Here is a 1,111,014-nt window from a genome sequence, read left to right on the forward strand (position 1 = left end):
ATGTGTCGGTTCACGGACTCCCAAGACACCTGCCCTTTTTGCCGTCTTGTGGAGTCCATGGACCACGTTTAAATAGGGCGTTGTAGGCTTCACTCCCTTTTCAGTTATTTAAAAAACCTTTTATTACTGTTTTGTTTGCACTTCAGCCCCACGCTCCTGATCTACGGACACCCGGTGTGGAGGGGGGCCGGGAAGGAGGAGGACCTCCTCGTGAACCTGCTCCTGGGCTTGGCCAAGTTAGCCATTAACAGGTCCAGGCAGCGGGTGATCGAGGGGGTTGTCCCACCCGACTGTTTGCCCCTCTTCCGTGGCTACTTTCGCGGCTGGGTTTCCCTGGAGAGGGAGCACCTGGTGTCTGCCAGCGCCATCAAGGCCTTCCATGCCCGGTGGGCACCGCAGGGGTTGGGGTGCTTTATCGACCCTCTTAATCACATTTTGGTTTGATGTTGTAAGTTTCCTTTAAATTTTGTCTTTGGTTTTGCAGTGACCCTAACTTAGGGGCTGTGTTTTATATTTTAACCCTCATTTTGTTAATTTAGTTTATTTGGTTGGCTTTAAAAGAGCTAAAACTTGATTTTTTAAATTTGTGGGTGTTGCTGGCTAAATGCCAGCATTTATTGCCCATCCCTAATTTCCCTGTTCAGGGAGCATTTAAGAGTCAACCACATTGCTGAGGGTTTGGAGTCATATGTAGGCTAGACCAGGTAAGGGCAGCAGATCTCCTTCCCTATAGGACATTAGTGAACCAGATGGGTTTTATAACAATTGGCAATGGTTTCGTGGTCATCATTTGAATTCTTTTAATTCCAGGTTTTTATTGAATTCAAATTTCACCATCTACCATGGTGGGATTTGAACCCAGGTCCCCAAAGAATTACCCTGGGTCTTCTGGAATACTAGTCCAGCGACAATACCACTATGCAACCCCTTCCCCAAATGCACTAGGAATTGGGCATGCAAGGTCCTGTGCATGGCTTTTGGGCTCATGCCTAAAGAATTTGAGACTCTGCCAACGAGGCAAAGTCTTGCAAAAATTTACTCAATCATATTATCCCAGGTGATCTTAATAGGTTAGCATAGAATAATCAACCAAATAAGTGGATAAAGAAAATCACAGTAATTGGAGAAAAATAAATTGGTACTCTTTCCCTTTCTAATTAAAATGTAAAAAGTTAAAGCAAGCGGCTAACTTTCTATTCACTAATATTTACAGTATGCACATTTAAAAAAAATCACATTTAAATAGGAATGCTACAGTGAATTAATACTTTCAGACATAGCAACAATCCTTGCCAGTTTTGTAGCTTTGATTAAACACGTCCATTTAAACTCACTGTGGAATTATTCTAATTATTCTCGTAATGAAATTTTGAGCATCCTTGCTTATACAATCCAGATCACGCCCATCCCATGAGAACGATCCTTCTTTCACATTCATCAGCGTAGCTCTGTCATTTTCACCAGCAAATGGAGAACTACCTGTCAAACTTTAATGAACCACAAATAAGTAAATTAGGCAGCAAGGTAGTGAACTCCTGAAATGCAATTAATTCACAATGTGTGGACAAGCCCATGAGTATCCTACTTCTAGTTCTACAAACACAAAATAACATTCAGATATTTGTAATGCTGAACAACCTAAGGTTAAAATTTGAATGTGGTTGGAACTCCACAATTTTTCGTTATTAACATCATTCCCTATATTAACTATTAATATTATATTTTTTTCCAACTTCAACTACTCATGGGTTTACAATTGTTGCAGGTGCAAATGATTGAAAACCTTCTGCTGAGTTAAGGTTGTATGTTGTCTCATGAAGGTGTCTAGAGGCTTGTATGGTTGAACAATAACTGTTTATTAGTAACACATAACTACATACACATATACAGGATACAGCCCTCACTAGGTGCTATCTTCATACTGACTTCCAACAGACTCACTACTACCTCTACATCATAATGCGAGCGGTACTGTTTCTCCAGTACAACATTACACTTAAAGTCCCAAACATCCTAATACTATAATAAGTTAACTCAGAAGCAGGCCCCAGCAGTGTCTAACTTATTTTGAATACATTGCGTTGCTCAAACGCAAAAGGAAAGAAATTTTAAATTGTAAAATGTTGAAATATCCTTTATACAAGTAGCATAATAGAAGTTGGTGGTGTCTACAAAAATGAGGCTTAAGCATCCTTTGATTTTCACACAGCCAAAAGGTGAAGGTGCAGTGAGTTACTAAGCGTAGTGAGTCAAGGATGAAGTGTATGGCAGATAACATGGGGTAGAATTTCTGTCGGGGTTTCCACTGCATAACTTCCACAGAAATGGCTTCTTGAATCATTTCTCTAGGGCCTCTGATGATCTCCTGTCAAAGTTAAAGCAGGAGATTGGGAGAGCCCACAGCATACCTTCATGCACACTATTTTCCCTTATGGAAATAGCAGGAGCATGGCGGAAGGATTCCCAGGCTGATTATCAGACTGTTGAACCATATCATGAATGGTCCTTCGATGGACAATAAATTCTTGCGTGGGACTTGAACCCAGAGCTTCTGGCCCAGACATAGAGACATTAACACTGCACCACAACACCACTACTTCTTGAATGTTACTTTCAGATGTAAAGTGAACATGCAGCAGTGAAATGATCAATTTAGATGTCAAAACTCCTGATTGGAATCCATAAATAGCAAATATTCTGATCTGTGGAATTTCTTTATAGGAATGGTATTGCTAATGGGCCACTCTGCTCATATCAGCATAAAGAGTCAGGATATTTAAAAATAATGGGACAAAATTTTGTCTCACGACTTCGATAGTGATCTGGCTGAGTGGATCACTTACCTGCAAGAACACATATATACTGCCTGTGTGGGGACCTTGAGGAGGGAGGTTTCAATGGTGACCTATGTTGAGTATTCTCACTTCCAGTTTGTTCTTCTACTTTCAATGAAAATTGTAGTATTTCTGTGATTTTAGGAATCATCAGTCCAATTCCTATTGGGTACATTCAGTGTGGTTTGCTACAAATTAATAATCTTATATAGGAACATACAAATTAGGAGCAGGAGTAGGCCACTCGGCCTCTCGAGCCTGCTCCACCATTCAATAAGATTATGGCTGATCTGATTGTAACCTCAACTCCACATTCCCGCCTACCCCCAATAATCTTTCATCCCCTTGCTTATCAAGAATCTATCTACCGCTGCCTTAAAACTATTCAAAGACTCTGCTTCTATTGCTTTTGTGGAAGGGAGTTCCAAAGACTCACTGCCCTCTGAGAGAAAGAAATTCTCCTCATCTCTGTCTTAAATGGGCAACCCCCTATTTTTAATCGTTATTTGGTAGTACAGAACTTGAGTATTGCTGAAAAAAAAGACATGTCTAAACTTTCCGTCTTGCACTCATCACGACACTCGCAAGAATACCAATATAAGGAGAAAACAACAATTCATACTGTACGTAAGAGTGCGCTGATTGGTTGGCAAGTGGCGTTGCCATGGAGAATGTACCACTGATGGTGACTGACAGTTAACTGCCAAGCATTGTTTGAAATTTAAACCAGACAGCTTGACCATAATTGGTCAAGGCATTGCCTAACAAAGACCCCTAGTTCTAGATTCTCCCAAAAGACATAGGCGCAGAAGTAGGCCATTCGGCCCATCGAGTCTGCTCCGCCATTCAATGAGATCATGACTGATCTGATAATCCTCAACTCCACTTTACTGCCTTTTCCCATAACCCTTGATTCCCTTACTGATTAAAAATCTGTCTATCTCAAACTTGATTATACTTAATGAACCAGCCTCTACAGCCCTCTGCGGTAAAGAATTCCACAGATTCACTACCATCTGAGAGAAGAAATTCCTCCTCATCTCAGTCTTAAATAGGCGACCCCTTACTCTGAGATTATGCCCTCTTATCCTAGACTCTCCCACAAGGGGAAACAACCTCCCAACACCTACCCTGTCAAGCCCCCTATGAATCTTATATGTTTCGATAAAAGTTGGGATAGGGGACATTTTCAGGATGGCAACCTGTAACTAGTGGAGTGCCATAGGGATCAGTGCTGGGGCCACACTTATTTACAATTTAAATTAATGACCTGGATGAAGAAAGTGAGTGCACTATTGCCAAGATGACACAAAAATAGATGGGAAGGCAAGTGGTGAGGATGACACAAAGAGTTTCAATAAGGTTGCCTCTCATTCTTCTAAACTTCAATGAGTACAGGCCCAACCTACCCAAACTCTCCTCATAAGAAGATCCCTCCATAACCAGGATCAACCTAGTGAGCCTTCTCTTGACTACCTCCAATGCCAGTATATCTTTCCTTCGAAAAGGGGACCAAAACTGTTCACAGTATTCTAGGTGTGGTCTAACTAGCGCCTTGTATAGTTTTAGCAAGAGTCCTCCAATTTTATTCTCCATTCCCTTTGAAATAAAGGCCAACATTCCATTTGCCTTCCCTATTAGAAATAAGCCAGGGAACTACAGGCCAGTGAGCTTCATGTCAGTGGTAGGGAGATTATTGGAGAAAATTCTGAAGGAGAGAATCTATCTCCACTTGGAGAGGCAAAGTTTAGTCAGGGATAGTCAGCATGGCTTTGTCAGAGGGAGGTCATGCCTAACAAATTTGACTGGATTTTTTGAGGAGGTGACCAGGTGTGTAGATGAGGGTAGTGTACTTGATGTAGTTTATATGGAATTCAGCAAAGCCTTTGACAAGGTCCCACATGGGAGACTCATAAAGAAGGCAAATGCACATGGGATACAGGGTAATTTGATAAGATGGATTCAAAATTGGCTTAGTTGTAGGAGACAGAAGGTGATGACAGAAGGATGCTTTAGTGACTGGAAGCCAGTGTCCAGTGGCGTACCACAGGGATCTGTGCTGGGTCCCCTATTATTCGTCATTTATATAAACGACATAGATGACTACGTGCGGGGTAGGATTAGTAACTTTATGGATGACACAAAGATTGGCCGGGTGGTTATTAGTGAGGTTGAGTGTCTTGGGCTACAGGAAGATATAGACGGGATGGTCAAATGGGCAGATAAGTGGCAGATGGAATTTAACCCTGAGAAGTGCAAGGTGATACACTTTGGAAGGAGTAATTTGACAAGGAAATATTCAATGAACTGCATGGCACTAAGAAGTGCTGAGGAACAAAGGGACCTTGGCGTGTGTGTCCATAGATCTCTGAAGGCAGAGGGGCATGTTAGTGGGGTGGTGAAAAAGGCATATGGGATACTTGCCTTTATCAATTGAGACATAGATTACAAAAGTAGGGAGGTCATGCTGGAGTTGTATAGAACCTTGGTGAGACCACAGCTGGAGTACTGTGTACAGTTCTGGTTGCCACATTATAGGAAGGATGTCATTGCACTGGAGGGGGTGCAAAGGAGATGCACCAGGATGTTGCCTGGGATGAAACATTTAAGTTATGAAGAGAGCCTGGATAGACTTGGGTTGTTTTCGTTGGGAGCAGAGAAGACTGAGGGGTGACCTGATCGAGGTGTACAAGATTATGAGGGGCATGGACAGGGTGGATAGGGAGCAGCTGTTCCCCTTAGTTGAAGGGTCAGTCACGAGGGGACATAAGTTCAAGGTGAGGGGCAGGAGGCTTAGGGGGGTTGTGAGGAAAATCTTTTTTACCCAAAGGGTGGTGACGGTTTGGAATGTGCTGCCTGGGAGGGTGGTGGAGGCGGGTTGCCTCACATCCTTTAAAAAGTATCTGGATGAGCACTTGGCACATCACAACATTCTACGCTATGGGCCAAGTACTGGTAAATGGGATTAGATAGGTAGGTCAGGTGTTTCTCACGTGTCGGTGCAGACTCAATGGGCAAAAGGGCCTCTTCTGCACTGTGTGATTCTGTAACTACCTACTGAACTTGTATGCTAGCTTTTTGTGATTCATGCACGAGGACCCCCAAATCCCTCTGTGCTGCAGCTTTCTGCAGTCTTTCTCCATTTAATTATATTCAGCTCCTCTATTCTTCCTGCATAACTTCACATTTTCCCATATTATATTTCATCTGCCAAGTTTTTACCCACTCACTTAACCTGTCTATATCCCTCTGTAGACATTTGTATCACCCTAGCCACTTGCCTTCCCATCTATTTTTGTGTCATCTGCAAACTTGGCAATCGTGCACTCACTTCCCTCATCCAAGTCATTGGGCAGGATCTTCCGGTCAGTGAGCGGATGCGGGACCTGCGCACCGACGTGTAACATGACGCAGGATGACGTCGGGTGGAACTCCCGACATCACCCCGTGTCATTTCCAATTTCAGGTCGGTGGAGGTGCAGCCAAGTCAGCTGTGCGCCCGCCGACCTGTCAATGGCCTATTGAGACCATTGAAAAACTAATTAAAATCATTAATGGATCTGCCCGTTCAACCTTTAGGTTGGCGGGCAGGCCGGGAGCCCTGGTGGGCTTCAGAAAAAACATGAAACCTCATCCACGGGCGGGATGAGGTTTCATGAGGGTATCTAAATTTTATTAAAGGTTTCAGTTAAATTTATGGACATGTCCCAACTCATGTGACAGTGTCACATAAGGGGACTTGTCAGGGAAATTCTTCTATCATTTGTATTGCAAATTTTAATTTGGAGCCGATCTTCCTGAAGCAGCACTTAGCCTCAGGGAGATCAGTGCGCTCTTTCGTGTGCGTGCTCACCCACATAAAATGGCGGCGCGCCCCCGATCAGGGGTGCCGCTCGGAGGCGTGCCCACCCACGCCCATTCCTGCACTTTCCTCCCCCCCATGACAGGGGGAAAATTTTTCCCATTAATATAAATTGTAAATAAGTGTGGCCGCAGCACTGATCCCTGTGGCACTCCACTAGTTACAGGTTGCCATCCTGAAAATGCCCCCTTTATCCCAACTCTCTGTCTTCTATTAGTTAGCCTATCCTCTATCCATGCTAATATACTACCCCCAACACCATGGGCTCTTTTCTTATTAAGTAGCCTATTGTGCAGTACCTTATTGAATGCCTTTTAGAAATCCAAATATAATACATCTACTGGTTCTCCTTTATCTATCCTGCTTGCCACCTCCTCAAAGAATTCTAAGAAATTTGTCAGGCATGAATTCCCCTTCATGAAGCCAAGGTGACTCTGCTTGATTATGTTATGTATTTTTAAATGCTCTACTGTTACATCCTTTATAATAGACTCTAACATTTTCCCAATGACAGATGTATTCCCCTTCTAATAAATGATAACATTCTATCAGCTTTCCGAATGACTTGATGCATCTGAATACTACTAGCCTTTTGCAATTCATGCATTGGCACACTCAGATACCTCTGAATCTCAGAACTCTGCAATCTCTAACCATTTAGATAATATGCTTCTTTTTTAATCTTCCTGCCAAAATAGACAATTTCACACTTTCCCACATTATACTCCATCTACCAGGTCTTTGTCCACTCACTTTTTAAAAAAATTCATGGGGTGTGGGCTTTGCTGGCTGGGCCAGCATTTATTGCCCATCTCTAACTGCCCTTGAGAAGGTGGTGCTGAGCAGCCTTCTTGAACCGCTGCAGTCCATGCGGTGTAGATACACTGACAGTGCTGTAAGGAAGGGAGTTCCTGGATTTTGACCCAGCGACTGAAGAAACGGGCGACATATTTCCAAGTCAGTATGGTGAGTGACTTGGAGGGGAACTTTCAGGTGGTGGTGTTCCCATATATCTGTTGCTCTTGTCCTTATAGATGGTAGTGGTCATGGGTTAGGAAGGTGCTGTCGAAGGAGCCTTGGTGAATTGCTGCAATGCATCTTGTAGATGGTACACACTGCTGCTACTGTGCGTTGGTGTTGGATGGAGTGAATGTTTGTGGATGTGGTGCCAATCAAGCGGGCCGCTTTGTCCTGGACAAGCTTCTTGAGTGTTGTGAGAGCTGCACTCATCCAGGCAAGTGGGGAGTATTCCATCACACTCCTGACTTGTGCCTTGTAGATGGTGGACAGGCTTTGGGGAGACAGGAGGTGGGTTATTCATCGCACGATTCCTAGCCTCTGACCTGCTCTTGTAGTCACAGTATTTATATGGCTAGTCCAGTTCAGTTTCTGGTCAATGGTAACCCCCCAGGATGTTGATAGTGGGGGATTCAGTGATGGTAAAGCCATTGAACATCAAAGGGTGATGGTTGAATTCTCTCTTGTTGGAGATGGTCATTGCCTGATACTTGTGTGGCGTGAATGCTACTTGCCACTTTCAGCCCAAGCCTGGATATTATCCAGGTCTTGCTTCATTTGGACATGAACGTAACCTGTCTATGCCTCTTTGTAGCTTCCTTTTATCCTCTTCACAACTTACTTTCCTATCTTTGTGTCATCAGCAAATTTAGCACAAGAGGAGACATCCTTTTTGCATCCACCCTGTCAAGACCTCTCAGGATCTTAAAGGTTTCAATCAAGTTGCCTCTTACTCTTCTTAACTCCAGTGGATACAAGTCTATCCTGTCCAACCTTTCCTCATAGGACAAGCTGCCCATTCCTGGTATTAGTCTAGTAAACCTCTGAACTGCTTCCAATGCATTTACATCCTTCCTTAAATAAGGAGACCAATACTGTACACAGTATTCCAGATGTAATCTCACCATTGTCCTGTACAACTGAAGCATAACCTCCCTACTTTTATATTCAATTCCCCTCTCAATAAGCGATAACATTCCATTAGCTTTCCTAATTACTTGATGTACCTGTATATTACTAGCCTTTTGCGATTCACGCACTAGAACACTCTGATCCCTCTGAATCTCAGAACTTTGCAATCTCTCACCATTTAGATAATATACTTTTTAAATTTTCCTGCCAAAATGGACAATTTCACATTTTCCCACATTATATTCCATTTGCCAGGTCTTTTCCCACTCACTAAACCTGTCTATGTCCCTTTGTCGCCTCCTATCCGCATACTCCTGCTCCTATTTTCTATGTTTCTTCACCACTCACTTTCCTCCCTATCTTTGTGTCATCAGCAAATTTAGTAACCATGCATTCAGACACCTCATCCAAATCATTTATATAAATTGTAGAAAGCTGAGGCCCCAACATTGATCCCTGTACAAAACAGAACGTACAAAACAGAAAATTCAGCCAGGGGGTGAAGTTGGGGAGTAAGCAGATTATTTAAGGACAGAAAGGGGTCTTTGGTCTATGCTGCACTTGAACTACAAGTGCTTGATGCTGACACTGGGTCCTCAGCACATGCAATATTATTGCTGAACAAAATAAAAGAGACTTCTGCTTCACTCCTCCACAGGACATTCCCCCAGCCAATGATTTATGTGCCATTAAAATAAATGGATAGAAAATTAAGTGCTAGATGTGACAGATTTCCCAAGAGAGGGTCCCAGTGCTGGAGCAAGTGAAGCAGAAATTCTCCCATAAATTACAAAAAAATTCTCAATTTGAAAATTAAATATGCAAGATTCAAAATTGCACAAAGGTCATCTTACTTACCATAAAAATGTGATAACACCAACAGCCCTATATAAGAAAAAAGGAAAACATTAAAAATGAGCAAGTAATAATCTTTTTACCATTAAAAAATCCTTGGCATAGTTCTGAATAGAAAGATTACAACATAAAACAAGCAACATATAATTTCTAATCTCTTTGTCTTCAGATACAAACAGTGCAGCCAGCTTGGTGTTTTTCATCCTATTAATAACTATTGCTTTTTCCAGTTAATCACCCTTCCTCTCTTGAGGAAATTGATGAATATATGGACAGGTTTGGCAGCCTTCTGATATCTCAGCCTACTATCATTCTTCAAGTATGAACTCATACAGAGTATTAATAATTATTCCTATAGAATTGGCATCACGTTTAGCCTATACAATGCTTACACTTTCCAGAATGGCATCAGTGTGTAGTAAGCTTTAGCTGATATTTTCCCTTTCACTTAAGGGGCTGAGGTCAACTGTACTCTTACTACTGTTCAGGCTGAGATTAACTAATTCCGTCCAAGTCCGGGACTGAATTTAGACTTTTCCTGTTATGAATCGCTCACCTAGCTCAGCTGTGGTACTCTTATCCATAATTACAAAGAAGATAGAGTTGTCCTTTATGTAAAAACAACACCCAGAACCTAAGATGTCTGAAACAGTGAGCCTCTACATTCGCTTTCTCGATTTTCCAACACTCTAGTGCCTTACCATATATCAGTGGCAGTTGAAATCGGATCCTGGGAAACAATCTCAGGGGCCACAAACTCCGGGCAGCCATACTTGCTAAACTGCGGCAGGACTGGTGAGAATTCTTGCGCAAATCCAAAATCACATATCTTAATATCGTCCCTTTCTGGATGCACCATTAGAATGTTAGCTGGCTAATTAAAGAAAAAAAAATTACATTACAAGCCTGTCAGCAATAAACTGCACTGTAACTCCTCACAGTAGACTGTGCATTTCTCCTGTCTTTTTTTATATGGAAACAGAGGCTAAGGCCAAAGTCTACAGAAGGGGCCATAACCAAGGTTGGAAAAGTAAGACTGAGGATAAGTCAAGAAGCACTCTTTAGAAGACACTAAATTTGTGTTTTAAAAAGTCTGCCAGGTGTAAGAGGGAAGGAGGTGAAGCTTTCTACAGTTTTGAGATCCTGGAAAAGGACTAGAAAACAATGCTGCGGACCTAAAAAGTAGCATCCTCAGCATATGTGGTTTATTAAACATCAGAGGCCAGATTTAATTTGGAAACTACTGAACCCACCCTGTCTTTGATTTTAAAAACCTGGCTACTTCCTTGGTGACATTGTCACTATGCTAACATTAGCAACACGAACATGCGGCTTTGCAAACCATAAATTACCCATAGCATTGGCCGGAATTTTCTGGCCCAGTTGGCGTCGGGCATCCTGGCGGGTGGGTGGGGGACAATATGACGAGAAGGCCAAAAATCGGTTTCACGCTGGTGTGAAAGCACAGTGGGATCATCCGATGGTGTCTGCCTTGGCGGACCGCGAATTCCACTGGAGGACGGTGTGAACCCACTTTGCAATCTGCTAATGGGATGCAAAGTAAGGTGCGATGGGAATCGTCCCCCCACGCCAGATTTACTGTTACGCCGGCAGGAAAACACGCTAGCCCAGAACACATCTGGGCAAGTGTGATGTGCAGAAGTCGGGACTTACCATTAGGGCCTTGGCTCAAATTGCAGACATCCAAGGAGCAGATGCTGGAGTCCTACAGCTACCGGGCCCTGAAGGAACATGTGCATTGCATGCTGGGTGGATTCTCATGGACATGGCTCCGCTGCAAAGCAGCTCACGGAAGGTGGGAGGTCTCTGTTGATGTCTCAGGTCTGCTTCAGAAGATCACACTCTTGGCCATGGGCTGCTAGGGATGATCGGCAAGGGGGGGGATCGGGGTTAGAGGAAGGTCCAGCTGTGAGTGGGAGAGGAAGGTGTACCTGTGGGGCTGAGGGGTGGGAGAGGAAGATCTAGGTGTTACTTGGAGAGGAAGGTGTGCTGGGGGAGGGGCAGGGGGTTAGGCTGGGGGGAACGAAGTTGTCAGGAGGGGTGAGGTTGGGAGGGGGGAGGTAGGTGTAAGGCGGGAGGAAGGTGTAAGGGAAGGAGTTCGGAGGGGGGAAGGAGTCCTCAGGGAGGAAGATGTCCAGGGAGGCAGGAGCGAGTTTGGGGGGGAAGGAGTTCGGTGGGGGTAAGGAGTCCAGGGGAAGAGGGTGTCTGGGAGGGAGGAAGGTGTCTGGGGGAGGAAGGAGTTCAGAGGGGGAAAGGAGTTTGGAGGGGGGGAAGGAGTCCAGGGGGAGGAAGGACAAGGGTAGAGGAGGGAGCAAGGGGTGGGGGATGTCCGGGTGAACGTGCGAGGGGTCTGTGGAGTCAATGCCTGCCTCCTAGGGAGCGAACAGAGGGTGGACATGGTAGAAGGGAATGGTGAAGGATGGCGAGGGTGGTTTGTGGGGACTCAGAGGCAGACACGGACCTTGGGAGTGGGAAGGAGGAGGTTGGGAAGGTTCAATGTGGATGGGGGTAGGATTCTGAGGAAGGTGGGGAACGTGCACGTTCACCTGGACATCCTGGAAAGACGAGAGTTTGGGTTGGTAGGTGACGGTGGGAAGTGGAAGGTGATGCCAGGGGTTCAGCAATGATGGGGGGAAGGACATGGGTGACTGGGGGATGGAAAGAACAGGGGAGCTGAGCAAAAATCTGACTATGACCATGGCTGTCGAAACCAAAAGTGAGCAGAGCCTTGTGTTGGACGGGCACAGGTGCTGCAAGGGAGTGCAATCAGTGGGTGGGTGGAGATGCAGGTCAGCTCAGATGGACAACTGAAAATGCAATGAAGATGCTCAGGACAGCGAGATGAGTGTGTTTGATGAAGGCTCCGCGTGCGTGGGAGGGTGCTTGCATGAGGCTCTGAAAGGCCCCGCCACACATACATTTCTCCCTCCACAATCAGTTGTCGTCTGGCTGCGTGCAGCTGAACTGCCAGTGGGCAGGGAGGGGGGCATGCAGTGTGAGGACTCACAAAGCCTGTCAATGAAGCTGAAAGATAACATTACACATTATTCAGTGAAAGTGACAAAATGTGTTCACTCATGCGATCAGTTGTTATCAGAATTTCTTAACTTTTCTAGGCTTACCACTTCTTCTAGGTGCTGCCCTGACATCCGAGGCAGGGGTGGAGACAGCCTGGGCAATGGTTTGCTCTGCTACCTCTGGTGACTTCAGCATGCGTCCTCTGGAGAGGCAAGACCTTGTGCACCCTGGCTTGCTTTGGCTGTCTTCCTGTGGGCCAGCTAATCACTCTGCGGTGACAGAGGGTCACAGGAAAAGGGGACTCAGAGGGAGCAGACAGCCTCAGGTTCCTGAGCGGATGACCCAGGGGTGTCCAGCCACTGCTCCTCCTCTCTTTGAGTGCCCGAAGACACCGGCCTGACTCCTTGAGGGTAAGGAGCACCTGGAGGTTGCCACCGCAGGAACCGAGCCATGGCTACTGCGATGCAGTGCAGGTTTGCGCACATCTCTGTGTTCTCCTGGATCAGGGTCTCCATGGCATCTGCCATGCTTCCCATGGAGACCTCCATACCTGCACATGTAGGCACCAACATCAGACAGCAGGTGGATGCATTCCGACTCGCGTACCACTTTGTTGAGGGCTTCCAACAGCCCTGCGCGATGTTCCTGCGCCTTCTGCTGACTCTCCATGATGAGTTGGAAGGCCGAATCCAGAAGCTTGTCATCTGACTCAGACCTCGCAGATGCTTCTTCCCCAGCAGTTCTCCGAGTTCCGGGAGCTCAGTTGACTCTGCCTCCTCCTGTTGCGGACACATGTCCATGCGATGACCACCAGATTGTGAATCTGAGCCTGCTCTCTAGATCTAGGGCCCACTGAGGTGTGTGTCTCTGCACTGGTGGAGGGTGTGGGTAAGTGCTATGACGGGTCTTCCAGGCTGCTTATTTCCAGCTCTTCAATGGAGGAGGTGTCCTCTTGGCTGGAGGTGAGGACATGGATGGAGCTGAGGGACTGGCTGACTGAGGGCATCGGTCGCTTGGCAGAGCTCCCTGTGAACCAAAGTAGAGATAATTAATGCATGGCAGCAGAGTCAAAAACAGAAGAGAGAGCATTCACATTTGCTTTGAGAGAGGGATGATGTGGTGCAGGATCCTCACGTGGGTGTTCGCCACCAATCTCACTGTCGCTGCAGGCATGGTTCACGCCTTCACCAGTCAGCACGATGGCACGCTCCTCAAAGTGAGTGAGGGGCCTAATGTGGGCTACTCCACCCCCAGTCTGGGACCTGTCCCTGCTGTTGTGAGCCAGCTTCTCCTGCATGAAAACAGACGGAGAGAGTGTTGCCGACCCCTTATTTTTAAACAGCAACCCCTAGTTCTAGATTCTCCCACAAGAGGAAACATCCTCTCCACATCCACCCTGTCAGGAGATATGAGCCTAATGGAGATGTGAGGGTGTGTGTGAGAGTTAGTCATGTTGTCCCTTGAGGTGTAAGATCCCTGTGGGTGTGTAAGTTGAGAGTGATGAGGTGGTTGACTTGCCCTGGTGGAACGGATGAGAGCATTCATCCTCTTCCAGCACTGGATGGCTAACCTCCTCTGTGCTCTGGGCGCACTGACTACCGCTGCCACTGCGTTCCAGGCCACATTGGTGACTCTAGTGGACCTTCTGTGGTCAGAATGGGGTAAGAGATTGCAGTGCCTTCCACTGCGTCCAGCAGGCACTCCAGAAAGGTGTCACTAAATTTGAGGACTACCATCTTCTTTGCTTTTGGGGTCATCTGTCACCTGGAGCAGTCCTGGTCTGTAGGAATGAAGTAGGCATGCGCTGTGGCGCGCTTTAAATATGGCGCCCAGAACAAGGAAGCACTGAGGTCATGGCGGAGCGGGTAAATCCGAGCAGCGATCCAGCCTGTTTCCCGTGAATACATTATGAGTGAGGCGGGACACGCTGGGAACGGGACAACATTACATGAAAACCCGCCATTGCAGCCAGCGGGTAAAACTTTTTCCCCCCTGCTACTGCACTTCTTGCAAATATGGGACGATTCTGCAAAAGACTAATTAAATTGATGTGAATAACAGCTTTCGCATTGATGTAAAAAGACAGAAAAAGCCAGTGGCGAACAACTGGTGTCTCACATGTAAATAACACTGCATGTAATCTTTAACTGCAAGTGAGTTGCAACGTGTTAAGATCTATACTGACCTTTGGAGCTGTAAACCGTGCTCAGCATTATAACCCAATTCAGAACTCAGAATTCAGTCGCTGGCAGGCCCCTTTATGAGGTATCCATTGGTTGAAAATGGTACCCTTCCTGTTGAATATGGAAGGATCACTGATATAATATACAGGCAGGCCTGTAAGTTGATGCTTCGCACTCCTGAGCAAAACAGATTGGAAGCTGCTTCCATATACAGGATAGGATCCTGCTCAGGTTGTAGGGCTACATTTGCACTAGGTGGTGAGCAGTGTAATCGACAGTCCTTAAAAAAAAATGATCAGAGACTGTTTTAAACACAAGCTTTTGGATGGGACAGGGGGAGTGGGAATGCTCCTTCGGGCCACACAAAATGCCACCTTCTGCTATCAGCCAAAGATAGGGTCCCCCAATGCTCTCCCCATCCCCCATTTAGTGCAGGCTTCTGACTTGGCTGGCTCATGAAGTCACTGCTTTAAGGCTGCCTGGGTTGGGGAGCTGCTGTTACTTTTTATTGCTGCGGCCCTCCTGCTAACTGTTTTGAGCGGGCGCAGTGGACGCAACGCTGACTCAGGCTCAGTTTGGACATATGCTTAAAATTGCGTCTTTCATCTCCTTTCATCATCGGTACTGCTGGAAACTCCACTAAAACTGAATGAAGAAATTATTAGCAATCAGCATGGATTTACGAAAGGGAAATCATGCTTGACAAATCTACTGGAGTTTTTTGAGAACGTAACTAGTAGAGTTGATGAGGGGGAGCCAGTGGACGTGGTTTATTTGGACGTTCAGAAGGCTTTCGACAAAGTCCCACATAAAAGATTAGCATGTAAAATTAAAGCGCATGGGATTGGGGGTAGTGTATTGAGATGGATAGAAAACTGGTTAGCAGACAGGAAACAAAGAGTAGGAATAAACGGGTCTTTTTCCGAATGGCAGGCAGTGACTAGTGGGTTACCGCAGGGATCGGTGCTGGGCCCCCAGCTATTCACAATATATATTAATGATTTGGATGAAGGAACTAAATGTAATATCTCCAAATTATTTGCAAATGACACACGCTGGGTGGAAGGGTGAGCTGTGAGGAGGATGCAGAGATGCTTCAGTGTGATTTGGACAAGCTGAGTGAATGGGCAAATGCATGGCAGATGCAGTATAATGTGGATAAATGTGAGCATATCCACTTTGGTAGCAAAAACAGGAAGGCAGATTATTATCTGAATGGCTATAAATTGAGAGAGGGGGGATGTGCAATGAGACCTGGGTGTCCTCGTACACCAGTTGCTGAAGGTAAGCATGCAGGTGCAGCAGGTGGTAAAGAAGGCAAATGGTATGTTGGCCTTCATAGTGACAGGATTTGAGTACATGAGCAGGGATGTCTTGCTGCAATTATACAGGGCCTTGGTGAGGCCACACTTGGAATATTGTGTGCAGTTTTGGTCTCCTTATCTGAGGGAGGATGTTCTTGCTATAGAGGGAGCGCAGCGAAGGTTTACCAGATTGATTCCTGGGATGGCGGGACTGACATATGAGGGGGGATTGAGTTGGTTAGGATTATATTCGCTGGAGTTCAGAAGAATGAAGGGGGATCTCATAGAAGCCTTTAAAATTCTAACAGGACTAGACAGGGTAGATGCAGGAAGGATGTTCCCGATGGTGGGGGAGTCCAGAACCAGGGGTCACAGTCTGAGGATACGGGGTAGACCATTTAGGGCTGAGATGAGGAGAAATTTCTTCACCCAGAGAGTGGTGAGCCTGTGGAATTCGCTACCACAGAAAGTAGTTGAGGCCAAAACATTGTATGTTTTCAAGAAGGAGTTAGATATAACTCTTGGGGCAAAAGGGATCAAAGGATATGGGGAGAAAGTGGGAGCAGGCTATTGAGTTGGATGATCAGCCATGATCAAAATGAATGGTTGAGCAGGCTAGAAGGGCCATATGGCCTACTTCTGCTCCTAGTTTCTATGTTTCTATGTTACTGCTGATTCGAGATATTCTCTCATTTACTGTAGTTACAGCACAAATGAAAACATGGAACCCCTTGAGAAAAACTGTTGGTGGAATCGTCCCAAGTTTGCACTAAGTGCGGTAGTGGACGGGTAAAACAACATTTTACCTGCTGTCTGTCCACAATGGCGGCTTTTCACGCTTTATTGTCCCAAAGCAACCACATTAATTATGCATTCATGGGAAACACACCTCTTCCATAGCGGGCGGGCTCTCTTTGCCTGCCACGCCATCACCTTGTCGTTTCAACACGCAGGTGCCATATTTAAAGTCCAGCCGCACGGACACCTCTCAGTTCTTTCACCCCACGACTGCTGCATGGAAGATATGACCCCAAAAGGCAAGAAGACTGCAGCCCCCAGGTTTAGTGACCTGTCCCTCGAGCACCTTTTGAATGCCGTGGAGGCCCGCTGTGATGGCCTTTACCCCGCCCTGGGGACAGAATGGTTAGCTCCATCACCAGTCCAGCATGGGAGGCGGTGGCAGCAGTGGTCAGTGCCAATGTCCTACAAACAAGGACAGCCACAGTGCGGCTACAGGATGAATGGTCTCATCCGTTCCGCCAAGGTAACTCACTCTTTTCACCACTCTCAACTCACACACTCACAAACCTATCACACATCCATAGGGATCTCACACCTCAAGGGACAAAATCACTAACTCTCACACACATCCTCGCATCTCCATCAGGCTCATATCCTCTCGAGCTCGTGTCCTCATCCCATCCATGCAGGAGAAGCCTGCTCACATCAGCAGGGAGAGGTCCCAGACCGGGGGTGGAGTGGCGCACATTAGGCCCCTCAATCACTTTGAGGAGTGTGCCATCGCACTGACTGGTGAAGATGTGGGCCGTGCCTGTGGCAGAGGTGAGATCGGCGGCAAATAACCAACCGAGGATCCTGCACCACATCATCCCTCTCTCAACACAACTGTGAGTGTTCTCTCTCCTACTTTTGACTCTGCTGCCAAGTGAGGTCCGGGTCAGATGGTGGACCTCTGGGTTAGGCCTTCCAAGTCATCCTGGACAAGGTGGGGGGGAAATCACGTAGAGCAGTTGGAAGCCCTCAACAGAATGGCTCACGAGTCAGAGGATGCCTCCGCCTGCTCTCTGATGAAGTGGCGCCCACATGTGCACATATGGAGATCTCATGAGGAGGATGGCGGGTGTATTGGAGACCCTGGTTCAGCAGGATGCAGAGATGAGTGCCAACCTGCACTCTACCGCAGGTGCCATGGGTGATTTCCTGCAGTGGCAACGTGGGGAAACGGGGCACCTCAACATCCCTCCGGGTGCTCATGCCACGCAATGAGTCTGGTCAGGGCCCTCGGGCACCCGAAAGGAGCAGGAGGGCTGGACATCTCGGGGTCATCCACTCAGGAATCTCAGAGGATGCCCACTCCCTCTGAGTCCCCTTTGTCTGTGTGCCCCTCAACCTCATCCTCTGTCACTGCTGAGGGAGCAGCTGGCCCACGAGGGATTCTAGAGGGAGAAGCGTGTGTGTGGCGGCGTGTGTGTGGCAGATCTAAGCTCTGCAGTCCCGCCACAAGCAGTCGTGAATGGTGGTGGACAATTAAACAACTCAATGGAGGAGGATGCTCCGCAAATACCCCCATCCTTAATGATGGAGGAGCCCAGCACATCAGCGCATAAGATAAGGCTGAATTATTTGTTACAATCTTCAGGCAGAGGTTCCGAGTAGATGAACCATCTCAGCCTCCTCCTCAGGTCCCCAGCATCACAGATGCCAGTCTTCAGCCAATTCCATTCATTCCACGTGATATCAAGAAACGGCTGAAGGCACTGGATACTGCAAAGTCTATGGGCCCTGACAATATTTCTGAAGGCTTGTGCTCCAGAACTTGCCGTGCCCTTAGCCAAGCTGTTCCAGTACAGTTACAACACTGGCATCTACCCAGCTATGTGGAAAATTGTCCAGGTATGCCCTGTACATAAAAAGCAGGACAAATCCAACCCGGCCAGTTACCGCCCCACCAGTCTCCTCTAAATCATCAGTAAAGTAATGGAAGGGGTCATCAACAGTACTATCAAGTGGCACTTGCTTAGCAATAACCTGCTCACTGTTGCCCAGTTTGCATTCCACCAGGGCCACTCAGCTCCTGACCTCCTTACAGCCTTGGTTCAAACGTGGACAAAAGAGCTGAATTCCCGAGGTGAGGTGAGAGAGACTTGACATCAAGGCAGCATTTGACCAAGTATGGCATCAAGGAGCCTTAGCAAAACTGGAGTTAAAAAACTCTCCACTGGTTTGAGTCATCCCCAGCACAAAGGAAAATGGCTGTGGTTGTTGGAGGTCAGTCACCTCAGCTCCAGGTCTTTACTGTAGGAGTTCCTCATGGTAGTGTCCTCAGCCCAACCATCTTCAACTGCTTCATCAATGACCTTCCTTCCATCATAAGGTCAGAAGTGGGAATGTTCGCTGATGTTTGCACAATGTTCAACACCAGTTGTGACTCCTCAAATACTGAAGCAGTCCATGTCCAAATGCAGCAAGACCTGGACAATATCCAGGCTTGGGCTGGCAAGTGGCAAATAACATTCACACCACCCAAGTGTCAGGCAATGACCATCACCAACGTGAGAGAATCTAACCATCGCCCTTGACATTCAATAGCATTGCCATCACTAAATACCCTGCTATCAACATCCTGGGGTTACCATTGACCAGAAACTGAACTGGAACAGCCATATAAATACTATGGCTACAAGAGCAGGTCAGAGGCTAGCAATCATGCGGTGAGTAATTCACCTCCTGACTCCCCAAAGGCGGTCTACCACCTATAAGACACGTCAGGGGTGTGATGGAATACTCCCCACTTGCCTGGATGAGAGCAGCTCCCACAACACTCAAGAAGCTTGACACCGTCCTGGACAAAGCAGCCAGCTTGATTGGCACCACATCCACAAGCATTCACTCCTTCCACCACCGATGCACAGTAGCAGCAGTGTGTACCATCTACATGTAGCACTGCAGGAATTCACCAAGGTTCTTCGACAGCACCTTCCAAACCCACAACCACTACCACCTAGGAGGACAAGAGCCCAGATAGATAGGAACACCATCACCTGGAAGTTCCCCTCCAAGTCATTCACCATCCTGACTTGGAAATATATCGCTGTTCCTTCACTGTGGCTGGGTGAAAATCCTAGAACTCCCTTAATAACAGCACTGTGGGTGTACTATATCACTTGGACTGCAACGGTTGAAGAAGGCAGCTCACCACCTGCTTTTCATGGACAACCAGGGATGGGCAATAAATGCTGGCCCAGCCAGCGAAGCCCACATCCCATGAATGAATTTTAACGAAAAGCCACAACCCTTTTCCTTCGCGGCTGTCATGGTGAACAGGCACATTCCCTTCCTTCCTGAAAATCCCACCCCCATCCACATTAACTCCCCCCTCCTTCGCACCCCCAGGATATGTGTCTGCCTCCAAGTCCCACTAACTGCTCACACCGTCCCTTCTACTGCTACCGTCCAACCCTCACCCTCCCACCCTACCACCTCACTCTGCCCTCGGTCATTCTCACCATTCCCTCATACCACGTCCACCCTCAGTACGCTCCCCAGGAGGCAGTAATGGACCCATTAGACTCATCCCTTGCATGTTCACCTGGACATCCCAGCCCTCTGGACCCCTTCTCCTCGAGAACCCGTTCCTCTCTCAGGACCCCTTTCCCCCGGAACCCCTACCTAGCCCCGGAACCTCTTCCCTGCCCAGAACTCCTTCCCCCATCCAGATCCTTCCCGCCCCAGAACCCCTTCCCCCCTGGAACTCATACCACCATAAGAGCATAAGACGTAGGAGCAGAAGTGGGCTATTCGGCCCATCGAGTCTGCTCCACCATTCAGCGAGACCATGGTTAATCTGATAATCCTCAACTCCACTTTTGGCTTCCCTATTATCTGCTGAACTTGCATGTTAGCTTTTTGGGATTCAAGCACGAGGAATCCCAAATCCCTCTGTTTTGCAGCTTTCTGCAGTGTTTTTCCATTTAAATAATATTCACCTCCTCTATTCTTCCTGCCAAAGTGCATAAACTCAAATTTTCCCACATTATATTCCATCTTCCAAGTTTTTGCCCACTCACGTAACCTGTCTATATCCCCCTGTAGACTCTTAATGTCATCCTCACCATTTGCCTTCCACCTATTGTTGTGTTATCTGCAAACTTGGCGATAGTGCATTCACCTCCCTCATCTAAGTCATTAATATATATTGTAAATAATTGTGGCCCCAGCACTGATCCTTGTGGCACTGCGCTAATTACAGGTTGCCATCCTGAAAATGCCCCCTTTATCCCAACTCTCTATCTTCTATTAGTTTGCCAATCCTCTATCCATGCTAATATACTACCCCTAACACCATGGGCTCTTATTAAGTAGCCTTACGTGTGGCACCTTATCGAGTGCCTTTTGGAAATCCAAATATATTACATCTACTGGTTCCCCATTAGCTATCCTGCTTGTTATCTCCTCAAAGAATTCTAATAAATTCATCAGGCATGATTTCCCCTTCATGAAGCCATGCTGACTCTGCTTGATAATATTATGCATTCCTAAACGCTCTGCTATTACATCCTTTATAATAGACTCCAACATTTTCCCAATGACAGATGTTAAGCTAACTGCTCTATAGTTACCTGTTTTTTGTCTCCCTTTTTGACATTGGCAGTTTTCCAATCCTCTGGGACTTTTCCAGAATCTAAGGATTCTTGGAAGATTACTACCAATGCATCCACTATTTGTGTAGCTACTTCCTTTAATATCCTAGGATGCAACCCATCAGCTCCAGGGGACTTAACGGCCTTTAGCCCTATTAATTTCCCCAGTACTTGTTCTCTAGTGATATTTATTTCCTCCCCCACTGTTGCCCCTTGATTATTTAGTATTTTTGGAATGCAGTCTTCTACTGTGAAGACTGACGCAAAGTATTAATTCAACTCCTCTGCCATTTCCTGGTTCCCCATTATTATTTCCTCAGCCTCATTCTCTAGGGGTCTATATTTACTTTGGCCACTCTCTTCCTTTTTATATATTTAAAGAAGCTTTTATTGTCTGTTTTTATATTACTTGCTCGTTTACCCTCAATGTTTATTTTCTCCCTCTTTATTTTTTCTGGTCATCTTTTGTTGGTTTTTTAAAATTTTCCCAATCCTCTGGCTTACCACTAATCTTTGCCACATTGTATTTTTTTCTTTCAATTTGATACTATCCTTAACTTCCTCAGTTAGCCATGGTTGGTTTATTCCCTTTCTAGAATCCTTCTTCCTCATTGGAATATATCTTTGTTGTGAGTCACTATTTAATTAAATGCCTGTCATTGTTCATCAACTGTCATTTCTGCTAAACTGCTTTCCTAGTCCACTCCAGCCAACTCTGACCTCATTCCTTTAGCACATTTGTTTCCAATCCATGTTTCTCACTCTCAAACTGAATGCTAAGTTCAACCATGTTATGGTCACTGTTTCCTAGGGGATTTACTCTGAGATCATTTATTAAACCTGCCTCATTACACATTACGAGATCCAAAATAGCCTGATCCCTGGTTGGATCCACAACATATTGTTCTAGGAAACTGAATACACTCTATGAATTCTTGCTCGTGGCTACCTCTGCCAATTTCATTTTACTAATCTACATGAAGATTAAAGTCACCCATGTTTAATGTACTGCCTTTTTTACATGCCCTCATTATCTCTTGATTTATTCTCTGTCCTACAGTGTAGATACTGTTAGGGGGCCTATAGACTACTCCCACCAGTGTCTTCTTCCCCTTATTATTTCTTACCTCCACCCATATGGATTCTACATCTTCTGATCCAAGGTCATTTCTTGCTATCGTACTTATTCCATCTTGTACTAACAAAGCTACCCCGCCACTCTTTCCTTCCTGCCTGTCCTTTCAAAAAGTCTCATACTCCTGAATATTTAGTTCCCAGCATTGATCTCCTTGTAAACACGTCTCTGTAATGGCTATAAGATCATACCCATTAACTTCTTGCGCCGTTAATTCATTTATTTTGTTCCGAATAAAACGTGCATTTAAATAAAGTGCCATTAATTTTGCCTTTTTACCATTTTTTCCCCCCGACCCTATTTGCTGCTGTTTTTTTTACTGTTTATACACTCTGTCCCTTCCTCTCAAACTCTGGGTATCATTACCTAAATAACTACCCTGAAATACTGCCATATCCTTTTGCTTTGTAATCGTACATATCCCCTCTCCAGAACCGCCCCCCCCCCACCCCCACCCACTATTTAGTTTAAAGCCCTCTCTACAGCCCTAGTTATTTGATTTACCAGGACACTGGTCCCAGCACGGTTCAAGTGAAGCCTGTCCCACTGGAACAGCTCCCTTCTACCCCAGTACTGGTGCCAGTGCCCCATGAAATTAAACCCATTCCTCCCACATCAATCTTCAAGCCAGGCATTTAACTCCTTGACTTTATTTACACTCTGCCAGTTTGCCTGTGGCTTAGGTAGTAATCCCGAGATTATTACCATGGAGGTTCTGCTTTTTAATTTAGCTCTTAACTGTTCAAATTTTTCCAGCAGAACTTCCTTTCTAGTCCTATCAATGTCGTTGGTGCCAATGTGGACGGTGACAACTGGATCCCTCCCCCCGCTACTCCAAGTTCCTCTCCAGCCCTGAGGAGATGTCCTTAACCCTGGCACCGGGCAGGCAACACAGCCTTTGGGACTCATGCTCACGGCTGCAGAGAATAAAATCTGTCCTCCTAATTATACTGTCCCCTACCACTACTACGTTCCTGTTTCCTCCCCCCACTTGAATGGCCCTCTGTACCACAGTGCTGTGGTCAGCTCACTCATCCTCCCTGCAGTCCCCACTCTCGTCCACACAGCTTGCAAGAACCTCGTAACTGTAGGTCATTTGCAGGGGCCAAGGCTCTTCAAGCGCCACCCCCAGGGTCCCCATGCCTGCTTCACCTGCAGTCACACCCTCCTGTCCCTGATCACAGACCAAATTTGAATTACCTAATCTGAGAGGTGTGACCGCCTCCTGGAGCAAAGTGTCCAGGTAACTTTCCCCCTCCCTGATGTGGTGCAATGTCTGCAGCTCGGACTCCAGCTCCTCAACTTGGATCCGAAGTTCCTCGAGCTGCAAACACTTGGTACAGATGTGTTTGCCCTGGATCTCCTTGGTGTCCAGCAGCAACATATCACTCGTCCTGCCATTGCTATTGTATTTTATTTAATTTATTAATTAATTACTCTAGTATCCCTGCTCTTTACACTTGAAGAATCCCCCGCTCTTTACACTTTATTGTAATTAATTTTTACACCAGTCTTTATCCTATACTTAACAAGCTATTTTTTAAAAAAAGAGAAAAAGGCTAGAGACCTAAACACAAACTAAAGACGTATTTTTACTTTAAAGCCTAGAAATACTCACAAATCCTATCACCAATCAGCTGCTCTCCGTGCTCTTTTCCCTCTTGTGCTTTTTAATAGTTTCTCCTCTCTCTGCGCTTGTTAATGACCCTTCCCCACCACCAGAATCCCTTCCCCCTCCTCCGGACCCCTTCCCCCTCAGAACTCCTTCCCTCGGAACACCTTGCCCCGGAACCCCATCCCCCGCCTTAGGCCTACCACCGCCCCCAAGACTCCCCCCATGCTTAGTCCTTCGCCCTTCCTGACTCCCTCAGGCACCCTCACTTCTTCCTCCTGCTTTGCTCCTTCCCCGTTCCTGACTCCATCCTCCACCCTTCCTCCCCTCTCCACACTCCTTCCTCCCCCCGAGACTTCCTTCCCCCTCCCAACCTCCCCCCCAACACCTTCATTCCCCCCTCCCAACCTCACACCCCTGACACCCCTTCCTTTCTGAGTCGATCCTGGACCTTCCTCTCTCACCCCCTCAACCATCATCCGTTGGGAGCATCATAGACGTCTACAGCACAGAAGGAGACCATTCAGCCCATCGTGTCCATGCCGGTCAACAAAGATCTGACTACACTAATCCCATTTTCCAGTGCCTGGCCCATAACCCTGGGGGTTATGTCAATGCAAGTGAATATCTAAATACTTCTTAAATGTTATGAGAGTTTCTGACTCAACCACCCTTTCAGGCAGTGAGTTCCAGACTCCCACCACCCTCTGGGTGAAAAGGTTTCTCCTCAACTCCCCTCTTAGCCTTCTACCTCTTACCTTAAATCTATGCAAACTGGTTATTGACCCCTCAACTAATGGAAAAAGTGCCTTCCTATCCACCCTATCTATGCCTATCAGGTTCCCTCTCAGCTTTCGTTGCTCCAAGGAAAACAACACCAGGCTATCCAATCTTTCCTCATAGCTCAGAGCCTCCAGCCCAGGCAGCATTCTGGTAAATCTCCTTTGCACCCTCTCCAGTGCAGAGGAGATTTAAGAGGAGAATCAATAGTGACTTTCCAACTTCCACGAGCTGTTTTGCAGCAGAGCCATGTCCATGACAATTCACCCGGTATGTCATGGGCGTTCCTCCAGTGTGCTACTGCTGTCAGGCTCCAGCATCTTCTGCTCCTCGGATGTCCGTGACGTGAGCAAGGCCTTGGTGCTAGGTCCCGAATTCTGCACGTCACAGTTGTCAAGAGGTGTTCTGCACCGGTGTGTTTTCCCGCCGATGTGGACAGACGATCCAGCGCAGGGGGAGGAGTGGGGTCTGGTGGGCTAGCCTCATAATGATATGCTGATTTTTACAATGAGGTTCCTGATGTCCGATGGCAAGGAATGCAGCCCGTCATTGACGGGCTGAGCGGATGATTGCAAACTGATTTCATGACGTCATGAAACTGATTTTTGTCCTTCTCGCCATATTGTCCACTCATGCCACCGAACATGCCCGACGCCAGCGAGTACAGACGGTTCTGCCCAGTGAAATGAAAGTGTAATCAATGGTTTAATATGTTGAAAGGAATTAAGCCTTACTTTTATGTCAAGGTGTAGTATATTGCTGTCATGGAGATACTGGACCCCTTCCAAAATCTGCTGGATATAGTACCTAACCTAGGCAAAACAATAAAATATGAAAGACATACAGTCAAATATTGATCACTGTTAATTGAGTAATGGATTGAAGATGATAAATTTCCTTGTATAAATTAATGTGTGGTGATTTATGACATGCCACCAATTGAATCTCACAAACTCAACAAGCATATTAAAAAGTCAATCCTTAAAATTTAAAAAATACACACACAAAAGGAAATTACATAAAATTTTAGAGTCAATCAGTGAACAGAGATCATGGACCTATTGCTTTTTTCATTAAAATGTCTTAAATTACTGGTTAAATTGGGCACTTTCATTGTCTTCAATTATTTAACAACACGCAACCTCCAAAGATAAAAAAGGAGGCTTTGAAAAAGTATGTCTACAGGACATTGAGTATAACATTCCACAATTGAATTCTTGGATGAATTTCAGTTGAATTCTTCAAACAGGCAAATATTTTTCTTACCCTGTAATAACTAATTCTCCTGGTTCCTGGTCAACTAAAGGAAGCCACCTAGATTGAGAACTGACAGTACTGTACAGATCCACCAGGTTTGAAGGAAGGATTATCAAGTAAACACAGATTGGCTTGTCACACTATCCCCTCACTGTTGCATCTTCATTTGGATCCGGATGAACAAGGAACATAGAAAGTTCAGGACCAGAAAAGGCTCTACAGTGCATATTCTGGGATTAAAATTTCCACCTCTCTCAACCAGATAACACAGCCCTGTTTCTATTGAGCACATGACTATAGAATCAAAAAGGGTGGTAGTGTGGTGAATATTACACTGATGCAATATAGAATGTTCTTCAAATCTTAAAGAATATCAGTGTATAGGAAAAATAGAGATCTCTTTAATCTGCATCTGTTCTGTTCTGTAACTTTATTCTAACACTAGATCTACTAATAAAATCACCAAATCTTATCGCATAAAAACAGTCTATTTGGCTCATTGAATCGGTGCTGCTGATATTTTCCATACAAGTCACCTAGCCTAATTTTTCCTCTTCTGTTTCCTCCCCATATCCTTAAATATTCTTTCTTTTTCAAGCAATTAAGTTCCCTTTAAAGTAGTTCATGGGTTTAAATTCAGCTGCAATTTGTGGCAGACAATTCTGCGTTCTAAAACCTGTGTATAAGAAAATCTTTTCTCACATCTCCATTCATTTTTTTCATGGTTATCTTAAATTTGTGTCCTCTTGCTTTCACCTTTCACTACTTACCTTATCATAACTCTGCCTGACCTTGAAGGCTTATTAGCCATCAACAACTTGCATTTATAGAGCACTTCTAATATACAGAAATGTTTCAGGATACTTCACAAAAGGCATAAGGAAACAAATGCCAAGCTAGAAAGGGAAAGGTGAGGGTGACTAAAAGCTTGGTTAAAGAAATGGTCTGCCAGTAGCTTTCAAGTTGAAAAGATTTTAGTTGGATACAGCCGAAGGGAGGGTGAAGCAAAGAAGTCCAGATTCAGGGGAAAATAATGTTTGGGAGAAGAAACAAGGCTGACGTAGATATGGTGATGGGTGGGGAGAAACCATAGGGGGATTTAAAGATGGGGGTGAGGGTTCCAAATTTAATGTACTGAGTTTCTATGCTCAAGGCAGTAAATAAACACAAGTTTCTGCTGTTTATAACCAAGAATAAAAACTTTGGTGAAACTTGTGACAATGTGTGACAAAGGAAGAGAAGCCATTTCTAGAGATAAACTGGCTATGTCTGGATATGTACGAGATAGCACGTACAGTGAGGTGGTCACACTACAGGCAAAGAGTGCACAGGCAGAAAGGGAATTGGTGACCGCCAGATAGAATAAAAGCATGAGGCAGGTAGTGCAGGAGTCTCCTGGGTCCATCTTCCTCTCCAACAGGTTTTCCATTTTGGATACTGATGGAGGAGATGGTTTTTCAGGGGAATGCAGCAAGAGCCAAGTCCATGGCACCATGAGTCTCTCACCTGCACATAGTGGAGAAAAAAAGAGTGGGAGAGCAATAATGATAAGGGATCCGATCATAAGAACATAAGAACTAGGAGCAGGAGTAGGCAATTCAGCCCCTCGAGCCTGATCCAATTCAATACGATCATGGCTGATCTCATTTCGGCCTCAACTCCAATTTCCCGCCCTCTCCCCATAACCTTTCAACCCATTACTAATTAAAAATCTGTCTATCTCCTCCGTAAATTTATTCAGCGTCCCAGCATCCACTGCACTCTGAAGTAGTGAATTCCACAGATTCACGACCCTTTGAGAAAAATAATTCCTCCTCATCTCTGATTTAAATCTACCACCCCTTAGCCTAAAACTATGGCCTCTCGTTCTAGAATGCCTCACAAGTCGAAACATCCACTCCACGTCTACTTTGTCTATCCCCTTTAGCATCTTATATACCTCAATTAGATCTCCTCTCATCCTTCTAAACTCTAGCGAGTATAGGCCTAAACTGCTCACTCTCTCCTTATAAGACAAGCCCCACATCTCTGGAATCAATCTAGTGAACCTCCTCTGAACCATCTCCAATGCAACTACATCCTTCCTCAAGTAAGGAGGCCAAAACTGTGCACAGTACTCCAGGTGCGGTCTCACCAATGCCTTGTACAGTTGCAACAACACTTCCCTATTTTTATACTCGATTTCTTCAGCAATAAATGTCAAAATTCCATTTGCCTTCCCTATTACCTGTTGTACCTGCATACTAGCTTTCAGCGATTCATGCACGAGGACACCCAGATCCCTCTGCACTGAAGCATTCTGAAGTTTCTCTCCATTTAAATAATAAGTTGCCTTTTTATTCTTCCGACCAAAATGGATAACCTCACGCTTATCCACGTTAAACTCCATCTGCCAAATTTTGGTCCATTTACCTAACCTGTCCATATCAATTTGTAAGTTTCTTATTTCATTGCAACTTACTTTCCCACCTATTTTGGTGTCATCTGCAAATTTAGCTATAGTACCTTCTATCCCTGAATCCAAGTCATAATATAGATTATAAATAGTTGGGGCCCAAGGACTGAATCCTGTGGCACCCCACTCGTTACAGCTTGCCATCCAGAAAAAGACCCATTTATCCCGACTCTCTGCTTTCTGTTGGTTAGCCAATCTTCTATCCAAGCTAATACATTACCCCTAACTCCATGTGATCTTATCTTGTGTATTAATCTTTTGTGTGGCACCTTATCAAAGGCCTTCTGGAAGTCCAAATATACTACATCTACAGGATGCCCATTATCCACTTTGCTTGTCACATCTTCAAAGAACTCTAGCAAATTAGTCAAACACGATTTACTCTTCATAAAACCATGCTGACTCTGATGGATTGCATTTTGACTTTCCAAATGCCCCATTACTACTTCCTTAATAATGGATTCCAACAATTTCCCAATGACAGACGTTAAACTAATTGGTCTATAGTTTCCTACTTTCTGCCTCTCCCCCTTTTTGAATAAGGGTGTTATATTTGCATTTTTCCAATCCACTGGAACCTTTCCAAAATCCAGGGAATTTTGGAATATTATAGTCAATGCATCCACTATCTCCGCTGTCACTTCCTTTAAGACCCTGGGATGTAGGCCATCAGGTCCTGGGGACTTGTCACCCTTTAATCCCATTAGTTTGCTCTGTACTTTTTCTCTGGTGATGGTGATTGTTCTAAGTTCCTCCTTCTCTGTACCCTCTGCACTACCTGTTACTATTGGGGTGGTGCTAGTGTCTTCCACTGTGAAAACTGAGGCAAAATATTGATTAAGCATCTCTGCCATTTCTGCATTCCCCACTATTAACTCCCTAGTCTCATCCTCCAAGGGACCAACATTCACTTTAGCTCCTCTCTTTCCTTTTATATACTTGTAGAAGCTTTTGCTATCAGTTTTTATATTTTGTGCTTGTTTTCTTTCATAATTGACCTTTGCTGTTTTTATTTTTTTTTAGTAACCCTTTGTTGATCTTTAAAAGTTTCCCAATCTTCCAGCCTGCCACTGACCTTTGGAATTTGGTATGCCTTAGTTTTTGCCTTTATGTTGTCTTTAACTTTCTTGCTTAGCCGTGGATGCTTTTTCCTCCTCTCCTTCTTCATCTTTCTTCCTCTCTGGAATATATTTTACTTGGGAGGAATTGAATATCTCCTTATATATCTGCCACTATTCATCAACTGTCCTACCTTGTAGTCTTCCTGCCCAGTCCACTAGGGCCAAATCTGCTCTCATGCCTATGTAGTTACCTTTGTTTAACTCCAGAACACTAGTGTGGGATTCAAGTTTCTCGCTCTCAAACTGAACTTGAAATTCTAGCATGCTATGATCAATCTTCCCTAGAGGATCCTTTACTATGAGATCATTAATTAATCCCATCTCATTACACAAAACCAAATCCAGAATAGCCTGCTCCCTGATTGGTTCCACAACATATTGCTCCAGGAACCAATCTCTAATACACTCTATGAACTCTCCCTCAAGGCTACCCTTGCCAATTTGATTAGTCCAGTCTATATGCATATTAAAAACACCCATGGTTATTGCTGTGCCTTTCTTACATGCTCCCAGTATTTCCTGGTTTATACTGTGCCCTATTGCTGAACTACTGTTTGGGGACCTATAGGTTACTCCCACCAGGGACTTCTTTCCCTTGCTATTTCTTATTTCTACCCAGATTGACTCTACGTCTTGCTTTCCAGTGCCTATATCATTCCTCACTATAGCACTGATATCTTCTTTTACTAACAAAACTACATCACCTCCTTTCCCTTCCTGCCTATCCTTCCGAAACACTGAGTACCCTTGGATATTCAACTCCAAACCTGTTCTCCCTGTAACCACGTCTCAGTAATCGCCACCAAATCATACCTATTTATCTCTATTTATGCTGTTAACTCATTAGTTTTATTCCAAATGCTACGCACATTCAGATACAAAGCCTTTAAGTTTGCCCTATTGTCAATTTTCTCTGCTTTTATATGATCCTTTGGTGCAATATGGTGTTCACACACTCTGTCCCTTCCTTTCACTTTTTGGTAACTTGTCACTAACCTGCACTCATACCCTCTCCTTAAACTTTGATTTTTTACACTTCCATGCAACTGAACCCTCCCCGCCACTATTTAGTTTAAAGCCCTATCTACAACCCTAGTTATGTGATTCACCAGGACACTGGTCCCGGCATGATTCAAGTGGAGCCCATCCGAATGGAATAGCTCCCTCTTTCCCCAGTACTGGTGCCAATGTCCCATGAATTCGAATCCATTTCTCCATGGACCATGACAACACCACCGAACATCAAGCCATTGTTTCCAGGACTGTCACTGACCTCATTTCTGGAGATCTTCCCTCCACAGCTTCCAACCTCATAGTCTCCCAACCACGGACAGCCCGCTTCTACCTCCTTCCCAAAATCCACAAACAGGACTGTCCCGGTAGGCCGATCGTGTCAGCCTGTTCCTGACCCACGGAACTCATTCCTTCTTATCTTGACTCTGTTCTCTCTCCCCTTGTCCAGACTCTTCCTACCTACATCTGCGATTCCTCTGATACCCTACAACATATCAACAATTTCCAGTTCCCTGGCCCCAACTGCCTCCTCTTCACCATGGACGTCCAATCCCTCTAAGCCTCTATCCCCCACCGGGATGGTCTGAAAGCTCTCTGCTTCTTCCTTGAACAGAGGCCCGAACAATCCCCATTCACCACCACTCTCCTCCATCTGGCTGAACTTGTTCTCTCACTGAATGATTTCTCCTTAAACTCGACTCACTTCCTCCAAATAAAAGGTGTGGCTATGGGTACCCACATGGGCCCCTGTTATGCCTGTCTCTCTATGGGGTATGTGGAACATTCCTTGTTCCAGTCCTACTCAGGCCCCCTCCCACAACTCCTTCTCCAGTACATCGATGACCATTTTGGTGCCGCTTCATGCTCTCGTCTGGACCTGGAAAAATTTATTAATTTTGCTTCCAATTTCCACCTCTCCATCACTTTCATATGGTCCATCACTGACACTTCCCTCCCTTGACCTCTCTGTCTCAATTTCTGATGATAAGCTGTACACCAATGAACATTACAAGCTCACTGACTCCCACAGCTACCTCAACTACAACTCCTTGCACCCTGCTTCCTGTAAGGACTCCATCCCATTCTCTCAGTTCCTTCGCTTCCATCGGATCTGTTCAAATGATGCCACTTTCAAAAACAGTTCCTCTGACATGTCTTCCTTCGTCCTTAACCGAGGTTTTCCACCCACGGTGGTTGACAGGGCCCTCAACCGTGTCCGGCCCATCTCCCACGCATCCGCCCTCACATCTTCCTCTCCCTCCCAGAACCATGATAGGGTCCCCTTGTCCTCACTTATCACCCCACCAGCCTCCACATTCAAAGGATCATCCTCCGCCATTTCCGCCAACTCCAGCATGATGCCACCACCAAACACATCTTCCCTTCACCCTCCCGGCGGCATTCCGCAGGGATCTTTACCTCCGGGACACCCTGGTCCACTCCTCCATCACCCCCAACACCTCAACCCCCTCCCACGGCACCTTACTATGCAATCGCAGAAGGTGCAACACATGCCCCTTTACTTCCCCCCTCCTCATCATCCAAGGGTCCAAACACTCCTTTCAAGTGAAGCAGTGTGTCACTTGCACTTCCTCAATTTGGTCTACTGCATTCACTGCTCCCAATGCGGTCTCCTCTACATTGGAGAGATCAAACGCAGACTGGGTGGCCACTTTGCGGAACACCTTCCGTCTGTCCTCAAGCATGACCCAGACCTTCCTGTCGCTTGCCATTTCAACACACCACCCTGCTCTCATGCCCACATGTCCGTCCTTGGGCTGCTGCAATATTCCAGTGAAGCTTAACGGAAACTGGAGGAACAGCAACTCATCTTCCGATTAGGCACTTTACAGCCTTCCGGAATTAAAATTGAGTTCAACAACGTCAGATCATGAACTCGCTCCTCCATCCTCACCCCTTTTTGATCCCCTTTTTTCAAATTTTTATTTTTTTATTTCTATATATATATATATTTTCCCCCCACTTATTTCTATTATTATTATTTTAAAAAATTATTTCCATTCATTGTTTTATCCCCACCTTTTAGCCTATTTTGATCTTTTCTCCCACATCGTCCCCTCCCTCCACCCCACCCCACCCCCACTAGGGCCATCTGTCACTTGCTCTTCCTGCTTTCTACTCTTAATGTCACCATTAGCACCTCCTTTAGCCAGTATCACCACCATCAACACCCCTTCGACCTTTTGTTTATGACATCTTTTGCAATCTCTCCTTTGCCTCCACCTTCTATCTGGCCTTCTATCCAGCTTCAACTGTCCTACCCCCCTTAAACAGTATATATTTCACCACATTTTTACTTCTCTTTAGTTCTGAAGAAGAGTCGAAACGTTAACTCTGCCTTTCTCTCCACAGATGCTGTCAGGCCTGCTGAGCTTTTCTAGCAATTTTTGTTTTTCTTTCAAAGAGCTTCCTGGTTGACTGAGTCGAAGGTCTTTATCAGGTCAATGAAGGCCATATAGAGAGCTTGGTTTTGCTGGTCGCATTTCTCTTCGATCTGCCGAATGGTAAAGATCGGATCTGTCATGCCTTGCAATGCTCTGAATCCACATTGGGATTTCTGCAAGTGGAAGTAGATGGTCCGATAGTATTTCGGCAAGGATCCTGCCTGCAGTGGAGAGTAAAACTATGCCTCGGTAGCTGTCACATTCAGCCCTGTTTCCCTTCTTGAAGATTGCGACAACTTTGGCATCCCTTAGGTCTTCTGGGGGGCCTCGCTTCATGCCAGATTTGCTGGAAAAGTAAGGATAGGCTCTGCAAGACTGAGTCCCTGCTAAGCTTATATATCTCAGCTGGGATACCATTCAGGCTGACAGCTTTGTTGTTTTTGGCTTGTGTAATGGCTTGTGAATTTCGTCCAGGGACAGAAGCATGGTCAAGGATACCCTCCCACCTGGGGTCTGAATTGAGTGCAGGTTCAACAAGAAGCTTTTCAGCCTCCAGAAGCTGAAAGCAAGTCTTGCATATGACCATAATGGACCTCTATGTGGATGACTATGTTATCCTGGCGCACACAGAAGATGACCTACAGGCCACCTTTCACCTGTTCAAAGCAACGTATCGAACCCTAGGGCTGCAACTCTCCTCCAGCCAAAACCAGGGCTTGCACCAAATGCCCCCAACATCACAGTTGCAGGTCACCCACTGGAGGCATTCAACCAGTTGCGCTATTTCAGTAGCCACATGTCCCAGTCAGACTTGGAGATCCTACACAGGATCCAATGCGCGAACTTCTCCTTTGGGAAGCTGCTCAGTCGAGTCTTCAGTAGCCATCTCCTAGAGATGGATAAAGGTTGTAGGCTACAAGGCAGTCGTCGTCCCAACCCTCCTCTACAGCTGTGAAACCTGAGTGACCTAATAATGACACTTGAGTAAACTTAAGACATACCATCAGTGCTGCCTATGCGGGATCTTACATGTCGCCTGGATGGACCACGCCATGAACACGAGCATCCTCCAGGAAGCAGACATCCTGAGCATAGAGATGACCATTCTTCCGTGGCAACTGCGTTGGACAGGTCGCTGCATCAGCATGCCAAACACTCGCTTTCCAAAGCACGCTCCCTATTCCCAGCTTGTGACTGGTCAAAGATCACAAGGTGGCCAGTGCAAATGATTTGAAGATACCCTGAAAGCCTACTTGAAGGTCAGCTTTGACCTCAACAGCTAGGAAGAGTGTGCGCTGGAGCGCCAAGACGGCAAGCCCTGCTTCACCAAGGTGTTGAAGCAAGGCGGATGACAAAGGCCAAAGCCGTGAGAGCAAGAAGGAAGCTCAAGAAGGCGCTCAACCCTTCATTGACCATGGATTGACTAACTGACTGACATGACTGACTGCCGATGTGGAATGTGGATTTTAAGATTTTTTTTCCCCTGCTAATGGTGTTTCTCCCCTAGCCTTTTATCTTCCCTTTTCTACCTCTTTTACCTTCCCTTTTCTACCTCTTTTACCTTGCACTGACATCGCCTCTATTCCTTCCTGCCTTTCTCTCTTTCTCGTCCCCTTTCGTTTTCTCTCTCACTACTTGAGGACTCCATGCTAAGCATCCTCCTCACTTTGAGGGACTGCTAATTTTTTAAGGTGCAGTTTCATTTCCTATCCATAATTCCAAAATGTACACTTCACGCTTTTCTGCATCTGTTGCCTATTGATCTATCTACATCCTCCTGTAGCCTTTTACAATCTTTCCCAAATTTTGTCATTTCACCAGAAAATGTGAGTCTTCCCTCAATTCCTAAACCTGGATAATTTATATGTAAGGCAAATATTACATGGCAGTACTGTCATTTCCCACCTTAGTGAGCACAAAAAAACAATAAATAGCTGCAATTGATCAAAAACAATCAAGAGCTAATCTCAGATCTTTGTCCAGATGGAATTTGGGAATAAACTCTGGAGACTCTGCTCTTGACGTGGAATGTGGATTAGGAAATCAAGTGTGGAAGTTAGTGTACCCAATTCATGGTGCTTTTGACTTGCTGGCCACTAGAAAATTGGGAGGACAGTCAATGAGACATACATTTTCTCTGAACCTGATTCTCAAATTTCCACTAACGTCTGTCCTGTTAATAATTTGTCGAAGTAGACATAGGTTCTCATCCTCTCCTAAAACACCCTGGCCCTTAGGCCAGCTCAATTCTTTACAAGGGTTATATCTGAGGGAAGGCTGCCAAAATCCTGGCACATGCCTAAAGTTAAAGGCCAAAACCAGGCAAAGACCCAAAATTAACATCAAGCTACCATCCAATTTCCCTCCTATCAATCAGTGTGCTTCAAGATAGTAGAGTGCCTAATCCTACAGTAGATCAAGCCAGAAGTGGAGAACATCCTGAGTAAGGACTAAGCAGGCATTTGACAAGGAGGAAGCACATGTGATCAAGTGTTCGCATTAACCACTTTAATTGAAAATGGCTTTCAAAGGAATCTCAAAGCAGGAGTCATTTTCCTTGCCCTCACTCCAGCATGTGATACTGTCTGGCACATTGGCCTATCCGTCAAAATATCAAGAGTTCTCCCTCCGTGGGTTAGTGATGCCACTGAATTGCTACTCTGGAACAGATGGTTCAGGGTGTATATGGGTAACAAAACTAGCCTGGAGGAAACAGATGAATGGGCTACCCCAGGACTCTGTCTTAGCCCCAGCCTTGTTCAACTTGTACACCAACGACCTACCCCAACCCGATCCCGGAAGTTTATCTATACAGATGATATCTGCTCTGGGATACAGGCTCGGTCTTTCCCTGAGCTGGAAGACACATTAAACAATGTTATTGCAAAGCTGGCCAACTACAGCAAGGCATGGTGCCTACAATTGAGAACAAGTAAAACAATCTCTAGCACATTCACAATGCCAGTACTAAGAGGGAACTGTTCATTACCCTGGATGGCCAGAGACTGAAGCATGATTCCCCACCCTGTTTATTTAGGCATCATCCTTGACCAAGCCCTCACATACAGACAGCACCTCATCAAGACTGCAGAAAAAATTAATACCCGTAACAACCTCCTCAGTAAACTGGCCGGTACCTCATGGGATCACAGGCCAAGACCCTAAGGGCATTTGCTCTTGCCATTTTGTATTCAACTGCAGAATACTGCGCCCCTATATGGTATCAGTCTGCCCTCACCAAACTTACTGATGTACAACTCAACTCAACAATGTGCATCGTCACAGGTACTCTTTGACCAATTCACCTGCCCTGGCTCCCACTCCTGAGCAACATTGTCCCCTGTCATATTGGAAGGGTAATTGGAACTAACAAGCTACTGGAGAAGTACTACTCCAACCCAAGCCTGCCTTTATTCAATGACCTCCTCAACCCACCAGCAGAATGCTTTCCCTCAGGCCGCCCATATGGTTAACCCTACCATGCTGAGGAGCAACAGCTGAGGATCTATGGCAGGAGGAATGGAAGGAGAAAACATCCACCAGAAACCACTCTCTCATTGTAGACCCCATTGCTCGCCCATCCGGCTTTGATCTCCCAAGGTGACAGTGGGCCCTTTTAAACTGTTTCCAGACTGGCCAAGGTCTCTGTGCAGACCCCAACATCAGTAGGGTCGCCAAGACCATCCTGGCTGAAACTGTGGTGCAGTCCAAGCACTGACTCATATTGTCAAGGAGTGTCTGCTCATCTGACTTGAAGGCGGGCTTAAAGAACTCCATTTGGCAACTGACAAGGCTATTGTTTGGCTCTGTGACAATGCACATGGTAAATAAATAAATAAATTACATTTAAAGGTGAAAATAAATCTTACCTTGGTTTCTGCAACTATATTCTTTTTGAACAAATGGTCCAACAGTCCTTCATTAGAACACCTGATAACCTAGCTCAGGGTAACAAACATAAATAACATGGAAGAGCAGGTGGTGCACGCAGGCAATACACTTGTCTCAGTGACTGACAGTTGGCCTGGTCTTGCTTTGGGAAGCATGGACATGGGGTTTCTACTTGATTTCTGAATTATTTGTAATCTGCTACTAAGATATCAACACATCCTCTACCATCTAGAAGGACAGCAGAGGTATGGGGACACCACCACATGCAAGTTCACCTCCAAGTCACATATCATTCTGATCCTCTATGTTGCCCTTCCTTCACTGTCACTGGGTCAACATCCTGGAACTCCCTCCCTAACAGCACTGTGGATGTATTTACACCACATGGATGGCAATGGTTCAGGAAGGCAGTCCATCTTCTCAAGGGCAAATAGGGATGGGTAATAAATGTTGGCCTTGCCAGTGGCACCCACATCCCAAGAATGAATAAAATAAATCTTATTGAAACATTTAAGATTCTGAGGGGACTTGACAAGGTAAATGCTGAGAGGCTGTTTCCCCTCTGGGTAATCTAGGCCTCGAGGCCATAGTTTCAAAATAAGGGGTTGTCCATTTAAAGTGGAGATGTGGAGGAATTCCTTCTCACAGAGGCTTGTCAGTCTTTGGAATTCTATATCCCAGAGAGTTGTGGAGGTTGAATCATTGAATATATTCAAGGCTGAGACAGACTGATTTTTGAACTATAGGGGAGTCAAGGGTTATGGGGAACAAACATGAATGTGACTTTGAGGCCAAGCTCAGCTCGGCTGTGACCTTACTGAGCAATGGAAAAATCATAGGACATGTAACTATGAATTTTCTATCATTGGGAACCATTCTGCAACTCACTTATAACAAAATTGGTGCTTCATCTTAAACTGGAGTGACTCAATAATCAACCCACCCCCACTTTCCAATCAAAACATTTCAAAGTTGGTGTTTAATCATCAACAGTGAAAAAAGCTGCAATATTGTATGGATCACTTAATCACTGATGCGTTATTATTCTAAATGTTTAATTCTGGTACCAAATATCAGGAGATTAAATGCTGAGTACCTAACTTATAAATATATGTGTTCAAATTCTACTCTTCCCCAAACCTCATTTGAATACAACGCAATGCATTTATATGTTGCCTTTAACACAGTTAGAAGGTCCCATGGTGAATACTTGCTCTGCTAGGCTCCACAGTGTGATACTGAAGATTTGTGGTTTTGAGCTGACTAGGTTCTCACTTGTGCCTTTTTTTAACAATTCAGAACTGAAAGTACTGACAAAACAACTCCTCCAACTGGAACCTGTACTACTGAGAAAGACAAGAACACCGTAATCATTTGTTTGTATAGGGAACCTTAACCACTTCTAGGTAAACCAATGGCTTTTCCTGCTGTATAAAGTATGAATGAACAAAATTAAGACAGATGGAGTTCAATTTAGGAAAGTCTGAGGTCATCCACCTTCAAGCCTCAGAAAGGGAGATCAGAGTGCATTCTAAACCAGTGGTATTAACAAGAAAAGTAGTGAGGGTCAATTGGGACATTGGAAAATTTTAAAAGGGCCACAAGTAGAATTTAAAAAGTACTTATAGATTCATTGCAATTTATTTAATCAAAAAGATATCTTGGTAAGTAAAACACAAAAAATGATTCTAAAAGATAAATACATTAGTAACTGTACACAATATACCAAGTGTGATCTAACCAAGGTTTAATACACATTGAGCATAATTCACTACTTTTCCTTATGCACTGCACCCTTGCATTCTGATTGATGTTGCTGGTGGCAGTTCATTTTTGAACTTTTGGGAATGAATGATAATCTTTATAATATTTATGTTAATTACTTATGTTATATCTCTCATTAAATTAATTACTTTACAACTATTCCTCATTTAGCACTTCTAATGTGTTCCTGAAAAATAGCATGCTAAACAAAAACATGCTAAACAAAAATTAGTTTCCTATAAAAAAAAACATGTAATAAGGGTGACGTGTAATTTTTCAATTAAAAACCTATTGGCTGCCTTGAGCCTAACTGGCCCAAAAATCCTCTCCTGCTCCTTGACCTCTTGTTCGCTGCCTCTCCCGCTCCTCAACCCCCCCCCGGTCACCACTTCCCTCCCCGATCCTCCCTCTTGCTGACCCTCCTGATCCTTAACACCTCTGTGCTCACCACTTCCCTCACAAATCCTCCCGCTTGCCGCCTCTTGCGCTCACCACATCCCTCCCCGATCCTCCCTCTTGCCAACCCGCTTGTTACAAAAAGAGGTTTTATATGAATTTTCACCTCAATCAATTTAAATTAGGAGGCAGGACTATTGCACTTCTTTGGAAATGAAGAACTGTTCTTATGAAACAGTAGACTACAGATGATCTGAGAATAGTCTGGATGGCCATTCAAAGAAAACTAAATGATGGTTGTACATAGATGCTGGGGAAAATAAAGTTTTCAAGGGTGGTGGTGGTAGCTCTCCTGTATCTTGTACAACTGGCTATTCAAACATGAGCCAACAAAGCCAAGCATGATTATATCCTCATTCAACATTCACATACAGAATGAATCACTGAATAGCAATCAATGGCTTTTTTTTAGTTTCCTAGCCTGATAGTGCTGAGACCAAATAGTGAAGGCCCTAGTGTCACCATTGCTGAAATGAGCTATCTCAGCAAGAGGCAGGGACCTTCCTGCTCTGCAGAACACAAAGAAACTCATCTACCTCAGATATCTCTTCGTTGCACGTACGGAGAATGAAATGGGTCCAAACATTAACAGAAACAATAAGAAAGAAATAAACAGGTAAAAACCACAGAAAGGATACATTTCCAGCACCAACACAAGTGTTCGCTTGGTTTCTAACATATCGAGTAAGCAGGAAATCTTTGGATGGTTAACTCTGGATAAGATGGCAAGTTCTTCATAAGCCTGTGACCTGGTACTTCTTCTAAGTGGGATAAACTTAGCTGCGCAGGAAGTCCCACTCTGTTTATTCACAACTCTCTTCACAAAGCCATACGAACCTCTTTAAACAAAAGGAGACACAATACACTGATCTTTTTTTAATGATGTTCTTCAGCATGCACTGTAATCAACATGCTTCAAGTAATTCACCAGCTTTGACACCCATTCCTCCCCATCGGCACGCTATTGCTGCAATTACCCAAGGCTCCTTTGACAGCACTTTCCAAACCTGCAAACCTCTACCACTTAGAAAAACAAGGACGGCAAGTGAATGGGAACGCTATCCTCTGTAAGTTCTGCTCAATGTCTCACATCCTCCTAACTTGGAAATATTATTCCTTCATCATTGCCAAGTCAAAATCCTGGAATTCCCTACCTAACAGCACAGTGGGTGTACCTACAGACTAGCAGTTTAAGAAGGTAGCTCACCACCATCTTCTCAAGGTCAATTAGGGATGGGCAATAAATAATGGCTTTTCCATGACATCCATATCTCATGAACAAATTTTTTAAAAATCACAAAAACTAAAGTATAATTTAATTATAATCTTTATCAAATGAAAAGTACAAACAAAATTCAACATTTTCCGAAACAAATTTTAATTTTTATAGTTAGAATACACATGCTGGTAAGATGACTGGGATCACAAGCATCTGTGTGGATCTCATTTCTGCAACATAGGCAGAAGCAGAAACTAATCCATTTTACAGTAAATATTTTTACGTTAATATTTTCTCAGTAATGTTTTAACATTAATGAAAACAATTTAAGTACTAACCATAAGGACAACATTCATTTCCCTTATAGTCTGTTTCAAAGAAGATTGAACAGGGAAAAATTAGATGGCCATCTATGTTGTTTCTCCAGGGTTTCTGCCATTCTTCCAAAAAGGTTTTGGTGGGAGACCGGGAGAATCCCTGCAGAAATTCTAGGTGTATATGTATAACAACAACATTAACTTGCATTAATATAGTGCCTTTTGTGTGGTGAAACAACCCATGGTGCTTCACAGGAATGCTATCAAACAGAATTTGAAACTGAGCCACATGAGGAGGTATTAGGACAGACTTTGGGGAGTTAGGAGGTGAGTTACTCACCACAAATTCCCAGCCTCTGACTTGCTCTTGTAGCCACAGTATTTATATGGCTGGTCCAGTATGGTCTGTGGTTAATGGAAACCCCCAGGGTATTGATAGTGGGTATTTATTTATTTTTTTTTAAATTCATTTATGGGATATGGACATCACTGGCTAAGCCAACATTTATTCCTCATCCTTAATTGCCCTTGAGAAGGTGGTGGTGAGCTGCCTTCTTGAACTGCTACAATCCATCTGGAAGGGGGTTCCAGGATTTTGACCCAGTGACAGTGACTGAATGGTGAAATAGTTCCAAGTCAGGATGGTGGGTGACTTGGAGGGAAAGTTCCATGTAATGGTGTTCCCATGCATTTGCTACTCGTCCTTCTAAGTAGTAAAGGTCATGGGTTTGGAAGGTTCTGTCGAAGGAGCCTTGGTGAGTTGCTGCAGTGCATCTTGTAGATGGTACACACTGCTGCCATTGTGTGTTGGCGGTGGAGGGAGTGAATGTTTAAGGTGGTGGATGGGGTGCCAATCAAGTGAACTGCTTTATCCTGGTTGGTGTCAAGCTTCTTGAGTGTTGTTGGAGCTGCACTCATCCAGGCAAGTGGAGAGTATTCCATTGGGCCTTATAGATGGTGGACAGGCTTTGGGGAATCAGGAGATGAGTTACTCACCGCAGGATTCCTAGCCTCTGACCTGCTCTTCTAGGCACAGTATTTATATGGCTAGTCCAGTTCAGTTTCTGGTCAGTGATAACCCCCAGGATGGTGATAGTGGGGGATTCAGTGATGGCCATTGCCATTGAATGTCAAGGCGAGATGTTTGGAATCTCTCTTGTTGGAGATGGTCAGTGCCTGGCACTTGTGTGGTGCAAATGTTACTTGTCACTTTTTTTTTTAAGCTGATAGATAAGCGACATTAAAGTTATTCAGTGACATGACTTTTGCCTGACAAAAAATGTCAACAAATATTGAGCTGGTGACTCCAGCTTGATTGTACACCAAACATTCTACTTGATTGGGCTAGGTCAGGGTTTTGCAATAGCTCCTTGCCATCAAAAAAAAGCTGAACAGCTCAATACGCTGCATAAGAACCACTCCATCTCAATCACAGATTCCTCAAACTCATACTAATGAGCTTTATGTCTGAATAAAATCCATGAGAAGTGTATAATAATACAGGAGTAACATCTAATTAGAAAGACCTGTTCATAAATAGAGCTTTTTCCCTTTTGTTATTCATCTTGTTAAATACTGGTTGCAAGCAAAAAGATCTTAATTAACTATTTTTCAATCATTGATCTGTTTGAGAAAGAAATTAATGCACTGCTGACTTCTTGTTAAAACACGAGGGGCTAAATTTTACAGGCCACCAACAAGCATGAAAGCAGGCAGATTGGCCCCTATAATAGGGTGCTGTGCGATTGCCGCTTCTAGCCTATTTGACACAATCTTATAAGTGGTGGGGAAGCGTAGAGTGGGCTGTCCATCAATGGCCCAATTGGGCTGGATTATACGCTGAAGGTAGGCTCCTCGCACCCTGTCATGGCTTGGCTGGCTCACCCTGCTTTAATTTTATGACCAACGGGCCTTTGATTGTTATGAGACAGGACTCCTGCCCCCTTCCAGGAGGAATTTTGCCTCATATAGCTGTTGGTCAAATGGAGGCTGGTAGCTCTGCAATACGAGCAGCACCACTGGGAGTGCTGGTACTGCATCAAGGACATCGAGGGAGTGGTCAGCGATGTATTGGACCTCCAATGAATGCTGGGATCTCGCCAGGGGTGGGTGGGGAAGGTTCGCGTGTTGTTTAGAATGTTTCGGGGTGGGGTGGGGGGCAGTAGACAGGGAAAACTGTGGGGTGGGGGCCTTCTGTTGCAACCGGAACATGGAAATGAGGTACACACCCCTACTTTCACTGGCCAGCAGCCTGCAGGGTCAAACTTATTGGGCTGCGGGTTGGGCGCAGGCCTCTTCCATTATCCGTTAATTCTGAGCGGTGTCAGGATGATGACCTCAATTGGGCCATGTAAAATCAAGCCTAAGGCAATAAAATTAAATGAACAGTTTTTGAAGATGGTAAGGTAAAAATTAGAGAGCGCCTGTGTGCCTGAGCACAAGTAACAATCCTTGTGCTGAACAGGTAGACCCTAATCTCTTTCCAAAAATGGGCCTCTGGCCTCATTCAAATTAGACTGGAGAGGTATGCATGCCCGTTACAAGCAGCTGGCTGATGAAGCTGACATCGATTTTGGTACAGCTGAGTTCAGGGAGGCCCAATTTGGCGAGGCGGTCCTAAAGCAGGCATCAGGCCATTCATTAACCTAACACCTGTTCTGCATGTTTACCCATAATCCCTAAAAAAAAAGGGCTCAAAAAATTTAGCAGTGGGACCAATGATTCTGCGGATTGGGCAACAAGCCATTCCACTGCTAAATTGGTACACTTTGTCCCCAATTAACACCTGAAAAATGGGCTCAACTACACCACTTTCTGCCCTGATATCTTCCAGCTATGTAGCTGTAATTCTGAAGGGTTATACGTTTTTTTAAAAGTGCAGTGTTATAACCTAATTCACAAATGTAGTTTATACAATGCTGTAAGATAGACTTTATTATGACTGTTTAGAACCATAGAAAAGTTACTGTGCAGAAAGAGGCCATTCAGCCCATCGTGTCTGCACCAGCCACAAAGAGAAAAAGAAACTAGCTGCTCATTTTAATCCCACTTTCCAGCACCTGGTCCATAGCCTTGCAGGTTACAGCAATTCAGATACCTTTTAAATGAGTTGAGCATTCCAGACACCCACCATTTTCGGGGTGAAAACGTTTTTCCTCATGTCTCCTCTAATCTTTCTACCAATCACTTCAAATCTATGCCCTCTGGTAATTGACCCCTCAGCTAGGGGAAACAAGTCTTTCCTATCTACCCTATCTAGGCCCCTCATAATTTTGCACATCTCAATGAGGTCACCCCTTAGCCTCCTCTGTTCTAAGGAAAACAACCCTAGCCTATCCAATCTCTCTTCATAGCTGGAATTTTGTGTACAGTTCTGGTAACCACAGTACAGGGAGGACACGATTGCTCTAGAGAGTGCAGCGGAGGTTTACAAGAATGTTGCCAGGGCTTGAAAATTGCCTAACCAGCATTTTATACAGTTCCATCATTACATCCCTGCTTTTGTATTCAATACTTCACCCAATAAAGGAAAGCATTCCATATGCTTCCTTGACAACCCTGTCCACTTGTCCTGCCACCTTCAAGGACCTGTGGACATGTACTTCAAGGTCTCTCACTTCCTCAACCCCTCTCAATAGCTTCCCATTTATTGAGTATTCCCTTGCTTTGTTTGTCCTCCCCAAATGCATTATCTCCCACTTTTACAGATTGAATTCCATTTGCCACTTCTCTGCCCACTCAAACAAACCATTGACGTGATTCTGGAGTCGACAGCTATCCTCTTCACTATCAATTACGCGGTCAATTTTTGTGTCATCTGCAAATCATCCAGTCATGCCTCCCACATTTAAGTCTAAGTCATTAATATATACAACAAACAGCAAGACTGAGCCCTACGGAACACCAGTGGAAACCGTTTTCCATTCACAAAAACACTCATCGACAATTATCCTTTGTTTCCTGTCACTGAGCCAATTTTGGATCCAGCCTGCCACCTTCCCCTGTATCCCATGAGATCTCACTTTCCTGACCAGTCTGCCATGTGGAACCTTGTTAAATGCCTTACTGAAATCCATGTAGACAACATCCACTGCACAACACTCATCAATCCTCCTTGTTACATCCTCAAAAAATTCTATTAAGTTAGTAAGACACAATCTCCCCCTAACAAAACCATGCTGACTATCTCTGATCAATCCATGCCTTTCTAAGTGACAATTCACTCTGTGCCTCAGAATAATTTCCAATAATTTTCCCACCATGAATGTCAGACTGACCAGACGATAATTTTCTCGCCAACCTCTCACACCCCTTTTAAATAAAGGTACAATGTTCACAGGCCTCCATTCCTCTAGGACCTCGCCCATATCTAGTGAGGATTGAAAAATGATCCTCGGATCATCCTCTATTTCCTCCCTGGCTTCCTTCAAAAACCTGGGATACAATCCATCTGGCCCTGATTATTTATCCACCTTCAAGGATGCCAGTCCCTCCAGTATTTCCTCTTTCACTATGCTTATGGTATCTAATTTCACACCCCTCCTCTTTAACTAGAATGTCTACATCATCCCTCTCCTTCGTGAAGACAGAGACAAAGTACTCATTGAGAACCCTGCCCATATCTTCTGCATCAACCCACAAGTTACCAAGTTTATTTCATTTGACTTCTTTTATGGTTTAGTCAAGTCATTATTGCTACATTAATTCCTAATTCAAGAGGATCCATGATTGAAGCTTAGTTAATTGAGATCCTGTTGTTTGCAAACAATGCTAGCAAGAATAAATCCAATGGGGAGAGAGTGCAAACATGATCAAGTCTCTCTAAATGAATGTTATTATCAGCTACTTCTCATTATAAAGTTAATTATTTGATTTGAGGAGATTATGATTGAGATAGAAATGCGTCTTGCAGGATATTTATTGTCCATTTAACTGTTCAAGTGTTTTTATTAAAGGTAAAGAATTAGTGCATAAAACAACAACTAGCCAAACTTAAGAGGTAGACAAGTGATAAAGGAGTCGTTCAACAACAATAATTTGTATTTACATAATGCCTTCCTACAATATTCCAGTAATACTTTACAGCTGATATTACTAGGCATGGTGTTTTTTGTTAGTAATCTTCTCAGTAGTTGAGTATCTCCAGAATAATATACTCATTATTAAAAGAGGAACTTATTAGAAGAGCTTCAGAATCCCCTAACAGATGTATTTACCTTCCAATTTCTTCTTCAACATCATAACAGGAATGCAGTTTTCTTCTCTCTGCTAGCTTCAAGGAGCATTCTTCATTGACTTTTGTTTCTGAATTGCCCAGCCATTGATCAAGAAAACAATATTAAAATGTGACATTGCATTATTTGTATTTATTTTTAAACCACCGCAATTATCTGCAGTCATGTACAAATACAAAAACACAATGTTATTGCTTTGAGATGAAAAGCAAGCCCAAGGACAGCATGAAAAATTATGCTTCTTCATTTAATTTCAATTATACTGTCCTTTCATAAACAGGGACGTTGTCATCCTGTCTATATGGACATTAAAGATCCTAAGGCAATATTTAAAGAAAGGCAGGGAGTCCTCCCAATGCCCTGAGCACCGATTGACCCTTACTATCAAAGAACACAAATTAAGTGGTCACTCATCCCATCTGCTTTCTCTGGGATATTACTGGCACAGAAAGGCTGCCTGGTTTGCTTACATAACAGTCAGGGGTAATTCACCATGTGATGTACTTTCAGATATTTTGTTAAGGTAATTATTACATAAATGTAAGTAATTCATTTATCATTTTGAATGGTCTGACGATAGGTTTATACCTTTACTGATGGGTAACTAAGCATCATTTGGGCGAAACATTGAGAGGAAAATCTGTTGTAATGGTTTTATGTCTTTCAGCAGAATCTGCTTGATATTCCTTCCTTTTAAATGAATGGAAGGAAAATCTGGATTCTGGAAAAATCTGGAAAATCAGGTGAGTTTTGTAGCCTCTCCAAGTTTCCTCCCTGTGTTTCACCCAATTACTCCCTAAGTATTAAGGGAGTTAAGACAAAAATCCAACCAATAATATCTACTTATGCTTCCTAACAAATACAGCAATTAGAAGAGGTTCACAATTTTAAAAAGAAAAATAATCCAGAGACAGGAGTTTTTATTTAAATTACTCCTTTGTTAAATTGCAGTATATTTACTCAGTCCTGGGCCTATATTTATCCCTCAAAGAACGCCACAAAAACACATTATCTGGTCATTATCACATTGCTGCTTGTGGGGCTGTGTGCAGCAGTCATGCCATGGTATTTTGATGAAGAAAGAAAACTGCAACAGCTGCAAAACACCAGAGGACTGGGGAACAGCTAATGTGGTTCCGCTATTTATGAAGGGTCGTAGAGATAAGTCAGGGAACTACAGGCCAGTGAGTCTCACGTCAGTGGTAGGGAAACTATTGGAGAAATTTCAGAGGGAGAGTACCTATCTCCACTTGGAGAGGCAAGTTTGATCAGGGATAGTCAGCATGGCTTTGTCAGAGGGAGGTCATGCCTAACAAATTTGATTGAATTTTTCGAGAAGGTGACCAGGTGTGTAGATGAGGGTAGTGCAGTTGATGTTGTTTATATGGATTTCAGCAAAGCCTTTGACAAGGTCCCACATGGGAGACTTATAAAGAAGGCAAATGCACATGGGATACAGGGTAATTTGATAAGGTGGATTCAAAATTGGCTTAGTTGTAGGAGGCAGAGGGTGATGACAGAAGGATGCTTTAGTGACTGGAAGCCAGTGTCCAGTGGCGTACCATAGGGATCTGTGCTGGGTCCCCTATTATTCGCCATTTATATAAACGACAGAGATGACTGTGTAAGGGGTAGGATTAGTAAGTTTGCGAATGACGTAAAGATTGGCCGGATGGTTAACAGTGAGGTTGAGTATCTTGGGCTACAGGAAGACATAGACGGGATGGTCAAATGGGCAGATAAGTGGCAGATGGAATTTAACCCTGAATAGTTTGAAAGAAGTAATTTGACAAGGAAGTATTCAATGAACGGCATGGCACTAGGAAGTTCTGAGGAACAAAGACACCTCGGCGTGTGTGTCCATAGATCTCTGAAGGCAGAGGGGCATGTTAGGGGGGTGGTGAAAAAGGCATACGGGGCACTTGCCTTTATCAATCGAGGCATAGATTACAAAAGTAGGGAGATCATGTTGGAGTTGTATAGAACCTTGGTGAGGCCACAGCTGGAGTACTGTGTGCAGTTCTGGTCGCCACATTATAGGAAGGATGTGATTGCACTGGAGGGGGTGCAGAGGAGATTCACTAGGATGTTGCCTGGGATGAAACATTTAAGTTATGAAGAGAGGTAGGATAGAGTTGGATTGTTTTCATTGGAGCAGAGAAGACTGAGGGACGATCTGATCGAGGTGTACAAGATTATGAGGGGCATGGACAGGGTGGGTAGGGAGCAGCTGTTACCCTTAGTTAAAGGGTCAGTCACAAGGGGGCATAAATTCAAGGTGAGGGGCAGGAGGTTTAGGGGGGATATGAGGAAAAACTTTTTTACCCAGAGGGTGGTGACAGTCTGGAATGCACTGCCTGGGAGGGTGGTGGTGGCGGGTTGCTTACATCCTTTAAAAAGTACCTGGATGAGCACTTGGCACATCATAACATTCAAGGCTATGGGCCAAGTGCTGGTAAATGGAATTAGGTAGGTAGGTCAGGTGTGTCTCATGTGTCGGTGCAGACTCGATGGGCCGAAGGGCCTCTTCTGCACTGTGATTCTGTGAACTCCTGAGAGGCCTAATTCCCTCGTCAACTTTAGATTTGACATAAAAAAACAATAGATGATTGAAGTTAAGAGGTCCCTGCCATCACTAAGATCATTACCAAACACATCCAACACTTTGAATACCAGAACGTATCAGATGGTATCTTACAATGCAGCTTTGCTGGTCCCCAAGATCACTATAGTCTGTTGTATGAAGCATAGTTTTTCCATCTAGAACACAACGATGGAGCAAGTAGTGAAGAGATCCTAATAAAAACAAAAATAGCTGGAAAAACTCAGCAGGTCTGACAGCATCTGCAGAGAGAAACACAGTTGACGTTTCAAGTCCGTATGACTCTTCATCAGAACTAAGGAAATAGAGAAATGAGGTGAAATATAAGCTGGTCAAGGGGGGTGGAACAGATAGAGCTGGATAGAGGGCCAGTGATAGGTGGAGGCAAAGAAGAGATTGCCAAAGATGTCATAGACAAAAGGACAAAGGGATGTTGACGGTGGTGATATTATCTAAGGAATGCGCTAACGGGGACATAAGGGCAGCAAGCAGGACAAGCAAGTGGCAGATGACCCTAGTGGGGGGTGGAGTGGGGTGGGGGGGAAGAGATTGAAATGGGATAAAAAGTGGAGATAAAACAATAGATGGAAATAAATTTAAAAATAGGTGGGAAAAGAAAAATATATTTATTTAAAATTATAAATTATTGGAAAATGGGGGATCGGAAAGGGGGTGGGGATGAAGGAGAGAGTTCATGACCTGAAGTTGTTGAACTCAATATTAAGTCCGGAAGGCTGTAAAGTGCCTAATCGGAAGATGAGGTGCTGTTCCTCCAGTTTGCGTTGAGCTTCACTAGAACATTGCAGCAAGCCAAGGACGGACATGTGGGCATGAGAGCAGGGTGGAATGTTGAAATGGCAAGCGACAGGGAGGTCTGGGTCATGCTTGCGGACAAGAACGAAGGTGTTCTGCAAAGCGGTCACCCAGTCTGCGTTTGGTCTCTCCAATGTAGACGAAACCGCATTGAGAGCAGCGAATGCAGTAGACTAAATTGAGGGAAGTGCAAGTGAAGTGCTGCTTCACTTGAAAGGAGTGTTTGGGCCCTTGGACGGTGAGGAGGGGTGGAGTAAAGGGGCAGGTGTTGCACCTTCTGCAGTTGCATGGTAAGGTGCTGTGGGAGGGGGTTGAGGTGTAGGGGGTGATGGAGGAGTGGACCAAGGTGTCCCAGAGGGAATGGTCCCTGTGGAAAGCCGCCAGGGGGGGGGTGAAGGGAAGATGTGTTTGGTGGTGGCATCATGCTGGAGTTGGCAGAAATGGCGGAGGATGATCCTTTGAATGTGGAGGCTGGTGGAGTGATAAGTGAGGACAAGATATTGAGTTCAACCACTTCAGATCATGAACTCGCTCCTCCATCCCCACCCCCTTTCCAATCCCCCTTTTTCCATTAATTTATAATTTAAAAAAAAATTTTTCTTTTCCCACCTATTTTTAAATTTATTTCCATCTATTGTTTTATCTCCACCTTTTAGCCCATTTCGATCCCTTCCCCCCACCCCACCCCCAACTAGGGCCATCTGCCACTTGCTTGTCCTGCTTGCTCCCCTTAATGTCCCCATTAGCACATTCCTTAGATAATGTCACCACCGTCAACACCCCTTTGTCCTTTTGTCTATGACATCTTTGGCAATCTCTTTTTTGCCTCCATCTATCACTGGCCCTCTATCCAGCTCTACTTGTCCCGCCCCCCTCTACCAGCTTATATTTCACTTCATTTCTCTATTTCCTTAGTTCTGATGAAGAGACATATGGACTTGAAATGTCAACTGTGTTCCTCTCCGCAGATGCTGTCAGACCTGCTGAGTTTTTCCAGCTAGTTTTGTTTTTGTTTCAGATTTCCAGCATCCGCAGTATTTTGCTTTTATCTTAGTGAAGAGATCCTTTTGGATCAAGACCAGAGCAAGAAGGTGACAATGGCCAGAAGATATACCTATAATTTCCAAGAAAAAGTCCAAGGGATGGACACACCATCCGTGGTTAACTAGAAAGGTTAAAGATAGTATCAACCTTAAAGAAAAAATATATAATTGTGCAAAGATAGGTGGAAGGCCAGAAGATTGGACAGAATATAAGGAACAGCAAAGGATGACTAAAAGATGAATAAAGAGGGAAAAATTAGAGTACAGAGAAAGTTAGCCCGAAATATGAAAACAGATAGTGAGAGTTTCTATAAATATTTTAAAAAGAAATGAGTTAACAAGTTGAGCATTGGTCCTATAAAAAGTGAGTCTGGAGAATTGATAATCTAAAATAAGGAAATGGCTGATGAATTGAACAGGTATTTTGTATTGATCTTTATGATAGAGGATACAAGTAACATTCCAGAAGCAGCTATAAATCAAGAAATGGAAGAGAGGGAGGAACTTAGGAAAATTACGATCACCAGAGAAGTGGTACTGAGTAAATTGTCGGGGCTGCAGGTTGGCAAGTGCCCAAGGTCCTGGTGGACTTCAAGCTAGGGTCTTGAAAGAAGTGGTTAGTGAGATAGTTGATGCATTGGTTTTAATTTTCTGAAACTCCCTAGATTCGGGAAAGGTTCCATTAGGTTAGAAGATAGCAAATGTAACTTCATTATTCAAAAAGGGAAGGAGACAGAAAGTGGAAAACTACAGGCCAGTTAGCTTAACATCTGTCATAGGGAAAATGTTAGAAGCTATTATTAAAGAAGCTATAGCAGGGCACTTGGGTAAGCTCAAGGTAATCAGACAGAGTCAACATGGTTTTGTGAAAGGGAAATCATGATTAACCAACTTATTGGAGTTCTTTGAGGAAGTAACATGTGCTGTGGATAAGGGTGGATGTACTGTACATAGATTTCCAGAAGGCGTTTGATAAAGTGCCAATCAAAGGTTAGTGTGGAAAATAAAAGCTCATGGTATTGGGGGTAACATATTGGCATGGATAGAAGATTGGCTGGCTAACAAGAAGTAGAGAGTCGGCATAAATGGGTCTTTTTCAGGTTGGCAAAATATAACAAGTTGTGCGCCACAGGGATCACTGCTGGGACCTCAACAGTTTACAATTTATATCAATGACTTAGATGAAGGGATGGATGGGCTGGTTGCCAAATTTGGTGATGACACGAAGATAGGTAGGAAAATAATTTGTGAAGAGGACAAAAGGAGGCTACAAAAAGATATAGGTAGGTTAAGTGAGTGGGCAAAGATCTGGCAGATGGAGTATAATATGGGAAAATGTGAAATTGCCAATTTTGGAAGGAAGAATAAAAGAGAGGCATATTATCTAAATGGTGAGAGATTGCAGAGCTCCGAGATGCAGAGGGATCTGGGTGTCTTGGTGCATGAATCGCAAAGGGCTAGTATGCAGGTAAAACAAATAACTAAGGAAGCTGATAAAATGTTCTAATTTACAGTGAGGAGAAATGAATACATAAGTAAGGAGGATATGCTTCAGTAATACAGAGCACTAGTGATACCATGGGCGGAATTTTCTAAGCCCACTGGTGGCGGGCGTGATAAGTGGCATGCTCGGGGCCCACTTCATAATAGCGTGATGGCAGGTTGCAATCTTCTGCTCAGCCTGCTGATGGTGGGCTGCGTTTCCCACCATTGGTCGGCAGGGAACTAATTGTAACACGAGAAGAGAAGCGCGAGAGGAGTCGGGAGTTGAAAAGGAGCGTGAGAGGAGCCGGGAGTTGAAAAGGAGCGCGAGAGGAGGCGGGAGGTGAAGATAAGCTGGGAGACCAGGGGTGACTGAGGGAGTTCGCTGCAGAGGGAACGAGGTGATCCATTGAGTACTGTGAGTACGGCAGGGTAAGCATTTACTACTTTTATTGCTTATAGTTTTTAAGGTCTTATTTTATGGTTCATCGTTTGTAAGGGCTATATTCTGTAACAACGAGGAGCAGGGAAGAAGGGCCCGAGAGTAATTGATATTATTTGATATTAAGTATCTTCCAAAAGGTTTCATTTAATTTAAAGGGGTAAGTCATAGCAGGAGAGCTCAAAGCCGTGGTGTGCTCCTCCTGCACTATGTGGGAAGCCGGGAGGATTTCCAGTGGCCCGGTGCCAGCATGTGTGTGGGAAATGTCCCCAGTTTCAGCTCCTGGAAGCCCGGGTTTCGGAGCTGGAACGGCGGCTGGAGACACTGTGGAGCATCCGCGAGGCACGGAGAGTATCATGGATAGCACATATAGAGAGGTGGTCACACCACAGGCTAAGCGTCCACCGGCAGGAAGGGAATGGGTGACCACCAGGCAAAGCAAAAGGACTAGGCAGGCAGTGCAGGAATCTCCTGTGGCTATTCCCCTGCAAAACAGATATACTGCTTTGGATACTGTAAAGGGGAATGGCCTCTCAGGGGAAAGCAGCAACAGCCAAATTCGTTGCACTGCGGTTAGCTCTGCTGCACCGGGGAGGAGTAAAAAGTGTTGGAATACAATAGTTATAGGGGATTCAATTGTAAGGGGAATAGATAGGCGTTTCTGTGGCCGCAAACGAGACTCCAGGATGGTATGTTGCCTCCCTGGTGCTAGAGTCAAGGATGTCTCAGAGCGGCTACAGGACATTCTGAAGGGGGAGGGTGAACAGCCAGTGGTCGTGGTACATGTTGGTACAAACGACATAGGTTAAAAAAGGGATGAGGTCCTAAAAGCAGAATATAGGGAGTTAGGAAGTAAGTTGAAAAGTAGGACCTCAAAGGTAGTATCAAAAATATCTCAGGATTACTATCAGTGCCACGCCCTAGTCAGAGTAAAAATAGCAGGATATATCGGATGGTGTGAGGGGAAGGGTTTCAGATTCCTGGGACATTGGGACTGGTTCTGGGGAAGGTGGGACCAGTACAAACTGGACAGGTTACACCTGTGCAGGACCGGGACTGATGTCCTCGGGGGAACATTTGCTGGAGTGGTTGGGGAGGGTTTAAACTAAAATTGGCAGGGGGAAGGGAACCTATGTAAGGAGTCAGAGGAAGGGGAATCAAGGACAAGAACAAAAGACAGAAAGAGGAATAAGAAAAGTGGTAGGCAGAGAAATCAAGGGCAAGAATCAAACAGGGCCTCAGTAAAAAATAGTGGAAACGGGACAAGTTATGTTAAAAAGACAAGCCTTAAGGCTTTGTGCCTTAACACGAGGAGCATTAACAATAAAGTGGATGAATTAACCGTGCATATAGATGTAAACAGGTATGATATGTCAGGATTACGAAGACATGGCTGCAGGGTGACCAGGGATGGGAACTGAACATCCAGGGGTATTCAGTATTTAGGAAGGACAGACAAAAAGGAAAAGGCGGTGGAGTTGCATTGCTGGTTAAAGAGGAAATTAACGCAATAGTGAGGAAAGCTATTAGCTCCAATGACATGGAATCTGTATGGGTAGAGCTGAGAAACACTAAGGGGCAAAAAACGTTAGTGGGGGTTATATATAGACCCCCAAACTGTAGTGATGATGTTAGAAAGGGCATTAAACAGGAAATTAGAGACGCATGCAATAAAGGAACATCTGTAATTATGGGTGACTTTAATATGCATATAGATTGGGCAAATCAAATTAGTAACAATACCATAGGGGAGGAATTCCTGGAGTGTATACAGGATGTTTTTCTGGACCAATACGTTGAAGAAGCAACTGGCCTTTCTAGGCTTGGTATTGTGTAATAAGAAAGGAATAATTGGCAATCTAGTTGTGCCAGGCACCTTGGGGATGAGCGATCATAATTTATTAGAATTCTTCATCAAGATGGAGAGTGACGTAGTTGAGTCAAGACTTAGGTCCTGAATCTTAATAAAGGAAACTACAATGGCGTGAGGCGCGAGTTGGCTATGATGGATTAGGAAACGTTACTTAAAGGGATGACGGTGGATAGGCAATGGCAAACATTCAAAGAGCGCATGGGTAAACTGCAATAATTGTTTACTCCTGTCTGCCGCAATAGTAAAACAGGAAAAGGGGCCAAACCATGGCTTACAAGGGAAATTAGAGATAGTATTAGATCCAAGGAAGAGGCATACAAATTAGCCAGAAAAAACAACAGACCTGAGGATTGGGAGCAGTTTAGAATTCAGCAAAGGAGGACCAAGGGTTTGATTAAAAAGGAGAAAATAGAGTACGAGAGTAAGCTTGTGGGGAACATAAAAACTGACTGTAAAAGTTTCTATAGGTATGTGAAGTGAAAAAGATTAGTGAAGACAAATGTAGGTCCCTTACAGTCAGAAGCAGGGGAATTTATAATGGGGAACAAAGAAATGGCTGACCAACTAAATACATACTTTGGTTCTGTCTTCACAAAGGAGGACACAAATAACATATCAAAAATGTTGGGGAACACAGGGTTTAGTGAAAGGGAGGAACTGAAAGAAATCAATATTAGTAAGGAAATGGTGTTGGGGAAATTGATGGGATTGAAGGCCGATAAATCCCCAGGGCCCGATAATCTACATCCCAGAGTACTTAAGGAAGTGGCCCTGGAAATAGTGGATGCATTGGTGGTCATCTTCCGAGATTCTATAGACTCTGGAACAGTTCCTACAGATTGGAGGGTAGCTAATGTAACCCCACTATTTAAAAAGGGAGGTAGGGAGAAAACAGGGAATTATAGACCAGTCAGCCTGACATCGGTAGTGGGGAAAATTCTAGAGTCCATTATAAAAGATTTAATAGCTGAGCACATGGAAAACAGTGGCAGAATTGGACAGAGTCAGCATGGATTTATGAAAGGGAAATCATGCTTGACAAAGCTACTGGAATTTTTCGAGGATGTAACTCGTAGAGTTGATGATGGGGAGTCAGTGGATGTGGTTTATTTGGACTTTCAGGAGGCTTTCGACAAAGTCCCACATAAGAGATTAGCGTGTAAAATTAAAGCACATGGGATTTGGGGTAGTGTATTGAGATGGATAGAAAACTGGTTGGCAGACAGGAAACAAAGTGTAGGAATAAATGGGTCTTTTTCCGAATGGCAGGCAGTGACTGGTGGGGCACCACAGGGATCGGTGCTGGGACCCCAGTTATTCACAATATATATTCATGATTTAGATGCGGCAACTAAATGTAACATCTCCAAATTTGCAGATGACAAAAGCTGGGTGGGTAGGTGAGCTGTGAGGAGGATGCAGAGATGTTTCAGCGTGATTTGAACAAGCTGAATGAGTGGGCAAATGCATGGCAGATGCAGTATAATGTGGATAAATGTGAGGTTATCCATTTTGGTAGCAAAAACAGGAAGGCAGATTATTATCTGAATGGCTATAAATTGAGAGAGGGGAATGTGCAACGAGACCTGGGTGTCCTCGTACACCAGTCGCTGAAGATAAGCATGCAGGTGCAGCAGGCGGTAAAGAAGGCAAATTGTATGTTGGCCTTCATAGCCAGAGGGTTCATGTACAGGAATAAGGATGTCTTGCTGCAATTGTACAGGGCCTTGGTGAGACCACACCTGGAATATTGTGCGCAGTTTTGGTCTCCTTATCTGAGGAAGGATGTACTAGCTGCAGAGGGTGTGCAGCAAAGGTTTACCCGACTGACTCCTGGGATGGCGGGACTGACATATGAGGAGAGATTGAGTCGGTTAGGATTATATTCGCTGGAGTTCAGAAGAATGAGGGGGGATCTCATATAAACCTATAAAATTCTAACAGGACTAGACAGGGTAGATGCAGGAAGGATGTTCCCGATGGTGGGGGAGTCCAGAACCAGGGGTCACAGTCTGAGGATACGGGGTAGACCATTTAGGACTGAGATGAGGAGAAATTTCTGCACCCAGAGAGTGGTGAGCATGTGGAATTCGATATCACAGAGAGTAGTTGAGGCCAAAACATTGTATGTTTTCAAGAAGGAGTTAGATATAGCTCTTGGGGCGAAAGGGATCAAAGGATATGGGGAGAAAGCAGGAGCAGGCTATTGAGTTGGATGACCAGCCATGATCATAATGAATGTCTGAGCAGGTTCGAAGGGCTGAATGGTCTACTCCTGCTACTAGTTTCTGAGCATATAATTAAATGGCCATCTCACCACACTCTTGGAACCCCGCCGTATCATTTGTTGGCGGGAAAGCACGTCGACTTGTTTCACAACAGCACGCAGGCAACATGCACTTGGCGGCCTTCGCTTTGTGGGAACCGAGGTGAGTGAGCAGCAGCGTTTTCCACAGCTCGCCCATTATTTACAGGCCTCAGGGCACCAAGGGTCGGGAAACTGATGCCTGGCCCCGCAGGCGACTGCTCAGGGGTGGGGGGTGTCTGGGGACAAGTGCTAGCCAGCTTCAGAGGGGACTGCTAAGGGGGTTTCCTGGCGCTGCATCCTGCACACAGGCAATCGAGGTGGGGGACAAGGTAGGTGAGGGAAGTGGCTATACGCATTAGGGACATCTGTATAAACTGACCATGCCTCTGCAACTAAGACAGATCAGGCGCAGCCACAGTGATGTGATTGGGGTCAGGCTCCTAGCTTGCCCACCCATGCAAACATTGTGGAGGAACCAAAGGGCCGCCAAGCACTCCATACCTTACCCTGCACCCCCGTCCTCCCTCCTCACCCCCACCCCCGGCACAGACTTTGAGTCCGCCACCACTTTATTGGACTGCGGAGCAGTTGGACTGTACACGTTGTACAATCTCCTTGCCAATGCTGGTTTGGACCAGTGTCCCCCATGTTGCAGGTTGACGGGCAGCCATGCAGCGCACTCATCTCTGGCCATCCGAGGGGTAACCAGCACTCTCTAGGAAGCATTATTGGGCGGTCACACAGGGCCTGGAAAGGTGCTATGTACAGCCAAGATAACCACACCTCTCTCTCTCTCTCTTTCATGCTGCAGGGGGACCATGTCAGGATCATGGATCCTGGTGACCTAGCTGTATGCCTGATGGCCTATAGAGACCGTGGAAGACGGAGGAGAGAGTGACTGAGGCATCTGACTGCGCAAAGGCAGGAGCAGCAACCTCATGAAGAAGGGGCAGCAGGGGCTCCCACACACGCTACCCAGGAGCGACAGCGAGCCGTGGCTGGTTGGTGCCTAGAGACACCCAGGGTCTGCTATTCCTGCAGATGACTGAGAACCAGTGTCACTAACGGTTGTGCATGTCTAGGGGCCTGGTGGCTCACATCTGCCACTTACTGGAGGACTTGGCGTCAAGGGGACATGGAGGGCATCCACTGCCAGTGGCTGTGAAAGAAATTGAGCGGTGCTCAATTTCTATGCCAGTGGCCCCTTTCAGGGGTCCACAGGTGACCTCTGTGGGATTTCACAATCCGCTATCCACAAATGCATCCATGAGGTCACGGATGCCATAATCTCCATGGCACACAACTTTGTGCATTTCGCCTGGGACCGGAACAGCCAGGATGCAAGTACCATTGGATTCGCCCAGATCTCGGGATTCCCACAGGTGCAGGGTGCAATTGACTGCACTCATACGGCACTCAGGTCTCCATCGCTACACTCAGTGAACTTCATCAACTACAAGGGCTTCCACTCATTGAACGTGCAGCTGGTATGCAAGCACCAGAAACGCATCCTGCAGGTATGTGCACGGTTTCCAGGGAGTGTGCACGCGCTTACATCCTGAGTCGCTCGCAGATCCCTGCAGTCTTTCAGGGTCCACAGAAACTGCAGGATTGGCTCCTTGGAGGCAAGGGTCTCAAAGCAGAGGCTGTGGCTGATGACACCCGTGCGGCAGCCTCAGACTGCAGCAGAGCAGTGCTATAATGAAGCTCATGCAGCAGCTCGCAACTTGGTGGAGTAGGCCATCGGATGCTGATAATGTGGTTATGATGCCTGGGCCTGTCTGGTGGAACCCTACAATACAGTCCACAGAAGGTGTCACGCGTCATCATCGTCTGCTGCGCCATTTACAACCTGGTGCTGCAACGGGGTGAGGAGCTGGTTGAGGAGGAGATGGAGAAGCTGCATGTCTCCTCCGATGAGGAGGACGCCAACGGGTATGAGGGTGACGGGGTCCTCGGTGGTGACGATGGTGGAGATGAGGCTCTCACACTAGCTAGACACACTAGCTAGCACTCGGGTGGCCCTCATAGCTGCCAGATTTGTAGAGGATGATGGCCACATGCAGTGAGGTGTCCCCGTAGATCCTCACATCGCAGTTGTGAATGACTGTGAGAATGCTCCTGTCATGGAGATGCAGTGGAGGCCCTAATAGTCGCTCGATCGCAGGAGGATGATGACAACCTGCAGTGAGGACACTCCATAGATCTTCACATAGCCTCTGAGAATGTCCAACTCCTGTCTGGCCGAGGGCAGCTCGCTTGCGCTCCATGATCAGGGCAATCTCAGGGACGCAGCCATGAAACTTTAGATGCATGCTGTGTCCACCTTCAGCACCTCAGCCCTTCAGCAGCTGATGCACAGCATCACTAGTCTCAGATGCTGGTGTGATGGGGGCCAGCCCCACCTTAAAGGTGCTGAGAGCACACAGAGAGAATGAAAGAACTCTGTGGCTCCTGCCCACTACATTCTGGCAGCAATGACCAGCACTGCCGAGGTGCAGGCATCAGTAATGTTTCCAGGGAGTGTGAGGCTGGACAATCCCTTTGGTCTGAAGGCTGCACAGATCACAGGGTAGAGGCCCTGGACTGAGACACCTGCCTTTTATCTTGTGCAGAAAGGTTTCACATCTGAGTGACAAGAACACTGCTCATCAGAACAAGGAGCCACAGGCAGGGTGACATTCTTAGGAGTTCACTGACAAGTAAGCGGTATGTACATGCGATCAACACCCAGGGCCAGGCTGTGCAACTACTTTTACCTAACTTTCCTAACCCTGCCGCTACATCTTGGTGCTCCCAGGACATCTACAGCAGAGGTGGAGTCAGCCTGCTGACTGTGACGCCCTGTCTATGATGACTTTAGCGGGCGTCCTCTGGAGGGCTGAGACTTGGAAGGCCCCGGCCAGCTTTCGGGGTCCTGCTGTGTGGCAGTGGCACCCTTCTCGGCCTGTGAAGCTGGATCTGCGGAGGTCACAGAAAGAGGGGAGTCAGATGGGCCGGTCACTCCCAGAATCACCTGGATGGATGGCCCCGGAGTATGCACCTGCTGATCCTCCTCCCTACGGGTGCTCACTCCGTGAGTGGAAGGATTAGCTGGAGTGAGATCGAGCTGCCCAGCACCCCTCTCGCGTACACACTGTTGGAGGCCAACTATGGCATTAGTGATGGAGTTAAGCCCGCGCAGCAGTGCAGGAGTGATGTCCTGGACCAAGGTCTCCATGGCGGCTGCCATCCTGCCAGTGTTGACCTCGGTGCGTTGCAATGCCGGCGCTATCACCTCAGCCTGAAGGTGGATGGACTTCTCCATCGTGCCTTGCAATCTGAGGAGTGCAGCGGACATCCCTTCCTGTTGTTCCGGAGGTTGCCTTTGCAGATTCAGCAACCGCAACATGACCGAGTCCAGGGGCTCATTATCTGACTCAGACTCAGCAACCTTCTGGCCTCCAACAGTCGTCCGAGTGCCGGGGACCTGGGAAGCTCCTGCCATTGCCTGCTGTGAATCAGACAGTGCAATGTGCTCACCAGGTTGTGATCCCGAGGCTACTCTAAAGCTAGGCCCCACCGAGGTGTGTGTCTCTGAGCTTGTGGAGGGTGTGGGTGAGCGCTGTGACGGTACTTCAGGGAGGGTGCCTTCCGATTCCTCTTCAGAGGTGTCTTCAGAGCTTGATTGGAGGCCCTGGGTCATGGACTCTGTCGTCTGTTTGGCAGATGTGCCTGCGAAAGCAAAGGGAGATAATTAGTGCCTGGCAGTGGCCTGTGAAAGAGGCCTCATGGCAATGTTGTCTAATGGATATTGCACTGCAGGATCCTCACTTGGTAGAGCAGCGCCGACCTCACCATCAGCACAGGTCATTGCCGGCAGCTGGATGGCCATGTTTTCGAATTCTGTCAGAACTTGATTTCCAGCATCCCTTCACCTGTCTGTGACCTTTCCTTCCTGTTGTGAGCCAGTTTGTCCTACATGGATAGAGATGGGGAAAGTGTATCAGGACGCCTGCCAGGCCAGATGATAAGTATGCCTGGCCTGTGTGGGTGGTGAGTGGTCCCGTGGATAGGATGAGGAAAATGACAGTGCGTGTGAAAGAGTGAATGGTGAAGAGGATAACCAGGGAAAGAGTAGGGCCCATTACGGACCAAGGGGGCAATCTATGGGTGGAGCCAGAGGATATCGGTAGAGTGTTGAACGAATACTTCACATCCGTCTTCACCCAAGAGAATGAGGATGAAGGTATGGAACTCGGGGAGAGAGACTGCGAGGTTTTTGAGCAAATTGATATAGGGAGTGACAAGGTATTGGAGGCGTTGGCAGGCTGAAAAGTGGACAAATCTCCAGGTCCGGATGATTTGTGTCCCAGACTGCTGAGGGAGGCAAGGCAGGAGATCGCAGGGGTTCTGACCCAAATTTTTAAATTCCTCTCTGGCCATGGGGGAGCTGCCAGAGGACTGGAGAACAGCTAATTTGGTTTCGCTATTTAAGAAGGGTTGTAGAGATAAGTCAGGGAACTCCAGACCAGTGAGTCTCATGTCAGTGGTAGAGAAACTATTGGAGAAAATTCTGAAGGAGAGAATCTATCTCCACTTGGAGAGGCAAGTTTGATCAGGGATAGTCAGCATGGCTTTGTCAGAGGGAGGTCATACCTAACAAATTTGATTGAATTTTTTGAGGAGGTGACCAGGTGTGTAGATGAGGGCAGTGCAGTTGATGTTGTTTATATGGATTTCAGCAAAGCCTTTGACAAGGTCCCACATGGGAGACTTATAAAGAAGGCAAATGCACATGGGATACAGGGTAATTTGATAAGGTGGATTCAAAATTGGCTTAGTTGTAGGAGACAGCGGGTGATGACAGAAGGATGCTTTAGTGACTGGAAGCCAGTGTCCAGTGGCGTACTACAGGGATCTGTGCTGGGTCCCCTATTATTCATCATTTATATAAACAACATAGATGACTATGTGGGGGCTCGGAATAGTAAGTTTGCAGATGACACAAAGATTGGCCGGGTGGTTAACAGTGAGATTGAGTGTCTTGAGGAAGATATAGACGGGATGGTCAAATGGGCAGATAAATGGCAGATGGAATTTAACCCTGAAAAGTGTGAGGTGATACACTTTGGAAGGAGTAATTTGACAAGGAAGTATTCAATGAACAGCATGACACTAGGAAGTTTTGAGGAACAAAGGGACCTTGGCGTGTGTGTCCATAGATCTCTGAAGGCGGAGGGGCATGTTAGTGGGTGCTGAAAAAGGCAATCGAGGCATAGATTACAAAAGTAGGGAGGTCATGTTGGAGTTGTATAGAACCTCGGTGAGGCCACAGCTGGAGTACTGTGTGCAGTTCTGGTCGCCACATTATAGGAAGGATGTGATTGCACTGGAGGGGGTGCAGAGGAGATTCACCAGGATGTTGCCTGGGATGAAACATTTAAGTTATGAAGAGAGGTTGGATAGACTTGGGTTGTTTTCGTTGGAGCAGAGAAGACTGAGGGGCGACCTGGTCGAGGTTATGAGGGGCATGGATAGGGAGCAGCTGTTCCCCTTAGTTGAAGGGTCAGTCACGAGGGAACATAAGTTCAAGGTGAGGGGCAGGAGGTTTAGGCGGGAATGTGAGGAAAAATTTTTACCCAGAGGGTGGTGACAGTCTGGAATGCACTGCCTGGGAGGTTGGTGGAGGCGGGTTGCCTCACATCCTTTAAAAAGTACCTGGATGAGCACTTGGCACGTCATAACATTCAAGGCTATGGGCCAAGTGCTGGTAAATGGGGTTAGGTAGGTAGGTCAGGTGTTTCTCATGTGTCGGCGCAGACTCGATGGACCAAAGTGAGGAGGGCCCTGTGGATGTGTGATGGGTTTGTGAGTATGTGTGTTGGGAGTGATGAAAAGAGTGACTTACCCTGGCAGAACAGAGGAGATCATTCATCCTTTTGCGGCACTGGGTGGCTGTCCTCCTCTGCAGGGCGTTCGCACAGACCACTGCTGCCACCGCCTCACAAGCCGGGTTGGTGACATTGCTACCCATCCTGTGGCCAGAGTGGGGGTAGAGCACATCCCGGCAGGCCTCCATGGCATCCAGCAGTCGCTCGAGGGACCTGTCATTGAAACGTGGGGCTGCAGTCTTTTTGGCTTTGCTGGCCATGCCTCCTTGGCAGAGATGCTGAGCTATTGTCGATGAGCGCTTTGCTGGTGGCTGCCTTTTAAAGATGGCAGCCAGCATAATGCAACAGCAGGGTAATGGCAAGCGGGCAAATGAGAGCCCGCCCGCCATGGAAACGCCGTGTTTTGCGAGAGTGAATATATAATGAAGCGGGCTCAAGAAGATACGGCGTGAAAACCCGCCATTTTCATCAGCGGGTAGGACTCCATTTTATCCACTCGCTACCGCACTTAGTGCAATTCTGTGAGAATTCCACTCCACATCTGGAATACTGTGTACAGTATTGGCACCTTATTTAAGGAAGGATGTAAATGCGTTGGAAGCAGTTCAGTGAAGGTTTACCAGGCTAATACCTGGAATGGGTGGGTTGAGCTATGACAGGTTGGATAGGCTAGGATTGTATCCGCTGGAGTTTAGAAGAGTAAGAGGTGACTTGATTGAAACATATAAGATCCTGAGGGGATTTGACAGGGCGGATGTGGAGGGGATGTTTCCTCTTGTGGGAGAATCTAGAACTAGGGGTCACTGTTTAAAAATAAGGGGTCGCCCATTTAAAACAGAGATGAGGTGAAATTTTTTTCTCAGTGGGTCATGAGTCTTTGGAAATCTCTTCCTTGAAAAGGCAGTGGAGGCAAAGTCTTTGAGAATTTTTAAGGCAGAGGTGAATAGATTCTTGGTAAGTAAGGGGCTGATAGGTAATCGGGGGTAGACAGGATGCAGATTTGAGGTCACTCTGTCAGATCAGCCATGATCTCATTAAATGGTGGAGCAGGATTGAGGGGCCAAATGGTCTGCTCCTGCTCCTTGTTCGTATTTAATGACAATAAAAATTCTGCCTAAGCTGTGGAATTACTAGAGGAAGTCTATTGGGGCAATGGGCCTAATTCCTCAACTTTGGAGGGCTGAGTTCTGAAAATTTTTTAAAAATTCTGGGACTTTACTCTCTAGGGCACAGAATAATTTGATAGAGGTTTTTGCTGGTTACACTGGTAGAAAATATTTATATTCAGGAAATTTTGTCTGTTTACCGCTATATATGAGAACTAAGTGACGGTCTACAAACAGTTGCTCGGTAGTACAGAACTTAAGTATTGCTGGAAAAAGGGACATGTTGCTAAAGCTTTTCGTCGTTCACTTATCAGGTCAAAGGCCAGAACGTTTACCGCCTCAGCCAATTGAGTCAACTTCTCAACCAATCAGCACTCTTTCCTCCTGTAATATAAATTGTTGTGATTGTTTGAAATTTGGCACTCTTGCATTTATCCTGATGAGCACAAGAAAAAGAAGCTCTGACAACATGTCTCTCTTTTCAGCAATACTGTATTGACAGTTTATAATTAAGGATTTCAGTGGAAACAAATTTAAGTAATAAGAGGGAGATAAAATTAAAGCATGGATTACCAGCAGAGGTGATGAAACAGAAAAGCAGAGCACATTTAAAAAAAGGACTGGATACATTATTGTTAGTAATTCTAGAATCACAGACCCTGATGGGAGGTTTGAAAGGGTAGGCTAGATTGTCGCTGACTATATCAATTCCTTGGTGTGAATTTACAAACATATGAACAATGGCAGACAGGCAAATCTCTCTGCTCTATACCATGTGCTTGTCCCACACAACTATGATGCTTTGTGCATTAAAAAGCATACACTCCCCAACCCAAATGAATGCCATGTGATCTCGAAACAAAAACAGATGTACCTGTGCTGGTGCTAAGAACAGGTGACAGAAACCGTTGCGAGGTGCTGAGTTTCTGGGAATCACTAGGTTCTGTATCTTGTTCTTCAAGAGTATCTATGGAAATAGAAAAGAAAGAAATGTAAGGAAGGCCTGGGCTAATGGAACACTTTCCACTTCCTTGGGTGAGTGCAACACTCAAGAAGCTCCACAGCATCCAGGATAAATCAGCCCACTTGATGATCATTACAACCACCACCTTTTACATTCACTCTTCACCATTGGCGTTCAGTGACCATAAGACATAGGAGCAGAAATTAGGCCATTCGGCCCATCGAGTCTGCTCCGCCATTCAATCATGGCTGATAAGTTTCTCAACCCCATTCTCCCGCCTTCTCCCCGTAACTTTTGACAGCAGTGTGTATCTACAAAATGCAGTGTAGCAACTCATCAAATCTCCTTTGACAGCACATTTCAAACCCACAACCTCTACCAACTAAATGAACAAAGGCAGTGGACACATGAGAATATCATCACCTGTAAGTTCCCTCCCAAATCACGTACCGTCCTGACTTGGGATTTATATCACCGTTTCTTCACTGTTGCTTGGTCAAAATTCTGGAACTCCCTTAACAGCATTGTAGATGCTCCTACACTATGGGCAGCATTTTCCCGTTGGGAGCAGGGGGCTGGGCCCACTTGCCGACACATAAAATGATCCATGGTGACGCCAGGCGGGCGTCCCAATGTCACCACGCGTCATTCTGATCCTCAGTTCGGTGGGCGCGCAGTGGAGTTGGCTGCGCGCCTGCCGAACTGTCAAAAGCCTATTAAAGCCTGTTAAAAACTAATTAAAGTACTTAACTGAGCTGCCCGTCCAACCTTAAGATTGGCTGGCAGGTGATGAGCCCAGGCGGCCTTCGCATTTTTCATGAAACCTCATCCATGGGCGAGATGAGGTTTCATGAAGGATTTATTAATAAATCCACCTCCACGCCTCAGGGAGAACTCTGCGCTCTTTTGCACGCATGTGCAAAAGAGCGCAAGGAACCACTCAGGGAATCCTCCCCGCCCGTACAGTGAGCACTCAGTGCTTCCGGGCGTGCGTCACGACGGGCGGGCCTTAATTGGCCTGCCCACGTAAAATGGAGGCCGATTGGGTTCGCACCCACCCCCGCACAACCCCCTGACAGGGGGAAATTTCTGCCTTACATGAGCTGCAGCGGCACAAGAAGGTGGTTCACCGCCACCTTCTCAAGGACACTTAGAGATGGATAATAAATGCTGGCCTTACCAGTGAATCTCACATCCCAAGAAAGAAAGCACTATCTTGTCCTGAAAGGACAGAAATATTGGGCTGGATTTTTAGCACCTGTTGGGGATGGGAACAGAGTGGGACGGGTGCAGGATTTTGCGCCATCAGCCTGTTCACTGGTTCCCTGGCTCCATCCCTCCCCTGGACCATTTTCCTTGATGCAATATGGCTGGTGGGGGGGCGGGGGGAGGTTGTGGGAGCGACATGGCTACCTGTTTGCAAATGGTGAGTAGCCCAATTAAGCTCATTAAAAGCCTAGGTTCAGCAGCAGTTGCAGGCTGCCCTGTGGAGGGGTTCCCACCCGCCTCCAGTTCTCCCACAGTGGTGGCCCAGCTGCAAAGGCTTTGTCTTTGTTCACATTTGAAAATGTTGGACAGAGGTGTACCCTCCATATTGGGGTGCCCTCTTCCTCACTTACCTACCATGGAATCCTTCTGCTGTTTCCAAGCCTCTTATTGCCCCTCCAGCTTCAAGAATCCACCTGCCATCCTTAATTGTTTGCAAGCCTACCCTCTTGCCATTAATTTGGGAAAAATCACAGGTGAGTGACTGCTCCCCACACAGTGTAGGCTTCTGACCCTATTTGAGCCTATGGGTGCAGAAGCACGAAGGGAAAATCGTGCCTACTGTTAAGATATTGGAGCTTTCAACTGCTTTGACTGAAAGGCAAATATTCTCCTTTCATCCCAGCATGTGTGAAAGTCTAAGATGTATCATGCAGTTAAGGCTATTTTGTAAGCTTGCTTTGTGAGATCACAGCCAGAACTTTATGGCGCTTGAGCGGGCACGTGCCCAACCCAAACTTGCGTGAAATCATGCGAGAATATATCGGGCACGCATCCTGACGTCATGGTGCGCCCGTGCCATATTATAGTCAGCAGGTACACACAGGAGTCGGAAGCGTGCCCACCGACAATTAAAAGGGCAATTAAGCCCATTAAACATGCAATTGTCCCGAATTTTAAGTGGCCTGTGCACTTTTATGCTTGGCGAACAGGCTAATTGGCCAGGCAACGTTCACATTTTTTTACCTTTCTTGATCCAGGGTGGGATAAAAGGCCCAAGTATGTTTGAGGCTTGGTGATTCGTGAGTATTGTTGTCACTTCTTTGTTGTGTCATTATAGAGAGTTTGGGGCATTTTTTTGTGTACTGATATCCTTCCAACAATTCTGCAGCTCCCTGAGGCATCTTTACAGCAGTTGTCAGCCTTCAGGGAGCTCGTGTGATACAGCCCACCCACACCCTCACTTCTCTTGGCGCCCGCCCTCCACACCCCCCAACCCCCACAACTGAGTTTGTTTCACACTGGCCAGCAGTTAATTGGCCGGCCAGCGTGAAATCGCTATTGGGACCGGATTTCACATCCGCTTCTGGTCCTGCCAATCGCGCTCCTGTCCCAAGCGTAAAATTTAGACCTACCTTTCCAATTGCCATGTGACCACAATTCCTGTTGGAAGTGGTGATAATAAGGTGTGCCCTACTACATTACAGTAATATGCACGGAAGATGGAAAGAACTGCTTGACTGCTTCTAGAACCTATCAGTATCACAATGGGGGGGCCTGTAGTTTGACTGACAGCTCCAAGTAGTCATAAAGAGACGAGCTGTTTTTGATGTGGGGCTATGAATACAAAATATTTGTTTTTTATAAGGGATTACGTACTTGAAGGAAATGTTTATCTTTATATAAGATGGAGCAGAATTTTCCATTTGGCGTGCCGGGACCGGCCCCGTATGTCCATGCATAAAATGATGCGCGGTGACGTCGGGCGAGTGTCCCGATGTCACCGTGTGCTATTACGATATTTCGCTGAACGGGCGCGCGATGACGTCCGATGCGCACCACCATTAATTAGCGGGCCACTTAAGGCGCCTATTTTTCGGCGCCCGTGCAATCTTCGGGTCGGCGCACAGGCAGGCGGGTAGGACACATTTGTATTAACCTCATCCACAGGCGTGATAAGAAGGCTCACTGGGGTCGTGAGTGTGCACAGTCAAGTATTTATTTATGAAAGTTTTTGAAACTTACCTGTGTGATCTGCAGTACTTCAAAACGCATACCAGCTGCTTTTTCTGGACTCTTAACCTTCAGGTCAGCGCTCTGCAGTGAGTAATCTTTTCTGGGCCTGCAGGTTTCAGGAAGCCTTCTCTTAGCCTGGGAATGGGAGCTGAACTGTCCACTGGAGGCAGCTCCTCTGAGGAGGAATGGAGGGTTAGAAGGGGGAGGAGGCCAGGAGTGCACATTCAGCCTCCAGGGGAGCCACCTTTGGGAGGACAGGCGCAGGCACAAGGGGCGCAGGTCCAAGAGGTAGTCCAAGGCGGAAGGGACCACAGAAGATGCCACTATCCTGCTGCCAGGGTTTACAGGCGGCGAAGCAGCTACCTCAATATGTCTGAGATGCAGTGCTGAAGGAGGCTTCGTCTCTCAAGAGACACAGTCAACTATATCTGTCAGATGATAGGGTCTGAGATCTCCGTTAACTGTGTGGGTGGACACCCCATACCAGTGGCTCTGAAGGTCACAGCTGCCCTCAACCTCTATGCCTCTGGCTCCTTCCAGGGGTTCATCGATCGTCCACGTAGACTCCTCCACCACGGAGACCAAGCCAAGCATAGCCTCATGTATCTCTCCCAGATGCTCCTACGCACCCGGCCCCATTTCCTGCACCTGCTGCGGCGCGGATGACTCCAGAGGCACATCATCAGCCACCGACTGAGCACGTGCCTGGTCCCCTGCAGTCTTCCGACTGCTGGCGCCATGGGCACTCTCTGTCTCTGCCAGCACCTTCATCGACTGTGAAGTACCCTCACCACTGTGCCCTGGGACACTAGCCAATGTCTGAATTCCCACCAAGGTGCTAGTATCTGCGCTGGTGCCTGCCTCGCAGAAATGGTGTGACGTTGTTGAGACTTCAGGCCCCTCAGGTGTGAGAGGGGGCCTCTGCTTCTCCTCCTCCCGGCCCTGCTCCGATGATGCTGAAAGGAAGAACAATGACAGTGGATCAGTTAACGTGGAGACAATGTCAAAGTGCATCCCTGTCCACCGGATCATTATGCGCTCAACCTTCCATAACCAATGGTCAAGCCATGTTGCAAAATTAAATGAATTAACATTCAGCATTGCTATGGCTGTTGGGAGAACAATGCTGACCTCGCTATTGGGCATAGGTATCTGGCCGTGACACCTCAGCCTCACCGACACCAGTGGACTTTGGCGCACGGCGCCTATCCAGATCCAGGGCCTCCGCTCAAAGCGGCTAAGAATGGCGATCTGTGCCTGGCCGCCACCAGTCCTCGCACGCTCTGCTGTGTTATGAGCATTCTTCTCCTGAAAATGAGAGACGAGCATTGATTAGTGAAAATTGCACATGGACTGTCTTCGCGCACAGCCCACCCCAACCAGAGTGGGACATATCAAGGCTCCAGAGCCTCCTCACTCCACTGTTGCCGAACACTCACACAAAGATGCTGGGCCTGCTCCCCACCCCCCCAAACCCCCCCAGGACACATGCTGCCTACACCACATTAGGCACCACACGGTATATCCTTCCATAGCAAGGAGGCGCAAGCACGTGGAGCGCAGCAGATGGTTCGTTGCCATGCCACCTTGAAGCATGTCATCACCCTGACTTGGACATGCCCTGGAGTTCAAACACAGCACCTAGGTGCAGCTCCTCCAGGATGCCCCCAAACCAGTCATGTGGGACTCAGTGTAACACTTGCTGCGGGGACAAAACACATCTCTTCATCACCCTCTCAGGCTGACCTCAGCATGGGCAATATCTGCTTGCCCACCCAGCAATGGACAAATGCCGTCAATGATTCAATGCAGTCACTACACTCAGACTTGGCGGCGAGGGGGGTGGGAAGGGGAGCAGTGGGGTAAGCCGACCTGCTGGGTTACATGACCAATGCCAACATGGTACTCACCCTGCCAGAGCGCAGTAAGTCATTGAAGCGCTTACGACACTGGATCCAGGTGTGCCGCACCACGTTGCAGGAGCTCACCACCTTCGCTACCTCCTCCCAGGCACGTTTTGTCATGTCCGGTGGGGGGGGCCTCCTCTTCCCATCCTGAGGAACCAGCACCTCCCGCTGTGCTGCCACCTCCTCGAGGAGGGTAGCAAGGCAGTCATCCAAGAAACGAGGGGCACGCTGGCCCCCCCACCCTACCCTCCAGCCTCGCCTGCTTCGCTGGCCTACCCTCCGGACTGGCCTGCTCACCAGGAGCCCTCTGGTCAGCCCTTCCACTTGCCATTGTGAGCAGCCTTGCAAAGGCTGCCAGCGCTTCAGATAAACAGGCCGCCGGGTTGCCATTAGGCACGGCGGACAATGCGCACCTGCCGCCGCCTGCCCACTCCCACTATCCTCGGGAGTCGTGCTTTATGCTGGGCGGGCCTTAATTGGCCTGCCCGCGTAAAATGGTGGGGCAGACACGATCGTGGGCAGTGATCGGGTCTGCGCCCGTCCGCCCGGGACTGCTCTGCCCACCCCCCTCCAAACAGAAAATTCAACCCATGATGTATTTGAAGGGATTTAAATGGGCTTTTATCAATGAGAGTGTTTTTAAAAATATATTGAAATCTGTAATAGATACTTAAACCTTTATTTTATTTCATCTCACCATGGCTCCAGAGGCCTGATTCACGAGCAAATATCTGGCCCGTTTCAGGTCCATGAGCTTGAAAGTTAATTGACCTGAAATGTTAAGTGTTCACTTGCCAAAGGGAATACCTAAACCTTCTTTATACTTCAGTTGAAACATATTAATTCGCAATAATTCATTTCATTCTTTATCACTGCACATCAATATGCAGGGGGAGGTGACAGCATAGTGGTATTGTCACGACTAGTATTCCAGGGTAATGCTCTGGGGACCCAGGTTCAAATCCCACCACGGCAGATGGTGACATTGTCAATCGTCATAAAAACTCATCTGGTTCATTAATGTCCCTTAGGGAAGGAAACCTGCCATCCTTACCTGGTCTGGCCTACATGTGACTTCAGACCCCCAGCAACGTGGTTGACTCTTAAAATGCCCTCTGAACAAGGGCAATTAAGGATGGGCACTATATGCTGGCCTAACCAGCAACACCCACATCTCATGAACAAATAAAAAGACAATAAAATTAAATATGTAACAACAAATATAACTATACTTCGTTAGAACTGAAGACTGCCCAGTAAAGTCATGCTACAATGCCATAATACTATACTTTATTCATATCACCTGGACGCTCTTTTGCAGGCAAATGAATGCGGTGGCTCTCTAGGTGATCCATGTGGTGCCTCTTGATTTCAGGCAACATGTGCATTTCTTCTTCCCTGTTACCAAATCTTTCACTTAAAGTCCTTGCCAAAGGTAAAAAAGGAAGTGTCATGTAGTATATTTTCATGTAGTAATAGCACAAAAATGATATCTTTAATAATTAGGAACATCTATGAATGAGAACAAATATATAATTTGCAAGATCTAATTTATTATTACTGCTCTTTTTCTCATGAATTCAGAGGGAGAGAATTTAAAACAAGAGCCTTGGCACATTTTTCGATGTTAAGTGTGCTGTATAAATCCAAGTTGTTATTGTTTTTGTTTGTTTAAGTGCCTACCTGTGTTAGGGGTCTTGCTACCATGGCTTGCAACCACACTAATTTAACCATCAGAAATGCTCAACATGGCCACTGGAAGGTATCAAGAATGGGTCACTGGAGAAGTGTGTCTGACAGGTGGTGGTTTGTATCAACTTAAATATTGCCTCCCCTTTATTGGCTTTTGAAGTACAGGACTTGATTGGGATATTGTTGCAGTAAGGGTAAAGGTGGAGGAGGAACTTCTGAAGTGTGCTCAGAAGAATTTTCTTGACCAGTATGTTCTCAGCTCAACTAGGAAGGAGGCATTTTTGGATCTGGTGCTGGGGAATGAGGTAGGCCAGGGGAACAAGTGTCTGTGGGGGACTTTTTGGGGAAGAGCAATCATTGTATCTTAAGGTTTATATTAATAATGGAGAAGAGCTAGAGGAGAACTTCTAAATTAGAAGAGGACTAACTTCATTGGAATGAAAGGGGATCCAGCCTGGGTAAAAGGGAACCAAACATTGACAGGAACAATTGTTATGGAACAATGGGTGGTCTTCAAGGAAGAGAAGTTTTGGGTACAGCTTAGGTTTGTTCCAAGAAGAGGGAAAGGTAGGGGAGCCAAAACCAGGGCTCTTCAGAAATCAAGGGAGACAGAGACCATGATGAAACAAAACAGGCTGTGTTTCTTTGTGCCATACACGTGCAGTGTCAGAGAACATCAGCTGATTGCATTAATAAGAACAAGCTGACTTGACACAGGCTAACAACAAAGTTCAAGTTGATCATTTTAGGTCTGTCTAGTCTTTAACAAATTGCAAATTTTGTATCTAGTTTACCTGTAATTTAGCCACTGTATCTCTAAAAAATGCTTCTGACAATTCAGTAAATGATGAAGATTTATAATCAGGAAATTTCAGTAAATGAGATTCCAAACGCCCAATGAACTTGGAAACTGTGGAGAATTGATCGTAATATTTTTGGTAAAAATCAATAAAGAAGTATTTTTATTAAAACATTTAAGAAAAAGATTATTACCTTATGTAGAATTCAAAGCAATGACCCCAAAGAGCCCCATTATCTACCAACTAAGTTACCTAGGCTGTTTGTGGATTGCCTGTGTAAAACCTTAGCATACAGGGGGAAAAATAGCATTCAATAGATTTTTCTCATCTATTACTCATATACTTTGTTTATTTTTATGGTCTGATTTATTATGGATCATGGCAAGTTATATAAATGACTTGAATGAAGGATCAAAGGTATGGTTGCTAAATTTGCTGATGATACAAAGATAGGTAGGAAAGTAAGTTGTGAAGAGGACATTAGGAGGATACAAAGGGATATAGATAGGTTAAGTGAGTGGGCAAAGATCTGGCAAATGAAGTATAAAGTGAGGAAATGCAAAACTGTCTATTTTGGCAGAAAAAAAGAAGCATATTATCTAAATGATGAGAGATGCAAAGGGATCTGGGTGTCTTAGTGCAGGAATAGCAAAAGTCTAGTATGCAGGTACAGCAAATAATTAGGAAAGCTAATAGAATGTTATCACTTATTGTGAGGGGAATTGAATACAAAAGTAGGAAGTTTATCCTTCAGTTATACAGGGCACTGGTGAGACCACATCTTGAGTACTGTGGTGCAGTATTGGTTTCCTTATTTAAGGAAGGATGAAAATGCATTGGAAGCAGTTCAGAGATGGTTTACTAGACTAATACCTGGAATGGACAGGTTGTCTTAGAGGAAAGGTTGGACAGACCAGGCTTGTATCTGCTGGAGTTTGGAAGAGTAAAAGGCGACTTGATTGAAACATATAAGATCCTGAGGGGTCTTGACAGGGTGAATGTGGATAGGGTATTTCTCCTTGCGGGAGAATCTAGAACTAGAGGTCACTGTTTAAAAATGGGGTCGCCCATTTAGGAGAGAGATGAGGAGAATTTTTTTCTCTCAGAGGGTCTTTGGAACTCTCTTCCTCAAAAGGCAGTAGAAGTAGAGCCTTTGAATATTTTTTAAGGCAGAAGTACATAGATTCTTGATGAGCAAGGGAGTGAAAGATTATTGGGGGTAGGCGGGAATGTGGAATTGAGATTACAATCAGATCAGCCATGAGTTTATTGAATGGTGGAGCAGGCTCGAGGGGCCAAGTGGCCTGCTCCTAATTCATATGTTAATTGGTGTTCTGTGTGGGGGCTTTAGCCCTTTGTAGATGCAGTGGTTTCTCTTGCAAAGCCCCTGGATGCCTTTTGAGACCCAGACTGGAATCGGTATGAGGTATGAAGTGTCAATTCACATTTAAGGCCTGTTTACCTGTCAGTTCTTGATTAAATTGTCTGAAAATCAAGCAAAAAATCCATCCTGCTGGCGACTAGAAATGCGTCAGGAACAGTTGCACATGTGCTGGTGGTTTCACTGTGGGCCAAGTGCGCATGTGCACCTGTTACTATGTAAATAGTAAGACTAATAAGAGGTGGGGTGGTGCTTAGAGGCACAGGGCAAGGCTAGAGTACTTAATGAGTACTTTGTATTGATGTTTACTAATGCTGACAAAACACTGACTGAAGTGGAGATGATAGAGGTAATTATGGGGTTAAAATTGATAGGCAGGATGTGCTAGAAAGGCTGGTTAAGTTTATAGTGGATAAGTCACCTGGTCTGGGTGGCTTGCATCCCAGGTTGCTAAAGGAAGTGGGGGTGGAGATAGTGGAAGGGATTCCCATAATCTTCCAATCTTACCTAGCTACGGGGGAAATGCCAGGCTATTCAAAAGTGGCAAATGAGACACCTTTAGTCAAGAAAGAGTGTAAGAACATTGCTGGTAACTACAGGATGAACAGCTAAACATCGGTGGTGGGTAAGATTTTAGAAATAATAATCAGGGAAAAAATTAACAGGCACTTGGAAAGACTTGAGTTAATTAAAGAGAGTCCACATGGATCATGCTTGACTAATCTAATTGAACTTTTTGATGAAGTAACAGAGAAGGTTGATGAAAAGAATGCAGTGGATATTCTGTATATGGTTTTAAGAAAACACATGACAAAGTACCACATAAAAGGCTTGTTAACAAAACTGAGGCCCATGGAATAGGAGGATCGATGTCAGCTTTGAGAAAAAAAATGGCTTAAGGTCAGAAAGCAGTGAGTTGTGGTAAATTGTTGTTTTTCAGGCTGGAGTATAGTAGAAAGTGCTGTTCCCCTGAAGGTCAGTGCTAGGACTGCTGCTTTTTTTGATATATTGTTACAGATGTGAGACTTTACAAGATGGTTATGTTTTAAAAAGTCTTTTAACTTAAGGTAAAATAGAATGTCCTGGATATGGGGAATGGTGTGATCATGCTAATTCTGGCCTGAGATAGGCCCATATGATCTGAAAACCAAGAATCTACAGAAAATCAAGTGACAAATTTTCATACCCTGACACAAAGGAGGGACAGCTAGACAAAGACACACAAACTTAGAGAGACCCAGAAGGGGAGATAGAGATAGTTCCTGCTATGAAAGGCAGAGGAAAAGACTGTTTTTTGTGTTAGCCACCAAGCAGGTTGATGGTGAGAAATTATTCTGTGTTCGAAGAGATAGGACTTGTGGAGGTTTAGGAGCCAAGGAGTCACCAGAGTGGGCCTTGCTGCTGGAAGTCAGTTCAGGGATACCCATAAGACTGAGTGGAGAGACTTTCAAAGGACACTTGAAAACTCACCTTGGTGTGGCAGGGAGAAGGGTGCCTGCTGAAAAGCTGGAAGGTGTTTGGAAAAGAATTTTCAAGATGTGCTGGGGGCGTTGTGTAGCGGACAAATAGGTCATAAAGTATTTCAGTTGTGTTAGTTAGGTAATGGGGAAGCGCTTTTTCATTAGTTTGGTGAATTAATTGGCTGTTAAGTAATGTGTTCTTTACGTTGATTTTAGTTTGTTACAGAAAAATTCTTAAAATGTTAAATTTTGTACTGCTATTCCTTCCACCGGTTGCTGGGAAATTCATACCACTTTTTAAAAGTTATCGGTTCCTACGGGAAACATAACCAAGACTTGGGGCAGAATTTTGACCTTGGCAGGCGGGCTCGGCAGGGGCGGTCGGGAAGCCAACCGCCATTTGCTATTGGGGCTGGACTGAAATTTCACACTGGCAGGCCAATTAAGGCCCACCCAGCTTGAAACATGAGTGGCAGCGCTGCCAGTGTGGGGCGGAGGGGAAGGGGGGTGGGTGGGGCGAGCGCAAACTTCGCACATGGGCACGAGTGAGTGCTTGAAAATCTCCCTGAGGCAGTTCTGTGCCTCAGGAAGATGAAGCGTTTTTTTTAAAAAATTAAGATTTGAAAAATGTAATAAAACATGTCCCCTCATGTGACTCTGTCACATTATAAGGGACATGTTATTAATTAAGTTTTAAAACTTTTATTTTATTTTTATTTGCTTTTGGAAAACTCATCCCACCCATGGATGAGGTTTCCAAAAAAATGCAAAGGCCGTTTGGCCTTTTCGCCTGCCCACCAACCGTAAGGTTGGACGGGCAGTGAAAAATTTAAGTTTATTGATTGTTTAATGGCCTTAACAGGCCTTTTAATTGTCGGCAGGCGCGCTGCCAACTCTGGCACGCGCCCGCCAACCGAACTATCGTGCGACTGCACGTTGACGTTGGCATGTTCAGATGATGTCAACACGCGTCATTTCACGCTCGAGCGGGTCGGGCGCATGTCCACCTGCCAAGCTAAACATTTTGCCCTTGGATATTGAAATACAGGGTAAAATGTCAAATTTTGCCAATGATATCAAACTTGAAAGTATGGCTAACAGTGAGGATGATTTTTTTTATTCATTCATGGAATGTGGGCTTCACTGGCTGGGTCAGCATTTATTGCCCATCCCTAGGTGCCCTTGAGAAGGTGGTGGTGAGCTGCCTTCTTGAACTGTTGCAGTCCATGTGGTGTAGATACATAGACAGTGCTGTTAGGAAGGGAGTTCCAGGATTTTGACCCAGCAACAGTGAAGGAACAGCGATATATTTCCAAGTCAGGATGGTGAGTGACTTGGAGGGGAACTTCCAGGTGGTGGTGTTCCCATCTATCTGCTGTCCATGTCCTTCTAGATGGTACTGGTCATGAGTTTGGAAGATGCTGTCGAAGGAGCCTTGGTGAATTCCTGCAGTGCATCTTGTAGATGGTGCACACTGCTGCGACTGTGCGTCGGTGATGGAGGGAGTGCATGTTTGTGGATGTCCTGACAATCAAGTGGGCTGCTTTGTCCTGGACAGTGTCAAGCTTTTTGAGTGTTGTGGGAGCTGCATTCATCCAAGCAAGTGGGGAGTATTCCATCGCACTCTTGACTTGTACCTTGTCGATTGTGGACAGGTTTGGGGAGTCAGGAGGCGAGTTACTTGTCACACGATTCCTAGCCTCTGATATGCTCTTATAGCCACAGTATTTATATGGCTAGTCCAGTTCAGTTTCTGGTCTATGGTAACCCCCAGGATGTTGATAGTGGGGGATTCAGTGGTGCTAATGCCATTGAACATCAAGGGACGATGGTTGGATTCTCTCTTGTTGGAGATGGTCATTGCCTGACACTTGTGTGGCGCGAATGTTACTTGCCACTTGGCAGCCTAAGCCTGGATATTGTCCAGGTCTTGCTGCATTTGGACATGGACTACTTCAGTATCTGAGGAATCGTGAATGGCGCTGAATATTGTGCAATCATCAGCAAACATCCCCACTTCTGACCTTATGATGGAAGGAAGGTCATTGATGAAGCAGCTGAAGGTGGTTGGGCCCAGGATACTGCCCTGAGGAACTCTCCTGCGTTGATGTCCTGGAGCTGAGATGACTGACCTCCAACAATCACAACCATCTTCCTTTGTGCTAGGTATGACTCCAACAGTGGAGAGTTTTCCTCCTGATTCCCACTGACTCCAGTTTTGCTAGGGCTCCTTGATGCCATACTCTGTCAAATGTGGTCTTGATGTCAAGGGCAGTCATTCTCGCCTCACCTCGGGAGTACAGCCCTTTTGTCCATGTTTGAACCAAGGCTGTAATGAGGTAATTAATCAATTACAACAGGACATAGGCTAGCAGAATGGGAAGACAAACCGGATGTAGATAGGTTAGCCAGATGGAATTTAATAAGAACATAAGAACCAGGAGTAGGAGTAGGCAATTCAGCCCCTTGAGCCTGCCCCGCCATTCAATACGATCATGGCTGATCTCATTTCGGGCCCAACTCCAATTCCCCGCCCTCTCCCCATAACCTTTCAACCTGTTACTAATTTAAAATCTGTCTATCTCCTCCTTAAATTTATTCATGCAGAGAAGTGTGAAATAAGACACGTTGGTAGAAGAGACAGGGAGAGGCAATACTGACTTAATGGCACAATTTTTCAAGAGTGTGAAGGGACAGAGGGACCTATTTGCATAGATCTTTGAATGTAGCAAGGCACATTGGGAGAGTGGCCAGCAAAGAATATAGGATTGTGGGCTTCATAGAGGCATTGTGCACAAAAGCAGGAACGTTATGCTGAATCTATAAAAGCTCTGGTTATTATTGTGTCCAGTTTTGGTCACCACACTTTTTGAAAGATATCCTTGAGACTGTGCAGAAGAGATTTACCAGAAGGGTTTCAGGGATGAGAGAATTTAGGTTAGAGAGACTGAGATTGTTCTCCTTGGAGCAAAGGAGGTTGAGGGGAGACCTGATAAAGATGTGCAAACAGAGTTCGATAAGGTAGACAAAGAAAAGTTGTTCACATTTGCTGATGGTGCAAGGTCTAGGGGACACAAGTTTAAGGTGTTATGTAGGATGTGAAGAAGAGCTTTAATACATAATGCATGGTAATCACCTGGAACTCACTGCCTAGGAGAGTGATGGAGGCAGAGATGATGAATGATTTCAAAATAAAATTGAATGGTCATTTGAGGGAAATAAACTTGAGGGCTACAGGGGCAGAGCAGGGGAATGGGACTGACTGGTTTGCTCTACAGAGGGTTGAACATGGTAGACTGAATGGCCTCCTTCTGTGCTATAAAGATTCCATGGCTAAAATGTTACTGGCCTTGAGGGTGGGAGGTGGCTAGACTGGAAAAATGCAGGGGAACCACTTCAGGACAGGGAAGTTTCTCAACGGCAGAAACGGCAGTGGCTTGGCTGTCCACCGACCAGAGACAGCAGGCCAATTTTGCTAATGAAAGGTCCAACTGAGGGACATTTTCCAAGGCCACAAGCAAAGCATTCCCCGGCACATGGGGAGGGTGCCAGCTGCATGGAGGCAGCCTGCTCGTATTGGATACGGATGCTCCATGAACCGAGGGGGGGGGGGGGGGGAAAATGCCAAGAAAGGCTGCCCCTGCAACCCCAAACACACATTCAGGGGTCTTCCCTATGATCAGCAGAGCCTACTGCTCTTGGACACCTAATTTTTTAAAATTAAAATTACCTTCTTGAGGGTTCCTCCTTGTTGCGGTGCCCTCATGTTCACCAACCTTCCTCAGCAGCACCCACCTCTCCAAGTGGTGCTGCTAAGGCTCCAGAGCTGCCTCTGATTGGACATCAGCAGCTCGCCTGCCGTCCTTAATAGGACAGTGATCCCACTGATGGCCAACTGAGAAGCTGTCTCTGGTAAAATTGCCAATGTGGTCCCGTTGGCTGCCGTGCAGGCTCTGGACCCACATGTGATCCCGAAGTTAGGACTGCCCCCTTCCAATAAAATTCTGCCTTATGACTCTAACTTAACAGAGGATATTCTGGCTCGACTATGGAATTTGAACTGGCTACTTTAATAAGATAGCAAATCTGAAGTTTAGGTTATCATGACTACCTTGCAAAAAAAACCCAAATATGTATGTGCTTGATTATTGTGGTACCTCAAGAGACTGCATGTTATTAGTGTGTTTGCAAACTGACAGGTCATGAATTCTTTTCCAATATTAAATGTTGCAAAATGATTGTAATTATGGTTGATTTTTCTTCCTCTTGGGTACAGCTTATATTTTATTTAAAATTAGATATTTTGCACCATGCAGTTATCTTTTGATATAAAAATAAAGTAAGGGAGGGGTTACCTTGTGAAAACATTTTGCTCAGTTACATTTATATGAGCTGCAAATGTTTTTCTTCTGAATGTGGTTGGGCTAAACTGTATTTCACGCATCTTCTTCACAGTAACACCTTGAATGTTCTCATTTTCCAAATCTGTGTATGAGAAAAATTACATTCATAAGAAAGCACAGATTTAAGAAAAGGCAGAGCATGTTCATCATCTGCTCTTACACCTACCCACTATGTCAATGACTCTGTCTCACTGATTTAATTTTGAGCAGCAATCAACAATAAGTCCTGAAGGGAATGAAGAAAAAACGTGGGGATATTCATCCACTGCTAATCTCTGGCTTCCTGTCCCAATACAACATCAACACTATAGCAATCATTGGAGTTTCCATACCTCTTTCATTTTCTGAAATAGAATTAGGCATTTCGTTTCTCCAGTATAAAAAGTGTCAAAGGAGCATAGTACATGGATTCTCTATAAAAGTGTGAGAGCTGTAAATGATATTTCAGGGGTTTTGGCATTTCTGAAATGGATCCACTGCACTTGTCCGTGGTAACGGATGCGTAAAAGTTTAGAACTAGAGATGTATTAACGGAGTAGAATCAGAAAGGGATAATTACTTTAGCCCGCAAGGGTCTCCCACTAGTTGTGTCCTTTTTGAAAAAAAATATAAATTGTACCTCTGGTTCTTCTATTCATCCACTGTGTGATAGATGTGCTAGGACAGGGCTTCCCAAACTGGGGATCACGATCCCCAGTGGGGTCACAAGACAAGATTCTGGGGTCGTGAGCTATGGAGCAGCAGTAGCTGCCATGGAGTTCCGACTGGATGTTAAAAGCTGCGAGGCCCCTTTGAATCATTGCTTTTTTAAATAGTAGGCATGGCCTACATAGCCTGTGCTTGAAGCTTGATTCCTGTTAGAAAAAAACCCACTGAAAAGGTAATATTTTAAAAAAAAGATCCATGAAGGTTAAAAATTCTGACCCCTGCTCTCACAGGTCTCTCCCTGAACCCCACCCTTAATCCCTCTCCCAGGTCTCTCCATCCCCCCTTGATCTCACAGGTGTCACTGAGGGGTCATGGCAATTTAGAAACCTCATAATGGGGTCATAGTGGGAAAAAGTTTGGGAAGCACTGTGCTTGGATGTTGTAGAGTGAACAAATCCTTTTGCAATGCATCTAATCAACATTTCTGGCACTGCTGTGTTTACAAGTTAGTTATAAATCCATTGCAGATCATTCCACAGTCCTGGTTTTGTTAAATCCTGCTAAATGGGTGAGCATGGTTCCGCATTCATTTCAGAAAATATCAGCAATAAAGTTGGAATGTTTTCTTACGATGCAAATCCTAAGTTAACAATACTTCAAAAAATTCAAAGTTGAATGATACCTATATAGTCACTGCATTAAAAAAGAAAAGCGTCAACTCGCAGACACTTCTTCCTACCTCCCCCTGGACCATGACCCCACCACTGAACATCAAGCCATTATTTCCAGGACTGTTACTGACCTCATCTCCTTTGGAGATCTTCTTTCCACAGCTTCCAACCTCATAGTCTCCCAACCTCGTATGGCCCGCTTCTACCTCCTACCCAAAATCCACAAACAGGACTGTCCCGGCAGACCGATCGTGTCAGCCTGTTCCTGCCCCGCGGAACTCATTTCTTGCTATCTTGACTCCATTCTCTCTCCCCTTGTCCAGTCCCTTCCCACCTACATCCGTGATTCCTCTGACACCCTACATCATATCAACAATTTCCAGTTCCCTGGCCCCAGCCGCCTCCTCTTCACCATGGACGTCCAATCCCTCTACACCTCCATCCCCCACTGGGATGGTCTGAAGACTCTTCGCTTCTTCCTCGAACAGAGGCCCAAACAATCCCCATCCACCACTACTCTCCTCTGTCTGGCTGAACTTGTTCTCTCACTGAACAATTTCTCCTTAAACTCCTCTCACTTCCTTCAAATAAAAGGTGTGGCTATGGGTACTCGCATGGGCCCCAGTTATGCCTGTCTCTTTATGGAGTATGTAGAACATTCCTTGTTCCAGTCCTACTCCGGCCCACTCCCACAACTCTTTCTCCGGTACATCGATGATTGCTTCAGTGCCACTTCATGCTCTCGTCTGTACCTGGAAAAATTTATTAATTTTGCTTCCGATTTCCACCCCTCTATCATTTTCACATGGTCCCTCTCTGACACTTCCCATCCCTTCCTTGACCTCTCTGTCTCAATTTCTGGTGATAGGCTGTCCACCAATATTCATTACAAGCCTACCGACTCCCGCAGCTACCTCGACTACAGCTCCTCACACCCCGCTTCCTGTAAGTACTCCATCCCATTCTCTCAGTTCCTTCGCCTCCGTCGCAACTGTTCTGATGATGCCACTTTCAAAAACAGTTCCTCTGACATGTCTTCCTTCGTCCTTAGCCGAGGTTTTTCACCCACGGTGGATGACAATGCCCTCAACCGTGTCTGGCCCATCTCCCACGCATCCGCCCTCACACCTTCCTCTCCCTCCCAGAACCATGATAGGGTCCCCCTTGTCCTCACTTATCACCCCACCAGCCTCCACATTCAAAGGATCATCCTCTGCCATTTTCGCCAACTCCAGCATGATACCACCACCAAACACATCTCCCCTTCACCCCCCGGCGGTATTCCGCAGGGATCTTTCCCTCCGGGACACCCTGGTCCACTCCTCCATCACCCCCTACACCTCAACCCCCTCCCACGGCACCTTCCCATGCAACCGCAGAAGGTGCAACACCTGCCCCTTTACTTCCCCTCTCCTCACCGTCCAAGGGCCCAAACACTCCTTTCAACTGAAGCAGCATTTCACTTGCACTTCCCTCAATTTAGTCTACTGCATTCGCTGCTCCCAATGCGGTTTCCTCTACATTGGAGAGACCAAACGCAGACTGGGTGACCGCTTTGCGGAACACCTTCGTTCTGTCCGCAAGCATGACGCAGACCTCCCTGTTGCTTGCCATTTCAACATTCCACCCTGCTTTCATTCCCACATGTCCGTCCTTGGTCTGCTGCAATGTTCCAGTGAAGCTCAATGCAAACTGGAGGAACAGCACCTCATCTTCCGACTAGGCACTTTACAGCCTTCCGGACTGAATATTGAGTTCAACAATTTTAGATCATGAACTCTCTCCTCCATCCCCACCCCCTTTCCGATCCCCCTTTTTTCCAATACTTTATATAGATTTTTCTTTTCCCACTTATTTCCATTATTTTTAAATGTATTTCCATCCATTGTTTTATCTCTACCTTTTAGCCTATTTTGATCCCTTCCACCCACCCCACCCCCACTAGGGCTATCTGTACCTTGCTCATCCTGCTTTCTACCCTTAATGTCACCTATTAGCACATTCCTTAGATAATATCACAACCTTCAACACCTCTGTCCTTTCGTTATGATATCTTTTGGTTATCTCCACCTATCACTGGCCCTCTATCCAGCTCTACTTGTTCCACCCCCCCCTCAAATCAGCTTATATTTCACCTCTTTTCTATTTTTCCTTAGTTCTGTTGAAGAGTCATACGGACTCGAAACGTTAACTGTGTTCCTCTCCGCAGATGCTGTCAGACCTGCTGAGTTTTTCCAGGTATTTTTATTTTGGATTTCCAGCATCTGCAGTTTTTTACTTTTATCTTTATGCTAATATGAAAAGTGACTAACCTCTTACAGGCCTGGCTTGGCCATCAGCATTGCTGGTTTGAGAGTCTGATGTATCTGGTTTAAAAGGTTTATCAATTTCAAGCGGCTTCACCTGTCCTGCAAACTTTTCTGGAATATCTGCCACTACCCTACTGTCTTCTGGTAGAGCCATGTAAAATAGTGGAGAATCTGCCAGTTTATTTAAAGTTATTTCCATTTCACTGCCTTCATGTACAGGTGAGGCTTGAATAGCTTCTTTCAGTTCTGAAAATGCTGTTGTCTCTTCTTTTTTGGAATGATAAGGTTCTTTTTTCTCCTCATCATCTTTTCTGTTGACTAAGTGTTGATTATATTCTGCAGCCATGGGAGATGTTCCGTCTTCATCGTTTAAGTTGACGTCCGAGAACGTTACACTTTTTCCCTTTGACTTTTGGTACATACTTGCGCACATGAATTCTGGCAAATGTTTTTCTTGTAATGCACGCCTGCTGGAAGGGTAATCAGAGGCATTGAGAATTTCAATATTTAATTATTTTAACCAGCCTAAGGTATTGTAATCACATGCATCACAAAAGAGTTATTTGTTTTTCTTTTCTGCTCCTGGTCAACTGGGATCCTTTAAATGTCTGTTTCTGTTGCTCATTCTGCCATTTCCATAGTATGGGGCGAAACTTAATGTAGGTGAGAGGGGTCTCGCCTGCCAGCTGGAGAGGCAGAGACAGCCCTGAGTCACCTACATTTTGGAAGGCCACCCAAATTAAGTGCTAATCAGGTACTTAAGTGGACGGTAATGGGCCTTCCCCAGGATCAAGGATCCCCCAAGAAGGAAAAAACAGTTTGAACCAGTATTTTTATTTCCCAGTTTTTACTGGTGTTCCACTTTAGGGTATACAAAACCAGTTCAGACCAGTACTCTTATTTCCCAGTTTTTACTGGTGTTCCATTTTAAGGTATACAAAACCAGTTCAGACCAGTACTCTTCTTTCCCAGTTTTTACTGGTGTTCCATTTTAAGGTATACAAAACCAGTTCAGACCAATACTCATATTTCCCAGCTTTTACTGTTTTTTCCTTCTGGGGGCTGCAGGTGGAAACCCTGTCTATGAGAGCTACTAGCCAATCCGAGGGTCTGACGAAGGACCTCCCCCATCCCTCGCGCCCCAGGAAGGCCCCCCCCACCAACCACATGCAACTCCAACAGGGGTTGCTATTTGGGCTTCTCACATGCTGAGTCCCTCACTTAATTGCCTCAGGGAACCTTCTACAAGCCTTCTTGCCCTGTACTTAAGCAGGGCAGAGGCGAGAGGCTGTGGGGTCCCCCACCCTCCCATCTGATTAAATGCCTCCCACCACCATTCAGTATTGGGATGAGCATTAAATTCCATCTATAGTTTCTCTCGTTTCTCTGTTCTTATTTAAACTACTATTTGTTCAGTCTTTGTCTCTCTTCAACTTCTGTTTCTATTTTTCTTCTGTTCTCCCGCCTCTCAGGTTCCCTCCTTGCTGCATTAAAAATTAGATTAAACACAAAGCAGAAAATCCTCCAAAAATCTCTAGAAAGGCTTGCATTTATATAGCACCTTCCATGACTTAGGATGTCCTAAAGCACCTTACAGCTAATGAAGTATAGTCACTGTTGTAATGTTGGAAACCCACTCATCAATTTTCTTACCTGTCAAATGTGATCATCCTCATATGTAGTTATTTTAACCAGAGGACACTAAATATGCTGGAAAATTTTGAAACTCTGAAGGAGCTGGAAGTTACTCTCATTGAATTTGATGGATTGTCTATTTAGAGTCTGTTACATCATTGGTGGTGAATGGCAGATTTAAAGGTGAAATGATAATCTGCTAGTATTTACACCACAAGCACAGCTACAGGTCGAGCAGAGATACAACAGAAAAGCAAATCAGGTAAATAAGAAATGGTCTGATCGCAACTGTGATATTTATTTCTCTCTCAATTCAGTATCAATGTACAATTGAACACCTAGTACAAGAGATGGTAATGACAGTACACTATTTAGAAATATTTTCCTGACTACTGATATACTGTTACAGTTCTATTGCCTAGTTGCAATTTGACTAATCTGACTAATCTGGTAACTGATTATCACCAGTGTTAAATTCTCACTTGGCAACAGATTAAAAGCCCAGCAAAGATATGGAAAAATACTCGCCATCTGCAGCAACATCTCGACCTACAATCAATGGGTACTTTTAAAGAGTTTTTAATGCCTATTGTGATGACACTTACTTTAATGTATCTCTTTAAGGACATGAGGTAAACAGCAGAGTCAGTACTCACTTTGTATCATCATTGCTTCTTTGCATTCCATTCTCTGAACTTGGTATCTGTACTTGAGTCATTCTTCTTGTTTGAGCTTCAGTGTTTTCCAATGTGATGTCAGGAACACTTTCTGGAAATGGATTTCAATGATTATGATTCAGAAGCATGGTTTTTGCAATCAAAAAATTGTTCTCAACTGAAATTGTTCTACTGAGGCTTTTTAGTTTTCTCACTGTTGATAGCCAATTCAAAGTTGGTACCCAGAGTTCAATACTTTCAAATTATATATTCTTTATGTCTGCAGCAAGTAGTATACCAATGGCTTCATACCTCTTATTTTCTGAAACAGAATCAAGCCTTTCTTCTCCCCAGTACAAAAGCATGTTAAGGGACTGTTGTGCATAGGTTCTCTATAAGACTGTTGGAGTTGTAAATAATGTGCCAGGTTGTGGCATATTATACAGCATTTCTGAAAATGGGTCGACTGCATTTGTCTCATTGGTAAGGAAAGACTTCAGTACTTTGAACTCCAGGGATGTATTTGTGGAATCAAGTAGGGTTAAGTACTATTGCAGGCAAATTATTCCCACTAGTTGTGTCCTTGTATTTTTTTAGAAAATGTAGGTTTACAGATTATATCTCTAGCTTCTTCCATTGTCTATTTTATGACAACTGACATGCTGGAAGTTATAGGTGAGCAATGTATCTACTCAATGTCTCTATGGCCAGCATCTTCTGGTATGCGGGCGGGGGCGGAGGCTGCTCGCCGACACGTAAAATGACACGGGGTGACGTCGGGCATGCGTCCCGATGTCACTCTGCGTCATTTAGATTGTCAGTTCGGTGGGCGCACATCCGACTTGGATGCGCTCCCGCCGACATGTCAGCGGCCTATTAGGGCCATTAAAAAGCCAATTGAATTCATTAATGGTCCTGCCCGTCCAACCTTAAGGTTGGCGGGCAGGCTGGGAGCCCAGGAGGGCTTGTGAAAAAACATGAAACCTCATCCACGGGCGGGATTAGGTTTCATGAGTGATTTAAAAAAATGCAGAGTATTTTACAATAAAAGTTATGGACATGTCCCAGGGAAATTTTTTTCTACTATTTATTCAAAGTTTTAAATCAGAGCCGATCTCCCTGAGATAGCACTTTGCCTCGGGGAGATCTGTGCGTTCTTTCGCGCGCATGTGCGAAAGAGTGCACTCCTGGCTGAGGGAATCCCCCCTGCCCGCACAGGGAGTGCATAGCGCGTCAGTCATTCCGATCTTCAGTTTGGTAGGCACACACCGGAGTCGGCTGTGCACCCGTCGAGCTGTCAAAGGCCTGTTAAGGCCATTTATAAACCAATTGAAACCATTAACAGGTTCTGTCCAACCTTAAGGTTGGCGGGCAGGCGAAGCGCCCAGGAGGCCTTCGCATTTTTCATGAAACCTCATCCACGGGCGGGATGAGGTTTCATGAAGGCTTTATAAATTAAACAGAAATTTTTGTTGAAATGCATAAACATGTCTCAGCTCTGTCACGTGATGGACATGTGTAAATAATTTTTTTCTCTCTTTATTTCAAAGTTTAAATATGAACTTAATCTCCGAGGCAGCTCCGTGCCTCAGGGAGATTTCTGTGTTCTTTCACGTGAAAGAGCGCAGACCCTGACTCTCCCTCCTCTACCCGCCCACACAGGGAGTGCTGAGCACTTCCGGGTGTGCCTCACATTAAGGCCTGCCCACGTAAAATGGCGGCGCGCAGCCCGCTCCCGCCCAGCCCGCACGATGGGGAGAAAATTCTCCCCCTAGTTACAATAGGCATTTAGTTGGTAACTTCATAACAGTAAAAACTTCACCAAAAGAGGAGGAACATTGGAAGCATTTTTATTAAGACCCAGAAGGCCCTGTCAGAAACTGTCATGGAAGCAGATTCATAACATCTTAAGAAAATAGATAAACATTTGAAAAAGAAAAACATTAAAAAGATATGGGAAAATGACAAAAGAACATAAACATAAGAAAATAAGAAATAGGAGCAGGAGTAGGCCATTTGGCCCCTGAAGCCTGCCCCGCCATTCAATAAGACCATGGCTGATCTGCCCCAGGCCTCAACTCCTCTTTCACGCCAACTCCTCTTAGCCTTCAACTCCCCGATATTTCAAAAATCTATCTAGCTCCTCTTTAAATATTTTCAATGATCTAGCCTCCACAACTCTGAGGTAGAGGATTCCAGACATTCACTACCCTCTGAGAGAAGAAATTCCTTCGTATCTCAGTTTTAAATGAGTGTCCCCTTAATCCGTAACTATGTCCGCTAGTTCGAGATTCCCCCACTAGTGGAAACATCTTCTCAACTGTTAAGCCCCCTCAGAATCTTGTACACTTCAATAAGATCACCCCTCATTCTTCTAAACTCTAATGAATAAAGGCCTAACCTGTTTAGCCGTTCTTGATAATCCCAGGAATCAGCTTAGTGGATCTCTTTTGAACTGTCTCCAATGCCAGCATATCCTTTCTTAAATACAGGGACTAAAACTCCAGATGCGGCCTCACCAATACCCAGTACAGTCGTTACAAGACTTCCCTATTTTTAAACTCCAACCCCCTATCAATGAGGGCCAAAATTCCATTTGCCGCCTTAATTATTGCTGCACCTGCATGCTAACTTTTTGTGCTTCTACCTTTTGATTTTTCCTACCAAAGTACATGACCTCACATTCTTCTACATTAAACTTCATCTGCCAAGTTTTTACCCACTCACTCAACATGTCTATATCCCCTTGCAGATTCCTTATGCCCTCATCACAACATGCCCTCCCACCTATTTTTGTATTGTCAGCAAATTTGGATACATTGCACTCTGCCCCCTCCTCCAAATCATTAATATCGATAGTAAATAATTGAGGCCCTAGGACTAATCCTTGTGGCACTCCACTAGATATGTCTTTCCAACCTGAAAAAGGCTCATTAATCCCTAATCTCTTGAGATGGACTAAGCGTATAGCTCTTTCAGATGCCAGGGTGGGTGTGACAGACCAAATGATGCTATAAAATTCTATGATTCTAATTTTTTTAAAATCAAAATTTAAGGATCAGTTTCAACTGCTGCTTGTTGATTTAAAACAAAATCATTCATGCAACGTGGGCATCGCTAGCAAGGCCAGCATTTATTGCCCACTCCTACCTGTCCTTGAGAAGGTGCTGCAGTGCATTAAGGATAATTGTTTGTTCTGATAAATTTTTTGATATTGCTGTGGGTCTGGAGACACATAAAGGCCTTTTTGGCTAAGGATGGCAGGTTTCATTCCCTAAAGGACATTAATGAACCAGTTAGGATTTCAGGACAATCTGGTAGCTTCATGGCCACCATTACCAGTACTAGTTTTTTGAATAAGGTTAAGGAAGCCGTTTCACACTGCTACTTGTCAACCAATCAGCACCCTTTGCTCCTGTAGCATAAGTTGTTGTGATCATTTGAAATTTGGCATTCTTGAATTTGTCCCGATGAGTGCAAGAGAAAAAGCTTCGGCAACATCGTTCTCTTTTTAGCAATACTAGCCTTTTATTCCAGATTTATTAACTGAATTTACAATCCAAAAAGAAAGTAAGACATGCATTTATACAGTGCTTTTCATGACCACCAGGCATTTCAAAGGACATTACAGCCAATGGAGTACTTTTTGAAGAGTAGCCTACTGCAACATAGAAAACACAGCAACCAATATGCATTCAACAAACTCCCACAAACAGCAATGTGATAATGACCAGATAATCTGTTTTGTGTGATGTTGATTGATGGAAAAACATTGGCTAGGCCACCAGGGATATTCCCTGCTCTTCTTCAAGATGGTGCCATGAGATATTTCACATCTGCCCAAGCAGGCAGAGAGGACAGTGGTTGAACGTGTTATCTGAAAGACAGCATCTCCAACAGTGCAGTGCTTGCTCAGTACTGCACTGGAGTGTCGAGCTTGATTTTTGTACTCAAACCCTGGAGTGGCACTTGAACCCAGAACCTTTTGAGTCAGAGACAAGTAAGCTACAACTGAGCCGCAGCTCATACACAAATCCACAATTGCCCTGGTTGGATTTGAACTCACATCTCTGGATTTTTAGTCCAAACTACTGGATTATTAGTCCATTATTCTGTGGCACTCCTGCAATAAGAAAAAATCAACTATGTTATTTATCATAAAATTTTGTATGTTATTTATTTTGGCTCATAATTCCATCAGATCAAAGTGGTCCTAAATAAAACTTATCTTTTGGCACTCCTCAAACTCACCCAGTGCCTTCAAACATACACAAATACATGTGATAAAGCATAATAACACAAAATCAATGTGAAAGTTCAGTGAAGGGCATAGGATTTCCAGAGTTGTTTGCAGCCAAGATTTGAGGAGCAGCCTGCTGTGCAATTTGTTTTCCTTTTCAAATAGCTGTAGATCCCTTGATTCCATTCAGATATCCACATTGTAAATGATGCTTTAAGAGGGAGCATTTACTTGCATAGTTTTCTGCCTCTAAGTTTATGTACCCCTTCCTATTGGCAAAGAGGAGAATACTGTGGAATGGTAAAATTCAATCAATGCTGTCAGTGAGTGACAATCATCTGAAAAATTATTCTGTATGGTACAGCAGAGGTAGACTTCCTCAGGGCAGATCTCTTCACCCAGTCATCTTCAGCTTTTTAATCAATGGCCTTCCTCCTTGGCGAGCAGGCTAGGTGGGGGTTTCAGGCTGTCGCCAATTAAGGCCCGCCCAGTGTGAAATGCGAGCAGCAGCGCTCAGCGCTGCCTATACAGGCGGGTGTAGGAGGGCCGAGCGCAAACTTTGTGCATGCATGAGTGAGCACTTCATAATTTCCCTGAGGCACGGAGCTGCCTCAGGGAGATGAAGAGATATCAAAAAAATAAAGAAAATAAAAATGTAATCCCCTCATGTGACTCTGTCACATGAGCAGGGACATGTTATTAATTCAATTGTAAAACTTTTATTTTATTTTTATTTGCTTTTGGAATCCTCATCCCACCCGTTGATGAGGTTTCCAAAAAAAATGCAAAGACCGCTTGGCCTTTTTGTCTGCCCGCCAACCATTAGGTTGGATGGGCAGTGAAAAATTTAGCTGAATTGAATTGATTTAGTTGAATGGCCTAGATAGGCTGCTCAATTGTTGGCGGGTGCGCTCGGCCAACGTCAACACGCGTCATTTCATGCTCGAGCGGTTCAGGTGTGCGCGCGCCTGCCGAGCAAACATTTCTGCCCATAATGCCAGAACATACGAATTGGGAGCAGAAGTAGGTCACTCAGCCCCTCAAGCCTGCTCCGCCATTCAATAAGATCATGGCTGATCTGATTGTAAACCCAACTCCACATTCCCACGTATTCCCAATGACCTTTCACCCCTTTGCTTATCATTCACCTCTGCCTTAAAAATATTCAGACACTGCTTCCACTGCCTTTTGAGGAAGAGAGTTCCAAAAACTCATAACCTTCTGAGAGAAAAAAACTTCCTCTCATCTTTGCCTTAAATGGACGACTCATTTTTAAACAGTGACCCCTGGTTCTAGATACTCCCACATGAGGAAATATCCTTTTTATTTGTTATTCGCTGGCAATTCAATTCCATTCAAACACCTTCAATAATAAAGTTGCTCTTGTAAGCCAACTGAAATGTCTGGACATCTAGGCTTGGGTTGACGAGCAATAGTTAACACTCATTCAACATTAAGTGCTAGATGATGACCAACTGCAAGAAGGCACCTTTTACACCAACCTCTCCAAACTCTTAGACAGCTCCACAAATGTCCATCAAATACATTAACACCATGGGCTAGATTTTCAACCTGGAGGTGGGAATTGGGAGTCGGGAATTTTCTCAATGTTGCAGTCCTGCCTCCATCCCAGGAATGCTGGCTGGCAGGATTATCATCCGGCAGAGGCAGGGATGGCCTGAAATCAGGTCTACTGCTGTGGAAACGGAGGAGTGCCAATGCTGAGCTGGCCAGGTTAAAAGGCACACCTTTATTCGCAGAGACATTGGGCCAGTTCTGTAGATCAGTGTGAAGCCCCCCCCACCATAACCTCACCCCTCATGCCCTACCCTTCCCCTCACCGCTCTTATCCCCTCACCCTCTACCCCTCCCCTTGTGTTCCTCATTCGCCAATACCGCCTCACACTCCTCTCAACACTTCCTTAATGCTTCTTATCCCCCAACAACCCCTTAGTCCCCTTCAGCCTGCCCCCTCACCCAATATCCACTATAAACAGAACATTTGGAAGTACAGAACTTGAGTATTGTTGGAAAAAAAGAGATATGTCAAAGCTTTTCATCTTGTGTTTATCAGGACATTTTTCAAGAACACCTATATAAGGCGAAGACAACAATCTTAGTGCATGAGAAGAGAGCACTGACTGGTTGGCAAGTAGATTCTGATTGGCATTGCCATGGAGAATGCACCAATTCATGGTGAAGAACACTTAACTGGCAAGAATTGTTTGAAATTTAGACCAGGCAGCTTGACCTTGATTGGTCAAGGTATTGCCCTGAGCATTGTGTCAGCAAATGGCTGTCATTTACTTTGTTTAGCTGAAACAGGTGTCATGAAATAAACGTATTTTTCATATTACCATGGTTTATTGTAAAGTAGGTTTATAGGTGTGAGTGTAGATGGTTCTGTCTGTGATTTAATTGAATTAGAGTCAGATAGACTGCAAGCTTGAAATTATCAAAAGAAGTTGGGGTAAAAGGTATTTGAAATGCTAATGAGTAAACATGGATGAGGCCTTAGCATATAAAGTTTGACGGAAATTTGCATTTGTAGATAAGTAAAAGGGTTGTTTGGGTTTCAAAGGGATGATAGAATGTTTGCAACTAACAAGATAAGCAAGGCCAAGCAGTGTGTTTATTTTTCCCAAATGTACTGACCATAATGGCAACATGGAAGATTTTTATGTTATGGAGAAAATACATTTCCAAACACATTTACAGCAATGGAATTTGCAGATTAAAGACAGAGAAACATATATAAAGAGCAATGGAAGGCTATGTTGGGGGGCCATATAGAATCTAAAAGGACCATGCAAAACAGCCTCCAGCTACTTTTACAGAAGTCTGCTGTGTCCAGAAAGTCTTTGGAATTCTTCTGTCAATTGGGTGCTGTGGTAAACTTGTTGGCTTTTAAAAAAATTAAAGTCTATTTTGGACTGTTGCCTTAAAGGCGGTGTGTTGTTGGGAGTCAGGTTAATTGGGAATTTTGGGATTTGTTATAGTATTAAGTAACTGTAATCTTAAGTATGTGCTCATTACTTCTGAATTCAGTGCAGAAATCTTCTCGTAATAAATATCAAAACCATTGTGATAGGGTGGCCAAGTTTCCCTTGTGGATTTAGTCGGCCTGACACACATCACCTGCCACTTCATAACAAAATTGGGGGCTGTTTGCGGGATATTTGACATTCCTTGATTGGTTTTGAGTTGAAGAATCTTAAGGCTACGAGTACGAGAAGCACATTGAACTCAGGAGTTGGTGTGAGGAATTTTAAAGCGGTGAGACTGCAAAAATGGCTTTACCCATAGCTAAGACTTTTCTGGGAGCAGAAGACATAACTCTGATTAGTTTAGAAAAAGTACCTAAGGATAAATTAACTGAATTGGTAGATAACTTGCAGTTGAGGTTAACTGTAGGGGCAAAGAAAGCAGGCATGATTTAAGCGATAGCACAGCATTTGAAATTGGAAGGGATACCTGAAACTGCTGAGTCACTGCTGGAGGTAGTGATGCCTCATACAAATGAAGAAGCTTGGACATGAACAAGCAATAGAAATGAAAAAAAAAAACTGGAATTAGAGGCAGAGGAAAAGGAAAAGGAAAGAGAAAGGGCATTTCAAAGGGAGCAAGCAGAAAGGCAGGAGAGAGAAAGAAAGCAGGAAAAAGAGTTGGCATTGGAGAAATTAGCAAGGGAGGAAAGAGAGGGCAGGGAGAGAGAATATCAGATTAAAAAGCTAGAAGTTAAAAAAGAGATCTCAGAAGCTGAGGGAGGTTCTGAGGATGAAATGATCACTTCCAATCTAAAGTCCAGTGGAAGATATTTAAATTTGTGCAAGCTCTTCCAAAGTTTGAAGAAAGAGATGTTGAAGCATTCTTTATCTCATTTGAGAAGATATTTAAGCAGATGAAATGTCCACAAGAAATCTGGATACTGCTTTTACAGTCTACGTTGGTAGATAGAGCCCATGAGGTTTATGCTTCACTGTCAGAAGAAATATCGCTGGATTAGGATGCGGTACAAAAAGGCTATTTTGAGTGCATATGAGTTGGTTCCTGAGGCATACAGGCAGAAATTTAGGAATATAAGGAGACAGCCTGGTCAAACTTATATTGAGTTTGAGAGAGTCAAACAAGATAATTTTGACTGGTGGATACAGGCATTAAAGGTAGAGACAACATATGTAGCTCTGAGGGAAGTAATTCTTTTGAAAGAATTTAAATATTCAATTGCTTCAATAGTGAGAACTCATGTGGAGGAACAGAGGGTTCAAACAACAAGGCAAGCAGCAGAGATAGCCGATGATTGTGAGTTAGTTCATGGATCTAAATCTTTTTCTCATCACCCTTTTAAATCTGAGAAGGATAGAAAGTGGGAAGGTGAAAGGAAGATAGGTAGTCAAGGAAGAGAAGTAGTTGGAAATTCTCAGGGACTTTTTTCTCAGGCTAGAAAGGAAGGTGCTGAGGGTATAAGTGACACTCAAAAACTGAGGTGTTTTCATTATAATAAAGTTGGGCACACAAAGTCAATGTGTTGGAGGTTACAGGGAAAATCTGTTGCAGTAGTTGGAATGTAGAAAAGTTCTGGAAATAAGAGTACTATGGGTCCTGATATCCAGGCACAGGAAAAACTAATGGTTTGTGTACAGGTAAAACAGGAAGAATCAGTGATAGGTAAAGAAGTGGGAATGTGTTCACAATTTACCCAAGGAAGTTCTGAAGGGCAAGTTACAGAAATGTTTAAAGATTTTGTATGTGAAGGGAAAGATTTTCCATGTGTACAGGGTGGAGCAGGCAAATATATTAAAGTTTTAACAGACACAAGCGCGAGTCAATCCTTAATGTCATGGGATTGTGATATTTGTTGTTCAGAGGGAGTATTGCAGGAAAAAGGGATAATAAGTGGGATTCATGGAGATGTTAAACTATTCCATTGTGGAAGGTAAATTTAAACAGCAAATGGAAAACAAGTGAAGTGATTGTTGGAGTGGTGGGAAAAATGCCCACTGCAGGGGTTCAATTTATATTGGGTAATGATATAGCTAGGTCACAGAACTTGGTGATGCCTACTGTAGTTGAGCACCTGCGGAGGTGCATTTAACAGGTGCTACAAAAAGAGCATCCTGCATTGATTCCAGATTGTGTAGTAATGAGATCATAAACTCACAGGTTAAAACAGGAAGAGGAGGAATTTAAAAGGCAGGGAAAAGATGCCGATAGTCAATTAGCAGATACTATCTTTGATAAGATTGTTCAGGGAAAGATAAGGGAAGAGAATGAAGCTTAAAAAGCTGTAAGTTAAAAAAAGAGATCTCAGAGGCTGAGGGAGGTTCTGAGGATGAAATGATCACTTCCAATCTAAAGCCCAGTGGGGAGATGTTTAAATTTGTGCTTAGCTCAAGGAACTTGGTAGAGTTACAGCAGAAGGATCCACGAATAAAGCAGTTATATCAGACAGCTTGCTCAGAAACAGAGGCAGAATGTATTCCGGAATGTTATTACCTTAAAGGTAATGTGTTAATGAGGAAGTGGAGACCATCTCATGTTTCAGCAGATGAGAAATGGATGATAATGCATCCGATAGTTATACTATCTGGATACAAACATGAGATATTGAGAGTAGTTCATGAAATTCCAATAGAGGGACATTAAGGAATTAGGGAGACTCAGGCAAAAATACAAAAATGTTTCTATTGGCCTGGATTGCATAAAGATGTGGTCAAATTGTGTAGAACATGTCACACATGTCAAGTGACAGGGAAACCTCAAGCAGTGATTAAACGGGGCATCTTTAATTTTGATTCAAGCATTTGAGGAACCTTTTACTAGGGTTCTGATTGATTGTGTAAGGCCTCTCCCTAAGACTAAAAGTGGAATCAGTACTTGCTGATAATAATGGATGTGTCTGTAAGGTTTCCGGAAGCGACACCTTTGCAAAATATTGCAGCAAGAAGAAGTGTGGAAAAGTTGACTAAATTCTTTACCAGACACGGTTTGCCAAAAGAAATACAATCGGATCAGGGTTCAAATTTCATGTCACAGCTGCTTGAGGGAATAATGAACAACTTGGGGACAAAATAGTTTAAGTCAACAGCCTATCAACCTGAATCACAAGGTGCTTTGGAAAGATGGCATCAAACTTTAAAACCATGACGAGGCTTATAGTCAAGACTATCCACAGGATTGGGATCAGGGAATTCTTGTTATCTGCTATTAGGGATGCTCCTAATGAATCGACAGGATTTAGTCCTTTTGAATTAGTCGATGGTCATGAGGTAAGGGGAGCACTGAAGTTGATTCAGGAGATATTAATGGATCAAAATTCAGAAACCACTCTCCTGGATTATGTGACAAACTTCAGAGAAAGATTGGACACAGCATGTGAATTAGCTAAGGAACATTTAAAGCTATCACAGAAGATAATGAAGGCAAAGGCAGATAAGGGGGCCAAAGCTCGTAATTTTGTTGTTGGGGAAAATGTGTTAGTTTTATTACCAGTGTTGGGCGAACCATTAAAAGCAAGGTTTAGTGGGCCTTACAGAATTGAAAAGAAACTGAGTGAAGTAAAATATTTAATAAATATTTCAGATAGAAGAAAGAAGCAGAGGGTGTGTCATGTAAATATGCTTAAAAAGTACTTTGACAGGTTGACAGGGAAGATGACCGAAAGGAGGTATTAGTAGTGGTAGATAAGGAGAAAGAGGTAGGAAATGAAGTGTGGGGGGGGGGGGGGGGGGGGGGGGCGGTAACCTCAGTAACGGCATTGAATCCTTCACGGCATGTATCCCTCGCTGGGTGTGCCAGCCGATATTGCCAATCCCTAGTTCACCCTGAGAGGGTTGAACAGCTAGGATGGGTTCTGCATCTGCAGCATGTGTGACACTGACACCCAGAGTATAGAATCGGGGTGAAAGTCAAGGATCTGCACCTAGGCATAGTACTGGAACTAGGACGCATGTCAAAGTCAGGGTGCTAACATGCTGGGAGGGAGGCTTCCACGTGGCCGGGCACCAACCCATCTGCTGGTCTTTGTGCTCCACGGGCTTGTGCCTCCTTGCTTAGCAAAGTAACAACTTGTGGTTGGTGCCACATGTGAAGGAGGCAGCATTTGGGCAAGGGAGTGGGGGGGGGGGGGGGGTCAGCCCTGGCTTCTTTGGGTGAATGTGTGGCAGCTGCAGGGTGACGAAGAACTACAGTCCTGCAATGTCCCACTCTGGCTGGGTTGGCAGGGATGCGATGGGAATTCAGGTGCAGGCTGGTCTAATCAATGTTCTTTTCTCCTTTTCAGAAGACTGCGCACAATTCCGCAGAACGGATGTGGGCTGGCGGAGGCCAGGTTCAGTTGGCAATCCTAACACCTCATGAGCAGCAGGCCATGAATCTGGAGAGGCATCATATCCCCAGGTCCACCTGTGGTGGTGAGGCTAGGGTGGGACGGGGAGGTATGTTTGGCAGGCACTCAGGTCACCATGTGTCCCCCAAAAGCCATGGCACTGCTGACTGCTCAGTGATAGAAGTTAGCGACATGGGTTGACCATTGATTATGGAAGGATGAGCGCATAATGATCTGGGGGAGCGGCATGCAAATTGACATTGTCTGCACTGTAACTAATCAAATGTCCTTTTTTTCCTTTCAGCATCACCAGAGCAGGGCCAGGAGGCAGAGGGCCCACCTCTCACCCCTGAGGCCCCAGAGGAAATCCACTCATCAGTGTCACACCACCTCTGCCAGGCAGGCACCAGAGCAGATATTAGCACTTCGGTGGGAATTAGATCTTCAGCTAGTGTCCCGGGGCATGGCGGTGAGGGCACTTCACACTCGTTTGAGGTGCGGGCAGAGATAGAGAATGCCCAGGGCGCCGGCAGTCGGAGGACTGCTGGGGACCAGGTACATGGTCAATCGGTGGCTGATGATGTGCCTCTGGAGTCATCCGTGAGACAGCAAACGCTGGAAGTGCAGCAGGGTATGTGGGACGATCTGGCGGAGATACATAAAGCTATACATGGCATGGTGCCCGTGCTTGAGGAGTCCATGCGGAGCATCACCGATGCATTAAGTCTCATAGCCGAGTGCCATGCTTCCTCCATGGAAAGAGTGACGATTCTTGTGGAGAGGCTCCTCCAGGAGAACAATCAGGGCCTCCTGGGGTTGCACTCGGACCTGCAAGTCCTCACAGCAGCATTGACCTCAGCTGGTCATTGCTCGTGTGGGAGATGGTTTGGGCAAGATGTATCCCAGCTTGGTGCCCATCCATCTACGGTGAGCAGCGGGGTCTGAAGCAACTTCACATCGGCGCAGCAGCTGCCTGTTGTCTCTGCGGGCTCCTCTCAGGGCGCTCTGGATGAGGGCAGCAGCTCCTCCGCTCCGCTGCCAGTGACCGTGGCATCCGATGAGGCTGCGGCGACTGGAGAGAAGCCAGCTGTGGAACTGGCTGCACCCTCCCAGGCAGGGCCATCAAAGGCTCCATGGGCCAGAGGACGTCCGCCAAGGTAATCGAGGCCAACAGGACAGCACAGTGAGCAGGATGTCTCAGATGCCAGTGCCAGCGAGGGGGCAGCACCTAGACGTAGCACCTGTAAATGTAAAGTTAAGGTACCTTAGGTACCCACGGGCTTCTCACTGGTGCTTTTATGTTGGCCCATAGTTGTTTATTGAAGACTTGGTATGATGTATAACACCTTTTTTTTGGTTTATGAAGTTACATTTGTTCTCTCAATAAATTTTGACATGTTGCCATGATTCTTTACTTCTGCAAATGGATGGGAACCCATGATGTTATGAGTGAGTTGTTCGACATTGACAAAGGCCTTAGTTAATGTTAGTATCCAGGCAGATTTGGCACTCAGGTATTGAGTATGGAGCCTGCAGCCCTGGAGTGTGTTGAAGGTCCATCTGTATTGGGCTAGCTGAAGGTTCTTTGGATTAAAGTCTCCTGGATGTCCCTGCCTCCCTGGAGTATGCCTGGGTCAGCGTCTACCCCCTCAGTGTTCTCCTGTGCGTGCTCATCCTCGGACTCACTGCTGGACTCATCGTGTGCATCCAGAGCAACTGTGTCTACATCTTCTTCGTCCATTGCATCATCCCTTTCCAGTGCCAGATTGTGGAGAGCGCAGCATGCAGCCACTATCAACAACACACAATCTGGGGGTATCGGAGTGCGCCCCCTGAACAGTCCAGGCATCAGAAGCGCATCTTGAGAAGACTGATGGTTCTCTCCACCACAGCCCTTGTGGAGGCATGGCTCCTATTGTACCGCTGCTCAGCCTCTGTCCTGGATGGCGGAGAGACATCATGAGCCTCCTTTCGAGGGGTTAGCCTTTGTCACCCAGCAGCCACCCATCCAGCCAGGCTGGAGCACTGAAGAGCCTCGGCGCCTGAGTAAATAAGGTCCGAGTAAATAAGCATAGTGGGAGCTGCCTGGGTATCTTGCACAGACTTGCAGAACCTGCATCCTGTGATCACACACTATTTGCACGTTCAAGGAATGGAAGCCCTTCCTGTTGACAAAGGCACCGGGCTCACCTACTGGCGCCTTGATGGCCACATGTGTACAGTCTATTGCACCCTGGACGCGGGGGAAGCCAGCAATTGGTGCGAAGCTTCTGGCTCTCTCTGTCTGGCTGACTTCATCCCAGCAGTAGCGGATGAAAGTCAATGCACACCTGAACAGAGCGTCTGTCACCGGCTTGACACAAGTGCGGACAACTGATTGGGAGACTCCTCAGAGATCACCCACTGACTCCTGGAAAGAGCCGGAGGCATAGAAGTTGAGGGCAGCTGTGACCTTTAGAGCCACTGGCATGGGGTGCCCACCCACACAGTTTGCGGAGATCTCAGGGGCTATCATCTGACAAACGGAGATGACTGTCTCTCTTGAGAGACAGAGCTTCCTTCAGCAATGGACCTCAGACATATTGAGGTAGCTGCTTCGCCGACTGTATACCCTGGCAGCAAGATAGTGGCGTTTTCTGCGGCCCCTTCCACCTTGGACTTCCTGTTGGCCTGTGCCCCTTGTGCTTGCGCCTCTCCTCCCAAAGGTGGCTGAGTGTGGATTCTTAGCCTCCTCCCTCTCTGGCCCTCCCTTCTTCCTCAGAGGAGTGCCTCCAGTGGAAAGCACAACTCCCATTCCCAGGTTAAGGGAAGGCTTCCTGAAAGCTGCAGGCCCCAAAAATGATCTTTACTGTAGAGTCCTGACCTGAAGGCTTTTACTCTTATCCAAGCAGCTGGTATGAGTTTTGAAGTATTCCTGCTCACACAGGCAAGTATAAGTAACTTTCACACTTAAATACCTGAAGATCACATTCACGACCCCACCCATCCCTCTTATCCCACCCGTGGATGAGATTTATACAAATGTCTCCTACCCGCCTGCCTGTTGCGCCCGTGTGGCATCCTGAAGATCACACAGGCCTCGAAAAATTGCAGTCAATTGCTGCCTCAAGGATCTTAACTGGATGATTAATTAATGGCGGGTGTGCATCCGAGAACATCGCGCGCCCGCCCACCTAAATATTGCGAGGGCGCGCGGTGACGTAGGGACGCTCGCCAGACGTCACCGCGTGCCATTTTACGCGTCGGCATGCAGGGCCTGCCCCTGCACGCCACCGGGAAAATTCTGGCCATGATGTAAATGTGGGTGACTCAGTTTCAATACGGCAGCATCCTTATAGAATAAATCCAGCAAAATTATAACAAGTACGGAAAGAAATCGAATTCATGCTTCAAAATGACATCATTGAGTCTAGTTGCAGTAACTGGAGTTCGTCTATGGTGATGGTACCAAAACTGGATGGAACACAAAGACTGTGTGGATTATCAAAAACTGAATGCAGTGACAAAAACAGATTCATATCCTATTCCACAGTTGGTAGATTGCATTGAGAATGTGGGACTGGGAGGTAATCTAACTGAAGTTTTAAGATGATTAATGGATTTTATAAGGTAGATAGAGAGAAAATATTTCCTCTGGTAAGGAAGTCCAGAGCAAGGGGGCGTAATCTTTCAATATTGTACAATGCAGAATAGCAGTTTACCCATTGGATGATCTACTCTAACGTGTGAAAACTTTTCCATTTTCAAGATGCTGTTCTTTCCCTTAACAGCTTGCCAGTTGTCAGAAGTAACAACCTGGCAACCACATTACTTAATGGTCACTGACCTTTTCAAATCACAGCACTTTCATCACTCACGTTAGTAAAAACAGATAGAAGTTAGGCTATAGTATTTCAAGGATGATGTCAGGAAACACTTCACACAAAATGCAGTGCCTATCTGGAACTCCCTCCCTCCAAAAAGCTGTTGAGGCTAGGTTAAGTGAAAACTTCAAAACTGAGATTGACAGATTTTTGTTAGGCAAGGGTATTAACAATTATAAAACCAAGGCAGGCAAATGGAGTTAAGATAGAAATCAGGTATGATCTAATTGAATGGAGGAACAAGTTCAGAGGGCTGAATGGCCTGCTCTTGTTCATGGTTCCAGCACTAATCTTAAATTAATGTTCTCCCTTTGCAGTGGGAAATATTCTTTCCCTTTTTCACCCTCTCCAAAGTTTGAGCACTTCTATTAGATTACCCCTAAACCTCTCTGCTTCAAGATTGCAGATTATAAATTTATCTTCTCATCTTGGGTATTATCACAGTAAATCTATGTTCCAGTTTGCTCAGGCAGTTTTGTTTTTGCACAATGGGTTTTCCACAAGTGCACACAATATTCAACACCTGTAGTCTGACCAACAGCTTGTGCAGATTCATTAGAGGTGATTTTAGGTTGCTGCCTGAAACAGGAGCAAGGTCAGCAGATTGGCTTCACTGCTTGCCTGAAGCTGGCATTGGAAGACCCAAACTGTTTTTGGGTGCAGGCCTCGTTAAATGTCGCCAACTACCTCTGAGTTGTGGAAGGGAGGCATTTTGATCAGCTTCCATGCCAAGCCAGCTATTAGGTCAGGTCTGCATGGTGGGGATCATGAGGACCAGCAGCAGTCTGAAGGTTTAATGTAAGCCAGTGATATTGTTGTTGATGCACCTCTATCTTCACAAAAAGTAAAAATGCTAAATTTATTTGACTTTTTTTTGGAATAGTTTCCAGTGGTCCCATATCAATGTCTGCTGGTGAGGCTGCTCAATTCCCGGGACTTTAAAATTGGAAATGGAGTTCTACAACTGGTGTAGCACCTTAATTTATCTAGTAAAGCAGCTTCCCACCAAAAGTTGCATCGGCAGGCTCAGCTGATAATGGAGTAGCCAAGGTGTTTCTCCTGATTTTCAATAGTCAGTTGCTCATTTTTATTTAAGACTCTGGCAGCCAGCAGTTGAAGTTTGCCTTCCCTCATTGCTTTTTGGTTTTTCACTCAAGTACAGTGTGAAATATTTATTGTAATTACATAAATTACCCAAGACTGTAACACACTTTAGACAAAATGATTTCAAACAAACCACGGATTCAATCTTGATTTTTCCAATCATGTTATTTTTCATTCAGAATCCAATACACAGAATGCATTATTATGTGTGTGCTCTTGCTTATTGTGTTAAGTTGTATTTTTTCTTGCCGATGCATTTAAAGTTATTTAAAATTAAACAAGGGCCTGATTCAGCAATCACACTTAGAGAAGCATCATTTGGAGCTGGAGCTATAAACAGCAACTCAATCTTCAACTCACACTTTCATTGAGCTTCGGCCGATAGCGCAAAAGAGTCAACTACAGACCAGGTAAGGACGGCAGATTTCCTTCCCTAAAGAACGTTAGTGAATCAGATGGGTTTTGAACAATGGTTTCATGGTCATCATTAGACTTTTAATTCCAGATTTTTATTGAATTTAAATTCGGCGGCAGGATTCGAACCCTGGGTTACTAGTTCAGTGGCAGTACTGAACTTGCCCTGCTTGGGGAAGGGAGAGAAGTAACCTCAGGCAAGGGAAGAGGCTGCAGGGCGAGGGTTGTACTGGGGAAGCGGGGTATCCCAGGGTGTGTGTGGGGGAACATGTTAATCTGTGCAAGTGAAATCAAGATCGTGGGGGCTGAGGAGGCAGTCTCCAGCGGAGATGAGGCCAAATGGAGGTGTAAGAGTGTGTGTGGGAGAGTGAGTGGTGATGTCCCTTGAACTACCAGTGAGTGAGATGCCAGTTAATGTGTGATGGGCTTGAGAGTGTGAGAGTTTAGATTGATGAAATGACTGCCTTACCCTGGTGGCATGGATGAGATCATTCATCCTCTTTCTGCACTGGATGGCCAACCTCTTCTGTGTAGCGATGATACTGACCACCACCGTTACCGCCTGCCTAATCAGTGTGGTGAGATTGCTGACCTCCTCCAGCCAAGCAGGGATGGAGGACATCACGGTGATCCTCCCAAAGGCATTCCAGTGACGGGTCACTGAACTCTTCTTGGCTTTCAGGGCCATGTCTTCACTGGAGCAGTCCTGGGCTGCAAGCATTGAGAGCTGTGTGGGCGGTTGCAGTTTAGGAATGACAGAGCGGGTTCAAAGGTCGCCTACTCCTGTTTCTATTTCTTATGTTCTTTTGAAGAATCTATTTGGGCCGTCAGTTGGTGCCCTGAAGGCCAAATGGGTGCAATCAAAGATGCCCTGCACCAAGGGAATCCAGCGACCGATGCCCTTTGTGTGTACGAGATCCCATCTGTCTGGAATTAAATGTACTGCCCAGCGCTTGTAAACAGGACATCAGTGACCTACAAGATGCAATGGTGTCCAGCCATTTGTGAGGCACCAACAGAGTCCGCAGTTGATCCTCAGAAAGAGCCAGAGGTGAACAAGTTTCAGGCCACAGTGACTTTGGTGGCTACTGGCAGGTATGGAGAGCAGTGCCATGAATTGTGAAGTCTTCAGCAATGAGGGCACAAATCACAAATCTGCCTGGATAGGCAAAGTCTCCAGAAGCACTGGTTCTCCAACATGTCCAGGTAGCTCCATCTTTGGCGGTAGATCCAATGTTGAGGGTGTGGCCTCCATTGCCTTTCTGCTCCTCGTTCCTGTCCACTGCCCTCCTCATGCTTGGGGCTGTGCTTCTCCCACTGAGGATGTTCATCCTTATCACCACTAGACTCAAAATCTGAGCATTGCACTTCAATTGCCAGCTATTGCCTTCCTTGTGCTCAACTGAACTCCCAATAATGTCTGGAAGCCTCACCCTCTTCTCTTCTGCCCCCCACCGCTGTTATCAAGAGGATGATGACTCCCCCTGCATTACCTGAGCACATACAGACCACTCTCCTGAAAACTGTGCGTACCCAATGCACCCAATGGCTGATGCCCCTCTCATTCCTGTTCCCTTTTATGGGCTCATCTATGTTGATGGTGTGGGCATGACTAGGTCCCTGCCACGTTGCCGCATCCATGCACCTGATCTGCCCCTGATCCAGTGTCCAATCTGAAAGCCTACACTAAAATCTCAAACTGACCCTCAAAGAGCTCCTTAACTATTTTAACTGGTCTTATCGCAGAAAAGGGCACGTTCCCTTGTCCTGATGAAACTCACCTGTGTGAGGAGCAGCATGTGAAATCGGCACCCGAGAATGCTATTTTTAGTGCCTTCTTGACTCCAGCTAAAAATCATGCCTGTGGTTTCTACATTTGTTAATGAACACACTATGTTAATGCATACACTTTTAAAAAGGCTAAGACTCAGTTAAGAAAGTAAGACTCAGATAATCTTAATATATTATTTTTCAGTTTCATTTCAAATTAAACTTCTAACCCACACATGAAGCTCTATTTTGTCTTTGTGGAATGTTTTTTCAAATTATTTCCTCCAGATGCTAAATGTATGTTTTATATATATTTAAAGTTAACTTAGATGACAAGTTTATCGCAGAAACTAGACTTTATTAAGGGGTTCAAAATTACCACACAGAAATTAGGAGACACACTTCAATTTTTTAATACACTATACATATCTAAAAATATATTATCCCCTTACAAAACATACAAGTATGCACCAAACATTTTATGCTGTTTTTAAACACATACTGTACAAGATACATTACTTAATATATTTGAAGGTACCAGTTTGTCAAAGTTAATGTATATTGCACAAGTTTTCTTTTCAAGATGCAGTACTGTCATGGCTGTTGCACTTATTCTTTGAAGTAACCTTTTTTTACTTTTTGTTTGTTACAAAGTTTCAAGATTTGCAAATGTAGGCGTGCAATAAAGTTTCATATAGCAATCTGCCTGCTGGAGCTCACCATTTGTAAGCTGGTATTTTTGAAGTAATTTAATATTCATATTGCATTAAAATTACAGGTCTTTTAGTGGCCCAAAAAAAAGTACTGTACTAATACACACCACCACACATCCTTTTAACAGTCTAGAGCATGGAGAACACATATAATCAAAATGTGCTGCACATCCTGCACTTAACTAGCATTGGTGGAAGAAATTATAAACTCAGCTTAAACCTCCCACTCCAATTTTTTTTAACTATCCACGTGACTGTAGAAGTCATTAGAATTTTTTTGAACTCAGCCATTATCTCTTACTTCAAACCGAATAATATTAGGAGTAACTAAATGAATGTTAAACAAGAAAGTAGGTATTTGCACATTTTTAAAAAGAGTACAATATTATAAATCATTCAGATAGCATTGTGGAAGTTACATGTTGACATCTAAACAGATGGATGGATCCTAAATGTATAAACATTCAAGATTGCAACACACTTTCCATTCTCTAAAATAAATAGGGAGAAAATACTAAAATTGTATTGATCAGAAGAAGAGTTTAGTTCTGAGAACAAGTTTTCTCTAGTCTGTTATGTCATTTATTTTGGAAAACAGCCTGCGATTTTGATCATGTCAGACACAAGTCCTATGGCCATGGACAAGTGTAAGAATGTTCTATGTTAACTAAAGTTTGCCACACCACATTAATTGTCATTATCTAATATTTGTTTGCTCTGATGATCTTCTTCCCATTATTTTACTTTTTTTGAAAAGTTGGGGACAACAAATATATTATCAGAGGTTCAGTGACAATCAATTTCAGCAAAAAAGTGCATGCCTGTTTCATAGCTTGAGCAACATTAGTCTATAATGGTTGAATACTACAACCCCCTAACGTCCTTCCGTTAGGCAACCCACAAGGCGATTTCTCAATAATGTTAGTAGAACTGTGATGAAATTGTTGCAAAAATACAAAATTGAGTTCTACATGCTATATATTTTTTCTCAGAGTTAACATTTAATCCACAAGGGACAACAAAAGATTGTCTGTTGCCAAATCAGCAAAAACTGTCTGACAAATCAGCAAAATCAGATGTAAATTTTCAAAATAAGAAGCTCCAACGATTGATATGACATCCAAAATGATTAATTGTGATTTTCCTTTGAAAACACAAAATAATTCTTATCCCTTTAAATTAGGCATTTTAATGGCGCATGACAGTGTCAACATCTCTTTGTGTACTCCAGCATTTTTGATCATACTGGCATGAAACCAAGAAGTCACAGTGATGATAACACACTTATTTAAACTGAGTATACTGTCAGTTTGACTAGTCGGTTCTGCAGTGATCACAAGACCCAACTAAAGAGAGAACATTTGAATAATATTTAATTATATTCCTTGGAAAACTAATAGCTATGAAGAGGACCGCATGATATCTTGTAAATTCTTAACATATTTATGTTTATTATAAATTTGGAAGTCCAATAGCTCTACTGAAACTTTTGCATTATTTGGAATGGTGTGCACTAACTTTATTAGAAGTTCTTCTTCTAAATGTTCTCCCTTAACACTAGAAATACTTTATTAATTACATTTTCTCCATTGCTATATTTCATCTTAAACTAAGTGAGATGCTCCCACATCATAAGATTATTTTTTAAGTTTATCATGTTTGCTTTTGCTGGGCTCCTCTGGTGGGTCTTTCTTATTGATATGTAAAGTGACAGTTTCTCCATAGTTAAGAGTTCTTGTAGAAACTTCAGTTTTAAAGCTTGGCTGTCCACTGTCCACAGAACACTGCACTTCAGTGCAAAAAGATGTTTTTAATTCAAATGGTGGTTTCTTCTCTGCTGCTGTTGAGGAGTGGATGACTGATTCAGTACATGATCCACTGACATGTACTGATAAATTTGATGGCCCCACTGAATGCATTTCCGTCACTCGAGATGTTGACATGAATATGCCTCCAGGTCGTTGATCTCCAAACTGATGCAAATAACTTGGTTTCATCTTAGGAACAACCGGCCTCCCGACATTAAGTAAAACTGGTTTGCCGATTGTAGGTTCATTTATTTCTGCCTGTAGAACAGAAATTTCACATGGTTCGTTGGAACTAGCAGCTGATGGGAAATCTTGGTCAACTGAATCCTCACACTTGTAGGTTTCTCCTTGAGCAGGAATGTAATCTTCAAGATCTTCCAAAGTTAATAACTTGCCATTATGAGTCAAAATTTTGGTGTCCCTGTTTGTTAGATCATCACTGCTGGGTTCATGGGGTTCATCAATAATGACATTTTCATCTTCTGTATCTATTTCTTCTTCATGCTCTGGCTTAAATTCCTCCATTTCATCACCAGAAATGTCCAATGGGAGATCCACAACCGCCAAAGGAGATGCTGTTTTAATATCAGATAGATTTTTGAAGGATAGCTGTTCATCATCCATGGGTTCAGGTGTTTCAAAACTTAACATAATCGTTTCACCTACATGTGCAACAAGTGGTGTTTCCACTTCAAGCAGGTGGGTATTAGATTTGCATTGATCTTCACTTATACTTGGTTGAATATTGTATTCATTCACTGCATGAGCAGATGCTTCGTAAGAAGCATCAGCAAAATGGTCTAATATACAATCAGGATTAATGTCATCTGATGTGATGGGTTCAATCTCTGTGGTAGTCTCAGGTTCACAGACAAGAGACTGAGAATCTGCATTGTTTAGATTTTCTTCTGAAATAGAAGATCGCATTTGTTCTACCAGATTATTGTTTGAGTTGTTTATGTTAGGGTCAAATGTAAGAGGTCGCTTAGATCTTGGACTTGAAGATCTACGTCTGACCTGTCTTTGCTCAGATAAGGTGCGGGTAGAAGGGGAGACTGATCTTTTCCTTTCAGGTTTTGTGCTTTGCTTAACTTTGAATTCAATCACTTCTTCAACTTCTATCCAGCTCGGCTTTTGTTCTTGTTCTTTAGTTTTAACAAAAATATGTCTTGCAGCTGCGCCTTGTTCTTCGGGTTCTGTTATCATAACTGCAGGAATGGGTGGCTTTTTCATGGAGGTTTCTCTGGGTTCAGGCTGAAGCTTAGGAGTTGGCCTCTTGGGTCTAGCTGAGAAAGCTATTTCTGGTACTGTTTCCTGTGATCTTGGCAATCTTGCAGGGGAGATACTTGAAGATCTGCGTCGTTTAACCTTTGGGCTTTTGACTACTGTTGTAATAGTCTCCTCACTAATCATGAAAAAATGTTTTAACAATTTAACCATCAGAAGGATCCCATTGTCCACACTGCATCATTAGCTCTGATGCAGACAAACTTTTGATTAGTTGGTGAGCAAGGCACTCTTAAGTATCAGTTAGATGCAATACATGTCAGTGCACTGCAGTCATGTTAAAATGTTATAGTGATTGGAAAAAAGGTGCTTCTTACTGAAATCTGCATCTTATTCATTTTAGGTACAAAATGCTGACATGCATGTTTCAACACAAATGAAGTCAGTGGTAATTATTCATTCTGATAAATTACGCTTCTGGTAGTAATTTAAAATTGCTGTTTTAACACCAGGTTTCAGTTCTTTTAAGAGAATACACCAGTTACTATGCAAAAAGCGGACTGTATAATTTTCCAGTGAATGTTTATTCTAATATACCTCCTTTAGCCAGCAGGCAGGAGGAATAAAAATGTTTTATAAGGGCACAGATTCTTTCCCCAACAACTGTGAACTGACTAACTTATATCTTGCATGAGTGGGATATGAATCTCTACCAGTGCTGTATTTCTGACATGGCTATGCAAATAGTGAAAGAACCAGCATCAATATACTTCATTAAATGCAATTAATATTAGAAATAGGAAGTTAGAGGTTATAGGAGAAATAAAATCAATTGAATTCTCTCAATTTACCGTACAGATTCCAAAGGCTTTAAGATTTTATCACTTTGTGTCACTTTATATCCATATATTGTGCCAACTGAAAATGCTTCGTTGACTTAAAAGTTATTTGATTACTACAGTTGAATACAGCTCATAATTGCTTGGTAGGGGGTTTCAGATGGTGATGTAAGTAAGTTTATAATCATCATATAAAGTGTGAGACGTGATTATGGATTTGAAACCATTTTTAATAATTGTAAGATTGCAGATGTAATCCAACTGATCAAACCATGTTATTAGTAGTACTGAAAAATTAAAGACAGGCAAGTAATAATTATAAATTTTCTGAACAATTGGTTCTTGAGAAATTATGCAGTCAGTATATTATAATCAATCAATTGACCGACCATTAATTTGGATTAAGTTTCAGGAAATAATATTGCAGTTAAATTTTTGATTCAACATAGTTTTCCAATTTGCATAGCATATTTCTTTGAAATGTATAGCTACTGAATTATTTTGCACTAAGCATATAAGTTTTACACTCCAACTATAAAATTTAGTGGTCATCAGTAATTACATTCAAAGTGCACATGAAAATAGGAAAGAACTGGCATTCATAAGCATTCAGCTCTGAGCATTTGCCCTGAACCTTATCTTGACCGTAATAGAAGTTACATTTGAAAGCTCGCAACAAATGCTTAAAGCCAAATATAACTGATATTAAACAAATTAATCTTTTTTATCAAAAGGTCAAATTAATGTTAATGAAAATCCTTGTAATTCAGATATCACCTTTGTGAAATTTATGGAAACCATGAATCTTAACTCCCAAAAACGGATGGGTTGGGGTCATAACATGAGGTTAACATACAAGACCCGCCCCTCACCCCCTCTCCAGTCTGGCGAGCTGTCTGCTTCCCTCGGCCACCAACGGAACCTCCCCAGACCACCATACCGCCTCCCACCACGACTGGGATTCCCAGGCCATCATGGGAATTCTCCTACCTACGACTGGGAGACCCCTACCATCATTTCTTGTACTCACCTAAAATATCTACCTGCTCTTATAGACTTTTCGCTCAAAAGGGCTCTGGCCTCTCAATTGGGCTGCCTAGGGGAGTGAACTTTACTTGAAGGAGCTCTGAAGTTAAATTGTGCAGGACATTCAGGTAACTCTTCCTGATGGGTTTCCTGAATTCATCATACATGCACCCCCCCCCCACCTCCTCCTCCTCCTCCTCAGACCCCACCCCAACATCCTCAAACAAAATTTGCCTCCAGGCTAAAATTTTAGCCAACCAAACTGTAATTCCGACAAACATTGACATGCACAGGAAAACAGTGATTATTTGTTATGCATGGCACAATGTCAACAAGCATGCGGTGAGATGGACAAGCATGACAGCTTAAATAAGCAGTAATGAAGAAACTAAGCACTTACATGATGATGGTTTTCTTGGGAACTTTAGTCTCTTGTTCAGTGACTACAAGAAACAGGATGAAAAGCGTGGAATCAGAAACAGACAAGCTGAAATGATGGAACCTACTCTTACAGTCACTGCTTTGATAAAACTGTACTGCTACCTCATCACTTATTCCCACAAGTACCATGTGCTGGGATTCTACAAATTCACTTTTATTTGGTGTTCACGTTAGTGATCAGTGTGTAGCTGCATTTCTGCATACTAAACAAATGGTAACATTCCACTAAAGCAGCAATCAAGTAGAAACTACTGAAGTTTGTGTTCTACGAATGTTCCTGCAAAGAATCAGTGACAGGTGAGTACAATATTACTTAAATTTAACTTTATTAAAATGTTACCATTCGTGCAGTGTGTGTGCAAATAAGGAACCAGTTGTCACTTCAGTTTAAATCAAATCTAAACAGTATGATAAAGATAATGGGAGTCAATTACTTCAGGGATCTTCTGCTCATTTGTCACATTGGAAAAGCTGTGAAACCCCAGAAAAATATCAGCGTTGATGCAGGTTTCTCCACTGCCCAAAACTAGTGAGACAATCCTCACAGAAATTCACCCTCATTTTCTTTTGATGGCCTCTTTAGAAGCATGGAGCTTGTTCTGCAAGACTGATGATTATAATGGTCATTAGTCTAATATATCAATGATACTAGGGAGAATATCTGCAGTGTATCTTTAGCTTGAATTCAAAATGTCAGTTCCCATCTCAAATCATGAGATGAGGTGAGATTTTCTGAGGCCCAGTACAACTGCTGGGGCCTCCTATGCAGTGAGTGGCTCAGAACACAAAGTCGTTGAATGGAAATCACAAATGATATGCACGTAATTGTCTTAGTGCCTAGTTGATCCAATTAATTCATGATATTTTATATTAATCCCATATCTAACTACTAGATGGCTCTAAACACTTTAGATATATTGGGCTGGATTTTCAAATCTGGGTCAGGAACCTGGCACCCGTATAATTTCTGTGTCCCGATCCCACGTTGCAACTTCTCACCCGACGTTATTTGAAAATGTTAAGGCCCTAATTAGCCACGGCCAAGCTCGGAACACAATTAGTGGCACCGACCGTTTCCAAGAGGCAGGGCTGCCTGCAGTGGGCGAATGGCAAAAGCAGATTGCCGCTATGATTAAGGTCTGTCACTCCCGTGCTGAAGACTATGGGCAACCTCGGATGGCCAGCAGCATAAAAGCTTACAAACGTGGTCAAGTCAGAGGTAAAGAGCACGATAGAAACTTTCACTTCTCCCTGCTTTGAACCCTGTGCATGAATGTGCAGCAGATTGTTCAAATTCGCCAAAATCACATTTGCCTCCCCAGCCTGTTAACAAACTCAAAGAGCTTAACAGGCGTTGAATTAGAGATGAGTGAGCTCCCCAATCCTCCCGCTTTTGAAAATCAGAGAGCACGTAGGAATTGGGATCCAGAGACACCCTCCCTCCAGGAATGTGATTTTTAAATCGCCCCTGCATCTGACGCTGCCGACAATTGAAAATCCAGCCAATTGCCTTCTCTTGACGCAAACCTCAAAATGTGTTGTGAGCTCCATGTTGAAAGGGGCTTACCGTCGGGTGTCTAAAACATCTGCCTATTTCAGGTCCCATATATTGAAATTGAGGTCTTATGATGTAAATATGACCCTGATAATCATTTTTGATCAATTTGGTTAAAACCTGCGCAGTGCAGGTTCTAATCAGTTGTATGGGTGATAGAACCAAAGAGGACCACTAAAGGTATCATTTTTGTGGGCTCATGAGGAGCAGGAGTACAATTTACCGTAAGACTGTACATTTACAACTTAAGTTCCATGCTTTATAGTTTTGGTCAGATTTCATTAATTAACTGTTTCATAAATTATTCAATAACCAGAACTCACAGACCTAAGGTAATTGGCAAAAGGGCCAGAAATGAGTTATGATGATCTGGAATGTACTGGCTGAAAGAGTAATGGAAGCAGATTCAAAAAAGGAACAGTGGTACTAACTTTCAAAATGGAATTGGATATATACTTGAAAGAGAAAAAAAATCACAGGACTATAGGGAAAAGAGTGTGAGTGGAATTAAATGGATAGCTCTTTCAAAACTTGTAGCACAGGCACGATGGGCTGAATGGCTTCTTTCTGTGCAGCGGGATTCTATGATTCAATGGTTACTCTCTACAACATTTCGAGTAAATATGTATTGGTGGAATATTTTGTACCACACTAAGCTAATAGTTTCTGTTTGGGCATAAAAGCTGGTGTAAACATTCATAAATCACACATAAAGGCTTGGTCTTTAAGTAATGGTCCTTCAGAAGGAAAAAAAAAATTAAAACTTGGAAACGAAGGTACCACTGAAACTTGTCTGGACTGGTCTTGCATACCTTAAAATGGAACTCCAGTACTACTGGTGTCAGTATTACTGATTTTAACTGGGATTTAAAAAAAATTGAACTTTTTTTCCCTTAGTTAGATGCAGGGGCGATTTAAAAATCACATTCCTGGAGGGAGGGTGTCTCTGGATCCCAATTCCTTCTTGGACTGGAAGCATATACCATAGTCATTAATAGTTTGGTCATGTAATATTTCAGCACTGGAAATGTTATGCTGTTTTTTTAAAAGTGCCTTTCTTAGCAGTTAACTGACATCTAACAAATTTGGCAGCAACTTGATTAAAATAGTCATGCCGAAGCATTACAGATGTCTCTTTGTTTCATGTTTTTTCAAATTTTTGATTGCTTTGACATTTTTCCTGATCTACAAGGTTTTTTGTCTGTCTTATGTAGCTGATTTCCTGTACTTTGAACTTAAATTTATTAACATTCAGCATCACAATGTGTTCTTTCACTTAAATAAAAGCAAAATACTGCGGATGCTGGAAATCTGAAACAAAACCAAAATGCTGGAAAACTCAACAGGTCTGATAGCATCTGTGGAGAGAAAAACAAACAAAAAATCCGGCTTTGAAGAAGTCATGCTGACTCGAAACGTTAACTCTGTTTTTCTCTCCACAGATTCTGTCAGACCTCCTGAGTTTTTCCAGCATTTTCTGTTTTTGTCTTTTCTCACTCGTTGTAAGATGTTTTCAAAGCATTGGTTATGTTTCTATTTATTCGCTCCCCGAATCAGACTATCATAGAGAACAACTTTTCGTCCTTCAATATAAAGCGACTGCCTTGCTTGCTCTGGCCGATGATACTAAATGGTGCAGGTATGTTTGGGGGGAAAAAAAACATTTTCTTCCTGGGCCAGGAGGACCAAAGGTGCTCCTCCAAGCCCCCAAGGAAAGTCTAAGGGGGTAATTTTAACCTGAGATTGGCTGGAACATCGGTTTTACTTAATTGATTTCAATGGAGTATAAAATCAGTGTTGCATCCGATCCTATTGGTTCTCTGACGGGCGGGTTAATTTAAAAATGCCCCGCTCTCCCCCAAGTCAGGCTCCTTCAACAATTTAACTGAGTTTAGGTGGGTGGTCTGGTGACTGTCGCTGCTGGCCTGCCCTTGTAACAAGCCATGTGTTTCTTTACACTTGATTCAGGTGCGTAGCCGGTTCGTGGGCTGTTAGAGGACCAAAAGTGATGCCGCTCACGGAAACTCCCGGACGGGATGCTCGGCAGCTCCCTCCCCTGGATTTCAGCTGGTGAATTAAAATTCACACTCGAATGCCCTTTTTGTTTGTAATTATCATCTAAGGTGGGGAAATATTTCTCCAACTTCGGTATTAAAACCTCAGTTTCAATTTATTCTCATGTTGTGATGGAGCTTTTCCTGCACAATTCGCTTGTAATTGTTTAGAGAAGCACAAATGTTAACATTATGTTTAGCGCAAATCGAGTTTCCGCTACTTTAAAATACATCTCGTTAGAAGCTACCCAGCCACAAATCTGGCCACGCCCCTGGATTGAGTTAATCACCATTGAGTTTTAAAAATTAAACTGGTTCTTTTGAATGTTTCAAATGTATTAAGAAACTGGCCTACTGCACCCAATATAACTAGCAAATTGTTCTATCTTTTTTAAAGTCATTTTCAGTAACTTAAAATCGGGTTACTCAGTTGGTGGTTTGGCACTGTTTACGAACACTTATTTCTTTCCGATATCCCAATTTCAGCTGTGTTAATCGAATTGCACCTAGTTACCACTTTTAAAATATATCAAAGCAAATGTTGTTCTTAAATAATGTTTTAATGCATTGCCCGATTGCGCTGATTTATGGCAGATTTTGCAATGGCGATATGCAAATAAATTTGACGGAAACTCCAGGAGAAAATAATTTCTCAAAAACCAGCGTAGTTTTGGTGCAATTGGCACTTGGATTGCCAACTGTGCCTAATGTGGAAATTCTACCCTATTATGTGTTCTATCATTGCCTCACCTACCAAATACAGGTTTATCTTCTCAGCCTATTGCTGTTATATAAATTGGCACCATCCCACCTCCAAACATAGGAACAGGAATAGGTTATTCAAGCCCATGGAGCCTGCTCTGCCATTCAACTAGATCATGCCTGATCATCTGTCTCAATGCCACTTTCCCACGCTATCTCTATATCCCTTGATGTCATTAGTCTCCAGAAATCTATCGATTTCTGTCTTGAACCATGCTCAATGCTTGAGTTTCCATAGCCCTCTGGGGTAGAGGATTCACCGACTGAGTGAAGAAATTCCTTCTCATCTCAGTCTTAAATGGCCTACCCCTTATCCTGAGACTATGTCCCCAGGTTTTAGATTCACTAGCCAGGAGAAACATCCTATGTATAGCTACACTGTCATGCCCTGTAAGAATTTTGAGAGTTTCATTGAGGTCACCTCTGATTCTTCAAAACTCCAGGGAATACAGACTCCGTATCCCCAATCTCTCCTCATAAAACAATCCCAGTATCCCAGGGATTAATCTGGTAAATTTCTGTTGTACTCCCTCCAGGGCAAGTATATCCTACTCCGATAAGGAGGCCAAAACTGTACACAATACTCCAGGTGAGGTCTCACCAAAGCTCTATACAACTTCACCAAGACATCTTTACTTCTGTACTCAAATCTCCTTGTAACGAAGGCCAACATTCACCTTCCTAATTGCTTGTTGCACCTGCATACTAACCTTTAGTGACTCATAAACAAGGACACCCAGGTCCCTTTGGTCACCCACATTTCCCAACCCCCCTCCATTTTAAGAAATACTCTGCCTTTCTGTTTTTTCTACCAAAGTGAATAACTTCACACTTATTCACATATTCTATCTGCCATGTTGTAGCCCATTCACGTAGCCTGTCCAAGTCCTCTTGAGGCCTCCTTGCACCCTCCTCACAATTTATGTTCTCGCCCAGTTTGGTGTCGTCATCAAATTTTGAAATTTTACAATTGGTCTCCACAGCCAAATCATTTATATAGATTGTGAACAACTATGGAACTACCACTGATTTGCAGTACCCCATTAATAACAACCTGTCATCCTGAGAATGATCTGTTTATTCCTACTGTCTGATTTGTCTGTTAACCAATTCTCAATCCATACTATAGTATGTTTTCCCCAATCCCATGCACTCTAATTTTATTTACTAACCTGTGTGGGCCTTATCAAAAGCCTTTTGAAAATCCAAATACACCACATCCACTGGTACTCCTTTATCAATGCTACAAGAAATATCCTCAAAAAACTCCAAGTTTGTCAAATAAATCCATGTTGACTCTGCCCAATTTACCATTCTTTTTTAAATGTCCAGTTATCACATCCTTTATGATAGATTCTAACATTTTCCCTACTACTGAAGTCAAACTAACAGATCTGTAGTTCTCCATTTTCCCTCTTCCTCCCTTCTTAAATAGTGGGGTGACAGTTGCTACTTTCCAATCTGCAGGAACATTTTCAGAATCTATTGAATTTTGAAAAATATCCACCATCTCTCTAGACACCTCCTTCAACACCCTGGGATGAAGCTCATCTGTTCCAGGGGATATTATCAACCTTCAATCCAGTTAACTTTTCAAGTGCTTTACTGATACTAATTTCTTTTAGTTCCTCAGTTTCACAAGTCCCTTGGTCGCCTAGAATATCTGGGAGGTTTTCTGTATCTTCTTCTGTGAAGATAAACACAAAGTAAAAACCATTTTGTTGGCGGTCATTTCAGGGATAGAACAGTTACTTGCTGGCAAGCAGTGGGTAGCTTATTAGGATAATTTAAAGCCCAATTAAGAGCAGTTATCAGAGGCTGATTGCAATTTTCAAGTCAGCCTCTGAAGTGTCAGGAACATGGCAGCTACCTAGAAGCAGCCTCCTGGCCGCAGAACAAGGGCTGAATGCTCCAGGATGATGTTTTGGCCTAACTAACTTCCAGCCAAAATGGTAGCCCGGTAGTTGTGGTCATTTTTTTGTGTAAAGTTTTCAAAGTTACAAAGAAGGTGCCTCATGGGTTTTCCTGTTCTCCCACTGTAACTTCAAACTCCCAAAAAGGCACAGATTTGAGATAACTGGGCCTTGATCTATACATTCTATGCTATTTCCTATCACTGGGAACAACCTAGGCTGGAATTTTCTGGCCCCTCCTGCCGGCGGGATCTTCTAGTACCGCCAAAGTCAACAGGCATTTTAATGGCTTTCTGCATACTGTGGGGGATTCTGCTGTGCAGGGCCAGAAAATCCTGGCCCTAAAGTCCTGTTGCTGCAACTTATTTTCATTAGCTGCTGTCCTTCTCTGATGTATACCATCTAAAGGTATGATTGGATTCTTGCCTTCCACGTTATAGGGCTTATAACATGTTGAGATGGCATATGCTCAATTGAAGAATAAGCCCTTAAAGTCTATGCTAAAAACATAGTGTACAAATAAAAATAACTGAGTCACAGTGCAGAAGGAAGGTTCAATTTTGCTCCTGGCCCGTGATCTTACCTGGAGTCATGGTAAATGTACTGAAACTTATCTTTGCATCTCCGGGTTAGCAAAAGGAAAATTATGTTCATAAAACAATACAGCACAGAAGGAAGCCATTCAGCCCATCGAGTCTGTGCTAATTTTTTTTTAAGTGTAATCCAGTTAGTTCTACTCCTTGGCACTTTCCTCATATCCCTGATATTTTTCTTCTTTTAAGTATTCATCCAATTCCCCTTTGAAAGTTACAATTGAATCTTTTTCCACCATTCTATCGGCAGGGCATTCTTAACCATTCAACGTATAAAGAAGTTTTCCCTCATGTCACCTCCGGCTATTCTGCCAATCTGTACCCTCTGGTTATCAACCCTTCAGCTATTGGAAACAGTTCCTTCTCATTTGTCAAAATCAACACTTTTTTTACAATTACATTAGGAAAAACAGGGTAGCCAACGGCAATGTGGGTCCCTTTAAAACTTGACAATTGTAATATTGTAAATGAAAGTAAAAGAAATGGCAGATATGTTAAATAATTGCTTTGTCAGTATTTACAGAAGAGGCAGAGAGTGTGTCTGATGGCGCAAAGAAACTGATATTGAATCAAGGAAAGGGGCTCACCATAATTAATGTAAGCAAATTAACAATAATGAAGAAAATAACAGCACTACAAAGTAACTAGCAGTAAGTGAGGACATTGCAGATGCCGTAACTTATTTCCCAAAGCTCGATTCAGGATTCCTTTAGTTTAGAAAATTACACATCGCTCTGCTTTTTAAGAAATGTGACAGGGTAAATCAGGGAATTACAGATTAGTCAGCCTAATATTTGTGCTCTCTCCATCCTATCCCAACTATTCTACAGACCACTAAATTCTCTTCCTGACTCCCATGTTAGTTGATATTGCTAACAGTTCTATCAGTTACTGAACCCTTTCCTTTAAATTTACTGTCATCACCCCTTCTGCAAAAATAACAACCCTTGACACCTCCGTCTGTGCTAATTATTGCCCAACCTCACTTACCCATTCTAACCTCCATAAACTTGTGGTCATCCAAAACTCTGCTGGCTGTGTCCTAAGTCCCGTTCACCCACCAACCTTGTGCTTGTTGACCTACACTGACTGACTCCTGGTTAAAGCAATGTCTTAATTTTTACATTTTCATCCTTATTTTCAAATCCCTGAATGACCTCACTGCTCCCTTTCTCTTAAATCTCCTTCAGCCCTTCAAGCCTCCAAGATATCTGCACTCCTCAAACTCTGGATGAACTCTTGACCATTCTCAATTTCAATTGCTTCGCCATGGGCGTCCGTGCATTCAGCTGCGAAGTTTCTAAGCTCTGGAATTTCCTCCCTAAACCTCTCTTACTCTCTTTTTTGCACACAAGTGCCAGGCAATGACCATCTCCAACAAGAATCTAAACATCTCCCCTTGACATTCAATGGCATTGCCATCGTTGAATCCCCTACTACCAGCACCCTGGGGAGGGTTATCATCGGCCAGAAACTGAACTGGACCAGCCATATGAATACTGAAGAAAACTTTTCAAGGCTAAGGGGAAATAATGAGGTAGATCAAGAGAAACTACTTTTGCTTGTTAGAGAGTCTAGGACTAGGGGACATAGCCTAAAAATTAGAGCTAGATCTTTCAGTACAGTGAAGTTAAGGAACATGTCTGCATGCAAAGAATGGTAGAAGTTTTGAAAGATATTAAGGGATATGGTCAAAGTTGGGCATGTGGGGTTAGGTCACAGATCGGTCATAGAGGTCTACAGCACAGAAAAAGACCCTTCGGCCCATTGAGTCTGCATCGGTCAAACAAGTACCTCACTATTCTAATCCCATTTTTCAGCACTAGGCCCATAGCCTTGTATGCCATAATCTGAATGGTGGAACAAGTTTGAGAGGCTAAATGGTCTTCTCTTGATCCTATTTAAACCCTCATTGATTTTAAAAACTTCTTTCAATTGTCCTAGTAGACTTCACTGCATCAAGGACAACAATCCCAGCTTCTCCACCCTAGCCACGTAACTGTAACCCCATTCTAGTAAATTTCTTCTATCCAAAGCCTTCATTTCCTTCCTAAAATGTGGTGCCCAGAAAAATGAGCATATTAAACATCTATAAACGTCCCCAATGAGAATTTTTACTGATTTTTTTTCAGTTTATTTGGCTGATAACTGTTGCTGCACATAAGCTGACAGTTATCCATCCATAACATAAATTAACTATTTTACATTCTTTCATTTATTTATCCCCAACCCATCTCCACTCTGGTTTATCTATCTACCTAATTCTTGGCTAATAATGTGGAAGCATAGTTGAAGTTAATAGCTTGATTTCATTGACCAGCTTGAGACTGGAATTGAGAAAAAAAACCCAGCTATTTCAAATTTTGCTTCAGTCTCTTCTACCCTTCATCTTGGTTTAGTTGCTGGTTCTCTCACCTCTGAGTCAGGTTGCAGCTGCAAACCCTCTCAACGACTTGAGCACACACTCTAGGTTGGTACTTCAGTATGGCAGTTAGAGGATGTTACATTTCAAAAGGAACATTAAACAAAAGACCCACCTAGTGGATGTAAAAGATCTTAAGTCACTAAAGCTGAAGAGCAGGGGAATTATCTTGATATCCTGGCTACTATATATCCCTCACACACCACTGCCAAAACAGGTTAACTGTTCTTTACCTCAATACTGTTTGTAGGATCTTTCTTTGTACAACTAGTATGCCATTTTTGCCTACAAAACAACAATTGCTGACTTGTAAAGTAACTCACTGAAGCATTTGGAATACCCCAAGCATACAAAAGATGCTATATAAGTCAAAGTTATTTTTCTTTCAATTTGGTTTTCTACATGGCATTCATTTAATGATGTATAAATTTATATAGAATTAGGCCTGAACTTTCATAATGATGGGGAAAATGGTGGCAAAAGGCCCAAATCTGGAGGTTCCACCCCTCAATTTGACATTACCATACTTGAGGTTGGGGGGGTGGGGGGGGAGGCGGAGGAAATGGGAGTGGGTTCTAAGTTGCACATCTGTGGTTCACAGAGGCAACTGACCATGTTGAAGTGCAGCTGTCTCAGGCTGATCTGATTTTCACTTGTGGAATGTCCAAAACACAACTTATGCACTTTACAGATGGTAGAACCAGGCCTAAAGCTGCCAAGTTTTTTTGGAGAGGTAGGGTCACCTTTTGGAGAGGTAAGGAACCCTTTTCAATATGTTCTAGGGACTCTGTTGGGGGAGATAAGCTGCCCTGTGGGTGAGGTAAGGCGCCCTTTGGCATTGTTAAAAGTGGACATGAATGTGCATAAACTCATTGGAATGGTCAAGAGCTGTCATAGGGAGCTCTCAAAAGTTGTTGTCCAGGGAATTCTCAAAAGGAGCTGTCAAAGGGAACTGTCAAGGCTTTTAAAACTAATGCCTTTTAGTTATTTTAAAAAAACCTCTTCACAGCTCCAAGTGTTTATAAACTTACTATGAATTATGAATTTCTGTGCTTGTTTTTATAAGGAATTAAGAACATAAGAAATAGGAGCAAGAGTAGGCCATCAGCCCCTCATGCCTGCCCTGCCATTCAATAAGATCATGGCTGATCTGCCCTAGGCCTCAACTCCTCTTTCGCACCAGCTCCTCTTAGCCCTCAACCATCCGATATTTCAAAAATCTATCTACCTCCTCTTTAAATACTTTCAATGATCTAGCCTCCGCAAATCTCTGAGGTAGAGAATTCCAGACATTCACTACCCTCTGAGAGAAGAAATTCCTTTGCATCTCAGTTTTAAATGAGTGTCCTCTTATTCTGTAACCATGTCCCCTAGTTCAAGATTCCCCCACCAGTAGAAACATCTTTTCAACATCTACCCTGCCAAGCTCCCTCAGAATCTTGTACGTTTCAGTAAGATCACCCATCGTTCTACTAAACTCTAATGAATAAAGGCCTAACCTGTTTAGCTGTTCTAGATAATTCAACCCCTTAATCCCAGGAATCAGCCTAGTGAATCTCTTTTGAACTGCCTCCAGTGCCAGTATATCCTTTCTTAAATACAGGGACCAAAATTGTACACTGTACTCCAGGTGCAGCCTCACCAACACCCTGTACAGTTGAAACAAGACTTCCCTATTTTTAAACTAACTCCCTGGCAATACAGGCCAAAATTCCATTTGCCGCCTTAATTACTTGCTGCAACTGCATGCTAATGTTTTGTGTTCATGCATAAGAATACCCAGACCCCTCTGTGCTGCAGTTTTTTGGAGTCTCCATTTAAATAATAGTCTGCTTTTTGATTTTTCCTACCAAAGTGCATGACCTCACATGTTCCTACATTAAACTCCGTTTGCCAAGTTTTTGTCCACTCACTCAACCTGTCTATATCCCCTTGCAGATTCCTTATGTCCTCATCACAATATGCCCTCCCACCTATTTTTGTTTAAAGGAAGTAAAATGTAGTGAATGGGTTTTTTTTGAGATAGTTAATTCATCCATAGACACTTAAGAATTTTATTTAATATCAGCATGGGTCCTGAGGTCTGCCCATGGTGGAGGCTAGGTGAGTTAGCATAGTAAATGTAAGGGCAAAGCGTGGTGGATGGGGGAGCATGCATTGGCATGAGTTGGCTCGAAGTTGGCATGGGGCTAAATACGGGTTAGGGTGGGTAGAGGGGCATAGGTTGGCATGGAGGGTATGAGGGACCATAGTGAGGTTATGAGGTGGCATGGATGGGGCATGGGGAGTTTTCGGGGTGGGGGTGTGCGGATGAAGGCTGGAGGGCTATTTCTTGCCTTATTGATGTTTTTCATTGTGTACTGGCACTTTGTTGAAGCAGAGACAGGCCTTCCATCCAGGTCGTCTCCACACCCGGAAGCCTCTGCACTGTTTCTGGGGTCACTTGCCACAACCCCCATTTCACCCAGCACCCCCCCCCACCCCAACCAAAATGAAAATTCAAACTTTTGGGGCACTTCTTCCCAATATGGGGTCTGTGGAGCCAGGAATTGTCCCAACTCTGTGCTTCCGACCCAGGAGTGAATATTCAGGCTTCAGTTTTAGTTTAATTGCTGAAGATTCTAGTCAGATAACTGAGATAACACTGCATTACAAGTGAGGCATCACTCTGGCCTCACAACACCTGCTTAAAGACAGAACTGACAGAAGCAAAACTGCCTGTTCCCGTTCCTGAAGTCTGTCCTTTTATCATTTATTAGAACGCTGGTTTCAAAACAAACATAGCTCTGATTTTTTTCCTAGTGCCATGGATCGTGGTGAAAAATAACTGGTGTTCATATACAAGCGATGCTGCCATCATTTAAATCTTTGCAGTTATTTCTGGAATGTGATAGAGCTCAAATGCAACTGAAATGGTTAACGTTGCATAAATGTACAGAAAGCAGACACACCAAATACAAACCAAACAAAACCATGTCAGAAATAAATGCACTCTAGACTGCGTAATAAAGACATGTAGTAAGACTAGAGAATATCACACAAATAAGTTTGATTTATTTTGGTTTCATACTTAAGTCTAAAATTGACCAATTAAATTATCTTGTTAAAAAAGGTGCCAATTTTTGCTTGTATAAGTGTCTTACATGCTACTGACATGGTTTCCATTACAGACAAAAGAATGACATTTGTTAATTCATAGCACACATACGCTGAACAAACAGTGGGACAATGGTGCCATACACTCCAGTTTAAACTGGACTCTATTTATGGAGTTGCAGCTTACCCAGCAGAAATAGAACAAAAATATCAGCTTTCTAAAATAAACAAATTCCAAATAATTAAAAGAGAAAAGAACACCATTGAAAGGAATCCATAAATGAAAGTATTCAAATAAATAATAAATTATCAGAAATGATAACTAAGATATCTAAAAAGAAGTCCAATGTAAGATAAAGCTGTAGCCGTTATTTATTACTTGGTAAGTCGTATCTTACAGTGGCTCTGTTACGAGGTGCTTCTTTTTTTTCTTCATGTTTTCTGTTCATTTCATGCTGAACAAGATGAGTGATGAAAGCTGAGGAAATGAAAAGCTTTTTTCCTTCTTTATTTTTGGCAACTGTATCAAGGACTCCTGGGTCACTTGTGTAGGGTCCTTGTCTCACTGGTGCAACACCATGCCCTAATAAGTCAAAAATCACCTCTCTTCCCCGCATCCGCGCTTCCTCCATCCCAATTAATGAGAAATTCTTCTAGATCACACAGAAGATTTCTCTATGACTTCTTGGAAAGATTCAATTATAATGAACATGTGAAAACCCATATTTGCATGGTATCAAGACACTGTGATTACTGTGATGCCAGACATTGCCGCATTATCAACAAAGGTGCTATTGCAGCTTTGTATATAAAATGAAGCAGGAAATGTGCATTCACTGAAATAATTTTTTCCCCAGACAGTGGGATTTAATTGTATGGTTTTCAAAAGAACACTTCTTAATGAAGATTATAAGTAAAAAAACTAAACTAAAAAATCACAGTGGATGCCAGAGTGAGAACAGTTTTACCTATTTGGCTTTATTAATACTATAATGTAATCTGGTCCCTACCAATTTCAGAGGTGACACAGTTCCTCCTTTAAGTAGAGAGAAAAAAGAAAGCTGCAAACGCTGGAAATCTGACTTAAAAACAGAAAATGCTGATTATATATAAGTTGCTCAGCATTTGTAAAGAGAAGGGGCAGTTTAATACTTTGAGTGTGCTCCCTTGGTGATCCAAAATATCATCATCTATGTTTTCTCTTTGCAGATTCTGACTACTGTCTAGTTCCAAATTTCTATTTTCATTTCCTTTCAATACAGCCTGTATTTATCACTTAACTTCAGGAAATTACATTCTGTTATATTCTATGTGCCTTAATACACCTATATCAAATTCCTCTCTATACTATTTTAATGGAAATATTAACCATTTTATTTTAAATTGGATAAAACTCATTCTTTTAATAGTGGAATGAAGGATTTGATACAAGTACACAAATCCTTCATAAAATATAATTTTCAGGGTATAGCCATTTCCATTTAGCAGTATTGATTTTAAGATATCATACCTTAGACACAACATTTGAACTTTCTTTAACTCTTTTTTTTTTTTCCAGACTATATACCTGTAATATGTGTAATTTAACTAAAACACCAGGCCACTTGGATTTGGATAATGAAGTGATAACATGTGATAGGATACAGCATGAATATAGTGCCATAAGGTCTGACTTATTTTTATGGGCATCTTTACTTTGGCTTACTTTTATTGTATAGCACAATATCCGTTCCTTTTACCAAATCCAGAAACCAAATATTACACAAATGTGGGTGCGAATGAAAAATGATCTTCCTGAGTCTCCTGAAAACTGGTGGCAAAGTGAATACATGACTTGTGAATAACAACATAGCTTCACCATCAATGAATGCTTTGCTGAATATCAGGGCAGAACGTAAAGCCCTATATAAGCACCTACATCAACAACAATATGAATGGATGATCATGACCAGGATAGTTTCAGCATCATTACCCCAATAACACCAGTGGAAACTGAAATGTACCCGTAGGAATAAAATACTTATGCTGCAATGACGATGCGGCTGGTAACATGTCCTTTTTTTGGGCAAAAGCACTAACCGAAAGATTTGGGCAAACATAAAGTAGACAGTGTTACATGTTATATCTAGCATTATTGTTATATAATGCATTATAAATAAAAACACTGCAACATGAAATATAGTTAACGAAACAATTACATCAATTCAACCACACTACTGGGAGCTGAAATCATTTTTCCTCCAGCTTTTCCAATCTAGGACTATCTTCGTTATCTTAAATCCTTTGCGTTTCAACAATTGCAACTTTCAAACACAACTACAGGATGACAATAGTAACCAACAAAACATTCTTATTGTGATGGAATCTGTGGGCAAAAGATATATTTTTTGAGGCAGACCTAATTGAAAAGGGAAACTGAAAAGAGAAACTGAGAAAGGAAACCGTCCCACCCAGTTGCTAAGGAAACCAAAACTGAACCTGGTTGGATTCATATATATAAAAGGGCACAGGGAGCCCTCAGAGTTCAGTAGTAGATGATGGCTGGAATTTTCTGCTCCCAATCAGGGCGGCTGTCATGGCGGGTGCAAGAGCTAAATCTCGCAAGAAGGCCTAAAACGGGATTTCCGATGACGTAAAATGAGGAAGTGATTGTGCGCTTCAGCCGTCAATGGTGGGCCACGTTTTGTGCTGCCAAACGTCGCAAATGTAATTAGCATAAATCTGCATCTAATTATGACATCTGCTTGCTGGAATCATCCTTGCACGCTGGATTAAGAGCCCAAGACGGCGTGCAATTAGAATGACATTTTTCACAACAGGATTTAAATGACATGCAGATGGTGATCTGCACTTTGCTGGGGACTCCGAGGTTAGTTTGCATAAGTTGAATAGCGCAGCGCTCATGGGGATCAGCACCAGGCTTCACTGCGTTGGTCTCAGGGGGTCTCTCAGGCAAATCTCCACAGTGACCACCCAGGGTTGAGGCGGAGGTGGCTTTTACTGTGCTGAAAGGGCTCCATTGTGGGAGGGGCCAGACATGATTGACAGAAGGGAAGGGGCTGCAGGGCAAGGGCTCCACTGGGGGTGATGAATGGGGAAGGCTGCATTGAAACACATGACTGGGGATTGCGGTGGGTGGGGGGGGGGGGGGGGGGGGCACTAGAAGACCAACCAACTTAAATGTAACTTCCAAAATGAGGACAGAGCCACAGCCGAGACTGGTGAGCAGCTGCTTAAGACATGCAGGGAGTCAGGGAAGTGAAGCAATTATGCCCATTCATGCACTGATCCCTCAAAGTGGCAATGATTGTTCCTGTAGTTTCAACTCCTCGTGCGCACCCTTCAAATTCACCTGAGGATTATGGAACTGCAGAACTATCAGGCGACTGGAGAAACTTGAGAACCCCTTTGGAAATGTGACCATGCACCACTCAGAGGAGAAGCCTCTGGACCACCCAAAACACTGCACATTCACCCTCATGGTCAGTACAAACAGTGCAGGTAAAGATAAGCCCAGCGCCTGAGCTGAAAGCAGAACATTTAGTCACCTGGCCGAAGCTGTTAGCAGTTGGTCATGTGGGTGGCGGGGGGCACAGGCAGGGGGTTGTAGTGAATGTTCATGAGCACTGGGCATCATTTCAGGGGCCAGTACTCTTTGGCATGCCTATAGAGGCCTTGAGGTCACAGTTGTAGAAGATTCTTTGACCGAAAATGAGCCTTTGGAGACAAATACTAACTTTTGCATCTCTCTCATTGATACTGCAGTGAGGAGACCAAAAGGAAGATGGAGCCTGGTGTTATTGCTGCCTGTATTATTGCTTAGAGGCTGGAGAGAAGAAAGAGAAGAATGTGACAGAGGCACCTGGCTCATCAAAGGGAGGAGCAGCACCCGCAAGACCAAGGGGCAGCATGTGCTCCTTTGGACGTAGAGGATGTTCCCAGAGAGTCGTCATTTGTAGGTGCCTCGCTAGACCCAGGATATAGATGTTCCATGCGCTATCTGCAGATGAGTGAGAACCAGTGTTGCCGATGCCCCTGCATGTCAAGGGATCTGGTGATTCACATTTGCCATATTCTGCAGGATTTGGCGCCACGGGGACTTGGAGGGCATCCATCGCCAGTGATAGTGAAAGTCGCCGCTGCACTCAATTTCTACAGTAGTAGCTCATTCCAGGGCTCTAGTGGGGACCTCTGCAAGATCTCCCAAGCATCCGCCCACAAATGCATCCAGGGAGTTACAGGCACCATTTTTGCAAAGACGCACAATTTTGTCAATGTCGACAGAGATCAGGCGAGCCAGAACACAAGAGCTTCCCGCAGGTGCAGGGTGCCATTGACTGCACTCATGCGGCTATAAAAAGCTCCGTGGCAACAAGCAGTCTAATAGGTCAACCGCAAATGCTACCACTCGCTCCATGTGCAGCTGTTGTACGACCATGACAAACTTATCATGCAGACTTGCGTCACATACCCAAGAATGGTCCATGACTGAGCAGGTTTCAGATCCCTCATCTTCCAGGGACCACACAGGGTGCATGGTTGGCTCCTCGGGGACAAGGGTTACCTGAAAAGATGCGGTTGCTGACACCTGTGCTGCAGCCTCAGACAGCTGCTGAGAGAAGATATAAAAAAGCTCATGCCGCAACCCTGACATTGATGGAACACACCATAGGGATACTGAAAATGAGGTTCCGATGCCTGGACAGATCTGGTGGAGCACTCCATTACAATCCCCAGAGGGTATCATATATCAAGGTGGCTTGCTGTGCGTTGTACAAGCTGGCTCTGCAAAGGGGGGAGGAGTTGGCAGATGACAAGATGGAGGAGCTGCATGTCCCCTCCAATGAGGAGGACCTCAAAAATGATGATAGTTATGAGGACCTGGATGGCGAGGATATAGGCGAAAAGGCCACTGCACGGGCCAGATGAGGCAGGCTTGCTCGTGAGGCACTCATTGCCAGCAGATTCCAGGAGGAAGATGACGAGATGCATTAAGGATCTTCCTGAACCTCCTCCATCATCAGGCAGCATGAACACGAGCATTGTTACTTCTCTAATTTCACCCATGAACTTCCAAAGGACATTGCATCTAAGCACAGCATGCTCACATTACTCTGATGCTTTGAAGGATGAGAACGTCTCGAGGATATGTGTCCATCCTGAGATGAGGTGCTACCTGGAGGAGGGCGTCCCGGCATCAGACATCAGAAAGTGCTGCCTCCTCACACATGCATCCCAGTCGCAACAGCACCCTCCAAGATGCAGGAGCATTTGGACGGTCTTGAGTGGGCTAATGGTTGCACGCCTTCAATCTGGAAAGGATCCTTAAGGAGATCCATCAAAAGCAAGGCCGCCACACATGATGTGTTACATCGATGGTGGGACATCAACATAACACTTGGAACAAGGCAGCAATGAGATTCCAATGCTGTGACAGCACTTAGAGATGACTCAGTTGGCTGCGGGACACTGCCCGAAATGACACTGACATCCAGCAGTTTACGTGAGGGTCCCTGAGCTGCTTTGATCCTAATGTTGCAATGGGGGCGGAGCATCTGAGCATGACAAGGCGAGACACCAGGCTGCATCATTCTGAGATGTTGCCTTTTACACACAGTGTGCCCTCATGGCCAGCCCTGGCCCTTGCGAAGTCCAAGTTAATCAGGCAACATGAGGCCCTCAAGGGCATGCGTCCTTTATTGTGAGAAGCACTGTTCTGGTTCATCCCACATAATTGCTCCTATCCCATTGCCCCCCTCCATACCGTCGGAAGCAATGATGTGCAATTCCAAAGCTTGCCTAAAGGCTGTTTTGGCCTCCAGAAATCACCATTTGGAAGTAGCATCAGTAAACTCCTGGAGTGTCAAGCAATGGGACGCATAGCGTCCTAGGATGTTGAGCTGCTGGTCCTCCTCCCGATGAGTGTCCAAGGGCCCCTGGGTAATTCCTTGAGGAGAAGGGGCAGCTGGAATGCAGCCCTCTTACATTGACAGTGATGGATGCCACCAATAGCTACAGTGATGAAGTGCAGCTCCTGCAGCAGTAAAGGACCAAATCCTGGACCAAGGTCTCCATGGCGGCTGCTGTTCTACCAGTGTTGACCTTGATGCGTTGGCATGCTGGTGCTATCACCTCAGACTGAAGGCGGACAGACTCCTCTATTGTGCATTGCGATTTGAGGAGGAGTGCAGGTGACATCCCTTCCTGATGTTCCTGTGCTTGTCTTTGCAGTTCCAGCAACTGATTTAGGACTGAGTCCGGAGGCTTGTCATGGGACTTGGACTCAGCAGATTCCTGTCCTCCAGCAGTCCTCCAAGGGCTAGTGATCTCAGATATCCCTGCCTCTGCCTGATGTGTTCCAAATGGTGCACTGTGCTCACTAGAGAGTGACCCCGAGGCTACTCCAAAACTAAGTCCTACTGAGGTGTGTGTCTTTGCGCTAGTGGAGGGTATGGGTGGGTGCTGTGATGGGTCTTCTAAGGTACTGTCCTCAGGATCCTCATCTGAGGTGTTGCCGGGGCTGGGAGTTGAGGGCCTGGCTCCTGGATGCCCTCAGAAGCCTTCCAGAGGTGCCTGCAAAAAAAAGAGATAATTAGTGCATGGCAGGTGACTCTGAAAAGAGAAATCACTCACAGTATGGCTGTCTGATGGATGTTGTAGGATCCTCACTTGGGTGTGCGACACCGACCTTACTGTCAGCACAGGCATGGTCTATGTCCTCTCTGGCCAGCTGTATGGCTCTGTTCTCAAAGTCGTTGAGAACCTTGACCTCAGGAACTCTACTGCTGCTTTGGGCCCTCTCCTTCTTATTGTGAGCCAGCTTGCCTTGCATGTAGACAGATGGAGAGTGTGAGCAAGACGCATGCGAGGGCAAATGATATGGATACCTGCCATGTGTGGATGTTAAGTGGAGCTCTGGTCAGGATTAGGACACAAGCTTCAGAGGAGATGCAGCCAGATGGAGATGTGAGGGTGTGTGAGTGAGTGGTGATGTCCCTTGAGGTGGCAGCGAGTGAGATCCTTGTGAATGTGTGATTGGCTTGTGAGTGTGTGAGTTGCAAATGATGAGATGGTTGACTTACCCTGGCGGAACAGAGGAGATCATTCATCCTCCTCTTGCACTGGGTGGCTGACCTCTTTTGCAAGGCGTTTGCAGTGACCACCGTTGCGACTGCCGCTCAAGGTGGATTGGTAACCTTGGTGGAACTCCTGCAGGCAGAGCGGGGCTAGAGAACATCACAGCAGGCCTCGACTGTGTCCAACAGGCACTCCAGTGAGGTTTCACCGAAATGGGGTGCAGCATGCTTTCTGCCTTTGGAAGCCATTTTTCCTGTGGAGCTGTCCTAAAGCTACAGAGAGTGCGAACACGGTGCAGGTGTGCCATTTAAATATGGCACCCGGAGTGCCATAGTTAAGGAGTGCTGAGGTCACAGCAGAGCGGGCAAATTAGGTGCCGCCCGCCAGTGAAATGGCGTGATCTCCATGCGTTAAAAATTTATTGATGTTTGAAGCGCATGATATGGTGCGAAAACCTGCCATTTTTCAAGCCCGCTACTATACTTTGTGTTTTTCAGGACAAATCCCAGCCGAGGAGTCCAATGGTGCAGTTTTAGACAGGATGAAAAAGACAGAGGTTAGATCCAGAAGCTCAGAATAAGCAAAGAGATAATTGCTACAGCTGTCCCTGTTATTTGAAAATAATGTTGATGGATCTAAACTATCCAGACTGAGTAAAAGAGATTCTGCAGATGTGTGCCATTTTTGGTGGAGACTGTGCCCTTGGAACTTGGGTTGGTTGTGCACTGGTGTCAGCTGGGGATAAGACTACGCCCTAGAAGAGGAGCTGAAATTCTTCATGAGGAAGACAGAGTTTTGAAGGACTTTGTGACTGAGTTTGTTAACCTATATGCTGAGTAGACTGCTGAGCCAATTCAGAAAATCTGTCTTAGTTCTATCTGCCACTTAACTTGTAGATTATAGTTTGCATTCGACTCCAATTTGCCTGTTAATTCATGTTTAACTAATGTTGACTTTGGATCTTAAGAGTATAAGTGATTAACTAAGGTAGTATTTAGTGTTAGGATAAAGGAGCGCGAGGAGAGCGGCAGAGATGCAGGATAAAAGAGCGCGAGGAGAGCGGCAGAGACGCAGGATAAAAGCGCGAGGAGAGCAGCAGAGACACAGGATAAAAGAGCGCGAGGACAGCGGCGACAGGATGAAAGAGCGCAGTGGAGACACAGGATAGGAGAGCGGCAACGACACAGGATAAAAGAGCTTGAGGACAGTGGCGACGACACAGGATAAAACAGCGCAAGGAGAGCGGCAGAAATGCAGGATAAAAGAGCGTGAGGAGAGCAGACCTGTGTGAGAAGGGCAGCAGCAGCAAAGAGGGAGGCCCAGCCCACAGAGAGCAGAACTACGTGAGAAGGGCAGCGGCGGCAGGAGATAAGAACCGGCAGCAGAGAGCCCCTTCAACCTGGTTCTACCTGTCAGAGCCAAAGTTGACTTCATAGGAAAATGGATAGGTATTGGTGGGTATCTCTTCCGTGTCTCTTTTGGTTGGCCAAGTGGTCTAAATCAGGAGGTATTATTACAGCTGAAGAGTACAGTTAAGAAATTCACATTTAAAATATTTAACACCCTAATTAATTAATTAAATAGAATAGAGATGGCTGGGCATGCGTTGTGTTGCTGCTGTGATATGTGGGAGCTGGTGGACACTGGTGCGATCCACGGTGACCGCATATGCAGCAAGTGTTGGCAGCTCGAGGAACTTCTCAGAGTTGATGAGCTGGAGTTCGAGCAGCGGACACTGCGACACATCAGGGAGGGGGAAGAGTTATCTAGACTCTGTGTTTCAGGAGACAATCACACCCCTTTGATTAATTACATCAAATTTGGACGGTGGTCAGGGACAGGAGGGTGTGACTGCGAGTCTCTACCTACTAGACCAGCCATAAGGCGGTGATGCTTTGTACAGCTGCAGAGCTAGTGTTTGCTTGGGGAATGGGGAGAAGTGGCCTCAGGCAAGGCAAGAGCCTGCAGGGTGAGGGCTGTACTGAGGAATGGGGATATCCCAGGGTTTGTGTGGGGGCACAAGTTGATCTGTGCAAGTGGCCTCAAGATGGTGAGGACTGAGGAGGCAGTCTCCAGAGCAGATGAGGCCAGATGGAGATGTGAGGGTGTGTGTGAAAGAGTGAGTGTTGATGCCCCTTGAGCTGGCAGGGAGTGAGATGTTAATGAATGTGTGATAGCCTTGTGAGTGTGTGAGTTTAGAGTGATGAGATGATTGCCTTACCCTGGAGGCACAAATAAGATCATTCATCCTCTATCTGCATTCGATGGCCAAACTCTTCTGTGCAGCATTGGCACTGATCACCACTGCCATTGCCTACCAAGCCTGAGAGGCAATGTTGCTGCCCCTCCTGCAGCCAGAGCAGGAGTAGAGGACATCACTGCAGGCCTCCACATCGTCCAAAAGGCGCTCGAGGGACGCGTCACTAAACCTGGGGGCTGCAGTCTTTTTGCCTTTTGGGGCCATGTCTTATTTGCAGCAGTCCTGAGCTAAAAGCACTGAGAGGTGTGCATGGGGCTGTACTTTAAATGTGGCGCCCAACGTGATAAAGTGGTGAGGTGATGGCACGGTGGGCGATTCAGAGCCCGCAAGCCCTGGAAATGGCGTGTTTCCCGGGAATGCATAATTAATGCGGCGGGTTTGGGGAGAGATAGCATGAGAAGGTGCCATTGCAGATGCAAGGTAAAACATCATTTTACCCACCTGCTACCACACTTAGTGCAAATCTAGGACAATTCTGCCCATTTTGTTGCCAAGGTAGATTCATAATAAGAAAAACATTCCAACAAGTATCTTTAAGTGAATGAATTGAGTAAATATGATTCAAGAATTAAACTGCACAAGTTCAGGCGCTCAGGTCTCAGAATCCTCAATTTTTTGTTCATCATAGTTTTTCTTTTTTGTTTTGGTGTAAGTCAGGTGAATGGGTAATAATTCTTTGATAATTTGAAATCAATAGCCATCTATTTTTGGTACTGATGATTACATTTATAAGTTACTAGTGGAAAAGGGTGGGCTGAAGAGCATGAATGAGTTGAGGTGTGGAATAGAAGAGAGGAGAATGGGAGTGGAAAGGATGGGAGAGGGAAAGGGAATGCAAGTGGGGAGGCAGATGGAGTCAACACTTTCCTCAGACCAGTTGGAGGATTCAGAGGGGGTCAATGAGTGTTTCCAGATAGGGGTTTTTACCTGTGTGGGTAGGGGGAGAGTCTGTGATTGATTTACGCCTCAGTGTGTGGCAATGTTCCCTCAATCCACAGGGGTTATATTGAGTCAACTGCCTTCCATTTTTTTGGTCACTGCAAGAAAGAATATTTATCCAGCATCTGACTTTTTCCTTCTGTGTTTCAGTGGTACAATTTCAGCTTAGTTTAAGTAATTTTGTCACTGATTTTTTTAATGTACATCTTTTAGGACTTTTAAAGTTGTCTCTGCCTTTTTTTTGAACAGGAACTTTAAAAAATTCTCATTATGGAATGGGGTGTGCCTTCAGTCATCTAGGCCTCGGCTTGAATTCTCTCCCTAAATCTCTTCGCTTCCACTTCTCTCTCCTCCTTTAAGATGCTCCTTAAACCTACCTCTGACCAAGCATTTAGTCACCATTCCTAATTGTTCTTTGAAGTTGTGTCAATTTTCATCTGATTATTCATCTGTGAAGCGCCTTGAAACCTTTTCTATATTATGAAAGTACTGTACACAATATATTTGCAATTCCTGATGTACTGAAGCAGTCCATGCCAACATGTAGCAAAGCTTCGACTGATAAGTAGCAAAGAACATTTGCATCATTTGTAACAGATGCCAGGCAACGACCATCGCCAATAAGATAAAGCCTAACCATCTCCCCATGACACGCAACGCCATTAATTTCCTTGAATCGCTCACTACCAAAATTCTGGAGGTCACCACTGATCAGGAACTCAAATCTGAGCTAGTCAAATAAATGGCCAGTAGATCTAGTCAGAAACTAGATACTCTGTGGTGAGTGGCGCAGCTACTGACTCGCCACCTAAAAGGGCCAAGTGAATAGCATGATGGAGTACTCTTCACTTGCCTTGTTGCGTACAGCTGTAACAACCCTCAAGAAACTCAACACCATCCCGGACAAAGCAATCTGCTTGCTTGGCACCCGTCTATCAGTTTAAGCATTTATTTCTTCCATCGCTGGCACTCCATGGATGCAGCAACTTGCCAAGACTTCACAGGATCACAGAATTGTTACGGCACAGAAGGAGGCCACTCAGCCCATCCTGTCTCCGCCAGTTCTCCAAATGAGCAATTCACCTAGTTACATTCCCCTGCCTTCTCCCTGTAATCCTGCACATTTTTCCTTTTCAGATAACAGTCCAATTCCCTTTTGACTAGTTCGATTGAACCTGCCTCTACACTCTTAGGCAGCGCATTCCAGACTTTAACAACCTGCTGCGTGGATTTCATCATGTTGCTTTTGCCTTTTCTGCCAATTACTTTAAATCTGTGCCCTCTCATTTTTCTTTCATGAGTGGGAACAGTTTCTCCCTATCTGCTGCGCATGATTTTCAATACTTCTTTCAAATCTCCTCTCAGCCTTTTCTCTAAAGAAAACAGTCCCAACTTCTCCACTCTATCTTCATAATTGAAGTTCTTCATCCCTGGAACCATTGCTGTGAATCTTTTCTGTACTCCCTCCAATGGCTCACATCTTTCCTAAAGTGAGGCACCCAGAACTAGATGCAATAATTCTGCTGAGGTCGAACTAACGTCTTATAAAAGTTCAACATAACCTCCTTGCTCTTGTACTCAATACCCCTATTAATAAAGTAAGGGTGCTTTATTAATCCCTCAATCTGTCCTGCCATCTTCAATGACTTATGTACATATACACCCAGGTCCCTCTGCTCCTGCATCCTTTTTAGAGTTATAGCCTTTATTTTATATTGTCTCTCCATGTTCTTCCTATCAAAATGAATCACTTCACATTTCTCCACATTGAATTTCATCTGCCACTGTCTGCTTATTCCACCAACTTTTCTGTGTTCTTTTGAAGTTCTACATTATCCTCCTTACAGCTCACAATGCTTCCAAGTTTCATATTATCGACAATTTTTGAATTTGTGCCCTGTACACCAAGGTCTGGGTCAGTGTTGGGACCACAACTTTTCACTTTATACATTAATGATCTAGATGAAGGAACTGAGGGCATCCTGGCTAAGTTTGCAGATGATACAAAGATAGGTGGAGGGACAGGTAGTATTGAGGAGGCGGGGAGGCTGCAGAAGGATTCGGACAGGTTAGGAGAATGGGCAAATAAGTGGCAGATGGAAAACAACGTGGGGAAGTGTGAGGTCATGCACTTTGGTAGGAAGAATAGAGGCATAGACTATTTTCTAAATGGGGAGAGAATTCAGAAATCTGGAGTGCAAAGGGACTTGGGAGTCCTAGTCCAGGATTCTCTTAAGGTTAACTTGCAGGTTGAGTTGGTAGTTAGGAAGGCAAATGCAATGTTGGCATTAATTTCGAGAGGACTAGAATATAAAAGCAGGGATGTGCTGCTGAGGCTTTATAAGGCTCTGGTCAGACCACATTTAGAATATTATGAGCAATTTTGGGCCCCATAACTCGGGAAGGATGTTCTGGCCCTGGAGAGGGTCCAGAGGAGGTTCACGAGAACGATCCCAGGAATGAAAGGCTTAACATATGAGGAACGTTTAAGGACTCTGGATCTATACTTGATGGAGTTTAGAAGGAAGAGGGGGGGGATCTGATTGAAACTTGCAGAATACTGAAAGGCCTGGATAGAGTGGACGTGGGGAAGATGTTTCCATTAGTAGGAGAGACAAGGACCCGAGGGCACAACCTCAGAGTAAAGGGAAGGCCTTTTAGAAACTTCTTTAGCCAGAGAGTAGTGAATCTATGGAATTCATTGCCACAGAAGGCTGTGGAGGTCAGGTCATTGAGTGTATTTAAGACCGAGATAGATAGGTTCTTGATTGGTAAGGGGATCAAAGGATACGGGGAGAAGGCGGGAGAATGGGGTTGAGAAACTTATCAGCCATGATTGAATGGCGGAACAGACTCGATGGGCCGAATGGCCTAATTTCTGCTCCTATATCTTATGGTCTAGGTCATTAATATATATCAGGAACATCAAGAGTCCCAACACTGATCCCTGGGAAATTCCACTATAAAACTTCCTCCAGTCTGAAACTCTGTTTCCTGTTACTCAACCAATTTTGTATCCATGCTGCTGCTTTTATTCCATGAGCTGTAACTTTGCTCACAAGTCTATTTATTCTCTCATTAACCCTCTCTGTTACCTCTTCAAAAAACTCCACCAAGTTAGTTAAACATGATTTTCCCTTAACAAATGCATGCTGACTTTCCTTAATTAACCTGCAATTGTCCATGTGACTTTTAATTTTGCCCTGAATTATTATTTCTAGAATTTTCACCACCACCTGTAGTTGGGCCTCAGCTTATTTATACACACTATTTTGAACAAGGGTGTAACATTTGTAATTCTCCAGTCCTTAGGCACCATCCCTGAATCCAAGGAAGATTGGAAAAATGTGGCCAGCACCTCTGCAATTTTCACTCTCACTTCTCTCAGTATCCTTGAATGCATCTCATCCGGTCCTAGCGCCTTATCAGCTTTAAGTATAGACAGCCTATCTAATACCTCCTCCTTTTCCATTTTAAATCCTAGTGTATTAATTACCTCCTCTTACCGAGGCCTGGGTAGCATCATTTCCTTGGTAAAGACAGATGCGAAGTATTTATTTAACCCTCAGCTATTCGTCTGCCTCTATGCATAAATCCCTTTTCTGGTCCCTAATTGGCCCTACTTCTCCTTTTCCCTCCTTTTTACTATTTGATGCCAATAGAAGACTTTGGAATTCCCTTTTATGTTAGCTGCCAGTATCTTTTCATACTCCCTCTTTGCTTCTCTTATTTGTTTTTCCACTTCCCTGCTGAACCTTCTATATTCAGCCTGGTTCTCCATTGTATTATCCACCTGACATCTGTCATAAGCACACTTTACATTCTTCATCTTAATCTCTATCTCTTTTGTCATCCAGAGGTCTCTGGATTTGTTTGCCCTACCTTTCCCCTTCAGGGAATATGCCTTGATTGTGCCCGAACTATCCCTTCTTTGAAGGTAGTCCATTTTTCAGTTATGGTTTTTCCTGCAAACCTTTGATCCCAATTTATTTGGCCCAGATCCATTCTTAGCCCATTGAAGTTGGTTTTCCCCGAGTTAATTTGTCTTAGTCTGGATTGTTCTTTCTCCTTTCCCATCGCCAGCCTAAATCTTATGATACAATAATCACTGTTATCTAACTGTTCTCCCACTGACACTTGGGGTAAAATTTTTAGCTCGGTGGGAGGGCATGTGCCCGACCCGACCAAGCATAAAATGACGCACAATGACATTGGGCAAGTGTCCTGATGTCATTGCGCACTTGAGCGATATTTTGGTCGGCAGGTGCGCTGCCGACTCTGACGCACACTTGCCGACAATTCAAAGGCATATTAAGGTCATTAAAAAGGTAATTAATGTAAATTTTTCACTGCCCGTCCAGCCTTACGGTTGGTGGGCAGGCGAAAAAGCCACGCGGCCTTTGCACTTTTTTGGAAACCTCATTCACGGGCGGGATGAGGTTTCCAAAAGCATAAAAATCAAATAAAAACTTTATTTTTTCATTACTAACATGTCCCTGCTCGTGACAGAGGGGACATGTTTCATTACATTTTTTTAGTTATATTTTTTCATATATCTTCATCTCCCTGAGGCAGCTCTCTGCCTCAGGTAGATCAAGTAGTACACATTCGCGCGCATGCACGAAGTTTATGCTCGCCCGGCTCACACTCCTCCCCCCACCTGCACAGGCAGCGCTCATTGTTGCCACTCGCTTTTCACACTGGGCGGACCTTAACTGGCCTGCCAGCATGAAATTGCTTTCTAGGCCTGGTTGTGGGTGGCTTCCCGACCGCCCCCGCCCATCCCCACCGAGCCCACACGCCAAGGGCAAAATTCTACCCTTGATCCACTTGGCCCATCTCATTCCAAAGAACAAGGTCCAGAAGTGCCTCCCCTCTGGATGGGAAACATAGAAAATTTTCCTGAACACAAGCTAGGAACTCTTGCCCTTCACTGCCCTTTACACTATTACTACCCCAGTCTATATCCAGATAATTAAAGTCCTCCACTATAAATACTCTATTATTCTTGCGCACCTCTGTAATTTCTTTGCAAATTTATTCCTCTATATGCTTTCCTCTAGTTTTTGGCCTGTAGCTCACACTAAGCAATGTAATTGCACCTTTTTTGTTCCTTAGCTCTAGCCAAATAGATTCTGTCCTTAACCCTTCTGGGACATCTTCTCTCTCCAGCACTGCAACGTTCTCCTTAATCAATACTCTCACTCCTCCCCCTTTTCCTCCTTTCCTATCTTTCCTGATAACCTTGTATTCAGGAATATTTAACACTTCGTCCAGCCCTTTTTTAAGCCAGGTCTCTGTTAAAGCCACAATATCATATTTCAACATGTCAATTTGCACCTGTAACTCATCAATCCTATTGTTCGTACCAATGTGTACCAGGACTGTTGGCTGTCACCCTCCCCGCTCAAATGCTCTGCAGCTGTGCAGTGACATCCTTGACTCTGGAACTTGGGAGGCAACACACCATTCTGGATATGCGTCTCTGGCCACAAAAAACACATGTCTATTCCCCTATTGAATCACCTGACACTATTGCTCTTCCAGGCTTCCTTGTACCCCCTGTACAACTGAGCCGCCCATAGTGCCATGAAGTTGGCTATAGCTGCACTCACCAGATGAACCATCACTCTCATCAGTATTGAGAACTGCGGGGCACATCTATAAATGTGCTCTCCACGAAGTTCTCAATGTCACGGCTGCACCACAGTGACACTAGCTGCTGCTCAAGTTCTGAAACCTGGATTTCAAGCTGCTGCAGCTGACGACACTTTCAGCACAAATGGTTATCCAGGACATGGGAAGCATCATGGAGTTCCCACATAGCTCAGGATGCACACTCTAAAGGTTGGAACAGCTCTGACATTCTCTGTCAGTCAATTATTTTTCTATTGTTAATAAACCTTACTACTGAAAACAGTCACCAGCCAATCACCTACCTGCTTTGCTGTGATGTCACATGCTGTTTAAAGCCCCAATCTGCTCTCACTGTTTCCCCTGCTCACCAAGTGAAGTCTTGCTCTCTTCGTGCTGTTTTAAGACCCCCCCTCTGCTCTTGCCCTTTCCCGCCACTCACCATGTGAAGTCTTGCTCTCTATGTGCTGTTTTAAGCTTTGCTCCGCTCTCGCTGTTTCTCAATGCTCACCAAGTCAAAATATAATTCTGAGTGGAGATTTTTTAAAATTCCACCAGTTGCCATTGTGGGATTTGAACCCATGCCCCTAGAGCATCAGTTTGGGCCTCTCGATTATTAGTGGTATTACCACTACACCACCATCTCCCTGTTTTTACAATAACACCTCCCAAAATTGTAACCTCTACCACCGAGAGGGACAACGATAGCAAATACATGGAAATACCATTAACTCCAAGTCATACACTGCCCCAACTTGGACATAATTGCAGTTCTGTCACTTGTCATTGGGTCAAAAACTCAGAACTCCTTACCATACCGCATTGTGTGAACACCTTCATCCTATGGATGACAGCGGTTCAAAAAAAAGGCCCACTATCACCTTCTCAAGGATGGCTAGTAAATGCTGGCTTTTTCAGTAATCCCCATATGCCAAATACAAATTTTAAAAATATAAATGCACATTGTTGCTGTGCAGGAGGAGAAGCAGAGGAGAGAACAGAGTGAGATACAAGAGAGAGCAGGAGAAGAAATAAGAGGAACAAAGGAAGGCGATAAGCGGGGAGGAAGAAGTGAAACAGGAGGTGAAGGGAAAGGGGAGGGGAGGGGTGTGGGATGTAAGGAAGGATGATGAAAGGAGAGTGGTAGTAAAGGAAGGGGTGAAAGAAAGATATAAGGGAAAAAGGAGTGAAGGGGAGAAAGGGGCATGGAAAAGGAGAAGGATGGGGAAGGAGATGTGGGGAGGGGAGGGGGAGGGACAGGGAGTTGTGACGAAAGAGTGGTTTGCCTCAGCCAATCCCCAACTCTCAAAACTCCCCACCTGATTCCTGCTGGGCTTCAGGAGGAACCTATCTTATTGTTGACAACTCTAAACTGATTTCCAATGTTCCTGAATCACATTACTGCCCTGAATGGTTCCAGAGGTTGAAAACTCTCCCAGTGCCCATAGGCTCCACAATCTCTCTCACAATGACTCTAGGCCTACAAATGTTCTCGGAAGCCTATCTTAAAATACTGCTCGAGTTTGATGCCCCATTCTAGATTGAAGGGCTAATCCTAAAGCTAATAATCCAGTGTTTCTGATAATACACATCCCATAATGACCATTGTATTTATAAAACCTCTAAACTGTATTGAGCAAAGCCACAGAAAATTCATTTGGCTAATGAACAAAATTGATAGAGGTTTTAAAAATTTTGGATTCCCCTCCGTTACTTTTGTTATTCTCCCTTATATCTCCCTCTCCCTTTCAAAGTGCTGTTGCTGACTGATGAAAGATACAGAAGTGATCTGCAAGGGTTGAACATGGTTTCAGGTGGTGGGTGAGATGTAGGCTGCAGGTGACTCTGTGGCCTAGATTTTCACCACAATGGAGTGGCTCTCCGTCATGGCGGAAATAGTGGAAAAGTCCCGGTCCCGAACACGCATTTCCTATTTTTGCAGGGGAAGGACTGGAGTTGAGCCAGGGTTCACGCATGTATGCTTTACAGAGGCAGCTGAGCATTTAAATCATTAGTTTCCTCCACTGAAGTGGTATTTTGGCTGGCCAAGAGTATGAAACCCAGCGTGTGCAAATTGGAACAGGTAAGAGCTGGTCTAAATTTGGTAGATTTATTGGATAGCCAGGGTGCTCCTTTGGAGACGTAAGGTACCCCTTTGGATATGGTCCTGGGCCACCTTCGGGAGGGGTGGGGCACCCTTTGGGGTTGGTAAGACATCTTTTGGGAGAGGCAAGGCACCCTTTGGGATAGATAAGGCACACTTTGGGGGAGGTACGGCACCCTTTGGGATCGTTAAAAGTAAACAAGATTGTGTGTAAAAAGTGCATAGAAATCGCTGGAACTGTCAAACCTGTCAAAAACTGTCAGGTTGTCAAAGAACTGTTAAATTAATTGGAATTGTCAAAACTGCCAAGGGATTTAACACTGCTGAGCTTGAAATTTTATAAAGTGTGGAGTTCAAAACAAAAATAAGTGCTTGATATTTTATTGTTTGTTGACATAAGCCTGGAGGTTATCATTACAGGATTTGTGCTGCAATGACTAATTTTACAAGCTAACATCACAGTGGGTGCCTGTTAAGTGAGTAGTTTGACTGACAGCTCCAAGCAGTTATAGAATAGAAATGTTAGTTTTCATAAGGGGTTAGTTGAAGGATTTTCCATGTGTTAAATTTTGTTTAATCAATGAGAGTGTTTTGTTATTTAAAATAGTGATGTAATCAATATTTTGTATCAGTATGGGTTCTGAGGTCTGCCCATGGTGGATACTAAGTGAGTTGGCATGGAGGGGGTAAGAACAAAGGGTGGTGTCTGGGGGGCATGGGTTGGCATGAGTTGGGACTAAGTTGGCACAGGGGCAATAAAGGGCCATGGGGATGGGTGCAAGGCATAGGGGGTGATCAGAGGCCAAGGAAGGGTGTGGGTAAAGGGCATGTGTTGGCGTAGGGGGTATGAGGGACCATGGGAGGTAGGTAGAGGGAAATGGGTTGGCATGGGGGTATGAAGTTCCATGGGGGTGGGAGAGGGCATGAGGTGGTATAGCTTGGCATGGATAGGATATAGGGAGTATGGGGGTAGGTGAGGGCTGTTTTTTGTTTTAATCATTTTTTAAATTAAATTCAATAATGTGCCGTAACACAGAGGCAGGCCTTCTGCACCCAGCAGTCTCCACACTCGTTCTGGGGGGCTGCAGGCCCAACTTCAAATCCAGCCTGCCCTTCCAGAACGAAAATAGGAAATGTGGGCCACCATTTCTGAAGGTCAGGTTCACAGAGCTGGGACTTCTCCCATCTCTGCACTCTTGACCCAGGAGGGAAAATCTGGGCCAGTATGTTAGAAAATGAATGCAAAAGGGGAGGCATTGCTTTTCCCTTGCAAGATATTTGCATTTTCCCTCTACTGACAGTTTGGCCTCAGTCCTATTGCTTCCACCATCTGATGCCTTTATTACAAGAGTTTTGGAGTATAAGAGTAAGGAAGCCTTGCTGTAATTACACAGGGCTTTGATGAGACCATGCCTGCAGTGTTGTGTGCAGTTTTGGTCTCCTTAGCTAAAGAAGGATATACATGCCTTAGAAGGGGTGTAATAAAGGTTCATTAGATTTATTTCTGGGATGAGAAGAATGGCGATTAAGGAGAGATTGAGGAGAATGGGCCAATATTCTTGGGAACTTAGATGAGAGAGGATCGCATTGAAATATATCAAATTCTCAGAGGGCTTGACAGAGTAGATGCTGAGAGGCCGGAGAGTGTAGAACTAGTAGTCATAGTCTTGGGATAAAGGGTCAGCCGTGTGGGATTGAGATAAAGATAAGTTTCTTCACTCAGAGGTTTGTAACTTTTGGAATTCTCTGCTGGAGGGCTGTGGATGCTCAGTCATTAAAAATATTCACAATTGAGATTTATAGGTTCTTGGGCACAAAGCTGAATCAAGGGATGTGTGGACAGGTTGGGAAAGTGGAGTTGATGTTAAAGTTTTGCTATGATCTTATTGAATAGCAGACCAGTCTCAAGGGGCAGTAAGGCCTACCCCTGCTCCTATTTCTTTTGCTCTTGTGCGCTCATGCAAAGCCCTTGACCTCAATATTCACTGTATTTTTTCTGCTTTGCATCATGTCTGCATGCTCCTCTCCCATTAGTATCACACCCATCCTCTAATGTCACTTTGCCATCTGCTTATGTAGCAGTCTGATGTCTTCCATGTGACATGCACTGCAGTTTATATTACCCCCATCACTCACTCCTCAATGGCACTCTATGGCAGATAGGTGGCAGATGAAGTTCAATGCAGAGAAGTGTGAGGCGATACACTTTGGTACAAAGAACATGGAGAGACAGAATGAAATAAAATACTATTCTAAAGGGTGTACAGGAGCAGAGAGACCTGGGTGTATATGTACATAAGTCATTAAAGATGGCAGGACAGGTAGAGAGAGCTGTTTCTAAAGCATAAAGTATTCAAGGCTTCATTAATAGAGGCATAGAGTACAAGAACAGGGAGGTTATGATGAACTTATATAAGACACTGGTTAACCCTCAGCTGGAATATTGTGTACAGTTCTTGGCGCCACACAATAGGAAGGATGTGAATGTATTGGAGAGAGTGCAGAAGAGGTTTACGAGAGTGGTTCCAGGGATGAAACACTTCAATTGGAGAAGTTGGGGCTGTTTTCCTTGGAGAGGAGAAGACTGAGAGGAGACTTGATAGAAGTTTTCAAAATAATGAGGGGCCTGGACGGGGTAGATAGGGAGAAACTGTTCCCGCTTCTAAACAGATAAAGAGCCAGAGGGCACAGTTTTAAAGTGCTTTGCAAAAGAAGCAAATGCGAGGTGAGAAAAAACTTCTTCACACAGCGAGTAGTTAGGGTTTGGAATGCACTGCTTGGGAGTGTGGTGGAAGCAGGTTCAATTGAGGCATTCAAGAGGGCATTGGATGATTATCTAAATAGAAACAATGTGCAGGGTTATGGGCAAAAGGCAGGAGATTGGTACTAAGTTAAAATGCTCAGAGAGCCGGTGCAGACATGATAGGCCTAATGGCCTCCTTCTACACTGTAATGATTTTGTGATTCAGCCCCAAATTCACCTTCTGCTACTTGGCTTCGTCCCTGAATACCATATCCTTTGATCATCCATAATAGCTCTTTCTCCACTTCTCTCACCCTTCCCTAACCTCCCCCTCACCTTCTGGCTACCTTCAACACCCTCCCACACCCTAATTCCCATACAACTTTGATTCTAATTCAGCTTTTCCCTCTCAAAGTCCTAAATCCCTTCTCTGTGACCTTCCATCCATGTTGGGCTAAGGCCTTCTGTGTGCTATTTACCAGTCCTGAGCTGCCCATATTTTCTCAATATGTCCCACAATCCCTCACTTATTTCCTTTGCCAGTAATCTGTCAGATCCTTGAAGTAAGGTTTGTAGAAGGAATGGGGGCACAAAATGCAGATTTTGTATAATTCATGAAAAAGAAACCTTTTATAAATCAAAATGATCAATTTCATCCCTATAATTGTTGCCTATTTTCAGGGAAGTCTACAAACTCAACTATTTGACCATAACTGACGATCTCACTTGCTGACAACTAACGACAGCTGCTGGATCAAGATTTTCTCTAAACTTTCAGCTCCCAGAACTAGGTTTAGAGTAGCAAAAATAACTACTGAACTTACCTTCAATCATGACAACTTGGTCTCCTTTCCTTTCTGGAATCAGAACAGGAGCCTGAAGATACAGCTCTGCAACATCTCTGGCTGTACCCAGCTTGTTTGTAACCTGGGAGAATAAAAACACAACAATGCAGATTGTTAAGCATAAAGTAGAACAACAGTATTGTCTCTGATTTACATATTAAATTATGTTGATCTGTTTCTCCTTTTCCTTGCTAATAAATTTTTGAAGAACTGTATTCTTCTGTATTATTACACAATCCTATATATTATAAAGCAGAACTGTTAAAGCATTTTTACTTTTGTTAGGCTGGAGCCTTGGAATGAGGAGAAAAAATGGGCCAGGAATGTAGGTGGCAATGTACTGTCAGCAGGAGATTTGGAAATTCAGATGGATCCCAGATCTTCCAGAGTTCCACTCATGTTTGGCCCCATGACAATTTCCAGTACTTTTAGGTCCATAATTTTCTCACCCACAAGCATACTACACTGTGGTGTAAATAAGGAAAATATATTTCCTGTTATGCCCTTAGTGACACTGGAAGATAAGGGACAACAAGGAGTCATGAATGTCAGCAGTGGAGGGGTGCAGGTTCCTTTGCTCCCAGTGCAGGTATTTTGGGGCTATAAAGTTCAAATCCATGTTTCCAATAGCTTATATATCATATCTTATATTTCTATACTAATAGGTCTTGGTGTTCTGTTTTGAGACTTAACCATAATATTAAGAACAACTCTTTCCAAACTTTAGAAGATCCAAGAAAGACAACTGTGAAAGTTTAGTCAATTTTCAAGAACGGAAACAGCTAGGAGGCCTTTCAAGCCCTGAACATAGGATGGAAAAAGAAGCTCAAGAAGTACATGATAAACAATTTCAGGACTGACTTCTCATAGAAAGGGATACAGACAACTGAAGTGGTCAGACTAGTTTCGAACCAACATTCATTCAATGCCATTGGGGGTGAATTTTAACCTCACAAGTTGAGTAGATTTGCAAGGTGGCAGCAGGTTAAAAGAGTCGAAATTGCCATAGTGTCGGGAAGGTGGAACCAACCAGCTGACTTCTGCCTTTAACATCAATGCAATCTCCAAGGTGAGAAAAATCCCCATGGGGCAGGCAGGTTGGCAATTTAAAGATGTTAAATGTCTATTATTAGCACAGGGTCATTATGGCACAGAAGGAGGCCATTCAACCCATCAAGTCCATGTTATTTCTCTGTAGAGCAATTTAGTCATTATCAGCTTCTTTAACCTGATTTCTGAATTTAACAGTGTGCGCATAGGATTCCAAGGTTTTTTGGAGCTTGCCAGGGAAAGCAAGGTGAGAGGATAGCAGGATTTCAGAGGGCTCCATATGTGAAGACAAGAAATGCTTTAAATACTGAGATCTCACACCTGCTTCCTTACCTTCGTTCACAGGGCTTTTTTCACTGGTTAAGAGGTCATTTCTACTACTTTGCAGTCTATATCATTTGATCTACATATCCCAGCTGTCAATCTTTAATTCAGCATGGGAACTAATGATGCAGTTCTACTCTGAACCTCAGATGAGGAAAAAGATGAGCAGCATCAACAATACAACCAACAGTGGGGAGCAGCAGCAGTTTTCAATCACTTGTTGCTCCACAGGAGAGATGGGATAAGCAGGTGATACCGCCAAAACCGGATTCACAGGCAGAGGATAAGCTTCCCTGGCATGACCACGCACCAGTGCCTCAGGTGGTCACAGACATTTGTAGTCTCCATGAAGAAGACTTCTGCCTCCAGGGTCCTAAATCCAGGGAAGGATCAATGGTGGCCAGTTAAGTGCCCGAAAGGCATTTAATTCTGGTTGACCTTCCCAATGGAGGTGATGCAGGTGTCCCCCCGCCAGTTTTCCAGTCGGCAGGCGAGGACCCCCTCCCCAACTGTCAACATTAAATTCTGCCCAAAGTAACTACAGCCCTTAATTCTTTGCCTTTAGCTCCTTCCAAGTGATATTTGTAGAATTTGGAATTTGCTGCCCACAAATGCGTCTTGCAAGTGACCAATGCCATGTTTGGCAGGGACAGGAATTACATGCACTCATCAACCAGTGAAGCCAATGAGAATGAGCAGGTGCTTGTCTTTGCAGCTCTGGCATCCCACAGGTTAAGAGAGTCAGCAACTCCATACATGTGGCAATTAAGCACACCCAGATCACCGTGGAGTCTTCATCAACTGAAAGAGCAGGAAGGCACGCACTGCCAGTGGCTGTCAAAGAACAGATTTAATGCCCCCATGACACACCTGTCCTTCACAGTAAACCTTCACAAATATTGACCTTCCATCCTCTCAACATCTTCCATTTCTCACGCTCATGTCTCTTCTTTCCTTCCTTGCAGAATAGAGTATAGAACACCATGGAGAGACAGGGAAGCAGGTGTTTTGAAAATGGCTGAGTTTCAGCATGCCTGTCCATCAGAAATGGTGGTCTCCTTGCTATCTGATAGCAAAGTTAAATAACACATAGCCATATGACAAAACAATCATGCTGACTTGATGTCAGTAGACACTGAAAAATGATGACAAAATGATGACTTAATACCCTCCTACCTTTACAGTTCTGATTCATGTCTTTCACCTCCACAAGTACTTTAAGCTTCCTGCAGAAGGTGCTGCAGGAGGAGGACAAAGATTCCTCAGAGTAAGTTACTCACTTCAAGGATATACCATCATAGGTCTTAAGCACAGTCTCCACTCAGCAGCCTTCCCACTTCTGCCCGATTAAGTCCGGGACGGGAAGATGGCTTTCCTGCCCGGATGCTAATTGAAGCTTTTGAGTGAGTAATTGATGCCCACCTAAGGCCCTCACCCCATTGCCGCTGGTATTTAACCAGCAGTGGATGGTGGAGTTGCGAAGCTGAGAGCTGGAAAAGCAAATCCCTCATTCAAAAGTACTACTGAGAGACCTGGCATCAGGAAGGGGGGTCCTGAGAGCCACCTCCCTGCCTTTTCTTCCTCCTCCCTATGGTGGCTAGCGACTGCCTCCCTGTAATCCTCATCCCACCATCACTCACCTGAGATAAGAGCAAAATACCTCACTCACCTGAGGCCTGGGTCACTTGTTGATCCCATCCTCTGGTGGGTACATAATCGGCAGCAGCCACCAGTCCTGGTGGTGTTTCCCAATGGAGGAAAAGCAGGGTTGTCAGGAAACCCCGTGTGAATGGGTCAGAAAGTTAAAATTCAGCCATTGTCTCTGCTGAACTGACAGATGGGAATTTAGTAGTTTCCAAACCTCCAGTTGTACAAGCAGTAACATTCAAATAGTCGTTTAGTAGTACAGAACTTGAGTATTGCTGAAAAAAAGAGACATCTCATTTTGTTTAGCTGAAACAGGCTCAATGTGTGTGCATTTTCAGGGCTGAAGGTTATGGCATTAGACCCATTCATGAGTTTGCATGATATACAGCGCGAAATGATCTGATCAGAGTAGCCTGAATATCTGAATTGCCTGGTATATGAATTGGACAACATTTGCTAAATAATCCTCAGTGTACTAAGAATTACGCTGACAGCCAATTTAAGATTGTCAGTCTGGCTTGCAGTGTGGCACATTTGCGTGTACTGGAAGCTATGTATATTAATACACAGGATCCTTTTTTTTGGAGACAGAAAGAACATGTACACACATTGTGCCTGTTTCAGCTAAACAAAATAAGTGACATGTCATTCACTGACTCATTCCCCAGGGCAATGCCTTGAACAATCAGAGTCAAGCTGCCTGGTTTAAATTTTAAACAATGCTTGGCAGTTGGTGCATTCTCCGTGGCAATGCCAACTGCCAACCAATCAGCACTCTCTTCTCAAGCAGTAAAAATTTTTGTTTTGGCCTTATATTGTTATTCTTGCAAAGTGTCCTGATGAGTGCAAGACGAAAAACTTCGACAGTAATATTCAAGCAGGGCAAATGAGTGAATATGAATTGTGAGCAAATAAAACTGAGTTTTCTGTTTCCCCATTAGAGAACAGGGGCAGCTCCACAAATATTTCTGCCTCTCAGTCGCTCAGGTTATTGCACTTTATAATTAAAACACCTAGTCAGAAGTGTGGGAGACCTTGTGGCTCAGTGAGTAGCCTCCCTGTCTCTGGGCCAGAAGCTCTGGGTTCAAGGTTCATTCTAAAACTTGATGGCCAAGGAAGGTGTGTTCATAATACAGCCAAACAGGATGATTATCAGTCCGCAAATCCTTCCAATATCCCTCTCGGCAGGTGGTAAGAGTGGGAGGGTTTCCTGGTCAGCCATACCTCAGAAGGCCCTGCAGTACTTTGCCAAGCATTATCATGGACCAATCCAAAGGAAGTCTATGGTCACCGACGCTCTCTTAGGGCATAGAACCTGAAGAAGGAGGAGGAGTCAGAAGCACATTTAGGTAAGATGTTGTGAACTTGCATTTAAAGTAGCAGTAGCATCAGGAAGTTCTATCTTAGTGAGATCAGGAATCCTGGTGACAACCATCAGTTTGCCACTCCATTCACTGAAGTGGAACAAAAACCAGATTAGGAAGAGTTCTACATATATAACATGCATAAAACTGTAGCAACATTTAATTCTATACTCATACTTGACGTGAAGTCAAGCTTCCCAACCTCAAAAGAAAAATGGTTATACTAGTGAACTGAAATGGAGGGTTGTCCTCTTGAATTGTACAGATGAAAATTATTATGTGAGCAATAAGCGTTCATCATACTCACTTCACATTCATAGATTCCAAGGTCATTTTTTTCTGTGTTTTTGATGACCAGCACTGCAACTCCAAATTGCGGATCGTAGAAAGTCTGATACTTTGTTTTATTTGTTAATGGTGAACCATCAATACTCCATCTTCAATAAAAACAGAATTAATTGTAAATCAATCTAACTAATATTTGAGAAAGCTTCAAACAACATCAGTTTTCAATGTAATATTTCAAAATCCAGTTCAGTGAAGAAGAGCCTGAGCCCAGAAACTAGCTCAAAAAGCCCATTAATCAAGCAGGCAGAACAGAAAAGATGAAACTTGGATCCATATGGTTTCTGCTCCATTCAGAAAGTTCCACAAAACTTCAATAAGGGGACACTCTTTTAAAACTGAGATTTGAAGGAATTTCTACTCTCAGAGGGTAGTAAATGTCTGGAATTCTCTACCTCAGAGAGTTGTGAACTGAAAGTATTTAAAGAGGAGGTAGATAGATTTTTGAAATATTGGGGAGTTGAGAGCTATGAGGGGCTGACACGAAAGAGGAGTTGAGGCCTGGGGCAGATTAGCCATGATCTTATTGAATGGCCGGGCAGGCTTGAGGGGCCAAATGGCCTAATCCTGCTCCTATTTCTTATGATACTATGTTCTTATGTTCAAGTGAAATGGTAAGTTCCTTCTACTGCCACCCCTGTTTACATTTTTGGGGCAACCTGGATGCTTTCAAGGGCTACCCTAGGAATCCTGCCAGGTTTGGGCCTGATAGGACCAGCAGTTTCTATTTTATTCATTTACGGAATTCGGGTGTCGTTGGCTGGGCCACCATTTATTGTCCATCCCTAATTGCGCTTGAGCAGGCAGTGCTGAGCTGCCTTCTTGAACTGCAGCAGTCCATGCGGTGTAGGCACACCCATAGTGATGTTCGGGAGGGAATTCCTGGATTTTGACCCATTGACAATGAAGGAACGGTGATATATTTCCAAGTCAGAATGGTGAGTGGCTTGGAAGGGAACTTTCAGTTGGCATTGTTCCCATGTATCTGCTGCCCTTCTCCTTCTAGATGGTAGTGGTTGTGGGTTTGGAAGGTGCTGCCTATGGGCCCTTGGTGAGTTTCTGGAGTGCATCTTGTAGATGGTACACACATTGCTGCCACTGTTCGTGGGGGTGGAGGGAGTGAATGTTTGTGGAAGGGGTGCTAATCAAGCGGGCTGTTTTGTCCTGGATGGTGTCAAGCTTCTTGGGTGTTTTTGGAGTTGCACTCATCCAGGCAGGTGGAGAGTATTAGATCACCCTCCTGACTTGTGCCCTGTAGATGCTGGACAGGCTTTGGGGTGTCAGGAGTTGAGTTACTCATTGTAGAATTCCTAACCTCTGACCTGCTCTTGTAGTCACAGTATTTATATGGCTAGTTCAGTTCAGTATCTGGTCAATGGTTATCCCCAGGATGTTGATACTGGGGGATTCAGCGATTGAATGTCAAGGGGCCATGGTTAGATTCTCTCTTAATGGAGATGATCATTGTCTGGCACTTGTGTGGCACAAATGTTATTTGCCACTTGTCAGCCTAAGCCTCGATATTGTCCAGGTCCAGCTTGACTGCTTCAGAATCTAAGGAGTCACGAATGGTGCTGAACCATGTACAATCATCAGCAAACATCCCCACTTCTGACCTTATGAAAGAAGGAAGGTCACTATGAAACAGCTGAAGATGTTTGGGCCTAGGACCCTACCCTGAGGAACTCTTGTAGTGACGTTTCTTGTGGGAGAGGGCGTAGATTCAATTCTGGGCCTAATGTAGACCCCACCACCTGATGATCAAATAGTTATTGATTCATATGAGTTAGTCACTATTCCAGAGTGGGTTTTCTAAATCTGTCAGAGACAAAAACAATTCAAACCTTGATCTTTGGCCTGATGCAGACCTTTGGCTGCTCTACTGGGAGTGCTAGGGTGTTTCCTGAGATTATCCTGTCTCCTTGAGGGTGGATGGCTCCGTTGTATCACTATGGACAGTTTCACTTCCTGTTTACATGGCCCCATACCCAGACACGACATGATCAATTTCAAGTGGTGTCACCAGAAATCTAAGCTATGGCATCTACTTTTTATAAAAAGGAAAACTGTTTAATCAGTTGATATATTTATTTGATTTCACTGCACATGTCATACATGTCATAGAATAATAAATCATTTGTCGTGTTTTTCAATTTAAATTTTTTAAAATTTAAATTTAAATTTCAATTTTTTCCAAATTATTATTGGACCAACCTTTTAATCTATTCTATTCAGTGGGGAAAAAAAGTTTGTTGGTTCTTTCATTCCTGAGGCCATTCTTGTGAATGTTCACTGTACCAATTCCATGGCTTTAATATACTTTAATGTTGTGATCAAAACTACGACAATTTGCAATTTATATAGCATCTTTAGACAATTATCTCAGAATACATCACAGAGGCATGAGGGAAACAAATGCCAAGCTATGGAAGTAAATTAAGAGGGGTGACCAAAACCTGGTCAAAGCAGAGAAACATGATGAGGCAGAGGGATTTAGGGAGGTAATGCCAGACATTGGTCTGAGCTTTCACACTGTACAGCTTAAGTCTTGTGAGGCTACTTTGCTAGAACCTCAATTGAGGAAAGCGTAAATTGAGTACCATGGTTACTGTGCTCAATTTGTAGCATCACTATTTACCCTTACATATTTACTATACCATAATTTATATGCATCAGAAGATTTTTTAAATCAACCAATGCAAGGGCCAAATGTTGTTAAATTAATAAAACTTACCTTATCTGTGGGGCTGGTGCAGCTTCAATAGTGCATGCAAACTGTGTATCTTCATTCTCAATAAATGGGATGTTTCTAAGGCGGCTGACAAACCTTGGAGGGACTGAAAGTTAAAATGAGAATTTTAATTGACAATTGTAGTTTCCTTCAAATTCAGTGTTAATAAAAAAGTATCAAGTTCAGAATATCAAATTTAGCAAGCAAGTGATTTCAATTGGGCAGTGAAGTTCATTTTTCAAAATTTAACAGTATATTACCTACTTTTGTGTTCATCTACTGCTAACAACCAAATCCTTGAAACCTCTAAGAGTCATTAGTAGTTTTACCTGTGTTGATGAGAAATTAGGGCCTAAAAACTGGCTTGTGCAGGGGAACGAGTCCTGTACTAGAAAGGTGTGTCCAAGGACCACCCAATATTTGGTCTCAAAGCTTATTTACATGAGATTGGTGAGCTGGAGTTGCCTGTTGGGCAGTCTGCCAGCATTAGAACTCTTCAGGTAAGTTCTGGGAGGGAAAGAGGAAGCATTCGGTAGGGACATGCAATGGTTATTAGCACTGCTGTGGAGCTAGGATCAGCAGTCCTCTTTCTCCCAACTCCACATTCAAGCAATACATGCCTTTTTGGTGGTGACTTCCAGTGATCCCTTTAAGGATTGCTGGTTGGGGCAGTTGCTGTGGCGTCAGCTGCATTCTGGGAAGGCCAATTTTAGGAAGGGGACCTGAAATAGGCATTAGGCCCCTTATTTACACACAGACCCTGGACACCGCTTTCTCTGCCGTTAGAGAAATGGCAAGTTGCACACTTCTTGTGCAGAATGTCTGCTATGATGGATATTCAGGATACTGACACCTGCAAAACTGCCATAGCATTAACTAATGTTTAGATTGAGTTGTCAAGTGATGTCGCTGGTCTAGCAGGAAAATTTCAACCTTTATATTCCTGAGACTTGGCTGACTAAAAAACTGAACTAGTTTTCAGCCAATCAAAAGCTGGTTTTGAATTACATGTTTCTCACCTCCAAAACTGATGATAGGATTTGAGAGGATCGGAAAATAGATAAATATTTAAAATCCAAAAATGCGGAAATTTTTTATGTCTATTAAGTAAATTATTATTATTAGGTAAAGCTTAAATATTAGAAATAATAAAGGAAGGCCTCATTTCCACAGCCAATGCCACAGGAGCTACATTACTTTATATATAAAGTTTTTGATGTTTAAGTGAAGGAGATTGTGATCTGTTCCTACCTTGTACAAGAATCTTTCCAAGTGTATTGGCATTTCCTGCAGCACTGGCTGCATAACACATATACTGCCCTGAGTCGGCAGCTGTGAGGGTATCCAAGATCAGCGTGCAGGAGCCATCTTCATCCTCTATTATAATGTGATGTGGGTCAACCTCCACGGCCTGGCCATCTAGTGTCACAACATAAATATAGGTTTTACAAAAATGCTCAAGGGAATTAACAATAATGTTTTGCAAAGTCATCACTAGACATGAAACAGGTATCCGTTTTCTAATAGACAGAAGCAAATCATGTTGATTTAGACATTTAGCTTTGTTTAAAACTACAAAAAGCCTGAAGTACAGGAGAAAGCATAGAAACATTTCTAAGTATGATGCTAGAATTGCGAGATTGCAACTACAATGAAATATTGAGCAGGACACTGTTTAAATATAAGGAGTCTCCCATTTAAGATGCCAATGAAAAGAAATTTTTTCTCTTAAGAGGGTTGTGAATCTTTGGAACCCTTTTCCCCAGAGAGTGGTGGATGTAGGGTGAATGAATATTTTTAAGGCAGAGCTCGATAGATTCTACACTAATAAGAGAATCGAAGGTTGTCGGGGGTAGATAGACTGTGGAGTTGAGGTCACAATCAGATCAGCCATGATCTTACTAAACGGCTGAGCAGGCTCGAGGAGCTAAATGGCCTACTCCTGCTCCTAATTCATATGTTTGTATTTAGGCTGGGACTCTTTTCTCAAAAAAAGAGAAGACTAAGAGAAGATTAATACAGTCCCAAAATTATGAAGAGGTTCAATAGAGTGGACATAGAATAACCTTTTCTATTTGCGAGTGAATCCGAGAAAGGGGGTATGAATATAAAGTAACCATTAATGGATAAGATAAAGAATTTAAGAAGAATAAGGATGATAAGTATATGAAACTCACTGAAGTAGTTGAAGCAGGTACCAAGGATTTAAGGGGAGGCATGATGCATACATGAGAGAGAAGGGAGTAGACAGATTTGGGGGCAGGTAATAACATAATTAAAAAAGGAAGAATATCACGTAAACAGTTGGGCAGAATGTATTATTTCAATGCAGTAAATTTTACTTGAGGGCAAACTGACTCAATTGTACTGAAGTTTGTGGTAGATTCAACCTGTGGAAAATGCATTGAAATGAAATGTAACAAAGAAGGAACCAGTTGGCACAATAGGTTAGAAAGCAGACCTTTTACCTAGATTTAGACTCAATAAAGGCTGATGATATGGAAGTTTCCTCCCTCTGTTAACTGTAAGGGTCTACATGAAATTGCTTTGGTTAATCTAAACTTAGACCTTAGTGAGCACATCTCCCAACACTTTTAACTTATGTTCACAGCCGGCAGACAGTTCACAAAAGCAGATATGGCCTCCTATAAAATGAAGTTTGCACCTTTATTAATGTCATGAAAGCGATAGAGTGAAATAAGATAACTTTTGGCTGAGTTTCTGATGAAACCTTGGCCAGGATCTTGCATTATCGCTGGTAAGGGCTAATGGAAGCAGGAAGGGCATGTCCTTAGGCTGGATGGCTGAGTACCAGACTGGTGGTGAATCCTGCCATCTTCCCGCCTCAGTTAGGTTCTGGGCGGGAAGGCCCATGGTCAACCTTCCTGACCCGCTGCCAATTGAGGCCCTTAAGTGACCAATTAATAACCACTGATGAGCTTCATCTCGCTGCCTCTATTAACGCTGGTACAACCCAGCTGCAGGTGGGCCTATTGCTATGTGGTGGGCACAACAGGTAAACCCGTGTGGCCAGCTTGTCACCTCTGGGCTGGGAGGGAAAGTGGGGGTCCCTTGATCAAAGGCTGACTGACTGGGCATGAGGAAGGGGTGGACCCGCTGAGCACTGCCCTCTGCTGAGCCCCCTGCATCCCTCTCCTGCAACCCACAACCCACCGCACCCCTACTTACCTGTGGCCTGGGTCTCTCTGTGATCCTGGGACTCCAGTTTCTGTCATTCTGGCAGCACCCATGGCCTCCCCAGTGGTGCTGCTGAGCACAAGAGTTGCTGGCCTCTGATTGGCCGGCAGCACCTAATTGGTGAGATTTCTTGCCCCAGGGTTTTGATTCCAGGGGAAGGGCTGCCGCTGGCATGCTAGTGCCTGATTGGTATGTGGTTTGACAGGAGCTTCCAAAAAGAAGCAGCACTGGTCTCTTGCCGGCTCTCCAGCTGGCAGATGAGACCCTGGCATCTCAACAGGATTCTGCCTTATATGTGTGTGATGATTCAATGGAGATTCCGAGAAAAAGCGCAAAGCACAAACTGAAGGCCCCAGATCTGCTGACCCATTGTGACTTTTTTGAAATTTAGGCTCATTTCAAGATTAACAGATTATTTTCAATCATCAGGAAATAAATATATTAAAATATTCTCACATAAATAGATAAGGTGAAGAGTGTTCTTTTGGCCATCTAGTACTTTTTACTTATCTCACCCAACTCTAATGATGCACAACTATATGGTCAATGTATCCTGCTATAAAGCCATGTTGAGAATTTATATCACTACTCCAGTATGAAAACTATTGCACAATTTTGCTAAAAAGTGTTTGAATTCCAGACCCAACTGAGTCCAATTCTCTGCTCCGCCAACATCGTTCCAGCAGTCTCACTGGATAATTTTTTTTCCTTTCTTAACTCAGGGGCACTGAGGTTGATTGTTATCATCTCAACAACTGCCCCAGATGTTATCAACTAGCTTAGGATAGTAATTAAATCAAGGATTTTCCAGCCTCTGTTGTTTCATTTACCTCCTGGTTAAAAGGAGAAATGTGGACAATAATGTTGATTGCCAGATATTTTTTTGCTTGATTGAATGTAAGTCATGTTTAAATTACCTTTATACCACGTGACAACTGGCTTGGGATTTCCGATAACCAGGCACGCCAGTTTCACTGTTTGTCCCATTTCAGCAGTACAATCTGCCAGTTTCTCCACAAATTCGGGGGGATCTAATAAGAAAACATATTCACTTGGTTCATACAATCTCCTTTACCGGTCACATTTTGTTATTGGAAATTCTCACGCCTTATCCATTTGGGTACAAGGTAACTGAATATAAAATGGAATATAAAGAGAAAATAGTTCTGCTACACATCCAGAATTGACAGCTTTAAAAATTTACATTTTCAATAAATTGTATTTTTTCCCCCCAAGAAGACGCATCACTGGGTAATTTTCCCCTTTCTTTTGACAACAGAATGTTTTATCCAATGATTCAGAATCATAGATCTTGGTACGGTTTAGTGTCAGAATTTTGAAGTAGAATAAGGGTGTCAATACTATTATATTTTGAAGTGTGAGTCAGTCCAACTTATGTATATCAAAGAAGGCTGCATGAGCACTTGGTGGTTCAGTAGGTTAGCACATGACCTTCCACTTCTGCAGCCTGTGATAAAATCTAGCTCAGAGCAAAATTCTACACTTTTTACTGGCTACAAAGGTCCTAAGAATTCTTTATAGGCTAAGCCACAAAATAACCCACAAATATCATGCTTCCAATCTCACTCTACTTAGTTATAAGGATGGAAGGTTTGGAAAAAAAAATCACACTGTTACAGTTGAGGGGTTCATCTGAAGTTGGGATAAGGCACAAAACAGTATAGAAAGAGTTTCAATTACATCTGCATGCGAAGACTTTGGAGAGTTTTATGTATTTAAATATATTCCATGCCTCAAAAATGATACTGATGCACATAAAAAAAGACCAGAGTGAGGCAGATAACAGAACAGTTTTATTAAAATCTTTGGGAGGTGAAGGGTAATGTTTCTTTCCATATATAAGGCCCAGAGCTTTAGGACGGGAATTTCAGAGCTTAGAGTCTTAGAAGGTGAAGACACAGCTGCCAATGGTGAAGTGATTAAATTTGGGATGTTCAAAAGGTCAGAAATGCAAGAGCGCAAAGATCTTAGAGGGCTATAGGAGGTTACAGACATAGGGAGGACAAGGTCATAGAGCAATTTGAAAACAAGAATGAGGATTTTAAAATCAAGGCATTTCTGACAGGAAAGCCAATATAGAAATGATGGGTAAACACAAGTAGCATAATTTCGGCAGATACTTACTCCAGGTAGGTAGACTAAAACGCTGCTGTATGCCACTAATGTCTTTTACCCATGAAATCTTTATATTCACAGTTCGGGCCTGGAGTGTGTATTTACGCACTGAGTCTTCTCTTTCGTGCCAGATTTCAAAAGATCGTTCATCGCCTTCCACAAAGTCATTCACATCGATATTAGTGAGCTATGTGAAGAAACTGAAACTGTAAATTCTGCACAGTGATTTTGTGAAAACATTTCTCAGTTCAGATGTGTCATCTTCAAGTCTGATGAACAAGTAGAACTATATACCCCTGTAAAAAGGTCTCAGTATCTAGGCAGTAGTAAACATTTTGTCCGCATGAAAACTCTGCAGTACTTCAATGAACTGCATAGCCCCCAATATAGGAAAACAGCAATACAGGGCTAGACTTTTGACAGTAGTGGGAGGGGGCAGAATCGGATTTCTTGCCGCCACCACCCTCCTGGAAGGCAAGTCGGCTAGCAGCAGATGCACCGATCTGCCTCACTGCCATAACATGCTGCCGGTGGCCTAAAATAAGTGAGAGTGAGACTTCCATGCCTCAGTTTGAGGAAGTTGCACCCTCACATGTAGCTTTTTTTTAATTCACTCACAGGATATGGACATCAATCTTCTTCTTGCTCTTGTTGTTCTCCAGCAGTCACTGCTCTTCTTGCTCCTCCTTGCCGTCCTGGCAGTGCTAGAGCTGAGCATTGGGCGCAGCTGGGACTGCAAGGAGGAGTAAGAAGAAGTGCGATTGCTGCCAGAGACAGTTACGTCCCAGGTTTTTAGGGTAGGGAGGAATCCAAAAGCCCAAGGAGGGTTAAAAGGGAGGTGGGGGTCAGGTTTTGAAGGGCAGGCAATGAGGAACAAAGGGGTGGGTGGGTGATATCTTGGGGGAAGCTGCCCCTGATGCATACAGGAATGAATTGGGGGGAGGGGGCACATAATTCAGAGGGTTCTCTGTGCACATCGGTGATCAGGGGCAACCTACCAAAATGTCACCCCACCCCCCCTTTATTCGTCAGTGCCTGTCCTCCCTTCCTTTCTGCCCTTGTTCAACCTGGCCTCAAAAAAATGGTGTGGTCAGCTTGGTAACAAGCTCAAGTGACTTTTAATTATTTATTTAAATGTAGTGGCCACGCTCCTCCACCCCACCCACCTAGAGTATTATGGGGAACAGCTTGAGGTGGGCAGGAAGGTAGTCAGCTAGGTATCCTTTGAATTTAACAAAATTCTGAAAACAACATATCGCCTATCTGGAAAAGCAGAAAATGCTGGAAAAATACAGTGGACTAGAGTTTCTATTCATTGCTCTGATTTTTTCAGAACAATTTGTTTGAAACCAGCAAAACCAGCGCCAACAGTCATGGAATTTTAAACAGAAATTATATTCAGCACCAACTCAAGTTTTCATAATTTTATACACTGGTGTTGGGTCCATATAACATGAAAAGAAATCCAAAATTTTATTCCTTTGCCATGTTTAAAAAATGGACTTTCTGTTGAGCCAAAAAAGATGGCTGTTGTAAGTCACATGACCACAGGATTGACCCTTTGTTCTGGGGGCTACCACCAGGAGTTACAAGAACAGAAGAACGTCTCTCAGCCTGTGAAATCTCACACTTCATTGTACAAACCCCTTGTAATCAACAAAAGTAGAAGAAGTGCAGACAACTGGCTCCCCAACCTGAACTATCACAAACTTGTGATGCCTGCTGAGGTGTTAACAGACTCATCTCAAACCTGGGATTGTCCAGGTCCATTTCAAAAGGTGACCATTGAGGGAACAATGGAATTCCGGCCAGAAGCACAGAAACTGATTTTAAGCTGCAATTAACCATTAATGGGCCATGTCGCATGACCCAAGCCTCTGGCCTTTTGGACAGTTTTGATGTTGCATCTTTGGCCTCACAGGCAGACTGCTGTTTTAACATCAAATGCCAAGGACTCTAGCAGTTTGGCTCATCAAGTAGTTGGTTATTATCTCTCAATTCCATGGCCAGGATTTTCCAGTCATCGGGCGAGCTCGGTGGCAGCAAATCGGACTGCTGCCAGCGATCGCCATTTCACACTGACAGGCCAGTTAAGTCCCGCCCAACATGAAACGTGCGCTGCAGTGCTGCCTGTGTGTGTGTGTGTGTGTATGTGTGGGGGGTGGGGGGTGGTGGGGGGAGAGAGGAGGGCAAACGCAGAACTGAAGTTTGCACATGCAAAGGGGTGCGCACAGGAAAAGCTTCCCGAGGCACAGAACTGCCTCAGGGGGATGAAGATTTTTGAAAATAGAAAAGAAATATTTTTTTAAATTTAAAAACATGTCCCCTCATGTGATTCTGTCACAAGAGCAGGTGCATGTTATGAATGAAATTTAAACATTTTTATTTAATTTTTATCTGCTGTTGGAAACCTCATCCCGCCCATGGATGAGGTTTCCTAAAAAATCCAAAGGCCGCTTGGCGTTAAGGTTGGACGGGCAGTGAAAAATTGAACTTAATTATTACTTTAATGGCCTTAGTAGACCTGATAATTGTCGGCAGGCGCGCTACCGGCTCACGTGTGCGACTGCCTACCGAAATATTGCGTGAGTGTGCGATGACATTGGGACACTCAACCAACGTCATCATGCATCATTTTACGCTCGTTCGGGTCGGGCACGCGCCTGCCCAACCAGCGGAAAATTCTGCCCTATTAAACCTGCTTGATTTTAGAAAACTCTAATCAATGCCTGCCATGCAGTCTAAGCATAGAAAATCTATCCTGTTGCAGCGCCAACATTTCAATGATTTGCATGTTGTTGTCTTCACCCAGAAACTCATCAGGACTGAACTCAGTCACAAAGGAAACACCCCCTGAACTTTTACTTCTGGGACTTTGGAAATCATGTGAACTAATACTCATTTCTGTAGTTCTTGTACTGTTACTATCAATAGTTGTAAAACTCTTTTTTCTATCCCTCCTCTTTACTGTGTGTGTGCGTGTATAGTGGAGTGGGAAGTAGCGAACATTCCTCCCTGGGTGTTGGATGTGAAATAAACCTGAATTCATCATTATGTGAGTTTGCTGCGAGTCATTAGTAAATTGGGTCACACAAACCGAGGGATTAGGAAAACAGGTCGCCACATCCCTTAAAAATAATTCAAAACACCTTCTGCTTACGGACAGTTGGTGAGAGAAGTACTGTTTGCCTGTCTCTCTCCTGTCCATATCACTAGTTTAAAGTACATCATACTAAAAGTTGGTCCTGACCACACCCCCAGATCAAATTAATCACCAGTCCAGGCTTCTGCTAATTTAGCTCGTTTGCAGGCCTTAGGTGGCTGTAAAAATGAAGCTTCTCTTTTAGGCTAATGGGGCTCAATTTCACGCTCCACTGCTGCCAGGTTTGAAGGTGGGAGGGGCACATAAAATTCAGCTGGTGGCCATCTTGTCTGCCCCTGACCTATCTGAAATTTTACAGGGGCGGGAATGCACCGGGTGGTCCACCACCTTGGGGCCTATTGAGGCCCTTAAGTGGCCATTTAATGTCCATCCCCAGTTTCAGTGGACTAATAGGTTTTCATTCAGAATGTTAACTTGTTTGTTTCTCCAAAGAGGTTGACAATACTTGATGTTTATTTCTAGCATTTTAGATTCATTTTTAGGAATATAACAATCTTGTTGCAACCTTATCTGAAAAACTGTCATATCTTAATTATCTTGAAAAGTATCTCAGCCTTCATTGGTTTTTATCTCTTGTACCATCAAGAATGAGAAAGAAACCCTAGCAATCTAAATCTGATCTATCTTACTTGCTACACTTGGCCAACTGGCGCAACTCTCTATTCGTCAGATTGAAAAGATTTTTGGCCGAGGTTGGTCACACTGGTATGACAGTTAAGAGTATTACAATTTTCCTGAGTGTCTAGGCGGGACTGGAATTCAACCATGATGCCTGTTCTGATCATAATGTGCCATGGTAGTGGTGCTGTGCCATCACCTGCCTGTCATCGCTGGTTTTTTAGCACTCTTAGGCACCCCACTTGAGGCCCCTAAGTGGCCAATTAATGGCCTTCTTCCTTTGCAACTGGTATTTTACTGGCGGTGCCTGGGTGAGGTCACTGGCTGAGGGGGAGACAGTGGATCAAAGTGCCTCCTGTTTGGGCTGTGCCCAATGAAGGCCCCCCCCCCCCCCCCCCCCACCACCAAAACACCACCCCTTCTCAAGGTGGGTCCACCCCATCCCTTCCCTGCAGAACCTAGCCTCCCAACCCCCTTGCTGGGGCCTACCAGTCTGGCCCTGACAAAACCCTGGGCTTATCCATGGCTCCACGGCATTGAGGTTGCCTACAGGGCCAGCAGTGGCCACTCCTTCCTGTTGGGCCTAGAGACCTGTTAGTGATTTGATTGGCTGCTCTCAGAGGCGAAAATTCTTCTCAGATGAGAGTGAAGTCCTGCCACTGCTGCAGGGCAACCCGCTAAACAGAGATGGGCTCACCCCAGGCAGGGGTGGGGGTGGTGTGGGTGCACTTCCTCCACTTAAAATTCCCCCAACATGTGTGAAAAAAAATGCTATGGCTCACTGTCTAGCATAGAGGAACAGCCCTATATGCAAAGTACTGGAGGGTTTCTGGCACAATTATACCCAATAAGATTCTACAATTTCATGAAGGACAAATATAAATGACCGAACTTTCAGCATTAAGAACGATGCATGCTTTGGAAGAGATCAATTCAATAAAGTGTTTGATACAAAATTTGCAGTACCAACCTTCATCAAGTTTTTGAAGATGTAGCATTGTGTATCTGTCCTGCTGTCTCTTTTTGGTTTGCAGATCAGCAAATGATTTTTGAAGAGAAAAACAATGCGTTTGTGACCTTTCCATGACAGCCTTGCACCAGGAGCACCCTCCCACACAATGAATTGTCCCTAGGAAAAAGTGCAGTTATTTACTGTATTTCAGATCAGATTGTTTTCTCTGTGGAAATAATAAAGTTAGATAAATTTTCATATGAGCACTACAATATTATATGAATTCTGGTGCTTCAAGTGAATATAATATCAGGCAGAGCTAGATTATATTCCTCTTCCCAAAAAATTGTTACAAAGCACTAATGGATTTCTACCAAGAAAGAAAAGAACAGCAATGTTATGGGAATATCAATGCCTTCAACCTATCCTCCAAATCATACACCATCCTGACTTAGAGATATATGGTGTGTTCCATCATTGTTATTAGGTCAAAAACCTTAAATTCCCCACCTAAGGCCATTGGGAGCACCATTGCTACAAGAATGAAATGGTTCAATAAGAAGGCCCATCATCCCCTCCTCAGGAAAACTAGAGATGAGTAATAAATGTAGCCGTGCCAATGTAAATCACATGCTAATAACAATTTTTTTTTATTAAGTATACAATTTTTCATGTAGTCAGTACTTAACTTTAAGACAGAGATGATAGATATTCTCTGGAGTTTAGAAGAATGAGTGGTGATCTCATTGAAACATGCAAGATTTTGAAAGGGCTTGATAGGGTGTTCAATATTTAAACCTTATACCAGCCCTGTACAAGATATAAACTCATTAAAGTTTGCCTTTCTGGGAGCACAGGATCGGTGAATTTACCCAAATATTCCAAGTGTGGTCTTACTGATGCATTGTAAAAATATTGGATCACTCTTTTGGGTTTACATTCGTAGTATCCCAAAATCCAAAATTGTAATTTCCTTTGGAGATGCACTCTGATTATACTTTAATATTTGGACAAGCCCCAATTCTACTCAGAGCCAGAATCAGGGTTGGGTGGAGGTGGGGGGTGGTGGTGTCCAAAACAGACAGCAAACCTCTTTGACCTTCAGATTTTAAATAAACTTCATCAGAATGTCTTCAACATTTTGGGGCCTCTTCTGGTCCAGATTCTCTCACTGCTCTGGCAAAAAAGTCACAACCACTTCTATGCTCAGGCCCACAGTTAAAATAGCAGTGGGGTTCCGAAGGTATTATTGAAAACTGATCTGCATATTTAAAAGAGTTTTCCGGCAGGTGTCCCTTTCACCTGCTACAAAGAATAGCTTAAAATCATAGCCTAGGTGATCTGTGTGTGTCATTGCCTGGTGGGTTCCCACAGATTACTTTTCTGTCGTGTTCTTATAATACCTTGGGCATATTTACTGTACAAGGCACAAGGCACCAATTGCTTATAAGGGATTGGGTAATCACTTTGTGGGTTACTTTGTTACGGCTAGGCACAATTAAACAAAGGTATAAAGCCTGTGTATAAAGTGCTCTGTTCAAAGCAAAAGTGAAACTAAGACTGGATCATACAACATATTTCCCTTCTGGTGATGTCATGCTGATACCCCTTAAAGGCATAATGCAACAGCTTCCACTAAGTGAACAGAATTAAAAGCAGCTTTATCTGTTTCTGACTACCTTAAATTTATGAGCAGCATTTTCCCCCCATCAGAGGGGTTGTGCAGGAGCGGGCGGGTGGGTTCCCGATCGGCGCCCCAGCTTGGGGGGCGCTGCCATTTTACGTGGGCGGGCCAATTAAGGCCCGCCCAGTGTGACGTCCGCCTGGCATGTGCGTGGAAGAGCGCACAGATCTCCCTGAGGCAAAGTGCTGCCCCAGGGAGATCGGTTGAACTTTCCAAAATTTATTAAAGGTAAGAAAAAATTTTTCTGACACTGTCACATGAGCTGGGACATGTCCATTACTTTTATTTAAAAATTTAATGAACATTTTAAATCCCTCACGAAACCTCATCCCACTGGTGGATGAGGTTTCATGCTTTTTCAGAAGGCCGCCAGGGCTCTTCGCCTGCCCGCCAACCTTAAAGTTGGACGGGAAGGTCCATTAATCATTTTAATTACTTTTTAAATGGCCTTAATAGGCCGTTGACAGGTTGGCGGGCGCGCAGCCGACTCGGCTGCATGCCCACTGAACTGAAAATCTAAATGACGTGGGGTGACGTCGGGATGCACGCCTGACCTCACCCCGCATCATTTTATGTGTTGGCGAGTGGGCCTGGGCCCGCTCGCTGACCGGAAAATGCTACCCTATGTTTACTTCAGCTACCGGGAAACTAATGGGGCTAAAGGCCAGTAAGTCCCCTGGACCTGATGGGTTGCATCCTAGGGTATTAAAGGAAGAAGCTACAGAGGTAGTGAATACATTGGTAGTAATCTTCCAAGAATCCTTAGATTCTGGAAAAGTCCCAGAGAATTGGAAAACTGCCAATGTAACACCCTTATTCAAAAAGGGAGGGAGATAAAAACTGGTAACTATAGGCCAGTTAGCTTAATATCTGTCATTGAGAAAATGTTCTAGTCTATTAGAAAAGATGTAATAGCAGAGCATTTAAAAATGCATAATCTAATCAAGCAGAGTCAGCATGGCTTCATGAAAGGGAAATCATGCCTGACAAATTTATTAGAATTCTTTGAGGAGATAACATGCAGGATAGATAAAGGAGAACCAGTAAATGTACTATATTTGGATTTCCAAAATGCGTTTGATAAGGTACCGCACATAAGGCTACTTAATAAGATAAAAGCCCAAGATGTTAGGGGTAGGATATTAGCATGGATAGAGGATTGGCTAACTAATAGAATACAGAGTTGGGATAAGGGAGGCATTTTCAGGATGGCAACTTGTGGAGTGTCACAGGGATCAGTGCTGGGGCCACAATTATTTACAATATATATTAATAACTTGGATGAGAGAAGTGAATGTACTATCGCCAAGTTTGCAGATGACACAAAAATAGGTGGGAAGGCAAGTGGTGAGGATGACACAAAGAGTCTACAGAGGGATATAGACAGGTTAAGTGAGTGGGCAAAAACTTGGCAGTTGGAATATAATGTGAGAAAATGTGAGATTATGCACTTTGGCAGGAAGAACAGAGGAGCTAAATATTATTTAAATGGAGAAAGACTGCAGAAAGCTGCAGCACAGAGTGATATGGGGGTCCTCATGCATGAATCACAAAAAGCCAGCATGCAAGTTCAGCAAGTAATAGGGGGGCAAATGGAATGTTGGCCTTTATTTCAAAGGGAATGGAATATAAAAATAGGGAAATCTTGCTAAAAGTACAAGGCACTAGTTAGACCACAACTAGAATGCTGTGAACAGTTTTGGTCCCCTTATCTAAGGAAAGATATACTGGCATTGGAGGCAGTCTAGAGAAGGTTCACTAGGCTGACCCCGGGTATGGAGGGATTTTCTTATGAGGAGAGGTTGAGTAGGTTGGGCCTATACTCACTGGAATTTAGAAGAATGAGAGGCGACCTTATTGAAACATATAAGATTATTAGGGGTCTTGACAGGGTCGATGTTGAGAGATTGTTTCCCCTTATGGGAGAGTCTAGGACCGGAGGGCATAATCTCAGAGTAAAGGATCGGTCATTTAAAACAGAGATGAGGAGGAATTTCTTCTGTGAAATTCTTTACTGCAAAGGGCTGTAGAGACTAGGTTGTTAAGTATATTCAAGGCTGAGATCTACAGATTTTTAACCAGTAAGGGAATTAAGGGCTATAGGGAAAAGGCAGGTAAGTGGAGTTGAGGATTATCAGATCAGCCATGATCTCATTTAATGATGGAGCAGACTCGATGGGCTGAATGGCCTACTTCTGCTCCTGTGTCTTATGCTCTTATAGTTAATGCAAAATTATAGTTCAGCAAGAATGTAAAGCTATTCTTAACATAAATACAAGAATGTAATTATATAAAAACTAATGTGACAACATCTTAATTACCCATTTAATTAATTTAAACATATAACTTTGACTAAAGTATCCTAGTGGTTATGGACCAACAACCCAGTGATTGAAAGTTCAAATCCCATGATGGCAAACTTTGAAACTGAATTCAAATAATTTGGTAATTTATGAGTTGGCACCAGGAAAATGGTCATGAACTCTGCTAGATTGTAGTAAAAGCAGAACAGAGTTACAAACATCCTTCAGGGAATGAGCTATCACCCCTGCACAAACTAATTTACTTTTGACTCCAGTCTCACAATATGTAGATTGATTGATTCTTAATGCCCTCAGGGCATAGGAAAAGCAGCAGGCCATTCAGTTCCTCGAATAATCTTATTTGTTTCAATAAGGGTCGAATAATAAATACCGCCATCAGCGTCACCCACATCCATAGACTACAAAAAAAATAAAAGCTCAAAGGTTGCAATCAGTGTATTAATGTTGAGACTATGAGATAAGTACATGATTTCATTCAGTTAAGTAAAGGAAAGGTATTTAGACAAATACCTGTCTGATGGGGTCACCAAGAGATTCCAAAGTTCCTGGATAGTTTTCAATCATTGAAATGTGTAGGTTGTTGTCAGCACGTTTGGGAAGAGCAGACACGACAGCATATGCTTCCTCTAACAGAGCACAGTTTTTATTATTTCTTGCTTTGTTCCGAATTAGCTCCTGAAAAGGACACATACATTCATTGTTCCTTTCACAGCCTTATAAAGAAATCAAACAAAACTGAAGAAACATAACTGGCAAGCTGGTTACTGTTGCTTTAGAGAACAAAACCAGTGAACCATATTTAGATATTAGCCAGATCATTACAACAGTCCCAGGTGAAGTGGGGTATAATTACTAAACTGGCAACTAAATGGCATTTCAAAGTTGAATGGTAGCTCAGATTCCACTACTACTTTCTACTACTTTCGTGGATGCACTGTGCACATTAAAAAATAGTTAATATTACTAACAAAACATACAACCTGTTCTCTGGTTTGGTTGTTTTAAAATGCAGCTATCTCCAGTGACACTGGCTTCTGTGTGAAAATGAAAATGTGCCTATCTTCAAGAAAGCAACCTCTTCCTCTTGTATGTCTTTCACTCTGTATAACTGCAGACATTTTCTTGCTTTTGTATTGGTGCACGATTCTATTTTTTTTCATGTTGTTATCCACCATCTCGCTCTCTTCTATATGCACCTTACATGCATTTTGTGCCTTTGGTTCCCTTTCTATTTATATGTTTTTCTTTGTTCTTCATTGTATCGGCTTTGGCAAAGTTGGTAGCATTTTTTTCTTCTGAGTCAGAAAGTTCCAGGTTCAAGTCCTACTCCAAGGCTTGAGTACAAAAATCAAAGCTGACACTCCAGTGCAGCACAAAGGGAATGCTGCACTGCAGGAGGTGCTGCCTTTCAGGTGAGATATCCACCCTCTCAGGTGGATGCAACAGAACCCGTGGCACTTTTTCAGAGAAAAGCAGGGGAGTTAACCCCAGGTTCCTCTTTCCCATGCAGAGGGACACTTCGTCCTCAATCAACATCACAAAAACAGATTATCTTGTCATTATCAAATTGGTGTTGTGTGCCCTACACTAAAACAGCATCTACACTTTGTCTGTAAAGTGCTTTGAGACATCCAGTGGTCATGAAAGATGCTATATAAGTGCAAGTCTTTTTTTTTATGAATGTGCTGTAGATTCAAGTCCGATTAAAAACTTGTAGCTAAAGTACAATAATAATTTATGTAGCAATACCTGAACTGAGACGCTTCATTTTTTGGTTGCCAGAAATGAGCCAAATTCAGGTTGGATTTAGGAACTCAATGCAAATTAGTCAAACTTACAGATAATACCAAATTTGGAGAGGCAATGGAATCCAAGGAAGGAGGCCAAAAATTCCAAAATGAGTTAAACAAAATGCATGAGTGGGAGAAACTCTGGCAGATGAAATTTCATGCAGTTAAGTGTAATGTATTGCATATAGGAAAGAAAATGGGTGAACATATTACAGTGGCAATCAACATCTATTGTGGAAAAAAATGCTTCAATATGCTTTACATGTTCAATAAAAATGTTTTTGCACTGAAATATACTCCATGGGAAAAACTTCCCCCCCAACAGCGGGTGGTCGCGCCTCCGATCAGCGCCCCCAATTGGGGGCGTGCTGCTATTTTATGTGGGTGAGCCAATTAAGGCCCACCCAGTGTGACATCTGCCAGGAAGCACTATGTGCTCCCTGTGCGGGTTGGGGGGGGGTTCCCTCAGCCGGGAATGCGATCTTTCGCGCATAAGGCCACACAGATCTCTCTGAGGCTAAGAGCTGCCTCAGGGAGATCAGCTCGGAATTAAAATTTTTAATAGAAATGATAAAAAAATTTCCCTGACATGTCCCCTCATGTGACATTGTCACATGAGTTGGGACATATCCATAACTTTTAACGAAAGATTTGATAAAAATTTAAATACCCTCATGAAACCTCATCCCGCTTGTGGATGAAGTTTCATGCTTTTTCTGAAGCCCGCCAGGGTTCCCGGCCTGCCCACCAACCATAAGGTTGGACGGGCAGGTTCATTAATTATCTTAATTAGTTTTTCAATGGCCTCAATAGGCCGTTAACAGGTCAGCGGCTGTGCAGCTGACTCAACTGTGCCCCTGCCGACCTGAAAATGGAAATGATGCGGGGTGACGTTGGGAGTTCCACCCAATGTCATCCCGCGTCATTTTACGCATCGGCGAGTGGGCCCTGTCCCCGCTCGCCGACTGGAAGATCCTGCCCCATGAGTTGTGTTCAAAAAGCTATGGATGATGTTGCATGAGACCTAGAAGTCCTAATAGTCTCAATGTTTAACATGTCTAACCAATAAGGAACAACAATTAATAGAGCCAAAAGAACGTCAAAATAGTAAAATATAAGTTAAAGGAAGTCATGATCAAAACAAAAAACTACTGCGGATGCTGGAAATCCAAAACAAAAACAGAATTACCTGGAAAAACTCAGCAGGTCTGGCAGCATCGGTGGAGAAGAAAAAATTTCTTCTCCACCGATGCTGCCAGACCTGCTGAGTTTTTCCAGGTAATTCTGTTTTTGAAGTCATGATCAAATTGTTCAGTCTCTCATCAGGCCACACCTTGAGTATTGTGTTCAGTCTGGTTAATGAGAAATAATGAAGACATTTGGGCACTGCATGCAGAGCCGAGGAGCCTTAAGGCAGATTTTTACCGTTATGGGTTTGAGTTATGACGAAACATTGGAGAAACCTGGGCATATCAGACTGAAAGTATGATCTTGCAGAGCTAAGTAAGATAGTGAATGGTTTGAAAAAAAATTGAAATACTACTTTAGAATAAACAGAGTAGGAGAAGGAAGCACAGGTTAAAAGTAGTAAAGGAAATTTCTTTGTACATTAAGTGATCAGCACTTGGAATGGTTTCTGGACTGAGTGGTACAAGCAAAATCCCTGAATTTCTTTAAGAAGTGGTTAGACGTAGTGATGGGGAGAGTGTTGGGTTGATCTTGACGGATACATTAAGATAGGATGAAAGGCTTTTTCTCAGCCTTAAAGTATTTAGTGATGGTGTCAGTATTGGCCATTCTTTCAAACTGGAGATGTGGGAATGCATAGTTCAGTCTTTACAAATGGAACTCTAACTACTAAGTCATATCATTTGAATCTCTATATTTTGTACAGTTTTATAGTTTGAACCAAATCTATCCACAAAATCAAAACAATTCTTATCACCATGATCTTGGCAAATTTCTATAAAATTCAGAATCCAAAATTACTAGATTAACTAAAGCACAAATGAGCAGAAGTTTTGGTTGTTCATTGACATCTGAATTCTAATAATCCAAGTACTAATTTACGCTGACTACATTTTTATTTCAAGATCTCCATTACAAACAAAAATTAATGAATTAAAAAAAACAATTATAATTATTAAGCTTTCGCTTAGATGATTGGGTAAGTTTGCACGAAGGCTATGGCAATTTTTGGTATTAGAATTCTAGATAATCCATGACTTACCTTGAGAATATTCTGATATTTCAAGAGTCTATTGGGAGGTTTCTCTAAATAAGCATGTACAGGTAACACTGGGGGTTCTGATGGGTCCTGTGCTGATGACACTTCATCTGTGTATTTCTGGGAACAAAAGTATTAGACATTGTTAGAAAACTAAGTTCATCTTTGAAGAGTGCAGTAAATGACAATATAATCATCTTCCTTTGACTAGCAATGACAGGAAGGGTAACGAGCACAAAGTTGACCATTTCATCCCAACACCTAAAGCACTCAATCTGACCATAAAATAATTTTCCAATAAAACTAGGTTGATTATCAGTTCTGGACTTTAAAAAAGTACCTTCCTTAATATTGATCACAATATTAATGCAGAATTGTTGATGGAGAGCTATATTCAATTATTTCAGGGTGTAACACAAACAGTCAACCTAAGTTATGTCAATTTTGGATTTTGTTTGGAGCTCGTTTACAATGCATTCCTAAAAAGTCTTTAACACGAATGCTTTTATTACAATGCATAAGAATTTTTTGATGCTTCTGTGGGATTTGAGCACAGCTGGCAAGGCCAGCATTTGTTGCAACTATAATTTTCCTTGAGAAGCTGGTGAGCTGGCTTTTTAAACCGCTGCAGTCCATCTTGTGTAGGTACACCCACAATGCTGTTCAGACAGGAGAATTTAAACAGTTTGAAAGGAATAAGTTTTATTCCACAGGAATATCTCTCATGTATAATCCTCAAAGTACAACATATTTATTTATATTTCATCAGTATTCTACTGTTAAAAAATACTCTAGAGGCAGGACTTTCTCCCTGTCGGGGGGTGGGGGGGAAAGTTGAAATGCAGGCGCGCAGAGGCGCGCCTCCGATCGGTACCCCCAATTGGGGGCGCACTGCCATTTTACGTGAGCGGGCCAATTAAGGCCCACCCAGCGTGACGTCCACATGGAAGCGCTGTGCGCTCCCTGTGCAGGTGGGGGGGATCCCTAAACCTGAGAGCACGCTCTTTCGCGCATGTGCACAGAAGAGTGCGCTCATCTCACTGAGGCTAAGTGCTGCCTCAGAGAGGTCGTTTCTACTGTACAAATTATTAAAAATAGAAGAAAAAAAAATCCCTGACATGTCCCCTCATGTGACACTGTCACATGAGTTGGGACATGTCCATAACTTTTTAAAAAACTTTAATTAAATTTTTAAAAACCTACATGAAACCTCATCCTGCCCATGGATGAGGTTTCATGCTGTTTCTAATGCCCACCAGGGCTCCTGGCCTGCCCGCCAACCTTAAGGTTGTTTCTCTCTCCACAGATGCTGCCAGGCCTGCTGAGCATTTCCAGCACTTTCTGTTTTTATTTCAGATTTCTAGCGCCTGCAGTAGTTTGCTTTTATTTTATGCTTTATTTCGCATTTGGTATTGTTTTACCTGGCACAGGGACACTTGATGCAGAGTGTTCCAACCCTCTACTTTGTTAACTTGCTATATATTTTTGTTTTTGTTATAGGACCTCTGGGAAATAGGCGTAAATTGAAATTTGTATCAAAATTATTTTAACCACATTAGTCCCGTATGAGTTTGTGCAAATGCAATAAACTATTGGATAATTAGAGAACTGGTTTTGTTCTTTTGCCTTGTACATAGTCTTAATTTAAAAATGTCAAGGATGAGAGACTTAAATTTAAAAATAAAGATGCAAACTATTTTCTAGGTAGAAGTATCTTTGGAGTCTCACTGATTACAATATTAATATAAATATTAAGCAGAAACAATACCATTATTCAATTGGGTTTACTTTTTGGTTGAATGCATATGAATCTGTATCCTTATTTATTCTCAACTTTATAAATAACTTTACTGTTATTATATGAAAGTTTCATAAAAATGTAGTTTGATATTAGTCTAAATATTTCAGCAGCACCAAACCCTCATGAAAGTTTTACTTACAGTTTCTTAAAATAACACTTACGTTATAAAAGTCTTGGACAGCTGGGTTCATGATATGAGATTCAGCCTGTACCTGTCCAACAAGGTATTGCATGTATTTATCAAATCCATCTCTGTTCTTGATGAAGCATAATGCAATATCATCATCTGTCTGACATTTCATAAGGTCATTCAGGAAGGTGCTGAAACAAGGTAAAACAAGATTAACTTATATAAAGTTTGGTTTTGTTTTTCAACCTTTCCCTTAAGTCTCTGGCATTAGCCTTGTGTAACTTTTCTCTGCAGGCTTGCGTGGGATTCACACTTGGTGCTTGGGACATTGCAGCTGGAGAAGGTGGACAACTGCTGATGTTGCAGAGGGTAGATGCCTTCCACATGTTATAGAGGTGAGCAGCCAGGGAAATTAACAAAACTCTCCAAAGCAGATGTGTAGGTCCATTCTGTGAAAGATCATGTGCTAGGAAACATATAGGGCAGAATTTTGCCCTTGATGGGCGGGCAGGCAGCCGACTGCCGCTGCCAAAATGGGCTCCGCCGCCATTTTAAGCAGGCAGCATGTCGCCTGATGCAAAGCGCTATGCGCTTCCTGTGCGGGCGGAGGGGGGATTCCCCAACTGCCAGAGTGCGCTCTTTCACACATGTGCGCGAAAGAGCGCACATCTCCCCGAGGCAAAGTGCTGCCTCAGGGAGATCGCTGAAAGGCAGTGAAACTTTAAAAATAGAAAAATAAAAAAATCATTAACATATCCCCCTCATGTGAAAATGTCACACGAGATGGGACATGTTAATGCAATACAGAAAAACTTTATAACAATTTTTAAATTCCGATATCAAACCTCATCCCACCACTGGATGAGGTTTGTAAAAAAATCACTTGCCCACCTGCCCGCTGGGCCCATGTGCCGACCTGAAGTTCGCACGGGCCCCTCAAAATCCTGGTCGATTGGAGAGTTAATGGCCTTAACAAGGCCTTTAATTAATGGCGGGCGTGCGTCCCGCTGCATAGCGCGCCTGCCGACCGAAATATTGCGATGTCGTGCGCTGACATCGGGACGCTCACGTGGCATTTTAAGCGCTGGCGTGCAGACTCTGCCACCCGCACGCCAGCCAGAAGATTCTGCCCATAATGTGAGAGTGAGGACGGCCATGAATTTAATTGACTTCTCAGTATTGTAGCTTTATTTCCCTTTCTCAGAAGTTAGGAAGTTAGTCTAAGGAGCTGGGTAATTAAAAGTTTAACTTTTGTTTTGATAATAAATATTAAGTAAAGCATTTCAATTAACCTCATTATATTCAAGGAGCAACAGAAGGGAAGTGCAAGTTTTAATATCTAATAGATAAAGAAATGGCAGGGCAGCTCTGGCTCTTGAAGTGCACATTTTTGCCATGTGGAACTCCAGGACATTTCCTATGTCCTGGATAACCATATGTGCAGGAAGTATCGTCACCTGCAACAACTTGAGTTCAGGGTTTAGGTTTACCACCACCACCTCCTCAAGGGCAATTAAGGATGGGCAATAAATGCTGGGCATCTGTGAGATTGAGAATTTTGTGTTTAGCACTTGTATAGACGTGATCACTTGCAGCTTAAGGATATGCAGGGGGGAGAGGAAATGAGTGGTCGGCAGGCATTCAAGAAGGACTAGGCAGGTAGTACAGGAGTCCCCTGAGTGCATCTCATTCTCCAACTAGTATTCAGTTCTGAATACAGATGAAAGAAATGGCTCATCTTGACTCATGATGGCCCATCAAGTTCATGGCATCACGGCTGGCTCAGCAATACAGGGGGGAGGGGGCAGCGAGAGAGACTGGAAGAGCAATAGAGATAGGAGATTTGATAGTTAGGGGAACAGATAGAAGATTCTGCGGCAGCAGACCTGAATCCAGCTGGTATGTTGCCTCCCTGGTGCCAGGGTCAAGGTTGTCACTGAATGGCTGCAGAGCACTCTGAGGAGAGAGGGTGAATAGCCAGCAGTCGTGGTCCACATCAGTACTAACATCATAGGCAGAAAGATGGATATGTTCAGAAGAATTTTCTATAGTGTTACAAAAATATAATTTTCATAATATTTTTCTAGTTTATGGGTGTGAGTGTAGATGGTTCTGTCTGTGTAATTTAATTACATTTGGAGTCAGATAGACTGCAAGCATGAAATTATCAAAAGACGTTAGATGCAGAAATGTACTTGAAATGCTAATGAATAAACATGGATGTTGTCTTAGCATGTAAGGTGTGAAAAGAATTTGCATTTTTAGATAAACGAAGGGATTGTTTGGATTTTAAGGGATGTTACTCTATTTACAACTAGCCAGATAAGTAAGGCTAAGGAGTGTGTCTATTTTTCCCAAAGGTTGCTGACAATATTGGCAACATGTAAGTTTTTATATCATGGGAAAAGTATAGGGCAGAATTTTCTGCCTGCCGGGTGGGCGGGCCCGACTCAAGCTCCGGCGGACGGGGAGCCGATCCCCGCCGGAGAAGCGGGCCCGCCCAGCATGACGTCCGCTGTGAAGCACTATGCGCTTCCTGTGCAGGTGAGGGGGGGGGCATTCCCCAAAAGCGAGAGTGCGCTTTTTTGCGCATGCGCATGGAAGAGTGCGCATCTCCCTGTGGCTAAGTGCTGCCCCAGGGAGATCGCTGACAGTTTTAAAAACGTTAAAAATAAAAGAAAAAAATCCTTAACATGTCCCCCTCATGTGACAATGTTACATGAGATGGGACATGTTCATAAATTACACTAAAACTTTATTAAACTTTTTAAATCCCTACATGAAACCTCATCCCGCTGGTGGATGAGGTTTCATGTTTCTTCTACTGCCCGCTGGGGCTCCTGGCCTGCCCGCCAACCTTAAGGTTGGACAGGTAGGTCCTTTAATTATTTCAATGATCCTGTCGATGGCCTCAATTGGCCATTGACAGGTCGGCGGGCCCGCAGCAAAATCAGCTGCGGGCCCGCCTTCCTGAAAATTTAAATGGGGCAGGATGATGTCAGGGGTTTCCCCCGACATTATCCTGTGTCATTTTACGCGTTGGTGAGCGGGCCCCGCCCCCTGCTCGCTGATGGCAAAATTCAGCCCATAGTTACAAAGGCGTATGGTACAATGGAATTTACACATTAAAGAGAGAGAAACAAATATAAAGGGGAATGAAAGGCTATGTTGGGGGCTATGTAATATCTAACAGGAATGCGTGAAACAGTCTCGAAGAAGCCTCTAGCCGTTTGTATCCAGTAACTAAAGTTGGAGAAAGCCATTTGGAATTTCACGTCAAGTGGGTGCTGTGTTAACTTGCTGATTTTTAAAAAATCTAAAATGGACTGTTGCCTTAAAGGGGTGTGTAACTAGGAGTCAGGTTAATTAGGAATTGTTATAGTATTAAGTAATTGTAGTCTTATGTGTGTGCTTGGAATCCTTTATTTTGTTAATAAATGTTTTAATTTAATTTTTAAAATCTCTAAAGGTCTTGGTGGACTCATTACTTCTGAATTCAGTGTACACACCTTCTTGTAATAAATACAAATTGCAAAACTGTTGTGATAACGTGGCCAAGTTTCCCTTGTGGATTTGGTCCACATCATCTGCTACATCAGAACAATAGTAGTATGTTTCCAGTCCAAAGAGAAAGGAAACATTGCCGGACTGGTACGGGAATGAAATGGACAAAGTGCATCAAGCGTTAGTAGGCGAACCTAAAGGGGACAGTGATCATTGCATCATAACATTTAGGTTGGCTATGGAAAAGGACACAGTGCAATCCAGAGTAAGAATAATTAACTAGATGAAAGCCAACTTCAGTCGGGTAAGAATGGATCTGGCCTAGATAAATGGAATCAAAGATTAGCAGGCAGAACTTTGACTGTACAATGGACGATTTTTAAAGAAGAGATTGTTCCTAGTACACCCAAGGTATATTCCCACGAAGGGGAAAGGTAGAGCAAACAAATCCAGAGCTTTCTGAATGATGAAAGAGATAAAGATTAAGATGAAGAAGAAAACGTACGCTTATAATAGATATCAGGTGGATAGTATAATTGATAACCAAGCCAAATATAGAAGGTTCAGAGGGAAATTGAAAAAGCAAAGCAAAGAGAGAATGAGAAGGGACTAGCAGCTAACATAAAAGGGAATCCAAAAGTCTTCTGTGGGCATATAAATAGTAAAAAGGTGGTAGGAGGAGTAGGGCTGATTAGAGACCAAGAAGGGAATTTATGCACGGAGGCAGGGGGCTTGTCTGATGTATTAAATCAATACTTTGCATGTCTTTATCAAGAAAGAAGGTGCTATCAAGGTCATGGTGAAAGAGCAGGTAATTAAAGCACTTGAAGGGCTTAAAATTGAATACTGAAGGAAGTGAGAGTGGAAATTGTGGAGGCACAGGTTATAATTTTCCAATCTTCCTTAGACTCAGGGGTTGTGCCAGAGGACTGGAGAATTGCAATTGTTACACCCCTGTTCAAAAAGGATATAAAGATAAGCCCAGAAACTACAGGGCAGTCAGTTTAACCTCGGTGGTGGGGAAGGTTTTAGAGGCGATAATTAGGGACAAAATTAATAGTCACTTGGGCAAATTCTGGTTAATTAAGGAAAGCCAGCATGGATTTGTTAAGGGCAAATCATGTTTAACTAACTTGTTTAAGTTTTTTGATGAGCTAACAGTGAGGATTGATGAGGGTAACGCTGTTGGTGTGGTCTACATAAACTTCCAAAAGGCATTTGATAAAGTGCCACACAGTAGACTTCTGAGCAAATTTAGAGCTCATGGAATAAAAGGGACAGTAGCAACATGGATATGAAATTTGCTGAGTGACAGAAAACAGAGTAGTGGTGAGCAGTTGCTTTTCAGATTGGAGTAAGCTTTATAGTGGAGTTCCCAAGGCTTCGGCTCTTCCTGGTATATATTAACGAACTAGAATGATATGAAAATTGGAAGTATTGTGCACCATGAGGATTGTGTTGAACTTCAAAAGAACATAGACAGGTTGATGGAATGGGTGGACAAGTGGTAGATGAAGTTTAATGCAGAGAAGTATGAAGTGATTCATTTTGGTAGGAAGAACATAGAGAGAGAGACAATATAAAATGAAGGGTACAATTCCACAGGGGGTGCAGAAACAGATGGACTTGGGTGCATAAATGGATAAATCATTGAAGGTGACAGGACAGGTTGAGAGCACGGTTAAGAAAGCATAAGGCATCCTGGGCTTTAACAATGGGGTATAGAATAAAAAGGCAAGTATATTATGTTAAACCTGTGTAAAACACTGGTTTGGCTACAATGGGAGTATTTCCCTCAGTTGTAGACACCACAATTTAGCAAGGTTATGAAGGCATTAGAGAAGGTGCAGAAAAGATTCAAGAGAATGGTTCCAGTGATGACGAATTTCAGTTACGTAGAGAGATTGGAGAATTTAGGCTTGTTCTCCTTGGGTAAGAGTTCAAGGGGAGCATTGATAGGAGTATTCAAGATCATGAGGTGTCTGGGCAGAGTAGATGGGGAGAGACTGTTCCCACTGGTGGAAGGATCGAGAACCAGAGGGCAGATCTATGGTAATTGGCAAAAAAAGCAATGGCGACAAGAAGAATAACTTTTCCACGCAGTGAATAGTTCAGAGCTGGAACGTACTGCCTGAGAGTATGCTGGATGCAGGGTCAACTGAGGCTTTCAAAAGGAATTGGATCATTATCTGAAAGGGAAAAAAATGCAGGGCTATGGGGAAAGGCAGAGGAGTGGCACTATGCTCCTTCAGTGGGCCAGCACAGACATGATGGACTGAATGGCCTCCTTCTGTGCTGTAACCATTCTATGATTCTAAATCAGAGGAGTGGTGCCTGAATAATGATCTACCTCCTCCCCGGTAGAAGCAGAGGTATAGGCGATCACTGGTTTTGGAGACTTAGGATTCAGAACTACTAAATAATTGACTGAAAAGGATGCCAAAGGTACATTACACCTACATGAAGGCTCTAAGGTCAGGTTGAGGAAGAATGGCACATGACAGCTGTGACTTTGGAATTCACAGAGCTTTCAGGATTTGACAGCTGCCATTATAGGGCAACCATTCCACTGATCAGTGGATGCTGGTTCCAGGTTCTATCACAATGAGGATGGTTACATCTGCAAGTGGCTGCTATTTTTTAGGACAGCAGTACAGGTCAGGCATTTAGCTTTTTTTCTCCCAGGCCATCGTGCAAGTGACATGTCAGAGGTGACACCAGGCAGCCCGGTCATTTTTGCCTTCTCAGCTGATGCAGACAACATATATGCCTCTTTTATTACATTCTAAATGAATCCTAGTGAATGGAGGCACAGGTTACAACTTTTCAGAACCGTAATAATGTTTGTCTTTATAAGATCAACTTTTTAGACTGTTTATTATTTTCAAAACAATTTCATAACTTAAATTTACAAGGATCTGTATTCAGTTATCTGTTTGCGCATTTCTGCATTACAAACCTGATGTGGAAATCAGCAATTTCATGAATATTTTGGAAAATTGTTTGTTTGCTATTTGCTACTGAGGGTGGTACATGGGGACTTGTTTCGATATGTTTGACATGATGGTCGACAAAGAATTCTAAATCTCTTGTGAACTCTTTTTCAGTTGCAATGAGGTCCTGCACAAGGAGGCTGTAATCACATAAATCACAATATACTGTTAGACAAAAACTTCTAATCTGAATAATACATTTTAATTATAAGAAAATATTGATTCCACAAATGTGTTGCATAATTAAAGAAATGTTTCAATTGAATAATACGTAAATCAGAGAAAGCCATTATGCCAGACTAAGCCAATCTTATCTCATGAAACAAATTTAACTTGAAAATCATTTTGAATAAAAGTCAATGTATTAAGTATCCGAGTTTCTTATTTTTAGAAAAGAATAATGATAATTTTAATATAAAAGGATAGAGTAGAAATGCGACTCAAGTCCACTCACTATAACTTTCTCCTGTACTCCTCTTCCGATTCAATCTCCCCGGAGAATTCAGGGCTTTCTAGTGCAACTTCAGTTGAGAACTGTAAAATATGAGAAATAAACCCTGTTTAATTTATTCAGTGAGTAGAAGATGTGTATAACAAACCAGCATTTTGTTTCTGTTTCATACTTGATGCAAAGTACAGTTTGAGAGAGGCTGAGAATTTGGGAAACATCCAGTTTGGCTATAGATAAACAGTTCATTATTACCAACTGAGTATTCAACTGAAGTTATCTGGTTCAAATTACTTGCCCATCTCCCATCTATGAAAATATAAGTATGTATTGTTAATTATATAAATCTTTTTCCTTTTTGAGGGTAGCTTTCCTTCAAGTGCCTTGAAAATGATACACAGAATTTTGCTATTCTAGCAATTACAAGGCATTTAATAGCTAAAAAAATTAAAGTATGGAGTAATTCTAAGGCAACAATCTAAGGATTCTAGTGGTATCGTAATCTGCAAAATCAAAACGGTTTATAATTATTATCTGAATTCTGTACTAGACTAGATCAAAACTTTAAATTTACTTTCTGATATCCGTTGTTGTTATCAATATATATTGTTTGCACATCATGTTGGGATTTTATTAGCCACTTCATTGTTAATATTTGTATTGGCAGTAGCTGTTTGTCCACAGATTCAATGTGTTCTATGTCTTTGACACGTGATGAAGTTCACACAAGAGTATTAGCAATTGTGGTGTTATTATTTCAGATCAATTGATAGATATAATAAAAGTAATTAGGTCCAATTTTAAAAGTGTAAGGGTACAGTGTTCACATGAGCCCTGAGTGGGCAGCATAACTGGGGAGTCTGGGAACATTGGGGTCCTGCAGACCTAAACTGCCAGGACTAATCTGAATAATTTTTTTCTGTCTCCTACCCAAACCTGGCTTGATTTATACTACCTGTCTAGCGGGCATGGTCACCGAGTTAGTTGAATGGGTTGAGGAGAGGGGGGGGAATAGGAGGGTTCTGGTGGCGATGGGATAGCCCAAGGCTAGTGAGGCCCAAAGTGTCCTTATAAGGCTGGATGAGAATTCATACTCCACTTGGCACACAAGGAAACCTAAAAGAAAATGTTTCACAGACTTTTTGAGCTGATAATACCTGACGATCCGACAATATTGGTCTGGTGGACAAATTGTCACTGCTCACCTGCTCATACCTCTGACTTAAAATGCACATCAAGTCCAGTTCTGCATATTTAAAGGAAACCGCCTCCTTCCTTTTGCTCTCCTACTCACTTGCTCTACTGAGCATGTTAAGATAGGTAAATGGCAGGATGACACTGGGATCATGTGACCAGCCTTATTTTAATTGCCACCTGCCTACTTTCCATCAAGGAGGTTTAGTTAAAATCAAGGCATCTGTGTGTATTAGCATTCAAAGTAAAAATTCAAAGTACAACAATTTTTCCAGGGTTGGGAAACAGATGATAAGCAAATAATATACCACATTTCTGATATTGCAAGGTTACTATTTGTCACTTTTCAACGGCAATATCTAGGTTTATGTCTTTCTGTACAAGAGAAATTTACTTCCTAATGTTTCTGTGTCTACGTGTGTTTGACCGATACTGAAATGAAGTTGTGAAGTTTACCTTCAATCTTTTGTCCAGATAGGCAGGAGATACCCAACCTTGTCTGGCAGGTGTGGTTTTAGTAGGCTTGGTCCTAACCAACCATTTCAGTGGGTGTGCAGAGTCAAGAACCTCCACATATTGCCGCTCTTTAAGGTGAATGGACTCTTTCTCAGTTGGTAGTGGGTTGTAGTCTGCTGTAGCCACATAAATGTCAAAAACCTGCAATGAGAAAAGGATGGAATTAAAATGTATTTTTTAACTGCTATTCACTAAGGCAATCTGCCTATTTTCGTTACAGTTTCTTCCTCTTTGCACCACATATAAATAAAATACTGCAGTCTTCTGCCTAATAGCCAGCCAAGTCAGTAGTGCCCATGGGCAGAGACACAAGTAAATGGTGCCTGACAGTTGTAGGTTTTTAGGTTTGGAGTCAAGATTGTGATGGTAGGGGTGGGATGGGGCCAGGGCATGAACGGCGCCAAGATTGTGGCTTGGACTAGGGAGGGTAGCAACCTGTCAGTAATTGAGGTGGAAGGGGAGTTGGTCTTACTACATCGTAGGTGAGGGAGGTATTGCAGCGATTAGCAGGATAGCCCAATAAAAGGAAGGCCGAAGGCTAACTTGTGAGGCCCAGAGCAGGACTCATGCTCCACAAGAAAACCTGAAATATAAATTCCAAACTTACCTGCTGGGCTTCCTGTGGTTTTGACTGATGGAAGAAGCTGACACTGCATCCCCAACACCAACCGCAGCCCCCCCATCACCACAGCCCTCCCCCTGCCAGCCAATGAGGCCTCAGGTTGGTACTGTAGATGAGATCCTGACTATACAATGGGACCTGATTAGGAGCCTGCTTCCTTCCTGCTAGTGTCCCTCTGACCTGCTCAAAAGCAGGTTAATATGGGGACACATGGAGAAGGAATGTGGATTGGTGGGGGTTATTGATGCCCGTTATTTGAACTGCTCTCTCCCCCAACCATTTTCTCCAAGGTTTGGGTAGTTAAACATGGGTCCATTAAATCTATTCTGTAAGTCTGGTTGTTTGATCAATGAGCAAATGTTTTTAATTTTTTTTCTATTATTGCAAATTCACATCCTACAGTGGGGAAAACTTGTAATTTCTATTTGGTTCTATTTAGGGCTTATGTCAGGATGAATATTTTATGCAGTGATCAAAGTTCAGGATAAAACCTTACAAGATCTTGTCAAGTAATATGATGGTAGACTAAGTTTTTTTTCAGGATATGTAAGCTAAGTTGGGTCAAATGCCGTCGTTCATGCCTTTTATCTTGTTATAAAGGAAATTTAAAGTGCACACTCTACCTCGCCTCTGGTTTCTGCATCTTCAGACTCGGAGGAGGATTCGTTGACAATAGAAGAAGGCCTGGATCTACCATGACGTGGAGATGGAGATGGAGTCTTTGCTTCCTCATCACTTTCTGCTCCAGGAACACGAAGTGAAGCTGAAATACAATGCAGACTTTTTGATACATCTCAACTTCATCTTACCATTGCTTCTTAATTTAGCTTGTCTTTTCCCCTACTCTTTATGGTGTCTTGCACTACACACTGTTACACTTCCCCTAGGTTTCTCAAAAAATGTGTAAAATCTGTTCCATTCACTGCAAAAAGATCACCAAGAATTTCTTCAGAGTTCTGTCAATCAGCAGCCGTAACTTTGATGGATATCCTGTTTTCCCATCAATTTGTGATATCCACAGCTTACAGTGATCAATCAGGAGAATCCCTGAGACAATTCTGAGTGCTTGTTTTACTTCTGGAAACTTTTCTTTCATACCACATGCCATTCCCAGTTCTCAGACCTCTGCAGTGCAGCTCTACAATTGGTGTACAAGGATGGTTTTGGATGAGTGGCTTTGGGGTTTTTCCTTCAGTATGGAAGTACCTATCCTTTGCTCAGTGCACTTGCCCTGGTGACATGGTTTCAACAGCGATAATGCATTGTGTTACTCAGTAGTACAAGACTCTCGACACGGGTGGTATTTCAGCTTGATGTTATTTCAGGATGAGCTCTTCTTGGCACTGAGATAGAGGGCAGAATTTTCCCCCCGATTGGGGGTGCGCCGCCATTTTATGGGGGCGGGCCTCAGCGTGACGTCCGCAAGGAAGCGCTATGTGCTCCCTGTGCGGGCGGGGAGCGGGATTTCCTGAGCCAAGAGTGCGCTCTTTCATGCATGCGCGCGCTCATCTCCCTGGGGCTAAGTGCTGTCTCAGGGAGATCGGCTACACATTAAAAAATATTGAAAACAGAAAAAAAAAATCTCCCTGACATGTCCCATCACTTTCAGTTTCCCTTTTATTAAAAATTTATAAACATACATGAAACCTCATCCTGCCCTGTGCTTGAGGTTTCATCCTTTTTCCAATGCCCTCCAGGGTTCCTGGCCTGCCCACCAACCTTAAGGTTGAACGGGCAGGTCCACTAATTACATTAATTACTTTGTCAATGGCACAGCTGATTTGGCTGAGCCCCCGCCGACCTGAAAATTGAAATGGGGCGGGGTGACATCTGGACTTCCGCCTGACGTCATCCTGCGTCATTTTATGCGTCTGTGAGCGGGCCCGCCCCCACGCTCACTGACCGGGAAATCCTGGCCAGAAAGTGACATTTAGGTAGGGAGCATGTGGAAGGAGTGGATGGATAGAAGGGCAGAGGTAGAAAGGAGGGCTGGAATCTAACTTGCATGCCGTGGGTCTTGATGTTGGGACCAAATGCAGCTCCTTGATTTGCATGAGCAGAGGATGGGACTGCAGGAACAACTTTATCTGTGGCAGCCAATTAAAAGGCTGGGGCTGTTGTCCAATTAAGGATGGCGACACACTTCTCTGAGCTGCTGGCCCAATCAGATGACCTGCAGCACTGCAGCCTCAGCCGTCTCACCAATAGAGATGGCCGCTGCTGAGCCTGTAGAGAGAAGAAGAGGGCACTTCCATATTGAAGTGCTCTTGAAGGACTGGTAAGTGAGTCATGGATGTGCTGGGTCCAGACAAGCATGTTCTGGCGATCAGAGGAGTGAACACTGAACATAACATCAGAGCCACTGGGGTGCCCACTGTCACCAGGATCCTCTCCCTAGGCCATGTAATCCCTGCAAAGTAAAGCCCTCCTGGTGATGTTATTGGGAGCCCATCTTTATGGGAGTGGCAGACTCAACATGTGGTGGAGGGCTTTTTGAAACCTTGTAAAATCCCAGCAGCTATTTACCATTGGCTTGGTAAAATAGCTATTAACAGGCCAATTAGGTGGCCAGTGGCCAAGCCGCTACAGTTTCTTCTTTTGGTAATATTTCCTGGCAGCTGGAACATGTCAGGCTTCCCTGTCGATGACTACTAATGCCACTTTACCACTCTTTCTGCTTCCCAGTCTGCCTCCAAAGGGCTTGTAAAATTACGGCCGAGGAGTGGGTTAGTGCCATGAGCTTAACAAGAATGTAATTCTATAAACGCAAAAGCCTGTGGATGCTGCAAATTTGAAATGAAAACACAAAATGTTGGAAATATTCAAGCAGGTCAGGTAGCATCTGTGGAGAGAGAAAAACAGAGTTACCGTTTCAGGTTTGTTCTGATGAAAGGTCACAGACCTGAAATGTTAAGAATGTAATTCTGTTTGAGGAGCAGGAGGTTTAAACTACAAATTAGTGGTACTGTCCAAATGTGCATGGGATCACTCGAATTCCATAGAATGTGAGACAGAGTTCAATTTGAATGCTTATTTGTTATAGGCACCATTAATGGGCGTTGGTGGCGATTACATTCTAAATTAGCTTTCTCAAAATTAATAGATTACATTAGACTAATCTTTACTGCCCAAGGCTCACCTTGGGTGATTTTTGCAGAGACCATTTGCGTGATCTGAGATGTTAATTTCTGCAGGAATTCTTCCGTGCCGACATCTGCTAGTGAAAACTGCGGGAAGGCTGTGGTTGTAGAAACTTCTCTGCTGACTTCTGTTAGTATTTCTCTCTGATCTGTAATACAATAAAGGAAAATATTCTGGGAACTAGAGAAGCATTTGTGTTGTAAAATCTAAAAATATAATAACTATAAAAATTGCATTGAGAGAATAGAATGAAATATAAATATTATATGTTTCATATGTAATTTAGTTTTTAGTTAAAAATGTGCACAAAATAAATATCTGTGTAAATTGAAAACTATTTGAGCACTTTGTAATCAAGAGAATATCCATAAGTTTAGCACTGTTTTTGCTGATCGGGTACACACGTTTTTTAAACTATAAAATTCCATAAGAGCAGGCTTCAATGTTTCAATAAGCTTACCGTTTCATTAAGTTGTACAAAGATACTCACTTTTCTCTGGTTCTTTACGGTCAGTTTCTTGTGGTCTTTATCAGAGACATAATATCATTGTCACACAGTTGAAGTGAAAATAAAGAAATGAAATTAAAAAAAAGAATTAGGAACTCTATTTTTGAAACAATCTACAACCAGTTTTTTAAATGAATTTAGCAGCATTTTCTTTAACATCTAACCATATATTTTTTTTGTCTCAGGAAATGGGCATCACTGGAAAGACAAGCACTTACTGTCCTAACATGTAGAGAAGGAGGTGGTAGGCCACTCTTAGAACTGTTGCAATCCATGTGGTGAAGTTAATGCCACAATTCCTTTCTGCAGTGCGTTAATGCAACTGAGTGGCTTGCTTGGCCACTTCAGAGGGCAGTTATGTGGGTGTGGAACCAAGTCACATATAAGCCAGACCAGATAAACGTGGCAGGTTTCTTTCTCCAAAGGACATTAGTAAACTCAGTTTTCTAACAGCATTATAGATTTTTAGGGCAGTATGGCTTTTTATTTCCAGATTTCTTAAACTGAATTTAAATTTTCAAATTGCCAGGTCTGAACTCATATTCTCTAAATTATTAGTACATCTCCAGACTATTATTCCACTAACATAACCATTTTGCCACAGTACATTCACGAAGCAAGTGATATAAACTTAGCCGTAATTTTTGATGTGTAAAAGCTTTTTGTGCCAACTTATGGCCTGAAAATTCCATTCGGTGTGCAGGGGCGGGCCCCACACGGCGACGCGTAAAATAATGCGCGGTGATGTCGGGCATGCATGCCGACATCACCACACGTTGTTCTGATCTTCAGTTTGGCGGGCGCGCACCAGAGTCAGCTGCACTTCCGCTAAACTGTCAAAGGCCTATTAAAGCCATTAATCAACTAATTGAGGCACTTGTCAGGGCTGCCCGTCCAACCTTAAGGTTTGGGGGCAGGCAAAGAGCCCAGGTGGCCTTCGCATTTTTCATGGAATCTCATCCACGGGCGGGATGAGGTTTCATGAAGGGCTTATAAGTGTAATAAAAATTTTTATTCAAATTCATTGATGTCCCAGCTCATGTCACTGTCACGAGGGGACATGTCTGAATAATTTTTTAAATTCTATATTTCAAGTTTTCACAATCAGATTAACCTCCTTGAGGTAGCTCCGTGCCTCAGGGAGATTTCTGTGCTCTTTCGCGCGCAGGCCCCAACTCTCCCTCCTCCCGCACAGAGAGCGCTGAGCACTTTCGGATGCGCATCAAGCTGGGCGGGCCTTAATTGGCCCGCCCACGTAAAATGGCGGCGTGCACCCCGCATGACAGGGAGAAAAACCTCCCCAATTCATGGGCTGAATTTTAGGGGGAAGTGGGGTGAGGTGGAGGTTGTGGAGCTTCCTTCCTCCACCCACTCCCCCACCCCCGCCACAAGACTGAGCAACGTTAAACAAGGCTGCTCTACAGCCATAACGTGCTCTGGGCAGCCATAAGGAGGTGAGGGTGGGACTATCACCCCTCAGTGAGAGGAAATCCCACCAATCAGATTGGTCAGCAGCTCTAGCAGCAACAGAACTCAGTAGTGGGTGCTGCTGGGACTGCAGGTATGCCTCGGGATGAAGAGAATATGGCTGCAGAGTGACACAAGGAGCCTAGGACGAGGGACGAAGGGAGTGAGGGGGGTGGGTTTTGGTGGTCAGATAGTAAGTGACAAGGGAAGGTGACATCTTGGGAGGGTGCCCCTGATACACCCAAAGCTCCCACCAAAACAACATATCCCCCTTTTCTTCCTATCTTTTAATGAACTGGGTTAAAAAAATGGCCTTGCCATTCCTGCCTAACTACGCACGCAAACTGTATTATGCTGAGGCCAGCTTAATATTCAGGTCAATTGGCTTATTAACAAGCTCTACTGCGCAATTATCTTTTTAAAAATGGCGTGCTAGCTGCCAACTTTGGGGAATAGGTCGGGGTTGGGCAGGAAGGCAGTGGGCTAGCCACGCAACATATTTTATGTGGCCTCTGCTGAAAATATGCCCGGCAAGCGGGCTGTATAATCCAGCCACAATTGTGTCACTAACAAATCTCTGAACATATCAAAGTAACAAGCATTTGGCCTGATTTTCATCTCCCTAGTTTGGACAGGAACAGGGCATTAATATGCTGAATATGATAGCACAACACTTACTGCCTCAATCTTGCTGACATCCAGGTTGCCACCATTGTAGTGGGCCTAAAATAAGCAGCAAAGGTGCCTTCTGGAAACAGGTGGGAGTCTCATTAACTCTGAAAATTGGGGTCATATGACATCTATAAAACTCTGGTGAAATTTTGAAATACCACTGGGCAGAGCATGTGATGTGCATACTCCTTAAACGAACCATGTCAATCAAGTTGAAAACAGTTATTAGAAAAATAGAAAAAAAAAATAGAAAAAAACCCACCCCTACTATTTGAAAATGATCAGTTAGTTTTGGCCCTACCATTCTATGTAGCCCTGGTTATATATTCTGCATAATGTATCTTCCTGAAAGAAGGAAGCAACATCACAGGACAAATACCCCATATACCCAACTATGCTGATGTCAAAATTAATTCCCTTTATCCTACTACAAATTCTTTCCCCTCATATCAGAATCACGAAATGTTAAAGCACAGAAGGAGGCCTTTCACCCCATCATGTCTGCAAATTACATTACATAGGGCAGAATTGTGACCTCCGAGGTTGAGCTCGGCAGGGGTGGACGGTGGCAGTTGGGAAGCTGACCGCCACCTGCGATCAAGGCAGAAGATGATTTCATGCCGGCGGGCCAATTAAGGCCCACCCAGCATGAAAACTGGCTGCAGAACCTCAGAGAAAGGGCGAGCGGGGGCCTGTTGTTGACCAATGCTGACCCGCCGGCCGATTCAAAAGCGGTGCAGGCAGCCCCAGGGAGGCTGCCTGTGTCGGAGTTGCAACAGCGACATGGCTGAGACCCAGGAAGGCGAACCCATGCGGGAGGTGAGGTCGGCAGGGCAGTCAGCCCCGTGTTTCTCCGACAAGTGCCTCTATGCTCTCCTGGAAGAGGTGGCTGCCAGAAGGGACACCCTTGTCCCCAGGGATGGGAGGAGGAGGCCACCGCACCTCATCAAGAAGGCATGGGAGGAGGTGGCAGCTCAGGTGAGCAGCCACAATGTGGCTCCAGTGCCAGATGCGCTTCAATGACCTGCTGCACGCAGGAAGGGTGAGTACGTGTTGGTATGGGCAAGTGTGCTGAAGTGTTTTGGGCTGGCCATCCCTTGTGGACCTCAGGGATGCTAGAGTCTAAGTGCCAACTGTCAATGATGCCGGAGTTGGCCAAGGGGGTGAACCCTGGCTGCTTGGACGGAGTGCCTTGCAGCTCAAGGTCCATGACTCAAATGTGTCCTGCAAGGTGTTCCCCAGCTGGGGTTGGCCAGGCTGCAATGGTGCTGCAGGTAAGAATGGACTAATCAATGCTCCTCTGTCCTTTCAGGAGAAGATATCCCATAACAGTATTGAAAGGTCGTCGACTGGCGGGGGATCCCCACATCTCTTCATCTTCTCCTGTAATGAGCAGGAGGCCTTGGAGCTTGAGAGGCGCCATGCACCTCGGTCAACCAGCTGCGTTAAGGTTGGGGTGTGAGACGAAGGTAAGAGTGCAGGGCAAATGAGAATTTCGGCTTGTGCAACCATTCTCGTGTACCCTCTTCATTGATGTGAGCCACAAATCTGGAGTCCCCATTGATAAAAGAAAGACGATGTCACCATGATGCAGATCTCTGTTGTCTCACCAGGGTGCCTGGCATGCACAGTGACAGTGTGATGACTTTAATTAATGACATGTTCTTCTGCTCCCTTGTAGGTTCACCAGCAGACATTCGCACTCATGACCCTGGAGGGCTACCCCTGACCCCAGAGGACCACCATGATCCCCACACACCAGTGAGACACCCGCTTTCTCAACCAGGCACCAGCGCAGATACGAGCACTTTGGTGTACATTAGATCGCCGTCTAGTATCTCAGTGCACAGTGGTGAGAGCGCTTCACACTCGCTTGAGGTGCAGGGGGAGGCAGAGAGTGCCTAGGGCGCCAGCAGTTGGAGGACTGCTGGTGACCAGGACAATGCTCAGTTGAAGGCTGATGATGGGCCCCAGGAGTCGTCCATTAAGCAGCAGATGCTGGATGTCCAGCGGGGTGTGCGGGAGAATCTGGCGGAGATCCATGAGGGTATGCGTGCAATGGTCTCCGTTTTGGAGGAGTCCCTGTGGAGCATGAGCACTGTTGATCCTCATGGCCGGGCGCACTGCCTCCTTCATGGAGAGATTGGCGACTCTCATGGAGAGGCTGCTCCAGGAACAGAATGAGGAGTCCCTGGGGTTGCGGATCTGCAAGCCCACACACAGGAAATGACCTCAGCTGGTCAGTGTCCATGTGTGAGATGGATGGGCACCCAGTATCCCAGCTAGGTGCCTGTCCATCAATGGTGAGCAGGGAGATCCAGAGCGACCTCACATTGGCGCACTTCACGTCTTTCGTCTCTGCGGGCTCCTCTCAGGATGCTCTGGTTGACGGCATCTGCTCCTCCACTCCTCTGCCAGTGACCGTGGCATCTGATGAGAACTGCGGCGCCTGGGGAGATGCCAGCCATGGCACTGGCCACTCCCACCCAGGCGGGGCCAGCTCAGGCTCCACTGGCCAGAGGACGACCGCCAAGGCCATCAAGGCCAACGAGACAACAGAGTCAGCAGGGTGTCTCCAATGCTGGTGCCAGCGAGGGGGGAGGACCTAGATGTAGCACCTGTAAATGTAAGTTTAAAGCACCCTAAGCACAAGAGGGGCTGGTCACGGGTGATCTTATGTTCCCCCATTTAGCTTCTTGTTTTTAATGGTGTGACTACAAACACCGGTTATTGTTCAGTTCAAGAATCTGTGAGTTCCAACATTAAGTGACATTTGATTTTGTGTCATTGGCCTGGGTATGCTTCATTTGTTCTGTAGGTGCAGGGTAGGCCAGTATTTAATGCTGGACATGGGTCTCTTGAAACTTTATTGCTCATGCACTGAGTGTATCGTGGGGGCCAAGGAAATGGTCCTTTCTGGATCTAGGGTGGAGGCAGCAGCCCTGACATGAGGTGGGAGTTCTTATTTGGTACCCTAGCTGAAGGAGCGTTGGATCAATACGTCCCTGGTGTCCCTGCCTCACCAGGCTCATCTTCGGACTTATTACTGGATTCATCATTTGTTGCCTGTGGAGCTGCGTCAACATCCTCTTCCTCCACTGGGTACCCTCTTGCCAGTGCCAGATTGTGGAGAGTGCAGCATGCAACCACTATCAGTGACACACGCTCTGAGGGGTAATGCAGTGCAATACCTGAATGGTCCAGGCATCGGAAGCGCATCTTAAGAAGACCAATGGTCCTCTCAACTACCTGTTGTACCGCTGCTCCTCCTCTGTTCTTGGGTGGCGGAGAGGTGTCATGAGTCACCTTTTCAAGGGATGGCCATCCATCCAGTCGGGCTGAAGTGCTGAAGAGCCCCGGCACCTGGGAGTGTCTCAGGATATAAACATTATGGGAGCTGCCAGGGTACCTTGCACAGGCTTGCAGAAACTGCATTTTGTGATCACACACTATCTGCACGTTCATGGAGTGGAATCCATTCCTGTTGACGAAGGCACCTGGCTCACCCGCTGGTGCCTTGATGGCCACATGTGTGTAGTCGATGGCACCCTGGGTGCAGGAGAACCCAGCAATCGCTGCAAAGCCTCTGGCTCGCTCAGCCTGGCTGGCCTCGTCCATGCGGAAATGAATGAAAGTCAATGCACACTTGAACAGAGCTTCTGTCACCAGTTTGATGCAACTGTGGACAGCTGATCAGGAGACTCCACAAAGATCCCCTACTGAGCCCTGGAAAGAGCTGAAGGCATAAAAGTTGAGGGCCGTTGTGACCTTCAGAGCCACTGGCATGGGGTGTCCAGCCACACATTCGGAGCTGATCTCAGGCCCGATCATCTGACAAAGAGAGTTAACGGTTTCCTGGAGAGGAGGAGCCTCCTTTGGCATTGCACCTCAGACATATTGAGGTAGCTGCATTGCTGCATGTAAACCCTGGCGGCAGGATAGTGGCGTCTTCTGCAGCCCCCTTCTGCCTTGGAATTCCTGCTGGCCCTGGGCCCCTTGTTCCTGCGCCTCTCCTCCCACAGGTCCCTCCCCCAGAGGCTGCATTGGGACACCTGACCTCCTCTCCCTTTTGCCCCTCTGTTTCTTCTCAGAGGAGGTGCCGCCAGCGGAGACCACAATCACCATTACTAGAGTAATGGAGGGCTGTCTGATATCTGGAAGGGCCTACAGATTCTGAATCCTCCAGGGGCCTGGAATACACCAATGAGTCCGGAAATGAAGCCTAGAAATGCTCAAATGAAGCTCAGAACCAAGGTGAAGCTGTCCAGCAACCAACAGCACACGATCTCCAAAACTCCTCATTACTCACATTGACAATGCTGCTGACCTTTCTTATCCCACCCGTGGATGAGCTTTTGCAAATTGTGGGCTGCTCGCCTGCCCGTTTTGCCCGTGTGACGGGCGAGAAATCGCACGGGCAACGTTAAATCTCTGACAATTGGGGTGTCAAGGGCCTCTTAATTAATGGCTCGCCCGATGTCAACATGCATCACTTAATGCTCGAGCGGGTCAGGCACATGCCTGCCTGCCAAGGTCAAAATTCTGCCCATAATCTCTCTCTTCATATAGCATCCTCATCATCAGGGGGTTGCTAATCATGGCTCAATGGGGCAAATAGAACAGGGCTACTCGAGAAGTACCTCAGCTGGTAGGGAGATTGAATCCATGCCATCAGCAGTATTAGGCACAAGCTCTAATCAACTGAGCTAACCGGCTCTACTTACCACAGTACTCTGAACATCTCACTATATTTGTCCCACAATTTCAAGATTTTAACCAATCTCTTACTTGATCTTCTCTATTTCTTCTTTAAATCTTTGTGGTGACCTGCACTATAATACCTGCCCCCATCCTTATCCTAAATGTGTGCTAATCTTATCCCATTAGTCCATTGGTAGATTATTTAAAGTTGTTTATTTCAAGCCAATCTACTCAAGCTGAGTGTCTCAAAACAAGTTCTGGTTTGGAAGAGGGAAATGCAGAGGTCGATGCAACTCAAACCATGGCCCATTTGGTCAACCAGAAAAGTACAATTTTTTTGGGTTGCTCATTTGCCAGGTCTATTTATTCAAGTAAAGGGTAAGAGATCAGGACAGGGAGAAACAAATTCAAAGGAAAGGATCTGATCTGAGTAAGAAAGGCTTCCATGCACGAGTATCTTTTGTGCTTCTTCCTTTCTTCAACTGATCCCTCATGGGCAGGATTTAACTTTCATCTGGCGGGTGCGCACCTGACACGATCGGGCGTAAAATCATGCATGATGACATCGGGTGAGCCTCGCGCACTCTCGTGATCTTTCGGTCAGCAGGCATGTGCGAGAGTCGGCTGCGTGCCCACCGACAATTAACAGATGAATTAAGGCCCTTAAGCAATTATTAATTTGTATTTTTCGCTGCCTGTCCAACCTTAAGGTTGGCGGGCAAACGAATAGGCCAGGCGGTCTTTGCATTATTAACAAAACCTCATCCACGGGCGGAATGTTTCCAACGGTAAATGGAAATCTATTAAATGTTTTTCACCATCATTTTAAACATGTCACTCTTAATGTGACTGAGTCACATGTGGGGACATGTTTATATCATCTTTAAAATCTTTAGTTCCGTTTCTTCAATTCTTCAGCTCCTCAGGCAGCTCTGTGCCCTCAGGGAGCTTTCAGTGTTTGCTCCCCCACACATGTGCAGACTTCCGTGCTTGCCTTCCTCCTGCCCTCACCACGGCAGCACTGAGCTCCTCAGCGCACGTTTCACACTAGCTGGCTGTTAATGGGCCAGCCGGTGTGAAATCGCGGCTGGGGGCCGATTGCTGGCAGTAGCCTGTTTTCCAGCCGCTCCCGGACCTGCCCACCACTCCTGCCCGATGAATGGAAAATCCTGGCCCATCTTTTCTCCTGAAGCCACACACTAGTGCTGACGTTTAGCTCTATGGATAAGTCACACTCTCCTGTATCTGGTCTAAAAGGCCATTCTTTATCCGTATGTCTTCAAAGTAAACAAAAAGCACATTCAGAGCTTAGCTAGATTTTTGTCTTACCCATCCACATGTGCAGTTTTCAGCAGAGTTCACTGGATAGCAATCAGCAGCAGAAACTTTGGCTGACTTTCTCCAGTGTGCTAGTGGTGTGCCTAGATCTATTGCAGCACCTTTGCTGTTGTCTTTACCAAGATCAGTTAACTCAACAAAAATAGGTGTCAAAGCTGGAATGTACTTGATTTGTACAGCTTAGTACTATATTAAACTATCAGGGAAGCTACCATTTGAATTTAAACAGTTAAAGTGGTCTCCCCTGTATTTTCTGAGAAATATCTAATTAGGTAAATTTACCCGTGTAAGAATGTTTGCATAATAGCTTCTTTCACAGCTGTGGTTTCTTCTGTTGAAGCTTCAACTTCTTGCATGAAACAGAAACACACAAATATTGTAAATTGATAATGCATATGGTTCAATTAAATTAATTTGTCTCTTTAGTTTTGAAACTGATGCAATAAGAAAACTTGTTTTCACTATAAATTTCACAATTATAGTGATTGTAATAATTTCACAATAGTTTCTCATCACATATAAATTTGTAAAAATTGTACTGCAGTAAAATAACCAAAAGCAATTTGATGCTACAGGTCATATATGCAACCAGTACCTTGCTGGCCAAAATAATCTTAAAGACTTGCATTTATAAAAAACCTTATCATGTCTCTCAGAGACAAATTGGAATGCAATAAAAATTAATTTGAAAAAATAAACTATAATTTCTGTTTAAGTTAATTAAAAAATTCTATCACTACACTGTCTATGACAAATCTATCAGTAAATTTTGCTCACCATCTACAACATCCAGGTGGGCAGAGCAGATGGACTGGCCAGCCTTGTTTGTAGCAATACAGGTGTAGACTCCAGTGTACTCTTTCTCTATATCCAGCAGGATTAGACTGTGCTGCATATTTGAGCTGGCCAATTTATAACCTGGTGTATCTTGTTTAATCCAGACAACATCTTCCACTGTCTCCTCTTTAAGCCATGTTATATCAGGTATTGGAGATCCTGTAAAAAGTATTATTAGCAATTTGAGTATTCAAATTACTTTGAAGATTTCCAATATATTATTTGTCAGCAGCAGAGTCTTATAAAATTACTTTCATGTCCTCAAGGCATTAGGAGGAGCATGAGAATGATCTGGGGTGACTAGAGAACCTCCTTCTCTCCTGTGAGCTTAGCCACCTTGCTATAGCAGCACATGAGAATGCAAGCTCCTCAGTGTGAACCATTGGCAATATATATTATAGCAACGCACCTGCCATTATGTGGTTTTTCAAAACAATCTTATAAATATCCCAAGATAGAGATAAGATTTGACAATCGCTGGTGAGAAATCCATCTTACCTTCGACCCTGACGGTTAAGGTAATGCTCGTTCCTTTCTTTACATTCTTGCTTGTGAACTTTTCCAGGAATCTTGGTGGAATTAGCTTCTCCGGTTTTTCTACAAAAGGAACAATCAGGAAAGAAAATACAGTACCAATTATTAAGTGCCACCAACGCAGGTTTTGTTACCAAGAACATAGAAGTGTAGAATGTTAAAGAAGACACGTAGGCCTGGATTTTCATCCGCAAGTCAGGTGCGTCGAATTTGGAGAATTCCTGGCTCCATGAACCTGACTATAAATGGCTGACAGACATCGGATTTTCAGACTGGGGTGGGGGGAGGCACTGACAGCCTAGATTAGAAGTCAGGAAGAAATGAAGAGGCTGCTGGCTGTGGAGGCAAGCTGGGCGGAAGTCCAGGCGCTCCAGCACTGTGTCCAAAAAGTTAAAAAAAGAAATAAACATAAAACATCCCTCCAGTCCTCACCTGAAGGGTTCTCAAAATTCCCACATTTTTCATATCATCAACAAAGATATGACTTTTGGACTTTTACCTGAAACCAGACAACGAGAGGAGACAGAATACGCATTCTTCCCTTTAAAACAATCAACACGAAACTAAAGCCCATCAAAATCTTGCATAAATAATCGCTATTAACCACGGGGCCAGGAAGACCATAATCAATGCAATTATGCGAACCCATCAATACTCCACACATACTTTTCAATGGGCTTGCATGATGTTTATCATTGTCTTCCTGTGCTCGTAACTAGTTCAAGACTAGTTACGGGCGCAGGAAGACAATGATAAACATCATGCGAGCCCATTAAAAACGAGACAACAATCACTTTGGGAAGCCCACCAAAATCAAACGAAGAACTAACGTTGATTTGGATTGAGATAAGAAATTCGAAAAAAACAGTATAACTGGGCCAGCAGATCTGAGTGTGAGGAGTTTTTTGAAAGAAGTTTTGGGCAGTAACACAGAAAGGTGAGCAGTTTTAAAAGCAGAGCTGGAGAGTGAGCACTTGGGAGTGGGTTTGAAAGCAGTTTTGGGCAGGGAGACAGAAGGGCGAGTGGTTTTGCAGAGTTTAAACAGGGAGCTGAGCCAAGCAGAGGAAGGAGATCTAGAGGTTTGCAGGCCTGCAGGCAACACCACGGCAAGAGGCACGGGGTGGCAGGCTCAACCAAAGACAACAAGGCCACAATTGCAGCTCTCCAGGAAGATCGACAACCCACAACCGCGCCCTCCACCCAACTGAAGAACCTTCGCAGATTCCACAGACCAGGACCACGTGGGGACGGCAGGCTCCAGAGGACACAAAGAACGTACCCCAAAACTGCAACCGGCTTACCTGGCTGGATTTCGAACTGTCAAGGAACCCTGGTTGGTGAGCATGATCCCTGACCTCTCCTAGTTCAATTTAGTTAGGTTTTGGGGGTGGGACCAAGGGTAAGGGGATTAGTAGCGTGATTTTCCCTCGTTATGCCGTGTGTTCCCCATTCTTAACTAAGTGTACTTTGTAAGCCTGTATAATATCAGTGTAATCCTAATGTTATAAGTTCATTTGTGACTTCAATAAACTCAGTTTTTTTCTTGCACCAAAACCAGTTGTCTGCTGCACTTTGTCACAATCCCCAAATAAGCCCAAGGTCTAGAACCCAGGGAGTGGGAGCAATTCAAACTGCTCAGAAGTCAGAGGTGGAGCTGACACACACGCCACCAGCCCCTACACACCCCTCACACACCTTCACTCCCCCACACACACCCACACCCAACCAATGCCAATCCATGCCACCTCATGTCCTATATGTACCCACCCCATGACCCCTCATACACCTCATGTCTACCCAAGCACTATACCACCCCCATGCCAACCTATGCCCTTGTACCTAACCCCATAGCCCTTAAAGCCCCTATCCCAATTTAGTACCGACTCATATCGACCATGCCCTCCACCCACCTGCCCTTTGCCCTTAAACCGACCATGCCAACTCCCCCAGTATCCATCATGGGCAGGCTTCAGGATCCATGCTGATATGAGATAAAGTGCTATAATATCAAGTTCTAAGTGTCTATAGCGCACTTCGCTACATTGAAAGAAACACTATTTCATAAAAGCCAATTTACATTTATTCAACTATATGACTTGTAATTTTAAAATTCATTCACGGGATGTGGGTTTTTCTGGCTGGGCCAGCATTTATTGCCCATCCCTAGTTGCCCTTGAGAAGGTGGTGGTGAGCTGCCTTCTTGAACAGCTGCAGTCCATGTGGTGGAGGTACACCCACAGTGCTGTTAGGAAAGCAGTTCCAGGATTTTGACCCAGCGAGAGTGAAGGAACGGTGATATATTTCCAAGTTAGGACGGTGAGTGACTTGGAGGGGAGCTTCCAGGTGGTGGTGTTCCCATCTATCTGCTGCCCTTGTCTTTCTAGATGGTAGTGGTCGTGGAAAGGGGTTTGGAAGGTATTGTCTAAGGAGCCTTGGTGAATTCCTGCCGTGCATCTTGTAGATGGTACTGTGTGTCAGTGGTGGAGGGAGTGAATGTTTGTGGATGTGGTGCCAATCCAGCGGGCTGCTTTGTCCTGGATGGTTTTAAACTTCTTGAGTTATGGGAGCCACACACATCCAGGGAGTGTTCCATCTGATTTGTGTCTTGTAGATGGTAGACAGGCTTTGGGGAGACAGGAGGTGATTTACTTGTTGCGCTATTCCTAGCCTCCAACCTGCTCTTGTAACCACAGTATTTATATGGCTAGTCCAGTTCAGTTTATGGTCAATGGTAACCCCCAGGATGTTGATAATGGGGGAATTCAGTGATGGTAATGCCATTGAACATCAAGGGGCAAAGAGTAGGCTCTGGAGGTGGTCATTGCCTGGCATATAGTGTCGCGAATGTTACTTGTCACTTGTCAGCCCAAGCCTGCATATTGTCCAGGTCTTGCTGCATGTGGACATGGACCTCTTCAGTAGCTGAGGAGTTGCGAATGATACTGAACACTGTGCAATCATCGGCGAACATCCCCACTTCTGACCTTGTGATGGAAGGAAGGTCATTGATGGAGCAGCTGAATATGGTTGGGCCCAGGGCACTAACCTGAGGAACGCCTGCAGTGATGTCCTGGAGCTGAGATGACTGACCTCCAACAACCACAACCATCTTCCTTTGTGCTAGGTATGACTCCAACCAGTGGAGAGTTTTCCCCCTGATCCCCATTGACTTCAGTTTTGCTAGGGCTCCTTGATGCCACACTCGGTCAAAGGTGGCCTTGATGTCAAGGGCAGTCACTCTCACCTCACCTCGGGAGTTCAGCTCTTTTGTCCAAGTTCGAACCAAGGCTGTAAGGAGGTCAGGAGCTGAGTGGCCCTGGCTGAACCCAAACTGGGCGGCAGTGAGCAGGTTATCACTAAGCAAGTGCTGTTTGATAGCACTGTTGATGACCCCTTCCATCACTTTACTGATGACCGAGACTTGGTAATTGGCCAGGTTGGATTTGTCCTGCTTTTTGTGTGCAGGACATATCTGGGCAATTTTCCAAATAGCTGGGTAGATGCGAGTATTGTAGCTGTACTGGAACAGCTTGGCTAGGGGCGTGGCAAATTCTGGAGCACAAGTCTTCAGTACTATTGCCAGAATATTGTCAGGACCCATAGCCTTTGTGCTATCCAGTGCCTTCAGCTGTTTCTTGATATCACGTGGAGTGAATTGAATTGGCTGAAGACTGGCATCTGTGATGCTGGGGACCTCCGGAGGAGGCCGAGATGGATCATCCACTCAGCACTTCTGGCTGAAGATTGTAGCAAATGCTTCAGCCTTATCTTTTGCACTGATGTGCTGGGCTCCTCCAGCATTGAGGATGGAGATATGTGGAACCTCCTCCTCCAGTGAGTTGTTTAGTCGTCCACCACCATTCACGGCTGGATGTGGCAGGACTGAAGAGTGTAGATCTGATCCGTTGGTTGTGGGATCGTTTAGCTCTGTCTATCACTTGCTACTTATGCTGTTTGGCACACAAGTAGTCCTGTGTTATAGCTTCACCAGGCTGACACCTCATTTTTAGGTATACCTGGTGTTGCTCCTGGCATGCCCTCCTGCACTCTTCATTGAACCAGGGTTGATCCCCTGGCTTGACGGTAATGGTAGAGTGGGGATATGCCAGGCCATAGATTGATCGAGTACAATTCTACTGCTGCTGATGGTCCACTGCGCCTCTTGGATGCCCAGTCTTGAGTTGCTGTTCGAAATTTATCCCATTTAGCACGGTGGCAGTGCCACACAACATGATGGAGGGTATCCTCAATGTGAAGGCAGGACTTCCTCTCCACAAATACTGGGCAGTGATCACTCCTACCGATACTGTCATGGACAGATGCATCTGCGTCCGGCAGGTTGATGAAGACGAGGTCAAGTATGTTTTTCCCTCTTGTTGGTTCCTTCACCACCTGCCGCAGACCCAGGCTAGCAGCTATGTCATTTAGGACTAGGCCAGTTGGTCAGTAGTGGTGCTACCGAGCCGCTCTTGGTGATGGACATTAAAGTCCCCCACCCAGAGTACATTCTGTGCCCTTGCCATCCTCACTACTTCAACATGTGTTCAACATGGGAGAGCACTGATTCATCAGCTGAGGGAGGGCGGTACGTGGTAATCAGCGGGAGTTTCCTTGCCCATGTTTGACCTGATGCCATCAGACTTCATGGGGTCCAGAGTCAATGTTGAGGACTCCCAGGGCAAGTCGCTCCTGACTATATGCCACTGTGTCACCACCTCTGCTGAATCTGTCCTTCCTGTGAGACAGGTCATATCCAGGGATGGTGATGGTGGTGTCTGGCCGAGCCCTAAAGGGCATAGCTGCTAGACTGGGTCTGTGGCAGGTCGTGAAGGAACCAACAAGAGGGAAAACATACTTGACCTCATTGGCGAACATCCCCACTTCTGATCTTATGATGGAAGGAAGGTCACTCTCCAACACTGCAAACTCTACCAGCTACAAGGACAAGGGCAACAGATGCACTGGAACAGCAGCACTTGCAAGTTGCCCTCTACTCCACGTCACGGCTAACAGCACACCACATGGACTGCAGCGGTTCAATAAGGCAGCAGCCCATCACTTCCTCAAGAGCATTTAGGAATGGGCAACAGAAACTGCTGGCCTTGAAAATGATACCCACATCCTATGACAGAAACACAAAATGAATGGTGATGCGAGTTGTGAGAGTGGCAGAGCAATGAGATCATTCATCCATTTTCTGCACTGCAAGATGGTCCTCCTCTGGACCACAGTGGCACTGACCACACTGGCGAACTCCTCCCAGGCCAGCGTGGTCAGTCAGGTGGGCCTCCTACTGCCATCTCTGACCAGCATTTTTACATTATATATTTTCCAGTTGCAGGGGCATAGCTTTCATTTACCTACATATTACTTATCCTTTAGTCCCTCAGTATTGTTTCCAATTAGATATTTATAAAGATCTTTTTTAGAGGCATTCTTTGACATAGCATTGATTACTTTAGCTGGGGGTCTTTTCTACATCTGCAGTATTCTGACGGGATAAAAAAATTCTAATTGCAAATAAAGTTATGTTAAATTTAAAATAATAACAGGAAATGCACAGTGGGTCTGGTATCATTTCAAAACAAAACTTAAATGGAAGCTTTAACTCGCTCATTTAAATATTTATCTCTATAATTCTGAATGAACTTTCAACCATTTTGTTTATTCTGACTTTAAATAATTGACAGGATTTTGTCTTCAGTGTCAGCAATCTGACATCAGAAGCATTTTCACGAGAACACAGCAGACCATTACAATGCAGCGGGCATCTTCAGAAGCCCGATGGCTTGCTTGATGGTGGTCCTTGAGCATAGTCGGCTTTGGTTGTAGTGTCTCTTTGGCTCCATCTCATGGCCATGTAATAGTGTGAGTAGCTGTCTCTTCTGTTATTGCTCATCTCCCCCCATTAGAAAATTTGGTCACCCAGTAGTGGGGAGGGGGTGGGGGGGTGTAAAACATGCTTGGGGCAGCAGGGGTGGGAGACGTGAAATTCAACTCATGAAGTTTGGGTGGTAGCATGAAGAGCTGTGGCACCGTGGACTGGCAGAGAATGAAGGTGTCATGACATCGAGGGGCAGAGGGATCTGGGTGTACAGGTCCACAGGTCACTGAAAGTGGCAACGTAGGTGGATAAGGTAGTCAGGAAGGCATATGGCATGCTTGCCTTCATTGGCAGGGGTATTGAGTATAAAAGCTGGAAATCATGCTGCAGCTGTATAGAACTTTGGTTAGGCCACACTTGGAATATTGCGTGCAATTCTGGTCGCCACATTATCAGAAGGATATGGAGGCATTGGAGAGGGTGCAGAGGAGGTTTACCAGGATGCTGCCTGGTCTGGAGGTTATTAGCTGTGAGGAGAGGTTGGAGAAACTCGGATTGTTCTCACTACAGCGACGGAGATTGAGGGGCGACTTGATAGAATTTTACAAAATTATGAGTGGCATGGACAGAGTGGATAGTCAGAAGCTTTTTCCCAGGGTGGAAGAGTCAATTACTAGGGGACATAGATTTAAGGTGAGAGGAGAAAACTATAGAGGAGATGTGCGGGGCAAGTTTTTTACGCAGAGGGTAGTGAGTGTCTGGAATTTGCTGCCAGAGGAGGTGATGGAAGCAGGTACGATGGTGGTGTTTAATAGGCAGCTTGACAAATACATGAATAGGGTGGGAATAGAGGGATACAGACCCCGGAAGTGCAAAATGTTTTAGTTGGCGGGCAATATGATCGGTGCAGACTTGGAGGGGTGAAGGGCCTGTTCCTGTGCTGTACTTTTCTTTGTTCTTCTTTGACAGCTGCCAGCAAAATGAGTGCACAAATAAAGGAAACTTTTGTTGTGGTTGCAAACCAACTGAACTTTGAGGGATTGGAAGGTCTTCCTGTTGATGAATCTCATTGGCCGCTCACTCAGATCCTTGATGGCCACATGGGTGCAATCGATGTGGGATTACAGCAATGGAGGTGAATCTCACTGCCCTTGGCATCCGCAAGGCCCATCTGTGTGAAATTGTATGTACTGCCCAGCTATCGCAAATAAAGCAGGGTGTCAGCGATCCTGTGACATGCAATGGTGTGCTGCCACTTGAGAGCTACAATCAAGGTTTGCTGCTAATCCTTGGAAGGAGCCACAGGCAAAGAGGTTCAAAGCCACAGTGACTTTGACGGCTATTGGCAGGGCAAAGCAAGCAGTACCGCAAAGTGTGAAGTCGTCCACTATGAGGGCACATATTTCAGCCTAGATGGGTACAGTCTCCTGCAGTATTGGTTCTCCGGCATGTCCAGATAGCTTCTTCGTCGCCATACACAATGCTGTGGGTATTACCTTTGTTGCCTCTCTTGGTACCTGAGGATGTTGATCCTAACCAGCACTAGATCCAATCTTTGAAAACTTTAATCCCATGTCCAGCTTCATTCATAATGATTTCTGGACTGCCTCCCCCACTCTTATATGGCCCATGGCTCCTGGAGGGTCACGACAGTCATGACTCCCTCCAATGCCTAAGCTAATATAACCACTTGTTTTGCTACCTCTGCTCACCTGATAGCACCTGTGCGCTGAGTGTCGTGTTCCCTTTTATGGGCCCACCTAATTCCATGGCGCACCGATGACTGGCTCCCTGCTGTGTTGTCGCTTCCTTGCACTTGGCCTGTTCTTAATCCATTATGCAACCTGTGGACCCCCATTGGCCTTTGATGAGCTGATAACAAGCTTAGCAACGAAATCAATTGGCCACTTATCAAAATCAGCTGCTTGCTGCATCTTGTCAGCTGTGGCTCAGTTCATAGCACCCTCGCCTTTGAATCAGAGGGTTGTGGGTTCATGTCCCACTCCCGGAAAACCAAGAACTGTGATTGTACTCGAAAGGGTTGCAATCTGTGACTGTTGATAACTCGAAAGAGTTTGTCAGCTGTGGCTCAGTTCATAGCACCCTCGCCTTTGAATCAGAGGGTTGTGGGTTCATGTCCCACTCCCGGAAACCAAGAACTGTGATTGTACTCGAAAGAGTTGCAATCTGTGACTGTTGATAACTCGAAAGAGTTTCCCTTTCCCCTCTTGAGCAAAATCACTGGCAGTAGGAATGACGATGGCAAACTGCCATGTTGGCTGATGGCGCTAATTTTAACACCTTCACACTTGTCCCCATTGAGGCCTAAAAATCGTGTTCAATGTGTCTATCTCTTTAAATGACCCAGAGAAATGTTCATATATTAAAGGTGCTACAAAAATACAAGTTGTTATTATTGCTGTTGTAGTGTTTTATAAGGCAGTTTTGGCTTTACCTGACTTTTCTTCAGGCATATGCTTCTCAATCTCTTCTCCGGGGCCTGAAATATAATTCAAGTTCGTATAATTAAATTATTTTCCTGTGGATTAAAGTCCTCCATGCAGAAACGCTGTTTGATAGATTTATTTTTTGAAAGCTTTACAGTAAACCATGGCTGGGAAGCCCTGAGCTGATTTTACGGCTCTCGGGCTATTAATTGGCTCAAGTTGAAACTTCTGCCCCCATCTGAGAAGAAGTCCTGCCTTTGATAGCCTTCAGGCTCTACTCCTACTGCCGATAAAATTCCAGTAGATGTACATGAGTGATGGGCATTGCACTCCTGCCATACCACCTAATTTTATGCCCCCTCCCTGTCCTCCCAACCCACCTTGGGGGTGGAGAGCGCATATAATTCCTGCCATGTGTCCAAATTTGGGCACCACACTTTAGGAAGAATGTGAAGGCATTAGACAGCATGCAGAAAAGATTTGTGACAATGGTTCCAGGGACGAAGGACTTTGGTTAAATAGATAGGTTGGAGAATCTGGGACTGTTACCCTTAGAGGAAGGAAGATTGAGAGGAGATTTAATAAAGGTGTTCAAAATGATGAGGGTCTGGTCAGGACTGTCAGTTAAAATTGTTCCAACTGGCAGAAGGACTGAGAACCAGAGGTCACCGATTTAAAGTGAACTACGAAAGGACCAAAGGCGACATGAAGAAAAATCTTTTATACAGCTTCAGATCTGTGATACATCACTTGAGAGAGTAGTGGAGGCAGATTTAATCATGGAGTTCAGAAGGGAACTGGATAATTATGATGAGAAAATCTTTGCAGAGCTATGGGGAAAGTGGGGGAGAGTTGGACTAGCTGAGTTGCACTTGAAGAGAACTGTCATGGACATGAAGGGTCAAATGGCCTCCTTCTCTGCTGTAATCATTCTATGATTCTACACCTGTGCCTGTCACCATTTTAACTATTGGGATTTTGGCAACTTTGGGATTGCCCATTGTAGGCAAGTGGGGCACTCATTAATATTTAAATGTTGGGGTCCAATGATGTCATTCAGATTCCAACACAATCTTAACTGCCAATAAGAGCAATGCTGGAGCTGCTGGAGGCAAACAGGGGCGCCTACAAAACTGTATTCCTGCATTTATCAATGAAGAAAAGCTGCAACCAAAAAAATTCTGCTTACTTTGAACGTGTACGATAGCAGATGTATAGGCAGAGCCTGATGAATTGCTGATATAAGCTGCATATTCACCACCAGTTTCTTTGGAAACATTTAGAATTTCTAGTGAAAGATCTCCTTTATTGTCAGTCATCAGAATTGCATCTGTGGCACGCAGAGGTTTACCATTTTTAAACCAATAAACACGAGGGATTGGGTAACCTACAGAGTGAAGAAATAAAACAACTTATTGAAAATGATTAATAAGAAAATGATCTACAAAGAACCAATGCAGCCATTCAACCTGTGCCAGTCTTTTGGTCTATTTTTGGACCCAAGCAACCCACTATATGGCTGGTATTTTCCAGCCCCGTTGCGGGCGGGACCCGCCGTGGGCGAGGTGGCACTCCAGCCAGAAGTCCATTGACTTGTTGCGGGACTGGAAGATCCCGGTGGTGGGCGGGCGTGGAAAATCCCGCCCTATATCCCTCCTACAAACTTACTTAGACATGCATCACTATGCCTCCTAGTTATATAAGAACCCGTCTGTGTTCCTTTATGAATGCAGAATGTCAGCTTGGCTCATTTGATAGTTTTTCACCTCTGAGATGAAAGGTTGTTGTTTTGGGCCTTACTCCAGCACAAAAGTCAGGCTGTGACTCCAGTGTTGAGGCAATGCTGTGCTGTTGTAGATTTGATGCTTCAAGTGAGATGCTAAACTGAGGCCCATGTCACACTGTTCCAGTCATTCAGATGGACATGATTCCATTGCCCTTCTTGAAGAAGAGCTGAAAATCCTCTGTGTCGTGGTCAATATTCCCTCAATCAAAGGCAGCCAAAACAGATTGAGTATAGATTTTTGCCCAGAAATGGTCTCCACAAACTTAACAGTGGGACCAATGCCTGCACAAATTGGATGCAAGCCCGAACAATAGGTATGAAGCATCTGAATTTCTACCCAAATGTTCATTCATCTCACTGATGTTTATTGAGTCTTGTTGCATGCAAAATGTCTACATAACAGTCACTACATTAAAAAGGTAATTTGCTATATAAGGATTGTCTTGATCTGCTCCTGAGACCTTTAGGGATGAAAGACAAAAAATGTCTGAAAATTAGCAGCTGAAGACAAAAGATCTGAACACTTTTTATGACAAAGAATCATGTAATTATAGCACTTTTTATGATCTGTAGTGAATGCAAATGCTCCTAGGCCACTACGATTGGGCAAAATTATTAGACTGCAAGTGGGTAGGAAACATTATTTTCCCCTTGATTAGCTTCTATTACTATCAAGACTGTGGACCAATGAATTTGTATTAAATCATCATTGACCTCAGCATTTCAACATTTCAATGCTTAATGTACATGTAATACAGGATGAAGTAAATACTGACGCCAGAACATGACCTATTTCTATCTGTCCATGAATGGTATTTAAAGGTGTCGAAACTTAAATTTTCATAATTAAAAAATAAATATATGGGTGGAATCTTCCACTCTGAAGTCTAAGTTTGGTAGTGGGCCCAGAGGTGGAAGTGATTCCTGCTTGGGGGTGGGGGGATGCAGAATAGCTGACTATGTTCGATCTTGAGCTGGTCAGCTCATTCATTATGAATTTGCATGGAGCATGCCGGTTCTTGCGGCAGGGGCAGGCAGGAAGTCGTTGTCCCTGCCATTATTACCTCATTAGGGTTGAAGGTCTGGGTGCCATATTTAAAGTGTACCCAAAAAGCCTTTTTTTTAATTCGTTCATGGGAAGTGGGCTAGCCAGCAATTATTTCCCATCCCTAATTGCCCTCGTTAAGAGTCAACCACATTGCTGTGGGTCTGGAGTCACATGTAGGCCAGACCAGATAAGGTTTCCTCCAGATTTTTATTGAATTCAAATTTCACCATCTGCCATGGTGGCATTCGAACCCAGGTCCCCAGAACATTACCCTGGGTCTCTGGAATACCAATCCAATGACAATACCACTATGCCACTGCCTCCCCACTGCCTGCACTATCATTTCCACCTTTGCCTGGGCACTGCTCCAGTTTTCCCCATTAACCCTTCCTTGGTCATTCTCCATGCAACACAGGAGTGTGATGGAATATTCTCCGCTTGCCTGGATGAGTGCAACTCCAACAACACTCAAGAAGCTTGACACCATCCAGGACAAAGCAGCCCATTTGATTGGTACCCCATCCACAAACATTCGCTCCCTCCACTACCAACACACAGTGGCAGCAGTGTGTAGCATCTACAAATGCACTGCCGGAATGCACCAAGGCTCCTTAGATGGCACCTTCCAAACACCCAACCACTGCCATCTAGAAGGACAAAGGCAGCAGACACATGGGAACACTACCACCTGGAAGTTCACCTCCAAGCCACTCACCATTCTGACTTGGCAATATATTGCCATTCCTTCACTGTCACTGGGTCAAAATCCTGGAACTCCCTCCCCTAACAGCCCTCTGGGTGTGCCTACACTACATGGATTGCAACGGTTGAAAAAGTCAGCTCATCACCATCTTCTCAAGGGCAACTAGGAATGGGCAATGAATCCTGGCCTAGCCAGCGACACCCACATCCTATGAATGAATTAAAATAAGCTTGCAAATTCCATTGCCTAGCCACTGATTTCATCCCTTTTTGAAGTTGAACCAGACTGTTCTGACCTCAAGATGAGCTTCCAATCACAAATCTACACTATCACTTAAGATTGCCTATTTCCACCTTTGTAAAGTTGCCCATCTCCACCCCTGCCTCAGCTCAATTGCTGCTGAAATCCTCATCCATGTCTTTGTTACACCTAGATTTGACTAGTCTAATGTACTCCTGGCTGGCTTCCCACACTCTATCTTCTGTAAACTTGAAGTCATCCAAAACTCGGCTGCCCGTATCCTTAATCATACAAAGTCCTGTTTACCTATCACCTCTTTGCTCGCTGGCCTATATTGGCAACTGATTAAGCAACACCTTCAAAAATAACACCTTTAAAATTCTCATCTTTCAAATCCCTCCATGGTCTCACTCCTTCTTATCTCTAAAATCTTTGCCAGCTCTGAGATGTATGCGCTTCATAAATTCCAGCTTCTTGAGAATCCCTGATTTTAACTGCTCCATCATTGATGGCTGTACCTTCAACTGCCTAGATCCTAAGCTCTGGAATCCCCCCTCTAAACTTCTTTGCCTCTCTACTTCACTTTCCTTCTTTAAGACACTCCTTAAAGCCTACCTTTTGACCAAGCTTTTGGTCATCTGACCTAATATCTCCTTCTGTGGTTCGGCATCTTACTTGGTTTTATATTGCTCCTGTGAAGCACCTTGAAGCATTTTATTACATTGCTGTCATGTACATAAGAGCTTTCAACCACTGTAGCTGATTTCTCCAAGAATATGGTGGCAACCCCAATCTCCAAACTAATTTAAGCTACATTTCTAAAATTAATATTTTTACCTTGTTTTGGAAGGTTTGCTAAAACAAAATTACAACTTGAATGCTCTTCTGTCAATGTAATTGTTGATGCTAATTTTCAATGATGCCGTCGAGTTCAACTTCCCTTGCTGGTCAATATGGCTAAGCGGCTTTAGAGAATACAGAGATTAGGGCAATGGTAGAGGAAAAGCCTACTTACTACCTGGTGCTATATAACCAAGAGAACGAATTTGGCACACAGCAAGACTGTCCCCCACCCATGTACTCACACATACTGGTCCAAGAGATAGACTTTCAGGCCAAGGCCGCACAACAGTCTAAAAGGGAACTCTCGCCAGTTATTGTCTACAAGGGGTCTGGAGTTATTGGGGTGAGAGAAAAAAAAGTTTGCCCAGGGCATGCCTCACCTGGAAGTTGACAGTGGATAATAATAAAGACTATGAACTTTGCTCACTTAAGGTTGGGGATGTTGAAACCCAGCTGACATCATATAGTTGAGTAGAGTCAATAGTTTGAACTGGGAGTCTCTTGATTTGCAGAATTTGCTCAGAGCAATGCTGGGCCTTTGAGATATTTATTTGAGCATTGCTTTTAGATTATGAATGAACTTGTTAATCCTAACTGAAAAACACAGGCTTTGGAAGAGGATGAATCTTCCAAATAAAATTTTATTAAGTCAAAAGAAGCAGAAAAAACAATTTTATCAATAAGCTATAGTATATTACTAAAACAGATGCCATCGGCAGGGGGAGCGGGAAAATAAAAGCTGCATAGCTGTGGGCATAATTCTATGGCCTGAATTTTTAGCTTGTCAGGTGAGTGCGATCGATGGGACTGGAAGCAGATGTGAAATCCGCTTCCGCCTTTGATCGGCTTCCGAAATCAATTTCACACTGGCTGTCCAATTAACCGTCGGCCAGCATGAAATGCACGCTGAGACAGGCTCAGCGCTGCCAGCGGGGGCAGGAAGAGGGCAGGCACCAGGGCTAGTAATGGTGCAGGTGGGGTGTTTAAATGGAGCTTCCTGAAGGCTTGAAGTGTGGTTTTGATAGCCTCTGGGAGCAGCTTTGAAAATCGAATTGTAGGACTCATCAATTTAGTTATTTTGCAGTTACTGTTTGCAGTATGTCATCCACACCCGCAGCCCATGCCAGGCAGGATGGAAATGTCCAGAGCCAGTCTTCTCCCTCCGTTTTTCCAATGAGTGCCTGAGGGTTTTTCTGGAGGTAGTCAGTGCCCAATTGGATATCTTGCTGCTGAGAGAGGCAAGAAGAGGCCACCTCACGTGACAAAGAAGGCCTGGATAGAGGTGGCAGGTCTGGTCAGTGGGCACGATCTCGTACGTAGGACCAGCATCCAGTGCAGGAAAAGCATTTCTATGCTCTGCCAGGGTGAGTACTTAATCCAGTTGGAGCTGTCTTTGTGGTGGCAGCACTTGTTGGTGCTCATGGGTGTGAAATGCAGAGCCTGAAGTGGCACATAATCCTGTGCCTCGACAGACTGGCTGGCATGTATGTTAGGGTGAGGTGAGGCAATATGAAGAGCACCTGAACCGGCATCTTTGGGGGAGGATTGGCTGGGATTTCCTGGCATGTAGAGGGGGTCTAATGAAACACTTTTGTTCTTACAGGAGAAGAGGAGTCACGATGCGCAGGAGCAAGGTCAGACAAGTGGTGGGGTCCCAAACCTTCTTCTGTTAAGTCAGGCCAAGGAGCAAATGCTGCAGATGGCTTGCGAACATAGAGTCAGGTCCAATGATCGTGGAGAGGCAAGGGTATCAGGTGAGGGTAACAGTCCAATGGACAGGGAAGAGATTGGTGGAGGGTGTGAGAGATGGAGGGCAGCAGTTGTAAGACTGGCATGTGAAATCCACCAATCTCTTGTTCGTCCATTCATAAGTCTTTGCTCTGCCAGATGTCCATTCTGAGAAGTAACCAGACTGCATGCACTCTTACTTCTTAATGCTGTTTGATACTGACATTTTTCTTCCTCCTTCAGATGTGACATCATCATGACCCCAGAAGGATCCTGAGGGCCCTCCCTTGACCTCCGAGGATAACCAGCTGCCAGATGCACCTGCGACACACCTTCCATCTGCACCATGCACCCACGCAGATACAGGCACATCGGTGAGCACATGAATATCAGAGCAGATGTTAGTGCATGCTGGTGAAGGCATGTCACAGTCGCCTGAGTAGCTGGCGGAGATAGAGAGTCCCCATGGCAGCGGCAGTTGGAGGATTGCTTGAGACCAGGACGATGCTGAGCTCGAGGCCGATGACAAGCCTCTGGAGTCGTCCAACAGGTGGCAGATGCCTGATATCCAGGAGGATGCATGCGATGATCTGGCAGTGAAGGCTGAGGGTTTGCATGCATTGTCTAAATGTTGGAGGAGTTCATACGGAGTGTGAGCACTGCACTGGCCCAGAGCTCAGAATGCACAGCTTCCTGCATAGAGAGAGAGGCAATTCTCATGGAGAGACAGCTCCAGGAACTCAATCAGAGCTTTCTGGGGTTGCGTTCAGACCTGCAAGCCCACACACTGGCAGTGACCTCAGTACGTCACTGCCAATGTGAGAGATGGATGAGGCAGTAGTGACTCTGCTAGCTGTCCGTCCAGGATGAACAGGGAGATTCAAACCAACCTCATGTTGGTGGATGACTTGCAGCTCACATCTGGGGCTCCTTTCAGGGTCCTCTTGATGATGGCAGCGGCCCCTCTGACCTTCTGCCAGTGACTGTCACATCAGATGTAACCGTGGCAGCTGAGGAGTGCCCAGCCATGGTGCTGGACTCACCCGTCCAGAAAACCGCGCACAGGCCTCGGCGACCAGAGGACAGCCACCAAGGTCATCAAGGCCGGCAGGGCATCAGAGTCAGCAGCCTGCCTCCAATCCAGCTGCCTGCGAGGATGAAGCACCAAGACGTAGCAAGCAGAAATTTAAGTCACAATGATCACATAGGGGGATTCAGGGGTGATTAATTTATCCTTGGCATGTGTAATGGTACATATATATCCTTGCCTTCAATATTAAAACATTGGAAAACGTGCAATGGCCCTATTGTGCTTCATGATAGGGAAGAGGCCTGGGAGTCGTGTGTCACACATAAAAAGGGCTGCAAAGTTTATTTCAGAGGTCCGGACTTGAGTGAAGGGTAACGGGAGTGCCTCATCAGAACCAATCAGTTAGGTGGCATTTCCCTTGCCATCACCTTGACTCTTTGCTTTGGATTCCTAACTGAAAGTCCTCTGCATCAAGGCCTCCATTGTCTCCCTGCCTCCCATAAACATCCTCACATCAAGATCTTGTTCCTTACCCTGGGGCTCTTCAGGCTCCGCTTCAGACTCAGCACTTGAAGTGTCCTCTGCTCCTTCTGGAACCTCTGTCTTCATCTTCCAATGGGAGATTGAGATTCCAATTGCGAGAGCAAGATTGTGCAGTGCACAGCAGACAACAGCAATAAGGAGGATATTGCTGTGATCATCCTGAGTTTTCCAGGCAGCGAAACCTCATCTTGAGATGGCCTCTCAATTACTGCTCTTGTGGAGGCATGACTGCAGTTGTAGCTTTCCTTGGCTGCAGTCATTGGGTGTGTCAGCGGCGTTATCAGCCACCTTTTCAGCGGATAGCCTTTGTCTCCCAGCAGTCAGCCAACCAAGCATGCTGGAGCAATAAACAGCCTTGGCACCTGGGAGTGACGCAGGATGTAGGCATCATGGCAGCTTCCTGGATACCTGGCACAAATCTGCACTATCTGACTTTTGTGGTCACACACAATCTGGAAGTTTAGAGACTGGAAGCCTATTAACCTTCCTATTAACAAAGGCACTTGGCTCCCCCGCTGGCACCTTTATGCGTGCAGTCAATAGCTCCCTGAATTCAGGGAAATCCTGCAATTGTAGCAAAGTTTCTGGCTCGCTCTGCCTGGCTGGCCTCATTGGTCCTGAGGTGAATGAAGGTGCTGACCCTTCAGAATAGTGCATCTGTGATCAACTTGATGCAGCTATGAGCAGCCAATTGTGAGACATCACACAGATCTCCCACTGACCCCTGGAAAGAACCTGATGCACAAACGTTCAGGGCAACTGTCACCTTCAGAGCCACTGGCATAGGATGAGCACCTACAAAGTTGAAGACAATTTCGGGGCTGATCATTTTGCATATAGAGGTGACAGTGTACCTGGAAAGGTGGAGCCTTATTTAGCACTGAACCTCTGACATATCCAAGTAGCAGGATCACTGTCTGTACACTCTACATGCTACGTAATCGTGCCTTCTTCAGACCCTTCTATCTTGCACTTGCTGCTGGCTCTCCACCCCTTCTGGCTATGCCTCTTAGTCCATAGGGCTGACTCTGGGACAGTGCCTGTGGGCAACTGGCCTCTCCTTCTCTTCTGAGGAGGTCCCTCTAGCTGAGTACACAATCCCCATTTTTGTCTAGCTGGTTGCACAAGTTTCTGCACTGAAGGGGCCTTTCTGCAGAAAGCCTCTGCAATTGCTTAAAAACCATAGGGTTCTCCAAAACACCAAAAACTGCCAGAAACAACTCCAAATAACTCACCTACCAACATCCTGTGGGTCTTTTATCCCGCCCTGGGTGTAGAATGAATGAAAAACGTGAAGGCTGCCTGGTCGATTGGCCAGTGCGCCGAACATAAAAAGTGCACGGGCCACTCAAAATCGTTGTCAATTGATTTTTAAAATGGATTTAATTGGCTCTTTAACTGTCGGCGGGCATGGTTCCAACTTCTGCGTGTCCCTGCTGACTGAAATATCACGAGGTGGCATGATGATGTCGGGATCCCCTAGAGGGGGGGCATGAAGCATCTTTATCTCCTCCCAGGTGCCACTTCTCCTCCTGGACTCAGGGAGGTGTGCACTGACAAGAAGGCGGAGCGCCAGCAATCCACCTTGGTAATGCCATCTCAGGGCACTTCAAGGGTGAGCTGTTACTCCTCCTCTCCTCTGCCAGTGACACCAACGCCTCCAGTATGTGATGCCCGGTTCACCCTCATTAGGTCGGAGCCCTCTAGGCTTCAAACCACCAAAGCACGGCTGCCAAGGTAATTTCAGGCAATGGAGCTCTCAGCAGGCTACCTCCACCTCAGCCGCGGATGTCAGGGAGGAGGGGTCGGGATTGCACTGAGATGTAGTGGTAGAAAATATAAGCAATAAACCTTCTAATGGCAAAAAGGTGACACAGGTGTCCAATCATTCTATAACAATTTAAGTTTATTTTGATCACTTTATTCATGTGTGTTGAATGGTCGTGCTAATAGGACTTTTGCAACCAGACAGGGGGCTTTTAACTGCTTCATTGAAAATCAATGATGGTTGATGTGGGGGTTATGGGCACACCATTTATTGTGGAGTTTTGGAAGTACTGGCAAAGCTGAGCTTTTAACAGAGAGTGGTTTTTATGTTTGTCAACCTTTTTTAGGTCGGGGGATTGGAACCTTGCTGTCAAGCCAGAGGAGTTGCTTGCTTTCCCACCCCCCCTTATCACCCCTCAGAAGCCTTTGCCTCAGCAGCTTCTGCAGCATTCCATATTTTGCAGGTGAAAGCATGGCGTTCTTAGCAAGGCTTTGCCAGGATTGGAGTGTATGAGACTTAGTCATATGCGACCTCCTTCCAATTCAGGAGCGTTGGTGGCTTTGACTGGGCCATGCATATGTGCTTGTTCATGCCAAATGTCTTTCCCTTCTAGGTGCCAGAGGTTGCATGCCAGTAGGTTGATCTGGATGGAGAGTGCTGAATCTGGTAGCACTTACACTGCAACATTTCTTGAGGCGGAAATCAAGAGATCTTGCAAGGGCCTGCTCTAACTGAAATTGGAATTGAATGAGAGTGTCACGGGTGTGTCAGGCATGTCACTTCATCACCCTGGCATCTGTAGCTGGGGCTGCACCATGCATCACATCAGAGTCTTTTGATTCCTCCCCTTTATCCTTGTCTTAGGATGAATCCAGCTCCTCCATCTCCCCGGCTGGTTATGTAGAGTGCACCAGACCCTACTGATCCATGGGCCTCTCTGTGGCACGTACTGCAGTGCTCCGCCTAAAAGGTCCAGGCAATGGAACCTCATCTTCAGCAGTCCAATGGTCTGTTCTATTGTTGCCTGTATTGAGGCACCGGAGGTATTGTACTTCCCATGCTGGGTTTTGTGGGTTCTGCACAGTTGTCTTGAACCAGGTCTTCTGAGGATAGTTCCTGTCACCAGGAGGCTTCCCTGCAATTCTGCAGGGGGAGCAAACACCAGTGGCACCTGAGAGTGACTGACAATGGTGAGGATGGTGTTGGTGGGGAAATGATAGTATAGTGGTAATCTCCACTAGACAACGAACATACGAATTAGGAGCAGGAGTAGGCCACTCAAGCTTGTTCCACCATTCAATAAGATCATGGCTTATCTGATTGTAACCTAACTCCACATTCCCGCCTACCTCTGGTAATCTTTAACCCCTTGTTTATCAAGAATCTATCTAGCTCGGCCTTAAATATATTCAAAGACTCTGCTTCCACTGCCTTTGAGGAAGAGAGTTCCAAAGACTCACAACCCTCTGAGAGATAAAAATTCTCCTCATCTCTGTACTAAATGAGCGACCCCTCATTTGTAAACAGTGACCCTTAGTTCTAGATTCTCCCACACGGCAACATCCTCTCCACATCCACCGTCAAGACCCCTCAGGATCTTGAAGGTTTCAATCAAATCACCTCTTATTCTTCTAAACTCCAGTGGATACAACCTAGCATGTCTAACCTTTCCTCATAAGACAACCCGCCCACTCTTGGTATTAGCATTCTCTGAACAGCCTTAACACATTTAAAAAGACTGGATGCTGGTGAATAGTAAGTAAGGAGTCTTAATTTAAAAAAATCTCCTTGTAAAAATCTAATTTTGTTTGTAGTTAGCATTTAACTGAAATCTACATTTAAATTCTAAAGTTCCCAGCCTTAAGCAGGGTTTTACCTAAGTCTCTATTGGGTGACCAGTTGGGCTTAGGTAATTAAAGAAGCATCTGAAACTGGTTCATCTGTAACGGGGTCAGCTACCCTTTGTCTTAGGACCAAATAAAGCCAGCCAACTTAGTATGACTTAGAGAAGAGTGTTGGGAGTTAAGTGATTAAGGGAGTTAGGGAAAGAGGTGCTCCTTTGCTTTTGGCATTTGAGGCGGTATTGTACACGAGAGGAGCGGCGGCCTTAAAGAGCAAGGGGAACCAGGCCCAAGACCAGAGTAGGTCAGGGTCCTAGCACGAGAGGAGAGGTGGCTTTGGTAAGTAGGACCTGGTGAGTATTTTTACTGTCCAGTCTTTAGAGTGAAAATTGATCTTTAGTTTAGATTAAGTAATGTTTCAAGTATAAGAAGTAAGGTTCTTAGTACATATTTAATGTTACTTGAACTAGAGGAAGTAAAAGTAAAGGGAGTAATTTAAGGGTAAATCATGGCAAGGTAGCTCGGCCACGTGGAATGCTCCTCCTGTGCAATGTGGGAAGTCAGGGACACTTCCAGTGTCCAGAGCGATTGTGTGCAGGAAATGTCTCCAGCTGCAGCTACTCAAAATCTGCGTTTTGGAGCTGGAGCTGTGGCTGGAGTCGCTGTGGAGCATCCGTAAACATAGAAACATAGAAAATAGGAGCAGGAGTAGGCCATTTGGCCCTTCGAGCCTACTCTACCATTCATTATGATCATGGCTGATCATCCAACTCAATAGCCTGCTCCCGTTTTCTCCCCATATCCTTTGATCCCTTTCACCCCAAGAGCTATATCTAACTCCTTCTTGAAAACATACAATGTTTTGGCCTCAACTACTTTCTGTGGTAGCAAATTCCACAGGCTCACCACTCTCTGGGTGAAGAAATTTCTCCTCATCTCAGTCCTAAATGGTCTACCCCGTATCCTCAGACTGTGACCCCTGGTTCTGGACTCCCCTACCATCTGAAACATCCTTCCTGCATCTACCCTGTCTAGTCCTGTTATAATTTTATAGGTTTCTGTGAGATCCCCCTCATTCTTCTGAACTCCAGAGAATATAATCCTAACCAACTCAATCTCTCCTCATATGTCAGTCCCGCCATCCCAGGAATCAGTCTGGTAAACCTTCGCTGCGCTCCCTTTATAGCAAGAACATCCTCCCTCAGATAAGGAGACCAAAACTGCACACAATATTCCAGGTGTGGTCTCACCAAGGCCCTGTATAATTGCAGCAAGACATCTCTGCTCCTGTACTCGAATCCTCTCACTATGAAGGCCAACATACCATTTGCTTTCTTTACCACCTGCTGCACCTGCATGCTTACCTTCAGCGACTGGTGTACGAGGACACCCAGGTCTCGTTGCACATTCCCCCCTCTCAATTTATAGCCATTCAGATAATATTCTGCCTTCCTGTTTTAGCTACCAAAGTGGGTAACCTCACATTCATCCACATTATACTGCCATGCGTTTGCCCACTCACTCAGATTGTCCAAATCACACTGAAGCGTCTCTGTATCTTCCTTACAGCTCACCCTCCCACCCAGCTTTGTGTCATCTGCAAATTTGGAGATATTACATTTAGTTCCCTCATCTAAATAATTAATATATATTGTGAACAGCTGGGGTCCCAGTAAGGATGAGATCTTCGTGGATAGCACGTACAATGAGGTGGTCACATCACAGTTAAAGAGTGCACAGGCAGAAAGGGAATGGGTAACTGCCAGACAGAGTAAAAGCACTAGGCACGTAATGCAGGAGTTCCCTGGGTCCATCTCCCTCTCCAACAGTTTGTCTGTTTTGGATACTACTGGGGAACGTGGTTTCTCAGGGGAATACAGAAAGAACTAAGTCCGTGGCACCACAAGTGGCTCAACTGCACAAGGGGAAAAAAAAGTGGGAGAACAATAGTGTTAGGGGATTCTATCGTAAAGGAACAGATAGATGTTTCTGCGGCTACAGCCGTGACACCAGGATGGAATGTTGCCTCCCTGGTGTCAGGGTCAAGGATGTCATTGCAGGATATTCTGAAGCGGGAGGGTGAACAAGCAGAGACTATGGTCCATATTGGTACCAATGACATAGGTAAAAAGGGGAATGAGGTCCTGAAAGCAGCATGTAGGGAGCTAGGAAATAAATTAAAAAGCAGGACCTCAAAAGGTAGTAATCTCAGGATTACTCCCAGTTCCATGTGCTAGCAAGATCAGGAATTGGAAAATAGACCAGATGAATATGTTGCTGGAGAGACGGTGTAGGAGGAAGGGATTTAGATTCCTGAGGCATTGGGACTGATTCTGGGGAAGATGGGACCTGTACAAGCTGGATGGATTGCATCCCAGCAGGGCCAGGACTAATATCCTCGCATGGGTTTTCGCTAGTACTGTGGGGGAGTGTTTAAACTAGAGTTGGGGGGAATGGGAACCTAAGCAGGGAGACGCAAGAGAGGGAAATAAATATAGTAATGAAAGACAGAAAAGTAGAAAGCAAAAGTGAAAAACAGAGGAAACAAGGGCTAGCAGCAAATAGGGCCACAGTACAAAAATAAGTATAAAAATGTTAAAAAGATAGTCCAAAGTAACTGTGTCTGAATGCTTGGAGCATTTGCAATAAGGTAAACGAATAAACAGCGCAAATATGATGTTGATGGGTATGATATGATTGCGATTCCGGAAACATGGCTGCATGGTGACCAAGGCTGGGAACTAAATATTCAAGAGTATTTAATATTTAGGAAGGACAGACAAAAGGGAAAAGGAGTTAGAATGGTGTTATTAATTAGGGATGAAATCAGTGCAATAGTGAGAAAGGATATGACTCAGAAAATCTAGATGTAGAATCAGTCTGGGTGGAACTAAGAGGCAATAAAGGGTGGAAAACATTAGTGGGAGTTGTCTATAGGCCTCCAAACAGTAGCAAGATAGGGGACGGCATTAAACAGGAAATTAGAGATACATGTAACAAGGGTGCTAAAGTAATCATGGGTGACTTTAATCTACACATAGGGCAGAATTTTACATCCTCTGGGCGGGTGCGTGCCTGACATAATCGGGCGTAAAATAGCGCGCAATAACATCGGACGAGCATCCCGATATTTCGGTTGGCAGGCACGTGTGAGAGTCAGCAGTGCGCCTGCTGACAATTAAGAGGTCAGTAAGGCCATTAAAGTATTAATTAACAGTGATTCTCCGCTGCCTGTCCAAGCTTACAGTTGGCGAGAGGGCGAATCAGCCAGGCGGCCTTTGCATTTTTCAGGAAACTTCACCCAAGTGTGGGATGAGGTTTCCGTAATTAAATTTTTTTTAATTATAAATATTTGGGCAGAATTTTTATATTAAGGGGTGAGTTGACGAAGATAGATTGGGGAACTTCATTAAAAGGCATGATGGTAGGCAATGGCTAATATTTAAGGAACAAATACATGCATTGCAACTGTTATACATTCCTTTCTGGTGCAAAAACACAACAGGAAAAGTGGCCCAACCATGGCTAACAAAAGAAATTAAGGATAGTATTAGATCCAAAAAGCAGTCATATAAAGTTGCTAGAAAAAGTAGCAAGCCTGATGATTGGGAGCAGTTTAGAATTCAGCAAAGGAGGACCAAGAGATTGATTAAGAAGGGAAAGATAGAATATGAGAGTAAACTTGCAAGGAACGTAAAAGAGGACTGTAAAAGCTTCTTTAAGTATGTAAAAAGAAAACGATTAGTAAAGACAAATGTAGGGCCTTACAGTGCGAAACGGGAGAATTTATAATAGAGAGCAAGGAAATGGCAGAGCAATTAAACATTTACTTTATTTCTGCCTTCACGGAGGAATAACTTCCCAGAAATGCTAGGGAACCAAGGGTTTAGTGAGAAGGAGGAGTTGTAGGAAATTAGTATTGCTAAGAAAATAGTGCTGGAGAAATTAATGGGACTGAAAGCCGATAAATCCCCAGGGCCTGATAATCTACGTCCCAGGGTACTAAAGGAGGTGGACATGGAAATAGTGGATGTGTTGGTTGTCATCTTCCAAAATTCTGTAGATTTTGGAACAGACCTGGCCGATTGGAGGGTGGCAAATGTAACCCCACTATTTAAAAAAGGAGGGAGGGAGAAAACAATGAATTACAGACCAGTTAGCCTAACATCAGTAGTAGGGAAAATAAAGTCTATTATAAAGGATGTGATAACATGACACTCAGAAAATATCAATGGGATTAAACAAAGTCAACATGGATTTATGAAAGGGAAGTCATCTTTGACAAACCTACAGGGTTTTTTGATGGTGTAACAAGCAGAATAGATAAGGGAGAGCCAGTGGATGTATTGCATTTGGATTTTCAGAAAGCTTTTGATGGAGTCCCACATGAGAGATTAGCGGTCAAAGTTAAAGCACATGGGATTAGGGGTAATAGATTGACATGGGTTGAGAATTGGTAAACGGACAGGAAACAGAGATAGCAATAAATGGATCTTTTTCAGAGTGGCAGGCAGTGACTAGTGGGGTACCATACAGATCAGTGCTTGGGCCCTAGCTATTCACAATATAAGTAAATGATTTCGATGAGGGAGCTAAGTGTAATATTTCCAAGTTTGCTGACGACACAAAACTGGGTGGGAATGTGAGTGGTGAGGAGGACGTTAAGAGGCTTCAAGGCGATTTAGACAGTTGAGTGAGTGGGCAAATACATTGCAGATGCGATATAACTTGGATAAGTGTGAAGTTATAAAGTGCACAATTTAAAACAGCGAGAGGAGGGCCGGGATTTTCACAATTTAAAACAACGAGAGGAGAGCCGGGAATTTTACAGTTTAAAACAGCAAGAGGAGAGCCAGGAGATTCACAGTTTAAAACAGTGAGAGGAGAGCCGGGATTTCTACAGTTTAAACAGCGAGAAGAGAGCCAGGAGCACACAGAAAGCAGACCTGCGTGAGAAGGGCAAGGGAGGCGGGAGATAAAAACTGGTGGCAGAGAGCCCCTACAATCTGGTTCTACCTGTAAGGGCCAAAGTGTGACATCACAGGAAAGCAGGTAGGTGATTGGTGGGTATCTCTTCCCTGTCTTTTTTGATTGGCCAAGTGGTTTAAATCAGGAGACATTATTACAGCTGACGAGTACAGTTAAGAAATTCACTTATAAAATATTGAACATCCAAATTAATTAATTAAATAGAATAGAGATGGCTGGGTAGGCGATGTGTTGCTGCTGTAGTATGTGGGCGCTTGTGGTCGCCAGTGCGATCCATGGTGACCACATCTGCAGCAAGTATTGGCTGCTCGAGGAACTTCAGCTCAGAGTTGATGAACTGGAGTTCAAGCTGCGGACACTGCGACACATCAGGGAGAGGGATAGTTATCTAGACACTATGTTTCAGGGGGCAGTCATACCCCTTATATGAATTACATCAAATTTGAACGGTGGTCAGGGAGAGGAGGGGGTGACTGCAAGTGAGGTAGGCATGGGGATCCAGAATCTAGCTTTGAAGGAGCTTCAGCCAGCTCGTGGCTAAATTAAAAAGCAGAACCACACAGATAATGATCTCCGGATTACTACCTGAGCCACGTGCAAATTGGCATAAGGTGGGGGAAGAGTTCAACTGAAGGGGAATTTAGAAAATGAAAAATAATCAAGAAGGCAGAGGTGCAAGGCAGTGGACAGCCGTATGATAATCAAAGTGTGACAGGAAGGGGAAGAAAATATAAGCAGAAGAGTGCAGCAGAAATTAGAACCAGAATGAGTAATAATGGTAAAAAGTCAAAGCTTAAGGCTCTTTATCTGAATGCATGCAGCACTTGTAACAAGATAGATGGAACAAATAGAAATAAATGGATATGACTTGATAGCTATTACAGTGACGTAGTTGCAGGGTGACCAAGACTAGGAACTCAATATTCAAGGGTATTCGACATTCCAGAAAAATAGGCAAAAAGGGAAAGGAGTTGGGGTAGCTTTGTTAATAAAGGCAGGTATCAGTGCGGTGGTGAGTAGCAATATAGGTGCAGTAGATCGTGAAGTGGAATCAGTTTGGGTGGAAATAAGGAATAGCAAGGGGAAGAAGTCATGGATGGGAGTCGTCTATAGGCCCCCAAAAGAGTTGTCTCACTGTAGGACAAAGTATAAATTGGGGAATAATAGAGGCGTGTAAGAAGGGGGCTCCAATTGTCATAGGTGATTTTAATCTGCATATTGACTGGACAAATCAGATTGGCAGGGATAACATGGAAGACAAATTTGTAGAGTGCATCAGGGGTTGTTTCTTAGAGCAATACGTTGCAGAACCAACCTAGGAACAAGCTATTTCAGATCTAGTAATGTGTAATGAGGCAGGATTAATAAGAGATCTCGTAGTTAAGGATCCTCTAGGGGCTAGCGATCACAACATGTTAGAATTTCAAATTCAGTTTGAGGTGAGAAACTCGGATCTCAAACCAGGAAATTAGAGAGGTATGAAGAAAGAGTTGTCTAAAGTGGGCTGGGAAAAATAGACTAAGGAGAAGATAAGTGGATGAGCAGTAGCAGACATTTAAGCAGGTATTTCATAACGCTCAGCAAAAATTTAGCCTGGTCAAAAAGAAGGACTCAATGAGAAGGACTCATGGTTAACAAAGGCGGTCAAGGAGAGTATCCAATAAAAAACTAAGGCATTCAAAACAGAGAAAACTAATGGTAGGCCAGAGGATTGGGAATTTTTTAGGAACCAGCAGCAGTTGACTAAAAAGCTAGTAAAGAGGGAGAAAATTGATTATGAAAGTAAATTGGAAAGAAGTATAAAAAACAAACAGCAAGAGTTTCTACGGGTATATAAAAAGAAAGAGAGTGGTTAAAATGTGTATGGGATCCTTGGAGGATGCGACTGGATAATTGATAACGGGGAACAGGCAAATGGCAGATAATTTAAAACAATATTTTGCATCGGGTTTTCACAGTGGAGGACACTATAAACATTCCAAAGATATCAGATGAGTATGGAGCTAATGGGAGGAAAGATCTTGTAACAGTCTCTATCACAAGGGACAAAGTATTTGAGAAACTAATGGGACTAAAGGCAGACAAGTTACCTGGACCTGATGGCTTGCATCCAAGGGTTTTAAAGGAAGTGGCTGCAGATATAGTGGAGGAATTGGTTGAAATATTCCAGAACTCACTGGATTCTGGGAGGGTCCCAGCAGATTGGAAAACCGCATATGTGACGCCCCATTCAAGAAGGGAGGGAGACAAAAAGCAGGAAACTATAGGCCAATCAGCCTAACATCTGTCATTGGGAAAATGCTAGAGTCATTAAGGAAGAAATAGCAGTACATTTAGAAAAGCTTAACGCAATCAAACCGAGTCAACATGGTTTTGTGAAAGGGCAATCATATTTGACAAATTTGCTAGACTTCTTTGAGGATATAACAAGCAGAGTTGATAAAAAGGAACCAGTAGATGTAGTGTATTTGGATTTCCAGAAGGAATTTGATAAGGTGCCACATAAAAAGTTATTGCAAAAGAGCTCACAATATTGGGGGTAACGTATTAGCATGGATTGAGGATTGGTTAACACACAGAAGACAGAGAGTCCAGGATTAGTAGGTCTTTTTCAGGTTGGAAAAACATAACTAGGGGAGTGCCACATGGATCAGTCCTAGGGCCTCAATTATTTACTATCTATATTAGTGACTTGGAGGAGAGGGCAGAGTATAATGTATCCAAATTTGCTGAAGATGCAAAAATAGGTGGAAGGGCATGTTGTGATGAAGGAATCTGCAAGGGGATATACACAGGTTGAGTGAGTGGGCAAAAACTTGGCAGATGGAGTTTAATGTAGGAAAGTGTGAGGTCATGCATTTTGTTAGGAAGAATGAAAAGGCAAATGATTATTTAAATGGAGAGAGACTTCAAAAAAGTGCAGCACAGAGGGATCTGGGTGTTCTTGTGCATGAAACACAAAAAGTTAGCATGCAAGTGCAGCAAGTAATTAAGAAGGCTAATGTAATTTTGGCCTGTATTGCTAGGGGGTTGGAGTTTAAAAATAGGATAGTCTTGTTACACCTGTACAAGGTGTTGGTGAGGCCGCACCTGGATTACTGTGTACAGTTTTGGTCCCCGTATTTAAGAAAGGGTATACTGGCATTGGAGGCAGTTCAAAAGAGATTCATTAGGCTTATTCCTGGGGGATGATGGGGTTGATTTATCGAGAACGGCTAAACAGGTTAGGCCTTTATTCATTAGAGTTTAGAATGATGAGGGGTGATCTTATTGAAATGTGCAAGATTCTGAGGGGGCTTGACAGGATGGATGTTGAGAAGATGTTTCCACTAGTGGGGGAATCTTGAACTGGGGGACATAGTTACAGAATAAGGTGACACTCATTTAAAACTGAGATGCAAAGGAATTTCTTCTCTCAGAAGGAAGTGAATGCCTGGAATTCTTTCCCTTAGAGTTGTGGAGGCTAGATCACTGAAAGTATTTCAAGAGGCAGTAGTAGATTTTTGAAATATCAGGGAGTTGAGGGCTATGAGGAGCTGGCACGAAAGAGTAGTTGAGGCCTGGGGCAGATCATCCATGATCTTACTGAATGGTGGGGCAGGCTTGAGGGGCCGAATGGCCTACTCCTGCTCCTATTTCTTATGTTCTTCTGTTCTCTTGTTATCCACTTCGGTCGGAAAAACAGAATGGCAGTGTATTATTTAAGTGGTGATAGATTGGGAAATGTTGATGTACAAAGTGACCTGGGTGTCCTTGTAAACCAGTCACTGAAAGCAAGCATGCAGGTTTAGCAAGCAGTTAAGAAGGCAAATGGCATGTTGGTCTTCTTTGCAAGAGGATTTGAGTACAGGAGCAAGGATGTCTTACTGCAGCAGTACAGGGCCTTGTTGAGACCACACCTAGAGTATTGTGTGCAGTTTTAGTCTCCTTACCTAAGAAAGGATATACTTGCCATAGATGGAGTGCAGGGAAGGTTCACCAGAGTGATTCCTGGGATGGCAGGATTGTTGTATGAGGAGAGATTGGGTTGACTGGGCATGTATTCACTGGAATTTAGAAGAAATAGAGGGGATCTCATTGAAACATATACAATTCTGACAGGATAGGACAGGCTGGATGCAGGGTTTATGTTTCCTCTGGCTTGGGGGGGTGTCTAGAACAAGGGGTCACAATCTCAGGGTATGGGGTAGGCCATTTAGGACTGAGATGAGGAGAAATTTCTTCACTGAGAGGATGGTGAACCTGTGGAATCCTCTACCACAGAAGGCTGTGGAGACCAAGTCACTGAATATATTTAAGAAGGAAAGGTGTCAAGGGGTATGGGGAGAGAGTGGGAATATGGCATTGAGATAGAGGATCAGCAATGGTCATATTGAATGGCGGAGCAGGCTCGTAGGCCATATGACCTACTTCTGCTCCTATTTTCTATGTTTCTATTTTTACACCCTTCTTTAAATATAGAGACTAATACTGTACACAGTAATCCACATGTGGTTTCACCAGTGCCCTGTACAACTGAAGCATAACTTCCCTACTTTTGTACTTAATTCCCCTCACAATAAACGATAACATTCTATTAGATTTCCTAATTACTTGCTGTATCTCCATACTAGCCTTTTGTGATTTATGCACTAGGACACCTAGATCTCTCTGAATTTCAGAGCTCTGCAATATCTCACCATTTAGATAATATGCTTTTTCTTATTATTCCTGCCAAAATGGACAATTTCACATTTGCCCACATTATACTCCATTTGCTAGATCTTTGCCCACTCACTTAACTTACCTATGTCCCTTTGCCTCCTTATGTCCTCTTCATAACTTACTTTCCTACCTATCTTTGTGTCATCAGCAAATTTAGCACCATGGCTTTGGTCCCTTCATCCAAGTCATTTAAATAAATTGTAAAAAGTTGAGGCCCCAGCACAGGGATCACTGTGGCAAACCATTCGTTACATCTTGCCAACCAGAAAAAGACTCATTTATGCCGACACTCTGTTTCCTGTTAGCTAGCCAATCTTCTATCCATGCCAATCTGTTCCATTCATGCCAATATGTTACCCCCTACACCACTACACCCCTACACCATTTTCCGGAATAGTAATCCAGAGGTCCACACTCATGCTCTGGGGACAGGGTTCAAGTCCCACCATGGCAGCTGATGGAATTTAAATTCAATTAATAAATCCGGAATATAAGCCAGTCTCAGTGATGGTGATCATGACAACTATAATTTGTTTTCATCCGTTCATGGGATGTGGGCATTGCTGGCTAGGCCAGCATTTATTACCCATCCCTAACTGCGCTTGAGAAGGTGGTGGTGAGCTGCCTTCTTGAATCACTGCAGTCCACGTGGTGTAGGTACACCCACAGTGCTGTTAGGGAGGGAGTTCCATGATTTTGAATCAGCAACAGTGAATGAACGACGATATATTTCAAGTCAGGATGGTGAATGGCTTGGAGGGGAGCTTCCAGGTGGTGGTGTTCCCATCTGTCTGCTGCCCTTGTCCTTCTAGATGGCACAAATCGTGGGTTTGGCAGGTGCAGTCTAAGGAAGCTTGGTGAGTTCTTGCAATGCGCCTTGTGGATGGTACATACTGCTACTGTTTGTTGGTGGTGGAGGGAGCGAACGTTTGTGGATGAGGTGCCAATCAAGCAGGTTGCTTTGTCCTGGATGGTGTCAAACTTCTTGAGTGTTGTTGGAGCTGCACTCATCCAGGCAAGCATCATTGTTGTAAAGATCCAACTGGTACACTGATGTCCTTTAGGGAAGGAAATCTGCTGTTCTTACCCAGTCTGGCCTACATGTGACTCCAGACCTATAGCAATGTGGTTGACTCTTAACTAGCAAGCCACTGAGTTCAAGGATAATTAAGGATGGGCAAAAAATGCTGGCCTTGCCAGCGATGCCCACATCCCATGAAAGAATAAAGAAGAAAATGTACAAGATATGAGAGCTCCATGAGAAGCAAGCACAAACTGCAGGATTTTTTGGTGGTCACAAATCAGCTGCACATTTAAGGAATTAAAGCCCTTTCAGCTTATGAATACTGTTGGCTGTTCCCAGGGAGCTCTCAGTGCCACATATGTGCAATCAACTGCCCCTTGTACTTGGGAAAATCCAGCTATGGAGCTGAATCCAACAGCTCTGACTGTCTGGCCCTCAGGGTCTGTAGTGAATCTCACACCATCATTGGTCTTTTTGAATATGGCATTGATGAACTCATGTATATGTGGCTGACTGGGAGATACCACACATGTTCCTCCATTGAGCCCTGGAATGACTGGTGGTGTAGAAATTCAAGGCTATGCTGAGTTTTAAGGGTACTGGCTTAGGACTGCCTCCCATTCTTCCTGCAGGAGCTGACATAGATCAGCGACTAATTGCCATGACATTCTTTGACATTGCCTCTCTGATATTTCCAGGCAGTTACTCCGTGCAGTATATTTGTTTATGCACCATTGCTGGCATCGTACTGGCCCCTGGTTGCCAGCATCCTGAGCTGCCTGACCCTCTGCTGCTGCCCCTTGTTATCCTTCTGGCTGTTGCTGCTTCTGTCCCTGGGCCATCCTCTACCAGTTGCTCTCCTCCTCTATCACAGCAATCAAAAGCATTGAGCGCATGAGATCCATCCTGTCTGCCTGAAGTGAACTGCAGATGGAAGGCTGGAAAAGATGGGGCTATGCCCTGACCTCCCTAGACAGCTGCCACACGAGCTCAGTCTCCTCCACCTTAATCAAAAAAGTTCCCCATACAAGAAAAGCAGATCCTGCTCACTTGAAATCCACCAGAAAGACTACATCATCCACTGCATGCCACCTGTAATCAGTCATGAATCTGAAGGGACGTGTTTCCCGTTCTCTTCCAAATTTAGTTTGGCGACCATATGTTTTAATGAGCATACGTGACATGTAAATGCATTAAAAATTGGTTCCCGGTGCTTGCCGTTGGGAACCATGATCCACCTTTAATCCACTGCCAACTTAATTCCCAATTTTTAACTCACTGTGGGGAAGTTGACATTTCGCCTTCTGCACTATTAAGTGCTGCTCTAAGGAGCAGCATTAGATTCTGCTCATTCCAATGCATGGTGCTTGTGAATTGCACTCTCTGGAAGTCAGCTGCCACCTGCCTGATTTCCTCCCAGTCAGCAGCCATGCTTTAATATGTCCCTTCTGCCTCACGCTCCAGGCCACATGCGATTTCGGAACTGTGATATCCACATGCCGTGTTTAATTCTTCCGTCCTCACCTGGCAGCTCATACTCTGGCACTATTTCGACAAAGCCACACATCGATACATTGCACAGGTGGCCGGGGCAGGCATGCTGCACACCCTTCTGCCAGAATCAATAGCAAGTCTCTTCCCTTTCTGTTGTTGCATTTTGAAGTTCAGAGTTGCATTGTGTTCTTTTTAAAATGTTTAAAGTGTGATATATTTCAAATACACCCCTGTGGGGACAGAGGTTGGAATAAAAGGGTGACATTCCATGATCCCAAAGTCAGAATTCCACCAAATGGTGGAAATTTCTCATCCTTGGACTTTTTAATCAGTCAGCCAGCTGTATGACATATGTAGAAACCTATCACCTTGGTTTATAATTTTCAAATCAAATTACTGAGAAATCCACATAGGTAGGCTTTTGCTTGCCGATAGAGATGCAAGCAAGCTCTTCATACTTAAATCCAGAAAACCCAGGTACAAGTTGGCTGAGCCAAGCTTTACAGATACAAACACGTGCATAAGGGTACTGCTGGACTTTAAACAGATAAAAATATGTATCCTACCGATATGACCAGCTTCCCATTGCTTGTCCAGTCAACGCCACCCTACTCATTAGAGAAATTGCTTATGGGGTTATCAGAGGTGAGTGGCAATAACCCCAGCCCCTGTACCAATTCTAGCCCTCCATGTTCTATTTATGAGGAAGCCTATCTGGTAAATTATCAACAATGCCCTGCAAAATTGCAGATCTGGCTGAGGTTTGAAGGGGGCGCAAATTTTTATATCATTATTATCACAAATTTCAATATGAACAGTTTGTTGGTGAGATGAATTTTTCTGTAAAAAATCAACCACTGAAATCAAGCTTGAAACTCAATTTGATTTCAAATGGGCCTTGAAAGGTTTGGCCAGTACAAAATTGGTAGAATCCTTATTTAACAATTTAAATTGGGGTCCTACACTCTTTGTAGGGCCTTGATGCAATTTTCAGGTATCAATGAACAGAGAAAGCTGAAAAAGGCAGCAGTAGTGAGTACAATCAATAGAAAATAAATAAGTTACAGAAAATGAAAGGTATCAGAAAAGAGGGTAAGAGGTTTACATTTTAAACCAGATTAAATTTCTTGCTCCATTTGTGAGAGAAACCTGAGCTTTACAGTGTTATTACTTTTCCCACAAGTTGTATGCTGACAGAATACTTAACTGAAATTTGTAATATGATTCCATTATTTATTGAAAATTTCAGAACTTGCATTGCTTTCATGACAACTAGCCATACCTTTAATTTTAATTTGTAGTTTTACTATTGGAGCTCCAACAGTAACAAAGACATCATGAAGCTCCTCTATGATCTGAGGTAGCTGTTCTTCTTCAGCCTGTGATTCCACACCTTCCAAATTCTGCTCCCTGTTATTAAAAAGAGGTATAAATTATTACAATCCCTATTCAAGAATCTTAAACTGAAATGTGTATAAAGATTTCATCATGGAATGAAAGAGATCACATGTTTCCCTCTGGTGGAGAAAAAGACTGCAATTTCACAAAAAAGGTTTTCTTCAGTAACTCAGAATATCTGATAAAAGGATCCCGCAAACTACTGACGTTCACAATTTTAATCAAAAGCATCTTTAATTACAATCTTTGTATTCATAAGATCTAGCAGTCATATCTCATGTAGTGAAATAATTAATACGCAGTGTGCTTCAATACTAACCGTGTAAGAGAAGCTTGGGCACTGACATAGGAAGATGTCTCGGTGGCTTCTGCTGTATCATAGTCTGAGCTGCTAACTGTAAGAAAGAAGTAAAACTACTGTGAACAAAAGACTAGCTATTATTTATCTAAAAAACAACATTGTGTGTGTAAAATTTTCAATATGTACATTTGCAGATTCATTTCTACAATGAAAATTTATGCCACTGAATTCTTCCAAATCAACATGAGCCGTAGAGGTCAATTTAATCATTATTTAGTTACATCATGTTTTTCCAATTTCTTTTTCTGTTGCAGCTCCATCACACTTACTGTCAACTCTTAGCTCTGCCTTTGTCGAAGCAACGCCAATGTAGTTTTCTGCCACACATCTATACACTCCCATATCACTCAAAATCACAGATGTTAAAATAAGTTGATGGCATCCGTCCTGATCTTCGTTGATCATATAATGATCATTCTCCTCAATCAGCTTCCCATCCTTAAACCATCGAACTGCTGGAGGTGGATATCCAGCTATCATGCAATCAAAACTGACAGGGTAGCCTTCTTGAACGTCCTGGTTTTGGAGCTCAGATACAACATGGGGTGCTTTATATGACAAGGGGGACATTAAAAGAAATGAAACATTAATATTAGAAAATGTTCTCTGCTAGAATGACACTAAAAGTATAATTCAATTTAGCAATAACTAATTGAGGCTTGTGCATGAGTGAAAAGGTCTATAAATGGAATTTTCCAGCACAGAAAAAGCCTGCAGTCTGAAAGAGATAGTCAGAACCACCCCTATGGTCTTTTTTCAGCTCTTTTAATTTTTTTCTTTTCCAAAATAATTACCCCCTTCCTTTTTAAATGATATGGATTCTCCTTGCACCATTGTTTCTGATAGGATATTTTGAGAGAGATTTTCAACCATTCACCAATCAAAACCAGGACAGAAGTGTTCCAAAAATGGTGGAGTTTTACTTTGCCCAGTTGTAGCTTGCAACCCAGGTTAAATGTGCCCATAAACTAAGCTTTAATTTGATTTTGTGTGACCGTGAGTGGGGAAGAACAGGTTCTCTTCTGGGCTTCACAGAACCAACTTGGGCTGCTAACACATTAGTTCACCTCCCCCCACCAAGAATGGACCCCTCCTCGCTGAACTTGGGACACTGGTGGTGTGTGCTCCACATAGCATTTGGGTCTTAAAACAGAAGTTAGGCTGCTGATTAGCACACTCAAGGCACCTAATGCTTGTTTTAATAGGTGCCCTGGACATTCGGAAATTGGCAGCTGGGGCATTTCCAGAGGATCATGCATTACAGATTTTTACTGGACATTTGTTTCCCCCCTACCTCTCAGCTCTTATTTTATATCCAGAGATTGGGCAATGGGTACTGATTTCGTCCCCACAATTTTTCACTCATTTCACTTGTAGTCTTTCTATAACTTTTGATGATCGTGCTTCTACTGATTTATTTCCTCCAACTTTATAGCATGCAGGTGATTTTTGTATATTTTTGGTACTTCTGTCAAATGCTAAATTTGGTAACTTTTTTCATTGAAGAATAGCTCTTATGTGTTCCCATTTTTACCTTGACCCTTAAGTATGTTTATCTAATAAATGTATTTGTTATACATTATTTGCACATCATAGTTATGAATATGGTGATAGCAAATATAACATTATTATGATCATTAAATATATAATTATTAAAACAATATAGGCAGAAAATAAAATGCACAATATGTACTGTATCTAAGGGTATCTTAATATTTAAGTGTAATTTTAAAAATATTAAATTAGTTGTTGTGTCTGTATACTTTAAGCAAAAAAACCAAAATAAAATGACAACCTTACCAGACTCAACAAGACTATCATGTAATCCCTCTTCCCTATTGGTCTGATCTTCTCCAGATGCAGCAGGGGGCCGGGAAACTTTCTTAATCCGAATTTCAACTCTGCTTCCTTCCTCGCAGATATCAATGTGAACAGGAATTCCTTGACCAATAAATATTTCCTTAAATCTGGTTGCTGCCATTTCAGCCTCAGTCAAAGTATCAAACTTTATATAAATGTAATTTTCATCCTCATGGTAAGTCTGTTTGTCCAAGATATCTTCATCTCCTTCATCAGCACTAACAAAAAACTCTTCTTCCACATCAGAAATCTCAAAAGACAGTTTTGAATGCAAAAGTCTACGAAGTCGTTTGCCTGCTCTACGGAAAGCATCATCAACATCACTTCCTGAAGAACTTTCTGGTTCACTGTCAGTGCTGTACTTTATACCAATGCCTTGTTTGACCTTCTTAACTGTTTCCTTTGCATCACTACTGATTGTAACCTTTCCACTGTGAGAAGTTGTACCAAACTTGTTGGAAGCCTCACAAGTATATGTTCCAGTGTCTTTTTGTTCCAGACTTGTAATAATTAAGGAGCAAGTTCCATCACTATAATTATCAATGTGGTAATGCTTTCCATCAACAATTTCTTCTCCATCTTTGAGCCACCGCACCTTGATTTCAGATTTACTCTGGGCCACACACTCAAGATGGACAGTTTGACCTAGTTTACTTATCTGAGATTTAAAAACTTCAGCAAACACAGGTGTGACTTGCTGTTTAAGTTCCTTCCTAGTCCTATAACCTTTAAATGCAGCCTGGATTTTTGTAGCAGCTTCAACAAGAGATGGGTCTTCTTCTATGATAGGTACATCTTGTAATAGGTCAGGTTCAGAGGTTGAAGTCTCCCAGTGTTTCCAAAATTTGTTTGTGGAAATAGTTTGCACTTTTCCAGCTATGGTTATGGTTGATTTTCCTGCCTTTTTCAGGTAATGAACAAGGGATGGAGTACCAGATCTTGACTCGTCATCAGAACTTGTATAAGAATCATATGTTCTAGACATTTCATCTGTAGAAAAATCTTCAATTTCCATAGCTTTCTGTAGCCTTCGCTTCTGAGCTTTGTCATCTTCTTCTGGTACTTCACTGATGGAATCAAGTGTTGGCTCTCGACTCATTCTTCGCTTCTTGGCCAAGGCTTCCCACAGAAGATGCAAGTCACCTTCTTGTGCTGCCTCGGGTGGCAAGCTTGGTTTGGGAGGAATCTCTTCCCCATCTATTAGTTCAACAGTAACTTTATCGTGCTCCTGTGGAATTTCCCAATCTTGGGCTGGAATGGGTGGTATTGTAACTGCAGACAGTAAGACACTCAATTATTTAAGACTAGCACTTATTAATTGTACAGTTTCATTGAAATAATGGTACTAGAGACAGAGATATCCCAACAACTTATAGCAAAATGAAGTCCACACTAAATAATCAAACAGAATTTATAGTGTTGTGAAACCATGCTTCATATCAAAAAATGACTTTTGAACTAACTGGGTGAAAACTCTCATTTCATTTTTTTAAACAAAGACTAAAGCCACATTCCAGTAACTTGGGAATCACGTTAAAAATGGCTGTACATTTGCATCACTGTACCTTCTGCATTCCAAAACTGTTGAAATAGAGACAACCTGTCTGCAAAGCTGCCACCAGGAACAGTGGCCATGAAAGAGGACGAATGGGGGCCACCTCCTATACCATTAGCAAAGTGTCCAGCCAATCACCTGGATACTAAACTGGGTGGAGACAAACCATTAGACATAATTACTTGGACAATAGGACCCTGGCTGAGGGTGAAATTCCCAGCCATGATCTAATCAAGGTAACTGAAATACACCAGCCATGACCATATTTGGGTCACTGGGCAGTAGGAGAGACGTTATGTGATAAACCAACCCTTTGTGTGTTTTAAAACCTGCTTTATCTGCAGAACTGGACATGCAACTGAGATGCTGAAGGAACAAGGCAACGAGTGGGTTTCTTCCTCTCTCTCTCTCCAACCAACTTACAAGTTTTGAACCCTGTCTAATGATTTTGACTATGCAGGTGCAACATATAGAGATTCTAAAAAGAACTCAACCCAGCGCTGCTGTCTCCAGAAGACCAAATAACTTGTCCATCAATAGTTCTAAACTGCCTTGATACCGAAAATAGCAGGACCACCGAATTCAGCCCGAAGCCAGCCGAGTCACCATCATTCAAGAACCGAACACTCCTTTAATTTTATTGGACTCTAAATTACTTAATCTATCCTCCTGATTCTGTAATCTATTTGTATGTGTCTATGTGTGAAAGTCAAAGTGTGGTTTTTCATTATATAACTTAGACTGAGTTAAATACAATTAAAACTATCCTCTATTCTTTTCAAAAACTCAAGATAATCTGTCTGATCATGTATTCTATGGTCATAGCACATAAACATTTAAACACTCAGAATTGGTATGTATATACTTAAAAAAATCCTGTTGCAGTAAAACAAGGAGAGGGAAAAGAGGGGAGCCAATTCATCCCTCTTTACTTGGTGGTAACAATGACCTTGCTTTGAGCACTAAGAAAGTTTTAGAATTGTTACAAAATGAATTTACATATACACCTATTGCAATCCTACGTAGCAACTTTTTAAATTGAATGGATTCACCTTGCTGAATCATCTTAGGTTGTATTTCCAAACTATGTAAAGATCATGCTTTTCTTCCTTGGTGACATATAAGTACGCAGACTGGTGTACTAGCCTGTCCCATTTAGTAATTCACAAAGAGCGACATGAAGTTGCGACTTATGTCGCAGATTTAACATGAATATTTTTGTTATCTTAGTATAAGATTTTAGGTTATTTAATTCATTTCCAAACTATCCAACTTGTTATCTCATACTTCTTAGGTAACTCCCATAGGGTGTGTACTATGTACCAAAGAGGCCAAGTGACCTTTGATAATTTTTCACTGTAATCAGCCACTTGGAGGTAAATGGAAGTGATAATGGGTTGATTTGTTCATTGACTGGTCCCACTGCAGGTGACAGCCCTAACATTCATTAGTCTGCTGAAGCAGCTGTGCCCAAGGGAAGACATTTCTTCACTGACAGCTCTTTCTCTGTGACCTATTCTGTAAATTGCACAATGTTTATTTGCACAAGATAATGGGGAGGTGGTGGTTAGTAATATTGTCACCGGACTAGTAATCCAGAGACCCAGAGTAATACTCTGGGGACCATGGCAGATGGTGGAATTTGAACTCAATAAAAATCTGGAATTAAAAATCTAATGGTGACCATGAAACCATTGTCAATTGTTGTAAAAACCCATCTGGTTAACTAATGTCCTTTAGATAGTTGTTTGGTAGTGCTGAAAAAAACTTATTTTGTCAAAGCTTTGCATCTTGCACTCATCAGGAGAACTTGCAAGAAAATACCAATGTCAGGGGAAACAACATATTTATACTTTATATGAGAATGGAGTGCTGATTGGTTGGCAAGTGGACTCTGATTGGAACAGGCATTGCCATGGAGAATGCAGCAGTTCGTGGTGACTGACAGTTAACTGCCAAGCATTGCTTGAAATTTAAAACAAGCAGCTTGTCTCTGATTGGTCAAGAGATTGCCCTGGGGAACTGGCTGTAACTCATTTTCTTTAGCTGAAAAAGGTGCAATGTGTGTACATGTTCTTTTAGTCTGCAAAGAACAGGGCTCTGTGTATTAATATATGAAGCTTCCGGTACACGCAAAAGTGCCACAATGCGAGCTTGATCGACGATCTTAAATTGGTTGTCAGCATAATTCTTAGCACACTGAGGATTAATTAGCAAATGTTGTCCAATTGCAGAATCACATCTAATGTTGGACAGTGTGTTTTGAGTTTTTCAAGCACGGGCTGGTTGGGTATGGTCTGTACCTTGCCTGTTGGGTTCAGCAGAATGGACATGCTGTTCAATACAATCCACCAGTCTTTGGGACGTATGACCTATTTACCTAGCATCACACTGGCACTGAATTTCATACACCACGTTACTAATTCGTGTGATAGGCAGAATGTCTTTTTGGCTTGATGGTTTGACGAAAAGTTTCACAAAAAAGTCTCTTTTCGTCGGAAATATTCAAGTCCTTTAGGGAAGGAAATATGCCTCCTTACCTAGTCTGGCTCCAGATCCATAGTAATGTGGTTGGCTCTGAAATGGCCTAGCCACTGGACCCCATGAAGTTTCATGGCATCAGGTAAAACATGGGCAAGGAAGTCTCCTGCTGATTACCACATTAGGACCCCATTCAGCTGAAGAATCAGTTGAACACTACTTGGAGGAAGCACTGAGGGTGGCAAGGGTGCAAAATGTACTCTGAGTGGAGGACTTCAATGTCCATCACAAAGAATGACTTGGTAGCACCACTGCAGACTGAGCTGGCTGAGTCCTAAAGGACTTAGCTGCTAGACTGGGTCTGCGGCAGGTGGTAAGGGAAACAACAAGAGGGAAAAACAGAGTTGGCCTAATCCTCACCAACCTGCCTGCCGCAGATGCATCTGACAATGACAGTATCAGTAGGAGTGACGACTACACAGTCCTTGTGGAGACAAGGTCCAGTCTTCACATTGAGGATACCCTCCATTGTGTTGTATGCACTACCACAATGCTAAATGGAATAGATTTTGAATAGATCTAGCAACTCAAGACTGGGCATCCATGAGTCACTGTGGGGCATCAGCAGCAGCAGAATTGTACTTAGCCACAATCAGTAACCTCATGGCCTAGCATATCCTCCACTCAATCGTTACTACCAAGCCAGGGGATCAACACTGGTTCAATGAAGAGTGCAGGAGGGCATGCCAGGACCAGCACCAGGCATATCTAATAGTAAGGTGTCAATCTGGTGAAGCTACAACACAGGACTACTTGCATACCAAACAGCATAAGTGGCAATAGACAGAGCTAAGCGATTCCACAACCAATGGGTCATATCTAAGCTCTGCAGTCCTGCCACATCCAGTCGTGAATAGTGGTGGACAATTAAGTGACTCACAGGAGGAGGAAGCTCCACAAATATCCCCTTCCTCAATGATGGGGAAGCCCAGCACATCAGTGCAAAAGATAAGGCATTTGCAACAATCTTCAGCCAGGAGTGCCAAGTGGATGATTTATCTCGTCCTCCTCCGGAGGTCCCCAGCATCACAGACACCAATCTTCAGCCAATTCGATTCACTCCACGTGATATCAAGAAATAGCTGAAGGCATTGGATATGACAAAGGCTATAGGCCCTGACAATATTCCGGCAATAGTACTGAAGGCTTGTGTTCCAGAACTTGATGCACCCGTAGTCAAGCTGTTCCAGAACAGCTACAACACTGGCATCTACTTGACAAGGTGGAAAATTGCCCAGGTATGTCCTGTACACAAAAAGCAGGGCAAATAAAACACTGCCAATTACTGCCCCATCAGCCTACACTCGATCATCAGTGAAGTGGTGGAAGGGGTCATCAACAGTGCTATCAAGCAGCACTTGCTTAGCAATAGCCTGCTCACTGACGCTCAGTTTGGGTTCCACCAGGGTCACTCTGTGCCAGAGCTCATTACAGCCTAGGTTCAAACATGGACAAAGAAAGCTGAACTCTAGAGGTGAGATGGCATCAAGGCAGCATTTGACCGGGTGTGGCATCAAGGAGTCCTAGCAAAACTGGAGTCAATGGGAATCATGGAGAAACTCTCTGCTGGTTGGAGTCATACCTAGCACAAAGAAAGATGGTTGTGGTTGCTGAAGATCAATCATCTCAGCTTCAAGGCATCACTGCAGGGGTTCTTCAGGGTAGTGTCCTAGGCCCAACCATCTTCAGTTGCATCATCAATGACCTCCCTTCAATCATAAGGTTAGAAGTGGGGATGTTCACTGATGATGGCACAATGTTCAGCACCATTCGCGACTCCTCAGATACTGAAGCAGTCCATGTTCAAATGCAGCAAGACCTGGACAATATCCAGGCTTGGGCTGATAAGTGGCAACCAACCTTCATGCCACATAAGTGCCAGGCAATGACCATCTCCAACAAGAGAGAGAATCTAACCATCACCCTTGACATTCAATGGCATTACTATTGTTGAATTCCCCACTATCAACATGCTGGGGTTTACCATTGACCAGAAACTGAACTATACTAGCTATTTAAATACTGTGGCTACAAGAACAGGTCAAAGGCTGGGAATCCTGCAGCACCTAACTCACCTCCTGACTCCCCAAAGCCTGTTCACCATCTACAAGGCACAAGTCAGGGATGGAATACTCTCCACTTGTCTGGATGAGTGCAGCTCCAACAACACTCAAGAAGCTTGACACCATCTAGGACAAAGCATCCCACTTGATTGGCACCCCATCCACAAACATTCGCACTCTCCACCACCGACATACAGTGGCAGCAGTGTGAACCATCTACAATCTGCTGGAACTGACCAAGGCTCCTTAGGGAGCGCCTTCCAGACCCACGATAGCTACCATCTCAATGGTCAAGAGCAGCAGATACATGGGAACACCACCACCTGGAAGTTCCCTTCCAAGTCACTCACCATCCTGACTTGGAAATATATCATCATTCCTTCACTGTCGCTGGGTCAAAATCTTGGAACTCCCTCCCTAACAGCACTGTGGGTGTACCTACACCATACGGACTGCAGCGGTTCAAGAAGGCAGCTCACCACTACCTTCTCAAGGGCAATCAGGGATGGGCTAGAAATGTTGGCAACGCCCACATCTCATGAATGAATAAAAAAACAGACCTAATGAACTGAGACCAATGATGGGATTTCACAGTATTTACAGTGCAGAGGAGGCCATTCAGTCCATCAAATCTACACTGGCTCTCTGAAAGAGCATTCCACCTAGTCCCACTCCCCTGCCTTATCTTCGTAACCTTGCACATACTTTCTTTTCAGGTAACAATCCAATTCCCTTTTGAATACCTTGATCAAGCCTGCCTCCACCACCCTTTCAGGAATTTTTCCAGACTCCAAACACCCTCTGGATGAAAAAAAGTTTTCCTTACGTCATATTTACTCCTTTTGCCTATTGTTTTGAACCTATACCCTCTAGCTCTTGATGTTCTCATGAGCAGGAACAGTTTCTCACTATTTACCCTGTCCATACCCCCCAGGATCTTGAATACCTCTATCAAGTCTCCTCTGTCTTCTTTTCTCCAAGGAAAAGAGTCCCAGCCTCTCCAATCTATCCTCATGGTTCTTTATCCCTGAAATCATTCTTGTGAATCTTCTCTGCACTCTCTCCAATGCCTTCACATCTTTCCTCAAGTATGGCATCCAGAACTGGGGGGAAGTACTCCAGATGAGGCGCAACTAGTGCCTTATAAAAGTTCAACATGACCTCCTTACTCTGGTACTCAGTGCCCTTATTAATAAAACCTAAGATACTATATGTTTTGTTAACTGCTCTCTCAACACGCCCTGCCATCTTCAATGACTTATGTCCATATACATCGAGGTCCCTCTGTTCCTGCATCTCCTTTGGAGGCTCTCCCTTTATTTTATACTTTATCACCATATTTTTCCTGCCAAAATGAATCACCTCACACTTCTCTGCATTGAACTTCATCTGCCCCTTGTCTGCCCAATCCACCAACTTGTCTATGCCCTTTTGAAGTTTAAGACTATCCTCATCACAGTTGACATAATTTCCAATCTTTGTATCGTCTGCAAATTTTGAAATCATGCCCTGCACACCAGTCTAGGTCATTAATATATATTAGGAAGAGCAAGGGTCCCAACACTGACCCCTGGGGAACTCCACTACAAACCTTCCTCCAGTCTGAAAAACAACCATTTATCACTACTTTCTGTTTCCTGTCACTCAGCCAATTTCTTATCCAAGTACCTACTACCTAGAAATTTGCTCACAAGTCTGTTGTGTGGCACTGTATCAAATGCCTTTTAAAAATCCATATACTCCACATCAACAGCATTTCCCTTATCAACTTTCTCTGTTATCTCCTCAAAAAACTCCAGCAAGTTGGTTAAATATGCTTTTCCCCTTAATGAATCCATGCTGGCTTTCCTTAATTAGCCTCCACTTATCTGAGTGACAATTGATTTTATCCCGTACTATAGTTTCCAGAAGTTTCTCTACCATTCAGGTCAAATTTACTGGTCTGTAGTTGCCAGCTTTATGCTTGTACCCCTCTTTGAACAGGGGTATAACATTCACAATTCTCCAGTCCTCTGGCACCTCCCCTGTGTCTAAGGAACACTGGAAGATTATCATTGGTGCCTCTGCACTTCCACTCTCACTTCTCTCAGTACCCTTGGATGCATCTCATCTGGTCCTGGTATTTTACCTATTTTAAGTAAAGATAGCCTTTCCAGCACCTCCTTCCTCTCAATTGTAAGTTCTTCTAGTGTACCAGTTACCTCCTCTCTCACCTTGGCCTGGGTAGCATTTTATTCCTTTGTAAAGACAGATGCAAAGTACTTGTTCAACACCTCCGCTATTTCTCCAGCCTCCACATGCAAGTCCCATTTTCTATCCCTAGTCGGCCCTACTCTTTCTTTTATCACCCTTTTATTATTTACATGCTTATAGAAGACCTTGGGATTCCCTTCTATATTCACTGCCAGCCTCTTTTCATGCCCTCTCCTTGCTTTTCTTATTAGCTTCTTCACTTCCCCTCTGGTCCTTCTATATTCAGCCTCATTCTCAATTGTATTTTCTACCTGACATCTGTTGTACATGCACTTCTTCATTTTCATCTTTACTTCTATCTCTCTCGTCATCCAGGGTGCTCTGGATTTATTTATCCTGCCTTTCCCCTTCAAGGGAATATACGTTGACATTGCCTGCAATAGTTTTTCTTTGAAGGTGGCCCATTGTTCAGCCACTGTCTTTTCTGCCAACATTTGATTCCAACTCACTTTACTCAGATGTATTCTCATCCCATCGAAGTTGGCTTTCCCCCAATTAATTACCCCTGCTCTGGATTGTGCCCTGTCTTTTTCAATTATTAACCTAAAACTTATGATACAATGGTCACTGTCCCCTAGAGGTTCTCCCACTGATATTTAATCTACTTGGGTCAACTCATTCCCCAGAACCAGGTCCAAAAGTCCATGTCCTCTCGTTGGACTGGAAACATGCTGCTGCAGAAAATTATCTTGAACACATCCAAGGAACTCTTGCCCCTCTTTACAATTCCTATCCCAGTATATATTTGGATAATTGAAGTACCCCATTATGATTACTCTATAGTTCTTGCACATCTCTGTAATTTCTTTGCAAATTTGTTTCTCCACATCCCTTCCACTGGTTCGTGGTCAATACTACACCAATCAATGTTATTGCACCTTTTTCATTCCTTACCTCTAACCAGAGAGATTCCGTCCTTGACCCCTCTCGAACATCCTCTCTCTCCAGTACGGTAATGTCATCTTTAATCGATATTGTCACCACCATCACGCCTCCACCCCACTTTTCTTCCTTTCCTGACTCTCCTAAACACCCAGGAATATATAACGCCCGGTCCTGCCCTTCTTTGTGCCAGGTCTCTGTTATAGCAATAATATCATAATTCAATTTTTCAAACTGTGCCTGCAGTTCACCATGGGTGAGAAACAGAAGTCGGGACTATTTCCGGGTGCTGAACCCACCCTTGGTTACTCATTATGATTTTCTTGGCAGTGACCCCTTATTTGGCCTGGAGATGGGTTTTCCAACCAATTAATGAAGGGCAGGTAGGCCCTTGAAGCTGGAAAGATTCCAGCTTGAAAGAAGCAGCAAGCTGCAACAGAGGGTAAGGGAGAGGGCGCTTTAAGATGGAGGCAGCCTCTCCAACTTTTTTAAATCTTAATTTACAAAATGGTTTTGGAGCTAGAACACCATTGTGAGGGAATGATGGTGGGGGTGGTGGGAGGGAGGCTTTCTACAGGTTTGCATACGGCTCCTCCTGCACCCAGGCAGCAAGGGAGGGTTTCTAGGCTTGCATGGAGCACTGGGTCCTCAGCCTGCTGCCGGGTGGCTGCCTCCAAGCACCTAAACTGTTTCCTGCCATCTACGGGAATCTGGAAGCCAACTGGAAATCTCAGTCAGCCTCCTTTAATTGGCCTCAATAGGCACTTAATGAGCCATGTCAGCTGTCTGCTTTGTGCAGGTGGGTACCTCTACCGTCCCATCCCACCTCCACAAAAATTGCCCAGAGTATTCCTCCTGCTGTTTCAGCTAACTATTGACTGGCTTGTGGGTGGATACAACTATGAAATCAGTGCTCACATTGTCTTCTATCAGACCTTTCATCAGCTTCAATTACTTCACATGAATCTCCAGGGAATGAGTGTGAAGATACAAAAACAATGCCCTGCTATAAAGATTTTTGTTTTTTTTTAAAAAATGACTATATAGATAAACACAATACTGAATTTTTTCAGGGTGAAAACTAGTTTTTGCTTGATTTACTTTTGGGGAATTTTGTGTTTTCAACTGTCTGAATTAGCAACTGAAACTTTTCCTACTTTTTCCTTCCAGGCACAGCACCAAGCATTCCAGCATTAGATAAAGTGAAGGGTTTACGTTCTGTAAACCTACTTGAAAATTCATATTCCCACCAACTTCAAACAACCAATTCCTACTGTTCCATTGTTTTATAGCAGTTTCAGTGAGTAGGACTACCATTTTATTCTAAATTATTTTCAACCTTGTGCTGTAGGACTTCCAAAACCTAGGTCAAGACCAGATCTTAGTCAAGTCAAAATCTTACTTTACGCCTTACTGCTGCTAGAGTAAGAAAGCTTTCATGCCCTCAGGTTTGGGCTTCATTTAAATCCAAGTTATGAAGATGTAAGATTGCTGTGTCACTTATACGAACATACGAATTAGGAGCAGGAGTAGGCCACTCAGCCCTTATATGTTGATGATTTTAATCTCATCTGTAGTTTATTAATAACTTTTTGCAACATGATAAAAACAGAAAAAATATACAATAGAAATGAGAGAATCTTAAATTTGTTTTTGCTCTTATATGGGTGGCACTAGTGAGACCTTGTGTAATGATAACAATGTTAAAGTAGCAGATTATTTTAGAAATTGTTGTACAACAAGTGACTTGTTATGCCTAGGGCATTAAGAACCAACTACATGCTTTGGACTGCAGTCACATGGAGGCCATTGTGTGTTAGGGTGATAGTTTCCTTCCCTGAAGGATATCAGTGGACCAGTTGGGTTTTTAACAACAATTCAGCTGCCTTCATTGTCTTTTTAAGGAGCCAACTCATAAATGATAAGAATTTTTGAATTAAATTTCATATTCTGCCATGGTGATATTTTGAACTTACAACATCAAAGGGTTGTTAGTTCAGCATTGTAAACACTACACTACCATACCCACTGTGAAAGTTTATGTTTATGAAGATTTTCTACTAGGTAAGAATTTAAAATGCTTCACTGTGAAACTGATTGAAAAATGTTAGTATGTTGCAACAAATAGAGAAAAATTATGATTTACCATCCAAACAGACTTCAGCAGATGTTTTTATATCTGAGGACAGTATACAGGTGTACCTCCCTTCATCCTCAGCACTGCAATTGTGAATAATCAGATAGTATTTCTTTTTGTCAGAAATAATCTCATACTTGCTGCTTGCTTCAATGTGCTGATCATTCTTTAGCCATATCACATTAATACATTCAGTGGAAAATTCACATTCCAGTTTGCCAGATTCTCCATTCTTTATAGTAATGTTAGAAAGAGGAATGGTGACAGCCACAGGAACCTCTGCAAAATAGATTAAAATAAAGTCTCAGAGATGAATTACTACGCACAGTGTAAATTATCTCTTGCACCATTCAAATTTGAGTCAGAACACTGAAAGCAGCATCAATACCATGGGCAAGATTTTCTGCTTGGCATGTGGGCGTGCGCCTGAAACACCTGAGCGTGAAATAGCGCGCGACGACATTGGGTGAGCATCTTAACATCATCATGCACTTGAGCGATATTTCGGTCGGCGGGAACATACGAGAGTTGGCAGCACACCCGCCGACAATTAAGAGGCCTATTAAGACCATTAACCAATTAATTAACTGCTATTTTTCGCTGCCCCTCCAACATTACGGCTGGACGAATCAGCCAGGCGGCCTTTGGATTTTTGAGGAAACCTCATCCAAGGGCGGGATGAGGTTTCCCATATTAATTTTTTAAAAATAAAAATGTTTGAGCAGAATTTTTATCATCAACACATTTAGGTGAGTGATTCTTATGGGTGGATTTTTTTTTCGGGATTTTGGAATCTTTATTTAAGGGTTTAAAATTCTTCAGCTCTCTGCATTCAGGGAACTTGTATTGCACGCTCTCCTGCACCCGCACTGACATCAGCGTTTGCCCTCCTCCCGCCCCCACCCTGGCAGCACTGAGCCTTTCAGCCGTTAATTGACCAGCCAACATTAAATCACAGAAGGGAGTCAATCACGGGTGGCAGGCCGTTTCCCGGCTGCTCCCGGATCCGACGACCTCAAATCCTGCCCCATATGTAGTAAAACTGACAAGAGTTTGAAGATAGCAGCTTCTATGTTTCTGAAGACTTGTGTGTGCTACTGGATGACAACTTGGACTGACATAGTAAAATATCCCAAGGTGATTCACAAGAGCTATTATCAAAAATAAATTGAAACTGAACCACATAAACAGGTATTAGGACAGGGGGTCAAATGCATGGTCAGAAGATGGGCTTTTAAAAAATATTTATTCATAGGATGTGGACATTGCTGGCTAGGCCAGCATTTATTGCCCATCCCTGAATGCCCTTGAGGTGATAGTGAGCTGCCTTCCTGAACCGCTGTGCTCTTAGGGAGTTTCAGGATTTTGACCCAGCGACAGTGAAGAAATGCTGATATATTTCCAAGTCAGGATGGTGAGTGTCTTGGAGTGGAACTTCCAAGTGGTGGCGTTCCCATGTGTCTGCAGCCCTGACCTTCTAGACGGTAGCGGTTATGGGTTTGGAAGGTGCTGTCTAAAGGGACTTGGTGAGTTCCTGCAGTACATTTTGTTGATGGTACACATTGCTGCCACTGTGTGTTGGTGGCGGAGGGAGTGAATGTTTGCGGATGGGATGCCAATCAAGCTGGCTGCTTTGTACTTGAGGGTGTCAAGCTTCTTGGGTGTTGTTGTAGCTACACTCAGCCAGGCAACTGGACAGTACTCCATCACACTCCTGACTTGTGCCTTGCAGATGGTGAACGGACTTTGGGGAGTCAGGAGGTGAGTTATTCATTGCAGGACTCCTAGCTTCTGACCTGCTCTTCTAGCCACAGCATTTATATGGCTAGCCCAGTTCAGTTTATGGTCAACAACCCCCAGGCTGTTGATAGTGGGGGATTCAGTGATGGTAATGTCATTGAATGTCAAGGGATCATGGCTAGATTCTCCCTTGTTGGAGATGGTCATTGCCTGGCACTTGTGTGGTGTGAATGTTACTTGCCACTTGTCAGCCCAAGCCTGGATATTGTCCAGGTCTTGCTGCATTTGGGCGTGGACTGCTTCAGTAACTGAGGAGTTGCGTGTGGTGCTGAACATGATGCAATCCCCTCTTCTGGCCTTCTGATGGAAAGGAGGTCATTGATGAGGCAGCTGAAGATGGTTGGGCTGAGGACACTACCCTGAGGAACTCCTGCAGTGATGTCCTGGAACTGAGATGATTAATCTCCAGCAACCACAGCCATCTTCCTTTGTGCTAGATATGACTTCAAACAGTGGAGAGATTTCCCTCTTATTTTAGAAGCATCTTAAAGGAGGTGAGAGAAGCAAAGAGGTTTAGGGAGGGATTTATAAAGATTATAACCTGGGCAGCTGAATGCTGTAGAGTTAACCAAATTTCTAATGCACGAAAGGGCAGAGTGATCTGGAGGGACGAGACCATGGAAGGATCTAAAGGAGGAAAATTTCAAATTGAGACATTGCTGGACTGGGACCAATGTAGATCACTAAGTATCAAGTTTATTCACTGCATATAGAAGCTGGGAGCCAGTTCTAGAGACAGGGCTCCCCCAACCAGTTGGAAAACCAGTGGGGACCTCGTGTCGCTTCTGAGGCAAGGTCCGACACATTACAGTCCAGCGTCAGGCCCTCCACACAATCAAATCCCAGTGACGCGGAAATCCCACCCGAGAGCTGCCGACCAATAAAAGGATGTCATCTCACCATTGCCAACAGTGCCACCAGGAACGGTGACTGCTCCAGGTAATTCTTCAAGGCCCAGGCCAAAGATGCCCACTGGATCCCTTGGCACAGGTGAGCAAGGGCTGGATGGCGGGTCATTGGAGAGGGGTGGGGTGGCAGGTGGTCGGAGGCAAGGGATGGCTTTCAGCAGCACCCCTCACCTTTCCCGCTGCTGCGTCCCTTGATCGAGCACTGAGTGCCTGTCAACAAAGGTCCCTCCTTACCAAGTCACAGGAAAACGAGACAGGGTTTGCTGTGTGGCTTTCAGGAGGCACAGGAGAGCCATGTGAGTCCCACTGAATCTCTGAGCCACTAAATTCCAGTGTGCTCAGGGATAATTGATGTCATGACTCATTAATGAACCTAACTAATGAGCCTATTGACATCCTGCCTCCAGCAGGCAGGATTCTGATCCTTCCCACCCCCAACTTATTTGGGGGCAGTTTTCCCCACACTCCCACCGTCATGCCCATTCCTGTGAGCTCCACTAAATTCCCCCATACAATAATTTGGTAGAAAGGGAATACTACACTTAGTGCCAGTGCACTGGCAGACAACTAATAGGGTTCCTAGACATAAAAACGCAAATAGAACAAGTCCAGGGAACTAAAGACCAATTGGCTTACTATAGTCGAAGGAAAGATAATGGACTCCTTCATCAAAGGTGTAATAGAAAAACATCTCCAATCTGAAAATATAATATAGAATAGTAAGCATTCCAAGATTCCAAAAGGGAAGGTCATTCTTGACCAACCTCATTGAATTCCTTGAAGAGGTAACAGATCGGGTAGATTAGGGTACTGGAGCAGAAATGATATATTTGGATTTCCAAAAGACATTCAATAAGATACTACACAGTATACTCAGGACTAAGGTCAGAATATGTGGAGTCAGAGGAGAAGTAGCAAATTGGATAGCAAGCTGGCTACAAAACAAAAGAGAGTGGAGCTAAAGGTAATTACTCGGATTAAAAAATTGTGGGAGTGGTATTCCACCAAGAATTGGAGCTTGAACTACTATTGTTCAGCATTTATATAAATGGTTTGGATTGGCAAGCGAAAATAGAATTTCAAAATCTGCATATGAGACCAATGGCAGAATTTTACGCTTGGTCTGCGGGCATGCACCCAACACGCCTGAGTGTAAAGTGATGTGCGATGGTGTCAGGCGTGTGTCCCGATGTCATCATGCAGTCTCGTGATATTTCGTTCAGCAGGCGCGCGCCAGAGTTGGCTGCACACCTGCTGATAATTAAAAGGCCTATTAAGGCCATTAACAATCTAATTAAATTCAAATTTATGCTGCCCATCCAACCTAACGGTTGGTGAGCAGGCGAAAAGGCCAAGTGGCCTTTACATTTTTTTAGGAAACCTAATCCATGAGCGGGATGAGGTTTCCTAAAGCAAATAAACATTAAATAAAAACTTTATTTTTGAATTAAAAACATGTCTGAGCTCAAGTGACAGAATCATATGAGGGGACATGTTTTATTAAATTTTTATACTTTTTTTTTTCACACAGCTCTTCAATCTCCCTGAGGCAGCTCCGTGCTGGGTCAAAATCCTGGAACTCCCTCCCTAACAATGTTGTGGGTGTACCTACACCACATGGACTGCAGTGGTTCAAGAAGTCAGCTCACCACCACCTTCTCACGGGCAATTGGGGATGGACAATAAATGCTGCCCTAGCAGCGATGCCCACATCCCATGAATGAATAAAAACACATTTACAGAGGATGCAGCTGGAACAGCGATGGAATAGTCAAGTCTGGAGATAACAAAGAATGGATGAGGGTTTCAGTAGCAGATGAGCTTAGGTAGGGGTGGAGAGGTATTTTAGTGTTAAACTGCACTTAGAATATTGTGTTCAGTTTTTGGGAGCCTGTTTAGGAAGGATTCAAGGCTATTGGGAGGATGTAGGAGAGATGCGCTAAGATAAGACCAGGAATCAGAAGTTATGTTTTATGCTTTAGTTACATGGAGAAACTAAACAAACTGGCACTCTTGTTAGAACAAAGATGTTTAAGATAGAGGTATGTAACATTATGAGAGGTTTGTGTTTGCTTGTGATTTTCTCCCGTTTTAAGAAAGAAGCAGAAAGCAAAGCGGAAAAGGTATTTTTCAAGAGATAAAATAGCAGAGGTAAAACTAAACTGGTTTGTCAGCTCAACAAGCTTCAGCTCTCTCACATGGTGAACTAATTTGGGGCAAAACTATTTCCACTGGTCAGTGAGTTAGTATCAAAACAGCGGAAGTTTAAGATCATCATCACAAGAAAGTAGGGAGAGATTAAGAGAATTATTTTGTGCAGAAGTTATTAGGACAATGTCCTGTAGGAACAGTGGTGGTAACAAAGTCCATACCAGCTTTCAAAAAGGAATGGATATGAGTGCATTAAAGGTGTAACCCTCACTATATTTCGCAGCAACTTTACCGAATAATAGCAAATTACTGTATAGGTGCTCGTGGTAATGCTGCCAGGTCTGCTGAGCATTTCCATTACGTTCTGCCTTTATTCTAAGAAAACAAAGGTCACAGCTGCTCATGGGCAGAATTATTTTGAAGCACAACCTGACCTAGGCAAATTTCTATTGCATAAAGAATTTACTCTATTTTGACTGCTTTAGATTCAGCTATTTTTACATAAAAATTTTGGAAATAGGAAAGGTATTTTTAAAAATGTCAATATCTCCTACCCTAGCAATTTCATGTAGCTTCTTCTGTTATTTTTCATGCAATTTTGTTTACATTTTATTTCCTACACATTTTCAAGGTAAAAGTTGTCAGAAATACTCCAGAATTTTTAATTCTTTTAGCTTATTTTTAAGGATTAACTTATTCATTAATGAATAGGTTAGGGATGGGAGAGGTAGCTAAGATTTCTATTTATGATAGCTATCTAGCAGCCTCGGGTTGAATTATGCATGTGTGGACATCAAGTGACGACAGCATTGGATGGATTGCTGCCCTTTGCAATTGAGTAGCATACTGCCATTACCTAAGTATATGTATAAATAACCAATAGAAGCTCAATATCACAAAACTGTACTTTAGCAACAAGTCACCATTCTTCAAAAAAATTTGTGGAAAAAAGAAGTAGACATATGAGTACTTTTCACAAACTCTATCAAAATTATGGCATTTAAAGGTCAAATAACATTGACATAATCTGAAAATATCAATGAAAGATCCTAAATGATTAATGGAAGATGTGCCATATATTCAGTGTTGAACCATTAACCTAATTCTTAATGAAATATGAAATAGCCTAAACAGGGTTCCGAATAGGGATACTGAAGTTTGAAACAAAGTATCTAACTACAACGTTTAGCAAAAGTATAGTAAAATTAGAAAAGTTGTTTGTGTTTTTCTCCCGTTTTAAGCAAGAAGCAAAAAGTAAAGCAGAAGAGGTATTTTTCTAGAGATGAAATGGTAGAGGTAAAACTAAACAAGTTTTGTCAGCTCAACAAGCCACTGTAAAACCTGTGTGCATGAGAAAAGCTCAGGCAGTTACCTACTTTAAATTAAGATATTTACAATGTAGTTATGGTTTGGCAGATATACATCCAGTTTGTTGAAGAAAGTGGAAACATTTATAAATATATCCCATAATTTTCTTACAAATCTAAACCTTGTTAATAACTTTTATGTCTCAAGTCTTTGTAATTTAAAATGTTAGGAGGTACATATGCTTATATAATGGTACATTGAGTATGAAAGTGTGATGAAGGAAGCAAACATGCACTTCGAAGTTCTCATTTAAATGAATAAGTTTCTCAATTTTGATTTGCAAAGAACCAAAGCCCTGTTGCAGCTCTGTTTAAGTGTAAAAGTGTGAAGTGCATGCAAGGGCATGCGCTGCTTAAGTGGGTCTGTATTCATAATTCTCACCCAGCAGAACCGTCTGTGGTAAATGAACAGGTTCCCCGGCACCAGCCTGGTTCAGAGCTGAAACACGGAATCTGTAACCAGTGCCCGGCATTAGATTATCAACAGTGAACTCCGTCTCTTCAATCACTTTTGTATTACATGGCAACCAGCAGTCGCTGTCAGCAGGCTTCATCTCAACATGGTAGCCTAGTATTACACTACCACCATTGCTCAATGGAGTGAACCAAGAGAGGGTGACAGATTGGTGGTTCTTTCTAACGACCTCTGGATCCTCAGGAGGGTCAGGAAGGCCTAAACGTGCAGAGTTAGAATCATTAATATCTTAATTCCTGAGATGATGATCATACAAATTTAATTCAAACATATTATCAATTTGGCATAAATAAAATTATAAATATATCCATCACTTTTAATGAATAAATTGCAGTTTTCTCAGCTAGATTAAATTCACCTGCACTATTCATTTAAAGATTAAATTAACCTGCACTGCTCATTTAAAGATCCGTAGACAATGTCACTTATTTTGTCACGCATATAAATTATCTCAAAATAATTGACCATAAATACAGATATGATTTCAAGACTTATGAACTACAAATAAACCAGAATTAGTTAATCATCTGCAAAAAAAAAAATCTCACTTACAAATGCAATTGTTGCCTCATGCAAGGAGTTGCATTTTTAACAGATTTATCTTAATAGTAAAGCAAAAAGCATTCAACTTTCCACTGAAAGCTGATCAACCTAAAATGTAACTTCAGGGTTGAAGTCACGTGTGCACTGATATTCTCTTATAGTTATTTGGTAGTACAGAATTTGAGTATTCCTGAAAAAAAAAACATGACTAAGCTTTCCATCTTGCACTCATCAGGACACTCGCAAGAATACCAATATAAGGGGGAAAACAACAATTTATACTGTATGTGGATCAAGTGCTGATTGGCAATGTCACTTGCCAATCAACCAGTACTCTCTTCACATACAGTATAAATTGTTGTTTTCCCCCTTATATTGGTATTCTTGTGAGTGTCCTTATGAGTGCAAGACAAAAGGTTTAGAAATGTCTCTTTTTTCAGCAAAATTCTCTTATCTGAAATTTTAACAAAACCATTATTAATGGGTTAATGCTTTCAATAAAGCAGTGGGCAAAATAATCTAATAGGAACTAGTTCATGCAATTGTTACTAAAACTGTGGAGCGTGATTTTCCTTTCTTCTTTGATTCAGTTATATACTTAGCCATTGCATTTGTAACTACACGAGTAGGAGAAATGTATCATCAACAAACAGCAATATTTCTTCTCTCCAAGATCCCATTTCCCTCCTGATATTATAAAGAAGGATCAATGATCATCAAACTAGCTTACTAAAAGCACAATATTAAACCCAGTTCTAGATGACCAATTTCAGGCTGCAATTTCTACACCCATTTTGTTTCCTTTTCTTGGCAGGTTTTGGTTTTAGACTTGTTTTTCCATCTTTTTGCTTTGGGATGGCAGCTGTTGATCATTCTGCATTTGCATCTTCTCTAGACTACATTTTTGTCTTTAGATGAAAGCAAAATGCTACGGATTCTGGAAACTTGAAATAAAAACAGAAAGGCTGGAAAAGCCCAGAGAGTCTGGCAGCAACTGAGGAGAGAGAAACGGAGTTAACATTTCAGGTCCGCATGACTCTGAAGACATCACGCTCTGAAGAATAGTCATATGAACTCAAAATGTTAACTTTGTTTCTCTCTCCACAGATGCTGCCGGACCTGCTGGAAAAACTCAGATGACCTCAATTTTCCAACTCCTTAAAAGTTTTTTAAAGACAACTGCCATTATTTTAATACTTTTTTTGAAAAGCACTTTTAAAACTGATGTTTTGATTTTACGTCGTTGGTCAGATGCTTGTCTCAAATGCAACAAAGAACAATCAGGTCCTTTCCAAACAGTCACAAAAACAAAAATACCTGGAAAAACTCAGCAGGTCTGGCAGCATCTGTGGAGAGGAGCACAGTTAACGTTTCGAGTCCGAATGACCCTTCAACAGAACTAAGTAAAAATAGAAAAGCGGTGAAATATAAGCTGGTTTAAGGATGGGTGGGACAAGTAGAGCTGGATAGAGGGCCAGTGAAAGGTGGAGATAACCAAAAGATGTCACAGACAAAAGGATAAAGAGATGTTGAAGGTGGTGATATTATCTGAGGAATGTGCTAATTTAGGGTAGAAAGCAGGACAAGCAAGATACAGATAGCCCTAGTGGGGGTGGGGTGGGGTGAAGGAATCGAAAAAGGCTAAAAGGTAGAGATAAAACAATGGATGGAAATATATTTGAAAATAATAGAAATAGGTGGGAAAAGAAAAATCTATACAAATTATTGGGAAAAAAAGGGGGGGAAATTAGAAAGGGGGTGGGGATGTGGGGATGGAGAAGAGAGTTCATGATCTAAAATTGTTGAACTCAATATTCAGACCGGAAGGCTGTAAAATGCCTAGTCGGAAGATGAGGTGCTGTTCCTTCAGTTTGCATTGAGCTTCACTGGAACAGTGCAGCAGGCCAAGGATGGACATGTGGGCATGAGAGCAGGGTGGAGTGTTGAAATGGCAAGCGACAGGGAGGTCTGGGTAATGCTTGTGGACAGACCGAAGGTGTTCTGCAAAGCGGTCGGCAGTGCAGATCTTGAGTGTTGCTATCAAAGCTTTTCATCTTGCACTCATCAGGATAGCTCACAAGAATTTTCCAACTGTAATGGGAGAACAACAATTTATACTGCATGAGAAGAGAGTGCTGATCTGTTGGTGAGTGAACTCTGATTGGTAGAGGTATTGCCATGGAGAAGCATCATCGCTCTGCCTATCACATAAAATGAGCAATGTGGTATATGAATTTCATTGCCGGTGTGATGCGAGGTATATATGTTGCATGTCCCAATGATTGGCGGATTGTATCAAACAGCAAGTCCCTTCAGCTGTTTGCAACAGGCAAAGTACTAACTGTACCCAATCGGTCTGTGCTTTCAAAACTCAAAACATAGGGCAGAATCGTCCCAGATTTGCACTAAGTGCGGTGGCGGGCGGGTAAAGCAATGTTTTGCTCACCGGCCGCGATAGTGGGTTTTCACACCGTATCGTTCCAAACCTGCTGCTTTACTTATCCATTCCTGGGAAACACACCATTTCTATGGCGGGCAGGCTCTCATTCACACACCATGCAATCACCTCGCCGCTTCATCACACCAGGCACCACATTTAAAGTACAGCTGTCTTCAGTGCTTCCAGCTCAAGACTGCAGCAAAGAAGACATGGCCCCAAAAGGCAAGAAGACTGCAGCCCTGGAGAGCCTTCTGGGTGCCATGGAGGCCCGCTGTGATGTCCTCTACCCCCACTCTGGCTGGAAGGGCAGCTACATTACCACTTTGGCTTGGTAGGCAATGGCAGTGGTGATCAGTGCCAATGTTGCACAGAAGGGGTTGGCCATCCAATGCAGAGAGAGGATGAATGATCTCATCTGTGCAGCCAGGGTATGGCAACCATCTCATCACTCTAAACTTATACACTCAAGCCCATCACACATTCACTGGCATCACACTCACTGCCAGCTCAAAGGACATCACCCAGTCTCACACACATACCCTCACATGTCAAACTGGCCTCATCTCCTCTGGAGACTGCCTCTTCAGCCCTCACCATCTTGAGGTCACTTGCGCAGATGAACATGTGCCCCCACACACACCCTGGGATACCCACATTTCCCAGTCCAGCTCTTATCCTGCAGGCTCTTCCCTTGCCTGAGGTCACTTCTCCCCTTTCCCCAAGCAAGACCTTGCCCTGCAGCCATTGAAAAGCCACCCACATATGGCTGATCTGGTGAGTAGAGATCTACCTGTAAGCCCCACTAAAAGTGATGTGGTGCTGTTTGTGAAGCTTGGGCCCTGATGACTGTGAGTGCTGACCGAAGCAAGGTAGGCAAACAAGCCTTGAAGTCCCGAGTGAAGTGCATCCCGCCAAGTGTACACCTTATATATGCCGTCGTGAAACACGTCGGCACGTTTTCCCACCGACATGGGCGGATGATCTAGTATGAGTCTGGTGGTCTGGTCTTATAATGTTATGCTGATGTACTACAATGAGGTTCCTGATGTCCGATGGGGGGGAACGTGGCCTGCCATTGGCGGGTGGAGCAGATGATCACAAACTGACTTCACGATGTTGTGAAACCGATTTTTGGCCTTCTCGCCATATTGTACACTCACGCCACTGAACATGCCTGACACCGGCGGGCACGGAAATGCTGGCCATAGTGTTCAACGTGATATTAGATTTGATTCCGCGATTGGACAACACGTGCTAAACAATCCTAATTGTGCTAAGAATTACACTGAAAACTATTAAGATTATCAGTTGGGTTTGCAGTATGGTTCACTTATGCATGCTAAGAGCCACGTATATTCACACAAAGGGCCCTGTTCTTGGCAGTCAAAAGGAACATGTCCACACATTGCGCTTTTTTCAACTAAACAAAAGCTTATGGAAGTCATTCCCTGGTTCATTCCTCAGGGCAACACCTTGCCCAATCAGAGTCAACCAGCTTGGTTTAAATTTGAACAAAGCTGATCAGTTAACTTAAAAGCAAAAAATTGCGGATGCTGGAAATCCAAAACAAAAATAAAAATACCTGGAAAAACTCAGTAGGTCTGACAGCATCTGCGGAGAGGAACACAGTTAACGTTTCGAGTCCGTATGACTCTTCCGCAGAACTAAGGAGAAATAGAAAAGAGGTGAAATATAAGCTGGTTTAAGGGGAGGTGGGACAGGTAGAGCAGGTTAGAGGGCCAGTGATAGGTGGAGATAGTCAAAAGATGTCATAGACAAAAGGACAAAGAGGTGTTGAAGGTGGTGATATTATCTCAGGAATGTGCTAATAGGTGACATTAAGGGTAGAAAGCAGGACGAGCAAGGTACAGATAGCCCTAGTGGGGGTGGGGTGGGGGGGGGGTGGGAAGGAATCGAAATAGGCTAAAAGGTAGAGATAAAACAATGGATGGAAATACATTTAAAAATAATGGAAATAGGTGGGAAAAGAAAAATCTATATAAATTATTGGAAAAAAGGGGGATCAGAAAGCGGAATTTTTTTCCAATAATTTATATGGATTTTTCTTTTCCCACCTATTTCCATTATTTTTAAATGTATTTCCATCCATTGTTTTATCTCTACCTTTTAGCCTATTTCAATCCCTTCCCCCCACCCCACCCCCACTAGGGTTATCTGTACCTTGCTCGTCCTGCTTTCTACCCTTAATGTCACCTATTAGCACATTCCTTAGATAATATCACCACCTTCAACACCTCTTTTTCCTTTTGTCTATGACATCTTTTGGCTATCTCCACCTATCACTGGCCCTCTATCCTGCTCTACCTGTCCCACCCCACCCCCTTAAACCAGCTTATATTTCACCTCTTTTCTATTTTTCCTTAGTTCTGTTGAAGAGTCATACGGACTTGAAACGTTAACTGTGTTCCTCTCCGAAGATGCTGTCAGACCTGCTGAGTTTTTCCTGATCAATTAACTGTTCTCTGCTGCATTCTCCTTGCAGCACAAGTAGAGGTTTTGATATAATCACCATTGGCAACACCTCCACCAATCAGAGTCCACTTGCCAACAAATCAGCACTCTCTTCTCATGCAGCATACATTGTTGTTCCCCTATTATGGTTGGAAAATTCTTGTGAACTATCCTGAAGAGTGCAGGATGAAAAACTTTGATAGCATGTCTCTTTTCTCAGCAATACTCAAGATCCTATTCCCTTAAATGTGTTTTTCAGTATGAAGTTATCAATGCTACTTGATGATACAGAACTACAGATTCATAGCTGCTCCACTGAACAATCCACCAAAAAAGTGGTATATGGCTTTGTATGAACATAGGCTTATGAAAGTAATTTGAGTGATCACACTTTGCAAGAGTTAAATGACCCTGTTCCCCAAAAGCTTACTTCTGAAGAAACACATTGACTTGGACTTTCTGCTGACCTTGGGTAGGATTACAATACATGGTCATTTTACTGCAAAATAACTAATTATGATTCTTAGAAAAGAGAGAAACAATAGAGTGAAATTCAGGGCTATCTGCAGAATTATCCCCATCTCTTTGGGAATACACAATCTTCTGTAAGTTATTGAAATATAACCAAAAATAAATTCTCTTTCACTATTTCTCAGCTAGATCTCTGTTTAGTATTAATTTTGCTAGTCTATAGGTTTATTAGTTTGGGTTTATTTTTCATTTGTTAGAAATAAAAATTAGGCTAAAATCTAGATTTCATTTACATTCAGAACTCTCATCATCCTGAAAGTCATGGGTCACATCATCACCATGGAAAATGAAAACAAGGACAGAAACGATTGTGCTAAGGCTACAAAGCATCCAAGAGATGCCAAAGGCCCGTGCTAAAATACAGACCTTGCTAGGCTTATGTCTGTGTCGAATGGGAGGTATGGAAGATACTTGATTGAATGATGTTTCTGCAGTTCTAATTTTTGGGGTATATCCTAAAAGGTTTGGACCATTCTTGATGTCAAAGGGAAGGAGGGACACCTCTTGTATGTGAGTTGGAGGAAATGAGAAATTGGGTTAGGTAAAGGAAAATTTAGAAGCCTAAAAAGAAAAGTCAAGGCAATAGACCAGTATAGTGATTTGGGTAAGGACAAGTATTGTGGCACAGGAAGGAACAGAAAATTTATTGATAATAGTGCATCAGCAAATAAGGTCCATGTAAAGACCAGTATGCATGAGGCATTTGCAACAAGATCAGTAAACCAGCAGCACAAGTAGAGGTTTTGATATAATCACCATTACAGTGACATGATTGCAAGGTGATCAAGGTTGGGAAAGGAATATTCCAGAATATTTAACATCTCGAAAAGACAAGCAGAATGGAAGACGAGAAGAAGTAGTCCTGATAATAAAAGATGAATAAGGACAGCAGTAAGAAAGGATCTTGGCTCAGAAGATCATGGGGTAGAATCAATATGGGTGGTGATTATGAACAACAAGGGTCAGAAAATGCTAGTGGAGTAGTTTGTAGGCCCCCTAATTGTAGTTACAACATTTAACAGAGCATTAAGCAAGAAATAATTGGAACTTGTAACAAAGGCAAATGTAATAATTGTGGGGGAACTTCAATCTTTGTATAGGCTGGACAAAGTAAATTGACAGAGGTAGTCTGGAGATTGAGTTTATAGAATATTCTTGTGACAATTTCCTGGCACAAAGCATTATTGAACCAACTAGGGATAAAGCTATTTTAGATCAAGTATTGTGTAATGAAGCAGGGTTAATTAGTAAATCTATCATAAAATATCCTCAGGGAAAAAGTGATCACAACATAATTGAATTCTAAACAGTTTGAGAGTGACATATCTGAGTCTAAAACAAGACTCTTAAAGTTAAACAAAGCAAAATACAGATTATGAGGAGAGAATTGGCTAAGATTGATTGGATAAATATACTAAAAGTTATGGCAGTAAATAAACAATGGAAAAACAGTTAAACAAGGTTTTCAATAAAAGTACATTTAATTAAAAACAAAAACTCAGTGAGAAAGATCCATCCCTTGCTTACTAGAAAGGTTAAATATAGTACTAGATTTAAAGAAAAGGCTTATAATGCTGCAAAAAAAAAGTTATAAGCCTGAGGGTTGGGAGAATTTTAGAAACCAACAAATGGTGACCAATAAGTTGACAAAAGGAACAAATAAAATTTGAGAGTAAACTAAGCAGGAATATAAAAATACATTCTAATAGCTTCTACAAGTATATAAAAAGGAAAAGAGTAGCTTGAGTAAGCTTTGGTCCTTTAGGTGCAGAGAGAGAAGAAATTATCATGGAGAGAGCAAATGGCAGCATACGGACTCTGAAGAGTCATACGGACTCGAAACATTAATTCAGTCTTTCTCTCCGCAGATGCTGTTAGGCCTGCTGAGTTTTTCCAGCATTTTCTGTTTTTGTGTCTGCTATCCTTGTTCTTCTAGGTGTACAGGTTGTGGGTTTGGAAGGTGCTGTCAAAGGAGGAAGTTAGCTAATGTAACACTGCCATTCAAGAAAGGAGGAAGAGGGAAAACAGGGAACTACAGGCCAGTTAGCCTGAAATCAAGTGGTTGGGAAAATGGTGGAATCTGTTATTAAGAAATCTTAACAATCCATTCAGGAAATCATATTATGATCAGAGGTAACATTGTTTTACAAAGGAGAAATTGTGTTTGACAGGTTTATTAGAATTTTTGAGAATGTAATGAGTAGGGTGGATAAATGGGAGCCTGTAGGTACAGTACTACTGGATTTCCAAAAGTTATCTGATAAGGTGCCAGGCAAGATAATATGCAAGATAAAGGCTCATTGAATTGGGAGTAATATTAGCATGGATGAAGGATTAGGTAGTGGACAGGAAGCAGACAGTAGGGATAACAGGGGCACCTGCAAATTGGCAAACAAACTGGTGGAGTGCTGCAAGGATCAATGCTGGGACCTCAGCTATTTACAATCCTATACTAGTGACTTAAATGAAGGAACTGAGAGTAATATATCCAAGTTTGCTGACAATACAAGGCTAGGTGGGAATGTAAGCTGAGAGGACAAAAAAAGACTACAAATAATATAAACAGGTTTAGTAAGTGGGCAACAATGTGGCAGGTGGAGTGTAATGTGGGAAACTGTAAGGTTATTCACTTTGGTTGTGAGAATAGAAAAGGAGAATATGTTTTTAGAAGGCATGAAACTTTTACATGTTTATGTTCAGAGAGAATTAGATGTACTCATACATGGGGGATAGAAGGTTAGCATGCAGCTACAGCAAGCAATTCGGAAGTCACCTGCCATATTGGCATATACAGGAGATTAGAGTATGCGAATAAGGAAACCTTGTTCCAATTGCATGGGGCTTTGGTGGGACCACACCTGGAGTACTGCGAGCAGTTTTGGTCTCCATGGGCAGGATTTTCGGGTCATCAAACGCAGTGGGCGGGTCCTGGAATGGCTGGGAAACAGCCCGCCACCCACATTTGGCCCCCCACCACAATTTCACACTGGCTGGCCAATTAACGGCCAGCCAGCATGAAAGGTCCACTGAAAGGCTCAGCGTGAGGGTGGGAGGAGGGCAAGCGCTGACGTCAGTGCGGGCGCGTAGGAGTATCTTAAGGTAAAGAACTGTCTCAGGGAGCTGAAGAATTTAAAACCAAAAAATAAGGATGTAAAAGTGCAGAAAAAAAGTCCACACATCAGACTCACTCACCTAAACATATAGATAATAAAAATTCTGCCAAAAAATATTTTTATTTTAATTATATAAATTATTTAAATTATATTTTAATTGATATCGGAAACCTCATCCCGCCCTTGGATGAGGTTTCCTCAAAAATCTGAAGGTCGCCTGGCCGATTCGCCTGCCTTCAACTGTAATATTGGACGGGCAGCGAAAAATCACACTGCTAATTGAAACGTTAATGGCCTTAATAGGCCTCTTAATTGTCGACGGATGCACTGCCGGTTCTTGCGCGTGCCCGCCAACTGAAATATCGTGCGAGTACACAATGATATCGGGATGCTCACCTGACGTCATCGCGCGCTATTTTACGCCCGATTGGGTCGGGCGGGCACCTGCCCGCGAGATGTAAAATTCTGCCCCATATCTAAGGAAGGATATACTTATATTGAAGGTGGTACAGCAAAGGTTCACTGGGTTGGTTCTTTGAATGAGAGGATTGTCCTATGATGATGGGCTGAATAACTTGAGCCTATACTCTTTGGAGTTTAGAAAAATGAGTAGTGATCTCACTGAAACATACAAGATTCTGATGGGGTTTAATATGACAGACACTGAGAGGTTGTTTGTCATGGCTGGTGAAGCTAGAGCATTGGGGTAAAGCCTCAAGATCAGGAACTGGTCATTTAGGACTGAGATGAGGGAAAAATTCTTCACTCAGAGGGTTGTGGATCTTTGGATCCTCACTTGTTGAGTATATTCAAGGCGGGGATAGATACATTTTTTGATCTCTGAGAAATATGGGGAGTAAGAGGGAAAATGGAGTTGAGGCAGGAGATCAGCCATGATTGTATTGAAAGGCAGAGCAAGCTCGAGAACTGCATGGTCTACTCATGTTCCTATTTCTTATGTAACATGTCAGGCAGTCCAAGAACACCAGCCAGCCTCCTATGGAATATAACATAAGGATTTAGCACTTTCTATTATCAGGCTGTTCACTCAAAACTTTCAAAAGCTTTTAAACAGTGTAATACATCAACCTTGCATAATTTAATTGATGTCAACATCTAGCACCTTACCAATAACAGTTAGTTTTGCTGATGTAATGGCATCTCTTGAAGCAAATGTTATTTCTCCAGAATGATTAAATTGGGCATTCTTCAGTATGAGTTTGTGAGTGTTCTTCTCTGCCTTTGTTTCCCAATGTTCATCTGATTGGATATCAGTTTCATTCAGATACCAGCTCACTTCAGTAGTAGGGGCCACTTCATTCAATACACATTCAAATTCAGCATCATTACCTCGGACCACTTCAGTATCGCTCAAATTCTGCAAAATGCTAATGTGCCATCCTATACAAAGGAAATATATAAATATTACAGATACACACCAAACAAAATAGTGTCCTTTGTTATCTTTGCGACAAATATCAAATTAGTCAGAATTCAAGTGTAAGTTATTTTAGTTTAACCAATTATAGGAAAGGAATGTAGAGTTAATAAAAATTCCCAGACCAATACCATGGCAAATGTATGTAGAAAGAATCAAATAATTTTTCTTCTCTATTGTTGTAATAATTGAAGATAAACTAATTGTAGAGGACTAGTTTCCTCTTGATTACCTGGAGAAAATTTTAGACCATGGAAGTCATCTTTTACCTTTAACAGTTAGATAGGCTGATGACATGGCATTTCCAGATACAAAGGTCACTCGACAGCTGTCTGAGGGAATTAAGTTCTTTAACAGTAACAGATGTCGTTTTCCAGCTTCAAGGATTGCCATTTCTACATTTTCAGACTGTGTAATGGCAATGTCATCCATCAGCCACTTGTAATCATGTAACTCTGGCCCGGACAAGTGGCATTCAAACAAAGCTTCACCACCTTCTGACGTATCTACATTTTCCAGTCCTTCGAGAATATCAGGTTGCTTTGCTGATTAAAGGAAATACAGATACCTATGTGACTTACAATACTTTAATATTATGCTTTTTAGAACAATCTTTTATTCCTCAAAGTGAGGGATATTCAAGCTTAGAAATAGAATACAGAACCATTTCAGATACACAGTGCCAATATGAAACACTTCCAGGTTAAGTATAGCATGATTAGGCACAGAATAAAGCCTCTTCTAGTCTGCCCAACAATATGCCTTACTCTCAACCTTAGAAAAAATAGCTACTGCACAAGAATGGTATTTTCTACTTTAAGTACCAGCCATCTTATGATTTCTGTGACTGAGAATTCCAATCTGTGTGGCACTAGCTGTGACCCAAAGCTAAGAGGAAAACAGCACTTTTCAATTCATTTTAACAAAAGGCTTTGCACTGTAGCAGAGTGGATTGATTTAAAATTGGGAGGGAGTATTTTCTTGTTAATTATCAAACATGTTAAATTATAAAAGCAACAAAAAGAATAGAAATGTTATGTCAGAAGATTAATGGAGGCTATACCAGTGTGCACAGAATAGTGTGTGGACGTTTGTCTTGCATGATGGTGCAAAATGTGTGGTTTTGGTTCGGCTGCCTGTTATAGGCAGCACCGGATATTCAGCTCCATTGCAGCCAATGGAATTAAATATCAGGCACTACATAACTGATCTGATATTACCTGTTTTGTGTCACAGTCCAACACTAACTTCTATTCCTGGATCAGTATAAATTCATTAATAGAAATTTAAATCCTCAAACAATCTGGGTAATTGTTGCAAATATTCAGTTCTAATTTCTTTGCCAAAAATGATGAAGCAAGCCAAGGAAAAATCAGTACATTTAGAGGGAAAAAGAACAGCAGCTGTGCTTTTCTCCACTGATTCTGATGTAAGTGCTTATCTATTAAATTAGGGCGCAATGAGTTCAATGGGCGCACATGCATCGAGGAGGCTGACAGCGGTTCAGGAGCCTTTTTGTAATTGAAATGGGCTTTGGCAACCAGGATTAGCATTCTGCTTCCAGGTTTCTTGACCAATCGGGAGGGCCTGCAGGATGAAGCACCAAATCTGTCAAAGGAAGGATTTCTACTGAAGGGACCCAAGCAAGGGTGGAGATGTACATTGGTTCCTGCTGTGTTAATAACCACAGAAATAGCAATGAGATCTGGGAAAGCTGCCCCAGGTCTCAGACTGAAGGTTCTCCTGTGGGATCCTACGGACTGAAGTGAGGTGATGTTTGTCAACAATGGGAGGAAATGGCTACCTTCTCCAATAAAGCAGGAAAAGATGGAAGTGGCTGAGGAAGTGACCAGCAGGAGTATAGTCCCCAGGATTGGATACAGTGTGCTGAAAGGTTCAAGGATCTCAGGAGAGGCGTGGAACAGCATTTTCAGGTACCAATCCTCACATTCTGACTTTCCCAGCATTTCTCTGCATAACACACCTCAAACCAACACAACTTGCTACTCCACCCATTCCTCTCTCTCCAGGAACATCCTCACGACCCCAGCATAACAAGCAACACTCACACTCCCCTTATTTTTGTGCCATCTCACACCCATGCTTCACAGTCACTCTCCACAAATACTATCCTTCCCTCTCCACACAATTCATTTGTCATACACAGAACTCTGCGTTTTCTCCTTGCAGGAGAGAGCGCAGAACTGCAGGGGGAAGCAGAGAATCGGGGCTGGGTAGAAGAGGTGCATCCTTTGTAACCCACCTTTACAAACACTGGCAAAGCATGCCCATCTGCTCATCTAGTTCACAAGCAGAAAGGTATTGTTCCAGGAGGCTGCACATCAGTGACAACCTGCCGTGAAAGCCTGGGCCTTCTGAGACTCACTTATAGAATCAGAAAATGGTTATAGGACAGAAGGAAGTAATTTGGCCCGTTGTGTTCTTCTCGGTTTTCTATTTTTTATACATTCATTCATGGCATGTGGGCATCGCTGGCTAGTCCAGCATTTATTGCAAATCCCTAATTGTCCTTGTTCAGAGGGCATTTAAGAGTCAACATTGCTGTGGGCCTGGAGTCACATGTTGGCCAGACCAGGTAAGGATGGCAGGTTTCCTTCCCTAAAGAATGTTAGTGAACCAGATGGGTTTTTACGACAATTGGCAATGGTTTCATGGTTATCATGAGACTTTTAATTCCAGATTTTTATTTCTGTAATATACTCAGCTAATTCCACTCCCCTGCCTATCTTTTCCCTTCAGATAATTATCCAATTCCCTTTTGAAAGGCCTGGTTGTCTGCCTCCACCACATTCTCACACAGTGCATTCTAGATCTTAAACACTCACTGCACATAAGTTTTTCCTCATATTGCCTCTGGTTCTCTTTGCCTTAGATTGGTGTCCTCTGGTTCTTAACCCTTCTGTAACTGAGAACAGTTTCTTCCTACCTACTCTGTCCAGACTCCTCATGATTTTGAGCATTCTCCTCTCAACTTTCTCTTCTCAAAACCCCAGCTTCTCCAATCTATTCACTTAACTGAAGTCTCTTATCCTCTGGACCATTCTCAACAATCTTTTTTCACATTCTCAAATGCCTTCACACCCTGCTTAGTGATTTGGATGTAAATATGGGAGGAATGATCAAGAAGTTTGTAGACGGCATAAAAATTGGCTACGCGGTTGATAGTGAGGGTTGCTGTAGATTGCAGCAAGATAGCAAGGACTGATCAAGTGGGTAGAAAAGTGGCAAAGTTTTAAAAACCAACAAAAGATGACCAAAAAATAATAAAGAGGGAGAAAATAAACTTTGAGGGTAAACTGGTAAGTTTTAATATAAAAACAGACAGTGAGAGCTGCTTTACAAATATAAAATGGAAGAGAGAGGCCAAAGTGAACATAGGCCCCTTGAGAATGAGGCTAGGGAAATAATAATGGGGAACCAGGAAATGGCAGAGGAGTCTTCACAGTAAAAGACACAAATAATTCCAAAAATACTAAATAATCAAGGTGCAAAAGCAGGGGGAGGAAATAAATACAATAACTATCTCTAGAGAAAAAGTACTAGGGAAACTAGGATCAGTGTGCTTGCACACGAGCAGGGGAGAGACCTCATCCTGAGTGAGACACAGCCAGAGTGAGTGTGGGCATTGGCAATTTGGTGCACAGTGGGAATTCGTTGCAGAGGGGAAGAGGTGCTCTTTGCATTTTTTCTTTGCTATCCAACTTCTGAAATCTTCAGAGAGTGGTCTTGCCCTGCGGCAACAATAGAGGCTACAAGGGAGAAAAATGACTGGTAAGTAGCGGATAAGTATTTACTACTTTAATCGCTTATAGTTTAAGGTTTTTTTGTGGTTTATAGTTTGTATATTCTGTAGTAACGAGGATCAGGGAAGAAGGGCCCTAGAGTAATTGATTTAAAAGGTTTAATTTAAAAGGATACGTCATGGGAGGAAAGCTCAAAGCTGTGGTGTGCTCCTCGTGCTCCATGTGGGAAGCCAGGAACATTTCCAATGTCCGGGACCAGCATGTGTGCAGGAAGTGTGTCCGGCTGCAGCTCTTGGAAGCTCAGGTTTCAGAGCTGGAACGGCGGCTGGGGACACTGTGGAGCATCTGCGAGTCTGAGAGCATCGTGGATAGCACGTTTAGAGAGGTGGTCACACCGCAGCTGAAGGGACATGTGGCAGGAAGGGAATGGGTGACCACCAGGCAGTCCGAGAGAAACAGGCAGGTAGTTCAGGAGTCCCCTGGGGTCCCACTCGCAAATCGGTATTCCATTTTGGAGGCTGATGAGGGAGCTGGTTCCTCTAGGGAGTGCAGACAGAGCCAAGCTTCTGGCACCATAAGCAGCCTGTCTGTACATGAGGGGAGGAAGAGAGGAAGAGCAATAATAATAGGGGATTCTACAGTCAGGGGAACAGATGCCACTGTGGCCATCAATGTGACTCCAGGATGGTGTGTTGCCTCCCTGGTGCCAGGGTCCAGGGTGTCACTGAATGCCTGCAGGGCATCCTGAAGGGGGAGCGTGATAAGGCAGAGGTCATGGTACATGTTTGGAACCAATGACATAGGTAGAAACAGGGATGAGGTCTTGCATCAAGAATTCAGGGAGTTAGGCTGTAGACTGAAAAGCAGGACCGCTCGGTTTGTAATTTCTGGATTACTCCCTGTGCCACGTGCTAGTGAGCATAGAAATAGGAGAATAGCGCAGATGAATACGTGGCTTAAGAGTTGGCGCAGGAGGGAGGGTTTTAGATTCCTGAATCACTGGGACCGTTTCTGGGGAAGGTGGGACCTATATAAGCGGGATGGCCTACATCTGAACCAGAGCGGGACTAACATCCTTGCGGGTGGGTTTGCTCATGCTGTTGGGAGGAGTTTAAATTAATTCAGCAGGGGGAGGGGATACACAGGGCTGAATTTTGCCATTGATGGGCGGGAGGCCCTGACCGACTCGGTGGCGGGCGGGCAGCCGATCGCCACCGCTGAAACGGGCCCCGCCACCATTTTAAGTGGGCGGGCCAATTAAGGCCCGACGGGAAGCGCTTCCTGTGCGGGTAGGGGGGGGATTCCCCAAATGCCAGAGTGGGCTCTTTCGCGCATGTGCGCGAAAGAGCGCACATCTCCCTGAGGCTAAGTGTTCGCTGAAAGGTTTTCAAAGTTTAAAAATAAAAAAATCAAAAAATCATTAACATGTCTCCCTCATGTGACAATGTCACACGAGATGGGACATTTTAATAAAGTGCACAAAAACTTTAATAAACTTTTTAAAAACCGACATGAAACCTCATCCCGCTGGTGGATGATGTTTCATGTTTTTTTAGAAGCACGCCAGGGCTCCTGGCCTGCCCGCCAGCCTTAAGGTTGGACGGGTAGGTCCTTTAATTGTTTTAATTACCCTGTCAATGGCCTCAATTGGCCACTGAGAGGTCAGCGGGTGGACAGCTGGTTGCGCTGAGCCCCCGCCTTCCTGAACATTTAAATGGGGCGGGATGACGTCGGGAGTTCCTCCTGACGTCATCCCGCGTCATTGTCGCATCGGCGTGCGGGCCCCGCCCCCTTCTCGCCAATGGAAAAATTCAGCCCAGAAGGTAAGCAGAATAGGGACACATCATAATACAGTAAAAGAATCAAGTCAGAGGGAGTACAGTTGTATTAAGCTTCAGGGGAGTAAGGCAAGGCTGGATGGCCTCTACTTTAATGCCAGGAGTATTACAGGTAAAATGCAAGAGTTAAGGGTGAGGATTTCCACGTGGAATTGCGATATAGTAGCCATCACTGAGATGTGGTTGAGGGAGGGGCAGGATTGGCAGCTCAACATTCTGGGATATAAAGTCTTCAGGCAAGACAGGGGAGGGTGTAAAAGAGGAGGAGGCATTGCATTATTAGTTAAGGAGCCAGTTACTGCAGTAAGGAGAGGATGATATCTTGGAGGGGGCATTGAATGAAGCTTTGTGGGTAGAGTTTAGGAATAAAAAAGGGGCAGCCACATTGTTAGGTGTTTATTATAGACCCCCAGATAGTCAGCTGGAAATTGAGGAGCAAATATGTGCACAATTTGCGGAGGTCTGTAAAAACAATAATAGGGTAATTATATTAGGTGATTTCAACTTTCCCAACATTAATTGGGATAGACATAGTGTTAAGGGCTTGGATGGAGTGGATTTCTTGAAATGTGTACAGGAGAACTTTTTAGGTCAATATGCAGAGGGTCCAACAAGGGACGGCGCAGTGCTGGACCTAATTCTGGGGAATGAAGCCAGACAGGTGGCTGAGGTGGTGGTGGGGGAGCATTTTAGTGATAGCGACCACAACATGGTACAATTTAAGCTTGTTATGGACAAAGAAATCGACAAGTTGCAAAAAAATGTTTTGGATTGGGGGAGAGTGGATTTTAGTAAAATAAAACAGGATCTGGTCAAGGTAGACTGGGAACAGCTACTTGTGGGGAAATCTACAGAAGAGCATTGGGGGGGAGGCGTTCAAAAAGGAAATGGGGAGGATACAGGCTCAACATGTTCCCTCTAGGGTGATAGGAATGAGTAACAAGCCCAGAGAACTATGGATGACCAGAGATATTCAGGATACGATGAGAAGGAAAAGAGAGGCTCTTAGCAGGTACAAGGGGAGCAAATCAGCGGAGGCATTAGTGGAGGACAAAAAGTGCAGGATGGAGTTTAAGAAAGCAATTAGGAGAGCAAAGACGGGATTTGAGAAAGCTCCGGCTGGTAAAAGTAGGGAAAATCCCAAGAAATTCTCTAAGTATATCAATGGGAAGAGCAGGGCCCATAAGGGGCCAAGGGGGCAATCTATTGGTGGAGCCAGATGACATCGCTAGAGTGTTGAACGAATACTTCATATCAGTCTTCACCCCAAGAGGATGAAGGTATGGAACTTGGGGAGAGGGACTGCGAGGTTCTTGAGCAAATTGATATAGGCAGTGACAAGGTAGTAGAGGTCTTGGCAGGCTTAAAAGTGGACAAATCTCCAGGTCCAGATGATTTGTGTCCCAGACTGCTGAGGGAGGCAAGGGAGGAGATCGCAGGGGCTCTGACCCAAATTTTTAATTCCTCTCTGGCCATGGGGGAGGTGCCAGAGGACTGGAGAACAGCTAATGTGGTTCCGCTATTTAAGAAGGGCTGTAGAGATAAGCCAGGGAACGACAGACCAGTGAGTCTCATATTAGTGGTAGGGAAACTATTGGAGAAAGTTCTGAAGGAGGGAAGCTATCTCCACTTGGAGAGGCAAGGTTTGATCAGGGATAGTCAGCATGGCTTTGTCAGAGGGAGGTCATGCCTAACAAATTTGATTGAATTTTTTGAGGAGGTGACCAGGTGTGTAGATGAGGGTAGTGCAGCTGATGTAGTTTATATGGATTTCAGCAAAGTCTTTGACAAGGTCCCACATGGGAGACTTGTAAAGAAGGCAAATGCACATGGGATACAGGGTAATTTGATAAGGAGGATTCAAAATTGGCTTAGTTGTAGGAGACAGAGGGTGATGATAGAAGGCTGCTTTAGTGACTGGAAGCCCGTGTCCAGTGGCGTAGCACAGGGATCTGTGCTGGGTCCCCTATTATTTGTCATTTATATAAATGACATAGATGACTATGTGGGGGGCAGGATTAGTAAGTTTGCGGATGACACAAAAATTGGCCGGGTTGAGGGTCTTGGGCTACAGGAAGATATAGACAGGATAGTTAAATGGGCAGATAAGTGGCAGATGGAATTTAACCTTGAAAAGTGTGAGGTGATACACTTTGGAAGGAGTAATTTAACAAGGAAGTATTCAATGAACGGCATGACACTAGGAAGTTCTGAGGAACAAAGGGATCTTAGCCTGTGTCTCCATAGATCTCTGAAGGTGGAGGGGCATGTTAGTGGGGTGGTGAAAAAGGCATTTAGGACACTTGCCTTTATCAATCGAGGCATAGGTTAAAAAAGTAGGGAGATCATGTTGGAGTTGTATAGAACCTTGGTGAGGCCATAGCTGGAGTACTGTGTGCAGTTCTGGTCACCACATTATAGGAAGGATGTGATTGCACTGGAGGGGGTGCAGAGGAGATTCACCAGGATGTTGCCTGGGATGAAACATTTAAGTTATGAAGAGAGGTTGGATAGACTTGGCTTGTTTTCGTTGGAGCAGAGAAGACTGAGGGGCAACCTGATTGAGGTGTACAAGATTATGAGGGGCATGGACAGGGTGGATAGGGAGCAGCTGTTCCCCTTAGTTGAAGGGTCAGTCACGAGGGGACACAGGTTCAAGGTGAGAGGCAGGAGGTTTAGGGGGGATGTGAGGAAAAAACATTTACCCAGAGAGTGGTGACTGTCTGGTATGCGCTGCCTGGGAGGGTGGTGGAGGCAGGCTGCCTCACATCCTTTAAAAAGTACCTGGATAAGCACTTGGCACATCATAACATTCAAGGCTATGGGCCAAGTGCTGGTAAATGGGATTAGATAGGTAGGTCAGGTGTTTCTCACATGTCGGTGCAGGCTCGATGGGCCGAAGGGCCTCTTCTGCACTGTGTGATTCTGTGAAACTAATGGGGCTAAAGGCCTATAAGTCCCCTGGACATGATGGGTTGCATCCTAGGATATTAAAGGAAGTAGCGACAGAGATAGTGGATGCACTGGTAGTAATCTTCCAAGAATCCTTAGATTCTGGAAAAGTCCCAGAGGATTGGAAAAATGCCACTGGAGCACCCTTATTCAAATAGGGAGGAAGACAAAAAAACAGGTAACTCTAAGCCAGTTAGCTTAACATTCAGCAGTGGGAAAATGTTAGAGTGTATTATAAAGGATGTAATAGCAGAGCATTTAGCAAATGCATAATATATTCAAGCAGAGGTAGCATAGCTTCATGAAGGGGAAATCATGCCTGGCAAATTTATTAGAATTATTTGAGGGGGTAACAAGCAGGATAGATAAAGGGGAACCAGTAAATGCAATTTCTTTGTATTTTCAAAAAGCATTTGATAAGGTACCGCACATGACGCTACTTAATAAGATAAGAGCTCATGGTGTTGGGAGTAGTATATTAGAATGGACAGAGGATTGGCTAAGTAATAGGAGACAGAGGGTTGGGATAAGGGGGCATTTTCAGGATGGCAACCTGTATCTAGTGGAGTGCCACAGGGATCAGTGTTGGGGCCTCAATTATTTACTATATATTAATGACTTGGATGAGAGAAGTGAATGTACTATCGCCAAGTTTGCAGATGACACAAAAATAGGCGGGAAGGCAAGTGGTGAGGATGACACAAAGAGTCTACAGAGGGATATAGACAGGTTACGTGAGTGGGCAAAAACTTAGCAGATGGAATATAATGTGGGAAAATGAAGGTTATGCACTTTGGAAGGAAGAATAGAGGAGCTGAATATTATTTAAATGGAGAAAGACTGCAGAAAGCTGCCGCACAAAGGGATTCAGGGGTCCTCGTGCATGAATTCCAAAAAGCTAGCATACAAGTTCAGCAGGTAACAGAGAAGGCAGATGGAATGTTGGTCTTTATTTCAAAGGGAATGGAGTATAAAAATAGGGAAGTCTTGCTAAAACTTTACAAGGCACTAGTTGGACCATACCTAGAATACTGTGAACAGTTTTGATCCCCTTATCTAAGGAAAGATATAATGACATTGGAGGCAGTCCAGAGAAGGTTCACTAGGTTGATCCCGGGTATGAAGGGATTTTCTTATGAGGAGAGATTGAGTAGATTGGGCCTGTACTCACTGGAATTTAGAAGAATGAGAGATGACTTTATTGAAACATATAAGATTCATTGGAGGCTTGACAGGGTAGATGCTGAAAGGTTGTTTCCACTTGTGGGAGAGTCTAGGACTAGAGGGCATAATCTCAAAGTAAGGAGTCGCTCATTTAAGACAGAGATGAGGAGGAATTTCTTCTCTCAGAGGGTAGTGAATCTGAGGAATTCTTTCCTGCAGAGGGAAGTAGAGGCAGGGTTGTTAAGGCTGAGATAGACAGATTTTTAATCGGTAAGGGAATCAAGAGTTATAGGGAAAAGGCGGGAAAGTGGAGTAAAGGATTATCAGGTCAGCCATAATCTCAGTGAATGGTGCAGCAGACTTGATGGGCCGAATGGCTTATTTCTGCTCCTACATCTTATGGTCTTATGGTCACCCATGAATGGGAGCAAATGGTCTGTGCAATTGCACTGATGTTCAGACCAAGCTTTTCAGCATGTACAACACCATCAACATTAGATAGCAGCAGAAAGCTCACAACATTTCTAAAAGCTGAACAACAGCCAGTAGAAATCAATCAGCAACTAACAAGGATATATTTGACGACCCCTTTAAATAGTGCTGGTGGGGAGTCTTTCCTGTTGCTGAATGTATGTTCTGCTATGTGCGTTTAAGATAGGGCAGTAGCTGGAGCATTAAGGTCAAAAATGGCACCACTGTTGTCAAACCAGCCTTATATGCTGAATGACCATATGATCTGCCTGCTCTACATATTTCTAGTACATGCTCATAATGCTCACACCAAAATGGTGTTCAGTGTAGGCTGCATCAAAAGTGTGCACGCACAGCGTGGATGCCATTTTTCACCCAGAACAGCATCTGCAGTGCTGAATATATGGGCATTACGGAATTAATTCTGCAACCTTGCTTCCTAAAGGCCATTGGTGGATATATGGCTTCCTGCTGAGGGCCCTTCTCTCTCTTATTGCAGCTTGTCCTGCTCAGGTGGCCTCTCTTCAGGCTCCTATCATGCTCCATTTCCAGAAAAGCCCTTCCAGCCCAGACCAGTCTAGCAATTTGTTTCAACAAAAGCTTACAAATCAACAAAAAAAATACATCAGTACTGACCAGACCACTCCCCAGAGAGTATTTAAACTTTAGCCAAGTTTACAAAATCTCCAAAAAAACCAGAATTTCATCATCAGCCAGAAAAAGTAATTCTGCAACCATCTTACAAGTAGTTCACGATCCCTTTAAATAGTGCTGGTGGGGAGGTCCTTCATTTCACTCAACATCTTCTCAGTTTTGCAGGATTAAAACAGGGAATCGGCTGCAGTGTGGTGATTTAAAATGGCAGTTCTGGCATCACATCAGCATTATACACGGATTAATGTCATAATCTACCCACTTTACATGCTGCCAGCTGTCATTAGTTGCCTGCATGCAAGCCTCTTTACCAAGGTGGTGTCCAGTACACTCTTGTAAGTGTGCACCTGCACCCTGTATTCCTATTTCTGAGGCCATGAATTGCCTAAAAAATGGTGCAAAACAGCCCAATTTCTCCCCTATTGCTTTGAAAGTTTAGATTTTTTTAAAGTCACACTGTGATAGTCTGAGACTGAGAGGACTAAAACATACTTCACATGGTCTTGATTCCTAGAACTTTAACAGGGAGGCTATGTGAGAAAAACATTTTATCAACACCTAAGCTTCAGAAAGATGGAGGGCAGTTGAACCACATTTGTTGCTAAAAGAAAAAAAACTTTAAAAAGTGAAGGGAAGAAATACTTTTTCAACAAGGATAAACTCAATACAGCACTTCAACCTGCAGTATTTAAATTGAAACTATGCACCAAAAAATTCAATTTAGAGAAAAGTGCTCAGTACAGTTATAGAATAGAAAGCAGACAGAGCCTCTTTTTAACATCTCACCTGAAAGATGGCACCTCCAACAGAGCAGCACTCCCACATTACTAAAGTGGAGTAGGTCTTGAACCCACAACTTTCTGACTCTGAGGTGAGAGTGCTGACCACCAAACTATAGATGACACATTGAAATAGCATACCTGACATATTGTATTAATGGGGAGAATTTTCATGTCAGCGTGTAGGGGCGGGCCCCACACGCCGACGCGCAGTGACGTCGGGTGTGCATCCCGACGTCACCGAGCGTCATTCTGATCTTTCGTTTGGCGGGCGCGCGCTGGAGGGGGCTGTGCGCCCGCTGCACTATCAAAGGCTTGTTAAGGCCATTTATAAACCAATTAAACTAATTCTCAATGCTGCCCGTCCAACCTTAAGGTTGGCGGGCAGGCCAAGAGCCCAAGCGGCCTTCACGTTTTTCATGAAACCTCATCCACGGGCGGGATGAGGTTTTATTAAATTGATAAATTTTGTTCATTTCATAAACATGTCCCAGCTCATGTGACACTGTCACATGAGGGGACATGAGTAAGTAATTTTTAACTTTCTTTATTAAAAATTCTCCATATGAACTTAATCTCCCTGAGGCAGCTCCGTGCCTCTGGAAGATTTCTGCGCTCTTTCGCGCACATGCGCAAGAGAGTGCAGGTACCGGCTCTCCCTCCTCCCCCCGCCCGCACAGGTAGCGCTGAGCACTACCAGGCGTGTGTCACGTTGGGCAGGCCTTAATTGGCCCACCCACGGGAAATGGCGACACACAGCCAATCACAGGCAGCAAAAGGCTCCGTACCCACCCGCGCCCGCACTCGCTCCGACTGGCCCGCCCAACAGGCAGAAGATTTTGCCCAACATGTTATACCTTTAGTGATATTTGTTACAACAATGCAAACTCCTCTGCCTAAACACAGAATCAACTCGAACAAGCAATTGATAAGTTAATTCAAATTAAAACTTTTATTTTCCTTTTGGGTCTCTGCAAGAAAGCTAAGCAATAATAGATTACCAATTTATAGAGTGTTAAATTGTTTGCATATTGTATATACCCACAGCTATCAGAAACTTGATTGGTTATGAATTTTCAAATGTTGAGGTGCACATGAAAATGTTTTTTATGACACTGCAGGGCAACTGCTGTTCTAAGTTATGGAGGGCAAAATTCTCCTCCATGAACTGCCATGACAATGTGACCTGTGTATGTGGAATATTAATCTTTAATATCAAACATATGAATTAGGAGCAGGAGTAGTCCATTTGGCCTATCAAGTCTGCTCCGCAACAGCTGGTCAAATATGTACTGAAATTCTTTGAAAGGACTTTTTAAAGCAAGCAAAAACACTGACTTAAGTTGGCTACCTCAGGTCATCTGATACGTTTGCTTTTACAAATTGGTCAGCTTCTGGAAGTTTCCAACGCAGATTACAATTAGGACATGCCAAGGAAAACCTTTGTGGAATTTCACACCTGTTTTTCAAAGATGAACTGAAACTTCTAACTGGCTCTCACCATTTGCATTTCTACAATGCTACCTGTTAGGGAGAGACAGAGAGTCTACCGGGACAATGGCTATACAGAAGGTATTGATATGTTCTTCCTAACTCATCACAGGGAAGAATGGTCTATTCAGAAGTGATGGCTGGGACATTAAAGAAATTAATCACCATGGCCATAACACAATAGCCAAGGTCTGTCCAGACAAGAGCTAATCAATTATCTTCTGTGAAATATTTGTCATTGAGAGAGAGGTTAGGGGTAGTCTAAAAGGAGAAGTCTGCAAATGGGACAGTTGCACCATCTCTCTTTTCCTGCTGTTATCAAGTCCAAGGCCCTATCTTGGTTACATTTCGGAATCCATCAGAGGATAGAGAATTTCAATTGAAATAAACTGCAGGTACAATAGCAGAGAGAGAGAAGAAAGAAAAACAGAGAGAGTGAAGAAAGTGGTAAGGAAGGAGAGAAAGAGAAAAGGAGAGAGAGGAAAGGGAGAGAAAACGAGCTTTCCATAGAGAATAGTAAGAAAGGGAGATAAGAATATGTTAACTGTGTAGAGAGATAGATGAAGCCGAGACAGGCTGGAAAGAAAAGGGGAATAAGGAAGGGAGGGTAGAACAATTCCCAACTTTTAGAAGGAGAAACCCAGAGGTGAGACAGGTGGGAAGCTATCTTGTGCATTTCCAATGTGAGAAACCAACCTGGAATGGGACTTGAACCTAGGGCCCTCCAGCTAAAAGGCAGAATGGCTACGCGCTGAGCTGCTCCAGCTCACTTATTCAAACACTCACATCTTGAAAATTAACTAAGAAGATAATGCTAACAAAAGTTCAAGAAATTTAAACTCATATATATATATGATGTTCAATGGACATATTAACTTGTTAAGAACTAACTCCCCTCTCCTGTTGGAAATGATTGAAGATCCACTGAGGGATAATTTTGAAATAGCTTATCTAACTTAGGACACCAACAGGTGGTCTCTCACAATACAAAACAGCAGAAATAACCACATCAACCCAAAAATAATTAGTTCTTAAATCAACAGTTCTAGTTCTTAACTGAACAGATAGTGAAGATGCTCAAGAACATTTTTGATTATATAGGGGTAAAAGAAAGGAAGTGCAAAATAAAGTATAAGTTCTCCATTCTTAATGCAGTAGACATCACTGGTATTAGCTGACCATACTTTTTTTAAAATTTATTCACATGATAGGAGCACTGATGGCAAGGCCAGCACTAATTGCCCATCCCTATTTTCCCTTGATAAGATGCTGACTGAGCTGTCTTCTTTAACTGCTGCAGTACAAATAGTAAAGGTACATACATAATGCTGTTAAGCAAGGAGTTCCAGGATTTTGATCCAGTCATGATGAGGAACAGTGATATATTTCCATGTGACTTGGGAATTTGCAGGTGGTGATGCTCCCATGCATATCCTGCCCTTGTCCTTCTAACTGGTAGAGGGCATTGGTTAAGGAGGTACTGTCGAAGAAGCCTTAGTAAGTTGCTCACTGCTTGGTGAGCAGTGCATCTTATATATGGTACACACTGCTGTTATGGCGCACCAGTAGTGGAGGGAGTAAATGTTTAAGATGATGGATGAGGTGTCAGTCAATTGAGGTGCATGGTGTCTAGCTTCTTAAAAGTTCTTGAGGCTGCACTCATCCAGGCAACTAGAGAGATTTAGGCTTTGTAGATGACAGAAAGGCTTTGGAGGCTGAAGGCATGAGTCACTTGCCACAGAATAGCTTGCCTCTGACCTGCTCTTGTAGCCACAGTATTTATGTATTTGATCCAGTTAAGTTTCTGATAAATGGTGACCCCCTCTCCACCTGCGCTCCCCCCGCAACCCCCCACTTCCCACCACAGGATATTGACAGTGGTGAATTCAGTGGTGGTGATGTTGTTGAAATGTCAGAGAGAGGTTATTAGACTCATGTGGTCATTGCCTTGCACATATGTGGCATTTGCCACTTATCAGCCCATGCCTGAATGTTGTCTGGCTGCAAGAGGGCACAGGCTGCTTCAGTATCTGAGGAGTTACAAATGCAGCTGTGCAATCATCAGTGAATATCCCCACTTCTGACATTATAATGGAAGGAATGTTATTGATAAGGCAGCTGAAGATGATTGGGCATTTGACACTGCTCTGAGGATCTCCTGCAGCGATGTCCTGAGGATGAGATGAGTGGCCTCCAATAACCACAACCATCTTTCTTTGTACTAGATGTGACTCCAAACAATGGAGAATTTCCCCCCACTGATTACCATTGAATTAAATTTTGCGAGGGTTCTTTAACACAATGGGTGGAATTTTCCCAGAATTGCACTAAGTGCGGTAGCGAGTGGGTAAAATAGAGTCCTACCCGCCGATGAAAATGGTGGGTTTTCACGCCGTATCTTCCTGAGCCCGCCTCATTATATATTCACTCCTGCGAAACACACCGTTTTCATGGCGGGCGGGCTCTCATTTGCCGTCTCACCATCATCCTGCTGCTGCATCACACCGGCCACCATCTTTAAAAGGCAGCCACCAGCAAAGCACTCATCGCCACCAGCTCACCACCGCTGCTTAGGAGACATGGCCAGCAAAGGCCTTCAAGCCGTCAAGATTGGGTCCCGCCATATTTTCCGCGCATACCACCTATCATGCTCGTTGTCAGCGGGCTCGGAAAATTCCGCCCAATGAGTCAAATGCTGTCTTGATGTCATTCCACATCACCTCTGCAATGCAACTCCTTTACCAGTGTTTGGGCCAAGGCTTGGCTGATGTCTGGAGCCATGTCATTTGGTGGAATCCAAACTGAGCATTGGTGAACAGGATTTTGATGAGTAAGCACTACTTGATAGCATTGTCAATGCCACCTTCCATAACATTGTTTATGATTGATAGGAGGCTGATGGAATGGTAATTGGTCAGTTTAGATTTTTCTTGCTTTGTGGATAGGACATCACAGAATCACAGAGTGCAGAAGAGGCCCTTCGGCCCATCGAGTCTGCACCGACATGTGAGAAACACCTGACCTACCTACCTAATCCCATTTACCAGCACTTGGCAGTACTTTTTAAAGGATGTGAGGCAACCCGCCTCCACCACCCTCCCAGGCAGCGCATTCCAGACCGTCACCACCCTCTGGGTAAAAAAGTTTTTCCTCAGATCCCCCCTAAACCTCCTGCCCCTCACCTCGAACTTGTGTCCCCTCGTGACTGACCCTTTAACTAAGGGGAACAGCTGCTCCCTATCCATCCTGTCCATACCCCTCTTAAACTTGTACACCTTGATCAGGTCTTCTGAGTCTTCTCTGCTCCAGCGAAAACAACCCAAGTCTAACCAATCTCTCTTCATAACTTAAATGTTTCATCCCGGGCAACATCCTGGTGAATCTCCTCTGCACCCCCTCCTGTGCAATCACATACCTGGGCAATTTTCAATTTGTTGGATAAATGCCAGTATTGTAGCTATACCTCATGGAACAGCATGACTAGGGGCACGGCTAGCTTTGGAGCACAAATTGTCAGCACCACAGCCTGGATGCTGTTAGGGTCTATATTCAGTGCAGTCAATTATTTTCTGATATCCCATGAAGTGAATCAAATTGGAGCAAGACTGGCTTCTGACATGGTGGGGAGCTCAGGAGGAAGCTGAGATGGATCATCCACTCATCCATTCTGGCTGAAGATGGTTGCAAAAGATTCAGCCTTGTCATTTGCACTCATATGCTGTGCTCTGCCACCATTGAGGTTAAGGATGTTTATGGAGCCTTCTCCTCCTGTTATTCGTTTAATTGTCTGCCATCATTCATGACTGAATGTGGCAGGATTTCAATTTTTTGATCTGATCCGTTCGTTGCTGGATCGCTTAGCTCTAAGTATTTAGCATGCTGCATCCTCTGTTTAACATGCATGTAGTCTTGTGTTGCAGCTTCACCAAGTTGGCACCGTATTTTTAGATACACCGGGTGCTGATCCTGGTATTCTCTTCTACACTCCTCATTAAATCATGATTGGCTCCCCTGTCTTGACAGTAAAGGTACAGTGAGGGATAGGTTGGGTTAAATTGTGGTGGAATACAATTCAGATGTTTCTGAAGGACCACAGCACCTAATGCAATCTTATTAAAATACATAAGATCCAGCGGGGAGTTGATAGGATGGATCTCGGGAGGATGTTTCCTCTTATGGGGGAGACTAGAACTAGGGAACACAGTTTTAAAATAAGAGGTCTCCCTTTTAGGGTGGAGATGAGCACAAATTTTTCTTTCAGAGGGTCTATGGAGGACTGATAGGGAAGTGGAGTTGAGGCTTCAATCAGATCAGCCATGATCTTATTGAATGGTGGAGCTAGCCCAAAGGGCCAAATGGCCTACTCCTGCTCCTAAGTTTGCCCAATTTTGTGCTGCTAGATCTGTTCAGCATCCATCCTTTTTAGCATGATGTTAGTGCCAGACAACACAATGGTGGATATCCTTGATGTGAAGATGGAACTTTGTTTCCACCAGGACAATATGATGATCACTCCCACCGCTACTGTCATGGACAGATGCATCTCTAATGGGTAGGTTGGTGAGGATGAGGCCCAGTAGATTTTTCCTCTTATTGTTTTTCACTACACGCAGCAAGCCCAGTCTAGCTAGCTGTCCTTCATAGTATATATATATGTATATAATATGCCTGCCGTGCATTATGGTCTGGAAGTATTCTGGAGCTTACTTTGCTGCCCTTGGCTCTAAATGATTAATGTGTTGCTAGTTGCATCATGGAGGGCTTTTCAATCATGTCAAATGTGCATTTGTTACCATCATCCACTGTGGGGGGGACTATTACAAAATGATCTCTTGTTGTACACTGTCGATATATGACCACCATGTGAGGACTAAATGAGAGGATGCTGCAGTGGATACTACCTAAGGAATATGGATGGCATTACAAAATGTTAGTAGCTGATCTGGGATTTGCATTCAGAAGAGATTCTACCTTACACCTGTCATAATGTTCTGCTGACCTTTATTAAAATATTCCAAAGTTCATAAACCATGTCCTCCAAAAGAAACTATTCCAGGCAAAAAATCCTTATAATAGCTGTGACTGGATTGGCAGGATTGCTAAACGTAGCCATGTCAGTTGCTGAAACAATACATTAAGAGGGACAATTTTGTTCGTGTAATACTGTGGTTAACAAGGGCCTTGGCTGTGTCTGTTCCATTTCTTATTCTTCTGTTCTCATCCCTTCCAGAACCTCAAAAGATTCCCTCTGTCCTCGCCTTCCACTCCACCAACTCCACATTCAATGGATTATCCTTCAGCATAATCCGCCACCTCTAGTGTGATGTCACCACCAAACACATCTTCCCCTTTCCTTTCAGCCTTCTGCAGAGATTGTTACCTCTACGACACCCTGGTCCACTCCCTAATCACCCCAACACACCTCCCCATGACACTTTGGCATGCTAGTGCAGGAGATGCAACACATTCCCTTTACCTCCTTTCTCCTCACCATCCAAGGCCCCAAACACTCCTTTCCAGAGTACAGCAATTTACCTTCACTTCTTTCAATTTAATATACTTTATTTGCTGCACACAATGCAGTTTCCTCTAAAGTAGGGAGACCAAACGAAGATTGGGTGATTGCTTTGTGGAACAATTCCTTTCAGTCCGAAATCGTGACCCTAAGCTTTCGGTAGCCTGTAATTTTAATTTGCTGCTCACTCCTACTTTGACCTCAGCTTCCTACGCTGATCCAATAAAGGTCATGTAAGCTCAAAGAACAGCATTTTATCTTTCAGCTAGGCACACTATAGCCTTCCAGAAGCAACATTAAATTCAACAATTTTAGATCATAATCTCCACTCATTTATTGGACAGCAGTTGTTGGTGATCTTTCAGCTTTACACTTATCTAGGCATATCTTTTGTTTCTTTACTTGTTCCATTAGCATCTCTTTTGTCTTGCAAGATCATCCTTTTATCATTTAATCTCAGCTGCCTTCTATCCTTTTGCTTGTTCCTCACCTCCCACCACCCTGCCACCTTTCCATGCTTTGCTTAAAAACTACGACAGATCTGGTAAGCGCACCCAGTTCTGACGAAGGGTTACTGACCTGAAATGTTGGGTTAGACTTTAACTCACTCAACACCCATTCACTTACACAGCATCAGGTCTATAACTCTGTTTCTCTCTCCACAGATGCTGCCAAACCTGTTGAGTATTTCCAGCATTTTCTGATCTTATTTCAGATTTTCAGCATCGACACTACTTTGTTCAGTATTTCAGAGTTTGATGTTGGCAATAAGCATGTATTGCCTCAATCCTTTATTACCATAACTGGCAAAAATGCAGTCATAAGGGCAGAATTGTCTGCTTGTCGGGCGGCTGGGCCCGACCCAATCTCCGGCAGGCGCAGAGCCAATCCCTGTCAGCGAAGCGGGCTGCACCGCCATTCTACTTGGTTGGGCCAATTAATGCCCGCCCAGCGTGACGTCCGGCGGGAAGTGCTATGCGCTCCCTGTGCGGGCGGGGGGAATCCCTAAAATCGAGTGTGCGCTCTTTCGTGCACATCTCCCTAAGGCTAAGTGCAGCATCAGGGAGATCGCTTCCACTTTTAAAACTATTAAAAATTGAGACTAGAAAAATCCCTTACATGTCCCCATATGTGACAATGTCACATGAAATCAGACATGTTCATAATTCGCAGAATAACTTTATTACAATTATTAAAACTGTGCATGAAACCTCATGCTGCCGCTAGATAAGGTTTTATGTTTTATCTATTTGCCGCCGGGGCTCCTAGCCTGCCCGCCAACCTTAAGGTTGGATGGGCAGGTCCTTCTATTGGTTAAATGATCATTTGGCCATTGACAGGTCGGCGGGCTGGCAGCTGCTTTTGCTGCGCCCTCGCCTTCCTGAAAATTTAAATGGGGCGGGATGACATTGGGGGTTCTGCCTGGCATCATCCTGCGTCATTTTATGTGTCAGCAAGCAGGTCCCACCCCCTGTTTGCCAACGGCAAAATTCTGCCCAAGGAGTCCCATGAGAATGGAGGTTATAACCTGAAATACTAATCTTTTTCTCATTTTTACAGAAGCTGACAAAGCTGAAAGGTATTACTAGCACTTTTTGCCTTTATTCCCATAAATAAAACTTTTCAACACAATGGGCAGAATTTAATGCTGAGCATGTGGGTGCCGTGGAGGGGATGCAGAAGCGAGTGTAATGATGCTCATTCCATTCCATTGCCCAGCAGTGATTTAACATCCATTGGGATGTTAATTACCTTGAGGCGAGACTTCCACCCCATCTGGGGAGGAAATCCTGACGCCAAGAGCTGTGAGCCATCAGAGGGCTAGCAGCCCTTTGGTCTCAGCAGCGTCACCAGGAGCGGTGGCCACTGATGGGACAGCAATCAATTCTCAACAACGTTTGTGGCTGGTGCTAGATGCAAGTTCAGATTGTCGTGGGGGATGGAGGGGGCTTGGGTTAAGCCAGGGCCGGCTGCCAGTCCTCAGTGAGGGGTGCAAGAGGTATAGGGGGCTGGGTGGACAGGTCAGGCAGGGAAAGGGGAAAAGCAGGACTTATGGGAGGCCTCCAATTAAAACAGGAGACCTGTAAAGGAGGTACCCCACTTTCCTGCCTGAAATCCAGGGTTCTGACCTATTATTAGCCTCGGTCTGCCATTCATGAAATTTGCACTAGCCTCGGTCTGCCATTCATGAAATGGCGGCGGGAGCAGGAAGAGACCATGGGCTGGCCACTTAAGGGCCTCAAGTGGCACCATGGCAGCATCCCCCACTGCTCGTGAAATTGTGGCTAGGGCAGGGGCAGGCAGGTAGGAACAGTGACCATGGCATTTTATGGGCTCCCCTGCAAATCTGCCTGCCTGGGAGAGTAATATTTTCCCAATAAGTGGTTAGGATTTGGATCACACTGTCTGATAGAGTGGTGGATACAGATTTAACATTAATCTTCAAAATAGAATTAGATAAATAATTGAAGCGGAAGGAAATTGCAGGGATATGGAGAAAGAGTGGGGAGTAGGACTAACTGAATTAGTTTTTTTCAAAGAACCAGTGCAGTTTTGATGGGCTGAATGACCTACTTCTATGTTGTGTTACTCTACTATTCTATGATAAATACTTGCTGTGGCCTATATAGGAATTGGAGATATGGTGTTAATCTGAATCCAGAGGCTGCAGCTAGCACATTGAGGTTTTGGGCAACTTCATATAAGATTACTGGAATGAATAATTTCATCCCATTAATGAAAATGTGAACAAAATGAGTGGCACTGTCAAAAAAAAAATAAGATAGGAGTCCATATGTGGCTAATTTTGTAATTTTATAATTTTGAAAATTACCTGGCTGATTTACTATTACAGCTAAACTTTGATAGATAAGATAAAGGAATTGCAATAAAATCTTTGAGGTTTCATTTTTAGACCCTAAAAATTTCTATTTAATTCAGGGCTTGTAATCACTAATTATTTTTTCAAACATTTTTCCCCACTTTTAAAATTTACTGTTGTGTATATAATTCTTATCCCAACAATCTGTTCTAAGTCACTGTCAAAACTAATATATATATAGGTTTAACTATTGGAACTCAACATCTCCTCATCTCTCTCTCAGAACATATCTGCTTCAGGCATTTATCTGTCACTTGCCTTGTAAAATGTGTCATGCCTAACCTGACTCACCTCTGAATTCTTTACATTTTATTAGGAGGCTCTGATAATTGGCAGGTAAATTTGTACAGCCCAGTGTTAAGATGGGCATTTATAGACACAACAAAAAGTTTTAGAAATGGAAGAAACAGTAAATTTGTTCCCTGACTGGATGAGATGATTGTGATCATCAGTATTTTAATGAACTAAGAAACATGGTTGAAGGGTTAGAACCAAGGATGTAATTAACTAAAATGGTGGAAAATAGTTAATGAGAGGATGAGATTAATTAATGTAGTTGGTTAATAATTCCAAGCCTAGGTTTTAAAGTCTGTCATTGTAAACATGCCATTAACAAATATATCCTTTTGTATTTTGTTTATCTTGCAATGTTAAATTGACATTTAAGATTGAGCACAAAATACACTACATTTTGGGGGCAGCATTATATTTCTCCAGGGCTCACCTGGAACACTGAGCACTGCAGCAACTTTTGTTCCAGCTGCTTCACAAGTATACTTCCCACTATCCGCGGGGGTGACATCACAGATTTTCAGTTTTGCTACATTCCAGTCCTGGTCAATAATCACGTGATGACCATCAGCCTGAACTTCTTTGTCATTTCTTCTCCACACAGCCTTGACTGGTCTGGAGTACTGACAGATAAACTCTGCTGTGCCATGTTCCTCTCTAGTAATATCTTCCATTTCGCTTACTACCTCAATCGTTGGATCTGTCAATCAATATGCCACAGGAGATTTATTAGTAGCACTGAAAAAAAGCCCAATATTTTAAAGTTAATTTAGTTTAACAAATAGTCTTTTGGGATCAAGTAGTTTTCACAGCCAAATTAGTGTTTTTGATTATTTCCTGGTCCAATGATGAGGATTCACATCACAGTGCTGGAGTGTAAAGTGTCACCTGTAGGATTAACTTTTTTATATGTGTACCAAAAAGTTCACAATTGACACTGATGAGATGGCTTTAATCCCAAAACTTTGGCGAATATATTTGTTGTACCGTATGTTTTTGAGTTCTATATTTTAACTAAAAGCCACTTGAAATTTTGTTTAAGAGCCAGCAAAACTCATCTGACTTTGAATATTAATCGAAGCTGGAATTTAAAATCAGCATTACTGATTAAACAGTTGCTTAATCATCAGAATTATCTATTTCACAAGAACTCAGGGGCAGAATTTTCTCGTTGGCGTGCGGGGGCGGGACCTGCATGCCAATGCGTAAAATGATGCACGGTGACGTCAGGCGAGCGTCCTGATGTCACCGCACGCCATTGCGATATTTTGTTGGGCGGGCGCGCGATGATCACTGATGCGCGCCCACCAATAATTAATGGGCCACTTAAAGCCCTTGAGGCTCCAATTGACGGCAATTTTTCGGTGCCTGTGCAATCTTCGGGTCGCCGCACGGGCGCAACAGGCAGGCCACATTTGTATAAACCTCATCCACAGGCGGGATAAGAGGTCTCAGTGCGGTCGCGAGTGCGCACAGTCAAGTATTTATTTTTCAAAGTTACTGATACTTGCCTGTGTGAGCTGCAATACCTCAAAACGCATACAAGCTGCTTAGACTGGACTCACAACATTCAGGTCAGCACTCTGCAGTGAAGAATCGTTTTTGGGCCTGCAGATTTCAGGAAGCCTTCCCTTAGCCTGGGAATGGGAGTTGAACTCTCCACTGGAGGCACCTCCTCTGAGGAAAGAGGGCTAGAAGGGGGAGGAGACCAAGAGTGCACATTCAGCCTCCAGGGGAGCCATCTTTGGGAGGCCAGGCGCAGGCACAAGGGGCGCAGGGCCACGAGTCCAAGGGAGAAGGGGCTGCAGAAGGCATCGCTATCCTGCTGCCAGGGTATACAGGCGGCGAAGCAGCCACCTCAATATGTCAGAGATGCAGTGCCGAAGGAGGCTCCGTCTCTCAAGGGAGACAGTCAACTATATCTGTCAGGGCCTGCGATCTCTGCTAACTGTGTGGGTGGGCACCCCATGCCAGTGGCTCTGAAGGTCGCAGCTGCCCTTAACTACTATGCCTCTGGCTCCTTCCAGGGGTCGGTGGGTGATCTTTACGGTGTCTCCCAATCAGCTGCCCACACTTGCGTCAAGCAGGTTGCAGACGCACTGGTCAGGCGTGCATTGACCTTCATCCACTACCGTTGGGACCAGGCAAGCCAGGTACAGCGAGCCAGAGGTTTTGCGGCGATTGCTGGCTTCCCCCGCATCCAGGGTGCTATAGACTGCACACATGTGGCCATCAAGGCGCCAGCAGGTGAGCCCGGTGCCTTCGTCAACAGGAAGGGCTTCCACTCCATGAACGTGCAGATAGTGTGTGATCACAGGATGCAGATTCTACAAGTCTGTGTAAGGTACTCAGGCAGCTCCCACGACGCCTACATCCTCAGACACTCCCAGGTGCTGGGGCTCTTCAGTGCTCCAGCCCAGCTGGATGGATGGATGCTGGGTGACAAGGGCTATCCCCTCAGAAGGTGGCTCATGACGCCTCTCTGCCATCCAAGAACAAAAGCTGAGCAGTGGTATAATAGGAGTCACGCCTCCACAAGGGCTGTGGTGGACAGAGCCATCAGTCTTCTCAAAATGCACTTCTGATGCCTGGACCATGCAAGGGCCGCACTCAGGCACCTCCCCAGGTCGTGTGTCGCTGATAGTGGTAGCATGCTGCGCTCTCCACAATCTTGCGCTGGAAAGGAGGGTCGCTGTGGACGAAGAAGATATAGATGCAGTGGCTGCGGCTGCACACAATGAGTCCAGCAGTGAGTCTGATGATGAGCACGCACAGGGAAATGCTGAGGGGATAGACACTGACCCGGGCATGCTCCAGGGAGGCAGGGACACACGGGAGGCTTTAATCCAACGAACCTTCAGCTAGCCCACCACATATGGATCTCCAAGACAAGCTTGGGCTGCAGGCTCTATACTCGATACCTGAGTGCAAGATCTGCCTGGATAGGAGCATTAACTAAGGGCCTTGTCAATAAAGCTGAATGTCCCACAAATCACTCATCACATTATTGATAACCATCCACCTGTAGAAGAAAAGAGGCACCCTCAGCCATGGTGACATGTCTGAATTAATGATACAACAAAAAGAACATAAGAGAACAAAATGACAAAGGTATTCAACATCACGCCAACTCATAAAAACCTCATTGCGGGCCAACACAAAAGCACCAGTGATAAACCAGTGGTGTGCCTAATGTGCCTTATGTTTACGTTTTTGGGTGCTACGGCTTGGTGTTGCCTTCTCGCTGGGACTGGCATCTGAGACAGCCTGCTCACTCGACTGTCCTGTTGGCCTCGATGATCTTGGTGGCTGTCTCTGGCCCCTGGAGCCTGTGCTGGCCCCGCCTGGGAGGAAGCTGCCAATTCCACAACTGGGGCCTCATTGGATGCAACGGTCACTGGCAGAGGGGCGGGACAGCTGCCGCCCTCATCCGGAGCGCCCTTAGAGTAGCCCACAGAGACGAAAGGCAGCTTCTGCGCTGATGTGAGGTCGCTTCGGGCCTCCCTGCTCACCGTGGATGGATGGGCACCGTGCTGGGAAGCTTTGTACCCAGACCATCTCCCACACTGGCACTGACCAGCTGAGGTCAATGCCGATGTGAGGGCTTGCTGGTCCGAGCGCATCCCCAAGAAGCCCTGGTTGGTCTCCTGGAGAGCCTCTCCACGGGAGTCGCCACTCTCTCCATGGAGAACACATGGTGCTCAGCCATGAGGCTCATTGCATCGACGGTGGTTCATGTAGACTCCTCCACCACGGACACCAAGCCAAGCATAGCCTCATGTATCTCCACCAGATGCTCCCACACACCCTGCCGCATCTCCTACATTTGCTGCGTTGCGGATGACTCCAGAGGCACATCATCAGGCACCAACTGAGCATCTGCCTGGTCTCCTGGAGTCCTCTGATTGCTGGTGCCATGGGCACTCTCTGTGTCTGCCAGCTCCTCCAGTGACTGTGAAGTGCCCTCACCACTGTGCCCCGGGACACTAGCCAATAATCTAATTCCCACCGAGGTGCTAGTAACTGTGTTGGTGCCTGCCTGGTGTGACACTGGTGAGTCCGAGACTTTAGGGCCCTCAGGTGTGAGAGGGGGCCCCTGCTGCTCCTCCACCCGGCCCTACTCCGCTAATGCTGAAAGGAAGAACAAGGACATTTGATTTATTAACGTGGAGACAATGTCAATGTGCATCCCTGTCCCCCGGATCATCCTTCCATAAGCAATGGTCAAGCCATGTTGCAAACTTCAATCACTGAACATTCAGCACTGCCATGGCTGTTGGGAGAACAATGGTGGCCTCACTGCTGGGCAAACATACCTGCCCGCGGTGCCCCAGCCTCACCAACACCGGTGGACCTGGGCGCATGGCGCCTCTCCAGATCTAGGGCTTCCTGCTCGAACCGGCTAAGCATCGCCACCTGGGCCAGCCCTCCGCCAGTCCACACCCGCTCAGCGGCATTATGTGCATTCTTCTCCTGAAAAGGAGAGAAGAGCATTGATTAGTGCTACTTGTAACTGGATTCTCTTCGCGGACGGCCCACCCCAACCAGAGTGGGACATTGCAGGGCTCCAGTTCCTCCTCACCCCGCTGCTGGCAAACACTCACACAAAGATGTTAGGCCTGTCCCCCACCCCCCTTGGCCAAATGCTGCCTACATCACATTTGGCACCACACAGTCTGATCTTCCATAGCAAGGAGGTGTAAACACATGGAACGCAGAGGGCAGCAGATCGATCGGTGCCACGCCACCTTGAAGCTCCCCTCCCAGCATGTCATCATCCTGACTTTGACACGTCCTGGAATTCCAGCACTGCGCCTAGGTGCAGCTCCTCCAGATTGCCCCCAAAACAGTAATGTAGGCCTCAGTGTACTACATGCTTCGGGGGCAGAACCCACTTCTTCACCACCCTCTCAGAGTGACCTCAGCATGGGCAATATCTGCTGGTCCACCCAGCGAAGGGCACATGCCGTCAATGATTCAATGCAGTCACTACCCTCAGACTTTTTTTTTGGGGGGGGGGGGAGGAAGCCTTCCTGCTGTGTTAAGTGACCAATGCCAACATGGTGCTCACACTTCCCGAGCACAAGAGGTTGTTGAAGCGCTTGCAACACTGGATCCAGGTGCATCGCACCACGTCGTGGGAGCTCACAATCTCCGCCACCTCCTCCCAGGCACGTTTGGTCATGCGGGGGGGGGCCTCCTTCTCCCATCCTGGGGAGCAAGGACCTCCTGCTGTGCTGCTACGTCCTTGAGGAGGGCAGCAAGGCAATCGTCCGAAAAACGAGGGGCACAGTGCCCCCAGCCTGGCCTGCTCAGCAGCAGCGCTCTGGGGAGCCCTTCCAGTTTGACAGCCTTTGAAAGGCTGCAGCAGCTTTTTTAAACAGGCCACCGGGTTGCCATTGGACCTGGCGGTCATAGCAGTCCCGCTACTGCCCGCCCACTCTCGCTGCCCTCGGGAGCAGCGATTCATGCTGGGCGGACCTTAATTGGCCCGCCCGCATAAAATGGCGGTGCGGACCTGATCATGGGCAGCGATCGGGTCCACGCCCACTCCGCCTGCCAGCCAGAAAATTCTGTCCCGGGAATCATTGGGAACACAAAAAGGCCATGACATTCAACAAGCCATTCCCCATTTTTTGATCTGCCACCTTCTTACCATATTTCTCATTCTCTTTTCAAAAAATATGTCTAATTGTTTTATTAAGCATTTTCAACTGTCTGCTGTAATGGAATTCTCTGGTCATTTGTTTCTCAAATCTTTCTTAAAAAGAATCTCCTGACTTCTCCTTTTGCTTTTACTTTCCTAATCTTTTAATTGCTAAACAATTGTATCAACCCCCTATCATATTGTACACACTTGTGGGAGAAACAACACTTGTCAATTGTTGCCTACAAAGATGCTAACACATCCATTATGGAATGCCTTTGGCTGTTACTTTAATGAAGGGATTGAAGAATTTAAAATCCATTCAATTTCAAGAATAATTCTGCTCTGCAAACATTTAACTAAAGTCAGATTTAGGCAATTTAAAGCTTGCTTTCTTCAATAACTTTCTACTCACAATTCCACTGAGATCAACCTTAAAGCAGTTAATTAATCACTTAAGCTGTATAAGTCAAATGTTTACTCATGTAACTGGTGAGCATAACTGTTGTCAAACTAGTCGACAGCACACTCAAAAAAGCCCATATATCAGACCAGGTCCTGAGCGCATTGGTTACCACCATAATGGATTGATGTGACTCGACTTCCGATGGAAAGGACAGTCTCCAACAATATAAAGGAAGCAATGTAACTTTGACTGGAAGGTACAAACACAGTATTGTCAACCAATTTCAAGATCTGCCAGAAGGTTCAAAAGAGGTCATACAATTTAAAAAGGCCATAAAGTTAGAGCATGAATATTACATTAAAGTAGCTGCATGGGTCATTAAAGTTTTATGCAAACAAATGCCCTATATAATGGCAAAATGTTAGCGAGAATGCAGCATGAAAGATACAAGAGACAACACCAGGTTTATGTCATCATGGAAAAAAATGCTTGCAGGAAGGAATTTACACAGGCCAAATTATCCTTGGAAGCCTGTGGAAAAGAAAGAATGAGAAAAAGAACCAACAAACAAAATTTAAATAGCACCTCATTGCATCCTCAGTACGTTCCAAAACTTATCAGATCTGAGTTTCAAGTATAGTTAGTGTTGGTATGTCAGTAAATGAGATAAGCAATCAGCACACAAGATCCCAGACAGCAATGAGACGATCGACCAGTTGGTCTGCTTTTCAACGATGGGATGAGAGGAATGTTAGCATGTTGCTGGGAGAACTCTAATTTAAATATTGCATTGAATCTTTTACGTTCACCTAACTAAACAGATGAGACCTTGATTCAACTTCGGATCTGAATGTCAATCTGCAATTGACCATAGAATATAAACTCGGTATTGATCTTTAGCTACAGTTTAAACTATATTGTGGGATATTAGGAAAATAACGGTTAATGCAAAAAACTATATACTTACCTGAGCCTCCTGTGGTCATGATACTGCTTTGTCTGCAGCTGTGCAGCCCTTAATTGGCTTGCAGCTATAATGGCATGAGCATTTCAAAGATGCTATTGGAATACAACTTTGCTACTTAAATTAGACCTCCGCTCCTCTGGGACAGGTATACCATTGCCTTGTTTCCAGTAAGTTAAAGTAAGGGTTGGTAGAACTGTGGTGCAAGTACCACCCTGCCCCTCCCATCCCTTTTTTATATAACATTAATTATTATAATGTTAATTGAATTGACTGTAAGTGCATAGGAGACCATTCAGCTGATCTGTACCTCAACTCCAATAAACTATCTTTGTTCCACACCTTTGATACCCTTACCTAACAAAAATCTATTGATCTCAGTCTTGAAAATTTCAAACGTTCCAGTATTGAGTTTTTTTGGAACAGCAAGTTTTTCTTTCTCACTACCCTTTATGTGAAAAAAGTGCTTCTTGATTTCATTTCTAAAAAGTCTAGCTTTAATTTAACATTATGCCCACTTCCTTTGGGTTCTGCTACAAGACAAAATAGTTTCTCTATGTCTATTCTATCTAATCCCTTTATCAATTTAAACATCTCAATTAGGTCACCCCTCAATCTTCTAAATTCAAGGGAATATAAACCAAGTTATCTTCATAATTTATACTTTAATCCTTGGTATCATGCTGGTGAATCTGTGTTGAATCCCTTTGAAGGCCAACACATTTTTCCTGAGGTTGATCACCCAAAACTAAGCACAGTATTCCATTAGGGCTCTGACCTCTACAGAAGCTTTTAGTAACATCTCTCACCTCTGGAACAGAACATTTGATATCCATGTCTAATGAAATATTACAAGATAAAAGAGCATTTGCACCTTGTGGCACTGCTATCAATAAGGATGTTTAACCTTATGAATTTTGGTACTCTTGACACATGAGTAGCAAATTGAACTCCACTACTGCTGAATCTAAGGCAAGCAAGGAAAGTGAAATGATACGACTTTAAGCCTGAATGATAGCTAAACGCAAGAAAGCTTAACTGGTTAATTTGGTGCAGGCATGCAGATGTATTAAAAGAACAAATTATGATCTGCACCAGATGTAAAATATTTTTTTAAAGTGGCCTACGTTGCTGTTTAGTGCAGTATACAATGCAACAAAATTAGCTTTGTTTACTTTTTAACAGTTTTAATGTCTTAACATATTTGAGGACTATTACTGAAATCAGTGCAGCAAGATATTACTTTCCACTTAATCATTAACTAGTCTAGCCAAAATAACAGGTCAATAACTTGTCTTCCTGTATTATAAAACTTGGATTGAATTTAATGCTAAATAACATTTACAATTTCATCAATTACCTCTCCATCTGAACTGTTAACAAAACATTTATTTATGTCCTTTTGTTTTGCAATCTCATTTTAAAAAAATACTTCTGCACATCTTTCTTGTCTATAAACCAAGGCAGGCATGAGAGAGTCAAGGAGTTAACCAAAAAAAGGAACACAGGAGTGCTCCCCAGCCCCAGAAGCAAACATTTGGCCAGGTCATGCTGATTGCGGCTTCTCTCTTCCCCCACCATGAATGCAGACATCCACCCCTCCCCTGCATCGGTGACCTCTCCATACTGCTATTGCAGCCAACCTCCCTCACAGACACCAATCTCCGGCCTTCCCCCTCCCATGATAGTCTCCCGACCCACCTCTCCAAGATCTAATCTCCAGCCTTGAACCATTCCACCGTCTCAAGCCCCAATTTTTTTCTTTCCCCCTCCTGTGGCAAGCTGTAAAAATTGGGACTTGGGCACGTCAGATCAACCTATGAGAAATCAATAGCCACTTATGTACAGTCTACTGCTCTGTAGTTCACACATTCACCCATCCACTAGCTATTTAATTCCAAAATGAGATCATACCACCTTTTACAATCTTAAGTTGCAAAAAAACTTAGTGAAACCAACAGAAAAATGGTTAAAACAGACCTTGTCTCATGAAATACCTTTAACTAATAATTTTGCTGAAGAAATAAGTGTCCCAGCCTTAAAAGTCACTGTTCCCGAGTCGTCAGTTCCCAGGCTTTGTAACGTCAATGTATGGATATTTCCATCTTGAACGGAAATCTCATTCAGATCATTGTTCTGCAAGGGTGACCCATCCAACCACCATTGCACATTCTCCACCTCCTTGTGTGAAAGCTCGCAACTAAATGTGGCTGATTCACCAGCAAAGACATCAGTATTCTTTAAACCAGAAACTACTTCTTTTTCTGATTCTGGAAAATAAAACAAAAAAGTCTTAAAATTAAACATTTATCAACAATTTTCTTTTCAATTGCATCTAATAAAGAATTAAAATATGCACAGTCACTTAAAGCCCTTAACCAACAAATACAAAACCTATTTCACTATCCAGTATGTGAACAATCAGATATTTAGTAAGCACCTTCCTTTACAAAAGCATACTGCAGAATAAAGGAGTCAAAATTGTGAAAAGTAGCTTGGCAAGATCATAAAGGGGAGACATTTTACAATTTATTTATAGGATTATATATAGGATTCAGTAAGATTCATGGGTTAATATAAAATCTACAAACTCTACTAAGATTTCCAGAAAATGAAGCACTTCTAAATTTAGATTTTATAAAGCCAGTGAATGCTATGGCTGTGAAATGTTTTAACAAATTTTCTGACTATGATCGTATAATTGTCCTATATTCTTAGTATACAAAATCAACCCATTCCTTCTTAATTATCAAACCTGTATTGTTAAATATATACAGTAGAATTTTCTATTATTATTACTATTATTATAATATAATCAATTGAGTATATAGATCAAACCCCATTAGCCATTCCAATTAGCAAAGCTTTATTCCCTAATTTGTTTTATTAACCAATAAAAGAATATTTATACTACATAATCTGTGCCTGGAATAAACAAGAATGCCTATAAATTAAATACTAATGCAATGATATTGCCTACTCTCATTGGCACTTAAAAACATTGAGACAGACAATCTTGTTATATCTGAAACAATTTTCAGGCATTCTTCAATATTCCTTCAGCTGCCTTTATTTAAATAAAGAACATCTTTTCCACGGGAAAGCTTATTGACTGTTGTAGATATTTGAGCGGGGCCTAAGCTGTTCCACTGCTCAAATTCATCATCCAAAAAACTTTTCCATGGGAAAAAACTTTGCAGTAAAAATAGTTGAATTATCACCTCTAACAGTTAAGGAGGCTGTTGTTTGTAGATTTCCAGAATAACAACTATATTTGCCAGCATCTCCTCGTTTCACATTGTGGATTAACAACTCAGCAAAGGCACCAATTCGCTTCATTTCATACTTGTCGCTTGGTTGAAGCACTGCAAGTCTCTTTCTCCATTCCACAGGAGCATCAGGCTTAGAAAATTCACAGCGCAGTGTGACTGTGTGACCTTCTTCAGCTTCCTCATTCTTAAGCTCTTGTTTGAAATAGGCAGGTAAAGCTGAGATTTATATAAATATAAAAATGTAAGATTTTTAAGAATGAATAAGATTAAGGATGAATATTATAATCATTAAGACTCAAAAGTACCCTTGTTATAATTAAATCAAACCTGGAAAGCTTCAACTACTCAACTATTTTTTTTTGCACTCATCGACAGCACCAGAACAGTTTCCACATGCACAATAACACCAAATCTAACCCTAAATTTCCACTTCGCCCAAAGCTCTTCCTACCTTTTCTGAGTGACCATCTTGTATAGGTCAAAATTCCTTCAAGTTAACAACGGCAAAAAACTTTACTTTATGGCTTCTGCAATGGAAAAGGTGCCTTTACCCATATTCTAAATATTGTGACTGACCTTTCAGGCCAAATCAAGTAGTGTGCAACTTTGGTACTGTACAATTCCAAGCTGAGCTTTTTGTCCACATGTCAAGACCTTGGGCAGAATTTTCTGCCTGCCGGGCCCAACCCAATCTCCGGCGGGGAGAAGCGGACCCCGCCGCCATTTTACGTGGGTGGGCCAATTAAGGCCCGTCCAGCGTGACGTCCAGCGGGAAGCGCTTCCTGTGCAGGCAGGGGGTGGGGTGGATTCACCAAACTCTTTCGCGCATGCGCACGAAAGAGCGCACACCTCCCTGAGGCTAAGTGCTGCCTCAGGGAGATCGCTTACACTTTTAAAAAGATTAAAAAGAGAGAAAAAAAAACTCCCTAACATGTCCCCACGTGAGATGGGACATGTTCGTAAATTACAGTAAAACTTTATTAAACATTTTAGAACCCTGCATGAAACCTCATTCCGCCGGTGGATGAGGTTTCATGTTTTTTCTATTTGCCGCCAGGGCTCCTGGCCTGTCCTCCAACCTTAAGGTTGGACGGGCAGGTCCTTTAATTGTTTAAATGATCCTGTCAATGGCCTCAATTGGCTATTGACAGGTCGGCGGGCGCACAGCTGATTTTGCTGTGCCCCCACCTTCCTCAAAATTTAAATGGGGCAGGATGACGTTGGGGGTTCCGCCCAACGTCATCCAGCGTCATTTTACGCGTCGGCGAGCAGGCCCCACCCTCTGCTCACCGACGGCAAAATTCTGCCCCTTGTCTAGAGGATGAAGGAGACTCTTAAAATGGAGTGCTATGTTTTACTGTCTCGACCATGCTGGAATCTCACTGGTCATCAACTTAATTGCTCACTGCAACTGGGTCATTGAGGCACCCACCAGAGAAAGGTAGGAGCCTCATGAATTAATGCAAAATTGGAGTCATGGGACATTTTTGTGAGGTCAGGATGAATAGAACTCTGGCAGCCCTGGACTGCCTCCCTCCCAAAATACCCTGCTGAACCCATCACTTTATGACTTACCTGCTTACCAGTGAGCCAAGTTCTACCAGTTGCCTGTGCACCAACAAACTGGTTTCAAGACTCTTGTCCTCATCTTCAGATCTCTCCAAACTACCTGAATTACTGTTTTTTTACCATAAGTACCTGCCTACACCCTCTGAATCTAATTCCTTCTTGTTGTCTAAATGCACTGTTTCACCACTGAAAAGATGATGGGTAGAATTTAATCTGGCCCATGGGAATGGGTAGCAAGGTGGAGCACATAGAATCGGAGTGGATGATGGGGGTAGAGTGCCCTTTGTCTTCCCATTGCATCCAATTCACTCAAGGGCAGGGAAGGTTAAGACCAAGTGAGGTTCTCAAGTGTCCAGTTAAGGGCTTCTTCCCACAACCATTGGCAGAATGCAGGGGGCCCTTCACTATGTGCAGGGACTGCTAGCAGTCTTCCTGTGGACTGGAGGGGTGGGGTGAGGTCCTCCTGATCAGGCACCCTTGTGGACCAGAGGGGGCACCTCCATACCCTGTGGAAACACACCCCCCTGTCCTCACCAAGGACACCCCCTCTCCCACCTGGCCATTCACTGGGGCCTGCCTGACTGGCCCAGGTTAACCCGATTGCTCTCACCTCCATTCCAGGGCCTGCTCCATCTTGCTGTTCCTGGCAGGGTGCAGTCCCTGCAATGGCCATGGCTGTCGGTGGTGCTGTTGGGACTGAAGAGCTGCCAGCCCTCTGTTTGGCCAGCAGCTCTTGGAGAGGGGATGTCCATCCTTAAAGGAGCGATTCAAAGACCAGGCAATTAATTGCCTGATGGGAACAGAATCGTGTTGGGGCTCCTGGAAATGGCCGAGTCTTTCGGCCTGTCGCCAGGAACACCACTGGTGCCATTAAATTCAACCCAATATTTCAGTCATCATGTTCCTACTCTCTGTAAATCGCCAAACCTTGCTACCTTATCTCTGCTTTGCTACCTCTCCCTCTCTACCTTCCAACTCCTCATACCTGGCATCAATCACTGCCAACGTTTTTCCCCTGCGACTATCGACAAAGTGGAGTGGGCAACGATAAATTGCAGTCAGTTGGGTCTTTAACAAGCTCAGCTTGTAAACTGGTTTCTTTCAAAATGGTAAGCAGGCTTCTGATTTCAGCACCTGCTCACCTTCTCTATTATCAAAGGCTGGCAAGATGACATCAGACTACTGACCCCACGTCACCACACCATGTTTTATGTAAATGCCGGGGAGCGGCCTGTCCAACTTGAGGCCATAAAATCCAGTCCATCGTTCCTTTCATTTCCATAATTTCATATAACAGATACCACCTCTTGTCTTTGATGGCTTCACTATTAGAATTGATTTATTAGTTGATATTCTCTGATCATGCTTTGATTTCTTCTCTCTCTCATTTTTATTACTTTTCTTATTCGGTTTCCAGCTTTCTGCTTTTTAAGCACTTTGCAAAATATTCCTTATGAGAAGTACTATCTAAAACCAGAGGGAGAATTTAGCCCTTGTTGGGCGGACACAGCGGGGGTGGGAGGCGGCGGTCGGCTTCGATCGAGGCCGGAAGGCGATTTCACGCTGGCGGGCCAATTAAGACCCGCTCAGCATGAAAAGCGAGCGGCAGCAGTCCACACTGCCTGTGCAGGTGGGGGGAGGAGGGCGAGTGGGGTGAGCGCGAACTTCGCGCATGCACGTGAGTGGGCGCTTGAGAATCTCCCTGAAGCAGAGTTGCCTCAGCGAGACGAAGAGTTTTCCAAAAAGAATAAAGGTTATAAAATATGTCCCCTCATGTGGCTGTCGCATGAGTAGGGCCATGTTATAAGTGAAATTTGAAAAGTTTTATTCTATTTTTATTTGATGTTGGAAACCTCATCCCGCCCGTGGATGAAGTTTCCAAAAAAATGCAATGGCCGCTTGGCTTTTCACCTGCCTGCCAACTGTAAGGTTGGATGGCAAGTGAACAATTTAACTTAATTGTTACTTTAATGGCCTTAACAGGCCTTTTAATTGTTGGCGGGTGCACTGCTGATTCCCGCGCGTGCCCACCTACCAAGCTACTGTGCATTGACGTCGGGGTGCTCACCCGACATCGATCGCGCGTCATTTCATGCTCGAGCGGGTCGGGCGCATGCCTGCCCACCGAGTTGAAAATTCTGCCCCAGGTCTTTCTCTCTTGACTAGATGAATATTTCTGGACTTTCCTCTTTGGGGTTAGTAATAATTTCTTCATAGTTTTATAAAAAACTCAGCTGTGGTTCTTAATGTTTCAAGTGTGAAATTAGTAATAATTTTTATGCATTCTGAAAAACAATGTTGAGATGAGAGTGCCTTTGAGTTAAGACAAACATTTATATTCTCCAGCACAGTCATATCCTTCTTTAGTTCTCCCAAGTATTAATGAAGAAGCAAGAAGCAGGAGAAGTAACAATTGTTGGTAATAAAATCTCCTGCGTTTTTAAAAAAACTTTAGGCATTCATATTCATGTTTACATGGGGCTGCACTATCGAAAAGGTTCTCAGTGTCCTTGCTAATAGTTAACCATCAACAACATCACTAAAATAGATAATCTGGACATTTATCTCATTGTTTATGGGACTTTGCAGTTCACAAATTGGCTATGTTACATATAGCTAAAACAACAAATTGCATTTATATGGTATCTTTAATGCAGAAAAACACGCAAAGGTGCTTCAGAAAGGCATGACCAGCTAAAAAATGGTCACCAAGCCAAAGAAGAGATATCATAGAGTGGACCAAAGCTTGATCAAAGTAATGGATTTAAGAAGGGACATAAAGGAGGAGAGGGGGGTTGGTAGTTTGACAGTTTAGAGATGAAATTCCAGAGCATGGGGCCTAGGTACTTGAAGGTGTGGCCGCCAATGGAGGTGAATCAGGCCATGTGCAAGATAGCAGCTATAAATTGAAGCTTAAGAAGGGATTTAACTCCACGACCAGGATTTTATGGCCCCTCTTGCCCGGTGGGATATTATGGTCCCGCCGAACTGAATGGAGATTTAAATGACTTGCTGCATCCACCAGCGGGGGGGAGACAAGCCGTGGCAGGGCTGTAAAATCTTGGCCCACATCTTCTGATCTAATGTTATTAAGTGAGCCAGTCAATATTTTGCTATAGAAACCTGTGGTTACTGAAGAGGGGACCAAAATAGAAGAACAGAAAAAAATAACATTTTTAAAATCTAAATATACCATATTTGTCAGATCATAAGACGCGCCAGGATTTTGAAAAGGGTATTTAGCAAATATTTGGCCTCAACCTTCAGACCATAAGATGGGGTCACTGTTTAAAAATAAGGGGTCGCTCATTTAAGACAGAGATGAGGAGAAGTATTTTCTCACAGAGGGTAGTGAGTCCTTGGAACTCTCTTCCTCAAAAGGCAGTGGAAGCAGAGTCTTTGAATATTTTTAAGACAGAGCTAGATAGATTATTAACAAGGGGGTGAAAGGTTATTGGGGGTAGGCAGGAATGGGGGGTTGAGATTACAATCAGATCAGCCATGATTTTATTGAATGGTGGAGCAGGTTCGAGGGGCCAAGTGGCTTACTCCTGCTCTTAATTCGTATGTTCGTATGTCCATATAAGATGCATGGCAATTTTAGGCAACCATTTCCAATAAAAAAGTGGTCCAACAAATAAGAAACTGAAATTATATCAACCAAATCTATTAATGGCATATGTAGCATAAGTATTAAAAAACGTTTGTAAACCTTTGACAGTCAGGATAGCTGTTGTTTGGTCATCACCAGAATCACAAGTATATTCGCCAGCATCCTCTTGCTTCAGATTGTGGATTAACAGTTCAAGAGCAGAGCCTTTTTGAAACAGTTCATACTTGTCACCATGACAAAGCTTTTCGGCTCCTCTCCTCCATGTGAATGGGGCACCAGCCTTAGTGAGTTCGCAGTGCAGCGTTAGCATACCACCTTCATCTCCCTCCTGGCTTTGCAGTTTCTTTATAAAGTATATAGGTGCAGCTATAGTTCATAAAGAATAACAGAACTTGAGAAAAATGCATAATTAATCAAACAAAAAATATACTACTTTAAACAATGGTCCAACTACAAATAATGGTCAATATTAGTGAAAAATACTATGTAAGCTATCAATATTTTTGTAAATCTAAATAATATAGACAATCAAAACATTAGATTTTACAACATAATCCACATATTGTATGAAGCTTGATCTCCTTCCCAAAGGTTAGGTTTAAACCTGATTTCCTGAAGTAATTTTTTTTTACTTTTGCTACTTTAACTTGCATCTACCAGTAATGCCAGTTTAAGGTATTTGAAAGGAGTCACTGAACTTAAAATACAATATCCTTTAAGATAATAAACCATTTATTTTTCCAAAGATAACCAGTTAAGGCACAAGGGAGTTTGGCAAGGTTGGATGGTATTTATTTTAATGCAAGGAATCTGACGAATAAGGCAAATGAGTTGAGGTCACAAATTAACACATGGAAGTATGATGTTGTTGCTGTCACAGAGACATGGTTGAGAGAGGGGCAGGATTGGCAGCTCAATATTCCAGGATATAGAGTCTTTAGGAGAGACAGGGAAGGAGGTAAAAGAGTAGGGGGTTTGGCAATATTGATCAAGGAATCAATTGCAGCAGTAAGGAGGGATGACATCTTAGAAAGCTCCTCAAATGAAGCCACATGGGTAGAACTTAAAAATAAAAAAGGAGCAATCACATTGCTGGGAATGTACTATAAGCCCCCAAACAGTCAGAGAGAAATAGAAGAGCAGGTATGTAAGCAAATTTCAGAGAAGCGTAAAAATAATAGGGTAGTAATAGTGGGGGATTTTAACTTCCCCAACATTAACTGGGTGAGTCAGAGTGTGATAGGTTTAGAGGGAGCAGAATTCTTAAAATGCATCCAGGAGAGCTTTTTAAGCTAGTACGTAGAAAGTCCTACAAGAGAGGGGGCAGTCCTGGACTTAATTTTAGGGAATGAAGCCGGCCAAGTGGTAGAGGTATCAGTGGAGGAACATTTTGCAGATAGTGATCATAGCTCCGTTAGATTCAAGGTTGTTATGGAAAAGGACAAGGATGGGACAGAAATCAGAGTTCTAAATTGGGGGAAGGCTGATTTTAGTAAGATCAGATATGATTTGGCCAGAGTGGACTGGGAGCAGCTACTTTTAGGTAAATCTGCATCGGAGCAGTGTGACTCATTCAAGAAGGAAAGAGGGAGAGTACAGGGTCAACATATTACAGTAAAGATAAAGGGTGGGACCAACAAATCCAGGGAACCCTGGATGTCGAGGGATATACATGATTGGATAAAGAGAAAAAAGGAGGCTTATGGCAGATACCGAGGGCTCAAAACAGCGGAAGCCCTAAAGGAGTACAGAACGTGTAGGGGGGAACTTAAAAAGGAAATTAGGAGAGCCAAAAGGGGGCATGAAAAAACATTGGCAGGTAAAATAAAGGAAAATCCAAAGTTATTTTACAAGTACATTAAGAGTAAGAGGATAACTGGGGAAAGAGTAGGGCCCATTAAGGACCATAGCGGTAATTTATGTGTGGAGCCGGATGACGTAGGTAAGGTTCTAAATTAATATTTTGTGTCGGTGTTCACAAGTGAGAGGGACGACGTGGGTATGGAAATCAGGCTGAAGAACTGTGATGTAATTAAAGAAATTGGCATAGAAAGGGAGGAGGTTCTGTGTGGTCTGGCAGGCTTAAAAGTAGATAAATCTCCAGGCCTGGATGAAATGTATCCCAGGCTGTTGAGTGAGGCAAGCGAGGAGAAAGCAGGGGGGCTGGCAATAATTTTCAATACCTCTCTGGCCACTGGAGAGTTGCCAGAGGACGGGAAGACAGCTAATGTGGTACCATTATTTAAGAAGGGAGGAAGGGATAAACCAGGGAACTACAAGCCAGTCAGTCTGAGTGCTGGGGAAACTATTGGAAGCAATTCTGAGGGACGGAATTAACCTAAACTTGGAGAGGCAGGGATTAATCAAGGACAGTCAGCATGGTTTTGTTAAGGGGAGGTCATGTCTGACCAATTTGATTGAATTTTTCAAAGAAGTGACCAGGTGTATAGATGAGGGCAATGCATTTGACATAGTCTACTTGGACTTCAGCAAGGCTTTTGATAAGGTCCCGCATGGGAGACTGATTATGAAGGTAAGAGCCCATGGGATCCAAGACAATTTGGCAAATTGGATCCAGAATTGGTTGAGTGGCAGGAAGCAGAGGGTGATGGTCGAGGGGTGTTTTTGTGACTGGATGCCTGTGTCCAATGGAGTTCCACAGGGATAGGTATTGGGTCCCTTGCTGTTTGTAGTATATATAAACGATTTAGACTTGAATATAGGAGGGTTGATCAGTAAGTTCACGGATGACACGAAAATTGTTGGGATGGTAAATGGTGAGGAGGATAGCCTTAGGTTACAGGAGGATATACATGGGCTGGTCAGATGGGCTGATCAGTGTCAAATGGAATTTAATCTGGATAAGTGTGAGGTGGTGCACTTGGGCAGGATAAACAAGGCATGGGAATACACGATGAATGTTAGGACCCTGGGAAGTACCGAGGATCAGAGGGACCTTGGTGTGCATGTCCACTGGTCCCTTAAGGTAGTGGGACAGGTAGATAAGGTGGTTAAGAAGACATATGGGATACTTGCCTTTATTAGCCGAGGCATAGAATATAAAAGCAGGGAGGTTACACTGGAACTGTATAAAATGCTGGTTAGGCCACAGCTAGAGTATTGTGTGCAGTTCTGGAATCTGCATAACAGGAAGGATGTGATTGCATTAGAGAGAGTGCAGAGGAGATTTACCAGGATGTTGCCTGGGCTGGAGAGTTTTAATTACAAGGAGAGATTGGATAGGCTGGGGTTATTTTCCCTGGAGCAGAGGAGATTGAGGGGGAACATGATTGAGGTGTATTAAATTATGAGAGGCATAGATAGGGTAGACAGGAAGGAACTTTTCCCCTTGGTGGAGGGTTCAATAACCAAGGGACATAGATTTAAGGCAATGGGCAGGAGGTTTAGAGGGGATGTGAAGAAGAATTTTTTCACCCAGAGGGTGGTAGGAATCTGGAATTCACTGCCTGAAAGGGTGATAGAGGCAGAAACCCTCATAACATTTAAGAAGTATTTGGATGTGCACTTGCGATATCATGGCGTACAAGGCTATGGTCCTAATGCTGGAAAATGGGGTTAGAATAGTTAGGTACTTGATTGACCAGCGCAGACCCGATGGGCTGAAGGGCCTTATTCTGTGCTGTAGACCTCTATGACTCTAGGGTTTCAACCAGCTTTTCGTCAGTCGGCGGATGTGTGGGGGAGTAATGTTTGCGAGGATAGAAAACAAGGGGAGAGTTCCAAATATGACGTGCATTGTTTCATTCAATTGAATGTCTACAAGATGGTTTTTGTGATGATCTTTTCCAAACAGGTGCACAGTACTCTGCTGTGGAGTAAGATAGAACAAGTGCTAAGGTCTGGAGCGTTGCCAAGGTGGACTCTGAGTCATCTGTTGTGAAGGAGTGTTTCAACAACTGTTCTGACCCAGGTTGGAAGCGCACTGGACAGCCTCAGGAGCAGGCCAGTGTGCCACACTGCAATGAAGGCAGCCTACCTTCAGGTTCTTTTGGAAGCCATTTTCAATGTAGATGTTGAGTGCCAGAGCTTGATCGAATGTGCTGTGCCACTTGCAGAAATCAGTTTCACAGAATCATAGAATTGTTACAGTGCAGAGGGAGGTGATTTGCCCCATTGTGTTTGCACCAGCTCTCCGAATGAGCAGCTCAACTAGTGCCATTCCCTCACCTTCCTTTTCAGACAACAGTCGAATTTCCTTTTTAATGCTTCATTGAACCTGCCTCCACCACACTCTCAGGCAGTGCGTTCCAAACCTTAACCACTGCTATGTGAAAAAGTTTTTCCTCATGTCACTTTTGCTTCTTTTATCAATTAATTTAAATCTGTGCCCTCTCGTTCTTGATCCTTTCATAAGTGGGAACTGATTCTCCCTATCTACTCTGTCGAGATCCCTCATGATTTTCAATAGCTCTATCAAATCTTCTCTCAACCTTCTTATCTCTAAGGAAAAACAGTCCTAACTTCTCCAATCTATTTTCGTAATCTATTTTCTTAACTGAAGTTCCTCATCCTGGGCCCATTCTCATGAATCTTTTCTACACCCCCTCTAATGCCTTCACATCCTCCCTAATGTGTGGTGCCTAGAACTGGACGCAGTACTCTAGCTGAGGCCGAACTAGTGACTCATACAAATTCTACATAACCTCCTTGCTCTTGTACTCTATGCCCCTATTAATAAGGCCCAGGATACTGTATGCTTTATTAACTGCCCTCTCAACCTATCCTGCCACCTTCGATGATTTATGCACATATACACCCAGGTCCTTCTGCTCCTGCCTCTCCATGTTCATCCTACCAAAACGAATCACTTCACATTTCTCTGCATTGAACTTCATCTACCACCTGTGTGCCCATTCCAACAACTTGTCTATGTCCCTTTGAAGTTCTACATTATCCTTCACACAATTCACAATGCTTCCAAGTTTTGTATCACCTGCAAACTTTGAAACTGTGTCCTGTACACCAAGGTCTAGGTCATTGATATATATCAGGAAAAGGGTCCCATAACTGACCCCTGGGAATTCCACGACCAACCTACCACCAGCACGAAAAACATCTATTAACTACTACTCTCTGTTTCTTATCGTTCAGCCAATTCTGTATTCATGTTGCTGCCGCCCCTTTTATTCCATGAGCTATGACTTTGCTTATGAGTCTGTTGTGTGGCATTGTATCAAATGCCTTTTGGAAGTCAGTGTGCACCACATCAACAGCATTACCCTCATCAGCTTTCTCTGTTACCTTTTCAAAAAACTCCAGCAAATCAACATAATTTTCCCTTAAGAAATCCATGCTGGCTTTCCTTAATTAACCCACATTTGTCCATGTGACTATTAATTTTGTCCCGAATTATTGTTTCTAGAAGATTCCCCTCCACAGAGTCAAACTGACAGGCCTGTAGTTGCTCGGCTTATCTTTACAACCTTTTTTGAACAAGGGTGTAACCTTTGTAATTTTTCAGTCCTCCAGTACCACCCCTAAGTCTAAGGAAGACAGAAAAATTATGCCCAGTGCCTCGGCAATTTCCATTCTCACTCCCACAGTATCCTTGGATACATCTCATCTAGTCCTGGTGTCTTATCAACTTTAAGTAGAGATAATCTCTCTATTACCTCCTCCATTTCAATTTTAAACCTATCTAGAGTCTGACTTATCTCATCTTTTACCATGGCCTGGGTAGCATCTTCCTTTGTAAAGACAGATACAAAGTATCCATTTAGTACCTCAATATGCCCTCTGCCTCCATGTGTAAATCCCCTTTTTGGTCCCTAATCTGCCCTACTCCTCCTTTTACCACCCTTTTACTTTCCATATGCCGATAGAAGACTTTGGGATTCCCTTCTATGTTAGCTGGCAGTCTCTTTTCAAACTCCTTCTTTGCTTCTCTACCTCTCCACTGCACCTTCTATATTCAGTTAGGTTTTCAATTGTATTTTATACCTGACACCTGTCCTAAGCACATTTTTTTCTTCTTTATCTTAATTCCTATCTCTTTTGTCATCCAGAGAGCTCTGCATTTGTTTGCCCTTTCGAGGAAATCTACCTTAACTGTGCCAAATGATCTCTTCTTTGAAGGTAGCCCATTGATCAGATACTGTTTTTCCTACCAATCTTTGACTCCAATTTAGTCGGTCCAGATCCATTCTTACCCCACTGAAGTTGGCTTTCCCCCGGTTAATTTTGCTTACTCTGGATTACTCCTGGATTCGGGTCTGTGGCCACAGAAACGACTATCTATCCCCCTAACTATCGAATCACAATTGCTCTTCCAGACTTCCTTGTACCTCCCTCTACAGCTGAGCCACCTGTGGTGCAATGGGCTTGGCTCTGGTTGCACTCCCCAGATGAACCATCACGCTCATCAGTATTCAGAGCTGAATACTGGCTGGAGAGTGGGATGTACTCTACCTGCCTGTTCCTTCTTGACTGCCTAGTGGTCACTCATTCCTTCTTTCCCTGCATTCTCTTAAGCTGCGGGGTGACTATATCTATAAATGTGCTATCCACACAACACTCAACCTCACTGATGTACCACAATGATGTCAGCTGTTGCTCAAGTTCCACAACATGGAGCTCAAGCTGCTGCAACTGATGATACTTCCTGCACAAATTATTATCCAGACTACGGGAAGCATCCTGGAGACCCCACATAGCACAGGTTGTGCACTCTGGAGGTTAGAGCAGCCCTGATATTAACTGATAGTCTTGTTATTGTGATTAATCCTTACTATTGGTAATAATCTCGCCAATGTTAATAAAGCTTTCCTAATACTAATAAAACTTACCACTATTAATAAACCTTAGCAATATTGATAAACACTACCAATACTTAGTATAACTTATTAATGGTAATAAACCATACTTAAGAATAAAAGATGAGTCAGCAGCTACTTACTTGTTACTAATAGTTAATATTATTAATGTTTTTTAAACTCCCAATTTCTTAGATTGAGTCCCCATGCAGCAATACCAGCCAATCACTTTGCGACTTCCCTGTAATGTCACTGTTCACATTTTATTTTAAACTCAGGAATTTTCTCTGCCTCTCTCCCAAAAGTAAGTGACGCAGGCCTCGCTCCTTGGGCTGTATATATCTGCTCCCAGCTGTGTATCCCCATAAGTCCGTGCCTCTCTGCCTTGCTCCCGAAGGTAAGTGCAAACTGAATTTAAGTTCTCAAACTGAATTTAAATTCTCAAACTTAAGTGGTTGGATTTGAGCTCTCGTTCTTTTAAATTATTAGTCCAGGCCTCTGGCTAACTAGTTCAGTAACATAACCACTATGCTACTATATCCCCACCAGCTTGGTTGACATTAAGGATGGTCTTTACTTCCAGAGATTTGTATTATTAGGGTAATTAGGGATGAGCGTAATTGCAAGCCCTCTCAGTGATGCCCACATCCCATGGATGAATACAAATGACAGCTGTAATGGAAATGTGGCATGATTTATATTCCAGAAGGGTGAAAAGCCTAAAAGACTTTTTTTGTCCAAACTCATCTTGTGACTATTTAATTCTCCCTATTTGCAATAATAATTATCCATTGACTATTTCAACATACTACTACTCTAACATAATCCAGTACAGAAAAAACAACACACAAGACTCCTGACACAACAAGCATGGATTATTTTTACCTTTAACTAGAAGATTTGCAGAGGAAGTGTGTTTTCCAACTTTAACGGTTACAGTAGCAGAGTCATCCTGAGTGACATTCTTTAATTTCAGAGTGTGAATCATTCCATGTTCAACAGATATTTCATTCATTTCATTAGATTGTAAAGGGATGTCTCCCAAGCACCACTGTACATCGGCAAAATTTTCAGGGTATACTCGGCACTCAAACACAGCGGTTTCATTAGCAAAGACCGTTACATCCTTTAGGCATTCAACAATTTTAACTTCCGATACTATATTAAAAAAATAAATAGTTTCACATTAGCTATCTGTGACAACCACCTTACAAATTATAATCAATGTACTTACGCAAATTCAGTGAAATGCACTATAGTTAGTTATTTATTGCTAGATTAGGCATTCAGACTGGAACTAATTTGGTGTCAGACGCTGAACTTGCAAAGTGCAATTACCCCGTGGCCATTCAATGTGATGCAGACAGCATGTCAACTTTGTGCCGTTTGCTCATTACCCTGAATGTAGCGGCTGGCAGTGCTAACAGCACAGTTGAGTTGCTGTATGCTTCAGCAGGAGACCCAAAATTGAGAGGCTAGCATGGGTTAAAGGTAGCCTGCAGAAAGTAAAGCCAGCCTGCACCTCTTAAAGGGGATTGTGGCTGAAGTAGGTGGGTTAAATCCTAGTACACATTACTCTGACATAGAAAAGAGGCTGAACAATGGCATAACATTGGAGAGAGGATGTTCCAAGGTTGTCGGGCACAGTACAGGAGGCCTTGGTGGAGATGGTGCAAAGCAGGACAGAAGAACACCACAGGGATAGCCCCTCCAGGTAAATGCTCATAAAGCAGCAGTTTGCCATGGCAGATAATACCAGGAGTCAGTCCCGAGGACCTGGATGCAATGCTGCAAAAATGTTCAATTACCTCACATGAGTGATCAAGGCCAGCAGATTTATCATAATATGCCATTTCCCAGAAGCTCCATCACTAGCTTCAGATATAGCTCAGTTCACCACACCCCATCACTCACCTACCAACAGTCTCTACCAATCAGGTCTCTCACCTGATTTTTCTTGGCTGAACCTCATCCTCACACATGGAGCCTTGCACAAGCATCTCACAGCATGTATACACTCTCAGCTAGTCAACCATTACAGCCACACCATCCAAACAGATTGCATCACACAATAATACTAACCCCTGTGAAGAAGAGTCATACGGACTCGAAACGTTAACTCTGTAACTCTCTCCACAGATGCTGTTAGGCCTGCTGAGCTTTTCCAGCATTTTCTGTTTTTGTTTTTGTTTCCAGCATCTGCAGTATTTTGCTTTTAACACTAATCATTGTCCCTTGCAGGACAAGATGGGGATGCAGGAGTTAAGCGGCATGGGAAAGGGGCACCTGCATATTCTTACTCCCAAGGGAAATGATGCTCGCCATTACTGATGAGACCATGGTCAGTGGCTGGACTGAAGATGGCGATGACCTCAGACCTAATCCTCTTTCTCAGGTCCCACAATCCTTTCTAATTTCAAAGGGTGTAAGAATGCACCTCTATTTTTCCCCACTCCTGTCTTGGTAATCTTACCCATGTGCCTTTCACCTTTCACTTGGTCAGGCAGCGGTGGAAAAGCAACAAGACGCTGATGATGAAGAAACACGATCACTTGATTTAACACTTGCAACTACCAGTTCAGATACTCACACTGATGGCTGGATTTTCAATGAGTTGGGTTGACTCAGGAGCACTTTAAAAATGGTGGCGTGTCCTGATTCCAGGATTCCTGACCCCATTTCCAGGCTGTCTGATTTTTGGGCCTGCCTTTAAAGGGTGTGAGTTGGTTTGGGTCAAAAGCCTGCAACCAGCACTCCTGACCCGACTGGCTCAATTGCAGAGATAGACATGTTCTACTCCTCAGTAATTTTCATATAGTCGGGCCAGGTTTTTACAGAGTTGTGGTTCATGAATCCTAATCTGCATGAGAGGACCTTTCAAAAGGTCCTCCTCATGCCCCCAATGCCAAGCCATGCCCCTTCACCCACCCCCATAGTACCTCATGCCCCTTATGCTAGGCACTCTGCCCACCTCCCCTTGCATCCTAATGCCCCTATGCCAAGCTATGCTCCTCCACCCACCTGCATGACCCCTCATTGCAAGCTATGGCATGCCCATTGACCCTCTATACACATCATATATGCTTGATTGAGAGCCCAGAAATCCATTCCTCTTGTTGAAAGACTTGCAGTTTCTGTTATTGATTCTTTAAAGGGTCTTGGATGTTTGACACTTTTATTGCCCTGCAGTGAAATTACTTTTTTTTTTAAACATCGTGGAAATTAATGAATGACATTTTTTTAAAGTTTTTTTTTAAAGATCCTAATGTTGATATAGGGTTCATTGGTTCTATACATGGTATAGTGGGTCAATGGACATGGAGGTGTCATAGCTTGGCATAGGGGTCATGATGAGCCGTGCGGGAAGGGTGGGGTGGTGGAGTGCCATAGTTTGGCTTGGGGGAGGCGGGGGGGGGGGGGTTCGTGAAGGGCCATGGAGGTGGGTGGAGTGCCATAGCTTGGTATGAGGAGGCGTGAGGGGCCATGGGGGTAGGTGGAGTGCCATAGCTTGGCATGGAGGCATAGGGGCCATTGGGTGTTGGTGGAGTGGCACAGCTTGGCATAAGGGGCATATGGGGCCATAGAGGGCATGAAGTGACATGGATGGGGCATGGGGAGTGTGTGGGGAGGTGATGCGGTGTGAAGGGTAAAGGCTGGAGGGCCTTTCTGTTTTTATTTTAACTCGGGCGAAGTCCCACAGCACTGAGACGGGCATTGTAAATAGCCCACCTCGGCACCCAGTAGCCACCGTGGCTGCCTCTGACCTCTTTCCTGCGTTGGCTGGCCCGACTCCAACCCGCACCTGCCCCCAACAATGAAGATCCTGAGTTTATAGTTTCTCCTGAGGTGGGCAAGCCAATCCAGGAACTTTCCTGATTCCTGCTATTCCTGGTGATGAAAATCCAGGCAAGAGTGTTGGAGGCAGGATCTGCAAATGGTGCCACACTGGGCATGAGTGGCTTATAGCCAGACAGGTGCCAGCTTACAGAAGGGAGGCCACAGAACTTCTGCTGCAGAGGACTCAATGAGTACTTTGAAGGGATGGGCTGAAACAGACAGTTCAGCATGCACAATTAAATGCTTGGTGCATTGGCAAACCTGCCAGAAAGGCTGTATGCAATGTCAACGAACATAAAGGAGTCTGGCACCAATGTTGCACAGAGCTCTGCGCACAGCTTGAAGTGCAGTTTCCAGCATGGAAGTGATGGTCAACTCCTTTAGTACACTTGTGAACCCAAACATGATGCAGCATATTGGTGTACAAACAGAAGCCACCTAACATCTTGGTGTGCAGTGGAAGCTCAGGCTTCCGTCCTGCAAGCTCAAACTGCTGGGGACCTGTGAAGAACAAAACTGTTGTCCTCTCTCATGATAGCAGCACTTGACCTCTCATCACTGCTACTCCTCCTTTGGCCTTGTTGGTGCCTGTCAGCTAGTCAGCCCAGACCGCTGTTCATGCCAAGATGGTGCAGTCCAAAGCCAGACCTTCTAGGTCTTTCTAGAGCCATTTGAGATAATCCTCCTAAACCATCTACAGTCTTCTCCACTGAAAGTCAGCAGCCTTTCGATAGCCATGCTGCATGAAGATTCTGGTAGGACTGCATAGAAGTACTAGAACAGCACAAAGAAGAAAGACACTAAAGGGGTACACAAGTTTACATTTATATTGAATGCTTTAATTTATAATATGGTCTGGAAGGTTTATATTGTGTTGGTTTTAATTTTTGCATTGTGGCCAAGTGACAGAGGGAAGACAAGGTTTGGGACTATTGGTAAATGGCGATTCCATTTAATGGCATCACAGTCAGATGAGTTGTTCATGGCCAGCCTGGCCAGAAAAGGTGTGTCAAAGTCTTCCCTTCCTTTTACTCCTCAGCTGCTTGCAGTATAGCTGGTGGCAAGACTTTGCATGCATGAATATTGGCAACCCACTCAGCCCAGTACTGCAGGGCTCCTCTAGAGCAGTCCAGATAGCACACAAATGGTCTGCTCCCTCACACTCTGTGTGGTAGCATGGCTCTCACTGTATGCATGTTGCCCATGATGTGTGGGTTCCACATCAGACTCACAATCCATGTTGTCAGGGGATAGCCTTTGTCGCCCAGTAAAGCCAGCCTTTGGTTTTCCATGGTGACTCAAATGCAGATGGTACAGTGGACAAAATGAATGCATCATGACTGCTGCCAGGATGCTGTGTGCAGTCTTTGGTACCTTGCGCTATGGAGAAGTTCACAATCTTTGGGAAGCTGCGTGTTTGCTCCACCTGCAGCTCACTGGCAAGAGTGAACGAAAAGTCAAAATTACAACCCTCCAGTCTAATTCTCTCTATGCCAGCGTCTCAAGCTTTGTCCTATATAAACTTCAACTCATCCAGAAAATTCCACAATCCACATTTTAACCCACCTTAAGGTCTGCTTACTCATCTGTTCTATGTTTACCACCCTCAAGTAGCTTCCCATTTCTCAGCTTATTCATTTCAGCATTCTTATATAAGTTTTTTTCTCTAGCCTTGTTCCATCTTATGTGCACAACTCCCATCCAAAACTCAGATTATCCACAACATTCTACATATTCCAAAGCCTCTCCAAAACCTGGATCATCAGGTGTCCCTTTGACAACCTCACAAATACTCCTCCAACTGCCTACTTACTACGCATTTCCTCTTTATAAAGCTCTTTGGGACCTCTCACTGCATTAATGGTGCTCGATCAGAGTAAGTTGCTGTTGTACTGTTTTACGGCAATAAATTAAGATCTCTTAGTGATGTCACCATGGCTCAAATGGCACAAATGCTTTTACACATCACCAGCACTGTCTATGTGTCTTCTGGCAAGAACACCTTTCTGGCCCATCAGAAATGAATCTCTATATTATTATTCACATTATGTGCCTTTTACAAACTGTGGCTTTTTCATTTCTGCGGTCAATAAGACTGAAGATCTGATTTACATAATTAATTTTGCTGTTAAATTTTATCCACAGAATAATAATTAAAGACCAATAAAAAACTGGAGTTGAATAACATGTCTGCAGCTATAATCATCTTCTGAAACTAAAAGTGTTGATTTAAAAATTATGAATGTTGGAACTAGGAAATATGAACAGAATATCAAATCAGTCAGCATCTAAAAGGTTATTACATGGAATCTTCAAAAAAATTAAGATTAAAAATATACTGATTTTAACTCACCTTTTACTGTTAAGGAAGCTGTGGTTTGCTGATCCCCAGAAACACAGGTATATTCACCTGAATCCTCTGGCTTCAGGTCACATATGCATAACATATGTACACAACCTTGCTGCTTGATTTCATATTTCTCACTTTGAGAAATTGTTGTTAATCCTTTCTTCCATACAACTGGAACATTGGCTTGTGAGAGTGCACACGTTAGAGTCACTGTTTCAACCTCATTCACTTCCACGCTTTGAAGCAGTTGAGTGAAAGTTGCTGGAGTAGCTAAAAAGAAAACAAGAAATCAGTACAATTCTTTTCCAAACTTTTCCTTTGCAATTGACTATCGCATGAATTAAACATCAGCCTACATTAAAGTTCACAATAAAATTTGATATTTGTACTTGGTTCAAAAAATGTGACTGATTGTCTTGATATGGCAAATTTAAAAACAAAATGGTGACCAAAAAAATCACAGTATCTACAATGCAGAAGGAGGCCATTTGGTCCATCGAGTCTGCACTGGTTCACTGAAAGAGCAATCTACCTAATCCTATTTTATGCCCATAACCTTGCACATTTTTTCTTTTCAGATAGCTATCCAATTCTCTTTTGAATACCTCGATTGAACCTGCCTCCTCCACCCTTTCAGGGAGGTTGTTCCAGACTCCAACCACCCTTGGGTGAAAAATTTTTCCGTACATCACTTCTACTCCTTTTGCCCAGTATTTTCAATCTGTTCCCTCTAATTCTTGAGAGGGAACAGTTTCTCACTATTTACCCTGTCCATACCTCTCAGGGTCTTGAATACCTCTATCAAGTCTCCTCTCAGCCTTCTTTTCTCCAAGGAAAACAGACCCAACCTCTCCAACCTATCCTCAAAGATACAGTTGTTTATCAATATAGCCAATATGCTAATAGGGTGCGAAGAGTTAATGAAACCTATAATAAATTATACTGATTTGAAGTATAAAACAGCACCTGTCAGGTTTGCCAATTATCCAATTTTAAAATGTTTTTTCCAAAACCTCCATCCAGAAATCTGAAAAATACCTTCCATTTTCTTTGAATTCTAGTCATTTCTAGTTATTCCCAAAACTAATAATTAACTATTACCTTTGACATTAAGTTGTGCTGAAGAAATGTACTTCCCAATCTTGAAGATCACAGCACCAGTGTCATCCTGTGTGACTTTCCTCAACAGCATGGTGTGAATATTGCCATTCTGCACTGCAATTTCATTCATTTCATTATTCTGCAGTTCAATTCCTCCCAGGACCCACTGAACACCTTGTGCATTCTCATGGGAGACTTTACATTCAAACAAAGCATCTGCACCTTCAACTACTTCCACGTTTTTCAAACCATCAACAATCGTTACATCTGGCTCTAAAAAAAATATACAAAATTATAGAAATGAAAAGTTTTTTCCATTAGAAAAACTTATATCCCAAAATTCACAGAATCAGGGAAGACAGAGAGAGGATGGAATCTAGAATGGAATATCAGGCTGCCAAATGACATATGTGAGCTCCATGCAGATTTCTGGACTGGGATTGTGACTTATACCCCAAAGAAAAATTGCTCTTTTAAAAGCATTCCCCTTAAAATCAAGGGCCACTTCAAATTTGTTCTTGTGGAACAGTAACCCACTTCGAACTAGCAGGTTACTCCACAATTTGCGACATATTGGTTCTCCATATGTGTTCTGAGTGGTGTTGGCACCCATTAATGATAGTAAAATAAGGGACATCTCCTTATAGGGTGCACCAGGGTGCATCCCAAGCGCCAAGTTTCAGCCCTATGAGCTATTTGCAACTCCCAAAGGTACCAACAAATGTGCTGTAGGGTTTTTTTTGTTGCATTACTGCATGCTAGTTTTAATACCGTCCCTGCAAATATGTAGGACCTCTTTCCATATTTCAAAATACATTTTTGAATTGTCCAAAACATTATTGCTGGGAATTTCTTTGAGGACTCCCATAGTTGGCCACCGTAACCACAGTGGTAGCCATTTTAATTGTCGATTTGAGGTTTCCACCAATTTTCCTCTGAAGTTACAGCAAAATTATTAGGAGAACTAAGGAATTTTCCAGGGTATGTGCTCCTTTTTTTCATTCCTTGGACATAGCACAGGTCAGCTTTTATTAAGGTAAGGTTATATTAATATATTAAATGTAATCATGTTTACTACTGTAGTCATATTTTCTTATCCGGAATAGACAAAGAAACAACTGTATGTCCTTCCTGCATGATTGATGAGGGGATGAATTTTCACTTTAGGGGCAGGAAGCAGGGGCCTGAATTGTTGACAGGTCCTGCAGGTTTCCCTGCCCAATTAAGGACAGTGAGCAGGCTCTGGAAGCTAGATGGCCAATCAGAGGGTGTTCAATGTCGCAGTATAAGGTAGGCAAAATCCCAATCAGCCTCCATTATTTACCTGTAAAATGGTTCTTGCCTCATTGGGGTGGGAAGCCTTACCGGGTCCTGAACCTGCGTCAGCCAAGCTGGCTGATGCAGGGAATAGGGTTGGGAAACTGGCACAGCAAGTGACTTCTAGGCCCCATCTGCTTCCATTCCTGACCCTTAGCATGCACCAAAAATTCAACCCAAGAAAACAGTAATCTGTTTCTGACCTATGGTAAGTAAGAAAGCCATGGGCCAGAATATAACACTCATTGGGCGGGCGCATGCCTGAACCAAACGAGCGTAAAATGATGCGCAATTACATCGGGCGAACGTCCCGACGTTATCGCGCACTCGCATGACATTCCGGTCGGCGGGTGCATGCGGGAGTCAGCAGCACGCCCGCCAACAAGTAAAAGTCCTATTAAGGCCATTAAAAAGGTAATTGAATGAAACTTTTCACTGCCTGTCCAACCTTACAGTTGGCGGGCTGGCAAAAAGTCCAAATGGCCTTTGCATTTTTTAGGAAACCTCATCCACAGGCGGGATGCGGTTTCCAATAACTATTAAAAATTAAATAAAAATTTTAACATTTCATTAATAACATGTCCCTGCTCATGTGACAGAGTCACATAAGGGGACATGCTTTATAACATTTTAAAAATCTTTATTTTTAATGTTTTAAACTTTTCATCTCCCTGAGGCAGCTCTGTGACTCAGGGAGCTTTTCCAGCGTGCACCCACGAGCATGCGTCAACTCGCATTCTCACCCTCCCCCAACAAAGGCAGCAACTGAGCGCTGCCGCACGCGTTTCACACTGGGTGGGCCTTAATTGGCCCACCAGCATGAAATTGCGATCCAGCCCCGATCACGGGTGGCGGTCAGCTTCCCGACTGCCCCTGCCAAGCCCGCCCAACAAGGGAAAAATCCTCCCCATGGTTTTTTGTTTACCTGTGACAATTAAGGACGCAGTGGTCTGTTGATCGCCAGAATCACAGGTATATTCTCCAGCATCTTCTACCTTCAGATTGTGAATTAATAACTCAGCAATGGGACCTTTCTGTTTCATTTCATACTTGTCATTTGGTTGAAGCACCACAGATTCCTTTCTCCATTCTACTGAGGCATCAGATTTAGTGAGTTCACAGTGCAGTGTGGCAGTGTGGCCTTCTTCCACTTGCACATTCTGAAGCCATCGCTTGAAAAGTGCAGGCAAGACTGAAAAATATTATCAGCATTATGACAATTTTACAGCAGAAAGAAACATTTATTGGTCAAATCATCGAGAGTGGGGTATTTTAGAATGGAAAATATATATCTGGAATGCTACATAATTTTAGATATCGTACAGACAGTTCTGAGCTCATTAACTAGCATTTCCATCTTGTTTTGCGTCATGCAGGGTAAACTGAGAAAAGATGTTAGTGCTGAATTCAATGAAATCACAAATTCTTGCTCCATTTATGTCACCACTTTGGATGGCAGGTTGGTGTACAGAAGTTTCAGTTCATAACCTCACCACAGGATCAATATATAACTTAATTCCAAAAAAACACTTTAGACACAGAAACAGCACCCCATCTTCCGACGGCACTTTACAGCCTTCCGGAATGAATATTGAGTTCAACAATTTTAGATCATGAACTCTCTCCTCCATCCCCACTCCCTTTCCGATTTTCCCCCTCCTTTTTGTTTTTTCCAATAATTTATATAGATTTTTATTTTCCCAACTATTTCCATTATTTTTAAATGTATTTCCATCCATTGTTTTATCTCTACCTTTTAGCCTTTTTCGATTCCTTCACCCCACCCCACCCCCACTAGGGCTATCTGTGCCTTGCTCGTCCTGCTTTCTACCCTTAATTAGCACATTCCTTTAGATAATATCACCACCTTCAACACCTCTTTGTCCTTTTGTCTGTGACATCTTTTGGTTATCTCCACCTATCACTGGCCCTCTTTCCAGCTCTTCTTGTCCCACCTTATATTTATATATTTATAACCAGCTTATATTTCACCTCTTTTCTATTTTTCCTTAGTTCTGTTGAAGAGTCATGCAGAATTGAAACGTTAACTGTGTTCCTCTCCGCAGATGCTGCCAGACCTGCTGAGTTTTTCCAGGTATTTTTGTTTGTGTTTTGGATTTCCAGCATCCGCAGTTTTTTGCTTTTATCTTTTTACTTTAGACGCAAACTTTGGTAGCATAATGCCATTTTTATCAGCACTATCTGAGTCGTTTTGGTTCCAAAATGATATTTGAGGCATGTGCACATATTTCTGGTGTGCACCTTGCTGGATGCCATCTTGGGTAGGGCTGTTAATGTGGACACAGGGAGTATGTGTCAGACGTATGCAGAATAGGCAGATCGTGATGTCAATCATTGTGTAACATAGTTTTGACTCTAACATTGCCATTTTCAAGCTTAATGTTCCAGCTATCTTAACCTAGTAACCTCAGCATTTGTTTCAGCAGCATGACGCATCACCCCACCAGGTCTATTTAAAGGGATCCGCAACTACTTTCGGGTTAGTTGCCGATTGATTTCTCCTGGTTGTTGCTGAGTTTGTAGAAGTATTTAGTGAACTTCAAGTGTACTTGAAGTTGTTGAAGTATGCAGAATCTTTACAGTACAGGAGGCGGCCATTCAGCCCATCCTGTCTACACTGGCACTCTGAAAGAGCATTCTACTTAGTCCCACTCCCTTGCCTTGTCCCCATAACCTTGCACATTCTTTTCAGATAGCCATCCAATTCCTTTTTGAATAACACGATTGAACCTGCCTCCATCACCCTCTCAGGAAGGACCTTCCAATCAACCTCTGAGTGAAAAAATTTTTACTCACAGCACTTTTACTCCTTTTGCCAATTATTTTGAATCTATGCCCTCTAGTTCTTGATGCTCCCTTGAGTGGGAACACTTTCTCACTATTTATCCTGTCCATACTGCTCAGGATCTTGAATACCTCTATCAAGTCTCCTCTCAGCCTTCTTTTCTCCAAGGAAAAGAGTCCCAACCTCTCCAATCCATCCTCATAGCTACAGTTCTTTATTCCTGGAATCATTCTTGTGAATTTCCTCTGTACTCTTTCCAATGCTTTCACATTCTTCCTCACGTATGGTGCCCAGAACTGGATGTAGTACTTCAGATGAGGCCTAACTGGTGTCTTATACAAGTTCAACATGACCTCCATACTCTGGTACTCAATGCCCCTATTATTAACGCCAAAGGTACTATATTCTTTATTAACTGCCCTCTCAACATACCCTGCCATCTTCAATGACCTATGTATGTGTACATTGAGGACCCTCTGTTCCTGCACCTACTTTAGGGTTTCACCTTTATTTTATACTCTCTCACCATATTCTTCCTGCCAAAACAAATCACCACACACTTCTCTGTATTAAACTTTATCTGCCACTTGTCTGCCCAATTCACCAACGTGTCTATGTCCTTTTGAAGTTCAAGACTATCCTCATCACAGTTGACAACATTTCCAGTCTTCGTATCATCTGCAAATTTTGAAATCATGCCATGAACACCACAGCCTAAGTCATTAATAGGTATCAGGAACAGCAAGAGTCCCAACACTGACCCTTGAGGAACTCCACAACAGACATTCCTCCAATCTGAAAAACATTCATTCACCATTACTCTTTGTTTACTGCCACTCAGCCAATTTTCTTACCAAGTGCCTACTCTCCCTTTTATTCTATGAATTAGAATTTTGCTCACAAGTCTGTTGTTTGGCACTGTATCAAATGCCTTTTGAAAATCCATGTACACCACATCAACAGTGTTGCCCTTATCAACCTTCTCTGTCACCTCCTCAAAATACTCCAGCAAGTTAGTTAAACATGCTTTGCCCTTAATAAATCCATGCTGCCTTTCCTTAATTACCCTGCGCTTCTCTAAGTGACTATTGATTTTGTCCAAGACTTTAGTTTCCAGAAGTTTCCCCACCACTTAAGTCAAACTGACTGAATTGTAGTTGCCAGCTTTATCCTTGCATCCCTTCTTGAACAAGGGTGTAACATTTGCAATTCTCCAGTCCTCTGACGTAACCCCTGTGTCTAAGGAAGACTGGAAGATTATCACTAGTACCTCTGCAATTTCCACTCTCACTTCCCTCAGTACCGTTGGATGCATCTCATCTGGTCCTCGTACCTTATCTATTTTAAGTAAAGATAGTCTTTCTAAAACCTCCTCCTTCTCAATTGTAAATTCTTCTAATGTACCTCATCTCTCACCTCAGCCTGGGTAGCATCTTCTTCCTTTGCAAAGACGGATGCAAAGTACTCATTTAATACCTCCACTATTTCTCCTGCCTCCACATGCAAGTCCCCTTTTTTTATACCTAATTGACCTTACTCTTTCTTTCACCACTCTTTTGTTATTTATATCCTTATAGAAGACCTTGGGATTTCCTTTTATATTAGCTGTCAGTCTCCTTTCATGCTCTCTCATTGCTTTTCTTATTAGTTTTTTCACTTCCCCTCTGGTCCTTTCTTATTCAGCTCAATTCTCCATTGTATTTTCAACCTGACATCTGTCGTACACACATTTCTTCCTTTTCATCTTCACCTCTATCTCTCTTGTCATCTAGGGGGCTCTGGATTTATTTGTACTGCCTTTCCTCTTTAAGGGAATATACCTTGACATTGCCTGCAATACCTTTTCTTTGAAGGTAGCCCATTGCTCAACCACTGTCTTTTCTGCCAACTTTGATTCCAACACAACTCAGATGCATTCTAATCCCATCAAAGTTGGCTTTCCCCCAATTAATTATCCCTGCTCTGGATTGTTCCTTGTCCTTTTCAATGGCCAACCTAAACCTTATGATACAATGGTCACTGTCTCCTAAATGCTCTCCGACGGATATTTGATCCACTTGGGCCAACTCATTCCACTCAGGTCCAACAGTGCCTTCCCTCTCGTTGGACTGGAACATACAGCTGCAGAAAATTATCTTGAACACATTTCCGAACTCTTGCCCTTCTTGTCCTTTTGCACTATTGTCTGGGGTTAATTCCATTGTAATACAATGGAAAATTTACATTCAAAGGGAAGGCTAGGTATAAACCGAAAGGATTTTTTGTGCATCAGTCAGAGGTATGCAAGATCTAACCAGTCTGTAAGCCAACAACGGTCTGCAAAGGAACCTAATTGAAAGTAACCTCATTTTGTATTTGTAAGGTCAAATGTGCTTTAAAGTCTATGGATTGCTGTTGCCTTGGGAGAGAATTTTCTCCCCGTCAGGAGGGCTGAGTGGGAGCGGGTGGGCGCGCAGCCAATCGCCGCCCATGATTAGCCCCTGCATGCCGACCCGAGGATTCTGGCCTTGGCGAAGATTTACCTGGGACTGATTAATCTGGGAATTTGTTTAAAAGTTATTATGGTAGTAATTTGTAGACATGTGTATGTGTTTAAGTTTGTTGTTAATGTTTAATTTAGTTTTATATAAAAAACCTCTTGAGGCTTGGTGGTTTTATTCCTGAATTCAGAGCTGTATCTCAAACATACCAATTGAAAATATAGGTTATGACAGTTGTTCAAGCTTCCCTCTGGGATTTAAACAACTCAGCCTTCACCAACTGCTGTGTCATAACAAGGGAGCCATGTTAAACAAAATAAGTGACAGCCATTCGTTGGTTCATTCCTCAGGGCAATGCCTTGACCAATCAAAGTCAAACTGCCGGGTTTAAAATTTCAAACAATGCTTGACAGCTAACTGTCAGTCACCATTAACTGCTGCATTCTGCATGGCAACACCTCTACCAATCAGAGTCCACTTGCCAACCAATCAGCATTCTCTTCTCATACAGTATAAAGTTGTTGCTTCCCCTTGAATTGATATTCTTGCGGTTGTCCTAATGAGTACAAGACTAAAAGCTTCGACAAAATATCTTTTATCAGTAATAGACATCGTTATATAACCAACACCCTCTCAACATTGTGGCAGAAGGAGATCAAAACCCACAACTTTACTAAAATGCTGAAACAAACTGAAATGCTGGAAGATTAAGAAAAAACTTCAACAAAGCCTTCTGACTTGAAAAAAGCTTCCAAAAAAAGCAGAGCGTGCAGAGGAAAAAAAATCACCAGAAAACACTCCAGAGAAAAGGCCTGGAAGCTGAAGGTAGAGATTTAAAATTCCTTCCTGCAGAAGCTTCAGAGTACAGAGTTGGCAGAACCTGCAAGGGTGAGCTAAATCTTTTAAAGTTATAGGCTGCAACAAGTTCTGAGAACCCTTTAACTTATTCAGTATCAGAAGCATCGTTCTAAAGAAACCTGTTGCTAAAACCCAATCCCCGAGTCGGGGCCTCAACATGTAGCCTCTGAGCTCACTAAAGGTTAGAAAAAAGAATTAATTATTGAAAGTGTTGGGAATGTCACAATTGTTGCAAAAGTTTGGAAAAAGGCATAGCAAACTACAGAACAAAAGAAGTTGGCACACGGCTGATCCATGGAGCTATTGCTAAGAGTCTTCTTGAAGAAGCACGCCATCACCATTTTATGAAATGCGCCAACCCAGCAAGTGTGGGAAATCCCTTTGTCTCAGAGTCAATGGAGATGCCATCTTGAAATGGATCACAATTCAACACTTCCAACTCAATTTGAACTAATCCAAGTGCCAATCCAAATGGGAAATGTGGCATCCTTGAGAAGTGATCTTTCACATTACTGGAGTACATCAGGTCTCAGTAAAAAAATCAGAGGAAGCCCAGGTTACTACCTTCTTGTGTTGGTTTGATGAGCTTGTAGATCATGTTATCCTAATGCAAAGCATTGGTGAATCCCCAACCAGCCTCAGGGAACTATTAGTAGCCTTTGATGAATATGTTAATCTTCAAGCTGTGGAGAGTGTAGAGCTTAAAAAGAGGCATAGAAAACCCCCAGCAAAGCGACGAAAGGTATTAAGATTGTACTTGAACAAACAAGACGAGGGCACCATAGAGGCAGGGAACTTTTCAGAAGTCCCAAAGGAATACCCTTTTGAAGACCCCAACTTTATTCTAGAACTATACCAGCAGCTGGTAATGAACGTCAAGGAAACAGCCCTATGGCAGGTGGAGTGACAAAATGCAGAAGTAAAATCAGAAAATGTTCATACCAAAGCTGAACTGGAATATTTGAAGTGCAAGATTCAAGCTGAGTATATACCTTTGAATACGCATGATAAACTAAAGTCTTTAATGAACCGTGCAAGAGGAGGATCCTGGGACAGGCAGTCAGCAGCACCAAGAGGAGAGTGCAAGAGAAGGACCCTGGGACAGGCAGTCAGCAGCACCTAGAGCAGAGTGTGAGAGGAGGACCCCAAGCCAGGCAGTCAGCAGCACCTAGAGGAGAATGCGAGAGGAAGTCCCTAGGATAGACCGTCAGCAGCACCTAGAGGAGAGTGTGAGAGGAGGTCCTGTTTATACCGGTCAGAGCCGAAGTGTGACATCAAAGGAAAACATGTAGGTGATTGGTGGGTATCTCTTCTGTGTCCCTTCTGATTGGCCAAGTGGATTGAATCAGGAGACATTATTACAGCTGAAGAGTACAGTTAAGAAATTTACTTTTAAAATATTTAAAACCCAAATTAATTAATTAAATAGAATAGAGATGGTTGGGCAGGCGATGTGTTGCAGCTGTAGTATGTGGGAGCTGGCGGACACTGGTGTGATCCATGGTGACCACATCTGCAACAAGTGTTGGAACTTCGGCTCAGAGTCGATGAGCTGGAGCCCGAGCTGCGGGCACTCCAACATATCAGGGAGCGGGAGGGCTACCTGGACACTGTGTTTCAGGAGAAAATCACACCCCTTAGATTAATTACATAAAATTTAGACCATGGTCAGGGACACAATTTATACTTTGTTCTACAGTGAGGCAGCAACTGCGAGTGAGGAGGTATAAGGATCCAGAATTTCACTTTAGAGGAGCCTCAGCCAGTTCCCTTGTCCAATAGGTGTGAGGTTCTTGCTCCCGGTTTGGACAAGGGCACAGACTACAGGGAGAACGAGCATTGAACTGACCACAGTGCCGTGGTACAGAGCACCATTCAACTGGGGGGGACAAAACAGAAATGTAGTAGTAATAGGGGATAGTATAGTTACGGGAATAGATACTGTTCTTTGCAGCAAAGACAGAGAGTACCGAAGGCTGTGTTGCCTACCTGGTGCCAATGTTAAGCTCGTCTCTTCTGGGCTGGAGAAAAACTTGGACAGGGAGGGGAAGGATCAAGTTGTCATGGTCCACATAGGTACCAACGACATAGGTAGGGCTAGGAAAGAGGTTTTGCTGAGGGACTACCAGCAGCTCGGGGCTAAATGAAAAAGCAGAACCACAAAGGTAATAATCTCCAGATGTGAGCCACATGCAAATTGGCGTAAAGTAAATAAGATTAGAGAGGTAAATGCGTGGCTCAAAGGTGGGTTCCGAAACATGAGGCACTGGCACCAGTACTGGGGAAGGGGAGAGCTGTTCCATTAAGACAGGCTTCATTTGAACCATGCTGGGACCAGTGTCCTGGAGAATCATAAAACTAGGGTTGTAGATAGGACTTTAAACTAATTAATGGGGGGAGGGTTCAATTGAAGGGAAGTTTAAAAAATCAAAAAGAAATGAGAGAGCAGAGGTGCAGGGTAAGAGAAGAGGTGAACGATAATCAAAGTGTGACAGGAAGGGGCAGAAAATATAAGCAGAAGAGTGCTGCAAAAAGCAGAACTAGAATGTGCAATAATGGTAAAAAGTCAAAGCTTAAGGCTTTTTATCTGAATGTATGCAGCATTTGTAACAAGATAGATGACTTGATGGCACAAAGAGAAATAAATGGATATGACTTGATAGCTATTACAGAGGCGTGGTTGCAGGGTGACCAAGACTAGGAACTCAATATTCAAAGGTGTTGCAGAAAAATAGGTAAAAAGGAAAAGGAGGTGGGGTAACTTTGATAATAAAGGAAAGTATCTGCGGTGTTGAGTAGTGATATAGGTGCAATAGATCATGATGTGGAATCAGTTTGGATGGAAATAAGGAATAGTAAGGGGAAGAAGTCATGGGTGGGAGTGGTCTATAGGCTCCCGAAGAGTTGCCTCACTGTAGGACAAAGTATAAATTGGGAAATAATGGAGGTGAGTAAGAAGAGCGCTACAATTGTCATGGGTGATTTTAATCTGCATATCTACTGGATAAATTAGATTGGCAGTGGTAACATGGAAGACGAATTTGTAGAGTGCATCAGGGATTGTTTCTTAGAGTAATACGTTGCAGAACCTACCTGGGAATAGGCTATTTTAGATCTAGTAATGTGTAATGAGGTGGAATTAATAAGAGATCTCGTGGTTAAGGATCCTCTAGGGGGTAGTGATCACAACATGGTAGAATTTCAAATTCAGTTTGAGGGCGAGCAACTAGGGTTTCAAACCAGTGTCCTCAACTTAAATAAGGGCAATGACAGAGGTATGAAGAAAGAGTTGTCGAAAGCAGAGGAAAATAGACTAAGGGGAAGGTCAGTGGGTGAGCAGTGGCAGACATTTAAACAGATATTTCATAACGCTCAGCAAAAATTTATCCCGGTCAAAAAGAAGGACTCGATGAGGAGGATGAACCACCCGTGATTAACAAAGGCGATCAAGGAGAGTGTCAAATCAAAAACTATGGCATACAAAGCGGCGAAAACTAGTGGTAGGCCAGAGGATTGGGAATTTCTTAGGAACCAGCAGCGGATGACTAAAAAGCTAATAAAGAGGGAAAAAATTGATTATGAAAGTAAATTGGCAAGAAATATAAAAACAAAGAGCTAGAGCTTCTATGGGTACATAAAAACAAAGGGAGTGGCTGAAGTGAGTGTGGGACCCTTGGAGGATGCGGCTAGAGAATTGATAACGGGGAACAGGGAATGGCAGATAATTTAAAGCAATATTTTGCATCGGTCTTCATGGTGGAGGTCACTATAAACATCCCAAAGATATCAGATAAGTAAGGAGCTAATGAGAGGAAAGATCTTGTCACAGTCTCCATCACGAGGGACAAAGCATTTGACAAACTAATAGGACTAAAGGCAGACAAGTCGCCAGGACCTGATGCCCTGCATCCAAGCATTTTAAAGGAAGTGGCTGCAGAGATAGTGGAGGCATTGGTCGAAATATTCCAGAACTCACTGGATTCCGGGAGGGTCCCAGCAGATTGGAAACGCGCTAATGTGATGCCCCTATTAAAGAAGGGAGGGGGACAAAAAACAGGAAACCATAGGCCAGTCATTGGGAAAATGATAGAGTCCATTATGAAGGAAGAAATAGCGGGACATTTAGAAAAGCGTAACGTAATCAAACAGAGTCAACATGGTTTTGTGAAAGGGAAATCATGTTTGACCAATTTGCTGGCCTTCTTTGAGGATCTAACAAGCAGAGTTGATAAAGGGGAACTGGTAGATGTAGTGCATTTGGATTTTCAGAAGGCATTCGATAAGGTGCCACATGAAAGGTTATTGCACAAGATAGGAGCTCACAGTATTGCGGGTAATGTATTAGTATGGATTGAGGATTTGTTAACACACAGGAGACAAAGAGTTGGGATTAATAGGTCTTTTTCAGGTTGGAAAGACATTAATAGTGGAGTGCCACAAGGATCAGTCCTAGGGCCTCAATTATTTACTATCTATATTAATGACTTGGAGGAGGGGCAGAGTGTATTGAATCCTAATTTGCTGATGATACAAAAATAGATGGGAAGGCATGTTGTGATGAGGACATAAGGAATATGCAAGGGGACTTAGAAAGGTTGAGTGAGTGGCCAAAACTCAAGGTCATGCACTTTGGAAGAAAGAATCAAAAGGTAGACTATTATTTAAATGGAGAGAGACTCCAAAAAAGTGCAGCACAGAGGGATCTGGGTGTTCTTGTGCTTGAAACACAAAAAGGTAGCATGCAGGTGCAGCAAGTAATTAAGAAGGAAAATAGAATTTTGGCCTGTATTGCTAAGGGGTTTGAGTTTAAAAATAAGGAAGTCTTGTTACAACTGTACAGGGTGTTGGTGAAGCCGCACCTGGAGTACTGTGTACATTTTTGGTCCCTGTATTTAAGAAAGGATATACTGCTATTGGAAGCAGTTCAAAAGAGATTCACCAGGCTGATTCCTAGGATGAAGGGGTTGACTTATCAATAATAGCTAAACAGGTTAGGCCTTTGTTCATTAGAGTTTAGAAGAATGAGGGGTGATCTTATTGAAATGTACAAGATTCTGAGGGGGCTTGACAGGGTAGATGTTGGGAAGATGTTTCCACTAGTGGGGGAATCTCGAACTAGGGAACATAGTTAGAGAATAAGGGGACACTCATTTAAAACTGAGATGTGAAGAAATTTCCTCTCTCAAGAGTGTAATGAATGTCTGGAATTCTCTAGCCCAGAGAGTTGTTGATGCTAGATCACTGCAAGTATTTAAAGAGGAGGGAGAAAGATTTTTGAAATATCAGGGAGTTGAGGGTGATGAGGGACTGACACAAAAGAGGAGTTGAGGCCTGCGGCAGATCAGCCATGATCTTATTGAATGATGGGGCAGGCTTGAGGGGCCAAATGACCTACTCCTATTTCTTATGTTCTTATGAGGTGCATATGTAAGGGCAAATACAGACTATGAAAGCAGATAAGGAGAATTCTAAGAAACACAATGAGGATCTAACGAACAAACTGACAGAGTCTAAACAACAGTCAGTGACCAGGCAAGAAATATTTCAAACAGAACTGAATGCCCAGGTGAACTTGTCAAACTTATATAAGAGCTCTGCAGATAACTCTGAGATGAAGACAACTCAACTTACCAAAGTAGTTGACAAGCCACATTATAGGAAGGATGTGATTGTGTTGGAGGGGGTGCAGAGGAGATTCACCAGGATGTTGCCTGGGATGAAACATTTAAGTTATGAAGAGAGGTTGGATAGACTTGGGTTGTTTTCGTTGGAGCAGAGAAGACTGAGGGGCGACCTGATCGAGGTGTACAACATTATGAGGGGCATGGACAGGGTGGATAGGAAGCAGCTGTTCCCCTTAGTTGAAGGGTCAGTCACAAGGGGGCATAAGTTCAAGGTGAGCGGCAGGAGGTTTAGGGGGATGTGAGGAAAAACTTTTTTACCCAGAGGGTGGTGACGGTCTGAAATGTGCTGCCAGGGAGGGTGGTGGAGGCGGGTTGCCTCACATCCTCTAAAAAGTACCTGGATAAGCACTTGGCATGTCATAACATTCAAGGCTATGGGCCAAGTGCTGGTAAGTGGGATTAGGTAGGTAGGTCAGGTGTTTCTCACGTGTCGGTGCAGACTTGATGGGCCGAAGGGCCTCTTCTGCACTGTGTGATTCTGTGAAAAGACCCATAAGCTCAAAAAACAACAGAGAAAGAGGAAAATAATCAAAAATTTGTCTAAAATTGTTAAACAGGTACGTATGATGGTTCCATATTGAAACGTCAATGTCCATATACATCAAGACAGCCCAAATGACAAAAGAAGAAGAGAAGAAAGTCCCAAGAGACAAATACAATGTTTGTCCACCCCGCAAGAAACGAGTTAGAGTAGCAGCAACCACTGATCAATGCAACAGCCGAACCAACCAAGTGCGGTTCAACACAAAGGAATGGAAGAAAAGAATGAAAGCATTCTCAAATTCTAGTCCAAACTCCAAGCCAACAGGAAGAACCTTAAACAATAGAGCCTACCACTCCTCCAACAGAGCAGTGAACAAGATATGGAAGGACTATAAGGCCTCCAGGCTGCCTGAACCTGTAAATTCAAGCACTTAAAGGGAGAAGAATGTTATAATAAGGCTAATATAGTAATAGCAATAACGTAGTAAATATGTGGTAACAACATTGTAAATGCATGAGACTGAAAACAATGTAAGACATGAAGTAAACCAGTGTAACGCTATGTACACTGGATAAAGACTGGGGGGGGGGGCGAGGAGCGTAGCATAAGAGTCTGACACATACAGGTTTAATGCGAGACTGAGTACAGTACCGCCCACACAATGATGTAAGAAGGCACATGACCCAGATCCAGGGGTCAGTGTGGTGTTGTGCAGAGACGGGAAAAGACCTAAGCATGGAGATAGTTCCTAGCCTGTACCCTTTACTGTACATTTGTAAATAGTTCTACTTGTTAATAAAGACTTACAGTTAACCTACTGAAGACTCTGAAGGTTTGTTTAAGAGACACCATTCTGTAATACACGCCCTCCTGTTATGATCCCAGCTGATGTTACTATTGGACAAGCCAAATCCCAGGGTGGAACCCAGCCTGATAGATCCTAACTTTTATTTTTTTGTTTAGATACGTGGAGAGTAGCTACTGAGCAAAGTCACAGGAGTCAGCTGATGAACTTTTAATAAAATAATAAAACATTTATTAACAAAGAAAAGATTAACTATATTACAATACTCCTTTACCCACAACTATACCTTTACAGATACATACAGATTCATAAGGATAATACAAGTTACAGAAGCTATTTTATACTCTAATATTCACAGTAACTACACAGTTCATGTAAACCAATAGGCGAACTGTGGTCAGATACACCACATTCTGAAACCAAGTGACAGATGCCACCTCAGCCAGATACTATGGATCTCTCCTGAACTCCCCCCAGATGCTTGTCATACCGTGAGCCAACTAGTCTCATTGAACCTGTCTTTCAAATGAGGATTTCCAATCTCCACTCTCCCAAGAACTCACTTTGGAATCTGCTCCCAAACTGATGCTTTCTCTCAGATGCCTTCCACACACATCCACCTCCAGGGTTTCAAACTCTCCTTCTGAAGTTCCTCTCTCCTGGATCGCCACGTACATTCAAGCTTTCTTCCATGCACTGTCTCTCACTGACTCAGCTGTCAACAGTGCACCACTGCTTCACATACCCATAGTAAAGAATTACAGACCTTCAGTTGTCTCTTTGGACTTTCTGACTTCTCACAAGCCGTTTTTGCTTTAAATATTCTTCCTCTTAAGCCTGAAGCTTGGAACTTTCCTCTCTGCTCCTTACTTTCACTTCCACAGGACAGGACCTTTTCCAGACTCCTGTTCTTCCTTTGACTAGAATGTCCTCTTGGGACCTTTCCTTTTCCACTCCCCTGGATTTGAGGACTTTCTTCCTTAGTTCCTCTAACCTGCTTCTACAGTTTCCTCTCCTGCCCAGTCTCTCTTGGCTGCTGTCTTCAAGTTTAATTTGGAATTTTCTATCTGACCCTCTTCATGTCCTGCCTGTTCTGGCACTTTCTTCCAACTGAACTTAAACTGCTGCTTTTTTTCTCTTTGTCTGTGTGTGTGTGTGTGTGTGGGTATGTCCCCCTCTCTGGAACTCTGTTGCTAGGTAACAACAGTTTTTTTCCTACCTTGTTTGTTTCCCCCTTCAAGAGTTATAAAATCTTCATTAAAATGCAGGCATCTTTTAAAGTGAAACTAAAACTCAACTTCTCTTTTCTTAACAGACAAATTCAGAAATACAAATCAAACATAAACATTAAAGATGTACCTTATTGTTAATACACTCAAATACACATATATCTTACTTAAACTATCTCTATTTCCTAACACTCCCAACACTTTACATCCTAACATCGGGACTGCGTCATTGCCAACAAAATCTCACCCAGTGTGTTAGACGTGTCTGCTTCAAGAAACAGCTGCTCATTGATATATTTCACTTGCAGCAGCCATAATTTCAGACTCAGGGCAGGGAAAGGTCTGCAATACCAGAAGCTGTGAATGTGACTTTGGCCATGAACTTTAAAGTGACTGGTCTCTTCCAACACCTCTCGGTTTGCCATCCACTGCTGCTACAATGGAGATCACCATGAAACATTTAATTCTCCCTTGTCAGAGAGAGGTAGATGGGGGGAGCACATGGCGGCGCAAGGATTGCAGGCTTCCCCATGGTACAGGGTGGCCCTGACTGTACACAATTTGCTTTGCAGGCGCCACGAGTCTTTAACCAATGTAAATGGAGTTACGTTAGGTACTCCATGTCTTACATTGTACCGAGATGTACTGCAACCGGAAGAGATACCATTCCCTCAATGCCTAGCTAGTACGTAACTATACTCAATGTATCGTGCGGGTCAATGCCCAGCACCAGTATTCATGATGGCTTTATTCTGTGGAAATCCACTGTACCATCTGCATTTGAGCCACAACAACAAAACTAGTGGCTACTGGGTGACAAGGACTATCCACTAACCACTTGGCTCATGACTGGTAGGTAACCGACGCACATGTGGACAGCCATTCTCTCATCCTCTCCACATCGACCCTGTCAAGACTCCACAGGATCTTTAACATTTCAATCAAGTCACCTCTTATTCTTCTAAACTCCAGTGTATACAAGCTTAGCCTGTCCAATCTTTCCTCACCTAATCCAGGTATTAATGATAAAAACAGAAAATGCTGGAAAACTTAGCATCTGTGGAGAGAGAAACAGAGTTAATGTTTCACATCTGTATGACTTCTTCAGGGCATCACAGTATTTTGCTTTCATACCAATCCAGATTTTGGTTTAGTAAAGCTTCTCTGAATTGCTTCCAATGCATTTACAACCTTCCTTAAATAAGGAATTACTCCAGATGTGGTCTCACCAGTGCCCTGTACAACTGAAGCATAACCTCACTACTTTTGTATTCGATTCCCCTTGCAATAAACAATAACATTCTATTAGCTTTCCTGATTACTTTCCCAATTGTTTTCCTTATTAATCTATAAACCTACCTTTCACAGTTACGGAACCTGTAGTTTGCTGATCCCCAAAAGAACAAGTATAGTCTCCCGCATCTTCCGATTTTAAGTCATGAATCTGCAATATTTGTATAGGACCTTCTTGTTTCATTTCGTACTTCTCGTTTGGAGAGATCAACAATGATCCTTTCCTCCAGGTAACGGGAACATTAGGTTTTGAAAGTTCACAATGTAGGGTCCCTGTGTCATACTCCTCCACTTCTATGCTCTGTAGTTCTTTTTGCAAGATGATTGGTGCAGCTGAAATACAACCAAATACATTTATTTCATATAATAAATTTATTTCATAAGACTTATCAAATTTCAATCTTCCATTTACAAGGAATATCAACAGGAAAGAAGAAAATGATTCTCATTTTTAAATAACCATGTCACAACTGCAGACTTAAATCACAAAGAATGCATTCTCAGCAGTGGGATAGCCAGCACTCAATCTGCATACACTTTCAGAACCACTGCTAAATTAATTGAGTGCATTTTTTAGGCAACCTGCGTGGCCACCTAAAGTAGCCTTTAATCATCTTGCATATGTAATTGAAGGCCCTAATGCCTACTTAAGGGCCATTCTAGTAAATTTGTTTCCAATAAATAAAGTAGAATGTGAGCCTATTCCCCTCATGATTCTTCAGTTGGCACTGCAGCGTAAGTTGTAGCTATCAGCAAAAAGTAATATCGGTATGGAAACAAGGCTTTATAAGACAGTAATATTTTAAAATGTCTCTTTTATTTTAAGTTAAAACAGGATGGTTCTGGAATGATGGATGGTGATCATACTAATTCTGCCCAAAGGCAGGTCAATGTGATCTGTAACCAAAACCTATTGAAACTCAAGTGACAGGTTTCACACCTTCACATAAAATATGAGCAGCTATTTTTGTATAGAAATGGGCTGGAATCGTCCCAGGTTTGCACTAAGTGCAGTACTGGGCTTGAAAAATTACGTTTTACCCGCCGGCCTCAATGGCTGGTTTCGCGCCGTATTGTCCCCTTCCCAGCTCATTAATTATGCAGCCACAGGAAACACCCTGTCTCATTGGCCTCTGATTTGCCTGCCGTGCTATTATCTCATGCCGGGCGCCACGTTTAAACTGCAGCCGCATGCAGTTCTCAATGCTTGCATCGAAGGACACTGCTAGACTCACACTGGTGTGGCAGGGAGAAGGGTGCCTGCTGAAAAGCCTGGAGGAATTTGGGACTTAATCTTCAAGGCTACATATCTGCTGGGAGCGAGGCATAAAATAAAAACATATTGTAAAGTACTTTGTTGGGTTAGTTGGTTAGAGGGGAAGTACCTCATCTTTAGTTTGATGTATTAGTTACCCATTAAGTAATATTTAGCCCATGTTGATTTTAGTTTGTTTGTTACTGTAAGAAGTCTTAAAATGTAAAATCTTATCTGGCAATTCTTTCTGCTGGTCACTGGGAAATTCATCCCTCTCCTTGAAAGTTATTGCTCTCTATGGGGATTGTAACAATATTTAACTTAAAACAACGTTTTTAAAATCATTGCCATGGAACCAGGAGGAACAGGAGGGCGCCCCTGATTCCACAGTCTTTGTAAACTTGCCCCACGCCAGTTGCTCTATGCCTGTTCCTGAAGTTTACACTGTCCCCTTGAGATTCGTGAGCCTGGAAATATATCAAATGTCAGCACCACATGTAAAGAATTGTCAATGAGACCAAGGAACAATTTTGGGTCAGCCTTGGGCCAGCCAGTTGAAGTGAAGACTAGTTATAGCGCCAAAAATAGACCACAATCAATTTCTACCCCTCTATGTTCAAATGTTTCAGTAGGTATATCACCCCTTATGATTAAACATACAATTCAAATCTGAAGGACAAAATACTAGAGTCTTCCTGTATAACTTTACTGAATGAGAGCAAATGAATCTTCCCATGTTTAACTGAAATTTGATTAAGTGAGCTGTTCTCAAGAGTAACTTGCTCTAGTTTCCACCGATTGTGAAACTTTACACTTGCATGTGAAATTTTACGGTCTCATATGAAACTTTGCAATTGAAATACCTTCACAGGGAGGTGGTGGCGTAGTGATATTGTCACTGGACTGCTATTCCAGAGACCCAGGGTAATGCTCTGGGGACCTGGGTTTGAATCCCACCACGGCAGATGGTGGAATCTGGAATTAAAAGTCTGATGGTGACCATAAAACCATTGCCGATTGTTGTTAAAACTCATCTGGTTTACTAATGTCCCTTTAGGGAAGGAAATCTGTTGTCCTTACCTGGTCTGGCCTACATATGACTCCAGGCCCACAGCAATGTGTTTGACTCTTAAATGCCCACTGAACAAAGGAAATTAGGGATGGGCAATAAATGCTGGCCTAACCAACATTCATCCAATTAATTTTTTTAAAAATCATCAAATACAATCACATTCTTTGTCCTTCTACTATGGTGATGTCTGGTTCTCATAATTCATTGAAGGTGCCAAATTTTATATTTCATTTTTACATTCCACCTTAGCAAGCTTGTGGTAATGTCAGATTGTTCATATCAAATTCCTCTATGTACTATTTTAATGCATTCGTTAACCAGTTTACTTTAAAAGTTGGTTAAAATGCTTAAAATAGTACAGAGCAATTTGATACTAATGTGCTAATATATTCCTTTCTGATAAGAAATTTCATCAAATTACAACTTTAAGCGGCAACGTAGAACGTATTTATGGTTTGCAATGAAAACATGGGGAAGAATTTTCGGGTCGGCTTGCGGGTGCCTGCTTGCCGACGTGTAAAATGACGTGTGGTGACGTCGGGCGTGCGTCCCAACGTCACGGTGTGTCATTCAGACTTTCAGGTCGGCGGGCATCTACCCAAGTCAGCTGCATGCCCGCCAAATTGTCAAATGCCTATTAAGGCCATTTAAATATCAATTAAAGATATTAACTGAGCTGCTCGTCCAACCTTAAGGTTGGCAGACAGGTGACGAGCCCAGGCGGCCTTCGCATTTTTCATGGAACCTCATCCACGGGTGGGATGAAGTTCCATGAAGGGTTTATAAATTAAATAAATTTTTTCATTAATGTTCCTTGACATTTCCCAGCTCATGTAACACTGTCAAGAGGGGACATGTCTTAAAACACCTCTATGCCTCAGGGAGATTTCTGCACTCTTTCATGTGCACGCGCAGGCCCCATCTCAGGGAATCCCCCCCCACCCGTCTTCGTAAAATGGCGGCGTGGACCCGATCTGGGGTGCCGATCAGATTTGCGCCCGCCGCTGCACAACCCGCCCCCCCCCCAACTGGGGGAAATTTCTGCCTATGAACTGTAATGATGTAAGCAAGTCAGTCTAGTGCAGCACAATATAAAATGTTATGAGGTGAAATAAAGTTAAAAATTTGGATAAGACAGAGCAGTACCACTAATCTTCTTTACAGAAAAGCAGCACTTGATCACACTCAAATGACAGCTTTATTTTCTATTTCTAATGATCTTCCCACAATACAATCATGAAATACATGAAATTATCAGGAACAGATAAACTAAAATTGCTTAAGCAAGAAAAACATGTGATGAAAAGAACCCAGGTTTTGAAGCATGAAGGCAAGAGCAACAGTAAACAATCAGCAAGGGTCACAATTTATAATAGATCTCTACTGAATAGTAACTTTTCTCCTACCATTAACTTTCAAGTAGGCGGCAGTCTGTTGGTCCCCGGAATCACAGGTATATTCACCAGTATCTTCCACATTAACATTGTGGATTAATAACTGGACAATGGCACCAGCCTGTTTCATTTCATACTTGTCACTAGGATGAAGAATTAAAGATCCCTTTCTCCATTCTACTGGAGCACCAGGCTTAGTAAGTTCACAATGCAAGGTGACCACATTACTCTCTTCAGCTTCTTCATTTTGTAGCTCTTTTTTGAACAGCACAGGCAAGGCTACATAGAAAAATATTCACAGCAAGTATCAGAATAGCAATTCTAAAGAAATTGACTGCAATGCACCCATTTTATGTAATACAACAAATATAGGCAACACCTTCTAAAACGATTCCTCAAGTTACTTACAGCTGAATGGTTTTACTTAAATAAAAAAATTCTGTTTTGACTAACTGCTAAAATATTAAAAATAAACTTTGAGCCACCAGTTGTACGGTTTTCAGAAGGAACAGCTATTGTTTTAATGCTGCTATCTTCTATCTGTCTTGGGACTGTAATGGACTCTTGTTGTTAATCTATCCTCTAACTAGCTTGTTAGCTTCTGTCAGACTCTTCTGATTTACATTCTTGTGATACCACTTCAACTTTTTTGACTTTTAAGTAACCTTGAATGTGTAAATGTCTACCACCTCCCTCTCCGCTCGGTCAAAATACATTATTCCTGCATATTAAAATCATTCCCATTTTGTGGGGTGAATCAGTTTTTCATAATCCTAACCATATATTACAGTTATCATATATTCAACACTCCATCACTGCTCCTAATTCAATACATTTATTTTAGTTTTACCAGGTCCAATCACCAACCTAAACTCCAGATGACTACATTCGAATCGCCCAACCACTCTCACTTCCCTTCACCAAATAAAAATGTATAATCAATTCTAACCAATGTACCGGTAAACAAATAATCTAAAAGAAGATAAAATCAATTGGTCTTGAAATATTGAAAAATGGAAATTGTCAAGAGCAAAACTGATTTATACAATTACTTAGATGCTGATGATAACTTGCGAAAGCAGAAGTTGAATTCCAAAATGAATTTCTACCATTTTACCTTTTACATTTAGAGAAGCAGAGGTTTGTTTATCGCCAGAATCACACGTGTATTCACCAGCATCTTCCGGTTCTACATCACAGATGAACAATTCTACAATGGGACCTTGTTGCTTCATTTCATATTTTCCACATGGCAGGAGTACCACTGATCCTTTTCGCCATTCTACTGCAGCATCAGGTTTAGTAAGCTCGCAGTGCAATTTGGCTGTACCACCCTCTTCTGCCTCCACATTCTGAAGTTCTTGTTTGAAAAGCACTGGCAAGGCTAAGAAGTTAAATTACAAATCTATCAGAACATTGATTATCTCCTCTCCTCTTATTTACAAGTCATATTTATTGGACATAAAAAACATTCTGGTTACATTATTATTTATTTGTTTACCTTGGAAATATAGCCTTCTATTCATAAGAACATTGAAACATGAGTGGGTATTTAACCAGCGTACCTGCTATTCAATTAGATCATATCTGAATAGCCTAACTCCATATACCTACTGTTGCCCCATATCCCTTAATATCATTGGTTAACAAAAATCTATCAATCTCAGATTCAAACTTCACAACTGACCAAGTGTCAACTGTCTTTTGTGGAAAACAGTTTCAAACTTCCATGAGGTGAAAGTAATATACTGTGAATGCTGGAAATCTGAAATAGAAACAGAGTCATACAGACTCAAAAAGTTAACTCTGTTTCTCTCTCTACAGATGCTGCCACACCAACTGAATTTTTCTAGCATTTTCTGTTTTTATTCCAAACTTCCATCATCATTTGTGTTTAGAAATGTTTGCTAATCTCATTCCTGAAAGGCCTGGTTCTAATTTTTAGATTATGCCCCCTAATCCTAGATTTCCCAGCTAGCAGAAATAGCTTCTCACTATCTAATCTGTCTGTTCATCTTAACATCTTGAAAACTTCGATCAAATTATCCTATAACTATCTGAATTCCAGGGAGTACAGCCAAAATTTCTGAAATCTCTCTCTTTGTAATTTAACCTTTGGGATTCAGGGGCAGAATTTTGCCCTTGGCAGGCGGGCTCAGTGGCAGCAGGCGGGGCGGTCGACCGCCGCCCACAATCGTCAGGGCACCGCGATTTCATGCTGGCAGGCCAATTAAGGCCCGCCCAGCGTGAAAGGCAGCTGGGGAAACTCCGGAAGGGCATGATGTCCACCGGGTCCAATGGTGACCTGGCAGCCGATTCAAAAGGGGCCCAGGCAGCCCCTGGAAGGCTGCCACAGAAGGATGCTGAAGTCTCGATGGATTCCAGTGCGGCTAGACACGGCTGGCAGAAGGGCAGGTCGGCAGGGCCATCGGCCCTACGTTTCTCCAATGAATGCCTTGCTGACCTCCTGGAAGAGGTGACATCCAGGAGGGAAACCCTTGTCCCCAGAGATGGGAGGAGGAGGCCCCCACACCTCACCAAAAAGACCTGGGAGGAGGTGGCATCCAGGGTGAGCAGCCACGACATGGTGAGGCACACATGAGTGCAGTGCCGGAAGCGCTTCAACGATCTGCTGCGATTGGGAAGGGTGAGTAATGTGTTGACATAGGTCAGTGTGCAGAACACTTAAGAGCTGGCCATCCCCCCGTGGACTTGAGGGGTGTTAGAGTGAGTGGCAACTGTCAATGACATCAGAGCTGGCCAAGAGGGTGAACCCTGGCTGCCTTGTGGACTGAGTGCCTTGTGGCTCAAGGGCCACAAATCGGCTGAGCCCTGCCAGGCGTTCCTCAGTTGGGGTTGGCCAGGCTGCAATGGTGATGCAGTTACAAAGTGGGCTACTTAATGCTCCTCTAGCCTTTCAGGAGAAGACATCCCATAACAATATTGAGAGGTCATGGACTGGTGGGGGACTGCCACAGTTCCTAATCCTGATGCGCTATGAGCAGCAGGCACTGGAGGTCGTGAGGCAGCATGCACCTCGGTCAACTGGCCGCGGTGAGGTTGGGGTGCTAGACGAAGGTAAGAGTGCAATGCACTGAGGTGAGAATGTCGGCCATTACAACCATTGTAGTGTTGCCTCTATATTGATGTGAGCCTCGAAACTGGAGTCCCAATTGATAATTGAAAGACGAGGGCACCAAGATGCAGATATCTGTTGTCTCACCAGGGTGCCTGGCATGCGTGGTTACAGTGTCATGTCCTTCGTCTCCCTTTTAGGCTCACCAGCAGGCGCTCGCAATGAGGACCCTGAAGGCCCACCCCTGACCCTGGAGGACCACCGTGCTCAGCATGCACCTGCGTCACACCCTCTCTGCCAAGCAGGCACCAGCGCAGATACCAGTTCCTCGGTGGGCATATGATTGCCGTCTGGTATCTCGGTGCACATTGGTGAGGGCACTTCACACTCGCTTGAGGTGCAGGCAGAGGCAGAGAGTGCTCAGGGCGCCAGCAGTTGGAGGACTGCTGGAGACCAGGACAACGCTTAGTCAATGGCTGATGATGGACCTCTGGAGTCACCCATTAGGCAGCAGATGCTGGAAGTCCAGCGGGGTGTGTGGGAGGATCTGGCGGAGGTCCATGAGGGAATGTGTGCCATGGTGTCCATTTGAGAGGGGTCCCTGTGGAGCATGACCACTGTGTTGATCCTCATGGCCGAGTGCAATGCTTCCTCCATGGAGAGAGTGGTGACTCTCATGGAGAGGCTACTCCAGGGACACAATCAGAGGTCCCTGGGGATGCACTTGGACCTGCAAACCCACCGGCAAAGACCTCAACTGGTCAGTGTCAGCGTGGGAGATGGAGTGGGCATCCAGTATCCCAGCTAGGTGCACGTCCATCAATGGTGAGCAGGCAGTTCCAATGCCACCTCACGTTGGCGCACAAGCTGCCTGTCGTCTCTGTGGGCTCCTCTCAGGACGCTCTGATGATGCCTGTAGCTCTTCCACCCCTCTGCCAGTGACCATGGCATCTGATAAGGCTGCAGCAACTGGGGAGATGCCAGCTGTTGCACTGGCCGCTCCCTCCCAGGCAGGGCCTTCACAAGCTCCACGGGTCAGAGGATGACCGCCAAGGTCGTCAAGGCCAACAAGACAGCAGAGTCAGCAGGCTGTCTCCAATGCCGGTGCCAGCGAGGGGGCAGCACCTAGAAGTAGCACCCACAAACGTAAATGTAAAGCACCTTAAGCACAAGATGGCCTCATCATGGGTGATATTTTATTCCCCCGTTTTGCTTTAACTTTTTTAATGGCGTGATTAAGAACATCAGTTTATGTTAATTTCAGCTATGCTTCACATGCACAATTAAATTAGATTTTATTTTGTGCTATTGGCCTCCATATGCCTCATTTGTTCTGTAGATGCAGGGTAAGCCATTATATAATGGTGAACGTGTGTCTCCTGAAACTTCATTACACAGGCACAGGGTGTATGTTGGTGGCTAAGGAAATGGTCCTCTCTGGGATCGAGTAAGGAGCCTGCAGCCCTGGCATGTGGTGGTGGTTCTTATTTGGTAGGCTAGCTGAAGGAGCGTTGGATCAACGCGTCCCGGGTGTCCCTGCCTCCCTGGAGGTTACCCAGATCTGGCTCCATGCCCTCAGCGTTCTCCTCACCGTGCTCATCCTCGGACTCACGACTAGACTCATCATCTGTGGCCTGCGCAGCTGTGTCAACGTCCTCATCCTCCAATGGGTCCCCCCTTGCCAGTGCCAGATTATGGAAAGTGCAGCATGCAACCACTATCAGTGACACCTGCTCTGGAGGGTATTGCAGTGCGCCCCCTGAACGGTCCAGGCATCAGAAGCGCATCTTTAGAAGACATATGGTTCTCTCTACCACCGCCTTTGTGGAGGCATGGCTCCTGTTGTAACCCTGCTCGGTCTCTGTGCTTGGGTGGCGGAGAGGCATCATGACATGTTGATGACCATGACCAGGTTTACCAGACTGATTCCTGGGATGGCAGGGCTGACATATGAGGAAAGATTGAGTCGGTTAAGATTATATTCACTGGAGTTCAGAAGAATGAAGGGGGACCTCATAGAAACCTACAAAATTCTAACAGGACTAGACAGGGTAGATGCAGAAAGGATGTTCCCGATGATGGGGGAGTCCAGAACCAGAGGTCACAGTCTGAGGATACAGATGTTAGGGGGAAGAAAGTAAGTGAGAATTTATGGTAAGGGAGAATTCATTATAAGGGAATGAATTACTTAAATTAGAATCTACAGGCAGGCCAGTGCAAACTAGTAAATCAACAGTTAAACAGTTAAACCAAAAGAACCTTATACACTCTCGAACCTTGTACACCCCCAGGGTTTGCAATTACTAGCAAGGTCCTGGGAGTTAGACTGGAGACTTAGGTTGGAAAACAACTAAGATTAAGTGTGCTCTTCAACAGATAGGGGAAGGGTAGATTGTGCCAGCTTAGATAGTAGGGAAGGTCTCTGCCTGGGTGAAAATAGGGACATATGATGCATGTACCTGTTACCAGAGATGTCTGTTTAATGTAAATGTTGACAAGATGTTGACTATATGTTGACGAGATCGGAATCTGGAGAATGTTCTTGTATGTGACCAATAATGCATAAATATGCTGAACACTTGTAATTTAGCAGAGTGCTATCTCAAGCTGCAATGAGATGGTTCTCTCCTTGCAACTGCTCAAATAAATGATTGTGGCCTGTACCTGAGACTCCTGTGGTCCATTTGTTAAAGTTACCACATCACGGGGTAGGCCATTTAGGACTGAGATGAGGGGATATTTCTTCACTCAGAGAGTGGTGAGCCTGTGGAATTCACTAACACAGAAAGTAGTTGAGGCTAAAACATTGTATGTTTTCAAGAAGGAGTTAGATATAGCTCTTGGGGTGAAAGGGATCAAAGGACATGGGGAGAAAGCAGGAGCAAGCTAATAAGTTGGGTGATTAGCCATGATCATAATGAATGGCAGAGCTGGCTCGAAGGGCCAAATGGCCTACTCCTGCTCCTATTTTCTATGTTTCTATGAGCCATCTTTTCAGGGGATAGCCCTTGTCACCCAGCAGCCATCCATCCAGTCAGGCTGGAGCACTGAAGAGCTTCGGGACCTGGCAGCGTCTCAGGATGAAAGTGTTATGGAAGCTGCCAGGGTACCTTGCACAAACTTGCAGAATCTGCACTTTGTGGTCAAAAACTTCTGCACGTTCATGGAGTGGAATCCTTTCCTGTTGACAAAGGCACCCGGCTCACCCGCTGGTGCCTTGATGCCCACATGTGTGCAGTCGATGGCACCCTGGACGCGAGGGAACTCAGCAATCGCTGCAAAGCCTCTGGCTCGCTCAGCCTGGCTGGCCTCATCCGTATGGTAACGAATGAAAGTCATTTCATGCCTGAACAGAGCTTCTAACATCAGTTTGATGCAACTATGGACAGATTATTGGGAGACTCCACACAGATCCCCCACTGAGCCCTGGAAAGAGCCGGAGGCATAGAAGTTGAGGGCCACTGTGACCTTCAAAGCCACTGGCATGGGGCGTCCACCCACACAGTCAGAGCTGATTTCAGGCCCGATCCTCTGACAAATGGAGGTTACTGTCTCCCTTGAAAGACAGAGTCTCCTTCAGCATTGCACCTCAGACATATTGAGGCTGCATCACGGCCTGTAAACCCTGGCAGCGGGATAGTGCTGTCTTCTGTGGCTCCTTCCGCCTTGGACTGCCTGCTGGCCCTGCCTCCCCTTGTGCCTGTGCCTCTCCTCACACAGGTGGCTCCCCTGGAAGCTGTATAGGGACACCAGTGCTCCTCTCCCTTCTGCCCTCTCTTCCTCCTCAGAGGAGGTGCCCCCAGCAGAGACCACAATCCCCATTACCAGGGTCATGGAAGACTGTCAGATACCTGGAAGGGCCCACTTGGTCTGAATCCTCTGGGGGCCTGGAAGACACCAATGAGTCCTGAAATGAAGCCTAGAAATGCTCAGAATGCAGCTCTGAAGCGAGATGAAGCTCTCCAGTTCACAAAATCAACCGATCGTGCAGCACATGATTTCCAAAGCTCCACACAACTCATATTGACAATGCCACTGACCCTTCTTATCCTGCTCATCCTGTGGATGAGCTTCTGCAAATTGTGGCCTGCCCGTTTTGCCCGTGTGACAGCCGAAAATTCACATGGCCTATGTAAACTCAGAGACAATTGGTATATCAAGGGCCTTAACTGGCCTCTTAATTAATGGCAGCTGGGCCTCCATCTCACTTGCACGCCCACCTAGCAAAATATCACGAGAGGGAGCATTGACGTTGGCTTGCACAGCCAATGCCAACGTGTGTCATTTCATGCTCAAGGGGGTCGGGCATGCACCCGCCCATCGAGCGAAAAATTCTGCCCCAGGTGTAATCCTGATCAATCTATACTACACTCTGTCGAATACTAATATATCTGCTTTCTGAGGTGTGGTGCCCAGAACTGCTCTCAGTATTCCAGGCATAACCAGGGCTTTGTATCGCTGTAGAGTAACTTCTATCCCCTTGTATAAGAGTCCTCTAGATCAGTGTTGTCCAATAGGTTTTTGAAGCTCACCGCATTTTCCGCATGATACAAAATATATTTAATATTAATAAAACAAATCCACAATCTTTTGAAAGTGGATTTGAGGTTTTAAACCGTGAGGAATCAAGAGCAATATACTTACTGCCAGAGCCAGGAGAACAGCTTCAAAAGGATTTTGCAGTCCAATTGTTTTGCAAAGCAAGCCTGCTATATACACTGTTGAAGCATGGTGACAATCCCATAACTGAAGTGTTTTGTTTCTGACAGTGGGCTCCAGTTTATTTCAGAAAAACAAACTTCTTTAAGTTTAAGCTAATTCTATTTTATCAGAATCAATGATAGTTGTCATGGTCACCATTACTGAGACTAGTTTATATTCCAGGTTAATTAACTGAATTTAAATTCCATCAGCTGCCACAGTAGGATTTATACCCAGAGCTCAGCCTAGTCATCTGGATTACTAGCCCAGTGACATTACCACTATGCCACCATCTCCCAACACACTCTATCACCTGCCATATCTGAACCCAGTGTTCGGGCATTTAATAGACCTTTGGCTCATGGCCAACCTCTGTAATCTATCCTTTTACTCCAATAGTGCCCTACTGCTTTCAATCACTTGTACTATGATCCAGTTAGGGACCATTAACATTTAAAAAATAAATCCGAATACCTCATTTTAACCAATATAACTGTGCCACAAGATTTCATTTTTTAAAAACAAAACAACTTTATTATACATAAAGTAATTAAATAAAAAAGCACCTTTAACTTAACAATATTGTTTATAACTACGTATGTAATGCCCTCAGCTTTAATTCTTAATTTCCCTACGTATTCACTTATAAGATACATCAATCTTAAAGTTATTTACATCTGTGGGGACCAACCCATGAGTATGATATAGTCCTCTGAAAATCACCTTTAATTCTCCTCAGCTTCAACTATTCTAAGAGGCAAAACTTTCATTTACCATCTCTTGAATATGGATATGTCAGTCCTTTGATCTGGTTAATTTGTCCTTTGTCCTGGTTATGGGGAGGCAGTGGCATTGTGGTATTTTTTTTATTCATTCATGGGATGTTGGCTTCGTTAGCTGGGCCAGCATATATTGCCCATCCCTAATTGCCCTTGAGAAGGCGGTGGTGAGCTGTCTTCTTGAACCTCTGCAGTCCATGTGGTGTAGGTACATCCACAGTGCTGTTAGGAAGGGAGTTCCAGGATTTTGACCCAGCAACAGTGAAGGAACTGCAATATATTTCCAAGTCAGGACGGTGAGTGACTTGGAGGGGAACTTGCAGGTGGTGGTATTCCCATCTATCTGCTGCGTTTGTCCTTCTAGATGGTAGTGATCGTGGGTTTGCAAGGTGCTGTAGAAGGAGCCTTGGTTAATTCCTATAGTGCATCTTGTAGATGGTACGCACTGCTGCTACTGTGCGTCAGTGGTGGAGGGAGTGAATGTTTGTGGATGAAAAGTAGGGAGATCATTTTGGAGTTGTATAGAACCTTGTTGAGGCCACAGCTGGAGTACTGTGTGCAGTTCTGGTCGCCACATTATAGGAAGGATGTGATTGTACTGGAGGGGGTGCAGAGGAGGTTCACCAGGATGTTGCCTGGGATGAAACATTTAAGTTATGAAGAGAGGTTGGATAGATTTGGGCTGTTTTCGTTGGAGCAGTGAAGACTGAGGGGCGATCTGATCGAGGTGTACAAGATTATGAGGGGCATGGACAGGGTGGATAGGGAGTAGCCGTTCCCCTTAGTTGAAGGATCAGTCACGAGGGGACATAAGTTCAAGGTGAGGGGCAGGAGGTTTAGGGAGGATGTGAGGAAAAACCTTTTTACCCAGAGGGTGGTGACGGCCTGGAATGCGCTGCCAGGGAGAGTGGTGGAGGAGGGTTGCCTCACATCCTTTAAAAAGTACCTGGATGAGTACTTGGCACGTCATAATATTCAAGGCCAAGGGCCAAGTGCTGGTAAATGGGATTGGGTAGGTAGGTCAGGTGTTTCTTACGTGTCGGTGCAGACTCGATGGGCCGAAGGGCCTCTTCTGCACTCTGTGATTCTGTGACTCTGCATGAAGATGTTATGATCTTCTAAGTATCCTGCTATAACCCCCTTATAAATGGATTCTAGCAATTTCCTTTTGACAGGTTAATTTAGTTAGGCTAACTAGTCTGCAGTTTCCTGCTTTCTGTCTCCTCCCTTTCGTGAATAAAGGTGTTACATTAGCTATTTTCCAATCCACTGGGACCCTTCCAGAATCTAAGGAATTTTGGATGATTGTAACCAATGCATCTACTATCTCTGCAGACACTTACTTTTAAGACCCCAGGATGCAGGCCATCTGGTCCTGGGGAGTTCCCAGCCTGTAGGTCTAATATTTTACCCACCACCTTTTCCCTGGTGATGGGATTGTTTTAAGTTCCTCCCTTTCAAGTATCTTTAGGGGCTGAATCTTCGGCTCGGCGAGCGGGGGCGGGGCCCGCTCGCCGGGGCATAAAATGACGCGGGGTGAAGTTGGATGTCCGTCCCGATGTCACCGCGCGTCATTTAGATTTCCAGTTCTGCGGGCGCACAGCCGAGTTGACTGCACACCCGCTGAATTGTCAAAGGCCTGTTAAGGCCATTAATGAACTAATTAAGGCTATTGAGAAAGCTGCCCATCAAACCTTAAGGTTGGCGGGCAGGCGAAGAGCCCAGGCAGCCTTCGCATTTTTCATGGAACCTCATCCACAGGCAGGATGAGGTTTCATGAAGGGATTATAAATTAAATACATTTTTTCATTAAAGTTCACTGACATGTCCCAGCTCATGTGACACTGTCGCATGAGGGGACATGTCTTAAAAAAATTTTTTTTTCTTTATTAAAAGCTTTGGAACTTAAACTAATCTCCCTGAGGCAGCTCTGTGCCTCAGGGAGATTTCTGCGCTCTTTCGCTCGCATGCATGTGAAAGAGCGCAGGCCCCGACTCAGGGAACCGCCGCCCTGCCCGCAAAGGGAATGCTCAGCACTTCCAGGCATGCGTCACATAAAAATCAGGTCCACAACCACCCGTGCCTGCACAACCCCCTCGACGGGGGGAAAGTTCTACCCTAGGAAGTTTTCTAAGCCTTCTACAGTGAACAGACACAAATACCTTGTTTCCATTATTAATTATTCTTTGCTGATTCTGAAAATCTGACCAACCTTCTGACAGATTTGTACAGTATTTCTTTTAATTTGATAAAATCCTTAATTTCTTTATTTAGCCACAGATGCATCCTTCTTTCTTATTGGGATAAATCTTTGCTGAGAGTAATTAAACATCTCTTTAACAGTCTGCCAATGCATATCTACTGTCCTACCTTTTAAACTAGTTTTCCAGTTCACGTTAGTGAGCTCTGCTTTCATACCTTTATGCAGGTTTAAGACACTAGTTTTAGACCCACACTTCACCCCTTCAAACCGAACATGAAATTCAATCATATTACGATCGCTCTCACCTAAAGGCTCCTTTACCATGAGGTTATTGATTAATCCTGTCTCATTGCTCATTACCAGGTCTAGAATAGCCTGTTCCCTGGTTGGCTCTAGAATGTACTGCTCTAAGAAACTGTCCCAAATACGCTCGATGAGTTCATTTTCCAGGCTACCTTTACCAATCTGATTTGTCCAATCTACATGTAGATTAAAGTCACCCATGATGATTGCAGCACCTTTCTTACACTCACCGTTTATTTCTTCCTTTATACTCTGTCCTACAGTGTGACTACTGTTAGGGGCCTGTAAATTGCTCCCACAAGTAACCTATAGCCTTTTATATTTCTTATCTCCACCCAAACTGATTCTACACCTTGCTCTTTCGAGCTAAGGTCATCTCACTACTGTACGATAATTAACAGAGCTACCGCACCACTTTTTCCAAGCTTGATATCTTTTCGAAAGACAAATACCCTTCAATATTCAGGTCCCAGCCTTGGTCACCCTGCAAACATGGGTAGAATCATCCAAGTTTGCACTAAGTGTGGTAGTGGGCAGGATAAAGGAAGTTTTGCCCGCCGGCTGCAATGGCGGCTTTTCACGTCGTACCGTCCCATTCCCGCCTCATTAATAATGCATTCCTGGGAAACAGGGCAGGTCAGTGGCAGGGCGGCCTCTGAATTGCCCGCCCTGCCCTCACCTCAAGCTTTCAGTAAACTGGGCATCACATTTAAGGGCCACCCCTGCACAGAGCTAGCACTCTTCAAGGGATAGGAAGCTGCTGGGAACTCATGGCTGCCAAAAGTATGGAATATGCAGCCCCCAGATTTAGCGACGCCTCACTTGAGCGCCTAGTGGATGCAGTGGAGGCCTACCGCGAAGTCCCCTACCACCCCACTCCGGGCAAAAACCAGCAAACAATGTCACCAATCCATCACGGGAGGTGGTGGCAGCGGTAGTCAGCGCCAATGCCTTGCAAAAGAGGACAGCCATCCAGTGCAGGAAGAGGATGAATGGTCTCATCCATTCGGCCAGAGTAAGTCACTCTTCTCATCACTCTCAACTCACACAAACCCAGACAGCGGGTGAATGTCACGCAGAGCTGCTGGAAGCCCTCAACAGAGTGGCACACGAGTCAGAGCAGTGCATCTCTGATGAAGTGGTGCCCACGTTTGTACGTATGGAGATCTCCATGGGAAGGATGGCGGATGCCATGGAGGCCCTGGTCCAGCAGAACACAGAGATGTGCGCAGACCTGCACTCCATTGCAGCCAGCATGGGTCAGTTCCTGCAGTGGCAACACGAGAGGGAAATGGGGCACCTCAACGTCCCACCAGGTGCTGCTTCCCCTTAAGGACTCAGGCTGGGGCCCTCGGTGACCCGAAAGAAGGAGGCGTGGCAGCTGGACACCCCTGAGTCAAACACTCAGGAATCTCAGAGGTTATCCTCCCCCTCAAAGTCCCCTTCACCTGTGGTCCCCTCAACCTCATCCTCTGTCACTGCAGAGGGAGCAGCTGGCCAACAGGAGGACAGCCAAAGCAAGCTGGGGCCCTCAAGGCCTCTGCCGTCCAGAGGGCCCATGCCAAAGTCATCAGAGGCAACTGGGCCAACCATTGCACAGGTTGACTCCACCCCTGTGCAGATGTCAGGGCAGCACCCAGAAGAAGTGGTAGGCCTAGAAATGTTAAGAATTTCTGATCACAAAATGTGTTCACCCATGCAACCCCTTGTCTCTTTACAATCTGAAAATATATTAACTTTCACTGAGTAATGTGTAATGGTGTCTTTCAGCTTCATTTACAGGCTTCACAAGTCCTCCCTATGCAATCCCCACCACCCCCCCACCCCACCCCACCCCCACCCAGCATTGGCCGTTCAGCTGCACGCAGCCGGACCACAGGCGATTTGGGAGGGACACGTGTGTGTGTGTGTGTGTGTGTGGCAGGGCCTCTTGGAGCCTTGTGCAAGCATTCTCCCACCCATGTGAAGCCTTCCTCCATCACACTCATCTCAATGCTGCTTGCTGGGGGTTCTCTTTCAGTTGTTCATCTAAGCTGATCTGCATCTCCACCCACCCACTGGTCGTACTCCCACACAGCACGTGTGCCCGTCCAACACAAGGCTCCTCTGATTTTCGATTTCAGAGGCATGGTTGTTGTAAAATGTGTTTTCAGCTCGCCTGTCCTTTCCCCTCCCACAGTCACCATGTCCTTTCTCCCATCACTGTTGATCCTCCCTGGCATCACCTTCCACCTCCCCACCAGCCAGAACCATTTTCTTTCCACAATGTCCAGGTGAACGTGCATGTTCCTGATCTTCCCGAGAATCCCACCCCCATCCACAATGACCTCACCGACTTCCTGCTTCCCACCCCCAGGGTCCATGTCTGCCTCCAAGTCCCTACTAACCATGCACGCCAGCCCTTTTAACGCTACTGTTGCACCCTCACGCTCCTACCCTACCGCTCAATCTGCCCTCTCTCATACTCACCATTACCTAGCCAGCGATGCCTACATCCCATGAATGAATAAAAAAAACCAAGCCCACCCTCACTCAGTTCACTCCCCAGCAGGCAGTCATCGACTCCAGAGACGCCTCCCTTGGATGCTCATATGGATATTCACCCCCTTTCCCCCTCCTCCACCTTTACTCCCTCCTCCCCCAGTCTCCTTCCTCACCCGGACCCCTCCCCCCACTCTGAACTCTTCACCAACCCACCCCCCGAACTCCTTCCCTTACTCCCTGCCCCCTTACACCTACCTCCTCAGTTTCTGCATTCTCCTCATTACAACCTCCTCCCCCATCCTCACAAGCTCACCCCAACCAATACCTTCGTACCCCTCTTCCCAACCTCACCCCCCATAGCACCCCCTCCAATACACCTTCCTCTCCCACTCACAGCTAGACTTTACTCTCCACGCTCCCACCGATCATCCGTAGCAGCCCATGGCCAAGACCCTGATGTCCCAAAGCAGACCCCAGGCATCAATGTTGACCTTCCATCCTCTGTGAGCTGCTTCTCAGTGAACCTTTGTCCATGAAAATCTACCCAGCACGCGATACACGTGTTCCTACAGGGTCCGGTAGCCGAAGGGCTCCAGCGTCTTCTGCTCCTTGGATATCTGCAATGTGAGCAAGGCCCTAACGGTAAGTCCCAACTTCTGTATGTCACAGTTGTCAAGATGTGTTCTGAGCTGCTGTGTTTTCCCGCTGATGCGCCCGGATGATCCAGTGTGGGAGGATGATTCCAGCAAGCAGGGCTTATGATTGTATGCAGAGGTTTTAAAATGACTTTCCCAACATGCAGTGGCGGGAAAGGCGGCCTGCCATTGACAGTCGGAGCGAACCATCGAATCGCACACTGGTTTCACAACGTCGTGAAACCGATTTTTGGTCTTCTTGTGATATTGTCCACTCACGCCCGCCATGAAGCCCGACGCCAATGGGGACGGACAATTCCAGCCCATGTCTCTGTGATGGCTATGAGCTCATACATATTTATTTCTATCTGTGCTATCAATTCATCCATTTTTTAATGAATGCTGTGCACATTCAGATACAGAGCCTTTAACTGCCTTTTTACCATTTTTGCAATAATCCTTATCTGCTAAATACCATGCATGGATTTCAGATGGCTCCATGAAGAAAGAGCTGCGGCACCTCCGATTGCTGAATGATGAAGGCATCATGGCAGTTTCCAGCATATCAGGAACACCCTTGCATGAAGTACTTGCTTTGAGCGCAGACCAGCTGGAAGTTTAGGAAGCGGAATCCCGTTCTGTTGAAGAATCTTCCTGGCTGGTCAGTTGGCATTACGGGCAGTGTCTGATGGTAGGAAGGACCATTGTGTCACACTGGTCAGCCACGGCCCACCTCAAGTTGGGCAGCCCTCGACTAGTAAGGTGCTTACCTGCCATAGTCCAGCTGCATCAATGGGTGCTTAGAGCTTAGAATCTACTCAACAAGTGGACGGAGTCCATCGCACTAGGCAAACAAATGAAACAAACTAAAGGAAGATGTCGACTCTTCAATTGGAAAGCTGGACCATCAAAAGCATGTGCACAAGATTGACAGACGACTTGCATCTGGTCATACGAACATACAAAATTGGAGCAAAAGTAGACCAATTGGCCTGTTGAGCCTGCTCCGCCACTCAATAAGATCATAGCTGATCTGTTTGTATTACTAACTCCACATTCCCATCTACCCCCAGTAACCTTTGATTCCCTTACCCAACAAGAATCTACCTCCATCTTAAAGATATTCAATGTCTCCGCCTCCACCGCCTTCTGAGGCAGAGTTCCAAAGTCGCACAACCCTCTGAGAGAAAAAAATTCTTCTCATCTCTGTCCTAAAAGGGCGGTCCTAATTTTAAAACAGTGCCCCCTAGTTCTGGACTTACCCACAAGAAGAAACATCATTTCCACGTCCACCTTGTCAAGACCATGCAGGATCTTATATACTTCAATTAAGTCACCCCTCACTCTTCTAAACTCCAGTGGAAACAAGCCCAGTCTGTCTAACCTTTCCTCATAAGACAACCCACTCATTCCAGGTATCAATCTAGAAAACCTCCTCTGAACCATCTCCAACGCATTTACATCCTTCCTTAGGCAAGGATACCAAAACTGCACACAGTATTTGAGATGTGGTCTCACCAATGCCCTGTATAACTGAAGCATAAGATCCTTACTTTTATGTTCAATTCCTCTCATAATGAAGGATAGCATTCCATTAGCCTTCTTAATTACTTGTTGTACCATCATACTAACTTTTTGTGACTCATGCATGAGAACACCTAGATTCCTCTGCACCTCGGAATTCTGCAGTTTTTCTCCATTTAAGTAATACTCTGCTTTTTATTCTTCCTGCTAAAGTGAACAACTTCAGATTTCCCCACATTGTACTCCATCTGCCAAATTTTTGCCCACTCATCTATATCTGTCTGCAACCTCCTTATGTCCTCCTCACAATATACCTTCCTACCTATCTTTGTGTCATCTGCAAATTTAGCTACCATGCCTTCGGTGCCCTCATCTAAGTCATTGATCTAAATTGTAAAAAGTTGAGGCCCCAGCACAGACCCCTGCGGGACTCTGCTCGTTACGTCCTGCTAATCAGAAAATGACCCATTTAAGCACATGCTCTGTTTTCTCCCAATCAGCCAATCTTCTATCATGCTAATATGTTATTCCCTACATGATGATCTTTTATTTTCCATAATAACCTTTGACACCTTATCGAATGCCTTATGGAAATTCAAATACAGGACACCTACAGGCTCTCCTTTATCCACGGCGCAAGTTACACCTTCAAAGAACTCCTATAAATTGGTTAAACATGATTTCCCTTTCACAAAACCACGCTGATTCTTCCCAATTACCTTGAGTTTTTCTAAGTGCCCAGCCATAACCTCCTTAATGATCGATTCTAGCACCTTCCCGACAACAGACGTCAGGCTAACTGGCCTATAGTTTCCTGTTTTCGGCCTCCCTCCATTCTTGAATAGAGGACTTATATTTGCTACTTTCCAGTCTGATGGAACCTTTCCAGAATCTAGCAATTTTTGGAAAATTAACATCAACACATCTACGACCTCATTAGCCCCTTTATTAAGACCCTAGGATGAAATCCATCAGGAGCCAGAGACTTGTCAGCCCGCAGCTCCAACAGTTTGCTCAGTAAGGCTTCCCTAGTGATTGTAAATTCACCAAGTTCCCTTCTCCCTTCCACCTCTTGATTTACGGCTATTACTGGAATAACGTGCGCAAGACAGCTGCAATCAACATGGAACTTGATAAATTGAACATTGACAAAGCTTCCCTACAAGAGGTCAGGCTTTCCAGGAATGGATCACTGAAAGAGGCCAGAATTTTGATGTCGGTGTGTGGGCGCGGGCCCAACACACCGACGTGTAATATGACACGCGGTGACATTGGGCGTGCATCCCGACGTCACTGCGTACCATCGTGATAGTTCGGTGGGTGGGTGCTATGAGCTCTGATGTGCGCCCGCCATTAATTAACGGGCCACTTAAGGCCCTTGAGGCATTAATAGGCTGAGATTTTTCAGAGCCCGTGCGATCTTCAGAGCGTCGCACGGGCACAACAAGTAGGCCAGTGGGCTCGCGAATGCTATTTATTAAACATTTACTTTTTGAACTTACTGCTACTTGCTTGTGTGAAAAGGAGAACTTCAAATCTCTTGAAAGCTGATTGTACAGGAAAAATGGGCTTCAGGTCAGGACTCTGGAGTAAACATCATTCTCGGGGCCTTGCAGCTTTCAGGCAGCCTTCCCTTACCCTGGGAATGGGAGTTGTGCTCTCCACTGGAGGCACCTCCACTGAGGAGGAAGGGAGGGCTAGAAGGGGGAGGCAGCCAGGAGTCCATATTCAGCCTCCAGGAGAGCTACCTTTGGGAGGACAGGCGCAGGCACAAGGGACGCAGGGCTAACGAAGTGCAAGGCGGAAGGGATTGCAGAAGACGCCACTATCCTGCTGCCAGGGTTTACAGGCGGCGAAGCAGCTACCTCAATATGTCTGCTGAAGGAGGCTCTGTCTCTCAAGGAGACAGTGACCTCCATTTGTCTGATGGTAGACCCTGCAATCAGCTCCAACTGTGTGGGTGGGCATCCCATGCCAGTGGCACTGAAGGTCATGGCTGCCCTCAACTTCTATGCTTCCAGCTCTTTCCAGGGGTCTGTAGATGATCTTTGCGGAGTCTCCCAGTCAGCTGTCCACAGTTGTGTCAAGTACGTGACAGACGATCTGTTTAGGTGTGCATTGACTTTCATTCACTACTGCTGGGACAAGGCCAGCCAGGCAGAGCGAGCCAGAGGCTTCGCAGCAATTGCTGGGTTCCCCCGCATCCAGGGTGCAATTGACTGCATACATGTGGCCATCAAGGCGCCAGCAGGTGAGCCGGGTGCCTTCATCAACAGGAAGGGATTCCACTCCACGAACATGCAAATAGTGTGTGACCATAGGATGCAGATTCCACAAGTCTGTGCAAGGTACCCAGGCAGCTCCCATGACACATACATCCTCAGACACTCCCACATGCCGAGGTTCTTCAGTGCTCCAGCCTGGCTGGATGGATGGCTGCTGGGTGACAGGGGCTGTCCCCTCAAAAGATGGCTCATGACGCCCCTCTGCCACCCAAGAACAGAGGCTGAGCAGCGGTACAATAGGAGCCACCCCTCCACAAGGGCTGTGGTAGAGAGAACCATCGACCTTCTCAAGATGTGCTTCCGATGCCTAGACCGTTCAGGGGGCGCACTGCAATACCCCCCTAGATCGTGTGTCACTGATAGTGATTGCATGCTGCACTCTCCACAATCTGGCGCTGGAAAGGGGGGACGCAGTGGAGAAAGATGAAGACGCAGATGCTCTGGCTGCACACGATGAGTCCAGTAGTGAGTCCGAGGACGAGCACACTCAGGAGAACACTGAGGGAATAGACGCTGACCCGAGCAACCTCCAGGGAGGCAGGGACACCCAGGAGGCTTTAATCTAACGAACCTTCAGCTAGCCCACCACAGATAGACCTCCAACACATGCCAGGGCTGCAGGCTCCATACTTGATACCTAAGAGCAACATCTGCCTGATTAGGAATATTAACTATGTGTGTTGTCAATAAAGCTCAATGACAAAAACATCATGGGTTCCTGAACATCTGCAGAAGTAAGGAAGCACCCTGAGCATTGTTCAGAACTAAAGCATTTAATGTTTTCATAAAACAAAACAGAAAAGGAAGTTAATTCACAGGTGTTGAGCTGCAAACCGACTAATAATCAATTAATACCAGGGCAACAGAAAACCACCAGTGAGAAGCCCGTGATGTGCCTAAGGTGCCTTATGCTTATATTTTCAGGTGCTATGTCTCGGTGCTCCCCCCTTGCTGGCACTGGCATTGGAGACAGCCTGCTCACTCTGCTGTCCCGTTGGCCTTGATGACCTTGGCGGGCATCCTCTGGCCCGTGGAGCCTGTGATAGCCCCGCCTGGGAGGGAGCAGCCAGTGGCATGGCTGGCATCTCCCCAGTCGCTGCATCCTCATTGGATCCCACGGTCACTGGCAGAGGGGCGGAGGAGCTGCTGCCTGCATCCGGAGTGCTCTGAAAGGAGCCCGCAGAGACGACAGGTAGCTTGTGTGCCAACGTGAGGTCACTTCGGACCTCCCTGCTCACCACTGATGGATGGGCACCTAGCTGGGATACTGGGTGCCCAATCCATCTCCCACACTGATACTGACCAGCTGAGGTCAATGCCGCTGTGAGGGCTTGCAGGTCCGAGCGCATCCCTGGGAAGCCTTGATTGTTCTCCTGGAGGAGCCTCTCCATGAGAGTCGCCACCCTCTCCATGGAGGAAGCATTGCACTCGGCCATGAGGGTCAATGCATTGCTGATCCTCCGCATCGACTCCTCCATCACAGAGACCATGGCACGCATTGCCTCATGTATCTCCGACAGATCCTCCCGCAGACCCTGCTGGACTTCCAGTGCTGCTGCCTCAGGGGCGACTCCAGAGGCACATCATCAGCCACTGACTGAGCAAGTTCCTGGTGCCCTGCAGTCCTCCGACTGCCGCGCTGTGGGCACTCTGTCTCCGCCTGCACCTCAAGTGAGTGTGAAGTGCCCTCACCACTGTGCCTCGGGACACTAGCCAACAGTCTTATCCACACCGAGGTGCTGGTATCTGCACTGGTGCCTGCCTGGCTGAGATGGTGTGATCCTGGTGCTTGTAACTCTTCAGGGTCCTCAGGTGTTAGTGGTGGGCCCTCTATCTCCTCGGTCTGGGCGTGCTCCGGTGAGGCTGAAAGGAAGAACATGGACATTTGATTAGTTGAAGTTGTGACACTGTTAATGTGCATGCCTGGCCCCCGGTTAAGGATGCACTCCTCCTTCCATAATAAATGGGAAACCCATGTTGGATGCTGAATTCACTAAACAGTCAACAGTGGAATGGTTGCAATAACAGACATTGTGGCCTCAGTGCACGGCACTCTTACCTCCCACTGACACCCAAGACCTCACCGCTGCCGGTTGACCTGGGCGCATGGCACCTCTCCAGCTCGAGAGCCTCCTGCGTATATCTGGTGAGAGAGAGCGACTGTGCCTGCCCTTCGTCAGTCCGCATCTGCTGAGCGTTATTGTGTGCAGTCTTCTCCTGAAAAGGGGAGAGGGGCATTGATTAGTCCACCCTGCACCTGGATTGCCATTGCAGCCCTGCTACTCCCACCTGAGTGAAACATTGCAGGGCTTATGTGGATCGTGATCCTGGAGCCGCCGTACACTCACAGCAAGCAGCCAGGGCTGACCCCCTTGCACAGATGCTGCCTCCATAACATTTGCCAATCACATTGTATCACCTTCCAAAGCAAGGACGCACTACCAGCTAGTGTGCCAAGGGCAGCAGATGGATGGCTGCCCCGCCACCTGGAAGTTCCCCTCCCAGTCAATCAGCATCCTGACTTTGAAATGTTTCGGCGTTCCAGCACTGCGCCTAGGTACAGGTCCTTGAGGTCGCCTCCAAAACAATACTGTGGGTGTAAGTGCACCATATGCAGCGGATACAGAACCCAGCTCAGGACCACCCTCTCAGGGTCAACTAGGCATGGGCAATAAATGCTGGCCCTCCCAGTGAAGGCCATATGCTGTGAATGATTCAATGCAGTAACTACATTCAGAGTTGGGGGGTGAGGCCAGGGGGGCCAATCTAATTGCTGTGCTAAGTGACCCATGCCAACATGGTATTCACCCTTCCCGATCGCAAGAGGCTGTTGAAGCGCTTGTGGCACTGAACCCAGATGCGTCGCACCACATTGTGTGCGCTGACCCTTTCTGCCACCTCCTTCCAGGCATGTTTTGGCATGTGGGGGTCCTCATCCTCCCGTCCCTTGGCACGATGATTTCACGTCGTGCTGCCACCTGCTTGAGGAGGGCAGCAAGGCACTCATCTGAGAATCGAGGGGCACAGTACCCCACCGGCCTGCCTGGTCTGATCTCGAGAGCGCTCTCAGGAACCCTTCTGGTCGCCATCGTTGCCAGCCTTTGGAAGGCTGCCTGCACAGTTTTTAAACAGGCCGCTGGGTCGCCAGTGGAGCCGGTGGTCATTAGATTCCTGCTTCCACCCACCCCCTCCTGCTGTTCTCGGGAGCTGCGATTCACACTGGACGGGCCTTAATTGGCCTGCCCGCGTAAAATGGCGGCGCGGGCGGCGATCAGCTCTGCGCCCGCCCACGCCTGCACCCGACCTGCCTGCCCGACATGCTGAAAATTCTCCCCAGAAAAACACTATACATTCATTTGGCAGAGGAAGAGTTCAGAGGAAATGCATGTAGGAAACATGGTGTCGGCTTTGCTGTAAGGAATTCACTACTCTTGATGCTCGAACCCCCCACAAATGATTCAGAATGTGTTCTCTCCATCCACTTCTCAACTCAAGCAGGGCCAGTTAACCTCATGAGTATTTATGATCCAAAGTTGTATTCCACTATAGGGGCAAAAGATCAGTTCTATGAGGAGCCTGACATTGCTATCAGCAGAATCCCTAAGTCAGAACATTTTTATCTACTTGGGGATTCCAGTGCAAGAGTAGGCGTCGAACATGAGGCATGATTCTCCTGCTTTGGACAGCATGGCCTAGGAAAGATAAATGCGAACAGACAGAGAATAGTCATTTGGTAGTACAGAACTTGATTATTGCTGAAAAAAGAAACATATCTAAGCTTTTCATCTTGCACTCATCAGGACACTCCGAAGAATACCAATATAAGGGGGAAAACAACAATTTATATTGTATGTGAAAAGTTGCCAATTGGCATTGTCATGGAGAATGCACCACTGATGATGATTGACAGTTAACTGCCAAGCATTGTTTGAAATTTGAAACAGGCAGCTTGACCCTGATTGGTCAAGGCATTGCCCTGAGGAATAAGTCAGCAAATGGCTGTCACCTACTTCGTTTAGTTGAAATAGGCCCAATGTATGTATATGTTCTCTTTGTCTGCAAAAGAACAGGGCCCTGTGCATTAATATATGTAGCTTCCAGTACATGCAAATGCACCAGACTGCAAGCCCGACTGACAATCTTAAATTGGTTGTCAGCGTAATTCTTGGCACATTGAGGATTATTTAACAAATGTTGTCCAATCGCGGAATCATTTCTAATGTTGGGCACTGTGTTTTGAGTTTTGCAAGTGCAGGATGGTTGGGTATGGTCTGTACCCTGCCCGTTGCGAACAGCAGCTGGGATATGCTGTTTGATACGATCCGCCTGTCTTTGGAACATATGGCTTACATACCTAGCATCACACTGGCATTGAAATTCATATACCATATTACTGATTTGTGTGATAGGCAGACAGGAAGCGCTAAACACCACAGAAAGCTATTGAACCCACAATGGTGGAGGTTAGCAAAGCTATTGGGCAAAGCTCCAGGTGCTGATGCTATACCACCTGAACTCATCAAGCAAAGGAAACTGGCACTCATGTAGCATTTGTACGAACCTCTCTGTCTCTGCTGGAGGGAGAAGGCAGTGGCCCAGGATATGCATGATGCAAAGATTGTGACCATGTTCAAGGACAAGGGTAACCGCAGCAATGCAACAACTGTTGAGGCATCTCCCTGCTAAGCATCGTGGGAAAAGTATTTGCCTGTGTTGCCCTTGTCAGACAGCAAATATTGGCTGAACACATCTACCCCAAATCACAGTGTGGTCTCAGAACTGGAAGATGTACAATTGATATGATCTTCTCAGATCCGCAGCTGCAAGAGAAATGCCGTGAACAAAGGAGACCACTATATATTGCCTTCATTGATCTCACCAAGGCATTCGACCACATCAGCAGAAGAGATCTATATAAGCTGCTGGAGTAAACAGGCTGCCTGCTGAAGTTACTCAATGTGATCTCTTCTTTCCATGACAACATGAAGGATAAGGTCAGCTATGACAAGGTAACATCTGAACCCTTTAAGATCTGCAGTGGGGTCAAACAGGGTTGTATTCTGGCACCAACACTCTTTGGCATATTCTTCTCTTTACTGCTATCATATGCCTTCAGGTCATGTACAGAGAGTGTCTACTTACATACTAGAACTGACAGAAAGCTGTTCAACCTTGCTCGCCTGAGATCTAAGATAAAGGAGCGCCAAGTCCTCATCAGAGAGTTGCTCTACACTGATGATGATGCACTAGCATTTCATACCAAGGAACACCTTCAGCAGCAAATGGACAGACTCGTTCACACCTGTAAAGAGTTTGGTTTGACCATCGGATGAGTGAGAGAGTGTGCACAACAGCAACCTGACTGAGAACACCAAACTGCGAGTCTACCAAGCCTGTGTCCTCACCGCACTCCTCTACAGTGGTGAGGCCTGGATAACATAGGCTAGGCAGTTTCCACCTTCACTATCCCTGACATATCTTTGGCATCTCTGGGCAGGGCAAGGTCACAACTCAGGGGTCCCAGGGGTGTGCTAGTTCCATCAGAATACACCCATTGCTAAGCTAATGACGTCTGCGCTGGCTCGGCAATGTTCATCGGATAGATGACAGCAGTATACCCAAAGACTTTCTGTTCAGTGAACTGGCCACTGAGTCACAACCTCCTGGTTGTCCATGCCTCTGCTACAAGGACACCTGCAAGTCAGGCATGAACATAGCAGACAATAACACTGACAACTGGGAGACAGTTGCTGACAGCCCTGACATTTGGAGGTTGGCTGGAAGAGGAGTGGCAGAGGCAACCAGAAGCGAAAAGGTCAGCCTGCCAAGAAGAGAACCCAGAGAAAACAGAGGCCAGCAAATCATGCACCCTTTCAGCCCACTGTCTTCCTTTACAGCAAAAAGAGACTGCCATGCCGGAGTGGGGCTCCTGAACCACACCAAGCAATGCTGAACACAGAGCTGACCACCACAGCGCAAACCATTGTCTTACAGGATGGAAGGCTGTAACAAAAAAAGTTATAATTTTAAAAATCATGTCTATTTATTCCAACTGCTGTTGGAAAATAGACCCAGTTCTGAGTGGTATGGATACTATAACACACCCACTATTTCCCAGACACACAGATCTCATACAATTGGTTTCAAACTAAATGTAAATCCGTTGGAACCTACTGAAATGACTTTCCCAGAAGATGCAGGATTCCCAGGATCCAGTCTTAAAATCCAGCAGTTAGCTGACAGTCACTACTAAACACCCATGGTCCTGAAAACTGATTGTACTATGATGAGTCTCAAGTTATCTAAAACCACTGCGAGCTACTTTTACATTCATTATGTAAAGCTCTCATTAGTAATGAGGTTAAAAACTTTTAGCGCTGAGGTTAGTAGTTTGCAAGTCAGATTTCAAAAGCTTGGTGCACATGACTCAGCTGAAAATATGTAAGCTGTTTTTGTAGAGCCTAGGCAGATGTGTACACTGAGATAAGTTAGGTCAATTGCATATCCAAGTACTTTTTAAACACTATGAGTTTCGACCTCTTGCGCGCTTTCAGGCAGTGAATTCCAGGCCATCACCTTCCTCCAGGTGAAAAAAGTTCTTCAATCCTCTCTAATCCTTCTACCAATTACTTTAAATATTTGCCCCCTTGTTACTGACTTCTCCGCTAACAGAAATAGGTCCTTGCTATCCACTCTATCTAGGCCCCTCATAATTGTATACAACTCAACTAAATTTCCTCTAAGCTTCCTATCCAATCTTTCCTCATACTTAAAAATTTCTATTCCTAGCAACATCCTGATAAATTTCCTCTGTATCCTCTCTAGTGCAATATAGAATAGTGCTAGACAGAATACAATGGAAAAAATCTTTAGATCCGATTGGTGAGCTATATGTGGTTTTCTTGCCTTGGACACTTCACATCTCCTGGCGAGCATTATTGGGGTAAGCACTACTCAAGCACCCACGCTAGTTTTGCAACTGAATCCATTCCCAGTGTTTAGGGCTGGATCTCCAGCTTCTGGCTAGGATGAATGGGGGCTCCGCCTAGTCATACTTGCGCCAACAAAGTGGATGTTAGGGATTTCAGGGTCTAACTGCCAGTATCACAAATGACCACTTGTCTAAGGCACCATAACAATAGCCTGAAAGTTAATGTATTCAGAATGCAACACAGAAAGGAAGAAAAAATGGTGGAAAAAGGAGAGAAAGAACAAGCCTTGAGCATCATACTACATATTGAAAATTTACTTGTAATAATATACTTCTACACCAGCAGGTAAAGTATCTCAGATGCTTTCTGTAAAATAGCTAGGAGATGAATTTCCATAGGGGTTCTCCAATTATCGGATGTAACTTTTGTGTGAATTCCTTGCAAATCCCAGAAAAATTGTTAATTTTTAAGGGGTTTCTATGAATCTTCCACTGAAAATACAGTGGGCAATCGAAAGAATGTCAACTAACAAATTTCAACATGATAGTTGAATATGAAGGTACCTTTGATATTTAAAAATTGCTTTCATCATATAACCTGAATGCTTAACAAAAACATTTTGATTCTACTAATATGGTTTGCATCACACCATAATGCTCTCATGATGACTGCATCAGTTACAGTACAGCATTAATTGACAATACATTTTCCTTTCTAGAGCACGTATTCTCTCTACATAGGGGCACACACCATTTTACTTAAAGCTGCAAAACCTGGGCTCGGATTAGTAAAATCTAGGACTTTGTGAGCTCCAAGTGTGTATAAGGATGGCTAGAATTTAATAATCTAAAACTATTTGACTTACTAGCTCAGAAAAATGGCCAGATTCCTGTTGCTATCTTGCTATGATCCTCTTACCTCTTACAACATTAGCTTGCAGGGTTATCTTGAGCTGACTGGAAACAATCCTAACCTTCAGTGAAAGGCGTACTATTTGTACTTTATGAGACAAGCTGCTGTCAATTAGCAACACCACACTGAATTGCTAGCCTGCATAGTTCAATATTGGATTATCAAGTCCGAGTAAAAGAATCTAATTCCAAATTCCTATCATCAGGTCTCTCACCTTGGAGCCAACTTCGCCAATGAAAATCTATTTACCTCCCGCTTAAAGGCATAGAATTACAAAGAAGCTTCAACATGGAAATAAACCTACTTGGTGACAGAGAAATTTGTAATATTTCACTTGATAATCAGCTACAGGCAACTGATTGTGTAAGAACAAAAACATCACGCTGATTGCAAGAACATATAAAATTCCTTATCGGGTATCTTAGACCACCTGGTCATTGACTGAATGGAAATCTTCTTTCTGGTTGATTTCGGCCGTTGGACTAACCCTGGATATCATCTCAACAAAAACCAAATTTAATACATCAACAGTATTAAGTTGTTGCTGTCATTTATGATTTCTATCTCTTTGGAAACAGATGAGTCTGCAACCCCTTTGGAACAGTGCACCTCCCCTGGTTTGAAATCACTAGGCAAAATTCACTAGCTGATATTGCTGATATTTCCCCAATGTGACTGGAATAAATTGGTTGCAAAAGAAGAAATCCAAGGCAGGTATGGCCTTTACAGTTGTCAGCAGGGTGTTTCTAGTGATAAAGGAGGTTCTTAATTCCTTTACTACCATTTGGCAAGGTTCAATAATTACTTTAATAAATTTTCCAATATTGATTTTATGTTAATACAAGGTAAGACCAGTAAACATTATATCTGGAATACTGTCTTGACATGAGAATAACTTCCTATTTCTTGTTGGAAAGGATGATGACAGTCACTAACAGTGCAAAAATGCTTGGTTAGTGCACAATTGTTGCATTTGGCAATTACTTCATCCCATCAGGACCAATTCTGAACTGTTGTTATTTCCAGCAGATTTTGATGCCCTTTAGGCATTTTGAAATTACTGTGTAATTTGCTTTAATTGAATCCTTTACCAGTTTTTCTATTTCCTAACAGGTTCACTAACCTGTCAGAAGCTGACAATACATTAGTATTGAACAGGCACTGCAGTGACTTCCAGGCATCATACTATTAACAATCTAGTAAACAACAAGAAACTCATCTGCAATGTATTCTGGATTGTTGAATCGCCATAGTTAGCATAATGCATAAAGGCAACAGATGAAAAGAGTCGTACATAAAGTTCGACACGACTGACAACAAAGACAAATAAGACTCACGTGTAACATATCCCAAATAGTCTACATAAAATTAAATTCTTCAAGACAGAAGACTGTGACATACATTTTCTCCTAGATTTAAATAATATAATACAAAAGTGGTTCCTACCATTCACTTTTAGAAATGCAGTAGTCTTCTGGTCCCCAGAATCACAGGTATATTCTCCTTGGTCTTCTGGTTTTAGGTTGTGTATAAACAACTGAATGCAGGAACCTTCATGCTTCATTTCATACTTATCACTTGATTGAAGTAATACAATGCCTTTCCTCCATTCCACTGGAGCATCAGGTTTGGTAATCTCACAGCACAAAGTGGCCATACTACCCTCTTCAGCTTCTGTGTTCTCAAGTTCTTGTTTGAAAAACACAGGCAGGGCTAAGGGAGAAATTAATTTAACCATCTGATTATGTTGTTCGGTCAAGATCCAAGCTTGCCAAAGAGCTCTAGTAACCACTGAATAACAAATTGCAATCCCATTCATTCCCACTAAGCATGATATTTGGAAGATCATCAATACTGAGGTCAATCTGGACTGAAGAAGTTTAATACTTATTAAAAATATTGAAATATAAAGGATTGTCTTCCAAGTTTGCTGATGACACAAAACTGGGCGGGGCTGTGAGTTACGAGGAGGATGCAAGGAGGCTTCAGGGTGATTTAGGCAAGTTGTGTGGGCAAACACATGGCAGAGGGAGTATAACGTGGATAAATGAAAAACAGAAACGCAGAGTATCATTTAAATGGTGACATATTGGGAAATGTGGATGTACAAAGGGATCTGGGTGTCCTTGTACACCAGTCAATGAAAGTAAACAGGCAGGTACAGCAAGCAAATGATATGTTGGTCTTCATTGCAGGAGGATTTGAGTTCAGAAGTAGGGATTACTGCAGCTAAGCAAGGCCTTGGTGAGATCACACCTGGAGAATTACGTGCAGTTTTGGTCTCCCTACCTAAGAAAGGATATACTTGCCATAGAGGAAGTGCAGCAAAGGTTCACGAGGCTGATACCAGAGATGGCAGGACTGTGGTATGAGAAGAGATTGGTTGGGCCTGTATTCACTAGAGTTTAGAGGAATGAGAGGGGATCTGATTGAAATGTATAAAATTCTAACAGGGCACGACAGGCCAGGTGCAGGGAGGATGTTTCCCCTGGTTGGGGAGTCTAGAACCAGGGGCTACAGTCTCAGGATATGGGGCAGGCCATTTAGGACTGAGGTGAGGAAAAATTTCTTCACTCAGAAGGTGGTCAACCTGTGGAATTCTCTACCACAGAAGGCTGTGGAGGCCAGGTCACTGAGTATATTCCAGAAGGAAATTGATAATTTTTTGGATATTAGGGGCATCAAGGGGTATGGAGAGAAAGCGGGAATGTGGCGTTGAGATAGAGGATCAGCCATGATCGTATTGAATGGCGGAGCAGGCTCAAAGGGCCAAATGGCCTACTCCTGCTCCTAGTTCCTTTGTTTCTAAAGGTAATTAGTTTCTTATCCAGCTATAAATATGCTAACAAATAACTGATAGTTTGATCAACATATCAATTAAATTATGTGCTATGCCTATATTCATAAATCAACTAGATGATTTTCTGTTTTGATGAAAAGTTATTGATCTGACTTTCTCCACAGATGCTGCCTGACCCTCAGAGTACTTCTAACATTTTCTGGCTTTATTTCAGATTTCCAGCATCTGCAGTATTTTTCTTCTGTGGATGATTTTTCTTATAGCTTCTAATATTCTCAAAACAGATCAACTGAAGTACTCAAATATTCTTATATGTAAATCAATCATGCCTAGTCCAGCCAGTAGTCAAGAATATATAACAACCTGCATACAAACAGACCAAAGAGAGGGCATGAAAAAAGATTAGCAAGTAAAGTTAAAGATAACCCAAAGATGTTTTACCAATACATTAATGCTAAAAAGTTAGTGAAGGAAAAAGTGGGACTTATCAGAGATGAAGATGGAAACTTGTGTGTAGATGCAGAGGCTGTGGGAAGGGTTTTGAATGAATATTTTGTCTCCGTGTTTACAAAGGAAAGGGAGGCTGTAGATATCGTAGTCCAGGAGGAACACTGCGAGATATTGGACGGGATAGTCATAAAGAGAGAGGAAGTACTCGAAGGGTTGGAATCCTTGAAAGTTGATAAGTCACCAGGGACAGATGGGTTGTTTCCGAGGCTGCTGAAGGAAGTCAGGGAGGAGATAGCAGATGCTCTGAGGATGATTTTCCAATCTTCACTAGATACAGGGGAGGTACCAAAGGACTGGAGAAATGCAAATGTAGTTCCATTGTTTAAAAAGGGATCAAAGGAAATGCCAAACAATTATAGGCCAGTTAGTCTTACATCGGTGGTGAGCAAATTAGTAGAATCAATCCTGAGAGATAGGATTAACTGCCATGTTGAAAGGCATGGACTTGTCAGGGACGGTCAGCATGGATTTGTTAAAGGAAGGTCTTGTCTCACAAATTTGATTGAATTCTTTGAGGAAGTGACAAGAAGGGTTGATGAAGGTAGTGCAGTTGATGTTGTGTACATGGATTTTAGCAAGGCATTTGACAAGGTCCCACGTGGCAGACTGGTCAGGAAAGTAAAAGTCCATGGGATTCAGGGTAATGTGGCAAACTGGATAAAAGGTTGGCTTTGTAACAGGAAACAAAGGGTAATGGTCGATGGATGCCCTTGCGAATGGAAAGTTGTCTCAAGTGGTGTTCCACAGGGCTCGGGGTTGGGACCCTTGCTGTTTGTGTTATATATTAACGATTTGGATGTGAACGTGGGGGGCACAATTGGGAAATTTGCAGATGACACAGAGGTTGGCAGAGTAGTGGATAGTGTAGAGGATAGCCATAGTCTCCAAAACGATATAGATGGGTTGGTGGAGTGGGCAGTAAAGTGGCAGATGGATTTTAACATAGAGAAGTGTGAGGTCATACATTTAGGGAGGTCAAACAGTTACAGGGATCACAAAATAAATGGGCATATATTAAGAGGGGTAGATGAAGTGAGAGATCTTGGCATACAAATACACAGGTCCATGAATGCAGCAGTTCAAGTAGACAAGGTTGTAAAGAAGGCATATGGAATGCTCTCCTTCATTGGCAGAGTATAGAATACAAAAGTAAGGATATAATGTTGGAATTGTACAAAACACTGGTGAGGCCACAACTGGAGTATTGTGTGCAGTTCTGGTCACCACATTACAGGAAGGACGTAATAGCTCTGGAGAGAGTGCAGAGGAAGTTTACAAGAATGTTGCCAGGGTTAGAAAAGTGTAGCTACAAGGAGAGATTGCATTGGTTGGGGTTATTTTCCTAAGAACAAAGAAGGCTGAGAGGTGACTTGATTGAGGTGTACAAAATTATGAGGGGAATAGATAGAGTGGACAGGATAAAATTGTTTCCCTTGATGGAGAATTCTAGAACCAGGGGACATAGATTCAAGATAAGTGGCAGAAGGTGTAGGGGTGACATGAGGAAGAACTTTTTTACGCAGAGGGTAGTGGGTGTCTGGAATTCGCTGCCCAAGTTGATAGAGGCAGAAACTTTAAACTCTTTTAAAAAGTATCTGGATCTTCACCTAAAGTGCTGTAAGCTGCAGGGCTATGGGCCAGGTGCAGGAAGGTGGGATTAGAAAGGGCACATGGGTATCCTCGGGCTGGCATGGACAAGATGGGCTGAATAGCCTCCTTCTGTGCTGTAACTTTTCTATGGTTCTATATGACAAACATCATCCTAATTTTATATTACAAAAATAACCAATCTTCAAACTCTTGTAACGTCAAGCTAGAAATTGCATTTGTGATAAATGGACATCTGGATAAGTGGTATAGCGTTCCCTATTATTGTCATTTATCACGCAGCAAACAGAGGAGTTGCATTTGTACACTTACTATTAGCCACAGTAACTTATAGGCTTTAGTGTCTATACCATGAAAAACAATCACAGACTAAACATATCATTCCTTACAAGTTCAGTACAGTTCAAAAGCCTACTATATATTTTAACAATACCTCATACAGCTATCTCTCATTTAGCACTCTGTGTCCCTAAAAAATGGTCTACTAAATAAAATGTGATAAAAAGAAATCACATTCCTATAAGAAAGCATGTATTAAGGGTGGGTTACATTCCTGACCTATAATTTTTACATTATAAATCTATTGGTTGCCTTGAACCTAACTGGCCCAAAGATCCTCTTTCTGCTTACTATTTACTTTTTTTTATTCATTCACAGGATGTGGGATTCACTGGCTGGGCCAACATTGCCCATCCCTAGTTGCCCTTGAGAAGGTGGTGGTAAGCTGCCTTCTTGAACCACTGCAATCCATGTGGTGTAGGTACACCCACAGTGCTGTTAGGAAGGAAGTTCCAGGATTTTGACCCAGCAACAGTGAAGGAATGGCGATATATTTCCAAGTCAGAACGGTGAGTGACTTGGAGGGGAACATCCATGTGGTGGTGTTTCCATCTATCTGCTGCCCTTGTCCTTATAGATGGTAGTGATCATGGGGTTGGAAGGTGCTGTCGAAGGAGCCTTGGTGAATTTCTGCAGGGCATCTTGTAGATGGTACACACTGCTGCTACTGTGCGTGGTGGTGGAGGGAGTGAATGTTTGTGGATGTGGTGCCAATTAAGTGGGCTGCTTTGTCCTGGACAGTGTCAAGTTTCTTGAGTGTTGTGGGAGCTGCACTCATCCAGGCAAGTGGGGAGTATTCTGTCACACTCCTGACTTGTGCCTTGTAGATGTGGACAGGCTTTGGGGAGTCTGGAGGTGAGTTACTCGTCGCACAATTCCTAGCGTCTGACCTGCTCTTGTAGCCACAGTATTTATATGGCTAGTTCAGTTTCTGGTCAATGGTAACCCCCCCAAGATGTTGATAGTGGAGGATTCAGTGATGGTAATGCCACTGAATATCAAGGGTTGATGGTTGGTTTCTCTCTTGTTGGAGATGGTCATTATCTGAGACTTGTGTGGTGTGAATATCCAAGCCTGGATATTGTCCAGGTCTTGCTGCATTTGGAAATGGACTGCTTCAGTATCTGAGGAGACACGAAGAGTACTGAACATTGTGCAATCATCAATGAACATCCCCACTTCTGACCTTATGATAGAAGGAAGGTCATTGATGAAGCAGCTGAAGGCGGTTGGGCCGAGGACACTACCCTGAAGAACTCCTGCAGCGATGCCTTGGAGCTGAGATGACTGATCTCCAACAACCACTTCTTCCTTTGTGCTAGGTATGAGTCCAACCAATGGAGAGTTTTCCCCCTAATTCCCATTGACTCCAGTTTTGCTTGGGCTCGTTGTTGCCATACCCAGTCAAATGCTGCCTTTTTGTCAAGGGCAGTCACTCTCACCTCACCTCGGGAGTTCAGCTGTTATGCCCATATTTGAACCAAGGCTGTAATGAGATCAGGAGCTGGTGAGTGGCCCTGGCAGAACCCAAACTGGGCATCAGTGAGCAGGTTATTGTTAAGCAAGTGCTGCTTGATTGCACTGCTGATGACCTCTTCCATTACTTCACTGATGATTGAGAGTAGACTGATGGGGCAGTAATTGGCTGGGTCCTGGATTTGTCCTGCTTTTTGTGTACAGGACTTACCCAGGCAATTTTCCACATAGCCGGGTAGATGTCAGTGTTGTAGCTGTGCTGAAACAGCTTGGCTAGGGGCGCGGCAAATTCTGGAGCACTACTTTTACTACTTACTTGCTACTCTTTCTACTTACCTCCTACTTGCCGCTTCCCACTTCCTGCTTGCCACTTCCCACTTTCCGGCCCCTCTCGCTCCCTCCCGCTTACTTCACCCGACCCCCTCACTCACTCCCACTCACCACCCTTCTCACTACCTCTCTCGCCCTTCATTCCCTTCCGTTCACTGCCCCACTCCCAAGCCCTCACTGTGAACAAGGGCTCTGGCGAGGGGCAGCGGCAAGTAGGAAGCAGCCAGGGAGTCGAGAGAGGCAGTGAGTGGAAGGGAGCGAGGACATTGGAAGAAGTATTGAATGGCAAGGAAGGAGTCGGGAGAGGCACTAAGCAAAGCGGCAGGAAGTGTTTGAAAAAAACAGACTGACCATGAACAGTTACATTAAAAAGCGCAAAAATGAAAATGGAGGTCAAGGCCAGCAGTGCTATTAAGGTAAGCTCCCTAATTTAGAAGCCGCGCTAAAACAAAAACGTGCCATTAGAATGTGCTTTAAACAGGGGATAGCTGTACTACACACTTCAGGAAGTGACATGAAAGCTTTGGAGACGATATATAGAATGGTCCCAGCAATAAGGGATCACACTGGATAGACTGGAGAAGGTGGGGTTGTTCTCAGAATAAAAAAGCTAAGATGAAATTTGATAGAGATGATTAAAATAATGAACGTTTAAATAAAGTAAAAAGAGAGAAGCTGTTTTCAATGGCTGAAGGGTTGATAGCCATAGGGCACAGATTTAAGGTGATTGGCAAAAGAACCCGAGGTGACATGTAGAAAGCTATTTTCCTTGAGCAGTTAATATTTCCAATGTGTTGCCTTATAAGGTTGTGGATACAAATTTGAAAGCAGCTTTCAATTGCAAATTGAATAAATACTTCAAGAATAAAAACTGCAGGGATATGGGAAAAGAGCAGGAGTTGGAAAAACTGGATCGCTCTTTGAAAGGAAAACAGTGCTAAAAAAGCTCAGCAGGCCTGACAGCATCTGTGGAGAGAGAACCATGGTTCAAGTTTTGAATCCAATATTATTCTTCTTCAGAACGAAAGAACTGGTGCAAACTTGATGAGCTGAATCACCTCCTTCAGTGCTGTACTATTCTATGATTCCATCAAGTTTGCCATATAATACTGAAATGTATATCTATTACAAGATATATTTGGCAGAACATTTCAACTCCTTATTTGAAAAAGGATATGATTTCATGATAATCAGTTCCAAGAAGGTTCACCCAACTCATTCCTGGGATGAGGGGCTTATCTTATGAAGAAAGGTTGAACAGGTTGAGCCTATACCCATTGGAGTTTAGAAGAATGAGAGGTCTTATTGAAACATATAGGGCAGAAATTTTACCTCAACGGGCGTGTGTTCGACCTGCTCGAGCGCGAAATGACACGTGATGACATTGGGCAAGCATCCCGACGTCAACGCGCAGTCGTGCAATAGTTGTCGACGGGGGCGCGCAAGAATCGGCAGCGCGCCTGCCAACAATTAGAAGGCCTATTAAGGCCACTAAAGTATTAATTAACTTAAATTTTTGGCTGCCTGTCCAACCTTATGGTTGGTGGGCAGGCAAAAAGGCCAAGCGGCCTTTGTACTTTTTAAGCAAACTTCATCCTCGGGCAGGATGAGGTTTCCAACAGCAAATAAAAATAAAATAAAAAAATTTACATCTCATTCGTAACATGTCCCGCTCATGTGACAGTCACATGACAGAGTCACATGAGGGGACATGTTTAAAAATTCTTCATTTTTGGTTTTCAGAACTCTTCATCTCCCTGAGGCTCTGTTCCTCTGAGAGCTTTTCCAGCGCACACCCGCACACATGTGCGAAGTTCTCCGCTCTCCCTGCTCGCCCTCCCCCCCACCCCCCCACCCCCGCACAGGCAGCACCGAATGCTGCAGCCTTAATTTGCCCCGCCAGCGTGAAATCGCAATCCAGCCCCAATCACGTGCGGTGGTCGGCTTTCCGACCACCCCCACCGAGCCCGCCCGACAAAGGCAAAATTCTGCCCATAAGATCCTGAGGGGAATTGACAGGGTTGATGCCAGGAGGATGTTTATTCTTATGAGGGGGACTAGAACTAGAGCACACAATTTAAAAGCAGTGCAAGAGGCAACTGTGACAGACCTGGGGCCATTCACCAAGATACTGCCATACCTATGACAGGTAACTTGATGAGCTGAATCACCTCCTTCAGTGCTGTACTATTCTATGGAGGTGATTCAGCTCATCATGGCTGCTGCCTGGTCAATCGTTACTGCCAAGGTAGCATTCTTTTTCTTACAAGCTCACCCTTGCACATAGCCACATGCAAGCCCCCATGGAAAGCACTGTGTGGTGCACTCAGCTTAGTGGATCACTTGATGTCATGAACTCACTTGCAGCACTGCAGCCAGGTTCGACAGGCAACCCCACGGCTGTTGACTTCCTCTGTGCTCTCATTCCAAGCTCGCTTCATCTGGTGGGCAGGTGTCCTCTTCCCATTCTGGGGGAAAAGGGCTACCCTCCTTGCCCCCAGACTGGAGGTGAATTTGCAGGGAGTGAGCACTAAACTGTGGGGCCACCCAGGATCTTCCCTCTGCCATTCCTTGACAGACTTTCTTTCACAGGATTCTTTTAGGTGGGCTTGATTTCAATGAGTGCTGGAAACCCTTTAAATATGGTGCCAGCATTTCCTGGAGAATGACCTCACACCACCACTGCCATCTCACTGGATGCCTCCTCTGCCTCCTGCCTGTTAACTGGCTGATCACCATAGATTTAGGATTCCCAGCCCAAGTGGCAGCAGCTTCTTGCGGGCCTTGCCACAAAATTCAGCCCTAGATCTCCCAGTTATCCAGATCAAGGTAACGATAAAGTAAAAACAGCCTACTAAACCAATGACCAATCTCAAATCTGTGATGATTTGGGTAGGTGCATGAGATAAACTCTGATCCAATACATAAGTTCACAGATCTCTTGTGAGCTCTGAAGAACAGTCATATGGACTCGAAACGTGAACTCTGTTTCTCTCTCCACAGACATTGCCAGGCCTGCTGAGTTTTTCCAGCGTTTTCTGTTTTTATTTCAGATGTCTGCATCCTCAGTATTTTGCTTTTAGTTCACAGCTCAACTTTGCAGAGCAGATAATCTTGTCGTTATTTAAAGTTAAACCCTCCTTGCACAATAGCCTCACCTGCCATGTTAATGGCTAGCAATGGCAAATGGAAATAAGATGAAAAGCTGCATTAATTGCTTATCAGCTCCTAATGACATGTAAAGATTGAGGTGAAGTGTAAGGGGAGATTGGCACATAGGATTAAAAAACGAGATTGTAATAGTATAAGATATTTCATTAAAAATGGAAACGACTAGTAGTTTTAGGATGCCAGGAACAGAGTTTGTAAGAATAATGATGAATTAAAACAAAAGCAGAATATGAGAAAATTAAAGAGGTTGAGCAGAATAACAAAAGAGTATGAAAGAAAAATACTTTCAAAAACACATCAAAAGTAATAGTATTTTACAAATATATCAGTAAAACGATTGCCAATTTATAGGTGGTGACAAAGTATGGCACAGGTATTCAATAAGTACCTTGTATCGATCTTTACTAAAGAGAAGTATATACTAATGTTAAAGTTTATCCTGGGATGAATGAATGATGTTTCATATAAAGGTTACAATTCACAATAAATCAAGAAGTGCTGTATTTTGCAGCAGCATGTGGAAGTGACGATCTAACGTTCAATATTGAAGAAACAATCCACATAGCAAGCAAGCTTCTAGCTATCTAGAAGGTTAATAAAATTGTGAATGTCGCAAAATGAGATTCATAAGACATCTTATATGATGAAAATTCACAAGAATTCAATTATGATCAGTAAGGATAGCTGCCCTACCCTTCACTTTCAAAGAAGCAGTGGTCTTCTGATCACCAGAATCACAGGTATACTCCCCTCCATCTTCAGGTTTTAAATTGCGAATAAGCAGTTCAATAGAGGAACCTTTTACCATCATGTCATATTTGTCACTTGGGTAAAGTACTATAGATCCCTTCCTCCATGCCACTGGAGCATCAGGTTTAATAACCTCACAGCTCAGGATGGCAGAGCCATTCTCTTCAGCTTCTGTGTCCTGAAGCTCTTGCTTGAAAAGCACGGGCAAAGCTAAGGGAAACAGTAATTCAATTTGTGAATACATAATTTACTCAAGGAGAAATGTGATGCATGAATGACCACACACAAGCCAAATTCTAGTCTAATGCAACAATCATGTAATGCTTAGTACTACAGTATTATTATCCTTGTTACTCTTTCACCTATGTCACACTGAAATGTTTACGGTACAGAGATAAGTGAAAAAGCATATAACGTTGATTAGGTTTTGCCTCTGAGTTTGAAAGTTGCAAGTTCAAGACCCACTCCAGGAATTAGTCATATAACCTAGGTTGACACATCAATGCAATCCTGAGGGGTATTTCAGATGAGAGGTTAAACTCATGCCGAACTGGAGGTGAACAATATAAAACAGGGAGCCGCAGTTGCTGTTATCCTTCTACTCCGGAAACCTGCTGGCAGAAACAGCTGATCTACTGCCATGTTGTGGCCAGAAAGTTATAATTAAGTGACTGAAGAGCCAGTGGTATCTCATTTGACAAAGTGATTAGCTGAAGGGATTCTGTAACAATATCACACAAACATTCCCACATGGTATTTTTAACAAAAACAGAGACACCGAATCAAGGAAATTGTGAATGTGATCTTTTGAAGAGGAGATAGAAATGATGCTCAGCTTCATGATGAAAATTAACAATGACTTAATTTTTCTTTCCGTACCCTTTACTTTTAATGATGCAGTGGTCTGTTGATCCCCAGAATCACAGGTATATTCACCAGCATCTTCAAGCTTCAGTTTGTGAATGAGCAGCTTAATGCTTGAACCTTCTTGCTTCAGTTTGTATTTGTCACTGGGGTGAAGTACTACTGATCCCCTCTTCCATTCCACTGAGGCATTAAGTTTATTAACTTCACAGTATAGAGCAGCAGTACTATCCTCTTCAGCTTCAACGTTCTGAAGTCCTTGTTTGAAAAGTACAGGCATCGCTATAGGAAGATAGCAAATTAATTACTGATAACACAGCTTAGTCAAACTATGTTTGTTGGAATTCTCAATAATCAAATGGAATTTATTTTTCCTACAAAAAAAATTCTGTTGGTAACATTCTAGTATCCATATTAGCTACACAAAATCCTTGTTAATATTAAACAAAACATATGCAGTTTTAATTACATTCACTCTGTTCACACATAGTAATATCTTCATATTTGATAAAAAATAGTATGTATGTCCTTACATTCAGAAAAGCAAATTTAATCAATCAACTGAATATACCAAATTGGGAGAGTGTTTAATAGAGGAGAACTGCAGGAAAATATGAGGAGATATGAGCACGAAACAAATGAAATTTAACATAAATAAATGTAAGGTGATGCATTTTTGAAGACGAGTAAAGAAGCCACATTCTCCTTGGAAAAGGAGTGTTTAAATGAGTTAGAGGAACAGAGGGAGCTGGGGGTACAAATACACAGCTCACTAAAAGTAGTGGTACAGATTAATGAGGCCATAAAAAAGCAAACAAAGTACTGGGTTTCATTTCTAGAGCAATAAAAATTTGGCAGCAGAGGACAGGTCCCTGCATATGAATATACATAGCTTCTAGCAAGCATAAGTGAATTACACTGTGAGCCCAAATGATAATCTTAAATTGGTTGTTAGTGTGATTCTTATCACACTTGGGTTGTTCAGCTGCCCAATTGTGGAATCACATCTAAAGTTATGCAAGCAAAAGGTATATGTCCATACATTGCAACTTTTTTGAATAAAAGAAGCATGGGGTCAATAGCGCCCAGGTGTATTCACCATGGCAATGTCTTAACCAATCAGAGCTGACTTGTCAACCTCTTTTCTCATGCAGTCTGTCCCGATGAGTACAAGATGAAAAGCTTTGACAGCATGACTTTTTCAGCTATACAGACAGTGGATAGAATGACAATATTCATATTCATAGGACATTTGTCTAAGTTGAAGGTCTTTTAGATGAATGCAAGTTGTTGTTGTTGCTGTTCTTGTAAATCAGAGGATACTCTCTTACCTTCCCTATCACCTTAGTGCGGCTCTTTCTCTCTATTTTTTCAGCTCTCTCTCCCTTTCTCTTCTCTTCAAGGGTTCTTCATTTTTTCAATCCCTTCCTTCTACCGCTCTGTGTATTCCCCATCCATTTGTACCAGGCGCTGACCTTTGGCTGCTCAAACTGCACCCCATTAAGCTTTTAATTTTTTTATGGGTCTAGGAGGAGAAGGATTACTTCTCCTGGTCCCTCTAAAAAACCCTGGCCTGCTTCTGCCCCACATGAAGCTTTGTGCAGGACCACTGCTACACTGGTTACTGGTGGCAATTCAATGAAGCTAAGTATTACCTCGGGCTTCAGGACAGCACAAATGGCTGAGTATTAACGGCATTCCACTGACTTCGCATCAGTTTTGGGCACTATTTCAAAATTGCCTCCAAATGTGTTATCAACCAGGGTAGTAGAATCTTAATATAACACAAATATTTTAAATGGTATAATCAGTTTATAAACACCAGAGTTCAAACAACAACCTTCATTTAGATAGCACCTTTGGCATAATTAAACATCCCAAGGTGCATCCTAGGAGCACTGCAAAACAAAACATGGCATTGAGCCACATAAGGAAATATTAGGTTAGATGGCCAAAAGCTTGGTCAAAGAGCTGGTTTTTAAGGAGTGTGTTAAAGGGAATCAAGATAGAGAGATGGAGAGGTGTAGGGTGGGTATTCCAGAGCTTAGGGTCTAGGCAACTGAAAGTGTGGCCACTAATGGTGGAGTGATTGAAATCGGGGATGCTCAGGAGGCCAGCTGTAGTGGATTGGAGCTATCTCAGAAGGTTGAGGAGCTGGAGGAGGGAGGGATATGAAAACAAGGATGAGAATTTTAAAATCGAGACTTTGCTTGACCAGGAGCAGATGTCGTCATCAAGCACAGGGATGCTAAGTGAACAGGACTTAGTACAAGTTAAAGCACAGGCAGCAGAGCTTTTGATGACCTCAAGTTTACAGATGGTAAGATATGGGAGACCAGCCAGGCATTAATTGAAATAGTAAAATCTAGAAGTAACAAAGACATGAATGTGGGATTCAGTGGCTAATGAGCTGAGAGGGGGCAAAGTTACAGGGATGGAAATAATCAGTTTTAGCTATGGTGTGAATATGAGGTTGAAAAGTCATCTCAGAGTCAAATTTGACAGCAAGGTTGTGAACACACTGATTTAATATCAGACCGTTGCTAGGGTAACATTGCAATTTAATCCCTGAAATTGCAACATAATTTACTAGTGTTATTCCTACATTGACAAAATTATTATTTAGATGTAAAATTTTTAATGAGTTCCTGATTAAGAAGTAAGTTATTTTCACAGTGAGCACATGTAAATTATGAGGAAGATAATCATTTAATTCAACAGTTCAATGGAAATTTATACAATGCTTAGTGAGTGGCATGCTGTTATTAACAGGAGGCTGGTGAATTAATGGTAAAAATGTGAGAGGATTTAGTTACAATGAAAAACGAGTAATGTGCTCTTGTCCTACCCTTCACTCTTAAAGAGGCGGTAGTTTGTTGATCTCCAGAATAACAGGTATAGTCTCCACCATCTTCTGGTTTTAGGCTGTGAATAAGCAAATCACAAATGGAGCCTTCTTGTTTCATTTCATACTTGTCACTTGGATTAAGTACTAGCGATCCCTTCCTCCATTTTACGGGGGCATCAGATTTCGTAATCTCACAGCGTAAAGTGGCGGTGCCACCCTCTTCAGCTTCCTCATTCTGAAGCTCTTGTTTGAAAAATACAGGCAGTGCTATGGACACATTAAATTTGGATTATAATGATACCGACTAATCAACATTCAAATCATATCTCTCAGTTTTCATACACAATTCTGATCTAACCTGCTGAAAATAGTTTTCATAGTACAAGCCCCAAATTACTTTCTCCCTCACTGTCATCCTAAAAAAACCCAAAAACCTACAAATGAGGAAAAATGGCAGTTAGAAAAATCTAACGATTTATTTAAATATCTAGTTTATTTAAGTGCATCTTGTTCAGATAACAATCTTTACTTTCTAATACCTTTTAGGGGGTAGGGCAGCAAGAGATTTTCAAGATATAATATGCGAAAATAAACCAGAGTAAACAAAAATAATGCAATAAACAATTGGCGGGGTTTTCCGCACCCGCCCGCTGCCACAATCTTCCAGTCCCACTGCAAGTCAATGGATTTCTGGCTGGAGCGTCGCCTTGCCCGCGGTGGGTCCCATCCACAACAGGGCCAGAAAATCCCGGCCAATAACTTAAGAAGAACAAATAGTGGTTTGGTAGTACAGAACTTGAGTATTCCTGAAAAAAAGAGACATGCTGTCTAAGCTTTTCATCTTGCACTGGTGCAGATGTTGCCATGGAGAATGCACCAGGGGACAGTTAACTGCCAAGCTTTTATTAAATTCAAACCAGGCAGGTCGACTCTGATTGGTCAATGCATTGCCATGGGAATGAACCAGGGAATGGCTATTCCCCAAGTTTTTGTTTAGCTGTAAAAGGCAGTACAGGGCCCTGTATGTGTATATATGTGGCTTCCAGCATGCACAAATTTATAGCAGTATATATTTTTAAGATTCATTTACAGGGTGTGGGCATCTCTGGCTAGGAAGGAAGTGGTGAACCATTTTCTTAAACTGCTGCAGTCTATTTTGTGTATGCTGTATATCCAAAGTGCTGTTAGGAAGGGTGCTTCAGTTTTTTATCTAGTGACAGTGAAGGAATGGCGGTTTTGGCTTGGAAGGGAGCTTGCAGGTGTTGGTGTTCCCATGCATTGCTGTCCTTGCTTTTCTAGGTGGTAGAAATTGCAGACTTGGAAGATGCTGTTGCAGGAGGCTTGGCTAGTTGCTGCAGTGCATCTTGTAGATGCTACACAGTGTTGCTACTTTGTGTTGGTTGTAGCAGGCGTGAGTGTTTAAGGGGCTGTTGGGGGGTCATGAGACCATAAGATCATAAGAAATAGGAGCAGGAGTAGGCCATTTGGCCCACTGAGTCTGCTCTGTCATTCAGTAAGATCATCGCTAATCTGATTGTGGCCTTAACTCCACTTTCCTGCCTGCCTCTCAATCTCGTTGACTCTCTTATAGATCAAAAATCTGTCTAACTGAGTCTGGATATATTCAATGGCCCAGTCTCCACTGCTATCTGTGGAAGAGAATTCCAAAGACTTATGACCCTCTTGCAGGGATCGGTTAGCTCAGTTGGCTAGATGACTAGAGTATAGTGCAGAATGACGCCAACAGTACATCCCTGTACTGGTTGTGGTAGTTCATGGAGGCATGTCTTGCCCTACGCTTGATGTGGAGTGGTGCCCCTCAAGCTATATAACCAATTGTCTCCCTCTAATGTGGACTATGGCTGATTACCAATAGTCCCCTGAGAGAAATTCCTCCTGATGTCTAACTTAACTTTTAAAAAAATTCATTTTACAGGATGTGGGCTTCACTGGCCAGGCCAGCATTTATTGCCATCCCTAATTGCCCTTGAGAAGGTGGTGATGAATTGCCTTCTTGAACTGCTACAATCCCTGTGGTGTAGGTATACTCACAGTCCTGTTAGGGAGGGAGTTCCAGGATTTTGACCCAGCGACAGTGAAGGAACAGCCATATAATTCCAAGTCAGGATGGTAGGTGGCTTGAAGGTGAACGTCCAAGTAGTGGTGCTCCCATGTATCTGCTGCCCTTGTCCTTCTAGATGGCAGTGGTCATGGGTTTGTAAGGTGCTGCCTAAGGAGCCTTGATGTGTTTCTGCAGTGCATCTTGTAGATGGTACACACTGTTGTCACTATTCATTGGTGATGGAGGGAGTGAATATTTGTGGAAGGGGTGCCAATCAAGCAGGCTGCTTTGACCTGAATAGTGTCAAGCTTCTTGAGTGTTGTTGGTGCTGCACCCATCTAGGCTATCACACTCCTGACTTGTGCCTTGTAGATGATGGACAGGCTTTGGGGAGTCAGGAGGTGATTTACTTGCTGCAGGATTCCTATCCTCTGATGTGCTCTTGTAGCCACAGTATTTATATGGCTAGTCCAGTTCAATTTCTGATCAATGGTAACCCCCAGGATGTTGATAGTGGGAGATTCAGTGATAGTAATGCCATTTAATGCCAAGGGGCGATGGTTAGGTTCTCTCTTGTTGGAGATGGTCATTGCCTGGCACTTGTGAAGCGCAAATGTTACTTGCCACTTGTCAGCCCAAGCCTGGATATTGTTCAGGTCTTGCTGCATTTGGACATGGACTGCTTCAGCGCCTAAGGAGTTGTGAATGGTGCTGAACATTGTGCAATCATCTGCGATAAACCCCACTTTCGACCTACTGATGGAGGGAAGGTCATTGATGAAACAGCTGAAGATGGTTGGGCCTAGGACACTGCCCTGAGGAACTCCTGCAGCGATGTCCCTGGACTCAGGTGATTGACCTCCAACAACCAAAACCATCTTCCTTTGTGCTAGGTATGACTCCAACCAGTGGTGAGTTTTTCCCCTGATTCCTATTGAATTCATTTTTGTTAGGGTTTCTTGAAGCCACACTCAGTCAAATGCTGCCTTGATATTAAGAGCAGTCACTCTCCCCTCGCCTCTTGAGTTCAGGTTCTTTGTCCATGTTTGAGCCAAGGCTGTAATGAGGTCAGGAGCTGAGTGGCCCTGGTGCAACCTAAACTGAGCGTTAGTGAGCATGTTATTGCAGTGTAAGTGCCATTTGATAGGGCTGTCGATTACCCTTTCCATCACTTAACTAATGATCGAGGGTAGACTGATGAGACGGTAATTGGCCGGGTTGGATTTGTCCTGCCTTTTGTATACAGGACAAACCTACGCAATTTTCCATATTGCCGGGTATATGCCAGTGGTGTAGTTGTACTGCAGCAACTTGGCTAGGGGTGCATCTAGTTCTGCAGCACGTCTTCTGTGCTATTGCCGAAATGTTGTCAGGTCCCATAGTCTTTACAGTCTCCAGCGCCTTCAGCTATTTCTTGCTATCATGTGGAGTGAATCGAATTGGCTGAAGACTGGTTGTGATGCTGAGGACCTTAGGAGGAGGCAGAGACAGATCATCCACTCGGCACTTCTGGCTGAAAATGGCTGCAAATACTTCAGCCTTGTATTTTGCACAGATGTGCAGGGCTCCCCCATCATTGAGGATGGGATGGTGTAGCCTCCTCCTCCAATGAGCTGTTTTAATTGCCCACCGCCATTCACGATTGGATGTGGCAGGACTGCAGAGTTTAGATCTGATTCAAAATAAAAACAAAAAATGCTGGAAAAACTCAGCAGTGTTTAGATCTGATCTGTTGGTTGTGAGAACGCTTAGCTCTGTCTATCATATGCTGCTTCTGCTGTTTGATCTGCTTCACCAGGTTGACACCTCATTTATAGGTATGCCAGTTTCTGCTCCTGGCATGCCCTCCTGCACTCTTCATTGATCCCCAACTTGATGATAATGGTAGAGTGGGTGATAAGCCGGGCCATGGTTACAGGTTGTGGTTGTATACAATTCTCCTGCTACTGATGGCTCACAGCATCTCATGGATGCTTAGTTTTGAGTTGCTAGATCTGTCCGACATCTATCCCATTTAGCACGGTGGTAGTGCCACAGAACCCGATGGAGGATATCCTCGATGTGAAGACTGGACCTCATCTCCATAAATACAGTGCATTGGTCGTTCCTACCAATACTGTCATGGTCAAATGCACCTGCAACAGGTCAGTTAGTGAGGACAAGGTCAATTGTGTTTTTCCCTCTGTTGTTTCCCTCACCACCTACCGCAGACCCAGTCTAGCAGCTATGTCCTTCAGGGCTCAGCCAACTCAGTCAGTAGTCGTGCTACTGAGCCACTCTTGGTGAGGGAAATTGAAGTCCCCCCACCCAGAGTACATTCTGTGCTCAGTGCTTCCTCCAAGTGATGTTCAACATGGAGTACTGATTCATCAGCTGAGAGGGGTAGGGGGGTGGAGGCGGTAGGTGGTAACCAGCAGGGGGATTCCTTGCCAATGACTGACCTGATACCATGAGACTTTACGGGGTCCAGAGGCGATGTTGAGGACTCCAAGGACAACTCCCTCCTGACTGTATACCATTGTGTCGCCACCTCTGGTGAGTCTGTCCTGTCAGCCGGACAGGACATATGTAGTAATGTCTGGGTCTAATCCCAGGTGCTGTCCGGGACCTCGTCTGCAAGATATGTTCCGTGAGTATCACCATGTCAGGCTGTTGCTTGACTAATCTCTGGGACAGCCCTCCCGATTTTTAAAAATTCATTCATGGGATGCGGGCATCACTGGCTAGGCCAACATTTATTGTTCAAAGGGGCATTTTTAAGAGTTAACCACATTGCTGTGGGTCTGGAGTCACATGCCCTTTTGGTATAAGCCACCCCCCCACCCCGATGTTAGTAAGGAGGACTTTGCAGGGTTGACAGGGCTGGATGAGCCGTTATCATTTTTGGTGTCTAGGTTGATGTGGGGTGGTCCATCCAGTTTCATTCCTTTTAGAATTTGTAGCGGTTTGATACAACCGAGTGGCTTGCTAGGCCAGAGTCAAGCACATTGCTGTGGGTCTGGAGTAACATGTAGGCCATATGGTAGATTTTCTTCCTGATACAGCATTAAAGAACAATTGACAATGGCTTCATGGTTACCGTTAGACTAGCTTGAATTCCAGATATATTAATTGAATTTAAATTCCACCAGCTGCTGTAGTGGGATATGAACCCATATCCTCAGAGCATTGGCCTAAGCCTCTTGATTATAAGTCCAGTGATATTACCACTACGCTAACGCCTCCCCTAATACTTACTCACCTAAGAATTTTGTACACAAAGATATGTAGCACAAGAAGTAAAATATTAAGATATAAGCACAATATTCAGCTTGAAGATAAGCTGCAGTACTTATTACGTACACCCATCTACAAGCTAGTTATGATTCAGAGCTAAATATTCCAGGCTATACAATCTTTAGAAACTACAAGGAAATTGGGAAAGAAAGGGAGTAACAATATTGACAACAGGCAGAATTACAGCAATAGAAAGTTAGGATTTTAGTAAGGCATGATGAGGTAGTAAAAACACAAGGAACAGAAAAGGTCTGTAGGATTTGTCTACAGACTTCCGAAAGTAGTTACGTAATATTACATAGCATACACAGTACGAAACAGGTTATTCATAGTATAAGTCCTAAAAGGTCCATCAGTTCCATGCTAGAGTTTAAAGCCTCCTCCCACCCCTTTTTATCTAACCCCATCAATATATCCTTCTACTTCCTTCTTGCTCAACTGTCTATCGAGCTTCCCTTTAAGCACAGGTATGCCATTCAGCTCAACTGTGCCTTGTGGAAGCAAGTTTCACATTCTAACCATTCTTTGGATAAATAAGTTTCTCCTGAATTTAATACTGTATTTATTAGTGATTATTTTATATTTAAGGTCCCTAGTTCTGGTCACACAAAGGGAAACATCTTCTGTATATCTACCCTTTATAATCTTCAAGTACTCGTACAGCCCTTAGACCTTCCTTTACAGAGATGCTAGACTCTCAGCCTGTTAAATCTTTCCTGATAGATGTAGTCCTTTAGTTTTTTTTTGCACCTGCTCCAGAATCTCCGGGCTGAAATTTTCCCTCACCAAGCAGGTGCGGGCTCGACCCGAACAAGAATAAAATTGTGCACGATGACGTTAAGCGAGTGTCCCGACGTCATCGTGCACTCTCACAATATTTCACTTGGCGGGCATGTGCGGGTGCTGGAGCGGTACCCACCATTAATCAACAGGTCATTTAAGGCCCTTAACAATGCAATTGTCTCAGATTTCACGTTGCCCGTGCAATTTTCTGCTCGTTGCACGGACAGAACGGGCAGGCAGCCAGCCGACATTTCCTCAAACCTCATCCAAGGATGGGATAAAAAGGGTCAGTAGCATTGCCAGTGTGAGTAGTGAGCAGTTTTGGAGACAGTTTGCAGCTGGTTGCTTATTGGTATTTGGCAGCTTCATCTCTGTCCGGGACTTCAGTCTCAGCAGGAGGTTTGGACTTCCGATGAGCAATTTCCCTGCTCCCCGAGACCCTCCAAAAAAGTCTCCAACTCTGAATTGGCGGAGAGTTCGGAGGGTCCCAACTTATTTACCAGAAGACTTACCAGGAAAGGTTAGAAAGATTAAAACCAGTTCTAACTCCTGGGTAATCATTCACTAACATAGTGAAAAGCTATTTAAATGCTTGGTGAATGAGGACTTACCAAAATACAGCAGCTAGTGCTGTAAAAAAGGGGTATAGCTTGGCTTCCTGCGACAATCCTGCATTACAAGGAAGGACTCTGAGTCCAGGTGCACTCTGCATTTCTGAAGAGGCCCAGTTCAGATTCCAAAGCAGAAATGCAGAGCTCCGGTGCAAGGTAAAAAAATAAGAACAGAGTGGCAATCCAATGGTGATTGCGACTCCTCAGAAGTTTCCGTCCAGAGTTCCAGCAACTCCTTCTCAGGGCAGCTAGGGAGCAGCAGTACCTGCCAACCCTGCCAGTGATGCCCACATCCTGAGAATTAATTTTAAAAAAGACAATGCTCAGTTCCTCTTTTCAAAAAAAACTTTTTTTTGTTTCATAATGCTTCTATGAAGTGCCTTGGGACCTTGTATTAAGTTAAAGGCGCTATATAAGTTGTTGTAGATTTTCACATTAATAATGCTGTACCATTTGAGTGCTGTTATTTTTTCAGCAAATTCCGCTCCAGTATTATTCACTAATATCGACAGCAGTAATTTTTAGATTATGACAGTGTTTTGTGAAAACAACTGTCTAATTGTTTTCATTTATTCCTAATGCAGTGTGTTTTAATCATGGACTTATCATTTGTATGTATTTCTTTGCTTTTCAGCAACATTTAATAATAGGTTTTAAGAAGCTCTGCGTTATTTTTCATTTTTTTTACTAATATCCAATACTCACGTCACATCAACTCTTCCAAAAGAAATCCAAGTGCCGACTGGGTTATAACATATATCCCCTCAAAACTTGCTAGCTTTTATATAACAAGAATTAAATTACAGCTCTGAACAGAAGTGCACATAAGAAACTGTAACTGAACAAAAAAAAAATGGTGGTGATCTTGTCACAAGAAATTTGGAGAAAATCTTCACCTTCTCGAGAAACAATGAAAATAAACAATAATTATATTACAGTAATTAATGTTTGTTGTCCTACCATTCACTTTTAAAGAGGCTCTGGTCAGTTGATCCCCAGAATCACAGGTATATTCAGAAGCATCTTCTAGTTTTAGGTGATGAATAAGCAACTCATGGCAAGGGCCTTTTTGTTTAATTTCATACTTCTCACTTTGATGAAGTACCACGGATCCCTTTCTCCATCCCACTGAGGCATTAGGTTTAGTAACCTCACAGCATAGTATGGCAGTACTATCCTCTTCAGCTTCTTCATTTTGAAGCTCTTGTTTGAAAAGTACAGGAAGAGCTAAGGGAGACAGGGATTTTGTTCATGATGACATAGTTCTGTCAACATTTAAATTACTGAATTGCTAGATAAATTATTTCCAAACTCATTCAAAGTTAAAGGAAACATAAATTAATTCATGCTAGTGTGGTTTGGTTAAGACATAAGACTAATAAGGAACTTCAATGAGTCTCCAACTACTCAAATATAAGCCCATTTGAGTACACTGAAAATAATGCATTCTAGTAGTTTGTATATTATTCTATGCTGCATTGTCAGGTACCTAAAATATTTTTACTATTTTAGTAATAGTCCAGAAAATGGTACCATAATTTTTATTTATTTTATGCACTTTCTATATCTTTATTTCTCACTTCAAAGCAGTGAGATGCATTCATATTTATTCAATTTAACTGTTGCCTCATGTCTTATTATTAGACATAAATTCTTATATTTTGACTGAGAAATGATACTGAAGGGTCAAACACTATGGATCAGAATAGTAAATGATTAGGTAAATCAGGAAATATTATTTAGGTGGTGGCAAACTTGGTTTACAAATCGGAGAAGGACTGAGGGAGGTATGGTTTTCCATAGTTATGAGATTATGAAAGACAATGATTTGGATACTATGATGAGTCTTGATACAGTAAGGGTGCATCCTTGACCACATCAGCCATGTTTGTAAGGCAAGTTTCTTGAGGCCAACAGTCCACTTTTAATTTTGTTCATACTCCATTACGAAGTTATATGTTAATACATGTAATTAACAAAGGATAAAGATACATCTCAATGGAACATTAATACTAAGTTGGGACTGTGAATGTGTACTAAGAAAACTAACTGGATTCCAATTAAAAGCTAGAAAATATTATTTTCTTAACATGCATGTGGATACTACGGGAGAACAAGGGAGCTTCAGCTCGGGCAAGAAATCCACAATACCAAGGATTATAGATCAAACAAATGGTGGATCAGATTTTTTCGAAAGTGTTTTGGTGTTGATCAGCTCATGAGAAGCATTCCATGACAAAAAGCAACGTGATTTAATTATATGCAATGATCCTTGCCCTACCCTTCACTTTTAGGGTAGATGTCATCTGCTGATCTCCTGAATCACATGTATATTCTCCAGCATCTTCTACTTTTAGACTGTGAATCAGCAGCTCAACATATGGACCTTTTTGCTTCATTTCATGCTTTCCATTTGGTTGAATTAGAAGAGATCCTTTCCTCCATTTCACTGGAGCGTTGGGTTTACTGATCAGACAGTGAAGAGTAGCAGTACTATCCTCTTCAGCCTCCACACTCTGAAGCTCCTCTTTGAAAAGCACAGGTAGAACTAAGAAAGAAGGTAAATCAATTCATAATGATGTAGCCCAATCACATTCAAAGAAAACAAAGATTCCACTGAATCTAAGGATGCCCAAGCACAATTCCATTCTGTTTCACTCAAAATAATACACTAATTTCCATCAATGATTTAACTTTGTAAGATAGTAAATGGACTGGCCATACCACTAAAGCATCAGGTTCAATCCCTGATCTGTGCAGTTAGTTAATTTCAACTGGGATAATAGTAGATGATCACAGTTGCCCCAGCACTTTTTGTTTTGGTTCAGGTAAACTTGGTCAATGTTTCTATTGCAATCATGTGGTCAGTGATGACAAATAATCTATGCTGGAAAGCTTACACATGTGCGTAGGATCGAACTTGGCTGCAATACCACAAGTATTTGACTCTTTCTTCTTGCCTAGCAGTCTATCTCTCTCAATTTCTATTTAGTATATTCACTGGAATCACCAACTCACTTATTTCTTCACTGCAGAGGAACAGGAGCCACAATAGTGGAAGATTCCTGTCTAAGTTAGTTGAGCAGATGCTGTGTCCAGATGTTCTCCCATATGAACAAGTTCTGCTGGGCAGTTTAATGCTCCAGTAAGTCATTTAAAAATAAACACAATACCCTCTTTTTAAAAAATCATTCGCAGGATGTGGGCACTGTTGGCAAGGTTGCCATTCTTAATTTCACACCTTAAAAAAGTGGTGGTGTGCCTTCTTGAAGTTTTGATAAAACTGAGTGGTTTTTAAGTAACTTCGGGGCTGGAGGGTTAAAAATCCACCTCAATGGTGTGGGATTGGAATCACATAAAGGCCAAAATGGGCAATGACAGTGGGTTTCCTCCCCTAAAAGAAATGCAGCTTTTTATAACAACCTGATAATATTATTTTTTAAGCATTCAGAGGATATGGATGTCACTGGCAAGGGTGTCATTTACTGCCTATCCCTAACTGCCCTTGAGACAGCAATGGTAACTCCCACAGTACTGTTTGGCAGGGAGTTACAGGATTTTGACCCAGTGGTGATAAAGTAATGACAATATATTTCCAACTCAGAAGAGTGTGCGACTTGGAGAGGAACTTCAGGTGGTGCTGTTCCCATGCATCTGCTGCCCTTGTTCTTCTCAGAGGTAGAGGGTTCAGGTCTGGGAGGCATGGTTGCAGAGGCCTTGCTAAATTGTTGCAGTGCATTATGTAGATGGTACACACTGAAGCCACTGTGCACTGGTGGTGGAAGTATTGAAGGTTTAAGGTAGTAATTGGGGCCCCGATCAAGCAAACTGCTTTGTCCTAGATAGTGTTGAGCTTTTTCAGTTTTGTTGCAGCTGTATTCAACCAGGAAAGTAGGCAGTATTCCAACACACTCTTGACATGTGCCTTGTAGATGGTGGAAAGACTTTGAAGAGTTAAGATGTGTGTCACTCATATCAGAATACCTGCAATTTTTATGTGCCTGCATCAATTATGTTTCTGGTCAATGGTGGTGCCAGGATGTTGATGATGGTCAATGGTGCTGAAGTTGAATATCAACCAGAGCTGGTTAGATTCTCTCTTAGTAGAATTGGTCATTGCCTGGCACTTGTGCGGTGTGAATATTACTGGCCACATAACAGCTGAAGCATGAATGTTGTCCAGAACTTGTTGCACGTGGGTGCCGACTGCTTCATTATCTGAGGAGTTGCAAATGGAACTGAACACACATGCCTGGGTTTTGGTGAAAAGAGAGACATTGCTGAAACTTTTCGTCTTGCACTCATCAGGACAAACGCAAGAATGCCAAATTACCATGGTAACGTTTCAGCCAATTAGAGTCAACTTGCCAACCAATCAGCAAACTTTTCTCCTGTAGTATAAATTGTTGTGATTGTTTGAAATTTGGCATTCTTGTGTTTGTCCAGATGAGTGCAAGACAAAACTCTTTGGCAACGTGGGCAAATTCATCCTAGAATTGCACTAAGTGCAGTAGTGGGTGTGAAAAAAGACGTTTTATCCACCAGTCGCAATGATGGGTTTTCGCACTGCATCATTCGCTTCCCGCCTCATTAATTATGCAGCCACAGGAAACACGCCATCTCGCTGGTGGGCAGCTTATGAATTGCCCACTATGCCATTACCTCACTGTTTCCTCACTCCGGGTGCCATATCTAAACTTCAGCCGCACACACAGTTCTCAATGCTTGCAGCACGGGACTGCTCCAATGAAGACATGGCCCTGAAAGCCATGAAGAGTTCAGTGACTCATCACTGGAATACCTTTTGGAGGCCTGCTGTGATGTCCTTCACCCCTGCTCTGGTCGCACAAGATCCACCAATCTCACTACTCCAGCTTGGGAGGCGGTGGCAGTGGTGGTCAGAGCCAACGCTGCACAGAAGAGATTGCCCATCCAGTGCAGTAAGAGGGTGAATTATCTCGTCCATGCTGCCAGGGTAAGGCAACCATCTCATCGCTCTAAGCTCACACACTCACAAGCTCATCGCACATTCACTGGCATCTCACTCACTGCCAGCTCAAGGGGCATCACCACACGCGCTCTCACACACACCCTCACATCTCCATCTGTCCTCATTGCCTCTGGAGACTGCTTCCTCAGCCCTCACCATCTTGAGGCCACTTGCATAGATCAACATGTGCACACGCATGCACACACTGGGATACCCCCTTCCCTCGCCCTGCAGCCTCTTCCCTTGCCTGAGGCCACTTTTCCCCCTTCCTCAAGCAAGCCTTAGCCCTGCATCCACTGATAAGCCACACCCGCCTTCCAGCTGGTCTGGTAGGTAGAGACCTGCCTGTGAGTCCCCTAAAAGTGATATAGTGCTACCTGCGAAGTCTGGTACTGATGACTGCGAGTGCTGCCCAAAGCAAGGTAGGCAAACAAATCTCGAAGGTCTGAGCAAAGTGCAGCAGCTGCTTATGTACAGATGTGCCTGGATGATCCAACATGGATGATTCTGCCGAGCAGGGCTTATAATGAGATGCTAAAGTATTGAAATTAGGTTACTGATGTATGGTGACAGGAAATGCGGTCTGCCATTGATGGGTGGAGTGGACGATTGCAAACTAGTTTCATGATGGCTTAAAACTGACTTTTGGCCTTCTCGCCATCTTATCCACTCATACCCACCATGACGCTCACCGCCAATGGGAGTGGAAAATTCCAGCCCGTGCCTCTCTTTTCAACAACAATCAAGAGGTTGATTCCCTGGGTTATTAGTCACAACATCTGGATTATTACTCCAGTAACATGACCATCAAAAGATTGTGCTGTACATAAAGTCAATGGCTGGGATTTACATGGAGATCTGAAAAGCGGCTGAGAGGACCAGAAGTGGGTGGTGCTGATGTTCGTCACCCAATTCCCAATTCTACCATTATCTTGCACCGGACGGCCAATTAACTGCCAGCAAGCAGGGTGGGGGTGGGGAGAGGGTGCAACCATTCTGGGGATGGTGACAGGCATTGGGGCAGCAGCTGCAGAGTCAGCTGATGCCAACTGATGCACTGGCACCATTTTTAAAGGGGTGTCAGCATTCTCAGAACACAGCTGAAGTCTTCCTTGACTGAAACCTTCCCTGACTGAAACCTTCTATGACTGAAGCCTTTCCTGAAGATCCAGCCAGCAGGCAAGATCTGCCAGTAGCAGAAGGATCAAGGAAGCAGGCATTGTGAAGGTCAGAGGAAATCGGTGCCTGTTGGCATGGCAAGAGAAAGATCCCAGGGGGCTCCACAGTTCAGTGACGACTCCTTGCAGGTTTGCTTGCAGGCTTCTTGGGAAAGGTGGAAAGTCCTCTTCCACAGGGATAGGAGGACGAAGTCTCCCTGCCTAACAAAGTAAACCTGAATGCAGATCACAGAGGAAGTCAGCAAACGGTCATCTGGAGAACATGGCTGTGGAGCTGCAAATGTATGAACGACCATATTTGGTCTGCCAAGACCCACACCCCAGTCCCCTTTAAGGTTTATAAAATGAAGAAGTGTGAGTGTGTGGTTGTTGGGTACAAAGAGTCAGCGCAGTCAGTGGCAATTGTGTCGTGCAGCAGCTACTGTAAGAAAAATAGATGCAGCTTGGTTAATGGGTGCTGGTCTGTCAATGGTGACACTTGCATAGTCCCTTCAGAGTGACTGAATGCCAGAAACATTCAAGTATCCTCAAAATGAACAACTAAATTGTTAGCCACTTAGGCATTGTTCCTATTATTATCAAGCAACTAACATTCCTCTTCTTTGCTTCTGCGAAAGAATGGGCCCAGACCGTTGGTGGGGTGCCATTTCTCATCATTCCCACTCCCAAGGAAGTGAGGGCTCTGAAAGCAGGGCAGCAGGATGGCTACTTCATCCGGGACAGAGAGTCTTGTCACAACAAAAACAAAAATAGCTGGAAAAACTCAGCAGGCCTGACAGCATCTGCGGAGAGGAATACAGTTAACGTTTCGAGTCTGTATGACTCTTCATCACAAGAGAGTCTTGTGTCTGCTTATGTTTGCAATAAAGGTGTTATACGTTATGTCAACATCTCTATCTATTATTGACACCCCTCTGGAATTGCATGAGTCCTGGCTTGCTCGAAGGGCTGTTTGGAGGGGCCATAGTGCCTGTGGTCATCAAATTGAATGTGCAGAAGTGCTAGGTTTAATGTGCACAAGTGACTGGGCTTTTAACTGAGGTAAACAGCAACAGTCGAGGGTGAAGATGGACCTTTATTTGATTGGAAAGATGAAGTAGGAAAGGTCATCTAAAACGTGTTTGTATAAGCACCTTCCAAGCATCATTAGCATCTATGTCATTGCGCCTTCCAGACAATCCCTCATATCTTCCAGAATGCTGCAGCTGGTCATCAACTTCCTCATCATCCTCCTGGTCTGAAGATGCCTTACGCTTCACTGCATCCTCATTGGCCAGGGCCTCCCCTCTCTGTAGCGTCAGGTTGTGCAAAGCGCAGACCACCAAGATCCGGCAGACCCCTTGCTGGGGCATATTTAAGAACCTTAGTTCATTATGGAAGGATCCAGGCACCTGAATTTCAACTTCAGGAGACCTACGGTCTGCTCGATGTGGCTTGGATCGCAGAAAGGTGGCGTTGCATTTCTCTTCTGCTTCCATCTTAGGGTTCTTCACTGGAGTTAGCAGTCATCTCGTTAATGGTTAGCCCTTGCGCCAAGAATCCAACCTCGAAGGTCTGCGAGGGGATGGAAAAGCTGAGCCCGGCAGCACCTGAGTATGTAGGCATCAGGGCTGCTTCCAGGGTACCAAGCACACACCTGCAGAATATGTTGGTGATGACTGTGGACCAGCTGGATTTTGAGAGAATGGAAGCCTTTTCTGTTAATGAAGACCACTGGCTAGCCTTTGGGAGCCTTGAGGGCCATATGCATTCAGTCTATTAAACCTGCACCTGGGGTAATCCAGCTATGGCCCTGAATCCTATGGCTCTCTCAGACTGACTGTATCAGTGCAATAATGGATGTAGCGGATGACCCTTCTGAAGAAGGCATCGATCACCACTTTGATACAATGATGTGCCTCTGATTGAGAAATGCCATCATGTCTCCAGTGGGCTCCTGTAATGAACTGGAGCTGCAGAAGTTAATGCCACTGTGACCTTCACTGCTACTGGCATCAGGCACCAATGTGGCTCAGCTCATGTGTCATCATGGCATAAAGATTTATGATAGCCACTCAGAAGAGGCACACTCATCAGCGACACTGCTGCTCCAACATCTGAAGGTAGTGTATCATTTATCTGTACACTCAAAATACAGGGTACCTACTACCCTGTGCTGAAGCCTGCTCATGATCCTCTCTGTGACCTTCTGCCGCTCCTTTTTGCGGAAGGACATGAGTTTGCTGCTGTCCGGATTCCTATGGTTGCAGCTCCCTCCAGCTTAGGTGCTTCTCCTTGCTGGAGGATTCACCTGAGTGGACAATGTCCATGGCAGATGGGCACTCCCGGTCTCAAGGGCCACTCTCCCAAACAGAGGCTGGGAATTTTGCAGTGAGTAACTCACCTCCTGAGCCCCTGCAAAGCCTGTTAACCATCTACAAGGCACAAGACAGGAATGTGCTGGAATATTCTCCACTTTCCTGGATGAGTGCAGTACCAACAACACTCAAGAAGCTCGACCATCCAGGGCAAAGCAGCCAACTTGATCAGCAACTCATCCACCAGCTTAAAAATTCACTCCAACATTACCTTCGCCCAACTGCCCCAGCCCACCATTCCCAGCCCCCTTACAATGCACGCATGTGCCAGCTGCCAGATGGCAGTATGGAGGCTCAGCCCCAAAGCCCTGGCACCTGAACTCTCCCTCCTCCCTGCAATATGGTACAGCTGCGCTGCTCTGGTCTTCCTTGGCTGTCTCACCTGATGGCTGCCGAATTCAGACCTAACCTGCCACCATCTTGCTGACCTGATATACATGGCAGGGCTCTGATATTCCAAAATTGGAACGAGCCCATAAAATCCCAGGGCGGAATTGTCCCAGATTTGTGCTAAGAATGGTAGCAGGTGGGAAAAAAGATATGTTACCCTCTGGTCGCAATGGCAGCTTTTCACGCCTCATCATCCCAATCCTGCCTCATTAATCATGCATTCCTGAGAAGCATGCTGGGTTGCTGGCGGGGCATCCTCTCATTCGCCTGCCACACCGTCACTTCAGGCCTTCAGTAAACAGGGCGCCACATTTAAAGGCCACCCTGCAAAGAGCTAGCACTCTTCAAGGGATAGGAAGCTGCTGCGAACTGATGGCAGGCAAAGGGAGGAAACATGCTGCCCCCAAATTTAGCGACACTTTCCTTGAGCGCCTACTGGATGCAGTGGAGGTCCACCTCGAAGTCCTCTACGCCCCGTTCTGGGCGAAGACCAGCAAACAAGGTCACCAATCCATCATGGGAGATGGTGGCAGCAGTGGTCAGTGCCAATGCCCTGAGAAAAAAGGGCAGCCATCCAGTGCAGGAAGAGGATGAATGGTCCCATCCGTTCCGCAAGAATAAGTCACTCTTCTCATCACTCTCAACTCACAAACCCATCATATATCCAGAGGGATTTCACGCCTCAAGGGACAACACCACTAACTCTCACACACACACCCTCACATTTCCATCAGGCTCATATCCTCTCAAGCTCGCGTCCACATTCTGCCAATTGCTCCGCTCACCACATAAGCATTTGAGGCAGTACCAAGCGTTCGTTCACACTCTCTCCTCTTTTCATGCAGGGGAAGTTGTCTCAAAGCAGCAGTGAGAGGCCCCAGGCTGGGGGTGCAGTGGCCCACATTAGGCCCCTCACTCACTTTGAGGAGCGCGCCATTGTTATATGTGCATTGATCATTTAAGATGGCAGGACAGGTGGACAGAGCAGTTAATAAATCATATAGTATTCTGTAGCATATAGTAAGGGTCATGGGGACGCGAAACGTCAACTGTGCTCTTCTCTGCTTGAACTCTCTCCTCCATCCCCACCCCCTTTCCGTTTCTTCCCCCTCCTTTTTGTTTTTTCCAATAATTTATATAGATTTTTCTTTTCCCACCTATTTCCATTATTTTTAAATGTATTTTCACCCATTGTTTATCTCTACCTTTTATGCCCTTTTAGTATTATTTCACCCCACCCCCTCTAGAGCTATCTGTACCTTGTCTGTCCTGCTCTCTACTCTTAATTAGCACATTCCTTTAGATAATATCACCACCTTCAACAACTCTTTGTCCTTTTGTCTATGACATCTTTTGGTTATCTCCACCTATTACTGGCTGCTTGTCCTAACAACATCCCTCCCCCCCTCCCTTAAACCAGCTTATATTTCATCCCTTTCCTATTTTTACTTAGTTCTGTTGACGGGTCATGAGCACTCGAAACGTCAACTGTGCTCTTCTCCGCCGATGCTGCCAGACCTGCTGAGTTTTTCCAGGTATTTCTGTTTCTGTTTTTGTTTTGGATTTCTAGTATCCTGGGCTTTATTAATAGGGGCATAGAGTACAAGAGCAATGAGGTTATGCTGAATTAATATAAGACACTGATTAGACCTCAGCTATGCTCATTTGGAGGATCCTGCACCACATCATGCCTCTCTCAACACAACTGTGAGTGCTCCCGCTCCTGCTTTTGACTCTGCTGCCATGCACTAATTATCTCTACTCTGGTTCACAGGGAGCTGTGCCAAGCAACCGACACCCTCAGCCAGCCAGTCCCTCAGCTCCATCCCGGTCCTCACCTCCAGTCAAAAAGACACAATTCCTCCACTGAAGAGCTGGAAATAAGCAGCCGGGAAGGCCCGTCACAGCGCTTACCCGCACTCTCCACCAGCGCAGAGATACACACTGTGGTGGGACCTGGATCCAGAGCAGGCTTGGGTTCACAATCTGGTTGTCATCACACGGACACGTGTCCGCAGCAGGAGGAGGCAGTTTCAGCCGAGCTTCCCGGCACTCGGAGGACTGCTGGCGAAGAGCCATCTGTGAGGTCCGAGTCACATGACAAGTTTCTGGATGCGGCTTTCCAACTTATCGTGCAGAGTCAGCAGAAGGCAGGGTAACATCACGCAGGGCTGTTGGAAGCCCTCAACAGAGTGGCACAGGGGTCAGAGGAGTGCGACCACCTGCTCTCTAATAAAGTGGTGCCTCCCATGGGAAGGATAGTGGACGCCATAGAGATCTTGGTCCAGCAAAACGCAGAGATGCGCGCAGACCTGCACTCCATCACGGCAAGCATGGGTGAGTTCCTGCAGTGGCAACGCGAGAGGGAAATTGGACACCTTGACATCCGTCCAGCTGCTCTTTCCCTTCAAGGAGTCAGGCCGGGACCTTCGGGCACCCAAAGGGTGGAGCAGCAGCAGCTAGACTCAGGAATCTTGGAGGCTGTCCCCTCTCTCCGAGTCACTTTTGCCTGTGACCCCCCTCAACCTTGTCCTCTGTCACCACAGAGGGACAGCTGGCCCACAGGAGGACAGCCAAAGCAAGATGGGGCTCCAAAGGGCTCTGCTGTCCAGAGGACCCACACCAAAGTCATTGGAGGCAACAGGGCCAACCATTACACAAGCTATCTCCACGCCTGCTGCGGATATCAGGGCAGCACCTGGAAGAAATGATAGGCCTAGAAAAGTTAAGTAATTATGATCATAAATGGTTGCATGGGTGAACACATGTTGTCACTTTATAATCTGAAAATATATTCACTTTCACTGAGTAATGTGTAATGGTGTCATTTAGTTTCATATACAGGCTTCATGAGTCCATCCCTCCCCACCCCCACCCCCCACCCCTCAAACCCCACTAGCAGTTCAGCTGCACGTAGCCGGACCAGGTGTGATTCTGGAAGGAGAAGTGTGTGTGGCAGGGCCTTTCGGGGCCTCATGCAAGCACTCTCCCACGCACGCGGATCCTTCTTCCATCACACACATCTCAATGTCCTAAGCATTTTCAATGCTGCCTGCTGGGGTTCTCTTTCAGTTGTTCATCTGAGCTGACCTGAATCTCCCCACCCACTCATTGATTGCACTCCCATGCAGCACCTGTTCCCGCCCTACACGGGCTCCTTTCACTTTCAATTTTACAAAATGGTACTGGTGAAGTTTGTCTTTAGCTCCTCCGTCCTTTCCCCTCCCCCCACCCCAAGTCACCCATGTCCTTCCCCCCATCACTGTTGACATCCCTCCTGGCATCACCTTCCACCTCCCCACCGTCACCACTAGCCAGAGCCCTTTTCTTTCTGGGATGTCCAGGTGAACGTGCACGTTCCACCCCCATCCACATTGACCTCCCCAACCTTCTCCTTCCCATCCCCATGGTCTGCCTCCGAGTTCCCACCAACCACCTCGCTATCCCTTCTACTGTTACCTTTGGACCCTCACCCTCCCGGCTCACTCTGCCCTCTCTCATTCTCCCCATTTCCCCCTACCAGGCCCACCTTCATTTCACTTCCAAGGAGACAATCATCGACTTCACAGACCCCTCCCTTGCAAGTTCACTAGGACACCCCACATCCTTACTCCTTCCTCCCCCTGGGCTCCTGCCCCACTGTGAACTCCTTCCTCTCCTCGATCTCCTTCCTCCCCCTAGACCCCTTCCCCCCTTCCAAACTCCTTCCTCCAGCTGAAGTCCTTCCACCCTCCAAACTCCTTCCCTTGCACCTTCCTTCCCCCTTGCCACATTTTCCCCCGTTACAACCTCCCCCCCCAGCCCCCGCTGTAATCCCTCACCCCCACAATCTCAACCCCCGACACCAACGTTTCCCCACCTCCCAACCTCACCCACCCCATGACATCACCGTTCCCTCCTCCCAACTGCACCCAACCCGACAACCATCGTTTCCACCTCAGTACACCTTCCTTTCCCAGTCAAACTTAGACTTTCCTCTCCCACCCTCCCACCATACACCTTCCTCTCCCACTCACAGCTGGACCTTCCTCTCCACCCCCTCGACAATCATTGATCGCAAACCATGGCCAGGATACTGATGTCCTGAAGCAGACCTTCCACCTTCCATGAGCTGCATTGCGGCAGAGCCACATCCACCTGAATCCATCCAGCACGCAATGCACTTGTTCCTCCAGGGTCTGGCTGCGGCAGGACTCCAACATCTTCTGCTCCTCGGATGTCCGTGATGTGAGCATGGACCTGACACTGCACTTCACACTTGTCAAGGCGTGTCTTCCCGCTAACGTGGACAGTAAATGTGACATGGGGGGATGATTCCTGCGAGCAGGGCTTGTAATAATATGCAGATATATTAAGCTGAAGTTCCCAACATGCGGCAGTGGGAAACGCGGCCTGCCATTCACGGGCATAGCGGATGATTGCAAACTGGTTTCACAATGGCGTGAAACCGATTTTTGGCCTTCCGCCATATTGTCTGCTGATGCTCGCCATGACTGGGAGTGGAAAATTCCACCCCCAGTCAATCCTAGATTTATTTGGCACTTCAAGTACCTCCTTTTCAAATCTATGCAGCGTTTTGACTCAACAAGCCATCCACACCTCGTAAAGTTGGTATCTGGGGTGATCACGTCAGAGCGGAATTTACGTCCCTCCCCTCCCCATTTCACTTTCGAGGCTGTTTGCAAAGGTGCTGGGAAATCCAGGGCTATATTTTCCAAAGGCCTTGTGCTAAAGTTTCAGTGATACATCTACCTTGTTGTCTGCTAAGAATAAACATACTATATTGTGCTGAAGGCTTGTGTTTGTGAAGCTTCCCATTACTGGGATGAGCTTGGGGAGTTGAGCAAAAACTGTACTTCAGAATCGCATGGGCTGCATGATTTGAGAGGTAAAGGTTGCCCACCGTGCAATGCTAAAAAGTTTTTGTTCCCATTTAGCTGCCAGCTTTACTTACCTTTCATCAATATGCAACTCTCATAATGCTCATCCTACTGGTGCTAAAAGCGGCAAAATTGTATGTTCAATTGCTGCCTGACATACAGCTCAGCACAAAAGTCAGCCAACTTTCCATCTTCCGACAGTCCAGAAAGCTGCTACAAAGGGGTCAATTGACACCCATAGCTGACAGTGACATACAAATGAGGCCAAAAGCCATAATTGTTCAGGAAGACAGAGACTTTGGGCAGCCACAGCACCCACTCTCTTGCCTATTTTAGGAGGAAAATTAATTGCACCTGCCCAGACTCCCCACCAGGTATAAATTATTGCCAAAACATGCAGTAAAATTCAGAATTCTGAAAGCAACACATGCAATTTAACCTTTACAGACAATAATGATGACTGATGTGACATCTAGCTCAATAAGACATCCGAAGATATAAAAATTTAGAAAAGGTTAATCACTGAGTAATGATTATTGACCTACCTTTCACTCTTAATGATGCAGTTGTCTTTTGATCCCCTGAATCGCATGTATATTTTCCAGCATCTTCGACTTTTAGGCTATGAATGACCAACTCAACACAGGAACCTGTTTGCTTCATTTCATGCTTCTCACTTGGATGAAGCACCACAGATCCTTTCCTCCATTCCACTGGGGCATCTGGTTTTGAAATCTCACAGTGCAGAATAGCAGTACTGTCTTCTTCAGCTTCCTTATTCTGAAGCTCTTGTTTGAAAAGCACAGGAAGGGCTAAGAGAGACAGTAATTTAGTTCATGACGAACTAGAGTACTTCAATTAAGATTCAAAACTGATTTTTGAATATCAACACCATTTCAAACAAGCTCACTAAAACAACAATGTTCAGGGTTCTTCTACCATTCCTCAATAGCCTGAACTCATTCTCATGTTGAGTTTAGAACTGCTGGATTAGATTGTTGCATGCTCTGAACTGATTGGTACTTTGTTATTTGTATATAATTTCTGCCATCCTGAAATGAAGAATACCATAGTTTTCTCTAACAGGTTATGTATGTCACAAAATAACTGTGTCTAAAACGATCTTAATTTAGCCCCTATCAAGTGCATTAGAACTTGATAGGGACGGAATCTTACCACCTTAGTTTTTTTCGGATGTCACAACCATTTCCAGGTTGCGACCCCGATGACAAGGGTAGCAGACTCTTTATAAGAGCCAACCAATTAAGGGCTCACCTCTTGACTTCCCAACCAATTAGAGAGGGCAAGCAAGATGGCACAGCCATATTGTCAAAGGGAAGATTTCTAATTAAACATAGAATATAGGAGCAGGAGTAGGTCATTTGGCCTGTCGAGCCTGTTCCACTATTCAAAATGATCCTGGCGAGATCACACAACAGAGTTGTGGGAGGCAGGGGATCTGGGTCTTCAGTGTCAGGCGCCTTGTTAGTCACTGGCAATGCATGCTTACCTGGTCCACTGGGAAAGCAGGTGTCAGCAGCAACCTGTAGTGACAGCCTGAGCCTATGAGGAACAGGTGCTTACACACATTGGGATAATTGGTCCTCTATATGCAGTCGGACTATTGGGCCTCAACTCCCTTAACCTGCATCTCAGTGGCCATCACTTATTGGGCTATGGAGGGACATGTGACTGCAGAGAGGGCAGCTGATGCTCCCTCAGCAGAGGGAGACACTGGAGCTGCACAACCTTTTTCCTTGCTGCTCTGAAGGCTGGTAGGTGGAAAATACAGATAAGGGTGGGTGAAGTGCTGGTAAGGTGAAATGCCTTTCAGGAAGTTATCAATTACCTGTCAAGCACTCTCTGACAGAAGGAGTGCTTTGTAAGGTTACTTCAGCCTGGCCATTTCTTCACCTCTTCACTACCACTGATTAAAACCTTCACAGCTTGTCAGTTTCATTGAGGCTGTTCCTTCTGCTGTGGTCTCGCCTTTTCCTAACTGCTGGGTTGGAGACATAGCGTGACACAGCTACCCTGTTGGGAGTGAGGGATTTCACTGGAAAACTGCCTCGTAATTAACTCCTAAATGATTTCAATTGTCTTCCCGCTTTTGCCATGGGGACCCCCCGACTTCTCCACCCTCTGACGGGAAAGACAGAACGAGGCGGGAACACTTTGTCATACTGGTCCAATTGCATTTTTTCCCAATTTTATGGGCCTCTTCACTTCTAAAATTCTTGGATATGTAATTCAAGACTTCTGTGCATAACTTTGCAAAAAGTTCAATTCAGCATAAAATACATTTTTCCAATTTACATACGAATACATTTCCACTAATGGGTAAGAAAATTTGCAGGAATTTCAATTTCCCATAAAGTGCTGACTTGCATAACATTTAAAGAGTGAGAGGTAGATTAAATGAGAAGTTGGGAATTTGGGGCAGAGGTGGAAAGGGGTGCTCCCTCTTCTACTTTGTGTCAGACTCCATCGGTTCATGAGTTTCCTTCCTTGTCTCCAAGCTAGGTGTGTGAAACTTTCTATTATTTCATCTGTGTAAATTATTAACTATTTGACTAATTAAATAAATAAGGCTAGTGGTGTGCCATGACTGCAGCATATGGGAATCTGTAGGATGTGCTGCAATCCCGGCAACCGTATCTGTAGAAAATGTCTGTAGCTTAGTCAAATTCGGTTCTGAGTTGCTGAGCTGGAATCTGAGTTGCAGACATTGCAGGGCATCAGGGAATGGGAAAGTTACCTGGACACTTTGTTCCAGGTTAGGCAGAACTTTAGAGTTGGTCAATGGTCGGGGACAGGAGGATGTGACTGCGAGTCAGATAGGTAAGGGGAACAAGCATGTAGTGATGGAGCAGCTTCAGCCCCTGACTTTGTCCAATAGTTACAAGATGCTTGCTACCTGTGTGGATAAGCGGACTGACCACGGGGAAGGATGCCATTCACGTGGGGGGAGCGAAGAGGAACGTAGTAGTGATAGGAGACGGGTTAATCAGGGGGATAGATACTGTTCTGTGCAGTCGAGAGGGTGAGTCCAGATGGCTGTGTTGTCTGCCCGGTGCCAGGGTTCAGGATATCTGCTCAGGAATTAAGAGGAACCTCTAGTGGTAGGGGGAGGGTCTAGTGGGCATGATCCACGTAGGCACTAACGACATAAGTAGGACAAGGAAAGGAGTTCTGCATAGAGAGTATGAGGGGCTAGGCACTAAATAAAAAGCAGAACCTCAAACGTAAGAATCTCCGGATTATTATCTAAGCCACTTGCGAGTTGGCATAGGGTAAATAAAATTAGAAAGATGACTGTGTGGCTCAAAGACTGGTGTGGGAGAAGTGGGTTCCAGTTTGTGGGCACTTGAACCAGTACTGGGGAAAGTGAGGGTTGTACCGTTGGAGCAGTCTACACCTGAAACATGCTGGGGCCAGTGTTCTAGCGAGCCATGTAACTAGTTAAGTAAAGAGGGTTTTAAACTGAATAGTGGGGGCAAGAGAAGAAACTTGGGAAGATGTGATAAATCAAAGAGTAGAGATAAGGCAAGACAGAAATGTATTTATATGGGAAAGGATAAACAGACCATGACAGGAAGGGACAGAGAGTACAAAACTGAGAGTAAATCAGCAGATAAGGCTAGAGGTTACAAAAATAATAATGGGACAAAACTAAAGGCTCTGTATCTGAATGCACGAAGCAGTCAAAACAAAACAGTTGAACTGATAGCGCAAATAGAAATAGTTAAGTATAATCTGATAACCATTACAGAGTCATGGCTGCAGGATGACATAGATTGGCACAAAAAGATAAAATGTGAACAAAGAATCCATAATGCCACCTATTATGAAGAAAGGGGTGGATGAAATTTTATGGGATGGAAAAAAAACTATTAATTAACAGTAATGTTTATTGGCCTACCTTTTACTTTTAGGAAGGCCATTGTTTGCTGATCCCCTGAATCGCATGTATATTTTCCAGCATCTTCGGCTTTTAGGTTATGAATAAGTAACTCAACACAGGAGCCTTTCTGCTTCATTTCATGTTTGTCACTGGGATGAAGCACCACAGTTCCTTTCCTCCATTCCACTGGGGCACCTGGTTTTGAAATCTCACAGTTGAGAATGGCAGTACTATCTTCTTCAATTTCTTTGCTCTGAAGCTCTTGTTTGAAAAGCACAGGAAGGGCTAGGGAAGACAGTAATTGAGTTGTCATGAAGCTATTAATATATATAATATTTTGGAAAATATTTTTATTTTAAAATAAAGGTTTAGTCTGCGGGTATGTCTTAATTTGATTAAAACCAGCTAGTCTTTGATATGATAGCTTTGATATATACTAGTTTTGATATGTGACAGATGGCATGTGTTTGCATTTTTTGAATAGGGCATTCAAGAAGTGGAGTGAAAATTGACGCATTTCTAGCAGCTACCAAGCAATATGTTTATACTGCTAATAAGGGAAAAGTTTTGGCTCAGCGAGCAGGGGTGAAGCCTACTTGCCGAGGTGCAAAATGACGCAGGATGACATTGGGCATGCGTCCTGACGTCACCACGCGTCATTTAGATTTTCAGTTCGGCAGGCGCGCAGCCGAGTCAGCTGTGCGCCCGCCAAACTGTCAAAGGCCTGTTAAGGCCATTAATTAACTAATTAGTCCAATGAAAAAGCTGCCCATCCAACCTTAAAGTTAGTGGGCAGGCGAAGAGTCCAGGCAGACTTTGCAGTTTTCATGGAACTGCATCCATGGGTGGGATGAGGTTTCATGAATGTTTTTGAAATCTTGGAAAAATTTTTGATTAAATTAATATACATGTCCCAGTTCATGTGACAGTTTCACATGAGGGGACATGGTCTAAAGATTTTTTTCTCCTTTCTTAAACTTTAGAAACTTTAAAGAGGTGCCTCAGGGAGATTTCTGCACTCTTTCGCACTCTTGCCGACTCAGGCCCGCCCACGTAAAATGGCAGCGTGGACACTATTGGGGGCGTACATCCCCGCACAACTCCAAGGAGGGGAAAATTCTCCCCATAAATTTGATATTATGAAAGGAGTTTCATTATTAAAAGGTGAAGTTTAAAGAGATTGTTGATACAATGAGAATTAATATTCAATGGGGCTGATTGGTATAACTTTAGTAGTTTTCGGGTGTGCAGCCAAAGGCAATGTAAGATCAAAAGGCAGCTGCAAGCCCCCAACTGGCTCCACAATGAAAAGAACCTCATTTTGAACCCATAAGGAGAAAATGCTTTGTCTGGTGTTTGGTTAAGTCTATGGGTTGCTGTTGCCCTTAATGGAGATTAGTTTGGGAATTTGATAAAGGTTATGATAGTGGTAATTTGTAGCTATGTGTACATATATTTTACCCTGTGTAAATTAATAAAATGTTTCATTTAGTTTACTGTAAAACCTCGAGAACTAGCGGTCTGATTCCTGAGTTTAGAATCACATCTCAAGCATAACACTTAAAATTATTGGTTATGACAGTTGTTTAAATTTTTCCTCTGGGTTTTTTTTGCAAATAACTCTGCTTTACCAACTGCATCAGTCATGACAGTTGGGGGCTTATCTGGGGTAAATTATATTTCTAATTCCTCGATTGGTTAGGAATTGGTGAATCTTAAGCTTGTGAGTATGAGAAGCGCTTTGAACTCAGGAGTTGGTGAGGTATTTTAGAAATGGTGAGACTGCGAGATGGCTTTGGCAATTGCTAAGACTTGTCTGGGAGTAGAAGAGATAACTCTGAGTGGGTTGGAGAAAATAACCAAAAGTAAGTTAACAAAGTTGGCAGTTAAGTTAAAATTGGTGTTACCTGCAGGAGCTAGGAAATCTAATATAGTTAAAAGTATAGCAGCGCATCTACAGTTGGAAGTGAAACTTGATACGAGTGAATCACAGCTGAAGATAGTGAGACTTCAGTTGCAAATGAAAAATCTTGAATTAGAAGCAAAGGACAGAGAAATAGCTTTTAAAAGGGAATTAAAAATTGCAAAGATGGAGAAGGAGAAAAGAGAAAGAGGGAGAGAAAGAGAGTTCCAACTGAAAATGTTCATAGTTAGAAAAGAGACTTTAGTAGGTGAGGAAGGATTTGTCTCCAGAGTAGAACCCAGTGGGGATATGTTTAAAATTGTACAAGCTCTTCCAGAGTTTGAAGAAACAGATATTGAAGCATTCTTCATTTCATTTGAGAAGCTATCTAAACAGATGAAATGGCCAGAGGAAAACTGGACATCATTATTACATTCTAAGTTATTAGGTAGGGAGCTTGAGGTATATGCTTTGCTTTCAGAAGAAATGTCGGTGAATTATGATGTGGTGAAAAAAGCTATTTTGAATGCATATGAGTTGGTTCCTGAAGCATACAGGCAGAAATATAGGAATATGAGAAAACAGCCTGGGCAAATTTATATTGAGTTTGAAAGAGTAAAACAAGGTAATTTTGACCAGTGGATACGGGCGTTAAAAAATGCAGCTCTTAGGGAAGTCATTCTTTTGGAAGAATTTAAAGATTCAATCCTTTCAGTAGTGAGAACTCATGTAGAGGAACAGAGGGTTGATTCTGTAAGATAAGCAGCAGAGATAGCTGATGATTACGAGTTAATTCATCGAGCTAAACCTTTTTTCCATCACCCTTTCAAATTGGAAAAGGATAAAAAGTGGGAAGGTGAAAGGAAGGTAAGAGAAGGCAATCAGGGAAGAGGAGTAGCTGGAAGTTCCCAGGAAGTTTTTTTTTCAGAACAAAAAAGGAAGGTGCTGAAGGTAGAAGTGAGATTCGAAAATTGAGGTGTTTTCATTCTAATAAAGTGGGGCACATGAAGTCAGTGTGTTGGAGGTTGCAGGAAAAATCTGTAGGAATTATTGGGGATTTAGAAAAGCTCTGGAAGTAAAAGTACTGTTTGTTCTGAGGTTCAGGCACGGGAGAAACCAGTGGTTTGTGTACAAGTGAAACTGGGATAGTGATATTTGTTGTTCAGAGGGAGTGTTGCAGGAGAAGGTAATAATAAGTGGGGTTCATGGAGATGCTAAATCTGTTCTGTTGTGGAAGGTAAATTTAAAGAGCAAATGGAAGAATGGTGAGGTTATAGTTGGAGTGGTGGAAAAATTGCCCATTGCAGGTGTTCAATTTATTCTGGGTAATGATTAGCTGGATTGCAAATGTGGGTGATGCCTGTGGTAGTTGAGCAGCCTGTAGAAGTGTTTTCAACAGAAGTTACAGAAGGAACATCCTGCATTGTTTCCTGATTGTGTTATAACAAGATCAAAGGCCCAGCCAGAAGAACAAAATAAACAAGATACGCAGGCGGTTCAAAGGCAAGAAGGTGTCGAGATCCAATTAGCTGGCACTGTATTTGATAACATTGCTCTGGAGGAAGGAATGCAGGACAGTTCAGTTGAAGTGTTTAACTCAAAAAGGTTAGTGGAGTTACAGAAAAATGGTTTGAAATTAAAACAGTTATATCAGAAAGCTTATTCAGAAACCAAAACAAAATGTATTCCAGTATGTTATTATTTTTGAGGGAATATATTATTGAGAAAGTGGCGGTTGGATTACATCTCAGCAAATGAAAGTTGAAGGGAGGTGCATCAGATTGTTATCCCATTAGCATGTAGAAATGAGATTCTGAGGATTGCTCATGAAGTTCCAATGGGGGGACATTTAGGAATTAGGAAAACACAGGAAAAGATAGAGGTATTTTTTTGGCCAGGGTTGTATAAGGACGTAGTCAAATTCTGTAGAACCTGTCACATATGTCAAATAACAGGAAAAGCACAAGCAGCGATTATGCCTGCGCCTTTAATTCCAATGCCAGCATCTGAAGAACCTTTTATCAGGGTCATGATTGATTGTACAGGACCTCTCCCTAAAACTAAAAGTGGATATTAGTATTTATTAACAATAATGGATGTGTCTACTGGGTTTCCTGAAGTGATAAGATACCTTTAAGAAATATTACAACTAAGAAGATTGTGGGAGAGTTAATTACATTTTTTACAAGATATGGTTTACCTAAGGAAATACAATCAGTTCAGGGGTCAAATTTCATGTCACAGCTGTTTAAGGAAGTAATGAGCAGTTTGGGGATAAAACAGTTTACGTCAACAGCTTATCATCCGGAGTCACAAGGGGCTTTGGAAAGATGGCATCAAACTTTAAAAGCTATGGTAAGAGCATACTGTCTTGATTATGTACAGGATTGGGATATGGGAATTCCATTTCTGTTATTTGCTATGAGAGACGCTCCTCATGCATCGACTGGTTTTAGCCCTTTTGAACTAGTTTATGGTCATGAGTTAAGAGGACCATTGAAATTCATTCATGAGAAATTGGTGGGTCAAAATGCAGAAACTACTCTCCTGGATTATGTATCAAATTTCAGGGAAAGATTGAACAGAGCATGTGAGTTGGCTAGGGAACATTTAGAGATTTCACAGCAATTGATGAAAGTGAAAGTAGATGAGAAGGCTAAAATTCGCAGCTTTATTTCTGGAGAGAAAGTATTAGTTTTGTTACCAGGACTAGGGGATTCATTAAATGCAAGATTTAGTGGGCCTTACAGGATTGAAAAGAAATTGAGCGAAGTAAATTATTTAATAAACACTCCAGATTGAAGAAAGAAGCAGAGGGTGTGTCTTGTAAATATGCTTAAAAAGTACTTTGACAGGGAAGAGGAACAAAAAGAGGTGTGAATGATAAGAGGTAGAAGTGCAGATCTCTGAAGTTGATTTTCCTCTAATCAAATTGGATAATGAGGGGGTGCTTGAAAATTTAAATGCAATATTGAGTTACCTTCCAAGCAAGTGTCAAAGTGATTTGGAAAAGCTATTGCAGTCACACAAACCTATTTGTGGAAATAAGTTGGGAAAGACTCATTTATATTTTGTGGGCCTTAAAGGGTTTACATGATGTATGTATAGAAATGTCATCTTCAATAAGGCAACAACCTCATTGATTAAATCCAGCAATGTTATCACAAGGACAAAAAGAAACTGATTTCATGCTTCCAAATGATATCATTGAGTCTAGTTGCAGTAACTGGAGATCGCCTGTTGTACTGGTACCGAAACCGGATGCAACACAAAGACTGTGTATGGACTATCGAAAGGTGAATGAGGTGACAAACGCGGATTCATATCCCACACCATGGTTGGAGGATTGCATTGAGAAAGTGGGACAATCGAAATTTATCACTAAGATTGACTTGCTAAAAGGATATTGGCAGGTACCATCGTTGGCGAGGGCAAAGGAGATATCAGCTTTCGTAATGCCAAGTGACTATATCAGTTTAAAGTCATGCCATCTGGTATGAAGAATGCACCTGCAACATTTCAAAGACTGACAAACAAAGTAATTGCAGGTCTAAGCAATTGTGTGGTTTATATTGATGATCTAATTGTTTTCAGTGAGGCATGGGAGGAGCATTTACAGCATCTGGAAAAATTACTTACTTCACTACAAGAAGCTAAATTGGTGATGAACTTGGCTAAAAGTGAATTTGCAAAAGCGCAAGTTACTTATCTAGGCCATACCATTGGACATGGTAAGGTGGCTCAGAGAAATGCGAAAGTCAAGGCTATCATGGATTTCCCAGTGCCTATAACAAAATGAGAAGTTTTGAGATTTCTGGGCATGAGTGGGTTTTACCAGAAATTTGTACCAAACTTTAGCCAAGTGGTTGCTCCACTGGCTGAACTATTAAAAAAGAACAAGAAGTTTCAATGGACATTGGAGTATCAGAAGTCATTCGATAGTTTGAAAACTGTATTAACTACGACACCAGTGTTTGCAGCACCCAATTATGCCAAGCAATTCAAGTTGGCCGTTGACGCAGGCATCTGGTAATGTAATAGTGTAATAAGTATAAGAGATAGTGTGAGATGGGTTACTAAAATGAAGCCGTCTTTTAGAATTATGACAGTTCATTTTTCGGTAAGGAAGGGGATGTCATGATGTTTTTAATATATATATTTTGGAAAATATTTTTATTTTAAAATAGAGGTTTAGATTGCGAGTATGTCTTAACTGGATTAAAGCCAGCTACTCTGGGTGCTTTGATGTGTACTAGTTTTGATATGTAAGAGAGATAGCGTACATTTACATTTTTTGAATACAGCATTCAGGAAGTGGGGTGAAAATTGACGCCTTTCTAGCAGCTACCAAGCAATATGTTTATATTACTAATAAAATTGGTATTATGAAAGGGGTTTCATCATTAAAAGGTAAAGTTCAAAGAGGTTGCTGATACAATGAGAAATAATATTCAGTGGGGCTGGTAGGTATACCTTCAGTAGTTTTCGGGTGTGCAGGCAGAGGCAATGTAAGATCAAAAGGCAGCTGCAAGCCTCCAACTGACTCTACAGTGATAAGAACCTCATTTTGAATTCGTAAGGAGAAAATGCTTTGCCTGGTGTTTGGTTAAGTCTATGGGTTGCTGTTGCCTTAATGGAGAGTAGTTTGGGAATTTGTTAAAAGGTATCATAGTAGTAATTTGTAGCCATGTGTACATATATTTTACCCTGTGTAAATTAATAAAATGTTTCATTTAGTTTAATGTAAAACCTCGAGAACTAGTGGTCTGATTCCTGAGTTTAGAGTCTCATCTCAAATATAACACTTAAAATTACTGGTTATGACAGTTGTTTAAAGTTTCCCTCTGGGATTTTTAAAAATAGCTCCACTTTACCAACTGCATCGGTCATAACAGAGTTCCTGATGATGAACTTAAGATTCAAGTCTGACTTCTGAACACCCACCAAATTTCAAATAAACTCACTAAAAAACAATGTTTGAGGAAGCTGTTCCATATCAGAATTCTGATAACATTCTTTCAGACATGATAGGCCAAATGGCCTCATCTGCACTGCAACAATTCTGATTCTTCAACAGCATTACTGTCTTAGTTGATTCAGAACTGGTGTATTGGAATACTGCTTAAACAATTGCTGTTACTTACAAACCGTATTAGGTTTTGCAACCTCACAGAGCCCAGTAATGGTAACAGCTTCTTCAGCTTCTGCATTTTGCACCTCTTGTTTAAAACATCTAGTCGGGGCTGAGGGAAACAGTATTCTAATGCCTGATGTGTTTTTCAGCATGGATATCCTTCTGCGATCTCTAAGAATCTCTGGATACCCAAATATAACTCAATTCAAATTCGCTGAAACAACAATGCATTCTAATAGTAAGAGTACTATTCCGTTCTAATTAAATGACAGCCTAGAGTACTTGACCATACTATAGTAGCAGATTTTTTGATGTTGCTATTGTCTTTATTCCTTTTCATCAGTGATATACAGCTTCATTACACTTTAACTCACAGTGTAGCTGCAAGATGTCTTCAAATTTCTCCAGATGAATTATTGCTTTGCAATTCCTAATATTCATCCATTTCCTTACATTTAGACACTTTGCAGATTCTCAAAATTTGATTATGACAAATCAATATGACACCATAATTATATGTGGCATAGTCTTATTTTATAAAGACAATCACAGTCCATAATAAAACTAAAGGATTGATTCTAACTTTGGGGGGGGCCTGTAATAGCTAGCAGGTTTGAGCAGAAATCAGGCAGAGGTTGAGACCAACAGGGACAGGAGGGAAGAGTCGCCTGCATAAGGATGGTGCTGGTGTGGAGGCCTCTGAAGGGCTCCAAGTGGCGGAAGAGGGAGTGATGGCTGGGGATGGAGAGGACCAAGGATTCTTGCTTACTTTGGTTCAAAAGGAACATGTAGAATTTCAAACAAAAATATTACCTGGGCACTCCCATATTTCCCATGAGGTTTGGTGTTTAACGATTTCAAGTTAAATGGAATCACTGATTTTCTATGCAAAATATGTCCCATGCCCAATCTGGGGTAAGTAAAGATGGTGGGAAGGCATCAGAAACACCCACCATCTGAACTTCCCTGCCCACATTGCTCCAGTCAGGCAGTCAGGATAAAAATCAACCCACCAATTACTTCTTTGTATAGTTTACCACAATCACTAAGCCTTGAAATTTACAGTAATACCATGAATTTTTTAAACTAAGATTGGTAGGGATACAGGTGGCGAGTTCAGCTTAGCTCGCCAGGCAATTAATTGGTGCATTCGGATTTGCCACCGGTTTTACAGCCCACTCAATTTACTTCCCTTTGAATTACATTTATTTTCCATTTAATTCAAAGGAATAGAAAATTGGGGGGATGTAATAATTGGCAGAAAGGCAAACCTGAACTTTACCAGCCAGAAAGCTTAAAAAAATCATTTTTTATGGATAATGAAAGTAAATGATTTCCATATCCCCGCTCAGGGGGAGGCGATGACGTAGTGGTATTGTTGCTGGACTAGTGATCCAGAGGTCCAGGGTAATTCTCTGGAGACCCGCGTTCAAATCCCGCCATGGCAGATGGTGGAATTAAAAGTCTAATGATAACCATGTAACCATTGTCGATTGTTGTGAAAAACCCATCTGGTTCACTGATGCCCTTTAGAGAAGGAAATCTGTCGTCCTAACCTGGTCTGGCCTACATGTGACTCCACACCCACAGCAATGTGGATAACTCTGTAATGGCCGAGCAAGCTACTCAGATGTTACAAACCACTTCAAAGTCACAAAAAAGGAATGAAACCAGGCGGACCACCCAGCATCGACCTAGGCGTTGGAAACGATAACAGCAATTGCAGCCCTGTCAACCCTGCAAAGTCCTCCTTACCAACATCTGGGGGGGGTTAGTGCCAAAATTGGGAGAGCTATCTCACAGACTAGTGAGGCAACACCCTGATAGTCATCCTCAGGGAATCATACCTTACAGATAATGTCCCAGACACCATCATCACCATCCCTGGGTATGATCTATCCCACCTGCAGGGCAGACCCAGCAGAGGTGGTGGCGTATGCAGTGGAGGGGGAGTTGCCATCAAAATTGACTCCAGACCCCATGAAGTCTCATGGCATCAGGTCAAACATGGGCAAGGGAACCTCCTGCTGATTACCATGTACCGCCCCCCCTCAGCTGATGAATCAGTGCTCCTCCATGTTGAGAAACACTGAGGGTGGCAAGGGTGCAGAATATACTCTGGTGGGGGACTTCAATGTCCACCACCAAGAGTGGCTCGGTAGCACCACAACTGACGGAGCTGGCTGAGTCCTAAAGGACATAGCTGCTAGACTGGGTCTGCGGTAGGTGGTGAAGGAAAAACATACTTGACCTCATCCTCACCAACCTACCTGCCACAGATGCATCTGTCCATGACAGTATCGGTAGGAGTCACCACCGTATAGTTGTTGTGGAGATGAAGTCCCATCTTCACAATGAGGATAACCTCTATCATGTTGTGTGGCACAACCACCGTGCTAAATGGGATAGATTTCGAACAGATCTAGCGACTGAAGACTGGGCCTCCATGAGGCACTGTGGGCCAGCAGCAGAATTGTACTCAAACACAATCTATAACCTCATGGCCTGACATATCCCCTACTCTACCAATACCATCAAGCCAGGGGATCAACACTGGTTCAATGAAGAGTACAGGAGGGCATGCCAGGAGCAGCACCAGGCAGACCTAAAAATGAGGTGTCAACCTGCTGAAGCTATAACACAGGGCTACATGCGTGCCAAACAGCATAAGCAGCAAGTGATAGACAGGGCTAAGCAATCCCACAACCAACGGGTCAGATCTAAGCTCTGCAGTCCTGCCACATCCAGTCCGTGAATAGTGGTGGACAATTAAACAACTCACTGGAGGAGGATGCTTCACAAATATCCCCGTCCTTAATGATGGGGGAGCCCAGCACATAAGTGCAAAAGATAAGGCTGAAGCATTTGCAACAATCTTTAGCCAGAACTACCGAGTGGATGATCCATCCCGGCCTCCTCCGGAGGTCCCCAGCATCACAGATGCCAGTCCTCAGCCAATTCAATTCACTCCAAGTGATATCAAGAAATGGTTGAAAGCATTAAATACTGCGAAGGCTACGGGCCCTGACAATATTACAGGAATAGTGTTGAAGAAGTGTGCTCCAGAACTTGCCACGCCCTGAGACAAGCTGTTCGGATACAGCTACAACACTTGCATCTAACCGGCTATGTGGAAAATTGCCCAGGTATGTTCTGTACACAAAAAGCAGGACAAATCCAACCCAGCCAATAACCACCCCATCAGCCTACTCTCCATCGTCAGTAAACTAATGGAAGAAATCAACAGCGCGATAGCGGCACTTGCTGGAGGTCGGTCATTTCAGCAGCAGGAGTTCCTCAGGGTGGTATCCTCGGCCCAGCCATCTTCAGCTGCTTCATCAATGAACTACCTACCATCATAAAATGAGAAGTGGGGAGGTTCACTGATGATTACACAATGTTCAGCATCATTCGTGAATCCTCAGACAGTGATGCAGCTTATGTCCAAATGCAGTAACGCCTGGACAATATCCAGGCTTGGGCTGACAAGTGGCAAGTAACATTTGCGCCACACAAGTGCCAGCCAATGACCCTCTCCAACAAGAAAGAATTCAACCATCACCCTTGATGTTTAATGGCATTACCACCACTGAATCCCCACCATCACCATCCTGGGGGGTGGCCATTGACCAGAAACTGAACTGGACTAGCCATATAAATATTGTGGCTACAAGAGTAGGTCAGAGGCTAGGAATTGTGCAACGAGTAACCCACCTCCTGACTCACCAAAGCCTGTTTACCATCTACAAGGCACAAGAAAGGAGTGAGGTGGAATACTCTCCACTTGCCTGGATGAGTGCAGCTCCCACAACACTCAAGAAGCTTGACGCCCTCCAGGACAAAGCAGTCGACTTGAATGCCACCATATCCACAAACATTCACGCCATCCACCACTGATGCACAGTACCAGCAGTGTGTACCATCTACTAGATGCATTGCAGGAATTCACCAAGACTCCTTCGACAGCACCTTCCAAACCCACAACTACTATCATATCGAAAGACTAGGGCAGCAAATAGATGGGAACACCACCACCTGGAATTTCCCCTCCAAGTCACTCACCATCCTGACTTGGAAATATACCGTTGTTCCATCACTGTCGCTGGGTCAAAATCCTGGAACTCCCTTCCTAACAGCACTGTGGATGTACCTACATCACATGGACTGCAGCGCTTCAAGAAGGCAACTCACCACCACCTTCTCAAGGGAAATTAGGGATGGGCAATAAATGTTGGCCCAGTCAGCGAAGCCCACATCCCTTGAATGAATTAAAAAAAAATCCTGCTAACAAAAGGTTAGCAAGAATGATGAGTTGCATGAAAAATTACAAATGACAACATTTATTCCTTTGAATTACAATATCTGATGACTGTTGTCTTACCCTTCACTTTTAAGGAGGCAGTGGTCTGTTGATCTCCAGAATCACAGGTATATTCTCCAGCATCTTCTAATTTTAGGCTGTGAATAAGCAACTCAACACAGGGGCCTTTTTGCTTCATTTCATGCTTGTTACTTGGCTCAAGCAGCATTGATCCCTTTCTCCATTTCACTGGGGCATCAGGTTTGGAGACCTCACAGATCAGCTTGGCAGTACTGTCCTCTTCAACCTCCTGATTATGAAGCTCTTTCTTGAAAAGTACAGGCAAGGCTGAAAGACAGTAATTTTCAAAATTTAGTTCAATTAACACTGAAACAAATGGGCAGAAATTTCCCCCTGTTGGGGGGGTTGTGCAGGGGCGGGGGCGAACCCGACTGGTGCCCCCAATCGGTGCCGCGCCACCATTTTACGCGGGCGAGCCAATTACGGCCCGCCCATCATGACGCGCACCCGGAAGCACTGAGCGCTCCCTGTACGGGCAGGGGGAGATTTGTTTAAATTGTGGAAATTTGGATAAAGGTGAGAAAAAGATTTAAGGACATGTCCCCTCATGAGAAACTGTCACATGACCTGAGGCATGTCCATTATTTATTTCAAAAAATTTTATCTAAATGATAAACCCTTCATCCCTTCACGAAACCTCATCGCACCACCCCCCACAGCCCTTGACTCCCTTGTCTATCAAGAATCTATCTAATTCAGCCTTGAATAAATTCAATGATGCAGCCTCCACTGTTTTCTGCACAAGAGAATTCCACAGACTAACAACCTTTTGGGAGAAAAAAATTCTCCTCATCTCTGTCTTAAATGGGATACCTTTTATTTTTAAACTGTGTCCCCTAGTTCTAGTCTCCCCCACAAGAGGAAACATCCTCCTGGCAACAGCCCAATCAAATCCTCTCAGGGTCTTATATGTTTCAATAAGATCACCTCTCATTCTTCTAAACTCCAATGGGTATAGGGCCAACCTGTTTAACTTTCCTTTATAAGACAACCCCTTCATCCCAGGAATCAGCCAAGTGAATCTTCTCTGCACTGCTTCCAATACAGTTATATCCTTTCTTAAATAAGGAGACCAAACTGCACACAGTACTCTAGGTGTGGTCTCACCAAGGTCCTGTAGAACTGCAGCATAACTTCCCTACTTTTATGGTTCATTCCCCTTGCAATAAAGACTGACATTCCATTTGCCTTCCTAATCGCTTGCTGTACTTGCATACGGAGATTTTGTGATTCAGGCATAAGGGCACCCAGATCCCTCTGTACCACAGAGCTGTGAAGGCTCTCTCCATTTAAATATATACTGCTTTTCTATTTTTCCTGCCAAAACGGACAAATTTTCCCCATATTTTTTCCTAATCATTTAACCCTTTGTGGACTCTTTACCTCCTCTTGAGACTTACTTTCCTACCTTTCTTGGTGTCATCACAAATTGAGCTACCAAATATTTGGTCCCTTAATCCAAGTAATTGATAAAGGTTGTAAATAGTTGAGGCCCCAGCACTGATCCCTGTGGCACTAGTTGCAGCTTGCCAATCCAAAAATAACCCATTTATCCCGAGGCTCCGCTTCCTGTCAGCTAACTAATCTTTTATCCACGCTCATATGTTACCCCTACACCATGAGCTCTTATTTTCTGCAGTAACTTTTAATGTGGCACCTTACCAAATGCCTTTTGGAAATCCAAGTACACCACATCTACAGGGTCCCTTTTAACCACTTCACCTATTACTTCCTCAAAGAATTCTAATAAATTCCTTTCACAAAGCCATGTTGACTCTGAAGAAGATTCATATAGACTCGAAACGTTAACTCTGTTTCTCACTCCACAGATACTGCCAGACCTGCTGAGTTTTTCTGTTTTATTTCAGATTTCCAGCATCCGCATTATTTCGCTTTTATATTATCATGTTGACTCTGCCTGATTGCATTATGATTTTCTAAGTATCCTGCTATAACCCCCTTAATAATGGGTTCTAGTAATTTCCCTATGACAGTTAGGCCAAATGGTCTATAGTTTCCTGCTTTCTGTCTCCCTCTTTTCTTGAATTAATGTGTTACATTTTCTAATTTCCAATCCGTTGGGATCGTTCCAGAATCTAAGAATTTTTGGACGATGCATCAATGCATCTACCATCTCTGCAGCCACTTATTTTAAGGCCCTAGGATGCAGGCCATCAGGTCCTGGCTACTGTCAGCTTTTAACTCAAATAGTTTGCACAATACCTTTTCCCTGGTCATGGTGATTGTTTTAAGTTCCTCCTTCCCTTTCAGTTCTTGATTCACAATTATTTCTGGGGTGTTATTTGTGCCTTCTATTGAAGACAGACACAAAACACCTGTTCAACGCTTCCACCATTTCCTTGCTTCCCATTATTAGTTCTCCAGATTCACTCTCTAGTGACCGATACTCACTTTAGTTACTCTTTTCCATCTTAAATACTTGTCGGAACTTTTACTGCTTGTTTTTATATTTCTAGCTAGCTTTCTCGCATACTCTAATTTCTCCCTCTAGTATTTTTTAGTTATTCGTTCATTAAAAGAATAATACTGAATGCGATACAGTATTCATTATTAATTTGAAAGAGAAAATGAAAATTTGCACATATGCTCAATCAGGAATAAAAAGATTTTACAATTCAATTTTACTTTTGAAAGTAATTTCCTTACCATGTGCAATTTAAGAATTTCACACAGTCACAAACAACTCACCTAAATAATTTGCAACAGTTCAGTTAAACAGTGAGACTTTGGGAGAGAGAGGTTAAAACAGCGAGACTTCGGGACAGAGAGGTTAAAACAGCGAAAGTGAGAGAGGAGGACCCCGGGATAGGCAGTCAGCAGCACCAATAGGAGAGTGCGAGAGGAGGACCCTGGGACAAGCAGTCAGCAGCATCTCGAGGAGAGTGCAAGAGGAGGACCCTGGGACAGGCAGTCAGCAGCACATAGAGGATCTAGTCCATCCAGAGGACCTAGATTCTAATCTATACTCAAGAATTAGGTTCATAGCCTTGTATGCCATGGCATCGCAAGTGCACATCCAAATACTTCTTAAATGTTCGCAGGGTTTCTGCCTCTACCACCCTTTCAGGCAGTGAGTTCCAGATTCCCACCACCCTCTGGGTGAAAAGATTCTTCCTCACATCCCCTCGAAACCTCCCGCCCACTACCTTAAATCTATGCCCCCTGGTTATTGATCCCTCCACCAAGGGGAAAAATTCCTTCCTGTCTACCCTAACTATGCCCCTCATAATTTTATACACTTCAATCATGTCCCCCCTCAATCTCCTCTGCTCCAGGAAAAATAACTCCAGTCTATCCAATCTCTCCTCATAACTAGAACTCTCCAGCCCAGGCAACATCTTGGTAAATCTCCTCTGCACTCTCTCTAGTGCAATCACATCCTTCCTATAATGCAGATTCCAGAACTGCACGCAATACTCTAGCTGTGGCCTAACCAACGTTTTATACAGTTCCAGCATCCACAGTTGCATCCAAGAGCACTTTTTTAATCAGTATGTAGAAAGCCCAACAAGGGAGGGGGCAGTTCTGGACCTAATATTCGGAAATGAGCCCAGGCAGGTGGAAGGCACATCAGTAGGGGAGCATTTTGGAGATAGTGACCATTACTCAGTTACATTTAGGATAGTTATGCAAAAGAGTAAGGTTGGGCTGGGAATAAAAGTTCCAAACTGGGGAAAGGCTAATTTTACTAAGACAAGATATGATTTGCCCCAAGTGGACTGGGAGCAGCTACTTGCAGATAAAACTGGGTCAGAGCTGTGGGAGGCATTCAAGGAGGGAATAGCCAGAGTACAGGGCAAATATGTTCCCGTAAAAGCAAAGTGCGGGATCGTCTGGAGAACCCTGGATGTCAAGGGACATGAGGTTAGGATTAAGGAAAAAGGAGAAGCTTATGGCAGGTACCAAGGGCTCAATAGGGCAGAGTCCCTAGAGGGGTATAAAAAGTGCAGGGGGGAACTTACCAAGGAAATTAGGAAAGCTAAGAGAGTGCATGAGAAAGCATTGGTGGATAGAATAAAGGAAAACCCAAAGGGATTTTTTTAATTTACAAGGAGCAAGAGAATAACTAGGGAAAAAGTAGGGCAAATTAGGGACTATAGAGGTAATGCGTGTGTGGACCCGGAAGATGTGCATTAATGAATACTTTGCATCGGTCTTCACAATGGAAAAGGACGACGCAGGGTGGAGGACTGTGAAATATTAGAGGAAATTAACAAAGAGAGGGAGGAGGTATTAGTGGGTTTAGTGGCCTTAAAAGTGGATAAATCTACAGGCCCAGATGAGGTGTATCCCAGGCTGTTGAGGGAGGCAAGGGAAGAGATATCAGGGGCCCTGGCAAGACTTTTCAAATCCTCTCTGGCCACAGGTGAGGTGCCAGAGGGCTGGACGCCTGCTAACATTGTCCCATTATTAAAATAGGGATGGAGGGATAGACCAGGAAATTACAGGCCAGTCAGTCTAACCTCAGTGGTCGGGAAGTTACTAGAAGGAATTCTGAGGAACAGAATATATCTGCACTTGGAGAGGCATGGATTAATCAGGGATAGTCAGCATGGATTTGTTAAGGGAAAGTCGTGTTTGACAAATTTGATTGAATTTTTTGAGGAGATAACCAGGAGTGTTGATGAGGTCGACATGGACTTTAGCGATGCTTTTGATAAGGTTCTTCATGACAGACTGGTCAAGAAAGTAAGAGCCCATGGGATCCAAGGCAAAGTGGCATGTTGGATCTAAAACTGGCTGAGAGGCAGGAAGCAGAGTCTGATGGTAGAGGGATGTTTCTTTGACTGGAAGTCTGTTCTGCAGGGCTCAGTGCTGGGGCCCTTACTGTTTGTGGTATACATAAATGATTTGGACTTAAATGTTGGGGTACGATCAAGAAGTTCGGGGATGACATGAAAATTGGTAGGGCGGTAAATAGTGAGCAGGATAGCCATAAACTGTAGGAGGATATCAATGGACTGATCAGGTGGGCAGAACGGTGGCAAATGAAATTCAACCCGGAAAAGTGTGAGGTAAAGCACCTGGGGAAGGCTAACGAGGCAAGGGATTACGCTATGAATGGTTGGACCCTGGAAAGTACTGAAGATCAGAGGGAGGGACCTTGGTGTGCATATCCACAGATCCCTGAAAGTAGCAGGGCAGGTAGATAAGGTGGTTAAGAAGGCATATGGGATACTTGCCTTTATTAGCCGAGACATGGAATACAAGAGCAGGGAGGTTATGCTGGAACTGTATAAAACACTGGTTAGGCCACAGCTGGAGTAGTGTGTGCAGTTCTGGTCACCACATTATAGGAAGGATGTGATTGCAATGGAGACGGTGCAGAGGAGATTCACCAGGATGCTGCCTGGGCTGGAGGGTCTGAGCTATGAGGAAAGATTGATTAGGCTGGGATAAAAGCAAAAAACTGTGGATGCTGGAAATCCAAAACAAAAATAAAAATACCTGGAAAAACTCAGCAGGTCTGGCAGTATCTGCGGGGAGGAACACAATTAACGTTTCGAGTCCGTATGACTCTTCAACGGAACTAAGTAAAAATAGAAAAGCGGTGAAATATAAGCTGGTTTAAGGGGGAGGGGGGGGAGGGACAGGTAGAGCTGGATAGAGGGCCAGTAACAGGTGGAGATAGCCAAAAGATGTCATAGACCAAAGGACAATGAGGTGTTGAAGGTCGTGATATTATCTAAGGAATGTGCTAATTAAGGGTAGAAAGCAGTCCAAGCAAGGTACAGATAGCTCTAGTGGGGCTGGGGTGGGGTGAAGGGAAGGGATCAAGATAGTCTAAAAGGTAGAGATAAAACAATGGATGGAAATACATTTAAAAATAATGGAAATAGGTGGGAAAAGAAAAATCTATATAAATTATTGGAAAAAAAAGAGGGATCGGAAAAGATCTCTCCTCCATCCCCACCCCATATCTGAGAAGGTCGTGCCTTCTTGAACTGCTATAGTCCATGTTGTTTAGGTATACCCATAGTGCTGTTAGGGAGAGAGTTTCAGGATTTTGACCCAGCAACAAGTGAAGGAACAACAATATATTGCAAAGTCAGGATGGTGTGTGAATTGCAAAGAAGTGGCAGATGGAATACAACGTGGGCAAGAGTGAGGTCGTGCACTTTGGTAGGAAGAATAGAGGCATAAACTATTTTCCAAATGGGGAGAGAATTCAGAAATCTGGAGTGCAAAGGGACTTGGGAGTCCTAGTCCAGGATCCTCTTAAGGTTAACTTGCAGGCTGAGTCGGTAGTTAGGAAGGCAAATGCAATGTTGGCATTTATTTCGAGAGGACTAGAATATAAAAGCAGGGATGTGCTGCTGAGGCTTTATAAGGCTCTGGTCAGACCACGTTTAGAATATTGTGAGCAATTTTGGGCCCCATATCTCAGGAAGGATGTGCTGGCCCTGGAGAGGGTCGACAGGATGTTCACGAGAACGATCCCAGGAATGAAAGGCTTAACATATGAGGAACGTTTGAGGACTCTGGGTCTATACTCGATGGAGTTTAGAAGGATATGGGGGGGATCTGATTGAAACTTACAGAATACTGAAAGCCCTGGATAGAGTGGACACGGCGAAGATGTTTCCATTAGTAGGAGAGACTAGGACCCGAGGGCACAGTCTCAGAGTAAAGGGAAGACATTTTAGAACAGAGATGAGGAGAAAATTCTTTAGCCAGAGAGTGATGAATCTTTGGAATTCATTGCCACAGAAGGCTGTGGAGGCCAGGTCATTGAGTGTATTTAAGACCGAGATAGATAGGTCCTTGATTGGTAAGGGGATCAAAGGTTACGGGGAGAATGGGGTTGAGAAACTTATCAGCCACGATCGAATAGCGGAGCAGACTCGATGGGCCGAATGGTCTAATTTCTGCTCCTATGTCTTATGGTCTAAGCTTCTTGAACGTTGTTGAAGCTGCGCTCATTCAGGCATGTGGAGAATATTCTATCTCATTCCTACCTTGTTCCCTTTAGATGATGAAAAGGCTTTTGGCTGTCTGGAGATGAGTTTCACAGCCACAGTATTTATGTAACTGGTTCAGTTAAATTTCTGATCAATGGTGACCCCCCCACCTCCACCTCCCCAGGATGCTGATGGTGGGAAATTTGGCAATGTCATGGGGCGTTGCTATCCTAAGATGGTTGCTGGCAGATACTTGTGTGCCGCAAAAGCTATCGCCACTGATCAACGCAAGCCTGAATGTTGTCCAGGTCTTGCAGCACGCGGATATGGATTGCTTTGTTAGCTGCATTGTGAAGGGAACTGTACACTGCAATTATCAGTGAACATTTACACTTCTGATCTTATGATGAAGGCATGGTAATTGAATAAGCAGCCGAAGATAATTGGGCCTAGGACATTGCTTTGGGGAACTCCTGCGGTGATGTCCTGGGGCTGATATAATTGGTCACCAGCAATCACAAGCATCTTCCTTTCTGTTAGGTATGGCTCCAGCCAGTGCAGCATTTACTCCCTGATTCCCATTGACTTCAACTTTACAACAGCTCCTTTATTCCACACCATTTCTTCCAATTCACAAACTTGCTGTCACCTAACTACCACCTGTTGACTGGAAGAGAAGATCAGGCCATTCTTTTTAACCTTAGCAGCCCCTGCACAATGAATAGTGGAGCTTAAATTCAACATTTTTGTGCCCATGAGACAGGTTTAAAATATACATTGTGGTAATCAACTTCGCAGTGCAAAGGCCACAACAAATCTATATGGCTGTTTGTGCCAATGTTAAATTGGTCATGGCCTTATTTTGTGGGGCCTTGCAATAAAGCACAACGTCATGTATGCTGCCTCATACTCTCTTTAGCTTGTCCGCTTCATGGGGAAAAATCCGCCCCCCCCCCCCAACCGGGTGTGTTGTGCGGGGGCGGGCTCGAACGCAATCGGCACCAGCGATTGGGGACGCATCGTCATTTAACGTGGGCGGGCCAACTAAGGACCGCTGTGCGCTCCCTGTGCAGGCAGGGAGGATACCCTGAGTGGTTCCCTGCGCTCCTTCGCGCATGTGCGCGAAAGAGTGCAGAGATCTCCCTGAGATCTCCGTGCCTCAGGGAGATCCACTTGATGTGTGTAAGTTTAAATAAAGGAAGGAAAAAACTTTTGAAACATATCCCCTCATGTGACACTGTCACATGAGCTGGGACATGTCAAAGAATTAACATAAAAATTTTTATTACATTTTAAAACACTTCATGAAACCCCATCCCGCCCATGGATGAGGTTTCATGAAAAATGCGAAGGCCGCCTGGGCTCTTTGCCTGCCCACCAACCTTAAGGTTGGACGGGCAGCTCATTTCATTGAGTTAATGACTACTTAAATGGCCTTAATAGGCCTTTGACAGTTCGGCGGGTGTGCAGCCGAGTCGGCTGCGCACCCACCAAACTAACAATTTAAATGACGCACAGTGACATCGGGATGCACGCCCAACGTCACTGCGTGTCATTTTACTCGTCGGCAATTGGGCCCCACCCCCGTTCGCCGACAGGACAATTCTGGCCATGGAAATGAGGCTCAACATTGGGGCTGACTCGAGCTTCACAATTTTGACTCAGGGATTGTATCCTGCCCACTGGTTGTACCTCCTCCATCCCATATGAACAAGAACAGGCATGTATGCATTTCTATTCCATTACCTTCCTTCAATGAGCTGGGAACGATACTGAGCATACACAAAACAATGCAGTGTTAAAATCTAATTTAATCATATCATGTAATGGTCAGTGTCCTACCTTTTACTTTTAAGAAGGCTGTAGTCTGTTGATCCCCTGAATCACAGGTATATTCTCCAGCATCTTCTGGTTTTAGGTTGTGAATATGCAACTCAATAATGGAACCTTCTTGCTTCATTTCATGCTTGTTACTTGAGTCAAGTATTGAAGATCCTTTTTTCCACTGAACGGGCGCATCATGTTTAGAAACCTCACAACACAATGACACTGTACTGCCTTCTTCAGCTTCTTTACTCTGAAGTTCTTGTTTGAAAAGTACAGGCAGGGCTAAGGATCACAGAGATTTTAATAATTTAGTGCAAGATAAATGGTCAGGTCAATGCCAAACCTTGCACAGCAGTAATGATCTCAATAGCCAGATATGATTCAATTATGTGTCTATATATATATATATATATATGTGCGTGCTAATTCATGCAATTATTATTATTGTCATAAGTATCACACATTTGAAAAGCTATCTTTATTTGGGAGAAATTAATTTTTTCAATGGCCTCTATTCGTACACTGATTTCACAAAGATAAAATTTGGTTCTTCATATATTCAGTTATCATGAGGATAACAGCGGTAACTATGGTAATATTAAGAAGGTTAGAGCCCTCCATTCTGGAACACTTTTAGTCAATGTTTGCAATTGTTATTACTAATCAATATAAGGCGGAATTTTCCATTCTGGAGACTAAGTGCGGTGGCAGGCAGGAAAGGCAGCGTGAGTCTCGCTGGGTGGCAGGAAGGCTGAACACGCTTCTGCTTTTCAGTTCATTAATTATGCATCAGTGAGGAGCTCAGCAAATCTCATGGCAGGACAGGAAGGATGTTGCCCGCCCCTAATGAGGCTGAAGGTCCTGGCAACATATTTAAATGGCACCTAGCCAGACATTCACTCACTGCAGACCAGCTGTTGCAGTGACGAAGAAAACTATGGCGCCCAAGCATGGGAAATCCTCTGCCCCATGGTTCAGCAAAGTCTCCCTGGGGAATACCAGGAAAGGCGGGAGGTACTCTTTCCATGGGATGGGTGCAGGATGTCTTCCCACCTGACCACACCGGCCTGGGAGGAGGTCACTGGGGAGGTTAACGCCCATGGGGCGCAGAAAAGGACCACCCTGTTGTGCAGCAAAGGGATGAATGATCTGCACCGCTCCACCAAGGTAAATGAAACTGCTACTCACTGTCAACTCACATTCTCATAAGGGTATCAGGCAGTTGAAGGGTTAGCATCCACAGACCTGCAGGTGGGACATTGTCACTGAATGTCTGCCAGCCACGTTAAGCTACCCATCTAATGTCAAACGGTGTCTCAATCCCTTACTGTTGAGGGCTCAGCAGGGACAACAGGCATGAACTGCTCTTTCATCCATTGTGCTCACAGTCAATCCATCTGTTTTTATGCAGGACACAATTGCACATAACAAAAGAGAGCGAGATACGATGCCCTTTATGCCAGGACAGAGGAATTGTCTTCTCTGAAACCAAAGTGAAATAGGTGGAGCCTGAATGTAGCTTTGCCAGGATTCAAGCTTGGACTGATAAGTGACAAGTAACATTTGTGCCACTCAAGTGCCAGATTACCAACAAGAGAGAATCTAATCATCTCCCAACGTATAAAGACATTACCATCACTAAATCTCCCACCGTCAACATCCTGAGTTATGACTGACCAGAAACTTAACTGGCCCAGTCATTCAGAAACAGCGGTTACAAGAGCAGGTCAGAGCTTGGAAATTCTGCGGTGAATAACTCAGCTCCTGACTCTCCAGAGTCTACCATCTACAAGACAGGAGTGTGATGGTGTATCTTGCATTTGCCTGGTTGATTGTAACTCCAACAACACTCAAGAAGCTCAACACCATTTATGCCACAAGGATCAGTGCTGGGCTATTTACAATATTAGTGACTTAGACAAAGAGACAGAGAATGACGTATCTCGGTTTGGTGATGATACAAAGCTAGGTGGGAATGTAAGCTGTAGGACACAAGAGGCTGCAGAAAGATATAGACCTTTTAAATGAGTAGGCAACAAGGTGGCAGATGGAGTATAATGCGGGGAGGTGTGAGGTTATTCACTTTGATAGGAAGAATAGAAAAGCAGAGTATGTTCTAAAAAATGTGAAACTTCTAAATGTTAATATTCAAAGGGTGTGCTCATACAAGTAACACAGAAAGTTAGCCTGCAGGTACAGCAAGCAATTAGGAAGGCAAAGTGCATCTTGGCCTTTTTTGGAAGGCGTTGGAATACAAAAATAAAGAAGTCAGGGCTTTGATGAGACCATACATGGAGTATCATGCACAGCTGTGGTCTCTATATTTAAGGAAGGATATACTTGCAATGGAGGCAGTGCAGCAAAGGTTCACTAGATTAGTCCTTGGAATGACAGGGTGATGAGATGATGAGAGGCTGAGTAAATTGGGTCAATATTCTCTGAAGTTTAGATGGATGAGAGGTGATCTCACTGAAACATACAAATTCTGATAGGACTTGATACAGTAGAAACTGAGAGGTTGTTTCTCCTGGCTGAGGAATCCAGAACACTAGAACACTGTCTCAGGTTAAGAAACTGATCATTTAAGACTGAGATGGGGAGAAACTTCTTCACTCAAAAGGTTGTGAATCCTTGGAATTTTCTACTCCAGAAAGTTGTGTATGTTCCATTGTTGAATACATTTAAGGCCAGGACAGACAAATCTTTGGTCTCTTAGGTAATCAAGGGATGGGGGAGCGGGCAGGAAAGTGTTGTTATGGCTGAAGATCTGCCATAAAGGTATTGAATGGTAGAACCGGCACGAAGGGCCATATGGTCTATTCTAGCTCCTGCCAGGGTCACTCAGCTTCTGACCACATTGCAGCCTTGGTCCAAACATGGACAAAAGAACTGGACTGAGGTGAGGTGAGAGTGACTGCCCTTGACATCAAGGCAGCATTTGACTGAGTGTGATATCAAGGAGCCGTAGCAAAACTGAGTCAATGGGAATCAGGGTGAAAATTATCAGCTGGTTCGGGTCATACCTAGCACAAAGGAAGATGGTTTTGTTGTTGGAGGTCAGTCATCTCAGATCCAGTTCATCACTGCAGGAGTTCCTCAGGGCAGTGTCCTCGGGTCCAGCCATCTTCAGTTGCTTCTTCAGTGACCTTCCTTCCATTATAAGGTTAGAAGTGGGGATGTTCGCTGGTGATTGCACAATGTTAAGCGCCATTTACGATTCCTCAGATACTGAAGGAGTCCATGTCCAAATGCAACAAGACCTGGGCAATATCCAGGCTTGGGCTGACAAGTGGCAAGTAACATTTGCGCCACACAAGTGTCAGGCAATGACAATCTTCAACAAGAGAGAATCCAACCATTGCCCCTTGATGTTCAATGACATTACCATCACTGAATCCCCCACAATCAACATCCTGGGGGTTACCACTGACCAGAAACTGAACTAGCCATATGAATACTGTGGCTACAAGAGCAGGTCAGAGGCTAGGAATCATGTGACGAGTAACTCGCTTCCTGACTCCCCAAAGTCTGTCCACCATCTACACGGCACAAGTCAAAAGTGTGATGGAATACTCCCCACTTGCCTGGATGAGTGCAGCTCCCACAACAGTCGAGAAGTTTGACACCGTCCAGGACAAAGCAGCCTGCTTGATTGGCGCCACATCTACAAACATTCACTCCCTCCGCCACCGACACACAGTAGCAGCAGTGTGTACCATCTGCAAGATGCACTGCAGGAATTCACCAAGGCTTCAACAACAGTACCTTCCAAACCCACAACCACTACCATCTAGAAGGACAAGGGCAGCAGAGAGATGGGAACAACACCTAGAAGTGCCCCTCCATTCTGACTTGGAAATAAATCGCCGTTCCTTCACTTCACTGTCGCTGGGTCAAAATCCTGGAACTCCCTTCCTAACAGCACTGTGGATGTACCCACACCACATGGACTGCAGCGGTTCAAGAAGACAGCTCACCACCACCTTCTCAAGGGAAACTGGGGATGGGCAATAAATGCTGGCCCAGCCAGTGAAGCCCACATCCCATGAATGAATTTTTTAAAAATCCTGCTAACAAAAGGTTAGCAAGAATGGTGAGTTGCATGAAAAATTACAAATGACAACATTTATTCCTTTGAATTACAATATCTGATGACTGTTGTCTTACCCTTCACTTTTAAGGAGGCAGTGGTCTGTTGATCTCCAGAATCACAGGTATATTCTCCAGCATCTTCTAATTTTAGGCTGTGAATAAGCAACTCAACACAGGGGCCTTTTTGCTTCATTTCATGCTTGTTACTTGGCTCAAGCAGCATTGATCCCTTTCTCCATTTCACTGGGGCATCAGGTTTGGAGACCTCACAGATCAGCTTGGCAGTACTGTCCTCTTCAACCTCCTGATTATGAAGCTCTTTCTTGAAAAGTACAGGCAAGGCTGAAAGACAGTAATTTTCAAAATTTAGTTCAATTAACACTGAAACAAATGGGCAGAAATTTCCCCCTGTTGGGGGGGTTGTGCAGGGGCGGGGGCGAACCCGACTGGTGCCCCCAATCGGTGCCGCGCCACCATTTTACGCGGGCGAGCCAATTACGGCCCGCCCATCATGACGCGCACCCGGAAGCACTGAGCGCTCCCTGTACGGGCAGGGGGAGATTTGTTTAAATTGTGGAAATTTGGATAAAGGTGAGAAAAAGATTTAAGGACATGTCCCCTCATGAGAAACTGTCACATGACCTGAGGCATGTCCATTATTTATTTCAAAAAATTTTATCTAAATGATAAACCCTTCATCCCTTCACGAAACCTCATCGCACCACCCCCCACAGCCCTTGACTCCCTTGTCTATCAAGAATCTATCTAATTCAGCCTTGAATAAATTCAATGATGCAGCCTCCACTGTTTTCTGCACAAGAGAATTCCACAGACTAACAACCTTTTGGGAGAAAAAAATTCTCCTCATCTCTGTCTTAAATGGGATACCTTTTATTTTTAAACTGTGTCCCCTAGTTCTAGTCTCCCCCACAAGAGGAAACATCCTCCTGGCAACAGCCCAATCAAATCCTCTCAGGGTCTTATATGTTTCAATAAGATCACCTCTCATTCTTCTAAACTCCAATGGGTATAGGGCCAACCTGTTTAACTTTCCTTTATAAGACAACCCCTTCATCCCAGGAATCAGCCAAGTGAATCTTCTCTGCACTGCTTCCAATACAGTTATATCCTTTCTTAAATAAGGAGACCAAACTGCACACAGTACTCTAGGTGTGGTCTCACCAAGGTCCTGTAGAACTGCAGCATAACTTCCCTACTTTTATGGTTCATTCCCCTTGCAATAAAGACTGACATTCCATTTGCCTTCCTAATCGCTTGCTGTACTTGCATACGGAGATTTTGTGATTCAGGCATAAGGGCACCCAGATCCCTCTGTACCACAGAGCTGTGAAGGCTCTCTCCATTTAAATATATACTGCTTTTCTATTTTTCCTGCCAAAACGGACAAATTTTCCCCATATTTTTTCCTAATCATTTAACCCTTTGTGGACTCTTTACCTCCTCTTGAGACTTACTTTCCTACCTTTCTTGGTGTCATCACAAATTGAGCTACCAAATATTTGGTCCCTTAATCCAAGTAATTGATAAAGGTTGTAAATAGTTGAGGCCCCAGCACTGATCCCTGTGGCACTAGTTGCAGCTTGCCAATCCAAAAATAACCCATTTATCCCGAGGCTCCGCTTCCTGTCAGCTAACTAATCTTTTATCCACGCTCATATGTTACCCCTACACCATGAGCTCTTATTTTCTGCAGTAACTTTTAATGTGGCACCTTACCAAATGCCTTTTGGAAATCCAAGTACACCACATCTACAGGGTCCCTTTTAACCACTTCACCTATTACTTCCTCAAAGAATTCTAATAAATTCCTTTCACAAAGCCATGTTGACTCTGAAGAAGATTCATATAGACTCGAAACGTTAACTCTGTTTCTCACTCCACAGATACTGCCAGACCTGCTGAGTTTTTCTGTTTTATTTCAGATTTCCAGCATCCGCATTATTTCGCTTTTATATTATCATGTTGACTCTGCCTGATTGCATTATGATTTTCTAAGTATCCTGCTATAACCCCCTTAATAATGGGTTCTAGTAATTTCCCTATGACAGTTAGGCCAAATGGTCTATAGTTTCCTGCTTTCTGTCTCCCTCTTTTCTTGAATTAATGTGTTACATTTTCTAATTTCCAATCCGTTGGGATCGTTCCAGAATCTAAGAATTTTTGGACGATGCATCAATGCATCTACCATCTCTGCAGCCACTTATTTTAAGGCCCTAGGATGCAGGCCATCAGGTCCTAGCTACTGTCAGCTTTTAACTCAAATAGTTTGCACAATACCTTTTCCCTGGTCATGGTGATTGTTTTAAGTTCCTCCTTCCCTTTCAGTTCTTGATTCACAATTATTTCTGGGGTGTTATTTGTGCCTTCTATTGAAGACAGACACAAAACACCTGTTCAACGCTTCCACCATTTCCTTGCTTCCCATTATTAGTTCTCCAGATTCACTCTCTAGTGACCGATACTCACTTTAGTTACTCTTTTCCATCTTAAATACTTGTCGGAACTTTTACTGCTTGTTTTTATATTTCTAGCTAGCTTTCTCGCATACTCTAATTTCTCCCTCTAGTATTTTTTAGTTATTCGTTCATTAAAAGAATAATACTGAATGCGATACAGTATTCATTATTAATTTGAAAGAGAAAATGAAAATTTGCACATATGCTCAATCAGGAATAAAAAGATTTTACAATTCAATTTTACTTTTGAAAGTAATTTCCTTACCATGTGCAATTTAAGAATTTCACACAGTCACAAACAACTCACCTAAATAATTTGCAACAGTTCAGTTAAACAGTGAGACTTTGGGAGAGAGAGGTTAAAACAGCGAGACTTCGGGACAGAGAGGTTAAAACAGCGAAAGTGAGAGAGGAGGACCCCGGGATAGGCAGTCAGCAGCACCAATAGGAGAGTGCGAGAGGAGGACCCTGGGACAAGCAGTCAGCAGCATCTCGAGGAGAGTGCAAGAGGAGGACCCTGGGACAGGCAGTCAGCAGCACATAGAGGATCTAGTCCATCCAGAGGACCTAGATTCTAATCTATACTCAAGAATTAGGTTCATAGCCTTGTATGCCATGGCATCGCAAGTGCACATCCAAATACTTCTTAAATGTTCGCAGGGTTTCTGCCTCTACCACCCTTTCAGGCAGTGAGTTCCAGATTCCCACCACCCTCTGGGTGAAAAGATTCTTCCTCACATCCCCTCGAAACCTCCCGCCCACTACCTTAAATCTATGCCCCCTGGTTATTGATCCCTCCACCAAGGGGAAAAATTCCTTCCTGTCTACCCTAACTATGCCCCTCATAATTTTATACACTTCAATCATGTCCCCCCTCAATCTCCTCTGCTCCAGGAAAAATAACTCCAGTCTATCCAATCTCTCCTCATAACTAGAACTCTCCAGCCCAGGCAACATCTTGGTAAATTTCCTCTGCACTCTCTCTAGTGCAATCACATCCTTCCTATAATGCAGATTCCAGAACTGCACGCAATACTCTAGCTGTGGCCTAACCAACGTTTTATACAGTTCCAGCATCCACAGTTGCATCCAAGAGCACTTTTTTAATCAGTATGTAGAAAGCCCAACAAGGGAGGGGGCAGTTCTGGACCTAATATTCGGAAATGAGCCCAGGCAGGTGGAAGGCACATCAGTAGGGGAGCATTTTGGAGATAGTGACCATTACTCAGTTACATTTAGGATAGTTATGCAAAAGAGTAAGGTTGGGCTGGGAATAAAAGTTCCAAACTGGGGAAAGGCTAATTTTACTAAGACAAGATATGATTTGCCCCAAGTGGACTGGGAGCAGCTACTTGCAGATAAAACTGGGTCAGAGCTGTGGGAGGCATTCAAGGAGGGAATAGCCAGAGTACAGGGCAAATATGTTCCCGTAAAAGCAAAGTGCGGGATCGTCTGGAGAACCCTGGATGTCAAGGGACATGAGGTTAGGATTAAGGAAAAAGGAGAAGCTTATGGCAGGTACCAAGGGCTCAATAGGGCAGAGTCCCTAGAGGGGTATAAAAAGTGCAGGGGGGAACTTACCAAGGAAATTAGGAAAGCTAAGAGAGTGCATGAGAAAGCATTGGTGGATAGAATAAAGGAAAACCCAAAGGGATTTTTTTAATTTACAAGGAGCAAGAGAATAACTAGGGAAAAAGTAGGGCAAATTAGGGACTATAGAGGTAATGCGTGTGTGGACCCGGAAGATGTGCATTAATGAATACTTTGCATCGGTCTTCACAATGGAAAAGGACGACGCAGGGTGGAGGACTGTGAAATATTAGAGGAAATTAACAAAGAGAGGGAGGAGGTATTAGTGGGTTTAGTGGCCTTAAAAGTGGATAAATCTACAGGCCCAGATGAGGTGTATCCCAGGCTGTTGAGGGAGGCAAGGGAAGAGATATCAGGGGCCCTGGCAAGACTTTTCAAATCCTCTCTGGCCACAGGTGAGGTGCCAGAGGGCTGGACGCCTGCTAACATTGTCCCATTATTAAAATAGGGATGGAGGGATAGACCAGGAAATTACAGGCCAGTCAGTCTAACCTCAGTGGTCGGGAAGTTACTAGAAGGAATTCTGAGGAACAGAATATATCTGCACTTGGAGAGGCATGGATTAATCAGGGATAGTCAGCATGGATTTGTTAAGGGAAAGTCGTGTTTGACAAATTTGATTGAATTTTTTGAGGTGATAACCAGGAGTGTTGATGAGGTCGACATGGACTTTAGCGATGCTTTTGATAAGGTTCTTCATGACAGACTGGTCAAGAAAGTAAGAGCCCATGGGATCCAAGGCAAAGTGGCATGTTGGATCTAAAACTGGCTGAGAGGCAGGAAGCAGAGTCTGATGGTAGAGGGATGTTTCTTTGACTGGAAGTCTGTTCTGCAGGGCTCAGTGCTGGGGCCCTTACTGTTTGTGGTATACATAAATGATTTGGACTTAAATGTTGGGGTACGATCAAGAAGTTCGGGGATGACATGAAAATTGGTAGGGCGGTAAATAGTGAGCAGGATAGCCATAAACTGTAGGAGGATATCAATGGACTGATCAGGTGGGCAGAACGGTGGCAAATGAAATTCAACCCGGAAAAGTGTGAGGTAAAGCACCTGGGGAAGGCTAACGAGGCAAGGGATTACGCTATGAATGGTTGGACCCTGGAAAGTACTGAAGATCAGAGGGAGGGACCTTGGTGTGCATATCCACAGATCCCTGAAAGTAGCAGGGCAGGTAGATAAGGTGGTTAAGAAGGCATATGGGATACTTGCCTTTATTAGCCGAGACATGGAATACAAGAGCAGGGAGGTTATGCTGGAACTGTATAAAACACTGGTTAGGCCACAGCTGGAGTAGTGTGTGCAGTTCTGGTCACCACATTATAGGAAGGATGTGATTGCAATGGAGACGGTGCAGAGGAGATTCACCAGGATGCTGCCTGGGCTGGAGGGTCTGAGCTATGAGGAAAGATTGATTAGGCTGGGATAAAAGCAAAAAACTGTGGATGCTGGAAATCCAAAACAAAAATAAAAATACCTGGAAAAACTCAGCAGGTCTGGCAGTATCTGCGGGGAGGAACACAATTAACGTTTCGAGTCCGTATGACTCTTCAACGGAACTAAGTAAAAATAGAAAAGCGGTGAAATATAAGCTGGTTTAAGGGGGAGGGGGGGGAGGGACAGGTAGAGCTGGATAGAGGGCCAGTAACAGGTGGAGATAGCCAAAAGATGTCATAGACCAAAGGACAATGAGGTGTTGAAGGTCGTGATATTATCTAAGGAATGTGCTAATTAAGGGTAGAAAGCAGTCCAAGCAAGGTACAGATAGCTCTAGTGGGGCTGGGGTGGGGTGAAGGGAAGGGATCAAGATAGTCTAAAAGGTAGAGATAAAACAATGGATGGAAATACATTTAAAAATAATGGAAATAGGTGGGAAAAGAAAAATCTATATAAATTATTGGAAAAAAAAGAGGGATCGGAAAAGATCTCTCCTCCATCCCCACCCCATATCTGAGAAGGTCGTGCCTTCTTGAACTGCTATAGTCCATGTTGTTTAGGTATACCCATAGTGCTGTTAGGGAGAGAGTTTCAGGATTTTGACCCAGCAACAAGTGAAGGAACAACAATATATTGCAAAGTCAGGATGGTGTGTGAATTGCAAAGAAGTGGCAGATGGAATACAACGTGGGCAAGAGTGAGGTCGTGCACTTTGGTAGGAAGAATAGAGGCATAAACTATTTTCCAAATGGGGAGAGAATTCAGAAATCTGGAGTGCAAAGGGACTTGGGAGTCCTAGTCCAGGATCCTCTTAAGGTTAACTTGCAGGCTGAGTCGGTAGTTAGGAAGGCAAATGCAATGTTGGCATTTATTTCGAGAGGACTAGAATATAAAAGCAGGGATGTGCTGCTGAGGCTTTATAAGGCTCTGGTCAGACCACGTTTAGAATATTGTGAGCAATTTTGGGCCCCATATCTCAGGAAGGATGTGCTGGCCCTGGAGAGGGTCGACAGGATGTTCACGAGAACGATCCCAGGAATGAAAGGCTTAACATATGAGGAACGTTTGAGGACTCTGGGTCTATACTCGATGGAGTTTAGAAGGATATGGGGGGGATCTGATTGAAACTTACAGAATACTGAAAGCCCTGGATAGAGTGGACACGGCGAAGATGTTTCCATTAGTAGGAGAGACTAGGACCCGAGGGCACAGTCTCAGAGTAAAGGGAAGACATTTTAGAACAGAGATGAGGAGAAAATTCTTTAGCCAGAGAGTGATGAATCTTTGGAATTCATTGCCACAGAAGGCTGTGGAGGCCAGGTCATTGAGTGTATTTAAGACCGAGATAGATAGGTCCTTGATTGGTAAGGGGATCAAAGGTTACGGGGAGAATGGGGTTGAGAAACTTATCAGCCACGATCGAATAGCGGAGCAGACTCGATGGGCCGAATGGTCTAATTTCTGCTCCTATGTCTTATGGTCTAAGCTTCTTGAACGTTGTTGAAGCTGCGCTCATTCAGGCATGTGGAGAATATTCTATCTCATTCCTACCTTGTTCCCTTTAGATGATGAAAAGGCTTTTGGCTGTCTGGAGATGAGTTTCACAGCCACAGTATTTATGTAACTGGTTCAGTTAAATTTCTGATCAATGGTGACCCCCCCACCTCCACCTCCCCAGGATGCTGATGGTGGGAAATTTGGCAATGTCATGGGGCGTTGCTATCCTAAGATGGTTGCTGGCAGATACTTGTGTGCCGCAAAAGCTATCGCCACTGATCAACGCAAGCCTGAATGTTGTCCAGGTCTTGCAGCACGCGGATATGGATTGCTTTGTTAGCTGCATTGTGAAGGGAACTGTACACTGCAATTATCAGTGAACATTTACACTTCTGATCTTATGATGAAGGCATGGTAATTGAATAAGCAGCCGAAGATAATTGGGCCTAGGACATTGCTTTGGGGAACTCCTGCGGTGATGTCCTGGGGCTGATATAATTGGTCACCAGCAATCACAAGCATCTTCCTTTCTGTTAGGTATGGCTCCAGCCAGTGCAGCATTTACTCCCTGATTCCCATTGACTTCAACTTTACAACAGCTCCTTTATTCCACACCATTTCTTCCAATTCACAAACTTGCTGTCACCTAACTACCACCTGTTGACTGGAAGAGAAGATCAGGCCATTCTTTTTAACCTTAGCAGCCCCTGCACAATGAATAGTGGAGCTTAAATTCAACATTTTTGTGCCCATGAGACAGGTTTAAAATATACATTGTGGTAATCAACTTCGCAGTGCAAAGGCCACAACAAATCTATATGGCTGTTTGTGCCAATGTTAAATTGGTCATGGCCTTATTTTGTGGGGCCTTGCAATAAAGCACAACGTCATGTATGCTGCCTCATACTCTCTTTAGCTTGTCCGCTTCATGGGGAAAAATCCGCCCCCCCCCCCCAACCGGGTGTGTTGTGCGGGGGCGGGCTCGAACGCAATCGGCACCAGCGATTGGGGACGCATCGTCATTTAACGTGGGCGGGCCAACTAAGGACCGCTGTGCGCTCCCTGTGCAGGCAGGGAGGATACCCTGAGTGGTTCCCTGCGCTCCTTCGCGCATGTGCGCGAAAGAGTGCAGAGATCTCCCTGAGATCTCCGTGCCTCAGGGAGATCCACTTGATGTGTGTAAGTTTAAATAAAGGAAGGAAAAAACTTTTGAAACATATCCCCTCATGTGACACTGTCACATGAGCTGGGACATGTCAAAGAATTAACATAAAAATTTTTATTACATTTTAAAACACTTCATGAAACCCCATCCCGCCCATGGATGAGGTTTCATGAAAAATGCGAAGGCCGCCTGGGCTCTTTGCCTGCCCACCAACCTTAAGGTTGGACGGGCAGCTCATTTCATTGAGTTAATGACTACTTAAATGGCCTTAATAGGCCTTTGACAGTTCGGCGGGTGTGCAGCCGAGTCGGCTGCGCACCCACCAAACTAACAATTTAAATGACGCACAGTGACATCGGGATGCACGCCCAACGTCACTGCGTGTCATTTTACTCGTCGGCAATTGGGCCCCACCCCCGTTCGCCGACAGGACAATTCTGGCCATGGAAATGAGGCTCAACATTGGGGCTGACTCGAGCTTCACAATTTTGACTCAGGGATTGTATCCTGCCCACTGGTTGTACCTCCTCCATCCCATATGAACAAGAACAGGCATGTATGCATTTCTATTCCATTACCTTCCTTCAATGAGCTGGGAACGATACTGAGCATACACAAAACAATGCAGTGTTAAAATCTAATTTAATCATATCATGTAATGGTCAGTGTCCTACCTTTTACTTTTAAGAAGGCTGTAGTCTGTTGATCCCCTGAATCACAGGTATATTCTCCAGCATCTTCTGGTTTTAGGTTGTGAATATGCAACTCAATAATGGAACCTTCTTGCTTCATTTCATGCTTGTTACTTGAGTCAAGTATTGAAGATCCTTTTTTCCACTGAACGGGCGCATCATGTTTAGAAACCTCACAACACAATGACACTGTACTGCCTTCTTCAGCTTCTTTACTCTGAAGTTCTTGTTTGAAAAGTACAGGCAGGGCTAAGGATCACAGAGATTTTAATAATTTAGTGCAAGATAAATGGTCAGGTCAATGCCAAACCTTGCACAGCAGTAATGATCTCAATAGCCAGATATGATTCAATTATGTGTCTATATATATATATATATATATGTGCGTGCTAATTCATGCAATTATTATTATTGTCATAAGTATCACACATTTGAAAAGCTATCTTTATTTGGGAGAAATTAATTTTTTCAATGGCCTCTATTCGTACACTGATTTCACAAAGATAAAATTTGGTTCTTCATATATTCAGTTATCATGAGGATAACAGCGGTAACTATGGTAATATTAAGAAGGTTAGAGCCCTCCATTCTGGAACACTTTTAGTCAATGTTTGCAATTGTTATTACTAATCAATATAAGGCGGAATTTTCCATTCTGGAGACTAAGTGCGGTGGCAGGCAGGAAAGGCAGCGTGAGTCTCGCTGGGTGGCAGGAAGGCTGAACACGCTTCTGCTTTTCAGTTCATTAATTATGCATCAGTGAGGAGCTCAGCAAATCTCATGGCAGGACAGGAAGGATGTTGCCCGCCCCTAATGAGGCTGAAGGTCCTGGCAACATATTTAAATGGCACCTAGCCAGACATTCACTCACTGCAGACCAGCTGTTGCAGTGACGAAGAAAACTATGGCGCCCAAGCATGGGAAATCCTCTGCCCCATGGTTCAGCAAAGTCTCCCTGGGGAATACCAGGAAAGGCGGGAGGTACTCTTTCCATGGGATGGGTGCAGGATGTCTTCCCACCTGACCACACCGGCCTGGGAGGAGGTCACTGGGGAGGTTAACGCCCATGGGGCGCAGAAAAGGACCACCCTGTTGTGCAGCAAAGGGATGAATGATCTGCACCGCTCCACCAAGGTAAATGAAACTGCTACTCACTGTCAACTCACATTCTCATAAGGGTATCAGGCAGTTGAAGGGTTAGCATCCACAGACCTGCAGGTGGGACATTGTCACTGAATGTCTGCCAGCCACGTTAAGCTACCCATCTAATGTCAAACGGTGTCTCAATCCCTTACTGTTGAGGGCTCAGCAGGGACAACAGGCATGAACTGCTCTTTCATCCATTGTGCTCACAGTCAATCCATCTGTTTTTATGCAGGACACAATTGCACATAACAAAAGAGAGCGAGATACGATGCCCTTTATGCCAGGACAGAGGAATTGTCTTCTCTGAAACCAAAGTGAAATAGGTGGAGCATGAATGTAGCTTTGCCAGGATTCAAGCTTGGACTGATAAGTGACAAGTAACATTTGTGCCACTCAAGTGCCAGATTACCAACAAGAGAGAATCTAATCATCTCCCAACGTATAAAGACATTACCATCACTAAATCTCCCACCGTCAACATCCTGAGTTATGACTGACCAGAAACTTAACTGGCCCAGTCATTCAGAAACAGCGGTTACAAGAGCAGGTCAGAGCTTGGAAATTCTGCGGTGAATAACTCAGCTCCTGACTCTCCAGAGTCTACCATCTACAAGACAGGAGTGTGATGGTGTATCTTGCATTTGCCTGGTTGATTGTAACTCCAACAACACTCAAGAAGCTCAACACCATTTATGCCACAAGGATCAGTGCTGGGCTATTTACAATATTAGTGACTTAGACAAAGAGACAGAGAATGACGTATCTCGGTTTGGTGATGATACAAAGCTAGGTGGGAATGTAAGCTGTAGGACACAAGAGGCTGCAGAAAGATATAGACCTTTTAAATGAGTAGGCAACAAGGTGGCAGATGGAGTATAATGCGGGGAGGTGTGAGGTTATTCACTTTGATAGGAAGAATAGAAAAGCAGAGTATGTTCTAAAAAATGTGAAACTTCTAAATGTTAATATTCAAAGGGTGTGCTCATACAAGTAACACAGAAAGTTAGCCTGCAGGTACAGCAAGCAATTAGGAAGGCAAAGTGCATCTTGGCCTTTTTTGGAAGGCGTTGGAATACAAAAATAAAGAAGTCAGGGCTTTGATGAGACCATACATGGAGTATCATGCACAGCTGTGGTCTCTATATTTAAGGAAGGATATACTTGCAATGGAGGCAGTGCAGCAAAGGTTCACTAGATTAGTCCTTGGAATGACAGGGTGATGAGATGATGAGAGGCTGAGTAAATTGGGTCAATATTCTCTGAAGTTTAGATGGATGAGAGGTGATCTCACTGAAACATACAAATTCTGATAGGACTTGATACAGTAGAAACTGAGAGGTTGTTTCTCCTGGCTGAGGAATCCAGAACACTAGAACACTGTCTCAGGTTAAGAAACTGATCATTTAAGACTGAGATGGGGAGAAACTTCTTCACTCAAAAGGTTGTGAATCCTTGGAATTTTCTACTCCAGAAAGTTGTGTATGTTCCATTGTTGAATACATTTAAGGCCAGGACAGACAAATCTTTGGTCTCTTAGGTAATCAAGGGATGGGGGAGCGGGCAGGAAAGTGTTGTTATGGCTGAAGATCTGCCATAAAGGTATTGAATGGTAGAACCGGCACGAAGGGCCATATGGTCTATTCTAGCTCCTGCCAGGGTCACTCAGCTTCTGACCACATTGCAGCCTTGGTCCAAACATGGACAAAAGAACTGGACTGAGGTGAGGTGAGAGTGACTGCCCTTGACATCAAGGCAGCATTTGACTGAGTGTGATATCAAGGAGCCGTAGCAAAACTGAGTCAATGGGAATCAGGGTGAAAATTATCAGCTGGTTCGGGTCATACCTAGCACAAAGGAAGATGGTTTTGTTGTTGGAGGTCAGTCATCTCAGATCCAGTTCATCACTGCAGGAGTTCCTCAGGGCAGTGTCCTCGGGTCCAGCCATCTTCAGTTGCTTCTTCAGTGACCTTCCTTCCATTATAAGGTTAGAAGTGGGGATGTTCGCTGGTGATTGCACAATGTTAAGCGCCATTTACGATTCCTCAGATACTGAAGGAGTCCATGTCCAAATGCAACAAGACCTGGGCAATATCCAGGCTTGGGCTGACAAGTGGCAAGTAACATTTGCGCCACACAAGTGTCAGGCAATGACAATCTCCAACAAGAGAGAATCCAACCATTGCCCCTTGATGTTCAATGACATTACCATCACTGAATCCCCCACAATCAACATCCTGGGGGTTACCACTGACCAGAAACTGAACTAGCCATATGAATACTGTGGCTACAAGAGCAGGTCAGAGGCTAGGAATCATGTGACGAGTAACTCGCTTCCTGACTCCCCAAAGTCTGTCCACCATCTACACGGCACAAGTCAAAAGTGTGATGGAATACTCCCCACTTGCCTGGATGAGTGCAGCTCCCACAACAGTCGAGAAGTTTGACACCGTCCAGGACAAAGCAGCCTGCTTGATTGGCGCCACATCTACAAACATTCACTCCCTCCGCCACCGACACACAGTAGCAGCAGTGTGTACCATCTGCAAGATGCACTGCAGGAATTCACCAAGGCTTCAACAACAGTACCTTCCAAACCCACAACCACTACCATCTAGAAGGACAAGGGCAGCAGAGAGATGGGAACAACACCTAGAAGTGCCCCTCCATTCTGACTTGGAAATAAATCGCCGTTCCTTCACTTCACTGTCGCTGGGTCAAAATCCTGGAACTCCCTTCCTAACAGCACTGTGGATGTACCCACACCACATGGACTGCAGCGGTTCAAGAAGACAGCTCACCACCACCTTCTCAAGGGAAACTGGGGATGGGCAATAAATGCTGGCCCAGCCAGTGAAGCCCACATCCCATGAATGAATTTTTTAAAAATCCTGCTAACAAAAGGTTAGCAAGAATGGTGAGTTGCATGAAAAATTACAAATGACAACATTTATTCCTTTGAATTACAATATCTGATGACTGTTGTCTTACCCTTCACTTTTAAGGAGGCAGTGGTCTGTTGATCTCCAGAATCACAGGTATATTCTCCAGCATCTTCTAATTTTAGGCTGTGAATAAGCAACTCAACACAGGGGCCTTTTTGCTTCATTTCATGCTTGTTACTTGGCTCAAGCAGCATTGATCCCTTTCTCCATTTCACTGGGGCATCAGGTTTGGAGACCTCACAGATCAGCTTGGCAGTACTGTCCTCTTCAACCTCCTGATTATGAAGCTCTTTCTTGAAAAGTACAGGCAAGGCTGAAAGACAGTAATTTTCAAAATTTAGTTCAATTAACACTGAAACAAATGGGCAGAAATTTCCCCCTGTTGGGGGGGTTGTGCAGGGGCGGGGGCGAACCCGACTGGTGCCCCCAATCGGTGCCGCGCCACCATTTTACGCGGGCGAGCCAATTACGGCCCGCCCATCATGACGCGCACCCGGAAGCACTGAGCGCTCCCTGTACGGGCAGGGGGAGATTTGTTTAAATTGTGGAAATTTGGATAAAGGTGAGAAAAAGATTTAAGGACATGTCCCCTCATGAGAAACTGTCACATGACCTGAGGCATGTCCATTATTTATTTCAAAAAATTTTATCTAAATGATAAACCCTTCATCCCTTCACGAAACCTCATCGCACCACCCCCCACAGCCCTTGACTCCCTTGTCTATCAAGAATCTATCTAATTCAGCCTTGAATAAATTCAATGATGCAGCCTCCACTGTTTTCTGCACAAGAGAATTCCACAGACTAACAACCTTTTGGGAGAAAAAAATTCTCCTCATCTCTGTCTTAAATGGGATACCTTTTATTTTTAAACTGTGTCCCCTAGTTCTAGTCTCCCCCACAAGAGGAAACATCCTCCTGGCAACAGCCCAATCAAATCCTCTCAGGGTCTTATATGTTTCAATAAGATCACCTCTCATTCTTCTAAACTCCAATGGGTATAGGGCCAACCTGTTTAACTTTCCTTTATAAGACAACCCCTTCATCCCAGGAATCAGCCAAGTGAATCTTCTCTGCACTGCTTCCAATACAGTTATATCCTTTCTTAAATAAGGAGACCAAACTGCACACAGTACTCTAGGTGTGGTCTCACCAAGGTCCTGTAGAACTGCAGCATAACTTCCCTACTTTTATGGTTCATTCCCCTTGCAATAAAGACTGACATTCCATTTGCCTTCCTAATCGCTTGCTGTACTTGCATACGGAGATTTTGTGATTCAGGCATAAGGGCACCCAGATCCCTCTGTACCACAGAGCTGTGAAGGCTCTCTCCATTTAAATATATACTGCTTTTCTATTTTTCCTGCCAAAACGGACAAATTTTCCCCATATTTTTTCCTAATCATTTAACCCTTTGTGGACTCTTTACCTCCTCTTGAGACTTACTTTCCTACCTTTCTTGGTGTCATCACAAATTGAGCTACCAAATATTTGGTCCCTTAATCCAAGTAATTGATAAAGGTTGTAAATAGTTGAGGCCCCAGCACTGATCCCTGTGGCACTAGTTGCAGCTTGCCAATCCAAAAATAACCCATTTATCCCGAGGCTCCGCTTCCTGTCAGCTAACTAATCTTTTATCCACGCTCATATGTTACCCCTACACCATGAGCTCTTATTTTCTGCAGTAACTTTTAATGTGGCACCTTACCAAATGCCTTTTGGAAATCCAAGTACACCACATCTACAGGGTCCCTTTTAACCACTTCACCTATTACTTCCTCAAAGAATTCTAATAAATTCCTTTCACAAAGCCATGTTGACTCTGAAGAAGATTCATATAGACTCGAAACGTTAACTCTGTTTCTCACTCCACAGATACTGCCAGACCTGCTGAGTTTTTCTGTTTTATTTCAGATTTCCAGCATCCGCATTATTTCGCTTTTATATTATCATGTTGACTCTGCCTGATTGCATTATGATTTTCTAAGTATCCTGCTATAACCCCCTTAATAATGGGTTCTAGTAATTTCCCTATGACAGTTAGGCCAAATGGTCTATAGTTTCCTGCTTTCTGTCTCCCTCTTTTCTTGAATTAATGTGTTACATTTTCTAATTTCCAATCCGTTGGGATCGTTCCAGAATCTAAGAATTTTTGGACGATGCATCAATGCATCTACCATCTCTGCAGCCACTTATTTTAAGGCCCTAGGATGCAGGCCATCAGGTCCTGGCTACTGTCAGCTTTTAACTCAAATAGTTTGCACAATACCTTTTCCCTGGTCATGGTGATTGTTTTAAGTTCCTCCTTCCCTTTCAGTTCTTGATTCACAATTATTTCTGGGGTGTTATTTGTGCCTTCTATTGAAGACAGACACAAAACACCTGTTCAACGCTTCCACCATTTCCTTGCTTCCCATTATTAGTTCTCCAGATTCACTCTCTAGTGACCGATACTCACTTTAGTTACTCTTTTCCATCTTAAATACTTGTCGGAACTTTTACTGCTTGTTTTTATATTTCTAGCTAGCTTTCTCGCATACTCTAATTTCTCCCTCTAGTATTTTTTAGTTATTCGTTCATTAAAAGAATAATACTGAATGCGATACAGTATTCATTATTAATTTGAAAGAGAAAATGAAAATTTGCACATATGCTCAATCAGGAATAAAAAGATTTTACAATTCAATTTTACTTTTGAAAGTAATTTCCTTACCATGTGCAATTTAAGAATTTCACACAGTCACAAACAACTCACCTAAATAATTTGCAACAGTTCAGTTAAACAGTGAGACTTTGGGAGAGAGAGGTTAAAACAGCGAGACTTCGGGACAGAGAGGTTAAAACAGCGAAAGTGAGAGAGGAGGACCCCGGGATAGGCAGTCAGCAGCACCAATAGGAGAGTGCGAGAGGAGGACCCTGGGACAAGCAGTCAGCAGCATCTCGAGGAGAGTGCAAGAGGAGGACCCTGGGACAGGCAGTCAGCAGCACATAGAGGATCTAGTCCATCCAGAGGACCTAGATTCTAATCTATACTCAAGAATTAGGTTCATAGCCTTGTATGCCATGGCATCGCAAGTGCACATCCAAATACTTCTTAAATGTTCGCAGGGTTTCTGCCTCTACCACCCTTTCAGGCAGTGAGTTCCAGATTCCCACCACCCTCTGGGTGAAAAGATTCTTCCTCACATCCCCTCGAAACCTCCCGCCCACTACCTTAAATCTATGCCCCCTGGTTATTGATCCCTCCACCAAGGGGAAAAATTCCTTCCTGTCTACCCTAACTATGCCCCTCATAATTTTATACACTTCAATCATGTCCCCCCTCAATCTCCTCTGCTCCAGGAAAAATAACTCCAGTCTATCCAATCTCTCCTCATAACTAGAACTCTCCAGCCCAGGCAACATCTTGGTAAATCTCCTCTGCACTCTCTCTAGTGCAATCACATCCTTCCTATAATGCAGATTCCAGAACTGCACGCAATACTCTAGCTGTGGCCTAACCAACGTTTTATACAGTTCCAGCATCCACAGTTGCATCCAAGAGCACTTTTTTAATCAGTATGTAGAAAGCCCAACAAGGGAGGGGGCAGTTCTGGACCTAATATTCGGAAATGAGCCCAGGCAGGTGGAAGGCACATCAGTAGGGGAGCATTTTGGAGATAGTGACCATTACTCAGTTACATTTAGGATAGTTATGCAAAAGAGTAAGGTTGGGCTGGGAATAAAAGTTCCAAACTGGGGAAAGGCTAATTTTACTAAGACAAGATATGATTTGCCCCAAGTGGACTGGGAGCAGCTACTTGCAGATAAAACTGGGTCAGAGCTGTGGGAGGCATTCAAGGAGGGAATAGCCAGAGTACAGGGCAAATATGTTCCCGTAAAAGCAAAGTGCGGGATCGTCTGGAGAACCCTGGATGTCAAGGGACATGAGGTTAGGATTAAGGAAAAAGGAGAAGCTTATGGCAGGTACCAAGGGCTCAATAGGGCAGAGTCCCTAGAGGGGTATAAAAAGTGCAGGGGGGAACTTACCAAGGAAATTAGGAAAGCTAAGAGAGTGCATGAGAAAGCATTGGTGGATAGAATAAAGGAAAACCCAAAGGGATTTTTTTAATTTACAAGGAGCAAGAGAATAACTAGGGAAAAAGTAGGGCAAATTAGGGACTATAGAGGTAATGCGTGTGTGGACCCGGAAGATGTGCATTAATGAATACTTTGCATCGGTCTTCACAATGGAAAAGGACGACGCAGGGTGGAGGACTGTGAAATATTAGAGGAAATTAACAAAGAGAGGGAGGAGGTATTAGTGGGTTTAGTGGCCTTAAAAGTGGATAAATCTACAGGCCCAGATGAGGTGTATCCCAGGCTGTTGAGGGAGGCAAGGGAAGAGATATCAGGGGCCCTGGCAAGACTTTTCAAATCCTCTCTGGCCACAGGTGAGGTGCCAGAGGGCTGGACGCCTGCTAACATTGTCCCATTATTAAAATAGGGATGGAGGGATAGACCAGGAAATTACAGGCCAGTCAGTCTAACCTCAGTGGTCGGGAAGTTACTAGAAGGAATTCTGAGGAACAGAATATATCTGCACTTGGAGAGGCATGGATTAATCAGGGATAGTCAGCATGGATTTGTTAAGGGAAAGTCGTGTTTGACAAATTTGATTGAATTTTTTGAGGAGATAACCAGGAGTGTTGATGAGGTCGACATGGACTTTAGCGATGCTTTTGATAAGGTTCTTCATGACAGACTGGTCAAGAAAGTAAGAGCCCATGGGATCCAAGGCAAAGTGGCATGTTGGATCTAAAACTGGCTGAGAGGCAGGAAGCAGAGTCTGATGGTAGAGGGATGTTTCTTTGACTGGAAGTCTGTTCTGCAGGGCTCAGTGCTGGGGCCCTTACTGTTTGTGGTATACATAAATGATTTGGACTTAAATGTTGGGGTACGATCAAGAAGTTCGGGGATGACATGAAAATTGGTAGGGCGGTAAATAGTGAGCAGGATAGCCATAAACTGTAGGAGGATATCAATGGACTGATCAGGTGGGCAGAACGGTGGCAAATGAAATTCAACCCGGAAAAGTGTGAGGTAAAGCACCTGGGGAAGGCTAACGAGGCAAGGGATTACGCTATGAATGGTTGGACCCTGGAAAGTACTGAAGATCAGAGGGAGGGACCTTGGTGTGCATATCCACAGATCCCTGAAAGTAGCAGGGCAGGTAGATAAGGTGGTTAAGAAGGCATATGGGATACTTGCCTTTATTAGCCGAGACATGGAATACAAGAGCAGGGAGGTTATGCTGGAACTGTATAAAACACTGGTTAGGCCACAGCTGGAGTAGTGTGTGCAGTTCTGGTCACCACATTATAGGAAGGATGTGATTGCAATGGAGACGGTGCAGAGGAGATTCACCAGGATGCTGCCTGGGCTGGAGGGCCTGAGCTATGAGGAAAGATTGATTAGGCTGGCATAAAAGCAAAAAACTGTGGATGCTGGAAATCCAAAACAAAAATAAAAATACCTGGAAAAACTCAGCAGGTCTGGCAGTATCTGCGGGGAGGAACACAATTAACGTTTCGAGTCCGTATGACTCTTCAACGGAACTAAGTAAAAATAGAAAAGCGGTGAAATATAAGCTGGTTTAAGGGGGAGGGGGGGGAGGGACAGGTAGAGCTGGATAGAGGGCCAGTAACAGGTGGAGATAGCCAAAAGATGTCATAGACCAAAGGACAATGAGGTGTTGAAGGTCGTGATATTATCAAAGGAATGTGCTAATTAAGGGTAGAAAGCAGTCCAAGCAAGGTACAGATAGCTCTAGTGGGGCTGGGGTGGGGTGAAGGGAAGGGATCAAAATAGGCTAAAAGGTAGAGATAAAACAATGGATGGAAATACATTTAAAAATAATGGAAATAGGTGGGAAAAGAAAAATCTATATAAATTATTGGAAAAAAAAGAGAGATTGGAAAAGATCTCTCCTCCATCCCCACCCCATATCCGAGAAGGTCGTGCCTTCTTGAACTGCTATAGTCCATGTTGTTTAGGTATACCCATAGTGCTGTTAGGGAGAGAGTTTCAGGATTTTGACCCAGCAACAAGTGAAGGAACAACAATATATTTCAAAGTCAGGATGGTGTGTGAAATGCAAGGGAACTTGCAGGTGGCTGGTGTTCCCATCCACCTGCTTCCCATATCCTTCTAAATAGTAGAGACCGCAGGTTTTGAAGCAGCTGTTGAAGAAGCCTTGGTGAATACATTTTGTAAATGGCAAATACTACAGCCATTTTGCACTGTGGTGGAGGGGGTTAATGTTTAAAGTGGTGGATGAGGAGCCAATCAAGTGGTCTGTTTTATCCTAGATGATGTCAAAAACCATAATGGGAGTTACGTACAGGCCTCCGAACAGTAGTCAGGATGTGGGGCACAAGATACACCAGGAGATAGAAAAGGCGTGTAAGAAAGGCAAGGTTACAGTGATGATGGGGGATTTCAATATGCAGGTAGACTGGGAAAATCACGTTGGTAGTGGATCCCAAGAAAAGGAATTCGTGGAATGTCTACGAGATGGCTTTTTCGAGCAGCTTGTGGTGGAGCCCACTAGAGAACAGGCAATTCTAGATTTAATGATGTGTAATGAGGCAGATTTGATAAGGGAGCTTAAGGTGAAGGAACCCTTAGGAGGAAGTGACCATAATATGATAGAATTTACCCTGCAATTTGAGATTGATGTAACGGTATTACAGTTGAATAATGGCAACTACAGAGGCATGAGGGAGGAGCTGGCCAGAATTGACTGGGAGATGAGCCGAGCAGGAAAGACAGTGGAACAGCAATGGCAGGAGTTTCTGGGAGTAATGTGGGAGACACAGCAAAAACTTATCCCTAGGAAGAAGAAGCATACTAAAGGGCGGACGAGGCAAACATGGCTGACAAGGGAAGTCAAGGACAGCATAAAAGCTAAAGAGAAAGCATACAATGCAGCGAAGAGCAGTGGGAAACCAGGGGATTGGGAAGCCTCCAAAGACCAACAGAGGACAACTAAAAAAGAAATAAGGAGGGAGAAGATTAAATATGAGGGTAAACTAGCCAGTAATATACAAGAAGATTGCAAGAATTTTTTTAGATATATAAAGGGTAAGAGAGAGGCAAAAATGGACATTGGGCCGCTGGAAAATTACGCTGGAGAAGTAGTAGTGGGGAACAAAGAAATGGCGGAGGAACTGAATAGGTACTTTGCGTCAGTCTTCACGGTGGAAGACACGAGTAACATCCCCAAAGTTCAAGACAGTCGGGGGGCAGAGGTAAGTATGGTGGCCATTACCAAGGAGAAGGTGCTAGGAAAACTGAAAGGTCTGAAGGTGGATAAATCAACTGGACCAGATGGATTACACCCCAGAGTTCTGAAGGAGATAGTGAAAGCATTAGTGGTGATCTTTCAGGAATCACTCGAGTCAGGGAGGGTCCCGGAGGACTGGAAAATCACTAATGTAGCCCCCCTGTTTAAGAAGGGAGTGAGGCAAAAGACGGGAAATTACAGGCCGATTAGCCTGACCTCGGTCATTGGTAAGATTTTAGAGTCCGTTATTAAGGATGAGATTTCAGAATACTTGGAAGTGCATGGTAAAATAGGGCAAAGTCAGCATGGTTTCATCAAGGGGAGGTCATGCCTGACAAATCTGTTAGAATTCTTTGAGGAGGTAACGAGTAGGTTAGACAAAGGAGAGCCAATGGATGTTATCTACTTGGACTTCCAGAAGGCCTTTGATAAGGTGTCGCACAAGAGGCTACTCAGTAAGATAAGAGCCCACGGTGTTAAAGGCAAGTTACTAGCTTGGATAGAAGATTGGCTGTCTGGAAAGAGGCAGAGAGTGGAGATAAGGGTGCCCTTCTCAGGATGGCGGCCGGGGACTAGTGGAGTTCCACAGGGGTCAGTGTGGGACCACAACTATTCACTTTATACATTAATGATCTAGATGAAGGAACTGAGGGCATTCTGGCTAAGTTTGCAGATGATACAAAGATAGGTGGAGGGACAGGTAGTATTGAGGAGGCAGGGAGGCTGCAGAAGGATCTGGACAGGTTAGGAGAATGGGCAAAGAAGTGGCAGATGGAATACAACGTGGGCAAGAGTGAGGTCGTGCACTTTGGTAGGAAGAATAGAGGCATAAACTATTTTCCAAATGGGGAGAGAATTCAGAAATCTGGAGTGCAAAGGGACTTGGGAGTCCTAGTCCAGGATCCTCTTAAGGTTAACTTGCAGGCTGAGTCGGTAGTTAGGAAGGCAAATGCAATGTTGGCATTTATTTCGAGAGGACTAGAATATAAAAGCAGGGATGTGCTGCTGAGGCTTTATAAGGCTCTGGTCAGACCACGTTTAGAATATTGTGAGCAATTTTGGGCCCCATATCTCAGGAAGGATGTGCTGGTCCGGGAGAGTGTCCACAGGATGTTCACGAGAACGATCCCAGGAATGAAAGGCTTAACATATGAGGAACGTTTGAGGACTCTGGGTCTATACTCGATGGAGTTTAGAAGGATGAGGGGGGATCTGATTGAAACTTACAAAATACTGAAAGGCCTGGATAGAGTGGACATGGCGAAGATGTTTCCATTAGAAGGAGAGACTAGGACCCGAGGGCACAGCCTCAGAGTAAAGGGAAGACATTTTGGAACAGAGATGAGGAGAAAATTCTTTAGCCAGAGAGTGGTGAATCTATGGAATTCATTGCCACAGAAGGCTGTGGAGGCCAGGTCATTGAGTGTATTTAAGACCGAGATAGATAGGTCCTTGATTGGTAAGGGGATCAAAGGTTACGGGGAGAATGGGGTTGAGAAACTTATCAGCCACGATCGAATAGCGGAGCAGACTCGATGGGCCGAATGGTCTAAGTTCTGCTCCTATGTCTTATGGTCTTATGGTCTAAGCTTCTTGAATGTTGTTGAAGCTGCGCTCATTCAGGCATGTGGAGAATATTCTATCTCATTCCTACCTTGTTCCCTGTAGATGATGAAAAGGCTTTTGGCTGTCTGGAGATGAGTTTCACAGCCACAGTATTTATGTAACTGGTTCAGTTAAATTTCTGATCAATGATGACCCCCCCACCTCCACCTTCCCAGGATGCTGATGGTGGGAAATTTGGCAATGTCATGGGGCGTTGCTATCCTAAGATGGTTGCTGGCAGATACTTGTGTGCCGCAAAAGCTATCGCCACTGATCAACGCAAGCCTGAATGTTGTCCAGGTCTTGCAGCACGCGGATATGGATTGCTTTGTTAGCGGCATTGTGAAGGGAACTGTACACTGCAATTATCAGTGAACATTTACACTTCTGATCTTATGATGAAGGCATGGTAATTGAATAAGCAGCCGAAGATAATTGGGCCTAGGACATTGCTTTGGGGAACTCCTGCGGTGATGTCCTGGGGCTGATATAATTGGTCACCAGCAATCACAAGCATCTTCCTTTCTGTTAGGTATGGCTCCAGCCAGTGCAGCATTTACTCCCTGATTCCCATTGACTTCAACTTTACAACAGCTCCTTTATTCCACACCATTTCTTCCAATTCACAAACTTGCTGTCACCTAACTACCACCTGTTGACTGGAAGAGAAGATCAGGCCATTCTTTTTAACCTTAGCAGCCCCTGCACAATGAATAGTGGAGCTTAAATTCAACATTTTTGTGCCCATGAGACAGGTTTAAAATATACATTGTGATAATCAACTTCGCAGTGCGAAGGCCACAACAAATCTATATGGCTGTTTGTGCCAATGTTAAATTGGTCATGGCCTTATTTTGTGGGGCCTTGCAATAAAGCACACCGTCATGTATGCTGCCTCAAACTCTCTTTAGCATGTCCGCTTCATGGGGAAAAATCCCCCCCCCTCCACCCCCACCGGGAGTGTTGTGCGGGGGCGGGCTCAAAGCCAATCGGCACCAGCGATTGGGGACGCATCGTCGTTTAACGTGGGCGGGCCAATTAAAGACCGCTGTGCGCTCCCTGTGCAGGCAGGGAGGATTCGCTGAGTGGTTCCCTGCGCTCCTTCGCCCATGTGCGCGAAAGAGTGCAGAGATCTCCCTGAGATCTCCGTGCCTCAGGGAGATCCACTTGATGTATGTAAGTTTAAATAAAGGAAGGAAAAAACATTTGAAACATATCCCCTCATGTGACACTGTCACATGAGCTGGGACATGTCAAAGAATTAATGTAAAAATTTTTATTACATTTTAAAACACTTCATGAAACCCCATCCCGCCCATGGATGAGGTTTCATGAAAAATGCGAAGGCCGCCTGGGCTCTTTGCCTGCCCACCAACCTTAAGGTTGGACGGGCAGCTCATTTCATTGAGTTAATGACTACTTAAATGGCCTTAATAGGCCTTTGACAGTTCGGCGGGTGTGCAGCCGAGTCGGCTGCGCACCCACCAAACTAACAATTTAAATGACGCACAGTGACATCGGGATGCACGCCCAACGTCACCGCGTGTCATTTTACTCGTCGGCAACTGGGCCCCAACCCCGTTCGCCGACAGGACAATTCTGGCCATGGAAATGAGGCTCAACATTGGGGCTGACTCGAGCTTCACAATTTTGACTCAGGGATTGTATACTGCCCATTGATTGTACCTTCTCCATCCCATATGTACAAGAACAGACATGTCTGCATTTCTATTCCATTACCTTCCTTCAATGAGCTGGGAACCATACTGAGCATACACAAAACAATGCAGAGTTAAAATCTAATTTAATCATGTAATGGTCAGTGTCCTACCTTTTACTTTTAAGAAGGCTGTGGTCTGTTGATCCCCTGAATCACAGGTATATTCTCCAGCATCTTCTGGTTTTAGGTTGTGAATATGCAACTCAATAATGGAACCTTCTTGCTTCATTTCATGCTTGTTACTTGAGTCAAGTATTGAAGATCCTTTTTTCCACTGAACGGGCGCATCATGTTTAGTAACCTCACAACACAATGACACTGTACTGCCTTCTTCAGCTTCTTTACTCTGAAGTTCTTGTTTGAAAAGTACAGGCAGGGCTAAGGATTACAGAGATTTTAATAATTTAGTGCAATATAAACGGTCAGGTCAATGCCAAACCTTGCACAGCAGTAATGATCTCAATAGCCAGATATGATTCAATTATGTGTCTATATATATATATATATATATATATATATATGTGTGCTAATTCATGCAATTATTATTATTGTCATAAGTATCACACATTTGAAAAGCTATCTTTATTTGGGAGAAATTAATTTTTTCAATGGCCTCTATTCGTACACTGATTTCACAAAGATAAAATTTGGTTCTTCATATATTCAGTTATCATGAGGATAACAGCGGTAACTATGGTAATATTAAGAAGGTTAGAGCCCTCCATTCTGGAACACTTTTAGTCAATGTTTGCAATTGTTATTACTAATCAATATAAGGCGGAATTTTCCATTCTGGAGACTAAGTGCGGTGGCAGGCAGGAAAGGCAGCGTGAGTCTCGCTGGGTGGCAGGAAGGCTGAACACGCTTCTGCTTTTCAGTTCATTAATTATGCATCAGTGAGGAGCTCAGCAAATCTCATGGCAGGACAGGAAGGATGTTGCCCGCCCCTAATGAGGCTGAAGGTCCTGGCAACATATTTAAATGGCACCTAGCCAGACATTCACTCACTGCAGGCCAGCTGTTACAGTGACGAAGAAAACTATGGCGCCCAAGCATGGGAAATCCTCTGCCCCATGGTTCAGCAAAGTCTCCCTGGGGAATACCAGGAAAGGCGGGAGGTACTCTTTCCATGGGATGGGAGCAGGATGTCTTCCTACCTGACCACACCGGCCTGGGAAGAGGTCACTGGGGAGGCTAGCGCCCATGGGGCGCAGAAAAGGACCACCCTGTTGTGCAGCAAAGGGATGAATGATCTGCACCGCTCCACCAAGGTAAATGTAACTTCTACTCACTGTCAACTCACAATCTCATAAGGGTATCAGGCAGTTGAAGGGTTAGCATCCACAGACCTGCAGGTGGGACATTATCACTGAATGTCTGCCAGCCACGTTAAGCTACCCATCTAATGTCAAACGGCGTCTTAATCCCTTACTGTTGAGGGCTCAGCAGAGACAGCAGGCATGAACTGCTCTTTCATCCATTGTGCTCACAGTCAATCCATCTGTTTTTATGCAGGACACAATTGCACATAACAAAAGAGAGCGAGATACGATGCCCTTTATGCCAGGACAGAGGAATTGTCTTCTCTGAAACCAAAGTGAAATAGGTGGAGCCTGAATGTAGCTTTGCCAGGATTCAAGCTTGGACTGATAAGTGACAAGTAACATTTGTGCCACTCAAGTGCCAGATTACCAACAAGAGAGAATCTAATCATCTCCCAACGTATAAAGACATTACCATCACTAAATCTCCCACCGTCAACATCCTGAGTTATGACTGACCAGAAACTTAACTGGCCCAGTCATTCAGAAACAGCGGTTACAAGAGCAGGTCAGAGCTTGGAAATTCTGCGGTGAATAACTCAGCTCCTGACTCTCCAGAGTCTACCATCTACAAGACAGGAGTGTGATGGTGTATCTTGCATTTGCCTGGTTGATTGTAACTCCAACAACACTCAAGAAGCTCAACACCATTTATGCCACAAGGATCAGTGCTGGGCTATTTACAATATTAGTGACTTAGACAAAGAGACAGAGAATGACGTATCTCGGTTTGGTGATGATACAAAGCTAGGTGGGAATGTAAGCTGTAGGACACAAGAGGCTGCAGAAAGATATAGACCTTTTAAATGAGTAGGCAACAAGGTGGCAGATGGAGTATAATGCGGGGAGGTGTGAGGTTATTCACTTTGATAGGAAGAATAGAAAAGCAGAGTATGTTCTAAAAAATGTGAAACTTCTAAATGTTAATATTCAAAGGGTGTGCTCATACAAGTAACACAGAAAGTTAGCCTGCAGGTACAGCAAGCAATTAGGAAGGCAAAGTGCATCTTGGCCTTTTTTGGAAGGCGTTGGAATACAAAAATAAAGAAGTCAGGGCTTTGATGAGACCATACATGGAGTATCATGCACAGCTGTGGTCTCTATATTTAAGGAAGGATATACTTGCAATGGAGGCAGTGCAGCAAAGGTTCACTAGATTAGTCCTTGGAATGACAGGGTGATGAGATGATGAGAGGCTGAGTAAATTGGGTCAATATTCTCTGAAGTTTAGATGGATGAGAGGTGATCTCACTGAAACATACAAATTCTGATAGGACTTGATACAGTAGAAACTGAGAGGTTGTTTCTCCTGGCTGAGGAATCCAGAACACTAGAACACTGTCTCAGGTTAAGAAACTGATCATTTAAGACTGAGATGGGGAGAAACTTCTTCACTCAAAAGGTTGTGAATCCTTGGAATTTTCTACTCCAGAAAGTTGTGTATGTTCCATTGTTGAATACATTTAAGGCCAGGACAGACAAATCTTTGGTCTCTTAGGTAATCAAGGGATGGGGGAGCGGGCAGGAAAGTGTTGTTATGGCTGAAGATCTGCCATAAAGGTATTGAATGGTAGAACCGGCACGAAGGGCCATATGGTCTATTCTAGCTCCTGCCAGGGTCACTCAGCTTCTGACCACATTGCAGCCTTGGTCCAAACATGGACAAAAGAACTGGACTGAGGTGAGGTGAGAGTGACTGCCCTTGACATCAAGGCAGCATTTGACTGAGTGTGATATCAAGGAGCCGTAGCAAAACTGAGTCAATGGGAATCAGGGTGAAAATTATCAGCTGGTTCGGGTCATACCTAGCACAAAGGAAGATGGTTTTGTTGTTGGAGGTCAGTCATCTCAGATCCAGTTCATCACTGCAGGAGTTCCTCAGGGCAGTGTCCTCGGGTCCAGCCATCTTCAGCTGCTTCTTCAGTGACCTTCCTTCCATTATAAGGTTAGAAGTGGGGATGTTCGCTGGTGATTGCACAATGTTAAGCGCCATTTACGATTCCTCAGATACTGAAGGAGTCCATGTCCAAATGCAACAAGACCTGGGCAATATCCAGGCTTGGGCTGACAAGTGGCAAGTAACATTTGCGCCACACAAGTGTCAGGCAATGACAATCTCCAACAAGAGAGAATCCAACCATTGCCCCTTGATGTTCAATGACATTACCATCACTGAATCCCCCACAATCAACATCCTGGGGGTTACCACTGACCAGAAACTGAACTAGCCATATGAATACTGTGGCTACAAGAGCAGGTCAGAGGCTAGGAATCATGTGACGAGTAACTCGCTTCCTGACTCCCCAAAGTCTGTCCACCATCTACACGGCACAAGTCAAAAGTGTGATGGAATACTCCCCACTTGCCTGGATGAGTGCAGCTCCCACAACAGTCGAGAAGTTTGACACCGTCCAGGACAAAGCAGCCTGCTTGATTGGCGCCACATCTACAAACATTCACTCCCTCCGCCACCGACACACAGTAGCAGCAGTGTGTACCATCTGCAAGATGCACTGCAGGAATTCACCAAGGCTTCAACAACAGTACCTTCCAAACCCACAACCACTACCATCTAGAAGGACAAGGGCAGCAGAGAGATGGGAACAACACCTAGAAGTGCCCCTCCATTCTGACTTGGAAATAAATCGCCGTTCCTTCACTTCACTGTCGCTGGGTCAAAATCCTGGAACTCCCTTCCTAACAGCACTGTGGATGTACCCACACCACATGGACTGCAGCGGTTCAAGAAGACAGCTCACCACCACCTTCTCAAGGGAAACTGGGGATGGGCAATAAATGCTGGCCCAGCCAGTGAAGCCCACATCCCATGAATGAATTTTTTAAAAATCCTGCTAACAAAAGGTTAGCAAGAATGGTGAGTTGCATGAAAAATTACAAATGACAACATTTATTCCTTTGAATTACAATATCTGATGACTGTTGTCTTACCCTTCACTTTTAAGGAGGCAGTGGTCTGTTGATCTCCAGAATCACAGGTATATTCTCCAGCATCTTCTAATTTTAGGCTGTGAATAAGCAACTCAACACAGGGGCCTTTTTGCTTCATTTCATGCTTGTTACTTGGCTCAAGCAGCATTGATCCCTTTCTCCATTTCACTGGGGCATCAGGTTTGGAGACTTCACAGATCAGCTTGGCAGTACTGTCCTCTTCAACCTCCTGATTATGAAGCTCTTTCTTGAAAAGTACAGGCAAGGCTAAAAGACAGTAATTTTCAAAATTTAATTCAATTAACACTGAAACAAATGGGCAGAAATTTCCCCCTGTTGGGGGGGTTGTGCAAGGGCGGGGGCGAACCCGATTGGTAGCCCCAATCGTTGCCGCGCCACCATTTTACGTTGGCGAGCCAATTAAGGCCCGCCCATCATGACGCGCACCCGGAAGCACTGAGCGCTCCCTGTACGGGCAGGGGGAGATTTGTTTAAATTGTGGAAATTTGGATAAAGGTGAGAAAAAGATTTAAGGACATGTCCCCTCATGAGAAACTGTCACATGACCTGAGGCATGTCCATTATTTATTTCAAAAATTTTTATCTAAATGATAAACCCTTCATCCCTTCACAAAACCTCATCGCACCACCCCCCACAGCCCTTGACTCCCTTGTCTATCAAGAATCTATCTAATTCAGCCTTGAATAAATTCAATGATGCAGCCTCCACTGTTTTCTGCACAAGAGACTTCCACAGACTAACAACCTTTTGGGAGAAAAAAATTCTCCTCATCTCTGTCTTAAATGGGATACCTTTTATTTTTAAACTGTGTCCCCTAGTTCTAGTCTCCCTCACAAGAGGAAACATCCTCCTGGCAACAGCCCAATCAAATCCTCTCAGGGTCTTTTATGTTTCAGTAAGATCACCTCTCATTCTTCTAAACTCTAATGGGTATAGGGCCAACCTGTTCAACTTTCCTTTATAAGACAACCCCTTCATCCCAGGAATCAGCCAAGTGAACCTTCTCTGCACTGCTTCCAATACAGTTATATCCTTTCTTAAATAAGGAGACCAAACTGCACACAGTACTCTAGGTGTGGTCTCACCAAGGTCCTGTAGAACTGCAGCATAACTTCTCTACTTTTACGGTTCATTTCCCTTGCAATAAAGACTGACATTCCATTTGCCTTCCTAATCGCTTGCTGTACTTGCATACGGAGATTTTGTGATTCAGGCATAAGGGCACCCAGATCCCTCTGTACCACAGAGCTGTGAAGTCTCTCTCCATTTAAATATATACTGCTTTTCTATTTTTCCTGCCAAAACGGACAAATTTTCCCCATATTTTATCCTAATCATTTAACCCTTTGTGGACTCTTTACCTCCTCTTGAGACTTACTTTCCTACCTTTCTTGGTGTCATCACAAATTGAGCTACCAAATATTTGGTCCCTTAATCCAAGTAATTGATAAGGGTTGTAAATAGTTGAGGCCCCAGCACTGATCCCTGTGGCACTAGTTGCAGCTTGCCAATCCAAAAATAACCCATTTATCCCGAGGCTCCGCTTCCTGTCAGCTAACTAATCTTTTATCCATGCTCATATGTTACCCATGAGCTCTTATTTTCTGCAGTAACTTTTAATGTGGCACCTTACCAAATGCCTTTTGGAAATCCAAGTACACCACATCTACAGGGTCCCTTTTAACCACTTCACCTATTACTTCCTCAAAGAATTCTAATAAATTCCTTTCACAAAGCCATGTTGACTCTGAAGAAGATTCATATAGACTCGAAACGTTAACTCTGTTTCTCACTCCACAGATACTGCCAGACCTGCTGAGTTTTTCTGTTTTATTTCAGATTTCCAGCATCCGCATTATTTCGCTTTTATATTATCATGTTGACTCTGCCTGATTGCATTATGATTTTCTAAGTATCCTGCTATAACCCCCTTAATAATGGGTTCTAGTAATTTCCCTATGACAGTTAGGCCAAATGGTCTATAGTTTCCTGCTTTCTGTCTCCCTCTTTTCTTGAATTAATGTGTTACATTTTCTAATTTCCAATCCGTTGGGTTCGTTCCAGAATCTAAGAAATTTTGGAAGATGCATCAATGCATCTACCATCTCTGCAGCCACTTATTTTAAGGCCCTAGGATGCAGGCCATCAGGTCCTGGCTACTGTCAGCTTTTAACTCAAATAGTTTGCACAATACCTTTTCCCTGGTCATGGTGATTGTTTTAAGTTCCTCCTTCCCTTTCAGTTCTTGATTCACAATTATTTCTGGGGTGTTATTTGTGCCTTCTATTGAAGACAGACACAAAACACCTGTTCAACGCTTCCACCATTTCCTTGCTTCCCATTATTAGTTCTCCAGATTCACTCTCTAGTGACCGATACTCACTTTAGTTACTCTTTTCCATCTTAAATACTTGTCGGAACTTTTACTGCTTGTTTTTATATTTCTAGCTAGCTTTCTCGCATACTCTAATTTCTCCCTCTAGTATTTTTTAGTTATTCTTTCATTAAAAGAATAATACTGAATGCGATACAGTATTCATTATTAATTTGAAAGAGAAAATGAAAATTTGCATATATGCTCAATCAGGAATAAAAAGATTTTACAATTCAATTTTACTTTTGAAAGTAATTTCCTTACCATGTGCAATTTAAGAATTTCACACAGTCACAAACAACTCATCTAAATAATTTGCAATAGTTCAGTTAAACAGTGAGACTTTGGGAGAGAGAGGTTAAAACAGCGAGACTTCGGGACAGAGAGGTTAAAACAGCGAAAGTGAGAGAGGAGGACCCTGGGATAGGCAGTCAGCAGCACCAATAGGAGAGTGCGAGAGGAGGACCCTGGGACAAGCAGTCAGCAGCATCTCGAGGAGAGTGCAAGAGGAGGACCCTGGGACAGGCAGTCAGCAGCACATAGAGGATCTAGATTCTAATCAATACTCAAGTAGGAGAAAGGATAAAATAAAAGCAGAGGTATTCTCATTAGTTAAAATATGTCTGGGGAGCTCAGTCATGTGATTTGCACATCCTGCTCTATGTGGGAAATCCTAGACACTCCTGGCAGTCTGGATTACCATGTGTGCCAGGAGGTGCCTCCAACTGGAGCAACTCAAACTACGGTGCATTCACGAGACTGAGAGGTTCGTGATTCGCACATTTCAGGAAGTGGTCACCCCCCAGCTTAAGGAAATGCAAGCAAAGAGGGAATGCATGACCACCAGACAGATGAAGGGGACCAGGCAGGTAGCGAGGGAATCCCCCCAAGTACATCTCACTCGCAAACCGCTTTTCGACCTTGGAAAATGGCGAGAGTGACAGTTCCTCTATGGAGGCCAACCAGAGCCAAGGCCATGGCACTGTGGGTGGTCTGGCTTCTCAGCAGGGAGAGGAAGAATTGTGGAAGGGCAATAATGGTAGGGGGTTTGTTAGTGAGGGGAGTAGACAGGCGCTTCTGCGGACATAGATGTGCCTCCAGAATGGTATGTTGCCTCCCGGGTGCCAGGGTCAAGGATGTCACGGAACGGCAGCACAGTGTTCTGAAGGGGGAGGGGGAACAGACAGAGGTTGTGGTCCATGTTGGGACCAATGACAGAGGAACAAAGAGAAATGGGGTCCTGTAAGCAGCCTTGAGGAAGTTAGGTAGGAAATTGAAAAGCGGGATTACTCCCGGTACCACGCAGTAGTGAGTATAGGAACAGAAAGATAGAGCAGATGAATGCACGGCTGGCGAGATGGAGCGGGAGGGAGGGCTTTAGATTCCTGGGGCATTGGGACCATTTATGGGTGAGGTGAGACCTGTACAAGTTGGACGGGTTACATCTGAACAGGAACGGGGCTAAAATCGTTGCGTAGAGGTTTGCTAATGCTGTTGGGGCAGATTTAAACTAAATTGTAAGAGGCATGTGATCCTGAAAAGTACTTCAGAGGGGAGAGAAGCTGAGATAAAATTAGAAGTTAAAGCGCGAGTAAGTGAGTCTGGAAGGCAGAGGAAGCACAGGCTAAATAAGAAAGAAGTGAGTTTAGCAAGGCTAAATGGAATATATTTTAATGCAAGGAGCCTGAGGAATAAGACAGATGAGCTGCGGGCACAGATAGGCACATGGGAGTATGATATCGGAGCTATAGAGTCATAGGGATCTACAGCACAGAAAAGGCTATTTGGCCCATCAAATCTGCACCAGTCAAACAGGTACCTAACTATTCTAATCCCAGTTTCCAGCATTAGGTTCATAGCCTTGTATGCCATGGCATCGCAAGTGCACATCCAAATACTTCTTAAATGTTCGCAGGGTTTCTGCCTCTACCACCCTTTCAGGCAGTGAGTTCCAGATTCCCACCAGCCTCTGGGTGAAAAGATTCTTCCTCACATCCCCTCGAAACCTCCCGCCCATTACCTTAAATCTATGCCCCCTGGTTACTGATCCCTCCACCAAGGGGAAAAATTCCTTCCTGTCTACCCTAACTATGCCCCTCATAATTTTATACACTTCAATCATGTCCCCCCTCAACCTCCTCTGCTCCAGGCAAAATAACTCCAGTCTATCCAATCTCTCCTCAAAACTAGAACTCTCCAGCCCAGGCAACATCTTGGTAAATCTCCTCTGCACTCTCTCTAGTGCAATCACATCCTTCCTATAATGCAGATTCCAGAACTGCACGCAATACTCTAGCTGTGGCCTAACCAGCGTTTTATACAGTTCCAGCATAACCTCCCTGCTCTTATATTCTATGCCTTGGCTAATAAAGGCAAGTATCCCATATGCCTTCTTAACTACCTTATCTACTTGTCACGCTACCTTAAGGGACCGGTGGACACGTACACCAAGGTCCCTCTGATCCTCGGTACTTCCCAGGGTCCTACCATTCATCGTGTATTCCCGTGCCTTGTTTGTCCTGCCCAAGTGCATCACCTCACACTTATCCGGATTAAATTCCATTTGCCACTGATCAACCCATCTGACCAGCCCGTCTATATCCTCCTGCAATCTAAGGCTATCCTCCTTACTATTTACAACCCCAACAATTTTCGTGTCATCCGCGAACTTGCTGATCAACCCTCCTACATTTAAGTCTAAATCGTTTATATATACCACAAACAGCATGGGACCCAACACTGATTGCTGTGGAACCCTACTGGACACAGGCATCCAGTCACAAAAACACACCTCGACCATCGCCATCTGCTTCCTGCCACTCAACTAATTCTGGATCCAATTTGCCAAATTGCCTTGGACCCCATGGGCTCTTACCTTCCTTATCAGTCTCCCATGCCAGACCTTATCAAAAGCCTTGCTGAAGTCCAAGTAGACTACGTCAAATGTATTGCCCTCATCTCACATATGGTCACCTCTTCTAAAATTTAAATCAAATTGGTCAGAAATGACCTCCCCTTAACAAAACCATGTTGTCTGTCCTTGATTAATCCCTGCCTCTCCAAGTGTAGATTAGTTCTGTCCCTCACAGTTGCTTCCAATAGTTTCCCCAGCACTGAGGTTATACTGGCTGGCCCGTTTTTCCCTGGTTTATCGCTTCTTCCCTTCTGGAATAACGGTACCACATTGGCTGTTCTCCAGTCCTCTGGCACCTCTCCTGTGGCCAGAGAGGGATTGAAAATTATTGCCAGCCCTCCTGCTATCTCCTCCCTTGCCTCACTCAACAGCCTGGGATACATTTCATCTGGGCCTGGGGATGTATCTACTTTTAAGCTTGCCAGATCACTTAGAACCTCCTCCCTTCCTATGCTAGTTTCTTTAATTATCTCACAGTCCTTCAGCTTGATCTCCATGCCCACGTTGTCCCTCTCACTTGTGAACACCGACACAAAGTATTCATTTAGAACCCTACCTACGTCTTCCGGCTCCGCACACAAATTACCACTATGGTCCTTAATGGGCCCTACTCTTTCCCCAGTGATTCTCTTACTCTCAATGTACTTGTAAAATTACTTTGGATTTTCCTTTATTTTATCTGCCAATATTTTTTCATGGCCCCTTTTGGCTCTCCTAATTTCCTTTCTAAGTTCCCCTCTACACATCCTATACTCCTCTAGGGCTTCCGCGGTTTTGAGCCCTCGGTATCTGCCATAAGTCTCCCTTTTTCTCTTTATCCAATCCTGTATATCCCTCAACATCCAGGGTTCCCTGGATTTGTTGGTCCCAACCTTTATCTTTACTGGAATATGTTGGCCCTTTACTCTCCCTATTTCCTATTTGAATGAGTCCCACTGCTCTGATGCAGACTTACCTAAAAGTAGCTGCTCCCAGTCCACTCTGGCCAAATCATATCTGATCTTAATAAAATTGCCCTTCCCCCAATTTAGAACTCTGATTTCTGGCCCATCCTTGTCCTTTTCCATAACAACCTTGAATCTAACAGAGTTATGATCACTATCTGCAAAATGCTCCCCCACTGATACCTCTACCACTTGCCTGGCTTCATTTCCTAAAATTAAGTCCAGGACCACCCCCTCTCTTGTAGGACCTTCTATGCTATGGCTTAAAAAACTCTTCTGGATGCATTTTAAGAATTCTGCTCCATCTAAACCTATCACACTATGACTAACCCAGTTAATGTTGGGGAAGTTGAAATCCCCCACTATCATTTTTACACTTCTCTGAAATTTGCCTACATATCTACTCTTCTATTTCTCTCTGACTGTTTGGGGGCCTATAGTACACTCCCAACAATGAGATTGCTCCTTTTTTGTTTTTAGGTTCTACCCATATGGCTTCATTTGAGGAGCTTTCTAAGATGTCATCCCTCCTTTTTGTTGTAATTGATTCCTTGATCAATATTGCGATACCCCTCCCCTTTTACCTTCTATCCTGTCTCGCCTGAAGACCCTATATCCTGGAATATTGAGCTGCCAATCCTGCCCCTCCCTCAACCATGTCTCTGTGACAGCAATGACGTCATACTCCCATGTGTTAATTTGTGCCCTCAACTCATCTGCCTCATTCGTCAGACTCCTTCCATTAAAATAAATACCATCCAACCTTTCCAAACTCCCCTGTACCTTAACAGGCCTATAATTTCTATGCCTTCCAGACTCACTTGCTCTCTCTTCCAATTTTGGCTGTGCATCTCCACTTGCTAAACCTCCTCTCAGGATCCCATCCCCCTGCCAAGTTAGTTTAAACCCTCGCCAACAGCACTAGCAAACCTCCCCGCAAGGATGTTGGTCCCATTCCAGTTCAGGAGCTCTGACCGAGACTTGGTTAAAAGGGCAGGATTGGCAGCTTAACATTCAGAGTTGAAGGGTATTCAGATGACATGGAGAGGGCGATAGTATGGGGGGAGGCGAGGTTGCAATATTGATCAAGGATTCAATTATAGCAGTGAGGAGGGATGATATCACGGAAGGATTGATCGAGTTTTTCGAGGAAGTGACAAAGATGATCGACGATGGAAGGGCAGTGGATGTTATATACATGGATTTAAGAAAGGCCTTTGACAAGGTCCCTCATGGCAGACTGGTACAGAAGGTAAAGTCGCACGGGATCAGAGGTGAGCTGGCAAGATGGATACAGAATTGGCTTGGTCACAGAAGACAGAGGGTAGCAGTGGAAGGATGCTTTTCTGAATGGAGAGCTGTGACTAGTGGAGTTCCACAGGGATCAGTGCTGGGATCTTTGCTGTTTGTAGTATACATAAATGATTTGGAGGAAAATGTAACTGGGCTAATTAGTAAGTTTGCTGTCGACACTAAGGTTGGAGGAGATGCAGATAGTGAAGTGGATTGTCAAAGGATACAATGGGATATAGATCGGTTGGAGACTTGGGCGGAGAAATGGCAGATGGAGTTTAATCCGGACAAATGCGAGGTAATGCACTTTGGAAGGTCTGATACAGGCAGGAATTATACAGAAAATGGCAAAACCCTTAAGTGCATCGACGGGCAGAGGGATCTGGGTGTACAGGATCACAGGTCACTGAAAGTGGCAACGCAGGTGGATAAGGTAGTCAGGAAAGCATATGGCATGCTTGCCCTCATTGGCAGGTGTATTGAGTATAAAAGCTAGGAAGTCATGCTGCAGCTGTATAGAACCTTGGTTAGGCCACACTTGGAATATTGCGTGCAATTCTGGTCACTACATTACCAAAAGGATATAGAGGCGTTGGAGAGGGTGCAGAGGAGGTTTACCAGGATGCTGCCTGGTCTGGAGGTTATTAGCTATGAGGAGAGGTTGGAGAAACTCGGATTGTTCTCACTAGAAGCTTACAAAATTATGAGTGGCATGGACAGAGTAGATAGTCAGAAGCTTTTTCCCAGGGTGGAAGAGTCAATTACTAGGGGACATAGATTTAAGGTGAGAGGAGAAAACTATAGAGGAGATGTGCGGGGCAAGTTTCTTACGCAGAGGGTAGTGAGTGTCTGGAATTCGCTGCCAGAGGAGGTGGTGGAAGCAGGTACGATAGTGGTGTTTAAGAGGCAGCTTGACAATTACATGAATAGGATGGGAATAGAGGGATACGGACCCCGGAAGTGCAAAATGTTTTACTTGACGGGCAATATGATCGGCGCAGGCTTGGAGGGCCGAAGGGCCTGTTCCTGTGCTGTACTTTTCTTTGTTCTTTGATCATCAAATTAGACCATTTGGGTAGAAGTAAAAATCACAAATGGGGCAAACACACTGTTGGGTGTGTACTATAGGCCCCCAAATACTCAAAGTAAGATAGAGAATATGTAATGAAACTTCACAGAAGTGTAAAGATAATAAGGCAGCAATAGTAAGGGATTTTAACTACCCTAATATTAACTGGGATAGATTTAGTGCGCAAGATAGGGAGGGAGCAAAATTCTTAAGTTGCATCCAAGAGCACTTTTTTAATCAGTATGTAGAAAGCCCAACAAGGGAGGGGGCAGTTCTGGACCTAATATTCGGAAATGAGCCCAGGCAGGCGGAAGTCATATCAGTAGGGGAGCATTTTGGAGATAGTGACCATTACTCAGTTACATTTAGGATAGTTATGCAAAATGGTAAGGTTTGGCTGGGAATAAAAGTTCCAAACTGGGGAAAGGCTAATTTTACTAAGACAAGATATGATTTGCCCCAAATGGACTGGGAGCAGCTACTTGCAGATAAAACTGGGTCAGAGCTGTGGGAGGCATTCAAGGAGGGAATAGCCAGAGTACAAGGCAAATATGTTCCCGTAAAAGCAAAGTGCGGGATCGTCTGGAGAACCCTGGATGTCAAGGGACATGAGGTTAGGATTAAGGAAAAAGGAGAAGCTTATGGCAGGTACCAAGGGCTCAATAGGGCAGAGTCCCTAGAGGGGTATAAAAAGTGCAGGGGGGAACTTACCAAGGAAATTAGGAAAGCTAAGAGAGTGCATGAGAAAGCATTGGTGGATAGAATAAAGGAAAACCCAAAGGGATTTTATAAATTTATAAGGAGCAAGAGAATAACTAGGGAAAAAGTAGGGCAAATTAGGGACTATAGAGGTAATGCGTGTGTGGACCCGGAAGATGTGCATTAATGAATACTTTGCATCGGTCTTCACAATGGAAAAGGACGACGCAGGGTGGAGGACTGTGAAATATTAGAGGAAATTAACAAAAAGAAAGAGGAGGTATTAGTGGGTTTAGTGGCCTTAATAGTGGATAAATCTACAGGCCCAGATGAGGTGTATCCCAGGCTGTTGAGGGAGGCAAGGGAAGAGACATCAGGGGCCCTGGCAAGACTTTTCAAATCCTCTCTGGCCACAGGTGAGGTGCCAGAGGGCTGGACGCCTGCTAACATTGTCCCATTATTAAAATAGGGATGGAGGGATAGACCAGGAAATTACAGGCCAGTCAGTCTAACCTCAGTGGTCGGGAAGTTACTAGAAGGAATTCTGAGGAACAGAATATATCTGCACTTGGAGAGGCATGGATTAATCAGGGATAGTCAGCATGGATTTGTTAAGGGAAAGTCGTGTTTGACAAATTTGATTGAATTTTTTGAGGAGATAACCAGGAGTGTTGATGAGGTCGACATGGACTTTAGCGATGCTTTTGATAAGGTTCTTCATGACAGACTGGTCAAGAAAGTAAGAGCCCATGGGATCCAAGGCAAAGTGGCATGTTGGATCTAAAACTGGCTGAGAGGCAGGAAGCAGAGTCTGATGGTAGAGGGATGTTTCTTTGACTGGAAGTCTGTTCTGCAGGCCTCGGTGCTGGGGCCCTTACTGTTTGTGGTATACATAAATGATTTGGATTTAAATGTTGGGGTACGATCAAGAAGTTCGGGGATGACATGAAAATTGGTAGGGCGGTAAATAGTGAGCAGGATAGCCATAAACTGTAGGAGGATATCAATGGACTGATCAGGTGGGCAGAACGGTGGCAAATGAAATTCAACCCGGAAAAGTGTGAGGTAAAGCACTTGGGGAAGGCTAACGAGGCAAGGGATTACGCTATGATTGGTTGGACCCTGGAAAGTACTGAAGGTCAGAGGGAGGGACCTTGGTGTGCATATCCACAGATCCCTAAAAGTAGCAGGGCAGGTAGATAAGGTGGTTAAGAAGGCATTTGGGATACTTGCCTTTAATAGCCGAGACATGGAATACAAGAGCAGGGAGGTTATGCTGGAACTGTATAAAACACTGGTTAGGCCACAACTGGAGAAGTGTGTGCAGTTCTGGTCACCACATTATAGGAAGGATGTGATTGCAATGGAGACATTGCAGAGGAGATTCACCAGGATGCTGCCTGGGCTGGAGGGTCTGAGCTATGAGGAAAGATTGATTAGGCTGGGATAAAAGCAAAAAAACTGCGGATGCTGGAAATCCAAAACAAAAATGTGTTGGAGGGGGTTAATGTTTAAAGTGGTGGATGAGGAGCCAATCAAGTGGTCTGTTTTATCCTAGATGATGTCAAAAACCATAATGGGAGTTATGTACAGGCCTCCGAACAGTAGTCAGGATGTGGGGCACAAGATACACCAGGAGATAGAAAAGGCGTGTAAGAAAGGCAAGGTTACAGTGATGATGGGGGATTTCAATATGCAGGTAGACTGGGAAAATCAGGTTCGTAGTGGATCCCAAGAAAAGGAATTTGTGGAATGTCTACGAGATGGCTTTTTCGAGCAGCTTGTGGTGGAGCCCACTAGGGAACAGGCAATTCTAGATTTAGTGATGTGTAATGAGGCAGATTTGATAAGGGAGCTTAAGGTGAAGGAACCCTTAGGAGGAAGTGACCATAATATGATAGAATTTACCCTGCAATTTGAGATTGATGTAACGGTATTACAGTTGAATAATGGCAACTACAGAGGCATGAGGGAGGAGCTGGCCAGAATTGACTGGGAGATGAGCCGAGCAGGAAAGACAGTGGAACAGCAATGGCAGGAGTTTCTGGGAGTAATGTGGGAGACACAGCAAAAACTTATCCCTAGGAAGAAGAAGCATACTAAAAGGCGGACGAGGTAAACATGGCTGACAAGGGAAGTCAGGGACAGCATAAAAGCTAAAGAGAAAGCATACAATGCGGCGAAGAGCACTGGGAAACCAAGGGATTGGGAAGCCTACAAAGACCAACAGAGGAGAACTAAAAAAGAAATAAGGAGGGAGAAGATTAAATATGAGGGTAAACTAGCCAGTAATATACAAGAAGATTGCAAGAATTTTTTTAGATATATAAAGGGTAAGAGAGAGGCAAAAATGGACATTGGGCCGCTGGAAAATTACGCTGGAGAAGTAGTAGTGGGGAACAAAGAAATGGCGGAGGAACTGAATAGGTACTTTGCGTCAGTCTTCACGGTGGAAGACACGAGTAACATCCCCAAAGTTCAAGACAGTCGGGGGGCAGAGGTAAGTATGGTGGCCATTACCAAGGAGAAGGTGCTAGGAAAACTGAAAGGTCTGAAGGTGGATAAATCAACTGGACCAGATGGATTACACCCCAGAGTTCTGAAGGAGATAGTGAAAGCATTAGTGGTGATCTTTCAGGAATCACTCGAGTCAGGGAGGGTCCCGGAGGACTGGAAAATCACTAATGTAGCCCCCCTGTTTAAGAAGGGAGTGAGGCAAAAGACGGGAAATTACAGGCCGATTAGCCTGACCTCGGTCATTGGTAAGATTTTAGAGTCCATTATTAAGGATGAGATTTCAGAATACTTGGAAGTGCATGGTAAAATAGGGCAAAGTCAGCATGGTTTCATCAAGGGGAGGTCATGCCTGACAAATCTGTTAGAATTCTTTGAGGAGGTAACGAGTAGGTTAGACAAAGGAGAGCCAATGGATGTTATCTACTTGGACTTCCAGAAGGCCTTTGATAAGGTGTCGCACAAGAGGCTACTCAGTAAGATAAGAGCCCACGGTGTTAAAGGCAAGTTACTAGCTTGGATAGAAGATTGGCTGTCTGGCAGGAGGCAGAGAGTGGAGATAAGGGTGCCCTTCTCAGGATGGCGGCCGGGGACTAGTGGAGTTCCACAGGGGTCAGTGTTGGGACCACAACTTTTCACTTTATACATTAATGATCTAGATGAAGGAACTGAGGGCATTCTGGCTAAGTTTGCAGATGATACAAAGATAGGTGGAGGGACAGGTAGTATTGAGGAGGCAGGGAGGCTGCAGAAGGATCTGGACAGGTTAGGAGAATGGGCAAAGAAGTGGCAGATGAAATACAACGTGGGCAAGTGTGAGGTCGTGCACTTTGGTAGGAAAAATAGAGGCATAAACTATTTTCCAAATGGGGAGAGAATTCAGAAATCTGGAGTGCAAAGGGACTTGGGAGTCCTAGTCCAGGATCCTCTTAAGGTTAACTTGCAGGTTGAGTCGGTAGTTAGGAAGGCAAATGCAATGTTGGCATTTATTTCGAGAGGACTAGAATATAAAAGCAGGGATGTGCTGCTGAGGCTTTATAAGGCTCTGGTCAGACCACGTTTAGAATATTGTGAGCAATTTTGGGCCCCATATCTCAGGAAGGATGTGCTGGTCCGGGAGAGGGTCCACAGGATGTTCACGAGAACGATCCCAGGAATGAAAGGCTTAACATATGAGGAACGTTTGAGGACTCTGGGTCTATACTCGATGGAGTTTAGAAGGATATGGGGGGATCTGATTGAAACTTACAGAACACTGAAAGCCCTGGATAGAGTGGACATGGCAAAGATGTTTCCATTAGTAGGAGAGACTAGGACCCGAGGGCACAGTCTCAGAGTAAAGGGAAGACATTTTAGAACAGAGATGAGGAGAAAATACTTTAGCCAGAGAGTGGTGAATCTATGGAATTCATTGCCACAGAAGGCTGTGGAGGCCAGGTCATTGAGTGTATTTAAGACCGAGATAGATAGGTCCTTGATTGGTAAGGGGATCAAAGGTTACGGGGAGAATGGGGTTGAGAAACTTATCAGCCACGATCGAATAGCGGAGCAGACTCGATGGGCCGAATGGTCTAATTTCTGCTCCTATGTCTTATGGTCTAAGCTTCTTGAACGTTGTTGGAGCTGCGCTCATTCAGGGATGTGGAGAATATTCTATCTCATTCCTACCTTGTTCCCTGTAGATGATGAAAAGGCTTTTGGCTGTCTGGAGATGAGTATCACAGCCACAGTATTTATGTAACTGGTTCAGTTAAATTTCTGATCAATGATGACCCCCCCACCTCCACCTTCCCAGGATGCTGATGGTGGGAAATTTGGCAATGTCATGGGGCGTTGCTATCCTAAGATGGTTGCTGGCAGATACTTGTGTGCCGCAAAAGCTATCGCCACTGATCAACGCAAGCCTGAATGTTGTCCAGGTCTTGCAGCATGTGGATATGGATTGCTTTGTTAGCGGCATTGTGAAGGGAACTGTACACTGCAATTATCAGTGAACATTTACACTTCTGATCTTATGATGAAGGCATGGTAATTGAATAAGCAGCCGAAGATAATTGGGCCTAGGACATTGCTTTGGGGAACTCCTGCGGTGATGTCCTGGGGCTGATATAATTGGTCACCAGCAATCACAAGCATCTTCCTTTCTGTTAGGTATGGCTCCAGCCAGTGCAGCATTTACTCCCTGATTCCCATTGACTTCAACTTTACAACAGCTCCTTTATTCCACACCATTTCTTCCAATTCACAAACTTGCTGTCACCTAACTACCACCTGTTGACTGGAAGAGAAGATCAAGCCATTCTTTTTAACCTTAGCAGCCCCTGCACAATGAATAGTGGAGCTTAAATTCAACATTTTTGTGCCCATGAGACAGGTTTAAAATATACATTGTGGTAATCAACTTCGCAGTGCAAAGGCCACAACAAATCTATATGGCTGTTTGTGCCAATGTTAAATTGGTCATGGCCTTATTTTGTGGGGCCTTGCAATAAAGCACACCGTCATGTATGCTGCCTCAAACTCTCTTTAGTATGTCCGCTTCATGGGGAAAAATCCCCCCCCCTCCACCCCCACCGTGAGTGTTGTGCGGGGGCGGGCTCAAAGCCAATCGGCACCAGCGATTGGGGACGCATCGTCGTTTAACGTGGGCGGGCCAATTAAAGACCGCTGTGCGCTCCCTGTGCAGGCAGGGAGGATTCGCTGAGTGGTTCCCTGCGCTCCTTCGCCCATGTGCGCGAAAGAGTGCAGAGATCTCCCTGAGATCTCCGTGCCTCAGGGAGATCCACTTGATGTATGTAAGTTTAAATAAAGGAAGGAAAAAACTTTTGAAACATATCCCCTCATGTGATACTGTCACATGAGCTGGGAAATGTCAAAGAATTAACGTAAAAATTTTTATTACATTTTAAAACACTTCATGAAACCCCATCCCGCCCATGGATGAGGTTTCATGAAAAATGCGAAGGCCGCCTGGGCTCTTTGCCTGCCCACTAACCTTAAGGTTGGACGGGCAGCTCATTTCATTGAGTTAATGACTACTTAAATGGCCTTAATAGGCCTTTGACAGTTCGGCGGGTGTGCAGCCGAGTCGGCTGCGCACCCACCAAACTAACAATCTAAATGACGCACAGTGACATCGGGATGCACGGCCGACATCACCGCGTGTCATTTTACTCATCGGCAAGCGGGCCCCGCCCCCGTTCGCCGACAGGACAATTCTGGCCATGGAAATGAGGCTCAACATTGGGGCTGACTCGAGCTTCACAATTTTGACTCAGGGATTGTATCCTGCCCATTGATTGTACCTCCTCCATCCCATATGTACAAGAACAGACATGTCTGCATTTCTATTCCATTACCTTCCTTCAATGAGCTGGGAACGATACTGAGCATACACAAAACAATGCAGAGTTAAAATCTAATTTAATCATGTAATGGTCAGTGTCCTACCTTTTACTTTTAAGAAGGCTGTGGTCTGTTGATCCCCTGAATCACAGGTATATTCTCCAGCATCTTCTGGTTTTAGGTTGTGAATATGCAACTCAATAATGGAACCTTCTTGCTTCATTTCATGCTTGTTACTTGAGTCAAGTATTGAAGATCCTTTTTTCCACTGAACGGGCGCATCATGTTTAGTAACCTCACAACACAATGACACTGTACTGCCTTCTTCAGCTTCTTTACTCTGAAGTTCTTGTTTGAAAAGTACAGGCAGGGCTAAGGATTACAGAGATTTTAATAATTTAGTGCAAGATAAACGGTCAGGTCAATGCCAAACCTTGCACAGCAGTAATGATCTCAATAGCCAGATATGGTTCAATTATGTGTCTATATATATATATATATATATATATATATATGTGCGTGCTAATTCATGCAATTATTATTATTGTCATAAGTATCACACATTTGAAAAGCTATCTTTATTTGGGAGAAATTAATTTTTTCAATGGCCTCTATTCGTACACTGATTTCACAAAGATAAAATTTGGTTCTTCATATATTCAGTTATCATGAGGATAACAGCGGTAACTATGGTAATATTAAGAAGGTTAGAGCCCTCCATTCTGGAACACTTTTAGTCAATGTTTGCAATTGTTATTACTAATCAATATAAGGCGGAATTTTCCATTCTGGAGACTAAGTGCGGTGGCAGGCAGGAAAGGCAGCGTGAGTCTCGCTGGGTGGCAGGAAGGCTGAACACGCTTCTGCTTTTCAGTTCAATAATTATGCATCAGTGAGGAGCTCAGCAAATCTCATGGCAGGACAGGAAGGATGTTGCCCGCCCCTAATGAGGCTGAAAGTCCTGGCAACATATTTAAATGGCACCTAGCCAGACATTCACTCACTGCAGACCAGCTGTTACAGTGACGAAGAAAACTATGGCGCCCAAGCATGGGAAATCCTCTGCCCCATGGTTCAGCAAAGTCTCCCTGGGGAATACCAGGAAAGGCGGGAGGTACTCTTTCCATGGGATGGGTGCAGGATGTCTTCCTACCTGACCACACCGGCCTGGGAAGAGGTCACTGGGGAGGTTAGCGCCCATGGGGCGCAGAAAAGGACCACCCTGTTGTGCAGCAAAGGGATGAATGATCTGCACCGCTCCACCAAGGTAAATGAAACTTCTACTCACTGTCAACTCACAATCTCATAAGGGTATCAGGCAGTTGAAGGGTTATCATCCACAGACCTGCAGGTGGGACATTGTCACTGAATGTCTGCCAGCCACGTTAAGCTACCCATCTAACGTCAAACGGCGTCATAATCCCTTACTGTTGAGGGCTCAGCAGAGACAGCAGGCATGAACTGCTCTTTCATCCATTGTGCTCACAGTCAATCCATCTGTTTTTATGCAGGACACAATTGCACATAACAAAAGAGAGCGAGATACGATGCCCTTTATGCCAGGACAGAGGAATTGTCTTCTCTGAAACCAAAGTGAAATAGGTGGAGCATGAATGTAGCTTTGCCAGGATTCAAGCTTGGACTGACAAGTGACAAGTAACATTTGTGCCACTCAAGTGCCAGATTACCAACAAGAGAGAATCTAATCATCTCCCAACGTATAAAGACATTACCATCACTAAATCTCCCACCGTCAACATCCTGAGTTATGACTGACCAGAAACTTAACTGGCCCAGTCATTCAGAAACAGCGGTTACAAGAGCAGGTCAGAGCTTGGAAATTCTGCGGTGAATAACTCAGCTCCTGACTCTCCAGAGTCTACCATCTACAAGACAGGAGTGTGATGGTGTATCTTGCATTTGCCTGGTTGATTGTAACTCCAACAACACTCAAGAAGCTCAACACCATTTATGCCACAAGGATCAGTGCTGGGCTATTTACAATATTAGTGACTTAGACAAAGAGAATGACGTATCTCGGTTTGGTGATGATACAAAGCTAGGTGGGAATGTAAGCTGTAGGACACAAGAGGCTGCAGAAAGATATAGACCTTTTAAATGAGTAGGCAACAAGGTGGCAGATGGAGTATAATGCGGGGAGGTGTGAGGTTATTCACTTTGATAGGAAGAATAGAAAAGCAGAGTATGTTCTAAAAAATGTGAAACTTCTAAATGTTAATATTCAAAGGGTGTGCTCATACAAGTAACACAGAAAGTTAGCCTGCAGGTACAGCAAGCAATTAGGAAGGCAAAGTGCATCTTGGCCTTTTCTGGAAGGCGTTGGAATACAAAAATAAAGAAGTCAGGGCTTTGATGAGACCATACATGGAGTATCATGCACAGCTGTGGTCTCTATATTTAAGGAAGGATATACTTGCAATGGAGGCAGTGCAGCAAAGGTTCACTAGATTAGTCCTTGGAATGACAGGGTGATGAGATGATGAGAGGCTGAGTAAATTGGGTCAATATTCTCTGAAGTTTAGATGGATGAGAGGTGATCTCACTGAAACATACAAATTCTGATAGGACTTGATACAGTAGAAACTGAGAGGTTGTTTCTCCTGGCTGAGGAATCCAGAACACGAGAGCACTGTCTCAGGTTAAGAAACTGATCATTTAAGACTGAGATGGGGAGAAACTTCTTCAATCAAATGGTTGTGAATCCTTGGAATTTTCTACTCCAGAAAGTTGTGTGTGTTCCATTGTTGAATACATTTAAGGCCAGGACAGACAAATCTTTGGTCTCACAGGCAATCAAGGGATGGGGGAGTGGGTAGGAAAGTGTTGTTATGGCTGAAGATCTGCCATAATGGTATTGAATGATGGAACCGGCTCGAAGGGCCATAAGGTCTACTCTAGCTCCTGTTTTCTTTGTTCTTATGATTGAGGAATATAGAACTAGGGGGCCCAGTCTAAAATAAAGGGTCTCCTTCTAAGGGGAGAGGCGGTGTGGTAGTGGTAATGTCATTGGACTGGTAATCCAGAGACCCAGGGTAATGCTCTGGGGATCCAGATTCGAATCCGATCATAGCAGATAGTGGAATCTGAATTCAATATAAATCTGGAATTAAAAGTCCAACGATGACCATGAAACCATTGCCGATTTTCGGAAAAATCCACTCCCGCTGATTACAATGTACAATGCCGCCCCTGCCCGCCATCAACTGGTGAGGGTGGCAAGGGTGCAGAATGTACTCTGGATAGGGGACTTCATGTCCATCACCAAGAGTGGCTCAGTAGCACCACGACAGACCGAGCTCACTGAGTCCTAAGGAACATAGGTGCTAGACTGGATCTGCAGCAGGTGGTAAGGAAACCAACAAGAGGGAAAAACATACTTGACCTCATCCACACCAACTTGCCTGCCGCAGGTGCATCTGTCCATGACAGTATCTGTAGGAGTGACCACCGTACACTCCTTGTAGAGGCTAAGTTCAACCACATTCTGTAACCTCATGGCCCAGCATATCCCCCGTTCTACCATTACCACCAAGCCAGGGGATCAACCCCTGATTCAATGAAACTGCAGGAGCCAGAAGCAACACCAGGAATACCTAAAAATGAGGGATCAGCCTGGTGAAGCTACAACATAGGTCAACTTGCCTGCCAAACAGCCTAAGTGGCAAGTGATGGACAGGGCTAAGCAATTCCATAACCAACGGATCAGATCTAAGCTCTGCAGTCCTGCCACATCCAGTCATGAATGGTGGTGGACAATTGAACAACTCACTGGAGGAGAAGGCTCCACAAATATCCTCATACTCAATGATGGGGGAGCCCAGCACATCAGTGCAAAAGATAAGGCTGAAGCATTTGCTACAATCATCAGCCAGAAACGCTGAGTGGGTGATCCATCTCGACTTCCTCCAGAGGACCCCAGCATCACAGATGCCAGTCTTCAGCCAATTTGATTCACTCCATGTGCTATCAAGAAATGGCTGAAGGCACTGGATGCTGAAAACTTGCTACGCCCCGAGCCAAGCTACATTACAGCTACAATGCTGGTATCTACCCGGCAATGTGAAAAATTGCCCAAATATGTCCTGTACACAAAAAGGACAAATCCAACCTGGCCCCATCAGCCGACTCTCCATCATCAGTAAAGTGATGAAAGGGGTCATCAACAGTGTTATCAAGCGGCACTTGCTTAGCAATAACCTGCTCAATGACAGTCAGTTTGAATTCTGCCAGGGTCACTCAGCTTCTGACCACATTGCAGCCTTGGTCCAAACATGGACAAAAGAACTGAACTCCAGAGGTGAGGTGAGAGTGACTGCCCTTGACATCAAGGCAGCATTTGACTGAGTGTGATATCAAGGAGCCGTAGCAAAACTGAGTCAATGGGAATCAGGGTGAAAACTATCAGCTGGTTGGGGTCATACCAAGCACAAAGGAAGATGGTTTTGTTGTTGGAGGTCAGTCATCTCAGATCCAGTTCATCACTGCAGGAGTTCCTCAGGACAGTGTCCTCGGTCCAGCCATCTTCAGCTGCTTCTTCAGTGACCTTCCTTCCATTATAAGGTTAGAAGTGGGGATGTTCGCTGGTGATTGCGCAATGTTCAGCGCCATTCACGATTCCTCAGATACTGAAGGAGTCCATGTCCAAATGCAACAAGACCTGGGCATTATCCAGGCTTGGGCTGACAAGTGGCAAGTAACATTTGCGCCACACAAGTGTCAGGCAAAGACAATCTCCAACAAGAGAGAATCCAACCATTGCCCCTTGATGTTCAATGACATTACCATCACTGAATCCCCCACAATCAACATCCTGGGGGTTACCACTGACCAGAAACTGAACTAGCCATATGAATACTGTGGCTACAAGAGCAGGTCAGAGGCTAGGAATCATGTGACGAGTAACTCGCTTCTTGACTCCAAAAGTCTGTCTACTATCTACATGGGACAAGTCAGGAGTGTGATGGAATACTCCCCACTTGCCTGGATGAGTGCAGCTCCCACAACACTCAAGAAGCTTGACACCGTCCAGGACAAAGCAGCCTGCTTGATTGGCAACACATCTACAAACATTCACTCCCTCCACCACCGACGCACAGAAGCAACAGTGTGTACCATCTACAAGATGCACTGCAGGAATTCACCAAGGCTCCATAGATAGCACCTTCCAAACCCACGACCAGTGCCATCTAAAGGGCAATGGCAACAGATCGATGGGAACACCACCACCTTGAAGTTCCCCTCCAAGTCACTCACCGTCTTGTCTTGGAAATTTATTAGCCGTTCCTTAACTGTCGCTGGGTCAAAATCCTGGAACTCCCTTCCTAACAGCACTGTGGATGTACCCACACCACATGGACTGCAGCGGTTCGAGAAGACAGCTCACCACCACCTTCTCAAAGGCAAATGGGGATGGGCAATAAATGCTGGCCCAGCCAGTGAAGCCCACATCCCATGAATGAATTTTTTAAAAATCCTGCTAACAAAAGGTTAGCAAGAATGGTGAGTTGCATGAAAAATTACAAATGACAACATTTATTCCTTTGAATTACAATATCTGATGACTGTTGTCTTACCCTTCACTTTTAAGGAGGCAGTGGTCTGTTGATCTCCAGAATCACAGGTATATTCTCCAGCATCTTCTAATTTTAGGCTGTGAATAAGCAACTCAACACAGGGGCCTTTTTGCTTCATTTCATGCTTGTTACTTGGCTCAAGCAGCATTGATCCCTTTCTCCATTTCACTGGGGCATCAGGTTTGGTGACCTCACAGATCAGCTTGGCAGTACTGTCCTCTTCAACCTCCTGATTATGAAGCTCTTTCTTGAAAAGTACAGGCAAGGCTAAAAGACAGTAATTTTCAAAATTTAGTTCAATTAACACTGAAACAAATGGGCAGAAATTTCCCCCTGTTGGGGGGGTTGTGCGGATGCGGGGGCGAACCCGATTGGCGCCCCCAATCGGGGCCGCGCCACCATTTTAAGTGGGCGGGCCACTTAAGGCCCGCCCGTCATGACGCGCACCCGGAAGCACTGAGGGCTCCCTATACGGGCAAGGGGAGATTTGTTTAAATTGTGGAAATTTGGATAAAGGTGAGAAAAAAATTTAAGAACATGTCCCGTCATGTGAAACTGTCACGTGAGCTGAGGCATGTCCACTATTTATTTCAAAAATTTTTATCTAAATAGTAAACCCTTCATCCCTTCATGAAACCTCATCCCGCCTGTGCATGAGGTTTTAAGAAAAATGCGAAGGCCACCCGGGCGCTTTGCCTGCCCGCCAACCTTAAGGTTGGAAGGGCATCTCAGTTAATTAGGTTAATTACTTTTTAACAGGCTTTAATACAGCTTTGACAGCTCGGCGAGCGAGCAACCGACTTGGAGAGGGTAATTCGGCTCTTCGGGACTGCTCTGCCATTTAATAAGATCATTGCTGTTCTGATTGAGCGCTCAAATCCACTTTTCGATCTGCCCACCACCCCCCACAGCCCTTGAATCCCTTGTCAATCAAGAATCTATCTAATTCAGCCTTGAATAAATTCAATGATACAGCCTCCACTGTTTTCTGCACAAGAGAATTCCACTGACTAACAACCTTTTGGGAGAAAAAAATCCTCCTCATCTCTGTCTCAACTGGGATACCTTTTATTTTTAAGCTGTGTCCCCTAGTTCTAGTCTCCCCCACACGAAGAAACATCCGCCTGGCAACAGCCCAATCAAATCCCCTCAGGGTCTTATATGTTTCAATAAGATCACTTCACATTCTTCTAAACTCTAATGGGTATAGGGCCAACCTGTTCAACTTTCCTTTATAAGACAACCCATTCATCCCAGGAATCAGCCAAGTGAACCTTCTCTGCACTGCTTCCAATACAGTTATATCCTTTCTTAAATAAGGAGACCAAACTGCACACAGTACTCTAGGTGTGGTCTCACCAAGGTCCTGTAGAACTGCAGCATAACTTCCCTACTTTTACGGTTCATTTCCCTTGCAACAAAGACTGACATACCATTTGCCTTCCTAATCGCTTGCTGTACCTGCATACGAAGCTTTTGTGATTCAGGCATAACGGCACCCAGATCCCTCTGTACCACAGAGTTGTGAAGTCTCTCTCCATTTAAATATATACTGCTTTTCTATTTTTCCTGCCAAAATGGACAAATTTTCCCCATATTTCTTCCTAATCATTTAACCATTTGTAGACTCTTTACCTCCTCTTGAGACTTACTTTCCTACCTTTCTTGGTGTCATCACAAATTGAGCTACCAAATATTTGGTCCCTTAATCCAAGTAATTGATAAAGGTTGTAAATAGTTGAGGCCCCAGCACTGATCCCTGTGGCACTAGTTGCAGCTTGCCAATCCAAAAATAACCCATTTATCCCGAGGCTCCGCTTCCTGTCAGCTAACTAGTCTTTTATCCATGCTCATATGTTACCCCTACACCATGAGCTCTTATTTTCTGCAGTAACTTTTAATGTGGCACCTTACCAAATGCCTTTTGGAAATCCAAGTACACCACATCTACAGGGTCCCTTTTAACCACTTCACCTATTACTTCCTCAAAGTATTCTAATAAATTCCTTTCACAAAGCCATGTTGACTCTGAAGAAGATTCATATAGACTCGAAACGTTAACTCTGTTTCTCTCTCCACAGATGCTGCCAGACCTGCTGAGTTTTTCTGTTTTATTTCAGATTTCCAGCATCCGCATTATTTCGCTTTTATATTATCATGTTGACTCTGCCTGATTGCATTATGATTTTCCAAGTATCCTGCTATAACCTCCTTAATAATGGGTTCGAGTAATTTCCCTATGACAGTTAGGCCAACTGGTCTATAGTTTCCTGTTTTCTGTCTCCCTCTTTTCTTGAATTAATGTGTTACATTTTCTAATATCCAATCCGTTGGGATCATTCCAGAATCTAAGAATTTTTGGAAGATGCATCAATGCATCTACCATCTCTGCAGCCACTTATTTTAAGGCCCTAGGATGTAGGCCATCAGGTCCTGGCTACTGTCAGCTTTATACTCAAATAGTTTGCACAATACCTTTTCCCCGGTCATGGCGATTGTTTTAAGTTCCTCCTTCCCTTTCAGTTCTTGACTCACAATTATTTCTGGGTTGTTATTTGTGCCTTCTATTGAAGACAGACACAAAACACCTGTTCAACGCTTCCACCATTTCCTTGCTTCCCATCATTAGTTCTCCAAATTCACTCTCTAGTGACCAATACTCACTTTAGTTACTCTTTTCCATCTTAAATGCTTGTAGGAACTTATACTACTTGTTTTTATATTTCTAGCTAGCTTTCTCGCATACTCTAATTTCTCCCTCTAGTATTTTTTAGTTATTCTTTCATTAAAAGAATAATACTGAATGCGATACAGTATTCATTATTAATTTGAAAGAGAAAATGAAAATTTGCATATATGCTCAATCAGGAATAAAAAGATTTTACAATTGAATTTTACTTTTGAAAGTAATTTCCTTACCATGTGCAATTTAAGAATTTTACACAGTCACAAACAACTCATCTAAATAATTTGCAATAGTTTGGTTAAACAGTGAGACTTTGGGAGAGGTTAAAACAGCGAGACTTCGGGACAGAGAGGTTAAAACAGCGAAAGTGCGAGAGGTGGACCGAGAGATAGGCAGTCAGCAGCACCAAGAGGAGAGGGCGAGAGGAGGACCCTGGGACAAGCAGACAGCAGCATCTAGAGGAGAGTGCAAGAGGAGGACCCTGGGACAGGCAGTCAGCAGCACATAGAGGATCTAGTCTATCCAGAGGATCTAGATTCTATTCTATACTAAAGGAAGAGAAAGGATAAAATAAAAGCAGGGGTATTTTATTTAGTTAAGATATGTCTGGGGAGCTCAGTCATGTGATTTGCACATCCTGCGCTATGTGCGAAATCCTAGACACTCCTGGCAGTCTGGATTACCATGTGTGCAGGAGGTGCCTCCAACTGGAGCAACTCAAATTACGGTGCATTCACTAGACTGAGTGGTTCGTGATTCGCACATTTCAGGATGTGGTCGCCCCGCAGCTTAAGGAAATGCAAGCAAAGAGGGAATGCATGACCACCAGACAGATGAAGGGGACCAGGCAGGTAGTGAGGAATCCCCCCCAAGTGCATCTCACTCGCAAACTGCTTTTCGACCTTGGAAAACGGTGTGAGTGACAGTTCCTCTATGGAGGCCAACCAGAGCCAAGGCCATGGCACTGCGGGTGGTCCGGCTTCTAGGAAGGGAGAGGAAGAATTGTGGAAGGGCAATAATGGTAGGGGGTTTGTTAGTGAGGGGAGTAGACAGACGCTTCTGCGATCATAGACGTGACTCCAGAATAATATGTTGCCTCCCGGGTGCCAGGGTCAAGGATGTCACGGAACTGCAGGACAGTGTTCTGAAGGGGGAGGGGGAACAGACAGAGGTTTTGGTCCATGTTGGGACCAATGACAGGGGAAGAAAGAGAAATGGGGTCCTGTAAGAAGACTTGAGGAAGTTAGGTTGGAAATTGAAAAGCGGGATTACTCCCGGTACCACGCAGTAGTGAGTATAGGAACAGAAAGATAGAGCAGATGAATGCACGGCTGGCGAGATGGTGCAGGAGGGAGGGCTTTAGATTCCTGGGGCATTGGGACCATTTATGGGTGAGGTGAGACCTGAACAAGTTGGACGAGTTACAACTGAACAGGAACAGGGCAAAAATCCTTGCGTACAGGTTTGCTAATGCTGTTGGGGCAGATTTAAACTAAATTGTCAGGGTGGTGGGATCCTGAAAAGTACTTCAGAGGGGAGAGAAGCTGAGATAAAATTAGAAGTTAAAGCACTAGTAAGTGAGTCTGGAAGGCAGAGGAAGCACAGGCTAGATAAGAAAGAAGTGAGTTTAGCAAGGCTAAATGGAATATATTTTAATGCAAGAAGCCTGAGGAATAAGACAGATGAGCTGCGGGCACAGAAGGCACATGGGAGTATGATATCGGAGCTATAGAGTCATAGGGGTCTACAGCACAGAAAAAGGCCATTTGGCCCATCAAAACTGCACCAGTCAAACAGGTACCTAACTATTCTAATCCCATTTTCCAGCATTAGGACCATAGCCATGCCATGGCATCGCAAGTGCAAATCCAAATACTTCTTAAATGTTCTGAGGGTTTCTGTCTCTACCACCCTTTCAGGCAGTGAGTTCCTGATTCCCACCAGCCTCTGGGTGAAAAAACTTATCCTCACATCCCCTCTAAACCTCCCGCCTAATACCTTAAGTCTATGCCCCCTGGTTATTCATCCCTCCACCAAGGGGAAAAATTCCTTCCTGTCTCCCCTATCTAAGCCCCTCATAATTTTAGACACTTCAATCATGTCCCACCTCAATCTCCTCTGCTCCAGGCAAAATAACTCCAGTCTATCCAATCTCTCCTCATAACTAAAACTCTCCAGCCCAGGCAACATCTTGGTAAATCTCCTCTGCACTCTCTCTAGTGCAATCACATCCTTCCTATAATGCAGATTCCAGAACTGCACGCAATACTCTAGCTGTGGCCTAACCAGCGTTTTATACAGTTCCAGCATAACCTCCCTGCTCTTATATTCTATGCCTTGGCTAATAAAGGCAAGTATCCCATATGCCTTCTTAACCAACTTATCTATTTGTCAAGCTACCTTAAGGGACCGGTGGACACGTACACCAAGGTCCCTCTGATCCTCGGTACTTCCCAGGGTCCTACCATTCATCGTGTATTCCCGTGCCTTGTTTGTCCTGCCCAAGTGCATCACCTCACACTTATCCGGATTAAATTCCATTTGCCACTGATCAGCCCATCTGACCAGCCCGTCTATATCCTCCTGCAATCAAAGGCTATCTTCCTTACTATTCACCACCCCACCAATTTTCGTGTCATCCGCGAACTTGCTGATCAACCCTCCTACATTTAAGTCTAAATCGTTTATATATACAAACAGCAAGGGACCCAACACAGATTCCTGTGGAACCCCACTGAATACAGGCATCCAGTCACAAAAACACACCTCGACCATCGCAAACTGCTTCCTGCCACTCAACTAATTCTGGATCCAATTTGCCAAATTGCCTTGGACCCCATGGGCTCTTACCTTCCTTATCAGTTTCCCATGCCAGACCTTATCAAAAGCCTTGCTGAAGTCCAAGTAGACTACGTCAAATGTATTGCCCTCATCTCACATATGGTCACCTCTTCGAAAATTTAAATCAAATTGGTCAGAAATGACCTCCCCTTAACAAAACCATGTTGACTGAGCATGATTAATCCCTGCCTTTCCAAGTGTAGATTAATTCTGTCCCTCAGAGTTCCTTCCAAGTTTCCCCAGCACTGAGGCTATACTGGCTGGCCCGTTTTTCCCTGGTTTATCGCTTCTTCCCTTCTGGAATATCGGTACCACATTGGCTGTTCTCCAGTCCTCTGGCACCTCTCCTGTGGCCAGAGAGCTTTTGAAAATTATTGCCAGCCCCTCTGCTATCTCCTCCCTTGCCTCACTCAATAGCCTGGGATACATTTCATCTGGGCCTGGGGATATATCTACTTTTAAGCTTGCCAGATCACTTAGAACCTCCTCCCTTCCTATGCTAGTTTCTTTAATTATCTCACAGTCCTTCAGCTTGATTTCCATGCCCACGTTGTCCCTCTCACTTGTGAACACCGACACAAAGTATTCATTTAGAACCCTACCTACGTCTTCCGGCTCCGCACACAAATTACCACTATGGTCCTTAATGGGCCCTACTCTTTCCCCAGTGATTCTCTTACTCTCAATGTACTTGTAAAATTACTTTGGATTTTCCTTTATTTTATCTGCCAATATTTTTTCATGGCCCCTTTTGGCTCTCCCAATTTACTTTTTAAGTTCCCCTCTACATATTCTATATTCCTTTAGGGCTTCTGCCGTTTTGAGCCCTCGGTATCTGCCATTTGCCTCCCTTTTTCTTTATCCAATCCTGTATATCCCTCGACATACAGGGTTCCCTGGATTTATTGGTCCCACCCTTTATCTTTACTGGAATATGTTGGCCCTTTACTCTCCCTATTTCCTATTTGAATGAGTCCCACTGCTCTGATGCAGATTTACCTAAAAGTAGATGCTCCCAGACCACTGTGGCCAAATCATATCTGATCTTATTAAAATCGGCCTTCCCCCAATTTAGAACTCTGATTTCTGGCCCATCCTTGTCCTTTTCCATAACAACCTTGAATCTAACAGAGTTATGATCACTATCTGCAAAATGCTCCCCATTGATACCTCTACCACTTGCCTGCCTTCATTCCCTAAAATTAAGTCCAGGACCACCCCCTCTCTTGCAGGACCTTCTATGTACTGCCTTAAAAAGCTCTCCTGGATGCATTTTAAGAATTCTGCTCCCTCTAAACCTATCACAATATGACTAACCCAGTTAATGTTGGGGAAGTTGAAAACCCCCACTATTACTACCTTATCATTTTTACACTTCTCTGAAATTTGCCTACATATCTAATCTTTTATTACTCTCTGACTGTTTGGGGGCCTATAGTACACTCCCAACAATGAGATTGCTCCTTTTTTGTTTTAGGTTCTACCCATATGGCTTCGTTTGAGGAGCTTTCTACAATGTCATCCCTCCTTTTTCCTATAATTGATTCCTTGATCAATATTGCGATACCCCCTCCTCTTTTACCTCCTATCCTGTCTCGCCTGAAGACCATATATCCTGGAATATTGAGCTGCCAATCCTGCCCCTCCCTCAACCATGTCTCTCTGACAGTGCTGGCAACATACTTCCATGTGTTAATTTGTGCCCTCAACTCATCTGCCTCATTCGTCAGACTCCTTGCATTAAAATAAATACCATCCAACCTTGCGAAACTCCCCTGTGCCTTAACAGGCCTATAATTTCTATGCCTTCCAGACTCACTAACTCTCTCTTCTAATTTTGGCTGTACATCTCCCCTTGCTGAACCTCCTCTCAGGATCCCATCCCCTTGCCAAGTTAGTTTAAACCCTCCCCAACAGCACTAGCAAACCTCCCCACAAGAATGTTGGTCCCTTTCCAGTTCAGGTGCTCTGACCGAGACTTGGCTAAAAGGGCAGGATTGGCAGCTTAACATTCCTGGTTGAAGGGTATGCAGACGACATGGAGACGGCGACAGTATGGAAGGAGGAGGGGTTGCAATATTGATCAAGGATTCAATTATAGCAGTGAGGAGGGATGATATCATGGAAGGATTGATCGAGTTTTTCGAGGAAGTGACAAAGATCGACGACGGAAGGGCAGTGGATGTTATATACATGGATTTAAGTAAGGCCTTTGACAAGGTCCCTCATGGCAGACTGGTACAGAAGGTAAAGACGCACGGGATCACAGGTGAGGTGGAGAGATGGATACAGAATTGGCTTGGTCATTAAAGACAGAGGATAGCAGTGGAAGGGTGCCTTTCTGAATGGAGAGCTGTGACTAGTGGAGTTCCGCAGGGATCAGTGCTGGGACTTTTACTGTTTGTAGTATACATAGATAATTTGGAGGAAAATGTAACTGGGCTAATTAATAAGTTTGCAAACAACACTAAGGTTGGAGGAGTTGCAGATAGTGAAGTAGGTTGTTAAAGGATACAACGGAATATAGATCAGTTGGAGATTTGGGAGCAGAAATGGCAGATAGAGTTTAATCTGGACAAATGTGAGGTAATGCACTTTGGAAGGTGTAATACAGGCAGGCATTATACATGAAATGGCAGAACCCTTAAGTGCATCGACGGACAGAGGGATCTAGGTGTACAGGTCCACAGGTCACTGAAAGTGACAACGCAGGTGGATAAGGTAGTCAGGAAGGTATATGGCATGCTTGCCTTCATTGGCAGGTGTATTGAGTATAAAAGCTGGGAAGTCATGCTGCAGCTGTATAGAACCTTGGTTAGGCCATATTGCGTGCAATTCTGGTCACCACATTACCAGAAGGATATAGAGGCGTTGGAGAGGGTGCAGAGGAGGTTTACCAGGATGCTGCCTGGTCTTGAGGTTATTAGCTATGAGGAGAGGTTGGAGAAACTCAGATTGTTCTCACTAGAAGCTTACAAAATTATGAGTGGCATGGACAGAGTAGATAGTCAGAAGCTTTTTCCCAGGCTGCAAGAGTTAATTACATGGGGACATAGATTTAAGGTGAGAGGAGAAAACTATAGAGGAGAAGTGTGGGGCAAGTTTTTTACAGAGAGGGTAGTGAGAGTCTGGAATTCGCTGCCAGAGGAGGTAGTGGAAGCAGGTACGATAGTGGTGTTTAAGATGCAGCTTGACAAATACATGAATAGCATGGGAATAGAGGGATACAGACCTCGGAAGTGCAAAATGTTTTACTTGACGGGCAATATGATCGGCGCAGCCTTGGAGGGCTGAAGGGCCTGTTCCTGTGCTGTACTTTTCTTTGTTCTTTGTTCTTTGATCATCAAATTAGACCATTTGGGTAGAAGTAAAAATCACAAAAGGGGCAAACACACTGTTGGGTGTGAACTACGGGCCCCCAAATACTCAGAGTAAGATAGAGAATATGCAATGAAACAACACAGAAGTGTAAGGATAATAAGGCAGCAATAGTAAGGGATTTTAACTACCCTAATATTAACTGGGATAGTTTTAGTGTGCAAGATAGGGAGGGAGCAAAATTCTTAAGTTGCATCCAGGAGCAATTTTTTAGTCAGCATGTAGAAAGCCCAACAAGGGAGGGGGCAGTTCTGGACCTAATATTCGGAAATGACCCCGAGCAGGCGGAAGGCATATCAGTAGGGGAGCATTTTGGAGATAGTGACCATTACTCAGTTACATTTAGGATAGTAATGGAAAGGGGTAAGGTTAGGCTGGGAATAAAAGTTCCAAACTGGGGAAAGGCTAATTTTACGAAGACAAGATATGATTTGGCCCAAGTGGACTGGAAGCAGCTACTTGCAGATAAAACTGGGTGAGAGCAGTGGGAGGCATTCAAGGAGGAAATAGCCAGAGTACAGGGCAAATATGTTCCCGTAAAAGCAAAGTGCGGGATCGTCTGGAGAACCCTGGATGTCAAGGGACATAAGGTCAGGAGTAAGGAAAAAGGAGAAGCTTATGGCAGGTACCAAGGGCTCAATAGGGCAGTGTCCCTAGAGGGGTATAAAAAGTGCAGGGGGGAACTTAATAAGGAAATTAGGAAAGCTAAGAGAGTGCATCAGAAAGCATTGGTGGATAGAATAAAGGAAAACCCAAAGGGGTTTTTTAAATTTATAAGGAGCAAGAGAATAACTAGGGAAAAAGTAGGGCAAATTAGGGACTATAGAGGTAATGTGTGTGTGGACCCGGAAGACGTGCATTAATGAATACTTTGCATCGGTCTTCACAATGGAAAAGGACGATGCAGGGTGGAGGACTGTGAAATATTAGAGGAAATTAACAAAGAGAGAGAGGAGGTATTAGTGGGTTTAGTGGCCTTAATAGTGGATACATCCACAGGCCCAGATGAGGTGTATCCCAGGCTGTTGAGGGAGGCAAGGGAAGAGGTATCAGGGGCTCTGACAAGACTTTTCAAATCCTCTCTGGCCACAGGTGAGGTGCCAGAGGGCCGGACGACTGCTAACATTGTCCCATTATTAAAATAGGGATGGAGGGATAGACCAGGAAATTACAGGCCAGTCAGTCTAACCTCAGTGGTCGGGAAGTTACTAGAAGGAATTCTGAGGAACAGAATATATCTGCACTTGGAGAGGCATGGATTAATCAGGGATAGTCAGCATGGATTTGTTAAGGGAAAGTTGTGTTTGACAAATTTGATTGAATTTTTTGAGGTGATAACCAGGCGTATTGATGAGGCTAATTCATTTGATGTGGTCTACATGGACTTTAGCAATGCTTTTGATAAGGTTCTTCATGACAGACTGGTCAAGAAAGTAAGAGCCCATGGGATCCAAGGCAAAGTGGCATGTTGGATCTAAAATTGGCTGAAAGGCAGGAAGCAGAGTCTGATGGTAGAGGGATGTTTCTTTGACTGGAAGTCTGTTCTGCAGGGCTCAGTGCTGGGGCCCTTACTGTTTGTGGTGTACATAAATGATTTGGACTTAAATGTTGGGGTACGATCAAGAAGTTCGGGGATGACATGAAAATTGGTAGGGTGGTAAATAGTGAGCAGGATAGCCATAAACTGTAGGAGGATATCAATGGACTGATCAGGTGGGCAGAGCGGAATGAAATTCAACCCGGAAAAGTGTGAGGTAAAGCACTTGGGGAAGGCTAACGAGGCAAGGGATTACGCTATGAATAGCTGGACCCTGGAAAGTACTGAAGATCAGAGGGACCTTGGTGTGCATATCCACAGATCCCTGAAAGTAGCAGGGCAGGTAGATAAGGTGGTTAAGAAGGCATATGGGATACTTGCCTTTATTAGCCGAGACATGGAATACAAGAGCAGGGAGGTTATGCTGGAACTGTATAGAACACTGGTTAGGCCACAACTGGAGTAGTGTGTGCAGTTCTTGTCACCACATTATAGGAAGGATGTGATTGCAATGGAGACGGTGCAGAGGAGATTCACCAAGATGTTGCCTGGGCTGGAGGGTCTGAGCTATGAGGAAAGATTGATTAGGCTGGGATAAAAGCAAAAAACTGCGGATGCTGGAAATCCAAAACAAAAGTAAAAATACCTGGAAAAACTCAGCAGGTCTGGCAGTATCTGCGGGGAGGAACACAATTAACGTTTCGAGTCCGTATGACTCTTCAACAGAACTAAGTAAAAATAGAAAAGAGGTGAAATATAAGTTGGTTTAAGAGGGGGAGGTGGGACAGGTAGAGCTGGATATAGGGCCAGTGATAGGTGGAGACAGCCAAAAGATGTCATAGACAAAAGGTCAAAGAGGTGTTGACGGTGGTGATATTATCTAAGGAATGCACTAATTAAGGGTAGAAAGCAGGACAAGCAAGATACAGATAGCCCTAATGGGGGTGGGGTGGGGTGAAGGGAAGGGATCAAAATAGGCTAAAAGGTAGAGATAAAACAATGGATGGAAATACATTTAAAAATAATGGAAATAGGTGGGAAAAGAAAAATGTATATAAATTATTGGAGAAAAAAGGGGGATCGGAAAGGATCTCTCCTCCATCCTCGCCCCCTTTCCGATCCCCCTTTTTTAGATAGTAAAACGTTATGTGGGGCATAGATAGGGTGGATAGGAAGGCACTTTTTCCATTAGCAGAGGGGTTAATACCCAGAGGCCATAGATATAAGGTGAGAGGTTGAAGGCTAAGAGGGGAGTTGAGGAGAAATTTTTTTCACCCAGAGGGTTGTGGGAGTCTGGAATTCACTGCCTGAAAGGATGGTTGAGTCAGAAATTCTCGTAACATTTCAGAAGTATTTAGATATTCACTTGCATTGCCATAGCCTCCAGGGCTATGGGCCAAATGCTGGAAAATGGGATTAGTGTAATAGGATCTTTGTTGTCCAGCATAGGCACAATGGGTCGAATGGCCTCCTTTTGCGCTGTAAACGTCTGAGTCTATGGAAATCTCCAAGCTTGGTGATGTAAATATATTTTCAACGAAAGACATGCAGGTCAGGCTACATAACAGTTGCCCCACGCCCTCCGCTGGAACACCCATAATTGTAGGTAGAGGTGAGTTACTTCTCTTCAGTAATTTTTAAATTCACTGATGCTAATTTCCCAAATGAAGCCGGGCTGCAGACCCAATGAAACTGTTAAGACATGTCTAAGTAACAATAATGTTGAATGCTTCCGTGGAAGCACCTTAATCACAAAAGTCATGCATGGCAATTTATGAGAGAAGGCACGCTATACTGATCAACAACCAGTATCCTCTGATGGGCCTCTGTAGGAGAAATTCCCTCAGAAATGCCTTAAATATGTTCACAAAATGTAAAGTAAGGTTATTAGCTATAGCCCACAAAATTAAACTGAGGTACGTTGTTATACATAGCTTGAGAGGCACCACTCCACAAGCATGTGGCAAGTCAAGGAGGCAGGCCTCCATGAACTACCACGGCCAGTTGGAAAATGAAACCGTGCCATTGGCATCATTCTGTATCACATTTGAGCTATCTAGCCAACTGAGTTCAGCAATCCACACAGTCAAAATGTAATCAGTAGTCAAACTGAATGCCAGGAAAGAAAGGACAAATGGTTATTTAATTATTTAAAGCATATGCAAACAAAACTTCCCTTGCCATGGACAGAAGAGAAGATTTTAAGACCATAAACTAAGATATGGCTTGGTAAAGGGATCATAAATATGTCCTGCCCTTTGACATCAAATACCTGAAGCTAGGGAGTGAACAAATCACTGAGTGTGTTGAGGTGCTGATTCACTGATTTGGAGGTAATCAAAGAAACCAGGTAATTGACACTAGAAAAGTTGAACTCTTCTAACAAATGTGTACCTCAGCTTGTTCAATAGAATTGGGGAGGTTTCTTTGGAAATTAAAGATATATGATTGCATGCAGTTGCCTCAAACAAAAGGGCACAATCAAAATGGTGGCAGGGAGTAATCGAGCAGTAAAGAGGCATTAAATCTTTGCAAAGGTATTGCTTTTGCACACTGCCTTGATCCAACCAGGTGGGTGGGTTTTAAAGTTCCCCCTTTGGTCAATCAGCCTGTCAATTCTAGTTTAAAACAGCTTAACTGTGTTCATGTACTTACCCGTTTGATTATATTATTTTAGATTTAGATTTAGAGCTGCTGTTGGGAAGAATTAGGAGGAGAAATTGCCCATTTTTGGGCTCAAGATAGGTGGTGCATTCAGAAAACAAAAGCCCAAGGTTTACTTCAATTTTCACATTTGGTCCCTCATCTGGATAATTCCACTGAGCTACAAACACCAATCATGTTTACTAGGAAGCTATCCATGGATTTCGGCCTCGTACATGCTCCATGCACGCCTTAACCAATTTTAAAGAGAAGATCTTAAATAGACATAAGGCCCCTTATTAGCATGTAGAATGGGAGTAATACCTGATAAGACTATTGGCAGGCAATGATCCCTCTAAAATTTCATTGTTCTGTGTGACCTGTTTACTTCAATCTTATCTTATGTGCAATATCTTAAAGGACATCTTGCGAGCAGCCTGCATGGTATTTCAAGATTGCTGTGTGGCACTGAAGTGCACAGCTTAGAGAAATCATTGACATCAGGGATACCTGAAAATTACTAAAGCCAACATGAGCTCGAAAAATTGAACTGTTCTGCTGTGTTTTGAATCTAAGAAGCGAGTGAAACAAAGTTCAATTTCACCCCACTGTCTCTGATAAAAACTTAACTGTAATAATTAATTAGCACTCAGCACTTCAGAACAAATTTGCCCCAATATATTTATAAAGGAACAGGAAATCTTGATAGGATACGTGGGAAAGTAGAAAATACCTCAAAACCCTGGTATTTTTAAAATGTATTTGTATATGGGATGTGAGTGTCGCTGCCAAGGCCAGCATGTGATGGCATCCTTAGCTGCCCTTAAGAAGGTCGTACCTTCTTGAACTGCTATAGTCCATGTTGTTTAGGTATACCCATAGTGCTGTTAGGGAGAGAGTTTCAGGATTTTGACCCAGCAACAAGTGAAGGAACAACAATATATTTCAAAGTCAGGATGGTGTGTGAATTTGAAGGGAGCTTGCAGGTGTTCCCATCCACCTGCTTCCCATATCCTTCTAAATAGTAGAGACCGCAGGTTTTGAAGCAGCTGTTGAAGAAGCCTTGGTGAATACATTTTGTAGATGGCAAATACTACAGCCAATTTGCGCTGTGGTGGAGGGGGTTAATGTTTAAAGTGGTGGATGAAGAGGTAATCAAGTGGTCTGTTTTATCCTAGATGATGTCAAAAACCATAATGGGAGTTATGTTCAGGACTCCGAACAGTAGTCAGGATGTGGGGCACAAGATACACCAGGAGATAGAAAAGGGGTGTAAGAAAGGAAAGGTTACAGTTTTCATGGGGGATTTCAATATGCAGGTAGACTGGGAAAATCAGGTTGGTAGTGAATCCCAAGAAAAGGAATTTGTGGAATGTCAACGAGATGGCTTTTTCAAGCAGCTTGTGGTGGAGCCCACTAGAAAAGACAATTCTAGATTTAGTGATGTGTAATGAGGCAGATTTGATAAGGGAGCTTAAGGTGAAGGAACCCTGAGGAGGAAGTGACCATAATATGATAGAATTTACCTTGCAATTTGAGAGGAAAAAGCTGAAATCAGATGTAACGGTATTACAGTTGAATAAAGGCAACTACAGAGGCATGAGGGAGGAGCTGGCCAGAATTGACTGGGAGATGAGCCGAGCATGAAAGACAGTGGAACAGCAATGGCAGGAGTTTCTGGGAGTAATTTGGGAGACACAGCAAAAATTCATCCCTAGGAAGAAGAAGCATACTAAAGGGAGGACGAGGCACCCATGGCTGACAAGGGAAGTCAGAGACAGCATAAAAGCTAAAGAGAAAGCAGACAATTCGGTGAAGAGCAGTGGGAAACCAGGGGATTGGGAAGCCTACAAAGACCAACAGAGGACAACTAAAAAAGAAATAAGGACGGAGAAGATTAAATATGAGGGTAAACTAGCCAGTAATATACAAGAAGATTGCATGAGTTTTGTTAGATATATAAAGGGTAAGAGAGAGGCAAAAATGGACATTGGGCTGCTGGAAAATGACGCTGGAGAAGTAGTAGTGGGGAACAAAGAAATGGCGGAGGAACCGAATAGGTACTTTGCGTCAGTCTTCACGGTGGAAGACACGAGTGACATCTCCAAAGTTCAAGACAGTCGGGGGGCAGAGGTGAGTATGGTGGCCATTACCAAGGAGAAGGTGCTAGGAAAACTGAAAGGTCTGAAGGTGGATAAATCAACTGGACCAGATCGATTACACCCCAGAGTTCTGAAGGATATAGCTGAAGAGATAGTAGAGGTGTTAGTGGTGATCTTTCAGGAATCACTCGAGTCGGGGGGGTCCCAGAGGACTGGAAAATCGCTAATGTAACCCCCATGTTTAAGAAGGGAGTGAGGCAAAAGACGGTGAATTACAGGTCGATTAGCCTGACCTCGGTCGTTGGTAAGATTTTAGAGTCCATTATTAAGGATGAGATTTCAGAATACTTGGAAGTGCATGGTAAAATAGGGCAAAGTCAGCATGGTTTCATCAAGGGGAGGTCATGCCTGAAAAATCTGTTAGAATTCTTTGAGGAGGTAACGAGTAGGTTAGACAAAGGAGAGCCAATGGATGTTATCTACTTGGACTTCCAGAAGGCCTTTGATAAGGTGTCGCACAAGAGCTGCTCAGTAAGATAAGAGCCCATGGTGTTAGAGGCAAGGTACTAGCATGGATAGAAGATTGGCTGTCTGGCAGGAGGCAGAGAGTGGGGATAAGGGGGTCTTGCTCAGGATGGCGGTCGGTGACTAGTGGAGTTCCGCAGGGGTCAGTGTTGGGACCACAACTTTTCACTTTATACATTAATGATCCAGATGAAGGAACTGAGGGCATCCTGGCTAAGTTTGCAGATGATACAAAGATAGGTGGAGGGACAGGTAGTATTGAGGAGGCAGGGAGGCTGCAGAAGGATTTGGACAGGTTAGGAGAATGGGCAAAGAAGTGGCAGATGGAATACAATGTGGGCAAGTGTGAGGTCGTGCACTTTGGTAGGAAGAAGAGGCATAGACTATTTCCTAAATGGGGAGAGAATTCAGAAATCCGGAGTGCAAAGGGACTTGGGAATCCTAGTCCAGGATTCTCTTAAGGTTAACTTGCAGGTTGAGTCGGTAGTTAGGAAGGCAAATGCAATGTTGGCATTTATTTCGAGAGGACTAGAATATAAAAGCAGGGATGTGCTGCTGAAGCTTTATAAGGCTCTGGTCAGACCACATTTAGAATATTGTGAGCAATTTTGGGCCCCGTATCTCAGGAAGGATGTGCTTGCCCTGGAGAGGGTCCAGAGGAGGTTCACGAGAACGATCCCAGGAATGAAAGGCTTAACATAAGAGGAACGTTTGAGGACTCTGGGTCTATACTCGATGGAGTTTAGAAGGATATGGGGGGATCTGATTGAAACTTACAGAATACTGAAAGGTCTGGATAGAGTGGACGTGGGGAAGATGTTTCCATTCGTAGGAGAGACTAGGACCCGAAGGCACAACCTCAGAGTAAAGGGAAGACCATTTAGAACAGAGATGAGGAGAAAATTCTTTAGCCAGAGAGTGGAGAATCTATGGAATTCATTGCCACAGAAGGCTGTGGAGGCCAGGTCATTGAGTGTATTTTAGACCGAGATAGGTAGGTCCTTGATTGGTAAGGGGATCAAAGGTTACGGGGAGAATGGGGTTGAGAAACTTATCAGCCACGACTGAATTGCGGAGCAGACTCGATGGGCCGAATGGCCTAATTTCTGCTCCTATGTCTTATGGTCTTATGGTCTAAACTTCTTGAACGTTGTTGAAGCTGCGCTCATTCAGGCATGTGGAGAATATTCTATCTCATTCCTAACTTGTTCCCTGTAGATGATGAAATGCCTTTTGGCTGTCTGGAGATGAGTTTCACAGCCACAGTATTTAGGCATCTGGTTCAGTTAAATTTCTGATCAATGGTGACCCCCACCTCCCCAGGATGCTGATGGTGGGAAATTTAGCAATGTCATGGGGCGTTGCAATCCTAAGATGGTTGCTGGCAGATACTTGTGTGCCACAAAAGCTATTGCCACTGATCAACGCAAGCCTGAATGTTGTCCAGGTCTTGCAGCATGCGGATATGGATTGCTTTGTTAGCTGCATTGTGAAGGGAACTGTACACTGCGCAATTATCAGTAAACATTTACACTTCTGATCTTATAATGAAGGCATAGTAATTGAATAAGCAGCCGAAGATAATTGGGCCTAGGACATTGCTTTGGGGAACTCCTACGGTGATGTCCTGGGGCTGATATAATTGGTCACCAGCAATCACAAGCAACTTCCTTTCTGTTAGGTATGGCTCCAGCCAGTGCAGCATTTACTCCCTGATTCTCACTGACGTCAACTTTACGACAGCTCCTTTATTCCACACCATTTCTTCCAATTCACAAACTTGCTGTCACCTAACTACCACCTGTTGACTGGAAGAGAAGATCAGGCCATTCTTTTTAACCTTAGCAGCCCCTGCACAATGAATAGTGGAGCTTAAATTCAACATTCTTGTGCCCATGATACAGGTTTAAAATATACATTGTGGTAATCAACTTCGCAGTGCAAAGGCCACAACAAATCTATATGGCTGTTTGTGCCACTGTTAAATTGGTCATGGCCTTATTTTGTGGGGCCTTGCAATAAAGCACACCGTCATGCACGCTGCCTCATACTCTCTTTAGCTTGTCCACTTCATGGGGAAAAACTTTCCCCCCGTTGGGGGGGGTTGTGCGGGGGCGGGCTCGAACCTGATCAGCGCCGCTGATTGGGGACGCATCGTCATTATACGTGGGCGGGCCAATTAAGGACCGCTGTGCGCTCCCTGTGCGGGCAGGAAGGATTCCCTGAGTGGTTCCCTGCGGTCTTTCTCGCATGTGCGCGAAAGAGTGCAGAGATCTCCCTGAGACACCTCCGTGCCACAGGGAGATCCATTTGACGTGTGTAAGTTTAAATAAAGGAAGGAAAAAACATTTGAAACATATCCCCTCATGTGATACTGTCACATGAGCTGGGACATGTCAAAGAATTAACGTAAAAAATTTTATTACATTTTAAAACACTTCATGAAACCCCATCCCGCCCATGGATGAGGTTTCATGAAAAATGCGAAGGCCGCCTGGGCTCTTTGCCTGCCCACTAACCTTAAGGTTGGACGGGCAGCTCATTTCATTGAGTTAATGACTACTTAAATGGCCTTAATAGGCCTTTGACAGTTCGGCGGGTGTGCAGCCGAGTCGGCTGCGCACCCACCAAACTAACAATCTAAATGATGCACAGTGACATCGGGATGCACGCCCGACATCACCGCGTGTCATTTTACTCATCGGCAAGCGGGCCCCGCCCCCGTTCGCCGACAGGACAATTCTGGCCATGGAAATGAGGCTCAACATTGGGGCTGACTCGAGCTTCACAATTTTGACTCAGGGATTGTATCCTGCCCATTGATTGTACCTCCTCCATCCCATATGTACAAGAACAGACATGTCTGCATTTCTATTCCATTACCTTCCTTCAATGAGCTGGGAACGATACTGAGCATACACAAAACAATGCAGTGTTAAAACCTAATTTAATCATATCATGTAATGGTCAGTGTCCTACCTTTTACTTTTAAGAAGGCTGTGGTCTGTTGATCCCCTGAATCACAGGTATATTCTCCAGCATCTTCTGGTTTTAGGTTGTGAATATGCAACTCAATAATGGAACCTTCTTGCTTCATTTCATGCTTGTTACTTGAGTCAAGTATTGAAGATCCTTTTTTCCACTGAACGGGCGCATCATGTTTAGAAACCTCACAACACAATGACACTGTACTGCCTTCTTCAGCTTCTTTACTCTGAAGTTCTTGTTTGAAAAGTACAGGCAGGGCTAAGGATTACAGAGATTTTAATAATTTAGTGCAAGATAAATGGTCAGGTCAATGCCAAACCTTGCACAGCAGTAACGATCTCAATAGCCAGATATGATTCAATTATGTATGCATATATATATATATACGTGTGTGTGTGTGCGCGAATTCATGCAATTATTGTTATTGCCATAAGTATCACACATTTGAAAAGCTATCTTTATTTGGGAGAAATTAATTTTTTCAATGGCCTCTATTCGTACACTGATTTCATAAAGATAAAAGTCGGTTCTTCATATATTCAGTTATCATGAGGATAACAGCGGTAACTATGGTAATATTAAGAAGGTTAGAGCCCTCCATTCTGGAACACTTTTAGTCAATGTTTGCAATTGTTATTACTAATCAATATAAGGCGGAATTTTCCATTCTGGAGACTAAGTGCGGTGGCAGGCAGGAAAGGCAGCGTGAGTCTCGCTGGGTGGCAGGAAGGCTGAACACGCTTCTGCTTTTCAGTTCATTAATTATGCATCAGTGAGGAGCTCGGCAAATCTCATGGCAGGACAGGAAGGATGTTGCCCGCCCCTAATGAGGCCGAAGGTCCTGGCAACATATTTAAATGGCACTTAGCCAGACATTCACTCACTGCAGACCAGCTGTTGCAGTGACGAAGAAAACCTTGCCGCCCAAGCATGGGAGATCCTCTGCCCCATGGTTCAGCAAAGTCTCCCTGGGGAATACCAGGAAAGGCGGGAGGTACTCTTTCCCTGGGATGGGTGCAGGATGTCTTCCCACCTGACCACACCTGCCTGGGAGGAGGTCACTGGGGAGGTTAACGCCCATGGGGCACAGAAAAGGACCGTTGTGCAGCAAAGGGATGAATGATCTGCACTGCTCCACCAAGGTAAATGAAACTGCTACTCACTGTCAACTCACATTCTCATAAGGGTTGAAGGGTTAGCATCCACTCCCCTGCAGGTGGGACATTGTCACTGAATGTCTGCCAGCCATGTTAACCTCACCATCTCATGTCAAACGGCGTCTTAATCCCTTATTGGTGAGGGCTCAGCAGAGACAGCAGGCATGAACTGCTCTTTCATCCATTGTGCTCACAGACAATCCATCTGTCTTTATGCAGGACACAATTGCACATAACAAAAGAGAGCGAGATATGATTGGAGAGGGAGCAGCGAAGATCCCCCTTCCCCCACCTGTCAAGTTTGAGGAACAGGCCACAGGACTCGCTTGTGAGGAAAGGGGTTGTTCTTGCGCAGGAGTTGAGATCAACCTCCCCCAACAAGCCAGTATACATCGACAGCATGCAGGCAATGATTGTGAGTGATTTTTAATAATTGAGCTTGCTTGTAGTCAATCACTAATTCTCTCCTCTCTCTATTCCTGGTACCAGCAAGAAAGGGGGAAGACATCCTCCTCCAGAAGGCACAGCCCCAGAACACCTCTGAGGAGGATGCAGAATTATTCTCAGAGAAAGAACTGTCACTGTGTTGACCTGCACCCTCAACCACACACCTCGGTGGGATCTAGTTCTGGAGTAGGCTTGGGTTCACAATCTGGCGATCACCTCACAGACACGGGTCCACAGCTGGCAGAGGCAGTGACAGCCAAGGTCTCTGATACTTGGAGGACTGCTGGAGAACAGGCTCCTGCTGAGACCGAGTCCGATGACAAGCCTCTGGACTCGGCATGTTGGAGATGCAGAGACAGACAGGGAAACATCAATCAGACTTGTCAGAGGCGGACTGCAAACTGGACTGACAGATGGATGAGTCCGTCCATGATCTGTCAGTTGTTGTGGCTCCAGCATGTGAGCGCACTGAAGTCTCCATTGGAAAGGTGGCGATCCAGGTCCAGCAGTTTCTGCTGGATTTGTACTCCGAGTACACACCAGCCATCCAGTCATGGGTGCGTTCCAGCAGTGGCTAGACGAGAGTGGAACAGGGCACCTCGATGTCCCTCCAGGTACCTCTTCTTCTCAAGGAGTCAGGGAGAGGCCATCGGGCACCCAAAGGGAGGTGGCGTGCCAACCAGGCACCCCAGGGGCATCCACCCAGGACATTACAAGGGTGCCTTGCCGGTCTAGCTCCCCTCTGCCAGTGAACCCATCAACTCCATCAGGTCAGGTTGAGGAGGGTACACTTGCATCTGAGTAGGAGGCACTTAGCAGGTCATGGCCCTGAAGGCCTTGGGTCACTGGAGATAAACCGCCAAGGGCATAGCAGTCAGCAGCCTGCCTCCACCTCAGCTGCAGATGTTGGGGTTGCACATAGATGTAATGGTGAGGTATGAAAGTTTATGAAGGTTTGAATACACTGGTGGTATGGGTATTCAGTCATTGTGTTGATTTTTCATTTATGTAAATATATGTGGCCTTAATCCTTCTCCATGCCTCATCGATTCCATTTCTATTCAATTTGCTTCAATCTCCCGTAGTCATTTAAGGCTCCTGAATGTAGCTTCCCAATGAACTCCCATCTGGATCTTCAGTTGCATAAATTCTCACACAATGTGACCACAGTGAGCCCTTATTTCCATAGCCCTTATTTCCATATCTGCAACATCAGAAAATACACATCATTTGTGACACTGATAGTTGGCCAATATGCCTGTCAGCTTTAAATCTCAGGCAGACATGCTTTGGGTTCTGGAGAAGTGCTCATCAAAATTAGTGATAATCAAGCTGCTCTTGCACTGATGTCTGCTTTTTTTTGATTGGCATGAGTAGTAGTTATGACTAATGTCATATTCGTTTCTCCAATGTGTAGTCTGTAATGGCGTTTACTTTATGAGAGTCAGTACATGAAAAAGGTAGTTTCAAACTTTGAAGCCCATAGACTTCCATGCCTCTCTGCAGGAAGATGCAGTATCCACGCGGGCAATGGGATAAATGGAGCTCTCTGGATGTTGCTCCCTGTTGACCCGCCCAAGTGCAATGCATTAAAGACTGATGTGTGTGTGTTTGGGTCACTTTATTGAACTGGTGTCATACTGACATGAGTGCATCCCTGTGTATTTTGGAATTGCTGCCACTTAATTCACACTGATTTGGTGAGGCCATAGGTGAGAGGACTATACAACGTGGAGTTGCTTAAGGACATGCGCTAAGAGAGTGCTAATCACATTCTACAGTGGCCACATTTTACCAAGGCTACTATCTCTTCCAAGGATGATTCCATCATTACAGCGCATGGCGACTACTGATACTTGTGTGATCATTGTGAGATACTTGACCTTTTATGAAATGTTCAAGCTGAGAATGAATGTATTGGCATGCATCTAAGGCCAAGGAAGACCTTGATTGTGGGAATTTGTCATCATCTTATTCTCATGGAATCTTGTAGCTATCAAGTTTTCACAGGCACATCTGCTGCATTGTAACCATGCAATGGCATCTTCATGTGGCTCGTCTGAATCCTCGCTCTATTCAGACCTATCCTCTTCAATGTCCGAAGAGGCAGCTAGCTGGCAGTGGATGTCCTCTATGTCCCCGTAAGGCCAAATCCTGCAACAGCTGGCAGACGTGACCGACCAGTTCCCTGGACATACGCAGTCTTCGACGACACTGGTTCCCGGTCATCCGCAGGAATGACAAAGTAGATAGGGAAAAACTGTTCCCATTGGTGGAAGATCGAGAACCAGAGGGCACAGATTTAAGGCAATTGGCAAAAGAAGCAGGACTACGGGGAAAAGGCTGGGAAGTAGTAATCAGTAAATTGCACCTATGGAGAGCCAGCACAGACATGACAGACTGAATCGCCTTCTTCTGTGCTGCAGAAATTCTGAAACACTAAGATATAAGGCAGAATATTGTGCTTGTTGGGTGAGCATCCCGACGTCATCGTGCACGCGTGCGATATTTCGGTCAGTGGGCGCATGAAGGAGTCGGCAGCACGCCCGCCAACTATTAAAAGGCCTATTAAGGCCATTAAAGTGCTAACTGAATTAAATTTTTCACTGTCTGTCCAACCTTATGGTTGGCGGGCAGGCAAAAAAGCCAAACGGCCTTTGGATTTTTTAGGAAACCTTGTCCATGGGCAGGATGAGGTTTCCAACAGCAATTAAAAATTAAATATAAATGTTAATGTTTCATTCATAACATGTCCCTGCTCTTGTGACAGAGTCACATGAGAGGACATGTCTTTAAATATTTTAAAATTCTTTATTTTTCATTTAAATCTTCAGCTCCCTGAGGCAGCTCTTATTGCACGCACTCGCGTGCATGCGTGAACTTACATATTCGCCCTCCTCCCTCCAAGACCCAGGCAGCACTGAGCATGAAATTGTGGCCAAGGCTCAACTGTGGGCAGTGATCACTTTCGCAGCCGCTCCCACTCGCCCCTGCCAAGCCCACCCAACGAGGGCAAAATCCTGGCCATAGGGTCACATAAGTAAAAATGAGGAATTGGTGTGAGTAAGGAGGTCCTTAGGTGAGTAGGTCAGGGTGGGAGGGATCAGGGTGAGCGATCTGTGAGCTTCGCTTTTTTTTAAAGGTATTGGCTTTAAGTTTCTGCCCGGGGTGCACTGTTTTTTCATCATAATTCTTCCAAAATTGGCCAAATCAGTGCAAATTGGGTTCCCAAAATCTTTTACAATGGTTTAAAAAACATCACACTAGAAATTGGTCTCAACCACAAAACTGGTTACATTCCAGATCGACCTAATTACCATTGTGAGTGTCAGTTAATTGTGATATCTGCGGACCTTGGAGGAAGCACGTAATATCAAACTGGTTCTTTCTGGTGCAAGGAGATTAACAGGTGCTACAGAAGCCCAATGCATGCACTACAGACCTCCCCAGAAAGGTATTTGATGTGGGTCACGTCTGAATCACATGGGTGCCATTTTTGTCCCAAAATGGTGTCCACAGCATACATAAATTTCTGGTCAATCAGTTGATCCAACACCGGTGCTGCCAATTTTAACGTTACTGCTCCATAATGCCATCTCTTGAAAACACAATGCTCAACATGCATTCAGCAGGAGAAAGGAACCGCGGGGTACTTTTAATACTCGATAGGATAAATTGGAATTTTGAAACAACTGATCCTGAGTTGGAATGATCTTGGGTTAGAAACTTCTTACAAAGTTTAAAGATTTAAAGTTTGGTTCTTGACAAAGTTCTGAAAAGAGGAAAGGGGACTTTTAAAATTGAAAACAATTGACATTAATTTAAAATGCTGTGAGTTCCTTGAAGAATTTAATTAAGCAAGTCTAAAATGGAGTTTGGCTTTTGATCGGTGAAGTTTTTTAGAAATTATGCCAAGTGGCAAATTTCAATTCCCAGACACAATGCGGTGTTAACCCTTTTATGCTGACAGCTGCTTCCAATTTTGATTCAACATACCCTTCGGATTATTAAATGTATGTTTGGCATTATTAGATTTCAAGTTTCTAAATTCACAGATATGATTGGATATATTAACCCATTTGGCTCTTGATCAGAGCCACAATCGATTGTTTGTGTTTTTTTTTAAATGATGGTTTCCAGCTCTAGGTGAACCTAAGAGTTCTTAGAATTAAAGCAGAGCATAGAGGCTTTGTCCTTCAGAGACCTGGCTGCAACAATTCAGACTGTTTGTTCCCATTTGTTATCTTTTGAGACAAAGTGCTTGAGAAGAGGAGATTTGATGCAAACACACTGACTGATGAGTATCAGACTTTTCAAAACCACCATTTAAAGCCAACAAGCCTAGTTTCTGAAATTGGAATACATAAAATAACTCAGGTTGCAATTTCAAGCATTCAAAGGAAAATTTACCTGACATTTAAGGGGATAAACAAAATTCTAATTTTCAAAATAAAACGCTAATGGAAAAACACTCCAGGTAGTTTCTTGGTATCAAAAAAAGTTTGTTTTTGAGAAAAGAAATTGAACACTAACAAAATCTACCAGCCCAACAACACTGCTATTGAATTTGGGACAATTTTAAAATGAAAAAGTCAGGCACAATCTAGTGGGTTACTTTGGAGAAAATAAAATGTTATTTAAAAGGAAAACCTAACAAGCAAAACATATTAATGCCTAGAATTAAACAGAAATATTTTGGTTTCTTTTTCAAAGATATTATGAAAACATGCTATTTGACTGTTAAATCTTTCCAAGGCTCATGAATGAAATAAGATGGTAACAACTGTGTTTGTAAAACAGTATGAGGAAGTGATTGAGGGTAAGGGATAGAGTTAGGGGAAAGGACACAGCACCAAATGAGAATTGGAATGACTCACACTAGGTGTAGTTTCAATGAAATATATCAATCTGGTATTGGTGTATGTTCTAGTGAAAGGAAAGTGTAGATGAGATAAATAAGATGACAGTTTTCTCTTGGAGATATTTGTGTCTTTGCCTATGAACTTTTGAAGAGAATTGGATTTGTAAATCTGGCAACCACCTGAGAATAGGGATCATATAGGTGGAGAAGCAAAGATTTTGAGACATGACCCCCCTTGATGCTTTAAAAAGATTAACTGAAAGAATTATCAAATGGTCCATCCTTTTAAGGGGAGACAGTGGTAATGTCGCTGGGCTAGTAATCCAGAGGCCCAGGCTAATGCTCTGACATGCTGGTGGAATTTGAATTCAGTTAATAAATCTGGAATATAAAGCTAGTCTTGGTAATGGTGAACAAGTTGTAAAAACCCATCTGGCTCACTAAGGAGAGGAAATCTGCCACCCTTACCTGGTCTGGTCTATGTGTGACTCTAGATCCACAGCAATGTGGTTGACTCTTAACTGCCCTCTGAAATGACCTAGCAAGGGCAATTAGAGATGGGCAACAAATACTGACCTTGCCAGAAACATCCATATCCCATGAAAGAATAAAAAGTAAACCCAGATGATGAAGTTGATTGGCAAAATACACAGCACAATCCCTATAGGCTTGATAAACCTTCTACAAATACAAAACAAGGATTTTTGGAAGAGGGCAGAGATTATCACAAAGCATGATAGGTGAAAGGGAGCTCTTCAATCGAAACTTAGGGAAACAATCTAACAGATGGGGAAATTGTGAAGTAACTAACATGCGAGTACATGATGCAGCTACACTGAAGAACGGGTCCCAGGCTTGTTCAGCTACCTGACATAAACTGCGACACAAAATGCTTAATATGGCCTGAAGAGTATGAAAATATTTTTAAATGATCAAGGCACTGACATATACTCCATGGAAAAGCCGACTTTAAGAGAAACTTAAAATAGTAATGGTCAGATGAGTAATACTAAAATGAAAGTAATTTTGGGTTGCGACAATTGAAGGCTAAGGAGAAATAAGACTTAATAAGGATCATCCACAAGATGGATACAGGTATAAGGAGAGCTGGAGAATCTTCTAAATCCATGCATAATCTGTCATTTTAATTATATGCACTTATATGATAATAGCCCAGAACTTAACAACAATCCTGCAAAAGAATAAGGAACATCACTGAGTGAGGTGATATTTGCAGGTAGGGAGCACCCTTGCAATTGGATTCTGACCAAAGAACCTGTTTCACAGGCAACTCCAATGCATGGAAGTGGAAGTAAAATAGCAGCAAGAAGCTACTGACAGGGGAAGACAGAAAACTGAGTTTAAACCACCTAAGCTTCCTGAGCTCCTAGACAGAGTAATGGTAAAGGTAGTGCCTTCCAGACCAGGAGTGGTACACCGTTAGATAGGGCCTCACACAGTCCTGATGGCTAGTGACAGATGCGCATGTTTGGATACATCAGCCATGATCTTATTAAATGGCGGTGCAGGCTCGAAGGGCCGAATGGCCTACTTCTGCTCCTAATTTGTTATCTGCTAGGGGGAAGTAGGTGAAAACACTGATCTCAGGTTAAACTTTATGACTCACATTCTGTTTCAGACAACAGAAGGGCCAGCAGCAGATCTCTTAATTATTTTATTTCAGATCACCTTCCTGGTAACCGCAGTAGCATGGGAGGCGCCCACCATGCAGATCAACACAAGCACCTCTGCATCTTAGGCAATATGTATGACTACCAAAAGGCAGGGGAGAGTAGACAAAGAAATCCAATATGTGATAACAGATAAGATCACCTCATGTTCACACACATCCTGGGAATGCATAATTAATGCAGCAGGTTTGGGACGTACAGCGTGGAAACCTGCCATCGCGACCGGCCGGTAAAATGTCGTTTTACCTGCCCACTACTGCAAATCTGGTATAATTCCGCCCAAGGTTGTCAAGAACTGTGCACCAAGATTATTAATCGATTAGGATGTATTGATGTAAGATGTTTTAATTAAACAACATGCAGTTACCAGAAGTCGACACAGTGTCCCACCACTGAACCGCCTCCTGAGGACGGCATGATTAGGATAGTGAACAGAAAACCTGTTGCACCATGTTACCATGTCACATTAAAAGTAACATATAACTTGAGTAGAATAATTCCAAAACTAAAGGATAATTGCGAGGGTCATCCAGAATCAATTGCAGCATTGATCAGTGATTACAAAATTCATATAGCTCCTGGAGTAAGAAGCCTCAAGGGCAAATGGAAACTAAGCACATTTGGAGATCTAGGAAGGCTATTCAGTGGTGTTAATTCGATCTTGAATTCATGGCAACTCTTGAGTATTAATGATTGTGCCTCATGGGTGGTGCAAGAATGCATTAAAGGCCTGCAATTTGCTGTTCAAGGAATAGTAATATGCATTTACACTGTCAAGCTACAAGGAAAAAGGGTTACGACAGGGAATGTCCGAACGGCGAAAGGCCAAAATAAAGTCAACTGATTCCTAGTCCAAAGGATGGACCTGTGATATACAGGCCCGAGATCTAATTGATAATGTGGAAATAGAGATAGTTTAAGTAAGTTATATTGGTATTTGTGGGAGTTAGGAATGAGTTTTAGCTTTAAAGTTTAAGTTTATTTGTATTTCTGTATTTTTGTGTTAAGAAAGGTCAAATTGAGTTTTAGTTTCACTTTAAAAAGGTGCTTGCATTTCTAATGAGAGTTTACGAGTTAAGAAGGTAAACAACACAAGTGTAGAAGAATTGGGCCTAGCAACAGGGGGGCAGGGAGGCAGATCCCTCCCACAGATACACAGAAGAGAAACAGCAGTTTGTTTTGGAAGCTATTGGAGTTCAGCCAGCATGGAAGACAGCTGCCAAACAGAAGCCACTTAGAAAGGGCAGCTCCAAGCTAGAGTTGGTTGAAAGTAGCTGCCAGGAGAGACTGGGGCAAAGGGGACAGATAGCAAGTCCCAAGCTAAAGAAAGACTCCAAAATCCAGGGGGGTGGAAGAAGAGAAAGTCCAAAAAAGACCTTCTAGCCAAAGGAAGAACAGGAACCTGGAAAAGGTCCTGTTAAGTGGAGTTAAGAGTGATGGGCAGAAAGGCTCCAAGCTTCAGATTTAAAGAGACAAAAGCTGCAGAAAGCAGATTTAAAGCGACAACAGTTTGCATGAGGCAAGAAGGTCAAAAGAGACAGGCAATAACCCTTTGTTATGGGCATATAAAGCAGTGGTACTGTTGATGGCTGAGTTGGTGAGAGATGGTGCGGGGAAGACAGTTTGAATGCATGTGGTGACCCGGGGAGAGGAACATCAGAAAGAGAGTTCGAAACCCTGGAGGTGAACCCTTGTGGAAGGCGTCTGAGAGAAATTTTTGGGTTTGGGAGGAAATTCCAAGGCGAGGTCTTGGAGAGTAGAGATTGGAAACCCTCATGTGAAAGACGGAGTGCAGTGAGACTGGTTGGCTCACAGTGTGACAAGCGTCTGGGGGGAGTTGAGGAGAGATCCATAGCATCTGTTTGAGGTAATCTGTCATTTGGTTTCAGAGTGTGGTGTGTCTGACCACAGGGTGCCTATTGGTTCCATGGACTTTGTATTTACTGTGAACATTAAACTATGATAGCTTTTGTAACTTCTGTATATATCTGTAAAGGTATAGTTGTGGGTGAAGGAACATTGTAATATAGTTTATCTTTTCTTGCTGAATAAATATTTAATTATTTTGTTAAAAGTTCATCAGCTGACTCCCGTGACTCTGTTCAGTAGCTATACTCCACGTATCTAAACAAACAAATAAAAGATAGGATCAATCAAGCTGGGTTCCATTTTGGAATCAGGCTTGTCCAGAGGTAACCTCAGTTAGGATCGTAACATAGCGAAGATATTAGATTTGGAACTGTACCCTAGCATGCACACAGGGAATCAGTAGTTTGAGTTTAATTAATCTGGAGCAAAGAAGAAGAGAGTTACTGATAACAGCTGGCCAACAGCGGGAAAGACTGCTTAGATTTCTACTCGTAATGCCACAAGGTACTAAGAATGTACCCGGGGAGGGGTATAAAGTTAAATCTCTAGGGGTGGCCACAGGTGGGTTAGTGTATAGAATGGGATCAAATGGATGTATGGTAAAGGGGCTAATAGCATGTTGCTCATGACCACAGTTGAGTGTTGTACCAAATCACAACATCGTATAGTGCGTACACGTAACACCTTAAGATCAATGAGTGGCAACTCCTCGGTGACAGTCACAGTGCAGCCCTCGAAGAAGACCTTTCAGGAGGTCCAAGCATCACCAACACAGTGGTGCTTCCTGACTGCTAAGAATAGTTACCTCAATGCAGAACTGGGCTGTAGAAACAACAATACATTCTGTCTTCAAGGGCAGAATTTTACATCCCACAGGCAAGCACGCGCCCGACCCGATCAGGTGTAAAATCGCACAAGATGACATCGGCAAGCATCCTGGCATCATTACACACCACATGATATCTCACTTGGCAGGCACACACAGAAGTCAGAAGCACACCCACTGACAATTAAGCCCATTAATAGTGCAATTGTCTGCGATTTTTCATGGCCCGTCCAACCTTGGACAGCCGATTTCCTTCCCTAAAGGACATTAGTGAATCAGGTGGGTTTTTACAACAATCGGCAATGGTTTCATGGTCAGCATCAGACTTTTAATTCCTAGGTTTTTATTGAATTCAAATTCCACCATCTACTGTGGTGGGATTCGAAACCAGGTCCCCAGAGTATTACCCTGGGTCTCTGGATTATGAGCCCAGTGACAATATCAGTATGCCGCCACATCCCCTTCATTTGTTGTTACTAAAAGGTGATGATTTTGCATGCTGTCTAAATGGTAATGATGTTGAACAGGGGATATATCTTTAGAGAAAGGATGTCAAGGCAATATTTATAGTGTTTTATCTGACTAATCATGTTCCAAGCCTAAGTGGGCATCACTAGGATGACCAACAAAGCTATAAGAGAACTGCAAATTGACCATGGATGTAAATAGCATCAAAGACCTGATGCCCTGAGGAGTCCAGTAGGATCTTTGGACACACCTGTCGGTTGAGAGTCCAGTTAGATGAGTTGTGTCCGCCTGGGTCAGATGTAATCTGACCACAGGCCAAGGGGAGGGATTGATGTGGGGAATAAAGTGTTAATATGATTAATAAGTTATAAAATAAGTTATATTCATGAAAGCTGATTCTCTCACTGTAGTTTTCCGCCACAACCCTTGGCCAACACATAGGAGCAGGAGTAGGCCATTCGGCCCTTCACTGGGTCACTGAGCATAGGGATGACATGTGAACAAGCCTTGGTGTGAATCACTAAAAGTTAGCATGCAGGTACAGCAAGCAATTAGGAAGGCAAAGGAGATGTACAGAAGTAGGAAAGTTTTAATACGACTGTACAGGGCATTGGTGAGACAAAGGAGATAGAGAGAGGTGAAGTCATGGAGAAATTTGAACATGGAATAGGAACTTGAAAATCATGTTTCCACCAGATCAAGAGCTACTGCAGGTCACTGAGCATAGGGATGATGTATGAACAAGTCTTGGTGTGAGCCCAGGTGGAAGGGGACAATTCGTCTGATGAGTTAGCAGTGGCTAGCAATGTCTGCAGCATTATTGTGAATCTGAGAAGAGCATTCTTACTCTTCCTGTCTCCTTACGTAATAAAAGCCTTTAAATTACTTTATGGGCGGCAGCCTCCAGTGGTACCTTTTAAGGGTTGCTAATTTGGTTGCCATGCACTTGAGAAAACTAATCAAATCATGTATAGTGTATGCTGTGGTCAGTTTTAGACAACTTTTGCAAAGGGGCCTTAAACAGGCGCTAAAGCCAATTTTCAGGCACATGGCACAATTCCTGCGTGGAATATGCATATGTATGCACAAGGAAGACTGGAAGAGCAATAGTGATAGGGGATCCAATAGTTAGGGGAACAGACAGATGTTTCTGTGGCCACATATGTATGTCATGTAGGGCCCTCAGCACCAGTTTTTCACCTAAAAAACAGCCATTACAGTTGAGCTTCTAGGTCATTATGTTACACCACATCTAGTTCTTTTTCCATAAAATATTTCAATACAGTGCTAATCTAAACTTGTATGTAAAGATGGAGAAAAGAAAAATGAATTCAGTCCTAACAGGCAATAGATACTAATAAGTAGAATTAAAATAGCATAACAGAGATATTGACAGTTTATTTTATGAATATGCTCCAGGTACCTGGGAAATTTTGGAAATTGGAGTGTGGAGGTAAGCAAGCCCTGAAGGATTTTCAATCAGTTAAATGGAACACAAGTTCATAAACCTGCTTCTTAAATGTAACGGGAGGGAGACAAAAAGTGAAGAGATGTATTTGTGTAGTCTGAATAAATTGATACTTTCATTGTAAAAAATGTTTTTCCATACCTGTCACTTTGAGGGAAGCTGTGGTCTGTTGATCTCCTGAATCACATGTATATTCCCCCGTATCCTCTAGTTTCAGATTGCAGATTAACAGTTCAGCAACAGGACCCTCTTGCTTTACTTTATACTTGTCACTGGGATGAAGCACTACTGTTCCCTTTCTCCACTGTAAGGGAGCATCAGGCTTCGTAAGCTCACAGTGTAGAGTGGCACTGCTACCTTCTTCAGCTTCCTTGTTCTGAAGCACTTGTTTGAAAAGTACTGGAAGGGCTGGCAGGGCAAGATTATAGTGCATTTACAATAAAAGCAAAACAATGTATTAAGCTATCATATAATTATTGTACTTCTTTCTTATATATTTGGTTTTCAAGTTTTAATGTTAATGTTTATTCAAGTTTAAAACTGGAACTATTCATCATGAGAAATAAAGCATGTTTTGTTTAGTCTACCCTAAATCTACTGGAAGCTACATATATTAATACACAGGACCCTGTTCTTTGCAGACAGAAAGAACACGTACACACACTGCGCCTATTTCAGCTAAACAAAATAAGTGACAGCCATTCACTGGTTAATTCCCCAGGGCAATGTCTTGACCAATCAGAGTAAAGCTGCCTGGTTTAAATTTCAAACAAGGTTTGGCAGTTAACTGTCAGTCACCATCAACTGGTGCATTCTCCATGGCAACGCCTCTCCCAATCAGAGTCCATTTGCCAACCAATCAGCACTGTCTTCTCATACAGTATAAATATATTGTTTCCCCTGACACTGGTAGTTTCTTGTGAATTGGCCTGATGAGTGCACGAAAAGCTTTGACAAATAACGCCTCTTTTTTCTGCAATAGATAAGTAGGATATAGGCATGAAGAGGATAATAAAGAATAATAAATGTTTCATCAAACATTTTCACATGCATTAGGAGCATATCAAAGTAGTACAATTTTAAAGATGGAGGCTCTTCGAAACACCAAATACTAGGACCATTTTATGTTAAAACTACTGTTGGGTGCGCAGGGTATTCGTGATATTAGCAACAGTAAATGTACGCTATTGTTACACATATCAGCCTTATAAACATTAATTGGAGTCTGAGAGACGTCCAGAAAACAGTCCTAAAATGATTGGAATAACCTTCAATCTTCCCCAGGTCTCTTCCCTGTAACATTTGATATACACAAGCTCGCCTGGTTGTACATTACATGGTGAAATTGCTTTGGGTCCTTGCAACATAGGAAACAGTCAAGATTACCTAAACCACTTTGAATGATTGACAACGACCCAGAAAATATGTGAGCTGCAACTCTGTCAGAATCACACCCACACATGCCCTCCAACAGATACCCTACCACAGTGCGTGGGATCAGTTGGATGGTATCTAACATGCTTGGGGCAAGAGAAACTAGTGGCATATCTTTGATTTCTACCTATGCATGTGTTCCAGAAACCACACCTCTCCTCTGTCCCCATCTGTAAACACTCAAGTGTATAGGGTGATAAGGCCACTTCTCCCAAAAGACCAAAGCCAGCTCAAGTTTATTCCCTTTAAACAAGTCTTTGGTATATAAAAAAAAACTTGACATTTTTCAGAAGTCAGTCCATTTCTTTAACCAGGACCCTTGAGTGGGAGTTATTGGCAATCATTTATAGGTCAGTATGTCTCATTTCACTCAACATATCAGCCTTCAGTAATATGATGGGTCCAGACTGAAGTGGCAATACCCAGAATAAGGTGTCTCTTCCTCTGGTTCAGCTTTCGGACTGCATCTAACATCTACAGTCTTCTAAGAAACCACGTAACTGTAGAATCAGCAGGTGCCTGACAGGGTCAGGTCTCTGGGTCTCTCATGATTCCTTAATGATCCAAACTCAAATGGTTCACTTAAAATTGCTGCAACAAGAATACCATAAACTAAATTAACAAAACTAGATACCAAACAGATGCTCAAGGTTGTGAAGAATATCACGTAAAATGGGACTAACTTTTAAAAAGGGCCCAAACCTTTCCTACGTTGTTTCAAGGCTAATGGAATCTAATTAATTAATCTATAACCAACAGATTCTTACCTGAAAAACTGCAAATATAAAGTCTTTATATTTGGATACAGTAGTTACCTAGCCTAACTGTGAGGCTACATCACTACTCTAGGGCAATAAGATGTCTCCGGATGAGACATAATGCCATAATGTTTGAGAACCACGAGTTGCTGAAGGCAAAAAGGGATTAGCAGTATAAAAATGCATTTCCAACTTCACCACATACAATATGCTGAGGAAACTTTGTTTAACATCCATTTGTTTTTTCTTCAGTGAATTTGTTTATTTAAATAATGAGTGCTGATAATGATTACATGTTAGCTTCACTCAGTGGTAACAGGCTTTGAATCAGAAGGTTGTGTGTTCAAGCTCTCATTTTAAGGAGATTTGTAACTAGAAACAATAAGGACAGAAACACCTTTGACAATAATGATAGGAGAAAAGAATTGGTGAATTATAACAAAAGAATGAACCCCAGAAATGCCCAGGGTGTGATCAATTGGTGTTTTAGATGCAATTCAAAATACCATTATACAATGAACTGTCCTAAACAATATAATGTGTTTGAAATTAAGCATGAGACAGAAGACTCAGAAGGATATCGACAAAAGAGAGGGCATTGTATTAGTTACAAGAAGTTTCAGCCCACTAATGAATATCTTGGTTGCAGAGTCCTTCAACTGTGGGTTGCTAGATAATGGATGCACATCCACAGACTGTGGAATAGGCTGGTTAAAATGCTACCAGGGCTCCTTAAATGACAAGGATCAGAATAAGGTTAAAAATTTGAGTTCCACCAGTTTTAGTTTGGAGATGATAGTACCCTAAAATCTTTAAAAAGGGTTGTGATTCCCTGTAAGATAGCTGGAGTCAATCACTTCATCAGCAAGGACATAGTGTCTAGCGAAATACCATTACCGTTGAGCAGGCCATCAACTGAAAAAAGCGCAAATGAAGCTGGACATGGAAAATAACAAGGCCACTGTATTTGGGGAAAACCTGTGTTTTTACAATATAAGCAATCTTGAACCTATTCCTTTAATGAAGAGTAACTTTTCCATGAAGAAGATTAAATATGTGGTATTAGTGTCAGGGGACAGGAATTTAGACAAAAAGCTACTTGTGTTAAAATTGTATTGGCAGTTTGCCTACCCTCCTTCGCAAAAATTAAGGGATGGAGAGTACACTAGACTTAGGAGATAAGCGATAGATGTGATATCTGTGAGAAGTACAGAAGGACACCATCACGGCTGATAGTGAGTCTACCCTTAGCAAGGAATTTCAACAAAGTTGTGGTGATGGATTTAAAAAGAACGGTTTTATTTTGCATTTCATAGATTTAGCAAAAAGGTTTGGCCAGTGGACAATAATATACAGTAAAGAAAATAATTATGGGTCTGGTAATGCAAAAGTGGCTGGGGACCAAATTGGGACCACCAGCGAAATTCCTCACTGATAATGAGTGAATTTGCTAACGATGAGTTTCAGGATATGTGTAAAAACATGAAATATAATAGTTACGAATACAGCAGCGGAAATTCCTTTTGGTAACGGAGGGTGTGAAAGGAATCATGCAATGATAGATTTTTTTTACTCATTCACGGGATGTGGGCTTCGTTGGCTGGTCCAGCATTTATTGGCCATCTCTAGTTGGCCTTGAGAAGATGGTGGTGAACTGCCTTCTTGAACCGCTGCAGTCCATGTGGTGTAGGTACACCCACAGCGCTGTTAGGAAGGGAGTTCCAGGATTTTGACCCAGCGACAGTGAAGGAACAGCTATATATTTCCAAGTCAGGATGATGAGTGACATGGAGGGGAACTTCCAGGTGGTGGTGTTCCCATCTATCTGCTGCCCTTGTCCTTCTAGGTGGTAGGGTCGTGGGTTTGGAAGATGTTGTCGAAGAAGCCATGATGAATTCCTAGTCTCTGACCTGCTCTTGTAGCCACAATATCTATATGGCTAGTCCAGTTCAGTTTCTGGTCAATGGTAACCCCCAGGATGTTGATAGTGGGGGATTCAGTGATGTTAATACCATTGAACGTCAAAGGGCGATGGTTGGGTTCTCTTGTTGATGGTCATTGCCCAACACTTGTGTGGCGCGAATGTTACTGTCAGCCCAAGCCTGGATATTGCCCAGGTCTTGTTGCATTTGGACTTGGGCTGCTTCAGTATCTGAGGAGTCACAAATGGTGCTGAACATTGTGCAATCATTAGCGAACATCCCCACTTCTGACCTTATGATGGAAGGAAGGTCATTGATGAAGCAGCTGAAGATGGTTGGGCCTAGGACGCTACCCTGAGGAACTCCTGCAGTGATGTCCTGCAGCTGAGATGACTGACCTCCAACAACCACAACCATCTTCCTTTGTGCTAGGTATGACTCCAACCAGCAGGGAGTTTCCCCCTGATCCACTGACTCCAGTTTTGCTAGGGCTCCTCGATGCCATACTCGGTCAAATGCTGCCTTGATGTCAAGGGCAGTCACTCTCACCTCACCTCAGGAGTTCAGCTCTTTTTGTCCATGTTTGAACCAAGGCTGTAATGAGGTCAGGGGCTGGGTGGCCCTGGCGGAACCCAAACTGGGCATCAGTGAGCAGGTTATCGCTAAGCAAGTGCCGCTTGTTAGTACTGTTGATGACCCCTTCCATTACTTTACTGATGATGGTGAGTAGACAGATGGGGCGGTAATTGGCTAGGTTGGATTTGTCCTGCTTTTTGTGAACAGGACCTGGGCCATTTTCCACATAGCCGGGTAGATGCCAGTGTTGTAGCTGTACTGGAACAGCTTGGCTAGGGGCGCGGCAAGTTCTGGAGCACAGGTCTTCAGGGCCCATAGCCTTTGCAGTATGCAGTGCCTTCAGCCACTTCTTGATATCACTTGGAGTGAATTGAACTGGCTGAAGACTGGCATCTGTGATGCTGGGGACCTCCGGCAAAGGTCGAGATGGATCATCTACTTGGCACTTCTGGCTGAAGAGCACTTCATGAATGACTGCTTCAGCGTTATCTTTTGCACTGCTGTGCTGGGCTCCTCCATCATTGAAGATGGAGATAATTGTGGAGCCATCTTCTCCAGTGAGTTGTTTAATTGTCCACCCACCATTCACGTTTGGATGTGGCAGGACTGCAGAGCTTAGATCTGATCCGTTGGTTGTGGGATCGCTTAGCTCTGTCTATCACCTGCTGCTGGTACTGTTTGGCACACAAGTAGTCCTGTTTTATAGCTTCACCAGATTGCCACCTCACTTTTAGGTATGCCAGGTGCTGCTCCTGGCATGCCCTCCTGCACTCTTCATTGAACCAGGGTTGATCCCCAGGCTTGATGGTAATGTTAGAGTGGGGGATATGTCAGGCCACGAGGTTAAAAACTGTGTTCGAGTACAATTCTGCTGCTGCTGATGGCCCACAGCGCCTCATGGATGCCTAGTCTTGAGTTGCTAGATCTGTTCAAAATCTATCCCATTTAGCATGGTGGTCATGCCCCACAACACGATGGAGGGTATCCTCAATGTGAAGACAGGACTTCGTCTCTACAATGACTGTGCGGTGGTCACCCCTACCAATGCTATCATGGACAGATGCATCTGCGGCAGGTAGGTTGGTGAGGATGAGGTCAAGTATGTTTTTCTCTCTTGTTAGTTCCGTCAGCATCTGCCGCAGACCCAGCTATGTCATTTATGGCTCTGTCAGTAGTGCTGCTACCTAGCCACTCTTGATGGACATTGAAGTCCCCCACCCAGAGAACATTCTGTGCCCTTGCCACCCTCAGTGCTTCCTCGAAGTGATGTTCAACATGGAGCACTGATTCATCAGCTGATAAGGGCGGTATGTGGTAATCAGGAGGTTTCCTTGCCCATGTGTGACGTGATGCCATGAGACTTCATAGGGTCTGGAGTCGATGTTGAGGACTCTCAGGGCAACTCCCTCCCGACTGCATACCACTGTGTCGCCACCTCTGCTGGGTCTGTCCTGCCGGTGGGACAGGATAACCCAGGGATGCGATGGTGGTGTCTGGTGCATTATCTGTAAGGTATGATTCCATGAGGATGACTGTCAGGCTGTTGCTTGACTAGTCCGAGACAGCTCTCCCAATTTTGGCACTAGCCACCAGATTTTAGTAAGGAGTACTTTGCAGGATCGACAGGGCTGAGTTTGCTGTTGTCATTTCCGGTGCCTAGGTCGATGCCGGGCGGTCCTGTCAGGTTTCATTCCTTTTTTGGCTTTGTAGCAGTTTGTTACAACTGAGTGGCTTGCTAGGCCACTTAAGAGTCAACCACATTGCTGTGGGTCTGGAGTCACATTTCCTTCCCTAAAGGACATTAGTGAATCAGATGGGTTTTTACAAAAATCAACAATGGTTTCAACGGACTTTTAATTCTAGATTTTTATTGAATTCAAATTCCACCACCTGCCATGGTGGGATTCAAACCCAGGTCCCAGAGTCCCTGGATTACTAGTCCAGCAACAATACCACTACACCATCACCTCAAGTTACATACTTGCCAGAAGGGGCCAGACAATGGTGGGATGCAAAGATTGTAGGTAGAGCAGGGAAGGCCACTGGAAAATATAAAAACTGGTTAAATGTACGAGATAAAGGACAGGAGGTTAGGCCTATGGATTGGGAACATGAAGCACAAAAATGGAAGGCATGGAAACACAGTGGGAGTTCAGGGAGTGAACACCTCCCTAGGAAGAGATCGCAAAAGAACATGGGAGAGGAAGATCAAACAGTAACAGTCTGGAGTGTGATTGAGGGCGTAACTTAACAAGGTCAAGAAATATGGCACAGACTTGTAATGCTACAAGGAGTAGAAGCCCATATGTTTGAGAAGTCTTAGTAGCTTCAAATATGAAATTAACAAACAATGCCAAACAGCAAGAACTACAAAGTTGGAAAGAATTTGGAGTATACACAGGTGCCAGATAGGGCACAACCAGCTCTGTCTCATAGATGGATATACATGGAAAAGGAGCTTCCTGATGGGACTTATAAAGCCAGGTTTGTAGGCACGAGGATTCGAAGAAAAATTGGGTGACCAGGATATAAGAGTAGATTCACCTATGGCAGGAAAAGTTATTTTGAAGATCTTTTTGGCTGTTAGCTACAAATGCTTGTGAATGTAAGTCCATTGATCGTAAAGCTGCCTTTTTGCAGGGACATCAACTTCAAAAGGTAGTTTTTCTCCAGCCACCGAAGAGGCGCCAAACGCAGAAGGGACACTCTGGAAGCTAAATAAATGCGTATACAATTTAAATGACGCTTCCAGGGTTTAGTATTTCTTAAGTGAGGTCAGTTTTGCTAAAGTTGGGCTGTCTTCAGTTGGAAGCAGGCCCAGCAATGTCTTATTGGCACCATGGAGGAAAATTTGGCATCTTTATGATGCATGTAGATTTTTTTTTTTTGCGCGGTGATAGTAGCAAATTTGAAATGGTTGTTATTAATGGGCTCGGAACGGAGTTTAAAATTGGAAGTCAGGCTTCTGGTGCATTTAAATACATTGGATTGGAAATCAGGCAGAGCAGATAACATCAGCAATCCTACTTAGAGAACATCATCCCATTGCAATTAGTCGTGGTAGGGCCTCCCAGAAAGATAGAGCCTCCTGGAACAGGAAAAAGAGGAACTCAGAAGTCTAATTGGGCAACTCAATTGGCTAGGCAACAAACCAGGTTGGACGTCAGTTTTGAAGTTCTGGAATTGAGCACTAAATTCAATGATCACAAGGCTGAAGATATCATTCGAGCAAACAAAACATTGACAAAATTAAAAATGGAACAAAATGTGTTTTGAAATTCCCATCTTTGGGTAATCATAGAAAAATGAAACTGTTTAGTGATGCGTCTTATGTAAATCAATAATGGATTTTCGAGTACAGGAGGATTTATAATATTTCTCATGGTGGGGCTTAAAACAGATGCTCGAGAATAAGGAGATTGCCAAGATCAAATGGATTAATAGCAGCTACCAATTATCTGATTGCTTCTCCAAAAGAGGAGCGAGTTCCAAAAGTTATTAGAGATCCTTAAAGAGGGACGTCTTTTTCTTTAAGACAGAAAGGAATACTCTTTTTGTGTGGATGTATCTATACAGTTGTTCTCTTTAAGGAGGGGTAATAAGGTGAATTTATTGAATGAAAAATATATATATTGATGTTTGTTATTGCTTTGTGATTATATAAAGTTAAGGATTAATTTCTTAAGAGGGGAATCTATTGGGGAAGGAAACAGTTAAAGGAGTTCAATTGCTAATTATTATTTAACAACCTAAGTACCCACTTGGTTGAATAAAAAGGAAAACATGCAGTATCCCTTTAAGAGGCTGCTTCTTACTTTGTCCCTTATTATGTTAATTTAGTTTAATTGGTTGCTCAAAAGAGCATAAGGGAAAACAGGTGAGGCAAGTTTTGTTTTGTGGAGAGTTTTATGACCAGTAATAAAATTCTATCTGAAGGAGTCTGTCTTGGTTTTGGTCTTCATTTCCAAACAACTTTTGGAGCTTAACCGCTAGGATATGGAATGCACTGCTCGAGTGTGATGGAGACAATTCAAAAGGGTACTGGGTAATTATCTGAAGAGAAAAACAATGTAGGACCATGTGGGAAAAGTTAGTGGAGACGATTAACAGAGTTGTATTTGCAGAGGGCTGGCACAGACATAGGCTGAATGGCCTCCTATACTGTAACAATTCTAATGGGTTATGATTCTATATTTGAGAATTGCTCAGTAACTTAATTTGAGAGCCATCAAACATGGCAATAGGTTCCCAGACACCCCCGCCTGCCCAAAGGAAGAAGTTGCTTGAGCTCAGTGGAACCTTCCCTCAGCAAAGTTGATGGCTTTTGTGTCTTAACTTTTCTATGGTTCTAACATTGATGGTTTTAAAAATTGCTGTTATTGATCTGAAGTACAGAATGCTGTGTGCGCCTAATTTTATACAATAGGCTCATTATCATAATTGAGCATAGCTTCAGATTAGGGGTAGATTTTTAACTTGGTGCCCAACTGTAAAACCATTCTTGCGAATCAGCCACTAGCTAGGGAAACTGCCCCACTTTCATTTCTATTGTTTTCAATGGAAACGGAAAATTAAGCAGTTTCTATTATGGACAACCCATCTGCAATGTCAATTTTCCACCCGGACAGTAAGTTAAACATTTACCCTTATTTTGAAGGAGTGCACTTGCCATGGGAACATAAAATTGCATGCAAGTAAAAGTAGAAATAGCTAAAGGATATAGTGGGGGGAAAAATCCCAACAACCTTAAGAAAACACATTGGGGGCGAAATTGAGTTCTGTGATGCCTTTTTTTTTGGCACTACAAGTTCTCTCAGGGTTCTAAAATGGCATCCATGGCATATACACACATCTGGTGCAAAGTGCGCCAGAAACCATTCTGGTAAAGGGATTACCATGCACACTAAGGGCTGAACTTTGTCAGCCCACCTAGGGTCTTGGCAGCGGGACCAGAAGCAGTGCCATCGCTGCTAGTGAGGAATCCAGCTAGCCAACTCAACTGCCATCTTTGAAATGCTGACAGCACATCCTCTAAAGTAAACTGCTGCTGGAGTCCCCTATGTGACTATTCCACTGCTGCTGTTGGAAGCCCTCTCTGTGACTGTTCATCTGTTGATGCTGAAGCCCCCTGTGCCCCACCACCAGGGCCATATACCTAAGGTACAGATCGGGAGGCAAATGGCGCCATGCCTATGGAGAAATACCGGGCAATGCCTACCTGCAGGTTCTCTTTCAGGCTCTAAGAACAGGGGAAGGTCCTTTTTCCAAGGGACAGCAAGAGTGTCTCCCACTTAACCAGGCGGAGATAGCTGAGGAGATCAGCCATGAGGTCATCTGCCAAAACTGTGTCCAGTGTTGCAAGAGTGTCATTGCCCTCCTTCAATCCACCAAGTTGAGTCCTCCAGATTGATCTCTTTGGGAAAAGCATGTGAATATGCAGGAGGGAATGTAAACATATTCTAGGCGCACAGTGCATTGCAAAAGCCTGAGGCTTGGCAGGTCCTGATTAAATCTATGGCTGCCTCCTAAAGGACAGACAGCTTTCTGTCTGAGCAAATTCCTTCACATCCCTTGTCAGCAGGAGAAAGCATTAGAGAGCCACCATCAGGTCCAAAGGCATGTCACTGGCATAAGGAAGCTGATAGTCTTTGCATGTAGCCCACCTGTTCACAGGGCCCACAATACCCTAGAAAGGGCAAAAACTGGAGGTGGGAATTCCAAATTCAAAATGCTGACAGCAGCAGAGGAGAACGGATGGTTGTGGATGTTCAGTCGTTCAGTATATGCAAGACAGAGTGTTGGATTTTTGGGCACTAATAGAATCTAGGGAGAGAGGGATAGGAGGAAAGTAGTCATAATAAAGGTTCAACCATGATCTTTTTGAATGTTGGAGCAGGCTCAAGGGGCCATAGGGCCTACTCCTGTTCCTATTATGTTCTTGTGCCAATTACCATTATCTCTAGGTGGCATAATAGCCCACATCTTTCACAGAATAGCAATCATTCTTGGATTGCTTATCCGCTCAAACTTTTCCATGCCTCGTGCTGCTCTGCATATCTTGCTGGATCCTCCAAGCCTGGCTTCCCCAGAAATGCGGAGTGCAGCATACCTCAGAGCTCCATCACAGCACTTTAGTTTTGGGAGATGACAAGACATACCCCTTTTTACAGCATTAGCTTATGTGGTAAGTTTAAATGTCCAATGTGAATGGATGAATGTTTGTGAATCGGTGATGTGGTAGGTGGGTAGGGGGTAGTCAGGGTAGTAGGGGGTAGTCAGGTCGGTGGCTAGTCAAGTGGTGGGAGGGTAGTCATTTCTGGTCGGGGGGGTTAGTCAGGTGGTTGGGGGGGAATAGTCGAGGGGTCAGTAGGTGACTGGGGGGATCAATTCCCAGGAGTTAGACCAGGATTTTTCTGTCTAACGTTTCCTGGGTAACTATATTCAGGGAAGTCCCACTGAACTGTTCAAGTCTCTGACTTTAGCTCCAAGTCGGAGGGTCCCGAGGAGCAAGGAAATTGCCCATCAGAAGCTCAAACTTCCCGGGCAATTCCCATAGAGGTCAACATGTTGGGACTTCCATGGAGTCCCGACATGCATCTTGGGTTGTACCTCCAGTCTTTTGACAATCCGGAGACCAGAAGATCTGGGCCATTATCAACAAAACTTTGCAAAACTCTGCAGACTTCAGCATAAGCCAGCTCACCAGGATTTATTTCTCCAATCTCCAATGGTCCCTGCATTTCCATCCTGTGGACAACATTAATGACAATGACCAAAGACAGGGTAAAAATAACTAATAGAAGCCCAAGATCTAAGCAACTATCCTTCCATAGCAGGCAATGTCACATAATGGTGTGGGGTGCTGGTTACAGTTCAGCAGGTTTGAAGAAGTGTTTGTAATCATAAATTGGTTAATTGTAAGTCTTTATTGACTCTTAGAACTAATTACAAATATATAGTAAAGGATACAAACTCGGAGCTGTCTCCATGCATGCTAGTACAAACAACCCTGTCCAACACGAGACCACCACGCTGGTTGTGGGTCATGTGCTCTCTGATATCACTGTGTGGGTGGTACTGTATTCAGTCCGGCATTTTACTCTATATTTGCCGGACCTTATTATACAAAGGTTATGGCCAGAAAAGCATCCCCCTCGGCTTATTATTGCAACGTATCTGCATTCAGCCATTGTGGACATCAGTTTCGGAGGCCACAGGATCCAGTTTGGCCTATTCACTCCCTCCCATCATCGGCAGGCTAACACAACTCTCACTACTAGCTACAAGAAGCTGATTCACCACTCTTTGGCAAAGTGTAATCCTCCCTACAAATAACGGGCAGAATTTGCAGGACTCGTAGCGGGTGGGGGCACACAATTCGGAGTGTTATCAAACATCAGTTTCCTGCCAGCAGGAAATTAGTTAGGAATTTTGTTCTCCCAACTTTCATGGTGGGTTGAGTTTCCCGCTGATTCATGTCAGGAACCACATTTGCACCCTTTGCATCTCAGGAATGCTCATTAAAAATGCAATGAACAGAATCACATTCTCTCTCCAAATTTAAATGCCCTGCCAGTGGATAATTAGAATGGTCTGTTTCATTAACGTATAAAAGTGGCATGCACCTGCAACCTTCACTTCACTCGTGACTTCAAGGTACGTTGATGCTTCCTTCACCTACCTTTCAAAGTCCTTCTGCGAGATCTCGGTGTTTCGAGGAAGCTGTGGCAGGGCAGCTGCATAGGAGACAATACCAGCGGCAAGACATAGGCATGATTCGGAGGGGGTAGCGCGTGGAGCACAGGAGAAAAGGCTGGGTAAGGTGATGGTGTAGTGGTATTGTTGCTGCACTGGTAATCCAGAGACCTAGAGTAACACTCTGGAGGGCCTAGGTTCAAATCCTGCTCCAGCAGATGGTGGAAATCGAATTCAATAAAAATGAGGAATTAACTAATGACCAAGAAACCATTGTTGTAAAAACCCATCTGGTTCATTAATGCCCTTTTAGGGAAGCCTGTCCTTGTCTGGCCTACATGTGACTCCTGACCCACAGCAATGTGATTGACTCTTAAATGCCCACTGAAATGGCCTAGCAAGCCACTCCATTGTATCAAATCACTACAAAGTCTCAAAAGGAACATCGACCTAGGCACCGGAAACTTTTAGTTTTGCTGACCTGCAACAACGTCCTTGCTAACATCTGGGGGCTAGTGCCAAAGTTAGGAGAGCTGTCTCAGACGAGTCAAGCAACAGCCTAACAGTCATCCTCACAGAATCATACCTTACAGATAATGTCCCAGACAACAACATTACCATCCAGAGATGGTGGCACAGCAGTATACAGTCAGGAGGGAGTTGCCTGGGAGTACTCAACATCAACTCTGAACCCCATGAAGTGTCATGGCATCAGGTCTAACATTGGCAAGGAAACCTCCTGCTGATTACCATACTGTCCTCCCTCAGCTGATTAATCAGTGCTCCTCCATGTGGTAGGGAATAGAGATAGCTTAAGTAAGTAATACTTGTATTTGAGGGTGTTAGGAATGAGTTTTAGCTTTAAAGTTTAAGTTTGGTTTTTATTTCTGTATCCACGTTAAAGGTCAAATGGAGTTTTAGTTTCACTTTAAAAGGGTTGCTTGCATTTCTAATGAGATTTTTATGACCCCCATAAAGTAAAAGTAAACACAAGAATAGAAAGAATAGTGCTGTTGCCTAGCAGCAGGGGCACCAGATAGGCAGATTCCATACACAAACACGAGCACAGCAATTTGTTTTGGAATCTGTTTGAGTTCAGTTGGTTTGAAGGCAACTGCGAATAGCAGAAGCAGCCAAAAAGGGGACAGATAGCAAGTCCAAAGCTTAAAAAAAAACCAAAAGTTGAGGGAAGTGGAAGAAGAGAAAGTCCAAAGAAGACCTAGTTAATGGAAGGACAGGAACATGGGAAAAGGTCCTATTAAGTGAAATTAAGAGTGAGGGGCAGAGAGGCTCCAAGCTTCAGATTTAAAAGTGAGAATAGCTTGCAAGAAGGTTCAAAGAGATAACAGGTCTATGGGCATGTGAAGCAATGGTGTGCTGCTAAGGCTAAGTTGAAGAGTAAGTGCGTGGAAGATGGCTTGAGTGCATGTGGTGACCCGGGGAAGACTAACATCAGAAGAAGCGTTCACAGCCCTGGAGGTGAAACCTTGTCGAAGGTTTCTGAGAGAAAATGTCAATTTGGGAAAAGATTCTAAGGCAAGGTCTTGGAGATTGAAAACCCTCATGTAAAGGATAGAATTCAGTGACACTGGTTGGCTCACGGTGTGACAAGCGTCTGCGGGGGAGTTGAGGAGAAATCCAGAGCATCTGTTTGAGGTGGCATCTGTTACTTGGTTTCAGAGAGTGGTGTGTCTGACCACAGGGTTCCTTAGGTTTACATGGACTGTGTATGTTAAAGTATAAGAGAGCTTTTGTGACTTGTGTTATCCTTACAAATCTGTACACATTTGTAAAGGTATAGTTGTGGGTGAAGGATTAGTGTAATATAGTTAATCTTTTCTTCTTGAATAAATGCTTTCTTTTTCTGTTAAACGTTCATCAGCTGACTCCTGTGACTGTTCAGTAGCTACTCTCCACGTATCTAAACAAATAAAGGTTATGATCTATCAAGCTGGGTTCCACTCTGGGATCATGCATGTCAAGGGGTAACCTCAGCATAACACATGTTGAAGATCACTTGAAGGAAGCACTGAGGGTGGCAAGGGCACAGAATGTACTCTGGGTGGGGGAATTCAATGTCCATCACCAAGAGTGCCTCGGTAGCACCAAAACTGACCGAGCTGGCCAAGTCCTGAAGGGCATAGATGTTTACTTGGTGTGCAGCAGATGGTGAGGGAACCAACAAGAGGGAAAAACATACTTGACCTCATCCTCACCAACCTGCCTGCTGCAGATGCATCTGTATCGGTAGGAGTGACCACCGCACAGACATTGTGGAGATGAAGTCCCGCCTTCACATTGAGGATACCCTCCATCGTGTTGTGTGGCACTACCACCATGCCAACTGGGGTAGATTTCCAACAGATCTAGCAACTCAAGACTGGGCATCCATGAGGCGCTGTGGGCCATCAGCAGCAGCAGAATTGTACTCGAACACAAACACAATTTGTAACCTCATGGCCTGACATATCCCCCACTCTAACATTACTATCAAACCAGGGGATCAACCCTGGTTCAATGATGAGTGCAGGAGGGCTTGCCAAGAGCAGCACCAGGCATATCTAAAAATGAGGTATCAACCTGGTGAAGTATAATACAAGACTATTTGCGTGCCAAACAGCATAAGCAGCAAATGATAGACAGAGCTAAGCAATACCACAACCAACAGATCAGATTTAAGCTCTGCAGTCCTGCCACATCAAGTCGTGAATGTTGTGGACAATTAAACAACTCACCGGAACATGAGGCTCCACAAATATCCCCATCCTCAATGATGGGGGAGCCCAGCACATCAGTGCAGAGGTGAGGCTGAAGCATTTGCAATCTTCAGCCAGAAGTGCCAAGTGGATCATCCATCTTGGCCTCCCCCGGAGGTCCCCAGCATCAGAGATGCCAGTCTTCAGCCAATTTGAATCACTCCACATGATATCAAGAAATGGCTGAAGGCACTGGATAATGCAAAGGCTATTGTGCCTGACAATATTCCGGCAATAGTACTGAAGACTTGTGCTCCAGAACTTGACACGCCCCAAGCCAAGTTGTTCCAGTACAGCGACAACACTGGCATCTACCTGGAAAAGTGGAAAATTGCCCACGTATGCCCTGTACACAAGGCTGGGTTGGATTTATTCTGCTAATTACTGCCCCAACACTCTACTTTCAATCATCAGTAAAGTAATGGAAGGGGCCATCAACAGTGCCATCAAGCAGCACTTGCTGATCAATAATCTGCTCACTGATGCCCAGGTTGGGTTCCGCCAGGGCCACTCAGCTCCTGACCTCTTTACAGCCTTGGTTCAAACATGGACAAAAAAGCTGAGCTCCCAGGGTGAGAGTGACAGCCCTTGACAACAAGGCCACATTTAACCGAGTGTGGCATCAAGGTGCCCAAGCAAAACTGGACTCGATGGGAATCAGGGACCACTGGTTGCAGTCATTTCCAGCATAAAAGAAGATGGTTATGCTTGTTGCAGGTCAGTCATCTCAGCTCCAGGACATCACTGCAGGAATTCTTCAGGGTAGTGTCCTAGGCCCAACCATCTTCAGCTGCTTTATCGATGACCTTCCTTCCATCATAAGGTCTGAAGTAGGGATGTTCACGGCTCAGCACCATCAGGGTCTCCACAGATACTGAAGCCGTCCATGCCTGAATGCAGCAAAAACTGGAAAATATCCAGGCTTCAGCTGACAAGTGGCAAGTAATATTCTTGCGACGCAAGTGCCAGGCAATGACCATCTCCAACAAGAGAGAATCCAACCGTTGCCCCTTGATGTTCAATGGCATCACCATCACTGAATCCCCCACTATCAACATCCAAGCAGTTACCATTGACCAGTAACTGGCCAAATAAATACTGTGGATACAAGAGCAGGTCAGAGGCTGGGAATCGTCTGACGAGTAGCTCACCTCCTGACTTTACAAAACCTGTCCATCATCTACAAGGCACAAGTCAGGAGTGTGACTGAATACTCCCAACTTGCCTGGATCAGTGCAGCTCCTACAACACTCCAAGAAGACTGACACCATCCAGGACAAAGCAGCCCATTTGATGGGCACCACATCTACAAACTTTCACTCCGTCCACCTCTGACGCACAGTTGCAACAGTGTATACCGTGTACAAGATGCACTGCAGGAATTCACCAAGACTCCTTAGATAGCACCTTCCAAACCCACGACCATACCACCTAGAAGGACAAGGGCAGCAGATCGATGGGAACACCACCACATGGAAATTCCCCTCCAAGTCACTCACCATCCTGACTTGGAAATAAATCACCATTCCTTCACTGTCACTGGATCAAAATCCTGGAACTCCCTCCCTAACATCACTTTGGGTGTATCTAAACTGCATGGATTGCAGCAATTCAAGGCAAGTTATCTCGAGGGCAATTAGGGTGGGCAATAAATGCTGGCCTAGCTGTCAAGACCCACTTCCCATGAATTAAGTTTTAAAAAACTCCCATCACCTAAATAAAGTGTCCATTCTTAAAGGGTCATTCAACATAAAATGCATCCTCTTAGCAGAGCAGCCCATCCATTAGCCATAACAGCACAAAGATTCTAACAGAGCCACTACTAGGCACCAAATCCATCCATTCACCCACACCAGACCTAACTAATTTCCAAAATTAAAATCAAGTAAGTTACCTCAGCCTATGACATACACTGCACCCAACATAAGTCATTTTGCTCAGACCCTGCAAGCGCTTTACAATTAATTTGTTCAGTATTTTCATTAATTACATATTTCAGAAGGGAATCTTTGTGAAAATTCAGTCTTGAAAGCACAGCAAACAGACAATGAAATTGATAGGGAGACACAACACAGCAACAATGACACAAAACAGCAACAATGACACAAAGATAAATTTGTTAGGAGACATGAAGGTTGGGAGAGGTGGATGTGACCTTGGATGTATTTGAGAACCTTAGCGAGGATGAGATGTTGGAAAGGTACATGGGTGCAGCATGAGATTTTAAGGGAAGCATGATGACAGGAATTTTGACAGGTAGGTGGGCAATGTCAGAGGAATAGGAGCTGTTAATGTCAGCAAGCATCAGGCCAAAAAGAGGCATTTCAGTCATTAGCAGCTGAATCATGCTTGAGGCAACAGAGCAGGTGGAGGGGCTTATGAGCAACATAAGTCTGATCAAACCTAGAAGGCTAATAGGAAGCCACAAAAGATTGAGGTTTGGGGTAGAGCAGAAGAGGTCAAATTGGGTTGGAAGATGGGAAAGTGATGAAATAAAAGGAGGAGGAAGCAGATGAACAGGGTCTTAATGTTAGAGACATAGAAGCAAATGAGCGTCTTGCATCAATGGTGAGGATGAAAATTGTGAAGTGGAAGACAAAAGCAGGAAAGCTGCAGTAAAGAGTTTGTCCTTTCCTTCCAAGATGATTTTAAAGTAGCACGTGGATTTGACAGCTGAGAGGCGGAGAGCAGTCAGCATTAAAATATTTGTGGAGAGAACAAAAAAAGTCTGATGAATATGAAGTAAAATTAAATAATAATTATCGTCCTACCCTTAACTTTTAGGCAAGCCTTGGTCTGTTGATCTCCGGTATCACATATATATGTTCCAGTGTCTTCTATTTTCAGATTGTGGATTGACAATTCAGTGATAGCACCTTTCTGTTTCATTTCATGCTTCTCACTTGGGCGAAGTATTACAGATCCCTTTTTCCATTCTACTGAAGCACCGGGTTTGGTAAGCTCACAGCGCAGTGTGGCAGTACCATTTTCTTCAGCTTCTTCATTCTGAAGTTCTTGTTTGAAAAGCACAGGCAAGGCTGAGGGATGAATTGATGTGAATCATTTAATATTGTAGTGATGCTTACAAAAAATCAATACCCTTGGGCAACACAATTTTGTTTGAAGGTACTACAGTACATAATAACACAAATATAATAACTAGGACATGTCATTCAGCTCCCTGTTACTTGGACCCAATCTAGCTAACTTTCATCTCTCACAACACACAAAACACGGATATTAAAAAAATGAGGGAGAAATTAGAGTATGAGAGAAAGCTAACTAGAAATATAAGAACAGATAGTAAGGGCTAAATTTTATGGTCCCGTCACGGCAGGGGCAGGGCCGTAAAATGTGGCAAGTCATTCAAAAGTTCACTGACTTCGGCGTGACTGTAAAATACCGCCAGTGTAAAATCTGCCCTAAGAATTTCTACAAATATTTAAAAAGGAAAAGAGTAACTAAATTGAATATTGTTCCCTTAAAGGGTAAGACCGTGGAATTAATAATGGGAAACAAGGAATGTTGCAGAAGCGTTGAACAGGTGTTTTGTGTCTGTCTTCACTGTAGAAGATACAAAAAAGTGTTAAGAATACTTGAAAATCAGGAGGTAAAAGGGAGGAACTTAAAACAAACACAATCACCAGGGAAAAGGAACTGGGAAAACTGTTAAAACTGAAGGTTGACAAGTCCACTAGGCCTGATGCCTTTCATCCCAGGGTCTTAAAAGAAGTGGCTGTAGAGGCACGAGCTGCATTGATTGTGATCTTCCAAAATTCCCTAATTTCTGGGAACCTTCCAATAGATTGGAAAATCACTAGTGTAACACCTCTGAACAAGAAAGGAGGACAACAGAAAGCAGGAAACTAAAGGCTAGTTAGTCTGACGTAAGGAAAATGTTACAGGTTATTATTAGGAAGGTAACAACAGGACATTTAGAAAATCATAATACAGTCAGGCAGAGTCAACATGATTTTGTAAAAGGAAAATCATGTTTCACTAATTTATTAGAGTTCTTTTGAGGTAGTAACAAGTAAGGTGGATAAAGGGGAGCCTTTAGATGTAGCATACTTGGATTTCCAAAAAGCATTTGATAAGGTGTCACATATGAACTTACAAACATATGAACTAGGAATAGACCACTTGGCCCATCAACCTGCTCCACCACTCAATAAGATCATGGCTGATCTGATCCTCCCACCTACCCCAAAAACCTTTCGCTTTCTTGTTAATCAAGGTTCTATCTAGCTCTGCCTTAAAAATACTCTAAAAAGACCCTGCTTCCACTGCCTTTTGAGGAAGTGTTCCAAAGGCTCACGACCCTCAAAAATTTCTCCTCATCTGTCTTAAATGAGCAACCCCTCATTTTTAAACTGAGACCCCCTAGTTCTGGATTCTCCCACAAGATGAAACATCCTCTCCACATTCACTCTGTCAAGAGCCTTCAGGATCTTAAAGGTTTCAATCAAGTCATCTCTTACTCTTCTAAATTTCAGTGGATACAGGCCTAACCTGTCCAACCTTTCCTCTTGAGACAACCCACCCACAAAGTAAGAGCTTATGGTACTAGGGGTAACATGTTAACATGGATTGAGGATTCGTTAGCCAGCAGGAAGGAAAGACTAGGGATAAATGGGTCATTTTCTGGTAGAGTACCACAGGGATCAGTGCTGGAGCCTCATCTATTTAAAATCTATATCAATGGCTTGGATGAAGAGACCAAATGTATCATGGCTAAATTGGCTGATGGCACAAAGATAGGTGGAAAGAAAGTTGTCAAGAAGACATATAAGAGCCTACAAAGGAATTTAGATAGGTTTAATGAGTGGGCAAAAATTTGGCCAATTTGAGTATCATGTGGGAAAATGTGAACTTGTCCACTTTGGCAGGAAGAATAGAAAAGTAGTATATAATTTGAATGGAGAAAGATTGCAGAACTCTATGGGATCTGGATGTGTTGGTACATGAATCACAAAAAGTTGGTACGCAGATGCAGTAAGTGACTAGGAAGACAAACAGATTATTGGTGTTTATTGCAAGGGGAATAGGCTATAAGAGTACGGAAGTGCTGCTGCAGCTGGACAGGACCTTCATTAGACTGCATTTGGAGTACTCTACAGTTTTGGTCTACTTGCTAAAAGGGTATACAGATAATTGCATAAGAAGCAGTTCAGAGGAGATACACTCAACTCATTCCTGGGATGACTGAGTTATCGTATGAGGAAAGATTGAGCAGGTTGGGGCAACACCCATTGCAGTTTAGAACAATGAGAGGTGATCTTACTGACAAATATAAGAGGAAGATGGTTGTGGTTGTTGGAGGTTGGTCATCTCAGCTCCAGGACAGGACTGCAGGAGTTCCTCAGAGTAGTGTCCTAGGTCCAACCATCTTCAGTTGCTTCATCAATGACTTTCCTTCCATCATAAGGTCAGAACTGAAGATGTTCGCTGATGACTGCACAATGCTCAGCACGATTCGCGAATCCTCAGAGACTGGAGCAGTCCATGCCTGAATGCAGCGAGACCTGGGCAATATCCAGGCTTCAGCTGACAAGTGGCAAGTAATATTCTTGCGACGCAAGTGCCAGGCAATGACCATCTCCAACAAGAGAGAATCCAACCGTTGCCCCTTGATGTTCAATGGCATCACCATCACTGAATCCCCCACTATCAACATCCAAGCAGTTACCATTGACCAGTAACTGGCCAAATAAATACTGTGGATACAAGAGCAGGTCAGAGGCTGGGAATCGTCTGACGAGTAGCTCACCTCCTGACTTTACAAAACCTGTCCATCATCTACAAGGCACAAGTCAGGAGTGTGACTGAATACTCCCAACTTGCCTGGATCAGTGCAGCTCCTACAACACTCCAAGAAGACTGACACCATCCAGGACAAAGCAGCCCATTTGATGGGCACCACATCTACAAACTTTCACTCCGTCCACCTCTGACGCACAGTTGCAACAGTGTATACCGTGTACAAGATGCACTGCAGGAATTCACCAAGACTCCTTAGATAGCACCTTCCAAACCCACGACCATACCACCTAGAAGGACAAGGGCAGCAGATCGATGGGAACACCACCACATGGAAATTCCCCTCCAAGTCACTCACCATTCTGACTTGGAAATAAATCACCATTCCTTCACTGTCACTGGATCAAAATCCTGGAACTCCCTCCCTAACATCACTTTGGGTGTATCTAAACTGCATGGATTGCAGCAATTCAAGGCAAGTTATCTCGAGGGCAATTAGGGTGGGTAATAAATGCTGGCCTAGCTGTCAAGACCCACTTCCCATGAATTAAGTTTTTTAAAACTCCCATCACCTAAATAAAGTGTCCATTCTTGAAGGGTCATTCAACATAAAATGCATCCTCCTGGCAGAGCAGCCCACCCATTAGCCATAACAGCAAAAAGATCCTAACAGAGCCACTACTTAGCACCAGATCCATCCATTCACCCACACCAGACCTAACTAATTTCCAAAAATAAAATCAAGTTACCTCAGCCTATGACATACACTGCACCCAAATAAGTCACTTTGCTCAAACCCTGCAAGCACTTTACAATTAATTTGTTCAGTATTTTCATCAATTACATATTTCAGAAGGGAATCTTTGTGAAAATTCAGTCTTGAAAGCACAGCAAACAGACAATGAAATTGATAGGGAGACACAACACAGCAACAATGACACAAAACAGCAACAATGACACAAAGATAAATTTGTTAGGAGACATGAAGGTTGGGAGAGGTGGATGTGACCTTGGATGTATTTGAGAACCTTAGCGAGGATGAGATGTTGGAAAGGTACATGGGTGCAGCATGAGATTTTAAGGGAAGCATGATGACAGGAATTTTGACAGGTAGGTGGGCAATGTCAGAGGAATAGGAGCTGTTAATGTCAGCAAGCATCAGGCCAAAAAGAGGCATTTCAGTCATTAGCAGCTGAATCATGCTTGAGGCAACAGAGCAGGTGGAGGGGCTTATGAGCAACATAAGTCTGATCAAACCTAGAAGGCTAATAGGAAGCCACAAAAGATTGAGGTTTGGGGTAGAGCAGAAGAGGTCAAATTGGGTTGGAAGATGGGAAAGTGATGAAATAAAAGGAGGAGGAAGCAGATGAACAGGGTCTTAATGTTAGAGACATAGAAGCAAATGAGCGTCTTGCATCAATGGTGAGGATGAAAATTGTGAAGTGGAAGACAAAAGCAGGAAAGCTGCAGTAAAGAGTTTGTCCTTTCCTTCCAAGATGATTTTAAAGTAGCACGTGGATTTGACAGCTGAGAGGCGGAGAGCAGTCAGCATTAAAATATTTGTGGAGAGAACAAAAAAAGTCTGATGAATATGAAGTAAAATTAAATAATAATTATCGTCCTACCCTTAACTTTTAGGCAAGCCTTGGTCTGTTGATCTCCGGTATCACATATATATGTTCCAGTGTCTTCTATTTTCAGATTGTGGATTGACAATTCAGTGATAGCACCTTTCTGTTTCATTTCATGCTTCTCACTTGGGCGAAGTATTACAGATCCCTTTTTCCATTCTACTGAAGCACCGGGTTTGGTAAGCTCACAGCGCAGTGTGGCAGTACCATTTTCTTCAGCTTCTTCATTCTGAAGTTCTTGTTTGAAAAGCACAGGCAAGGCTGAGGGATGAATTGATGTGAATCATTTAATATTGTAGTGATGCTTACAAAAAATCAATACCCTTGGGCAACACAATTTTGTTTGAAGGTACTACAGTACATAATAACACAAATATAATAACTAGAACAGGTCATTCAGCTCCCTGTTACTTGGTCCCAATCTAGCTAACTTTCATCTCTCACAACACACAAAACACGGATATTAAAAAAAATGAGGGAAAAATTATAGTATGAGAGAAAGCTCACTAGAAATATAAGAACAGATAGTAAGGGCTAAATTTTATGGTCCCGTCACGGCAGGGGCAGGGCCGTAAAATGTGGCAAGTCATTCAAAAGTTCACTGACTTCGGCGTGACTGTAAAATACCGCCAGTGTAAAATCTGCCCTAGGAATTTCTACAAATATTTAAAAAGGAAAAGAGTAACTAAATTGAGTATTGTTCCCTTAAAGGGTAAGACTGTGGAATTAATAATGGGAAACAAGTAAAGTGGCAGAAGCGTTGAACAGGTGTTTTGTGTCTGTCTTCACTGTAGAAGATACAAAAAAATGTTAAGAATAATTTAAAATCAGGAGGTAAAAGGGAGGGAGGAACTTAAAACAATCACTATCACCAGGGAAAAGGAACTGGGAAAACTGTTAAAACTGAAGGTTGACAAGTCCACTAGGCCTGATGCCTTTCATCCCAGGGTCTTAAAAGAAGTGGCTGTAGAGGCACGAGCTGCATTGATTGTGATCTTCCAAAATTCCCTAATTTCCGGGAAGGTTCCAATAGATTGAAAAATCACTAGTGTAACACCTCTGTACAACAAAGGAGGGCAACAGAAAGCAGGAAACTAAAGGCTAATTAGCCTAACATCTGACATAAGGAAAATGTTACAGGTTATTATTAGGAAGGTAACAACAGGACATTTAGAAAATCATAATACAATCAGGCAGAGTCAACATGATTTTGTGAAAGGAAAATCATGTTTCACTAATTTATTAGAGTTCTTTTGAGGTAGTAACAAGTAAGGTGGATAAAGGGGAGCCTTTAGATGTAGCATACTTGGATTTCCAAAAAGCATTTGATAAGGTGTCACATATGAACTTACTAACATATGAACTAGGAGTAGACCACTCGGCCCATCAAGCCTGCTCCACAACTCAATAAGATCATGGCTGATCTGATTGTAACCTCCCACCTACCCCAAAAACCTTTCGCCTTCTTGTTAATCAAGGTTCTATCTAGCTCTGCCTTAAAAATACTCTAAAAAGACCCTGCTTCCACTGCCTTTTGAGGAAGAGTGTTCCAAAGACTCACGACCCTCAAAAGTTTCTCCTCATCTGTCTTAAATGAGCAACCCCTCATTTTTAAACTGAGACCCCCTAGTTCTGGATTCTCCCACAAGATGAAACATCCTCCCCACATTCACTCTGTCAAGATCCTTCAGGATCTTAAAGGTTTCAATCAAGTCATCTCTTACTCTTCTAAATTTCAGTGGATACAGGCCTAACCTGTCCAACCTTTCCTCTTGAGACAACCCACCCACAAAGTAAGAGCTTATGGTACTAGGGGTAACATGTTAACATGGATTGAGGATTCGTTAGCCAGCAGGAAGGAAAGACTAGGGATAAATGGGTCATTTTCTGGTAGAGTACCACAGGGATCAGTGCTGGGGCCTCATCTATTTAAAATCTATATCAATGGCTTGGATGAAGAGACCAAATGTATCATGGCTAAATTGGCTGATGGCACAAAGATAGGTGGAAAGAAAGTTGTCAAGAAGACATATAAGAACCTACAAAGGAATTTAGATAGGTTTAATGAGTGGGCAAAAATTTGGCCAATTTGAGTATCATGTGGGAAAATGTGAACTTGTCAACTTTGGCAGGAAGAATAGAAAAGTAGTATATTATTTGAATGGAGAAAGATTGCAGAACTCTATGGGATCTGGGTGTCCTGGTACATGAACCACAAAAAGTTGGTACGCAGATGCAGTAAGTGACTAGAAAGACAAACAGATTGTTGGTGTTTATTGCAAGGGGAACAGACTATAAAAATAGGGAAGTGCTGCTGCAGCTGGACAGGACCTTCATTAGACTGCATCTGGAGTACTCTGTACAGTTTTGGTCCACTTGCTAAAAGGGTATACAGATAATTGCATAAGAAGCAGTTCAGAGGAGATACACTCATTCTCAACTCATTCCTGGGATGACTGAGTTATCGTATGAGGAAAGATTGAGCAGGTTGGGGCAACACCCATTGCAGTTTAGAACAATGAGAGGTGATCTTACTGACACATATAAGAGGAAGATGGTTGTGGTTGTTGGAGGTTGGTCATCTCAGCTCCAGGACATGACTGCAGGAGTTCCTCAGAGTAGTGTCCTAGGTCCAACCATCTTCAGTTGCTTCATCAATGACATTCCTTCCATCATATGGTCAGAACTGAAGATATTCGCTGATGGTTGCACAATGCTCAGCACTATTCGTGAATCCTCAGAGACTGGAGCCGTCCATGTCTAAATGCAGCAAGACCTTGGCAATATACAGGTTTGAGCTGACAAGTGGCAAGTAACATTCGTACCATACAAGTGCCAGGCAATGACCATCTCCAACAAGAGAGAATCCAACCGTTGCCCCTTGATGTTCAATGGCATCACCATCACTGAATCCCCCACTATCAACATCCAAGCAGTTACCATTGACCAGTAACTGGCCAAATAAATACTGTGGATACAAGAGCAGGTCAGAGGCCGGGAATCGTCTGACGAGTAGCTCACCTCCTGACTTTACAAAACCTGTCCATCATCTACAAGGCACAAGTCAGGAGTGTGATTGAATACTCCCAACTTGCCTGGATCAGTGCAGCTCCTATAATACTCCAAGAAGACTGACACCATCCAGGACAAAGCAGCCCATTTGATGGGCACCACATCTACAAACTTTCACTCCGTCCACCACTGACGCACAGTTGCAACAGTGTATACCGTGTACAAGATGCACTGCAGGAATTCACCAAGACTCCTTAGATAGCACCTTCCAAACCCACGACCATACCACCTAGAAGGACAAGGGCAGCAGATCGATGGGAACACCACCACATGGAAATTCCCCTCCAAGTCACTCACCATTCTGACTTGGAAATAAATCACCATTCCTTCACTGTCACTGGATCAAAATCCTGGAACTCCCTCCCTAATGTCACTTTGGGTGTATCTAAACTGCATGGATTGCAGCAATTCAAGGCAAGTTATCTCGAGGGCAATTAGGGTGGGCAATAAATGCTGGCCTAGCTGTCAAGACCCACTTCCCATGAATTAAGTTTTTTAAAACTCCCATCACCTAAATAAAGTATCCATTCTTAAAGGGTCATTCAACATAAAATGCATCCTCCTGGCAGAGCAGCCCACCCATTAGCCATAACAGCAAAAAGATCCTAACAGAGCCACTACTTAGCACCAGATCCATCCATTCACCCACACCAGACCTAACTAATTTCCAAAAATAAAATCAAGTAAGTTACCTCAGCCTATGACATACACTGCACCCAAATAAGTCACTTTGCTCAGACCCTGCAAGCACTTTACAATTAATTTGTTCAGTATTTTCATCAATTACATATTTCAGAAGGGAATCTTTGTGAAAATTCAGTCTTGAAAGCACAGCAAACAGACAATGAAATTGATAGGAAGAAACAAAACAGCAACAATGACACAAAGATAAATTTGTTAGGAAACATGAAGGTTGGGAGAGGTGGATGTGACCTTGGATGTATTTGAGAACCTTAGCGAGGATGAGATGTTGGAAAGGTACATGGGTGCAGCATGAGATTTTAAGGGAAGCATGATGACAGGAATTTTGACAGGTAGGTGGGCAATGTCAGAGGAATAGGAGCTGTTAATGTCAGCAAGCATCAGGCCAAAAAGAGGCATTTCAGTCATTAGCAGCTGAATCATGCTTGAGGCAACAGAGCAGGTGGAGGGGCTTATGAGCAACATAAGTCTGATCAAACCTAGAAGGCTAATAGGAAGCCACAAAAGATTGAGGTTTGGGGTAGAGCAGAAGAGGTCAAATTGGGTTGGAAGATGGGAAAGTGATGAAATAAAAGGAGGAGGAAGCAGATGAACAGGGTCTTAATGTTAGAGACATAAAAATAAATGAACGTCTTGCATCAATGGTGAGGATGAAAATTGTGAAGTGGGATACAAAAGCAGGAAAGCTGCAGTGAAGAGTTTGTCCTTTCCTTCCAAGATGATTTTAAAGTAGCACGTGGATTTGACAGCTGAGAGGCAGAGGACAGTGAGCATTAAAAATATTTGTGGAGAGAACAAAAAAAGTCTGATGAATATGAAGTAAAATTAAATAATAATTATCGTCCTACCCTTAACTTTTAGGCAAGCCTTGGTCTGTTGATCTCCGGTATCACATATATATGTTCCAGTGTCTTCTATTTTCAGATTGTGGATTGACAATTCAGTGATAGCACCTTTCTGTTTCATTTCATGCTTCTCACTTGGGCGAAGTATTACAGATCCCTTTTTCCATTCTACTGAAGCACCGGGTTTGGTAAGCTCACAGCGCAGTGTGGCAGTACCATTTTCTTCAGCTTCTTCATTCTGAAGTTCTTGTTTGAAAAGCACAGGCAAGGCTGAGGGATGAATTGATGTGAATCATTTAATATTGTAGTGATGCTTACCAAAGATCAATACCCTTGGGCAACACAATTTTGTTTGAAGGTACTACAGTACATAATAACACAAATATAATAACTAGGACATGTCATTCAGCTCCTTGTTACTTGGACCCAATCTCGCTAACTTTCATCTCTCACAACACACAAAACACGGATATTAAAAAAAATGAGGGAGAAATTAGAGTATGAGAGAAAGCTCACTAGAAATATAAGAACAAATAGTAAGGGCTAAATTTTATGGTCCCGTCACGGCAGGGGCAGGGCCGTAAAATGTGGCAAGTCATTCAAAAGTTCATTGACTATAAAATCCCACCAATGTAAAATTCCGTCCTAAGACTTTCTACAAATTTTGAAAAGGAAAAGAGTAACTAAATTGAATATTGTTCCCTTAAATGGTAAGACTGTGGAATTAATAATGGGAAACAAGGAAACTGGTAGAAGCGTTGAACAGGTGTTTTGTGTCTGTCTTCACTGTAAAAGACACAAAAAACATGCAAAGAATACTCGAAAATCAAGAGTTAAAATGGAAGGAGGAACTTAAAAAAATCACAATCACCAGGGAAAAGGAACAGGGAAAACTATTAAAACTGAAGCAAAAATAAAAATACCTGGAAAAACTCAACAGATCTGGCAGTATCTGCGGAGAGGAACACAGTTAATATTTCGAGTCCGTATGACTCTTCAACAGTTCTGTTGAAGAGTCATACGGACTTGAAACATTAACTGTGTTCCTCTCCGCAGATCCTGCCAGACCTGCTGAGTTTTTCCAGGTATTTTTATTTTTGTTTTGGATTTCCAGCATCCGCAGTTTTTTGCTTTTATGTTAGTATTAAAACTGAAGGTTGACAAGTCCACTAGGCCTGATGCCTTTCATCCCAGGGTCTTAAAAGAAGTGGCTGTAGAGGCACGAGATGCATTGATTGTGATCTTCCAAAATTCCCTAATTTCTGGGAACCTTCCAATAGATTGGAAAATCACTAGTGTAACACCTCTGTACAACAAAGGAGGGCAACAGAAAGCAGGAAACTATAGGCTAGTTAGCCTAACATCTGAAATAAGGAAAATGTTACAGGCTATTATTAGGAAGGTAACAACAGGACATTTAGAAAATCATAATACAATCAGGCAGAGTCAACATGATTTTGTGAAAGGAGAATCATGTTTCACTAATTTATTAGAGTTCTTTTGAGGCAGTAACAAGTAAGGTGGATAAAGGAGAGCCTTTAGATGTAGCATACTTGGATTTCCAAAAAGCATTTGATAAGGTGTCACATATGAACTTACTAACATATGAACTAGGAGTAGACCATTCGGCCCATCAAGCCTGCTCCACCACTCAATAAGATCATGGCTGATCTGATTGTAACCTCCCACCTACCCCAAAAACCTTTCGCCATCTTGTTAATCAAGGTTCTATCTAGCTCTGCCTTAAAAATACTCTAAAAAGACCCTGCTTCCACTGCCTTTTGAGGAAGAATGTGCCAAAGACTCACGACCCTCAAAAGTTTCTCCTCATCTGTCTTAAATGAGCAACCCCTCATTTTTAAACTGAGACCCCCTAGTTCTGGATTCTCCCACAAGATGAAACATCCTCTCCACATTCACTCTGCCAAGAGCCTTCAGGATCTTAAAGGTTTCAATCAAGTCATCTCTTACTCTTCTAAATTTAAGTGGATACAGGCCTAACCTGTCCAACCTTTCCTCTTGAGACAACCCACCCACAAAGTAAGAGCTTATGGTACTAGGGGTAACATATTAACATAGATAGAGGATTCGTTAGCCAGCAGGAAGGAAAGACTAGGGATAAATGGGTCATTTTCTGGTAGAGTACCACAGGGATCAGTGCTGGGGCCTCATCTATTTAAAATCTATATCAATGGCTTGGATGAAGAGACCAAATGTATCATGGCTAAATTGGCTGATGGCACAAAGATAGGTGGAAAGAAAGTTGTCAAGAAGACATATAAGAACCTACAAAGGAATTTAGATAGGTTTAATGAGTGGGCAAAAATTTGGCCAATTTGAGTATCATGTGGGAAAATGTGAACTTGTCAACTTTGGCAGGAAGAATAGAAAAGTAGTATATTATTTGAATGGAGAAAGATTGCAGAACTCTATGGGATCTGGGTGTCCTGGTACATGAATCACAAAAAGTTGGTACGCAGATGCAGTAAGTGACTAGGAAGACAAACATAATGTTGGTGTTTATAGCAAGGGGAATACACTATAAAAGTAGGGAAGTGCTGCTGCAGCTGGACAGGACCTTCATTAGACTGCATCTGGAGTACTCTGTACAGTTTTGGTCCACTTGCTAAAAGGATACACAGATAATTGCATAAGAAGCAGTTCGGAGGAGGTTCACTCAAATCATTCCTGGGATGACTAAGTTATCTTATGAGGAAAGGTTGAGCAGGTTGGGGCAACACCCATTGCAGTTTAGAACAATGAGAGGTGATCTTACTGACAAATATAAGAGGAAGTTGGTTGTGGTTGTTGGAGGTTGCTCATCTCAGCTCCAGGACATGACTGCAGGAGTTCCTCAGAGTAATGTCCTAGGCCCAACCAACTTCAGTTGCCTCATCAATAACTTTCCTTCCATCATAAGGTCAGAACTGAAGATGTTCGCTGATGATTGCACAATGTTCAGCACTATTTGCGACTCCTCAGAAACTGGAGCAGTCCATGTCCAAATGCAGCAAGACCTGGGCAATATCCAGGCTTGAGCTGACAAATGGCAAGTAACATGCGCACCACACATGTGCCAGGCAATGACCATCTCTAACAAGAGAGAATCTAACCATTGCTCCATGATGTTCAATGACATTACCATCACTGAATCCCCCACTATCAACATCCTAGTGATTACCATTGGCCAGAAACTAGCCAAATAAATACTGTGGCTACAAGAGCAGGTCAGAGACTAGGAATCATGTGATGAGTAACTCATCTGACTCCCCAAAGCCTGTCCATCATCTACAAGGCACAAGTCAGGAGTGTGATTGAATACTCCCCACTTGCCTGGATCAGTGCAGTTCCTACAACACTAAAGAAGCTGGACACTGTCCAGGACAAATCAGTCCACTGATTGGCACCACATCCACAAACATTCACTCCCTCCACCGTCGACGCACAGCAGCAGTATTGTTTACCATCTACAAGATGCACTGCAGGAATTCACCAAGACTCCTTAGACAGCACCTTCCAAACCCATGACCATACCACCTAGAAGGGCAAGGGCAGCAGATTGATGGGAACACGACCACCTGGAAATTCCCCTCCAAGTCACTCACCATCCTGACTTGGAAATATATCGCTATTGCTTCAATGTCACTCGGTCAAAATCCTGGAACTCCCATCCTATCGGCACCGTGGGTGTACCTACACCACATGGACTACTGCGGTTCAAGAAGGCAGCTTACCACCACCTTCTCAAGGGCAATTACAGATGGGCAATAAATGCTGGCCCAGCCAGCCAGCAAAGCCCACATCCTGTGAATGAATAAAATAAAAACTTCATGATGAATACTGAGAGGCTGTTTCCCCTTGTGAGGGAGTCCAGCATTAGGGAACGCCATATAAAATTAGGAGTCTCCCATTTAAGACTGAGATAAGGAGAATTTTTTTTGAGGTTTGTTAGTCTGTGGATTTCTCCTCCCCAGAGAGCAGTGGAATCTGGATCATTGAATATATTCAAGCCTGAGTTAGATTTTTGATTGACAGGGAGTCAAGGATTATGGAGATGCAGACAGGAAAGGAGTTGAGGGCACAATCAAATCAGCCATGATGTTATTGAATAGCAGAGCAGGGGGCTAGTGCCAAAATTGGCAACAGCCTGACATCGTCATCCTCATGGAATCATATCTTAGAGATAATGTCCCAGACACCACCATCATCATTCCTGGATATGTCCTGTCCCACCAGCAGGATAGACCCAGCAGAGGTGGTGGCACAGTGGTATACAGTCAGGAGGGAGTTGCCATGGGAGTCCTCAACATCAACTCTGGACCCCATGAAGTCTCATGGCATCAAGTCGAACATGGACAAGGAAACCTCCTGCTGATTTACCGTGTACCACCCTCCCTCAGCTGATGAATCAGTGTTCCTCCTTGTTGAACACCATTTGGAGGAAGCACTGAAGGTGGCAAGTGCGCAAGATGTACTCTGGGTGGGGGACTTCAATGTCCATCACCAAGAGTGGCTCGGTAGCACCAATACTGACTAAGCTGGCCGAGCCCTAAATGATGGAACTGCTAGACCGGGTGTGCAGCAGGTGGTGAGGGAACCAACAAGAGGGAAAACATACTTTACCTCATCCTCACCAACCTGCCTGCCGCAGCTGCATCTGTCCATGACAGCATCGGTAGGAGTGACCACCTTGCACAGCACAGTCCTTGTGTAGACAAAGTCCTGCCTTCACATTGAAGATACCCTCCATCATGTTGTGTGGCACTACCACCGTGCTAAACGGCATAGATTTCAAACAGATCTAGCAACTCAAGACTAGGCATTAATGAGGGCCAGCAGCAGCAGCAAAATTGTACTCAAACACAGGCTGTAACCTCGTAACCTGGCATATCCCCCAATGTACCATTACCATCAAGCCAGGGCATCAACCCTGGTTCAATGAAGATTGCAGGAGGGCATGCCAGGAGCAGCACAGGCATACCTAAAAATGAGATGTCAACCTGCTGAAGCTATAACACAGAGCTACTTGCGTGCCAAACAGCATAAGCAGCAAGTGATAGACAGAGCTAAGCGATCCCACAAACAACAGAACAGATCTAAGCTCTGCAGTCCTGCCACATCCAGTCATGGACAATTAAACAACTCACTGGAGCAGGAGGCTTCATAAATATCGCCATCCTCAATGATGGAGGAGCCCAGCACATCAGTGCAAAAGATAAGGCTGAAGCATTTGCTACAATCTTCAGCCAGGAGTGCCAAGTGGATGATCCATCTCGGCCTCCTCTGGAGGTTCCCAGCATCACAGATGCCAGTCTTCAGCCAGTTCAATTCACTCCACATAATATCAAGAAACTGCTGAAGGCATTGGATACTGCAAAGGCCCTGACAATATTCTGGCAATAGTACTGAAGACTTGCACTCCAGAACTTGGCGCGCCCCTAGCCAACCTGTTCCAGTACAGCTACAACACTGGCATCTACCTGGCAATGTAGAAAATTGCCCAGGTATGTCCTTAACACAAAAAGGACAAATCCAACCCAGCCAATTACCGCCCCATCAGTCTACTTTCGATCATCAGTAAGGTAATGGAAGGGGTAATCAATAGTGCTATCAAGCGGCACTTGCTAAGCAATAACCTGCTCACTGATGCCCAGTTTGGTTTCCGCCAGGACCACTCAGCTCCTGACCTCATTACCGCCTTGGTTCAAACATGGGCAAAAGAGCTGAACTCCCGAGGTGAGGTGAGAGTAACTACCCTTGACATCAAGGCAGCATTCGACAGAGTGTGGCATCAAGGAGCACTAGCAAAAAGGGAGTCAATGGGAATCAGGAGGAAATCTCTCCGCTTGATGGAGTCATACCTAGCACAAAGGAAGATGGTCGTGGTTGTTGGAGATCAGTCATCTCAGCTCCAGGACATCACTGCAGGAGTTCTTAAGGGTAGTGTCCTCGGCCCAACCATCTTCAGCTGCTTCATCAATGACCTTCCTTCCATCATAAGGTCAGAAGTTGGCTGGTGATTGCACAATGTTCAGCACCATTTGCGACGACTCAGATACTGAAGCAGTCCATGTCCAAATGCAGCAAGGCCTGGACAATATCCAGGCTTGGGCTGACAAGTGGCAAGTAACATTCATGCCACACAATCATCAGGCAATGACCAATTCCAACAAGAGAATCTAACCATCGCCCCTTGATGTTCAATGGCATTACCATCACTGAATCCCCCACTATCAACATTCTGTGGGTTACCATTGATCAGAAATTGAACTGGACTAGCCATATAAATGCTGTGGCTACTAGAGCAGGTCAGAGGCTAGGACTCTTGACTACCTACCCCCTCCTGACTACCCAAAGCCTGCAACTTCATCTGACAGCATGAGATCAGCTCACTAAAATAGTCAGCTCTGAAGAAGGGTCATATAGACTCTCAATGTTAACTCTGTTTCTCTCTCCACAGATGCTGTCAGACCTGCTGAGTTTTCCAGCATTTTCTGGGTTTTTTTAATGCATTTCCAGCATCTGCAGCATTCTGCTTTTATCACTAAAATACTGTACTGGCACTCCACACATACGATATACTGAAAGCGCCATGGGTGCAGAGAGCAAAATTCTATACAACTGCTGTGCACAGTGCACCAGCAGATTTTTTTGGTGGGGTGTGGCGAGGACGTGGGCAAGAGGGTGGTGAAGTATGGGAGTGAACAAAATTGTCAGGCAGAGCCATTTCTTAATAGGACAACCCTTCACTTATTCCAGGCCGACCTCATATGGCTTAAGAGTAGCTTGGACACTCCGTGGTTTCACTATGGAAAGTATCAGAATTTAAATATTTTTATAGGACTTGCACAGAGTTTGTGCACAGTTTCCCACTGAACTTCATTGTTGATCAGCTACCGTGGGCTGTGCTGAATAAATTGGGTGCATTGAAGGGTTTGGGCTTCTTCGTCAATTTATACAGGTAGTGAAGGCACTCAAAGTAAAACACCGTAAATTATAAAGCATTGCATTTTTGGCCCCATTGCCTCTCTGCTTGTAGCTTACATAGGCCATCTTCTGCAAACATTAATTGGTTCTTTGATAAGCCAAAAAGTGCCACAATTTGGTTCAATGAGATGGCTAAAGCCATTAGAAAGAAATGTATAGCCTTTCCAGGTCATCTTGACATAGCATTTCCTTCTGTGAGCTAAATCATGGGGCAAGAGTCAGGCTGCAGATTACCACCTTGAATTCAACCATTTTTTATGGCCTGATAGCAAAAACAGATTGTTAAAAAGGGAACAAGAAAATAACTACCCATGTGCCGTGGCAATAGCAGAGTATTTATGTGAAAAAAAGGGAACCTGCTTAGAAAACTATCTGCTTTATATTTGTAATCATTTTTTATATTTTTAAAAAGTTAAAATTTCTTCAGGATCTGAGACCCAACTGGGTACAAGACCTGTTGGGGTAGTAAAATCAGGTGAGACTGATGTTACCACAAAGAAAGTTGGCTTTCCTCCCAGAATTCCCAGAACTCCTGCCCATTTTTACAAACAATAAGCATCCAGGTCACTTTATTGGCAGATGGAGCACATCTGGATCTGGACACATTTGAAAAGTGCGAGGGATATGCGGGCTCTCATAAAGAGAGTGTTTTGGTATTTTTCCAAAAAAAATCTGTTGAACTGAAAGCACTAACATGCCATTCAAGTGATCTGACAGCATTGCACGCTTCACCCTCACCCCAGTAGAAGCACCCATGCTGGCTGAAGTGCTACGAAAATGTTCAAATGAGGTGTTTTCAGATACTCTGGCAGGGTCAGAAGAGGAGGTCAGCAATGGATCAGGATTCCTGCTCCACCTTGCCTACACTGGCATAAATATCTCGCAGACTTACAGCCAGATTTTCAGCTTGACAGAGGCTCGGAAATAGCCAAATGGCTAGTTTGGTGCATTGCTTGAATTTGATGCATAGCATAATTTGCAATTATGCAATGTAATGAGAAACATAAGCCAGAATTTTCCCGTCGGCGAGTTGGGGGCGGTGCCCACTCACCGACGCGAAAATTACGTGGGATGACGTTGGGGGGAACCCCCGACATCATCCCGGTCCATTTAAATCTTTAGGAAGGCGGGCGGACAGTGAAATCAGCTGTCTACCCGCCAACGTGTCAGTGGCCAATTGAGGCCATTGACAGGATAATTAAAATAATTAAAGACCCTGCCTGTCCAACCTTAAGGCTGGCAGGCCAGCAGCCCCAGCAGGTTTCTGAAAAAACATGAAACCTCATCCACTGGCAGGATGAGGTTTCATGTCCGTTTTTAAAAACGTTTTTTAGACTGTCAGTAATCTCCCTGAGATAGCACTTAGTCTCAGGGAGCAGTGCGCTCTTTCGCACGCATGCGCGAAACAGTACACTTTGACAGTTGGGGAATCCCTCCACCTCCCCCACCCCACCCCGTATAGGAAGCACATAGCGCTTCCTGTCGGGCAGGCCGCTGGGCGGGCCTTAACTGCCCCGCCCACTCAAAATGGCGGCAGGCCCCGTTTCGGCGGCGGGGGTCGGCTGCCCGCCCACCCACCAAGGGCAAAATTCTGCCCATAATGTCAATGTTGCCTAACCTAGAGTAATTAGTAAATTATACATGTCATATGATTATTATTGGGAGGGTAAACACAGGTTATAGGCAACTTTATTTCCTTACCATTCACTTTAACAATGACTTGAGTGCAAGATACCACAGTGTGGCATTCATATGTTTCACCATCCTTCTCAACACTATTACAAACAATCCGTCTGGTTTCATTCCCAGAATGGCTGATTTTGTGCTTGGATGTATCTTTCAAAAGCTTTACATCCTTAAACCATTTTAACTGGGCAGTCCGGTTTGGACATTTCACAGAATAAGACAATATCCTCTCCTTCAATGACAGTAGCTGAAGCTGCCAAATCTTTGGTTATAATAGATAATTTTTCTAAAATAACATGAACAGAGGTTAACTTTGAAATGGCTCTAACAACTTCCCTTCAACCAGCTGGGATTAGGCACTATTTTTAATTTCCCCATGAAGCATGTCAGCCAGTCAATAAGGTAACCAATATTTTCCTTCTGATGAATTTGATAAGCAGGGGAAATAATTGTGTTGACTGTGAGGCAACTTTAAGTGGCTAAATATTTCTACAATTAAGGAAGGAGAAATAGCCTTTGCGTTCTAAAGAGTCAGCTCCCCGTTGCTTCCTCCATGGCAACACCTCAGCTAATCAGAATCGACTTGCCAACCAATCAGCCTCTTCTCCTGTTGTATAAATTGTTATGATCATTTGAATTTTGGCATTTTGTGTTTGTCCTAATGAGTGCAAGACGAAAAGCTCTGCTAAGATGTCTCTCTTTTCAGCAATAACCAAAGAGGATGATATGTTAAATGGAACATTCCGAGAAGTAGATTGGCTACTATTGGCTGAATCTATAAAGTAGAAGCTAAATATATTCCTGTGTACCACCTTTAGTATAAATTTAGCCTAGGTTGGCTGTTTTTAAAATAATGCATTACCATCTGTGTAAGGTACAGGTCAAAAGAGATTTTGGTATTGCTATGCAATATGTTAATCAGCCTTTCCATGGTACTCTGTACAGCTTTCATCATGTTGTATTAGAAAGAATATAGTGTGGAAAGTTTGAGGATGATTTTGGTATCAGAAATTTAAGCTTTGAGAAAACCTTAACAAAGTTGATATTTTCGCTGCCAAAAAAAAATTTTAATGTGATCCATTTAAAGCTTTCAAAATTTTGAAGAGAACACAGTTGATAACTAAAGAGTGTTCATTTAACTGCTCAATTAACTGTAAAAAAATTTCCCATTAATCTGCCTCCCTGGACAGCCTGTTCCACATATTCAGCACCATTTGTGTACAGTATGTTAATTTAAACTGCCTGTGCATTTTCCCTCTTCTAAGCCTGATCCTATGTTTCTTTGTTCTAAAGTTAATGGCAATCTTCAATTTATAGTTTTATTTATTCTTTCACCAGAAGTGGGCATTGTTGGCTAGGCCAACATTTGTTATCCATCCCTAATTGCCCTCAAGAAGGTGGCTTGTGTACTGCCTTCTTGGACCGCTGCAGTCCACTTGGTGAAGGTAACCCACAGTGTTGATAGGGAGTTCCACAATTTTCACCTAATGACACTGAAAGGCTGGCGATATAGTGGTGTGTGGTTGGAGGGAAACTTTCAGGTGCTGGTGTTCCTGTGTATCTGCTGCCCCTGTGTATCTGCTGTCCTTGTCCTTCTAGGTGGTAGCGGTCACTGATTTGGAAGGTACTTTTGAAGGAGGCTTGGCGAGTTGCTGCAGTGCATCTTGTATCTAGTGCACATTGCTGCCACTGTGCATTGGTGGTGGAGGAAGTGAATGTTTAAGGTGGTGGGTGGGCTGCCAATCAAGCAGGTTGCTTTGCCCTGGATGGTGTCGAGCTTCTTGTGTTGTTGGAGCTGCACTCAACCAGACAAATGGAGGATATTCCATCACACTCCACTATCTGCAAGGCACAAGTCAGGATAGGCTCAAGTCAGGAGGTGAGTTACTCACCACGGAATTCCCAGCTTCTGACCTGCTCCTGTAGCCATAGTATTTATATGGCTTTTCCAGCTAAGTTCCTGGTCAATAGTCAGCCCCAGGATATTGATATTGGGGAATTCAGCAGTGGTAAAGCTGTTGAATATAAAGGGGGGATGGTTAAATTGAGATAGTCATTGCTTTGTCCTTGTGTGGTGCATATGTTACTTGCTAGTTATCATCCCAAGCCTGAATGCTCAGGTCCAGCTGCACATGGGCAAGGGTTACTTGCGTATCTGAGGAATCTGAATGGTTGTGGACACGACTGATTTGGTATCTGAGGAGTCGCAAATGGTGCTGAACACTGCAATCATCAGCAAACATCCCCACTTCTGACCTTATGATTGAGGGAAGGTCATTGATGAAGCAGCTGAAAACGATTGGGCCTAGGACATTACCTGAAGAACTCCTGCAGCAATGTCCTGGGACTGAGATGAGTTTTCCTCCTGAAGCCTCGCTATATCTATTCCCTTAAGAATCTTAAGTACTTAAACAATTTATCCCCTGTGCCTTCTCTTTTTCAAAGTGAACAAGCCCTGGTCACTTAATCTCTCCTCAGGCACAGTTGTTTTAAGGCAGTTAACAGTTAAGTTGCCCTTTTCTGCCTCCAATACCTGGATACTGTTGCTAACCAGAAATGTACAGTGTGGCCATACTAGTGTGTTAATCTCAATCTTACTTGAAGCAGAAGAAACTGCTAGTAAATGTCTCTGAGCAAACCTCCAGCGTTGTAATTGTGCATAATTAATAATTGCTTTCTCTGTCACTATAAAAACAGCTTAGACCATGATTCACTGATTGTTGAATATTCCATAAGACAGGACTTCTCACATCAACTTCCACTGGTGTTATTTTAAGGAATTTTTAATAAAAAAGTTTACCTTTCACTGTCAACGCAGCAGAGGTTTTCTTATCGCCAGCTTCAAACGTTATATTGCCAGAATCTTTCACTGAAAGTTTTTTAACTGTCAAAATGTGATAGCCATCCTCTTGTGATTTAATTTCGTTCACATCATTGCTGTGTAGAGGTGTTTTATCCAGGAACCACTGAATGTTGCCATAATCCGTTGGCGATATTTTGCACTTAAATGTTGCTGATTCACCTTCAAGGACTTCAATATCTTCAAGGTCTTCAACTATTCGGACTTTCTGACCTGTAATTAGTACACGTGAATTGCATACTTTGTTCCTTTGTAAGGCCACCAGGTGGAGGAGCAAGTTACCACTCTTCTTTTCAGGATCTAGGTTTATATCTAGCCCAGACTGATGAGTTGAAGATCCTCTTTTGATGCTATTAGTAAAATTAGTCTCGATGTAGTTTTCAATCAACGTGAGTACACAGCACACATAATCCTCAAATGGAGTTAGCTGGAATTTTGTGTCTGCATGCAGTTTGTTATTTGGAAGATAGCAGCCCTTTACATGAGGTATTATTGGGGAGATTTTAACCCACAGATAAAACAGGCTTGAAGTGGGTGGAAAGATTGCATAACTGGCTATGCACAAATTCTTTTGATGGGCATGGTCAATGTTGAACATCTTGTCCTTGTGAGGGTGTGAGGAACTATTGGGCTCGCCCAACCTAAGTTTCTGGTAAAAACAAAAAGCTAAAAGCAACTGCAGATGCTGGAAATCCAGAACAAAAACAGAATTACCTGGAAAAACTCAGCAGGTCTGGCAGCATCCGTGGAGAAGAAATCAGTTGACGTTTCGAGTCCTCACGACCCTTCGGCAGAACTGAGTATAGTTAGGAGAGAGGTGAAATATAAACTGGTCTAAGGTGGGGGGCGGGAGGAGAGAGAAGTTGAGGGTGGGGTGATTGTGGGGATAAGCAAGCAGTGATAGGAGCAGATAATCAAAAGATGTCACAGACAAAATGATCAAAGAGGTGTTGAAGGTGGTGATAGTATCTAAGAAAAGTGCTAATTAAGAATGGAAGGCAGGATACTCAAGGTACAGCTCTAGTGGGGGTGGGGTGGAAAGACTAACAAAGTTTTAGTTTTAGATTTAAAAATAATGGAAATAGGTGGGAAAAGAAGAATCTATATAAATTATTGAAAGAAAAAAAAGGGGGAGGGGGGAGAAACGGGGTGGGGATGGGGGGAGGGGGAGTTTAAGATCTAAAGTTGTTGAATTCAATATTCAGCCCGGAAGGATGTAAAGTGCCTAGTCGGAAGATGAGGTGCTGTTCCTCCAGTTTGCGTTGGGCTTCACTGGAACAATGCAGCAAGCCAAGGACAGACATGTGGGCAAGAGAACAGGGTGGAGTGTTAAAATGGCAAGCGACAGGGAGGTTTGGGTCTTTCTTGCGGACAGACCGCAGGTGTTCTGCAAAGCGGTCGCCCAGTTTGCGTTTGGTCTCTCCAATGTAGAGGAGACCGCATTGGGAGCAACGAATGCAGTAGACTAAGTTAGGGGAAATGCAAGTGAAATGCTGCTTCACTTGAAAGGAGTGTTTGGGCCCTTGGACGGTGAGGAGAGAGGAAGTGAAGGGGCAGGTGTTGCATCTTCTGCGTGGGCATGGGGAGGTGCCATAGGTGGGGGTTGAGGAGTAGGGGGTGATGGAGGAGTGGACCAGGGTGTCCCGGAGGGAACGATCCCTACGGAATGCCGCCAGGGGGGGTGAAGGGAAGATGTGTTTGGTGGTGGCATCATGCTGGAGTTGGCGGAAATGGCGGAGGATGATCCTTTGAATGCGGAGGCTGGTGGGGTGATAAGTGAGGACAAGGGGGACCCTATCATGTTTCTTCCGCCGTCTTCGTCTCCGTGCTCACTTCTTTGGGCAGGAGTCCTCTCCCCGTTCAACGGATCCTTTTACCCACCTCCAATATTCTGCCTCCACCTGGACCCCTCCCTCTGGATTCTTACCTTCTCTTGATCTTTTCATTGAGAACTGTCGGCGTGACATCAGCCGTCTCAATTTCTCTGCTCCTCTCACCCATTCTAATCTGTCTCTCTCTGAACTTACTGCACTCCGTTCTCTCAGGTCCAACCCTGACATTGTCATCAAACCCGCTGACAAGGGTGGTACTGTTGTTGTCTGGCGCACTGACCTCTACCTCGCGGAGGCTGAGCATCAACTCGCAGACACTTCCTCCTACCTCTCCCTGGACCATGACCCCACCACAGAACATCAAGCCATTGTTTCCAGGACTGTCACTGATCTCATCTCCTCTGGAGATCTTCCTCCCACAGCTTCCAACTTGATAGTCGCCCAACCTTCTACCTCCTACCCAAAATCCACAAACAGAACTGTCCTGGCAGACCGATCGTGTCAGCCTGTTCCTGCCCCACGGAACTCATTTCTCGTTATCTTGACTCCCTTCTCTCTCCCCTTGTCCAGTCCCTTCCCACTTACATCCGTGATTCCTCTGACACCTTACGTCACATCAACAATTTCCAGTTCCCTGGCCCCAACCGCTTCCTCTTCACCATGGATGTCCAATCCCTCTACACCTCCATCCCCCACCAGGATGGTCTGAGGGCCCTTAGCGTCTTCCTTGAACAGAGGCCCCAACAATCCCCATCCACCACTACTCTCCTCCGTCTGGCTGAACTTGTTCTCACACTGAACAATTTCTCCTTAAACTCCTCTCACTTCCTCCAAATAAAAGGTGTGGCTATGGGTACCCGCATGGGCCCCAGCTATGCCTGTCTCTTTTTGGGGTATGTGGAACATTCCTTGTTCCAGTCCTACTCCGGGCCCCTCCCACAACTCTTTCTCCGGTACATCGATGATTACTTCGGTGCTGCTTCATGCTCTCGTCGGGACCTGGAAAAATTTATTAATTTTGCTTCCAATCTCCACCCCTCCATCATTTTCACATGGCCCATCTCTGACACTTCTCTTCCCTTCCTTGACCTCTCTGTCTCAATTTCTGATGATAGACTGTCCACCAATATCCATTACAAGCCTACCGACTCCCACAGCTACCTCGACTACAGCTCCTCACACCCCGCTTCCTGTAAGGACTTCATCCCATTCTCTCAGTTCCTTCGCCTCCGTCGCATCTGTTCTGATGACGCTACCTTCAAAAACAGTTCCTCTGACATGTCCTCCTTCTTCCTTAACCGAGGTTTTCCATCCACGGTCGTTGACAGGGCCCTCAACCGTGTCCGGCCCATATCCCGCGCATCCTCCCTCACGCCTTCTCCTCCTTCCCAGAAACATGATAGGGTCCCCCTTGTCCTCACTTATCACCCCACCAGCCTCTGCATTCAAAGGATCAACCTCCGCCATTTCCGCCAACTCCAGCATGATGCCACCACCAAACACATCTTCCCTTCACCCCCCCTGGCGGCATTCCGTAGGGATCGTTCCCTCCGGGACACCCTGGTCCACTCCTCCATCACCCCCTACTCCTCAACCCCCACCTATGGCACCTCCCCATGCCCACGCAGAAGATGCAACACCTGCCCCTTCACTTCCTCTCTCCTCACCGTCCAAGGGCCCAAACACTCCTTTCAAGTGAAGCAGCATTTCACTTGCATTTCCCCTAACTTAGTCTACTGCATTCGTTGCTCCCAATGCGGTCTCCTCTACATTGGAGAGACCAAACGCAAACTGGGCGACCGCTTTGCAGAACACCTGCGGTCTGTCCGCAAGAAAGACCCAAACCTCCCTGTCGCTTGCCATTTTAACACTCCACCCTGTTCTCTTGCCCACATGTCTGTCCTTGGCTTGCTGCATTGTTCCAGTGAAGCCCAACGCAAACTGGAGGAACAGCACCTCATCTTCCGACTAGGCACTTTACATCCTTCCGGGCTGAATATTGAATTCAACAACTTTAGATCTTAAACTCCCCCTCCCCCCATCCCCACCCCGTTTCTCCCCCCTCCCCCTTTTTTTTCTTTCAATAATTTATATAGATTCTTCTTTTCCCACCTATTTCCATTATTTTTAAATCTAAAACTAAAACTTTGTTAGTCTTTCCACCCCACCCCCACTAGAGCTGTACCTTGAGTATCCTGCCTTCCATTCTTAATTAGCACTTTTCTTAGATACTATCACCACCTTCAACACCTCTTTGATCATTTTGTCTGTGACATCTTTTGATTATCTGCTCCTATCACTGCTTGCTTATCCCCACAATCACCCCACCCTCAACTTCTCTCTCCTCCCGCCCCCCACCTTAGACCAGTTTATATTTCACCTCTCTCCTAACTATACTCAGTTCTGCCGAAGGGTCGTGAGGACTCGAAACGTCAACTGATTTCTTCTCCACGGATGCTGCCAGACCTGCTGAGTTTTTCCAGGTAATTCTGTTTTTGTTTAAGTTTCTGGTGGTTGGCCTGCAAGTCATAAAGATGAAGTGTGGTGCTCATTATGGAACTGAGCTGAAGCCAGTCTTGTGTATTGGAAGGAAGAAAACACCTATTAGGAGAGCCCACATTATCAAACACTAGCCTGGGAATTTTAATGGAGAAAGTAAGAAGGAGAAAAACTGTCTTATTCTGCCATATGGAAAAAGGATGCTCTACCTCAATACTAGGAAAGCTTGGTCCAAGGTGGCTGCGCATCAATGTCCAGAGTTTAGTGTAAAAAGTAGTTTTAGAGCTGCTATGGTAAGACTCTCATTTGTAGTGCTGTTGTCATTGTCAGCTCAGCCTTTCACCAATTTACTATAACAGCACTAACAAAAACTGACTTCTCTGCTTCAGTTTCTTCTTCTCCAATGATTGGAATATCCTTCAGTGCCTCTCCTCATGTCATCTCCAAATTCTGCCACTATCATTACTCTAACAATCACTCTTACACACACCTGATGCTTCTCTATAGTATCAAGACAATTATTCTATCCTCGGGTAGATGCTCAGAACTCTTCAGCATTCTACTCACTTACAGACTTGCTTTTATCACACAGGGCAAACTAGGACACAGTTTTAGGGAAGGGATCCTTGAAGCTGGGGGGACACTTTCCTTTCAATGCTGTCATCAGCTGCCATGGATGGTCAGGGAAATGCCACAGTTGTTGTAAAAGGAAACGTAGGGAGAAAAAATTCACAGCGCTTGGCACTACAATCTTCAATTTCTCTTATCACTTAAATGTCCCTCTCATTCAGTCTGAATCACAGCCTGGTGCTTCAATGAACACAAACCCTCCACCTATGTATGCAATAATATCCAATTGCCTCAAGGCTAGATCTAGCTACTAACCATTTTCTCTATGTCAAAGGACTATTTAAAGCATTAATGCATCTCCTCCTAAAGTGAGGTTGAATGCGCATGCTGACAGATTTCTGCATTTGCTGAAAAGCAAATATCAGAAGCAAACCCCAGAATTTTTATTGCATACATGGAAGTCTTAGTTAAAGAGGTGACAGTTTGTAGGATTTCCCTCTCCATCAGATGTGAGATGCCATCAGATATGGTAAATACCAAAGCATAAATTCAACAGTACTGCAGAGAAGTGAAAAAGATTGTCAGTGCAATGGGCATCACCCCCTCAGGACCTGGGGAAGAACTTGACGGTTCCTCACTTGCGGGTTTGAAGGTGAGGGAGCTCATAAAATGCAGCACATGGCCTACCCTCTGACCACCTACCCACCACTGCGTAGTGCAGTGTCAGGCAGCCCGCCCATCCTTGGGCCTATTGAGGCCCTTGCGTGGCCAATTAATGGCCACTTTAAGTGCCTCATTCCACCCTGGCCAATACGCACAGTGAGGGCAGCTCACGCCAAGCAGGTAGGCTAGCTGTGTGGGCTGGGGTCAGAAAATGGGAAGTGTACCTCCCCTTTAACCCTTCACCTCTGGCCTCTCAAACCCGGCCATCTAAATCCTCACTCCCCTTCCAAGGGACTCCCAGCCAGGCCCCGCCAAAACCCCAGACCTATCTCTCTTAACTCCTCATCTTTAGGGACTGGCTGTAGCCCCAGTACTGGCCACTGCTTGAACCTGGCACTGCTGGGACTACATGACTTTCAGCCATCCAAATGGCCAGCAGCTCCCCAAGGTGGGACTTCCTCCCCAGATGGGGGCAGAAATCTCACACTGAGCTAATTATTGCTCTGCCGAATATTAAATAGCTCCGGGGCAGCCGATATCAGCGGGGATGTGTTCCCCACCGACTCATCAGGTGGGGTAGTGGGAAACCCTGCCATCCAAAAACCTCTCCCTGGATTCAATGCATTAAAGATTTAATACCTGACCAGCAAGGGTGACTACAAGTGTTCATTTCTCCCTTCATTATATCCTGCAAAAGCAATTTCCCATCTCCTTTTCCAAGTAATCTCAGCACTTTTCTCACAATATTCCTCTTCACAAATCAGAATGGAATCCTGTACCACCCTCATTCTCATTCCAATCACACATTCTTGTCCAACTTCTTGCTAGTAACAGTGTTCAGTTCTCACATGGCAACAATGTCTTCAGGGTGTCATGAGGGTGCTCCCTTGCTAACCATTCAACCCCATAACAGCTGCAGTCTCGGGCTTGAGATCCCAAAGCCTCTCAAGGGTCCTCACTTAATCAACAGTAGCCTCCCAACTAGCTGTGGTGAAGCTACAGGAGGACTTCATGAGAGTAGTAGGGTTTTTTTTTAAATTGAAGGAAGGAACTATGGGTTGATACTTTGAGCAAGCAGAATGATATAAAGACTGTTATTTCTGTAAACATTAACATTCACATTTGGAACTTCTGTCTGCAATGTGGGGCTGGATTTTGTCGTGAGTTGGGGGCGGGGCCCGCTCGTCAACACGCAAAATGACGCGGGATGACGTCGGGGGCAACCCCCGACATCATCCCGGTCCATTTCAATCTTCAGGAAGGTGGGGGCACAGCGAAATCAGCTGTGCGCCCGCCGACCTGTCAATGGCCAATTGAGGCCATTGACAGGTCATTAAAACAATTAAAGGACCTGCCCATCCAAACTTAAGGTTGGCGGGCAGGCCAGAAGCCCCGGCGGGCTTCTGAAAAAACATAAAACTGGCGGGATGAGGTTTCATGTAGGGTTGTAAAAAGCGTGATAAAGTTTTAGTGACATTTATTAACATGTCCCATCTCGTGTGACATTGTCACATGAGGGGGACATGTTAAGGGCTTTTTTTTCTCTATTTTTAATGTGTATACAGCTGTCAGCGATCTCTCTGAGGCAGCACTTAGCCTCAGGGAGATGTGCGCTCTTTCGTGCATATGAGCAAAAGAGTACACTCTCGCATTTGGGGAATCCCTCCTCCCGCCCGCACAGGAAGCGCATAGCGCTTCCCGCTGGGCGTCACACTGGGCGGTCCTTAATTGGCCCGCCCACTTAAAATGGCGGTGGGGCCCGCTTCTCTGGCGGGGATCGGCTCCCCGGTCACCTGAGGTTGGGTCGGGCCCGCCCGCCAGGTAGGCAGAAAATTCTGCCCATGGTTTTATAGCAGATAAGGATGTCATGCATATGACAGCTGACTCAGTGGTTTCAGTGTTCTTTATTGAAGGGTTTTAAAGGAATGGTAAATGAAGTAATAAAGACTGTTCATGTGGAGCTGGATTGTGGAAGACTTGTGAGGAATAAGTAGGTCAACTAAAGCATTAATTAACTCATCCCTGGAATCTCTGACTGCAAGGTGTTGTGCTGGTCCTCCCTCTTCTGCTCTTTCCTCACCTTCACCCAATTATCAGACTGTTCCTCTTCCATGTACCATATGCAACAAACTACCACAATAAGTAAGATGTTCTGTTGAATGTACTGAAGTGAGCAGCCAGAACTATCCAGGCATCTAATCTGTTGCTTCAAGAGTCCAACGTGCGCTTAATGGTTAATCTGTTGATATCATAGCTCTGGTTATGCTTCATCAATTCTGGTATGTGGGGTTTGAAAAAAGCTATCTTAAGCCTAGTTAAGAGGGTGTAACCCTTATCCATTTAACAGTCATACTTAAGTTCCTCAAGGGGTAGAATCATGATAGTCGAGTGGTACAGAATGAAGAAATCTATGACGGTGGTCACTAACCAGCAACACACTGAGAATGTTTTATGGTTCTTAATGGTTACATCTGTGCAGTCTGACCCCCTGCATACAACAGAAGCTAGTCAGTAGAGAAAAAGATAGAGCTTTTTCATACCGTCTGTTCGCACCATCAGGAAGGTTACATGTCTCTTTTCCCTGGCAAGGAAGACATTGGCCACTTGTGTGAAGCATTTATGAACAGGGGACTGAAAGATTCAATAAATATTCCTTGTTATATCCTAGATACATCCTGAAGCACTTACTCAGGGTTGTAGTGATTTTCAGTACCACAGACAAACCGGCCAACTGCACCAGCAGGCAATAAGTTGTGCTGCAGAAGGCTGCAGCCTGTCCTTAGAAGAACTTCATGCATTGCACCTCACACAAATCCAGGGAACTCACTGGGCCCATATATCACAAAGGTTAGATAAAGCTTTGCTCGAGCAGCCCTCCTCGCCTCTTGTCTCTTAAAAGATGTGGTTGCTTCTCCTTGTTACCAAACAGCCTAATGCTGTTAATGTTTCTCTTCATGCAACCAAATCAAAGAAGCAAGAATGTCATCCATCAGAAGCTATGTGCTTCTTGAGAGTGTGTACGCAGAAAAAGTGTAGAGAAAAAATCTTCAAGACAAATGCTCCTATGAAAATTCAAAAAGCAATTACAAGCAGATACCTGCATCTGGCAGGACATCTGCCTTTGCAAGTATTTGTGAAACTCTTGCCAGCTTCTAGTAGGCAGATTAAATGTCTAAAGTTCATTAAGCTGACAACAAACCATTTTCAAGAAGAATGGGACAGTAAGTGTCCCAATGTGATTTTTCTCCCCACTCCCATCCTCTTCAAGGTGGGGCAGGGATTTAAAGCCATTTCTTTCTCTTCACTCAATCTTTTTGTATGAATTAAAATTGCATCAATGGAAAACATGTTAAGCAGCTAAAATTCTGAAGGACAGAGAGGGCAATTTGATGTGCAGTATATACTGGTCTGACAGCAGTTAGCTGCAGCAGCACATACACCTGCTAGCAGTGGGTTGATCGAGGATCAGGTAAATTTGACAGGCCTGCAGCCTGTGCAGTTCCAGAGTTGATAGGCAGCTTGTTTTTTCAGCGACCTTCAATAATTGGTTTGCTTGTCTTTGGCTATGTCATTGTGGACGAGACTTACACAGTGTGGGGCCAGCTCCCTCCCCAACCTCACCCCTCCTTCAGAATTTCAGCTTGTCAGGAAGATATAATAATTTTCATAATGTTATTTGAATTTATTGTAAAGTGCTGTAATAGTGGGGTGTGCGTGTGTGTTTGTGTGCGCATCTTAATTGAATTAAAGGCAGCTGGTCTGAAGGCTTTGATGTAACAGAAGATAAGCTAGGTTTGAAATGTTAAGTAGGTAAACATAAGTGTAACGGGAACATTTACATTTTTAAATAAACTAGGCTAGATTGATTTGAAAGGAGGGGTGAAATGTTTCACCTAGCCAGGAGAAGTTAAACAGTGGGCAGGATTTTTAGCTCGGCAGGCGGGCGTGCGCCCAACCAGACGACTATGAAATGACGCAAGATGACGTCGGCCAAGCATGGCCTATTAAGGCCATTAAGTTATCAACTGTCAATTTTTCACTGCCCGTTCAACCTAATGGTTGACGGGCACGTGAAAAGGCCAAGCAGCCTTTGCAGTTTTTTGGAAACCTCATCCACGGGCAGGATGAGGTTTCCAAAAGAAAATACAAACTATATAAAAACTTTATTTTTTAATTAAAACAATTTCCCTGCTCATCTGACAGTCACATGAGGGGACATGTTTCATTACATTTTTCTGTGCTTTATTAATTTTTCCAATATCTTCTTCATCTCCCTGAGGCAGCTCCATACCTCGGAGATTATTCAGCGCTCTCGCATGCATACACGAAGTTCGCACTAGGCCTGCTTGCCCTCCTCCCCCCGCTCACACAGGCAGCATTCAATGCTGCCGCTCATTTATCACGCTGGGCGGGCCTTAATTGGCCCACCAGCATGAAATTGTGGTGCACTGTTGATCGCGGACGGCAGTCGGCTTCCCAACTGCCGCCCGCCCCCACCGAGCTGGCACGCCAAGGGTAAAATTCTGCCCAATGTGTTTATTTTTCCCAAATATTACTGGTAAAATTGGTACTAAGATAGATTTTATTATTAGAGGTAAAGTCCAAAGACACAGTGAAACAATGGGAATTTGCATTCAGTGGGGAAAATATGTATAAAGGAGTGAAGGTTTTGTGTAAGGGAAGGCATTCTAAGACTTCACAAGTGTGAAAAGCCTTCAGTATCTAAGCCTCAAGCCGCCGTCTACAAAGAACTGAAGTTAAGAAAACTCACTTTGAATTTGACTGTTTCAGGGTATTGTGTGTTACTTTGCCTGGGTCTGTTTAAATCTGTGGCCAGAATTTTTACCTTGATGGGCGGGTGGGCCCCACTGGCTCGGCAGCGGGCGGGCAGCCGAACTTCCGCCGCCAAAACGGGTCTCGCCGCCATTTTGAGTGGGTGGGCCAGTTAAGGCCCGCCCAGCGGCCTGCCCGATAGGAAGCACTATGCGCTTCCTGGGCGGTGGGGGAGGGATTCCCCATCTGTCAAAGAGCGCACATCTCCCTGAGACTAAGTGCTGTCTCAGGGAGATTACTGACAGTATAAAAATCTTTAAAAATAGAAAAATATTAAAATTATTAACATGTCCCCCTCGTGTGACAATGTCACACGAGATGGGACATGTTAATAAGAAGCACATAAACTTTATTGAAGTTTTTAAAAACGGACATGAAACCTCATCCCGCTAGTGGATGAGGTTTCATGTATTATCAGGAGCCCGCTGGGGCTCCTGGCCTGCCCGCCAACCTTAAGGTTAGGTGGGCAGGGCATTTAACAAGCTTAATTATCCTGTCAATGGCCTTAATTGGCCATTGACAGGTTGGCGGGCAGACAGCTGATTTCGCTGTCCGCCCACCTTCCTCAATATTTAAATGGACCGGGATGACGTCGGGGGTTCCTCACAACATCATCCCGCGTCATTTTCCTGTGGGCAAGCGGGGAAAACTCTGCCCTATGTGTCTTACTGTTGCCTTAACGAAAGTGTAACCAGGAGTTAGATTAAGTGGGAAACTTAGAAGTTATCATAGTTGCGCATTGTAGATCTGTGTATGTACCTTTTCTTCTATTAATAAAAGTTTAATTAAGTTTTGTAAGAAACCTATAAAATGCGGTGGTCTTATTACTACTGAATTCAAGGCACGCATCTCGAAATTTATACAAATTGCAAGACAGTTGTGACAGTTGTTTCAAGTTTCCCTTTGGGATTTGAGCAGCTCAGCATTCACCATCGGCTGTGCCATAACAAGCTGCTTAACACGTTTTCCATGTGAGCAATATTAAATAATACAAAATGGTTGGGAAAGACAGAAGAAATGATTTTAAATCCCTGCCTCCAGCTTCAACAGGATCCAGCATGTTTACCTATTAAAATTGTATTGGGGTCCTACATATGTCATAAGATCCCGATTGGCCTATAATAATGAGGCTTCTGGTTGTTTGTTTGTTGCAGGAGCCTCAGTTGCCTATTTCAGTTCAAAATGGGAGATAGCACAAAAACAACGGTAAGGTTTTCTCTATGATTTTGGACTTGCCATCACCCATTCCCTGGAAAAAGCAGGGAAGTAGAGACAAAATCAGGCCCAGTGTTTCTAAATTAGAAAATTAAAATTGTTATTTTACACCACACACAACCATTTCACAAAGACAAGGAAGTCTTGATTAGATCAAACAAGATGAGAATTGAAGTTAAATACAAGAAAACAACATCTCTCAGAGGAGAGAGAAAGTAAATTAGGTTATTTGCTGAATCCAAACAATTGCCATTTACTCAGGTATTGTTAATGTTAATATGATGTATTAAGAATTATGTATGCATTATCGAGTTTAAGGTAAATGTCAAATCTTTAAAATTTTATAATCTGATATATCCTTTGTTGCACCAAGTGTCAAAGAGTTCACACTCCTTTTATACAAAACAGTTGTACTGTCCTCTCTACATATAAAGTGACCCATTCAATATAACCATGAATTTAAGCACTAGAGTGCAGACGGGTCTCATGGGCGTAAGTGAATCAATTCATTCAGTGCAAGAAAAGTATTTATATTAAACAATAAAACTAAAATGCTCAATAATAATAGATGACTGAAACTGCATTAGTTTCAAAATGTATCAAGTTTGACTTTGTTCCTGTAAATCTTTTAGGAAAGAACATCCTACCGTTTATAAAAGCACACTACAATAATTCCATCTGTATTGGGAAATCTTTGAGTCACTCATGCAGCAAAGCAAAACACATGTTCAACTTTTCAAGAATCAGCTGAATGGAATGCATCCACAAATCATGAATAATTAATTCTCCTGCACTAAAGTTACAGTCAACTGTAGATTTAACTGCAACAGTCAAACAAAATTATGACGTTATACATGGATTAATGCCAAATATCAGATATTTACCACCAGCAAAATTGAAAGGTAATCTATACATATCCTTAAACATTCATTTTTTAAAAATTCATTCATGGGATGTGGGCTTCGCTGGCAGGGCCATCCCTAGTTGCCCTTGAGAAGGTGGTGGTGAGCTGCCTTCTTGAACCACTGCAGTCCATGTGGTGCAGGTACACCCACAGTGCTGTTAGGGAGGAAGTTCCAGGATTTTGACCCAGTGACAGTGAAGGAACGGGCGATACATTTCCAAGTCAGGATGGTGAGTGGCTTGGAGGGGAACTTGTGGGTGGTGGTGTTCCCATCTACCTGCTGCCCTTGTCCTTCTAGATGGCAGTGGTCGTAGGTTTGGAAGGTGCTGTCAAAAGAGCCTTGGTGAATTCCTGAAGTGCACATTGTACATGATACACACTGCTGCTACAGTGCGTCAGTGGTGGAGGGAGTGAATGTTTGTGGATGTGGTGCCAATCAAGTAGGCTTTGTTCTGGATGGTGTCAAGCTTCTTGAGTGTTATGGGAGATGCACTCATCCAGGCAAGTGTGGAGTATTACATCACATTCATGACTTGTGCCTTGTAGATGATGCACAGGCTTTGGAAAGTCAGGAGGTGAGTTACTCATCGCACGATTCCTAGCCTCTAACCTGCTCTTGTAGCCACAGTATTTACATGGCTAGTCCAGTTCAGTTTCTGGTCAATGGTAACCCCCCAGGATGTTGATAGTGGGGGATTCAGTGATGGTAATGCCATTGAACATCAAGGGGTGATGGTTGGATTCTCTCTTGTTGGAGATTGTTATTGCCTGACACTTGTGTGGCAGGGGGATAGGAACCTATGCAAGGAGTGAGAGGAAGGGGAATCAAAGACAAGAACAAAAGACAGAAAGCGGAATAAGAAAAGTGATAGGCAGAGAAATCAAGGGCAAGAATCAAACAGGGCCTCAGTGAAAAATAGTAGGAATGGGACAAGTTATGTTAAAAAGACAAGCCTTATGGCTTTGTGCCTCAACGCGAGGAGCATTCGCAATAAAGTGGATGAATTAACCGCACAAATAGATGTAAACAGGTATGATATAGTCGGGATTACGGAGACATGGCTGCAGGGTGACCAGGGATGGGAACTGAACATCCAGGGGTATTCAGTATTTAGGAAGGACAGACAAAAAGGAAAAGGCGGTGGAGTTGCATTGCTGGTTAAAGAGGAAATTAACGCAATAGAGTGGAAAGGTATTAGCTCCGACGATGTGGAATCTGTATGGATAGAGCTGAGAAACACTAAGGGGCAAAAAACGTTAGTGGGGGTTGTATATAGACCCCCAAACTGTAGTGGTGATGTTGAGAATGGCATTAAACAGGAAATTAGAGACGCATTTAATAAAGGAACATCTGTAATTATGGGTGGCTTTAATATGCATATTGATTGAACAAATCAAATTAGTAACAATACCGTAGAGGAGGAATTCCTGGAGTGTATACGGGATGTTTTTCTGGACCAATACATTGAGGAACCAACGAGAGAACAGGGCATCCTAGACTGGGTATTGTGTAATGAGAAAGGAATAATTGGCAATCTAGTTGTGCGAGGGGGATGAGCAACCATAATATGATAGAATACTTCATCAAGATGGAGAGTGACGTAGTTGATTCTAAGACTGGGGTCCTGAATCTTAATAAAGGAAACTACGATAGTATGAGGCACGAGTTAGCTATGATGGATTGGGAAACGTTACTTAAAGGGATGACGGTGGATAGGCAATGGCAAACATTCAAAAAAAGCATGGGTGAACTGCAACAATCGTTTATTCCTGTCTGTCGCAAAAGTAAAACAGGAAAAGTGGCCAAACCATGGTTAAAAGGGAAATAAGAGATAGTATTAGATGCAAGGAAGAGACATACAAATTGGCCAGAAAAAACAACAGACCTAAGAATTGGGAGCAGTTTAGAATTCAGCAAAGGACGACCAAAGGATTGATTAAGAAGGAGAAAATACGAGAGTAAGCTTGCAGGGAACATAAAAACTGACTGTAAAAGTTTCTATAGGCATGTGAAGAGAAAAAGATTGGTGAAGGCAAATGTAGGTCCCTTACAGTCTGAAACAGGGAAATTTATAATGGGGAACAAAGAAATGGCTAAATACATACTTTGGTGCTGTCTTCACAAAGGAGGACACAAATAACATACCAGAAATGTTGGGGAACACAGGGTTTAGTGACAGGGAGGAACTGAAAGAAATTAGTATTAGTAGGGAAATGGTGTTGGGGAAATTGATGGGATTGAAGGCCGATAAATTCCCGGGGCCTGATAATCTACATCCCAGAGCACTTAGGGAAGTGGCCCTAGAAATAGTGGATGCATTGGTGGTCATCTTCCGAGGATCCTGGCTGAACCCAAACCGTGCATCAGTGAGCAGGTTATTGCTAAGCAAATGCCGCTTGATAGCACTGTTGATGACCCCTTCCATTGCTTTACTGATGATGGGGCGGTAATTGGTCGGGTTGGATTTGTGTACAGGACACACCTGGACAATTTTCCACATGGCCGGATAGATGCCAGTGTTGTAGCTGTACTGGAACAGCTTGGCTAGGGGTGCAGCAAGTTCTGGAGCACAAGTCTTCAGTACTATTGCCGGAATATTGTCAGGGCCCATAGCCTTTGCAGTATCCAGTGCAATCAATAGCAATACATTTTTTCCTCTCCAACATATTATCTCAGAATTCTGTAAAATGAATACAGTTAAAACTGAACAACTTATAACAGCCGATTAAGCAGTTCCGTGTGGTCGAACTTCTTCTATGAAGATATGAGCTCTTGTATGATGCTATTGCTGGATCAAGAAAAACAGTTATTTACAAAAGAAATCATAAAATCAGAGTGCATACTATATGCAGTAACAGTAAACACAAAACAATTTATGCAATAGAAATGATCCAGACCTGCAACTATCAGGTGAGCTCTTGATTGTGCATTACCAATGTCACATGTGTAGTGGTCACTGTCAATCTTCTCGAGCTGATTAATTGTAAGGCTTAGTAAAGTGCCATCCTGATTCAATTCATATTTCTTGTTTGGCTTGATTTCTGCCATCCCTTTTCTCCAGACAACCTTGTCTGCTATCTGTTCTGTTTCACATTCAAAAACTGCGGTTCCTTTCTCTTCAGTTTTTATGTCATGTAATTCCTTGGTAAATCGATTTACTATCTCTGGAAAGAATGTAAAAATGCAAATAATATATTTACCAATAAATTCATTTAATGTTGTATACCAAATAACTTTATGTTGTACACTTAAGTGATGTATATACAGGGTGATTCTATAATCAAGCACTCCCAGCAATCAATGACAGGGTGATTCAATAATCAAACACTCCCAGCAGGCAACGACAATGACATGGAGCTCATTTGAGGAAACTGACATTTTTAAAACTCACTTCTTACTTTCAATAGCGCATCACAAAATCATCCCTACAGTGGAGCTTCCTGACTCCAATGATGTTTAAAGTATCCTAAACCAATCTTTACATTGCTCGATTTGTCTTTTCAGTTCACATGAATTACCTATGTAGACAGGCAAGCTACCAATTCCTGTCAGTTACTAAACTGTTCTGTAACTGATCAATGGAAAATGGGTGAGAGTAATGAAAGTTGACCTTCCTGCCAATTTTCTTTCCTGATTGTATGGAGATCTCTCACCTGCTGTTTTAAACCTTACCTCAATGATCCAGTTCAAATTCTCCATTCTCTACCTAGCAATTCAGAATTTAAATGACCGCCCCAGTATAATGAATGTTGGGCTGCTAAACCATAACACTCCAATTTATAAGAATGGGGATTTAAACATAAATAACATTAAGTGGACTATGTTATGGCACAGCAGATGGTAAATGCTGAGCTGTTCAAATCCCAGAGGGAAACTTGAAACAACTGCCACAACTATTTTACAATTTGTGTTTATTTCGAGATGTGTGCCTTGAAGTGGTAAAAAGACTATGGAGTCTTATAAGTTTCTTACAAAACTAAATTAAATCTTTATTAATGAAAAAAATGATTTTAAGCACATACATAGGTTTACACATTACTACTATGATAACTTTTAGCTCCCCTAGTTAATCTAACTCCCAGTTACACCTGCGTTAAGGCAACAGTAAAGCACAGATTTAAACAGACCCAGGAAAAGTAACGTGATACCCTGAACAGTCAAATTCAAAGTGAGTTTTTCTTAGCTTCAGTTCTTTGTAGATAGCAGCTTCAGGCTTAGACGCTGGAGGCTTTCCACACTTGTGTTCGATCTTAAAATGCTTGCCCTTACACACAGTCTTCTCATCTTTATACATATTTTCCCCTTTGAATGCAAATTCCTATTGGGCAGAGTTTTCACCTCGGCGGGAATGTGCCCGGTGAGCGTGAAATGACACACAATGACGTCAGGCAAGCATCCCAACATCAATGCGCAGTCGCATGATAGTTCGGTGGGCGGGCGCACGTGGGAATTGGCAGTGCGCCTGCTGACAATTAAGCCTATTAAAGCCATTAAAGTATTAAATAACTTAAATTTTTTGCTGCCCATCCAACCTTACAGTTGGCAGGCAGGCAAAAAGGCCAAGCGGCCTTTGCACTTTTTAGGAAACCTCAGGCACAGGCGGGATGAGGTTTCCAACAGCAAATAAAAATAAAATAAAAAAATTTACATCTCATTCATAACAAGTCCCTGCTCATATGACTCTGTCACATGAGGGGACATGTTTTTAACATTTAAGAATTCTTTACTTTTGTTTTTCAGAACTCTTCATCTCCCTGAGGCAGCTCTATGCCTCAGGGAGCTTTTCCAGCACACGTGCGAAGTTCCCCCCTTGCCGGGCACAGGTAGTGCTGAGCGCTGCAGCATGCGTTTCACACTAATTGGCCTGCCAGCGTGAAATCGTGGTCCGGCCCCAATTACAGTCGGCTTCCCAGCTGCCCCTGCCAAGCCAGCCCGACGAGGGCAAAATTCTGCCCATTGTTTCACTATGGAAAGAATTTTGGGGTCAGCGAGCAGGGGCAGGGCCCGCTCGTCGACGCGTAAAATGACAAATGGTGACGTCGGGCGGGCATCCTGATGTCACCGTGCGTCATTCTGATCCTCAGTTCGACGGACGCACAGCCGAGTCAGCTGCGTGCCCGCCAAACTGTCAAAGGCCTATTAAGACCATTAAGAAAGTAATTAAAGTAGTTAAGATTGCTGCCCATTCAACCTTAAGGTCAGCGGGCAGGCAAAGAGCCCAGGCAACCTTCACATTTTTCATGAAACTCATCCACGGGCGGGATGAGGTTTCATGAAGGGTTTATTAATTATATAAAAAAATTTAAAAATTTGATAAACATGTCCCAGCTCATGTGACACTGTCACACGAGGGGACATGTCTAAATAATTTTCATCTGTCTTTAATAGAAACTTTCATTCGGAACTTAGTCTCCCTGAGGCAGCTCCGTGCCTCAGGGAGATTTCTGCGCTCTTTCATGCGCGTGCACGGAAGAGCACAGGCCTCGACTCAGGGATTCCCCCCCCCCACCCACACAGGGAGTGCTCAGCGCTTCCGGGCACACGTCACGCTGGGCAGGCCTTAATTGGCCCCCCCACCTAAAATGGTGGCACGGCCCCGATCAGGGGCACCGATCGGGTTTGTGCCTGCCCCCGCCTAACCCCCCCCCCACCAAAGGAAGGAAATTTCTGCCACATGTCTTTGGGCTTTACCTCTCCAATAATAAAAATCTATCATAGTACAAATTTTACCAATAATCTTTGGAAAAAATAAACACACTGTTTCTTAACTTCTGGCTAGGTGTAACATTTCACCCCCCTCTTTTTTGAATTCAAGCTATTCTGGTTTATTTAAAAATGCAAATGTTCCCTTTACGCCTCACATTCTAAAACTTTACCCATGTTTACCTATTTAACATTTCAAATCTAGTTTATCTTCGATACATCAAAGCTTTCAGACCAGTTGCCTTTAATTCAATTAAGTCCCCCACACAGCGCGCACACATCCCACTATTACTTTACTTTACAATAAATTCCAATAACAGTATGAAAATTATTATATCTTCCTGACATGTATGCCTTCCAAGTATCAAAAATAGGCATTAAACAGTACATAATCAGCAGATCGTGACTCATGACATGGAATATATACTTGTAATGTCCTATCCACATGTAGGTAATAGTTAAATTAATATGGCAAAGTTATGTGCATATGTTGCTATTGACAGTAGTGGAAGAAAAAAAGAGAAACTAAATATATGTCATTACCATTTACAATGACAGTAGCTGTGGTTTTAGAAGTCTCTGTCCCACAAGCATACTCTCCTGAGTCCTTTGTAGTGACCTGATGAATTATCAATTTGTTTACAGCTCCTTGTTGAGATATTTCATATCTATGACTCTTTCTAATTCTTTTGTCATCCTTAAACCACTTCACTGAAGAATCAGGCTTGGAGGTTTCACAGCTCAATTCAATCTCTTCACCTACTATTGCCACTAAGTTCTCAAGTTGTTTTTTGATTTCTGCTGGTTTTTCTGAAACACAAAAGTTCATATTATTATGCTATCAACCTTTGCAGTATTGGGCTTTTTTGAAATGTCAATTGCACTGGCTTAAAGGTAGATCAGGGGAGTGGAAATAAAATTCAGAGTTCTCGCTGAGTTTTTTTTCCGTGCCTCTTAGCAATTTGTTCTTGAGAAATATGAATGGTTATTCATGAAAAAGTTACCCACTCCCATACCCGGTCTTGTATAGTTTGGGGAGGCCAGAAAGGCAACACATAATAATTTGGTCAGTAGGGAGATCAGTAAACTTTAAAAAATAATCCTACCCTAAATGACCTATAGGCCTCCGATCCTTTATTCTAAAGAATCAAACATGTTGAGATGACACGGAATAAAGTAAATCTTTTGCAATACTTCTGCTTCTTAAGAACAGTATGGATGTAACTCCAATCAAACGAATGAAACTGTGGTCTGCTTAAGTTTGTCTAGCGATCAACAATCAATTTCAATCTGCCACTAATCTTGCTAAATGAAAACAATTTCAAATTGATAGTAATTGAGCAATTATGAAAACACATTTTTCTCATCTGCAAAAGCACTTCAGCTTTCTAGGACCACAGTACATTATTGTGTAATTTGGTGCCTGCTTGCACAGCAGTAATGCTCTCATTTTGAAACTGCTAGTGCAGATAAGTGTTCCTGTATGTGTTTTCGAAATGGATTATAACCCTTTTGGGGCTATCCCAAATCAGGAGTACTCTCTTAATAATTACCCTCAATTGAGTTTAAAACAGCCACCTCCTACAGACACTTGTGGACCTGAGTAAGTGCACTACTTCTCCCTCAAGAAAGATGATCATAAAGAGATTGCCTTCTTCCAGCTAGCGATTTTAAATAATTATCAACTAGATTATAATTACCCAGATATTATAAGGGTCTGGAGGTCTCTCTTCAAAAATTGTATCTCCCCACTTTGGAGTATACATGAGGGTGAGTTCATAAAGTTGTACACAGAATACTATGAGAGACATTATATTTTACTAACTTTCTTAAAGGACCATAACATGCAATACATTTTAAGTAGATAAGTACATCGCAACGTTAAAGATTATAGAAAGATGGGAATCATAGGCCGGGATTTTCCAGTCCTGCCCATGGTGGGACCTGTCATAGGCAGGACGGAAAATTTGGCGAACCAGCAAAAGATCCATCAACTTTCAGTGGGAATTTCAGGTCCCGCCTATAGAATCCAGCATTTAAAAGAGACTCTTGAAATGCTGCAAACTAAAATACCTTAGAATATCCATCAAATATTTAAAGTGTTACGTGAAATTCCCAAGTAGTTTAGCTGTCTGACCAGCTGGACACTAAATTCCTCAACTTGAGAAGCACTGATTTAAGATTTCATTTCAACACTTCCCCCTTAACTAGCAAAAGCTTCTCACTTTATACCCTATTGAATTGAATTGCATCATCCTTACCAACTATGGGTGTTACCTCTCTGTGTAAACTCCTCTCCTTTTTATAAGGCTATATTATTTCTTACTATTGGTCAAGTATGTAAGTGTTGAAGATTGCCTTATTATGTAGTGAGCTTTTATCCGGTCAATAGATGTTTATAGCGTCATAGGGCAGCTTTTTCCGGTCGGCGAGCGGGGGTGGGGCCCGCTCGTCGACACGTAAAACGACACGGGGTGATGTCGGGCATGCGTCCCGATGTCACTCCCCGTGTGTCCCAAGTCGGCTGCACGCCCGCCGAACTGTCAGCGGCCACATAAGGTCTTTAAAAAAGTAATTAGCCTAATTAATGGACCTGCCCATCCAACGGGCAGGATGAGGTTTCATGAGGGATTTAAAATGTGTATAAAATTTTTCAATAAGTAATTGACATGTCCCTGCTCATGTGACAGGGTGACATGAGGGGACATGTCAGGAATACTTTTTTATGCCTTTAATTACGTTTTCACACTTGATCCGATCTCCCTGAGGCAGCACTTTGCCTCAGAGAGATCTGTGCGCTCGTTCACGTGCATGCGCGAAAGAGCGCACTCCCGGCTCAGGGAACCACCCGCCTGCACAGGGAGAGCTCAGCGGACATCACGCTGGGTAGGCCTTAATTAGCCTGCCCACATAAAATGGCGGCGCGCCCCCAACCGGCGGCGCCAATCGGGAACCCGCCCGCCCGCGTCCACTCCCGCACAACCCCCTCCAATGGGGGGAAAATGCTGCCCATAGAATCATAGAGGTCTACAACACAAAAAAAGGCCCTTCAGCCCATCGAGTCTGCACCAGTCAAGCAAGTACCAAACTATTCTAATCCCATTTTCCGGCACTAGGCCCATAGCCTTGTATTCCATGTCATCGCAAGTGCACATCCAAATACTTCTTAAATGTTATGAGGGTTTCTGCCTCTACCACCCTTTCAGGCAGTGAGTTGCAGATTCCCACCCCCCACCAGGTGAAAAAAGTCTTCCTCACATCCCCTCTAAATCTCCTGCCCCTTACCTTAAATCTATGCCCCCTGGTAATTGATCCCTCCACCAAAGGGAAAAGTTCCTTCCTGTCTACCCTATCTATGCCCCTCATAATTTTATACACAGAAACGAGTCAGGTAGGAGTCCAACCTACAATCTTCTGATCTGTAGTCAGACGCATTATCCATTGCGCTTGTAATGTCACTATCAATGACAATAATGACTTTTTACCTATCTCAGGGAAGCATGCTTGCACCACTGCTGTACAACATCTACACGAATGACCAACGTATAGACGGTGTCACACGCTGTTTTATATATGCTAATGACTTATGTGTCACTGTCCAAAGCACTGATTTTAACACCGTGGAGAAAACGCTTTCTGAGGCTTTGGAGGGACTAACATCCTACTTTGAAGAAAACCACCTTCGCGCAAACCCATCAAAGACGCAAGTTTGTGCATTCCACCTCAGAAACCGTGAAGCCAAATGCCAGCTTAAAGTAACCTGGTGTGGAGCAACACTGACGCATTGCAAGCACCCTACCTACTTAGGAGTCACCCTTGACAGATGCCTCACCTTCAAGAACCACATCGAAAAGACAAAGGCAAAAGTGAGCGCACGAAACAACATCCTGAATAAGCTCGCTAACACAAAATGGAGAGCAAGCCCGAAAACATTGCGAACCAGTGCACTTGCTCTTTGCTATTCCACTGCCGAATACGCCTGCCCTGCATGGGAAAGATCTACTCTAAGAAGATGGATGCCGTTCTGAATGCAAACTGCCGATTTATCACAGGTTGTTTAAAACCAACAAACACCAACAGCCTATATATCCTGGCGGGTATCGCTCCCCCTGACATAAGGAGAACGGTAGCCAGCAAAAAAAAAGCGACTCCGTCAAACATCAGATGACAGGCACACTCTACATGGTCATACACCTACACCCAGCCGCCTAAAGTCGAGGAAGAGCTTCATGAACAGTGTTGTTCCATTACAATCAACCCCATCTGAAGCCCGCATCGCCTTGTGGACAGACCGGCTCACCAGTCTTGAACAACGCCCAGTGATGGAAATTCTACCGGATAAAAGCCTTCCCCCAGGAGCTAATTGCAACTGGGCAACCTGCAAGTGCCTTAACAGACTTAGGACTGGTGTAGGTCATTCAAAGGTGTCATTAAGCAAATTGGGATATACAACCTGGCCGACAACTTGTGAATGTGGAACTGAGCCACAGACTATGCAACATCTCCTGCAATGTCTATTGCTAGAGGAACCCTGCACTGTTGCAGATCTTCCAAATTCAACAACAAGGCGCAAAAATGTGTCCAGTTCTGGCTGGGCCATGTATAGACTGTCTGTGGACACGATAAGAAGAAGACCTATCTCTTATTTTCATAATCTGCATTTTATAAAATAAGAGTTTCAAACTTTAATGAAAGGTCAGTTTAAAGTTTATTTCGTTCGTGGTTAGGCCATCCTAAGGCCATAGCGTCTCTTTTGTTTTCTTATAGTTCAGCAAAGGATGAAGCTTATAGGAGTGACCTGTAAAATTCCATTTAAGTTGATTGATGATTTTCAATTAATTGATAATGATTCAAGTGGTGTTCGTATCATCTAGAGCTAGCCACCTTCTTAAAATAAAAACACTAGTGTGTACTTTTGCAGACAAAGTTGACCTTAGTATATTATGATACCCTTTTTACTATTTCTTTCCTTAAAGAATAAGTAATTTAGAATCATGAAATAGACAGAACTTAAATGTTCTGTTTTTCTTGGGACACTCCTGTGCTTTGGCACCTGTGTCCTGAACAAGGCTTTTAACATTCTTGGCTATCTGTTGTGCCCTTTGTAACCTTTGTAACAGTTTGTGCCAGGACGTTTACATTAAAAGGTTTTTAGGAAATTCCAGCGAATTCCACCCTCATTTGAAATGTTCCCTATCGTGCATAACAAAGTCAAAGATGTCCGTGTTCTGTGTGCGCAAGGGCTTCTGGGTAAGGATTTAGCTCTTTCTTTGCCTGTTTAACAAAAAGTAACCATTTATTTAATTCTAAAGTATAATGTCCTAATTATATAGGAATTCTACCTATTATCTATATTTCACCTAATTAATCTATATTTTCATCACATTAGCAACAGTTTATTGAGCTACTGACATCTGCTTCGACAAACAGTTAAATTTCAAAGATTTTCATGTTTTCAAATGTGCAAAAAATGTCACTCAGTGTTCATTTAATTAACTTAATTTGTTTTTTATTCATGGGATGTGGGCATCACTAGCAAGGCCAGCATTTGTTGCCCAAACCTAATTGTCCTTGAACTGAGTGGCTTGCTAGGCCATTTCAGAGGGCTGTGGGTCTGCAGTCACATGTAGGCCAGACCATGCTGGCAAGGACAGCAGATTTTCTTCCCTAAAGGATATTAGTAAACTAGGTGGGTTTTTATGACAATCAACAATGGTTTCATGATTACAATTACTGAGATTAGCTTTTAACTCGAGATTTATTAATTGAACTTAAATTCCACCAGCTGCCGTAGTGGGATTTAAACCAATGTCCCCAGCGCATTAGTCTGGGTCACTGGATTACTATTCAGTGGCATTATCACTACACCAGAGCACCACAGTCTGCCCCCATGCAAAACTTAATGGCCAGAATCTTGGCGTTGGCGAACGAGGGTGGGCCCCGCTCGCCGACGCGTAAAACGACGCGCGGTCACTCAGACCTTCAGTTCGGCGGGCCCGCCAAACTGTCAAAGGCCCATTAAGGTCATTTAAATTCCAACTGAAATAATTAACTGAGCTGCCTATCCAACCTTAAAGTTGGCGGGCAGGCAAAGAGCCCAGGCGGCCTTTGCATTTATCATAAAACCTCATCCACTGGCGGGATGAGGTTTCATGAAGGTTTTAATAAAAAATTTTAATAAAATTCACAGACATGTCCCAGCTCATGTGACACTGTCATATGAGGGGACATGTCTTAAAATATTTTTTTTCCCTTTAGTTTGATTTTCAAAAATTTTAATAATCTCCCTGAAGCAGATCTGTGCCTCAGGGAGATTTCTGTGCTCTTTCATGTGCCGCGAAAGAGCGCAGGCCCCAACTTCGCCTACTCCCTACACCCGCCCGTGCCCGCTCCCACCCAACCCCCCCAACAGGGAGAAAATTCTCCCACATGATTTAACTAGGTCATACCTTTTACCATCAATGAGGCTTTCGAGCTGAGATTGCGTACATGGAAAATAACTTCTCCAGCATCTGAAAGAGCTGCCTCCTTAATATTGAGGATGTATTTTCGGCCAATATTAAATGCCTCAAATCGTTCATTGCCTTCCACTAACAGCCGATTTACAGTCCAGTAATATTCGTCAATGCTTTCATGAGAAAGAATGCATTCAAAAGATCCATTTTCTCCTTCTTTAATCTCTGTGCTCTTTAGTCGTTTTGTGATTCCAATATTCAGATCTGCAACAAAGTGGGTATTTAAAATGAGACCAACAGACATACTTGATTATTGACACTGAGGGGCTTTGGGCTTCAATAATAATCTGCACCAGTTCTGGCAATCCTACCTGACTGCAGTGAGGAACACTCTTACTCAAGTCATAAGCATTACAAATACAGAATTATTCCTTGAAAATTACTGGTCAAACAGGTTTGGTAGCATCATCTGCAAGTTCCCCACCAAGCCACACGCCATCCTTACTTGGAACTATATTACCGTTTCTTCACCATCGCTGGATCAAGATCCTGAAACTCACTTACTAACAGAAATGGACTACATGGGCTACAGTGGTTCAAGAAAGTGGCTCACCACCACCTTCTCAGGCAATTAGGGATGGGCAATAAACGCTGGCCTAGCCAGCGATGCCCACATCCAGTGAACGAATGAATAAACGTGAATACTATGTTTTTTGTTGGTAGGCAAAATGTTTCTTAGTATACCTGTCAGGTGACAATGTATGAGTCTAACGGTACATTATATGGGAGGCACATAATAATACAGACCGCCAGAGTTTTCAGCACACAATGCCGGCCGTGACTCAACTGCTAACATGAGTTAGCCTCTGAATCATAAAGATTTTGAGTTCAAGTTCCCCTCCAGGGCTTGAGCACAAAAATCAAGGCTTACACTCCACTGCAGTACTGAGGGGGAACTGCACTGTGGGAGGTGCTGCCTTTCAGATGCGGGGCAAAATTTTGCTGTCGGTGAGCAGCGGGCAGGGCCTGCTCGTTGACATGTAAAATGACGTGGGATGACATCAGGCGGAACCCCCAATGTCATCCCACTCCACTTAAATTTTCAGGAAGGCGGGGGCTCAGCAAAATCAGCTGCGGGCCCGCCGACCTGTCAATGGCCAATTGAGGCCATTGACAGGATCATTTAAACAATTAAAGGACCTGCCCGTCCAACCTTAAGGTTGGCGGGCAGGCTAGGAGCCCCGGCGGCAAATAGAAAAAACATGAAACTTCATCCACCGGCTGGATGAGGTGTCATGCAGGGTTTTAAGAAGTTTAATAAAGTTATAGTGTAAATTATGAACATGTCCCATCTCATGTGACATTGTCACATGAGGGGGACATGTTACGGATTTTTTTTTTCTCTATTTTTAATCTTTTTCAAAGTGGAAGTGATCTCCCTGAGGCTGCACCTTGACTCAGGGAGATGTGCGCTCTTTCACAATCCTCCCTACCCTCACAGGAAGTGCACAGTGCTTCCCGCCGGATGTCACGCTGGGCGGGCCTTAATTGGCCCGCCCACGTAAAATGGTGGTGCGGCCCGCTTCTCCGGCAAGAATCGGGTCCCCGCCCGCCGGAGATTGGGTCGGGCCCGCCCACCCGACAGGCAGAAAATTCTGCCTGAGATGTTAAACTGAGGCCCTGTCTGCCTGCTCAGGTAGATATGCAAGATCCCATAATATTCCCTCACTCTTCTTTGAAATAGTAATTCCCAGTAGACCGGCCAATACTTAAGCAGTGAGATGTCTATTGGTCCTGAAAAGCAATATTTAAATACAAGTCTTTTTTTTCAAACATCAAAAGAAAAAGGACTGAAGAAAATATGCATAGGGTGATCATATGGGATGAAATAAAGGGGAAAGCGTGTGTTTACATCAAAAAAGAATATGTTTGCCTTTCTTATCAAACATACAAAAATTATAAAATAATTTCTTTTGGAATTATTTTTGGCCTCAAATATGTATGATTCAGATTTAATTCCATTTGTGTACTATTTTCCTGGCCTAGTCATTGGTTTGGGTTTCACGAGCTTTACGCCAAGTAAAACTTAAAATGAACTCTTGTAGCTCAGAGGCCTATAAATTTGAATCCATAGCACCTAAGAAACAGTTGCTAACTAGCTTTTTAAGCAGCCAACATGATGGGCAGTTAACACTCACATATTTCCAACCAGAAGTGCACCACTCGAAGGAGAAAAAAGTTTTTTCCTGACTGGACAACAATGGCAATGCTATACCAAATTAAATCTAAATCCTTAAAATAGCAAATTTGTCCTGAACCCCTTTCTATGAGTACCTATCCATCTCTTAGAACATCTGAATTTGTAGGGTTGGGTGATCACACCCCAGATTTGAGCAACACAGAAACTGGAAGCACCTATGGATGTGGGAATGGTCACTAGCTTCAGGACCATCTTGTTCCTATTTAACAAGAGTGACCAGAAAGCTTCTAGGCCCAAAAAACTGTTTGGCTGCAAGAGAATAGTGCCACTTACACTTATTGCCCTCTTACCTTGCTAAAAGCAAAATACTGCAGATGCTGGAAATCTAAAACAAAAACAAAAAATGCTGGAAAAACTCAGCAGGTCTGACAGCATTTGTGGAGAGAAAGACAGATTTAACGTTTTGAGTCCATATGACTCTTCTTCAGAGCTAAGAAAAGTAAAAGTATGGTGAAATTTATACTGTTTAAGTGGGGGTGGAATAGGTGAAGCTGGATAGAAGGCCAGCGATAGGTGGAGGCAAAGGAGAGATTGCCAAAGATGTCATAAACAAAAGGTCAAAGGGGTGTTGATGGTGGTGGTACTGGCAAAAGGAGGTGCTAATGGTGACATTAAGGATAGAAAACAGAATATGATAATAGCCAGACAAGTGTAAGCACTCTAGAAAGAACAACATGAGCAAGTGACAGATGGCCCTAGTGGGGGTGGGGTGGGGGGAGGGGACGGTGTTGGGAAAAAAGATCGAAAATAAGCTAAAGGGTGGGGATAAAATAATGGATAATAATGAAAATGAGGATGGGTGACGATATGTCACCATTATCATCCCTTTCTTCAATATTCATTTTTATTTTTTTATTTTCATTTTTTTCACTTATTTTTATTATTAATTTTTTAAAAAATAATAAAAATAACCAGGTACGGCAAAATAAACTAAAAGGTACAATTCTAAAGGGGTTGCAAGAGCAGAGAGGGCCGGGGGTATGTGCACAAATCATTGTGGGTGGCAGGACGGGCTGAGAAAGTTGTTTTAAAAAAAAGGCATAGGGGGTCCTGGGCTTTATAAATCAAGACGTGGAGTACAAAAGCAAGTTATGGTGAACCTTCATCAAACATTATGGTTCTAAGGATGAGGGACTTCAACTGCTTGGTATGACTGGAGAAGTTGGGTTTGTTCTCCTTAAGGAAAAGAATTATACAATTGTAGAAAGGCTAAAGTACAGAATAACGCCATGCAGCTGGTCATATCTGAGCTGGCCCTCAAAAGGAGCAATTCACCTAGTGCCACTCCTGTGCCTTTATTCGTAACTCTGAAAATGTTTCCTTTAAAGATAATGATCCAATTCAATTCTGAGAGCCTCAATTGATCAAGCCTCCATCACACTCTCAGGCAGAGCATTCCAGATCCAAACCACTCGCTGCTTGAAAAAGTTTTTCCTCATGTCACTATTGCTTCTTTTGCCAATTAGCGTAAATCTATGCCCTCTTGTTCTCAATCCTCCTACCAATGAGAACAGCTTCTCCCTGTCTACTCTGTCCAGACCGCTCATGATATTTAATGCCTCTATCCAATCTCCTCTCAACCTTCTCAGGCTGAATTTTGCCGTCGGCGAGCAGGGGGCGGGGCCCGCTCACCGACGGACAAAATGACGTGGGATGACGTCGGGGGAACCCCCGACGTCATCCCGCCCCATTTAAATCTTCAGGAAGGCGGGGGCACACCGAAATCAGCTGTGCACCCGCTGACTTGTCAATGGCCTCAGATAATTAAAACAATTAAAGGACCTGCCCGTCCAATCTTAAGGTTGGTGGGCAGGCTAGGAGCCCCGGTGGGCTTCTGAAAAAACATGAAACCTCATCCACTGGCGGCATGTGGTTTTATGCAGGGTTTAAAAAGCTTTAATAAAGTTTTAGTGAGATTTATTAACATGTCCCATCTCGTGTGACATGTTAAGGATTTTTTTATTTTTCTATTTTTAATGTTTGTACTACTTTCAGCGAGCTCCCTGAGGTAGCACTTAGCCTCAGGGAGATGTGCACTCTTTCGTGTGCACGAAAGAGCATGCTGTCGCATTTGGGGAATCCACCCCCGCCCGCACAGGAAGCGCATTGCGCTTCCCTCCGGGCGTCACGCTGGGCGGGCCTTAATTGGCCTGCCCACTTAAAATGGCGGCGTGGCTCGCTTCTCCGGCGGGGATTGGCTCCCCGCCCGCCAGAGTTTGGGTCGGGCCCGCCCGCCCGGTAGGCAGAAAATTCTGCCCCTCTTCTCCAAGAAGAATACTCCCAACTCCAAACTTTCTATGTAATGTAAGTTCCTCATCACCGTAATCGCTTCAATGCTTTCCCATCCCAGTATCCCAGCTGAGGCTGAACCAGTGTTTTATATAGGACTTAACATAATTTCTTTGCTTTTACACTCCATGCCCCTATTAATAAAGCCCAGTATGCTGCATGCTTTATTAACTGCTCTGTCAACCTTCACCCGACCATTCCTGAGATGAAAGACTTATCCTATGAAGAAAGGTTGATCAGGTTGGGCCTTTACCTAATGGAGTTTAGAAGACTGAGAGGTGATCTTATTGAAAGATATAAGATCCTGAGAGGACTTTATAAGGTGGATATCGGGAAGATGTTTCCTTTTGTGGGGGAGGCTAGAACTATGGGACATAGTTTAAAAATAAGTCTCCCTTTTAAGATGGGGATGATAAGAAATATTTTCTCTCCAAGGGTCATTAGTCTATGGAATTCTCTTTCCCAGAAAACAATGGAGGCCCAGTCATTGAATTTATTTAAGGCTGAGTTAGATAGATTTTTGCGAGACAAGGGAGTCAAGGGTTATGGGGGACAGACAGGGAAGTGGTGTTGAGACCACAGTCAGATCAGCCATGATCTTATCGAATGGAGGAGCAGGTTTGAAGGGCCAAATGGTCTACTCTCACTCCTAAGTCCTATGTTCCTAACCTGTCTAGCCACCTCCAATGATTTATGCATGTTTACCTCCAGGTCCCCCTGTTCCTCCACACCCTTTAGAATTATACAACTATTTTATATTGTCCCTCGGCATTTTTCTGCCAAAATGAATCACATCACACGTCTCTGCATTAATTTTCATTTGCCACTTGTCCACCTATTTCACCAACTTGTCTATGTTCTTTTGAAGTTCTACACTATTCATCTCATGGTTCACAATATGTCCAAGTTTTATATCAATCATAGATTTTGAAATTATGCCCTGTGTACCAAAGTCTAGGTTCTTAGTATATATCAGGAAGAGCATGGGCCCTTACACCAATCCCTGGGGAGCTCCACTATAAATCTTCCTCCAGTCTGAAAAACAACTATTCACCACTACTGTTTCCTGCCACTCAGCCAATGCTGTATCCCTGTTGCTACTGTCCCTTTTATTCCATGAGCTCTAACTTTGCTCTCAAGTCTGTTGTGCGGCACTTTATCAAATACCTTGCAGAAGTCCATGTGCACCAAATCAACAGCAATACCCTCGTCAACCTGTTACCTCATCAAAAAAAAACTCAAGCAAGTTAGTTAAACGCGATTTGCCCTTAACAAATCCAAGCTGGCTTTCCTTAATTAAGCCAAGTGCCCATTTGCCTCAGTGGCCTTAAGTTATTGTTTCTAAAACTTTCCCCACTGCTGAGGTTAAATTTAACTGGCATGTAGTTGCTGGGCTTATTTTTACACCCTTTTTGGAACAAGGGTATAACACATTTGCAATTCTCCAGTCCTCTGGCACCATCCCTGAGTCCGGGGAAGACTGGAAAATAATGGCCAGTGTCTCCCCAATTTCCACTCACTTCTCAGTATCCTTGGATGCATCTCATCCAGGCCTGCTGCCTTAACAATGTTAAGAATATCCACTACCATCCCCTTATCAATTTTAAACCCTTCAAGTGTCTTAGCTACCTCCTCTTTCAACATGACCTGGACATTATATTCTTCCTTAGTAAAGACAGATGCAAATTATTCATTTGAAACCTCATCCATTCCCCTGCCTCCATGTTCAATTCTCCCTTTTGGTCCCTAATCGCCCTCCACTCTTCTTACCACCGTTTTACTATTTATATGCTTATAAATAGTAACAAAAATCTTCTGGATTCCCTTATGTTAGAAGTTTGAGAGGCAATCCAATAGAGGTGTTCAAAATCATGAGGGGTCTATGAACATACACGCGAACAGATGAATTAGGAGCAGGAGTGAGCCACTCGGTCCCTCGAGCCTGCTCCACCATGCAATAAGATTATGGCTGATCTGATTATGTACTCAGTTCCACATTCTACCTTCCCCCCAATAACCTTTGACTCTCTCTTGTTAGTCAAGAATCCATCTACCTCTGCTTAAAAATATTCATTGACCTGCCTGCACCACTCGCTGGGGAAGAGAATTCTAAAGATTCATGACCCTCTGAGAGAAAAAATTTCTACTCATCTCTGTCTTAAATGGGAGACCCCTTATTTTTAAATTGTGTCCCCTGGTTCTATTCTCTCCCACAAGGGGAAACATCCTTTCAGTGTCCAATCTGTCAAGTCCCCTCAAAATCTTATGTTTCAATAAGATCACCTCTCAGTCATTTAAACCCCAATGAGTGCAGGCCCAGCCTGTCCAACCTTTCCTTGTAAGATAACACCACCCATCCCAAGCATCAGTTGAGTGAACCCTCTCTGAACTGATTCTAACGCATTTCTATCCTTTCTTAAGTATGGATACCAAATCTGTACACTACTCCTAAGTGTGATCTCATTAATACACTATATAACTGTATCAAAGCATCCCTACTTTTATATTCCATTCCCCTTGCAATAAATGACAATATTCCATATGCCTTCTTAATCATTTGCTGTACCTGCATACTAACTTTTCCTGATTCAGTATTGCTGAAAAAAAAGACATGCAGTTGAAGCTTTTCCTCTTAGACTCATCAGGGCAGTTTGCAAGAATACCAATTATAAAGGGAACAACTATTTACACTTGTGCTGAAAAGTGGCAAGTAACATTCGTGCCACACAAGTTTCAGGCAATGACCATCTCCAACAAGAGAGAATCTAACCATTGACCCTTGATGTTGAATGGCATTACCATCACCAAATCCCTCACTATCAACATCCTTGGGGTTGCCATTGACCAGAAACTGAACTGAACTAGCCATATAAATACTGTGGCTACAAGAGCAGGTCAGAGGCTAGGAATCCTGAGACAAGTAACTCACCTCATGACTCCCTAAAGCCTGTCCACAATCTACAAGGTACAAGTCAAGAGTGTGATGGAATACTCCCCACTTGCCTGGATGAGTGCAGCTCCCACAACACTTAAGAAGCTTGACACCATCCAGAACAAAGCAGCCCACTTGATTGGCACCACAAAAACATTCACTCCCTCCACACAGTAGCAGCAATGTGTACCGTCTACAACATGCACTGCAAGAATTCACCAAGGCTCCTTCAACAGCACCTTCCAAACCCACGAGTACTACCATCTAGAAGGACAAGGGCACCAGAGAGATGGGAACACCACCACCTGGAAGTTCCCCTCCAAACCACTCACCATCCTGACTTGGAAATATATCGCCATTCCTTTACTGTCACTGGGTCAAAATCCTGGAACTCCCTTCCCAACAGCACTGTGGGCGTACCTACACCACATGGACTGCAGCAGTTCAAGAAGGCAGCTCACCACCACCTTCTCAAAGGCAACTAGGGGTGGGCAATAAATGCTGGCCCAGCCAGCAAAGCCCACAACCTGTGAATGATTTTTTTTAAAAACTGCATAAGAGAGTGCTGATTGGTTGTCATATATGAATGGGCCTAAGGCTGGCACTTTTGGTCTTAAAGTGCCCATTTGCCTCAGATTATCCTGGAATGTTAAGGTCTCAAAGAATTTGAGCAACAGGTGAAGCTAGCCATTTCATGCTGCTACTATGCAGTGGCAACACGAGAGGTATTCTCTACTCACAGGATGCTGCCATCAAGCCAAAATTTGGCAGATGGAGTATAACGTGGGAAAATATGAACTTGTCCAAGTTGCCTATCACACAAGTGAGTAATTTGGTATATAAATTTCAGTGCCAGTGTGATGCCAAGTATGTAGACCGTACGTCCCAAAGACTGACAGACCGTGTCAAACAGCATGTCCCTTTGGCTGTTCGCAACAAGCAAAGTACTGACTGTATCCAGCCAGCCAGTGCTTGCAAAACTCAAAATATAGTGTCCAACATTGGATGTGATTCTGCGATTGGACAACACTTGCTAAACAATAACAAAAATAGCTGGAAAAACTCAACAGGTCTGAAAGCATCTGCGGAGAGGAATACAGTTAACGTTTCGAGTCCGTATGACTTCATCAGAACTAAGGAAAAATAGAAATGAGATTAAATATAAGCTGGTTGAGGGGGGTGGGACAGGTAGAGCTGGACAGAGGGCCAGTGATAGGTGAAGGCAAAGAAGAGATTGCCAAAATTGTCATAGACAAAAAGACAAAGGGGTGTTGACGGTGGTGATATTATCTAAGGAATGTGCTAATGGTGACATTAAGGGTAGAAAGCACAAGCAAGTGACAGATAGCCCTAGTGGGGGTGGGGAGGGGGAAAGGGATCGAAAAGGGCTAAAAGGTGGAGATAAAATTAAAGATCAAAATAAATTTTAAAATATAGGTGGGAAAAGAAAAATATATTTAAAAAATTAGAAATTATTGGAAAAAGGGCGATAATTTCTAATTTTTTAGATATATATTTTTTTTCCCACCTATTTTTAAATTTATTTTGATCTTTCATTTTATCCCCACCTTTTAGCCTGTCACTTGCTTGTCCTGCTTTCTACTCTTAATGTCACCATTAGTACATTCCTTAGATAATATCACCATCGTCAACACCCCTTTGTCCTTTTCTCTATGACATCTTTGGCAATTTCTTCTTTGCCTCCACCTATCACTGGCCCTCTATCCAGCTCTACCTGTCCCACCCCCCTCAACCAGTTTATACTTCATCTCATTTCTATTTTTCCTTAGTTCTGATGAAGAGTCATACGAACTCAAAACGTTAACTGTATTCCTCCCCGCAGATGCTGTCAGACCTGCTGAGTTTTTCCAGCTATTTTTGTTTTTGTTTCAGATTTCCAGCTTCCACAGTATTTTGCTTTTAACTTGCTAAACAATCCTGGCTGTGCTATGAATTACGCTGCCAACCAATTTAAGATTATATGTCTGGCTCGCAGTTTGGCTCACTTATGTGTGCTAGACTCTATATATATTCACACACAGGGCCCTGTCCTTTGCAGAGGGAGCAGGTCCATGCATTGCACCTTTTTCAACTAAACAAAAGCTTAGGGGACAGCCATTTCCTGGTTCATTCCCCATGGCAATGCCTTCCTGCCTGGTTTGAATTTGAACAAAAATTTGGCTTTGAACAAAAGTTAATCGTTCCTTGATGCATTCTCCATGGCAATGCCTCTACCAATCAGAGTCTACTTGCCAATCAATCTGCACCCTCTTCTCATGCAGTGTAAATTGTTATTCTCTTTACAATTGTTATTCTTGCGAACTGCCCTGATGAGAGCAAGACGAAAAGCTTCGACAGCATGTCTCTTTTTTCAGCATTACTCAAGTTCTGTACTACTAAATGACTATTTTCCTGATTCATGTACCAGGGCACCCAGGTCCCTCTGTACATCAAAGTTCTGCAATCTCTCCCTATTTAAATAATATGTTGCTTTTCTATTCTTCCTGCCAAATTGGACAAGTTCATATTTTCCCACATTATACTCCATCAGCCAAATTTTGGCCCATTCACTTAGTCTAGCTATGTCCCTTTGCATAACCCTTATGTCCTTTACACCACTTACTTTCCTACCTATCTTTGTGTCATCAGCAAATTTAGCAACAATATATTTGCTCCCTTCATCCAAGTTACTGATGTAAATAGTTGAGGCCCCAGCATTGATCCTTGTGGCACTCCACTCATCATGCCTTGCCAACCTGAAAAAGACCCACTTATCCCTACTTTCTGCTTCCTGTTAGCTAACCAATCCTCTATCCATGCTAATCTGTATCCCCTACACCATGAGCTCTTATTTTGCAAAGTAACCTTTGATGCAGCATCTTGTCAAATGCCTTCTGGAAATCTAAGTAGAGCACATCCACAGGTTCCCCTATATCCACGTTGTGTGTTACTTTCTCAAAGAACACCAATAAATTTGTCAAATATGATTTTCCTTTCACAAAACTATGGGCAGAATTCTGCCCTTGTCGGGCGGGGGCGGTCGGGGAGCCAACCACCGCCTGCGATCAAGGCCGGAAGGCAATTTCACAATGGCGTGCCAATTGAGGCCCGCCCAGCGTGAAACGCGAGTGGCAACGTTCAGCACTTTCTGTGCAGGGGGCGGAGATGGGGTGGATTGCCAGGGGGCGAGCACGAACTTTGCGCATACGCGCGGGTGAGTGCTTGAAAATCTCCAAGGCACAGATCAGGGAGATGAAGAGTTTAAAAAAAAATAAAGAAATTAAAAATGTTATAAAACATGTCCCCTCATGTGACTGTCAAAATTTCTATTTAATTGAACCTTTAATGGCCTTGACAACTCTGGCGCATGCCCACCAAACAAAATATCGTGCGACTGCACGTTGATGTCAGGACACTCGCCTGACGTCAATGCATGTCATTTTACGTTCGAGCAGGTCAGGTGCACGCCCGCCTGCCGAGCTAAAAATTTTTCCCCATATTGACTCTGCCTGGTTGCATTGAGATTTTCTACGTGGCCCGCTATAACCTCCCAAATGACAGATTCCAGCAATTTCCCTACAATGATAAGATAACTGGCCAGTAGTTTCCCGCTTTCTGTCTCCTTCCTAACTTGAATAGAGGAGTTACATTCACTATTTTCCAATCGGATGGGACCCCCTAGTTCAGAATCTAGGGGCTGAATCTTCTGGCTGACGTACGAGTGGCGGAGCCCGCACGTCAGCGCTTAAAATGTCGCGCGCTGATGTCACACAAGCATCCCGAAGTCAGTGCGCAGCATCGCAATGTTTAGGTCGGCGGGCACGCTATGCAGCGCAATGCACGCCCGCCATTAATTAAAGGCCTTGTTAAGGCCATTAAGTCACCAATCGACCAAGATTTTGAGGGGGTCATGCGAACTTCGGGCATGGGCCCAACGGGCAGGCGTGCCAATGATTTTTTACCAAACCTCATCCAGTGGCAGGATGAGGTTTGATATTGGAATTTAAAAAGTGTAATGAAGTTTTTGTGTATTTCATTAACATGTCCCATCTCGTGTGACATTTTCACCTGAGAGGGACACGTTAATGATTTTTTTATATTTCTATTTTTAATGTTTCACAGCCTTTCAGCGATCTCCCTGAGATAACACTTAGCCTCAGGGAGATGTGTGCTCTTTTGCGCGCATGCACGAAAGAGCGCACTCTCGCAGTTGGAGAATCCCCCCCGCCCGCACAGGGAGCGCATAGCGCATCCTGTCGGGCGACATGCTGGGCAGGCTTTAATTGGCCCGCCCATGTAAAATGGCAGTGGGGCCAGTTTCGGCGGCGGCGATCGGCTGCCCGCCCGCCGCCAAGTCGGTCGGGCCCGCCTGCCCATCAAGGACAAAATTCTACCCTAGGAAATTTTGGAAAATGAAAACCAATGCATCTAGACAGAGTATTTGGAAGAACTGTTCCCTTTGGCCAAGAGGTTGAAAAAAGGCGACACAGATTTAAGTTGACAGACAAACAAATCTAAATCAACATGAGAAGGCCTTTCTTTATGCAACTAGTGGTTTAGATCTGGAATGGACTTCCTGAGAGGGAAGGCAGATTCGATTGTGGTCTTCAAAAGGGAATAGGATAAGCACTTAAAGATAAAAGGGAATATACAGGATTATGGGGAAAAGACGGGGTAGTGGAACTAGCTGAATTGCTCGTGCAAAGAGCCGGTGCAAATGGCCTTCTTCTATGCTGTAAACATTCTATGATTCTAAGGTCCCAGGCTTTACAATCCAAGGTAATCGTAGGTGCACCAACAACTCCTTCAAGCACCCTTGTAAATGAGCAGGCTTCATGTGAAACGATCAGAAATTACGCAGTAAAGCAAAGAATCTTCAAGTGTTCCTCCGTTTGATAGGAACATTTGATCAATCCTTTTCCAGCCTTAGAAACTGCTAAGCCATTCCCAATAAATTCCAGGACAAAGATCCAGTGTCGAGGGCCTTCATCCCCTTTCTCATGAAATTTGTACGAGCAGATTAGTTGTTGCCTCAACGCTGATCTCAGAAAAACCATTCCCTTAAAAGTCTTTAATTAAAGGCTTGCTTTTTTAAAACTCTGAATGGTATACAAATATTTTCATCCATTTGTTTTTCACTACTTATTGGACTACAATAGACATCCAACAGCATTGCATACCTTGGATGGTGACTTTAGCACTTGCTTTGTCGCTGCCTATGTCACAAGTATACAGTCCAGCATCATTTTTATTCAGGTCATGTACTATGAGGCAAAGTGTTTTTCCAGCATGCAGTAATTCATATTTGTCACTTGAACCAAGAATCACATCATCTTTTTTCCAGACAGGATTGGCTTTGGGCTTTGATACTTCACACTCCAGTGTTATCATTCCTCTCTCTTCCCCAACAATGTCATCCAAGGATTTCATGAACACCACCGGCTTTTCTGCAATATGATAAATAGAGGACACATACAGTAAGTTTAATTTTCAAAATCTCCTAAGTAGCTAAAAAATTAATCTTGCTTGGTGGATTGTTCTAGCAAAACTGATTTTGGTCTATGGGGATGGTAGTGTGGTGTTAATGGCCTAGATTTTCAGAGTCCGGGTGACTCTGGAACCCTTTGAAAATGGTGGGCTGGTCCTGATTCTGTGATTCCCCACCATATTCCCGGGCTGTCTGATTTTCAGGAGTGCCTTTAAAGGCTGTGGAGGGCTCTATTGCCGAGATAGGAATTTCCTATTCATCGGCCATTTTTTATGCAGTCGGGCCAAGTTTTTAAAGAGTCGTGGTTCACGGCCCATCAGAGGAGCCAGGAACGCCAATCTACGAGGAGACCTTTTAAAACATACCCCATATAGCACCTCATTCTCATGATGTCAGGCTCTGCCCTTCCACCAACTCCCTATGGCCCCTCATGCCTCCAATGCCAAGCTCTGCCCTTCCACCCACCCCCTATGAGAGTGTATTCGAGACAGTTTCCTAGAACAATGTGTCGTGGATCCAACCGGGGATCAGGCTATTTTGGATCTGGTAATGTGTAAGGAGGCAGGTTTAATAAATGATCTCAGAGTAAAAGATACCCTAGGAAACAGTGACCATAATATGGTAGAATTTACATTCAGATTGAGGGTGAGAAACTTAGAGTCAAAGAATTGTACAGCACAGAAACAGGCCCTTTGGCCCATCGTGCCCATGCCGGCCATCAAGCACCTATCTATTCTAATCCCATTTTCCAGCACTTGAAACACCATAGCATACAGGGCTATGGGCCAAGTGCTCATCTAAATACTACTTAAATGTCGTGAGGGTTCCTGCTTCTACCACCCACTCAGGCAGTGTGTTCCAGACTCCAAGCATCCTCTGGGTGAAAACATTTTTCCTCATGTACCCTCTAAATCTCCTGCCCCTTACCTTAAATCTATGCCCCATGGTTATTGACACCTCCGCTAAGGGAAAAAGTTTCTTCCTATCTATCCTATTTATGCCCCCCATAATTTTGTATGCCTCTATCAGGTCCCCCCTCAGCCTTCACTGCTCTAAGGAAAACAAGCCTAGCCTATCCAGTCTCTCTTCATAGCTGAAACACTCCAGCTCAGGCAACATCCTGGTGAATCTCCTCTGCACCCTCTCCAGTGTAATCACATCCTTCCAAAGTGTTTGACCAGAACTGCACACACTACTCCAGCTATGGCCTAACTAACGTTTTATACAGCTCCAACATAACCTCCCTGCTCTTATATTCTATGCCCCAGCTAAAAAAGGCAAGCATCCCATATGCCTTCTTAACCACCTTATCTACCTGTGCTGCTGCCTTCAGGAATCTATGGACATGTACACCAAGGTCCCTCTGATCCTCTGTACTTTCTCGGGTCCTACCATTTATTGTGTATTCTCTGGCCATGTTAGTCCTCCCAAAATGCATCACCTCACACTTCTCAGGATTAAATTCAATTTGCCACTGCTCTGCCCATCTTACCAGCCCATCTATATCATTATGTAGTCTAAAGCTTCCCTCCTCACTATTTACGACACCACCAATTTTCGTGTCATCTGCAAACTTACTGATCATACCTCCTTTATTCACATCTAAATCATTAATGTACTCTACAAACAGCAACAGTCCCAGCACTGATCCCTGAGGTACACCACGTCACAGGTTTCCAATCACAACAACCACCTTCGATCATCACCCTCTGCCTCCTGCCACTAAGCCAATTTTGGATCCAATTTGCCAAATTACCCTGGATCCCATGGGCTCTTACCTTCTTGACCATTCTCCAATGCGGGACCTTGTCAAAAGCCTTACTGAAATCCATGTAGACTGCATCAACTGCACTACCCTCATCTACAGAACTAGTCACCTTCTTGAAAAATTCAATCAAATTTGTTAGATATGATCTCCCCCCTGACAAGGCCAAGTTGACTATCCCTGATTAATGCCTGCCCCTCCAAGCGGAGTTTAATCCTCCCGCTCAGCACTTTTTCCAATAGTTTCCCTACCACTGATGTTAGACTCACTGGCCTGTAATAACCTGGTTCATCCCTACTACCCTTCTTGAATAACGGTACCACATTCACTGTCCTCCAATCCTCTGGCATCTCTCCTGTGGCCAAAGAGGATTTGAAAATTTGTATCAGAGCCCCTGCAAACTCCTCCCTTGCCTGGGATACATCTCATCTGGGCCTGGGGATTTATCCACTTTAAGCCTGCTAAAACTGCTAATACCTCCTTCCTTTCAATGCTAATTTGTTCAAGTATATCACAGTCCCCCTCCCTGATTTCTACACCTACATCGTCCTTCTCCATAGTGAACACAGATGAAAAGTAATTATTTAAAACCTCACCCACGTCCTCCGGCTCCACGCACAGGTTGCCACTTTGGTCCCAAATGGGCCCTACTCTTTCCCTTGTTATCCTCTTGCCCTTAGTATATTTATAAAATGCCTTGGGATTTTCGTTTATCTTGCCCGCCAGTGTCTTTTCATGCCCCCTCTTCACTCTCCTAATTACTTTTTTAAGTAGCCCTCTACACTTTCTATACTCCTCTAGGGCTTCCGCTGTTTTCAGCCCTCTGTATCTGCCATAAGCCTTCTTTTTTTCCCTCATCCAATCCTCTATATATCTTGACATTCAGGGTTCCCTGGACTTGTTGGTCCTCCCCTTCACCTTTACGGGAAATCTCACTATTTCCTTTTTGAATGACTCCCACTGGTCTGATTTAGACTTTCCCACAAGTAGCTGTTCCCGGTCCACTTTGGCCAGAGCCTGTCTGATATTGAAATCAGCCTTCCCCCAATTCAGGACCTTTATTTCCTGTCCATCTTTGTCCTTTTCGATAACTACTTTAAATCTTAGAGTTATGGTCACTATCCCCGAAATGCTCCCCCACTGACACTTCTACCACTTGCCCGGCTTCATTCCCTAAGATTAGGTCTAGTACCGCCCCTTCTCTTGTAGGACTTTCTACGTGCTGGCTCAAAAAGCTCTCCTGGATGCACTTTAAATTTTCCACCCCCTCTAAGCCTTTCACACTAAGATTATCCCAGTTAATATTGGGGAAGTTGAAATCCCCTACTATTACTACCCTATTAATTTTACACTTCTGAGATATGCCTACATATCTGCTCCTCTATCTCCTCCTAACTGTTTAGAGGCCTATAGTATACGCCCAGAAAAGTGACTGCCCCCTTTTTGTATTTAAGTTCTATCCATATGGCCTCATTTGAGAAGCCTTCTAAGATACCATCCCTCCTTATTGCCATAATTGACTCCTCGATCAATAGCGTAATGCCACCTCCTCTTTGACACCCCACCCCCCAGCACGCCTGAAGATTTTATACCCTGGAATATTGAGCTGCCAGTCCTGCCCTTCCCTCAACCATGTCTCTGTGATAGCAACAATATCATATTCCCATGTGTTATTCAATGTCCTCAATTCATCTGCCTGACTTGTAAGACTCCGTGCGTTAAAATAGATGCAATCCAGCCTTGCATTATTCCTTGTGCCTTAACAAGTCTATATTTGCTCTGCCTTCCAGACTGACTTAGTTTCTCTTCTATATCTGGCTGTACATCACTACTGTACCTCCACTCTATATCCCATGCCCCTGCCAAATTAGGTTAAACCACTCCCCCAACACCACTAGCAAACCTCCCGCAAGGATGTTGGTCCCGTTCAGGTTCAGGTGCAACCCATTCAACTTGTAGAGGACCCAGCTTCACCAGAAACAGGCCCAGTGATCCAGGAAACTAAAGCCCTCCTTCCTGCACCATCTCTTCAGCCACACATTCATCCTCTCTATCCTCCTCTTCCAATGCTCACTAGCACATGGCACAGGGAGTAATCCAGAGATTACAGCCTTTAAGGTCTTGCTTTTTAATCTGCTACCTAGCTCCCTAAATTCTTGTTGCAGGACCTCAACCCTCTTTCTACCTATGTTGATAGTACCAATGTGAACCATGACCTCTGACTGTTCACCCGCCTCCTTCAGAATGCCCTGCAGCCGTTCTGTGACATCCTTGACCCTGGCACCAGGGATGCAACACACCGTCCTAGAGTCACATCTACGGCCGCAGAAGTGACTGTCTGCACCCCTCCCTATTGAGTCTCCTACCGCTGTTGTTCTTGGACTCCCACCCCTCCCCCCTTGTGCAGCTGAGCCACCCACAGCGCTGTGAACTTGGCTCTGGCTGCACTCTACAGAGGAACCTTCACGCTCACCGCTTTCCAACACAGAAAAACAGTTCTTGAGTGAGATATATTCTGGGGCGTTCCTGACTGCCTGCCTGTCTCCCTTTTCTGACTGGTAGTCACCCATTCCCTCTCTGACTGCACATGCTTAAGCTGCAGAGTGACCACATCTAAAAACATGCTATCCGCGTAACCCTTAGCCTCGCAGATGCACCACTGTATCTCCAGCTAATGCTCAAGCTCCGAAACCTGTTGCTCAAGGGGCAAAAGAGGGAGAGGAAATAAATACAATAACAATTACCAGGGAAAAAGTACTAGGGGAACTAATGGGGTTGAGGGTCGATAAGCTTCCCTGTTCCTGATGGGTTGCATCCTCAGATATTAAAGGAAGTAGCTACAGAGATAGTGGATGTACTGTTCGTAATCTTCCAAGACTCCTTAGATTCTGGAAATGTCCCAGAGGTTTGGAAAACTGCCATTGTAACACACTTAAGGGGAGGGAGACAAAAAATAAGTAGCTACAGGCCAGTTAGCTTAACTTCTGTTATTGAGAAAACGTTAAGAGTCTGTTATAAAGGATGGAATAGCAGAGCATTTAGAATCACATGATCTAATCAAGCAGAGTCAGCATGGCTTCATGAAGGGAAAATCATGACTGACAAATTTAGAATTCTTTGAGTAGGTAACTAGCAGGATAGATAAAGGGGAACCAGTCGGTGTAATATTTTTGGATTTCCAAAAGACGTTCGATAAGGTACTGCACATAAGGCTACTTAATAAGATAAGAGCCCATAGTGCTGGGTGTAGTATATTAGCATGGATAGAGGATTGGCTAACTAATAGAAGACAGAGAGTTGGGATTAGGGGGTTATTTTCAGGATGGCAACCTGTAACTAGTGGAGTACCACAGGGATCAGTGCTAGGGCCTCAATTATTTATAATATATATTAATGACTTAGATGAGGGAAGTGAATGTACTATCGCGAAATTTGCGGATGACACAAAAATAGGCGGGAAGGCAAGTGGTGAGGATGACACAAGGATTTTACAGAGGGATCTAGACAGGTTAAGTGAGTGGGCAAAAAAGTGGCAGATGGAAAACAATGTGGGAAAATGTGAGGTTATGCACTTTGGCAGGAAGAATAGAGGAGCTGAATATTATTTAAATGGAGAAAGACTGCAGAAGGCTGCAGCACACAGCGATTTGGGAGTCCTTGTACATGGATCACAAAAAGCTAACACAAATTCAACAGGTAATAGGGAAGGCAAATGGAATGTTGGCCTTTATTTCAAAGGGAATGGAGCATAAAAATAGGGAAGTCTTGCTAAAACTATACAAGGCACTAGTTAGACCACACCTAGAATACTGTGAATCGTTTTGATCCCCTTATCTAAGGAAAGATATACTGGCATTGGAGGCAGTCTAGAGAAGGTTCACTAGGTTGATCCCGGGTATGGAGAGATTTTCTTATGAGGTGAGGTTGAGGAGGTTGGGCCTGTACTCATTGGAGTTTAGAAGAATGAGAGGTGACCTTATTGAAATATATAAGATTCTTAGGGGGCTTGACAGGATAGATGCTGAAAGGCTGTTTCCCCTTGTGAGAGAGTCTAGGGCCAGAGGGCATAATCTCAGAGTAAAGGGTTGCTCAGAGTAAGGGGTTGCCCATTTGAAACAGAGATGAGGAGGAATTTCTTCTGTCAGAGGGTAGTCAATCTGTGGAATTTTATACCGCAGAGGGCTGTAGAAGCTGGGTTGTTATGTATATTCAAAGCGGAGATAGATTTTTAATCAGTAAGGGAATCGAGGGTGATAGGGAAAAGGCAGGAAAGTGAGGTTGAGGATTATGAGATCAGCTATGAACTCATTGAATAGCAGAACAGACTCAATGGGCCGAATGGCCTACTTCTGCTCCGATGTCTTATGGTCTTACAGGACCTATGGACTAATAACAGTAGGAGGTGAAAAAAAAGCTTTTTAAAAAAGTAATTCACTAAAATGATCCTATAGAGAGCACGTGTGGGGAATTTATAACGGAAAATAGGGAGGTGGCAGACGAGTTTAGCAGGTATTTTGCTTCGGTCTTCACTATAGAGGATACAAGTAACATCCCGGACATAGCTATAAATCCGGAAATGGAAGGGGCAGAGGAACTCGGGAAAATTACAATCACCAGGGAAACGGTATTGAGCAAATTGTTCGGGCTGGGGGCTGACAAATCCCCAGGTTCAGATGGACTTGAAAGGTCTTTAAAGAAGTGGCTATTTAGATAGTTGATGCACGGCTTTTAATTTTCCAAAATTCCCTAGATTTGGGGAAGGTTCCATCAGATTAGAAAATAGCAAATATAACTCCTTTATTCAAAAAGGGAAGGAGACAGAAAGCAGGAAACTATGGCCAGAATTTTCCCGTCGGCGAGTTGGGGGCGGGACCCACTTGCCGACGTGAAAATGACACGGGATGATGTCAGGTGGAACACGACATCATCCCAGTCCATTTAAATCTTTAGGAAGGCAGGCGGACAGTGAAATCAGCTGTCTGCCCGCCAACCTGTCAATGACCTTAAGGTTGGTGGGCAGGCCAGGAGACCCAGCGGGCTTCTGAAAAAACATGAAACCTCATCCACTGATGAGGTTTCATGTTTTTCACTGAGGTTTCATGTCCGTTTTTAAAAACTTTAATAAAATTTCTGTGCTTCTTATTAACATGTCCCATTTAGTGTGGCATTGTCACATGAGGGGGACATGTTAATAATTTTTTCATTTTTCTACTTTTAAAGTTTTTTAGACTTTCAGTAATCTCCCTGAGACAGCACTTAGTCTCAGGGACAGTTGGGGAATCCCTCCCCCCCAGCACAGGAAGCGCACAACGCTTCCGTCGGGCAGCTCGCTGGGCGGGCCTTAATTGGCCCACCCACTCAAAATGGCAGCAGGCCCCGTTTCGGCAGCGGGGGTTGGCTGCCCGCCTGCCGGCGGGTCCCGCCCACCCACCAAGGACAAAATTCTGCCCTATAGGTCAGCTAGCCTAACATCTGTCATAGGGAAAATGTTAGAAGCTATCATTAAAGATGTTATAGCAAGGCATTTAGAAAAGTTCAAGGCAATTGGGCTGAGTCAACATGGTTTTGTAAAAGGGAAATCATGTTTAACCAATTTATTGGAATTCTTTGAAGGAGTCACATGTGCTGTGGATAAAGTGGAACCGGTGGATGTACTATACTTGGATTTCCAGAAGGTACTTGATAAAGTGCCACATCAAAGGTTATTGCAGAAAATAAAAGCTCATGTTGTAGGAGGTAACATATTGGCATGGATAAAAGATTGGCTGGCTAACAGGAAGCAGAGACGTGGCATAAATGGGTCTTTTTCTAGTTGGCAGGATGTGACAAGTGGTGTGCCACAGGGATCAGTGATGGGATCTCAACATTTTACAATTTATATAAATGACTTGTATGAAGGGACCAAAGGAATGGTGGCTAAATTTGCCGACGACACAAAGATAGGTAGGAAAGTAAATTGTGAAGAGGATGTAAGGAAGCTACAAAGTGACATAGGCAGACTAAGTGAGTGGGCAAAATCTAGAAAATGTGAAATCGTTCATTTTGGCAGGAAGAATAAAAAGCAAGCCTAATGGTGAGAGATTGCAGAGCTCTGAGATTCAGAGGAATCTGGTGTCCTAGTGCAAGAATCACAAAAGGCCAGTATGCAGGTACAGCAGATAATTAAGAAAGCTAATAGAATGTTATCATTTGTGAGGGGAATTCATTACAAAAGTAGGGAAGTTATGCTTCAGTTGCACAGGGCATTGGTGGGACCACATCTGGAGTATTGTGTATAGTACTGGTTTCCTCATTTAAAGAAAAATGTAAATGCGTTAGGAGGAGCTTTACTAGGCTAATACCAGGAATGTCTTATGAGGAAAGGCTGGACATGTTAGGCTTTATCCACTGGAATTTAGAGTAAGAGGCAACTTAATTGAAACCTTTAAGATCCTGAGGGGTCTTGACAGGGTGGATGTGGAGAGGATGTTTCCTCTTCCAGAAGAATCTAAAACTAAGGCCTACTGTTTAAAAATAAGGGGTCGCTCATTTAAGACAGAGATGAGGAGAAACATTTTCTCTCCGAGTGGGTCTTCGGAACTCTCTTCATCAAAAGGTGTTGGAAGCAGAGTCTTTGAATATTCTTAAGGCAGAACTAGATAGATTTTTGATTAACAAGGGGGTTCAAGGTTACCGCCTTTGGGGTAAGCAGGAATGTGGGGTTGAATTACATTCAGATCAACCATGACTGAATGGCGGAGCAGGCTCGGAGCCGAGTGGCCTACTCCTGCTTCTAATTTGTATGTTCGTACTACTTTCTTCTATGTGAAAAGGGAGCAATAAAATAGTCAATCATCCAGACCCTTTAAAGTATCAATAACAAAAACCACAAACACTTGAAACCACTTAATGTTGTGTAAACAAACATTGCAAAATTGACAGTAGAAATCAGAGAGCCTGAGCTGTCAAACAAACTGGTTTCTCTGGGACGCCGGTGTTTTAACAAGCGAAATGGCTGTCTGGGCGCTCAGCCAAGCACATAAGGGGCATGGTGGGGGTGGAAGGACAGAGCTTGGCTTAGGGGATGGATGAGGTGCATGAGGTGGCATGGTTGGTGCATGGAGAGCGTTTGGAGGGTGAGGGTGAGGGATGGAGGGCCTCTCTGTTTTTATGTTAACTGGGATGAAGTTCCACTGTGGCCTTTTAAACAGCCCACATCTGCACCCAGTAGCCCCTCTGGCTGCCTCCAAACTTTTTTCCAGGCCGACTGATCCAATTCCAGCCCACACCCACCGATCCATCCCCAGCAATGAACATCCCACCTTTGCAGGCACTTTCCGCTGAGGCGGGCGGGCTGAACCAGGAATTTTCCTGACTCCAGCTACCCGCCCGGAGGATGAAAATCTTTGATGGTACTAAGCAATAACCTGCTCACCAATGCCAGGTTTGGGTTCCATCAGGGCCACACAGCTCCTGACCACATTGCAACCTTGGTACAAATATGGTCAAAAGAGATGAGGTGAGAGTGATTACCTTTGACATCAAGGCAGCATTTGACTTAGTGTAGCATCAAGGAGCCCTAGAAAAATTGAAGCCAATTGGAATCAGGGAGAAAATTCTCCACTGTGTGGAAGTCATGCTTCCGTTTATTCATTCATGGGATGTGGGCATCGCTGGCTAGGCCAGCATTTATTACCCATCCCTAAATGCCCTTGTTCAGAGGGCAGTTAAGAGTCAACAACATTGCTGTGGGTCTGGAGTCACATATAGGCCAGACCAGATAAGGACAGCAGATTTCCTTAACACAAATGATGATGGCTGTGGTAGTTAGAGGCCAATCATCTCGGTCACAAGACGTTGATCCAGGAGTTACTCAGGGTAGTGTGCTCCAACATAAGACCAGGAGTGGGGGTGTTCACTGATAACTGCACAATGTTCAGCATTATAGGCGACAGGTATTAAAGTAGTCCATGCCCGCACGCAGCAAAACTTTCAGGCTTGGGCTCCTAAGTGCCAAGTAACGTTCGCACCATACAAGTGCCAAGCAATAAACAACTCCAACAAGAGAGAATGTATGTTTTTTTTTATTCATTCCTGGGATGTGCGCATCGTTGACATGGCCAACATTTATTGCCCATCCCAAACTGCCTTTGTTCAGAGGGCATTTAAGAGTCAACCACATTGCTGTGGGTCTGGAGTCACATGTAGGCTAGACCAGGTAAGGATAGCAGGTTTCCTTCCCTAAGTACATTAGTGAACCAGATGAGTTCTTACGACAATCAACAATGGTCATTATTAGACATATTAAATTCAAATTCCACCATCTTCCGTGACGGGATTCAAACCTGGGTCCCCAGGGAATTACCCTGGATCGCTGGATTACTAGTCCAGCAACAATAGCACTACACCTATAAGTTCTGAAGAAAAGTCATATTGGACTCGAAACTTTAACTCTGTTTCTCTCTCCACAGATGCTGCCAGACTTGCTGAGTTTTTCCAGCACATTCTATTTTTATTTCAGATCTACAGCATTAACAATATTTTGCTTTTATATAAGAGAGAATCTAACCTTTTCCCTTTGGCATTCAATGGCATTACCATCGCTGAATCCCCACCATCAACATCCTGGGCTTCCACTGACCAGAAACTTAACTAGGATGGCGACAAAAGCAGAACAGAGGCTGGAAATTCTGAGGCAAGTAACTCAGTCACTTTTCAAAAGGCCTTCAATAAAGTGCCCCATAACAGACTAATGAATAAGGTCAGAGCATATGGAGTCAAGGGGCAAGTGGCACAGCTTGCTGGCTTCAAGACGAAAAGCAGAGAACGGGGGGGTAAAAGGTAGTTAACTCAGGGCTGAAAGTGGGGCAAGGACAGAGTGAGAGTTCCAGGGAGGCTCGGGCCTGAAAGTGGCACGAGGACAAAGCAAGAGTTCAAGGGAGACTCAGGGCTGAAAGCATCGTGAGCACAGAGCAAGCGTTCCAGGGAGATTCGAGTCTGAAAGCAGCATGAGGACAGAGCGAGAGTTCGAGGGAGCCTTGGGGCTGAAAGCACAGGGACAGAGCGAGAGTTCCAGGGAGACTCAGGGTTGAAAGCAGAAGGACAGAGCGAGAGCTCCAGGGAGCCTTGGGGCTGAAAGCAGAAGGACAGAGCGAGAGTTCCAGGGAGACTCGGGGTTGAAAGTACAAGGACAGAGTGAGAGTTCCAGGGAGACTCGGGGCTGAAAGCAGAAGGACAGAGCGAGAGTTCCAGGGAAACTCGGGGCTGAAAGCAGAAGGACAGAGTGAGAGTTCCAGGGAGCCTTGGGGCTAGCTGCCGCTGCTGCTGCTAGAGTTCGGAAACAGTAATGGAGGTGTGACATCACAGGAAAGTCATAAGTTGATTGGCTGGTGAGTATTGCTGCTTAGGGGCGCAGTTTCAACAACTGGGAGATTTTTAAAAATAAATATATTAAGTATTAATAATAAGGAACAAGTGAGTAGCCGGTGAATATTATCTTATCTTTTGTTTTTTAAATAAGGGTTTGACAACTAGTGAAGTGTGTTGAGTATGCTTAAGGAAAACGTGAGAGGTATTTGAGAGTGTGAGTTGAGAGTGATGAGAAGAATGAATTACCTTGGAGGAATGGATGAGACCATTTACCCTGTAGCAGCGTTGGGTGGCTTTTCTCCTTTGCAAGGCTTTGGTGCTGACCACTGCTGCCACCACCTCCCAAGCCGGATTATGATGTTGCTGCCCATCCTGCAGCCAGAGCAGGGGTAGCAGCGAGCCTCCACTGCGTCCAAATGGCGCTCAAGGAATGTGTCATTGAACTTGGGGGCTGCAGTCTTCTTGCCGTCATGGCCATGTCTTCTTTGCGGCAGTTGTGGGCTGGAAACACTGAGGTGTGTGTGCACGACTGGACTTTAAAAATTGCGTCTGGTGTGATGAAGCGGCTGTGATGGCGTGGCAGACGAATGAGAGCCTGCCCGCCATGGAAACGGTGTGTTACTGTTTCTAGAAGTTCCCCACCACTGGAGTTAAACTGACTAGCCTGTAGTTGCTGGGCTTATCCTTACACACTTCTTCAAAAAAAGGGTGTAATGTTTGCAATTCTCCAGTCCTCTTGCACCGCCCCTGAGTCTAAGGAAGACTGAAAAATTATGGCCAGTGCCTCTGTAATTTCCATTGTCACTTCTTACAGTATCCTTGGGTGCATCTCATCCGGGCCCTATGCCTTAGTAACTTTAAGCACAGATAACCTATCCAATACACCCTCCTTTTCAATTCTAAACCCTTCTAGTGCCTTCTTCTTCATCTTAATTTCTATCTCCCTTGTCATCCAGGGAGCTCTGGATTTGTTTGCCCTACCTTCCCCTTTCGAAGGAATATACCTTGACTATGCCCAGATTACTTTTTCTTTGAAGGTAGCCCATTGATCATCTACCATTTTTTTGGCCAACCTTTAATTCCAATTCATTTGGCCCAGATAGTTCTTATTCCATTGAAGTTGGCTTTCCCAGCATCTCACACCTCAAGGGTCAACACCACCAACTCTCACACACGCCCTCACATCTCCATCAGGCTCATACCCTCTTGAGCTCGCGTCTTCATCCCTTGCATGGCTCTGCTCACCACACAAACATTCTACTCAGTGCCATGTGTCTTGCTCGCACTCTCCATCTGTTTTCATGCAGGAGAAGCCTGCTCACATCAGCAGGAAGTGGTCCCAGACTAGAGGTAGAGTGGCCCACGTTAGCCCCCTCAGTCACTTTGAGGAGTGTGCCATCACACTGACTGCTGAGGACATGGACCGTGCTTGCGGTGACAGTGAGTTCGGTGGCATACACCATTGTAAAGATCTTGCGCCACATCATCCTTCTCTCAATGAAAATGTGAGTGCTCTCTCTCTCCTGTTTCTGATTCTGCTGCCATGCACTACTTAACTCTACTTTGGTTCACCAGGAGCTCTGCCAAGCGACCAACACCCTCAGCCAGCCATTCCCTCAGCTCCATCCACATCCTCACTTCCAGCCTTGAGGACACCTCCTCCATTGAAGAGCTGGAAATAAGCAGCCTGGAAGACCCATCACAGCGCTTACCCACACCCTGCACCAGTGCAGAGACACACGCTTCAGTGGAACCTAGATCTAGAGCCGGCTCGGGTTCACAATCTGGTGGTCACCACAAGGACAAATGTCCGCAGCAGCAGGAGGCAGGATTGTGTGAACTCCAAGGCTCTTGAAGGATTTCTGGGGATCAGGCGTCTGTGAGATCCAAGTCAGATGATGAACCTCTAGGTTTGGCCTTCCAACTCATCCTGGAGAGTTGGCAGAAAGAGTGGGAACATCACGCAGAGCTGTTGGAAGCCTTCAGCAGAGTGGCACGAGTTGGAGGAATGCGGCCGTCTGCTCTCTGAAGTGCTGCCCATATATGCGTGTATGGAGGTCTCCATAGAGAAGATGGTGGACACCATAGAGACCCTGGTCCAGCAGAGCGTGGAGATGTGTGCAGACCTGCACTCCATCACGGGAGCCAAAGGTGAGTTCCTGCAGTAGCAACGCGAGAGGGAAACGGGAAACCTCAACATCCTTCCCCTCAAGAAGTCAGGCCGGGGCACCCGAAGGGACGAGGAGTGGCAGCTGGTCACCCCTGTGTCATCCACTCAGGAAAAAGGCTGTCCACTCCCTCTGAGTCCCCTTTGCCTGTGAGCCCCTCAACCTCATCCTCTGTCACCGCAGAGAGAGCAGCTGGCCAACAAGTGAATCTGGAGGGAGAAGTGTGTGTGGCAAGGTATTTCGGAGCCTTGTGTAAGCACTCTCCCACTCAAGTGGATCCTTCACGTATCATAGTCACCTCAATGTTGTGAGCATTTTGAATGCTGCCTGCTGGGGTTGGCTTTCAGTTGTCCATCTGAGCTAAACTGCAACTTCACCCACCCAATGAACACACTCCCATGCAGCACCTGATCTCCCCCACCATGACCTCTCGTTTCACTTTCGATTTGGACAGCATGGTCTGGATTTGGTTTCTCATGCGTTCCCCCGTCCTTTACTATCCCCCAATCACCCATTTACTTTCACTTATCACAGCTGATCCCCGGCATCACCTTCCACTTCCCCTCTGAGACCGACCAGCCACAACCCTTTTCAGTCAGGGATATCCAGATGAATGTGCATGTTCCCTTCATTCCTGAAAATCCCATCCCCATTCACCTCCCCAGCCACGCTCGCAGTCCCTTGTACCGCTACCGTTGAAACCTCACCGTTTCACCCTATCCCTTCACTCTGCCCTCGCTTATTCTTACCATTCTGTCATACCACGCCCACCCTCCCTTGTATGTTCATCAGGACCATCGCCACCTCGAGACACCACCACCCCCCCAGCCCCCCGATCCCTTTCCCCACCCGCCACGGAACCCCTTCCCTGCCCCCCCTCCCCCCCAACACCTCCCAACCTCTGGTTGGTCCTTCCCCTTCCTGACTCCCTCAGGAACCCTCACTTCTTCCTCCAGCTTTACTCATTCCCCATTCCCAACACCTTCTTTTACTCATACTTTTCCCTCCACCCTGACTTTTCCCCTCTTTGCACTCCTTCCTGCCCCCCGGACTTCTTCCCTTACACCTTCCACCCCCGCCTTACACCTACCTCCCCAGTTGCCATCTTCTCCCCATTGCCCCCTCCTCCTCCCATACTCCCTCCCCCTTCCCAAGCTCATCCCCCTGACACCTTCATTCCCCCCCACATAACCTCACCCCTCCAACACCTCTTCCTCTCCCAGTGAATCCTACACCTTCCTCTCCCCCTCCCTCGACCATCATCCGTCATGAGCATCAAACGTGACTTTCCAACTTCCATGAGCTGCTTCGCAGCAGAGCCATGTCCATGCGAATCCACCCAGCATAATATGGACGTTCCTCCAGGATCCCATTGCTGTCAGGCTCCACCATCTTCTGCTCCTCGGATGCCCGCAATGTGAGAAAGGCCCTGGTCCTAACATAGGGTGGGAGTTTACCCAGGCGACTTTGGCACATCACAATTGTCAAGATGTGTTCTGTACCAGTATGTTTTGCCGCCAACGTGGGCGGATGATCCAGGGGAGGCGGTGGGAGGAGGTGGGATGAGTCCAGCAGGCTGGCCTTATAATGATATGCTGATGTATTACAATGAGGTTCCCAACATCCAATGGCGGGGAATGTGGCACGCCATCGACAGGCTGAGCAGACGATCACAAACTGGTTTCACACCATCGTGAAACCGATTTTTGGCCTTCTCACAATACTGTCCGCTAATGCCTCAAACATGCCCAACGCCAGCAGGCACAGAAAATCCTGACCAGAGAGTAGTGGTTAATGGATCCATTTCAGGCTGAAGTTGCAGTGGAGTTCCCCAGGGGTCAGGGTGGGACCCCTGCTTTTCCTGATAAATATTAATGTCCTAGACCTTGGTATACAGGACACAATTTCAAAGTTTGTGAATGGTACAAAGTTCGGAAGCATTATGAACTAAGGAGGATAGTGTAGAACTTCAAAAGGACGTGGACAAGTTGGTGGAATAGGTGGACAGGCGGCAGGTGGAGGCAAGCTCTGGAGCACCAGGCTTCAGTACTATTGCCGGAATATTGTCAGGGCTCATAGCCTTTGCAGTATCTAGCGCCTTCAGCCGTTTCGATATCACACGGAGTGAATCAAATTGGCTTGGTGTGGAACTTCCAGGCACTGGTGTTCTCATGCATTTGCTGCCCTTGTCCTTCTAGATGGTAGTGGTTGTGGGTTTGGAAAGTGCTGTAAAAGGAGCCTTGGTGAATTCCTGCAGTGCATCTTGTGGATGATACACACTGTATGTCAGTGGTGGAGCGAGTGAATGTTTGTATATGGGATGCCAATCAAGTGGACTGCTTTGTCCTGGATGGTGTCAAGCTTCTTGAGTATTGTTGGACCTGCACTGATCAAGATAAGTGGAGAGTATTCCATCACACTCTTGACTTGTGCATTGTTGATGGTGGACAGACTCTGGGGAGTTAGGAGGTGAGTTACTCACCACAGGATTCCTAGTCTCTGACCTGCTATTGTAGCTACAGTATTTATGTGGCTAGTCCAATTCATATGCTACACTTGGAGGCGCCATCATTTGGATGAGATTTTAAACTGAGGCCCCATCTGTCCTCTCATATAAAGAAAAAGATCCATGCGGAGTTTTCTGCTCTCAACAGCAGCGGGAATCATGGCGAGTGGGGGCACATAATTTGGAGGGAGTCAAAAAATCAGTTTCACGACGGTGGGGTAAACCGTTGCAATTTTGCTCTCCCAACTTTTAAGGCGGGTTAAAGGCGGGATCAGCTTTCCGACAAGCAATGTTGGGAACCCTATTTGCATGCATTAGCATCTCATGCGTACTAATTAAAAGGCCACCTCACCAGAATTAAGTTTGCCCTCCAAATTAATCTCTCCACCAGCCAGAATTTAGAACCTTCAGTTTTACAACTGCATATAAGTGGCATTGAACTTTCGAGCTTCACCTCTTCCACGGCTTTAAGGTCCGTTGATGTTGCTTTCTCCTTCTTGGGGACCTTACATAACTTCACTCAAGTGCCGCTAACAAATGCTGTGCCGAGGCTGGAGAAGGGAGGCGTGAAGGATGGAAGAGGGTGTAGGTTGGAAGGTTGGAGCAAAGACTGTACAAGAAAGGCAGGCTTACAGGGAAGGATAGGGAGAGTGTCTGGGGAAGTGGGGAGAAGGAAGAATGTCCAGGGAAGGGTGGGGGAGCGTCTTAGGGGGTGGGCTTGGTAGTGTCAGTGGTGGGGTCTTGGGAAGAGAGTTTAGGGTACTAGTGAAAGGAGGGAAGTCACAGTCGGGGGGGACTGGGGTGCCATAGGTGGCAGGTTCACGGTAAGTGAAGGTCTCATCAGGTAGATCACAGAGAGGAAAGACAGGTGGCTTGAATAACGGGAGGGACAGGATCAGGGTGGGCATGGGAATGGTAACAGGTGTTGGCTCTGAGGGGAGGAAAAGCATGTGAAGGTAGCTCATGATAGGGTCCAGGCTAGCAAGGGAAAGTTCAAGGGTGACAAGTGAAGAGAAATGGTGATATTCGGTGGGTCTATGGTGATGGGCAGAAGTTGGTGGCTGGCAGGGGGAGGATAGAAGGTGGTGGGGCAAGTTTGAAAAGTGAAATGCACCATTTTTCCAAACTTATCTTGACCACGCAGTTAGTCAGTCAGTGAGCAAGATCACTTGAGGTGGGAAGAGGATCCTTTTGGGTGAGTGGAGTTCAAGGTCAGCACAAGTGACTAACTAAAGGGACACCCTGATAATTGTGAGGCAACTGGATGTTAAAGATGCTCATTGGTGTTCTCCTCCTTATGGTGAAGCACGCGTTGCAGCAGGTTTGTTCCCGACTCATGGGTCTCATAACATCGAGATTCCAGCGAGATGTGGTGCCACCATTCATTCTGTGCCATTTGCCATGTGCTGCAGTCAGAGGCAGGGATGAAGGCAGGGAGGGAGGTGGAATGCCTCCAAGAAACACAGTTTCTGGAGGGCAGCCAACGTGCAACTCCAAACATCCTTTCGTGTGAATGGTCATGCATGAAGGCATCATGCGGTTAGTCTTTCTATGCTGCAGCAGAAAAGTATCTGTGTGAGGCTTCTTGCACACGGCTCTCATCACCCTGCACAAAGAGCAATGTATCCGTACGCATTCACATATGAACGGGAGACACAACCATCTATGGTCCTCCAGGACATCCTTTACCTGGAAGCGGTTGGGTGGGGATGCCAACTGTAGATGGAGGTTTAGCACTTGCCAGCTGGCTTTGAGATGGATGGAAACCTGCAAAGAACATACTCACTTAATCTATCACTTCAATTTGTTCACCCATCCATGGAGGTGCCAATGATGCAGGCTGCAGGCACCCCCGCCTTGGCAATGGCTCTCATCCAGAGAAGAAAGAGAGCCATCGCCAATTGGCATAGGGCCATGAGGAGCAAAGGCCTGAGCAGCAAGAGACAGCGGGGCCTCAGGTCAAGCTACTGGCAAACATGGATCACCGCAACAACAATTATTGGCCCAAGCATTGGTGTACCGCTGGTGGTGCTCTAATCTAGAGATGAGCGAAAGTCAAAGCCAGGAGCTCCTTCATATATCCCAGGACGTGGCTGTTCACATCTGTGCGCTTCTCCAGTACGAGCTGTGGCCACAAGGAATCTGAAGGAGTATTGCGGAGCTCCTGGCCTGCAAGTGTCTCCGGGTGCCCTTTAAAAATGGCACCAGAACCTTTGACCCCATGAGGTAACAGCAGAGCGGGTAACATCCTGCCCACCTGATCATCAGAGCTCCTCGCTGATGCATAAAAAATGAGCTCAAAAGCGTAAGATCGCGCAGGTTCACCTACCCTGCCGCCCAACAGGAATCACATGGACACTGAATCACACCCACTTCCTGCCTGCCACCAGACTTAGGGCAGAATCCTTCCCTCGTCGGGCTGGTGCGTGCCCAACTCAAATGAGAGTAAAGTAGTGCGCAACGACATCAGGCGAGCATCCCAACATCATCACGCACTCTCGCGATATTTCCCTCAGCGGGCTCGCGCAGGTGCCGGAGCGACAACGCCATTAATTAACAGGCCACTTAAGGCCCTTAATAATGCAATTGTCTCAGACATTACATTGGCCATGCAATTTTCTGCTCATTGCAGAGGAAAAACGGGCTGCCGGGCAGCTGACATTTCCTCAAGCCTCACCCAAGGGTGGAATAAAAAGGGTCAGCAGCATTGCCAGCGGGAGTAGTGAGCAGTTTTGGAGACAATTTGTAGCTGGTTGCTTATTGGTTTTGGGCATTTCATCTCTGTTCGGGGCTTCATTCTCAGCATTTCTAGGCCTCATTTCAGGACTCATTGCTGTCTGGTGGGCCCCCGGAAGATTCCACGTATCGGACAGCCTTCTGTAACCCTAGTAATGGGGATTGTGAGGTTATCCATTTTGGTGGCAAAAACAGGAAGGCAGATTATTATCTGAATGGCTATAAATTGAGAGAGGGAAATATGCAACAAGACCTGGGTGTCCTTGCACACCAGTCGCTGAAGGTAAGCATGCAGGTGCAGCAGGCGGTAAAGAAGGCACATGGTATGTTGGCCTTCATAGCCAGAGGATTCAAACACAGGAACAGGGATGTATTGCTGCAATTGTACAGGGCCTTGGTGAGACCACACCTGGAATATTGTGTGCAGTTTTGGTCTCCTTATCTGAGGAGGCATGTACTTGCTATAGGGAGTGCAGCGAAAGTTTGCCTGACTGATTCCTGGGATGGTGGGACTGACATATGAGGAGAGATTGAGTCAATTAGGATTAGATTCGCTGGAGTTCAGAAGAATGAGGGGGGATCTCATAGAAACCTATAAAATTCTAACAGGACAAGACAGGGTAGATGCAGAAAAGATGTTCCCGATGGTGAGGGAGTCCAGAACCAGGGGTCACAGTCTGAGGATATGGGGTAGACCATTTAGGACTGAGATAATGAGAAATTTCTTCACCCAGAGAGTAGTGAGCCTGTGGAATTCATTACCACAAAAAGTAGTTAAGCCCAAAACATTGTATGCTTTCAAGAAGGAGTTAGATATAGCTCTTGGAGCAAAGGGGATCAAAGGGTATGGGAAGAAAACGGGAGCAGGCTATTGAGTTGAATGATCAGCCATGATCATAATGAATGGCAGAGCAGGCTCGAAGGGCCGAATGGCCTACTCCTGCTCCTAGTGTCTATGTTTCTATGGATTGTGCTCTCCGCTGCGGGCACTACACTGAGGAGGAAGAGAGGGGCAGAAGGGAGAGGAGACCACGTGCCTCTATGAAGCTTCCAGGGGAGAGACCTGTGGGATGAGAGGCACAAGGGGCACAGGGACATCAGGTAGGTCCGAGGCAGAAGGGGCAGCAGAAAACACCATTATACCGCAGCTAGGGTTTACAGGCAGCAATGCAGCTACCTCAGTATGTCCAAGGTGCAACGTCGAAGGTGGCTCCACCTCTCTAGGGAGACCGACGGTGCAGGAGGGAGGGCTTTAGATTTCTGGGACATCAGGACCATTTCTGGGGACCTGTACAAGGCAGGCAGGTTGCACCTGAACCGGAATGGGATCAACATCCTTGCGCGGAGGTTTGCTAGTGCTGTTGGGGAGGGTTTAAACCAACTTGGCAGAGGGATGGGATACTGAGAGGAGGTTCTGCAGGGGGAGACGTACAGCCAAAATTAGAAGAGAGAACAAGTAAGTCACGAAGGCATAGAACTTATAGGCCAGTTAAGGCACAAGGGAGTTTGGCAAGGTTGGATGGTATTTATTTTAGTGCAAGGAGTCTGACGAATGAGGCACATGAGTTGAGGGCACAAATTAACACATGGAAGTATGATGTCATTGCTGTCACAGAAACATGGTTTAGAGAGGGAGAGGATTGGCAGCTCAATGTTCCAGGATATAGGGTCTTCAGGAGAGACAGGGAAGGAGATAAAAAAGGAGGGGGTATCGCAATATTGATTAAGGAGTCAATTACAGCAGTAAGGAGGGATGACAACTTAGAAGGCTCCTCAAATGAAAACATGTGGGTAGAACTTAAAAACAAAAAAGGAACAATCACATTGCTGGGAGTGTACTATAGGCCCCCAAACAGTCAGAGAGAAATAGAAGAGCAGATATGTAGGCAAATTTCAGACAAGTGTAAAAATAATAGGATAGTAATAGTGGGGGATTTCGACTTCTCCAACATTAACTGGGTTAGTCATAGTGTGATAGGTTTAGAGGGAGCAGAATTCTTAAAATATATCCACGAGAGCTTTTTAAGCCAGTACGTAGAAGGTCCTACAAGAGAGGGGGCGGTCCTGGACTTAATTTTAGGGAATGAAGCCGGCCAAGTGGTAGAGGTATCAGTGGGGGAGCATATTGCAGATAGTGATCATAACTCTGTTAGATTCAAGGTTGTTATGGAAAAGGACAAGAATGGGCCAGAAATCAGAGTTCTAAATTGGGCGAAGGCCAATTTTAATGAGATCAGATATGATTTGGCCAGAGTGGACTGGAAGCAGCTACTTTTAGGTAAATCTGCATCAGAGCAGTGGGACTCATTCAAGAAGGAAGTAGGGAGAGTACAGGGCCAACATATTACAGTAAAGATAAAGGGTGGGACCAACAAATCCAGGGAACCCTGGATGTTGAGGGATATACAGGATTGGATAAAGAGAAAAAGGGAGACTTATGGCAGATACCGATGGCTCAAAACAGCAGAAGCCCTAGAGGAGTATAGAACGTGTACGGGGGAACTTAAAAAGGAAATTAGGAGAGCAAAAAGGGCGCATGAAAAAACATTGGCAGATAAAATAAAGGAAAATCCAAAGTTATTTTACAAGTACATTGAGAGTAAGAGGATAACTGGGGAAAGAGTAGGGCCCATTAAGGACCGTAGTGGTAATTTGTGTGTAGAGCCGGAAGACGTAGGTAGGGTTCTGAATGAATACTTTGTATCGGTGTTCACAAGTGAGAGGGAAGACGTGGGTATGGAAATCAGGCAGGAGGACTGTGATATAATTAAAGAAATTAGCTTAGAAAGGGAGGAGGTTCAAAGTGGTCTGGCAGGCTTAAAAGTAGATAAATCTCCAGGCCCGGATGAAATGTTTCCCAGGCTGTTGAGTGAGGCAAGGGAGAAGATAGCAGGGGGGCTGGCAATAATTTTCAAAAGCTCTCTGGCCACAGGAGAGGTGCCAGAGGACTGGAGGACAGCCAATGTGATACCGTTATTCAAGAAGGGAGGAAGGGATACACCAGGGAACTACAGGCCAGTCAGTCTAACCTCAGTGCTGGGAAAACTATTGGAAGCAATTCTGAGGGACAGAATTAATCTACACTTGGAGAGGGACAGTCAGCATGGTTTTGTTAAGGGGAGGTCATGTCTGACCAATCTGAATTTTTCAAAGAGGTGACCAGGTGTGTAGATGAGGGGAATGCATTTGACTACTTGGACTTCCGCAAGGCTTTTGATAAGGTCCCGCATAGGAGACTGATAACAAAGGTAAGAGCCCATGTGATCCAAGGCAATTTGACAAATTGGATCCAGAACTGGCTGAGTGGCAGGAAGCAGAGGGTGATGGTCAAGGGGTGTTTTTGTGACTGGATTCCTGTGTCCAGTGGGGGTTCCACAGGCATCAGTGTTGTGTCCCTTGCTGTTTGCGGTATATATAAACGATTTAGACTTGAATGTAGGAGGGTTGATCAATAAGTTTGCGGATGACACAAAAATTGGTGGGGTGCTAAATAGTGAGGAGGATAGCTTTAGATTACAGGAGGATATAGAGCTGGTCAGATGGACTAATCAGTGGCAAATGGAATTTAATCCAGATAAATTAGGTTATGCACTTGGGCAGGACAAACAAGGCACAGGAATACACGTTGAATGGTAGGACCCTGGGAAGTACCGAGGATCAGAGGGATCTTGTTGTGCATGTCCACTGGTCCCTTAAGGTAGTGGGATAGATAGATAAGGTGGTTAAGAAGGCATATGGGATACTTGCCTTTATTAGCCAAGGCATAGAAAATAAAAGCAAGGAGGTTATGCTGGAACTGTATAAAACACTGGTTAGGCCACAGGTACAGTATTGCGTGCAGTTCTGGAATCCGCATTATAGGAACAATGTGATTGTATGAGAGAGAGTGCAGAGGAGGTTTACCAGGATGTTCGCCTGGGCTGGAGAGTTTTAGTTATGAGGAGAGATTGGATAGACTGGGGTTATTTTCCCTGGAGCAGAGGAGATTGAGGGGGGACATAATTGAGGTGTATAAAATTATGAGGGGCATAGATTGGGTAGATAGGAACGAACTTTTCTCCTTGGTGGAGGAATCAATAACTGAGGGCATAGATTTAAGAAGGGGCAGGGGTTTAGAAGGGATGTGAGGAAGAATTTTTTCACCCAGAGGATGGTGGGAATCTGGAACTCACTGCCTGAAAGGGTGGTAGAGGCAGATACCCTCATAACATTTAAGAAGTATTTGGATGTGCACTTGTGATGCCATGGCATACAAGGCTATAGGCCTAGTGCTGGAAAATGGGATAAGAATAATTAGGTACTTGTTTGACTGGCACAGACTCGATGGACCAAAGGGCCTTTTTTCTGTGCTATAGACCTCTATGACTCTATGACCATCGCCTCCATTTGCCAGATGACTGGGCCTGAGATCAGTTCTGACTGTGTGGGCAGACACCCCATACCAGTGGCTCTGAAGGTCACAGTGGCCCTCAACTTCTATCCCTCTGGCTCTTTCCAGGGCTCAGTGGGGGATCTTTGTTGAGTCTCCCAATCAACTGTCCACAGTTGCGTCAAGCTGGTGACAGAAGCTCTGTTCAGGCGGGCACTGACATTTATTCTTTGCCATACGACGAAGCCAGCCAGGCTCAGCGAGCCAGAGGAGGCATTGCAGCGATCGCTGGGTTTCCCCACATCCAGGGTGCCATAGACTGTACACGTGGCCATCAAGGCTCCAGTCAGTCAGCCACGTGCCTTCGTCAACAGGAAGGGATTTCATTCCATGAACGTGCAGATAATGTGTGACCACAGGGTGCAGATTCTGCAAGTGTGTGCAAGGTACTCTGGCAGCTCCAATGATGCATACATCCTGAGACACTTCCAGGTACCGAGGCTCTTCAATGCTCCAGCCCAACTAGATAGATGGCTGCTGGATGACGAGGGCTATTCATTGAAGAGATGGCTCATGACACCTCTCCGCCACCCAAGAACAGGGGCAGTGAAGTTTTACAATACGACTCATAACTCCACAAAGGCAGTGGTGGAGAGGATCATTGGTCTTCTCAAGATGCGCTTCCAATGCCTGGGCCATTCAGGGGAGCACTGCAATAACCCCCAAGAGCAGGTGTCACTGATCATAGTTGAATGCTGAGCACTCCACAATCCGGCACTGGCAATGGGGGACCCACTCGAGGAACAAGATCTTGACGCAGCTGCACAGGCCAGAGGTGATGAGTCCAGCAGGCGGGTAAAATGATGTTTTACCTGCCGGTCGCAATGGCTTTTCACAGCGCATCATCCCAAACCCGCTGCATTAATTAAGCATTTTCGGGATACACGCAGTTTCCATGGCGGACGGGCTCCAGTTCACCTGCCATGCAGTCACCTCGCCGCTTCAACACATCAGGCACCACATTTAAAGTACAGCCGCGCTCAGTGCTTCCAGCCCAGGACTGCAGCAAAGAAGACATGGGCCTGAATTTTACCTTTGGCGAACCAGGGAGCGGTCTGGAAACAGGCCCCTAACCATGATCAGCCCCTGACCACAAATTCATGCTGGCTGATCAATTAACTGCCAGTCAGCGTGAACTGCACGCTGAAAAGCTCAGCGCTGCCAGGGTGGGAGTGGGAAGAGGGCGGGAAATGACATTTCCGCGGGTGCGGTTAAGCGCTGCGAGAAAACACCCTGAAGGCAGACAGCTGCCTCAGGGAACAGAAGACCTGAAAAAGCTAAAATAAAGGTATTTAAAGCTGTAAAAAAAAGTGTTCATGCATCATAATCAATCACCTGAAAAGATAGTTGATAATGCGGTCCACTGATGCTTATTTTTATTTCATTTTATCATAGAAATTTCATCCCGGCCTTGGATGAAGTTTGATGAAATACACAAAGGCCACCTGGCCAAATCGCCCGTCCAACAACTGTAAGGTTGGACAGGCAACGAGAAATTGGAATCAATTGCACTGATAATGGGCTTAATTGCCCTCTTAATTGTCAGCAGGTGCGCTTCCAACTTTTGTGCACACCCGAGCGAAATATCATGCAAGTGCTCAATGATGTCGGGACGCTCACCCGACGTCATCTTGCGCGATTTTATGCCCGATCGGATCAGGCACACTCTTCCCCGTGTGATGTAAAATACTGCCCATGGCCTTGAAAGGCAAGAAGACTGCAGCCCTCAAGCACCTTTTGAATGGCATGGAGGCTCGCTGTGATGTCCTCTACCACCGCTCTAGCCGCAGGAGGGGCAGCTACATTACCACTCCAGCTTGGTAGGCAATGGCAGTGGTGATCAGTGCCAATGCTAGACAGAAGAGGTTGGCCATCCAATGCAGATGGTGGATGAATGATCTCATCCGTGCAGCCAGGGTATGGCAACCATGTCATCACTCCAAACTCTCACACCTAGCCTATCATACATTCACTGGCATCTCACCCACTGTCAGCTCAAGGGACATCACCACCCATTCTCATACACATACCCTCACATGTCCATCTGTCCTCATCTCCTCTGGAGACTGCCTCCTCAGCCGTCACCATCTTGAGGCCAGTTGCACAAATCAACATGTGCCCCCACTACACCGTGGGATACCTCCTTACCCAGTACAGCTCTCATCCTGCAGCCTTGCCTAAGGCCACTTGTCCCCCTTCCTGAAGCAAAACCTTGCCCTGCAGCCATTGAAAAGCCACCCACATATGGCTGATCTGGTAGATAGAGACCTATCCGTGAGCCCCCCCTAAAATTGATGTGATGCTGTCTGTGAAGCTTGGCACTGATGACTGCGAGTGCTGGCCGAAGCAAAGTAGGCAAATAAACCTTGATGTCCTGAGCAACGTGCAGCGCGCCAAGTGCACGCCTCACATATGACGATCCAGCAGGGGGGAGGGCTGTAAGAGTCCAGCGGGCTAGCCTTATAATGATATGCTGATGTATTACAATGAGGTTCCCAGTATCCGATGGTGGGGATCGCGGCCCACCATTGGCGGGCTGAGCGGATGATTGCAAACTGGTTTCACAACATTGTGAAACCGATTTTTGGTCTTCTTGCCATATTGCTCACCCACGCCACCAAACGACGCCGGTGAAAATCCTGATCATTGTAACTTCATTGTCTATGAAACAATTTGGGATGGCCCAAGGTCGCAAAAGGCGTTTCATAAATGTAAGTATTTTTTTCCCCTGTTTGTCCTGATAAACAATTTTTTCAATGGATATCACAGGAAAAAAAGCAGATTAACTGGTCATTTATCTAATTGCCGTTTGTAGGACCTTGCAGTGCACAAATTGCTATATTTCCTTACACTACAACAGGGACTACACTTTAAAAGTACCTCTCTGGTCATAAAAGGCACTATTTAAATGCAAGTTCTTTCTTTTTAAGATATTTTGCATACAAATCTTTGATGACTTCACATTAATGCTGTTTAAGATACACTTGAACTGCTTCTCTTTTGTTAGCCAGAATCACCATCAAGTTTTTTCTGACTTACTGTATATGCTATGGTTAGTGCTATGAATGTAAGCCTACTAAGAATTTGGTGGATATTGTCCATAATCCTTCCACTCAGGGCACTTAACCTTACCAGAAAAGAGAGATTTTTATCACATATACTTTGTCTGGATTACAATAGAAGCTTTGGGGTGAAACAACCATATTCTGCACAATAAAAATGCTTTTGACAAAAATCCCTAGCGTATCTGCATAGTAGAAAACTGAAAGTATATATCTGAGTCAAGATTAGCTCCCGAAAATCTTTTCACATTCAGCAATATTAAGTCTTTAATGGTTCGCTCAATTATTCTTTCATTCCAAATAAACAATAACGGGGTGCTTACCTCGAACATTCAGCTGTGCTTTTTCTGTCACATCTCTCACTTTCAGCATAACCGTTCCTGTGTCATCAAGTGTTACACCTTTCAAAATTAACGTGTGTCTCTTTCCTTTTTTCTTTATCTCATTGAATTCATTTGAGTGTAAGGGGGTATCGTTTAGATACCACTGAACATCTTCAACATCATGAGACAACTCACACGAATAAACTAGATTGCTGTCCTCCTCAGTATCTATATCTTCCAAATGTTTTATTATTTCTATTTTTAGAGCTGCAAATGTAAATACAAACATAGTTACTTAATGTTTCTATTTTGAATTATATACATTATCCACATGTAATGGGGTCAACTTTCAGAGATTTCATTCCAGGCTTATTCAGTTGGAGAATGAAATGGAGAATCAGCCGCTGATTCACAGCAACCCTGATTCACAATACTCTCAAATGGCAATTCATTGAAAAATTTTGAATCTGTAAGTTGTCTGCACCACGCTACAGACATAATTCTTTGATCCATGCTCCAGTCAAGTGAAGCTCCAAACTGGAAACAATTCTGAGCGTAAACCTTAATGTATTTTATTCCCCTAAAATGAAGTAAACTAGATTCTACTAAAATCACAAGACACAAAATCCTATTTCCAATAAGCTTTATTTTTAAGTAGAATATGAAATAACATAAGCATATCTACTCATGCACGAGACAAAACAAATCAGCCATGGTCTGTTAGTGTGGAAGAACAGACTTGAGGAGCTTAGTGATCTACTACTGTTCCTGTTTAGGAGGAACAACATAAATCTGAGTACTTGCAGTGGATTCCACTATAACTTACTTACTCCCAGGCATGCTACAGGAACAGGTCACTGATTCTGGGAATCAGTAACTCACCTCCTAATTCCCCAAAGCCTGCCCATCATCTGCAAGGCACAAGTCAGGAGTGGGATGGAATACTCTCCATTTGCCTGAACGAGTGCAGCTCCAACAACACCCAAGTAGCTCAACCTCATCCAGGACAAAGCAGCCCCCTTGATCGACATCCCATCCACCAAATTAAACATTCACTCCCTCCATGCTGACACACAGTGGCAGCAGTGTAGAAGATGCACTGCAGCAGCTCATCGAAGCCCCTTCGACAGCGCATTCCAAACTCACGACCACTACCACCTAGAAGGACAAGGGCAGCAGACGGATGATGTTACAATTGGCAAGCCCAGACATCCATTAGTCTGCTGAAATAGCTGTGCCCCAGGGAAAACACTGCTTGATTGACAACTCTTTCTCCGTGATCTATTTCTCAATTGCAAATGTTTATTTACACAAGATAAAGGGAAGAATTCTCCCCCTGTCGGGGGGAAGTGCAGGAGCGGGCACGTGCAGGCACGCCTCCGATTGGCGCCCTCAATCGGGAGTGTGCCGCCATTTTATGTGGGCGGGCCAATTAAGGCCCACCCAGTGTGACATCCGCCAGAAAGCGTTATGCGCTCCTTCTGCAGGCGGAGGGGGGAATTCCCTAAGCCGAGAGCGCGCTTTTTCGCATGACTCATCTCCCTGAGGCTAAGTGCTGCCTCAGGGAGATCGGCGCCAAATTCAAAAATGGTCAATGCACAAACATAAAATTTCCCTGATATATCCCATCGTGTGGCACTGTCACGAATTGGGACATGTCCATCACTTTTATTTAAACTTTTATTAAGTTTTTAAAAACCTTCATGTAACCTCATCCCGCCTGTGGATGAGGTATCATGCTTTTTCTGAAGCCCGCTAGGGCTCCCGGCCTGCCCGCCAACCTTAAGGTTGGACAGGCAAGTCCATTAACTATTTGAATTACTTTTTAAATGGCCTCAACTGGCCATTGACAAGTCGGCGGGCACATAGCTGATTCGGCTACGCCCCCGCCGGCCTGAAAATTGAAATGACGCAGGGTGACATTGGGAGTTCCGCCTGACGTCATCCCACGTTGGCGAGCGGGGCCCTGCCACCCCCCCCCACCCCCCGCTCACCAGCCTTAATATCCTGGCCTAAGTGTTTGCAGTTTCTGGTTTTGATACTTTAACCAACAGATTGGTTAACACTTCAAAAAGCCTGTAGTAAAAGTATTTTTTAAGAAAGTAATAAGTTACAAATTAATTAATTAATGAAAGCTTTTCCACATGTTATTGTTACTATAGGATTCAACTGTTCTGTACAGAATGCATGCTGGGTGAATGGGCAAGGAAGTGCCATATGAGAGGCCATGGGGGTGGGTGGAGGGGCATATGTTGGCATGGAGGGTGTGAGGGATCATGAGAGGTGGGTGGAGGAGCTTGGCTTGGCATGGGGGACATGGGTAAGACCTTTTGAACTTACCTATCAAAACTCATCTAGACAATGCTTCACGGCCATGAACCACGAGTCTTTAAAAAACTCACCCGGCTCCACTGCAGGGGTTAGGAGATGTCCATGCCCATAATGAAGAGGGCTAAATCGGGATTGCAGAGTGCAACTGCTCCCTTATTCCACATTGGTGAAAACTGGGGGTGCTGGGAATGGAGCTGGGAATCTCCCTGATTCTGCAAAAATCCAACTGACATGATAGAGACTCCAGTTGGTTCCTAGGGGCTGTAAGTAAGCCTAGGATCCAGATTTTAGTTAACTATTTTCAGGTTAATTTCATGTTATATTTATTGTAATAAGCTACCAAGGTCAAAACGTGATTTTGTGTCAACAAGGAGAAAGAAGCCATTTTGACGTTGTTAACCTTTTACAACAAACTAACCCAAAACAGTATTACAAAGTAGTCACTGACTAACAACAGATGATTTTATTAGAAAGAAGTACCTCAATTACTCTGGTAGTTGAAGGGTTAGTAATTAATAGTTGGTAGTTAATTAGAAGTCACTTTATGGTATTTCTGTATTTCTCCATTAGCATTTCTTATGAGAAAATTAAAGTGCCGTAACAGCTGACAAAAAAATGACAAAAGCCTTGGACACCCTCCCTATCAGGAACATACACTGTCTTTGACTGTTGAGTCTGTCTAAATGAATGAGACTCCTGTAAAGACATCAAGATAAGAGATATAGCTGAAGGGAAGGCATTGTGCTAAGTTTAAGACAATGTGCATAATTTTCTAGAACCAATGGAGTTGACTCTTGTCACATTATTGACAAATTTTAGACCAATTAGCCATTTCCAACCATTTGGCCAACGCAAGCTTACAACATCTTTTAAGTATAAAAGTGAAGGTTTCAGGAAGCCATTTTGTTAGCATGTCATCCATGTTTTGAGTGACCGGAGGGTTATCTTCACTTCATGTCTTCAGCCTGAGCAACCGAGGAAAGTTGTGAGAAGTCTGTTTAATTGTTAAAATTAAGCTTTCTCCTCTTACTATTAATTGAAACTTTGCTTTGTATCTTATTAACTTGTTACCTTTCTACCTTTTAATAGTTAATAAATCTTTAGAGTTTACAATTTAAAGTGTTCATTCTTGCCGGATGGCTAAGTCTTGTAAACCTGATGATCTAATTCACATTAGGGGATTTATTGCAAACAACCTGTATCTTCCGTGCATGTGCAGACTTTAGCGCTCGCGCTCCTCCCGCCCCACCCCAGCAGCGCTGAGGTCTCAGCACGCATTTCACGCTGGCCGGCTGTTAATTGACCAGCCAGTGTGAAATCGTAGTCAGGGTATGATTGTAGGCGGCGGACCGTGTCCTGGCCGCTCCCAGGTTCGTCCACTGTGCCCACCCAACAAACAGAATATCCTGGCCTTTGAGTGAAGAAATTTGTCCTCATCTCAGTCCTAAGTAATCAACCCCTTATCCTGAAACTATGCCCCATGTTCTGGATTTCCCCCAGTCAAAGTAAACAACGTCTCAGTGTCTAACCTATCAAATCCCTTCAGAATCTTGTATGTTTCAATGAGGTCACCTCTCAAAATAACGGAGAATATAGCCTCTCATTATAGGACAGCTTTCTCAACCCAAGAGCCAATCTAGTAAACCTTCGCTGCACTGTCTTCAATGCAAGTACATCCTTCTTTAAATATGGAAACCTAAACAGTACACAGTACTCAAGGTGTGATCTTGCCAAAGCCGTGTATAATTGTGGCAAAACTTCCTTATTCTTGTTACTATTAACTATATTGACTATTAACCACTATTAGTATAAATTACTAATACTAGTTTTATATTCCAGATTTATTAACCGAATTCAAATTCCACCAGCTGCCATGGTGGGATTTAAATCTGCTCTGGACATTAGTGACATTACCACTATGCCACCGCCTCCTCCCAAATATAGTATACTTGAATTTAGATTATCGGTCAGTGGGCGCGCGCGAGAGTCGGCAGCACACCCACCGGCTATTAAGGCCATGAGAGTATTAATTAACAGCGATTCAAGGGCGGGATGAGGTTTCTGACATAAATTTTTTTTAAATTAATTTTTTGACATAATAAAAATTATGTCTCTGCTCATGTGAGTGAGTCCTTTGTGGGAGACAGTTTTTTCCGATTTTCAAAATCTTTAATTTTGATTTTAAAATTCTTCAGCTCCCTGAGGCAGCTCCCTGCCTTCAGGGAGCTTTCAGTGCATGCTCCCCCGCGCATGCGCAGGTTTATGCGCTCGCCCGCCTCCCGCCCCTACCCCGGCAGCGCTGAGCTTCTCAGTGCACCTTTTACACTGACTGGCCATTAATTGGTCAGCCAGCATGAAATCACGGTTGGGGGCCAATCGCGGGCAGCAGGCTGTTTCCCGTCTACTCCCGGGCCTGCGCGCCACACCCACCCAACGTCCCGAAAATCCTGCCCTAAGATCCTATATGCTTTATTAACTACTCTCTCAATATACCCTGCCATCTTCAATGACTTATATACATTTACACCAAGGTCCCCTCTGTTCCTACACCTCCTTTAGAGTTTATCCCCTTACTTTATACCGTCTCTCCACATTCTTCCTGCTACACTGAATCACTTCACACTTCTCTGCATTGAACTTCATCTGCCACTTGTCTGCCCAATCCACCAACATATCTACGTCCTTTTTGAAGTTCAAAACTATCCTCATCACAGTTGACAACGTTTTCAATCTTCAGATCATCTGCAAATTATGAAATCATGCTCTGAACACTACAGTCTAAGTCATTAATATATATCAGGAAGAGCAATGGTCCCAACACTGACCCCTGGGGAACTCCGCTACAAACCATCCTCCAATCTGAAAGACATCCATTTATCACTACTCTCTGTTTCCTGTCACTCAGCCAATTTCTTAACCAAGTGCCTACTTTCCTTTTTATTCCATGACCTATAATTTTGCTCACAAGTCTATTGTGGGGCACTGTATGAAGTGACATTTGAAAATCCATATACACCACTTCAACAGCGTTGCCCTTATCAACCTTCTCTGCTACTTCCTCAAAAAACTCCAGCAAGTTAGTTAAACATGGTTTTCCCTTAATGTCTTTCCTTAATTATCCTGCACTTGTCTAAGTGACTATTGATTTTGTCCCGAACTATAGTTTCCAAAAGTTTTCCAGCGTTGAAGTCAGACTGACTGGTCAGTCATTGCCAGCTTTACCCTTGCACCCCTTTTTGAACAAGGGTATAACATTCGCAATTCTCCAGTCCTCTGGCACATCTCCAAAAAATGCGAATAAATTTGTCAAATACACTTCACCTTTCATAAAACCATGTGATTTTGTCTGATTATACTTTTTCTAAATGCATTGTTAAGACTTCCTTAATAAGAGATTCCAGAATTTCCTGATCACTGATGTCAAGCTAACTGGCCTGTAGTTCCCTCTTTTCCTCTGCCTCAATTCTTGAATAGAGGTGTTACATTTGCTAACATCCAACCTGACGGGGCCATTCTAGAATCTAGGGAATTTTGGAAAATCATAACTATTTCTGCAGCTAACTCCTTTAGAACCCTAGGATGTAGGCATCAGGTCCTGAGGATTTGTCGGATTTTAGTTCCTTACATTTCTTCAATACTTTTTCACTGCTGATATTAATTAGCTTAAGTTGCTCCACTCTTTTTAGCCCCTTGGTTACCTTATATACCCGGAATCTAATTTGTGTTGTCTACTCTGAAAACAGACACAAAATATTTGTTCAATGTCTCTGGCATTTCCTCATTCCCCATTATAATTTCTCATTTCTCCACCTTTAAGGGACCAATGTTCACATTAGCTATTCTCCTTTTTATATGCTTTTAAAAGCTCTTACAATCTGTTTTTATAGTCCTGGCTAAGTTTACTCCCATATTCTATTTTTTCCCTTTTATCAACGTTTTGGTGGTCCTTCGCAGATTTCTAAAATATTCCCATTCCTCAGACCTCGCTATTCTTTGCCACTTTGTTAGCTTTTTTTTTAATCGAATACTATCCTTAACTTCCTTAGTAAGCCAGGGATGGGCCTTCTTTAAAAGACCATAATAAGACCATAGACATAGAAGCAGAAATTAGGCCATTCGGCCCATCGAGTCTGCTCCGCCATTCAATCATGGCTGACAAGTTTCTCAACCCCATTCTCCCGCCTTCTCCCCATAACCTTTGATCCCCTTACCAATCAAGAACCTATCTATCTCGGTCTTAAATACACTCAATGACCTGGCCTCCACAGCCTTCTGTGGCAATGAATTCCATAGATTCACCACTCTCTGGCTAAAGAAGTTTCTCCTCATCTCTGTTCTAAAAGGCCTTCACACTACTCTGAGGCTGTGCCCTCAGGTCCTAGTCTCTCCTACTAATGGAAACATCTTCCCCAGGTCCACTCTATCCAGGCCTTTCAGTATTCTGTAAGTTTCAATCAGAATTCTTTGTTGAGTTTTTCAATGGAATGTATTTTTGTTGAGCATCTTGAATTGTTTCTTCAAAATTTTCCCACTGTTTATTTACCACAATACACCTTTTAGTCTATACCCAATCAATCTTAGCCAGCTCTCCCCTCATACAAGATTCTTGTTTGGGACTGGAGTATGTTGTTTTCAAACTTAATATGGAATTCTATTGTTTTATCATAATTTTTTCCCCACCAGATCTTTTAGTTTGAGATTACTAATTAACCCTGCCTCATTGAACAATATTAGATCTAAAATAGCTCTATTCCCTAATCAGTTTCACAACATATTGCTGTATTGCTCAAGAAAGCTGTCATCAAAGCATTCTACAAACTCATCTTCCAGACCACCTTTGCCAATTTAATTGATCCAGTTGTTACAAAGATGAAAGTTCCCCATAATTATTACATTGCCTTTGTTACAATTTCCAATTATTTCTTGCTCTATATTCTGTCCAACGGGTATAACTACTGTTAAGGGATTATAAACTACTTGCACCAGTGTTTTCTGACCCTTCCTAATCTCCACCCATACTGATTCTACTTCCTGATCTTCTCAGCCAAGATGCAAGGCAAATACTATAATCAGTCATGATCCAATACAGAAAGGGGTTGATATAGGCATTAAGCCCAAGATTCGCATATGCCATTGGTCTCATGCCTATTTCAGCCAGGTTGCTTAGGCAACTGCAGGTCATCCCAAACAATACTGAATGCATCTTGCAGCCAGTGAGAATATTTTTGTCCTACAACTCTCCAGCTTTAAAAGATAAATAAGAGAGACAGCCTCACACAAGATATCTAAGAAGGAAGGTGAATGGAAACAGTTGATTTGGAACACAATTCCAAGCTAAAGCACATAAAGGTGATAGGTATAAACTAGAAACTGATTAATAATTCGGTGAGCAAAGGAAGCAAAATTTCTGGAATCAATCAAAAGGTAGTAATTACCCATCATGCCCTTTCAACTTAATTATATAGCAGTAAGCAATTTTTATTGCAAGACGTCAAATCTTACCTTCAACTGTGAGCATGGCTGTGGTCTGTGCATTACTTGATTTGCAGCTATATTCACCAGAGTCTTCGGGTTTGAGATTTGAAATGGTAAGTTCTAACTCATTCTTATTTTGGTTGAATTTGTATCGGTCAGAAGATTTGATTAAGTTCTGGTCTTTGTACCATCTGACCACCTTGGGCGTAGGCGTAAACTCACAGCTCAAAGTAGCAGAGTTCCTCTCTTCAACTGTAATGTTCTGTAGTTGTCTGACTACCTCTGTTGGGGGCTCTGAAAAATAATCCCGTGCGAATTTATAATTAAGGCTGTCAAACAACAACAAAATTGCATTAATAAAACACCTTAATGTAACAACATGTCCTAAGTTGAAACAGGGGATAGTAATATATCAGAATTTGAAACCAATCCACAAAAGGAGATATTAAGATAGGTGACAAAAGTTTGGTCAGAACTAGGTTTTAGGGAGCATCATTAAGGAGGAGAGAGAGAGAGGTGAAGAGGTTGAGGGAGCATATTCGAAAGCAAAGGTCCCTGGCAGCTGAACGCACTCTCACTTTTGGACTGTCCCGTCCCCGTCCAAAAGATAGAAAGGAAAATATATATCTATGTCAACCTAGCTACTTTTGAAAATTATTATTTTATTTTAAAAATGGACAAAGGCTTTAACCTGACATGCATGACTGGCCATGACTCATACCAGAGGAATTTCTAACTTTCAGAAACCAGCAGGGACAAAGTATTTGAAAAGCTAATAGGACTAAAGGCAGACAAGTCACCAGGACCTGATGGCCTGCATCCAAGGGTTTTAAAGGAAGTGGCTGCAGAGATAGTAGAGTCATTGGTCGAAATATTCCAGAGCTCAATTCCGGGAGGGTCCCAGCGGATTGGAAAAATGTTAATGTGACGCCCCCGTTCAAGAACGGAGGGAGACAACAAGCAGGAAACTATAGGCCAGTCAGCCTAACATCTGTCAGTGGGAAAATGATAGAGTCCATTCTTAAGGAAGAAATAGCAAGACAATTAGAAAAGCTTAACGCAATCAAACAGAGTCTACATGGTTTTGCGAATGGGAAATCATGTTTGACAAATTTGCTAGAGTTCTTTGAGGATATACCAAGCAGAGTTGATAAAGGAGAACTGGTAGATGAAGTCTATTTGGATCCGCAAAGGCATTCGATAAGGTGCCACATATAAGGTTATTGCACAAGACAGGAGCTCATGGCATTAGGAGTAATGTATTAGCATGGATGGAGGATTGGTTAACGCACAGAAGATAGAGGGTCGGGATTTATGGGCAACATTTTCCCCTCGTTGGGGCGGATGTGTGGCAGCGGGCATGGACGGGCGGGTTCCCGATCAGCGCCCCAGTCGGGGGGCTATGCGCTCCCTGTGCGGGCGGGGTGGGGGAGGATTCCCTCAGCTGGGAGCGCGCTCTTTCTCGCGGGCCCCACCCCCACTTGACAACTGGAAGATCATGCCCTATAGGTCTTTTTTAGATTGGAAAGACATAATTAATGGAGTACCACAAGGATCAGTCCTAGGGCCTCAATTATTTACTATCTATATTAATGACTTGGAGGAGGGGGCAGAGTGTAATGTATCCAAATTTGCTGACAATACAAAAATAGGTGGGAAAGCATATTCTGATAAGGACATAAGGGTCGGAATATTTCCGTCGGCGAGCTGGGGGCGGGGCCTGCTCGCCGACACGAAAATGATGCGGGATGACGTCGGGGGTAACCCCCGACGTCATCCCACCCATTTAAATATTCAGGAAGGCGGGAGGATAGCACGATCAGCTGTCCGCCCACCAACCTGTCAATGGCCAATTGAGGCCATTGACAGGGTAGTTAAACCAATTAAAGGCCCTGCCCGTCCAACCTTAAGGCTGGCAGGCAGGCCAGGAGCCCCAGCGGGCTTCTGAAAAAGCATGAAACCTCATCCACTGGCGGGATGAGGTTTCATGTCTGTTTTAAAAAAGTTTAATAAAGTTTTTGTGATATTTATTAACATGTCCCATCTCGAGTGACATTGTCACAAGAGGGGGACATGTTAATAATTTTTTTATTTTTCTATTTTTAAAGTTACAAACACTGTCAGTGCGCTCCCTGAGGCAGCACTTAGTCTCAGGGAGATGTGCGCTCTTTCGTGCACATGCGCGAAAGAGCACACTCTGACAGTTGGGGAATCCCTCCCCCCCCCCTGCACAGGAAGCTCATAGCACTTCCCGTCGGGCGGCCTGCTGGGCGGGCCTTAATTGGCCCGCCCACTTAAAATGGCGGTGGGGCCCGGTTCGGCGGTGGCGATCGGCTGCCGGCCCGCCTGCCACCAAGCCGGTGGGGCCCGCCCGCCCATCAAGGGCAAAATTCTGCCCAAGGAATCTGCAAGGGGAAATAGATAGGTTGAGTGAGTGACCAAAAACTTGGCAGACAGTGTTTAATGTAGGAAAATGTGAGCTCATGCACTTTGGTAGGGAGAATGAAAAGGCAGGCTACTATTTAAATGGAGAGAGACTCCAAAAATGTGCAGCACACAGGGATCTGGGTGTTTTGTGTACGAAACACAAAAAGTTAGTATGCAGGTGCAGCAAAGAATTAAGAAGGCAAATAGAATTTTGGCCTGTATTGCTAGAGGGTTGGAGCTTAAAAATAGGAAAGTCTTGTTACAACTGTACAGGGTGTTGGTGATGCTGCACCTGGAGTACTGTGTACAATTTTGGTCCTCGTATTTAAGAAAGGACATACTGGCATTGGAGGCAGTTCAAAAGAGATTCACTAAGCTGATTCCTGGGATGAAGGGCTTGACTTAACAAGAACAGCTAAACAGGTTAGGCCTTTATTCATTAGAGTTTAGAAGAATTAGGGGTGATCTAATTGAAAAGTACAAGATTCTGAGGGTGCTTGACAGGGTAGATGTTGAGATGTTTCCACTAGTGGGGGCATCTCGAACTAGGGGACATAGTTACAGAATAAGGAGACACTCATTTAAACTGAGATGCGAAGGATTTCTTCTCTGAGGGTAGGTAGTGAATGTCTGGGATTCTCTATCCCAGAGAGTTGTGGAGGCTAGATCATTTGAAAGCATTTGAAGAGGAGATTTTTGAAATATCGGAGAGTTGAGGGCTATGAGGAGCTGACATGAATGAGGAGTTGAGGCCTGGGGCAGATCAGTCACGATCTTATTGAATGGTGGGGTAGGCTTGAGGGGCCGAATGGCTTACTCCTGCTCCTATTTCTTATGTTCTTATGACTGTAAAGCCAGATGAAGTTACAGAGATAGGGAGGGGTGAGGCCATTGTAGGATCTGAACACTAGGATAAAAATCAAGGCACTGTCTATCTGTGAGTCAACATAGGTAAACAAATATAGGGGGGAATGGATGATTGGGACTCAATATGAGTTAAAATATGTTCACCAGTTTTTTGGATGCATTACTGTTTGCGAGGGTGGGAGGTAGAAAGCCGGCTAGAAGAGAATTGGAATGTTCAAGTCTGGAGGGAACAAAAGCATGGATGAGGGTTTCATCAACAGATTGGTTGAGACAAGGATAGGTGATGGTGGAAATAGATGGGTCTTGGGGAAAGAGAGGCCATAGATTCAGAAGTTCAACTCAGTGCTTAAGTTCAGCATTTTCTCTTCAAATACTGTTAATATATACTTACTTTTTAAATTTAGAATTTGGCTGCAACTAATCTTCAATTAAGAGAATAGATAAGTAATTTAAAGATGACTTTGAGGTTCTGATATTCGCTTTGTCAGTGGACTACCGATACACACAGTTGAAAATCACAAGGAAAACGGTTATGTTGGTGAGGTACTAAATACTGCAGCTGACTGTGAAACTTTTGTCAACATGAGTTACGGTCTAAAAGAGAGGGAGAAAATTGGAAGGATGGGGAAGAAAAGAGGGAAAATACCTTTAATGGTCAGCCTTGCCTCAGATTTTGATTTCCCTGCAATAAACTGCAGCAAGCCAGTCATTTTACAATTTGTTTTTTTCAGAGTTAAACGATGAATAATGCCACAATGTTCAATGTCCACATCTTCAGAAGCTTGAAGAATTTCACCATTTAGTATCCATTTTGGAGGCTTTACATCAGCAATTGAAAGCTCACACTCAAGACAGGCACCATTTGGCTCTGTCACTTCCACATCACATAGCTGTTTAATGATGGTAATTGCTTGCTCTGTAAAACATATTTAAAGAAATTTTATAAAAGTTTGTTGATTCCTTTGAACTGTATGTAACCCATTATATTCCTCAATTTTGTCACAAGGGAACCAAAGTTGGTCCTGACCAATGGGATAAATAAATAGCTATATTTGTTAAAATTAATAAGACCATACCAAAGTCACACAAATACAAATTGACATGTATAATTATTAATAAGCAGATTTTGGCAACAAAATAATCAATTAATTATGTATTCAGCATAATATTTTTTAACCTTGCACTGTACTTTTAATATAATAAAATCCCAAAAAAACTAATAGAGGAGAAAGTTAACTAAATGGTTTTACTGCTTCTTACGCAGCTACATTCCACATAACTGGTTTAAATTTCAAAATGTTTATTTATTCAGCTTTGGAATGCACAAGTTTGGTAGAAATTAGCTGATGGCAGCAAACACAATCCTACTTAACCCACTATTGCATTCAGTGTTCAGTCTTGTTGTAACAATCTTGGGCCTAGAAATTGGAACACATTGACACATTTTAAAGTTATGAAACAAGTATTTGTCCTTTTTTAAGCCATCCAGGTCACACACCTGAAACATGCAAATTCGATTGCATATGCCATTCATGTTCTGGCCAGTTTCTGCAGGTGCTTAAGTACCCTCTGGTGGCTGACACCAGAAAGTTTCATCTTCTTTACTTAACCTATTGTGGATCTTAGAGAAACAGAAGCGCTCCTCCAAGCTCCATAATAAATCCTTGGGTTTCAGTCAGCCACCATTCACTACTACCCCCAACACGCACCCACCCCTACCCACTGATTCCACTTCATATAGGAGGGAATTTTCTCCCCATCAGGGGGGTTGTGTGGGAACGGGCGCAGGCATGCACGCAGCCAATCGTTGCCCGTGATCGGCTGGGCACCGCCATTTTACGTGGGCAGGCCAATTAAGGTCCACCCAGTGTGACGTGCGCCCAGGAGCGCTGCCTGTGTGGGCTGGGGGGAGGGGTTGCCTGAGTCAGGGCCTGGAACGGAAATAATCTAAAAAGAGGTCAGAAAATATGTTGACATAACAATATATGATTTTCATATTAGTCAGGTATCAATAGTGTTAGCTGTAATTTATACATAATGGTTGCCTATTCAGGTACTGTAGAATTTAACTTACCAACAGGACAGACTGCTTACTTTTACAAAGAAGACTAAAAGGTCTAGTTTCAATATTAATATATTGCTAACTACTTGAAGACCCTACAAATTGCATTGTTTAAAACATGCTTTTCAGTTTCATTCTTAGTGTTGGCAAAATATTTCAAAATTAACGTTTTAAGTTTATCTTTCATTACCTTCTACATATAACATTGCTGTAGTTTTGTCATCTATGGCATCACACATGTAGCTGCCTTCATCTTCAAAGGCAACATTATTAATTATGAGTTTCCTGTACACATCGTCACTCACAATCTCATAATTTTTACTGGGGTGAACCTCTTTGCCTTTGCAATACCATTTGACGGCAGCATTTGGTCTGGAAACCTTGCATTCAAAAATTACACGATGTTTCTCTATGCCAATTTTCTCCTTCAAGGGTTTCACAATTTTAACTGGCAATTCTGAAACAGATATGAAAGCAACTGTTTGATATCTAAATTAAAACCATAAAACAGTGGAGCTGAGCATTAATATGATTTTACAGTTATAGCTAGATATTGTTAATCTCAGCATTAAAGAGGCACAGTCACTAGGATAGAGAAGAATAACTAGATGAAACAACTATCTATCATTTGCATTATATAGTTACAACACAGTAATATTTTGAAAACTACTGCTTCATCAGGTAACAATATTTGGTAAATAACAATGTTTACCATGCTATTTTCATTATAAACCATTTAAACATAACAGACAGTGAAAGACATAAAATAGATCACTTGAGGTGAAATTTGACTTCAATAGGAGCATAAAATGTATGATAATCAACAGCCAAATTTATGTAAAGCACAATTTTCTTTTCCATTGAGGTACAACTTGCTGTTGCTCATTGATGGCTAAGAAAATGAATTTCCCTCTTTCTATACTATCCTAATTTAAATGTAAAAATCACAGTTACATCAATCATTAACTGACTTTGTTTTTCCATTATAGTCATATATTTGTTAAGGCTGGCCAATATACATCAAAAATATCTTCAAATAAGGAAATACATTCCTGGTTCCACGAGTTCAAAAACATAAAAGATTCTCTAGAATACTGGCTACTTTTAATATCTTTGTTTTTCTTTTTGTGGTAATTTTACAATCCCAATCTCTAAGCAATAATCCCATGGGCAGGATTTTCCCCCCCGTTGAGGGGGAAGCTGAAGTGCGGGTGCACGGAGGCGTGCCTCTGATTGGCGCCCAATTGGGTCGCGCTGCCATTTTACATTGGCGGGCCTCCCAGCGTGGCATCCACCAGGAAGCGCTATGCGCTCCCTGTGCGGGTGGGGGTGGGGGGGGAATCCCTAAACCCGAGAATATGCTCTTTCGCACATGCACACAGTGCTGCCAAAGGGAGATCGGCTCTCATGTACAAATTATTAAAAATAGAAAAAAAAAATTCCCTGACATGCCCCCTCATGTGGCACTGTCACATGAGTTGGGACATGTCCATAACTTTTTTTAAAACTTTAATTACATTTTTTAAAACCTACATGAAACCTCATCCTGCCTGTGGATGAGGTTTCATGCTTTTTCTAATGCCCGCCAGGGCTCCTGGCCTGCCGTGCCCCCCGATCTCCGAGGGGAAAATCCTGCCTCATGTTTATTTTATTAATCTTTCACTGGATGTGGGTGTCGCTGGCTAGTCCAGCATTTGCTGCACATCCCTAATTGACCTTGAGAAGGTGTCTGTAGGCAGCACTAATATTATAGCCTTATTCTACAAATCTATAAAGTGTCCCATAAAAGTTTTACCTTTAACTCGAAGGAAAGCTTTGGAAGCAGCGCTTTCAGCAACAAACTTGATCTCTGCAGCATCTTCAGTTTTTGCTGATTTAAAGAACAGAATATGGGTCCTTCCTGTGTGTAAAACAATTAGTTATGCTATATATCAGCAACATGAAAATACATTAAGTTCATATTTTTGAATCAGGTTTTCGAGTAATTTCTTTGCTTACAGCTTAATTTTTTATATGCTACTGTTAGGAACTAGAAATCGTTTAAATAAGATATATTTGTATTTGTGGATATTAGGAATGAATTTTAGCTTTACGTTTAAGTTTATTTGGTTTCTGTATTGGTGTGTTAAGGGAGGAACTTGAATTTTGGTTTCACTTTAAATGATGACTACATTTTAATGAGGCTTTACGACTCTTGAAAGGGGGTTAAACAAACAAAAGGTGCAAAAAACTGTGCTGTTGCCTAGCAACAGGAGGCCCACAGACACAGGGAGAAACAGAACAGCAGTTTTTTTTTAGTTAAGTTAGAAGCAGGAGCCAGAAGCTGGACACAGGAGAGGAAACTGCAGGAAGCAGGTTCCAAAGAATGAAAAGTCCCAAAACCAGAGAGTGAACAAGAGAAAGGTCCCAGGAAGACAGTGAAGTCAAGGGAGAAGAACAGGAATCTAAACAAGATCCTGTTCAGTGGAAGTGAAAGTAAGGGGCAGAGAGGCTCTAAGCTTAAAGGGAGATAGCTGCAGGGTGCAGACTTAAAGCAAAATAAGCTTACGAGAAGTCAGAAGATCTGAGGAGACAGCCAAAGGTTGGTGACTTCTTTCTATGGCCTTGTGAAGCAATGGTACTCTGTTGGCATGGCTGATTATCTGAAGGACTGCATGGAAGGCAAAGCTTGAATGCACATGGTGATCCAGGGTACAGTAACATCGGAAGGAGAGTTTGAAACCCTAGAGGTGTACCCTTGTAGAAGGCGTCTGAGAGAAAGGATCATTTGGAAGATGAGTCAAAAGCAAGTTCTTCAAAAGTGGGAATTGTAAATCCTCATGTGAAAGATAGAGTTCAGTGAGACTAGTTGGCTCATGGTGTGACACGTGTCTGGGGGGAGTTGATGAGAGATCCATAGCATCCATAAAACATAGGAGCAGAAGTAGGCCATTTGGCCCATCAAGTCTGCTCCGCCATTTATTGAGATCATGGTGGATCTGATTATCCTCAAATCCACTTTCCTGCCTTTTCCCCATAGCCCTTGATTCCCTTACTGATTAAAAATCTGTCTATCTCAGCCTTGAATATATTTAACAACCCAGCCTTTACAGCCCTCTGCAGTAAAGACTTCCACAGATTGACCACCCTCTGAGAGAAAAAATTCCTCATCTCTGTTTTAAATGGGTGCCCTCTTACTCTGATATTATGCCCTCTGGTCCTAGAATCTCCCACAAGGGGAAACAACCTCTTAGCATCTACCTTGTCAAGCCCCTTATGAATTGTATATGTTTCAATCAAGTCACCTCTCATTCTTCTAAGCTCCAATGAGTACAGGCCCAACCTACTCAACCTCTTCTTATAAGAAAATCCCTCCATACCTGGGATCAACCTAGTGAACCTTCTCTGGACTGCCTCCAATGCCAGTATATCTTTCCTTAGATAAGGGGACCAAAACTGTTCACAGTATTCTAGGTGTGGTCGAACTAGTGCCATGTATAGATTTAGCAAGACTTCCCTATTTTTATACTACATCCGCTTTGAAATGAAGGCCAACATTCCATTTGCCTTACCTATTACCTGCTCAACTTGTATTTTAGCTTTTTGTGATTCATGCATGAGGACCCCCAAATCCCTCTGTGCTGTAGCTTTATGCCGTCTTTCTCCATTTAAATAATATTCAATTCCTCTATCCTTCCTGCCAAAGTGCATAACCTCACATTTTCCCACCTTATATTCCATCTGCCACATTTTGGCCCACTCACTTAACCTGTCTATATCCCTCTGTAGACTCTTTGTGTCATCCTCACAACTTGCCTTCCCACATATTTTTCTGTCATCCGCTAACTTGCCGATAATATATTCATTTCCCTCATCCAAGTCATTAATATATATTGTAAATAATTGTGGCCCCAGCACTGATCCCTGTGGCACTCCACTAGTTACAGGTTGTCATCTGGAAAATTCCCCCCTATCCCAGCTCTCTGTCATCTATAGTTAGCCAGTCCTCTATCCATGCTAATATACTACCCCTAACACCATGGGCTCTTAATGTTACTAAGTAACCTTATGTATCATACCTTATTGAACGCCTTTTGGAAATCCAAATACATTACATCTACTGTTCCCCTTTATCTATCCTGCTTGTTACCTTCTCAAAGAATTCTAATAAATTTGTCAGGCATGATTTCCCCTTCATGAAGCCTTGCTGGCTCTGCTTGATTAGATTATGTATTTCTAAATTCTCTGCTATTACACCCTTTATAATAGACTCCAACATTTTCCCAATGACCAGATGTTAAGCTAACAGGCCTATAGTTACCTGTTGTTTGTCTCTCTCGCTTTTTGAATAAGGTTTTACATTGGCAGTTTTCCAATCCTCTGGGACTTTTCCAGAATCTTAGGACTCTTGGAAGATTACTACCAGTACATCCACTATCTCTGCAGCTATTTCCTTTAACATCCTAGGATGCAACCCATCAGGTCCAGGTGACTTATCAGCCTTTAGCCCTATTAGTTTCCCTGGTACTTTTCCTCTAGTGATAATTATTGCATTTATTTCCTTCCCCACCTTTGCCCCATAATTATTTAGTATTTTTGGTATGCTATTAGTGTCTTCTACTGTGAAGACTGATGCAAAGTATTTATTCAACTCCTCTGCCATTTCCTGGTTCCCCATTATTATTTCCCCAGCCTCATTCTCTGGAGCCTATATTGACTTTGGCCTCTCTCTTCCTTTTTATATATTTAAAGAAGCTCTTACTGTCCGTTTTTATATTACTTACTAGTTTACCCTCAAAGTTTATTTTCTCCCTCTTTATTATTTTTTTGGTCATCTTCTGCTGGTTTCTAAAACTTTCCCAATTCTCTGGCTTACCACTAATCTTTGCCACAATGTATGCTTTTTCTTTCACTTTGATACTATTTTTAATTTCCTTGGTTATCCATGGTTGGTTTATCCCCCTCCTACAATCCTTCTTCCTCACTGGGATATATCTTTGTTGTGAGTCATGAACTACTTTCTTAAACATCTGCCATTGTTCATCAACCGTCTTTTCTGCTAAACCCAATCCACTCCAGCCAACTCTGCCCTCATTTCTTTGTAATTACCTTTAATTAAGTTTTTGCAGTTGTTTCCGAACTAATTTTCTCACTCTCAAACTGAATGCTAAATTCCACTATGTTATGGTCACTGTTTCATAGGGGATATTTTACTCTGAGATCATTTATTAAGTCTGCCTCATTACACATTACCAGATCCAAAACAGCCTGATCCCTGGTTGGATCCACAACATATTGTTCTAGGAAACTGTCCCGAATACACTCTATGAATTCTTGCTCGTGGTTACCTCTGCTAGTTTGATTTTCCCATGGAGATTAAAGACACCCATGATTAATATACTGCCTTTTTTACATGCCCTCATTATTTCCTGATTTATTCTCTGTCCAACAGCATAGCTACCATTAAGGGGCCTATAGACTACTCCCACCAGTGTCTTCTTCCCCTTGTTATTTCTTACTTCTACCCAAATGGATTCCACATCTTCCGATCCAAGATCCTTTCTTGCTATCATACTTATTCCATCTCGTACTAGTTCCTTTTTGTTTTCAGACATTATATTTTGCTCTAATGTACCTTAATTTTTTTTTATTCATCCACAGGATGTGGGCTTTGCTGACTGGGCCAGCATTTATTGCCCATCCCTAGTTGCCCTTGAGAAGGTGGTGGTGAGTTGCCTTCTTGAACCGCTGCAGTCCTTGTAATATAGGTACACCCACAGTGCTGTTAGGAAGGGAGTTCCAGGATTTTGACCCAGCGACAGTGAAGGAACAACGGTATATTTCCAAGTCAGGATGGTGAGTGACTTGGAGGGGAAATTCCAGGTGGTTGTGTTCCCATCTATTTGCTGCCCTTGTCCTTCGATATGATAGTAGTCGTGGGTTTGGAAGGTGCTGTTGAAGGAGCCTTAGTGAATTCCTGCAATGCATCTTGTAGATGGTACACACAGCTGCTACTGTGCGTCAGTGGTGGATGGCGTGAATGTTTATGGATGTGGTGGCAATCAAGTGGGCTGCTTTGTCCTGGGTGGTGTCAAGCTTCTTGAGCGTTGTGGGAGCTGCACTCATCCAAGCAAGTGAGGAGTATTCCATCACACTCCTGACTTGTGCCTTGTAGATGGTGGACAGGTTTTGGGGAGTCAGAAGGTGAGTTACTCGTCATACGATTCCTAGCCTCTGACCTGCTCTTGTAGCCACAAAATCTATATGGCTAGTCCAGTTCAGTTTCTGGCCAATGGTAACCCCCAGGATGTTGATAGTGTGGGATTCAGTGATGGTAACGCCATTTAACATCAAGGGGTGATGGTTGGATTCTCTCTTGTTCGAGATGGTCATTGCCTAGCACTTGCGAGACGCGAATGTTACTTGTCACTTGTCAGCCCAAACCTGCATACTGTCCAGGTCTTGCTGCATTTGGACATGGACTGCTTCAGTATTTGAGGAGTAGCGAATGGTGCTGAACATTGTGCAAACATCAGCGAACATCCCCCCTTCTGACCTTATGATGGAAGGAAGGTCATTGATGAAGCAGCTGAAGATGGTTGGGCCGAGGGCACTACCCTGAGGAACTCCTGCAGTGTTGTCCTGGAGCTGAGATGACTGACATCCAGCCACCACAACCATTTTCTTTTGTGCTAGGTATGACTCCAACCAGCGGAGTGCTTTCCCCCCCGATTCTCACTGACTCCAGTTTTTCTAGGGCTCCTAGATGACGCACTAGGTCAAATGCAGCCTTGATGCCAAGGGCAGTCACTCTCACCTCACCTCGGGAGTTCGGCTCGTTTTGTCCATGTTTGAACCAAGGCTGTACTGAGGTCTGGAGTTGAGTTGCCATGGCAGAACCCAAACTGGGCGTCAGTGAGCAAGTTATTGCTAAGCAAGTGCTGCTTGATTGCACTGTTGATGAACCCTTCCATTACTTTACTGATGATCAAGAGTTGACTGATGGGGCGGTAATTGGCCGGGTTGGATTTGCCCTGCTTTTTGTGTACAGGACATACCTGGGCAATTTTCCACATAGCCGGGTAGATGCCAGTGTTGTAGCTGTACTGGAACAGCTTGGCTCGGGGCGCAGCAAGTTCTGGAGCACAAGCCTTCAGTACTGTTGCCAGAATATTGTCAGGGCCCATAGCCTTTGCAGTATCCAGTGCCTTTAACCATTTCTTGATATCACAAGGGGCGAATCGAATTGGCTAAAGATTAGCATCTGTGATGCTGGGGACCTCCGGAGGAGGCCGAGATGGATCATCCACTCGGCACTTATGGCTGAAGACTGTAGCAAATGCTTCAGCCTCATCTTTTGCACTGATGTGCTAGGCTCCTCTATCATTGAGGATGAGGGTATGTGTGTAGCCCCCTGCTCCAGTGAGTTGTTTAATTGTCCATCACCATTCACTGGATGCGGCAGGACTGCAGAGCTTAGATCTGATCCATTGGTTGTAGGATCACTTAGCTCTGTCTGTCAATTGCTGCTTATGCTGTTTGGCATGCAAGTAGTCCTATGTTATAGCTTCACCAGGTTGGCACCTCATTTTTAGGTATGCCTGGTGCTGCTCCTGGCATGCCCTCCTGCACTCTTCATTGAGACAGGGTTGATCTCCTGGCTTGATGGTAATGGTAGAGTGGGGGATATGCCTGGCCATGTGGTTACAGATTGTGTTCGAGTACAATTCTGCTGCTGCTGATGGCCTACAGCGCCTCATGGATGCCGAGCCTTAAGTTGCTAGATCTGTTCAAAATTTAGCATGGTGGTAGTGCCACACAACACGATGGAGGGTATCCTCAATGTGGCGACAGGACTTCGTCTCCACAATGACTGTGCGGTGCTCACTCCTACTGATACTGTCATGGACAAATGCATCTGCAGCAGGCAGATCGGTGAGGATGAGGTCAAGTATGTTTCTCACTCTTGTTGGTTTCCTCACCACCTGCCGTAGACCCAATCTAGCGGCTATGTCATTTAGGGCTCGTCCAGCTCGGTCAGTAGTGGTGCTACTGAGACCCTCTTGGTGATGGGCATTGAAGTCCCCCACCCAGAGTATATTCTGCACCCTTGCCACCCTCAGTGCTTCCTCCAAGTGGTGTTCAACATGGAGGGGTACTGATTCATCAGCTGAGGGAGGGTGGTACGTGGTAATCAGTAGGAGGTTTCCTTGTCCATGTTTGTCTTGATGCCATGAGACTTCATGGGGTCTGGAGTCGATGTTCAGGACTCCGAGGGCAACTCCCTCCCGACTGTATACAATTGTGCCATCTCTGCTGGGTCTGTCCTGCCGGTGGGACAAGACATACCCAGGAATGGTGATAGTGGTGTCCGGGATATTTTCTGTAAGATATGATTCCGTGAGGATGACTATATCAGGCTGTGTTTGACTAGTCTTTGAGGCAGCTCTCCCAATTTTGGCACTAGCTCCCAGATGTTAGTAAGGAGGACTTCGCTCCTCCATGCAGACTGATAAGGGAGGATCGTGTTCCTGCCCCTCAATTGCCATTCGCCCACAGTAAATCCATATCCCATGACATCTTTATTATACCAAAAAGTTTTGAGATTACTTTTAAATCCACTCCCTGAGAGTGCCTCACCTGCACTATGGGTTGCTGAGTAGCAAGCACTCTGAGATGGCCTTAGTGTTAGTGTGAGACCGTGATCAGTCATTCTTGACACCCTAGCCGAGGTAAACATCTTTTCTACATGGACCCTGCACAGCCCTGTTAGAGCTGCTGATACTTCACATGGATAACCTCATAGTTCCCAGCACAGCCCAGCACACAGGCCTATTCTACTCTCTCTCACCTCGTGGACTAAGACGGTGGTAAGACTCTTCAATGAGGTCCAATGCACTTTGGTTGCAAACCCTTTATGCGAGGTCTACTGCAACCCTTGAGAAGGAGATGAGCAGGCCAAACAAATCTCCATGTGAGGTCTGATAAAGGCTTCAGTCAACTGCACACACCTCTTAAATCCTGCACAAAATCCCTTTAGCAGTCAAAGCTAACTTGCTCTTTGCCTCATTATTTGCAGCCTTCACCTGCATGTTAGCTCAAAGTGACAAATCAACAAGGAAGGCCATTAACAATTGGACATGCCCACCACATCTTTCTCCAAACATATAGGGAAACCTCTGGTTTTCTACTGTTAATAAGTGTAGAGCTTCACTCTTTCAACCCTGAAACTGTATCTAGTGTTCCTTGCCACTCACATCGCATGTTTAGCTCCCACTGAGTACTCTTTGCATCAGGGAAAAAGCAGGAGATGCAATGACCTCACTGACACATTTTCAGAGCTTAGAATATGGTGAGCTGCAAGTAATAGCTTGCATGCCCAGGCTGCATACTCACAAATGATAGTCAGTGCTTAATCATGCATATGTGCGATTATTGAGTAATCACTATGTTGATAATGTGAGAGAAGTGAATCTGGTCACGCCAGAATCAGGGACTCTTGGCTTTAAGTGAGTGAATGGATCTCTGGGTGCCCTTTAAATATGACACCCAGACCTTTGACCCCATGAGGTAATGGCGGGGACAACAACTTCCTGCCCATCCCAGATTCAAGATTCAGCAAGCTCCCCGTGGATGCATATGTAATGAGCTGAACTGTGCAAGATCGCGCATAGTCAGCCCCACAGCAGCAATCACTCCCAATTCTCTGCCTGCCACCGAACTTAGATTCCAGAACAGAACATTCCGGCCTTAGTCTTCACTGTTCTCTGTGGAAAAGAATTCCAAAAACCAACAATCCTCTGAGAGAAAAAATTCACCCTCATCTCTGTATTAAATGGGAGACCTCTTATTTTTAAATTCTGCCCTCTAGCTCTTGATTCCCCCATGAGGGGAAACGTCCTCTCAGCATCTATCTTGTCACATCCCCCAGGCTCTTAAATGTTTCAATAAGTGAACCTTCTCTGAGCTCCAATGCAAATATATCCACCCTTTAAGTAAGGAGATCAAAACCATATTCTCAACAGTCTCACCAATGCCCTGTACCACTGTAGCAAGATTTCTCTACTTTTATATTCCACTCCCATTGCAATAAAGGCCAACATTCCATTTGTAAGGCCAACATTCCAAGTGTCTCAACTACTTCCTCTTTAACCATGCATCTTCTGCATCTTCTTCCTTAGCAAAGAAGATGCAAAATACTGATTTAGTACCTCAGCGGCACATACCTACCTCTATGCGGAAATCCTCTTTTAGCTTCATGAGCAGCCCCACTCCTCCTTTTACCACCCTATACTATTTATATACCTATAGCAAACTTTTAGATTCCCTTTATGTTAGCTGCAGTCTCTTATACTCTTTGCTTCTCTTATTTGCTTTTCAATTTCCCTCTGAACTTTATTGTTGGAACTGTTCATTTGAATAATAGCCTAACCCAATTCTAACAAAGTTCACGTTAAAATAATTTATAAAATAAAATTAAATCATACTAAAAAAAATCTACCTTCCTGACGAATTTTCACCTTTTCCCCAGCCCTGATTTTTACATCATTCTTTAACCACTGACAATCAACTTCATCATGCGAGATTTCACATAAGAAGGCAGCACTCTCTTGTTCAATCACTTCGAGGTCTTCCAAGGGCCTGATTACTTTGATGTCGCGAGCTAAAAAAAATAGAAATCAAAAAGTCAGAACAACATCTCTTCAAGGACGGTTATATTTCTGCTGAATGTATGTATTTGTGTGCATAACAACAGTGGATACACTACAGAAGTAAATTTTAACGTGAAGCACTCTGAAACACCCTGTAGGCATGAAAGGTGATATTTTAAAGCAAGTTCATTCCTTCTATCTGTTTGTTGCAACCTTGATTTAACTGGGAGAAGAAAACACTCTAACATGTTCAGCAAGTTATGGTGATGATGCATATAGCTGTCTTGTCAGCTACTATTATCTTTAAATACTTAACTGGTCAAGACTGCACAGTGATGAAAAGCAATTGCTTTATGAACTCATGCATTGCAAGTGGGGCTGGATTACCTCAGTGCACGAAAGGGTTCAGCTCTGCATCTATTACAGTGCAAGGTACTTTGTAGAACATCAAAAAAAAATTTAAAATTCTTTTATGGGGTGTGAGCATCACTGGCAAAGCCTCTGGCTGATGACATGCCTCTGGAGTCATCAGCAAAGCTGCAGATGGCAGCAAGAGGTGAGGGAACACCTGACTGAGTCTCTAGAGGCTATGCGCAGCCATGGACGGATAATGGAGAAGTCGATCCAGGCCATGAATTTTGCCATATTTCTGCCATATGCACACATGGTTTCCTCCACAGTGATTGGCCACCCTCATGGAGAACCATATCCAGTAGACCATTCAATGAATAGCAGAGATGTGCAAGGATTTGCATACTATCACTATCACCATGAGCTTTGTGCAACAATGGCTTGGCAAGCAGGAGGAATGAGGCACCTGGAACTAGCGTCAGGTTCTCAGATCCTCGGGTGATCAGGGAGGTACAGTTCACCTTGAAAGGGAGGAGAAGCGGCTGCCTAAAGCATCTGAGGGCTCCTCTCAAAGTGCCCCTGGAATGGACAGAGGCTCCTCGGCTCCTCTGTTGACGACATCAGTGCCTCACTCAGCCACAGCAACAAAAGAGACTTCTACATTTTTGCAGGGGGCTCTTAACGTGTCAGGGCCTTCCAAGCCTCTGGCAGCCAGGGGACAAGGGTCAAGTTTATCCAAAGCCACAGGCCAGCTAGGTCAGCAGTCTGCATTTACTTCAGCGGAAAGCATGGTGGGAGCACCACATGGAGGAGTTTTAAGAACACCACTTATCTGCACTAGGGATTCACGGGTTACTTCTTTTTGGATACGTGAAACCTTGAAAATATTTATAACACATTGAAATTTCTGATGTACCAAGGCCTGAGTTCTCTTTGCATTTCTTGGGGGGACTGTTTGGGTTTCAGGAGCATCCTGGCTCCATCAAAGGATTTAAGGGGTGGGAACACAAACCACGTGCGGTCGAGGCATTCCTCAGGCAACAGCATCCAGTCTAACTAGGTAAATGGTAAGGTTATTGAACAAGGCGGCACCAGGCTGCAGGGTGATGAAGTTTTCCCGGATTGTAGGAATCTGTCAGTAAGAATCATGTAAACTGTTCCTGTATGAGCGCTTCCCGAGGATCCCTTGCACATATAGAATGGCGCCTTGCTGTGATCCCAATCGGGTTTCTCAGCATCCTACGCCTGGTCACGTTCTTCCTCTATCCCTCCAGCATCGGAGGACGCATCATGATCACCTCATTGCTCAGTTGCTCTCCCCTCGGGAGCACCGGGAATGGCACACCACAATGAAACGAGGGACCTATGCTGGGGCATACTGTGGGGCTCCGCCAGATCTATCCAGGCATCCAAACCACATCTTCGGAAGCCCTATGGCTTCCTTGATGGCTGCTCCAGTTGTGCCACGGCGGGTGTTGCATCTCTCCTCTGCAACAGTGTTAGGGTTCCTCACAGGTATCAGCAACCACACCTTCAGTGGGTAGCCCTTGTCACCCAGTATTTATCCTTGCAGGTGCGGAGGGGGATGGTCTGAAAAAGGTTTGACACCTAGGACTGCCTGAGTAAATGGGCATCGTAGTTGCTTCCCGGGAACCATGCGCACACCAGGAGGAAGCACTTGTGGTGGTCACAGGCCCATTGTACATTAAACAAGTGGAAGCAGTTCCTGTTTTTGAAGGCTACAGGCATGTCAGTGGGAGCTTTGACGACCACATGCGTGCAGTCGATGACACCATGGACCTGGGAAAATCCTCTGATGGACCCAAATCCTATCGTTTTCTCAGCCCAACTGTGTGGATTGCTGTGAAAACATACCTAGTGGCTAGCCCTCTTGAACATGGGGAGGGTTTCCGATAACCGGATCAGTGGGATCTATTCCGGGGCAGGTGGGACCTGTACAAGAAGGAAGGGTTGCATCTAAACTGGAGGGGCACCAATATCCTGGCCGCGAGGTTTGCTAGTGTCACCCGGGAGGGTTTAAATTATAATGGCAGATGGGTGGGAACCAGAGCAATAGGTCAGCAGGTGAAATAAAGGACTGGGAACCAGTGAATATGGCCAGTAGGACTAAGAGGAAGGGCAAGCAGGGAGAAATTACTGAACACAGTGGGACTGGGGGTTTGAAATGCATTTGTTTCAATGCAAGAAGTATAACAAGCAAGGCAGATGAGCTGAGAGCTTGGATTAGTACTTGGGACTATGATGTTATTGCTATTACAGAGACTTGGTTGAAGGATGGACAGGATTGGCAGATAAACATTCCAGGATTTAGATGTTTCAGGCAGGATAGAGAGGGATGTAGAAGAGGTGGGGGAGTTGCAATGTTGGTTAAGGGGAATATCACAGTTGTACGACAGGAGGACACCTCGGTGGGCTCATGCAGTGAGGCAATATGGGTAGAGCTCCGGAATAGGAAGGGTGCAGTCACAATGTTGGGGGTTTACTATAGGCCTCCCAATTGCCGGCGGGAGATTGAGGAACAGTTATGTAGGCAGATTTTGGAAAGATGTAAAAGCAATAGGGTTGTTGTGGTGGGTGATTTTAACTTTCCCTATATTGACTGGGAATCACTTAATGCTAGGGGTTTGGATGGTGCAGAATTTGTAAGGTGCATCCAGGAGGGCTTCCTGAGACAATATGTAGATAGTCCAACGAGGCAAGGGGCAATACTGGACCTGGTATTAGGGAATGAACCCGGCCAGGTGGTTGAAGTTTCAGTAGGGGAGCATTTCGGGAAAAGTGACGATTATTCAGTAAGTTTCAAGGTACTGGTGGATAAGGATAACAGGAGTCCTCGGGTTAAGGTGCTTAATTGGGGGAAGGCTAATTATAACAATATTAGGCAGGAACTGAGGAATCCGGACTGGAGGCGGATGTTTGAGGGCAAATCAACAACTGACATCTGGGGGGGCTTTCAAACGTCAGTTGATAAGAATTCAGGACCGGCATGTTCCTGCTAGGGTGAAGGATAAGCATGGCAAGTTTCAGGAACCTTGGATAACGAAGGATATTGTAAGATTAGTCAAAAAGAAAAGGGAAGCATTTGTAAGGGCTAGAAGGCTGGGAACAGATGAAGCCCGTGGAGAATATAAAGAAAGTAGGGAGAAACTTAAGCAAGGAGTCAGGAGGGCTAAAAGAGGACATGAAAAGTCACTGGCAACCAGGATTAAGGAAAATCCCAAGGCCTTTTATAGATATGTAAAAAGCAAAAGGGTAGCCAGGGAAAGGGTAGGCCCACTCAGGTACAGAGGTGGGAATCTGTGTGTGGAGCCAGAAGAAATGGGAGAGATACTAAATGAATACTTCCCATCAGTATTCACCAAAGAGAAGGACTTAGCGGTCGATTTGTCTAGGGAAGAGTGTGTAGATAGCCTGGATCATGTTGAGATCAAAAAAGAGGAGGTGTTAGGCGTCTTGAAGAATATTAAGGTGGATAAGTCCCCAGGGCCAGATGGGATCTACCCCAGAGTACTGAGGGAAGCAAGGGAGGAGATTGCTGGGGCCTTGACAGAAATCTTTGTATCCTCACTGGCTACGGGTGAGGACCCAGAGTACTGGAGAATGGCCAATGTTGTTCCATTGTTTAAGTAGGGTAGCAGGGATAATCCAGGAAATTACAGGCCGGTGAGCCTTATGTCAGTGGTAGGGAAATTATTGGAGAAGATTCTTCGTGACAGGATTTATTACCATTTGGAAGCAAATGGGCGAATTAGTGAGAGGCAGCATGGTTTTGTGACGAGGAGGTCGTGTCTCACTAACTTGATCGAGTTTTTCGAGGAAATGACAAAGATGATCGACGATGGAAGGGCAGTGGATGTTATATACATGGATTTCAGTAAGGCCTTTGACAAGGTCCCTCATGGCAGACTGGTACAGAAGGTAAAGTCGCACGGGATCAGAGGTGAGCTGGCAAGATGGATACAGAATTGGCTTGGTCAAAGAAGACAGAGGGTAGCAGTGAAAGAGTGCTTTTCTGAATGGAGAGCTGTGACTAGTGGAGTTCCACAGGGATCAGTGCTGGGACTTTGCTGTTTGTAGTATGCATAAATGATTTGGAGGAAAATGTAACTGGGCTAATTAGTAAGTTTGCAGACGATACTAAGGTTGGAGGAGTTGCAGATAGTGAAGAGGATTGTCAAAGGATACAACGGGATGTAGATCGGTTGAAGACTTGAGCGGAGAAATGGCAGATGGAGTTTAATCCGGACAAATGCAAGGTAATGCATTTTGGAAGGTCTAATACAGGCAGAAATTATACAGTAAATGGCAGAACCCTTAAGTGCATCGACGGGCAGAGGGATCTGGGTGTACAGGTCCACAGGTGGCAATGCAGGTGGATAAGGTAGTCAGGAAGGCATATGGCTTGCTTGCCTTCATTGGCAGGGGTATTGAGTATAAAAGCTGGGAAGTCATGCTGCAGCTGTATAGAACCTTGGTTAGGCCACACTTGGAATATTGCGTGCAATTCTGGTCGCCACATTACCAGAAGGATATGGAGGCGTTGGAGAGGGTGCAGAGGAGGTTTACCAGGATGCTGCCTGGTCTGGAGGTTATTAGCTATGAGGAGAGGTTGGAGAAACTCGGATTGTTCTCACTAGGGCGACGGAGATTGAGGGGCGACTTGATAGAAGTTTACAAAATTATGAATGGCATGGACAGAGTAGATAGTCAGAAGCTTTTTCCCAGGGTGGAAGAGTAAATTACTAGGGGACATAGATTTAAGGTGAGTGGAGAAAACTATAGAGGAGATGTGCTGTGCAAGTTTTTTACGCAGAGGGTAGTGAGTGTCTGGAATTCGCTGCCAGAGGAGGTGGTGGAAGTAGGTACGATAGTGGTGTTTAAGAGGCAGCTTGACAAATACATGAATAGAATGGAAATAGAGGGATACGGACCCCAAAAGTGCAAAATGCTTTCGTTGACGGGCAATACGATCGGCGCAGGCTTGGAGGACCGAAGGGCCTGCTCCTGTGCTGTACTTTTCTTTGTTCTTTGTTCTTTAGATCCACTCAGTGTCCAAACCTCCTTCCACCCCTTCTTCCACCCATGCAAGTGCCAGCGTCGATATGCCACGCTGGCAGTATATCCCCACAGTTCTGTCATACTTTCCCCTTCTCCCCACTATCTAGGCCAATGTCCAGGTTGTGGCACCATCCTTGCCAAGGCTCGCCAGTACTCACAATGGCTGAAGTTTCCAGCCAGAACTGACCTCCTGCATGCTCACCACCTTTTTATACCTGGCAAGACTCTGAAACTTCCATCCCCATGTCTTCCCACCCAAATTCTGACCTTTCCCAACTCCGGGCCCACTTCTAATAGGCCAGGAAAATTTAGCCCATACTTTCATTTTAAACACAATCAACATCAACCATTTCTTAATCTGCTTGCGGGATAAATCAGTAGTAGATTCTGTATAACCAAAACAATGTCAATTTCTTTGGTTTGGTATCACATCGATATGCAGGGTCCACTTTACACTGCAAATGAGAAACAATTAGAAGTAGGTTGACTGCACGTTTCATGGGATTTCCCACCCCAAATACTGAAATGCAAAACGATGTAACAAATATTTAACTTTATAATTATCTGTTATCTCATGTTTCAATAGGAATGAAATGGACAAATATTTTTTAAAATTTACACATTTGCAATTATATGGCTTTTCTCATTCCCACCGGAATGCTCAACCCTCTTTGCACCCAAACATAAATCGTGGTATAATAATAACTAACCACATACCATGGACAGTAAGCATGGCTGTTGACTTGCAATCCACCGCATCACATGTGTATTGCGCTTGGTGTTCATTTCCACAACGGTGAATGATCAGGCTTCTTTGCCTTCCTTTAGATATAAGGTTATATCCTTTCCCTGGTTTAATCTCCACATCATCCTGCAGAAAATCAAATCATAATGATACAGATGTACAACTGGAAACTATTTAACATTAGCCACCAAGATTCATAGTGAGCTGAAGATCGATCAAAACCTTCATTCTCGGTTACAAGATAAATTCTAGGGATTGGACTTTCCAAATTGTCAAAGCTTTAATTTATTTTCAGAAAAAAATATAGTAAAAAGGAAAACCTGCAAATGCTAGAAATTTGAAAACAAAATACATATAAAATATTAGTCAGTGCATGTGAAGAATAAGAATTTGAAGCCTCCCGTCAGCAGAAATGGAGCAATTAAGCCGAAAATAGTGGAGAACAATGTGTGATAATACCACAGTACATTACCAACAAGTGTAAGTTCAGTGGAAAGTATAATCAAGCTCACTGCAAAAATGGCAGGTTAGATTAATGTTACCCCCACTGAGTTAGGTTGGCAGTTCTTGCTGCTGTTTTTTTTATGCTGATAGATTTGTCAGTCTCTGGTAAAGCTCAGACTCAAATCTGTTGAGGTTGCCACTTTTTTCAGTAATCTTAATGGCAGGAAAAACAAGCACTCAATGCTGAGATATGATTTTTGGAACCATGTGACAGATGCTGCTCTAACCTGCCTGATGGAACAGGCAGGTACTGTATCGATTGAATCTGATTGCGCTGAATCCTGGTAACCTGTAAGATTAAGAATAGGTACAAATATTAAACAATGGCAGGAATTTTCTGTTCCCGCCAGCAGCAGGAATCTTAGCGAGTAAGGGCACTCGATTTGGCATGGTTGAAAAAGCTGGCAGAAAATTAGTTTAGCATTTTGTTCTCCTGACTTTGATGGCAAGTTAAAGGCGGGTCAAGTTTCCCACTGATCTATGTTGGGAACCACATTTGCATCTCATGAATGCTCATTAAAAGGCCAACTCATCGGAATTACGTTCTCCCTCCAAATTAAGTGCCCTGCCAGCGGATAATTAGAACAATCTGTTTTATGACTGTATATAAGTGGCGCACACTTGGTGAGCTTCAGTTCATCCAGGACTTGGAGGTCAGTAGACACTACTTTTGCCTTCCTTTAAGACTGCAGCTGTGAAATATCAGGTGCCTGTAGCACAATCTGTGCTGAGGCTGGGCACAGGAGGCAAGACTAGTGGGGAGGAGTGAGACAGAGGCAGGACGAGGGGGTGCCAAGGAACAGAGAGGAGTAGTGAAAAACTGTCTTGGGGCAAGAGTTATCAGACAGTCCGTGGAAGAGTCAGTGACTGTTCTGGGGCTGAGGCCACGCTGTCGGGGGCACAATGAGGAGACTTTCCTGGGACTGAGGCCACGCTGTTGGAGGCTTATCAAAGAGACTGTCCTGGGGCTGAGGCCACGATGTCTGGGTCATATTTTAAGAGACTGTCCTAGGGCTGAGGCCACACTGTTGGGTCACATTGAAAAGACTGTCCTGGGGCTGTAAGGGCAATGTTAGAGGGCTCTGCATAACATGCATGTCTTGATCCCGGTCTTGAGTGGCCTCTATGTGCAGTGACGATCGTGCACAGTATGGTGTGCAGGACGTGGCCTGTCACCGAAGGCATTTGGTCCTTGGGGTTTGAGTCATGGTACTGTGAGGCAGAGGGCACAGTAACGTTCACGGGAGGCACATGGATCCTGTTTGTCGGTAGCTAAAAAATCATGGGTGAGTATTGGATGGTCTCATGGGGGAGCTTTGAGAAGTATGGGTGCATGTGGCCTCGAGAAGGGGAGGGGCCATGTCGACAAACAGCATAGGAGCATCAACATTACAAAGTTTAGGGGGGAGAACAGGGATTCTCAGAGGCTGGATAGTGACAAGAGGAATGGGAATTAGGAGGCAGTGAGTATGGAGGAGGATGGGAGGAACTTGCTGGGTGATAGGGGGAAGTTGGAATCTGGCCTCACTCACCAAAGTCAACAGCACCATTTTCACATTCACCTAAGAATGACACAGTTTGAAAAACAAGCTGGAAAAAATCATTTGGGGAATGTGGGAGGAGTTCAGCCAAACAATTTTGGGCCGATTGAAGGAGCACCCTATAAATTTCCTGCTCAAACCATGGAGAGCATGGCTCAGTGGAGTGCTAGAATCCAGGGTCCTTTACTAATGTTGCACATTTAGGCAACAATCCATTAGGTATAGGTGCTGTGGTGCATTTGGTTTTAATTGGCATCTGATCCATAGAGAAGTATGTGAGGATGGATGTAGGGTCAGACAATCGAGGTTCAGAGCTGCTGTGCAGAGGCAACACGGACCCTACAAACCTCAATGTTTCCAGCATCCTGGTCATAGCATTCAAGGCACCATACTTGCAGTCATGACATAAGTACAAAGATTGGGTATCGATATTTATTGTCAAGGCCACTGGAGGACAATTACCAGAAGCCTGACTGTGGATTATAGGACATAGGTCTTTTGAGCCTAATTGAGATCCTCATTGTGAATGCGTAGTCACGTTTGAGGGGAATGCTCAGCCTCCAGTCATCCTCCAGAATATCTTTCTGCAAGGGGTGGCCTTGGTACGCCATGTGCAGACTGAGGGCAGGTCAAGGGCTAGAGGCTGAATTCCTGCCTTGTATATGGAGGGAGACAATTCAAGGGGAACTTTCACTGATTGCTCAATTGTATTCATTGACAGATACAAGATGGAGTAGAGAATGCAGGCTGCAGGCAATGCTACCTTGTTGATAGCTATGATTAGAATGAGAAGGGTCCGTTGTCGAATAGCACAACTCAAGGAAGACCATTGCCCCGAAGGTCAAGAGCCTGTGGGGCCCAAGAGCCTGTGGGGCCCAAGAAGTCCCAAATGCTCCGAGGAGGGGTCAAATCCACAAAGTCTTTTGGCACGACCAAGGATCTACAGAAGACTCATACATGGAGATGAGCAAAAGACATTGCCACAGGTGCCTTAGCTTGTCCAGGGATGTGGTTGCTCACATTTGCCACATTCTCCGTGAGGAACTCATGCTGCAGAGGCTTGGAGGGCATACAATGCCAGTTGCTCTGAAGGTTACTGCCGCACTGAACTTTATTGCCAATGGATCCTTCCAGGGCTCCGCTGGGGACCTTTGCAGAATCTCACAATCGGCGGCATACAAATGCATAAGGAAGGTGAAAGATGGCCTTTTCAGTAAAGCTCACCATTATGTGCAGTTCCACATGGATGAAGCAAGCCAGACTGCCAGAGCTGTGGGATTCGTTGCAATCTCAGCTTTCCCACAAGTGCAAGGCACCATGAACTGCACACAAGTGGCCTTGAGTGCTCTCTGGTACCTGTGAGAATCTCTGAACATCCAGCTCATTTGTGATCATAGAAAGCAGATCCAGTATGTTTGTGCTAAGTACCCAAGGAGCTCACACGACTCTTGCATTTTGAGTCACTCGCAGGAGCCAGGGGTATCTGAGGGACCTCAGCATTAGAGAGTTGGCTCCTCGGTGATAAGGGATACTCCCAGAAGACATGGTTAATGATGCCTGTTTGTCGGCCACAAGGGTGCATCTGAGGTGGGATACAATGCTGCACGTTCTGCCAAAAGGTTCTTGATAGAGCAAACTGTTGACCTCTTAAAAGATGCACTTCCGATATTTGGGCAGGTCAAGCTGGGCTCTCCAATACTCACCACAGAAAGTGTCACGCATCATCGTTGTTTGCTGCACCCTGTATAAGAGGATGCGATTTAGGGGAGGCAATGGCGTAGTGGTATTGTCGCTGGACTGGCAATCCAGAGACCCAGGATAATGCTCTGGGGACCCAGGTTTGAATCCTGCCACAGCAGATGGTGAAATTTGAATTCAATAATTCAATCAAGTTCAATAGTTTGGTCATTGCCATGACCATGGTTGTTGTAAAAACCCATCTGGTCCACTAATGCCCTTTAGAGAAAGAAATCTGTTATCCTTACCTGGTCTGGCCTACATATGACTCCAGACCGACAGCAATGTGGTTGACTCTTAAAATGCCCTCTGAAATGGCCTAGCAAGCCACTCAGTTGTAACAAACTGCTACAAAGTAACAAAACAGGAATGAAACCGGACATGCCACCTGGCATCGACCTAGGAAATATATTGCCGTTCCTTCACAATCATTGGGTCAAAATCCTGGAATTCCCTTCCTAACAACACTGTGGACTGCAGCAATTCAAGAAGACAGCTTACCACCACCTTCTCAAGGGCAACTAGGGATGGGCAATAAAAAAAGGAAGAGGACATAAGGAGGCTACAAAAGGATATAGATAGGTTAGGTGAGTGGGCAAAGCTCAGGAAAATGTGAAATTCTCCATTTTGGCAGGAAGAATAAAAAAGCATATTATCGAAATGGTGGGAGATTGCAGAACTCTGAGATATAGAGGGATCTGGGTGTCCGAGTGCATGAATTGCATAAGGCTAGTATGCAGGTACAGCAAGTAATTAGGAAAGCTAATAGAATGTTATCATTTATTGCAAGGGGAATTGATTACAAAAGTAGGGAGTTTATGTTTCAGTTATACAGGGCATTGGTGAGACCACATCTTTGGTATTGTGTACAGTGTTGGTCTCCTTATTTAAGGAAGGAAGTAAATGCGTTGGAAGGTTCAGAGAAGGTTTACCAGACTAATACCTTGAATGGGTGGGTTGTCTACTGAGGAAAAGCTGGTCAGGCCAGACCTGCATCCGCTGGAGTTTAGAAGTGTAAGAGGCAACTTGATTGAAACATATAAATCCTGAGGACACTTGGCAGGGTGAATGTGGAAAGGATGTTTCCTCTTGTGAGAGAATCTAGAACTAGGGGTCACAACTTAAAAATAAGGGGTCGCCCACTCAAGACAGAGATGAGGAGAATTTGTTTTCCTTCAGAGGCCCTTGAGCCTTCGAAACTCGCCTCCTTAAAAGGCAGTGTAGGCAGAACCTTTGAATTTTTTAAGGCAGAGGTAGATAGATTCTTGATAAGCAAGGGGGTGAAAGGTTCCTGGGGGTAGGCAGGAAAGTGGAGTTGAGGTTAAAATCAGATCAGGCATGATCATATTGAATGCCAGATCAGGCTCAAAAGGCCAAGTGGCCTATTCCTCCCAATTTGTATGTTCTTATGTACGTATATTTGTATGCAAAAGGGGGATGTGTTACCAGAGGGAGACAATGAGGAGCTGGACGGCTCTTCGGACGAGGAAGACTTAGAAGGGCTCTGAGGAGGGCGAGGATTCAGACGAGCCATGAGAATGCCGTTGCATAGGCACAACATGGCAGACATGTCCATGACAACCTCATAGCTACAAGATTTCAAGAGGAATAAGGTGAAGACAAGTGTTCACAGTCAAAATTATCTTCAGGCTTTCATGCAGGGGACACAACAAAACCTTCATTCTCAGCACTAACGTATCAGAAAAGGTCATCAATCTTACAATGATCACTGAAGCAACATAAGTCACCTTCTGCCCTAACGATGGGGTCATCCTTGGAAGGTACAGTAGCCTTGGGAACATGTGGCCACTGAGGAATGTGATTAATACTCCATTAGCACACGTCCTTAAGCAACTACACATTGTGCAGTCATTTCAATCATGGTCTCAACATGTCAGTGGCCATGGGAACTTTCAAGCGTCTGAAAATCCATTGCACACATGGATGCACTCATGCCAGTATTACAACAGCTTAGCAAGGCAGTGCTAACAGGAAAAACATTTGTCTCAAAAGGGAGCAGCATCTGGACTGCACCATCTCTCCAATCACCAGCTCTCATAGATGAATGCAGAGGCCACATCTTGCTAGTGAACCTATATGCCTTTGGACATCAGGACAGAGTGACCTGTTACTTTACATCATACACCCAAAGCTGTGAGTTATGTTTGCATTGTCCTCACAGAAAGTGGCTCAGCAGAACCATGATTTTATTATTCACAGACATTCATGACCCTGCATTGGTCAAAAGCCTGCCAAGTTTATGTCCTGCAGTACTTTGTAATGCTATTAAAACAATGCAATGGTACTTCTTCTGAGTCCTCAGCGGGATTGGGAAGAAGTTGTCATTGACTGCTGTGTCAATACTGAGTGGGCCATATTTCTTCCAAATATCAAAGTACTTTGACATTGTCCAGCTCACAAAGGCCAATCCTTTCTATGTAAATTAAGTCAATAAGAGCACAGTCATACAATGAATTCCATATCGAGATGCATATTGTTCCTTTATAGAAGGATCCCGTAAAGCACCACTAGGCAACCGTTCAGGAACAAAGTAAGATCCTCACAGGTAAGTAGATGGCTTCATCAGGGTGAGCACACACCTCTGACATCACACATTCATTCACCTGAAGCAGACATTTCTATTGTCACTGAGTGAAACCAACTTCCATCATTCAGCGTCATACATGGGGAGAGTGGGAACTAAGACATGAATAGCTTAAATGCGGAGATGATAACAGGTTGCATGGAGGCATGGAAGCCTATGGTGCTCAATGATGAATATTACTTTACACAAAAACTTCCTGTCATAAAATAAAAGCCATTGCAAAGGACACTTGGGAGAAACTATATTAACATTTGTCGCGACAAATACTTGGGCCACCCACAGACTTCAGTCCAATAGCATCAGCATAATCGTTAACCTTGATGAGCAATTCTCCTGAGGCCAAACATGGGCAAGGATTCCTCCTACTGATTACCATGTACCACCCTCCCTCAGTTGATGAATCAGTACTCCTCCATGTTGAACACCACTTAGAGGAAGCACTGAGGGTGGCAAGGGTGCAGAATGTACTCTGGGTGGGGGCCGTCAATGTCCATCTCCAAGAGGGGCTCGGTAACACGACTACTGACCAAGCTGGCCAAGTCCTAAATGACATAGCTGCTAGACTGGGTCTGCAGCAGGTGGTGAAGGAACCAACAGGAACGAAAAAATTACTTGACCTGATCCCCACCAACCTGCCTTCCATAGATCCACATGTCCATGACAGTATTGGTAGCAATGTCCAGCTCACAACTGTTATGGAGATGAAATCCCACCTTCACATTGAGGATACCCTCCATCGTGACATGTGGCACTATCACCATGCTATATGGGATAGATTTCGAAGAGATCTAGCAACTCAAAATGAGGGGCTGTGGGCCATCAGCAGCAGAAAAATTGTACTCAAATACAATCTGTAACCTCATAGCCTGGCATATCCCCCACTCTATCATTACCATCAAGCCAGGGGATCAACCCTGGTTCAATGATGTGTGCACAAGAGCATGCCAGGAGCAGCACCAGGCATACCTAAAAATGAGGTGTCAACCTGCTTAAGCTATAACACAGGACTACTTGCATGACAAACAGCATAAGCACCAAGTGATAGACAGAGCTAAGCGATCCCACAACCAACGCATCAGATCTAAGCTCTGCAGTCCTGCCACATCCAGTCGTGAATGTTGGTGCACAATTAAACAACTCATGGGAGCAGGAGGCTACACAAATATCCACATCCCCAATGCTGGGGGAGCCCAGCACATCAGTGCAAAAGATAAGGCTGAAGCATTTGCTACAATCTTCAGCCAGAAGTGCTGAGTGGATGATCCATCTCGGCCTCCTCCGGAGGTCCTCAGCATTACAGATGCCAGTCTTCAGCCAATTCCATTCATTCCACGTGATATCAAGGAATGGCTGAAGGCACTGAATACTGCAAAGGCTATGGGCCCTGACAATATTCGGCAACAGTACTGAAGACTTGTGCTCCAGAACTTGCCACGCCCCTAGCCAAGCTGTTCCAGTATCACATGAGCTGGTACATGTCAAGGAACATTAATGAAAAAATGTATTTAATTTATAAACCCTTCATGAAACCTCATTCCGCCCATGGATGAGGTTCCACGAAAAATGCAATGGCCGCCTGGGCTCTTCGCCTGCCTGCCAACCTTAAAGTTGGACAGTCAGCCCAGTTTATTACTTTAGTTGGTATTTAACTGGCCTTAATAGACCTTAGACAGTTCGCCGGGCGCGCAGCCGAGTTGGCTGCGTGCCTGCCGAACTGAAGATCTAAATGACGCGCAGCGACATTGGGATGCACGCCCGACGTCACCCCACATCATTTTACGTGTCGGCGAGCAGGCCCCACCCCCGCTCGCCGAGCCGAAAATTCTGGCCCTGGAGTATTATGTGTAGTTTTGGTCTCCCTACCTTAGAAAGGATATACTTGCCATAGAGGGACTGCAGCAAAGGTTCCCTAGGCTGATACCAGGGATGGCTGGACTGTCGTATGAGGAGAGATTGGTTCAACTGGGCCTGTATTCACTAGAGCTTAGAAGAATGAGAGGAGTTCTGATTGAAACGTGTAAAATTCTAACAGGGCTAGACAGACTAGATGCAGGGAGGATGTTTCTCCTGGTTGGGGGGTCTAGAACCAAGGGCCACAGTCTAAGGATATGGAGCAGGCCATTTAGGGCTGAGATGAGGCAAGTGATGTTGAGTGAGACAAGTGAGGAGATAGCAGGGGGGATGGCAATAATTTTCAACACCTCTCTGGCCACAGGAGAGGTGCCAGAGGACTGGAGGACAGCCAATGTGGTACCGTTATTCAAGAAGGGAGAAAGGGATAAACCAGGGAGCTACAGACCAGTCAGTCTAACCTCAGTGCTGGGGAAGCTATCGGAAGCAATTCTGAGGGACAGAATTAATCTACACTTAGAGAGGCAGGGATTAATCAAGGACAGTCAGCATGATCTTGTCAAGGGGAGGTCATGTCTGACCAATTTGATTGAATTTTTCAAAGAGGTGACCAGGTGTGTAGATGAGGGGAATGCATTTGATGTAGTCTACCTGGACTTCAGCAAGGCTTTTGATAAGGTCCCGCATGGGAGACTGATAACGAAGGTAACAGCCCATGTGATCCAAGGCAATTTGGCAAATTGGATCCAGAATTGGCTGGGTGGCAGGAAGCAGAGGGTGATGGTCGAGGGGTGTTTTTGTGACTGGATGCCTGTGTCCAGTGGGGTTCCACAGGGATAGGTGTTGGGTCCCTTGCTGTTTGGGGTATATATAAGCGATTTAGACTTGAATGTAGGAGGGATGATCAGTAAGTTCGCGGATGACAGAAAAATTGGTGGGGTGGTAAATAGTGAGGAGGATATAGACAAGCTGGTCAAATGGGATGATCAGTGACAAATGGAATTTAATCCGGATAAGTGTGAGGTGTTGCACTTGGGCAGGACAAACAAAGCACAGGAATACATGATGAAGCTAGGGCCCTGGGAAGTACCGAGGATCAGAGGGACCTTGGTGTGCATGTCCACCACCAGTCCCTTAAGGTAGCATGACAAGTAGATAAGATGGTTAAGAAGGCATATGGGATACTTGCCTTTATTAGCCGAGGCACAGAATATAAGAGCAGGGAGGTTATGCTGGAACTGTATAAAACGCTGGTTAGGCCACAGTTGGAGTATTGCGTGCAGTTCTGGAATCCGCATTATAGGAAGGATGTGATTGCACTAGAAAGAGTGCAGAGGAGTTTACCAGGATGTTGCCTGGGCTGGAAACTTTTAGTTATGAGGAGAGATTGGATAGACTGGGATTATTTTCCTTGGAGCAGAGGAGATTGAGGGGGGACATGATTGAGGTATATAAAATTATGAGGGGCTTAGATAGGGTAGACAGGAAGGAACTTTTCCCCTTGGTGGAGGGATCAATAACCAGGGGGCATAGATTTAAGGTAAGGGGCAGGAGGTTTATAGGAAATGTGAGGAAGAATTTTTTCACTCAGAGGGTGGTGGGAATCTGGAACTCACTGCCTAAAAGGGTGGTAGAGGCAGGAACCCTCACAACTTTTAAGAAGTATTTGGATGTGCACTTGCGATGCCATGGCATACAATGCTATGGGCCTAGTGCTGGAAAGTGGGATTAGAATAGCTAGGTACTTGTTTGACCGACGCAGACTCAATGGGCTCAAGGACTTTTTTCTGTGCTGTAGACCTCTATGACTCGATGAGGAAAAATTTCTTCACTCAAGAGGCTGATCAACCTGTGGAACCCTCTACCACAGAAGGCTGCAGAGACCAGGTCATTGAGTATATTCAAGAAAGAAATTGATAATTTTTTGGATATTAGGGGCATCAAGTGGTATGGAGAGAAAATGGGAATATGGCAATGAGATAGAGGATCAGCCATAATCATATTGAATGGCAGAGCAGGCTCGATGGGCCGAATGGCCTACTCCTGCTCCTAATTTCTATGAGTAACTCACCACCTGACTCCCCAAAGCCTGTCCACCATCTACAAGCCACAAGTCAGGAGTTTCACAGCATACTCCCCACTTGCCTGGATGAGTGCAGTTCCCACAACACTCAACAAGCTTGACACCATTCAGGACAAAGCAGCCCACTCTACTGGTACCACATCCACAAACATTCACTCCCTCCACCACTGATGCACAGTAGCAGCAGTGCGTACCATCGACAAGGTGTACTGCAAGAATTCGCCAAGGCTGCTTCGACAGCACCTTCCAAACCCACGACAACTACCATCTAAAAAGACAAGGGCAGCAAATAAGGTGGGAACACCATCACTTGCAAGTACACTCCAAGCTACTCACTATCCTGACTTGGAAATATATTGTTGTTCCTTCACTGTCACTGGGCCAAAATCCTGGAACTCCCTTCCTCACAGCACTGTGGGTGTACCTACACCACAGGGACTGCAGCAGTTCAAGAAGGCAGCTCACCACCATCTTCTCAAGGGCAACTAAGGATGGGCAATAAATGCTGGTGCAGCCAGCAAAGCCCACGTCCCATGAATGAATAAAAAAATGTCTGCCTGAGATCGAAGGGTCACAGATGTATTGTCCAGCCATTATTGTCACATATGAATCGTCTTTGTTAATGTCACAGATGTGGAAATAAAGGCTAATCACTGTGATGAATTTGTGTGAAGCTTAATGCAACTCATTGCGGGTGTACATTTTTGACCCTTGAATGAACATGCATCACATCGATTAGCCATTGAATACCTGAGACTTGGAGAAGGATAAATGCCAAATATATTTACAATAGTGAAGAGTATATACAGTGATTGAGCACTCATGCCACGATTGTGCATTCAAAGCTTATTAATTTTTCTTACCCTACAAATTAACTCCTCTTCCCCTCCCCCACTGGTGCAACGAGTGCAGCAGAGGTGGAGGCAGCCTGCTGACTGGTATGCCCTGTTGTCTGAGGTGACTTTGATAGGCGTCCTCTGGTGGCCTGAGGCCTAAAGGACCCCAGCCTGCTCAGGATCTCCTGCTCTAGGGCAGGTGCACCCTCCTCAGCCTGACCTGCTGGAGTAGAGGGAATTTGCAGCGGCAGGACACCCTTGGAGTGTCCTAGGGGTGTCTGGCTGGTGCTCCTCCTCCTCCCTATGGATGCCTGAGGGCCTATCCCTGACTACTTGAGGAGAAGGGGCAGCTGTGGGGAGGTCAAGGTGCCCCATCCCCCCTCTCGGCTAGCCACTGCTGGAACACACCCATGGCTAGAGCGATGCTATGCAGGTCCGAGTGTAAATTGCAAAGGAACTGCTGGACCTGCATCTCCAAGGCAGCCACCAACCTTCCCATGGAGACTTCAATGCACTCACATGCCGGAGCCACGACATCAGACAGAACGTGGATGGACTCCTCCAACTTTCTTTCCAGTCTGCTGATGGCCTCTGACAACTTTGCCTGATGATCCCCTGCCTGTCTCTGCATCTCCAACATTTCTCTCAGGGCCGATTCCAGAGGCTCGTCATTGGACTTCGATTCAGCAGGGGCTTGGTCTCCAGCAGTCCTTCAAATGTTGGAGACCTCAGCTGTCACTGCCTCCAGCTGCTGTGGAACCTGTGTCTGTGAAGTGACCGCCAGATTGTAAACCCACGCCTACTCTAGAACTGAGTCCCTGAGAACTGAGGCGCGTGTAACTGCACTGGTGGAGGTTGCAGGTGAAGCAGTGATCGGTCTTCATCAGATGGTTGTTCTGCATCATCATCTGAGCTGGTCTGGGGCTGAGGGACTTATTGGAGGATGTCCTCTGCCTTTTCTTGCTGGTTGCTGGAATAGAGAGAAGAAATAATTAGTGATGACTAGGCAGGCTCCTACACCATAGGTCACTCACAGTCATTGTCTGCAGGTGGCTAATGCAAATTTAATGCACCCTCACTGGCTTGTTTGGGGGAGGCCAAGTTTGCCTTCCACCCATTAATGATCGCTATACTCTCCATCCAGCTCTGCAGCCTGTTCCTCATTGGGGAGGGTGTCCTCAACTCTGGGGTCCCCCCTCCAGTCTTCGCTTTCTCCCTTTCGTTGTGGGAGATCTTATCCTGCATAAAGATAGATGGATTGACTGTGAGCACTATGAATGAAAGAGCAGTTCAGAGGCATGCATGCATGTTTTGTCTGCTGAGCCCTCCCCAGTAAGGGATTAAGACGCCGCTTGTGCAGGATCTTACATGAGATGGTGATCTTAAAGTGGCTGGCAGGCATTCAGTGCTGATGTCCATCTGCTGGTAGTGTGTGATATCCCTGTGGACTCTAACCCTTAGACTGCCTGATGCACTTACGACAGTGTCAGATTTGAGTGAGTAGAAGTTTCACTTACTCTGGCGGAACGTAACAGATTATCCATCCTTTTCCTGCACTGCAGAGTGGTCCTTTTTTGTTTCCCACAAGCGCTGACCTCCCCAGGGACCTCTTCTCAGGCCGGCATGGTCAGGTGAGAGGACCTCCTGCCCCCACCTCTCGGAAAGAAGGATGGCCTAGAGGAAAATCCCCAGGTAGACCTTGCTGAACCATGGAGCGGAGGATTTGGATCTTTCAGGTGCCATGGAGTACCTGAATGACACAACACCTGGCCAGCAGTGAGCAAATGTCTGTCTGGGTGTTGTTTAAATATGGCACCAGGACCTTCAACCCCATGAGGTGATGACATGATGGAACAATCCCTGCCACGAGATTCACTGAGCTCCTTGCTGATGCACAATTAATGAGCTGAAAAGCGGAAGGTTGCGTGGGTTCATCCAACCCGCTGCCCAGCAGGAATCATGCCAACTATTCTGCCCCCTACCACCCTTTAGTTTCCAGGATAGAAAATTCCAGACCAACAGATGAGGCAAATGACATTCGGGTTCTGCAGCTATGGGGGAAATATTGCATATTTTCATGTAAGCATAAAGGAAACCCGGTTTAGGTCACAGCGGATGTCACTATTACCTCCAAGTCATGCAATCATAGGAGTATGTGCCAGCAGTCTAATTCAACTCTACAAAAGCAAGGTGCTCAGAACGTTTATGGGAGTTCCTGAAACCCCAAACCTAACCTAACCAAATCAATTCTTATTTCAAATTTTAAAGAGGGGAATGATATTAATAGATTTATTCAGGTATCTAAACTGTTAGCTAACGATTGCAAATAGGACAAATATAAGTGGGAGTTTAGTCATTAATGCCGCTCACTATAATAGGGAATGAGGCAGAAATGGAGAAAACAAACAAGAATAACACATATAAAAGTAAAATACTGCAGATACTGGAAATCTGAAATAAAAACAGAAAATGCTGGAAATACTCAGCAGGTCTGGCAGGATCTGCGGAGAGAGAAACAAGAGTTAACGTTTGGAGTCCAATATGACTTCTTCAGAAATGGAGGGAAGTAGAAATATGATGGATCTTATGCTGTTGAAAAAGGGAGGAGGGGTAGGTGGAGCTAAATATAAGGTCAGGTTAGGTTAGAGGGTATGGGAGATTAAATGACAAAGACATCATGGAACAAAAGACAAAGGGAATGGTAATTATAGAATTAAAGACTAAAGCTAAGGGGTAACGTAAAATTTCATTGGCCTTATTTGTCCAGCTTTTTTTTGTATATTCATACAGGAGATGTGGGTGTCGCTGGCAAAGACAGTGGGTTAGGTTTTATAGCCCCCTGCCAGGCATGTTTTTGGCAGAGGGAGGGGGAGGCCATGTAAAATACAAGGGGTGTTCAGCTCGCCCACCACCTTCCCGCCCAACCCTGAGCTATCCCACATAATATGTTAGGTAGGTAGTTGCTGACATCAGCAGTCCACCCACCATATTTAAATAAAGAATTAAAGGTCAATTGAGTTTGTTACCAAGCCAATTGACTGGGATATTTTCTGCCCACATCATAATATGGTTGGTGTGGGCAGGCAGACAGGAGTGGGCAGGCTGTTTTCTGAGGCCAAGTTGAAAAAAGGCAGGATGGAATGGGGGTGCATATCATTCAGGGGATGCACCCCCACCCCACCCCAAGATGTCACCACCTCTTCATTCTGCACTGCCTATCCTCCAAAACTCAGCCCCTTCACCCCCATCTCCCACTTCCCTGGGCTCTCAGATCCCTCCCCACTCTAAAAGCCCGGGACTTACCTGTCTCTGGCAACAATTGCTCTTCTTTCTGCTCCTCCTTGCAGTTCTGGCAGCGCCCACTACTGAGCTCTGGTGCAGCTGGGACTGCAAGAGCTGCTGGCCAATCTGATTGGCAGCAACTCTTGAGGGCGGACTTCCTCCCACTGAGGGGTGGAAGTTCCACTCTCACCTAGTTTAGCCTCCTGGCAGTGCTTTACAGCTGCAGGGCGGGCTTCTTCCAGGTGCGCTGGCTGTAGGCCAGCTTTCCTTAGAAGGGAGGGCCCCTTAAAATCCAGCCCTGCATTAAATGTTCATCACTAATTGCCTTTGACAAGATGGTGGTGAGCAACCTTCTAGAACTGCTGCTGTCCATGTGACCATGTGGTGTAGGCACATGCACAGTGCTGTTAGGGAGGGAGTTCCAGGATTTTGACTCATTAACGGTGAAGGAATGGCAATATAGTTCCAAGTGAAGATGGTGTGTCCCTTGGAGGAGAGCTGGAAGGTGATGGTGTTCATTTTGTTTCAATCTCTGTAGAGACCAATAGCTTTTAAAAAGAAATTCGAACTTCCAGTGATTAGCTGAAAGAATGGCACAACAAGTTTTCATGTTTTACTGTAGAAGTTAACCACATATTATTTTTGTAGGCAACTCATACTTTAGACTACAGAGTAGAACTTTCCATTTTTACACTTAACACAAAAAATCCCACTTCCTGGTTATACTTTACACTGTAAGTAGACATTCAAATCTCATGGAACCAGTCCAAAATGATTCTTAGTTCCCAAGGGTTTACTTCCAGGTAGAAATACTAATTAGCTATCCTTTAAAGACTCCAACTCAATTCTATCTTGAAATCAGGTGGCCAGTTCAAAGTATAACTGTGTACAATCTGACAATCTTAACATCTCCCTTAGACTTGGAGAGTAAGACCGGGATTTGCATCCTCAAGGCAGGTAGTTGGAGTCAGTAAAATTCCCAGCTCTGTCTGCCCACCTTCAGCTCGCAAGGATGGGATTTTCATTGTCAGGGGCAGGTAAAGGCTAGAGTCAGGAAAGCCAACCCGGGAAAAAGTTTGCAGGCAGCCAAAGGGACAGCCAGGTGCCGAGGCAGGCTGTTTAAAGAGCCCGCCATGCCATCTCAGTTAAAATAAAAACAGAAAGGCCCATTCATTGACAACTTTCCACTTTCTTGAAAAAAATACCTTTTTACTACAGCCTAATAAAAGTGACAATCGTCCAGACCCTTTAAAGTTTCAATAATTGAAACTGCGGGCACTTGAAACCTCAATCTTGTGTAAATAAACATTGTGAAATTGACAGAACAGATCTGAGAGCCAGACCTGTCAATCAAGCAATGTTTTCTCCAGGGCTCAGGCATTTCTAATGGATTCCAAAGCACTCAGCCAGTCCTCATTATGTATTCTTGGCATAGCTGGGCATGGGGACAGGAGGGGTCATAGGGATTGCTTGGGGAGCACACCTTGGCATGGAGGCATGAGGAGGACCTCGTGAACTTACCCTTTTAAAGGTCCCCTCATGCAGACTATGGTTCACGACACCTCTGAGGTGCCATGAACCATTGAAAATTGGCCCGACTCCATGGAAATTGAGAAGGACTAAGACATGCCTATCCCTACAATGGAGTCGGCCAAGATGGAAGCGCAGGGTGCGGGCTTTTGAATATTAGAAACCCTGGGGATGGGGACGGAATTCCTGGAATCTGGTCCAACCTCCATTTTTAAAGGGCTCCAGAGTCATCCCAACTCGGTGAAAATCCAGGCCTGATAGTCTATCCACTGTCAGCACAGATGTTTCTGCCATTGTCCACAAGTATGAACACCATGCGCTTTCCTCTGAGTAAAACAACATGGACCCCTCTTTAATCTTTAACAATCAAACTACCCAGCTTTACTGTCAGCAGAATGCAGAACAGGTCATATGACCCCCTTCATTCCTCCATTTTACTCTAAATTAAAACACATTGCTAAAACATCCTATAAAACCTCCTAACTGTAACATTGGTACCCTGGTCTGGTGCCCTTGTCCCTCTAGCTGGCAAAAGTCCTGGATTCAGAAAGTACTGTTGAAGGAACCTTGGCAAGTTGCTGCAATGCATCTTGTAGATGGTGCACACTGCTGTCACTGTTAACCAGTAGTGGGGGGAGTGAATGTTTAAGATGGTAGATGATTTTCTTTTTTATTCATTCACAGGATGTGGGCTTCGCTGGCTGGGCCAGCATTTTATTGTCCATCCCTAGTTGCCCTTGAGGAGGTGGTAGTGAGCTGTCTTCTTGAACCGCTTGATGTTCCAATGAAGCAGGCTGCTTTGTACAGATAGTGTTGGGCTTTTTGGCTGTTGTTGAAACAACACTAATCCAGACACCTGGAAAGTGTTCCACCACTCTCCAGACTTGTACCTCATAGGTGGTGAAAGGATTTGGGAGTCAGGACGTGAATTACTTACTGTACAATACCCAGCTTCTGGCTTGATCTTGTTGCCACAGTATTTATATGGCTGCTCCAGTTAAGTTTTTGGTTAACGGTGACCCCAGGATGTTGGAAGGTGGGGATTCAGTGATGGTAATGCTGCTGAAAGAATCTAACCAACGCCCCTTGTCATTTATTTGTTGGAGATGGTTATTGCGTGGCACTTATGTGTCCACCAATAGCCCAAACCTGAATAAAAATAAAAATACCTGGAAAAACTCGGCAGGTCTGGCAGCATCTGCGGAGAGGTACACAGTTAACGTTTCGAGTCCGTATGACTCTTCAACAGAACTAAGTAAAAATAGAAAAGAGGTGAAATATAAGTTGGTTTAAGGGGGGTGGGTGGTGGGACAAGTATTGCTGGATAGAAGGCCAGTGCTAGGTAGAGATAGCCAAAAGATGTCACAGACAAAAGGACAAAGAGGTGTTTAAGGTGGTGATATTATCTAAGGAATGTGCTAATTAAGGGTAGAAAGCAGGACAAGCAAGGTACAGATAGCCCTAGTGGGGGTGGGGTGAAGGGAAGGGATCAAAATAGGCTAAAAGGTAGAGATAAAACAATGGATGGAAATACATTTAAAAATAATGGAAATAGGTGGGAAAAGAAAAATCTATACAAATTATTGGGGAAAAAAAAGGGCGATCGGAAAGGGGGTGGGGATGGAGGAGAGAGTTCATGATCTAAAATAGTTGAACTCAATATTCAGTCCGGAAGGCTGTAAAGTGCCTAGTCGGAAGATGAGGTGCTGTTCCTCCAGTTTGCATTGAGCTTCACTGGAACTCAACGCAAACTTTTTTTGTTTGGCATGACTCCAACCAGTGGAGAGTTGCTGAAGTTGCTGACCAAGTTGCATGAAGAGAGTAGCTAAAGTCAGCGTGGGACCCTTGGAGAATGCCGCTGGAGAATTGATAACAGGGAACAGGGAAATGGCAGATAATTTAAATCAATATTTTGCATCGGTCTTCACGGTGGAAGACACTATAAACATTCCAATGATATCAGATAAGCAAGGAGCTAATGGGAGGAAAAATCTTGTAACAGTCACTATCACGAGGGACAAAGTATTTGAAAAACTAATGGGACTAAAAGCAGACAAGTCACCAGGACCTGATGGCCTGCATCCAAGGATTTTAAAGGGAGTAGCTGCAGAGATAGTGAAGGGATTGATCAAAATATTCCAGAACTCAATTGATTCCGGGAGGGTCCCAGCGGCCTGGAAAACTAATAATGTGATGCCCCTGTTCAAGAAGGAGAGAGACAAAAAGCCAATCAGCCTAAAATCTGTCACTGGGAAAATGATACAGTCCATTATTAAAGAAGAAATAGCAGGATATTTAGAAAAGCGTAACGCAATCTAACAAAGTCAACATGGTTTTGTGAAAGGGAAATTATGTTTGACAAATTTGCTCCAGCTCTTTGAGGATATAACAAGCAGAGTTGATAAAGGGGAACCGGTAGATATAGTGTATTTGGATTTCCAGAAGGCATTTGATAAGGTGTCGCATAAAAGATTAGCATGGATTGAGGATTGGTTAACACAGAAGGCAGAGAGTCAGGATTAATGGGTCTTTTTCAGGTTGGAAAGACGTAACTAGTGGAGTACCACAAGGATCAGTCCTAGGGCCTCAATTATTTACTATCTATGTTATAACTTGGAGGAGGGGGCAGAGTGTAATGTATCCAAATTTGCTGATGATACAAAAATAGGTGGGAGGGCACGTTGTGATGAGGACACAAGGAATCTGCAAGGGGATATAGACAGGTTCAGTGAGTGGGCAAAAACTTGGCAGGTGGAGTTTAATGTAGGAAAGTGTGAGGTCATGCACTTTGGTCAGAAGAATGAAAAGACAGACTATTATTTAAATGGAGAGAGACTCCAAAAAAGTGTAGCACAGAGGGAACTGGGTGTTCTTGTGCATGAAACACAAAGTTAGCACGGAGGTGCAGCAAGTAATTAAGAAGGAAAATGGAATTTTGGCCTATATTGCTAGGGGAGTGGAGTTTAAAAATAGGGAAGTCTTGTTACAACTGTATAGGGTGTTGGTGAGGTCGCACCTGGAGTACTGTGTACGGTTTTGGTCCCCATATTTAAGAAAGGATATACTGGCAGTGGAGGCAGTTCAAAAGAGATTCACTAGGCTGATTCCTGGGATGAAGGGGTTGACTTATCAAGAATAGCCTAACAGGTTAGGCCTTTATTCATTAGAGTTTAGAAGAATGAGAACATAAGAACATGAGAAATAGGAACAGGAGTAGACCAGGAGTAGACCATTCGGCCCCTCGAGCCTGCTCTGTCATTCAATAAGATCATGGCTGAGCTTCTTGTGTTTCGATTTCCACATTGCCATCTAACCCCGATAACCTTTGATTCCCTTGCCTAACAAGAATCTATCTACCTCTGCCTTAACAATATTCAATGACCCCGCCTCCACCACCTTCCAAGGCAAAGAATTCCAAAGTTGCACAACATTCTGAGAGAAAAAAATTTCTTCTCATCTCTGTCCTAAAAGGGCAATCCCTCATTTTAAAACAGTGTCCCCTAGTTCTAGCTTCACCCACAAGAGGAAACTTCCTTTCAACGTCCACCTTGTCAAGGCCATTCAGGATCTTATATACTTCAATCAAATCACCTCTCACTCTTCTAAACTCCAGTTGAAACAAGCCCTGTCAGTCCAGCCTTTCTTCATAAGACAACCCACTCATTCAATCCAGTGAACCTCCTTTGAACTGCCTCCAATGCATTCACATCCTTCCTTAAATAAGGAATCCAAAACTGTACACAGTATTCGAGGTACAGTCTCACCAATGCCCTGAATAACTGAAGCATAACACTCTTACTTTTATGTTCACTCCCTCTCGAGGGGTGATCTTTTTGAGACGTACAAGATTCTGAGGGGCTTGACAAGATGTTGAGAAGACATTTTCACTCGTGGGGGAATCTCGTACTAGGGGACATAGTTACAGAATAAGAGGACACTCATTTAAAACTGAGATGCGAAGGAATTTCTTCTCTCTGAGGGTAGTGAATGTCTGGAGGGTAGATCACTGAAAGTATTTAAAGAGGAGGTGGATAGATATTTGAAATATCCGGCACTTGTGGACTATGAGGAGCTGGCACGTAAGAGGAGCTGAGGCCTGGGGCAGATCAGCCATGATCTTATTGAATGGGGAGGGGCAGGCTTGAGTAGCCTACTCCTTCTCCTATTTCTTATGTTCTTAATGGGAACTTGCTTTCCCTATCTCCTCTGTCCAGACCTCTCGTGATTTTCAATACCTCTATAAAATCTCCTCTTAACCTTCTCTTCTCCAAGAAAACAGTCCCAACTTCTCCAATCTATCTTTGTAACATTTTCTAATTTTATTTCAGACTGTTTACAACCTCAGCATTCCAACACCAGCAGGCAGATCCTATTTACTCCATTACAAAGACTGTCTACTTCCATCTACATAATACTATTTACCTCTAACCCTGCCTCAACCTGTCATCAGCCAAAAATCTCATTATTTCCTTTGTCACATCTAGACTGGATCATTCTAACGCTTTCCTTGCCAGCCCTCTATTTTCTCCCCTCGGTTCTCTATTAATTCTGTAAGCTAGTACAGGTCAAAGTCAAAACTTGGTTTATTTGCCCATCAGATTTCCTCCACGTTGGAAAGTATCTTATCATTTGTTTTATTCATTCACTGGATGTGGGTTTCGCTGGCTGGGCCAGCATTTATTGCCCATCCCTAGTTGCCTTCCAATCTCTATAGCCAGAATCTTCGGGTTGGCGAGCGGGGGCGGGCCCCGCTTGCCGACACGTAAAATGATGCGCGGTGATGTCGGACGTGCGTCCCAACGTCACCGTGCATCATTCAGTTCGGTGGGTGTGCAGCGGAGTCAGCTGCGCGCCCACCGAATTGTCAAAGGCCTATTAAGACCATTTAAATACTAATTAAAGTTATTAACTGAGCTGCCCATCCAACCTTAAGGTTGGCGGGCAAGCAAAGAGCTCAGGCGGCCTCCGCATTTATCATGAAACCTCAGGCGGGATGAGGTTTCATGAAGGTTTTAAAACATGAACAAAAATTTTCAATAAAATTCATAGACATGTCCCTCTGTGCAGCTCTGTGCCTCAGGGAGATTCCTGCGCTCCTTCGCGCGCATGCACGAAAGAGCGCAGGCTCTGACTCAGCCTACTTCCCCCCCACCCGCACAGGGAGCGCTCAGCACTTCCAGGTGCGCGTCACGCTGGGCGGGGCGGGCTTTAATTGGCCCACCCACGTAAAACAATCGGCTGCGCGCCCGCACACGCCCACTCCTGGCCAACCACCACCCCCCCCCCCCCCCCCCGACCCCGGATGGGGAGAAAATACGTTTCTAAGAAAACTCAGCAGTAGTCAGAAGTCTGTTGTACTCTTGAAATTGTGTAAAAGCATTTTCTTTTCCATCTGAATAGCTAAAAAGATTTGCAATACAACAATAATTTTGAAGTATTTGTAGGGAATCACTGGGGAAGAACAATGCCCTAACAATGCAAACCAACACACCAATCAGCTTTGCCACTGATGTGTTTAAGTCAGTCTACCTTCCTTCAGAATACTTAGGTTTTAGTTATCACTTTTTCCTTTTTTTCTGTTTACCCAACCTTCTCTGATTTTAGTAGAAATGTTTTCATGCATTCATACCTTAAACCATTTAACTTCTGCATTCGCTCTTGAGAGTTCGCATTCAAAAATAACTTTGTCTTTCTCTGGAACTTTGATATCTTCTAAAGCTTTGGAAAAAGTCACTGGAGGCTCTGTTTAAACAGAATAAGAATAATTTGCAACTGGTACAAGGCAAATTTTTAAAGTTGCACCTCTAAGTACTTGTAAATTTGCATTCAATCATTTTAATGTTAGCAGAGAGACAACTACTCTATTGGTTAAGTTTTAAACCAGCATTTGGATATTCTACAGCTACTGTGTCATTAGATGCTAATACCATTATTGCAGAGTCATCACTACATCCAGGGATTTAAGGTCATACCTATTCCAACAGTCAAACAAACTCAACCAGCCCCCAAAATTGTTCTTCCTTCTCAAGGAATGCTTAGACACATCACTAGGCGAAGAATTATGTCACAAATTTCTTCTAACAGAACCTGCCACTCATTTTTGCAGAGTTGTATGCTTTTTCCTTAAATTTGATTGCTTTCCTTAACATCTTTAGTTAGCCACAGATGGTGGGTCCTCCCCTTAGAATTTTTCTTTATAGTAGGAATGTACTTATTCTGAATACTCTGAAATATCCCCTTAAATATCTGCCACTGCTTCTCTATTGATCTATCCTCTAGCCTAGTTTCCTATTTCAATGCAGCTTTCATCCCCACATAGTTGCCCTTATTTAAGTTTAAGATACTAGTCTTAGACCCGCTCTTCTCCTTTTCAAGCTAGATGCAAAATTCAATCATATTGTGGTTGCTGCTACGTAAGGGTGCCTTTACTCTGAGGTCATTAATTAATCCTGTCACATTACACAATACCAAGTCTAATGTAACCTGCTCTCTGATTAGTTCCAAAACATGCTGCTCTAAGAAACTATCTCAAAAGCATTCTAAGAACTCCTCATCCAGGCTACTACTGCCAATCTGATTTTTCTAGTTTGTGTGTAGACTAAAATCACCCATGATTATTGCTGTCCCTTTATCACAAGTACACGATATTTTCTCTTGAATAATTTGTCCTACACTGCGGCTACTGTTCGGGGGCCTGTAGGCCATTCCCATTAATGACTTTTTCCCCCTACTATTCCTCATCTCCACCTAAACCGATTCTACATCCTGATCTCCTGAACAAAGGTCATTTCTAACTATTGCACCAATGCCCTTTTTGATTAACAGTGCTACCCCTCCACCTTTACCTAGCTTCCTATTCTTCTTGAATGTCATGTACCCTTCAATATTAAGGACCCAATCTTTTTCTCCGTAATTGCTACCAGATCATATTTATTTAGTTCAATGTGGGCCATTAATTCATTTACTTTGTTATGAATGCTACGTGCATTCAGATAGAGAGCCTTCAGTTTTGTCTTTTTGTTACCTTTGTAGCATCTAGTCTTGAGTGTTGATGTATTCTTAGGTTTTTTTTTTCCCTGTCCCTCCCTGCCATTCTCTGACTCTCATTTCTCATATTACTATTTTGTTCTCCTGTCCTGACTCTAAAACTTGAATTGCTACCCCTGCCCAAACTTAATCCTTCACCCCTCTTGTTTAGTTTAAAGCCCTCTCTACTTCCCTAGTTATACGATTTGCGAGGACACTAGCCCCAGCATGGTTCAGGTGTAAACCGTCCCAACGGTATAGCCCCCACTTTCACCAGTACTGATGCCAGTGCCCCACAAACTAGAACCCACTTCTCCCACGCCAGTCTTTGAGCCACGCATTCGTCTCTCTAATCTTATTTGGCCTATGCCAATTTGCACGTGGCTCAGGTAATAATGGAGAGATTATTACCTTTGAGGTTCTGCTTCTTAATTTGGTACCTAGCTCCTCATACTGACTTTGCAGAACCTCCTTTCTAGTTCTACCTAGGTCATTGGTATCTATATGGACCATGACATCTGGATCCTCCCCCTCCCACTGCAAGTTCCTCTCCAGCCCTGAGCAGATGTCCCAAACCTTGGCACCAGGCAGGCAACATAGCTGTCTGGACTTTCGCTCTTTGCTGCAGAGAACAGTGTCAATCCCCCTCACCATTCTATCCCCAGCTGATTTGCATGAGCAAGGGCAGGCTGTTGAGGGACACCAGTGATTGAGCACAGACAATATAGACAAAGCTAAAATCACAGGAACATAACAGGATTTAAAATACTGCTAATTTTTTTTTGCCATCATGATCTGGTAAGTTTCGTCAAAGTTTACAGTTGCAATTGCAGGAAGAGGAACAAAAAGAAGGAATATATATTCACATTGCGATGAATAGGAGTTCCAAGAGTAATCTAGGGAGAAGAAATTAGGAAATTTTAAGGAATGGCCTCAAAGGCACATAAGGGTTGCTGCTAAACAGAAGTTTACAGAATGGGATGATCCTTCAGGAAGTCATGAAGGGAAGGACAGGGTAAAAGATTTTCTTGTTTGATAACAGCAGCACAGCGGAGAGTTGGGTCAGGCTGTGAGTGCCACATTCACAACCTCTGGATCATCAGTCCTACGCTACAGACAATTTAATGGCCTGATGAGGATGGGGAATGTAATATTGATATTTGAAATTTAACATATACATTTGTGCTGCTGTGTGTGTTAACTTCCTACTACTCACTCACTGGGTACTTAAAAAGTGATAAACATTTGCCCACTGTTTTAATCCATTTTAAAGTTTATACTCTAGGTTATATAATTCTGAAATGTCTAATTTTAAAACATAAATTGATAGTAATGTCACTTGAATAAGATCAGTGTCAGTGGCAGCCAAAATATGAAAAAATATTTTTGTGATCTACATTTTAGAATTTGTACTATTTACAAAGCGAACTGAACAACTATTGGTTGTTTGTTTTTCAAAGAGGCAAATGAATGTTTTGAGATACTGTAAATTTTCATTTTTTATATTCTTTAGGTATCCTCACACCATGCACTGAACAGTAGTTAAGAGTGCAAGAACATAATACCAGCAGGTACTAAACAACTAATCTAATTAAGCTAGGCATTAAAGGAAAAGAAAATGTAAGGGAAATCCTGTTTACTCAAACTTCTAGAAGAAAATTAGTAAGTTACCCTAAATTTCTTTGTTTTCAAAATATCGCTTTTATTGTTAGAATAGATACCACCAAGGATTGTTTCTCTCCTGCTAGGTTGCTCCAGTGATGTGAATTATGGAAAACATTCCATGCATACTGTAGCAGCTCCACTACAAACAGGGATGCAATTTCAAAATGGTCCAAGAATCATTCAGCAGCTGGCTGCAAATTCAAACTGCAGACTAGGTACATGGGCATCCTAGTAGGGAGGTGATGCTAGGAACTCCCTGCCAGTAATAAAATTAACATTTTAAACAAAATCGAAGAAATTTAATGAGATCATTTTCTTCTATAAAAAGTATTTTAATGCCCCATAGTAAACTTTTCTTGCCCTTTAACACAAGGTTTACCTGTTACAATCAGTCTTCCAGATGTGCGTATGTCTTCAGCTTTGAAACTAACCAGCCCTGAATCTTCAATCTTCAAATTGGACAATGTCAGGGCATGCTTCTTGCCCAATGTGGTAATCCTGCAATTGGCTCCTGATTTCATTCTGACACTGTCCTTCAACCAGGTTGTTTCCACATCTTCATGGGACAGCTCAATTTCGAATGTGCAAGTTTCTCTCTCATGTACTTTCATTTCTCCCAATCCTTTGATCAGTTTAATTTTTCTCACTATTTCAACAAAGAATTGTTATTAATATTCTGAGCAATAAGTCATAAGGAAAGAAAGCTTAATTTATTGATGCCATCATTAGTTTGATACCTTAGTTAAACTGTATCTGGTATCACTGAGAATTGAGACAAGATGGGATTTATGAGACCAGCTTTCCAGAATATGCTAATTTTGTTCCTGTTTGCATACTTTTCATTCTCTCCATCTATCAGCTTTGTTGGCATGCTCACCCTGATTAAGAGTGTATATCAGGAATGTCAGAGCCATTAATCTTTGACGGAAACTTACATGTAATCTATGGATCATTACATAGGGCCGGATTTTCATGTCAGGGAAGGGAAGGGAATTGGGAGACAGAACTAATCCCATGTCCTGTTCCCGCCTCCATCTCAAGACTGCTGGGAAGCGAGATTTTCCAGGAGTCCAGACATTAAATGGCCTAGAGGTGGGCCTGCCTCCATTCACAAAAAAATCTCAGCCGTTGCTTCTGTTTCAATCAGTGGCTCATCTATATATAATTGAACCTAACCACTTTAAACCCCTCCTCACCCTATCCCATCACTCTTCTCTCCCTCACCCAATCCACTTTATGAAGTAAACAAAGTCTTCAAGCCAGCTGAGTAAAATGTGTAAATTTATAAAATTAGGCCGTTGGATTGTAATCAAGAGCTCATAAAATTCCTCAAGTAAACAGACTTCAGAACTGCTATCTCAACAGATGTCTAGCATGAATACATAAAAGCAATGGGAAAAGATTAAACATTTACATGTTGTTATTATACTAGGCTACCCTTTCAATAGTTTGAAATGTACACTTTTTTATCCATTAGATGAACTTCTTTTTATCTCATCTGAAAATGTTTCCATTTTTACAATGTTGATCTTTTACTTTATAGCTTGCCAGATAGCAAAAGTAACAATCTGGCAAACACGTTGTTTAATGGATAGCTACATCGTCCAGTTGTAGCACTGTCATGACTCACCTACTGAACACAGGTACAACTCATGCTACAGAATTTCATGATGAACTGTAAAGGTAACAAAACCAGTTTACTTAATTTTTAAAACTCTACCCACTTCCAATCAATGGTTCACACTCTATGCAGCTGGTGCAAAGCCTGACAACTGCTAAGGTCTGGCCACCTTCATGACAATTAACAGTTTACCAGGACGGGTTTTCAATGAGGCCACAATGCTGTCAGCTGCCTCCTTAAAAGGAGCAGGTGGGTTCCTGGGCCCCCTCCCTCATACACCCTCATTAAAATGACAGATGGTGGAAACATAGGTGGCACATCCAGGTGTGCCACTTGGTGGGCATTTTTTTCTGGTCCTGCCTCTGTTTGTTCCTGATCAGGACAATGAAAATCCAACCCATAAAGTTTCGATCAATTTTAATTTGCATGCATTCAATTTGTAGCTAGTAATAGATATTCATGTTTTCATTAAAGATTTATCTAACAATGACAATGACAAAATACCAGGTCCACAAGATTTAAACGGGTCAAACAAAGGAGGAATATAAATATCAAGACAAACTCTAGCTCTGTGGCCTGGTTGGCAGGGTTTATCATTCCATACAGCCCAAGGGTGGTGTGGACAACTAACTATTGTGAGAATGGAATTTTCTATATATTTTTGGGGAATATTGTGTTATTCTGTGAAGAAGGCTGTATGTATGGGTGTGTGTGTATAAATGATTTAATTAAGCTGGGGAAAAGTTACTAGGGATAGGTTGTCTGGGAGGTGTAAGACATGAAAGGATTAAGGCATTAAGTTTGTGCATTTGTAGTGAGATTATATGGGAGTCTGAGGTACAAGTAAATAGGTTGGATATAACATTTGCATTTTTAGATAAGTTGAAAGTTCATTTGAATATCAAAGGAAGTCAGAGGTAGCAAGAAACATGTTTGCATCTTACAGGAGTGTCATGGGTAAACAGAAGAGGGCTTATTACATTTTATTGACCCAAAAGCAGAGACAAAATAGAAACATGGAAGATTTTATATTGGAAGGATTTGAGTTTCAAAGAGGTGTGAGAACAATGGAACCTGAGATGAAAGGGGGTAAAAGGTATTTTAGAATTACTGTGGAGAGCCTAGTGGTTGGCTGTTGGCGGTGTGAGAAAGATCTCCTAGAAAAAGCAGTTTGAATCAGCCATCCAGTCAAGCCAGAAATGTCTTGGGCTGCAAATGGCAGTCTTGTTCTGAAGTATTGGACTTCTACAGCACAGTGAATGAGAGTTTAAGAGGTCATGTGGTATGCCGTTAGTAAAGCTACAGCAATTTGCCTTGGGTAGTATTAGTGCATTTCTACAGTTAAATGACTATAAGGGAATGTTGCCTGGGAGTCTTTTTGGGGGAATGTTTGCAAGACTAATTTTAACTGTGTAACTGTAATCTTGTGTGCTTAAGTTTTCTTTTCCTCTTGTTAATAAAACTTCTATGCTTTAAAAATCCAAAAGTGGTACTAGACTTCTTGCTGCTGAGATCAGTATGTTTTCAGAACACAAAAAAAAAGGTATGACCCATAAACCAAGTTTCCTTCTGGGATTTGGTTTGCTCAGCAATTAATATCTGCTGTGGTCATAACAATTCATAACAATGGTATGGTCTATCAATTCAGGCTGACCATTTAATTGAACTTGCAAGCATGCACAAAATATCTTAATTTTAATGTGAGCCAGCATTCTGAGAGTTATATACCAAACTAGTTAAGATACACCCTGAACTAGAATTTTCTCAGTGATGGACTTTCCACTGAAACTTCACTATTGCCCATCAGTGTAACTCTGCCAAAACCTAGACCAGTTTTCCTCAGTGCATCTTCATTACATATTCATGGCAGACTCTGGGCTCTATTAGCACCCTTTGTAGGCAGTCTGCCTTTGGAGAAGCTGAAAATACAGTGTTGCTTCTGCACCTAAAAGAGACCATGCCAGCTCTTTCCTATCTGTTACAACCTAGCTCACTGTAACATTGGAGACTGGTGCTTCTTTACAGCACCAAGCCCACAATTTAAGGCTCTTCAGTTGAGATGTGACTATCTACATGTCATAAAGAACCACCAATGTTTTTTTTGACATTATGGGAATGTAGATTGAAGGCCACTGTTGCTTCCTTTCTTCAGTAGTTTCTGAAGTAATTAGCCAATGATTTATACAATGGACTTTCATGGATTGAGAACCAGGCTTCATAGAAGCAAGCAGCCTTGACAGTGAGTGCCATCAGCAGCAACTCTACATATTTAGACAGTACTGAATAATATTCACAAACCTCTTTAGGGCAGTGTGGTAATACAATGCAATCATGTCTTGTAACAGACAACTACAATAAGCATGTTTACCAGTTGCAGCCACCTTGCCTTCATAGCCCTGAATACTATATGCAACTTAGCACCTATATCAAGGCATTTTTAAAGTACTCTTTACAATCTGTCCTTGTGCCACAAGTGTTCCTTTAGTCACTCAGTGAAGCAGCAGTTGATTGACATTACCAACACCTGTTCCCATTCCACTAAAGAACATATTTTGAATGAGTTGCATTTCAAAAGTTGACACATTCAGTCGCTTCATTCTCTCTACTTTCTTCTTGAAGGAGAAGTGATCCACAACTAAAGAGAAGGATAGATCACCTAAATCCCTCAAGGTTCCTGTGCAAATTATCAGCAGACCACTTCAAACATCCTCCACACATGGAACTAGAATTTAGGACTGAAAGGACAGAAGAGTAGGAACCAAAGAGAGGCATGGTGGTCTTAGACAGTAGGAGGGTTGTCAGACTTGTTTCCATTTGAGATGTTTTGGTCACTAATAGCATCTGTACAGAATGATATGGAGCAAGATCCCTGTACTAAACATTAACAGAACGATAACCAAATTATTAATTGTAGAGGAAGGCATAAGGAACTCCACACTAGTTCCCAAAGAATATACAATGAAGGAACATGGAATAAAAGGAAAAGATGGGAAGTACAGAAAATAGAAGAAAAAAAAAAGCCCAGTCTGCAAGGTAAAATTTTTTAAAATATTAAGTTAAATTAAAATAAGGCTCAAAAAATTGAGGAAACTTTAGAAACTTAAAATATAGGACAGAATTTAATCAGAAGAGCATGGCTCCCAACAACGAGACCAGAAGAGGGTGCCACTCCTGCTCACATGTTGGGGGCTGTAATGCATGCAATTATGATGAAACTTGTGATGCTAACTGTTTTCTACTTCTATCTTCCTTCGATTCAGCGGAAAGAGCTGGTTGACGAGTAACTGGTGAAACAATTAGGAATTAAGAAATGTATAACAATTGGTTGAAAGTGACACAAGCACTTGAGATGTACAGTAAATTGTAGTATATATGGAATTATTCTAAGTCAATTAAGAAAGTAATTAAATTAAATTAACTAAGGGCAGAATACTGCGCTTGTCGGGCAGGTGCGCGCCCGACTCTAACGATCGTAAAGTGACACGCGATAACATTCGGCAAGCGCCCTGACGTCAACGCGCATTCACGTGATACTTCTTTCGGCAGCGCATGCAGGAGTTGGCAGCACGCCCACCAACAAGTAACAGACATATTAAGGCCATTAAAGTTTTAATGAAATGAAATTTTTCGCTGCCTGTCCAACCTTGTGGTTGGTGGGCAGACGAAAAGGCCAAGCGGCCTTTGGATTTGTTGCGAAACCTCATCCACAGGCGGGATGAGGTTTCATTCCGTGATTTAAAGAAATAAATTTTCAAATTAATTTCTAACACGTCCCTGCTCATGTGGCAGAGTAACATGATGGGACATGTTATTAACATTTTAAAATTCTTTATTTTTTATTTTCAAAATTCTTCAGCTCCCTGAGGCAGCTCTATGCCTCAGGGTGTTTTTATTGCACGTACCCCCATATGCATACGCACACTTTCGCGCTCGCACTCCTCCCATCCCCCAGCTGGGCAGTGCTCAGCACTGCAGCGCACGTTTCATGCTGGCTGGCCGTTAATTGGCCAGCCAGCATGAAATCCATGTCAGGGCCCGATCGCAGGCAGCGGTCGGGATCGCAGCCGCTCCCAGGCCCGCCCACCACGCCTGGCCGATGAGGGCAAAATTCTGCCCTAAATATCATAAGTAACAATGGCAGGACAGGGGTTGTGTTGCAGCTGTGGAATGCTCCTTTTTTACTCTTCCTGCCAAAATGGACAATTTCACATTTTCCCACATTATATCCTATTTGCCAGCAAGTAATTAGGAAAGCTATTAGAATGTTATTGTTTATTGTGAAGGGAATTGAATACAGAAGTAGGGAGGTTATGCCTCAGTTATACCGGGCATTGGTGAGACTACATCTGAAGTACTATGTACAATATTGGTCTCCTTACTTAAGGAAGGACATAAATGGAAGCAGTTCAGAGAAAGTTTACTAGGCTTCTGGAATGGGAGTATTATCTTATAAGGAAAGGTTGGATAGGCTAGCTTTGTATCCGCTGGTTTAGAAGAATAATAGGTGACTTGATTGAAATATATAAGGTCCTGAAGGGTCTTGACAGGGTGGATGTGGTACAGATGTTTCCTTTTGTGGAAGAATCTAGAACTAGGGGTAACTGTTTAAAAATAAGGGGTATCCCATTTAAGTCAGAGATGAGGAGAACTTTTTTAGCTCAGAGGGCCAGGGTCTTTGGAAATTGCTTCCTCAAAAGGTGCTGGAAGCAGGGTCTTTGAATATTTTTACGGCAGAGGTAGATAGTTTCTTGATAAATAAGGGAATGAAAGGTTATTGGGAGTAGGCAGGAATCCGGACTTGAGGTGACAATCAGGTCAGTCATGATCTTATTGAATGGCGGAGCAGGCTCGAGGGGCTGAGTAGCCTACTCCTGCTCCTAATTCAAATATTTGTATATTCGCCTCCGCAAGCATCTAGTCTCTGCAGGCAGGGATAACTGGTGTCAAGTCTGAAAGATCCTCCACCTGCAGGACAATTTAGATATTTTGCAACTCATAGCCCATATTCAACAACATGTCTGCATACAGCGAGCAACCTCACAGTAGCAATGCCTCCCTGCATGTTCTGTCCCAGGCCGACCAGGACGGTGTGAAATGCTCTTCCCCAGGGATTGCAATAGGAGATCCACTTCAGCAAGGCAGCCTGGATGGAGATGACAGCTGTGGAGTCTAGCCATGAACTTGGGTGCAGTGCCGCAAAATAATGAATAACCTCCTCCATACAGCCAAGCTAAGTGGATCATGAAAGTATCAAGTAAAGGGATTTTGCAAGTGGAGAGAAAGGCCAGTCTGGGAATTGCACAGTGGTCATCAGTACCACACAGAATCAAAGAATGGTTCCAACACAGAAGGCAGCCAATTGGCACGTTGTGTGTGTGCTGGCTCTGAAGCAGCAATTCACCTAGTGGCACTCCCCTGCCTTTTCCCTGTAGCACTGCTAATTTTATCTGAATTTTCCCTTTTCAGATAATCATTCAATTCCTTTTTCAAAGCCTCCATTGACTCTGCCTCCATCACATATTCAGGCAGTGCATTCCAGATCTTAACCATCAGCTGCGTGAAGATGATTTTTAGGTCTCCGTTGCTTCTTTTACCAATTACCTTAAATCTGTGCCTTCTGATTCTCGATCCTTCCACCAATAGGAACAGGTTCTCTGTATTTACCCTCTCCAGATCCCTCATGATTTTGAATATCTCTATCAGATCCCATCTCAACCTTCTCTCTTCCAAAGAGAACAATTCCAACTTCTCCAATCTTTATACATAACTGAAGTTCCTCATCCCTGAAACCACTCTTGTGAATCTTTTCTGCATCCTCTCTAATGCCTTCACATCCTTCCTAAAGGGTGTTTCCCAGAACTGGAAGCAGTATTTCAGTTGAGGCTGAACCAGTGTTTTATACATAGCAAACAAGGCCAGGCCATGTGACAGTTGTGCCTCATAAGGCGATTGGGTACTGTAAAGGGTTAATAGTTATGTTAATGAGACTTTGATGTTAATGATGATGTATACATGACATCAAGAGTCAGTTGACCAAGAGGCTCCAAGAGGGCAAGGCACGAAATAGACTGCATCAAGAAAATCATGTACTTGCCATTAGGTCTTGTAAATAGTTCTTAATAATTAGTTTCAAGAAAAACTATGTAACGTCTATCTCAAATCACTCATAAAATGATAAAAACCTCATCGAAGCATGGTGACAACATTAACATGGTGGCAGCACTGGAGGCCGCAGTTTAAGAAACTGAGGCCACAGATTGGTAACCCACAGGTGAAGACTTTGGAATGCTCGACCTCACAAGGAAGAAGGACAAATCCGAAACGTACCTTGGTAGGGGACAGTGAGCTGCACATGATGTCGACAGCCCTTCAGACTTTTCAACACATCGAGGGTGCGCAGCAAGGACAACAAAAAGAGCTCTGGAAGAGACAGTTCGAAAGGTCCCGAATAGCGTCGAGTTTACAAGAAAAGGTACAAAAACACCAAGTCTGTACCCTTTCATTTGCCATTGGGTTCATATCTGATGATGTCCTGGTGTGACAAGGAGTCTAGAAGAACTTGGCGTCCTATGAGGAGGTTATGAGGGCCTTCAATAATTACTTCAGCCCTAGTCATTGAAAGGGTGAGATTTAACCGGAGTAGCCAAAGGCCAAGTAAATCCACTGATTCATTCATTAATGACTTGTATCGACTGGCTAGTAGTTACAGCTATGGAGCTTTAAAGCATGAGTTAATTAGTGGCCGCATCGTGGTCGGCATGCTCGACAACTCACTGTTGGACCTTTTGCAAACCAAAGAGGATTTAACACTAGAAAAGGCCAAACAGCCTGCAATGCAGGCGGAACTGCGACAGCAGAATCAGGGTGTCCTTCGGGGAGACGTTGAGGTTCGGGATGGGTCTATCCAGTAAGTAGACCCAAAGACAGGAGCCTTGCCCATCGAAAAGCCACTGAAAAAGCCCACCAAAACCGCCCAAGGGGCAGGGAGAACTCTTCCACCTATTTTAAAATGTTCCAGATGCAGTGATGAAGATTGTCCTGCAGGGGAAGCTGAATAATTGTTCTGTGGCAAGGCCAGACATTTTAAACAATTCTGCAGATCTAAAACACAATCTAAAAGAAAAAAACTGAAACAAATTTCCAACCAGTTTGTAGTCCAGGAAATTTGGAGATACAGCATTCCAACCTGAAGATTTCCTAGGAAAAATCAAAAGTTCCGATAAGCAGTTTTGGTCTGTAGAATTGGGAGTCCAAGTATACAGAACAGAATTTGAACTGGGCACCGAGACAAGGGTCAATGTCTTCTTGGGAAATTTAGACTGGCTTCAGAGCTGGCTTAAGGAAGTAGAAATCCAATTAAATTAAATCTAACTTAAAGCTACAAGTGCCTAGAGGCCCACATCAAAGTGAAGGATCAGTTCACTATAGGCATGAAGATATAGAAATTGATGAAATCCTTTAAATCTTACAGAACCAGCAAATTTCTCTGCTCAGCAGGACAGCATGGTCTTGGTCTTCTATAAAATGTTAATGGCATACCAGTAGAGGACATCGGAATCGTGCTCAGGGATGAAGTTCCAAAGTTGTTTCGAGGACGAGCAGACCTCAAACTTAGAGGAAATTGAAGAAGATTCATTACACAGTAAGCTGCTCTCTATTACAGAAACACCATTCAGCAGACCACAAGAGGAGATTGCAGATTTCTCACTTCTCTTTGAAGACAGGCTAGAAGAGGCAGAAACAGGATGCACTGAACAGGACGGTGACCACCTGCTAGAAGAGCTTCTAGACATTGGTTGGTTCATTCCGGTGTTCAGAGCTCAAGCAAATGAAGCCTCTGCATGAGCAGATGATCTTTTGGAAGAAAGGGTCCTAGATCTTTCTACCCTCCTTGACTCGACTGCCAAAGTCTCTGAAGTCTTTCTTGCCTTTATGAGGAGAATCATCCTTTCGCTGAAGAAGGTAATAAAGAGGCGAATTAGTCTACCTATTCCGCTGAACCTGACAATTCCTTGTAGCCAGCAGAAAGCTTTCCAGGGAGAATCAGATGCTTAACTCCAAGTTGGATCAAACCATTGGAGGAATTTCAGAGCTTATTAATTTGTTCAAACGTAATCTGCAGCTCAGACTTGGATCTCATCAGCAAGTCATGGATACACTCAAATCTCCTTTCAGTAAAGCAGCAAAGGCCCAAACTACAGAGCTTCTACAGCTGAAGAGTACTATGCACGAACTTCCTATAGATCCTGGTCCAAAGGTCCTTTCCATTGTTCATGATGGTGCAATCCTACTTTCTCATGCTAACACCGTGATCCCATTGTCTACAGCGGAGCAGTTTCACGCTGAAGCATGAAAATGATACTTCAACCTACAGAAAGTGAAATTCCTACCCTAAGAGTTATACTTTAATTGTATCCTGAAATGTCTTCAGGATGTTCTTCATTCTTTTCATCTACCAGATTCGTTCATGACTCAGGAATTGAATACCTCTCTCGTATCACACTAGCAGTGAATGATACAGCTGCAAAGTTCTGTGCTGTAACGATTCTGTGATTCTTCATAGGAGTTGAAAGTGCTTCATTTTCTCAAGCCAGTGCTTTCATCTTTCCCCAGTGTGTAACACAGAAGTGGATTATAGAGAGAATGAAAGTTTGCATTCCTTTTCAAAGGATTGTGATCATCTAAGTCCTGAAGATTTCTCTCTTGAGTCAGTTTTTCCTTGATTGGTTTTCACAGCCTTTACAGGCGGTGGGAATGCAATGAGACAATGATGTTAATGATGATGCAAGCATGACATCAAGAGTCAGATGACCAAGACGCTCCAAGAGAGCAAGATACAGAACAGACTGTATCCAGAAAACTGTGTTACCATGAGGTCTTATAAATAGATCTAAACAAATAGTTTCAAGAAAAACCATATACAGGCTATCTCAAGTCACTCATAGAATAAGCAAAACTTCATCAAAGCATGGTGGCAACACAAAACAGGTACCAGTTAGAATGTGTGGCCAGTATGTGGCATGGGGCTGCATGGAGACAAGGGGATTAGTTGTCTCTTGACATGCCACTGTTTTTTTATATATTGCCCATCCCTAATTGGCCTTGACAAGGTGATGGTGAGTTGCCTTCTTGAACCGCTGCAGTATGTTGTGTAGGTTCTTATTGTGTGATGTTAAAGGAGAGTTCCAGGATTTTGACCTAGTGAAAGTGAAGGAGCGGTGATATATTTCCAAGTCAGGATGGTGAGTGACTTGGAGGGGAACTACCAGTTGGTGCTGTTCCCATGTGTCTTCTGCCCTTTTCCTTCTAGATGGTAGTGGTCATGGGTTTGGAAGGTGCTGTCTAAGGAGGTTTGGTGAGTTCCTGCAGTGCATCTTGTAGATAGTACACACTGCTGCCACTGTGCATCAGTGGTGGAGGGAGCGAATGTTTGTCGATGGGGTGCCAGTCAAGTGGGCTGCTTTGTTCTGGATGGTGACAAGCTTCTTGAATACTCATCCAGGCAAGTGGAGTATTCCATCACACTCCTGACTTGTGCCTTGTAGATAATGGACAGGCTTGGGGGAGTCAGGAGGTGAGTTACTCGCCACACAATTCCTAACCTCTGACCTGCTCTTGGACCCACAGTATTTATTTGTCCAGTTCAGTTTCTGGTCAATGGTAACTCCCCAGAATGTTGATGCTGATTATTAAGTGAGTAGCAATGGGGTATTTGGAAAGTCAAAATGCAATCCATCAGAGTCAGCATGGTTTTATGAAGAGTAAATCGTGTTTGACTAATTTGCTAGAGCTCTTTGAAGATGTGACAAGCAAAGTGGATAATGGGGATCCTGTAGATGTAGTATGTCTGGACTTCCAGAAGGCCTTTAATAAGGTGCCGCACAAAAGATTAATACACAAGATAAGATCACACAGAGTTAGGGGTAATATATTAGCTTGGATAGAGGATTGGCTAACCAACAGAAAGCAGAGAGTCGGGATAAATGGGTCTTTTTATGGATGGCAAGCGGTAACTAGTGGGGTGCCACAGGGTTCAGTCCTTGGGCCCCAACTATTTACAATCTATATTAATGATTTGGATTCAGGGATAGAAGGTACTATAGCTAAATTTGCAGGTGACGCCAAAATAGGTGGGAAAGTAAGTTGCAATGAAGAAATAAGAAATTTACAAATGGATATGGACAGGTTAGGTGAATGGGCCAAAATTTGGCAGATGGAGTTTAACGTGGTTAAGCGTGAGGTTATCCATTTTGGTTGGAAGGATAAAAAGGCAACTTATTAATTAAATGGAGAGAAACTTCAGAACGCTTCAGTGCAGAGGGATCTGGGTGTCCTCATGCATGAATCGCTGAAAGCTAGTATGCAGGTACAGCAGGTAATAAGGAAGGCAAATGGAATTTTGGCATTTATTGCTAAAGGAATAGAGTATAAAAATAGGGAAGTGTTGTTGCAACTGTACAAGGCATTGGTGAGACCGCACCTGGAGTACTGTGCACAGTTTTGGGCCCCTCACTTGAGGAAGGATGTAGTTGCACTGGAGGCGGTTCAGAGGAGGTTCACTAGATTGATTCCAGAGATGCGGGCTTGTCTTATGAGGAGAGATTGAGCAGTTTAGGCCTATACTCCCTAGAGTTTAGAAGCATGAGAGGAGATCTAATTGAGGTATATAAGATGGTAAAGGGGATAGACAAAGTAGACATGGAGCAGATGTTTCCCCTCGTGGGGCATTCTAGAATGAGAGGCCATAGTTTTAGGCTAAGGGGTGGTAGATTTAAATCAGAGATGAGGGGGAATTACTTTTCTCAAAGAGTCGTGAATCTGTGGAATTCACTCAGGGTGCAATGGATGCAGGGACGCTGAATAAATTTAAGGAGGAGCTAGGCAGATTTTTAATTAGTAATGGGTTGAAAGGTTATGGGGAGAGGGCAGGAAATTGGAGCTGAGGCCGAAATGAGATCAGCCATGATCGTATTGAAAGGTGGGGCAGGCTAGAGGGGCTGAATTGCCTACTCCTGCTCCTAGTTCTTATGATAGTGGGGGATTCAGCAATGGTAATGCCATTGAATGTCAAGGGACAAAGGTTAGATTCTCTCCTGTTGGAGATGGCACTTGCGTGGCACAAAAGTTATTTGCCACTTGTCGGCCCAAGCCTGGATATTGTCCAGCTCTTCCTGTATTTGGACATGTACTGCTTCAGTATCGGAGGAGTCATGAATGGTGCTGAACATTGTACAATCATCCCACCTCTGACCTTATGATGGAAGGAAGATCATTGATGAAGCAGCTGAAGATGGTTGGGCGTAGGACACTACCCTGAGGAAATCCTGAAGCGATGTCCTGGAACTGAGTTGACTGTCCTCCAACAGCCATAACCATCTTCCTTTGTGCTAGGTATGATTCCAACCAGCGGAGAGTTTTCCCCCTGATTCCCATTGACTCTTGTTTTGCTAGGGCTCCTTGATGCCAGACTTGGTCAAATGCTACCTTGATGTCAAGGGCAGTCACTCTCACCTCACCATTCTCCATTTTGTGATGCACGATAAGGAGAGCTTCAATGCCTGGGAGAGGGCCAATACCAGAGAAGGAGAGGCCGCCCTCAAAGTGCTAACGCCTTATGAAGAGAAAGCCTTGGAGATTGCGGGCAAGCAGGTTGGCCGGCCCATTGCAGACAGCGAGGCTGGACTAACCAGCCAGCAGAGTGAGAATGTCTCCAACCTGGTGCCGAGACATCGACACATGAGAGACGTGTGAAATTGTGGTTTCCTGATAGACTGAGCTTCTCCTTAATGTCTCCACTGCATGTCATCATCATAGGCAAGTAAATGCCAAAGTCCATAATAGAAACCGATGTGAGTCTATACATCATATCATGGGCATTGCTATTTTCCAGGTCTATCTGATGAAGTTAACCTGTTAAAGACGACGAAGACTTCATCTAATGTACCGAGACCTAATTATGGTGACAGCTCCTAACTTGGCCCAGGAATCAAATTGATTTTTTGGATTATTCGTATTTGTCATTCAACATCAGCCCTGCTTCTTCCAGGCGCTCTAAAACTGCTATGCGTCTCTTGTCAGGTTCATCCACCGCTACACCGTGAACCAATACATCGTCCATGTGGTAAATGAGCCCCTTAAGAACTTGTAAAATGGCTGACATCGTACATTGGAATATTTCTGGTGCCAACATAATTCCAAACGGCAGGTGGTTAAAGCAGAATATGCCAAAGTGGGTAATAAATGTTGTCAGCAGCCTGGACTCTTCATCAAGAGTGAGTTGCCAAAAGCCTCTGTTTGCATCCAGTTTTGAAAATACAGTGCTCTTCAAGAGTTTAGTCAGGCTTTCATCCACTGAGGGCATGGGGTATACTTCTCTGGCTATGGCTTTATTGAGCCGTGTCTGGTCAACGCAGCTACAGAGGGTACCATTCAGTTGGTTGTGTGACTGCTTCATGAGTGGGTGTGCGACCTTACGTGGTGTGAACAGGCACACGAGTTTAGCATCCTCTCTCAGTGTGATCGTGAATGCATTTTTCAATTGCTCCAGTCCTGTGAAGAGTTTCAGGAACTTACATTTGTACTTGGAGCCAGGCTCTTGGCGGCTGACCTAGTCAGTCTTCTGTCACAGGTTAACTTCAACACAAGTTTTGCAGCTTAGTAATGAACAGCCCTGGTTGTGGGTCACAAGGAGGGTCTCACGGAATGTTTTACTCTTGCATCTCAGTGTCAGCTGCAGGGTCTCTTTCACCGGGAGCTTTAAGACTACTGCCCCATATAAGGGAGTCGTGGGCAGTGTCAGTTACTGAGTCACCAGCCATAGTTCTTTGTCCAACAGGACTGTTACGCTGGCTCTTGTGCTAATGTAAAATTTGTTAAATACCATTCCAAAATGAGAAATCAAGTTCTTTGACCTTACCCAAGAAGCATGGTTATGTGTCTTCCAGGTTTGTAGCGTCGGCCTTCTGGATAATCTTTGAGCCTTCTTTGCATTTCAGAGTTTTTGCCCTGCACAGTTTTCCGCAGTCTCCAATCCTGTTGCACTGGAAGCACTGGGCAGGACTTTCAGGACATTGATCATGCCAGTGGGGGTGCTTCGCTACACAGCATTGGCATTGTTGCTCTGCTGCTCAGTTCAGGTATTACTTTCCCTGGCTTAGAATGTCCCTCTGTCTTTGTTGCTTAATGAACTGGACTGTGGGTTGGCATCTGCACCACAATTTATTCACTCCCCTTTAAATGATGCTGTGCTGCTCACAAAGTTTTGCCTATCTGGTTTGCCTTTTCCAGGGTTAGATTTTCCTTTGCTTGCAGGTCAGATAGTGTGCTATCTGCTACTCCTACCACTATTCTGTCTCTGATGAGTTCAGATAATGGGATATAGGGATAGTGTGGCCATGATCGTATTGAATGGTGAAGCAGGCTTAGAAAGGCAGAATGGCTTATTGCTGCTCCTATGTTCCTAGATTTTAGATCTCCGTACTCGCAACCTTCTGCCATCCTGTACAGATCATGATGAATGAATCAACAGGTGCTCCCGACTGTTGGACCCTCTTATTGGGTTTAGCTCTTTTGAGTATTTTATTGCTTCTTAGATTAAAATAATTGTCAAAAGATTTTAGTGCTGATTCAAATTATGTGGACGAATCATTAATTGCCTGTCCTGCAATAATGTTGTCTGCAATCGGACCTACCAAGTAAAGCAGGGTGTTCTGCTTCTGACTTCATATTCAACTCTGAAGTGATACTGTATCTTAAGAAATTTTTCCTCCAAAGTCGTCAATTTTGAAATTGAACTGGGCCTTGGATTAGTCCGAATTAACTTGGAAGTGTAGAATTCTGATACACTTTTAAAATTTTGAACATGGATGTTCTGCTTTAAGAGCTGTCTCAATTTCAAGATGGCGTCACCGTTCACTCGGAAAAAAGGGATTTCCCACGCTTGCCAGTTTTAGCGGGCTCTGCAACAATGGGCGGAATCTCTATGCCCGCTGGCATCGGGTGTGCTCAGGGGCATGAGCAGACAATATGGCAAGAAGGCCAAAAATCGGTTTCACAATGACGTGAAACCAGTTTGTGATCATCTGCTCAGCCCATTGATGACAGGCCGCATTTCCCACCATCGGATGACAGGAACATCATTGCAATAAATCTGCATATCATTATACGACCAGCCCGCCGGAATCATCCCCCCTCCCGCTGGATCCGTAATTCACAAAAACATATATCAGGCACATACTTGGCATGCTCACTTTGAGGGGAACTCGGAGGTGACTACACAGTAATGCTGTGCAGCACTCGCCTGGGTCGCCTGTTCAACTTCAAGGTTGAGGCGCGTTGGAGGCATGGGGGCAAGGGCTTTCCTGCGGTTGAGGCAACTTGGGGGTGGGGGTGGGGGCAAGAGCTGCCCTGCAGTTGGGATGACTTGGGGGTGGGAGCAAGGGTAGCCCTGCGGTTGAAGCGATTTGGGGGTGGGGGCAAGGGCTGCCCTGAAGTTGAAAGTAGTGCACAAGCATGAGCGTAGTTGGGGTGAGAGAAGCGGCCACACATTAGGGAAACCTTGTATAAAGCGGCAATTCCTCTGCAGCTGAGACTGTTCAGATGCAGCCATATTGACAAGTGTGGAGTCGGGCCTTAGCCTATCTGCCCACTCAAGCAACACAGAGGCATGCAGGTGCCACCAAATGCTCCAGAGCCATTTACCACTTGGGTGCAGACTGCAAACTAATGAGCATTTCAGTGGGCTGCAGAAGAGTTGGAAGACTGGACACATCGTACACTCTCCATGCTAAAGCTGGCCCTGGAGCAGTCACTGGCGGAGGTGCTCACAGCCCCTTGCAATGTCATCATCCCAGTTTAGACCAGTCTCCCCCATGGTTCAAACTAACAGTGCAGCCTTACAGTGTGGGTTAGAGGAATACCTGCACCTGAGCTGAGAGCGCAGCATGCAGTCCAATGGGCAAAGCTGCCACCAATCAGTCAGGTGAAGTAGGGTGGAGGTGGTTGGGGTTTTGGGCAGCCATGCAGTGCACTAAACTCTGGTCATCCAAGTGGTGGCCAACACTCTTCAGTATGCGTTAAGGGGCCTTCAAGCTTAACCAAGAGAGGTTCTTAGTATACTCGTGCTAACCCACGTGTCTCTCTCTTTCATCCTGCAGGAGTACATCAGGATCATGGAGCCTGGTGACCGAACTGTATGCCTCGTGGCATACAGAAAGCAAAAACCTCAAAGAGGGCAATGGAGGCACCTGGCTGCGCAGAGGGAGGAGAAGCACCCTCAGGAAGACAGGGCATCTGGGGCTCCCACACACACTGCTAAAGAGCCACGACGAGCTATCACTGGAAGGTGCCTAGGTAGACCCCAGGGTCTATAAACGCCACCCTTCATTCCTGCAGATGATCGAGTACCAATGTCGCTGAAGACGGCGCATGTCTAGGGAACTGGTCGATCACACCTGCCAGCTACTGCAGGACATGGAGGGCATCCACTGTCAGTGGCCATGAAAGTGACCACGGCGTTCAATTTTTATGCCAGTGGCTCCTTTCAGGGCTCTACAAGTAAGCTCTGTGGGATATCACAAGCTTCCACCCACAAATGCATCCATGATGTCACGGATGCCATCTTTGCAAGGACACACAACTTTGTGCATTTTGCTTGGGACCAAGAGAGCCAGAATGCAAGGGCGATTGGATTTGCTCAGATCTGGGGTTTCCCACAGGTGCAGGATGCCATCGAGTGCACTCTCGTGGTGCTCAAATCTCCGTCGCAACAAGGGGTCAACTATGTCAACCGCAAGGGCTTCTATTCGCTGAATGTGCAGCTGGTGAGCGACCACCATAAACGCATCCTGCAGGTCTATGCATGGTTTCCAGGGAGTGTCCACGACTCCTACATCCTCAGTCAGTCACAGATCCCTGATGCCTTCCAGGGTGCACAGCAAGGTTGGCTCCCAGGGGACAAGGGCTATCCACAGAGGACATGGCTGATGACACCGGTGCGGCGGCCTCAGACTGCAGTAGAGCGAAGGTATAACAAGGCTCATGCTGCAACTTGCAATTTGGTGGAGAAAACAATCGGGATGCTGAAAATGAGGTTCCAGTGCCTGGACCGGTCTGGTGGAGCTTTGCAATACAGTCCACAGAGGACTGTCACGCATTGTCATTGCCTGCTGGCTAGGAGGAGATGCAAGAGTTGAAGGTCTCCTCCGATGAGAAGGACTTCAACAGTGATGAGGGTGAGGAGGCCTTCGAAGAAGATGATGAAGGCGATGAGGCCTTCACATAGGCCAGATGAGGCAGGCGCACTCGGGAGGCCATCATAGCTGCTAGATTTGTGGGGGATAATGACGACATGCAGTGAGGAGACACCATAGATCCTCACATTGCATCTATGAACATTTGACTCCAGTCTGGCTTATGGCAGTGCACATATCGTCTGTGATAATGCTCTTGTCGTGGAGACGCAGTGGAGGCCCTAATAGTTGCTTAATTGCAGGAGGATGATGACGACATGCAGTGAGGGCACACCATAGATCTTCACATAGCATCTGAGGATGTCTGACTCCTGTCTGGTCGAGGGCAGGTCGCTTGCACTGTGTGATCAGGGTCATATCATAGAGACGCAGCCATGAAACTTTAAAAGCATCTGATCAGTTGTCCACCTTCAGCACCTAATACCTTTAAGAACACAGTGTCACTGGTCACAGATGCTGAAGAGATAGGGGCCATCTCCACCTTAAAGGTGCTGAGAACACACAGAGAGAATGATGGAACTCTGTATTGCCTGCCCACAACATTCTGGCAGCAATGGCAAGCATCGACGAGGTGCAGGCATCCGTAACATGTCCAGGGAGTGTGAGGCTGGACCATCGCTTTGGCCTGAAGGCTGCACAAAGCGCAAGGAAGAGGCCCTGGACTGAGACACCAGCCTTTATCTTGTGACATTCTTGGGAGTTTATTTACAATAGTGAACATTATGTACATATGATTAACACCCGTAGCCAGGCTGTGGTGTCAGCTATGGCTCAGTTCATAGCACCCTCACCTTTGAGTCAGAAGGTTGTGCGTTCATGTCCCACTCCAGGACTTTGAACAAAAAAAAATAGTCAAGAACTGTGAATGTACTCGAAAGAGTTACATCTTCCTAACGTTCCTAACCCTGCCGCTCCGTCTTGGTGCTCCCCGGACATCCACAGCGGAGATGGAGGCAGCCTGCTGGCTGCTACGCCCTGTCTGTGATGACCTTGACAGATGGGCATCTTCTGGAGGGCTGGGATTGGAGGGCCCCAGCCTGCTTTCGGGGTCCTGCTGTGTGGCAGGGGCACCCTCTTAGACCTGTAGATCTGGAGCTGCTAAGGTCACAGGAAGAGGGGATTCGGATGTGCTGGACACTCCCGGAGTCACCTGGGTGGATGGCCCCGAGGGTTACACCTGCTGATCCATCTCCCTATGGGTGCCCAAGGGCCCCTGGCTAACAACTGGGGGGGAAGGGGTGGTTGGAGTGAAATCGGGCTGCCCAGCACCCCTCTTGCATACACTATTGAAGGTCAACTATGATGTCGGTGATGGAGTTCAGCCCACACAACAGTGCAGGAGTGACATCCTGGCCCAAGGTCTCCATGGCGGCCAACTTCCTACCAGTGTTGACCTCAGTGCATTCACATGCCGGCGCTGTCACCTCAGCCTGAAGACAGATAGACTCCTCCATCGTGCCTTGCAATCTGAGGAGTGCAGTGGACATCCTTTCCTGTTGTTCCCGAGCTTGCCTTTGCAGCTCCAACAACTGCGAAATGACTGAGTCCAGAGGCTCGTCATCTGACTCAGACTCAACAAATTTCTGGCCTTTCACAGTCCTCCGCATGCCGGGGGCCTGGGAAGTCCCTGCCGCCACCTGCTGTGGATCAGAAAGTGTGATGCGTTCACTAGATTGCGATCCCAAGGCTACTCTAAAGCTAGGTCCCAACGAGGTGTGTGTCTCTGTGCTGGTGGAGTGTTGGGTGAGTGCTGTGACGGGTCTTCAGGGAGGGTTTCAACGGATTCCTCTTCTGAGCTTCCGTTGGGGCTTGATTGGAGGCCCTGGGTTGTGAACTCTCTTGGCTGTTTCCCAGATGTCCCTACGAAAGCAAGGAAAGATAACTATTGCATGGCAGTGGCCTGTGAAACAGGACACATCACTCACAGCATGGTTGTCTGATGGATGTTGCACTGCTGGATCTTCACTTCGCAGAGCATCACCAACTTCACCCATCAGCACAGGAACGGTCCAGGTCCCCGCCGGCCAGCTGGATGGCTCTGTTTTCAAAGTCCATGAGGACCCCAATTTCAGGCATTCCTCCACCAGTCTGCAACCTCTCCCTCTTGTTGTGTGCCAGCTTGCCCTGCATGAATATAAATGAACAGAGTGTAAGCAGGATAAGATCATAAGACCATAAAACATAGGAGCAGAAGTAGGCCATTCGGCCCATCAAGTCTGCTTCACCATTCAATGAGATCACGGTTGATCTGATAATCCTCAACTCAACTTTCCTGCCTTTTCCCAAAAACTCTTGATTCCCTTAATGATTAAAAATCTGTCTGTCTCAGCCTTGAATATGCTTAACAACCTTTACAGTCCTCTGTGGTAAAGAATTCCACAGATTCACTACCCTCTGAGAGAAGAAATTCCTCCTCATCTCTGTCTTAAATGGACGACCCCTTACTCTGAGATTATGCCCTCTGGTCCTAGACTCTCTCACAAGGGTAAACAACTTCTCAGCGTCTACCCTGTCAAGCCCCCTTAGAATCTTATATGTTTCAATAAGATCACCTCTCATTCTTCTAAACTCCACTGAGTACAGGCCCAACCTACTCAACCTCACCTCATAAGAAAATCCCTCAACACCCAGGATCAGCCTGGTGAACCTTCTCTGGGCTTCCACCAATGCCAGTATATCTTTCCTTAGATAAGGGGACCAAAATTGTTCACAGTATTATAGGTGTGGTCTAACTAGTCCTTTGTATAGTTTTAGCAAGACTTCGCTAATTTTATACTCCATTTGCTTTGAAATAAAGGCCAACATTCTATTTGCTTTCCCTATTACCTACTGAACTTGTATGCTAGCTTTTTGTGATTCGTGCACGAGGAACCCCAAATCCCTCTGTGCTGCAGCTCTATGCAGTCTTTCTCCATTGAAATAATATTCAGCTCTTCTATTCTTCCTGCCAAAGTGCATAACTTCCCATTTTCCCATCTGCCAAGTTTGTTCCCACTCACTTAACCTGTCTATATCCCTCTGTGGGCTCTTTGTGTCATCCTCATTGCTTGCCTTCCCACCTATTTTTGTGTCATCCGCAAACCTGGCGATAGTACATTCACTTCCCTCATCCAAGTCATTAATATAGATTGTACATAATTGTGGCCCCAACTCTGATCCCTGTGGCACTCCACTAGTTACAGGCTGCCATCCTGAAAATGCACCCCTTATCCCAACTCTCTGTCTTCTATTAGTTAGCCAATCCTCTATCCATGCTAGTATACTACCCCCAACACCATGGGCTCTTATCTTATTAAGTAGCCTTGTGTAGTACCTTATCGAATACCTTTTGGAAATCCGAATATATTACATCTGCTAGTTCCCCTTTATCTTTCCTGCTTGTTACATCCTCAAAGAATTTTAATAGATTTGTTAGGCATGATTTCCCCTTCATGAAGCCATGCTGACTCTGCTTGATTATATTATGCATTTCTAAACGCTCTGCTATTACATCCTTTACAATAGACTCTACCATTTTGCCAATCACGGATGATAAGCTAACTGGCCTAGAGTTACCCGTTTTTTGTCTCCCTCCCTTTTTGAATAAGGGTGTTACATTCACAGTTTTCCAATCATCTGGGACTTTTCCAGAATCAAAGGATTCTTGGAAGATTACTACCAGTGCATCCACTATCTCTGTAGCTACTTCCTCTAATAGCCTGGGATGCAACCGATCAGGTCCAGGGCACTTATCGGTCTTTAGGCCCATTAGTTTCCCTAGTACTTCTCTAATGATAGTTATTGTATTTATTTCCCCCTCCCCCTTTTGCCCCTTGATTATTTAGTATTTTTAGAATGCTATTAGTGTCTTATACCATGAAGACTGATGCAAAGTATTTATTCAACTCCTCTGCCATTTCCTGGTTCCACATTATTATTTCCCCAGCCTCATTCTCTAAGGGGCCTATGTTCACTTTGGCCTTTATCTTCCTTCTTATATATTTAAAGAAGCTCTTACTGTCTGTTTTTATATTACTTGCTAGTTTACCCTCAATGCCTGCCAGGCCAGATGATAAGTATGCCTGGCATGTGTGGGTAGTGAGTGGTACCATGGATGGAATGAGGACAATGAATGTGTGTGTGAGAGAGTGAATGGTGATGTCCCTTGAATTGGCAGTGAGTGAGGGCCCTGTGGATGTGTGATGGGTTTGTGAGTGTGTGAGCTGAGAGTGTTGAGACGAGTGACACCATGGTGGAACAGAGATCATCATTCATTCTCTTGAGGCACTGGGTGGCTCTCCTCTTTTACAGGGCATTGGCGCCGACCACCGCTGCCACCGACCACCGCTGCCAATGCCTCCCAAGCCGGATTAGTGATGTTGCTGCCCATCCTGCGGCCAGAGGGTGGGTAGAGAACATCCAGATGGCACTCGAGTTATGCGTCATTGAACCTGGGGGCTGCAGTCTTCTTGCCTTTCAGTGCCATGTCTTCCATGCAGCAGTCATGGGCTGGAAGCACTGACAGGTGTGCGCACGGCTGCACTTTAAATATGGCGCCCGGCGTGATGAAGCAGCGAGATGATGGCGTGACAGACGAATGAGAGCCCGCCCGCCATGGAAACGGCGTGTTTCCTGGGAAACCATAATTAATGCAGCGGGTTTGGTACGATATGGCGTGAAAAGCCACCATAGCAGCCGGCAAGTAAAACATTGTTTTACCCACCCATTCCCACACTTAGTGTAAATCTGGTGCGATTCCGTCCAATGGCGATAAAGGTCAACTTGAAAAAACATTTTAATGACAGTTGTCTGGATCGGCTGCCTTCAGACTTCTCTTGTTTAGCGTTTAAGTTTTTGTTTTGACTCACGAGTCTGTCAAATTCGGGCTTCTGCTTGCTTTTTACCAAGCTGAACAGTCACAATGTTCCCGAAATACTTAATTAATTCTTTTTCTTTTTGGATGAGCTTGGATGCCATGTGTTTAGGCTCTGCCTCAGGAACCACGGGTTTAACGACAGGTTTCTTTCAAACTGCACTTCTGACACCAAATTACTTTAAAGGTTTCTCAGGACTTGCTGCAGCCTGAAATTTTAAAACCTTTAGCTCACCCTTACAAGTTCTGCCAACTCTACACTCTAAAGCTGGACTTCCAAAGGAGATTCAATGGACTCTTCTGCTGTAGTAAGGAATTTTAAATCTCTGCCTTCAGCTTTCAAGCCTTTCTTTGAAGTTTTTTCCTAGCAATTTTTCCTCTGCGCCTCTGCTTCTGGAGTTTCTTTTCAGATCAGAATTCTTTGTTGAATTTTTCTCAATCTTCCAGCATTTTGGTTTGTCTCTGCATTTTAGCAAGATTCTGGGTTTTTCTACAAGCCGCCAGCATGTTGTGGGGTGTTGGTTACAACTCAGTAGATTTGATGACGTCTTCATAGTCTTTAGCAGGTTAGCTGTAAGTCTTTATTAACCACTAGAACTATTTACAAATGTACAGTGAAAGATACAAGCCAGGAGCGGTCTCCATGTTTAGGTCTGCATGCAGCTCTGTCCAATATCACAATGAACCTGGGTGCAAGTCACGTGCCTCTTACATCATTGTGTGGGCGGTACTGTACTCAGTCCCACATTAAGTCTATATGTGCCAGACCCTTATACTACACATCCAGCTTCCATTCCCATCCCCATTTTGGGGTGAAAATCCTGTCCAGTTTCCTGGCGGCCATTGGGCGAGATAAGGAGGAAATGGTGCTCTGCAGCAAATCACAGTTCCCCTTGCCACCATTATAAAACAAAGACATGGCACTTGGTCTTCAGCAGAGTAATATTAGCACCTCTAAGGCATACTACTGGGATGAGGATTTAATGATAGAGATTCCTGTCAATTTTCCTCCAAAAGAGGATGCTGAAGGAAAATCCAGTTTACTGGCTCTAGACAATCAAACATAGCACAAACTGCAAATAAATGAAAAGCACAGCTGGCCAAGAAGGGGACCCAGAGAAACAGGCCAGCAAATAGTGAACCTTCTCAAACCACTGTCTTCTTCTGCAGCAAATGTAGCAGAGACTGCTGCTCCTAAGCCACACCAGGTGATGCTTAACACACAGTTGACCACTACCAAAATCATCGTATTACGAGATGGAAGGCTGCTACTGTGCGAGGTATCATACTTACTTTCAACATTTAATTTTGCTTTTGTCTTTTCATGAAGTGTTTCACAGGAGTAATTTCCACGGTCAGCAAAGCTCACATTTTTAATGGTAAGGGTCTGCTTGTTTTCATCGATCTTAATATCTATTTTTCCATCAGGCTGAATGATGATATTATTTTTCATCCATTTAACTTCGCCACAAGGTTTAGAGAGTTCCACTTCCAAAATGGCTGTATCTTTTTCTTCAACTGTCAAGTTCTCCAATTTCTTTGTAAACAAGGCTGGAGCTTCTGTAATAGAATTTCAATAGAAATTAAGATTATTGTAACTTTTAAAAACATGCACTTAGTTTTAAACCAACTAGCTTTTACTCAAGCCATGCCAGCCCAAATGTTTTGGGGCTCACGGAAACACAGGGTTCATACCATGTGACTAAGTGGCAAGTCCCAAAGCTCCACAAATATGGAGTCTTGAACCTCATTAAAATGGAGCCAGCGCAGCATCAGAACCCACTGCCGAAGATAGATGGAAAGTCTGGTGTAATAAGGGTATCAAGGCTGGGAGCAGCAGCAACAGAGAGCAGGATTTAGTGGTGGGTGCGAGCTGGTGGGGTGTGCAATAGCAATTGGTATTTTTAATGTGAGTTCGGGAGCAATATACCTGATTCTTTCAGACCTACACTCAGATAAGTTACTTATTTTCTTGGTTGGCAGACTCGGTTTCTCTGAACGTAGCCAGTAATGGCAATGATTTACAGCAAACAAATCGTAGAGAGGTGAGCACAAACAGGCATTAGCCCTTTATTAGCATATGCAAATAGCCTAATACCTGCTTCAGGCCGGGGTAAAGGACACCTCTTATTTGTCCTTATTCAATATGGCAGGTGACACACTTCCAGGTAAAAGTGCACCCTGCTCCAAACTGGGGCCTTTGTTGTCTAAGTAACATCCAAAAAACCACTCCATTGAAGTTTCCTCAGCTGTCTCCTTCGGTCTCCATCTTGTTCCTGGCCAATTAACCATTTTAAAGTTCACCTTGAGTTTGCTATTGAAGGAAATGCACTGATTTTCTACCATAACTGTATAAAAACATTTTTAGAAATATTTTGATTTGATTGAAAACCAAGTCAAGGGCTAGGATTTATACTGCAAGGCTGAAAGTATAAATAAAGAAAGGAAGGCAAGAAGCATTTGTATTTTTAACTGCAGTCGCTGTCGTTACATAGACTATGGCCCGGATTTTCCAGGAGCTTTGAAGACATGGTCAGAGGTGAGGAGGCTGACAAAATGGCATGGGAAGGTGTTCGGCATGCTGCCGCCAAGCCATGCTATTTTGCTAGTGGCAGGAAAGATGGCAGAAGGCGGAGACAGTGTGTAGCGGTAATGCCACTGGACTCATAATCCAGGGCTAATACCCTGGAGATGTGGCTTTAAATACCACCACAGTAGCTAGTGAAATTTAAATTTAATTGATAAAATCTGGAATTGAAAGCTGGTTGTGGTAATGGTGGACATGAATCTATCATTGGTTGTCATTAAAACCCATCTGGTTCACTAATGTACTTTAGGGAAGGAAAACTGCCATCCTTACTCAGTCTGGCCTACATGTGACTTTTAACTGCCCTCTGAAATGGCCAATCAAGTCACTCAGTCCGAGGGTAAATGGGATGGGCAACAAATGCTGGCCTTGCCAGCAGCGCTCACATCCTAAGAAAGAAAAAAGAAACAAAAGCCCTGCCTGGCCTGAAGTAAATTGAGCCATTTAAGTGACCAACTGCTTCTGCAGGCATCAGTAGCAGTCATTACCTTTTCTTTGAAATAGCTATGAATGGCTGAAAGGAAATAGCCAACCACCTTAGTATGCTTTCAAAAAGGCTTTCATCCAAATTTTTAGGGAATTGATCCTTTCAGAATATGACAAAGAGTCATACAGACTCAAAATGTTAACTTTGTTTCTCGCTCCACAGATGCTGTCAGGCTTGCTGAGTTTTTCCAGCATTTTCCGTTTTTCTTTCAGATTTCCAACATTCGCAGTTTTTTGCTTTTATTTGGGTGTTTCATTTTATGTTGCATTGTCCTGAGGGTGCTTTCTAACAAGTTAATTTTGATTTCTCACCTTGAACTTGAAGCTTGGCAGTTGTTTTTACATTTTCAGCTTGTGCAGAAATTTCACACGCATCCTTCAGTATCAGGTTTGTAATGGTCAAACCATGGTTGGTTCTTTCACATGATATAACATATTTCTCACTTGGTTCAATTTTGACTCCATTCTTATACCAAGTAATTGCAGCATCTTCGTGAGAGACAGTGCATTTAAAGGCAGCATCCTCTCCTTCCACAGCAACTACACTGTGAAGCTCACTTTCAAACTTAATAACCTTTGGAACTGCTCCAGAACAAAACAAAAGTTTGCACATTATGGATTGATCAATCTTGCCTTTTCAGCTAATAACACACACACATAGCACACATCATCAGTATTAAATTTAATAACAGATGGGAACATTTTAAGTGTCATTGAATATAGCTGTTTTATCAATAATATGAATAGAAGAAAGATTGTTATGAAAGGAGAAAAAGACAAAAGATAAAAATTCCTACATGCAACCTACTCATGGGTTCTGATATTATTGCTTAATTTATTTCAGCAAATGCAGGAAACTGAAACAAATATGCCATTCAATTTTAACGATAAAATGTGTGCAAACTGATTGCATGTATTAAAAACTCACAGATCTAATTGGTACCTATATTATAATTCTATATGAATCCACTTACATTGGCAGGTTTCTGTTAAGATCTATTTCATCTCAACCAAATATGCTGAAACTGAAAATGCTGACGTTCCCAGCTACTCCTTCTTTAAGCAGATTTCATTCAGATTAATTCCCTCTGACTCTATGTTGGTTTTTCAGCATAGTTCAGTCAGGCAGAGACAGGATAATATAGTGGAACCAATCTCACAAGGGCTTCCCTAATTATCTTTTTCTTTTATTTTATTCTTTCACAGGATGTGGGTGTCACTGGCTAGGCCAGCATTTGTTGCCCATTCCTTAATTGCCCTTGAGAAGATGGTGGTGAGGTGCCTTCTTGAACTGTGGTAGTATATGTGGTGCAGATACACCACAGTGCTGTTACAAAGGGAGTTCCAGGATTTTGATCTAGTAACGTGAAGGAACAGCAATACAGTTCCAAGTCAGGATGGTGTGTGGCTTGGAGGCGAACTTGCAGCTGAAAGTGTTCCAATGCTTCTGCTGCCCTTGTCCTTTTAGGTGGTAGAGGTTGTGGGTTTGGAAGGTACTTTCAAAGAAGCCTTGGTGAGTTCCTGCAGTGCATCTTGTAGATGGTACACCCTGCTGCCACTGTGCTTCAGTGCTGAAGGGAGTGAATGTTAAAGGTGGTGGTTGGGGTGCTGATCAAGCAGGCTGCTTTGTTCTAGATGGTGTTGACCTTCTTGATGGAACTGTGCTCATCCAGGCAAGTTAAGAGCATTCCATCACACTCCTGACTTGTACCTTTTGATGGTGGACAGGCTTTGGGAAGTCAGGAGGCGAATTACTCACAGCAGAATTCCCATTCTCGGACCTGCTCTTGTAGCCACAGTATTTTCATGGCTGTTCCAGTTCAGTTTCTGGTCAATGGTAACCCCAGGATGTTGGCAGTGGGAGATTCAGCAGTCGTAAAGCCATTGAATGTAAAGAGGCGATGGTTAGATTATCTCTTGTTGGAGATGGTCATTGCCTGGCACATGTTACTTGCCACTTGTCAGCCCAAGCCTGGATATTGTCCAGGTCTTGCTACATATGTACACTCACTGCTTCAGTATATGAGGAGTTGCCAATGGTGCTGAACATTGTGAAATCATCAGCGAACATCCGCATTTCTGATCTTATGATAGAAGGAAGGTCATTGATGAAGCAGCTGAAGACAGTTGGCCATAGGACACTAAGCAGCTAAAGATGTTAAGGCTTGGAACACTATTCTTTCATGGGATGAGGGCGTCACTGGCAACTGTTCTTCGCCTCTCGCTGAATCAAATTCTGGAGCTCCCTTTCTAACAGAACAGTGGGCGTACCCATACTAGATGGACTACAGTGATTGAAGGCAGTGCTCACCACCACCTTCTCAAGGGAATTCGGGATAGGAAACAAATGCTGGCCTTGCCCACGAAGCTCACAATCCCTGAAAGAATAAAAAATAAGGCAGGAGAGAGCTTTCCTAATATCTGCAGGTTGCTGCGAACTTCCAACCCCATTCAAAGGAATACAGTCCTTAGAGGAAACAGACAGCTCTTTCTCATCAGTGATATCAGAGCAGTTCTGGTGAGAAAACCCAAACTGACAGGCTTCTGTGACACTAGAAAATTGACATCTTACAAATGGCAAAACAGATTTTTTGAGCAATATTTTCTAAGAACTGGGAAGAAGCACACTCAACGGAAACTGCTTCCACATTAATTTAATTCTCTTTTAAGTGTTATTACATTGCACTAATGCTCGTAGCATCTTTCATTTTTCTATTAGTCTTCATTTTTTTAAAAAGTGACTTAATTATATTAGCAATTACAATGATTGGCAATGGCAATGTTAGCCAAGTAACACAACTAAATACAAAAAGTGAATGCACTTTGTGGAATGCAGCAGATTTGAATTTACTGTTCCTTCCAACTTATCTGTGGGGATTTATTTTACAAAGTTAGATTTTTCAGTTGTAAATAGAAAATATTGGAAACACTCAACAGAGGTTTTAATTACAGATTTTATGTTTTGATGGCAGTTTTTCAGTATCCTGGTTTTTGCATATGCTTTGGTGTTTTGCTTTAAGTATTAAAAAGTGAATCTGCTTTCTATTTTTTGAAGGAAAACTTCTTTCTAAAAGCACAAAAAAATTAAACTTTGTTTCTTATGCAAAATGCATATTTTCAGTTATATAACTATGAATTTAGCACAAACAAAAGGAGAAAGTGCTGGAAAAACTCAACTGAGCTAACAGCATCTGTGAAGAGAAAAACAGAGTTAACATTTCGAGTCCGTATGACTCTTATTCAGATCTAAAGAGAAGTAAAAATGTGATGAAACACTCCTTTCAGGTGAAGCAGCGCTTCACTTGCACCTCCTTCAATTTGGTCCACTGCATTCACTGCTCCCAAAGCGGTCTCCTCTACATTGGAGAGACCAAATGCAGACTGGGTGACTGCTTTGCGGAACACCTTAGGTCTGTCCGCAAGCATGACCCAGACCTTCCTGTCGCTTGCCATTTCAACACACCATCCCGCTCTCATTTTCATTCATTGTTTTATCCCCACCTTTTATCCTATTTTTGATCTTTTTCCCACCAGCATCCCCTCCCCCCACAAGGGCCACCTGTCACTTGTTCATGTTGTTCTTTCCAGAGTGCTTACCCTTGTCCTGATAATATCACATTCTGCTTTCTTATCTTAATGCCACCATCAGCACCTTCTTTAGCCAGTACCACTACCATTAAAGCCCTTTTGTCCTTTTGTTCATGGCATCTTTGTCAATCTCTCCTTTGCCTCCACATATCACTGGCCTTCTATCCAGCTTCACCTGCTCCACCCCCCTTAAACAGTATAAATTTCATCACATTTTTACTTCTCTTTGAAAAAGAGTCATACGGACTCAAAACTTTAACTCTATTTTTCTCTCCACAGATGCTGTTAGACCTGCTGAGTTTTTCCACCATTTTCTGTTTTTGTTTCAGATTTCCAGCATCTGCAGTATTTTGCTTTTGTATGAATATAGCAAGATTGTTAAGAATATTAATATTGAATGACTAGTTCTCAAATCAGAGCCTGAACTACTAAAGTTTGGGGGGATTGCCAATTCAGCTCACTCTTCAGTTAGCAAGATGTCCAATTGTGACAAAATTTGTTTATTAAAGTAGATTGAAAATTTAACAAGGTGTTACCCTTGGTGGTCAATTTAGCAGTTGTAACATCATCCTTTGATTCGCAAAGGTATTCTCCCTCATCCTCAGTAGTTACTTCACAAATGGTCAAACTTCGCTTCTGACCATCTGCCCGTATTTTTAGCCTACGGCTTGGTTTGATTTCTGTTCCATTTCGTCGCCACAGGACATCACCCTTTGCTTGATTTAATTCACATGTAAGCACAACCGTATCATTGCACAGTGCATTTACATTTTCCAGCTTCTTCGTAAACAAGATGGGTAACTCTGCGACGAAAATATAATTTCAGTTAGCGCTAGTTTGTGTTTTTCCTAAAATAGTCTTAAGCCAATCAACATTTTCATAAAACAAACTGCTTTCCAAAAAATATTCACTCATATAAGGGCTGTGTTTTCCCTCAAGGTTATTATCATTACGACTTACAATATCACAATGAATAGCCCATAGTCAGAAAATATAAACAAACTCAGCTTCAGGTGAAAAATTCTAATTCAACAAGCATTTCAACAACTTCGACTGAAAAAGCTTAGTTACAAAAATACAGCCAAGAAACCCTTGCGGAGAGGGAGGAAATTGTTGCCATATATTTTGGGACTAGCAATCTCCCAAAATAGAATTAGGGGATTGAAAATCGAAGAGGAAGGGAGGAACAACATGGACAACATTTATCAAAATTAATTTTTTATATATTCATTCATTAGACGTGGGCGTCACTGGTTGGCCAGCATTTATTGCCCATCCCTAGTTCCTCTTGTTCAGGGGGCATTTAAGAGTCAACCACTGCTGTGGATCTGGAGTCACAAGTAGGCCAGAGCAGGTAAGGAAAGCAGATTTCCTTCCCTAAAGGACACTAGTGAACCAGATGGGTTTTTACAACAATCGACAATGGTTTCATGTTCATCATTAGACTTATAATTCCAGATTTTTTATTGAATTCAAATTCCACCATCTGTCGTGGCAGGATTCAAACCCAGGTCCCTATAGCTTTACCCTGTGTCTCTGGATTACTAGTCCAGTGACAATACCAATATGTCATCACCTCCCTTTATGTTGAGATGAACCTTGGAATTATTAAAGGGGCCACAAATACTGGGGATCTTCTCAGATAGTTACTAACCTGTGACCTGAATGCTGAAGGTCAGTTTTTCTCCAACTGCTTCACATACGTATTCACCTCTATCTTTTGGCTCCACATTCTGAATAATAAGCTTTCGAATTTTACCATCAGATTCAAGTTTCATCTTTTTACTCCGACTGAGCAGTTTTCCATCTCTGAACCATTTGACCTCAGTTTTGGACTGTGACACTTCACAGCTAAGAGTTGCATTCTCTGACTGTTGAACTTTCACAACCTTCTGAACAGAATCTTTATTGGCAAATCCTGTTTCAAGTTCTGCAATTAAGGAAAGTTCAATTGGTACACTGGAGAGAAAATGTCAGAGATAAATCTAATCCGCGATTCCAACTAAAAGTTAGCAAAGGTTTAGTGAGAGACGCCAATTTAATAATTCCAAATTTTGTAAAACAAATTTGCTAAATTGTAATCTCTAAATTTCCCCAGAATTCGTCCTGAAGTCTTTTTAGGAGACCCAAACCACCACCATGCCTTTCTCCATCAGAAATACTGCTATCACTTTCAAAATATCTCCCGCCTCCATTCCTAACTCATTTCATCTACTGCTGAAATCCTGATTGTGTCTTGATAAAATACACACTTGATTACACTAATGGTCTACTTATAAGCCTCCTATCCTTTCTCGCCAAAAACTGCAGCTATCCATAAATCTCCTACTCTTCTCCTAACACATACCAAATTGTGTGATTACACCTGTCTTTGTTGGTCCACATGTCCTATATTGGCCCTCAATGGACCAATGCTTTAAATCTAAAACTCGTCTTATTTATATCCGTCCATGGCCTCATTATTAGACTGCTGTAACCACCTCCAACCTTTCCTAAACTCTGATCCTCCGATCCAGCCAGCTCTTGATTAAACTCACATCAGTGGTCAAGCTTTCAGTCACCTTGGTACACTTTCCAGAATATCCTCTCCAAACTCCTCCACTTTTCAATCTCTCATGCTTCCTTTAAGATCTTCTTTAAAAACTATCTCTATTGCCTTTATTCACATTATGTAATTTTTAAAAATTCATTTACAGGATGTGGGCGTCACTGGCTAGGCCAGCATTTATTGCCCATCTCCAATTACCCTTGAGAAGGCGGTGGTGAGCTGCCTTCTTGAACTGCTGCAGTCACTGTGGTGTAGGTACACCTACAATGCTGTTAGGGACGGAACTCCTGGATTTTGACCCAGCGAGGGTGAAGGAACGGCAATATATTTCCAAGTCAGGATGGTGAGTGACTTGGAGGGGAACTTCCAGATGGTGGTGTTCCCATGTATGTGCTGCCCTTGTCCTTTTAGATGGTAATGGTCATGGGTTTGGGAGGTGCTGCCTGCTTAGCCTTGGTGAGTTTCTGCAGTGCATCTTGTAGATAGTACACACGGCTGTCACTGTGCACGGCGGTGGAGCAAGTGCATGTTTGTGCAAAGGGTGCCAATGAAGCGGGCTGCTTTGTCCTGGATGGTGTCAAGCTTCTTGAGTGTTGTTGGAGCTGCACTCATCCAGGCAAATGAAGCATATTCCATCACACTCCTGACTCGTGCCTTGTAGATGGTGGACAGGCTTTGGGGAGTCAGAAAGTGAGTCGCTTGCTGCAGGATTCCTAGCCTCTGACCTGCTCCTATAGCCACACTATTTATGTGGCTAGTCCAGTTCAGTTTCTAGTCAATGGTAATCCCCAGGATGTTCACAATGAGGAATTCAGCGATGGTAATGCCATTGAACATCAAGGGACGATGGTTAGATTCTCTTTTATTGGAGATGGTCATTGCCTAGCGCTTGTGTGACACGTATGTTACTTGCCACTTGTCAGCCCAAGCCTGGATATCGCCCAAGTTTTGCTGCATTAGGACATGGGCTGCTTCAGTATCTGAGGAGTCACGAATGGTGCTGAATATTGTGCAATCATCAGCGAACATCCCCATTTCTGACCTTATGATGGAAGGAAGGTCACTGATATAGCAACTAAAGATGGTTGGGTCCAGGGTACTACCCTGAGGAAATCCTGCAGTGGTGTCCTGGAACTAAGCTGACTGACCTCCAACAATCAGAACCATCTTCCTTTGTGGTAGGTATGACTCTTATTAGCAGAGAGTTTTGCCCCTGATTCCCACTGACTCCAGTTTTGCTAGGGCCCCTTGATGCCACAATAGGTCAAATGCTGCCTTGATGGGCAGTCACTCTCACCTCGCCTCTGGAGTTTAGCTCTTCTGTCCATGTTTGAACCAAGGCTGTAATGAGGTCAGAATCTGAGTGACCCTGGCGGAACCCAAACTGAGCATCAGTGAGCAGGTTATTGCTAAGTAAGTGCCACTTGACAGCACTGTTGAAGACCCCTTCCAGCACTTTACAGATTATCGAGAATTGATTGATGGGGCGGAAATTGACCATATTGGATTTGTCCCACTTTTTGTGTACAGGACATACCTGGGCAATTTTCCACATTGCTGGGTAGATGCCAGTGTTGTAGCTGTACTATAACAGCTTGACTAGGGATGCAGCATGTTCTAGAGCACGAGTCTTCAGTGCTATTACCGGAATATTGTCAGGACCCATAGCTTTTACAGTGTCCAGTGCTTTCAGCCATTTCTCGATATTGTGTGGAGTGAATTGAATTGGCTAAAGACTGGCATCTGTGATGCTGGGGACCTCCGGAGGAGGCCGAGATGGGTCATCCACTCGGCACTTCTGGATGAAGATTGTTGCAAATGCTTCAGCCTTATCTTTTGCATTGATGTGCTGGGCTCCTCCATCACTGAGGATTTGTGGAGCCTCCTCCTCCAGTGAGTTGTTTAAATGTCCACCACCATTCACGACTGGATGTGGTAGGACTGCAGAGTTTAGATCTGATCCATTGGTTGTGGAATCTCTCAGCTCTGTCTATCACTAGCCACCTATGCGGTTTGGCACGCAAGTAGTCCAGCGTTGTAGTTTCACCAGGTTGACACCTCATTTTTAGGTACGCCTGGTGCTGCTCATGGTATGCCCTTCTGCACTCTTCATTGCAACAGGGTTGATCCTCTGGCTTGCTGGTAATGGATATGCCTGGCCATGAGGTTACAGATTGTGGTTGAGTACAATTCTCTGCTGCTGATGGCCCACAGCGACTCATAGATGCCCAGTCTTGAGTTGCTAGATCTGTTTGAGATCTATCCCATTTAGCATGGTGGTAGTGCCACACAACACAATGGAGGGTATCCTCAATGTGAAGACGGGACTTCGTCTCCACAAGGTCACTCCTACCAATACAGTCAAGGGCAGATGCGTCTGCAACAGGCAGTTTGGTGAGGATGAGATCAAGTATGTTTTTCCCTCTTGTTGGTTCCCCCACTACCTGCTGCAGACCCAGTCTAGCAGCAATGTCCTTTAGGACTCGGCCAGCTCAGTCTGTAGTTGTGCTACCAAGCCACTCTTGTTGATGGACATTGAAGCCCTCCACCCAAAGTACATTCTGTGCCCTTGCCACCCTCAGTGCTTCCTCCAACTAGTGTTCAACATGGAGGAGTACTGATTCAGCAACTGAGCTGGGGGCAGTATGTGATAATCAGCAGGAGGTTTCCTTGCCCATGTTCGACCTGATACCATGACACTTCATTTCGGGCCGTGTCGATGTTGAGGATGCTCAGGGCAACTCCCTCCTGAATGTATAACACTGTGCAGGGTCCCACCTCTGCTGGGTCTGTCCTGCCGATGGGACAGGACAAACACAAGAATGGTGATGGTGGTGTCTGGAACATGATCTGTACAGTATGATTCTGTGCGTATGTAAGGTGTGATTCCGTGTGTATGACTGTTGCTTGACTAGTCTGCGGGACAGCATTCCTAATTTTGGCACAAGCCCCCAAATGTTGGAGGACTTTGCAGGGTTGACAGGGCTGGGCTTGCCGTTGTTGTTTCTGATGCCTAGGTCCATGCCAGCTGGGCCATCCGGTTTCCTTCCTTTTTAGCAGTTTGATATAACTGAGTGGCTTGGTAGGCCATTTCAGAGTCAACCACATTACTGTGGATCTGGAGTCACATGAAGACTAGATGAGGACAACAGATTTCCTTCCCTAAAGGGCACTAGTAAATTAAATTGGTTTTTATGACAATCAATTCATGGTCATCATTAGACTTTTAATTCCAGATTTTTATTGGATTCAAATTCCACCATCGGCCATGGTGGGATTCAAACCCGGGTCCCCAGAGCATTATCCCAGAGGATTACCAGTCCAGTGACAATACCACTAAGCCACCACCTCCCCCTCAGGGTTACCCTCTGATTGTCTTGGAATTTGTACTTTATCACCCTTTGTGACAATCTTCTGCATTAAAGGCACTATATCAATGCAAGTTGTTGTTTTCAAAGCAAGGTGAGAGCAGATGCACAGAGGGATATAGGGAGAGATCGCTAGACAATATGGCATAATGCTTGACAGAACTAAAATGAATGATAGAGCAAAAGGAGTGGGGAACAAGAAATGGAGGATGTGTACAAGAGCATATGGCAGGATAAGATCACAGAGACGCAATGGCATGCAACTATATGGGCTTTCAGAGAGCAAATTAACCTTGCAAAGAAAAATGTTGATGGTAGATAGGCTTTTATTTGTGAGGATGTGGGAGGTTGCATTCGGAAAGGTTGTTTCTGTTTCATCTGTTCCATTCCCCCCTACTGTTCCCACTAATCCATCTCTGTAAACATGTCTTCTTCTCTTTCAATTACCTATTCCAACACCGACATTGCTCTTCTATCAAAGATTTTTCCTGTGACTACACAGTCATCTCTGGTGCAAATCAGGAATCAACTTTTGCCCCTATCTCATCATAATTTATATAGTATCAAAAGGGCAGCAAAGAGCTGAAGGAAGCAGAGGACTAAAAATGAGGCAAAATTGGGCAGCCAAATTGGAAGGTTTTGGAAGGGAGTCATGGCAGTGTAGTTGTAAAGTAAAGGTTCGATCTAGGGTATGTACTAAACAGAATGGTTGAATTGAAAGTGCTCTTTTTGAGGAAGTCATTCTGTCATTTTGAATGAGATAGGGACAATGTTAAACCATAGAAATAAGTTCATGTTAGTTAGCATTGGACCAAATGAAAATAATTAGAGACAGCAAACAGGGCAAATGACTCAATTTCCAAATGATTGCTGGTCCCTCCCATGGACAGATTGTCTCCAGATAACAGTTTTCCCTTAACTACCTTTGTTGCAACATGAATACAACATTAGGCTAATTATTATAATGTTATTATAATCTGAGAGGATGCTTCCTTTTGTTGGAGAATCTAGAACTAGGGGGCACAGTTTAGCAATAAGGGATCTTGCATTTAATTAAGAGATGAGGAGGAATTCCTTCTCTCAGAAGGTTGCTAGTCTGTGAAATTCTCTTCCCCAGAGACCAGTGGAGGCTGTGCCATTCAATATATTCAAGGCTGAAATGCAGTGGATACCATTTATGCACTTAAACAAATTTTCCACCATTCATAGGGCAAAGGTACATAAATTGGAATAGCAGAAACTCCAAAGAATTCCAACCATTTGTTAGAAAAATGCAATGTGAGAGATAATTACCTCTGAAAATATCTCCAATGAACAAAAACATAAAAACCAGATAGTAAACCCATTAACAATGATTAACGATTACTAACCTGTAACCTCAACATGGAAAATCAATTTCTCTCCAGCTGCTTCGCAGATATAATTGCCTCCGTCCTTTAACTCCGCATTCTGAATAATAAGTCTTCGAATTTTACCATCAGATTCAGGTTTAACTTTCTGACTGGAACTGAAAATTTTTCCACCTTTGGACCATTTGACCTCAGTTTTAAGTTGGGACACTTCACAGCTGAGAATAGCATTGTCTGATGCTCGGACCTTTACCTCTTTCTGAACGAGTTCTTTATTGCCAAATACAGGTTTTGGTTCTGCAAACAAAGAGTTTCCACTAATAATTAAAAAATCAAGAATTTTTAAGAATAGGAAAATGTTGTTAGGCCCAGTAAGACCACCTCTCTTGGTGTTATTAATTCCACCTAGCTACTTTCTCCTCAAACTTTTCTATCTTCTAACAACATATCTACGTGTTCCTTGAATTAATTTCTACTGTTATTTCAATGTTGCTTCAGCACTTGCTTAACAATAACCTGCTCACTGACACCCAGTTTGAGTTCCACCAGGGCCACTCAGCCCCTGACCTCATTACAGCCTTGGTTCAAACATGGCCAAAAGAGCTGAACCCCTGATGTGAGGTGAGAGTGATGCCCTTGACATCAAGGCAGCGTTTGACAGAGTGTGGCATCAAGGAGCCTTAGCAAAACTAGAGTCAATGGGAATCAGGGGGAAAATTCTCTGATGGTTGGAGTCATGCCGAGCACAAAGGCAGGTGGCTGTGGTTGTTGGAGGTCAGTCATCTCAGCTTCAGGACATCGCTGAAGGAGTTCCTCAGGGTGGTATCCTCGGCCTAACCATTTTCAGCTGCTTCATCAGTGACCTTCCCTCCATCATAAGGTCAGAAGTGGGGATGTTCGCTGATGACTGCACAATGTTCAACAACATTTGCAACTCCTCAGAGACTGAAGCAGTCCACGTCCAAATGCAGCAAGACCTGGGCAATATCCAGGCTTGGGCTAACAAGTGACAAATAACATTTGTGCCACACAAATGTCAGGCAATGAACATCTCCAACAAGAGAGAATCCAACCATCGCCCCCTGATGTTCAATGGCATTACCATCACTGAATCCCCCACTATCAACATCCTGGGGGTTGACCAGAAACTGAACTGGACAAGCCATATAAATACTGTGGCTACAAGAAAAGGTCTGAGGCTAGGAATTGTGCGACGAGTATCTCATCTCTTGACTTCCCAAAGCCTGTCCACCATCGACAGGCCACAAGTCAGGAGCGTGATGGAATACTCCCCACTCGCCTGGATGAGCGTAGCTCCCACAACACTCAAGAAGCTTGACACTGTCCAAGACAAAGCAGCCTGCTTAATTGGTACCACATCCACAAACATTCACTTCCTCCATCACCGACACACAGTAGCAGCAATGTTTACCATCTACAAGACACACTGAGGAATTCACCAAGGCTCCTTAGACAGCATCTTCTAAACCCATGACCACTACCATCTAGAAAGACAAGGGCAGCAGATAGATGGGAATACCACCACCTTCAAGTCACTCATCATCCTGACTTGGAAATATATCGCCGTTCCTTCAGTGTCACTGGGTCAAAATCCTGGGAATCCCTTCCTAACAGCACTGTGGGTGTACTTACACCACATGGACTGCAACGGTTCAAGAAAGCAGCTCACCACCACCTTCTCAAGAGCAACTAGGGATGGGCAATAAATGCTGGCCCAGCCAGCGAAGCCAACATCCCGTTAATGAATAAATAAAAGAAAATGTGCTTCCCTGGTAATTTTTACCACTACTCTAATGCATATTGTTTGAAAAGTTATAGCTATCTCATCTTCTTACTCCAAACATCCTGAGCTGAAAATGGACAAATCAGATTATCCTCCATGTTCCCATGCCTATTAGGATGCCTAACAAATTGTAATCCAAAGGAAAGCACTTCTCCCCATTCCTATTATACTGAACCAACACTTTGGGCCACTCCTAGGAATGGCACATGCTGCTGAATAACGGGTGCTCTGCTGAATAACGGGTGCTCTGCAGCCCAGATCTTAGTAGGCCTACTAAGGCCCTAAAATTTGGGTCTGCCCTGAGGCAGCCAGCCACAGCTGCATTCATGAAAAATTGCCCAATGGACCCTAGCAAATCAAGAAGTTAAATTATTTAGCTCCATGTGGATTTGGAAGGAGCACGGGTGCACCTTCCAACCCCCCAGTGCGGGACCCAATCATCACAACCTCTTAAGTGCTTCGTACCAACTACTCTTATTAAATTGCTGATATTCATTCTAGAGGCTCACAGTTGACAAATGACCATGATCTTCATCATCACATAGGTAAGCTATTCAAAGCTTCAAGTCTGTTCATCCACTCAATTAAATCTGGGCCAAACTGTACCTCAACTCTGATGAAAGGTCATCGACCTGAAACGTTAACTCTGTTTCTCGCTCCACAGGAGCTGCATGACCAGCTGAGCATTCCAGCATTTTCTGTTTTCATTTCAAATTTGAAGAATCTGCAGTCTTTTGCTTCTCTATCTCAATTCCATTTGCCTGCTTTCATTCCATATCCCTTGATACCCTTCCCTAACAAATAATGACCAATTTCAAGGAGATTGAGATAAAGAGAAACAAAAAAAGTGATCCTTCGCATTGACAAGTTTCTTGTAATATAACAGATGAACACTGTAAATATTAAAGAGGAAACGAATGCTGGGGATTTTCTACAGTTACTAACCTGTAACCTGAATATTGAAGGTCAGTTTCTCTCCACCTGCTTCACATATGTAGTCACCTCCATCTTTTGACTGCACATTCTGAATGATAAGCTTTCGAATTTTACCATCAGATTCAAGTTTCATCTTTTTACTCTGACTGAGTAGTTTTCCATCTCTGAACCATTTGACCTCAGTTTTGGACTGTGACATTTCACAGCTGAGAATAGCATTCTCTGATTGGCAAATTTTTACTTCTTTCTGAACTGAATCTTTATTGGCAAATCCGGCTTCCAGTTCTACAATCAAGAAAAATTCAATTGGAATGCTGGAGAGAGAAATGGCAGAGATAAACCTAACCAGCGATTTCAGCTCAAAGTTAGTTAAGGCTTAATATGGGATGTCAATATAATAGTACATCTAATATGTAAAAAGTTGTGAATTTTATAAGATAAGGATTTCTAATCTCCAATTGGCCCAGAATTCCTCTCAACTCATTGGGTGGAATCATCCCAGATTTGCACTTCCACCTCCATTCCCTTCTCATGCCATGTGCTGCTTGAATCCCTCATATATGCTGTTATAAAAATTCAAGCTTGATTATTCCACTGCTCACCCTCCTTACAATTCTCTTTGCTACACAATCTGAAGTCATCCATAACTCAACTGTTCAAATTAACCACAATTCACCAATGCTTTAAATTGAAAACCCATCCTTGTGTTTAAATCTCTCCATGGTTTCATCTTCCCTACCTCTAATACATCCTCCAGCCCTAAAACCTGCCCCTTATACATCCCTCCCTTCAATCAACAATTGGCAGGCATGCCTTTAGTCATCTTGCTTCCACTCTCCAGAATTCCCTCTCCAAATTGATCCATCCGTTTCCCTTGCTTCCTTTAAAACCTTCTTTAAAACCCAACTCAGTTCCAAGCCTTATATGCTCGCCCTATTTGGTTGGAGTTTGTATCTTACCACACATACTTCTGTGTAACTCTTTGGGACCGTTTTCTACGTTAAAGGAACTATCTTAATATGGGATATCATTAAGGAGAAGATTCTTCGTGACAGGATTTATTACCATTTGGAAGCAAATGGGCGTATTAGTGAGAGGCAACATGGTTTTGTGAAGGGGAGGTCGTGTCTCACTAACTTGATCGAGTTTTTCGAGGAAATGACAAAGATGATCGACGATGGAAGGGCAGTGGATGTTATATACATGGATTTAAGCAAGGCCTTGGACAAGGTCCCTCATGGCACACCGGTACAGAAAGTAAAGTCGCACGGGATCAGAGGTGAGCTGGGTACAAGATGGATACAGAATTGGCTTGGTCACAGAAGACAGAGGGTAGCAGTGGAAGGGTGCTTTTCTGAATGGAGAGCTGTGACTAGTGGAGTTCCGCAGGGATCAGTGCTGGGACATTTGCTGTTTGTAGTATGCATAAATGATTTGGAGGAAAATGTAACTGGGCTAATTAGTAAGTTTGCAGACGACACTAAGGTTGGAGGAGTTGCAGATAGTGAAGAGGATTGTCAAAGGATACAACGGGATGTAGATCGGTTGAAGACTTGGGCGGAGAAATGGCAGATGGAGTTTAATCCGGACAAATGCAAGGTAATGCATTTTGGAAGGTCTGATACAGGCAGGAATTATACAGTAAATGGCAGAACCCTTAAGTGCATCGACGGGCAGAGGGATCTGGGTGTATAGGTCCACAGGTCACTGAAAGTGGCAACACAGGTGAATAAGGTAGTCAGGAAGGCATATGGCTTGCTTGCCTTCATCGGCAGGGGTATTGAGTATAAAAGCTGGGAAGTCATGCTGCAGCTGTATAGAACCTTGGTTAGGCCACACTTGGAATATTGCGTGCAATTCTGGTCGCCACATTACCAGAAGGATATGGAGGCATTGGAGAGAGTGCAGAGGAGGTTTACCAGGATGCTGCCTGGTCTGGAGGTTACTAGCTATGAGGAGAGGTTGGAGAAACTCAGATTGTTCTCACTTGAGCGACGGAGATTGAGGGGCGACTTGATAGAAGTTTACAAAATTATGAGTGGAATGGACAGAGTAGATAGTCAGAAGCTTTTTCCCAGGGTGGAAGAGTCAATTACTAGGGGGCATAGATTTAAGGTGAGAGGAGAAAACTTTAGAGGAGATGTGCGGGGCAAGTTTTTTATGCAGAGGGTAGTGAGTGTCTGGAATTCGCTGCCAGAGGAGGTGGTGGAAGCAGGTATGATCGTGGTGTTTAAGTGGCAGCTTGACAAATACATGAATAGGATGGGAATAGAGGGATACGGACCCCAGGAGTGCAAAATGTTTTAGTTTGACAGGCAATATGATCGGCGCAGGCTTGGAGGGCCGAAGGGCCTGTTCCTGTGCTGTACTTTTCTTTGTTCTTTGTTCTAAATACAAACTGCTGTTGTTTTAAAGCAAGTGAAAGTAGCAAGGCAGAAGGATTAGGGAGAAAGTTCTAGTAACCAGCAAAATTATGGCATTAGAGAGAAACTCCAAAGAATTCCATATGTTAGAAAAATGCAAGGTGAGAGATAACTATAATTTGACAATACCTTCAGAGAACATATTAAAAGTCAACAGTAAACCATCAACAATGATTACTAACCTGTAACCTCAATATGGAAAATCAGTTTCTCTCCGGCTGCTTCGCAGATGTAATTGCCTCCGTCCTTTAACTCGGCATTCTGAATGACAAGTTTTCTAATTCTACCATCAGCTTCAAGTTTAACCTTCGGACTGGGACTGAGAATTTTTCCACTTTTGGACCATTTGACCTCAGTTTTGAGTTGGGACACTTCACAGCTGAGAATAGCATTCTCTGATGCACGAACTGTTATCTCTTTCTCAACTGATTCTTTATTGACAAACCCTGGCTCTGGTTCTGCAAACAAAAGAGTTCTGACTGGTAAGTAAAATTATGATTTTTTTTAAGAATAGGAAAGTGTAATTAGGCTCAACAAGCCCATCCTTTTTATTGTCGTAACCCATATTTCCTGCTTTTTGTCTGGCACCATCATCCCTTTTGTTACTTTACAGCTTCTGCTTTCCAGCTAAACACAGACCCACCCAAACCCTTTATTCTTTCCCCTTTCCCTTCATTTCTCTAACTTGCTTGAAAACTGTTAAATCGCTAACTTCTTCTAGTTTTGATGAAAGATCATCAACCTGAGATATAGGACAAAATTTAATGCCCCCACCCCCCCACTCCCCAGGAGCGTTCTAGGAAGCGGTTTGCTGCATAATTAGGTGGGAATGCAGCAGGTGGCGAGTCCATCACCATTCCAACTTCCCCACAGGGATGGGGAAGATCGAGACCAGCTTTCCTGCCCCTTGGCCAATTAAGGCTCTTAAGGCTCACAAAAAGTCCTGCTGCCAGTGGTATTCTATGCTGCTGGGGGCTATGCCACGTTGGCAGGTCACCAAGTTTACCCTTGCAATAAAAACAAAAATTGCTGGAAAAACTCAGCAGATCTGTCAACAACTATGAAGAGAGAAACAAGAGTTAACATTTCAAGTCCAATCTGACTCCTCTTCTGAACCCTTGCAACTTTCCTGCGGGCTCAGGGGGGCCCGCCTGACCTGGCACCCTGTGCCCATGAAATGCCCCACCCCCACCCCCAGTGGCAATGGCTGGCCCCGTTGGAAGATTCCCACATGCCCTCCACACTAAACACCTCCCACTCCCTCGCCAGAGCCCTCCCCACTCACCTTTATTCTGGGGCCTCCAATTGCTGCTGCTCTGAGCCTCCTGCAATACCAGTTAAGACCACCACTTCCTCAGACGCATTTAATTGGGGTTGAAGACCTGGCGACCACCTAATTTCCCAGCAGCTCTTGGAGGCAGGCTCCTCGCCTTTAAAAGTGCTGGAGCTGAACAGCAGATGGTTAACTGCTGACTTTAATTCCATCAGGGCTTCTGGAAATGGCTGTGGCGGGGTTGCCACCAGTGCAGCCATTAAATTCAGCCCGTTAATGCTATTACCTCTCCACAGATGCTGCCTGAAGTGAAGTGAATTGCTGACTTTGCTTGACTGACATCTTTAAAATGGTTACAATAAGTTGTTCTTTCTGCGACTGATTTTGCCAATGGCTGGAATTTTCCAGCCCCACTGGTGTCAGGCGTCATGGTGGGTGGGCAGGAAACAATATGGCAAGATGTCCAAAAATCGGTTTTACGCCATTGTGAAACCAGTTTGTGATCGTCCGCCCAACCGTCAATGACAAGCCGCATTTCCTGCACTGCACATCGGGAACGTCATTTTAATACATTTCCATCTAATTATAAGGCCTGCTTGCCAGAATCATCCTCCCCCGCAGGATCATCTGAGCACCCAATCACGCCTATGTGTTTCACAACTGCACATAAGGAATGTGCACCTGGCAACCTGAACTTCGAGAGGAACTCAGAGACGAGTGCATACAACCTTGCGCAGCGTTCCTGAGCATCGCCTGTAGGACGTCAAGGCAGAGGCGCCGCTCAATCACGGGGGGAACAGGCAAGTACCTTATTCCCAGCTGGCTTTCAATGCAGTGCTGGGGCAAGGGCTCCGGTGTGGGGCAGGCTGGGCTGGGGAGAAAGGCAGCATAGACTGAAGGAAATACTCAAGCACGTGCTAGGGGGCTGGGGGTAGGAAGGGGGTGGTGAGGGAAGCAGCCATGCACTTGGAAAAACTTGTCAAAAATAGCTTTCTTCCGCAGCTGAGGCTGTTCAGCTGCAGCTCCATTAACATGCTTGGAGTCAGGCCTCTGAAGCATTTCTGCCCACTCAAGCAATGCAAAGGCATGAAAGTGGCACCAAATGCTACAGAACTGTTCATCCTTCAGTGGGTTTTAGGGGGCAGCAGAGCAATGGGCTGACTGGGCAAGTTGTAGAATCTCTTTGCGAAAGGTGGCCATGGCACAGTCACTGGCGGAGGTGCTCACAGCACCTTACAATGTCTTTATTAAGGTTTGGAATTGTATACATTATGGTTCAAGCTAACAGCTTGCAGTGTGGGTTAGGAGAATGCCTGTACCTAAGCTAGAGTACAGCATGCAGTCCAATGGCCGAAGTTGCTGCCAATCGGTGAAGTGGAGTGGGGCGAACTTGGGTGGGGTTTCAGACACCCAGGAGCGCACTACACACTGGCCATCCAAGTGGCGGCCAGCACTCTCCTGTATGATTGATGGGGCCTTCAGACTTAACCAGGAGAGATTCTTAGTACACCTATGCTAAGCCATGCATCTCTCTCTTTGATCCTGCAGAAAAAAAAAATCAGGATAATGGAGCAATGTGATCTAGCGGTATGCCTCATGGTTTACGAAGACAAGAGAAGAAGTGGAAGAGTGCAGTGGAGGCGCCTGGCTCGACAAACAGAGAAGCACCTCCTTCAAGATGAAGGGGCAGCAAGGCCTGCTGCGCACGCAGCTGAAGATCTACAGTGAGCCATCGTTCGTAGGCGCCTCGCTAGACCCAGGGTCCATAGACAGTGCCTGTCACCCCTGCAGATGACCAAGAACCAGTGTCACCGAAGACTGCGCATATCTAGGGAACTGGTTGGTCACATATGCCACTTGCTGCAGAACTTGACGCCACGAGGACATGGAGGGCATCCAATGCCAATGAAAGTGACTGCAGCACTTAATTTTTACGCCATTCATTGCCACAGAAGGCTGTGGAGGCCAGGTCATTGAGTGTATTTAAGACCGAGATAGATAGGTTCTTGATTGGTAAAGGGATCAAAGGTTATGGGGAGAAGGCGGGAGAATGGGGTTGAGAAACTTATCAGCCACGATTGAATGGCGGAGCAGACTCGATGGGCCGAATGGCCTAATTTCTGCTCCTATGTTTTATGGTCTTATAAGGCCATAAGAAATAGGAGGAGTAGGCCAATCAGCCCCTCAACCCTGCCCCATGATTCAATCAGATCATGGCTTATCTGCCCCAGGCCTCAACTCTTCTTTCGTGCCAGCTCCTCATAGCCCTTAACTTCCTGATATTTCAAAAATCTATCTACCTCCTCTTTAAATACTTTCAGCGATCTAGCCTCTACAACTCTCTGGGGTAGAGAATTCCAGACATTCACCACCCTCTGAGAGGAGAAATCCCTTTGCATTTCAGTTTTAAATGAGTGTTCCCTTATTCCCTATGTCCCCTAGTTTGAGATTCTCCCACTAGTGGAAACATCTTCTCAACATCTACCCTGTCAAGCTCCCTCAGAAGCTTGTGTGTTTCAATAAGATCACCTCTGATTCTTCTAAACTCTAATGAATAAAGGCCTAACCTGTGTAGCTGTTCTTGATAAGTCAACCCCTTCATCCCAGGAATCAGCCTAGTGAATCTCTATTGAACTGCCTCCAATGCCAGTATATCCTTTCTTAAATACGGTGACTAAAACTGTACACAGTAATCCAGGTGCAGCCTCACCAACACCCTGTACAGTTGTAACAAGACTTCCCTATTTTTAAACTCCAACCCCCTAGCAATACAGGCCAAAATTCCATTTGCCTTCTTAATTACTTACTGCAACTGCATGCTAACTTTATGTTTCATGCACAAGAACACCCAGATCCTTCTGTGCTGCACTTTTTTGGAGTCTCTCTTCATTTAAATAATAGCCTGCCTTTTGATTTTTCCTACAAAAGTGCATGACCTCACACTTTCCTACATTAAACTCCGTCTGCCAAGTTTTTGCCCACTCATTCAAACTATCTATATCCCCTTGCAGATCCTTTGTGTCCTCATCAAAACATGCCCTCTCATCTATTTATATATCATCAGCAAATTTGGATACATTACACTCTACCCCTTCCTCCAAGTCATTAATATAGACAGTAAATAATTGGGGTCCTAGGACTGATCGTTCTGGCACTCCACTAGTTACGTCTTTCCAACCTGAAAAAGACCCATTATTCCCGACTGTGTGTGTTCACCAGTCCTCAATCCATGCTAACACATTATCCCCAATACCGTAAGCTCCTATCTTGTGCAATAACCTTTTATGTGGCACCTTACTGAGTGCCTTCTGGAAATCCAAATACACTATATCTACCGGTTCCCTTTTATCAACTCCACTTGTTCCTCAAAGAACTCTAGCAAATTTGTCAAACAAGATTTCCCTTTCACAAAACCATGTTGACTCTGTTTGATTGCGTTATGCTTTTCTAAATGTCCTGCTATTTCTTCCTTAATAATAGACTCGAGCATTTTCCCAATGACAGATGTTAGACTGACTGGCCTAGTTTCCTGCTTTTTGTCTCCCTCCCTTCTTGAACAGGGGCGTCACATTAGTAGTTTTTCAATCCGCTGGGACCCTCCTGGAATCAACTGAGTTCTGGAATATTTCGACCAATGCCTCCACTATCTCTGCAGCCCCTTCCTTTAAAATCCTTGGATGCAGGCCATCAGGTCCTGGCGACTTGTCTGCCTTTGGTCCCATTAGTTTGTCAAATGCTTTGTCCCTTGTAATAGAGACGGTTACAAGATCTTTCCTCCCATTAGCTCCTTGCTTATCTGATATCTTTGGGATGTTTACAGTGTCCTCCACCATGAAGACCAAGACAAAATATTGGTTTACATTATCTGCCATTTCCCTGTTCTCCGTTATCAATTCTCCAGTCGCATCCTCCACGGGTCCCACGCTCACTTTAGCCACTCTCTTTTTATATACCTGTAGAAGCTCTTGCTGTTTGTTTTTATATTTCTTGTCAATTTACTTTCATAATTACTTTTCTCCCTCTATATTAGCTTTTCAGTGATCTGCTGCGGGTTCCTAAAAAATTCCCAATCCTCTGGCCTACCACTAGTTTTCACCGCTTTGTATGCCTTAGTTTTTGATTCGTTACCCTCCTTGACCACCTTTGTTAAGCACGGGTGGTTCATCCTTCTCGAGTCCTTCTTTTTGACTGGAGATAAATTTTTGCTGAACTTTATGAAATATCTTCTTAAATGTCCACCACTGCTCATCCACTGACCTTCCCCTTAGTCCATTTTCCCAGCCCACTATAGTAGCTCTTTCCTCATGCCTCTGTAATTGCCCTTATTTAAGTTGAGGACACTGGTTTGAGACCCGAGTTGCTCGCCCTCAAACTGAATTTGAAATTCTACCATGTTGTGATCGCTACCCCCTAGAGGATCCTTAACTACAATATCTCTTATTAATCCCACCTCATTACACATTACTAGATCGAAAATAGTCTGTTCCCAGGTAGGTTCTGCAATGTATTGCTCTAAGAAACAATCCCTGATGAACTCTACAAATTCGTCTTCCATGTTACCCTTGCCAATCTGATTTGTCCATTCAATATGCAGATTAAAATCACCCATGACAATTGTAGCGCCCTTCTTACACGCCTCCATTATTTCCTGATTTATACTTTGTCCTACAAGTGAGGCAACTCTCTGGGGCCTATAGATGACTCCCACCTGTGAACTGTGCAGGAACGCGCAAGCCTCCACACACAAGTGCATCCAGGAGGTCATGGATGCCACCTTCGCGAAGGCACAGAATTTTTTGCATTTCACCCAGGATCAGGAAAGCTAGGAAGCAAAAGCGCTAGGATGAGAGCAGATCTCAGGTTTTCCACAGGTGCAGGGTGCCATCAACTGCACTCATGCAGCACTTAGATCTCCATGGCAACGAGCAGTCAACTACGTCAACCACAAGGGCTTCCACTTGCTGAACGTTCAGCTGCTGTGCGACAACCACAAATACATTCTACAGGTCTGAGCACAATTCCCAGGGCACGTCAACCTTAGCAGGTCTCACATCCATGACATCTTGCAGGGTCCAGAGAATTTGCAGGGTTTGCTCTTTGGGGACAAGGGCTACCCACAGAGGACGTTGCTGATGACACCCATGCTGCGGCCTCAGACTGCAGCAGAGCAAAGGTACAACAAGGCTCATGACACCAACCGAACTTTGGTAGATCAAACGATAGGCAAATCACCCGATGGAGCACTGCAATAGGCTGTCGGACATCATCGTCGCTTGCTGCATGCTCCACAATCTGCGCTGCAAGGGGGTGAGGAAGCACCTGGCTGAGGAGGAGATGATGGAGCTGCACGTATCCTCCAAACAGGAAGCTGGTGATGAGGCCATCACACTGGCCAGATGAGTCAGGCTCACTTGGGAAGCCCTCAAAGCCACACGATTCGTGGAGCATGATGGTGAGATGCAGTGAGGACAGTCCTGACAGCCTCACCTTGCATCTGTGAGCATTTGACTCCTGTGTGGCCGACAGCAGCCCACATACCCTCACTGCTCAAGCTCATGACATGGAGATGCAGTGGAGGCCCTAATAGTCGCTAGATTCCAGGAGGATGATGACGACATGCAGTGAGGACACTCCGTAGATCTTCACATTGCCTCTGTGAATGTCGGACTCCTGTCTGGCTGAGGGCAGCTCGCTTGCGCTCTGTGATCAGGGTCATATCATGGACATCCAACCATGAAACTTTAAATGTATTTGATCCTTTGTCAGCCTTCAGTACCTGACCTCTTCAGGAGCATAGTGTCACTGGTCGCAGATGCTGAAGAAATGGCCCCACTTCAAAGGTGCTAAGAGCACACAGAGACAATGACAGAACTTTGTGACACCTGCCCAGTTCATTCTGGCAGCAATGACAAGCACCATCGAGGTGCAGGCATCACTAATGTGTCCAGTGAGTGTAAAGCAGGGTCATCACTTTGGTCTGAAGGTTACACGCTGCACAGGGAAGCGGACCTGGATCGAGACACCTGCCTTTAAGGTGTGCAGGAACCAAGGTTTCACATCTGAGTGACACAAACACTGCTCATCATAACAAGAAGCCAGAGGCAAGAAGACATTCTTGGGAGTTTATTTACAATAGTGAACATTATGTACAAGTAATTAACACCCGTGCCCAAGCTGTGCAACTACATCTTTTTCCAGTACCGTGGAGGCCTTCCGTGCTCAGTGGGCACCGCGGGGACTGAGGTACTTTATTGACCCCTTTGGTCACATTTTGGTTTGATGTTTGTAGGTTTCCTTTGAATTTTGTCTTGTTTTTGCAGTTTGCCTTTAAGCGGCTGCCTTTTACTTTGTCCCTGATTTTGTTAATTTAGTTTAATTGGTTGTGACCCGAAAGAGTTACATCTTCTTTTTGCAGTTTCTCTGTAAGGGGTAGTTTCCCTTTAAGGGGCTGCCTTTTACTTTGTCCCTTAGTTTGTTAATTTAGTTTATTTGGTTTGTGCTCAAAAAGAGTTACACCTTCTTAACTTTCCTAACCCTACCGCTACATCTTGGCACTCCCCAGGCATCCACAGCGGAGGTGGAGGCAGCCTGATAGCTCCTACACCCGGTCTGCGAAGACTTTGGCAGGTGCCCTCTGGAGGGCCGAGATCTGGAGGGCCCAGGCCTGCTTTCAGGTTCCTGCTGTGTGGCAGTGGCACCCTCCTCAGCCTGTGGAGCTGGAGCTGCAGGAGTCACAGGAAGAAGGGATTTGGAAGGGCTGGACACTCCTAGAGTCAGCTGGGTGGATGGCCCCACGGTGTGCATCTGCTGATCCTCCATCCTATGGGTGCCCCTCGACTGCTTGAGGAGAAGGGAAGCTGGAGTGAAATCGAGCTGCCCCACACCCCTCTCACGTTGACACTGTTGGAGGCCAACTATGGCATCAGAGATGCAGTTCAGCCCGCGCAGCAATGCTGGACCAATGTCCTGAACCAGGATCTCCATGGTGGCCACCATCCTACTAGTGTTGAGCTCAGTGCATTGGCATGCCAGCGCTATCACCTCAGACTGATGGCGGATGGACTCCTCCATCGCGCCTTGCAATCTGAGGAGTGCAGCAGATGTCCTTTCCTGATGTTCCCGGATTTGCCTTTGCAGCTCCAACAACCGAGATATGACCAAGTCCAGAGGCTCTTCATCTGACTCAGATTCAGCAGATTTCTGGCCTCCAGCTGTACTCCAAGTGCCAGAAACCTGGGAAGTCCCTGGCGCTGCCTGTTGTGGTTCAGACAGTGCAATGCGTTCACCAGGTTGTGGCCCCGAGGCTGTTCTAGAACTAGGTCGCACCGAGGTGTGTGTCTCTGCGCTGGTATAGGGTGAGTGTGAGTGCTATGACAGGTCTTCAATTAGGGAGCATCATCAGATTCTTCTTCCCAGATGTCTTCGGGGCTTGAGTCAAGGACCTGGCTCGTGGATCCCCTCACCTGCTTCTCAGGTGTGCCTGCGAAATCTAGGAGAGATAAATGGTGCATGACAGGGGACTACCAAACAGGGGAAGTGATTCACAGCATGGTTATCTGATGGATATTGCACTGCTGGATCCTCACTTGGTTGAGCACTGCCAACCTCACAGGAACGGTTCAGATCGTCACTAGCCAGTTGGATGACTCTATTTTCAAAGCCCGTGAGGACCGTGATGTCAGGCGTTCCTCCACCAGTCTGCGACCTCTCCCTTTTTTTGTGAGCCAGCTTGTCCTGCATGAAGACAGATGGAGAGATTGTAAGCAGGACGCCAGTCAGACCAGATGAGAAGGAAGCCTGACATGTGTGGGTGGTGAGTGGTGCCATGGATGAGATAAGGACACAATCTGCAGGGCAGATGAAGTTGTATGTGTGTTAGAGTGAATGGTGATGTCCCTTCAACTGGCAGTGGGTGAGATTCCAGTGGACGTGTGGCAGGTTTGTGAGTCTGAGAGTTGAGGGTGACAAGAAGAGTGACTTAGCCTGGCAAAAAGGAGGAGATCATTCATCCTCTTTCGGCTCTGGGCAGCTGTCCTCTTTTGTAGGGCGTTGGCACTAACTACCACTGCCACCACTTCCCATGCTGGATTTGTCACCTTGTTTGCTGGTCTTCTCCCAAACCAGGTTACAGGACTTCACAGCAGACCTGCACTGTATCCAGTAGGCACCCAAGGGAGACATCGCTAAATTTGGGGGCATCATGTTTCATCCCTTTTGCAGCCATGACTTTGCAACAGCTTCTGATCCCTTGGAGAGCCAAAGACCACCATCTGGAGGGATTCCTTCCCACAACACCACCTCTCCCCCACAGTGATGGCCTGGCTGTTTTTTTCCGATTTTTATTATTAAAGTTTCTCAACTTTCACTAATTAATCCTCCAGTACTGTCACCTCCACCACTAAGAAGGACACAGGAACATCATCACCTCCCAAGTTTGCACCATCCTGAATCAGATATTTACCTCCATTCCCTCATTGTTGTTGGGTCAAATCCCTGGAATTTCCTATCTAAAGCAATTTTGGGTGTAATGTCATTACAAGGACAGTACAGTTCAAGGCCCATCACCTTCTCAAAGCGACCAGGGATGAGCAATAAATGCAGCCTTTCAGCATTGCCCACATCACCCAAACAAATTTAAAAACTTATTTCTGAAGATAAGTGACCAAATTGGAAACTGAACCACTTAAAAAACAGAATAGCATAGAAAGTATACTGCTATCAAAAGTAAATCATTGAAATATGTGGATCTTTGACACTAATTAATCATTACAATTAGTCCTTAAAGTACCTAAGTGTAGCTGAGGGGCAGTTCCTGGAGGTCTTGTTATAGGCACTATTAACAGTGAAAAGGTTAATACTGCTTTTGTAGCCTCTGACACTAACAGTCATGCAGTTAAACTGAAAATTTACAATGAAAGCATGCTGAGCCAATAATTAAAATGGACGCTTCAAACACTGGGGTGAGGTTGAAGTTGCTTCTTCATAGATAAAGAGATTTAACTAAAATTAGTATTTTGAATGCATCATCTATGCTTCCACAATGTTATTTCATTTTATTTGTCTTACCTTTAACAGTAACATTCATAGCAATCTCATCCTCTTTGGTTTTAAATACATATTCACCAGATTCTCCAGATTTGGTATTGTGAAGGACTAATCTTCGTGTTGTACCTTCTGATTCAACATTTACTGCTTTGCTCAGTTTTACTTCCTGTCCTTTTTTGTACCATTTCCCTTCGACATTGGACTGAGATACTTCACAAACAAGAACTACTTTCTCTCCCGCACTCGCTGTGTACTCTGTTTGTGTCGTGGATTTCTTCATGATAGTTGCAGCTGCTTCTGCAAAAACAAAATAAATAGCAATAACATAATGTTGAAAAATATCATAACCATTAGAAAATGCTCTAACACACAAAAAAACACAACTAGATCAACTAGAAATGGTTAACAATGGCACTTTACCTGTCAATGAGTCTTTTTAATCCTGCCCTAATGAATAACTTGGAAATTAATACATTCATACGACAAAATCTCTGACCAATACTTCAAATTTCAGTGTCTCATATTTAATTTCCATGTATAGATAAAGGCACACAAGAGGTCAATCCATAAAAATTTTTTAAAAATCCCCACACTACTTGTACTGGAGACTGAAATTTTCACAGTGAAGATGTGGTCTGTGTATTGATAGTATTGTTTCCACCAGAACCGCTCAGTAACCATTCTGTGATTTTGGAAAAAAAAGGGAAACCTGAACAGCAGTATAACTCTATTCAGTTAGACGGAGAATTTACCTGAACTCCCTTTCTAAAAGCACTCACTTTTACAGCTAGCAGATTTTTTTTTGTTTTCAGGTTTTTCTAAACTGAATTCAGTCCCTCAAACTGCCATGATGGGATTTCAACTCTGGATTCTTAATCTAGAACTCTATTTTAATCTTTCAGTAATTTAATCACTATGCTACTATATCTTACCTAAACACAGAATCACACAGTGCAGAAGAGGCCCTTCGGCCCATCGAATCTGCACCAACATGTGAGAAACACCTGACCTACCTACCCAACCCCATTTACCAGCACTTGGCCCATAGCCTTGAATGTTATGACGTGCCAAGTGCTCATCCAGGTACTTTTTAAAGGACGTGAAGCAACCCGCCTCCACCACCCTCCCAGGCAGTGCACTCCAGACAGTCACCGCCCTCCGGGTAAAAAGATTTTTCCTGACATCCCCCCTAAATCTCCTGCCCCTCACCTTGAACTTGTGTCCTCTCGTGACTGACCCTTTAACTAAGGGGAACAGCTGCTTCCTATCCACCCTGTACATGTCCCTCATAATCTTGTACACCTCAATCAGGTCGCCCCTCAGTCTTCTCTGCTCCAACGAAAACAACACAAGTCTATCCAACCTCTCTTCATAACTTAAATGTTTCATCCGAGGCAACATCCTGGTGAATCTCCTCTGCACCCCCTCCAGTGCAATGACATCCTTCCTATAATGTGGCGACCAGAACTGCACACAGTACTCCAGCTGTGGCCTCATCAAGGTTCTATACAACTCCAACATGACCTCCCTACTTTTGTAATTTATGCCTCGATTGATAAAGGCAAGTGTCCCATAAGCCTTTTTCATCACCCCACTAACATGCCCCTCCACCTTCAGAGATCTATGGACACACACGCCAAGGTCCCTTTGTTCCTCAGAACTTCCTAGTGTCATGCCGTTCATTGAATACTTCCTTGTCAAATTACTCTTTCTAAAGTGTATCACCTCACACTTTTCAAGGTTAAATTCCATCTGCCACTTATCTGCCCATTTGACCATTCCGTCTATATCTTCCTGTAGCCCAAGACACTCTACCTCACTGTTAACTACCCGGCCAATCTTTGTGTCATCCGCAAACTTACTAATCCTACTCCCCACATAATCATCTATGTCGTTTATATAAATGATGAATAATAGGGGACCCAGTACAGATCCCTGTGGTATGCCACTGGACACTGGCTTCCAGTCACTTCTGTCATCATCCTGTCTCCGACAACTAAGCCAATTTTGAATCCACCTTATCAAATTATCCTGTATCCCATGTGCATTTGATTATATTTCCTTTATCAATATACATCATTAAGAAATCTACTAAATTTCTCAAACAGCAATTATCTTTCATAAATCCAGGCAGCCTCTCCCTAATTTTAAATAAAAGCAGAAAATATTTGGCAATTTTAGCTAGAAATATTTAGCAGGTCAGGAAGCATCTGTGCAGAGAAAAGCAGAGTTATCATTTCATCAGAATTTCTGATGAAAGGTCACAGACTTGAAACAAAGATACTGGCTGGAATTTTCCAGACCCTCACGCCGGCGGGATCTTCCGGTCCCACCAATGTGAACAGAGATTTCAATGGCTCGCCTGCCCTACCGCGGGGAAACCCACCGCAGGGAGTGCTGGAAAATTCCGGCCATTAAGTACAAAAACAGGAAAGATATGCGAACCTGTATAAAGCTCTGGCTAAGCCACAACTAGAGCATTGTGTCCAGTTCTGGTCACCACATATTAAGAAGGATGTGAGGGTCCAGGAGAGGCTATACAGAAGGTTTATCAGGATAGTTCCAGGGATGAGACACTTTCATTATGAGATTAGATTAGAGAAACTGAGTTTATTCTCACCTGGACAAAGGAGATTGAGGGAAGATTTGATAGAGTCGCGCAACATTAAGTCAGGTGCAGATAAGGCAGGCAAAGACAGGCTTATCCCATTAGCTGATGGTACAAGAACTAGGAGATGCCATACCAGTGGCACCATTCCTGTCACCTACCCAACCCTGCGCGCCCTCGCTGCAATTTTACCAGCATTGAGGAGGCCTCCAGTGGCACAGGTTGCCCACCAAGGAGGCACCCCCACCCATCACCCCCCACCAGCCCGGCACCAAGTTTTACCAGGGAACTTCAAGGTTTGGAGTGGGCATCTCCTGCCATGTGTGGAGAAAGGAGGCCCTTAAGTGGCCAATTAAGGGCCTCAATTCACCCACAGGCGAGCAGGCCACCCAAAGGTGTCCTGCCACTTGTCTGTCCATTCTGCTAGCCTATCTATGAATGCCCTGTTGCAGTTGATTGGTATCACCCTGACTGACAGCCACACCTCCAAATTTGGTATTGTCACAAAGCTATCATAATTTTCACAATATTATTGTGATTTATTGTAAGTTAAGTTTATACGGGTGAGTATGAATGGTTCTGTCTGTGTGTAAGTTAATTGAAATGGAGTCAGCTAGACCACAAGCTTGAAATTATCAAAAGGAGTTAGGTGTAGAAGAATACTTGAAATGCTAATGAGTAAACATGGACGAGGTCTTAGCATATAAGGTGTGAAGGAAATTAGCATTTTTAGACAAGTGAAAGTTGTTTGGATTTCAAAGGGATGGTAGGATGTTTACAACTGGTAAGATAAGCAAGGCCAAGCAGTGAGTTTATTTTTCCCAAAAGGAAAGAGATCACATTGGCAACATGAAAGATTTTTATACTATAGGAAAAGTTCATTTCCAAAGACATATGGAACAATGGAATTTACAGATTAAAGAGAGAGAAACATATTTAAAGAAGGCAGGAAGCTGATATTGGGTGGCCATGGAAGATCTAACAGGAGTGTGTGAAACAGCCTTGAAGAAGCCTCCAGCCATTTTTGCAAAAGTCTGCTATGTCCAGTAACTAAGGTTGGAGAAAAGCCTTTGGAATTCCACTCTTGAGTGGGTGCTGTGGTAATTTGATGGCATGCTTTTTAAAATCTATTTTGGACTGTTGCCTTAAAGCGGGTGTGTAGTTGGGAGTTAGATTATTTAACAATTTTATGATTTATTGTAGTTTTAAATAACTGCAATCTATGTATCTGCTTCAAATCTTTTCTTTTGTTAATAAGTATTTAAATTTAATTTTTAAAATCTCTAAAGGTCTTAGTGGACTCATTACTTCTGAATTCAATGCACACATCTTCTCATAATAAATATAAATTGCGAAACTGTTGTGATAGCATGCCCAAGTTTCTTTTGTGGATTGGTCCACCTGGCACACATCACCAGCCATGTCATAAGTTATCATCAGCAAATTTTGAAATTTTACTCCAGGTTACAATGTCCAAGTCATAAGATCATAAGACTTAGGAGCAGAAGTAGGCCATTCGGTCCATCAAGCCTGCTACGCCATTCAATAAGGTCATGGCTGATCTGATAATCCTCAACTCAACTTTCCTGCATTTTCCCCATAACCCTTGATTCCCTTAATGATTAAAAATCTGTCCATCTCAGCTTTGAATATACTTAACGACCCAGCATCTACAGCCTTCTGTGGTAAAGAATTCCACAGATTAACTACCCTCTGACATAAGAAATTCCTCCTCATCTCTGTCTTAAATGGACAACCCCTTACATGAGGTTATGCCCCCTGGTCCTAGACTCTCCCACAAGGGGAGACAATCTCTCAGCATCTACCCTGTCAAGCCCCCTAAGAATCTTATATGTTTCAATAAGGTCACCACTCATTCTTCTAAACTGCAATGAGTACAGGCCCAACCTACTCAACCTCTCCTCATACGAAAATCACTGCATACCTGGAATCAACCTATTGAACCTTCTATGGACTACTTCCAATGCCCGTATATCTTTCCTTAGATAAGGGGACCAAAACGATTCACAGTATTCTAGGTGTGGTCTTGTATAGTTTTAGCAAAACTTTCCTATTTTTACACTCCATTTCCTTTGAAATAAAGGCCAACATTCCATTTGCCTTCCCTATTACCTGCTGAACTTGTATGCTAGATTTTTGTGATTCATGCATAAGGATACCAAATCCCTCTGTGCTGCAGCTTCCTGCAGTCTTTCTCCATTTAAATAATATTCTGCTTTTCTATTCTTCCTGCCAAAGTGCATAACCTCACATTTTCCCACATTATATTCCATCTGCCAAGTTTTTGCCCATTCACTTTAACCTATCTATATTCCCCTGTAGACTCTTTGTGTCATCCTCACTGCTTGCCTTCCTATCTATTTTTGTGTCATCTGCAAACTTGATGATAGTACATTCACTTCCCTCATTCAAGTCATTAATTTATATTGTAAATAATTGTGGCGCCAGCACTGATCCCTGTGGCACTCCACTAGTTACGGGTTGCCATCCTGAAAAAGGACCCCTTATCCCAACTCTATTAGTTAGCCAATCCTCTATCCATGCTAATATACTACCCCCAACACCAAGGGCTCGTATCTTATTAAGTAGCCTCATGTGCAGTATCTTATCGAATGCCTCTTGGAAATCCAAATATATCTACTGGTTCCCCTTTATCTATCCTCCTCAAATTTGTTAGGCATGATTTCCCCTTCATGCAGCCATGCTGACTCTGCTTGATTATATTAAGCATTTCTAAATGCTTTGTTATTATATCCTTTATAATAGACGCTAACATTTTCCTAATAACGGATGTTAAACTAACTGGCCTATAGTTATCTGTTTTTTGTCTCCTTCCCTTCTTGAATTGGCAGTTTTCCAATCCTCTGGAACTTTTCCAGAATCTAAGGATTCTTGGAAGATTGCTACCAGTGCATCCACTATCTCTGTAGCTGCTTCCTTTAATATCCTAGGATGCAATCCATCAGGTCCAGGAGACTTATTGGCCTTTAGCCCCATTAGTTTCCCTAGTACTTTTTCTCTTGTGATAGTTATTGTATTTATTTCCTCCCCCCATTTTGCCCCTTGATTATTTAGCATTTTTAGAATGCTATTCCATTTATATGTATCAAAAATAGCTGTGATCCTAGTACTGAACCTTGGGGATCATCACTGTCTCCCATTCTCCAGTCTGAGAAACAGCCATTTATCACAAATTGCTGTATTCTGTCCTTAAGTCATTTTCTTATCCAAGCTGACACTGGTCCTCTTATTCTAGAAGCCTCAATTTTATTAACCAGCCTTTTATGTGGTACTTTGTCAAAGGCTTTCTCAAAATCCATATAGAAAGCATCCATTGCATTCCCGTCATCAACGTTCTCCGTTCCTTCATACAAAAATTCAATTGGATTAATCCAACACAATCTGTCTTTTACAAATCCGCGCTGGGAAGATTGAAAGATTAAGGCAAGTCCTTCTGTTACCTCCACTTCCTTTAGCAACTGAGATGTAGTCATCCGAACCTGATGATATATCCACTCTAATCATAGTCAGCCTTTCCAGTATATCCTTCCTATTACAGAATCTCAGAATCTGTCCAGTGCAGAATGAGGCCATTCGACCCATCGAGTCTCCACTGGCTCACAGAAAGCGCATTCTACCTAATCCTGGCTCATCCCCATAACCTTGCACATTCTTCTTTTCAAAATTCCTTCTTGAATACCTCAAACGAACCTGCCTCCACTACCCTTTCAGGAAGTTCGTTCCAGAGTCCAACCACCCTCTGGGTGAAAAAAAATTTCCTCATATCACTTCTACTCCTTTTGCCCATTATTTTGAATCTGTGCCCTCTAATTCTTGATGTACTCTTGAGTGGGAACAGCTTCTCACTATTAATCCTGTCCATACCCCTCAGGATCTTGAATACCTCAATGAAGTCTCTTCTCAGCCTTTTTTTCTCCAAGAAAAACAGATCCAACCTCTCCGATCTATCCTCATAGCTACAGTTGTTTATCCCTGGAATCATTCTTGTGAATCTCCTCTGTACTCTTCCCAATGCCTTTACATCCTTCCTCAAGTATGGCGCCCAGAACTGGACACACTACTCCAGATGAGGCCTAACTAATGTCTTATACATGTTATAGCACAGCAGATGGTAAATGCTGAGTTGCTCAAATCCCAGAGGGAAACTTGAAACAGCTGCCACAACTCTTTTTTGCAATTTGTATTTAATTTCGAGATCCATGCCTTGAATTCAGTAGTAATAAGTCCACCGAATCTTAGAGGTTTTCTCACAAAACTAAATTAAACATTTATTAATAAGAGAAAAGGGTTTAAGCACATACATAGGTCTACAAATTACAACTATGATTACTCCTAGCTCCCCAAATTAATCTGACTCCCAGTTACACCTGCATTAAGGCAACAGTAAAACAAAAATAGATTTTAACAAACCCAGGCAAAGCTACACAACACCCTGGACAGTGATATTCACAGTGAGTTTTCTTAGCTTTGGTTCCTTTAGACAGCAACTTGATACCTAGAGGCTGGAGGCTTTTCACACTTGTTAGATCTTAGAATGGCTTCTTCCTTACACATAACCTCATCTCCTTTATACATGTTTCTCCCTCTTCAAAACAAATTCCATTGTTCCAATATGTCTTTGCAACTTTACTTTTTCCATAATATAAATCTTCCATAGTACTCATATTATCAGTAACCTTTGGGAAAAATAAACATACTGTTTGGCTTAACCTATTATGGCTTTGTGTAACACCTTACCATCTCTTTGAAATTCACTACACTGGTTTATCTAAAAATGTAAATGTTCCTCACACCTCACATTCCAAACCTTCAACCATGTTTACGTATTTAGCATTTCAAACCTAGCTTCCATTTGATCACTCAAAAACTCCAGACTAGCTGTCTCAAATTCACTTAAATCCGCACCCCCACACACACACAAACTAATCAAAATCCCACATTAACCCACTTTTACAATAAATCACAATAATATTATGAAAATTATATTTTCATGACATTCAAGTTTAATATAACCTCCTTATTCTTGTACTCAATGCCCCTATTAATAAAACCTAGGATAACATATGCTTTATTAACAGCTCTCTCAAAATGCTTTGCTACCTTCTATCACTCATGTACATACACATCTAGGTCCCTTTGTTCCTCCTCCTTTAGAGTTTCTCCCTTTATTTTATACTGTCTCTTCACATTCTTCCTGACAAAATGAATCACCTCACACTTTTCTGCATTGCACTTCATGTGCCATTTGTCTGTCCAATCCACTAACATGCCTATGTCCTTCAAGACTATCCTCATCACAGTTGAGAATGTTTCCAATCTTCATGTCATTCGCAAAGTTTGAAATCATGCCCTGCACTCCACAGTCTAGGTCATTAATATATATCAAGAAGAGCAAGGGACCCAACACTGATCCCTGGGGAACTCCAGACCTTCCTCCAATCTGAAATACGACCACTTATCACTACTCTGTGTTTCCTGTCACTGAGCCAATTTCTTATCCAAGTGCCCACTTTCCCTTTTGTTCCATGAGCCAGAATTTTGCTCACAAGTCTGTTGTGTGGCACTGTTTCAAACGCCTTCTGAAAATCCATATACACAACAATAGCATTGCCCTTATCAACCTTCTCTGTTACCTCCTCATCTTATTCATTACTTCTACCTTCTCGCTTCTACCGATGCTTTCTTAGCATCCTCATCCTTAGTAAATACAAAGTACTCGTTAAATATTCAAATCTTGCCCTAAGCTGCAAAGCATATGTCACCCTCTTTGTCCCTAATAGGTCACATATCACCTTAAAGATCATACATACCATCCTTAAAGATCACCTATTGCTCCATTCAAGGCGTAGGGATCAAAGGATATGGGGAGAAAACAGGAGCAGGCTATTGAGTTGGATGATCAACCATGATCATAATGAATGGCGGAGCGGGCTCAAAGGGCCGAATGGCCTACTCCTGCTCCTATTTTCTATGTTTCTATTACATTGTCTCATTCTCATCCTTGTTTTCAAATCCTTCCTTTGTTTCACCTATCCATAACACAGTTATCTCCTTCAGCTCGACAATCCTCCCAAATATCTGTGCTCCTCCAATTGTGGTCTCTTGTAAACCCCCAATTTTAATTGCTCCACAACTGGCAGCCATGCCTTCAGTTGCCTGGGCCCTAAGCTCTGAAATTCCCTCCTAAAACCTCCTTTCCTCACCTCTCTGCTTCTCTTTTCTCCTTTAAGGTGTTCCTTAAAACCTACTTCTTTGACCAAGTTTATGATCATCTGCTGTAACATCTCCTTAGGTGGCTCAGTGTCAAATTTTGTTTGATCACACTTCTAAGAAGCACCTTGGAACCTGTTACCACATTGAAGGTGCTTTATCAATGCAAGGTGCTGCTGTAATAATAGCTTGTCACTATCACAAAAGCAGCAATCAAGTTTACTTTTACCTTTGATCTTAACTTGGAATGTTAGGCTGTCATCATTAGATATGCAGGTGTAGTTTCCTTGGTCGCTCTGCTGCACTTTTCTGATGACAAGATTGCGTTGTGTTCCCTGAGAGATGATGGTTATCCTCTGGTCCTGTTTAACCTCTTTTTGATCCTTTCTCCACACGACCACAGCACTAGCTGGTGACATCTCACAAGACAGTTCTAAACTTTCTGAGGCTACTGCTATGATTTCTGGAGGAGTTTTAGGCTTGTTTATGAACTTCACACCTGCATCTGCACATTACCATTACAATTGACACTTTAAATCAAACTGACTGGAAATCGCAACAGGTACTAATATTTAGTTTAATACAGACTCTTAACAGAAAAACAAATTTCCCTGTTAGCACCTCTGACATACCGAAATTAATATAACTAGGCTGGAAAAAGATCTATTAGTGCTGGTGTATGCTGGTATTGGTTTTGACAACTCAGCATTGCATTTGGAATATGAATTAAGTTTGGCATACCAGATTTAGAAACAGAAACATAGAAACTAGGAGCAGGAGTAGGCCATTCGGCCCTTCGAGCCTGCTCCGCCATTCATTATGATCATGGCTGATCATCCAACTCAACAACCTGCTCCCGCTTTCTCCCCATACCCTTTGATCCCTTTCACCCCAAGAGCTATATCTAACTCCTTCTTGAAAGCATACAATGTTTTGGTCTCAACTACTTTCTGCAATAATGAATTCCACAGGCTCACCACTCTCTGGGTGAAGAAATTTCTCCTCATCTCAGTCCTAAATGGTTTACCCCATATCCTCAGACTGTGACCCCTGGTTCTGGACTCCCCCACCATCGGGAACATCCTTCCTGCATCGGCCCTGTCTAGTCTGTTAGAATTTTATTGGTTTCTATGAGATACCCATTCATTCTTCTGAACTCCAGCGAATATGATCCTAATCGACTCAATCTCTCCTCATATGTCAGTCCCGCCATCCCAGGAATCAGTCGGGTAAACCTTCGCTGCACTCTCTCTATAGCAAGTACATCCTTCCTCAGATAAGGAGACCAAAACTGCACACAATATTCCAGGTGTGGTCTCACCAAGGCCCTGTACAATTGCAGCAAGACATCCCTGTTCCTGTACTCGAATCCTCTGGCTATGAAGGCCAACATACCATTTGCCTTCTTTACCACCTGCTGCACCTGCATGCTTACCTTCAGCGACTGATGTACAAGTACACCCAGGTCTCATTGCACATTCCCCTCTCTCAATTTATAGCCATTCAGATAATAATTTGCCTTCCTGTTTTTGCTACCAAAACGGATAACCTCACATTTATTCACATTATACTGCATCTACCATGCATTTGCCCACTCACTCAGCTTGTCCAAATCACACTGAAGCATCTCTGCATCCTCCTCACAGCTCACCCTCCCACCCAGCTCTATGTCATCTGCAAATTTGAAGATATTACATTTAATTACCTCATCTAAATCATTAATATATATTGTGAATAACTGGGGTCCCAGCATCGATCCCTGCGGTACCCAACTAGTCACTGCCTGCCATTCGGAAAAAGACCTGTTTATTCCTACTCTTTGTTTCCTGTCTGCCAACCAGTTTTCTATCCATCTCAATACACTACTCCCAATCCCATGCGCTTTAATTTTACACGCCAATCTCTTATGTGGGACTTTGTCGAAAGCCTTCTGAAAGTCCAAATAAACCAAATCCACTGGCTCCTCCTCATCAACTCTACTAGTTACATCCTCAAAAAATTCCAGTAGATTTGTCAAGCATGATTTCCCTTTCGTAAATCCATGCTGACTCTGTGCAATTCTACCACTGTTTTCCATGTACTCAGCTATTAAATCTTTTATAATGGACTCCAGAATTTTCCTCACTACCGACGTCAGGCTGACTGGTCTATAATTCCCTGTTTTCTCTCTGCCTCCCTTTTTAAATAGTGGGATTAAATTAGCTACCCTCTAATCTGTAGGAACTGTTCCAGACTCTATAGAATCTCAGAAGATGACCACCAATGCATCCACTATTTCTAGGGCCACTTCCTTAAGTACTCTGGGATGTAGATTATCAGGCCCCGGGGATTTATCAGCCTTCAATCCCATCAATTTCCCCAACACCATTTCCCTACTAATACTGATTTCTTTCAGTTCCTCCCTCTCACTAAACCCTGTGTTCCCCAACATTTCTGATATATTCTGATAAGCAAGTGTCTTGCTTTGTGAAGACAGAACCAAAGTATGTATTTAGTTGGTCAGCCATTTCTTTATTTTCCCATTATAAATTCCCCTGTTTCTGACTGTAAGGGACCTACATTTGTCTTCACCAATCTTTTTCATTTCACATACCCATAAAAACTTTTACAGTCAGTTTTTATGTTTCCTGCAAGCTTACTCTCGTATTTTCCCCTTCTTAATCAATCCCTTGGTCCTCCTTTGCTGAATTCTAAACTGCTCCCAATCCTCAGGTCTGTTGCTTTTTCTGGCCAATTTGTATGCCTCTTCTTTGCATCTAATACTATCTCTAATTTCCCTTGTAAGCCATGGTTTGGATGTTGGAAGGGTGCTGATTTTAGCTTTGAGACCCCAGCATTAAGGTTGGACTGTGCTAGTATAAGCTTGGACGTTCCTACTTTAATTCTTAAATTATAACATCGCCAAAACCTTGTTGCGGCTTAAGTGATAATAGGTTCCTGACACAAGCACTGGCAAAAATAATACAGCACCAGATATCTGTACTACGAGTCTCTACTAAAACAAGTATATAAACAAATATTTATATTTCAAACAACAGTCACAAAACAAACCAACATTAGGATTCTACAGCTATGTAGATAGACAGAAATTAAAATAGTACCACATTTCCATTAACTCTTGAGCTGATATTGCCATGAGATTACAAGACATAGGTAAAGAGGGTAGAACACATTGGGTAGAATCATCCCAGATTTGCACTAAGTGCGGTAGCAAGCAGGAAAACAAAGTTTTGCCCACCAGCCGCAATGGCGGCTTTTCACGCCATATCGTCCCAAACCCGCCACATTAACTATGCATTCCCAGGATACACGCTGTTTCGATGGCGGGGAGGCTCCGATTCACCTGCCACGCCATCACCTCACCGCTTCATCATGCCAGGTACCACATTTGAAATACAGCCGCTTCCAGCCCAGGACTGCAGCAAATAAGGCATGGCCCCAAAAGGCAAAAAGGCTGCAGCCTTCGAGCGCCTTTTGGATGCCGTGGAGGCCCACCATGATGTCCTCTACCCCTACTCTGGCCGCAGGAGGAGCAGCAACATTACCACTCCATCTTGGTAAGCGATGGCAGTGGTGATCAGTGCCAATGCTGCAAAGAGGTTGGTCATCCAATGCAGATAGAGGGTGAATGATCTCATCCATGCAACCAGGGTATGGCAACCTTCTCATCACTCTAAACCCACGCACTCTAGCCCATCACACATTCACTGGTATCTCTCACTCAGCTCAAGGGACATCACTGCCCATTCTCACAAACATACCCTCAATCTGGACTCATCTCCTCTGGAGACTGTCTTCTCAGCCCTCAATCTTTTTTATTCATTCATGGGATGTGGCTGGACCAGTATTTATTGCCCATCTTTACTTGCCTTTGAGAAGGTGGCGATGAGCTGCCTTCTTGAATCGCTGCAGTCCATGTGGTGTAGGTACACCCACAGTGCTGTTAGGGAGTTCCAGAGTTTTGACCCAGCGACTGTGAAAGAATAACGATATATTTCCACGTCAGGATGGTGAATGACTTGGAGGGGAACTTCCAGGTGATGGTGTTCCCATCTATCTGCTGCCCTTGTCTTTCTAAATGGTAGTGGTCGTGGGTTTGGAAGGTGCTGTCGAAGGAGCCTTGGTGAATTCCTGCCGTGCATCTTGTAGATGGCACACATTATTACTACTGTGCATCAGTGGTGGAGGGAGTGAACGTTTGTGGATGTGGTGCCAATCAAGCAGGCTGCTTTGTCCTGGACGGTACCAAGCCTCTTGAGTGTTGTAGGAGCTGCACTCATCCAGGCAAATGGGGAGTATTCCATCACACTCCTGACTTGTGCCTTGTAGATGATGCACAGGCTTTGGGGAGTCAGGAGGTGAGTTACTCGTTGCAGGATTCCTAACCTCTGACCTGCTCTTAGAGCCACAGTATTTATATGGCTAGTCCAGTTCAGTTTCTGGTCACTGGTAACCCCCCGCCCCAGGTTGTTGATAGTGGGGGATTCAATGATGGTAATGCCATTGAACATCAAGGGGCGATGGTTAGATTCTCTCTTGTTGGGGATGGTCATTGCCTGGCACTTATGTAGCAAGAATGTTACTTGCCATTTGTCAGCCCAAGCCTGGATATTGTCTAGGTCTTGCTGCATTTTGACATGGAATGCTTCAGTGTCTGAGGAGTCACAGGTGGTGCTGAACATTGTGCAATCATCAGCAAACATCCCTACTTCTGACCTTATGATCTTGAGGCCACTTACACAGATCAACATGTGCCCCCACACATCCTGGGATCCCCTCGTCCTGCAGCGTCTTCCCTTGCCTGAGGCCACTTCTCCCCCTTCCCCAAACAAGCTCTAGCCCTGCAGCTGTTGAAAATCCACCTACGTATGGTTGATCTGGTAGTTACAGACCTGTCCGTGAGCCCCCCTAAAAGTGATGCGGTTCTGTCTGTGAAGCTTGGCGCTGATGACTGCGAGTGCTAACCGAAGCAAGGTAGACACACAAACCTTGAAGTCCTGAGCAAAGTGCAGCTAACCAAGTGCACGCCTTATATATGCTGTTGGGAAACACGTCGGTGGGAATGGCAGACAATCCAGCGGGGAGGGATGAGTCCAGCAGGTTGGCTTTATAATGATATGAATAGGTATTATAATGAGGTTCCCGATGTCCGAAGACGAGAAACGTGGCCTGCCGTCAACGGGCTGACGGGGCGATCGCAAACCAGTTTCATGACATCCTGAAACCGATTTTTGGCCTCCTCGCCAAATTGTCTGCTCACGCCACCAAGCATGCCTGATGCTAGCGGGCACAGAAAACCCTGGCCACTGGGTAAGAAATTAGGCTCATTAGCGCACCCTTTTTGGGTGCTAAGGGTGACTTTAGAGCTTGTGAGGTGAATAGTGCTGGATGCCATATTGGGACAGGTTCATATCCAGTATCCTGGCGGCAGTCATTCTATAACAGCGCATTTTGCTGGCTGCATTTGAGCCACCAATTAATGGCCACTTAAAGGCCACTTTCCACCAGGAGTTGCGGGTGCCTACTCATTTCCCAAGCAGGAGAACCCAAGCAAGGTCTCTGTCCCCCACCCCAGGTTCTGGTTATCCCCACCTTGTCTTTCCGACATGACCCCACCCCTTCACCAACCCCTTCCCCCACAACCACTTCTTAGGGCTTACCCTATTGTCCCTGCCCTGAGACCCTCACACTTACCTGGTCCTGGGCTCTGACACTTAGAATCTGGGGACAGCCTATAGTCTCAGCAGTGGCCACTGCTCCCAGTGGTGCTGCAGGGACTACAGAGCTGCCAACAAATTTGCATGGCCGGCAGCTCTCTTAGGGAGGGCTTCCTCCTGGGTGAGGGGCAAAAGTCCCATCTCCAGCCACTCCATGGAGTGTTATTTAGCTGTAGGGCAGCCGACATCGATGAGTGTGCGTGGTGATGTGTACGATTTCTGGATTCAGGCCCACAGGTACCTGAATAGGCAGTCGGCTATTAGAATGTAATTTTAAGATAGTTTATTGGATTTATTAAGAAACAACAGTTTAGATATAATACGTTATCTAATTAGACAGAAAACAAAGTATACGACCCATAACAGCTCATGATAACAGCATTCCATTCTCTAGTTGAAGTGTTAGGAAACTTCTCCCTCAATTTTCCTCTTCCTCCTCTGGTTCATCTTCCATCTGAAGAAGTGCCCAATGAGCACTGCCACCTCATCAGCACTTCAGCTCCCTACCAACAGTATGACACCAATCTATATACTCTTTTTGGGGGGGCTGGTAGCTTACTTAGTGTCAATCATCTATCCAACTATTCTGACCAATGGATACAGGACAGGTACCCAAAATGTCAGGGTGGTCACCACCCCTACTGTGCGTCACCCCACTAGTGGTCGGTTTTTTGGTTTACATCTTGCTGAGGGTCATATCTAGGTCTTTTCTAAACACTTGAGAGATAAGGGGGTGCACAGGACGCCATCTAACAACTCAGGAATCTGAAAAAGGCAGTCTGAACTAATTGACCTTGCTGTTTCTGAAGACTGTTCAGAGGTCAAAGTGTTTAGAAAGAGGCAATCAATGCTGCTTAGAAAATCGTATAAAATACAGCTTATTAAAGGCCCCAATTTCTTACACCCCCCTTTCCCCCCAACCACATCTTAGGGATTCCCCTACTGTCCCTGGCATGAGACCCTCACACTTACCTGGTCCTGGGCTGACACTTAGAATCTGCGGACAGCCTATAGTCCCGGCAGTGGCCACTGCTCCCAGTGGTGCTGTTGAGACTACAGAGCTGCCAACAAATCTGAGTGGCCAGCAGCTCTCTTAGGCAGGATTTCCTCCTGGGTGAGGGGTGAAAGTCCCATCTCCAGCCACTTAACGCTCCTTGGAGTGTTATATAACTGAGGGGCAGCTGACATCGGTGGGGATGTGTTCTCCACCAACCTTTTCCGTGGCAGGATAGGATACTCCATCATCCGAAAAATGCTGCCCATTGTTCCTGATTGTCTTCCCCATTCCAAAACATACTGATATTTTATGAAGTATGGTTCCACATACCAAATGCCCTGAAACTTCAGCCAAAAATCAATCCCTGTTTGGATTGAACTGAGACAGTAAGTATATGACTGTGGAGGATTATAGCTGAATTCAAACCTCCCTTCAGCTAATATCCATACACATATACTTTCCAGCCGAAAGAGAGAGAGAGAGAGAGAGAGAGAGAGAGAGAGAGATAGAGACAAAGAGAAATAGAGACAGACAGGTTGATAGAGATATAGATAAAACCAGTAAAACCCGGAAATGACTGGTACTGGTCTGAACTGGTTCCATTTTAAGGTATAGAACAACAGTTCGGACCAGTACCAGTCATTTCCCAAGTTTTATTGTTTTTCCCTTTTGGGATAGGTAGGTAAATTGTTGATATGGACAGACAGATAAATAAAGAATGTAAACAGGACTGAGAACTCTCGTGATTTTTTTCCTTGACTAATCCAGGAGCACTGAAGCCATCTGTAGCATCTATGCAATGTATTGGTTGACATTAATTCACTCAGACCCCCTGGATCAAGCCTCAATCCTTACATATCATATTAGGTAGTGCATTTAACCACTCAGCTGTCATGTTAATAATTCTTTATCATAAGCTTTATGAATTCAATAACTTTCCCATCTATTACTTAAGTTACATGTGTTTTTACTGTCTGATAATCTAACTTATGGGTTGTTGCTGGTAGTCCTACAACACTCAGCATTTTTGGCATAAAAATATAGACTTTTTAACACAAAGTTGAATTTCCATACGGGCTCTGACGGTCACTGGCCATAACTTTAGCATCTATGCCAGTTCTCCTTGGTTTTCAAAGGATACAGGCTGGTCCTGAAAGACAAATTATACCTACCTATGATTTTTAAATCAAAGCTTATAGTGTCTTCTCCGCACTTGCATGCATAAGTGCCTTCATCCTCTTTTGTTGTAGTTGAAATAAGAAGCCTTTGTTGCTTTCCCTTGCTTTCTTTTGTAAACTTTTTTGTTTGCTTGATTTCTTTACCATTCTTGTACCACTGTACTTTGGTATGGGTGTCAACAGTCTCAATAAAGAACTCTGTTTTCTCTCCAAACACAGTAGTAATAGTGCGTTCCACTTTCTCTTTGTTAAAAAAGTGAGAAGTCTCTAATATGGGGAAATAAAAAAGTTAGTAAAAAAAAATTAAAATACGCTTGTTTGTTTTCAATATGTGATTAAAGAACTAATACCAGATCAAGGCATTCTTGGAGAATATATATTCCCACACGAAAAATGGCAGGTACATGAAATGTCACAGCTATTTGTGAAAACATAGTCCTAATGAGAGTAGAGGGTGAAAGGATACTGATGGAAAGGAGAGTGGAAATTACAAATGATGCATTGGTCATAATTTTCCAGTCTTCCTTAGACTCGGGGATGGTTCCAGAAGGCTGGAGAATTGCAAATGTTACACCCTTGTTCAAAAGAGGGTGTAGAGATAAGCCCAGCAACTACAGGTCATTCAGTTTAACTTCAGTGGTGGGGAAAATTCTAGAAGCAATAATTTGGGACAAAATTAATTGTTACATGGAAAATCCGGGTTAATTAAGAAAAGCCAGCGTGGATTTCTTAAGAGAAAATTGTGTTTAACTAACTTGCTGGAGTTTTTTGAAGAGGTAACAGAGAGGGTTAATGAGGGCAATGCTGTTGATGCAGTGTACACTGGAGAGATGATGGTGTAGTGGTAATGTCACTGGACTAGTAATCCAGAGGCCCAGGCTAATGCTCTAGGGACATGGGTTCATATTTCATTGTGGCAGCTGGAAATTCTGTTAATAAATCTGGAATATAAAGTTAGTCTCAGTTGAGGTGGCCATAAAACTATCATTTGATTGTTGTAAAAACCCAGCTGGTTTACTAATATCCTTTCAGGAAGGAAATCTGCCATCCTTACCCAGTCTGACCTACACGTGACTCCAAACCCACAACAATATTGTTGACTCTTAACTGCCCTCTTCCATGGCCTTGCAAGCTACTCAGTACAAGGGCAATTAGGAATGGGCAACAAATGCTGGCCTTGCTGGCGATACCCACAACCCATCAAAGAATAAAGAAACACGGATTTCGAAAAGGTATTTGATATAATGCCACACAACAGACTTGTGAGCAAAGATATAGCTCATGGAATAAAAAAGAAAATAGCAACATGAAAACAAAATTGGCTGAGTGACAGGAAACAGAAAGTAGTGGTTAATGGATGGTTTTTCAGGCTGGAAGAAGGATGAAATAGAGTTCCCCAGGGGCCAGTGTTGGGACTCTTGATCTTCCTAATATATATTAACGACCTAAACCTTGATGTAGGGCACAATTTAAAAATCTGCCGATGGTGTAAAACTTGGAAGCGTTGTGAAGTGTGGGAGGACAGTGTACAACTTCAGAGAAGGACACAGACAAGTTGGTGCAATGGGTGGACAAATGGCAGATGAAGTTCAATGCAGGAAAATGTGAAGTAATTCATTTTGGTAGGAAGAACATGGACAGGCAATACAAAATAAAGGATACAACTTTGAAGAGGGTGCAGGAAAAGAGGACCTAGGTGTATATGTGCATAATTCATTGAAGGTGGCAGGACAGGTTGAGAGAACAGTTAATAGAGCATACAGCATCCTAAGCTTTATTGATAGGGGCATAAGGTATAAGAGTGAGGAGGTTATATTGAAATTGTATAAGACACTAGTTCAGCCTTAGCTGAAGTATTGTGTCTAGTTCTGGGCATCGCACTTTAAGAAAGATGTGAAGGCATTGGAAGAATGCAGAAAAGATTCACAAGTATGGTTCCACGGAAGAGGAACTTCAGCAATGAAGAAAGTCTGGAGGAGATAGGACTACTTTCCTTGGAGAAAAAAAGACTGAGAGGAGATTTGATAGAAGTATTTAAAATCATGAGGGGTCGGGACAGAGTGGATAGGGGAAAACTGTTCCCACTCATGAAACGATCGAGAACAAGAAAGCACAGGTTTAAAATAATTGGCAAAAGGGGCAAAAGGAACATGAGGAAAAACTTCACGCAGCAAGTGGTTGGGGTCTGGAATGCGCTGCCTGAGAGTGTGGTGGAGGCAGGTTCAAATCAAGGCATTCAAAAGGGAATTAGACTGTTAAAGAAGAATGTGCAGGGTTACGGGGAGAAGGTGGGGGAATGGCAGTAGGTGTATTGCTCATTTGGAGAACCGGTGCAGACACGACGGGCCAAATGGCTTCCTTCTGCACTGTAATAATTCTGTGATTCTGTGAAAGAGGAAAAATTGGTGACGGAGAAGTGGGGAAATGGGGGAAGAAATTTTCTTTCCACTGGTAACAAAACAAAAATCATAGCATTGGTGTGACTCTAAGAAATTATAAACATTTGTGTCAAAATATTAGGCAATCTGGCCCATTCAATTTCAGACGTCATAGTTTAATTGAGTGAAATAAACTTAAGGTTACTATAATGGTGCCTAATGTCACTCATTGAAACTGATGAACACTCATTTTGGCTTAAAAATGAAATCCAATTTTGTGTAAGTCACTCATAAAAACAAATCCAAAACTTCATGTTTAAATGAGTTAATTATCAGTTTGATTTCCTAATCCTAAATGATTTTGACAGCTCTGGTACAGTCCTTTTTGATTTAAGATGGCTTTCCCTAACACTAATGATGTTATCTTTTAAATGAACATAACAAATTAATTAATTGATTTTATATTGCACAATATTTTAACTATCCACACCTTAATTTAATTGGCACTAAAACTCCAGCTTTGAGATGACATGCACATTTACTGGTAAATGCTTAGCATCATACACACCCTTTACATAGAGCTGAAATGACATTTTATTGCCATCACAAACACATTCGTAAATCCCAGCATCTTCTAAAGTTACATTGTTGACCTTCAAGATGCGGCGCTGATCCAAAGTTTGAAATTCATACTTCTTGCTAGACTTGATCTCCTTGCCATCTTTTGTCCAGGTTACTTTTGCAGCTCTAACAGAAATCTCAGCAACAAACTGAGCTGTATCTTTCTGCGAAACAGAAATAATCTCCTCTTCTGCTGACTTGTTTCTGAAATTCACTGGCGCCACTGGCAATGCTGTTAAAATAAGCACATCCTTTAGCTTTTTTTTCTTTTTACAACTAAGGTTATTTTCTGTTTACTTTTAGACTTCTTCATGCCCCATTCCATTCCCTGACGAACAATGTGCAAAGGCAAAACAAAAACAGAATTACCTGGAAAAACTCAGCAGATCTGACAGCATCGGCGAAGAAGAAAAGAGTTGACGTTTCGAGTCCTCATGACCCTTCAACAGAACTGAGTAATATTAGGAGAGGGGTGAAATATAAGCTGGTTTAAGGTGGGGGTGTGGAAGTGGGGGGAGAGAAGTGGTGGGGGCGGTGGTTGTGGTTGTAGGGACAAGCAAGCTGTGGTAGGAGCAGATAATCAAAAGATGTCACAGACAAAAGAACAAAGAGGTGTTGAAGGTGGTGATATTATCTAAACGAATGTGCTAATTAAGAATGGATGGCAGGACACTCAAGGTACAGCTCTACTGGGGGTGGGGTAGAAAGACTAACAGGGCATAAAAGGTATAGATTTAAAAATAATGGAAATAGGTGGGAAAAGAAAAATCTATATAAATTATTGGAAAAAACAAAAGGAAGGGGGAAGAAACGGAAAGGGGGTGGGGATGGAGGAGGGATTTCAAGATCTAAAGTTGTTGAATTCAATATTCAGTCCGGAAGGCTGTAAAGTGCCTAGTCGGAAGATGAGGTGCTGTTCCTCCAGTCTGCGTTGGGCTTCACTGGAACAATGCAGCAAGCCAAGGACAGACATGTGGGCAAGAGAGCAGGGTGGAGTGTTAAAATGGCAAGTGACAGGGAGGTTTGGGTCTTTCTTGCGGACAGACCGAAGGTGTTCTGCAAAGCGGTCGCCCAGTTTACGTTTGGTCTCTCCAATGTAGAGGAGACCGCATTGGGAGCAACGAATGCAGTAGACTAAGTTAGGGGAAATGCAAGTGAAATGCTGCTTCACTTGAAAGGAGTGTTTGGGCCCTTGGACGGTGAGGAGAGAGGAAGTGAAGGGGCAGGTGATGCATCTTTTGCGTGGGCATGGGGAGGTGCCATAGGTGGGGGTTGAGGAGTAGGGGGTGATGGAGGAGTGGACCAGGGTGTCCCGGAGGGAACGATCCCTACGGAATGCTGCCAGGGGGGGTGAAGGGAAGATGTGTTTGGTGGTGGTATCATGCTGGAGTTGGCGGAAATGGCGGAGGATGATCCTTTGAATGCGGAGGCTGGTGGGGTGAGAAGTGAGGACAAGGGGGACCCTATCATGTTTCTGGGAGGGAGGAGAAGGCGTGAGGGCGGATGCGCGGGAGATGGGCCGGACACGGTTGACATGGTTCTTCTCCGCCGATGCTGTCAGACCTGCTGAGTTTTTCCAGGTAATTCTGTTTTTGTTTTGGATTTCCAGCATCCGCAGTTTTTTGTTTTTATCAATGTGCAAAGGCAACTTCTTTCCAGACTCTTCTACAACCAACTAAATCAGAGTCAATTTTTGTCAAGTCTTTAAATTTAACTCCAGGGATTAATTTAGTTCCCAATTCAAAGCTAACCGGGTATATAAAGCCATAAAAAAGTCAATAAATTTTAGGTATTACAAATAGGGGATAGTTTAAAAAGGCAATTATAAATTTATTCAAAACATTGGTTCAGCCACAGTTAGTATTGCAATCAGTTTTGAGCACCCCATTAACAAAAGGATATTAAAGCCATTAAAAAAAAACTGAATGTTCCTTTACCAGGATGATGCCAGATATGGCAATTGCAGAATGAGACTAGTTTCACTGGAGCAGTGAGGATTAAGGAAATTTGATAGAGATTTTTTAAATTATAAAGCGTTTTGATAGAGAATAGGGAAAGGCTATTTCTTCTCCATGGGGAGTCAATGGCACGAGGTTATCAATTTAAAATTATCACGGAGTGAGGAGAAAGATTAGGATAAATTTCTTTTTAAAGGGACTTTGCTTTGCTTTGGCAGGCAGTTGAAGGGGAAATCATTACTTCTTTTAAGAGAAAAATTGGCTAAATATTTGACAAAGAGGAAGTTAGAAGGCTATAAGGGCAGAACATGAGCAGGTCAGGGAATTGAATTTGCATTGATCTAGCAAAGGAGTGGCACAGACACATGGGACAGATAGCCTTTATAGTTCTATAGTTTACAGTGTTCTAAAGTCAAGAAAATCATGACAAAGAATTATCAGTTCAAGAAGGCAGCCCACCTCTACCTTCTCAGAGGCACTTAGGGATAGACAATAAATATCAACCTTGCCAGTGATGTGCAGATCTCAAGAATGAATTTTCAAACACATGATATAAGCTATGTACAGCGAAAACATTTTTTGTTCAACCACTGGACTCACTATAATTAGCTAGAAAATCAAAGTTAAAAGCATAATTCTGTGCGGAAGGAACAAGATTCGCCTTTGAGTAGCACTGAACATCAGGAAAATAACTGAAATTCAAAAATATAGCAATCCCACACTCACATTCTGTGGAATGTTACTTTCACTAACATCTTTTTGGTTGCCTGAGGGGGGCAACAAAATCTTTTTTAAGCTGCACAAATATCCTCTTGGTTGTTTCACTAAGAAACAACATTAACAGCACGCTCATGATACAACCTCTAATGTAATGTATTTACTAGCCTACCAATTGTGCATTTCTTCAGAGTACAAATTACCACTCTTACCACTCCAGAACACTGGAATATTTATATGCTTCCCAAGTAGTAGTCTCCACTGATACACAAGTATAGCACAGACTTGCGTACTGAAACTGTCAGGACCTGCACACTTACAAAAAGCTCTACACCCTTAAATTAGGGTAGAAATTGATCAAGGGAAACTACTTCTTGAGCAAACAATAACAGAATGTAATAAGCAACCAAAAATCGACAGCAATAATTTACTCACCTTTCACTCTTAATTTAGCAGTGCTTTCAGCATTGCTTGCTACAAATTTCACTTCAATGTCATTGTCCAATGACTTCACTTGTTTAATTATTAGTGTGTGTGTATTTTTAGTTCTCTGTACTATGTAATTCTGACTGCTTTGTATAGCCTTTTCATTTATGAACCACATCCCTGGAGCAATTGTAGATAGTTCAACAAAGAAGGTTGCATCTTCACCTGTTGAAGCTTCAACATCTTGCAAAGGTGTCTCAATGGAAGCTTTAGGTTCTGTCAGAATGAAATATGCAATTTAGTGTTAGCTATGACATTCAAACAAGTTTAACTTGTTGTATTGATAACTCTTGCTAAAGGAGCAAATAATAAACTACCAACATTAATAATAATCAATAATGATAGATGGCCAAATCCTACACAGTATCAAGATTTGCAAACTTTATTGGTTCTATTTTGTCTCAATCGATGTTTTAATGAATTTTCCTTTTTGAACATAGTGTGAAATTATTTTATTATGGGCATTCCTATCCTTGATTTTGGTAACTTTTAAATGACTTCAGAGAAAGGCCAAATCCTTCACATGACTTCAGTAATTCATATTTAAATGGTCAGTCAGCTGGGGCAGGATTATAAACATAACAGGGGCAAGTGTCCCTCCAAGCACTGGCAAAAAAGGAACACCCACACAACATAAATAGAGGGGAAGCCACAGGTTAGATGGGTCAAAAACTGAATGCAGCACCTTTAAATCAGTTGATGACTCCAATGTTGTTATGCACACAATCTTACAGCAGTTAATCTCTCTAAGATCAGCCCAGAATGATGCCTTACTTGTTTTCAACACCAGTACCAATATCCGTGCCATCTCTGGTAGGAGTGACCACCTCACAGTCGTTATGGAGACTAAGTCCTGCCATTACATTGAGGATACCCTCCATCGTGTTGTGTGGCACTATCACTGTGCTAAATGGGATAGAGTTCAAACAGATCTAGCAACTCAACACAGGGCATCCATGAGGTGCTGTGGACCATCAGCAGCAGCAGAATTCTACTTGAACACAATCTGCAACCTCATAGCCTGGCCCAGCCCCCACTCTACCATTATTACCAAGCCAAGGGATCAACACTGGTTCAATGAAGAGTGTAGGGGGACATGCTAGGAGCAGCACCAGGCATACATAAAAAAAAATGAGGTGTCAAATTGGTGAAGCTATAACACAGGACTACTTGCGTGTCAAACAGCATAAGCAGCAAGTGATGGACAGAGCTAAGCGATTCCACAGCCAACGGATCAGACCTAAGCTGTGCAGTCCTGCCACATCCAGTCATGAATGGTGATGGACAATTAAACAACTCACTGGAGGAGGAGGCTCCACAAATACCCCCATCCTCAATGATGGAGGAGCCCAGCACATTAGTGCAAAAGATAAGGCTGAAGCATTTGCAACAATCTTCAGCCAGAAGTGCCGAGTGGATGATCCATCCTCCGGAAGTCCCCAGCATCACGGATACCAGTCATCAGCCAATTCAATTCACTCCACATGATATCAAGAAACGGCTGAGGCGCTGGATACTGCAAAGGCTATAGGCCCTGACAACATTCCGGCAATAGTATTGAAGACTTGTCGCGCCCCAAGCTAAGCTGTTCCAGTACAGCTATAACATTGGCATCTACCCGGGTTTGTGGAAAATTGCCCAGGTATGTCCTGTACACAAAAAGGACAAATCCAACCCAGCCAATTACCGCCCCATCAGTCTACTCTCGATCATCTGTAAAGTAATGGAAGGGTTCATCAACAGTGCTATCAAATGGCACTTGCTTAGCAATTAACTGCTCACTACGGCCAGTTTGGGTTCCGCCAGGGCCACTCAGCTCCTGACCTCATTACAGCCTTGGTTCAAACATGGACAAAAGAGTTGAACTCCCGAGGTGAGGTGAGGGTAACTGCCTTTAACATCAAGGCAGCATTTGACCAAGTGTGGCATCAAGGAGCCCTAGCAAAACTGGAGTCAATGGGAATTGGGGGAAAACTCTCTGCTGGTTGGAGTCATACCTAGCACAAAGGAAGATGGTTGTGGTTGTTGGAGGTCACTCATCTCAGCTCCTGGACATCACTGCAGGAGGTCCTCAGGGTTGTGTATTCAGCCCAACCATCTTCAGCTGCTTCATCAATGACCTTCCTTCCATCATAAGGTCAAAAGTGGGGATGTTCGCTGATGATTGCACAATGTTCAGCACCATTTGCGGCTCCTCAGATACTGACTCAGTTCATGTCAAAATGCAGCAAGGCCTGGACAATATCCAGGCTTGGGCTGACAAGTGGCAAGTAACATTTGCGCCACACAAGTGTCAGGCAATGACTGTTTCCAACAAGAGAGAATCCAACCATAGCCCTTGATGTTCAATGACATTACAATCACTGAATCCCCCACTATCAACATCCTGGGGGTTACCATTGACCAGAAACTGAACTGGACTAGCTATATAAATACTGTGGCTACAAGAGCAGGTCAGAGGGTAGGGATCCTGTGATGAGTAACTCACCTCCAGAGTCCCCAAAGCCTGTCCACTATCTACAAGGCATAAGTCAGGAGTGCGATGGAATGCTCCGCACTTCGCTGGATGAGTGCAGCTCCTACAACACTCAGGAAGCTTGACACCAACCAGGACAAAGCAGCCTGCTTGATTGGCACCACATCCACAAACATTCACTCCCTCCACCACTGATGCACAGTAGTAGCAGCGTGTGCCATCTACATGATGCACGGCAGGAATTCACCAATGCTCCTTCGACAGCACCTTCCAAACCCATGACCACTACCATTTAGAAGGACAAGGGCAGTAGATAGATGGGAACACCACCACCTGGAAGTTCCCCTCCAAGTCACTCACCATCCTGACTTGGAAATAAATTGCTGTTCCTTCACTGTCGCTGGGTGAAAATCCTGGAACTCCCTTCCCAACAGCACTGTGGGTGTGCTTACACCACATGGGCTGCAGCAGTTCAAGAAGGCAATTCACCTTCTCAAGGGCGACTAAGGATAAGCAATAAAAGCCCACATCCTGTGAATGAATATAAAAAAATTTCCAAAGCAACCTGCAAACATCCACAATCATGTTCCAAAATTGCGTCAATGTTGTAAGGAACGGGCATTTGCAGAAGGTCTGCCCTTCCCAACTTCCTAGAAAAAAATTACGAGCAGGGCAAAATGTGAGAGACTCGGGCCCGTCTGGATTCTTCCCCTTTTTTTTCAATCCACTCCACACCCCTGTTGGAATGCCAGTGTTTTGATTAAACACCGCACAATTTCTAGGCACAGAATTGCAGCTGTTGGTTGGATGTGCATAAAAACAGAAGGAATCAAAGAACAGGAATTTGGTTTTCATCTTGCTAACAGAACAGAAATCTGCGATTTTAGACTGGCTACCCAATTTAAAAATCACCCAATTTCCATTTCCTTAATTTGAAGTAGTAAATCTACCTAAGATTTTGCCTGAATTTTTCCAATCCGTTGGCATCGAGCGTCATGGTGTGTGGGACGGGGACAATATGACGCGAAGGCCAAAAATTAGTTTTATGCCATTGTGAAATCAGTTTGCAATCGTCCACTCCACCCATCAATGGCAGGTGGCATTTCCCGCCAGGTATGTCATTTTAATATATTTGCATCTAATTATAAGCCCTGCTCACCAGAATCATCCCCTCACCTCAAATTTACTGCTCACGTCGGCATGACTTCAAAATGGCGTGCTTCACGACTGCCTTTAAAAGGCACGCATCTGGCTACCTGAACTTTGAGGGGAACTCGGAGGTGAGTGCACACAACCTTGTGCAGCACTTGTGAACATCGCCCGTAGGACATCAAGGAAGAGCCGCCATGCATTCACAGGGAGCACAGGCAAGTTATTTTTTCCTGGCTGACTTTCAGTGCGGTACCAGGGCAAGGCAGCACAGACTGAAGGAAATACGCAAGCACATGCCAGGGGATGTGGGAGGAGGGGCAGAGGGGTGGTGAGGGAAGAGTCCATGCACTTAGAAAAGTTTGTCAAAAGTGAGCATTCTTCCGTAGCTGAGACCTTTCAGCCGCAGTTCCATTGACATGCTTGGAGTCGAGCCTCTGAAGTATTTCTGCCCATTGAAGCAACGCAAAAGAATGAAAATGCCACCAAATGCTCCAGAGCTTTTCACCCCTCAAGCACAGACAGCAAATTAATATACATTTTAGCGGGCAGCAGAGCAAGTAACCAATTGTGCAGGTTGTACAATCACGATGCAAAAGGTGGCCATGCAGCAGTCACTAGTGGAGGCACTCACAGCCCTTTGCAATGTCTTTGTTAAGGTTTGGACCTTTATCCAGTATGGTTGAAGCTAACAGCGCAGCCTTGCAGTGCAGATTAGGAGATTGCATAGCCTGAGCTGAGAGCACAGCATGCAGTCCAGTGGCCGAAGCTGTCGTCAATCGATCAAGTGGAGTGGGGCAGAGGTGGGTGGGGTTCGGACAGCTGTTGAGTGCACTGCACATTGGCCATCCAAATGGTGGCCTGCACTCTCCTGTATGCATAAAGTGGCCTTCAGACTAAAACAAGAGAGGTTCTTAGAATACCTATGCTAACCCACACGGCTCTCTCTTTGATCCTGCAGGAGGAGAACATCAGCATCATTGATTTAGTGGTATGCCTCATAGCTTACAGAGACCAGAAAAAAAGAATAGAGTGGTGGAGATGCCCGGCTCTGCAAACAGAGGAGCACCTCCTTCAAGGTGAAGGGGCAGTAGAGACTGCTGCGCACGCAGTTGAAGATCCACAGCGAGCCGACGCTTGTAGGTGCCTCGCTAGCCCCAGGGTCTATAGATGGTGCCTGTTATTCCTGCAGATGACCGAGAACCAGTGTTGCCAAAGACAACGCACATCTAGGGAACCGGTCTGTCACATATGCCAATCGCTGCAGGATTTAACGCCTTGTTTAACGGCACATGGAGGGCATCCACTGCCAGCGGCCATGAAAGTAACTGCGACGCACAATTGTTACAACAGCTCCTTCCAGGACTCCACAGGTGATCCGTATGGGCTCTCACAAGCCTCCACACACAAGTGTATCCAGGAGGTCACGGATGCCATCTTCGTGAAGGCACAAAACAGGATCAGAAAAGCCAGGAAGCAAGAGCGCAGGGATTTGCGCAGATCTCAGGTTTTCCACAAGTGCAAGGTGTCATCGATTACACTCACGTGGCGTGTCAACTATGTAAATCGCAAGGACTTCCACTCGCTGAATGTTCAGCTGGTGTGCAACCACCACAAACACATCCTACAGGTTTGTGCATAATTCCCAGGTAGCATTCATGGCTCCTACATCCTTAAAAATCTCAGGTCCTTTAAATCTTTCAGGGTCCAGAAAGGCTGCAGGGTTTGCTTCTCGGGGACAAGGGCTACCCACAGAGGACGTGACTGATGACCGATGCGGCCTGAGACTGCAGCAGAGCGACAGTATAACGTGGCTCATGACACCAACCGGAATTTGGTGCAGCAAACAACAGACATTTTGAAAATGAGGTTCCAGTGCCTCGAAAGGTCTGGTGGAGCACTGCAATACAGACTCCAAAGGGTGTCACACATCATCGTCGCTTGCTGCACGCTCCACAACCAGGCGCTTTAATGGGGGGAGGAGCACCTGGTTGAGGAGGAAATGGAGGAGCTGCAACTATCCTCCAGCGAGGAGGACGTCGCAGGGGATGACGATTATCAGGTCCTTAAAGGTGAGGATGCCAAAGATGAGGCCATCACACTGGCCAGACGAGGCAGGTGCGCTCGGGAGGCCCTTGTAGCCGCAAGATTCGTGGAGGAGGATGACGATATGCAATGAGGGCAGTCCTGACATCCTCACCTTCCATCTATGAAACTTTGATTCCTGTGTAGCTGATGGCAGTACACATACCCTCAGTGTCCAGGCTCATATCATGGAGATGCAGTGGAGGCCCTAAAAGTCGCTAGATTCCAGGAGGATGATGATAACGACATGCAGTGAGGGCACTCCATAGATCCTCACATTGCCTTCGTGAATGTCTGACACCTGTCTGGCTGAGCGCAGCTCGCTTGCGCTTTGTGATCATGGTCATATCATGGAGATGCAACCGTGAAACGTTAAATGCACCTGATCCTTTGTCAGCCTTCAGCATCTGACCTCTTCAGGAGCACAGTATCACTGGTCACAGATGCTGAAGAGATGGGGAGCCACCTCAAAAGGTGCTGAGAGCACACAGAGAGAATGACAGAGCTCTGTGATGCCTACCCACAACATTTTGGCACCAATGACAAGCACCATTGAGGTGCAGGCATCAGTAATGTGTCCTGGGAGTGTGAAGTCAGACCATCACTTAGGTCTAAAGGTTACACACTGCACAGGGAAGAGGTCCTGGACTGAGACACCTGCCTCTATCTTGTGCAGGGACCAAGGTTTCATATCTGAGTGATACAAACATTGCTCATCATAACAAGGAGCCAGAGGCAAGAAGGCATTCTTGGGAATTTATGTACAACAGTGAACATTAAGTACACGTGATTAACACCCATTCTCAGGCTGAGCAATTACATCTTGCTGTGGCTCAGTTCATAGCACCCTTGCCTTTGAATCAGAAGGTTGTGGGTTCATGTCCCACTCCCGGAAACTAAGAACTGTGAATGTACTCGAAAAGAGTTACATTCTGTGACTGTTGATAACTCAAAAGAGTTACATCTTTTTAACCTTCCAATCCCTGCCACTATGTTATGGTGCTCTCAAGACATCCACAACGGAGGTGGAGACAGCCTGCTGACTCCTATGCCCTGTCTGTGATAACCTTGGTGGGCGTGCTCTGGAGGGCCTAGACCTTGAGGCCATGGCCAGCTTACGGGGTCCTGATGTGTGGCAGTGGCATCCTCCTCAGCCTGTGGTGCTAGAGCTGCTGGGGTCACAGGAAGAGAGGATTTGGATGGGCCGGACACTCTGAGTCACCTGGGTGGATTGCCCCACAGTGTGCACCAGCTGATCCTCCTCCCTGTGGGTTCTTGAGGACCCCTGCTCACACCTTGAGGAGAAAGGGAAACTGAAGAGGGATCAAGCTGCTCCACACCGCTCTCGCATTAACACTGTTGGAGGCCAATTATGGTGTCAGCGATCGAGTTGAGCCTGCGTAGCAGTGCAGAACCGATATCCTCGACTCACATCTCCATGGCAGCTGCCATCCTACCTGTGTTGACTTCGGTACGTTGGCATGCCGGCACTATCACCTCAGACAGAAGACGATGGACTCATACCTAGCACAAAGGAAGATGGTTGTGGTTGTTGGAGGTCACTCATCTCAGTTTCAGGACGTCACTGCAGGAGTTCCTCAGGGTAGTGTCCTACGCCCAACCATCTTCAGCTGCTTCAAATATGACCTTCCTTCCATCATAAGGTTAGAAGTGAGGATGTTCGCTGATGATTGCACAATGTTCAGCACGATTCGCGACTCCTCAGATACTGAAGCAGTCCATGTCAAAATGCAGCAAGACCTGGAAAATATCCAGGCTTGGGCTGACAAGTGGCAAGTAACATTCGCACCACACAAGTGTCAGGCAATGACCATCTCCAACAAGGGAGAATCCAACCATCGCCCCTTGATGTTGATGATGGCATTAACATCACTGAATCCCGCACTATCAACACCCTGGGGGTTACCATTGACCAGAAACTGAACTGGACTAGACATATAAATACACTGGCTACAACAGCAGGTCAGAGGCTAGGAATTATGCGACGAGTAACTCGTCTCCTGACTCCCCAAAGCTTGTCCACTATCTACAAGGCACAAGTCAGGAGTGTGATGGAATACTCCCCCACTTGCCTGGATGAGTGCAGCTCCTACAACACTGAGGAAGCTGACACCGTCCAGGACAAAGCAGTCCGTTTGATTGGCATCACATCCACAAACATTCACTCCCTCCACCACCGACGCACAGTAGCAGCAGTGTGTACTATCTACAAGATGCACTGCAGGAATTCACCAAGGCTCCTTCGACAGCACCTTCCAAACCCACGACCACTATCACCTAGAAGGACAAGGGCAGCAGATAGATGGGAACACCACCACCTGGAAGTTCCCCTCCAAGTCACTCACCATCCTGACTTGGAAATATATCGCTATTCATTAACTGTGGCAGGGTCAAAATCCTGGAACTCCCTTCCTGACAGCACTGTGGGTGTACCTACACCACATGGACTGCAGCGGTTCAAGAAGGCAGCTCACCACCACCGCCTTCTCAAGGGCAACTAAAGATGGACAATAAATGCTGGCCCAGCCAGCGTAGCCCACTCCCATGAACGAATAAAAAAAAAACTCCTCCATCATGTCTTGCAATCTGAGGAGTGCAGTGGACATCCCTTCCTGATGTTTCCGAACTTGCATTTGCAGCTCCAGCAACTGAGGAATGGCTGAGTCCAGAGGCTCCTCATCTGATTCAGACTCAGCAGACTGACCTCCAGCAGTACTTGAGTGCCAGAAACCTAGGTTGTCCCTGTCACCGCCTGCTGTGGTTCAGATCGTGCGATGTGCTCACTAGATTGTGACCACAAGGCTCCTCTCGAACTAGGTCCCACCGAGGGGTGTGTCTCTGCGCTGGTATAGGGTGTGGGTGAGTGCTATGACATGCCTTCAATTAGGGTGCGTCATCAGATTCTTCTTCCCAGTTGTCTTCGGGGCTCGATTCAAGGACCTGACTCACGGACACCGTCGTTTGCTTCTCAGATGTGCCTGCAAAAGCTAGGAGAGATGAATGGTGCATGACGGGAGACTGCCAAACAGGGTAACTGACTCACAGTCTGGTTGTCTGATAGATGTTGCACTGCTGGATCCTCACTTGGTTCAGCACCGCCGACCTCATCTTCAGCACAGAAAATGTACAGATCGTCGCCGACCAGTTGGATGAGTCTATTTTCAACGTCTTTTTTTAAGTCTTTGATGTTGGGCATTCCTCTACCTGTGTGTCCTAGACCATAAGATATAGGAGCAGAAATTAGGCCATTCGGCCCATCGAGTCTGCTCCGCCATTCAATCATGGCCGATAAGTTTCTCAACCCCATTCTCCCGCCTTCTCCCCGTAACCTTTGATCTCCTTACCAATCAAGAACCTATCTATCTCGGTCTTAAATACACTCAATGACCTGGCCTCCACAGCCTTCTGTGGCAATGAATTCCATAGATTCACCACTCTCTGGCTAAAGAAGTTTCTCATCATTTCTGTTCTAAAAGGTCTTCCCTTTACTCTGAGGCTGTGCCTTCGGGTCCAAGTCTCTCATACTAATGGAAACATCTTCCCCACGTCCACTCTATCCAGGCCTTTCAGTATTCTGTAAGTTTCAATCAGATCCCCCCTCATCCTTCTAAACTCCATCGAGTATAGACCCAGAGTCCTCAAACATTCCTCATATGTTAAGCCTTTCATTCCTGGGATCGTTCTCGTGAACCTCCTGTGGACCTTCTCCCGGGCCAGGACATCCTTCCTGAGATACGGGGCCAAAAATTGCTCACAATATTCTAAATGTGGTCTGACCAGAGCCTTATAAAGCCTCAGTAGCACATCCCTGCTTTTATATTCTAGTCCTCTCGAAATAAATGCCAACATTGCATTTGCCTTCCTAACTACCGACTCAACTTGCAAGTTAACCTTAAGAGAATCCTGGACTACGACTCCCAAGTCCCTTTGCACTCCAGATTTCTGAATTCTCTCCCCATTTAGAAAATAGTCTATACCTCTATTCTTTCTACCAAAGTGCATGATCTCACACTTCCCCACATTGTACTCCATCTGCCACTTCCCTGCCCATTCTCCCAACCTGTCCAAATCCTTCTGCAGCCTCCCCACCTCCTCAATACTACCTGTCCCTCCACCTATCTTTGTATCATCTGCAAACTTAGCCAGGATGCCCTCAGTTCCTTCATCTAGATCATTAATGTATAAAGTGAAAAGTTGTGGTCCCAACACTGACCCCTGAGGAACTCCACTAGTCACCGGCCACCATCCATTAAGGACTCCCTTATCCCCACTCTCTGCCTCCTGCCAGACAGCCAATCTTCTATAATGCTAGTACCTTGCCTCTTACACCATGGGCTCTTATCTTACTGAGCAGCCTCCTGTGCGGCACCTTGTCAAAGGCCTTCTGGAAGTCCAAGTAGATAACATCCATTGGCTTTCCTTTGTCTAACCTACTTGTTACCTCCTCAAAGAATTCTAACAGATTTGTCAGGCATGGCCTCCCCTTGATGAAACCATGCTGATTTTGCCCTATTTTATCATGCACTTCCAAGTATTCTGAAATCTCATCCTTAATAATGGACTCTAAAATCTTATCAGCGACTGAGATCAGGCTAATCGGCCTGTAATTTCCCGTCCTTTGCCTCACTCCCTTCTTAAACAGGGGGGTTACATTAACGATTTTCCAGTCCTCTGGGACCCTCCCTGACTCCAGTGATTCCTGAAAGATCACCACTAACGCCTCCACTATCCTCTCCCTTTTGTTGTGTGCCAACTTGTCCTGCATGAAGACAGATGAAGAGAGTGTAAGCAGGACATCTGCTAAGCCAGTTGAGAAGGATGCCTGGCATGTGTGGGTGGTGAGTGGTGCCACGGACAGGATGAGGACATGATCCGCAGGGCGGATGAAGGTGTGTTTGAGAGAGTGAATGCTGATGTCCCTTGAACTGGCAGTGAGTGAGATCCCTGTGGACGTGTGATGAATTTGTGGGTTTGTGAGTTGAGAGTGACGAGAAGTGCAACTTACCTTGGCAGAACAGAGGAGATCATTCACCCTTTTTCAGCACTGGGTGGCTGTCCTCTTATGCAGGCCTTGGCGCTGACCACCGCTGCCACTGCCTCCCATGCTGGATTGGTGACCTTGCTTGCTGGTCTTCTCCACAGCGGGGGTAGAGGACTTCACAGCGAGCCTCCACTGCGTCCTGTCAGCACCCAAGGGAGGCTCGCTAAACTTGAAGGCAGCATGTTTCCTCTCTTTGGCATCCTTGACTTTGCAGGAGCTTCCGATCCCTTAGAGAGCGCTAGCTTTGTGCAGGGGCACCCTTTAAATACGGTGTCCGTATTACTGAAGGTCTGAGATGATGGGTGAATCAGAGGCTGCCCTGCCAGCGATCCGGCGTGTTTCCGGGGAATGCACTATCAATGAAGTTGGACATGCCTGGAATGGGACGATACGGCGCAAAAACCCTCCATTGCAGCCAGCGGGTAAAATGTCCTTTTTCCCGCTTGCTACCACACTTTGTGCAAATCTGGGACTATTACCCACTTTGATTATATGACTTAAGATCTTGGAGGAATTCAAGCACTTGTGCTTTATCCGTAAGAAGCGGGAGATTAAGAACCGAGATAATGCAATCTGAAGAAAACTGATGTGTGTACAATGCGGTCATCAGCAAAGAATGGATAAACTCTAAGATTTTTCACCATGCCACTTCTCATTTTCCATTAACCTGGAAAATATTGCCAAGATATTTAATAAGTAAAATCGACAGTGAGACCAAGGAATAAGCCTCCAAAAAAAATTTGAGCTATAATTCTGTGAAGTTCAGTGAAAGGTCAAGCATGGGGAAAAATTGGCTGCGAATTTACTGCAAGGCCATTTTGTGTTGATGGTCTAAACGACTTGTACCATCCCCCACCCCCAAAAGGGTCTAGTCAGAATCAGGAACTTAAAGAAATAGCACTGGAAAATTGAATGGGGCCAAAAGGTGACAAATCCCCTGAACCTGATAATCTACATCCTAGGTTTATAAAATAGGGGGCTAAAGGAGATAGTGAATTCACTGGTTTTGATCTTTCAGAATTCCCTAGATTGTAGAATAGTTCCAGTGAATTGGAAGGCAGCAAACATAAACCCAATATTCAAGAAGTGAGGAACAGAGAAAACAGGGAACTGCAGGCCACTAAATTACAAAAACGATTCTGGAAAATTGGAAATAAAAATAGAAAATGGTGGAAAAACTAAGCAGGTCTGACAGCATTTATGGAGAGAAAAACAGAGTTAACATTTCAGGTCAATGATCTTTTGTCAGAACTATAGGCCAGTTAGCCTGACTTCAGTAATAGGTAGATGCTAGAATCTATTATTAGGGAAATGGTAACAGGGCACTTGGAAAATAATAACTGGGCAGAGTTAACACCGATTTTTAAAAGGGAAATTGTGTTTGACAAATTGTTAAGAATTTTTCGGGGTTGTAACTAGCAGGGTAGGTAAAGGCGAACCAGTGAACATAGTGTATTTAGATTTTCAAGAAATATTCAAAATTATTACACAAAATTGAAGATCTTGAGATTCAGGTAATATGCTAACATGGACTGAGGATTAGTTAACAGGTAGAAAGTAGGATGAAACAGGACAATTTCAGGTTGGCAGGCTTCATCAACTGCAAGGATTAGAACTTGGGATATAGGCAGTTTAAATTAGTGGACAAGAACATGGCAGATGGAATATAATGTGGTGAAGTGTGAAGTTATCCACTTTGGTAGGAAAAATAAAAGGAAGAATATTTTTTGAATGGTAAGAGATTGGGAAATGTTTGCATTCAGAGGGACCTGGGTGTGTTTATTAGATATGAGACAACATGTTTAATCTAAAAGAAAGGCCGTTAAAAGAAAGGCATATTCAAATGGTGTATTTAAATGAATAAGATAAAGGTAGATCAGACTATTGCTTCAAAGTAAAACAGGAAAGCAGGAACTGAGGAAAAACATGGGGTAAAATTTAATGATTGCAACTGGGTCTTGCACACAGCTTGGAAAACGGATGGGAGCCCTGTGTCGCTTCTCTCCAGCGGGCCCGATGCAATTACAAGGTAATCTGGCAGTTACCTGACAGCATCAGGTCTCCCACGCAATTAAGCCTCCAATAGATCAAAAATCCCACCCCCAAGAGCTGCCGGCCAATCAAAGGCTGGCAGCTCTCCAGGATCAGCAGCGCCATCAATAGCGGTGCACACTGCCTGTATTACCCTGGGGCCTACAGGAAGGATCCGGCATGGAACCTCAGACAGAGTTGAGTGTGAGCAGGATGGGGTTGTGAAAGGCTGGCAAGGGAGGAGAGGGGAGTCGGAAGCTAGTGCAGGGGATGCTCCCTGCTCCCTCGCAAGGCTGTTAACAAACCCAATTTGGTTTGTTAGGCAGCCTCCCTGGATGTCAAGTCCTCCACTCTCTGCAGGTTGAATACCAGCAGTGGAACGATAAGGCCCTTATGGAGCCACCTTAATTGGCCTCTGGGCACAGGAAGACTATCCTGCACCACTCTTCATGCCCAGAGTTTGTCTAGGGGGAGTCGGGAAGACAAAGGGGTCCCCACCCCACGCCTTCCTGCTGATCAAATGGCCCCACCATCTCTAAAGTTGCCTCGGGGGGGAGGCATTAAATTTTGCCCATGGAGATGGCTGATTTACACATTATAAACACTTATGAGGAACAATATGGCAACTTTCAGAATGTTTTTCCATATAGGGTAGTAGCAGCTAAAACAGTGGAATTGTTCGAAACACAGTTGGATTCTGTGATGGGACAGAAATGAGACAGATGGTTGATATGGGCAGTAAATCAGCCTGACCTCCTGAGAATCTTATAGCAGACAAAAGGTAAAATTAGCAGTTATCTGGTGCAAATTATGCCAACCAGTAGAACAAAACTAAAGTTCATTTTTGAATTAAAGGACAGGGATAAGAGCAGAAATAAATCTCCAATAAACAGTAAGATGACAAATTAAAGATACATGAAGTAAGAGAAAGGCACTTTTTAAAAGTTTTGTCAAAACATTGGTACTCACCAAAACGAAATGTTCCTGGGACTTCTAGGTAGGTGCTCTGGGTAAAGTTGTTTACAGAACTAATTCTAAACTGATAATTAGTTCCTTCTGGCAAGCCACTCACTGTGAATTCTTGTGCCGTTATCTTGTCTGTAGTGTGACACCTTGTCCAGGTATTGCTTCCTACTTTCTTTTTTTCTATTATGTATCCTGTGACAGGGGCAGGTGGCACATCTTGAGGGAGAGACCAAGCCAAAGTGACAGATGTTTCTGTTTTCTCTTTCACCACAGGGTTGACTGGGGGATGCGGTGGAACTTTCCGGGGAGCTAGAGTAAAGTACAAAGATATGATCTAACAGGATTCCAGAAACCCAGGAGTTCAGCTAAGCTTGAAAAACAGATAGACTGTTGAAATATTTTAAATTCTATGGAAATCCTCAAATCAAAACTATTACAATCAATGTCTACTCTGGAAAGTTAAATATATTTTTAAGTACTTATATTATGATTTTCAATGTAGACGTGCACACAAATAATGAACATCTCAACAAAAGTAATATATGATCTTAAAATACAGAATTCCTTAAAAAAATCTAAATTCATAGAAATAGTCACTCCATTTTCTTGTATTGTTAATGGTCACTTCTGCAATACCTCAGTTGTACATCTTTTCTGTTACTATTAGCATGCAGAGCAAGCATAAGCCCCATAAGAGCAATTTCTTAGGATCCTTCTGTCTACACCATCGCCCCATTATTTAAGGTGGAAGACCACTTGGAATATGCAAATTAGATTCCAATGATGTACAGAGGATCCCATAATATCGTCGTCGCTCCTTCACTGTAGCTGGGTCAAAATCCTGGAACTCCCTCCCTAACAGCACTGTGGGTGTACCTACGCCATATGGACTGCAGCAGTTCAAGAACGCAGCTCACCACCACCTTCTCAAGGGCAATTAGGGATGGGCAATAAATGCTGGCCACATCCGATGAATGAATAAAATAAAAAGTTGCAATTTTGATATACAAATAGGCAGAGCATGTGCTGTGCAATCTCTGTCCACTTAAACTGGTATTGAGTAGCCAGCCAGCAGTTCTTAAAGGAGCTGATGGAGTTCATTCATAAAATGGCTGAAGGTTCCTTTAACTTTTATTTTAATTGGCCCAGGAGCCCACTAAATAACTTTAACTTACCGCTAGCTTAGCTTTAGGAGGTTGGGTGAGTAGACAAGAACATGGCAAATGGAATACAATGTGACAAAGTGTGAAGTTATCCACTTTGGTAGGAAAAACAAAAAAGCAGAATACTAATAATCGTTTGGTGGTACAGAACTTGAGTATTGCTGCAAAAAGACATGTTGTTGAAGCTTTTCATCTTGCACTCATCAGGACAATTCACAAGAATATCAAATGTAAAAGGAATAACAATTTATACTGATAGAGAAGAGAGTGCTGTTTGTCTGGCAAGTGGACTCAGACTGATAGAGGCATTGCCATGGAGAATGCACCAGTTAACTGATGACTAACTGCCAAGCTTTGTTTAAATTCAAACCAGGTAGGTTGACTCTCATTAGCCAAGGTATTGCCCTGGGGAAAGAACCAGAGAACGGCAGTCGCCAATTTCGTTTAGTTGAGAAAAATGCAGTGTGTGTTCACTCCGATAGTCGGCGAGAACAGCCAGGGATAAAGGTACAAGAGAGAGGGAGAGAGAGCGGGAATTCCCTCCGAGAGTCGGTGAGAACAGCTGGGGATAAAAGTGCAGAGAGAGCACGAGTTCACTCCGACAGTCGGTGTGAACAGCATGGGCTAAAAGCGCGGAGGCAGAGGGAGATAGAGAGAGAGAGCGGGAGTTCACTCCAAGAGTCAGAAAGAACAGCGGGGCATAAAAGCGCGGACAGAGAGATAGAGAGATAGAGAGAGAGAGAGAGAGCGCTCCGAGAGTCAGCGAGAACAGCGGGGGCTAAAAGAGCGACAAGAGGGAGAGGAGGGGAAGTGTGAGGAGAGTGTGAGAGGTGGGACCTGGGACAGGCAGTCAGCAGCACCTAGAGGATCTAGTCTATCTAGAGGATCTAGCATCTCGTCTATACACAAGTAGGAATAAGGGTAAAATAAAAGCTAAGGGTCCATATTCTATTTAGTTACGTCTGGGAAGCTCAGTCCCTTGATTTGCACATCCTGCGCATGTGGGAAATGCCAGAGGCCATGGTCCATGTTGGGACCAATGATGTAGGAAGAAAGAGAAATGAGGTCCTGCAAGCAGACTTTAGGGAGTAAGGTAGGAAATTGGAAGGCATGACTTCAAAGGTAGTAATCTCTGGATTACTCTCGATGTCACACAGTAATAAGTATAGGAACAGAAGGATAGAGCAGGTGAATGAGTAGATGGAGAGATGGTGCAGAACGGAGAGCTTTAGATTCCTGGGGCATTGGGACCATTTCTGGGGGAGGTGGGACCTGTACAAGGTTGATGGGTTACATCTGAACAGGAACGGGGCCAACATCCTTGCAGGGAGGATTGCCACTGCAGTTAGGTGGATTAAAACTGAATTAGCAGGGGGATGGGATCTTGAAAAGTAGTTCAGAGGGGAGAGAAGCTGAGACGGAATTAAAAGTTAAAACACTAGTAAGTGAGTCTGGAAGGCAAAGAAAGCTTAGGCTAGATAAGAAAGAAGTGAGTTTAGCAAGGCTAAATGGAAAATATTTTAATGCAAGGAGCCTGAGGAATAAGACAGATGGGCTGAGGGCACAGATAGGCACATGGGAGTATGATATCATAGCTATGGCCAAGACTTGGCTAAAAGGGCAGGATTGGCAGCTCAACATTCCTGGTTATAGGGTATTCAGACGAGACAGAGAGTGGGATAAAAGAGAAGGGGGGTCGCAATATTGATTAAGGAATCGATTATAGCAGTGAGGAGGATGATATCTTGGAAGGATCATCAAATGAGGCCATTTGGGTAGAAGTAAAAAACAGAAAAGTGGAAAACGCACTGTTAGGTGTGTACTATAGGCCCCCAAACAGTCATAGAGAGATAGAGGATTAAATACGTAATCAAGTTTCAGAGACGTGTAAGAATAAAAGGCAGTAATAGTAGGGGATTTTAACTACCCAAATATCAACTGGAATAGTTTTAGTGTGCAAGGTAGGGAGGGAGCAAAATTCTTAAGTTGCATCTAGGAGAGCTTTTTTAGCCAGTACGTAGAAAGCCCAACAAGGGGCAGTTCTGGACCTACTATTAGGAAATGAGCCCAGGCAGGTGGAAGGCGCATCAGCAGAGGAGCATTTTGGAGATAGTGACCATAACTCAGTTAGATTTAGGATAGCTATGGAAAAGGATAAGGTTGGAATAAAAGTTCTTAACTGGGGAAAGGCTAATGTTACTAAGGCGAGATACGATTTGGCCCAAGTGGACTGGGAGCAGCTACTTGCAGATAAAACTGGGTCAGAGCAGTGGGAGGCATTCAAGGAGGAAATAGCAAGAGTACAGGTGTTCCCGTAAAGACAAAGAGGGGGACCAAGTCTGGAGAACCCTGGATGTCAAGGGACATAAGGTTAGGATTAAGGAAAAAAGAGAAGCTTATGGCAGATACCGAGGACTCAATATGACAGAGTTCCTAGAAGAGTATAAAAAGTGCAGGGGGGAACTTAAAAAGGAAATTAGGAAAGCTAAGAGAGTGCATGAGAAAGCATTGGTGGACAGAATAAAGGAAAACCCAAAGGGGTTTTTTAAATATATAAAGAGCAAGAGAATAAATGGGAAAAGATTTGGGCCAATTAGGGGCCATAGAGGTAATCTGTGTGTGGACCCAGAAGATGTGGGTACAGTCCTCAATGAATACTTTGCGCCGGTCTTCACAATGGAAAAGGATGACATAGATACAGACATCAGGGTGCAGGACTGTGAAATATTACAGAAAATTAACATAGAGAGAGAGAAGGTACTGGCAGTTTTAGTGGCCTTAAAAGTGGATAAATCTGCAGGCCCGGTTGAAATGTATCCCAGGCTGTTGAGGGAGGCAAGGAAGAGATATCAGGGGCCTTGGCAGTAATTTTCAAATCCTGGTCATTAGTGCAGAGGATTGGAGGACTGCTAACATTGTCCTATTATTAAAAAAGTGAGGAAGGGATAGACCAGGAAATTACAGGCCAGTCAGTCTAACCTCAGTGGTGCGGAAGTTACGAGAAACAATTCTGAGGAACAGGATACATCTGCACTTGGAGAGACATGGATTAATCAGGGACACTCGGCATGGATTTGATAAGGGAAGGTCGTGTTTGACAAATTTGATCGAATTTTTTGAGGAGGTAACCAGGAGTGTTGATGAGGGTAATGCATTTGATGTGGTCTACGTGGACTTTAGCAATGCCTTTGCTAAGGTTCTTCATGGCCAACAGGTCAAGAAAGTAAGAGCCCAAGGGATCCAAGGCAAAGTGGCACATTGGATCCAAAATTGACTGAGAGGCAGGATGCAGAGGGCGATGGTAAAGGGATGTTTCTGTGACTGGAAGTCTGTTTCCAGTGGGGTTCCGCAGGGCTCAGTGCTGGGGCCCTTGCTGTTTGTGGTGTATATAAATGATTTAGACTTAAATGTAGGGGGTATGATCAAGAAGTTCGGGGATGACACAAAAATTGGTAGGGTGGTAAATGGTGAGGAGGATAGCTGTCAACTGCAGGAGGATATCAATGGACTGGTCAGGTGGGCAGATGAAATTCAGCCCGGAAAAGTGTGAGGTAAAGCACTTGGGGAGGGCTAACAAGACAAGGGATTACACTATGAATGGTAGGACCCTGGAAAGTACTGAAGATCAGAGGGGCCTTGGTGTGCATATCCTCAGATCCTTGAAGGTAGCAGGGCAGGTAGATAAAGGTGGTTAAGAAGGCATATTGGGTACATGCCTTTATTAGCCAAGGCATAGAATACAAGAGCAGGGAGGTTATGCTGGAACTGCATAAAACTCGGGTTAGGCCACAACTGGAGTAATACGTGCAGTTCTGGTCACCACATTATAGGAAGGATGTGACTGTACTGGAGAGGGTGCAGAGGAGATTTACCAGGATGCTGCCTGGGCTGGAGGGTCTGAGCTATGAGGAGAGATTGGATAGGCTGGGGTTGTTTTCCTTGGAGCAGTGAAGGTTGAGAGGGGACCTGATAGAGGTGTATAAGATTATGAGGGGCATAGATAAGGTGGATAGGAAGGCACTTTTTTCATCAGTAGAGGGGTCACTAACCAGGGGGCATAGATTTAAGGTAAGAGGTAGAAGGCTAAGAAGGGAGTTTTTTCACCCAGAGGGAGTCTGGAACTCATTGCCCGAAAGGGTGGTTGACTCAGAAACCTTTGTAACATTTAAGAAGTATTTATTTATTCACTTGCTTTGCCATAGCCTCCAGGGCTATGGGCCAAGCACTGGAAAATGGGATTAGTGATGACCAGCAGGAACATAATGGGCCAAATGGCCTCTTTTTGTGCTGTAAAGGTCTATGAGTCTATGAGTGTGCACATGTTCTTTCTGTCTGCAAAGGGTAGGGCTCTGTGTATTAATATATGCAGCTTCTAGCATGCCTCAGTGAGCTACATCGCAATCTTGAATTGGCGAACAACCAAAATGCCCTGCTGTTTGATACAATCCACCAGTCTTTGGGACATACGGCCTGCATACCTCACATCACATCAACCAGCACTGAAATTCATTGCATTAATCATTTGTTTGATAGGCAGAATGTCTTTTTGGTTTGATTTTGTTTACTCATTCGTGGGATGTGGGTGTCGCTGGCTAAGCCAGCATTTATTGCCCATCCCTAATTGCCCTTGTTCAGAGGGCATTTTTAATAAGAGTCAACCACAATCTGGAGTCACATGTAGGCCAGACCAGGCAAGATTTCCTTCCAAAGGGCATTAGTGAACCAGATGGGTTTTTATGACAATCGTTTCATGGTCATCATTAGACTTTTAACTCAAGATGCACATTGAATCCAAATTCCACCATCTGCCGCGGTGGGATTCGAACCCGGGTACCCAGAGCATTACCCTGGGTCTCTGAATTACCAGCCCAGTGACAATACCACAATGCCACTGCCTCCCCAATTATAACAGCATCCTGTTAGTGATGAACACTACTCATGTTGCTACTGCATAGTGGCAGTTGCTAAAATTTTTGAGATATCTTACCATTGCCGATAAGGTCAATCTTATAGGGCATGCAGCTGTTGGAATCCCAACGCATATACTGACCAGTGAAGGTAGCCTTCAGTAAACGATGGTAGAGAACCACCACCCGCCCCCTCGCCTGCCCCTGGGCAACTATCATGTCAAGGGAAAGGAGCCCACTTGACTGCTCCATGTCGAAGGTGAATTTGAGTGCAGGATGGAGCGCATTAAGGTGTGTAAGGAAATTTTTACATGCAACTGCGGATTCAAATATCGCAAACGCACCATCTACATGTCAGAACTATGCAAGGGGGTAGGAAGTCAGGCATCATTCCACTGAAGACGTGTTTCTTGTGAAACCCAACAAAGGTTTGCCAGAGCTGGGACAAGAGGGGATCGCATGGCAATACGATCTATTTGGGCATATATGGTGTCATTAAAACTGAACTCAACTGCGCAACTTGCTGAGTTCATGGGTTCAATGATTCACACAATGGTGGCAGGTCTAGATCGCCATCATATATTGCAACAGTGCAAAGGTCTATGGCTTTCTTGAGCAGCACATTGGAAAATAGGGTAACAATGTTAAATGAGGGGGAGGCAATGACGCAGTGGTATTGTTGCTGGATGAGTAATCCAGAGACCCAGGGTAATGCTCTGGGGACCTGGGTTCAAATTCCACCACAGCAGATGGTAGAATTTGAATTCAATAAAAATCTGGAATTAAAAGCCTAATGATGACTATGAAACCATTGTAGATTGTTGTTAAAAATCCATCTGAGAAGTGAATCACACAGTGCAGAAGAGGCCCTTCAGCCCATCAAGTCTGCACCAACATGAGAGAAACACCTGACCTACCTACTTAATCCCATTTACCAGCATTTGGCCCACTGCCTTCAATGTTATGACGTATCAAGTGCTCCTCCAGGTACTTTTTAAAGGATGTGAGGCAACCCGCCTCCACCACCCTCCCAGGCAGCGCATTCCAGACAGTCACCACCCTCTGGGTAAAAATGTTTTTCCTCACATCCCACCTAAACCTCCTGCCCCTCACCTTGAACTTATGTCCCCTTGTGACTGACCCTTCAACTAAGGGGAACAGCTGCTCCCTATCCACCCTGTACATGCCCCTCATAATCTTGTACACCTCAATCAGGTCACCCCTCAGTCTTCTCTGCTCCAATGAAAACAACACAAGTCTATCCAACCTCTCTTCATAACTTAAATGTTTCATCCCAGGCAACATCCTGATGAATCTGCTCTGCACCCCCTCCAGTGCAATCACATCCTTCCTATAATGTGGCGACCAGAACTGCACACAGTACTCCAGCTGTGGCCTCACCAAGGTTCTATACAACTCCAACATGATTCCCTACTTTTGTAATCTATGCCTCGATTGATAAAGGAAAGTGTCCCATATGCCTTTTTCACCGCAGCACTAAAATTCCCCTCCGCCTTCAGAGATCGATGGACACACACGCCAAGGTCCCTTTGTTCCTCAGAACTTCCTAGTGTCATGCCGTTCATTGAATACTTCCTTGTCAAATTACTCCTTCCAAAGTGTATCACTTCACACTAAAGCATCCTTCTGCCATCGCCCTCTGTCTCCTACAACTAAGCCAATTTTGAATCCACCTTATCAAATTACCCTGTATCCCATTTGCATTTGCCTTCTTTATAAGTCTCCCATGTGGGACCTTGTCAAAGGCTTTGCTGAAATCCATATCAACTACATCAACTACACTACCCTCATCTACATTCCTGGTCACCTCCTCAAAAAATTCCTCCCTCTGACAAATCCATGCTGACTATCCCTGATCAAACCTTGCCTCTCCAATTGGAGGTAGATTCTCTCCTTCAGAATTTTCTCCAATAGTTTCCCTACCACTGATGTGAGACTCACTGGCCTGTAGTTCCCTGGCTTATCTCTACAACCCTTAGTAGATCGTGGAACCACATTAACTGTTCTCCAGTCTTCTGGCACCTCCCCCGTGGCCAGAGAGGAATTAAAAATTTGGGTTAGAGCCTCTGAGATCTCCTCCCTTGCCTCCCTCAGCTCTGGGGCACAAATCATCCGGACCTGGAGATTTGTCCACTTCTAAGCCTGCCAACACCTCCAATACCTTGTCACTCCCTGTGTCAATTTGCTCAAGAACCTCGCAGTCTCTCTCCCAGAGTTCCATACCTTCATCCTCATTCTCTTGGGTGAAGACGAACGTGAAGTATGCGTTCAACACTCCACCGATATCGTGTGGTTCCACCCATAGATTGCCCCCTTGGTCCCTAATGAACCCTACTCTTTCCCTGGTTATCCTCTTCCCATTGATATACTTAGAGAATATTTTGGGATTTTCTTTACTTTTACTAGCCAGAGCTTTCTCATATCCCCTCTTTGCTCTCCTGATTGCTTTCTTAAGCTCCACCCTGCACTTTCTGTGCTCCACTAATGCCTCCACTGATTTGCTCCCCTTGTACCCGCTAAAAGCCTCTCTTTTCCTTCTCATCGTAACCTGAATATCCCTGGTCATCCATGGTTCTCTGGGCTTGTTACTCCTTCCTTTCACCCTAGAGGGAACATGTTGAGCCTGTACCCTCCCCATTTCCTTTTTGAACACCCCCCACTGCTCCTCTTTAGATTTCCCCACAAGTAGCTGTTCCCAGTCTACCTTGGCTAGATCCTGCCTTATTTTACTAAAATCCGTTCTCCCCCAATCCAAAACATTTTTTTGCAACTCGTCTATTTCTTTGTCCATAACAAGCTTAAATTGTACCGTGTTGTAGTCGCTAACACTAAAATGCTCCCTCATCACCACCTCAGCCACCTGTCCGGCTTCATTTCCCAGAATTAGGTCCAGCACTGCGCCATCCCTTGTTAGACCCTCTACATATTGACCTAAAAAGTTCTTCTGTACACATTTCAAGAAATCCACTCCATCCAAGCCCTTAACACTATGTCTATCCCAATTAATGTTGGGAAAGTTGAAATCACCCAATATAATTACCCTATTGTGATTGTTTTTACATACCTCCGCAAATTGTGCACATATTTGCTCCTTAATTTCCCGCTGACTATCTGAGGGTCTATAATAAACACCTAACAATGTGGCTGCCCCTTTTTTATTCCTAAGCTCTACCCACAAAGCTTCAGTCGATGCCACCTCCAAGGTATCATCTCTCCTTACTGACTCATTAACTAATAATGCAATGCCTCCTCCTCTTTTACCCCTTCCCCTGTCTCGCCTGAAGATTCTATATCCCAGAATGTTGAGCTACCAATCCTGCCCCTCCCTCAACCACGTCTCTGTGATGGCTACTATATCACAATTCCGCATGTCAATCCTCACTCTTAACTTAACTTTTACCTGTCATGCTCCTGGCATTAAAGTCAAGGCAATCCAGCCTTGCCTTACTTCCTTGAAACTTAATGCAGCTGTGCTCCCTCTGACTTGATTGTTTTACTGTATTATGATGTGTCCCTATTCTGCTAACATTCTGTGTCCCCTCTCCCTGCCAAATTAGTTTAAACTCCTCCCAACAGCACTAGCAAACCCGCCCGCAAGGATGTTCGTCCCGCTCTGGCTCAGATGTAGACCGTCCCGCTTGTACAGGTCCCACCTTCCCCAGAAACGGTCCCAGTGATCCAGGAGTCTAAAACACTCCCTCCTGCACCAACTCTTAAGCCATGTATTCATCTGCGCTATTCTCCTATTTCTGAGCTCGCTAGCACATGTCACTGGGAGTAAACCAGAGATTACAACCCAAGAGGTCTTGCTTTTTAGTCTATAGATGGGTTGGTGGAGTGGGCAGTAAAGTGGCAGATGGATTTTAACATAGAGAAGTGTGAGGTCATACAATTAGGGAGGTCAAACAGTTACAGGGATTACAAAATAAATGGGAATATACTAAGAGGGGTAGATGAAGTGAGAGGTCTTGGCATACAAGTACACAGGTCCATGAATGCAGCAGTTCAAGTAGACAAGGTTGTAAAGAAGGCATATGGAATGCTCTCCTTCAATGGCAGAGGTATAGAATATAAAAGTAAGGATATAATGTTGGAATTGTATAAAACACTGGTGAGGCCACAATTGGAGTATTGTGTGCAGTTCTGGTCACCACATTACAGGAAGAACGTAATAGCTCTAGAGAGAGTGCAGAGGAGGCTTACAAGAATGTTGCCAGGGTTAGAAAAGTGTAGCTACTAGGAGAGATTGGATAGGTTGGGGTTATTTTCCTAAGAACAAAGAAGGCTGAGAGGTGACTTGATTGAGGTGTACAAAATTATGAGGGAAATAGATAGAGCGGACAGGATAAAATTGTTTCCCTTGATGGAGAATTCTAGAACCAGGGAACATAGATTCAAGATAAGTGGCAGAAGGTGTAGGGGGGACATGAGGAAGAACTTTTTTAGTGGGTAGTGGGTGTCTGGAGTTCGCTGCCCAAGTTGGTGGTAGAGGCAGAAACTTTAAACTCTTTTAAAAAGTACATGGATCTGCACCTAAAATGCTGTAAGCCCCAGGGCTATCGGCCGGGTGCAGGAAGGTGGAATTAGAAAGGGCACCTGGGTGTCCTCTGGCTCGCATGGACCAGATGGGCTGAATGGCCTCCTTCTGTGCTGTAACTTTTCAATGATTCTAAGGTTCTATGGTTCTACTGCCTAACTCACTGAATTTTTGATGCAAGACTTCATCCCTCTTTCTACCTATGTCAATGGTACCAACATGTACCATGACCACTGCCTTATCACCCTCCCCCTTCAGGATGCCTTGCAGCCGTTCAGTGGCATCCCGGACCCTGGCACCAGGGAGGCAACACACCATCCTGGAGTCACGTTGACGGCCACAGTAGCACCTATCTGTTCCCCTGACTGTAGAATCCCCTATTACTATTGCTCTTCCTCTCTTCCTCTCCTCATGTACAGACAGGCTGCTTATGGTGCCAGAAGCTTGGCTCTGTCTGCACTCCCTAGACGAACCACCACGCTCATCAGCCTCCAAAATGGAATACCGATTTGCGAGCGGGACCCCAGGGGACTCCTGATCTACCTGCCTGTTTCTCTTGGACTGCCTGGTGGTCACCCATTCCCTTCCTTCCTCAAGTTCCTTCAGCTGCGGTGTGACCACCTCTCTAAACATGCTATCCACGATGTTCTCAGACTCGCGGATGCTCCACAGTGTGCCCAGCCGTCGTTCCAGCTCTGAAACCCGAGCTTCCAGGAGCTGCAGCTGGACACACTTCCTGCACACATGCTGGTCCCGGGCACTGGAAATGTTCCCGGCTTCCCACATGGAGCGCAAGGAGCACACCACAGCTTTGAGCTCTCCTCCCATGACTTATTCCTTTAAATTAAACCTTTTAAATCAATTACTCTGGGGCCCTTCTTTCCTGATCCTCGTTACTACAGAATATACAAACTATAAACCACAAAAATACCTTAAACTATAAGCAATAAAAGTAGTAAATACTTACCTGACCTTTCCCACTACTTACCAGTCATTACTTTCCCTAGTAGCCTCTACTGCTGCAGCAGGGCAAGACCACTCTCTGAAGATTTAAGAAGTTCGATAGCAAAGAAAAAATGCAAAGAGCACCTCTTCCCCCATGCACCCAATTCCCACTGTGCACCAAATTGCCAATGCCCACACTCACTCTGGCTGTGTCTCACTCAGGATGAGGTCTTTCCCCCGGTTTGCCTGCAAGCACACTGCTGTCCTTATCTGGTCTGCCCTACATGTGACTCCAGGCCCACAGCAATGTGGTTGATGCTTAAATGCCCTCTGAATTGGCAAGCCACTCAGTTGTATCAAACCGCTACAAGGTCTCAAAAAAACGAATGAAACCAGCATCAACCTAAGCACCAGGACGACAACAAACTCAGCCCTATTGGCCCTGCAAAGTACTCCTTATTGACGTCTGGGGGCAAATGCCAAAATTGGAGGAGCTGTCTCACAAACTAGTCAAGCAACAGCCTGACACAGAATTATACCTTACAGATAATGTCCCAGACACCACCATCACCATCCCTGGGTATGTCCTGTCCCATCGGCAGGACAGATCCAGCAGAGGTGGCTGCATAGTGGTATACAGTTGGGAGGGAGTTGCCCTGGGAGTCTTCAACATCAACTCCAGCCCCCATGAAGTCTCATGGCATCAGGTCAAACATGGGCAAGGAAACCTCCTACAGATTACCGCGTACTACCCTCCCTCAGCTGATGAATCAGTTCTCCTCCATGTTGAACACCACTTGGAGGAAGCACTAAGGGTGGCAAGAGCGCAGAATGTACTCTGGGTGGTGGACTTCAATGTCCATCACCAAGAGTGGCTCGGCAGCACCATGGCTGATTAAGCTGGCCAAGTCCTAAAGGACATAGCTGCTAAACTGGGTCTGCAGCAGGTGGTGAGGGAACCAACAAGAGAGAAAAACATACTTGACCTCATCCTCACCAACCTGCTTGAAGGTAAATGCATCTGTCCATGACAGTATCGGTAGGAGTGACCACCACACAGTCATTGTGGAGACAAAGTCCCACCTTCACATTGAGGATACCCTCCATCATGTTGTGTTGCACTGCCACCGTGCTATATGGGATAGATTTTGAACAGATCTAGCAACTCAAGACTGGGCATCCATGAGGTGCTGTGGCCCATCAGCAACAGCAGAACTGTACTCAAACACAATCTGTAACCTCATGGCCCAGCATATCCCCCACTCTACCATTACCATCAAGCCAGGGGATCACCCCTGGTTCAATGAAAAGTGCAGGAGGGCATACCAGGAGCAGCACCAGGCATACCTAATAATGATGTGTCAACCTGAAGGTACAACAAAGGACTACTTGCTTGCCAAACAGCATAAGCAGCAAGTGATAGACAGAGCTAAGCTATCCAACAACCAACGGATCAGATCTAAGCTCTGCAGTCCTGCCACAACCAGTTGTGAATAGTAGTGGGCAATTGAACAACTCACTGGAGGTGAAGGCTCCACAAATATCCCCAACCTTGGTCCATCTCGGCCTCCTCTGGAGGTCCCCAGCATCATGGATGCCAGTCTTCAGCCAATTCAAATCACTCCTCATGATATAAAGAAACAGCTGAAGTCACTGGATAGTACAAAAATTCTGGGCCGACAATATTCCGGCAATAGTACTGAAGAACTTGCCGCGCCCCTAGCCAAGCTGTTCCAGTGCAGCTACAACACTGGCAACTACCTGGCTACGTGGGAAATTGCCCAGGTATGTCCTGCACACAAAAAGCAGGACAAATCCAGCCCGGCCAATTACTGCCCCATCAGTCTACTCTCGATCATCTGTAAAGTAATGGAAGAGGGCATCAACAGTGCTATCAAGCGGCACTTGCTTAGTGGTAACCTGCTCATTGACACCCAGTTTGGGTTCTGCCAGGGCCACTCAGCTCCTGACCTCATTACAGCCTTGGTTCAAACATGGACCAAAGAGCTGACTCCCAAAGTGAGGTGAGAGTGACTGCCCTTGACATCAAGACCTCATTTGACCGACTGTGGCATCAAGGAGCCTGAGCAAAACTGGAATCAATGGGAATCATTGGGAACAGTCTCTGCTGGTTGGAGTTATACCTAGCACCAAGGAAGATGGTTGCGGTTGTTGGAGGTCAGTCATCTTAGTTCCAGGACATCACTGCAGGAGTTCCTCAGGGTAGTGTCCTACGCTCAACCATCTTCAGCTGCTTCATCTTTGACCTTCCTTCCATCATAAGGTCAGAAGTGGGGATGTTCGCAGATGAATGAACAATGTTCAGCACCATTCACGACTCCTCAGATACTGAAGCAGTTCACGTCCAAATGCAGCAAGACCTGGCAAATATCCAGGCTTGGACTAACAAGTGGCAAGTAACATTTGCGCCACACAAGTGCCAAGCAATGACCATCTCCACAAGAGAGAATCTAAGTATTACCCCTTGATGTTCAATGGTATTACCATCACTGAATCCCCTGTTATCAACATCCTGGAACTGGACTAGCTATAGAAATACTGTGGCTACGACAGCATGTCAAACACTGGAGTAACTCATCTCCTGGCCCCCAAAGCTTGTCCACCATCTACAAGGCACAAGTCAGGAGCGTGACGGAGTACTTCCCACTTGTCTGGATGAGTGCAGCTCCCACATCACTCAAGAAGCTTGACACCGTCTAGGACAAAGCAACCTGCTTGATTGGCACCACATCCACAAACATTCGCTCCCTCCACCACCAACGTACAGTAGCAGCAGTGTGTACCATCGACAAGAATTCACCAAGACTCGTTCAACAGTGCCTTCCAAACCCACGACCACCATCATCTAGAGGAAGGGCAGCAGATAGATGGGATCACCACCTGGAAGTCCTCCTCCAAGTCACTCACCTTCCTGACTTGGAAATATATCACCATTCCTTTACTATCACTGGATCAAAATCCTGGAACTCTTTTCGTAACAGTACTGTGGGTGTACCCACGCCACACAGGTTGCAACAGTTTAAGAAGGCAGCTCACCACCACCTTCTCAAGGGCAACTAGGGATAGGCAATAAATACTGGCCCAGCCAGCAAAGCCCATATCCCATGAATGAGTTTTTAAAAATGAGCACATGGGCACAGCATCGCTATCAATATGCAAGTCTTGTATAATTTTCACAATCGTGAAGGAATCCTTAACTGTGCATGTGAAAAATGTGCTCAGAACTGGATATAGAAACTCACCCAACCATTTGGCCAATTCATGTTATGAAAGGCTAGTCATAGAAAAGATAGGGCCTAAAGGGACATCACTTTTGTGCGTCCTGGGCAGCCCATACATAAGCGAACACAGTGAGCCCTGAGGACGAATTATATATATACATATATAATTATATCACCCAACATACGCGTTGGGATTCCTACAATTCCATGCACTATAAGCTTGGCCTCATTGGCAACCTCGCAAATAGGGCTCGCGTATTTGCTCACTGTGCAAGCCTAATGCTGAAATAGGGCACCTCAAAGCCATCTTGCAAGATAATGGCTACCCTGATCAGATCATTGTTCACTGCACATCACGCAAACTGATGAATAGCCCCAAGGCCACCACTTTCGGTCCCGAAAAGTGCCGAATCTACCTCAGATCAGCCTGGAAGGATAAGTTATTGCTAAAATTTGAGCAACAGGTGAAGCTAGCTGTTTCATGCTACTATTATGTTTTGCAGGAGCAACATGAATGGTGTTCGCCATGAACCGGATGCTGCCATCGAGTCAATAAGACATTCTGCCTATCCCACAAATGAGTAATATGGTATCTGAATTTCAGTGCTGGTGTGATGCTTGGTATGTAGGCTATACATCCCAAAGACTGGCAGATCGTATCAAACAGCATGTCCCTTTGTCTGTTTGCAACAGACAAGGTGCTGACCCTACACAACCAGCCCATGCTTGCAAAACCCAAAACATAGGGCTGAAATTTCACCTCAGCGTGCGGGCACGCATCCGACACGCACGAGAGTGAAATAGCACACGATGACATCGGCGAGCATCCCGACATCATCACACACTTGTGTGATATTTCGGTTGGCAGGCGCTCATGGGAGTCAGCAGCACGCCCGCCAACAATTAAAAATGCTGTCAAGCCCATTAACTCATTTTTAACATGTCCCTGCTCATGTGACAGAGTCACATGAGGGGGCATGTTTTCCTTAATTTTAAAATCTTTTTTTGCAAAGTTAAAAATCTTCAACTCTGTGTCTTCAGGGAGCTTTCTGCGAGTGCACCTACACGTATGCGCTGGCTTCTGCAATCGCCCTCCTCCCCATTCCCACCCAGGCAACGCTGAGCGTTTCAGCACAAGAAGCACGCTGGCTGGCTGTTAATTGGCCAGCCAGTGTGAAATCGCGGTTGGGGCCCAATCCCGAGTGGCAGACCGTTGCGCAGCCGCTCCTGGGCCTGCCCGTCCGCCATGTCCAATGAGGGGAAAATCTTCCCCATAAGTGTCCAACATTAGATGTGATTCCACGTTGGACATTTGCTAAACAATCCTGAGTGTGCTAAAAATCACACTGACAACCAATTTAAGATTATCAGTCGGGCTTGCAGTGGGCTCACTTACGCCTGCTAGAAGCTACATACATTCACAAGGCCCCGTCCTTCGCAAATTTCTGTCAACAGAAAGAAGCTCTTTTGAGTTATCAACAGTCACAGATTGCAACTCTTTCGAGTACAATCACAGTTCTCGGTTTCCGGGAGTGGGACGTGAACCCACAACCCTCTGATTCAAAGGCGAGGGTGCTATGAACTGAATCACAGCTAACACCTCCGTCAACAGAAAGAACATGTACACACTTTACAAAGTAATTGACAGCAATTTTCTGGTTCATTCCCCAGGGCAATGCATTGACTAACCAGAGTCAACCTACCTGGTTTGAATTTAAATAAAGCTAAGCAGTTAACTGTCAGTCATCAGTTAATTGATCCATTCTCCATGGCAATGCCTCTACCAATCAGAGTCCACATGCCAACCAATCAGGAGAACTTTCTTCACTCAGAAGGTTGTAAATCATTGGAACTCTCTACCCAGAGAGCTGTGGAAGCTCATTTGTTACAAGGGGTCAATAGATTTTTAGGTACCAAGGGAATTAAGGGAAATGGGGATTTCTTATTTTTAATTTATTTGTTCATGGGGTGTGGGTGTTGCTGGCTAGACCAGTATTTATACCTTTCCTAATTCCCCTTGAGAAGGCGATGATGTGGTGCCTTCTTGAAGCACTGCCCGTCATGGGGTGCAGATAGACCCATAATGCTGTTAGGAAGGGAGTTCCAGGATTTGAAGCAGCAACGTTGAAGGAACAGTGATACAGCTCCAAGTCAGGATGGTGTGTGGGTTGAAGGGGAACTTGCAGGTGATGGGTGGTGGTGTTCCCATGCATCTGCTGCCCTTGTCCTTCTAGGTGATAGAGGTTGCGGGTTTCAAAGGTGCTGTCGAAGGAGCCTTGGTGAGTTGTTGCAGAGTGCCTTGAAGATGGTATACACTGCTGCCACTGTGCATCAGTGGTAGAGGGAGTGAATGTTTAAGATGGTGGATCGGCTGCCAATCAAGCAGACAGCTTTGTCCTCAATGTGTCGAGTTTCTTGGAGCTGTACTCATCTCGGCAAGTGAAGAGTATTCTATCACACTCCTGATTTGCGCTTTGTAGCTGGTGGACAGGCTCTGGGGAGTCAGGAGGTGAGTTGTTTGCCACAAAATTCCCAGCCTCCTACGTGCTCCTGTAGCTACAGTATTCATATAGCTAGTCCAGTTCAGTTTCTGGACAATGGTAAACCCAGGATTTTGATAGTAGGGATTCAACGATGGTAATGGTAATGCCATTAAACATCAAGGGGAAATGATTGTTGGAGATGGTCATTGCCTGGAACTTCTGTGGCGCGAATATTACTTGCCACTTATCAGCCCAAGCCTGAATGTTGTCCAGATCTTGCTGCATATGGGCACAGACTGCTTCAGTACCTGAGGGGTTGCAAATGGTGCTAAACAATGTACAGTCATCAGCGAACATCTCCACTTCTGACCTTATGATGGAGGGAAAGTGATTGATGAAACAGCTGAAGATGTTTGGGTCTAGGACACTAGTGTAGGGAAGAGGAGTTGATATGGAAGATTAGCCACGGTCTTGTTGAATGGCAGAGCAGGCTTTAAGGATCAAATGGCTTACTCCAGCTCCTATTTCTTATGTTCTTATGGTTGTAGGATTACAGAGATCAGGAGAAACAAGGCCACTGAGGGATTTGAAAACAAGGATGAGAATTTCTAAACCAAGGCGCTGCCAGTCCAAAAGTCAATGAGAATTAATGAGCACATGGGCGATGGGTTAATGTGACTTGGTGTGAGTTAGGACATGGGCAGCAGAGTTTTAGATAAGTTCAAGCTTGCAGATGGTAAAAGATGGGAGGTCGGCCACAAGAGCACTGGAACAATCAAGTCTAGAGGTAATACATACGTGAATGAGATTTTCAGCAGCAGGTGAACTGAGGCAGGGACTAAAATAGGCAATATTACAGAGATGGAAGTAAGGGATCTAGCTCATGTAGTGATTACGTGGTCAGAAGCTCACCGCCAGATCTAATGGAACAGCAAGATTACGAACGATATTTTTTAGCCTTGATAGCTGCAAGGAAGCAAGATGGAGTCAGTGGCTAAGGAACTGAGTTTGTGGTTGAACTAAAAACAAAGGCTTCAACCCTCCCAAAATTTAATTGGAGGAAATTTCTGTCAAACAAGCAACGTGACAAATCTGAGAGAATGGATAGTGGTGGTGAGGTAGAGCTACGAGTCATCAACGTACATGTAGAACTAACATATTTTCAGATGATGTCACAGAAGGGCAGCATGCAGGAGAGAAATAGGACTAGGTCAAGGATAGATCCTTGGGGAAGACCAGAGATAACAGTGCAGATGTGGGAAGAGAAACCACTGCAAGTGATTCTCTGCCTATGGCTTGGTAGCTAAGAATGGAACCAGGTGAGGGTAGTCCCACCTAGTTAGCTGAAGGAGGATGGTGTGGTTAACCACATCCAAGGCCTCAGGCAAGCCATGATGAATGAGGAGGGATAGTGTATCATGGTCACAGTTACATCTGTTGCTTTGAAAAGGGCATTTTCAGTGCAGGGGTGGATGCAGAATCCAGATTGGAGGGGTTCAAACACATAACTGCACAAAAGATGGACATGGATTTGACAGTTGAAAACATGTTGCAGGATTTTGGAGAGGAAAGGAGATCGGAGTTTGGGTGGTAGCTTGCAAGGGGTCAAGGCTTGGTTTTTTGAGGAGAGGAGATGATGATGCCAGATTTGAAGGGGTGGGGACAGTACCTGAGGAGAGGGAATCTTTAACAATATCAGCCAACACAGGGGCCAAGAAGGAAAGTTAGGTGGTCAGCAGTTTGATAGGATTATGTTGAGCGAGCAGGAGGTGGGTCTCATGGACAAACTGAGCTAAGAGGGCATATAGAGAAAGATGATCCTGAGGAGAAGTTTGGCTTGGTGGGCTATGGGAAGGAAAGGAAGCAGCAGAGGCAGATAATGATAAGTATAACACCTCTTAGAAAACTACTAAATACATGTCAAGCAAATGCCACAGAGACTAAATTCCTTTTTCATAGTTGTTGACAAAGTCAAGTGTCTTGATTACACTGGGACTTCTCACCAGCAAAAAGATATATGAACTGTCTGTAAATAGTAGCATGCTCATTAGCAGGTTTAACAAGTGTAATTATAGTGGTAAGGTTTCAGATTTTGCTTCCAGATGTACTGGACTGACTTCACTTAACAACTAATTTTGCTGCCTAAGAGTCTGATGACTCTAACATCTGATACAGCCAACTGACACTATTGATGCTACATGCTCCTAGAATTTATACAAATCACATTGGTGGTGTAAGTGCATAATTTATGGAACAAAAGAGACAACAGTGATTTTTCAACAATATTGACTGGCAGAACAGGCTCAAGGAACTGAATGGCTCCCCCTGTTCCTCCTACATTCCTAGGACCTATCGGGTGCATAGCAGCTGAAAGAGAGGTATCCTTAGTTATTCAGAAGGCAGTATTGTTCATATGCTTATGGTTGCATTTGATATTTACGTATGAGGTAATTTGTTAACAAATCCACCTGTTTCGCTCTATGATGTTACATTTACCACAAGACAGGTCTCAATTACTCATACTCACTGTATCTTTTAATGAACAACACATAAAGAAAGAACAGAATTAGGCTTACTTTATTTCTAATCCTTTGCCTTCATGCACATTTCCCCATATATGTCTCCCTTTTGTATCCTCGTTCTTTGTATGCTGATCACATTTCCATTTTCTTTATGTCCTTTTCCCTTAAACTTTAATTGGAATGTCAAATGCTCCATAATATTAGGCTTACTTTTTGATTGCTTTAACAATGAGTCAACACAGAAACAGTAGCTGAGGCTTCAAGTGGAGACAGTGGCCCACCGGCTGGAAAATCAGGTGGGGGCTAGCCCACCTCTGCTGGTCCCGAAAGCCACATGTCAATTTTATCTTGTTCAAGCAATTATCTACCTGCAGTTGTGGTTTCTGCCCCTCTAATGCAGGAAATCCTGCCTCCAAAGGCCACCTACTAATCGCTTAGCTGGCAGCTCTGAATCCTAGCAGCGCCAATGGGAGTAATGATCACTGCTGGGTCTGCAGCAGGCCATGAAGTAGCAATTCTAGAGCAGGTCTGGAGTGCAGCCAAGTGGGATTGGAGCTAGCCAGAGCAGATCAGGCAGTCTCCACCTTGCTGGGAGTTGGAGCGGACCTGCAAGAGACAGTTGGGAGCTGAGGAACGCCTATAAATACAGACCAGGGATTCAAGTGAGGAGCGGAGATGAGGAGTGCCTATATAGACCGGGGATTTGAGTGAGGAGCGGAGCTGAGGAGCGCACTGTTTCACTGTGTCAGCTGCTGGGAAGCTGCAGTCTGGGAAAAAGGAGAAAAAAGCAATTGTGGCGTCACAGGAAGCTAGTAAGTTGATTGGCTATTAAGTGCTCAGTCTAAGGAACAGTCCATGAGAAACCAGCTTAAGACAGGCGAGTTAAGATAGATCTGTAAACAAAAAGAACTAAAACTTTAAAACAATAAACAAAAATTTGAAAACTTTAAAGTTAAAATAAAACAATAAAGGTAAAAAATGCAATAAAAATAAAGTAATTTAAACAAACATCTAAAACACATACCTTGTAGTTAAGAAGCATATAACCTTTAGTTGTCAGTGGTACTAGCATTCAATAAACACAGTGAGTTGTAGCGTACATAGGAAGATAGTAATTAAAGCAAATTAACTAAATAACATAAATTAGAATGGGGGACAGGTGTTATGTTGCAGCTGTGAGATGTGGGAGCTTTTGGATGCCAAGGCGATCCATGGCAAACACATCTGCAGGAAGTGTAAGTATAGTGAGGAATTCCGGATCAGGATTATTGATCTGGAAGCTGAAATGCAGACACTGCGCAACATAAGGGAGGGGTAGAAATACCTGGATACTTTGTTCCAGAAGACAGTCAACACCTCTTAGAAGAGGGTTACCTGTTTTGGTCAGCAGTGAGGGACAGGAGGACGTGACTGTCAGTGAGGCTGGTAATGGGACCATGCAGACAGTAGTGGAGGAACCTCAGACTTTACAATTGTCAAACAGGTTTGAGGTGCGAAGTCTGCAAGGTAGGCCATAGCACTGTGGTACAGGAAGCCGTCCAAGCAGGGGGAGCAAAAAGGAATGTAGTGGTAGTGGGGGATAGTACAGCGAGGGGAATTGACACTGTTCTCTTCAGCAAAGAGCAAGAGTCCAGACGGCGATGTTGCCTGCCCAGTGCCAGGGTTCAGGACATCTGCTCAGGGCTGGAGAGGAACTTGCAGTGGGAGGGGAAGAATCCAGTTTTTGTTGTCCACGTAGGTACCAATGGCATAGGTTGAACTAGGAAAGAGGTTCTGCAAAGTCAGTATGAGGAACTAGGTACCAAATTAAGAAGCAGATCCTCAAAGGTAATAATCTCTAGAATATTACCCAAGCCACGTGAAAATTGGCAAAGGGCAAATAAGATTAGAGAGACGAATGCGTGGCTCAAAGACTGGTGTGGGAGAAGTGGGTTCTGGTTTGTGGGGCACTGACATCAGTACTGGGGAAAGTGGGGGCTGTGCCGTTGGGACGGTTTACACCTGAACCATGTAGGGACTACTGTCCTCACAACTCGCATAACTAGAGGAATAGAGAGGGCTTTAAACTAAACAAGAGGGGTGAGGGATCAAGCTTGGGTAGGGGTAGCAATTCAAGGTTTAGAGTCAAGACAGGAGAGCAAAATAGTAATATGAGAAATGAGGGTCAAAGAATGGCATGAAGGGATAGAGAGAAAAAACATAGGAATACATCAACGGTCAAGGCCAGATGTTACAAAAGGAACAAAAAGACAAAACTAAAGGCTCTCTATCTGAATTTTTTTTTAAATTCATCCACGGGATGTGGGCTTCGCTGGCTGGGCCAGCATTTATTGCCCATCCTTTGTTGCCCTTGAGAAGGTGGTGAGCTGCCTTCTTGAACTGCTGCAGTCCATGTGGCGTAGGTACACCCACAGTGCTGTTAGGGAGGGAGTTCTAGGATTTTGACCCACCGACAGTGAAGGAATGGCAATATATTTCCAAGTCAGGATAGTGAGTGACTTGAAGAGGAACTTCCAGGTGGTGGTGTTCCCATCTATCTGCTGCCCTTGTCCTTCTAGATAGTAGTGGTCATGGGTTTGGAAGGTGCAATCTAAGGAGCCTTGGTGAATTCCTGCAATGCATCTTGTAGATGGTGCACTCTGTTGCTACTGTGCGTCGGTGGTGGAGGGAGTGAATGTTTGTGGATGTGGCACCAATCAAGCGGGCTGCTTTGCCCTGGATGGTGTCAAGCTTCTTGAGTGTTGTGGGAGCTGCACTCATCCAGGCAAGTGGGTAGTATTCCATCACACTCCTGACTTGTGCCTTAAAGATGATGGACAGTCTTTAGGGAGTCAGGGGGTGAGTTACTCGTTACACTTTTCCTAACCTCTGACCTGCTCTTGTAGCCACAGTATTTCTATGGCTAGTCCAATTCAGTTTCTGAAATGCACGTAGCATTCATAACAAAGTAAATAAATATGATCTGATAGCAATTACGGAGACGTGGCTGCAGGACGACAAAGATTGAGTCCTCAATATTGAAGGGTACATGACATTCAAGAAGAATAGGAAGCTAGGTAAAGGTGGAGGGGTAACACTGTTAATAAAAGGGGGCATTGGTGCAATAGTTAGAGATGACCTTGGTTCAGGAGATCAGGATGTAGAATCGGTTTGGGTGGAGATGAGGAATAGTAGGGGGAAAAGTCAAAAGTGAGAGTGGTCTACAGGACCCCTAACAGTAGCCACAGTGTAGGACAAAGTATTCAAGAGAAAATATTGTGTTCTTGTGGTAAAGGGACAGCAATAATCATGGGTGATTTTAATCTACACACAAACTGGAAAAATCAGATTGGCGGTAGTAGCCTGGATGTGGAGTTCATAGAATGCTTTTGAGATAGTTTCTTAGAGCAGCATGTTCTGGAGCCAACCAGAGAGCAGGTTATATTAGACTTGGCATTGTGTAACGTGACAGGATTAATTAATGACCTAAGAGTAAAGGCACCCCTAGGTAGGAGCGACCACAATATGACTGAATTTTACATCCAGTTTGAAAGGGAGAAGAGTGGGTCTAAGACTAGGATCGTAAACTTAAGGGCAACCATGTGGGAATGAAAGCTGAGCTTGCTGAAGTGAACTGAGAAACTAGGCTAGAGGATAGGTTAATAGAAATGCTCTGGACTCTGGAACAGTTCCTACAGATTGGAGGGTAGCTACTAATTTAACCCCACTATTTAAAAAGGGAGGCAGAGAGAAAACAGGGAATTATAGACCAGTCAGCCTGACATCAGTACTGGGGAAAATTCTAGAGTCCATTATAAAAGATTTAATAGCTGAGCACTTGGAAAACAGTGGCAGAATCGGACAGAGTCAGCATAGATTTACGAAAGGGAAATCATGCTTGACAAAACTACTGGAATTTTTCGAGGATGTAACTAGTGGAGTTGATGAGGGGGAGCCAGTGGATGTGGTTTTTTTGGACTTTCAGAAGGCTTTTGACAAAGTCCCACATAAGAGATTAGCATGTAAAATTAAAGCACATGGGATTGGGGGTAGTGTATTAAGATGGATAGAAAACTGGTTGGCAGACAGGAAACAAAAACAAACAGGTCTTTTTCCGAATGGCAGGCAGTGGGGTACACAGGGATCGGTGCTGGGACCCCAGCTATTCACAATATATATTAATGATTTAGATGAGTGGACTAAATGTAATATCTCCAAGTTTGCAGATCACATAAAACTGGGTGGGAGGGTGAGCTGTGAGGAGGATGCAGAGATGCTTCAGTGTGATTTGGACAAGCTGAGTATGTGGGCAAATGCATGGCAGATGCAGTATAATGTGGATAAATGTGAGGTAATCCACTTTCGTAGCAAAAACAGGAAGGCAGATTATTATCCGAAAGTGCTATAAATTGAGTGAGGGGAATGTACAACGAGACCTGGGTGTTCTCGTACACCAGTCGCTGAAGGTAAGCATGCAGGTGCAGCAGGTGGTAAAGAAGGCAAATGGTATGTTGGCCTTCAAAGCGAGAGGATTCGAGTACAGGAGCAGGGATGTCTTGCTGCAATTATACAGGGCCTTGGTGAGACCACACCTGGAATATTGTGTGCAGTTTTGATCTCCTTAACTGAGGAAGGATGTTCTTGCTTTAGAGGGAATGCAGCGAAGGTTTACCAGACTGATTCCTGGGATGGCGGGACCGACATATGAGGAGAGATTGAGTTGGTTAGGATTATATTTGCTAGAGTTCAGAAGAATATGGGGGGGGGATCTCATAAAAACCTATAAAATTCTAACAGGACTAGACAACGGAGATGCAGAAAGGATGTTCCCAATAGTGGGGGAGTCCAGAACCAGGGGTCACAGTCTGAGGATACGGGGTAGACCATTTAGGACTGAGATGAGGAGAAATATCTTCACCCAGAGAGTGGTGAGCCTGTGGAATTCGCTACCATAGAAAGTAGTTGAGGCCAAAACAATATACGTTTTCAAGAAGGAGTTAAATATAGCTCTTGGGGCAAAAGGGATCAAAGGATATGGGGAGAAAGCAGGAGCAGGCTATTGAGTTAGATGATCAGCCATGATCATAATAAATGGCGGAGCAGGTTCGAAGGGCCGAATGGCCTACTCTTGCTCCTATTTTCTGTTTCTAAGCAATGGCAGACATTAAGGGGATATTTCAGAGTATTCAGAATAAGTACATTCCTACTATAAAGAAAAATTCTAAGGGGAGGACTCACCATCTGAGGTTAACAAAAGAAGATAAAGAAAGCATCAAACTTAAGGAAAAAACATATAACTCCGCAAGGATGAGTGACAGGACAGATGGTCGGAAAGAATATAAAGAACGGCAGAGAATGACTAAAAGGTTAATCAGGAGGAAGAAATTAGAGGATGAGAGGAAGCTAGCTAGAAATGTAAAAAGCAAGAGGTGTACCCCACTGCCTGCCATTCGGAAAAAGACCTGTTTGTTTTTGTTTCCTGTCTGCCAACCAGTTTTCTATCCATCTTAATACACTACCCCCAATCCCATGTGCTTTAATTTTACATGCTAATCTCTTATGTGGGACTTTGTCAAAAGCCTTCTGAAAGTCCAAAAAAACCACATCCACTGGCTCCCCCTCATCAACTCCACTAGTTACATCCTCGAAAAATTCCAGTAGTTTTGTCAAGCATGATTTCCCTTTCGTAAATCTATGCTGACTCTGTCCGATTCTGCCACTGTTTTCCAAGTGCTCAGCTATTAAATCTTTTATAATGGACTCTAGAATTTTCCCCAGTACTGATGTCAGGCTGACTGGTCTATAATTCCGTTTTCTCTCTGCCTCCCTTTTTAAATAGTACCTTTCTACAGGTACTTAAAAAGGAAAAGAGTAAGTAAAGTGAGTGTTGGTCCTCTAGAGAGTGACAGTGGAGAGTTAATAGTGGATAATAAGGAAATAGCGGAAGAAATGAACAAATATTTTGCTTCTGTGTTCACTATAGAGGGTACAAAATACATTCCAGTAATAGCTGAAAATCAGGAGGTCAACGGGAGAAAGGAACTTGGTGAAGTTGAAATCACTAGGGAAATGGTACTTCGCAAATTGATGGAGCTGCGGGCTGGCAAGCCTCCGGGTCCTGATGGACTACATCCTAGGGTCTTAAAAGAGGTGGCTAATGAAGTAGTCAATGCACTGGTGCTAATTTTCCAAATCTCACTAGATTCTGGAAAGGTTCCATCAGATTGGAAAGTAGCAAATATAACCCCTCCACTCAAGAAGGGAGGGAGGCAGAAAACAGGAAACTAAAGGCCAGTTAGCTTGACGTTTCTCATGGGGAAGTTATTAGAATCGATCATTAAGAAGGTTATAGCTGGGCACTTAGAAGAGCTCAAGGCAATCAGGAAGAGTCAGCATGGTTTTGTGAAAGGAAAATCACGTTTAACCAATTTATTGGAGTTTTTTGAAGGAGTAACATGTGCAGTGGATAAAGGGGAGCCTGTAGATATACTGTACTTGGGATTTGATAAGGTGCCACATTAAAGATTATTACGAAAAATAAAAGCGCATCATGTAGGGGGTAACATATTCGCATGGATAGAAGATTGGCTGGCTGAGAAAGCAGAGGGTATGCATTAATGGGTCCTTTTCTGATTAGCAGGATGTGACAAGTAGAGTCCCACAGGGGTCTGTACTGAGGCCTCAACTTCTTACGATTTACATCACTGACTTAGATAAGGGGAGTGAAGCCATGGTAGCTAAATTTGCAGATGACACAAAGATAGGTAGGAAAGTATGTTGAGAAGAGGACATGAGAGGGTTGTAGATGGATATAGATAGGTTGAGTAAATGGGCAAAGATCTAGCAAATGGAGTTTAATGTGGGAAAATGTGAAGTTGTTCACTTTGGCAGGAAGAACACAAAAGCAGAGCATTACTTAAATGGAGAATTCAGCATAATTCTGAGGTGCAGAGGGATCTAGGTATTCTAGTACATGACTCACAAAAAGTTAGTGTGCAGGTACAGCAAGTATTTGAGAAGGTTATTGGAATGCTAACCTTTGTCACAAGGGAGATTGAACATAAAAGTAAGGGCGTTAGGCTTCAGTTATATAGGGCATTTGTGAGACCGCACCTCGAATGCTGTGTGAAGTTTTGGTCTCCTTATTTAAAGAAGGATATAAATGCACTGGAGGCGGTTCAAAGGAGGTTTACTAGGTTGATACCTGGAATGAATGGGTTGTCTTATGAGGAAATGTTGGACAGACTGGGCTTGTTTCCACTGGAGTTTAGAAGAGTGAGGGGTGATTTGATTGAAGTACACAAGATCCTGAACAGCCTTGACAAGGTAAACATCGAAAGGATGTTTCCTCTTGTGGGTGAATCCAGAACTAGGGGACACTGTTTTAAAATTAGGGGTTGCCCTTTTAGGACAGAGATGAGGAGAATGTTTTTCTCTCAGACGGTTGCGCGACTTTGGAACTCTCTGCCTCAGAAGGTGGTGGAGGCGGGGTCACTGAATATTTTTAAGGCAGAGGTAAATCGGTTCTTGCTAGGCAAGGGAATCAAATATTATCGGGGTTAGATGGGAATGTGGAAATCGAAACACATGATGATCAGCCATGATCTTATTGAATGCAGAGCAGGCTCGAGGGGCCGAAATGGTCTACCTTTGCTGGAATATAAGGAATAGGAACAAGAGTAGACCAAAGACGTAGGAGCGGAAGTAGGCCATTTGGCCCATCGAGTCTGCTCTGCCATTCAGTGAGATCATGGCTGATCTGCTAATCCTCAACTCAACTTTCTTGTCTTTGCTCCTTAACCCTTGATTCCCTTACTGATTAAAAATCTGTCCATCTCAGCCTTGAACATACTTAATGACCCAGACTCTACAGCCCTCTGTGGTAAAGAATTCCACAGGTTAACTACCCTCTGAGAGAAGAAATTCCTCCTCATCTTTGTCTTGAATGTGCGACCCCTTACTCTGAGATTATGCCCTCTGGTCCTAGACTCTCCAACAAGGGGAAAAAACCTCTCAGCATCTATCCTGTCAAGTCCCCTAAGAATCTTATATGTTTCAGTAAGGTCGCCTCTCATTCTTCTAAATTCCAATGAGTATGGGCCCAACCTACTCAACCTCTCCTCATAAGAAAATCCCTCCATACCCGGGATCAACCTAGTGAGCCTTCTCTGACTGCCTCCAATGCCAGTACATCTTTCCTTAGACAAAAGGACCAAAAATGTTCACAGTATTCTAGGTGTGGTCTAACTAGTGCCTTGTATAGTTTTAGCAGGACTTCCCTATTTTTATACCCCATTCCCTTTGAAATAAAGGCCAACATTCCATTTGCCTTCCCTATTACCTGTTGAACTTGTATCCTAGCTTTTTGGGATTCAGGGTTGAAGTTGTCAATCATGAGGGCAGTGGAGCACTTCCAGCAAGCCCACAGGGGGGCTGCTAGGTTTTGTTGGGCGACCCTCCCCAGCTGCAATAGGAACAGCCTTAAGTGGCCATAGTGGAGGCAGGAAGGCATAGTACCAACTCCTTTAACCCCGTTCACCTAAACAATGGTAGGAATGTGGAACTCTCCATCACAAGGAGTGGTTGAAGCAATTAGTTTGGATGCATACAAGGAGAAACTAGGCAAGCATTTGAGGGAGAAGGGAATAGATGGTGATGATGGTAGATTTAGATGAGAGGAGACTTAAGTGGAGCATAAACATCAGGATGGACTGGTTGGACCAAATGGCAGTTTCAGTGCTGTACATCCTATGTAAACATTAGGATTGCCAATTGTAATGTTAAAAATCAAAACTGAAACCTTACTAGTCTGCATATTCCAGCTACTCATGTGGAACTAAGCAAAGCTGTCTGAAATTGATAATTGTTATTAGATTGGTATGGCACCATAATGTATCGTACAAGTTGTTTTATATTGTCAGTTATTGTTTCAAAACAGTCATGATACCTTGCCAAAATTCACACAGAATAGACAAATAATTGTTTAAGTAAATTGTGTTGAAAAAACAACATTCTACCCATTTGTGGTAGTCCATAGAGTTACATCCATGATTTGGCATGAGTTCCAGGTTAGCACTCGCCATAAGGTAAAAAAGCATTATCCTGAATTATCCTGCTTTTCACCTCTAACTGGAAAGTTACAGACTTTGGGATAGGTTACATGCCAACAATTAGCCAAAGAATGATCAGTTTGCCATTATAAACAATCAAAGACACAAAAAAGGAAAGAATGATGTTGAAGTCTTGGGATGGCTAAACTAATATATAATTACCTGATATGGAAGGCCAATTGCTTTTAGATTGCATAATAATGAACATTTCTTTCTGGAGCCTGGTATGACTAACACCTGAATTTGACACCTTTTTACTATTGCTGAGAAGTTGAAGACCTGTAACGCCCCAATTCTGCCAGAAGCAACTGTAAAGGCAAAACATTTTTGATTGAAAAAGAAAATAAAAATAAGTCTTAAAACTCACATGTTAATGTGAATTGAGTTGATGTTCTAGAGTCATCTGCCAAAAGAGCTATTTCTCCAATGTCTTCCCATTTGCATTCACGAATAGTAAGGGTGTGCCGCTTGCCAGAAACAGTGATGGTTGTTCTATCATTTGGTTCTAGCTCTTTTCCATTCTTTGTCCACCTGATATTCTTACAGCCACTGTCCAGTTCCACACAGAAAATGGCAGTGTCATTTTCTGGTACTGCAGTTTTCCTTGGAAGTTTCTTAACAATGTTACCTGTAAGAAAAAATGTTTACCTGTAACTATAAGCTGCGATGACTTTGTGCACCTGACCAAAGCAGTTGCAGCCTACAAGGTCCCTCAGATTCCTTGAAAATGAAGTAATTAGTCTATGTCAAAACAAAAATATCTGGAAAAACTCAGCAGGTCTGGCATCATCTGCGGAGAGGAACACAGTTAACGTTTCGAGTCCGTATGACTCTTCAACAGAACTAAGTAAAAATAGGAAAGAGGTCATATTTCACCTCTTTTCTATTTTTACTTAGTTCTGTTGAAAAGTCATATGGACTCGAAACGTTAACTGTGCTCCTCTCCGCAGATGCTGCCAGACCTGCTGAGTTTTTCCAGGTATTTTTGCTTTTGTTCTGGATTTCCAGCATCCATAGTTTTTTGCTTTTAATTAGTCTATGCCTTCAGTTCCTATTTTCTGCAAAACAGTGAATAAAACTTGCCCTTTTATTTTATTTATTCTAAAAAATGCACTGTTTTTAATATTTACTCATATTATTATATTCATCTTGCTACAAAATTAACATTGTATAGGTGGTAACTTTCTTGGAACTGCTCGTGCTGCAATGTAACTTTGGCATGAACATACGCTTTTGGATGTGGCAATGGGGCTCCTGGTGGAGTAGATCCAGAGGAGGATGTGGCCTATACCCACAGAGCAGGGGAGGAAGAGGTGCCCATCTCACCATTCTATTTCTTTCTCCTGCAACATCTGGTGTTGTTCTGCCTTACCCTATATCCTCCTCCCATTCCTCCCACAGTCCAAGGGAGAGACATCTTAACCTGTCGCTGTGTGTCAGCCAAAGCACCAGACCTTCAGTTAGAAGTTTATATGAGATACCTGCCTACAATGCCCCAAAAAATTGCCTCTAATCGGCATTTGAGTGCTAAACACACAGGTGTCAATAAACCTGCAAGTTCAATTTAGGATAATCGACAATTAGATTCAAAATTGCTTGCTAAAACCAGAGTTTGTAAAAGGCATGTCTTATCAGTACGGTAGTCAATTCAGCACCTCATGTTTTCACCAAAGTAATCCCCTAAATGTTTTAACAATTGTTAAGAAGCAATAGTTCCAATTAATGCATGAAGCACAACACCTAATTGTGGGAGTGACGGCAAAATACTGCGGATGCTGGAAATCTGAAACGAAAACAAAAAATGCTGGAAAAACTCAGCAGGTCTGACAGCATCTGTGGAGAGAGAGAGACAGAGATAATGTTTCGAATCCGTATGACTCCTCTTCAGATCTGGTTCAGACCTAATTGTAGGAGAACTGGCTTCTTGTATAAATGGCTGCATACAAAACCAACCTTACAAAGGCTGTCAAAGGGATACAGCCTAGGATGATAACAAAGTAAGATCCTCACAATTTGTTTGAAGAACTTAGACAATTCATGAATTTCTCGAACTGTCTTTAGCCTAATGATTTGATTGACAGATCAATCAGGATGAAAATTTAGTTGTAAAACTAAAGTTATTGATATTGATTAGATTCTTCTGCAAACTCTTAAACTTTCACTCTTCTTTTCTATATTCGCTCATGGGATGTGAGTGTCACTGGCTAGGCCAGCATTTATTGCCTAGCCAGCAACGCCCACATCCCATCAATGAATTTTAAAAAAATTGTGCTCGAGAAGGTCGTGGTGAGCTGGCTTCTTGAATAGCTGCAGTTCAAGTGTTGTAGGAACTCCCATAGTGCTGATAGGAAGGTAGTTCCTAGATTTTGACTCAGCGACAGTGAAGGAATAGCGATAGAGTTCCAAGTCAGGTGTGTGACTTGGAGGAGAATTTGCAGATGGTGGTGTTCCCATGCATCTGCTGCCCTTGTCCTTCTAGGTGGTAGGGGTCATGGGTTTGGAAGATAAATGCCATCCTTAGGTGCATGTTTAAATATTGTCAATAATTGTGATGTGCTTAATAAACCTTTGAATGTCCAACTGTAATGCTGTGAACCCTATTATTCTGAGGAGTAATTTATGAGTAAGAATACCCATCCTCTAACAAATTTATGAATGTAATTCTTTGGCCATCATTATATAAATAATGGACCCATTACTTCAAAAAGCTGAAAATGGCTAGTAAGTTAAACCAAGAGATTTAAGGTGTTTAGCATTCAAACACAACAATGAAATTAAGGTGCCACATGAATCTTACCTTTTACTGTCAACTCTCCAACCGTTCTGCTGCCTTCTTTCATTTCACAGATGTAGACAGCATCGTCATCAGTAGTAACATTTTTGATAGTAAGTTTTCTAAGGGTGCCTTCCTCTTCTATTTTATATTTGGTGCTCTCAGCTATCTCAGTTTCCTCTAAGAACCAACTGGCCTGTATGGCAGGAATAGGAACTTCACATTGGAGGGTTGCAGTTTCCTTCTCCACAACGTCAACATCTTTCAGTTTGGTCTTAAAGGATATGCTTGGTTCTGAAATTGGACATAACCATACATTTGAATACTTTAGCATTGTTGTTATTAATCATTATGCTCTACTTTTTAGTTACACCTGAAGTGCAATTCTAGTTTTTAAAAACTCGGATTAAACAAGAAAAAAAGGAGAAAATGTTGGAAATATGTAACAGCTCAATCAATATCTTAAAGATAAAAGGCACATTATGATGACTGAGTAAGTATCCTTTATCAGACTGGATGGAACAAAATTCTACTAACAGCAACTGCATCATACTTATTAGACATTGCGAATAAAACAATGAAATTGAACAACAATTTACAATTATATAGCACTTTTTTTTTAAATTCCAAAACTTCATAGAGACATAATAAGGAGACTTTACAAGGAATTGCCAAAAGCTTGTTCACATAATACTTATAAGCAAAGTTAGGACTCATGGAATAAAAAGGACAGTATCAACATGGATACAAAATTGGCTGAGTTTGAATGGTTGTTTTTCAGACTAGAGGAAGGTTTATAGTGGAGGTCACCAGAAATCGGTGTTAGGAATCCTGATCTTCCTGATATATATATTAATGACCTAGACCTTGGTGTACAGGTCACAATTTCAGAATTTGCTGATGATACAAAACTTGGATGTATTGTGAACCATGAGGAGGATACAATTCTAAAGGGCATGCAGGACCAGAGAAGCCTGGGTGTATATCTGCATATACCATTGAAGGTGGCATTACAGGTTGAGAGAGCGGCTAATAAATCACACAGCATCCTGGGCTTTAGGATTACAAAAGCATGGAAGTTATGTTAAACCTGTATAAAACACTGATTCAGCCTCAACCAGAGTATTGCATCCAGTTCTGGGCACCATACTTTAGGAAGGATGTAAAGGCATTAGAGGAGCTGCAGAAAAGATTCACAATAATGTTTCCAGGGATGAGGAACTTCAGTTACATAGAAAGATTGGAGAAGTTGGGACTGTTCTCCTTAAAGAGATGGTTGAGAGGATTTCATAATGTATTCTTAGTCATAAAAGGTCTGGACAGAGTAGATAGGAAGAAGCTGTTTCTATTGGTAGAAGAATCAAGAACCAAAGGACACAGATTTAAGGTAATAGGCAAAAGAAACAATGGCGACATGAGGAAAAGCTTTTTCAAGCAGAGAGTCATAAGGAAATGAAATGCACCGCCTGAGAGTGTACACATGGAGACAGGATAAATTAGGGAATTCAAAAGGAAATTGGATCATTTCCTGAAAAGGAAAAATTTACAGGGCTACAGGGAAAAAGCAGGGGAATGGCTTCTTCAGAGGGCCAGCACAATCAAGGGCTGAATTGCCTCCTTCTGTACGGTAACCATTCTATGATTCTATGAAATGTTTTCAGAACATTCTTAAGCAAGAGAAAAGCGAAGGGAATGCACAAGATGTTAGGGTCCAAGGAATGGAGAGTTCAGGTGGGAGATATATTGTTGGAGGAGATTACAGAAATAGGAATGGTCATGAAAGGATTTAAGTACATGGGTGAGATGAGGGTTGAGAGTCAATATATATGAGAAATGGAAAGGGAGAAAGGAGAGTGTGACTTTGTTCTGCAGAGGTCACAGGGGATTGAAATTGCTGACAAGTGAAGTGAATTTGTGATGGCAAAGACTCAGCCCTTCCAATGTTTAACTGCAGCTCATTCTCAACTATAATATCGAACAAGCGATTTGACATCAGAGGGCACTGTCAGTGTACCTACACCTCACGGATTGCAATGGTTCAAGAAGACAGCTCACCTCCACCTTCTCAAGGGCAATTAGGGATGGGCAGTAAATGCTGCCCACATCCTGTTAACAAATTAAAATATGGTCACATGGAGCTGAGCGTCATCGGCACACACATAGGCCTGATTCCACATACATGGATGATTTCACCAAGGATCTGATGTAAAAACAACAACAGCTTACGTATATTTAGCACCTTTATGGTAGTAAAACTTCCCAAGGCGCTTCAAAGGAGCATTATGAAGCACAGTACAACACTGAGTCACATAAGGAACTACTATATCCGATGACTGAAAGCATGGTCAAAGAGGTAGGTTTTAAGGAGTACCTTAAAGGAATGTACGAACATACGGAATAGGAGCAGAAGTAGACCATTCGGCCCTTTGAGCCTGCTCTGTCATTCAGTAAGATCATGGCTGATCTGTTTGTGTTTTGAGTTCCACATTCCCATCTAACCCCAATAACCTCTGATTCCATTACCTAACAATGAATCTACCTCTGCCTTAAAAATATTCAATGACCCCACCTCCACCGCCTTCAGAGGCAGAGAGCTCCAAAGTCACACAACCCTCAGAGAAAAATTTCTCCTCATCTCTATCCTGAAAGGATCAACCCCTAATTTGAAAATAGTTCTGGAATCACCCACAAGAGGAAACATCCTTCCCACATCACCTTGTCAATACCGTTCAGGGTCTTATATTCTTATGTCACCCCTCACTCTTCTAAACTTCAGTGGAAACAAGCCCAGTCTGTCTAACATTTCCTCATAAGACAATCCACTCATTCCAGGAATCAATCTAGCAAATCTCCTCTGAACTGCCTCCAACGCATTTACATCCTTCCTTACATCTTTCCTGAGCAGTAGGTTCAGGTAACTCAAGCCACAGCCACCAATGATAGAGTGATTAAAATCGAGAATACTCAAGTGGCCAGAATAAAAGGTGCGCAGCTATCCAGAGAGTTGTGGGGCTGGAGGAGATTAGAGATAGGGATGGGCAAGGCTTTGGAGGTTTTGAAAACAGGGATGAGAATTTTAAAACTGAGATGCTGCTGAACGGGCAGTCAATGTAGATCAGCAAGCACAGGGTTGATGGGTGAATGGGATTTAATACAAGATAGAACACGGGCAGCAGAGTGTTGGATTACTTCAAATTTATGAAGGGTAGAACATGGGAGACTGATCAGGAGTGCCTAGGGCTCTAGAGAAGAGAAGCCAATGCTGGAAAAACTCTTACATAGAACATAAGGAATGGGAACAGGAGTAGACCATTCGGCCCCTCGAGCCTGCTCCGCCATTCAATAAGACCATGGCTGTACTTCTTGTGTTTCGATTTGCACAATCCCATCTAACCCCAGTAACCTTTGATTCCCTTGCCTAACAAGAAGCTATCTACCTCTGCCTTAAAAATATTCAATGACCCCGCCTCCGCCACCTTCTGAGGCAGAGAGTTCCAAAGTCGTCCTCTGAGAGAAAAAAATTCTCCTCATCTCTGTCTTAAAATGGCAACCCCTAATTTTAAAACAGTGTCCCCTAGTTCTGGACTCACCCACAAGAGGAAACATCCTTTCGACGTCCACCTTGTCAAGGCCATTCAGGGTCTTGTATACTTCAATCAAATCGCTCCTCACTCTTCTAAACTCCAGCAGAAACAAGCCCAGTCTGTCCAACCTTTCCTCATAAGACAACCCACTCATTCCAGCTATCAACCTAGTAAAGCTCCTTTGAACCGCCTACAATGCATTTACATCCTTGCTTAAATAAGGAGACCAAAACTGCACACAGTATTCGCGGTGCGGTCTCACCAATGCCCTGTATAACTAAAGGATAATATTCTTACTTTTATGTTCAATCCCTCTTGTAATAAATGATAACATTCTAATAACCTTTTTAATTACTTACTGTACCTGCATACTAACTTTTTGTGACTCATGTACTAGAATACATAGATCCCTCTGCACCTCAGAATTATGCAGCCGTTCTCCATTTACGTAATACTCTGTTTTTTCGTTCTTCCTGCCAAAGTGAACAACTTCACATTTTCTTCTATCCTATGAAGCCCCATCATTCCTATGCCTGCTCACCTACATTGGCTCCAGGACCCCGGGGCCTCATCTTTAAATTTCTCATCATTGTATTTAAATTTCTTCATGGTCCCAAGCCTCTTTATCTCTATAATCTCCTCCAGTCATGCAACCCACTCCCTTAAAAACTCTCTGCCTAAGTTATTAAGAGAGCAATGTTAGCTTAAACTTCAGTGGTCGTCTTATTTTTGTCCTTTTTAAAAGAATTCCTCCCCTCCATCCCAAGCTACACCTCGTCTCCTGCATTATTGATGTATTTCATACTTTTTACCATTTCTGTGTCAGATCACTATACTCTTCCAAAATAGTAAGTTGTTTAAGATGACTGTTCTTGTTCAAAATGGCAAAGGTTTCAAATACCGTGATATAAAACATTTTCATGATAATTGGCAAAAGAAGCAATGGAGACATGAGGAGGAACTTTTTCACACAGCAGGTGGTTAAGATCTGGAATGTGCTGTCTGATAAAGTGGTAGAGGCAGGTTCAATCGAGACACTCAAGAGGGAATTGGATTATTACCTATCAAGGATGAATAGGCAGTTGCGGGGGGAAGGTGAGGGAATAGCACTAGGGTGCATTGCTCACTCTAAGAACAAGCACAGACACAACAGGTCAAATGGCATCCTTCTGTACTATAACAATTCTGTAATCCTGTGATTTGCTAAAGTATTACATCTAACTCTTTACTGTCTTGAACAAAAGTATTCCTTGGGCCTAACAAATCAGCACAGGTGCTGAAGCTAAAATTTTCTTTAGTGACTGGAACAGATTCATCACAGGCTGGAGTCTACTTAAATGCCATTGCTGATAGCTGTCATTCTTTAAATTTCAACAGCTGCTGCCTGCTATATTCATGTCTTTTCCTTCAAGGAAACATGACTACTGTATCTGAAGTCAGCCACAATTCCCAGCTTCAAGATACTGGAACGACCATAACAGCATATCATTCATTCAGGAAGTCCATAAAGGGGGAAAAGGTACATTATAACACACATATCTTGAATTCTTATGCAACAGCTGGTTGAAATCCAATTAAATATTGCATCACTGCTTTAAATATCTCCAAATGCTACATTCCCTGCATATCTGCTTCCAAGATACCTTCATGTACCATAACCTAAATACCACCCCATGCATGCTGGAATTTTTTTCTACTCGTTCATGGGATGTGGGCATTGCTGTCTAGGCCAGCATTTATTGCCTATACCTAACTGCCCTCGAGAAAGTGGCGGTCAGCTGTCTTCTTCAACCGCTGCAGTCCATGTGGTGTAGTTACACCCACAGTGCTGTTAGGGAGGGAGTTCCAGGATTATGACCCAGCGACATGAGGGATGCACGAGGATAGAAAGTTGTTTTGGCCCATCTTCTGTGCTCAATGTGCATGAGAAATCAAAGGCCCAAGACTCATCCATAATTGGAGTTTGGGAGTCATCAGCATGTTTGTGGTGAGCTGTTGATGATAATTGGGCAGCTTGCAGGTTTGAGGTGATCAATTTGGGTTAGTTGAGTTTAGCAATAATGAAAGGGCTGGTAACCTGAATAAGGAAAGATTTCATTTGGAATCACCAAGAATAATCCTTTCGTAAATTAAATCTGTACTTTTTTATAGAATTGATTTCCCATGTAGTGTAAAGTCGGCAAGCAATGGGTTGCGTGTCCAAAGCAGTTAAAGGAAGCTATTTTCTTGACCAGATCGAACTTAAAGGCAACTGGCGATCTGCCAGCACTATTCACCTTCCCTATAGCTGGCTCACCAATTGTGAGGGTGCAAAATCCAGTGTAATTGCCACTACTTAAGAACAGTCTATAGCCCTTTCAAGAGAAGGTGTACTTTTCCATGGCTGAGAATGAACACCAATATTCTAGAACAGCATGCAACATGGGCAGCGGAAGCAGTGTCTTTGAATATTTTTAAGGGAGAGGTAGATATATTCTTGGTAAGCAAGGGAGTGATAGGTTATAGGGGGTAGGTGGGATGCAGATTTGAGGTTACTATCAGATCAGCCATGAACTTATTAAATGGCGGAGCAGGCTCGAGGGGCCAAATAGTCTATTCCTGCTCCTTGTTCACATGTTTGAATGTAAATGTCAAGGGAAATCGCTCCCATCTCACCTCTGGGGTTCTGCTCTTTTGTCTATGTTTAAACCTAGGCAGGAATGAGATCAGGAGCTGATTGGACCTGGCAGAATCCAAACTGAGTGACCCCTTCCATCACTTTACTGCTTACCAAGAGTAGACTGATGGGATGGTAATTGGCCGGGCTGGATTTATCCTGCTTTTTGTGTACAGGGCATACTTGGGCAATTTTCCACATTGCCGGGTAGATGCCAGTGTTGTATCTGGACTGGAACAGCTTGGCTGGGGACGCGGCAATGTTCTGGAGCACAAGTCTTCAGTCCTATTGCCGGAATATTGTCAGGGCCCGTTGCCTTGGCAGTATCAAGTGCCTTCAGCCATTTCTTGATATCACGTGGAGTGAATTGAATTGGCTGAAGATTGGCATCAGTGATGCTGGGGACCTCCAGAGGAGGCCGGGATGGATCATCCACTCAGCACTTCTGGTTGAAGATTGTTGCAAACACTTCAGCCTTTTCTTTTGCAATGATGTTCTGGGCTCCCTCATCATTGAGGATATTTGTGGAGCTTCCTCCTCCAGTGAGTTGTTTAATTGTCCACCACCATTCATGACTGGATGTGGCAGGACTGTAGAGCTTGGATCTGATCCGTTGGTTGCAGAATTGCTTAGCTCTGTCTATCACTTGCTACTCATGCTGTTTGGCACACAAGTGGTCATGTGTTATAGCTTCACCAGGCTAGGCTGACACCTCAGTTTTAGGTATGCCTGGTGCTGCTCCTAGCATGCCCTCCTGCACTCTTCATTGCATCAGGGTTGATCCCCTGGCATGGTGGTAATGGTAGAGTGGGGGATATGCCGGACCATGAGGTTACAGATTGAGTTGAGTACAATTCTGCTGCTGATGGCCCACAGTGCCACATGGTTGCGCAGTGTTGAGTTGCTAGATCTGTTTGAGGTCTATCCCATTTAGCACAGTGGTAGTGCCACACAACTCGACGGAGGGTATCCTCAAAGTGAAGATGGGACTTCGTCTACACAACGCCTGTGCAGTAGTCACTCCTAACGATACTGTCATGGATAAATGCATCTGCAGCAGGGAAATTGGTGAGGATGAGGTCAAGTATGTTTTTCTCTCTTGTTAGTTCCTCACCACCTGCTGCAGACCTAATCTAGCAGCTATGTCTTTTAGGACTTGGTCAGCTAGTCTGTAGTGGTGCTACTGAGCCACTCTTATTGATGGACATTGAAGTTCCCCACCCAGAGTACATTCTGCGCTCTTGCTACCCTCAGTACTTCCTCCAAGCGGTTTCAACATGGTGGAATACTGATTCATCAGCAAAGGAGGGACTATATATGCTAATCAGCAGGAGGTTTCCTTGCCCTTGTGCCATGAGACTCCATGTGGCCTGGAGTCGATGCTGAGGACTCCCAGGGCAGCTCCCTCCCGACTGTATACCACTGTGCTGCCACCTCCCGACTGTATACCACTGGGTCTGTCCTACCAGTGGGACAGGACATACCCAGAAATGGTGATGGTGGTGTCTGCAACATTGCCTGTAAGGTATGATTCTGTGAGTATGACTATGTCAGACTGTTGCTTGATTAGTCTGCCGGACAGCACTCCCAATTGAGTATGACTATGTCAGGCTGTTGCTTGATTAGTATGCGGGACAGCGCTCCTAATTTTAGCACAAGCCCCCGGACATTAGTAAGGAGGGCTTTACAGGGTTGACAGGGCTGGGTTTGCTGTTGTCGTTTCCAGTGCCTAGGTCAATGCCAGGTGATTCATCCAGTTCCATTCCTTTTAGACAAAGATCTTGAAGATCTGAAGACTTACTGCTTTAAAGCAATTAGATGAATGAAGTTCCATCTGTGAGCTTCTGGCATACAGCTTTGCAGGCCAGGTGTGCATATCAGAATATTAGGCGAGCAGAATAGCACACCTATTACGTAAGTCACCCAATTTTCCATCCATTTAAATGAATGGATGAAAAATAGGGTAGGCCATGCAATGGATTCATTACTTTCTGTGCCTAATATTGCAGTATGTGGTTCTAGTGTGTATTACATCAGCAGTGTAAAAGCAGACAATTTACCATTATGCTTCCATGAGGGCTAACTAAAATTGAAATTTATTAAGCTCAAAATGTGACAGACAAATATTACTATAATTATTTTCAATTTAAGCACTAATTATATTCTTGTACTTATTCAATACTGGTGTTACAAATATGATTCTTCAGAGATTGTTTAGTGCATTAACATTTTAAAATAAACTCAGCTGTCTTAAAATAAAACAGGTAGCTTGTGGTCACAAAACATAATCATGCTTCATTTTTTGAATTTAGAACATCTGAACCTTTCCAGGTCAAAAGTGCATCTTTTTTAATATATTTCTCCTAAAACACTTTTCTCTCTCTATATATATATATTTTGGACTGGATAAGGGTAACATTTGGAGTACAGGGGTAAACACTGGAAATCTTCCTTTATGAGAGAACATTTCCTCCCACATATTAATCCCGGAGACAATTCTCATTTTTCATCACAGAATTAGGGAACCAAAGCACAGGATGTTTTATTTTAACTTTTCTTTCTTTCTCCGTTATTGTGTTACACTGAAAGAAAACACTGGGCTTTAGTTGGAATCGTATTGAAAATTCCATACCACCATTTTGTGATGGTAAAGTTATACATGTTACACATTTCACAAACATCTGGAAGTACTCTGATCAACTGTATTGGCTTCTGACTCTAATCATGGAGCAGTCAATTTCAGAAATTGTCCTGCAATATTAAGAGTTAGGAACCAAAAATGGGCAATAATTGTTGGCCTTGCCAGAGACAGAAAGAATAATAAAAAGTCATTGCAGCCCACAGTCTTTCTTGGATCAGCTTTTAAGATACAATGTTGATGTGGATATTAGGCTATAACAATATGGTTGAGGGGTTTGTAGTATTGCAGGAGGCTACAGAGATAGGGACAATTGAAACCATGAAGGAATATGAGGATGACAATTTTAAACTTGAGGCATTGGAGTACCGTGAGCCAATATTGATCAGTGAGGAGAGGGATGATGGGCAAGCAGAAATTGGAACCAAATAAGCTAGAAGCAGTAAAGCTTTAGGTGAGCTGAAGTTTACACAGGGTGAAGGATAACTAGCGAGGGAACATTAGAGTGGTCAAGTCTATTGATGATAAAGACATGGTTCAGGTTTCAGCTATAAATAATCTGCAGTTTGGGTATAGCCAATATGTAGAAACAGGTAGGTATTGTTTTTAATGGGAAATATATGGGGTTCAAACTCAGTTCAGGTCAAACAGGTAACTGAGGTTGCAAGCATTTCGGTTGAATCTTAGGCAGTGGTTAGACATGAGCAGCAGAATTTTACAGCCCCGTTGCAACTTCAGCAGGACTGGAAGTTCCTGCTGGTGGGAGGGGCTGTAAAATTCCACCCCACAATTGAATCAGTGTTAAAGATTTGTAGTTTGTGATATGGATCAAAGGCTCTGCTTTAGTCTTTATAACATTTAGTTGAATGAAACTGAAACTCATCAAAAGCTGGATGCCAGTCAAGAAGCAGGATTGCAGATGTGATAAGAGGTGGTAAAGAGGTACAGCTAGTGTCATCAGCACATGTGTCACCAAAATGCAGCATGCAGATAAGGTAGAAGAGGTCCCAGGAGGAATCACAGCTGAGGGGAAGGAAAGGCTCTTATTAGGACAGTGCAAAAGTGAGAAAACCAGTGCTAAAGGTGCTTTGGCTATAAATCAGTAAATAAAAGAAGAACCTAGTAAGAGGAGTCCTACTGGGCTGAACAATGGAGGAAAGGCATTGAAGGTGTGGTCAATCGTGTCAAAGTCTGCAGAGATTACTGTCACACTGAAGACTGTTCATGATGTGGAAGGAGAAGGAACCTGATTGAACAATTCAAAACAGAGATTCAACAGAGATGGACACGGATTTGAGAAGCAACAAATTCAAGGACTTTGAACAGACAGAGTGATTGGAGATGGGTTATTAGTTTCCAAAGACAGAGGGGTCAAGAGTTTTAAGAAATGAGGGTAATGACAAAAGTTTTGAAAGGGAAAGCAACAGTGCTTCACAAGAGTCACTTACAGGCAGACTGGGGGGAGGGGAGCAGGAAGAGAAACTAGGTGATACAGAGATTAGCAGGAATGGCGTTGAAGAGCAGGAGATAGATCTCAGAGATAAGGTGCCAGATTTGTATGAGATTGGCACAAATCCAATTGCAATGGACTGTCCAGGTTTTGAGCAGATTCTCTGAATTTACAAGATATTTGAAAATGTAAATGCTATTTTTCAACTTTGCTCTGTGTTTCATAGAGTGGCAGCAAACTTGCTGAGGTTATAAAATAACAGAAAGGTTACAGCACAAAAGAAGATCATTCTGCATGTCATGTACATGTCAGTTTTCTGCAAGGGTAACTCACCTAGTCCCACTCCCTACCTTCTTTCTGCAATTTTTTTTCTCTTCAGAATTATGAAGTTAATTTTTGAAGGCCAAGACTCAATCTGCCTCCACCAAACTCTCAGGCTGTGCATTCAAGATTCTAATCACTCACTGCACAAAAAGATTTTCCTCATGGCGCTGTTTCTTCTTTTGCCAGTCGCCTTGGTGCCCTCTGGTTCAACTCTTTCAGCAATGAGAGCAGTTTCTCTCTATCTACTCTGTCCAGACCCTGATTTTGAACACCTGTATCAATTCTCCTCTCAACTTTCTCTTCTCTAAAGAGAATAGTCCCAGCTTTGCCAATCTGTCTTCAAAATTGAAGTTTCTCATCAATCTTTTTTGCACTTTCTCCAATGTCTTCACATCCTTCCTAATGTGTGGTGCCCATAATTGGACACAATACTCCAGTTTTATAAAGGTTCACCATAACGTCCTTGCTTTTGTACTCTATGCCTTTATTTATAAAGCTGAGGATCCCATATGTCTTGTCTTATTAACCACTTTCCTGTCTGATCCTACCACCTTCAACAGTTTATGCACATATACCCAGCATGTCCCTCTGCTCCTACACCCTCCTTAGAATTGTGTCCTTTATTTTATATTGTGTATTGCTGAGACATGTCTAAGCTTTTCGTCTTGCACTCGTCAGGATATTCGCAAGATACCAATATAAAGGGAAAACATCAATTTATACTGTAAGAGAAGAGAGTGCTGATTGGTTGGCAAGTGGCATTGCCATGGAGAATGCACTGCTGATGGTGACTGACAGTTAACAGTCAAGCCCTGTCTGAAACTTAAAACAGGCAGCTTGACCCTGATTGGCCAAGGCATTGCCCTGAGAAATGAGTCAGCAAATGGCTGTCACTTATTTTGTTTAGCTGCAACAGGTGCAATGTATGTACATGTTCTTTCTGTCTGCAAAGAACAGGGTCCTGTGTATTAATATATGTAGAATCCAGTACACATAAATGCACCACATTGTGAGCCTGACTGATGATCTTAAATTGGTTGTCAGCGTAATTTTTAGCACATTGAGGATTATTTAGCAAATGTTATCCAATCATGGAATCACTTCTAATGTTGGATACTGTGTTTTGAGTTTTGCAAGCACAGGCTGGTTGGGCGTGGTCTGTACCATGCCCGCTGCGAACAGTGGTGGGGGGACATGCTGTTTGATACGATCCACCAGTCTTTGGGATGTACAGCCTACATACCTAGCATCACACTGGCACTGAAATTCATATACCACAATACTCATTTTTTGTGATAGGCAGAACATCTTTTTGGCTTTGACGGCAACAGCAACATAGTGGCGAATTCCACTCGTGTTGCTACTGCATAATAGCAGTGTGAAACAGCTAGCATCACCTGTTGCTCAAATCTTTGAGATACCTTGCCCTTCCTGGGTAATCTGAAGAATACTGGGCACTTTTCAGGGCCGAAAGTGACGGGCTTAGGCCGGAACATGACTTTGCATGATATACAGTGCAAAATGATCTGATCAGGGTAGCCATTATCCTGCAGGATGCCTTTGATGTGCCCTATTTCAACTATAAGAATCCCAACGCATATATTGACCAGTGAAGGTAGGCTTGCGATAGACCATGGTAGAGAACCTCCGGCAGATTTCTCACCAAGTATGTCAAGGATGGGGAATTAATTTGACTGCTCCATGTCATAGATGAATTTGATCGCAGGATGGAGCCCATTAAGACATGTAAGGAAATTGTTACATGCAGCTGTGAATTTAAATCTAGCAAACATTGGGATTCTTACAGTTTCACATGCTATAAGATTTGTTTTATCGGCAGCCTTGTAAATAGGGCCCAAGCCGTTTGCCCACCATGCAAGCTTGATGCTGAAGTAGGGCACATAAAGCCATCCTGTAAGATAATGGCTACCCTGATCAGATCATTTCGTGCTGTATATCATGCAAACTCATGAACGGGTCTAAAGCCATCACTTTCGGCCCTGAAAAGTATTCAGTCTACCTCGCAGTACCCTGGAAGGGCAAGGTATCTCAAAAATTTGAGCAACAGGTGAAGTTAGCTGTTTCATGCTGCTACTATGCAGTAGCAACACGAGTGGCATTCGCCACTAATAGGATGCTGCCGTCAAGCCATAAGGATATTCTGCCTATCACACAAATGAGTAATGTGGTATAGGAATTTCAGTGCCAGTGTGATGCTAGGTATGTAGGCCGTACATCCCAAAGACTGGTGAATCATATCAAACAGCCGCTGTTCACAACGGGCAGGGTACAGATCATACCCAACCAGCCTGTGCTTGCAAAACTCAAAACACAGTGCCCAAGATTAGAAGTGATTGCATGATTGGACAACATTTGCTAAATAATCCTCAATGTGCTAAGAATTACGCTGACAACCAATTTAAGATTGCCAGTCGGACTCGCAATCTGGCACATTTGCGTGTACTGAAAGCTACATATATTAATATACAGGGTCCTGTTGTTTGCAGACAGAAAGAACATGTACATACATTGCACCTGTTTCAGCTAAACAAAATAAGTGATAGCCATTCACTGACTTATTCCTCAGGCAATGCCTTGACCAATCAGGGTCGAGCCTGGTTTAAATTTCAAACAATGCTTGACAGTTAACTGTCAGTCACCATTACAGGTGCTTATTCATGGCAACACCACTTGCCAACCAATCAGCACTCTCTTCACATACAGCATAAATTGTTGCTTTCCCCTTATATTACTACTCTCGCGAGTGTCTTGATGTGTGCAAGACGAAAAGCTTAAAAGGCTTTCGACAAAGTCCCACATAAGAGATTGGCGTGTAAAATTAAAGCGCATGGGATTGGGATGGATAGAAAAGTGGTTGGCAGGCAGGAAACAAAGAGTAGGAAATAAACAGGTCTTTTTCCAAATGGCAGGCAGTGACTAGTGGGATACCGCAGGGATCGGTGCTGGGACCCCAGCTATTCACAATATATATTAATGATTTAGATGAGGGAATTGAATGTAATATCTCCAAATTTGCAGATGACACAAAGCTGGGTGGGAAGGTGAGCTGTGAGGAGGATGCAGAGATGCTTCAGTGTGATTTGGACAAGCTGAGTGAACGGGCAAATGCATGGCAGATGCAGTATAATGTGGATAAGTGTGAGGTTATCCATTTTGGTAGCAAAAACAGGAAGGCAGATTATTATCTGAATGGCTATAAATTGAGGGAGGGGAATTGCAACGAGACCTGGGTGTCCTTGTACACCGGTCGTGGAAGGTAAGCATGCAGGTGCAGCAGGCGGCAAAGAAGGCAAATGGTATGTTGGCCTTCATAGCCAGAGGATTCGAGTACAGGAACAGGGATGTCTTGCTGCCATTGTACAGGGCCTTGGTGAGACCACACCTGGAATATTGTGTGCAGTTTTGGTCTCCTTATCTGAGGAAGGATATACTTGCTATAGTGGGAGTGCAGCGAAGGTTTACCCGACTGATTCCTGGGATGGCAGAACTGACATATGAGGAGAGATTGAGTCGATCAGGATTATATTCGCTGGAGTTCAGAAGAATGAAGGGGGATCTCATAGAAACCTATAAAATTCTAACAGGATTAGACAAGGTCAATGCAGGAAGGATGTTCCCGTTGGTAGGGGAGTCCAGAACCAGGGGTCACAGTCTAAGGATATGGGGTAGACCATTTAGGACTGAGATGAGGAGAAATTTCTTCACCCAGAGAATGGTGAGCCTGTGGAATTCGTTACCACAGAAACTAGTTGAGACCAAAACATTGTATATTTTCAAGAAGGAGTTAGATATAGCTATTGGGGTGAAAGGGATCAAAAGATATGGGGAAAAAGCGGGAGCTGGCTATTGAGTTGGATGACCAGCCATGATCATAATAAATGGCGGAGCAGGCTCGAAGCGCCGAATGGCCGACTCCTGCTGCTTGTTTCTATGTTGCTATGTCTCTTTTTTCAGCAATACTCAAATTCTGTCCTACCAAATTACTATTTTATATTATCTTTCCTTGTTCTTCTTTTCTTCTCTGCATTCAATTTCATCTGCCACGTTATTCTGGTTATCAATCAATTTCAATTCATGAATTGCTGAAATTTCCTGCGAAATTTCCATGATTCCTTTAAAGGATTGTGGATGGAGTGGAATTTTCCAGAGCTTCTCCCCTAAATTGGCCACAATTTTCCTGTTTTGTCTCTACCAGAAGATAGTGAGTTAGAGGCATTGATATCACATGAGGCTGTATCATGTCTGGATGGAGTGGGTTTGATGGCCAAATGATCCTTTCTCATCCTGTTTTTGATATTATCCATATGTTGAAGTTATGTAGCCCTAGAATTCATTGGAACCCTACCGTTGACTATAGTTCCAGTTATAGTTTGCAGTTCACCCAGAATCAAATTCATAATTAAGGTTGTGAGCCACATCTCAATGGGTAGCACTCTCGCCTCTAAGTCAGAAGACAGTGGGTTCAAGTCCCCACTCCAGAAACTTGAGCACAAAATCTTGGCTGACATTCCCAGTTTAATCAGAGGAAGTGCTGCACTGTTGGGGGTGCTAGATTTCTGCTAAGGTGTTAAACCAAGGCACCCGTGGGCATAAGATAACCTGTGGCACTATTTCAAAGAAGAACAGGAGTTATCCCCAGTGTCCTGGCCAATATTTATCACTCAACCAACAACATTAAAACAAGACTATCTGGCTGTGATCACACTGCTTTATTTTTAAATTTGTTCATGGGATATGCGTGTCGCTGGCTAGTCCAGCATTTATTGCCCTAATTGCCCTTGAGGAGGTGGTGGTGAGCAGACTTCCTGAACCGCTGCAGTCCACCTGTTCTGGGAACACCCACAGTGCTAAGAGGGAGGGAGACTGCTGTTTGTGGGAGCTTGCTGTGCATAAATTGATTGCCACATTTCCTACACAAGTGGCTACACTTTAGAAGTACTTCATTGGCTGTAAATTGCTTTGAGCCATCCTGAGATCTTGAATGGTACTGCATAAATGCAATTTGTTTCTTCTTTTGATTCTTATTAACAGAATTTATAATGAAATGTTTATTTACCTTTGACGATGACCAGCACCGAGCTGTAAGTCTGTCCGGCCAAATTGGAAGCCGTACACGTGTAGCGCCCATTGTCGCTCTGCTTGCAGTAGAGGATCCTCAGCACGAAGTTGTCCTCGTCGTCGTCGAAAAGGACATGTCGGCGGCCCGAGCAGATGACCTCGCCGTCCTTTTTCCACAGGATCTCGGGTTTGGGTTTGCCTGTCACTTGGCAGCTCAGCTTAGCGTGTTTGCCCTCGGTCACAGTGCACGTGCGGGCCCAGCCAACCGCCGCGCTCGCGCCTGTGCCCGAGAGCGGCGCGTAGGGCGAGCGGTAGCTTCCCGCCTTCTCATAATCTCGCGAGGGGTGACGGCCGGCCGAGGGAGGCGGGAAGGAGGTGTCCGAGGACGCCGCTGAGGTGGGAATCTCCGAGCGGCGGATCTGCTCTCGCCTTTGCTGCAGTTGGGACAGCAGGGAGGTCTTGGCGTAGCCGGACTCGGACGTTGCCGAGTGGAGAGGAGCGGCGTCATCCGGGGAGAGGACGACCAGGGCGGCGACAGCCTGGCTTTCGCCCAGCGGGTTGAGGGCCCTGCACAGCAAGGCGCCGCCGTCGGTAAACCTGACGCAGTAGATTTTGAGGGTGCTGCTGTCGTCGGCCGTCTCCACCGAGTAGCGGTTGTTGCCGCCGCCGCCTCCCACCACCACCTCGCCGTCTTTCTGCCAGTGGACGGACGGCGTCGGGTTTCCCTCCACCTTGCAGGAGAAGCTGGCGTCGTCGCCCAGGCACACCCTGAGGGAGCAGGGCTTGAGCAGGAAGAACGGGGCACACTGGACTCCCAGCCCCCCTTCCTGCTCGACGCCGACCCGCAGAGTGACCGCCGCGTACGCCTCCCCCACCGTGTTCCTCGCCCTGCAGATGTACTGGCCGCTGTCACCCGTGGACAGGTCGTAAATGGTCAGCTTGTACAGGTCGCCGTCCTCCACCGTTCTGAAGCGGCCTCCCGATTTCACGGGCGCTTTATCCTTTTCCCACACCACCAGCGGCACCGGGTTGCCGATAATCTGACAGGCGAGGGTCGCATCCTTGCAGGCGGAGACGGCGAACGCCTTAGGTCGGGTTAAAAACCTGGGGGCTCCGCCGAAATCCATCCTCGATCTAGAATGGGGAGGGGAAAAAAAAGAAACGAAGACGAGTTATACTTTGAAGGTCATGCGAACCGTGCTTTCTGATATATTTCACAGCGCTCTTTCACTCTGAGGTCACACAAAAGTCGTCAGTCATCACCCCTTCCCCTCCCTGAGTTGCAGCAATGTTTTAAAAATAGAATCAGCTGTCTCCGCTTATCACTCGTACATGTCCATTTGTCGAACCACTCCTTGACAGCACGTACATAAAAGTTGTTAACTAATACTATCTGTCGATTAAAAAGTGTAGCTGGCAAGTTTAGAAGTTTTCGTAACCTCCACTTTCAGTAAAATCTGGAAATTCATTCCGTCCCAATTTGAATCTTTCTTTAAAATTAGCTTACATGCACGTATTTCTGTTCCGATGCGGCACTCATCTTTTAACAATTTTCAGTAATAAAATGTGTAAAAGAAAACTTACCTGTTTTCAAACCTGTAGAAATCGGGAAGAACGTAAAGCGGTTTCAAGTCTAAACGCGCGACGCATCGAAGTGTGTAAAGTGTGGGGATTCCAAGGAGATCCAAATCATGAATCCATGATTGTCCAAAAAACGAATTTCGGAAGATCGGGATGAAAGTTTGTGAAAGTCAATGGCTGGGGATGTATCCCCCAGTCCCCTGCAGTGGTTTTCGATTTTGCCTTGTACCCTGGTCTGTCCCGAATGCTAGATCGTTGACGTACTTTGCTTTACTCAGCCGAAAATCTAAAATAGATTGATGACATTTACGCAAGTGATAGCGTTACAGACCGATGAAAGCGACAGCATCTCCAAAGCACCCCGTCGAAAGTACCATTTCAGTTTCGGGAGACATTTCGGGCATCGTTTACATTACTTCTGTGGGCAGTACCCGAGATAATACTATGTGCCTTGGATAAGGTTTTGTTAGCTTTTCTGGAATCTGCTAATTTACGAGGAAACTCCAATCCTTTTGAGACTTCTGAGTATCGTGCTTATCGTCCCCTGGATTCGAGATGGTTTGCTCTACAGGGTAATCTCATGGGGGCACATAGTGAGATTGACAACAGCAAACGTTTGCAGCTTTACAATGAAACCGCCTCGAAGTTTGGCTTTCTCCAGAATCCGTCTTTAATGTTCTATTTTGATATAAGGTTATTATCATATTCCATGATCTAATGAATTTTCAATAAACATTTGCAGCCTATTAGCAAAATTGCAAGGAGTTGATTTTGTTTCATATTGTTGGAAGTAATTCCATGCCAAACCGTTGAAGTTACAAAAGATGAATAAAATTATTTATAAACCGTTATATATGTAGCACTGTATATCTATCATGCTATCGTGCTTTGAAAGCAGCTTCAACAAGGCAGAAGTCAGGGATGTAATGGAATAAGCCCCACTTGCCTGGATGAGTGCAGCTCCAAAAACACTCAAGAAGCTTCACACCATCTAGGACAAAACAGCCTGCTTGATTGGCACCCCTTGCATTCTCTCCGTCCACCACCGACGAACAGTGGTAGCAGTGTGTGCCATCTACAAGATGCACTGCAGGAACTCACCAACGCTCCTTAGGTAGCACATTCCAAACCCAAGACTGCTACCATCTAGAAGGACAAGGCAGCAGAGACATAGGAACACCACTTCCTGGATGTTCCTCTCCAAGTCACTCACCACCCTGACTTGGAAATATATCGCTGATCCTTCACTGTTGCTGAGTCAAAATCCTGGAACTCCCTAACAGTACTGTGGGTGCACCTACGCCACAGGGACTGCAGCGGTTCAAGAAGACAGCTCACCACCTTCTCTCAGGCACGTAGGGATGGGCAATAAATGCTGGCCTAGCCAGTGATGCCCACACCCCATGAATGATTTTTTTTTAAGTGTTCTGCAACCAGCACCATCCCAACAGTGTGATGTTTCTTGAGTGATGTCGGAGCTGCACTCCCAGGTAGGTGGAGAGTATTCCATTACACTCCTGTCTTGTGCCTTGTAGTTGGTGGGTGGGCTTTGGGGAGTCATGAGGTGAGTTATTTGCCACAGAATTCTCAGCCTCTGGCCTGCTCTTATAGTCACAGTATTTATATGGCTGGTTCAGTTCAATTTATAGTCAATGGTAACCACCAGGATGTTGATAGTGGGGGATTTAACAATGGTAACACCATAGAATGTCAAGGGGAGATGGTTGGATTCTCTCTTGTCGGAGATGATCATTGCCTGGCACTTGCATGATTTGGATGTTATTAGCCACTTATCAGCCCAAACTTGAATGTTGTCCGGGTCTTGCTACCTGTGGGCTCAAACTGCTTCATTATCTGAGGAATTGTGAATGGTGCTGAACGTTGTGCAATCATCAGCGAATATCCCCACTTCTGACCTTATGATGGAAGGAAGATCACTGATGGAGCAGCTGAAGATGGTTGTGCCTAAACTACCCTAAGGAACTCCTTCAGTGATGTGCTGGGACTGAGATGATTGACCTCCCAACAATCACAACCATCTTCCTTTGTGCTAGACATGACTCCAACCATTGGAGTTTATCCCCTTATTCCCATTGACTCCAGTTCTGATAGGGCTCCTTGATGCCACACTTGATCAAATGTTGCCTTGATATCAAGGGCAGTCCATGTCACCTCACCTCTTGAGTTCAGCTCTTTTCTCCATGTTTGTACTAAGGCTGTAATGAGGTCAGGAACTGTGTAGCCCTTTCAGAACCCAAACTAAGCATCAGTGAGCAGGTTATTTATTGCTGAGTAAGTGCTGCTTGATAGCATGGTAATCAACACGTTCATCATTTGCTGATGATTGAGAGTAGACTGATGGGGTGGTAATTGGCCGGATTGGATTTGTCCTGCTTCTTGCCTTACAGGATGATGGACGGTATCGTCAGCGTGAAAATGGGACTTCTCCTCCACAAGTGCTGTGCATTGGTCGCTCCTACCAATAATGTCATGGACATATGCATCTGTGAAAGGTAAATTGGTACGGGTGAGATTTTTTTTCCTCTTCTTGATTCCCTCACCACCTGCTGCAGACCCAGTCTGTCAGATATGTCCTTTAGGACTTAGCCAGTTCGGTCAGTAGTGGTGGTACCAAGACACTCTTGATGATGGTCATTGAAGTCCTCCCTCCTATAGTACATCCTGTGCCCTTGCTACATACAGTGCTTCTTCCAGTTGTTCGACAAGGAGCAGAACTGATACATAAGTTGAGGGAGGGAAGTAGGTGGTAATCAGCAAGAGGTTTCCTTCCCCTTGTTTGACCGGATGTCAAGAGACTTCATGAGGTCTGGAATTAATATTGAAGGGTCCCAGGACAACTCCTTCCCACTGTGGCCCTGCCTCTGGTGGGTCTGTCTTACCGGTGGGACAGGACAAACTTGGGGATCGTGATAGAGGTGTCCGGGAAATTAGTTGTAAGGTATGATACAGTGAGTATGACTGTATCAAGCTTGTTGCTTGATTCCTCTGTGGGACAGCTCTCCCAATTTTGGTACAAACCCTCAAATAGTAAGGAGAACACTACAGGGTTAACTAGGCAGGGTGTGTCTTTTTTCAGTGCCTCAATCGATGCTTATTGGTCCTTTTATTCTTTTTGAGTTTTATTCCTTTTTGAGTTTTCTGTAGCAATTTAGTACACCGGTGTGGCTTCAAGGCTATTTCAAAGAGCTGTTAAGAGGCAACCACATTGTATGGACCTGGAATCGCATGTAGGCCATTGCAGGGAAGGATGGCAGATTTCCGTTCCTAAAGAACATTGGTGAATATTATAAAAAGGAAGAGACTAGCTAAAGTCAGCTTTGGTCTGTAAAAGGATTCTCCTTATTCTTTTGCGGGATGTGGGCATCACTGGCAAGGCCATTTGTTGCCCATCCCTAAATTACTCTTCAACTGAGTGACTTACTAGGCCATTTTAGAGGGCAGTTAAGAGTCAACCACATTGCTGTCAGTCTGGAGTCACATGTAGGCTGGACCAGGTAAGGATGGCAGATTTCCTTCCCTGAAGGACATTAGTGAACCAGGCAGTTTTTAAAACAATTGATAGAGCCTTAGAGGATGATTCTCGGGAATTAATAACAGGAAACAAGGAAGAGGCAGAAAATTTGAATAAGTATTTTGTATTGGTCTTCACAGTAGAAGACAAAAAGCATCCCAAGAATTGTACAAATTAAAGTGCAAAGAGAGGGAGGAGCTTAAAACAATCAATATCACTAGAAAAAAAGTACAAGGAAACTAATGGGACTGAAGGCTGACAAGTTTCACGGACCTGATGGCCTGCATCCTAGGGTCATAAAAGAGGTGGCTGCAGAGATAGTGGATGCATCAGCTGTAATTTTCCAAGATTCCCTAGATTTTGGAAAGGTCCTAGTGGATTGGAAAATTCAAATGTAACACCTGTATCCAAGAAAGGAAGGAGACAGGAAGCAGGAAATTATAGTTTGCATGGGATGGGGACAAGGTGAGGGGATGAGTGAGGATTGGATGTTGAGGGAATGGCCCCTTCGAAATGCTGACGGGAGGAGATCAGTGGTAGCGACATCACCTCGGGAGTGGCGGAGGCTGATCTGTTGAATCCAGAGGCTGTTGGAGTGGGAAGTGAGGGCAAGGGGAACCCTATCGTGGTTCTGTGAGGGAGGGGAAGGGGTGAGATCAGAACATCAGGAAATGGGTCAGACACAGTTGAGTCAACCAGTACGGGGGGATTCCTTGGTTGAGGAAAAAGGAAGAGATATTAGAAGCATTGTTATGGAGTATTCAAATCCATTTGCTGCATATATTTAATGTGAGAGCTTTGCTGCGCTGTCACTACATTTTGACTAATGTGTAATGGTAGGTGGATGGGTGTAGGTCCTTCCAAATATAGCTGGTGTTTGGCAAGGCAAGAGCGTTTTGAACCATATAACACTTTGGTGGTTATGGATCTGTCACTAGTGGAAGCTGTTCGAGTATTGCTGAATTAACTTGTATAAAATTGAAACGTGTTGATCTCACACTATTCCTTTTAATCTGTAGCATGCCAATAAGCTACACAAACTGTTCTGGTTTAGCCCAAAACATTCTGAATGGAGTAATTTACAGCTTAATCTTTATTCCATTATACTGCTTTTATCTTTCTCCTCTATGTTTGGTGGTTATTTTTAGTTATTTTTGCAATTAAGTGCCCAGCAGGACCCATATGGCACCCATTAAAGATTATTGTAATAATATACTGAGTACCAATATTCCACATTCTGTTTATTACAGAAAGTGGTCCATTATACTCTTGTCAATCAAGCAGTTGACAGTAATGGTACAAAATGATAGACACTTGTCTATCGCTAACAGAAACAAACTCGACGACTGACGAACATGTGAAGCTGTCAGAAAATCCCCATTCTTTATTTCACAGAACAGTGAGAATGCTTAGATCCAGTGATAGAAAAGCAAACAATTTTTCTAAAGCATTGAAAGAATTAGGGGCTTCAATTAGATGTCAGTTCTGCTGGCATCCCTCCGTCGACTGAGCTTTTGCAGCTTGTGACACTATCAGAACCCATCTGTTAAATTTTAAATATTTTTCACTCTTCCTGTAGCACTCATTCTGCTCGTTAAATGAGGAAGTAATTTAGGAGTTTGAAGTGCTGGAGTCAGGTTGAAGTGATTGATTTGCCCATTTTCATAGCTGGGGTGACTCACTCCTGGTAACCATTTGAGTTCTGCAGTACATGTACTTCAGCACTTTCTGGTCTTAAAATCCATTCACAAAGCTCTGAAATGTAAGCTAATTGTTTTATGCCTTACAACCTCTTTTTCCCTCTTCCTCCCCCAGCCCCACAGCCCCAAAGTTGGAAGCTGCTGACTCATGGTGAGGTATTTCTTCATAAAGCTGTCTGTTCTCTGACATCTGGCACAAATGACTGTCAGCCTAGATGACAAATTTCAACTGGCTTTCCTCCCATCCAGTTGGAAGCCATAACTAGAAAACTTACTCCTGTCTTGTCAATAAGGGGCGCGCGGGGAGACAGGCGACTACACCGGAGTGAGACAGAGACCAAGTGAGTAATGAATTAGGCTCACATGGGAATTCAGTGCATGGGTGTAGTATGCAGAAGAATTATATTAAGTTAATTAAATAAGTAACAATGGCCGGACAGTTGTTATGTTGCAGCTGTGGAATGTGGGGGCTTTTGGAGCCCATGGCAATCCATGACAATCACGTCTACAGAAAGTGTAAGCAGCTAAAGGAATTCCAGATCACAGTTATTGATCTGGAAGCTGAAGTGCAGACACTGCGCAATGTATGGGATGGGGAGAAATACCTGGACACTTTGTTGCAGAGGACAGTCATGCCTCTTAGAGTAGGGTTTTCTGTTTTGGTCAGCAATGTGACCATGAGTGTGAGGCAGGAAATGGGACAGTAGTACAGGAGCCTCAGACTTAGCAATTGTCCAACAGGTTTGAGGTGCTCGCAGCCTTTGTGGATGAAAGCGAGGTCTGCCAGGTGGATGTGCAAGCTGGTAATGGCACCATGGTACAGGAAGCCATTCAAGCAGAGGGAGAAAACAGGAATCTAGTGGTAACAGCGGATAGAATAGTGAGGGGGATTGACAATTTTTTCTCTGCAGCAAAGAGCGAGAGTCCAGAAGGCTGTGTTGCCTGCCCGGTGGCAGGGTTCAGGGCATCTGCTCGGGGCTAGAGAGGAACTTATTGTAGTGGGGGGGGGGAAATCCAGTCATTATGGTCCACATAGGTACCAACATCATAGGCAGGACAAGGATGGAGTTTCTATAAAGTCAGTATGAGAAGCTAGGCACCAAATTAAGAAGCAGAACTTCAAAGGTAATAATCTCTGGATTATTACCTGAGCCATGTGCAAATTGGCATAGGGCAAATAAGATTAGGGAGATGAATACGTGGCTCAAAGACTATTGTGCGAGAAATGGGTTCTAATTCGTGGGGCATTGGCAGCAGGACTGGGGAAAGTGGGGGCTGTACCGTTGGGACGGTCCACACCTGAACCGTGCTGGGATGTGTGTTCTTTCAAATCGCATCACTAGGGAAGTACAGAAGGTTTTAAACTAAACAAGGGAAGTGAGGGATCAAGTTTAGGTAGATCTGGCAAATCAAGGGGTAGATTCAAGGCAGCAGACCACAGTAGTAATATGGGAAATGAGGGTCATGGAATAGCAGGAAGGGACAGAGAGATTAAACCTAAGAATACACAAATATTCAAGACTAGATGTTACAAAGATAACAAAAAGATAAAACTAAAGGCTCTGTATCTGAATGCGCGTAACATTCATAACAAAATAAATGAACTGATAGTGCACATTAAATAAAAATGATCTGATAGCCATTACGGAGGCATGGCTGCAGGACGACAAGTATTGGGTCCTGAATATTGAGGGGTATATCACCTTCAAGAAGAATAGGAAGCTCGGTGAAGGTGGCATTGGTGCAATAGTTAGAGATAACCTTGGTTCAGATCAGGATGTAGAATCGGTTTGAGTGGAGATGAGGAATAGTAGGGAAAAGAAGTCACTAGTGGGAATGCTCTACAGGCCCCTAACAGTAACCACAATGTAGGACAAAGTATACAAGAAGTGTTGGTTGCTTCTGATAAAGGGAAGGCAATAATCAATTTAATCTACATATAAACTGGAAACATCAGGTTGGCAGTAGTAGCCTGGATTCTAGTTCATAGGATGCTTTTGAGAGAGTTTTTTACAGCAGCACATTCTGGAACCAACCAGAGAGCAGGTTATATTAGACTTGGTATTGTGTACAGGATTAATTAATGACCTCAGAATGAAGGCACCCCTAGGTAGCAGCGACTACAATATGATTGAGTTTTATATCCAGTTTGAAAGGGAGAAGAGTGGGTCTATGCATAGTATTTTAAACTTAAATAAGGGCAACTATGTGGGCATGAAAGCTGAGCGAGCTGAAGTGAACTGAAATACTAGGCTAGGGAATAGATCAATAGAGAAGGAAAGGCAGGCATTTAAGGGGATATTTCAGAATAAGTATATTCCTACCATTAAGAAAAATTCTAAGGGAGCACCCAGCACCTGAGGTTAATTAAAGAAATTAAGGAAAGCATCAAACTTAAGAAAAAAGCTGCACAAAGATGATTGGTCAGAATATAAAGAATGGCAGAAAATTACTAAAAGGTTAATAAGGAGAAAGAAATCAGGGTATAAGAGGAATCTAGCTATAAATGTAAACATGGATAGCAAGAATTTCTACAGATATTTAAAAAGGAAAAGAGTAAGTAAAGTGAGTGATGGTACTCTAGGGACAGATGGGGAGTTAATAGTGGATAATAAGGAAATGGTGGATGAAATGAAAAAATATTATGCTTCTGTCTTCACTGTAGAGGTTACAAAAAACATTCCAGTAATAGCTGTAAATCAGGAGTGGAAGGGAAAGGGGAACCTGGTGAAATTACAATCACTAGGGAAGAAGTACTGAGCAAATTGATGGAGCTCCTGGCTGACAAGTCTCTGGGTCCTGATGGACTTCATCCTAGCATCTAGAAAGAGGTGGCTAATGAGTTAGTAGAAGTGTTAATTTTCCAAAATTCACTAGATTCTGGAAAGGTTCCATCAGACTGGAAAGTAGCAAATACTTACCCCTCTATTCAAGACGGGAGGGAGGCATAAAACAAACAGGAAACTATAGCCCAGTTAGCTTCACATCTGTTGTGAGGATGGTGTTAAAATCGATCATTAAGGAGGTTATAGCTGGGCACAGAGAAACTCAAGGTAATCAGGAAGAGTCAGAATGGTTTTGTGAAAGGGAAATCATGTGTAACCAATTTATTGGAGCTCATAGAAGGAGTAACCTGAGCTGTGGATAAAGGGAAGCCTGTAGGCATGCTGTACTTGAATTTCCAGAAGGCCTTCGATAAGGTGCCACATTAAAGGTTATTGCGGAAAATAAAAGCTCATGGTGTAGGGGATAACATTAGCATGGATAGAAAATTAGCTGGCTGGTGGAAAACAGAGAGTATGCATAAATAGGTCTTTTTTTGATTGGCAGGATGTGACGAGTGGAGTCCCGCAGGAGTCTGTGCTGGGACCTCAACTTTTAACAATTTACATCAATGACTTAGATGAAGGGAGTGAAGGCATGGTAGCTAAATTTGCCGATGACACAAAGATAGGTAGGAAAGTATGTTGTGAAGGGGACATGAGGAGGTTGCAGACAGATATAGATAGGTTGAGTGAGTGGGCAAAAATCTGGCAGATGGAGTGTATTGTAGGAAAATGTGAAGTTGTTCACTTTGGCAGGAAGAATAAAAAAGCAGAGTATTACTTAAACAGTGAATTTGCAGAATTCCAAGGTGCAGAGGGATCTAGGTGTTCTCGTGCATGAGTCACAAAAAGTTAGTGTGCAGATACAACAAGTAACTAAGAAGGCTAATGGAATGCTATCCTTAGTAGGAGAGGAATTGAACATAAAAGTAAGGATGTTTTGCTTCAGTTATACAGGGTATTGGTGAGGCCATATCACGAATATTGTTGCAGTTTTGGCCTCCTTATTTAAGGATTGATGTAAATGTGTTGTAGGTGGTTCAGAGGAGGTTTACTAGATTGATGCCTGGAAGAAGCATGTTGTCTTATGAGGAAAGGTTAGACAAACTGGGGTTGGAACTTAGATGAGTGAGGGGTGACTTGATTGAAGATTATAAGACCCTGAACGGCATTGGCAAGGTGGACCTGGAAAGGATGTTTCCTCTTGTGAGTGAGTCCAGAACTAGGGGGCACTGTTTTAAACTTAGTTGTTTGCCTTTTAGGACAGAGATGAGGAGAATTGTGCAACTTTGGACTTTGGAGGCAAAGTCATTGAATATTCTTAAGGCAGAGGTGGACAGATTCTTCTTAGGCAAGAGAATGAAAGCTTATCGTAGGTAGATGGGAATGTGGAATTCGAAACACAAGCAGATCAGCCATGATCTTATTGAACGACGGAGCAGGCTCGAGGAACCAAGTGGGCCATTTCTGCTCCCATTTTGTATGTTCATATGTCTTGCCAATGGGCTCACTGGATTGTCACCAGGCTTTAAAAAAAAAGCCTAGGCCGATGCTTTCTATACTCTGGTTCTATCCTCCATCAATGAGCTCATTCAAAACTCTGTTGCCCATATCTTAACTCACGTCAAGACCTATTCACCTATCAACCATGTGCTCAGTGATCTACATTGACTCCGTCAAGCATCACCTCAGTTTTAAAATTCTCATCCTTATTTTCCAATCCCTCCATGGCCTCAGCCCTCCCTATCACTGTAATCTTCTCTAGACCAACAAACCTATGAGATATCGGCACGCCTCTAATTCCGAACTTTTGAGCATCTCCACTTTTAATTGTTCCTCCATAGGTGGCCATGCCTTCAGTTGCTGAAGCCCCAAGCTCTGAAATTCCCTCTCTACACCTCTCTCCCTCGCTTTGCTCCTTTAAGGCACTCTTTAAAATTCATCTCGTAGACCAAGCTTTAGGCTATCTGCCCTAATATCACCTTTTTTAATTCATTTGCGGGATGTGGGCGTCGCTAGCTAGGCCAATCCCTAATTCCCCTTGAGAAGGTGAGCTGCCTTCTTGAACCACTGCAGCCCATGTGGTGTTGGTACATCTTCCTTTGTTCTAGATATGACTCCAATCAGCCGCAAGTTTTCCCCTGATTCACATTGACTCCAGTTTTGCTAGAGCTCCTTGATGCCACACTCAGTCAAATGCTGCCTTGATGTCAAGGGCAGTCACTCTCTCATCACCTCTGGAGTTCAGCTCTTTTGTCCATGTTTGAACCAAGGCTGTAATGAGACCAGAAGCAGAGTGAACCTGGCGGAACCCAAATTGAGCATCAGTGAGCAGGGTATTGCTAAGCAAGTGCCGCTTGATCGCACTGTTGATGATCCCTTCAAACGCTCTACTGATGATCATGACTAGACTGATGGAATGGTAATTAGCTAGGTTGGATTTGTCCTGCATTTTGTGTACAGGACATACTGGGCAATTTTCCACATTGCCAGGTAGATGCCAGTGTTGTAGCTGTATTGGAACAGCTTGGCTAAGGGTACAGCAAGTTCTGGAGCACGAGTCTTTAGTATTATTGTCAGGGCCCGTAACCTTTGCAGTATCCAATGCCTTAACAGCCGTTTCTTGTTATCACAAGTGGCTGAAGACTGGCATCTGTGGTGCTGGAGACTTACGGAGGAGGCCAAGATGGATCATCCACTCGGCACTTCTGGCTGAAGATTATTGCGAATGCTTCAGTCTTATCTTTTGCACTGATGTGCTGGGCTCCTCCATCATTGAGGATGTGAATATTTGTAGAGCCTCCTCTCCAGTGAGTTGTTTAATTGTCCACCGCCGTTCATGGCTGGATGTGGCAGGACTGCAGAGCTTAGATCTGATCCATTGGTTGTAGAATTGCTTAGCTCTGTCTATCACTTGCTGCTTATGCTGTTTGGCACGCAAGTAGTCATGTGTTGTAGCTTCACCAGGTCGATACCTCATTTTTAGATAAGCCTGGTGCTGCTCCTGGCATGCCCTCCTGCACTCTTCATTGAACCAGGGTTGATCCCCTGGCTTGGTGGTAATGGTAGAGTAGGGAATATGCCAGGCCATAAGGTTACAGAGTGTTGTTGAGTACAATTCTACTGCTGCTGATGGCCCACAGCACCTCATGGTTGCCCAGTCTTCAGTTGCTAGATCTGTTTGAAATCTATCCTATGTAGCACGGTGGTAGTGCAACACAACACAACATGAAGGGTGTCCTCAATGTGAAGACAGGACTTGGTCTCCACAAGGACTGTGCGGTGGTCACGCCTACCAAGACTGTCGTGGACAGATGCTTCTGCGGTGGGCAGGTTGGTGAGGATGAGGTCAAGCATGTTTTTCCCTCTTGTTGGTTCCCTCAGCACCTGCTACAGACCCAGTCTAGCAGCTATGTCCTTTAGGACTCGGCCAGCTCGGTCTGTGGTGGTGCTACCGAGCCACTCTTGGTGATAGACCTTGAAGCCCCCCACCCAGAGTACATTCCGTGCCCTTGCCACCCTCTGTTCTTCCTCCAAATGTGTTCAACACGGAGGAGCACTGATTCATCAGCTGAGGAGGTGGGGGGGGTGGTGGTACGTGGTAATCAGCAGGACGTTTCCTTGTCCATGTTTGACCTGATGCCATGAGACTTCATGGGGGCCAGAATCAATGTTGAGGACTCCCCAGGCAACTCCATCCCAACTGTATAACCACTGTGCCAACTATGCTGGGTCAGTCGTGCGGTGGGACAGGACATACCCATAAATGGTGATGGTGTCAGGCTGTTGCTTGACTAGTCTGTGAGACAACTCTCCCAAATTTGGCACAAGCCCCCAAATTATAGTAAGGAGGGCTTGGCAGGGTCAACAGGACTGGGTCTGCCATTATCGTTTCCAGTGCCTAGGTCAATGCTGGTTGTTCTGTCTGCTTTCATTCCTTTGTATTGAGTTCTTAGCAGTTTGATACACCTGAGTAGCTTGCTAGGCCATTTTAAAGGGTATTTAAGAGTCAACCACATCACTGCAGATATGGGGTCGCATGTAGGCCAGACCAGGTAAGGACGGCAGATTTCCTTCCCTAAAGGACATTAGTGAACCAGGTAGATTTTACGTCAATCGACAATGGTTTTATGGTCGCCATAAGACTTTTAATTCCAGGTTTTTACTGAATTCAAGTTCCACATTTTGAGTCCAACATGTCTCAACATTAACTCTATTACTCTCTCCTCAGATGCTGCCAGACCTGCTGAATTTTCCCAGCACATTTTTTATTTACAGATTACAGATCTCCAGTATCCGCAGTATTTTGTTTTTATATTATGTTCCCTCTAAACTTTGCACCTGCACAGCTGCACAACAAATTATTAAGTACCACACACTTAATTATTGGATCCTCTGGATGCGCTGTCATTCACTTTCCCACTGCTTGCTGCTCCTCTAATCACAGGCTGTTTCTCTGGTCTGCTTGCTGCTAATAGGCTCACCAGTAAGATCAGTTGTACCTTTTAGCAGCAAGCATGGGAGCCAAATAGCCTGTCATTGTTGGAGCAGCAGGAAAGTGAGTGACAGCACAGTATCCTGAATGCTGGAGTAGAGGGGAGATTGCGGGGGTTGCCGAGGGCAGGACTCTGCCACGCTTTCCCACCAGTGCTCCCCAAAAGGAGAGGAATGGCTCCCAGGATCAGTTGCAGGGGATTTATGGGTCCCGCTCCATTGAGATAGCACCGAGTCTTTCGACAGCACCAGCCCCAAGAAGGATCCATGTCTCCCACCGTCAGCCTGCTTAGTGCTGTCTTCAAAAACACTGAGCAGCAATACCTGGCAACAGGCAAAAACTGTACTTTGTAATGTAATGCCTCTCTTCTCATCATCTAAGGCCCCAAAAGCTCCTTCCAGGTGAAACAGTGGTTTATTTGTACTTCTTTCACTTTAGTATACCATATACTCGCTGCTCACAATGTGATCTCCTCTACATTGGGGAGACCAGAAGCAGATTGGCTGACTGCTTTGCATAAGAACATCGGAGCAGGAATAGGCCATTAAACCAATCAAACCTGCTCCGCCATTCAATACGATCATGGCTGATCATCTACTTCAGTGCCTTTTTCCCACATTATCCCATACCACTTTCTGCCATTGGTATTTAGAAATATGTCAATCTTTGCTTTAAACATATTCAATGGCTGAGCTTCCACAGCCCTCTGGGATAGAGAATTCCAAAGATTCATAACCCTTTGAGTAAAAAAAAAAAATTTCCTCGTCTCAGTCCTGAATGACGTCCCCCTTATCTTGAAATTGTGTCCCCTGGTTCTACACTCTGCAACCAGAGGAAACATCTTACCTGCATCTACCCTGTCAATCCCTTTTAAGTATTTTGTAGGTTTTGTTATGACCCACCCCCAGGTGAGATTCCCCGAAGTTGTTCATCCAAGCGAGACCCCTCAATTTGTTCCCCATCTAGCCAGGACACCCCCAAATTGTTATGTCCTGGGTGAGGAGGTCCCTGTCTTTATTCGTCCCCCATCCCCCCTCCATTGGTTGCAACAAGCTTCAATGTAAAAAAGATCCCTTTCACAGATACTTTTTTCCCAGACCCAATCATTGGTTTTGAAGTAGCCAGACTTTTGATCAGACTTTCTTGAGTTGAAGGTAACAGTAAGTTTATTAACTACTAAAGACAAGAAAGGATAAACACATTCTGTCATACAGGTTAAAGTAAGAATTTAGCTTGAAGTAAGTGAGTATATATACATATTAAGAAATAGGTATACAGAACAGTCCTTGACTCGTGGGGAGTAAGTAGATGATTGAGCTTTGTGGCCATTGCGATTCAAGATTAGAATTGACTCCAGTAAATGAATAGTCAGATTCGAGGTTCCAGTAAAGTTGACTCCAGCAGACAAATACTTGGTTTCGAGGTTCCAGTAGTGTTGAATACGGTAGAGACAGAGACAGATCGGGATACCTGCAAAATGACCATTTGCAGGGGTACTATGTGTGGCTGTTACTTCTGAGTCAAATTTCCAATGCTTAATCTCTCTTAGAACACCCGCCAACAGACAAACACTGGGGCAGCTTTTCAGCTCACTTTCAACCCCTTCTTTGTATATTCCAAGTGGGAAGCAAATTCACAAATCTGCCTGGGCATTGCTCACAGGATTTCTTGATGAGATGATACTCACCTCCCATTGTCTCTACCGGAGGGAGCAATTAGTTTCTGGATGTCTTTAGAAGTACCTTGTCTGACAACAGGGTGGGGTTCCATTATCTCGCAGGGAGTCATCCTGCAGAGGCTTGTGTGCATTTTAAAACTCAGGTCTTAATTTTAAAGCCCAGTATTTCCAGACGCAATTCAGTGTTTTTCGTTCACTATCATGACAGTTTCAATGAGATCACTTCTCATTCTTCGAAACTCTAGAGAATACAGGCCAAGTCTCCTCAATCTTTCCTTATAGGACAATCCTGCCATCCCAGCAATTAGGCTGGTGAACCTTGGTTGCACGCTTTCTATGGCCAGTACATCCTTCCTTAGGTAAGAAGACCAAAACTGCACACAATACTCCAGCTGCGGTCTCACCAAGGCTCTATACAACTGCAGCAAGACTCCCTTACTGCTATACTCAAATCCCCTTGCAAAAAAGGCTAACATACCATTTGCCTTCTTAATTACCTGTTGCACCTGCATGTTAGCATTCAGTGACTTATGAACAAGAATACCCAGGTCCCTTTGGACATCAACACTTCCCAATCTCTTCCCATTTAAGAAATGTTCTGCCTTTCCGTTTTCCCTACCTAAGTGGACAGCTTCACATTTTTCAACATTATATCCATCTGCCATGTTCTTGCCCACTCACTTAGGCTGTCTAAATCTCCTTGAAGCATCTTTGTATTCTCCTCATAACTCACATTCCTACCAAATTTTGTGTCATCAGCAAATTTGGAAACATTAAATTTGGTCCCCACACCCAAATCATTGATATAGATTGTAAATAGCTAGGGCCCAAGTACTGATCCTTGCGCTACCCCACTAGTCACAGCCTACCAACCTGAGACTGATCCATTTATCCCTACTTTGTTTTCAGTCTATTAACCAATCCTCAATGCACATATTACCCCCAATCCCATGTGCTCTAATTTTGCTTACTAACCTCCTACATGGGCCCTTATCAAAACCCTTCTGAAAATCCAAATACACCAAGTCCACTGGTTCTCCCTTAACTAGCCTACTAGTAACATCCTCAAAAAGCTCCAACAGGTTTGTCAAACATGATTTCCCTTTCATAGATCCATATTGACTCTGCCCATTCTCACCATTATTTTCTAAGTGCCCAGTTACCACATCCTTTAGAGTAGATTCTAGCATTTTCCCTACTACTGATGTCAGGCTAATAGGTCTGTAGTCACAGTGGCATCATGACTCTCAAACAAACGTTTGCAACATGTAGTGAGTGCAGGATTACTATAGTCCATTAGAAAGAACTTGAAAAGTTCCTGAGTGAACATTACCAGTTATACAGAGTTGGTGGTTACTGGAGTCTCAGGAATGGGGGAGGAATTGCCGCGAGTTTTCTTAAAGTGGTAGCGTTTCTTTGTCCACTGCCAGAGACAGCATTACTTAGGTGGTCAGATGGTAGTGTGCAAGTTAATATTATCTACTGCATGGGGTGAATTTGATGGGCCTGATAGTCTTTACTTGCCCATCCATTTGTATATTTATATATGCAGACTTCATATTGCATCTGGATCCTGCTTAATGTGTTGGCTCAGAGATTTCCTCAATAGCTGAGCACAAACAATCCCCAGTCTGCAAACCCCATTGGTGACCCCATTGCGGTCTCTACATTGGAGACACCAAACGCAAACTGGGCGACCACTTTGCAGAACACCTGCGGTCTGTCCGCAAGAAAGACCCAAACCTCCCTGTCGCTTGCCATTTTAACACTCCACCCTGTTCTCTTGCCCACATGTCTGTCCTTGGCTTGCTGCATTATTCCAGTGAAGCCCAACGCAAACTGGAGGAACAGCACCTCATCTTCCGACTAGGCACTTTACACCCTTCCGGGCTGAATATTGAATTCAACAACTTTAGATCTTAAACTCCCCCTCCCCCCATCCCCACCCCGTTCCTCCCCCCTCCCTTTTTTTTTCAATAATTTATATAGATTCTTCTTTACCCACCTATTTCCATTATTTTTAAATCTAAAACTAAAACTTTGTTAGTCTTTCCACCCCACCTCCACTAGAGCTGTACCTTGAGTATCCTGCCTTCCATTCTTAATTAGCACTTTTCTTAGATAATATCACCACCTTCAACACCTCTTTGATCCTTTTGTATGTGACATCTTTTGATTATCTGCTCCTATCACTGCTTGCTTATCCCCACAATCATCCCACTCTCAACTCTCTCCCCCCACCTTAGACCAGCTTATATTTCACCTCTCTCCTAACTATACTCAGTTCTGCCGAAGGGTCATGAGGACTCGAAACGTTAACTGATTTCTTCTCCACCGATGCTGCCAGACCTGCTGAGTTTTTCCAGGTAATTCTGTTTTTGTTTTGGATTTCCAGCATCCGCAGTAGCTTTTAGCTTTTTGTTTTTAACCCATTGGTGAGCTCCTCCCTTCATCATCTGTTCCTTGCTATGATCCATACATAAATCAGAAAACACACAGTTAGTTCCTTTTCCTTCCATGTTTATTTCCAGATGTTAAATTTCACACATTTAAGTCATTGAAATAACATGACCCTCAAAATATTTGGAAAGAACATTTGGAAAATGATAGACAGGAAAAGACATTCTGATCCATTCAGTCTGTCCCATTCAACTACAGAGCCTTGTGCAATATAATGTATAGAGTTCTCCAGTCCAGCCAAGACTCTTATCTTTGGGGGGAGATGAATAAACAGATTAAAAATCAAGGTTAATTTGAGAGAAAAGGTTTCTGGGACATTACTCTCCAATTCCCTTAGGCAATCAAAAACTATTTCTGGAGATCACTGTGGTCCTAATAAGGCCATGCTTTACAAGGTGATTGATTTTCACTCCTACTTCGCAGCCACAATCTGAACTGATGGGCCTCGGATCCTGAGTTCCAACATTCTCAACAGTTCAGTCTGAGCAGTCACTTCCGAACATTCTTCAGTGACTTGAAAGCTGTTGGTGGGTTCTCCAGAATTATAGATTGAATAAAAATCTGTCCTAATTTTTCTCTTTTTAAAGTGCCAACTGTGACATCCTTTAATTCACTGGAATCTGATCTCAGGTGAGGTGGTGGCATAGTGGTATTGTCACTGGACTGGTAATCCAGTGACCCTTTGGGTAATGCTCTGGGTTCAAATCTCACCATGGCAGATGGTGGAATTTGAATTCAATAAAAAAAAATCTGGAATTGAAAGTCTCATGATGACCATGAAACCATTGCCGATTGTCATATTCACTAATGCCCTTGGGGAAGGAAATCTGCTGTCCTTACCTGGTCTGGCCTACATGACCCACAGCAATGTGGTTGACTCTTAAAATGCCCTCTAAACAAGGTAGTATCTGTAATGGTGAGCATGAAGCTATTAGATTGTTATAAAAAACTCAACTGGTTCACTAATGTCCTTCAGGAAAGGAAACATGCCATCCTGATATATATCCACTCTGACCAATGGCCAAGCAAGCCATTACTCCAAAGAGGTAAAAGGGGAATAATTTCATGTAGAAAGTCCTACAAGAGGAATGAAGCTGCTAGAAGTGTCAGTGGGGGAGTGTTTTGAGGATAGTGACCTCTGTAAGTGAGGAATTTAAGGTAGTTTTGGAAAAGGATAAAGATGGACTGGAAACAAAGGTCCTGAATTAGGAGAAGGCCAATTTCAATATGATAAGACAAGATCTGGCCAAAGTGGACTGGGAGCAGCTACTTGTAGGAAAGTCCACATCAGACCAGTTGGAGTCATTCAAAAAGGAAATAGTGAGAGTTCAGGGCCAACATGTTCCCATAAAGGTGAAGGGTAGGACCAACAAGTCCAGGGAACCCTGGATGTCAAGGGATATAGAGGATTGGATAAGAAGAAAAAAGGAGGCTTATGGCAGATACAGAGGGCTGAAAACAACAGAAGCCCTAGAGGAGTATAGAAAGTGTAGGGGGCTTAAAAAAGTAATTAGGAGAGCAAAGAAGGGCATGAAAAAACACTGGAGGGCAAGATAAAGGAAAATCCCAAGACATTTTATAAATATATTAAGGGCGGGAGGATAACCAGGGAAAGAGAAGGGCCAATTAGGGATCAAAGTGGCAATCTGTGCATGGAGCTAGAGGACGTAGGTGAGGTTTTAAAGAATTACTTTTCATCTGTGTTCACTATGGAGAAGGACAATGTAGGTGTAGAAATCAGGGAGAGGGACTGTGATATACTTGAACGAATTAGCATTGAGAGAGAGGAGGTATTAGCAGTTTTAGCAGGTTTAAAAGTGGATAAATCCCCAGGCCCAGATGAGATGTATCCCAGGCAAGGGAAGAGATTTCAAGGGCTCTGACAAAAATTTTCAAATCCTGAGAGGTGCCAGAGGACTGGAGGATGGCGAATGTGGTACCATTATTCAAGAAGGGTAGTAGGGATGAACCAGGTAATTACAGGCCAGTGAGTCTAATTTCAGTGGTAGGGAAACTTAAGGAAAAAATTCAAAGGGACAGGATTAATCCCCACTTAGAGAGGCAGGGATTAATCACGGATAGTCAGCATGGCTTTGTCACAGGGAGATCATGTCTAACAAATTTGATTGTATTTTTTGAGGAGGTGACTAGTTGTGTAGATGAGGGTAGTGCAGTTAATGTAGTCTACATGGACTTCAGTAAGGCTTTTGACAAGGTCCCGCATTGGAGAATGGTCAAGAAGGTAAGAGCCCATGGGATCCAGGGCAATTTGGCAAATTGGATCCAAAATTGGCTTAGTGGCAGGAGGCAGAGGGTGATGGTCGAAGGCTGTTTTTGCAATTGGAAGCCTGTGACAAGTGGTGTACCACAGGGATCGGTGCTGGGAGTCTTGCTGTTTATACTGTACATTAATGATTTAGACGTGAATATAGGAAGTATGATCAGTAAGTTCACAGATGATACGAAAATTGGTGGTTTCGTAAATGGTGAGGAGGAAAGCCTTAGATTACAGGACGATATAGATGGGCTGGTAAGATGGGCAGAGCAGTGGCAAATGGAATTTAAGTGTGAGGTGATGCATTTTGGGAGGACTATCACAGCAAGGGAATACACAATGAGTGGTAGGACTGTAGGTAGTACAGAGGATTAGAGGGACTTTGGTGTACATGTTCCTGATGGCAGCAGCACAGGTAGATAAGGTGGTTAAGAAGGCATATGGGATACTTGCCTTTATTAGCCGAGGCATAGAATATAAGAGCAGGGAGGTTGGGTTGGAGCTGCATAAAATGATGGAGTATTGTGTGCAGTTCTGGTCACCACACTATAGGAAGGATGTGATTGCACTCGAGAGGGTGCAGAGGAGATTCACCAGGATGTTGCCTGGGCTGGAGCGTTTCAGCCATGAAGAGAGACTGGATAGGTTAGGGTTGTTTTCCTTAGAGCAGAGAAGGCTGAGGGGGGATTTGATAGAGGTGTACAAAATTATAGGGTAGATAGGAAAAAGCTTTTCCCCTTAGTGGAGGTGTCAACAACCAGAGGGCATAGATTTAAGGTAAGGGGCAGGAGGTTGAGAGGAGATTTGAGGAAAAGTTTTTTTCACTCAGAGGGTGGTTGGAATCTGGAACACACTGCCTGAGGGGGTGGTAGAAGCAGGAACCCTTTCAACATTTAAGAAGTATTTAGATGAGCACTTAAAAAGCCATGGCATACAGGGCTATGGGCCAAGTGCTGGAAAATGGGATTAGAATAGATAGGTGCTTGATGGCTGGCACAGACAAGTTGGGCCGAAGGGCCTGTTTCTGTGTTGCGTAACTCTATGACTCTAATATCGGCCGGACTCATGCATTGTTAAGGCTTTGGCAAAAAGGCAACTCAGAATGAAGGAAAAACATAGGAAGCATTCCCCACAACAACCATGAGACAAATAATTGAAAAATGCTTTGTTACTGGAAGAATGAACAAGACTTTAAAATAAATCAGTTTACAAGAAAACTGATCTTCATTCAGGTAATCAGTATAGCCTACACTGGAGGCTGAGAACAAGGATGGTGGAATTACTTACGTGGGAATGGAGATTTGAATGTCCTGAAAAGAAACATGGGCCTGAATCTTCTGTTCCCCCGCGTGCTGACGTGTAAAATGATGCACGGTGACGGCAGGCATGCGTGCCGACATCACCGCGCATCATTTGGATCTTCAGTTCGGCGGGCGCGCACCAGAGTCGGCTGCGCACCTGCCGAACTGTCAAAGGCCTATTAAAGGCCATTATTAAACAAGTTGAGGGACTTGTCAGGGCTGCCCAGGTGGGATGAGGTTTCATGAAGGGTTTATATGTTTAATAAAAATTTTTATTAAAATTCATTGACATGTCCCACTGTCACATGAGGGGACATGTCTGACTATTTTTTTTAATTCTTTTTTTCAACTTTTCATAATCAAAGTAATCTCCCTGAGGCAGCTCCGTGCCTCAGGGAGATTTCTGCGCACTTTCACGCGCATGCAAAATGGTGGCGTGCAGCCGATCACGGGCAGTGATCGGCTACGCGCCCGCTCCAGAAAATTCTCCCCATGCAAAAGTGCCCATTACCATGAATACATATCCGAGCAATATTGTCTCCTGGAGATATGTGGGTGACTCCATACTGTTGATGCATTTCGGACACGTGGTGTGTCCACCATGGCCATTATCACACTGCAAGTATACTATAATCTGATAGGAATTACAATTTAACATCCAGATCATCAATCTGATACCGGCAAGATCCAGAGCCAAACAATTCAGCTTAATTGTTTTGATCTAGTGAATAACACTCTATTCATCTATTTGGCTTGGAGGGCCAGTATGTCTCACTCTGTAACAGTTTGACAGTGTTTGTGAAAGTAAGGATTTGCTAAACTAAAGGAGGGCTGTCTTTACTCTTCATATGTGTCAGCATTCTCCAGTGTGCCCCTGAGGTCAGATTGGCAGCATTTGGCATGGGCACATTCTGAGGCATAGGCTGTGGTTGCAGGGGAGCCGATAGAGATTAACAAGAACCACTTTCTATACTACCTCAGTGTGGATTATTCACCAGTTAGCCTGGATTACAGAATAGCTGAACATCCTGACTACCACGTTCCTATTCCAACTAAATGTAGCACTAGGAATCCCACTTCATAGTTCAAGTATCAATGGGTGGAATCTTATCCCACAGGATCTGCACACAGTGGGGAGGTCGGTGGCAGGTTGGGCAATATTTGATTCGATTCAGGAGCAGATTTTGCATGTATCTTTAACTCAGCCACCACATTAGCATCTGCTTCCACATTTGCCAGCCAATCAGAGAGGGCTGGCAGCATGATGTGCTGAATCTGTCAAAGGAAGAATTTTTCATGAGGCCCAGGCATTCCTGGCAGGTCATTGCTGACATCTGCAGCATCTGCACAACATTTGACCCACGCAGGGTTAGAGTGTCTGAATTGTACATTGATTGCTGAGGATTCAGCAACCAAAGGAATGGAGAGGAGAACTGGGAAAGTTTCCACCTGTGTCTCAGACACTTGAGTTGGAGGTCTTGCTGTAGGACCTAAGGAACTGAAACAGTGTGGTTTCCTAAGGACGGAGTAAAAGGCCAGCCTATCATACAACCAGGCCTGGCAGGAAGTGACTGAGGAAGAGAAATGTCGTCCCTTGAATCTGAGGACAGTGCCCCAAGAGGTTCAGGGATCTCACAAGGTCAGGAAATGTGAGTGGCATAACTCGTTCAAAACCCCACACACTGACTTTCCTAGCATTCTCTTCCCATACTCCAACACCAGCAGACCTTGTAACTCCACTCATTCTTCCATCTCCAGATCTCCTCGCATCTCCATCTGAACAGCCAACACTCACACTCATCCTTGTGTCATCTCAAACCTATGCCTCATGGTGGCCTCCAAAAATGTTCTTTCCCTGTATTCCATTTCTCACTCATAATTCTCTGCTTTCTTTCCTACAGAATAAGAGAGCACAGAACTGCAGCAAAAGGCAGAGAACTGGAGGGGGTCCTCCAATGACAGGCACCTTGACGACCACACTGGCAATGCACATCCACCTGATCCACTGGGAAGGAAGTCTTGTTCCAGGAGGCTGCAGGTGTCAACAATGACCTACCGTGAAAACCTGAGTCTCCTGATTAAGTTTAATTGTTTAGATCTGGTGCTCACACTTGTAGAAAGAGTTCACTGTCTGCTTGGAGACCCTGTTTTGAGGCTCTCGCCGTCTCCCAGCTGGATCTTAGTGTCCATGACCTCTGACCTATGCAACGGCAAGTGGCTGAGAAGAAAGCAGCTAGTGCTGCTGTGGTTTTGCTCCTGCTGCTGTTGGTGTTGTTGATTTCTAGTTCCTCATTGTTCAAAATGAAGATGCATAAGCTGCTCGTATGCTGAGGTCAAGCATGACAGCAGTAATGTGCAGATCAAGGTGAATGATGTCCAAAAAAGTGAACTGATTTCCAAGAAGTTGGAAATCACATGTCAAGTAGTGAAAGCAGACTTTCAGAGAAAGTACTGTGAGCAGCAGCCTCTCACCTAGATATGGCTGAACAGAGAAGAATGTGGAACTTATCATCCAGTGGCTCTGGCCCAATTTAGAGTCATATAATCATTCACGGCACAGGAGGCGACTATTCGGCACATCCAGTCCATATCAACCACCTGTGGAGCAATCGAATCAGTCCTGCTCTCCCTACAGGTACAAAGCCCTGCAGGTTTATTCCTTCAAGTGCCCATCTGATTTTGTTTTTAAATCATTGATTGTTTCCGCTTCCACCGCCCTCGTGGGCAGCGTGTTCCAGGTGGTTTTCACTTGCTGCTTAAAAATTTCTTCCTCATATTGGCCCTGCATAAATGCCCAAAATCTTAAACCTGTGTCCCCTGGAACTTTTACCATCAGCTAATAAGAAGAGTTTTTCCTTGTTGATCTCATCTAAGCCTGTCATAATCTTGTACACCTCTATCAAATCTCTCCCCAATCTCCTTTGCTGGAAGGGAGACAACCCCAACTTTCCAACCTAACAACCTAACCTTGCGCTACATTTTACGAAGGGTTGGGCTGCTCCCCCCCCCGCCCCCCCCCCCCCCCCCCCCCCCCCATGGAAGAAGAGTTGGCTGGAAGCCAACATGATCAGAACAAGCCTGCCCCGAATTGACTGGCTGGCAGTTATAGCAGTCTCAGCAGCACCAAAGCTCAGTCGTGTGCACTGCAAGGACTACAGGAAGGAAGACGAAGAAGATTGTGGCTGCCCCAGAACAGTAAGTCTCAAGAGTGCAGTAAGTCTTAGAGTGGGCAGGGATCCTAGAGCCTTAGGAAGAGAGTGGGGCAAGTTATGGAGAGTAGGCGGTACGGTAGAAAAAGGGGGTAGACATCTTGGTGAGGGGGCGCACCCGATGTGCACAGGCTGCCCTTTTTCATGTCAACCATAAAAGATGGCCTGCCCACTCCCACCCGCCTGCCCATGCCAGCAGTATTATAGTGTGAAAAGCGTATCATCCAGGTCAATAACCTTGCTAACGTAATTTTTCTTTTTATTATTTATTTGTATATGGCGAGCTGGCTGCCGATCTTATCGCCCACCCACCTTGCGTATTTTGGGGGTCAGCTCAGGGGTGAACGGGAAGGTGGTGGGCTAGACACCCGACATATTTTACAAGTCCCTCCCTCCCCCACCCTGTCAAAAACATGCCTGGGTGGGGGTTGGCATATAAAATCAAGCCCCTTGTGGCTATTCCCCCCCATCCCTCAAACTATTCTGGTTAATTTTGTATATACCCTCTTAAGGACCTTCACAAGTATGATGACCAGAACTGGGTACAGTACTCTCGTTGGGGCCTAACTGGAGCTTGATAAAGGTTCAGCATAATTTTCCTGCTTTTGTACTCAATGTCTCTATTTATGAAGCCCAAGATCCCATGTGCTTTTCTAACCACACTTTCAATATGTTCTGCCACCTTTAAAAATCAGCTTTTCTTGGGAAAATCTCTTGGGGCCTGATCTCAGTTTCAGACAATTTTTTGAAACGACCCAATTCTGGAGAGCATGTCCGCATGTTTTTCCCCAACCTGAATAGCTCCTGTTCGTTGTTACCTTTCAGCAAAATCTAGAACTCAGATTGTTGACATCAAAATGCAACCCAGAAAGAGGGAAAGAAACAGGGGCCTGAATTTTACTTTTGGCAGGCACATGCGATTGGCGGGCCCGGGGGGGTTGGGAAACGGACCGCAATTGGCCCCCGATTGAGATTTCACACTGGCTGGCCAATTAACGGCCAGCCAGTGTGAAACACATGATGAAAAGCACAGCGCTGCCAGGGTGGGGCGGGGCAATGATGTCACAGCGGGCATGGGTGAGCGCTGCGAGAGAGCTCCCTGAAGGCAGACAGACACCTCGGGGAGCTGAAGACATTTAGTGTTGAAATAAAGGTTCAAAAAGGTGCAAAAAATGTCCATGTATCATAAGCACCTGAAAATATACCTCATAAAAATGCTGTCCACAGATATTAATTTTTATTTTATTTCGTAATGGAGATTTCATCCCGCCCTTGGAAGAGGTTTGATGAAAAATGCAAAGGCTGTCTGGCAATTCGCCTGTCCGCCAACCGTAAGGTTGGACAGGCCACGAGAAATCGGAGACAATTGCACTGTTAATGGGCTTAATTGGCCTCTTAATTGTTGGCGGGTGCACTTCCGACTTTTGCGCGCGCCTGCTGAACGAAATATCGTGCGAGTACATGATGACGTCGGGACGCTCGCCCAACATCATCTCGTGCAGTTTTATGCCCAATTGGGTTGGGCACGAGCCCACCCACGGGATGTAAAATTCATCCCAGGAAATACTTTCCACAAGGACCGAGAGACAAAGAGGCAACAGGAAAATGCTGCATTACTTGCAGTATGAACAGGATTTTACAATGGATTAGTTTAAAAGGAAGCTGGACCTCATTCAATCAATGATTTTAAAAGGAAATTGGATGGGCCCTTGAAGGAAATAAACCTGTAGGGCTACAGGGATTGAGCAGGGGTGTGGAATTGACTGGATTGCTTTGTGGGGCAACAGCATGGACCCAATTGGCCGAATGGCCTCCTTCAGTTCCATAAATTACTCCAAGCCTCTTTTACTCATTCATGTATTCTTTACAGAATGCTGGGAACTAACCAAGTAGCACTGTGAACAAGGATGGTGGAGGCACTTGTACAAGAATGGTGACTTTAATCACCTGATATTACCCAAGAATGCTATTCTGAATAATGAAATCGCCAAGAGATACGAGGGTTGTTGCTTCATTTGAGACACATGTAGTGTTTCCACCGTGGCCATTATCACACTGTGGGTATACAATAATTTGATAGGAATTCCATCTCAACATCCAGGCAGTCAAACAGGTACTGGCAAGATTCAGATCCAAGCAATTCAGTTTAACTGTTTTTATCTAATACCTGTGAATAACACTCATCCTGAGTAACAGTTGGAGTGTTTGGGAAATAATTCCCTAAATTAGAGGAGGTCACCTTTACTCTTGGTGTACATCACATCTGCCTTACGGAGCAGCACGTGGCTGAGCAGAAGGCAACTGGTGCTGCTGCCTGTTTTGCTGGTGTGTCTCTTGTTCCTCATCAGAGATTCAAGGTGAAACTGCATAAGCTATTACCAGCTGTGGCAAAGCAATGACAGCAGGGATGTGCAGATCATGGTGAGTGATGTCCAATCAGGTGAGCTGGCTTCCAATAAGTTGTGAAAGCACACTTTCAGAGGAAGTGTTATGATCAGCAGACCTAGACATGGCTGAAAGGAGCAGAATGTGTAACTTATCGTCAGGTTGCATTGACACAATTTAGAGTTATATAGTCATAGTCATTTACAGCAGAGAAGGAAGCCATTCAGCACATTGAGTCCATGCTGGCTCACCACAGAACATTCTAGTCAGGCCCACTCACCCGCACAATTCCCTTAGCTTAATTCCTTCAAGTAACTATCTAATTTTCTTTTGAATTCATTGATTGTTCCTGCTTCCACCATCCTTTTGGGCAGCGCGTTCTAGGTCATTACCACTCACTGCTTAAAAAATTCCTTCCTCACATTCTCCTTGTACCTCTTGCTCGTGAATAACACTATTGATCTACTTGGCTTATAGGGTTGGTCTGTCTCACCCTGAGTAATGGTTGGGCGGTAAATAAAGATTTCCTAAGTTAAAGGAGAGTTGCCTTTGCTCTATAAATGTCTTGGTATTTTCCAATGTGCCCCTGAAATCAGAATTCAACACGGGTGTCTGAGAAACACGGTTGTGGGGGCACAATAAAATATTAAGTAGAATTACCTTTTGCTGCAATATTCTGTACTCTCTGGACTTCTTCAGTGTGGATCAAGGTGGATTACAGACGTGATTGCCCTAACCATTGTGTTCTTTACTCTGACTAAACGTGGCACCAGGAATCTCATTCCATGGTTCAAATATCAATGGGAAGCAATGGGTGGAATCTTCTCTACTGGACCTGCACACAACAGGAATGCTGGTGGTAGGTTGGGAACCTATTTGATTCAGTAGTGAATTTTACCATGGTAACTCAGCCATGGCATTAGCATCCTGCCTCCATGTTTGCCAGCCTCAGAGGACTGGCAACATGATGTGCTGAATCTGTCAAAGAAAGAATTTTTCATGAGGCTCAGGCTTTCATGGCAAGTCGTTGCTGACATCTACAGCATCTGGGAAACATTTGACCCAGGCTGTGGTTTGAATTTGTGAACTGTATATTGATTGCTGAGGCTTCAGCAACTAAAGGAATGGAGAGGAGAGCTGGAAGGCTGCCCCCTATGCCTCAGACACTTAGCTGGACCTTTTGCTGCGGAATGTGAAGGAGTGAAATAGTGTGAAGGTTTTCCAAGGAAGTGAGGAAGAGATCTGCCTCTTAAAACAAGCAGGCATGCTTGGAAATGGCTGATGAAGTGAGGAAAAGGAATGTAGTCCCTCAAACCTGAGAACAGTGCCTCAAGAGGCTCAAGGGCCTCAGGAAGGCAGGAAATGTGGTTGCATAACTTGTTCGGGTGCCAAGCCTCACACTCTGGCTTTTCCAGCACCTTGCAGCTCCACTCATTCCTCTGTCTCTAAACACTCACACTCAGCCTCACTTTTATGCTTTCCCACACCCATGCCTTAGTTACCTTCCACAAATCCTCCTTCCTTCCTCCCCACACAATTCATTTCTTACACTCACAATTCTCTTTCCTTACAGAAGAAGAAGACAGCACAGAGGGCAGGGTAAGGCAGAGAAGCAGGGTAGGTCCTGCAGTGACAGGCACCTTGACGACCACCAGCACTGCATGCCCACCCATCCACTGGGAAGGGGGTCTTGTTCCAGGAGACTGTAAATGTCTGCAACAAACTGCCATGAAAGCTTGAGCCTCCCGATTAAGCTCAATTGCTTCAATTTGGTGCGTACGCATATTTAAGGAGCTGACCACCTGCTTTGTAGACTCTGTTTTGGTTTGGAGCTCTCATGTCCTCCTAACTGGATGCCGTGCCCATCACTTCTACACTATGGAGTAGCAAGTGGCTGAGGCGAATGCAGCTTGTGCTGCTGCTTGTTTTGTTGGTGATGTTGCTGCTCTTGTTTCTCATCAGATCAAAATCTTGGAACTCCCTAACAACACTGTGGGTGTGCCTACACCACAAGGACTGCAGCAGTTCCAGAAGGCAGCTCACCACCACCTTCTCAAAGGCAACTAGGGATGGGCAATAAATGCTGGCCCAGCCAGCAAAGCCCATATCCTGTGAATGAATTCAAACAAAATTATATCTCAGTTTCAAGGACTTGTTTTTAATGTCCTAACTCTGGAGAACAGAGCCACATGTTTTTCTCAACCTGAATGGCTACTTTTATTTTATTCACTCATGGGATGTGGGTGCCACTAGCTAGGCCTGCATTTATTGCCCATCTCTAATTGCCCTTGAGAAGATGGTGGTGTGCTGCCTTCTTGAACCGCTACAGTTCATGTGGTGTAGGTACATCCACAGTGCTGTTAGAGAGGGAGTTCCAGCACTTTGACCCAGCGACTGTGGGTCAAACTTTGCAACTTAGTTTGTTGACACCCAAATGCAACCCAGAATAAGGGAAAGAATGTAGGAAATACTCGCCAGAAGGACCGGGAAGACAGGAAAATGCTGCATTTCTTGCAGAATAACAGGATTTTACATTGATCAGTTTACAAGGGTAACTGAACCTCCTTTAGGTATTCTGCACAGAATGCTGGGAGTAACCAAGTAGCACTGCGGACAGGGATGGTGCAGGAATTTGTACTGGAATGGAGTCTTTAGCCACCTGATAAAGTATTATCCAAGAATGCCAGTCTGAACAGTGAAACCTCCTGGAGATAAACAGGTGACTCCATGTTGTAGGTGTATTTGGGACACATGTAATGTGTCCACCATGGCTGTTATCACACTCAGGGTATTTTTTTATTTTATTAACTTACGGCATGCAGGCATCACTTGTTAGGCCAGCATTTATTGCCCATCCCTAATTGCCCTCGAGAAGGTGGTGGTGAGCTGCCTTTTTAAACCGCTTCAGTACATGTGGCATCAGTACACCCGCAGTTAGTGGGTGGAGGGAGGGAGGGAGTTCCAGGATTTTGACCCAGTGACAGTGAAGAAAATATATTTCCAAGTCAGGATGTTGAGTGGCTTGGAGGGGAACTTTCAGGTGATGTTCCCATGTGTCGGCCCTACAAGCCAAACAGATCGATAAAGTGTTATTCATGAGCTCTCAATCCAAAAGGTTAAACTGAATTGCTTGGATCTGGATCTTACCAGTATCTGATTGATAAGATGGATGTTGAAATGGAATTCCTATCAGATTACTGAGGTGAGAGTGACTGCCCTTGACATCAAGGCAAGATTTGACCAAGTGTGCCATCAAGGGGCCATGCAAAACTGGAGTCAATAGGAATCAGGGGAAAACTCTCTGCTGGTTGGAGTCATACAGAGTACAAAGGAAGATGGTTGTGGTTGTTGGAGATCAATTATCTCAGTTTCAGGACATCACTGCAAGAGTTTCTCAGGGTAGTGTCCTAGGCCCAACCATCTTCAGCTGCTTCATCAATGACCTTCCTTCCATCATAAGGCCAGAAGTGGGGATGTTCACTGATAATTGCACAATGTTGAGCACCATTCGTGACTCCTCAGATACAGTTGGACAGTGTTTGGGAAATAAAGATTCCCCAAATTAAAGGAGAGTTGTCTTTATCTTCCAATGAATTAGCATTTTACAGTGTACCCTGAGCTCAGAGTGGCAGCATTCTACACAGGGGTTTCTGAAAAGCATGGTTGAGGGGCTGGTATAGTATTAACTAGATCCACCTTCTGATGCAGTATTATTCTATAGCATCTGAACTACTTCATTGTGGATCATCAACTGGGCAAGGTGAATTACAGAGCAGCTAAGTGACCTGACTGTTGTATTCCCCCCTCCAACTAAATGCCAGGAATCTCACTTCATGGTTTAAGTATCAATGGGAAGCAATGGGCACAGTCTTATCCTACTAGACCTGCACACAATTGGGAGATTGAAAGCGGGTCGATGGCTCGTTGATTCAGTCATGGATTTTGCAATGGTAACTCGGCCATGGCATTACCATCCTGCTTTTGTCGGCCAGTCAGAGGGCCAGCAACATGATGCGCTGTGAAAGGAAGAATTTCTCATAAGGCTTCGGTTGTTGCTGCCACCCATAGTGCCTGGATAACATTTGATCCAGGCAGCGTTAGAATGTCTGAGCTGTACATATTCCTGAGGCTTCAGCAACCACAGGAATTGAGGGTACGACTAGGAAGATTGCCCCCTATGTCTCAGACACTTAGCCTGCTGTGTCCTGCTGCGGGATCTGAGGAACTGAAATGAGGTGATATTTCCCAAGGACAAAACGGAAAGGTCAGCCTATAAAACCATCAGGCATGGCTGGAAGTGGCCAAGGAAGTTAGCAGCATTAGTGTAGTACCTCAAACCTGGGGACAATGCCCCAAGAGGTTCTAGGACCTTAGGAGGGCAGGAAATGTGAGTGGCATAACTCGTTCAGATGCGAAGCCCCACATTGTCTTTCCCAGAATTCTCCTGCACCTTACTCCTACACCAGCACACCCTGCAGCCCCACTCATTCCTCTCTCTCCAAGTACATACTCATCTGAACACCCAGTGCTCACAACTGAACCTCACCTTTGTGCTATCCCAGATCTGTGCACCGCTGTCACCCTCCATAGGTGCTGTTCTTCCCTCCCCTCCAAACGATGCATTTCTCACAATTCTGTTTTCTCTCTTTACAGAAGACAAGCCAGAATTGCAGGGAGAGGCAAAGAAACAAGGGTGGTAAAGGCACCTTTACAACCACTGGCAATGTTTGCCCACACAGCCACTGAGAAGGAGGTCTTGTTCCAGGAGGCTGTAGATGTCAGCACCGACCTGCCATGAAAGCCTGAGCCTCCTGATTAAGCTTAAATGCTTGTATCTGGTGCTCACACATGTCGAAAGAGCTGACCATCTGCATATTTACCGTCCTTTGGAGGTCTCGCCTCCTCCCAGTTGGATACTGTGTTCATCACTTCTGCCCTATGGAGTGACATGTGGCTGAGGAGAAGGCAACTGGTGCTGTTGCTTATTTTGTTGGTGCTGTTGGTTTGGTGTTGTTGCTCCTCTTGTTCCTCAACAGAGGTTCAAGGTGAAGCTGCAGAAATTGTTCCTACGCCGTGGTGAAGGCTGACAGCAGGGATGTGCAGATCAAGGTGAGTGATGTCCATGATGTTGGATATCACCTGTCATTTGTGAAAGTACACTTTCAGAAGAAGTGCTTTGAGCAGCAGTCTCTCATCTAGACATGACCACAGCTCTGCATTTTCATTGCTTGAAGACTTCAGCCTGTCAATTTCAGTGAACAAACACTCACTGCTCTTTTGTCACCTTGCTGACCCTGGCATGTTTACTCTGAACAAGAAAAGTTCAAGGAAAGAGAGACTGCCCAATTAGGTGCAGATTGGGATGGATTGGCCAATGCCCCACATTAACATATCCCAGCCATACCAGTCTACACCATCTGGTAAGTGCCCATTCCAATATGTACCGAGGCCTCCCAAGATATAGAGAAAGACTCCTCCTCTTGCATCAGCTGGCTCTGAGGGGGCCATGTATACTGGTGCCAGAATGGATTCCCTCAAGCACCACCAGCCACTGTTTTTTTTAATTCTTTCATGGAACGTGAGCCTTGCTAGGCCAGCATTTTTATTGCCCATCTCTAATTGCCCTCCAGAAGGTGCCAGTGAGCTGCATTCTTGAACTGCTGCAGTCCATGTAGTGTAGGTACACCCAAAGTGCTGTTAAGGGAAAGAGTTCCAGGATTTTGACCTAGTGACAGTGAAGGCACAGCGATATAGTTCCGAGTCAGGATGGTGTGTGGCTTGGACGGATAATTGTAGAGGTGATGTTTCATGCATCTGCTGCCCTTGTCTTTGAGTTCTTCACCAGAGGCATCCACTGCTGCTCTGCTGAAACCGAACCAACTCCAGAACATTGGCCTCCAATTGACAACAGCTCAACTGGGGTTGGTACCTTCAGAGGTCTTGAACCTGCTCAGGATACTACAGTCTCTCCCTGATATTTTCCTGTTCCGTCCCAAAATTGGCACCCAATTAACCTTGGTTAGATATGACTGTATGGATTTGTCCCTAAACTGTGCCAATCAACACCAAGCAGTGCAACACTTAGCCTGAATCACAGAATCAGAGTGCAGAAGAGGCCTTCAGCTCATCGAGTCTGCACCGACATGTCAGAAACACCTGACCTACCTACCTAATCCCATTTACCAGCACTTGGCCCATAGCCTTGAATGTTATGACGTGCCGAGTTCTCATCCAGGTACTTTTTAAAGGATGTGAGGCAACCCGCCTCCACCAACCTCCCAGGCAGCGCATTCCAGACTGTCACCACCCTCTGGGTAAAAAAGTTTTTCCTCACATCCCCCCTAAACCTCCTGCCCCTCACCTTGAACTTGTGTCCCCTTATGATTGACCCTTCAACTAAGGGGAACAGCTGCTCCCTATCCACTTTGTCCATGCCCCTCATAATCTTGTACACCTCGATCAGGTCACCCCCTCAGTCTTCTCTGCTCCAACGAAAACAACCCAAATCTATCCAACCTCTCTTCATAACTTAAATGTTTCATCCCAGGCAACATCCTGGTGAATCTCCTCTGCACCCCCTCCAGTGCAATCACATCCTTCCTATAATGTGGCAACCAGAACTGCACATAGTACTCCAGCTGTGGCCTCACCAAGGTTCTATACAACTCCAACATGACCTCCCTACTTTTGTAATCTATGCCTTGATTGATAAAGACAAGTGTCCCATATGCCTTTTTCACTACCCCACTAACATGCCCCTCCACCTTCAAAGATCTATGGATACACACGCCAAGGTCCCTTTGTTCCTCCGAACCTCCTAGTATCATGGCGTTCATTTAATACTTCCTTGTCAAATTACTCCTTCCACTCCTCACACTTTTCAGGGTTAAATTCCATCTGCCACTTACCTGCCCATTTGACCATCCTGTCTATATCATCCTGTAGCCCAAGACACTCAACCTCACTGTTAACCACCTGGCCAATCTTTGTGTCATCCGCAAACTTACTAATCCGACCTCCCGCATAGTCATCCATGTCATTTATATAAATGACAAATAATAGGGGACCCAGCACAGATCCCTGTGGTTACCAACTGGACACGGGCTTCCAGTCACTAACGCATCCTTCTGTCATCACCCTCTGTCTCCTACAACTAAGCCAATTTTGAATCCACCTTTTCAAATTACCCTGTATCCCATGTGCATTTGCCTTCTTTATAAGTCTCCCATGTGGGACCTTGTCAAAGGCTTTGCTGAAATCCATATAAACTACATAAACTGCACTACCCTCTTCTACACACCTGGTCACCTCCTCAAAAAATTCAATCAAATTTGTTAGGCATGACCTTCCTCTGTCGAAGCCATGCTGACTATCCCTGATCAAACCTTGCCTCTCCAAGTGGAGATAGATTCTCTCCTTCAGAATTTTCTCCAATAGTTTCCCTACCACTGAGGTGAGACTCACTGGCCTGTAGTTCCCTGGCTTATCTCGACAACCTTTCTTAAATAGAGGAACCACATTAGCTGTTCTCCCGTCCTCTGGCACCTCCCCCGTGGCCAGAGAGGAATTAAAAATTTGGGTCTGAGCCCCTGCAATCTCCTCCCTTGCCTCCCTCAGCAGTCTGGGACACAAATCATCCGGACCTGGAGATTTGTCCACTTTTAAGCCCGCCAACACCTTGTCACTCCCTATATCAATTTGCTTAAGAACCTCGCAGTCTCCCTCCCTGAGTTTGATACCTTCATCCTCATTCTCTTGGGTGAAGACGGATGTGAAGTATTCATTCAACACTCTACCAATGTCCTCTGGCTCCACCCATAGATTGCCCCCTTGGTCCCTTATGGGCCCTACTCTTTCCCTGGTTATCCTCTTCCCATTGATATATTTTCCCCATTTTTACCAGTCAGAGCTTTCTCAAATACCCTCTTTGCTCTCCTAATTGCTTTCTTAAGCTCCACCCTGCACTTTCTGTACTCCACTAATGCCTCCGCTGATTTGCTTTGCTCACACCTGCTAAAAGCCTCTCTTTCCCTTCTCATCGTAACCTGAATATCTCTGGTCATCCATGGTTCTGTGGGCTTGTTACTTCTTCCTATCACCCTAGAGGGAACATGTTGAGGCTGTACTCTCCCCATTTCCTTTTTGAACGCCCCCCACTGCTCCTCTGTAGATTTCCCCACAAGTAGCTGTTCCCAGTCTACCTTGGCTAGATCCTGCCTTATTTTACTAAAATCCACTCTCCTCCAATCCAAAACAATTTTTTGCAACTTGTCTATTTCTTTGTCCATAACAAACTTAATCTGTACCATGTTGTGGTCGCTATCACCAAAATGCTCCCACACCACTGAAAGTGAGAGCAAGGTTGGTTCTTCAATCCAATGTGAGAAATGAGGACTGAATGTGAAGTGTCCAGCCTGGACTTTAAACAGAATTTTAAATTTGAATTTTAAACAGAAATAGGTGTCAGAATAAATCCTGGCATTGATGGTAACGATGAATATCTCAATGACTTTAGTGTCCAGAATACAACCCACAGACAATAGGCAGCCTTTATGAGACCCTGCAGTCTGACCAACAGATTCCACTACTTCAAATATTTACCCAACTTTCTCTTAAAAGATACAATGTTCTTTGTCTCGACCAATCCCTGGAAGAAGGCATTTAATAAGGTCTGTGGAGAGGGTATTTGTTGACCGTCAATTAGAAAATAAAGGCTGTAGAGCTGGCACTGAGAAATAGATGGGTCACAGGGATGACGTGAGGAGAATTTCACTTTCACTGCTCTCTCTTTTGCGGTATCTCTACTGTCAATGATCGTCTTTTGGTTGGGATTTGCTCTCTCTTGTATTAGACCCACTACCTTTGTTTTTTTGCTTCTCTTAACTTGAGTCCGTGGGTAGTTTGATAAAGACACCATTTCCTCTCACTCATTCTGACGTCAACTGTGTACCTGTGGCGGAAGAAGAAATTAGGCACAGAAAATATTGGGTTGCAACAGTACAACATGAGGCATTTTATAGCCCCCCTCATATCATAAGACCATTTACCCTGTAAATACTGAATGCAGATTCTGGGTGCAAAACTGATTCACTTGTTACTTTTCTTGTAATGTTACTGGTGCCATTTTAGTATTAAAAGAAAAACCCAACAACTGGAGTGACAATAGTGACCCTATCATGTTTCTGGGAGGGAGGAGAAGGCGTGCACATGGGCCCCAGCTAAGCCTGTCTCTTTATGGGGTATGTTGAACATTCCTTGTTCCAGTCCTACTCCGGCCCCCTCCCACAACTCTTTCTCCGGTACATCGATGATTACTTCGGTGCTGCTTCATGCTCTCGTCGGGACCTGGAAAAATTTATTAATTTTGCTTCCAATTTCCACCCCTCCATCATTTTCACATGGTCCATCTCTGACACTTCCCTTCCCTTCCTTGACCTCTCTGTCTCAATTTCTGGTGATAGACTGTCTACCAATATCCATTACAAGCCTACCGACTCCCATAGCTACCTCGACTACAGCTCCTCACACCCCGCTTCCTGAAAGGACTCCATCCCATTCTCTCAGTTCCTTTGCCTCCGTCGCATCTGTTCTGATGATGCTACCTTCAAAAACAGTTCCTCTAACACGTCCTCCTTCTTCCTTAACCGAGGTTTTCCACCCACGGTGGTTGTCAGGGCCCTCAACCGTGTCCGGCCCATCTCCCGCGCATCCGCCCTCACGCCTTCTCCTCCCTCCCAGAAACATGATAGGGTCCCCCTTGTCCTCACTTATCACCCCACCAGCCTCCGCATTCAAAGGATCATCCTCCGCCATTTCCGCCAACTCCAGCATGATGCCACCACCAAACACATCTTCTCTTCACCCCCCCTGGCGGCATTCTGTAGGGATCGTTCCCTCCGGGACACCCTGGTCCACTCCTCCATCACCCCCTACTCCTCAACCCCCTCCTATGGCACCTCCCCATGCCCACGCAGAATATGCAACACCTGCCCCTTCACTTCCTCTCTCCTCACCGTCCAAGGGCCCAAACACTCCTTTCAAGTGAAGCAGCATTTCACTTGCACTTCCCTCAACTTAGTCTACTGCATTCGTTGCTCCCAATGCGGTTTCCTCTACATTGGAGAGACCAAACGCAGACTGGGTGACCGCTTTGCAGAACACCTTCGGTCTGTCCGCAAGCATTACCCAGACCTCCCTGTCGCTTGCCATTTTAACACTCCACCCTGCTCTCTTGCCCACATGTCTGTCCTTGGCTTGCTGCATTGTTCCAATGAAGCTCAACGCAAACTGGAGGAACAGCATCGCATCTTCCGACTAGGCACTTAACAGCCTTCCGGACTGAATATGAGTTCAACAACTTTAGATCTTGAACTCCCTCCTCCATCCCCACCCCCTTTCCGTTTCTTCGCCCTCCTTTTTGTTTTTTCCAATAATTTATATAGATTTTTCTTTTCCCACCTATTTCCATTATTTTTAAATGTATTCCACCCATCGTTTATTTCACCCCACCCCCACTAGAGCTACCTTGCTTGTCCTGCTCTCCACTCTTAATTAGCACATTCTTTTAGATAATATCACCACCTTCAACACCTCTTTGTTCTTTTGTCTGTGGCATCTTTTGGTTATCTCCTCCTATCACTGCTTGCTTGTCCCAACAACTCCCCCCCCCCCCCACCCTTCTCCCGCCTCCCCCAACCCCCCCTTAAACCAACTTATATTTCACCCCTTTCCTATTTTTACATAGTTCTGTTGAAGGGTCATGAGGACTCGAAACGTCAACTTTGCTCTTCTCCGCCAATGCTGCCAGACCTGCTGAGTTTTTCCATGGGTGGGAGAGGTCTGGAGGGTTATGGACTGGGTGCAGGTCAATGGGACTAGCGGAATAATATTTTGGCACAGACTAGAAGGGCCGATTGGCCTGTTTTTCTGTGCTGTAGTGTTCTATGGTTCTATGGTTCATCACCAAATTAGCTTCTTACAGTCAAGTAAATAATTCTTCCAGATGCTGTAAATGCTCCTCCAACATCTGACTGAAAACAATTAGATCATCAATATAAACAACACAATTCCTGAGACCCACAATTACTTTGTTTGTCAGTCTTTGAAATGTCACAGGTGCATTCTTCATACCAAATGGCATGACTTTAAACTGATATAGTCCACACACAGTCTGTGTTTCATCTGGTTTCGGTACCAGTACAACAGGTGAACTCCATTTACTGCAGTTAGACTCAATTATATTATTTTGAAGCATGAAATCAATTTCTTTTTGTACTTGTGATGACTTTACCAGATTTAATCTGTAAGGTTGCTGCCTCACTGAAGATGATATTTCTATATATACATCATGTAACCCTAAATGTGTCTTTCCACAAATAGGTTTGTGTGACTGCAATAGCTTTTCCAAATCACTTTGACACTTGCTTGGAAGGTAACTCAATATTGCATTTAAGTTTTCAAGCAGCCCCTCAGTATCCAATTTGATTAGAGGAAAATCCATTTCAGAGTCCTGCATTTCTACCTCTTTCTCATCATCCACCATCACTAACACCTCTTTTTGTTCCTCTTCCCTGTCAAAGTACTTTTTAAGCATATTTACATGACACACCCTCTGCTTCTTTCTTCTGTCTGGAGTGTTTATTAAATAATTTACTTCACTCAATTTCTTTCCAATCTTGTAAGGCCCACTAAATCTTGCATTTAATGAATCTCCTAGTACTAGTAACAAAACTAATACTTTCTCTCCAGAAACAAAACTGTGGCCTGAATTTTCCCATCGGCGATTTGGGGGCGGGGCCCGCTCACCGACGGGAAAATGAAGTGGGATGACGTCGGGAGGAACCCCCGACGTCATCCCAGTCCTTTTAAATTTTTAGGAAGGCAGGCGGCCAGCAAAATCAGCTGTCCGCCCGCCAACCTGTCAATGGCCAATTGAGGCCATTGACAGAGTAATTAAGATAATTAAAGACCCTGCCCGTCCAACCTTAAGGCTGGTGGGCAGGCCAGGAGCCCCAGCGGACTTCTGATAAAACATGAAACCTCATCCACTGGTGGGATGAGGTTTCATGTCCGTTTTAAAAAACTTTAATACATTTTATGTGATATTTATTAACATGTCCCAGCTCATGTGACATTGTCACATGAGGGAGACATGTTAATAATTTTTTAATTTTTCTATTTTTAAAGTTTTTTGGACTGTCAATAATCTCCCTGAGACAGCCAACTCACGTGCTCTATTCAATCTTTCCCTGAAATTTGATACGTAATCCAGGAGAGTAGTTTCTGAATTTTGACCCACCAAATTTCTCATGAATCAATTTCAGTGGTCCCCTTACCTCATGACCATAAACTAGTTCAAAAGAGCTAAAAGCAGTTGATGCAGTAGGAGCATCTCTAATAGCAAATAACAAAAATGGAATTCCTGTATCCCAATCCTATGCATAATCAAGACAGTATGCTTTCATAGTTTTTAATTTGATGCCATATTTCCAAAGCTCCTTGCGACTCCAGATGATAAGCTGTTGATTTAAACTGTTTTATCCCCAAACTGTTCATTGCTTCCTTAAACAGCTTTGACATGAAATTTGACCCCTGATCTGATTGTATTTCTTTCGGTAAACCATACCTTGTAAAAAATTTAATTAACTCCTCCACAATCTTCTTAGTTGTAATATTTCTTAAAGGTATCACCTCAGGAAACCTAGTAGACACATCGGTTATGGTCAATAAATACTATTTTCCACTTTTAGTCTTAGGTAGGAGTCCTACATAATCAATCATGACCCTAGTAAAAGGTTCTTCAAATGCTGGTATTGGGATTAAAGGCACTGGCTTAATCACTGCTTGTGGTTTCCTTGTTACTTGACATATATGACAGGTTCTACAGAATTTGACTATATCCTTATACAATCCTGGCCAAAAAAAACCTCTGTATCTTTTCCTGTGTTTTTCTAATTCCTAAATGTCCCCCTATTGGAATTTCATGAGCAATCCTCAGAATCTCATTTCTATAACCTAATGGGATAACAATCTGATGCCCATCCCTCCAGCTTTCACTTGCTGAGACATGATCTGACTGCCACTTTCTCATTAATATATTCCCTCAAAGATAATAACATACTGGAATACATTTTGCTTCGGTTTCTGAATAAGCTTTCTGATATAACTGTTTTAATTGCAAATCATTTTTCTGCAATTCCACTAACCTCTTTGAGTTAAACACTTCAACTGAACTGTCCTGCATTCCTTCCTCCAGAGCTATGTTATCAAATACAGTGCCAGCTAATTGGATTTTGGCACCTTCTTCTTGCCTTTGAACTGCCTGCTTATCTTGTTTATTTTGTTCTTCCTTAAGGGCCTTTGAACTTGTTATAACACAATCAGGAAACAATCCAGGATGTTCCTTCTGTAACTTCTGTTGTAAACACTTCTACAGGCTGCTCAACTACCATAGGCAGCATCCACATTTGCAATCCAGCTATATCATTACCCAGAATAAATTGAACCCCCACAATGGGCAATTTTTCCACCACTCCAACCATAACTTCACCTGACTTCCATCTGCTCATTTAAATTTACCTTCCACAATGGAATAGATTTAGCATCTCCATGAACCCCACTTATTGGCTTCTCCTATAACACTCCCTCTGAACAACAAATATCACTATCCCACAACATTAAGGACTGACTAGCCCGTGTCCCTTAAAATTTTTACATCTTTACCTACTCCACCTTGTACACATGGAAAGACTTTCCCTTCACATACAAAGTCTTTAAACATTTCTGCAACCTGCTCCTCAGAATTCTCTTGAGTAAACTGTGAACACACTCCCACTTCTTTACCTTTCACTGATTCTCCCTATTTCCTGTGCCTGAACCTCAGAACCCATAGTATTTTTACTTCCAGGGCTTTTCTGTACCCTAATAATTCCTACAGATTTTTCCTGCAACCTCCAACACACTGACTCCGTGTTATTTATTACAATGAAAACACCTCAATTTTCAAATGTCACTTGTACCTTCAGCACCTTCCTTTTTGTTCTGGGAAAAAAACTTCCTGGGAACTTCCAGCTACTCCTTCTCTTCCCTGGCTGCCTGCCTTCCTTTCACCTTCCCACTTTTTATCCTTATCCAATTTGAAAGGCTGACAGAAAGAAGGTTTAATTCTATGAGTTCTAAGAGCTCTATGAGCACTGGAGTGCTGCTTTGGGCTGCAGTAGAGTGCTTAAGTTAGAGTTTGGTGACTGAGGGAGTTCGGTGAGGAGGGAACAAGGTGATCCTTTGAGTACCGTGAGTACGGTTGGGTAAGTATTTACGACTTCTATCGTTTATCGATTTTAAGGTCTTATTTTGTGGTTCATCATTTATAAGGGCTATATTCTGTAACAACAAGGAGGAGGAAAGAAGGGCCCTAGAGTAATTGATATTATTTGATATTAAGTATCTTCCAAAAGGTTTAGTTTAATTTAATTTAAAGGGGTAAGTCATGGCAGGAGAGCTCAAAGCCGTGGTGTGCTCCTCCTGCTGTATGTGGGAAGCCGGGCACATTTCCAATGCCTGGGGCCAGCATGTGTGCAGGATGTGTCTCCAGCTGCAGCTCCTGGAAGCCCAGCTTTTGGAGCTGGAATGGCGGCTGGGGACACTGTGGAGCATCCGCGAGACGGAGAGTATCGTGGATAGCACGAATAGCGAGGTGGTCACACCGCAGGCTAAAAGTCCACAGGAAGGAAGGGAATGGGTGACCACCAGGCAGAGCAAGAGGATTATGCAGGCAGTGCAGGAATCTCCTGTGACTATTCCCCTGCAAAACAGATATACCGCTTTGATACTGTTGAGGGGAATGGCCTCTCAGTGGAAAGGAGCAACGGCCAAATTCGTTGTACCATGGTTGGTTCTGCTGCACAGGGGAGGAGTAAAAAGTGTGGGAATGCAACAAGTTATAGGGGATTCAATTGCAAGGGGAATAGATAGGCGTTTCTGTGGCCGCAAACAAGACTCCAGGATGGTAAGTTGCCTCCCTGGTGCTAGGGTCAAGGATGTCTCAGAGCAGCTACAAGACATTCTGAAGGTGGAAGGTGGACAGCCAGTGGTCGTGGCACACATTGGTACAAATGACATTTGTTAAAAAGGGATGAGGTCCTAAAAGCAGAATATAGGGAGTTAGGAAGTAAGTTGAAAAGTAGGACCTCAAAGGTAGTGATCTCAGGATTACTACTAGTGCTAGTCAGAGTAGAAGTAGCAGGATATATCAGATGAATACGTGGCTGAAGAGATGGTGTGAGGGGGAGGGTTTCAGATTCCTGGGACATTGGGACCGGTTCTGGCGGAGGTGGGACCAGTACAAACTGGACAGGTTACACCTGGGCAGGACCAGGACTCATGTCCCAGGGGGAATATTTTCTAGAGTGGTTGGGGAGGGTTTAAACTAAAATGGCAGGGGGATGGGAACCTATGCAAGGAGGGGGAATCCAGGACAAAAACAAAAGACAGAAAAGGAAATAAGATAAGTGATAGGCAGAGAAATCAAGGGTAAGAATCAAACAGGGCCTCAGTGAAAAAATAGTGGGAACGGGACAAGTAATGTTAAAAAGACAAACCTTAAGGTTTTGTGCCTTAACGTGAGGAGCAGTTGCACTAAAGTGGATGAATTAACCACGCAAATAGATGTAAACAGCTATGTTATAGTTGGGATTACGGAGACATGGCTGCAGGGTGACCAGAGATGTGAACTAAACATCCAGGGGTATTCAGGATTTAGGAAGGACAGACAAAAAGGAAAAGGCAGTGGAGTTGCATTGCTGGTTAAAGAGGAAATTAACGCAATAGTGAGGAAAGATATTAGCTCTGACGATGTGGAATCTGTATGGGTAGAGCTGAGAAACAATAAGGGACAAAAAACGTTAGTGGGGGTTGTATATAGACCCCCAAACTGTAATGGTGATGTTGGAAATGGCATTAAACAGGAAATTAGAGACGCATGCAATAAAGGAACATCTGTAATTATGGGTGACTTTAATCTGCATATAGATTGGGCAAATCAAATTAGTAACAATACTGCAGAGGAGGAATTCCTGGAGTGTATGCGGGATGGTTTCCGGGACCAATGCATTGAGGAACCAATGAGAGAACAGGCCATCCTCGACTGGGTATTGTGTAATGAGAAAGGAATAATTGGCAATCTAGTCGTGTGAGGCCCCTTGGGGATGAGTGACCATATGATGATAGAATTCTTCATCAAAATGGAGAGTGATGTAGCTAATTCTGAGACTAGGGTCCTGAATCTTAATAAGGAAACTACAATGGCGTGAGGCGCCAGTTGGCTATGATGGATTGGGAAATGTTACTTAAAGGGATGACGGTGGATAGGCAATGGCAAACATTCAAAGAGCACTTGGGTGAACTGCAACAATTGTTTATTCCTGTCTGGCGCAAAAGTTAAACAGGAAATGTGGCCAAACCATGGCTTACAAGGGAAATTAGAGATAGTATTAGATGCAAAGAAGAGACATACAAATTAGCCAGAAAAAACAACAGACCTGAGGATTGGGAGCAGTTTAGAATTCAGCAAAGGACGACCAAGGGATTGATTAAGAAGGGGAAAATAGAGTACGAGAGTAAGCTTGCAGGGAACATAAAAACTGACTGTAAAAGTTTCTATAGGTATGTGAAGAGAAAAAGATTGGTGAAGACAAATGTAGGTCCCTTACAGTCAGAAACAGGGGAATTTATAATGGGGAACAACGAAATGGCTGACCAACTAAATACACACTTTGGTTTCGTCTTCACAAACGAGGACACAAATAACATACCAGAAATGTTGGGGAACACAGGATTTAGTGAGATGGAGGAACTGAAAGAAATCAGTATTAGTAGGGAAATGGTGTTGGGGAAATTGATGGGATTGAAGGCCGATAAATCCCCAGGGCCTGATAATCTACATCCCAGAGTACTTAAGGAAGTGGCCCTAGAAATAGTGGATGCATTGGTGGTCATCTTCCGAGATTCTATAGAGTCTGGAACAGTTCCTACAGATTGGAGGGTAGCTATGAATGTAACCCCACTATTCAAAAAGGGAGGTAGAGAGAAAACAGGGAATTATAGACCAGTCAGCCTTACATTGGTAGTGGGGAAAATTCTGGAGTCCATTATGAAAGATTTAATAGCTGAGCACTTGGAAAACAATGGCAGAATCGGACAGAGTCAGCATGGATTTAGGGAAATCATGCTTGACAAATCTACTGAAGGTTTTCGAGGATGTAACTAGTAGAGTTGATGAGAGGGAGCCAGTGGATGTGGTTTATTTGGACTTTCAGAAGGCTTTCGACAAAGTCCCACATAAGAGATTAGCATGTAAAATTAAAGCGCATGGGATTGGGGATAGTTTATTGAGATGGACAGAAAACTGGTTGGCAAATAGGAAACAAAGAGTAGGAATAAACGGGTCTTTTTCCGAATGGCAGGAGGTGACTAGTGGGGTACTGCAGGGATCGGTGCTGGGACCCCAGCTATTCACAATATATATTAATGATTTAGATGAGGGAATTAAATGTAATATCTCCAAATTTGCAGATGACACAAAGCTGAGTGGGAGGCTGCAGTGTGAGGAGGATGCAGAGATGCCTCAGTTCGATTTGGACAAGCTAAGTGAGTGGGCAAATACATGGCAGGTGCAGTATAATGTGGATAAATGGTAGCAAAAACAGGAGGGCAGATTATCTGAATGGCTATAAATTGAGAGAGGGGAATGTGCAACGAGACCTGGGTGTCCTTGTACACCAGTCGCTGAAAGTAAGCGTGCAGGTGCAGCAGGTGGTAAAGAAGGCAAATGGCATGTTGGCCTTCATAGCGAGAGGATTCGAGTACAGGAGCAGGGATGTCTTGCTTCAATTATACAGGGCCTTGGTGAGACCACACCTGGAATATTGTGTGCAGTTTTGGTCTCCTTATGTGAGGAAGGATGTTCTTGCTTTAGAGGGAATGCAGTGAGGGTTTACCAGACTGATTCCTGGGATGGCGGGACTGACATATGAGGAGAGATTGAGTCGGTTAGGATTATATTTGCTGGAGTTTAGAAGAATGAGGGGGTGGATCTCATAGAAACCTATAAAATTCTAACAGGACTAGACAGGGGAGATGCAGAAAGGATGTTCCCGATAGTGGGGGAGTCCAGAACCAGGGGTCACAGTCTGAGGATACGCGGTAGACCATTTAGGACTGAGATGAGGAGAAATTCTTCACCCAGAAAGTGGTGAACCTGTGGAATTCGCTACCACAGAAAGTAGTTGAGGCCAAAACATTGTTTGTTTTCAAGGAGTTAGATATAGCTCTTGGAGTGAAAGGGATCAAAGGATATGGGGAGAAAGTGGGAGCAGGCTACTGAATTGGATGATCAGCCATGATCATAATGAATGGTGGAGCAGGCTCAAAGGGCCGAATGGCCTACTCCTGCTCTTATTTTCTATGTTTCTATGTAAATTCAGTAATCAGACCACCAGTTCTCGAGGCTCTACATTAAACTAATTGAAACATTTTATTAATTTACACAGGTTAAAATATATACACATGGCTACAAATTACTACTATCATAACTTTTAACTAATTCCCAAACTAATCTCCATGAAGGCAACTGCAACCCATAGACTTAACCAAAAGACCAGGCAAAGCATTCTCACATTACAAATTCAAAATTAGGTCGTTTTCATTGTGAAGCCAGTTGGAAGCTTGCAGCTGCCTTTTGATTTCACCTTGCCTCTGCTCTGCACACCCGAAAACTGCTGAAGTTATACCTACCACCACTGATTGAATTCAAATTCTCATTCTCACCAGCCTCTTTGAACTTTGTCTTTTAACAATGAAATCCCTTTCATAGTACCAATTTTATTAGTAATATAAACATATGGCTTGGTATCTGCTATATAGGCATCAAGTTTTCACCCCACTTCTTGAATGCATTATCCAAATAATGCAAATGCACGCTATCTCTCTTCCATATCAAAACTAGTACTCATCAAAGCACCCAGACCAGCTGGCTTTAAACCAATTAAGACATGCCCGCAGACTAAACCTCTATTTTAAAAGAAAAATATTTTCTAAAATATTATATACATTAATAACTTCACAACACTGTACAGTTCCATTTCTTTTATTGAAACTGGTTGTGCTTGTGAACTTGTTGTGATCTCTGATTTCACTATAATGTTCAGTGTGAGGGAGAGGTTTGCCTTGTAAAGTCACGGTTTGATCAACCAGCTAAGGGTCTTGCCTTGAAAGTGTTAAGCAAACACCTTTGTGTTTCATTTAAGGTGCAATGACAAAATAGGCTGGAATATAAAAACAGGTTTCCATGTGGTTACAACTCAGTGAACATGGAAGGTAGGCAGTGATGATGTGATTGTTTCCCTTCTTTGTGCCTCCTTTTCTTGGTGAAGGATGATTCCAATTGTTCAATGTCCTTTGAAACAATGGCGGGATTTTCCGGTCCTGCCAGCAGGGGGCAAATTTTCCCATCCCGCTCATGACGATGCCTGACATTTGCGGAACTGGAAGATCCTGCCAAAAGTCTGTGTTTCTTGTGTTTGGAGCAATGTAGCACTGGACACTCCAGATAACCCAGTGGTGCCAAATACAGTTGATCAGGATCCATTGACGCTGGCTTGGTGCTAGAGGCTGGGGGAACCAATAGGTGCTGTTGGGGATGCTGAACCCAATTCTTACTGGGCTATATGTGTTACTGGAGCCAAGGATTTACAAGTCCTTGCTGAGGGAAAGACTATGGGGAGATGAACCAGTTCCATTGAGCTCTATTCAATATATGCAGATAGCAGGGGGCAAATGTCTACCTGGGACTTTAGAGTGAGTCTCGCAAACATTGTTAATTTTTGCCCAACCTCTGGAATATCCCAAACAATGCCATGGGTGATTAAGCAATTATGTTAGGTAGCTGAACATAGTTACAGAACAAGGCATGAATACATAGCTGACATACTGGCAACATGGTCAGTCAGGCACTCCAAGGAAGGACCCGAGAGTAAGTCCGATTAACCATCAGCAATCAGGCTCCAGGAACACGATTATCTTTGAATAATGAGATGAAAGATTGACGCAGGAAAACAAATACAATTATTCCACTTTACTGTGCAGCAATATTATTGTCCTTTACAAGTTAATATACAAGATAACCATGTTGAGACAAACCTTTCAATGTCTGCTTGGAAAGAATGTTTCCATTCTTTCTACCAGTTGATGATGTTACTATTGTTAATGCTGCCTTCACAAAGTAAACTTGCTGATGACACAAATCTTGATGGGACTGAGAGTTGTGAGGAGGATGCAAAGAGGCTTCAAGGATATTTAGACAGACAGTGGGCATGATGGCATATGGAATATCCACATGGAAAAGTGTGAAATTATCCACTTTGGTAGGAGAAACAGAAATGCGGTGTACTTCTTAAATGGGGAGAAATTGGGAAAAGTTGATGTCCAAAGGGACATGGGTGTTCTTGTTCATAAGTCACTGAAAGCTAACATGCAGGTGCAATAAACAATTAAGAAGGCAAATGGTATGTTAGCCTTTATTGCAAGGGGATTTGAGTACAGGAATAAGGAAGTCAGGCTGCAGTTGTATTGAGCCTCAGTGAGATCTAGAGTTTTGTGTGCAGTTTTGGTCTCCTTATTTAAGGAAGGATATACTGGCCATAAAGGGTAAGCAACAAAGGTTCACCAGATTAATCCCAGGGATGGCAAGATTGTCCTATGAGGAAAGACTGGGCTTTATTCTCTAGAGTTTAGAAGAGTGAAAGATGATCTCATTGTACAAATTTCTTACAGGGCTCAACAGAGTATTTGCAGGAAGGATGTTTTCACGGGTTGAGGGGTCTAGAACCAGGGGACACAGTCTCAGAATAAGAGGTAGGCCATTTAGGACTAAGAGGAGGAATTTCTTTAGTCAGAGGAGTAAATCTTTGGAATTCTCTAACCCTATGAAGGGAATAGATAGAGTGGACAGGATAAAATTGTTTCCCTTGGTAGAGAATTCTAGAACCAGGGGACATAGATTCAAGATAAGTGGCAGAAGGTGTAGTGGGGAACATGAGGAAGAACTTTTTTACGCAGAGGGTAGTGGGTGTCTGGAATTCGCTGCCCAAGTTGGTGGTAGAGGCAGAAACTCTAAACTTTTAAAAAGTACCTGGATCTGCACCTTAAGTGCTGTAAGCTGCAGGGCTATGGGCCGGGTGCAGGAAGGTGGGATTAGAAAGGGCAACTGGGTGTTCTCAGGTTGGCATGGACAAGATGGGCCGAATTGCCTCCTTATGTGCTGTAACTTTTTTATGGTTCTATGGTTCTAACCCAGAGGGCTGTGGAGGCTTAGTCATTGGAGTATGTTCAAAGCAGAGGTTGATAGATTTCTAGATACCAATGACATTAAGGGATTCGGGGATAGTGCAGGAAGTTGGCTTTGAGGTAGAGGATCAGCCATGATCTAGTTAAGTGACGGTTCAGGCTCGAGGGGCGAATGACTTTCTGCTCCTCTGTTCCTAAACTCATTCAGATCTTCTAGCCTACCACATTCACTCCTAGATAGATCAGCCACTTAGGACGGGATTTGGTGGGCCAAGACGATACCGGCAGCAGGCAGAGCTGGAAAATCCCACCCTTAGTAATATTAGTGTAGCCCAATTTCCTTTACTTAAATTGATTGTGCAGCCTCCTGCCTCAAATTTTCCCAGTTTACAAATGTACTGATATCTGATCTCATTGTGAAGCATGGTGATAGTGAGACTTGCACTGTGATGTCACGGTTTGAACCCCTCTGTTCAAGGGGCCACACTTTGATGAAATTGAGTTTAGCAAACCCTTGGGTTTCATTTAAGGTACACTGACTTACTGCGCAGGACTGCAATAACAGTTTTCCATGTCATCATGTTCCAGAGATCATGGAGCACGGGCAATGGACAGCGATGGAAATCTGCCTCCTGTCATTGATGTTAATTAGTTTTATACATTTATAGCAACAGGAGTAGGCCATTCAACTCCTCAAGTATAATTCCCCATTCATTTAGATCATGGCTGATCTGTACCTCAAACATATTACCCGGCTTGATCCATATCCTTTGATAAACTTAGGATCAAGAGTGGTCCATCCAGCTCCCTGAACCTGTTCAATTAGATCGAAGCTGATCTGTAGCTGAACTCAATTTACCTGCCGTGCTTTCACATCCCACAATAATCTAATTAATATGAATCTATCACTTTAATTTTTAAAGTTTTCAATTCACCCAACCAAAAATAAGCTTTTTTGGGAGGAGAGGGTTCCTGAATTCCACTACCCTATGTGTGACTAAGTCCTTCCTGGCATTACCCATGAACTCCTAACTCTAACACCCCTAACTATAGACTCCTTCACTGTAGGAAATAATTTCACCCTATCTATTATATTTGAAGAGGGCATTCCCTCTAATCCTGCAACTACCACATAGGCCAGTTGAAGAGGAGAAACTACAATCCCCGACCACATAGCGACCACAGAGACTCAGGCTTCCTTTACCGGTTTTATTCAAGCATATGCAAGGGAGCCGCAATCATTCCTAAGAATGAAGACCCAGCTCCCTGATTGATTACATTTCACTACTTTTGTACTTTTTCTTATCACAATACATTTGAGTACATTTGAATATATCCAATCGGTAACCTACACATAGGTACCATTTTAAAACTATCTTATTGAGTACATAAACATGTGATTTTGCTAACCAATTATTCTAAAGGGTGTATACATAATTATACTATCCAATCAAAATTAAAACACATATGCAAGACCTTGGTTCTCACAACTCAAGACTGCTGTTGTTTCATCAAAGACCCCTCTGTCCATTGTATGTTTTCCCATATCTAAGCTAAAAGCATCTGCCCTGTCCCTATCTGAGAGAGGAGTGTACCTAAACTAACTTTATGTTATGTTTTATCTCCAGTCCAGCTCTCAAGGCTTCATCGCATTGTTGCACCACTTGAATGGTTCTGCCTGTGGCTGGACATTAGCTCATCTCTTGAAACTGTGTAAATCACACAAACTCAAAGCCCCTTTGTGTGCAATGTCCATTTGCTTACCCTCAGCTGTCATTAGGTCTAACATCCATGGCTGCTTGGAGATTTTAAGTGCTCTTCAGCAAATTCTTAGTGTTCTCTTTTAGCATTTTTAATTTTTCCCTAACAATATTATCATATCATTATTAAATCTTAAACACCTCAATTAGATCAACCCTTAAACTTCTACACTCGAGGGAATACAAACTTACTCTATGCAATATCTCTCATAATTTAACCTGCAAATCCCCAGTATCATTCTGGTGAATCAATGCTGCACACCCTCCAGGAATATATATCCTTCCTGAGATGTGATACCTAGACCTGAACTCAATTCTCCAGATGCAGTCTATCAGCACATTGTAAAACTGTAGCATAGCTACCACCCATTTGTATTTCTGCACCTTTGAGATGAAAAATAACATTTCCCAATACCTTGTCTCCTCTCTCCAAATCAATTATCACCCCATGTGACAAGGTAACCTCCAATTCCATGTACTCACATTTTTACTACAATCTCCTGTGCAGAACCTTATAAAATGTCCAAATAGACAACAGCTACAAATATTCCCTCTCCACTATGTTAGTGACTTCCTCAGATGTCTTCTACTAGATTAGATAAGGTAGATTAGTCTAATGTGATCTACCCTTCACAAAAGCACACTGACTTAATTTGCTTATCAATGACTAATGCTGTGGAAGATCTACCAATGATGTTAAGTACAGAATATGGTTACGGAACAGGTCATGTGCACCAAACTCGCAGACTGGCAGTAAGAAGGTCAGTCAGGAATCTAAGGAAGACCCGAGCGTAGGGCTAATTAAGCATCAGAAATCAGGCTCCAGGCACACGGTTACTTATGATCAATGACATGGAAAAGTTACTCATAACACCAAATACAATTATTCCACCTTATTATATACATCATTATTACTGAGTTTGTTATGTCCTTTACAAATTAAAAAACAAGATAATGTGTTGAGACAAACCCTTCAATGTCCACAATCTTCCATTCAATCTACCGACTCATAATGTTACCGTTGTGCACGCTCCCTTCACAAAGTTTTTTATTTTAGTCATTATATGAGATGTGGGCGTCGCTGGCTAGGCCAGCATTTATTGCCCATCCCTGTAAAGTAAAGTTACTCAGATTTCTCGCTGACCACATTCACTCCTAGATAGATCAGTGCATCTCCATTTCCTTCAGTTAAACTGATTGTGTAGCCTCCTGCCTCAAATTTAGGCTCAACAGGCCTAGTGGCCTAATCCTGCTCCTAATTCATACGTTCGTGTTCGTATAATGTGATGTCTGATCTCACTGTGATACACATTGTGAGGGTGCAACTTGTACTGTGATGTCACAGTCAAGGGGCCACGCTTTGATGAAATTGAGTTTGGAAAACCCTTGGACTTAATTTCGGGTACTAATGTACCTCAGATATATTACCCCATCTTTGATCCATAAGCCTGATAAATTTAGGAACACAGGAACCGGAGAAGACCAGTCAGCTCCATGACCCTGCTGCCCTGTTCAGTTAGATCAAAGCTCATTTGCATCTGAACTTAATCTGCCCACTTGCTTTCATATTCCTCAATAACCTAACTAACTTGAATTTTTAAAGTTTTCAAATAGCCTAGCCAAAAATAAGCTTTTTGGGGGAAGAAGGTTCCTGAATTCCACTACCCTTTGTGTGATGAATTGCCTCCTGACATCACCTAAAACTGTTCTGGACTCCCACATCATAGGAAATAATTTCTCCCTATCTAATCTATCAAATTATTTTATGATTAAATCTTAAACACCTCAACTAGATCAACCCTTAAGCATCCATACTTGAGGGAATACAGATTTAGTCTACGCAATAAATTCTCTTAATTTTACCGTCTAATTCCCAGTATCTTTCCGGTGAATCACCATTACACACCCTCCTGGAACAATATATCCTTCCTGAGAATACAGTGCCCAGACCCGAACCCAATGCTGCAGATGCAGTCTATACTAGAATAATATAAATCTGTGGCAAATCTCCCACGCATTTGTATTCCATCCCTTTTGAAAAATAACATTTCATTAGCTTTTTAAAATATTTTTTAACTTGTCTATCAGTTCCCTTCTTCTCATTGCTTGGAAACTACTCCAATGTATCTTTCTTAGGTCCAAAATGGATGATTTTGCGCTACCCCATATTGAACTCTTCTGCTGCAGATTTGCCCACTCAGTCTATCAATCTTCTTTTACAACTTTCCGCTCCCACATACACTACTTACTGCACCTGTCTTCGATATTCAGCTCCCTCTATGCCTTCATCTCAGTCATTGAAAATCTGAAATGCTGATGCCTCAGTGCAGATGCCGGGAACACCACTTGTCACATTCTGCCAATTCAGAGAATATTCTCTTTATCCCAAAACCCTGTCTCCTATCTCCCAACCAATTAATATCACATAGCAAAAGTTACTTCCAATTTCATGTATGCTCATTTTTCTTTAATCTCCTCTGCAGAACTTTATAAAATGCCTATGGAAGCCCAAATAGAAAACCATAAGACCATAAGACATAGGAGCAGAAATTAGGCCAATCGGCCCATCGAGTCTGCTCCGCCATTCAATCATGGCTGATAGGTTTCTCAACTCCATTCTCCTGCCTTCTCCCCGTAACCTTTGATCCCCATACCAATCAAGAACCTATCTATCTCAGTCTTAAATACACTCAATGACCTGGCCTCCACAGCCTTCTGTGGCAATGAATTCCATAGATTCACCACTCTCTGGCTAAAGAAGTTTCTCCTCATCTCTGTTCAAAAAGGTCTTCCCTTTACTCTGAGGCTGTGCCCTCGGGTCCTAGTCTCTCCTACTAATGGAAACATCTTCCCAACGTCCACTCTATCGACGCCTTTCAGTATTCTGTAAGTTTCAATCAGATCCCCCCTCATCCTTCTAAACTCCATCGAGTATTGACCCAGAGTCCTCAAACGTTCCTCATATGTTAAGCCTTTCATTCCTGGGATCATTCTCATGAACCTTCTCTGGACCCTCTCCAGGGCCAGCACATCCTTCCTGAGATACGGGACCCAAAATTACTCACAATATTCTAAATGTGGTCTGACCAGAGCCTTATAAAGCCTCAGCAGCACATCCCTGCTTTTATATTCTAGTCATCTCGAAATAAATGCCAACATTGCATTTGCCTTCCTAACTACCGACTCAACCTGCAAGTTAACCTTAAGAGAATCCTGGACTAGGACTCCCAAGTCCCTTTGCACTCCAGATTTCTGAATTCTCTCCCCATTTAGAAAATAGTCCATGCCTCTATTCTTTCTACCAAAGTGCATGACCTCACACTTCCCCACGTTGTATTCCATCTGCCACTTCTTTGCCCATTCTCCTAATCTGTCCAAATCCTTCTGCAGCCTCCCCGCCTCCTCAATACTACCTGTCCCTCCACCTATCTTTGTATCATCTGCAAACTTAGCCAGGATGCCCTCAGTTCCTTCATCTAGACCATTAATGTATAAAGTAAAAAGTTGTGGTCCCAACACTGACCCCGTCGGAACTCCACTAGTCACCGGCCGCCATCCTGAGAAGGACCTCCTTATCCCCACTCTCTGCCTCCTGCCAGACAGCCAATCTTCTATCCATGCTAATACCTTGCCTCTAACACCATGGGCTCTTATCTTACTGAGCAGCCTCCTGTGCGGCACCTTGTCAAAGGCCTTCTGGAAGTCCAAGTAGATAACATCCATTGGCTCTCCTTTGTCTAACCTACTCGTTACCTCCTCAAAGAATTCTAACAGACTTGTCAGGCATGACCTCCCCTTGATGAAACCATGCTGACTTTGCCCTATTTTACCATGCACTTCCAAGTATTCTGAAATCTCATCCTTAATAATGGACTCTAAAATCTTACCAACGACCGAGGTCAGGCTAATCAGCCTGTAATTTCCCGTCTTTTGCCTCACTCCCTTCTTAAACAGGGGGGTTACATTAGCGATTTTCCAGTCCTCTGGGACCCTCCCTGACTCCAGTGATTCCTGAAAGATCACCACTAACGCATCCACTATCTCTTCAGCTATCTCCTTCAGAACTCTGGTGTGTAATCCATCTGGTCCAGGTGATTTATCCACCTTCAGACCTTTCAGTCTTCCTAGCACCTTCTCCTTGGTAATGGCTACCATACTCACCTCTGCCCCCCAACTCTCTTGAATTTTGGGGATGTCACTCGTGTCTTCCACTGTGAAGACTGACGCAAAGTACCTATTCAGTTCCTCTGCCATTTCTTTGTTCCCCACTACTACTTCTCCAGCGTCATTTTCCAGCGGCCCAATGTCCACTTTTGCCTCTCTCTTACCTTTTATATAGCTAAAAAAACTCTTGCAATCTTCTTTTATATTACTGGCTAGTTTACCCTAATCTTCTCCCTCCTTATTTCTTTTTTAGTTGTCCTCTGTTGGTCTTTGTAGGCTTCCCAATCCCCTGGTTTCCCACTGCTCTTCGCCACATTGTATGCTTTCTCTTTAGCTATTATGCTGTCCCTGACTTCCCTTGTCAGCCATGGTTGCCTCGTCCTCGCTCGTCCATCCAGTTTCATTCCTTTTTTGAGACTTAGTAGTGGTTTGATACAACTGACTGGGTTGCTAGGCATTTAAGAGTCAACCACATTGCCGTGGATTGGAGTCACATGTAGGCCAGACCAGGTAAGGACGGCAGATTCCCTTCACTAGAGGAAGTTAGTGAACTTCATGGGTTTTTATAACGATCGACAATGGTTTCCTGTTCATCATTAGGCTTATAATTCCAGATTTTTATTGATTGAATTCATCTGCTGTGGATTCGAAGCTGGGTCCCCAGAGCATCACCCTGGGTCTCTGGATTACTAGTTCAGTGACAATACCAGTGTGCCACCGCATCTCCCTTAAAGGAGAAAAAATTGTAGAGATATGGAGAAAGAGCCAAGAAGTGAGATTAGTTGATTGCTTTTTGAAAGAGCTAGCCCATCATTGTTCACTTTAAGCTGCATGGCTGATTGGCCACGCAGCAATCTTAAAGAGACCACACAGTGCAACAAGCCAGCTGCACACAATAAAAGAAGTTGGAGAAAATATTGGTGTAGATATGAGGGGCTAAATGGCCTATTTGTGTGCTGTGCCATTCTATGCTATTAAAGTTAGACCATTTATAAGGATAATTAAGGAGCTTTGCTTCACACAAAGTTTATGAGTAATGTTCTGAATTATGTGCCCCAAAAAACTGCTGCTAGAACAATTGAAGCTTTCAAGGCTGACGCAGATGAATATTCGTTAGGTTAGCATATCAGATGATAGGCAGATATGGTGAATAGCCATAACATAACAGCCAAAGATTTTATTATGCAGTGATTAGGTTCTGGAATGCACTGCTTCAGAGTGTAGTGGAGGCAGATTCAATTCTGGCTTTCAATAGAGAATTGATAAGCACCTATCACAGTATCTTTACAGCGCAGAAGGAGGTCATTCGGCTCATCAAGTCTGCACTGGCTCACAGAAAGAGCATTCCACCTAGTCCCACTCCCCTGCCTTATCCCCGTAACCATGCATGTTCTCTCTTTTCAGGTAACAATCCAATTCCCTTTTGAATACACTGATTGAACCTTCCTCCACCACCCTTTTAGGAAGTTTGTTCCAGACTCCAACCACCCTCTGGGTGAAAATAGTTTTCCTCACATCACACTTACTCCTTTTGCCAATTATTTTGAACCTGTGCCCGCTAGTTCTTGATGTTCTCTTGAGTGGGAACAGTTTTTCACTATTTACCCTGTCCATACCCCTCAGGATCTTGAATACCTTGCTCAAGTCTCCTCTCAGCCTTCTTTTCTCCAAGGAAAGCAGTCCCAATCTCTCCAATCTATCCTCATAGCTACAGTACTTCATCCCAGGAATCATTCTTGTGAATCTCCTCTGTACTCTCCCCAATGCCTTCACATCCTTCCTCAAGTATGGCACCCAGAACTCCAGATGAGGCCTAACTAGTGTCTAATGCAAGTTCAACTTGACCTCCTTATTCTTGTACTCAATGACCCTGTTAATAAAGCCTATGATATTATATGCTTTATTAACTGCTCTCTCAATATGACCAGCCATTTTCAATGACCTATGCACTTATACACCGAGATCCCTCTGTTCCTGCACCTCCTTTAGAGGCTCCCTCTTTATTTTATACTATCTCACCATATCTATCCTGTCAAAACAAATCACCTCACACTTCTCTGCATTGAACTTCATCTGCCACGTGTCTGCCCAATCCACCAACATGTCCATGTCCTTCTGAAGTTCAAGACTATCCCTGAAGAGAAAAAAAAATCCCGGGCTATAGGAAAGGGCAAGAGAGTAGGACTATCTAAGTTGCTCATGCAGAGAACTGGCACAGATATGATGGGCAGAATGGACTCCTGTGATGAAACCATGCAGTTATTCCACTAACTGAATAGTGAGTTGGGAGGCTAATCAGTCTACTGTTTTCCTACCAAGAGAAAAAATAAATAAGCATACAAACTAAATACTGATATTGACACCTAACAATATTTTGAGGAGAATATCAATAGGAATTTATCCTGGTGTAATTTTTCTCAATTTATATGGTGTCAAATTCACTCCATTTGAGTGCGTTGCACTGACTTCTCTAAAGAGGACTGAAAAATTAGTGGGAGGTCTCCTCTCAGAAATCAGCGAATGTTAGACATCAAGCTACTGTATCCAGGACTATCACTGACCTCATGTCTTCTGGAGATCTTCCCTCCACAGCTTTCAACTCTAAACAGCCTGCTTCCATCTTCTTCCCAAAATCCATAAAGAAGACTGCCCTGGCCAGTATGACCAACTGTCCCATATCTTAGGGATACATGGGAACACCACCATCTGGAAGTTCCCCTCCAAGCCACTCACTATCCTGACATGGAAATATATCGCCATTCCTTCACTGTCACTGAGTCAAGATCCTGGAACACCATCCCGAACAGCACTCTGGGTGTACCTACACCACAGGGACTGCAGTGGTTCAAGAAGGCCACTCACTATCACATTCTCAAAGGCAATTCGGGATGGGCAATAAATGTTGGCCTAGCCAGCAATGCCCATATCCCATAAATGAATAAAGAACAAATTATCCCTTATTTTAACTGTTTGTTCTGCATCTCTTAAGGAACGCTTTTTGACATGTATTTTTAGGTGAGCCTGTGGGAGACAGAGTCTGGGAGTCTCCTCTTGCCTTTTCCTCTTTGTTTTCTTGTGAGCACACTTGCTGGCTATTAGAGGGAGTGTTTTGAGCTGGACAGTAATTCTATGAGTCAGCCTGCAGAGAGATAATGTTATGACTCCACAAGATAAGTTTTGGCTGTTTTAAACCAAGCCCACCCCCCCCACCCCCCACACCTGTTCTTAAGGTCAACAGAACACACCCCGCCCTGTTTTTATTGTCACCAGCAACCCTGCCCCCGACCCCCCCCCCCACCCGACCCCCACATTCTTATGATCACCAGCACACCCACAGCTCCCCGGTCCTATGGTCAAAGTGTGCATAATTTTAATTCACATGGGTTGGTCACCCTGTATTATGACGCAGCAGATGATGTGTGCCAGGTGGATCAAATCCATGAGGAAAACATGATCATGCAGTCACAATGGTTTTGCAACTTGTATTTTATTTCGAGATGCGTGCCCTGAATTCAGTAGTAATAAGTCCACCAAGACTCTACAGGTTTTTTTTAGAAAACTAAATTAAACATTTCTTAACAAACGAAAAGATTTCAAGCACATAGTTCAAACATGGCCAGTGGTCGTGGTACATATTGGTACCAACGACATTGGTTAAAAAAAAGGATGAGGTCCTACAAGCTGAATATAGGGAGGTAGGATGTAAATTAAAAAGTAAGACCTCAAAGGTAGTAATCTCAGGATTACTAGCAGTGCCACGTGCTAGCGAGAGTAGAAATAACAGGATATATCGGATGAATACATGGCTGAAGAAATGGTGTAGAGGGGAGAGATTCAGATTCCTGGGACATTGGGACCGGTTCTCGGGAAGGTGGGACCAGTACAAGTAGGACAGTTTGCATCTGAGCAGGACCGGGACCAATGTCCTCGGTGGGGGGGGTGTTTGCTAGTGCTGTCGGGGAGGGTTTAAGCTAGAATGGCAAGGGGGTGGGAACCTGAACAGGGAGACAGAGGAGGGGGAAACAAGGATAAAAACGAAAGACAGAAAAGTAAGAAACAAAAGTGGAAGGCAAAAAAAACAAGGGCTAAAAACAAATGGGGTCATAGTGCAAAATAAAGCTAAGATGACTAACAAGGTTAAAAAGACAAGTCTAAAGGCATTGTATTCTTAATGCGCAGAGCATTCACAATAAGGTAGATGAATTAACAGTGCAAATAGATATAAACAGTTATGAAATAGTTGCAATTACGGAGACATGGCTTCAGGGTGACCAAGGGTGGGAACTGAACATCCATGGGTATTCAATATTTAGGAAGGACAGACAAGTAAGCAAAGGAGTGGGGTAACACGGTTACTAAAGGAGGAAATTAATGCAATAATGAGGAAGGATATTGGCTCGGAAAATCATGATGTGGAATCTGTTTGGGTGGAGATAAAAAACACCAAGGGGCAGAAAACGTTGGGGTTGTCACTGGGCCCCCAAACAGTAATGGGGATGTAAGGGAAGGCATTAAACAGGAAATTAGAGACACATGCAATAAGGGTACAATTGTAATCATGGGTGACTTTAATCTACATATAGATTGGACAAACCAAACCAGCAATAATACTGTGGAGGAGGATTTCCTGGAATGTGTATGTGATGGTTTTTTAGACCAATACGTTGAGGAACCAACTAGAGAGCAGGTTACAAAAACTGAACCACCTGGAAAAACTCAGCAGGTCTGGCAGCATCGGCAGAGAAGAAAAGAGTTGACGTTTCGAATCCTCATGACCCTTCAACAGAACTGCGTTTGCAGGCTGTGCTGCCGAAGACCTTAGCTTCATAACTAGCTGCACCTCTAGCCAAGTTGTCCCAGTAAATCTGTAAAACTGGCATCCAGAGGACAATGTTGAAAATTACCACTGTCTTCAAACAGCAGGACAAATCCACCCCAGCCAGTTACCACCCTATTAACCTATCAGCAAAGTAATGGAAGGTGTCATCAACAGTGCTACCAAGCAGTGCTTACTCAGTTTGGACTCAGCTCCAGACCTCATTACAAGCTTAATCCCAATATCAACATGTCCTGAAGTCCAGTGGTAAAGAAAGCCTTTCAAACCATCTAAAAGGCATGCCAGTAATGTGTAGGAATGTTCTCCATTTTCCTGGATGGAACAGCTGCAACAATACTCGAGATCATGTCACCACTAGCCTAAACATTCAGCCCATCAGCACAGGGGTTCTGTGGCTGCTGGTTCTATGATTGCACAGGCAGCAGCTCACCAAGGCTTCTTTGGCAGCACCTCCCAAACCTGGGATCAGCACCACCCAGAAGGACAAGGGCACTGGTGCAGGGGAACACTCTCTAAGGTCTTCTCCAAGTCACATACCTTATACCATCCGAACACCTGGACATATAACACCATTCCTGTATTGTGGTTGGATCAAATTCCTGGAATTCCTTACCTAAAACCGTAATGGAAGTATCATTAGTAAAAGGACAGCAGTAATTCAAGAAAGTCTGCTACCACCTTCTCAGAACAACTAAGGATAGGTAATAAACGTTGGCCTTGCCAGCAAGTGTACATCCTGGGAATGAATTTTTTTAAGTGCATATTGTATTTTTAGGAGAGAGATTCTGAACTTACATATGCAGTGCTGCTCTTTACAGCCTTTGTGTCTGTCTCTTAAATTGGTCTTGTACATTTATTGAAGTATTTCACCTTTTCAAAACAGTGCATTAATCACTCTAGAATACAGGTCAACATTATCCAATGTAAGAGAAATCATCTCCTGACATTGGGATCAACACAATGCTTAGCAAATAAACAGCTGCACTCTTGGTTGGAGCTATTAATAGTTTCCACCATTTCAAGGACTTGGGCTGAGGCCTTCTAGGAGAGAGGCGCTGAACTTGAATAGTTACTGTTCCTTTATAGTGTCATGAAAATGTAGTTATAGTATTATAGATTTTAAGGACAACTGTTTTAAATGTACAGTTTTGCTTTCAAAACGTTAAATTGAGTTTAAAAGTTATTTTCAGGATGGTGGTATTGACAGACATCTTGTCACTTTTCTGTGTTTGTTCAGACCTTGCCAGAGTAAGTTATCCCCAGAACTGAACAGTTATTAAAATGCAAGACTCCTCCAGGGCTGTCTACTGAATCTTCTAAAGGTGTGAAGGCTCCTTGGCTTCTGAGAGAACAGGAAACAGGGGCTTCAAAGGACCTCAACATTTCATCTTTATAAGTCTCTTTTATCCTTGTCTGCATTTAATCTTTGTAAGTTAGTAACTTTATTATTTTTATTTAAGTACTTATAGCCATAGTTTATCCTTTATCTTGTTTAAGACTAAAGCTGCGTTGCTGGTTATTTTTCAGTTGAATCATTTGCAAATTTAAAAAGGGCCTACACACGCACAAATTCTTAGCTCACAGATCACTTTGAGGAAACCCCTTTTACGTGGTCATGACAATTAGGGTCTCATGTCTGCGTTTGTATCCATTGCAAAACAAGCTAAAGCCAAATTTGTGTTAAAAGCTGGGATCTAATCCATTGCAAAAAGAGCCAAATTTTGAACTACAAAGAAATTGGGAGTGGAAGGGAAGTAACAGAGTCCAAATTGTTTGGAACCAAACCAAAAGTTACAGCTGCAAGCTTTGTTTTGTAGAAGTACCAACTATAAATTAAGATGGCAACTTTTTATGCACAAGAGTTTTATCAATCAGGAGAGTTTAAATTGGTAAAAATTAGCACCCTTAGACATGGAGCAACTAAAGACCATTGCTTAGCAGGTAGGATTTAAAATACCCAGTAAGACAAAGAGACAGGTATTCCTGAAAATGCTGGCTGAGCATTTTAAATACATGCCAGAGTCAGAATATACAAACTTCCATAAGAAATTGGAGCAGAAGTGGGCCATTCGGCCCCTCGAGCTTGCTCTGCCATTTATTATCATGGCTGATCTGTTTGTGTTTTGAATTCAACATTCCCTTCTACTCCCGAAAACCTTTCATTTCCTTGCCTAACAAGAATCTATCACCTCCGCCTTAAAAATATTCAATGACTCCATCTCCACTGCCTTCTGACGCAGAGAGTTCCAAAGTCGCACTACCCTCAGAGAGAAAAAATTCTCCTAATTTCTGTCCTAAAAGAACAACCGCCAATTTTAAAACAGTGTCCCCAAGTTCTGGGCCCACCCACAAGAGGAAACATCCTTTCCACGTCCACCTTTTCAGTACGGTTCAGGATCTTATATACTTCAATCAAGTCAGCCCTCGTTCTTCTAAACTCCAGTGGAAACAAGCCCAGTCTGTCTAACCTTTCCTCATAAGACAACCTGCTCATTCCAGGTATCAATCTAGTAAACCTCCTGTAGACTGCTTCTAAAGCATTTACATCCTTCCCTGAATAAGGAGACCAAAACTGCACACAATATTCGAGATGTGGTATAACTGAAGCATAACACCCCTACTTTTATGTTAATTTCCTCTCGTAATAAAGGATAGCATTCCATTAGCCTTCTTAATTATTTGCTGTACCTGCATACTAACCTTTTGCACTAAAGCACCTAGATCCCCTCTGCAGCTTGAATTCTGCAGCCATCCTCTGTTTAAGTAATACTCTTCTATACTTTCTGCCAAAGTGTCCACATTTTCCCACATTATACTCCATCATATTTTTGCCCACTCACAATCTATATCCGTCTGCAGCCTTCTTATTTTTTTTTATTCATTCATGGGATATGGGCGTCACTGGCTGGGTCAGCATTTATTGCCTCAGAGGGCATTTAAGAGTCAACCACATTGCTGTGGGTCTGGAATCACATGTAGGCCAGACCAGGTAAGGACAGCAGATTTCCTTCTCTAAGGACCCAGGTGGGTTTTTAAGACAATTGGCAATGGTTTCATGGTCATCATCAGACTTATAATTCTAAATTTTTACTGAATTCAAATTCCACCATCTGCCATGAACCTGGGTCCCCAGAGCATTACCCCAGGTCTCTGGAATACCAGTCCAGTGACAATACCACTATGCCACCTCCTCCCCATGTCCTCTTCACAACATACTTTCCTAACTATCTTTGTGTCATCTGCAAATTTAGCTACCATGCCTTCATTCCCCTCATCTAAGTCATTGATATAAATTGTAAAAAGTTGAGATCCCAGCACAGACCCTGGCAGGACTCCACTCACTATCTCCTGCCAATCAGAAAAAGACCCATTTATGCATTCTCTCTGCTTTCTGCCCGTTTTCTTTCCATGCTAATGCATTACCCCCTACATCATGAGCTTTTATTTTCCGCAACAACCTTTGAGGCGACACCTTATCAAATGCCTTCTGGAACAGGTAGAAGCTGAATTGGAACCAGACTGGGTTATTTTAGCTATAATAGAGCTGGAAAAGCTGAAATTGGAGCTAGAATTTCAGGAAAAAGAGAAAGAGTGACAAGGGAATGACAGGAAGAAAGGAAAGACTATCCAAAGAAAAGGAACTAGAGCTTCAAGCCCAGAAAGAAAAGAAACCGAGAGAGGAGAAAGAGAGAGGAATTTCTAGCTACAGAAGTTGGAACAGGAGCTGCAAGCATAGAGAGATAGAGACCAAAGGTAGATTGAAGCTGCTAGGGAAAATCTCACTCTGCTTAATGACAGCCCAAATCCCTGTAACCCTGAAAGACCTCTAAGCCCTAAAATTCTCCAAATTTGCTCTCAAATTTGAAGAGGGAGATGTGGAATACTTTACTGCTTTCGCAAAAGTAGCAAATCAACTACATTTACCCCAGGAAGAGCGGATACTGATGATCCAGGGTCAGCCAAGAGATCTTTCCCACACTGTCCCTTGAAATGACTGATTACAAACAGACTAAGGATGCAGTCCTGAATGCTTGTGAGCTCATACCAGAAGCCTATCATCAGCAGTTCAGAAATTCACAAAAGAAACCCATGCAAATGTATCTAGAATTCAAAAGAATCAAACAGAGTGCTTTAAAGAGTCAAACAGATGCGCGCTTTAAAGGTAGAGCATACTTACGATGGAATAGGAGAATTGGTGTTAGAGGAGTTCAAAAATACTCTCCCTTACAATAATAATTGCACCTTGACAAACAAAAGCTTACCTCAGCAAACGCAGCTGCCATGAAGGCCAAGGATTACAACATGCCTTGGTCAAATAGTTTGTCTCAGCAGGGGAAAGGTAAGAGGGAGACAAAGGGAAAGAAGATAGATTCCAAGGGAAAGGAGAATGGGGAAAATGGGAAAACCAAACCCAACTTTGAAAAGAAAGAATGTAGAAGGCAGAGTCATTAAAATGCAAGACTACTGCAGGGCTGTCCACTGAATCTTCTAAAGGTGTGAAGACTCCTTAGATTCTGAGGGAACAGGAGACAGGAAGGGCCTTCAAAGGACCTCAACATAATTAACTTATTTGCCTTGTGAAACAATGGCACATTTGAAATTAACATAGTGGGCATTTTGTTTTGGTTCTGATAAATGAGGCTGCAAAAGCCATGTGTGCAGAACCCCTTGGAAAAAGTCTTAGACACATAATCAGAGAAGATTCTGAGAAGAGAGAATGAAGAGGAAGGTATCCAGAAATCAGCTATTGTACTGCTGAAAAGAATCTAGGTAATCTTCAACTGTCATAACTGCATAACTAGTGCAGTTCTCTCCCAAAACTTGCTTGACATGCCAAGTCCACCTGAAAAGCCAAACACTGACTAATCAACTACAGAAGCCATCGCAGCTGCTGAACAAAACTCTACAACTTCAACCCTTCGCTCCAAACAACCAACACTTACTGCAAGCTGTGGGCTTGCAGTGATGTCTTAAAGGAATGAACTGAATTTCATCTTTATAAGTATCTTTTCCCTTATCTGCATTTAATCTTTGTATGTAATCGGTTAGTAACTTTATTACTTTTACTTAAGTAACTTACAGCTGTAGTTTTATAAAACAACTGTTTACCTTGTTTAAGATAAAAATATTTGCAGCTGGCTATTTTTAGTGGAGACGGTGGTATAGTGGTCATGACACACAGAGACCCAGGCTAATGCTCTGGGGACATGGGTTCAAATTCCACCACGGCAGCTGGTGACATTTGAATTCATCTTAAAATATCTGGAATTGAAAACTAGTGTCAATAATGGTGACCATGAAGTTATCGTCGAATCTCATAAAATCTCACCTGGTTCATTACTGTCCCTTTAGGGAAGGAAATCTGCCATCCTTACCTGATCTGGCCTGCATGTGATTCCAAATCCACAGCAATATGGTTGACTCTTAACTGCCCTCGGAAATGGCCTAGCAAGCCATTCAGTTCATGGGCAATTAGGGATGCACAACAAATGTTGGCCTTGCCAGTGACACCCATATCCCATGAAAGAATAAATTAATACAATAGCATAGTATGAAAGGCTCTGAAGAAGAGTCATATGGACTCAAAACATTAACTCTATTTCTCACTTGCTGAGTTTTTCCAGCATTTTCTGCTTTTATTAAAGAATAAATTAATTAATTGAATCACTTGCAAATTTAAAAGGGGGTCTACGTATACACACACACTGACACACACAAATTCTTAGCTCACAGACCACTTTGAGGAAATGCCTTTTATGTGGTTGTGACAATACACATAAAATTCTGGGTCTTTGGGAAAGTTCTGCTCCTAATGACCCACTTTTCATTTGCCCATAACTTCTCTTCAACGAGTTTCCCTTTGGTATTATAATGGGGATTGAACTATTCAGTTACCATGTCTGCTGCCATCTGTCCAGATCAGTGTATTAATCTGGTCAGGGTCAGACATAGAACTCTGCTTGAATTTGCCATGTGCCTTTCCAGAACTTGCATTATAATAAAAGTTAATTGGATTGTTTCCTCTTCACCCATAAACTGGTTGAATTAAAATAATTAGCACACTAATGATAATATTTGCAATCAAGCATAAAGAATACAAAGACGCACTTTAACAGCTTAACTATAAAACAATATATCTATGAAAACAAATCATCTTATTCTGCTCTGGAAGTTCCAGTGCACTCCCAATCTGAAGAACATCTTCAGTCTCTTCAGCTGTATTCTCCTTGCATGTTTCTTGACAAATCTTGATGCTTTCACTTATGTGTTCCAGCACACCAGCTTCCAGTCAGTATATGTGCTCTGTTTCCTGGATTTTGCAATAGCTAGATCTAGACCAGCATCTGAGCCAATAATATACACGCCAATCTATAAAACTGGGAGAAGCTGATGCATGGATTTAGAAAAGCTGGGACAGCATCACTGAAAAGCTTATAACCCATGGTGGAAAAACTGCCTTGAATGAAGGCCCAAGATCCAGGCCCATTGCTTCAAGGAAACTGAATAAGTTAAATTCCTTTTTAATACATGGGGTTTCAGGGTTTTAAATTTGGTCACTTTCCTTAATTCAGTTCCCTTATCTGTGAAAAAGCAAAATACTGTGGATGCTGGAAATCTGAAATAAAAGCAGAAAATGCTGGAAAAACTCAGCAGGTCTAACAGCACCTGCGGAGAGAGAAACAGAGTTAATGTTTCGAGTCTGTATGACTTCTTCAGTATTTACCTGTGAATGCTGACGCACAGTGGCCTCACATTTGTATTGTTGCCAACTGTCTTCTTTTACAGCGAACATCAGTTTTTCCAGCTGTAATTTGAAGGGCTTGGAAAGCAGGTGTTCTGGAGCCCTCTGAAATCCTCAGTAACTCACTCACTTCATGTTGTTGCCAGTTTGCTTTCTGCTTCTGGCTGAGATGCCATCTGCCTCAGCTCATGAGAGCACAGAATGGGCTCACCAGTCTGAGAGTGGCGTATGTGCGTATGGACAGGCGAGTGGCAGAGGGTTGCATGCAGCAGCTCTTTATTCAGGGCTTGCTTTGTAAACCCATTAATAAGTTGAGGAATGAGAGAGAAACAATGGAAAAGGAATTAAAGTTAACCCGACCAAGAAAAATCTGTGATTGTCATACAGTAAGGAAAGGGTAATCAGACTGCTCTGAGGTCTGCTAATGTTATACTACTATTGATTTAACTTTAGAATTAATATCCTTTATCTTTTTCCTGTTGGATGGAGAAGTAAAAATCAATTTAAATGCACTGACCACTGAACACGTTGAACAAAGGCTGACATTAAAGCGATGTCAGTTTAGTCACTTCAATAAACCTAAAAGGCATGCTTGCACATACAGACTTTTAATCAGTTGATAAGTGCAGATGAAACAGTTCTGCAAAAGAATAATTAACACCTGAGTAAACATCATCCCTTTTAGAAGCATGAGATTGGCCCAAAATGGTATAGAATCAAAGACAAACTTGTAATTACAAGTTTCACTTGGTGTAATAGCAATTTTATGTAACAAGAGTGAAATGATCAATAAGGTACCAAAGAAGGGAGATGTACCAGCTTACGGAAAAATAACTCGTTAAAACTAAAGATATTGATCAGGAACAACGTCATTAAAATTATCCATATATGGAGTTGTATTACATGTTGCAGAATTTTGCTGATTATCATGTGGAAGGAGTAAGAGATTTTTTTTTAAAATGGGAATTTGTGACCAGAATTTGGATTCATGAAGGCTGTGTTCAGAACTGTGGAACAAGTTTGACTCCCTAACCAACTAACTGATTGCATTACCTTCTAAGTGTGTGTTTATGTACTATCACATGTACTGTATATGCTTATTAAATTTGGGATGCCTGATATTCAATGTATTTATTTGTAACCTTATTGATTTGAAATTATAAATAAGAATACATATGCTTTAACAGTACAGTGAGAAAAACAGGCTTGAAGACAAGGATAGAGCAACACAGAAAGAATTAGAGTGCAAAGGAAGCAGACAAGGGAGAATGTACCTTTTGTCAGTAATATCATGGGAGATTAATTACAATGGCCCAGATTTTGCTGTAAGACTAAAATGAGGCTATCAATGCTCACTGCTATTACGGAGAAAATCAGGCAACAGCTTTAACAGTCTGATTACCGCAAATTATAGTATAAAAGTTCAAGTGCAAGCGCAATAAAAGCCATTTATTCGCCACTGACTGCAAAATCAGATGCATTAAAACACAGTGTTACTTTATATAAAGCTCCTGTTACAAAATAACATTTCTTTTGAAACCATGAACGTGCTGCAAGTATTTATCTACTAGTCATAAAATAATGCTGCACTGAAAGAGGCCATTCAGCCCATTGTGCCTAGTTTGGCTCTTTGAAAGAACTATCCAATTAGTCCGACTCTCCTGCCCTTTCCCCATAGCCCTGCAACTTAATTCCCATTCAAGGCAAGGAAACGTGTACAATTCTTGTCCCAACCTTCCCCTATTTCTTGTGTTTGTAAAGGTCCTACGTAAACGATTAGATCATAATTATGAGTCCTGTTCTTGTGCAAACTTGCTACTCCTATGTAGTGGAAAGAGCTATCCATTTCGTCCCATTCCCCTGCTCTTTCCCCATAGCCCTGTTTATCAAATTCCCTTTTGAAAATTACTATTGAATCTGCTCCATCACCCTTTCAGGCAGTGTATGCCAGATCTTAAAAACTGGCTTGGTTAACATTTTTTCCTGTCGCCCTCTAATTTTTAAAAAAATCTCTTAAATCTGTTTCCCCTGGTTACCAAGCCTTCTGCAACTGGAAACAGGTTCTCCTTAGTTATTCAGTTTAACCGAGTTATTTGCTCAGGTTTTATTTTGTTGTTTCACCCTGCAAAAATTTTACAGCACAAATTGACGGGAACGAATGTGTTAATCTTTTTTCTCAACCGCTGTTTTGGCGGCGCTTAGCATTTTTTAATGCACAGGTAAATAGTGTAACGTGTTCCTTGGTACAAAGGCTCAACCTTTTCGAGTCGATTTTTTTCAGATGGGTGACTTTTTGAGAGCTGTTCACATTCAATAAATGTGAGCCAATCCGAAAGGGCAGTTCTGAGAATTCGTAGCCTACCAGTGAATCTCCGGATGAGGCTTCTGAGTCATCTGCTACAATTGTGTTTGCTAACTTTAAACAAACGAGGATGTTCGTATCTAGCTGCTGTCCAAAGCTAACCTGCGTGTGGGAGCAGATGGTTCGGGGAAAAATGTACCTGACTCAAATAATCAACAGGCGTAACCACTCAGCAGTCAAATACTGCCAGAGTAGCATTGTAGAAGACAACTCACTCATGATGGATATAAATGAACTGGAAGAGCAGTATGACTCCATACGACAGCAGCAAAAAGAACAGACACACGTTGTTTTTAGAACAGGTAAATGCCGAATCCTGAGATGAAATGTAGTTGGTTAACGTCTCCATAAGGATTCTTTCTGTAATCAAGTAGGAGTGGGAGCCTCGCAGTGCGTACGGTTATGTGCAATTTTAACGTGATCTGTATTTGCTGTATATTGCTGGTCTGGTAGAAGTTTTTGTTTGAGGTGAGACCTGTCGATCGTAGAACAACACACTGAAGGAGGCCATTCGGCTTTTCGTGCGTGTGCCTGCTCTTTGAAAAGAGCAGTCCAATTAGGCCTACTTCCCATAACCCTTTACAAGTATATATCCAATTCTCTTTTGAAAATGATTATTGAATCTTCTTCCACCACACTTTCAGACACGGGATTCCAGATTGTAATGTACTGTCAAAAAAGTCTCTTCATCCCCTCGGTTCTCTTGCCAATTTTCTTATATGTGTGTCCTCTGGTTACCAACCCTCCTGACAGTGGAAACAGTTTCTCTTTATTTACTCTAAACTCTTCCTTGTAGGTGATCATGGAGAAAGGTGCTCTATAAAAATGAGGGTAATGCACAGGACAGAGTTATGACAGAGACAAAACGGCCATATCCATCACCATCAGAGCAGGCACCCTGTTACAATAGCAAAATATGTGGATGCTGGAAATCTGAAATAACGACAGAAAATGCTGGAGACATTTATTAGATCAGGCAACTTTTGTGGAAAGAGAAGCAGTAGATGTTTCAAGTCAATGACTTCATCCAAACACAAGTTCCTTGTTTTACTAGCATGGAAACACTGGCAGAGCTAATAGCCTTTAAAACTGAGGCCAACCTTGTTCATGCCTTAGAATGTATGAAGAAAAAGCACATTTTTTAGTCTGCAGGCATATGTTACAATCATTGGAGTCTAGAAGAATGAGAGATGATCTGAGGGGGCTTGACAGGGTAGATGCTGAGAGAATGTTTCCCCTCAAGGGAGCATCTAGAACTAGGGGCGGGGGGGGGGGGCATAGTTAAAAATAGGAAGTTCCTCATTTAAGGCAGAGATGAGGAGGAATTTCGTTAATCCTTGGAATTCTCTTCCCCAAAGAGCAGAAAAGGCTGGATCATTGTATATATTCAAAGCTGAGTTAGACAGATTTTTGATCTACAAAGGAGTATAGGTTATTAGGGGTTGGTGGGGGGAAATGGCAGGCAGGAAAATGGACTTAAGGCCTCAATCAGATCATCCATGAACTTATTGAATGGTGGTGCAGGCTTGAGCGGCTGAATGGCCTTCTCCTATTTGTTATGATCTGATGATGTCAATCACACCCAACCCCAACCATTGGCTTGAATGCATATGAAAATATCACAAAAATTATGTGGGTAATAATTCTTCTGTCTCTAGCCCCCTCGAAGGAGAGTGGCTTTAAGAAACACTTGGGTTTCAGCTGTGCACCGTTTCTTTGGTGTTTTTTCCTAAGCAGTGTAGAGATTGTTCTGGCTTGTTGGATGCAGGTTGAATGAATAACCTGATGGTCTGGAAATACCCAAATTCCATCATAAGAATATGTATTTGAAGAAGATTTGCAACATTTAATAGATTTTCATTTTGCTCCTCTGCTACCCTGAGATACGTTTCCCCAGCCTTGCAGTACTTTATTCAGATAAAAACCTAAGCAGAAAGTTATCAGGCTATTCAATTTATGTAAAGCATTAGTGTTGAACTTGGTCGTGACCTCAGCCAACATTTATATGCACATCCAAACAGAGTCAATAGACAGCTATCAGGGACAGGAGTCAAGCAGCCAAGCTGAGAAGAGAGAGAGAGAGAATTTTAGATGCAAGACTCCAGAATTAACAGGCAGAATTTGCCCTTGATGGGTGGGCGGGCCCCGCCACCATTTTGAGTGGGCGGCGGGGCCCGCTTCCTGCTGCGCTTCCTATGCAGGGGGGGGGGGGGAGGGATTCCCTAACTGTCAAAGTGCTCATGTGCGAAAGAGCGCACATCTCCCTGAGACTAGGTGCTGTCTTAGGGAGATCGGTGAAAGCTTTATAAACATCAAAAATAGAAAAATAAAAAAATTATGAACATGTCCCCATCATGTGGCAATGTCACACGAGATGGGACATGTTAATAAATATGACTAAAACTTTATTAAACTTTTTAAAAACAGACATAAAACCTCATCCCGCCAGTAGGTGAGGTTTCATGTTTTTTCAGAAGCCTGCCGGGGCTCCTGGCCTTCCCGCCAGCCTTAAGGTTGGATGGGCATGGCCTTTAATTGGGTTAACTACCCTGTCAATGGCCTCAATTGGCCATTGACAGATCGGCAGGCGGACAGCTGATTTTGCTGTCCGCCCGCCTTCCTGAATATTTAAATGGGGCGGGATGACATCAGGGGTTCCTCCCAACATCATCCCGCGTCGGCAAGCGGGCCCTGCCCCCAACTCGCCGACGGAAAAATTCTGGCCAATGAGTATTAGAACCAGGAGAGTTTTGAGCTGAGGTGGCTACACTTAAGATGCTAGCGATGCCTATGTTGAACTGGGAGTCTATAGCCGTGGGACGGAGGAAATTTGAAGGGATAACCTTTCCGGAAGTAAGCGGAAGGCCGAAGAAATCTCAACCATATGCAAACCTTTGAAACAGTACTCAGACCAAGTGGTTAATCATCCAATTTCTGATAAATGCCTGGCTTGAGTTTATAGGGGATGTAAGTCAAATGAGTGTAGAAGGAAAGTTGAATTAATAAGTTTGATTTAGAGAATAAGTAACTGTGCTCATGTACTTTTAATAGTTTTAGCATAGCTGATCATTTAAGGTTGTGCAGAGTTATTAGTATCCATGTTCTTTGATTTTTTTTTGTGTAGTAAAATCCTTTTAAACGTGAACCATGTGGCTTCACTCTTTTGGTAAATACCCTGGGTTTACAGATTTCAAAAAAAAGAAATGAAAATGAAGGAAAATGTGTGGGAAAGCACATTAGACAAGGCTGAGGGGACACCTAAAAGTGAATAAAATTACGAGAGCTCTAGATAGAGTGGACAGGAAGACTCTATTCTCCTTGGTTGAGGGGTCCATAACCAGAGATTTATGTTAACAGGTACTGAGTTTAGAGTGGATTCAAGGGGAAATTTATCCACCCAGAGGACAATGTGGATCTGGGACTCTGTCTGGAAGGGTGGTAGAAACAGAAACCCTCAACATATTTTAGAAGTGCTTGAATATGCTTCTGAAGTGCTGTAACCAACAAGGCTCAGACCAAGAACTGGAAAATAGGATTAAGCTGAATGGCTACATGTTGGCCAGGGCAGGCATGATGGGCCAAATGGCCTCCTGCTGTAACAGTTCTATGATTTCTAGATTAGCTGTAATTGTGAAGGATGGAAATGGAGAAGCTATTGAGGAGAATGTTAAATACTTTAGTCCTCAAAATTATGGAGGTGTAGAAGCATGTCAGGAACAAAGGGAACAAGGGGCACATGGGTATGCTCCAGAGATGGCCATTGTGACTGACCAAATATGAGGTACGAGGCTTTCTTGGTCAAAAAGAACTTCTAGACTTCCTTATACATCTGACAGATTTTTAAAAGTCTTTGTTTTATCTTATCTTTCTTTCTACCCATTTCAAACATTTTGCCATATTCCATTATGGCCTTTTGCCCTTCCCTTAGTTTTCAGAGAATTAAAAAATATCTGTGGGACTGAACCGCCATTTAAAACAGTCAGATGCCATAGCTGTTGTCTCTCTAAGAACTATTAAACGAGCACTGTCACTTACCACATGGTCACAATGGCACACTTTTCACTATTTCAATGCTCTCTTGGCCAGCTTCCTGTCTTCCACCCGCCATAAACTTGAACTCACCCAAAAATCAGTTTCCTGCACCTTAACTTGCACCAAGTCCCTTTCACCCATCACACCATGCTCGCTGGATTACATTGGCTTCTGGTCTGGCGATGCTTTGATTTTAAAACCCTCATCCTCCATCTTCAAATCCTTCCATGGCCTCACTCCACCCTATCGCTCTAACCTCCTCCAGCTCTACAACTCTCCAAGAGCTCAGGCTTCATCCAATTCTGGCCTCTTGCACATCCCTGATTTTACTTGCCCCACTATTGGTTACCATGCCTTCAGCTGCCTAGGCTCTGAGCTCCAAAATTTCCTCCATTAGCGCTTTACCTCTCTCCTACCCCCTCCTCCTTTAAAAAAAACCCTTAAAACCTACTTCTTTATCCAAGCTTTGCGCTAATGTCATCTTCTTTAGGTTGCTGTCAGTTTATTTGCTGATTATGCTCCTTGGGATGAGAACATTAAAAGCGCTTTATATACTGTTGAATTTAGCTCTGTTATCTACGTGAAATAGTCTGGGTACACATCTTCACAATCACTATATTATTCGCCAAGGGAAAGTTTGCATCACATTAGAGGGTACATCCAGTTCAAAGCATAACCATGTAGCTACCAGGATGATTTCATTTTTTTTTTAATGAATTTTCAGTTTTACTGTTAGCATAGAGACAATTGGCAGGAAGCTTTCATGTTGTTGTTAACTGTCTCACAGTACTCATGTAATACAGATCAACAGCTTCCTTCTGGATTTTCAGTTGGTACAAACACATCAAAGATTAATTTAATTGCACTTATGCAGCAGCCACATCAGCCTTTACAGAAATAAATCTCAAATGATTGGAAAACAGGCTTTTTAAGTTTGTTTTCACTCAATGTAAACCCTGGCACCAAGCTTCCTTTTCCCAAAATGTAAGTAGATCTTATAAAAATTCGAGGGTAAAATGGACATGATGGGTTAAATTAAATTGGAAAAAGGCAAATGAATATTAGTAAAATTAAGTCATATTGGACTTGAAGTGTTAACTCTAACAGCATCCACAGATGCTGCCAGCCCAGCCAAGTATTTCCAGCATTTTCTGCTTTTATCCAGCATCTGCAGTATTTTGCTTTTATTCAACTTCAAAATGCTTACTTTTACAATTAATATTATAAGCACTTTTTCAGTAGTTTGAAGCTAACACTACAATAATCACAATGTTTGAATAAATGTATTCAAAGTTGATGCATTTAAGAGGAAGCTGAATAAGTACATATGGGAAAATGAAATAGAGGGATAGGCTGATAAGGTGAGATGGCACAAGGCAGAAGGTGGCTCATATGAAGCAAAAACACCAGCACAGACCAGTTGAGCCGAATGGCCTGTTTCTGTGTTGTAATTTCTATGTAATTCCATTTAACTTATCACTGTCATACTAAATTATACAATATGTGGCACTGAAAATATGAAAACTTACAAAGTCAGCCCAGGGACTCTAAAGTTTCACTAACAGGAAACCAGCTTTAAGTACGACTCTGAGCATTATAAGTTTGAAGAGAAATTTCTTTGGATCAGTTTTGAGCAGACAAGGATCGACAGAACAAGGTTGGCCTTCCAATTTAAAACTAATGCAACAAAAAACAAATAATATAAAATTAAACAGGTAGGTGCACAGAGCTGAACAAACATCACCACTCAATGAAGCAATATATTAATTATTAAGTGGAATTGGGTGGTACAGTTAGATACTTGCCTTCAGTTCTGGAATAAGGGTTGAAATCCAGTCCAACTGCATACAATGGGGAAAGGGGGGTGGTGGGGAGCGCAGGGGTGTAACCAGAGGTAATTAAAATCATATATCTAGCTTTGCTAATGTAATGAAAGTCTCCTCTGCCTGCTGGTTGTAAGGGAATTATGCCAAACTGATTCAGATATCACAGAACTATCCCTATTTCAGCACTAGTTGAAAACCTCACTCAGCAGCCCATCGGATGGCTTGTGCAGAAATGGGAAAATGTTCACACTGTTGCAATAGAAGGTGTTCTTTCAAGATTGAGATTGATGCATACTGTTGGAGTAGAATACAGGAATCTTGCTGTGCAACTGTGCAATAACTGACCTGGAGTTGCTTGATACTGAATGGGAAGAGTTCCATTAGGCAAAAAAGGAAGAACTTGCATTAAAAGCCCCGTTTTACAACTGCAGAATGGCTTTACAGCCAATGAAGTGTAGTCACTGCTGTAATGTAGAAAATTCCCTAGCATTACCAGTAACTTCCTTCACCTGGATGAGCACAACTATTTTAAAAAAAAAGTTAAGCATAATTTTTTAAAACTGTTTAACATTAAAAGGAAATACAAATGGTGTGATTATTTCTTCACTGGAGACTCTATATTAAGCACTCTGATTAAACCTTTTACTCTGGTGACTCCTTGTGATAATTTAATACCAGAATAGAAAGACTGATTGGATTTGACCTCCAGATTTACAACCTGTATCAGATATACTTTAAACACAAGTCACAAGTTTAACCTGAAGGGTGTGGTTGTTCTGTAACTTTAACATTGCATGAAGTGTTTTGCGTAGCTGTCTTGCTCCTGCTGGATCCAACTTGATTGTTTTTTAAGCTCTGGGTTAATGTACACATGCGTACACACTCTGCTCCCGGCCATTAAAATGAACGTGTTTTAAGAAACTCAAAACTTTCCCGCTCTGAGAAGTTTTTAAACCACATTTGACACCATTGGAATTATGCTATAGAAAAGTGCAGCATGAAATATCTTAGAGAGGGCAGTCTCACACCACACAACAACATATTTATAAAGGACTTACAATGTAATAAAATGTCCCACGACGCTTCACAAGAACATTGTAAAGCAAAATTAAGCACTGAGGCACTTAAGGCAGTATTAGGAAAGATAGTCAAATGCTTGGTCAAAGAGGTATGTTTAAAGGATAGAGCATAACTCCAGTAGTGTCAAACCTTGGTTGGAATTTTACACCACCCTGACCCTGGCAGATGGGAGGGATGTAAAACCAGGTGGTATGGCAGATGATGTTATGCCCATCATCTACCTACCTCCACTGGTATTTTACCAAAGGCAAGGGGGGCGTTGGGCAGCCTGCCTGTCATTGGGCCACTTAGTGGCCTCCTTCTGCCACCACTGGTATTTTACCAACGGAAGGGCTGCCCATGCCACATGGCGAGACCACTATATGAACCCTGGCGGCCTTGTTGTGGGCTGGGGAGGGTGGCCCTTCCTGTTCTGGCATTGTGCTCAATGGAGGATCTGTCCCCACAGTACTTCCCACCCTCGCTTCTTTGCCTCACCTTCTCGATTGCAGCTCCCCTCATTGGGCCTGCCAGACTGGCCCTGATGAAACACACCCACTCACCTTTGTATCCAGCTCCAGCGACACTCCTCCTGAGGGACAGGCTGCAATCGTAAGAGTGGCCACTTCTCCTGGTGGCGCTGCTGGAACTAGGGATCTACTTGCTATTTGATTGGCTAGCATCACTCAGAGTTTGAGTTTCCTCCTCGATAGGGGCGGAAGTGTCAATCTGAGCCAATTAACATTACAATGGCCATTAAGGAGAGGTGGTGGCATAGTGGTGTTGTCACTCGACTAGTAATCCAGGATAATGCTCTGGGGATCCGGGTTCGCATCCCACCACGGCAGATGGTGAAATCTGAATTGAATAAAAATCTGGATGATGACCATGAAACTAATGCTGATTGTCATAAAAACCCACCTGCATTACTAATGTCCTTTAGGGAAGGAAATCTGCCATCCTTACCTGGTCTGGCTGACATGTGACTCCAGACCCCCAGCAATGTGGTTGATTCTTTAAATGCCCTCTGAAAGGCACTCAGTTCTCAAGGGCAATTAGGGATGGGCAATAAATGCCCACATCCCATGAGCAAATAAAAAAAAAAAAATCAGGCTAGGGCTTCCCAGCAAGATTGTCCCTGACATTTTGGCTGGGGAGTCAGTGCCTTAGAATTTTGTCCCAAGTTTCATAAATTTACCCAGAGCTATTTAAATGTACTGTTAATGTCATCCACTAGCACTATCAACAACCTGTGGAGATCTCTTTCCTGACCGGGAAAATTGAACTGGAGATAGATAGCAGAGATAAAATTAAAATTAAGACTAGCTACTGGTCCCAGTAGCCATAGTATAAATGTATTGTGAGAGATAGGACCATATGCATTGATGAATTACTCCAAGGTATGAATGATGTTTACATTGCAGTCCATTTTAATGTACAATATGTTCTACTCTCTTTGACTGGAGTACTTTTAGTGCAGTCAAACCATGACTATGCCAGATGTGCCAAGTGAATGGAATCTGACTGTTTAAGGATATGGTCATTGTAAACAGGCACATTTAATAGTTTGTAGAAAAAAAAACACTACACTTTGGACATGTTGAACAAATTGGCATGTATTGTACTGTAGGAACTGACAAGCTGTCCTTTTACTTAGAATACTGTGCACAGTTCTGGTCTCTAGAAAAAAAAGGGATGTAGGAGTACCGTAGAAGGTGCAAAAGATTTGCAAGAATGATACCAGAATTGAGAGAATATGCTTATCAGGAAATACTGAGCAAGTTGAGGCTCTTTATAGTGTAGAAAAGAGAAGGCTTGGAGGACATAACAGAGGACATGATGAAGAGGTTTGATGGGGTTGATGTAGACAAGTTGTTTCAATTTGTTGGAGAATCCAAAGCTAGGGGTCATAAATAAAAGATAGTCACTAATAACTTCAAGAGGGATTTCAGGAGAAAGTTAAGACAGTGGTTAGAATGCAGATCTCGCCACCACAAGGCATCATTAAGATGAATAGCGTAGGTGTATTTAAGGGGAAGCTAGATTAACACATGAGGCAGGATTTTCTCCCCATAGCGGGCGAAGTTGATGGGCGGGCGCACTTCCGATCGGCACCCCAGATCGGAGGTGCAGCACCATTTTACGTGGACGGGCCAATTAAGGCCCGCCCAGCGTGACGTCCGCACAGAAGCGCTGTGTGCTCCCTGTGCGGGCGGGCGGGAGAATCCCAAAATCGAGAGTGCGCTCTTTCACGCATGCGCACGAAAGAGCGCACTCCTCTCCCTGAGGCTAAGTGCTGCCTCAGGGAGATCAGCTCTAAATGTAAGAAAGCTAAAAATAGAATAATAAAATTTCCCTAACATTTCCCCTCATGTGACACTGTCACATGAGTTGGGACATGTCCATAATCTTTACAAAAACTTTATTAAAATTTTTAAAAACCTACATGAAACCTCATCCCGCCCGTGGATGAGGTTTCATGCTTTTTCTAATTCCCGCCGGGGCTCCTGGCCTGCTCGCCAACCTTAAGGTTGGACGCGTAGGTCCACTAATTAGTTTATTTACTCTGGCAATGGCCTCAATTGGCCATTGACAGGTCGGCGGGCGCGCAGCTGATTTTGCTGCACCCCCACCTACTGGAAAATTTAAATGGGGCACGGTGACGTTGGGAATACTGCCCGACGTCACCGTGCGTCATTTTACGTGTCGGCGAGCGGGCCCGCCCCCCGACGGGAAAATCCTGCCCATGAGGGTGAAAGAGATGGAAGGATATGTTGATGGGGTTAGATGAAGTAGGATGGGAGGAGGTTTGTGTGAAACATAAATACTGGCATGGACCAGTTGGGCTGAATGGTCTATTTCTGTTCTGTAATTTTACATGTATGACATTGAAAAGAAGCATTCCTAATGATTTACGCCACTAAATGATGAACATAAATAAGCAGTTAGAATAGATGCATAATATCTCATCCCATGTGGAAATGAGAATCATGTTACTGGCATAGTCATCGTGTGACCCATGCATACTCAATAATGTCATTGTGTGTCAGTGCATACTCAGTGAGGTCATTGAATAACCCAGTGCAAGCCCAAAAGTCATCTTTGTGTGGGCCAGTGCTTTTGCAGTGATGTTATCAGGTGTCCCAGCACATGCTTAGTCAATGGACATCTAGTGCATGACTATTAGCATCATTGTGTGGCTTGCCGCAAGTGTAGGAGGATGACATCACAGATCAATTGAAAATCCAATTGTACTGTACCCAGACTATTACTAATCACTCCATTAATCTAATTAAGAGAGAATGCTGTGAATGATGGGGCATTGCATGCGGGTTATGGATTGTTATCTCATTTACTGAACAGAAACTTAACATATAACATAAAATATAGGAGCAGGAGTAGATCCTACGGCCTCCTGAAGCCTACTCTATCATTCAATATAATCATAATTAATCATCAGCCTTAATTCCATTTTCCCATCCTCTCCCCATATGTCTTAGTTCCCTGAGAGGCCAAGATGGAGGACAGGGAGTCACTTTTTACATTTCAAAGTGAATAGTGTTCAGGATGATGTTTCCTTTGCGCCCCTTGTCCCTCTCCTCTGGTCTCCTGATGCCCGACAGTCTGCCCTTCCTGTGCAGGTTGCTGTGACTCTAATGATGACCTTGAAACCATTGCCAATTGTCGTAAAACCCCATCTGGTTCACTAATGTCCTTTAGGGAAGGAAATCTGCCATCCTTATCTGGTCTGGCCTATATGTGACTCCAGACCCACAGCAATGTGGTTGACTCTTAAATGCCCTCTAAACAAGGGCAATTAGGGATGGGCAATAAATGCTGGCCCAGCCAGTGACGCTCACATCCCAAGAACGAATTAAAAAGAACAGATACTGACTTGGTCCATGCCTTCAGCTAGTCTAAGACAGACAGCTCCTAAATGCTGGCCACTTCTGCCAAAGTTAAAAACCTGCAGAAAAATTCGGGCTATTAACAAGACCCTACCAATCTTAATTGACCTCAACAGGAGTGTGAACATGTACACAGGTCTGCACTCCCCCCGCTTCACGAAAATTTTTTGTGCTAAATTGAAGCAGGATGTTGGCACACACAATGTTGCTGCCAATTTTTCAGCCGTCCTCCTCCATTCGGATCACGAAAATCCAGCCCTTAATCTCTATTCCTCTCCCTCATCTGTATGTTAATGCTTAGTTTACTGAGCTGCTACACTTCTTTGTCGTTGTCCCAGATGGCAGCTTCCTTACCTGTTTTGCTGGGACTCCTGTTATGCTCAATGAATCATTCTAACTTTATAGGTCTGAAATTTTTATGAAAGAATGGGCATTATCTCAAACCAATCTAGCACGAGAAACACAACTCTGATCATTATTTCATCTGCTGCTGCCCTCCAGCTCATGGACTTATTCCACATCCTTGCGTGTTCCTGGCAATTTACTCCATGTGAATCAATTTTAACTTCATAGCAACATCATAAAATATAAAATAACCAAAAGACCACTTCTCAGCCAAATTGGCCAATGTTCTAAAATGAAATAAGGCATTACAGGATTCCAGGGTTTATCAAGTTTAGTGCTGTGAGTAGAGGCAAATGGAAATCTTCCTATTTGATGCACTAGTGTCAGCATGAAGCACTGAAAGATCAGTTATACCACAGCCAGATGTTAGGCACAGCTATTCTGCAGCAAGTGTGTCTCAGTCCCATTTTCAGGTGAACATTTTTTAAAGCTTCAGTATGACATAGGCCAGAATATTGCCGTCAGCTTGTGGGGGCGGGCCCGACATGCCAACGCGCAAAATGACGTGAGATGACGTTGGGCGTGCGTCCTGATGTTATCGCATGTCATTTAGATCTTTCGCTCGTCATTTAGATCTTTCACTCGGCGGGTGCACGCCGGAGGTGGCTGCGCGCCGACCAAACTGTCAACAGCCTATTAAAGCCATTAAAAAAGTAATCAAGCTTATTAACACCGCTGCCCGTCCAACCTTAAGGTTGGCGGGCAGGCGAAGAGCCCAAAGCAGCCTTCACATTTTCCAGGAAACGTCATCCACGGGTAGGATGAGGTTTCCTGAAAGTTTCATAAAATTAATAAATAAATTTGGTGAACTTGACAAACATGTCCCAGCTCATGTGAGGGGACATGTTTAAATAATTTTTAACTTTATAACAACATTTTTAAAGTAATTTAATCTTTTCTGAGGCAAGTCCGTGCCTCAGGGAGATTGTTGTGCTCTTTCGTGCACATGCGCGAAAGAGTGCAGGCCCCGACTCTCCTACCTCCGCCCACACAGGTAGCACTGAGCATCATGCTGGGCAGGCCTTAATTGGCCTGCCCATGTAAAATGGCGGCGCACAGCCGATTGTGGGCAGGGATTGGCTCTGCGCCCGCCCCCACCCGCTCCCGCCCAGCCCGCCCGACATAAGTAAGTTTCTGGCCATAGTTTCATTTTCCCATAGCAATTAATCTGAGGTTTCTCCGAGTGGGGTTGCCAGTGGGAGCCAAGTAAGGGACTTCTTTGTGCTATAGGCCCACTTCCACTAGGAAATTTATTGAAAATGTCTGAACTAATTTCACATAGAACCCTTAGATTAAGAGGTTACTTTCATCCCATGTCCAGGGTTTAACCAACTGAATCACCAGTTTCCATAGGGGGTAAGTTTACAGCCCCATCATGGTGGGAGAGGAGCCGTAAAATGCAGCGAGACCGGAAAATCCCACCAGCAGGAGGTGCCATAAAATTCCACCCTTGGTTTTTGTACCATTGCATGAATACAAAACACTTTCTTCAGTAATTGTCTTCCATTACCTTGTGATTTGATGTGTAGTCAGTAATGATGATGCCACTGTAAGTAAGGATTCATGGTTATTCAGCAACACTTGGTTTTCGGTAATGTTAAAAGCATGAACAAAAATGTGTTTCAAATGTTCTTTAAGTTGCAGGTAAAAGTAAACATGCAAATGGAGAATTCTTCAAGCTCCAAGTCAAAACAGTGTCAGTCAACCACACAGTACGAAAACCAAAGGCATTTGAAGAACGCCTTCCTGTTAACAGTGTCACGCTTGACTTTCCAAACAAAGATTATACCCAGAAGGGTGAAACTCCTTGGCGCACACATCTAGATATTCATCGCGTGGTGCAAGCGCAGAATGTGGGTCAAATGAGTCACTTGCAGGAAAACAAGGATATAGACGATCGAAATCAACAACGAGGTTCAATGATCAGAAATGTTCCACTCAGAAAAGGTGTAATTGAGTCATGTAACTACAAAAAAGCCAATGGTGAAGCAACAACGCATGTGGCCTTCAAACCTAATGAATTAAAGGCTATCCACTCTTTCACCAACCATAATCACTGCATACCTAAGATCAATAAAAGATTTTCATTTCCAAATGAGAGATCCAATATATGGGCAAGCAAAAATGGGCTTCTCACTAAAATAGCACCAACTGCCACAAAAGGGGATTATTACCCATTCCCTCAGATGAAAACACCTAGGAAGTCCGACACTGCCAAAAGCCTTGGCTTATATGCCAAGTATTAAGATATCTTCACCAAAACAGTAATCGTGAATGCCCCAAAAAACAAATTATTTTTCCTTAGAAATGCAATTACAAATAGAAGCAACGGCTACCCCATTTTGAGAATTTTAGCTTTCTGTTTCTGTTTCTTTGAAAACCTGTGTTGGAGGAATTTTCTTTTTAAAAGAAAATAGCTCCTTAAGAAAGTCTGCCGAAGAGACTAATGCAATTCAGTGGTACAATGATACAATATCAAATGGTACAATGCAGGTTTACCCTGGGTGATCACACACCTTATAAATCAGATGTGCATTGTAATGAATATTAAGCATTTTGATCTATTCCTCAATTAAATGGGATCACTAGTTTTTAAAGAGTTGTTAAAATCATATGTGTAAATGATATAATGTTGTAAACATATTAAGTGTGTTGTGTTTTGTGAAAAAAAATCAACTCTAATGTATTCCTTTGCACTGCCTTGCTATTTATACACTGCCTTGCTTTAGTCTAGTTTGCAGGGAAAGAATTAAGCTTCTTCATTTTCCACCCCACTGAGATAAAGCATTATGCTGTTGTAAAACACACTATCCAATGAAATAACAACAGAAAATGCTGGGAAAACTCAGCAGAGCTCTCAAGAAGAGTCATATAGACTCGAAACGTTAACTCTGTTTCTCTCTCCACAGATGCTGCCAGACCTGCTGTGTTTTTCCAATATTTTCTGTTTTATTTCAGATTTCCAGCTTTTATACTACCCAATGATCTGGTCAAAAGCCAGTGAAACATACCCATCAAGGGTAGGCCAGTTCAAATCATATTTGAAGCTTGAATTAAAACTTACAGGCATTATTTTGTCATGAGTTACTAGCATGTATGAACCTCCGCTATTTTAGCAGAGGCCTTGCCTTGTTTAAAATAAACAGATTAAAGCCTCAGTTGAAATCGTGAAGGAAGGAGTCCCGTACAAAAGCATTAAGCAAGTTATGTTTCCTGCATATGAGATGTGCACCTGAGGCCCTATTTTGTCTGCTCAGGTAAATGTAAAATATCCCACTATTTGAAAAAGAGTAAGAGGTTCTTTCAGGTTCCTGGCCAAAACATATCTCATAATCAGTAACGGTAAAAAAAATTGCTGTTTGAAGGAACAGATTAGTTAGAGCACTGACAGAGGCCATTCAGCCCATTGTGTCAATGCCAGCTCTCTGAATAAGGCACCTACTGCCCTGCTTTCTCTCCATAACGCTGTACATTCTTCCTTTTCAGATAATAATCCAGTTCCTTTTTGAATGCCTCAGTGAACCTGCCTCATCACATTCTTAGGTAGCACATTTCAGTTCTTATGCACTGCCGCATGTAAAGTTTCTCCTCATGCCTCTATTGCTTTTTTTGCTAATTACCTTAAATGTGACCTGTCGTTCTCAATCTTTCCACCAATAGGAACAGTATCTCCTCTGTCCAGATCCCTTATGATTTTGAATACCTCTATCAAAGCTCCTCTCAACCTTCTTTTCTCCTAGGAAAACAGTCTCAACTTTTCCAATCTATGTAACAGAAGTTCCTTGTCCCCAGCAACATTCTTGTGAATCTTTTCTGCACTCTCTCCAATGTCTTCAGATCTTTCCTCAAGTGTGGCACTCAGAACTGGATGGAATGCTCCAGTTGAGGCTGATCCAGTATTTTGTACAAGTTTAACATAACCTCCTTACTCTTGTACTCTATGCCCCTATTAATAAAGCCTAGGATACTGTATGCTTTATTAACCACGCTCTCAATCTCCTGCCACTTTTAATGACTTATTCACATAAACATCCAGGTCTGTCTGCTCCTGTACCCCCTCTAGAATTGTACCTTTTATTTTATTTTATATTGTCTCTCCTTGTTCTTCCTATCAGAATGAATCACTTCACACTTTTCTGTATTAAACTTCATCTGCCACTTGTCCATCCATTACACCAACTTGTCTATGTCCTTTTGAAGTTCTACACTATCCTCCTCATAATTCACAATGCTTCCAAGTTTCGTATCATCTGCAAATTTTGAAATTATGTCCTATACACCAAGGTCTAAATCTTTAATATATATCAGGAAAAGCAAGGGTCCCAACGCCGACCCCTGGAGAACTCCACTACAAACCTTTCTCCAGTATGAAAAACATCCATTAACCACTGCTCTCTTTCCTGTCACTCAGCCAACTTTGTATCCATGTTGCTACATTCCTTTCATTTCATGAGCTATAACCTTGCTCACAAGTCTGTTGTGCAGCACTGTATCAGATGCCTTTTGGAAGTCCACGTACACCACATCAACAGTATTTACCCTCATCAACCCTCTCTGTTACTTCTTCAAAAATTTCCAGCAGGTTAGTCAAATATGACTTTCCCTTAACAAATCCATGCTGGCTTTCCTTAAATCCACATTTCCCTAAGTGACTATTAATTTTGTCCCGAATTATTGTTTCTTAAACTTACCCAACACCGAAGTTAAACTGACTGGCCTGTAGTTGCTGGGCTTCTCTTTATACAATTTTTTGAACAAGGGTGGATAACATTTGCAATTCTCCAGTCCTCTGGCACCACCCCCAAGTCTAAAAAAGGCTGGAAAATTATGGCCGGTGGTTCCGCAATTTCCACTCTCACTTACCTCCATATCCTTGGATGCATCTCATGCACTCCTGGTGCCTTAAACATACGAATTAGGAGGAGTACGCCATTCAGTCCCTCAAGCCTCCTCCGCCATTCAATAAAATCATGGCTGATCTGATTGTGGCCTCTCCCTGCCTATCCCCTATACCCTTTGACTCCCTTGTCAGTCAAGAATCTATCTAACTCAGCTTTAAAAATATTTAACAACTCTACCTCCAATGCTGTCTGGGGAAGAGAATTCCACTGATGACCCTAAGAGAGAAATAATTTCTCCTCATCTCTGTCTTAAATGGGAGACCCCTTATTTTTAAACTGTATTCCCTCGTCTTCGTCTCTCCCCTAAGGGGGAACATCTTTTTAGCATCCACCCTGTAAAGTCCCCTCAGGATCTTATATGTTCCAATAAGTTCACTTCTCATTTCTCTCAACTCTAATGGATACAGGTCCAACCTTTCCTCATAGGACAATCCCTGTATCCCAGGAATCTGTCGAGTGAACCTTCTCTACCAATCCTTCTTGATTCACTTCATGTGATATCAAGAAATGGCTGAAGGCACTGGATAGTGCAAAGGCTATAGGCCCTGACAATATTCTGGTAAAAGTGCTGAAGACTTGTGCTCCAGAACTTGCTGCGCCCCTAGCAAACCTGTTCCAGTACAGCGACAACACTGGTATCTACACAGATATGTGGAAAATTGCCCAGGTATGTCCTGTACACAAAAAGCAGGACAAATCCAACCAGCCAATTACCACCCCATCAGTCTACTCTTGGTCATTAGTAAAGCAATGGAAGGGGTCATCAACAGTGCTATCAAGCAGCACTTGCTTAGGCATAAACTGCTCACCGACGCCCAGTTTGGGTTGCACCAGGGCCACTCATTGACCATACTGACCTCATTACAGCCTTAGGTCAAACATGGACAAAAGAGCTGAATTCATGAGGTAAGGTGAGAGTGACTGCCCTTGACATCAAGGCCGCATTTGACCGAGTGTGGCATTAAGGAGCCCTAGCAAAACTGGAGTCAATGGGAATCAGGGGGAAAACTCCGCTGGTTGGAGTCATACCTAGCACAAAGGAAAATGGCTGTGGTTGTTGAAGGTCAGTCATCTCAGATCCAGGACATCCCTGCAGGAGTTCCTCAGGTAGTGTCCTCGGCCCAACCATCTTCAGCTGCTTCATCAATGACCTTCCTTCCATCATAAGGTCAGAAGTCGGGATGCACTCTGATGATTGCACAATGTTCAGCACCATTCGTAACTCCTCAGATACTGAAGCAGTCCATGTCAAAATGCAGTAGGACCTGGACAATATCCAGGCTTGGAAAGACAAGTGGCAAGTGACATTCGCACCACACAAGTGGCAGGCAATGGCCATCTCCAACAAGATAGAATCCAACTATCATTGAATCCCCCACTATCTACTTCCTGGGGGTTACCATTGACAAGAAACTTAACTGGACTAGCCACATAAATACTGTGACTACAAGAGCAGGTCAGAAGCTAGGAATCCTGAGACGAGTAGCTCACCTCCTAACTCCCCAAAGCCTGTCCATCATTGACAATGCACAAGTCAGGAGTGTGATGGAATACTACCCACTTGCCTGGTTGAGTGCAGCTCCCACAACACTCAAAAAGCTTGACACCATCCAGAACAAAGGAGCCCGCTTGATTGGCACCCCATCCACAAACATTCACTCCCTCCACCACCGACACACAGTAGCAGCGGTGTGTACCATCTACAAGATGCACTGCAGGAATTCACCAAAGCCCCTTCAGCAGCACCTTCCAAACCAACGACCACTACCATCTAGAAGGCCAAGGGTAGCAGATAGATGGGAACACCACCACCTGGAAGTTCCTGTCCAAGACACTCATCATCCTGACTTGGAAATATATCGCTGTTCCTTCACTGTCACTGGGTCAAAATCCTGGAACTCCTGAACAGCACTGTGGGTGTACCTACACCACATGGACTGCAGTGGTTCAAGAAGGCAGCTCACCACCATCTTCTCAAGGGCAAGTAGCGATGGGCAATAAATGCTGACCCAGCCAGCAAAGCCCTCATCCCATGAATGAATAAAAAAAACTACTTATATGGCAATTATATCCTTTCTTAAATATGGAGACCAAAAGTGCACACAGTACTCCAAATGTAGTCTCATCAACACCCTGTACAACTGTGGCAAGACTTCCCTATTTTTATATTCCATTTCCCTGCAATGAACAACATTCCATTTCCTTCCTAATCACTTGTTGTACCTGCATGCTATCTATAATCCCTTTGCAGACTCCATTTATGTCCTCTTCATAACTTACTGTCTGACCTATCCTTGTGTTATCAGAAAATTTAGCAACCATACATTCAGTCCCTTCACCCAAGTCATTGATATAGATTGTAAGTAGTTGAGGGCCCAGCACTGATCCTGTGGCACTCCACTGTTTACATCTTGCCAACCTGAAAATGAGCCATTTATCCCTACTCTCTGATTCCTGTTAGCTAACCACTCCTCTATCCATGCTAATATGTTACCCCCTACCCCATGAGGTCTTATTTTTGCAATAACCTTTTGATGTGGCACTTTGTCAAATACCTTCTGGAAATCCAAGTACATCAAATCCACTGGTTCCCCTTTATCGATGTTGCTTATTACTTCCTTAAAGAACTCTAATAAATTAGCCAACTTAATATACAGTAATGCAGTAAGTAAAAGCTCATGGTGTAAGGGGTAATATATTGGCATGGATAGAAGACTGGCTAGCTAACAGGAAACAGAGGGTAGTCATAAATGGGTCTTTTTCTGGTTGGCGTGATGTAACAAGTCGTGTGCCATAGGGATCAGTGCTGGGGCCTTGATTTTTTATAATTTATATAAATGACTTGGATGAAAAGATTGAAGGAATGGTTGCTAAATTTTCTGACGACACAAAGATAGGTAGGAAAGGAAGTTGCGAAGGAGGCCACAAAGTGATATAGTTAGGTTAAGTGAGCGGTCAAAGACCTGGCAAATGGAATATAATGTGGGCAAATGTGAAATTGTCCACTTCGTCAGGAAGATTAAAAAAGCATATTATCTAAATGGGGAGAGATTGCAGAGCTCTGAGATTCAGGGGGATCTGGAATGAATCACAAAAGACTAGTATGCAGGAACAGCTAGTAATTAGGAAAGCTAATAGAATGTTATTGTTTATTGCGAGGGGAATTGATTACAAAAGTAGGGAAGTTATGCCTCAGTTATACAGGGCATTGGTGAGCCCACATCTGGAGTATTGAGTACAGAACTGGTCTCCTTATTTAAAGAAAGATGTAAATGCATTAGCAGTTCAGAGAAGGTTTACTAGACTAATACCAGGAATGGGAGGGTTGTCTTATGAGGAAAGGTTGGACAGGTTAGGCTCGTATCCACTGGAGTTTAGAAGAGTAAGAGATGGCTGGACTGAAACCTTTAAGATCCTGAGGGGTCTTGACAGAGTGGATGTGGAGAGGGTGTTTCCTCTTGTGGGAGAATCTAGAAATAGGAGTCCAGGTTTAAAAATAAAGGGTCGCTCATTTAAGATAGAGATGAGGGTCGTGAGTCTTTGGAACTCTCTTCCTCAAAAGGCAATGGAAGCAGGGTCTTTGAATATTTTTAAGGCAGAGCTAGATAGATTCTTGATTAACAAAGGGGTGAAAGGTTATCGGGGTAGGCGGGAGGTTATAATCAGATCAGCCATGATCTTGAATGGCGGAGCAGGCTTGAAGGGCTGAGTAGCCTACTCCTGCTCCTAGTTCATATGTTCATATCCAATACTTCCTTATTAATTTTAAATCCTTCAAGTGTATGAATTGCCTTCTCTTTCACCATGACCTGGGTAGCATCTTTTTTTGTAAAGACAGATGCTAAGTATTTATTGAGTACTTCAGCTATGCCCTCTGCATAAATCCTTTTTTGGCCCTACTCCTCTTTTTATCACCTTTTTGCGATTTGAATGCCTACAGAGACTTTGGAATTCCCTTTTATGTTTAGCTGCCCACCCAGGATTACAGGTATCTCCGGGACATAAAACGTTTCTCGGACTGCTGTTCCCGTCGCATTCTGAGATCCACACTCAGTGCCATGCGCCGCCATATGAACACACTCGACCTCTCCCTCCAGCAGCACTGCCGCACCCTTTTTCAAAGCTGCGCGTGCCCCCAGTTTCATTTTATTCTTCGCCTCATCCGTCGCCTCAACAAGAAACTTTTTCTCTTTCTCTCAAGTGCTAAGGAACGCAAGCTCCAACAACTCATCGACTCCAACACCCATCTGGGACCCTCCACCCCTGCTTGTCCCTCCGTCCTCACCCCATCTTCCAATCCCAGCCCCAGCCGCGTATTCACTATACCCCCTGACCTTCCCCTCTCCGATGCTGAACGTTCAGTGCTCAGCAAAGGACTTAGTTTCATACCCTTACGCCCTCATCTCAATGAATTTCGGGCTCGGCATGATGCTGAACTTTTCTTCCGCCGTCTTCGTCTCCGTGCTCACTTCTTTGGGCAGGAGTCCTCTCCCCGTTCAACGGATCCTTTTACCCACCTCCAATATTCTCCCTCCACTTGGACCCCTCCCTCTGGATTCTTACCTTCTCTTGATCTTTTCATTGAGAACTGTCGGCGTGACATTAGCCGTCTCAATTTCTCTGTTCCTCTCACCCATTCTAATCTGTCTCTCTCTGAACTCACTGCACTCCGTTCTCTCAGGTCCAACCCCAACATTGTCATCAAACCCGCTGACAAGGGTGGTACTGTTGTTGTCTGGCGCATTGACCTCTACCTCGTGGAGGCTGAGCGTCAACTCGCAGACGTTTCCTCCTACCTCTCCCTGGACCATGACCCCACCACAGAACATCAAGCCATTGTTTCCAGGACTGTCACTGACCTCATCTCCTCTGGAGATCTTCCTCCCACAGCTTCCAACTTGATAGTCGCCCAACCTCGGATGGCCCGCTTCTACCTCCTACCCAAAATCCACAAACAGAACTGTCCTGGCTGACCGATCGGGTCAGCCTGTTCCTGCCCCACGGAACTCATTTCTCGTTATCTTGACTCCCTTCTCTCTCCCCTTGTCCAGTCCCTTCCCACCTACATCCGTGATTCCTCTGACACCTTACGTCACATCAACAATTTCCAGTTCCCTGGCCCCAACCGCTTCCTCTTCACCATGGATGTCCAATCCCTCTACACCTCCATCCCCCACCAGGATGGTCTGAGGGCCCTTAGCTTCTTCCTTGAACAGAGGCCCCAACAATCCCCATCCACCACTACTCTCCTCCGTCTGGCTGAACTTGTTCTCACACTGAACAATTTCTCCTTTAACTCCTCTCACTTCCTCCAAATAAAAGGTGTGGCTATGGGTACCCGCATGGGCCCCAGCTATGCCTGTCTCTTTATGGGGTATGTGGAACATTCCTTGTTCCAGTCCTACTCCGGCCCCCTCCCACAACTCTTTCTCCGGTACATCGATGATTACTTCGGTGCTGCTTCATGCTCTCGTCGGGACCTGGAAAAATTTATTAATTTTGCTTCCAATCTCCACCCCTCCATCATCTTCACATGGTCCATCTCTGACACTTCTCTTCCCTTCCTTGACCTCTCTGTCTCAATTTCTGATGATAGACTGTCCACCAATATCCATTACAAGCCTACCGACTCCCACAGCTACCTCGACTACAGCTCCTCACACCCAGCTTCCTGTAAAGACTCCATCCCATTCTCTCAGTTCCTTCGCCTCCGTCGCATCTGTTCTGATGACGCTACCTTCAAAAACAGCTCCTCTGACATGTCCTCCTTCTTCCTTAACCGAGGTTTTCCATCCACGGTCGTTGACAGGGCCCTCAACCGTGTCCGGCCCATATCCCGCGCATCCTCCCTCACGCCTTCTCCTCCTTCCCAGAAACATGATAGGGTCCCCCTTGTCCTCACTTATCACCCCACCAGCCTCCGCATTCAAAGGATCATCCTCCGCCATTTCCGCCAACTCCAGCATGATGCCACCACCAAACACATCTTCCCTTCACCCCCCTTGACGGCATTCCGTAGGGATCGTTCCCTCCGGGACACCCTGATCCACTCCTCCATCACCCCCTACTCCTCAACCCCCACTTATGGCACCTCCCCATGCCCACGCAGAAGATGCAACACCTGCCCCTTCACTTCCTCTCTCCTCACCGTCCAAGGGCCCAAACACTCCTTTCAAGTGAAGCAGCATTTCACTTGCATTTCCCCTAACTTAGTCTACTGCATTCGTTGCTCCCAATGCGGTCTCCTCTACATTGGAGAGACCAAACGCAAACTGGGCGACCGTTTTGCGGAACACCTGCGGTCTGTCCGCAAGAAAGACCCAAACCTCCCTGTCGCTTGCCATTTTAACACTCCACCCTGTTCTCTTGCCAACATGTCTGTCCTTGGCTTGCTGCATTGTTCCAGTGAAGCCCAACGCAAACTGGAGGAACAGCACCTCATCTTCCGACTAGGCACTTTACAGCCCTCTGGGCTGAATATTGAATTCAACAACTTTAGATCTTAAACTCCCCCTCCCCCCCATCCCCACCCCGTTTCTTTTCCCCCCCCACCCGCTTTTTTTTCAATAATTTATATAGATTCTTCTTTCCCCACCTATTTCCATTATTTTTAAATCTAAAACTAAAACCTTTAGTCTTTCCACCCCACCCCCACTAGAGCTGTACTTTGAATATCCTGTTTTCCATTCTTAATTAGCACTTTTCTCAGTCAAAGACCACCACCTTCAACACCTCTTTGACCCTTTTGTCTCTGACATCCTTTATTATCTGCTCACACCACACCCTCAATGTGTCACTTCCCCCACGCCCCCCACCCACCTTAAACCAATTTATATTTCTCCCTTGTTGAAACTATGCTGCAGTTCTGCCGAAGGGCCATGGAGGCTCGAAACGTTGACTGATTTCTTCTCCGCCGATGCTGCCAGACTTGCTGAGTTTTTCCAGGTAATTCTGTTTTTGTTTTGTTTTGGATTTCCAGCATCCGCAGTAGCTTTTAGCTTTTTGTTTTTATCTCTTTATATACCCTTGCTTTGCTTCTCTTATTTGCTTTTTTCAATTTCTCTCTGAATCTTAATTCAGCCTAGTTCTCAATTCTATCATCCGTCTGACATCTGCTATATGCACACTTTTTCTTCTGCATCTTATCTCCAACTCTTTCGTCATCCAGGGAGCTCTGGATTTATTTGCCCTACCTTTCCCCTTCATGGGAATATACCTTGACTGTGCCAAACTCTATCTTCTTTAAGGGGAGCACATTGTTACCATTTTTCCTGCCAACCTTGGATTCCAATTTATCTGGCTCAAAGGATCCATTCTTACCTCTTTCCGCCAACTCCAGCATGATGCCACCACCAAACACATCTTCCCTATACCCCCCCGCCGTCGGCATTCCATAGGAATTGTTCCCTCCGGGACACTCTAGTCCACTCTTCCATCACCCCCTACACCTCAACCTCCTCCTACGGCACCTTCCCATGCAATCGCAGAAGGTGCAACACCTGCCCCTTTACTTCCCTCCTCCTCACCGTTCAAGTGAAGCAGCATTTCACTTGCACTTCCCTCAATTTAGTCTACTGCATTCGCTGCTCCCAATGCGGTCTCCTCTACATTGGAGAGACCAAACGCAGGCTGGGTGACCGCTTTGCGGAACACCTTCGGTCTGTCCGCAAGCATGACCCAGACCTCCCTATCGCTTGCCATTTCAACACACCACCCGACTCTCAAGCCCACATGTCCATCCTTGGCCTGCTGCAATGTTCCAGTGAAGCTCAACGCAAACTGGAGGAACAGCACCTCATCTTCCGATTAGGCACTTCACAGCCTTCCGGACTCAACATTGAGTTCAACAACTTCAGCTCATGAACTCTTTCCTCCATCCTCACCCCCATTTTCTAATAATTATTATATATTTATATATATATATATATTTTCCCACCTATTTCTATTATTATTTTTAAAATTTATTTCCATCCATTGTTTTATCTCCACCTTTTAGCCTATTTCGATCCCTTCCCCCCACCCCACCCCCACTAGGGCTACCTCTCACTTGCTCATCCTGCTTTCTACCCTTAATGTCACCATTAGCACATCCTTTAGCTAATATCACTACTGTCAACACCCCTTTGTCCTTTTGTTTATGACATCTTTGGCAATCTCTCCTTTGCCTCCACCTATCACTGGTCCTCTATCCAGCTCCACCTGTCCCACTCCCCTTAAACAGCTTATATTTCACCACATTTCTTATTCCTCTTTAGTTCTGATGAAGAGTCGTACGGACTCGAAACATTAACTCTGTCTTCCTTTCCACAGATGCTGCCAGACCTGTTGCGTTTTTCCAGCAATTTTTGTTTTTGTTACCCCTTTGAAGTTGGCTTACTGTGTATAAATTGACTGTCGCATTTTCCTCCTTTAAAACAGTTCAAATGTAAGTCTTTGGCTATGAACGACTTTAAAATATCCGGAACGTGAAAGGAGCTATATAAACACATGTTCTTTCTTCTTCCATTATCTCTTGTTCATCAGTCAAAGGAAGGACAATTAAAGATTTTCCACTTTATATACTACATTCTACATGGCTTCATATATGCTGTTAGGAACAATGTATGACTTTAAGTTTAATTTATGTTTTGTATTTGGGTGTTAAGAAAAGTGAAACTTGGTTTTAGTTTCATTTAGAGGTTTTTTTGAGCTGGGTGCCGGGAAGTCTGGGGCCCTGTTTGTATACATGCATTTTTAATGAGATTTTACAACTCTCGAAGTGAAGAGATGGGTTACCAAGGGGGTTAGTCGTTTAGTTGCCAGTCTTTTTTAACGCTCTCTTCTTGCATTTCTTATTAGTTTTCTCACTTCCCCTCTTGTCCTTCAATGTACCTTCAATGTTTATAACCCAGGGTACATTCACCACGTTACATGTGCCTGTTTACAGACCAGGATGCACAGAAAGAGACAATATATATAACCCAAGATACAGAAAAATGAAGCCAGCGTTTATAACAGTGGATATCCTGGGAAGAGATCTGTATTTATGGATGAGCATAGGCTGGGGTAAGACCGTTGATCTTAACATGAAATAGCTGGAATAAGACCAATACTCATAACCTAGAATTAAACAACTATTGTTCACAATTTACTTTAATAATTTAGGCTCAGGAATCAGCAGTACAATTTCAAAAATTATGCATGATACCAAATTGGGGAGTGTAGTTAATACTGAGACTGTGACAAAATGAAGAGGATGCAAGAGACCTCAAAGGGATTTATACAGGCTAAGTGAATGGGCAAGAACATGGCAGATGGAATATAGCATGGAAAATTGTGAGGTTATCTATTTTGGTAGAAAAAACAGAAATGCAGGGTATTTATAAATTGGTGAGAGTCTGGGAAGTGTTGATGTCCAAAGGGACCTGGATGTCCTTGTTCACAAGTCACTGAAAGCTAACATGCAGGTGCAACACACAATTAGAAAGACAAATGGTATGTTGGCCTTTATTGCAGGAGGATTTGAGTAAAGGAGCAAAGTGTTGTTGCTGCGAATGTACAGAGCCTTACTTAGTGAGACCACACCTGGAGTATTCTGTACAGTTTTGGTTTCCTTACCCAAGGGAGTGCAATGAAGGTTTACCAGACTGATTCCTGAGGTGGCGGAATTGTCCTAGGAAAAGAGATTGAGGAGGCTGGGCCTGTATTCTCTAGATTTTACAAGAATGACAGGTGACCTCATTGAGACATACAAAATTCTTATAGAGCTCGACAGAGTGTGTTGGAAGAATGTTTGCTCTGGCTGGAGGAAGGGAGGGATGTCTAGAACCAGGGGACACAGTCTCAGAATAAGAGTTGGCCATTTAGGACTGAGCTGAGGAAGATTTTTTTCACACAAGAGGGTGGCGAATCTTTGGAATTCTCTACGCCAGAAGGCTGTAGAGGCTCATTTCATTATGTTCAAGATAGAGGTGGATAGATTTCTAGTTACTAAAGATGTCAAGGGATATGGGGATAGTGCGGGAAAATTACGTTGAGGTAGAAGATCAGCCATGATCCAATAGAACAGTAGAGTAGGCTTGAAGGGCCAAATGGCCTACTCCTGATCCTATTTCCTGTGTTCCTACATTCCTGCACAAAAATACAATCAGCCAGCTTTCAGAATGGGCATGTAACTGGCAAATTAATTTAAAAAGAGGTAAGTGTGACATGGTGGTCTTTGCTAGGATGAATAAGGAGGTCATATCACTTGGATAATAAGAGTCTGAATATGGTGGAGGAGCAGAGGCAGATACAGTAGGGCCACAGATACACAAATCACTACAAGTAGCAATGCAGGTTAGTAAAGCCATAAGTAAAACAAACCAAGCACAGGTTCATTTCTAGTGGGATAAAATTTAAAAGCAGAGAAGTTATTTCAACTATTATAGACTCTTGGTTAAGCCACACATAGTGGTATGTAATAGTGCTATTCATTTCTTATCATGGTCTTTTCAGTAGTTATCGTTTGGCTCTTATGCCTTGGGCCACCTGTAGCTGGCAGCCTAATGTTTGGGGAAGATTTATTTTTTTCTCTCCTCTGGATCTCAGCTTGTGTGTCTAGAAAGAGCATGGAACTAGCAGCAGCACAATCCACAGACCCCAAGCCAAGCAAAACAGATTTGGCAAAACCCTCGGCTGGCCATGACAACACTGGATGTCATGTCACAATCACATTGTGCATGTGCAGTGGCCATGGTACACAAACTGCAACCAGTTCCCAGAAAGGAAGACTTGCCTTTATGTAACAACTTTCACAACCTCAGGACATCACAAAGGATTTTACAGCCAAGGAAGTACTTTTGAAGTGTAGTCATTGTAATATAGGAAACAGCCAATTTGTGCATGGCAAACTGCCAGCAATATGATCATGACCAGATAATCTCTTTTTCTTTTTAAGTGATGTCAATTGAGGGATAAATGTTAGCCAGTACACCAGGGAAAACTACCCTTCTCTAAAATAGTGCCATGGGATCTTTCACATCCACCTGAAAGGGCAGCTAGGACCTTAGTTTAACATCTCATCTGAAATACAGCACCTCCAACAGTGCAACACACTCTCAATGCTGCACTGGAGTGTCAGCCTCAATTTTTGTGCTTAAGCCCTGAATCGGGACTTGAATCTACAACTTCTTACCTCAATGGCAAGAGTGCTACCAACTGAGCCACAGCTGGCATGGCGAATGGTACTTCTAACAATGTCAGGAGAATGGTACTTTTCATCTGTACTCCCATACATCAGTATTACAAGAGATACAAATGACCAATTTTTATTCAATAAATTCCTTATGTTCATAGCCCTAGCTTTCTGGTGATTTGGAGTATTGCCGCAGAAGCAAACCCCTTCCATCTTGTTGATGCTATCCCATGATTCTTGGTAAATTTCCCCATAACCCTAATATTAATCAGTAATATCCTCCAAGATTAGTTCCTTATTATACTTTGAGAATGCTGGAGCGAATTTGAATGCATTCACACACTCTGAGACAATATTGTGAAAGCTGAATTTCTATTTGGTTTTGTTTTGGGCTTGACCTCATGAACAATTTTTTTTTGTCTAATTTAAATACAAGTAAATGATTCAGCCATCTGGGTAAACAGTTTTGTGTTTTACATCCTCGTTCAGGCAGCAGCACTTCAATTTCTAAACTTTACTAAGGTTATTTTCAACCCTGTTCCTTTTTAATCAGAAAACATTCATGGATGTATGTGTGCTCTCTAACTTAAAGTAATTTAAATTTACCCTTTGTGTGGTAAATTACTTTATTTACTCTACACTACAAGCAAAATCCTTGTAACCTGTTTTCATTTGATGCCCTGTTCACCTCCTTTAGCCTGCTCCAGAGCTGTGCAACTAGGTCATGGCTGAACTGTAGCTCAGCTCCTTTAACTACCTTTGATCCATATCCCTTAACACTCTTGCCTAATAATTAATAATAATGTGACCTAATTGAGGTATATGAAATTATGAGGGACCTAGATAGACAGGAAAGACCTGTTTCCGTTGGCTGAGGGGTCAATTACCATGGGCCACAGATTTAAGGTGATTGGTAGAAGGATTAGAGGGGACATGAGGAAAATCTTTTTCACCCAGAGGGTACTGGGCATCTGGAGTTCACTGCCTAAACTGGTGGTTGAGGCTGAAACGCTCAACTCATTTAAAAGGTACCTGAATCTGAAGCGCAATAATCTGCAAGGCTATGGACCAGGTGCTGGAAAGTGGGATTAAAAATGAGCGGCTAGTTTATTTTTTCTGTTTCTTTTCGGTGCAGACACGGTGGGCTAAATGGCCTCTTTCTGCACTGTAACTTTTCTATGGTTCCATGGCAGGGGTGGGGAACCTACTGCCCGGGGGCCGGATCTGGCCCATTACTTAATTTCATCCAGCCCGTGGCAAGATTCTTAAAAATATAGACTTATGTCAGTAGCGCCTTCAAAATAGTACTTATCATCATTGTTATGAAGTTGCTTTGAATAAAAGCATCAGCTAAATTACTGTAATATTTAACAATATTCAAATTTAGCCATCGCATTAAAACAGCAGATGAGCTAAGCATTTCTGTATTCTCTCTAAAAGAAAAATAAATTAAGTTGATTTTTATATGTGTGTGGCCCACAACTGATTTTGTCAATGTGTGTGTGGCCTGTGATGATAAAAAGGTTTCTCACCCCTATTCTATGGTCTTGCACTCATCAGGACAATTTGCAAGAAACACCAATGTCAGGAGAAACAAAATATTTATAACTGTATGAGAAGAGAGTGCTGATTGGTTGCCCTGGAGGGTGCAGTTGATTGTGACTGACAATTAACTGCCAAGCATTGTTTGAAATTTAAGCTTGATTCTGATTGGTCAAGACATTGCCCTGGGCAATGAACCAGCGAATGGCTGTCACTTATTTTGTTTAGCTGAAACAGACACAATGTGTGTACATGTTCTTTCAGTGTGCAAGGAACAGGGCCCTGTATATTAATATTTGTAACTTCTAGTACATGCAAATGCACCAGATTGACAATCTTAAACTGGTTGTCAGCGTAATTCTTAGCATATTGAGGACTACTTAGCAAATGTTGTCCAATTACAGAATCGCATCTATCTAAGCAGCTCAGAATAGGCTGGTTTTAGACCCGTGATTATAGACCAGTGTAGTCAGTATGGGAAAGTCCTGTCTGATAAGATTGAATATTGACGAAGTACAAAGGGAGTTGATGAGGGTAGTGCATTTGATGTAGTCTACATTGATTTTAGCAAGGTATTTGACAAATTCCACATGGCAGACTGATTAAAATCCAAAATTGGCTCAGTGACAGGAAACAAAGGGTTATGATCAAGGGGTGTTTTTGCATCTGGAAGGCTTTTTCCAATGGGATTCTGCAGGGCTCAGTGCTGGGTCCCTTGTTTGTGGTATGTATCAGATTCAGAAATTAAGAGATTTTCAGATACAAAATTGGTCATGTTGTTGACAGTGAGGAAGAAAGTTGTAGACTGCAGGAAGACAGTAATGGGCTGTTTAGGTGGGCAAAATAGTGGCAATTGGAATTCAAACTGGAGAACTGCAAAGTAATTCATTTGGGGAGAGGAAAAAAAGCAAGGGAACAGAGGAACCTTGCAGTATATGTCTACGGGTCCCTGAAGGTAGAACAGAGATAGGTGGTAAAGACGACATACTGAACATTTTATGATCAGATAACCCAGGATAGGCTGGATTTATACCAGTGTTTATAAACCAAGATAGCATGGATTAGACAGTGTTTATAAACTAAAATAGCATGGATTAGACCAGTGTTTATAAACTAAAATAATGTGGATTAGACCAGTGTTTATAAACCAAGAGAGCCTGGATTAGACCAGTGTTTATAAACAGAGCGTGGATTAGACCAGCATTTATAAACCGAGAGAGCGTGGATTAGACCAGTGTTTATAAACCCAGAGAGCATGGATTAGGCCAGTGTTTATAAACTGAGAGAGCGTGGATCAGACCAGCGTTTATAAACCGAGAGAGTATGGATTAGGCCAGTGTTTATAAACCAAGAGAGCGTGGATCAGACCAGTGTTTATAAACAAGGATAGGGTGGATTTAAAGTAGTATTAATAACCCAATATAGGCTAGATATAGTTTTCAACCATAACGGAGAAATGGCAGATGTAGTTTAATCCGGACAAATGCGAAGTAATGCATTTTGGAAGGTCTAATACAGGCAGGAATTAAACCGTAAATGGCAGAACCCTTAAGTGCATCGATGGGCAGAGGGATCTGGGTGTACAGGTCCACAGGTCACTGAAAGTGGCAATGCAGGTGGATAAGGTAGTCAGGATTTTCTATTTTTCCTTAGTTCTGTTGAGGAGTCATGAGGACTCGAAACGTTAACTGTGCTCCTCTCCGCAGATGCTGCCAGACCTGCTTAGTTTTTCCAGGTATTTTTGTTTTTTAGATAGTCAGAAGCTTTTTCCCAGGGTGGAAGAGTCAATTACTAGGGGACATAGATTTAAGGTGAGAGGAGAAAACTATAGAGGAGATGTGCGGGGCAAGATTTTTATGCAGAAGGTAGTGAGTGTCTGGAATTCATTGCCAGAGGAGGTGGTGGAAGCAGGTACGATAGTGGTGTTTAAGAGGCAGCTTGACAAATAGATGAATAGGATGGGAATAGAGGGTTACGGACCCTGGAAGTGCAAAATGTTTTAGTTGACCGGCAATATGATCGGCACAGGCTTGGAGGGCCGAAGGGCCTGTTCCTGTGCTGTATTTTTCTTTGTTCTATAACAGGCAGGATTTAAAATAGTGTGTATAACCCAGGATAGGCTGAATACAGAGCAGTTTTTATCAATCTGGATATAAAGCAATGTTTAGAAACCTGGATAGGTTGGGATGAAGGCTCTACAATCTAAACATTTGTTATAGTCAAACCCTTGATTTGTGGTGAAGTATTATAAATTTAAAGAACACGATGAAAAGAATAATGCTGGTGTTATTTTTCACAATTCGGAGCTAATTGCAACTTCTTGGCCGAGCCCCATTAACTAACCTTTGAATTTTAAAAGACCTCTGTGCAAGAACAAGTTCCTGGAGGGGTGGAGACAGAACGGGTCTCAATAGCCGAGGGCGGAGGGCCTTAAAAAGGAGGGGCGGTGCGCGGCCTGATACGGGACGGGACATTTTGGAGGAACAGCACCTCATCTTCCGACTAGGTACTTTACAGCCTTCCGGACTGAATATTGAGTTCAACAATTTTAGATCTTGAACTCTCTTCTCCATCCCCACCCCCTTTCCGTTTCTTCCCCCTCCTTTTTGTTTTTTCCAATAATTTATATAGATTTTTCTTTTCCCACCTATCTCCATTATTTTTAAATGTATTTCCACCCATTGTTTATCTCTACCTTTTAGTATTCCCTCACCCCATCCCCACTAGAGCTATCTGTACCTTGTCTGTCCTGCTTTCTACTCTTAATTAGCACATTCCTTTAGAGAATATCACCACCTTCAACACCTCTTTGTCCTTTTGTCTGTGACATCTTTTGGTTATCTCCACCTATCACTGGCTGCTTGTCCTAACCAGCTTATATTTCACCCCTTTCCTATTTTTACTTAGTTCTGTTGAAGGGTCATGCGGACTCGAAACGTCAACTGTGTTCTTCTCCGCCGATGCTGCCAGAGCTGCTGAGTTTTTCCAGGTATTTCTGTTTTTGTTTTGGATTTCCAGCATCCGCAGTTTTTTTGCTTTTATCAGTGAAGAGGCAGGACAGAAAAGAGTAGGCGTGGCCAGTATCGTTGAAAGGGGCGGTTTGGGAGTTGTGGGTGCGGCCAATGCAATTGAACGGGAGGAGCCTAACATGGGACAGTATAGTGAAGGGGCAGGTCGGGGTAAAGTAGGCGTGGCCAGTATCATTCAGAGGGGCGGAGTCGGACCAGGGCCGCAGCAAGCGGCGGACGAACGGCTACCGTCAGTGACGTCATGACGTCACGAAACACCGGGCCAATTATTGGATTATATATATATATATTTCATACATTTAAGAAATCTGCCCCCTATACATCCACGCTCGCTGTTAACGACAACCGTCTTCGAATATAAATACCACTCTAATAAAAACAGAAAACGCTGGAAATACTGAACCGGTCAGGCAGCATCTGTGGAGAAAGAGAGAACCAGAGTTAACGTTCCGAATCGAACGTGACTTCCTCATCAGTGCCACTGAAACGTTTGGAAGTCAACGGCGATACAACAGGGCCTTCCAGGGTGGGCGGAGCCAGAATGTGCGAGAAGGTTGAGCGGAGAGGAGCTGGAAGCGCAGCGACAAAAATGGGTGGGGGGAGGGCGGGTGACGCAGCGAACGGCCGAGCAACCGCCGCCGGGACGCTGACGTCAGGCCGTGCCCGACGCACGCAGGGTGATTAAATCCATCGCCAGGAGTAAAATCGCCTTTCGGCTTCCGTATCTGGGTCAGGTGTCTAATATAACAACAACAACAAGGAGAACGGTGAAGTGATTGCTGAGGATTTGGGGACGCACGCAGACAGACAGACAGACAGAGAGAGAGAGAGAGGTAAGTAGGGGCACTGTCCATCAACATTATGCTCTGGGCCTGTCCGGGTATAGAGTTTGTTTCGGGAAGGATAGATAAATCCGGTTCCCCCTGTCCTCCGGGTTATGGCCTCCTCCTGCCTGTAACGGCGGTTTAGTATTCACATTGGTCCCACTGAGTCAGCTGCACTGACTAGAGCCCCGAACCCACTACGGCAACGGCTTCACCCCAGCCCTGGGCTGGCGGCAGGTGGGTGGGTAGTTAACCCAGCATTATCCGTTCACCCACAGGCAATAAATCATTCTCCCCACTCTCTTTAACCTGTGCGAAATGTTCCCCATTCCTCCAGATCCACATTCAGGGCTGCATAGCCCCGAGTTTAATCTTCAAACCCTTTTTTCCCGTTCCCCTTGTCTTTGTTTTTGTTAAATTCAACGAGAAATTGCTGCAAACAAGACGGCCAGCGAAACCGAAACCACTTCCAGCTCGACTGAGGGAGTTTCACATAGAGTTATACCGCATAGAAACAGGCCCTTCGGCCCGTCGTGTCTGCTGGCCATCAAGCACCTATCTATTCTGTTCCCATTTTCCAGCACTTGGCCCGTAGCCCTGTATGCTATGGCATTTCAAGTGCTCATCTATACCCTTCTTAAATGTCGTGAGGGTTCCTGCCTCTACCACCCCCTCAGGCAGTGAGTTCCAGATTCCAACCACCCTCTGGGTGAAAAAAAACTTTCCTCAAATCCCCTCTAAACCTCTTGCCCCTTACCTTAAATCTATGCCCCCTGGCTATTGACACCTCTGCTAAGGGGAAAAGTTTCTTCCTATTTACCCTATCTATGCCGCTCATAATTTTGTATACCTCTATCAGGTACCCCCTAAGCTGCCTTCTGTTCTAAGGAAAATAATCCTAGCCTATCCAGTCTCTCTCTTCATAGCTGAAATGCTCCAGCCCAGGCAACATCCTGGTGAATCTCCTCTGCACCCTCTCCAGTGTGATCACATCCTATAGTGTAGTGACCAGAACTGCGCACAGTACTCCAGCTGTGGCCTAACTAGCATTTTATACAGTTCCAACATAACCTCCCTGCTCTTATATTCTATGCCTCAGCTAATAAAGGCAAGCATCCCGTATGCCACCTTAACCACCTTATCTACCTGTGCTGCTGCCTTCAGGAATCTATGGACGTGTACACCAAGGTCCCTCTGATCCTCTGTACTTCCTACCATTCATTGTGTATTCCCTCGCCGTGTTAGTCCTCCCATAGTGCATCACCTCACACTTCTCTGGATTAAATTCCATTTGCCACTGCTCTGCCCATCTATATCGCCCTGAAGCCTAGTGAGGCTTTCCTCCTCACTATTTACAACACCACCAATTTTCATGTCATCTGTGAACTTACTGATCATGTTCTAAGTTGCCTCTCTCTTTACTGCCTCCAATACTTCAATATTTGGGGTTTCTTTTGTCCCTGAATGATGAGTATTCTGAAGACTGACCAGAGCTCTATATAACTTGCATAACAGTTAAATTCTGCTGTTTTAGCTCAATATTGTGTTTTAATGACTCCATTTTTGGATATGATCAGAATTGTCCACTACTTCCAGCCCTCGACAATTAAGGTTCAGTGTATGTTGACAGGAGCTGAGTGATGGGGAACATCCTCATAGGGGTCTGCTGGTGCTATGATTTAACTAAGATACTGGTTTATGCTTAAATGCATGATAAAGAAATTTGGAAATGATATGGAAATTGACCATGTGGTTGAAAGTAAGAAAAAGCTATAGACTGCAGAAAGGTATCAGATGACCAGAAAAGTGACAAATGTAATTACTTCTGGAAAAGTGTAAGATAATACATTTGGCAAGGACAAACAAGGCAAAGGAATTACACAATAGATATAGATGTGACTAGATCACGGACCATGATGGATCTGTGTTATAAATCTTGCTATATAACTGTGGTGAATTCTTTATTACTTGACTCCTGAATCAGTGGTTTGAATAGTGAGTTTTTAAATATAATTTTTGGTCTACCAGTGCATATCATTCACCTTGCGTAGATTCAAATGAGGAAATTATCCATTATTCCTAAAATATTACTGAACATTATATTTAGAGGCCATAACTAGACAGCTAAGTATTTGTGGAATTCCTCCATCACCTGCCCTGGCAATTTTGTTATCTTTATATTTTCTAGAGAACATCTCAGAAGGCAAGAAAAATTGAAATCCTGTTGGTCAAACTCTACATGATTCCTGTTCTTAGGAGTGAGGGTTGTGGAGATTTCCTTAATGACCCAGTCATCTTGCTGGAAAGAGTTGACTGATAAATCCTGTTATGAACGGGACCAGGCTTTCCTGTGACACCTCTGCAGGGAGGCTGCCTATTTTGAAAGAAATTCAGAACCCCTAAGCAGTAAATTAAACTGAAAGCAAGGCCGGCACATCTGAAATGCGCAACACTGAAAATATTTCTATTTTCCTAATATGTAATCCCTTTTTCCTGTAAAACTATGAAAGAAACAACTTTCATTTATATTTATCAGCCACTGTACATGGTGTATGGTGACAATCACCTAATAAAGTGAGTCTATCATTGAGAGAGCTTTTTTTAATGGATTTCTTTTTATTGCATTTTTTTATTCTGTCATGGGATATAAGCCTCAGTGGCTAGGCCAGCAGTTTATTGCCCTTGGGAAGGTGGTGGTGAGCAGCCTGTTTGCCAATTATTTTGCTTATTAAACAATTTGGCCAGCTTTTTCTCGCTTCTGATCCTAATTAACTTTACAGTAAGTATCACAGATGACTGATTAATGGCAAAGATAGGAACTAATTTGTGACAGAAAATGTCCTGAAACTCCAGGCTAGGGGAATTACTTTTTCCGCATACACTTTGTTTAACATAAGCATGAGATCATAATGCTGATCTTTACCAGTTGGAAATCCCCAGCTTTCGATATCAAAGGTACAATAGATTGTAGCCTTGCATATCAGCTTAATGTGTAACAAAACAAACACAATTGTAGTTGTGACTAAAAATTGATCTAAAAGTTGAGTACTTTTTATGCAATTTTTTTTCCCCAAAACTTCAGAAAATAAAAGTTAGGACTGTAAAGTGAACTTTTCTGACCCACTGGAAACTCACCATGGAGCCAATGCGAAGTTCCCAGGCTTTGTCCAAGCATGTTACTAGCTGGTTATTTTTTTCCCAAGCAGATTTGCTGCCCTAGATCAGCCCTTGGGCTCTACTATAGCTGACCTCCCCATAAGTTAGTTGGTCAAGTTATTTGTGTAAGACCATAAGACATAGGAGCAGAAATTAGGCCATTCGGTCCATTGAGTCTGCTCCGCCATTCAGTCATGGCTGATAAGTTTCTCAACTCCATTTTCCCGCTTTCTCCCCGTAACCTTTGATCCCCATACCAATCAAGAATCTATCTATCTCGGTCTTAAATACACTCAATGACCTGGCCTCCACAGCCTTCTGTGGCAATGAATTCCATAGATTCACCACTCTCTGGCTAAAGAAGTTTCTCCTCATCTCTGTTCTAAAAGGTCTTCCCTTTACTCTGAGGCTGTGCCCTCGGGTCCTAGTCTCTCGTACTAAAGGAAACATCTTCCCCACGTCCACTCTATCCAGGACTTTCAGTATTCTGTAAGTTTCAATTAGATACCCCCTCATCCTTCTAAACTCCATCGAGTACAGACCCAGAGTCCTTAAACGTTCCTCATATGTTAAGCCTTTCATTCCTGGGATCATTCTCGTGAACCTCCTCTGGACCCTCTCCAGGGCCAGCACATCCTTCCTGAGATACGGGGCCCAAAATTGCCCACAATACTCTAAATGTGGTCTGACCAGAGCCTTATAAAGCCTCAGTAGCACATCCCTGCTTTTATATTCTAGTCCTCTCGAAATAAACGCCAACGTTGCATTTGCCTTCCTAACTACCGACTCAACCTGCAAGTTAACCTTAAGAGAATCCTGGACTACGACTCCCAAGTCCCTTTGCACTCCAGATTTCTGAATTCTCTCCCCATTTAGAAAATAGTCTATGCCTCTATTCTTCCTACCAAAGTGCATGACCTCACACTTCCCCACATTGTACTCCATCTGCCACTTCCCTGCACATTCTCCCAACCTGTCCAAATCCTTCTGCAGCCTCCCCGCCTCCTCAATACTACCTGTCCCTCCACCTATCTTTGTATCATCTGCAAACTTAGCCAGGATGCCCTCAGTTCCTTCATCTAGATCATTAATGTATAAAGTGAAAAGTTGTGGTCCCAACACTGACCCCTGCGGAATTCCACTAGTCACCGGCCGCCATCCTGAGAAGGATCCCCTTATCCCCACTCTCTGCCTTCTGCCAGACAGCCAGTCTTCTATCCATGATAGTACCTTGTCTCTAACACCATGGGCTCTTATTTTACTGAGCAGCCTCCTGTGCGGCACCTTGTCAAGAGATTCCCAGGCTCAATCCCTAGCCTGTGCTAAGTTAGCTGAACTTCACTCAGTTGTCGTACAGACCACTGGGTAGGTACCTCCTGAACTAGGGTGGGTTCTTGATCTTGACTGCTACCCTGCCATCCTTGCTGGAAAGGTTCCGGTGGTAAATCTTGGAACGCTTGGAACCAAACTCTCTTGGGATAAATATCCTTGCAACATTTAGTGCCTGGGCATTATGGGAAGAATGGTGAACTGCTCCTGTGAACCTGTACCATTGCAAGAATCTGCACCTTCAGGAAGATGAAAAGTGAATGGAATAGTTTGGGGATTCACACAGTCCCTCCTTATCTGTGGTAGCCTATTGAGTGTGAAACTTGAAGTTTTGCAAAGAAATGTACTTTTGTTTTATGCAGACATTGGAGTACTTTAAACAAAGCAACTAGGAATAGTATGTGAGTTTGCTTACATGCTCTCTGTTGCGTTCTTGATTACAGCTTTAGTGCCGTTACAAGCTATGCATTTTTCACCTGGCAGTGTTTGACTTGTGCCTGGAAGCACTGTGAACCATGTTTCTACATGGGCATGGCAGGCTGCCTTAAAAGTGATTTTCTGCAACCACTACTTGTCAGTCATTTTCTTGCCAGTGAGACCCATGAGTGAGAATCCCAAAACTGACCATCCATAACAAACATTTTCTTTAATGTCATATGATATCAGAGTCGTAGTCTTCATCTCATAAGGCGATGGCTTGCGCCATGGTCATGAACTGTTAAAGCAACTGTCGTCTTCCATCTCTGCCTCCTCATGAGGTCCCCAGCATCACACATGCCAGTTTTCAGCCAATTAGGTTCACTGCACATGATATCAGAAACAGCTGCCTACTGCAAAGGCTATGGGCCCTGACAACATTCTGGCAATAATACTGAAGACGTGTACTCGAGACTTAACCATGCCCCTGGTCAAGTTGTTCCAGTACATCAGCAAATATGGAGAATTTCCTAGGTTTGTCCTGTACACTAAAAGCAGAACAAATTCAATCTAGCCAATTACCACCCCATCAGTCTACTCTCAATCATCAGCAAAGTGATGCAAGATGTTGACGTTGTTATCAAGCAGCACTTACTTACTAATAACCTGCTCACTAATGCTCAGTTTGGGTTCCACCAAGGTCACTCTGCATCTGACCTCATTACAGCCTTGGTCCAAACATGGACAAAAGGGCTGAGCTCTAGATGAGGTGAGAGTGACTGCCATTGATATCAAGGCAGTATTTGACTTGAGTGTGCGCCAAAGAGCCCGAGCAAAACTGGAGTCAATAGGAATTGGGGGCGGGGGTTTGAATCTCCACTGACTGGAGTCATACCTAGCACAAAGGAAGATGGTTGTGGTTGTAGGAGGCCAATCATCTCAGTGCCAGGACATCACTGCAGGAGTTCCTCAGGATAGTGTCCTATACCCCACCATCTTCAGCTGCTTCTTCAATGTCCTTCCCTCCATAAGGTCTGGAGTGGGAATGTTTGCTGATGATTACTTCAGTACCATTCACAACTCCTCAGATAGTGAAGCAATCTGTTTCCGAATGCAGCAAGACCTGAACAACATTCGGGCTTGGGCTGATAATTGGCAAGTAAAATCATGCCACACAAGTATCTGATAGTGACACTGCACCAGATGCACTGCAGCAACTCACCATTGCTGCTCTTTTGACAGCACCTTCTAAACCTACTATCTCTACCACTTAAAGGACAAGGGCAGCAAATTCATGGGAGTACTGCCACCTGCACATTCTCATCCAAGCCACATACCATCATATCATGGAACTATATGGTTGTTCCTTCAATGTTGCTGGACAAAATCCTGGAACTTCCTCTAACAGCACTCTGGGCTCACCTACACTACATGAACTGCAGTAGTTCAAAAAGGCAGCTCATTGCCACCTTAAGGGCAATTAGGAATGGGCAATAAATGCTTGCCTAGTCAATGACACCCACATTCCATGAAGGGATTTTTTTTTTTAATGGATCATTGGTGTGGCTCAGAGCCCCACTCTGACATGACAGTCTCTGCTGTATTTATTGCAAAGGAAACTCTTGCTATCTGTTTTTACATTTCTAGTTATATTCTGACCTATCACTCATCTTTGTGCAGTTATGTTTTTTCCTTGCGTTTGATGCTTTCCCCAACATCTTTAGTTAAACACAGATGGTGGGTCCTCCCTTTAGAATTTTTCTTTATAGTAGGAATATACTTATTCTGAAATATCCCCTTAAATGTCTGCCACTACTTCTCTATTCATCTATCATCTACCCTAGTATCCCAGTTCCCTTCAGCTAGCTCAGCTTTTGTGCCCACGTAGTTGCCCTTATTTAAGTTTAAGATACTAGTCTTAGACCCACTCTTCTCCCTTTCAAACTGGATGTAAAATTCAATCATATTGTGATCGCTGCTACCGAGGGGTGCCTTCATTCTGAAGTCACTAATTAACCCTGTCACATTACACAATACCAACTCTAATATAACCTGCTCTCTGGTTGGTTCCAGAACGTGCTGCTCTAAGAAACTCTCTCAAAAGCATTCTATGAATGCCTCATCCAGGCTACCACTGCCAATCTGATGTTTCCAGTTTATATGTAGATTAAAGTTACCCATGATTATTGCTGTCTCTTTATCACAAGCACCTGATATTTCTTCTTGTATACCTTGTCCTACATTGTGGTTACTGTTAGGGGCCTGTGGTTACTCTTAGGGGCCTGTAGATCACTCCCAAAAGTAAATTCCTTCCCCCTACTATTCCTCCTCTCCACACAAACTAATTCTACATCCTGATCTGCTGAACCAAGGTCACCTCTAACTATTGCACCATTGCCAACCTTGATTAACAGCGTTACCCCTCCACTTTTACTACTTGAAGGTCATATCCTTCAATATACAGGACCCAACCCTTGTCCTCTTGCAGCCAGGTCTCCGTAATGGCCACCAGATCATATTAGTTCAATCTACGCTATCAATTCATTTACTTTGTTATGAATGCTACGCGCATTCAGATACGGAGCCTTTAGTTTAGTCTTTGTTATCTTTGTGACATCTAGTCTTGATTCTTTGTGCATTCTTAAGTTTTTTCTCTGTCCCTTCCTGCCATTCTGACCCTCATTTCTCATATTACTATTTTCCTCTCTTGCATTGTCTCTACTCTTTGATTGATATACCACATCTTTCCACATTTGATCCCTTGCCTCCGCTATTTAGTTTAAAACCCTCTCTACTTCTCTAGTTATGTGATTTGCAAAAACACTGGTCCAAGCCCAGTTTGGGTGTAGACCATCCCAACGGTACAGCCCCCATTTTCCCCAGTACTGGTGCTAATGCCCCATAAACTGGATCCCATCTCTCCCACACCAGTTCTTTGAGCCACGTAATCATCTCTCTAACTTTATGTCCTCTGTGCCAATTTGCATGAGGCTCAGGCAATAATCCAGAGATTATAACCTTTGAGGTTCTGCTTATCAATTTAGTGCCTAGCTCCTCATACTCTCTATGCAGAGCCTCTTTCCTAGTTCTGCTTATGTCATTGGTACCTACATGGACCACAACAACTGGATCCTCCCCCTCCCACTGCAAATTCCTCTCCAACCCTGACACCAGGCAGGCAACACAGCCATCTGGACTCTCGCTCTTTGCTTCAGAGAACAGTGTCAATCCCCCTCACAATACTGTCCCCTACTACCACTATGTTCCGTTTTGCTCCCCCCACTTGAATAGCTTTCTGTACCACAGTCAGTTTGCTCAGCCACCCTGTAGCCCTGCTCTCATCCAAACAAGCTGAGGAAACCTCAGGCCTTTTGGACAATTGCAGACGCTCACACGCCTGTCCTCTGGGTCCCCTTAACTGCCTCAGTCACAGTTATACCCTCTTGTCCCTGATCACTGACCAAATCAGAAGACTCTATCCTGAGTGGTGTGACTGCCTCCTGGTACAACACATCCAGATAACTTTTCCCTATCCCTGATGTTTCAGAGTCTGCAGCTCAGCCTCCAGCTCAATGACTCTAAGCCGAAGTTCCTCAAGCTGCAAACGCTTGCAGATGTTTGTCCTGGATTACAGTGTTAACCAGGAGCCCTCACATGCTGCAGCCTTGACAATTCACCTGTCCTGCCATCTTTAATGTGTTTAAATAATTACTTAATTATATTGATCACTTGTGTTGCTTTCTTATATATTTTATTAACTTTACCACCAATTTGTGTACTATTTTAAACCTTGGGGCTAGAATAAAACTTACCCACCTACCAGATACTCACCAAACCGCTAACTCCTTTCCCTGTAGTAGAGCAAGAGTCAATTCCTACAGGGTGAGAAAGATAGAAAAAGGAAACAAACTCCTCCTTCACCAAACTCCCAAGTCTTCACTCAGTTACCTCAGTTGCACTCTGTTTGCCAAGGCTTCACTAAAGAGCCCTGAATTCATAGTAAACTGAACTGCGGCTACAGTAACCAGATCCAACCAGATAGCTAATTACCTACTTCGCTCCTACAGCTGAGCGTGAGTTTACCCTTTCTAAATAGAAAGAAAGAGCTTGGCCTGCTTACACAGTACTTTTCAGTTACTGCTAATTAAAGACTAGGTTAGATTTTTAAGAGCAAAATTTAAGAATAACTTTGACACTTAAAACCCCAAGCCTTCACTCAGTTACCTCAGCTGCCCTTCCTCTTCTTGGCCAGCTGAGCTTTTTGTTTCTGCTCCCCGCCTCCAAATAGTCAGCTTCCAGAGGTCATAGTCCTCGTTGGCTTAGCAATGATTGTATGTGGATGGAAAGAGCACACACCTGGAACTCTTGAGTTGGTGACCTTGTCCCACTAAGAGGTGCTGAGGATAGATCTGAGGCGACGGTGGAAAATGTTCAGAATTTTCTCCTGCCAACAATGTGGTGTGCACATATCACCACTATAGAGGGTGCTGAGGATGCAGGCTTGGTAGATTCACAGTTTGCTATTCTCAGACGGGGTGACGTTCTGCACTCTTACTCTGCTTGGAAATAACAGCTGCAGCTTTTGTGATGCATGTGTTGAATTTTAGCATCAAGTGATAGATTGCTGGTGACTGTGGAGCGTAGATATGTGAAGCTATCAACAACCTCCAGCGTCATGTTGTCAATGCTGATAAATGGTAGTATGGTTCAGGATGTTGCCATGACATGCTGATGGTCAAACCAAACTTTCTGTAGGCATGGGAGTGTCTCTGAAGATGTTCCGTGGTATGGAATGCTAGTGTGACATTGTCAGCAACTCTGAGGATCTTAGATCTCAGATGAGCAAGGTAGAACTGCTTTCTTTCAGTTCTGGTATATAAGTAGAAATCCTCTGTAGATGACCTGAAAGCGCATGACAGCAGTAAAGAGAAGAATATGCCAAAGTGTGTCTGTTTGACCTCCACTGTGGATCTCGAAGGACTGCCCAGTCACAGCTAACCCTCCCCATCATCTCCATAGAAAGAGATGACATTGAGCAGCTTCAGCGGGCAGCCAGTTTTCTCAACAACTTAAATACGTTGCTTCGGCTCACTTGGTGAGCCTTGGTGAGATCGATGAAGGCAACATATAGTGGTCGCCTTTGCATTCACTGCGGTCACGATCTTTGCATCAGACATCCTGGGGCACTGCCCCCTCCATCTCACAGAGACCAAGAAGTTTGTGCAGATGCTGCAAGAGTGCTGGTTTTCCATGCTTGATGAGGTCAGATGGTATAGCATCAGCACCTGGAGCTTTGCCCATGGCAAGCGAGTCAATAGCTTTGCTAAGCTCCTCCACTGTGGGTTCAATATCCAGGTTTTCCATGACAGGCAGGCTTTCTGTGGTGTCTAAAGCTTCCTCAATGACAATGTTTTCCCTAGAGTATGACTTGAAGTGTTCCACCGATCTCTCCAACTGTTTATTGCAATCAGTAATGACCTCCCCTGCCTTTGTATTCAGTGGAGCAGCTTTCTGATGAACCTGTTGCCTTTTTTGACCCTTTCATACATGCTGCTAGCGTTCCTTGTGTCGAAGGGCATCTGGATTTTCTGGCAGAGTTGTAGTCATTGGCGCACTTCCTAGTAGTCTGTACTTTACTTGAGCGGTTTTTAGTCTATTCGGTCTTCCTGCTTGGATCTTCCTTGTAATTAATGAGAGTACACCACTTGGCTTCAATGACAAGCTCCATCACAGCAATGTTGGCCTCAAACCAGTCAGTATTTTTCCACTCTTGCTTCCTATATGTTGAGAGTGCGGTGTCACAAAGTATGTGTCTAAAACCAGTTTAATTGCTGGCTTAATGCCCATGCAACATAATTTAGGGATCAAATGAATCAAAATCCAGAAATACACTTTTATTAAATGTGATCACTGACTATGGGTTCATTAATGGTCTAAATTTTCACATTCTTTTCCTCCAACCTTGCACAAACTTCATTGATTGAACAGACTTTTTCTCTTTTAGAAAGTGTTCGTTGTCTATACAATGTTTTAATTGGAATTTTATTTTGAAACTTTCCTTCCCCATAGCAGAATGGCGACTGATGGCCCACCAGAAAATGTGGTTCAGGACCAAGTTAGGTCACTGCTGGAGAGCGAAAAGGTCAAACTTTGGGAGCCTCCTTACACGGCCGAAAATAAATCTGCTTCACCAGAGCTAAAAGTACGGTACAAGATAAATTGCAATACTTGCCAGAAGCATTTGCGCTTTGTAGTTATCAGCAGTGCATCATATTTATCTTTTAATTAGATGTAGACTTTCACCTCTAGAGAGCAAGCTGTCCATGATATTTTCCTCTCTTAAGGCTATTTTGGTTCCGCTGCCTAAAGATGTTGTCTTAGCAATGTTCTTAATGGTGTTTAAGTGACTTTGGTATGTTTCGTTATGTTAAAGGTGCTCCCCCCCCCACCCCTCCCATCCTCACAAGGAGAAAGCAGCTGGACAGTGGATGCACCAGAGCAAATGTTCTTGCTATGTGGAATTTATGTTGTAAATGCTTTGAGACAAGGTTCTAGCATTGGTCCGATTTAACATGAATGCAGAAAATACGTTATTTTCTCTAATTATCCACTGTATTTTACAGTCTGTCAGTTTAAAAAGTGAAGGAATAGAGATGGAAAATTTCAATGGGCTGCTTGTTTATGTTAAAGCCTTGGTCTAATCATTCAAATCCTACAAAAATCTAAAAATTTGTGATTGGTTTTTTGGAACAAGCACTGCTAGTGGAAACTGTTTCTCTTTGCAAATTGTTAACATTCTTTCACTACATGGTCAAGATAAGCATTTTTGCTTCAGGTGTTGAACTTGACAGCAGAGGAGTTTGCAAAGTATCATGGGCAAGAACTTGGCAATAGCTCATAGATCCATTCTGCAGATTCTAGGGGGATGAGACACAAACACGAGGGATTTGATTATAGCCTAATAGCTATCCGCTTTTGAAAGTAAATTCCAGCAGTTGAGGGTAGAAAATCCCAAACATGGGAGCAGTGAAATTGCAAAACTTGAGTGGTCGAGTATAATAAAATGTAGCTGATGGACATAAATATTGCTTTATAGAAGAAATTGATCAGCACTACCCATTACGTTTAAGCTTGCCAATTGTGTATTTTCAGGAGTGAATTTCAGTACATTCGGCTTAGTAATTAACAAGACTTAGTTTGTGAACTTTCACCCATTATAATATCTGTCCTGACAAACAAATTGGTTTTCTGCATTTCAATAATTGCAGTGAGACAAAGGCAAGCATGGATTGTTGTTACACCACCGAGGACAGTGTTTTAGTCATAAATATGGTATTTAATTACATGATGCTAAACTTGTACGTCGTGACTTAAGATCTGGAATGCACTGCCTGAAAGAAAGTTGTGGAAGCAAATTCAGTAAAAAAAATCAGATAGGTGTTTGAGAAAATTTTCCAGGCTAGGGGGAAGAGGGCAGGGGAACAGGGCTAAGTGGATAGCTTGCCAAAGATGGTATAAACACTATGGATTGAATGGCTACCTTCCTTCTGTGCTGTATGATTCCAGAGCTTATAAATGAGGGCTTGGATATGAGAAAGCAGTCAGACTCATGAAATTTGTTTCATTGTCAGCGAAATAAATGCATTACTGGAACCAAATGCCTGAACATGTGGAGTCCGGTGGGTAAACGGGGATTTTCCTATTCACATTCTCCCATTTTCTACTATAGTTCTTACAATTCTGCCTTTTTAAGTTTGAGGTGAGGCAGAGAAAATGGGTGGGTAACGTGTTTAAAGAGATTATTTTGCGCAATATATTTACCAGTATTTTGTTTGTGTTTAAAACTTTTGGGCGATGTGCTTTACAGAATGGATTCAAAGTGGCTTTGGCTCTGCTATTTAGCAATAATCCTGATTCTAAAGATGCTGTTCCACACGGTAATTCTGGAGATGCATGCTAGGAGCGTGACATAATCTTCCAGAAAACCAATGTGTCACATGTTTGATAGCTAGGCTCTGGCCAATCACTGGTCCACACTTGGTTTTATTGTGTTAGCCCGTTAAGTATTGATGTGAATAATCAACTTGGTACAGAGAATAAAAATGTTTTTTCAAAATAACCACATCTACTTTTCCCTTTTCCAATCAAGATTCTGAGTGAGAAGTATGCATTACAGCTGTGCATTGATCTGGGTATGGTGGAAAATGTTCTTGAAAGTTTGAGATGTAATTCACTGCAAGGCCTGAGTGCAAAAAAGACATTTGAGGACACCGGACTTGCAACAATCCGTATCAATTATACCAGTCATGTAAGTGACTTTTTTTGGTTTAATTGAGCAACTGATTAATGACCTCTAACCTGAAAAACGCAATCTACGTTTGAGTGCCACAAATTGCTGTGTAATTGTAAAACTTTTTTTAAAAGAGAGTTGTAAATTTACATATTCTATTAAGTCACAAGTTTAGATTTTCAGAGAGGCTATAAAGGATTCTGTTTTTGGAGGACCAGTGTGAGAGCTAGGTTTATTGTCTTTGAACAATAGGAAAAATTTTAGATTGTTGATCAGTTTAATATTGCAAGATTAGAGAAGTCAGTATTGACTACATTATTGCCCATTATAAAACATTCTAAATGTAGAGCGGGATTCCTTCTTGCTTTGCTTTGTTTCATCAATATGCCTCGTCCCAAGTGTGACTGATTAGGCTAGTAGAACCTTTTGGGCGGTACCAGCTATCCTTGTGGCCTAAGCAGTGCTAAAATGTAGACAGTTTTGTGCAGGTGACTCCTAAGTCATTAGGAACTGGTTTTAAACTTACTTTTTTAGTAGCTGGCAGTTCTCTTCAAAATACATTATAGTCTGTCGTTCTTTTAGAGCATATCAGTGGTTGCAATGTCAAAACTGTTGTTTTTAATATTGCAGGCAAAGAGAAAAGAGAAAACTAAGTTGACAACTAAACTAAACATTTCAGCCAAAGATCTAAGAACAGAGTAAGTCCTGTGTCTTTCTTGTGTTGTGAGGAATTACATTGAGAGTGTTACTGCACAAACATCAGTTTAAGCCTGGAACATTATAAAATGAATATGATTTCTGCCATACACACCTTTTAAAGCCATTCAAAAGATGGCTCACATTAAGTCCCTTAATACTTGCAACAAATAGATAATTTGATTATTTATATCTACTTTTTACATTCCTATTTTCACCTTTATTCAAATGTAATATAAAAAGTGAAATCATTCTCTGGAGTGATTTATCATTGATAAGGCCAATATTTATTGCCAATTGCTAATGTGAATGTTATGCTTTGAGACAAAATACAGGCTGCAATAAATGGACTGTAAATTAACATTGGAGTAGGTTAATTTATGCTGTTTACACTTGGACTGTGCTGAAAAATAGCTGCATACTGATATAACATGTAAAATGTAACTTTAGAAACTGAGGGTGGAACACATTAACCTCAAAGTACCAAAAAGTGACCCAGATGTTTCAAAATGCCCATGCAAATGCAAAATGCACATGATGTCTACCTTTCATTCCTTCACACTGGGATGGGCAGAGGAGGACTGGGCTATAGTTGAAAAGACAATTCTTTTTATTTTTGCAGTCATCCCATTTTTCTGAGAAAATTGCATCTCCATGGTAGTATTTTCTTTCCTTGCACAGAATTGCAAAATTGACTGGAATGAATGAAGAGCACGTTAAACTCATAATGAACTCCAAAGTTCTTAAAATGGGTAAGTAGGTTGCTATAGTAATAGTATTATTCCACTCTAGCAGCAAGACTGTGGAGAGTGCTGCATATTAACCTCTCTCAGGATCCTTATAGAGGGTTCTCAGAGAGGGTGACTTTCCTGTTATTCATCTCTCAATCTTGATTGTAATCCAGAAGTAAAGGGCTGTGACACCCTCTCCCTCATTATTATAGATAGCCTGTTCACTCTGACAGATGTAATTATCTAAATAATTGTGGTGTCTTTTAGGAAATTGTCTTCCACTTGTTGCAAAGTACGAGGTGCGGCTAATCTAAATAGCACTGGAAAATTTCCCAGCAGCATTTTAGTGATGTCATATCAATATGACTAAACCACTGAATTCACTCCCAAGATTGATTATTTTGTTGGTCTTAAGAATGAATGTATTTACGCATAATTTAATATATGCTGCATTTGACTTTTTAAAAAATCAAACACACCGGCTTTGTTCAGCAGCAAAGCTGAGATCAGTAATTCCAAGAGTAGGGAAAATTAAACTGGTATCCTTCACTCCAAGAAACTGTTGAAACACCAATGTCAAAGCAAATTACTTGAGTTTTTTTTTTCTGTAAGAGTCTTATCTTTTTCAGATCGATCGCTTGCTGAACAGAATGTAAAAAATAATTCAATAATTATGGTTATGCAAATAACTCTAACCGAAGAAGAAGCAAAAGAGCAAGAGACAATCTTCCAAGAGGAGATGAGGGAACAGGATGAGAGGAAAGCCAAAATATCGAGGACCAGAAAGGGTGCTGAAATCTTAGCTCAGCATGGTGAGTTTGTCTAAGAAGAATATTGAGGTAAAATTTCCGGTCCCTCTGTCTTGTTTATAGAACCCCTGACAATATTAAGTAGAGTTGGGTGTACTTTGTAACAGGTCGTGCATTCACGTGCTTTGCCCCTAACCCTTTCAAAGTTCTGTCCATTGTAACAACCTCAATAGGTTAGCGAATAAATGGTGGGGGCAGGGGAATTGGTTGTTGTGGAAAAGAGTGACAATTATTCTGGCTACCATCCCCAGCAACATCTAAAATATTTATAGAATTTTAACAGCGAGTGAACAATTTTCCCTCTGTGCTGAGCTCAGCTGGGGAAGCAGATGACATATTACAATTCCCCTCTGTGCTCTTGTATGAGATGGTGGTTTAGATCAGCCTGGGTGTCTGCCCCTGAAACCTAGCCAATAACCTTGGCTTGATATATATAAGGTGTGGACTCATGAATAAACTGACCACATGGTGACCTTTCAGTTTTCATTGTTCACTTAGAACTCTTTTTATTTCTAGACCACTGTGTTTGTTTTGGAATGAACTGAATGTAACTTTTCTTCCTCTAGGTGAGAATACAGATCTAAGTAATGTTCCATACTTAGAAATTGCAGATCAGAAAGGACGCCCCATCCCTATTCCTGCTGTAGAAAAAAAGGCAAGTGGTTTGTATCTAATGGATAAGTTTCTAAACTCTAGCAATATTGCCAAGCCTAGGCTTGTTAATATCTTTATATTTGAATCAGGAGTGAATGGGATATGGCATCCTTGGATCAGGTTTGTGTTTATCTTATGTGGAATTGCATGTATATGTCCAACAAATCACCATGAATAGCTTCTAAGCATAGATCTAGAGATTCATCTGTATTCCCACCTATCCTATGGGAAGACACTAGGTGTCCAGGTAACAGAATTGGATCTTTTAATGCTTAATATATTTTAGTTTACTCTATCTTCAATCTATGATCAAATACCAAAAAAGGACATCTCCCTCAGAGTTGGGGGAATGAGATGTGTTTTTTATTTCTTCTCTGAATGTTTGAGACTTTGGCAAAGCCACATCTGCCCTTCGCTAATTACCCCCTTCTTGGACCCCTACAGTTCTTCTGGTGATGGTGCTCCCAGAATAATGATGGATATCCACTACACTAATTGTTGTACTCAACACCATCATGGAATGAACATTTTCTCCCCCAAATTGATATAGATGGTGAATAGTGCAGGAGACTAGATTATGGGACCAAAGCATAGGCCATTCTCTTATTCTGTGTAGCTATTTTATGTAGCTAATCATAATGGGTTTGTATGAGGCCAAGACCATGAGACAGACTATTCCCATTTGTAGGTTTGACACTCCTGAGACAGTATGGCTCTGCAAAGTAGCATGGAATAGTAGGGTGAACTTCCTTTCTCTTGCCATGAGTAAGCTAAGACATTGAAGCTAACACAAGTTTGGATTGGTGTATTCCCAATCTACGTCACTTTCCTTCTTTGATATTCCTTAAAACCTATCTCTTTGATCAAGTTTTTGTTTTATAATGCTGCTGTGAAGTGCCTATGGTGTTCCATTACATTAAAGGCGCTATATAAATAAGTTGTTACCAATACTGAATCTCCTTCAGTGCTTCAAATGCCATATCCTTTCACTTTTTCAATTGAGAAAGCAACTTGGTAGAGATTTGCTGTTTGGCTGCTAATTGCAGTGTCCAACTTATCAGGTTTAAGTTTTATGATTTAAATTCCTGTTTCATTTGCTTGCTAGGCACTTTTATTAGCTATGACGCTACATGAAAAAGGCAGAGCATTCATGAAGAAGAAAGATTATGCTTCAGCACTGTTGTATTTGTTGGATGCTGATGAAGAATTTGGGTAACTATTACTTTTTTTCTTTGACCGTTGCTTTATTGCATATGACGTTGAAAAGTATTGTGCATTCAGTAACCATCTATTCATTGAGTTTTTGCCAGGACAAATTGTAGAAATGTTTTTTTCCCTCTGCTTGCACCCCACAGCCCTGTGTCTTCCAGACCTTTCCTTTTGAGCAGTTTCCTCCTACAGGAAATTCTGCAGCATTTTATCAAAACCCTTTGTTTATATTCCCAGGTTCAAACATTTGGCCTGGTCTGCAGCAGGAAACTGGATCTTATTTCTTATTCCCTGCCCTCACTGTAGTTTCCCATCAGTGCCACAGTTGACTAAGCCCAAACTAGTATTATTTGAATGGGATTTTGCCCAAACTAGTATTATTTGAATGGGATTTTGCCCAAACTAGTATTATTTGAATGGGATTTTGCCCAAACTAGTATTATTTGAATGGTATTTTGCCCAAACTAGTATTATTTGAATGGGATTTTCTGTTTTGTGGCTTTAAAACAAAAAGCGCACACCACCAGTGAAACCCAGGCTTTAATTATTGTCCTGTCATTTGTAATGAATTACGCTAATTGTAATTTTAATAATGTTTATAATTTAAATTCTGTTTCCTAATTAAATATTTGGCTATATAGCCTTTTGGAGGAAGGAAGAAAATAGTGTTATTGACCTTCATATTATCCAACATTTAATGTTTTTTATTCTGCATCCGTAACATTTAATTTGGGTAGCCAAGCTAAAGGCCTCCTCTTTCCCCTCCTGTGTTCTTCTATTTTCGTCCCCCCTCAAAACAAATTTTGTATTTTACTTGATATTTACACAATTAAGCAATTGTCTACATTATTTTACTAATTTGAATCTATAATCTTCACTCAGCCAGAATGGCACAAGTTTTATCAGTTATAAATTAGTTTCACCTTAAAAGCTTTTTCCCCTTTTAATTGCATCTCATTGACTTTAAACAGTTTGATAGTTGCTACTTCACTCTGTCTGCTGGCTCTACCAGGGCCCTGTTTCAAATTGAGTCTTGGAACACACTTCCATCTTAATAGAAATAAAGTTGACAATTTCATGGATAAGTGAAATGGGATATGAGAAATGTGAAGCATACTGTTGAGTCAAAGGCGAATATGATTTACTCTATATCTGATATCTGCTATACTGATCTGGGACTAACTAATGATGCTGGGTGCCTGAAATGGAAAGTTTGTTTTGCATTAAAAAAACTCCATTTTTATAGCACTTTTCACGACCTGGGCATTCCAAAGTATTTTACTTCCAATGAAGTACTTTTGAAATGTATTCATCGTTTAGTGTTAAGCATCTGTCTCATTGTGTGTACAGTTCACATAATTAAATGTCAACTGTAAATCTTTTGGGATTGAAATGAGTTATTGATACAGAGTTGTTATCCTAGAAAATGCGGGTCTGAGCTCCTGAACATTGTAGATAACCATGCAGTCCTACAACTGGAAGTAGTATGGTGTTATCTTCAGCTGGAGCAGCTTGACTGTCTGCGTGATGCGGAAGAGAGATTAAAACGTGCCCAAACTCGGCTGAATAACTGCTACGGAGAGAACCTGGAGCGACTCTACAACCTGAAGGTTTGTTCATTTCTTCATTTTTTTTTATACTTTTTAGATGACCTTGCTTTGTATTGGTAGAATTTGCTTAGTCATGTCAGTGCTTATACTAATTTTTCACAAACTGCGAATCAACACTCTAAAATCGCAGTGTAAATACACAGCCTGAGAGCAGCAATAATCTCCCCTAGATTGCATTCATTGTTGTAAACTTTGTTTACTTTTGTCATGTCACTTGAACCCTTAAATGAACTTTAAAGCATGTTATTCGCTGCCAGCCTGGTGACATTGGTAGTTTTTCCAAATGACTGCTAGAACAGAAAGCTCCATCATTTTCAGGAGAGAGTGTAGCTTATGCAGCTATATGTTTTGTTCTAGTTTCTTCCATCACTTATACTCTCTGTTCTGATGTGTTACAACTTGCTATGTTGTCTAAGCCAGTTTTTTTCATTTGTTTACTAATTTTGCGTTTCATAGGGTAACACTGCCAATGAGCAGGTGCTATATTTGCGACTCAAGCTTCTTCAGGGAGTGGTATTGTACCATAAAGGAAAGCTGGATCAGACTAAAAATCATCTGAATGAGGTGCAGGCTTTTATCCTGATTTCTGTTTATAATCTTTATCTTTTTTTTAAATATAATCTTTGGTTCCACTTAATTCTGCAATAAGGTTTTTTTATTTGGCGGTAAAACACATTGCCCTTATTGCTCTCTCTTTTTCAAACTAAGCCTTTTTTTTTTCTTTTTCTTTTGAAGTAGAGTTCTGAATTCCGATAACATGTAAACTGAAATAGACCGGGAAAGTATTGCTAGGATTCATAGAAATGGAATCATAGAAAATTGTTGCAGCACAGAAGGAAGCCATTTAGCCTATTGTCTGTGCCAACTTTCTGCAAGAGGAGTTCAATTAGCCCTGCTCCCTGCCCTTTTTTCCTGCAATCCTGCAAATTTGTCTCTGTGGGTGCTTAACCAATTCCGTTCTTGAAAGTTATGATTGAACCTGCTTCCCTTTAAATCTGTATCCTCCAGTTCTTGACCTTTCCTCCAATGTGAACAATTTCTCTCTCTCTCTCTGCTCTATATAGACCCCTCATGATTTTGAACAACTCTATCAAATCTCCTCTCGACTTTCTCTTCCCAAGGAGAACACCCCCAGCTTCTGCAGCCTGTCCACGTAACTGAAGTCCCTTATCCCCAGAATCATTTTTGTAAATCTTTTCTGTACCTTTCCTTAAAGCCTTCCTAGAGTGTGGTATCAAGAATTGGACACAATTCTCCAGTTGAGGTCAAACTAATGACTCATAGAGCAAAATTATGATGAACATTTGTACACTGTGCTTCTATTTATAAATCCCGTATACCTTTTTAATTGCTTTCTCAGCCTGCCCTTTCACTTTCAATGATTTGTGCTCACATACTTCCTCTCTTCCTGCACCCTGTTTCGAATTGTACCCTTTATTTTACATTGCCTCTCCTCATTCTTCCTACTAAAATGTATCCGTTCACATTTATTGTCTGCATTAAATTTCATCTGCTACATTTTCTCTCCTATTTACCTTGGTTCAGGCAGAAATGTTATTAGGGAAGCTTTCTGTGGATGATAAAAAGGTGGTACAACTCATGAGTCTTGGATTTACAGCCCAGGAGGCTCGGCTAGGTTTGCGAGCGTGTAACAATGATATTGATTTTGCTGCATCACATATCTACCAGAGAAGAGAGGTAATTATACTAAATGTCACTAATAATGTAACTTGTTACCATGTATTGAATCTGCCTTGGACAATCTCCTCTGGTTCAGTGGTGCTGGTCACTCCTGTAAACAATGCTCACATCGTGGGCTCCATTTTGTCAGGGCAGTGGTGGCCCCAACAAAGGTCTGGAAAGCTGGGGCAACCCTACTTCAGCTATGGGGGAGCCCATGCCAGGTTTCAGTTATGTTTGATTTTAACTTCAAATCCCTCTTCATAAATAAGACAATACTGTATTTTCTTAAATTAAAAACTGGAAGATACTTTTGGTCTGTCTAGCACTGAAACAGTTGAAGCTTGCAGACTTATACAATAGAGTCTCTCAACAGACTGATCTCTTTTCATTGTGGTTTTTTTCCCTCATTTTTGCTCCTGACTTTAACAACTTCTTCCCCATTTAATGTATCAATAAAACTGACTACTACCGTTGTTTGTAGTGTCCTGATGGAAAATTACAATTTCCCCTCACTGGTGGATGATGGCGGTTCCGCTACAGATACTTGCTTACCTCCTATGTTTCAAACAAAGTTATGTTCTCCCCTTACTCTCGTTTCTACCAATGCTACTCACCACTACCATCTCGAAGGACAAGGGCAGCAGCTAGATAGGAACACCACCTAGAAGTTCCCCTCCAAGTCACTCACCATCCTGACTTTGTCATATATCGCCGTTCCTTCACTATTGCTGGGTCAAAATCCTGGAATTCCCTTCCTAACAGCACATGGGTGTACTTACACCACATGGACTGCAGTGGTTCAAGAAGGCAGCTCACCACCACCTTCTCAAGGGCAACTAGGGATGGGCAATAAATGCTGGCCTTGCCAGTGAAGCGCACATCCCATGAATGATTTTTTTTTTAAAATCTCTGGACTAGGACACTGACTTGTTTGCAGGATCATGCAAATGTGGCAATAAGGTGGGCATAAGAAGCTTGAGCGGCACTTTGGTGAATGCCTGTCTAGCCTTTACTTGATGAATCCTTATTATAGTGTAGCTCAGATCATAATGTGGAAATTGCATCTTGCAATCTTTCTCCCTTCCTTCAATAGCCTTAGTCCACAAGGGGCTATAAGCATCTCTTTAACAGAGAGTCAGACATTTGGTTATAGCTTGGGCAACATCCCACATTTAGGCATGGCTGATCAGGAATCCCTCCAGCTCTTCCTGCCTGCCACGGGTACGCTATAAAAAATGGCAGGTTGACTATCAACCCGTTTGGCCACGTCATGCACACTCCTTCCATGGCCAGCAAGTCCTGGAGTAGGACTGGGAGCTTCTGGCTCAGAGATTGAGGCACCACTTATTGAGCCACAAGACCTCCCTACCTTTAGAGGCTTTAAATGGATTTTGTGGACCAACTCTGGTACAACACTAATGCAGCAATGTAGAGGCCATTAACTCTGCTTTCAACTGCATTTTATTAGATCGAATCAAATGTTTTTGCTTGAATTCAACCCCAGTTCAGAGGTAAATTTCCAGCTCACTTGTATACGCTTGTCTGCCATGTAAAGATGTAAAATGCTCTCAAACTTAATGTTTTTCCAACTTCAGTTTCTTCATTTTAACAATGGGCCAACATTTTTATTTTGGCTCTTTGAACTCATATTCTAACTAAGGTTACGCAGATGTTTGACAGGTATGACTATTTTTTGTACTGTGTTTTGTAGGAGAAAGCTGAAATAAGGAGAAAAGAGAAAGCAGAGAGAAAAAGGAAAAAGCAAGAAGCTGTGAATTCCTTGATGGCTTTGGGCTATTCAGAAAAAGCTGCTGCCAAGGCATTTAGATCAGCTAATAATAACTTGGACCGTGCCATAGAGGTCAGTCACTTTCACTGCTCAGAATCGTGTCTAGTGTCTTCAAAGATTATAGGAGGTTTGAGTCCATAAAATGAAATGCATTTTTACTGCTGACAAGGGCAGGTTCTGGTTAAAGCTAGTGAAGAAACACACCTGAAAAACTGAGCATTCCTATACTATTTATTGATGTCACTGATGTAGTACATGTGAATATTAAAAAAATTAAGTGATAGGCAAAAGGCTACACTGCAAATTGATCTACAAGTGCCACTAAGCTATAATGTCAGTGAAATAGTTTGCATGCAAACTCAAACTTAACAGTTTGGTGTGGTAACAGTGGGATGAGGTAGATTTGAAATTCCACGAGTTCTCATTCTGCTTTCCTGTTTTGGAGTCGATTTGGGAAAGTATTTGCATTAGTATAGAGCCTTTCACAATCTCAGAGCCCAAAGCACTTTACAGTCAGTGGAGTCACAGGTAACATAAGAAACATGACACCCAATCTACACGTAGCAAGCTCCCACAAACAGCAATTTGATAATCAATTTAATTAGTGATAATGGGAGGGATAAATATTGGCCATGGCACCAGGGATATTGCCCCTGCTCATCCTTGAAATGGTGCTTTGGGATCTTTTATGTCCACCTGCGAGAGCAGTGATGGCCTCAATTTTAAAGTCTCTTCTGAAAAATGGTTCCTCTGACAGTGCACTGGAGTGTCAGCCTAGTACTCAAATTCCTGGAGTGGGACTTGAACCCATAATCTTCTGACTCAGTTGGTAGCACTCTTGTATCTTGAGCCATGGCTGATACTTAAATGCCAGACCATAAGATGTAGGAGCAGAAGTGGGCCAAATGGCCCATCGCGTTTGCTCTATCATTCAATTAAATCATGGCTGATCTGATAATCCTCACTTTCCTGTCTTTTCCCCATAACCCTTGATTCCCTTACTGATTTAAAAACACTCTATCTCAGCCTTGATATACTTAACGACCCAGCCTGTACAGCCCTCTGCAGTAAAGAATTCCACAGATTCACTACCCTCAGAGAAGAAATTCCTCCTCGTCTCTGTCTTAAATGGGTGACCACTTACTCTGAGATTATGTCCTCTGGTCCTAGACTCTCCCACAAGGGGGAACAATCTCTCAGCATCTACCCTGTCAAGCCTGCTAAGAGTCTTTATATGTTTTAATAAGGTCGCCTCTCATTCTTCTAAACTCCATCGAGTACAGGCCCAACCTACTCAACCTCTCCTCATAAGAAAATTTCTCCATACCTGGGATCAACCTAGTGAACCTTCTCTAGACTGCCTCCAATGCCAGTATATCTTTCCTTAGATAAGGGGACCAAAACTGTTCCCTATTTTTATACTCCATTTCCTTTGAAATAAAGGCCAACATTCCATTTGCCTTATCTATTACCTGCTGAGCTTGTATGCTAGTTTTTTGTGATTCATGCACGAGGACCCGCAAATCCCTCTGTACTGCAGCTTTCTGCAATCTTTCTCCATTTAAATAATATTCAGTGCTTCCATTCTTCCTGCCAAAGTGCATAACCTCACATTTTCCCACATTATATTCCATCTGCCAAGTTTTTGCCCACTCAATCTGTCTATATCCCTCTAGATTTTGTCATCCTCACCACTTGCCTTCCTGCCTATTCTTGTCATCGACAAACTTGGTGATGGTACATTCACTTGCCAGATTTGCAGTGTATATATTGGTGTAAAGTGTGCACTATGAATGCATCCCAAGTTGGCTATCTTATTCAGAGACCATGCATTTGGTGGGTGTATGATGAGGTGGGTGAGTGGTTTTAGGGACCAAAGAATGGGAAAGTCTATATTGTGCTGTTCTGTGGCTGAGACTATAACTTGTTATTAAGGTAAATCAGTTGACTTCTTGAGCTGCAAAAATGTCAATTTTCAGTTGCAATCTTGTTCTAATTTAGATAAAAGCAAAATACTGTGGATGCTGGAAATCTGAAATATTCACTACAAGCCTACCGACTCCCACAGCTACCTCAACTACAGTTCCTCACACCCCGCTTCCTGTAAAGACTCCATTCCATTGTCCCAGTTCCTTTGCCTCCGTCGCATCTGTTCTGATGATGCCACTTTCCAAAACAGTTCCTCTGACATGCCTTCCTTCTTCCTTAACCGAGGTTTTCCACCCACGATGGTTGACAGGACCCTCAACCGTGTCCGGCCCATCTCCCACGCATCCGCCCTCACTCCTTCCTCTCCCTCCCAGAACCATGATAGGATCCCCCTTGTCCTCACTTATCACCCCACCAGCCTCTGCATTCAAAGGATCATCCTCCACCATTTCCGCCAACTCCAGCATGATGCCACCACCAAACACACCTTCCCTTCACCCCCCTGGCGGCAATCCGCAGGGATCGTTCCCTCCGGGTCACCCTGGTGCACTCCTCCATCACCCCCTACACCTCAACCCCCTCCCACGGCACCTTCCCATGCAACCGCAGAAGGTGTTACACCTGCCCCTTTACTACCCCCCTCCTCATTGTCCAAGGGCCCAAACACTCCTTTCAAGTGAAGCAGCACTTCACTTGCACTTCCCTCAATTTAGTCTACTGCATTCGCTGCTCCCAATGCAATCGTCTCTACATTGGAGCGACCAAACGCAGACTGGGTGACCGCTTTGCGGAACATCTTTGGTCTGTCCGCAAGTATGACCCAGACCTTCCTGTCGCTTGCCATTTCAACACACCACCCTGCTCTCAAGCCCACATGTCCATCCTTGGCTTGCTGCAATGTTCCAGTGAAGCTCAACGCAAACTGGAGCAACGGCACCTCATCTTCCGACTAGGCACTCTACAGCCTTCCAGACTTAACATTGAGTTCAACAACTTCAGACCATCAACTCTCTCCTCCATCCCCACCCCCTTTCCGATCCCCCTTTTTCCAATAATTTATGTTTTTTCAATATATTTTCTTTTCCTACCTATTTTTAAATCTATGGTTTTATCTCCACCTTTTAGCCCGTTTCGATCCCTTCCCCCCCCCACCCCACCCCCACTAGGGCCATCTGTCACTTGTTTGTCCTGCTTTCTACCCTTAATGTCACCATTAGCACATTCCTTAGATAATATCACCACCATCAACGCCCCTTTGTCCTTTTGTCTACGACATCTTTGGCAATCTCTTTTTTGCCTCCACCTATCACTGGCCCTCTATCCAGCTCTACCTGTCCCACCCCCCTCTACCAGCTTATATTTCACCACATTTCTATATTTCTTTAGTTCTGATGAGGAGTCATGCGGACTCAACGTTAACTGTGTTCCTCTTCGCAGATGCTGTCAGACCTGCTGAGTTTCTCCAGCTATTTTTGTTTTTGTTCTAATTTAGTTTTGCTTTGCCCAGTCTGGTCCGGCCAAATGATTACTATCCTCACTTGCAACATATATGTAAAATCCTGCACACAAGGGGCTATGTTGTAGATGATGTATACTGTGTATGACGAGATGAGAGGTGTGTGTAGCTTTGCTTATGCGTATTCTGTATGAGCTTGTGGGACTGATGCAGGATGTTGAGGTCTCAATTCTTCACTGACAGTAACAGAACTAAGCAGGATAGTTGCAGCATGAGTGCAAATCTTGCTGGGTGAAACAACGTGGAACTTCTCTGCTTGCCTTCTGATGTCATTCTCCCATTCTTCCCAGTCCAAAGGGGACCCCAAGCAAGATACTGATGACTAAACAATCCCTTTCTTCTGATGACTCCTATTAGATAAGAGTAGAGCATCACATGATCGTTTTAGGTGAAGTCCTCGGAGAATTTACAAATTAAGTGTTGAAATCTCTCATGATTCAGAAGTTGTCTTCAAACTTCTAGCAGCAAGTGAACTGTAAAAGAGTGAAAGAACTGTAAAAGAACTTTAAGTAGTGTGCAAAATCCTCTGCAATGACTCAATTACTCCCAATTAGTTGATTGCTGTTAGAGGGATTTGAGTCAGCACTTTCCACCCAAATGCAGTGCGACCTCCTTAATGAGCACTAGCAGAAAAAAATGCCACTTGCAGAAAAAAGTGTCAGTCAACATCTTATGATCCTTCTGGGTGGCTATTCCTAGCACAACCTTTAACTATTTTACCAAAATGGTATTTTTTCAGCTTAAAATCCTATCTTGGTAACCTCCTGAGGCTCTTTCACTCCTGGCATAAATCCAGGGAAAATCACCCCCGTAACATATTAAATAATGAACCAAATTTCTCATCCTCTGAATATTTGTTTTTCAGACATGTGCATTTACAGTCGAATGTTAAAAAAAAATCATCTTTTTATTGCATCAATTTTGAATTTTCTTTCAGTTACTTAAACGCAGCCCTGAGCCAGCCTACCTAGACGAAGAAGAAGCTGGACCAAGTAACAGAGTTGAAATCTCTGAAGAAACTATTAATCAGGTGTGCATTGTTTCTGTTCCACGGTCATGGATAACTTGCACAGGGTAGTGAAGCTTCACAGACTTGTGTGAATGTGTTAGTCCCTCACCATCTGTTCTACTGACCACACTTCAAATCCTTAGTTCTTCCTCTACTCCCTTCAGTTTATTTTTTCCGCTTCTCAATCTGCCAGTTATCCCAGTGCACAATTCCATAACTGTGAGCCACACATTGTCAGGGCCCAAAGCAAAGGCTATGGGCCCTGGCAATAGTACTGAAGACTTGTGCTCCAGAACTTGCCGAGCCCTAGCCAAGCTATTCCAGTACAGCTACAACACTGGCATCTACCTAGCTATGTGGGAAATTGCCCAGGTATGTCCTGTACACCTACAGCAGGACAAATCCAACCCAGCCCATTACCACCCCATCAGTCTACTCTCCATCATCAGTTAAGTAATGGAAAGGTCATCAACAGTGCTATCAAGCAGCACTTGCTTAGCAATAACCTGCTTGCTGACTCTCAGTTTGGGTTCTGCCAGGGCCACTCAGCTACTGACCTCGTTGCAGCCTTGGTTGAAACATGGATGAAAGAGCTGAACTCCCGAGGTGAGGTGAGAGTGACTACCCTTGACATCAAGGCCACATTTGACAGTGTGGCATCAAGGAGCCCTAGCAAAACTAGATTCAATGGGAGTCGGGAAAACTCTCTGCCGGTTGGAGTCACACCTAGCACAAAAGAAGATGGTTGTGGTAGTTGGTCAGTCATCTTAGCTCTAAGACATCACCGCAGGAGTTCCTCAGGGTAGTGTCCTCGACCCAATCATTTTCAGCTGCTTCAATTACCTTCCTTCTTCATAAGGTCAGATGTGAGGATGTTTGCTGCTGATTGTACAATGTTCACCATTTGCAACAACTCAGATACTGAAGCAGTCCATCTCCAAATGCAGCAAGACCTGGACAATATCCAGGCTTGGGCTGACAAGTGGCAAATAACGTTCGTGCTACACAAGTGTCAGGCAATGACCATCTCTAACAAGAGAGAATCCAGACATTGCCCCTTGGTGCTCAATGGCATTACCGTCACTGAATCCCCCACTATCAACATCCTGGAGGTTACCGTTGACCAGAAACTGAACTGGACTAGCCATATAAATACTGTGACTATAAGAGCAGGTTAGAGGCTAAGAATGCTGCGAGGAGTAACCCACCTCCTGACTCCCCAAAGTCTGTCCATCATCTACAAGGCACAAGTCAGGAATGTGATGGAATACTCCCCACTTGCCTGGATGAGTGCAGCTCCCACAACACTCAAGGAGCTTGACTCTGTCCAGGACAAAGCAGCCCGCTTGATTGGCACCATATCCACAAACATTCACTCCCTCCACCACTGCACAGTAGCAGCAGTGTGTACCATCTGCAAGATGCACTGCAGGAATTCACCAAGGCTCCTTCGACAGCCCCCTCCAAACCCACAACCATGACCAACTGGAAGGACAAGGGCAGCAGATAGATGGGAACACCACCTCCTGGAAGTTCTCCTCCAAGTCACTCACCGTTCTGACTTGAAAATATATCACCGTTCCTTCGCTGTTGCTGGGTCAAAATCCTGGAACTCCCTTCCTAACAGCACTTTGGGTGTACCTACGCCACATGGACTGCAGCAGTGAGAGGAAGCTCGCCACCACCTTATCAAGGGCAACTAGGGATGGGCAATAAATGCTGGACCAGCCAGCGAAGCCCACACCCCATGAATGTATTTAAAAAATAAAAATGTCTCAGGCAATCTTTCTCTGCATGAACGTATATGTAAAATGACCCAGATCTTCCGAGCAGTGGCAATACTCAGAATGCTGCCTCCCTCAAAAATTTCCCTGACTTGATGCCGACGTGCTTTTCTTCTGGGCTCTTCCAAGCTTGGCTTCCAAAGAAATACGCAGCAGGCAACTCTGTCAATGCGGAGTAGAGTCGGCGGAAGATGGGACGCGCCCCTTTTTTTTTTTACAGCAGTACCTGCTGTATGGTAAGTTTAAAGGTCCAGTTTGAATTTTAGTGAATGGATGGGTGAATGGGTAAGTAGATGGGTGGGTTGGCGGGGGGTGGGTAGTGAGGTAGCAGAGGGATCAAGGGTTGGGAGGTGGTTGGCGTTTCAGTAGTGTAGTTACCCGTGTGTCAGACTACGTTTTCATCTGTCTAACATTTCCTGAACAACTACCCAGGTAAGTACTGTGAAACTGTCTAGTCCCTGCTTTTTCGTCCCTGCTTTTTCTTTTTCTCTAGCCTAATGAAGCTGGGATCTGAACCCTAGATATGAGGGTATTTGACTGTCTCTCTCTAAAAGAGTTCCTTGTGAATTTTAGATGAGAAAATTTCAAGTGACAGTGCCACTTCATTACAGATGAATGCCCAACTTGGTGTCAAACTTCTTTTGGCATCTACATTTTCATGCTAGACTTGTGAAGTCAAAATTACTAATTATGGTAGTAATAATGAAGTCACTATTATTGCCACTTACTATTGCTTTATAAAAATGTAAGTATACCTTTTTTCAGTGCCAAATCCCAGGCTTGCTGAACTTGATATACCAAAGGAGTTTACTTTTAATATATAATAAAATTAGATAAGTTTCTGATTCAGTCTAAGTTTCTGAATTCTGCCTATGGTTTTAATAATAGATCAATACATTTAAAGAATGTTTTCCCTTCTTTCAAAAATTTATAGGTGGCGTTTTTGGGTTTTGATCACTCTGCTGCAGAAATTGCCCTCAGGAGATTTAATGGGAACATTGAACGTGCTGTTCAGGCATTGATAGATCACGGTGGATATCTTCCATCAAGTCTACTTAATTCACCTCCCTCGTCATCATCACCAGAGGATATGGAGGTTGGAGGTGATTAGAATACAGTTAGCAAGATTGCACCATGCTTAGAGTGAATATGCAAAAGCTTTGGGAAAAGAAATAGAAAAACTTGCATTTCTGTAGCACCTTTCTTGAACTCTGGGATTGAAGCACCTGCAACGTCCTGTGAAGTACTTTTTGAAGTGTAGTCACTGTTGTAATGTAGGAGATGTGGTAACCAATTTGCACACAGCAAGGTCCCACGAACAGCAGTGTTGACCAGATAATCTACAGACTGATGTTTTTGGAGAGATAAATATTGGCCTTAACACTGGGATGAACTCCATATTTTGATCTTTTTTCTTTTCTTTTTTGATCTCCATATTTTGCCAGGGGATCTTTTATGTCCTTGTGTCCTCTTCCAAACAGAAAGGCCTTGTTATTGAGTTTATCGAAATATTGTTCTCCTGAGTGAATTACTGAAGCATTGAGGGGCACATAAGAGAAGATAGAGGGGAGTGTCTTCCTGGCTGCCATTTGAACTGTTTTTAAGGAGAAAAAACTACCAAAATACTGGAATATAAAACTGAGCCTTTTAGAATTTTGTTTGTACCAAAGTCAGAGTTTTATATTCCAGTTCACATTCCAATCCCACTTAGCATGTATGACAATTCTCAACCCATTCCTTCCTCCTTGGCTCTTTAGAATATTTCAAGTGCTGAGATGCCAGCCTGTATTGTGCTGTGGTGTACTCACTCTTGTGAGGAATAGGTTTCTTTGGTGATGGAGGCAAAGGATAACTCCTAACTCCTATTCACATTTTATATCTTGCTATAGCAACAAATAAATGAACAACTGATGAATTTTAAGATGAGGTACATTTAAAGTCACTTTTGGCAACTATTGTCAGCATGAATTGCTTCAAGGCCAAGTATAGTGCAAGCTGACTGAAGGATAAATCTCTTTATACAGTGCCACCAAAATGCTTTACTCTCAACTTCAGAACAACTCAACCTAAGAAACCAGAGAGCAGTGAAGGTTGGGTCATTGAATATATTCAAGGCTGAGTTAGATTTTTTATCAACAGGGGAATCGAGGGTTATGGGGAGCAAGCAGGAAAGGGGAGTTGAAGCCACAATCAGATAAGCCATGGTCATATTGAATGGCACAGCAAGCTCAAGGGACCAAATGGCCTACTCCTGCTCCTGATGCTTGTGTTCACTGCATTGGTGCAGCATTTCTTCCCACAACACTCTGGTTGATCAGAGATTGCTATCTTGTGCATAATTATGGATTTTTAACTTTAGATCTTCACCTACTAAGAACAGAATTAAGACAGCACAAACTCATTTCATATAGAATTCTGCAGCTAGCAGTCTTCATCTTGCCATTTTGAAAGAGTGACTCCTATTACTTGGTGACTCTTTCTTGTGTTCTCAGTGTTGCTGATTCTTGGAATGTGTGCAAGGATGAGTGGAAAAGATACTCCCTCCTATTTGTTACCCCTGGATAAATACATGATTTCTTCAGGTAGCATTACCATTCAGGCTTTCTGCCAATTTTTGGCCCAAAGGTGGTGGCCTAGTATGAGATTCCACTCTTTGAGCTGAGCCCTGCGCTTCTGTGGACAGCATAATATGCCCAGGGTTAAGGGTGGGACCTTAATCATGACTCCAGTCACTGGAGATCAAATGGAACGTTCACTGTCTTTACAGATTCTTTATGGAGAAATGCCATTCGACAAGCACAAGCTAAAGCAAATGTTCCAAAACAACAGTAAATGCAATGCTTAGAGGAAACCAGTTCACCATTCTAGAATTTAGTAATTTTAGATATTGTGCACAATCTGTTATACAGGAATTGTGGATTATTGTAAAACTCGGAACCTCTAGCCAGAACTTGATATGAGAGAATTCTTCTGTTCTTAAGCAATCCAAATGACTTCAGTCCAAGTTTAGTTATCCCAGCTTTTATGTCCATTCTTGGGATGTGGGAGTCACTGGCTAGGCCAATATTTATTGTCAATCCTTTGAGAAGATGATGGTGAACTGCTGCAGCCCATGTAATGTAGGTACTTGCACAGTGGTTTGGGTTGGAATTCCAGGGTTTTTGATGCAGTGACAGTGAAGGAATGGCAATTATAGTTCCAAATCAGGATTGGAGGGGAACTTGCAGTTGGTAGTGTTCCCGTTGCGTCTGCTGCCCTTGTCCTTCTAGGCGGTTGAGGTCATGGGTTTGGAAGATGCTGTTGAAGGAGCCTTAGTGAGTTGTTGCAGTGCATCTTGTAGATGGTACTAAGTGCTGCTACTGTGTGCCAGTGCTGGAGAGTAAATTTTTAACATACTCGATGAGGTGCTGATCAAGCAGACTGCTTTGTCTTGGATATTGTCAAGCTTCTTGTTTGAGGGTAGTTCCTACAATATTCAAGTGGAGACTATTCCATCACACTCCTGACTTGCGCCTTGCAGGCTATAAGCTTTGGGGAGTCAGGAGGTGTTAGTCATTGCAGAATTCCCCTCTGACCTACTTTTGTAGCCGCAGCAGTATTTATATGGCTTGTACAGTTCAGTTTCTGGTAATCCCCTGCAGGATGTTGATTGTGGGTGACTTCAAGTCCCTTCCACTGTGCCTTGGACTGTCACAGTCAAGACCAACGCCCACATAAATGCAAATCTGACAGTGACTACTAGATAGCGATCAGGCCCAGGATTCCTGCAAAGGCTTTTGTATGTTTAATATCATGTGAAATATGTTTTACCTGCTGCTAAATTGAGAAGTTTTGAAATTTCTGCAAAGAATTGATAAAAGCTGTGGCATAGTCTGGATACGTTTTTTAAAAATGGCTTTCTTTTTGTACCTGCTCCAGAAGAGTCCTCAGAAGAAAAACAAAGGGAGCGTGAAATTGTGGAAGAGGTTTTGGCGGATATCCCAGAACATGAAGAGGATTACCTTGACATGCCCCTGGAGGAGGAGAGGGAGGTCATTATCAAGTACAAGACTTGGCTACGAGGGTCACAGAATCTACCTCGTAATTAGTGAGCAGTGAAGGAGCCAGTGCTAAAACCCAGTCACTGATTTGTGCCTTATGCCTCTGTCTACAGAATTTGCCTTTTTATTAATGGCTCATCAATTTTTTTAAAAAAAACTTTTGTTAATGATTTAATTGCCAAAGTTTTTTCTATAAAAACCTGAAGCTGTGGCATCCTTTTCTTTAAAATAAAATCATCAGCTTTTAGTGCAAATGTTAGCAATGAGGATCTGTGGATCTTGCATCTTTGCAGTAAGTGTAGAGGTTTACTAGCAGTGTTCTCGTCACCAAAATAGATGTTGCTGTTGCAATAAACAGCTGATCCAAATTTGGCTGATATTAACGCTGGGTAGTTGTATATGGCAAGGAGACACCAGTTATTTTGCTCCTCTGGGTTTTGCTTTCACGTACTAAATTGTAAATTCTATTTGGAAAGTGCAGTAGCATAGGGAAACCTGTCTGACTCATTTTTATGGACATTTGGATTTCTTTTGTCAATCAAACAGAATTCTACCATTTTTTATCTCCTTGAAGATGCTCGATCGCATCACCAAGCATTTGCCGACTTGTGCAGTGGTCTTAAATGGTGATTTTTTGATAGCCAGAATATTAATTTCAACCAAGGTTCAATCGACAGTATTGTTTTCTTTCTTGCCCCAGTACTGACTTTAAATTGTGGAGAATATAATCAGTATTCAAAGCTGTTCCCCTGCTCTCTGGCCGCAGTTATTCAGTGACTCTCAATCCCACACCTGGCTTTGTGCACCAGCCAGCATTAGGTCTGCCTATAAATACACCATTGAAAACAGAGGATGATGTTTCGAGCACCAATACTTCGAATTTATCCTATAAAAATTAGACCAGGAATTAGATTTGAGGCAGGAGACAGTGCAGGTGTCCTCATAATTGTTATCCTACCTCAAACTGAAGCCTTATCTGAATGAGAATGAATGACTTTGGAGATCTGCAAAGCAGTGTCCTCATTGACCACCTGTACCTGTTGAAGCAGAGATTTATCGCGACAGACAAAGTACACACATTGTTCAGAGGTTTGTATTTCTTTTCTCAGTATTCCGATCATGATGCTGTTCTTCAGCATTTTTTTTTAACCCAAGTCTCCTTCACCTCCTGTGCTTCAGGGCTAAACTCCAAAGCAATTTGCTGCAGAAAAGTCAGTAGTGCCTCCCACTGATTTTCTAAATAATATACCTGGGACTCCATTGACTACTGAGCTGTAAATGCTAATAATAAAACCATAATAGGTGCTTTAAGTTAACTGGATACAGACTTTGAAAGGGGCTGCTGCAAATTGTTGGAAGTTTTAAAAATGTGAAAATAGAAATGATCTTTAAATTCAGTAAAAATGTACAAATTTAAATAGCCTACACAATCCTATTTTTGAAAAAATATGTATTTTGTCTTATGAAATTCGTGTACAGAGCCAATTTTTTTCAGCAACAACCCTTTTATAAAGAGATGTGCTTTGTTTGTTCTTGCTGTAATGGATTGAATTGAACCCAGCTGATTTAATCTTTTATTTCTCTGCCCACTTACGGAGTGCTGCACGTGAAATGATGGGCGCAGGAGGGCATTATTTGAGTTTTAGGACATAAAAATTCATCCACGATTCATTTGTAATAGGCTACTTTTGGCCTTGGCTCAGTGATAGCACCTTTGCCTCAGAGTCAAAAGGTTCAAACCACACAGCAAAGACTTGAGTACAGAACCCTGGCTGACATAGTCAGAGGTGCCATCTTTCAGATGTGACCTTAAACCAAGACCCCATCTGCCTCCTCCAGTAAACATAAAACACCTTGCGGCACTATTTGAAAATCAGGGAATTTCTTCCTCCTGTCCAGGCCAACATTTATTCTGGAACCCTGTTCAAACATTTTGCTTCATAGATGTTTTTAACAGCAGATTGGGACAATGCAGCAATTTAAATCAATTATAATTTTGCAAACTCTAGCTTCAACATATCTTTTTTTCAGCCTCGTTAAAGTTTTCCTCTCCCTTTCTACCTCCACCCCACCTGCCCTCGCCAAAGCACATTTCTGAATTTAAATGGCTGTACTTTGTCAGGAAGTTTTGATCCTTCTCCCTTCCCCTTTTTCTGTTTGATAATCTATTACTTTTCATAAGTGGCAACAAAATCTTTTTTTGCCTGGATTGGGTAGTGAACTGTTGCCTCTCTGTTCTTGAAGTCCTGCTTCTTAAGAGTTGTAATTTTTAAGCAGTTTATAATACTCAAATAAAATGATACTGTGTACTGAATGCTTTGTGTGTATACATGATTTAGAGTAATGACTATCTGGAATAATTAATAGAGGGTTACTAATGTTGTACCTTCTAGAGGGTTACTGGATGTCAGTAAAAGCTAAATATAGTGTTCCAGCAGTTTCTAATCCCTAGCTGGCTACTGAGGAAGGTTACATAAGTCAGATGAGTCTAGGGTAAAAAGTTGACTCCCTCCAGCATAGTAGGAATTTAAACATCTGGGTGGAATTGGGTTCCAGGGACTCTGTTATCCAGCAGCTGGTTCAAAGTTTCCTTTGCTGATGTTTGAGTCCAGAGTCGAGCATTGAGCTTTCAGTGGTCTAAAAACCAGCGATTCACTGGCTGAAAGCACTTCAAAAAGCTAATTTTGAGGAGAAACTTGACAAAAAAAACCCTTTTGATGGGATGGAAAGGATTATAATAATTATAAAGGATTTGATTGGATGGGGTGGGGTAGGGTAAGGTAATTTGAAGTGTAATACAGAGAATGGGCCATATGGAAAGGATTGAAGCTGCAGCAGAAAGTGAACTGTTCACTTTGGCTGCCATGGGGTTAATATGTGCTACAAGGTGTAGGAATGTCGCAAACATTTTTCCATTTCACTTCACATGCTAGCTGTTTACCCCCTGACTGCATAAGTAATATTCTGAAATGTTCATTATCACCTCTCTATTCTCTTTATGCTAGGAAAGGTCAATCTTAATCATAGCTATGTAACCAGAATTCCTCTTTTGCCCATATGCATTTGGCTATCAATCTGCCTTTTTTCCCTAACTTTACTTAATCCCTCTTTGTGCTTTTCTCTGCTGCCTCCCCTTCGTGATTATTTCTTTCCTGTCAGGTACTTTGCTTCCAATTCCTAGCTGAAGCAGCCCATGCCCAAACACAGCAAGACATGGATAATATCCAGGCTTCGGCTGACAAGTGGCAAGTAACGTTCGTGCCAATGCGAGAGAAGCTAACCATTGCCCCTTGACATTCAAAGAACAAAGATAAGTACAGCACAGGAACAGGCCCTTCAGCCCTCCAAGCCTGCGCCAATCATGTTGCCCATCAACTAAAACATTTTGCACTTCCAGGGTCCATATCCCTCTATTCCCATCCTATTCATCTATTTGTTAAGCTGCCTCTTAAACACCACTATCGTACCTGCTTCCACCACCTCCTCTGGCAGCGAATCCCAGACACTCACTACCCTCTGCGTAAAAAAACTTGCCCTGCACATCTCTATAGTTTTCTCCTCTCACCTTAAATCTATGTCCCCTAGTAATTGACTCTTCCACCCTGGGAAAAAGCTTCTGACTATCTACTCTGTCCATGCCACTCATAATTTTGTAAACTTCTATCAAGTCGCCCCTCAATCTCCGTCGCTGTAGTGAGAACAATCTGAGTTTCTCCAACCTCTCATAGCTAATAACCTCCAGACCAGGCAGCATCCTGGTAAACCTCCTCTGCACCCTATCCAATGCCTCCATATCCTTCTGGTAATGTGGTGACCAGAATTGCATGCAATATTCCAAGTGTGGCCTAACCAAGGTTCTATACAGCTGCAGCATGACTTCCCAGCTTTTATACTCAATACCCCTGCCAATGAAGGCAAGCATGCCGTATGCCTTCCTGACTACCTTATCCATCTGCGTTGCCAGTTTCAGTGACCTGTGGACCTGTACACCCAGATCCCTCTGCCCGTCAATGCACTTAAGGGTTCTGCCATTTACTGTATAATTCCTGCCTGTATTAGACCTTCCAAAATGCATTACCTCGCATTTGTCCAGATTAAACTCCATCTGCCGTTTCTCCGCCCAAGTCTCCAATCGATCTATATCCCATTGTATCCTTTGACAATCGCTTCACTATCTGCAACTCCTCCAACCTTAGTGTCGTCTGCAAACTTACTAATTAGCTCAGTTACATTTTCCTCCAAATCATTTATGTATACTACAAACAGCAAAGGTCCCCGCATTGATCCCTGCGGAACTCCATTAGTCACAGCTCTCCATTCAGAAAAGCACCCTTCCACTGCTACCCTCTGTCTTCTATGACCAAGCCAATTCTGTATCCATCTTGCCAGCTCTCCTCTGATCCCGTGCGACTTTACCTTCTGTACCAGTCTGCCGTGAGGGACCTTGTCAAAGGCCTTACTGAAATCCATGTATATAACATCCACTGCCCTTCCATTGTCGATCATCTTTGTCACTTCCTCGAAAAACTCGATCAAGTTAATGAGACACGACCTCCCCTTCACAAAACCATGCTGCCTCTCACTAATATGCCCATTTGCTTCCAAATGGTAGTAAATCCTGTCACGAAGAATCTTCTCCAATAATTTCCCTACCACTGACGTAAGGCTCACCGGCCTGTAATTTCCTGGTTTATCCCTGCTACCCTTCTTAAACAATGGAACAACATTGGCCATTCTCCAGTCCTCTGGGGCCTTACCCGTAGCCAGTGAGGATACAAAGATTTCTGTCAAGGCCCCAGCAATCTCCTCCCTTGCCTCCCTCAGTACTCTGGGGTAGATCCCCATCTGGCTCTGGGGACTTATCTACCTTCATATTCTTCAAGACGCCTAACACCTCTTTTTTGATCTCAACATGATCCAGGCTATCTACACATTCTTCCCTAGACAAATCGACCGCTAAGTCCTTTGGTGAATACTGATGAGAAGTATTCATTTAGTATCTCTCCCATTTCTTCTGGCTCCACACACAGATTCCCACTTCTGTCCCTGAGTGGGCCTACCCTTTCCCTGGCTACCCTGTTGCTTTTTACATATGTATAAAAGGCCTTGGGATTTTCCTTAATCCTGGGTGCCAGTGACTTTTCATGACCCCTTTTAGCCCTCCTGACTCCTTGCTTAAGTTTCTTCCTACTTTCTTTATATTCTCCACAGGCTTCATCTGTTCCCAGCCTTCTAGCCCTTACGAATGCTTCCCTTTTCTTTTTGACTAATCTCACAATATCCTTCGTTATCCAAGGTTCCTGAAACTTGCCATGCTTATCCTTCATCCTAGCAGGAACATGCCAGTCCTGAATTCTTATCAACTGACGTTTGAAAGCCCCCCACATGTCAGTTGTTGATTTGCCCTCAAACATCCGCCTCCAGTCTAGATTCCTCAGTTCCTGCCTAATATTGTTATAATTAGCCTTCCCCCAATTAAGCACCTTAATCCGAGGACTCCTGTTATCCTTATCCACCAGTACCTTGAAACTTACTGAATTATGGTCACTTTTCCCGAAATGCTCCCCTACTGAAACTTCGACCACCTGGCCGGGTTCATTCCCTAATACCAGGTCCAGTATTACCCCTTCCCTAGTTGGACTATCTACATATTGTCTCAGGAAGCCCTCCTGGATGCACCTTACAAATTCTGCACCATCCAAACCCCTAGCACTAAGTGATTCCCAGTCAATATAGGGAAAGTTAAAATCACCCACCACAACAACCCTATTGCTTTTACATCTTTCCAAAATCTGCCTACAAAACTGTTCCTCAATCTCCCGCCGGCAATTGGGAGGCCTATAGTAAACCCCCAACATTGTGACTGCACCCTTCCTATTCCAGAGCTCTACCCATATTGCCTCACTGCATGAGCCCACCGAGGTGTCCTCCTGTCGTACAACTGTGATATTCCCCTTAACCAGCAGTGCAACTCCCCCACCTCTTCTACATCCCTCTCTATCCTGCCTGAAACATCTAACTCCTGGAACGTTTATCTGCCAATCCTGTCCATCCTTCAACCAAGTCTCTGTAATAGCAATAACATCATAGTCCCAAGTATTAATCCAAGCTCTAAGCTCATCTGCCTTGCCTGTTATACATCTCGCATTGAAACGAATGCATTTCAGATCCCCAGTCCCACTGTGTTCAGTAATTTCTCCCTGCTTGCCCTTCCTCTTAGTCCTACTGGCCATATTCACTGGTTCCCAGTCATTTATTTCACCTACTGACCTATTGCTCTGGTTCCCACCCCCCTACCATACTAGTTTAAACCCTCCCGGGTGACACTAGCAAACCTCACGGCCAGGATATTGGTGCCCCTCCAGTTTAGATGCAACCTGTCCTTCTTGAACAGGTCCCACCTGCCCCGGAAGAGATCCCACTGATCCAGATATCGGAAGCCCTCCCTCCTACACCATCTGTTCAGCCACGTGTTCAGCTGCTCTATCTTCCTATTTCTAGCCTCACTGGCACGTGGCACAGGGAGTAATCCTGAGATTACAACCCTAGAGGTCCTGTTTTTTAACTTTCTGCCTAACTCCCTGAACTCCCGCTGCAGGACCTCGTCACTCTTCCTGCCTATGTCATTAGTACCAATGTGTACCACGACCTCTGGCTGTTCTCCCTCCCATTTCAAAATGTCCCGTACCCGATCAGAGACATCCTGGACCCTGGCACCAGGGAGGCAACATACCATCCTGGTGTCTCTTTCACGACCGCAGAAGCGCCTCTCTGAGCCCCTGACTATAGAGTCCCCTATGACAATTGTTCTTCTGTGCTTTGACCCCCCCCCTCTGCTGAACAACAGAACTGTGAAGCTGAACTGTGATGCCACTGCTTTGGCTACTGCTGTTGTTTTCCCCTGATAGGCCATCCCCCCCATGATAGGCCATCCCCCCAAAATGGCATTACCCACTGTCAATATCCTGGGGGGGTTACCATTGACCAGAAACTGAACTGGACTAGCCGTATAAATACTGTGGCTACAAGAGCAGGGCAGAGGCTAGGAATCCTGCGGCAAGTAACTCGCCCCCTGACTCCCTAAAGCCTGTCCACCATCTACAAGACACAAGCCAGGAGTTGGTTGGGATACTCTACCCTTGCCTGGATGAGTATAGCTCCAACAACACTTAAGAAGCTTGATACCATCCAGGATAAAGCAGCCATCTTGATTGGCACCCTTCCACAAACATTCACTCCCTCCACCACTGATGCACGGTAGCAACAGTGTGTACCATCTGCAAGATGCACTGCAGGAACTCACCAAGACTTCTTCACTGTTCCTTTGCTGTTGCTGGGTCAAAATTCTGGAGCTCCGTCCCTAACAGCACTGTGGCTGTACCACACCCCAGGGACTGCAGCGGTTCAAGAAGGCAGCTCACCACCACCTTCTCAGGCAATTAGGGATGGGCAATAAATGCCAGCGAAACCCACATCGCTTGAAATGACTTTTAAAAAAGGACCAGGAGTAGACTATTAGGCCTATCAAGCTTGCTCCCTCATTCAGTATGATCATGGCTGACCTGTAGCTTCAACTCAGTTTTCCCACCTGGTCCCCATATCCCTTAATTCCCTGTGAGACCAAAAGTCCAATTATCCCAGCCTTAAATGCATTAAATGGTGGAGCATCCACAACCCTCTGGTGTAGAGAATTCCAAAGATTCACAATCCTTTGAAGTAATTTATCCTTATCTCAGTCCTAAATGATTGATTCCTTGTACTGAGACTGTGACCCTGTGTTTTAGCAGAAACAATCTCTCAGCGTCCACCCTATCAAGCCCCTTCAAAATTTTGTAGGTTTCAATGAGACCGCCTCCCATTCTTCTAAACCCCAGAGAATATAAGCCCAATTTACTTTTTATCATAAGACAACCGCCTCAACCAGGGAACAATCTAGTGAACCTTCACTGGACTGCTTCCAATGCAAGCATATCCTTTTGTTATATGGCAGGTAATATTTGTCAGGCTGACCAAATCCACAAGGGAAACTTGGCCACGCTATCACACCGATTTTGCAATTTATATTAACCACGAGAAGGTTTGTGCACTGAAGTCAGAAGTAATGAGTCCACTACCACCTTTAGAGATTTTAAAAGATTAAATTAAAACATTTCTTAACAAAAGAAGAACTTAAACACACACACAAAATTACAGTTACATAGTTATAACTATTCCCAAAGTTCTACTTAACCAGATTCCCAACTACACACCTGCTTTAGGGCAAAGGTTCAGATAGATGCCAAATTTATAAAGTTAACCAGCAATTTTACCACAAGCACCCACTGGACAATGGACTTCCAAAGGCTTTTAACACAACGCTGGTTACTGGAACAGCAAACTTCTGCAGGGTGGTCAGAGGCTTTTTCCCCAAGTCTGTTTTACATAGTCACCTTTCCAGATCTCACATGGCCACACCTCACACAGCCTTCCATCCTTCTTTAAATATATTTGATCCCTTTTGATTTGTAAATCCCATTGTTTCAATTTGTCTTTAGAAGTTACTTTTCCCAGAATATAAAAATCTTTCATGTACTCATTATAGCTAGCACTTTTGGGAAAAAATCAATGTAACAATCTTGCCTTATTTAGCTTGCCAGTTGTAAATATTCTCCATGTCCCTTTGAAAAATCAAATCCACTTATCTAAAAATGCAAATTTCATTCACACCGTATCAGCTGACCTCAGCCCTAGCCCTACTCAGCTTCATTTCAAAAGCCTGTTTTCCACCTCACTTCTTTGATAATTTAAACCTTGCAGTCTAACCATCTCCAGCCCAATTAAATAAGACACACACACACACATACCTGCTTTAAAATATCCCACAATAATATTAGGAAAAATGTGATAGCCTCTTGACAATACCTTGATGGGGCCTTTGTAGAATGCTCAGAGAAATGCAGAGAGCTCTGAGCTTACCCCTTGAAGGTTCTATATACACAGAGAGGTTTGAACCCGCACAGAGAGAGGGGTGCGCAGACACGAGACTACACCTGAGTGAGGCGCAGATGGAGTGAATGGTTTGGAGTTTAGTTTAGGTGGGAATTCAGTGCAGACAGGAAAAGAGGTGCTCCTTGTTCTACTTTTTTTCAGCTTCCAGTGATTGGCAATATGGCTGGGTCACAGATGTTGGCGATGCCGACTGTAGTTAAGCAGCCTGTGGTTCTGCATCCAAGCAGGTGGCCATGGAAATACTGAATGTATTGGTTGTCATCTTCCAAAGTTCTGTAGATTCTGGAATGGTCCTGGCAGATTGGAGGGTGGCAAATATAATCCCATTATTTAAAAAAGGGACGAGTTACAGACCAGTTAGCCTGAAGTCAATAGTAGAGAAAATGCTAGAGTCCATTATAAGGGATGTGACAACAGGACACTTACAAAATATCAACAGGATTAGACAAAGTCAGCATGGATTTATGAAAGTGAAATCATGTTTGGCAAACTTACTGGAGTTTTTTGAGGACATAACTAGCAGGATAGATGAGGGAGAACCAGTGGATGCGGTGTATTTGGATTTTTAGAAAGTTTTTTAAATTGAGAGAGGGGAATGTGCAATGAGACCTGGGTGTCCTTGTACACCAGTCGCTGAAGGTAAGCATGCAGGTGCAGCAGGTGGTAAAGAAGGCAAATGGTAAGTTGGCTTTCATAGCCAGAGGATTCGAGTATAGGAGCAGGGATGTCTTGCTGCAATTATACAGGGCATTGATGAGACCATACCTGGAATATTGTGTGCAGTTTTGGTTTTCTTATCTGAGGAAGGATGTTCTTGCTATAGAGGGAGTGCAACGAAGGTTTACCAGACTGATTCCTGGGATAGCGGAACTGACATATGAGGAGAGATTGAGTTGGTTAGGATTATATTCACCGGAGTTCAGAAGAATGAGGGGAGATCTCATAGAAACCTATAAAATTCTCACAGGACTAGACAGGACAGATGCAGGAAGGATGTTCTCGATGGTGGGGGGAGTCCATGAACCAGGGGTCACAGTCTGAGGATACGGGGTAGACCATTTAGGACTGAGATGGGGAGACATTTCTTCACCCAAAGAGTGGTGAGCCTGTGGAATTCATTACCACAGAAAGTAGTTGAGGCCAAAACATTATATGTTTTCAAGAAGGAGTTAGATATAGCTCTTGGGGTGAAAGGGATCAAAGGATATGGGGAGAAAGCGGGAGCAGGTTATTGAGTTGGATGATCAGCCATGATCATAATGAATGGCGGAGCAGGCTCGAAGGGCCGAATGGCCTACACCTGCTCCTATTTTCTGTGTATCTATGTTCCTATTTTTTGATTAAGTCCCTCATAAGAGGATAGTATGTAAAATTAAAGCACGTGTGACTGAGGGTAATATATTGGCATGGATTGAGGATTGGTTAGCAGACAGAAAACAAAGAGTAGGAATAAACAGGTATTTTCAGATTGGCAGGCGGTGACAAATGGGGAACCTCAGGGATCAGTGCTTGGGCCCCAGCTTTTCACAATATATATCAATGATTTGGATGAGGGAACCAAATGCAATATTTTCGAGTTTGCTGATGACACGAAACTTGATGGGAATGTGAGCGATAAGGCAATTTAGATAGGTTAAGTGAGTAGGCAAATACTTGGCAGATGCAGTATAACGTGGATAAGTATGAAGTTATCCACTTTGGTAGGAAAAGCAGAATGGCAGAGTATCATTTGTATGGTGATAGATTGGGAAATGTTGATGTACAAAAGGACCTGGGTGCCCTTGTATGCCAATCACTGAAAGCAAGCATGCAGGTGTAGCAAGCAGTTAAAAAGGCAAATGGTATGTTGGCCTTCATTATGAGGGGACGTCAGTACAGGAGCAAGGATATCTTACTGCAACTGTACAGGGCCTTGGTGAGACCACACCTGGACTATTGTGTGCAGTTTTGGTTTCCTTACCTAAGAAAGCATATTCTTGCTATGGAGGGAGTGCAGCGAAGGTTCACCAGACTGATTCCTGGGATGGCAGGATTGTCGTATGAGGAGAGATTGGGCCAACTAGGCATGTATTCACTGGAGTTTAGAAGGAGAGGAGATCTCATTGAAACATATAAAATTCTGACAGGGATGGACAGACTGGAAGCAGGGATGATATTTCCTCTGGCTGGGGATCTAGAACAAGGGGTCACAGTCTCAGGATACGGGGTAGACCATTTAGGGCTGAGATGAGGAGAAACTTCTTCACTCAGAGGGTGGCGAACATATGGACTTCTGTACCACAGAAGGCTATGAAGGCCAAGTCTTTGAATATATTTAAGAAGGAAATAGATAGATTTCTGGACTTTAAAGGTGTGAAGGAGTATGGGGAGAGCGCAGGAATATGGTGTTGAGATAGAGGATCAGCCATGATCGTACTGAATGGTGGAGCAGGCTCGAAGGTCCGAATGACCCACTCCTGCTCCTACTTTCTATGTTTTTATACATACACTCATGAACAAAACCTTTAGCATTCACAACCACTGTGAGCCACTGTGGCACATTCGCCAGGCTGGATAGCACGTTCAGAGACGTGGTCACACCGCAGCTTAAATGCCTAGAAACAGAGACGGAATGGGTGACCTCCAGGCAGTCCAAGAGAAGTAGGCAGGTAGTGCAGGAGTCCCCTGGGGTCCCGCTCACAAATCGGTTTTCCGTTTTGGAAGCTGGTGGGGGGCACTGGTTCTTCAGAGGAGTGCAGTCAGAGCCAGGTTTGTGGTACCATGAGTGGCTCGGCTGTACAGAATGGGAGGAAGAAGAAAGAAAGCAATAGTGATAGAGGATTCACTGGTTTGGAGAGCAGACAGATGTTTCTGTGGCCGTAGACCCAGGGTCAAGGATGTCACAGAGTGGCTGCAGGACATTATTCTGGGGGAGGTTGAACAGCCAGAGGTCGTGGTCTACATTGGTACCAATGACTTAGGTAGAAAGGGGGATGTGTTCCTGCAATCAGAATTTCGGGAGCTAGGTAGAAAATTAGCAAGCAGCACCTCAAACCTCTGGACTACTCCCAGTGCCACATGCCAGTGAGTATAGAAATAGGAGGATAAGGCATATGAATGCATGGCTCGAAAGATGGTGCAGGAGGGAGGGCTTTAGATTATTGGGACACTGGGAGTGGTTCTGGGGGAGATTTGCAAGCAGGACAGGTTGCACCTGAACAGAGCTTGGACTGAGTTTCTTGCGGGGCATTTTGCCAGTGCTGTTGGGAGGGTTTTAAACTAAGTCGGCAGGGGTGTGGGAACCAAGAGAAAATATTAGAGAGGAATACCAGGGTACACAAAATACTGGGAGGGACAGAGCATTGCAGTGCTGGAGAAAGAGGATGTCCCAGAGGTTTCAAAGGCAGAATCAATTTGGCCAGAGCTGAGGAACAAAAAGGGGGCAATTAAATTGCTTGGCGTAGTCTATAGACCGCCAAATAGTGAGAAGGACGTAGAAGAACAAATCTGCAGGGAAATAACAGATAGATGCAAGCACTATAGAGCAGTTATAATGGGTGACACAAATGTAGACCGGGCAGTGGTAATGTAAAGGGTGGAGAGGGGCAAAAGTTTCTAGATTGTGTTCAGGAAAATTTTGTACATGGTATGTGCCCAATCCAACAAGAAAAAGTGCACTGTTGGTCCTGGTTCTTGGAAATGAGGTGGGCCAAGTGGATCAAGTGTCAGTGGGGGAACATTTAGGAGACAATGATCATTGTATTATACGTTTTAGGATGATGATAGAAAAGGACAATAGGCAATTCAGAGTAAGAATAATTAACTGGACGAGAACCAACTTCAGTGGGGCCAGAACAGAGCTGGGCCAGATTAGTTAGCAAGATTGGCAGGAAAAACTGTAGCTGAACAATGGGCTACCTTCAAAAAAGAATTGGTTCCGGCACAGTCAAGGTATATTCCATTGAAAGGGAAAGGTAGGGCAAACAAATCCAGAGCTCCCTGGATGAAAAAGGAGCTAGAAGTTAAGATAAAGAAGAAAAAGTGTTCTCATGACAGCTGTCAGGTGGAAAATACAATTGAGAACCAAGAGGAGTACAGAAGGTTCAGAGGGGAGGTGTAAAAGCATATTAGAGAAGCGAAGAGGGATTATGAGAAAAGACTGGCAGCCAACATGAAGGGGAACCCCAAAGTCTTCTATAGGCATTTAAATAGTAAAAGGGTGGTAAAAGGAGAAGTAGGGCCGATTAGGGACCTAAAAGGGAATTTACACATGGACAAAGGGGCCGTAGCTGAGGTTTTAAATGAATACTTTGCATCCGTCTTTACCAAGGAGGTAGATGCTACCCAGGCCATGGTGACAGACGAAACTCTGTAACTAGAAGGATTCAAAATTGATAAGGAGGAAATGTTGAATACATTGTGGGTACTTAAAGTTGGCAAGGCACCGGGACCGGATAGGTTGCGTCCAAGGATATGAAAGGCAGTAAGAGCAGAAATTGCAGGAGCACTGGCCATAATTTTTCAGTCTTCCCTAGACTCAGGGGAGGTGCCAGAGGACTGGAGAATTGCAAGCATTACGCCTTTGTTCAAAAAAGATTGTTAGGATAAGACCAGCAATTACAGGCCAGTCAGTTTAACTTCAGTGGTGGGCAAGATTCTAGAAACAATTATTCGGGATAGAATTAGTAGTCACATGGAAAAATATGGATTCATAAGGAAGAGCCAGCATGGATTTCGAATGGGGAAATTGTGTTTAACTAACTTGCTGGAGTTTTTTTAAGAGGTAACGGAAAAGGTTGATGAGGGAATGCTGTTGATGTGATGTATGTGGACTTTCGAAAGGCATTTGACACAGTTCCACACAACCGACTTGTGAGAAAAGTTATTGCTCATGGAATAAAAGGGACAGTAGCAACGTGGATACATAATTGGCTGAAAAATAGGAAGCAGAGAGTAATGGTCAATGGATATTTTTCAGGCTAGAGGAAGATTTGTAGTGGAGTTCCCCAGGGGTCAGTATTGGGTCCCTCGTTTTTCCTGATATATTTTAATGATCTAGACCTTGGTGTGGAGGGGACAGTTTCAAAGTGTGCAGATGATATGAAGCTTGGGAGTGTTGTAAACTGCATGGAGGACAGTGTAAAACTTCAAAAGGACAAACAAGTTGGTGGAGTGGGCAGATAGATGGCAAGTGAAGTTCAATGCAGAGAAGTGTGAGGTGATGCATTTTGGTAGAAAGAACATGGACAGACAATATAAACTAAGGGGTGAAACTTTGAAGGGGGTGCAGGAGCAGAAAGACCTGGTTGTATATGTGCATAGATCATTGAAGGTGGCAGGACAGGTGGAAAGATCAGTTAATAAAGTGTACAGTATCTTGGGCATTATTAATAGGGGCATAGAGTACAAGAGCAAGGACATTATGCTGAATTTATGTAAGACACTCATTAGACCTCAACTGGAGTATTGTGTACAGTTCTGGACACCATATTATAGGAAAGATGTGAACACATTGGAAAGAGTGCAGAAGAGGTTTGCAAGAATGGTTCCAGGGATGAGAAACTTCAGTTATGAAGATAGATTGGAGAGGTTGGGACTGTTCTCCTTGGAGAAAATAAGGCTAAAGGAAGATTTGATAGAGATGTTCAAAATTATGAGGGTGCTGGACAGAGCAGATAAGGAGAAGCTGTTCCCACTTGAAAAAGGATCAAGAATGACAGGGCACAGATTTAAAGTGATTTGCAAAAGAAGCAAATGTGACATGAGAAAAAACTTTTTCACACAGCAAGTGGTTCAATTCTGGAATGCGCTGTCTGTAAGTGTGGTAGAGGGAGGTACAATCTAGACATTCAAGAGGGCTTTAGATGATAATTTGAATAGAAACAATGTGCAGGGGTATGGGGAAAAGGCAGGGCAATGGCACTAGGTCATAATGCTCATTTGGAGAGCCAGTGCAGACACGATGGGCTGAATGGCCTCCTTCTGTGCTGTTAAAATTCTTTGATTCTGTGATTCTTATTATGGATGATTTTATTGACATCCTTGGTCCAATGGAAGCTTGACTTGTGGGTGGTGATACATTGCTCTTCACTGAGGCCTTTCCACATGGTTATACTTTCCATCATCCATCCCACTCACGGCATCACCAAATCACACCTTTGTCTCCTTTATCTGGTACCTTCTCTTTCTTTTAAGCACCTCCCCCTTGTATCCTTTTTGTCTCTAAAATTCTTCTTTTCTGCCAAAACTCTAAGCCTTACCTCAGCTTTCTCTCAGCCTCTGCACTGAGCAACTCTTCATCCTCTGATTTCAATTCACTCTCATTCCTTTGCTTCTCCAATTTTAATGACCCGCTGTCCCCACCTTAGCTTCTCCCTCCGTATATTCACAGAGTTCCACTCCGTCTTCCATCCATCCTTTTTCTCAAAAGCAACGTTATCCTGCCTGCACACATCTATGTGGAAATCTCATTCATTTCATATTGCACATCTATCAGTATTGAAAATAACCTGAACTGTATTGACTTAAGTGCTGGTGAAATATGGGATGTAACTTGACAATAGTAGTGCATTCAATTTGTAGGCTCTGAACACACAATAGTCCATATTAATTGGATTGGGGATACCTTTTGTAAATGATTGTAATTAAAACTATCATAGAATTACATGAGTAATGGGTGGGGGTGGGGGGTGGTGGTCTAGAACAAGGAGTCACAGTGTCAGGATATGGGATAGACCATTAAGCTTAGATGAGGAGAAACCTCTTCACTCAGAGGCTGGTGAACCCGTGGAATTCTCTACCACAGAGGGCTGTGGAGGCCAAGTGACTGAATATATTTAAGAAAGAAATAGATAGATTTCTAGACACTAAAGACGTCGACGGTTACGGGGAGAGAGCGGGAGTATGGCGTTGAGATAGAGGATTAGCCATGATCATATTGAATGGCAGAGCAGGCTCAAAGGGCTGAATGACCTACTCCTGCTCCTGCTTTCTATGTTTCTATGTTTCTATACTGCAATTAACTGGCCATTCAGCCGAACCAGTCTATGCCAGTGTTTATGCTCCACTTCAGGCGTCTCCCATACCTTCTCATTTACTCTATCAGCATAACTCTCTATTACACTGCCTCTCATACACTTATCAAGACTCTCCTTAAATAGAATTATGCTACTCACCTCAACTACTCCCTGTGGTAGTGAGTTCCACACTTCCAGCACCCTCTGAGTAAAGAAGTTCTGTCTAAATTCACTATTTGTTTTCTTGGTGGCTATTGATGTTCTTTGATGCATAGACTTTAAACTCAGAATATTTCAAATAAAAAGAGGAGAAAGCTGGAAATACTCAGCAGGTCAGTCACCATCAGTGGAGAGAGAAACAAAGTCGGCATTTTAGATTATTGACCTATTGTCAGAAATATTTCAGATTTCCAGCATCTGTAGTATTTTGCTTTTGAATTTGAGTATGTTCACTATTACATGTCTGACCTCCAGTGCTGGATGAGCAGTAATTTTGTCCAAATAAATATTAGGAAGACCAAGGCCATTGTTTTTGGTCTCCAACCTAAGCTCCATTCCCAAGTCGCTAATCCTATTCATGTGTTCTACTCTATTCATCTACCTGGCAACCTTCTGAGGCTGAACCAAACAGTTTGCATTTGACTCCAAGATAAGCTTCCAACCAATATCCATTCCTTCACCAAGACCACCTAGGTCCACCCCTGTATCAACTCATGTGCTGCAGAAACCCACACCGACGCCTTCTTACCACTAGATATGACTTCCAATAGTCTCCTGGCCCAGCTCCCATCTTTCACTCTACATAAATTTGAGCTCATACAAAATTCTTATTCCCAATCTTATCTTTCACCAAGTCCCATTTACCGACATGCTCGTGCTTGATAACATATATTGACACCCAATCCAGCAATGCCTCAATTTTAAAATTCTCATCCTTGATTTCAAATTGTTCCATGGCCTCACCACCCACCACACTCTTCACCCACCACCCCACCCAGCATACGCTTCACCCACCACCCCCTCTCCCAGCACCCCCACCCACCACTCCCTCTCCCAGGACCCCCACCAGGCCCCCGCACCTCCCACTGACCCCCCCTGCCATCTCTGTAACCTCTAGTCCTACAGCCCTCAGAGGTCTCTGCACTGCTCCAATTCTGGCGTTTTGCACATCCCTGATGTTCATCACTCCACTAATAGTGGCCATGCCTTCAGGCGCCTAGGCCCTAAGCTCTCAAATCTGTAGTATAAAGGGTTAACAAATGGGATATGTTAACGTGTGACATAGATGATGAAGCACCACTGACATCAGTGTGTTAGACTCTCTCTCTTGAGAGTGAGAGAGAGGTTGGAACACCATGCCTACTCTGTAACATGTTTAGATGTAGTACTAATGAACAGCTGTTAAGCAAGTACCAGAGAATGACTACACCCTGTCTGACAACCAAGTCGCCAGCCTAGAGTCCACAGATAAGAAGGACCAAACCTCTGTCTCGCTATCTCACTCATCTCATTTATGACACTCCTTAGAACCTACCTCTTCAGCTAATTTTTTAGTCATCTATCCTAATATTTCATTTAATGGCTAAGTGTCAAATTTTGTTTGATAACGCCTGTGAAATGCCTTGTCATGTTTCATTACATCAACGGCGCTGTATAAATATAGGTTGTTAGTGATGATCTCTGCCTTCCCAGAGAGAAAAATGCACACAAGGCATACAAATAAAAACAGAAAATACTGGAAATACGCAGCAAGTTTGGTAGCCTCTATGGAGAGAGATGCAGAGCATTTTGTTTTGTGTAAAGTAGATAAAACTCTGATCCATAGGATTTGCTAGACCAGTTTGCTCTCCTTGACATACTTGTTCTTACGTGGTATTCAATCATCTCTACTTCTATTTACCCTTATGACCCTGTTCTGTTCCTAATCAAATATTCATCCACCATAAAAGATAGTAATTAACTTTTTTTCGGAATGCAAAACGCCTAAGAGTTCACTGATGTTCATATAGTGCTCTTATGGGGCACATGAATTGACATTGGTTATATCATGGAATATGGCAGCCAACATGCACATAACAAGCTCCCACATACAGCCATGAGATAAATGACCTGATAATCTGTTTTGATGTCACCTGTTGAAGGCTAAACATTGGCTAGGACGCAGAAGAGGACTCCCATGCTCTTCAGATAGTGCCATAGAATCTTGTTTGACACCCGAAGAGAGCAGTAGGGGTGAATGGCTTATCTGAAAGATGACAGCAATGACAGTGCAGTGTTCCCTCAGTATTGGCATGGTGTAGAGGTTCTAGTGACTTACTATGGAAATGGGGGGTGGAGGTGGGGGGCCAGTAGGCACAGTTCAGGGACAAACTTGACGCCACAATTACCAAATACATTCAACGGCAAGTTACATGGGCAAATGCCCAAGAGATCAAGCTGCAGAGTTACTACTTAGAAAAAGGAGAGAAAAATAATGAAACGTTACAACAGCAGTTTAAACTTGCTTTGCAGTTGAAACTGAAAGTTCAGTCAGTTGCTTTTATTTTGAAAAAAGGAAGTGCGTTGAAACACTTTCAAGTTGCTTTCATTTTCACCTTTCATATAATATCACTGTTGAGTTAAGACAGAGCAAACAAAAAGCAATGGCAGAAGGGAGGCAAACAGTGGCGTACCAGGTAGGCTGAAATATCATAGAAAACAAAATGCAGGGAGTATGTTTGGCACATCATAGTTAGGAAAGGTCTATAAAGCAAATAAGATTTATGTAAATCTCACAAAGACCAAAGAATGTTCCATAAATGTGTGTGTGTACGTGTGCCTCAGTCTGTGTGTGTATATATCTACATCTCTCTGTCTGTATCTGTGTGTGCCTGTGTGTGTGAATGTCACTGTGTGTCTGTGTGTAGCTCTGATTGTGTTTGCCTCTTTGTATGTGCACGACTCTGTTTCTGTCCATGTTTGTTCTCCTCTCCATCTGTATTTGTGTGCGTCTCCTCTCTGTGTCTTTGCGTGAGTGTGCCTGCCTCTCCCTCTTTCTGTTTCTTTGTATGTGTGTCTCTCCCTCTCTCTGTCTGCATGTACCTGTCTCGCTTGTCTCTCTGTGCTTGTGTGCGAGTGAGTGTTTCTGTTTGTCTTTCTCTCTCTCACTCTGTGTCTCTGCCTATCCCCCGTACTTGTGTCTTCCTCTGTGTGTCTCCCTGTCTGTCTGTTTGTGTGTTTCGCACAGATCTCTCTCTCTCTCTCACTCTCTCTCTCTGTGTGTGTCTCTCTTTCTATCTGAATGTCTGTGTATGTGTGCCTCTCTGTCTGAATGTCTGTCTGTGTGTTTGTCTCTCTCTCTTTGTCTGAATGTGTATGTGAGTATGTGTGTCTCTCTGTCTGAATGTGTGTGTGTGTGTGTGTGAGTGTGTGTGTGTCTCTCTGTCTGAATGTGTGTGTGTGTGTGTGTGTGAGCGTGTGTGTCTCTCTGTCTGAATGTGTGTGTGTGTGTGTGTGTGTGAGTGTGTGTGTCTCTCTGTCTGAATGTCTGCTGTCTCTCTCTCTCTCTCTCTGAATATCTGTGTGTGTGTGTGTCACTCTGCCTGAATGTCAGTTTGTGTGTGTCTCTCTGTCTCACTGTGTACCTGTGTGTGTGCGTCTCTCTCTCTGACTGAATGTCTGTGAGTATGCGTGTCTCTCTCTCTGTCTCACTGTGTACCTGTGTGTGTCTCTCTCTCTCTGTCCATGTGAGCTCAATAAGTTTGTTGGGGATTTCCATCTGTAGTTCCCCTTTTGTGCATAGGTGAAAATGAAAGCTGTTTTCACAAAGTTGACTTACCAACATAATGACTCTCCACTTGAAACTGTAGAGGGCACCTGACTTATAGGCTGGATCTTGCCAGAGCAGGGCACTTTGCACTCTCAGCTGTGGGGGAAACCAAAACTAGAGGCCATAAACAGAGCCATAGCGGCATAAAAGGTCATTTGGCCCATCAAGTGCATGTGAATGTTATGGTATCTTTGACAAACGGACCACAGGAGGCTCAGGTACAGGTCATGATCATTTATTTGAGCAATTGCAAGGAGAGAACCATCTCAAGGCAGCTTGAGATAGCACTCTGCCAAATTACAAGTGTTCAGCACATTTATACTTTACTGATCACGTACATCTCTGGCATCAGGTACACCCCACTTTTCACCCAGACATAGACCTTCCCTCCTATCTAAGCTGGGACCATCTGTCCTTCCCCTATCTGTTGAAGAGCACACTTAATCTTAGTTGTTTTCCAACCTAAGTCTCTAGTCTGACTCCCAGGACACCCAATCTATCTTATATTTAATTCCTTCATGTCCAGTCTAGCTCCCAGGACCTTGCTGGTGATTGCAAGCCCTGAGGGTGTACAAAGTTTATCTTGTTTTACTGGTTTGCGCTGGCCTGCCTGTAGATTCTAATTTAAGTAATTCATTCCCTTATAATGAATTCACCCTTACCATAAATTCTCACTTACTATCTTCCCCCTAACAGTTCCTCCCTTTTGGCCCTTGGCCTAGTCCAAGGTAGCCAGCTACAGTGGTCCTGTCCGTCCCTTTACGCGCCGCCGCCCGTTGATGCTGGCCAGTCATCCAGCTTTGGGTTGTAAAAGGTACCGTCAGACAATCTGTATCATCTGGCCCTTCAATTCAGGCCTCTGGCTTACGAAATCTCTTCTGCACCTGCTAAAACTCCCCCAGCACCATCTCTTTTGTGACCTTCGGGTGCAATGAATCAAATATATATAATTAATATCAGCTGAATCACAACTAGGGAATGGGAGGTAATCCGAATCCACTGCTGTATTTGTAAATTTGAGCCCCAGTTCCACCACCACCATGTGGAGGAACCTATTTGCTCGATATCCTCTTTTAAGGTTCTAACCAGTTGTTGCAGTGTATAGTAAGCTCTATACATCTGCTGAGCCTGTCTCCGAATCGTGGTTAGGTGCTCTGGTAATAAGGGAATTTCAGAGGAGAACTGGTTCAAATACTGTGTCAGGTTATCCTTAAGGCTTTCAATGACCTGAATAGAAGTCGTTCCTCTCTTGCATATTTCGACCAGTTCCACCTTCCCTACCCTTGCCGGCACCTGTGGGTGTAGGCACACTGAATGATTGTGGATGGGGCACATCCAGTTGCTCCTGTACTGGATCTTTTGCTGCCACGTGGTAATACAATATCTCCCATTCCCCATATATGCAACATGAGTCGGTTCTTTTGCAGCCCGTTTAGTTTCCATTGTACAATTTGCTGCTGCTTTAAACCCGCACCTAGCTTCTTCCATCTCATATATTCGATGTGCGCATATTACTGTGGTGGTCTCTACACTACACCCTTCTAATGTGGTGCTAACTATATTCCCTTCTATGTCTACTGCATATGATGTAATGTCATGGTACCTAATATAATAATCCCCCTGTATCACCCCAATATTTTCTACTCCATGTAACGTTCTGCCGGGTGTTGACATAGGTATAACAGGTATCACTAAGACAATTAGCATATTATTATTCACTGTACATTCAAGATTCATTCTATATACACGTGTTAAACCTCTGAGCTGGCAACCAGTCAAGTCATGATCCTTATGCCGTGAAAGATTAAATAAATGTTCATTAGTTACCCATAAAGGAACTACCCCTTCGTTAATCTGTCTTAAATTCTCTCGGGCTTGTTCCAGTGCCCAGGATCCATAGGTGCTGCAAACATAATTTCTGCTTGCTTCATATGAAATATTTTTCCCTATCCCAATCAGTCCCCGCTTGACCTTCGAGCACAGTAGCCGGGTTTTGAATTAATTGTGTCATGTCCTGGTCTGTGTTTAATTGGGTGTTGTGAGTTCCCTGTCCCCGTTCTAAAATTTCCTTAAGCTTGGAGCTCAAGGTCCGGACCTTCTGGTCAACAGTTGCCAGGTTCTGAATTAACCACTGATGTCCCTATATTGAATATCATAGCGGCATCATTTATCAGGCTGCACTTAACGCAGTTCCCTCCCAAACCTGATCGCATCTCGCCGTTGAACTGAGATGCTTCAGTCATCAACTGGCCCATCAGAGCCGTATATAGTGCTCGAATGTGGGTTGAGCACCACTGGGACGGGGCAATTCAGGATATGTTCAAGACTACAGGTACCAGCTCGTGGTGTACATTATCATACAAAACTTCTGATTAACCAGTACCAAACCATTCGTCGGTCCTGGATGCATAGTCGGACAAGATAGGTCAGTCAGTGTGGTTTGAGAGGCTTCAATTATCTCTACTCGGACTGTGGAAGTAGACGTGGGAGGTGACTGGGTAGTGGTACTAATCTTCTCTTTTGGCGGACCTCCCACGCCCGATCTGAAGCAAACCCTTACTACAATTCAAAAGCACTTGTTCTCCTATTGTTACATTTATCATTCCCCGTTGCGTGTCGCATTCGGCGCTGTCTGTGCTGTACCAAGATTCCTCCTGCAGTGTGGGACGAGCAGTGATGATCCCCGACCTTGTTGCCAGTACTGACACGCCCATGACCAGGATCGTAGACCTGTGGAGACATTAACATCGGCTCCTGTTGTCCGGTTTACCGCTTGGTCAATTGTCATGTACCTTTAACTATATGTAATGCCTCCATTTACTTCCTGTTCTCATATCTACAAGCGCCCACGTATCACCTGTCATAATTACCTCCTATGGTCCATGCCTGTTCGCTCTGGGCTCACCTTGACCATCACCTTATTCCCCACTTGGTGGGGTCGGGGTCCATTGTTGCCCTTTGGATTTGACTCATTTCCCTCGCATAGTCTTGCACCCTTCCTTTTAGTGGTCCTACATCTCCCCCTAACTATTATGATTCTCTTGGGTAACTGCGTCGCTCTCCTTGTTATTATTTCAAATGGGGTGAACCCGGCGGTCCTGCTTTGGGTAACCCCTAAGGCGTATTAGAATATTGGGCTGTTCCCTGTCTCTCAAATTGCTTTTGTGACTGATGTTTTTTTTAAAGTTTGGTTCATCATTTCCACCATCCCCGAGCTCTGTGGGTGATAGGGAATGTGGAATTTCTGTTTAAATTTAAATTTATACATTTCTTTAATGACTCTTCCTGTGAAATGAGTTCCCTGATCTGAATCCATCTGGGTAAGTACCCCCTTCACTCCTTCCAGTCCACTATCTCCTGCTGCTGTCCCACGTTGGACCTCAATTCCATAAGCTGTCTACACAACTCTACAATGCACCTTCTTACCCAACTTTCAATGGCTCAGTATCTTCACTTCCAGTGGTAGTTCTCTCTGGGAGACGCTTAACTCTGTCTTTCATCATGATGTTAATCCTGTCCTTACTTTTTGTAGCTCGCAGGTGCATTAATATAGTCAGTAATACATCTATTTATGTATCTTTTTCCAGCTTTCCCTTCACCTGTATCCATCTTGTAGTAAATTGCTATTAAGTATTATTTCTCCTTACTCTTCAAATGCCTCAACTACAGATTCCACATAGTTTTACCTCTAAGTTTTTTTTCCCCTGGCCATGATCATCCTAAGATTCTCTTGATGTCAGTTTCTCTATTGTCTTGATCGTTTAAAATGTTTCCTTACTCTTTAGGCCATATTAACTATTCAATGGGGATCTCTGTCTCTAGATCTTTGCTTATCTCTCCCTGTGCAGTTCCAAAGTCTCAGTTGATGGCTAGATTATCAAATTCACTTCCCTTAAATCAGTTTGTATATTGTGTCCTCTTTTCCTAACACTTTCTCCTACTTGCCTCATACCATTTTACACATACAACAGCTACCATCTTATCTTGTTCAGGTGTCTGGAGAGACTTTAAAATCCAATAAAGTATTCTCATAACAGTTTTAAAATAGAAATCAGGCATTGACATGTTTTGCTTCCTTATCTTCTTCTCAAACAACATTTTATTGTCTCAAAAGTAACCCACTAAATTGTGTCTAGCCCGTTTCTTTTAGAATTATCCCAGATTCATTAACTCGGCCAAAAATTGGATTTCTGCCAAACTTTGTCAAGGTCTTGAGCTTAACTTCATATTTTGGGAACAGACTTTACAAATACAAAAGCTTGCAGCATTTGAATTAGTGCCAATTGTTGTCAAACCTTTTAAAATGAAAATTCCCTTTTGAGAACTTATCAGAAACCAAACTTCAAATTTTAAACTTTGTAAGAACTGTAATTTACACTATCAAAATTAAAACTACCTCTTTCTCACGTGTATTGATTTGTATCCAGATTAAAAGTCCCATATGTTTATCAACACATTCTTCATCTTAGATAGCATCCTAGTTATTCAGAAGCAACCCGTTAAATTACACTGCACTTTTCACATCTCAAGACAGTGCTGTTGGGATGCAGATTTCCTTTCCTATTTAATTCATCTCTTCAAAAGAAACCCCTTTTCATCCATTGGAACCACCTAGACCGTGTGTTTATGCCTTTTGGTTTTCCTAGATCCTTTGAACTTCAGGTAAATTTTTTCCCTCAGGATTTTAAAATACCAACTCATATGAGCTAATGTAACTCGTATGTATCAATCACAATCAGCTTGGAAGCTAATGATAAGGGTTATTCCCTACTAGGCTGCAAGGGGGTGGTACAATGGTTGGTTCATCTCAACCAAAGGCAAACCCTGTTTAATCTTTACAATACCTTCAAATTGCGATTTTTGCCAGAAATCTCAAACTCGAACCTTATACTCAAAACTTTGGAATGTTTGAGTATACTTTTCCTTTAATCTAATATGGCTTTCAACTCTAAAATGCTGAACTACACACACGAATGACAATTAAAGGAAGGAAACACATTAAAGCTCACATACAAATGCTTCCTTGCACACAAACAAACATATATTTAGGGTAATATATTCAAAGGATCATCCTCCGCCATTTCCGCCAACTCCAGCATGATGCCACCACCAAACACATCTTCCCTTCACCCCCCCTGGCGGCATTCCGTAGGGATCGTTCCCTCCGGGACACCCTGGTACATTCCTCCATCACCCCCTACTCCTCAACCCCCACCTATGGCACCTCCTCATGCCCACGCAGAAGATGCAACACCTGCCCCTTCACTTCCTCTCTCCTCACCGTCCAAGGGCCCAAACACTCCTTTCAAGTGAAGCAGCATTTCACTTGCATTTCTCCTAACTTAGTCTACTGCATTCGTTGCTCCCAATGCAGTCTCCTCTACACTGGAGAGACCAAACGCAAACTGGGCGACCGCTTTGCAGAACACCTTCAGTCTGTCCGCAAGAAAGACCCAAACCTCCCTGTCGCTTGCCATTTTAACACTCCACCCTGCTCTCTTGCCCACATGTCTGTCCTTGGCTTGCTGCATCGTTCCAGTGAAGCCCAACGCAAACTGGAGGAACAGCACCTCATCTTCCGACTAGGCACTTTACAGCCTTCCGGGCTGAATATTGAATTCAACAACTTTAGATCTTAAACTCCCTCCCCTCATCCCCACCCCGTTTCTTACCCCTCCCTTTTGTTTTTTTCAATAAATTATATAGATTTATCTTTTCCCACCTATTTCCATTATTTTTAAATCTACAACTAATCCCTTGTCAGTCTTTCCACCCCACCCCCACTAGAGCTGTACCTTGAGTATCCTGCCATCCATTCTTAATTAGCACTTTTCTTAGATAATATCACCACCTTCAACACCTCTTTGATCCTTTTGTCTGTGACATCTTTTGATTATCTGCTCCTATCACTGCTTGCTTGTCCCTACAACCACCCCACCCTCAACTTCTCTCCCCCCGCCCCCCACCTTAAACCAGCTTATATTTCACCCCTCTCCTAACTATACTCAGTCTGTTGAAGGGTCATGTGGACTCGAAATGTCCACTCTTTTCTTCTCCACCGATGCTGCCAGACCTGCTGAGTTTTTCCAGGTAATTCTGTTTATGTTTTATATTTAGAGGTATGTATTTATATTCCTGTATCCTAAACTTAATGACTTAAAACTCTTATATTCTAAATGAAACTTCAAATAGCAGTGGGGGGATAAAGGAATCTTGAAGGCTCCACCTTTCGGGTGTTTTCCAGTTTCCTGTTTTCCTGACAGCATTCTATTTTGTTTGTCTCTGCACATTTAATTCATGCGGCTCTGACAACTTAATTAGGGGTCTGGCCTCCCTGCGCGACTTTGGTTATGGTTATATTTCAAACCGTAACCCGTCAGCATGGCTCCGCCTCCTGCTTCGGTAGTGGTCTGGCCTCCCTGCATGGCTTCGGCACCACTAGCACGCCAGCGCGGCTCTTGCCTCCTACCCCGGCGTCTCTTCTCCCTGTCCTGTCCTGAGTTGTCCTCCCGATTCTTTGATACTCAGCTGGACTATTCTCGGGTAGGCTTAATTCACTAACTACGGGTGGTAAATGAAATATACTCACCCACTTGCAGAGCTGTCCTGAGGATCCGATTCGAGTATCGTGCCGACTATGCCAAAATGTTGTGGTATCTTTGCCAAACGGACCACAGGAGGCTCAGGTACAGGCCACGATCGTTTATTCGATCAATTGCAAGGAGAGAACCATCTCAAGGCAGCTTGAGATAGCACTCTGCTAAATTACAAGTGTTTAGCACATTTATACTTTACCGATCACGTACATCTCTGGCATCGGGTACATCCCACTTTTCACCCAGACACAGACCTTCCCTCCTATTTAAGCTGCGACCATCTGTCCTTCCCCTATCTGTTGAAAAGCACACTTAATCTTGGTTGTTTTCCAACCTAAGTCTCTAGTCTGACTCCCAGGACACCCAATCTATCTTATATTTAATTCCTTCATGTCCAGTCTAGCTCCCAGGACCTTGCTGGTGATTGTAAGCCCTGAGGGTGTACAAAGTTCATCTAGTTTACTGGTTTGCGCTGGCCTGCCTGTAGATTCTAATTTAAGTAATTCATTCCCTTATAATGAATTCACCCTTACCATAAATTCTCACTTACTTTCTTTCCCCTAACATCAACTGCCCTCAGAAGCAACCCTGTCAATCCCACTCCACTTCTCAATCCCTGTATATATCCCCAAGTTTATTTCCTTCAAGTTCCCACCCAATTTCCTTTTGAAATCATTGATTGTTTCCGCTTCAACCACCCTTGGGGGCAATATGTTTCTGATAGAGTTCATCTTCAGACAACTTTTCTTAGTGGAAACATTTAACTTTATTTACAAGACAGCAACAGCAACTACACATGTGCATCAAACTCACAACTAAAGAGGAGCTCCCCTCTGTGGAGGTTCCCCGTGCTGCTAACACATTGGTTAACATAGATCATGTGATCTTACAACAGGATTATTCTTAAAGCTCTGGGCCTACCTTTCTCAAAACTATAATTATTACATTCCCCCCCCCCCACCCCCCCCCACCCCCTTTACCTTTTCTGTACATTTAGAATTTAGAAGGATATTTATCTCATGACATTACAATATTTACACAGGTCATGGAATTACAAGTTCAGTCTTTCAGGTGGTTTCCTGACCTGTGTGGAACATCACAGCTTCACGACTTCCGATTCTTTTGTAGGAAACAAATTCCCTGGAACTGCATTAACATCAGGTACCTCATTAGGCACATGCACGTCCAGTGTCTTCCACTCCGCCAGAGACTTCGGGCATGTCTGTCCTTTGTTGAGCATCTTCAACAGGAACCACTGGTTCAGTAATGGTTACAGGTGGAACATCATTTTGTTGGGGTATCTCTCTTTTTCTTAAATGATCCACGTGCTTACGGATGATCCGGCCCCCCACTTCCACATGGAATGACAATGGTCCAGTCACAGAACTTATTTTACCAGATAACCGCTTCAGTCCTCCACCGACATTCTCTCCATATATTGTTTCTCCAACAGTAAATTGTCACTCACGACTATGCCAATTATGAGTCACTTTTTGGTTCCCTCCAAATTGGGAAGCACCAGGTTTAGTCTTGTCCGAAGGCGGCGCCTCATCAATAATTCTGCAGGTGTTGCTCCTGTCGTAGTGTGTGGAGGGGTTGCTCTGTAGTGAAATTGAAAACAAGCAAGTTTGGTCTCCAATGAACCACCTGTTAACTTTTTAATTCCCTCCTTCAAGGTTTGTGCTGCCCTTTCCGCCAATCCGTTTGATGATGGATGGTACAGTCCAGTCTTCATGTGGTTGATACGGTTGAGGCTGATAAATCATTGAAACTCAGTGCTCATAAATGCAGCACCATTATCTGAGAAGAGTACCTCTTGCAATCTGTGGATGGCGAATCTCTGGTGTAGTTTCTCTATAGTAGCGCCTCATTTGGCGACTTTACCTCATAAACGTCTAACCACTTGTAATGAGCACCTATAATCAGTGGAAACATGGCTCCAAGGAAAGGACTGATGTAATCGATGTGCAATCGCACCCAGGGTCTACCAGGCCATTCCCATGGGTGTAATGGGGCTGCCACCAGCAACGTTTGTAGCTGTTGACATTGCAGACAGTGTTTTACCACTTTTTCAATATTTCCCTCCATCCCCGGCCTTCAGGGATAACTTCACATTATCGCTGTCATTCGGGAGATCCCTGGATGGGCACTGTGTATCTCTACTAAAAGTGGTTCCCTTCCTTGTGAAGGAACCATTACTCGTGCACCCCATAATAGAATACCACCTTGGCTCCTCATCTCGTGCCTTGGGTTGAAAAATGGCTTCAACTGATCAGAGACTGGTTCCTGAGACCAACCATGTAACAATTGAGGCAGAATTTTTCACTGAGCGGGCAGGCGTGCACCCGACCTGCTTGAGCGTAAAATCGTGCGTGATGACATCGGGCGAGCATCCCGACGTCATTGCGCACTCGCACAATATTTCAGTCGGTGGGGACGTCCGGGATTCAGAGCCGTGCACACCATCAACTACAAGGCCCGATAAGGACATTTAAAAGGCAATTAGGCTGGATTTTCTGATCCCCGTGCGATTTCACGCTCATCGCACGGGCAAAATGGGCAAATGGGCAGCCGACAATTTGCAAAACCTCATCCATGGGCGGGATAAAAAGGGTCAGCATTGGAGATTGGTTGCTTATTGGTACTTGGCAGCTTCATCTCTGTTTGGGGTTTCATTCCTAGCATTTCCAGGCTTCATTTCAGGACTTATTGGTGTCTTCAAGGCCCCCCGAGGATTCAAACTTTGTGGACCCTTCCAAGTATCAGACAGCCTTTCGTTACTCTGGGAATGGGGATTGTGGTCTCCGCTGGAGGCACCTCCTCTGAGGAGGAAGAGATGGGCAGAAGGGAGAGGAGGCCAGGTGTCCCAATGCAGCTTCTAGGGGAGGGACCTGTGGGAGGAGAGGCGCAGGCACAAGGGACCCGTGCAAATGGCTCTGAAGGTCACAGCCGCCCTCAATGTCAATGCCTCCGGCTCTTTCCAGGGGACAGTGGGGGATCTGTGTGGAGTCTCCCAATAAGCTGTCCACAATTGAGTGAAACTGGTGTTTAGAAGTTCAGGTGGGTACTGACATTTATTCTTTACCTAACAGGCGAGGACAGCCATGCTGAGCGAGTCAGAGGCTTTGCAGCGATTGCTGGGTTCTCCTGCACCCAGGGTGCCATTGACTGCACACATGTGGCCATCAAGGCACCAGTGGGTCAGCCCGGCGCCTTTGTCAACAGAAAGGGCTTCCACTCCATGAACATGCAGATAGTGTGTGACCATAGGATGCAGATTCTGTAAGTCTGTGCAAGGTACCCAGGCAGTTCCCATGACCTTACATCCTGAGACACTCCCAGGTGTCAAGGCTATTCAATGTTCCAGCCCGACTGGATGGATGGCTGCTGGGTGACGAGGGCTACGCGTTGAAGAGGTGGATCATGACTCCTCTCCGCCGCCCAAAAACAGAGAAAAAGAAGCGTTACAATACGAGTCATGCCTCCACAATAGCGGTGGTAGAGAGGACAATAGCTTTTCTCAAGATGCGCTTCTGATGCCTGGACCATTCAGGTGATGCACTACAATACCCTCCAGAGCAGGTATCACTGATAGTGGTTGCATGCTGCACTCTCCACAGTTTAGCACTGGCAAGGGGGGACCCACTGGAGGAAGAGGATCTTGAGACAGCTGCACAGGCCACAGAGGATGAATCCAGCAGTGAGTCAGAACAGGAACACGGTGAGGAGAATGCTGAGGGCGTGGAGGCTGACCTCGGTAACCTCCAGAAATGTAGGGACACCAGGGATCCCTTGATCCAACACTCTTCAGCTAGGCTGCCAAACATCTGCTTCCACCTCATGCCAGGGATGCCACTTCCATCCTGGATGTCCGAAATGACCCTTTCATTTGCACCCAAAATCCGCTAAATGCCCGTGCAATAAACTATCCAGCTACCCACGTCCAGCATTACACCGTGAGGCTGCTCTGGACCTCCCTGCCCACCATTGATGGACGGGCACCTAGCTGAGATACTGGGTGCCTCATCCATCTCTCACACTGGCACTGACCGCCTGAGGTCATTGCTTGTGTGAGGGGCTTGCAGGTCCGAGCGCAACCCAGGAACTCCTGACTCTGTCCCTGGAGCTGCCTCTCCATGAGAATTGCCACTCCCTCAATGGAGGAGGCAGTGCGCTCGGCCATGAGGGTCAACACAGTGTTCATGCTCCGCATGGACTCCTCTGCAACGGAGAGCATGGCATGCAGATCCTCATGGATCTCTGCCAGATCCTCCCACACATCCCGCTGGGCATCCAGCATCTGCTGCCTAATGGACGACTCCAGAGGCTCATCATCTGTCTTCGACCCAGCATTGTCCTGGCCCAGCAGTCCTCTGACTGCTGGCGCCCTGGGCACTCTCTGCCTCCGCCTGCACCTCAAGCAAGTATGAAATTCCCTCACCAATGTGCATTCTGGCCACCAATCTATTGCTCACTGAGGTGCTGATATCTGCGCTGGCGCCTGGTTCAGAGAGCGGGTGTGACGAAGGTGCAAATGAAGCCCGGTGGTCCTCGGCATCAGGGGTAGCCCTCCAGGGTCCAGAGAGCGAATGTGTTCTGGTCAATCTAAGGGAGAACAAGGACATGTCATTAGTTAAAGTCATCATGCTGTCACTGTGCATGCTAGGCACCTTGGTGAGATAATGCAGATCTGCATCATGGTGCCATCATCTTTCAATGATCAATGGGGACTCCAGGTTTGAGGCTCCCATCAATGAAGAGACTACACTAGAATGGTTGCACAATTTGAACTCTCACCTCTGTGCACTGCACTCTTACTTTCGTCTGGCACCCCTGCCTCTCCATGCCCAGTTGCACGCGTGCCAGCTCTCCAGCTCAAGGGCATCCTGCTCAAACCTGAGCAGCAGCATGTTGGGCGTGCCTCTGCCTGTACGAGACCTCTCTGATTGGTTATGGCTGATCTTCTCCTGAAAGGACAGAGGAGCATTGATTAGTCCACCCTCTACCTGCAGCACCATTGCAGCCTGGCCAACCCCAGCAGAGGGGCACCTCGCACATCCGAGTCGTGGTCAGTGAGCCGCAAGGCAACTGGTCCAAGCAGCAAGGCCTCACCCCCTTGGCCAGCTCCGGCGTCATTGACAGTTGGCACTCAGACTCTAGCACCCCTGATGACTACAGGTAGATGGCCACACCTTAACACATCTGTACAATGACCCATGCCAACACGGTACTCATCCTTCCTGAGCACAGCAGGTCATTGAACCTCTTCTGGAACTGCACCCATGTGGGCCACACCACGTCATGGCTGCTAAGCAGCACTGCAACCTCCTCCCATGCCCTCATTGTGAGATATGGTGGCCTCCTCCTCTCATCTCTGGGGACAAGGGTGTAAAAAGGAGCCATGACAGAATCATCGGACGCAGGTTAATTGGCTAGCTTAACCTAATGGTCATGCACCCAAAAGGGGGGACTGAAGGTGCAGAAAATTTGGGTTTATTTTAAAGTGCCAGCCAGGACCAGCAGCTAGGGTGCCAAAGCATACACAGCCAATCACAGCCTTACATGAAAGCCAAAAACTTGTACAAAGGGCTCAGCTGTAAATTTGCAATTAGGAAATGGGAGACACACACGGGCGGGGACACGGGATGACTCGATCAAGAAATGGGGAAGGCCATTTCACACTGTCTGATAGCCTCCAACCACATCCAGTCAGCCCCTGTAAACCTTTTGCATAGAACAAACATGCATTCTTTGCTGTCTCCAAAAGGACAATACCCAGTCTCCACACTGCAATTACTGTATAAGAACACAATTATCAGCCCACCGGGGCGGGAGGGGGGGGGGGGTGGTTTCATTGTACTGTGGCCTTTGTCTAACTAAGTTGTAACTGATAGTAAAAAATATATAAACTGTGCTTATTTGAACCTTAGTGGAGAAGTGCCTGGATTGCCCAGTGTTTGCTCCCCGTGTGCATAATAAAGGAACCACTTGAATATTGCATATGGACTCCGAGTGTTGAAATTTTGTACCAGAGTATCCCTCGGACCTTTCACAATGTAGGTAGCAATTGTCTCTCCCAGGGCTCATTTCCGTGAATTAAACCTCAACCTCTGCATTGTGACTCAGGGCTTGGGTTGAAAATATCCCTTAACGAGATTTACTAATTCACTGAAAGTCTTCAAATCTGGGGCACTGGGGGCCGTCAAGCTTCGAATGAAACTCTAGGTCTTGCTCCCACGAATACTCAGGAGGATTGCTCTCCTCTTTTCCTCATCCATGATTTTGTTTGCTTGAAAGAAGAACACAAGACGTTCTATGTATTGAGACTATGGGAATAACAATAAGGGCTTTTTTTTGTTGCAGCAAGAGGAGGACATCGGTCCTGGAATGGGAGTGAGCCAAGAAGGGGCATGCAGCAGTTCTGGAAACCTAATCATCTGGCTACTGTTACCAAAATTATACCAGGTAAGAGTACCCCTCAACGCAGCCTTGTTGGCCACTATTCTGGTGATTGTTTAGTGCCATAGGAACAGGAAAAGTCATTCGGAACAACAGCAGTGTAGGAAATTTGTGGCAGTCATTTTGTACACAGCAAGATCCCACAAACAGCAATACAATGAGTGAACTGTTAGCCTGCTCTTAATGGCATTGACCAAGGAAGGAAATGTTGGCCAGTACATCAGAAGAAATCTTTTGCTCTTCTTCAAGTAATGTCGTGGGATCTTTGTTGTCCACTCATACTGGTGTTTCCATGAATGGTGAAGGCAAATAGATTGATACTAAGAGTAGTTGCATGGAACACAGCTGGCTGGGTGGTCAGCATGCTTGATGCTGCCCTTTTGTTTGCTTGACCAGACTCTGGGTCTCTGGAGCCTGCTCTGCAGAGCCAGTTTTCCACAGTTGCCCCATTCCACTGGATCCTTCCTGGCCTGTATAACTTCTTATGAGGCAGTATACTCACTAATTCAGCCAGTAGGAATAAATAGAAGTCTAGAGTACAAAAGCCAGGGAGTTATACTAAAACTATAGAAAGCATTAGTTCATCCCAGCTGAAGTATTGTGTCCAATCCTGGTCACCACACTTTAGGGTGGACTTGAAGGCTTTGGAGAAGGCGCAAAATGGATTTACTAGAATCATTCCAGGTATGCGGGATTATATCTATGTGAACAGACTGGAGAACCTGGGGTTATTATCCTTGGATCTGATAGAGGTGTTTAAAACCATGAAGAGTTTAGGTAGAGCAAATAAAGAGAAACTGTTTCCAATGCCTGAAAGGTCAATAACAAATGGGCACAGATTTAAGGTGAACATAAAAACATAAGGAATAGGAGCAGGAGGAGGACATTTGGCCCCTTGAGCTCGCTCAACCATTCAATAAAATCATGGCTGATTTAATTGTGGCCTTAACTGCACTTTCCGCCTGTTCCCCATAACCCTTGATGTCCTTGTAGATCAAAAATCTGTCTATCTCAGCCTTGAATATAGTCAGTGACCCAACCTCCATGACTCTCTCCAAAGATTAACAACCTTCTGAGAGAAGAAATTCTTCCTCACCTCCATCTTAAATAGGAAATCTCTCATTTTGAAACTCCTGATTGGAAAAGTGATCGGAAAAAGAATCAGAGGCAACATGAGAAATAACCTCTATGCACAAGTGGTTAGGAATTAGAATGCATTGTCGGATAGGTTGGTGGGAATAGATTCTGTAGCAGCTTTTGAAAGTGAGTTAGGTAACACTTGAAGGAGAAAGGAATTGCAGGGATATGGGAAAAGTGCCAAGGTGTGGGATTGTACCAAAGTTACTGGACTATTAATCCAGAGGTTTGGGGTAATGCAGCTAATGGTATTTAACTTAAATTAATTAATAAATCAGATTGTACTGTGGGTGTACCCACAGCACATGGACTTTTGTGGTTCCTCAAGAAGGTGCCTTACAACCACTTCTCAAGGGCAGTTAGGGTGGGAAATAAATGCTGGCCTTGCCAGCTTTGCTCGCATCCCAAGAATGAATAAATAGAACTGGATTGCATTTTGAAAGAGTTAGCATAGACCTGATGGGCTGACTGGCCTTCTTTTCTATTTTATAGGAAAGTTCATTTATTCTTCTCTTTTGCAAAATGTAGGCTTGATGTACTCTCCTGATTCTTTTACCTTTCAGAGAGGAAAACGGAAAATAAAGATCACTACCTCTCCAAATGCTACAGGTCTTCAGCTGTGCAAGGAGTAAGCAATGATTAATTTTGTGATTTGATGTTAACAGAGATTTGATCTCATAGAATCAACTAGCTCCTGTAAAATAGCATGTAAAATCCTAGCATTCATTTCTATTCCTGAAGTAAAGATGGATTAGTATAATGTGAAATTTACAAAAAAACTACTGTAATGATGCCTAACAAATAATCTTTTTCTTAGCCATTTACTACCTTTTACTGTATCTATTTTCACTGATTGATCTGTAATTAGCTTAGTTATATTTCTTCCAGAATCTCAAAGCAGTTACCAAATATTGAAGTCGAAACTATGAGCTTAACGCATAGTGGGAAAACCCTGGATATGGGTAAGTACAAATTTTAGAAGTCTTACCATATAATAGATCTTTACAGGCTATAATAGTATCACAAGTTCACCTCCTCACTTAAGCCTGTGTCGAAATCTTAGGGTAGAATTGTCCCAGATTTGCTCAAAGTGCATTAGTGGGTGGGAAAAAGAACCTTTCACTTGCCGGCTGCAATGGCAATTTTGCATGCCGTATCATCCCAATCAGTCTCATTAATCGTGCATTCCCGGGAAACACACTGTTTCACTGGCAGGCAGCCTCTGATTTGCCCAGCACGCCGTCACCTCTCTGCTTCCTCACGCCGGGCGCCATATCTAATCTGCAGCAGCGCACACAGTTCTCAATGCTTGCAGCCCGGGGCTGCTCCAGTGAAGACATGTGAAAGCCAGGAAAATTTCAGCGACCCATCACTGGAATGCCTTTTGGAGGCCCACCATTATGCCCTCCCCCCATTATGTCCTCCCCCCATTCAGTCCACAGGAGGTCCAGCAATCTCACCATTCCAGCTTGGGAGGGGGTGGGGCTGTGGTGTGCCAACATTGCACGAGGAGGTTGGCCACCCAGTGCAGGGAGAGATGAATGATCTCAACCATTCCACCAGGGTAAGGCAACCATTTCATCACTCACAAGCCCGTCACACATTCAGTGCCAGCTCAAGGGACATCTCCGCTCACTCTCTCACACACACCCTCACATTTCTATCTGGCCTCATCTCCTCTGGAGACTGCCTCCTCAGCCCTCACCATCTTGAGGCCACTTGTACAGATCAACATGCACCTCCACACACACACACCCTGAGATGCACCCCTACCCCCGTGCAGCCCTCACCCTGCAGCCTCTCCCCTTGCCTGAGGCCTCTTCTATCTCTTCCCCGAGCAAGCCCTAGCCTGGCAGCCATTGAAAAGCCTTCCCCACCTTACGGCTGGTCTGGCAGGTAGAGAGACTTGCCCATGAGCCCCCCTAAAAGTGATGTGGTGCTGCCTGCGAAGCCTGGCGCTGATGACGGCAAGTGCTGCCTGAAGCTAGGTAGGCAAACAAACTTCGAAGTTCTGAGCCAATTGCAGCTCGTCAGGTGCACATTGTGAAACATGTCGGCGTGCAATCATTCCGATGTGTTCGGATGATCCAGCATGGGGGAGTGATTCCGGTGAGCTGGCCTTATAATGATGTATTACAATGTTCCCAACGTGCGGCAGTGGGAAACACAGACTGCCATTGATGGGCGGAGCGGACAGTGGATGATGGCATGAAACCGAATTTTGGCCTTCCTGCCATATTGTCCGCTCACGTCCGCCATGATGTCCGATGCCAACTGGCATGGAAAATTCCACCCTTAGAAAAGCTCCTTGGTGATTGCTCTGAGAATGAATTCGCAAAACGTTTATAATTGGTGTGGAAATAATAGATTGAGATACAGTATAAGACTAACTTGTAATGTGACATATGGGAAGTGTAGCATGCTTGGAAAGAACAAATGATTTGGACCTAGGGCACACAAAGCTCTTCACTGCTGTGGTTTTCTTGGACCCATTTCTGGATCTGTTGTGGATTAATTAAAATTGAACTGTTAGCTAATCATAGCGACTGATTTCTGTTGGATCACACGACTACCAATGGTAGCAGGATGGTAGAAGATGAGCTAGATGGGTTTTAAAAAATTTGTCTGTTATTGTGAAACAATTTGGCTTCAACATTTACGTTAAACTTGTGGAGTGCAAAACCAGGTGTTAATAAGGAAATGTAAAGAAATTAGAGAGTGTCAGCGGACAAAGAAATGAAGATCAAAGTTGAATTAAGCCTAGAAGCAGAGGAAGTTAGCTTGGGAACAGATAAGTTCAAAAACAGTTTAAAAAGCGAAATCTCTACAGGTTTGTAGAGTAATTAATGTGTCTATGGTAGTGGATATCCATTTATACCTAGGGTTTAATGTTCTTGGCTTCTGAGGGCTTGTATGTATGAAAGATTATTTTGATGCTCTCACACTGCATCTCTTTAAAAAAAAGATACTTACATTTCTATAGCACCTTTCATAATCCCAAAATGCTTTACAGCTAATGAAGTACTTTTGAAGAGCTGTCGCTGTTGTAATGTAGGAAATGTTTCAACCAATTTGAGCAACAGCAAGTGCCCACAAATCGAAATATGATAATGACCAAATATATGTTTTAATGATGATCGTTGAAGGATAAATATTGACCAGATGCTCTTCTTCAAAATAGTGCCACGGGGTATTTTACGTTCACCTTAGATGGCAAACAGGGCTTTGGTTTTAACAGAACTTTCAACACTTACGCACTCCCTCAGTACTGCACTGGAGAGTCAGCCTTAATTTTTATGCTCAAGTCTCTGGAGTGGGACTTCAACTTAGAAACTTCTGACTCAAGGGCAAGAATGTTATCTGAACCACAGCTAAGTCCAGATTAGAAACATTTCTATGAGATATTTTGCAGAGATAACAGTCTTTGAAGGCTTTGAGCCAGGCAGAAGAGGTTCAGATGGAAACATACAATCAAGCGATATAAATTTACTTTGGGTATATTAATTTCATCTTGCTTGACACTTACTTCTACAGATAGGAGTAAATTACACCCAGAGTATCCGGCTACAAAATATTAGCCTTAACAAGAATGTACGAAAGCATGAAATCAGAAAGGGCATTTGGAATATCAAACCAGATTCTTTACACTCTAGAATTTCTTCATAAATCCTTAAGGTATTCAAGTGAAATTCCAAGACATCTTGTCAAGCCTTATAGAATCCATTATTTAACCCTTACTGCTTGTGATCTATACAAAACATCAATTGTCATAACAGCGGAGCAAAGTCCATGATGATCTCTGTCTTTTCTTAAATCAATGGCCTTCATTCATTATTGTCCCAAATATTTATTCATTGCTAAAGGACTATAAAAAGCAACTGTTGGAAATCTGAAGGAAAATCGATGCTGGTAATGCACAAACAGGTTCATCAGCATCCAGAAAGGGAAAATACAGCTAAAGGATAATAGTTGGGGTGGTTCTAGAGTAAGAGAATATCACAAAGTTACTATGTGTAAATATTTTATAGTGAGTCAGATATCTCTAGTTATAATGGATAAAGACAGGAAAACATAGGGCAACTTATGCCAATGTTGAGTCTAATTATTTTGCAACCTGTATTGGGTAATGCAGCTTGAAAATGGAACATTCTTCTTTCAAACTCTATCTTTTTGAACAATATTTCCAATTTCTCTCTCCAGCCAAGACCCTGACTGAACAATGTGTAAAGGACAACACAACAGTTATGCTCAGACTGATAAGTGAGGCTGAAAGACAGCAGTCAAGCATTACATCCAGAATTAGAAAAGGAGCAGAATTATTGGCAAAACAAGGTCAGTATTACTGATTCCCCAATCCATCTCAGTGCATGGCTAATGAAACCAATTAACAAACTTTGGCAAGATAAACACTAAAGATGAAAAGTGTCCTTCTGAATGGATTGTTAAGAAAGAAAGAACTTGTATTTATATAGCCCCTTCCATGGACACAGGAGGCTCCAAAGTGCTTCCCAGCCAATTAAGTACTTTTGATGTGGGAAATATTTATGCACAGCAGGGACTCACAAATTCCCATGAGACAATGATCAGATATTGTTTTCAGTGATATTAGTTGAGGGATTAACGTTGGCCTGGACACCAGGGAGACCTCCTCTGCTTTTCTCCTTGAGTAACAAGGGATCTTTTATGTCCACCTGAGTGAGCAAACATATCCTCATTTTAATGTAGCATCTGAAAGATGACATCTCCAACAGTGCAACACACCCTCAGTAATGCACTGGAGTGTCTGCCTAAATTTGGTTCTCAAGTCTCTGGAAACATAGCAGACACCAAAATAATTAGACCTTTAACTCTTAGGCTGCTGACAATTCCACTCCTCAAGTCAAAGAGAATTTTAAGATTTTAGTTTAACTATTGTAAGGAATGCTGAATGTTCAGTAGGTCTCACAAAGATTTTCTGAGTCTTGTATGGTTGAACATTAAGTGTTTATTGATAACACCTAACTATGTACATATATACGGAGTATAGCCCAAGCTATGAGCTAACTCCATGCTTGCTTCTACATAGATCTCTGCCCAGTCCACAACTCTATTCTCATGTCATGTGTCTTCTTACATCACACTGTGGGCAGCACTGTTTCCCTTAACCTTAACCCTTGCTATGCCAGATATTCTTATACAGCCCCACCACCCCACCCCCCGCACCAAGTGTTTACTCAATGTATTTACATTACAATAATGCTACCCTTTCTCCCCGCCCCCGCTCAAGTCTCCGACTTTATAAATTCAGACAGTCTGGAGGCTTGACAATTCGTCCAGATCTCATTCTGATCACATTTGAAGGAGTGATAGTGTTTGCTGATTTGAGCAACATTTGTTGATTCGGAGTTTTGAGTTGTAGTCTCTGTTTCTGGCACTTGGTTGTCTTCTTCTGATACATTTTTTCCACTCCTTAGAGTTGAGTCTCTCTTTGCGAACTCCCTATCTGCTCTGCTTGGGGATTACCCGCTTGCCCCGTTCTTTCAGGAAAGAGTGTTCACTCTGTTTATTTATGGTACGAACCCAGTTTTTCTTCTTTCTTTGTGGTCACCATCATCTTTGTGGTGGTTGAAGGTGTCTCTCCTTATGGTTTGGATGTTCTTCAGCAGTGGGCTCAGCTTGCAGTTTGGCTTTTATTGCGACACTGTGTTCTTCCTTCCTCCATGCCTCACTGAGGTGTGCTCTGGTGAGTTGATGGTTGCTACTTCCTTGCTCCAGCATTGTCTTGCAGCTTTGTGCATTGGCTGGAGGCTGCAGTGTCTGTAGCCTTGGTGTTTACAGGTAGTGTGACAGCAGCCATTGGAGCCTGGGGTTAGGGCTCATTCTTCTGCTGCTGATAATTTTCCTGTGTGTCTTCCACTTGAGGTGCAGTGACATTAATTATCTGAAGGCGTGGCTGGTCTGACCAAAGATAGATTCTGCCTCCTGCAAAGAAATTAGGCAAACTGGCTCTGTGAAGAACAAAAACAATTCAGAGCTGCAGTCTCAGTCCACAGTCTCTTGACTGTTGGGCCTCTAGGGAACTTCCAGTTCTGTGTAGTTGATGACAGGGGTTGTCATCCGCCATTTTAAGAAGGTTAAGGGCAACACAGACGTCTCTACTGAATAGAGAAAAAGATTGGTTTCAGATGACGTACATGACTTCGAATAATTGCTTGTCACCATACCTTAGTGGTCCTAGGATCATGTCTATGATCGAAGGTGGATTTCTCCAGGCCCACAGAGTGGTGTATCTGTTCTTCACAGTCAGAGGTCTCTCAGCCATGGTTCCTTATCCAAGAGGACCATAAAATTGGCTCCCCTGTCCAATTTGAAGTTGGCCGTTTACTGAGATGTCCACATTCGATAAAGATAATCCAGGATCCTTGACCTCACCCAAGAAGCATGGTTGGATCTCTTCCTGATGTGGCACCTCAATCCCATGGATTGTCTTAGGGTCCTCAGCCCATCTGGGTGTCTTAGCTTTGCATAGCTTTCTGAAGAGTCCCAGGTAGTTGCAGGTGAAACACTTCGCTGGGATTGCTGGACGTTGCTCTCGCCTGTGAGATCATTTGGCTCCAAAGCACTGACATGGTCTCCCACCCTCTTGTGGTTTGTTTGGGTATTGCTTTCCTTGGGCTGGAATTTCTGCCCCTTTGTTGTTTCACAAGCTGGACAGTTGGTGTTGTTCTGCACCATGGTTTCCTTTCACCACATAAAATGGATCAGTGCTGTTGGTGGGTTTCAGATTTTCTGACTATTTACATGGCTTTTTCTAGAGTCAGATCTTCTTTGGCCTGTAATATGCCCGAAAGGGCATCGTCAGCCACTCCGATCGCAATTATGTCCCTTATGAGTTTTGACTTAAGGTCATCGTATTCACAGCCTTCAGTCAATAATTCGATTATAAAAAAGTCAACCAGTTCACCAGACTATTGGACACATTTGTCGAACTTTGTGCTCTCTAAAAGTTTGTTGCTTCTTAGGTTAAAATATATATCGAAGGATTTTAGTACTTCATGAAATTTAACTGTGGACTTGGTTATTTCTTGCTTTGCAATATTACCATCAACTATTGGGCCTACTGAATAAAGTACTGTATTCAATTGTTCAGCTTCTGTCTTCATCTAACCCTGAAGCTTTTATGTATTTTAAGAACCTTTTCCATCAAAGTCCCCAATTTTGTGTTTTGTCTGGCCTTTGGATCAGCCCAAATTGGTCTAGTATTGTCATTTTAGGGGAGACGGCAGTGTAGTGGTAGTGTTGCTGGATTAGTAATCCAGGCTAATGCTCTAGGGACATGGGTTCAAATCCCACCATGGCAGCTGGTGGACTTTAAATTCAATTAATAATCTGGAATTGAAAGGCTAGTCTCAGTAATGGTGACCATGAAACCACTGTTGATTGTCGTAAAAACCTATCTGGTTCACTAATGTCCTTTAAGATGGAAATCTGCTGGCCTGACCTACTTGTGACTCCAGGTTTTTTTTTTAGTTATATTTACGGGATGTGGGCTTCACTGGATGGGCCAGTGTTTATTGCCCATCCCTAGTTGTCCTTGAGAAGGTGGTGATGAGCTGCCTTCTTGAACCGCTGCAGTCCATGTGGTGTAGGTACACCCACAGTGCTGTTAGGAAGGGAGTTCCAGGATTTTGACAGTGAAAGAACATGTGATATATTTCCAAGTCAGGATGGTGAGTGACTTGGAGGGGAACTTCTTGCTGCTCTTGTCCTTCTAGATGGTAGTGGTTGTGGGTTTGGAAGGTGCTGCCTAAGGAGCTTTGGTGAATTCCTGCAGTACATCTTATAGATGGTACATACTGCTGCTACTGTGCATCGGTGGTGGAGGAGTGAATGTTTGTGGATGTGGTGCCAATCAAGTGGTCTGCTTTGTCCTGGATGGTGTCAAGCTTGTTGAGTGTTGTGGGAGCTGCACTCATCCAGGCAAGTGGGGAGAATTCCATCACACTACTGACTTATGCCTTGTAGATGGTGAACAGGCTTTGGGGAGACAGGAGGTGAGTAACTCATAGACTCATGGACGTCTACAGCATAGAAGGTGGCCATTCGGCCCATTTTGTCCATGCCGGTCAACAAAGATCTGACTACACTAATCCCATTTTCCATGCCCATAGCCCTGGAGGCTATGGCAATGCAAGTGAATATCTAAATACTTCTTAAATGTTACGAGAGTTTCTGACTCAACCACCCTTTCAGGCAGGTATGATTCCAACCAGCGGAGAGTTTTCCCCCGATTCCCATTGACGTTTGTTTTGCTTGGGCTCCTTGATGCTACGCTTGGTCAAATGCGGCCTTGATGTCAAGGGCAGTCACTCTCACCTAACCTTGGGTGTTCAGCTCTTTTGTTCATATTTGAACCAAAACTTTAATGAGGTCAGGAGCTGAGTGGCCCAGACGCAACCCAAACTGGGCAGCAGTAAGCAGGTTATTGCTAAGCAAGTGCCGCTTGATAGCATTGTTGATGACTCCTTGCATTACTTTACTGATGATGGAGAGTAGGCCAATGGGGCGGTAATTGGCTGGGTTGGATTTGCCCTGCTTTTTGTGTACAGGACATACCTGGGCAACTTTCCACATAGCCAGGTAGATGCCAGAGTTGTAGCTGTACTGGAACAGCTTGGCTAGAGGCGCAGCAAGTTCTGGAGCACAAGTCTTCAGTACTATTGCTGGAATATTGTAAGGGCCCATAGCCTTTGCACTAACAGTCTTCAGCCGTTTCTTGATATCACATGGAGTGAATTGAATTAGGTGAAGACTGGCATTTGTGATGTAGGGGTCCTCCAGAGGAGGCCGCGATGGATCACCCACTCGGCACTTCTGGCTGAAGATTGTAGCAAATGCTTCAGCCTTATCTTTTGCATTGATGTGCTGGGCTCCTCCATCATTGAGGATGGGGGTATTTGTGGAGCCTCTTCCTCCACTGAGTTGTTTAATTGTCCACCACCATTCATCGCTGGATGTGGCAGGACTGCAGAGCTTAGATCTGATCTGTTGGCTGTGGGATCGCTTAGCTCTGTCTATCACTTGCTGCTTATGCTGTTTGGCACGCAGGTAGTCCTGTGTTATAGCTTCACCAGGTTGACACCTCATTTTTAGGTATGTCTGGTGCTGCTCCTGGCATGCCCTCCTGCACTCTTCATTGAACCAGGGTTGATCCTCATTTGATGGTAATGGTAGAGTGGGGGATATACTGGGCCATGAGGTTACAGATTGCATTCAAGTACAATACTGCTGCTGCTGATGGCCCACAGTGCCTCATGGATGCCCAGTCTTGAGTTGCTAGATCTCTTCGAAGTCTATCCAAGTTAGCACGATGGTAGTGCCACACAACGCAATGGAGGGTATCCTCAATGTGAAGGCGGCACTTTGTCTCCAAAAGGACTGCGGTGGTCATTCCTACCAATACTGTCATGGGCAGATGCATCTGCAGCAGGCAGGTTGGTGAGGATGAGGTCAGGTATGTTTTTCCCTCACCACCTGCCGCAGACCCAGTCTAGCAGCTATGTCATTTAGGACTTGACCAGCTCAATCAGTAGAGGTTCAACCGAGCCATTCTTGGCGATGGACTTTGAAGTCCCCCACCCAGAGTACATTCTGTGCCCTTGCTACCCTCAGTGTTTCCTCCAAGTGGTGTTCAAAATGGAGGAGCACTGATTCATCAGCTGAAGGAGTGATAATGAGCAGGCGGTTTCCTTGCCCATGTTTGACCTGATGCTATGAGACTTCATGGGGACCGGGGTCTCCTGCGGCAACTCCCTCCCGACTGTATACCACTGTGCCGCCACCTCTGCTGGGTACGTCCTGTGCCACCGGCAGGGCAGGAAACACTTAATGTGCAGAGATGGGAATGGTGATGTCTGTAAGATATGATCCCGTGAGGATGACTATACTTCACTAGTCTGTGAGACAGCTCTCCCAATTTTGGCACTAGCCCCCAGATGTTAGTAAGGAGGACTTTGCAGGGTCCACAGGGCTGAGCTTGCTGTTGTCATTTCCAGTGCCTAGGGCGATGCAGGGTAGTCTGTCCAGTCTGTCCGCTTTCTTTCCTTTTTTGGGGCTTTGTAGAGGTTTGATACAATTAGGTGGCTTGCTCGGCCATTCCAGAGGGCATAGTCACATGTTGACCAGACCAGGTAAGGACGGCAGATTTCCTTCCCTAAAGGGTATTAGTGAACCGGATGGGTTTTTTTTAACATTGTCATCATTAGACTTCAAATTCCACCATCTGCCGTGGTGGGATTCGAACCTGGGTCCACAGAGCATTACCCTGGGCCTCTGGATTACTAGCTCAGCGAAATTACAACTATGTCTTCGCCTCCCCTGTCCACAGCAATGTGGTTGACTCTTAACTGCCCTCTGAAATGGTGCAGCAATTAGGGATGGGCAAGAAATACTGGTCTTGCCACCGATGCACATGCCCCACGGAAGAATGAAAAAAAATTATTGTCCATGATTGCTTTAAAGTTCAGCGGAGTACAGCTTTAAATGCTGTGTTGGTTCTAAAGATGGTGCCACAGTGACTGCTTTTCAAAAAGTCTTCCCCCCTGCTCATCGTGGGAAGGTGGGTGGGCTTACCATGGTGATGGTGGTCCCGACCTCTTTGGGGTTTAGATTTTTGTAGCGATTTGTAAAATCAACGATCTGGGGCCTTCGCTGCGATATTGGAGGATTTTCAGGCATTTTACAATTGATTCCTAGCCTTGGCTAAGGTTCTTAAACCTTCCGCTTCTTTCTATTCTTACAACGAGCTTGGCTGCCACGTGGTATGGCACCGACTCTGAACCTGGCTGGCTGCGGTGATGTCAGAAACGAGCGACTGACATTTTTTTTAAAAAGCTTTGAAGCTTTTCAAACTAGTCCTGGCTTAGAGCTGAATTTTTTGCTCACCCCTGCTCGGTCCTTTGACCCTATCTATGCTCTGTGAGCATTCACTATGGACTGCCATGAGAACTTGTGGAGTCCTCAGCTACACCATGGAGTTTATTTTTCTTCTGCTTTCCTGCTTCCAGTTCTGCAATGGAGCTTCTTTCATGCGATCTCCCCTCTGTGTCTTCACTTCAGGTGCATTCAGTCAGGTCAGAATGTTGCTCCTTTAATTTTCCAGCTTTTGAATTTCTGCTCCAGTTTCTCTAAGGTTCTGGGTTTTTCCTTCAGCCATCACCATGTTGTATATTGTATATTCAGTAGATCTCACGAAGAGGTTATGAGTCTTGTATGGTTGAACATTAAGTGTTTACTGATAACACATAACTATGTACATATACACAGGGTATAGCCCAAGCTATGATCTAACTCCATGCTTGCTTCTACACATGTCTCTGTTCAGTTCACAACTCTCTCAAGTTTCAAGTCGTGTGTCTCTTTACATCGCACATGGGTGGCACTGCTTCCAAGTCCCACATTAACCCTTGCTATGTCAGATTCCTTATACTACAAGGAATAGTTCCCTAAAGACAATTTTCACTCATGTGCGTATTCCTCACATAGAAAATAACATAGAAAATAGAAAAGTTACTTTTCAGAAAGTAAAGTGGAGACTGGACAGAAAAGGAACAAGGGACAAAAAAATTGGAGGGGTAAAAGAGAGCGTGGGCAAAGAGAATGATTAAAATTGAAAGGGAGGTGTGAGGTTGAGGTGCAATAGTTTTGGGTGGGATTCCCGGAAATTACAATCGAATGACTGATGGAATAACAGGAACCTGGAAGTAAGGAATAGGCTGGTATCCAGAGTACATAAGATGTGGACATTATACTGTTATGCAGATGAGGTTACCCTGGACAAGCCTGATCCCAGAGTGAAACACAGCTGATAGATCGTAACTTTTATTTTGTTTGTTTAGATACGTGGAGAGTCGCTACTGAACAGAGTAACACGAGTCAGCTGATTAACTTTTAACAAAAACATAAAACATTTATTCAACAAGAAAAGATGAACTATGTTACATTACTCCATCACCCACAACTATACCTTTACAAATACTTACAGATTTGTAAGGTTAACACAAGTTACAAAACTACCTTATACTCTAATGTCCATAGTAAGTACACAGTCCATGTACTAATAGGCACCCTATAGTCAGACGCACCACACTCTGAAACCAAGTAACAGGTGCCACCTCAACCAGATGCTATGGGTCTCTCCTCAGATGCTTGTCACACGGTGAGCCAATCGATCTCACTGCGCTCCGTCTTCCACACGAGGGTTTCTAATCTCCACTTTCCAAGAACTCGCTTTGGAATCTTCTCCCAAACTGACGCTTTCTCTAGGACACCTTCTGCAAAGGTTCACCTCCAGGGTTTCGAACTCTCCTTCTGATGTTCCTCTTCCCTGGGTCACCACATGCATTCAAGCTGTCTTCCACACACACTCTCACCAACTCAGCCGTTAACAGTACACCACTGCTTCACATGCCCATAGCAAAGAGTTACAGACCTTCAGTTGTCTCTTTGGACATTCTTGCTTCTTGCAAGCTGTTCTTGCTTTAAAACTGTTTTCTGCTGCTTTTGTCCCTTTAAATCTGAGGCTTGGAGCCTTTCTCTCTGCTCCTCTTAACTTCACTTAACAGGACATTTTACACGTTCCTGTCCCTCCTTTGACTAGAAGGCCTTGGTGCTTTCTTCTGTTCAACTCCCCTGGAGTTTTGGGTATTTTCTTTAGCTTGGGACTTGCTGTCTTTCCCCTTTGCTCTAGTCTCCCCGGTAGCTACTTTCAAAACCGAGTTCAGCTTCCAAAATCAGACTGCTGTTTCTCTCCTTCTGTGTGTGTCCATGGTAGGGACCTGCCTCTCTGGATCTTTGTTGCTAGGCAACAACACGTTTTTTCTACTCTTGTTTGCTTAACTTAGTTTCAAGTTGTAAAACTCTTATTAGAAATGCAAGCACCTTACAAAGTGAAACTAAAACTCAAGTTGACTTTTCTTAACACAGAGATACAGAAATACAAATCAAACTTAAACTTTAAAGCTAAAACTCATTCCTAACACCTACAAATGCTAATATAACTTAAACTGTCTCTATTTCCTAACAATACTTTTGTGGAGCAAGTTTTCTTTTTATTGAAGAGGTGCAATTATGCAGTGACTCATTTTTGTTTTGTTTTCAGATGAAGATTTTCAAAAGCCCTATTTAAAAATAGTAAACCACAAAGGGGAAATTATTGAGGTTCCTGAGGACAAACAAGAGGTCAGTGTTTACGGGAATACATATTAAACCTTCTCAGAACTCCAAACCTATGAAATGTTGCCAGTAAATACAGAACTTCTATTTACATAGCACAGCATCAAGTTGCCAACACTTCACAGCCAATGAGTTTCTTTTTGAAGTATTCACATGATATGGTGTTGTGCCTACCCCAGGACTAGCGTATCACCTAAATGTTTCTACTCCTGGATGATGCATAACTGGAAGAAACAGGTATGGAGGCTTCTGAGAAACCTTCTGCACCTCTGCTGATCACTCAGTTGTCTGCATACCTCGATGTACAGCAGAGCCAGATATGACTTCCCTGTGAACCAAGGTGGCCTCTCCCATTCTAGCTGCAGGCAAGTGACTGACACAAATTGGAGAGCTAAACACTTGTTCCTTGGTCTTGGGTCTTGGCTGCACATCTCTGTTGGAGGTCCAACTCTCATGTAGGTTAGTGTTCATTCTTGAGCACAGAACATTGCACTTCCACAAGGACATCCAAATCCTTTGGTCTGGCTTCTGGCTTTGACCACGGTAAATAAATGAGGTAAGAGGCAGTAATGATCTAAATGAAAAGCCTTACACAACTGTAGAAGGTGAAAAACCAACAGACTGAGAGATCTATCAAAATCAAAAAAGGGAATCAAAGCAAGTGATAAAAAATGGGAATGTGAGCCAAATGTTTGCAAGGAATACCAAAACTAACAGCAAAAAAAAATGAATAGATTAAGGAAAAGAGAGTAGTTTGAGGAATAAGGGCCTATTAGAGACAGCTGAAGACTATTATGGATAATAAAAAAGCAGACTTGTTAAATAATTACTTAGAATCCATTTTCACAGGAGAGAATAAGGAGGGAAAAATACCAAGAGTGCAAGGAAACCTAAAAATAAGTCAAATGGTGGACCCTATTGGATTTAATATAAGTTTAAAGAATGGCAATTGAGAAAATAGTGTGACTTAAGATAGGTAATAAGAAAATGGCAGATGTTAAAATTAGACTTAGACTATGGATGAGTGAAATCAGGAAGCTCTTTTTCACACATAGGGTCGTGGAAACCTGGAATTTCCTCCCAAAAACACTGTAGCCACTGGGTCTATTAAAATGTTCAAGACTCAGATCGAAAATCCTTTGTTATATAAGGGATATGGAGCAAAGGTAGGTAAGTGGAGTTGAGGTACACTATTCAGACATTATCTTCCAGATACCCCTCCAGTCCCTGTAGGTATTCTATTTCGTATTACTGGCCAGGACAATTGTCTCCCACATCTGTCAGGCCATATAGTCATTACGTTGTTGCCCCATTAAACTGTATAGAATTGTTCTCATGCCTTTGACTATGATCTGCAGATCTTTATGTGTTAAGCGATGTTTCCACTATTCATCCCTTTCTCTCATACTCTTCAGTTGGATTAGTCTACAGTGCACTATTGATTAGTAAGGTTAAGCTGGCTAAATATCACTCTTCCAGATTCTTTGTGATTGACCATGCATTCCTTGTAATGCATTAAAAAGCAACCGAGTCTCCAAAAAGTGCAAAGAGTAAGGTTACCCATTCTGTAAATGCACTGAACGGGCCAAAGAAAATACATTTCTAATGAGCTGTAAGAGAAATTTAATCCTTCAGGTGCTAAAGTTTTGACATTTTGCTTGACATTTTCTTAGCTTAGTATTATGTTTGATGATTATTTTCTCTCTCGCTCTATCCTTAATGAAGTGTATGCAGTGTGGGTGAGTTTGGAAGGGGATTTTTGTTTCTGAACTTGATAATGCTTTAAAATTTAAGAAACATTTGGTCGCATCAATAGAAGATTGCGTGAACTCTGCTTGGGAAATCCCACTCCAATGCAAATGAATAAATGAGCTCACAGTACAACACTGTTAGATTCCACATGGCTGAGTAGTCATTCAATGCCTTTGTATGAAGACTGTAAGGAAAGGTCTGGAATATAGAAATATTTTACCACTGCCCTTAGGAACACTTGTTTTCAGTACAGTGTCAACTGTTGAATACAGGCTTGGATTCAACAGACATGTTCTAGCAGTGGCAACAGGATTGTGTCAGCCCTTGGCAATGTCAACCACAATTTCAGTAAGCATCTCTGAAAAGTCAAAAAGAAAGACTTGTACAATGTCTTTCATGACGTCAGAACACCCCAAAGAACTTTTTAACCCATGTAGCCCTTATGAAATGTAATTTTTAAAAATGGTAATGGAGAAAATAATGTGACTTAAGATAGATTCTTAAAAAATGGCATTTGTTAAAATTAGAGTTAGACCATTGAGGATTGAAATCAGGAAGGGCAGTGGAAATCTGAAACTTCATCCAAAAATCACTGTAGATACTGGGTTAATTAAAATGCTCAAGATTCAGATCGAGATAAGGTTATCTATGGATATGTAGCGAAGCTGGTTAGGTGGAATTGAGGTATGTATTTCGGCCATCATCATCAAGATATTCTCCTGTTTCTACAGGTATGTTACTTGGTATTACTGGCCAGCAAAATGGCCTACTCCACCTGTCAGACCCTCCGGTTAATTCTTGGCTGCCCCTTTGCACTGCACAGAATCATAGAAACAGTAGGAGGTGCAGCGGCCAATTTGCACAGAGCAAGCTCTCACAAACAATCTGCAAACAACACTAATGATCAGATAATCTGTTTTATAATGATGCTGGCTGAGGGTTAAATATTGGCCACGACACTGGGGAGAACAACCTTGCTCTTCTTCAAAATATTGCCATGGGCTAGGAGGCTGAGGGGCAGCCTGATTGAGTGTATTGAGGGGCCTAGATAGTCTAGACAAGGATGCCCTATTTTCCCATACAGAGAGCTCACTTACCGGGGGCACAGATTTAAGGTGATTGGTAGAAGGATTAGAGGGGACATGAGGAAAGGTTTCTTCACCCAGAGGGTGGTGGGTGTTTGGAATTTGCTGCCTGGTTTTCTGGTGAAGGCAGAAACACTCTAACTTACTTAAAATGTATCTGGATCTGCACCAAAATTGCTGTAACCTGCAAGGCTACAGACAGGATACTGGAGGTGAGATTAGAATGGGCAGCTAGTTTTTTATATTTTCTTTCTCAACTGGCGAAGACACGATGGGCTGTTTGGCCTCTTTCTGTGCCATTACTTCTCTATGGTTCTATGGGCCTCGGTTTAAGGCCACAACCAAAGATGGTGCCTCTGACAGTGAAGCACCTTCAGTACGCACTGAAATGTCGTCTTAGATATTGCACAGAAATCTCTGGAGTGAGACTTACAAAGACACAACCTTCTGGTTCAGAGCCGAAGTGAAACCCACTGAGCCATGGAGATGCTTATCAGACGGCACTTTAAAAAGGTTTCCTGTTGACCCCACACTGTTAATTTGTCCTTTGTATTTGTTTGGTGACAGATTATTCTGACAGCCTTGATCCTGCATGAGGCAGGCAGATCTAATATGAAGAAAGAGAACTATGAAGACGCACTCCAGTTTTTAAACTTTGCAGAAAGTGAATTCAGGTATGGGTTTTCCCATTTTAATTTCTTTCATCTGTGAAAAATGTTATTTTAAATTTGAGCCACATTTAAATTTCTTAATATATCTTCACCACAGTTTTATGAGCAAGTAAAGATCAGATTAAGGTCATAAAATCAGGACAATGAATGGAGTCCTGCTTCAAGTTAGCCAAGCTCCTATGCATGTCACAGTAATAACGTTCCTTAAGTTTCAAAAATCTGATCTTCATTCAGAAACTTTTCTTACAAATATAAAAACATTGACAATCTTCAGAGCAGAGCCTGTAACTCATTCCATTCCCACTTTGAATACAAGAATTTGTTTATTTTTATAAATATGAGTCTGTAGATTAAGAAGAGGATTGATCCAGGCAAGTGTTCAACTGGAATTAGGATGGAATTCAAATACCAAGTGCATAAGTTTAAAAGTAAGGAAATCAGGAGTAATAAAGTAGTGTAATAAAGTTGTGGAATGTTACTAGGAAAGGCCATTAGAGCAATGTAATTGATTTCATGAAAATTATATATTTTTATGAATAGAAGAGATTGGGGGACTTGCTGAGAAAGCAGATAGGTTGGAGCAATCTATTGAAAAGAGGTTGGTTCATTGGACCCCAAAAGCCCAGATTTTGTGGTCAGTGGCAAAGCAAGAGTGCTCTCCCCTAACCATGAAGAAAGCTGCCCACAATGATCTAGCATCCTCTGTGCGTGGTTTTCGCATTTCCTGATGCCAATTTAAATCTGGTACCAAGTCAAGGGGGTCTCTTGGCATTCAGCTGCAGTGATGTCAGCAAGCAAGCAATCAATCACATTGAAGTATTCACACGTGCAAAACCAGGAAGTTAAAAGCACTTAGTATCCTTCACATTAAAATTAACTTATCAGATAGTTCAATGAATGATTGTGATTTGATTAAGATAGAAGCTAAACTAAAGATATACAAACTGTTAAAAAAAAAAATATGTTTTTATATGGAATTTTTTAACACTGTGGAAGAATTCAACATTCCATAAATATAAAATTTACTTTTCGGGGGTCAATAATTATGAAGTTAGTATGTCATTAAAAACCCAGTAACACCTCGTTGAACAAGGTGTAGCTTTTGGAAGGATTTGTATAGCAAGACGAACAGCATAGATTGAAAGTTTTCATCAATTCTGTTCATTTCCATTGATTGCATTCTGGGAAGTCTGAACGGTGTAATCTCTGGTGAAGTGTAGAATCTGTATCTCCATGTATTCTGCTGTCGTTTCCAGTAGAGTAATGACAATAGACTCTGACAGTTTCACAGTCATTACCAACCTGAACAATTAGCTTTTCCTATTCCTTAAATTTTCTTCTGTTTTTATTGCAAACAAAGCTATGAGTTGCCTAGGTGAATGTTACACTTGCAATCATATGACTAGCACTTTGCGGAATAGGATGAATTTTGTCTCATAATTCAATTCTGCATACACACCATTACGTTCCTGAGGGTAAGTAGGGTTGGGCAGTATCTGATGGTCTTGCCCGTATCACAAGAATGTACACTAAAAAGCATAATTCCCCCAGACAGATGAACAAAGAATTTTTATAAAATGTGGTGTTGGTACAACACAGGAGAAATACAGTTCTTCAATTCAACAGATACCTGTGTTGTGCCAAATGAAAACATTAACCCAGCAGAATATATTTGCAATCTTAGATCTGTAACATTTCTTGTCAACTTCCTATTAAAAATCCTTGATTCCACATTTACAATGAAAGCTGCCAATGTTAACATGTCATGCTGTAGTTACATCGCCCTTCCAGTGGTGATACTATAATACACCACTTTTGCCTTTGCTAGATTATCAACCTAAAACTCTTCTTTCTACAGAGAAAGGGTTCTAACCAGCTCTGTTCTCACCTCCTGTTTCCCAAATTGTCATGAACTTTGTTGTTAAATTGTAAATAATATGAAATCAAAGTCTTGTGTAAATATACAGACAGACTGCATGACTTCAAATTAGGCACTGAGTTATATCTGCATGCATCTCTGTATTCCAAGTATCACTGCCCTCTCGAACTATACAATCTTACAGTACAGGAGGAACTGCATCAGCTGAAGCCTACACTTGACTTCAGTCCTCATGGACAATACCACAGGACATTAACTGTTGAGTATACATACATACATACAAACATACAAATTAGGAGCAGGAGTAGGCCACTCAACCCCCCCGAGCCTGCTCTGCCATTCAATAAGATCATGGCTGATCTGAATGTAACCTCAACCCCATATTCCTGCCTACCCCCAATAACCTTTCACCCTCTTGTTAATCAAGAATCCATCTAGCTCTTCCTTAAAGATATTCAAAGACTCTGCTTCCACCACCTTTTGAGGAAGAGAGTTCCAAAGACACTCAGCCCTCTGAGAGAAAAGAATTCTCTTCATTTCTGTCCTAAATGAGTGACACCTTATTTTTAAACAGTGATTCTTAGTCTTAGATTCTCCCACAAGAGGAAACAGCCTCTGCACATCCACCCTGTCAAGGCCCCTCAGGATCTTAAAAGTTTCAATTAAGTTGCCTCTTACTCTTCTAAATTCTAGTGGATACAACCCTAACCTGTCCAGCCTTTCATCATAAGACAACCCACCCATTCTTGGTATTAGCCTAGCAAACCTTCTCTGAACTGCTTCTATTGCATTTATATCTTTCTTTAAATAAGGAGACCAGTTCTGTACTCAATACTCCAGATGTGGGCTCACCAATGCCCTGTACAACTGAAGCATAACCTCCTACTTTTAAAATCAATTCCCCTCACAATGAATGATAACAGTCTATTAGCTTTCCTAATTAACTGCTGTACGTGTATACTAACCTTTAGTGCTTCATGCACTAGGACACCCAGATCCCTCTGAATCACAGAGCTCCTCAATCTCTCATCATTTAGATAATAAGCTTTTTTATTCCTCCTGACAAAATTAAAGATTTCACATTTGCCCACATTATACCCCATTTGCCAGATCTTTGCCCACTCACTTAACATATCTATGTCACTTTGTAGCCTCCTTACATCCTCTTCGCAATTTACTTTCCAACCTATCTTTGTGTCATCTGCAAATTTAGCAACTATTCCTTCAGTCCCTTCATCTAACTGATTTATATAAATTGTAAAAAGTTGAGGCCCTAGCACTGATCCCTGTGGCACACCCCTCGTCACATCCTGCCAACCAGAAAAAGACCCATTTATGCCAACTCTCTGCTTTCTGTTAGCCAGCCAATCTTCTATTCATGCCAATATGTCTCATGCCTACACCATGAGCTTTTATTTTCTGCAATAACCTTTGATGTGGCACTTTATCAAATGCCTTCTGGAAATCTAAGTACAGCACATCCACCGGTTCCCCTTTATCCATAGCACATGTGACTCCTTCAAAGAATTCCAATAAATTGGTTAAACATGATTTCCTTTTTACAAACCCATGTTGACTCTGCCTGATTGCCTTGAATTTTTCTAAGTGCCCTGCTATAACATCTTTAATAATAGCTTCTAACATTTTTCCAATCACAGATGTTGGGCTAACTGACCTTAGGTTTCCTGCTTTCTGTCTCCCTCCCTTTTTGAATAAATAAGTTATATGTGCTATTTTCCAATCTAATAGAACCTTCCCCAAATCAAGGAGATTTTGGAAAATTAAAACCAGTGCACCAACTATCTCACTAGCCACTTCTTTCAAGACCTTAGGGTGAAGTCGACCTCGTCCACCATTTTCAAGGCACAAGTCAGGAGTGTAATGGAATACTCCCTACTTGCCTGGATGAGTGGAGCTCCCACAACACTCAAGAAGCCTGACACCATCCAGGACAAAGCAGCCCACTTGATTGGCACCACATCCACAAACATTCATTCCTTCCACCCGCAACACACAGTGGCAGCAGTGTGTACCAATTATAAGATGCACTGCAGGAATTCACCAAAGCTCCTTCGATAGCACCTTCTAATCCCACGATCACTACCATCTAGAAGGACAAGGGCAGCAGGTAGATGGGGACACCACCACCTGGAAGTTCCCCTCCAAGTCACTCACCATCCTGACTTGGAAATATATCACCGTTCCTTCACTGTTGCTGGGTCAAAACCCTGGAACTCCTTTCCTAACAGCACTGTGGGTGTACCTACACCACAGGGACTGCAGCAGTTTCAGAAAGTAGCTCACCACCACCTTCTCAAGGGCAACTAGAGATGGGCAATAAATGCTGGCCCAGCAGCGAAGCCCACATCCTGTGAATGAATTTTTAAAAGTCCATCCGGACCTGGGGATTCGTCAGCCCGCAGCCCCAACAATTTGCTCAATACCACTTCCCTGGTGATTGTAATTTTCCCACATTCTTCCCTCCCTTCCATTTCATGGTTTACAGCTATTTCCAGGATGTTACTTGTGTCCTCTATAGTGAAGACTGAAGCAAAGTACCTGTTTAATTCATCAGCCATCTCCCTACTTTCCATTCCCAATTCCCCAGATGCACTTTCTGTAGCTCACTTTGTTAATTCTTTTCTTTTTTAAATATCCATAGAAACTCTTATTGTCCATCTTTATATTACTAGCTAGCTTTCTCTCATACTCTAATTTTTCCCTCCTTATTAATCTTTTTGTTGTTCTTTGCTGTTCTTTATATTCTTTCCAATCTTCTGACCTGCTACCCATCTTTGAGTAATTATATACAAGAAACCATGGACATAAAATCAGTAAATAGCGGCGACATAAACAATAGCGACAGCTTATATTTACATGGCACTGTTAACATAGCAAAACGTCCCAAGGTAATTCAAAACAGTATTATCAAACAAAACTTAACAACTAAATTTGTTGCAAGGAGATATTAAGAAAGGTGACTGAAAGCTTGATTAAAGTATATCGTAAAGGAAAAGAGACAATTGGCGAGCTGAGAAGGTTTTTCTTTGGAGTGGGGTGGATTTCAATACCTTAGGGCTTGGATAGTGGAAGGCAAGACCACCAAATGCGAAGAAAGTTGGGGGTGAGCGAAAAGCCAGAATTAAACAGGGAGATCAGCCTCTCCGTTAAGTTAAAAGTATAATAAATTCAGCCTAAACCAATCTTCTCTGTGTAGCAGGAAAGTTATATAATTCCGAAGATAAAAGAAAGGTCAGAGGATTCTCCTTGCATTGGTTTTTATGTACTGGTCTATTTTACAGAAAATGTGATGATGTGCAACTCAACAGCATTGACAACTATGGAGTGCTGATTCTGGATATAATGTGGTGTAATTTTAAGCTGCAAAAAATTGAATGCCTCAGTGAAGCGAAAAGGGGGTTAGAAGATGCTCAGCGATACTTCAATAATTGTTTTGGAGTAAATCTGGAACGGCTTGAACAACTTGAGGTTGGTTAATTTTTTTTGTTTGCAAGAGTTGCCCATTTATCTGGTTATAGCACAGTGAGAATCAGTCTCGCCTTTCAGGTTGCTTGTTATTTCTTTAACTTATTCATCATGAGGTGTGAGCATCCATGGCAAATTCAGCATTTATTACCCATCCCTAATGGCCCTTGAGATGATGGTGGTGACCTACCTTCTTGAACTGCTGCAGTTCATGTGGTGTAGGGAGGGTGTTCCAGTATTTTGACCCAGCATTGTTGAAGGAACAGCGATATAGTTCCAAGCCAGGATGGTATGTGACTTGAAGGGGAACTTGCAGCTAGTGAAGTTCATATGTATCTGCTGCCTTGTCCTTCTTGGTGGTAGATGTCGTGGATTTGGAAGTCGCTGCAGAAGGAGTTTTGGCCATGGTGGTGGTTCTATTTCTTAGACCAATGATCTTAGAGTTATATTTTTCTTTAAATCACCCCTTTTCTGACATCCCCTCACCCCCCTTACCTCAGCCCTGTAAGATGGAGATGAGAAGAAATTTTATCCCTCAAAAGGTCATGATTCTTTGGAACTCTAAGCCCCAGAGAGCTGTAGAGGCAGGATCATTGAATAATTTTAAGGCAGAGGTAGACAGATTCTTGACTAACAAGGGAGTTAAAGGTTATCAGGGGTATGTGGAATTTGAAATTGAGGCCACAATCAGGTCAGCTGTGGTATTTTTAAACTGTATTCCCTAGCTCTAGTCTCTCCCACACGGGAAACGTCCTTTCAGCATCCATCCGGTCAAGTACCCTCAGGATCTTACATGTTTCAATAAGATCACCTCTCCTCCTTCTTAACTCCAATGGATACAGGCCCAACCTATAAAAAAAACCTTTCCTCGTAAGATAACCCCCTCGTACCAGGTATCAGTCGAGTTTAAAATAGAAGCATTACTGCCCCGTCTTACAAAAAGCACATAGGCCCGAATCTTCTGAAGAGTGGCAATCACTATCAGATTGCCATTCCAGTCTTACTTTTCTATGCCACACCTGAGCTCTGCATTTCTGGTCGGAATCTCCAATCCCGGATTCTCCAGAAATGCGGAGTGTACCTGAAATGGAACTGCTTCTTTGTAGTGCTGGATTGTTAAGGAAGACAAGCCCCCTTTGTACGGCACCAGCTGCCGTGTTCTGGTGAGTAGAGAGTTTAAATGTCCCAAAGCTTCTTTGAAAAGCTGTGGAGAGAAGGTAAGTCCGTAAACATAGAAACTAGGAGCAGGAGTAGGCCATTCGGCCCTCCGCCATTCATTATGATCATGGCTGATCATCCAACTCAATATCCTGCTCCCGCTTTCTCCCCATACCCTTTGATCCCTTTCGCCCCAAGAGCTATATATAACTCCTTCTTGAAAGCATACAATGTTTTGGTCTCAACTACTTTCTGTGGTAACGAATTCCACAGGCTCACCACTCTCTGGGTGAAGAAATTTCTCCTCATCTCAGTCCTAAATGGTCTACCCCATATCCTCAGACTCTGACCCCTGGTTCTGGACTCCCCCACCATTGGGAACATCCTTCCTGCATCTGCCCTGTCTAGTCCTGTTAGAACTTTATAGGTTTCTATGAGATCCTCCCTCATTCTTCTGAACTCCAGCGAATATAATCCTAATCGACTCAATCTCTCCTCATATGTCAGTCCCACCATCCCAGGAATCAATGTGGTAAACCTTCGCTGCACTCCCTCTATAGCAAGTACATCCTTCCTCAGATAAGGAGACCAAAACTCCACACAATATTCCAGGTGTGGTCTCACCAAGGCCCTGTACAATTGCAGCAAGACATCCCTGTTCCTGTACTTGAATCCTCTTGCTATGAAGGCCAACATAACATTTGCCTTCTTTACCGCCTGCTGCACCTGCATGCTTACCTTCTGCGACTGGTGTATGAGGACACCCAGGTCTCGTTGCACATTCCCCTCTCTCAATTCAGATAATAATCGGTCTTCCTGTTTTTGCCACCAAAATGGATAACCTCACATTTATTCACATTATACTGCATCTGCCATGCATTTGCCCACTCACTCAGCTTGTCCAAATCACACTGAAGCATCTCTGCATCTTCCCCACAGCTCACCCTCCCACCCAGCTTTGTGTCATCTGCACCTTTGGAGATATTACATTCAATTCCCTCATCTAAATCATTAATATATATTGTGAATAGCTGAGGTCCCAGCACCGATCCCTGCGGTACCCCACTAGTCACTGCCTGCCATTCGGAAAAAGACCCGTTTATTCCTTTTCTGTTTCCTGTCTGCCAACCAGTTTTCTATCCATCTCAATACACTACTCTCAATCCCATGCGCTTTAATTTTACACGCCAATCTCTTATGTGGGACTTTGTCGAAAGCCTTCTGAAATTCCAAATAAACCACATCCACTGGCTCCCCCTCATCAACTCTACTAGTTACATCCTCAAAAAATTCCAGTAGATTTGTCAAGCATGATTCCCCTTTCATAAATCCATGCTGACTCTGTCCGATTCTGCCACTGTTTTCCATGTGCTCAACTATTAAATCTTTTATAATGGATTCTAGAATTTTCCCCACTACCGACGTCAGGCTGACTGGTCTATAATTCCCCGTTTTCTCTCTGCCTCCCTTTTTAAATAGTGGGGCTACATTAGCTACCCTCCAATCTGTAGGAACTGTTCCAGAATCTATAGAATCTCAGAAGATGACCACCAATGCATCCACTATTTCTGGGGCCGCTTCCTTAAGTACTCTGGGATGTTGATTATCAGGCCCCGGGGATTTATCGGCCTTCAATCCCATCAATTTCCCCAACACCATTTCCCTACTAATACTGTTTTCTTTCAGTTCCTCCCTCTCACTAAAACCTGTGTTCCCCAACATTTCTGGTATTTTATTTGTGTCCTCCTTTGTGAAGACATAACCAAAGTATGTATTTAGTTGGTCAGCCATTTCTTTGTTCCCCATTATAAATTCCCCTATTTCTGACTGTAAGGGACCTACATTTGCCTTCACCAATCTTTTTCTCTTCACATACCTATAGAAACTTTTACAGTCAGTTTTTATGTTCCCTGCAAGCTTACTCTCGTACTCTATTTTCCCCTTCTTAACCAATCCCTTGCTGAATTCTAAACTGCTCCCAATCCTCAGGTCTGTTGTTTTTTTCTGGCCAATTTGTATGCCTCTTCCTTGGATCTAATACTATCTCTAATTTCCCTTGTAAGCCATGGTTTGGCCCCCTTTCCTGTTTTATTTTTGCGTCAGACAGGAATAAACAATTGTTGCAGTTCACCCATGCGCTCTTTGAATGTTTGCCATTGCCTATCCACCCTTTAAGTAACGTTTCTCAATCCATCATAGCCAACTCACGCCTCATACCATCGTAGTTCCCTTTATTAAGATTCAGGACCCAAGTCTCAAAATCAAGTATGTCACTTTCCATCTTGATGAAGAATTCTATCATATTATGGTCGCTCATCCCCAAGGAGCCTCACACAACTAGATTGCCAATTATTCCTTTCTCATTACACAATACCCAGTCTAGGATGGCCTGTTGCCTCGTTGGTTCCTCAATGTATTGGTCCAGAAAAACATCCCATATACACTCCAGGAATTCCTCCTCTACAGGATTGTTACTAATTTGATTTGTCCAATCTATATGCATATTAAAGTCACCCATAATTACAGATGCTCCTTTATTAAATGTGTCTCTAATTTCCTGTTTAATGCTATTCCCAACATCACCACTACAGTTTGGGCATCTATATACAACACCCAATAATGTTTTTTGCCCCATGGTGTTTCTCAGCTCTACCCATACAGATTCCATATAATCGGAGCTAATATCTTTCCTCACTATTGCGTTAATTTCCTCTTTAACCAGCAATGCAACTCCACCACCCTTTCCTTTTTGTCTGTCCTTCCTAAATACTGAATATCCCTGGATGTTCAGTTCCCATCCCTGGTCACCCTGCAGCCATGTCTCCATAATCCCAACTATATCATACCTGTTTACATCTATTTGCGCGGTTAATTCATCCACTTTATTGCGAATGCTCCTCGCATTAAGGCTCAAAGCCTTAAGGTTTGCCTTTTTAACACAACTTGTCCCGTTCCCACTATTTTTCACTGAGGCCCTGTTTGATTTTTGCCCTTGATTTCTCTGACTATCACTTCCTATTCCACTTTCTGTCTTTTGTTCTTGTCCTTGATTCCCCTTCCTCTGACTCCTTGCATAGGTTCCCATCCCCCTGCCATTTTAGTTTAAACCCTCCCCAACCACTCTAGCAAATGTTCCCCCTCGGACATCAGTTCCAGTCCTGCCCTGGTGCAACCCGTCCAGTTTATACTGACCCCACCATTCCCTTCCTGCCTGTGGACTCTTAGCCTGCGGTGTGACCACCTCTCTATACGTGCTATCCACGATACTCTTCGCCTCGCGGATGCTCCACAGCAAGGGAGTAGGGTGGGTGAAGTAAAGGGGGAGAGTGGGTGAGGGGGTAGGGTGTTTACAGTGAGTGAGTAAGGGTTAGCATGGGGAAGAGGGCAGGGTGGCTAAGGGCATGGAGGTGAGGTGAGTAGGGTGGGTGAGGGGTAGAGTGGGTAAGGAGGTAGGGTAGGTGAGGGGGCTGGGTGGGTAAGGTAACCGGGTAAGGGGCTCGGGTAGATGAGGATGGAGAGTGGATAAGAGGATAGGTTTGGTGAGGGGGTAGGGTCTGTCGGGGGCAAGGTAGATAAGTTAAATGGGTAAGGGGTAGGGTGGGTGAGGAAGTAGGGTGGGTGAGGGTAGTTGGGTCAGTGAGGTAAGAGGGTAAGGGCGTACAGTGGGTGAGGGGGTAGGTGGGTAAGAGGGTAGGGTGGGTGAGGGGGTAGGTTAGGATAACTAAAGGAATATATTTACATCCTCCAGACAAAACCTCTCCGATAATGCACTGTGAAGCAGCTTTTAATGAAATACATCCAAAAAGTATCATCTTAGGTATACTCTCCTTTCTGACAGGACAACAGTGGGAGAGATAAGATACTGCACCTCCGGCTCTACATTCTTTTCGGGGTACAGTTTTATCATAGCCAGATGGAGAAAGATGCTCTGAGGGACCTGACTAAGGTAAAGTGTTTAATCTCAGCTTTAAGATCTTTGGTTCCAGGTGTTTTTCTATTCTTGTTCAGTCCAATTATCTACATTCCTACCCTGAACACTTGTTGGCATGTGGGGATGTGGGTGATGGATGGGGGTGGATAGGTGTACTAGGTTGGGGCATCCACTGCTTCCTTTGCCGAGTGGTTGTGCTTCAACATCAATAAAATCAACAATTGTATTTGTCTTTAACCTAATAAGATATCCCACAGGAGCAATTGTCAAGCAAAATTTGATACCAAGCTACATAAGGAGATGTTAAGACAGGTGACCAAAAGCTTGGTCAAAGAGATAGGTTTTAAGTCTCTTATAGGAGGAGACAAAACTGGCGGGGTTTAGGGAGGGAATTCCAGAGCCTAAGGCTTAGGAAGTAAAGGCATGGCCGTCAATGGTTGAGCAATTGAAACTAGGGAGATGCAAGAGGTCAGAATTGGAAGAGCGCAGATATCTCTGAAGGCCGCTGGGCTGAAGGAGGTAACAGTGACCATGATGGGCGAGTGCATTGAGGGATTTGAGAACAAGATGAGAGTTTTAAAATTGAGAAGGTCAGCGAGCACAGGGGTGATAGGTTGATGGGGTAATTGCAAAGTCATCCATGATGTGAGTATAATTTGAGACTGAGGTGTGGTGAGGAATCATTAAATTCAGTCATAAAGTAATATAAATACAATAACGTAGATGGAAAAGATTTTAAAACTTTACATTCTTTTAGTTTGCTTCAAAAATGTTCCGTAAAATGGGAGTAAAGTTGCAAAGAGCACTTCATGTGGAAGTAGTTTTAATGTAGGCACCTCCTTTATTTTTATAACCCTTGACATACAGGCCAGGGTTTTCTCCCAGGATGCACCTGTTCCTGGGGCAACTAAAGTACACTTGGGTAGAAGATGCAACTGCTCTCCAACAGCCAACGATCCCCTATTTCCCCACTTACCAAACTCAGCCACATCTGGGGTGGCCTGCAGCAATTTCAGATAGTCGCTGTGACATTATTGGTCTTGTGTATGGGTGCGCTGTAGCTCAGTGTTGTCCCTTGTCTCTGGGCAGAATCGTCTGCCCCAGGCGGCAGGCATCATGGCGGGCGGGAGGGACAATATGGCGGGAAGGCATAAATTGGTTTCATGTCGTCTCTCCAGAGCAATTATGTCCTTCCTGTGATGTGGTGACCAGAACTGTACACAAAATTCCAGCTGTGGCCTAACCAGCGTTTTATATAGTTCCATCACTACACCCCTGCTTTTGTATTCAATACCTAGCCACCAGTTAGCTCTGCCGGTCAATGGCAAGCCACCTTTCCTGCCATCCAACAGTGGGAAGGTAATTTCAGTGCATTTACATCTCATCATCTTGCCTGCCTGCCAGAATCATCCCCCACGTCAAATTTACCTCCTACGTCGGCATGACTTCAGAATGATGTCATTCACTTAAAAGGCGTGCACCTGGTGAGCTGAACTCCCACAGAACCATAGAAAAGTTATGGTGCAGAAAGAGGCCATTCAGCCCATCGCGTCTGCGTCAGCCAAAAAGAGAAAAAATAAACTAGCTGCTTATTTTAATCCCACTTTCCAGCAGCTGATCCATAGCCTTGCGGGTTACGGCACTTCAGATGCAGGTCCAGGCACCTTTGAAATGAATTGAGCGTTTCAGCCTCAACTAACAACTTAGGCAGTGAAATCTAGACACCCACCACCCTCTGGGTGAAAAAGCTTTTCCTCATGTCCCCTCTAATCCTTCTACCAATCACCTTAAATCGATGCCCCTGGTGATTGATCCCTCAACTTGGAGAAACAAATCTTTCCTGTCTACCCTATCTAGACCCCTCATAATTTTGAACACCTCAATGAGGTCACCCCTCAGCTTCCTCTGTTCTAAGGAAAACAACCCTAGCCTATCCAATCTTTCGTCATAGCTGCAATTTTCAAGCCCTGGCTACGTTCTTGTAAATCTCCTCTGCACTCTCTCCAGAGCAATTATGTCCTTCCTGTGATGTGGTGACCAGAACTGTACACAAAATTCCAGCTGTGGCCTAACCAGCGTTTTATACAGTTCCATCACTACACCCCTGCTTTTGTATTCAATACCTCGCCCAATAAAGGAAAGCATTCCACATGCTTTCTTTACTACCTTGTCCGCCTGTCCTGCCACCTTCAAGGACCTGTGGACATGCGCTTCAAGGTCTCTCACTTCCCCAATCCCTCTCAATAACTTCCCATTTATTGAGTACTCCCTTGCTTTGTTTGCCCTCCCCAAATGCATTACCACACACTTTTCCGAATTGAATTCTCTATGCCACTTCTCCGACCGCTCAACCAAACCATTGACATCATTCTGGAGTCGACAGCTATCCTCTTCACTAACAACTGCATGACCAATTTTTTTGTTATCTGCAAATTTCCCAATCATGCCTCCCACATTTAAATCTTAATTATTAATTTAGACAACAAACAGCAAGGGCCCTAACACTGAGCCCTGTGCAATGCCACTGGAAACCGTTTTTCATTCGCAAAAACATCCATCGACCATTGCCCTTTGTTTCCTGTCACATGGGCAATTTTGGATCTAATCTGCCACCCGTCCCCCTATATCCCACCAGATATCACTTTCCTGACCAGTCTGCCATGTGGGACCTTGTCAAATGCCTTACAAAAATCCAGGTAGACAACATCCACTGCACTGCCCTCATCAATCCTCCTTGTTACTTCCTCAAGAAATTCTATTAAGTTAGTAAGACACGATCTTCCCCCAACAAAACCATGCTGACTATCCCTGATCAGTCCGTGCCTTTCTAAGTGACAGTTTATCCTGTCTCCCAGGACTGTTTCCAATAATTTGCCCACCACTGAAGTCAGATTGACTGGCCTATAATTTTCTGGCCAACCTCTCGCACCCTTTTTAAGCTTCAAGGGGAACTCGAAGGTTAATGCGCACCAACCTGCACAGTGCTCGCGAGGATCACCCGTTTGACTTCAAGGAAGAGGCACAGGGCATTCAGGCGAGGACACAGGAAAGCTGCCTTTCCCCGGCTAGCTGACGCTTTAGTGCCAGGGCAAGGGCTGAATTGCGGTTGGGATGAGGGTGGTGCAGAAGTGCATGCAGGGGCGGGTGGGGGAGAGAAGCGGTCACGCATTAGGAAAACCTTGTATAAAGTGACCATTCTTCCGCAGCTGAGACTGTTCAGGTACAGCTACATTGCCGTGCTTGGAATCGTGCCTCTATCGTATCTGCCCACTCGAGCAATGCAGAGGCATGTGAGTGCCACCAAATGTTCCTGAACTTTTCACTCCTCAGGCACAGACGGCAAATTAATGAGTGTTTTAGGAGGCTGAAGAGCAAGTGGACGACTGGACTTCTCCTTGCGAAAGCTGCCCATGGAGCTGTCATTAGTGGAGGTGCTCACAGCCCCTTGCAATGTCTTCATTCTGGTGTGGATCAGTCTCCCACCATGGTTCAAGCTAACAGCGCAGACTTGCAGTGTGGTTTAGGAGAATGCCTGTGCCTGAGCTGAGAGCACAGAATGCAATCCAGCAGGCGAAGCTGCAGCCAATTGGTCAGGTGGAGTGGGGTGGAGGTTGGTGAGATTTTGGGCAGCCATGCAGCACTCTGGCTGTCCAAGTGGTGGCCAGCACTCTCCGGCATGCGTTAAGGGGCCTTGAGACGGAGCTGGCGCTGCACACGTAACCATGAGAGGTCCCTAGGAGACCAATGCTCACCCGTGCGTCCCTCTCCCTTTCATCCGACAGGAGGGAGTACGTCAGGACCGTGGAGCCTGGTGACCTAGCTGAGTGGAGACGAAGGAGAAGAAAGCAACGGACGCGCCAGGCTGGGCAGAGGGAGAAGAAGCACCCTTAGGAAGAAGGGGCAGCTGGGGCTCCTGTGCACACCACTGAAGAGCCACAGTGAGCCGTCGTGGGTCGGCACCTAGCTAGACCCAGGGTCTACAGATGGCACCTGTCATTCCTGCAGATGAACGAGAACCAGTGTTGCCAAAGACTGCGCATTTCCAGGGAACTGGTCAGTCACATATGCCCAGCTGCAGGATTTGGGGTCACTGGGACTTGGAGGGCATCCACTGCCAGTGGCCGTGAAAGTGACTGTGGCGCTCAATTTTTAGGCCAGTGGCTCTTTCTAGGGCTCCACAGGTGACCTGTGCAGGATCTCACAAGCCTCCACACACAAGTGCATCTAGGAGGTTACGGACGCCATATTCACGAAGGCACAGAACTTCCGCCTGGGATCAGGCAAGCAAGAAGCAAGAGCGCTGGGGTGTGCGCAGATCTCAGCTTTTCCACAGGTGCAGAGTGACATTGACAGCACTCACATGGTGCTTACATCTCCGTGGCAACAAATAGTGGAGTATGTGAACTGCAAAGGCTTCCACTCGGTGAATGTTCATCTGGTCTGCGACCACAGCAAACCAGCATGCAGGTCTGCGCACAATTCCCAGGGCATGTCCTCGACTCCTACATTCTCAGTAGGTCTCAGATCCCTGACATCTGCCAGAGTCCACAGAGGGTTGGCTTTTCGGGGACAAGGGCTACCCGCAGAGGACATGGCTGATGATGCCTGTGCGGTGGCCTCAGACTGCACCAGAGAGAAGATACGAGGCTCATGCTGCAACTCGCACTTTGGTGGAGCAAACTATTGGGATGTTGAAAATGAGGCTCCGGTGTCTGAACTGGTCTGGTGAAGCCCTGCAATGCAGTCCACTATGGGGGTCATGCATCGTCATCACCTGCTGCGCTTTACACAGCCTGGCGCTGCAATGGGAGGAAGAGCTGCCTGAGGAGAAGGTGGAGGAACTGCCCATCTCCTCCGATGAGGGGGTCTTCGATGGGAATGAGGATGATGAGGTCCTCAAAGGCAACAATGACAGCGATGAGGCCATCGCATTGTCCAGATGAGGCAGGTGCCCTCGGTAGGCCCTCATAACCACTAGATTCATGGAGGATGATGACAATATGCAGTGAGGACACTCCATAGATCCTCACGTAGTTTATGTGAATCTCTGACTCCTGTCTGGCTGATGGCAGCTCACTTGCGCTCTGTGAACAGGGTCATATCATGGAGATGCAGCAGAGAAACTTTAACTTCTCCTGATTCTATGGCATCCTTCATGAGCTGAACCCTTCAGGACCGCACTGTCACCGGGCACAGATGAGACTGGGAGGGTAAGCCGCACCTCAATTGTACTGGAAACACACAGAGAGAATGATGGAACTCAGTGCCGTCGGTCCAGGACATTCTGGCAGCAATAATTAGCTCCATCGAGGTGCAGGCATGACTGATGTGTCCAGTGACTGTGAAGACGCACCATTAATGTGCTGGGAAGGTTGCACAAAGCACAGGAAGGAGGCCCTGGACAGAGCCACTTGTGCAGGAACCAAGCTTTCACTTCAGACTGACACGAACACTGCTCATCATAACAAGAAGCCATAGACAGGGTAACATTGTTGGGAGTTTATTTACAATAGTCAACATTATGTACATGTGATCAACACCAGTACCCACAAGGTGAAACTACATTTTCTTAACCTTCCCAACCCTGCCGCTAAGTCTTGGTTCTTCCCTGACATCCATAGCCATGGAGGGTGGTGGCAGAGTGATATTGTCACTGGGCTAGTATTTCAGAGACCCAGGGTAATGCCCTGGGGTTCAAATCTCACCACTGCAGACGGCAAAATTTGAATTCAATAAAAATCTGGAATTAAAAACCTGATGATCGCCACGAAACCAAAACCCATCTGGTTCACTAATGTCCTTTAGGGATGGAAATCTGCTGTCCTTACTTGGTCTGGCCTACATGTGACTCCATAGCAATGTGGGTGACTGTGGTTTGCTGGAGCTAGGGATGCGCAATAAATGCCAGCTTAGCTGACGACACCCACATCCCATGAACCAATTAAAAAGGTGGAGTCAGCCTGCTGATTGCTACACCCTGTCTGCGATGACTTTGGCTGGTGTCCTCTGGAGGGCTGGGACCTACAGAGCCCCAGCCTGCTTCGGGCCTCCTGATGTGGGGCAGATGTACCCTCCTCAGCCTGTGGAGCTGGAGCTGATGGGGTCGCAGGAAGAGGGGAGTTGCTTCGGCTGGACATTCTCGGAGTCACCTGGGTGGATGGCTCTGGGGTGTCGAGTTGCTGGTACCCCTCCCTATGGGTCGCTGACGGCCCCTGGTTGAGTCCTTGAGGAGAGGGGGAAGCTGGAGTGAGTTCCAGCTGTCCCGCACCCCTCTTGGACTGACACTTGCCTGCAGCCTGGCGACCTCTGGCGTCCCTACCTCTGCCTGCTGTGGAACAGACTTTGTGCTGTGCTCACCAGGTAGTGAACCCGAGCCTGCTGTACATGTAGGTCCCACTGAGGTGCGTGTCACTGCGCTGGTGGAGGGTGTAGGTGAGCGCGGTAATGGTCTTTTAGGGTGCTGTCGGCACTGGAGTCGGGGTCAAGGTTGCCTGAGGGTGACACGGCAGATGTGTCTATGAGAAAAAGTGAAGATTATTAACGCATGGCCACCGCGGTACACAGCATGGTGGACTCACAGTTGAGTTGCCAGAGAGATGACCTGGCGCATGATACTCACTTGGATGTTTGGCGTCAACTCGCTGAAACTGCAGGAACGATCCAGGTCCTCGCCAGGCAGCTCTGACTTGCGGCTCTCAAAAGGAATGAGGGCCTCCATGTCCGGCACTCCACCCCCAGTCTGCGACCTCCCCCTTTTATTGTGCGCGATCTTGTCCTGCATAAAGGCAGATGGAGAGAGTGTGAGCAAGGCGCTTGCTCGGGCCAACTGAGAAAGACGTCAGATGCATGTCTCTGTGTGCTGAGTGGACGGGTGAGGAGGCAATCTCCAGAGGAGATAAGGTCAGATGGAGATGTGAGGGTGTGCGTGAGAGTGTGAGCGGTGGTGTACCTTGAGCTGGCAGTGAATGAGATGCCAGTGAATGTGTGATGAGCTTGTGAGTGGGTGAGTTGAGATTGATGTGATGGTTGAAAACCCTGGTGACACAATGAGATCATTCATCCTCCTTCTGCACTGGATGGCCGACCTCTTGTGGGCAGCGTTGGCACTGACCACTACTGACACCGCCTCCCAAATCGGATTGGTGATGTTGCTGCCCTTCCTGCGGCCAGAGTGGGTGGTCAAGGTCATCACAGCCGGTCTCCACGGCGTCCAAAAGGCGTTCCAGGGATGCATCACTGAATCGGAGCCGTATCTTCTGTGCAGCAGTCCTGGGCTGGAAGCGCTGAGAGCCGTGTGCACAGCCGCAGTTTAAATATGGCGCCTGGCATGAGGAAACAGCGAGGTGACACCTTGGAGGGCGAATCGGAGGCTGCCCGTCAGAAAAATGACATGCTCCCCATGAGCGAATAATTAATAAGGCAGGAAGGGGGCGATACAGCGTGAAAATCTGCCATTGCAGCCGGCAGGTAAATCGACTTTTTCCCCACCTGCTGCCTCACTTTGTGCAAATCTGGGACAATTCTGCCCTGAGTCAAAAGGTTGGGGATTCAAATCTCATTCCAGAGACCTAAGCAATATACCTAGGCTGACTCTTCCGAAGCAGGAGTATGGTAGTGCTGCGCTGTCCGAGGTGCTGTCTTTCAGATAAGACAAAACTAACAATCACTTGGACAAGAGGTGTAGATTAATTAAGGAAAGCCAACACGGATTTGTTAAAGGCATGATTAACTTACTTAATTGAGCTTTTAATGAGGCCACAGGGAGGGTCAATGAGGATAATGCGGTTGATGTGATGTCTATGGACTTTCAAGGGGCATTTGATAGAGTGCCACACAATAGGTTTGTTAGTAAAGTGGTAAAGAAACATTGCAAGCATGGATAGGAAGTTGACTGAGTGACAGGAAACAGAGAGTGGTTGTTTTTTTGGACTGGAGGAAGGTATACAGTGGGGTCCCAAGGGGTCGGTACCAGGGCAATTCCATCCAAGTGGTAAGAGCAAAACACTATGGATGCTGGAAATCTGAAACAAAAACAAATATACCTAGAAAAACTCAGCAGGCCTGACAGCATCTGAAGAGAGGAATACAGTCAACGTTTTGAGTCCGTATGACTCTTCATCAGAACTAAGAAAGATAGAAATGAGGTGGAATATAGGTGGAAGTGGGGTGGGACAGGTAGAGCTGGGTAGAGGGCCAGTGATAGGTGGAGGCAAAGAAAAGATTGCCAAAGATGTCATAGACAAAAGGACAAAGATGTTGACGGTGGTGATATTAGCTGAGGAATGTGCTAATGGTGACATTAAGGGTAGAAAGCAGGACGAGCAAGGGACAGATAGCCCTAGTGGGGGTGGGGTGGGGGGAAGGGACTGAAATAGGCTAAAAGGTGGAGATAAAACAATGGATGAAAATACATTTAAAAATAATGGAAATAGGTGGGAAAAGAAAAATATATATATATAAAAATATAGATATATATATATTGTTTTATCTCTACCTTTTAGCCTATTTCGATCCCTTCCCCCCACCCCACCCCCTATCTTGCTCGCCCTGCTTTCTACCCTTAATGTCACCATTAGCACATTCCTCAGCTAATATCACTACTGTCAACACCCCTTTGTCCTTTTGTCTATGACATCTTTGGCAATCTCTCCTTTGCCTCCACCTATCACTGGTCCTCTATCCAGCTCTACCTGTCCCACCCCGCTTCAACCAGCTTATATTCCACCTCATTTCTATATTTCTTAGTTCTGATGAAGAGTCATACGGACTCGAAGCGTTAACTGTGTTCCTCTCCGCAGATGCTGTCAGGCCTGCTGAGTTTTCCTTCCAAGTGGTGTTCAACATGGAGAAACACTGATTTATCAGCTGAGGGAGGGCAGTAGGTGGTAATCAGAAGGAGCTTTCCTTGCCCCATGTTTGGCCTGATGCCATGAGACTTCAATGTTGAGGACCAGAGTTCCGGGATGAGGAAGTTCAGCTGCACGGATAGACTGGAGAAGCTGGGGTTGTTCTGCTCGTGGAAGGCAGGTTGAGAGGAGTTCGGTAGAGCTGTTAAAAATCATGAGGATCTAGACAGGGCAGAGGGAGAGACACTGTTCCCATTGGCAGATGAGTCACGAATGCACAGCTTGAGAAGGCAGTGGAGGCAGATTCAATCGTGGCTTTCAAAAGAGAATTGAATAAGCACCCAAAGGGAGAAATCTGTACAGGAACAGAGAAAGGGCAGGCAAGTGAGACTCGCTAAATTTCTCCTGCAGAAAGCCGGCATGGGCTCAACAGGCTGAATGGCCTCCTTCTGGGTTGTAACCATTCTATGATATTAAACGGAGGCCACATTTGCCCTCTCAGGTGAATATAAAAGATCAATAGCACTATCTTGAAGATGAATAGGGGAGATTTTCCTGGTGTCGTGGCCAATGTTTAGCCCTCAACCAGATTATTAGCACGTGCCTGTTTGTGGGAACTCGTTGTGCACCGATTGGCTGCCACGTTTTCTACATTACATCAGCAAATACAGTTCAAATGTATATCATTGGCATGTTGAGATGTCTTAAAGTCGTGAAAGGTGCTAGTGAAATGCAAATGCAGACAGAGCCAAGCTTCTGGCACCACAAGCAGCCTGTTTGTACAGGAGGGGAGGAAGAGAGGAAGAGCAATAGTAATAGGGGATTCTATAGTCAGGGGAACAGATAGGCGCTACTGTGACCATCAACATGACTCCAGGATGGTGTGTTGCCTCCCTGGTGCCAGGTTCCAGGATGTCACTGAACAGCTGCAGGGCATCGTGAAGGGGGAGGGTGATAAGGCAGAGGTCATGGCACATGTTGGTACCAATGACATAGGTAGAAAGATGGATGAGGTCTTGCATCAAGAATTCAGGGAGTTAGGCTGTAGACTAAAAAGCAAGACCTCTCGGGTTGTAATCTCTGGATTACTCCCGGTGCCACGTGCTAGCGAGTTCAGAATTAGGAGAATAGCGCAGATGAATACGTGGCTTAAGAATTGGTGCAGGAGGGAGGGTTTTAGACTCCTGGATCACTGGGACTGTTTCTGGGGAAGGTGGGACGTGTACAAGCGGGATGGTCTACATCTGAACCAGAGCGGGACTAACACCCTTGCGGGCAGGTTTGCTAGTGCTGTTGGGAGGAGTTTAAACTAATTCGGCAGGGGGAGGGGACACAGAATATTAGCAGAATAGGGACACATCATAATACAGTAAAATAATCAAGTCAGAGGGAATACAGCTGCATTAAGTTTCAAGGGAGTAAGGCAAGGCTGGATGGCCTCTACTTTAATGCCAGGAGTATTACAGATAAAACAGGTGAGTTAAGGGTGAGGATTGACATGTGGAATTGTGACATAGTAGCCATTGAGGGAGGGGCAGGATTGGCAGCTCAACATTCCGGGATATAGAATCTTCAGGCGAGACAGGGCAGGGGGTAAAAGAGGAGGAGGCATTGCATTATTAGTTAAGGAATTAGTTACTGCAGTTAGGAGAGATGATATCTTGGAGTGGGTATTGAATGAAGTTTTGTGGGTAGAGCTTAGGAATAAAAAAGGGGCAACCACATTGTTAGGTGTTTATTATAAACCCCCAGATAGTCAGTGGGAAATTGAGGAGCAAATATGTGCACAATTTGTGGAGGTGGTGTAAAAACAATAACAATAGGGTAATTATATTGGGTGATTTCAACTTTCCCAACATTAATTGAGACAGACATAGTGTTAAGGGCTTGGATGGAGTGGATTTCTTGAAATGTGTACAGGAGAACTTTTTAGGCCAATATGTAGAGGGTCCAACAAGGGACGGCGCAATGCTGGACCTAATTCTGGGAAATGAAGCCAGACAGGTGGCTGAGGTGGTGGTGGGGGAGCATTTTAATGATAGCGACCGCAACATGGTACAATTTAAGTTTGTTATGGACAAAGAAATAGACAAGTTGCAAAAAATGTTTGGATTGGGAGAGAGTGGATTTTAGTAAAATGAGGCAGGATCTGGGCAAGGGAGACTGGGAAGAGCTGCATGTGGGGAAATCTATAGAGGAGCAGTGGGGGGCATTTAAAAAGGAAATGGGGAGGGTACAAGCTCAACATGTTCCCTCTAGGGTGATAGGAAGGAGTAACAAGCCCAGAGAACTATGGATGACCAGAGATATTCAGGATACGATGAGAAGGAAAAGAGAAGCTTTTAGCAGGTACAAGGGAAGCAAATCAGCAGAGGCATTAGTGGAGTACAGAAAGTGCAGGGTGGAGCTTAAGAAAGCAATTAGGAGAGCAAAGAGGGGATATGAGAAAGCTCTGGCTGGTAAAAGTAGGGAAAATCCCAAGATATTCTCTAAGTATATCAATGGGAAGAGGATAATCAGGGAAAGAGTAGGGCCCATTAGGGACTAGGGGTGGATCTATGGGTGAAGCCAGAGGACATCGGTAGAGTGTTGAATGAATACTTCACATCCATCTTCACCCAAGAGAATGAGGATGAAGGTATCGAACTCGGGGAGAGAGACTGCAAGATTCTTGAGCAAATTGATATAGGGAATGACAAGGTATTGGAGGTGTTGGCAGGCTTAAAAGTGGACAAATCTCCAGGTCCGGATGATTTGTGTCCCAGACTGCTGAGCGAGGCAAGGGAGGAGATCGCTGGGGCTCTGACCCAAATTTTTAATTCCTCTCTGGCCACAGGGGAGGTGCCAGAGGACTGGAGAACAGCTAATGTGGTTCCGCTATTTAAGAAGGGTTGTAGAGATAAGCCAGGAAACTATAGACCAGTGAGTCTCACGTCAGTGGTAGGGAAACTATTGGAGAAAATTCTGAAGGAGAGAATCTATCTCCACTTGGAGAGGCAAGATTTGATCAGGAATAGTCAGCATGGCTTTATCAGAGGGAGGTCATGCCTCACAAATTTGATTGAATTTTTTGAGGAGGTGACCAGGTGTGTAGATGAGAGTAGTGCAGTTGATGTAGTTGATATGGATTTCAGCAAAGCCTTTGACAAGGTCCCACATGGGAGACTTATAAAGAAGGCAAATGCACATGGGATACAGGGTAATTTGATAAGGTGGATTCAAAATTGGCTTAGTTGTTGGAGACAGAGGGTGATGACAGAAGGATGCTTCATTGACTGGAAGCCACAGGGATCTGTGTTGGGTCCCTTATTATTTGTCATTTATATAAACGACATAGATGACTATGTGGGGGGTAGGATTAGTAAGTTTGTGGATGACACAAAGATTGGCCGGGTGGTTTACAGTGAGGGTTGAGTGTCTTGGGCTACAGGAAGATATAGACGGGATGGTCAAATGGGCAGATAAGTGGCACTTGGAATTTAATCCTGAAAAGTGTGAGGCGATACACTTTGGAAGGAGTAATTTGGCAAGGAAGTATTCAATGAATGGCATGACACTAGGAAGTTCTGAGGAACAAAGGGACCTTGGTTTGTGTGTCCATAGATCTCTGAAGGCAGAGGGCCATGTTAGTGAGGTGGTGAAAAAGGCATATGGGACACTTGCCTTTATCAATCGAGGCATAGATTACAAAAGTAGGGAGATCATGTTGGAGTTATATAGAACCTTGGTGAGGCCACAGCTGGAATACTGTGTGCAGTTCTGGTCGTCACATTGTCGGAAGGATGTGATTGCACTGGAGGGGGTGCAGAGGAGATTCACCAGGATGTTGCCTGGGATGAAACATTTAAGTTATGAAGAGAGGTTGGATAGACTTGGGTTGTTTTTGTTGGAGCAGAGAAGACTGAGGGGTGACCTGATCAAGGTGTACAAGATTATGAGGAGCATGGACAGGGTGGATAGGGAGCAGCTGTTCCCCTTAGTTGAAGGGTCAGTCACGAGGGGACATACGTTCAAGGTGAGGGGCAGGAGGTTTAAGGGGGATGTGAGGAAAAACCTTTTTACCCAGACGGTGGTGACTGTCTGGAATGCGCTGTCTGGGAGGGTGGTGGAGGCGGGTTGCCTCACGTCCTTTAAGAAGTACCTGGATGAGCACTTGGCACGTCATAACATTCAAGGCTATGGGCCAAGTGCTGGTAAATGGGATTAGGTAGGTAGGTCAGGTGTTTCTCATGTGTCGGTGCAGGCCCGAAGGGCCTCTTCTGCAGTGAGATTCTGTGATTCTGTGATTTTTGTTAAAAGTGCTACATTTGAAGAATTGACCAATAGTTAAAAAAAAAAGTCAGTCTTCTCCGGTCAATCTGATTGTGTCAGTACAAGTGCTAAGCCCAAAATCCAGCACTAATGTTCAAGCATTTACTGAGATTAATGTCGATGAATTGGTTGAAGCAATTGTTTGTTCCTTACCCATTTATATTTAGGCATTAAAACTATTGGATGAGTTGAGATTGAATGATTTCGACGTGGTTTGCCTTGCAAATGAAGGATTCACTGTTCGGGAAGCACGATTTGGCTTGCGAGGCACTGGAGGCGACTTTGAGAAGGCTAAGTTACATATTGAAAAAAGGAGAGAGGTTAGTACTATTACCTCAGGAGAATCTGACAAATGACAGTTTTACATAAAAACAGGCTGAAGAAGTTGACCCTTTTTGAAATCATCGGGGTCAATCTTCACTCCCTCCATCTGTCGTTAATGGTGACAGTCTCAAAATGGGATTAATAGCCTTGCCATCCTGTTAACAAGCCCGATGTTACCAGGTGAAAGGGCTTTTGGTTTATCCTCGGCTTTTTCTATATACCCTTTTCTACCTTTCTTTTTTCAAGTTAGCCACTTCTCCTTTAAAAGCTGATTCCATCACTGTTTCTGCTAGAGCATTCTATATCTCTGCATAAAAACAAGCAAATTCTCTTCATCCCTCTCTTTACTCTTCCAATGGGGTTAATACGTTTTTGCCCTTTAGTTATTAACCAACCATCAAGTAGAAACAGTTTTCCCAGAAATGCCTTATTAAAACCTTCCAAAATTTTACGGCCCTCAATTAGATCTTTTGTTTTCTTTAGTCTCTCCTAATAATCTCTTCATCTCATTCCTAGTACCATCTTAATAACTGTCTTCTGTACCCTCTCAATAGTCTTAAGTCTTAGTCTTAATAACCATATACATCTTTTTAAAAAGAGGTTAGCAAAATGATGCTCCTAGTTTTAAAGATTCGTGTATTTGAATCCCTAAATCCCTCTCTCTCTTTTGAAGTTTTCCCATTTAGACTGTATTATTGGCAAAATCTATTGCCTCGCATTATATTTCATCTGCCATCTAACTGACTAATGTACTAATGTGTTTGTCTTCCCGAAGTCACTTACAGTCCATTTCAGTGGCTTGTCAATAAACCAACTTTTTTTTTTCTTTCATATGATGTGGATGTTGCTGGCATAGACATCATTTGTTGCCCATCTGTAATTGCCCTTGAACTGTACATGTCAGAGGGCAGTTAAGAGTCAGCTGCTTTGCTGTGGGTCTGGAGTCACATGTGGGCCAGACTTGTTAAGGATAGCAGATTTCCTTCTCTAAAGGATATCAGTGAACCAGATGGGTCTTTATGACAATTGATGATAGTTGGCTACCAATCCTGAGACTAGCTTTATATTCCAGATATATTCATTTGAATTTAAATTGCACCAGTTGCTGTGGTGGGATTTGAACCCATGCCCCCAGAGTGTTAGCTTGGGGGCTCTGGATTATTAGCCCAGTGATATTGCCACTAGGCTACCATTTCCCCCCAACTACCTTCTCATTATCTCTCTCAGCCTTTTCTAATTCCACAAATACACACTGAGACAAAAACTGAGACGATTTAAGTGTGTGGAATCACTGGAGGATTTTCTGGTCTATATTTATCAGGTGGAGAAAGGGTTGGGGTCGCTGACTGATCCTTACTTGGCTTGTTTTGCCTGAATGTGATAACCACATTAGGGGCATAATTTAATGCCCTCCCCAAAGCAAGTTTGGAGGTGGGGGAGGGGCATTTAATAGGTTGGCAGGGTACCGGTTGTGGACCCCGCCGCCTTCCCTCTATGCCCTCATTAATTTTGGGGAGGGAAGGCTTGTGGGTGGCCTTTCCAACCCGATGCCAATTGAGCCCCTTGAGAGGGCAATTAAATGCCTACATAAGGGCCTCATCCTTCTGCTGCTGGCATTCAGCAAGTGGCAGGCAGATAGTTGCTATGCGGGAAGCCCAAATAGCAAATCCTGCTGTGTTTGCTTGTGGGTTTCCTGAGGGTGTCCCTTGATATCAGGCACTTAGTGCCCTTTCTTCCAACCTCCAGTAGCCAGGGACCACCTCCCTGTGGCCCCCATCCTGCCCTGGCTCACCTATGGCCTTGGTCCCGTGTTGATCCTGGGACTTGGGGGGTGGGGGGTGCATTGCCAGCAGCTACCACCATTGCTCCAATGGTGCTGACGGCAATGATGAGCTGCTGGCCCCTGGTTGACTACCGGCTCTCAGGGGGCGGGAATTCAGCCCCCAGGGTCCTTGATCCCCCAAGAAAGAGCCGCCACTGGCTACTTAAAGTACCTGACTGGCACTTAATATCGTGGTCCTTCCCCGAAGGAAGTGACATGTGGCTCTCGCTTGCTCTCCGGCCCTCTCGTTTGTGACAATTGAGGCCTTTCGCGTAGTTGTGTGCGCAAACCTAAAAACCACCGTCAATTTTCCTTCACGCTGACTCGGTTTATTGAGTTAAATAAACTTCTGCAGTTCTGAGAGCCACAAGGTCAGCACACATATCAGTTATTCTTCCTGAGTAAAATCAAACAAACTAATCACATTTTACTTCCTGGTTTCAAACAGAGAGCCCAGCAACAAAGGAGAGAAGCAGAAGGAAGAAGGGAGCAACTCACCAGTGGGGCTGAACTGAACAACGCACTACCAGAGACATCTGGCCAGGCAAACCAGGTATAAATAAAAACACAAGAGCAGATACTTCTACAGGTTATACCGAGCAGTAGCGCAATCTATTATCACAGCAGCTTTAACTGGACTGAGATTCTGTGACTGTTTACAATGACAGCAGCTTACATTTATATAGCATCCCTAATGCGAGCAAATGTCCCAAGGTGCTTCACAAGAGCATTTTGAGGCAATAACTAGACAGTGAGCCACATAAAGAAATATTAGGACAAGTGGTCAAAGGCTTGGCCAAAGAGGCAAGTTAAAAGGTGAGCCTTAAAGAAGGAAGGAGAGGTAGTGAGATAGAGAGCAAATTCCAGAGCTTTGGACCTAGGAAGCTGAAGGCATGGCCACCAATGGTGAGGCGATAGAAACTGGAGATGTGCAAGGCACTAGAATTGGAGGAGCACAGAGATTTTGGAGGGTTCCAGGGCTGTAGATGAGTACAGAGATGGGGTGATGTCGCATGTGATATTGAACAGAAATGAGCTTCTTGGGTTGCTGGTGATTCTGTCCACACTAACCAAGGCAGCTTGATTGAAAATAATACTATTGCGAACAGAGGCATTTTAAGCTGAGGCCTTATTTTAGTTCAGATTCCAGGGGTCTGATATTGTGAGCTGGGTTCAACTACTTCAACTGATTGGAAAAAGAATTCCTTCTTTACTCATTAAATCAAATCAAGGAGTTGGGTCACCTGAATCCAAGGAGCCGGTTGACAGTTACAACAAAATTATTTATACCCTTTAGATCAAATGGTTTCCAAAACAATTTGTATCTGTGTTTTTCCAAAGATAGATGCTGGGTTGGCAGTAATGTAAGGTCAATATGCGCTACCTGATTTAGTGTTAGTACAATTGCAAAACTATGATCATCGAACAATATTAGCGTCTGGTGACAGGGGATGGCAAGTGGACAAAGTGTTGGGACAGGCCCAACTCACACAATCGGACCTTCTGTCAAAAGTGCTGGAGTAACATTAAACAAGACTGTGAGCTTCTTCCCTCTGGAGAGATCTGAATGACAAAATGAGAAGTACAGATTATAAAGAGAAACAGATACAGAAATGTAAAAGTAAAATTCACAAATCCTGGAAAATAAGAAAGTAACAAAGAGCAGAAAAAAATACAAACAAAGGACAACAAAACAGATAGTAAGAATGATGAAAAGGGAGGATGAAAAGAAACTTGGAAGAGATATCAAAATCCACACGATTTTTTTACAATTCTTTTAGGAAAAAGAACATTTAGGAGTGAAGCGGGCCCCTTGAAAACTGAAAACAGTGATACTGACAGTGAAAATAAGAAAAAGGCAGACATACAGAATAATTACTATGTTTACTGAAGAGGAAAAGGTTAGCATACCAGGCACCCAAGGAGATTAATACTAAATACAGAACAGGGCCTCACCAATGTAAGCAAAATAATAACAATGGAGAAAAATAATGGTATTAAAGAGTGACAATTCCCCAGGACCAGATGGTTTCCATCCCAGGATTTTAAAGGAAGTAGGTGAGGTTTTTTTATGCATCGTTGGCTAGGCCAGCATTTATTGCCCATCCCTAATTGCCCTCGAGAAGGTGTTGGTGAGCTGCCTTCTTGAACCGCTGCAGTTCCTGTGGTACAGGTACACCTACAGTGCAGTATAGTAACCCCCAGGATGTTGACAGTGGGGGATTCAGTGATGGTAATGCCATTGAATGTCAAGGGATGATGGTTAGATTCTCTCATTTGAGATGGTGATTGCCTGGCACTTGTGTGGTGTGAATGTTACTTACCATTTGTCAGCCCCAGACTGGATATTGTCCAGGTCTTGCTACATTTGGACATGGACATGGACGCAAATGATGCTGAACATTGTGCGATCTTCAGCGAACATCCCCACTTCTGACCTTATGATGGAAGGAAGGTCATTGATGAAGCAGCTGAAGATGGTTGAGCTGAGGACATAATGCAACTGCCCTTGCTATAATCTCTCTCAATTCTCTTGACTGCAATTCTTTAGATTAGAAAACTGCACATATCATTCCGCTATTTACGAAAGGCGAAAGCAGGAATCCAGGGCATTATAAACCTGTTGGCCTAACACTTCTAATTGGGATAAAAGCAAAATACTGCAGGTGCTGGAAATCTGAAACAAAATCAGAAAATGCTGGAGAAACTCAGCAGGTCAAACAGCATCTGTGGAGAGAAAAAAAACAGAGTTAACATTTCGAGTCCTTATGACTCTTCTTCAGAGCTAAAGAGAGGTAAAAATGAAATGAAATTTATACTGTTTAAGGGGAGTGGAGCAGGTGATGCTGGATAGAAAGCCTGTGATAGGTGGAGGCAAAGGAGAGATTGCCAGTTCTTTCCAGAGTGCCTACCCTTGTCCTGCCATTATCACATTCTGCTTTCTGACCTTAATGCCACCACCAGCACCTCCTTTAGCCAGTATCACTATCATTAACACCCCTTTGTCCTTTTCTCTAATCGGGAAATTGCTATAGTTTATAAATAAGGATGAAGTGTCTAAATGCCATGAGAATTTTCAGCTGATCAGAGATAGCCAGAATGGATTTGTACAGGGAAGGTCATGTCTGATGAACCTGATTGAATTTTTGGAAGAAGTGACTAAAATAGCAGACAGGAGAATGTATATGGCTGTTGTTTATATGGACTTCAGAGGGCCCTTGATAGAGTCACTCTTAAGAGGCTGCCAGCTAAAGTTAAAGCCCATGGAATTGAAGGTATTATATTATTAGCCTGGTTAGGAAATTGGCTGTGCTGCCAGAGACAGAGTATGGATAATAAGCAGGTACTCCTAATTGGCAGGATATCACAAGGATCTGCGTTGGGGGCTCAACTATTCACTATTTATTAATGATGGGATAAAAAATCGCAAAGGGCAGAATTTTACGGTAGCGGGATTTTGCGTTCCCGCCAAAGTCAATGGGGTTTATATGGCTCGCCGCATTTTACAGTCCCGTCCCCACCGAAACAGGGCCATAAAATTCTGCCCGTAGCCATGTTTGATGATGACAGAGAGATAGGCAGCATTGATAGCAGTGTAGGTAGAAGCATAAAATTATAACAAGATATTGGCAGATTAAGTGAATGGGCAAACTGTGGCAAATGGATTTCAGTGCAAGAATATGTGAGGTAATATATTTTGAACCTAAAAGTACAGCGGACTTACTAAACGCTGAGAAGTTAGGATCAGTGGAGATCCAAAGGCCTGACAGATCTTAAAATGACACAAACAGGTGCAGAAAATAATCAGAAAGGCTAATGGAATGCTGGCCTTTATATCTAGAAGGCTAGAATATAAAGGGTAGAAGTCATACTGGAACTATACACAGCCCTAGATAGACCACACCTGGAGTACAGCGAGCAATTCTGGGCACCAAACCTTAGGAAAGATATATTGACCTTGGAATGAGTGTAGCATAGATTTCCCAAACAGTACCCAGACTCGAAGAGTTTGTTTTCTTCTTTCACAGGATGTACATGTCATTGGCAAGACCACCATTTCGTGCTCATCCCTAATTGCCCTTGGGAAGGTGATGGTGAGCCTTTTGGACTGTTGCAGTCCATCTGTAGGTACACCCACAGTGCAAAAGACAAGGCTGAAGCATTTGCTACAATCTTCAGCCAGAAGTGCCGAGTGGATGATTCATCTTGTCCTCCTCCGCAGGTCCCCAGCGTCACAGAGGCCAGTCTTCAGCCAATTCGATTCACCACACGTGATATCAAGAAACGGCTGAAGGTACTGGATAGTGCAAAGGCTATGGGGTCTGACAATATTCTGGCAATAGTACTAAAGACTTGTGCTCCAGAACTTGCCGTGCCCCTAACCAAACTGCAATACAGCTACAACACTGGCATCTATCCAGCAGTACAGTAGCAGTAGTGTGTACTATCTACAAGATATACTGCAGGAATTCACCAAGGCTCCTTAGACAGCACCTTCCAAATCCACAACCACTACCATCTAGAAGGACAAGGACAGCAGATACATGGGAACACCACCACTTGGAAATTCCCCTCCAAGTATAGCTGTTCCTTCACTGTCGCTGGGTCAAAATCCTTGGAACGCCTTTCCTAACAGCACTGTGGGTGTACCTACACCACATGGACTGCAGCAGTTCAAGAATGCAGCTCACCACCACCTTCTCAAGTGCAACTAGGGGTAGGCAATACATGCTGGCCCAGCCAGCGAAGCTCATATCCTGTGAATGAATAAAAAAGAAAAGTGCTATTCGGAAGGGAGTTCCAGGATTTTGGCCCAGTGATAATGAAGTTCCAAGTCAGGATGGTATGTAGCTTGGAGGGGTACTTGCATGTGGTGATTTTCCCATGAGTCCACTGCCGTTGCCCTTCTAGGCGGTAGAGGTTGCAGGTTTGGAAGGTGCTGTCGAAGGAAGCTTGGTGAGTTGCTGTAGTGTATTTTATTATTGGTGTACACTGCTGGGTGGATGGGATGTCAATCAAATGGGCTGCTTTGTCCTGGATTGTGTTGAGCTTCTTGAGAGCTGCACTCATCCAGGCAAATGGAGAGTATTGCATCACACTTATGACTTGTGTCTTGTCGATGATGGACTGGCTTTGGGGAATCAAGAGGTGAGTTACTCGTCGCACAAGTCCCAGCCTCTGGCCTGCTCTTGTATCCACAGTATTTATATGGTATCCCCCAGGGTATTGATAGTGGGGCATTCAATGATGGCAATGCCATTGAATGTCAAGGGAGTTGGTTAGATTCTCTCTTGCTGGAGATGCTCATTGCCTGGACAACATTAAGGCTTAGGCTGATAAGTGGCAAGTAAAATTGGCGTGAATGTTACTTGCCACTTATCAGCCCAAGCCTGAATGTTGTCCAGGTCTTGCTGCATGTGAACATGGACTGCTTCTGTGTCTGAGGAGTCATGAACAGTGCTGAACATTGTGCAATTATCAGCAAACATCCCCACTTCTGACCTTATGATAGAGGGAAGACCATTCATAAATTACAAGAGATTACAGAAGCTTGGGTTGCATTCCTTGGAATTTAGAAAGTTAAGGGATGATTTGATTGAAGTTTTCAAGATGTTAAGTGGACCAGGTAGAGTTGATACAAACAATTTCCGCTGTTTGTGGAATCTAAGACTCGGAGCACAGTTGAAAAACCAGAACCAGACCTTTCAGGGGTGAAATATGGGCCCAGATCTCCCAGTCTCTGGATTGTTGGAGACTGGATATAACCCTACCTGCTCAAAAGATGCTGTGGTGGACCCCTCGGAAGTCCCAACACACTGAATCTGTGGCAATTGTCCAAGATGTTTGAACTTCTGATGGGTAACTCCATTTTCCCCCGGGACCCTCGATAAAACTCTCCAGCTCTGAGGTAGAGTTGGAGTCTTCAGAGAGTTCTGACTTACTTACCTGGGTAGTTACCCAAGAAATGTTAGACTGAAAAATCCTATCAAGCTCCAGGGTACCTATACAACTGAACCCCTCCAACTCCCTCCTCGACCCCAACTAACCACACTGACCACCCGACTTCTCCCAGACCCGACCTAACTACCTCCCACAACTGACTCTCCCCCAACACCCAGACACAACCCCGACCCCCCAACACCCTCCACCCGACCTGACTAGCCCCCGACACCCGACTCCCCCCACACTAACCCACAACTCAACCTAACTACTGCTCACCACCTGACTCCCCCCAACATCCTGACCCGACCTGTCTAGACTCGCACCCGACTGCCTTCGATACTCCATCCCCCCTCCAACCCTGCCCAACCCGACCTAAGCACCCTCACCCAGCTGCCACCCTACCGAGCTGCCACCTGACCCATCTAACACCCTACCAAGCTGCCACCCTACCACCCTACCAAGCTGCCACCCTACCCATCTAACACCCTACCAAGCTGCCACCCTACCACCCTACCAAGCTGCCACCCTACCCATCTAACACCCTACCGAGCTGCCACCCTACCACCCTACCAAGCTGCCACCCTACCCATCTAACACCCTACCGAGCTGCCACCCTACCACCCTACCGAGCTGCCACCCTATCCATCTAACACCCTACCGAGCTGCCACCCTACCACCCTACCGAGCTGCCACCCTACCCATCTAACACCCTACCGAGCTGCCACCCTACCACCCTACCGAGCTGCCACCCTACCCATCTAACATACTACCCAGCTTTCGCCCTACCACCCTATCAAGCTGCCACCCTACCATCCTACCGAGCTGCCACCCTACCCATCTAACACACTACCACACTACCAGCTGCCATCCTACCCACTTACCTCACCCACACTACCCACTTACACACCTATACATTTACCCCTTCACTCATACACTCATTCAGTAACACAATGGGAAGCTTTAGGACCATTAAGCTCTTACTTACCAGAATATGGCAGCTAGTGCCGTAAAAAGGACTGTGGCTTCTGCACAGATTCCCTCTGTTGTTGTCTGCGAGGTTTCCTGCACTGACTGAGTTCTGCAGGCTCCTCAATTGGAAGACTGGCCCGAAAAATCGAAGGAAGGTAAATGGATAGTCCTTTGTCTGGTCAGGGTCAGAAGCAGGCATTCCCATCCTAATTGGAAGATTTGGGCCTGAAGGAAACACTCTTACACACAAAAAGGTGTTAGAAACATAGAAACATAGAAAATAGGATCAGGAGTAGGCCATTCGGCCCTTCGAGCCTGCTCCGCCATTCATTATGATCATGGCTGATCATCCAACTCAATAGCCAGCTCCCTGCTTTCTCCCCATATCCTTTGATCCCTTTCGCCCCAAGAGTTATATCTAACTCCTTCTTGAAAACATACAATGTTTTGGCCTCAACTACTTTCTGTGGTAGCGAATTCCACAGGCTCACCCCTCTCTGGGTGAAGAAATTTCTCCTCATCTCAGCCCTAAATAATCTACCCCATATCCTAAGACTGTGACCCCTGGTTCTGGACTCCCCCACCATCGGGAACATCCTTCCTGCATCTACCCTGTCTAGTCCTGTTAGAATTTCATAGGTTTCTATGAGATCCCCCCTCATTCTTCTGAACTCCAGCGAATATAATCCTAACCAACTCAATCTCTCCTCATATGTCGGTCCTGCCATCCCAGGAATCAGTCTGGTAAACCTTCGCTGCACTCCCTCTATAGCAAGTACATCCTTCCTCAGATAAGGAGACCAAAACTGCACACAATATTCCAGGTGTGGTCTCACCAAGGCCCTGTACAATTGCAGCAAGACATCCCTGTTCCTGTACTCGAATCCTCTGGCTATGAAGGCCAACATACCATTTGCCTTCTTTACCGCCTGCTGCACCTGCATGCTTACCTTCAGCGACTGGTGTACGAGGACACCCAGGTCTCGTTGCACATTCCCCTCTCTCAATTTATAGCCTTTCAGATAATAATCTGCCTTCCTGTTTTTGCTACCAAAGTGGATAACCTCACATTTATCCACATTATACTGCATCTGCCATGCATTTGCCCACTCACTCAGCTTGTCCAAATCACACTGAAGCATCTCTGCATCCTCCTCACAGCTCACTGCAAATTTGGAGATATTACATTTAGCTCCCTCATCTAAATCATTAATATATTTTGTGAATAGCTGGGGTCCCAGCACCAATCCCTGCGGTACCCCACTAGTCACTGCCTGCCATTCGGAAAAAGACCCGTTTATTCCTACTCTTGGTTTCCTGTCTGCCAACCAGTTTTCTATCCATCTCAATACACTACCCCAAATCCCATGCGCTTTAATTTTACACACCAATCTCTTATGTGGGACTTTGTCGAAAGCCTTCTGAAAGTCCAAATAAACCACATCCACTGGCTCCCCCTCATCAACTCTACTAGTTACATCCTCAAAAAATTCCAGTAGATTTGTCAAGCATGATTTCCCTTTCATAAATCCATGCTGACTCTGTCCGATTCTGCCGCTGTTTTCCAAGTGCTCAGCTATTAAATCTTTTATAATGGACTCCAGAATTTTCCCCACTACCGACGTCAGGCTGACTGGTCTATAATTCCCCGTTTTCTCTCTACCTCCCTTTTTAAATAGTGGGGTTACATTAGCTACCTTCCAATCTGTAGGAACTGTTCCAGAGTCTGTAGAATCTCGGAAGATGACCACCAATGCATCCGCTATTTTTAGGGCCACTTGCTTAAGTACTCTGGGATGAGAATTATCAGGCCCTGGGGATTTCAATCCCATCAATTTCTCCAGCACCATTTCCATACTAATACTGATTGCTTTCAGTTCCTCCCTCTCACTAAACCCTGTGTTCTCCAACATTTCTGGTATGTTATTGGTGTCGTTCTTTGTGAAGACAGAACCAAAGTATGTATTTAGTTGGTCAGCCATTTCTTTGTTCTTTAGAGGTTTGGATCTCTTTTCTGTAAATGGCAATTGACATGAGATTAATTGTTCATTTTAAATCTGAGGTTGATAGATTTCTTTTAACCAAAGGCATTAAGGGATAGGGGTCAAAGGTGAGTATATGGAGTTAGGCCACAGATCAGCCGTAATCTCATTGAATTGCTGAGCAGACTCGAGGTACTAAATGGCCTCCTCCTGTTCCTATGTTACCATGTTCCTAAAATGAGAAATAACATTAATACTCTTCAGGCATTAACTTTAAAACCTCTTGTTATTGCAGTTTTCTAAATGTATGTTTTGTGACAATGCCTAGGTTTCACCTCCAAATGCAAATCCCTTGTCATCTGCTGATACAGTAACACAATCGAGTCCATCAGTCACATCGTCCCCTACCTTTCCGACTACAGGTAAGAAAGAAAACTTTAAAAGATAATTCTGCAATACCTCCAATCTGGCTGTAACTAAGACCTTTGCATAGTTCTGCTTTTAAATTGCCTTTGCCCTAGCAAGACCCATGAATACATGGACCTGAAATCAATTCGGTTTTTTGACTTCAGATTCCACACTGATGGCATAATACCTGCCTCATAGGAATTATGGGATTATACCCGAGGAGCTCCATCTTTTTTTTATTCATTTATGGGATGTGGGTATCGCCGGCTGGGCCATCATTTATTGCCCATCCCTAGTTGCCCTTGAGAAGTTTGGTGGTGAGGTGAGCTGCCTTCTTGAATCACTGCAGTCCATGTATCATACACAGTGCTGTTAGGGAGGGAGTTCCAGGATTTTGACCCAGCGACAGTGAAGGAACAGCGATATATTTCCAAGTCAGGAATGTGAGTGGCTTGGAGGGGAATTTCCAGGTGGTGGTGTTCCCATCAATCTGCTGCCCTTGTCCTTCAAGATGGTAGTGATAGTGGGTTTAGAAGGTCACTTCTTCTGTCACCTTTGAGCCTTAAGTGTGTTTCTGCAGGGCATCTTGTAGATGGTACACACTGCTGCTACTGTGTGTCGGTGGTAGAGGGAGTGAATGTTTGTGGATGGGGTGCCAATCACATGAGCTGCTTTGTCCTGGATAGTGTCAAGCTTCTTGAGCGTTGTGGGAGCTGCACTCATCCAGGCAAGGGGGGAGTGTTCCATCACACTCCTGACTTCTGCCTTGTAGATGGTGGACAGGCTTTGGGGAGCCAGGAGGTGAGTTACTTGTCGCAGGATTCCTAGCCTCTGACCTTCTCTTGTAGCTACAGTATTTATATGGCTAGTCCAGTTCAGTTTCTGGTCAATGGTAATCCCCAGGATGTTGATCGTGGGGGATTCAGTGATGGTAAAGCCATCAGGTGTATTTTGTGCTTATTTTCCTAAACTGGATGGATGGCAGACTCAGTAAACTCCTCGGCAGAAATAGTGCAAAGCCCACATGCCCTAATACTCAGCCTGTGCAGGCACTAGAGCCCAAGAGGACTTGACTCAGCCGCAACTTTTATTAAGCATATTCAAATTCAGTACTGGACACATTTAAAGGAAGGCAAGATAACAAGATGAGGGAGAAAGTAATAGGAGTTACGCTATATATGTTACATGTTTGACTCCTTTGTTCTGCTAAAGCCAAATCTCTCTCTGTTTATGCATCTTGTTCCTCACATTTTGAGAGCACACTCTAGGTTTGAACTTCAGTTCAGTATGAAGAGGCCCAGTCTTTCGGGATGACAGGTTAAATCGAGGCCCTGTGTGCCTTCTCCCATGACATTATTTGAAGAAAGGCTGGAGAGTTCTCCCCACTATTCTGACCAATCTTTATCCCTCAACCAACATTTAGAAAACAGGTGGTTTGGCCTTTATCACATTGCTATTTCTGGGATCCTGTTTCTGGGACCTTGCTGTGCATAAATTGTTTACCACATTTCCCTACAGTTACTACCCTTCTGAAAATACTTCATTGGCTGCAAAGCACTATGGGATGATTGGAGGATGCGGAAGACGTTATATAAATGCAAGTCCCCCTGTCTTTCTTTAATACTTGGGTTTAATATACTTGTTTCTTTATTATCAGATGCTGAAAGCAGCTCCAACGATGATGAGATTCTTAAAGAAATCTTGTCATTACTGCCTGAGGATGATGATGACTATATCGATACGACCTTGGAGGACGAGGAAGCCATTATCTGTGAATATTTGGCCAAGCTCAATAAAAATGCCAAGAAGCCTGAAGAGGAGGCTCCACCTGCCCCAAGGGAGGAAAAGGTTAATATGAAGATTGATATTCCTCCAAAAGATACAGAGGCCTAAATCAACCCAAGAGACCTCCCCTGGCCCATGTTGACTCCAATGACCAACAGTTCCCCTATTTTCTGTCTGCTGTGCATGGCCACGCACATGTACATCTTAAAGAGAATGTTGCTTCCATGTTGCCTGTTTGTTCCCTGCGCTGTGTTATGCTCACCTGCTCACCCCTGGACAAACCTGATCCCAGAGTGGAACACAGCTTGATAGATCCTAACTTTTAATTTGTTTGTTCAGATATGCGGAGAGTAGCTACTGAACAGTCACAGGAGTCAGCTAATGAACTTTTAACAAAATGTAAAATATTTATTAAACAAGAAAAGATGAGCTATATTACAATAGTCCTTAACCCACACACGTATATGTTTCCAGATATATACAGATTTGTAAGGATAACACAAGTTACAAAAGTTATCTTATACTCTAATGTCCACAGTAAGTACGCAGTCCATGTACTAATAGATACCCTGTGGTCAGACACACAACACTCTGAAACCAAGAGACTGATGCCACCTCAACCTGATGCTATGGATCTCTCCTCAACTCCCCCCAGATGCTTGTCTCACAGTGAGCCAACTCACTGCACTCCGTCTTATACACGAGGGTTTCCAATCTCCACTCCGCAAAACCTTGCCTTGGAATCTTCTTACAAACCGATACTTTTTCTCGGAAACCTTCTGCAAGGGTTCACCTCCAGGATTTCAAACTCTCCTTCTGATGTTCCTTTCCCCTGGGTCACCACATGCATTCAAGCTGCCTTCTCTGTACTCTCTCCCACGGACTCAGCTGTCAACAATACCATGCTCCACATAGCAAAGAGCTGCAGACCTTCAATCGTCTCTTTGGACCTTCTTGCCTCTTGAAAGCTGTTCTCACTTTAAATCTGCTTTCTGCAGCTTTTGTCTCTTTAAATCCGAAGCTTGGTACCTTTCTCTCTGCCCCTCACTCTTAACTTCATTAACAGGACCTTTTCCAGGTTTCTGTCCTTCCTTTGACTGTGGGCTGCTTTGCCCTTTGGTCTTCTTGGGACTTTCCTCTGTTCCTATCTCACTTCTTTGTCCTTGGGATCTTTTGGTTCTTTTGGGAAATCTGCAGCTCCCACTCCCAATGTCCAGTCTCTCTGGGGCCTTGGCTTCAAACTGAACTTAAAACTGCTGTTTCTTTAGTTTTTGTGCGTGTGTCTGTTGGAGGGACCTGCCTCTCTGGACCCCTATTGTTAGGCAACAGCACTGTCCTTCTACTCTTGTTTGCTTACCTTAGCTTATGATCGTAAAACTCTCATTAGAAATGCAAGCACCCTTTTAAAGTGAAACTAAAACTCAATTTGACCTTTCTTAACATACATACAGAAATACAAATCAAACTTAAATTTTAAAGCTAAAACTCATTCCTAACACCTACATATACCAATATAATTTACTTAAACTATCTCTATTTCCTAACAACTGCACATTCCCAATTGCTGTGTGGTCACTCAGTCAAGGAGCTTAAGGGGAACATTGCCGATGACCAACCAAAATTCGCGAACCCAAACATCATCGAGACCCCACACAATTCTGAGTAACTAGAAACATGATAGGAGTCCAATGAAGGGATTACAAGCAACTTTAGATCTTAAACTCCCTCCCCCCATCCCCACCCCGTTTCTTCCCCCTCCCTTTTGTTTTTTTCAATAATTTATATAGATTTTTCTTTTCCCACCTATTTCCATTATTTTTAAATCTACAACTAATACCTTGTCAGTCTTTCCACCCCACCCCCACTAGAGCTGTACCTTGAGTGTCCTGCCATCCATTCTTAATTAGCAATTTTCTTAGATAATATCACCACCTTCAACACCTCTTTGATCCTTTTGTCTGTGACATCTTTTGATTATCTGCTCCTATCCCTGCTTGCTTGTCCCTACAACCACCCCACCCTCAACTTCTCTCCCCCCGCCCCCCACCTTAAACCAGCTTATATTTCACCCCTCTCCTAACTACACTCAGTTCTGTTGAAGGGTCATGTGGACTCGAAACGTCAACTCTTTTCTTCTCCACCGATGCTGCCAGACCAGCTGAGTTTTTCCAGGTAATTCTGTTTTTGTTTTGAAGTAGACATTAATGGCTTAACCAATAGCGCTGACTCAAGAGATGACAACTTTTTGAAATTATTCATTCATGGGATATCAGTGTTGCTGGCTGGGCCAGCATTTATTGCCCATCCCTAGTTGCCCTTGAGAAGGTGATGGCGAGCTGCCTTCTTGAACTGCTGCAGTCCATATGGTTTAGGCACACCCACATTGCTGTTATGGGGAGTTCCAGGATTTTAATTCAGAGACAGTGAAGGAACGACGATATAGTTCCAAGGGAGGATGATGTGTGGCTTGGAGGGGAACTTGCAGGTGGCGGTGTTATCATGCATCTGCTGCCCTTGTCCTCCTAGGTGTTAGAGGTCGCTGGTGCTGTTGATGGGGCCTTGGTGAGTTGCTCCAGTGCATCTTGTAGATGGTATCCGCTGCTGTCACTCTGCATCGGTGGTGGAGGAAGTAAATTTTTAAGATCGTGTTTGTGGTGTTGATCAAGCAGGCTGCTTTTCCCTGGATGGTGACAAGCTTCTTGAGTGTTTTTGAAGTTGCACTCACCCAGGCAAGTGAAGAGTATTCCATCATACTCCTGACTTGCACCTTATAGATGTTGGACAAGCTTTTGGAAGCCAGGAGGTGAGTACTCGACACAGAATTCCCAGCCCCTGATTTTCTCTTGTAGCCACAGTATTTATATGGCTGGTTCAGTTTCTGGTCAATTTTAACCCCCAGCGTATTGATAATGGGATTTCAGGGATGGTAATGCTATTGAATGCCGAGGGGAGTTGGTTAGATTCTCTCTTGTTGGAGGTGGTCATTGTAGTATTAGGATTGTAAGGGTTAATGTGGGACTGTGTAAATAGCAACTCCCAAAATGATGATGTAAGAGAACACATGACTAGGAGAGAAGGAGAACGTTCATGGCTTCAGCAGTGTAACACCTAGTCATGGATAGCTGTACATTGTTCAGTTATATAAAATAAACCAGTTGTTTATAAGATAGGATGGTTAAGAAGGCATTTGGGATAATTGCCTTTATTAACTGAGGCATAGAATATAAGAGCAGGGAAGTTAAAGAGGAGATGTTATGCTCTCCAATCCCGCAACAGCCACAGAGACTCAGGCTTCCTTTTAACTGGTTTTATTCAAGCATACGCAAGGGAGCTGCAATCATTCCTAAGAATGAAGATCCAGCTCCCAGACTGATTACATTTCATTAGTTTTGTATTTTTTCTTATCATAACACATTTGAATACATTTGAATACATCCAATTGGTAACCGACACATCAATTCCATATTATCTTCTTTAGCCAGAGAGTGGTGAATCTGTGGAATTCATTGCCACAGAAGGCTGTAGAGGCCAGGTCATTGAGTGTATTTAAGGCCGAGATAGATAGGTTCTTGATTGGTAAGGGGATCAAAGCTTACAGGGAGAAGGTGGGAGAATGGGGTTGAGAAACTTATCAGCCATGATTGAATGGCGGAGCAGACTCGATGAGCCGATTGGCCTAATTTCTACTCCTATGTCTTATGGTCTTATTATCTCTATCCTATTGAGTACATAAGCATGTGATTTCGCTAGCCAAATATAGCTAAAGCATATATACATAATTATACTATCCAATCAAAATTAAAACAAGGACCTTGGTCCTTACAACTCAAGACTGTTTGTGTTTCATCAAAGCCCCTTCTTTGTCCATTGTTCATCTTCCCATATCTAAGCTAAAACCATCTGCCCCTTCCCTTTCTGAGAGAGGAGTACACTTAATCTAATTTTATGCCATGTTTTATCTCCAGTCTAGCTCTCAAGGCTTCACCGCATCATTGCACCACTTGAATTGCTCTGCCTGACAGAGGCTGTCCCCCCTGTTACTGGACATTAGCTCATCTCTTGACTTCTGTGTAAATCACACAAAAACTCAAAGCAATGTCCATCTGGTTATCCTCAACTGTTAATATTTTTAGCATCAGTGGCTGCCTGGAGATTTTAGGGGTTTTTCAGTAAATTCTTACTGTATTCTCTTTTAGCATTTTTAATTTCACCCTAACAGTCCCCCCTTTTGGCCCTTGGCAAAGCCATGCCTTAAGTTGAGAATTCCTCTTCTGGTCCTTCGGGTGGCCAGTCGTCCAGACCACCAGAGGCATTCTAAACCACCTGGTTGTATAATCTAACTTTCCCTTCCCTTGTCTTCTCCCTTGGAGTATGCATAGGTTGGGGGACTGATGCACACCATTGGTTTACTGCTGCCTGTGCCTGGAGAGACCCTCTCCAGGTTTTCCGTTGATGGCTACAGAGTCCGATAGCCCATACGAGAATAATTCCTGAGGCTATCGTCATGCCCATTCTAAATATCTCCCACCAATTTATTAATCTTCCGGTCGTAGCATAGGAAGTAGCTGATTGGGCTAACCTCCTGGCCGATTGGTGGCTAAATCCACTTGCACACGTCCCCTCGCAATTTGCTCCCTAAAAGCTTCTACATACAATTGAGCTATTCTTGTGGCTTCCTGCCTGGCTAGGCGTGCTATTCTGACAGGATTTGGTCCACGAACACTGTATCATCCCACCAAGGGCTAAACATGTATCCTGTGGTTCTGCCTGGCAAATGGAAGTCCCCTATGATAAAGGAATTGGTCACCTGTAGGCAGAAACTCGAGTTGGTGGAACAAATTAAGCCCCCATAAAGGAACTGTGCCTCATAAGTCATGAAGCACCATTGAGTCAAGGACACCTGAATTACCTTAAATGCTTCCTGAATTGGTAAAGTGGTGAATGTGACTTTACTAATATTTGTAGATACCTCCAGCATTTGACATAAGCACACAATGTAATTCCTTGATTCTGTACAACAATCTCTAGTGCTCATCAATACTTTCACGTATGAGGTATACTCATGTAATCCTACGCGGTATACCAACACCTCTTTATCTATTCCTAGGGACTCAAACCTATGGCTGTCTAAGAAAGCCCCATTTGGATGATGCTCTTGGGGAATGGTCATGATGAATTTTATTGCTCCATCCTCTCCTCCACCTTGAGGTTGTGTAATCACCAATTCCTGCCGCTCCTTGCACAAATTTATGAGAATCAATTGGTATACTGACTTGAACATGTGTTCGGGGATTGTTCCAAACCTGATATCTTCAATGTCGGATTTTACCCCATCAATTAAGTCTCGTGCTAGCATATCGCATGCCCTCCCCTGTAGCTTGTGATTCGGCTGTGCCTATTATCCCGTCTATGGTCTGCCTAAGGACCCGTGGCAGACCTTCTTGTATCTTCACAGCTGTCAGGGCATTCTCTGCTCCACGCAAACTGAAGTGCAACCCTCGGGCAGTCTCAGTGGCCACCCAGGAGGCATAATCATTTAAGTCGTGGATCTGACCTGAATTCAGTATGGAATTGGCACTCCCAAATAGCCTTCCTATATTTCCTAGTATACTTCTTTTTAACCTAGCCTGTGCCTTTGGTCTAACTCCCGGGACGATTCGAAATTTATAGTCATTGACTATCCTCTTCAGTCGGCTTCTAGCCCATTTTATGGAATTCTGGTGGCTGTGACAAGTCGTATGCAATACTGACAGTAGTCCCGAGATATTATACTTCCATGGAGACCATAGTCACATCATATTGTAATGGTTTTGACTTTCCTATCCTGACTGTCCCATTCGGAGGGAGGGGGGTGGTACTGACTACATCTGGACATTGAGTGGGTCTTTGATATCCACGAGTAGTCAAAGTAAAATATCGCGTATCATGACAATCATGCCTATCTATTACATATTTATACGTTCCTTGACAACATTGTCCCTCAAGACCCGGTTCCCAAACAAAGGGAGGTAGATCTGTCCATCCGGCGGTCACATTAATCTCTTGATACATCCAAATGTCTGTTGGCGAAAAACTGGTAAGGGGTGCATGCATTTCACATTTCCCATACCACCAACCCAGACCAGTCATATTGTTATAAATCCCAGTTATTGTTACTCCACCACTCGTGTCTGTGCTTATGCTTAGCGAGGTATTATTGGGTGAGTGTACCAACCCGCTGGGGCATATCCACAAGAGTGCATTTGTCATTTTATCATTGTCCTTGCCCTCGGGCATGTACCACCACCCCGTGAAGTTCCCTTGTTGACATTCGAGGAGTGTTGGCTGAACTGGCTGCCCTGGTGCTGTTAAGTGTAAATTACTCTTACAACCCTTTGTGCTGCCACAGGTGAGGTCCAGTTCCCAATTGTTCGTCAGTTGTGTCCGTGTGGTGGCTTGATACGTGATCCAGGTGTTGGGCTTCTTTATCCATTCCCCAATTCCTCCTCGGGGAAGTAGTACATATTGTCCCGGGCGGAGGCAGATGTTGTCATTGACTTAACAGTCGGTGCATCCCAGGCCAGTACTGACACGCCCATAGCCAGGATCACAGACCTGGGGAAACATTAACATTGGCTCCCGTTGTCCGGGTTACCACTTGGTGATTCATCATTTTTCTTTAACTGTGTACCTCCATTTATTTCCCATTTTCATATCGACAAGTGCGCACGTATCACCTGTAATAATTACCTCGTATGGTCTATGCCGCCTGGGGCAAACCCTGTTCACTCAGGGCTCACCCTGACCATCACCTTATTCCCCACTTGGGGAGTCCGTTGTTACTCTTTGGATTTGCCTGTTTCCATATCCTTAATCATTTGTCTGTCCCTAACTTACTTTCTCAACTCATGCAATTGCTTACTCATTTCCCTCACATGGTCTCACACGCTTCCTTTTAGTGGTCCTACATCTCCCCCTCCTACTATGATTCCCTCGGGTAACTGAATTGCTCTCCTTGTCTTTAGTTCAAATGGGGTGAACCCAGCGGTCCTGCTTGGGATAGTCCTAAGGCGCAACAGAATATCGGCCAACACTGTTGCCCAACTCTTCCCTGTTTCTTGAATTGCTTTTGCTATTGATGTTTTTAAAGTTCGGTTCACCCTTTCCACCATCCCTGAACTCTGGGGGTGGTAAGGAATATGGAATTTCTGTTTAATCTCCATAGGTTTACACATTTCTTTAATGATTCTTCCTGTGAAATGATTTACCTGATCTGAATCCACCTGGGTAAGTACCCCCTCCACTCCTTCCAGTTTACTATCTCCTGCTGCTGTCCCACATCGGACCTCAATTCCTTAAGCTGTCTACACAACTCTACAATGCACCTTCTTATCCTATCTTTCAATGGCTCAGTATCTTCACTTCCAGTGGTAGTTCTCTTTGGGAGATGCTTAACTCTGCCCGTCATCAGGGTGTTAATCCTGTGGTTTTACTTTTTGTAGCTCACAGGCATGTTAACATAGTCAGTAATACATTTATTTAGCCTTTTTCCAGCTTTCCCTTTACCTGTATCCATCTTGTAGTAAATTGTTGTTAAGTATTATTTCTCCTTACCCTTCAATTACCTCAACTACAGATTCCACATAGTTTTACCTCTAACTTTTTTTTCCCCTGACCACGATCATCCTAAGATTCTCTTGCAGTCAGTTTCTCTATTGTTTTGATCATCTTAAATGTTTCCTTACTCTTTAGGCCATATTAACTATGTCAACGGGGATCTCTGTCTCTAGATCTTTGCTTATCTCCCCCTGTGCGGTTTCAATATCTCAGTTAATGGCCAGGTTATCAAATTAATTTCCCTTAAAACAGTTTGTATATTGTGTCCTCTTTCCCGAACTCTTTCTCCTACCCTTAATCCTTTCCTCATGCCATTTTACACATGCAATAGCTACCATCTTATCTTGTTCAGGTTGTCTGGAGAGACTTTACAGTCCAATAAAGTATTCTCATAACAGTTTTAAAACAGAAATCAGGCATTGACAAGTTTTGCTTCCTTATCTTCTTCTCAAACAAAATTTTATTGTCTCAGTTGTAACCCACTAAATTATGTCTGACACTTTTTTTTAGAATTATTCCAGATTCATTAACTCAGCCAAAAATTGGATTTCTGCCAAACTTTGTCAAGGTCTTAAGCTTAACTTTATATTTTGGGAACAGACTGACAACTACAAAAAGCTTGCAGCATTTGAATTGTTGTCAAACCTTTTAAAATAAAAATTCCCTTTTGAGAATTTTATCGGGAACCAAATTGCAACTTTTTAAACCTTTGTAAGAACAGTAATTTACACAATCAAAATCAAAACTACCCCTTTCTCATGTGTATCCAGATTAAAAGCCCCATATGTTTATCGACACATTCTTTATCTTGGCTGGAATCCTAGTTATTCAGAAGTAACCTGTTAAATTCTACATCACAAGATTGCCCCAAATTCAAATAACAGTGCTGTTGGAATGCAGATTTCCTTTCATATTTAATGCATCTCTTCAAAAGAAACCCCTTTTTATCCATTGGAACCGACTAGACCGTGTGCTTATGTCTTTTTGTTTTCCTAGAACTGTTTTGAATCTCAGGTATTTTTTTTTTCCCTCAGAATTTTGCAATACCAACTCGTGTATCAATCCCAATCAGCTTGGAAGCTGGTGATAAGGGTTATTCCCTACTAGTCTGCAAGGGGGTGGTACAAAGGCTGGTTCATCTCAAACAAAGACAAACCCTGTTTTGCCTTTACAATACCTTCAAATTGCGATTTTTGCCAGAAATCTCAACTCAAACCTTATACTCAGAACTTTGGAATGTTTGAGTATACTATTCCCTTAACCTAATATGGGGCTTTCAACTCTAAAGTGCTGAACTACACACACAAATGACAATTTAGGGAAGAAAATACATTAAAGCTCACATACAAATGCTTCCTTGCACACAGACAAACACATATATAAAGGTATGTATTTATGTTCCTGTAATATTGAACTTAACTCTAAACGAAACTTTAAATAGCAGTGGGGGGAATAAAGGGATTTTGGAGGCTCCATCTGTAGGGACAATCAAACTGGCTGAAGCTCACACTTCCTGTCGCTTGCCATTTCAACACACCACCCTACTCTCATGCCCACATGTCCATCCTTGGCCTGCTGCAATGTTCCAGTGAAGCTTAACACAAACTGGAGGAACAGCACCTCATCTTCCGATTAGGCACTTTACAGCCTTCTGGACTTAACATTGAGTTCAACAGCTTCAGATCACGAACCCTCTCCTCCATCTTCACCCCCTTTTTCATCCCCTTTTTCTAATAATTATTATATATTTTTTATATATATATTTTTCTTTTCCCACCTATTTCCATTATTATTTATTTCCATCCATTGTTTTATCTCCACCTTTTAGCCTATTTCGATCCCCTCCCCCTACCTCATCCCCAGTAGGGCCATCTGTCACTTGCTCATCCTGCTTTCTACCCTTAATGTCACCATTAGCACACCCTTTAGCTAATATCACCACCGTCAACACCCCTTTGACCTTTTGTTTATGACATCTTTGGCAATCTCTCCTTTGCCTCCACCTATCACCGGCCCTCTATCCAGCTTCATCCAGTCCACCCTCCCTTAAACATCTTATATTTCACCACATTTCTATTTCTCTTTAGTTCCGATGAAGAGTCAAACGGACTCGAAACATTAACTCTGTCTTCCTCTCCACAGATGCTGTCAGACCTGCTGAGTTTTTCCAGCAAATTTTTGTTTTTGTTTCCTCTGCTCCTGCCTGTCACTGCTCACTAACCCCCTAGGGGTACTCCCTTTCTCTCTCTCTCCTCAGCACAAACTGCTCTTGAAACTTAGATCAATCCATTTCTTTTAAGTTACAAAAATTCAGTGGGGGGCCTTTCAGGCCCCCATTATCCTTCCACATATTCCCAATATCTGTTGGTGGCCCCTGGGAGAAATCGATCTGCCGCTGTGACCGGCGCAACTCGACCGAGATATTTCTGTATTAGTTTAGTTTGTTGCAGATAGAGACTCAAAATGAGTACTGTAGCTTTGTCAGTTTTATTGTTATTCTGAGCTTTCCACCATTCCTCAGAGCGTGACGGTGGATCGCCCGTCTGCCAACCTTGTTGTTTCATTCTGCTGATCAGCTTTTTATGCTTCCTGACAAGGCGAAGGGACGTGGTTCCTTCACCTCCCCATTCTGCAACGAACTCGAGTTCGATTTTCTCAGTCATACTCACATTCGCACCAAAACAGGAACCCACAGATTCCCCAAGATCTGAGTCTCCCGAGGCTTAATCGCCCCAGTTGTCCACCTGAGTCTCCCTGACCGAAACATTCGGATTTGCCTCCGCCCTAGTCTGACTTGAACAACCGGAGAGTATCTTTCAAATGAAAATATTCGCCAGATCATTGTTCCGCCTTCACAGAGGTCGGGGCGAATCCTGCCGACTACGCCACTGAAGAGGGGAAGTTGCACTCTCCGTACCCGCAACGGCCACACGAGACTCAGGCTTCCTTTTAACTGGTTTTATTCAAGCATATGCAAGGGAACCGCAATCATTCCTAAGAATGAAGTCTCTGCTCCCTGATTGATTACATTTCATTAGTTTTGTACTTTTTCTTATCATAACACATTTGAGTACATTTGAATACATCCAATTGGTAACCAACACATCGGTTCCATACTATCTCCATCCTATTGAGTACATAAACATGTGATTTTGCTAACCAATTATTCTAAAGGATGTATACATAATTATACTATCCAATCAAAATTAAAACAAGGACCTTGGTTCTTACAACTCAAGACTGTTTGTGTTTCATCAAAGCCCTTTCTTTGTCCATTGTTCATCTTCCCATATCTAAGCTAAAACCATCTGCCCCTTCCCTTTCTGAGAGAGGAGTACACTTAATCTAATTTCATTCCATGTTTTATCTCCAGTCTAGCTCTCAAGGCTTCACCGCATCATTGCACCACTTGAATTGCTCTGCCTGACAGAGGCTGTCCCCCCTGTTACTGGACATTAGCTCATCTCTTGACTTCTGTGTAAATCACACAAAAACTCAAAGCTTCTTTGTGTGCAATGTCCATCTGGTTATCCTCAACTGTTAATATTTTTAGCATCAATGGCTGCCTGGAGATTTTAAGGGTTTTTCAGTAAATTCTAACTGTATTCTCTTTTAGCATTTTTAATTTCCCCCTAACAGAAGTTATGCTGGAACTGTATAAAACGCTGGTTAGGCCACAGCTAGAGTATTGCCTGCAGTTCTAGAATCCGCATTATAGGAAGGATGTGATTGCACTAGAGAGAGTGCAGAGGAGATTTACCAGGATGTTGCCTGGGCTGGAGAGTTTTAGTTATGAGGACAGATTGGATAGACTGGGGTTATTTTCCCTGGAGCAGAGGAGATTGAGGGGGAACATGATTAAGGTGTATAAAATTATGAGGGGAATAGATAGGATAGACAGGAAGGCACTTTTCCCCTTGGTGGAGGGATCAATAACCAGGGGGCATAGATTTAAGGTAAGGGGCAGGAGGTTTAGAGGGGACGTGAGGAAGAATTTTTTCACCCAGGGGGTGGTGGGAATCTGAAACTCACTGCCTGAAAGGGTGGTAGAGGCAGAAACCCTCAAAACATTTAAGAAGTATTTGGGTGTGCACTTGTGTTGGGCTATGTGCCTAGTGCTGGAAAATGGGATTAGAATAGTTAGGTACTCGTTTGACCGGCGCAGACTTGATGGGCCTAAGGGCCTTTTTCTGTGCTGTAGACCTCTATGACTCTAGGACAGCCTTCAGGACTCTCTGTGTTTGCTGCAGAGAACAGTATATATTCCCCTAACTATGCTATCCCCTATTACTACTACATTTCTCTTTTCTCCCTCCACTTGAATGGTGCTCTCCACCATGGGGCTGTGATCAGTTCGCTCATCCTTCCTGCAGTCTGTGCCCTCCTTCACATTTGGAGCAAGAACCTCATACTTATTGGAAAAGGGCACTGGCTGAGGCTCCTCCACAGCTAAATTCTGGATCCCCATACCTGCCTCACTCGCAGTCACACCTCTTGTCCTTGACTATGGTCCAAATTTGATGTAATTAATCTAAGAGGTGTAGCCGTCTGTTTTGTCCAGGTAACTCTCCCCCTTCCTGATGTGTTGCAGTGTCCGCAGCTCGGACTCCAGCTCAACAAACCTGAGCCGCAGTTCCTCGAGCAGCCAACGCTTGCTCCAGATGTGGTCACCGTGGATGGTACCATGTTCACCAGTTCTCACATACTACAGCTGTAACATGTCACCTGCCCAGCCATCTCTATTCTATTTAATTAATTAATTTGGATGTTAAATAGTTTAACAGTGAATTTCTTAACTGTACTCTTCAGTTGAAATAACGTCTCCTGATTTAAACCACTTGGCCAATCAAAAGAGACACGGAAGAGATACCCACCAATCACCAACTGTTTTCCTTTGACGTCACACTTCGGCTCTGACAGGTAGAAACAGGTTGAAGGGGCTCTCTGCCGCCAGTGGAGGTACACACACACTGATGTTAGGAAGTCATGTCATGTATGACTCCAACCAATTTGCATGATGATTGAAGTTGTGTGATGTTTTCAATCGTCTGATTGGGACGATCTTTCTGCCATAGAGAGAACTGAACATGGTTGATGAGAAGAAACCAGCTCCCAAGAAAGGAACCAAGAAAGAGCAAGACGTAGAGTTAGCCTATAAGAAATAGCAAGGGAAAGAAGTCCCTGGTGGGAGTAATCTATAGGTCCCCAAACAGTAGTTCAGCCGTAGGGCAAAGTATAAACCAGGAAATACTGGGAGCATGTAAGAAAGGCACGGCAATAATCATGGGCGATTTTAATATTGACTGGACTAATCAAATTGGCAAGGGTAGCCTCGAGGGAGAGTTCATAGAGTGTATTAGAGATTGTTTCTTGGAGCAATATGTTGTGGAACCAACCAGGGAGCAGGCTATTCTGGATCTGGTTTTGTGTAATGAGATGGGATTAATTAATGATCTCATAGTAAAGGATCCTCTGGGGAAGAGTGATCATAGCATGCTAGAAATTCAAGTTCAGTTGGAGAGCGAGAAACTTAAGTCCCACACTAGTGTTCTGGAGTTAAACAAAGGTAACTACAGGGCAGATCTGGCCCTTGTGGACTGGGCAGGAAGACTACAACGTAGGACAGTTGATGAACAGTGGCAGATATTTAAGGGGATATTCAATTCCTCCCAAGTAAAATATATTCCAAAGAGGAAGAAAGATGGTAAGAGGGGGAAAAACCATCCATGGCTAAGCAAGGAAGTTAAAGATAACATAAAGGCAAAAACTAAGGCAAACCAAATTGCAAAGGTCAGTGGCAGGCTGGAAGATTGGGAAACTTTTAAAGATCAACAAAGGATTACTAAAAAAATAATAAAAATAGCAAAGGTCAATTATGAAAGAAAACTGGCGCAAAATGTAAAAACTGATAGCAAAAGCTTCTACAAGTATATAAAAGGAAAGAGAGTAGCTAAAGTGAATGTTGGTCCCTTGGAGGATAAGACTGGGGAGTTAATAGTGGGGAACGCAGAAATGGCAGAAATGTTTCATCGATATTTTGCCTCAGTTTTCACAGTGGAGGACACTAGTACCACCCCAATAGTAACAGCTAGTACAGAGGGTATAAAGAAGGAGGAACTTAGAACAATCACCATCACTAGAGAAAAAGTACTGAGCAAACTATTGGGATTAAAGGGTGACAGGTCCCCAGGACCTGATGGCCTACCTCCAGGGTCTTAAAGGAAATGGTATGGAGATAATGGATGCATTGGCTATAATATTCCAAAATTCCCTGGATTCTGGAAAGGTTCCAGTGGATTGGAAAAATGCTAATATAACGCCCTTAATCATAAAGGAGGGAGGCAGAAAGTAGGAAACTATAGACCAGTTAGTTTAACATCTGTCATTGGGAAATTATTGGAATCCATTATTAAGGAAGTAGTAATGGGGCATTTGGAAAGTCAAAATGCAATCCATCAGAGTCAGCATGGTTTTATGAAGAGTAAATCGTGTTTGACTAATTTGCTAGAGTTCTTTGATGATGTGACAAGCAAAGTGGATGATGGGTATCCTGTAGATGTAATATATCTGGACTTCCAGAAGGCCTTTGATAAGTTGCCACACAAAAGATTAAGACACAAGATAAGATCACACAGAGTCAGGGGTAATATATTAGCTTGGATAGAGGATTGACTAACCAACAGAAAGCAGAGAGTCGGGATAAATGGGTCTTTTTCTGGATGGCAAGCTGTAACTAATGGGGTGCCACAGGGTTTGGTCCTTGGGCCCCAACTATTTACAATCTATATTAATGATTTGGATTCAGGGATTGAAGGCACTGCAGCTAAATTTGTAGATGACACCAAAATAGGTGGGAAAATAAGTTGCAATGAAGAAATAAGAAATTTAGAAATGGATATGGACAGGTTAGGTGAATGGGCCAAAATTTGGCAGATGGAATTTAACATGGATAAGTGTGAGGTTATCCATTTTGGTCAGAAGAATAAAAAGGCAACTTATTATTTAAATGGAGAGAAACTTCAGAATACTTCAGTGCAGAGGGATCTGGGTGTCCTCATGCATGAATCGCTGAAAGCTAGTATGCAGGTACAGCAGGTAATAAGGAAGTCAAATAGAACTTTGGCATTTATTGCTAAAGGAATAGAGTATAAAAATAGGGAAGTGTTGTTGCAACTGTACAAGGCATTGGTGAGACAGCACCTGGAGTACTGTGCACAGTTTTGGTCCCCTTACTTGAGGAAGGATGTAGTTGCATTGGAGGCGGTTCAGAGGAGGTTCACTAGATTGATTCCAGAGGTGCGGGCTTGTCTTATGAGGAGAGATTGAGCAGTTTAGCCGTATTCTCGTTGGAGTTTAGAAGGATGAGAGGAGATCTAACTGAGGTATATAAGATGCTAAAAGGGATAGACAAAGTAGACATGGAGCGGATATTTCCCCTTGTGGGCATTCTAGAACGAGAGGCCATAGTTTTAGGCTAAGGGGCGGTAGATTTAAATCAGAGTTGAGGAGGAATTACTTTTCTCAAAGGGTCGTGAATCTGTGGAATTCACTACCTCAGAGTGCAGTGGATGCTGGGACGCTGAATAAATTTAAGGAGGAGATAGACAGATTTTTAATTAGCAACGGGTTGAAAGGTTATGGGGAGAGGGTGGGAAGTTAGAGTTGAGGCCAAAATGAGATCAGCCATTATCGTATTGAATGCCGGGGCAGGCTCGAGGGGCTGAATTGCCTACTCCTGCTCCTAGTTTTTATGTTCTTGTGTTCTTCTGTTCTTAAAGAAACCAGCAGCAAAGGGTGGCAAGAAGCAGCGAAGTTCGAGGAAGGAGAATTACTCCATCTACATCTACAAAGTGTTGAAGCAGATTCACCCCGAAGCCGGCATCTCCTCCATGGCCATGAGCATCATGAACTCATTCGTGAACAATTTATTCGAGCGCATCGCGGATGAAGCTTCCCACCTGGCCCGTTACAACAAGCGCAGGACCATCAGCTCCAGGGAGATCAAGACCGCCGTGTGCCTGCTGCTGCCCAGCGAAATGGCTAAGTACGCCATGTCGGAAGGGACAAAGGCAGTATCCAAGTACACCTGCTCCAAGTAAGACTCCACAATGGACTGAAAAAACACAGAGGGTCATAGAGTCATTTTGGCCCAGAAAGAGGCCATTGAGCCCATCGAGATTGCAAGGAAATATAGATGGGTTAAGTGACTGGGCAACAAAGTGGCAGAGGAATTATAATGTGGGCAAGTATGAGGCTATTCATTTTGGTAATGAGAATAGAAAAACAGAATATTTTTTCAAAGGTACAGAATTTCCAAATGTATGTACAGACTTAGGCTGAAATTTTGACAGCGTTTTGGGAACTGGTTGGCAAGCAGGAAGGCAGGCAAAATGGCACAGAAAGTCATCGGGAGGGCATGCCCGCATCTTACACCAACGTGCCATTTTGTCAGCAGAAGGAAGGTTGGCTGATTGGCAGCTCAATGGGAGCCTAATTGAGCCACTTAAGTGGCCAGTTAAGATCCACTTCGCACCTCCGAGGGTATTTTGCCCGATTTGGGGAGGCCAGTCTCTGCATGGAGACACCGCTGAGAGAAACCTGGTGATCTCCCAGTGGACTTCTTCAGGCACTCTCCTTTTTGGGTAATCTGTGGCCCACAGACACCCCCAACCCCAGCCCTCCCCCAGCAGTAATGGCTAATCCTGTGACATGGCATTGGCTATGCACTGCAAAGCCATCCCTCCAATTGTTGGGGCCCGCCTGCTTGACTCCAGCAACTCCCAACACCACTTTACCCTCTTTGAGAACGTCTGGCCATTGAGGTACCGTCTCCTTGCAGCTGCAGTCTCAACAATGGTCACCAATCCTGATGGCGCTGCTGGGCCGCTGAGCTGCCAGGCCTCTGATTGGGCCAGCAGTTCTTGAGGGGGGAAGGGGGTTGGCAGGTGGCCATGCTGACGAGGGACAGCGACCCTGCAGCAGCCAATTAATTGCCCCCCACTGGAAATCTGCCTCAATGTGGCCCTGCTGGCCGAAGCATGCTCACCTCCTAATTTGGGCTCCAGCAGCGGGACTTCTGCAACTTGCACAAAATCCACTCCTTGGATGTACTCAGACAAGGAACACCGAATGTTAGCATGCGAGTGCTGCAAGCAATTAGAAAGGCCTGACCTTTATTGCAAAAGGATTGAGTAAAAAAACAAGGAAGTCTTGCTACAGTAGTCTTAGCCTTTGTTAGAACCACACCTGGAGCACTGTACAGTTTCAGTTCCCCATATCCAAAGCAGGATATACTTGCATTGGAGGCAGTACATTGAAGGTTCGCTAGATTGGTCCCTGGGATGAGAGGGTTCTCCTATGATGAGAGGCTGAGTAAATTGGGCTGATAGTCTCTGAATTTTAGTTCAATGAGAACTAGAATCACAGCATTGTTATGCTGCAGAATAAGATCGTTCTGCCCATCGTATCAACACCGGCCCTCCGAATGAGCATTATGATTTAGTGCCATTCTCCCAGTAACTCTGCATTTTATTTCTATCCAAATGATTCCCCCTTGAATTCCTCAACTGAACCTTTCTCCAGCACACTTCCAGGCAGTGCATTCCAAACTCAAACCACTTGTTGTGTGAAAATGTTTTTTCTCACATCACATTTGCTTCTTTTGCAAATCACTTTAAATCTGTACTCTCTCGTTCTTGATCCTTTTACAAGCGGGAACAGCTTCTCCCTATCTAGAAACATAGAAAATAGGAGCAGGAGTAGGCCATTCGGCCCTTCGAGCCTGCTCCGCCATTCATTATGATCATGGCTGATCATCCAACTCAATAGCCTGCTCCCGCTTTCTCCCCAAACCCTTTGATCCCTTTCGCCCCAAGAGCTATATCTAACTCCTTGAAAACATACAATGTTATGGCCTCAACTACTTTCTGTGGTAGCGAATTCCACAGGCTCACCACTCTCTGGGTGAAGAAATTTCTCCTCATCTCAGTCTTAAATATCCTCAGACTGTGACCCCTGGTTCTGGATCTCCTACCATCGGGAACATCCTTCCTGCATCTACCCTGTCTAGTCTTGTTAGAATTTTATAGGTTTCTATGAGATCCCCCCTCATTCTTCTGAACTCCAGCGAATATAATCCTAACTGACTGAATCGTTGGATCGACTTGGGTTGTTTTCATTGGAGCAGAGAAGACTGAGGGGTGACCTGATCGAGGTGTACAAGATTATGAGGAGCATGGACAGGGTGGATAGGGAGCAGCTGTTCCCCTTAGTTGAAGGTCAGTCAGGAGTGGACATAGTTAAAGGTGAGGGGCAGGAGGTTTAGGAGGGATGTGAGGAAAAACTTTTTTACCCAGAGGGTGGTGACGGTCTGGAATGCACTGCCTGGAGGGTGGTGGAGGCGGGTTTCCTCAGATCCTTTAAAAAGTACCTGGATGAGCACTTGGCCCATAGCCTTGAATGTTATGATGAGCCAAGTGCTGGTAAATAGGATTAGGTGGGTACGTCAGGTGTTTCTCACGTGTCGGTGCAGACTCGATGGGCCGAAGGGCCTCTTCTGCACTGAGATTCTGTGATTCTGTGATTCTGTGAATCTCTCCTCATATGTCAGTCCCGCCATCCCAGGAATCAGTCTGTTAAACCTTAGCTGCAGTCCCTCTATAACAAGAACATCCTTCCTCAGATAAGGAGACCAAAACTGCACACAATATTCCAGGTGTGGTCTCACCAAGGCCCTGTATAATTGCAGCAAGATACCCCTGCTCATGTACTCGATTCCTCTGGCTATGAAGGCCATCAAACCATTTGCCTTCTTTACTGCCTGTTGCACCTGCATGTTTACCTTCAGTGACTGGTGTACGAGGACACCCAAGTCTCGTTGTACATTCCCTTCTCTCAATTTATAGCCGTTCAGATAATAATCTGCCTTCCTGTTTTTGCTACCAAAGTGGATAACCTCACATTTATCCATATTATACTACATCTGCCATGCATTTGCCCGCTCACTCAGCTTGTCCAAATCACACTGAAGCATCTCTGCATCCTCCTCACAGCTCACCCTCCCACCCAGCTTTGTGTCACCTGCAAATTTGGAGATATTACATTTAGTTCCTTCATCTAAATCATTAACATATATTGTGAATAGCTGGGGTCCCAGCACCGATCCCTGTGTGTTAGGGGGAAATTAAAAAGGCTAAAAGAGAATACAGTGAGAATTTACTGAAAAACCCCTAAAATCTCCAGCAGACATGACTGCTAAACCTATTAAGAGTTGAAGATTACCAGATGAACATTGCACAGCCTTGAGAGTCAGACTGGAGACAAAAGTATGACATAAATTAGCTTAAGTGTACTCCTCTCTCAGATAGGGAAGGGGCAGATGGTTTTAGCTTAGATATGGGAAGATGAACAATGGACAAAGATGATGAAACACAAACAGTCTTGAGTTGTAAGAACCAAGGTCTTTGCGTACGTGTTTTAATTTTGATTAGATAGTATAATTATGTATACATCCTTTAGAATAATTGGTTAGCAAAATCACATGTTCATGTACTCAATAGGATAGAGTTAACATGGGACCGGTGTGTCGGTTACCAATTGGATGTATTCAAATGTACTCAAATGTGTTATGATAAGAAAAAATACAGAAGAAGTGAAATGTAATCAATCAGGGAGCTGTGTCTTCATTCTTAGGAATGATTGCAGCTCCCTTGCATATACTTGAATAAAACCAGTTAAAAGGAAGCCTGAGTCTCTGTTGTCGTTGCGGGATCGGAAAGTGCAACTTCCCCTCTTCAGTGGCGTAGTCGGCAGGATTCGCCCCAACCTCTGTGAAGGCGGAACAATGATCTGGTGAGTATTTTCGTTGGAAAGATACTCTCCGGTTGTTCGCGTCAGACTAGAACGGAGGTCTAGTAGAATGGAGGTCTAGTAGAACGGAGGTCTAATAGGGCGAATCCGAACGTTTTGGGCAGGGAGATTCAGGTGGACAGTTGGGGCAATTGAGCCTCGGGAGACAGAGTGTCTCGGGAGACGGAGTGTCTCGGGAGATGGAGTGTCTCGGGGCAACTGTGGGTCCCTGTTTAATGTGTGAATGTGAGTATGATTGAGAAAATCGAACTCGAGTTCGTTGCAGAATGGGGAGGTGAAGGAACCATGTCCCTTTGCCTTGTCAGGAAGCATAAAAGCTGATCAGCAGAATGAAACAACAAGGTTGGTAGACGGGCAATCCACTGTCACGCTCTGAGGAATGGTGGAAAGCTCAGATTAACGATAAAACTGACAAAGCTACAGTATTCATTTTGAGTCTCTATCTGCAACAAACTAAACTAATGCAGAAATATCTCGGTCGAGTTGCGCCGGTCGCAGCGGCAGATCGATTTCTCCCAGGGGCCACCAAGAGATATTGGGAATATGTGGAAGGATAATGGGGGCCTGAAAGGTCCCCTACTGAATTTTTGTAACTTAAAAGAAATGAATTGATCTAAGTTTCAAGAGATGTTTGTGCTGAGGAGAGAGAGAGAAAGGGGGTTCCCCTAGGGGGTTAGTGAGCAGTGACAGGCAGGAGCAAAGGAAATGTGAGCTTCAGCCAGTTTGATGGTCCCTATAGGTGGAGCCTCCAAGATCCCTTTATTCCCCCCACTCCGACTTGAAGTTTCATTTAGAGTTAAGTTCAATATTATAGAATATAAATACATACCTTTATATATGTGTTTGTTTGTGTGCAAGGAAGCATTTGTATATGAGTTTTAACGTGTTTTCGTCCCTAAATTGTCATTTGTGTGTGTAGTTCAGCACTTTAGAGTCAAAAGCCCCATATTAGATTAAAGGAAAAGTATACCCAAATATTCCAAGGTTTTGAGTATAAGGTTTGAGTTGAGATTTCTGGCAAAAATCGCAATTTGAAGGTATTGTAAAGATTAAACAGGGTTTGCCTTTTTTTGAGATGGAGCAACCTTTGTACCACCCTTTGCAGACTAGTAGGGAATAACCCTCACCACCAGCTTCCAAACTGATTGGGATTGATATATACGAGTTGGTATTCTAAAATTCTGAGGGAAAAAAAGATACCTGAAATTCAAAAGGATTCTAGGAAAACGAAAAGACATAAACACACGGTCTAGGTGATTGCAGTGGATATAAAGGGGTTTCTTTTGAAGAGATTAATTAAATATTAAAGGAAATCTACATCCCAAAAGCACTGTAATTTGAATTTGGGACAATCTTGAGATGTAAAGTGCAGTGTAATTTAACAGGTTACATTTGAATAACGAGCATGCGATCCAAAGATAAAGAATGTGTCGATAAACATATGGGACTTCTAATCTGGATACAAATCATTACACATTAAAAAAAGGTTGTTTTAATTTTGATAGTGTAAATTACAGTTCTTACAAAGTTTAAAAATTTGAGGTTTGGTTCTTGATAAAGTTCACAAAAGGGAATTTTCATTTTAAAGGGTCTTTGACAATAATTGACACTAATTCAAATGCTGCAAGCTTTTGTATTTGTAAGTCTGTTCCCAAAATGTGAGGTTAAGTTTAAGACCTTGACAAAGTTTGGCAGAAATCCAATTTTTGGCCGAGTTAATGAACCTGGGATAATTCTAAAAAAAAATCAGACACAATTTAATGGGTTAGTTTTGAGATAATGAGATGTTGTTTGAGAAGAAGATAAGGAAGCAAGACATGTCAATGCCTGATTTCTGTTTTAAAACTGTTATGAGAATACTTTATTGGACTGTAAAGTCTCTCCAGACAACCTGAACAAGATAAGATGGTAGCTATTGCATGTGTAAAATGGCACGAGGAAAGGATTAAGGGTAGGAGAAAGAGTTCGGGAAAGAGGACACAATATACAAACTGTTTTAAGGGAAATGAATTTGATAATCTAGCCATTAACTGAGATATTGAAACCGCACAGGGGGAGATAAGCAAAGACCAAGAGACAGAGATCCCCGTTGACATGGGATAGTTAATATGGCCTAAAGAGTAAGGAAACATTTAAAATGATCAAAACAATAGAGAAACTGACTGCAACAGAATCTTAGGGTGATCGTGGTCAGGGAAAAAAAACCTTAGAGGTAAAACTATTCGGAATCTGTAGTTGAGGCAATTGAAGGGTAAGGAGAAATAATACTTAATAGCAATTTACCACAAGATGGATACAAGAAAAGGGTAAGCTGGGAAAAGGCTAAATAGATGTATTACTGACTACATTAATGTGCCTGCGAGCTACAAAGAGTAAGACCACAAGATTAACACCCTGATGACAGGCAGAGTTAAGCGGCTCCCAGAGAGAACGGCCACTGGAAGTGAAGGTAGTGAGCCATTGAAAGATAGGATAAGAAGGTGCATTGTAGAGTTGTGTAGACAGCTTAAGGATTTGAGGTCCGACATGGGACAGCAGCAGGAGATAGTAAACTGGAAGGAGTGGAGGGGGTACTTACCCAGATGGATTCAGATCAGGAAATTCATTTCGCAGGAAGAATCATTAAAGAAATGTGTAAACCTATGGAGATTAAACAGAAATTCCATATTCCTTACCACTCCCAGAGTTCAGGGATGGTGGATAAGATGAACCGAATTTTAAAAACATCAACAGCAAAAGCAATTCAAGAAACAGGGACGAGTTGGGCAACAGTGTTGGCCGATATTCTGTTGCGCCTTAGGACTACCCCAAGCAGAACTGCCGGGTTCACCCCATTTGAACTAATGACAAGGAGAGCAATGCAGTTACCCGAGGCAATCATAGTAGGAGGGGGAGATGTAGGACCACTAAAAGGAAGGGTGCGAGACTATGTGAGGGAAACGAGTAAGCAATTCCATGAGTTAAGGAAGGAAGTCAGGGACTGACAGATGATTAAGGATATGGAAACAGGCAAATTCAAAGAGCAAATATGGACCCCCCAAGTGGGGAATAAGATGATGGTCAAGGTGAGCCCTGAGGGAACAGGATTTGCCCCAGGTGGCATGGACCATACGAGGTAATTATGACAGGTGGTACATGTGCACTTGTAGATATGAAGATGGGAAATAAATGGAGGCATTACACACAGTTAAAGTTATATGATGAATCACCAAGCGGTAAACTGGACAACAAGAACCAATGTTAATGTTTCCACTGGTCCGTGATCCTGGCTATGGGTGTGTCAGCCCTGGCATGGGAAGCACCAATGGTCAAAGTCAATAATGACACCTGCCTTCACCCTGGTACATACTACTTCCCCAAGGGGGAAGTGGGGAATGGATAAGAAAGCCCAACACCTGGGTTACGGATCAAGTCACTACACGGACACATCAAACGAACAATTGGGAACAGGACCCTCACGTGTGATCACACAAAGAGTTGTAAGAGTACTTTACATTTAACAGCACCAGGGCAGCCAGTTTGATTGACACCACTCGAGTGTAACAATGGAAACTTCACGGGATGGTCGTACTTACTCAAGGGTAAGGACAATGATGAACTGATGAATGCACTTCTGAAGTGGGGTAACGATAATTGGGATTTATAACAATAGAACTGGACTGGGTTGGTGGTTTGGGGGATGTAGAACGTACGCGCCCCCAACCAGTTTTTCATCAACAAGCATTTGGATGTATCAAGAGATTAATGTGACCTCCGGATGGACAGACCTACCTCCCTTTGATTGGGAACCGGGTCTTGAGGGACAATATTGTCAAGAAACATGTAAATATGTAATAGATAGGCATGATTGTTATGATACACGATGTTTTACTTTGACTACGTGTGGATATCAAAGACCCACTCAATGTCCAGATGTAGTAAGTCCCCCCCAAAGATGGGACAGTCAGGATTGGAAAGTCGAAACCACTACAACATGATGTAACTATGGTCTCCATGGAAGTAACATGCAACATCTTGAGGCTCCTGTCAGTGTTACATACGACTTGTCACAGCCACCAGAATTCTATAAAATGGGCTAGAAGCCGACTGAAGAGGATAGTCAATGACTATAAATTTCGAATCGTCCCAGGAGTTAGAGCAAAAGCGCAGGCTAGGTTAAAAAGAAGTATACTAGGCAATATCAGAGGGCTATTTGGGAGGGCCAATTCCATACCGAATTCAGGTCAGATCCACGACTTAAATGATTTTGCCTCCTGGGTGGCCACTGAGACTGCCCGAGGGTTGCACTTCAGTGTGCATGGAGCAGAGAATGCCCTGACAGCTGTGGAGATACAAGGAGATGGTCTGCTACTGATCCTTAGGCAGACTGCAGACGGGATAATAGACACAGCCAAATCACAAGCCACAGGGAGGGCATGCGATATGTTAGCACGAGATCTAATTGATGGGGTAAAATCCGACATTGAAGATATCAGGTTCGGAACAATTCCCGAAAACATGTTCACATCAGTATACCAATTAAACCTCATAAATGTACACAAGGAGTGGCAGGAATTGATGGTTACACAACCTCAAGGTGGAGAAGAGGATGGAGTCATAAAATTCATCATGGCCATTCCCCAAGAACATCATCCAAACGGGGCTCTCCTGAACAGCTATAGGTTTGAGTCCCTAGGAGTAGATAAGGGGGGAATGGTGTTCCACGTAGGACTACGTGGATATATATCCTACATAAAAGTCACGGTACTGATGAGTACTAGAGATTGTTGTACAGGATCAAGAAATTACATTGTGTGCTCATGCCAAACGCTGGAGGTATTTACAAACACAAGCAAAGTTACATTCACCACTTTACCGATACAGGAAGCATTTAAGGCAATTCAGGTGTCCTCAACTCAATGGTGCTTCATGACCAGCGAGGCTGAGTTCCTTTATGGGGACTTACTTTGTGCTACCAACTTGAGTTTTTGCCTGCAGGTGATCGATCCTTTTACTATAGGAGACTGCCATTTGCCAGGCAGAACCACAGGATACTTGGTGGGATGACACATTGTTCACTGATCAAACTCCTGTCAGAATAGCACGCCGAGCCATGCAGGAAGCCACAAGAATAGCTCCGTCATATGTAGAAGCTTCTAAAGAGCAAATTGCGAGGGGGCGTGTGCAAGTGGATTTAGCCACCCAATCGGCCAGGAGGTTAGCCCAATCAGCTACTTCCTATGCTACGTCCGGAAGATTAATGAGTTAGTGGGAGATTGTTAGAATGGGTATGACTCTGTTCGATTCTGCCACTATTTTCCAAATGCTCAGCTATTAAATCTTTCATAATGGACTCTAGAAAATTCCCCACTACTGACGTCAGGCTGACTGGTCTATAATTCCCTGTTTTCTCTCTGCCTCCCTTTTTGAATAGTGGGGTTATATTAGCTACCCTCCAATCAGTAGGAACTGTTCCAGAGTCTATAGAATCTCGGAAGAGGACCACCAATGCAAGCACTATTTCTATAGCCACTTCCTTAAGCACTCTGGGGTGTAGATTATCAGGCCCTGGGGATTTATCGGCCTTCAATCCCATCAATTTCCCCAACACCATTTCCCTACTAATATTGATTTCTTTCAGTTCCTCCCTCTCACTGAACCCTGTGTTCCCCAACATTTCTGGTATGTTATTTGTGTCCTCCTTTGTGAAGACAGAACCAAAGTGTGTATTTAGTTGGTCAGCCATTTCTTTGTTCCCCATTATAAATTCCCCTGTTTCTGACTGTAAGGGACCTACATTTGTCTTCACCAATCTTTTTCTCTTCACATACCTATAGAAACTTTTACAGTCAGTTTTTATGTTCCCCGCAAGCTTACTCTCGTACTCTATTTTCCCCTTCTTAATCAATCCCTTGGTCCTCCTTGGCTGAATTCTAAACTGCTCCCAGTCCTCAGGCCTGTTGTTTTTTTCTGGCCAATTTGTATGCCTCTTCCTTGGATCTAATACTATCTCTAATTTCCCTTGTAAGCCATGGTTTGGCCCCCTTTCCTGTTTTACTTTTGCACCAGACAGGAATAAACAATTGTTGCCGTTCACCCATACGCTCTTTGAAATTTTGCCATTGCCTATCCGCCTATCCACCCTTTAAGTAACGTTTCCCAATCCATCATACCCAACTCGCACCTCATACCACCGTAGTTTCCTTATTAAGATTCAGGACCCTAGTCTCAGAATCAACTACGTCACTCTCCATCTTGATGAAGAATTCTATCATATTATGGTCGCTCAACCCCAAGGGACCTCGCACAACCAGATTGCCAATTATTCCTTTCTCATTACACAATACCCAGTCGAGGATGGCCTGTTCTCTAGTTGGTTCCTCAATGTATTGGTCCAGAAAAACATCCCGTATACACTCCAGAATTTCCTCCTCTATGGTATTGTTACTAATTTGTTTTGCCCAATCTATAAACAGATTTAAGTCACCTATAATTACAGATGTTCCTTTATTGCATGCATCTCTAATTTCCTGTTTAATGCCATTCCCAACATCAACACTACAGCTTGGGGGTCTATATACAACCCCCACTAACGTTTTTTGCCTCTTAGTGTTTCTCAGCTCTACCCATCGTCGGAGCTAATATCTTTCCTCACTATTGCATTAATTTCCTCTTTAACCAGCAATGCAACTCCACCGCCTTTTCCTTTTTGTCTGTCCTTCCTAAATCCTGAATACCCCTGGATGTTCAGTTCCCATCCCTGGTCACCCTGCAGCCATGTCTCTGTAATCCCGACGATATCATACCTGTTTACATGTATTTGTGTGGTTAATTCATCTACTTTATTGTGAATGCTCCTCACATTAAGGCACAAAGCCTTAAGACTTGTCTTTTTAACATTACATGCCCCATTCCCTCTATTTTTCACTGAGGCCCTGTTTGATTCTTGCTCTTGATTTCTCTGCCTATCACTTCTTATTCCTCTTTCTGTCTTTTGTTCTTGTCCTTAATTCCCCCTCCTCTGACCCCTTGCATAGGTTCCCATCCCCCTGCCATTTTAGTTTAAACCCTCCCCAACCACTCTAGCAAATATTCCCCCAGGACATCAGACCCGATCCTGCCCAGGTGTAACCTGTCCAGTTTGTACTGGTCCCACCTCCCCCCAGGACCAGTCCCAATATCCCAGGAATCTGAAACCCTCCCCTTCACACCATCTCTTCAGCCACATATTCATCCGATATATCCTGCTATTTCTACTCTGACTGGCACGTGGCATTGGTAGTAATCCTGAGATCACTACCTTTGAGGTCCTACTTTTCAACTTACTTCCTAACTCCCTATATTCTGCTTTTAGAACCTCATCCCTTTTTTTACCTATGTCGTTTGTACCAATGTGTACCACAACCACTGGCTGTTCACCCTCCCCCTTCAGAATGTCCTCTAGCTGCTCTGAGACATCCTTGACCCTAGCACCAGGGAAACAACATACCATCCTGGAGTCTCGTTTATGGCCACAGAAACACTGATCTATTCCCTTACAATTGAATCCCCTATAACTATTGCATTCCCACACTTTTTACTCCTCCCCTGTGCAGCAGAGCCAACTGTGGTGTAATGAATTTGGCTGTTGCTGCTTTCTCCTGAGAGGCCATTCCCCCCCAACAGTATCCAAAGTGGTATATCTGTTTTGCAGGGGAATAGCCACAGGAGATTCCTACACTGCCTGCCTAGTCCTCTTGCTCTGCCTGGTGGTCACCCATTTCCTTCCTGCCTGTGGACTCCTAGCCTGCGGTATGACCATCTCTCTATATGCGCTGTCCAAGATACTCTCTGCCTTGCGGATGCTCCACAGTGTCCCCAGCCGCCGCTCCAGCTCCAAAAACCGGGCTTCCAGGAGTTGCAGCTGGAGACACTTCCCGCCCCGGGCACTGGAAATGTTCCCGGCTTCCCACATAGAGCAGGAGGAGCACACCATGGCTTTGAGCTCTCCTGACACGGCTTACCCCATTAAATTAAATTAAACCTTTTGGAAGATACTTAATATCAACTAATATCAATTACTCTTGGGCCCTTCTTCCCTGCTCCTCGTTGTTACAGAATATAGCCCTTACAAATGATGAACCACAAAATAAAAGTAATTCCTGAGTTTAGATTCACATCTCAAACATAACACCTAAAATTATTGATTATGACAGTTGTTTAAAGTTTCCCTTTGGGATTTTTAAATAACTCTGTTTACCAACTGGATCAGTCATAACAGGCTGCAAAAAGCAGTTTTATTCTGAAGTTTGATTTTCCACAGCAGAGTTGAAGAGAGTTGCAGGTATGCCTTTATTAAAGCTACAGCAGTTTGTCTTGGGTAATTTTTTGATATAGTTAATCATTTATAAGGGAGAGTTGCCTGGAAGGTGTTTACTTGTGGGTGTGACCAAATAGAGTGTCTTTTGGGGGGCATGTGTTATAAGATTGAGTTTAACTGTGTAACTGTAATCTTGTGTGCTTAGGTTTTCTTTTATTCTTGTTAATAAACTTTGACTTTTAATTTTTTAAATCCCAAAAGGGTTACCGGTCATCTTGCTTCTGAGTTAGGACAGCTTCTTCTCATTTTCAGAATATATAAAAGAAGGATATGGCCCATAACCCAAGTTTCCCTTTGGGATTTGGGTTGCACAGCAATTAACACCAGCTATGGTCGTAACAGGTGCCACAAGGATCAGTGCTGGGCCTCAACTATTTACAATTTATGTCAATTACTTAGATGAAGGGGCTGAATGCATGGTTACCAGGTTCACTGATGATACAAAAATAGGTGGGAAAGTAAGTTGTGAAGAGGACCTAAGGAGTCTGCAGAGGAATATAGATAAGTTAAGTGAGTGGGTGAATATTTAGCAAATGGGGTAGAATGTGAGAAAATGCGAACTTCTCCACTTTGGTAGGAAGAGTAGAAAAGCTACATATTATTTAATTGGAGAGAGATTGCAGAACTCTGAGGCACAGAGAGATCTGGGTGTCCCGGTACATGAATCAGGAAATGATAGTACATAGGTACAGACTATGAAGGCAAATGGAATGTTGTTGTTTATTGCAAGGGGAATAGAATATAAAAGCAGGGATGTTTTGCTACAGTTGTACAGGGCGTTGGTGAGGCCACATATGCAGTACTGTATACAGCTTTGGTCTCCTTATTTAAGAAAGGATATAAATGCGTTAGGAAACAATTCAGAGGAGGTTCACTCGACTGATACTTGGAATGGGGGAGTTATCTTATGAGGAAAGGTTGGACAGGCTGGGCCTGTACTCATTGGAGTTTAGAAGATTGAGAGATGATCTTATTGAAACATATGAGGTCCTGAGTGGATTTGACAGGGTGGATGCTGAAAGGTTGTTTCCCTTATGGGAGAGACTAGAACTAGGGGGCACAGTTTAAAAATGAGGGGTCTCCCATCTAAGATGGAGGTGAGGAGAAATTTTTTTTTCTCTCAGAGGGTTGTGAGTCTTTGGAACTCTCTGCCCCAGAGACTGATGGAGGCAGGGTCAATGAATATTTTTAAGACAGAGGTAGATAGATTCTTGACAAACAAGGAGTCAAAGGTTATAGGGGGTAGGCGGAATATGGAGTTGAGGCCGAAATCAGATCAGCCATGATCTTATTGAATGGTGGAGCAGGCTAGAGGGGCTGAATGTCCAACTCCTGCTCCTAATTTGTATGTTTGTATGTTCATTTATTCCCGATTTGAGAGACTTCCACCATCTCGCAGCTGGAGTCACCTTCACTTCATCCCCTATTTTTGTTTGCTCAGGTCTTAAAGAGAGTGAACATTTGACACCAGGGGCAGAATGTAATCTGGGCGACTGGGGTCTGGAGTCCCATGTTACCTCCATAGGGGAAGGCCCGATGGGATTAAGGCACTAAAATAGCAGTGGGGTACCCATCCTGCACCTGTCTGCCTGATCAAACATGCACCCCCCACCCCCCCGCCTCGGAACACACCTCCGACAGGTGCATTAAATTCAGTCCCAGGGTTGATTTCTGTCAGGCTGCTGGACCATGATGCAAAATGGTGGTCTGGTTCTTCTTGCGAAAGGAAACTCCCGTTTGACAAAGATTCATCGGGTGGGGTCAGTTATATTTTGCATAGAATAACACACAACATGCAGCAAAAAAAGCAATGCAGTCCAACTAGTCCATGTCAATGTTTATACGACACTCAAGCCTCCTCCCATCCTTCCACATCTAAATCTATCTGCACAACACTCTATTTCGTATGGCTGTCTAGCCTCCTCTTTATTGCACCTATACTGTCCACTTTGACCATTCCCTGCGGTAGCAAATTCCACATTCCCATCACTCTCTGGATAAAGAAATTTCTTTTGAATTCCGTATCTGATTTCTTGCTGTTCTACTGATGGCCTCTAGGCTTGCTTTTACCGTCTTTGTGTCTACTCTATCAAGACCTTCCATCGTTTTAAAGACCTCTAATACAGCAGTTCCCAAACTCTGGTTGCGATGCCACTGGGGCCACAGAAACGGCGAATGGGGTTGCGAGCTTCCCCCTCCTCCGAGACTGTGACCCGCAACCACACCCAGGCCCAGGTGGCATCCGGCCTTCACTTCACAGCTGACTGCAAGATTCGGGCCGTAATGTGCGTATTTGTATTCCAGACCCCTTTGCTCCTCTACCTCATTTCGATTCTTATTTTCCAAGGAACATGGGACCTTCTTAGTTTTCATACCAAAAATGATACCCCACACATATCTTTTTTTTTTTGATTATTCATTTACGGGATGTGGGCTTCGCTGGCTGGTCCAGCATTTATCGCCCATCCCTAATTGCCTTTGGGAAGGTGGTACTGAGCTGCCTTCTTGAACTGCTGCAGTCCGTGTTGAAATTCATTATATGCCCATTCTGCAAGTTTATTCATGCCTTCTCGTAATTTGTTGCAGTTCTCCTCAGTTTGAATATCCTCCACAATTGGGTGTCATTTGCAAACTTAGAAATTGTGTTTTCGATTCCAAAGTCTGAATCATTAATATAAATTGTGAGCAGTCGTGGTGCCAGCACTGATTCTTGTGGGACCCAACTTTCCATCTTCTGCCACTCAGGATAGCTACTCATTACCTTTACTCCCTGCCTTTCAGCCTTGCAACCAGCTAGCTCTCTATTCTGCTACTTCTCCCCAGACTTCACATGCTCTGACCTTATTCATTAGTCGATTGTATGGCACCTTGAAGAAAGCCTTTGGAATTTTAGATAAATTATCTTTTTCTCTTTGAAGAATGTGCCAGTAAAACTTGAAAGACACAAGGGCCGCAGAGCAATGCTGGATTTACATTCAGGCTAGAGAATGACTGCTGGCATTTCCACTTCTACTGAATTAATTTCCAAGGAGACCAGCAGATTTTACTTGAGGAGAAGTCAATTCACAATCCGTTTACACAAACTACGTAATCACCTTTCCTTCAGAAAGAAACACCAATGGCCCTCACCAACAAAGACCAGAAACCCCTTAACTCACACTGATTATTGTGAAAAGGGGGGGCGTCGGGGGCTGGATTTTACAGGACGCTGTGCTTCCTGCCTCCCACCCACCCTCTCCCCCCCTGGATAAAACATTGGCTGGGAGCAGGGTAATTGGTTGAAGGTGAGGCTTTTGCCCCTTTCTCAGAAGTAAGTCTTGTCTTAGAGAGCTGCTGGCCAATCAGATGGCTGGCAACTCTGTAGTCCCAACAGCGCCACCAGAAGTGGTGGCCACTGGTGAGACTGCAGTCAGTCCTCAACTCTGAGGAGCTGAGGTAAGTCTGGTGAGGGGGGGAATGAGGCACTGGAGAGGATGCAGGTTTGTAAGGATGATAGCAGAAATGTGTGGTTTTACGAAGCAGGAAAGGATTGATAGGCTGGGTCTTCTTTCTCTCAGAAGGCTGAAGAATGACCTAACAGAAATATTTTGCTCGAATGGATACAGAGTTGTTTCCTCTCATGGGGAAGATCATAACTAGGGGCCATCAGTATAAGATAGTCACCAAGAAATTCGATCGGAAATTCAGAAGAAACCCAGAGTGGTAAGAATGTGGAACTCACTGCCACAGGGAGTAGTTGAAGCAAAAAAATATTAGCGTTTAAGAGGAAGCCAGAGAAGCAAATGAGGGAGAAGGGAATAGAGGGTTATGGTGCTAGCTTTAGATGAGAAAAGATAACACCTTTCATAATCTTAAAATCACCTATCAGGTTAGTCCTCAGTCTTCACTCTTCCAGAGAAAAGAGATCGAGCATGTTCAAGAGATCTAGCAGCTCAAAACTAGTCATCTAGGGGGCACTGTGGGCCATCAGCAGCAGCAGAATTATATTCAAGCACAATCTGTAACTGCATGCCCTGACATATCCCCACTCGAACATTACCATCAAGCTGGGGAATCAACTCTGCTTCATTGAAAAGTGCAGAACAGTACCAAGGAGTAGCAGCAGGCATAGCTAAAAATGGGATGCCAACCTGGTGCAGCTACAACACAGGATTACATATAGCCGAACAGTGGGATCAGCATGTGATAGACCGAGCTAATCTATCCCAATAGATTAGATTTTTTTATTCATTCATGGGATGTGGGCTTCGCTGGGTAGGCCAGCATTTATTGCCCATCCCTACTTGCCCTTGAGAAGGTGGTGGTGAGCTGCCTTCTTGAACCGCTGCAGTCCATGTGGTGTGGGTATACCCATAGTGCAGTGAGGAAGGGAGTTCCAGGATATTGACCCAGCGACAGTGAAGGAATAGTGAAATATTTCCAAGTCAGGATGGTGAGTGGGTTGGAGGGGAACTTCTAGGTGGTGGTGGTGGTCCCATCTATCTGCTGCCCTTGTCCTTCTAGATGGTAGTGGTCATGGGTTTGGAGGGTGCTGTCGAAGGAGCCTTGGTGAATTCCTGCACTGCATCTTGTAAATGGTACACACTGCTGCTACTGTGCATCGGTGGTGGAGGGAGTAAATATTTGTGGATGTGGTGCCAATCAAGCGGGCTGCTTTGTCCTGGATGGCCTAAGCTCTGCAGTCCTGCCACATCCAGTCATAAATGGTGGTGGGTAATTAAAGAAATAACTAGAAGAGGAGGCTCCACAAATATTCCCATCCTCAATGATGGGAATGTAGGAGGATGTATATAATTGGGATAAAGACTTGCGGTGAGATGTAGAGTAAAGAGTTAATATCAGGAACACATGATGCTGATGTAATGATGATGTAACATCACATGGTTGAGTAACAGATCTGGAGGGAACAGAAATGTCAACCTTGTGCAGAGATTCTGATATGTATGTACTAGCTGTAAATAAAGAGTAATAGTTTACTACAGACTCAAGCAGTTTGCTTTGGGAGCATAGGCAAGCCCCAGTTAACACCATCTGGACCCCGAGCACACTGCGAAACATGGTGGCAGAGGTGGTGGCAGCGGATGGCAAGTAAAAGACTCAGAAAAAATTTCAAGCAGCTACAGACCTGGCAAGTGAAGAGATCCCTAAAAGAAGGACAAAAGGAACAGATACAAAATTCACCAAAAAGTTACAGCATTGTGGGTGCAAAGATACAAACTGAGACACAGACCCAGAGTCTGGACAGCAGCGATCACAGACCAGAATCAACAAGCAACATCCAGGGCCTGGTACAAGCATGGGACTCATGCTATGACTCCCAGAACTGTTCTGAAATGCTGAAGGCTCGCAACAAGTTCAGCACTGGGAAAACTGCAGAAAGACGTTTTCTGGACATAGAACCACTTCTGGTTTGCACAATAAAGAATAAACAGACCAGGTCAGTACATTATTCTATGCAGTTGGAACTATTGCTGATGACATAATAACGAGGCAGAAAGTCAATGAGACTTCAACTTACAAAGAAGTCCTGCAAGCATTGATTTATATTTCAGCATTCACAAAAATTTAGTTGTAGAAATGGTAAAATTTAACAAGTGAAAACAAAGGCAAGTTGAGAACATGGATTTGTTCATCAGTGAATTATACAGGCTGGCAGAAAATTGTGACTATGGAGTATTGAGGGAAGAATTGATTCGTGATCACATAGTAATTGGACTTTTAGATGAAACTCTATCAGATCTCTTGCAAACGAGAGAAGATTTAACTCTAATCAGGGTGGTTAAAATTGCAAGGCAAACTGAGCTCAGAAAACAAAGTAACGTGTTTGGTTGGGGGGAAGGCGATGTCACATGGAAATGAATGAAAAAGGCCATTCAGCATGTAGGCCTGAAAAAGCGCACCAAAGCAGAAGCCGACAAATATGAGGAAAAGCACACCAACTGTCATCCTGAAGTGGATGGACACCCCATAGATTTTAAATTAGACACAAGGACAGGAGATTCTATCTTATCTGACAAAGTAAAGTGGCTTAAGCACATTACACTACAGTCTTAATCTATCAAATTACAGGGTTCCGGTGAGACTGCACTGCAAGTCATAAACCAACACATGGCAAAATTGAAGTACAAATGCAGAGAAATCACTGAACCTCTGTATGTCATCCAGAATCAAGAATCTTCTTTACTAAGCAGGAAGGCATGCTTAAAATTGAATCTGATCTATAAAGTTGAAGAAGTTACTGATGTGCATGACAGCAATACATTCAGGAATGAATTTCCAAGATTATTTACAGGCTTGGGGATTCTGAGGACTGAGTACCATATTACCCTAAGAGCTGATGCTAAACTAATTTGCCTCTTTACATTGCTCACCCACTCTTGGACAAGAGGTGAAATTGAGAACATGCTACAAGAAGCGTTTATCTCCCCAGCCCATGTCCAAATGCAGCAAGACCTGGGCAATATCCAGGCTTGGGCTGACAAGTGACAAGAAACATTCACGCCACACAAATGCCAGGTAATGACCATCTCCAAGAAGAGAGAATCTAACCATTATCCCTTGATGTTCCATGACATTACCATCATTGAATCCGCCCCTACCAACATCCTGGGGGTTACCATTGACCAGAAACCTAACTGGACTAGCCATAGGTTCAAGAAGGCAGCGGTACAAGAAGGCAGCTCACCATACCTTCTCAAGGGCAACTAGGGATGGGTAGGTCAGAGGCTAGGAATCCTGTGATGAGTTACTCAGCCCCAGACTCTCCAAAGCCTGTCCACCATCTACAAGGCATAAGTCCGGAGTGTGATGGAATACTCTCCACTTGCCTGGATGAGTGCAGCTCCAACAACACTCAAGAAGCTTGACACCGTCCAGGACAAAGCAGCCTACTTGATTGGCACCCCACCCACAAACATTCACTCCCTCCACCACTGACACACAGTAGCAGCAGTGTGTACCATCTACAAGGTGCACTGCAGGAATTCGCCAAGGCTCCTTAGACAGCACCTTCCAAACCCATGACTACTACAAATCTAGAAGGACAAAGGCAGCAGATAGATGGGAACACCACCACCTGGAAGTTCCCCTCCAAGTAACTCACCATCCTGACTTGGAAATATATCGCCATTCCTTCACTGTGGCTGGATCAAAATCCTGGAACTCGCTTCCTAACAGCACTGTGGGTGTACCTACACCACATGGACTGCAGCAGTTCAAGAAGACAGCTCACCACCACCTTCTCAAGGGCTGGGTAATAAATGCTGGCCCAGCCAGCAAAGCCCACATCCTGTGAATGAATAAAAAAAATACAAGTAACTGTGCCAACAAAATGGTGTTCAGGAATGGTCACTCTCCCAAAGCCAAATGGCTCAATTAGAATCTGCGTGGATTTATCTGAGCTAAACAAATCAGTGGAACATGAGACAAAAACAGAAAATGCTGGAAAAACACAGCAGGTCTGGCAGCATCTGTGGAGAGAGAAACAGAGTTAACTTTTCGAGTCCACATGACCCTTCTTCAGAGCTGAAGGTCTGGAATAGTAGATCCACTTTATGGCCTCAGTGGATGAGGGTCTGGCCAAGCTATCCAAGAGTACTCTATTCATCAAATTATATGCAAACTGTGGATTTTGGCAGTTGCCTCTGGACAAAGAATCCAGAATGCTGACAACTTTTATAACACCATTCGGTCATTATTGCTTTAATAACTTACTATTCAGAATTGCATCTGCTCCTGAAATTTTCCAGAGAATCCTAGAAGGCATGGAAGGAATAATGTGCCATATGGACAACACGTTTGTACATGGCTGCACAAGAGAAGAGCAATACCATAGAGTTAGAGCAGTTCCGAAAGTCTTACATGATACAGGCCTAACTTTGAATTAATAATATGAGTTAGCCAAACTTATGGTTAAATTTCTAGGTCATATTGTACAAGCCTCTGGAGTAACAGTCAATCCACAAAAAACAAAAGTAATTCACGACACAGGAACATTTCAGAACTTCAGCGATTCCTCAGGATGGCCAACCAGGTACTGTAGGCAAATTCCTACCAAATTTGGCAGAGGTCAGTGATTTTTTGAGACAGCTATTCAGGCAGGTCAATAGCAGTGCTGGAATATGCTTTTGAGAAAACCAAAACACTTTTAATTTCCTCTGAATTTTTAGCACAAAGGAAGATGGTTGTGCTTTTGGAGGTCAATCATCTCTGTTCTAGGATATTACTGCAGGATTTCCTCAGGGTAATGTCCGAGGCCCAACCACCTTCAGCTGCTGCATCAATGACCTTCTCTCCATCATAAGGTCAGAAGTGTGGATGTTAGCTGATGATTGCACAATGTTCAGCACCATTCGACACTCCTTACACACTGAAGCAGTTCATGTCCAAATGCAGCAAGACATTATCAAGGCTTGGGCTGACAGGTGGCAAGTAACATTCGCACCACACAAATGCCAGGCAATGACCATCTCCAAGAAGAGAGAATCTAACTATTGCCCCTTGACATTCAAAGGCATTACCATCGCTGAATCCCCCACACTCAGTATCCTGGGGGTTACCATTGACCAGAAACTGAACTGGACTAGCCATATAAATACTGTGGCTACAAGAGCAGGTCGGAGGCTAGGAATCCTGCGATGAGTAACTCACCTCCTGACTCCCCAAAGCTTGTCCACCATCTACAAGGCACAGGTCAGGAGCATGATGGAATAATGTCCACTTGCCTGTTGGCAGCTCCAACATCACTCAAGAAGCTTGACACCATCCAGGAAAAAGCAGCCCGCTTGATTGGCATCCCATCCACAAACATTCACTCCCTCCACCACCGATGCACAGTGGGAGCAGTGTGTACCATCTACAAGATGCTCTGCAGAAACTCACCCAGCTTCCTTAGGCAGCACCTTCCAAACCCATGGCCGCTACCATCTCGAAGGACAAGGGCAGCAGATACATGGGAACACCACCAAGTGGAAGTTCCCCTCCAAGCCACTCACCATACTGACTTGGAAATATATCGCCGCTTCTTCACTGGCGCTGGGTCAAAATCCTGGAACTCCCTGCTTAACAGCACTGTGGGTGTACCTACACCACTGCAGCAGTTCAAGCAGGCAGCTCACCACCACCTTCTCAAGGGCAATTAGGGATGGGCAACAAATGCTGGCCTAGCCAGTGACGCCCACATCCTGGAAATGAATTTTTAAAAATTACGATCCAGACCTACCAGCAATAGTAGCAGCAAATGCATCGTCTACAGGTCTGGGCGTAGTAATATTTCAAGTACAGAGAGAGGATAAATGTAGACTAGTTTACTACGTCTCAAGGTCACTCACAGACACAGAAAAAAGATGTGCTACATTTGAGAAGGAAGCATTGGCAACAACATAGGCGTGAGAGAAATTCTTGGACTACGTGATGCGATTGCAGTTCAAAATTGAAATGCACCATAAGTCACTAGTCACTCTTCTGAACGTGAAAGAGATTGCAAAGATGCCACCTAGAATCCAACAGTTCAGGTTAAGATTAGTGAGACATGATTCCATAACAGAGTACGTTTAAGGGGAGTACCAAAGGACAGCAGCTACAATATCGAGGATACCAGTTGAAGGAACCAATCTAGAGGATTTGCATTTCATCAAGGAGGTGGAAGTGTATACATCTCTCATTACTCAACACCCACCACCACCTACTAGAAAGAAATTGCAGTAGATAAAACAAGCACAGCAGGAAGATGATAAATGCGTTCAGATAAGGAAATACTGTCTAGATGGATGGCCAGACTATACTCTGAACAAACCAGTACTATGGCAGTAATTTGAACAAAGAAAGTACCTCACAATCATTGATGATTTCTTAGTTTTTAGAGTCATTCCAAGAACACTACGGCTTGGTATTCTGCAAAGGTTTCACCAAGGACACTTAGGGATAGCAAAATATCAAGAAAGAGCCTGTCAATCAATCTGGTGGCCAGGCATTACTTGTCCTATAGAAGAAATGATTTCCAATTATCTTGCATGTGCAATGAACAGTGAAAAGGAGAAAGAACAACTATTACCTTCCACTTTTCCATCAAGGCTGTGGGAGTGCCTGGGCATGGATTTATTTGATTTTAAAGGAAAAATATTCCTTATTGTCATTGATTACTATTCATGATATATTGAAGTGAACAGATTGCACAGCATCACGTTTAAGGGAAGTAAGACCTTCCTTCCATCATAAGATCAGAAGTGGGGATGTTCGCTTATGATTGCATAATGTTCAGCAACATTTGCAACTCTTCAGATATTGAAGCAGTCCATGTCCAAATGCAGTAAGACCTGAACAATACCCAGGCTTGGGCTGACAAGTGGCAAGTAACATTCGCACCACACAAGTGTCAGGCAATGACCATCTCCAACAGGAGAGAATCCAACCATTGCCCCTCATGTTCAATGGCATTACCATCACTGAATTCCCCCACTATCAACATCCTGGAGCTTACCATTGACCAGAAACTGAACTGGACCAGCCATAGGTTCAAGAAGGCTGCTCACCACCACCTTCTCAAGGGCAACTAGGGATGGGTAATAAATGTTGATCTCGCCTGCGAAGCCCACATCCTGTGAATAAATATATATATATATAAATACTTTGACTACAAAAGCAGGTCAGAGGCTAGGATTCCTGTGACGAGTAACTCAGCTCTGGACTCCCCAAAGCCTGTCCAGCATCTGCAAGGCACAAGTCCGGAGTGTGATGGAATACTCCCCACTTGCCTGGATGAGTGCAGCTTCAACAACACTGAAGAAACTTGACGCCATCCAGAACAAAGCAGCCCGCTTGATTAGCACCCCATCCACAAACATTCACTCCCTCCGCCACCGACGTACAGTAGCAGTAGTGTGTACCATCTACAAGATGCACTGCAGGAATTCACCAAGGCCTCCTAAATGCTGGCCCAGCCAGTGAAGCATGAATAAATTAAAAAATGAAATTTTTAAAACACAGTTTTAAAGCAGTCAGTCAGTCACTGAAGGAAATTTATGCAACACATAACATTCCAGACATTGTGGTGTCAGACAACGGACCACCATTTGCTATGAATTATTTCAAAATTTTGTAAAGGAGTACGGGTACATTCATGTAACCAGCTCACCTCCTTATCTGCAGACAACTGAAGAAGCTGAGAAATGTTTACAGACCATCAAAGACTTGATGCAGAAGAGTGAAGATCTTAATTTAGCTTAGCTCTTCTGAGTTAAAGAACCTCACCGCTACAAAATGGTTTCTCACCATCAGAGTTGTTAATGGGAAGGAGATTGAGAACACAACTTCCAGCTCTGCAACAGAAACTAAAACCTAATATCACCTCCAACAACCACGAGAGGGTGAAATAGCGTGAGGAAGAACGGAGAAACAAACATGCTCGTGACTTTAACCACAGGCACAGAGTATGTGACTTACCAGTGCTAAAGCCTGGAGAGAGAGTATAGGTATGAGACCAACAGAAAGAAGGTATAATATTTGAAAAAGCTCAACATCCAAGATCATACAGACCAGGGAACTATGAAGATAAACCATAGCGCCTAAATATCCTTGGAAAGAAGGCCAGTAGAAACTTGGACTAACGATTCAGATCCTGCTGGAGATAAAGAAGAAGAAACAAGATAAAGATCTACAGCCCCCAGGAGAAGGACACTCATATCGGCAGAAGGGAGAGTGCAGAATATCCTCAACCTCAGAAACAGATCAGAACAAGATCAGGGAGATTTGTCAAGGCACCTCAGAGACTAACCCTGTGAAGTCTGAGATTATGGGGGAGATGTAGGATTATGTATATAGTTGGAATAAAGACTTGTGGGGGGGGTGGGGGGGATGCAGAGTACAGGGTTAACATCAGAAGCACATGTTGCTGATGTAATGATGATGTAACATCACATGATTGAGTAACAGTGATCTGGAGGGAACAGAAGTTCCAACCTCATGCAGAGATCTCAATATGTATATAGCAGCTGTAAATAAAGTGTAATGGTTTTAAGAAACTACAGTTTCTTTAGGAGAAAAGACAAACTTACTTTAGGAGAATAGACAAACCCCAAAGAAGCAGTCTCGACCCGAACATGTGACGAAACAGGAGGAGACCAGCACATCAGTGCAAAAGATAAGGCTGAAGCATTTGAAACCATGTTCCAGTACAGCTACAACACTGGCACCTAGCCAACAATGTGGAAAATTGCCCAGGTATGTCCTGTCCACAAAAAGCAGGACAAATCCAACCCAGCCAATTACCCCCAACACCCCCCTCCCCGCCATCAGTCTACTCTCATCAGCAAAGTGATGGAAGGTGTCATTGACAGTGCTAACAAGTGACATGGCAATAACGTGCTCACTGATATTCAGTTTGGGTTCCCTCGGGGACACACAGCTCCAGACCCCATCACAGCCTTGGTCCAAACATGGACAAAAGAATGGAATTCCAGGAGTGAGGTGAGAGTGACTGCCCTTGACATCAAGGTGACAGTTAACTGAGTGTGGCATCAAGGAACTCTTGCAAATTGAAGGCAGTGGGAATTGGGGGAAACTGTCCATTGGTTGGAGTCATATCTTGAAGATAGCTGTGATTGTTGCAGGCCAATCACCTCAGCCCCAGGACATCAATGCAGGAGTCCCTCAGTGTATATCTTCAGCTGCTTCATAAGGACCTTCACTCCAACATGAGGTCAGAAGTGCGGGTGTTGGCTGGTGATTGCACAGTGTTCGGTACTATTCACAACTCCTCAGGTACTGAAGCAGTCTGTGTCCATATGCAGCGAGACCTGGGCAAAATTCAAGCTTGGTCTGATAAGTGACAAGTAACATTCATGCACACAAGTGCCAGGCAATGACCATCTCCAACAAGAGAGAATCTAACCACCTCCCAGAAATTATCATTTCTGAACCCCCCACTATCAACATCCTGGGGATTACCAGTAACCAGAAACTGAACCATATTAACACTGTGGCAACAAGAGATGGTCAGAAACTTGGGATTTTGTGCCGAGTAACTCTGACCTTGACTCCCCAGGGCATGTGCACCATCTACAAGGCACAAGTTGGGAGCGTGATGGAATACTCTTCACTTACCTGGAAGAGTGCAGCTCCAAGAACATTCAAGAAGCATGGCACCATCAACTATCTTAAGGATTTACTTCCTTCACCACCCCTGACTACCCACCCACCCCCTGATATCCCCCTCCCCACACATGGACTAGCCCCACATCCCAACTACCTTCCTGAGACCCCAATTACCCCCACCCCCAACTACCCTCCTGACCCACTGACTAACCCCCCAACCCCGACTATCCTCCCAACTACCTGACTACACCCCTTTCCTCGACTACCCTCCTGACAACCCCCCAACCCTCAACTGACCACCTGACCCTGCCCCAACAACCCCCCCCCCAACCCATCCTACGCTCTCACTGACCACCCACCCTTCCCAACCACCCAACCCTCCCCACCAGCAAACACCCAAAAACCCCCCTACGCCACCCCACCCCACCCCACCCCATCCAACATAATTACCTTCTCCCTGGCAGGTCAATGTGGCTGAGACCTTTAGACTTAACTTTTTACGGCAGCTAGTACCCTAAAAAGAGGGCATGGCTTCCTTTCATCTGACTCAACTGCCCTTGACTGCAGGCCTCAGGAACCCGCTGCGCTGCCCCTTTCTCAGCTGACCCGAGTCGGAAGGTCGGGCAAGGAAGGCGTAGCTCCTGACTAAGGTAGGATAAAAGGAGCAGAGGAGAAATCCGACTGTGATTGCTACTCCTCATAAGCTCTGGCCCACTCCGTCAGGCCGATGACCTTTCATTAGAACAGTAAAAAGGGAGAGATAAAACAGTTCAACTGATCAATGATCTCTTATGCTGCTGGTGGACCCTGGTGTGTGTGCAAGTTCCCTGCTGTGTTTGTTTATATTGCAACAGTCATGACAATTAAAATTAATTGACTGGTTGCTTTGAAACTTCCTGAGGTGTTTTATCTAATTATTAGGCCTAGACAGGGAGGAGTTGCTTGAAATGTTGCTTGTGTTAATTATTCTGTATCATCCTGATAGTCTTGATGACACAAGGGCTCAAACAGTTTTTATCAATAAACATCTTATCCGGTCAACAACTGCTACTGCCTTCTGGCAATGAGGTGATGCGATTTTTTAAATATTCATTAATGGGATGGGGGCATAGCTGGCTAAGCCAACATTTAGTGCCCATCCCTAATTGCCCTTGAGAACTGAGTAGCTTGCTGGGCTATTTCAGAGGGCATTTAAGAGTCAACCACATCACCGTGGGCCTGGAGTCACACGTAGGCCAGACCAGGTAAGGACGGCAGATTCCCTTCTCTAAAGGACAGTAGTGAACCAGATGGGTTTTTGCAACAATCGACAATGGTTTCATGGTCAACATTAGACTTGTAATTCCAGATGTTTTATTGATCTGCCATGATGGAGATTCGAACCCAGGTCCTCAGAACATTACCCTGGGTCCCTGGATTATTAGTCTGGTGGCAATACCACTACAGCACCGCCTCCCCAACCAATGCCAATCATACAGTAGGAGCAGAATATTTACCAATGTTTGCAGTTCGTAACATAAAAGATGACATGGACGCTTAACCATAAACATTGGGCAGTTCGACATATCTATGTGATCCAATGAATGTGCATTTAGCTATTACGAGGTCTACAAACACATGCTAAGCAGGGTCAGTACGCCATGGGTTTTTTAAATCATCTGTTTTTCAGTTAACCAGATGGAATCTTATTTTCAGATCATTCCAACTCCTAAATGCTCCTGTCTTCCTCCAGGAGGAGCTACAATATGGCAGGGGCCAAGGGGTTAAGAAGTTAATTTGTAAAAAAAATTGTTTTTAAATTCATTCTTAGGATGTGGGCATTGCTGGCGAGGCCAGCATTTATTCCCCCATTCCTAATTACCCTAAACAACAGAATGTTTTACTAGTGTTCTATTCTAGAAAGCAAGTTGGTGAACTTTGATACTGGAGCCAATCTTTACTTAGTCTTATATTTATTTAGAGTGAAACATTACAAGCATATACCCCCTAACTCAACCGCACCACGATAAAGGCAAAATACTGCGGATGCTGGAAATCTGAAACAAAAACAAAAAATGTTGGAAAAACTCAGCAGGTCTGACAGCATCTGTGGGGAGAAAGGCAGAGTTAATGTTTCGAGTCCGTATGACTGAAGAAGAGTCATACAGACTCGAAACATTAACTCTGTCTTTCTCTCCACAGATGCTGTCAGACCTGCTGAGTTTTTCCAGCATTTTTTGTTTTTGTTTCCACCACACCACAGTTTGAGTATAAAGTCTCCATATGTATGCTCAAGTGAAACCCGAGTTAATGCCCTCCACTTGATTTACAATTAAAAACTAGGCTACTTCAGAGGAGCAGTTGGGTGTCAACTCCGGGTTGTAATCTCCGGATTACTCCCAGCGCCACGTGCTAGCGAGCTCAGAAATAGGAGAATAGCGCAGATGAATACGTGGCTTAAGGGTTGGTGCAGGAGGGAGGGTTTTAGATTCCTGGATCACTGGGACCGTTTCTGGGGAAGGTGGGGCTTGTACAAACGGGACGGTCTACATCTGAACCAGAGCAGGACTAACATCCTTGCGGGCGGGTTTGCTAGAGCTGTTGGGAGGAGTTTAAACTAATTCGGCAGGGGGGTGGGGGGACACAGAATGTTAGCAGAATAGGGACACATCATAATACAGTAAAACAAGTCAGAGGGAGTACAACTGCATTAAGCTTCAAAGGAGTAAGGCAAGGCTGGATGGCCTCTACTTTAATGCCAGGAATATGACAGGTAAAACAGATGAGTTAAGGGTGAGGATTCACACATGGAATTAGGATATAATAGCCATCACTGAGATGTGGTTGAGGGAAGGGCAGGATTGGCAGCTCAACATTCCGGGATATAGAATCTTCAGGCGAGACAGGGCAGGGGGTAAAAGAGGAGGAGGCATTGCATTATTAGTTAAAGAGTCAGTTACTGCAGTAAGGAGAGATGATATCTTGGAGGGGACATCGAATGAAGCTTTGTGGGCAGAGTTTAGGAATAAAAAAAGGGGCAGCCACATTGTTAGGTGTTTATTATAGACCCCCAGATAGTCAGCGGGAAATTGAGGAGCAAATATGTGCACAATTTGCGGAGGTCTGTAAAAACAATAACAATAGGGTAATTATATGAGGCAATTTCAGCTTTCCCAACATTAATTGGGATAGACATAGTGTTAAGGGCTTGGATGAAGTGGATTTCTTGAAATGTGTACAGGAGAACCTTTTAGGTCAATATGTAGAGGGTCCAACAAGGGACGGCGCAGTGCTGGACCTAATTCTGAGGAATGAAGCCAGACAGGTGGCTGAGGTGGTGGTGGGGGAGCATTTTAGTGATAGTGATCACAACATGGTACAGTTTAAGTTTGTTATGGACAAAGAAATCAACAAGTTACAAAGAAATGTTTTGGATTTGGGGAGAGTAGATTTTAGTAAAATAAGGCAGAATCTGGCCAAGGTAGACTGGGAACAGCTACTTGTGGGGAAATCTACAGAAGAGCTTTGGGGGGGAGGCGTTCAAAAAGGAAATGAGGAGGGTACAAGCTCAACATGTTCCCTCTAGGGTGATAGGAATGAGTAACAAGCCCAGAGAACTATGGATGACCAGAGATATTCAGGTTGCGTTGAGAAGGAAAAGAGAGGTTCTTAGCAGGTACAAGGGAAGCAAATCAGCAGAGGCATTAGTGGAGTACAGAAAGTGCAGGGTGGAGCTTAAGAAAGTAATTAGGAGAGCAAAGAGGGGATATGAGAAAGCTCTGGCTGGTAAAAGTAGGGAAAATCCCAAGATATTCTCTAAGTATATCAATGGGAAGAGGATAACCAGGGAAACAGAAGAGCCCATAAGGGACCAAGGGGTGGATCTATGGGTGGAGCCAGAGGACATCACTAGAGTGTTGAATGAATACTTCACATCCGTCTTCACCCAAGAGAATGAGGATGAAGGTATGGAACTCGGGGAGAGAGACTGCGAGGTTCTTAAGCAAATTGATAGAGGGAGTGACAACGTATTGGAGGTGTTGGCAGGCTTAAAAGTGGACAAATCTCCAGGTCTGGATGATTTGTGTCTCAGACTGCTGAGGGAGGCAAGGGAGCAGATTGCAGGGGCTCTGACCCAAATTTTTAATTCCTCTCTGGCCACGGGGGAGGTGCCAGAGGACTGCAGAACAGCTAATGTAGTTCCGCTATTTAAGAAGGGTTGTAGAGATAAGCCAGGGAACTACAGGCCAGTGAGTCTCACATCAGTGGTAGGGAAACTATTGGAGAAAGTTCTGAAGTAGAGTATCTATCTCCACTTGGAGAGGCAAGGTTTGATAAGGGATAGTCCACATGGCTTTGTCAGAGGGAGATCATGCCTAACAAATTTGATTGAATTTTTTGAGGAGGTGACCAGGTGTGTAGATGAGGGTAGTGCAGTTGATGTAGTTTATATGGATTTCAGCAAAGCCTTTGACAAGATCCTACATGGGAGACTTATAAAGAAGGAAAATACACATGGGATACAGGGTAATTTGATAAGGTGGATTCAAAATTGGCTTAGTTTTAGGAGGCAGAGGGTGATGACAGAAGGCTGCTTTAGTGACTGGAAGCCAGTGTCCAGTGGCGTACCACAGGGATCTGTGCTGGGTCCCCTATTATTTTTCATTTATATAAACGACATCGATGACTATGTGGGGGGTAGGATTAGTAAGTTTACGGATGACACACAGATTGGCCAGGTGGTTAACAGTGAGGTTGAGTGTCTTGGGCAACAGGAAGATATAGACGGGATGGTCAAATGGGCAGATAAGTGGCAGATGGAACTTAACCCTGAAAAGTGTGAGGTGATACACTTTGAAAGGAGTAATTTGACAAGGAAGTATTCAATGAACGGCATGACACTAGGAAGTTCTGAGGAACGAATGGGCCTTGGTGTGCGTGTCCATAGTTCTCTAAAGGCAGAGGGGCATGTTAGTGGGGTGGTGAAAAAGGCATATGGGACACTTGCCTTTATCAATCGAGGCATAGATTACAAAAGTAGGTAGGTCATGTTGGAGTTGTATAGAACGTTAGTGAGGCCACAGCTGGAGTACTGTGTGCAGTTCTGGTCGCCACATTATAGGAAGGATGTGATTGCACTGGAGGGGGTGCAGAGGAGATTCACCAGGATGTTGCCTGCGATGAAACATTTAAGTTATGAAGAGAGGTTGGATAGACTTGGGTTGTTTTCATTGGAGCAGAGAAGACTGAGGGGCGACCTGATCAAGGTGTACAAGATTATGAGGGGCATGGACAAGGTGGATAGGGAGCAGCTGTTCCCGTTAGTTGAAGGGTCAATCACAAGGGGGCATAAGTTCAAGGTGAGGGGCAGGAGGTTTAGGGGGGATGGTGAGGAAAAACGTTTTTACTCAGAGGGTGGTGACAGTCTGGAATGCGCTGCCTGGGATGGTGGTGGAGGTGGGTTGCCTCACATCCTTTAAAAAGTACCTGGATGTGCACTTGGCACATCATAACATTCAAGGCTATGGGCCAAGTGCTGGTAAATGGGGTTAGGTAGGTAGGTCAGGTGTTTCTCACGTGTCGGTGCAGACTCGATGGGCCGAAGGGCCTCTTCTGCACTGTGATTCTGTGATTCTGTGAACCATGTTGAGATAGGAAGTCACATGTAGATCAGACTAGGTAAGGAAGGTAGGTTTCCTTCCTTAAAGGATATTACATAGGATTAGGTTTACATAGGATACAAAGCACAGAAACAAGCTATTCAGCCCAACCAGTTCATGCTAGCTCTTATGCGTTGCTCAAGCCTCCTCCCATCTTTTCTCATCTAAAGCTATCACCATAACCCTCTATTCCCTTCTGCCTCATTTGCCTCATTTGCTTCTTTAGCTTCCCCTTAAATGCTATTATTATTTGCTTCAACCACTCCTTGTGATAGTGAGTTCCACATTCTTACCATTCTGGGTAAAGAAGTTTCTTCTGAATTTCCTATTGCATTTTTTGGTCCCTAGTTATGATCTTCCCCACAAGGGGAAACATTCTCTCTGTATCCACTCAAACAAAGCTCTTCAGAATTTTATATATCTCTGTTAGGTCACTCCCCAGCCTCCTTTTTTCAAGAGATAAGAGTCCCAGCCTGTCCATCCTTTCCTGCTTTGTAAAACCACACATTTCTGGTATCATCCTTAGAAATCTGCGCTCTCTCCAGTGCCTCATTCCCTCCTCACCAGACTTGCCTCAGCTCCTCAGAGTTGCGGACTAGCTGTAGTGTCACCAGTGGTCACCGCTCCTATTGGGGCTATTGGGCTGCAGACTAATCGTGACAATCTAACAATTGACTGATACCAGCTTTATAATTGAATTCAAATTTTCAAGTCGCCATGGTGGAGTTTGAATGACAGTAACATGAACACCACAGAAATGTATCCTAACGTTTGCCTATCTCTCAGAAATAACAAAGAGAGTTCTGCTCTGTCAAGGTATTAAGGAAGCTCAGGTGTGACACTGACAGGGTACAAATGGATTAGCCATTGATTTTTACACTGAAGGGGAGCAGTTCATTTTTTAAAAATTAATTAATCGGATGTGGGCGCCGCTGGTTAGGCCAGCATTTATTGCTCATCCCTAATTGCCCTTGTTCAGAGGGCATTTAAGAGCCAAGCACATTGCTGTGGGTCTGGAGTCACATGTAGGCCAGACCCGGTAAGGATGGCAGATTTCCTTCCCTGAAGGATATGAGTGAACCAGGTGGGTTTTTAGGACAATCAGCAGTGGTTTTGGGGTCTTCATCAGACTTTTAATTCCAGATTTTTATTGAATTCAGATTTCACTATCTGCTGTGGTGGGAGTCAAACCCAAACCCTCAGAGCATTACCTTGGTCTAGTCCAGTACTAATCCAGTAACAATACCACTGTGCCACCACCTCCCTCATGAGGGGTGGCAGACTGCAAGAGGAATCGGAAGCAACTGTTGGACATCACCTGACACCCACACGTGTGCTTTCCAACAGGTATGACTGGACATTAATCAGAAGATTACTGATTTTCCCAGCCCTGAGAGGGCATTGGCCAATTGTGGCCCTCCCGCAGTTGAAATTAGGCAACACAGTATAAATTTGGGATCAAACTTGGTGTCACTGTGTGGTGCCATTATCCCCCCCCCAACCCCTCCTACAAGCTTTTAGCAGAGGCAATGGTTGAATCACAATGTCCCAATGCTATTTTATCTCTGCATCATTTCTCACAATTGAGGTCATGCTCACTCGTGCAGACCAGAATAAAGTGCAAGGGTCATGATGCATTTAGAATTGATTAAGCTCTGTGTCGTCAAAGCATTTTTTTGGCAGGCACATGATAGATTTATAAATTCCAGAGTCACCTCCCTTGCTGCAGATTATAACGCAGAGTAATGATCACCTTGAGGCTTCTTGGCCCCATTCCAGGCACGATTATTCATGAAGAATTAGACATGGATGGGGAGAGCGGTGAGTACAGATACTATAAATATACAAAACAGATGGTCAGCAATGAATTGCAAGCACTTATGTGCTCCTAAGTTGGTTCTAACACGTAAGCGGGAACATCATGGAATTGCCTTATCTGTATTCGGCTGTTCAAACACAGGCCTTGTGCTGTTGCTTCATGCACTTGTTTCCATTAGCAAAGCACCTGGTGCTACACCGGACCAACGTGTAACAGTGTGCAGTGAGGATGAGGCTACGCCTGTTCATGAGCACACTGGGCGATGGGCAATGAGGTTCAAAGTTGCACACATGTTAGAATCAAAGAATCATTAGAGCTCAGAAGGAGGCTATTCAGCCCGTTGTTCCAGTGATAAAAACAAAAAGCTAAAAGCTACTGCGGATGCTGGAAATCCAAAACAAAAACAGAATTACCTGGAAAAACTCAGCAGGTCAGGCAGCATCGGTGGAGAAGAAATCAGTTGACGTTTCGAGTCCTCACGACCCTTCGGCAGAAGGGTCTGCCGAAGGGTCGTGAGGACTCGAAACGTCAACTGATTTCTTCTCCACCGATGCTGCCAGACCTGCTGAGTTTTTCCAGGTAATTCTGTTTTTGTTTTCCGTTTTTCTAGTGCCTGTCGAATTATCCAATTAGTACCACTTATCCTGCTCTTTCTCATAAACCTGCAAATTCTTCCTTTTCAAGTAAATGTTCAATTCCCTTTTCAAAATTGCTATTGAATCTGCTCCAGGTACTCTCTAAGGCAGCGTGTTCTAGATCATAAAAACTCGCTGCATAAAAGGTTCTCCTCAGCCTCCCCCTGGTTGTAAGGTTTAAACATGCTGATTCTGGATTTTGGAAAGTAGTTTGTATAAATATCACAAACATGTAACTATTAAAGGGTTGACTGGTGACCAAACATAAGAAGTTCTTTATCTTGACCCAGAATATCAGGGTGATGTGCTAACGCGAGATTATGGGTCTTCCTCTCAGCGAGTGAAGTGGATGATAGTTAATCCATGCCATTTCTTTTCTCAGTTTCAAGTCACTGAACGGCAAGAGGAGAAACTCATGAGTAAAAATGACTCATTGCCCAATCCCATTAGCCAGGGACTGAGTGCTGTTTGATCTGAAAACATCTAAGAGAGGGAGGATACAGGAGCTTGGTAGAGGTAAACATGCCAGTGGTTGGGAGTGGAACATTGTCCATGTTTTTTTGTAGCCAAACTTCAAACACTCTAGGCTAAACTTTCATTTTTGTCCGAGGCTGAAGACTGGCAATATCAGAAGCCAATAAAAGGGGAGTTGTGTGAACCACACAGCCAGACAGTCTGACACTGCACACAGGCAAAATCTCTACCTCTGTCCATCAGGGAACCTACACATTAGATGGAGCATTAATCTTCCATCACATTGTCCCTAAAACCATCTTAATCCCAGCAAAGTGTCAGTAAAATAGATCTATTTCTCACATTGAGTGTGGATTCATGTTCTCCAGTAGCTGGAGTCATAGGACCTATTGTTCTTTCTCTTTGGGCCCTTACAGTAGTAAAGGGCAAAAGAGGAACAAATGGAGAGACTTGCATTTCTATTGTGCCTTTCATGATCTCAAGCTATCTCAAAGTGCTTTACAACCAATGAAGTGTTTTCTTTGAAGTGTAGTCAAGGCTGTGTTCTGGGAAATTTGCCAAAATGCCGATTTACTTACAACAAAGTCCCACAAACAGCTGTAAGTGCCAAACGAGATCATTTGTTTGAATGGTTGAGGAACAATTATTGACCAAAATATCCTGCTCTCCTACGAAATAGTGTAACCAGGGAGCTTATGTTCCCCTGAAAGGGCAGATGAGGCCCCAGTTTAATGTCTCATCTGCAAGATGCACTTATGACAAAGCAGCTCTCTCTTGGTGTTGCACTGGCATGTCAGTCTAGATTATGTCCTCAAGAATCTGGGTGGCACCTGAAGCCACACAAAGACGGGAGCGTTTCTGACAGAGAGAGAGAGAGAGAGAGAGAGCAAGAGAAGAAACATTCTGTCAACAGAGATAAAGAGGTAAAAATACAGCGTTGTAATCCACTGTGTCACGCATAACTCGGAGGGAAAATAAACTTATTAATATAAAAGCATTTTATCAATAGCTGTTATCCAGTGTTACCACCTTGTCACCATTGAATCACATTGCCAGTGATTACCATGTAGCAGAGGATCAGTGATTTCTTTGCAGCAGGAGGATCAGTGATTACAATGCAGCAGGAGGAGCAGTGATTACAATGCAGCAGGAGGATCAGTGATTACCATGCAGCAGGAGGAGCAGTGATTACAATGCAGCAGGAGGAGCAGTGATTACCATGCAGCAGGAGGAGTAGTGATTACCATGCAGCAGGAGGAGCAGTGATTACCATGCAGCAGGAGGATCAGTGATTACCATGCAGCAGGAGGAGCAGTGATTACCATGCAGCAGGAGGATCAGTGTTGCCATGCAGCAGGAAGAGCAGTGATTACCATGCAGCAGGAGGAGCAGTAATTACCATGCAGCAGGAGGATCAGTGATTTCCATGCAGCAGGAATATCAGTGATTACCATGCAACAGGAGGATCAGTGATTACCCTGCAGCAGGGGGATCAGTGATTACCCTGCAGCAGGAGGATCAGTGATTTCCATGCAGCAGGAGGATCAGTGATTTCCATGTAGCAGGAGGATCAGTGATTTCCATGCAGCAGGAGGAGCAGTGATTACAATGCAGCAGGAGGAGCAGTGTTTACCATGCAGCAGGAGGAGCAGTGATTACAATGCAGCAGGAGGAGCAGTGATTACCATGCAGCAGGAGGAGCAGTGATTACAATGCAGCAGGAGGAGCAGTGATTACCATGCAGCAGGAGGAGCAGTGATTACAATGCAGCAGGAGGAGCAGTGTTTACCATGCAGCAGGTGGAGCAGTGATTACAATGCAGCAGGAGGAGCAGTGATTACCATGCAGCAGGAGAATCAGTGATTACCATGCAGCAGGAGGAGCAGTGATTACCATGTAGCTGGAGGAGCAGTGATTACCATGCAGCAGGAGGAGCAGTGATTACAATGCAGCAGGAGGATCAGTGGTTACCATACAACAGGAGGATCAGTGATTACCATGCAGCAGGAGGAGCAGTGATTACCATGCAGCAGGAGGAGCAGTGATTACCATGCAGCAGGAGGAGCAGTGATTACCCTGCAGCAGGAGGAGCAGTGATTACCATGCAGCAGGAGGAGCAGTGATTACCATGCAGCAGGAGGAGAAGTGATTACCATGCAGCAGGAGGATCAGTGATTACAATGCAGCAGGAGGAGCAGTGATTACCCTGCAGCAGGAGGAGAATTGATTACAATGCAGCAGGAGGATCAGTGATTACCATGTAGCAGGAGGATCAGTGATTACAATGCAGCAGGAGGAGCAGTGATTTCCATGCAGCAGGAGGATCAGTGATTACCATGCAGCAGGAGGAGCACTGATTACCATGTAGCAGGAGGATCAGTGATTACCATGTAGCTGGAGGAGCAGTGATTACCATGTAGCAGGAGGATCAGTGATTTCCATGCAGCAGGAGGAGCAGTGATTACCATGTAGAAGGAGGAGCAGTTGATTACAATGCAGCAGGAGGATCAGTGATTACCATACAACAGGAGGATCAGTGATTACCATGCAACAGGATGGTCAGTGATTATCATGCAGCAGGAGATTCAGTCAATAATATGCAGCTAGAGGGTCAATGATTTCCCTGCAGCAGGGGGATCAGTGATTACCGTGCAACAGGATGGTCAGTGATTACCATGCAGCAGGAGGAGCAGTGAATACCATGCAGCAGGAGGAACAGTGATTACCATGCAGCAGGAGGATCAGTGATTACCATGCAGCAGGGGGATCAGTGATTACCATGCAGCAGGAGGATCAGTGATTAAAATGCAGCAGGAGGAGCAGTGAATACCATGCAGCAGGAGGAGCAGTGATTACAATGCAGCAGGAGGAGCAGTGATTACCCTGCAGCAGGAGGAGAAGTGATTACCATGCAGCAGGAGGATCAGTGATTACCATGCAGCAGGAGAATCAGTGATTACCATGCAGCAGGAGGAGCAGTGATTACCATGCAGCAGGAGGATCAGTGATTACCATGCAGCAGGAGAATCAGTGACTACCCTGCAGCAGGAGGATCAGTGATTACAATGCAGCAAGAGGATCTGTGATTACCATGTAGCAGGAGGATCAGTGATTACAATGCAGCAGGAGGATCAGTGATTGCCATGCAGCAGGAGGATCAGTGATTGCCATGCAGCAGGAGGATCAGTGATTACCATGCAACAGGAGGATCAGTGATTGCCATGCAGCAGGAGGATCAGTGATTACCATGCAACAGGAGGATCAGTGATTGCCATGCAGCAGGAGGAGCAGTGATTACCATGCAACAGGAGGATCAGTGATTGCCATGCAGCAGGAGGATCAGTGATTACCATGCAACAGGAGGATCAGTGATTTCCATGCAGCAGGAGGAGCACTGATTACCGTGTAGCAGGAGGATCAGTGATTACCATGTAGCAGGAGGAGCAGTGATTACCATGTAGCAGGAGGAGCAGTGATTACCATGTAGCAGGAGGAGCAGTGATTACCATGCAGCAGGAGGAGCAGTGATTACCATGTAGCAGGAGGAGCAGTGATTGCCATGCAGTAGGAGGAGTAGTGATTACCATGCAGCAGGAGGAGCAGTGATTTCCATGCAGCAGGAGGATCAGTGGTTTCCATGTAGCAGGAGGATCAGTGATTACCATACAACAGGAGGATCAGTGATTGCCATGCAACAGGATGGTCAGTGATTATCATGCAGCGGGAGATTCAGTCAATAATATGCAGCTAGAGGGTCAATGATTTCCCTGCAGCAGGGGGATCAGTGATTACCGTGCAACAGGATGGTCAGTGATTACCATGCAGCAGGAGGATCAGTGATTACCCTGCAGCAGGAGGAGCAGTGATTACAATGCAGCAGGAGGATCAGTGATTACCCTGCAGCAGGAGGAGAAGTGATTACCATGCAGCAGGAGGAGCAGTGTTTACCATGCAGCAGGAGGATCAGTGATTACCATGCAGCAGGAGGATCAATGATTACCATGCAGCAGGAGGATCAGTGATTACCATGCAGCAGGAGGATCAGTGATTAAAATGCAGCAGGGGGAGCAGTGAATACCATGCAGCAGGAGGATCAGTGATTACCCTGCAGCAGGAGGAACAGTGATTATCATGCAGCGGGAGATTCAGTCAATAATATGCAGCTGGAGGGTCAATGATTTCCCTGCAGTGGGAGGAACAGTGATTACCATGCAGCAGGAGGAGTAGTGATTATTATGCAGCAGGATTAATGATTACCATGCAGCAGGAGGGGTGGTGGTTACCATGCAGCAGGAGGAGCAGTATTGCATTCAGCAACAATTTGCAATTATACTGCGTTTAAATGTCCCAAGGCACCTCACTAGGACGTTATCAAACAAAATTTGATGTTGAACCAAATGAATATATATCCGGCCCAAAGCGTGTTCAAAAAAGCTATGGTTCAAGGAGCCTCTTCCAGTAGACGACAGATTTGGAGAGGATTTCCAAAGCTTAGGGCCAAGGAAGCTGAAGGCATAGCCACCGTTGTTGGAGTGATGAAAATCAGGAATCTGCACAGGACAGAATTGGAGCAATGCAGAGGCCTCGAATTATGGGACTGAAGAAGTTTATGGTGATCAGGAGGAGGTGAGGCCATGGAAACATGGATAAGAATTATAAAATTGAGCAGTTGCTGGACTGGGAGCCAATGTAGGTCAGCGAGCACAGGGCTGTTAGGTGAATGGGACTTGGCCTCATTTTGTGAGATTGCCACCGAAAATAACAGATAATTTGCATCTTCCAGTTCCTCAAGACTGCCCAAAGCACATCACAAAGGAAATGCACTAGCCCACTACTAACTAGTTTGAAAGAAAGACTTGCATTTATATAGCAGTTTACACGACTACTGGACCTCTCAAAGTGTCTTACAGCATACGACATGCTTTTAAATCATAATCACTGCTGTAATGTAGAAAGTACAGCAGCCAACTTTTCACACAGCAATGTGGTGATGGCCAGATTATCTGTCTTTTTTTTGAGATGTTGTTTGAGGGGTCAATATTGGCTAGGACTCTGGGAATAACTCCAGGCTCTTCAAAATAGTGCCATGGGACCTTTATAGCTCCATGAGAGGCAGATGGAGTCTCAGTCTAACATCTCATCTGAAAGATAGCACCTCTAACAGTGCAGCACTTGCTCAGTACTGCACTAGAGCACCAGCCTTGATTTTTTTCTGTGCTCAAGTCCTGGAGTGGGACTTGAACCCAGAACCGTGTAATTTGGAGATGAGAGTGCTACCTATCACTCAAGGGCACCAGAGATCAGCCCAAGTTCTAATGTAACTGATTTTGTCCCCAAAATAGAAGAAACAGTAAATATTGGAAATGAGCAGTTGGCTAGTCAGCTCCTGACAGGATAAAATTCTGAATCTTTAACCTTTACCCAATTGAAGATTGTGATAAAGTTAGAAAATTAGCATTAAATGCAGGGATGAATAAAGGGAGGGAATCAATCAATGCACCAATCAATGGCAGAGGGAGAGAGAGAGAGAGAGATCTCTTGTGTTAAAGTGTCATGTAAGTTAGTGATAAGAAAGATGATTGGTGAGATAATGCAGAGGTAGAAAGGACGTCAGAATGTACAAATGGTAGGGAGGGGAAGGACGTTTGAAGATACACGGGAGAAGTTCCTGTGCATCAAAAGCATGAGAAACCAAAGAAGCAAAGAAGAGAAAAAGAACTGTTTTTAAAAACAAAGAGCTGCATCTGAAACAGAAACGAAATGAGAAATTCTAAGTGAGGCAGAATGGATCCACCAGACACTGAAATAGACGCATGGACCTCCCTTCCTCCATCTGCACAATGCTCTAACAAAGGTTCAACAGCCACATGTTAATCCTCACTCCCTTTCCCGGAGACTGAAAATCCCTCCCATGTCACCGGCACCCAGTACAGTGAAGAGAACAGAGGGAGTTAGCAATACCCGAAGTTACTAAAGTCAGCGTTCAAACCAGAGGCTTGTGGTTAGCCCTGGTGAAAAGTGAGGTACTCTTATGAATTTAAAACCTACTCCTTTGACCAAAATTTTGGACAATCATCCTTGATATCTCCTTATCATGGTTCAGTGTCAAATGTAATCTGATAATGCTCTTGTGAAGTGTCATATGTTTTAGAAACAGAGACATAGAAAGGTATATGGCACAGCAGAAGGCCATTCAGCCCGATCGTACTGGTACTGCCCAAAGAAGTGTTACCCAGTCTAATCGCACCTTCCAGCTTTTGGCCCATGGCCCTGTAGTTGGCACCTTAAGTGCATATCCAAATTTTTTTTAAAGCGATGAGGGTTTCTACCTCTTCCATCCTTTCAGGCGATGAGTTCCAGACCCCCACCACTCTCTAAGTGAAAGATTTACTCTTCAATTACCCTCTAATGCTGCCATCAATTATGTTAAATAATGTCAGAGCCTCCGCTATTTCTTCCTTTGGTTCCCTTAGCAGCCTGAGATATATTTCACTTGGCCTGGTAATTTATCCACTTTCAAGGTTGCTAAAAGCATTAATATTTCCTCTCTCCAATTTTACCCCATCCATGACGCCGTCTCCTTAAGTACAATGTCTGCTTTCTCCCTCTCCTCTATGAAAACAGATGCAGATGCAAGGTATTCATTAAGAACCGTGTCCCTGGTCTCTAATTAGCACTCTTCCTTCCTTAGTTATCCTTCTGCTCTTTATGTATTTATAAAACATTTTTGAGTTTTCCTTTGTTTTCCTTGCCAATATTTTATCATACCCTCTTTTTGCTTTCCTAATTTCCTTTTCGATTTTATTTCTGAACTTTCTATACTCCTCTAGGCTTTCTGCAGTATTGAGCTTTTGGCATCTGACATTAGCTTTCTTTTTCTGCCTTATCCTATCTGTATGCTTTTTGACATATGGGCCGGAATTTCCCAGCATCCCCCTGCCTCAGGGGAACCCATGGCAGGGCCGGCAAACCATTGAAATCTCCATTCACATCAACGGAGCTGGAAGACCCCGCTGGGGTGAGGGGCTCGGAAATTCCGACCATAGGGTACGTGATAGGGGTGAGTCTAGACTTGTTAGTCCCTCTCCTTTTCTTTGTGGGAACATATTTGTTCTGAACCCTCTTTAACTCCTTTACTCCTCCCACTGCTCTGACACTGATTTACCTACAAAGTAACTGTTTCTGGTCAACTTTTGCCAAATCACATCTCAGTTCGGTAAAAATGGCCGTTCCCCAATTTAAAACTTATACTCTTTGGCCATCTTTATCCTTTCCCAGAAACATGCTAATTCTAACTGAATTATGATCACCACCATTAAAATGTTGATACCTCTTCCACCTGCCCAGATTCGTTTCCTAAAACTAAGTCCAGAGCTGTCTCTTTTCTTTTGTTGGACTTGTTAAATTCTATTGGAATTCAGGTGTAGAATGACAAGGTTTAAGAATAGTCTAATGCTACATCACATCTGCCCAATGAACAACTTCTAATGACTGTTAAACTTTGAACCCTGATAACATAAAGATCCTAATCTGATGATCAGTATGTTATTCTACTCTGTTCTATCTGTCTTTTTCCTTTGTACTTTATACTTTACTTGGAATGATTGACTGTAAAACTTACCTCAATTCAACCCTTGACCACAACTGAAGTTGACTTTTTAAATAAATAAATCTTTGTTTATCGTTACAATCCAGTTAGTGACCACTAACTTTTGTTGTAAAGTAGACAATTTTTTAAATACCAGGTATTCACTAAGAGAATAAAAAGAACTCGATTCCACAGTTTCAAACAAACAGAAGAATCTTTACTGTATAAGAATCAACAAAGCAAACAGTCAATACTATGTATCTTATACACTAACTTCCAGAATTAACAGGCAAACTGTGGCTGAACGCACAACAAACTGTATGTTAAATGGCAGACACAAGCAAAACAGATCCCAGAATTTTCTCAGCAGCCTACCCAAATGTCAATGATCACTGTGAATCACAAAAATACTTCAAACTTTGTCCTCCTCATGAGAGGTTTCAGCTCCTCTCCTCCAAGGATTTAACCTCTGATTTCCCTTCAACAGCAGTCCTATTCAGACTGGAGGCCCTCCTGTTTCTTCTGCTGCCTGCAAGTAGCTGTCAGGCAACAGGGCTTAGGATATCCTAGCAACTGCTCTCTTCCCAGCTGCTCAATCTCTTCCAAGATTATGTCCCACTGGGTTTACAAGGCCACATCCCAACATCTAATCCCAGCTTCAGGGAGCAGACAACCAGTTCAGCTTCACTGAACTGACAATTGCTCCTCACAGGCTTCTCTGAGCCCCAACTCCCAGCTTTATGCAGCCACCGCAATGGATTGTAAGAGCATATAAAAAGGAGGACTGTAGTTAAAATAAACACAGGCCACTTAAAGATGGAGACAGCAGAAATGATCTTGGGGGAATTAGGAAATGTCAGAGACATGGAACAAACATTTTGTCTGTCTTCATGGCAGAAGACTCACATTACATACCAGAAATATAAGGTAACCACGGGACTAATAAGAGTGAGGAACTTAAAATAATAATTAATATCAACAGAGAAAAGGTATTAGAGAAACCTAAGAAACTAAAAGCCAATAAATCCCCAGGATCTGTTGGCCTACATCCTGTAGTTCTAAAACATGTACCTGCAGAGAGAATGGATGTACTGGTTTTGATTTTCCAAAATTCCATAAATTCTAGAATGTTTCCAGGAGATCGGAAGTTAACAAATGCAATAGTGCTATTCAAGAAAGGGGGGAAAGAGAATATATGGAATTGTAACTGAAGGCTATTTAGCCTGACCTCAGTCATGAGGAAAATTGAAGAATTTATTAAGAATCATAGAATAGTTACAGCACAGAGGAAAACCATTCAGCCCGTTGAGTCTGCCTCAGCTCTCTTTAAGTGTAATTTAGCTAGCCTCAATCCACCCTTTCCCCAAAGCCCTCAAATTGTTCAGCTTCAGGTGCTTATCCAATTCCCATTTGAAAGCCACAACTGATTCTGCACCCATCACCCTCTCTCTCATGTGGTGCATTCCAGATTTTAACCAACTGCTGCATAAAAAATGTTTTCTCATGTCGCCTTTGGCTCTTTTGTCAATCACCTTATAATGGTGTCCTTGGGTCCTTGAACCCTCCATCAAGAGAACAGTTTCTCCCTATCTACTCTGCCTAGACGCCACATGGTTCTGAACACCTCTATCAAACCTTCTCTTCTCTAAACTAACCTCAAAACTGAAGTCCCTCATCCCTGGCACCATTCTCGTGAATCTTTTCTGCACTCTCTCTAAAGCCTCCACATCCTTCCTAAACTGCAGTGCCCAGGACTGGACGTAATTCTCAAGTTGAGGCCAAACCACTGTTTTATGAAGATTCATTATCACTTTCTTGCTTTTGTACTCTATGCCCCTATTTATAAAGTTCAGGATCCCATATGGATTTTTAACCACTTACTCAACCTTGACTGCCAACTTCAATGATTAGTGCGCATGTAACTCCAGGTCTCTCTCTGTTCCTACACCCTCTTCAGAACGTTCTCTTTAGTTTATATTGCCTTCCCTCTTTCTTCCTCACAAAATGCATCACTTCACCAGTGTACACCTTCCTCCAGTTCACCACTACTCTCTTTTCTGTTACTCAACCAATTTCGTATCTACACCCCCTTTTATCCCGTGAGCCTCAGTTTTGCTGTCAAATCTACTATGTAGCGCTTTATCAAACACCTTTTGGAGGTCCATATACACCACACATCAGCCGTGTTGTCCTTATCCCCTCTCTTTTACCTCATCAAAAAAATTCAGTCCTCCCCTCTGCATCCCACCTGAGACATCTGTTTTAAAGAATCATAGAATAGCGCAGCAGAGAAGTGGGAGAGGCCATTGAGTCCATTGAGTCTGCACCAGCTCTTCGAACAGCAATCCAGATCATCCCATTCTCCTGCTCATTCCCAATATCTCTGCAATATTTTATCTTTTGAGTACTTCCCTTTTGAAAGCTACTATTGAATTTGTTTCCACCACCTCGTCAGGCAGTGCGTTCCAACCCCTAACCACTAGTCCCATCAAAAAGCTTTTCCTCATGTTTCCTCAGTGTAAACGCAAGTTCTTACTGAGGCTGGTGTCAAGCTTCTTCACCTCTCCATATGTGGCATAAAACAAGATTCCACTCTACTTGTGAGACCTATCTTCAACCCGGTGAAATAGGAAAGAATACACATGGCCATGAATGATTTTTTTTTTAGTGGTTTTATTTATTTTGCAATTTTGAATGTTAATGGTCTAGGTTTGATCTCGCTTGTTTGTGGCTCGCTAGAAGTAGTTGACCACTCTTCGCAAAGACTGGATGTTTCCATTTTGTGCCTGCCACTCTGTGTGCGAGTGGTAATATCCTCGCTCCAGTAGGTACATTCTACCTCGGTAGTTGGGTTCATCATATAAAACCCAGCTGAGGATTAAAGGGGAGAAATGGCAAATAATTAAATGGCTGCAGAACCAAAAGGGTTGAATTATGACGATAGATTATATAAACAAGGTTTGCAATCGTTCCTTCTGGTAAAATATTAACGGGCTTGCTGACTCATGCAAACAAATTTAAATTACCATAAACCACAGTTGCTAAGCCTCTTGAGTATAGAAGATTCAGGGGGTGATCTAATTGAAGCATTTGAATGGTTAAAGGAATTGATAGTTCAGGTAGGCAGAAACTCTTTCCTCTGGTGAGGGACTCCAGGGCAAGTCCAGAAAATCAAAATTTAGCCATTCAGGGGTGAGGTCAGGAAGCACTGCTACACACAAGGGGCAGTGGAAATCTGGACTCTGTCCCCAAAAGAACTGTTGACGTTGGGGGAGGTACGAGATACGACTCAAACATGACCTAATTGAATGAGGAACAGGCTTAAGGAGCTAAATGGCCTATTCATGTTCCCATGTTTTCAAATGCCAATAGGAATCAGGGAACTGGGGCATGGAGATTTGTTGTTGCAAAAAGACATTTTATTGGATGAGCAACTAAATTATAATTTACTATTTCAAGCTATGAGATGACTTGTAATATATCAAAAAGTGGAATTAAAAATCGTTGATAAGGGTATCAAGGGGTGGGGCAAAGGTAGGATAAATGAGTTTGAAGAGCAGATCAGCCATGAGCTAACTTGATGGACTAAATGGCCACCTCCTGTTGTTGTGCCCCTGTTCTAAGATGTCCCTGGAGTTTGTTGAGTTAACCCCATTTCTGTCAGGTGTGGGCACTGGTAGTGGGGAGGCAAGCTTTTCTTAGTCCCACTCCTGTTACGTCCTGGGACAAATTGGGGGTGCTTCTGGAGCTAATCCTTGGATACCCCATGAATTCTACCCAGCTCATTTATGATAGGCCCAACTGGGCCTACACCTGCTGAGGGCTATGGATCATGTTGGGTGTCAAGGGAAAGCCCATACAGTTTACAAGAAATTGATTCCTAAAGGCTTGTTTCTATTCAAAGAGATGGCCAGAGGGACTACAGCACAGGGGGCCATTTGGCCCATCAGGTTCAGGCCAGCAGGTTCTAGTAAGAAGATTCAGAAAGGGTTTTTCTACTCTTGTCTTTGGTCCGATGAGAGTCTAGGGTGACTCCTATCAGAGAAGCAGGATGGCATCTGAATTTTGTGCTTCTGCACCATGTCTACAGGCATTAAACATCCTTCCTGAGTATTTAGATGATGCTCTTGCCTGGGATTAGTGCCAGGGTCACTAGTTAGTCACTGCGTCATTAATCCCATGGTATTATTTTAAAGGGGGTACGGGAATAGAGATTCTGGGGCAGGTGGAGGTGGGGGGTCGCAAATACAAACCTCTGAAGGTGGCAAGGCAAGTTGACAAAGATATGTTTTATAAAAGTACACCGGATTCTTGGCTTTAAAAGGAGTGGTATGGTGTACAAAAACAAGGAAGTTATGGCAACCCCTTATAAATTACAGGCTAGACCTCAGCTACAGTATTGTGTCAATTTCTGGCCACCAGAGTTATGAATGATATTAAGGCCTCTAAGAGCATGAAGAGGAGAATTTTAAGAATGGTACCAGGATGACAGAATTCAGTTCTGTGGAGAGCCCAGAGAAGTGCTGCTCGGAACAGAGAAAGCTAAGGGGAGATTTAATAGGGGTTTTAAAATTATAAGGGTTTTTATTGGAGTAGGTAGGTGGAAATTGTTTCCACTGGCTGGAGGGCCTGTAACCAGAGGATACAGTTTTAAGACAATTGCCAAAAAAAACACCAGGGGGGGTAGATGAGAAGAAATAATTTTACTCAGCAAGTTATCTGCCTGAAACGGCGGCAGGAGCAGATTCAATAATAACTTTCCAAATGGGAGACATATTTAAAATTGACAAGGCTGTGAGGACAGAGTGGGATTACTTGGGCAGCCCTTTCAGAGAGCTGGCACAGACATGATGGACTGAATGGCCTCCTCCTGTGCTGTGTGTGATTCTATGAATTGGCAGTCAGGCCCGACTACGCTTTTGCCTCTTCAATAAGATCCGCCAATTTTGTTGGCTGCTGTCTTCAGGGGAGAGTGGAAGATCAACCAGAGAAAAATTGACCACCTCGAGATGACACCAGCCCATGTATTTTATTTTACATCTTTCAATGAATTATAAAAAGATCATGGCTTCCAAACAAAGGTTAGAGATTTAACTGACAGCAGGGAAGAGCTTCAAGCTGGCAGAGAAATCTATACTTACGCTCCATCGCCATAAACTCTGATGGAATTGACACAAGTCTTGTTCCAGCCTCTACTCTGCAGGAATGGACAATCCTCACGGAACTCCATACACTGGCCATTGAAGTCGCTGTTTTCAAACAGTTCTATTCTGTAATGTTCGCCATGCTGAAACAACACATCAGAAATAAAAGGTGAGTGGGTACATCGTGTTCATTAATCCTGGAAAATCCTGGGCCCCCACAGCTTATTGGGGCCTAGGCTCAAGCATGACAAAGATAAGAACAGGAATAGACCATTTAGCAGGCCCCGGTAGAACTCTGCCATTTTGTTAGGTATGGCAGCTCATTATTTGAGGTTACAGAAATAAAAGACAATCTACATTTTACCTACTGATCGGAGAGTATTGGAAGCGTTCAGCGGGTAACAGAGTCCAGGAATCTTCAGGAACCCCTCATATCTCACGGTGATAAATAATCATGGAGGAGGGGGAGAAACATCTTCATGTAAAATATGTCAATCTGGTGTGGGATTAGACATGGGGAATGGGATGATAATAAGATCATAAATAGGGGCAGGATGAGGCCATTCAGTCCATCGAGCCTGTTCTGCCATTTGATAAGGCCATGGCTGATCTGATTGTGGCCTTAACCCCGCTTTTCTGCCTCTCCCCCATAGCCCTCAAATTCCTTGTAGATCAAAAATCTGCCTAACCCAGCCTTGAATATCTTCATTGACCCAACCTCCACTGCTCTCTGGGGGGAGTGAATTCAAAAGATTAATTACCCTCTGAGAAAAGAAATTCCTCTTCATCCCTGTTTTAAATGGGAGACCCCTTATTTTTGAACAGTGCCCCTTAGTTCTAGATTCCCCCATGAGAAGAAGAATCTTCCTATCAAGCTCCCTCAGAATCTTAAATGTTTCTTAGATGTGAAGTACTTGGATGAATGGGCTGAATGGCCTCTCGCAAAACCCTGAAACTCCCTATGTTTTCATCACTAGTGCGTTCACCACATGGACTGCTGTGGTTCAAGAAGATGGCGTGCCACCAACTTCTCAAGGGCATTCAAGGATTGGCAAAAATGCCACCTCCCACAGCCTTGGCCAGAGACAATCAAATCCCCAGAATGGACATCAATTAACTCATATTGCTGTATGTTCTTGCACAGAGCTTTCTCAACAGCAAGACTGTGTTGAACCCCTCTCTCACAGGCTGACAAGGCAATGGACATTCCTGCTCTTTTCTTTAACGTACCATTTTCACAGGTCTGCAGGATCCCATATGGTCATTGTGGGCATTCCAGCGGAAGAAGTCAGGGTACTCTCCTCGTTCTAGGATGTATTGATGCCCTTTGAAATCAGGGTGATCGTAGCAGATCCAAGCACTGCTCTCCACTCGGATGGAGTTCACTCTGTTCATGAATCCCCTGTCCTGGAAGTTGTCGCAGTCTCCACATACCTCCAGCTTTTGGCCGGTGAAACATTTCCCCTCGTAGAAAATGATCTGATGGAGGGAAAGAGCACAAATGTCTCAACTAATGTTCTAGAGTTGTAACCAATTCCTGAGTATTATGAAATCCAAAACAAACTGGAATCTGTCAAGCTAACTCTAATACATAACAAACATATGAATTAGGAGCAGGAGTAGGCCATTTGGCCCCTTAAGCCTGGTCCACCATTTAATAAGATCATGACTGATCTGATTGTGGCCTCAACTCCACATTCCGTCTACCCTCTATAACCTTTTGGCTCCCTTGTTAGTCAAGAATCTATCTACCTCTGTCTTAAAAATATTCAATGACCCTGCCTCCACCGCTCCCTGGGGAAGAGAGTTCCAAAGACTCATCACCCTCTGAGAGAAAAAATGTCTCCTCATCTCCGTCTTAAATGGGAGACCCATTATTTTTTGAACAGTTCCTCTAGTCTCTCCCACACAGGAAACATCCTCTCAGCATCCACCCTGTCAAGTCCCCTCAGGGTCTTATAAGTTTCAATGAGATCACCTCTCATTCTTCTAAACTCCAATGGATACAGACCCAACCTGCCCAACCTTTCCTCATTAGATAACTCCCCCATCCCAGGTATCAGCTGAGTGAATCTTTTCTGAACTGCTTCCTAATGCATTTATATTCTTTCTTAATTAAGGAGACTAAAACTGTACACACTACTTCAGGTGTGGTGTCACCAATGCCCTGTACAACTGTAATGAAATATCCCTACTTTTATATTCCATTTCCCTTGCAATATACAACAAGGTTCCATTTACTTCCCTAATCACTTGCCATACCTGCATACTAATTTTTTGTGACTCATGTACCAGGACACCCAAATCCCCCTGTACCGCAAAGTTCTGCAATCTCTCTCCATTTAAATAATATGTCATTTTTCTATCTCTGGAGGCTGAAACCTCATCTTTAATTTTCTTAAAACATTTTGCTCTTGAAAGCACTTTTCTCAGGTATTAATAGTGAGTGTTACAGAAAAAAGAGCCTGCATCTATATAGTGCCTTTCACATCCTCAAGAAGTCCCAAATTGAATGTCAATCATAGTAAATGAAGTTGTTTTGAAGTGTATTCACTGTTGTAATGCATGAAATGCAGCAGCCAATTGCAGACAGAAAACTCCCACAAAGATCAATGTCACAGTTACAGTACTAGACAGTCTGTTTGTTTTAAGCAATGTTGATTGAAGAATATATATTGGCCAGGACACCAGGGAGAACACAGATCCTTTTCAAAGTATTGCCATGGGCGCTACCTGAGAGGACCTTCAATTTAACATCTCACCCAAAGGATAGTGCTTCCAACAATGCAGCACTCCCTCAGTTCTGCACTGAAGTATCAATCTAGATTTACGTACTCAAGTCTCTGGAATGGGACTTCAGATGTGGAAAGGAGAGCACTACTCACTGAGCCAAGGCCAACACCAGAGTGTTCAAACACTGGGGACGTCCCAAAACATCCATACATGTGGGCTTTCCAGCACCAGTTACAAAGAAGTGTTTTATGAGAATCCTGTCTGATATTTCCTTGCCCTCATCCAAGAATACTGAAGCCGTCTTCCATCACTGTACTGAGCTCACAATAACACAATACAGTAACCCCCACCCCTGCTGCAGTCCAATTGTGTGGGCATTAGGGTTGGACTGAACTGTGATGCTCCTGTGGTTGAATAGGTCACTCATGAAAAAGGCTACTTAGGTGGCAGGCTGGAGCACATTCAGCACTCACAAGAGAGAAGCAGCTCAGAGCTAAGGTTGAAACATTGGGGTGGAGTGGGCCTAAGTATACATTGTCCATATTTGGCCAACTTGGGACCTCACTGCCATGAGCTTGTCCTCCAATCCCACACTGCTGTTTATGTCAAACTGAAAGGGATAACGCAGTCAGGATGGAGAATTTAAAACTCAAAGGAGAAAATTATCTGCAGTCAGTTTTGGCTGAGTTCTGACAAACAAAACAGGCTGACTTCAAAGTGGGGGGAAAGACCATAAGATGTAGGAGAAGAAGTAGGCCATTCGGCCCATCAAGTCTGATCCACCATTCAATGAGATCATGGCTGATCTGCTAATCCTCAACTCCACTTTCTTGCCTTTTCTCCATTAACCCTTGATTCCCTTACTGATTAAAAATCTGTCTGTCTCAGCCTTGAATATACTTAACAACCCAGCCTCTACAGTCCACTGTGGTAAAGAATTCCACAGATTGACTACCCTCCGAGAGAAGAAATTCCTCCTCATCTCTGTTTTAAATGGGCACCTCCTTACTCTGAGATTAAGACCTCCGTTCCTAGACTCTCCCACAAGGGGAAACAACCTCTCAGCATCTACCCTGTCAAGCCTCCTAAGAATCTTATATGTTTCAATCAGATCACCTCTCATTCTTCTAAGTTCCAATGAGTACAGGCCCAACCTACTCAACCTCTCCTCATAAGAAAACCCCTCCATACCCGGAATCAACCTAGTGAACCTTCTCTGGACTGCCTCCAATGCCAGTGTATCTCTCCTTAGATAAGGGGACCAAAATTTTTCAGAGTATTCTAGGTGCGGTCTAACTAGTGCCTTGTATAGTTTTAGCAAGACTTCCCTATTTTTATACTCCATTCCCTTTGAAATAAAGGCCAACATTCCATTTGCCTTCCCTATTACCTGTTGAACTTTTATGTTAGCTTTTTGGGATTCATGCACTAGGACCCCCAAATCCCTCTGTGCTGCAGCCTTCTGCAGTCTTTCTCCATTTAAACAAAATTCAGCTCCTCTATTCTTCCTGCCAAAGTGCATAAACTCACATTTTTCCACATTATATTCCATCTGCCAAGTTTTTGCCCACTCACTTAACCTGTCTATATCCCTCTGTAGGCTCCTTGTGTCATCCTCACCATTTGCCTTCCACCTATTTTTATCTCATCCGCAAACTTGGCGATAGTACATTCACTTCCCTCATCAAAGTCATTAATATATATTCTAAATACTTGAGGCCCAAGCACTGATCCCTGTGCCACTCCACTAGTTACAGGTTGCTATCCCAAAAATGCCCCCCTAATCCCAACTCTCTGTCTTCTATTAGTTAGCCAATCCCCTACCCATGCTAATATACTACCCCTAACACCATAGGCTCTTACCTTATTAAGTAGCCTTATGTGTGGTACCTTATTGGACGCCTTTTGTAAATCCAAATATATTACATCTACTGGTTCCCCTTTATCTGTCCTGCTTGTTACCTCCCCAAAGAATTCTAATATATTTGTCAGGCATGATTTCCCCATGCCGACTCTGCTTAATTATATTATGCATTTCTAAATGCCCTGCTATTACATCCTTTATAACAGACTCTAACATTTTCCCAATGACAGATGTTAAAGCTAACTGGCCTATAGTTACCTGTTTTTTGTCTCCCTCCCTTTTTGAATAAGGGTGTTACATTGGCAGTTTTCCAATCCTCTGGAACTTTTCCAGAATCTAAGTATTCTTGGAAGATTGCTGCCAGTGCATCCATTATCTCTGTAGCTACTTCCTTTAATATCTTAGGATGCAACCCATCAGGGTCCAGAGGACTTATCAGCCTTTAGCCTGACCTCCCCCCACCCCACCATTAGCTCTGCCAATGAGAGAAGAGGAGAAGAAGAAGTAAGAATATTGGGTGGAATCTTAAGAGACAAAGAAAATAATTTATACAACAGCTGAAAGAATCTGGGAAGTCCCATTAACCCCATATTGTTAACATTTGAATATACATTCACGATTAATAACAAGCTGAAGTTAAGCTTCTTAATAACAGAATGAGCATTTCTGCCAGGATTTGCTTTATAATTACAGTCAATTGCTATGATTGATTTGCCTCAAATATTACATCATTGAACTTTTCGCTGTAACAAACCGATGTGCAAATCTGAAACATGGGAACAAATCGGGCACAAGCTTCGTACGTTCATGAGGAACAGCAGTCACTTCCCGAAATAGTTAACTAATTCCACTCAGCAACAGCTAAGGAACATTATAAAGGAAGACTATCACCCCATTGCCCCAAGCTTCTGTTCATCTAACCATCCCCATCCTCTTTTAGCCCTGGTGATGTCCTGGACTGTGGCAGCCTCCACCCTTTGCGCAGGTTCTGAATCGAAAACACAAATCTATACACGAAGTGAAATTTGCTTTTATCAGCTTTGCTGTTAAACAAAGAAAGTGAGTACCTTGCATTTACATAACGCTTTTCACGACTTCAGAACATTCCAAAGCACTTCACAGCTAATGAAGTACTTTTGAAGTGCAGCCATTGTGGAAAGGTAGGAGACACGGCAGCCATTTTCACACTCAACAAGGTCCCATAAACCATAATGTGTTAATGACCAGTTTCGCGATGCTGGTTGAGGAATAAATATTGGCCAGGACACCGGGGAGAGCTCCCCTGACTTTCTTTGAAATAGGGCCACGGGATCCTTTACATCCACCTGAGAGCTTTGATGGGGCCCTCAGTTTAACCTCTCATCGAAAAGATGGTGCCTCCAACAGTGCAACACGCCTTTGGTACTGCACCGGGGAGCGTCAGTCCAGATATGCCCAAGCCTCAGGAGTGGGACTTGACAGGGAGTAGCCTGTAATTGTAAACAGCAAGATTTTTTTTCTTTCTTAAAAAAAGGAAGGTAAAATAGTTGGCTGCTTACCTTTCCAGAGTACTGGGACATATTGCTGCTGGATTGTGTCCAACCAAGCTAAATGCCAGAATGCTTTCGACACCAGGGAATAATTGGACACCCCAATATATACCTCTGGGGCTGGGAGGAATCCATCTCTCGCGAGGATTCCTCATCAATAGAACTGCAAAGCAGGGCTGAAAAGATTTTGCTTCCCTCACCAAACCATTTGGAATGCATTTCGCTGACCCAGGGCTTTCGTAGCTGTTGCAGGCGGTTCAACAAAAGGTTTGCTCAAGGGAGAGGATTATCAAGGATTAGCCCCCTTTATTCAATGTCTTTAATCTGCTGGCGAGAGCTGGGGTTGGACTGACTCAGGAGGGTGTTGGCAGATGTCAGAATTTGAAAGAGTAAGTGTAATCTGTGTGTTCAGTAAAGGACAGGATGATAATGTCAGTGGAGTTTGTACACCAGAGGTCAGTTTGTCAAATACACACCACGTACTGCTCTTTCAAACCTCCCTGGTGCTGCATAGAGGCGTAGTCATCAAAAATGGATCCAAAGACGGGAGCGCTGGGAGGGATAATTGAAAGCTTGGTCAAGGCGGTGGCTCCAAACTTCTGACACTTGCCACCATTAGGCCCAGTTTATAGGCGGTTAATATGGGTGAGCTTTCATTCACCTTTGGTGGGGAAGTGCACCATTTTATGACAGTATGTGGAACACATCGGGAGCCAATCCGCAGTCCGGGGCACGAGCACGTTGGAGGGGAAAAAAAAATGCACTGACCTTCCGGGAAAACTCCGGCTCCTGAATGGAAGCTGGAAAACCTGAGGTGCAACAACAGGAGACAACTTCAACTCGAAACAAAATCAAATTTTTCTCCTAAAACAAATCTTGCATTTATGCCGCATCATGCACAACATCAGGACACCCCAAAGCGCTTTACAGCCAATGAAGTAGTTTTGACATAAAATAGAAGCAAACTACTGTGGACGCTGGCGATCTGAAATAAAAATAGAAAGTACTGGAAAAACTCAGCCGGTCTGGCAGCATCTTGTGGAGACAGAAATAGGGTTAATTTTTCGAGTCCAATATGACTCTTCTTCAGAGCTGAAGGGAGGTAGAAACATGATGGGTTTTATGCTGTTGACATGTGGGGGGACGGAGTGGAGCAGGTAGAGTAAATAGAAGGTCAGGGGATAGGTTGGAGGTCAGGAGAGATTAAATAACAAAGATGTCATGGACACATGGCAATGGGAGCAGTAATTAAGTAGTTTTGACATGTAGTCACTGCTGTAAGGTAGTACAATGGTGAATGGTGAAATGCTGTAATGGTGAAATTCCTCTTTTTTTGGTGAAGCTACTTCGTTCTCTTCCTCTTTTTTTCATGCTAAGTGACTTCCTCAGTTGAGGGCGTTGTGGGGTTAGATGATCTGCTCCCAATCTCTGCCAACATCGCTGCAAAACTGTCTGTGATACGTGTCCAACGGCAGCAATTAGAGGCTATTTCAACTCTAGCAGCTCCTCCCTGAGAGAGACCATCTGATCTCCCACAAGTGACAACACTTCAAAAGGACTTCATTGGCGTTAAAGCACCTTGCAACATCCTGCAGCTATATAAATGCACGTCTTCTCTCTAAGAACATAAGAAAGAAGAGCAAGAGGAGGCTATTTGATCCCTCTTGCTGCTCCACCATTTAGTACAATCAGGCCTGATCTTTTACCTCATCTTCACTTTCCCTCACTATATCCATATCCATTAATACCCCTAGCACTCCAAAAAAATCTATCAACAACAGCTTATATTTATATAGCACCTTTAACTTAATAAAACATTTCAAGGCACTTCACAGGAGCATTATAAACAATATTTGACACCGAGCCACATAAGGAGATGCTAGGTCAGATGACCAAAAGCTTGGTCAAAGAGGTAGGATTTAAGGAGTGTCTTGAAGGAGGAAAGTGAGGTAGAGAGGCAGAGAGATGTCGGGAGGATATTCCAGAGTTTAGGGCCTCAGCAACTGAAGGCACAGCCACCAGTGGTGGAACAATTAAAATCAGGAACGCACAAGAGGCCAGAATCGGAGGAGCACAGGTATCTGGGAGGGTTGTGCGGCTGGAGTGGATTATAGAGATAGGGAGAGGTGAGGCCGTGGAGGGATTGGAAAGCAGGAATGAGAATTTTAAAATTGAGACATTGCTTGACTGGGAGCCAGTGTAGGTCAGTGAGCACAGGGGTGATGGGGGAACAGGGCTTACTGCAAGTTATGTCACAGGCAGGAGCACTTTGGATGGCCTCAAGTTTACAAAGGGTAGAATGTGGGAGACCAGCCAAGAGTGCGTTGGAGTAGTCGGGTCTAAAGGTAATGAAGGAAGGAATGAGGGTTTCAGTAGCAGATGAGCTGAAACAAAGGCGGAAACAGGCAGACTTAGTGATATGTGGTCAGTAGCTCATTTTGGGGTAATTTTATTTTATTCTTTCATGGGATGTGGACGTTGCTGGAAAGGCCAGCATTTACTGCCCATCCCTAATTGCCCTTGAACTGAGTGGCTTGCCACACCATTTCAGAGGGCAGTTAAGAGTCAACCACATTGCTGTGAGTCTGGAGTCACATGTAGGTCAGGAGATTGCCTTCCCTAAAGGGGCATTAGCAAACCAGATAAGTTTTTACGACAATGGTTTCATGGTCACTGCTACTGAGGCTAGTTTTTCAATTCCAGATTATTAGTTGAATTTAAATTTCACTGGCTGCCATGGTGGGATTTGAACCCATGTCCGCAGAGCATTAGCGTAGGCCTCTGGATTACTCGTCCGACTGCGCCACTGTCTTCCCCCAATATGGTGTCCTACATGACGGCAAGGTGGTGAATAGACTGGCTTAAACTCAGACTGTTGCCAGGCAGAGAGATGGAGTTGGTGGCTAGGGAACGGAGTTTGGGGTGGGACAGAAAACAATTACTTCAATATTTAATAGGAGCAAATTTCTGATGACCCACTGCTGGATAAGTAGCTTGATAATTTAGCAACAGTGGAGGAACTAAGAAGTGGTGGTGAAGTAGAGCTGGGTGTACATGTGAAAACTAACACTGTGCTTTCAGATGATGTCACCGAGGGGCAGCATGTAGATGAGAAATGGAAGGGGGACAAAGACAGACCCTTGGGGAACACCAGAGGTAATAGTGCAAGAGCAGGAAGAGGAACTATTGCAAGAGCTTCTCTGGCTCCATTAGCTAGTTAAGATTGGAACCAGGTGAGTGCAGTCACACCCATCTGGACAACAGTGGAGAGGCAATGGAGAAGAATAATGTAAAAATGTCAAAATCTGCAGGCAGGTTGCGGACAAGGATGGATAGTCACAGTCAAGATGATGTCATTCGTAATTTTGTTAAGGGCTGTAACAGTACTGTGGCAGGGCAGAAACCTGATTGGAGGGGTTCAAACATAGAATTCCAGGAAAGGTGAGCCTGGATTTGGGAGGAGACAGCACATTCAAGAACTTAGGATCGGAAAGGGAGGTTGGAGGTGGGACGGTAGTTTGCAAGGACGGAGAGGCCAAGAATTTCTTTTGAGGAGAGGGTTGATGACAGCAGATTTAAAGGAGGGGGAGTCAACATCTGAAGAGAGAATAGTTTACAATATCGGCCAATGTGGGGACCAGAAGGGGAAGTTGGATGATCAGCGGTTTAGTGGGAATAGGATCGGGGGAACAGGAGGTGGGTCTCATGGACAAGATGATCTCAGAGAGGGCATGAGGGGAAATAGGAGAGAAACTAGAGAAAGTTATGAGTTCAGCGACAGGGCAAAACAGCATTGGAGGAAGTTTGGCCAGGTGGGCTAGTGGAAGGGACCAACATGGCTCAGAGGCAGCTGATCAGAATGGTCTCAATCTTAGTGACAAAGAAGCACACGAGCTCCTCACACATTGTTGGAGGCAAAGGTGGAGCTGACGGGGGAGAGGGGTTGTTATGAACTTGATGAACCGGACAGGTTTCTTACTTGAAACAGATAACTCTATTACAGATCTCTTTTGGAAGCTACAGGCTTGAGCCAGGTCCACAACTAGAAAACTCCGACCCTAAAATTACCCATGCTTAGGGTTTATTCATCAGAACAATCACATGACCTCTATAAAGGCAGTAGGAAAGGTTAGACCTACAATCACTACAATTCCTCCCCCTTTAGTTTTTTTTACATTTCCTATTTGCAAAGAATATTTTAACCCACAACATAAACATATGTACACAGGTTATGCGATTAAAGATTAAGTCTCTGAGATGGTTTTCTAATTCAGTTAGAGAGGCGTAGCTCTACCACTTGACATTCTCCCACTGGATCGACATGATCAGGGACATCCTCAGGAAGTGGCAGTTCAGGGTTAGGTAATTCAACAGAGGCATCAGGTATGTCTATTCTAGATCAATCTGTCACCACAGGGATTAAAGGCTCAACATCAATTACAGGTGGAATAGTTGGTTGTTGGAATGTCTCTCCTTAGATGATCCACAATCCGGTCTTCCATTTCCGCTTGGAATGACAAGAGTCCAATTTCAGAGACAATTATACCAGGAACCCAACTAGGACCATTTCCAAAATTCCGCATGAAAACTGTATCTCCCACAGTAAATCTTTGAGCTTTGCTATGAATATCACAATTCAATTTTTAACTAATGAGATAAAAGCCAAAAACTGCGGATGCTGGAAATCCAAAACAAAAACAGAAACAGAAATACCTGGAAAAACTCAGCAGGTCTGGCAGCATCGGCGGAGGAGAGCACAGTTGACGATTCGAGTCCTCATGACCCTTCAACAATTTTTACTTAGTTCTGTTGAAGGGTCATGAGGACTCGAAACGTCAACTGTGCTCTCCTCTGCCGATGCTGCCAGACCTGCTGAGTTTTTCCAGGTATTTCTGTTTCTGTTTTTGTGTTGTCAATTTTTAACTACTCTGATTCTTTTCTGCCTTCCCCTCTAAGTTTGGAAACACCAGACTTAACCTTGTATGAAGGTGGTGTTTCATCAGTAATTCAGACGGTGTTGAACCCGTAGTTGCATGAGGAGTTGTACGATAATTGAGAAGAAAACGTGAAAGTCGAGTTTCTAAAGTAGCTTCTGGGAATTTCTTCATTTCTGATTTGAAAGTTTGCACTGCTCTTTCAGATAACCCATTGGGTGAGAGAGGATATGGTGCTTTTCTTTTATTCATTCACAGGATGTGGGCTTTGCTGGCTGGGCCAGCATTTATTGCCCATCCCTAGTTCCCCTTGATAAGGTGGTGGTGAGCTGCTTTCTTGAACCGCTGCAGTCCATGTGGTGTGGGTACATCCACAGTGCTGTTAGGGAGGGAGTTCCAGGATTTTGACCCAGCAACAGTGAAGGAACGGTGATATATTTCCAAGTCAGGATGGTGAGTGGCATGGAGGGGAACTCCCAGGTGGTGGTGTCCCCATCCATCTGCTGCTCTTGTCCTTCTAGATGGTTGTGGTTGTGGGTTTGGAAGGTGCTGTCTAAGGAGCCTCGGTGAATTCCTGCAATGCACCTTGTAGATGGTATACACTGCTGTTACTGTATGTCGGTGGTGGTGAGAGTGAATGCTTGTGGATGTGGTGCCAATCAAGCAGGCTGCTTTGTCCTGGATGGTGTCAAGCTTCTTGAGTGTTGTGGGAGCTGCATTCATCCAGGCAAGTGGGGAGTATTCCATCAAACTCCTGACTTGTGCCTTGTAGATGGAGGACAGGCTTTGGAGAGCCAGGAGGTGAGTTATTCATTGCACAGCTCCTAGCCTCTGACCTGCTCTTGTAGCCACAATATTTATATGGCTAGTCAGTTCCGTTTCTGGTCAATGGTAACCCCCAGGATATTGATAGTGGGGGATTCAGTGATGGTAATGCCATTGAACATCAAGGGGTGATGGTTGGGTTCTCTCTTGTTGGAGATGGTCATTGCCTGACACTTGTGTGGCGCGAATGTTACTTGCCACTTGTCAGACCAAACCTGGATATTGTCCAGGTCTTGCTGCATTTGGACATGGACTGCTTCAGTATCTGAGGAGTCGCGAATAGTGCTGAACATTGTTTTTTAATATGTTTAATTCCAATTAAACTCATGAATCTCTGAAACTTTGTAGTAGTGAAGATGTACCATTATCCGAAACAATGATTTCCGGTAGGTCATGTGTACTGAAACATTGACGCAGCTTTTCAACAGTTGCACACAATGGCGGTGATCTAACTTCAAATACATCCATCCACTTAGAATATGCATCGATGATCAGTAAAATCATGGGGTGGAATTTTCCCAAATTTGCACTAAGTGCGGTAGCGGGCGGGCAAAATGGCGTCCTACCCGTCAGCTGTGATGGTGGATTTTCATGTCGTATCGTCCCAAACCCGCCACGTTATTTATGCATTCCTGGGAAACAGGCCGTTTCCATGGCGGGCTGGGTCTCATTCGCCCTCCCGCCATCACCACGCCATTGCATCCTGCCAGCCGCCATGTTTAAAAGGCAGCCGCCAGCAAAGCGCTCATCGCTATCAGCTCACCACCGCTGCCCGGGAGATATGGCCAGCAAAGGAAAAAAGGCTGCATCCGCCCCCCCCCCACCCCCGGTTTAATGACGGGTCCCCCTAGCAATGGCTGGATGCCATGGAGGCCCGAGGGGATGTCCTGTACCCCAGCTCTGGCCGCAGGACGGGCAGCAACATGACCAATCCAGCTTGGGAGGTGGTGGCAACAGTGGTCAGTACCAACGCCCTTCAGAGGAGGACAGCCACCCAGTGCCGCCAGATGATAAATGATCTCCTCCATTCCACTAGGGTAAGTCACTCTCAACTCCTCAGGGATGTCTGCCAGTTCAAGGGACATCACCATTCAGTCTCTCACAAACACCTTCAACGTCCTCAGCCCATCCATGGGATCACTCACCATCTGCACAGGCCAGGCACATTTATCATCTGGCCCAGCAGGCGTCCTGCTTACACTGTCTCCATCTCTACCCATGCAGGACAAGCTGGCACACAACAAGAGAGGTCGCAGACCAATGGCGGAATGCCCGAAATCAAGGTCCTCACAGACTTTGAAAACAGAGCCATCCAGCTGGCCGGTGAGGATCTGGAGCGTTCCTGGTTGGTGATGCTCTACCAAGTGAGGGTCCAGCAGTGCAACATCAGTCAGACAACCATGCTGTGAGTGATGTGTCCTCTTTCACAGGCCACTGCCATGCACTAATTATCTCCCCTTGCTTTCGCAGGCACATCTGCCAAACAGCCAATAGAGTCTGTGACCCAGGGCTTCCAATCAAAGGCAAGCTCGGGAACATCAGGAAGGGATGTCCGCTGCACTTCTCAGATTGCAAGGCACGGTGGGGTAGTCCATCCGACTTCAGGCTGAGGTGATAGCGCCGGCATTGCAATGCACCGAGGTCAACACTGGCAGGATGGCGGCCGCCATGGAGACCTTGGTCCAGGATGTCACTCCTACACTGCTGTGTGAGCTCAACTCCATCATTGACGCCATAGTTGACCTCCAACATTGTGTACGCGAGAGGGGCGGGGCAGCTCGGTCTCACTCCAGCTAATCCTTCCCCACAAGGAGTCAGCTGGGACACACGGGCACCTACAGGGAGGGGGATCTGTAGGTGCAAACTCCGGGGCCATCCACCCAGGTGACTCCAGGAGTGACCGGCCCATCCGACTCCCCTCTTCCTGTGACCTCAGCAGCTCCAGCTTCACCCAAGGAGAGTGCCACTGCCACACAGCAGGACCCCGAAAGCAGTCCAGTGCCCTCAAAGTCACGGCCCTCCAGAGGACGCCCACCAAAGTCATCACAGACGGGGCATCAGAGTCAGCAGGCTGCCCCCACCTCCGCTGTGGATGTCCGGGGAGCACCAAGACATAGAGACAGGATTAGGAAAGTTAGGTAAAAGTAGCTGCACAGCCTGGGCATAAGTGTCAATCACTTGTACATACTGCTCACAATTGTCAATAAACTCCTAAGAATGTCTCCCTGTCTGTGGCTCCTTGTTCTGATGAGCAGTGTTCTTGTCACTCAGATGTGAAACCTTTCTGCACAAGATAAAAGGCAGGTGTCTCAGTGCAGGGCCTCTTCCCTGTGCTCTGTGCAGCCTTCAGACCAAAGTCTGTCCTCAAACTCCCTGGAAACATTACTGATGCCTGCACCTCGGGGGTGCTGGTCATTGCTGCCAGAATGTAGTAGGCAGGTGTCACAGAGTTCTCTCATTCTCTCTGTGTGCTCTCAGCACCTTTAAGGAGGGGCTGGCCCCCATCTCTTCAGCATCTGTGACCAGTGATGCTGTGCTCCTGAAGGGCTCAGGTGCTGAAGGTGGACAAAGCATCAGATGCTTCTAAAGTTTCATGGCTGCTTCTCTGTGATATGACCCTGATCACAGGGCACAAGTGAGCTGCCCTCAGACAGACAGGACGCAGACATTCGCAGAGGCTATGTGAAGATCTATGGAGTGTCCCCACTGCAGGTTGTCATCATCCTCCTGCGATCAAGCGACTATTAGGGCCTCCACTGCATCTCCATGACAGGAGCATTCTCACGGGGTATTTGTGCTGCCATAAGCCAGACTGGAGTCAAACGTTCACAACTGCACTGTTAGGATCTATGGAGTCACCTCACTGCATGTTGTCATCATCCTCCACAAATCTAGCAGCTATGAGGGCTTCCCGAATGCGCCTGCCTCATCCAGCCAGTGCGAGGGCCTCAACCCCATCAACGTTGCCTCTGAGGACCCCCTCACCCTCATCCCCGTTGGCATCCTCCTCATCGGAGGAGACGTGCAGCTCCTCCATCTCCTCCTCAGCCAGCTCCTCTCCCTGTTGCAGCGCCAGGTTGTAAAGGGCACAGCAGACGATGATGATGCGTGACACCCTCTGTGGGCTGTATTGCAGGGCTCCACCAGACCGGTCCAGGCCCCAGAACCACATCTTCAGCATCCCAATCGTCTCCACCAAGTTGCGAGTTGCAGCATGAGTCTCATTATACCGTCGCTCTGTTGCAGTCTGAGGCTGCAGTACGGGTATCATCAGTCACAGCCTCTGCAGATAGCCCTTCTCCCCGAGGAGCCAACCCTACAGCCTCTGTGGACCCTGGAAAACTCCAAGGATCTGTGACCGACTGAGGATATGGGCGTCGTGCACACTCCCTGGAAACCGTGCGCACACTTGCAGGATGTGTTTCTGATGGTCGCACACCAGCTGCACATTCAGCGAATGGAACCCCTTGCGGTTGATGTAGGCCACAGTGTGCAGCAGACCTGGGCGCCACATGAGTGCAGTCGATCACACCCTGCACCTGTGGGAATCCCGAGATCACGGCAAATCCAATGGCCCTTGCATCCTGGCTGTCCTGGTCCCGGGCGAAATGCACAAAGTTGTGTGCCATGGAGAAGAAGGCATCTGTGAACTCATGGCTGCATTTGTAGGCGGTGGATTGTGATATCCCACAGAGCTCACCTGTGGAGCCCTGAAAGGAGCCACTGGCGTAGAAATTGAGCGCCATGGTCACTTTCACAGCCACTGGCAGTGGATGCCCTCCATGTCCCCTTGGCGCCAAGTCCTGCAGTAAGTGGCAGATGTGAGTGACCAGGTCCCTAGACATGCGCAGTCACCGGCGACACTGGTTGTTGGTCATCTGCAGGAATGGCAGGCGGTGTCTATAGACGTTGGGTGTCACTAGGCACCAATCAGCCACGGCTCACTGTTGCTCCTGGGCAGTGTGTGCGAGAGCCCCTGCTGCCCCTTCTTCATGAGGTTGCTGCTCCTGCCTTTGCACAGCCAGATGCCTCAGTCGCTCTCTCCTCCGTCTTCTATGGTTTCTATAGGCCATCAGGCATACAGCTAGGTAACCAGGATCCAAGATCCTGATGTGGTCCTCATGTAACATGAAAGAGAGAGAGAGAGTGATGTAGTTAGCATGGGTGTACTTAGCACCTTTCCTGGCCCTGTGTGAGCGCCCATTAATGCTTCCCGGAGAGTGCTGGTCACCCCTCAGCTGCCCTGTCAACCTGCGACATGGGGGAAGAATGCTCCTAACCAGGATGCTGAGATTGCAAGGGGCTGTGAGCACTTCTAGCAGTGACTGCTACATGGCCAGTGTTGGCGAGGAGATTGTACAACATGTGTAGTCCAACTGCTCCGCGGTCCAGGGAAGTGGTTCGCAGTCTGGGCCGGGGAGGTAAGGTCTGGAGCGCTTGGTGGCCCTTTGGTTCTTCCACATTGCTTGTGTGGGTGGGCAGGCTAGGAGCCTGACCCCAGTCATATCACTGTGGCTGCGCCTGATCTGTCTCAATTGCAGAGATATGGTCAGTTTATACAAGTGTCCCTAATGTGTGGCCACTTCCCTCACTTACCCTGCCCCACAACCTCGATTGCCTGTGCGCAGGATCCAACACCAGGGCAGCAGTTGCCCACACACCCCCCCAACCCCTGACAACAGCAACAGTCGCCTCCGAGGCTGGGCAGCACTTAACCCCGCCCCCAGCGCCCCTGAAGCCTGCAAAGCAACAGGCGACCCTGGCGAGCTGTGGAAAACGATGCTGTTCACTCACCTCAATTCCCTCAAGGTGAAGGCCGCCAAGTGCATGTCGCCTGTGTGCTGTTGTGAAACACTTCAACATGCTTTCCCGCCCACGTGGACGAATGATCCAGTGGGGGTCCAAGAGCCTGGTGGGATGGCCTTTTAATGATTTGCTGATGTATTACAATGAGCTCCCCAATGACCGTTGGCAGGAAACGTAGCTCGCCGTCGGTGGCCTGAGCGGAAGATCGCGATCTGCCTTCCGGCCGTCGTGAAACCGATCGCGCCATATTGTCTGTGCAAGCACCTATCAAGCCTGCTGCCAACGGGCACAGAAAATTCCACCCATGGTGCCTAAAAATGGACCTACATAATCAATACTTCGTCGACCAGGCCACTCCCACGGATGCAGTGGAGCTGAAAAGGGCAATTTCTGTTGTTGCTGACACTGGAGACAGTGCTTGACCATGCTTTCAATGTCACTGTCTATACCTGGCCACCTGACATAGCTTCGTGCAAGCATCTTCATCTTCAATGTGCCTGTAAAGCTCTGTCAAGAGTGGTTCTCTTCCTTGCGAAGGGACGATGACTCTTGATTCCCACAACATGATTCCACCTTGACAAGTTAACTCTGTTTTACGGGCATGGGATGGTCTTATTTCTTCAGACACTGGTGAATTCGACCATCTTTGCAATACCAGGTCTCAGACTTGACAAAATTGGATCCCGGTTTGTCCAATGCCTTATTTGCTTTACACATACTGATGAAGAGTCCAAGAAATTCAGCACAAGCATAACTTCTTGTGGCGCTGGAGAATGTACAATGCCACCTGGTAACGGAAGATAACTGAGTGTGTCTGTATTTGCAATATGCACACCAGGATAGTACATAAAGGTGTACTCATATGCTGATAATATCAAAGCCCAACGTTGAATCCTTGCTGAGGTTATTGGCGGAACGGCTTTATCCTCACTAAATAAACCCATTAGCGGTTTATGGTCCGACACTATGATGACATGTCATCCATGCAGATAGTGGTGGAATTTCTTCACTCCAAATATTACGGGTAAACATTCCTTATCTAGTTGTGAATAACCCTTCTCGGCTGCAGAGAGGGTTCTGGAGACATAGCCAATTGGCCTTTCAGAACCATCTTCCATCCTGAGTGAAAACACAGCTCCCACACCATAAGGAGACATCATATTAATTCTTTTGATGGGTCATAATGTACTAGTAGACATGATGAGTGTAATAGTTTTTTGACTTTTATAAAGGCTTCTTCGTGTTGCCCATTCCATGACCAACGATGGTTCTTCTTCAATAGTAAGTGTAAAGGTGCTAACATTGGTGACAAGTTTGGCAAGAAGTGACTATAAATAATTTATCATGCCCATAAAAGACTTGAGTTCAGTGACACTGGTAGGAGAGGATGCTTCTTTGATTGCCCTGACTTCCTTCTCTACTAGTTGCAGCCCTTTGGCATCCACTCGGTGACCCAAGTAAGTGACTTCTGTTCAAAAACAGAATTACCTGGAAAAACTCAGCAGGTCTGGCAGCATCGGTGGAGAAGAAAAGAGTCGACGTTTCGAGTCCACATGACCCTTCTACAGAACTGAGTATAATTAGGAGAGGGGTGAAATATAAGCTGGTTTAAGGTGGGGGGCGGGGGGGGAGAGAAGTTGAGGGTGGGGTGGTTGTAGGGACAAGCAAGCAGTGATAGGAGCAGATAATCAAAAGATGTCACAGACAAAAGGATCAAAGAGGTGTTGAAGGTGGTGATATTATCTAAGAAAAGTGCTAAATAAGAATGGATGGCAGGACACTCAAGGTACAGCTATAGTGGGGGTGGGGTGGAAAGACTGACAAGGTATTAGTTGTAGATTTAAAAATAATGGAAATAGGTGGGAAAAGAAAAATCTATATAAATTATTGAAAAAAACAAAAGGGAGGGGGAAGAAACGGGGTGGGGATGGGGGGAGGGAGTTTAAGATCTAAGTGACTTCTGTTGCTTGGAATGTATGTTTCTCTTTCTTCAATCATACAACAGCTCCCAAAAATCTTCTTAAAACCTCTTCTAGGTTGGCCAAATGTTCAGCTTCCGTTGATCCTGTGATCAGGACATATCCAGGTATGTCGCTACTCGGGGAAGCCCTTGATCCTATGGAATTGTACATGCAGATGATACACCAACGGGCGGGTGTGTATATTGGTACAGGCCCCTGTGCATGTTGATGGTTACATAGCCTCTAGATGTGCTGTCCAGCTCTAGCTGTTGGTACGCATGGCTCATGTCCAGATTGGTGCAGGATTTGCCTTCACCTAGCTTAGCGTACAAATCTTCTATGCTTGGGATAGGATATTTACCTAGTTTAGCAGCCTATTTGTGATCTCCGCAAACGTGAATAGTTTGATCTGGTTTCATCACAGGGCCTATGGGCACTGCCCATTCCGATAATTGGACTGGTGGGATGGTGCCTACCTTCTCTAAGTGGCACAATTCTGCATCCACCTTCTCCTTTAGGGAATAAGGCACAGGTCTGGCCTTAAAGAACTGGGGTGCCGCCTCCAAATCTACGTATATATTTGCTTGTAAGCCTTTTATCTTTCCCAATTCATCACGAAATACACTGTTGTATTTCCTTAACAGCTCAGGAATTCCTCCTGTTCTCACTTAAAATATTTCTGAACAGTTGAACTTCATTTTTTGTAACCAATCGTAGCCCAGAAGACTAAGTCTTTCACTTTTCACTCTGATCACTGGGAGTGGGCTGCCTGTACAGCTTTTCCCCATTCAAAGTATAATTATTACTTTCTTGCGTCAAAATGTACCACCTCGAGTCTAATCACATTGAGTACCACCTGCCTCTTTTTTTAGCCCATTCCATCAACTTCTCAATATCCTTTTGCCTCTTCCTTTTGTCCTGGGAATTGCTTACTATTTTAGTAGCAATTGCCCAATTAGGCATCACTCCTCCCTCTTGTTCTACATCTAAATCACACGGTGATCAGAAGCAGTTTCAAAACAGACTATTTGGGGCACCAGTCCAGTATCCAGCCACTCTGAGAAGCTGCCCTTAAACTCCTGCTCTTTGTTTTTTCCCTTTCAGATCAGTTTTTAGTCCAATTTGTAAGCCTCCTAATTCCTTACTCCTTTATCCTCTCTGATAGTCTCCTGTGTGGTATCTGTCAACTACTTTCTACAAGTCCAGGTCCACTGCATCTCCTCCATACGCCGTATGTGTCAGCCCCTCAAAGAGCTCTATCAGATTTGTCAAGCATGATCTTCCTTCTGTGCTGACAGCTTCAACTTATTTGTTCTTCATCACAATACTTAGTAATTTCATCTTTAATTGAAGATGACGAAATTTTCTGTATCGCAGATAACAAACCCTGTACTCATTTCTATTTCTGAGCTTTCAAATATTGTGGAGGCATACTACAAATAAATTTCTATTTTAAAAATGTAATTGTAAAATATACACACAGAAATAGGGCAGCATGATCTACATAGGATACTTTATGAACATATGTATGAAGATACAAACAAAAATGAATGAAGAATTGATGGGTACCATTTGGTCTAGAAGTGAAGGAGATCACATTGTATTGAAATGAGTTACACAGTTACAAACAAGGTGGTATTTGATCTTTTCCTGTGTATTTTTCTGCCAATCCACCATTTGTACCACCTTATATTTGAAAATAAATGAGCACACTATGAGAAGGTTTTCATTTTTTTCATGACCTGCAACGTGAATATTATGAACTGACATTCATTCAAGACAGTCATTATGGTGAAAGATTTGCATTTATATAGCATCTTTCATAACGTCAGAATGTCCCAAGGTGCTTTTGAAGAACTTTTGAAGTGCAGTCACTGTGGTAATGTTGGAGGCAATGCAGCTAATTTGCACACAGCCAACTCCCAGAAATAACAATAACCAGATAAGCTGCTAAAGGGTGGTGTAGTGGTATTGCCACTGAACTGCTAATCCTGAGACCCAGGGTAATGCTTTAGGGACCTGGGTTTGAATCCCACTACAGCAGATGATGGAATACTCAATTCATTAAATATCTGTAAAGAGAATATCATTTTTCCTAATATTACTGTGGGATACTATGACACAGGCTATTGGGGGCTGTGTGTGGTGTGTGTGTGTGTGATTGATTTAATTATACTGAAGGTAGTCAGGCTGCAAGGTTTAAATCATCAAATGGGTTAGATGTAAAAGCAGACATTTTGAATTGGAGATGGGTGAACTAGGTTGAGATCCCAGTAGATACAGTATGAATGGGAATTTGCATTAGGAGATATGTGAGGAGTGAAATGTTAGCTGTTGAATTTCAAAGAGACATAACAGGAAGTTTTACAACTGGCAAAAGTCATAGTGAGATAGTTGATGCATTGGTTTTAATTTTCTGAAACTTCTTAGATTTGGGGAAGGTTCCATGAGATTGGAAGATAGCAAATGTAACTCCATTATTCAAAAAGGGAGGGAGACAGAAAACGGGAAATTACAGCCAGTTAGTTTAACATCTGTCACAGAGAAAATGTTAGAAGCTAATATTAAAGAAGCTATAACAAGGCACTTGGACAAGTTCAAAGTAATCAGGTGGAGTCAACATGGTTTTGTGAAAGGGAAATCGTGTTTAAACAACTTATTAGAGTTCTTTGAGGAAGTAACATGTGCTGTGGATAAAAGGGAACCGGTGGATGTACTGTACTTAGATTTCCAAAAGGCATTTGATAAAGTGTCACATCAAAGGTTATTGCTGAAAATAAAAGCTCATGGTGTAGGGGGTAACATATTGGCCTGGATAGAAGATTGGCTGGCTAACAGGAAGCAGAAAGTAGGCATGAATGGGTCTTTGTCAGGTTGGCAAGGTGTAATGAGTAGTGTGCCACAGGGATCAGTGCTGGGACATCGGCCATTTATAATTTATATAAATGACTTGGATGAAGGGATGGATGGGATGGTTGCCAAATTTGCTGATGACACAAAGATAGGTAGGAAAGTATGTTGTGAAGAGGACCAAGGAGGCTACAAAAGGATATAGCTAGGTGAAATGAGTGGGCAAAGATCTGGCCAATGTGGGAAAATGTGAAATTGTCCATTTTGGCAGGAAAAATAAAAGACAAGCATATTATCAAAAAGGTGAGAAATTGCAGAGTTCTGAGACACAAAGGGATCTGGGTGTCTTAGTGCATGAGTCGCAAAAGACTTGAATGCAGGTACAGCAAGTAATTAGGAAACCAAATAGAATGTTATCATTCATTGCTAGGGAAATTGAATACAAAAGTAAGGAGGTTATGCTTCAGTTATACAGAGCACTAGTGAGACCACATCTGGAGTACTGTGTACAGTATTGGTCACCTTATTTAAGGAAGGATGTAAATGTATTACAAGCAGTTCAGAGAAGGTTTACCAGACTAATACCTGGGATGGGTGGGTTGTCTTATGAGGAAAGGCTGGACAGGCTAGGCTTGTATCCGCTGGAGTTTAGAAGAGTAGAGGCGACTTTATTGAAACATATAAGATCCCGAGGGGTCTTGACAGGGTGGATATGGAGAGGATATTTCCTCTTGTGGAAGAATCTAGAGCTAATGGTCACTGTTTAAAAATAAGGGGTCACCCAATTAATTCAGAGATGAGGTGAAATTTTTTTCTCTCAGATGGTCATGAGTCTTTGGAACTCTCTTTCCGAAAAGGCAATGGAAGCAGATTCTTTGAATATTTTTAAGGCAGAGGTGGATAGATTCTTGGCAAGCAAGGGGATGATAGGTTATCATGGGTAGGTGGATGCAGATTTGAGGTTGCTATTAGATCAGCCATGATCTTATTGAATGGTGGAGAAGGCTCGAGAGGCTGAATGGCCTACTCCTGAAGTTTATTTTTCCCAAAAGTGCTGGCCATAATGACAATATGAAAGATTTTTATATTCTGGGAAAGGTAACTTCCAAAGAAAGTTTAGAACAATGGGTTTAGAGGTAAAAGGGGAGAAAATATATTTAAGGGAAGATTGAAAACTGTATGAAGTGAGTGGCCATGTGAAATCTTGAAAGGTGGGCTGTGCGAAGGTAGACCTGTGAAAAGCAGCCTCTAGCCACCCGAGAAGTGATTCGTTGTTCCAGAAAGCAAGGTTTTGTTTTAGCCTTGGATTTCTATTGTTGAGTGAGAGAGAGAGGGAAGCCCTGTGAAATACCTCCCTTAAAGAAACAGTAGATGCCTTGTGGTAATATTACAAGATGTTTTATAGATTAAGAATCTATTTGGACTGTTGCCTGGAAAAGGGTGTTTAGTTGGGAGTCTAGCTAAGTAGAAATCTTTTGGGAAATGTTGCAAGACTAAATTGAACTGTGTAACTTTAACCATGTGTGTTTAATTTTTTTGTTAATAAATGTTTCAAATTAATATTTAAAATCTCCAAAAGTGGTAGTGGAATCTTTACATCTGACTTAAGTGCACATACCTTCTCATAATAAAAATACAAATTGCAAATTGTTGTGATAGCTTGGCCAAGTTTCCCTTTGGGATTTGGTCAACCCATCAATTGCCACCTGCCCTATCATAACAATGCCTGAGAAGGCAATCAGAGCCACAGTTTAACTTGTCATCCAAAATCAGCTCCACCCTCAGCACCGTACTGGAGTAATAGCCTGGACTATGTACTCTGGTCTCTGGAGTGGGGTTTGAACTCACAACCTTTCAACTCAGGAGCAAGCATCTTCCCAACTGAGCAACAGCTAACCCAAGCAATCAAGCTCTTCTTCTCCAGCTATAAATCACATGCGTACTTTTTTGTGGTGTTGCTGAAATTAAACTAGCATATTGCAGAGTTTTGATCTTTCATATTTTGTAATATGAACCAACATTCATTCAGGGCAGTTGTTGTGATACTTGTGATGCTATAAGTTGGAGTTTAGTGACTGAAGTCTATGTTAAATGGGTTCCTTCAATGGCCCAGTGGGTAGGAGCAGTGATCATGACACCACAATAGAAAAGATCCAGATTTGACTTGCAATCTGTGCTGACTTGGCTGGTTTCGTCTGGTGTAGTAATCACAGTTAGCTCAGCCCTGGGGAGAGAGAAACAAAATAGATTATATTTGATAAGTGTGGGTTTACATATATAATTAATTATTGGGATTTGATGGAGACAATTTGATTAGGTGGGGTGTTTGTATGAGTTTTTGCTGGGTCAGTGAGTGTTTTCTGTATTGTTGACATTCAAATGTGCAGCCTCAATGAGAGAGGTGACATATTTACAACTAGTACTGGCTGGTAATGGGAACAAGCTCCCAGCAGTTTGACTTATTTATAACCTGACAATGCATTGTAGAGCATTAACCCATAGGACACTGACAATCCATTTCAACTGCTTCAGAGGGAAGATACAACTTGTCCTTCATCACCAGCCATATGGGACACGTAGATGATTGCTCTGGAGTTCTTGGTGCTCCAAGAGGTTAAACTCTGGTCAGGTCACATGAAGTTCATGGACTATACATACCATATACTATCTGAGTGATATGAAAATACAAACATACAAAATAGGAGCAAAAGTAGGCCATTCAGCACAGTCCCCTGTGGGATGAGCTATGTTTTTCTTTAATTCATTCACAAGATGTGGTTTTCACTGGCTAGAACAACATTTATTGCCCATTCCCAATTGCCCTTGAGAAGGTGGTGGTGAGCTGCCTTCTTGAACCGCTGCAGCCCATGTGGTGTGGGTATACCCACAGTGCTGCTAGGAAGGGAGTTCCAGGATTTTGACCCAGTGACAGTGAAGAAACGGTGATTATATTTCCAAGTCAGGATGGTGAGTGATTTGGAGGGGACCTTCCAGGTGGTGGTGTTCCCCATCCATCTGTTGCCCTTGTCCTTCTAGATGGTAGTGGTCGTGGGTTTGGAAGATGCTGTCGAAGAAGCCGTCTTCCTTTGTGTTAGGTATAACCCCAACCAGTAGAGAGTTTTCCCCCTGATTCCCTTTGATTCCAGTTTTGCTAGGGCTCCTTGGTGAATTCCTGCAGTGCATCTTGTAGATGGTATACACTGCTGCTACTGTGCATCAGTGGTGGAGTGAGTGAATGTTTGTGGATGTGGTGCCAATCAAGCGGGCTGCTTTGTCCTGGATGATGTCAAGCTCCTTGACTGTTATGGGAGCTGCACTCATCCAGGCAACTGGGGGGTATTCCATCACACTCCTGACTTGTGCCTTGCAGATGGTGGGCAGGCTTTGGGGAGTCAGGAGGTGAATTACTCATCACACAATTCCTAGCCTCTGACCTGCTCTTGTAGCCATGGTATTTGTATGGCTAGTCCAGTTCAGTTCAGTTTCTGGTCAATTATAACCCCAGGATATTGATAGTGGGGGATTCGGTGATGGTAATGCCATTGAACATCAAGGGGGCGATGGTTGAATTCTTTCTTATTGAAGATGGTCATTGCCAGGCACTTGTGTGGAGTGAAAGTTACTTGCCACTTGACAGCTCAAGCCTGGATATTGTCCAGGTCTTGCTGCATTTGGACATGGACTGCTTCAGTATCTGAGGAGTCGCAAATGGTGCTGAGCATTGTGCAATCATCAGCAAACATCCCCATTTCTGACCTTAGGAAGGAAGGTCATTGATGAAGCAGCTGAAGATAGTTCGGCCATTACCCTGAGGAACTCCTGCAGTGATGTCCTGGAGAACAACCACAACCATCTTCCTTTGTGCTAGGTATGACTCCAATCAGTGGAAAGTTTTCCCCCTGATTCTCATCGATTTCAGTTTTGTTAGGGCTCCTTGATGCCACACTCGGTCAAATACTGCCTTGATGTCAAGGGCAGTCACTCTCACCTCACCTCAGGAGTTCAGCTCTATTGGCCGTGTTTGAACCAAGGTTGTAATGGGTCAGGAGCTGAGTGGCCCTGGCGGAACCCAAACTGGGCGTCAGTGAGCAGGTTATTGCTAAGCAAGTGCTGCTTGATAACACTGTTGATGGCCCTTTCCATTACTTTACTGATGATCGACAGTAGACTGGTTTGGTGGTAATCGACCAGGTTGGATTTGTCCTGCTTTTTGTGCACAGGACATATCTGACCATATAGTCGGGTAGATGTCAGTGTTGTAACTGTACTGAAACAGCTTGGCTACGGGCGCAGCAAGTTCTGGAGCACAAGTCTTCAGTGCTATTGCCAGAATATTGTCATAGCCTTTGCAGTATCCAGTGCCTTCAGCCATTTCTTGATATCAGATGGAGTAAATCAAATTGGCTGAAGACTGGCATCTGTGATGCTGGGGACCTCTGGAGGAGGCCAAGATGGATCATCCACTTGGCATTTCTGGCTGAATATTGTGGCAAATGCTTCAGCCATATCTTTTGCGCTGTGCTGGACTCTTCCATCATTGAGGATATTTGTGGAACCTCCTCCTCCAGTGAGTTGTTTAATTGTTCACCACCATTCACAACTGGATGTGGCAGGACTGCAGAGCTTAGATCTGATCCGTTGGTTGTGGGATCGCTTACCCCTGTCTATCATTTGCTGCCTATGTTGTTTGGCACAAAAGTAGTCCTGTGTTGTGGCTTCACTAGGTCATTTTTAGGAATGCCTGGTTCTGCTCTTGGCATGCCCTCCTGCAGTCTTCAATGAACCCAGGTTGATCCCCTGGCTTGATGGTAATGGTAGAATGGGGAATGTACCGGGCCATGAGGTTACAGGTTGTGTTCGAGTACAATTCTGCTGCTGCTGATGGCCCACTTTGCCTCATAGATGCCCAGTCTCGATGCCCAGTCTGTTTGCAATCTATCCCATTTAGCATGATGGTAGTGCCACACAACACGATGGAGGGTGTCCTCAATGTGAAGGTGGGACTTCGTCTCCACAATGACTGTGCGGTGATCACTCCTACCAATACTGTCATGGACAGATGCATCTGCGGCAGGCAGGTTGGTGAGGATGAGGCCAAGTATGTTTTTCCCTCTTGTTGGTTCTCTCACCGCTGGCCCCAGTCACAGCCTAGCAGCTATGTCATTTAGGACTCGGCCAGCTCGGTCAGTAGTGGTGCTACCGAACCCCTCTTGGTAATAGATATTGAAGTACCCCACCCAGAGTACGTTCTGCGCCCTTGCCACCCTCAGTGCTTCCTCAAAGTGGTGTTCAAAATGGAGGAGCGCTGATTCATCAGCTGAGGGAGGGCAGTCTGTGATAATCAGCATTTTTGACGAGATGCCTTGAGACTTCATGGGGTCCAGGGTCTGGAGTTGATGTTGAGGACTCCCTGGGCAACTCCCTCCTGACTGTATACTGCTGTGCTGCCACCTCTGCTGGGCCTGTCCTGCGTGGGATAGAACATACCCAGGGATGGTGGTGTCTGGGACATTATCTGTAAAGTATGATTCTTTGAGGGTGACTATGTTGCTTGACTAATCTGTGAGACAGCTCTCCCAATTTTGGCACTAGCCCCCAGAGGTTGGTAAGGAGGACTGAGGTCGCCATTTTCATTTCAGGTGCTCCTTTTTTGAGGTTTAATACAACCGAGTGACTTGCTCGCGTCAACTACATTGCTGTGGGCCTGGAGTCACATGTAGGTCAGACCAGGGAAGGACGACAGATTTCCAGTGAACCAGATGAGTTTTTAACAACAATCGACAATGGTTCCATGGTCATCAATAGACTTTTAATTTCATATTTTTAATTGGATTCAAATTCCACCCTCTCCTGTGGTGGGATTCTGACCCGGGTCCCCAGTGTAATACCCTGGGTCTCTGGATTGCTAGTCCAGCGACTATACCACTAGGCTTCGTTCCCCCTGCAAAGACCAGCCAGCCAGCCAGAGCCCTGAAACTTTAGAAAGAAGTGACGCAGAGGGAACCATACCAAGACACAGAAGGTGCTTAATCAGAGAAAGCAAACCTAGAGCAAATGGGTGTGACATTAAACTGCATTTCCCATGTCTGTTTTGTCATTTAGTTCTGGCCTCTTGCACATTCCCTGATTTTCTTCACTCCACAATTCATGACCAGGCCTTCAGCTGTCAGGCCCCCTAAGCTCTGGAATTACGTCCATAAACCTCTTTACCTTGTTTCCTCCTTTAAGACACTCCTAAAACCTAGCTACTGGTCATCCCCTAATGAATCATCCCGAAAACGCTTCTGTAATGCGCCTTGGGATGTTTTACTCCATTGCAGGCAATATATAACCACAAGTTGTTGTTCAGGTGGACATTACAGATCAAACGGTGTTATTGTCAGGAATCCTTACAGTCTCCTGGCTAACACTGTGTGTGCACCTCATTTATCTCATTGGTGGGTGTGAATGTGTGCAGTTCATGATTCTTATGAGACACACTGAGATGCTGTGTATAAAGGGACGCAGCTACAGAAGCCTAGGTTTTTTATGCAAGTATGTCCTTCAAAATAGGATTTATTTAACTCTGATACCAGCATGATTCATAATGATAAAGGCATGGTGTAAATGAAGCATTGTGCAAACACCTTCAACATATCCGCACAAAGTAATATACTGCGGATGCTGGAAATCTGAATCAAAAACTGAAAATGCTGGAAATACTCAGCAGGTCTGGCAGCATCGGTCCAGAGAGAAACACAGTTCACGTTTCAGGTCAATGACCTTTCATCAGAACAGGGGAATGGAGTTTCATTTTTCTTTCACATTAAGCAAATTACCAAAGAGATTTCAGTTAAAAAAAATCCACAAGTGAAACCTGGTTGCTACGATCTGATGCAAAAAGAAGCAATGTTTAGACAAGCTCCCTAGAAAGACATCTATCACCGACAATCTTGGCACATATTACTGAGACCCTACAGGGATTTGACAGTCCATTAACTATACATGTCTCTGCATTGCCGTAAAATGAGAACTGGAACAATTGCTGTCGTCAGCACCAAATGTGATCCATAAGAACTGTGTCAGCTTTTAATTCCAATGTGAAAGAACGCCAGCTCAGATATTCTGTTGTTGTAGCTCACTTCATATTGTTTCTACCACACCCCCCCAAACCCTGTATTAGAATAAGCCAATAATTGTTTGCTCTGCACATTATCTCAGCTGCCTTACATACACAATTATTTTGGTCTGCCTTCTAAAAGGCCAGTGAGCCCAGCTTGGGGAGAACTTTCCTCCCTCACACACACACTTTATCACTCAGGCTCTCTGTCAAACTAGGCCTCACTACTCTATTCCTATCTTACCACCAAGGTACTTAACCCTCACTTCCTTCCTCCCAGGCACTCTCCCTTCAGTCCCTCCTAGATACTCACTTCCTCTCACATACTCCCTCACTCCTTCCCACCCATTGTCCCCTCCCTCCCTCTCCGGGACTCACCCCCACCCTATCCCTCTTTGGGATTCTCCTCCTCACTCCCTCCCTGGGACTGTTCCCCTCAACACCTTCTTGCTACTCTCTCCTCACTCCTTTCTTCCCACTCTCCCCTCAACCCCTTCCTCCCAGATACTCTCCCCCCATTCAAACTCTCCTATCACACCTTACTTCCTACTCTCACCTTGCTCCCTCCTTCCAGGATACTCTCCCCTCATTCTTAATCCTCCCAGACATTCTCCCCTCACTTTTAATCCTTTCACTTCTTTGTCATCGCCTTTCTGACCATCAGGTTAGATGATGAAAATTTTTTTAATGCAATATTTTATGATGATCTGGATATACTGCCTGAAAGGGTGATGGGTGGAAGCGGATTCCATAGTAGGCTTCTAAGGGGAATTGGATTTCTCCTCTCTTAAAAAGGAAACATTTGCAGGGCTGCGGCGAAAGACCAGGCAGTGGGACGAACAAGATAGGTACATTGGGCCAAATTCTGTGTTGAAGGATTCTATATTTGGGTGATATTATGCTATATATTCCCTTCAACCAGTCAAGAATAGAAAAGTCTAATTGGAAGTCAACAAACACTACAGTCCAGCGACAGTATAGAAGCAGATGACCAACCAACATAAAAAAATCAGTAATGACATGGGAGCGCCCAATAATCTATAATAATACTCTTGATTATGGAGCAGGTATCTCCCACAAACCCCATTTCTGTATCATAATTTTGAGACATGCTGCAAAAAGGGTGTAAACAATTCATTGAGAAATACTGCAGTGTCAGTTTGTTAGCGAAACAATCGAGTGACTTTTTTTTTAAAAAAGGAAGATTTTTCCTTCCTTCTTCCTTCAGTAACTGAAATTTCTGAGCTCCAAAAAGGGTTTATCTTCGATGACAAAGTTTGAAAGGTCACATTTCCACAATAAGATGATCAGATTTAACCAGTGAGCTGTCTTTCACTATTTTCATTAAAGGTTTACTTCAAGGTCTCAGTCTGTCTTGAAACCCTGCGTGTTGTCTGAACATTTTTACATCCCTTCGAGCTTTCAACCACATCCATGAATTTTGAACACTCCAGTTAGAGGCTGGGAGTTCTGCGGTGAGAACCTCCTGTCTCCTCAAAGCCTGTCCACCATTTAAAGATGCAAGTCAGGAGTGTGATGGAACACTCTCCGCTTGCCTCTGTGAGTGCAGCCCTAACTACACTCAAGAAGCTCGACACCATCAGGACAAAAGCTGCTCATTTGATCAGCACCCCATCCACCACACTAATCATTCATGTCCTCCAACACTGGCATACAGTGGCAGCAGTACTATTTACAAGATACAAAGCAGCTCACCAAGCCTCTTTCAACAGCACATTCCAAACTCTCAACCTCTAGCATCTAGCGGTGAAAGACCAGGGAGTGGGACTAACAGGATAGCAGAAAGGGCAGCAGGTACACAGGAAGAACCTGCAAGTTCCCCTCAAAACCATACACCCTCCTGATCTAGAACTATATCCCTGTTCCTTTACTGTTGCCAGGTCAAAATCCTGAAACTCCCTCCCTAACAGCTACACCTGAGTGTACCTACACCACATGGACTGCAGTGGTTCATCACCACCTTCTCAAAGGTAATTAAGGATGGGCAACAAATGTTGGCTTTGCACATTTGTAAAAAGAAAAATCACCCCCGAATCTTCTATATTCAAGAAACTGGTTCATGTCACATGCAATATTTGTTTATGGAAATAAAAAGGTTGCACAAGTCAGCAAACTCAATAAAAATGTACTAAAGGGCACATTTTGCACTCAAAATCCTGACACATGTTGGGTGTGCTTTTTGGGTGATTACAAATCCTCAACCTACGATTTTTCATGGCCTCTGATGTGCAATTCTCAAATATGCACCGTCAATGTATGCCAAGAGTACAGCAGAATTTCTTAACATGACAGAGACCACTGACAATATGTAAAGCACCAGAGTTGCTGGCAGGTTGGAGACGAGGCTAATTGGTGGTGATGTGATTGGAGACGGTGCCTGATGGTTCAATGTAGCAACGTGGGGCCTGTTCTTATGCTCCACTCCATATAGACTTGCTGGACTCTGCTCTTCCCAATAAACCAGATTCCAGCAGTCCAAATACTGCCTAATCTCTGCCTCTTCACTGTAACAACTTTCCTTCCCACACCCTCTAGACCCCAGGCTTTCTTTCTCAGACTTCAACTCCACGCTGCAGATCCTGAGGACAAATCTGTGCTCACAAACATCTAGACCATAGTTTCCAAGTGTTCTCCAATCCTAGGACTATGTCTAATGTTGCAATTCTCTAAAACCACTTTTGCCAGTTCTCCCACATCACCTCGTCCAGTGTTTCCAGCTCCTAACACACCCTAAGAATACTGATACCCCATTCCAAGGAGACCATAGACCCCATCCCAGAGCTCACACAGCTGACCCAATGTTGATAAGTCATCACCCTTGTTAATAACACTTGCTGTAACATCACTGCTCTCATAAAGCCTTTTGAGCTACTGCAAACAACTTCATGATTTGCATCAAAAAAAAAGCTCCAGGTAATATTGTCAGCACCAAATGGCAGTGGATCTCTCACCACCATCACCAGCTGAAGTGAAAGTCTTCCACAACCATGAACTTTATTTTGATGTAGCATTATTTCAATGGATGTTGTAACAACAGACTCCGATGACAATGATGTTTCCGTCCCATTTTTGATTTTCTGCAGAGAAGCATCTGGCCCCCAGTTAATCCATTTCCCAAATGCTCAAGGAGAATTGGCAGCTGTGAACTTGTGTGATTTGGTGACAGCAATGATACTCCAGCACACTAAGGTGCGTCAGGGTAACCCTCCCCTCTTCACCCCACAAAACAGAACTGCCCACATATTGCCAGTAAATGTTGTAAGGTCACAATTCCCTATATCACCAGAAATTAATAGGTTTAATGAATTCAGAGTACTGACATTTTATCAAAGCTTATTTATTGTTATTTAAGAGTCAGATACACGAAGTTGCATTTTCCAAATGGTGGGAAGAAGTTGCTTCATGTTGTCTCCGTAACCTAATCACTTACGTTACAAAAGGCACATTAAAAGCTTGTAAATTTACTTGTACAAATTCAGATTTTACGAAGATGTCATTTTGTTACCCAACAAGAGCTTAGTCCACACAAGTCTTTATAGTGCAATGTTCTAATGCTCCCAATCTTACATTACACTAATTTAGATATTAAATTTGTGTCACGCACTCCTCATTTGGGCATCACCATTCTAAGCAACATACCTGCAGCTGGATGCTTCTACCACTAGATGGAGTTTAATAGGCTGCAGATACCCACACCTATATCAATAATGTGCTTTATTCCAACCTATCCAGTAGGTCCTACACCTCCATGTTCCTACCCCATTCTTTTCCTAAAACCCTGCAACATCTTTCTCTTTCAAGTATCTATGTAATTTCCTTTTGAAGGTTACTACTTAATCTGCTTCAAATGCCCTTCAGGGAGTGCCTGCCAGATCCACGCTGCGTAAAAATAATTCTCATCTCCCTTCTGGTTCTTTCACCAACTCTCTTAAATCCATTTCCTCTGGTTACCAACCCTCCTGTCACTGGAAACAGTTCCCTCCTTATTTGCTCTATGCACACCCATCATAATTTTAAACACCTCTATTAAATCTCTCCTTATCCATCTCTGCTCAGAATAAGAAAAAAAATCCCAGTTTCTCTAGTCTCTGCGTAACTGAAGCCCATCGTCCCTGGTATTCTGGTGAGTCTCCTCTGCACCCTCTCCAAGGCCGTGTCATGTTTCCTAAAATGTGACATCCAGAAATACTCGAAATTCCAACTGAGGCTGAAGCAGTGATTTTTAAAGTTTAGCAACTTTGTTGCTTTTGTATTTTATTAATAAGGCCAATTATCCTGTATACTTAAAAAAGCCTTTTAACTTGCCCAGCCACTTTCAAGGTAGCTCTTTTGATATTCAAAATTTTATGAAATATGGCATAGATTCATCAAATTTTTTTTTAAAACTTTAATAAACTGAACTCTCATTTTCTCTGAGTTTTATTCTTTTATCCACTTTGGTGGAAGTACAGCTGTCACCCACTTGGATTGAGATTTAGATCAGACATTTGAGGCAAAGAATTGAGGTCAGGAAACAGCTCCTGATGGGCACTTCATCTCTGTACTTTTGGCATCCAACCAGTCAATATTCTTGCAAATATTTCTCCTTTATTTTTCTCAAACTCCTAATAGGTTAGCCTTCAAACTTAAGTCATCCTACATGCCCACCATATTGAAATCCAGGACTCAAAACTTTGTAACTAGACTTTGATACTCCATCTAGGGGCTTTTAAAACCCAAACCTAGCATCACCTAATGAACCTCCCGATTTATCTTGTCACCTCTGTTGGCCCACTTCGTGCCCTGAGCCAGAGGGGTCAGAAGCCTTTCACTCGGGTCTTTCCATCTTAAATTATTGCGTGAAAGGAGTTAATAGATTGTCCAAAAATTAGAGATTTAACATGATGGAAAGATTTATCTGTGAAGTCTCATTTCACTTTGTGTTGTTTAATATGAAGGTAAAATTAGACTCAGTGAAGTGCACGCACTTTAGAAAATTTGGTAAAACATTGACTTATCAAAGTGGCAAAGTAACTAAGACAAGGGCTGGATCATGCAGTGCACTTCAATGTATACGCCTTTCCAAAAGGAGGCCAATCTTGAGTGAAAGACAGTGACTTTGATATAAATGTAAATGTTTCCCTTCTAACACAGTTATCTCGGTAGCTTGTGGAGGTATAGGTGACAATAAATGCAGCCCGGGTGACACAGCTAATCTAAGCAACAATGAATATGTATCTCACCCTGTGGATGATAAAGTGTGCACAGATTTTCAGCAATTTTCCACAAACATTAAAGTGCACATAATCATTGTTGCTATTTAATTACATTTTAAGATAAATTCCTTTTTAAAGAAGCTGTTTGAAGGTTTTCATGGTGAGAGCGGTAACAGAGTAAGCTAACTTTATGTCTTGAAAAATTTGTTCTGAAAAGAGCAGTTGTTACCTTAAGAGTTCCTTAGAA

At 44.0% G+C, this 1,111,014-nt stretch overlaps 5 protein-coding genes and 1 long non-coding RNA gene across 7 annotated transcripts; 3 read left to right on the top strand and 3 right to left on the bottom strand.

Moving 5' to 3' along the window:
• Positions 1 to 10,251: 10,251 nt before the first annotated feature.
• On the bottom strand, positions 10,252 to 37,096 carry LOC144676425 (uncharacterized). Its single transcript, XR_013575330.1, has 3 exons — positions 37,036 to 37,096; positions 25,649 to 25,726; positions 10,252 to 10,354 (listed from the first exon to the last, which is right to left on the bottom strand). It is a non-coding gene; the product is annotated as an uncharacterized LOC144676425 (long non-coding RNA).
• Positions 37,097 to 104,452: 67,356 nt separating this feature from the next.
• Positions 104,453 to 795,661, bottom strand: obscnb (obscurin, cytoskeletal calmodulin and titin-interacting RhoGEF b). The gene is made up of 92 exons (XM_078536828.1): positions 793,235 to 795,661; positions 777,530 to 777,799; positions 775,100 to 775,360; positions 745,827 to 746,132; positions 732,004 to 732,270; positions 728,841 to 729,125; positions 725,889 to 726,161; positions 709,164 to 709,439; positions 699,007 to 699,282; positions 696,411 to 696,686; positions 693,683 to 693,958; positions 688,051 to 688,326; positions 686,933 to 687,199; positions 683,121 to 683,390; positions 681,029 to 681,295; positions 657,392 to 657,658; positions 653,951 to 654,063; positions 632,325 to 632,478; positions 626,027 to 626,188; positions 617,342 to 617,446; positions 615,737 to 616,003; positions 614,131 to 614,400; positions 610,218 to 610,484; positions 602,385 to 602,651; positions 575,740 to 576,006; positions 563,073 to 563,342; positions 557,167 to 557,433; positions 553,818 to 554,084; positions 538,344 to 538,616; positions 526,874 to 527,140; positions 522,246 to 522,512; positions 517,632 to 517,898; positions 499,861 to 500,127; positions 486,924 to 487,190; positions 468,233 to 468,499; positions 462,744 to 463,010; positions 447,465 to 447,731; positions 443,305 to 443,571; positions 432,588 to 432,854; positions 428,436 to 428,702; positions 419,671 to 419,937; positions 415,519 to 415,785; positions 406,754 to 407,020; positions 395,354 to 395,620; positions 391,977 to 392,243; positions 379,918 to 380,184; positions 378,597 to 378,863; positions 370,905 to 371,171; positions 368,072 to 368,338; positions 367,136 to 367,402; positions 357,655 to 357,921; positions 331,492 to 331,758; positions 330,387 to 330,653; positions 326,720 to 326,986; positions 311,940 to 312,206; positions 309,698 to 309,970; positions 308,600 to 308,866; positions 303,295 to 303,567; positions 295,736 to 296,002; positions 290,404 to 290,670; positions 289,180 to 289,452; positions 258,635 to 258,910; positions 258,056 to 258,328; positions 247,736 to 248,026; positions 241,137 to 241,406; positions 229,637 to 230,968; positions 228,106 to 228,384; positions 227,795 to 227,870; positions 227,360 to 227,487; positions 203,526 to 203,723; positions 202,345 to 202,389; positions 194,030 to 194,128; positions 193,472 to 193,690; positions 192,977 to 193,043; positions 184,499 to 184,533; positions 184,007 to 184,156; positions 181,491 to 181,630; positions 180,186 to 180,386; positions 178,542 to 178,621; positions 178,054 to 178,227; positions 171,622 to 171,781; positions 169,663 to 169,779; positions 166,153 to 166,317; positions 161,653 to 161,811; positions 156,911 to 157,088; positions 155,683 to 155,796; positions 152,819 to 152,986; positions 151,571 to 151,673; positions 148,799 to 148,928; positions 144,086 to 144,188; positions 110,069 to 110,111; positions 104,453 to 107,981 (listed from the first exon to the last, which is right to left on the bottom strand). Exons 1-92 carry the CDS (start codon positions 794,361 to 794,363, stop codon positions 106,406 to 106,408), a joined length of 24,102 nt encoding a protein of 8,033 aa, XP_078392954.1. The 5' UTR covers positions 794,364 to 795,661; the 3' UTR covers positions 104,453 to 106,405.
• Positions 795,662 to 861,776: 66,115 nt separating this feature from the next.
• Positions 861,777 to 877,200, top strand: LOC144672684 (uncharacterized protein C9orf152-like). Its single transcript, XM_078534581.1, has 2 exons — positions 861,777 to 862,183; positions 874,756 to 877,200. Exons 1-2 carry the CDS (start codon positions 861,952 to 861,954, stop codon positions 875,355 to 875,357), a joined length of 834 nt encoding a protein of 277 aa, XP_078390707.1. The 5' UTR covers positions 861,777 to 861,951; the 3' UTR covers positions 875,358 to 877,200.
• Positions 877,201 to 894,403: 17,203 nt separating this feature from the next.
• nub1 (negative regulator of ubiquitin-like proteins 1) lies at positions 894,404 to 929,527 on the top strand. 2 transcript variants are annotated; one of them, XM_078536850.1, is made up of 15 exons: positions 894,404 to 894,571; positions 905,534 to 905,666; positions 907,614 to 907,772; positions 908,385 to 908,452; positions 909,132 to 909,202; positions 909,811 to 909,993; positions 910,557 to 910,645; positions 911,750 to 911,856; positions 913,277 to 913,463; positions 913,920 to 914,027; positions 915,009 to 915,161; positions 916,858 to 917,007; positions 921,318 to 921,410; positions 924,108 to 924,276; positions 927,092 to 929,527. In XM_078536850.1, the coding sequence occupies exons 2-15, from the start codon at positions 905,538 to 905,540 to the stop codon at positions 927,259 to 927,261; spliced, it is 1,836 nt and encodes a 611-aa protein (XP_078392976.1). In that variant the 5' UTR covers positions 894,404 to 894,571; positions 905,534 to 905,537; the 3' UTR covers positions 927,262 to 929,527. The 2 variants fall into 2 exon arrangements, with proteins under 2 accessions (XP_078392976.1, XP_078392983.1); XM_078536857.1 differs by lacking the exon at positions 894,404 to 894,571 and having other exon boundaries at positions 905,626 to 905,671.
• Positions 929,528 to 945,797: 16,270 nt separating this feature from the next.
• Positions 945,798 to 1,031,259, top strand: LOC144676467 (NEDD8 ultimate buster 1-like). Its single transcript, XM_078536887.1, has 14 exons — positions 945,798 to 945,871; positions 959,964 to 960,065; positions 961,760 to 961,824; positions 962,085 to 962,158; positions 965,397 to 965,528; positions 974,335 to 974,414; positions 977,813 to 977,919; positions 983,098 to 983,284; positions 988,278 to 988,385; positions 1,001,695 to 1,001,847; positions 1,004,122 to 1,004,226; positions 1,012,896 to 1,012,989; positions 1,014,633 to 1,014,823; positions 1,030,135 to 1,031,259. Exons 1-14 carry the CDS (start codon positions 945,839 to 945,841, stop codon positions 1,030,453 to 1,030,455), a joined length of 1,752 nt encoding a protein of 583 aa, XP_078393013.1. The 5' UTR covers positions 945,798 to 945,838; the 3' UTR covers positions 1,030,456 to 1,031,259.
• A 43,203-nt stretch (positions 1,031,260 to 1,074,462) lies between these two features.
• crygn2 (crystallin, gamma N2) lies at positions 1,074,463 to 1,083,239 on the bottom strand. The gene is made up of 4 exons (XM_078536866.1): positions 1,083,086 to 1,083,239; positions 1,078,181 to 1,078,429; positions 1,076,948 to 1,077,093; positions 1,074,463 to 1,074,677 (listed from the first exon to the last, which is right to left on the bottom strand). The coding sequence occupies exons 1-4, from the start codon at positions 1,083,104 to 1,083,106 to the stop codon at positions 1,074,542 to 1,074,544; spliced, it is 552 nt and encodes a 183-aa protein (XP_078392992.1). The 5' UTR covers positions 1,083,107 to 1,083,239; the 3' UTR covers positions 1,074,463 to 1,074,541.
• Positions 1,083,240 to 1,111,014: the final 27,775 nt, after the last annotated feature.

Source organism: Cetorhinus maximus, chromosome 3 (assembly GCF_964194155.1).
Source record: "Cetorhinus maximus chromosome 3, sCetMax3.hap1.1, whole genome shotgun sequence".
Lineage (NCBI taxonomy): Eukaryota > Metazoa > Chordata > Chondrichthyes > Lamniformes > Cetorhinidae > Cetorhinus > Cetorhinus maximus.

Bases quoted from the DNA above. Each gene is read 5' to 3' on its own strand.
- obscnb (XM_078536828.1), bottom strand. From the start codon at position 794,363: ATGGATTTCGGCGGAGCCCCCAGGTTTTTAACCCGACCTAAGGCGTTC. The intron at 463,011-468,232 runs GTAAGACAACAG...TGTAATCCTTAG, and splicing joins TGCCTCCTTAAAAGTGAAGG to CCCTGCCTGTACTTTTCAAA. The intron at 309,971-311,939 runs GTAAACAAAAAA...TATTTTTTTTAG, and splicing joins TGCGTCCTTAATTGTCACAG to AGCCAGATGTAACGATTGTT.
- LOC144672684 (XM_078534581.1), top strand. From the start codon at position 861,952: ATGTTCGTATCTAGCTGCTGTCCAAAGCTAACCTGCGTGTGGGAGCAG. The intron at 862,184-874,755 runs GTAAATGCCGAA...TTTAAGTTGCAG, and splicing joins ACACGTTGTTTTTAGAACAG to GTAAAAGTAAACATGCAAAT.
- nub1 (XM_078536850.1), top strand. From the start codon at position 905,538: ATGGCGACTGATGGCCCACCAGAAAATGTGGTTCAGGACCAAGTTAGG. The intron at 909,994-910,556 runs GTGAGTTTGTCT...TTCTTCCTCTAG, and splicing joins TGAAATCTTAGCTCAGCATG to GTGAGAATACAGATCTAAGT. The intron at 921,411-924,107 runs GTGTGCATTGTT...AAAAATTTATAG, and splicing joins CTGAAGAAACTATTAATCAG to GTGGCGTTTTTGGGTTTTGA.
- LOC144676467 (XM_078536887.1), top strand. From the start codon at position 945,839: ATGGCAGAAGGGAGGCAAACAGTGGCGTACCAG. The intron at 961,825-962,084 runs GTAAGCAATGAT...TATTTCTTCCAG, and splicing joins GGTCTTCAGCTGTGCAAGGA to AATCTCAAAGCAGTTACCAA. The intron at 1,012,990-1,014,632 runs GTAAGAAAGAAA...CTTTATTATCAG, and splicing joins CCCTACCTTTCCGACTACAG to ATGCTGAAAGCAGCTCCAAC.
- crygn2 (XM_078536866.1), bottom strand. From the start codon at position 1,083,106: ATGTCCCAGTACTCTGGAAAG. The intron at 1,078,430-1,083,085 runs GTAAGCAGCCAA...TCCCTCCATCAG, and splicing joins TGTCCCAGTACTCTGGAAAG to ATCATTTTCTACGAGGGGAA. The intron at 1,077,094-1,078,180 runs GTACGTTAAAGA...GTGTTGTTTCAG, and splicing joins CCTGCAGACCTGTGAAAATG to CATGGCGAACATTACAGAAT.